General features: G+C 44.8%; 1 protein-coding gene, 3 non-coding genes and 3 pseudogenes across 4 annotated transcripts; 5 read left to right on the top strand and 2 right to left on the bottom strand.

Annotated features, from left to right (window-relative positions):
- Positions 1 to 192,006: 192,006 nt before the first annotated feature.
- Positions 192,007 to 1,069,409, top strand: LOC126214956 (C3 and PZP-like alpha-2-macroglobulin domain-containing protein 8). Its single transcript, XM_049941592.1, has 29 exons — positions 192,007 to 192,163; positions 388,662 to 388,786; positions 528,670 to 528,863; positions 621,746 to 621,913; positions 698,789 to 698,914; positions 704,251 to 704,400; positions 704,518 to 704,648; positions 725,961 to 726,254; positions 740,194 to 740,384; positions 857,002 to 857,119; positions 866,409 to 866,546; positions 878,656 to 878,747; positions 891,842 to 891,974; positions 892,053 to 892,166; positions 908,961 to 909,111; positions 912,993 to 913,187; positions 920,844 to 921,116; positions 932,137 to 932,350; positions 946,513 to 946,695; positions 952,719 to 952,910; positions 966,784 to 966,988; positions 976,563 to 976,815; positions 980,852 to 980,982; positions 990,430 to 990,645; positions 1,014,537 to 1,014,679; positions 1,020,046 to 1,020,211; positions 1,021,306 to 1,021,504; positions 1,056,945 to 1,057,349; positions 1,067,815 to 1,069,409. Exons 2-29 carry the CDS (start codon positions 388,689 to 388,691, stop codon positions 1,068,108 to 1,068,110), a joined length of 5,169 nt encoding a protein of 1,722 aa, XP_049797549.1. The 5' UTR covers positions 192,007 to 192,163; positions 388,662 to 388,688; the 3' UTR covers positions 1,068,111 to 1,069,409.
- Positions 354,899 to 355,037, top strand: LOC126215469 (U4 spliceosomal RNA). Its single transcript, XR_007542134.1, has one exon. It is a non-coding gene; the product is annotated as a U4 spliceosomal RNA (small nuclear RNA).
- Positions 397,467 to 397,541, top strand: Trnat-ugu (transfer RNA threonine (anticodon UGU)). The gene has a single exon. It is a non-coding gene; the product is annotated as a tRNA-Thr (tRNA).
- On the bottom strand, positions 519,586 to 519,703 carry LOC126215396 (5S ribosomal RNA; annotated as a pseudogene).
- Trnas-gga (transfer RNA serine (anticodon GGA)) lies at positions 566,969 to 567,052 on the top strand. Its single transcript is given in 2 exon segments — positions 566,969 to 567,008; positions 567,018 to 567,052. It is a non-coding gene; the product is annotated as a tRNA-Ser (tRNA).
- On the bottom strand, positions 958,598 to 958,715 carry LOC126215596 (5S ribosomal RNA; annotated as a pseudogene).
- Positions 1,069,410 to 1,128,223: 58,814 nt separating the features above from the next.
- On the top strand, positions 1,128,224 to 1,128,341 carry LOC126215424 (5S ribosomal RNA; annotated as a pseudogene).
- Positions 1,128,342 to 1,153,433: the final 25,092 nt, after the last annotated feature.

Genomic DNA, 1,153,433 nt, shown 5'->3' with positions numbered 1-1,153,433 from the left:
CTACTTCTCAGTCAAGTAGCTCCTCAGTTTGCTTCACAAGGGCTGGGTGCATCCCGCTTGCCAACAGCGCTTGTCAGACTGGATGGTCACCCATCCAAGTGCTAGCCCAGCCCGACAGCGCTTAACTTCGGTGTTACCACTGCGGCAAGGCCGTTCGCAGTGTACTCTCTACCAACGAGAACTGCTGTTGTAATAAGGGCAAAAAGTGGGCCCACAAAATATGTAAACTCGAACAAATTGTTTCTGTTTATTTTATTTTATTATTTTTCACGGCACTCAAAGTTACCTAGGCTGCTCAGTACTTTCGGCCAAGGGTGTATAAGACTACTACCGGCAGCTGAGCAGTGTCCTCAGTACGTGTCAAGTGTCAATCGTGGCCAGAACAGTGTTCTGTGTAGTCATATCGGATCCAAGTGAATTCGAGCATGGACAAATATTTGGTGCTCGTATGGTGTCTGCACCCACAGTGCAGGTAGCTGAAGTGTTTAGTGCTTCAGGAATTACCATATTGGTGACTTTTACCACATACAGGGAAAGCGATCTGATTAATTCACAATGGGAATAGAAGTTGTATTGAGAGGATTGTGACGAAATATAAGACGTCGACAGCTGCAAAAGTCACTGCGAAGCTGAACGTCGCAGCCATGAACCCTCTCGGCACCAAAGCAAAGGGAGCTCCATAAGCGGGGAATCTCAGGGCTAGCTCGAATTTCAAAACTTCGCTGATGCAAATCCTCGTAACAGGACAACTTGGGGCTACAGCCATATTTCGAACTACTAGCCGCGTTTACATCCCAAGGTGTTGCTGCAATCCAAGACGATAGGACCCTTTTCCCAGAGCCCACATCGTGTGGGACTGATTTGTGAGCAGGAGGATGGGTTGTCGCACCCCTCTCCCCCTCACCCCCACCCCTCCGCTGGCCATCACTGTCACCGTATTTCACTATATCTGATTTTTTGTGGTCTACTGTGAAGAGAAGGGTGTGAGACTGCTATCTTCCTCCAACGTCGTTCCTGCATTTCCGGCTGGTTTGCAGGGCGAATGAGACTCCCACAAAAACTGTACAGGCCCCTTATTTTTCCATTTCGTAAAGAGGATGTTTTGAATGACAACAGGTCTTTTGCACCGTGTTAGCCACGCTGATTCATTTTTGCTATTTCCATATTTTTGTCCATCCTCTGTCCTGTACAGTGTGTTCGAGAAGTCACCGTGCTGTAAGTCAGAAACGTATATGCCATGAGGGTGGAAGTTTAATAGCCGCATCTATTTCTTCACAGCCCGTACGAAATAGATAAGTGTTTCAAAGTTTTACTGACCTTCAGAGTAGTCACCAGCATTGTGTATAACCCGTTGCCAGCGCTGTGGAAGTCGTAGGATACTCTTAGCAGTGCCAGTTGTGTTGACAGTTCGAGCGGCGCGGTCTATTGGCCGACGAATTTGTAGCAGTTCTGAAGCGAATGCCGTGAAGTGTTTCCTTCAATTTAGGAATCGAGTTGAAATCGCGAGGGCTTAAGTCAGGGGAGTGCAGTAGATGCTACAGCACTTAGCAGCCCCATCAGTCAAACAAATCAGTAACAGCTTGCACTGTATGTGCTTGAGCCCTGTCCTGCAAAATCATGGTCAGGTCCTGCAGAAAATGCCATCACTTCTGTGTCTGTACTGTTCAGTTTTGGAACACAACCTACGACCAGCTTAGAGAGAGAAGTGATGACACTTTCTGCAGGACCTGACCATGATTTTTCAGGACAATGCTCAAACACGTACAGTGCAAGCTGTTACTGATTTGTTTGACTGATGGGGCTGCTAAGTGCTATACCACCTACTGCACCCCCCTAACTTAAGCCCTTGTAAGTTCCACTCGGTTTTTAACTGAAGGAAACACTTCACGGTATTCGCTTCAGAATTGCTACAAATTCGTCGGGCAATATACCGCGCCGCTCGAACTGTCAACACAAATGGCACTGCTAAGAATATCCTACGACTTCCATATCGCTGGCAGCGGATTATACACAATGCTGGTGAGTACTTTGAAAGTCAGTAAAACTTTGAAACATGTATCTATTTTGTACGAGTTGTAAATAAATAGTTCCCACTATTAAAGCCCCGACCCTGTATATTTGGGCACTCACATACAACATATACAGGGTGACAAGTACTGAACCATATGAAATAAAATTGTAATAATTTCTGAACAGTTTGCGTTAGGATGTTCAAACTGCACGACTGGCCGCGGTGCATGATGGGAATTACTATACGCATGCGCCCTGTTGTTGTTCATTTGGATGGGTTCGTCAGTAAGCAAAATTGGTGCATTTGGGGGACTGAGAATCAGCATTTCATGATCGAGAAGTCTCTTCACCCTCAACGGATGACTGTGTGGTGTGCAATGTCCGGTCTCGGAATAATAAGTGCGATATTCCTTGATGGTATGGTGATGATGATGTTTAGTTTTTGGGGCTCTCAACTGCGCAGACACAATCATTACACAGTCCAGTCTACCAGCTTTGACGAATGATGATGAAATGATGAGGATAACACAGACACCCAGTCCCTAGGCAGAGAAAATCCCCAACCCAACCGGGAATCGAACCCAGAACACCGTGGTCTGGAGGCAGCTTCGCTAGCCACTAGACCACGAGCTGTGGTCTGATGACATGGTGACTACCGAACGGTGCGTGCGGGTTTTGAAAAATGATTGCATCCCCATTATCCAGAGTGACCCTGAATTCGACAAGATGTGGTTCATGCAAGGCGTAGCTCGACCCAGTCGAATAATGAGGGTGTTCATGTCTTGGAGGAGCACTTTGGGGACCCAGAGGCCTTTAGCATGGGCCTCGATTGGCCACCATATTTTTCGGATCTGAACAAATGCGACTCCATTTTGTGGGGCAGTGTTGAAGAAGACAAGATGTACGGCTATGGCTCCAAAATCAACGCAGAGCTGAAAACAGCAATTCAGGAGATCATCGACAGCATCGATGTTCCGACATGTCAGAGGATCGTGCAGAATGTCACTATTCGTCTGCGCCACATCGTCGCCAATGATGGCAGTCATATCGAAAATGTCATAACCTAAATCTGAATATCTGTAGTGATGCTTACATGTTGAATAAAGTGTGTGCACGCCGTAGTTTGCAACAAATTTACTTTTTTTATTTTTTCATTCAGTTCAATGATTGTCGCCCTGTATGTATTCACTACGCATGTCATGCAGAACCACAGTGATGAGACAAAACTTCGGTCCGCAGCTCGTGGTCGTGCGGTAGCGTTCTCGCTTCCCGCGCCCGGGTTCCCGGGTTCGATTCCCGGCGGGGCCAGGGATTTTCTCTGCCTCGTGACGACTGGGTGTTATGCGACGTGCTTAGGTTAGTTAGGTTTAAGTAGTTCTAAGTTCTAGGGGGCTGATGACTATAGATGTTAAGTCCCATAGTGCTCAGAGCCATTTGAACAAAACTTTGTGATCACGTGTTTTTAGTGTCTTTGAAAAGCAATACAGTCGTGATCGGTTGTTGAATACATTGGTCAAGTCCTAAGTAAGTTTCCGGCGACGTTTGGTGTTGTGGCGTAACAAGCTAGCTACGCCACACTGAAGTAGCCGAAAGGGCACGCGTCAACTCACGCCGTCTTGCGTTAAGTCTGAAACACAATACGTGATGAAAGGTATAAAGAAAAGAACGGAGCTTCTCGTATACTTAACTTTAATTTCTTCTTGTACATTGCTCTTGATAATACAAGTGAGACTCTCTCCAGATATGGTTAATGGCGCCTTGCTAGGTCGTAGCCATGGACTTAGCTGAAGGCTATTCTATCTGTCTCTCGGCAATTGAGAGAAAGGCTTCGTACGTGTAGTCGCTAGCAATGTCGTCCGTACAACTGGGCTGAGTGCTCGTACGTCTCTCTAGACCTGCCGTGTGCTGGCGCTCGGTCTGCGATCACACAGTGGCGACACGCGGGTCCGACATGTACTAATGGACCGCGGCCGATTTAAAGCTACCACCTAGCAAGTGTGGTGTCTAGCGGTGACACCACATTTGGCACCAGATTTATACGTACTGGACAGGAAAATGCCGTTCCTTAAAGGCGCGTGGTTTGTGGATACAGAGCAGGCAGCCGATATCATTCCAGATGTGTTCCGTCAGATTCGTATCTGGCAAATTTGACGGCCAAGACACCAGCGTGGGTTCACTGCCTTGTTACTCAAATCTCTGCAGCACGATTCTCGTTTTGTGTCACGGAGATTAACCGTACTGTGAGATGTCATCGTTGCCAGGAAAGACGTCAGGCATGATGGGATAGAGCTGGTCCGCAATAATGCTCACTGAGTCCTCAGCTGACATTGTGGTGTCACCGCCAGACACCACACTTGCTAGGTGGTAGCCTTTAAATCGGCCGCGGTCCGGCAGTATACGTCGGACCCGCGTGTCGCCACTGTCAGTGATTGCAGACCGAGCGCCGCGACACGGCAGGTCTAGAGAGACGTCCTAGCACTCGCCCCAGTTGTACAGCCGACTTTGCTAGCGATGGTTCACTGACAAATTACGCTCTCATTTGCCGAGACGATAGTTAGCATAGCCTTCAGCTACGTCATTTGCTACGACCTAGCAAGGCGCCATTATCATTTGCTATTTATCTTGTGATGCATGTACCGTCAGACCGATGTTCACCAATTATGGATTAAAGTTAAATATTCCATCAGCTAGTATAATTACTTGACCTGTTCCAGACCTCACGCCAGCCTGCGTGAGCTAAACGCGTGCCTTTCGGCTACCTCCTAGTGGCTTGGCTGTCTTGCCAAGTCACAACAGACATAGTGGTTTCGATTACCACCACTGATCCCATGGAAGCACTTATACACTACTGGCCATTAAAATTGCTGCACGAAGAAGAAATGCATGTGGTTAACAGGTATTCATTGGACAAATATAATACACTAGAACTGACATGTGATTACATTTTCACGCAATTTGGGTACATAGATCCTGAGCAATCAGTACCCAGAACAACCACCTCTGGCCGTAATAACGGTCTTGAAACGATTGGACATTGAGTCAAACAGGGCTTGGATGGCGTGTACAGGTACAGCTGCCTATGCAGCTTCAACACGATACCACAGTTCATCGAGAGTAGTGACTGGAGTATTGTGACGAGCCAGTTGCCCGGCCACCATCATTGACCAGACGTTTTCAGTTGGTGCGAGATCTGGAGAATGTGCTGGCCAGGGCAGCAGTCGAACATTTTCTGTATCCAGAAAGGCCCGTACAGGACCTGCAACATGCGGTCGTGCATTATCCTGCTGAAATGTAGGATTTCGCAGGGATCGAATGAAGGGTAAAGCCACGGGTCGTACACATCTGAAATGTAACGTCCACTGTTCAAAGTGCCGTCAATGCGAACAAGGACTCCAGGGCCGTGGCCAGCTTCTCGAGTGATCTATGGCGTACACAGACCGCTCGAGGTGATCCCAGATATTCTCGATTAACATCCAGGGAGCCTGCTGGCCAGGGGAGTACGGTAAACCCATGCTGGTGCTCTTAGAACCACAGTGTGACACTTTGTCCTGCTAGTAGATGCCATCATGCTGAAGAAAAACCAGCTGCATGTAGTGGTGGGTATGGTTCCCGAGGATAAATGCATACTTGTGCTCGTTCATAGTGTCTTCCAGAATGACGAGACCACCCAGTGAATGACACGAAAACATTCCACAGGCCTTAACGCACTCCCCTTGGGCAGGGTGTTTGCTATCACACTTCCATGCCCCAGACGCCAACAGATTTCTGTCCGATGGAGCATAAAACGTGATTCATCCGAAAGGCCACCTGTCGCCACTCAAGGGACCTGCAGTTTCGTAATGGTGTAAAAATTCCAGCTTTCATCGCCGAAGAACAGCAGTCAGCATGGGCGTATGAACCAAATGTCTGGGCTGCCACTTGGTCAACAGTTGCTCGTCTGAAACTTCCTGGCAGATTAAAACTGTGTGCCCGACCGAGACTCGAACTCGGGACCTTTGCCTTTCGCGGGCAAGTGCTCTACCATTCTCGTTCTGGAAACATCCCCCAGGCTGTGGCTAAGCCATGTCTCCGCTATATCCTTTCTTTCAGGAGTGCTAGTTATGCAAGGTTCGCAGGAGAGCTTCTGTAAAGTTTGGAAGGTCGGAGACGAGATACTGGCAGAAGTAAAGCTGTGAGTACCGGGCGTGAGTCGTGCTTCGGTAGCTCAGATAGTAGAGCACTTGCCCGCGAAAGGCAAAGGTCCCGAGTTCTAGTCTCGGTCGGGCACACAGTTTTAATCTGCCAGGAAGTTTCATGTCAGCGCACACTCCCCTGCAGAGTGAAAATCTCATTCTGGAAACATCCCCCAGGCTGTGGCTAAGCCATGTCTCCGCTATATCCTTTCTTTCACGAGTGCTAGTTCTGCAAGGTTCGCAGGAGAGCTTCTGTAAAGTTTGGAAGGTAGAAGACGAGATACTGGCAGAAATAAAGCTGTGAGTACCGGGCGTGAGTCGTGCTTCGGTAGCTCAGATGGTAGAGCACTTGCCCGCCAAAGGCAAAGGTCCCGAGTTCTAGTCTCGGTCGGGCACACAGTTTTAATCTGCCAGGAAGTTTCATATCAGCGCACACTCCCCTGCAGAGTGAAAATCTCATTCTGGAAACCTCCCCCAGGCTGTGGCTAAGCCATGTCTCCGCTATATCCTTTCTTTCACGAGTGCTAGTTCTGCAAGGTTCGCGGGAGAGCTTCTGTAAAGTTTGGAAAGTAGGAGACGAGATACTGGCAGAAGTAAAGCTGTGAGTACCGGGCGTGAGTCGTGCTTCGGTAGCTCAGATGGTAGAGCACTTGCCCGCGAAAGGCAAAGGTCCCGAGTTCGAGTCTCTGTCGGGCACACAGTTTCAATCTGCCAGGAAGTTTCATATCAGCGCACACTCCGCTGCAGAGTGAAAATCTCACTCATTTGCTCGTCTGTTTATCCATACTGATCTCTACACGCGTCGTCCACCCCTTGTCATCTGTGGCTTACGCTGGTCCACAGTTGTCTCAGCACCAGTTTGGATAGCTGTGTTTTGTCACACACAGCATACTTTAATCGCAGAGGCTGGTGAACAGTTTACAAACTTAGCCAATTGGGAAATGCTTCCAATCTTGACCCAAAAGGCAGTGATCGTGTCCTTTTGGACCTCAGATAAATCGCTCTGTTTGTACATTCCGATAACGACCGCATTGCTTTCTGTGACTGCGACTTGCTCTGTTTACGCTTCACTGCTGATGACGCCATCTGCCCGTCTGTGAGTGGATATAGTACGTTGAACACTGAGGTGAAACCTACGTGGTGGTCCATGCAGTTTCCTTATCATGACACAAGGTCACAACACAAGCACGGCGGTTCTAGTCTCGTCGTACATGGTGGTGGTAATGTTATAGGTCATTACTGTATACCTGCTTCAATACCACGTTTCTATGGTTGCATTTTAAACACTGTTTCCGCCCTGTCGACAAAAACAGCTCCTTCATATTTTCGGAGGCAAGGTGTATATATATGATCGTGCAGCCACGTCTCGATCCCTGAGTCAACAGATGGGGACGTATGCAGGAAGATCTGCAGCGGATAGGCACTTGGTGCAGGGAGTGGCAACTGTCCCTTAACATAGACAAATATAATGTATTGCGAATACATAGAAAGAAGGATCCTTTATTGTATGATTATATGAAAGCGGAACAAACACTGGTAGCAGTAACTTCTGTAAAATATCTGGGAGTATGCGTGCGGAACGATTTGAAGTGGAATGATCACATAAAATTAATTGTTGGTAAGGCGGGTACCAGGTTGAGATTCATTGGGAGAGTGCTTAGAAAATGTAGTCCATCAACAAAGGAGGTGGCTTACAAAACACTCGTTCGACCTATACTTGAGTATTGCTCATCAGTGTGGGATCCGTACCAGATCGGGTTGACGGAGGAGATAGAGAAGATCCAAAGAAGAGCGGCGCGTTTCGTCACAGGGTTATTTGGTAACCGTGATAGCGTTACGGAGATGTTTAATAAACTCAAGTGGCAGACTCTGCAAGAGAGGCGCTCTGCATCGCGGTGTAGCTTGCTCGCTAGGTTTCGAGAGGGTGCGTTTCTGGATGAGGTATCGAATATATTGCTTCCCCCTACTTATACCTCCCGAGGAGATCACGAATGTAAAATTAGAGAGATTAGAGCGCGCACGGAGGCTTTCAGACAGTCGTTCTTCCCGCGAACCATACGCGACTGGAACAGGAAAGGGAGGTAATGACAGTGGCACGTAAAGTGCCCTCCGCCACACACCGTTGGGTGGCTTGCGGAGTATAAATGTAGATGTAGATGTAGATGCAAGACAACAACCATCTGCACGAACCGTTCGAAGACTTTTGCAGCAGCATGGATCATCAGCTCGGAGACCATGGCTGCGGTTTCCCTTGACGCTGCATCACAGACAGGAGCGCCTGCGATGGTGTACTCAAGACGAACCTGGATGCACGAATGGCAAAACGTCATTTTTTCGGATGAATCCAGGTTCTGTTTACAGCATCACGATCGTCGCATCCGTGTTTGGCGACATCGCGGTGAACGCACATTGGATGAGTGTATTTGCCATCGCCATATTGGCGTATCACCCGGCGAGATGGTATGGGGTGCCATTGCTTACACGTCTCGGTCACCTTTTGATCGCAATGACGGCGCTTTGAACAGTGGATGTTTCACTTCAGATGTGTTACGACCTGTGGCTCTACGCTTCATTCGATCTCTGCGAAACCCTACATTTCAGCAGAATAATGCACGACCGCATGTTGCAGGTCCTGTACGGGCCTTTCTGGATACAGTAAATATTCGACTGCTGCCCTGGCCAGCACGTTCTCCAGATCTCTCATCAATTGAAAACGTCTGGTCAATGGTGGCCGTACAACTGGTTCGTCACAATACGCCAGTCACTACTCTTGATGAACTATGGTATCGTGTTGAAGCTGCATCGGCAGCTGTACCTGTACACGCCATCCAAGCTCTGTTTGACTCAATGCCCAGGCGTATCAAGGCTGTTATTACGGCCAGAGGTGGTTGTTCTGGGTACTGATTTCTCAGGATCTATGCACCCAAATTGCGTGAAAATGTAATTACATGTCAGTTCTAGTATAGTATATTTGTCAAATGAATACCCGATTATCGTCTGCATTTCTTCTTGGTGTAGCAATTTTAATGGCCAGTTGTATGTACATATATATCGATACATAATCTTCAAGCCTGCTTCAATTGTATTTATTTACTGTGATAGGCCTATTTTGGCTACAGCGATCTGCAAATAATACAAAGGATAGACTGGCTCAGAACTGCTTCCAAGACCATGAATTAATACTCCATAGTTATTCTATCTCCCCTACAATTTCCTTCCATTTTTGCGCACACATTTGAATCATCCTGTATATTTTTAAACCGAATTGAAAATGAATTTAAACACAAATCCTGTATTGCTGTAAACGATGCTATACAAAACTGGCGGGCCGCTGCAATTATTAGAGTAACTAAATCTACAGCAACGGAACTCAGTAACCATAATTACGGATGACTTAGTGCCTATTTTGGAACCCTTTAGTGGACCTGTAATTTTCTCCCAAAGACCCAGATCTGCGAGAACCATCTCCTAATACTGTCACTTTCATTCTTATAAATGTTATGAGAGGTGCTCCGTCTAAATGTCCGAGATGTCATCACGGTGCTTTCCTTGCCGTGCATAACAGCTGCTGACAGCAAATAAATAAAAGATGCGTAAGAAACAGCAGGGAAATGAACTGCTAATGCGCTATCTTCAGCAAGGGTAAAGTGTAGTATGAATTATACAGTGTGTCGAGCATGTTTTGTGATTTGGCATTCACAAAGCAAGCCTCTCGGTAAAGCGCTTGTAAATTGTGAGGGGACTAGGTCAGGGCCTGCTACACGAGCAGCGGCGCCTGACGCGTCTGCAACCCACACAGCACTATGGCGAGGCGGGTAGCGTCTGGGCGTCGTCAGGCGAAGCGCGAGGACCCCCACCCCTCGTGCAGGCAATATTTCTACGCTCGCCGCTCAAAGGGGGAACCCAGAAAGACTAAACTAATCATAACGCCGGCGGTGCAAAGGCCTTAATTGAGACGGGATTGAGTGCAGATTACTGAGGGAGCGCCCTGGGGGCCATCACGGAGCTGCACTGACGGCAAAGGCCCTCCAAAGTGTATACAAAGAAACGAGAAATGTACGTGAGGGAGCTGACACGCCTTGTGGAGGAAGGATATAAATTTCGAACTGGGGTCTTGGGTTTAGATGCTTCAGCGTCATCACAGTTATGTTCAATTTTGGTTGTTTATCTGTTCTGTTTGTAAAATCTATACGGAGATATCGAACGACAGTTATCGAAGCATTACTAACGAGTAATATCGTTAGAAAGGCATTCTATTCACAAAAATATCGATAGGAAAGGATGCCTGGAGAATAGTGTAGTTCTCTCGGCAATCGTTTCATCTCTGTTTGGTTTTTGTGTCGTCTCGTTGTCATTGTAAGCGTGTATCATAGGGAGCAAGGAGTAGATGCTGTTTGGTGGACGGTATCCTCTCTCTATAACAGAATCTGCACACAAGTATTCATTGGGTTCTTTATTCATAAGAACCTAGTTGTTGTGATACAAGCTCTTCAGTAATAGTCCACGTTACCCTCACTGCTGACGAAGTAAAAGTCCCTCTATGCGCACTACACCAGTTAGTATGTGCCTGCATGAGACAGATATTGTGATTACGTATGCGATTTCTACTGGACTGTGAATGATAATTTGACTCGTTGACTCACTGGATGACCGACTGGCACTGACTGGCCCCTGTAGTCTGTGGCTGCGATCTAAATACTGGTGGCCAAGAGGGCGTTGGCGGCACGTTTCTTGCGAGTCTGTCTTTGGCCTCTATCGATCTTCTACCAACCTCGTGTGCTAGCGCCAGCTTACGCCAGTACAGTTTTTAAAATCTACTGTACGAAAGGACGAACCTGGGGCACAGTACCACTTGAAGTTAGCTATCTAATGGCTTACAACACAACACAAATTTTATTTTCAATATTTCATACAATTATTCACTGTCTTTAAAGTGGATATCGGCAATGAAATAGTAGCTACAAACATTTAAAACCAAGTTTTGCATCAGCTCGGTTCTAAGAGTTCTGGAACCTGTACAGAAAATTGGAATATAGATCAACATAAGTATCATTTCCGCCCTTTTTATCGCTCAGTAAAACCACACACTGTATGTCGTACCATCATACAGTGAGAACTTCAGAGGTGGTGGTGCAAACTGCTGTACACACTGGTGTCTCTAATACCCAGTAGCACGCCCTCTGGCAGTGATGCATGCCTGTAGTGGTCATGGCATACTATCCACAAGTTCATCAAGGCACTGTTCGTCCAGACTGTCGCACTCCTCATCGGCGATTCGGCGTAGATCCCTCATAGTGGTTGGTGGGACACGTCGTCCATAAACATCCCTTTTCAGTCTATCCCAGGCATGTTGGATAGGGTTCATGTCTAGAGAAAATTCTGGCCACTCTAGTCGAGAGATGTCGTTATCCTGAAGGAAGTCATTTACAAAATGTTCACGATGGGGGGGGGGGGGGCAGAATTGTTGTCCATGAAGACAAATGCCTCGTTAATATGATGTCGATATGGTTCCATTGTCGGTCGGAGGATGGAATTCACGTATGGTGCAGCCTTTACGTCCCCTTCCATGACCACCAGCGGTGTACGTCGGCCCCACATAATGCCACCCAGAAACAGCAGAGAACCCCCACCTTGCTGGACTCGATGGACAGTGTGTCTAAGGCGTTCAGCCTGACCAGGTTGCCTTCAGACACGTCTCCGGCGATTATTTGGTTGAAGGCATATGCGACACTCATCGATGAAGACAACGTGATGCCAATCCTGAGCGGTCAATTCGGCATGTTGTTGAGCCCATTTGTACCGCGCTGCATGATGTCGCGGTTGCGTAGATTGACCTCACCATGGACGTCGGGAGTGAAGTTGCGCATCATGCAGCCTGTTGCGAATAGTTTGAGTCGTAACACGACGCCCTGTGGCTGCACGAAAAGAATTATTCGACATGGTGGCATTGCTGTCAGGGTTCCTCCGAGCCGTAGTCCGTAGGTAGCGGTCATCCACTGCAGTAGTAGCACTTGGGCGGCTTGAGCGACGCATGTCATCGACAGTTCCTGTCTCTCTCTCTCTCTCTCCTCCATGTCCGAACAACGTCCCTTTGGTTCACTGCGAGACGCCTGGACACTTCCCTTATTGAGACCCAATCCTTGCACAAGGTAACAATGCGGACTGGATCGACCTGCGATATTGACCGTGCAGGCATGGTTGAACTACAGACAACAGGAGCCGTTTCCCTCCTTCCTGGTGGAATGACTGGAACTGATTGGCTGTCGGACCCCCTCTATGTAATAGTCGCTGCTCATGCATGGTCGCCTAGATCTTTTGGAGGGTTTTGAACAGTCAAATTGAGTGTATCTGTGATACAATACCCACAGTCAAGATCTATCTACTGGAGTTCTGGGAGCTGGGGTGATACAAGAGAATTCTGTATATATATATATATATATATATATATATATATATATATATATATATATATATATATATATATATATATATATATATATATATATGCAGCTTCAACACGATACGACAGTTCATCAAGAGTAGTGACTGGTGTATTGCGACGAGCCACTTGCTCGGCCACCATTGACCAGACGTTTCAAATTGGTGAAAGATCTGGAGATGGTGCTGGCCAGGGTAGCAGTCGAACATTTTCTGTATCCAGAAAGGCCCGTACAGGACCTGCAACATGCGGTCGTGCATTATCCTGCTGAAATGTAGAGTTTTGCAGGGATCGAATGAAGGGTAGAGCCACGGGTCGTAACACATCTTAAGTGTATCGTTCACTGTTCAAAGTGCCGTCAATGCGATCAAGAGGTGATCGAGACGTGTAGCCAATGGTACCCCATACCATCAAACCGTGTGATACGCCAGTATGGCGATGACGAATACACGCTTCCATTGTGCGTTCACCACGATCTCACCAAACACGAATGCGACCACTATGATGCTGTAAACAGAACCTGGATTCATCCGAAAAAATGACGTTTTGCGATTCGTACACGCAGGTTCGTCGATGAGTACACCTGGTCAGTGATGCACGAAAGTGGATGATTGTTAAAGAGACGCTGTAGAAACTGTTGTTATAGGTAATGTATGGGAATATTGTAATCAGTTGGGAAAGGATATCAGAATCTACAGATAAAACATCTGGTGGAAAATGACATCGTGGCCAAGACTGTATATTTAAAGACAAATGTCAACTTAAACATACTACTAGAACTTATTCTTACAACTTTGCACCAGTAGAGGAGGCAGCAACCTGGTAGACTATCGTGAAAACTTCATCAGCAAAAACCTAACTACGATTAAATCATCTACGTCTTCTTCACTTTGTCTACTTCCACATTATATACTTCAGGGAAGAACACGAGTATCAGAATTTGGTCATACCAAAAAGGTCAAAAACGTTGAACAGTGGCGCGACTGGTGCCAGTGTTCTCGCACTTAGAATGGCATCGCTGCCATCGATTATAGGGTCACCATCTTTGCCTTCCACGTTTCAGGCCGGTGGTCGGGTGGTTGACGGAGAGAGAAGAGAGCGGAGTGGATATTCGTAGGGTCGGACGGAGGTGGCTTGTTGACGTTTACCGTGAGGCCTGTGGTACGACGCCTGTACGCTATGGGCAGGGTCAGCGAGAGATCCCGGCGGTGACTTGATGGGACCTCGGGTTTGGTATCGCGGTGGTGTTTTGGGGCTTTTCTGCTGCGAGGGCATGTATAGGTTCTTGTTACTGGCCACCGAAATTGAGGTGTGTCTATGGCGTGACGGAGGAAATGTGTGATGCTCGCCGCTGTTGCATGTGAAAACGCTTCGTCTGCCTTGTGCCTGTGCAGGAAATTGTGTGAAGTAAATAGCTGATACCACGGCGACGTCTTGCTCTCACGCGTTGTTGAATATATTTCGGAATTACTGACTGGTGAAGATATCCCACGAGTAAAGCTAATGAAGCCATTTGCGCCATACTAAGGTACTGCTTTAATATAATCCATTATGGAGTCGAGGTAGATTCTTATAAATATATTTTAACAACGCGTTTCAAGAGATAATGCTCTCATCATCAGGTTGTAAAGTCTATGTCATGAAATTAAACGGACTAAAAAGACAAAACACCATCACAAATACACTCCTGGAAATTGAAATAAGAACACCGTGAATTCATTGTCCCAGGAAGGGGAAACTTTATTGACACATTCCTGGGGTCAGATACATCACATGATCACACTGACAGAACCACAGGCACATAGACACAGGCAACAGAGCATGCACAATGTCGGCACTAGTACAGTGTATATCCACCTTTCGCAGCAATGCAGGCTGCTATTCTCCCATGGAGACGATCGTAGAGATGCTGGATGTAGTCCTGTGGAACGGCTTGCCATGCCATTTCCACCTGGCGCCTCAGTTGGACCAGCGTTCGTGCTGGACGTGCAGACCGCGTGAGACGACGCTTCATCCAGTCCCAAACATGCTCAATGGGGGACAGATCCGGAGATCTTGCTGGCCAGGGTAGTTGACATACACCTTCTAGAGCACGTTGGGTGGCACGGGATACATGCGGACGTGCATTGTCCTGTTGGAACAGCAAGTTCCCTTCCCGGTCTAGGAATGGTAGAACGATGGGTTCGATGACGGTTTGGATGTACCGTGCACTATTCAGTGTCCCCTCGACGATCACCAGTGGTGTACGGCCAGTGTAGGAGATCGCTCCCCACACCATGATGCCGGGTGTTGGCCGTGTGTGCCTCGGTCGTATGCAGTCCTGATTGTGGCGCTCACCTGCACGGCGCCAAACACGCATACGACCATCATTGGCACCAAGGCAGAAGCGACTCTCATCGCTGAAGACGACACGTCTCCATTCGTCCCTCCATTCACGCTGTCGCGACACCACTGGAGGCGGGCTGCACGATGTTGGGGCGTGAGCGGAAGACGGCCTAACGGTGTGCGGGACCGTAGCCCAGCTTCATGGAGACGGTTGCGAATGGTCCTCGCCGATACCCCAGGAGCAACAGTGTCCCTAATTTGCTGGGAAGTGGCGGTGCGGTCCCCTACGGCACTGCGTAGGATCCTACGGTCTTGGCGTGCATCCGTGCGTCGCTGCGGTCCGGTCCCAGGTCTACGGGCACGTGCACCTTCCGCCGACCACTGGCGACAACATCGATGTACTGTGGAGACCTCACGCCCCACGTGTTGAGCAATTCGGCGGTACGTCCACCCGGCCTCCCGCATGCCCACTATACGCTCTCGCTCAAAGTCCGTCAACTGCACATACGGTTCACGTCCACGCTGTCGCGGCATGCTACCAGTGTTAAAGACTGCGATGGAGCTCCGTATGCCACGGCAAACTGGCTGACACTGACGGCGGCGGTGCACAAATGCTGCGCAGCTAGCGCCATTCGACGGCCAACACCGCGGCTCCTGGTGTGTCCGCTGTGCCGTGCGTGTGATCATTGCTTGTACAGCCCTCTCGCAGTGTCCGGAGCAAGTATGGTGGGTCTGACACACCGGTGTCAATGTGTTCTTTTTTCCATTTCCAGGAGTGTAGTTGGGAAGTCCATAGAGTAAAACAGAATTAAAAGTATATTGGACTGTGGGTCCTCGTCTTACATTGAAGTTGTTGACACAAGTCGATGGCCGTCCCATAGCTACCAGGTATGCTGTCGCACTGTGCCGGCTCGGGAGCTGTTGTGGACTGACGTGCCTAGGTGTTGTGTCGTGGTTACAGCCGTGTGCTTGACGGTAACGCTATGCTATTGGGCGCCTCATTTCCTTACTGCATTGGTCTGCCATCGTTAGCCTCTCGCAACTCCGTCAGTGACGTGCTACAAGTTTAAAGTCGCATACCTACCCTAAAATAATTCTAAAAACCCGCTAAAAAATCTCATTTCTTTAAAATTATCTTGTGCATTTAGAATATTGCTTTGTTTCTTTTCTTGGTAGCTATCTCGAATTCCTCTAGTAAATCAAGTTTCCTCCCTTTCTTTTCTACATGCAATATTTCTACGTTATCTTCTATGCTATTAAGGGGATGGCCTGTTTCATATATATGGTTCGCAACAGCTGATCTGTCATAATTTCCTAACCTGAACGCATCTTCTTTATACCGGATCGCGAATGATCTTCCCGTCTGCCCTATATATTTTGCGTCACAAGTTCTGCACTGAATCTTATAAATTCCCGATCTTTCAAACTTATTTCTCTTCTCGCCAATATCGTGCTTAAGGTTATTAGTCTGAAAAGCTATTTTAACATCGTATGGCTTAAAAATATTTGCTATCTTTTGTGAGACTGTTCCGTAGTATGGTATCATGATAACTTTCACTTTCTCTCCATCAGGTTTTTTCTTTTTGTGCTTATTACTTTTCCGTAACAGTTTTTTAACCATATCTGTACTGTAACCGTTATTCATCGCTATTCTCTTAACGGTATTAATTTCATGCCATCCGCAGGCTTATAAAGAAGTTGCTTTCCGTAGTCTCGTGCATAGGGTAGTCAATATACCTATGAGCAAAAAAGATAGGTAGACTGAAATTAATAGCTGTGGGACGACCATCGACTTGTGTCAACAACTTCAATGTAAGACGAGGACCCACAGTCCAATATACTTTTAATTCTGTTTTACTCTATGGACTTCCCAACTATTTGTGATGGTATTTTGTCTCTTTAGTCCGTTTAATTTCATGACATAGACTTTACAACCTGATGATGAGAGCATTGTCTCTTGAAACGCGTTGTTAAAATATATCTATAAGAATCGCGGTTGAATGCTAACAGTGATAATCAAGGTACTGTTTTATTCTGCTTAAATCTGTGTCAGTTGCATTTAAATGCCCTTCTTTAGTTGCAGAAGTTATAGAAGTGTGTAAACAGAGAGCTATGTGGAAAGGGACGTAAAGTTGAAACCCTTCCAATAAGTGAATACACTCAAACTCTGTATTACTAAAGGTGCCTTTCCATACCAGTACCTACCTTGGGTAATAAGTGTTATTCGGAGGTTGTCATGGTACTGTAAGTAATTATTATACACAAAATTTTTTATTCTGATTATACTAAATTGGAGATGTAAGGTCGCTTGTGTGCCGCTGTAAATTACTATTGTCTCCTCTGTGTGGCAGCCTACCATTGTCAGTGGCTTCAGTCATTATTCTTGTCATATTTCGTGTTTTATATTCGCGGATTTGCTTAAGCTGACACTGTTGTGTTGTAAGACCTATAAACAGGCAAGTCAAACTGGGTATTCTATGAGCTCGAGACGATATTCTATTACGTGGTACCTTAGTTTGTTATAGGTTAGAAGTATTTTATGTGTTATCAATATTCTGCTGTTTGCTTTGTCTAAAGAGGAGCTAGTTCTGTGAAGTAGTCGTTTTTGGTGTGTTACACGTTGCGCCTTTTCACGTTAATTGTTTTTAGGAAGCTACAAATGACTCTGCGTATGTTTCAGGCAGCTGAAACTGACGTGTCCACGGGGGTCGCGTCCTGACGGGGTTGATGGTGGCCCTTTTTACTACGGCACATCCGGCTATCCTCCTCCAGTACATTTGTCTCGCTTATATCGTTACTACGTTTGTCGAGTGGAATTAGGGCTTACTGTAATCACCTAATATGTTGAAGTTAAGTATCTCCTTTGCCAGGGCGCGAACCTTCGTGGATATAGTCGTATTCTCATTTGTAAAGATTGATAGTGTTATTCGTCACATGTATGATTATTTATCTTGTTATATTTGATGTCAGTGAAATATAAGTGTTAGCAAATTGTGTCCGAATTGGGGCGTTGCATTCTCCGCTTGTGGAAAAAAATTAAAGTGATTTTGTTCCTTTTTAAGTAGCTCTTAGATGCGTACATTTTGCCTCCATGTTTGGTGTTTTTATGGCTTCCACGTTAATAACAATTACAATAAAGGTAAATTTGGCAACGGAGGATTTCGTGTATTTATTAGCTGCTAAGTGGATCCTAAGTTAAGTGCAGGAACCCTACCAAAGGTATTAGGACACATGGATGAAGTGACGTTAGATTGCCTGCAAAGGAACACAGTGTGATTTATATGAAAAGTGACTCTGTTATTCACTTATTTCTTTATTACTCACTTCGGTTTGTTTTATTTATTTACTTTTGCGTCTACGTTGCTGTGATGTTGGTGCACTATGAATGCATGGGCGTTGCAAATACTTGTGCTCACTTAAAATACATTTTGATTAAGACGCTTTCACGAACGACGTTTCCTTTGTCTTTTTATATCTTCTTGTGTATCCTTTTGGAGAGGACAATTCTGTGGACTTTTTCTCTCTTGTTGTGTGATTACACAATGACGAAAGTCAGGACAAAGACCAGTGCAGATAATAGGTTGATTACAATCGATAAATAACTTTTAGGGTGAGAAACAAAATTGTGTGCTCCCACACTGCATTTTCGACACACAAGTAGTGACAACTTACGATATTATAAAACTGTGGCACTTTAGCGTTACATTAGCACGGCCGTCCTTTGGTTATGTTAAGTGAATGCTTGGGCAGTTTTCAGCAGTTCCACACTTGATGGGTAAGTATTTCTCAATTTTGGAACCTCGATCCAAAATTAATCATTAGGCTCTGATTGGTTGTCAACGACTCCGTATGTCAGATTACCTACCAGTGAATATTATAATAATATACACTAATCGACAAAGAAACTTATGTACACATGTGTACTCAAATACAGAGATAGGTAAACAGGCATAATATGGCGCTGCGATCGGCAACGCCTATATACGAGAACAAGTGCCTGGCGCAGTTGTTAGATCGGTTACTGCTGCTACAATGGCAGGTTATCAAGATTTAAGTGAGTTCGAACGTGGTATAGACGGCGCGTGACCGATGGGTCACAGCATCTCCGAGGTAGAGATGGGATTTTCCGTACGACCATTTCACGAGTGTACCGTGAATATCAGCAATCCGGTAAGAAATCAAATATCCGACATCGCTGCGGCCGGAAAAAGATTCTGAAAGAACGAGACCAACAACGACTGAAGAGAATCGTTCAACGTGACAGAAGTGCAACCCTTCCGCAAACTGCTGCAGATATCAGTGTTGGGCCATCAACAAGTCCCAGTGTGTCAACCATTCAACGAAAAATCATCGATATGGGCTTTTGGAGCTGATGACCTACTCGTGTACCCTCGATGAGTGCACGACACAAATCTTTACGCCTCAGCTGGGCCCATCAACACTATTAGACTGTTGATGACTGGAAACATGTTGCCTGGTCGGACAAATCTCGTTTCAAATTGTATCGAGTGTGTGGACGTCTACGGGTATGGAGACACCCTCATGGATCCACGGATCCTTCACGTCAGCAGAGGAGTGTTGAAGTTGGTGGAGGCTCTGTAATGGTGTGGGGTGTTTGCAGTTGGAGTGATACGGGTCCCTGATACGTTCAGATACGACTCTGACAGGTGACGCGTACGGAAGCATTATTTATGATCACCTGCATCCATTCACGTCCATTGTGCATTCCGACGGACTTGGGCAATTCCAGCAGTACAATGCGACACCCCACACGTCTATAATTGCTACAGAGTGGCTCCAGAAACACTCTTCTTTTAAACACTTCCACTGGCCACCAAACTGCTCAGACACGAACATTATTGAGCATATTTGGGATGCCTTGCAACGTGCTGTTCAGAAGAGATCTCCACCCCCTCGTACTCTTACGGATTTACGGACAACCCTGCAGGATTCATGGTGTCAGTTCCCTCCAGCACTACTTCAGACATCAGTGGAGTCCATGCCACGTCGATATGCGGCATTCATGCGTGTTCGCGGGTTCAGGTAGGTGTAGTAGTTTCTTTGACTCTTCAGTGAATGCCTATCAGGAAAATGTGTCATTCGTGTGTATAAAGAGGATGAATAATACCATCACGAAGTTTCATGGTCGGGCCTTAATTTTTTTCGAGGTGAGAATACTCCTCTCATCCAATTTAAAAGTTTCGTACCATACGTATCAGCTGGAGAGCACCACTGCCCAAAAACATTTCGTGATCAACTAGACTAACACACCAGTCAACAGCACAAGTTTCCGCATCAGCTTTACGCCCTTCCTCTCGGATGCGTTTCTCTCCCCCTACGGAGATTAGGGCACATTTTGACAGAGGTTCCTTCTACTGAGGCGGCCGGTTATTAATCGTCGTACGATATTTCTGCTAAATACTTCTCCGCGCAGAAGTTGCCTTTGAGTTTACAGCGATCTGTGTCCCAGTTGGTGGTTCTCAGAGTTCCACATGGAGGGGCAGGGGAGAGGGAGGGGGGGGGTTTAGCGGAAACGCGGCGAGATGGTGCGTGGCGAGATAAATCGGGGATATTCGTCCCATTTAGCGACGCAGCGAATTCCCAGCTGCGGGTCGTTGGGGGCACCAACTTGCCTGATGAATGGTCGCAGCGGGACGGCGCGCCGGCGGCTGGGGTAGCTTGCGGTTCGCACTTCCGGTTCCGGTTGTCACACCGCACGTACACAAACTCCAGCACCCAGTCCAACCCATAAAGCAGTTTTCACGAGCAGCCGCGCAGTTGGCAGAGAGTCCAGTGTTGCTACGCGGCTGGTAGTCCAGTTCCTGAAACGACACTTACATGCCACGGCGATGTTCTAGAAACAGCGTTAATGGATGACAGACAAAACATTCGAGCCGACCGGGGTGGCCGAGCGGTTCTAGGCGCTACAGTCTGGAACCGCGCGAGCGCTACTGTCGCAGATTCGAATCCTGCCTCGGGCACTGATGTGTGATGTCCTTAGGATAGTTAGGTTTTAGTTCTAAGTTCTAGGGGACTAATGACCCCAGAAGTTAAGTCCCATAGTGCTCAGCGCTTTGCAGAACCATTTCTGTTACTGTCTATTCTATCACCTACTAACGCCATCAGCTTCTGGCATGGCATCTTCTGAACTGAATTATCTACTATTTGTTCAGTCGTCTCAACAGCGTCGCTTAGTCCGATAACGTTCAGGGTGACACGGCTGCACCGTTTTAGTGATAATGCCACTTGCTTAGCTCTACAAAATACGCTGAAGAGGCAAAGAAACTGGTGCAACTGCCTAATATTGTGCAGGGGCTTCGCGAGTGCACAGAAGTGCCGCAACAAAACTTGACATGCACTCGAATAATGCCTGAAATAGTGCTGGAGGGAACTGACACCTTGAACCCTGCAGGGCTGTCCACAAATAAGAGGGAACAGCACGTTTCTAGGCATCACAAATATGCCCAATAATGTTCATTCCTGGGGAATTTGATGGCCAGCGGTGGTGTGTAGCCTCAGACAAGTGTTCCTGGAGACGCTCTGTAGCAATTTTGAATGCGTGAGGTGTCCTGCTGGAATTGCCCAAGTTCGCCGGAAAGCACTATCGACGTAATTGATGAAGGTGATCAGACAGCATGATTACGTACGTGTCACCTGTCAGAGTCGTATCTAGACGTTATCAGTGATCCCATATCACTCCAACCGCAAACACCCCACACCATTACAGAGCCTCCACCAGCTTCAACACTCCCCTGATAACGTGCAGGATCCATGAGTCCATGAGGTTGTCTCCATACCCATACATGTCCATACACTCGATAGAATTTGAAACGAGACTCGTCCGACCAGGCAACGTTTCCAGTCATCAACAGTCCAATGTCGGTGTTGACGAACCCAGACGACGTGTAAAGTCTTGTTTCACGCAGTCATCTAGGTTACACGAATGGGCCTTCGACTCCAAAAGCCCACATCGATGATGTTTTTTTGAATGGTTTGTACACTGACATTTGTTGATGGCCCAGCACTCAAATCTGCAGCAATTTGCGGAAGGGTTGCACATCTGTCACGTTGAACGATTCTCTTCAGCCATCGGTGGTCCCATTCTAGCAGGATCTTTTTCCGGCTTCAGCGATGTCAGAGATTTCATGCTTTACTCTCGTGAAATGGTCGTACGGGAAAATCCCCACTTCATCGCTACCTCGGAGATGCTGTGTCCCATCAAATGGTTCAAATGGCTCTGAGCACTATGCGACTTAACTTCTGAGGTCATAAGTCGCCTAGAACTTAGAACTAATTAAACTTAACCAACCGAAGGACATCACACACATCCATTCACGAGGCAGGATTCGAACCTGCGATAGTAGCAGCAGCGCGGTTCCAAACTGTAGCACCTAGAACCGCATGGCCACCGCGGCCGGCTCGATGTTACTATCTGTACTACACATACAGGTACATGTTAAAATCGTAATCAAATACTTTTGCTTTCTGAAAGAAATAGTAGATGACGGCAAAGCGTGTAGATTTTTCAACACTGAACTACGTCGATTGTGAGCATTCAGTAGAGAATCGAACCTGTCTCACTGGAGGTAGCATACTGTATTTTTACCTTTGATGCCTACTAACATAATACAGTGAAGTGCCAATGAAACTGGTATAGGCCCACGTATTCAAATACAAAGATATGTAAACAGGCAGCAATCGGCGCTGCGGTCGGCAACGCCTATAGAAGACAATAGATTGGTTAGTCGTACTACAGTGGCAGGTTATCAAGATTTAAGTGAGTTCTAACGTGGTGTTGTAGTCGACGCACGAGCGATGGGACACAGCATCTCCGAGGTACCAATGAAGTGGCAACTACCCAATACTACCATTTCACGAGTGTACCGTGAATATCGGGAATCCGGTGAAACATCAGATCTCTGACACCGTTGCGGGCGGAAAAAGGTCCAGCAAGAACGGGACATCGACGACTGAAGAGAATCGCTCAACGTGACAGAATTGCAACCCTTCCGCAAATTGCTGCAGATTTGAGTGCTGGGCCATCAACAAGTGTCAGTGTTTGAACCAGTCAACGAAACGTCTTCAGTATGGGCTTTCGGATCCGAAGGTATATTCGTGTAGCCATGATGACTGCACGACACAAAGCTTTATATAGTTAATAAAATATTCCGGGCTTTTATGCTGTGTTCTAAGGGATTTCACTTCAAAATCCGACGTTCCGTCCCCATCTGCGGTGGTCATCTTCAAGGGTGATCGTAGCTCTGTTGAATGTCCGCTTCACAATAAGCCTCGCTACTGATTACAGCAAAATTCCTCTTCCGCGAGCTTGTGTGCAGTGGCGGTGACGTCACATGATTTGAATACGTGAGCGCAACTAGCGGGTATTACTATCGTCCCATGGTGGATGGTGATGGTGGTTAGTGTTTAACGTCCCGTCGACAACGAGGTCATTAGAGACGGAGCGCAAGCTCGGGTTGGGGAAGGATTGGGAAGGAAATCGGCCGTGCCCTTTCAAAGGAACCATCCCGGCATTTGCCTGAAACGATTTAGGGAAATCACGGAAAACCTAAATCAGGATGGCCGGAGACGGGATTGAACCGTCGTCCTCCCGAATGCGAGTCCAGTGTGCTAACCACTGCGCCACCTCGCTCTCGCTCGGTCCCCATGGTGAAAAACTGATACGCATCATCTTCACCACTGGAATCAAAATTTCATTCAATTTCAAGCCTCCCATTTTCCTATTAAAATACCTGGGCTGTTTCACAATCCATAGCGCCTCTTTCTTTCTTTCTTTCTCTTGCGCCATAGTCCCGCAGCGAACGCAGGGTCGGCGTGGCTACAATGGATTTGGCAATGTTAGTGCTAGGGATGGCCGGATGCCCTTCCTGCCGACACCCCGTATCCCCCAGGACGGGATCAGTGTACCACAACTGTCTGCAGCTGGTGTAAATCGTGAAATAGTGCGGACGTGTTGCGAATGTCTGCGGCGCGTGTAACTGAGGCGGAACGTGGGGAACAGCCCGGCTTTCACCTAGTGGGATGTGGAAAACCGCCTAAAAACCACATCCAGGCTGGCTGGCACACCGGCCCTCATCGTTAATCCGCAGGGCGGATTCGATCCGGGGCCGGCGCGCCTACCCAAGTCCAGGAAGCAGCGCGTTAGCCTGCTCAGCTACCCTGGCAGGTACAATCTATATGGCCTCTCTGTATAGCCTTTCGTAGTATCAGCTTGTGCCTGCCAGTACTTGAGTCCGGTCAAAATGACTGTGGTGGTCCCCTGGCTGTAAAGAATGTTCCGCAACAGCTGCTCTGTCAATCTCCACTCTTCTGCAATTGCCCTTGCGGTCTTATTTATTTATTGTTCCGTGGGACCAAATTAAGGAGAAGAATCCATGGTCATGGAACGAGTCAATACATGAAATTATAACACGATAGTAGAAACAGATAAAATGAAATATAAGAAACGAATTCAGGCGACAATTCGTAAATTTAAATTAAGAAAATCAACAATGTAACACTGGAATTTGCTTAATTTTTCAGCTCTTCCAGGAACTCCTCGACAGAATAGAAGGAGTGAGCCATGAGGAAACTCTTTAGCTTAGACTTAAAAGCGTTTGGGCTACTGCTAGGATTTTTGAGTTCTTGTGGTAGCTTATTGAAAATGGATGCAGCAGAATACTGCACACCTTTCTGCACAAGATTCAAGGAAGTGCATTTCACATGCAGATTTGATTTCTGCCTAGTATTAACTGAGTGAAAGTTGCTAACTCTTAGGAATAAGCTAATATTGCTAACAACAAACGACATTAAAGAAAATATATACTGTGAGGGCAATGTCAGAATTCCCAGACTATTGAATAGGGGTCGACAAGAGGTTCTCGAACTTACACCACATATAGCTCGAACAGCCCGTTTTTGAGCCAAAAATACCCTTTTTGAATCAGAAGAATTACTCCAAAAAGTAATACCATATGACATAAGCGTATGAAAATATGCGAAGAAAACTACTTTTCGTGTTGAATTGTCACTTATTTCAGATACTGTTCTAATGGTAAATAAAGCAGCATTTAGTTTCTGAACAAGATCCTGAACATGGGCTTTCCACAACAGCTTCTATCTATCCGAACGCCTAGGAAGTTGAACTGTTCCGTCTCGCTTATAATAAGCCCATTCTGTCTGATCAAAATATCAGTTCTTGTTGAATTGTGAGTTAGAAACTGTAAAAACTGAGTCTTACTCTGATTTAGCATCAAATTATTTTACACAAGCCACGAACTTATTTCATGAACTACATTATTTGAAAGTGTTTCAATATTACACAGAAGATCCTTTACTACCAAGCTGGTGTCATCAGCAAACAGAAATATTTTTGAATCACCTGTAATACTAGAAGGCATATCATTTATATAAATAAGAAACAGCAGCGGCCCCAGCACAGATCGCGCTACGTCGTTCTTTTTAGTTGTGAGCACACAGGGAGCACGTAAAGATACACAGAACAATAGTGTCTCCCGCCAAGTACGAGGGCCTGGTGAGAAATTTCGCCTGAAGCTATGCAGCCATCATTACGTAACTGTCGTGCGTTTTCTTCTTCAAGACAATTCTCAGCCGCATTCTGCAGGGGCAATGAAGATGCTCCTGCATGGTTTTCAATTGCAAATGTTGTATGAGGTCCATGACTACGGAATTTATTGCTAGCGCACTCGAGCAGCTGTAACTTTGATGGATTGCTCACACGCTGCCTGCGATATGTAAGCTACAGTAGAATCGCAGACCAGAGAGCAGTGTTGGCAGCAGTAGTGGTAGTAGCTCGCAGTTGGGCGGTTGGGGCCAGTCGTGGAGAGCGATGGCGGTGCCTGAGCGATGTAGTATAAGGTAAAACCAAAAATTGCTATTTATAGCAGCGCGCATATGTAAATAGTAACAACTGATTTTGTACTATTGTTATATCAAGTCGCGTGTAAATGTTTCTTTATTTAAATTTTGTAATAATAACCTTTCTTATAAAAATACTTTCGACAATCATTCATCTGAACTGAAAGATTTTACTAATTTCTCCAATCCATGGTCGCCGGCCGGAGTAAAAGCCGGTTCTAGGCGCTTCAGTGTGGAACCGCGCCATGCCACTTCCGTTGCGGAGGGACATTCCTACAGCATTTACATGTTACAAGTCTCCTAAGCATGAAGCAGCTTTCAATAAACATTTTTTTATGAACGTACACATATTAGAATAATTTATCATTTTGCTTTTTTCATGTATACATTATTAAACTCTAATTTTCTTGCCCTAGATCATGGAGTTTACAGAATATACACTTCATAATGGCCGATACATAGTTACTTAATATAAACCTAGGTAACGCATACTAAAGACACTGTCCAACACACCTGTGATAAACTTCATCTGATTTTCACTGAGGTTTCCATTTCGCAACCGATCGTTCCTTACTTTCCGAATAACCCTCGTACACTGAAGTGCCAGAGAAATTGGTACACCTGCCTAATATCATGTAGGGCGCCCTCGAGCATGCGGAAGTGCTGCAACACGCCGTACCATGGACTCTGTAATCCTCGAACGGATACGGATCCTCTACACCTCCTGCAAACTTGATCCCCCTCACCCGCTTGTCTCTCCCATCCTTTCCCATCCCCGTCCCCCATCCGCTCCCACGCCTGTATTCCCACATCCCACCCGCTCTCCCTCTCTCCACTCTCCATACCCTCTCCCAAGGTGGCTTCCGCCAACTCCACCTCCCTGATGATGCCCTAGTCCTCTCCATCTAACCCTCCTACCAACTTTGATCCTCACCTTCCACCCCCTGTGTTTTTCCCCAGTTCACCCTTCTCTCCCTCCTCTCGTCCTCCCTCCCTCCTCTACCCCCGGGCTTCCCCTACCCCCTTCCTTCTTTCCGCCCCCTCCCCGCTTCTCTGCCACTGGCTTCTACACCCGCTCCCCACCCCCCACGTTTTCCCCTTTGGCAAGTCCCGGATTCGTACATGAACAGTGAACATTCGTGCACTGGAGATCGTCCCCAGTGTTAGTGTTTCAGTGCTTCATCGTTTGTGCTCCATCATTCACGTGTGTCATTTCTCTCTTCTCTGTTCGTGTCCACGTTATGAACGTTTTTTATTCGGACACTGCGCCCGTGAACGGCTCCATGTGTTTTAATTTTGTCTGTCTACTGTTGTTTATCCACCATGTTTGTTTTCCGATGTCTCCTTAAGTACCGATTGTTTTAACTGTGGCCGAAGAGAGGCATAGTTTGTCGCTGCCGGCCTACCTGTATGAGGTATGAAAATGACAATAAAGGAAAAAAAACGATCATGGCAGTTACGTCGCAGCCAACCAAGAGATAAACTCTGCTCCGGATCCAGCACCGCCGATCGCACGACACCCTCGTCGCCAAGGGACCTCGAAACTTGCTCGCGGGCCTGTCAGTGTTCAGTCAGACTCTCTCGGGAAGACTGTGGAAACTGTGAACTTGCACAAACCGTCACTTAAGTGTTAATCTCTTCCACTGTGCGCTGCTCAAGGAGAACGAGGACTTAAACATTCGATAATCAACTAGTAGACAACGAACTCTGACTGAGAAAGCCTTAATTTTCTTGTTTCAAGTACTTGCGTTCAGGTGTGAAAACATTTCTCCGTTGGAAAAGAGCTAGAAAGGTTGGTTCCTTGTTTCCTTTGACGTTCAACGAAGACCATTTACGTTGAATTCAATATGTTGTCAAATATAAAGAAAGACCTAAATGCTGGTGCGTTTCTTATAGAAGTGTTCAAAGTTCAGGTGTCTATTTGTTTTTGTTACCTATTTACTATTACTACTTATTACAAGTTTTAAGTGCTTATTTGAATGTTCGTGTTACTATAACTAGACTTACCTAGACTTTTTTGGAAATTAGGATCTCAAATGATTAAGGAACTGAATTACGCATGACGCAATACAATTATTAGGTTGTGGTGGTCTTCAGTCCGAAGACTGGTTTGATGCAGCTCTCCATGCTACTCTGTCCTGTGCAAGCCTCAGAAAATGTCCTACCAGCAGGTCCCTTCTTTTAGTGAGATTGTATCACAATTTATTGTCCTCCACAAGTCTGTTCAGTACCTCCTCATTAGTTACGTGATCTACCCATCTAATTTTCAACATTTACCCCTGCCACCTTCATAATTATTAGGTAACAATTTGACCCATCACAAAAAAAAAACATTTGTTTGTATTAACACTTAAAAATTTCTTTCTGTGTGTACAGTATGCTGAGTTCATTTTTGTTTTTGAAAAATAATGTTTAAGTGTTAATAGAAACATAAATGGATGTCTCACTATGTTTCCTTTTGAATTCTTACCTAAGAACCGTACTGCATCACGCCTAATTCATTTGTTCAAGCAGAAGTAGATGAGTTGAACATCTGAATTCAAAACCGCTGTAGAACGGAAAGAGTACATTTCCGGACATGAATTCCTGTTTAAGATATTATGTACTCATTCCCTTCTACAAATCCTGGAATTTAGTAACGGGAATATATATATATATATGTGTGTGTGTGTGTGTGTGTGTGTGGTTTTTGGAAATTTCCGTTACTAAAGTCTACTAAATTTCATTATATATACATAGTGAAATAAGAATTACATTTTAATAGCTTCATCTGCAGACATGCGTTGATATATATCAACGGGGACAGGTGAATATGTGTGCCCCGACCGGGAATCGAACGCGGGATCTTCTGCTTCCATGGCAGACGCTCTATCCATCTGAGCCACCGAGAGCACAGAGGATAGTGCGTCTGCAGGGACTATCTCGGCACGCCTCCCGCAAGACCCACATTCTCACCTTGCCTTGTAAGCAGGAGATCCCATATATACACTCCTGGAAATTGAAATAAGAACACCGTGAATTCATTGTCCCAGGAAGGGGAAACTTTATTGACACATTCCTGGGGTCAGATACATCACATGATCACACTGACAGAACCACAGGCACATAGACACAGGCAACAGAGCATGCACAATGTCGGCACTAGTACAGTGTATATCTACCTATCGCAGCAATGCAGGCTGCTATTCTCCCATGGAGACGATCGTAGAGATGCTGGATGTAGTCCTGTGGAACGGCTTGCCATGCCATTTCCACCTGGCGCCTCAGTTGGACCAGCGTTCGTGCTGGACGTGCAGACCGCGTGAGACGACGCTTCATCCAGTCCCAAACATGCTCAATGCGGGACAGATCCGGAGATCTTGCTGGCCAGGGTAGTTGACTTACACCCTCTAGAGCACGTTGGGTGGCACGGGATACATGCGGACGTGCATTGTCCTGTTGGAACAGCAAGTTCCCTTGCCGGTCTAGGAATGGTAGAACGATGGGTTCGATGACGGTTTGGATGTACCGTGCACTATTCAGTGTCCCCTCGACGATCACCAGTGGTGTACGGCCAGTGTAGGAGATCGCTCCCCACACCTCGATGCCGGGTGTTGGCCCTGTGTGCCTCGGTCGTATGCAGTCCTGATTGTGGCGCTCACCTGCACGGCGCCAAACACGCATACGACCATCATTGGCACCAAGGCAGAAGCGACTCTCATCGCTGAAGACGACACGTCTCCATTCGTCCCTCCATTCACGCCTGTCGCGACACCACTGGAGGCGGGCTGCACGATGTTGGGGCGTGAGCGGAAGACGGCCTAACGGTGTGCGGGACCGTAGCCCAGCTTCATGGAGACGGTTGCGAATGGTCCTCGCCGATACCCCAGGAGCAACAGTGTCCCTAATTTGCTGGGAAGTGGCGGTGCGGTCCCCTACGGCACTGCGTAGGATCCTACGGTCTTGGCGTGCATCCGTGCGTCGCTGCGGTCCGGTCCCAGGTCGACGGGCACGTGCACCTTCCGCCGACCACTGGCGACAACATCGATGTACTGTGGAGACCTCACGCCCCACGTGTTGAGCAATTCGGCGGTACGTCCACCCGGCCTCCCGCATGCCCACTATACGCCCTCGCTCAAAGTCCGTCAACTGCACATACGGTTCACGTCCACGCTGTCGCGGCATGCTACCAGTGTTAAAGACTGCAATGGAGCTCCGTATGCCACGGCAAACTGGCTGACACTGACGGCGGCGGTGCACAAATGCTGCGCAGCTAGCGCCATTCGACGGCCAACACCGCGGTTCCTGGTGTGTCCGCTGTGCCGTGCGTGTGATCATTGCTTATACAGCCCTCTCGCAGTGTCCGGAGCAAGTATGGTGGGTCTGACACACCGGTGTCAATGTGTTCTTTTTTCCATTTCCAGGAGTGTATATCAAAGCCCGTCAGTAGCTGAACGTATTGATATATAATTCTAATTTCGTTCTAGACGACTGCAGGTCATAAATGGTGTCTGTTCTTTCGGACATCTCAGAAAAAACAGACACCATATCCATATAAGTATATATATAGTGTGTGCGTGTGCGCGTTGTACAGTTCCTATTATGTATTTATATATATGGTTCCTACACACATACAATAATGATTGTTCTACATCTATAGTTATCCACCTAGCTTACTACATAGGTTACACGGCTTTTATTCACATTTGAAGTTAGCTGCTACTCACAACACAAAGTGAAAAATTGTGGTCAGTACTTTCTACACTGATGAACTGAAACGTTAAGGCCACCTGTTCATTAGCGTGTTGGTCCACCTCTGAAAAGCAGTATAGAAGCTGTTTCACGTGGCAAGGGATCGCCAAGTGCTTGGTAGGTTTCAGGAGGTGTGTGACAGCAGACGTCTAAGTTCCGCTGTCGCAGTTCCCCACTGTGTGGACGCGCAGCTTGCGCCAAATAGCGTTCCACATGCGTTCCATCGGGTTCATACTCCATGAATTTGCAGGCGAATACATCAAAGTGTCTTCGCCATCACGCTACTTGAACCACTTTAGAATTAATGAGGCCTTGTGACATGGTGAGTTATCGTGCTGAAAGATCCCATCGCTGTCGGGAAAGACAAATACATGAATGGACACCAGTGATCTAAAATATCGTTAGTGTTGTCCACACCCCTGGTGGCGCCTGCGATTAGGGCCAGTGGAAAGAAATCTACAGACCAATATACCCAACTCCTCTTTTCTACGGGATCCTTAAACATATTCTCATCTCGAATGTAACAAACTTTCTTGAGATTGAGAAGCTTATCTCCACGAATCGGCATGGTTTTAGGAAGTATTGCTCGTGTTAAACTCTACTTGCCCTTTTCTAACATGATATACTGAGAACTATGGATGAAGGGCAACAAAAATGGTTCAAATGGCTCTAAGCACTATGGGACTTAACATCTGAGGTCATCACTCCCCTAGAATTGAGAACTACTTAAACCTAACCAAGCTAAGGACACCACACACATCCATGCCCGAGGCAGGATTCGAACCTGGGACCGTAGCGGTCACGCGGCTCCAGACTGAAGCGCCTAGAACCGCTCGGCCACTACGGCCGGCGAATGGCAACAGGCAGACTCCACATTTCTAGATTTCTGGAAAGCATTTGACACGGTGTACCACCTATTTTCGACCTATATTGTCTCTGTATCGATATTTCTATGTCAGTCTGTAATGTTGCTTATGTAGTGCGTTTCCCTGTCATGGAAGTTCCTTCAGTTATGCGAACTTTTTGAATGATGTTGTTTAAACTGTGCTTGTGTATTTAATTAACTGCTGGAATAATTGTTATATAATGTACTGTAAAGGACTTAATTCATAGTTAAGGAACGTAGGGCTGAATGTGAAAAATGTGGGGAAGCCCCGCAGCTACGGAAGTAGCCTGGCGGAGTGGAAAAGGCGTGGCTGGCGCACAAGTGGCAACTCGTCCTTTGTGACGGGTAAGGAGGCTGGGCTGAGCAGTGCTGTGGTTAACACCTCGCTAGCAGCGGAGGATCACTGTGGCTCATATTCCTGGAGTTTCGAGGCCAGAAGAGCTTAAGCGCAGTATTTATGAGACTGGGATGCTGCATTTGGTGATACCATTATCATGGCATCGTTTTTAGCCCTATACTTATAATTTCGAAGCTTAGAAGATATGGCGAGGCTAACAGTACTGCTATCATTCCATCGCCGCCAGGTTGATAGCCACCAGTACCACCAGCCTTCAACTAAAGTGTTTATACACTCCTGGAAATGGAAAAAAGAACACATTGACACCGGTGTGTCAGACCCACCATACTTGCTCCGGACACTGCGAGAGGGCTGTACAAGCAATGATCACACGCACGGCACAGCGGACACACCAGGAACCGCGGTGTTGGCCGTCGAATGGCGCTAGCTGCGCAGCATTTGTGCACCGCCGCCGTCAGTGTCAGCCAGTTTGCCGTGGCGTACGGAGCTCCATCGCAGTCTTTAACACTGGTAGCATGCCGCGACAGCGTGGACGTGAACCGTATGTGCAGTTGACGGACTTTGAGCGAGGGCGTATAGTGGGCATGCGGGAGGCCGGGTGGACGTACCACCGAATTGCTCAACACGTGGGGCGTGAGGTCTCCACAGTACATCGATGTTGTCGCCAGTGGTCGGCGGAAGGTGCACGTGCCCGTCGACCTGGGACCGGACCGCAGCGACGCACGGATGCACGCCAAGACCGTAGGATCCTACGCAGTGCCGTAGGGGACCGCACCGCCACTTCCCAGCAAATTAGGGACACTGTTGCTCCTGGGGTATCGGCGAGGACCATTCGCAACCGTCTCCATGAAGCTGGGCTACGGTCCCGCACACCGTTAGGCCGTCTTCCGCTCACGCCCCAACATCGTGCAGCCCGCCTCCAGTGGTGTCGCGACAGGCGTGAATGGAGGGACGAATGGAGACGTGTCGTCTTCAGCGATGAGAGTCGCTTCTGCCTTGGTGCCAATGATGGTCGTATGCGTGTTTGGCGCCGTGCAGGTGAGCGCCACAATCAGGACTGCATACGACCGAGGCACACAGGGCCAACACCCGGCATCATGGTGTGGGGAGCGATCTCCTACACTGGCCGTACACCACTGGTGATCGTCGAGGGGACACTGAATAGTGCACGGTACATCCAAACCGTCATCGAACCCATCGTTCTACCATTCCTAGACCGGCAAGGGAACTTGCTGTTCCAACAGGACAATGCACGTCCGCATGTATCCAGTGCCACCCAACGTGCTCTAGAAGGTGTAAGTCAACTACCCTGGCCTGCAAGATCTCCGGATCTGTCCCCAATTGAGCATGTTTGGGACTGGATGAAGCGTCGTCTCACGCGGTCTGCACGTCCAGCACGAACGCTGGTCCAACTGAGGCGCCAGGTGGAAATGGCATGGCAAGCCATTCCACAGGACTACATCCAGCATCTCTACGATCGTCTCCATGGGAGAATAGCAGCCTGCATTGCTGCGAAAGGTGGATATACACTGTACTAGTGCCGACATTGTGCATGCTCTGTTGCCTGTGTCTATGTGCCTGTGGTTCTGTCAGTGTGATCATGTGATGTATCTGACCCCAGGAATGTGTCAATAAAGTTTCCCCTTCCTGGGACAATGAATTCACGGTGTTCTTATTTCAATTTCCAGGAGTGTAGACCTGATATTTGTGAAATTTTGTTGATTTTTGATAATAACCGTGGTGTTGCTAAAAACTCTATCTCACGCCCGTGATTGTCCCAAATCAGAAAAATGGCCAGGAATCCCATCCTGGTGAATTTAATTCCGAGTGTCCTTATTATGGAAAGATTTATCTGGTAGCTGTAAAAACAGTTATGTTTGCTTTATAAAATGTGGAGTTTGTGGTGTTTAGAGTTTTATAGTTTGAGAAATACTCCACTTCCAGAGCATTTTCAAATCAATCTCCAGTCATTTTCTTAAACAACATGCCTTACTTGGAAAGCTGCGTCAAAATAGTAAAGTTCTTAGTTCAACCAACAATAATCTTGATCTGAAGTAAAAAAGATTATTAATTGTTGCTGTTATGCTCTTTGATGATAATGACGACGTTTTATCAGTGTTCGTTTCATGAGAAAGTGTTTTAACTTGAATTTAATGTCGTGCTCGCATTTGCATAGCCAAGTATACAGTATTTTGAGAAGGTTGAAAGACCGCTTATCAAAGCACATTTGTTATTTAAATAGTTGTAATTTGTTGTGCTTTATTTAATTAATAATTATTTATAATACTTACCGTTTCTCATACATACTTGTGCAGTTTTTTTAATGAGCATGGTTCTTCAAACCATGAAAGTTTAAGGATCCTTATGTGTTAGGCTAGTTGATGAAGCAAAGCAAACGCTCCTTCATAGCCAGTGTATCTAGATTTAAATTCTGTTTAATGTCTTCAAACCGAGGGAAAAAATATTTACTGTGTTAAATTCTGTTTAATGTCTTCAAACCGAGGGAAAGATACATTTACTGTGTTGGCTATTCTAACGCAAGTTAGTTCATGCACAGGCATAGAGACCCTCTACTAAGCAATGAAGTTATGGAGTATCATTATTAACAGACCTCCCGCTTTAAATCAGAATCATTTCATGCACTTCCCTGCTTAGTATTGTTATTAGTTTCATGTGTGTTGGTGATTGGTTCTATAAACTGATGCATCTACACTCATTCTCATAAATAAGGATAACGCTGATATATGGTGAAACGACGGTCTGGTGGGCGGTTTGCGGATATAAATCACCTCGGGCTATGACCATGCGGTGCATTTCACCTACGGTCGTCGCACGGTGGCGCTGGCAGTGGTGTGTTGGTGCATGTCAGAGTACGGTGCAGCGAGTAGGTGTGCAGACATTTTCACACGAGCTAATGGTGACCGTGTGTTGAATACGGCTCAAATAACTCATACTGATGACGTTATGAGGGGCAGAATACTAGGGCGACTGGACGCAGATCGAACACAGCAGGTCGTAGCACGGAACCTCCGTGTGCCACAAAGTGTGATCTCAAGATTATGGCAACGATTCCAGCAGACAGGGAACGTGTCCAGGCGCTACAGTACGGGACGTCCACAGCGTACAACACAAGAAGATCGATATCTCACCATCAGTGCCCGCAGACGGCCACGGAGTACTGCAGGAAGCCTTGCTCGAGTCCTTACTGCAGCCACTGGAACACTTGTCTCCAGGCACACAGTCTACAGACGACTGAACAGACACGGTTTATTCGCCTGGAGACCTGGAAGGTGCATTCCACTGACCCCTGGTCACAGGAGAGCCCGTAAAGCCTGGTGTCAAGAACACAGTACATGGTTATTGGAACAGTGGTTCCAGATTTTTTTTTTTTTTTTTTGGTCATCGGTCTACTGACTAGTTTGATGCGGGCCGCCACGAATTCCTTTCCTTTGCTAACCTCTTCATCTCAGAGTAGCACTTGCAACCTACGTCCTCAATTATTTGCTTGACGTATTCCAATCTATGTCTTCCTCTACAGTTTTTGCCCTCTACAGCTCCCTCTAGTACCATGGAAGTCATTCCCTCATGTCTTAGCAGATGTCCTATCATCCTGTCCCTTCTCCTTATCAGTGTTTTCCACATATTCCTTTCCTCTCCGATTCTGCGTAGAACCTCCTCATTCCTTACCTTATCAGTCCACCTAATTTTCAACATTCGTCTATAGCACCACATCTCAAATGCTTCGATTCTTTTCTGTTCCAGATACCAACCCCCTAATGTCCTTGAAAGGGACCTGTATGGAGGTCGTGGTTTTATGGTGTGGGGTGGGATTATGACTGGCGCACGTACGCCTCTGCATGTCTTTGACAGAGGAACTGTAACAGGTCAGGTGTATCGGGGCGTGATTTTGCACCAGTATGTACGCCTTTTCAGGGGTGCAGTGGGTCCCACCTTCCTCCTGACGGATGATAACGCACGGCCCCACCAAGTTCCCATCGTGGAGTACCTCGAAACAGAAGAAATCAGGCGAATGGAGTGACCTGCCTGTTCTCCAGACCTAAACCCCATCGAACACGTGTGGGTTTCTGTCGGTCGACGTGTCGCTGCACGTCTTCAAACCCCTACGACACTTCAGGAGCTCCGACAGCTGTGCGGCCTGAGTACGTGTGCATGGTGATCATATCCCATATTGATGTCGGGGTACATGTGCAGGAAACAGTGGCGTTTTGTAGCACATGTGTTTTGGGACGGTTTCCTCAGCTTATCACCAATACCGTGGACTTACAGATCTGTGTCGTGTGTGTTCCCTATGTGCCTATGCTATTAGCGCCAATTTTGTTTAGTGCCACGTTGTGTGGCACCACATTCTGCAGTTATACTTAATTTATGAGCATGAGTGTAGTTCATTTAAGGTACATGTTGTTGAGAGCCATATGTTACTGTTTGCTATCTCATTGGCCATTTGTTTCTCTGACTTCCAATTTAGTAGTACATTTATCTGCAAGGTTATGTTACTGTGTCGTAGTGTGAACAGATATAAAGAAAGACTTTAGTGTGTGTGTCAAGGAAGGTTAGGTTAGCCTCAGCACTGCCTTCTGCTTTATCATTTTCCTTGTCTCAAGAATGCCTAATTAGGCTGGCGACCGATATTAATACGTTATATTACTGATATACTCTTTCTGGAAAACTGAGCGGCAATAGACACTCGGGCAACTCTTACCCCAGCGTGGCTCGGGAAAGTGGATGGCTCCAACAGGAGGAGGAAACATTTACCCGAACTGGAAAGGGAACTCGTCTAACACGAGCCACTAGGTTGGACGATGACCAGTTGGCGATTTCTAATCGTTAACCAAAGCTTTCTGGCCTGCGGACGAACATTATAGAGGCAAAGGCAGCTTTATTTGTGTTCACAAGAACTGATAATTTCTGCAAATGAGATTCCGGCAGAACTACCACCGTAGTATCAATACGGGACTTCGGAGCTGAGGAGAGCGAGTCAGCAACGGTCTCTACCCAATAGGCCCAACATTTTAGACAGACCGAGCAACCGACATCAGTCGTGGCTAGGCGGATTACCAAATAGAAACTCTAGCACTACCTTAAGTATAATTAAATAGAACACTTAAATGCCACGGGGACTAAACTCCTTAACACAATAATACCGGGTGATCAAAAAGTCAGTATAAATTTGAAAACTTAATAAACCACTGAATAATGTAGATAGAGAGGTAAAAATTGACACACATGCTTGGAATGACATGAGGTTTTATTAGAACAGAAAAAAAAACAAAGTTCACAAAATGTCCGACAGATGGCGCTGGACAGCAAAACTGCTATCGTAACGGGTGAGAGGTACGCCGATATGTTACAGAATCGCATCATCCCCCAGCCTGGCTGATAAACGCCTGCTGGAACGTACGATGATTATGGAGGATGGCGCTCCACCCCATATTGCCAGACGCGTGAAAGATCTCCTGCGCGCGTCGTTTGGTGATGATCGTGTGCTCAGCCGCCACTTTCCTCATGCTTGGCCTCCCAGGTCCGCAGACCTCAGTCCGTGCGATTATTGGCTTTGGGGTTACCTGAAGTCGCAAGTGTATCGTGATCGACTGACATCTCTAGGGATGCTGAAAGACAACATGCGACGCCAATGCCTCACCATAACTCCGGACATGCTTTACAGTGCTGTTCACAACATTATTCCTCGACTACAGCTATTGTTGAGGAATGATGGTGGACATATTGAGCATTTACTATAAAGAACTTCATCTTTGCTTTGTCTTACTATGTTATACTAATTATTGGTATTGTGATCAGGTGAAGCGCCATCTGTCGGACATTGTTAGCACTTTTGTATTTTTTTGGTTCTAATAAAATCCCATGTCATTCCAAGCATGTGTGTCAATTTTACCTCTCTATCTACATTATTCCGTGATTTATTCAGTTTTCAAATTCACACTGACTTTTTGATCACCCGGTATATACACAATAACAACGACTGAAGTTAAATATACCGACGTGCTAAAACATAACAGATATTGGCCAACATTAACATAATCTCGCATTTCAGACATCCATAAAATTAAGTGTCTACAGTCTACTCTATCTCTCTGCCAGGCAGTACGATGTTATTTAACATTTTACAACGTGGTTATCCAAACAGTGACCTACGCCGTCCATGGGAAATCAATGGCTTGCAGAAGGTCCACAGCCAAAAAAATTTTCTTTTTCTTTGTTTCTTTACGAGGCGCGCCTTAAGGGGCTCCGGAACGCCCTATACTTGCAATGTTAAAATAACGCTTATAAATTACATCTTTCCTCACAAAGTATTTGAGGTAGGAAGTTGAAATTTTTACAGATTATTTATTGGAATATGGGCTACAACTTAACACAGGGATTTTACAAAATTTTAGTTCAGTTATTAAAGATGATTTTTTTTCAATTGTAATGAAAATTCACAACATTTTTTTGCAATTTTTTATTTATATATTCAAAAATATACAGTTTTTTGGAAAAAGGCTGTGTTAAATTATGCAGAATGTACTGTGTAACATTTACTGAAAGTTTGAAACAAATATGTTTGGAAGATCCTTAGAAAACATGTAATTAGTATGAGAAAATAAAAGTTTTGGGAATCGAGCGACAAAGATTGGATTAACTTTTTAGTGCATTCCAGGTCCATAGGATGGATTATCTTCATCCTCTGCAAACTCCTCCTCAAGCTTCCTCTTGTTCCTCCTCCTGTTTACTCTTGCTTGTATTTCTAGACTCTTTACAGCCCTGTCTGCAGCCCGAAGGCGTTCCTTGTCTAAAGCAAGCATCGCTCGTACCATGTTAGAACCTATCTTCATTCCCATATTTCTAAATACCTTGCACCTTACAATGTTGCCATCATTGAAAGTCGCAACAGCATCATACACACCAAAGTGAAGTGTTTCTATTCCAACAAATACAGTCTTGGGGATTCTCGACCATATAACACTATTTACACTTTCATTGGGGTTTTGAGTTCAGGTGCTGCTAAGTCTCTGAAAATAGGTTTTATCACCTCCATTATTGCATGAGGCAGACTATGCTTATGAGTGTACACTTCACCAGTTAGCAATCCTTTGTTATATTTACACCAACTGTCTTCTTCTTTGGGACACAAGCTATGTTAGGGATTTTCATCGTCTTTATTGTTTACAGTAATAACACATACCTTTGGCTTTCCAACATTTCTCATTTTCTTAAAAGCCTTCAGAGGATTTCTAATAACTTTACTTTTACTCATTATTATACTTCAACAAAACAGAGACTCAAGAAACAGAATTAATTACGAATAATTTCGAGATAACGACAGAGTAAATAAACATGAAACAATCGACAATCACACCAGCGATATATATTGAACCATCACAGGTTAGCCACAACACATACTTTATCTCACATCACTAAAATGTACCTGATGAACACGGACGTTAATAATAACACCATTTGACAGCAGTTTAACAGCGCCACAGTGGGTCACGCCCATGTAGAACACATTTCAAAAAAAAATTTAAAAATAGTTGTAGTCTTCGGAATTGAATAAATTATATATCTATTAAAAAGTAATAGTCTGCAGATTCAGAAAACGCAAAAAAGTAAAAATTGAACTTTTCATGATTTTGAGCCTTTCCGGAGCCCCTTAAGTCAGTATGGCGTTCAAATGCACGGTCATGCAAGGGGGCAGTAACACACACGCAAGGCAATTTCCGATCACAAACTCAAAGCAGAGAAACGTTGCCACACAGTTATTAATAGGTGCCACAACACCGGGAGAGTGGCCCCGCCAGACGACGGCCGTTGCAATAACTAGACGAAAAATCTTATTTTCAGTGGCGACACCATCTTCCGGAGGTTATTGGCAGCCACAGACGGAATTCATAGGTTCCCCAGCTCATGAACGGCAACCAAACGTTGTCCACAGATTTACGGCCTCTTGTGTCCTCACGCCCCGAGTTTTTGGGCCCATCCGGACTTAGCATAGAGGGACCGAGCGTCCCGCTTCAGATCGGTCGTCCAGGGCCAAACACTCGTCTCCACTGCCTCCTCCGCCCTGGGCAGACAGCGCCTCCTCCCAGCGGGCGCGCTAGCAGGGCACTCGCGGAGGCTCCACAAAGGCCCCTAGGAAAGCGCGGAAACTTCAAACAGGAGTAAACCAAGGGAGAAACAGGAACCGCGGCAAACGACATGGTTCAATTAGGACTTGCTTTTGTTCCTGACCCACGTGTTTACCGTTGCTTATACTCATATACACTCCTGGAAATGGAAAAAAGAACACATTGACACCGGTGTGTCAGACCCACCATACTTGCTCCGGACACTGCGAGAGGGCTGTACAAGCAATGATCACACGCACGGCACAGCGGACACACCAGGAACCGCGGTGTTGGCCGTCGAATGGCGCTAGCTGCGCAGCATTTGTGCACCGCCGCCGTCAGTGTCAGCCAGTTTGCCGTGGCGTACGGAGCTCCATCGCAGTCTTTAACACTGGTAGCATGCCGCGACAGCGTGGACGTGAACCGTATGTGCAGTTGACGGACTTTGAGCGAGGGCGTATAGTGGGCATGCGGGAGGCCGGGTGGACGTACCGCCGAATTGCTCAACACGTGGGACGTGAGGTCTCCACAGTACATCGATGTTGTCGCCAGTGGTCGGCGGAAGGTGCACGTGCCCGTCGACCTGGGACCGGACCGCAGCGACGCACGGATGCACGCCAAGACCGTAGGATCCTACGCAGTGCCGTAGGGGACCGCACCGCCACTTCCCAGCAAATTAGGGACACTGTTGCTCCTGGGGTATCGGCGAGGACCATTCGCAACCGTCTCCATGAAGCTGGGCTACGGTCCCGCACACCGTTAGGCCGTCTTCCGCTCACGCCCCAACATCGTGCAGCCTGCCTCCAGTGGTGTCGCGACAGGCGTGAATGGAGGGACGAATGGAGACGTGTCGTCTTCAGCGATGAGAGTCGCTTCTGCCTTGGTGCCAATGATGGTCGTATGCGTGTTTGGCGCCGTGCAGGTGAGCGCCACAATCAGGACTGCATACGACCGAGGCACACAGGGCCAACACCCGGCATCGAGGTGTGGGGAGCGATCTCCTACACTGGCCGTACACCACTGGTGATCCTCGAGGGGACACTGAATAGTGCACGGTACATCCAAACCGTCATCGAACCCATCGTTCTACCATTCCTAGACCGGCAAGGGAACTTGCTGTTCCAACAGGACAATGCACGTCCGCATGTATCCCGTGCCGCCCAACGTGCTCTAGAAGGTGTAAGTCAACTACCCTGGCCAGCAAGATCTCCGGATCTGTCCCCCATTGAGCATGTTTGGGACTGGATGGAGCGTCGTCTCACGCGGTCTGCACGTCCAGCACGAACGCTGGTCCAACTGAGGCGCCAGGTGGAAATGGCATGGCAAGCCGTTCCACAGGACTACATCCAGCATCTCTACGATCGTCTCCATGGGAGAATAGCAGCCTGCATTGCTGCGAAAGGTGGATATACACTGTACTAGTGCCGACATTGTGCATGCTCTGTTGCCTGTGTCTATGTGCCTGTGGTTCTGTCAGTGTGATCATGTGATGTATCTGACCCCAGGAATGTGTCAATAAAGTTTCCCCTTCCTGGGACAATGAATTCACGGTGTTCTTATTTCAATTTCCAGGAGTGTACATCTACATCTACATACATACTCCGTAATCCACCATACGATGAGTGGCAGAGTGTACCTCGTACCACAACTAGTATCTTCTCTCCCTGTTCCACTCCCAGACAGAACGAGGGAAAAATGACTGCCTGTATGCCTCTGTACGAGCCCTAATCTCTCTTATCCTTGTGGTCTTTCCGCGAAATGTAAGTTGGCGGCAGTAAAATTGTACTGCAGTCAGCCTCAAATGCTGGTGCTCTAAATTTCGCTCAGTAGCGATTCACGAAAAGAACGCCTCCTTTCCTCTAGAGACTCGCACCCGAGTTCCTGAAGCATTTCCGTAACGCGTGATGATCAAACCTACCAGTAACAAATATAGCAGCCCGCCTCTGAATTGCTTCTATGCCCTCCCTCAATCCGACCTGATAGGGATCCCAAACGTTCGAGAAGTACTCAAGAATAGGTCGTATTAGTGTTCTATAAGCGGTCTCCTTTACAGATGAAGCACATCTTCCCAAATTTCTACCAATGAACCGAAGACGACTATCCGCCTTCCCCACAACTGCCGTTACATGATTGTCCCATTTCATATCGCTCTGCAATGTTACGCCCAAATATTTAATCGACGTGACTGTGACAAGCGCTACACTACAAATGGAGTATTCATACATTACGGGATTCTTTTTACTATTCATCTGCATTAATTTACATTTATTTATATTTAGAGTTAGCTGCCATTCTTTACACCAATCACAAACCCTGTCCAAGTCATCTTGTATCCTCCTACAGTCACTCAACGACGACACCTTCCCGTACACCACAGCATCATCAGCAAACAGCCACACATTGCTATCCGCCCTATCCAAAAGATAATTTATGTAGATAGAAAACAACAGCGGACCTACCACACTTCCCTGGGGCACTCCAGAGGATACCCTCACCTCCGATGAACACTCACCATCGAGGACAACGTACTGGGTTCTATTACTTAAGAAGTCTTCGAGCCACTCACATACTTGGGAACCAATCCCACATGCTCGTACCTTAGTTGGGAGTCTGCAGTGGGGCATCGAGTCAAACACTTTCCGAAAGCCAAGGAATACGGCATCCGTCTGATACCCTTCATCCATGGTTCGCAAGATATCATGTGAAAAAAGGGCGAGTTGCGTTTCGCAGGAACGATGCTTTCTAAAGCCGTGCTGATGCATGGACAGCAACTTCTCTGTCTCAAGGAAATTCTTTATATTCGAACTGAGAATATGTTCGAGAATCCTGCAACAAACGGATGTTAAGGATATTCGTCTGCAATTTTGATAATCCGTCCTTCTACTCTTCTTATATACACAACAACTGCTTATATACAGGCGTCACCTGCGCTTTTTTCCAGTCGCTCGGGGCTTTACGCTGGGCAAACGATTCGCGATAAATGCAAGCTAAGTAAGAAGCCAATGCAGTAGAGTACTCTCTGTAAAACCGAATTGGAATCCCATCAGGACCTGGCGATTTATTTATTTTCAACCCATTCAGCTGCTTCACAACCCCAGGGATGTCTATCACTATGTCCTCCATACGGGAATCTGTACGAGACTCAAACGGCGGTATGTTTGTACGATCCTACTGGGTGAAAGATTTCTCAAATGCTAAATTTAAAATTTCAACTTTCGTTTTGCCGTCTTCCGTTGCCAGGCCAGACTGATCAGTGAGTGACTGGATGGAAGCCTTCGACCCGCTTACCGATTTTACGTAAGACGAGAATTTCCTTCGGTGCCTCGGGCATGGATGTGTGTGATGTCCTTTTGCTAAGGTATGACGGTGGTAGTGGTTGAATGCTTCGCGCATCGCTCTTTTTACAGCAGCACGAATCTCTAATAACTTTTGCCTGTCCTCATTCTCCCGATCTTTCTTGTACCGCGAGTGCAACTGCCTTTGCTTCCTGAGCATTCTCCGAATTGCGCTGTTAAACCAGGGTGGGTCTTTTCCGTCCGTAACCCACTTTTTGGCACATAATTCTCCAATACGTGATTTACAATGTGTTTAAAATTTGCACATAATTCTTCCACGTCCCTCGTACCGGGAGTAAATGAAGTCGATTGATTTACTAAGTGGGATCCTAACAACTGCTTATCTGCTCTTTCTAGTAAGAATACTCTCCTAGCCTTCTTGACCGACTTTTTAACTTTCGTAACCATAGTCGTAATGACAACATCATGATCACTAATCACTGTCTCAACACTGACACCGTATCAGCACTTGAGGGCTCCTGCGGCCTTCGGAATTGTGTGGATGATATTCTTCCGAAAGTCAGTTGTTATGTCGCCAGACTCATACATTCTACACACCAACGTGAAGGATCGTTTGTTGCCACATCCCTCAACGGTTTTACACATTCTGATCGCATGTTTTGTACACCTTCTCCATTATTTGATCTTAATTCCTCCGAAGCTCTCTAAAATTCTGAATCTAATGTTGTATCCCCTACCTCTTCTATATTGCCTTCGGATAGGGCACATACCTATGACGCATGGATTCTTACTCCGGCAAGAGGACCGTCCAATGTGTGGTGCTTGTGGCGTGCTGATCTCGGTGAACCACATTTTATTGGACTGTGTTTTATTTGCCAACCAGCGGACAGCGGCGGATTTGTCGATTGATCTGCAGTCTATTTTATGTAACGATCAAATGAACGTTGTTCTAGTCAAGTGAACTTTTATCTGCTTCTTCTTGAATAGGTACATTTTTCGTTTATTTTTGGAGGATTTGGGGGTTACAGTATTCAACCTCGCTACGACAAGCCTGAGTTCAATAAGCCCTGTATCCGTTTTCATGCTCATTATTAGCTCAGGATTATTTGTGCTACGAACTCAAGTGTGTTTTCACATCCGTTTACTATTCGCGTGAGGTCATGAACTGTTGTGTTGTTGTTGTTGTTGTTGTTGTGGTCTAGCAGCTCTCCATGCTACTCTATCCTGTGCAAGCTTCTTCATCGCCCAATGCCTACTGCAACCTTCATCCTTCTGACTCTGCTTAGCGTATTCATCTGTTGGTCTCCCTCTACGATTTTTACCCTCCACGCTGCCCTCCAATACTAAATTGGTGATCCCTTGATGCCTCAGAGCATGTCCTACCAACCGATCCCTTCTTCTAGTCAAATTGTGCCACAAACTCCTCTTCTCCCCAATTCTATTCAATACCTCCTCATTAGTTATGTGATCTACCCATATAATCTTCAGCATTCTTCTGTAGCACCACATTTCGAAAGCTTGTATTCTCTTCTCGTCCAAACTAGTTATCGTCCATGTTTCACTTCCATACATGGCTACACTCGATACAAATACTTTCAGAAACGACTTCCTGACACTTAAATCTATACCCGATGTTAACAAATTTATCTTGTTGAGAAACGCTATCCTTGCCATTGCCAGTCTACATTTTATATCCTTTCTACTTCGACCGTCATCAGTTATTTTGCTCCGCAAATAGCAAAACTCGTTTACTACTTTAAGCATCTCATTTCCTATTCTAATTCCCCCAGCATCCCCCGATTTAATTCGACTACATTCCATTATCCTTTTGAACTATGTGCTGGCCAGCCGATGTGGCCGAGCGGTTCTAGGCGCTTCAGTCTGGAACCGCGCGACCGCTACGGTCGCCGGTTCGAATCCTGCCTCGGGCATGGATGTGTGTGATGTCCTTAGTTAGGTTTATGTAGTTCTAAGTTCTAGGGGACTGATGACCTCAGATGTTAAGTCCCATAGCGCTCAGAGCCATTTGAATCATTTTTTAACTATGTGCTCGAAATAATTTTCAGAATCTCTTTGCATTTTCAGCTAGGTTTCGAGACAAAGTTTCGTTGTGGCAACTGTTATAGGCGTCTTGCATTGAACTCCGCGCTAAGGTTCGAGCTTCTGTAAATAAATGGTTCAAATGGCTCTGAGCGCTATGGGACTTAACATCTGGGATCATCAGTCCCCTAGAACTTAAAACTACTTAAACATAACTAACGTAAGGACATCACACACATCCATGCCCGAGGCACGATTCGAACCTGTGACCGTAGCAGTCTCGCGGTTCCTGACTGGAGCACCTAGAACCGCTCGGCAACACCGGCTGGCCCAGTCTGATTGTTCTGTTCCCACTAGAATATCTCACGGTCACAACTTTCTCAACACTTCCTCGCAGACGTTTAACGTCAGCGTCGATTGCCGTTTAAGGTGGTCGGTGTTACTGTAACACCGGTGTCGCATTGCAGGCTGTTGACGGAGGACTTCTTAAGTAAAAAAACCCAGTATGTTGTCCTCGACGGCGAGTGTTCATGAGAGACAAGGGTATCGCCAGGAGAGCCCCAGGGGTGTGTGAGGACCGATATTGTTCTGTACATACATAAATGATTTTGTGTACAAGGTGGGCAGAAATCTACGGTTGTTTGCTGATAATGCCGTTATGAACGGTAAGGTGTCGGAGTTGAGTGAACTTAAGAAGATAGAAGAGGACTTAGGCAAAATTTACAGTGGGCGTGGTGAATTGCAGCTAGCTCTAAATGTGAAAAAATGTAACCTAATGCGGATGAGTAGGAAGATCAAACCTGTAACGTTCGGATACAGTAGTGCTAGCGTCATGCTTGACACAGTCAAGTTGTTTCAATAACTGGGAGTAACGCTGCAAAGCAATATGAGGTGGAAGGAGCTTGTGAGAACTTGGGTACGGAAGGCGGATGGTCGGCTTCAGTTTATTGGGAGAATTTTAGGAAGGAATGGCTCACCTGTAAAAGAGATCGCATATAGGACGCCGGTGCGACCTGATCTTGAGTATTGTTCGAGTATTTGGACTCCGTACCAGGTCGGATTGAAGGAAGACGTCGAAGGAGTTCGGAGGCGGGCTGCTAGGTTTGTTACCGGTAGGTTCTAACAGCACATAAGTGTTACGGAGATGCATCTGGAACTCAAAAGGGGATCCATGGAGAGAGGACTTCGTTCTTTTTGAGAAACACTATTGAGAAAATTTAGTGAAATGGGATTTGGAGCTGACTTCCGAACTGTTGTATCGCCGCCAACATACATTGTGTGAAGGGACCACGAAGATAAGATACCAGAATTTAGGGCATATATGGAGGCATATAGATTTTTGACTCGCTCTACCCGCGGGTGGAAAGGGAACGGAAATGACAAGTAGTGGTACGGGAACCCTCTGCCACCCACCGTACGGTGTCTTGCGGAATATATGTGTAGATTTAGATGTAGAAATGATGTTAATATCCCCCATAACATAGTAGTAACCCCTCTCCGATTTGCATCCGTGGTACGGTGTGTGTTTCGAGCAGTCATTTCTCTGGGTAACGAAGTACCCACACACCACCACCGACTTCGGCTAGCAAAAGTGTTAGGGTATAAGTTACAGAAAATCACTGTCGTTAAAATCAAATAAGCGATGATGAGGATGAAAGTGACGAGGAAAACTGGGAAAAATCAAAATCATCGTTCAGCATGGCTTAGACAAGTATGTTCCGAGCAAGCGTGGGAATGTCCTTCCGAAGTCGTGTTACAAAAATGCCCGTAAATCAAAAAGAGACCTTCATGTCAGATTGAAGGGAAGCCAAAACCTAGCTGGTAAATTAAAGCTGAACGAAGCGAAACTGAGCGTGTAATGAGGGATGTGAGAGAAGTGTCCAATGACTCTGAAAGCAGAATCATGCCAACCGATCTGAGTAAGCGACCTGAGAGGTTTCTGGTCTTACGTAAAACCAGCAAAGGGATCAAAATCATTCACTCGTTCACTCAAAGGCCATATTGACGCCGAAACGGAACATACAGAAGGCCGAAACTGCCATCAAGAATTCTTTCACAGCAGAAGATCGTAACACTGTCGCTCATTTCAATCATCGTCCGAAAGTCTGCATGGCAAATACTGAGAACCGATCGAGAAACAATAAATCACGACAATCGCTTATTACTGGAAAGGCCCACACGACATAGCTATAAGATCCACCAGCTTGAACAGTCCCCTGCTGACATGCAGGGTCGATAGATTCATGAGGTACACGTCCATCCGCTCGATGTTCCTGGAGCCACTCTGTAGCAATTCTGGACGTGTGGGATATCGCATTGTCCTCCTGGAATTGGTAGCCCGTCGAGATGCGCAATGGACATGAATGGATGCAGGTGATCAGACAAGATGCTTACGTACGTGTCAACTGCCACAGTCGTATGTATCGGGGATCCCATATCGCTCCAACTGCAGATGCCCCACACCATTACAGAGCCTCCACCAGCTTGAACAGACCCCTGTTGACATGCAGGGTCGATGGATTCATGAGGTACACGTCCATCCGCTCGATGTTCCTGGAGCCACTCTGTAGCAATTCTGGACGTGTGGGATGTCGCATTGTCCCCCTCGAATTGGTAGCCCGTCGAGATGCGCAATGGACATGAATGGATGCAGGTGATCAGACACGATGCTTACGTACGTGTCAACTGCCACAGTCGTATGTAGATGTATCAGGGATCCCATATCGCTCCAACTGCAGACGCCCCACACCATTACAGAGCATCCACCAGCTTGAACAGACCCCTGTTGACATGCAGGGTCGATGGATTCATGAGGTACACATCCATCCGCTCGATGTTCCTGGAGCCACTCTGTAGCAATTCTGAACGTGTGGGATGTCGCATTGCCCCCTTGAATTGGTAGCCCGTCAAGATGCGCAATGGAGCTGAATGGATGCAGGTGATCAGACAAGATGCTTACTTACGTGTCAACTGCCACAGTCGTATGTATCTGGGATCCCATTTCGCTCCAACTGCAGATGCCCCACACCATTACAGAGCCTCCACCAGCTTGAACAGACCCCTGCTGACATGCAGGGTCGATGGATTCATGAGGTACACGTCCATCCGCTCGATGTTCCTGGAGCCACTCTGTAGCAATTCTGGACATGTGGGATGTCGCATTGTCCTCCTGGAATTGGTAGCCCGTCGAGATGCGCAATGGACATGAATGGATGCAGGTGATCAGACAAGATGCTTACGTACGTGTCAACTGCCACAGTCGTATATAGATGTATCAGGGATCCCATATCGCTCCAACTGCAGACGCCCCACACCATTACGGAGCCTCCACCAGCTTGAACAGACCCCTGTTGACATGCAGGGTCGATGGATTCATGAGGTACACGTCCACCCGCTCGATGTTCCTGGAGCCACTCTGAAGCAATTCTGGAAGTGTGGGATGTCGCATTGTCCCCCTCGAATTGGTAGCCCATCGAGATGCGCAATGGACATGAATGGATGCAGGTGATCAGACAAGATGCTTACGTACATGTCAACTGCCACAGTCGTATGTATCGAGGATCCCATTTCGCTCCAACTGCAGACGCCCCACACCATTACAGAGCCTCCACCAGCTTGAACAGACCCCTGTTGACATGCAGGGTCGATGGATTCATGAGGTACACGTCCACTCGCTTTATTTTCCTGGAGCCACACTGTAGCAATTCTGTACGTGTGGGATGTCGCATTGTCCTCCTGGAATTGGTAGCCCGTCGAGATGCGCAATGGACATGAATGGATCAGGTGAGCAGACAAGATGCTTACGTATGTGTCAACTGTCACAGTCGTATGCATCGGGGATCCCATTTCGCTCCAACTGCAGACGCCCCACACCATTACAGAGCCTCCACCAGCTTGAACAGACCCCTGTTGACATGCAGGGTCGATGGATTCATGAGGTACACGTCCACTCGCTCGATGTTTCTGGAGCCACTCTGTAGCAATTCTGGACGTGTGGGATGTCGCATTGTCCTCCTCGAATTGGTAGCCAATCGAGATGCGCAATGGACATGAATGGATGCAGGTGATCAGACAAGATGCCTACGTACGTGTCAACTGCCACAGTCGTATGTATCTGGGATCCCATTTCGCTCCAACTGCAGATGCCCCACACCATTACAGAGCCTCCACCAGCTTGAACAGACCCCTGCTGACATGCAGGGTCGATGGATTCATGAGGTACACGTCCATCCGCTCGATGTTCCTGGAGCCACTCTGTAGCAATTCTGGACATGTGGGATGTCGCATTGTCCTCCTGGAATTGGTAGCCCGTCGAGATGCGCAATGGACATGAATGGATGCAGGTGACCAGACAAGATGCTTACGTACGTGTCAACTGCCACAGTCGTATATAGATGTATCAGGGATCCCATATCGCTCCAACTGCAGACGCCCCACACCATTACAGAGCCTCCACCAGCTTGAACAGACCCCTGTTGACATGCAGGGTCGATGGATTCATGAGGTACACGTCCACCCGCTCGATGTTGCTGGAGCCACTCTGTAGCAATTCTGGACGTGTGGGATGTCGCGTTGTCCTCCTGGAATTGGTAGCCTGTCGAGATGCGCAATGGACATGAATGGATGCAGGTGATCAGACAAGATGCTTACGTACGTGTCAACTGCCACAGTCGTATGTAGATGTATCAGGGATCCCATATCGCTCCAACTGCAGACGCCCCACACCATTACAGAGCCTCCACCAGCTTGAACAGACCCCTGTTGACATGCAGGGTCAATAAATTCATGACGTTATCTCCATACCCGTACATGACCATCCGCTCGATACAACTGGAAACGAGACTCGTCCGACGAGGCAACATGTTTCCAGTCATCAACAGTCCAGTTTGGTGTTGATGGGCCAAGGCGAGGTGTATAGCTTTGCGTCGGGCAGTCATCAAGGTTAGACGAGTGGACCTTCGGCACCGAGAACTCATATCGATGATGTTTCGTTGAATGATTCGCACTCTGACACTTGTTGATAGCCCAGCAGTGAAATCTGCAGCAATGTGTGGATGTGTTGCACTTCTGTCACGTTGACTGATTCTCTTCAGTCGTCGATGGTCCCGTTTTTTCAGGATCTTTTTCCGACCGCAGTGATGTCTGAGATTTAATTTTTTACCGGATCCTGATATTCGCGGTTCACTAGTGAAGTGGTCGTATTGGACAAATACCACTTCATCACTACTTCGGAGATGCTGTGTCCCATCGCTCGTGCACCGACTGTAGCAGCACTTTCTGACTGACTTAAATCTTGATAGCCTGCCATTGTAGCAGCAGTAACCGGTCTTACAGCTGCACCAGACAGTTGTTATACTGGCGTTGCCGACCGCAGCGCCGTATTCTGCCTTTTTACATATCTCTGTACTTGAATTCCCAATCCTATACCAGTCTCTTTCGCGCTTCAGCCTCTTTTGCATCAGAGACATTGTCTAAACAATACAGCTGCCATCCCTGAGAACTGCAATTATAGATTAAAATGTCTTTTCTAATTGCATAAAAGATGCGATCGTAACAGCCGCTACGTCTTCTGTCTGTCTTACTTCTGTTTTCGCTGTCCTTGGAGAAAGAGTCATTTACATACACTAGGTGTGTATGTTTTAATTGTTAATTTACGTATGAAATGTTAGCCTTGTTATTATTGAAAGTACACTTCCCATCGTTCACGTCAATCTATAAACATTTAAACAATTTCTAACAAATTTTTTAACTGCCGCGCCGCCAGGAAAGATAACATCGCTGGTGGGCAGCCATCAGCCACCATTATGCCGCGATTTCAAATATTACAAAATATTTCGTGCTTTTTTCCACAGCAAAAGGCACAAAGCAGTTTAAAGCATTTCATTTAACAATAGCTTGCATAGTAAAGAATTTATTTTATTACAGTGTCAGTATTTACAATATTTTAAAGTTAGATACAGTAGATCTCGCCTGGACCACGAACGAAGGAATCTTAAAGTACACTCACGCTCATAAATTAAGTATAATTGCAGAATGTGGTACCACACAACGTGCACTACACAAAACTGGCTCTAGTGGCATAGGCACATAGGGAACACACACGACACAGATATGTAAGTCCACGGTATTAAGTTGAGAAAACGGTCCCGAAACACATGTGCTACAAAACGCCACTGTTTCCTGCGCATGTACCCCGACATCAGTATAGGATATGATCACCGTGCACATGTACATAGGCCGCACAACGGGCTGGCATACTCTGGATCAGGTGGTCGAGTAGCTGCTGGGTTATAGCATCCCATTCTGGCACCAGTACCTGTCGGAGCTCCTGAAGTGTCGAAGGGGTTTGAAGACGTGCAGCGATACGTCGAGCGAGAGCATAAAAAAAATGGTTCAAATAGCTATGAGCACTATGCGACTTAACATCTGAGGTCATGAGTCCCTAGACTTAGAACTACTTAAACCTAAGTAACCTAAGGACATCACACACATCTATGCCCGGGGAAGGATTCGAACCTGCGACCATAGCGGTCGCGCGGTTCCAGGCTATAGCACCTAGAACCACTCAGGCACACCGGCTGAATAGCACCGGTGAATAGCATTCTAAACGTGCTCGATATGGTTTAGGTCTGGAGAACAGGCAGGCCACTCCATTCGCCTGATATCTTCTGTTTCAAAGTACTCCGCCACGATTGCAGCTCGGTGGGGCCTTGCGTTATCATCCATCAGGAGTAAACTGGGACCCACTACACCCCCGAAAAGGCGGAAATGTCGTCCCAATACACCTCACCTGTTACAGTTCCTCTGTCAAAGACATGCAGGGGTGTACGTGCACCAATCACAATCTCACCCCACGTCATCAAACCACGACCTCCATACAGGTCCCTTTCAGGGACATTAAGGGGTTGGTATCTGGTTCCTGGTTCACACCACATGAAAACCCTGCGAGAAGCACTGCTCAGACTATACCTAGGCTGGTCCGTGAACATAACCTGGGACCACTGTTCAAATGACCACGTAGTGTGTTCTTGACACCAGGCTTTACGGGCTCTCCTGTGACCAGGGGTCAGTGGAATGCACCTTCCAGGTCTCCGGACGAATAAACCATGTCTGTTCAGTCGTCTGTAGACTGTGTGTCTGGAGACAACTGTTCCAGTGGCTGCGGTAAGTTCCGGAGCAAGGCTACCTGCAGTACTCCGTGGCCGTCTGCGGGCACCGATGATGAGATATCGGTCTTCTTGTGGTGTTGTACACTGTGGACGTGCCGTACTGTAGCGCCTGGACACGTTTCCTGTCTGCTGGAACCGTTGCCATAACCTTGAGATCACACTTTGTGGCACACAGAGGGCCCCTGCTACGACCTGCTGTGTTTGACCAGCCTCCAGTCGCCCTTGTATTCTGCTCCTCATAACGTCATCAGTATGTGTTCTTTGAGCCATTTTCAACACACAGTCACCATTACCACGTCTGAAAACGTCTGCCCACCTACTCGCTACACCGTACTCTGACATGAACCAACACACCTCTGCGTATGTGGGCTGCTGCCAGCGCCACCGTGCGTCGACCGCAGGTCAAATGCACCGCATGGTCATACCCCGAGGTGATTTAAACCCACAAACCGCCCACCAGAGCGTTGTCTCACCGTGTATCGCCATTATTCTTAATTTATGAGCATGAGTGTATATAAATTGTTTTGTTGCCTCTCGTGATAAAAGTGAACCCACCAATAAAAAGTAAATGCAAAGCCAGTATTTTACTCTCTTCACATATTCTTATTTCACTGACTGGCTTACGGAATGCTGACCTCTATTACGTGTAAGTTCACGTGGTTTCTAGGCAGGCTTGGTGTCGGAATATCAATTGATGGACACGTAAGAGAAAATAAAATGAAATATGTTCTTTGACTTTAGTCATTCATTTGTCACCGTCCCGCCCTGCCGTATAGTGAAAAAAATTAGTTTATCGAGTATCGGAGCAGATGTATGACTCGATCCAGGAGTTCGTTGTGGATAGGAACTCAGCGCGTCCCCGATAACGAAACAAAATCGACAGATGTGGAGGTAATTTCGGCAGTAGTCAAGGGAAGTGTCACAGAACCGTCGCTGTTTACAGTAGAGATAAATTATCTTGTAGAAAGCTGCGGAAGCACTTCAACACTGTTTGCAGATGATGCACTTGCTGTAAGAAAGTAGCAACGCCAGAAGAGAGTACCGAATTGCAGGAATGATCAACAGACAGGCTCTTGACAGCTGATCTTGAACGTAAAAAATGTAAAATATTGCGCATACATAGTAAAAGAAATCCACTACGGTACTGATGACAAATTGCTGGAAACAATATGTGCTGTAAAATATCTAGGAGCAATTATGGAGAGCGATCGACAGATGAGAAACATGTAGATATCCTCGGAGTAACGAAGCAGCTTAAATCACTTAATAAAGGCAGAGTGTATACCAGCCAGGTTCCTCTCAGAGTATGCTGATAAAATAGCTCCATATTTTGCAATTATATACAACCAGTCGCTCACAGGAAGATCCGTACCTAGAGACTGGAAAATTGCTCAAGTTACACCAATACCCAAAAAGGGAAGTAGAAGTAATGCGCTGAATTACAGGCCTATATCACTAACGTCGATTTGCAGTACGGTTTTGGAACATATACTGTATTCGAACATTATAAAGTACAACGAAGAAATCGATTTATCGACACATAGCACGGTTTCAGAAAATATCATTCTTGTGAAACACAAGTAGCTCGTTATACACATGAAGTAATGAGTGCTATCGGCAGGGGATGTCAAATTGATTCCGTCTTCTAACCAAACTGCTTGCCTACGGAGTACTGCCTCAGTTGTGCTACTAGATTCGTGATTTCCTGTCAGAAAGGTCACAGTTCATAGTAATAGATGGAAAGTCATCGAGTAAAACAGAAGTAATATCCGGCGTTCCCTAAGGAAGTGTTATAGGCCCTCTATTGTTCCTGATCTATACAGGGTATTCAAAAAGAATACCACAACTTTAAAAATGTGTATTTAATGAAAGAAACATAATATAACCTTCTGTTGTACATCATTACAAAGAGTATTTAAAAAGGTTTTTTTTTTCACTCAACAACAAGTTCAGAGATGTTCAATATGGCCCCCTCCAGACACACGAGCAATATCAACCCGATACTCCAACTCGTTCCACACTTTCTGTAGCATATCAGGCGTAACAGTTTGGATAGCTGCTGTTATTTCTCGTTTCAATTCATCGATGGTGGCTGGGAGAGGTGGCCGAAACACCATATCCTTAACATCCCCTCATAAGAAAAAATCGCAGGGGGTAAGATCAGGGCTTCTTGGAGGCCAGTGATGAAGTGCTCTGTCACGGGCTGCCTGGCGGCCGATCCATCGCCTCGGGTAATTGACGTTCAGGTTTCATAATTAACCTTTTTCGTAGGACTCTCCATACAGTTGATTGTGGAATTTGCAGCTCTCTGCTAGCTCTGCGAGTCGATTTTCCTGGGCTGCGAACAAATGCTTGCTGGATGCGTGCTACATTTTCATCACTCGTTCTCGGCCGTCCAGAACTTTTCCCTTTGCACAAACACCCATTCTCTGTAAACTGTTCATACCAACGTTTAATACACCACCTATCAGGAGGTTTAACACCATACTTCGTTCGAAATGCACGCTGAACAACTGTCGTCGATTCACTTCTGCCGTACTCAATAACACAAAAAGCTTTCTGTTGAGCGGTCGCCATCTTAGCATCAACTGAGGCTGACGCCTAGTCAACAGCGCCTCAAGCGAACAAATGTACAACTAAATGAAACTTTATAGCTCCCTTAATTCGCCGACAGATAGTGCTTAGCTCTGCCTTTTGTCGTTGCAGAGTTTTAAATTCCTAAAGTTGTGGTATTCTTTTTGAATCACCCTGTATTAAAGACATAGGAGACAATCTGAGTAGTCGTCTTAGATTGTTTGCAGATTATGCTGTCATTTACCGTCTTGTAAAGTCATCAGATGATCAAAACGACTTGTACAATGATTTAGATCAGATATCTGTATAGTGCGAAAAGTGGCAATTGACCCTGAATAAGGAAAAGTGTGAAGTTATTCACATGAGTACGGAAAGAAATCAGCTAAATTTCGATTACAAATCTGAATATAAATTCAACTAAATACCTAGGGATTACAATTACAAATAACCTGAATTGCAACGATAAAATAGATAATATTTTGGGTAGACCAAACCAAAGACTGCGATTCATTGGCAGAACACTTAGAAGGTGCAACAGGTGTGGTAAAGAGACTGCTTACACCACGCTTGTCCGCCCTATTCTGTAGTATTGCTGTGCGGTGTGGGATCCGCATCAGGTGGGACTGACGGATGACATCTAAAAAGTACAAAGAACGGCAGTTCGTTTTGTATTATCGCGAAGTAGGGGAGTTAGTTCCACAGACATGATACGTGAATTGGTGTGGCCATTATTACAACAAAGGCTTTTTCGTTGCGACGGGATCTTCTCATGAAATTTCAATCACCACTTTTCTCCTCCGATTGCGAAAACATTCTGTTGGCACCGACCTACACAGAGAGAAATGATCGTCACGATAAAATGAGAGAAAGAAGGGCTCGCACAGAAAAATTTAAGTGCTCGTTTTTCCCGCTTGCCGTTCGAGGGTGGAACGGTAGAGAGACAGCTTGAAGGTGGTTCATTGAACCCTCTGCCAGGCACTCTATTGTGAATAGCAGAGTAATCACATAGGTGTAGATGGAGATCGCAAGTGGAGTGGCCACATAAGACAGATAGTGGGGAAAAGGTGTTGCCCCACTGCGATTCGGAAGAAAACATAGCTCGTCTACGAAGGAAGCGCCTTGCAATGCGCTTTTTCCACCGATTCTTATCGACCATCACTCGGCTATACGTGCCAGGCAGTACTGATAGGAGAGACAGAGAAGATGCAAGGATGAGCGGCGCGTTTCGTCACGGTATCGTTTACTCGTCGCGACTGCGTTGCAGAAATACCCAGCGAACTACAGTGGCACACGTTACAAGAGAGACGTTGTGCAGCGTGAAGAGGTTTACCACTCAGATCTCGAGAGGGCGCTTTAGGGCAAGAGTCTGACAACACATTGTTTCCTCGAACATACGTCTCACGCAATTAATGACCACCCCTGCCCCGTCCGAACAGGCTTTGGAAGGCCAAACGGTACCGACCGTCCGCCGTGTCACCCTTAGACCAGAGGCAGCACTGGATGCGGATATGAAGGGTCATGTCAGCACACAGCTGTCTCACCCGTATGTCAGTTTACGAGAGCGGAGCGGCTGTTTCCCATTCAAGTAGCTCCCCAGTTTGCCTCACAATGGTTCAAATGGCTCTGAGCTCTATGGGACTTAACTTCTGAGGTCATCAGTCTCCTAGAACTTAGAACTACTTAAACCTAACTAACCTAAGGACAGCACACACATCCATGCCCGAGGCAGCATTCGAACCTGCGACCGTAGCGGTCACGCGGTTCCAGACTGTAGCGCCTAGAACCGCTCGGCCTACCCGGCCGACCTATCTGGATTCGAATATATCGATATTTTAAACTATTTCGTCACATGATCTCGATATATCGAAAAGTTGTATCAATATATTGGCGGATAAGATACCTGGCTATCAAAATATCAGCTGCACGTTGTAAACATACTGCCACTTTTAGAGCTGCATATTTGAGTATTTGAAACGCTAAACCCGCTGTGCAGAACGGGTGATTAGGATTGTGCAAAGGGCCAAATAAGGTTGGGGTCAGTTTCTCCTTAAAAATTGTAATTTATTGTAATTTAATAATACATTTACAACCAAAGCAGCACATAGCCTAACTTTTACAACTAAGAGTTTCAAAACGCAATTCTTTTACGACTGAAGTCATCCAAACAAGAAATCCTAAAAATCAACAAGATAAAAATGCAGTTAAAATAGCAAATAAAATAATTAAAATATACGGGTATATTAAACACAGATAATCCCAAAGCCTCAACGCAAAAGTGGATAGACAAACATAAACAAGATGCAATACAAACGGATGAAGGCCAACAATAAAATTTTCAAAATTTTAAAATAAATTACCATAACCTTTGAAAGGCAGAAATGTTTGAAACGTAATTTTGAGAATAAGGTTGCAAGGCTGAAGGCCCAAATGAATTTTCCAAAATTTTAAAAACGTATAAACATAAGCTTTAAGTTTTAAGTAGCTGAAACTGGACTAAAGGAAAGACAACACAATGGCAATAACCTTTCAGCAAATATCCACTTGCTGGAATTGAAACTTACTTACATGAAACACAGTAAAACCAAGAATTTTTTTATCATCGGCTATGGTAGTTTATGAACAGACAATTAAACACCGTTGAGAAAGACAGTAAAGACAACAGCACTCAGAAACCTCCAGGGGGTCGGTCTGCCCTCGTTCACTTAGGCGAGACAGGTGGTGAGCCCAGCTACACTTGATCCGTCGGAACCCAACCAGGGGACAGCCACGGACCGACCGACATAACGACTTGCTTACCACCAATCAGTACATCAAACACAAAATGATACGGACGTGATTATCCACAATCAAATATGTACAGGGTTATTACAAATGATTGAAGCGATTTCACAGCTCTACAATAACTTTATTATTTGAGATATTTTCACAGTGCCTTGCACACACATACAAAACCTCAAAAAGTTTTTTTAGGCATTCACAAATGTTCGATATGTGCCCCTTTAGTGATTCGGCAGACATCGAGCCGATAATCAAGTTCCTCCCACACTCGGCGCAGCATGTCCCCATCAATGAGTTCGAAAGCATCGTTGATGCGAGCTCGCAGTTCTGGCACGTTTCTTGGTAGAGGAGGTTTAAACACTGAATCTTTCACATAACCCCACAGAAATAAATCGCATGGGGTTAAGTCGTGAGAGCGTGGAGGCCATGACATGAATTGCTGATCATGATCTCCACCACGACCGATCCATCGGTTTTCCAATCTCCTGTTTAAGAAATGCCGAACATCATGATGGAAGTGCGGTGGAGCACCATCCTGTTGAAAAATGTAGTCGGCGCTGTCGGTCTCCAGTTGTGGCATGAGCCAATTTTCCAGCATGTCCAGATACACGTGTCCTGTAACGTTTTTTTCACAGAAGAAAAAGGGGCCGTAAACTTTAAACCGTGAGATTGCACAAAACACGTTAACTTTTGGTGAATTGCGAATTTGCTGCACGAATGCGTGAGGATTCTCTACTGCCCAGATTCGCACATTGTGTCTGTTCACTTCACCATTAAGAAAAAATGTTGCTTCATCACTGAAAACAAGTTTCGCACTGAACGCATCCTCTTCCATGAGCTGTTGCAACCGCGCCGAAAATTCAAAGCGTTTGACTTTGTCATCGGGTGTCAGGGCTTGTAGCAATTGTAAACGGTAAGGCTTCTGCTTTAGCCTTTTTCCGTAAGATTTTCCAAACCGTCGGCTGTGGTACGTTTAGCTCCCTGCTTGCTTTATTCGTCGACTTCCGCGGGCTACGCGTGAAACTTGCCCGCACGCGTTCAACCGTTTCTTCGCTCACTGCAGGCCGACCCGTTGATTTCCCCTTACAGAGGCATCCAGAAGCTTTAAACTGCGCATACCATCGCCGAATGGAGTTAGCAGTTGGTGGATCTTTGTTGAACTTCGTCCTGAAGTGTCGTTGCACTGTTATGACTGACTGATGTGAGTGCATTTCAAGCACGACATACGCTTTCTCGGCTCCTGTCGCCATTTTGTCTCACTGCGCTCTCGAGCGCTCTGGCGGCAGAAACCTGAAGTGCGGCTTCAGCCGAACAAAACTTTATGAGTTTTTCTACGTATCTGTAGTGTGTCGTGACCATATGTCAATGAATGCAGCCCTGTATATGTATTAAGCTGTCAAAACTACACACCGTGTTGGACAGCGACAAAAGGTTAGGAAAGGACACTGCCTGAAATTACGTTAATGGCCAGGGCAGGTAACAGGAACACTAATGGCCACAAGGCAGGAAATACCGCTGGTCCACTTGAATTGTAGTCAGTCAATATAGTTAATTCCACCACGTGGCGGCTAAATTTCAGCAATACAAACACTCGGTGTTGCTCACAGGAAAACCTCCACAACAGCGAACCACCAAAACGGACCAGACAACATGAATAGACGTGGCTGGGGCAGTTGAAACCACCACTCAGCTTTGACGTCCTGGGTCGGTGAACCACGAAGCTCGTAGAGATCGGACAGCTCCACACACGGTCCAACACTGCGCAGGGAGTGACAGCGGACCCAGCAGACCGCACCGTGCGTAGATAACTTCCCTAGTCTGCAGCAACCGACCGACTCCCGCAGACCCCCTAGCCGGAAACTATACGCACAAAACCAAACATGGTACACCGTGCAAATATCGATACACATCGCTGCTGCTACACGTACAGGCTGTTTCAAAAATGACCGGTATATTTGAAACGGCAATAAAAACTAAACGAGCAGCGATAGAAATACACCGTTTGTTGCAATATGCTTGGGACAACAGTACATTTTCAGGCAGACAAACTTTCGAAATTACAGTAGTTACAATTGTCAACAACAGATGGCGCTGCGGTCTGGGAAACTCTATAGTACGAAATTTTCCACATATCCACCATGCGTAGCAATAATATGGCGTAGTCTCTGAATGAAATTACCCGAAACCTTTGACAACGTGTCTGGCGGAATGGCTTCACATGTAGATGACATGTACTGCTTCAGCTGTTCAATTGTTTCTGGATTCTGGCGGTACACCTGGTCTTTCAAGTGTCCCCACAGAAAGAAGTCACAGGGGTTCATGTCTGGCGAATAGGGAGGCCAATCCACGCCACCTCCTGTATGTTTCGGATAGCCCAAAGCAATCACACGATCATCGAAATATTCATTCAGGAAATTAAAGACGTCGGCCGTGCGATGTGGCCGGGCACCATCTTGCATAAACCACGAGGTGTTCGCAGTGTCGTCTAAGGCAGTTTGTACCGCCACAAATTCACGAAGAATGTCCAGATAGCGTGATGCAGTAATCGTTTTGCATCTGAAAAATGGGCCAATGATTCCTTTGGAAGACATGGCGGCCCAGACCAGTACTTTTTGAGCATGCAGGGACGATGGCACTGCAACATGGGGCTTTTCGGTTCCCCATATGCGCCAGTTCTGTTTATTGACGAAGCCGTCCAGGTAAAAATAAGCTTCGTCAGTAAACCAAATGCTGCCCACATGCATATCGCCGTCATCAATCCTGTGCACTATATCGTTAGCGAATGTCTCTCGTGCAGCAATGGTAGCGGCGCTGAGGGGTTGCCGCGTTTGAATTTTGTATGGATAGAGGTGTAAACTCTGGCGCATGAGACGATACGTGGACGTTGGCGTCATTTGGACCGCAGCTGCAACACGGCGAACGGAAACCCGAGGCCGCTGTCGGATCACCTGCTGCACTAGCTGCGCGTTGCCCTCTGTGGTTGCCGTACGCGGTCGCCCTACCTTTCCAGCACGTTCATCCGTCACGTTCCCAGTCCGTTGAAATTTTTCAAACAGATCCTTTATTGTATCGCTTTTCGGTCCTTTGGTTACATTAAACCTCCGTTGAAAACTTCGTCTTGCTGCAACAACACTGTGTTCTAGGCGGTGGAATTCCAACACCAGAAAAATCCTCTGTTCTAAGGAATAAACCATGTTGTCTACAGCACACTTGCACGTTGTGAACAGCACACGCTTACAGCAGAAAGACGACGTACAGAATGGCGCACCAACAGACTGCGTTGTCTTCTATATCTTTCACATCACTTTCAGCGCCATCTGTTGTTCAAATTGTAACTACTGTAATTTCGAAAGTTTGTCCGCCTGAAAATGTACTGTTGTCCCAAGCATATTGCAACAAACGGTGTATTTCTATCGCTGCTCGTTTGGTTTTTATTGCCGTTTCAAATACACCGGTCATTTTTGAAACACCCTGTATAAGGAAGGAGAACCATGGCGTAACCGTAAGGGTGGGAAACCAAACACAGATAGACAGCCAAGTTCACAAAAACGCATAGTTAGGAGTGAGCACGGATCAGTATTGTTTTATTATTAGATATTCTTTAAATCAACAAGCTAGTAGTCTGCCTATCCCTTTTACAAAAAGAATTGAAAGGCAAACGATGCAGGTTCACGCTTGGCCACAACTTTGCTAGCAATGGTAACTGCACGTAAGTGGCACAATAAAAGGTGTCCGATGGGTCGGTCGTTCGGTTTCGTCACATATCGGATTTGCCCGGAACACTTCAAGTCGATTTCCCTGTTTCTTTTTTCGTTTCTGCAGACGCCAGCAACCTAGCAGCCGTAGTGTCAAAACAGCATGGTGGAGCCGAAAGTTACGGTTTTTGTTGGTAACGCCGAGCTCTGATTGCGTCGACATTGCTACATGCAAGGACGTCCACGACTCATGACTGAACGTGGGGTTCGGAGGCTTATCTTCTCTGTAAAGTAGGATAGATGGTGGTCTGTGGCATCTCTGCCGAAACAGCACAACCCTGGTGCACGCACAAGTGTTTCGGAACACACCGTTCATCGTACACTGTCGAACATAGAGCTCCGCGGCAGACCATCCCTACGTGTTCACATATTGACCGCACAACATCGTCAATTACGATTGCAGTGGGACCGGGACCGTCGGGATTCGACGTTAGGTTGCAGCTAGGGTGTCTATTTAATTATCATTTCATTTCTAGCAAAGCTGCATGGTCATCCACGGTATGTGTTCTTTCGGGAACAGATACTACCGTCATATATAGTTAAAATATGGCTTCCCGGCCATTGACCTTCTTGTGTGAACGCACACGCTATGCCCGAACTCGTACGGGACTTGCTAGATTAATCTGCCACGAGTAATGAGTATGATGGGCAAACATCTATTAGGCGCACTACGAATGTAGTGGTGTGGACATGTTGGGAATGTGGATCTCACGGGGAGCGTGCAAGGGATAAGTCCCTGCAGACGCACTATCCTCTGTGCCCTCGGTGGCTCAGATGGATAGAGCGTCTTCCATGTAAGCAGGAGATCCCGGGTTCGAGTCCCGGTCGGGGCACACATTTTCACCATGTCCCCAGTGAACTATATCAACGCCTGTTTGCAGCTAGGGTGACTATTTAATTATCATTTCAATAGAAATGTGTCGGCTCTTCAAGTGATGACATTTTTGCTACACTAGATCGCTGGTCGCCTCCACAAACGCTGTCAATGAGGTGATGGTTCAAATGGCTCTGAGCACTATGGGACTCAACTGCTGAGGTCATTAGTCCCCTAGAACTTAGAACTAGTTAAACCTAACTAACCTAAGGACATCACAAACATCCATGCCCGAGGCAGGATTCGAACCTGCGATCGTAGCGGTCTTGCGGTTCCAGACCGCAGCGCCTTTAACCGCACGGCCTCTTCGGCCGGCTCAATGAGGTGAACGGCGGCTCGAAACGTGCAGCGCGCCTCAGACACAGTCTGGTGGGAGCAGTATCATGCTACGTGAGACATTCTTCTGCTCTTGCGTGGGACCTGTGGTAGTAATAAAAGACACGCTGATAGCTGCGAACCAACTTCATCCCTTCATGATTGATGTCTTGCCCGACGGCGATGTCATCTTTCAGCAGTACCACTGTCCGTGTCATGGAACCAGAAGCGTGCTACAGTGATTTTAGGAGCTTTCTAATGAACTCAAGTTGACGTCTAGCCTGTAATATTAGCCTGATGCAAATCCTGTGGAACACATCTGGGCCGGCCGGTGTGGCCGTGCGGTTCTAGGCACTCCAGTCCGGAACCGTGCTGCAGCTACGGTCGCAGGTTCGAATCCTGCCTCGGGCATGGATGTGTCTGATGTCCTTAAGTTTAAGTAGTTCTGGGGGACTGATGACCTCACATGTTGAGTCCCATAGTGCTCAGAGCCATTTTGAACCCATCTGGGCTGGCCGTGGTGGCCGAGCGGTTCTAGGCACTCCAGTCCGGAACCGCGCTGCAGATATGGTCGCAGGTTCGAATCCTGCTTCGGGCATGAATGTGTCTGATGTCCTTAAGTTTAAGTAGTTCTAAGTCTAGGAGACTGATGACCTCAGATGTTGAGTCCCATAGTGCTCAGAGCCATTTTGAACCCATCTGGGCCGGCCGTGGTGGCCGAGCGGTTCTAGGCACTCCAGTCCGAAACCGCGCTGCAGCTACGGTCGCAGGTTCGAATGCTGCCTCGGGCATGGATGTGTCTGATGTCCTTTAAGTAGTTCTAAGTCTAGGGGACTGATGACCTCAGATGTTGAGTCCCATAGTGCTCAGAGCCATTTTGAACCCATCTGGGCCGGCCTTGGTGGCCGAGCGGTTCTAGGCACTCCAGTCCGGAACCGCGCTGCAGCTACGGTCGCAGGTTCGAATCCTGCCTCGGGCATGCATGTGTGTGATGTCCTTAAGTTCAAGTAGTTCTAAGTCTAGGAGACTGATGACCTCAGATGTTGAGTCCCATAGTGCTCAGAGCCATTTTGAACCCATCTGGGACGGCCGTGGTGGCCGAGCGCTTCTAGGCACTCCAGTCTGGAACCGCGCTGCAGCTACGGTCGCAGGTTCGAATCCTGCCTCGGGCATGGATGTGTCTGATGTCCTTAAGTTTAAGTAGTTTTAAGTCTAGGGGACTGATGACCTCAGATGTTGAGTCCCATAGTGCTCAGAGCCATTTTGAACCCATCTGGGCCGGCCGTGTTGGCCGAGCGGTTCTAGGCACTCCAGTCCGGAACCGTGCTGCAGCTACGGTCGCAGGTTCGAATCCTGCCTGGGGCATGGATGTGTCTGGTGTCCTTAAGTTTAAGTAGTTCTAAGTCTAGGGGACTGATGACCTCAACATCTGAGTAGTTCTAAGTCTAGGGGACTAATGACCTCAGATGTTGAGTCCCATAGTGCTCAGAGCCATTTTGAACCCATCTGGGTCTCTATCGGGCGTGCGCAACTTGGCGACCCTATATTTGGGCGAATGACATGACCTGTGCGTAGTCATGTAATGTCACATACTTCCACAAACGTACCAACAAACTATCAGATCCCTGATACACAGAACCAGCGTTCAAGCTATGAAGCTGGTGGTCATAATATTTTGGCTCATTAGTGTTCAAATGGTTCAAATGGCTCTGAGCACTATGGGACTTAACTACTGTGGTCATCAGTCCCCTAGAACTTAGAACTACTTAAACCTGACTAACCTAAGGACATCACACACATCCATGCCCGAGGCAGGATTCGAACCTGCGACCGTAGCAGTCGCGCGGTTCCGGACTGCGCGCCTAGAACCGCTAGACCACCACGGCCGGCATTAGTGTTCATAACAGGACCATTACAGTGGATGGAAACTGTAGATATTATAACCTGTTAATAACGCTATCTTTCATTTATATCTATTTCCTACAGCAAAATCCTAATTATGCTGTCTTCTATTTAAGCCTTTTAATTTTTACGTGTTGGTAAATACTAGTAATTCAGTTTAACTATGTTAATGTCCATAATCACGCTCCCTGAGAATCGAAAGGTGATCTTTCGATAAATACCTTGTAGACTATCTCGATTTCTGTGGTATCTCCCTTTCCTTTTGTCATTGAAAATCGAAATGTGTCAAACAAAGTGAAATTGTGCAGTGGGAAGAGACTGCAAATAATTTTGAATGTTGTAAAACTTATGCACCGTGGAAGCAACTAAAGTCTGGTCCAGACTGTATACCAATTAGATTCCTTTTAGAGTATGCTGATGCATTAGCTCCGCACTTGACAATCATGTACAACCGTTCGCTCGACGAAAGATCCGTACCCAAAAACTGGAAAGTTGTACAGGTCACATCAATACTCAAGAGAGGTAGTTGGAGTAATCCTCTTAATTACAGCCCGATATCATTAACGTCGATATGCAACAAGATTCTGGAACATATATTGTGTTCGAACACTATGAATTACCTCGAAGAAAACGGTCTATTGACACACAGTTTAGAAAACATCGTTCCTGTGAAACACAACTAGCTCTTTATTCACATCAAGTGTTGAGTGCTATTGACAAGGGATTTTAGATCGATTCCGGATTTCCGCAAGGCTTTCGACACAAAAAAAAAAATGGTTCAAATGGCTCTGAGCACTATGGGATTTAACATCTGTGGTCATCAGTCCCCTAGAACTTAGAACTACTTAAATCTAACTAACCTAAGAACATCACACACATACATGCCCGAGGCAGGATTTGAACCTGCAACCGTAGCAGTCGCGCGGTTCCGGACTGAGCGCCTAGAACCGCTAGACCACCGCGGCCGGCTCTTTCGACACAGTACCACACAAGCGGCTCGTAGTAAAATTGCGTTCTTATGGAATATCGTCTCAGTCATGTGACAGGATTGATGACTTCCTGTCAGATAGGTCACAGTTCGTAGTAACTGACGGAAAGTCATCGAGTAAAACAGAAGTGATTTCTGGTGTTCCCAAGGTAGTGTTATAGGCCCTTTGCTGTTCCTTGTCTATATAAACGATTTGGGAGACAATCTGAGCAGCCGTCTTAGGCTGTTTGCACATGACGCTGTCGTTTATCGACTAATAAAGTCATTAGAAGATCAAGACAAATAGGAAAACGATTTAGAACAGATATTTGAATGGTTAGAAAATTGGCAGTTGACCCTAAATAACGAAAAGTGTGAGGTCATCCACATGGGTGCTAAAATGACTCCGTTAAACTTCGGTTACACGATAAATCAGTCTAATCTAAAAGCCGTAAATTCAACTAAATACGTAGGTATTACAATTACGAAAAACTTAAATTGGAAGGAACACATAGAAAATGTTGTGGAGAAGGCTAACCAAAGACTGAGTTTTATTGGCAGGACAATTAGAAAATGTAACAGACCTACTAAGGAGACTGCCTACACTACGCTTGTCCGTCCTCTTTTAGAATACTGCTGCGCGGTGTGGGTTCCTTACCAGATAGGACTGACGGAGTACATCGAAAAAGTTTAAAGAAAGGCAGCACGTTTTGTATTATCGCGAAATATGGGAGAGAGAGTCACAGAAATGATACAGGATTTGGGCTGGAAATCGTTAAAAGAAAGGCGTTTTTCGTTGCGACTGAATCTTCTCACGAAATTCCAATAACCATCTTTCTCCTCCGAATGTGAAAATATTTTATTGGCACGGACCTACATAGGGGGAAACGATCACCACGATAAAATAAGGGAAATCAGAGCTTGCACGGAAAGATATAGGTGTTTATTCTTTTCGCGCGCTATGCGAGATTGGAATAATAGAGAATTGTGAAGGTGTGTCGATGAACCTCTGCCAGGCACTTAAAACTGATTTGCAGAGTATCCAGGTAGATGTAGATGTAGAATGATCGAAATAATTTCGATATAGATGTAAAAAAAATTGTGTATCTGACGAGATTCAAACACACAATCTCCTGATTGTTAATGCACTACGTCACAAAACCAGACTCTATAATGCAATCAATTTAATGCTCTTTAGTATTACACAAAATTCCGAATTTTTTTTTCGTCAGTTACTCGCAAACGAGGGCCCATTAGAGTGAGTGGCTGCAGTGTGTCAAACCTGGGATCTTAACCTACATCACCGTATACAGGGGTGGTCCGTTGATTGTGACCGGGCCAAATATCTCACCAAATAAGCATCAAACGAAAAAACTACAAAGAACGAAACTCGTCAAGCTTGAAGGGGGAAACCAGATGGCGCTATGGTTGGCCGCTATATGGCGCTGCCATAGGTCAAACGGATATCAACTGCGTTTTTAGGAACCCCCATTTTTTATTACATAATCGTGTAGTACGTAAAGATGTTACGTGATACCACGTACTTATACGTTTGTGACTAGTACGGCGCTATCTATCACAAGGCGAAAAAAGTGGTTCAACTAAAACATTCATATTTCTTTACGTACTACACGAGTATGTAATAAAAAATAGGGGTTCCTATTTTTAAAAAACGCAGTTGATATCCGTTTGACCGTGTACATGTTGGTAACTTCCCACAGTCACTCCAAACGGAAACAGTTATTTCGTTGTCAAATTAAAGACTAAAATTAGACTTATGTCACCTAAGCTCTTTATCTTAAGTACGCAATAAAATTAATAATAAATCTGAATACCGTTTAAAACTGGCCTAAACGACGTGTCTGGTAAAATATCGAATACTTGTGTAATGCGTGATAATGTTACTCGGCCTCTTGATTCGCACCTATTTATGTAACTTCGGAAATATAGTAAAAAAATTGAATCAATTTTCAAAGTCAGGAACTCTCGACGCTTCACTATGAACCGGCAAAAAGTCCCTACCCCTTGACGTCGCAGTTACACGGAACAAAAACAGAGGGCATTAAAAACTTCTATTATCTATCAATAATTCAATAAACTCTTTGTGCATCCGGATTTTGTGGTCCACTTAACGCCGCACAGAGCACGCTAATTACATTCGTGCAGTTAAATTCATTAGTCAGATAAAATACGCCAGTATATTGCAGCGAAAATCAGATCTTTCTTTTACTTTGCTTAACAGACCAACGCGCAAAAAATATACAAACGTGAATTTTTCCTGGCGGTGACACCACAAATCGAAAATGCTACCCTCCATGTTTCATTCCAAGCTCATCATCTGCGACTGCCTTTGGTGGACAGACTACTCAACTTACCTCGTTCTTCTTTATTTTTCTTCTCTTCTCAATATCTTATTTCCCTCATTCAGTGTCATTTGTTGTTCTTGTGATCTTCAGTCCAGAGACTGGTTTGATGCAGCTATCCATGCTACTATATCCTGTGCAAGGTTCTTCATCTCGCCGTACCTACTGCAACCTACATCCTTCTGAATCTGTTTAGTGTATTCATTTTTTTGTCTTGCTCTACGATTTTCACCCTCCACACTGCCCTCCAATACTAAATTGGTGATCCCTTGATGCCTCAGAATATTTCGTACCAACCGATCCCTTCTTCTAGTCAAAGTGTGCCACAAATTTCTCTTCTCCCCAATTCTCTTCAATACCTCCTCATTACTTATGTAATCTATCTATCTAATCTTCAACATTCTTCTGTAGCACCACATTTCGAAAGCTTCTATTCTCTTCTTGTCTAAACTATTTGTCGTCCATGTTTCACTTCCATACATGGCTACACTCCTTACAAATACTTTCAGAAACGATATTCACGGTATGCTCGTGAAATGGTACTACGGGAAAATCGCTACTTCATTGGTACCTCGGAGATGCTATGACCCATCGCTTGTGCACCGACTATAAGACCACGTTCAAACTCACTTAAATATTGATAACCCGCCATTATAGCAGTAGTAACCGACCTAACAACTGCGCCAGACACTTGTTGTCTTATACAGGCGTTGCCGACCGCGGCGCCGTATTCTGCCTGTTTACATATCTCTGTATTTGACTACGCAAGCGTATACCAGTTTCGTTCAAATAGCTCTGACCACTATGGGACTTAACATCAGTTCTAAGTCTGACTACACTCCTGGAAATGGAAAAAAGAACACATTGACACCGGTGTGTCAGACCCACCATACTTGCTCCGGACACTGCGAGAGGGCTGTACAAGTAATGATCACACGCACGGCACAGCGGACACACCAGGAACCGCGGTGTTGGCCGTCGAATGGCGCTAGCTGCGCAGCATTTGTGCACCGCCGCCGTCAGTGTCAGCCAGTTTGCCGTGGCATACGGAGCTCCATCGCAGTCTTTAACACTGGTAGCATGCCGCGACAGTGTGGACGTGAACCGTATGTGCAGTTGACGGACTTTGAGCGAGGGCGTATAGTGGGCATGCGGGAGGCCGGGTGGACGTGCCGCCGAATTGCTCAACACGTGGGGCGTGAGGTCTCCACAGTACATCGATGTTGTCGCCAGTGGTCGGCGGAAGGTGCACGTGCCCGTCGACCTGGGACCGGACCGCAGCGACGCACGGATGCACGCCAAGACCGTAGGGTCCTACGCAGTGCCGTAGGGGACCGCACCGCCACTTCCCAGCAAATTAGGGACACTGTTGCTCCTGGGGTATCGGCGAGGACCATTCGCGACCGTCTCCATGAAGCTGGGCTACGGTCCCGCACACCGTTAGGCCGTCTTCCACTCACGCCCCAACATCGTGCAGCCCGCCTCCAGTGGCGTCGCGACAGGCGTGAATGGAGGGACGAATGGAGACGTGTCGTCTTCAGCGATGAGAGTCGCTTCGGCCTCGGTGCCAATGATGGTCGTATGCGTGTTTGGCGCCGTGCAGGTGAGCGCCACAATCAGGACTGCATACGACCGAGGCACACAGGGCCAACACCCGGCATCATGGTGTGGGGAGCGATCTCCTACACTGGCCGTACACCACTGGTGATCGTCGAGGGGACACTGAATAGTGCACGGTACATCCAAACCGTCATCGAACCCATCGTTCTACCATTCCTAGACCGGCAAGGGAACTTGCTGTTCCAAAAGGACAATGCACGTCCGCATGTTTCCCGTGCCACCCAATGTGCTCTAGAAGGTGTAAGTCAACTACCCTGGCCAGCAAGATCTCCGGATCTGTCCCCATTGAGCATGTTTGGGACTGGATGAAGCGTCGTCTCACGCGGTCTGCACGTCCAGCACGAACGCTGGTCCAACTGAGGCGCCAGGTGGAAATGGCATGGCAAGCCGTTCCACAGGACTACATCGAGCATCTCTACGATCGTCTCCATGGGAGAATAGCAGCCTGCATTGCTGCGAAAGGTGGATATACACTGTACTAGTGCCGACATTGTGCATGCTCTGTTGCCTGTTTCTATGTGCATGTGGTTCTGTCAGTGTGATCATGTGATGTATCTGACCCCAGGAATGTGTCAATAAGGTTTCCCCTTCCTGGGACAATGAATTCACGGTGTTCTTATTTCAATTTCCAGGAGTGTACTTAGACCTAACTAACCTAAGGACATCACACACATCCATGCCCGAGGCAGGATTCGAACCTGCGACTGTAGCAGCAGCGCGGTTCCGGTCTGCAGCGCCTTGAACCCCTCGGTCACAGTGGCCGGCTATACCAGTTACTTTGGCCCTTCAGTGTACTATGGTAGTAGACATGAAAGGTAAAAATACAGTACGCTACCACCGGCGAGACAGCCTCGATTTTCTACTGAATGCTCACAACGGACATCGTTCAGTGTTGAAACATCTGCACGCTTTCCCGTCATCTACTATTTCCTTCATAAGAGCAAGAGTATTGTTAATTTTGTTTCCCAAATTGATTACGATTTTAACATGTACCTGTATGTGTAGTACATTTAGGAACACAGATCCGTGGTGCACTTCGGTGGCGGGAATCAACAACTCATTCCCCATTTCTCATATCCTGTCATTTGGAAACTTCCTTAAATTTAACAAGTTACTGACACTCTCAAGATCGTCCGTTTACTTGAGTTAGTTAAATTTTTCTTTGTAACCACCTTAAATTTTTATTACTGAAAAAACATTTGATTGTAATACTGAAAATTTAAGTTATCACCTGAACTACGTAATTTGTTCGTCTTCTTTTTGAAATGCTAGGCAACAGGTCTCTAAATACGAGTCGTATTCAGCAAGTAATGCAACACATATTTTTTCTGGGCCAATTTTGGTTGAGAAAATACGGAATTTGTTGTGGGATATCGTGCAATATTACCGCTTCAGCTATTTATCGTCAATGTTTCACTTCCATGCGTGGCTACACTCCATACAAATGCTTCCAGAAACGACTTCCTGACACTTAAATGTATACTCGATGTTAACAAATTTCTCTTCTTCAGAAACGCTTTCCTTGTCATCGCCAGTCTACATTTTATATCCTCTCTACTTCGACCTTCATCGTGCGGCTGGTCCCAGCGGAGGTTTGAGTCCTCCATCGGGCATGGGTGTGTGTGTTTGTCCTTAGGATAATTTAGGTTAAGTAGTGTGTAAGCTTAGGGAGTGATGACCTTACCAGTTAAGTCCCATAAGATTTCACACACATTTGAAAACTTTTTCGACCATCATCAGTCATTTTGCTCTCCAAATAGCACAACTCATTTACTACTTTAAGCGTCTCATTTCCTAATCTAATTCCCTCAGCATCACCCGATTTAATTCGACTACATTCCATTATCCTCGTTTTGCTTGATGTACCTCTTATATCCTTCCCTCAAGACACTCTCCATTCCGTTCAACTGCTCTTCCAAGGCCTCTGCTGTCTCTGACAGAATTACAGTGTCAGCGACAAACCTCAAAGGTTTTATTTCTTCTCCATGGGTTTTAATTCCCACTCCAAAGTTTTCTGTGGTTTCCTTTAGTGCTTGCTGAATATCCAGATTGAATAACATCGGGGATTTATGTACTTAAAATTTATAATTGTCTTCATTCGCTTTGTAATTCATTATTATTACTGTAATCTGCTTGAACGACTTCGTTAAAACCAATACAGGGCTACTCGTAATAACCTTCGTGATTTCAAAAAACATGTCGTAAAACTGCAAGACATGCAGGAAATTGACGCATGTCAGTGAAAACGGCATCTCTCCTAGTTTCGACTGGTAATACGAGACGTGCTGTCGTTGCAAAGCGCACCGCAAGGGATCACGCGTATCGGAGAATCCAAGCAAACCATTTGCCCCATATTGTAGCATAGAATTTGTTTACATCTGCAAACAGTCGACCCAGTGGACAGATTTCCAAAGTCGGTTGCAGCCGTTGCAACCTCCCAGACAGCAGCAACTCTAACGAATTCCCTACATGCATTGACGACTGCTGCATCAGCAAAAGTCACCATACTCGACACACGTAATTTCATGCACTGACGTTTTGCAAATCCATTCTAGTTCATAAGCAGTTATCGTGTGAAATCCTGCAAGTACGGGATCAACTTTCAAAAGTTCGTATGTTTTCAAGTACAAATCCAAAATGGACAAGCTTTATACCATCAAAGGGCAACGTCCTTGCCGCAGTGGGTACACCGGCTCCCGTGAGATCACCGAAGTTAAGCGCTGTCGGGCGTGGTCGGCACTTGGATGGGTGACCATCCAGGCCGCCATGCGCTGTTGCCATTTTTCGGGCTGCACTCAGCCTCGTGATGCCAATTGAGGAGCTACTCGACCGAATAGTAGCGGCCTCGGTCAAGAATACCATCATAACGACCGGGAGAGCAGTGTGCTGACCCCACGCCCCTCCTATCCGCATACTCCCTGAGGATGACACGGCGGTCGGATGGTCCCGATTGGCCACTCGTGGCCTGAAGACGGAGTGCTTTAGTGCTTTTTTTTATACCAACAAAAAGAGGAAGTTTCAAAGTTTTTGGTGGGCGGGCGGAGATGATTTGAGAAGCGGCCGGTAGAGTTCGCGCGCCAGTACGGCCGTTGTTCCGTTCCACTGTCAGTTGTGAGTGAGATGGCGACTGTGGAGCACAGGGTTTTCTGCGTCCCTAGTTCGCGAAAAGTGAGTCGCCAGTTTCAGCGCAGCGGGCATTTCGTACCAGATTCGGTATTCGACCAACAACTTGCAAAAGCATTGGTCGTCGGTTTAAGCAATGTCAACAGACTGGGAGTGTGTGCAAAGGAAAAAGCACAGGCCGACCGCGTGTGTCAGAGGATGATGTCCGACGGATTATAGAGAGTTTTGTTCGCAGTCCCCGTAAGTCTACCAATAGAGCTAGTCGAGAACTTGGAATATCCCAATCGACTGTGTGGAAAATTCTTAGAGGGCGTTTGCTGTACGAACCCTGCCGATTACGATTTGTGCAGGCTCTCAACCCCAATGACAAAGAGAAGCGCCTCTCACTTTGTATCTATGTGCTAGCAATGATGGAGGATGACGCATTTCCAGAGCATGTAATTTTTAGCCATGTAGCGACGTTCCACCTTAGTGGAAAAGTCAGACACAACGCTCACATGTCTGTCTATCTATCGCTTCAGCCCTGTCCCGCAGTTACGCAGGGTCAGCCATCGTTAATCGGATTTGGCATGTTGATGGTTAAGGGGTGGTCGGATGCCATTGCTGCCGCCACCCCGTACCTCCCGGGACGGAATTAGTGTACCCCAAGTGTCTGCGTCGAGTGTAATTCATGGAATAGTGCGAATGTGTTCAGTTGTCGGCGAGCCGCGTAACTGAGGCGGAACATGGGGACCAGCCCGGTATTCACCTATCGGGATGTGGAAAACCGCCTAAAAACCACATCCAGGCCGGCCGGCACATCGGCCCTCGTTGTTAATCCGCCGGGTGGATTCGATCCGGGGCCAGCGCTCCTACCCGAATCCAGGAAGCAGCGCGTTAGCGCTCTCGGCTACCCTAGCGGGTCAGACACAATGCTCACATATGGGGTTTGGAATATCCACATTCACCATTGCAACACGAAAGAGACTCGCCGAAGATCAACGTGTTCTATGCCGTACGCGTACAAAGGCTTACGGGCCATTTTTCTTTGCGGAAAGAACTGTAACGGGAATCACGTACCTAGACATGTTGGAAAAATGGCAGTTCCCTCAAGTTAGGGAAGATTCCCAGGACTTCATGTTCCAACAGGATGGAGCTCTGCTCCATTGGCACGGAGATGTAAGGGGCTCTTTGAGTGACTCCCTTCCTCAGTGCTGGATCGGTCGCAGGGTACTCGAGGACCTGGCTCTGCACTTCTGGCCACCAAGATCCCCTGACCCACACCCTGCGTTTATTTCTTATGGGGTTATGTGAAGGCAGCTGTTTACGTCCCGCCTCTAACCAACCACTCTGAACGATCAGTGGGACCGGATCACTGCTGCCTTGGACTCAGTAACAGCAGATGTGGTGTCGCGCATGTGGGACGAGTTTGGCCACCGCGACGATGTTTGGCGTGGAGCCAACGGTGGCCATATTGAACATTTATAACATTTATCACATTTCTTATTATTAAATAATTATTAAAAACTAATTAAAAAGTATTAAATTTTTTAAACTGAAATCAAACATTAGGAAAAAAATCTTTGAAAATTCCTCTTTTCATTGGAATAAAGCTTGTTCATTTTGGATTTGTACTTGAATAAATACGAACTTTTGAAAATGGGTACCATTTAGAATAACCCTGTACTTGTGAGTAGCCTTGTATATGGTATGTGACGAAGTGTGTTGTTGTTGTTGTCTTCAGTCCAGAGACTCGTTTGATGAAGTTCTCCATGCCCTTCTATCCTGTGCGAGCTTCTTCATCTCCGAGTAATACTGCAACCTACATTTTTCTGAATTTTCTTAGTGTATTCATCTCTTGGCCTCCCTCTACGATTTTTACCCTCCGCGCTTCCCACCAATACTACACTGGTGATCCCTTGATGCCTCAGAACATGTCCTACCAACCCATCCCTTATCCTAGTCAGGTTGTGCCACAAATTCCTCTTCTCCCCATTTCTGTTCAGTACCTCCTCATTACTTACATGATATACCCATCTTGTCTTCAGCATTCTTCTGTACCACCATATTTCGAAAGCTTCTATTCCTTTCTTGTCTAAACTGTTCATCGTCTCGCTTCCATACATGGCCACACTCCATACAAATACCTTCAGAAACGACTTCCTGACCCTTAAATCTATAGTCTATGTTAACAAATTTGTCTTCTTCATAAACGCTTTCCTTGGCAGAACTACTCTACATTTTATATCCTCTGTACTTTGACAATCATCAGTTATTTTGCTCCTCAAATAGCATAACTCATATACTACTTTAAGTGTCACATTTCCTAATCTAATTCCCTGAGCATCACCTGATTTAATTCGACCACATTCTATTACCCTCGTTTTGCTTTTGTTAACGTTCATCTTATATCCTCCTTTCAAGTCACTGTCCATTCCGTTCAACTGCTCTTTCAGGTCCTTTGCTCTGTTTGACAGAATTGGAATGTCATCGGCAAACCTCAATTTTTTTTATTTCATCTCCATCGATTTTAATTCCTACTTCAAATTTTTCTTTTCCTTTCTTTACTGATTGCTCAGTATACAGATTGTATAACATCGGGGATACGATACAACCCTGTCTCACTCCGTTTTCAATCACTGCTTCCCTTTCGTGCTCGTCGATTCTTATAACTGCCATCTGGTTTCTGTACAAATTGTAAATAGCCTTTCGCTCCCTGTATTTTACCCCTGCCAACTTCAGAATCTAAAAGAGAGTATTCCGATCAACATTTTCAAAAGCTTTCTGTCAGTCTACAAATGCTAGAAACGTAGGTTTGTCTTTCCTTAATCTATCTTCTAAGATAAGTCGTAGGGTCAGTATTGCCTCGCGTGTTCCAACATTTCTACGGAGATCCAAAATGGTCTTCCATTCGTCTGTGAGGAATTCGTGTTAGTATTTTGCAGGCATGTGGTGTTATGCGATGAAAATTCATCAATGTATAACTTTATTTAAAAGGAATCGTGCTTGGGCGGTCAAGTACTACGTAATAAAAGAAATAGAAAATAAAATATTATATTACATTGCTGCGGAACATACAGGAATTGGACACGTGGAAACACCACGAAATATGCACGCATGACCATGACTGCAGATGCTAGCAAGTCTACAAGTTGCCCTGGTGTAATTGACCACGAAACGCACCTGTTCAATGTTCTCAATACCTTGCAAGTGTCGACCGTGTTCAGATCAGTGTTCTGTGTAGTTGTGAGAGCATCATGTCGCAACTAAGGGAAATGGAACGTGGGCAAACTGTTGTTTCAAGAGGCATCTTGTCGAAGTTTTGTAACGTGTACAGAGAAAGCGGGAATATATCGCCCGGTTAACCGCAACACGGATGAAAGTGTGTGCTGAGTGATCTTGACACACGGTCATTGAAGAGGATCGTGACGAAATATGAGAAGGCGACAGCTCCAAAAGTCAGTGCAGAACTGAATGTCATATTCGTGAATCCTGTCAGCACCACAGGAACATGAAGTGGGGCCTATCAGCAGGGAACTGAAAGGCGAGTTGGTATTACAAAACCGCTCATTAACGATATAAATGCTGATAACAGAGAAACGTGGTGTTGCCACTGTTGTGCAGTACTGTGGTGGAGTGTGTTTCAATATTCGGTTTTTTCTTATTTCATCGGGGATTTCACGGCGGATCTTGTTCATTGTACCAACTGATGAAATTTTCTTTTATTTGAGTTTTTAGTAAGTTGATGAGACGTAAAGAAGTTGTCTGTGGTCACATTTCTTCCTTGATTTACCAATGGCTCCATGAGTTGTTTCTCTCCGTGTGTGACCTCTTTGCCGAGGAATGGGAAAGCATTACATGTATACTTTATCGTTCAACCAACAGCCAAACAGAATTGGAGACCATATTTGTCTGGTTTGTTGGATATCAATTGAGGAAACCTTGATAACAGTTGCTCGTCAACGTTTATACACTCCTGGAAATGGAAAAAAGAACACATTGACACCGGTGTGTCAGACCCACCATACTTGCTCCGGACACTGCGAGAGGGCTGTACAAGCAATGATCACACGCACGGCACAGGGACACACCAGGAACCGCGGTGTTGGCCGTCGAATGGGGCTAGCTGCGCAGCATTTGTGCACCGCCGCCGTCAGTGTCAGCCAGTTTGCCGTGGCATACGGAGCTCCATCGCAGTCTTTAACACTGGTAGCATGCCGCGACACCGTGGACGTGAACCGTATGTGCAGTTGACGGACTTTGAGCGAGGGCGTATAGTGGGCATGCGGGAGGCCGAATTGCTCAACACGTGGGGCGTGAGGTCTCCACAGTACATCGATGTTGTCGCCAGTGGTCGGCGGAAGGTGCACGTGCCCGTCGACCTGGGACCGGACCGCAGCGACGCACGGATGCACGCCAAGACCGTAGGATCCTACGCAGTGCCGTAGGGGACCGCACCGCCACATCCCAGCAAATTAGGGACACTGTTGCTCCTGGGGTATCGGCGAGGACCATTCGCAACCGTCTCCATGAAGCTGGGCTACGGTCCCGCACAGCGTTAGGCCGTCTTCCGCTCACGCCCCAACATCGTGCAGCCCGCCTCCAGTGGTGTCGCGACAGGCGTGAATGGAGGGACGAATGGAGACGTGTCGTCTTCAGCGATGAGAGTCGCTTCTGCCTTGGTGCCAATGATGGTCGTATGCGTGTTTGGCGCCGTGCAGGTGAGCGCCACAATCAGGACTGCATACGACCGAGGCACATAGGGCCAACACCCGGCATCATGGTGTGGGGAGCGATCTCCTACACTGGCCGTACACCACTGGTGATCGTCGAGGGGACACTGAATAGTGCACGGTACATACAAACCGTCATCGAACCCATCGTTCTACCACTCCTAGAGCGGCAAGGGAACTTGCTGTTCCAACAGGACAATGCACGTCCGCATGTATCCCGTGCCACCCAACGTGCTCTAGAAGGTGTAAGTCAACTACCCTGGCCAGCAAGATCTCCGGATCTGTCCCCCATTGAGCATGTTTGGGACTGGATGAAGCGTCGTCTCACGCGGTCTGCACGTCCAGCACGAACGCTGGTCCAACTGAGGCGCCAGATGGAAATGGCATGGCAAGCCGTTCCACAGGACTACATCCAGCATCTCTACGATCGTCTCCATGGGAGAATAGCAGCCTTCATTGCTACGAAAGGTGGATATACACTGTACTAGTGCCGACATTGTGCATGCTCTGTTGCCTGTGTCTATGTGCCTGTGGTTCTGTCAGTGTGATCATGTGATGTATCTGACCCCAGGAATGTGTCAATAAAGTTTCCCCTTCCTAGGACAATGAATTCACGGTGTTCTTATTTCAATTTCCAGGAGTGTATTTTCTCGAGGGCGGTAAGCGTCAATACTATTCTCAATGAACTTTCCCAAAATATCAGACACAGGAGCGAATTTGTTGGCTGCCAGGCGTTGATTTTTCATCAAAACAGAGAAATCTGAGAAGCTCCTAAAATCTGTCCCTTGGCATAATGTCCTCGATAAAAACAGGCCCCCTAGAGTACGACCAGAGATCATCCACAGACATACGTTTCGTGCACATTACACCCCGAACCTACATGATGGCTATCAGTTTCTTCAGTTCCTCAAGTGACACAGTCCAGTCATTGTTTTTAGTACTTTTCAAGCATGTGATTCTGTGTATTTCTTCGTGAGACGTAGCACTGCTTCATCAAAAGTAAGACGGAAGGCACTCATGACAGAGCTGTCTACTCGTTGGCAAGCATAAGCAGTGGGACCTCCTCTCTCCTTCTGACCATTCATAGCTGACCCCCTTCCAAAAGATGAATAATTTACAACCTCCCACACGGTTCCACCTCATGCAATCATCTTTGTATACGCTTCCAACTCTACCAGCTGCGGTGAAAGAGGTAATGATTGTATATCAGCATCTGAATCCTCTTCCACTAATCGCCCCTCCTTCATAATATCTACATCTTCACTTGCGTTACACAATCATCATCTTCATTAGTGAAGTCCATTTCCCATTCAACTTCGGAATTCTCTAGGAGATGTAAAACTTCTTCAACAGAAAGTCCACGTTGAAAACGTATTTCACAGACAGAGACTGCCTGAGTGACACAAAATAACTTGTGGCGGACTATAATGTATACGTGCTAAGTTGCAACAATGAGGAACAACTGCTCTGCGTTACGGCTGACTGTATTATTGGATAATTTACTTATATTCATAAGAGAAATTGCAGTGGGGGTTCAATTCACCCCTTCCGCAGTTCTGGGTTCAAGTGGTTCAAATGGCTCTAAGCACTATGGGGCTTAACATCTGAGGTCATCGGTCCCCTACTTAAACCTAATTAACCTAAGGACATCGCACACATCCATGCCACTGTATTATTGGATAATTTACTTATATTCAGAAGAGAAAATACACTGAGGTCAAATTGATCCCTTCCGCCGTTCTAGGTTCAAATGGTTCATATGGTTCTAAGCACTATGGGACTTAACATCTCAGGTCATCAGTCCCCTAGACTTACAACTACTTAAACCTAACTAACCTGAGGACATCACACACATCCATGCCACTGTATTGTTGGATAATTTATTTAAATTCAGAAGAGAAACTACACTGAGGTCAAATTAACCCCTTCCGCCGTTCTAGGTTCAAATGGCTCTAACCACTTTGGGACTTAACATCTGAGATCATCAGTCCCCTAGACTTATAATTGCTTAAACCTAACTAACCTAAGGACATCACACACATCCATGTCCGAGGCAGGATTTGAACCTGCGACCGTAACAGTGGCGCGGTTCCGGATTGAAGCGCCTTGAACCGCTGGGCCACAGCGACTGGCGCCGTTCTAGGTATACTGAATGAAATGGCAAATAAAATTAAAACATTTTCTAAATACTAAAACATCTTCAGAAAAAGGAGAAAAATTAGAAAAAATCATATACTTTTATTAACGAAGTAAATACGAGGGCTGTCCAGAAAGTAAGTTACGATCAGTCGCGAAATGGAAACGACTATGAAAATCGGATAAAGCTTTGCAAAGATGTGTTGGGCAGTGTCTCTAGTATGACTCTAGGTAGAATTATATCGCTCTTATCATTCCTGAGCTCTTAGTGCGAGCGTGAAGATGTTATAGAAAATAGTGTCTCCCGCCTGGTGAGAATTTTCCCCTGAAGCTATGCAACCAACATTACATAACTGTCGTGCGGTTTCTTCTTCAAGACAATTCTCAGCCTCATTCTGCAGGGGCAATTAAGATGTTCCTGCATCGTTTCAATTGGAAATGTTTGGTTACCCACAATACAGCCAGTAATTGTCTCCCACTGAGTTTCATCTCTGCTCAAACGAACCGCTGGCTATGAAGACAACATTTTGGCACAGACAACGAGCTTTAGGCCAGCGTAGAGAATTGGCGGAAAGCACTGGCGGCTGCCTTCTATGATGAGGGTATTGGAAAGTTGGTACAACGCTACGACGAATGTCTGAGTCAGAACGGCGACTACGTAGAGAAGTAGCTGAAAGGTGTAGCTAACTGTTACAAATGAAACATTTCTGATTTTCACTGTGATTTTCATTTCGCGATCAATCGTAACTTACTTTCTGGACAGCCCTCGTAAATTGGTTATGACAATGATTGAAAAACGTATGGCTGGGTTAATTTTGACTACTTCTGCCGTTCTACTGGTAAAGGGGATCGAAAAGAGCAATAAAAATGTTTTATTAGCAATCTATTCTGTGTAGCACGTAGCAGTAGTAACTCGGCTGTAGAGCGGTGACTCACACGGAGACGCCGGGTGGCTACATCTTACAGCGTCGGCTCGGGCGCCGGGGACTCCCCTCCCCTCCCCTCAGCAGCGCACAGTGGTGGCGCTGGCGGGGCAGCTGCGGCGCTGGGATGTTTTAAATAATTCAGCCGCGGTCGACCGACCGCCGCGGCGGCAGTCGGCGCGTGTGTGCGCGCGCGGGGCGAGGGCAGCGGTGCCCCTGGGAGGCGGGCAACCCAATTACCGGGCCCGTGTTGCGTGCGGAATATCTGCCCCTGCTCTGCCCCTGCGCTGCCCTGGTCTGCTACCCGCCGCACACACACACGCAGGGAGGGTACAACTGACGCTACTCGACACGTCTGGCTGCCATTTCCATAGCGGAGGCGAGTTTCGCTGGCTGACCTGTCGTCGACTCTTATCGCTCAGCGGCTTCAGCACACGAAAAATCGCCCGCTTCGAAACTATAAATTCTTCCTGGTACCGATATCAGTTGAATGGATGCCATACGAGGGCTGTTCAAAAAGATAGGTCACTTTTGAAATTGCGCGGAAAATGTACATTCGATTATCGATTTCTTTTTGCCATGCTGCTACACAAGTCCCGAACATATGCTCAGACTCTCAAGTGCACCACACACAGCGTTTGTTTTTGACAGATAGAAAGGTTACACGTGTTTTACTGTGCTCGGCGATTTCCGATTATTATAAAAATTGAGCAAGGAATTTGCACAAAATTTTGTGTGAAAAAAGGAATCGTGCTCTAAAACACTTGAAATGTTGACTGTGGCATACGCTGAGTCTGCTCTAAGTACACTTTTTTTTTTTTTTTTTGGTCATCAGTGTACCGATTGGTTTGATGCGACCCGCCACGAATTGCTTTCCTGTGCTAACCTCTTCATCTCAAAGTAGCACTTGCAAAATTATTTTCTTGACGTATTCCAATCTCTGTCTTCCTCTACAGTTTTTGCCCTCTACAGCTCCCTCTAGTACCATGGAAGTCATTCCCTCATGTCTTAGCAGATGTCCTATCATCCTGTCCCTTCTCCTTATCAGTATTTTCCACATATTCCTTTCCTCTCCGATTCTGCGTACAACCTCCTCAGTCCTTACCAAATCAGTCCACCTAATTTTCAACATTCGTCTATATCACCACATCTCAAATCCCTCGATTCTCTTCTGTTCCGGTTTTCCCACAGTCCATGTTTCACTACCATACAATGCTCTACTCCAGACGTACATCCTCAGAAATTTCTTCCTCAAATTAAGGCCAGTATTTGACATTAGTAGACTTCTCTTGGCCAGAAATGCCTTTTTTGCCATAGCGAGTCTTCTTTTGATATCCTCCTTGCTCCGTCCATCATTGGTTATTTTACTGCCTAGGTAGCAGAATTCCTTAACCTTATTGACTTCGTGACCATCAATCCTGATGTTAAATTTCTCGCTGTTCTCATTTCTACTACTTCTCATTACCTTCGTCTGTCTCCAGTTTACTCTCAAACCATACTGTGTACTCATTAGACTGTTCATTCTGTTCAGCAGATCATTTAATTCTCCTTCACTTTCACTCAGGATAGCAATGTCATCAGCGAATCGTATCATTGATATCCTTTCACCTTGTGTTTTAATTCCACTTCTGAACCTTTCTTTCATTTCCATCATTGCTTCCTCGATGTACAGATTGAAGAGTAGGGGCGAAAGGCTACAGCCTTGTCTTACACCCTTCTTAATACGAGTACTTCGTTCTTGATCGTCCACTCTTACTATTCCCTCTTAGTTGTTGTACATATTGTATATGACCCGTCTCTCCCTATAGCTTACCCCTACTTTTTTCAGAATCTCGAACAGCTTGGACCATTTTATATTGTCGTACGCTTTTTCCAGGTCGACAAATCTTATGAAAGTGTCTTGATTTTTCTTTAGCTCTTGCTTCCATTATTAGCCGTAACGTCAGAATTGCCTCTCTCGTCCCTTTACTTTTCCTAAAGCCAAACTGATCTTCACCTAGCGCATTCTCAATTTTCTTTTCCATTCTTCTGTATATTATTCTTGTAAGCAGCTTCGATGCATGAGCTGTTAAGCTGATTGTGCGATAATTCTCGCACTTGTCAGCTCTTGCCGTCTTCGGAATTGTGTGGATGATGCTTTTCCGAAAGTCAGATGGTATATCGCCAGACTCATATATTCTACACACCAACGTGAATAGTCGGTTTGCTGCCACTTCTCCCAATGATTTCAGAAATTCTGATGGAATGTTATCCATCCCTTCTGCCTTATTTGACCGTAAGTCCTCCAGAGCTCTTTTAAATTCCGATTCTAATACTGGATCCCCTATCTCTTCTAAATCGACTCCTGTTTCTTCTTCTATCACATCTCACAAATCTTCACCCTCATAGAGGCTTTCAGTGTATTCTTTCCATCTATCTGCTCTCTCTGCATTTAACAGTGGAATTCCCGTTGCACTGTTAACGTTACCACCGTTGCTTTTAATGTCAGCAAAGGTTGTTTTGACTTTCCTGTATGCTGAGTCTGTCCTTCCGACAATCATATCTTTTTCGATGTCTTCACATTTTTCCTGCAGCCATTTCGTCTTAGCTTCCCTGAACTTCCTATTTATTTCATTCCTCAGCGACTTGTATTTCTGTATTCCTGATTTTACCAGTACATGTTTGTACTTCCTCCTTTCATCAATCAACCGAAGTATTTCTTCTGTTACCCATGGTTTCTTCGCAGCTTCCTTCTTTGTACCTATGTTTTCCTTCCCAACTTCTGTGATGGCCCTATTTAGAGATGTCCATTCCTCTTCAACTGTACTGCCTACTGCGCTATTCCTTATTGCTGTATCTATAGCGTTAGAGAACTTCAAACGTATCTCGTCATTCCTTAGTACTTCCGTATCCCTCTTCTTTGCGTATTGATTCTTCCTGACTAATGTCTTGAACTTCAGCCTACTCTTCATCACTACTATATTGTGATCTGAGTCTATATCTGCTCCTGGGTACGCCTTACAATCCAGTATCTGATTTCGGAATCTCTGTCTGACCATGATGTAATCTAATTGATATCTTCCGGTATCTCTCGGCCTTTTCCAAGTATACCTCCTCCTCTTGTGATTCTTAAACAGGGTATTCGCTATTACTAGCTGAAACTTGTTACAGAACTCAATTAGTCTTTCTCCCCTTCATTCCTTGTCCCAAGCCCATATTCTCCTGTAACCTTTTCTTCTACTCCTTCCCCTACAACTGCATTCCAGTCGCCCATGACTATTAGGTTTTCGTCCCCCTTTACATACTGCATTACCCTTTCAATATCCTCATACACTTTATCTGTTCAGCTTGCGACGTCGGCATGTATACCTGAGCTATCATTGTCGGTGTTGGTCTGCTGTCGATTCTGATTAGAACAACCCGGTCACTGAACTGTTCACAGTAACACACCCTCTGCCCTACCTTCCTATTCATAACGAATCCTACACCTGTTATACCATTTTCGGCTGCTGTTGATATTACCCGATACTCATCCGACCAGAAATCCTTGTCTTCCTTCCGCTTCACTTCACTGACCCCTACTATATTTAGATTGACCATTTGCATTTCCCTTTTCAGATTTTCTAGTTTCCCTACCACGTTCAAGCTTCTGACATTCCACGCCCCGACTCGTAGAACGTTATCCTTTCGTTGATTATTCAAATTTTTTCTCATGGTAAGCTCCCCCTTGGCAGTCCCCTCACGGAGATCCGAATGGGGGACTATTCCGGAATCTTTTGCCAATGGAGAGATCATCATGACACTTCTTCAATTACAGGCCACATGTCCTGTGGATACACGTTACGTGTCTTTAATGCAGTGGTTTCCATTGCCTTCTGCATCCTCATTTGATCATTGCTGATTCTTCCGCCTTTAGGGGCAATTTCCCACCCCTAGGACAAGAGAGTGCCCTGAACCTCTATCCGCTCCTCCGCCCTCTTTGACAAGGCCGTTGGCAGAATGAGGCTGACTTCTTATGCCGGAAGTCTTCGGCCGCCAATGCTGATTATTTATCAAATGCGTACCATCACGTTTCCGAGTTTGATAAAGGGCGAATTGTAGCCTATCGCGATTGCGGTTTATCGTATCGCGAGACTGCTGACGTTTGCAGCAGCATGGACCATCAGCTCAGAGACCGTGGCTGCGGTTACCCTTGACGCTGCATCACAGGCAGGAGCGCCAGCGATGGTGTACTCAACGATGAACCTGGGTGGACGAATGGTAAAACGTCAATTTTTTCGTATGAATCCAGCTTCTGTTTACAGCATCATGAAGGTCGCATCCATGGTGAACGCACATTGCAAGCTTGTATTCATCATCGCCATACTGGTGTATCTCCTGGCTTGGTGGTGTGGGGTGCCATTGGATACACGTCTCAGTCATCTCTTGTTCTCATTGACGGCTCTTTGAACAATGGACGTTACATTTAAGGTGTGTTACGACCCGTGGCTCTAACCTTAAATCGATCCCTACTAAGCCCTACATTTCAGCAGGATAATGCACGACCGCATGTTCCAGATCCAGTACGGGCCTTTCTGGGTACAGAAAATGTTCGACTGCTGTCCTGGCCAGACATTCTCCAGATCGCTCACCAATTGAAAATGTCCGGTCAATGGTGGCCGAGCAACTGGCTCGTGACAATACGCCAGTCACTACTCTTGATGAACTGTGGTATCGTGTTGAAGCAGCATGGGCAGCTGTGCCTGTACACGCCATCCAAGCTCTGTTTGAATCAATGCCCAGGCGTATCAAGGCCGTTATTACGGCCAGAGGTGGTTGTTCTGGGTACTGATTTCTCAGGATCTATGCACCCAAATTGCGTGAAAATGTAATCACATGTCAGTTCTAGTAAAATATATTCGTCCAATTAATACCCGTTTATCATCTGCATTTCTTTTTGGTGTAGCAATTTTAATGGCCATCCACTACTTTTGATACGCAAGAGTCTACAGTCCCTGACCGCAATTAATTACATTTAATTTTCTGCAAGTTATCTCTTCATAGTCGCACTACATAGAATTTCGTAGGCCTATTATGTGCTGGATACCTAATATGTAAGTCTCCAGCGTATGCGATCCTCACTACAGAGAATTAAGATATCGTAAAAGTTCGATGAACAGTGATTTGTTTGGTGCTAACATGAAATAGAAGAGAGACATTATCACAAATACAGCAATCCACTTGGGATGACAATAATTAAACCAAGATAACAATAATTAAAACAAATTCGGTAATCATTGCAGAGAAACTGTTCCGGACAGGTCATTTCATCCTCCATTGTAGCGTTTCGCTTGCATTGGGACGTCTCTCAGACGGGCCAGGATAGTAGAAAAATCACAGAGAAAGATTTTTTATTCATTTCTATCACATTCTGGCTGAGGCTCGAAATGCAGAGACACATTTCTATAACGACTGCCTGCACCCTCTGCCAATTACTGCAGTGTAGTCTGTGAAGTAATCACATGCATGTTAATGTAGATTTGGTTGTAGATCCAGATGCAAGTACAGATGTAGACGTATGCATGTGTAGATTTACATACAGATATGTAGATCTATTTGTAGATCTGGATGCAAGTGTAGAAGAAGATGTAGTATGTGCTACGCAAATAGAATAGCTAATTCACAGGATAAAATTAAAACTGTATGTTCAGTTGTGAAGGAAGTGTCTGGTCTGCAGCACAAGGTGGGTACGATGTAAAGACAGTATGAAGTGAAAATATTTCTGTTACTGAAAAATCTGATACATGTACAGTATTTAAAATCATTTTCTGGGAATTGCTGGTGAATTAAAAAAAATTAGTTTCTACAGGGAATCACATAACTCTCTTGGCAAATGCCTTTCCGAGATTGATGTCTGGAATACTCCTCTGTAACACAGACAAGGGGCAGATTGAGTGAGTAATTAAACCACTGAAGACTAAGGACTCTCATGGATATGACGGAGTGCCTAGCAGAGTATTAAAGTAGTGTGTTCCACGTGTTGGCCCTGTCGTTAGCCATATTTGTAATTTTTCCTTTAGGAACGGTCAGTTTCCGAAACGACTAAAGTACTTAGTAGTAAAGTCGCTTTATAAAATGCGACAAAGCAATTTAAGACCTACTTCTATGTCATCAGTGTTTGTCAAAGTTATTGAATAGGCTGTGTATGTAACGATAATTGATCATTTTATATCACATAATTTGCTGTCAAATGTACGGTTCGAACTTCAGTAGTTTAACAACTGAAAATGGTATATTTTCCTTTCTGTGTGACGTACTGGATGAATTACACAAAAGGATTTGACCACTAGGCATGTTTTTCTTAATTTAACTAATGCGTTTGATTGTGTTGATTTCTCTAGAAGTTAGACCGTTACAGAATACAGGGAGTAGCTGACAATTGGTTCACCTCTTACTTTAACATTACACAGCAAAAGGTCATTATTGACGGTTTTGACAATGGCTGTGATGTGGGATCTGAGTGGGGTATGGTCAAATGGTGGGGCAGGGGGGTGCCCCAGGGATTAGTGTTGGGGCCACTCCTGTTCCCTATTTATATAAATGATATGCCCTGTAGTATTAAGGGTAACAATAATATATTTATGTTTGTTGATGACACTAAATTGGTAGTAAAGGATGTTGTCTGCAACATTGGCTCTGTTTGAAATAGAGCTGTTCATGACATAAGTTCATGGCTCGTAGAAAATAAACTAAGTCTAAATCGCAGTAAGACTCAGTTTTTAAAGTTTCTAACACGCGATTGAACCAAATGCGACGTTTAAATTTCACAGACTGGGAATGTGCTTAGATAAACGGAACAGTTAAAATATCTAGGTGTTCAGATAATTAGTGAACTGTCGTGGAAAGCCCAAGTTCAGGATCTTGTTCAAAGACTTAATGCTATCATTTTTACTATTCGGACGGTATCTGAAGTAATTGATCGTTCGACAGAAAAATTAGTCTACTTTGCTGATTTTCATTTCCTTATGTCGTATGGTGTTATATTTTGGGGTAACTCTTCCCATTCTAAAAGGATATTTTTGGCTCAGAAACGTGGTGTAAGCTTGCGAACCTCTTGTCGACCACTGTTCACTAGTGAGAGCATTTTGACATTGGCCTCTCAATTTATAAATTGATTGCTGTCGTTTCTTGTTAACAATACCAGCTTATTGCCAAGAACTAGCAGCTTTTATTCAGTTAATACTCGGCAGAATTCCAAACTGCATTTCGATCGGACTTCCTTAACTCTTGTGCAGAAAGGTGTGCAGTATACTGCTGCATCCATTTTCAATAAGCTACCACAAGAATTCAGAAATCTTAGCAGTAATTCACGCGCTTTCAAATCGAAACTGTAGAGTTTTCTCATGGGTCACACCTTCTATTCTGTTGAGGAGTTCCTTCAAAAATTAAGCTTATTCTTATGTAATATTGTTGACTGCGTTTACTTAAATTCACGGCTTGACTTTTTTGTGTTCATAAATATTTTATTTTTACCTGTTATTACTTCCATGTTGTAATTTCATGTACTGACACGTTCCATGACCTTGGAAATTTGCTCCTAAGTTTGGTACTTGGAACTTGATGTGAAAATAAAAAAATAAAATGAAACATATATGCATATGTAGATTTAGAGATAGCTTTAGATGTAGATATGTGTAGATGCAGATGGTAGAATTCCGAAATAATGCTTTCGCCTGCTCGATGCCCATATTTCGTTATCTTAATCTGTTCATGACAATTATATTTCAATGTGTTGATGAAAGGGCCTGTCTGGACATGTGGAGTTAACGGAAGTCGAGACGACGGTGTATCGTCTTTTATACTCGATGAGGAACTTGGTCCTGTGTCCAAACGCAAGCAGTTTTGTTGACGGCCAGCGGCCGAGAGAAGATGGCAGGCCCTTTGCCTGCGAGCTGTTAAAATACTTTTAAAAAGGATAAAATAACTTTTATGATAATGAATATCTATAACGTTCTGTAAAGGTAATATTAATGTGCTGTCTGTCAAAAGAGGCTGAACAATGAATGCTATGTACTGAGGTCGATTAATAACTGTCAGAATTCCCATTATGTATAATGCGAAAACTGACAAACTGCGAATTTAAAATGAATTATTCAAAAGAGAAAATTAATTTGTAGCGGGGGTTTTTATTCATCGCGATTTTTATTTATTTTGCAACCTAAACTGAAAATTATCTGCCTCTGGTTCAAACGAAGCGTATAATTAGATTTGCATTAAAATTTATGGAAAATCGTAACAATCAGAGAATTTTGTGCTAGACTACATTATAACAATGATGGGTGCTTTTTTAAAATGGATACATCATTGAAACTCTGTTCGATTTATGTTTCTTGTTCTGTAATATTTTTTATACCTTGCGGTTTAAACCAACTAGCATCATGAAAATAAAGGCAAGTAATTTTTTAAGTACTTGGAATGGGTCATTGCAGATATTTTCTGTAGCCACATGTACAAAACACATATATATGTCAGAAAAAGGAATAAAATATAAGAGAAAGAAACACGGGCCCTAAGGGACTTGAGGCAAAAAGAGTAACTACTAATGAAGTTTCGAAAGCTTGCCCCGAGAGAAAAATTAGACTGGTTCAGAGTGTGGGAGATAAAGATCATGAAAACACGGTAAAACGCGTGATTTTTCTGTGGGGCATCCGTGTTCTGACAGGTTTGAAGTGGCCCATCTCGAATTCATCTCTTACGCTGACTTCTTCATCTCGGAGAACCACTTGCACACCACGTGATCTATCATTTACTCTCTAAATTCTAATCTATAATAACTCCTACTAATTATTTCTCTCGTGGCTTCCATTAGAACAATGTAAGTTCTTTCGTGGTGTCGTCAGACATATTCTATCATCCAGTTCCTTCCTCTTGTCTATGTCTATTATCGATTTCCTCATAGATTATGTGGACAGCTTTCTCATTTATTTTCTTACCTGTCCATCTAGATACAAACATCCCTGTAATAAATCACAAACGCTTCCATGCTCCTCACGTCATTTTTCCCGCAGTCGATGATTGCAATGCTGTTCTCCAGACGTAAATTCTCAGAAAAATTCTTCCTCAGATTAATTCCTACATTTGATATTGGTGGATCTCTTTTAGCAATGAATGCCCTATTTATCTGTGTTAGTCTGCTTCTTAAATCCTCCTTATCTCGGCTGTAAATCATTTTGCTTACGAGTTAGCACAATTCATTCACCTTCTCCACTACATGGTCATCAATTTCGATAGTAAGTTTGTTGATTTTCTCATTTCTACCCCGCGCGACTGCTACGGTCGCAGGTTCGGATCCTGCCTCGGGCATGGATGTGTGTGATGTCCTTAGGTTAGTTAGGTTTAAGTAGTTCTAAGTTCTAGGGGACTGATGACCACAGATGATAAGTCCCATAGTGCTCAGAGCCATTTTTTTTCATTTCTACCACTCCTCGGCACTCTCATCTTCTTTTGCTTTACTCTATAGTTTCTGCCCACCAGACCCTTCATCCCGGTCCTGTACTTTTCATCTCTTTCGCACAAGAGGACAAACATTTTAGCGAATATTTCTATTTAAATGTCATCACGCTAGATTTTAATGCCAATTCTGAAGTATTCTTTCATTTCCTTTATTACTCTGATTTACTGATTGAACAGTGTAGAAGTAAGACTGAACCATTACCTTATGGCTGCTATAAGCACTCCTCTATAACCCCGCCTCTTTATTCTGATGTGTTCCTTTGTGTACAGTACATTACCCTACTTTATCTACGTTGCATCGCTGGCTTCCGAGGATTTCAGACACTTTTCAAGGGTATTCACTGTCGAACGCTTTCCGTACGTCCACATTTCCATCAGACAGTAGTTTGGGCATAAAGTCTCAAGTTTCTGGATGACAAGAGAGCAAAATGCGCAATTTTCAACGATCCTAGCAGAATATTATCGAAAGAATTTAGTGTCCATACACTCATCGAGTAACAGAACTGAAACAAAGCAAAAGAACAAATGGGAGAAGATGATACATCGACATGTCAATAATACAACAAGCTTTACACAACAGACGAAAAACGACTGACGTTAAAGCAAATATTTCACAAACTACCACCAGGTGGCACTGTAGTAGTTAACATACAGATATACGTTCGTTACACACAAAGGATAAGGAAGAAGTTATCCCAGGGACGCGACGAAACAGTGCCACATATACATTTTCGTATGTAATTATATAACACAAATAATCCAAATCAGAGTATATTCGAATAACAAAATTCCCTTTTTTTAAATTAAAATTCTTTGTTATATTTAAAAAATTTTAAATTTAAAATTCATATATAATTATAAAAGAGCGAATTGTATATCAGTAGTATACCTACTGTCTACATTGTCAAAATAGTTATAAGGGAACTACAACGTGGAAAATACAGGGTGTTTCAAAAATGACCGGTGTATTTGAAACGGCAATAAAAACTAAACGAGCAGCGATAGAAATACACCGTTTGTTGCAATATGCTTGGGACAACAGTACATTTTCAGGCGGACAAACTTTCGAAATTACAGTAGTTACAATTTTCAACAACAGATGGCGCTGCAAGTGATGTGAAAGATATAGACGACAACGCAGTCTGTGGGTGCGCCATTCTGTACGTCGTCTTTCTGCTGTGAGCGTGTGCTGTTCCCATCGTGCAAGTGTGCTGTGGACAACATGGTTTATTCCTCAGAACAGAGGATTTTCCTGGTGTTGGAATTCCACCGCCTAGAACACAGTGTTGTTGCAACAAGACGAAGTTTTCAACGGAGGTTTAATGTAACCAAAGGACCGAAAAGCGATACAATAAAGGATCTGTTTGAAAAATTTCAACGGACTGGGAACGTGACGGATGAACGTGCTGGAAAGGTAGGGCGACCGCGTACGGCAACCACAGAGGGCAACGCGCAGCTAGTGCAGCAGGTGATCCGACAGCGGCCTCGGGTTTCCGTTCGCCGTGTTGCAGCTGCGGTCCAAATGACGCCAACGTCCACGTAACGTCTCATGCGCCAGAGTTTACACCTCCGTCCATACAAAATTCAAACGCGGCAACCCCTCAGCGCCACTACCATTGCTGCACGAGAGACATTCGCTAACGATATAGTGCACAGGATTGATGACGGCGATATGCATGTGGGCAGCATTTGGTTTACTGACGAAGCTTATTTTTACCTGGACGGCTTCGTCAATAACCAGAACTGGCGCATATGGGGAACCGAAAAGCCCCATGTTGCGGTCCCATCGTCCCTGCATCCTCAAAAAGTACTGGTCTGGGCCACCATTTCTTCCAAAGGAATCATTGGCCCATTTTTCAGATCCGAAACGATTACTGCATCACGCTATCTGGACATTCTTCGTGAATTTGTGGCGGTACAAACTGCCTTAGACGACACTGCGAACACCTCGTGGTTTATGCAAGATGGTGCCCGGCCACATCGCACGGCCGACGTCTTTAATTTCCTGAATGCATATTTCGATGATCGTGTGATTGCTTTGGGCTACCCGAAACATACACGAGGCGGCGTGGATTGGCCTCCCAATTCGCCAGACATGAACCCCTGTGACTTCTTTCTGTGGGGACACTTGAAAGACCAGGTGTACCATCCGACCGCCGTGTCATCCTCGGAGGAGGATGTGGATAGGAGGGGTGTGGGGTCAGCACACCGCTCTTCCGGTCGTTATGATGGTATTCTTGACCGACGCCGCTACTATTCGGTCGAGTAGCTCCTCAATTGGCATCACGAGGCTGAGTGCACCCCGAAAACTGGCAACAGCGCATGGCGGCCTGGATGGTCACGCATCCAAGTGCCGACCACGCATGACAGCACTTAACTTCGGTGATCTCACGGGAACCGGTGTATCCACTGCGGCAAGGTGAAAATATATCACCATAGATTAATATATAATTGACATTGACTCATTAAGGTAATCTCAGAGTCAGGTGGTAAGAATACAGAAATAGTGTACGACGTACGAGGTGTGGCTAGAAAAAAACCGGACTAGTAATGGTGAAACAATAAAACGAATGCAATAAGGCTGAAAGTCGCGTGGCCTGTCACGTGACTCTCGCTCCGCCTACTGCTCGAGTTTCATCTGCCTCCTGCACTCAGTCTGCCCGTGGCGTCTGTTTTAAGTAGTTGACGTTTTGTCTGTGCGTCGGAAAATGTTGAGTGTACAGAAAGAACAGCGTGTTAACATCAAATTTTGTTTCAAACTAGGAAAATCTGCAAGCGAAACGTTTGTAATGTTACAACAAGTGTACGGCGATGATTGTTTATCGCGAACACAAGTGTTTGAGTGGTTTAAACGATTTAAAGATGGCCGCGAAGACACCAGTGATGACACTCGCACTGGCAGACCATTGTCAGCAAAAACTGATGCAAACATTGAAAAAATCGGTAAACTTGTTCGACAAGATCGCCGTTTAACAATCAGAGCAGTGTCTGAGTTAATAGGAGTTGACAAGGAAAGTGTAACGCGTCTATTTTGCACTGTTTTGTCGACTCGTTGAATGTAATAATTCCTTATTTTTTGTACCCAAGTACGTAACGGACGGATTCCTCTATCTTCACTACTACAGTGCCACATCTTTGCTTTGACTTGTGACACTCAGCCGTCTCTCATCCGTTGCGTGAACATGAGCTCGTGCAGGTGACGCAATATATACGGTATTTTATGGAAATCTCGTTTTATTATTGACATGTCGATGTATCACTTCCTAAATGTCCCTGTAATGCCGTGTCACGACTTGACAGGGTGTGTTGTACGTATGATGTATTGACGTGTACCCGCATAAGATAGGCTGCACGGATCCACTTTCTGAAATTATTTACTCGCCTTACTGTATCTGTCACGGTTGTGACTGTAATTTTCAATCTATATGCTATACAGGGAGGATGATGGCGACTTATACGAGGGTTATTCGGGAAGTAAGAAACGATCGGTAGCGAAGTGGAAACAACAGTGAAAATCCGATGAAGTTTTGCACAGGTGTGTCGGACAGTGTCTCTAGTATGCCCGTCGATCGCGTTACGTCGTTCTTTTTAGTTCCGAGCACACAGGGAGCACATAAAGATACCTAGAAGAATAGTGTCTCCCACCAAGTTCGAGGGCCTGATGAGAAATTTCGCCTGAAGCTATGCAGCCAACATTACATGACTGTCGTGCGTTTCCTTCTTCAAGATAATTCTCAGTGGCATTATCTGACAGATTATAAGGCACTTATTTGGTCGTAAGTGTACCAAGATGCAGCGCCACACCCCTTTTCAAAGTGTTCTTCCGTCATACGTACATGTATTTCGCTCTATAGAATTCCAATGTTTATATTTGCTACAGACATTGTCATGGAACCCATAAAACTTATAATGAGGGACCTTGCAAATGAAAATTTATTGCAGCAATGTCTTCATGGCGGTACCCAAAACGCAAGTGAAAGTTTTCACCAATGTGTATGGGAAAAACCATTTTTGTGGGGAGAAATGGATTTACTGTTAATGATTATAATGCATTTGCACGTTTTAATGATGGTGCAGAAAGCAGGAATTATGTTTTAGAGAAAATGGGAATCAAGTCCGGACTGAACTGTATCAAAGCTTTGTATGTGATAGACAGAGAGTGTGTAGTGAAAGTTGATAAATCATTTTTGGAGGTGATAAAATCAAAAAGACTGCATCATAGGAATGTGAAAAGAAAGAAACTGATTTAGAAAACGAAAAAGAACCTGCTTCTGATGCCGGAATGCCAAATACAGGCAGAAACTTTAATGGCCATTTTATACAAAACACAGATTTCTATATTTAGATGCATGTAACATCCAAAATAAATAATATAATATTCAGACTTGGTATGCTTATTAAACATAGTCCTGCAAAACTCTAGTATTTTCCAAATCTGTTAAAACTGTGGTACTAATTAAGATAATTAACTATGAAATTTGAGTTTATTCTAAACATGGAGTTTAAAATGTACAGCTCATTCAATTTGTCGTACATTAAATAAATTCTACAGTTTCATACACCTGTATGATTTGTATGCTGTGCAAAATTTGTCGAAGAATCTCTCTTAGTTATGAAGAGAAGTGTGCCTATAGCAACAAATGCAGCCAATACTAAGTGAAAAAATGAAGAAATTTCACATCTAAAAAAAATTATTTTGTTATGTTCTTGAAGTTCCACTGCTATGAGTGTGAATCCTGAATCCTTCCCGATCATGCTGACAAAGTTATATGAATTTATTCGTAGAAGTATAGACAGTGGAAATTAAAATGTCCTGTGGTGCCTCTCCTGCTCCAAATCGGACCATTAGACGTCCTACCTCCCCCCCCCCCCCCCCCCGCCTTAAATCATCAATCCACCTATTTGGATAGGCTTCAGATTGTCTGCCCCTTCCATCTGCGATGGCAGGTACTGGTTTGGTCGACAAAAGCAGAGTTGACCAAAATTCGATTAAAGGTCACACAACTCCAATCTATGGCAGTAGCTGAAAGATTGTTCTGGCTTCGTGCACGAGTCGTTTGAGAATATATCAAAACTTTGCTTTTAGTTGGTTTATTGTCTTTAAAAGAAGGAACGTGGCAATCAAGTCCATATTTAATATCGTGACATTAATCATCCAATGTTACTGACTGTCTCAATAACAAGTTCACACTCAAAATCACATAGAAGATATTTAGTTCGAACCGATATTTTAAACGTCGTGAACAGTTACTGGGCGAGGACTACTCGCAAGTTACAAGATTTCAGTCGTTCAGGAGGCTTCTTGTAAAGAAGGGCTCGCCATTACGTCTTGTTATCTGCACGAAACATGCCACATGGAGTTTATGGACTACGTGAAATGTCCACACTCTAAATCTCCTAAAATACATACCACTTACAAAGCTCAGACTTTTTTAAAATACACAACACCATAGTCACTTTTGGTCAAAAACACTAAAACCCATCAGACGCTCGAATTTATTCATTTGGTACAAATTTGATCAGCGCGGTTTAACGTAGGTGTTTACCAGAAGGCAACTCCTGAGCGACTATCTCCACTCATCTCTGGCACCAAGCCCCACTCAAACGCGCGGGAAACGCTGAATTCCTCTTGGCTAGTACTTTAAGCAGCCAATCAGATCACCTCGAGCATTTCCACACGCGCGGTATTTCTAATGTCAGCCAATCACATTGAAACGTCCCCTTAGAAAAATTATAAATAACTGTGCTTAAACTGGCACACAATATTTTTAGAGCGCAACGCAATTTGACTTTCAAAAATCCCTACAAAAGAATGGCCCTGACTAACAATAACCTATACCTTTCATGAATCACTTACCTCGCAAAAATCTTCGTTACTCGAACTACTGCAATGCAGCGTGCGCCAATTCTGCAAGCTGAATAAAAGATTCTAACTACTGAAGGCACTAACTTCTGATAGGCATAGTTAGCAAATGAAAGATTTTGATAGAGAACAAACAATGCATTTACCTAAATAGTGTTCAAAAGTGGTAATTATATATATATCAGTTCATGACGTTTACTCTTTCTGATGGACACACGTCCAGATCATCCGCTCTCAAAACTCCGCCATCTCTCTCCCCACATCCACCACTGCTGGCGGCTCACCTCCAACTGCGCAACGCTACGCGCTGTTAACATCCAACTGCCCAACACTACAATAGCGACTATTCCAACAATGCCAACCAGCCACAGACTTGACACAGCACAGTCAGTGATTTTCATATAGAGTGCTACTTGGCGTTACCAACATAAAAACCTAAACAGCCTACTTACAAAATTACCATATGTAACTTAGACTTGAAATCTCATAATTCCGAAACTGGGTAAAATTTCATTCAAATAAAATACGATTCATTTCCAAAAATTAAATTACTAATAAAGTTAATACTCCACGCCCCATCTGGCTATCTTTTATATAATGAAGCTCACTCGCACATACGTCACATATTCCCCTGTTGCACAACAACGTACTACCACATACATCTGCGTTGTTTTAATAAAATATCGCATTCCCACTTTACATATCTACTCCATTCACTGTCTGTCTCACGAAAACACTCACACAACCTAAACACGAAGAAATGATAATTTTCCAAAGTACCTTTAAGTGGCGGCCGCGGTCGCCGAGCGGTTCTAGGCGCTTCAGCCTGGAACCGCGCTGCTGTTGCGGTCTCCGGCTCTAATCCTGCCTCGGGCATGGATGTGTGTGATGTCCTTAGGTTAATTAGGTTTAAGTAGTTCTAAGTCTAGGGGACAGATGATCTCAGATGTTAAGTCCCATAGTGCTCAGTGCCATTTGAACCATTTTTGAACCTTTACGTCAGAAATATGTAGTAATGAAACTAAAGAAAATTCCTGAAATTTAGATTACATGAACCTGTTCTCTTGGCTGTAGTTTCAGTTGATACTGTAGATAAATAGATGACAGTCCCTAGCTGAATTTGACAATGCCAGAGCGGTTGTTATGTGATTTAGGTGAAAAATTTATATCCGCAAAAGTACTGAAGATAGTGATCTGGAATTTTAACTGTATGGTTGTGTTAAAATTTGATATACAAAGTACACTGCTGGCCATTAAAATTGCTACACCACGAAGATGACGTGCTACAGACGCGAAATTTAACAGACAGGAAGAAGATGCTGGGATATGCAAATGATTAGCTTTTCAGAGCATTCACACAAGGTTGGCGCCGGTGGCGACACCTACAACGTGCTGACATGACGAAATTTTCCAACCGATTTATCATACACAAACAGCAGTTCACCGGCGTTGCTGGTGAAACGTTTTGTGATGCCTCATGTAAGGAAGAGAAATGCATATCTTCAAGTTTCCGACTATGATAAAGCTCGGATTGTAGCCTATCGCGATTGCGGTTTATCGTATCGCGACATTGCTGCTCGCGTTGGTGGAGAGCCAATGCCTGTTAGCAGAATATGGAATCGCTGGGTTCAGGAGGGTAATACGGAACGCCGTGCTGGATCCCAACAGCCTCGTATCACTAGCAGTCGATATGACAGGCGACTTATCCGCATGGGTACAGCCACGTTTTGGTCCCCGAGTCAACAGATGGGGACCTTCGCAAGATAACAACAATCTTCACGAACAGTTCGACGACGTTTGCAGCAGCATGGACTACCAGCTCAGAGACCATGGCTGCGGTTACCCTTGACGCTGCATCACAGACAGGAGCGCCTGCAATGGTGTACTCGACGATGAACCTGGGTGCACGAATGGCAAAACGTCGTTTTTCGGATGAATCCAGGTGGCGTTTACAGCATCACGATGGTGGCATCCGTGTTTGGCGACATCGCAGTGAATGCACATTGGAAGCGTGCATTCGTCATCGTCATATTGGCGTATCACCAGGCGTGATGGTATGGGGTGCCATTGGTTACACCTCTTGGTCACTTCTTGTTCGCATTGACGTCACTTTGAACAGTGGATGTTACATTTCATATGTGTTACGAACCGTGGCCTACACTTCATGAGATCCCTGCAAAACCCTACATTTCAGCAGGATAATGCACGACCGCATGTTGCAGGTTCTGTACGGGCCTTTCTGGATACAGGAAATGTTCGACTGCTGCCCTGGCCATCACATTCTCCAGATCTCTCACCAAATGAAAACGTCCGATCAATGGTGGCCGAGCAACTGGCTCGTCACAATACGGCAGTCACTACTCTTGATGAATTGTGGTATCGTGTGGAAGCTGCAGGAGCAGCCATACCTGTACGCGCCATCCAAGCTCTGTTTGACTCAATGCCCAGGCTTATCAAGGCCGTTATTACGGCCAGAGGTGGTTGTTCTGGGTACTGATTTCTCATGATCTATGCACTCAAATTGGGTGAAAATGTAATCACATATCAGATCTAGTATAATATATTTGTCCAATGAATACCCGTTTATCATCTGCATTTCTTCTACGTGTAGCAATTTTAATGGCAAGTAGTGTATGAAAAAGATCAATTGCTATTCAATAGTACTTCCTCAGAGTCATAGACAGTATGTGTAAAGCATTGCTCGCAGTATTACGCAGCTACACGGCTCGCGAGGACCACTAGCGTCAGCTGTACCAGCGTGAGAACCAGCAATTGCTCTCCTCCCAGCTGCACGGCAAGGTACGCTTTCAGCGCAAGGTGACGACTCGTAATAATTTTCTACTTTACAGGAGGGCAACTTAGTTTGTAGAACACCCTCATAGGTGTCCAGCAACAGGATCCACACCGACGAGGGGGGGGGGGGGGGCAGTAAGACTGGTGGCGCAACAGCTATAGGCACAGTGGCGGCGTTGCCACATCTACCTTCCCACCCCCACCTCCCCCTCCCCCCCTCCCACCCCCCCCCCACCACAGGCGGTCCCTGCCCTATCGCTGGAGACGCCGTAGCACCGCCGCCAGATCGGATTGCGTCCCGTAACAGCTGGCCTAACGCCCACTGCGTAGCGAATTGCGTGCCGGCAGTATCCTCACAGGTTCTGCGGAACCACGCACATGTGACCCCGCACCTAAACTGTGGTCGCGCGCCTTCTGCGACCCCCACCACTTCTTCCGGCGCATTTTCGCGTACCGTCCACGTAATCCCCAGCGCCAGCACAGCCATCCTCCCCTATCCCGTTCCGACACCTCTTCCAGATCTCATCACAGATCAGCCTCCCCTCCAGCCTGGGGTGGGATCGTGGCCACTAATGCCGCCTGCTGGAATTCCAGCAAAGTGCCCGCTGGCTCGCCACACCCCGTCTCCTGCTCAGAAAACGTGGCTCCGCCCCGCACGGCTGTGCGACCAACAATCGTAGCAGGCGAGACTTTCATGGCTCCTGGACAACGTCTTGAGTGGCTGCGACACCTACAACTCGGGTTCTAACCCTTTCTGCTGATCTGCCTTTATCTGTGAAGATAAATAATAAACGTAATCATGGTCCGTTGTAAGCTGCAATGCGATGTGTATTTAATCGTGAAAATAGCTCATTCATACTAAGCATCATTGTCAAGCACATGTAAAACGAACCCGAAAAGTTCTACCCCATTAAATCGAAGTTAAAAACTCAATAATACAAGGTGTACAACTTTGCTTCGGCAATGGCCTTGCCACTGTGGATACACTGGTTTCCGTGAGATCACCGCAGTTAAGCGTTGTCGGGCGTGGCCGGCACTTGGATGGGTGACCATCCAGGCCGCCTTGCGCTGTTGCCATTTTTCGGGGTGCACTCAGCCTCGTGATGCCAATTGAGGAGCTACCCGACCGAATAGTAGCGGCTTCGGTCAAGAATACCATCATAACGACCGGGAGAGTGGTGTGCTGACCCCACGCACCGAGGATGACACGGCGGTCGGATGGTCCCGGTAGGCCACTCGTGGCCTGACGACACAGTACAACTTTGCTTCCGCCGTTTGCCAACAGGTGGCGACGACCATAAGTAGCGGTCGAAAGAAACAGATCGCAGACGTCAACATAACCTCATTCAAACATCAGTCGATTCGTGTCTGCATCATAAAGCTGTCCTTGATTCAAAATCTCAGTTTACGAGCCTAATTCTCGTCATTAGCGGGAGGCGTTACTGTTTTGTTTCAGTATAAAGGAAACAGCGGCTGAGTCTCATCGAATGCTCTCAAGTACGTATGGTAAGGACGTTATTAGTGAACGAACGTGTCGTGAGTGGTTTCAACGCTCGAAGAACGGTGATTTTAACGTCGTAGACCGGCATAGTGGTGGAAGAGAGGATGTTTTAAGATGCAGAACTGGAGACATTGCTGAGTGAGGACTCGCGTCAAACTCAAGAAGAGTTGGCACGATTAGTGGGAGTGGAACAGCAAGACATTTAAAAACGTCTCAAGGTTATGGGCATGATTCAGAAAGAAGGAACTTGTGTCCCGTGTGAGCTGAAACAAAGAGGCAAAAAATAATGCGACATCCCGGCCATGCTTCCACGTCGACAGCCAAACAGTATATTAACGGTTGCAGGATCATGCTCTGCATTTGGTAGGACCAGCTCGGCGTCGTGTAATATGAGGTGTTAAAACCAAGTGAAACAATCACAGGTGCTCGTTATCGAACGCAATTAATGCGTTTGAGCAGAGCATTAAAAGACAAACGGCCGAAATACAGCGAGAGGTACGATAAAGTGCTTTTGCAGCACGACAACGCTCGACCCCACGTTGCAAAAGAGGTCGAAACGTACTTGGAAACGTTAAAATGGGAAGTCCTACCCCACCCGCCGTATTCTCCAGACGTTGCTTCCCCTGACTGTCACCTCTTTAGATCAATGGTGCATGGCCTGGCTGACCAACACTTCCGATCTCATGAAGAAGTCACAAATTGGATAGATTCATGGATCGCTTCAAAAGATGAACAATTTTTTCGACTCGGAATTCGTACACTGTCCGAAAGATGTGAGAAAGTAGTGGCCAGCGATGGAAAATACTTTGAATGATACATGTGTAACCAATTTGTTTCGTTAAAGCCTCAAATGTTGGGGAAAAAACGCCGGAAGCAAAGTTGTACATCTTCTATCTTCACTGAAGGGCCAAAGAAACTGGTATAGGCATTCGTATTCAAAGACAAAGATCTGTAAAGAGGCAAAATACGATGCTGCGGTAGGCAACGCCTATATAAGACGACAAGTGTCGGGCGCAGTTATTAGATGGGTTACTGGTGCTACAAAGGCATGTTACCAAGGTTTAAAGGAATTTCAACGTGACAGAAGTGCAACCCTTCTCCAGATTGTTGCAGATTTTAACGCCGGGCCATCAGCATGTGTCAGGGTGTGAAGCATTCAACGAAACGTCATCAGTGTGGGCTTTCGAAGCCGAAGGTCCATTCTTGTATGACTGCACGACATAAAGCTTTACGCCTCGCCTGGGTCCATCAACACTGTAAGTGGACTTTTGATGAACGGAGCTTGTTCTCTGGTTGGACGAGTCTCCTTTCAAATTTTATCGACTGGATGGACGTGTACGGGTATGGAGACAACCTCATTAATCTAGTTATCCTGCATGTAAGCAGGGGTTCTTTAAGCTAGTGGAAGCTCTGTAATGGTGTGGGGCGTGTGCAGTTGGTATGATATGGGACCCTTGATATGTCTAGATACGCCTCTGACAGCTGACACGTACATAAACGTCCTGTCTGATCAACTACATCCATTCCTGTCCATTGTGCATTCCGACGGACTTGGGCAATTCCAACAGGGCCGGCCGCGGTAGTCTAGCGGTTCTGGCGCTGCAGTCCGGAACCGCGGGACTGCTGCGGTCGCAGGTTCGAATCCTGCCTCGGGCATGGGTGTGTGTGATGTCCTTAGGTTAGTTAGGTTTAAGTAGTTCTAAGTTCTAGGGGACTTATGACCTAAGATGTTGAGTCCCATAGTGCTCAGAGCCATTTGAACCAATTCCAACAGGACTATGCGACACCCCACACGTCCAGAATTGCTACAGAGTGGCTCCAGGAACACTCTTCCGAGTTTAAACGCTTTCACTGCCCACCAGACTCCCAGACATGAATATTATTGAGCATATCTGAGACGCTTTCCAATGTGTTGTTCGGAAGAGATCTCCACCCCGTCGTACTCTTACGGATTTGGGCAGCACTGCAGAAATGATGGTGTCAGCTCCCTCCAGCACTACTTCCGACATTAGTCGAGTCCATGTCCACGTCGTGTTGCGCCACTTCTACGTGCTCGTGGGAGCCCTACACAATATTAGGCAGGCGTACCAGTTTCTTTGGCTCGTCGGTATGACTCCTCCATTGTCTGTGAAACGGAATATTATTTGGCGTGTTATAACTCGTAGGGAACTTTGTGTCCTGGAAATCTCTACCCCTACAGTACTCACGTATAAAAATTACTCCTAATTCAATTCTCAATAAAATCTTGGCAGCTTTGTGGAATTCCGGCGATAGTGGGGGAAACTGTCTTGGGTGCTATGACATACTCACACTACAGTATGGCAATCAGTGTCCAAGCTGTCTATTAATTTCGATAAAAGTCCAGAAATTAATCTCTCAAAAATAAAGCATGAACGACAGTGGTGCAGACTTTATTGATTCCCAGGACACAGACCCCTGGGAGTTACGACCCCCCAAATAAAGTTCCGTGGCACAGACAAGGGAGAAGTTAAAATAACCAAAAAATTAAACGTATCTTTTCATTCATGAAATTGTATTCTTCCATAAACGAGCTTCATAGCTACATCTCAGGATACATCATCCTCTTGTTTTAGATGAAATACTTGCACTCCTGGTCATTAAAATTCCTACCCCAAGAAGAAATGCCGATGATAAACGGGTATTTATTGAACAAATATATTTTACTGCAATTGACATATGATTACATTTTCACGCAATTTCGGTGCATAAATCCTGAGAAATCAGTACCCAGAACAACCACCTCTGGCCGTAATAACGGATTTCATACGCCTGGGCATTGAGGCAAACAGAGCTCGGATGGCGTGTGCACGTACAGCTGCCCGTGCAGCTTCAACACGATACCACAGTTCGCCAAGAGTAGTGACTGGCGTATTGTGACGAGCCAGTTACTCGGCCACCATTGACCAGACGTTCTCAGTTGGTGAGAGAGCTGGGGAATGTGCTGGCCAGGGCAGCAGTCGAACATTTTGTATCGAGAGAAGCCCGTACAGGACCTGCAACATACAGTCGTGCATTATCCTGCTGAAATGTAGGGTTTCTCAGGGATCGAACAAAGGGTTGAGCCACAGGTCGTAACACATCTGAAATGTAACGTCCACTGTTCAAAATGGCGCCAATGTGAACAAGATGTAACCCAGACGTGTAACTAGCGGCACCCCATACAATCACGCCGGCTGATGCGCCAGTATGGCAATGACGAATACACGGTTCCAATTTGCGTTCGCCGCGATGTCGCCAAACACGGATGCGACCATCATGATGCTGTAAACAGAACCTGGATTCGCCCGAAAAAATGACGTTTTGCCATTCGTGCACCCTGGTTTACCACTGAGTACACCAACGCTGGCACTCCTGTCTGTGATGCAGCGTCAAGGGTAACCGCAGCCACGGTCTCGGAGCTGATAGTCCATGCTGCTGCAAACGTCGTCGAACTGTTCGTGCAGATGGTTGTTGTCTTGCAAACGTCTCCATCTGTTGACTCAGGGATCGAACGTGGCTGCACGATCCGTTACAGCCATGCGAATGACATGCGTGTCATCTCGATTGCTAGTGATACGACGCCGTTGGGATCCAGCACGGCGTTCCGTATTACCCTCCTGAACCCACCGATTCCATATTCTGCTAACAGTCGTTGGATCTCGACCAACGCGAGCAGCAATGTCGCGATACGATAAATCGCAATCGCGATAGGCTACAATCCGACCTTTATCAAAGTCGGAAACGTGATGGTACGCATTTCTCCTCCTTACACGAGGCATCACAACAACGTTTCAGCAGGCATGTCAGCACGTTGTAGGTGTCGCCACCGGCGCCATCCTTGTGCGAATGCTCTGAAAAGCTAATCATTTTCGTATCACAGCATCTTCTTTCTGTCGGTTAAATTTCGCGTCTGTAGCACGTCATCTTCGTGGTGTAGCAATTTTAATGGCCAGTAGTGTAATTAATCAAATTGCATTCCACACTTCAAATGGCAACTTACAACAATGGTGCTTATTACAGTTCCGGTTTTCCCCTCTTCCTATCCAGAGTTATTAAATCAGTCCATACTACACGTAACGAAAAATTTTCAAATCTGCTCTTTTTGGCACTTTCTGAATTGCCGTCACCAACGTTCTCTCGGACAGCAAAGTGTCATTAAGAGTCATTCTTTGTTTTTGTATATTTGTGTTTTGGTGGATGGGAAAACACATATGTTGCAGTGTGATCTATGTTATTAATTAAAACGAAAATGTTCCAGTAGATAAAATTTATTTTGCGACTACATTTCGCTGTCCTTGCTATCGTCTATCACGGCTTTTTAGCAGGGGCTAGGGGAAAACGCACCTAAAACCAATTTTTGTTGTTAGATGTTTATTTGTGCTTCAATGAATGAAACAATTGAGTGTTAAAACGATAAGTGTTTTAAAAACAGGATTGTACAAAACTGATTCCAAGCTTTTCTTGTGCTGTGGTAGGAACAGAAAACAGGTGAACAAAGTTTGCACGCAAGTTACTAATGCTCGCTGAGAACTGCAAAAGCAGGTAATCACTGTGCGGCTGGGAATCTCATCAACGGTGGTCGACTCGCCGGCTTGCATTTGCCCAGCAGACCTGAAGGAAAAATTTGGGGAAACAGCTTTTCGCCTCACACTGTCGCTCACCGAGTCGAACACGTGGTCTCAGACAGGGGGCAGCAATTAATGGAGAGAGCGGCAAACTTAGTTTGATTTTCTGTCGCCCTTGACGAGTCCACTGACGCTGCGGTCATACCGCAGCTCGTCACTGTCATTCAGGGTGTCGACGACAATCTGCGTGTCTCCGAAGAATTTCTCCACTTTATACCATTAAAAGGCACAACCACGGGTTCCGATATTTTTCGAGCCGTGGATAACGTGTTCGAGTCAATCGGTTAAAAATGGGAACGCCTCAACAGCGTAACAACGGATGGAGCCCCTGCGCTACGATGGATACGCACTGGATACCTAGGTTACGTCAGGTGCAAAATGGCTGGAGTCTGCTGTTCCTTATTCGCTGCAGTCCATTGTATGATAGACCAGGAGGCACTTTCTGCGAAGATTGTCAACATAAAAAATATTATGGGCAAAATTGTTCGAACGGTTAGTTATCTTCGCTCGCATGGACTCTCACACATCGCCAATTTGAAGAATTTCTGGCTGATATCGAAGCGGAATACCCGTACGTCCCCTACCACGCCGAAGTTAGGTGGAAGGTGCTTCGTCGGTTTTTCTCCTTGAGGTACGAAATCAGTACCTTTTTGGAAACTAAAGGACGTCCAGAATAATTACTTCGTGAACCCAAATGGGTGACGAATATGGCTTTTTTGAATGACCTTAAATACTTTGAACATTTCACTCCAATGCGAAAATCACTCTGTTGCTGAATTTGTGCAGAAGCATTTAAAAAATAATTATTATGTAGGAAAAACAATTGCGCTGGAGGAATTGTGGATACTTCCCTGCATTGGACAGCGCTAAAGAAGACGTGGATTTCTTGTATTATGTTCAAATCATCTGTTAATTACAAGAAGAGTTTGAAAACAGATTTTCGGAGATCAGTGAGCTTCAACCGGCCTTAGGTGTATTTGTTCACCCGTTTAGCTAGCGGCACAAACTTTTCTATCTCGCTTTAGCGCGAAGAAGAGTAAATAAATCTCTTTCAGCAATCCGAAAAACTGCCAACCGATACCTTCCGAAGCTGTTCCTTTCTCTCTCTATAATAACCATGGAGCATACATCTCTGTACCTCTGTTGTTCCAAAGAATAAACGTACTAGAAAAATACCTTGGCGTCGACGAGCTGTCGGCGCATATATTACTAAGAACTCTGATCAGATACTTTTCAAACGTAAATAAATGTGGATGATTTGATTGACCACTATTAATTATTGCGTGGTAGAGGGTAATTTTCCATGGGGAGATTACAGGGACCATCCGACCGCCGTGTCATCCTCAGATAAGGATCCAGATAGGAGAGCCGTGGGGTCAGCACACCGCTCTCCCGGTCGTTATGATGGTTTTCTTTGACCGGAGCCGCTAATATTCGGTCGAGTAGCTCCTCAATCGGCATCACGAGGCTGAGTGCACCCCGAAAAACGGCAACAGCGCATGGCGGCCACGCCCAACAACGCTTAAGCCGTCGGCACACGGACCGTGCATCCGAACGTTGAGCGTTGAGCGTGCCGAGTTTCTGACGTCATAGCGTGGAATAGCACGTTCGGGAGTCTTTCCGAACGTGCAGAGCAATATCTGGCATATCAGATATTCTGAGCGTGCGTCTGAGCGTTGACCAATGAGATGGCACAACGCCACCTACGTCACACACACGCCGTCTCCCTTCAGCACAGAGTTGTGAGGCGCCATATTGGCATTCATTTCAAGCCTGTATGTATATTTGCCGTTTCTGAGCACCAGCAAATTGAGAATCACTGGAAAACCCGTTGTTAGTTGCGTGATTTGTTCCAATAAAATAATGAGAAACATCATATTCGTGACAAAAGAATTATTGTAACTTGCGTATTATGAGAAAAGGCTATTTGAAGACAGCGACACACTGAAGATCGACCCAAAACGTATTATCCTTGGAACAATTTGTTATAATAAAATTTCAATTAGTAACATAATTATGTACGATTAACGTTTATAGCATGGGTAATACAATATTATTACATATAAGGAATGTGTGGTAGGATTAGCGTAATGAGTAGCGTCCTTGAACAAAAATGAGTTTTTGTTGGGGCGGTGGTTCGCGTCATAACACTCCCAAATTTTTTTTCGTAACGTTCGCGTTTTTATTAGGTTCTGATACTCTGTTATTAGTTTAATATAAGTAAATGCTATAATTTGATGTTCTGTAAATATAAATTCACCTTTTTTGAAGGGTGATTTTGTTCGACTGGCTTAATCTACAGGACAGCTTTGTTCCTTTTTCTTTTACGCTTCGTAATTCACATGTCGCAAAGATTCTGCTACTGGTTAGTGATCAAGTAAGGCTGACCTTCGGCTTTTACTAAAATGTGGGAATGATGAAATGATGTTTATCTTATGCGGAGAAGTATTGCAAATTTGTACCGCACTGTTTGTAATGGAACTTTTATAAGCCTGTGTCCTTATTGATTGGACACGGTACTTTCCTTTTCGTGGACGATGGAGGAAACGTGCGTTTTAATGGAGCTAACGTGGGAATTTTACACGCGCCCGTTGAGTAAACAGTGTGATTTACGAACTAGAAACATCCCTCAACTGCCGCTGGAGTGCGTTGCGATCGCGTATACCACGTTGGGGCCCACGTACCGTATGCACAAGTCGCATCGTTCCTGAGCGTTCAGCAGCACGTTGAACTTGGCACGCTCAACGTTAACGTTCGACAGCACGGTCCGTGTGCCGACGGCTTCACCTTCGGTGATCTGACGGGAACCGGCGTATCCACTGCGGCAAGGCCATTGCCTCTATATACCTTACCTAAAATTATTTCTAAAATAGAATATCTATGACAGTAGTTCGTTTGAGGAATTGATATTGAGCCACATCGCTGGTCGATCATCAGCGATCGGCTGGGGCGCGCGGGACGGCGAGAGGCAGTCGGTTTGGGGCGGCCGGTGAGACTGGCGGAGTTGTGGCTCGGGCGTAAAGCCGTCGGCACACGGACCGTGCTGTCGAACGTTAACGTTGAGCGTGCCGAGGTCAACGTGCTGCTGAACGCTCAGGAACGATGCGACTTGTGCACACGGTACGTGGGCCCCGACGTGGTATACGCGATCGCAACGCACTCCAGCGGCAGTTGAGGGATGTTTCAAGTTCGTAAATCACACTGTTTACTCAACGGGCGCGCTAAAATTCCCACATTAGCTCTATTAAAACGCACATTTCCTCTACCGTCCACGAAAAGGAAAGTACCATGTCCAATCAATAAGGACACAGGCTTATAAAACTTCCATTACAAACAGTGCGTTACAATCGATTAAATTTCGGGAACGCAGCGGCGCAAATAAAATTTCCTCCACTGATATTTCGGCCGCGGCCGCGTATCGTCCGGCTATCCTCAGAGTGAGTCACAAGCTTGTGACTCACTCTGAGGATGGCCGGACGATACGCGGCCGAAATATCAGTGGAGGAAATTTTATTTGCGCCGCTGCATGCCCGAAATTTAATCGACTATTCATTACGCCGCGAGAAATTGAAAATGCACAGTGCGTTACAAATGTGGAATACTTCTGCGCATAAGGTAAACATTATTTCATCATTCCCACATTTTAGTAAAACCCTTAGTGACCTTACTTGATTACTGTTCCTACCCAGTAGCAGAATCTTTGCAACATGTGAATTACGAAGCGTAAAAGAAAAAGGAGCAAAATATCTTTATACAAGTAGCGCAAGCTGTGCTGTACATTAAGCCAATCGAACAAAGTCACCCCTCAAAAAAAGGTGAACTTATATTTACATAACATCAAATATTATAGTATATACTTATATTAAACTAATAATAAAGTATCAGAACCTAATAAAACGAGAATGTTAGGAAAAAAAAATTGGAAGTGTCAAGACACGAACCACCGCCCGCAACAAACAACTCATCATAGGAAAGTGGCACTACTCATTACGCTTTTTTTTTTTTTTTTTTTTTTTTTTTTTTTTTAAACCAACACCATACATCTCACGTGTAATCATATTATGTTAGTCGTTGCTGAAAACCTTAATCGTAGATATGTTACTAATTGAAATTTAACTATAGCAAATTGTACGAAGAACAATGCGTTTTGGTTGGATCTTCAGTATGTCGCTGCTTTCAAATAGCCTACTCTCATAATACGTAAGTTACAATAATTCTTTTGCCACGAATATGTTGTTTCTCATTATTTTATTGGAATGAATCACACAGTTAACAACGGTTTTTCCAGTGATTCTCAATCTGCTGGTGCTCAGAAACGGCATATATACATATAGGCTTGAAATGAATGCCAATATGGCGCCTCTCAACTCTGTACTGAAGGGAGACGGCGTGCTTGTGACGTAGGTGGCGCTGTGCCATCTCATTGGTCAACGGTCAGACGCACGCTCAGAATATCTGACATGCCAGATATTGCTCTCCACGTTCGGAAAGACTCCCGAGCGTGCTATTCCATGCTATGACGTCAGAAACTCGGCACGCTCAACGGTCAACGTTCGGATGCACGGTCCGTGTGCCGACGGCTTAAGCACACGTGTGATCTCTGTTACGCTGGTGCTGTTAGCTAATTGTGAAACTCCTGCGGCGGTTACTGGTTGCCTTGAAGGCACTTCGTATAAACTGTGCCAAGCCTGGCAGTGAGAGGGGAGTCCGGAGTTGGTGCTGGCCTAGATGTTTGTACAAATTGAGGTGGCTGTGTGAGGAGCAAGGCGTGGGCCTGTCAGTTGCTTCGTCCTTCCGGCAGCCACCGCAAGCGGATGTTCGGCTTCAATGTCTACAGTTTGTGGTGAGCACAGTGTGAACAAGTTCTCGTAGGTTGTGCTCCCAGCCTGACTCTTAGCCTGTGTTATTTGTGGGTGCCGACGCCTTGTGTGTTACTGCTTCCGGGTGTCCTGTAAGATTTCACAGCAAAACTGTGTTTTTGTGGCATTCTGTGTTTCTGGCTCAGCCTCCGCCTAGAAAGGGGAAAGATTTGTGCCTCAGCTGAAAAGGGGGGAGGGGGTTTCGATTGGACATCTTTTGGAATTCCTTAATGCTGTAATTTAAACATACAAAAAAATTCTTTCAGAATAAGCGCCTGTTTCTTTGGGATACTGCAGTTCAAACAGGAGTCGCGTAATCTTAATAAGTGTTATTCGTCAAATGAAGTGTATTTAATGTTTTGCAGTTTTCTAGGGCACGCAGCTGTGTTGTTGAACTCATTTTGATGTGTTCCGTCTGGTGAATGATTGCTCCCCACTTCAGTGTATTCTTTTGAGTAGTATTGTAAGGTTTTTTGGATATTTCTCGGTGGGGTGTATTGATTCAATTTTGTTTTTCTCTTTCTTTTGAATTACGGAGAATTTTTTAATTTATCTGGTTATTGGCTTAACTCGCGCTTCACGCACTAAATCAGCTGATGTTCAAAACTGATATTTTTATTCCTGTTTAATGTCAGACAGATTCAAATGTAACTTCATTTATGTTATTTGAAATAAATGTGTTGGATTGACCTTAATGAATTATGTGCAGTCGAAGTAAGGGACGCAGTCCTTCAATAGTGCTTAACAGTGGCGTGTGGTTCGGGTTGTGAGCCCCGGGCTCGGACCAGTTCTTTCAAAAGCTGCCTACTGTACATATTTCGCCGGCCAGAGTGGCCGAGCGGTTCTAGGCGCTACAGTCTGGAACCTCGCGACAGCTACGGTCGCAGGTTCGAATCCTGCCTCGGGCATGGATGTGTTTGTGTCGTCCTTAGGTTAGTTACGTATAACTAGTTCTAAGTTCTAGGGCACTAATGACCTCAGCAGTTAAGTCCCATAGTGCTCAGAGCCATTTGAACAATTTTTGTACATATTTCGAGCGTGCATGAGCAGTACTAATAGAATTGTTGTGACTTGGCAAGACAGCCAAGCCACTCGGAGGTAGCCGAAAGGCACGCGTTCAGCTCACGCAGACTGGCGTGAGGTCTGGAACAGTTAAGGGAATTAATAGTAGCAATTAAAGTACGTAGTTGATGTAATACTTAACTTTAATCCATAATTGGAGAACATCGCTCTTGTTGATACATCAATAATAATCTCAATATAAACTGGTTAAAGGCGCCTTGCTAGGTCGCAGCAAATGACGTAGCTGAAGCCTATGCTAACTATCGTCTCGGCAAATGACAGCGTATTTGTCAGTGAACCACTGCTATCAACGTCGGCTGTACAACTGGGGCGAGTGCTAGTAAGTCTCTCTAGATCTGCCGTGTGGCGGCGCTCGGTCTGCAATCACTGACAGTGGCGACACGCGGGTCCGACGTATACTACTGGACCGCGGCCGATTTAAAGGCTACCACCTAGCAAGTGTGGTGTCTGGCGGTGACACCACAAGAATCAACCTATGGGTCACAAAACTACTAAACTGTTCTTCGGTTCTTGTTTTGGACATTTTTTTCAAAAGCTTTGTATAGTAATTCTGCCACACGAACACTAACTGTTACCTAAACAGCAAATGGTTTGCTTGTTTTACCGCTCATGGGCCACTTTTACAGAGCTGCGCTTCCTCTGTTATTTTGTTCACGTCGGATCTGACCGCCGGACAGTCCAGTTCAGAGTAGTGTCGTGCGATCTCACTCGCTCTCTCGCGCTCTCTCTCTCTCTGTCTCTCTCTCTCCCATGCTGACACACGGTCGCATAAGGGGCTCCGAACAACACTTACGCGCTGCCGCGGCCACCGGGTGCAACTCTTGGATGAGCCACTGTAGATGAAACTGTGAGGTGCGCAAACCTAGAGGCACGAAGAGTTTGCATACCATGAAAAACCATAAATGCTGGGCTGCTCCAATCAGCAAACTTCATCTGGGAAACTTTTCCAGTCCATTATACAGAGCTACAATGTCTGTCAGTCAGTCTGAGGCAATAAGAAGATTCATTACATTCGATGAAAAAAGAACAACAGTACACTACTGGCCATTAAAATTGCTACACCACGAAGATGACGTGCTAGAGACGCGAAATTTAACCTACAGGAAGAAGATGCTGTCTTATGCAAATGATTAGCTTTTCAGAGCTTTCACACAACGTTGTCGCCGGTAGCGACACCTACAACGTGCTGACATCAGGAAAGTTTACAACCGATTTCTCATACACAAACAGCAGCTGACCTCCGTTGCCAGGTGAAACGTTGTTGTGATGCCTCGTGTGAGGAGGAGGAATGCGTACCATCACGTTTCCGACTTTGATAAAGGTCGGATTGTAGCCTATCGCGATTGCGGTTTATCGTATTGCGATATTGCTGCTCGCGTTGGCCGAGATCCAATGACTGTTAGCAGAATATGGAATCGGTGCGTTCAGAAGGGTGATACGGAATGCCGTGCTGGATTCCAACGGCATCGTATCATTAGTAGTCGAGATGACAGGCGTCGTATCCGCATGGCTGTAACGGATCGTGCAGCCACGTCTCGATCCCTGAGTCTACAGATGGGGACGTTTCCAAGACAACATCCATCTGCACGAATACTTCGACGACGTTTGCAGCAGCATGGACTATCAGCTCGGAGACCACGGCTGTGGTTACCCTTGACGCTGCATCTCAGACAGGTGCGCCTGCGATGGTATACTCGACGAAACCAGGGTGCACGAATGGCAAAACGTAATTTTTTCGGATGAATCCGGGTTCTGTTTACAGCATGATGATGGTCGCACCCGTGTTTGGCGACATCGCGGTGAACGCACATTGTAAGCCTGTATTCGTCATCGGCATACTGGCGTATCACCCGGCGTGATGGTATGGAGTGCCATTGGTTACACGTCTCGGTTACCTCTTTTCGCATTGGCGGCACTTTGAACAGTGGACGTTACATTTCAGATGTGTTACGACCCGTGGCTCTACCCTTCATTCGATCCCTGCGAAACCCTACATTTCAGCGGGATAATGCACGACCGCATGTTGCAGGTCTTGTACGGGCCTTTCTGGATACAGAAAATGTTCGACTGCTGCCCTGGCCAGCACATTCTCCAGATCTCTCAGCAATTGAAAACGTCTGGTCAATGGTGGCCGAGCAACTGGCTCGTCACAATACGCTAGTCACTGCTCTTGATGACCTGTGGTATCGTGTTGAAGCTGCATCCGAGCTCTGTTTGACTCAATGCCCAGGCGGATCAAGGCCGTTATTACGGCCAGAGGTGGTTGTTCTGGGTACTGATTTCTCAGGATCTATCCACCCAAATTGCGTGATAATTTAATCACATGTCAGTTCTAGTATAATATATTTGTCCAATGAATACCCGTTTATCATCTGCATTTCTTCTTGGTGCAGCAATTTTAATGGCCAGTAGTGTATGTATGCGTAATATTAGTCTACATGGTACGAGACGAATGGAAACTAATATATGATACTACCTCAATTTTTTACCCTAATTCCAAATCCGTTTTCAGTTTTTTACTATCACACTTTTGCCCCAATTTCACTTCAAAGATACATAGCTGTGCCAGTAGCTTATGCGTATTGGTGGAGGGAAATTTCTCGTATGACCCTGCATACATTTAGGTTGTTACACGTGTTGATGCTTGTTGTTATTTCGTGATTCTGGAAGTGTTCTTGTCTCACAGGGTTGCATTACCAGTGCTATAGTGTGATTATTCTGTACATTTAAGACGGTACTAATAAAACGCTTCGCTTACTGTCGATGTCGATGTCAACACGAAAGTGTGTGAGAACCTAAATATTTTCTGTTACATTTTTGGGAATTATACAGTGGCTAACCAGGCTTGGTGTAAAAAGCTTACTATGCTTATTTTAAAATGAAACTTGGTGAGCAGGACAAGGGATGGGCGCCAGAGACAGTTAGCCGCTATCCTGTGGAAAGGTTCAGATTGTCAACAAAAGAAAAGGAAACATGCATGCCATCTGGGATTGGAGTTGTGTGGAGGGAGCCTGAAAATCACCTTAATGTCCGTTACTTCTGCTTATTTAATGTTCAGGGTTACGCTTCCAAAAATAAGAGTAAAATTGTGTATCCAAGCATTGATTCAGTCATTAGGCCAGTTTGCACGTGGAGAAGATATGATTGCTCCTCTTCCACCAGCTGTGAAGTCGATGTAGTTACCGAAGACGATTGTGATGTCCACTAGCCTGAATGCGACTTTACTCCATAACTTTGCACCCCCCTCAGATTTAGTTATAAGTTGGCACAGTGGATAGGCCTTGAAAAACTGAACACAGGTCAATCGAGAAAACAGGAAGAAGTTGTGTGGAACTATGAAAAAATAAGCAAAATATACAAACTGAGTAGTCCATGCGAAGATAGGCAACATCAAGGATAATATGAAGTCAGGAGCGCCGTGGTCCCGTGGTAAGCGTGAGCAGCTGCGGAACGAGAGGTCCGTGGTTCTAGTCTTCCTTCAAGTGAAAAGTTTTTCTTTATTTTCGCAAAGTTATGATCTGTCCATTCGTTCATTGACGTCTCTGTTCACTGTAATAAGTTTAGTGTCTGTGTTTTGCGACCGCACCGCAAAATCGTGCGATTAGTAGACGAAAGGACGTGCCTCTCCAATGGGAACCGAAAAAATTAGATCGCAAGGTCATAGGTCAGCCGGTTCCTCCACAGGAAAACACGCCTGATATATTCTATACGACACTGGTGAGGGCATGTGCGCCACATGACAGGAATATGTTGTCGACCGACCTAACTTGTACACTTGGCGAATGGGTAAAAAGATTCTTCTACATTGCCCGATTTAGGTTTTCTTGTGGATGTGAGAATTACTCCCAAAAAAGTGATGAAAACATAAGAGTTTGTCACATAAACTGCAACAAATGAATCCAACAGTTTCAGTCGCGCACTTTTCCCCGTGCTCTGTCAAAACATATGTTTTTAATGTTTTCAAATTTTTCCGTGTGTAGACCGTCAAATCCTGCATATGTCCAAGCAAATCTGAACGTGTCCTGGAATTTTGGAGAGCGAAATTGATTATGTGTGAGTGCCTCAACTTTGATAATTGGCTGAAAATAAAAAATTAAACTTTTCACTCGAGGGAAGACTTGAACCAAGGACCTCTCATTCCGCAGCTGCTCACGCTAACCACGGGACCACGGCGTACCTAAGCTCACATTCTCCTTGATGTTGCCTACCTTGCACATGGACTACTCAGTTTGTATATTTTGCTTATTTTTTTCATAGTTCCACACAACTTCTTCCTGTTTTCTCGATTGATCTGTGTTCAGTTTTTCAAGGCCTATCCACTGTGCCAACTTATAACTAAATCTGAGGGGGGGGGGGGTGCGATAGGGAGGTTCCCTTGTCAGAGTGAACTTAATGCTGTCGTGCGAGGTCTGAATTTGTCTAAGGAATCTGCAGAGCTAATTGGCTACCCGTTGAAAAGTAAGACTCTTCTGGAGCTAGGAACACATTACTCGTCATACAGGCAAAGAGGGAAAGAAATAGTTCATTTATCCTCACAGAAAAAGTCATTGGTTTACTGCAATAACACAAACGAGCTAACGCACGTCTGGGGCATTGAACATGATCCTACACTGTCGAGACTTTTTTATATTTGTCAATGAGGAGAGTGAAAGGCATGTTACAGCATAATGCAAAGGTCTATGGTTCCGTCCGTGTGGCCCATGCAGTACAAATGAAAGCGACATACACTATGTGATCAAAAGTATCCGGCCACCCTCAAAAACATGTCTTTCATATTAGGTGCATTGTGCTGCCACCTACTGACAGGTACTCCACATCAGCGACCTCAGTTGTCATTAGACATCGTGAGAGAGCAGAATGGGGCACTCTGTGGAACTCACCGACTTCGAATGTGGTGAGGTGATTGGGTGTCACTTCCGTCATACGTCTGTACACGAGATTGCCACACTCCTAAACATCCCTACGTCCACTGTTTCCAATGTGATAGTGAAGTGGAAACGTCAAGGGACACGCACAGCACAAAAGCGTACAGGCCGACCTCATCTGTTGACTGACAGAGACCGCCGACAGTTGAAGAGGGTCACACAGGAATTCCAAACTGCATCAGTATCCACTGCAAATACTGTGACAAGTAGGTGGGAGGTGAGAAAATTTGGATTTCATGGTCGAGCGGATGCTCATAGGCCACACAATACGCCGGTAAATGCCAAACGACTCCTCGCTTGACGTAAGGAGCATAAACATTCGACAGTGGAGAAACATTGCGTACAGTGACGAATCACGGTACACAATGTGACCATCCAATGGCAGGGTGTGGGTATTGCTAATGCCAGGTGAACGTCATATGCCAGTGTATGTAGTGCCAACAGTAAAATTCGGAGGCGGTAGTGTTATGGTGTGGTTGTGTTTTTCATGGAGGGGGCTTGCACCCCTTGTTGTTTTGCGTGGCATTATCACAGCACAGCACAGATATTTTAAGCACATTCTTGCTTCCTACTGTTGAAGAGCAGTTCGGGGATGGAGACTGCATCTTTCAACACGGTCCAGCACTTGTTCATAATGTACGGCCTGTCGCGGAGTGGTTACACGACAGTAACATCCTTGTAATGGACTGGCCTGCACAGAGTCCTGACCTGAATCCTGTAGAACACCTTTGGGATGTTTTGGAACACCGACTTCGTGCCAGGCCTGACCGACCGACATCGATACCTCTCCTCAGTGCAGCACTCCGTGAATAATGGGCTGACATTCCCCAAGAAACCTTCCAGGATCTGATTGAACGTATGCCTGCGAGAGTGGAAGCTGTCATCAAGGCTGTGTGAATTCCAGCATTATCCATAGAGGGGGCCACGAATTTGTAAGTAATTTTCAGCCAGGTGTCTAGATACTTTTGATCACATAGTGTATGATAACAATAAGATATTAACAAATATTCTGTATGGGGAACAGATTTGGCTTATCTGCGGTGAGTTATCGGACTACTATTGAGACAACAAGTGGGGTTGACCCCTTGCTTTCTATGTTAATGGGTCAGTCGGTTAAGCCAAGACATTGGAATGTGGGAGTTTAGTTAGAGCGGAGAAATTTCGTGCACGAACCACTTGTAGAACAAAAAAGACCTGCTTCCACCTGTACAGATAGAACTGGGCTTGATGAAGTAATTTGTAGAGGCTCTACCAAAGGATGGACCGTGCATCATGTAGCTTTTCAAGAAATTTCTCTTCACAAAAATTGAAAGCTCGATTTATTTTCTATCCTCGAATAAAGAAATTGATGAAGGATGAATATTCTGAGAAAACAATGAAGAAATGAGAAAAACGTGCATGGCCGCCTTCGGATCAGTTACTGAGAAATTTCAATGGAATAACAAAGATCTTAATTACAAGGCCATTTTTGAAAGAAGTTGCAAAATGTCAAGAAGATGGGTTGTTAAATGAGTGTGAAAGTCCGCTTTGTACACTCACAAATCGACTACTTTCCGGAAATTTGGGACACCGTATTGAAGAGCAGACTGAACGTTTTCATCGAGATATGAGAAGGTACCAGCGGCACTGGAGAACAGCTATGCTGCCCGACTAATGTCGGATGTCAAAGAAAAACATTCATCGTGTACAAGGATCTACAAGGAACATAAAGATGAGAAATTTAAATAAAGAATTATGGAACACTGTTGACTTCTTGTTTTTATGCAAAGTAGTCACGGATAAAATTAGGGGCGTTCTGAGGAGTATTTGTTAAATGTATTTTCTTTCTTAAATGTGTTTTTATTAACCCACTTTGCGTGAAATGGTGGTAGAATATATTTGTGGGCTTATAAGTGAAAACTGTCAAAATATTACTTCTTATTTTTTGTAAAACCCTGAAATTTTAGACTAAAACGTTAGTCATTGCTAGAATCAGCATAAAAATTGATTCAAGAACACCTACTTTCAACAAATCACCTGACAAAAAGGTTTAAAATGCATACTAGTGTAATATTTATAGAAAAATGCAGGAAAGTAATGAAACCTAAAATTAGTGTAACACTTAACAAATAACTGTTTCCATTTAGATGCTGTTGTGGATTTGCGCAGTATATGCAAAATTAGCTTAAAAAGTATGAAAATATTCTGGATATGCGAAGGTGAAGTTGATGGGATTGTGTAAACAGAAAGAGAGAAAGCAGGTGAGCCACCCCAGAGAACTTTGGGCCTAAGCACAGTGAAGACTATTGGAGGCAATATTGCTGGTAAAGTCAGAAATGTCAGTGTAGATAATTGTTTTAGTAATGTTCCATTGGCATAACGTCTTTTGGGTAAAAACCTTACTGTTGTGGGAACAGGATCAATATAATAGACGCTTCTGTAGAAATGTAGCCAAATAGTAGTAGACAAGTAAATTCAAGTCTACTTGGAGTTGCAAAAGAAAGACAGTGGTTAGGTTTTTACTAAAGAGAACAAGTGTAAATCCTAAGTACCATGCATCATGGTAGCTCTATAAATGAACAATATCCAAATTGGAAGCCTGAGAGAGTGAAATTTTATAATCAAACAATGGGCAGCCTCGATGTTATGAATAAGTGCGCAATTATACATGCAAAAGACTAACCAAATCGTGGCACATGGCTGTTTGGTGCAATATGATGGATAAAACCACTCTAAATGGAATTTATTCTTTACACAACACAACATCCCACATATCATGAAGGGAATTTGGACAAAATATTTTCCATCGAGGAACGGTCAGTGAAGTTGATCGAACCGTTTATGATCAGAAGATCCCTTTCGAGAGAAATCCATATATTGTGCCTGGATGTGGAGTCCATTACTGTCCCTCAAACTCAGAAGAGCAATAGCAACAGCAACAGTACTGTTGGTCGGCGGAAAAGACTGTTTTTGTTGGGTTTGGTTCAAAAGACTGAAAAACGAAGATAGTGCGCTGTATGCGTGTCAGGATCATAGCAGTCAGGTGTTTGCAAAAATCAAAATAATGCTTTTTTCGTTCAATGCTTTGTTTTTGACAGTACAATAATCACCAGTTTATAAACAGTTGTGATAAATAATGCTGGTGGCGAATGTTTCAGTTTTCATAATGTAATTTATGCAAGGAAAGTTATTTGCTTTTAAAAATACAGTCTTTTTAACCTAATAAAACCATTAAAAATAATCTTATGTGCTTTGTATTATACTGATAAACCTTAAAATAAGGTATTCGTGCATGATGATATCCACGAAGTACTTGTTTGACATTTAAAATCTCGTATTAGACATTCCAGGTCCAATAGATCCAGGTCATGTAAATGCGTGAGCGATGTAGGCTATACGCAGAAGGGTTAATAACTTCATTGTGTTCACGTTCTATACGACCCCGCTTGATTTTAAATAGGAACAAACACGGCGATTTACCTGTTTTGGAGGTAAAAAGGCTAAAAAAAGCATAGAGGAAGCCGTGGGCAAAGAACTGGCTAATTCTAGGAACGAAATCCACCCACGTTCTGCTACATAAAGCAACTGCGATTCGGTGATTTTCATAATTATCTGTGAATAGATTAATCATGCATTTCGGAGCTGCTGAAATTCATCAAAGCATTCTTAAAGCAAAATAATTCAGTCATGAGAGAAACTCGAAGCTGTAAGGAGAGGCTACTAGGTACATTACGATTTCTAGTTAGTGGCAGAAGTTAAGAGGGCCTCAAATTCAGTGCTGTTGTATTCCCACAATTATCAACTTAAATTATTCCTCAAACTTTCAACGGTTTTTGTAATTTATTCAGGAAATACATCATGGTGAAACAAAATAAATCAAACAAACGACAGTCACGTAAACGTTGTTAAATTGTTTATGTATATAGAATAAAATATGACTTCTAATTTCGAGAATCTCCTTCCAAATTCGAAGAAGAAAGACTACACTTGGTGGCGCACATCGTCTGATAAACACAATAGGTACATAAGAAATGAAACACGTAGTTCCTATTTGATTTCATAGCAGAGGGGTTGGATATAGTCTGAAGGTTTTTAACAGTTATCTACATCTACATTTATACTCCGCAAGGCATCCAACGGTGTGTGGCGGAGGGCACTTTACGTGCCACTGTCATTACCTCCCTTTCCTGTCGCGTATGGTTCGTGGGAAGAACGACTGCCGGAAAGCCTCCGTGCGCGCTCGAATCTCTCTAATTTTACATTCGTGATCTCCTCGGAAGGTATAAGTAGGGGCAAGCAATATATTCGATACCTCATTCAGAAACGCACCCTCTCGAAACCTGGACAGCAAGCTACACCGCGATGCAGAGCGCCTCTCTTGCAGAGTCTGCCACTTGAGTTTGCTGAACATCTCCGTAACGCTATCACGTTTACCAAATAACCCTGTGACGAAACGCGCCGCTCTTCTTTGGATCTTCTCTATCTCCTCCGTCAACCCGACCTGGTACGGAACCCACACCGATGGGCAATACTCAAGTATAGGTCGAACGAGTGTTTTGTAAGCCACCTCCTTTGTTGATGGACTACATTTTCTAAGGACTCTCCCAACGAGTCTCAACCTTGCACCCGCCTTACCAACAGTTAATTTTATATGATCATTCTACTTCAAATCGTTCCGTGCGCATACTCCCAGATATTTTCCAGAAGTAACTGCTACCAGTCTTTGTTCCGCTATCATATAATCTTACAATAAAGGATTCTTCTTTCTATGTATTCGCAATACATTACATTTGTCTACGTTAAGGGTCAGTTGCCACTCCCTGCACCAAGTGCCTATTCGCTGCCGATCTTCCTGCATTTCGCTGCAATTTTCTAATGCTGCAACTTCTCTGTATACTACAGCATCATCCGCGAAAAGCCGCATGGAACTTCGGACACTATCTACTAGGGCATTTATATATATTGTGAAAAGCAATGGTCCCATAATACTCCCCTCTGGCAGGCCAGAGGTTACTTTAACGTCTGTAGACGTCTCTCCATTGAGAACAACATGGTGTGTTCTGTTTGCTAAAAACTCTTCAATCCAGCCACACAGCTGGTCTGATATTCCCTAGGCTCTTACTTTGTTTATCAGTCGACAGTGCAGAACTGTATCGAACGCCTTCCGGAAGTCAAGGAAAATGGCATCTAGCTGGGAGCCTGCATCTAATATTTTCTGGGTTGCATGAACAAATAAAGCGAGTTTGCTCTCGCACGAACGCTGTTTCCGGAATCCTTGTTGATTCCTACAGAGTAGATTCTGGGTTTCCAGAAATGACATGATACGTGAGCAAAAAACATGTTCTAGGAGGTGCATTCAAGTTCTAAGACCTCAGATTTTTTTCCTCCGGACTGGAAAGAGATAGAAACATGCGCATTGTTTTAAAATGAGGCCGCGTTCATTGTCAATACGTCCCAGAGATGGCAGCACCGTACGGCAGATGGAATTTTACCGCCAGCGGCGAGAATGAGAACTGTTTTAAATACTTAAAATGGCGACGTTTTCCTTACTTGAACAGCGTGCAATCATTCGTTTTCTGAATTTGCGTGGTGTCAAACCAATTGAAATTCATCGACAGTTGAAGGAGACACGTGGTGATGGAGTTATGGATGTGTCGAAAGTGCGTTCGTGGGTGCGACAGTTTAATGAAGGCAGAACATCGTGTGACAACAAACCGAAACAACCTCGGGCTCGCACAAGCCGGTCTGACGACATGATCGAGAAAGTGGAGAGAATTGTTTTGGAGGATCGCCGAACGACTGTTGAACAGATCGCCTCCACAGTTGGCATTTCTGTGGGTTCTGTGCACCTGAAAATGCGAAAAGTGTCATCCAGGTGGGTGCCACGAATATTGACGGACGACCACATGGCTGCCCGTGTGGCATGTTGCCAAGCAATGTTGACGTGCAACGACAGCATGAATGGGACATTCTTTTCGTCGGTTGTGACAATGGATGAGACGTGGATGCCATTTTTCAATCCAGAAACAAAGCGCCAGTCAGCTCAATGGAAGCACACAGATTCACCGCCACCAAAAAAATTTCGGGTAACCGCCAGTGCTGAAAAAATGATGGTGTCCAAGTTCAGGGACAGCGAGGGCGTAATCCTTACCCATTGCGTTCCAAAGGGCACTACGGTAACAGGTGCATCCTACGAAAATGTTTTGAAGAACAAATTTCTTCCTGCACTGCAACAAAAACGTCCAGGAAGGGCTGCGCGTGTGCTGTTTCACCAAGACAACGCACCCGCACATCGAGCTAACGTTACGCAACAGTGTCTTCGTGATAACAACTTTGAAGTGATTCCTCATGCTCCCTACTCACCTGACCTGGCTCCTAGTGACTTTTGGCTTTTTCCAACAATGAAAGACACTCTCCGTGGCCGCACATTCACCAGCCGTGCTGCTATTGCCTCAGCGATTTTCCAGTGGTCAAAACAAAGAAGCCTTCGCCGCTGCCATGGAATCATGGCGTCAGCGTTGTGAAAAATGTGTACGTCTGCAGGGCGATTACGTCGAGAAGTAACGCCAGTTTCATCGTTTTCGGGTGAGTAGTTAATTAGAAAAGAAATCGGAGGCCTTAGAACTTGCATGCACCTCGTAAAATTCTACAACAGATCGATGTCTATAGTTTTCCGCATCTGCTCGACGACCCTTCTTGAAAACTGGAAGTACCTGTGCTCTTTTCCAATAATTTGGAACCTTCCGTTCCTCTAGAGACTTGCGGTACACGGCTGTTAGAAGGGCTGAAACTTGTTTCGCGTACTCTGTGTAGAATCGAATTGGTATCCCTTCAGGTCCAGTGAACTTTCCTCTGTTGAGTGATTTCAGTTGCTTTTATATTCCTTGAACACTTATTTCGATGTCAGCCATTTTTTTGTTCGTGTGAGGATTTAGAGAAGGAACTGCAGTGCGGTCTTTCTCTGTGAAAGAGCTTCGGAAAAAGGTGTTTAGTATTTCAGCTTTACGCGTGTCATCCTCTGTTTCAATGCCATCATCATCCCAGAGTGTCTGTATATGCTGTTTCGATCCACTTACTGATTTAACGTAAGACCAGAACTTCCTAGGATTTTCTGTCAAGTCGGTAAATAGAATTTTACTTTCGAATTCACTGAACGCTTCGCGCATAGCCCTCCTTACGCTAACTTTGACATCGTTTAGCTTCCGTTTGTCTGAGAGGTTTTGGCTGCGTTTAAACTTGGAGTGAAGCTGTCTTTGCTTTCGCAGTAGTTTCCTAACTTTGTTGTTGAACCACGGTCGGTCTATGAAATGGCTCTGAGCACTATGGGACTTAACATCTATGGTCATCAGTCCCCTAGAACTTAGAACTACTTAAACCTAACTAACCTAAGGACAGCACACAACACCCAGTCATCATGAGGCAGAGAAAATCCCTGACCCCGCCGGGAATCGAACCCGGGAACCCGGGCGCGGGAAGGGAGCTGCGGACGGTGGGTCTATGAAGTGATAGTAATGAAGTACGTATAATTCTATGAATTAAAGTCCACAAAGTCAATATTTCGGTTTTTAGATTTCACTTCCGGTAAGTATCGGAAATAAAACCTGAAAACTTAAGTACACAAGGTAAACAGAATTTTGTTCTCTCTATGCGCCACTCGAAACCATTATAGATTCGTGAAAAATATGGAAGAAGAGCTTCATTTATTGCATCTATATTGTTATACTCCTCGCGCGACGTGTTCCACAAACCTCTACCGTCTTTAAATTTCTCTAGAACCTCTGTCCCCATGGTTTCGTCCACCTCGCACTTCTTTGTGGGATGCACTCAGCCACGTGATGCCAATTGAGGAGCTACTCGACTGAGTAGTAGCGGCTTGGGTCAAGAATAACATCATAACGACCGGGAGAGCGGTGTGCTGACAACACGCCGCTCCTGTCTGCATCCTCCGTTGAGGGGTGACACGGCGGTCGGATGGTCCCGGTAGTCCACTTTGGCCTGACGACGGAGTGCACTCTTTTGTACTAGGTGGTTATAATCAAATTTCCCTATTTAACACGTTATTTCGGAAACTAAATACTGTACAAGTACCAAACTTAATGTCCAGAATATGGGTAGGGTACATGATTTGAATGCGTCACAGCGCCACCGTTTAGTTCCAACTATGGCCACGAGGTGCCGTGATCAGTCATCGTGATTCGTAGTCTCACACACCTGACCAGTCGCAGTGCACTTGTTGACGTGTCAACGTGAGCTTGGACAAAAGGAGCAGGCCGTTATTGTTGGAGCTCTGTTACCAAAACAACAGTAATGTTGCAGCTGCACTTCGAGAATGTCGCCGGATGAGAGGATTATGGAAGAGTCCTCTTTCTCTACATGCTGTGCGGAGCACGATGAAGAAGTTCAGATCAGCTGGAGAACTGGGCGTCGCTCCGGGAAGAGGCCGACGACCGGTTGCACCGCGAGTGGTTGACGAAATCGCTGTTGCTATGGCAGATGACGCTGCGCGCAATTCCCGATAGTCAGGCAGTGCCTGTGGTGTGTCAAGACAGTTGAACATCCTGTGGTCCACAGTAGCGAAGGTACTTCGAACCATTCTCAAATGGTATCTGTACAAGGTCCATATCGTACAGCAGCTTGCACCACACAACGCACAACGACGTGTTGACTTCGCTCTCCAGTTTCTCGTAAGAATTGAGGTTGACGAGGGCTGGTCCTGGACCATCCTATGGACAGACGGAGCTCATTTTTCTCTGACGGGTGAGTCGAACACGCAGAACTGCCGAGTGTGGGGATCTTCAGCTCCAGTCACTGCACATGAAGTTCCTCTGTATGGTGAACGTGTCACTGTATGGTGTGTCTTCACGGCTACGTTCTTCATTGGCCCATTCTTTTTTGAACAGTTTGGCGCTCAAGGACCAAAGACTTTCAGTCAAAAAACTCAACAGTTTTCATGCAAGATGGGGCACCACCGCACATCGCTCATGACGTTCACCTGCTTCTTGGAGACACATTTGGAAACGATCGAATTATCAGCTGATCGTTTCCAAATTCTTGCCCTGCACCATACCCTGCTCTCCCTGTGATTTCTGGTTGTGGGGTTACCTGCAGGACGGGGTTTACCAGGGGAACAATCACACATGTGCTGATCTGAAGCGCAGCATATCAAGAAGGGTGATCAGCATACGTATGGACATGCTTCGTTCTGCTGTGCAGAATGCAATCCTGCGATTTCAGACTCTTCTGGACACTGATGAGCGCCATAATGAGCCCCTTTTGTAACACACCTGTAGCAGCGTATTCTACATCTATATCTACATCTACATCCATACTCCGCAAGCCACCTGACGGTGTGTGGCGGAGGGTACCTTGAGTAACTCTATCGGTTCTCCCTTCTATTCCACCGTATTGTTCGTGGAAAGAAAGATTGCCGGTATGCCTCTTTGTGGGCTCTAACCTCTCTGATTTTATCCTCATGGTCTCTTCGCGAGATATACGTAGGAGGAAACAATATACTGTTTGACTCCTCGGTGGAGGTATGTTCTCGAAACTTCAACAAAAGCCTGTACCGAGCTACTGAGCGTCTCTCCTGCAGAGTATTCCACTGGAGTTTATCCATCATCTCCCTAACGCTTTCGCGATTACTAAATGATCCTGTAACGAAGCGCGCTGCTCTCCGTTGGATCTTCTCTATCTCTTCTATCAACCCTATGTGGTACGGATCCCACACTGCTGAACAGTATTCAAGCAGTGGGCGAACAAGCGTACTGTAACCTACTTCCTTTGTTTTCGGATTGCATTTCGTTAGGGTTCTTCCAATGAGTCTCAGTCTGGCATCTGCTTTACCGACGATCAACTTTATATGATCATTCCATTTTAATTCACTCCAATGGGTACTCCCAGATAATTTATGGAATTAACTGCTTCCAGTTGCTGACCTGCTATATTGTAGCTAAATGCTAAAGGATCTTTCTTCCCGTGTATTCGCAGCACATTACACTTGTCTACAATGAGATTCAATTGCCACTCCCGGCACCATGCGTCAATTCGCTGCAGATCCTCCTGCATTTCAGTACAATTTTCCATTGTTACCACAGCATCATCCGCAAAAAGCCTCAGTGAACTTCCGATGTCATCCACTAGGTCATTTATGTATATTGTGAATAGCAACGGTCCTACGACACTCCCCTGCGGCACACCTGAAATCACTCTTATTTCGGAAGACTTCTCTCCACTGAGAATGACATGCTGCGTTCTGTTATCTAGGAACTCTTCAATCCAATCACACATTTGGTCTGATAGTCCATATGCTCTTACTTTGTTCATTAAACGACTGTGGGGAACTGTATCGAACGCCTTGCGGAAGTCAAGAAACACGGCATCTGCCTGTGAACCCGTGTCTATGGCCCTCTGAGTCTCGTGGACGAATCGCGCGAGCTGGGTTTCACACGATCGTCTTTTTCGAAACCCACACTGATTCCTACAGAGTAGATTTCCAGTCTCCAGAAAAGTCATTATACTCGAACATAATACGTGTTCCAAAATTCTACAACTGATCGACGTTAGAGATATAGGTCTATAGTTCTGCACATGTGTTCGACGTCCCATCTTGAAAACGGGGATGACCTTCCTTTAGAACGCTACGCTCTTCTAGAGACGTATGGTACACCGCTGCAAGAAGGGGGGCAAGTTCCTTCGCGTACTCTGTGTAAAATCGAACTGGTATCCCATCAGGTCCAGCGGCCTTTCCTCTTTTGAGCGATTTTAATTGTTCTCCATCCCTCTGTCATCTATTTCGATATCTACCATTTTGTCATCTGTGCAACAATCTAGATAAGGAACTACAGTGCAGTCTTATTCTGTGAAACAGCTTTGGAAAAGTATTAAAAGTGTTTCAACTGAACTGATTCTGCATTATTTCTCTTCCCATGTCCTTGAGATTAAATCTGCCAAGTTTGGTTCTCGTACAGTAATTAGTTTCCTTGTTGTAGTATGTTGAACAGGGCAAGTTTTGTTACAGCCAGCGGGTATATCAGAACATCACTTAATCCCGCACGCACAGACAAAAGAGGAACTTCTTTCGGGCAGGTGGCACGACAACGATACATGCGGCGCAATTTGTTGGGTGGAGTGGGGGTCCTTCCCGACCGACATCCCGACAAGGAATGTTCGCCGGTCGATCGGTCAAAACGTCTACACACATCCAATTTGTCGGTCGCTCTGTCGGTGCATGTGGCGTGTGTAGGCTGCAAAAGTCCGTTACATTGCCCCTACGTCGTGACATCATGCCTGCAACATGGACACCTAAATGTAACACTACTGCCTCGGCCAAACAACGAGTACTGCAGCACGTCCCGCGAGAGAAGACCGTAACCTCAACCCCTATTACGCGACGCTCGTAAACCGTACACCTACGCACCAGCGTCCCAAGCGTGCATACACTCAGTCGCAAAAGTATTCTGACAATACGTAATGGCGCATAATTTTGCAGTTCGCCGCACGAACAAATACAGAAATTGCACTTTGTAATGTATTTAGGACTCTGGGTGCGATGTCGCAACGTGAAACACGCGTCAAATACGAAGAATTGTTGTTGGACACGTGTCTGTTACGTAATATTTCCTGAAAACGGCATGGGAAGGTGCCACAAAAGTATTCGGACAACGTGAGAGAATAGTTCATTCCGAGACGCACAGAGGGTGCAGCGACCGCAGTGTATCCGAAATTTCCGCGAGACGATAGCGATGATTAGTAAACACGTATCGCGAGCCTGTGCAGGTCGACGATGGGACGCAGAGGGAAGAGTTCTACGTTCCAGCAAAGGCAACTTTATCATCACGCGAAGGGGAAAACCTGCAGGGAAATTGTCGCAATAGTGAACACGAAGAAAAGTACAGTTCACGACATTATTAAACGGTTCGAGAAAGAAGACCGATTGGAATTCCGTTGCAGTACAGGACGGCCACGGACATTTTCACAGAGAGATGAACGTGTGATTGTGCGAAAAGTACAAAAGGATCCGAAAATATCCGCCACACGAATTGTAAGTGAGGTGGAGGGAAAGCTTGGAATAAAAGTTCATCCCGAAAGCGTGCGGAGAGTACTACGACGATCGCAGTAACGTGGTCGAGTGGCACGGCGAAAGCCATTCCTAAATGCAGTGAACCAGAAGAAACGTATGCAGTTTGCGAGGGAATACGCCGAATACGATCAGGCTTGGTGGAATCGGGTGATATTTTGCGACGGATGTAACTTTACATTATGGCAAAGCGACGGAAAGGCAAACGTGTGGCGAAAGACCAATGAAGAGCTGAATCCCAGGAACCTCAAACCAACAGTAAAGTTTGGAGGTGGGAGCATCGCGGTGGGGATGCATGTCCGGCAATGGTGTGGGTGATTTAGTGTTTATTGATGATACGATGAACAAGGAAGCGTGTTTGAATATACTGCCGAGGACATTTGAAGCAGAGTGCACGACATCTAGGTATTGCGAACAACTTTCATTTTTATCAGGATAATGATCCCAAGCATACCGCGCATATTGTACAAATGTAGTTGCTCTTCAATTGCCCGAAAGTATTGCACCCCTCTGCCCAGTCACCAGACCTTAACCCAATCGAACGTTTGTGGGATAAATTGAGACGGACCCTCCGCGCGGACAATATCTATACGAAGGAGACCTTGAAAGAGAAACTGCGCCGAGAATGGGCAAATATAGGACCAGATCTCACGAAAAAACTCGTGGAAAGTATGCCTAGTAGATTGGAGGAGGTATTGAAAATGAAAGGTGGACCCACAAGGTACTGACATTTTCGTCGTACAACTTACGAACATTTATTGGACAGTGTCCGAATACTTTTGTAGAACCAGGGTGTGCAGGATGTTTAATTTTTGTTGCTAATTTTTCTGTTATTTATGTTTTGGAAACGAAATAATGCAATAATTCTTTTGTTCAAATGGTTCAAATGGCTCTGAGCACTATGGGACTTACCATCTGAGGTCATCAGTCCCCTAGAACTTAGAACTAATTAAACCTAACTAACCTAAGGACATCACACACATCCATGCCCGAGGCAGGATTCGAACCTGCGACCGTAGCGGTCGCGCGGTTCCAGACTGAAGCGCCTAGAACCGCTCGGTCACAACGGCCGGCAATTCTTTTGTAATTAATGTTGTTACGCATGTATATTGCTAATAAATGTGTTTGGGTTTCATAGTGTTTCTCGAGTACCCATTGTGAAACTTCCCACTGTCCGAATACTTTTGCGACTGAGTGTATCTGTAACTATAGGCTGGTTCGCGTAGACCTATTACACTATCCACGCTGGATACACCTGACGTGCATGCGCAGCAGATGGTTATAACGCGCGAAACGCGAACAGAAGTGTCTGATCTCTTGTAAAGTCGTTCGTTCTAGAGCGCGAAACACTAGGGGGACCGTGTGACATATTGGAGCGTCATTCGTTCACATTATTTATGTAAGCTCAAGGTTCTCATTTAATCAAAAATTGTTTTTATCATCATTCATTAAGTAATTGTTATTCTCTTATGTAGGATACAATTGTTCTCAATTACAATTAGATTTATATCATGAAACTTGGTTACACAGGTATATCTGTATCTAAATTTGCATTTATACAGCATTATGCACAATGAGGACTTGTTTTTGGAGCTATTGCCCTGGCAGTAACAGCAAATCTTCGGATTAGCGTAGAACGACGACGAAAACAAAAAGCTAGACGCCGTTGGGTTAGACACTGGCTGAATAGAAGGGACGAAGGCAGGGGACGATATTTACTGCTTTAGAAAGAACTGGGAGCGTAAGATCACCGAGAATGTCGTAACTTCGTGAGGATGGGCATGGACTGTGATTTTATCCATACTGGATGAGAGGTCGCGGTTGTGATTGTCAATGTTAAAAAATATATCGGCTCAACCACTTGTTTATATTGTAAAACACTAAGATCGACGCGTTTCGGAAGTCAAGCCTCCATCATCAGAATAATAAAAAGTAAAAGAACCTGTTAAAACTCGGCTCTCTCCTCTATCGTCGTAAACCGCCCGTGCGTCTTCGTTGATACCATACACCACGTAGCCAAACACGACACTGAAACGCGAGTGAGCTCACGCGCAAGTAAACAAGCAAGACCCAGAGATGTCTATACAAACAGATAACGTATACATGTTCCAAGGACCTCATGAAATGATGGTATCCTGCCAATTGCTAAAAATGTAGTTACTAAAAGAAACCAGTGAAATGTTTGAAAAAGTTATTTGTATCACCAGTTAGCTGTTCATTCAGTGTGTTCTGATTATCCACGCTACGTATCGTAATTTCGAGCTGTTCTAGTAGATCCAGCTTTTTGCCTTTGTCCTATCTATGTAAAATAACGAGAACCTGATCTATTCCCAACATGGGGTGTCCCGTTTCCCAAATATGCGTGGCTACAGCTGACTTTTCGAAATTATTAAGCCGGGAAGCATCGCTATGTTCTTTGTAACGTACTTTAAAGGACCTACCAGTTTGGCCTGCATAGCTTGCCTTGCACGTGTTACACTGAATTTTATAGACCCCAGCTCACTCATATTTATCGCTTTCCTGCTGTAAATTATTTCTTAGTTTAAACCGCAGCGTATTATTGATCTGAAAAGCGGTATCAGTTTTAAAAGGTTTGAAAATGTTAGCCACTTTTTGCGAAATATCACCGAAGTATGGTATTGTGACTCTCGTAATATTATTTGCGGTGTTCTTCCTTGCATTCGCGCGCTGTTTCTGTCGTATTTATTTATTGACAACGTTTTGGTGATATCCGTTAGCTCTGGCTAGTTGTTTCACGATGTTCAGCTCAGTCATTCTGTCTTCTTCATTCATAGGCTCTATCTATCAAAGCTCTAAAAGCAGAAAGTTTCTGGCCATTAGGATGGCAGAAATTATTTTGTTTCAACACATCAGTCGTGGTTGGTTTCCTAAATATTTTAAAAACTTGCCTACCATTTTCTTTCCTAACACTTAGGTCGAGAAACTGCAGTTCACCATATGGTTAGATGTTGAACACCATATGCGACACCATTTTAGATTTTTTTTAATATTTTGACGACTATGCACCTTTTTAATATTTTGACGAGATGCACCTTGGAAGACACGGCTGCAACAGGGGAAGTAGCCACGATGTTTTAATTTTATTATCAATTTTATGGTGTCTGGTGCATGTCCCGTTTTAGCGAGTTTTAACAGGTTCTTTTACTTTTTATTATTCTGATGATGGAGGCTTGACTTCCGAAACGCGTCAATCTTAGTGTTTTACACTATAAACAAGTAGTGGAGTCGATATATTTTTTAACATGGACATGGACAGTTTCGAAAAGATAGCAAGCGTCACACAATAATGAGCCAGGCTGTCTCACATTCTCGAAAGAACGAATTAAATCATATGTTTATACATTTGGCATCATACCAGCCTAGATCACTGACAAAATACCAGTACATGCCCTGGTAGCCTACAGGCTGGTTGTACCAAATGGTTCAAATGGCTCTGAGCACTATGAGGTCATCAGTCTCCTAGAACTACTAGGACATCACACACATCCATGCCCTAGGCAGGATTCGAACCTGCGGCCATAGCGGACGCGCAGCTCCAGACCGAACCGCCTAGAACCGCTCGGCCACAGCAACCCTTCCGCAAACAGCTGCAGTTTTCAATGCTAGACTGTCAACAAGAGTCAGCGTGCGAACCATGCAACGAAACATCATCGGTATAGGCTTTTGGAGCCGAAGGCCCAATCGTGTACTCTTGATGACTGCACGGCACAAAGATTTACGCCTCACCTGGGCCCGTCAACACCGACGTTGGACTGTTGATGACTGGAAACATGTCGTCTGGTCGGACGAGTCTTGTTTCAAATTGTATCGAGGGGATGGACGTGTACAGGTATGAGGACAACCTCATGAATCCATGGACCCTGCATGTCAGAAGTAGACTGTTCAAGCTGGTGGAGCTTCTGTAATGCTGTGGGGCGTGTGCAGTTGGAGTGATATGGGACCCCTGATGCGTCTAGATACGACTCTGACAGGTGACAAGTACATAAGTCATCCTGCCTGATCACCTGCATCCATTCATGTCCATTGTGCATTCCGACAGACTTGGGCAAATCCAACAGGACAATGCGACACCCCACACGTCCAGAATTGCTAAAGAGTGGCTCCAGGAACACTCTTCTGAGTTTAAACACTTCCGCTGGCCACCAAACCCCCAGACATGAACATTATTGAGCATATCTGGGATGCCTTGCAACGTGCCGTTCAGAAGAGATCTACACCCAACGTAGTCTTACGGATTTATGGACAGCCTTGCAGGATTAATGGTGCCCGTTCCCTCCGGCACTACTTCAGACATTAGTCAACTCCATGCCAGGTCGTGTTGCGGCACTTCTTCTGGTGGGTCCTACACGATATTAGGCAGGTGTACCAGTTTCTTTGTCTCTTCAGTGTAATTCATCTTTTGTCTACGTTTGTATCACGTTCACTTTCTAAGAGGGTGATGTTATTGCCTAACGTTGGAAATTTGTGCTAAGTTCGTATTTGACCAAACTGCTGAGGTCATCGATCCGTAGGCTAACACACTACTTAATCTAACTTAAACTAACTTATACTAATGACAACACACACACCCATACCCTAGGGAGGACACCAACTTCTGACGGGGGGAGCCGCGCGAACCGTGGCAAGGCGCCCAAGATCGCAGGGATATCCCGCGCGGGCCATTGCTTAATTGCAGTATACCTCTTTACTCCTAAGGAAATGTTGTTTTGTTGTGGTCTTCAGTCCTGAGACTGGTTAGATGCAGCTCTCCATGCTACTGTATCCTGTGCAAGCTGCTTCATCTCCCAGTACCTACTGCAACCTACATCCTTCTGAATCTGCTTGGTGTATTCATCTCTTGGTCTCCGATTTGTACCCTCCACGCTGCCCTCCAATACTAAATTGGTGATCCCTTGATGTCTCAGAACGTGTCCTACCAACCGATCCCTTCTTCTAGTCAAGTTGTGCCACAAATTTCTCTTCTCCCCAATTCTATTCAATATCTCCTCCTAAGTTATGTGATCTATCCATCTACAGCATTCTTCTATAGCCCCACATTTCGAAAGCTTCTAGTCTATTCTTGTCCAAACTATTTACCGTCCATGTTTCACTTCCATACATGGCTACACTCCATACAAATACTTTCAGAAACGACTTCCTGACACTTAAATCTATACTCGATGTCAACAAATTTCTCTTATTCAGAAACGATTTCCTTGCCATTGCCAGTCTACATTTTATATCCTCTCTACTTCGACCATCATCAGTTATTTTGCTCACCAAACAGCAAAACTCCTGTACTACTTTAAGTGTCTCATTTCCTAATCTAATTCTCTCAGCATCACCCGACTTAATTAGACTACATTCCATTATCCTCGTTTTGCTTTTGTTGATGTTCATCTTATATCCTCCTTTCAAGACATTGTCCATTCCATTCAACTGCTGTTCCAAGTCCTTTGCTGTCTCTGACAGAATTACAATGTCATCGGCGAACCTCAAAGTTTTTATTTCTTCTCCATGGATTTTAATACCTACTCCGAATTTTTCTTTTGTTTCCTTTACTGCTTGCTCAATATACAGATTGAATAACGTCGGGGAGAGGCTACAACCCTGTCTTACTCCCTTCCCAACCATTGCTTCCCTTTCATGCCCCTCGACTCTTATAACTGCCATCTGGTTTCTGTACAAATTGTAAATAGCCTTTCGCTCCCTGTATTGTACCCCTGCCACCTTTAGAATTTGAAAGAGAGTATTCCAGTCAACATTTTCAAAAGCTTTCTCTAACTCTACAAATGCTAGAAACGTACGTTTGTCTTTCCTTAATCTTTCTTCTAAGGTGAGTCGTAAGGTCAGTATTGCCTCACGTGTTCCAGGAAATACACACAGCAAAAAAAGTTTTGCATCACCTCGGCTCCGAGAGTTCCGGAACCTGTACAGAAAATTGGAATAGAGATCAACACAAACATCATTTCCGCCCTTTTTAGTGCTCATGAAAAGCATACATTTGCATGTTGAACCACCATACAGCGAGACCTTCAGAGGTGGTGGTCCAGATTGCTGTACACACCGGTAACTCTAATACCCATGAAATCTGGCTTCGCGGGACAGAGCGGATCAGGTTATGGAAATTGGCCGATGTCGATTACTGTTAGTTATACAGCCGGCCGGGGTGGCCGAGCGGTTCTAGGCGCTACAGTCTGGAACCGCGCGACCGCTACGGTCGCAGGTTCGAATCCTGCCTCGGGCATGGATGTGTGTGATGTCCTTAGGTTAGTTAGGTTTAAGTAGTTCTACGTTCTAGGGGACTGGTGACCTTAGCAGTTAAGTCCCATAGTGCTCAGAGCCATTTGAACCAATGCACAGTTTTCTCTTTAAACCAACAAAGATCAATTCACGACTGAGGGCCCAAGTAACTTCTCCAGAATAAGTTAAAATGATTGCTTTTAAAACACCACGATTTAAAGTAACTGCTCAAGGCCTTCCTTAATAAAAATTATAATATGTTCTCGGCTCACGGCCGAAATAATATTTCAGGTCAGCTAAGGAAATTCTTTAAAAGCCAAGCATTTACAAATTCTGGCTAAAGTCCATATTAAGGAAAATTCAAGTTAATTCTTTGGCCGCGGCGTATAGCGAGGGGTAGTGACCTCGCGGTCGACACGAGAGCAACAGGAGTCAACCCACGACGTCGGTCTGGCCGGCGCGAGCTGCGACGCCGTGAGACGGGAGATCGGCGCGCCTTCCTGCGTCCGTTGAAGCGGCTGGCAGCGGACGGTTCGGGAGATCGATTTGGGGGTGCTGCGCCAGGTCTTCTCGAGAAATCACAGTTTATTAGAAGTTAAGTGATTCGTGATGTGTTGTCTGATTTACTCTTGTTAAATTCTACTTGTTTTCTTGGTGAGGTCACCAGCCGTTTTGCTTTGGGGTCGTCCTACCATTCTTCTGCGTTTGCCCACCCGCGGGAAGGTGGTTGTTTATAAATCGGGTGGTCTTTTTTTCCCTCGTGGAGTAGGGGCGGGTTAGAGCAACTTGCGGTTCAGGTTGTTCGGTAATCTCCCTATCAATCTACCGTACGTTAGTAGCTGCCTCTGTCATGTTTGTCGGATTTGGTGTGTTAACGAATTTATTGCATGGAGTGTAACGGCCTAATACCTGAAATATGCTTAGATCTTTGGAAACTTTGGTATTATTGCCTATGATCTTGAGACGCGGTATCTGTGTACTGTAGAGCATCTTAACTATTGTTTGGCCAACCTTGTAGAATTTTATGTAAGATTGCATTTGATGGGCTTTTATTTAAATGATCATTTTAGTATATAAAGTTGCCACCGTATCACAGTAAGACTTTTCTTAGAAGTTAGAATCAAGTTGCACTTTCGGTGGCAAGGTTAATATTTTAATTGTTAGTGTTTTGTACCAGTTCCATCCCTTCTACAGGGGGTGGATAGTTTGTGTGCTTGAATAAATTGTTAAAACTCTTAGTTTAAAGTTATCTGATTTGTTGCACATTTGCACCAGTGGATAGTTTGTGTGCTTGAGTAAATTGTTAAAACTCTTAGTTTAAAGTTATCTGATTTGTTGCACATTTGCACCAGTGTAGACTTTTCAGAGGCTGTTGTGAGCGGTCGTAATTACGGCCGTGTCAAAAGGGAGCGGCAAGGTTCTCTGCCCGAAAGCTCATACAGTCAAAACTTGTTTCTTCCTGCCTTTGAATAAATTGTAACTTTGATTTTGAGTGGGTGCTTTCTGATTATAATTTTAAGTCTGTTTCTTTTAAAAGATGTTTTTAGGCACTATCAAAGTGATTAAAATTCCTATTTGTTAAAAGGAATTTGGTTATGATTTCATCAGTTACTCCCTGGCAACTACTTCCATGCTTACATAGTGTGATTAAGTGTGTTAATGTTCTTGATGAATCACTAGTAAATAAAATAAATTCTAAATAATATTCTTTGAAAATAAATCACGGTTCACCAATCCATGGAGTGGCGTCATCCGGGTTCCCCTGAGAAGAAGAAACCAAGACTTTCGAACAGCAGGCCGAAAGGTGATGGCCTACTTCTTCTGGAATCAGTGTGGTGTCATTTTCACTGACTTTTGGGAACCTGGCTCCACAATTAACCGGGACCATTACTGTTTGTCACTGGACAAGCTGCATCATACCATCAAGACCCACAGACCACAGCTTCAGGGTCGGCTCATCAGACTATACCATGACAATGCAAAAACCAACACAGAAATTATGACACACGAGGAAATCAGGAAAATGGGTTGAAAAATTATTTCTCATCTTTACCTGCACGGTAAAACATCCGATAGTGAGAAATACCTTAGTTTCTGTGTCAAGCGATGGTGTAAAAGTCAATCCCCAGAATTTTACCAAGGTCCATTTAGATTATGGAAAGAACGTTGGGTCAGTTGCGTCACAGCTGATGGAGGCTACATTGAGTAGGCTCAATGTATAGCCAAATGTTGAAAGTATGTTTACAAAAATTTCGTTCTCCTCCGCATAAAAAAAAAAAAAATTAGAGACGACTGTGCAAAACTTTTTGAACACCCTTTGTACTAGTACACTACTGTCCATTAAAATTGCTACACCACGAAATGACGTGCTGCAGACGCGAAATTTAACCGGCAGGAAGAAGATGCTGTGATATGCAAATGATTAGCTTTTCAGAGCATTCACACAAGGTTGGGCCGGTGGCGACAGCTACAACGTGCTGAGGAAAGTTTCCAACCGATTACTCATACACAAACAGCAGTTGACCGGCGTTGCCTGGTGAAACGTTGTTGTGTTGCCTCGTATAAGGAGGAGAAATGCGTACCATCACGTTTCCGACTTTGATAAAGGTCGGATTGTAGCCTGTCGCGATTGCGGTTTATCGTGTCGCGACATTGCTGCTCGCGTTGGTCGAGATCCAGTGATTGTTAGCAGAATATGGAATCGGTGGGTTCAGGAGGGTAATACGGAACGCTGTGCTGGATCCCAACGGCTTCGTATCACAAGCAGTCGGGATGACAGGCATCATATCCGCATGGCTGTAACGGATCGTGCAGCTACGTCTCGATCCCTGAGTCAACAGATGGGGACGTTTGCAACAACAACAATATGCACGAACAGTTCGACGACGTTTGCAGCAGCAAGGACTATCAGCTCGGAGACCGTTGCTGCGGTTACCCTTGACGCTACATCACAGACAGAAGCGCATGCGATGGTGTACTCAACGACGAACCTGGGTGCACGACTGGCAAAACGTCATTTTTTCGGGTGAATCCAGGTTCTGTTTACAGCATCATGATGGTCGCATCCGTGTTAGGCGACATCGCGGTGAACGCACATTGGAAGCGTGTATTCGTCATCGCCATACTGGCGTATCACCCAGCGTGATGGTATGGGGTGCCATTGGTTACACGTCTCGGTCACCTCTTGTTCGCATTGACGGCACTTTGGACAGTGGACGTTACATTTCAGATGTGTTACGACAAGTGGCTCTACCCTTCATTCGATCCCTGCGCAACTCTACATTTCAGCAGGATAATGCACGACCGCATGTTGCAGGTCCTGTACGGGCCTTTCTGGATACAGAAAATGTTCGACTGCTGCCCTCGCCATCACATTCTCCATATCTCTCACCAACTGAAAACGTCTGGTCAATGGTGGCCGAGCAACTGGCTCGTCACAATACCCCAGTCACTACTCTTGATGAACTGTGGTATGGTGATAAAGCTGCATGGTAAGCTGTACCTGTACAGCTCAATGCCAAAGCCAAAGCGTATCAAGGGCGATATTACGGCCAGAGGTGGTTGTTCTGGGTACTGATTTCTCAGGACCTATGCATCCAAATTGGGTGAAAATGTAATCACATGTCAGTTCTAGTATAATATATTTGTGCAATGAATACCCGTTTATCATCTGCATTTCTTCTTGTTGTAGCAATTTTAATTGCCAGTAGTGTAGATAGCAGCATTACGAATCAGTTGTCGAATAAAACATGTGCAGTGTTGAAGGAGCTTACGCCTGGGGCTATAGCCATGGTAAATTTCTTCTCACGAGTTTATAACCTCCGCTTGGAAAAAATTGTTATGCGTCTCGGGTCATTGTCCTCGCCACAGCCTTGTGTGTCGTGTCGCAGACAAAAGAAACATACGGCGACACTGGAGAACAAGGCGCGCTGGAAGTTCACGGCACTCCAGCCACACGCAACTTCGCCCATTAACATTTTTAATTCACGGACACCATTTGTTAGAAGCCACACGACAATGGCAACAGAAATTCTTTAAGAGGCGGCACACTTTAGCCGCGCTTTTGTCTCGTTTCCCACAAAAAGCTGCCTCCTGTGCGAAATTTTAAAGTAGAACGTTACTTTCGCCCCAAGTTTCCGCGTGTTTACAATTTTATGGCGCACGCCTTAGAAGCAGCTTAAGGTGGTGCGAAGCTTTAGAGTGGCGAAGATAGCGGTACAAGGAATATGAAAAAAGAATCATCTGATTTAAAACAAAATCGTGACTATGATGTTAGTTAAAATTTTTGAAAACATTGTCAGCGATCTTTTATTAATATCATAATTCAAAAGCACAGTCTTGATTGCAAATTTCTTTTAATCGGATTGACCGGTTTCAGTTCTTGAGGATCATCTTCAGACTACAGAACGGCAGCTGCGCCGACCCACGACGCCAAACTGACTGTCGTGGGTCGGCGCAGCTTGCTCCATGGAAGTCCACTTGCCGTCCTGGAGTCTGAAGATGTTCCTTAAGGATTGAAACCGGTCATTCCGATTAAAAGAAATTTGCGATCAAGACCGTGTTTTTTAATTATAATACAATGTTATTTCAGATATGTGCGGGAACAACGTACTGTTGGAAAGAGCAAACTCTCGAGTTTCACATGGTTCTCCCTAGGTAGCAGCAATGTGCGCCCACTTCAGGCCTAGTAAAAATAGTATCGGGACAATAGAGAGCGTTTTGCGTTCTACGTTTTCCGCAGTGTGTGTCAATAATAACTGTTCAGCGTGACTTTCGTACTAGGTATGGTGTGGGTCCTCCTACAGCACACAGCATTGGACGATGGCGTGAACAACTCCGAGAAACAGTTTGTTCGTGTGAAGGCAAATCGCCGGGCCGTCCCCGAGTGTCTGACACAGACGTCGAACGCATCCGCCATAGTTTCACAAGGAGTCCGCAGAAATCCGTTCGCCGTGCAGCTCGACAGCTCAACATGCCCCCGATGTCTGTCTGGCGTGTGTTGCGTCGACGTTTACACACGAAACAGTACCAAATTCAGCTTCTGGAAGGTCTTCATGAAGGAGACAAACAACAACGTGTGGAGTTCTCTAATTCCGTCCTTTGCAAGATGGAGGGTGACAGTTTTCTTCGATGCCTGGTGCTTGGTGACGAAGCAACATTCCATTTAAGGTGCTCCGGAAAGACTCAAAATCATGAAAAGTTCAATTTTTACTTTTTTGCGTTTTCTGAATCTGCACACTATTACCTTTTAATAGATATATAATTTATTCAATTCCGAAGACTACAACTATTTTCAAATTTTTTTTGAAATGTGTTCTACATGTTCGTGACCCACTGTGGCGCTGTTAAACTGCTGTCAAATGGTGTTATTATTAACGTCCGTGTTCATCAGGTACATTTTAGTGATGTGAGATAAAGTATGTGTTGTGGCTAACCTGTGATGGTTCAATATATATCGCTGGTGTGATTGTCGATTATGTTTATTTACTCTGTCGTTATCTCGAAAATATTCGTAATTAATTCTGTTACTTGAGTCTCTGTTTTGTTGAAGTATAATAATGAGTAAAAGTAAAGTTATTAGAAATCCTCTGAAGGCTTTTAAGAAAAGGAGAAATGTTGGAAAGCCAAAGGTATGTGTTATTACTGTAAACAATAAAGACGATGAAAATCCCCAACATAGCTTGTGTCCCAAAGAAGAAGACAGTTGGTGTAAATATAACAAAGGATTGCTAACTGGTGAAGTGTACACTCATAAGCATAGTCTGCCTCATGCAATAATGGAGGTGATAAAACCTATTTTCAGAGACTTAGCAGCACCTGAACTGTTGAAAAAGTGTATTCACGGAAAAACTCAAAACCCCAATGAAAGTGTAAATAGTGTTATATGGTCGAGAATCCCCAAGACTGTATTTGTTGGAATAGAAACACTTCACTTTGGTGTGTATGATGCTGTTGCGACTTTCAATGATGGCAACATTGTAAGGTGCAAGGTATTTAGAAATATGGGAATGAAGATAGGTTCTAACATGGTACGAGCGATGCTTGCTTTAGACAAGGAACGCCTTCGGGCTGCAGACAGGGCTGTAAAGAGTCTAGAAATACAAGCAAGAGTAAACAGGAGGAGGAACAAGAGGAAGCTGGAGGAGGAGTTTGCAGAGGATGAAGATAATCCATCCTATGGACCTGGAATGCACTAAAAAGTTAATCCAAGCTTTGTCGCTCGATTCCCAAAACTTTTATTTTCTCATACTAATTACATGTTTTCTAAGGATCTTCCAAACATATTTGTTTCAAACTTTCAGTAAATGTTAAACAGTACCTTCTGCATAATTTAACACAGCCTTTTTCCAAAAAACTGTATATTTTTGAATATATAAATAAAAAATTGCAAAAAATGTTGTGAATTTTCATTACAATTGAAAAAAAAATCTTCTTTAATAACTGAACTAAAATTTTGTAAAATCCCTGTGTTAAGTTGTAGCCCATATTCCAATAAATAATCTGTAAAAAGTTCAACTTCCTACCTCAAATACTTTGTGAGGAAAGATGTAATTTATAAGCGTTATTTTAACATTGCAAGTATAGGGCGTTCCGGAGCCCCTTAAATGGAAAGGTGAACGGTGTTAATGTGAGGATATGGAGTGCGGAACAACCACATGGAGTTGTACAACATGAGGAGGACTGTTCAAAATTTAATGTGTTTTGTGCAGTTTCACGGCAAAAGGTGTGTGGTCCATATTTCTTTGTCGAGAACACTGTTATCTCGATATGCTGGAGAACTTACTTTTTCCCACAGTTGGAGACTGATTCGAACGTCTTCATTTCCAAACAGGATGGGGCACCGCCACACTGGCATCTGGAAGTGCAGAAATTTTTAAAAACTAAGGATTACTGAACGATGGACCGGTCGTACTGGACCAAACGATTCAGCCTTACATTACTGGCGGCCAAGGTGACTGGACCTGACTGTATGCGATTATTTCTTGCGGAGATTCACAAAGGATTGTGTTTACGTGCCTCCGTCAGCAACAACAATGAATGAACTGAGACATCGCATAACAGCAGCCGTAGAAACTGTAACTCAATACATGCTAGCTGCAATGTGGGAACAATCTGAATACTGCATTGACATATGTTGTGCATCTCAAGGGAGCATATTGAACACCTGTGAAAAGGAATGAAAAAAAAAAACTTTCCGAGTTTTAGGTTCATCAAAAAACAACATTCATTGTCTATATTTATTAGTTTCAGAAATGTAAATGTGCCAAATTGGATGATTCTTTTTGATACTGCCTCTATTTTCTGCTACATAACACAATGACCTTAATTACTTTGGTACAGTGATAAAGGTGATAAAAGTAGATAATTTAGATTACCGAATTATTTTTATCGATTACAGAAAGGCGTTTTAGGAGGTAAAACTGAAGTTGTTCAGGGAATCAATAAAGTAAAGGGAAGGTTAAAGACATCTGGTTATGGCAAATTCAGATAGTACACAAAAATAGTAAAATAAGGATCTGTATTATAAGAAACTGGACGGAATGTGTCAATATAAACCGAGGAGCTAGACTAGGCAAGGATGCACAAAATTCCCCACACTTTTTGCTGTTTGTACGGACGATACCAATGGTAAGTGATTGATATTAAACAACACAATAACAAGTGATAATTTTAATTCTGTTATGCTGCTGTTTGTTGATGATCAGGTTATAATGCGAAAATCTGAAGAAAAGTTTAAAATTTCAGTGCGTCAGCGAATCAAATTGTCGGAACATGCAGAATGAGAATATCGGCGGGTAAAACAGAAGTAAAGTTTGAAGGGTGGGACATATGGTAACGGCAGAAGTAATGTTGTCATAACGGGTCATGGCTCGTGCTTGGGTCTTTCAGTTGGTAGAGCACTTGCCCGCAAGAAGCAAAGACCATAGTTCAGAATCGTGATCTCGTATATTTTTTTTTTTTTTTAATCTGCCAAGAAGTTTCAAATCAAGGCTGATGACAGTTCAAAGATTGCAACCCGTAAGACCAAAATTTGTTACGGGCAGACAAAGAACTGAACAAATTAAGCAGATTGCACTCTAGATATTTAATCTAGGGAGCCATTATAAATTTTCTAAGTCAGTTGAAGTGCAGCTACAGTTGGCCAGAGTCGAATATTTCCATGGAACCATACAACGCAGATCAAAAATCGTGCAGAAGGAAACATTAATTAAACATTACAAAACAGTAGCCTTGACTTTGCTGCTGTATGATACCCAACGTTGGAATGTTAATATCACAAACGGAATCACAAACATGAAATTTTTCCAGATGATAGCTGAATTTTCATTAGTGTACCATAAAAGAAAGATACATATAGGACAGGAAAAATATAAACAGCCAATTAAAACTATAACTGTCCGTGACGGGAGTGTGGACATAGGCGCAGTTTCTGACAGCATACCGATGACGTAATCGTAAACCATCTATGGTCATCGCAACACCAGCCATGACAATTAGTTGCTCTTGACGAAGGTTGTGTAGGAATTTTCTCGTGATCGAGAATTTTGTATGACTGATACAACGCTGCGTTTGAAAATGATGGAAAATCGACATGCGTAAGGTTGTTGGAAAAATAAAAGTGTGGTAAAGACATAAGAAACGTTATTAACAATTCCTCCAAATGGCCACATCGTCTTACAGAACTTTCATGCGAATTGCACTTTGTCGAAAGGTCAAGGTTTTTCTCCCAGGACTGATACGACAGGTAAACTGAGAATGCTTTATACGAGGTGCATTCAAGTTCTAAGGCCTCCGATTTTTTTTCTCCGGACTGGAAAGAGATAGAAACATGCGCACTGTTTTAAAATGAAGCCGCGTTCATTGTCAATACGTCCCAGAGATGGCAGCACCATACGGCAGATGGAATTTTACCGCCAGCGGCGAGAATGAGAACTGTTTTAAATACTTAAAATGGCGACGTTTTCCTTACTTGAAGAGCGTGCAATCATTCGTTTTCTGAATTTGCCTGGTGTGAAACCAATTGAAATTCATCGACAGTTGAAGGAGACATGTGGTGATGGAGTTATGGATGTGTCGAAAGTGCGTTCATGGGTGCGACAGTTTTATGAAGGCAGAACATCGTGCGGCAACAAACCGAAACAACCTCAGGCTCGCACAAGCCGGTCTGACGACATGATCGAGAAAGTGGAGAGAATTGTTTTGGGGGATCGCCGAATGACTGTTGAACAGATCGCCTCCAGAGTTGGCATTTCTGTGGGTTCTGTGCACACAATCCTGCATGACGACCTGAAAATGCGAAAAGTTTCATCCAGGTGGGTGCCACGAATGCTGACCGTGTGGCATGTTGCCGAGCAATGTTGACGCGCAACGACAGCACGAATGGGACTTCCTTTTCGTCGGTTGTGACAATGGATGAGACGTGGATGCCATTTTTCAATCCAGAAACAAAGCGCCAGTCAGCTCAATGGAAGCACACAGATTCACCGCCACCAAAAAAATTTCGGGTAACCGCCAGTGCTGAAAAAATGCTGGAGTCCGTGTTCTGGGACAGCGAGGGCGTAATCCTACGGTAACAGGTGCATCCTACGAATATGTTTTGAAGAACAAATTCCTTCTTGCACTGGAACAAAAACGTCCGGGAAGGGCTGCGCATGTGCTGTTTCACCAAGACAACGCACCCGCACATCGAGCTAACGTTACGCAACAGTTTCTTCGTGATAACAACTTTGAAGTGATTCCTCATGCTCCCTACTCACCTGACCTGGCTCCTAGTGACTTTTGGCTTTTTACAACAATGGAAGACACTCTCTGTGGCCGCACATACACCAGCCGTGCTGCTATTGCCTCACCGATTTTCCAGTGGTCAAAGCAGACTCCTAAAGAAGCCTTCGCCGCTGCCACGGAATCATGGCGTCAGCGTTGTGAAAAATGTGTACGTCTGCAGGGTGATTACGTCGAGAAGCAACGCCAGTTTCATCGATTTCGGGTGAGTAGTTAATTAGAAAAAAAATAGGAGGCCTTAGAACTTGAATGCACCTCGCACAAGCAGTGGAAGTCAACAAAAGGATGGCGCTGTGTATCATGGAAAAGCTCACTGTCCAAGATAGACAACAACGACAAATCAGAGAAATTGCAACTCACACTGAGACTTATCTAAGGGAACACAATACGGAACAATTGCCACTGGTACCAAAAATGTCCTCCGCTTCACATTGTAAGATGAGTTGCGATATACACTGAAGAGCCAAAGAAACTGGTACGTCCGCTTAATATCGAGTTGGGTCCCCGCGAGCACGCAGAACCGCCGAAACACGACATGGAATGGACTCGACTAATGTCTGAAGTAGTGCTGGAGGTAGTGACACAATGAATCTTGCAGCGCCGTCCATGAATCCGTAAGAATACGAGGGGTGGGGGTCTTTCACGAACAGCACGTTGCAAGGCATCCCAGGTATGCTTATGTCTGGCGAGTTTGGTGGCCAGCGGAGAAGTTTAAACTCAGGAGAGTGTTCCTGCAGCCTTACTGTACCATTCAGGACGTGTGGGGTGTCGCATTGCCCTACTGGAATTGCCCGTCAGAATTCACAATGGACATGAATGGATGCAGATGATCAGACAGGATGCTTGCGTACGTGTCACCTGTCAGAGTCGTACCTAGACGTATCAGGCGTCCCATATCATTCCAATTGCACACGCCACACACCATTACAGAGCCTCCACCAGTTTGAATAGTCCCCTGCTGACATGCAGGGTCCATAGATTCGTCGGGTTGTCTCCATGCCCTAACACGTCCACCCGCTCGATACAAAGTGAAACGAGACTCGTGCGACCAGACAACATGTTTCCAGTCATCAAGGGTACGCGAGTGGGCCTTCGGCTCCAAAAGCTCATATCGAGGATGTTTCGTTGAATGGTTCGTATGCTGACACTTGTTGCTGGCCCAGCGTTGAAATCTGCAACAATTTGCGGAAGAGTTCCACTTATGTCACGTTAAGTTTCTCTTCAGTTTTCTTCGTTCCGTCCTTGCAGGATCTTTTTCCGGCCGCAGCGAAGTTGGAGATTTGATGTTTTACTGGATTCCTGATATTCACTACACACTCGTGAAATGGTCCTACCGGAAAATCCCCACTACCTGGGAGATACTGTGTCCCATTGCTGGTGCTCCGACTGTAACACCACGTTCTAGTCCACTTAAATCTTGATAACGTGCCATTGTAGCAGCAGTAACCGATCTAACAACTGCGCCAGACACTTGTCTCTTATATAGGCGTTGCCGACCACAGCGGCGTGTTCTGGATGTTTACATATCTCAGGTATTTGAATACCCATGCCTATACCACTTTTTTGGCGCTTAGGTGTATATACACTCCTGGAAATGGAAAAAAGAACACATTGACACCAGTGTGTCAGACCCACCATACTTGCTCCGGACACTGCGAGAGGGCTGTACAAGCAATGATCACACGCACGGCACAGCGGACACACCAGGAACCGCGGTGTTGGCCGTCGAATGGCGCTAGCTGCGCAGCATTTGTGCACCGCCGCCGTCAGTGGCAGCCAGTTTGCCGTGGCATACGGAGCTCCATCGCAGTCTTTAACACTGGTAGCATGCCGCGACAGCGTGGACGTGAACCGTATGTGCAGTTGACGGACTTTGCGCGAGGGCGTATACTGGGCATGCGGGAGGACGGGTGGACGTACCGCCGAATTGCTCAACACGTGGGGCGTGAGGTCTCCACAGTACATCGATGTTGGCGCCAGTGGTCGGCGGAAGGTGCACGTGCCCGTCGACCTGGGACCGGACCGCAGCGACGCACGGATGCACGCCAAGACCGTAGGATCCTACGCAGTGCCGTAGGGGACCGCACCGCCACTTCCCAGCAAATTAGGGACACTGTTGCTCCTGGGGTATCGGCGAGGACCATTCGCAACCGTCTCCATGAAGCTGGGCTACGGTCCTGCACACCGTTAGGCCGTCTTCCGCTCACGCCCCAACATCGTGCAGCCCGCCTCCAGTGGTGTCGCGACAGGCGTGAATGGAGGGACGAATGGAGACGTGTCGTCTTCAGCGATGAGAGTCGCTTCTGCCTTGGTGCCAATGACGGTCGTATGCGTGTTTGGCGCCGTGCAGGTGAGCGCCACAATCAGGACTGCATACGACCGAGGCACACAGGGCCAACACCCGGCATCATGGTGTGCGGAGCGATCTCCTACACTGGCCGTACACCACTGGTGATCGTCGAGGGGACACTGAATAGTGCACGGTACATCCAAACCGTCATCGAACCCATCGTTCTACCATTCCTAGACCGGCAAGGGAACTTGCTGTTCCAACAGGACAATGCACGTCCGCATGTATCCCGTGCCACCCAACGTGCTCTAGAAGGTGTAAGTCAACTACCCTGGCCAGCACGATCTCCGGATCTGTCCCCCATTGAGCATGTTTGGGACTGGATGAAGCGTCGTCTCACGCGGTCTGCACGTCCAGCACGAACGCTGGTCCAACTGAGGCGCCAGGTGGAAATGGCATGGCAAGCCGTTCCACAGGACTACATCCAGCATCTCTACGATCGTCTCCATGGGAGAATAGCAGCCTGCATTGCTGCGAATGGTGGATATACACTGTACTAGTGCCGACATTGTGCATGCTCTGTTGCCTGTGTCTATGTGCCTGTGGTTCTGTCAGTGTGATCATGTGATGTATCTGACCCCAGGAATGTGTCAATAAAGTTTCCCCTTCCTGGGACAATGAATTCACGGTGTTCTTATTTCAATTTCCAGGAGTGTAGGTCTATAATTGTGTGGATCTGGCTTACGGCCTTTCGTATAAACCTTTACAGCCTTTGGAAAACTGACAAAAATCTTGTTAATCAGTTGTAAACGTTATATATTAGAGATGCGGGTGCAGTATCACGCCTCACAGGAATTTCGTTTCGTTACTTTTTGTGTCACAAGCCAAGTCGGAGAGCTAAGTCGTGCTCTTTAGCTAGCAAACGTTCACCTCACGCTAATCACGTGGAAAAAACTGGAGTTTAGCTGCGGCGAGATGTCTTCGTAATCGACAGTGTCGCTTCCAGTAATTAGAATTTTGGAAAGCAAATACACAGGCGAAAGTTTATTTTTGCGGCGTGCCAGTAATTATTTAATTTCGAAAAACAAACCACAGTTTTAAGCGAATGTGTTTGACATTCTGCATATATTTAATACTGCAGTTTAATAAACAGGGCAAACCCTAATAATACGAATTTTCGTGAAGCGACGAGATAAAATTGAAACAGGGAAAACAAGGAAACAAAAAGCGTTGCGAATATTTTATGCAAATAAAGCTGACAAATTAAAAATTCAGTTTTCACGCTGAATTCGATGTTTCGTAAGATGTGTTTGTGTCAAGGTATGTTGTTTTTAGATATATGAGATATTCAACATTAAAAACTGGCACGTGCATCAATTAGTTACAAGTGCGACTGCGAAGCGCTTGCTTCATGTAGGAACTTCGTTTATTAACACTGACTACTGACTCAAATTAACAAGACATAACCGGCCGGTGTGGCCAAGCAGTTCTAGACGCTTCAGTCTCGAACCACACGACCGCTACACTCGCAGGTTCGAATCCTGCCTCGGGCATGGATGTGTGTGATGTCCTTAGGTTAGTTAGGTTTAAGTAGTTCTAAGTTCTAGGGGACTGATGACCTCAGATGTTAAGTCCCATAGTGCTAAGAGCCATTTGTACCATTTTTTGAACACGACGTTTTTCGACGAGCTCTTCCCATAAGAATTTAAAAAAAAAATGGTTCAAATGGCTCTGAGCACTATGGGACTCAACTGCTGAGGTCATTAGTCCCCTAGAACTTAGAACTAGTTAAACCTAACTAACCTAAGGACATCACAAAGATCCATGCCCGAGGCAGGATTCGAACCTGCGACCGTAGCGGTCTTGCGGTTCCAGACTGCAGCGCCTTTAACCGCACGGCCACTTCGGCCGGCATAAGAATTTCAATCACCAGTTTTGTCCTCCGATTGCGAAAACATTCTGTTGGTACCCATCTACACAGAGAGAAATGATCATGACGATAAAATGAGAGAAAGAAGGGCTCGCACAGAAAAATTTAAGTGATCATTTTTCTCGCGCGCCGTTCGAGAGTGGAACGGTAGAGAGACAGCTTTAAGGTGGTTCATTGAACTATCTGCCACGCATATTATTGTCAATAGCAGAGTAATCACGTAGATGTAGATGTTATATGAACACAAAAAAATGGCTCTGAGCACTATGGGACGTAACTGCTGGGGTCATCAGTCCCCTAGAACTTAGAACTACTTAAACCTAACTAACCTAAGGACATCACACACATCCATGCCCGAGGCAGGATTCGAACCTGCGACCGCAGCGGTCGCGTGATTCCAGACTGTAGCGCCTAGAACCGCTCGGCCACTCCGGCCGGCTACATGACCACAGCCTACGTTCTCCGTCAACATGCAATAACGCTCACAGCCGTCAGATGGCAGCACTTGCAGTGGATGGTATATAAACCGTGTCGGGTAACGTGTAAAATACTGCTGTCGTTGTCGTAATGTGGAATCTGACGACCAAAAGGCCGTGATCCATGGCTTTCGGACCAAGCGTGGAAGCGTTTCCGAAACGGTTGAGTTTATAAACTGTTCGCGTGCCGCCGTGATCAAAGGATGCATGGCAGAAAGGCACTGTTGAAAAACAGTGACCAGTCAACTGCGAAGCATATGACAGGGGTGAATGACGACTGCGGCGATCTGTACGGGCTAACAGCCCTGCAATCGTTGAGCTACTGACCGGCCAGGTGAAGCGAGGGGCTACCAACAATGTCTTCTGCGAACGTTGCTGCTTATGGGCCGTCGCACCAGACGCCTGGCTCATACACCCATGTTGACTCCTCTTCAATCGGCGGCCGAATTTTCACGCTAGTACGAAAACTGGACGTTCACTGTGTAGCGAAAGGTGTCAGTTTTCAGATGTATCGTGTTCCATGCTCCATCCGATCGGTGGCCATTTGCGTTTACAGCATGGAACGTCTGAAAGCAAACACCTGGAGCCAACAGGGAGTGTCACGGCCTGCGGAACGCTTCTGTGGCATTCCTTGAGTGAATATGAAAAACGAAAATTGTAAGATGTACGACCTGTTTGAAACATCAAGTAACAGGTCTATAACTTGTCAATAAATAAAAAAAAATCCTTGAGTGATCTCGTTATTTTAGACGCCACAGTGGATCAGCACAAGTACGCATCTGTCCTTGGGCACCTCCACGCCTACATACAGTTTTTTTTTTCTCAGCACGATGGCATCTACCAGCAGGACAATGCAACGCGTCACACATCTCACAGTGTACGTGCGTGGTTCGAAGAGCATCAGGATGAGTTTACTCAACTCCCCGTCCACAAAACTCACCTGTTTTAAACCCAGCCGACGATCTGTCGGCTCATCTTGGTTTATACCTACTTACCCATATGTTATCAAAGTATGTACACTGAAGAGCCAAAGAAACTGGTACACCTGCCTAATGTCGTGTAGCGCCCCCGCGAGCACGCAGAAGTGCCGCAACACGGCATGGCATGTACTCGTCTGAAGTAGTGCTAGAGGGAATTGACACCATGAACCCTGCAGGGCTGTCTACAAAACTGTTGAAGAACGAGGGGGTGGAGAACTATTCTGAACAGCACGTTGCAAGGCATCCCAGATATGCTCTATAATCTGGGGAGTTTGGTGGCCACCGGAAGTGTCTAAACTCTGTAGCAATTCTGGACGTGTGGCATGTCGCATTGTCCTGCTGGAATTGTCCAAGTCCGTCCAGATGAACATGGGCATGAATGGATGCCGGTGATCAGATAGGATGCTTACCTACGTGTTACCTGTCAGAACAGTACCTAGATGTACGAGGGCAGTTCAATAAGTAATGCAAAACATTTTTTTTCTCGACCAATTTTGGTTGGAAAAAACCGGAAATTTCTTGTGGAATATTTTCAAACATTCCCGTTTCGTCTCGTATAGTTTCATTGACTTCCGACAGGTGGCAGCGCTGTGCGGAGCTGTTAAAATGGCGTCTGTAACGGATGTGTGTTGCAAACAACGGGCAGTGATCGAGTTTCTTTTGGCGGAAAACCAGGGCATCTCAGATATTCATAGGCGCTTGCAGAATGTTTACGGTGATCTGGCAGTGGAAAAAAGCACGGTGAGTCGTTGGGCAAAGCGTGTGTCATCATCGCCGCAAGGTCGAGCAAGACTGTCTGATCTCCCGCGTGCGGGTCGGCCGTGCACAGCTGTGACTCCTGCAATGGCGGAGCGTGCGAACACACTCGTTCGAGGTGATCGACGGATCACCATCAAACAACTCAGTGCTCAACTTGACATCTCTGTTGGTAGTGCTGTCACAATTGTTCACCAGTTGGGATATTCAAAGGTTTGTTCCCGCTGGGTCCCTCGTTGTCTAACCGAACACCATAAAGAGCAAAGGAGAACCACCTGTGCGGAATTGCTTGCTCGTCATGTGGCTGAGGGTGACAATTTCTTGTCAAAGATTGTTACAGGCGATGAAACATGGGTTCATCACTTCGAACCTGAAACAAAACGGCAATCAATGGAGTGGCGCCACATCCACTCCCCTACCAAGAAAAAGTTTAAAGCCATACCCTCAGCCGGTAAAGTCATGGTTACAGTCTTCTAGGACGCTGAAGGGGTTATTCTGTTCGATGTCCTTCCCCACGGTCAAACGATCAATTCTGAAGTGTATTGTGCTACTCTTCAGAAATTGAAGAAACGACTTCAGCGTGTTCGTAGGCACAAAAGTCTGAACGAACTTCTCCTTCTTCATGACAACGCAAGACCTGACACAAGTCTTCGCACCCGAGAGGAGCTCACAAAACTTCAGTGGACTGTTCTTCCTCATGCACCCTACAGCCCCGATCTCGCACCGTCGGATTTCCATATGTTTGGCCCAATGAAGGACGCAATCCGTGGGAGGCACTACGCGGATGATGAAGAAGTTATTGATGCAGTACGACGTTGGCTCCGACATCGACCAGTGGAATCGTACCGTGCAGGCATACAGGCCCTCATTTCAAGGTGGCGTAAGGCCGTAGCATTGAATGGAGATTACGTTGAAAAATAGTGTTGTGTAGCTAAAAGTTTGGGGAATAACCTGGTGTATTTCAATGCTGAATAAAACAACCCCTGTTTCAGAAAAAAAATGTGTTGCATTACTGACCTCGTATCAGGGATCACGTATCACACCAGCTGCACACACCCCATACCATTAAAGAGCCTCCACCAGCTTGAACGGCACCCTGCTGACATCCAGGGTCCATGGATTCATGACGTTGTCTCCATACCTGTAGACGTCCATCCACTCGACACATTTTGGAAAGAGGTTTGTCCGACCAGATAACATGTTTTCAGTCATCAACAGTCCAACGTGGGTGTTGGCGAACCCAGGCGAGGCGTAAAGCTTTGTGTGGTGCAGTCATCAAGTGTACACGAATGAGCCTTCGGCTCCGAAAGCCCATATCGACGATTTTTCGTTGCGGGGTTCCCACGCTGGTTGACAGTCCAGCATTGAAATACACTCCTGGAAATTGAAATAAGAACACCGTGAATTCATTGTCCCAGGAAGGGGAAACTTTATTGACACATTCCTGGGGTCAGATACATCACATGATCACACTGACAGAACCACAGGCACATAGACACAGGCAACAGAGCATGCACAATGTCGGCACTAGTACAGTGTATATCCACCTTTCGCAGCAATGCAGGCTGCTATTCTCCCATGGAGACGATCGTAGAGATGCTGGATGTAGTCCTGTGGAACGGCTTGCCATGCCATTTCCACCTGGCGCCTCAGTTGGACCAGCGTTCGTGCTGGACGTGCAGACCGCGTGAGACGACGCTTCATCCAGTCCCAAACATGCTCAATGGGGGACAGATCCGGAGATCTTCCTGGCCAGGGTAGTTGACTTACACCTTCTAGAGCACGTTGGGTGGCACGGGATACATGCGGACGTGCATTGTCCTGTTGGAACAGCAAGTTCCCTTGCCGGTCTAGGAATGGTAGAACGATGGGTTCGATGACGGTTTGGATGTACCGTGCACTATTCAGTGTCCTCTCGACGATCACCAGTGGTGTACGGCCAGTGTAGGAGATCGCTCCCCACACCATGATGCCGGGTGTTGGCCCTGTGTGCCTCGGTCGTATGCAATCCTGATTGTGGCGCTCACCTGCACGGCGCCAAACACGCATACGACCATCATTGGCACCAAGGCAGAAGCGACTCTCATCGCTGAAGACGACACGTCTCCATTCGTCCCTCCATTCACGCCTGTCGCGACACCACTGGAGGCGGGCTGCACGATGTTGGGGCGTGAGCGGAAGACGGCCTAACGGTGTGCGGGACCGTAGCCCAGCTTCATGGAGACGGTTGCGAATGGTCCTCGCCGATACCCCAGGAGCAACAGTGTCCCTAATTTGCTGGGAAGTGGCGGTGCGGTCCCCTACGGCACTGCGTAGGATCCTACGGTCTTGGCGTGCATCCGTGCGTCGCTGCGGTCCGGTCCCAGGTCGACGGGCACGTGCACCTTCCGCCGACCACTGGCGACAACATCGATGTACTGTGGAGACTTCACGCCCCACGTGTTGAGCAATTCGGCGGTACGTCCACCCGGCCTCCCGCATGCCCACTATACGCCCTCGCACAAAGTCCGTCAGCTGCACATACGGTTCACGTCCACGCTGTCGCGGCATGCTACCAGTGTTAAAGACTGCGATGGAGCTCCGTATGCCACGGCAAACTGGCTGACACTGACGGCGGCGGTGCACAAATGCTGCGCAGCTAGCGCCATTCGACGGCCAACACCGCGGTTCCTGGTGTGTCCGCTGTGCCGTGCGTGTGATCATTGCTTGTACAGCCCTCTCGCAGTGTCCGGAGCAAGTATGGTGGGTCTGACACACCGGTGTCAACGTGTTCTTTTTTCCATTTCCAGGAGTGTAGATATGTCGGATTCCCGATACTTTTAGAAATATCAATAGTCCTAGCATGATCCAGATGCCTGCTGCAGAGGCTCATACGCACCGATGTTTCTTGAGGAAACACTGTTGACTTCGATTTGGTTCATCTAAGCGGTAAACTGTTCAACAGTTGTACGTTTATTAGCGTGTACATATCTCCACAGCCCCCATTCACCCCTGTCATCTACGACCAGTGGCTTACCACACTTACATCGGCACCAGTTCTCAATAGCTCCATGTTAAGTTTACTTTAGCTGGAGCGGCACGCAAACAGTTCGGAATAACTTGCACCCTTCGCCCATAAGCCTATGATCGTGCCCCACACGACGGCAGATAAATCGCTTCGTTTCCGCATTACGACTACGGTTGCACTGTTTTCTCCATCCCCCAACGTTCTCTATACACTGAAGAGCAGAGGAAAACGGTAAAGGCATGCGTCTCCAAACACAGAGATACGCAACCAAGCAGAATACGGTGCTGCACTCAGCAACGCCTATATAAGACAACAAGTGTCTGGCGCAGTTGTTAGATCGGTTACTGCTGCTACAATGGCAGGTTACCAAGATTTACGTGACTCTGCCTGTGACGTTATCGCCGGCGCGGTAGCGATGAGACACAGCATCTCCGAGGCAGTGATGAAGTGGGGATTTTCACATACGACCATTTGACGAGTGTACTGCAAATATCAGGAATGCGGTAAACCACCAAATCTGCGACATCGCTGCGGCTGGAAAAACATCCTGCGCCGGCCGCGGTGGTCTCGCGGTTCTAGGCGCGCAGTCCGGAACCGTGGGACTGCTACGGTCGCAGGTTCGAATCCTTCCTCGGGCATGGATGTGTGTGCTGTCCTTAGGTTAGTTAGGTTTAAGTAGTTCTAAGTTCTAGGGGACTGATGACCACAGCAGTTGAGTCCCATAGTGCTCAGAGCCATTTGAAACATCCTGCAAGAATGGGACCAACGACGACTGAAGAGAATTGTTCAACGTGACAGAAGTGCAACCAGAGCTATGCTCACTCCGAACTATGCATTTCCCTGAACTTTGCTGTCTATCTGTGTTTGCTTTCCCACTGTTGTTGCAGTTATGCCATAGTTCTTCTTCCTTCTATGTGTGACAGCAGCGATGTGTATCCATACTTGCACCGTGTACCATCTTTGATCTTGGGCATATACTTGGTGTTTCAAAAATGACCGGTATATTTGAAACGGCAATAAAAACTAAACGAGCAGCGATAGAAATACACCGTTTGTTGCAATATGCTTGGGACAACAGTACATTTTCAGGCGGACAAACTTTCGAAATTACAGTAGTTACAATTTTCAACAACAGATGGCGCTGCAAGTGATGTGAAAGATATAGAAGACAACGCAGTCTGTGGGTGCGCCATTCTGTACGTCGTCTTTCTGCTGTAAGCGTGTGCTGTTCACGACGTGCAAGTGTGCTGTAGACAACATGGTTTATTCCTTAGAACAGAGGATTTTTCTGGTGTTGGAATTCCACCGCCTAGAACACAGTGTTGTTGCAACGAGACGAAGTTTTCAACGGAGGTTTAATGTAACCAAAGGACCGAAAAGCGATACAATAAAGCATCTATTTGAAAAATTTCAACGGACTGGGAACGTGACGGATGAACGTGCTGGAAAGGTAGGGCGACCGCGTACGGCAACCACAGAGGGCAACGCGCAGCTAGTGCAGCAGGTGATCCAACAGCGGCCTCGGGTTTCCGTTCGCCGTGTTGCAGCTGCGGTCCAAATGACGCCGACGTCCACGTATCGTCTCATGCGCCAGAGTTTACACCTCTATCCATACAAAATTCAAACGCGGCAACCCCTCAGCGCCGCTACCATTGCTGCACGAGAGACATTCGCTAACGATATAGTGCACAGGATTGATGACGGCGATATGCATGTGGGCAGCATTTGGTTTACTGACGAAGCTTATTTTTACCTGGACGGCATCGTCAATAAACAGAACTGGCGCATATGGGGAACCGAAAAGCCCCATGTTGCAGTCCCATCGTCCCTGCATCCTCAAAAAGTACTGGTCTGGGCCGCCATTTCTTCCAAAGGAATCATTGGCCCATTTTTCAGATCCGAAACGATTACTGCATCACGCTATCTGGACATTCTTCGTGAATTTGTGGCGGTACAAACTGCCTTAGACGACACTGCGAACACCTCGTGGTTTATGCAAGATTGTGCCCGGCCACATCTCACGGCCGACGTCTTTAATTTCCTGAATGAATATTTCGATGATCGTGTGATTGCTTTGGGCTATCCGAAACATACAGGAGGCGGCGTGGATTGGCCTCCCTATTCGCCAGACATGAACCGCTGTGACTTCTTTCTGTGGGGACACTTGAAAGACCAGGTGTACCGCCAGAATCCAGAAACAATTGAACAGCTGAAGCAGTACATCTCATCTGCATGTGAAGCCATTCCGCCAGACACGTTGTCAAAGGTTTCGGGTAATTTCATTCAGAGACTACGCCATATTATTGCTACGCATGGTGGATATGTGGAAAATATCGTACTATAGAGTTTCGCAGACCGCAGCGCCATATGTTGTTGAAAATTGTAACTACTGTAATTTCGAAAGTTTGTCCGCCTGAAAATGTACTGCTGTCCCAAGCATATTGCAACAAACGGTGTATTTCTATCGCTGCTCGTTTAGTTTTTATTGCCGTTTCAAATATACCGGTCATTTTTGAAACACCCTGTAGTTTCTGGCCTTGGGGTGTGCGGGCAGTCGGTCGGTTCATGCGGACCGGGGAGGATATCTCCATGCAGCGCAGTCGGCTGGGTCCACTGTCGCTCCCTGCGCAGTGTCGGAGCGTATGTGGAGCTGTCCGATCACTACGAGCTTCGTGGCTCACCGACCCAGGACGTCAAAGCTGAGTGGTGTCTTAAGTACCCAAGCCACGTCCGTTCATGTTGTGTCGTTCGTTTCGGTGGTTCGCTGTTGGGGAGCTTTCCCTGTGAGCAACACCGAGTGTTCGTAGTGGTGAAATCGAGCCGCCATGCGGTGGAATTAACTATGTTGGTTCACTACAATTCAAGTGCACCAGCTGAATTTTCTGCCTTGTGGCCGTTAGTGTTCTGGTTACCTGGCCTGGCCACTAACGTAATTTCAGGCAGCGTCCTTTCCTCCCCTGTTGTCGCTGTCCAACACATTGTGTAAATGGTTCAAATGGCTCTGAGCACTATGGGACTTAACATCTGTCGTCATCAGTCCCCTAGAACTTGTTGTTGTTGTGGTCTTCAGTCCTGAGACTGGTTTGATGCAGCTCTCCATGCTACTCTATCCTGTGCAAGCTTCTTCATCTCCCAGTACCTACTGCAACCTACATCCTTCTGAATCTGCTTAGTGTATTCATCTCTTGGTCTCCCCCTACGATTTTTACCCTCCACGCTGCCCTCCAATACTAAATTGGTGATCCCTTGATGCCTCAGAACATGTCCTACCAACCGATCCTTTCTTCTGGTCAAGTTGTGCCACAGACCTCTTCTCCCCAATCCTATTCAGTACCTCCTCATTAGTTATGTGATCTACCCATCTAATCTTCAGCATTCTTCTGTAGCACCACATTTCGAAAGCTTCTATTCTCTTCTTGTCCAAACTATTTACCGTCCATGTTTCACTTCCATACATGGCTACACTCCATACAAATACTTTCAGAAAAGACTTCCTGACACTTAAATCTATACTCGATGTTAACAAATTTCTCTTCTTCAGAAACGCTTTCCTTGCCATTGCCAGTCTACATTTTATATCCTCTCTACTTCGACCATCATCAGTTATTTTGCTCCCCAAATAGCAAAACTCCTTTACTACTTTAAGTGTCTCATTTCCTAATCTAATACCCTCAACATCACCCGACTTAATTCGACTACATTCCATTATCCTCGTTTTGCTTTTGTTGATGTTCATCTTATATCCTCCCTTCAAGACACCATCCATTCCGTTCAACTGCTCTTCCAAGTCCTTTGCTGTCTCTGACAGAATGACAATGTCATCGGCGAAACTCAAAGTTTTTATTTCTTCTCCATGGATTTTAATACCTACTCCGAATTTTTCTTTTGCTTCCTTTACTGCTTGCTCAATATAGAGATTGAATAACATCGGGGAGAGGCTACAACCATGTCTTACTCCCTTCCCAACCACTGCTTCCCTTTCATGCCCCTCGACTCTTATAACTGCCATCTGCTTTCTGTACAAATTGTAAATAGCCTTTCGCTCCCTGTATTTTACCCCTGCCACTTTTAGAATTTGAAAGAGAGTATTCCAGTCAACATTGTCAAAAGCTTTCTCTAAGTCTACAAATGCTAGAAACGTAGGTTTGCCTTTTGTTAATCTTTCTTCTAAGATAAGTCGTAAGGTCAGTATTGCCTCACGTGTTCCAGTATTTCTACGGAATCCAAACTGATCTTCCCCGAGGTCGGCTTCTACTAGTTTTTCCATTCGTCTGTAAAGATTTGGTGTTAGTATTTTGCAGCTGTGGCTCAGTAAACTGATTGTTCGGTAATTGTCACATCTGTCAACACCTGCTTTCTTTGGGATTGGAATTATTATATTCTTCTTGAAGTCTGAGGGTATTTCGCGTGTTTCATACATCTTGCTCACCAGATGGTAGAGTTTTGTCAGGACTGGCTCTCCCAAGGCCGTCAGTAATTCCAATGGGATGTTGTCTACTCCGGGGGCCTTGTTTCGACTCAGGTCTTTCAGTGCTCTGTCAAACTCTTCACGCAGTATCGTATCTCCCATTTCATCTTCATCTACATCCTCTTCCATTTCCATAATATTGTCCTCAAGAACATCGCATTGCGGCCTTCTGCTGTAATATGTATTGGTTTTAAAAGGAAATGTGTTATTAAATTAATAACCAAAACGGCACATAGCCGAATCCTTATAAGTACGAGTTTCAAAATCCAGTTCTTTCATGTCTGAAGGCCTCCAAACAAGAAATCTTAAAAATCAACAAGATAAATTTCAAGTGACTGAAGACACGCTGATAAAATTGCAAATAAAATTATATATATATATATATATATATATATATATATATATATATATATATATATATATATATATATATATATATATAGCGCATAGAACAATCATAAACAAGGTGCCATACTGAAGGCTGAAGGCCACAATTATTTCTGAGTTCTAGACGACTGATGACCTCAGAAGTTAAGTCGCATAGTGCTCGGAGCCATTTGAAAAAAATGGCGGTCAGTTTCACTTCAGAATTGTAATTTAATGTAATTTAATAACACATTTGGTTATAAAAGGAAAAACGACAAACAAATTACAGTACTGTACTGTACATAATACCGTATAAACGATATATACTGTAAACTAAAAAATGTTTATAGCACTGTATATAAAATAATTTTTACAAAGAAATAAGCTACTGAATGTATAAACTAAGAAATGATTATACTGTATGCATTGTTTCACCTAACTAACCTAAGGACATGACACACATCCATGTCCGAGGCAGGATTCGAACCTGCGACCGTAGAGGTCCCTCGGCTCCAGACTGCAGCGCCTAGAACCACCCACTCCGGCCGACCCGCTATTTTATTTGGCCATTTCAACAATCCTAATGTCCTGTTCTGCCCTGCTGGTTTAGCGGTCGTATCACAACCCTTCCGAAAGTTGCTCAGATTTAAACGCAGGGCCATCAGCAAGTGTGAGTGTGCAAACCATGCAATGAAACACCATCGATAAAGGCTTTTTGATCAGAAGTGCCACTAGAGTACTCTTGATGACTGTTTCAAACAAAGCTGGGTCTGTCAACACCGACAATGCACTGTTGATCACCGGTTGGACGAGTCTCGTTTGAAATTATATCGAGCGGATGGGCGTGTACGGGTATGGAAATAACCACATGAATCCATGGACTCTGCATGTCGGCAGGGGAATGTTCAAGCTGGTGGAGGCTCTGTAATGGTGTGGGGCGTGTGCAGTTGGAGTGATATGGGACCCCTGATACGTCCAGATACGACTCGGACAGATGATACGTGTGTAACCATTTTGTCTGATAACCTTCATCCATTCATTGTGCTTAAAACTTTTACTTATTTTTCATGAATTATGGAACAATATTGTCCACACTTCTCACTAAGGCACTGTAGTCTAGCTACTGCGACATTTTCTACACGTTTACATTACAAGCGTCGTCAGTGAAAATTACTTTTGTAGTGCCCTTCCACTGGAAAGTAACAGAATTTCAGATTAGACACACAGATCCAAAGACACGTGTAGGCATGAAACCATAGTCAGATTGTGGTGTCACCGCCAGACACCACACTTGCTAGGTGGTAGCCTTTTAAATCGGCCGCGGTCCGTTAGTATACGTCGGACCCGCGTGTCGCCACTATCAGTGATTGCAGACCGAGCGCCGCCACACGGCAGGTCTAGTCTAGAGAGACTTCCTAGCACTCGCCCCAGTTGTACAGCCGACTTTGCTAGCGATGGTTCACTGACTACATGCGCTCTCATTTGCAGAGACGACAGTTTAGCATAGCCTTCAGCTACGTCATTTGCTACGACCTAGCAAGGCGCCATATTCAGTTACAGTAGAACCCCTCTAATCCGTCACCTTCGGGACCGGGACTATGGTCGGAACGAGAAAAAGGTCGGATTATCCGAAAAATCTAATATTTATCCCAAAAAATATAAAAAGACATTTAGTACAAAAAATTAAACGATTTAAGAACTAAAAGATGTATACAGTAATATAAAAAGATGTTTTTTACACAGTGTTAAACAGTATATTAACTAAAAAACGTCTACACACACTTTAATATGTATTGGTTTTAAAAGGAAAAACGACAAACAAATTACAGTACTGTACTGTACATAATACCGTATAAACGATATATACTGTAAACTAAAAAATGTTTATAGCACTGTATATAAAATAACTTTTACAAAGAAATAAGCTACTGTATGTATAAACTAAGAAATGATTATACTGTATGCATTGTTTTTACAGTAAAAACGAAAACAAATTACTTGGAAAAAATACAGGAATACATTTTTGACGAGTTTTCCAAGGATCAATCCAGCCTTCACTGGCAGAAAATTTACTTTCGGCTTCCAGTTTTTTGTGCAAAACTATCGCTTTTTCTTTGAGAATTGGCCCGGATATTGGAGTTCCTTTCCTTCTTTCTTTCTTGACAAAACCACATCCACAATGCGTTATCAAGCAGTTCAAGTTTAGGCTTTTTTAATGTTTTGCGATTCTTCAGAGTGTTTTCACCATCAGTCGTAACTGTATAGGAGTCAATGTCTTTCCGATTCTTCATCCAATCCTTAATTGTCGTAACACCTAGATTCAGTTTCTTTGCAATTTTTGAGCGGATCTCCTTCGTCCAGTCTTTGCAGCATGGCTAATTTTTCATTTAGTGAAAGAGTTACGTGTTTACTTTCGAATCCAGACATGTTCAAAAACAAACAACTGTACACACAGTGAATCTACAGTAATAAGTACGGTAGAGAACACGGAATAAAGCAAACAACGAAGTTTTGTCATCCCTAAAAAGGATAAAACTGCACAATATCGTACAGTATAACAATATGCACAGCGATAAACACCGCGACAATGGCCCGACAGGCGTCCAGTCAGCGACAAGTTGGCAATGGGCTCGCGAGCCTCAGCATAGTCGGACTAACCGGAGTGACGGACCATCCAAGTTTGGATTAGAGGGGGTCTACTGTACTAAGTCTTCTGAACAGATTATATTGTGACTCATGTACCGTCAAGAGCGACGTTCATCAAACTAATTACGTCCGCTTTCTGAATTCTAATTGCTTCTCATGTTCCAGACCTCACGTCAGTATAGTTGTTCCCTCCTCACGCCAGCCTGCGTGAGCTAAAACGCGTGCATTTCGGCCTCCTCTAGTGACACGGTGTTGGCACTTCTGACAACACAACACAGAGAACACAACACACACAGAATACTGAACTGACAGAATGCCAAGAAGTCCTAGGCCGTCGACAAATATCGACATTCGATATTTCACTGAAGCACCAAAGAAACTGGCATAGGCATGTGCACTCAAATACAGAGATATGTAAACGGGAAGAGTACGGCGCTGCGATCTGCAACGCCTACATATGGCAACAAGTGGCTGGCGCAGTGATAGGATCAGTTACAGCTGCTACAATGGCAGGTTACCAAGATTTAAGTGAGTTTGGACATGGTGTTACAGTCGGCGCACGAGAGATGGAACACAGCATCTCCGAACTAGCGATGAAGCGGGGATTTTCCAGCACGACCATTCCATGAGTGTACCGTGACTATCAAGAATGTGCTAAAACATTGCTGCCGCAAAAAGATCCTGCAAGAACGGGACCAACGACGACTGAAGGTCGTTCAGCGTGACAGTTGTGCAACCCATTCCCAAATTGCTGCAGATTTCAAAGCTGGGCTATCGACAAGTGTCAGCGTGCGAGCCATTCAGCATCATCGATTGATCATTGTAAGGTAGCAGATTTTGCACCTTACATGATGCTAAAACAGTACCAATACACCGAATAATAATTGATAATTGGCCCACCGCTAGGAGAGAATGGACACAGAAAAGGAAGTGGTGTGTGTCATGTCAGACTAACGAGATGGGCTCAGAGGCTGGAACACGGCCGGAACCCCTGTTGTTGTTGTTGTGGTCTTCAGTCCTGAGACTGGTTTGATGCAGCTCTTCATGCTACTCTATCCTGTACAAGCTTCATCTCCCAGTACCTACTGCAGCCTACATCCTTCTGAATCTGCTTAGTGTATTGATCCCTTGGTCTCCCTCTACGATTTTTACCCTCCACGCTGCCCTCCAAAGCTAAATTTGTGATCCCTTGATGCCTCAAAACATGTCCTACCAACCGATCCCTTCTTCTAGTCAAGTTGTGCCACAAACTTCTCTTCTCCCCAATCCTATTCAATACCTCCTCATTTGTTACGTGGTCTACCCACCTTATCTTCAGCATTCTTCTGTAGCACCACATTTCGAAAGCTTCTATTCTCTTCTTGTCCAAACTGGTTATCGTCCATGTTTCACTTCCATACATGGCTACACTCCATACAAATACTTTCAGAAACGACTTCCTGACACTTAAATCTATACTCGATGTTAACAAATTTCTCTTCTTCAGAAACGATTTCCTTGCCATTGCCAGTCTACATTTTATATCCTCTCTACTTCGACCATCATCAGTTATTTTACTCCCTAAATAGCAAAACTCCTTTATTACTTTAAGTGTCTCATTTCCTAATCTAATCCCCTCAGCATCACCCGATTTAATTTGACTACATTCCATTATCCTCGTTTTGCTTTTGTTGATGTTCATCTTATATCCTCCTTTCAAGACACTGTCCATTCCGTTCAACTGCTCTTCCAAGTCCTTTGCTGTCTGTGACAGAATTACAATGTCATCGGCGAACCTCAAAGTTTTTACTTCTTCTCCATGAATTTTAATACCTACTCCGAATTTCTCTTTTGTTTCCTTTACTGCTTGCTCAATATACAGATTGAATAACATCGGGGAGAGGCTACAACCCTGTCTGACTCCTTTCCCAACCACTGATTCCCTTTCATGCCCCTCTTATAACTGCCATCTGGTTTCTGTACAAATTGTAAATAGCCCTTCGCTCCCTGTATTTTACCCCTGCCACCTTCAGAATTTGAAAGAGAGTATTCCAGTTAACGTTGTCAAAAGCTTTCTATAAGTCTACAAATGCTAGAAACGTAGGTTTGCCTTTTCTTAATCTTTCTTCTAAGCTAAGTCGTAAGGTTAGTATTGCCTCACGTGTTCCAACATTTCTACGGAATCCAAACTGATCTTCCCCGGAACCCCTAAGGAAGGTGTTTATGTCATGTCAAACTAACGGGATGGCCGGGGTCGGACCCCTTCGTCGGCTGGCACTTCAGACCACCAAAGACGTTCGGAGAGGCTGGGCCATCACAACAAGAAGCGAGAAAGCTATATGCGAAAGAGACAAAGACGATTTCGCGCCACAGTGGAACATTTTTGGAACACTGCGACGGGATTGGCGCAGAGCGCGTAGAGATACGTGTTAAAAGTTTGGCGGAAACAGTAACCGCGGGAGAATTCTGTGTCGTGGTTGGGTACAAACGCGCACGGATATATGGAAGTCTGTGTCGTGATTGTCTACCAACGCGCACGGATCCATGCGCCGAAGAACTGCCAGGTTTGTAAAAACTCTGGAGGAGGATTCTGGGGTCGGCTGTGGAGGAGAGCAGCCGCGGTGTCTGGCTGCCCTGCTTGGAGAGCGTGGAGAGAAGTAGCTTGGAGATCTTCAGTGGTTACTCTCCAAGTCTGAATAGTGTAGAGCATACGACTCCACACACGTAGCATTACCTGTACCTCTGAGGAAAGAAACAGATTTGTAGTAACTTGTGGTGTTCATGTGCAATCTGAACAGTACCTTTGCTGGCGCGCACTTGAGTCGACCAACTACTCTTGGCATAGGTACAAGTAGCTTTTGACTAGTGACGGACTCCGCAATTGAACACAGGAGTTTACGGGCGCAAACCACGTCCACGTTGGATATTAAAGCCAAGCTCGCTCACGGGAGAGACGGCATCACGACGTAGGCTGGGCCGATCGTCTTAATCATCACGCAGAATTACGGTGCTATTAGCAATCATCGGCGAAAGTAGGGCACTGTAATTCTAAATGAGTTCGTATTCCGATTGCTCTTTGACTGGCGCTCTCTGAGTCTGTATCCGTTCAGGCAGAACTTCACTAGAGTCACCTGCGGGTTCAGTGTTGACTTACGTAGTTAGTAAGTTAGTAGGATATTTAGGTTAGCGAGTGTATTGTATTGTCATGTAATGCTAGAAATATTGCTCATCCGGTTTTGAATAAATCTTAATTTTCCTATTATACACTCCTGGAAATTGAAATAAGAACACCGTGAATTCATTGTCCCAGGAAGGGGAAACTTTATTGACACATTCCTGGGGTCAGATACATCACATGAACACACTGACAGAACCACAGGCACATAGACACAGGCAACAGAGCATGCACAATGTCGGCACTAGTACAGTGTATATCCACCTTTCGCAGCAATGCAGGCTGCTATTCTCCCATGGAGACGATCGTAGAGATGCTGGATGTAGTCCTGTGGAACGGCTTGCCATGCCATTTCCACCTGGCGCCTCAGTTGGACCAGCGTTCGTGCTGGACGTGCAGACCGCGTGAGACGACGCTTCATCCAGTCCCAAACATGCTCAATGGGGGACAGATCCGGAGATCTTGCTGGCCAGGGTAGTTGACTTACACCTTCTAGAGCACGTTGGGTGGCACGGGATACATGCGGACGTGCATTGTCCTGTTGGAACAGCAAGTTCCCTTGCCGATCTAGGAATGGTAGAACGATGGGTTCGATGACGGTTTGGATGTACCGTGCACTATTCAGTGTCCCCTCGACGATCACCAGTGGTGTACGGCCAGTGTAGGAGATCGCTCCCCACACCATGATGCCGGGTGTTGGCCCTGTGTGCCTCGGTCGTATGCAGTCCTGATTGTGGCGCTCACCTGCACGGCGCCAAACACGCATACGACCATCATTGGCACCAAGGCAGAAGCGACTCTCATCGCTGAAGACGACACGTCTCCATTCGTCCCTCCATTCACGCCTGTCGCGACACCACTGGAGGTGGGCTGCACGATTTTGGGGCGTGAGCGGAAGACGGCCTAACGGTGTGCGGGACCGTAGCCCACCTTCATGGAGACGGTTGCGAATGGTCCTCGCCGATACCCCAGGAGCAACAGTGTCCCTAATTTGCTGGGAAGTGGCGGTGCGGTCCCCTACGGCACTGTGTAGGATCCTACGGTCTTGGCGTGCATCCGTGCGTCGCTGCGGTCCGGTCCCAGGTCGACGGGCACGTGCACCTTCCGCCGACCACTGGCGACAACATCGATGTACTGTGGAGACCTCACGCCTCTCGTGTTGAGCAATTCGGCGGTACGTCCACCCGGCCTCCCGCATGCCCACTATACGCCCTCGCTCACATACGGTTCACGTCCACGCTGTCGCGGCATGCTACCAGTGTTAAAGACTGGGATGGAGCTCCGTATGCCACGGCAAACTGGCTGACACTGACGGCGGCGGTGCACAAGTGCTGCGCAACTAGCGCCATTCGACGGCCAACACCGCGGTTCCTGGTGTGTCCGCTGTGCCGTGCGTGTGATCATTGCTTGTACAGCACTCTCGCAGTGTCCGGAGCAAGTATGGTGGGTCTGACACACCGGTGTCAATGTGTTCTTTTTTCCATTTCCAGGAGTGTATGTTAATCACCGCTTTATTGATTTCGTAACCAGCAATCACCATATTTTTGTTTAATAATTAGAGCGTAATGATAATTTCAATGCAAATGATACTGGGGGCATAACCGCGCGTGTAAACAGAGCCAACTTAAATCAGATAGCAACTCAAGGTCGACTAAGACTACCAATGGATATTTTTCAATATATCGTTAATTTTGCAATTAACCTCCTGTACGTTGCACCATGAACACCGACATTAGGCTGTTGATAGCTGGAAACATATTGCCTGATGGGACGAGTCTCGTTTCAAATTATATCGTGTACAGGTATAGATACTAACGCGAATACTTTACAGACGAATGGAAAAACTGGTAGAAGCCGACCTCGGGGAAGATCAGTTTGGATTCCGCAGAAATGTTGGAACACGTGAGGCAATACTGACCCTACGACTTATCTTAGAAAATAGATTAAGGGAAGGCAAAACTACGTTTCTAGCATTTGTAGACTTAGAGAAAGCTTCCGACAATGTTGACTGGAATACTCTCTTTCAAATTCTAAAGATGCTAGGGGTAAAATGCAGGGAGCGAAAGGCTATTTACAATTTGTACAGAAACCAGATGGCAGTTATAAGAGTCGAGGGGCATGAAAGGGAAGCAGTGGTTGGGAAGGGAGTGAGACAGGGTTGCAGCCTGTCCCCGATGTTATTCAATCTGTATATTGAGCAAACAGTAAAGGAAACAAAAAAAAATTCGGAGTAGGTATTAAAATCCATGGAGAAGAAATAGAAATGTTGAGGTTCGCCGATGACATTGCAATTATGTCAGAGACAGCAAAGGACTTGGAAGAGCAGTTGAACGGAATGGACAGTGGGTTGGAAGGAGGATATAAGATGAACATTAACAAAAGCAAAACGAGGATAATGGAATGTAGTCGAATTAAGTTGGGTGATGTTGAGGGTGTTAGATTAGGAAATGAGACACTTAAAGTCAGTGGCAAGGAAAGCGTTTCTGAAGAAGAGAAATTTGTTAACATCGAGTATAGATTTAAGTGTCAGGAAGTCGTTCCTGAAAGTAAAAATATTTGTACGGAGTGTAGCCATGTATGGAAGTGAAACGTGGACGATAAATAGTTTAGACAAGAAAAGAATAGAAGCTTTCAAAATGTGGTGCTATAGAAGAATGCTGAAGATTAGATGGGTAGATCACGTAACTAATGAGGAGGTATTGAATAGAATTGGGGAGAAGACGAGTTTGTGGCACAACTTGACAAGAAGAAGGGACCAGTTGGTAGGACATGTTCTGAGGCATCAATGGATCACAAATTTAGCATTGGAGCGCAGCGTGGAGGGTAAACATCGTAGAGGGAGACCAAGAGATGAATACACTAAGCAGATTCAGAAGGATGTAGGATGCAGTATGTAGTGGGAGATGAAGAAGCTTGCATAGGATAGAGTAGCATGGAGAGCTGCATCAAACCAGTCTCAGGACTGAAGACAACAACAACAATGGGTCTAGAGACAACCTCATGAGTCCATGGATCCCGCGTGTTATCAGGGGACTGTTCAAGCTGGTGGAGGCTCTGTAATGGTGTGGGGCGTGTGCACTTGGAGTGATATGGGTCCCCTGACACATCTAGATACGACTCTGACGGGTGACACGTACGTAAGCATCCTCTCTGATCACCTGCTTCCATTCATGTCCATTGTCGCCGAACGGCCCATTCCAGCAGGACAATGCGACACCGCACACGTCCATAATTGCGACTCCAGGAACTTTCCTCTGCGTTTAAACACTTCCGCTGGCCACCAAACTCCCCAGACATGGAAACTGCTGAGCGTATCCGGGATGCCTTGCAACGTGCTGATCACAAGAGTTCTCCACCCCCGTCCTACTCTTACGTATTTATGGACTGTCCTGCATGATTCATGGTGTCATGTTCCTCCAGCACTACTTGAGACATTAGTCGAGTCCATGACACGTCGTGCTGCGGCACTTCTGCGTGCCATGTCTGCAGATTTTTTTTTTTTTTTTCCTGTGTGTTTGGTCGTTGCGGACGTCGCAAGACATCCTTTTCAAGTTCTGTGGTTGATCCTTCCACTCAGTTTTTTATTACAGAGGCCAAACGGCTCTCTGACCGAACACGCTGAGCTACCGTGCCGGCACAGCTCGTGGTCTTGCGGTAGCGTTCTCGCTTGCCGCGCACGGGTTCCCGGGTTCGATTCCCGGCGGGGTCAGGGATTTTCTCTGCCTCGAGATAACTGGGCGTTGTGTGTCTTTCATCATCATTTCATCACCATCATTGACTCACAAGTCACCGAAGTGGCGTCAGCTAAAAAGGACTTGCAATTTCGGCGGCCGAACACCCCGCATGGGGTCTCCTAGCCAACAATGCCGTAGCATCATTTCATTTCATGTGCGTGCTCGCGAGGGCCCTACACGATATTAGACAGGTGTACCAGCATCTTTGGTTCTTCACTGTATACCCTACACTGCCAATGGTGCCACCTGACGTTTCTGACAAGGGAACCTCCCCATCGCATCCCCCTCAGATTTAAATTGACGCAGTGGATAGGCCTTGAAAAACTGAACACAGATCAATCGAGAAAACAGGAAGAAGTTGTGTTAAACTTTAAAAAAATAAGCAAAATATACAAAATGAGTAGTCCATGTGTAAGATAAGCAACATCAAGGACAATCTCAGCTCAGGAGTGCCGTGGTCTCGTGGTTAGAGTGAGCAGCTGCGGAGCGAGAGGTCCTTGGTTCGGATCCTCCCTCGGGTGAAAATTTTAGTTTCTTTATTTTCGCAAAGTTACGATCTGTCCGTTCATTCATTGACGTCTCTGTTCACTGTAATAAGTTAAGTGTCTGTGTTTTGCGACCGCACCGCAAAACCGTGCGATTAGTAGACGAAAGGACGTGCCTCTCCAATAGGAACCGAAAACATTTGATCGCACGGTCATAGGTCAACCGATTCCTCCACAGGAAAACACGTCTGATATATTCTATACGACACTGGTGACGGCATGTGCGTCACATGACAGGAATATGTTGTCGACCCACCTAACTTGCAAACTTGTCGAATGGGTAAAAAGTTTCTTCTACCTTGCCCGATTTAGGTTTTCTTGTGGATGTGATAATCACTCCCAAAAAAGTGATGAAAACATAAGAGTTTGTCACATAAACTGCAACAAATGAATGCAACAGTTTCACAGTCGCACAGTTTTCCCTGTGCTCTGTCAAAACATACGTTTTTTACGTTTTCAAATGTTTCCGTGTGTAGACCGTCAAATCCTGCATATGTGCAAGCAAATCTAAACATGTCCTGGAATTTTGGAGAGCGAAGTTGATTATGTGTGAGTGCCTGAACTTTAATAATTGTCTGAAAATAAAACATTAAACTTTTCACTCGTGAAAAGATTTGAACCAAAGACCTCTCGTTCCGCAGTTGCTCAGGCTAACCACGGGACCACGGCGCTCGCAAGCTGATATTCTCCTAGATGTTGCATACCTTGCGCATGGACTACTCAGTTCGTATATTTTGCTTATTTTTTTCATAGTTCCACACAACTTTTTCCTGTTTTCTCGATTGATCTGTGTTCAGTTTTTCAAGGCCTATCCCTGTGCCAACTTATAATTAAATCTGAGGGGGGTGCGATGGGGAGGTTCGCTTGTGATTGGTAACAGCACGCTGACGTCGAACTTAGGCGGCGGTCACACTGATACGACTGGACCGTTGCCTGACGTATCGCTTTCCCACCCGCCACGGTCTGTGACACCGCAAACGCCGAAGTTTATACGCCGGCCGTCGCACACGGTCGCTAATTGCAGACCCCCCCTCCCCCCCACCCTGCCACCGCTATATCCGCCGCAAGAAGCGAGATCCAGTTTCAGTTCGGTGTGGGGACACGGGCCATCCATCACAGTCCGCTCGCCGTGGCGCTCCCCTTTGTGTTCCCAGGCTGGGCTGGGGGAACTAACTGGGCGTGGTTCTTTGTGGAACACCCCCACCCTCCCCTCGCGGGGTCGCCACCTTACTCGTTCCGCGCTGGCTTCCTGCAATGCTCAGACCTCACTCCGCGTTGAATTAGCAAACTGCCGGGTAGGCTAGTCACGCAACCTGGCTCACACACACGCACACTCACGCAAATACAAACACACCCACGCACACTTTGGGCGTGGCAGCCTGTAGCAGACCTGCCTCACGCGGCTGGGTGGAGCCCAATGACGTCACAGTTTATTTCTGCACTGTTCCCTTGTAGGTCCGACCGTACTGCAGGTTGTCGTGGCAGCTCCAGCGCTTTTCAGTATACAGGGTGAGTCACCTAACGTTACCGCTGGATATATTACGTAAACCACATCAGGTACTGACGAATCGATTCCACAGACCGAACGTGAGGAGAGGGGCTAGTGTAATTGGTTAATACAAACCATAAAAAAATGCACGGAAGTATGTTTTTTAACACAAACCTACGTTTTTTTTTTTTTAAATGGAACCCCGTTAGTTTTGTCAGCACATCTGAACATATAAACAAATACGTAATCAGTGCCCTTTGTTGCATTGTAAAATGTTAATTACATCCAGGGATATTGTAACCTAAAGTTGACGCTTGAGTACCACTCCTCCGCTGTTCGATTGTGTGTATCGGAGAGCACCGAATTACGTAGGGATCCAAAGGGAACGGTGATGGACCTTAGGTACAGAAGACACTGGAACAGCACATTACGTCCACATGCTAACACCTTTTTATTGGTCTTTTTCACTGACGCACATGTACATTACCATGAGGGGTGAGGTACACGTACACACGTGGTTTCCGTTTTCAATTACGGAGTGGAATAGAGTGTGTCCCGACATGTCAGGCCAGTAGATGTTCAATGTAGTGGCCATCATTTGCTGCACACAATTGCAATCTCTGGCGTAATGAATGTCGTACACGCCGCAGTAAACCTGTTGTAATGTCGCCGCAGGCTGCCACAATACGTTGTTTCATATCCTCTGGGGTTGTAGGCACATCACGGTACACATTCTCCTTTAACGTACCCCACAGAAAGAAGTCCAGAGGTGTAAGATCAGGAGAACGGGCTGGCCAATTTATGCGTCTTCCACGTCCTATGAAACGCCCGTCGAACATCCTGTCAAGGGTCAGCCTAGTGTTAATTGCGGAATGTGCAGGTGCACCATCATGCTGATACCACATACGTCGACGCGTTTCCAGTGGGACATTTTCGAGCAACGTTGACAGATCATTCTGTAGAAACGCGATGTATGTTGCAGCTGTTTGGGCCCCTGCAATGAAGTGAGGACCAATGAGGTGGTCGCCAACGATTCCGCACCATACATTTACAGTACACGGTCGCTGTCGCTCTACCTGTATGAGCCAGCGAGGATTGCCCACGGACCAGTAACGCATGTTCCTTAGATTCACTGCCCCGTGGTTTGTGAAACCCGCTTCATCGGTAAACAGGTAGAACTGCAACGCATTCTCTGTTAATGCCCATTGACTGATTAAAGTTATCACCATGTAATTGCTGATGTAGCGACACATGAAACGGGTGAAAGCGGTGACGATGCAGTATGTGCATGACACTACTTTGACTCAGTCCACCGGCTCTCGCAATGTCCCGTGTACTCATGTGTGGGTTCATGGCAACAGCAGCTAACAAACCAACTGCACCCGCCTCTCCTCTGACGGGCCTGTTACGGACCCGTTTGCGTACTACGACCATACCTGTTGCATACAGTTGGCGGTAGATGTTTTGCAATGTGCGGCACGTTGGATGCTCTCTGTCCGGGTACCGTTCTGCATACACCCTGCAGGCTTCAGCTGCATTTCGTCGACACTCGCCATAGATGAGTATCATCTCCGCCTTTTCAAACTAACGTGGTTTCATTTAAAAACACGTAGGTTTGTGTTAAGAAACATACTTCTGTGCAGTTTTGTATGGTTTGTATTAACCAATTACACTAGCCCCTCTCCTCACGCTCGGTCTGTGGAATCGATTCGTCAGTATTTGATGTGGTTTACGAAATACATCCAGCGGTAACGTTAGGTGACTCACCCTGTATACGACAACGACTAGCCACTCCCAGTAGACACTGAGAATTTTATACAGGGCACTTCGAAGTTTCTACGCTGAGGTGACGAAAATCATGGAATAACGATATCCACATCTACATCTACATCTACGTCATTACTCTGCTATTCACAATAAAGTGCCTGGCAAACGGTTCAAATTGTCCCTCCACCGTTCACCACTCGAACGGAACGCGGGAAAAACGAGCAGTAGTATCGTCTATAGAATGGATAAAATGGCAGTGCAATGCGAGAGTGTACTCAGCTGATTTTGCTCGCGTATCATGTAATTTCTGGAAACACAGAATCTACTCTGTAGGAATCAACATGGATTCCGGAATCAGCGTTCGTGCGAGACCAAACTCGTTTTATTTGTTCATGAGACCCAGAAAATATTAGATACAGGCTCCCAGGTAGATGCCATTTTCCTTGACTTCCGGAAGGCGTTCGATACAGTTCCACACTGTCGAATGATAATCAGAGTGTGAGCCTACGGAATATCAGACCAGCTGTGTGGTTGGATTGAAGAGTTTTTAGCGAACAGAACACAGCATGTTGTTCTCAATGGAGAGACGTCTACAGACGTTAAAGTAACCTCTGGCGTGCCACAGTGGAGCGTTATGGGACCATTGCTTTTCACAATATATATAAATGACCTAGGAGACAATGACGGAAGTTCCATGCGGATTTTCGCGGATGATGCTGTAGTATACAGAGAATTTGCAGCATTAGAAAATTGCAGCGAAATGCAGGATGATCTGCAGCGGATATGCATTTGGTGCAGGGAGTGGCAACTCACCCTTAACATAGACAAATGTAATGTATTGCGAATACATAGAAAGAAGGATCCTTTATTGTATGATTATATGATAGCGGAACAAACATTGGTAGCAGTTACTTCTGTAAAATATCTGGGAGTATGCGTGCGGAACGATTTGAAGTGGAATGATCATATAAAATTAATTGGTGGTACGGCGGGTGCCAGGTTGAGATTCATTGGGAGAGTGCATAGAAAATGTAGTCCATCAACGAAGGAGGTGGCTTACAAAACACTCGTTCAACACATACTTGAGTATTGCTCATCAGTGTGGGATCCGTACCAGGTCGGGTTGACAGAGGAGATACGGAAGATCCAAAGAAGAGCGGCGCGTTTCGTCACAGGGTTATTTGGTAAGCATGATAGCGTTACGGAGATGTTTAGCAAACTCAAGTAGCAGACTCTGCAAGAGAGGCGTTCTGCATCGCGGTGTAGCTTGCTGTCCAGGTTTCGAGAGGGTGCATTTCTGGATGAGGTATGGAATATATTGCTTCCCCCTACTTATACCTCCCGAGGAGATCACGAATGTAAAATTAGAGAGATTCGAGCGCGCACGGAGGCTTTCCGGCAGTCGTTCTTCCCGCGAACCATACGCGACTGGAACAGGAAAGGGAGGTAATGACAGTGGCACATAAAGTGCCCTCCACCACACACCGTTGGGTGGCTTGCGGAGTATAAATGTAGATGTAGATGTAGATGCAGAACTACCTAGCAGAGGGTTTATTGAACCACCTTCAAGCTCTCTTTCTCCCGTTCCACTCACGAAAGGCACGCGGGAAAAACGAGCACTTAAATTTTTCTGTGCGAGCTCTTATTTCTCTTAATTGATCGTGATGATCATTTCTCCCTGTCGCAACGAGAATCGTCTTTGTTTTAATGATTGCCACTCGAATTCACGTGTCATGTCTGTGACGCTATCTCCCCTGTTTCGCGATTATACAAAACGAGCGGCCCTTCTTTGTACTTTTTCGATGTAATTCGTCAGTCCCACCTGATGCGGATCCCACACCGCACAGCAGCACTCCAGAATAGGGCGGGCAAGCGTGGTGTAAGCAGTCTCTTTAGTAGACCTGTTGCACCTTATGAGTGTTATGCCAATGAATCCCCATCTTCCGTTTGCTCTACCCACAATATTATCTATGTGGTCGTTCCAATTTAGATTATTTGTAATTGTAATCCCTAAGAATTTAGTTGAATTTGCAGCCTTCAGATTTGTGTGACTTATCGCGTAATCGAAATTTAGCTTATTTCTTTTAGTACTTATTCGAATAACGTCATACTTTTTTTTATTCAGGATCAATTGCCACTTTTCGCACCATACAGATATCTTATCTAAATCATTTTGCAAGTCGTTTTGATCATCTGATGACTTCACAACACGGTAAATGATAGCATCATCTGGAAACAATCTAAGACGGCTACTCAGATTGTCTCCCATGTTGTTAATATAGATCTGGAGCAATAGAGGGCCGGATATTACTTCTGTTTACTCCATGACTTTCCGTCTATTACTACGAATCCAGTCACCACGCAGTTTTGTAAGAAGACGCTTTTGAGGAATGGTGATGGCTGTGAGCACTATGGGACGTAACCTCTGTGGGCATCAGTCCCCTAGAACTTAGAACTACTTGAACCTAAGTTACCTAAGGACATCACACACATCCATACCCGAGGCGGGATTCGAACCTGCGACCGTAGCGGTCGCGCGGTTCCAGACTGTAGCGCCTAGAACTGCTCAGCCACTCCGGCCGGCGTGAGGAACTGTGTCGAAAGCCTTCTTGAAATCTAAAAATACGAAATCAATTTGATATCCCCTGTCGATTGCACTTATTACTTCATGAGTATAAAGAGCTAGTTGTATGTCACAAGAACGATATTTTCTGAAACCGTGCTGACTATGTGTCAATAAGTCGTTTTCTTCGAGGTCTTTCATAATGTTCGAATACAGTATATGTTGCAAAACCCTACTGCATATCGACGTTAGTGACATAGGCCTCTAATTCAGCGGATTACTCTTATTTCCCATTTTGGGTATTGGTGTGACTTGAGCAATTTTCCAGTCTTTAGGATCTTCCTGTGAGCGAGTGGTTGTATATAATTGCTAAATATGGAGATTTTTTCAGCATACTCTGGGACGAACCTGTCTGGTATACAATCTGGACTGGAGGTCTTACCTTTATTAAGTGATTTAAGCTGCTTCGTTACTTCGAGGATTTCTACTTCTATGTTTCTCATCTTGGCAGTTGTTCTTGATTGGAATTCAGGAACATTTACTTCGTCTTGATACAGATGGCAGTAGTACGGTCTATACAAGCGACAAAATGGCTGTGCAGTGGGAGAGTGTACTCAGCTGATTTTGCTCGCATATCATGTCATTTCTGGAAACCCAGAATAAACAATCAACATGGATTGCGGAAACAGCGATCGTGTGAGACCCAACTCGCTTTATTTGTTCATCAGACCCAGAAAATATTAGACAGAGGCTCGCAGGTAGATGCCATTTTCCTTGACTTCCGGAAGGCGTTCGAAACAGTTCCGCACTGCCGCCAGATAATCAAAGTAAGAGCCTACGGAATATCAGACCAGCTGTGTGGCTGGATTGAAGATCTCCCGTGGAGATCACGAATGTAAAATTAGAGCGCGCACGGAGGCTTTCCGCCAGTCGTTCTTCCCGCGAACCATACGCGAGTGGAACAGGAAAGGGAGGTAATGACAGTGGCACATAAAGTGCCCTCCGCCACACACCGTTGGGTAGCTTGCAGAGTACAAATGTACATGTATATGTAGATTCTTGGAAAAAGGTTTCCGACTTTATTATGACCGCTCGACGAGACTTAACAGACTGTGGATACGGAACACTAGTTGCAGGCTATACGTGTCGGACATTCCATTTCTGAAATCGTTAGGGAATTCAATTTTCCGAGATACACAGTGTGAATAGTGTGCTGAGAGTGCCTCTGACCTCGTACAACGCCGTGGCCGACGGCCTTCACTTAACGACCGAGAGCAGCGGCGTTTGCGTAGAGTTGTCAGTGCTAACAGACAAGCAACACTGCGTGAAATAACGGAACGAATGCGTTTGGACAGTGCCGCGAAATGTGGCTTTAATGGTCTATGCCAGCACGCGATCGACGCGAGTGTCCTGTTTTTTTTTTTTTTTTTTTTTTTTTTTTTTTTTTTTTTTTTTTTTTTTTTTTTGCCGCGCGGTATTAGCCGAGCGGGCTAAGGCGCTGCAGTCATGGACTGTGCGGCTGGTCCCGGCGGAGGTTCGAGTCCTCCGTCGGGCATGGGGGTGTGTGTTTGTCCTTAGGATAATTTAGGTGAAGTAGTGTGTAAGCTTAGGGACTGATGACCTTAGCAGTTGTCCCATAGGATTTCACACACATTTGGCGAGTGTCTCTGCTAAAACGACGACACCGCCAGCTGTACCTCTTCTAGGCTCGTGACAAATCTGTTGGATTTCTTGACGCAATAATTTCCAACAGCTGTATGTATTGTAGAAATTTATTTTCTGAACTTCTTGTGTGCCACTAGTTTCGGCATTACACTGATGCCATCTTCAGGCTCCACACGCCATAGTCGTAAAATCGCTATACACGGAAGGAGCCATACAACTGGGTCCGTGAATCAAATCGTTATGCAACAGCTCTGTTACATAACGATTTGATTCACGGATCCGTGTATAGCGATTTTACGACTATGACGTGTAGGGCCTGAAGATGGCATCAATGTAATGGCGAAACTGGTAGCACATAAGAAGTTCAGAAATTAAATCTCTACAATACGTACGGCTGTTAGAAATTACTGCATCAAGAAATACTTGCCAGACGTTGTCCCATGGTCCATAATGGATCAACGAGGATATCTGTTGGACGCTGGGCGACTAGGAAACGCGTGGCCTGGTCAGATGCGTCTCGATTTCAGCAGGTAAGAGCTGAAGGTAATGTTCGAGTGTGGGCCCAAATTGTCAACTGTGCACTGTGCAAACTGGTGGTGACTCCATAATGGTGCGGGCTGTGTTTACATAGAGTGGACTGGGTCCTGTGGTGCAGCTAAACCAATCATTGACTGCAATAGTTATGTTTACTTACTTGGAGACCATCTGCAGCCAGTAATGGAATTATTGTTTGCAAACCATGATGGAGTTTTCATGGATGACAATGCCCATGTTACCGCCCCACAATTAGTCACCATTGGTGTGAAGAAGATAAAGTGGCATTGAAATGATACAACATTGGGAGTGGACATCATTAACACAAAGGTGCTTTTCGTTGCGGCGGAATCTTCTCGCGAAATTCCAATCACCAACTTTCTCCTCCGAATGCGAAAATATGTTGTTGCCACCTACCTACATAGAGAGAAACAATCACTATGATAAAGTGCGGGAAATCTGAGCTCGTACAAAAAGATATAGGTGTTCGTTCTTTCCGCACGCTATACGAGATTGGAAGGTGGTTCGATGAACCCTCTGCCAGACACTTAAATGTAATTTGCAGAGTATCCATGCAGTTCGAGCGAATGATCTGTGCACCCAGGTCACCGGACATGAACCCCATTGCACATTTATGGGACATACTCATGAGATCTCTTGGTGTACAAAATTCTGCAGTGGCCACACCTTGGCATTTATGAGTTGAGTTTGATTTCAAACACGTACCCGACTCATACGATAATAGTTGGTGGTGACTTTAATTTACCCTCCATATGTTGGCAAAAATACATGTTTAATTCCGGAGATACGCTTAAAATATCATCCGAAATTGTGCTAAACGCCTTCTCTGAAAATTATTTCGAGCAGTTAGTTTATGAGCCTACGCGAATAGTAAACGGTTGTGAAAACACACTTGATATCATACAACAAATAATCCTGAGTTACTGACGAGCATCAAAACCGATTCAGGCATTAGTGAAGACTGAGTTGTCGTAGCGAGATTGAGTACTGTAATCACCCAATCCACGAAAAATAAACGAAAAATATACCTATTCAAAAAAACAGATAAAAATTCACTTGAATGCTTCCTAAGAGACTAACTCCACTCACTTCAAATTAATAATATAAGTGTAGACCAGATGAGGCTTAAATACAAAGAAATAGTATACCAATATATCCTGGAGATACTAATAGGTATCAGATAGATTATATAATGGTAAGACAGAGATTTAGGAACCAGGTTTTAAATTGTAAGACATTTCCAGGGGCAGATGTGGATTCTGACCACAATCTATTGGTTATGAACTGCAGATTGAAACTGAAGAAACTGCAAAAAGGTGGAAATTTAAGGAGATGGGACCTGGATAAACTGAAAGAACCAGAGGTTGTAGAGAGTTTGAGGGAGAGCATAAGGGAACAATTGACAGGAATGGGAGAAAGAAATACAGTAGAAGAAGAATGGGTAGCTCTGAGGGATGAAGTAGTGAAGGCAGCAGACGATCAAGTAGGTAAAAAGACGAGGGCTAATAGAAATCCTTGGCTAACAGAAGATATACTGAATTTAATTGATGAAAGGAGAAAATATAAAAATGCAGTAAATGAAGCAGGCAAAAAGGAATACAAAAGTCTCAAAAATGAGATCGACAGGAAGTGCAAAATGGCTAAGCAGGGCTGGCTAGAGGACAAATGTAAGGGTGTAGAGGCTTGTCTCACTAGGGGTAAGATAGATACTGCCTACAGGAAAATTAAAGAGACCTTTGGAGAGAAGAGAACCACTTGTACGAATATCAAGAGCTCAGATGGCAACCCAGTTCTAAGCAAAGAAGGGAAGGCAGAAAGGTGGAAGGAGTAAATAGAGGGTTTATACAGGGGCGATGTTCTTGAGGACAATATTATGGAAACGGAAGAGGATGTAGATGAAGACGTAATGGGAGATAAGAGACTGCGTGAAGAGTTTGACAGAGCACTGAAAGACCTGAGTCGAAACAAGGCCCCGGGAGTAGACAACATTCCATTAGAACTACTGATGGCCTTGGGAGAGCCAGTCATGACAAAACTCCACCATCTGGTGAGCAAGATGTATGAGACAGGCGAAATACCCTCAGACTTCAAGAAGAATATAATAATTCCAATCCCAAAGAAAGCAGGTGTAGACAGATGTGAAAATTACCGAACTATCAGTTTAATAAGTCACAGCTGCAAAATACTAACGCGAATTCTTTACAGACGAATGGAAAAACTGGTAGAAGCCGACCTCGGGGAAGATCAGTTTGGATTCCGTAGAAATGTTGCAACACGTGAGGCAATACTAACCTTACGACTTATCTTTGAAGAAAGATTAAGAAAAGGCAAACCTACGTTTCTGGCATTTGTAGACTTAGAGAAAGCTTTTGACAATGTTCATTGGAATACTCTCTTTCAAATTCTGAAGGTGGCAGGGGTAAAATACAAGGAGCGAAAGGCTATTTACAATTTGTACAGAAACCAGAGGGCAGTTATAAGAGTCGAGGGGCATGAAAGGGAAGCAGTGGTTGGGAAAGGAGTGAGACAGGGTTGTAGCCTCTCCCCGATGTTATTCAATCTGTATATTGAGCAAGCAGTAAAGGAAACAAAAGAAAAATTCGGAGTAGGTATTAAAATTCATGGAGAAGAAGTAAAAACTTTGAGGTTCGCCGATGACATTGTAATTCTGTCAGAGACAGCAAAGGACTTGGAAGAGCAGTTGAACGGAATGAACAGTGTCTTGAAAGGAAGATATAAGATGAACATCAACAAAAGCAAAACAAGGATAATGGAATGTAGTCAAATTAAATCGGGTGATGCTGAGGGGATTAGATTAGGAAATGAGACACTTAAAGTAGTAAAGGAGTTTTGCTATTTAGGGAGTAAAATAACTGATGATGGTCGAAGTAGAGAGGATATATAATGTAGACTGGCAATGGCAAGGAAATCGTTTCTGAAGAAGAGAAATTTGTTAACATCGAGTATAGATTTAAGTGTCAGGAAGTCGTTTCTGAAAGTATTTGTATGGAGTGTAGCCATGTATGGAAGTGAAACGTGGACGATAACTAGTTTGGACAAGAAGGGAATAGAAGCTTTCGAAATGTGGTGCTACAGAAGAATGCTGAAGATAAGGTGGGTAGATCACGTAACTAATGAGGAGGTATTGAATAGGATTGGGGAGAAGAGAAGTTTGTGGCACAACTTGACTAGAAGAAGGGATGGGTTTGTAGGACATGTTTGGAGGCATCAAGGGATCACAAATTTAGCATTGGAGGGCAGCGTGGAGGGTAAAAATCGTAGAGGGAGACCAAGAGACGAATACACTAAGCAGATTCAGAAGGATGTAGGTTGCAGTAGGTACTGGGAGATGAAGAAGCTTGCACAGGATAGAGTAGCATGGTGAGCTGCATCAAACCAGTCTCAGGACTGAAGACCACAACAACAACAGTATACCAAATAAATTAACAAACGACGGAGGTGATCCTCCTTGGTACACAAAAAGGGTTAGAACACTGTTGCGGAAACGACGAAACAGACATGCCAAATTTAAACAGACGCAAAATCGCCAACATTGACGATCTTTTACAGACGCTCGAAATTTAGCACGGACTTCAATGCGAGATGCCTACAACAGTTTCCACAACGAAACTTTGACTCGAAACCTCGCAGGAAATCCAAAGAGATTCTGGTCGTATGTGAAGTACGTTAGCGGCAAGAAACAATCAATGCCTTCTCTGCCCGATAACAATGGAGATACTATCGAACACAGTACTGCCAACGCAGAGTTACTAAACACAGTCTTCCGAAACGCCTTCACAAAAGAAGACGAAGTATATATATACCAGAAGTCGAATCGAGAACAGCTGGCAACATGAGTAACGTAGAAGTAAATATCCTCGGAGTAGTGAAGCAACTTAAATCACTTAATAAAAGCAAGTCTAGTGGTCCAGACTGTATACCAATTAGGTTCCTTTCAGAGTGTGTTGATGCATTAGCTCCATACTTACAAGAATATGCAACCGTTCGCTCGACGAAAGGTCCGTACTCAAAGACTGTAAAGTTGCACAGGTCACACCAATATTCAAGAAAGGTAGTAGGAGTAATCCACTAAATTACAGGCCCATATCGTTAACGTCAATATGCAGCTGGATTTTAGAACATATATTATGTTCGAACGTAATGAATTACCTCGAAGAAAACGGTCTGTTGACACACAGTCAACATGGGTTTAGAAAACATCGTTCCTGTGAAACACAACTAGCTCTTTATTCACATGAAGTGCTGAGTGCTACTGACAAGGGATTTCAGATCGATTCCGTATTTCTGGATTTCCGGAAGGCTTTTGACACTGTAGCCGGCCGCGGTGGTCTCGCGGTTCTAGGCGCGCAGTCAGGAACCGTGCGACTGCTACGGTCGCAGGTTCGAATCCTGCCTCGGGCATGGATGTTTGTGATGTCCTTAGGTTAGTTAGGTTTAAGTAGTTCTAAGTTCTAGGGGACTAATGACCACAGCAGTTGAGTCCCATAGTGCTCAGAGCCATTTGAACCATTTTGACACTGTACCACACAAGCTGATCGTAGTGAAATTGCGTGCTTGTGGAATATCGTCTCAGTTACATGACTGGATTCGTGATTTCCTGTCAGAGAGGTCACAGTTGGTCGTAATTGACGGAAAGTCATCGAGTAAAACAGAAGTGATTTCTGGCGTTCCCCAATGCAGTGTTATAGGCCCTTTGCTGTTCCTTATCTATATAAGCGATATTGGAGACAATCTGAGCAGCCGTCTTCGGTTGTTTGCAGATGACGTCGTTTATCGACTAATAATGTCACCAGAAGATCAAAACAAACGATTTAGAAGAAACATCGGAATGGTACGAAAAGTGGCAGTTGGCCTTGAATAACGAAAAGTGTGAGTTCATCCACATGAGTGGTAAAAGGAACTCGTCAAACTTCGGTTACACGATAAATCAGTCTAATCTAAAAGCCGTAAATTCAACTAAATACCTAGGTATTACAATTACGAACAAGTTAAACTGGAAAGAACACGCAGAAAATGTTGTGGGGAAGGCTAACCAAAGACGACGTTTTATTGGCAGGACACTTAGAAAATGTAACAGACCGACTAAGGAGACTGCATACACTACGCTTTTCCGTCCTCTTTTAGAATACTGCTGCGCGGTGTGGGATCCTTACCAGGTAGGACTGACGGAGTACATCGAAAAAGTTCAGAGAAAGGCAGCACGTTTTGTATTATCGCGAAATATAGGAGAGAGTGTCACAGAAATGATACACGATATGGGCTGGAAATCATTAAAAGAAAGGCGTTTTTCGTTGCGACGGAATCTTCTCACGAAATTCCTATCATCAAGCTTCTCCTCCGAATGCGAAAATATTTTGTTGACAGCGACCTACATAGGAAGGAACTATCACCACGATAAAATAAGGGAAATCAGAGCTCGTACGGAAAAATGTAGGTGTTCATTCTTTCCACGCGCTATACGAGATTGGAATAATAGAGAATTGTGAAGGTGGTTCGATGAACCCTCTTCCAGACACTTAAATGTAATTTGCAGAGTATCCATGTAGATGGACAATTGGAGCGAATGATTTGGGCACGCAGATCGCCCGAAAAAAAATGGTTCAAATGGCTCTGAGCACTATGGGACTCAACTGCTGAGGTCATTAGTCCCCTAGAACTTAGAACTACTTAAACCTAACTAACCTAAGGACATCACAAACATCCATGCCCGAGGCAGGATTCGAACCTGCGACCGTAGCGGTCTTGCGGTTCCAGACTGCAGCGCCTTTAACCGCACGGCCACTTCGGCCGGCAGATCGCCCGACATGAGTACCAGTGTACATTTATGGGATATAATCAGGAGGTCTGTACGTACACAAAATTCTGCAGTGGCAACTCCTTGGCAGTTATGAACGGCTATAGAGGGAGCATGGCTCAATATTTCTGCAGGAGACATCCAACGCTTTGTTGAGGCCATGCCACATCGATTTGCTGCACTACACATGGGAAAATAGCAGGCCCGCCTGGAGATTAGGAGATTTCCCATGGCACTTGTCGCCTCAGTGTACATCAAGCCTCTAGCGATAATAAATGACGTCATGGGTAGATAGATAGATGGTGCAGCGACCACAGGCCCTGCAGACCACGCGCTGCTTCCGCAAACTGGCTCCATTCCTTCTCCGAGCGAGGTGGCGCAGTGGTTAGCACACTGGACTCGCATTCGGGACGACGACGGTTCAATCCCGCATCCGGCCATCCTGGTTTAGGTTTTCCGTTATTTCCCTAAATCGCTCCAGGCAAATGCCAGGATGGTTCCTTTGAAAGCGCAGGGCCGACTTCCTTCCCCTTGCTTCGCTAATCCGATGAGGCCGATAACCTCGCTGTTTGGTCTCTTCCCCCAAACAACCCAACCCAACCCTCCATTCCTTGCTGTTTTGTGTGCGGTTCCTCCAGGTGTCTTCCAATTCCCAGGGCTGCTAGGTCCTTCGTCAGGTTGTCCATCCAGCGCTGCCTTGGTCGTCCAATGGGGCGTTTGGTGATTGGTTTCCCCTTCAGTGCCATCTTCCATCTGGCATACGGGCTACATGGCCCACCCATTGTATTATTTATCTTCTGCAGGATAGTTGGTTGTCGCATCAGCAGGTATATTTCCTCGTTTTTCCTCCTCCTCCATTCTCCATTATCTAAAACTTGTCCCCATATCTTCCTCATTACTCTTCTCTCAAATATTAATAGTTTTTCCTTTTCTCACTTACAAGGGGAGGCCGCCAATTGTGAAATTCAGATTCGATTCATACTGCGCATAATAAAAGCTCATGGCCAGAGGTGTAATGTGGCAAAGCACCAAGATGCACTTCTCAGCCGTTGTCGAGAAAATCGACAGTTAAAAGAAACCGTTGCGGTGAAATACTCTCTGCGATTAACCGCTTTCTACAGCGTCGTGGCGCAGCGGTAAGATCTCGGGTTAGTAATGCGAAGGTCGCCTGATCGAAACCCGCGCCATCCAATTTCTTTTTTATTATTAGGTTTTTGTAATTACTATTAATGAATTGCTTATGCATGTTGGTGAAGGCGGATCGCTCTCCAATTGTACCGCCTCCATTTTTCCGTTTGTTTAACGGGGTGTACCAAAGCTCTCCCGTCCGCACTGATTTTCGACGATGTTATAAGTTGCGCTAGGGACCGCATCTACCTTCTTTCGAAGGTAGCAGGCAACTACGCTGTTATGCGGCGGCTCGTTTCGGCCCATTCAACATCTGTCCTTCAAGTGTAACGAGCGAGTAACGGAGTTTATATTTCATACCTGCCACAGCAAATTTGTGTTCGTGGGGTCTCTATTCTAATTCGAACGTTTGACTTACGCTATACGTATTCGTTTCGGAATATCGTTTCTACGTCTTCCGTTAACTATACGTGGTTAGCATTATGAAGACAATTAATAACATTTGTGAAATACTACTTTGTTTGCTGAAAACATAATGATGTTCGAAGTCGCCAGTTTTTCCACGACAAACGACTTTCAACAACTTGTTATATGCATAATTGTTGCAACTGCCGGGAACTATATATATATATATATATATATATATATATATATGTATATATATATTTGAATTACAAAAAAGGAATACTAAAAAAAACGTTGCATGCCGCGAGATTCGATCCGGCGACCTTCGGATTACGAACCCGAGCACTTACCGCTGCACCACGACGCTGTAGAAAATTATTAACCGTAGAGGGTATTTCACCGCAACGGTTTTTTTAACTGTCGATTTTCTCGACAACGGCTGAGAAGTGCATCTTGGTGCTTTGCCACATTACACCTCTGGCGACGAGCTTTTATTATGCGCAATATGAATCGAATCTGAATTTCACAATTGGCGGCCTCTCCTTGTTAGTCATGTTCCATGTTTCTGAACTGTATTTTAACTGGGGACCTAGAAACGACGGAGAGGCTCCGTCCCCGCCGCAGCCACAGAGGTCCACAACCCCACGACGACTACCGCAGTCCACTTCACCCCTCCGCTGCCCCACGCCGAACGCAGGCTTATGGTGCGGTTCGGCCCCCGGTGGACCTCCCCCCCCCCCCCCCCCCCCAGGGAACGTCTCACACCAGACGAGTGTAACCCCTATGTTTGCGTGGTAGAGTAGTGCTGGTGTACGCGTACGTGGAGAACTTGTTTGCGCAGCAATCGCCGACATAGTGTAACTGAGGCGGAATAAGGGAAACCAGCCCACATTCGCCGAGGCAGATGGAAAACCGCCTAAAAACCATCCACAGACTGGCCGGTTCACCGGACCTCGACACAAATCCGCTGGGCGGATTCGTGCCGGGGACAAGGGGCACCTTCCCACCCAGAAAGCAGTGCGTTAGACCGCACGGCCAACCGGGTGGGCTTGAACCGTACATTACTGCTGGGCATATCACTGTGTTGTAGGGTTTCATCTTACAAGGGAACCTCCCCATCGCACCCCCGTCAGATTTAGTTATAAATTGACGCAGTGGGTAGGCCTTGAAAGACTGGACACAGATCAATCGAGAAAACAGGAAGAAGTTGTGTGGAACTATGAAAAAATGAACAAAATATACAAACTGAGTAGTCCATGTGCAACATATGCAACATCAAGGAGAATGTGACTTGAGGAGCGCCGTGGTTCCGTGGTTAGAGTGAGCAAATGCCGAACGGGAGGTCCTTGGTTCGAGTCCTCACTCGAGTGAAAATTTTACTTTCTTTATTTTCGCAAAGTTACGATCTGTCCGTTCATTCATTGACGTCTCTGTTCACTGTAATAAGTTTAGTGTCTGTGTTTTGCGACCGCACCGCAAAACCATGCGATTAGTAGACCAAAGGACGTGCCTCTCCGATAGGAACCGAAAACATTTGATCGCAACGTCATAGGTCAACCGATTCCTCCACAGGAAAACACGTCTGATATATTCTATACGACACTGGTGACGGCATGTGCGCCACATGACAGGAATATGGTGTCGACCCACCTAACTTGCACACTTGGCGATCGGGTAAAAAGATTTTTCTACTTTGCCTGATTTAGGTTTTCTTGTGGATGTGATAATCACTCCCAAAAAAGTGATGAAAACATAAGAGTTTGTCACATAAACTGCAACAAATGAATGCAACAGTTTCACAGTCGCACAGTTTTCCCTGTGCTCTGTCAAAACATGTTTTTTACGTTTTCAAATGTTTCCTTGTGTAGACCGTCAAATCCTGCATATGTTCAAGCAAATCTAAACATGTCCTGGAAATTTGGAGAGCGAAGTTGATTATGTGTGAGTGCCTGAACTTTAATAATTGTCTGAAAATAAAAAATTAAACTTTTCGCTCTAGAGAAGATTTGAACCAAAGGCCTCTCGTTCCGCAGCTGCTCACTCTAACCACGGGACCACGGCGCTCGTAAGCTGACCGTCTCCTAGATGTTGCCTACCTTGCGCGTGGACTACTCAGTTTGTATATTTTGCTTATTTTTTTCATAGTTCCACACAACTTCCTCCTGTTTTCTCGATTGATCTGTGTTCAGTTTTTCAAGGCCTATCCCTCTACCAACTTATAACTAAATCTGAGGGGGGTGCGATGGGGAGGTTCCCTTGTTAGTGTTCACTGATATCGATTCTAAACTGAGCTTCATGGGTAACAATTTTTATTAGAAAAAATAATGTTCACTCATGCTAGGCATCTTTTTATTCATCTAGGGTATTAATAACGGCTTCAGCTGTATTTAGCCCTTTATTACTGGATCACTACCAGTTTTGTGCCACTAAAAGCCACATCTTCAAGTGAATATATGATTAAACTATGTTGATCTGAAAATGTGACTTTTAGTGCTACGAAATCGGTAGTGACCAAGTAATAAAGGACTAAATACAGCTGAAGCGGTTATTAATACCCAAGACGAATACTCATAGCTGTGGCTGCCCCATCTACAAAGTTTTCTTTTTACTGATTTCGCCATCCTTGAGTCGACGAGGTTTCATCGAATTGGCTGGGTCTACTAACCAGGTGTCCTGCATCGACATCTGGCAAACTCCAGTAGAGTGATTTTCATCAAAAAAACCTTGAGAATGAATATCTCTAAGTGGAGAATAATATATTAGAAAGGAATCAGGAGCTTTAACTTGCTCAGCATGCCCTTTTACGTAGAGCAGATGCCTGGATTGTAGGCAACACGCATTGCATATGCGTGCTGCAAAGGGCGTAGATCCTTCCACCTCTCTGGAGCATAAATAACGCGAAAGGATCCTTAGTGTCGCTATGAAGCATCAGCGAATATTTTGCCTCTCAGAAAAGTTGTTCGCTATGACGTGATGCATCACCCTAGATGCTTGATGCAAAGATTTGAGACGCCCTGTATAAGAAATTGATGGCCTTTACATCCCAGAAAATAAGCTTGAGACAATACAAAAGAATCTATCGGAACCCCTTCAACAATTGGCTGTTTATTACAATGGAAACCGTAAGGGGTCAACTACCCCTTACGTACTGAGAGCAGGTCGCAGTAGGTACTATCGATAGTCGAGCGCCCAGTGCACTAGAGGATAGTCAGTGTTGACACTCCGAACAAGAAAGCTGTTGGCTGCTAAGCGAGCAGGATGGTCGACCGCGTTTACAATTGTTTAACGGCTGTATGTGACATCCAAAGCTGTGGGCCTGACCTCCAGCAAATACGTAAATGGCGTCAATTGTGTGATTTGTTTGATGTGTTTAGGTGTGCATCGTGCACTGTGATTACGCGCCGTACACCCACGATTTGGACTGCAGAGAGGATTGCGCGTTCAGTGCCACATAAAGAATACTGCCGTGAGACGACATTAATAGGCAACCTGTGATGAGTTAACCGTTATTACACTGTCAGACGAAGGGAGTAGCCGACCGCGGTGGTCTCGCGGTTCTAGGCGCTCACAAAGGGAGGCCGCCAATTGTGAAATTCAGATTCGATTCATATTGCGCATAATAAAAGCTCATAGCCAGAGGTGTAATGTGGCAAAGCACCAAGATGCACTTCTCAGCCGTTGTCGAGAAAATCGACAGTTAAAAGAAACCGTTGAGGGGAAATACTCTCTACGAGTTGTAATTTCCTGCAGCGACGTGGCGCAGTGGTAAGCGCTCGGGTTCGTAATCTGAAGGTCGCAGGATCGAATCTCGCGCCATGCAACCTTTTTTTTTTTTTAGTATTTGTTATTTGTAATTAAAAAGTATATATATATATTAATTACAAATAACAAATACTAAAAAAAGGTGCATGGCGCGAGATTCGATATATATATATATATATATATATATATATATATATATATATATATATATATATATATATATTCGCGGCAATCAGTTGCAACAATTATGCATATAATAAGTTGTTGAAAGTCGTTTGTCGTGGAAAAACTGGCGACTTCGAACATGATTATGTTTTCAGCGAACAAAGTTGTATTTCACAAATGTTATTAATTGTCTTCATAATGTTTACACGTGTAGTTAACGGAAGACGTAGGAACGATATTCCGAAACGAATGCGTATAGCGTAAGTCAAACGTTCGAATTAGAGGCCCCATGATATATATATATATATATATATATATATATATATATATATATATATATATATATATTTGAATTACAAAAAACAAATACTAAAAAAAATTGCATGGAGTGAGATTCGATCCGGTGACCATAGGATTACGAGCCCTAGCGCTTACCGCTGCGCCACAACGCTATAGGAAGTTGTATATCGTAGAGAGTATTTCACCGCAACGGTTTCTATTAACTGTCGATTTTCTCTACAACGGCTGAGAAGTGCATCTTGGTGCTTTTCCACATTACACGTCTGGCCATTAGCTTTTATTATGCGCAGTATGAATCGAATCGGAATTTCACAATTGGCGGCCTCCCCTTGTCAGTCTGGAACCGCGCGACTGCTACGGTCGCAGGTTCGAATCCTGTCTCGGGCATGGATGTGTGTGATGTCCTTAGGTTAGTTAGGTTTAAGTAGTTCTAACTTCTAGGGGACTGATGACCACAGATGTTGAGTCCCATAGTGCTCAGACCCATTTGAACCATTGAACGAACGGAGTAACTGCCTCATTCGTGCTGTTTAGGCAACAGATGTAGAACCTTAACAGCGAAGTATGTACCGATTATTGCTACCTGACATCCGGACTAGCTTTGTTACATTTGGTACGAAACAACTCCTGTGGAAATATTAACCGAGCACCCTTTATCAGTTGCACACAGTCAAGCTATTTTAAACTGTTAGGCTGTAATCATGGACGAGAAATAGTTTGGACAAGAAAAGAATAGAAGCTTTCGAAATGTGGTGCTACAGAAGAATGCTGAAGATTAGATTGGTAGAGCACGTAACTAATGAGGAGGTACTTCAAAATGGTTCAAATGGCTCTGAGCACTATGGGACTTAACATCTATGGTCATCAGTCCCCTAGAACTTAGAACTACTTAAACCTAACTAACCTAAGGACAGCACACAACACACAACACCCAGCCATCACGAGGCAGAGAAAATCCCTGACCCCGCCGGGAATCGAACCCGGGAACCCGGGCGTGGGAAGCGAGAACGCTACCGCATGACCACGAGATGCGGGCGAGGAGGTACTGAATAGAATTGGGGAGAAGAGGAGTTTGAGGCACAACGTGACTAGAAGAAGGGATCGGTTGGTAGGACATACTCTGAGCATCAAAGGATCACCAATTTAATATTGGAGGGCAGCGTGGAGGGTAAAAATCGGAGACCAAGAGATGAATACACTAAGCAGATTCAGAGGGATGTAGGTTGCAGCAGATACTGGGAGATGAAGAAGCTTGCACAGGATAGAGTAGCATGGAGAGCTGCATCAAACCAGTCTCAGGACTGAAGACCACAACAACAGGCTGTAATCCACAAGCCATTAACGGTGAGTTTACAAAGGGAGAGTTTCAAAACCAAACCATATCTAACTCCTAAAAGGACCAGATCTGTGCTTTTCACCTGAGGAATAACAGGCCGGCTGTTGTGGACGAGCGGTTCTAGGCGCTTGAGTCCGGAACCGAGCTGCTGCTACGGTCACATGTTCGAATCCTTCCTCGGGCATGGATGTGTGTGATGTCCTTAGGTTAGTTAGGTTTAAGTAGTTCTAAGTTCTAGGGGACTGATGATGTCAGATGTTAATTCCATAGTGCTTAGAACCATTTTTTGAAGACTCTCCAAGTAGTATGAGGGGGCATACTGCTAGAGCTTCGTGCTATGCCAAAATGCCTGGGTGTCACATTAGAAAGGGCTCTCATTTGCAGATAACATCGCACAAAGAGGAAGGATACAGCAGCTGCAAGGAACGACATCAAGCGCCAACCAGCAGGCATCTCATGGGGTACAGAACCCAGGACAGTAAGAACTGCATCTTGTAGGAGACAGGTGCCCAAATTGTACCATTTTTGAGCTTCCATTTTTATCGCCTATTATGAGTCATCCTCCTCTAAAATTACACTACTGGCCATTAAAATTGCTACACCAAGAAGAAATGCTGATGATAATCAGGTATTCATTGGACGAATATATTATACTAGATCTGACATGTGATTACATTTTCACGCAATTTGGGTGCATAGATCCTCAGAAATCAGTACCCGAACAATAACGGCCTTCATACGCCTGGGTATTGAGACAAACAGAGCTTGGATCACGTGTACAGGTACAGCTGCCCATGCAGCTTCAACACGATACCACAGTTCATCAATTGTAGTGACTGGCGTATTCCGACGAGCCAGTTGCTCGGCCACCATTGACCAGACGTTTTCAATTGGCGAGAGATCTGGAGCATGTACTGGCCAGGGCAGCAGTCGAGCATTTCCTGTATCCAGAAAGGCCCGTAGACGACCGACAACATGCGGTCGTGCCTTATCGTGCTGAAATGTAGGGTTTCGCAGGGATCGAATGAAGGATAGAGCCACGCGTCGTAACACATCTCAAATGCAACGTCCACTATTCAAAGTGCCGTCAATGCGAACAAGAGGTGATCGAGACGTGTAACCAATGGCACCCCATACCATCACGCCTCCAATGTACGTTCACCACGATGTCGCCAAACACGGATGCGACCATCATGATGCTGTAAACAGAACCTGGATTCATCCGAAAAAATGATGTTTGGCCATGCGTGCTCTCAGGTTCGTCGTCGAGTACACCATCGCAGGCGCTCCTGAATGAGATGCAGCGTCAAGGGTAACCGCAGCCATGGTCTCCGAGCTGATAGTCCATGCTGCTGCAAACGTCGTCGAACTGTTCGTGCAGATGGTTGTTGTCTCGCAAAATGACTCAGGGATCTAGACGTGGCTGCACGATCCGTGACAGCCATGCGGCTAAGATGCTTGTCATCTCGACGTCTAGTGATACGAGGCCGTTGGGATCCAGCACAGCGTTCCGTATTACCCTCCTGAACCCACCGATTCCATATTCTGCTAACAGTCATTGGATCTCGACCAACGCGAGCAGCAATGTCGCGATACGAGTAACCGCAATCGCGATAGGCTACAATCCGACCTTTATCAAAGTCGGAAACATGATGTCGCGCATTTCTCCTCCTTAGACGAGGCATCACATCAACGTTTCACCAGGCAACGCGGGTCAACTGCTGTTTGTGTATGAGAAATCGGTTGGAAACTTTCCTGTTGTCAGCACGTTGTAGGTGTCGCCACCGGCGACGACCTTGTGTGAATACTCTGAAAAGCTAACCATTTTTAGCAATTTTAATGGTCTGTATTTTACCTTTTTTTATAGAGATAACCGATACAGTGTATACTGTCGATTCTTGCATAGGTTAAAATTATCTCAGCAGTTTCGTTAAAAGAATTCGTATGATTTTGTATACAATGTATTATATTTCAGGCTAAAATCTATAAAAATGAAATTAATGTTTTACAATCGATATGTACTAACAGTTTAAATTTCTTTTATTTTAACAATAACTGAAATTTCAAAAATTCTGGGGTAGTTACAATTCATATTACTAATTGCGCAATGTAGCCTGGTAGTAAAGGATGTAGCGTGCAACATTGGCCCCGTCTCAAACAGTGCAGTTCATAAGTTCATGGCTTGTAGAAAATAAACTAATGCTAAATCGCAGTAAGACTCAGTTTTTACAGTTTAGAACACACAATTCAACAAAACCCGGCGTTTTAATTTCACAGAATGGGCACATAATTAGTGAAACTGAAAATTTCTGGAGTTCAGATAGATAGTAAGGAAAGCCCACGTTCAGGATCTTGTTCAGAGACTTAAGTCTGCCATTTTTCCTATTCGAACGTTATTAGAAGTAGGTGGTCGTTCGACATGAAAATTAGTCTCCTTATTTTCATTCGCTTATGTCGTACGATTATGTTGATGATGTTTGTTTTGTGGGGCGTTCAACTGGTTAACGAACCTAATATGAAAAACATATGTTTTTGAAGGTGTCCGGATACTTTTGTTCACATAGTGTATGTGAGAGAGAATGATCATGTGGTGTGGTGGAAATGTACGATTCTTCTGTCCCTTTAGTTAAGACATGTAATCGAGGAGAGACAAGAAAGAGCCTCAGTGGGTCCTTCGTTGCTCTATTTCCGTCCCTCCGCATGCATGTAAGCGGAGGCGTCGCGCCTTCGCGGGAGGTGCCGCCTTTCACGGCCTTATCTGCGTCCTTTCGCGGAGTCGCGCAGCTGAAAGCGTGCGCCCCTGCGCGCTCCCTGCCCACACAAACAGCGCCGTGACGCTAAACAGCCCCTCGCAGGCGACGCCGGCGTCCTTGCAGCCACTCCACTCCAGGGCGGCGCCGGCCTCATCTGTCGCCGGCCTTGGCGGCGCCTCCGCGCATGCGCACAGCTGCAGCGCCGGCCGGGGGAGGGGGTGGACGCGGCAGGCGCCGCCGCGACGCCTGGACCAACCGGCCAGTCGCCGCTCGGACCCCGCGCTCCACGGTCGCACAGTGGCGGTGCCGCGTGACGTCACACAGTGTCGCATCGCAGTGCTGTGTCGCGGGTCAGCGCCCCAGCTAGGCGCAGCGAGCGCCGGGTTGTCTACGCCGTAGGCGCCGCTCTAAGACATCGCGCTGTTCCGAGGGACTTTCTTGGTAAGTCGTCAGCCTACTTATCCAACACCATGTGTTTAGTCTTTCTTATTGTCAGGTCACGGAGACAGCCATGTGGCGGCAGCAAGACACGAGTAATACCTCGTTGACATCTCTTTTTCTCTACATCTTACCAAGTTCCTAGGCATTCATATTCCACATAACATCAATTAGCTTCATTTTCTCCTTTGACGTGACGCGATATAACTGCACTGTTTACGAAATAGTCAGTACCCTGACATCTCTTTTCCCTGTATTATCAATTCCACATCTTACCAAGTTCCTAGACATTCATATTCCACGTAACATCTTCATTTTCTTCTTTGACGTGACGTGATATCACTGCATTGTTTACGAAATAGTCAGTGCCTTAATGTAACGTTCATGGGACACTCCCGGTGAGAGATCAGCCAATGTAACAAATACTTACGCGTTCTCCAGGTGTTGCCCACATGTCAGTCTGAGGATACACTGCTGTAGCGATAACATGAGACCACTGAAACTGCTTGTTTGGCAAATGTTCTTGCCCCATAATCAATATATTTACAACTTATTTGTGACTTCAGTCTTCTGACTGGTTAAATGTGGCACACCAACCTCATTTCAAAAAATGTTCAAATGTGTGTGAATAGAAGGGAAAAGGGAGTTAACTGTATTGTGTAATCAAATATACAAGACAGGAAAATGGCCAAAGGACTTTACAGAAAGTCTCTTAATACCTATAGGAAAGAAAAAGAACAGCAGAAAGTGTGAGGAACATAGAACAGTGAGCCTGATATTGCATGCATCCAAAGTCTTCAAGTGTTCAAATGTATGTGAAATCTTATGGGACTTAACTGCTAATGTCATCAGTCCCTAAGTTTACACACTACTTAACCTAAATTATCCTAAGGACAAACACACACACACCCATGCCCAAGGGAGGACTCGAACCTCCGCCGGGATCAGCCGTGCAGAATTCTTCATTTCAGCGTAGCACTTCACAGCCCACATCCTCAAATTTTTGTTGGCTATATTCCAGTGTCTTTTTCTTCAGTTATTACCCTCTACAGTTCCCTCCAGTACAACTGAAGTTATTCCATGATGTCTCAACACATGTACTGTCATAGTGTCCATTTCTTACATGTCAAAAGTACGTTCTCAGAAATTTCTTCAACTTAAGGCCCATCTTTGATATTATTAGACTTGTTTCGAGCAAGAATGCCCTCATTACCAGCTTCCCTCGTCATGTTATTTTGCCTTACAGATAGCAACTTCCCTCATCTCATCTCATCTGGTTAAATGTGGCACACCAAATTCTTCATCTCAGAGTAGCACTTCACAGCCTACATTCACAAATTTTTCTTGGCTGTATTCTAATCTCTGTCTTTTTCTACGGTTATTATCTTCTACAGTTCCCTCCAGTACAACTGAAGTTATTTCCTGATGTCCCAACACATGTTCTGTCATAGCGTCCATTTCTTTCATCAGTCAAAAGTACGTTCTTAGAAATTTCTTCAACTTAAGGCCCATCTTTAATACTATTATCTTGTTTCGAGCAGGAATGTCCTCTTTACCAGCTTCCTTCTTCATGTTATTTTGCCTCAAAGATAGCAACTTCCCTCATCTGATCTTTTTAGTCTCCGACGTACATGTTAATAAATTTATCGCTATTCTCATTTGTTCTACTCCTCATAACTTTGTCTTTCTTCAGTTTACTCTTAATCCGTAGTGTGTGCTTATTGGACAATTTATTTAGTACAACAGGACATGCAATTCTTCATCATTTTTTAGGGTAGAATTTTCATCAGTGAATCTTATCGTTGATAATCTGTCACTGTGAACATTAATCCCATGTCTGAACGTTTCTTTTTTCCGTCATGGTTTCTTCCACATAGAAATATAACAATGGAGGCGGAATACATAGCTGTTTAACGCTCTTTTTAATGCGAGCACTTCGTTCTAGGTCTTCCATCCTTCCTTTAACTCTTGGTTCTGATACATATTTCGTATTATCCGACTATTCCTATAGCTCACCATTTACCTGGTAATTTCGAAGAATGTTGGGCTATCGTACATTGACGAACGCTTTTCTAGGTCGAGAACCACCATCATGTCTTGATTTTTCTTAAGTTTTCTTCCCATTACTAATCGAAAGTCAGAATTGCCTCTCTTGTGCTTTCACTTTTCCTAAATCCAAAAAGATCGGCCTCTTTTCATTTCCATTCTACTGTGTATTATTCATGTCAGGAAATTGGAATTCTGGGCTGTTAAACTGAGTCAGCGATAGTTCCAGCACTCTCCGGAATTGCGCGTATTACATTTCTCCGAAAGTTTGTCACTATGTATCCAGACTCATAGATCCAAGAAACCATTTCAGAAGCTCCGAAGGAAACAATAACTATTTCCAGTTTAATCAGAAAATAGGTAACATTATAGTTCACTTTACATTGCAACGAATGGTACTGATGTGAATTTTCTTCTCATTCTGTAGCACATCGTCTGTTGTCATCAAGAAACAACAAAGAGGAGAGGAAGGAGCGACATAGATTTGTGAGATTCTTCAGTATAGATTTTGTAGATGCATTTATCTGAATAAACTAACACATTTAGGAGGCAAATTAAACTTCAAGCAATACACACGACAATTCACCTGACTCATGCGCCTTCTGACACTGAATTTTCATGATGCTGGGACATGTCGACCCAGAAGACAACATGAAATCTGTTCATCAATCAGACCACCTATATTGGAAAAGATTGTCATCTGGTTAAACTCCTAATTTTCAGCTGTCCCCATCGGGGTATATCAACAACACCTGTCGGCAGCTGAGGGTTTCAGTTAATTATCATTTATTCTAAACTCTTAAGGTTAAAACAACATTTTTTACAGGTGACTACATCGCTTTTTGCGCCGTGAAGTGTCATGTGTATAACAGAGAGTGGTGATTTGGGCTTCATTAACGTTCCTTTCAAGACGTTCTGTTTTATCAGGTTGCAGTTCATGCGAAAAAATCACATTGTGATTTCAGTCAGTTGGGCATTATGAAACAAAAACACAGAAAACATATCCAGACAAATGAAAGCCTACAGCACCTCGCCATTCACACAGGGTGATCCAGCTTGGTTACTATCCTCTGATATTTCCTATACCGTTTAAGATACCTTAATTCTATATTAGACTAAATGAACTGTAGTGTGGTTCTCGCCAAATGGCACGTAGTCTGTTTTTGTGGCTGCAGAGATATCTCTAACAAATTAGCTTTTTGAAGTACAACTATAGCAACGACAGCAGCAAGTCGTAGAACTGCTCCAGACAAATAAAAAGGAGTTTCACTCTTCAAATTCTAGTTAGAAGTTTCGGAGAAAGACACCTAATTTTCTTAAGCTAACCAACGCTCGACAGACAGAAGCAGAAAGACAGACAGAAAGCTACAGTTCTTCAGTATCCCTTTGATATCGATATTTCTTCTTTATCCACTGTGACATATGTCCATATTTGGGTATGAAATCAGGAATTCCCACATAAGACAGCAATCGGGTTTATGTTCAAAATACATCAGTCTAAATACTACAATTACTCCGTAACTATTAATCTGATTTTTTAACAGTGAAACTCGTTTAGAAGCAGTGAAAGCTACTAGAATTCCAACAGAAAAATCAATGTTGATACTGATATGTTTGTAATTAATATAGGTATAAAAAGAAACTATAAGCTATTTAGTGAGAAGTTTTTCATAAATCATCTGAGTGATGACAGAATGAAGAGAACTGTAACTGTTCCGGAAATTTTTGAGGTAAACAGTTTAGCTCAGTCGCCCTGTACATCAATGTTCACTGTTCGCCTGTATTCCCGTGGAATGGCATAACGCCGTACGTTCACAAATGCTACAGTTTATACCTTGAACGAAAAAATGTATCCAAATTGATGGTCAGCTCACCACACCAGCAGGCACAGAATATTTTAATGTTAGCTTATAACATTTTTTCTGTGGCTTTTTGCTTTATAATAACGAAGGGAGGCAAATTTCAAATTGACAGCGAAAAAAAAATTGTATTTGAAATGCATAAATTGGAAACGTGCGAGAAGGACTCGCATACCGAGGATCCGTACAAAATTAATTATGCACACAGACAGTTCATCCGTTCCGGGAATCGAAAATGTAGACGAGTTTTGTCTGTTATCGATGTCGATGCTGGTGAGATGTCTCTCCCACGAATTCAAAGACAACACCAGTATCTTCATACCCGATCCTGATACTAGCCCAGACATATAAAAAGGAGTTTATATAAGAGAGAGACTTAATAAAGTATTTTTATTTACTTACTAAAACATGACTTCAGCTTACATTTTACGTTTGTGTACAGAAATATTTTTCTGTTTTTCTACTGATGACGAATGCAGTGGAAGTTCTAATGGCAAAAGACATTTTTAAGTGATATAATTACAATTTAACAACTTATGAATTTATTTTTTCCTTACTTGTACTGCGAAGTTTTGCTTCCTTCCCAATTTCATGATTCTAGGTTAGTGGGTGGAAACCAGTATGTTTCGATGAGTGAGTTTTCGAATCTGACGACAGACAAACATACATACATACATACATACATACGGACAACAATCCAATTTCTCAAGGGTTCCGTTTTTACCGATTAATGTACAGAAACTTAAAAAAATAGTTAACGTATTGAAATCAGTGTTTTAGACAATTTAGTGATCTGTTACGAAATGTATTAAAATTTGTGCCGTAGCCGGGTCTCCTTGTACACTACTGGCCATTAAAATTGCTAAACCTCGAAGATGACGTGCTAAAGACGCGAAATGTAACCGACAGGAAGAAGATGCTGTGATATGCAAACGATTAGCTTTTCAGAGCATTCACACCTACAACGTGCTCACATGAGGAAAGTTTCCAACCGATTTCTCATGCACAAACAGCAGTTGACCGGCGTTGCGTGGTGAAACGTTGTTGTGATGCCTCTTATAAGGAGGAGAAATGCGTACCATCACGTTTCCGACTTTGGTAAAGGTCGGATTGTAGCCTATCGCGATTGCGGTTTACCGTATCGCGACATTGCTGTTCGCGTTGGTCGAGATCCAATGACTGTTAGCAGAATATGGCATCGGCGGGTTCAGAAGGGTAATACGGAACGCCGTGCTGGATCCCAACGGCCTCGTATCACTAGCAGTCGAGATCACAGGCATCTTATCCGCATCGCTGTTACGGATAATGCAGCCACATACCGATCCCTGAGTCAACAGATTGGGACGTTTGCAAGACAACAACCATCTGCACGAACAGTTCGATGACGTTTGGAGCACCATGGACTATCAGCTCGGAGACCACGGCTGCGGTTGCCCTTGACGCTGCATCACAGACAGGAGCGCCTGCGATGGTGTACTCAACGATGAACCTGGGTACACGAATGGCAAAAAATCATTTTTTCGGATGAATCCATGTTCTGTTTACAGCATCATGATGGTCGCATCCGTGTTTGGCGACATCGCGGTGAACGCACATTGGAAGCGTGTATTCGTCATCGCCATACTGGCGTATCACCCGGCGTGATGGTATGGGGTGCCAATGGTTACACGTCTCGGTCACCTCTTGTTCGCATTGACGGCACTTTGAGCAGTGGACGTTACATTTCAGATGTGTTACGACCCGTGGCTCTACCCTTTATTCGATCCCTACGAAACCCTACATTTCAGCAGGATAATGCACGACCGCAAGTTGCAGGCCCTGTACGGGCCTTTCTGGATACAGAAAATATTTGACTGTTGCCCTGGCCAGCACATTCTCCAGATCTCCCACCAATTGAAAACATCTGGTCAATGGTGGCCGAGCAACTGGCTCGTCACAATACGCCAGTCACTACTGTTTATGAACTGTGGTATCGTGTTGAAGCTGCATGGGTAGCTGTACCTGTACACGCCATCCAAGCTCTGTTTGAGTGAATGCCCAGACGTATCGAGGCCGTTATTACGGCCAGAGGTGGTTGTTCCGGGTACTAATTTCTCAGGATCTATGCACGTGGATTACGTGAAGTGTAATCACATGTCAGTTCTAGTATAATATATTTGTCCAATGAATACCCGTTTATCATCTTCATTTTAATGACCACTGGTGTATTAGTGCAGATTTTCTCAGTCAACACTTCATAACATATCTGCGAAACGTTTCAGTTTGCTGTTTATATTGTCAGAAAATGTCCATTACTGTACAACATGAACAGCAAGGATCCCAGCACACTTCCATGGAATTAATTCTACTTGTTTCAAAGGCCATTACTGCGAGATAACTTACTGCATCCTCCTTAAGAAGAAATCCTCAATACAGTCAGAAATTTTGCTTGAAACCCTATACGACTCTACCTTTTATGATAATCCTAGGCATGGTTCCGGCTGGCATTCTTGTTCTGTTAGAAATACATCATACCGTTCGTGTGTACGTCCAACGATGTGAAAGTGTTTTTAGTCGTTCGTCTAATTCGATCTAATTGGATTACTCTATTGTTAAAAATGGCTCTGAGCACTATGGGACTTAACATCTGAGGTCATCAGTCCTCTAAAACTGAGAACTACTTAAACCTAATTAACCTAAGCACGTCACACGCAGCCATGCCCGAGGCAGGATTCGAACCTGTGACCGTAGCAGTCGCACGGTTCCGGACTGAAGCGCCTAGAACCGCTCGGCCACACTGGCCGGCACTATTGTGGTAGCCTTTGTTTACATCGTAATGTACACGGTGCCAATCACTGGAAACTGGGCGGCATTTTTCCATTTTCTAAACTTCGCTCCAGGTATATTTCAGCCTTGAAGCCGATTGTGAAACATTGCTGGTAAATGCTGTTCGTAAATTCCTTCTGCCACCGTCCTTCATCGGCGGCTTGTAACCGGATTGTGTTCCTACCGGATTGTGTTCCTGCGCAACTGGATTCGTTGTATCCTGTTGCAGAAGGTCACAGATGGTAGTAGATGCAGGCAAGTCATCTAGTAAAACAGAAATTATATCTGCTTTTCCGCAAGGACCTTTTTACTTTACTAATCTATATCAAGTACGTTGACATATATTGATGTGCCCTTAGAAATTATCGATATACAACAACGAAACAGCCGGCCGAAGTGGCCGTGCGGTTAAAGGCGCTGCAGTCTGGAACCGCAAGACCGCTACGGTCGCAGGTTCGAATCCTGCCTCGGGCATGGATGTTTGTGATGTCCTTAGGTTAGTTAGGTTTAACTAGTTCTAAGTTCTAGGGGACTAATGACAGCAGTTGAGTCCCATAGTGCTCAAAGCCATTTTTTTAACAACGAAACACTTCCCCGATATATTGATATCAAAAAGACAATATCGTGCGCCGATATCATATATATATATATATATATATATATATATATATATATATATATATATATATATATATAGAGAGAGAGAGAGAGAGAGAGAGAGAGAGAGAGAGAGAAAGAGAGAGAGAGAGGGGGGGGTCCAAATAAATATACCCACTGTTTAAAAGTACATAACTTGCAAACTATGTGACAGAGTTGTTTCATTTTTGGTGAAAGTGTAGCTTAAAGTCCAACTTAAAGATATCACTGTAGGTGTTTGAAATGGTTACCATTAACATCCACACACAAACGATGTCGCCGAACTGCACCACGAACTACTGACTGGAACGTGTTCAATTGGATATTTCCACATGAATGTACGATGGATTCTCGAAGTTCATCCAATGTGCGTGGCTTTTGTCGATAAACGACGTCCTTTATTGTTCCGCACAGATAAAATTCCAGAGGAGTTAAGTCTGGGGAACGTGGTGGATACTCCACAGCACCTCTACGGCCTATCCATCTTCCTGGTAGATTTTCGTCGAGATACGCCCCAACACGACTTTGGGCTGGGGAACCATCTTGTTGAAAGTAAACTCTTCCGTCTCCATGCACGTCTCGGATGGCAGGTAAAATGGATGTCTGAAGCTTTTGAAGGTACACCTCACCGGTAACTGTGCCGTCAAAGAAGAATGGCCCAATCAAGCCCCGGTAAGACAACCCACGCCACACATTTACTCCTGGCAAATTCACGACTTTTTCTACATGGACGTTCGGATTTTTTGCGGCCCAGTAGTTGCAATTGTGGCGATTTACTGTACCACTGAGTTTGAACTGTGCCTCATCAGACCACACAATCATCTCTGAAAACTCTTCATCGTTGCGCACCATGTTAGTAAACCACTCGCAGTACTCCATTCTACGATCTGGGTCGTCCTCGTTCGTTGCGTGTAGCAATCGTGGGATGTAGCATTCCACTTTGCCGTCTTCAAAATTAACCGAACACTTGAGCGACTCACTCCAGTTTCCCAGGCACACTGTCTCACTGACTTCTGTGTTGAAGTGAATTGTTATAACACACGACGGGAGTTAGATGGACTTGTTACTGTTACAGGTCGTCCAGATCGTTGTTTGTGTACATCTTTAACACAGCCTTCGGCTTCAATTTGTCTCGAATGCGACGAATCGTTAAACGTGTCGGTGGCTCTGTTTGATACTCATTTCGCAATTGCCGCTGAACCTCATTAATGTTTTCGTACTTAAAATACCACTTCAGAACTGACTTCCTTTCATCGAATGTACGCCTTGCGCCATGTTTACTCGAGTAACTAGGTGCAACTAAGAACAAAACACTGACTATCTGGCGACTGTCATCTCACGAAACAAAACAAAGCAATACAACGCTTATGTGGCGATTGCCGGAACTACAAACTATTACAATACCAAAGATGAGACAACTCTGTCAGTTTGTTTGCCAGTTATGGACTTTTAACAGCGGATACATTTTTTTTGGACCCCTCTGTATACAGGGGGAGTCACCTAACGTTACCGCTGGATATAGTTCGTAAACCACATCAAATACTGACGAATCGATTCCACAGACCGAACGTGAGGAGAGGGGCTAGTGTAATTGGTTAATACAAACCATAAAAAAATGCACAGAAGTGTTTTTTAACACATACCAACGTTTTTTAAATGGAACCCCATTAGTTTTGTTACCACATCTGAACATATAAACAAATACGTAATCACTGCCGTTTGTTGCATTGTAAAATGTTAATTACATCCGGAGATATTGTAACCTAAAGTTGACGCTTGAGTACCACTCCTCCGCTGTTCGATCGTGGCTATCGGAGAGCACCGAATTACATAGGGGTCCAAAGGGAACGGTGATGGACCTTAGGTACAGAAGAGACTGGAACAGCACATTACGTCCACATGCTAACACCTTTTTATTGATCTTTTTCACTGACGCACATGTACATTACCATGAGGGGTGAGGTACACGTACACACGTGGTTTCCGGTTTCAATTACGGAGTGGAATAGAGTGTGTCCCGACATGTCAGGCCAATAGATGTTCAATGTGGTGGCCATCATTTGCTGCACAAAATTGCAATATCTGGCGTAATGAATGTCGTACACGCCGCAGTACATCTGGTGTAATGCCGCCGCAGGCTGCCACAATACGTTGTTTCATATCCTCTGGGGTTGTAGGCACATCACGGTACACATTCTCCTTCAACGTACCCCACAGAAAGAAGTCCAGAGGTGTAAGATCAGGAGAACGGGCTGGCCAATTTATGCGTCCTCCACGTCCTATGAAACACCCGTCGAACATCCTGTCAAGGGTCAGCCTAGTGTTAATTGCGGAATGTGCAGGTGCACCATCATGCTGATACCACATACGTCGACGCGTTTCCAGTGGGACATTTCCGAGCAACGTTGGCAGATCATTCTGTAGAAACGCGATGTATGTTGCAGCTGTTTGTTACAACACGCAACTGAACGTCAAGCGTCAACTTTAGGTTACAATATCTCCGGATGTAATTAACATTTTACAATGCAACAAACGGCACTGATTACGTATTTGTTTATATGTTCAGATGTGCTAACAAAACTAACGTGGTTCCATTTAAAAAAACGTAGGTTTGTGTTAAAAACATACTTCCGTGCATTTTTGTATGGTTTGTGTTAACCAATTACACTAGCCCCTTTCCTCACGTTCGGTCTGTGGAATCGGTTCGTCAGTATTTGATGTGGTTTACGAAATATATCCAGCGGTAACGTTAGGTGACTCCCCCTGTATACAGAGGGGTTCAAAAAGTCAGTATAAATTTGAAAACTTAATAAAGCACGGAATAATGTAGATAGAGAGGTAAAAATTGATACACATGCTTGGAATGATATGGGGTTTCATTAGAAGCAAAAAAAAAAAAATTGCTAGACGCGTGAAAGACCTCTTGCGCACGTCTTTTGGTGATGATCGTGTGCTCAGCCGCCACTTTCGTCATGCTTGGCCTCCGAGGTCCCGAGACCTCAGTCCATGCGATTATTGGCTTTGGGGTTACCTGAAGTCGCAAGTGTATCGTGATCGACTGACATCTCTAGGGATGCTGAAAGACAACATACGACGCCAATGCCTTACCATAACTCCGGACTTGCTTTACAGTGCTGTTCACAACATTATTCCTCGACTACCGCTGTTGTTGAGGAATGATGGTGGACATATTGATCATTTCCTGTAAAGAACCTCATCTTTGGTTTGTCTTACTTTGTGACGCTAATTATTGCTATTCTAATCAGATGAAGCGCCATCTGTAGGACATTGCGTGAAGTTCTGTATTTTTTTGGTTCTAATAAAGCCCCATGTCATCCCAAGCATGTGTGTCAATTTGTACCTCTCTATCTACATTATTCGGTTATTTATTCAGTTTTCAAATTTATACTGACTTTTTGATCACCCGGTATATATACGAGGGCTGTTCAGAAAGTAACCTCCGGTTGATTTAAAAAAATACACCAAGTTAAATAAAAATATTTTAATATATACATCTTACAACTACATCTTTGCACTATTTTTCTACATAGTCTCCATAGCGATTGAGGCACTTATCGTATCTCTTCACAAGCTTTGAAATTCCTTCTGCATAAAAATCACCCGCTTGTGCCTGGAGCCAGCCTGTGACCGCATCTTTGAGCTCTCGTACAAGAGAGTCTTAGAAATCTGTGGAAAACCAGTAGACAACTCCGACATTGAGAAACGTCGATTTTCACGAACTTTTGCATCAACTCTCTGAACGAGTTCGTCAGTCACCAATGATGGTCTACCACTCCTCTCTTTATCATGAACGTTTTCTCGTCCACTTTTAAATAAATGTACCCATTCACGGACAACTCCTTCACTCATAACTCTTGGTCCGTACACGGCACAAAGCTCACGATGAATAGCTGCTGCAGAATATCCTTTGGCTGTAAAAAACCTTATAACAGCATGCACTTCACATTTGGCGGGGTTTTCTATTGCAGCACACATTTCAAACTGCCACAAAAACTAAACTAGCGCAGGTACGACGTTCACTCGACCACGGCTTGATGCCGACTGACCTGTTGAGTGCGTGATCGCACAGATGGCGTCGCTACTCCCCCCACAACCCGCACTGTGACCAATCGGAGGTTACTTTCTGAACCGCCCGAAGTCTTAGTACTTTTTTAACTTTCATCACGTCCACTCTTTTTCTTTGTGTGTATTAAGTATAGACGGCACAAAGGAGATGGCCAACTGCACTGTGGGGAGGCGGTGTGACTGGAATAACAAGATCTCCGATGTGTAGAAACAGCACATCAGTTGCGTTAGAAAACAATTTTTAACGCAACTAGTGTGCTGTTTCTACACATCGCCATTCTTGAAAAACAGTTGCTGAAACTGATGAACAAAAATCTAAATGAAAAGATTGGTGTTTGTGGTGACCATGGACGTATGACGGGAAATGCTGCCGTAATCAGCGCTCGGCGCTACCAATAGATACTGCAACGTTTAACGTCATCACACAATTTTGACACTGCGGCAGCTAGTTCGCTGGCGTTTGCAGAAATGGAAAAGCAGGGAAGTCGACATGAAGTGTTCCAGGCAAATCCGATATGTGACGAAGCCGTACGTTGACCCATTCGACACCTTTCATTGCGCCACTTACCTACAGTCACCGCTGTTCACAAGGTGGTTATAGCCAAGCGTGAACGTGCATCGTTTTCCTTTCAGGTCTTACTGTAAGAGAGATAAACATACTGCTAGCTTATTAATGTGCAGAATATCTAATAATAAATGAATACTTAAATATATGGCTCTAAAACTGGCCGTATATTTACAATGTGCAGGCGATGTTTTTTTGGCCGGTACCTCGATATTTTGCCGGCGATATGCCGATAATCGTTCTCAGCATATAGAGAGCCGATAATGATTGTTTTTAGATATCGATATATCGGAATCGTCCGCAGCTCGTGGTCTCGCGGTAGCGTTTTCGCTTCCCGAGCACGGGGTCCCGGGTTCGGTTCCCGGCGGGGTCAGGGAGTTTCACCTGCGAGTGGATGTTGTTGTGTCGACTTCATCATCATCATTCATCCCCATTACGGTCGGAGGTAGGTAATGGCAAACCACCTCCACTACGACCTTGCCTAGTACGGCGGTGCGGGCCTCCCGCATCGTTCCCCTACGCTGTGTCACGGAGTATGGGACATCATCATCATCAGCATCATCATCATCATATCGGAATCTCGATGTTTTTAAAAAGTATCAGCAGCCCTGATCTATGCAAACAATTTAGGGGAAAATCTGAGCAGCACTGTTTGTTTGAAGATGACACTGTACTTTAACATCCACTATAGTCATCAGAAACTCACAACGGAATACAGAATAATCTGGATAAAGTACTGCATGTTATGAAAGGTTACAATGGACCCTTAACAATAAACGTGCACCGTTCTCCATAGGAGGAGGAAAAGAAATGGATTAAACTCCAGTAACACGATGAATGACACAAATTTAAATGTTGTCGCTTCAACTGATTACCTACAGATTACAATTGCAAAGAACCAAGACTGGAACGATCACACAGAAAACGATGTGGAGAAGGCGAAGACTTCGTGTTTCTTGTCAGAAAACTTAGATCTCGTAACAAATCGACTACCCACGCTTGTTCATCCTCTTATGGAGTACAGGAGCGTGTATGGGATCCGTACAAATGGGATTGACGGAGTACGTAAAAGAAGATATTTTCTTGTGAAATGCAGGAGGGAGTAAAACGGATATGGTAAGCAATTTGGGGTCGCAATCATTAAAATAAATATGTTTTTTTTTCGTTCCGGAAGGATCTTTTCATGAAATTCCAGTCACCAACATTCGCCTCCGGGTGCAAAATGATTTGGTTCGCCCCGACGTACACAGGGCCGGCCGCTGGTGGCCGAGCGGTTCTAGGCGCTTCAGTCTGGAACTCGACGTTAACAAATTTCTCTTTTTCAGAAACGCTTTCCTTGCCATTGGCAGTCTACGTTTTATATCCTCACTACTTCGACCATCATCATTTATTTTGCTCCACAAAAGCAAAACTCCTTTACTACTTTAAGTGTCTCATTTCCTAATCTAATTCCCTCAGCATCACCCAACTTAATTCGACTACATTCCATTATCCTCGTTTGGCTTTTGTTGATGTTCATCTTATATCCGCCGGCCGCGGTGGTCTCGCGGTTCAGGGCGCGCAGTCCGGAACCGTGCGACTGCTACGGTCGCAGGTTCAAATCCTGCCTCGGGCATGGATGTGTGTGATGTCCTTCGATTAGTAAGGTTTAAGTAGTTCTAAGTTCTAGGGGACTGATGCCCTGAGATGTTAAGTCCCATAGTGCTCAGAGCCATTTGAACCATTTTTGAACGTACACAGGGCGAAATGAGTTTCTCAAAGCTATGTTTTCCAGCGTCTTCCGCTGTCCGATGCAGGCCACAGAACGCTGCCTGAACCGTTTTCGTATGTGCGCGGCTGGACGTGATTAAAGCTCCAAAAATAGTAATATTACAGTGAATTTTGTAAAAAATGAAAGTGGTGTCTTTTTATATAATTTGACAACTCCACCAGAACTACCTTCTCACAGCTTTATTTTAATTCAATGCAAATTTTGTGCTTCTGAAATAGAGAGATAATTTAAGAAATTTGGATATTGCACATTACTCAACATTATCACGCCATACCTGTCGTACAGGAAAATAATTATAAAGTTGGCTTTAGCAGTATACACTACTGGCCATTAAAATTGCTACACCAAGAACAAATACTGATCATAAACGGGTATTCATTGGACAAACATACTATACTAGAACTGACATGTGATTACATTTTCACGCAATTTGGGTGCATACATCCTGAGAAATCAGTACCCAGAACAACCACCTCTGGCCGTTATAACGGCCTTGATACGCCTGGGCATTGAGTCGAACAGATCGTGGATGGCGTGTACAGGTACAGTTACCCATGCAGCTTCAGCACGACACCACAGTTCATCAAGAGTAGTAACTGGCGTATTGTGACGAGCCAGTTGCTCGGCCACCATTGACCAGACGTTTTCAATTGGTGAGAGATCTGGAGAATGTGCTCGCCAGGGCAGCAGTGGAACATTCTCAGTATCCAGAAAGGCCCGAACAGGACCTGCAACATGCGGTCGTGCATTATCCTGCTGAAATGTAGGGTTTCGCAGGGATCGAATTTAGGGTAGAGCCACGGGTCGTAAAACATCTGAAATGTAACGTCCTCTGTTCAAAGTGCCGTCTGTGCGAACAAGAGGTGACCGAGACGTGTAACCAATGGCACCCCATACCATCACGCCGGGTGATACGCCAGTATGGCGATGACGAATACACGCTTCCAATGTGCGTTCACCGCGATGTCGCTAAACACGGATGCGACCATCATGGTGCTGTAAACAGAACCTGGATTCATCCTAAAAAAAATGACGTTTTGCCATTCGTGCACCCAGGTTCGTCGTTGAGTATAACATCGCAGGCGCTCCTGTCTGTGATGCAGCGTCAAGGGTAACCGCAGCCACGGTCTCCGAGCTGATACTCTACGCTCCTGCAAACGTCATCGAACTGTTCGTGTAGATGGTTGTTGTCTTGCAAACGTCCCCATATGTTGACTCAGGGATCGAGACGTGGCTGCACGATCCGTTACAGCCATACGGATAAGATGCCTGTGATCTCGACTGCTAGTGATACGAGGCCGTTGGGATCCCGCACGGCGTTCCATATTACCCTCCTGAACCCATCGATTCCATATTCTGCTAACAGTCATTGGATCTTGACCAACGCGAGCAGCAATGTCACGATGCGATAAACCGCATTCGCGGTAGGCTACAATCCGACCTTTATCAAAGTCGGAAACGTGATGGTACGCATTTCTCCTTCTTACACGAGTCATCACAACAACGTTTCACCAGGCAACGCCGGTCAACTGCTGTTTGTGTGTGAGAAATCGGATGGAAACTTTCCTCATGTCAGCACGTTGTATGTGTCGCCACCTGCACCATCCTTGTGCGAATGGTCTGAAATGCTTATCATTTGCATATCACAGCATCTTCTTCCTGTCGGTTAAATTTCGCGTCTGTAGCACGTCATGTTCGTGGTGTAGGAATGGTAATGGGCAGTAGTGTATGTCAGACCGCCTGCAAACTTCCTGGCGAATAGAGTCAGTAACAGTGAAGTAATATGTTAGAATGTGACGTATGCCGTGAAATGTAGTAAGCGATAAACTTTTTCCTCCTCACATTTTTTGTGGAGGTGAAAGCGAGAAAAAGTTACGGAAAGGTTTGAGTTTATTTTTACAGTCTGTCGGAAGTCGGTGGGTGCTACAGTTTTTCCTAGATGAAAGCAGTACTGTGTGGTTCCTTCCAGCACACTACGAGGAGCATTTTGCTATTATAGGCGCGGAACAGGGTGACGCCACACTAGTAGCGGACAGGGAGGAGGCCGAACATGTAGTGCAGCGTTCCATCTATAAGTTGTTAATTTTGGCATTCCGAAAATTCGTAGAAGACAGGGGAGAGAAAGAAAGCTGCATATTATTGGGAAGAGTACTCAGGAAGTGCAGGGCAGTCACAAAAATGTTATTACATCGTGAACAAGAACGAGTGTGTAACGTTTGTTCGACGGTTTCGTTAGCTCAAGACAAACTGAGAAGTAGTTAATGTAACCAACTAGTGCGCTAGTTGGTTAATATTAAGATAGTTAATAAGCAACGTTAATGTAAGCTTTCAGATCTACATCTACATCTACATCGATACTCTGTAAATCACACTTAAGTGCTTGGCAGAGGGTTCATCGAAACACCTTCACAATAATTCTCTATCGTTCCAACCTTGTACAGCGCCTGGAAAAACGAACACCTATATCTTCCCGTGCGAGCTCTGATTCCACTTATTATGGCGATCGTTTCTCCTATGTAAGTCGGCCTCAACAAAATATTTTCGCAATCAGAGGAGGAAGCTGTGATTTAAATTTCGTGAAAACGCCTTTGTTTTAATGGTGTCCAGCCCAAATCCTGTATCATTTCTGTGACTCTCTCACCCATATTTCGCGATAATACAAAACGTGCTGCCCTTCTTTGAACTTTTTCGATGTACTTCGTCAGTCCTATCTGGTAAGGATCCCAGACCGCGCAGCAGTATTCTAAAAAGAGGACGGACAAGCGTAGTGTAGACGGTCTCTTTAGCAGATCTGTTACATTTTCTAAGTGTCCTGCCAATAAAAAACGCAGATTTTAGTTTGCCGACAGCAAAAAAATTTCTGTGTGTCCTCTCCAATTTAAATTTTTCATAATTGTGACTCCTAGGTATTTAGTTGAATTTACAGCCTTTAGATTTGACTGATTTATCGTGTAACCGAATTTTAAAAGATTCCTTTTAGCATTCAAGTGGATGATCTGACACTTTTTAATATTTAGGGTCAGTTGCCAATTTAAGCATCATTCAGATATATTTTCTAAATCTTTTTGCTAATTGTTTTGGCCTTCTTATGAGTTTATTAGACAATAAACGACATCCTCATTCGCAAAAAAAGTCCAAGACGGTTGCTCAGATTGTCTCCTAAAACGTTTGTATAGATAAGGAACAGCAGATGGCCTATAACACTGCCATGGGGAACGCCAGAAATCACTTCTGTTTTACTCGATGATTTTCTGTCAGTTACCTCGAACTGTGACCTCTCTGACAGGAAATCACGAACCCAATCACATAACTGAGACGATATCTCATAAGCACGCACTTTCACTGCAAGCAGCTTCTGTAGTACAGTGTCGAAAGCCTTTTGAATTCTAGGAATATGGAATCAATTTGAAATCCCTTTTCACTAACACTCAGCACTTTGTGTGAGTAAAGAGCTACACGCGGTTTACAAGAACAATGTTTTCTAATTCTTTGTTGACTGTGTGTAAGTATAAGCGTAGGCTTCCGCGGCCGTTGTCTTCTTCAATAAAATTCTTCAGGGTATCAGACCGCATCGTCATAATTTAAAATGCGCCAACGTTTCGGCCAGCGTTGCAGCTAGCCTTCATCAGGGCCTTACGTTAACTGCTATATGAACACACTTGGTTCCTTAAATAGCTGCACGAGAAAACCGTGTCGTTACTTGATTGGCTGTAAAAGGAGGAGGAGGAGGAGGGGTGAAAGGTATGCTTTATTGGTGTTTCCTTTATTATCTGTCATTGGCTGAAAGCAGATGATAGACAGCACCATGTCGACAAGGGAGAAGACTAATAGGGAAGAGGAGAAGGAGGCACAGAGCATTGCTGTGTTACCATATCTACAAGGGGTCACCGAACGTATTGGCAAAATTCTACGAAAAGCCGACATCAAACCAATTTTCCGAAGCAGAAACAAAATATCAGACATGCTCGGTTCTACCAAGGATGCAGTTGACAAACTACACACAGCTGGCGTCTATGAAATTGGTTGTGCGTGTGGATTAGTCTACATAGGTGAGACGGGACGTCTGATTAGCACAAGGCTCTCGGAACATGAAAGATATATCCGCCTGAAACAACACACCAAGTCAGCAGTGGCGGAACACCGAGACGAGTACTTGAAACCAATATTTTTTCAAGAAGCCCGCGTCCTGGCGAAACAGCCTCTCACTTTCAAAAGAAAGATTAGAGAGGCGATAGAAATAGCCAAAAGACCCGCCAACATGAATAGAGAGGACGGGTACAAGCTTCCGAGGTCTTGGCTGCCTGCAATAGCAGGGCTACGGAGCGGCGGCAGAGCCGTGGCGGCCCATGCAGACACGCGGAGAGCCGCAGTAGTGGTCGCGAGCACACAAAGCAATGGCACGCCGCAGCCGGCTTCTGGACAGCATGGAAACAGTGTGACGTCACAGCCATCACCTGTTCGCTATTCGTCCGTCTCCTCCAATGGGGTGGATTAATATAAAGACCAATAGAAAACAGCTATTTCAGCCAATGACAGATAATAAAGGAAACACCAATAAAGCATACCTTTCACCCCTCCCCCTCCTCCTTTTACAGCCAATCAAGTAACGACACGGTTTTCTCGTGCAGCTATTTAAGGAACCAAGTGTGTTCATATAGCAGTTAACGTAAGGCCCTGATGAAGGCTAGCTGCAACGCTGGCCGAAACGTTGGCGCATTTTAAATTATGACGATGCGGTCTGATACCCTGAAGAATTTTATTGAAGATGTGTGTAAGTAGTCCATTCTCTTCGAGATAATTCATAATGTTCGAAAACAATGAACGTTCCAAAGTCCCGATGCATATCGACGTTAATGATATGGGACTGTAATTTATTTGATTTCTCCTACTGCCTTCCTTGAATATTGGTGTGACCTGCACAACTTTCCAGTCTTTAGCTACGGATCTTTAGTCAAGCGAGCGGTTGTATATGATTGTTTGGAGGTAATGCATCAGCTTACACTGAAAGGAACCTAACTGGTATACAGTCTGGACCAGAAGACTTGTTTTTAATAAGTAATTTCTACATCTACATCTACATTTATACTCCGCAAGCCACCCAACGGTGTGTGGCGGAGGTCACTTTACGTGCCACTGTCATTACCTCCCTTTCCTTTTCCAGTCGCGTACGGTTCGCGGGAAGAAGTTGCTTCACTACTTCGAGGATATCTATTTCTAATATCGATTGTTATACGTCCTGCTAGGCTATTGCTGTAGTAGAATAAATGTTGATTTGTCAAGCGTCTGCAACGTACGAGGGCTATCCACAAAGTACATTACGTTTTGAAATTAAAAATAAATAAAGTATTGGAAATTTTTTTTGTTATATACAGATGGAAGCCACACTTAAATACTACTTTTCTACATAGTTGCCATTTAAATTAAGGCACTTATCGTAGCGATGGACGAGCTTGGAAATTCCTTCCTCGTAAAATTCGGCCGCCTGCGCCTTCAACCACGTGGTAACCTCTTCTTGAAGCTGTCCGTCGTCATCAAAACGCTGCATAGCCAACCACTTCTTCATTGCTGGGAATAAGTGGAAGTCGCTCTGGGCCAGGTCGGGACTGTACGGCGGATGAGGAAACAACTCCCACTTAAAACGAGAACTTCACGAGTGGCATTTGCCGTGTGGGCCCGGGCGTTGTCGTGAATCAGCAAGATCTTTGAGCCAAATTTCCCCTGCGCTTGTTTTGTATTGCTCTTCTGAGGTTGTGCAGAGTTTGGCAATACCTTTGAGAGTTTATTGTAGTGCCTCTTTCCAGGAAATCCACAAAAATCACACCTTTTCTGTCCCAAAAGACAGTCGCCATCACCTTCCTTGCCGACATTGTCTGCACGCATTTCTTGGGTTTTTGGGGGGAATTTGTGTGCCCCCACTGCATTGACTGCAATTTTGTCTCGCAGTCCACACGCTTAACCCACGTTTCGTCACCAGTAACGACGCGATCGAGTAATGAGTCGCCATCTTTCTGGTAAGCGTCCAAAAACGTTAACGCTGCAGCCATTTGCAGATTTTTGTGAATCTCTGTCAAGATTTTTGGTATCCATCTTGCACAAAAGTTGTGGTAGCGAAGCTTTTCGGTAATGATTTCGTGCAACAAACTTCGTGACATTTGTGGAAAACTCATAGAGAGTTCCGTTATTGTGAAATTACGGTTTTCACGGACCGCGGCATCGACTTTTTCGACAAGTTCGGCAGTCACTATGCTGGGTCTTCCACTTCGCTCTTCGTCGTGAACGTTAGTTCGGCCATTTTTAAATTTTATGACCCATTGACGCACTCCACCTTCAGTGATAATGTTGTCCCCATACACTTCACAAAGCTGCCGATAGATTTCTATCGGTGTACAGTTTTTTGCAGTCAGAAACCTTATTGCAGCACGCACTTCACACTTCGCGGCATTTTCAATTAACGCTGACATTTCAAACTGTCACAGTAACTCGACGGAGTACAGCACGAACCTCTCACTAGCACGGCAGGATGCGACTGAGCGGCGGAATACCATGACACCAAGATGGCCGCGCTAGCCCCGCCCCTAACGGACACAAACGAAAACGTAATGTACTTTGTGGATAGCCCTCGTATATCGTACTGGATTGCTTTCCTCCCACACTAACTAAAATGAATATACTTGTAGCTTTTACTGTTAAAGTTAGGAAGAAAGACTGTGTTTAACGCCCCGACGACATCGGTGTCATTGGCGAATGAGGACTGGCCTGGGTCGATTAAGGAAAATAACGGGAAACTTCAATTTCAATGACGTGTGTTTGAACCGTTGTCCTCCAAATGCGAGTCTAGTGTGCTTACCACTGCATGACCTCGCCAGGCAGTTTTTGCTGTTTCCTAAGGCAGGAATTCAGTTGGAAATGGGACAAAAACATTGATTCTGTAGTTTGAATGAATATATATGGCACCACAAAGAAAGAAAATAATCCTATATGAAGCGATAAAGAAATCATGTTTCACTTACTGTAGGTAGAGAAGTCTACAGTAGTGGCATTGGTGTCGCAGAATGTAGGTACCTTACACACTTGAGCCAGAAGAAGGAAGGCAATATGACGATGTGTCGCCGCAGTTTTCGTAGCGAAACGTCTAGTTTGTGGCATATCCTTCATCTCCCCGGTTTATGGTTTCCAAGTCCATAATAATATTGCAATTTTGTGTTTTTGGGATCTCGATATCGCTGCAACCGGAAAAAGATCCCCCAAGAGCGGAACCAGCGACGACTGAAGAGAATCGTTCAACGTGACAGAAGTGCAACCCTCCCGCAGATTTCTGCAGATTTCAATGCTGGGCTATCAACAAGTATCAGCGTGCGAACAGTTCGCCGAAACATCATCGATAAGGGCTTCTGCAGCCGAAGGCCCACTCTTGTACACTTGATGACTGCACGATACAAAGCTTTACGCCTCGCCTGGGCCGTCAACACCGACATTGGACTGTTGATGACTGGAAACATGTTGCCTGGTCGGACGTGTCTCATTTCAGATTGTATCAAGTGGATGGATGTGTATAGGTATAGAAACAACCTCACGAATCCATGCACCCTGCATCTCAGCAGGGGCTGTTGAAGCGCCGGCCGGTGTAGCCGAGCGGTTCTAGGCGCTACAGACTGGAACCACGCGACCGCTACGGTCGCAGATTCGAATCCTGCCTCGGGCATGGATGTGTGTGATGTTCCTAGGTTAGTTAGGTTTAAGTAGTTCTAAGTCTAGGGGACTGATGACCTCAGAAGTTGTCCCATAGTTCTCAGAGCCATTTGAACCATTCGACTGTTGAAGCTGGTGAAGGCTCAGTAATGGTGTGTAGCGTGTGTAGTTGGAGTGATTGGGACCCCTGATACAAGTAGATACCACGATGACAGGTGAAATGTACGTAAGCATCCTGGTTGACCACCTGCATCCATTCATATCCGTTGTGCATTCCGTCGGACTTGTTCAATTCCAGCAGGACAATGCGACACCCCACACGTCCAGAACTGCTGCAGTGTGACTCCAGGCTGAGTTTAAACACTTTCGCTGGCCACCAAACTCCTGAGACAAGAACATTATTGAGCACACCTGGGATGCCTTGTAACATGCTGTTTAGAAGAGATCTGCACTCTCTCGTACTCTTACGGATTTATATACATCCTGTTATGTACATAGTTCCACGTAGTCAGCGCGTACATAACTTTCCCACTAGAGCGCGCCCCGCTAAGCACAACAGCGCAGGCGCAGCGCTCGTCCGTCTCCGCACTACGAGATGGCGCTGCCTTAGAGACGGACCAAATTCTGCTTCTGCCGATCCGCGTATTAATACGTAACGCAGCCAATGAGATTGCTGCTAACGTAGAGCCTTTTCTCCTCACGGATCACATTCGCACAGTGATACCTGAACGCGCGAGGTATTATAACGAGTGTACAGACCTCCGATTAGTGAGTCTGCATCAGTCAGCATTAGTCTGCATTTGTCTGTACCATAGTCAAGTTTCAGTCTGCGCCTAATAATATTATAATATTCCTGTACATAGCCATGAAGAGAAATGTTTGGACACTTTGTCAAGTATCAGAGATATGTGAGAATAAGATTAACGTACTGAGACCAGAGGAACTTCAGATTGTCAGTTGTAAACAGCATCCAGAATCAAGTTACGTAATGTCTATGATTTTTATTATTTTAATAAATGTGTGTGAAAATTAATCAAGTTCTGTTTAAAGTTGGTCACCGTCAATCTGCTACTCTAAGCGTGCAAGTGGCATTTCTATCGTCTGACCTAACGGCAGAAGATAAACACGCCACGATAAGACCACGAGACATATTACTGAGACTCGCCTACCTCGTTAGAGCGACGAGTCAAATAAACTGATGGTGTGTGTACCGAAGGTCTTACAGTACGCACACCACACATCCCTTGAGGAGTCATGGTGTCAATTCCCTCCAACAATACCTCCGACACTAGTCGTGTGTTCGTGGGGGGGGGGCAGACGATATTAGTCTGGTGTACCAGTTTCTTTGTCTCTTCACTGGGTAACGTCGCGTCTTAATTTTTTATCTAGTGTTGCCATGGAGTCTGAAGAACAAATCAGTTTCTTCCTCCATTTCAGGCTGCACTAGCTTGTCGTTAAACTTCGAAAAAATGTCTGTCGGTCCTCACGTCTTTCTCTAACGTCCGTGTACGAGCGGAAGAGAGCTGTTGCTCTCCGACCTAGAAAACCATTGCGACGTCCGGGAAAGTCTTCTCCTGAAACACGTAGTCGTGTCCCGCAGGTATAATAACACAGCTCTCAGCGGCATTGTGTTGCCCGGACCCTAGGAAGACGGTCTGCTCTGTTCGCAATGTGCGTGTGGGTCGAGCGCCGAGTCGCACGCATTTTACTCTGCACGTTGCGGGGGGTTTGCCGCTGCTAGGGAAAGAAGTCATAGGTTGCACGGAGAAATTTAGTTCGTTTTTTCCCACGTGCTATTCGAGAGTGTGCTACTGATCGATCACTCCCGCAGTAGATTTGTTAGACTCGGTCTCTGAGGGGTGTCAGGAAAGCAACTAACAAGGAGAGGTCGTCAGCGGTGCGATAGTCTTTTCTTTAAACTCTGTATACAGTGATGTAGGTCAAGACCCCAGGCATCACCCACTGCAGCCATTCACCCTAGTGCGCCCTCGTTTGGGAATAATTCGGAATTTTGTGTCACACTTTATAGTGTTAAGAATTCGTATTGTATACTCCTTCTGTGTTGTGTAATGGATAAGCCGGCACAATAGTTGGGCGAGTTCGCACAGAGAGCTAGAGAGCTGACTCGTCTCTGTAAGAGAACTCACTGAAGGGGTCAATGGTGAACTTGAAGGAGTGTCGTCAAATGTACAATTTTTTTGATTTTTTTTCCAGTCTTTATTGAAATTACTTCGATCGTTATTTTTATTCAACCAGTTGGTTTAAATGAAATAACAAGTTTACTGTAACCGTCACGGTTTATTTATCTCCACGACGCGTTTCAAAGGTTTAAACCTCCATCATCAGGTAGATTTACATCTGTTAGTAGGACATGTGTGTGTGTGTTGTGTTACGATTTTTTGGAGGAACTTGCGGCACTGTCTAGAGGAGAAACAAAACACTATTTCAGAACAAGGCTTTGAGTTTCTTTTGACAAAAAATTAGACGTATATCTAACGGTCAACTTAAAATAAGTAAAATAAGGTACTTCCAGTGCTCTTTAAACAGGCGCCATATTTGTTTACAGAATATGACAGTGTACATGTGATGCGTTACGACACCGTAAGGAACCTGTGTCCACTGGAGGTACTCTATTTTACTTATTTTATGTTTGCCGTTAGATATACGTTTTATTTTTTGTCAAAAGAGACACAAAACCATGTTCTGAAACAGTGTTTTGTTTCTCCACTAGACAGTGCCGCAAGGGTCTCCAAAAATCGTAACCCAACACATACAACTGTCATACTAACAAATGTATATCCACCTGATTATGGAGGTTTAAACCTTTGAAACGCGTCGTGGAGTTAAATAAACAGTGACTGGTTACAGTAAACTTGTTGTTTCATTTAATGTCAATAACAGTCACTGTAAAGCCTAACCTAAAATGTTCGTAATTGGTATAAATATATTTTTTTTATTTCTATCCTTCTGTTACACCATATGAACTTTCTCATTTGTTTCATGTTTTCTTTATATCATTCTTTTTTCAATCTGAATTCTTGTGTGAGTATTATGTATATATTATTATAATTATGTATATAATTATATTTAGCTGATATAATATTTAATTATTTTAAAATTCCAACCTACTAGTTACGAAACAAAAGACGAATTACTCTATTTATATTTGTCCAATCACGTGAAAAATGTATTTTTGTTACCAGATGGGCAACTCTTTTTTCGCACGGTAATCGTCGTACAAACATTTAGAACGTAATATAAGTACATATTCCACTATGGTCAAAACAACACAGATAAAAATTTAAGTGAAAGACGGTTTTGGGTTTATAAGTAAAACGAAATTCAAGCAAAATGAGAAATAGATACAATGGATGCAATAATATGGATGAAAGAATGGGGTGATACAACGAGAGGAATTAAATCGAAATTAACACATAAAATTAATTAAAAACTCAAGAACAAAGAGTTCAAGTGGAAAAAGTATGTCACTGTTGAAATGTTAATTGTATCACACGTACGTTATAAACGGTCTAATTGTTTGCGCAATGAACAAATACTCTGCTGTTGCTATCTCCAAACTACTGCAGCTGCAGCTGTTACGCTAGTTAAAAAATAAAAATTCAAACTACTAGCAACGCGATATGCAATTCGTGCTTTAAAATAGAGAGATACACACAGAACGTCTGTGCTAATAAATCTCATTACTGCAAGATCATTGTCGATTAAAGTTCTTGGAAAAAAACGACGTTTTGTCAATGGAGTGAGTGACTGGTTATTTTGCAAAAAAAATTTTTGTGAAATTTATAGACGCAATCACATTCTTATGATACAGTCATAAACGGTTTCGGCCATACAATGACGATCTTCAGATTCTATAACAATACAAAAGAAAAATTTATACTAAAACATAAAAATAAGTGGAATATTTAACCAGGCTTATTAGTAATCTAACTGAATTTATGCGAAATACATATAGTTCATACCTAAAGGCGGCGTACACTGAACAGAGGTTGAAGCGTTGTCAACCTAGCTGTAACATGTAAAACACCGTTCTTTTATGGACAGAAAAATATGTTAGGTAAACAAAAAAAAATTACAATTAAAGTTCTGTTACTGAGGAACTCGGAAAATCAAAATTATATATGTGAAACTTGAAATAAAGAGACGAATGCTGATTGCTGATGATGGGAAAAAAATAAGGTAACTCTATTAATAAAAATTTACATCACTGAGACAAAATATTCCAACACTTGAAATATTAAAACTTTCATTTATATAAATAGTGGAAAAAACCTGCTCAAATTGTCTTCACTTTCTTAGAAACACGTATCATATCCATTTTTGAAGAAAAAGCAGTAATTCACACATTGTTACGCTATCATAAAAATCTATGGCTCTAAATTATTGATCAAATTAATTACTAACGGTCGATGTCTCGGAAAATGCGCCATTACAGATCCTTTTGAAATCTTCTGGATGAATTTAGAAAATATCTCAACATAAATGAAAAATAATATAAGAAAATATTGCCGACACACAGCACGGCCAAAGCACATCTCACTCCATCACAAAATATAACTCGACTGGACCGAAGACGAAGCACTTTGGTACCTTTCCCCCCTTTTAAACCAACCAACGCCGGCCGCGGTGGCCGTGCGGTTCTAGGCGCTTCAGTCCGGAACCGCGCGACCGCTACGGTCGCAGGTTCGAATCCTGCCTCGGGCATGGATGTGTGTGATGTCCTTAGGATAGTTAGGTTTAAGTAGTTCTAAGTTCTAGGGGACTGATGACCTCAGATGTTAAGTCCCATAGTGCTCAGAGCCATTTGAACCAGCCAAACCAACCAACCAACAATTCGACTCTTCATCTCACTCTCTCTCTGCAAGACTGCACTCACAAGCAAAGCTTCTATTAACAGCGTCTCGCAGCACAACCTCTTTGGCACAGACGTTGCCCGCTATTATTCCGATGCTTTTGAAGCTTTACTTTTCTGCGTGATACCTAAAATATTACCAAAATTACAATTTTGTGTATAAAACAAAACCCAAACATTGCAAATTCAGTCCCTCTACAGAACCTGTCTCAAAATATAGTAGAAAACCCGAAGAGATTCTGGTCGTACGTAAAGTACACCAGTCGCAAAAAACAGTCAATACAGTCACTGCGCGATAACGACGGAAATGTTACCGCTGATGGAGCCACTAAAGCGGAGTTACTAAATACAGTTTTCCGTAATTCCTTCACGAAAGAAGATGAAGTAAATATTACAGAATTCGAAACCAGAACAGCTGTTAGCATGAGTGACATAAAAGTAGATATCTTAGGTGTTGCGAAACAACTCAAACCACTTAAGAAAGGCAAGTCTTCCTGTCCAGATGGTATACCAATCGGGTTCCTTTCAAAGTATGCAGACACGATAGCACCTTTCTTAGCAATCATATACAGGGTTATTACAAATGATTGAAGCGATTTCACAGCTCTACAATAACTTTATTATTTGAGATATTTTCACAATGCTTTGCACACACATACAAAAACTCAAAAACTTTTTTTAGGCGTTCACAAATGTTCGATATGTGCCCCTTTAGTGATTCGGCAGACATCAAGCCGATAATCAAGTTCCTCCCACACTCGGCGCAGCATGTCCCCATCAATGAGTTCGAAAGCATCGTTGATACGAGCTCGCAGTTCTGGCACGTTTCTTGGTAGAGGAGGTTTAAACACTGAATCTTTCACATAACCCCACAGAAAGAAATCGCATGGGGTTAAGCCGGGAGAGCGTGGAGGCCATGACATGAATTGCTGATCATGATATCCACCACGACCGATCCATCGGTTTTCCAATCACCTGTTTAAGAAATGCCGAACATCATGATGGAATTGAGGTGGAGCACCATCCTGTTGAAAGATGAAGTCGGCGCTGTCGGTCTCCAGTTGTGGCATGAGCCAATTTTCCAGCATGTCCAGATACACGTGTCCTGCAACGTTTTTTTCGCAGAAGAAAAAGGGGCCGTAAACTTTAAACCGTGAGATTGCACAAAACACGTTAACTTTTGGTGAATTGCGAATTTGCTGGAGGAATGCGTGAGGATTCTCTACCGCCCAGATTCGCACATTGTGTCTGTTCACTTCACCATTAAAAAAAAATGTTGCTTCATCACTGAAAACAAGTTTCGCACTGAACGCTTCCTCTTCCATGAGCTGTTGCAACCGCGCCGAAAATTCAAAGCGTTTGACTTTATCATCGGGTGTCAGGGCTTGTAGCAATTGTAAACGGTAAGGCTTCTGCTTTAGCCTTTTCCGTATGATTTTCCAAACCGTCGGCTGTGGTACGTTTAGCTCCCTGCTTGCTTTATTCGTCGACTTCCGCGGGCAACGCGTGAAACTTGCCCGCACGCGTTCAACCGTTTCTTCGCTCGCTGCAGGCCGACCCGTTGATTTCCCCTTACAGAGGCATCCAGAAGCTTTAAACTGCGCATACCATCGCCGAATGGAGTTAGCAGTTGGTGGATCTTTGTTGAACTTCATCCTGAAGTGTCTTTGCACTGTTATGACTGACTGATGTGAGTGCATTTCAAGCACGACATACGCTTTTTCGGCTCCTGTCGCCATTTTGTCTCACTGCGCTCTCGAGCGCTCTGGCGGCAGAAACCTGAAGTGCGGCTTCAGCCGAACAAAACTTTATGAGTTTTTCTACGTATCTGTAGTGTGTCGTGACCATATGCCAATGAATGGAGCTACAGTGAATTTATGAAATCGCTTCAATCATTTGTAATAGCCCTGTACAACCGCTCACTTGACGAAAGGTCTGTTCCTGAAGACTGGAAAGTAGCACAGGTCACACCAATATTCAAGAAAGGAAATACGAGTAGCCCATTGAATTACAGACCCATATCACTGACCTGAATTTGCAGTAGGATTTTGAAGCATATGCTGTACTCGAACATTATAAATCAACTTGAAGAAAATGACTTATTGTTACATAACCAACACGGATTCAGAAAATATCGATCTTGTTCAACACTTTATTCCCATGAAGTAATGAGTGCTGTCGACAAGGGATCTCAGGTCGATTCTGTATTCCTAGTTTTCCAGAACAATTTTAATACCGTTTCTCACAAGCGACTAATTATGAAATTGCGTGCATATGGAGTATCGTCTCAGTTGTGTGACTGGGTTCGTGATTTCCTCTCAGAGAGGTCACAGTTATTAGTTAAATCATGGAGTAGGAACAGAAGTGATATCTAGGGTTCCGCAATGTAGTGTCATACGCCCTCTGCTGTTCCTGATTTATATAAATGATCTAGGTGATAAGCTGAGCAGCCCTTCGATTGTTTGCAGATGATGCTGTAACGTACCGTCTAGTAAAATCATCAGACGATCAATTCCAATTACAAAATGATCTAGAGACAATTTCTGTGTGGTGCGAAAAGTGGCAATTGGCACTAAACAAAGAAAAGTGCGAGGTCATCCACATGGGTACTAATAGAAATCCGATAAATTTAGGGTATACGATAAATCGCACAAATCTAAGGGCTGTCAATTCAACTAAATACCTAGGAATTACAATTACCAGCAACTTAAATTGGAAAGACCACATAGATAATATTGTGGGGAAGGCGAAACAAAGACTGCGCTTTGTTGGCAGAACACTTACAAGATGCGACAAACCCACCAAAGAGACAGACTACATTACACTTGTCCGTCCTCTGCTGGAAAATTGCTATGCGATGTGGGATCCTTACCAGGTAGGACTGACGGAGGACATCTTAAAAGTGCAAAGAAGGGCAGCACGTTTCGCGTTATCGCGAAATAGGGGTGAGAGTATCACTGATGTAATCCGCATGCTGGGGTGGCAGCCACTTGAAACAAAGGCGGTTTTCTGTGCGCCGAGATCTGTTTACGAAATTTCAATCACCAACTTTCTCTTCCGAATGCGAAAATATTTTGTTGACACTCACCTACTTAGGGAGAAATGATCATCATAATAAAATAAGAGAAATCAGAACTGGAACGGAAAGATTTAGGTGTTCTCTTTTCTCATGCGCCATCGAGAGTGGATGGTACACCAGTGGTATGAAAATGGTTCGATGAACCCTCTGCCCGGCACATAAGTGTGAATTGCAGAATAACCATGTAGATATAGATGTAGATGTAGAACCTAGGTGTTGGCAAGAAGTATTTTAAAACAGGTTGCATACAGCGAAATATGTTTTCTAGAAAGCATGTAATTCAAAACTGTGTGACTTTTAAATTCCGATAGCAGCATCATCCATCTGTTCTGATCAAGAATAACCTTTACTACCATACTTTTGGACATAGACATTAGCTGCGTAAATTATTTTCGATGTGTCTGGTACCACTTACTCGAAACTGAATATGACTATCTATAAATGAGATTGGGTACAAAGAATGGCTAACAGTGATACGCTGAAGGGCTTCTGCATGAAACACAAGGGCTACCTGTCGCATGTAGAACTGAAGACCGTGTCCTACGTGAGCGCCAGAAGCGAGCGATAGCGAGCGACTTCTGGATACGCGACACTCCAGCGACAGACTTGTGGATACGCGACACTCCAGCGGCAGACTTCTGGATACGCGACACTCCAGCGACAGGCAGCAGCACCGGGCGGAAGGCTTGGATGTCCTGCGTGTGAGCGACCATGTCGCGCTACAAGATGGCTGCCTAGAGCCAACCAGCTGTTTCTGTAAAACGGCGTCCCTAACCTGTAGAATACAGTAGCTGGAGAGTAGGACTACAAAATTAGGCAGAATAAAGCGAAAAGAAATGCTGTGCATGAAATTTACAAAGTTGAAGAATCTTCAAGGAAAATTTGATAATTCATAAACTACTGGCCATTAAATTTGCTACACCACGAAGATGACGTGCTACAGACGCGAAATTTAACCGACAGGAAGAAGATGCTGTGAAATGTAAATGATTAGCTTTTCAGAGCATTCACACAAGATTGGCGCGGGTGGCGGCACATTCAACGTGCTGACATGAGGAAAGTTTCCAACCGATATCTCATACACGAACAGCAGTTCACCGGCGTTGCCTGGTGAAACGTTGTTGTGATGCCTCGTGTAAGGAGGCGAAATGCGTCCCATCACGTTTCTGACTTTGATAAAGGTCGAATTCTAGCCTATCGCCATTGCTGTTTATTGTATCGCGACATTGCTGCTCCCGTTGGTCGAGATGCAATGACTGTTAGCAGAATATGGAATCGGTGGGTTCAGGAGGGTAATACAGAACGCCACGCTGCATCCCAACGGCCTCGTATTACTAGCAGTCGAGATGACAGGTATCTTATCCACGTGGCTGTAACCGATCGTGCAGCCACGCCCCGAGCCCTGTGTCAACAGATGGGGACGTTTGCAAGACAACAACCATCTCCACGAACAGTTCGGCGACGTTTGCAGCAGCATGGACTATCAGCTCGGAGACCACGGCTGCGGTTACCCTTGACGCTGCATCACAGACAGGAGCGCCGCGATGCTGTACTCAACGACGAACCTGGGTGCACGAATGGCAAAACTCATATTTTGGGATGAATCGAGGTTCTGATTACAGCATCATGATGGTCGCATCCGTGTTTGGCGACATCGTCGCCATACTGCTGTATCACCCGGCGTGATGGTATGGGGTGCTACTGGTTACACTTCTCGGTCACCTCTTGTTCGCATTGGCAGCAATTTGAACAGTGGACGTTACATTTTAGATGTGTTACGACCTGTGGCTCTATCCTTCATTCGATCCCTGCGAAACCCTACATTTCAGCAGGATAATGCCCGGCCGCATGCTGCAGGTCCTGTACGGGCCTTTCTGGATACAGAAAATGTTCGACTGCTGCCCTGGCCAGCACATTCTCCAGATTTCTAACCAACTGAAAACGTTTGGTCAATGGTGGCCGAGCAACTGGCTCGTCACAATACGCCAATCAATACAATTGATGAACTGTGGTATCGTGTTGAAACTGCATGGGCAGCGGTACCTGTACACACCATCCAAGCTCTGTTTGACTCAATGCCCAGGCGTATCAAGGCCGTTATTACGGCCAGAGGTGGTTGTTCAGGGTGCTGATTTCTCAGGATGTATGGACCCAAATTGCGTGAAAATATAATCACATGTCAGTTGTAGTATTATATATTTGTCCAATGAATACCCGTTTATCATCTGCATTTCTTTGTGGTGTAGCAATTTTAATGGCCAGTAGTGTATCACCAGGTAAATTCTACGAATACGAATGAACAGAGGAGCATTCGAATATCTCATCAACAAATTAAAGACCAATGTTTTTTACATTTTCAAGAAATTTTAACAGCCGATAAATGCGGAAGACTGACTGACTGCCCTAAATATAAAGATTGAGCACAGCAAATTTGAGCTTGCTGTGGTATAGCAGAAGCGTTGAATGTATGTGGTTGCAGTTTCTAAATGATCCTGGGTTCTATGCCAGCCAGTTCCTATATTTTACCTGGCTCAGTTACAATTATTATACTAAGTTTTATGTATATTGTTTACACTGCATCGCTAAGTATATTTTAACGTATTGCCAAAGTACCTAATCTTTAAGTGTATACACACCTATCCCAGTATATCACAGACCTTGAATTCCTAATAAATTACAATGAACAACCATGAAGTTTTACAGATATTTGACGTTGCCAAAGTAATTCATCAGCAGTAAGTGTTAAGGCGAAGCGTTTTAGTTAATACGAATAGTATGTAAAAGTAAAGAATACAAAATTTTTGAAAAGAAAGTCAAACGTTTTGTGAAATGGTTTGCCTAAAAGTATCAAATAAAAATATTAGGGAAACGTGAAATGCACCTCATTTTCTGTTGATGATTCAAAGGCACATAGAACGTTTCTCTGATCTATTTATTTCTTTTAGACAAATCATTTCATAAAATATTTGACCGATTTCCTCCATTATTTTTATTTTCAAGTTTTGTTCAGAAAGCATGATCTTACTGACTCCTCGTTTGCCTTCGTAACGTCTTCTGTTCTCGAAAACCCTAACTTTGGTACTTGATTCGAAGGGAGCCTATTTGACATTTAAATACACCACCAATGTATCTTTGTATGTGCAAAACAGCTAGGCCTTGAACACATGACAGTTTTGACCGTTCAATTACATGGCTTGGCAGCAGTTTTTCGTAACTATTTCAATTTTTCCTCAACTCAGTTAAGTTTTCCTTAATTACCCTGATTATTTTCAATCAGTTAAATATCTCATGCAAAACTAGACCCCGCGCTGGTCATTTTGATAACCCGTTTGCCTGTTTTTCTCCACTTTGTTTGGCTATGAAAACCGCTAGGGGTTGGTGCATTCGGAACCCACCGAGTTGGATAACGTATGTGATATTCGTTAACTGGCTCAAATGGTTCAAATGGCTCTGAGCACTATGCGACTTAACTTCTGAGGTCATCAGTCGCCTAGAACTTAGAACTAATTAAACCTAACTAACCTAAGGACATCACACACATCCATGCCCGAGGCAGGATTCGAACCTGCGACCGGAGAGGTCACGCGGTTCCAGACTGAAGCGCCTAGACCGCACGGCCACACCGGCCGGCCAGTCGTTAACTGCAGCCGTAGCATTACCATGACATTTGCCATAAATAAACACCATATAGGCGTATTCCTCTATTGTAAATTTGAAAGGCATCCCTATTTCATAAATAATCTACAAACTACAACAGTTACTATGTTGTTTCACTTAAATACACTTTTGATATTATGTTCTTTCACTGAACAACACAGAAAATTAAATCGTTTCAAGGTTAGGAAACGACAGATTCAACTCACTATCGGTCCCCAACAATGACATAAACGTTTCTACATTCTTAATGAAAGTAAAGAAATTTACTTGTATAATAACCTTTGCTTCTCTGGATGTTCTGCCAAACTACTGCAGCTACACGTGTGGGACATATTCTGTTAGATTCACCAGACCTATAACAACAAAATAAATGGAAATCATGCTTTACTTTAACCGTATACAGTTTTGCGATGGCTCCATATTAGCGAAGTTGCTAAACTTCAGGCAAAATCTTTTATTAGCCGTAACTCCGTAAGTAAATATCTAGATCTACATGGATACTCTGCAAATCACATTTAGGTGCCTGGCAGCAGGTTCATCGAACAAACTTCATAATTCTCTATTATTCCAATCTTGTACAGCGCGCGGAAAGAATGAACACCTATATCTTTCCGTACGAGCTCTGATTTCTATTATTTTATCGTGGTGATCGTTCCTCCCTATGTAGGTCGGTGTGAGCAAAATATTTTCGCATTCGGAGGAGAAAGTTGGTGATTGGAATTTCGTGAGAAGTTTCCGTCGCAACGAAAAACACCTTTCTTTTAATGATTTCCAGCCCAAATCCTGTATCATTTCTGTGACACTCTCTCCCATATTTCGCTATAATACAAAACGTGCTGCCTTTCTTTGAACTTTTTCGATGTACTCCATCAGTCCTATCTGGTAAGGATCCCACACCGCGCAGCAGTATTCTAAAAGAGGACGGACAAGCGTAGTGTATGCAGTCTACTTAGTCGGTCTCTTGCATTTTCTAAGTGTCCTGCCAATAAAACGCAGTCTTTGGTTAGCCTTCCCCACAACATTTTCTGCGTGTTCTTTCCAATTTAAGTTGTTCGTAATTGTAATACCTAGGTATTTAGTTGAATTTACGGCTTTTAGATTAGACTGATTTATCGTGTAACCAACGTTAACGAGTTCCTTTCAGCACTCATGTGGATGACCTCAAACTTTTCGTTATTTAGGGTCAACTGCCACTTTTCGCATCATTCAGATATCTTTTCTAAATCTTTTTCTAGTTTTTTTCTTTATCTTCTAATGACTTTATTAGTCGATAAACGACAGCGTCACCTGCAAACAACCGAAGACGGCTGTTCAGATTGTCTCCAAAAGCGTTTATATAGTTAAGGAACAGCAAAGGGCTTATAACACTACCTTGGGGAACGCCAGAAATCACTCCTGTTGTACTCGATGACTTTCCGTCAATTACTGCGAACTGTGACCTCTGTGACAGGAAATCACAAATCCAGTCACATTGCTGAGACGATATTCGATAAGCACGCAATTTCACTTGTGTTGTACAACGTCAAAAGCCTACCGGAAATCCAGAAATACGGAATCGATTTGCAGTCCTATGTTTATATGAACTATTTTTCTTTAGTTTTACTATTAGAATAACATATTAAAATATTTACATATCTTCATGAATCGCCCCGTATATAAACGATATACTGAAGACGTAACGTTTGTTTTCAAGAACAACTGTCAAAAGAGTAACTGAAAATGCGCTAAGGCCGAAACTGTGTACAAGTGAAGTAAGGAGTTACTTAAAAAGTAATGGAAGATGGGGAGGTGACACAAGAAAACTGGAAGATCCGCGTGGAATGTATGATTCAAGGCTGCAAGGGGTGGAGTAGCTTGAAACGGGCCCTTAATTAGAGACTGTGACATACGTATTTTATTAGTCCGTTGTGAATCCGTTCCGATTTAATTCACGAGAACGTCTGTGTCAGAGACTCCGCCATACTGCGGAGTGTCGGAAATCCATTTGTGTTTCTCGAGACGACCCCATTCCCGCGCCACAATGTCATTTCTCGGGTTACTCCACCCCCTCTCTATACAGCGGTGGTTACGCGCTGTTAAAGGGGATGCTCCATTAAGCCACCAGAACTTCCACGGCCCCCATGAACCGATGGGGAAACAGCGCTTCAGATGCGACGTAAAACGCCTTCTATTGCCGCATCTTAAAGCGCCAGTGGGTAGGGGATTTCTAATGCGGTATCAGACTCTACAGTTTCACCTTTACGGCGAAGATAGTTGCTTTGTCCACAAAATAACACGAAGCATATTTTATGAGACTAGTTGCTTCTACACTACTGGCCAGTAATATCCCTACAACACGAAGATGACGTGCTACAGACGCGAAACTTAACCGACAAGAAGAAGATGCTGTGATATGCAAATGATTAGCAGGGCTGGCGCCGGTGGCGGCACCTACAACGTGCTGACATGAGGAAGGTTTCCAACTGATTTCTCATACACAAAAAGCTGTTGACCGGCGTTGCCTGGTGAAACGTTGTTGTGAAGCCTCGTGTAAGGAGGAGAAATGCGTACCATCACGTTTCCGACTTTGATAAAGGTCGGATTGTAGCCTATCGCGATTGCGGTTTATCGTACCGCGACATTACTGCTCGCGTTGGTCGAGATCCAATGACTGTTAGCAGAATATGGAATCGGTGGGATCAGGGGGGTAATACGGAACGCCGTGCTGGATCCCAACGGCCTCGTATCACTAGCAGTCGAGATGACAGGCATCTTAGCCGCATGGCTGTAACGGATCGTGCAGCCACGTCTCGATCTCAGAGTCAACATATGGGGACGTTTGCAGGACAACAACCATCTGCACGAACAGTTCGACGACGTTTGTAGCAGCATGGACTATCAGCTCGGAGACATTGGCTGCGGTTACCCCTGACGATGCATCACAGACAGGAGCTCCTGCGACGGTGTACTCAACTACGAACCTGCGTGCACGAATGGCAAAACGTCATTTTTTCGGATGAATCAAGGTTCTTTTTACAGCATCATGATGGTCGCATCCGTGTTGGCGATATCGCGGTGAACGCACATTGGAAGCGTGTATTCGTCATCGCCATACTGGAGTATCACCCAGCGTGATGGTGTGGCGTGCCATTGGTTACACGTCTCCGTCACCTATTTTTCGCATTGACGGCACTTTGAACAGTGGCCGTTACATTTCAGATGTGTTACGACCCGTGGCTCTACCCTTCATTCGATCCCTGCGAAACCCTACATTTCAGCAGGATAATGCACGACCGCATGTTGCAGGTGCTGTACGGGCCTTTCTGGATTCAGAAAATGTTTGACTGCTGCCCTGGCCAGCATATCTCTCACCAATTGAAAACGTCTGGTCAATGGTGGCCGAGCAACTGGCTCGTCGTAATACGCCAGTCACTACTCTTGATGAACTGTGGTATCGTGTTGAAGCTGCAGGGGCAGCTGTACCTGTACACGCCATCCTAGCTCTGTTTGACCCAATGCCCAGGCGTATCAAGGCCGTTATTAGGGCCAGAGGTGGTTGTTCTGGGTACTGATTTCTCAGGATCTATGCACGTAGATTACGTGAAAATGTAAGCACATGTCAGTTCTAGTATAATATATTTGTCCAGCGAATACCCGTTTATTATCTGCATTTCTTATTGGTGTAGCAATTTTAATGTTCAGTAGTGTATAATACGTAAACAAGGGGATTCAGAACTGCATTGGGTTTTGACGACATCTTAGGAAATGTAAAAGAGCGTAAAACTTTAACCTTATTGTCATGAGTTATGGAGCAAAATTGCCCACAATTCTCACTAAGCCACTGTAGTCTAGCTACTGCGACATTTACTACACGTTTACATTACAGCAGATCCAAAGACACGTTTAGGCATGAAACCAATAGTGAGAGATCACAACACACACAGAATACTTACGACGTACCTGATCTGATAGAATTCCAAGAAGTCTAAGGCCGTCGACAAATATCGACATTCGATATTTCATTGAATCTCCAAAGAAACTGGCAAAGGCATGTGTACTCAAATACAAAGAGATGTAAACGGGCAGAACGCGGCGCTGCGCACGGCAACGCCTATATACGACAACAAGTGTCTGGAGCAGTTGTTAGATCGGTTACTGCTGCTACAATGGCAGGTTATCAAGGTTTAACTGAGTTTGGACCTGGTGTTATATTCGGCGCACGAGAGATGGAACACAGCATGTCCGAGGTAGCGATGAAGCGGGAATTTTCCGGCCCGACTATTCCATGAGTGTACCGTAACTATCAAGAATGTGCTAAAACATCAAATCTGCGACATCGCTGCGGCCGGAAAAAGATCCTGCAAGAGCGGGACCAACGACGACTGAAGAGAATCGTTCAGCGTGACAGAAGTGCAACCCTTTCACAAATTGAAGCAGATTTCGATGCTGGGCCATCAACAAGTGTCTGCGTTAGAACTATTTAACATCATCGATGGCCCATGAACACCGAAATTAGACTGTTGATGGCTAGAAACACGTCTGATGGGACGACTCTCGTTTCGAATTGTATCGTGTGAATGGACGTGTACGAGTATGGAGACAACCTCATGAACCCATGGACCCTGCGTATTAGCAGGGGACTGTTCAAGCTGGTGGAGGCTCTGTAATCCTGTGGGGCGTGTGCAGATGGAGTGATATGGGACCCCCGAAACGTCTAGATACTACTCTGACGGGTGACACGTACATAAGCATCCTGTCTGATCACCTGCATCCATTCATGTCCATCGTGCATTTCGACGGACGGCCAATTCCAGCAGGACAATGCACCACTCACACGTCCAAAATTGCCATTGAGTGACTCTTCTGAGTTCCGCTGGCCACCAGACTTCCGAGTCACGAACATTATTGAGCGTATCTGGGATTCCTTGTATGCTGTTCAGAAGAGATGTCCACCCCCTCTGTACTCTTGCGTACTTATGGACAGCCTTGCAGGAGTCATGGTGTCAGTTCCCACCAGCGCTACATCAGACATTAGTCGAGTCCATGTCGCGTCGTGTTGGGGTACTTCCGCCTGCTCGCGGGGGCCCTACACGATATTAACCAGACGTACCGGTTTCTTTGGCTCCTCAGTGTATATCGTCCGTAAATCTTATGGGCCGCCGACATTTTTTTTTTTTTGCAGTCTTCGGTAAATATTTGAAACTGTTCTGTAGAAACCGCAGTAAAACATGTGGTGTCACCGCCAGACACCACACTTGCTAGGTGGTAGCCTTTTAAATCGGCCGCGGTCCGTTAGTATACGTCGGACCCGCGTGTCACCACTGTCAGTGATTGCAGACCGAGCGCCGCCACACGGCAGGTCTAGAGAGACTTCCTAGCACTCGCCCCAGTTGTACAGACGACTTTGCCAGAAGGGGATCACTGACAAATACGCTCTCATTTGCCGAGACGATAGTTAGCATAGCCTTCAGCTACGTCATTTGCTGCGACCTAGCAAGGCGCCATTACCAGTTTATATTAAGATGGCAATTAATGTATCAACACGAGCGATGTTCTCCAATTATGGATTAAAGTTAATTATTACAGCAACTGCGTCCGTTTTTCTAAGTTCTCATTTCCTTGTAATGTTCCAGACCTCACGCCAGCCTGCGTGAGCTTAAACGCGTGCCTTTCGGCTACCTCACAGTGGCTTGGCTGTCTGGCCAAGTCACAACAAAACATAATTTTGCTTTCTGTGCGAAGCAATCGTACTACTTTTAGCGCTTTCATCGCGTTGAGTGTTTCTCTTTGACTGTGCGTAGCAAGTATAGTTGGCACGAAAGAACAATTCCGATTGCACTAGGGGGAGGGGGTGAGTGGAATACCAAGTTTTCCGACATGAAGAAATGGGAAACCAGTTGCTTTCGAAACCATTTTTAACGCATGTCGTGTGCCTTTTCTTCACATCGGCACTGTACAAAAGCAGCTGCTGAAAAAGCTGAACAAGAATATAAATGATAAGATTGGCTCAAGTTAAAAAATGTTCAAATGTTTGTGAAATCTTACGGGACTTAACTGCTAAGGTCATCAGTCCCTAAGCTTACACACTACTGAACCTAAATTATCCTAAGGACAAACACACACACCCATGCCCGAGGGAGGACTCGAACCTCCGCCGGGACCAGCCGCACAGTCCATGACCGCAGCGCCCTAGACTGCCCGGCAAATCCCGCGCGGTATAAGATTGGTCTTGGCGGTGGACAGAGATGTGTCAGGGGAAATGCTGAGGTAATCGGCGCTACCAACAGAAGCTGTAACGTTAGTCTTCCCCACGCTGATTTGACACTCCAAATCCTAGGTTGCTGACGTTAGCAGAAACAAAAAATAAAGAAAAATAAATTAAAAAAAGGGGAAAACGACATGAAGTGTTTCGTAAAAATCAGACATGTGACGCAACCACCACGGATCCATCGGACACCTTTTATCGTCCCACTTACGTACAGTTAGCATTCTCGATGAAGACTTCCCATACTCCGAGGAGGGTAGGGAAGGATGCGGGAGAACCGTACCGCCGACTATACATGGTCGGAGGTGGTTCGCCATTGCTTTCCTGCGACTGTAATGGGGATGAATGATGATGACAACACAAGAATACCCAGTCTTCTTGAGGCAGAGATAATCCCTGACCCCGCCGGGAATCGAACCCGGGACCCCTGGCGCGGGAAGCGAGAACGCTACCGCAATACCACGAGCTGCGGACGATAAAAATGCGCGAGAGAGCTTTGAACATAGCTCGCCCGCTTTGCAGTGCAACGTCGTGACCATTTAACCACGACTCCGTGTTCAGCATTGTCAGCAAACTGACTATCGCCAAGCGTGAACGTGCATCGTTTTCCTTTCAGTTCTTCCTATGATGTATTGAATATCTTGTAAAACAATAAACTGGTAGCCAAGATCGTAAAAATTCCTTCTATTGCATGATTACCGGTTTCGGCGTAACTTAAGCCGCCATCATCGGATTTGTATATACTCTCGATAGATTTTATATATCACCAGACTGATGTGCTGTGTATGTCCCTGCAGATCCTATAAAACATCTATGTATGTTCGTATCTTATTACGTATAGGACCAGACAGATGTACATTTTTGTAATTCCGCAGTTCTCATGAAATTTGCGTTTGATTTTCGATATGTCGTACATGTGAACAGGCAGATGCGCAATGTGTAGGTCTGCAGCTTTCATAATTTTTTTTTTATATATGTTTACGTGATACAGTAATCTCTAGAATTATGAACAAGACCTAATGACGTAGTGTTACCTCACACGCAGAGCCTGTTATGACGCGAGCTGTGACGCTCATTGGTGCCTCTTCTGCTAGCGCCATCTCGCGACACGGCCTGTAGTGTAAGAACAGAGCCGGAGTTGCGGTAGTACCTAGCTTGCGCTTGTATATGATGGAGACACTTAACATTTATAATCTCATCTCTCTTGGACGCCTAGGTGCTACTTACGACTATTTTGTAAGGCCTGTGTCTTATAGGCAACTATTAATAACACCATTCTTTGCCTTGATGTTGTAACATGTATGTGTCTTAAGGCATATATATGACTTACATACCTTAGGGCCCTCCCCTACTGCCGAGGACATCATCCGTTTCACCACCATTGTGCTCCAAAACATCTACCCCTTCCAGCGCTCACACACTCTTTCCCAAATCGCCCTCGCTGCCCCTTCCATCTTCCATCTTACCACCTATGCCACATACTCCCACAACCAGGCCCACTTCACCTTCACCCCCCTCACCACCCTCGTCTAACCCTCCCCTCCCATGGTACACGAACCCTACCGTCTCCTGTACCACAACATTCGCTCCCTGCCCACCCACAAACTCCTCTTCCTCCACATCCTCCGTCAGCACCGCGTGGATGCCTTTGTCCTAAATGAAACCTTCCTTCAACTCCGCATCTCCATCTCCACGGCTCCTTACACCCTATACCGCACCGATAACCCGTACCCTCTGGCGCGTGGCGGAGTTGCTATAGGCCACCTCAAGCACCTCCCTGTCCGGCCCCAACCTCTCCTTAACAATCCTGCCGAGCATCTCACCCTCAACCTCTTCTTCCCCACCCTTACCATCACCTGTGCCACCATTTATGTCCGCCCTCGCACCCCCATCCCGTACGATTTCCTGGCCCACATTGACCGCACCTTCTCCACCTACGTGATTGCCGCCGACCTCAATATCCACAGCCGTGATCCTGCTGACCTCCAGCGGTGGCATCAGTTTCTCACCACTCTGAAGGGAGACCTGGTTCCCCTGCCTCAGCACACCCGACCCGAATCCAACACCACTCCTGATGTGGTCCTTGCCTCTCCCAACCTCCTTGGGCGCATCACCGCAGAAGTCCTTGAACTCATTGGCAGTGACCATGCTCCTGTTCTCCTATCTCTAATGGTCGCCATCCCCGCAACGCCCCTCGCCCTGACATCCCTCCTAAACTTGTCCATGATTACTCCCATGCCAACTGGGATGCCTACTGGGACTCCATTCACACCCAGGTTGATGGCCACGCCCTTACCCTCCAATCTCCTGATGACATCTCTCACACTGCTGCCTTCCTGCACCAGACCTTGTCTGACGCCGTCGCCACCCATATCCCCACCAAAGCCATTCACCCTCACCGTCCCGCCCTGCCTCCACAGGCCGTCCTCCTCCTTCGAGAGTCCCGCCGCCTCTACCGCTCTTTTCTCCGTACTCGTGACCGGGATACACTTACCCGCCACCGGCAATTACAACGACACATCCGCAACCTGCTTACTGCGAAGAAACGCCGTGCCTGGCGCCAGACATGTACACAACACCACACTCCCCATAAACCATAAACTCTTCCAAGTATTGGTCTGCTTTCCACTGCCTTACTGGGAACCGCCCCACCCCCCCAGTACCCTATCCTCCTTAATGACCGTCCCTTTCCTGACAACCTCAGTAAGGCTAACCACTTTGCCTCTCACCTCTCCGATGTTTCCTCCATCCCAGATGATCCCCACTTTGATTATTCCCTCTTCCCTGACGTCATGGACCGTACAAATACCTCTGTTCCTCCCCTTGCTCCTAGCTTCCAGTACTTGGGCCACACCCCACCATCTGCACTTAACACTCCCATCACTACACAGGACATCAGCCTCACACTCCACACTAAACGCAACACTGCTCCCGGCCACGACTGTGTTACCTACCGCCACCTCAAACACTGCTCTCCCTTTCACTCCTTGCCACCCTCTACAATGTCATCCTTGCCACTGGCTTCTATCCCGACCCGTGGAAAACCTCCCATATCCTGATGTTCTCCAAACCCAACAAGCCTCCATCTGATGCCTCTTCCTATCGTCCTATATGTCTCACATTGGTGTTCAGCAAGCTCTTGGAATCCATCCTTTCCCGGCGCAACCATCACCACCACCGCCAAAGCCACCTCCTCCCAAACACCCAATGTGGCTTTCGACCTTGCTTCTCTGCTGATGACCAAATCCTCCACCTCACTCATCTCCTCTCCCTCCAGCTTAACTCCCGTCGCTCTGCCAATTTTTGTCTCCCTTGACCTCGAAAAGGCCTACGACCGTATCTGGCATCCGAGTCTCCTGTTTAAACTCCAAACCTACGCCCTTCCTATCAACTACATCCGTCTGGTGGCCTCCTTCCTCTCCCGCCGCCCCTCCTATGTTACCATACATAATGCCAATTCCCACACCTTCTACCCCTCTGCAGGTGTGCCCCAGGGCTCTGTCCTCTCCCCTCTCCTCTACCTCCTGTACATGGCAGATATGCCCCAACCCCCCCCCTCCAGTACACCTCTTGCAATATGCTGATGACACCGCATTCCTCACCCACGCTCCTACCAGCCAATGGTCCCAACGCCTTCTCCAGACTCACCTTGACCTTTTTGCTGCATGGTGTAACCAGTGGCTCCTGAAACTCAACCCTTGCAAGACCCAGGCATTCATCGTCGGTCGTACCACTCACTCTTTCCGGCTCCTGGATTTCTCCCTTACTGTCTGTGCCCATCCTGTCCGCCTCACACCCACCCTCACCTACCTTTGCCTCACCATTGACCGTTACCTCACCTGGATCCCTCATCTCCGCTCCATCCAATCCAAAGCCCACAACCGCCTCCGACTCCTCAAACTCCTCTCTGGCCAGACATGGGGGTTGCACCCCTCTACCATCCTCCACACCTACAAATCCTTAATCCATCCCATCCTCTGTTATGCCAGTCCTGCCTGGATATCTGCCCCCCCAAAATTCTATAAGTCCCTCCAGATCCTTGAGCGCCATGCACTCCACCTCGCCTTCCGTATACGCCTCCTGTCCCCCATGCAGATCCTCTATGATCTCATTCCTTTCCCCCATCAGCTCCTATTCCTCAAACATATCCACATCCTCTACACCTCCCATTGTCTTGAACCCCCTCACCCCCTGGTTGCTCCTCTCCTCTCCCATCCCCACCCCCTGCCACATCTTCACTGTTGTGTCCCCCCTACCCTCCATCTCTACACCCTACATCTCCTTTCCCAAGGTGGCTTCCATCAACTCCCCCTCCCGGATGATGCCCTCTCTCCCTCCATTTATCCCTCCTATCAACTCTGATCCTCACTCCAACTCCTTTCCTCTGTCCTTTCCCTGGGCTCCCTCTTCCCCACTAAACCTCTCCCTACCTCCCTTCTCCCTCCCCCCCCCGAGTCCTTTTGTATTCCCCTCCTCTGCCTACCCCACTCCCTGTCGGCCCCCACCCCTCTTATGGGTACTCATCCTCCATCAGCTCCTTTCCCGGCTCCCCTCCTTTTTTTTATTTTCCCATCATCTGTCCCGTTTCCCCCACCTGCTCTCGACTGTGGTATGTCACATTTGCCAACTTTTTAGTGCAGTGTGCCAGTGACTGTTCAGTGTTGTTCGTCTTTCTCGTGTTGCGAACAGAAACCATGCTGTCGCTGGGTGTGAATTTTATGTCTGTTGCGAACAGAAACCAGACTGACACCGTGTTTTTTTAATTGTCTGTCTATTGTTTTACCAGTCTGTTTTGTATGTATTTTCTTAGCGTCATCATCCCTCTTTGTTTTAAGTTCCACCATTTCTTTTCGCCATGTTACTCTTTAAGTCTCCGATTTTATCGCCTGTTTTTATTATTTATTATCTTCATCTTTCTAACAAAGTCTGTAGGCTGAAGAGCGGCATACTAACCTGCTGCCAGCCCGCCCCCTTCGGGGGGAATTGAAAATCAATAAAGGAAAAAAAAAAGAAAATACCTTAGGGCACACTATAAAATTTGGGATTATATTCCATATATATATATATATATATATATATATATATATATATATATATATATATACACTCCTGGAAATTGAAATAAGAACACCGTGAATTCATTGTCCCAGGAAGGGGAAACTTTATTGACACATTCCTGGGGTCAGATACATCACATGATCACACTGACAGAACCACAGGCACATAGACACAGGCAACAGAGCATGCACAATGTCGGCACTAGTACAGTGTATATCCACCTTTCGCAGCAATGTAGGCTGCTATTCTCCCATGGAGACGATCGTAGAGATGCTGGATGTAGTCCTGTGGAACGGCTTGCCATGTCATTTCCACCTGGCGCCTCAGTTGGACCAGCGTTCGTGCTGGACGTGCAGACCGCGTGAGACGACGCTTCATCCAGTCCCAAACATGCTCAATGGGGGACAGATCCGGAGATCTTGCTGGCCAGGGTAGTTGACTTACACCTTCTAGAGCACGTTGGGTGGCACGGGATACATGCGGACGTGCATTCTCCTGTTGGAACAGCAAGTTCCCTTGCCGGTCTAGGAATGGTAGAACGATGGGTTCGATGACGGTTTGGATGTACCGTGCACTATTCAGTGTCCCCTCGACGATCACCAGTGGTGTACAACCAGTGTAGGAGATCGCTCCCCACACCATGATGCCGGGTGTTGGCCCTGTGTGCCTCGGTCGTATGCAGTCCTGATTGTGGCGCTCACCTGCACGGCACCAAACACACATACGACCATCATTGGCACCAAGGCAGAAGCGACTCTCATCACTGAAGACGACACGTCTCCATTCGTCCCTCCATTCACGCCTGTCGCGACACCACTGGAGGAGGGCTGCACGATGTTGGGGCGTGAGCGTAAGACGGCCTAACGGTGTGCGGGACCGTAGCCCAGCTTCATGGAGACGGTTGCGAATGGTCCTCGCCGATACCCCAGGAGCAACGGTGTCCCTAATTTGCTGGGAAGTGGCGGTGCGGTCCCCTACGGCACTGCGTAGGATCCTACGGTCTTGGCGTGCATCCGTGCGTCGCTGCGGTCCGGTCCCAGGTCGAGGGGCACGTGCACCTTTCGCCGACCACTGGCGACAACATCGATGTACTGTGGAGACCTCACGCCCCACGTGTTGAGCAATTCGGCGGTACGTCCACCCGGCCTCCCGCATGCCCACTATACGCCCTCGCTCAAAGTCCGTCAACTGCACATACGGTTCACGTCCACGCTGTCGCGGCATGCTACCAGTGTTAAAGACTGCGATGGAGCTCCGTATGCCACGGCAAACTGGCTGACACTGACGGCGGCGGTGCACAAATGCTGCGCAGCTAGCGCCATTCGACGGCCAACACCGCGGATCCTGGTGTGTCCGCTGTGCCGTGCGTGTGATCATTGCTTGTACAGCCCTCTCGCAGTGTCCGGAGCAAGTATGGTGGGTCTGACACACCGGTGTCAATGTGTTCTGTTTTCCATTTCCAGGAGTGTATATATATATATATATATATATATATATATATATATATATATATATATATATATATATATATATATATATGTGTGTGTGTGTGTGTGTGTGTGTGTGTGTAATCCAAGCCCACTTTTACAGTGTTTTCTGTCTTTCTGTCCTCCCTAGATAGGATGATGGCAGCTTTAGTTTCGTCGAACAGATGTGCAGAACTATAGACCTATATCTCTAGCGTCGATCAGTTGTAGAATTTTGGAACGCGTATTATGTTAGAGCATAATGACTCTCCTGGAGACTAGAAATCTACTCTGTAGGAATCAGCATGGGTTTCGGAAAAGACGATCGTGTGAAACCCAGCTCGCGCTATTCGTCCACAAGACTCAGACGACCATAGACACAGGTTCCCACATTGATGCCTTTTCTTGACTTCCGCAAGGCGTTCGATACAGTTCCCCACAGTCGTTTAATGAACAAAGTAAGGGCACATGGACTATCAGACCAATTGTGCGATTGGATTGAAGAGTTCCTAGATAACAGAATGCAGCATGTCATTCTCAATGGAGAGAAGTCTTCCGAAGTAAGAGTGATTTCAGGTGTGCCGCAGGGCAGTGTCGTAGGACCGTTGCTGTTCAAAATATACATAAATGACCTTGTGGATAACATCGGAAGTTCACTGAGGCTTTTTGCGGATGATGCTGTGGTATATCGAGAGGTTGTAACAATGGAAAATTGTACTGAAATGCAGGAGGATCTGCAGCGAATTGACGCATGGTGCAGGGAATGGCAATTGAATCTCAATGTCGACAAGTGTAATGTGCTGCGAATACATAGAATAATAGATCCTTTATCATTTAGCTACAATATAGCAGGTCAGCAACTGGAAGCAGTTAATTCCATAAATTATCTGGGAGTGGGCATTAAGAGTGATTTAAAATGGAATGATCATATAAAGTTGATCGTCGGTAAAGCAGATGCCAGACTGATATTCATTGGAAGAATCCTAAGAAAATCCAATCTGAAAACAAAGGAAGTATGTTACAGTACACTTGTTCGCCCACTGCTTGAGTATTGCTCACCGGTGAGGGATCCGTACCAGATAGGGTTTATAGAAGAGATAGAGAATGGAGAGTAGCGCGCTTCATTACAGGATCATTTAGTAATCGTGAATGCATTACGGAGATGATAGATAAACTCCAGTGGAAGACTCTGCAGGAGAGACGCTCAGTAGCTCGGTACGGGCTTTTGTTGAAATTTCGAGAACATACCTTCACCGAGGAGTCAAGCAGTATATTGCTCCCTCCTACGTATAGCTCGAGAAGAGACCATGGGGATAAAAATCAGAGAGATTAGAGCCCACACAGAGGCATACCGACAATCTTTCTTTCCACGAAAAATACAAGACTGGAATAGAAGGGAGAACCGATAAAGGTACTCAAAGTACCCTCCGCCACACACCGTCTGGTGGCTTGCCGAGTATGGATGTAGATGTAGAATCATTGAATAAAAAGGATTCCTGCGATGTTGGCAACCAGTTTATTGTTTTACAAGCATCTAGATCGCTCCAACATGAGCACAATGTGCTCCCTATAGTATGGAATGTATAATAATAAATCAATGCTTAAATATACGGCTCTAAAACCGGCAGTGCAATAACAATTTGTAGCCGATACTTTTGTAGAAAAACGAGGGTAATGTAATGTAATCGAATTAAGTCGGGTGATGCTGAGGGAATTAGATTAGGAAATGAGACACTTCAAGTAGTAAAAGAGGTTCGCTATTTAGGGAGCAAAATAACTGATGATGGTCGATGTAGAGAGGATATAAAATGTAGACTGGCAATGGCAAGGAAAGCGTTTCTGAAGAAGAGAAATTTGTTAACATCGAGTATAGATTTAAGTGTCAGGAAGTCGTTTCTGAAAGTATTTGTTGGAGTGTAGCCGTGTATGGAAGTGAAACATGGACAATAAATAGTTTAGACCAGAAGAGAATAGAAGCTTTCGAAATGTGGTGCTACAGAAGAATGCTGAAGATTAGATGGGTAGATCACATAACTAATGAAGAGGTATTGAATAGGATTGGGGAGAAGAGAAATTTGGTACTGGAGGGCAGCGTGGAGGGTGAAAATCGTAGAGGGAGACCAAGTGATGAATACACTATGCAGATTCAGAAGGATGTAGGTTGCAGTAGGTACTGGGAGATGAAGAAGCTTGCACAGGATAGAGTAGCACGGAGAGCTGCATCAAACCAGTCTCAGGACTGAAGACCACAACAACAACAACAACATTTTTGTAGGCCGGCATGTCGACATTTGGCCTGTCGATATACCAATACCTTTTTCGATATGTCGAGGACCGATAATCAAATTTTTGTAAATATCGAGACATGGAATTGCCGATATTTTTGAAGACGTCAGCAGTCCTATAGTAAGAGTGTCTATGCTTTGAATATTTCTCGCCTTTTTCTGATTTCAAGTTTAACCGAGGAGCTGAAATTAGCATGCCGTATTCTTCGAAAAGAATGATTGTGTGAAGTATCTCCGACAGTACCAGTTAAATTGTACTGGGAAAAACGAATACTGGAAACCGTTTTTCTGGGTAGAAGCAGTGATACTGTAATGTGTATTCCGTGCACTCGTCACTAACTCGCTCTTTCAGTGTAATACCAAGATGTAAGAGCAGTATGAATTGTCTGTTCCTACGGCGCTCTAAATAAGCGATACATTCACAACGGAAGCTCTGGGGAGGCTTAGTAGACGTCAGTATTTTTCTGTGCCGTCGTGCTCTTCAGTTGTAATACTGGTTTGACGGAGATCTTCACGTTTCTCTGTCTTGTACAAGTTTCTTTAATTTCTGCGTAGCTATTGTAGCATACATCCACTTGAACCTGCTTAGTATAGCAACCCATATACAGAGGAATGGAAAAGAAAATTGAGGATGTGTTTGATCACGATCAGTTTGGCCTTAGGAAAGGTAAAAGCACGAGAGAGGCCATTCTGACGTTGCGGTTGATAATGGAAGCAAGACTAAAGAAAAATCAAGACCGTTCATAAGATTTGTCGACCTGGACAAAGCGTTGGAGCCACGCGGGATTCGCCGAGCGGTGTAAGGCGCTGCAGTCATGGACTGTGCGGCTGGTCCCAGTGTAGGTTCGAGTCCTCCCTCGGGCATGGGTGTGTGTGATGTCCTTCGGTTAGTTAGGCCGGTATTACACTATCAAATTTCTTTGTCAAAGATTTGATCAAAGATGTGATCCAATATTCCGTCCAATATATTTGACAAAGATCTTTGACGTAGCGCTACAAGGGGTATTACACTGTCATCAAATTTTTCGTCAAAGTTCAAGATGGCTGACAACAACTTGTTATTAACCGCAGCAGTTCTACGTACTCCAATTGCATTGTGTGCACATGCGGAAAAGAAGTGGGGGGAAAAAATGGAACCATACATACGAGGTTAACAGTCTTAAAAGTACTGGGATTACAACTTGATAATAAATTCAGTTGGGAGGAGCACCCCACAGAACTGCAGAAACGCCTTAACAAATCTGTATTTGCAATTCGAGTGTTAGCAGACATAGGCAACATAAAAATGAAAAAGCTTGCATACTTTCATTCCATAATGTCATATGGGATAATATTTTGGGGTAAATCTTGAAGTCAAACAAAAGTTTTCAAGGTCCAAAAGCGTGTAATACGTATTATTTGTGGAGTAAATTCACGGACCTCCTGCGGAAACCTCTTCAAAGAACTGGGTATACTAACTACTGCCTCTCAGTATATTTACTTCTTAATAAAATTTGTCGTAAATAATATCTCTTTTTCCAACAAACAACTCAGTTCATACATACAATACCAGGAACAAAAATGATCTGCACAAGGACTTAAAAGCACTTACTTTAGTTCAAAAAGGGGTCCACTACTCAGGAACACTCATCTTCAATAATTTGCCAGGAAACATAAAAAATTTAGTTAGAAATAAAGATCAGTTTAAAAGGAGCCTGAAAGACTTACTACTGGCCAACTCCTTCTACTCCATTGGCGAAATTTTTAATAGAAACAAATGATGTATTGTATTTATTGATACTATTAGTATTTTTATTTCAGCTTTAAAAAAATCGACATGTTCCACATCCACGAGGATCTCCTCAGCACGGATCTATGGAACGAAAAACTAATCTAATCTGGGTGAAGCCGTGGGTTTTACGACGACACGATAAAAGCATTCAACAAAACTTGTTACGTCAGCTTACAGTGGAAGACGTCAAGTCGTACATCAATTACTTAAGAATGGATGAGCATACATTTCTGTATGTGCTCAATGAAGTGTATCCTCATATCACAAAGCACAATATTCACTTAAGAACTGATACATCTTCAGAAGACAGGCTCACTATAACACTCCGATTCCTTGCTACAGGAGAGGGTTATGTTATGTTAGGTTAGGTCTCCAATCTTCTTAATCTATTTTTGTATTCAGGGTGCCTCACGTTGTAAAGCGCCTCATCAGCTTCAGACATCTCTATTAATTCTGTAGTTGTCGGCACACACCAATTGTATTTACCGGCAATGGTTATAAAAACACTACAGACGACAGAACGCTGCAGCGATGCTGGCGCTCCGCGTGGTAACATATCGCATTGCAGTGAACAGAAGACAAGCGATTTCTTTGATCAAATATACGGCCTCGGCCTAGATTTGATCAAATATTGGACGACATTTGTCAAAGATCCCTATTACACTATCAAATATCTTTGACAAAGATATTGGACAAAGATATTGGACAAAGAAATTTGATAGTGTAATACCGGCCTTAGGTTTAAGTAGTTCTAAGTCTAGGGCACTTATGACCTCAGATGTCTTGCGGACAGACCACTCTGCTGTAAACGGCGTCGAATGGTACGCGCACACACTGGATGATGCGTTACAGACGCAATGTGCTGTGCTATGGTCCGGGATGTCACTGAGCGATCCGTCACTGCCATGCGCACAATTTGCCTATCAGCACGTGCAGTGGTGCAAGGAGGTGAATGCGATCGACCACGTCGGTCCGTCGTACCCTCCTGCATCCAACGGTCACATAACCGCATTACAGTTGTTTGGTTTCGTCCAACACGACTAGCGATTTCTCTGTATGATAATCCACAATCTCGGTAAGCCACTATCCTTCCTCTGTCGAACTCGGATACTTGATCAAAAGATGTTCGCTGTTGTCTACGAGGCATAACTGATCGTCTTGCGAAACAACCACAAGGTAAACACACGTGCCGAACGTACACTCGTCGAAATCGCCAAGCCTTAAATGGCGCTATGAGGTGGCGCCACAGGCGCGCGTGATGTGCGTCTGCGCTGAAATTCTAATCAGTTGCATATCTCATCGCTGCAAACTCATGGTGTAAATTTCACTTGATTCGGATGCTTCCTTCAGGGTGTTGCATTTACGGTGGCCAGCAGTGTAATTGAAGACGTAGGTTGCAAGTGCTACTATGAGTTGAAGATGTTGGCACAGGAGAGGAATTCTTGGCGTTCCGTAACAAACCAGTCAGAAGACTGATGACTCAAAAAAGAAAGTGTCTCTCTAATACTTTTGCCCTCCCCACGGCCGCACACAGTTTCTTTCATTACAAAATGGACCATCCCCTATTGTCTCAGTGTTTGTTCTAGCAATCCACCCTTCATTTCAGTGAGGTCATGGCACAGATTCCTTTTCTTCTCAGTGATATTTAATATCTCTCATTAGTTACGTGGTCTACCTACCCAGTCTCCTGCATTGTTCTGTAGCACGACCACATTTCAGAAACTTCTGTTATCGTCTGAACTGTTTATGATCCAAATTTCATATTTTCTCCATACGAATATTTTCAGAGAAGATTTTCTAAAGCTCAGAAACACTTAACTTGCACCTAGCAGTACACATTTTATATCCCCTCTACTTTCACTACTGTGTGCTATTTTTCATCCTATGTTCCATACTTGAATAGAATGGGGAAAAAGCACTAATAACTTCTGCCATGCAGTTCAGAATACAAATTCAGATGAAGATACAAATATGGAACTTAAAACTTGGTTGCCAATTCAAAAATATTTTATATTCTTTTTTCAGATTATTTGTGTGTCAGTGTTATTATTTGTATTATGTACAATGGCTGAAAAAGTCCGACTTTGTATGGACTTCATATTCGTTTGTATTCTTGGAACATTCCAGCTCACTCGGGAAGGTATGAGAACATCATAAAAATGAACTGTAAAAAAAGCATTTCACACTGAAAAGTATACTCGAATGCTCAGAAATACTGTTCTGCTTTGCACTTCTCCTACAGGGACGTTTTGTTCTTGCGTTTGTGATCGTTGTCTTTAACAAATTTCATTCGCGTTAACTCTACTTTGTTCATTTCGTATTCTTCTTTCTTCAGCAGTTTCTCTGCGTCTGCTTGCTGAGTGCCTAACTCAATCTTCTTCTCTAATTCCGTCTCATTTTTCATGAGTTAAGGTTTTTCTCAGTCTATTAATATTCTACCGTTTAGAAGTTAAACGTACTTCTCGATCCCCATCTGTTTCACTTCTTTCCTATTCTTTCTGTTTTCACTTCAATTCTGACATCTCCTCCTCTTTTACTTTTTATCATCCTGTTAAATGTTAGCCCGCATCTCGTGGTCGTGCGGTAGCGTTCTCGCTTCCCACGCCCGGGTTCGATTCCCGGCGGGGTCAGGGATTTTCTCTGCCTCGTGATGGCTGGGTGTTGTGTGCTGTCCTTAGGTTAGTTAGGTTTAAGTAGTTCTAAGTTCTAGGCGACTGATGACCATAGCTGTTAAGTCCCATAGTGCTCAGAGCCATTTGAACCATTTTTGTTAAATGTTAGTATTACTTAACCCAATAAAATATCTCTGGGACGTGTTCACAACCTTAAGAATGTCACTTACATTTAAACTTACATTCGATTCTATCACATTAACTCTTCTTTGAAATATAATCGATATCCTAGAGAGTACTGACCATGCATCTCGTCATGAGCTGGAACAAATCCCTCCAGAACATTATCGAATATCCTGGAACATTCAACAACAGAAGATTCCATATTATTCTGGAAAATTCTACATCATTCCCGAACTTTTTGAAAGATGCTATAGCATTCTGGAACATTCTCGAATCGTCTGGAAGATTCTCTAACATACTGGAGCATTCGCCAGCGTTCTTGAAAATTCTTGAAACAACATTGTGTCCAGTCTCGATCATTTCGGCACTCAATTGCCTGATGCGACAATGAGTTCCCATAAGAAGTCTATTAGCGAGAAGCCCTTCTTTGGCGACCATGTCATCGAACCGAACCCCTGTACATCCTAACCAAAGCCTTCTTCATAGACCAGGGCTACAGTGCTAACGTACCATAAACCTCGTTATGGCTGTGTGGGTGCATCGCATTGATTTACTGGCAAGCATAAACAAGTAAAGCTCACATTCACTTTTTATTACAGCACGAAAGCGTTGTAACAAGTGCTGTATGAAAAGGCTGCCTGCAGAATAGCGGTTTGGGGACAACGGTCTTGTCGCTCTGTTCCAGTTTCCGCTAGGAATATAAGGTTGAAAGGTTTAGCATTAGCTCGGATTAGCGGCCATTTGTACATTCATTCGAATATCTATCTTACCGTACATACGGTACAATACATGGTGTTTCAAAAAGAATATAAGTATTTCGAATGCATACATTTATTAAACTTTAAGACATACGAGCATGAAACTTTACATACATACACTACTGGCCATTAAAATGGCTACACCACGAAGATGACGTACTACAGACGCGAAATTTAACCGACAGGAAGAAGATGCTGTGATATGCAAATGATTAGCTTTTCAGAGCATTCACACAAGGTTGGCGCCGGTGGCGACACCTACAACGTACTGACATGAGGAAAGTTTCCAACCGATTTCTCACACACAAACAGCAGTTGACCGGCGTTGCCTGGTGAAACGTTGTTGTGATGCCTCGTGTAAGGAGAAGAAATGCGATCCATCACGTTTCTGACTTTGATAAAGGTCGGACTGTAGCCTATCCAATGACTGTTAGCAGAATATGGAATCGGTGGGTTCACTAGGGTAATACGGAACGCCGTGCTGGATCCCAACGGCCTCGTATGACTAGCAGTCGAGATGACAGGCATCTTATCCGCATGGCTGTAACGGATCGTGCAGCCACGTCTCGATCCCTGAGTCAACAGATGGGGACGTTTGCAACACAACAACCATCTGCACGAACAGTTCGACGACGTTTGAAGCAGCATGGACTATCAGCTCGGAGACCGTGGCTGCGGTTACCCTTGACGCTGCATCGCAGCGATGGTGTACTCGACGACGAACCTGGGTGTACGAATGGCAAAACGTCATTTTTTCGGATGAATCCAGGTTCTGTTTACAGCATCATGATGGTCGCATCCGTGTTTGGCGACATCGCGGTGAACGCACATTGGAAGCGTGTATTCGTCATCGCCATACTGTCGTATCACCCGGCGTGATGGTATGGGGTGCCATTGGTTACACGTCTCGATCACCTCTTGTTCGCATTGACGGCACTTTGAACAGTGGAAGTTACATTTCAGATGTGTTACGACCCGAGCCCGCATCTCGTGGTCGTGCGGTAGCGTTCTCGCTTCCCACGCCCGGGATCCCGGGTACGATTCCCGGCGGGGTCAGGGATTTTCTCTGCCTCGTGATGGCTGGGTGTTGTGTGATGTCCTTAGGTTAGTTAGGTTTAAGTTGTCCTAAGTTCTAGGGGACTGATGACCACAGCAGTTGAGTCCCATAGTGCTCAGAGCCATTTGAACCATTTTTTTGTTACGACCCGAGGCTCTACCCTTCATTCGATCCCTGCGAAACCCTACATTTCAGCAGGATAATGCACGACCGCTTGTTGCAGATCCTGTAATGGCCTTTCTGGATACAGAGAATGTTCGACTACTGCCCTGGCCAGCACATTCTCCAGATCTCTCACCAACTGAAAACGTCTGGTCAATGGTGGCCGAGGAACTGGCTCGTCACAATACGCCTGTCACTACTCTTGATGAACTGTGGTATCGTGTTGAAGCTGCACGGGCAGCTGTACCTGTACACGCCATCCAAGCTCTGCTTGACACAATGCCCAGACGTATCCAGGCCGTTATTACGGCCAGAGGTCGTAGTTCTGGGTACTGATTTCTCAGGATCTATGCTCCCACATGGCGTGCAAATGTAATTAGATGGTTCAAATGGCTCTGAGCACTATGTTACTTAACTTCTGAGGTCATCAGTCCCCTAGGAGTTAGGACTACTTAAACCTAACTAACCTAAGGACATCACACACATCCATGCCCGAGGCAGGATTTGAACCTGGGACCGTAACGGTCGTGCGGTTCCAGACTGTAGCGCATAGAACCGCTTTGCAACGCCGGCCGGCGAATATGTAATCACATGTGAGTTCTACTATAATATATTTGTCCAATGAATACCGGTTTATCATCTGAATTTCTTCTTGGTGTAGCAATTTTAATAGCTAATCGTGTATTTACGAACCTCTCAAGTTCAGATTACAGATGTTCAATGTGTCCTCCATCAGCGAAACGAACACTATCACATCGATACTCAAATTCCTCCCGTACTCGGGCAAGCTTGTCCTTCGTCACTGATGTTATGGTAGTACGGATCCGGTTCTTCAACTGTTCCAGGTTCTGTGGGAGTGGTGGTACATAAACGTTGTCTTCTCGAAACCCCACAGGAAGCAGTCAGAGGGTGTCAAATCCGGTGACCGTGTAGCCCAACTGAGACATGCTAAGTGGCCAGCTCCTTGGCGACCAATCCAACGGGTCGGTAGAGTTTCATTCAGGTATTCACGCACTTGGCGACTCCTTCCGAGCGGTTCTGGGGGCTTCAGTCTGGAACCGCGCGACCACTACGGTCGCAGTTTCGAATCGTGCCTCGAGCATGGATGTGTTTAATGTTGTTAGGTTATTTAGGTTTAAGTAGTTCTAAGTTCCAGGTTCTGTGGGAGTGGTGGTACATAAACGTTGTCTTCTCGAAACCCCACAGGAAGCAGTCAGAGGGTGTCAAATCCGGTGACCGTGTAGCCCAACTGAGACATGCTAAGTCGCCAGCTACTTGGCGACCAATCCAACGGGTCGGTAGAGTTTCATTCAGGTATTCACGCACTTGGCGACTCCTTCCGAGCGGTTCTGGGGGCTTCAGTCTGGAACCGCGCGACCACTACCGTCGCAGTTTCGAATCGTGCCTCGAGCATGGATGTGTTTAATGTTGTTAGGTTATTTAGGTTTAAGTAGTTCTAAGTTCCAGGTTCTGTGGGAGTGGTGGTACATAAACGTTGTCTTCTCGAAACCCCACAGGAAGCAGTCAGAGGGTGTCAAATCCGGTGACCGTGTAGCCCAACTGAGACATGCTAAGTCGCCAGCTACTTGGCGACCAATCCAACGGGTCGGTAGAGTTTCATTCAGGTATTCACGCACTTGGCGACTCCTTCCGAGCGGTTCTGGGGGCTTCAGTCTGGAACCGCGCGACCACTACGGTCGCAGTTTCGAATCGTGCCTCGAGCATGGATGTGTTTAATGTTGTTAGGTTATTTAGGTTTAAGTAGTTCTAAGTTCCAGGTTCTGTGGGAGTGGTGGTACATAAACGTTGTCTTCTCGAAACCCCACAGGAAGCAGTCAGAGGGTGTCAAATCCGGTGACCGTGTAGCCCAACTGAGACATGCTAAGTCGCCAGCTACTTGGCGACCAATCCAACGGGTCGGTAGAGTTTCATTCAGGTATTCACGCACTTGGCGACTCCTTCCGAGCGGTTCTGGGGGCTTCAGTCTGGAACCGCGCGACCACTACGGTCGCAGTTTCGAATCGTGCCTCGAGCATGGATGTGTTTAATGTTGTTAGGTTATTTAGGTTTAAGTAGTTGTAAGTTCCAGGTTCTGTGGGAGTGGTGGTACATAAACGTTGTCTTCTCGAAACCCCACAGGAAGCAGTCAGAGGGTGGCAAATCCGGTGACCGTGTAGTCCAGCTGAGACATGCTAAGTCGCCAGCTACTTGGCGACCAATCCAACGGGTCGGTAGAGTTTCATTCAGATATTCACGCACTTGGCGACTCCTTCCGAGCGGTTCTGGGGGCTTCAGTCTGGAACCGCGCGACCACTACGGTCGCAGTTTCGAATCGTGCCTCGAGCATGGATGTGTTTAATGTTGTTAGGTTATTTAGGTTTAAGTAGTTCTAAGTTCCAGGTTCTGTGGGAGTGGTGGTACATAAACGTTGTCTTCTCGAAACCCCACAGGAAGCAGTCAGAGGGTGTCAAATCCGGTGACCGTGTAGTCCAGCTGAGACATGCTAAGTCGCCAGCTACTTGGCGACCAATCCAACGGGTCGGTAGAGTTTCATTCAGATATTCACGCACTTGGCGACTCCTTCCGAGCGGTTCTGGGGGCTTCAGTCTGGAACCGCGCGACCACTACGGTCGCAGTTTCGAATCGTGCCTCGAGCATGGATGTGTTTAATGTTGTTAGGTTATTTAGGTTTAAGTAGTTCTAAGTTCCAGGTTCTGTGGGAGTGCTGGTACATAAACGTTGTCTTCTCGAAACCCCACAGGAAGCAGTCAGAGGGTGTCAAATCCGGTGACCGTGTAGTCCAGCTGAGACATGCTAAGTCGCCAGCTACTTGGCGACCAATCCAACGGGTCGGTAGAGTTTCATTCAGATATTCACGCATTTGGCGACTCCTTCCGAGCGGTTCTGGGGGCTTCAGTCTGGAACCGCGCGACCACTACGGTCGCAGTTTCGAATCGTGCCTCGAGCATGGATGTGTTTAATGTTGTTAGGTTATTTAGGTTTAAGTAGTTCTAAGTTCCAGGTTCTGTGGGAGTGGTGGTACATAAACGTTGTCTTCTCGAAACCCCACAGGAAGCAGTCAGAGGGTGTCAAATCCGGTGACCGTGTAGTCCAGCTGAGACATGCTAAGTCGCCAGCTACTTGGCGACCAATCCAACGGGTCGGTAGAGTTTCATTCAGATATTCACGCACTTGGCGACTCCTTCCGAGCGGTTCTGGGGGCTTCAGTCTGGAACCGCGCGACCACTACGGTCGCAGTTTCGAATCGTGCCTCGAGCATGGATGTGTTTAATGTTGTTAGGTTATTTAGGTTTAAGTAGTTCTAAGTTCCAGGTTCTGTGGGAGTGGTGGTACATAAACGTTGTCTTCTCGAAACCCCACAGGAAGCAGTCAGAGGGTGTCAAATCCGGTGACCGTGTAGCCCAACTGAGACATGCTAAGTCGCCAGCTACTTGGCGACCAATCCAACGGGTCGGTAGAGTTTCATTCAGATATTCACGCACTTGGCGACTCCTTCCGAGCGGTTCTGGGGGCTTCAGTCTGGAACCGCGCGACCACTACGGTCGCAGTTTCGAATCCTGCCTCGAGCATGGATGTGTTTAATGTTGTTAAGTTATTTAGGTTTAAGTACTAAGTTCTAGGGGACTGATGATCTCAGATGTTAAGTCGCATAGTGCTCAGAGCCATTTGAGCCATTGGGCGACTCCAGTGAGGCGGTGCCCCGTCTTGTTGAAAATTAATGTTGACTTCGTGCAGCCTCGGGGACCACCAGTTTTGTAACATAGCGAGATACTGCTGGCCGTTAACTTTGTTTCCATCAAATAAGAATGGACCGTATTCAGATGATCGGGATATCGCGCAAAAGACATTGACTTTAGGCGAATGTCACACACGTTGAATGGCTGCATGTGGGTTCTGTAGACCGCAAATTCGAACATTGTGTTTATTTATCTGACCACTAACATGGAAAGTCGCTTCATCACTGAACACACTTGTGCGAAAGTGTTATCATTGTCAATAGCATCAGGAATATCGTTACAAAATGCCACACGTTTGCGTTTGTCATCAGAGCGTAGCGATTGTAACAGCTCTAACTAGTACAGCTGCATAACCAACCGGCGTCTCAAAACACGCCAAATTGTTATTGTAGGCAGCTGTTATTCCCGACTGGCATGACGAGTTGATTTTGAAGGACTACGTTGGAAAGCAGTTTGAATTCGTGCAACATTTTCTTCAGGAACAAGAGGGTGGCCACGACTCTTTCCTTTACACACACATCCCGTATCTAGAAACTGTCGATACCTTCTGCGAATGTTCCACCCATTCGGAGGATCAGTTTAGTACCTCAACCTGAAACGTCTTTGCACTGTGATCACGGAATTGCTCTTCGTAAACTCGAGAACACAAACTGATTTCTGCTGCGGAGTAGCCATTTTAAACATATGACGGTTACCAAGCAAAACAGAGGACAACTGACATCTAGCGGCTATTAATATAAACTAGACAATGTATTCGTTTCTCCAAACGCCGAGGCGAGGCGCAGCGATCTATAGTTCGGACAAAATAATAATTAGTAATACGTATATTCTTTTTGACACACCCTGTATATTTAGTAAGGTTTTAACGGCGAACGAAAGCTGGCGCCGAGGAAAATTGTGTCAGTCGATTAATTCCTTCTGGAAAAGATTTTAGTTAAACTGAAATTAATGCTCAGCTAGTGGCAGAATTTTGATGCGCACCGTTCAGATTTTATGTGCAACAACAGTCCCTCTCTTTAGAATTTTACGTGCGAAAACAGTCGCACTTAAACAACTCCGAACTGGAGCGAGATTGATGGTTCAAATTGCGTCCACCGGTCTATCATACCGCTATCTAAGGCAAGTTTCAATCGTTTGAAAAAATCTTGCTTCGCATGGGTTTTCCTTGCGAAAAACATGTTTTTGTGGGAGATTTTTGAAGCGCACCACTTGTGTACTTTAAACTTGCACGAATCGGTTCAAATTCTGCACAGAGGTATATTGGTGGATAAAGCAAAAACTAATTCTTTTTATCTATTATTCTTTATCCGTTGTGAAGAGACGATGGTTTAAAGTCAAGCTAAATGTAGCACGTAAAATTCGTCCTGACGTGAACTGAATGCGCCGAAACGGTTTAAAGTGAATCAAATAAATAAACAAATGCATTTTACGATAAAAGTGAAATTTCGTTTTCAAAAATCTAGCTACATTCGCATTTTACGTGCAAAAACACGTATTTTGTGAATTTTTTTTTCTATTTTTCTTTTTTATGTGCCCCACTTCTGTCTTTCTAACCTGTGCAAACCGGTAAAAAATTTGTAAGCAGGTAAACAAATACATGTATTTAATGGTTATTTTGTGCAAGATTGATCCTTTGCTCGTTATAGAAATCTAAAATTGTACGTAAAATGCACATAAAATCCGGCTTTCGCAAATCACACATGATGAAACGGCTTTAAGTGATAGAGATGATAGCCGGCCGTAGAGCCGAGCGGTTCTAGGTGCTACAGTCTGGAACCGCGCTGCTGCTACGGTCGCAGGTTCGAAACCTGCCTCGGGCAAGGATGTGTGTAAAACTAAAACTTATCAGACCCATTAAATAAGTTGCTAATCATCATATCTCTAGGAAGTCTCCATTCATTTCGTTCCCTCACGTCTCTTATTTCCCTTCGACATACACTTCTCAGAAATTTTCCAATCCAGTAATCAAAAGCATGTAATCTGTCATCTCGATTACTTTGCATTTTGTGTAGTGGCTTTCTGAAATCGCTATTTTCAGGTTCTTGAATAATTATAGTCGGTCGTGTAAATGAATTGGTCTCGGTACATTACTTGGTGCCCCATCAAGAGCACATTCGTTTCACTTCCGTAAACTGTTGGAAATAATCTGGGTGGGGTTGCAGGTATGTCCACCGTACAGTTATTTTATTGGGTCTGACCGCAATCACTCTTTCAGGGCTTCTGCTCCTAGAGAGGTATCACAGATTATATGTAGGTTAGTGATCTACTGACCATTACCCACGTTTTTAGTTATTTTCTATATGAGGTTGCTCATATCTATTAAAAGGATGACATGTAGAGCTTCGTGGGAACCATAATGGGACCGATGAGCTCAGATGTTAAGTCCCATAGTGCTCAGAGCCGTTTGAACCATTTGATAGAGATGATAATAAAAAATATATTCTTACGGCAGCTATAAAAAGCATTTGCAAAAATATTTCGTCGTTCATGTTGTACATGCGAAAAAATGCCAGTTCGCACATGAAATTGTGTTCCGTGGAAATGCGTTACATCTTGAAAAGGTTCAAATTGCTCTGAGCACTATGGGACTTGGGACTTAACATCTGAGCTCATCAGTTCCCTGGACTTAGAACTACTTAAACCTATGTAACCGAAGGATATCACACACATCCATGCCCGAGACAGGATTCGAACCTGCGACCGTAGCAGCAGCGCGGTTCCGGGCTGAAAACGTAGAACCGCTCGGCCACAGCGGCGGCCGTTACATCTTAAGCGCTGCATTTTGATATACACTCCTGGAAATGGAAAAAAGAACACATTGACACCGGTGTGTCAGACCCACCATACTTGCTCCGGACACTGCGAGAGGGCTGTACAAGCAATGATCACACGCACGGCACAGTGGACACACCAGGAACCGCGGTGTTGGCCGTCGAATGGCGCTAGCTGCGCAGCATTTGTGCACCGCCGCCGTCAGTGTCAGCCAGTTTGCCGTGGCATACGGAGCTCCATCGCAGTCTTTAACACTGGTAGCATGCCGCGACAGCGTGGACGTGAACCGTATGTGCAGTTGACGGACTTTGAGCGAGGGCGTATAGTGGGCATGCGGGAGGCCGGGTGAACGTACCACCGAATTGCTCAACACGTGGGGCGTGAGGTCTCCACAGTACATCGATGTTGTCGCCAGTGGTCGGCGGAAGGTGCACGTGCCCGTCGACCTGGGACCGGACCGCAGCGACGCACGGATGCACGCCAAGACCGTAGGATCCTACGCTGTGCCGTAGGGGACCGCACCGCCACTTCCCAGCAAATTAGGGACACTGTTGCTCCTGGGGTATCGGCGAGGACCATTCGCAACCGTCTCCATGAAGCTGGGCTACGGTCCCGCACACCGTTAGGCCGTCTTCCGCTCACGCCCCAACATCGTGCAGCCCGCCTCCAGTGGTGTCGCGACAGGCGTGAATGGAGGGACGAATGGAGACGTGTCGTATTCAGCGATGAGAGTCGTTTCTGCCTTAGTGCCAATGATGGTCGTATGCGTGTTTGGCGCCGTGCAGGTGAGCGCCACAATCAGGACTGCATACGACCGAGGCACACAGGGCCAACACCCGGCATCATGGTGTGGGGAGCGATCTCCTACACTGGCCGTACACCACTGGTGATCGTCGAGGGGACACTGAATAGTGCACGGTACATCCAAACCGTCATCGAACCCATCGTTCTACCATTCCTAGACCGGCAAGGGAACTTGCTGTTCCAACAGGACAATGCACGTCCGCATGTATCCCGTGCCACCCAACGTGCTCTAGAAGGTGTAAGTCAACTACCCTGGCCAGCAAGATCTCCGGATCTGTCCCCCATTGAGCATGTTTGGGACTGGATGAAGCGTCGTCTCACGCGGTCTGCACGTCCAGCACGAACGCTGGTCCAACTGAGGCGCCAGGTGGAAATGGCATGGCAAGCCGTTGCACAGGACTACATCCAGCATCTCTACGATCGTCTCCATGGGAGAATAGCAGCCTGCATTGCTGCGAAAGGTGGATATACACTGTACTAGTGCCGACATTGTGCATGCTCTGTTGCCTGTGTCTATGTGCCTGTGGTTCTGTCAGTGTGATCATGTGATGTATCTGACCCCAGGAATGTGTCAATAAAGTTTCCCCTTCCTGGGACAATGAATTCACGGTGTTCTTATTTCAATTTCCAGGAGTGTAGTTAGACAATTGTTTATTATCGTATCGTTGCAATATTAGAAGAGGGAAGTTGCTACTACCATATAGCGGAGGTGCTGAGTCGCGATAGGCACAACAAAAAGATTCACACAATTAAAGCTTTCGGCAATTAAGGCCTTTGTCAGCAGAAGACACACATACACACAAGCACACATACACTCACGCAAACGCAACTTGCACACACGTCTGACAAGGCCTTAATGGCCGAAAGCTATAATTGTGTGAATCTTTTTGTTGTGCCTATCGCGACTCAGCATCTTCGCTATATGGTGAGTATCAACTTTCCTTCTCCAATATTGTTGCATTCCATCCTGGATTTTCCATCGTGTGATTATCGTATCGTTGTGTATATAAGTTAAGGGGCTCCGGAAAGGCTCAAAATCATGAAAAGTTCAATTTTTACTTTTTTGCGTTTTCTGAATCTGCAGACTATTACCTTTTAATAGATATATAATTTATTCAAGTCCGAAGACTACAACTATTTTTAAATTTTTTTTTAAATGTGTTCTACATGGACGTGACCTACTGTGGCGCTGTTAAACTGCTGTCAAATGGTGTTATTATTAACGTCCGTGTTCATCAGGTACATTTTAGTGATGTGAGATAAAGTATGTGTTGTGGCTAACCTGTGATGGTTCAATATATATCGCTGGTGTGATTGCCGATTGTTTCATGTTTATTTACTCTGTCGTTATCTCGAAAATATTCGTAATTAATTCTGTTTCTTGAGTCTCTGTTTTGTTGAAGTATAATAATGAGTAAAAGTAAAGTTATTAGAAATTCTCTGAAGGGTTTTAAGAAAATGAGAAATGTTGGAAAGCCAAAGGTATGTGTTATTACTGTAAACAATAAAGACGATGAAAATCCCCAACATAGCTTGTGTCCCAAAGAAGAAGACAGTTGGTGTAAATATAACAAAGGATTGCTAACTGGTGAAGTGTACACTTATAAGCATAGTCTGCCTCATGCAATAATGGAGGTGATAAAACCTATTTTCAGAGACTTAGCAGCACCTGAACTGTTGAAAAAGTGTATTCACGGAAAAACTCAAAACCCCAATGAAAGTGTAAATAGTGTTATATGGTCGAGAATCCCCAAGACTGTATTTGTTGGAATAGAAACACTTCACTTTGGTGTGTATGATGCTGTTGCGACTTTCAATTATGGCAACATTGTAAGGTGCAAGGTATTTAGAAATATGGGAATGAAGATAGGTTCTAACATGGTACGAGCGATGCTTGCTTTAGACAAGGAACGCCTTCGGGCTGCAGACAGGGCTGTAAAGAGTCTAGAAATACAAGCAACAGTAAACAGGAGGAGGAACAAGAGGAAGCTGGAGGAGGAGTTTGCAGAGGATGAAGATAATCCATCCTATGAACCTGGAATGCACTAAAAAGTTAATCCAATCTTTGTCGCTCGATTCCCAAAAGTTTTATTTTCTCATACTAATTACATGTCTTCTAAGGATCTTCCAAACATATTTGTTTCAAACTTTCAGTAAATGTTACACAGTACCTTCTGCATAATTTAACACAGCCTTTTTCCAAAAAACTGTATATTTTTGAATATATAAATAAAAAATTGCAAAAAAAATGTTGTGAATTTTCATTACAATTGAAAAAAAATCATCTTTAATAACTGAACTAAAATTTTGTAAAATCCCTGTGTTAAGTTGTAGCCCATATTCCAATAAATAATCTGTAAAAAGTTCAACTTCCTACCTCAAATACTTTGTGAGGAAAGATGTAATTTATAAGCGTTATTTTAACATTGCAAGTATAGGGCGTTCCGGAGCCCCTTAAAGACTTTATTCACCAGTGGCTTAAAATCACAGAAGTAACTTTGGACGATTAAAATAATGCATGTCCCAATTAAGAATTATGCCGAGCCCGGTCCAAAATGTTGTGCTGCTTGATCAAGCATCTAAGGCAATATCAGTAACCACGCAGAAAATTAAACTAACCCGAAAATTGCTATACAAATAACTGTCGGAAAAATGGTCGCCTTTATTACTAGCTAATAGAAAATGTTTACTGCATTTTCTTCAAAAACTCCTATGGTGTAAAAAATTTTCGGACAAAACAAACTTCAATTCACCGCAATTTTGTCTTCGATAGGCATGATTTGAGACCGTGGCTGTTAAATGAAATAGATTGTAGAGATGATCAGCAACCAGACGCAAATTGGCTTTGCGTCAGTTTATTCAAAAATTACCGTTACCGGTTTCGAATTCTTTTACAATTCATCGTCAGACGGTTTGTTCATGCTTTTATGAATTCAGGAAACCAATGTATAACCTGTATTGACGAAAGCATGAAAAACCTGTCTGATGATGATTTGTAAAAAAAAAAAAATCGAAACTGGTATCAGTATTTTTCGAATAAAGTATCGTAAAACCAATTTTTAATGGTTGCTATTCACCAGCAATGATTTATTAAGCTTAAATTCGTCAGATTTATAACAGGATTTAAGAGTTCATAGTATTTTGCCGTGTATACATCGTTTTGCAGTCGCTTTGCTTATTTCAGCCAACCATACTCATTCTTAATTCAGTTAGTTGTCGTAACATTTCCTCTTTCTTGAGCCGATTTCTTAATTTTCAATTTTTATTATTGCGTACTATAATAAGCAACAACTAGCATTTTATGATAAGAGATACTTGGTTCAAATGGCTCTGAGCACTATGGGACTTAACAGCTATGGTCATCAGTCCCCTAGAACTTAGAACTACTTAAACCTAACTAACCTAAGGACATCACACAACACCCAGTCATCACGAGGCAGAGAAAATCCCTGACCCCGCCGGGAATCGAACTCGGGAACGCGGGCGCGGGAAGCGAGAACGCTACCGCACGGCCACGAGCTGCGAACTAAGAGATACTAGCATGATTTATGCCTCTTAATATTTATTGGTAGTTGCGCGAATCCGTCAGCTTGCGAAATAGCAAAATTTAAGTATGTTTATCTATGTAATATTGTCGTTTCGTAAGGTTATTTGCGTAACATAAACTATTTATATACGTTACTATCATTAACTTCGTATAGTGTTTAATACTTCGATCGGTGTAGTATTTATATTTGGTGTTCTTTTGTTCACTAGATGAAGTATTTATGGTTATTCTTTATATGGTTGCTTATAGAGTCTCATGCATATACAGGGTGTTTCAAAAATGACCGGTGTATTTGAAACGGCAATAAAAACTAAACGAGCAGCGATAGAAATACACCGTTTGTTGCAATATGCTTGGGACAACAGTACATTTGCAGGCGGACAAACTTTCGAACTTACAGTAGTTACAATTTTCAACAACAGATGGTGCTGCAAGTGATGTGAAAGATATAGAAGACAACGCAGTCTGTGGGTGCGCCATTCTGTACGTCGTCTTTCTGCTGTAAGCGTGTGCTGTTCACAACGTGCAAGTGTGCTGTAGACAACATGGTTTATTCCTTAGAACAGAGGATTTTTCTGGTGTTGGAATTCCACCGCCTAGAACACAGTGTTGTTGCAACAAGACGAAGTTTTCAACGGAGGTTTAATGTAACCAAAGGACCGAAAAGCGATACAATAAAGGATCTGTCTGAAAAATTTCAACGGACTGGGAACGTGACGGATGAACGTGCTGGAAAGGTAGGGCGACCGCGTACGGCAACCACAGAGGGCAACGCGCAGCTAGTGCAGCAGGTGATCCAACAGCGGCATCGGGTTTCCGTTCGCCGTGTTGCAGCTGCGGTCCAAATGACGCCAACGTCCACGTATCGTCTCATGCGCCAGAGTTTACACCTCTAGCCATACAAAATTCAAACGCGGCAACCCCTCAGCGCCACTACCATTGCTGCACGAGAGACATTCGCTAACGATATAGTTCACAGGATTGATGACGGCGATATGCATGTGGGCAGCATTTGGTTTACTGACGAAGCTTATTTTTACCTGGACGGCTTCGTCAATAAACAGAACTGGCGCATATGGGGAACCGAAAAGCCCCATGTTGCAGTCCCATCGTCCCTGCATCCTCAAAAAGTACTGGTCTGGGCTGCCATGTCTTCCAAAGGAATCATTGGCCCATTTTTCAGATCCGAAACGATTACTGCATCACGCTATCTGGACATTCTTCGTGAATTTGTGGCGGTACAAACTGCCTTAGACGACACTGCGAACACCTCGTGGTTTATGCAAGATGGTGCCCGCCCACATCGCACGGCCGACGTCTTTAATTTCCTGAATGAATATTTGATGGTCGTGTGATTGCTTTGGGCTATCCGAAACATACAGGAGGCGGCGTGGATTGGCCTCCCTATTCGCCAGACATGCACCCCTGTGACTTCTTTCTGTGGGGACACTTGAAAGACCAGGTGTACCGCCAGAATCCAGAAACAATTGATCAGCCGAAGCAGTACATCTCATCTGCATGTGAAGCCATTCCGCCAGACACGTTGTCAAAGGTTTCGGGTAATTTCATTCAGAGACTACGCCATATTATTGCTACGCATGGTGGATATGTGGAAAATATCGTACTATAGAGTTTCCCAGACCGCAGCGCCATCTGTTGTTGAAAATTGTAACTACTGTAATTTCGAAAGTTTGTCTGCCTGAAAATGTACTGTTGTCCCAAGCATATTGCAGCAATCGGTGTATTTCTATCGCTGCTCGTTTAGTTTTTATTGCCGTTTCAAATATACCGGTCATTTTTGAAACACCCTGTATATTGAAGAGCATAAGAATCTATACACCTGCCTAATATCGTGTAGGGCACTCCCGAGCACGCAGAACTGCAGCGACACCACGTCCCATGGACTCGACTAATGTCTGGAGAAGTGCTGGAGCGAACTGAAACCATGAATCCTGCAGGGCTGCCCATAAATCCGTAACAGCGCGAGAGGGTGGAGGTATCTTCTGAACATCACATTGCAAGGAATCCCAGATATGCTCAATAATATTCATGTCTTAAGAGTTTGGTCCAATCTGTATATTGAGCAAGCAGTAAAGGAAACAAAAGAAAAATTTGGAGTAGGTATTAAAATTCATGGAGAAGAAGTAAAAACTTTGAGGTTCGCCGATGACATTGTAATTCTGTCAGAGACAGCAAAGGACTTGGAAGAGCAGTTGAACGGAATGGACAGTGTCTTGAAAGGAGGATATAAGATGAACATCAACAAAAGCAAAACGAGGATAATGCAATGTAGTCAAATTAAATCGGGTGATGCTGAGGGGATTAGATTAGGAAATGAGACACTTAAAGTAGTAAAGGAGTTTTGCTATTTAGGGAGTAAAATAACTGATGATGGTCGAAGTAGAGAGGATATAAAATGTAGACTGGCAATGGCAAGGAAATCGTTTCTGAAGAAGAGAAATTTGTTAACATCGAGTATAGATTTAAGTGTCAGGAAGTCGTTTCTGAAAGTATTTGTATGGAGTGTAGCCATGTATGGAAGTGAAACATGGACGATAACCAGTTTGGACAAGAAGAGAATAGAAGCTTTCGAAATGTGGTGCTACAGAAGAATGCTGAAGATAAGGTGGGTAGATCACGTAACTAATGAGGAGGTATTGAATAGGATTGGGGAGAAGAGAATTTTGTGGCACAACTTGACTAGAAGAAGGGATCGGTTGGTAGGACATGTTTTGAGGCATCAAGGGATCACAAATTTAGCATTGGAGGGCAGCGTGGGGGGTAAAAATCGTAGAGGGAGACCAAGAGATCAATACACTAAGCAGATTCAGAAGGATGTAGGTTGCAGTAGGTACTGGGAGATGAAGAAGCTTGCACAGGATAGAGTAGCATGGAGAGCTGCATCAAACCAGTCTCAAGACTGAAGACCACAACAACAACAACAAGAGTTTGGTGGCCAACGGAAGTGTTTAAACTCAGAGGAGTGCTCCTGGAGGCACTCTGTTGCAATTCTGGGGTGTCGCGTTGTCCCGCTGGAATTGCCCAAGACCGTCGGAATGCACAATGCACATGAATGGATACAGGTGATGAGATAGGATGTATATGTACGTGCCGCCTGTCAGAGTAGTATCTAGAGGTATCAGGGGTCTCATATCACTCCAACTGCACACGCCCCACCCCACTACAGAGCCTCCACACGCTTGAATAGTGCCCTGCTGATATGCAGGTTCCATGGATCCATGAGGTTGTCTCCATACCCGTACACGTCCATCTGCTCTCTCTTACAACAAGGTAACAAGTTTCCAGTCATCAACAGTCCGGTGTTGACGGGCCCAGGTGAAGCGTGAAGCTTTGTGTCGTGCAGTCATCAAGGGTGCACGAGTGGGTCTTCGGCTCTGAAAGCCCATATTGGTGATGTTTCGTTGAATGGTTCGCATGCTGACACTTGTTGATGGACCAGCGTTGAAATCTGCAGCAAGTTGTGGATGGGTTACTCTTCTGCCAGGTTGAACGATTCTCTTCAGTCGTCGTTGCTCCAGTTCTTGCAGGATCTTTTCCCGGCCGCAGGGATGTCGGAAATTTGATGTTCTACCGGATTACTTATATTCTCGGTACACTCGTGAAATGGTCGTACGGGGAAATCCCCACTTCATCGTTACCTCGTAGATGCTGTGTCGCATGGGTCGTGCGCCGACTACAACACCACTTAAATCTTGATAAGCTGCCACTGTAGCGGCAGTAACCGATCTAACAACTGCGCCTGGTACTTGTTGTCTTTTATAGGAGTTCCTGACAGCAGCGCCGTATTCTGTCTGTTTGGAGCGTCAGTCTATTTAAGAGGCTCCGGAACGCCCTATACTTGCAATGATAAAATAACGCTTATAAATTACATCTTCCCTCACAAAGTATTTGAGGTAGGAAGTTGAACTTGTTACAGATTATTTATTGGAATATGGGCTACAACTTAACACAGGGATTTTACAAAATTTTAGTTCAGTTATTAAAGATGATGTTTTTTCAATTGTAATGAAAATTCACAACATTTTTTTTGCAATTTTTTATTTATATATTCAAAAATATACAGTTTTTTGGAAAAAGTCTGTGTTAAATTATGCAGAAGGTACTGTGTAACATTTACTGAAAGTTTGAAACAAATATGTTTGGAAGATCCTTAGAAAACATGTAATTAGTATGAGAAAATAAAAGTTTTGGGAATCGAGCGACAAAGATTGGATTAACTTTTTAGTGCATTCCAGGTCCATAGGATGGATTATCTTCATCCTCTGCAAACTCCTCCTCCAGCTTCCTCTTGTTCCTCCTCCTGTTTACTCTTGCTTGTATTTCTAGACTCTTTACAGCCCTGTCTGCAGCCCGAAGGCGTTTCTTGTCTAAAGCAAGCATCGCTCGTACCATGTTAGAACCTATCTTCATTCCCATATTTCTAAATACCTTGCACCTTACAATGTTGCCATCATTGAAAGTCGCAACAGCATCATACACACCAAAGTGAAGTGTTTCTATTCCAACGAATACAGTCTTGGGGATTCTCGACCATATAAAACTATTTCCACTTTCATTGGGGTTTTGAGTTTTTCCGTGAATACACTTTTTCAACAGTTCAGGTGCTGCTAAGTCTCTGAAAATAGGTTTTATCACCTCCATTATTGCATGAGGCAGACTATGCTTATGAGTGTACACTTCACCAGTTAGTAATCCTTTGTTATATTTACACCAACTGTCTTCTTCTTTGGGACACAAGCTATGTTGGGGATTTTCATCCTCTTTATTGTTTACAGTAATAACACATACCTTTGGCTTTCCAACATTTCTCCTTTTCTTAAAAGCCTTCAAAGGATTTCTAATAACTTTACTTTTACTCATTATTATACTTCAACAAAACAGAGACTCAAGAAACAGAATTAATTACGAATATTTTCGAGATAACGACAGAGTAAATAAACATGAAACAATCGACAGTCACACCAGCGATATATATTGAACCATCACAGGTTAGCCACAACACATACTTTATCTCACATCACTAAAATGTACCTGATGAACACGGACGTTAATAATAACATCATTTGACAGCAGTTTAACAGCGCCACAGTGGGTCACGCCCATGTAGAACACATTTCAAAAAAAATTAAAAATAGTTGTAGTCTTCGGAATTGAATAAATTATATATCTATTAAAAGGTAATAGTCTGCAGATTCAGAAAACGCAAAAAAGTAAAAATTGAACTTTTCGTGATTTTGAGCCTTTCCGGAGCCCCTTAAAACAGGGCCCTTATGTTGAACAACCAACAGGGGTTCAGAAAATATCGTTCTTTTGCAACACAGCTTATTCTCATGAAGTAATGAGTGCTGTCGACAAGGGATCTCAGATCGATTCCATATTCTTAGATTTCCAGAAGGCTTTTGATACCGTTCCTTACAATCGACTATTAATCAAATTGCGTGCATGTGGAGTATCGTCTCAGTTGTGTGACTGGATTCGTGATTTTCTCTCAGAGAGGTCACAGTTCCTAGTGATAGACGGTAAAGCATCGAGTAGAAGAGAAGTGAGATCTGGCGTTCCGCAAGGTAGTGTCATAGGCCATCTGCTGTTCCTGATTTATATAAACGATTTAGGTGATAATCTGAGCAGCCCCCTTAAATTGTTAGCAGATGACGCTGTAATTTACCGTCTAGTGGAGTCATCAGAGGATGAGTTCCGATTACAAAATGATCTAGAGAGAATTTCTGTATGGTGCGAAAAGTGACAATTGTCACTAAACAAAGAAAAGTGCGAGGTCATCCACATGGGTACTAAAAGAAATCCGATAAATTTTGGGTACGATAAATCGCACAAATCTAAGGGCTGTCAATTCGACTAAATACCTAGGATTTACAGTTACGAGAAACTTAAATTGGAAAGTCCACATAGATAATATTGTGGGGAAGGAGAAACTGCGATTTGTTGGCAGAACACTTAGAAGATGCGAAAAACCCACTAAAGAGACAGCCTACATACACTTGTTCGTCCTCTGCTGAAATATTGCTGCGCGGTGTGGGATTCTTACCAGATAGGATCGACGAAGGACATCGAGAAAGTGCAAAGAAGGGCATCTCGTTTCGTGTTATCGCACAGTAGGGGTGAGAGTGTCACTGATATGATACGCGAGTTGGGGTGGCAGTCACTGAAACAAAGGCGGTTTTCTTTGCGGCGAGATCTATTTACGAAATTTCAATCACCATCTTTCTCTTCCGAACGCGAAAATATTTTTTTGACACCCACCTACGTAGGGAGAAGTGATCATCATAACAAAATAAGAGAAATCAGAGCTCGAACGGAAAGATTTATGTGTTCCTTTTTGCCACGAGCAATTCGAAGGTTTGACTCGGCGCCCCACTGCAGACTCCTAAATAAGGTACGAGCATATGGGATTGGTTCCCAAATATGTGAGTGGCTCGAAGACTTCTTAAGTAATAGAACCCAGTACGTTTTCCTCGATGGTAAGTGTTCATCGGAGGTGAGGGTATCATCTGGAGTGCCCCAGGGAAGTGTGGTAGGTCCGCTGTTGTTTTATTATCTACTTACATGATATTTTGGATAGGGTGGATAGCAATGTGCGACTGTTCGCTGTTGATGCTGTGGTGTACGGGAAGGTGTCGTCGTTGAGTGACTGTAGAAGGATACAAGATGACTTGGACAGGATTTGTGATTGGTGTAAAGAATGGCAGCTAACTCTAAATATAGATAAATGTAAATTAATGCAGATGAATAGGAAAAAGAATCCCGTAATGTTTGAATACTCCATTAGTAGTGTAGCGCTTGACACAGTCACGTCGATTAAATATTTGGGCGTAACATTGCAGAGCGATATGAAGTGGGCAAGCATGTAATGGCAGTTCATTGGTAGAATTTTGGGAAGATGTGGTTAATCTGTAAAGGAGACCGCTTATAAAACACTAATACGACCTGTTCTTGAGTACTGCTCTAGCGTTTGGGATCCCTATCAGGTCGGATTGAGGGAGGACATAGAAGCAATTCAGAGGCGGGCTGCTAGATTTGTTACTGGTAGGTCTGATCATCACGCGAGTGTTACGGAAATGCTTCAGGAACACAAGTGGGAGTCTCTAGAGGAAAGGAGGCGTTCTTTTCGCGAATCGCTACTGAGGAAATGTAGAGAACCAGCATTTGAGGCTGACTGGCCGGCCGCGGTGGTCTCGCGGTTAAGGCGCTCAGTCCGGAACCGCGCGACTGGTACGGTCGCAGGTTCGAATCCTGCCTCGGGCATGGATGTGTGTGATGTCCGTAGGTTAGTTAGGTTTAAGTAGTTCTAAGTTCTATGGAACTGATGGCCACAGATGTTAAGTCCCATAGTGCTCAGAGCCATTTGAACCATTTTTTGAGGCTGACTGCAGTACAATTTTACTGCCTCCAACTTACATTTCGCGGAGAGGCCACAAAGATAAGAGAGATTAGGGCTCGTACAGAGGCATATAGGCAGTCATTTTTCCCTCGTTCTGTTTGCGAGTGGAACAGGGAGAGAAGATGCTAGCTGTGGTACGAGGTACCCTCCGCCACGCACCGTATGGTGGATTGCGGAGTGTGTGTGTAGATGTAGAAGGTGAAATGGTAGAGAAGTAGTATAAAAATGGTTCGATGAGCCCTCTGCCAGGCACTTAAGTGTGAAATGCGGAGTAACCATATACACTCCTGGAAATGGAAAAAAGAACACATTGACACCGGTGTGTCAGACCCACCATACTTGCTCCGGACACTGCGAGAGGGCTGTACGAGCAATGATCACACGCACGGCACAGCGGACACACCAGGAACCGAGGTGTTGGCCGTCGAATGGCGCTAGCTGCGCAGCATTTGTGCACCGCCGCCGTCAGTGTCAGCCAGTTTGCCGTGGCATACGGAGCTCCATCGCAGTCTTTAACACTGGGAGCATGCCGCGACAGCGTGGACGTGAACCGTATGTGCAGTTGACGGACTTTGAGCGAGGGCGTATAGTGGGCATGCGGGAGGCCGGGTGGACGTACCGCCGAATTGCTCAACACGTGGAGCGTGAGGTCTCCACAGTACATCGATGTTGTCGCCAGTGGTCGGCGGAAGGTGCACGTGCCCGTCGACCTGGGACCGGACCGCAGCGACGCACGGATGCACGCCAAGACCGTAGGATCCTACGCAGTGCCGTAGGGGACCGCACCGCCACTTCCCAGCAAATTAGGGACACTGTTGCTCCTGGGGTATCGGCGAGGACCATTCGCAACCGTCTCCATGAAGCTGGGCTACGGTCCCGCACACCGTTAGGCCGTCTTCCGCTCACGCCCCAACATCGTGCAGCCCGCCTCCAGTGGTGTCGCGACAGGCGTGAATGGAGGGACGAATGGAGACGTGTCGTCTTCAGCGATGAGAGTCGCTTCTGCCTTGGTGCCAATGATGGTCGTATGCGTGTTTGGCGCCGTGCAGGTGAGCGCCACAATCAGGACTGCATACGACCGAGGCACACAGGGCCAACACCCGGCATCATGGTGTGGGGAGCGATCTCCTACACTGGCCGTACACCACTGGTGATCGTCGAGGGGACACTGAATAGTGCACGGTACATCCAAACCGTCATCGAACCCATCGTTCTACCATTCCTAGACCGGCAAGGGAACTTGCTGTTCCAACAGGACAATGCACGTCCGCATGTATCCCGTGCCACCCAACGTGCTCTAGAAGGTGTAAGTCAACTACCCTGGCCAGCAAGATCTCCGGATCTGTCCCCCATTGAGCATGTTTGAGACTGGATGAAGCGTCGTCTCACGCGGTCTGCACGTCCAGCACGAACGCTGGTCCAACTGAGGCGCCAGGTGGAAATGGCATGGCAAGCCGTTCCACAGGACTACATCCAGCATCTCTACGATCGTCTCCATGGGAGAATAGCAGCCTGCATTGCTGCGAAAGGTGGATATACACTGCACTAGTGCCGACATTGTGCATGCTCTGTTGCCTGTGTCTATGTGCCTGTGGTTCTGTCAGTGTGATCATGTGATGTATCTGACCCCAGGAATGTGTCAATAAAGTGTCCCCTTCCTGGGACAATAAATTCACGGTGTTCTTATTTCAATTTCCAGGAGTGTAGATGAAGATGTAGATGTATAATATGCTTAAATCCTTTAGAGACAAGGTCACGTTTACTTAATCATGGCAAAGGGATGACTAATTAGCGTACGGTGCAAGGCGTGCTGTAACGTGCTTTCGTGTGAGGTACTTTACCAACAGCGTGTGTGGGTGTTACAGGGTGAAGACCAGTTCGCCGGATGGAGCAGCGCGAAATATTTACACCCCCAGCGTGTTTTACCTAGCGTGGTGACAGCGCTGTTATTCACTCCTGTCTGCACGGCTGCCGAAGTGGATAAATATGGCGACCGCGTCGCCGACCGGACAGATAAATGGCATCTGCCGCGACCTGCGACCTCGCCCTGGCGGCTCGGATTTCGAGGACAGCGGTTCGATACTCGTCCGGGGGGGTGGGTGGCTGGCGGCTGATGAAATGGCTTTCCGCTCTCCGCCGGCAATCGCCGCGGAAGAGCTACGTGTCTGCGAGAGAGGGACGCCACGCCCATGCAGGGGATCTGGGCTGTAGGGCGGGGGGGGGGGGGGCTGGGGAGCTGCAGGGGGGACGCCATAAGTCTTCCGCGCGATTTACAACCTGCAGCGTGCGGGCAACGGCCATGATTCTGTGCCACGGACTGTCGGTGCTGACAGATGCGTGGCCCGACCACAGCTTTGGAGTGCTGGGGGTAGGTCAGGGAGCAATTAGCCGAATTAATACGTGGAACACGGTGGAAAATAAAACCTCGCATTGCTTCTCTTCGGAATGTACTGGGAGTGAGCGTAACAAACCCTAGCAGTAGCAAAGCATTTTCCATATCGCGCATCACCAAGGGGCGTGGGGGGTACTTTATACCCACCCTAAAAATAATTTTAAGAAAAACGCAAAATCGTTAATTATTGTCAAATTACGAGGCTAATCCAGAAAGTAAGGTTACAAAAAGTTGTTGAAGTACAAAAACATGAATTTATTTTGCTAAAATTTAAATGTCTTCCATTTGTAAACTTAGAGAAAGCTTTTGACAATGTTGACTGGAATACTCTCTTTCAAATTCTGAAGGTGGCAGAGGTAAAATACAGGGAGCGAAAGGCTATTTACAATTTGTACAGAAACCAGATGGCAATTACAAAAGCCGAGGGGCAAGAAAGGGAAGCAGTGGTTGGGAAGGGAGTGAGATATGATTGTAGCCTATCCCCGATCTTATTCAATCTGTATACGGAGCAAGCAGAAAAGGAAACTAAAGAAAAATTCAGAGTAGTATTAAAATCCATGGAGAAGAAATAAAAACTTTGAGGTTTGCCGACGACATTGTAATTCTGTCAGAGACGGCAAAGGACTTGGAAGAGCAGTTGAACGGAATGGACAGTGTCTTGAAAGGAGGGTATAAGATGAGCATCAACAAAAGCAAAACGAGAATAATGGAATGCAGTCGAATTAAGTCGGGCGATGCTGAGGGAGTTTTGCTATTCGGGGAGCAAAATAACTTATGATGGTCGAAGTAGAGAGGAGATAAAATGTAGACTGGCAACGGCAAGGAAAGCGTTTCTGTAGAAGAAAAAATTGTTAACTTCGAGCATAGATTTAAATGTCAGGAAGTCGTTTCCCAAAGTATTTGTATGGAGTGTAGAATTGTATGGAAGTGAAACGTGGACGATAAATAGTTTAGACAAGAAGAGAATAGAAGCTCTCGAAATGTGGTGCTACAGAAGAATGCTGAAGATTAAATGGGTAGATCACATAACAAATGAGGAGGTATTGAATAGAATTGGGGAGAAGAGGAGTATGTGGCACAACTTGACTAGAAGAAGGGATCGATTGGTAGGACATGATCTGAGACATCGAGGGATCACAAATTTAGTACTGGAGGGCAGCGTGGAGGGTAAAAATCGTAGAGGGAGACCAAGAGATGAATACACTAAGCAGATTCAGAAGGATGTGGGCTGCAGTAGGTACTGGGAGATGAAGAAGCTTGCACAGGATAGAGTAGCATGGAGAGCTGCATCAAACCAGTCTCTGGACCGAAGACCACAACAATAACATTCCTGCTCAATTTCGTCGATTGTTTGCTGTTCGTTCTATCTTAACAAGATGGAAGGCAGGTTACAATGCTGCCTCACACCATCCGTATATCTGAATGTGTACTCCGCAAGTCACCTTATGATGTGTAGCGGTGGGTACTTCTAGCAGCATTGCATTTTCTCCCATTCCCTTCTCTGTTCTCAAATGGCGCGTGTGGAGAATGATTGTCGATAAACCTCCTTATTAGCTTTAGTATATCTGACATTCCCGTCGTGGACATTTCGAGACACGAATGTTGGAGGAAGTTATAACTTGCCGGAAAGCGCTGTCTCGGAATCTGAGTACTAATTTAGTATTGGAGGGCAGCGTGGAGGGTAAAAATCGAAGAGGGAGACCAGGAGATGAATACACTAAGCAGATTCAGAAGGATGTAGGCTGCAGTAGGTACTGGGAGATGAAGAAGTTTGCATAGGATAGAGTAGCATGGAGAGCTGCATCAAACCAGTCTCAGGACTGAAGACCACAACAACAACAATATGAGCCAAACCACGTCTGCCTCCCTGCTAGATTTTGTTATTATAAAACAGACATCTGTAGTTAGCTACGTTCAAGCCACACAACCAAACTGGCATACCACATAATTTTGCACCACCTTTCGCACAAATCAACTCCTCTTTCCAGGCATACTGAAATAAAACAATAGATGCAATCAAATCAAACGTGACCTTTCATCAATTAAGGCATTACACGTATAAATCGCGAATCACACTTGTAACGTCATATGCAGGGTTACCCATAAATAAACTATCTCTGTCATATCTTATCATGACACAGTTCGATTCTAACCCCATTGACAATTTCTAGAGAGCCTGTATAGGGAGAGAGTGGCTAACCGGACCATACGGCGGCCATTTTTCTGCCAAACTGCGGGCGGCACTCTTGAAAGGCCAGTAGTGGAGTAGTGGAGTACACACTCACAGAAGCATTCGTTAAATGCCTTTGTTTATAAGAACAATGCGTTATAACAATTTTCACACAGCCAATTTACAGGTCTGTTTTCAAATTTAACTATGTATATTGCAGGTTGTTTTATATGTAGTAAAAAGCAAAAACAGATAAGACTACTTGGTTGGTCTCCACAAGGCTCCTGTTTGATTTATGTCAGCCCTGTTGACTGCGACTGCTCACTGCTTTCGTCTTTCTTCATTGCGTGGAAATGCTAACATGCGAAATCCACCTTCGTCTCTGTTGGACCAACCAAATGCAGCACAACCTGGCATCGTTTACGAACGTCTGCAGAACGAATTACAGATGTCAAAAACAATACTGTACAATTACTAACGTGTTGACTCCAAACATGTAGGCCTACCGCTTCATTATTTCAACTCGTATTTAAGATCGCAAACGCTAATTACGTACTAAAAACGATTTACAACTAAATCGAACATGCATGCACAACACATAACAAGTCTCTCAATAATTCAGATACCTTTTAATCGTTTCCAAAAGTCCTCTGAACTTCAATTCAACTCAAAAGCACGGCGTCCATAGGAAGCGCAAGAGACGTTTGGCGCCATTTACCTGCCAAAGCTAATCAACCAACCACAGGCAGCTTTACCTATGGCTACTCTCCCCCTATACAGGCTCTCTAACAATATTTGACGTGACCTGCCATCTGTAATCTTGATGGAAACTAAAAAGTCCTCTGAACTTCAATTCAACTCAAAAGCACGGCGTGCATAGGAAGCGCAAGAGACGTTTGGCGCCATTTACCTGCCAAAGCTAATCAACCAACCACAGGCAGCTTTACCTAAGACTACTCTCCCCCTATACAGGCTCTCTAACAATATTAGACGTGACCTGCCATGTGTAATCAACCAACCACAGGCAGCTTTACCTATGGCTACTCTCCCCCTATACAGGCTCTCTAACAATATTAGACGTGACCTGCCATCTGTAATCTTGATGGAAACTAAAAAGTCCTCTGAACTTCAATTCAACTCAAAAGCACGGCGTCCATAGGAAGCGCAAGAGACGTTTGGCGCCATTTACCTGCCAAAGCTAATCAACCACTTCAATTCAACTCAAAAGCACGGCGTGCATAGGAAGCGCAAGAGACGTTTGGCGCCATTTACCTGCCAAAGCTAATCAACCAACCACAGGCAGCTTTACCTATGACTACTCTCCCCCTATACAGGCTCTCTAACAATATTAGACGTAACCTGCCATCTGTAATCAACCAACCACAGGCAGCTTTACCTATGGCTACTCTCCCCCTATACAGGCTCTCTAACAATATTAGACGTAACCTGCCATCTGTAATCTTGATGGAAACTAAAAAGTCCTCTGAACTTCAATTCAACTCAAAAGCACGGCGTCCATAGGAAGCGCAAGAGACGTTTGGCGCCATTTACCTGCCAAAGCTAATCAACCACTTCAATTCAACTCAAAAGCACGGCGTGCATAGGAAGCGCAAGAGACGTTTGGCGCCATTTACCTGCCAAAGCTAATCAACCAGCCACAGGCAGCTTTACCTATGACTACTCTCCCCCTATACAGGCTCTCTAACAATATTAGACGTAACCTGCCATCTGTAATCAACCAACCACAGGCAGCTTTACCTATGGCTACTCTCCCCCTATACAGGCTCTCTAACAATATTAGACGTAACCTGCCATCTGTAATCTTGATGGAAACTAAAAAGTCCTCTGAACTTCAATTCAACTCAAAAGCACGGCGTCCATAGGAAGCGCAAGAGACGTTTGGCGCCATTTACCTGCCAAAGCTAATCAACCACTTCAATTCAACTCAAAAGCACGGCGTGCATAGGAAGCGCAAGAGACGTTTGGCGCCATTTACCTGCCAAAGCTAATCAACCAACCACAGGCAGCTTTACCTATGACTACTCTCCCCCTATACAGGCTCTCTAACAATATTAGACGTAACCTGCCATCTGTAATCAACCAACCACAGGCAGCTTTACCTATGGCTACTCTCCCCCTATACAGGCTCTCTAACAATATTAGACGTGACCTGCCATCTGTAATCTTGATGGAAACTAAAAAGTCCTCTGAACTTCAATTCAACTCAAAAGCACGGCGTCCATAGGAAGCGCAAGAGACGTTTGGCGCCATTTACCTGCCAAAGCTAATCAACCACTTCAATTCAACTCAAAAGCACGGCGTGCATAGGAAGCGCAAGAGACGTTTGGCGCCATTTACCTGCCAAAGCTAATCAACCAACCACAGGCAGCTTTACCTATGGCTACTCTCCCCCTATACAGGCTCTCTAACAATATTAGACGTAACCTGCCATCTGTAATCTTGATGGAAACTAAAAAGTCCTCTGAACTTCAATTCAACTCAAAAGCACGGCGTGCATAGGAAGCGCAAGAGACGTTTGGCGCCATTTACCTGCCAAAGCTAATCAACCAACCACAGGCAGCTTTACCTATGACTACTCTCCCCCTATACAGGCTCTCTAACAATATTAGACGTGACCTGCCATCTGTAATCAACCAACCACAGGCAGCTTTACCTATGGCTACTCTCCCCCTATACAGGCTCTCTAACAATATTAGACGTGACCTGCCATCTGTAATCTTGATGGAAACTAAAAAGTCCTCTGAACTTCAATTCAACTCAAAAGCACGGCGTCCATAGGAAGCGCAAGAGACGTTTGGCGCCATTTACCTGCCAAAGCTAATCAACCACTTCAATTCAACTCAAAAGCACGGCGTCCATAGGAAGCGCAAGAGACGTTTGGCGCCATTTACCTGCCAAAGCTAATCAACCAACCACAGGCAGTTTTACCTATGGCTACTCTCCCCCTATACAGGCTCTCTAACAATATTAGACGTGACCTGCCATCTGTAATCTTGATGGAAACTAAGACATAAAACCGTCAGAGTGATTAAAACGCCTGCGAGAAAGCAGTAATTAAATGGCAGCGAGAGAAAGTGGAAAAGGCGGTCAAAAAAAGAAAGTCGCAAGAAACGTGTTTTCCTTACCGAAAAGTTACATCCTTTTTTCAAACTCATTATAAGTATTGGTAGAAGGCGTAATTCTCCCACCGACGAAGGCTTCCGAATTCCGCGAGAGACTTCCCCCCGCCGGGCAGAAATTAAAATTCATCCGGCGCAGCTCCTGGGAAAAGCCACGGCGTCTGAAGACCGCTGCGCAGCGCCTGCTAAGCGTCTCTATTTGTTGTTGCATCCGTAATTTCCAGCAGAGGCGGGCGTCCGCGTCTGCGGCGAGCCTTTTTCCCTTTTTGCCGTTGCGCTCCGGCAGAGCACGTAAACGCCGGCGCTTGTTTCGTCCCCGTAGTACAGCGCGGAGGACAGCACCGCAGCCGACCACCGCAGAGGGGGGTTTAATCCGGTAAGATGTTCCCAGAGTGCGGCGATAAACTCCGCTACCTCTGGCCAGGGGAGAAGACGGAACCGGAGGTATAGAGGGGTAGGGGGTGTTTGCGGGTGAGGTAGAAGAGTCCAGATTAAAAGCCCTGCCGGCCCTGCAGTGCGCCCGGGAACACAGCACACCGCAGAGCTGCACTCGGCTCTTCAAGAGGGAGGGGAAGGGAGAAGAAAGAAACAGGGGAGGGACCGGGACTTCACGTGGCCAGCGCCCGTCAGCTGTTCCTGTTGTTAATTTCGCCGAGAGCCGCCACGCAGCCCTATGGCGCTGCGAGTCCTTCTCACAAGGGAACCTCCCCATCGCACCCCCCTCAGATTTAGTTATAAGTTGGCACAGGGATAGGCCATGAAAAACTGAACACAGATCGATCGAGAAAACAGGAAGAAGTTGTATGGAACTACGAAAAAAATAAGCAAAATATACAAACTGAGTAGTCGTGTCCAAGATAAGCCACATCAAGGTACGTGTACACAGACGAGCACTGTCGTCCCGTGGTTACCGTGAGCAGCTGCGGAACGGAAGGTCCCCGGTTCAATCCTCCCTCGAGTGAAAAGTTTTAATTTTTTATTTTCAGACAATTAGCAAAGTTCATGCACTCAGACATGATCAACTTCGCTCTCCAAAATTCCAGAACATGTTCAGATTTGCTTGGACACATGCAGGATTTGACGGTCTACACACGGAAAAACTTGAAAACGTTAAAAACGTATGTTTTGACAGAGCACAGGGAAAACTGTGCGACTGTGAAACTTGCATTCATTTGTTGCAGTTTATGTGACAAACTCTTATGTCTTCATCACTTTTTTGGGAGTGATTATCACATCCACAAGAAAACCTAAATCGGGCAAGGTGGAAGAAACTTTTTACCCATTCGCCAAGTGTGCAAGTTAGGTGGGTCGACAACATATTCCTGTAATGTGAAGCACATGCCGTCACCAGTGTCGTATAGAATATTTCAGACGTGTTTTCCTGTGGAGGAGTCGGTTGACCTATGAATTTGCGATCAAATGTTTTCGGTTCCTATTGGAGAGGCACGTCCTTTCGTCTACTAATCGCACGGTTTTGCGGTGCGGTCGCAAAACACAGACACTAAACTTATTACGGTGAACAGAGACGTCAATGAATGAACGGTCAGATCGTAACTTTGCGAAAATATAGTAAGTAAAATTTTTACTTGACGGAGGACTCGAACCAATGACCTCTCGTTCCGCAGTTACTCACTCTAACCACGGGACCACGGCGCTCCTCAGCTTGCACACTCCTTGATGTTGCATATCTTACATTTGGACTAAGTTTGTATAATTTGCTTATTTTTTCATAGTTCCACACAACTTCTTCCTGTTTTCTCGATTGATCTGTGTTCAGTTTTTCAAGGCCTATCCACTGTGTCAATTTATAACTAAATCTGAGGGGGGTGCGATGGGGAGGTTTCCTTGTCAGCACCTCCCCACAAACCTCCCACCACCACTGCTCGTTCAAGGCCACTCACCCACCCACCCTCCCCCCGCCATTCCTACTCCACTGAGAAAAAAAAAAAAAAAAGAAAAAAAAAACTAGGAGATATCGTCGTCAGAGAGACCGAATTACTTCAGTCTGAAAACCAGTAATGCAGTCATAACGCAAAACTACACTACTGGCCATTAAAATTGCTACACCAAGAAGAAATGCAGATGATAAACGGGTGTTCATTAGACAAATACATTATACTAGAACTGACATCTCATTACATTTTCATGCAATTTGGGTACATAGATCCTGAGATACCAGTACCCAGAGCAACCACCTCTGGCCGTAATAACGGCCTTGATTCGCCTGGGCATTGAGTCAAACACAGCTTGGATGGCGTGTACAGGTACAGCTGCCCACGCAGCTTCAACACGATACTACAGTTCATCAAGAGTAGTGACTGGCGTATTGTGACGAGCCAGATGCTCGGCCACCATTGACCACACGTTTTCAGTTGGTGAGAGAGCGGGAGAATATGCTGGCCAGGGCAGCAGTCGAACATTTTCTGTATCCAGAAAGGCCTGTACAGGACCTGCAACATGCGGTCGTGCATTATCGTGCTGAAATGTAGGGTTTCGCAGGGATCAAATGAAGGGTAGAGCCACAGGTCGTAACACATCTAAAATGTAACGTCCACTGTTCAAAGTGCCGTCAATGCGAACAACAGCCGAGCGAGACTTGTAACCAATAGCATCCCATACCATCGCGCCGAGTGATACGCCAGTATGGCAATGACGAATACAAGCTTCCAATGTGCATTCACCGCGATGTCCCCAAAGACGGATGCGACCATCATGATGCTGTAAACAGAACCTGGGTTCATCCGAAAAAATGACGTTTTGCCATTTGAGCACCCAGGTTCGTCGTCGAGTACACCATCGCAGGCACTCCTGTCTGTGATGCAGTGTCAAGAGTAACCGCAGCCGTTGTCTCCGAGCTGATAGTCCATGCTGCTGCAAACGTCGTCGAACTGTACGTGCAGATGTTTGTTGTCTTGCAAACGTCCCCATCTGTTGACTCAAGGATCGAGACGTGGCTGCACGATCCGTTACAGCCATGCGGATAAGATGCCTGTGATCTCGACGGCTAGTGATACGAGGCCGTTGGGATCCAGCACAGAGTTCCGTATTACCCTCCTGAACCCACCGATTCCATATTCTGCTAACAGTCATTGGATCTCGACCAACGCGAGCAGCATTGTCGCGATACGATAAACCGCAATCGCGATAGGCTGCGATCCGACCTTTATCAAAGTCGAAAACGTAATGGTATGCATTTCTCCTCCTTACACGAGGCATCACAACAACGTTTCACCAGGTAACGCCGGTCAAATGCTGTTTTTGTATGAGAAATCGGTTGGAAACTTTCCTCATGTCAGCACGCTGTAGGTGTCGCCACCGGCGCCAACCTTGTGTCAATGCTCTGAAAAGCTAATCATTTGCATATCACACTATCTTCTTCCTGTCGCTTAAATTTCGCGTCTGTAGCACGTCATCTTCGTGGTGTAGCAATTTTAATGGCCAGTAGTGTACAAGCCGTATCAAAAAGGGTCATCCGAGGTGGTAGTGGTGGTGGTAAGTTCCTCTGGGACCAAACTGCTGATGTCATCGGTCTCCCTACTACTTAAAGTAGTGTACTTTGCACGCTTCAGTCCACTGAATAACTATTCTTCGGCGAATCAGAGACTATGTCGTAGCCCAATTCAGTACTTGTTCGTTTGTTACTCGTTCTGTCCATCTAGTGTTCAGTTTTCTTATGTATTACCAAATTTTGCAGAATTTTGTCTCATCTTTCTCTATGCTATATGTCATTCCCGTACAGTTTACATTAAATACTTCCTAACATTTAAATTTTTTTCTCTATATTAATATATTTCCCTCTTCTGAAAATTTTTTCTTGTACATTTTACAGTGCAGCGTCAAAGAAAGTGGCATAGTGTAAGGGGTCCGCAGGCCCTTACTACTAAGTTTGTGCTCACACAGGTCGACAGGGCAACTATCGAGTAGTGTGTGTGCAGGTCGCGAGAGCTAGAGGGGGTTCACCGGAGTGCCGAGTGCTGCTTGGGTAGATTCCCGCGAGGCGGGAAGAACTGGGCGGAGAGCAGTTAGAGTTGAGATGTGCTGAAGTCAGGGTGTGGTAGGTTCCCGCGAGGCGGGCAGAGCTGTGCAGAAGCCAGCAGTTGAATTAATGTAAATTATCGACAAAGGGAGTGGCCATCGCCGAGGTTTAACCCCTTTGTGTTAGTATTATACGGGAAGGTGAGAAGGTCTAATTATAGAGTGATTTCAGTGATATTAAGTGCCGATATTGAACTTCCGCGTCTACCGCGCCGGCATTACTTGGATTACAGTGATTGGATGTTGCGTGTGACGATTAAGAATAACTAGAGAAACCTGTGCTGAGATTAGCCGTCATTTACAGTGTATTGACGAAGGCAGTGGCTGTCTCCTTATTTTGTGCTTTTGCTGAGAATATAGATCTTGTTTGTGAAACTGTGTTGTGTCCTCCTTACCACCAAACAGTACGTATTACCATATTTGCGAAGGACAATACGGAATGTAACATCCCCTGAGCAGTCCAATCCGATTGCCAGCCCATTAGGTACACGGTCACATTAATTAATTATCTAATTTTGGGCTGCTATTCAGATCCCGAACGAGCGGGAACAATGTAATAAATAAAAGGGCATGTTACAATAGGTATACATGTTCAAATACAGAAAAATGTATACAGGCAGGATACGGCGCAGCGTTCGGCAGCGCCTATGTAAGACAACAAGTGTCTGGTTCATTTGTTAGATCGGTTACTGCTGCTACAATGGCAGGTTATTAAGATTTAAAGAGTTCATATGTGGTGTCATAGTCGGCGCACTAGCGATGGGACACAGCATCTCCGAGGTAGCGATGAACTGGGGATTTTACCGTTCGGCCATTTCACCCGAGTGTTCCGTGAATACCAGGAATCCGGTAAAACATCAAATCTCCCACACCGATGCACCCGGAGAAAGATCCTACAGCCGGCCGAAGTGGCCGTGCGGTTAAAGGCGCTGCAGTCTGGAACCGCAAGACCGCTACGGTCGCAGGTTCGAATCCTGCCTCGGGCATGGATGTTTGTGATGTCCTTAGGTTAGTTAGGTTTAACTAGTTCTAAGTTCTAGGGGACTAATGATCTCAGCAGTTGAGTCCCATAGTGCTCAGAGCCATTTGAACCATTTGAAAGATCCTACAAGAACGGTACCAATGACGACTGAAGAGAATCGTTCAACGTGACAGAAGTGCAATCCTTCCGCTAATTACTGGATATTTCATTGCTGGGCTTTCAACAAGTGTCGGCGTGCGAACCATTGAACGAAAGATCTTCGATATGGGCTTTCAGATCCGAAGGCCCAGTTGTGTACCCTCGATGACTGCACGACACAAAACTTTACGCCTCGCCTGGGCCCGTCAACACCAAAATTGATGACTGGAAACGTTTCGCCCGGTAGGACGAGTCTCGTTTCAAATTGTATCGAGCTGATGGACGCGAACGGGTATGGAGACACCCTCATGAATCCGTGGTCCCTGCATGTCAGCAGGGGACTGTTCAAGCTGGTGGAGGCTCTGTAATGGTGTGGGGCGTGTTCAGCTGGAATGATATTGGACCTCTGGTACGTCTAGATACGACTCTGACAGGTGACATGTACGTAAGCACCGTGTCTGATCAATTGCATCCATTCAAGTCCATTGTGCATTCCGACGGGCAATTCCAGGCAGGACAATGCGATAATCCACATGTCCAGAATTGCTAAACAATGGCTGCAGGAAAACCCTTCTAAGTTTAAACTCTTTTGCTTGCCACCAAACTCCCTAGACATGAAAATTATTGATCATAACCGGGACGCCTTGCAACGTGCTGTTCAGAAGAGAACTCAACCCCCTCGTACTCTTATGGATTTATGGACAGCCCTTCAGGATTCATGGTGTCAGTTCCCTCCAGCAGTACTTCAGACATTAGCCGAGTCCATGTCACGTCGTGTTGTCGTACTTCTGCGTGATCGCGAGGGTCCTACACGATATTAAGCCAAGATACCAGTTCCTTTTGCTCTTCCTGCTTGAATCTATCGTCGTCTTTCTTTCCGCCCGAACGTCAAACGTCATCTGCTAGCGACAGAGTCTTATTTCGTAAATTAATTTCTTGACTTTTCACTTATTTCATTCGACTACATTCCACTGCTCTTGTTTTAATGTTGCTAATCTTCATCCTAAAAGCCCTTTACAATAAACTAGCCATTCCGCTGAACGGAACTTACGATATATTTTTACTGTCTCTACAAAAAGTATAGAGAGTATTTGTGTCTTCTGCTTACACTTCAATTTGTTCCTTATATTTCTGCTCTAAAACTGAAGAAACTACAAAAAGGTGGGAATTTAAGAAGATGGGATCTGGATAAACTGACTAAACCAGAGGTTGTACAGAATTTCAGGGAGAACATTAGGGAACGATTGACAGGAATGGGGGAAAGAAATACAGTAGAAGAAGAATGGGTAGCTCTGAGGGATGAAGTAGTGAAGGCAGCAGAGGATCAAGTAGGTAAAAAGACGAGGGCTAGTAGAAACCCTTGGGTAACAGAAGAAATATTGAATTTAATTGATGAAAGGAGAAAATATAAAAATGCAGTAAATGAAGCAGGCAAAAAGGAATACAAACGTCTCAAAAATGAGATCGACAGGAAGTGCAAAATGACTAAGCAGGGATGGCTAGAGGACAAATGTAAGGATGTAGAAGCATATCTCACTAGGGGTAAGATAGATACTGCCTACAGGACAATTAAAGAGATCTTTGGAGGAAAGAGAACCACATGTATGAATATCAAGAGCTCAGATGAAACCCAGTTCTAAGCAAAGTAGGGAAAGCAGAAAGGTGGAAGGTGTACATAGAGGGTCTATACAAGGGTGGTTTACGTGAGGATAATATTATGGAAATGGAAGAGGATGTAGATGAAGATGAAATGGGAAACATGATACCGCCTGAAGAGCTTGACAGAGCACTGAAAGACCTAAGCCGAAACAAGGCCCCGGAAGTAGACAACATTCCATTAGAACTGCTGACGGCCTTGGGAGAGCCAGTCCTGACAAAACTCTACCATCTGGTAAGCAAGATGTATGAGACAGGCGAAATTCCCTCAGACTCAAGAAGAATATAATAATTCCAATTCTAAAGAAAGCAGGTGTTGGCAGATGCGAAAATTACCGAACTATCAGTTTAATAAATCATGGCTGCAAAATACTAACACGAATTCTTGACAGACGAATGGAAAACGTGGTAGCAGCCGACCTCGGGGAATATCAATTTGGATTCCGTAGAAATGTTGGAACACGTGAGGCAATACTGACCCTACGACATATCTTAGAAATTAGATTAAGGAAATGCAAACCTATGTTTCTAGCATTTGTAGACTTAGAGAAACATTTTGACAATGTTGACTGGAATACTCTCTTTCAAATTCCAAAGTTGGCAGGGGTAAAATAAAGGGAGTGAAAGGCTATTTACAATTTGTACAGAAACCAGGTGGCAGTTGTAACAGTCGAGGGGCATGAAAGGGAAGTAGTGGTTGGGAAGGGAGTGAGACAGCGTTGTAGCCTATCCCCGATGTTATTCAATCTGTATATTGAGCAAGCAGTAAAGGAAACAAAAGAAAAATTCGGAGTAGGAATTAAAACCCATGGAGAATAAATAAAAAGTTGAAGGTTCGCCGATGACATTATATTTCTGCCAGAGACGGCAAAGGACCTGGAAGAGCAGATGAACGGAATGGGCAGGGTCTTGAATGGAAGGTGAACATCAACAAAAGCAAAACGAGGATAACAGAATGTAGTCGAATTAAATCGGGTGATGCTGAGGGTATTAGATTAGGAAATTGAAGTTGTAAAGGAGTTTTGCTATTTTGGGAGCAAAATAACTGATGATGGTCGAAGTAGAGAGGATATAAAATGTAGACTGGCAATGGCAAGGAAAGCGTTTCTGAAGAAGAGAAATTTGTTAACATCGAGTATAGATTTAAGTGTCAGGAAGTCGTTTCTGAAAGTATTTGTATGGAGTGTAGCCATGTATGGAAGCGAAACATGGACGATAAATAGTTTAGACAAGAAGAGAATAGAAGCTTTCTAAATGTGGTGCTACAGAAGAATGCTGAAGATTAGATGGGTAGATCACATAACTAATGAGGAGGTATTGAATATAATTGGGGAGAAGAAGAGTTTATGGCACAACTTGACAAGAAGAAGGGACCGGTTGGTAGGACATGTTCTGAGGCATCAAGGGATCACAAATTTAGTACTGGAGGGCAGCGTGTGGGGTAAAAATCGTAGAGGGAGACCAAGAGATGAATACACTAAGCAGATTCAGAAGGATGTGGGCTGCAGTAGGTACTGGGAGATGAAGAAGCTTGCACAGGATAGAGTAGCATGGAGAGCTGCATCAAACCAGTCTCTGGACCGAAGACCACAACAATAACATTCCTGCTCAATTTCGTCGATTGTTTGCTGTTCGTTCTATCTTAGCAAGATGGAAGGCAGGTTACAATGCTGTCTCACACCATCCGTATATCTGAATGTGTATTCCGCAAGTCACCTTATGATGTGTGGCGGTGGGTACTTCTAGCAGCATTGCATATTCTCCCATTCCCTTCTCTGTTCTCAAATGGCGCGTGTGGAGAATGATTGTCGATAAACCTCCTTATTAGCTTTAGTATATCTGACATTGCCGTCGTGGACATTTCGAGACACGAATGTTGGAGGAAGTAATAACTTGCCGGAAAGCGCTGTCTCGGAATCTGAATACTAAACGTCTGCGTGATGCACAACGCCTCTCTTCTAGTGCTGAAAATTTCTGTAACGCTCGCGCTCCTACTAAACGATCCCTTGACGATATGCGCCAACCTTCGTTGGATTTCCCCACTTCCGCTAACCATTCGACCCAATACCGATTGCAGACTGTTGAGCAATACTCAGGAAGCGGTCGGGAAAGTGTTTTGTAAGCCACTTCTTTTGTGGATGAGTTATATTTCCTTAAATTCTTCCTGCAACTGCCTTGCCGCAGTGGTAACCCCGGTTTCCGTCAGATCACCGAAGTTAAGCGCTGTCTGGCTGAGCCAGCACTTGGATGGGAGACCATTCGGTCTGCCGAGCGCTGTTGTCATGCGGTGTGCACTCAGCCCTTGTGAGGCAAATTGAGGAGGTACTTGATTGAGAAGTGAAGACTCCGGTTTCGTAAACTGACATACGGCCTGGAGAGCGGTGTGCTGACCACAAACCCCTCCATATCCGCATCCAGTGACGCCTGTGGTCTGAGGATGACACGGCGGCCGGTCGGTTCCGGATGGGGCGGAGTTTAGTTTTTATGTTTTTTTTTTTTCCACGAATCTCATTCTGGTGTCTACTTGTTCTACAGTTTGTTTTATGTGGTCACCTTACTTTAGGTCGCTTTGGATGGTTTGCCATAGGTATCGTACAGTAGTCGATTTCACTGCCTGCTTATGCTCAACACGTTAGATTTATTCATTTTCAAGATCAAATGCCAGTCTCTGAACCGAGTTTCATAGCTTCTCTGTACCCGGCTACAAATCCTTGCTACCATTGATAGTGTGACAGTGAAACTTTTTAGAAAGTGAAACGAGGATTACTATCAAATATATTTAATTTTCTTTTTCTTGTTTATTAAATTATTCCCTAAAACATTAAGACATTGTTCCCTTTGATTAAACCGATTCTTGGGCCAATGATAGTACTGTTCGTGAGGCACTTCAGAAACAAGGGTTTATAATGTTTTACTGCATCGACTGATGACGAAAAAGAGATCGCATGCGTTATTTCTTTATTTTTTGGAAACAAAGGAAATCACAAGGTGTTACGTCAGGGCTTCTTGGTGGAGGGTCCATGGGTCTTTCGAACAGAACCTGAAACTTTTAAGGCATTCAGGTACTGAGTTGTTAGCATTGCTATGTACAATGACGTGTTGTCCTGATGAAAATTTTTTTAACAAACTTTTTTTAAAAAATTTGCTTTAAACATATTTATGTACCAATTGGGAGCAACGGTACATGTCTCTCTCTAATCCTGTACTAGCAATATGGCCCGTTTTAGAAACAAAACTGGGAATCATCTGCTTACCAGCACTGCTAATTCGTCAGTTTTTCGTAGCCTTAGGTTCTGTTCAAAAAATCTATTGAGTCGATAGATTTTTGTTTTCTGGATAACAACAATGAATCCAATTCATGACCAATAAGGATACTGCAAACAAATTTAAAGTACCTTCTCGGGAATTTCCAGATTTTTTTTTTCTATACCTATCAGCGCTTCTGTTTTTGATCTGTCGTTTGTTAATGTGGAGCCCATAGGCAACCAAGTTTTCTCACGTCTAAATACTGATGTTTCGGACTTGAGTCTTACCAGTGCTCAATATTGCGCAAATAAATTCATAAGATGTTCCTCAATCTACTTCAAGCATTTTAAAAGCAGTGCCAAATAGCAATACGTGAGCGCCGTCCACTAAATTGATCACTAAGAAAAAAATTAATCTCTCTTGAACTACCAGTACCAATTAGAAATTGTTGTCTTAGATGAGACTTCTTTGCCATAAGCGTTTCTAAGCCGAGGTTCACGTTGTAAAAAATCATGGATCGGAAATTTATTCTAGTGAAATCCATTTTTCGGTGCTCACAAAATCTTTAAATAATAATAAAAATACTGTCAGAGCAAGTGGAACAGATCACACGGCAGTAAAAGCGCCATACGATAGAAATCATGTGTCAAAAATAAACAAAATTCGTTTGTTTTTAGAACGGTGGCAGTCTAAAAGTTTTCAGACTATCATTTTAACTGAATCTTCCGGCGGTTCTTCTAGAACAACATCACAATAAATAAAAAACGCTGGTTTCCTTTTTGTTCTGCAGTACTACTTTTATTGAGTTAACCGGATTTCGGTTTATGAGGCTATCTTCAGACATTTACTGACAGTTTGTAAATGATACTGGAATAAAAGTTACACATCTAGATTGAAGCAGAAACGTACAGTAAATAACATCTTTTACATTGTGGCGCTAATGCAATGTAAGAAGTTGAACAGTAAATAAATATAATCGGAGTAAACAGGGAAAAACCTTAACACTAAACTGGAACAGCAAGCCTACGTAAAAGTTTGTATTAGTAAATGAAACCAATAAAATAAAACAAAATTAGTACTTGACAAGGCTACTTCAAGAAGTACAAAACATGGAAATCAACAAACTTCTAGCTCACAGTCCTGATCTAATCTTGAACGACCAGACATAGCTTAAGACATCCCTTCTCCTAAACTTCACATAATCCTTTCTGTTTTTCATTACTTCCCACACTATCTGTTCCTACAATTCCCCATTTTCTTATATTCATTGGTTTTTTTATTTTGTTCAAATTTTCTATGTAATCCATATAAACTTTACTTACAACTGTTAAGTCTTTCTTTTAACACTGGTACTTGTATTACTTTCCATGTTTAACACTTCTTGTAGCTGTCTCATCAAGTACCGTTTTTATTTCACTTGGTTCATTTATTTAATGCAAACTGTTACACAGATGCAGGTTTAGTAGAGTGTTAATGTTTTTTTTATCTCTGCTTCTTTTGTCACAACTAAAACATTCATATTTCTTTACATACTACACGAATACGTAATAAAAAATGGGGGTTCCTATTTTTAAAAAACGCAGTTGATATCCGTTTGACCTATGGCAGCGCCATCTAGCGGGCCAACCATAGCGCCATCTGGTTTTGCGCTTCAAGGTAAACGAGTTTCGTTCTTTGTAGTTTTTTCGTTTGATGTTTATTTCGTGAGATATTTGGCCCGGTCACTATCAATGGACCACCCTATATATATATATATATATATATATATATATATATATATATATATATATATATATATATATATATATATATATATATATATTTTCAGCGTGGGGTTCGAATCCTCCCTCGGGCTTGGGCGTGTGTGTGTTGTTCTCAGCATAAGTTAGTTTAAGTAGTGCGTAAGTCTAGGAACCGATGACCTCAGCAATTTGGTCCCATAGGAATTTACCACCACTCCGTTTTCCCGCATTTAGTAATTTCTGGTTATCTTGTTGATATTGCCCTTATATATTCTGTAGTTCCACTGACAATTATTTCTTTTTTTAAGTGGTCTGTATATCGTTCCGTATGTTTTATACGTACTGAAGTAGCCTTGTCAAGAACTAATCTTGTTTTATTTTATTGGTTTTGTTTATTAGTATAAATTGTTATGTAGGCTTGCTGTTCCAGTTCTGTGTGAATTTTTTTTTCCTGTTTCCTCCGTTTACACGTATTTACTGTTCAACCTTTTACACCTGCATTGCCACCACACTGTCAACGATGTTATTTTCTGTACATTCCTGCTTCAGTCTAGATGTGTAACTTTTTTCCGTTGTCTTTTACAAAGATTGTAACTTCTTTGGCGACATTTGTCAGTAAATGTCTGAAGATGGCCCCGTAAGCCGAAAACCGGTCAACACTATAAAAGTATTACTGCAGAACAGAGCTGCCAGAGTATCCGTCGTATACGTGCTTTGGCCGCACCACTTCTGAGAGTTGCTACTTAGGGCAGCTTTTAGCTAATTGCTAAACACCGAACGGGCAGGAGCGATGGATCGCTGTACGACGACGCCCACTTTAGCGTAATGCCGGCTTGTGAGGCTGAGTTAGGTGTGTCGTCCTGTGGCTTTGTAAGAGGGGCTGACTTGTGACTAGACGGCTCCCACGTACGGAGCCAATCCCAGTGTTGGAGGAGGATTTCCTCCGCTGTGCGGAACAATAGCGCCTTTCAGTGTGTGTGTGTGTGTGTGTGAGGGTTGGGGGGGGGGGTCAATGGTGGGGGTGAGCGAGGCAGGAACGTATCGAGCGCCAGGGATAGAGCAATCACCGTAGTGCCCGCCGGCCAAGACCTGGGAGTCGGGAATCAGGATACGGTGGGGCAGTCCAGGTGCCTCCGGCCTTTACTGCGGACGCTGCGTGTTTCGGGAGCCTCCATCTCTCCTTTGTCCGTGAAACACCAGCGATCTCGACGATAGTTGTTCTTTTCCGGGGAGGAAGGAGGAATCTACTTGCCCTGCCGAACAAAATATTGCGAAACCGTGGGGTACCAATGATCAGAACGCATGAGATACACGAGGGGGTGCCCAAGGCAAAGGGGATTTATTTTTTGTAAAGCTGCGTCTTTTCAAATTGTTTACCAAACCATGTTACCCACCACAGACTACTGACTGAGACAGACCACGCCTTGCTCACAGGCCTGACCAGGTGAAGCATGTTCTACGGGCTGTCAGACAAGAGACTGGCCATGAAAATTGTTACACCAAGAAGAAATGCAGATGATAAACGGATATTCAATGGACAAATATATTATACTAGAACTGGCATTTGATTACATTTTCACGCAATTTGGGTGCACAGATCCTGAGAAATCAATACCCAGAACAACCACCTCTGACGGTAATAACGGCCTTGATACGTCTGGGCATTGAGTCAAGCAGAGCTTGAATGGCGTGTACAGGTACAGCTACCCATGCAGCTTCAACACGATACCACAGTTCATCAAAAGTAGTCACTAGCGTATTGTGACCAGACGTTTTCAATTGGTGAGAGATCTGGAGAATGTGCTGGCCAAAGCAGCAGTCGTACATTTTCTGTATCCAGAAAGACGCGTACAGGACTTGCAACATGCGGCCGTGCATTATCCTGCTGAAATGTAGGGTTTAGCAGGGATCGAATGAAGGGTAGAGCCACAGGTCGTAACACATCTGAAGTGTAACGTCCACTGCTCAAAGTGCCGTCAATGCGAACAAGAGGTGACCGAGACTTGTAACCAATGGCAGTCCATACTATCACGCCGGGTGATACGCCAGTATGGCGATGACAAATACACGCTTCCAATGGGCGTTCACCGCGATGTCGCCAAACACGGATGCGACCATCATGATGCTGTAAACAGAACCTGGATTCATCCGAAAAAATGACGTTTTGCCATTCGTGCACCCAGGTTCGTCGTCGAGTACACCATCGCATGCGCTCCTGTCTGTGATGCAGCGTCTAGGGTAACCGCAGCCACGGTCTCCGAGCTGATAGTCCGTGCTGCTGCAAACGTCGTCGAACTGTTCGTGCAGATGGTTGTTGTCTTGCAAACGTCCCCATTTGTTGACTCAGGAATCGAGACGTGGCTGCACGATCCGTGACAGCCATGCAGATAAGATGCCTGTCATCTCGACTGCTAGAGATACGAGGCCGTTGGCATCCAGCACGGCGCTCCGTTTTACCCCCCTGAACCCACAGATTCCATGTTCTGCTAACAGTCATTGGGTCTCGACCAACGCGAGCAGCAATGTTGCCATACGATAAACCGCAATCGCGATAGGCTACAATCCGACCTTTATCAAAGTCGGAAACATGATGGTACGCATTTGTCCTCCTTACACGAGGCATCACAACAACGTTTTACCAGGCAACGCCGGTCAACTGCTGTTTGTGTATGAGAAATCGGTCAGCACGTTGTAGGTCTCGTCACCGGCACCAACCATGTGTGAATGCTCTGAAAAGCTAAACATTTGCACATCGCAGCATCTTCTTCCTGTCGGTTAAATTTCGCGTCTGTAGCACGTCATCTTGGTGGTGTAGCAATTTTAATGGCCAGTAGTGTATTTTCAAAATGTTTACAAAACAACCTTATCCAAAACAGACTACTGTCTGAGAAAGACCACGTATTGCTCGTAGGCCTGACCAGGTGAAGCACGTTCTACGGGCTGTCGAAGAAGAGACAAGTGGCCCTGGCATATGGTATATCTCCACGCTACGCATGTTGTATACGCCATGAGAAACTCATACACGCGCATCGTCTCTAACGTGTGCAGGACCTTACGCATGCCGATGACCCACCGTGGGAGAACTTTGAACGATGGTTTGTTGCACAAACTGCCAATCCGTTGTTTGTCTCTTCAGTTTCGGTTACAGACGATGCAACATTTGGAAGAGGTGGAATAACAGATTTTCATACCCGACACCTACGGGCTGATATTGTAAGTAGGCTGTTTAGGTTTTTTTATTGGTAACGCCACCTCTGTATGAAAATCACTGGCTGTGCTGTGTGCAGCCTGTGGCCAGTTTGCATTGTTGTAATACTCGCCATTGTAGTGTTAGGCAGCTGGCTGTGAACAGCGCGTAGCGTTGGGCAGTTGGAGGTGAGCCGCCAGCAGTGGCGGATGTGGGGAGAGAGATGGCGGAGTTTTTAAACTTGTCATGAACTGCTCTATATATATATATATATATATATATATATATATATATATATATATATATATATATATATGATATCAAGGTAAATACATTGTTTGTTCTCTATTAATATCTTTCATTTGCTAACTATCCCTATCAGTAGTTAGTGCCTTCCATAGTTTGAATCTTTTATTTAGCTGGCAGTAGTGGCGCTTGCTGTATTGCAGTAGTGGGAGTAACCAAGATTTTTGTGAGGTAAGTGATTTGTGAAAAGTACAGGTTAATGTTAGTCAGGGCCATTCTCTTGTAGAGATTATTGAAAGTCAGATTGCGTTGCGCTAAAAATATTGTGCGTCAGTTTAAGCACAGTCCTGTAAAATTATTAAAAGGGGATGTTTCATAATATCAGTCCTTCTGCTGTAGTGGAAACGAAATGAGCGTTTGCCGTCATTGGCCGGAAGGCCCCTTACAGGGCAGGTCCGGCCGCCTTGGTGCAGGTCTTATTACATTCGACGCCACATTGGGCGACCTGCCCGGATGATGGGGACGAAATGATGATAACAGCAACACAACACGCAGTCCCTGAGCGGAGAAAATACCCGACTCGGCCGAGAATCCAACCCGGGCCCTTTTGGACGGGAATCCGTCACGCTGACCACTCACCTATCGGGGCGGACCCTGCTGCAGTAGAAGGTGGACATCAGCATCACTTTAACATTAACGTGTGCGACAGAATTGTGCGAGAGGTTACCGAAAGAAAGCGATATTTTTTTAAAAACTATGTATTTTTAAATTGTTTACAGAACAACCTTATCCCCTTCAAAATACTCTCCATTACAGCTAATACACTACGTGATCAAAAGTATTCGGACACACCCAAAAACATATGTTTTTTCATATTAGGTGCATTGTGCTGCCACCTACTGTCAGGTACTCCTTATCAGCGACCTCAGTAGTCATTAGACTTCGTGAGAGAGCAGAATGGGGCACTCTGTGGAACTCACCGACTTCGAATGTGGTGAGGTGATTGGGTGTCAGTTGTGTCATACGCCTGAACGCGAGATTTCCACACTCCTAAACATCCCTAGGTCCACTGTTTCCGATGTGATAGTGAAGTGGAAACGTGAAGGGACACGTACAGCTCAAAAGCGTACAGGCCGACCTCGTCTGTTGACTGACAGAGACCGCCGACAGTCGAAAGGCTCGTAATGTGTAATTGGCAGAAATCTACCCAGACCATCACACAGGAATTCCAAACTGCATAAGGATCCACTGCACGTACTATGACAGTTAGGCGGGAGGTGAGAAAACTTGTATTTCGTGGCCGAGCGGCTGCTCATAAGGCACACATCACGCCGGTAAATGCCAAACGACGCCTCGCTTGGTGTAAGGAGCGTAAACATTGGACGACTAAACACTGGAAAAATGTTGTGTTGGGTGACGAATCACGGTACACAATGTGGCGATCCGATGGCAGGGTGTGGGTATGGCGAATTCCTTGTGAACGTCATCTGCCAGCGTGTGTAGTGCCAACAGTAAAATTCGGAGACGGTGGTGTTATGGTGAAGTCGTGTTTTCCGTGGAGGGGGCTTGCACCCCTTGTTGTTTTGCGTGGCGCTATCACACTGCAGGCCAACATTGATGTTTCAAGCACCTTCTTGCTTCCCATTGTTGAAGAGCAATTCGGGGATGGCGATTGATTATTCAACAGGATTGAACGCCTGTTCATAATGCACGGCCTGTGGTTACACGACAATAACATCCATGTAATGGACTGGCCTGTACAGAGGTCTGACCTATAGAACACCTTTCGGACGTTTTGGAACGCCGACTTCGTGCCAGGCCTCACCGACCATCATCGATATCCCTCCTCAATGCAACACTCCGTGAAGAATGGGCTGCCATTACGCAAGAAACCTTCCAGCACCTGATTGAACGTATGCCTGCGAGAGAGGAAGCTGTCATCAAGGTTAAGGGTGGGCTAGCACCATACTGAATTCCAGCATTACCGATGGAGGGCGCCAAGAACTTGTAATTCATTTTCAGCCAGGTGTCCGGATACTTTTGATAAAATAGCGGAGCGAAAAGCTATTTACAATTTGTACAGACACCAGATGGCAGTTATAAGAGTCGAGGGGCATGAAAGGGAAGCAGTGGTTGGGTAGGGAGTGAGACAGGGCTGTAGCCTCTCCCCGATGTTATTCAATCTGTATATTGAGCAAGCAGTAAAGAAAACAAAAGAAAAATTCGGAGTAGGTATTAAAATCCATGGAGAAGAAATAAAAACTTTGACGTTCGCTGATGACATTGTAATTCTGTCAGTGACAGAAAAGGACCTGCAAGAGATGCTGAACGGAATGGACGGTGTCTTAAAAGGAGGATATAAGATGAACATCAACAAAACAAAACGAGGATAATGGAATGTAGTCGAATTAAATCGGGTGATGCTGAGGGAATTAGATTAGGAAATGAGACACTTAAAGTAGTAAAGGAGTTTTGCTATTTGGGGAGCAAAATAACTTATGATGGTCGAAGTAGAGAGGATATAAAATGTAGACTGGCAATGGCAAGCACAGCGTTTCTGAAGAAAAGAAATTTGTTAGCATCGAGTATAGATTTAAGTGTCAGGAAGTCGTTTCTGAAAGTATTTGTATGGAGTGTAGCCATGTATGGAAGTGAAACGTGGACGACAAATAGTTTAGACAAGAAGAGAATAGAACTTTCGAAATGTGGTGCTACAGAAGAATGCTGAAGATTAGATGGGTAGATCACATAACTAATGAGGAGGTATTGAATAGGATTGGGGAGAAGAGGAGTTTGTGGCACAACTTGACTAGAAGAAGGGATCGGTTGGTAGGGCATATTCTGAGCCATCAAGGGATCACCAATTTAGTATTGGAGGGCAGCGTGGAGGGTAAAAATCATAGAGGGAGACCAAGAGATGAATACACTAAACAGATGCAGAGGGATGTAGGTTGCAGTAGGTACTGGGAGATGAAGAAGCTTGCACAGGATAGAGTAGCATGCAGAGCTGCATCAAACCAGTCTCTGGACTGAAGACCACAACAGCAACAACATCCATCTGGTATACTCCATGAGAAACTCATGCTCGCGCATCGCCTCTAACGCGTGCAGGACCTTACGCATGCCGATCACCCACCGTGGGAGAACTTTCACCGATGGTTTGTTGCACAAACTACCAATCCGTTGCTCTTCTCTAAGTTTCGTTTACAGACGAGGCAACACTTGGAAGAGGTGGAATAACCCGACACTTACGGGCTGATATCAATCCTCCTGCTGTAGTAGAAGGTGGACATCAGCATCAGTTTTACATTAAAGTGTTGGCTTGAATTGCACGAGGAGGTACCAAAAGAAACCGGAATTATTTGTTTAGAGCTATGTGCTTTTAAATTGTTTACAGACCAACCCTATCCGCTTCAAAATACTCTCCATTACAACTAATACACTACGTGATCAAAAGCATGCGGACACCTCCAATAAACAAACGTTTTTCGTATTAGGTGCACTGTGCTGCCACCTGTCATATCAGCGACCTCAGTAGTCATTAGACATCGTGAGAGAGCAGAAAGGAACGCTTCGCGGAACTCACGGACTTCGAACTTGCTCAAATGACTGGATGTCACTTGTGTCATACGTCTGTATGCGAGATTTCCACACTCCTATACGTCCCTAGGTCCACTATTTCCGATGTGATAGTGAAGTGGAAACGTGAAGGGACACGCACAGCACAAAAGCGTACAGGCAGACCTCGTCTGTTGACTGACAGAGACCGCCGACAGTTGAAGAGAGTCGTAATGTGTAATAGGCAGACATCTATCCAGACCATCACACAGGAATTCCAAACTGTAACAGGATCCACTGCACGTACTATGACAGGCGGGAGGTGAGAAAACTTGTATTTCGTGGCCGAGCGGCTGCTCATAAATGACAAACGACGCCTCGCTTTGTGTAAGGAGCGTAAGCATTGGACGATTGAACACTGTAAAAACGTTGTGTTGGGTGATGAATCACGGTACACAATGTGGCGATCCGATGGCAGGGTGTGGGTATGGCGAATTCCTTGTGAACGTCATCTGCCAGCGTGTGTAGTGCCAACAGTAAAATTCGGAGACGGTGGTGTTATGGTATGGTCGTATTTTTCATGGAGGGGGCTTGCACCCCTTGTGGTTTTGAGTGGCGCTATCACAGTGCAGGCCTACATTGATGTTTTAAGCACCTTCTTGCTTCCCATTGTTGAAGAGCAATTCGGGGATGGCGATTGATTTTTCAACAGGATTGAACACCCGTTCATAATGCACGGCCTGTGGTTACACGACAATAACATCCATGTAATGGACTGGCCTGTACAGAGTCGTGACCTATAGAACACCTTCGGGACGTTTTGGAACGCCGACTTCGTGCCAGGCCTCACCGACCATCATCGATACCTCTCCTCAGTGCAGCACTCCGTGAAGAATGGGCTGCCAAGAAACCTCCCAGAACCTGACTGAAGCTATGCCTGCGACAGTGGAAGCTATCATGAAGGCTAAGGGTGGGCCAGCACCATACTGGATTCCAGCATTACCGATGGAGGGCGCCACGAACTTGTAAGTCATTTTCAGCCTGGTGTCCGGATACCTTTGATCACATAGTGTAAATTTGTCCCAGCAGTGCTTCCATGGTCCGAACATTTTTTGTAGTCGTCTTTATACGAGGCCTGTTCAGAAAGTAAGCTCCGATTGATTGCCAAATTGAAACCACAGTGAACATCAGAAATGTTTTACTTGTAACAATTAGCTACACCTTTCAGCTACTTCTCTACGTAGTCGCCGTTCTGACTTAGACTATTGTCATAGCGTTGTACCAACATTTCAATAGCCTCATCATAGAAGGCAGCCGCCAGTGCTTTCCGCCAATTCTCCACGCTGGCCTACACCTCGTTGTCTGTGTCAAAATGTTGTCTTCAAAGACAGCGGTTAATGTGACCAGAGATGAAACTCAGGGGGAGACAATTGCGGACTGTATTGAGGGTAATCTCACATTTCCATTTGAAAACGATGCAGGAGCATCTTCATTGCCCCTGCAGAATGCGGCTGAGAATTGTCTTGAAGAAGAAACAGCACGACAGTTATGTAATGTTAGCTGCATAGCTTCAGGCGAAATTTCTCACCAGGCCCTCGTACTTGGCGGCAGACACTATTTTCTAGACATCTTTACGCACTCACTGCGAGCTCAGAAATGAGAAGAGCGACGTGATGCTAACTGGGGTTATACTAGAGACACTACCCAACACATCTGTGCAAAGCTTTATCGGATTTTCATAGTCGTTTCCATTTCGCGACCGATCGGAGCTTACTGTCTGAACGCCCCTCGTAATTCGCTGACAATTCTTCCCTCGCTTTTTTCTTGACTTCTTCAGTGTTGTCAAATCTGTGTCCGTTCATGCCCCTTTTCATGAGTGGAAATGAAAAAAAGTCGCATGGATCCAGGCCAGGCGAGTAAGGTGCGCGGAGCAGTAGAACCGGGCCAATTTAAGCCAAAAACTGTATAACAGAAATGTCTGTGCGTGCATGTGCGTTGTCGTGGTGAAAGAACCAGTCTCCTATATGCCACAAAATCACCGAACCGAGCACTGAGATAACGCAGTACTGTCTGACAGTTGATCAGTTGTCTACATTCCCTTACTTCACGTCTATGGTCACAAATTTATTGTCGTCAGACTAACGGTTTCGGTCTATAATCACCATCTTCAGTGCTGCTGACAGGATGGCTCTTGCATATGCTGATGTTTATATATTTTTGACGATGCTAGTGCTACTTTTGTGTTCAACATTTGACGATGCCTCTATGGTAGCAGTACATTAGAACATGTTTTTATGAAACACATCTGAAGATAGTAAAAGCAGTCAGGAACTCAGTCCACGTTTTCGGTCGGATTCAGCTAACCATTTTGCAAACAGTCGGCTTGATCTCTGCGAATTATTATCAAGCTGCGTTTCCATTCAGTGAATTTTCCAGTCTGCTTCCAAAATCAAATCGCATACCTCTGATACGTTCGGTACATACTGATGCGCCAACATGTTTGTTGTTTAATTACTACAGCAGCCTGAAGGTTTAATTATAATAGCAGTGTTTACAAAAAAAGGGTGCGATTTACGGATCAGCTACGTTGGTATTTCGCAATGTTTCCTTCGTACCGCTATGGATATTATCGTTCAACGTTTTCGTCATAACAATGCCCGTTTGATGACCATCGAAAATTCGCGGAATTCTGTCTTCCATTCCTTTCCTATGTGTGTGTGTGTGTGTGTGTGTGTGTGTGTGTGTGTGTGTGTGTGTGCGCGTGTGTGTGTTTACCTCTGTTTCTCTCCCACGCAAATACACACACACACACACACACACACACACACACACACATACACACACACACACAGTGGCGTCGACAACACGTTTTAAAAAGCCCTTTTCACACAAGCAGTAACAAGATGTTGAAGCAGAGTTATCCCATACACAGTAATCACTTGGATGTTGCCAAGTGAGAATGAAACAGGTAGGGTCTACGATCAAGATAAATATTTAATAAATCGGAATCACACAAGTGAGTGGAAGAGGGAATACACCAGGAAAAATGCTCCTATCGTCGCACAAAAATGGCGATTACGTTAATGTTAAAGAAACTTCCGACTGAAATGTGGACTAGCAGCTGCCTCACTCAACTTTCCTTAGCACTTTTCATAATTGCAAAAAATTTTGGGATGTGGACATATTTGCGCACTTTTTAATCGGGGGTAGGACGTGACACGGGCTGACTTGGAGCAGGAGAGGCACCACAGGACATATTAATTTCCACAGTCTATACTTTAGCAAATAAATTCATAAAACCTTGTCAGCATGACCAGGAACGATTCCGGGTTCACACTCATAGCAATGGAATTCCAAAAACATAGCAAAATAAATTTTTTTTACATGTGAAATTCCATCATTTTTTCACTTACTACTGGCTGCATTTCTTGCTATAGGTACAGTTTTCTTCATAAATAAGACAGATTCTTCGATGAATTTTGCACAGCATACAAACCATACATGGTGGTATATGAAACTCCAAAATTTTCCAAATCTATTAAGAACTATGGTAAATATTGAGATAATTAACTATAAAATTTGACTTTTTTCTAAACATGAAGTTTAAAATGTAACACCTCATGTATTTCTTCATAAATCAAATACACTACTGGCTATTAAAATTGCTACACCAAGAAGAAATGCAGATGATAAACGAGTATTCATTAGACAACTATATTATAAACTGACATGTGATAATACTTTCACGCAATTTGGCTGCATAGATCCTGAGAACTCAGTACCCAGAACAACCACCTCTGGCCGTAATAACGGCCTTGATACGCCTGGGCATTGAGTCAAACAGAGCTTGGATGACGTGTACAGGTACAGCTGCCCATGCAGCTTCAACACGATACCACAGTTCATCAACAGTAGTGACTAGCGTATTGTGACTAGCCACTTGCTCGACCACCATTGACCAGACATTTTCAGTTGGTGAGAGATCTGGAGAATGTGCTGGCCAGGACAGCAGTCGAACATCTTCTGTATCCAGAAAGGCCCGCACAGGACCTGCAACATGCGGTCGTGCATTATCCTGCTGAAATGTAGGGTATCGCAGGGATCGAAGGAAGGGTAGAGCCACAGGTCGTAACACATCTAAAATGTAACGTCCACTGTTCAAAGTGCCGTTAATGCTAACAAGAGGTGACCGAGACGTGTAACCAATGGCACCCCATACCATCACGCCGGGTGATAAGCCAGGATGCCGATGACGAATACACGCTTCCAATGTGCGATGTCGCCAAACATGGATGCGACCGTCTTGATGCTGTAAACAGAACCTGGATTCGTCCGAAAAAATGACGTTTTGCCATTCGTGCACGCAGGTTTGTCGTTGAGTACACCATCGCAGGCGCTCCTGTCTGGGATGCTGCGTCAAGGGTAACCGCAGCCGTGGTCTCCGAGCTGATAGTCCATGCTGCTGCAAGCGTCGTCGAACTGTTCGTGCAGATGGTTGTTGTCCTGCAAACGTCCCCATATGTTGACTCTGAGATCGAGACGTGGCTACACGATCCGTTACAGCCATGCGGATAAGATGCCTGTCATGTCGACTGCTAGTGATACGAGGCCGTTGGGACGCAGCACGGCATTCCGTATTATCCTTCTGAACCCACCGATTCCATATTCTGCTAACAGTCATTGGATCTCGATCAACGCGAGCAGCAGTGTCGCGATACGATAAACCGCAAGCACTATAGGCTACAATCCGAACTTTGTCAAAGTCGGAAACGTGATGCTACGCATTTCTCCTCCTTACACGAAGCATCACGACAACGTTTCACCAGGCAACGCCGGTCAACTGCTGTTTGTGTATGAGAAATCGGTTGGAAACTTTCGTCATGTAGATGTCGCCTCCGGCGCCAACCTTGTGTGAATGCTTGAAAAGCTTATCATTTGCATATCACATCTTCTTCCTGTCCGTTAAATTTCGCGTCTGTAGCACGACATCTTCGTGGTGTAGCAATATTAATGGCCAGTAGTGTGTATTCTAGAGTTTCATACACGTGCAGGTATGGTTTGTATGCTGTGCAAAATTCATCCAAGAATCGCTGTTACTTATGAAGAAAACTGTACTGAAGAAAACTACCTATAGCAACAAATGCAGCCAATAGTAAGTGAAAAAATGATGGAATTTCACATGTAAAAAAATTATTTTGTTATGTTTTTGAACTTCCACTGTTATGAATGTGAAGGCTGAATCCTTCCTGGTCATTCTGACAAAGTTTTGTGAATTTATTAACTGTAACTCGCTCACACCCACTAGTCCGTCGCTATAAGTCAGTCTTACCCATCCACCCCAATTTGCCGTTTCACGTTCACTAATTTAGCCCAACTCACTGTCACTGTCTCTTTTTGTCACTCTTTCACTGTTTCCTGTCTAATACACACAGTCTCCTTCCTTCTGTCCTGCTACTACTCTCTCCCTCTTGCTCTCTTATTGCCACTATCTCATTCATTCCTTCCCACTGTTGCTGTCTCTTCTCATTGTCACTACCTCTCTTTTGCTCGTTGCATTGTCATTGATTCTGCCTCTTACTATCACTGGCTTTCTCACACCCACATTTTCCTTCTCTTTCTTCTTCTCGTACGGGCAATGACTCCTTCATTGTTTTTCTGGTACTGTCAACTATGTTCCACTGTCACTGTGTTCCCATTCTTTCTTCCGCACTGCCAATCTCTCCTACTGTATTCCACTATTTATTTCTTTTACGTCTCTCTCCCATTGGAACTGTCTGCTCTCTCGGCATATAAAAGTGCGAATATATTATCACGCCAAAATTTTTAGTAAACTTTTTAAATATGCTGAGAAAGGTAGAATGAGGCAGCTGATACACCATTTTTCAGTCAGAGTCTTTTTAAAAAGTATCATATCCGCCTTTATTGTGCTTAGACAGGAGCGTCATTAGCTGATTCCCTTCTTTTCCTTGCTTCAGGAGGGCAGGTCACTTATACCTAAAGAGCTGCATGGACCAATTAAATTTCGATAGTTTACTTATAAGAAATTATAGTAACACAAAGCTCATTTAACACATCACAAATTTTGCTTGTGCTTAAGTATTACAAAATGGAATTCCCACAACCCTGCTGATGATAATGGAGACACTTTACACCATATTGCTCCTAAGTTACTTCATAAAATCACCAATTACATTGTTGTAGACAAAATTAAAAAACACATGCGTCTCCATCAGAGGTATGCCCACTACTCCCAACATTCTGCGATACTCACAGTATTCCAGAGGGTTTACAAAGTAAAAGAGTTCAAAAACTTTCTTGACAAAAGAAGAATCTTTACGACATTATATCATTATCTTATAAATGAATCCAGAAATAAATTTAACAACTCGCGTTACATTATGCAATTAATGATATGAACTTTAGGTATGCCAGGTATTTCGTAATTTCAGATATTTCGAAAAGGAAAATAATTTTAACTGTGCATACCGAGTGTAACAAATTAATTTCTTTTTATACATTTTAGTCTGAAATATAATACATCGCATACAAAATCATATGAAATTCTTTTAGTTAAACAGCTGAGATAACGTCCACCTATATAAGAATCGATAGTATACATGGTATCGTTTATTTCTATAAAAAAAAGGTAATGTTAGAAAGGGTGTCCCATTACAGTATCTAAATAAGTTTGTTTTGTTATTATCCTTCTGCTTGGTTTGATGCGGTCAGTTCTTTGTGGCGGGCCGCATCAAAAGCGTGCTCTACTATGCATACCGATTCCAAAAGCAGAGATGACAACAAAGTGTATAAAATTTAATTTTGTGATGAAGTCGCGTTTTCTCACGGCTGCTTGCACGTATGCGAAATGCCACACACATTCCACAGGTATCTAACACTTTCACACATATTTCATTTTCATTTGCAGTGCTCATTATCGCGTTCTGGTTGACGCAGAGAGCAACAGAAATAATGGTTCACACTTTTAAATTATTGTACGCTCATTAAACGCAGCAAAGAAATACGGACAATATTTTCGAACATTTTTACATGCCACTCCTTCTCAAGTTCGTCCCTCACTAATGGGGGTGGTAGGATTACCTTACTGCCACGGTGTTATATATACAGACATACTATTATGTAAAGAGAAGTCGTTGTTCAACGTTGTTACCAAAAATGTGGAAAAGTTTTTGGCCGATTCAACTCAAATTTTTGCACGATACTCCAGTAAACGATGGAACTGACATAGGCTATATATCTTTCCAGTATATATGGCATAGAAATAAATGTGTACTCTGTGAAAGGGAAATGTTGTTGGCAAAAATCCCGGGATGTTCATGGCGATTTGCTTCAGATTTTTACACGAGTTCGCGAAATCTCCGTATCCTCTCGCTGTTGGTGTCCCTTATATAACCTACCAGGGTGATAACAAGACTAAACAGGAAAAACACTAATGCTCTCTGATGGGCGTTATATCTGTCGCACAGAACTGCAACTCGAATCATTTCCATACCCACCGCGGTGTATATGTTCACAAAATTGCATCGACTTCCCACCACGTCTTCTGCAAGAGCTTCACTTGCTTTTGTCACGTAGTCTGTGTCTATACATTCATGTATACATCGCACCGAAATCATACCACAGTACACCTGCTTCGAATGATGTACACTGTATTTGCGGTACAAGCATTAATACACTGAAGCGCCAAAGAAACTGGTATAGGCATGCGTATGCAAATACAGAGATATGTAAACAGGCAGAATACAGTACTGCGGTCGGCAATATCTATACAGGGTGTTACAAAAAGGTACGGCCAAACATTCAGGAAACATTCCTCACACACAAAGAAAGAAAATATGTTATGTGGACATGTGTCCGGAAACGCTTACTTTCCATGTTAGAGCTCATTTTATTACTTCTCTTCAAATCACATTAATCATGGAATGAAAACACACAGCAACAAAACGTACCAGTGTGACTTCAAACACTTTGTTACAGGAAATGTTCAAAATGTCCTCCGTTAGCGAGGATACATGCATCCACCCTCCGTCGCATGGAATGCCTGATGCCCTGACGCAGCCCTGGAGAATGGCGTATTGTATCGCAGCCGTCCACAATACGAGCACGAAGAGTCTCTTCATTTGGTACCGGGGTTGCGTAGACAAGAGCTTTCAAATGCCCCCATAAATGAAAGTCAAGAGGGTTGAGGTCAGGAGAGCGTGGAGGCCATGGAATTGGTCCGCCTCTACCAACCCATCGGTCACCGAATCTGTTGTTGACAAGCGTACGAACACTTCGACTGAAATGTGCAGGAGCTCCATCGTGCATGAACCACATGTTGTGTCGTACTTGTAAAGGCACATGTTCTAGCAGCACAGGTAGAGTATCCCGTATGAAATCATGATAACGTGCTCCATTGAACGTAGGTGGAAGAACATGGGGCCCAATCGAGACATCACCAACAATGCTTGCCCAAACGTTCACAGAAAATCTGTGTTGATGTCGTGATTGCACTATTGCGTGCGTATTCTCGTCAGCCCACACATGTTGATTGTGAAAATTTACAATTTGATCACGTTGGAATGAAGCCTCATCCGCAAAGAGAACATTTGCACTGAAATGAGGATTGACACATTGTTGGATGAACTATTCGCAGAAGTGTACCCGTGGAGGCCAATCTGCTGCTGATAGTGCCTGCACGCGCTGTACATGGTACGGAAACAACTGGTTCTCCCAAAGCACTCTCCATACAGTGACGTGGTCAACGTTACCTTGTACAGCAGCAACTTCTCTGACGCTGACATTAGGGTTATCGTCAACTGCACGAAGAATTGCCTCGTCCATTGCAGGTGCCCTCGACGTTCTAGGTCTTCCCCAGTCGCGAGTCATAGGCTGGAATGTTCCGTGCTCCCTAAGACGCCGATCAATTGTTTCGAACGTCTTCCTGTCGGGAGACCTTCGTTCTGGAAATCTGTCTCGATACAAACGTACCGCGCCACGGCTATTGCCCCGTGCTAATCCATACATCAAATGGGCATCTGCCAACTCCGCATTTGTAAACATTGCACTGACTGCAAAACCACGTTCGTGATGAACACTAACCTGTTGATGCTACGTACTGATGTGCTTGATGCTAGTATTGTAGAGCAATGAGTCGCATGTCAACACAAGCACCGAAGTCAACATTACCTTCCTACAATTGGGCCAACTGGCGGTGAATCGAGGAAGTACAGTACATACTGACGAAACTGAAAGGAGCTCTAACATCGAAATTAAGCGTTTCCGGACACATGTCCACATAACATCTTTTCTTTATTTGTGTGTGAGGAATGTTTCCTGAAAGTTTGGCCGTACCTTTTTGTAACACCCTGTATAACACAACATGTGCCTGGCGCAATTGTTACATCGGTTACTGCTGCTACAGAGATAGGTTATCAAGACGTAAGTGAATTTGAACGTGGCGTTATAGTCGGTGCACGAGCGATGGGACAGAGAATTTCCGAGGTAGCGATGGAGTGGGGATTTTCCAGTACGAGTGTACCGTGAATATCAGGAATCCGGTAACACATAAAATCTCCGACATCGATCCTGCCAGAATGGGGCCGACGACGACTGAAGGGAATCGTTCACCGTGACAGAAGTGCAACCCTTCCGCAAATTGCTGCAGATTTCAGTGCTGGGTCATCAACAAGTCTCAGCTATACGGCTTGCGTGGGCCCGTCAACACCGACATTGTACTGTTGATCACTGAAACATGTTGCCTGCTCGGGCGAGTCTCGTTTCAGATCGTATCTAGCGGATGGGCGTGTGGGGGTGTGGAGAAAACCTCACGAGTCCATGGACTCTGCATGTCAGCAGTGGTCTGTTCAAGCTGGTGGAGGCTCTGTAATGGTGTGGGGCGTGTGCGGTTGGAGTGATATGGGACCCCTGATACGTCTCTAACAGATGACACGCACGTAAGCATGTTGTATGATCACCTGCATCCATTATTCATGTGCAGTCCGACGGACTTGGGCAATTCCAGCAGGACAATGCGTCACCCCACACGTCCAGAATTGCTACAGAGTGGCTCCAGGAACACTCTTCTGTGGTTAAACACTTCCGCTAGCCACCAAACTCGCCAGACATGAAGATTATTGAACTATGTGGGATACCTTGCAACGTGCTGTTCGGAAGAGATCTCCACCCCCTCGTACTCTTGCGGATTTATGGACAGCCCAGCAGGATTCATGATGCCATTTCCCTCCAGCACTACTTCAGACACTGGTCGAGTCCGCGCCAGCTCGTGTTGCGGCACTTCTGCGTGTTCACGTGTGCCCTACACGATATTCGACAGGTGTACCAGTTTTTTTTTTTTTTGGCGCTTCAGTGTATATTGTTTAGTGTGTGTTCATTTCATAATGCTTAGTTATTAAAATTTTCCCTGGATGTGAGCATATCACACTAATGCCGTATTATGCTTCTAACGCAGTATAGATCAATACATGCATTAATGGTCGATCAGTAAACGTTCGATTGAGCAGAATCACTTCTTACACCTTCGTGATGAATGTACCATAATGAATAAATTGGTTGTTAGTGTTTATTTCTGAAGAGCCCACGTTACATTGTGGTAATACAAATACTTAAATGTTTTTTATTCCGGTCTTTGATCACAATATCAGTTCTTTTGACGACGACCCGTTTCAGTCAGTAATGACCATCCTCAGATCTACTTTTTTTTTTCCCCCTTGATTGTCATTTTGAAACCTGTATTACAGGCAGGCCTGCAGCAGCACACTACGCCGCTCTTGGGCCGCAGAGAAACACAAATAGACAAATGAAGACATTTCGAGAATAAACATGGTGGACATATAAACGGAGACAAACACCTTTTAAAATACAAGGTGCCGTTCACGGACGTAGAGTCCAAGATAAAATTGTTCATACACTTGGACACAGACAGAGACGAAAATTGTCACACGTGAACGTAGGTGCACAAAACGAATAACACTGAAGCACTTAAGCACAAAACGACGGCACACACAGAACACGAGGCAGTGATCCCTGGCGCGCTAATGTTCAATAACCGTGTACGAGTCCGGGGACCTGCCAAGAGAGGAGGAGGGGGGGGTGGGAGAGGGAGAGGGGAGAGCAGATGCCACGGGCAGGGGAAATAGGGGGAAGGTGGAGGGGAAGCCCGGGGGATGAGGGAAGCAGGGAGGGGATTGGGGAAAAGGAAAGAGAAAGGAGGGAGAAAGGAGGGAGGGTGCCTAAAGGAAAGTACACAGGAAGAGGGGGGGGAAGATCAAAGTTGATAGGAGGGGTAGATGGAGGGGAGGAGGACATCATCAGGGAGGGGGAGCTGGCGGAAGCCACCTTGGGAGAGGGTGTGGAGGGTGGAGAGATGGAGACCGGGTGGGACGTGGGAATACAGGCGCGGCAGCGGGCGGGGGTGGGAGAGGATGGGTGAGACAAGCGGATGAGGAGGATCGAGTTTGCGGGAGGTGTACAGGATCCGTATCCTTTCAAGGAAGAGGAGGAGGTGGGGGAAGGGGATGAGATCATACAGGATCCGCGTGGGGGAGGGGAGACGGGTGCGATAGGCGAGGCGGAGAGCATGGCGTTCAAGGATTTGTAGGGATTTATAAAAGGTAGGGGGGGCGGAGATCCAGGCCGGATGGGCGTAACAAAGGAGAGGGCGGATGAGGGATTTATAGGTGTGGAGGATGGTGGAGGGCTCCAGACCCCACGTACGGCCAGAAAGGAGTTTGAGGAGACGGAGGCGGGAGCGTGCCTTGGCTTGGATTGTCCGGAGATGGGGAGTTCAGATCTACAATATAAAAATATATACACCTAGCCTTGCTTGATGATTTATGTTGAGAACAGTAGGCATTTGCCTTACTTGCATACATTCATCGCCGTAATCCTGTAACTGATTATGTCCTACCTATTCATGGATTATATGGCCAGCCTAGATCATTTTATTTATTGACTGTTAATATGTTGTTTAAACGTTTTCTGTGGGAGATATATCACGATGTATGTAAAGCCCTCTAGTGGCTAAGTTCTTACGATCGGTGCTCGCCTACATAACGTCCTGGCGGTCGACCCAACAGAGGGCGCTGACCTTTGATCTGTCTTTTCTTCAGCTGTCATACAGATATTTTATCTTCACTTGGTAATTTATAGGTTGCTACAGGCAATGTATTACGTATCTTTATTTTTGACCGTAAATTCGCCATAAAAGTGCCAGACCTATTATCTTTATATATTTCCTTTCAATAATTTTATATGGGTAAGTGTATTCGTCTTTCACTGTATCAGAATTGGTTTCTATACTAGTCATCAATATTTAAAAGTCTGCTACATGTACAGGGTTCCCACCTCCTCCTTTTCCTTGAAAGGACATGGATCCTGTACACCTCCCGTAAACTTGATCCTCCTCACCCGTTCGTATCCCCGATCCTCTCCCACCCCCACCCGCTGCCGCGCCTGTATTCCCATGTCTCGCCCTGTCTCCATCTCTCCACCCTCCTTACCCTCTCCCAAGGTGTCTTCCGCCAGCTCCCTCTCCCTGATGATGTCCTCATCCCCTCCATCTACCCCTCCTATCAACTTTGACCCTGCCCCGCACCCCACTTCCGGTGTCCTTTCCTTTCGGCACACTCCCTCCCTTCTCTTCTCTTCCCTTCTTTTTCCTTTTCCCCGTCCCCTCCCTCCCCCCCTTCCCCCGGGCTTCCTCTCCCCCTTCCTCCCTCCCCCCTATCTCCCCTGCCTGTGGCATCTCTGCTCTCCCCTCTCGCTCTCCCACTCCCCTTCCTCCTCCTCCTCTCTTGGCAGGTCCCCGGACTCGCACACGCATAGTGAACATTCGCGCGTCGGAGATCGTCGCCTTCTGTGTCTCGTGTGTGTGACGTCGTTTAGTGTTTTTGGTGTCCGCCGTCCCACTACTACGTTCACTTGTGCCGTCGGATTCGTCAGTGTTCTGTGCGCCGTGCCAACGTGTTTTCAGTGTTGTTATCGTCACGTGTGAACGACTCCGTGTTTTTTGTGTCTCTGTGACCTCTCTCTTTTGCCCGTCACTTTGTCCATTATCATTCTCCGTTCTTATACTGTTGTAAAACGCTATGGCTGAAGAGCGGCGTAGTGTGCCGCTGCCAGCCTACCTGATTTGTACAGGGTTTAAAATAACAATAAAGTAAAATAAAAAAAAAAGTACAGGGTTATTACAAATGACTGAAGCGATTTCACAGCTCTACAATAACTTTATTATTTGAGATATTTTCACAATGCTTTGCACACACATACAAAAACTCAAAAAGTTTTTTTAGGCATTCACAAATGTTCGATATGTGCCCCTTTAGTGATTCGGCAGACATCAAGCCGATAATCAAGTTCCTCCCGCACTCGGCGCGGCATGTCCCCATCAATGAGTTCGAAAGCATCGTTGATGCGAGCTCGCAGTTCTGGCACGTTTCTTGCTAGAGGAGGTTTAAACACTGAATCTTTGACATAATCCCACAGAAAGAAATCGCATGGGGTTAAGTCGGGAGAGCGTGGAGGCCATGACATGAATTTCGGTTTTCCAATTTCCTGTTTAAGAAATGCCGAATATCATGATGGAAGTGCGGTGGAGCACCATCCTGTTGAAAGATGAAGTCGGCGCTGTCGGTCTCCAGTTGTGGCATGAGCCAATTTTCCAGCATGTCCAGATACACGTGTCCTGTAACGTTTTTTTTCGCAGAAGAAAAAGGGGCCGTAAACTTTAAACCGTGAGATTGCACAAAACACGTTAACTTTTGGTGAATTGCGAATTTGCGCCCAGATTCGCACATTGTGTTTGTTCACTTCACCATTAAGAAAAAATGTTGCTTCATCACTGAAAACAAGTTTCGCACTGAACGCATCGTCTTCCATGAGCTGTTGCAACCGCGCCGAAAATTCAAAGCGTTTGACTTTGTCATCGGGTGTCAGGGCTTATAGCAGTTGTAAACGGTAAGGCTTCTGCTTTAGCCTTTTCCGTAAGATTTTCCAAACCGTCGGCTGTGGTACGTTTAGCTCCCTGCTTGCTTTATTCGTCGACTTCCGCGGGCTACGCGTGAAACTTGCCCGCACGCGTTCAACCGTTTCTTCGCTCACTGCAGGCCGACCCGCTGATTTCCCCTTACAGAGGCATCCAGAAGCTTTAAACTGCGCATACCATCGCCGAATGGAGTTAGCAGTTGGTGGATCTTTGTTGAACTTCGTCCTGAAGTGTCGTTGCACTGTTATGACTGACTGATGTGAGTGCATTTCAAGCACGACATACGCTTTCTCGGCTCCTGTCGCCATTTTGTCTCACTGCGCTCTCGAGCGCTCTGGCGGCAGAAACCTGAAGTGCGGCTTCAGCCGAACAAAACTTTATGAGTTTTTCTACGTATCTGTAGTGTGTCGTGACCATATGTCAATGAATGGAGCTACAGTGAATTTATGAAATCGCTTCAATCATTTGTAATAGACCTGTATTTTACTTAATGTGTTTTTATCAGATTACGGCCTTATCACTTTAGAACATTGTGTAGAAAAGGTCCGTTTTACCTTATTTTATCTGTACATTTTCCTTGTATAGTAGTACATTGTAATATGTAATGTTGTATTGTGTTGAAAGACACATTGCTCAATAGGTGTTTATATTTTTATAGTGTATATCTGAGGATGCTCATTACTGATTGAAACCGGTCATCGTCAAAAGAATTGATATCGTGATCAAAGACTGGAAAAAAAACATTTGACAGTATTGGATCACTGTTCATATACGCGACTACGAAAACAAAGTGACGAAACTGGAAGGCAGTAAGGTGACACAGACTTCTGCTCTGCCACCTTAGCTCCTGGCACTCATTGCTGGTATAGTAATAAGACGCACACTAATCTTTGTATTGTGCTAGCCTTCGTCAACGAGCGTGCCAGGTGTTGTCAAGGGCTATGCCAAAAAGTACCTCAGTGGTAGCTGAAGCGACAGCTACTCTTTAGTGGCCGGCCTGAGTGGCCGAGCGGTTCTAGGCGCTTCAGTCCGGAACCGCGTGACTGCTACGGTCGCAGGTTCGAATCCTGCCTCGGGCATGGATGTGTGTGATGTCCTTAGGTTAGTTAGGTTTAAGTAGTTCTAAGTTCTATGGGACTCATGACCTCAGATGTTGAGTCCCATAGTTCTCAGAGCCATTTGAACCATTTGAACTGCTTGACTCCTCGGTGAAGGTATGTTCTAGAAACTTCAACAAAAGCCCGTACCGAGCTACTGAGCGTCTCTCTTGCAGAGTCTTCCACTGGAGTTTATCTATCATCGCCGTAACGCTCTCGCGATTGCTAAATCATCCTGTAACAAAGCGCGCTGCTCTCCGTTGGATCTTCTCTGGTGCGGATCCCACACCGGTGAGCAGTATTCAAGCAGTGGGCGAGTAAGTGTACTGTAACCTACTTCCTTTGTTTTCGGATTGCATTTCCTTAGGACTCTTCTAATTAATCTCAATCTGACATCTGCTTTACCACTGATCAACTTTATATGATCATTCCATTTTAAATCACTCCTAATGCCTACTCCCAGATAATTTATGGAATTTACTGCTTCCAGTTGCTGACCGGCTATATTGTAGCTAAATGATAAGGGATCTATCTTTCTATCTATTCGCAGCACATTACACTTGTCTACATTGAGGTTCAATTGCCACTCCCTGCACCATGCGTCAGTTCGCTGCAGATCCTCCTGCATTTCAGTACAATTTTCCATTGTTACAATCTCTCGATGTACTACAGCATCATCCGGAAAAAGCGTCAGGGAACTTCCGATGTTATCCACAAGGTCATTTATGTATACTGTGAAAAGGAACGATCCTACGACACTTCCCTGTGGCACACCTGAAATCACTCTTACTTCGGAAGACTTCTCTCCATTGAGAATGACATGCTGCGTTCTGCTATCTAGGAACTCTTCAATCCAATCACACAATTGGTCTGATAGTCCATATGCTCTTACTTTGTTCATTAAACGACTGTGGGTAACTGTATCACACGCCCTGAGGAAGTCAAGAAACACGGCATTTACCTGGGAACCCGTGTCTATGGCCCTCTGAGTCTCGTGGACGAATAGCGCGATCTGGGCTTCACACGATCGTCTTTTTATAAACCCATGCTGATTCCTCTTTGAGCCGCTACCATTCGGTCGAGTGGCTCCTCAATTGACATGACGAGGCTGACGGGAACCGGTGTATCCACTGCTGCAATGCCGTTGCCTAACGTTAGTTTGCAATAATATCCGTAATACGTAAGTAGGGCGTACTTCCAACAGCGCAACAAAACCGTGTGCTACGGCTTCTGACAATCATCGCGTTTCTTTACATCAGGTTTATTCTTGTGATGAACGGATTGCAGTTCGCAGTACATCACGTGAGGAAACGGCAAGCTGAGTTTCAGACGAGTTATGTTTTCTAAAACCATGCTCATTCGTGAATAGAGGCTTCTCAGTCATAAGAAAGTTCATTATACTCTTATTTGAATTCAGAATATGTTCAGCGATTCTGCAGCAAATAGAAATCGGGGATATGGGTCTGCAGTCTTTGGGAGTCCATTCTTTTATCGAGTCCGTCCCAATAGCTGAGTGGTCAGCGCGGCGATCTGTCACGCCTAGGGGCCCGGGTTCGATACTCGGCTGGGTCGGAGATTTTCTCCGCTCAGGGACTGGGTGTTGTGTTGTCCTCATCATCATTTCATGATCATCAGGGGAAGGCAACGGGGAAACCACCACTGGAATCACCTTCCTAGACGTTCATGGGTTGGGTTGGGTTGGGTTGTTTGGGGGAAGAGACCAAGAGGTCATCGGTCTCATCGGATTATGGAAGGACGGGAAAGGAAGTCGGCCTTGCCCTTTCAAAGGAATCATCCCGGCATTTGCCTGGAGCGATTTAGGGAAATCACGGAAAACCTAAATCAGGATGGCCGGAGACGGGATTGAACCGTCGTCCTGCCGAATGCGAGTCCAGTGTGCTAACCACTGCACCACCTCGCTAGGTACGCTCATGCGGTGGACCTCTCTAACGAGGCTTTCCCCATGACAAGACCTGCCGTAAGGCAGAAAACAGTTTTTCTTTTACCGAGGACCAAAAAGCACCAGTGGAAGAGTCACCAGGCAACGAAGTTGCTGGCGATAGTGGTTCTCGTCTGGGACCAGCCTAACGCAGGTGTAGAAGACGATTTCTGCGCCAAATTCCCGAGCTACTCCGGTCGCCATATCGGCGGTGGAGATGGTGCTTTGGACCAGCGAGTAACGACCGCTGCAGTAGACCACGGCTGCACACACACCCGCATTGAGAGAGCCCGCGATATTAATGAGACTCATTAGACGGCTGCGGATTCACTTTTGCGCCGGCGCAGTCATTAGCCGGCCCGCTGCGCTCCTAATTAACAGGTTGGCACCCCCGTCGCGCCCCCACTGGGGCGAGAACGCGTGACCTCACACTACGGGCACCCGACTGCGACCTTTTTTGACATCACCGTGTCACATGCGGTGTTTACTGTCCCCACTTACTCCGGCGCGGGTGGCAACTAATTTTCGCCTTCCTTTCGCCTGCCCAAGTCTCCCCGTCTGCTTTCGTAGCCCCGCCTATTCACTGTCTGCGCAATTTTTCACACACCCCTTTCTGCTTATTCTCCTTCACCGTGTACCCATACTTTGCGAATCAGTAGAGTTTCCGTAGCAGAGAATACGAGTTGTTTTTACACTAGTGTTTACACATCGTTTCTGGTTATACGCTACTGGCCATTAAAATTGCTACACCACGAAGATGACGCGCTACAGACGCGAAATTTAACTGACGGGAGGAAGATGCTGTCATATGTAAATGATTAGCTTTTCAGAGCATTCGCACAAGGTTGGCGCCGGTGGAGACACCTACAATCTGCTGGCGTGCTGAAAGTTTCCAGCCGATTTCTCATACACAAACAGCAGCTCACCGGCGTTCCCTGGTGAAACGTTGTTGTGATTCCTCGTGTAAGGAGGAGAAATGCGTACCATCACGTTTCAGACTCTGATAAAGGTCGGATTGTAGCCTATCGTGATTGCGGTTTATCGTATCGCGACATTGCTGCTCACGTTGGTCGAGATCCAATGAATGTTAGCAGAATATGGAATCGGTGGGTTCAGGAGGGTAATACGTAACGCCGTGCTCGATCCCAACGGCCTCGTATCACTAGCAGTCGAAATGACAGGCATCTTATCCGCACGGCTGTAACGGATCGTGCAGCCACGTCTCGATCCCTGAGTCAACAGATGGGGACGTTTGAAAGACAACAACCTTCTGCACGGACAGTTCGACGACGTTTGCAGCAGCATGGACTATCAGCTCGGAGACGATGGCTGCGGTTACCCTTGACGCCGCATCACAGACAGGAGCACCTGCGATGGTGTACTCGACGACGAACCTGGGTGCACGATGGCAAAACGTTATTTTTTCGGATGAATCCAGGTTCTGTTTACAGCATCGTGATAGTCGCATCCGTGTTTGGCGACATCGCGGTGAACGCGCATTGGAAGCGTGTATTCGTCATCGCCATACTGGCATATCACCCGGCGTGATGGTATGGGGTGCGATTGGTTACACGTTTCGGTCACCTTTTGTTCGCAGTGACGGCACTTTGAACAGTGGGCGTTACATTTCAGATGTGTTACGACCCGTGGCTCTACCCTTCATTCGATCCGTGAGAAACCCTACATTTCAGCAGAATAATGCACGACCGCATGTTGTAGGTCCTGTACGGGCCTTGCTGGATACAGAAAATGTTCGACTACTGCCTGTCCAGCACACTGTACAGATCTCTCACCAGTTGAAAACGTCTGGTCAATGGTGGCCGAGCAACTGGCTCGTCACAATACGGCAGTCACTACTCCTGATGAACTGTGGTATCGTGTTGAAGCTGCATGGGCAGCTGTACCTGTACACGCCATCCGAGCTCTGTTTGACTCAATGCCCAGGCGTATCAAGGCCGCTACTACGGCCAGAGGTGGTTGTTCAGGATACTGATTTCTCAGGATTTATGCTCCCAAATTGCGTGAAAATGTAATCACATGTCAGTTCTAGTATAATATATTTTTCCAATGAATACCCGTTTATCACCTGCATTTCCTCTTGGTGTAGCAATTTTAAAGGCCAGTAGTGTATATTTTCCCAAATCTTATATTAATTAAGAGGGGTAATGTACAAAAAAGTTACATTTTCTACAAGTTTGTAATATTACGTACACGGTCATTATTTTCCACTTTTTTGTCCTTCATTACTTGTTTCCACATTATTTTTACGCTGAGGAGCTAAGGAAACTGGTATAGGCATTCGTATTCAAGTACAAAGAATATGGCGCTGCGATAGGCAAAGCCCATATAAGACAACAAGTGTCTGGCGCAGTTGTTACATCGTTTACTGCTGCTAATGGCAGGTTACCTAGATTTAAGTAAGTATGAACGTGGTGTTATAGCCGGTGCACGAGCGATGGGACACAGCACCTTCGAGGTACCGATGAAATAGGGATTTTCCCGTACGACCATCTCACGAATGTACCGTGCATATTAGGAATCCGGTAAAACATCAGATCTCCGACATCGCTGCGACTGGAAAAAGATGCTGCAAGAATGGGACCAACGACGACTGTAGAGAATCGTTCAACGTGACAGAAGTGCAATCCTTCCGCAAACTGCTGCAGATTTCAATGCTGGACCGTCAACAAGTGTCACCGTACGAACTATTCAACGGAACATCGTCGGTATGGGCTTTCGGGGTCGAAGGTCCACTCGTGTACCCTTGACGACTCCACGAGACAAAACTATACGCCTCTCCTGGGTCCGTCAACACCGACATTCGACTGTTGATGACTGAAAACACGTGCCTGGTCAGACGAGTCTCGTTTCAAAATGTATCGAGTGGATGGTCGTATACTGGTATAGAGCCAACGTCACGGATCCATGGACCCTGGAAGCTAGTGCAGGCTCTGCAATGGTGTGGGGCGTGTGTAGCTGGAGTGATATGGGACCCCTGATATGTCTGGATACGAGTCTGACAGACGACACGTACGAAGCATCCTGTCTGATCACCTGCATCCATTCGTGTCCACCCAATGCTGGCACGGTAGCTCAGCGTGTTCGGTCAGAAGGTTAGCTACCCTCTGTAACAAAAAAAAACTGAGTGAACGGATCAACGAAAAACCTCAACGAGTGTCATCGGGCGTCCGCCCCGAACAAATTCAACGATCAGTACAGAACAAAATGAGATCGCAAAGTAGCCTGCACGGTAACTCAGCGTGTTCAGTGGGCGGGCTGCTTGCTCTCTGTAATAAAAAAAAAACTGAGTCAAGGCGTCAACGATCAACTTGAATGGATGCCTTGTGACTTCCGCCCAGACCAAACGCAACGAACTACACTCCTGGAAATTGAAATAAGAACACCGTGAATTCATTGTCCCAGGAAGGGGAAACTTTATTGACACATTCCTGGGGTCAGATACATCACATGATCACACTGACAGAACCACAGGCACATAGACACAGGCAACAGAGCATGCACAATGTCGGCACTAGTACAGTGTATATCCACCTTTCGCAGCAATGCAGGCTGCTATTCTCCCATTGAGACGATCGTAGAGATGCTGGATGTAGTCCTGTGGAACGGCTTGCCATGCCATTTCCACCTGGCGCCTCAGTTGGACCAGCGTTCGTGCTGGACGTGCAGACCGCGTGAGACGACGCTTCATCCAGTCCCAAACATGCTCAATGGGGGACACATCCGGAGATCTTGCTGGCCAGGGTAGTTGACGTACACCTTCTAGAGCACGTTGGGTGGCACGGGATACATGCGGACGTGCATTGTCCTGTTGGAACAGCAAGTTCCCTTGCCGGTGTAGGAATGGTAGAACGATGGGTTCGATGACGGTTTGGATGTACCGTGCACTATTCAGTGTCCCCTCGACGATCACCAGTGGTGTACGGCCAGTGTAGGAGATCGCTCCCCACACCACGATGCCGGGTGTTGGCCCTGTGTGCCTCGGTCGTATGCAGTCCTGATTGTGGCGCTCACCTGCACGGCGCCAAACACGCATACGGCCATCATTGGCACCAAGGCAGAAGCGACTCTCATCGCTGAAGACGACACGTCTCCATTCGTCCCTCCATTCACGCCTGTCGCGACACCACTGGAGGCGGGCTGCACGATGTTGGGGCGTGAGCGGAAGACGGCCTAACGGTGTGCGGGACCGTAGCCCAGCTTCATGGAGACGGTTGCGAATGGTCCTCGCCGATACCCCAGGAGGAACAGTGTCCCTAATTTGCTGGGAAGTGGCGGTGCGGTCCCCTACGGCAGTGCGTAGGATCCTACGGTCTTGGCGTGCATCCGTGCGTCGCTGCGGTCCGGTCCCAGGTCGACGGGCACGTGCACCTTCCGCCGACCACTGGCGACAACATCGATGTACTGTGGAGACCTCACGCCCCACGTGTTGAGCAATTCGGCGCTACGTCCACCCGGCCTCCCGCATGCCCACAATACGCCCTCGCTCAAAGTCCGTCAACTGCACATACGGTTCACGTCCACGCTGTCGCGGCATGCTACCAGTGTTAAAGACTGCGATGGAGCTCCGCATGCCACGGCAAACTGGCTGACACTGACGGCGGCGGTGCACAAATGCTGCGCAGCTAGCGCCATTCGACGGCCAACACCGCGGTTCCTGGTGTGTCCGCTGTGCCGTGCGTGTGATCATTGCTTGTACAGCTCTCTCGCAGTGTCCGGAGCAAGTATGGTGGGTCTGACACACCGGTGTCAATGTGTTCTTTTTTCCATTTCCAGGAGTGTATATCGAAACAAGGGACCAGGGTTCGATATCCGGCCGGGGCATGAGATTTTCTCCGCTCAGGAACTGGTTCTTGTGTTGTCCTCATCATCATTTCATTCCCATCTCCAACGCGCAAGTCGCCCAATGTGGCGTCGAATGCAATAAATAGTTGCCCTCGGCGACCGAACTTCCCCGACTGGGGGACTCCCGGCCCACAATGCCATACGCTCATTTCCGTTTTGCGTGCTCGCGTGGGTCCTATAGTCTGTCGGTAAACTGAAGAGCGAGCGCGCGAGTCCCCACTCTGGCTACCCTGCTACGTCACAGGGCGCTTCCACAGGCTGTTCCACAGCGTAGTACAGTCCCTGCCGCCGCGAGCGCTTTGAATCTGTGGCGACGCCGTGTACAGATACGTCCCGTCTGCGTTTGTTTTTAGACAAATGCGTTAAGAGTATAAGGAAAACAAAAGAGGATAGCTTCTTCGAAACAAAACATTATAGAGTAAATAATATTAACATAAGAACGGAAATCAGGATTCAACTACAAACATAGAACCGAATGCCTATTCATATGAATGTATGTTCCTCTATTCGTAAGACGAACCAGATATAGTGCAATCAGTCTGAAGAATGTAAGGCTTGCTCTTACTTTGTATTTCTACTAAAAGGTAGAAGTTTTCTTTGAAAGGCTGCATTAAAACTTAACAATTCTTGCAACACGAAGAGTGTTCAAAAAGTAACCAGATAGTTATAATTACGTGTGTTGTATTAGTTCGATTCGCACTGCTTTTTTTGTCATTGTCTTCGTAAACATGTCTGAAAAGATTTCCAGGTAAATCCCATTTCACTCAATGTCTTGTGTAAAATATCTTTCTGCAACGAAAATGTATTTTTTGTTTCACGCCAGTGAGTAATTTCCGTAATGTGGGCATTATTTTTTTTGGTTTATGTAAAAGTCCTCCATCGTTTGTCGAATGACCGATTTTGTGAAACTGTCAATAACGATGGGTTTCCTCCCTAAATTATTAGTTTTCCTTCGCGGCGATTCCAGTAAACCATGCGCCTTGTTTTCGCGTTCCTTCCTTATGCGTCCTATTTCGGCGAGGCTGACGTTTACATAAACTGCAGCCCTTTGATTGGGACTGGTAATATTACCTAACAGTTCTTTTTGTGTAACCTCCTTAACACAAGCTGTAATAACGTTAGAGACGATCGAACGCTCGTTCTGCGCAAATATCTCCTTCGTATTCTGCACATTTTCTTGCAATGCAGGGCGATTACCTATCACTTCCGGATACTGAAGTATATCAGTGAGTACACAAAGTCAACTGACTGAGATTGGCAACTAAGATCCCACGAACAGAAACGACGTATGTCACTGCACGCCGAACTACACCGCTAGACAGGTAACGGGCAACTGGTTTTGGGTTGCCCTGTAGGCCAGTGGCAGGGTTCTTCCGGGAAAGGCCACTTCCCCCACCAAAAGCGCTGCTCGCTCTTGAGTTTACAGACAGACTATACACCATATTAGGCAGGTGTACCAGTTTCTTTGGCTCTTCAGTGTACCTTTCTAACCAAATATGTTTCCCTTATCCATAACAGGCGTCACCAGTGACCTGCAATGGAAATGTAATAATTTAATTGTGCATTTCTGTACGGAAGTTCTTGTAAGCACAATAAACTATCTAACGATACTACATGACAAAAAAAAAAAACAGTGAAGTACCCAGAAGACCTGATCGGATGTCTATGTAACCTCCGATTCAAGTATGCAGGCCGCGCGGCGTTAGCCGAGCGGTCTTAGGCGCTGCAGTCATGGAATGTGCGGCTGGTCCCAGCGGAGGTTCGAGTCCTCCCTCGGGCATGGGTGTGTGCGTTTGTCCTTAGGATGATTTAGGTTAAGTAGTGTGTAAGCTTAGGGACGATGACCTTAGCAGTTAAGTCCCATAAGATTTCACACACATTTGAACATTTTTGAACAAGTATACACCGTCGCCAGGTATGTAAATTATTAGGGCTGTATTTCTTTGTGACAGGAGCGAGACTGCATTACCAGACCTTCTAGGCTCTATAGGTCGCGTCAACAGCGCCATATGTTGAGTGATCGCGGTGAAAGACAAAGAGACGCCACGTACACATGTGAGATGGCGTTATCAGCACATGAGGGGATTGGAAAACGGCCTCATTCCGTGTCTTCATTTCGCTGGACCGTAGAATAGTGCAATATACACATTCCTTTGTCTGTAATAATCCCTTCTACCTACTAATTTTACTACTAATACTAATTTTATTGTGTTTTTATTTAAGCATTTTTAACTTCTGCGAGTTGGGAAACATTACCGATGAGTTTCTACTATGGTAATTTACGTAAATATGCTCAGTAAGGAATGAAGCCGTTCTTTTATCCCCTATCGATTACTACATTTTAGACCACCTTTAAACTTGCTTTATCGCCGCGTCCGGTAAAATATCGAACAGTGCGCGTTTTTCGGTTAATGGTTAGCGCGTATTACTAATTTTCAAAACGCAGCAGAAAAATTGATTCAGATTTCGATGTCGCAAGCTCTCGACGCTCCACCATGAGCCGGAAAAAATTTCGCACCATTCGAAGTAGAAAATACAAGGAACAGAAACATTTTTTTTAAGTTTGTGGTAAAGATTATGGGACCAAACTTTTGAGGTCATCGGTTCCTAGGGTTACACACTACTTAATCTAACTTACGCTATGGACAACACACACACACACACCCATGCCCTAGGGAGGACTCGAACGTCCGACGGGTAGGGGGGGGGGGGAGGAGCCGCGAGAACCGTGACAAGACACCTCAGATCGTGCGGCTGAACAGAAACACAGGACATTAAAAATTTGTATTATCTGTAAATAATTCAATAAACGGTATTAGCCTAATCAGTGGCTACTTATTCAAATTTATGGTCTAATTAAAATTCCACAGATCACGTTAATTACACACGTGCAATTACATTCATTACTTTCATGTATTAGCAGCGAAAATCAAATACGACTTTGCTACACACACGCCGGCCGCGGTGGTCTCGCGGTTCTAGGCGCGCAGTCCGGAACCGCGCGACTGCTACGGTCGCAGGTTCGAATCCTGCCTCGGGCATGGATGTGTGTGATGTCCTTAGGTTAGTTAGGTTTAAGTAGTTCTAAGTTCTAGGGGACTGATGACGGCAGCTGTTAAGTCCCATAGTGCTCAGAGCCATTTGAACCATTTTTTTTTTTTTTTTTTTTTTTTTGCTACACACACCAACGCGGAAAGTATACACACACGCATTTTTCGCACAGTCTAATAACCACAGCCACGATACACTCTGGTGTGAAAGTTGTTACGTTTAACAGCTGGAGCGTCACTAGCTAAATCAGTCACAAGTGTGGTTCACTACATAATTAACCCAATAGTTATCGTATTCTTGCGTTCCATGTGTTAGTAAGTACCAATAGACATCAACTATCGTGAAATACATGTTGTCAGTTAATGAATGTTGCTTTCTGATTTAAATATATGGCCGAAAGAGTCAGCCTACAGAAATTCTCAAACGGACCCTGTCGTCCACGACCGAATGCCACAAAGGTTGCAGATCCACCATAAGATGGGGAAACTCACAGGCGTCTATTGTCTATTGAGGTCTAAGCGCTGTAGTGTGCTACTGAGACAGACGAGAACCTACGTCATAGGGAAAACCAGTAGAAGCCGCTTGTGGCCAAGGAGACGTAGCAGTGTTAAATATGGCGCACCTAAGATGGCCATAAAGGGAAAAATTTATGAAAACTATTTAATTCTGTAATAATGCAGAGAATCAGGCCACAGTAATTTTAATCTGCCCTCACCCATAATCTTTCAAGGTGATCCAACAAAACTTGAATATTGATCATATCTATAATAGTTTAGCATCATTTCATGTGAAATCAACAAGTTGTGTAAAAAAGACCTGAATGCTAAAATCTGAACGCTTTGGTCGATCTTGACGATCTACATTTCATATAGAAGCGCATCATTAAAATGACAAACGTAGGAAATATCAACTCTGTAAGTTTATTTGTATAAAAGATATAGTGAATTTAAATTATCGGTATCTTCAGTTAAGCATCAGATCATCATTTCCTCCACACAAAACATATCGAACGATGACAGCATGACACCTTATTGAATCAATAGGTAATAGAATATTTGTTGTAAAGTTTAGTGCATAAGTTTGTTCGTTATTTATGTATCAGAAAGCACATTCCTACATTTCTGCACCACGGTACTTAACTTTCTCTAAGGTCGCGTTTGGAAGAAGCCAGAATTTTTCTTATCCACGTGGTAAACACAGGTGAAGCAGAAACTGATTTGGGCTGTTTCCAAATATTAGGTTGCTACATAAGTTCGTAGCGTTTTTGTTTTGCATGTTGGTATTCCGGTTGCCATTGGTTTATTTACCGATTCTCATTTTTTATTTGTAGTTCGCTGTTGCTATTTGAGATTACGTGTTGTCATTCTGTCGCGTGGAGATAGTAAGTGGAGCTGCGGGCACTAGAAAATGGAGTGTCAAGCCGAGGAATCGGAACACTTCCGACATATTTTTCTGTCTGAGTTCAGTCCAGAGGTGAGAGCAGCGGTGACAGCCAGAAACATTTTCGCCGTGTGTAGGATAATGCCAGTGGGTAGAGCACGGTAAAAAATGGTTTTCCTGTTTTAAGGATAGTCATTTCGACATTAGAGACTCCCCAGGTTCAGGAAGACCTCCGGTGTTTGATGAAGATTGTTTAAACGCAATAATCAAAAAAGTGTTTCAAATGGCTCTGAGCACTGTGGGACTTAACATCTGAGGTCATCAGTCCCCTAGAACTACTTAAACCTAACTAACCTAAAGACATCACACACATGCATGCTCGAGGCACGATTCGAATCTGCGACCGTAGCGGTCGCGCGGTTCCACACTGTATCGCTAACAACCGCTCGGCCACTCCGGCTGGCGGAACCATCCTGGCATTTGCTGAAGCGGTTTAGGGAAATCACGGGAAACCTAAATCAGGATGGCCGGACGTGGGTTTGAAGCGTCGTCCTTCTGAATGCGAGTCTAGTGTGCTAACCACTGCTCCACCTCGCTCGGTGTAGCCGGCCGCTGTGGCCGAGCAGTTCTAGGCGCTTCAGTCCGGAACCACGCGGCTGCTACGCCTCGAGCATGGATGTGTGTGATGTCCTTAGGTTAGTTAGGTTAAAGTAGTTCTGAGTTCTAGGGGACTGATGACCTCAGATGTTAAGTCCCATAGTGCTCAGAGCCATTTGACTCATTCTGAAACACATTGGGGACGTTTATTGAACCATATGAAAAAAATGTAAATTAGTAACAAAGTACGGCGTGAACACACTTTATACAACATGTAAACGTCATTACAGATATTCAGATGATGCTGTCAATGACCTCCTCAATGGCTGTTTTCAGCTCAACTATAGTTTTGGGGTCACTGCTGTACACCTTGTCTTTAATATAGGCCTAGCAAAGGAAGTCGCATGTCTTCAAAAAATGGTTCAAATGGCTCTGAGCACTATGGGACTTAACATCTACGGTCATCAGTCCCCTAGAACTTAGAACTACTTAAACCTAACTAACCTAAGGACATCACACACATCCATGCCCGAGGCAGGACTCGAACCTGCGACCGTAGCAGTCGCACGGTTCCGGACTGCGCGCCTAGAACCGCGAGACCACCGCGGCCGGCTGCATGTCTTCAGATCCGGAGAATATGGCGGGCAATGCCAGTGGCCTCTGGGTACCCCAGAGCTAGAATGCGCTCCCTAAAGTACTCCAGGACGTCAAACACTCTCCTGCTTCGATGGGTTCGAGCTCCGTCTTGCATGAACCAGTATCATGTCTATATCAGGACCATTTTGGACAATAAGCATGAAATCACCTTCCAAAACCTGCATTTACCGTTCGGTGGTCACCGAGCCATTGAGGAATATTGCACCGATTACTCCGTGACTGAACACTACACACCACACAGTCACCCGTTGAGAGTAAAGAGACGTCTCGATCTTGAAATGCGGATTCTCAGTCCCCCAAATCCACCAGTTTTGCTTATTGACGAACCCGTTCAAATGAAAGTGGGCTTCGTCGCTAAATCATACAGTGCAAAAAAAAAAAAAAAATGGTTCAAATGGCTCTAAGCACTATGGGACTTAACATCTGAGGTTATCAGTACCCTAGACTTAGAACTACTTAAACCTAACTAACCTAAGGACATCACACACATCCGTGCCCGAGGCAGGATTCGAACCTGCGACCGTAGCAGCAGCGCGGTTCTGGGCCGAAGTGTCTACAACCGTTCGGCCACAGCGGCCGGCGAAACCATGCATATGCGTACTAATTCCCATTACGTCCTGCGCCCAATCGTGCAGTTTGAATGCCCTAACGCGAAAGTTATGATGATTTTATTTCATATACACTCCTGGAAATTGAAATAAGAACACCGTGAATTCATTGTCCCAGGAAGGGGAAACTTTATTGACACATTCCTGGGGTCAGATACATCACATGATCACACTGACAGAACCACAGGCACATAGACACAGGCAACAGAGCATGCACAATGCCGGCACTAGCACAGTGTATATCCACCTTTCGCAGCAATGCAGGCTGCTATTCTCCCATGGAGACGATCGTAAAGATGCTGGATGTAGTCCTGTGGAACGGCTTGCCATGCCATTTCCACCTGGCGCCTCAGTTGGACCAGCGTTCGTGCTGGACGTGCAGACCGCGTGAGACGGCGCTTCATCCAGTCCCAAACATGCTCAATGGGGGACAGATCCGGAGATCTTGCTGGCCAGGGTAGTTGACTTACACCTTCTAGAGCACGTTGGGTGGCACGGGATACATGCGGACGTGCATTGTCCTGTTGGAACAGCAAGTTCCCTTGCCGGTCTAGGAATGGTAGAACGATGGGTTCGATGACGGTTTGGATGTACCGTGCACTATTCAGTGTCCCCTCGACGATCACCAGTGGTGTACGGCCAGTGTAGGAGATCGCTCCCCACACCATGATGCCGGGTGTTGGCCCTGTGTGCCTCGGTCGTATGCAGTCCTGATTGTGGCGCTCACCTGCACGGCGCCAAACACGCATACGACCATCATTGGCACCAAGGCAGAAGCGACTCTCATCGCTGAAGACGACACGTCTCCATTCGTCCCTCCATTCACGCCTGTCGCGACACCACTGGAAGCTGGCTGCACGATGTTGGGGCGTGAGCGGAAGACGGCCTAACGGTGTGCGGGACCGTAGCCCAGCTTCATGGAGACGGTTGCGAATGGTCCTCGCCGATACCCCAGGAGCAACAGTGTCCCTAATTTGCTGGGAAGTGGCGGTGCGGTCCCCTACGGCACTGCGTAGGATCCTACGGTCTTGGCGTGCATCCGTGCGTCGCTGCGGTCCGGTCCCAGGTCGACGGGCACGTGCACCTTCCGCCGACCACTGGCGACAACATCGATGTACTGTGGAGACCTCACGCCCCACGTGTTGAGCAATTCGGCGGTACGTCCACCCGGCCTCCCGCATGCCCACTATACGCCCTCGCTCAAAGTCCGTCAACTGCACATACGGTTCACGTCCACGCTGTCGCGGCATGCTACCAGTGTTAAAGACTACGATGGAGCTCCGTATGCCACGGCAAACTGGCTGACACTGACGGCGGCGGTGCACAAATGCTGCGCACCTAGCGCCATTCGACGGCCAACACCGCGGTTCCTGGTGTGTCCGCTGTGCCGTGCGTGTGATCATTGCTTGTACAGCCCTCTCGCAGTGTCCGGAGAAAGTATGGTGGGTCTGACACACCGGTGTCAATGTGTTCTTTTTTCTATTTCCAGGAGTGTAGTTCAATAACTGTACCCCTGTATTATTGATGAGTAAAGTCTCTGTTTTCTGTATCTGCTGTGTTTATTAAACATACGGATATCGATAGGAACATATGCACCAACCCAATATCAACAGTATTCTTACGGTTACGGTGCAGTGATTTCACAGTTGCTATTGCTGGTCTGTACCGCGTAGTAGCTGGACAGACCATCCACCATATCCAGACCGCCGTCAGAAGGTGCGAATGCAATATGGACGTCGGCGGCCGACCGCGCACAGGGGTGATATTAAAGTAGTAACTCAGCCGCCTCCTGGTTCTGCGTTTCTCCCTGCCAACCGCACGAGCCTCCGGGACAGTCTGACGTCATCAGAAAAGTCCTGTAGACCTCGTGCCGAACGGCAGACTGAGGGGTTCCACAGCGGTGCGTTGCCGTTTCCTTCACGGCCGTATTGTGTTCGTAGCTACTGGTTCTCATGATCTGGGCAAGCAATAACTTCTATGACGTTAAATGAAGTAAGTGGAAGTAGCACAAAATGCCGTTTTTGCTATAAAAGAACATATCAGTGAGTATTAGATATTACTTTCTCCAGAATTTAGTATACTTTGAGAAAGCTGTTGTTTCAAGTAAATGCGTAGATCATTGTTCTACTGACAAACGCTGTAAGAACTAGCGGGAGAAATTTTTAAGACAGTGTGAATACAGGCGACAGAGAATTTTGTATCATAATATGTTAAGTAAACTTGTGTGTTGTTCTTAGCATCAGTTCGCTTAACTAGTGTGTAAGTCCAGGGACCGATGACCTTAGCAGTTTGGTCTCTTAGGAATTCACACACATTTGGACATTTTAAGGAGTCGGAGCCCAGCCTATCAATGGTACGATCGTGTATAGTATGAGCTCTGAAGAAAATTATACTCTTCCGGTTTTAGTTGTGCTATATGCCTCAAAAGTGCTTTAAAGTGAAGGCATATTTATTCCGGTGTGTGTTTTAGAAAGTACTGATTTTGTAAGTAATATTATGTATGAGAAAAGACAGTAATTCCGCGTGGCATATTGAGCAGATTGGTGACTAAAAACTGGAGTGCTTTACATACTGATAAACTTAATAGTATAGCGAGCATTTTCATTTAAGAACAATCCGTGCTTAGTAGCTGTCCAGATTTCGGGAAACACGTTACCATAAACTTGCTAACGTGAATGAAACGGTTTGTGCCTGGCTGTGTTAGGATTACCACAGGATTGGCAGTGGCCGGCCGATGTGGCCGAGTGGTTCTAGGCGCTTCAGTCCGGAAATGCGCATCTGCTACGGTCGCAGGTCCGAATCCTGCCTCGGGCAGGGATGCGTCTGATGTCCTTAGGTTGGTTAGGTTTAAGTATTTCTAAGTTCTTGGTGACTTGTAACCTCAGATGTTAAGTCCCATAGTGCTCAGAGCCATTTGAATCATTTCTTGCTTGGCAGTGATCTTTTAATTCTCGACTATACAATACACCGAAATTTTGGCAGTATTTTCACCTTTCATTCAAAATTAAGACCCTTCCCAGATTCTTAGAATAGTTACATTGTATGCTGCCTGGTGTGAATTGCAGTACAGTAGGTTTCTGCTCAGCTTTCCTTCCAGCGATGTGCTGCAACGAGTTCACACGTAGGTGCAGGACAAAAGAAACTGCGCCACAGCAACAGGGCTGAGTGATCAACGCATTCACTCAACCTAGTTAGAGTACTGAACAACATGAACAGTTGATACGCTGCAGCTACACGTATTGTACACTGATGAACCACGACATTACGATGAACTGCTTAATAGGGTTCAAAGGGTTCTGAGCAAAATGGTTCAAATGGCTCTGAGCACTATGGGACTTAACATCTGTGGTCATCAGTCCCTTAGAACTTAGAACTACTTACACCTAACTAACCTAAGGACATCACACACATCCATGCCCGAGGCAGGATTCGAACCTGCGACCGTAGCGGTCACGCGGTTTCAGACTGAAGCTCCTAGAGCCGCACGGCTACACCGGCCGGCGCTTAATAGGGTATTGGCCCATCTCCGGAAATAATTACAGGAGCGATCCTGCTTTGTATTATTTGCACAAGTTGTTGGTAGGTTTCTGGACATGTGGTGTACACAATTTCGGTAATTCAGAGGCCAGTGGTGTGTTTGCACAGAGCTCGGTCCCCGTGGTATCCCAAACGTCTTCCATTAGGTTCAGATCACAGGAATTTTGATGGCCAAGAAAACAAAGTCATGTTCAGAAAGCAATGTAGCAGGATTCTAGCCTCGTGACACGGAGTGATATCCTGCTGGAATATGTCTTTGCCAAACATGAAGGGATGCTGGTCGTTGGCACATAATCTTGACACCTAGCCCGCAGCTGTCGATTACTACAACAGGCACCATCGAACCCTGTCTCGCGTAGCATAATGGTGCCTCTATTGTCCAACGTTCGTGGCTTGCTGCATGTTTGGAATAGGTGTTTACCTGGATGACAACATATCTGGACACGACCATCAACTAGCACTGTTCATATTTTTTTAAAAATATCGGGTATCCGATATATCGGTATTTAAGAAATTATGTTCCCTCGATATGTGAGAAGAACGTATCGATATATCGATATATTTACGGGAAAAAGCTCCGTGGTTCAGGTCGAAAAAAATCGATTTTCGGTTTTCGTCATATTTCGACAGATTAAGGCTTTATTTAAATACTCTGAAAAGGATTTTGCTGAAAAAAATTTTTTACGACCATTTAAAGAGCATTTTCCGAACACGTGTGTTTATGTGCCCCGCCCATTTTTCTGTCACCGACTGCCAACCCACCCACTGTCAACTCTAAGCCATATAGAGATGCCATTATTAGCAAAATATAGTGTGTAAGCCATGCTCAAATACGTTTGGGAACAAGGCTCAGAAAACTAACTGTTAATATGAGATGAAAAAAGTTAGAAGATGGAAAATTGTTGACTGCACAGAGTCGGTTACTAAAACTGAAATAGAAAACTTGCAGGTATACTATGGGCAGGCAATTAGGAGAAATAAAGTAAATCTGCAGGCAATGAAGAGAGATGTTTGGCCGATATTCTTCCATAAGTCCTCTACTGATGATAAACCATGTCATGGATTGTGTCCATCAGGAGAAAATTCGTGGTGCAAATAGGGCTCAGGCAACTGGAGAATCTTATTCCCGCCAGCATTCTCTTCCTGCTGATGTTATTACAGCAATTAAATCTTTTCTCAGAGGCTTGACTCACCTTGACCTTCTAAGGAAATGTCTGCATGGGCAGACCCAGAACCCAAATGAATGTTTCAACAGCATAATTTGGAACCGCCTTCCTAAAACTGTATTTGTAGGCATGCATAAAATGAAACTAGGAGTTCATGATGCTGTTATTACATTCAATTGTGGTAGTACTGGAAAATGTTGCGTATTGAAAAAGCTGGGAATTAATCCTGGTGAAAATGTGGCCACTGGGCTGCAACATTGCGATGAAATAAGGACAGCCAATGTAGACAGGTCTGCATCTAATATGGCAAAGAAAGCAAGACAAACATCCAGGAAGGTGAAAAAGAAGCTGGAAGACTTGCTAGAGGCCATAGAGGGGCCATCATATGCTGGAGGGCAGTTTTAATTAACTGTACGTAACAAATTTCAAAAGTTTTTTCTTTAAAGTCAATTTCCCGCAATCTAAAATTTTCAGTACATACGCCCCATTATATCAGAAATTATCGTAGATAAATGAATGAAATTTTCAGAGACTCTGCATAACATAGAACGCCACCTGTCCGCAGCTCGTGATCGTGCGGTAACGTTCTCGCTTCCCGCGCCCGCGTTCCCGGGTTCCCGGGTTCGATTCCTGGTGGGGTCAGGGATTTTCTCTGCCTCGTGATGACTGGGTGTTGTGCGACGTGCTTAGGTTAGGTTTAAGTAGTTCTAAGTTCTAGGGGACTGATGACCGTAGATGTTAAGTCCCATAGTGCTCAGAGCCATTTGAACCATTTTTGAACGCCACCTCTGGAAGTTCACAAAAAATATTTTCTGCAGAAAAGCTTTCTATTTTTTGTTAACAAATTAAAAAATGTATTTCCTAAAAACTATAAAATGGATAAAGTAGATTTTAGTACAGTTGACTCCATTAGCATCATGTAACATACAGTAAAAATATTAAGGTCCTGCATCAAATAGTTTTTTTTAGAAATGGGTCAAATACTTGCCTAAATTGGGGCTTATGGGCACTCAACGTCGAGGTCATCAGCTTGCCTAAATTAACATGGGTTAGATAGGCAGGGTGTGGTCCCCTTAAGTACTGATTTATTGTTAGATAGCGGCACTTAGAGCAAGAACTGAAAGAGTAATTATCCACGTTCACGCTTGGCGATAACCGGTTTTGCTAACAATGGTAGCTGCACGTAAGTGGCACAATAAAAGGGATCCGCTGGGTCCGTCGTTCGGTGTCGTCAGATATCGGATTTACCCGGAACACTTCGTGTCGATTTCCCTGTTTTTACATTTCTGCCAACGCCAGCGACCTAGCAGTCGTAGGGTCAAAACTGCGTGGTGAAGTCAAAACGTTGCAGTTTCTGTTGGTAGCGCCGAGTGCCGATTAAGTTATTGCCCCCCCCCCCCCCCGCCCCCACACGTCTATGCCCATTCGGATTTTTCTTCACCGTTTTCAGCAGCTGTTTTTGAAGAACGCTGACGTGAAGAAATAGCACACTAGTCGCGGTTTTTTTTTTTCCTCAAATGGTGTGCTACTCTTTCACATCGGAAATCTTTTTATTCCACTCACACTGCCAACCCCATTGCAATCGCATTTCTTCTTTGTGCCACCTGTACTTGCTTCACACAGTCAAATTTAAAGACTACACGTCATGAAGTTCAAAATGTATTTAGACTCCTTTACACAGTGAAAATAAAATCACGTTGTACTACAATTTCAAGAGAACAATCCGAAATATTTACCGGAAATTGCGAAAAAATATAATATGAAACGAGAAATTGGACCCCGATATTTCCATTTCCATATCGATATATCGACGTAAAGAGAAAAAGTACGTCGCTTCGGTTGTTGTTGTTGTGGTCTTCAGTCCTGAGACTGGTTTGATGCAGCTCTCCATGCTACTCTATCCTGTGCAAGCTTCTTCATCTACCAGTACCTACTGCAACCTACATCCTTCTGAATCTGCTTAGTGTTTTCATCTCTTGGTCTCCCCCTACGAATTTTACCTTCCACGCTGCCCTCCAATACTAAATTGGTGATCCCTTGATGCCTCAGAACATGTCCTACCAACCGATCCCTTCTTCTGGTCAAGTTGTGCCACAAACTCCTCTTCTCCCCAATCCTGTTCAGTACCTCCTCATTAGTTATGTGATCTACCCATCTAATCTTCAGCATTCTTCTGTAGCACCACATTTCGAAAGCTTCTATTCTCTTCTTGTCCAAACTATTTATCGTCCATGTTTCACTTCCATACATGGCTACACTCCATACAAATACTTTCAGAAAAGACTTCCTGACACTTAAATCTATACTCGATGTTAACAAATTTCTCTTCTTCAGAAATGTTTTCCTTGCCATTGCCAGTCTACATTTTATATCCTCTCTACTTCGACCATCACCAGTTATTTTGCTCCCCAAATAGCAAAACTCCTTTACTACTTTAAGTGTCTCATTTCCTAATCTAATAACCTCAACATCACCCGCCTTAATTCGACTACATTCCATTATCCTCGTTTTGCTTTTGTTGATGTTCATCTTATATCCTCCCTTCAAGACACCATCCATTCCGTTCAACTGCTCTTCCAAGTCCTTTGCTGTCTCTGACAGAATTACAATGTCATCGGCGAACGTCAAAGTTTTAATTTCTTCTCCATGGATTTTAATACCTACTCCGAATTTTTCTTTTGTTTCCTTTACTGCTTGCTCAATATACAGATTGAATAACATCGGGGAGAGGCTACAACCCTTTACGTTTGACTGATTTATCCAGTAACCGACGTTTAGCGGATTCCTTTTGGCACTCATGTGGATGACCTCACACATTATTTAGGATGAATTGCCAATTTTCGCACCATGCAGATATCACTTCTTAATCGTTTTGCAATTTAATTTGATCTTCTCATGACTTTACTAGACGATAAACTACAGTATCATCTGAAACTTACTGTCAAATGAAACTGTGTGCCGGACCGAGTTCGAGTCTCGGCCCGGCACACAGTTTTAATCTGCCACGAAGTCTCATATCAGCGCACACTCCTCTGTAGAGTGAAACTCTCATTCTAGAAACATCTCCCAGGCTGTGGCTAAACCATTTCTCCGAAATATCCTTACTTCCAGGAGTGCTAGTTCTGCAGGGTTCGCAGGAGAGCTTCTGTGAAGTTTGGAAGGTAGGAGACGAGGTACTGGCGGAATTAAAGCTGTGAGGAGGGGGCGTGAGTCGTGCTTGGGTAGCTCAGTTGGTACAGCACTTGGCCGCGAAAGGCACAGGTTCCGAGTTCGAGTCTCGGTCCTGCACACATTTTTAATCTGCCAGGAAGTTTCATATCAACACACACTTCGCTGTAGAGTGAATATTTCATTCTAGATACAGCATCATCTGCAGACAACCTGACGGCTGCTCAGATTTTCTCCTAAATCGTTTGTATAAATAAGGAACAGCGGAGGGCCTATAACACTACCTTGGGGAACGCTAGAAATCACTTCTGCTTTACTCGATGACTTCCCATCAGTTAGTACGAACTGCGACCTTTCTTACAGGGAATCACGAATCCAGTCAGCTAACTGAGACGATATTGCATAAGCACATAATTTCACTACAGGCCGCTATGTGGTACAGTGTGAAAAGCCTTTTGGATATCTAAAAACACGGAATCAATTTTAAATCCGTTGTCCATAGCAGTGAACATGTGTGTGTAAAGAGCTTGCGTCCAGGATGAGATTTTCACTCTGCAGTGGAGAAAGTAGGAGACGAGGTACAGGCAGAATTGAAGCTGTGAAGGTGGATCGTGAGTCGTTCTTTGTTAGCTCAGTTGGTAGACGGCTTGCCCGCGAAAGGCAAAGGTCCCGAGTTCGAATATTGGTTCGGCACACAGTTTTAATCTGCCAGGAAGTTGCAAAGAACTACTTGTGTTTCACAAGAGCGATGTTTTCTAAATCCGTGTTGACTGTGTGGCAATAGACCGTTCTATTCGAGGTAATTCATATTGTTCGAACACAATATGTGTTCAAAAATCCTGCTGCATATCGACGTTGGTGATATGGGCTTGTAATTTAGTGGATTACTCCTACTACCTTCCTTGAGTTTGGTGTGACCTGTGCAACTTTCCAGTCTTTGGGAACGGATTTTCCGTCGAGCGAGCGACTGTGTTTGTTAAGAGTGGAGCTTAATCAGTGCAACGATTTAGCCAGGATTTTGTCAAAGGCTGTGAGGTTCAGTTTCTTAACCAGGACCTTAAAAGGGCTCATGATTTTGTTTTTCAAAACAAATTGATTTATTTTCTTTTTATTTGTATACGTAATTTACTTTCGGGAGGCCTCCACGCAAATAGTATTTGCTGCATAAAATTGTTGTTGTTGTTGTTGTTGCCTTCAGTCCTGAGACTGGTTTGATGCAGCTCTCCATGCTACTCTATCCTGTGCAAGCTTCTTCATCTCCCAGTACCTACTGCAACCTACATCCTTCTGAATCTGCTTAGTGTATTCATCTCTTGGTCTCCCTCTACGATTTTTACCCTCCACGCTGCCCTCCAATGCTAAATTTGTGATCCCTTGATGCCTCGAAACATGTCCTACCAACCGATCCCTTCTTCTAGTCAAGTTGTGCCACAAACTTCTCCCCAATTCTATTCAACACCTTCTCATTAGTTATGTGATCTACCCATCTAATCTTCAGCATCCTTCTGTAGCACCACATTTCGAAAGCTTCTATTCTCTTCTTGTCTAAACTATTTATCTACGTTTCACTTCCATACATGGCTACACTCTATACAAACACTTTCAGAAACGACTTCCTGACACTTAAATCTATACTCGATGTTAACAAATTCCTCTTCTTCAGAAAGGCTTTCCTTGCCATTGCCAGTCTACATTTTATATCCTCTCTACTTCGACCATCATCAGTTATTTTGCTCCCCAAATAGCAAAACTCCTTTACTACTTTAAGTGTCTCATTTCCTAATCTAATTGCCTCAGCATCACCCGATTTAATTCGACTACATTCCATTATCCTCGTTTTGCTTTTGTTGATGTTCATCTCATACCCTCCTTTCAAGACACTGTCCATTCCGTTCAACAGCTCTTCCAAGTCCTTTGTTGTCTCTGACAGATTTACAATGTCATCGGCGAATCTCAACGTTTTTATTTCTTCTCCATGGACTTTAATACCTACTCTGAATTTTTCTTTTGTTTCCTTTACTGCTTGCTCAATATACAGATTGAAGAACATCGGGGACAGGCTACAACCCTGTCTCACTCCCTTCCCAACCGCTGCTTCCTTTTCATGTCCCTCGACTCTTATAACTGCCATCTGGTTTCTGTACAAATTGTAAATAGCCTTTCGCTCCCTGTATTTTACGCTTGCCACCTTTGAAAGAGAGTATTCCAGCCAACATTGTCAAAAGCTTTCTCTAAGTCTACAAATGCTAGAAACGTAGGTTTTCCTTTCCTTAATCTATTTTCTAAGATAAGTCGTAAGGTCAGTATTGCCTCACGTGTTCCAACATTTCTGCGGAATCCAAACTGATCTTCGCCGAGGTCAGCTTCTACCGGTTTTTCCATTCGTCTGTAAAGAATTCTTGTTAGTATTTTGCAGTTGTGACTTATTAAAGTGATAGTACGGTAATTTTCACATCTGTCAACACCTGCTTTCTTTGGGATTGGAATTATTATATTAAGCAACAAAAACTTTTTAAAAGAGGTATAACACAAATGCTCTCAAGAATAGATAAGAATACAAAAATGCACAATTAAATATTCCTTTATGTTGCAATATGATAACTTTACTTCCCAAACGGATTATAATTCTAATATAATCTATCGCTTGTTTGCTATAAAAAAGAGCTCAGTCTTCTAACATCAGGTTCACTATCACTTCCTCGTATCCCGGAAGCGGTGTGTTGAAGGGCGCGGGTGTCCATGCGAGTCGGATAAAATTTCAGACATTTTAAACAAATCAACACCATTCGCGCCATGTCATTGTAGGTGGCTGTCCGCCCCTGGTAGCTGAGTGGTCAGTGCGACGGGTTGTCATACCTAACGGCCCGGGTTCGATTCCCGGCTGGGTCGGAGATTTTCTCCGCTCAGGGACTGGGTGTTGTGTTGTCCTTCTCACCATCATTTCATCCCCATCGACACGCAAGTGGCCAAAGTGGTGTCAACTCGAAAGACTTGCACCAGGCGAACGGTCTGACCGACGGGAGGCCCTAGCCACACGACATTTCCATTTCCATTTCCATTGCAATAGACAGCCTCATGGTTTTCTCGTATGTGTTTGCATATTTTGTCCTTAAAGGAAGTAAATTCCTGCATATTGCATACTCTGGTTTTTTGTACTTTATTCATATGAGATATTTTACACTTTAATCCTGCATATTAATCATGATTTTCCTGCCTGTGATCCATAATATTACTATTGTGTACATAGTTCCGCATAGTTAGCGCGTACACAACTTGCCCACTAGAGGGCGCCCCAATAAGCACAACAGCGCAGGCGCAGCGCTCGTCCGTCTCCGCACTAAGACATGGCGCTGCCTTAGAGACGGACCAAATTCTGCTTCCGCTGATCCGCGTATTAATATGTAACGCAGCCAATGAGATTGCTGCTAATGTAGAACCTTTTCTCCTCGCGGATCACACTCGCACAGTGATACCTGAACGCGCGAGGTATTATAACGAGTGTACAGACCTCCGATTACTCAGTCTGCATTAGTCTGTAGTCAAGTTTTAGTCTGCGCCTAGTAAGATTACCATATTCCTGTACATAGCCATGAAGATAAATGTATATACACTTTTGGCAAGTATCAGAGATATATGTGAGAATAAGATTAACGTACCAAGACGAAAGGAACTTCAGATTGTCAATTGTAAATAGCATCCAGAACCAAGTTAAGTAATTTTTATGCTTGTTATTATTTTAATAAATTTGTGTGAAAATTAATCAAGTTGTGTTTAAAGTTGGTCACCGTCAACCTGCTACTCTAAGCGTGCAAGTGGCATTTCTATCGTCTGACCTAACGGCAGAAGATAAACACGCCACGATAAGACCACGAGACATATTGCTGACACTCGCCTACTTCGTTAGAGCGACAAGTCAAATAATCTGATGGTGTGTGTACCGAAGGTGTTACAGTACGCACACCACAATTACACTGCTGTGCAATGTAATGCATTTTCTCATATTTGCTCCATAGACTACATGGCGATTTTTTTTCCACGGTGTACAAACTCTAGCGATTCATCGATGACAGGATACGGACCAAAATAGTCTACTGAAGTGCGCTCCATTAGCTGAACGATCAGCGCGTTGAATTTTCACTCACGGGGACCCTGGTTCGATTCCTGACTGGGGTGGGGGATTTTCTCCCCTCAGGGGCTGGGTGTTGCGCTGTCCTCATAATCATTTCGTCCCCACTGTCGACACGCAAGTCGCCCAATGTGGCGTCGCACTCAATAAGACTTGAACTTAGCGGCCGAATTTCCCGCCTGGGAACTTCCGGCCGCGATCATTTCCAGTCTACTGATGTCAGGAAATGCATGTTTTCCGTGATAGAGACCACTTATTTAATCGTACATTGTTACAGATACTGCGGTATGAATCGCGCTGTACCACCCAGCCGCAGTTGCAGTATGTGTTGAAAATGGTTTCCAGGTACCTCAACGCATGCGTGTACGCGCCGTAGCATGTTCTATCTCACACGTTCACATCGGCCAGTGTAGTGTAACGACGTATAGTTCTGTATAAATGATTTTCTTTTGACATACAAAGGTTGTTTTTTAAGTAAGGGCCGTTCGCGCGTATAGTCCCGTAGTTCGCGCGCACGCCGCAGCAAGCCACCGCGCCACTTGCCGGCATCCTTCCCGCTCACACTGACGCAAGTTGCAGCTCTGTAGCTGACGTGTACGCATCGCTGTGCTACTTTATAATGTTTACGGTTATTGAATCGCCCACCGCGTGTGAGATACGGCCAGTGATACGTTTTTTGACCGCGAGAAGCCTATCAGCTGCAGAAATTCATCGTCAGTTAACAGAAGTTTATGGCTCGAATGCAATGAGTGAAGGTAGAGTGCGTCAATGGGTTAGAGAGTTTAAAAATGGCCGTCAAAACGTCCGTGACTCAGGCCAGCCCTCTGTGATCACTGATGATTTGGTGGCTGCAGTCGATACAAAGATTCGTGAGGACAGAAGATTCACAATTTCCACTCTTTCTTTCGAATTTACACAAGTTTCAATATCGGTTTTTGTACAAAATTGTGTCTGAAAACCTAAACTTTGAGGAACTGTGTTGTCGGTGGGCACCCAGACTCCTCACAGAGGACCACAAAGGGAAGAGATTTGCCACTTCATTGGACGTTTTGATTCGTTACGAGGAAGAAGGGGATGACATGTTGAGTCAAATTGTCACTGGAAATGAAGCATGGGTATCCCATATCACTCCCGAAAGCAAGCGACAATCGATGGAATGGCGACACACAACCTCACCCGTCAAGGTCAAAGCCAAACAGACGCTGTCAAAGCGCAAGATTATGGCAACTGTGTTCTGGGACCGGCGCGGTGTTTTGCTAGTGGACTTTATGGCACGAGGAACGACGATCAACTCAGATGCCTACTGTGCAACTCTAAAGAAGCTCCGCAGAGCAATTCAAAATAAAAGGCGCGGCATGCTGACAAAAGGAGTTTTACTTCTGCTCGATAACGCTAGGCCTCACACCTCTCAAAAGACTCGCGATTTGATTGATTCTTTTGGCTGGGAAGTTTTGGACCGTGCACCATACAGCCCCGACCTTGCTCCTAGCGATTTTCACCTTTTCCGGTACCTGAAACACCATCTTGGCGGGCAGCGCTTCAATGACGACGATGAAGTGAAAGCGGCCGTGAACTCTCGGCTGTCGGAGCAGGCGGCCAAATTCTCTGAAGAGGGAATTAAAAACTTAGTTGTACGGTATGACAAGTGCTTAAATAAACAAGGCAACTATGTAGAAAAATAGGTAAAAGTGTGTAGAATCAGAAAATAAAAGTTTTTTTTACAAAAATATTTGTATCTTTTTTAAAAAATAAAAACTGCCCTTATTTAAAAAACAACCCTCATATGACCATGTTCAGACTTCGTCACCTACGTCAGTTACAACACACTTCAAAATTATTTAAATTCTTTTTAAACTGTCTCTGAATTGTTCTTGAACGAAACTGTAAAACATCATCATTTGAGTCGTATGCTCAGAATTACGTCACTCAGTCCAATTGGTTTGCGCAAACTTTTTTTAATTTAGATGTCGTTTTGTTTCTTCTCAGAAATTATATTAATGTAAGTTATCTGATTTAATAAATATTAGAACCACATTAAATAAACTTTCAAGACTCAAAGTCGCGATGAACGTTGTCAAAATTAATAATCTTATCAAATATATTATTAATTCATTAATATAATACTTGATAAATAAATTCTCGGAACACGTATTTAAACTTTAGTAGCATCCACTAGTTTATTATCTTCCTACATATAGACGTGAACCTGAGCCTTGACAGGACTGAACATTTACAACATGATTAAACTTTCTATGAAGTCATTGTTGTAGAAACATTACAAATTCTTATTTTTTCAGTTTTTAGAATCACGACGCAACAACTCGGTTTCACGATCTTCTGTTGTACTTTGGCTGTCGACCCGCGACGTATAGTGGCCAGCAATTTTCTCTCCGGTCCCGTCAACGAAGATGCTGTCTCCGTTCGTTGCGCCGCCCTCTCCGTACATGAAACATAAAAAATAAATACAAAACTTTAGATAATTCACAACCATTACAAATATTACAAAAACACATAAACAAAAACACTAAATTAAACTTATATTCACCTGCAAACTGGGCTGACACTGGTGGATGGGTGACGCTTCAGTTTCGCCTCCCACTACACCAGGTTGCATCTGAACAGTGTCAAAGGCAGCACGAATACGCTGCTCCAGTGTCTCCAAGTCTGGAACGGGCTCTGCATATACGAGAAACACAAAAAATTTCACAGGTTGAGATCCGGTGAACTAGCAGGCCATCTAACTGGACCCCCTCGTCCGATCCATCGACCAGGGAAGACACGACTGAGATGCGTCCGGACGTTGAGGGCGAAGTGGGCTGGAGCGCCATCATGTAGCAGCCACATAACCCTTCGAATCATGAATGGCATTTCTTCCAGCAGGGGAGACAAAATCAGCCGCAAGGAAAGCCGATAGTTCCGGCCTGTTAGGCGACGTGGAAGAAAGACTGGTCCCAAAATAAAGCACTCCGTCTTCAGGCCACGAGTGGCCTACCGGGACCATCCGACCGCCGTGTCGTCCTCAATGGAGGATGCGGATAGGAGGGGCGTGGGGTCAGCACACCGCTCTCCCGGTCGTTGTGATGGTAATCTTGAACGAAGCCGCTACTGTTCGGTCGAGTAGCTCCTCAATTGGCATCACGAGGCTGAGTTCACCCCGAAAAATGGGTACAGCGCATGGCGACCTGGATGGTCACCCATCCAAGTGCCGACCACGCCCGACAGTGCTTAACTTCGGTGATCTCATGGGAACCGGTGTAGCCTCTGCGGCAAGGCCGTTGCCTGGTCCCAAAATACGGTCCCCAATTGTACCGGCCCACACATTCCGGCTGCACCGATGCTGATGATTCACTGCCACCATACCGTGGGGGTTCTGCATACTGTCCCACAGATGACAGTCACGAAAGTTAAAGATACCACTCCGCATAAAGGTGGCCTCATCTGTGAATAGGATGGATGACCAAATCCCGGAATCGTGGCTGATTGTCGAAGAAACCAGTGATAAAACTACTCCCGATGTGGAAACTCTGTCGCTAGTAAGACCTCCACACACTCTAAGTAATAAGGGTAGTAACAGTAGTCATGGAGAATGTTCCACACGGTTGTATGACTTACCCTGTACTGCTGGACGAACTGCCTGGTACTGACACGGCGGTCGCCTTCCACAATGTTAATCACATTTACCTTCAAGTCTGGTCCGGACATTTCTGGTATGTCCTCCACGATTTCCTGCTTCCTGAAACGATCCTGTCTCATACAAACAGCGAATCACTGCTGCAAACATTGAATGCTGTGGTTGTTGTCGGTAATGATAGGTCTCCTGATGTAACCTTGCTGCCCGCCGCCCGTTGCTATTGGCCTTTCCGTAAGTAAACACCGTGTCGGCAAGCTGTCAATTCGAATACAGAACCATTGTGTACAACACTGTATCACATCCACTACAAGGTGAGTCAGCAGTCCTCTCTTCTATTTTCGCCAGATATGCTCTCCGTATTTCTTCTGACTTTAGTTTCTTAATGTCAAAACTTTTTGTGGTCTTTTCGTTTACTCAATAGTGAGATCCTTTGCCTGTTCTTTATTCTCACTAGATGATGGTCTGAACTACAGTCAGCTCCACGTTGGCTCCTAACATCCATTAGGTCTGATCCGTGCCTCCTGTCAATCAATATATGGTCTATCTGATTCCTAGTTTGGCAACGGCCTTGCCGCAGTGTGTACACCGATTCCCGTGAGATCACCGAAGTTAAGCGCTGTCGAGCGTGGCCGGCACGTGGATGGGTGACCATCCAGCCGCCATGCGCTGTTGCCATTTTTCGGGGTGCACTCAGCCTCGTGATACCAATTGAGGAGGTACTCGACCGAACAGTAGCGGCTCTAGTCAAAGAAAACTATTATCACGACCGGGAGAGCGGCGTGCTGACCCCACGCCCCTCCTATCCACATCCTCAGCTGATGATGACACGGCGGTCGGATGGTCCCGATGGGCCACTTGTGGCCTGAAGACGGAGTGCTTTTGATTTCTAATTTGTCCACCGTAATTGGCTGATAAGCCTCTTCTTTTCCCATTTTTGCATTCAAGTCTCCTATTAACATCTTGTTTAGGGGCCTGATCATACAAGTGCTCTACTTTGCTATAAAACTCATCCTTCTGTTGTCATCTGCCTGCTCTGTGGGTGAATGTTACGTTGAAAAATTTTCCCCTTAATCTTAATATGGACATCCATTCATTGATTGGTTCACATTCAGCATGTCTCAGTCCCCTTTAGCGATGACAGAACCTGTAACAAAGGTATTCGTCCTCCCACCACTATAGAAGAATGTGAAATTTCCTAAGTCCATTACGTCACTTCCCTTTTTCCAGTAAATTTCCTGGAGAGCCAATAGTTTTATACCGTAGTTGTTTACTTGCGTTAGAAGCTGCCATAGGCCTCGAGCTTGGGATAGGCTCTCCACATTCCATGTTCCTATGTACATATCTCTTATCCTTTTTTTGTTTGCTGGGGTCGTCATTGAAATTTCTGTCCGGCTTATTTCTTTTTAGCATTCGTAACAACGTATTTTTACAGAGAACGATTGTTAATCTTCCGCCCAACCATTTGAGGGGTTGCCTCTTACACCTCGCCGGGTAGCTGGTTCCATTTTCAGGGAACACCCTTAGCCTTTGTACACTCACGCTCATAAATTAAGGATAATTGCAGAATGTGGTGCCACACAACGTGGCACTACACAAAACTGGCGCTAATAGCATAGGCACACAGGGAACACACACGACACAGATCTGTAAGTCCACAGTATTGGTGATAAGTTGAGAAAATCGTCCCGAAACACATGTACTACAAAACGCCACTGTTTGCTGCACATTTACCCCGACGTCAATATGGGATATGATCACCGTCCACACGTATACAGGCCGCACAACGGGTTGGCATACTCTGGATCAGGTGGTCGGGCAGCTGGTGGGGTATAGCCTCCCATTCTTGCACCAGTGAGTGTCGGAGCTCGTGAAGTGTCGTAGGGGTGTGAAGACGTACAGCGATACGTCGACCGAGACCATCCCAGACGTGCTCGATGGGGTTTAGGTCTGGAGAACAGGCAGGCCACTCCATCCGCCTGATGTCTTCTGTTTCAAGGTACTCCTCCACGATGGCAGCTCGGTGGGGCCGTGCGTTATCATCCATCAGGAGGAAGGTGGGACCGACTGCACCCCTGAAAAGGCGGACATGTGCAAAATGACGTCCCGATATACTTGAACTGTTACAGTTCCTCTGTCAAAGACATGCAGGGGTGTACATGCACCAATCATAATCCCACCCGACACTAACAAACCACCACCTCCATACAGGTCCCTTTCAAGGGCATTAAGGGCTTGGTATCTAGTTCCTGGTTCACGCCAGATGAAAGCCCGGCGACAATCATTGTTCAAACTATACCTGGACTCGTGCGTGAACAAAACCTGGGACCACTGTTCCAATGCCCATGTACTGTGTTCTTGACACCAGGCTTTACGGGCTCTCCTGTGACCAGGGGTCAGAGGAATGCACCTTGCAGGTCTCTGGGCGAATAAACAGTGTCTGTTCAGTCGTCTGTAGACTCTATGTCTGGAGACAACTGTTCCAGTCGCTGCGGTAAGGTCCCGAGGAAGGCTACCTGCAGTACTCCATGACTGTCTGCGGGCACCGATGTTGAGGTACTGGTCTTCTTTGTGGTGTTATATACTGTGGACGTCCCGTAGTGTAGCGCCTGGATATGTTTCCTGTCTGCTGGAATCGTTGCCGTAATCTTGAGATCACACTTTGTGGCACACGGAGGGCCCATGCTATGAGCTGCTGTGTTTGACCAGCCACCAGTCGCCCTAGTATTTCACACCTCAAAACGCCATCACTATGTGTTCTTTGAGCCATTTTCGACACACAGTCACCATTAGCACGTCTGAAAACGTATGCACACTTACTCGCTGCACCATACTCTGACATGCACCAACACACCTCTGCGTATGTGGACTGATGCCAGCGCCACTATGCGACAACTGCAGGTCAAATGCACCGTATGGTCATACCCCGAGGTGGTTTAAACCCGCAAACTGCAGAGCGTTGTTTTACCATGTATCAACATTACCCTCAAATTATCAGCATGAGTGTAAATCCCTCTACCGACTTCAAGGCAGCAGTTGATGGTTGGGCTCTCCTCTGCCTTTCTTCCAAGCCATTGGCCCTCATACCTGCTGATTTTGGTCCGCCGCAGGTATTTTATTTCCCTGGTACCTTCCACATCTTGAGGACGTTCTCCTGTCCGCCACATGGGGAGGCGCCCGATGGTGGACCAGCAACACCACACGGGTCCTAGCACTTCTGCCCTCTCCTTCTCTCACACTGCCATTGTCTCCTTGGCTCTTCTTACACCACAACAACTGTCTGCTGGCGTCCAGTATTCATTATTTTTTTGCCCGCCCAGTTGGCTGTGTGGTCTCACGCACGACTATCCGGGCAGGAAGGAGCTCCTGGCCCCTGGCACGAATCCGCCCGGCGGATTTGTGTCGCGGTCCGGTGAACTGTGCAGTTTGTGGATGTATTTTAGATGGTTATCTATCTGTCTCGGTGAATGCAGGCCGGTTCCCCTTATTCCGCCTCAGTTACACTGCGTCGGCGATTGCTGCACAAACAAGTTCTCCACGTACGCGTACACCACCAATACTCTACCACGCCAACATAGGGGTTACACTCGTCTGGTGTGAGACCTTCCCTGGGGGGGGGGGGGGGGGGGGTCCACCGGGGGCCGAACCGCACAATAACCCAGGGTTCGGTGTGGGGCGGCGGAGGGGTGAAGTGGACTGCGGTAGTCGTCATGGGGTTGTGGACCACTGCAGCTTATGCGGGGTTGGAGCCTCTCCATCGTTTCTAGGTGCCTGGTTACCATACCATACAATACAAAACAATTAATTATTTTTCCGTCTCTCTCACCGGCACTGTCTCCTTCCCTCTCCGCATAGCCGGCCGGGGTGGCCGAGCGATTCTAGGCGCTACAGTCTGGAACCGCGCGACCTCTACGGTCGCAGGTTCGAATCCTTCCTCGGGCATGGGTGTGTGTGATGTCCTTAGGTTAGTTAGGATTAAGTAGTTCTAAGTTCTATGGGACTGATGACCTCAGAAGTTAAGTCCCATAGTGGGGTTGGGGTTGGGTTGTTTGGGGAGGGAGGCCAGACAGCGAGGTCATCGGTCTCATCGGATTAGGGAAGGACGGGGAAGGAAGTCGGCCGTGCCCTTTCAAAGGAACCATCCCGGCATTTGCCTGGAGCAATTTAGGGAACTCACGGAAAACCTAAATCAGGATGGCCGGAGGCGGGATTGAACCGTCGTCCTCCCGAATGCGAATCCAGTGTGCTAGACACTGCGCCACCTCGCTCCGTCTAAGTCCCAGTGCTCAGAGCCATTTGAACCTCTCAGCATAAAAAAGCGCAAATGAGTTCGCATACCAGACTTTTGTGAAAAATTTTAAAGATGCAGACGAAGGTAGAATTATGCAGCTGGTATCGCCAACTTTTCAATCAGAATCTTTTCAGCGGGAGCATATTCGTCTTTTTTTGTGCTTCAATAGGAGCATTTTTCCGCTGGTGTCCTTCCTTTTCTTACTGCAGCAGAGCATGTCACTCATATGAAAGAAATTTATGCCTCAGTAAAATATTGATAGTTTACTCATGTGAAATTGAAATACCGCAAAATTAATTTTACATCGCAGACCAGATTTTACGTGCACAAAAATTTTACATGTGCTTCAGTACTACAATATGTGGTACCAGCATATTTCTTCGTGCTAAGCCTCTTTATAAACTACGTTTTCGCTTCACACCGGATTTTACGTGTGTGTTATACACCTACATGTGTAGTCCCTTCGAACGTCTGTATGCCGGAAACGGATAAAGATATTAACAAAATTTTCTATGTTGTTCGAGATCGTGATCACAAAAATTTTGAGCCATTTGCTGTATAGCTGTTGTAGAACGCGCGGTTTCGTTTCGGTACGAAAGGTAAAAATATCCGTTTTTGGGCCTTTCTAAGGAACTTAGCATTAACTAATGGTGCCTCCATAAGCCCTTTAAGGCCCACAGTAGACAATATCAAATGCAAAAATAACCAACTGATTTGCTCTATTTGCCTAAACAGGAGAAACTGTATAATATTCAACTCTGACCCAGCACTGCAAGATATTGAAACTAAGATGATCTCTGTGCTGGTGCCTAGCCAAAGGGACATCCAAAATGCTTGACCCTACCAGAAGTATGAGAGCCGGAATATAAAGTTTTTATGCGCGCCGCTTTGGAACATATTGGTAAGCATGCCGTCGCATGCAAACCGATTTATCCAGTGGACTTTAGGGCTGGTAATCTCAGAGGAGATATTCTGTTGGCCTTGGATGCAGCCCCATTCATTTAAACTATGAGGCTGCATCTTCAAGAGAACCGGAATCTGTCACGAAAGGAAAGAATCCGGAAGGAACCGGCTGCGACCTACAGTAAGGAATCAACACCGGCATTCACCTTAACCGAAAATGGGAAACCACAGAATCCCATTTCCAACGTTGCTCGCCGATGGATTCGAACCACCTCGCTTCCCCAATCCAGCGGCTGTTAGTTCAGTGACTGAACAAGCATGTGTACCAAGGTCGTTGGAGAATTTGGAAAAACTGCTTCTTGTACATTGTTTTAAAATAAAATAAAACGCGTCACAATAAAAAAAGAAATTCCATTAGTGAACTTTTTTTTTCCTTTAATAGTGCATGTCTGGTCATTTGATAGTGCACAAATGCACGCATATTTTAAGATATAATTCTGCTTTGACCCTGGCTTCAATTACTATAGCATTACAAGAGCGTGTAGAAGCCGACCTCGGGGAAGATCAGTTTGGATTCCGTGGAAATACTGGAACACGTGAGGCAATACTGACCTTACGACTTATCTTAGAAGAAAGATTAAGGAAAGGCAAACCTACGTTTCTAGCATTTGTAGACTTAGAGAAAGTTTTTGACAATGTTGACTGGAATACTCTCTTCCAAATTCTAAAGGTGGCAGGGGTAAAATACAGGGAGCGAAAGGCTATTTACAATTTGTACAGAAACCAGATGGCAGTTATAAGAGTCGAGGGACATGAAAGGGAAGCAGTGGTTGGGAAGGGAGTAAGACAGGTTTGTAGCCTCTCCCCGATGTTATTCAATCTCTATATTGAGCAAGCAGTAAAGGAAACAAAAGAAAAATTCGGAGTAGGTATTAAAATCCATGGAGAAGAAATAAAAACTTTGAGGTTCGCCGATGACATTGTAATTCTGTCAGAGACAGCAAAGGACTTGGAAGAGCAGTTGAACGGAATGGATGGTGTCTTGAAGGGAGGATATAAGATGAACATCAACAAAAGCAAAACGAGGATAATGGAATGTAGTCGAATTAAGTCGGGTGATGCTGAGGGTATTAGACTAGGAAATGAGACACTTAAAGTAGTAAAGGAGTTTTGCTATTTGGGGAGCAAAATAACTGATGATGGTCGAAGTAGAGAGGATATAAAATGTAGACTGGCAATGGCAAGGAAAGCGTTTCTGAAGAAGAGAAATTTGTTAACATCGAGTATAGATTTAAGTGTCAGGAAGTCATTTCTGAAAGTATTTGTATGGAGTGTAGCCATGTATGCAAGTGAAACATGGACGGTAAATAGTTTGGACAAGAAGAGAATAGAAGCTTTCGAAATGTGGTGCTACAGAAGAACGCTGAAGATTAGATGGGTAGATCACATAACTAATGAGGAGGTACTGAATAGGATTGGGGAGAAGAGGAGTTTTTGGCACAACTTGACCAGAAGAAGGGATCGGTTGGTAGGACATGTTCTGAGGCATCAAGGGATCACCAATTTAGTATTGGAGGGCAGCGTGGAGGGTAAAAATCGTAGAGGGAGACCAAGAGATGAATACACTAAGCAGATTCAGAAGGATGTAGGTTGCAGTAGGTACTGGGAGATGAAGAAGCTTGCACAGGATAGAGTAGCATGGAGAGCTGCATCAACCCAGTCTCAGGACTGAAGACCACCAAAACAACAAAACAAGGAGATTTAGGACGAAAAAGCAGGCGGGGGAGAGGGGGGGGGGGGGTGCAGCGTGCAGTAGGCTCGGACGAATTCAAACAACTCGCTGAAAAAATCTTTCAGAAACGAGCGAACTACAAGGTGTACAACTTTGCTTCCGCTGTTTGCCGATAGGTGGCGGCAACGGTAAGTAGCGGTCGAAAGAAACAGATCGCATACGTCAGACAGTTAGCTTGGACCACGGTCAACATAACCTCATTTGAACATTAGTCGATTTGTGTCTGCATCATAAAGTTGTTCTTGATTGAAAATGTCAGTTTACAAGCCTAATTCTCGTTACTTGCGGGAGGTGTTACTCTTTTGTTTCAGTATGAAGGAAACAGCGTCTGAGTCTCATCGAATGCTCTCAAGTACGTATGGTAAGGACGCCGTTAGTGAAAGAACGTTTCGTGAGTGGTTTCAACGCTTCAAGAACGGTGATTTTAACGTCGTAGACCGGCATAGTAGTGAAAGAGTGAATGTTTTCGATGATACAGAATTAGAGAATTGCTGAGTGAAGACTCGTGTCAAACTCAAGAGGAATTGGCACGATTAGTGGGAGTGACACAGCGAGCCATTTCAAAACGTCTCAAAGCTATTCAGAAAGAATGAAGTTGGGTCCCGTGTGAGCTGAAACCAAGAGACGTTGAACGGCGTTTGTGTGTATGTGAACAGTTGCTTCAGAGGGAGAAACGGAAGGTATTTCTGATCGCATTGTGACCGGGGACGAAAAATGTGTTCCTTACGATAACCCTAAACTCAAAAACTCATGGGGATATCCCTGTCATGCTTCCATGTCGTGGGCCAAACCGAATATTCATGGCTCCAAGATCATGCTCTGCATTCGGTGGGACCAGCTCGGCGTCGTGTACCATGAGGTGTTAAAACCAAGTGAAACAATCACAGGTGCTCGTTATCGAATGAAATTAATGCGTTTGAGCAGAGCATTAAAAGACAAATGTACCTGGAAACGTTAAAGTGGGAAGTCCTACCCCACCCGCCGTATTCTCCAGACATTGCTCCCTCTACCACCTGTTTAGATCAATGGCGCATGGCCTGGCTGACCAACACTTCCGATCTCACGAAGAAGTCAGAAACTGGATCGTTTCTTTGATCGCTTCAAAAGATGAAAAATTTTTTCGACGCGAGATTCGTACACTGCCCTAAAGATGGGAGAAAGTAGTGGCCAGCGATGGAAAATGCTTTGCATGATACATGTGTAACCAATTTGTTTTATTAAAGCCTCAAATGTTTGGGAAAAAACGCCGGAAGCAACGTTGTACACCTTCTGCGTGCCGTCATCACATACGTATTCTGCTCTCCATAAACCCATTCCTCATCCTTCCGCATCGGAAATAATTTGCATAATTGAGTACCACGTGGGTGAGCGGATTTGGCGATATTTTACCATTTGAGCTACTAATGATAGAAAATTGGTCAAAATTTTTAAACAGTTGCAGTCATCGATTTTTGGGCGATATTTTTGTCGACCAACACGATGGATGAGCGACACAGCAAAATCCAAGTGTAATTTTTGTACTGATTTTTATATAAAGTTATATGGAATGCTGTTCATTGCTCCGCTACCATGTGAAATACGGAACTATTGCAGCCCCAAACTTCTACCAGTTTCAAACATCAATTCCAGAGCTAACATTAAACTGCTACATGTAGCTAATTAGGCTATTATAATAGTGTGTACATATTTTTAACTTACCATAATTCTCTTTGTCGATCCATTATGGACTGTGGGACAACGGCTGACATGTATTTCTTGATACAATAATTTACCAACAGCCGTATGTATTGCAGAAATTTATTTTATGAACTTCTTACACTCAGCCACTTTCGGCATTACATTGATGCTATCTTCAGGCCCCACACGTTACAGTCGTAAAATCGCTTGGTCACCAAGAACTGTTGCATAGCGATTTGATTCACAGATCCAGTTATATGGATCCTTCCGTGCACAGCGATTTTACGTCTATGACGTGTGGGGCCTGAAGATGGCATCAATGTAATGCCGAAACTGGTTCCATATAAGAAGGTCATAAAATAAATTTCTAGAATACATGTGGCTGTTGGTAAATTATTGTATCGAGAAACACCATAATTCTAGTGGACAAATTAGAATCGGTTTTACTCTTGTTCCTTGTTACAAACGTATCCATAATCAGAAACCAGTTTTCATCATTTGATCATCATCAGACTGGTAAAAAAGAAATGTAGTGGATATTTATGAGTGAGAGCACTGTAATAAGCGTTATAATAAATTGCAACAATGAAGGTACTAGAGTTGATACACGTGACCTGAGAAACGTGTAACAAATAACAAACGTGAAACTTAGCAGAAGAAGCAAATCAAACTTTTAGCAATGATTACCATATTCAGAAGATATATAAACATGTAATACTGTTTTTTATGAAATTTATTCGGAATTACGATAACTTTATGACATTGGGTGCATCAGGTGTAAAGATATTATCTGTTGGTGACACATGAAAATTTGTGCATGACCGGAACTTCAATCCAGATATCCTGGATTGCATTAAGCCATCAGCTATATAACCACGCATCCTGAACTGACCCAATCTTCCACACATCATACCGTCTGCAATCTCACCGCTCGCAACTTTACTGTGATTCACACCAAAGGGCTTCAAAGAGTCAGAAATATTTCCATTTTCTTTTTTCTTTTTCTTTTTTTTTTTTTTAATTTTACTTTGCTCTCTGCCAGACGTTTTAAATCACTGTGTAAGTGAGCAAAAATTTTTGTTGCAGCATTGCGCATCCCTTTTTGAGCTAAACACAACCTTAATGTAGAGTAATGAATGTCATTCTTCAGACAATTTTTTAAGAAAGTATGAAGGTACAAGTATTGGTGACGATGTTGCAGGTGTACTAAATTTAAGAAATGCATTCGCAATTGTGGAATCTTTCTGCCTGCATAACACTGCCAACGTCCGAAGCGTGCTCTGGTAGATGAAGTTGTTAATGTACACAGAGTACGCAAAAGAACTTGCCCTCCTTCTAACAGCCGTGTACCGCAAGTCTCTAGAGGAACGGAAGGTTCCAAGAGATTGGAAAGGAGCACAGGTAGTCCCAGTTTTCAAGAATGGTCGTCGAGCAGATGCGCAAAACTATAGGTCCGTATCTCTGACATCGATCTGTTTTTTGCTCGCATATCATGTCATTTCTGGAAACTCAGAATCTACTCTGTAGGAATCAACATGGATTCCGGAAACAGCGATCGAGTGAGACCCAACTCGCTTTATTTGTTCATGAGACCCAGAAAATATTAGATACAGGCTCCCAGGTAGATGCCATTTTCCTTGACTTCCAGAAGGCGTTCGATACAGTTCCGCACTGTCGCCTGATAAACAAAGTAAGAGCCTACGGAATATCAGACCAGCTGTGTGGCTGGATTGAAGAGTTTTTAGCAAACAGAACACAGGATGTTGTTCTCAATGGAGAGACGCCTACAGGCGTTAAAGTAACCTCTGGCGTGCCACAGGGGAGTGTTATGGGACCATTGCTTTTCACAATATATATAAATGACCTAGTAGATAGTGTCGGAAGTTCCATGCGGCTTTTCGCGGATGATGCTGTAGTATACAGAGAAGTTGCAGCATCAGAAAATTGCAGCGAAATGCAGGAAGGTCTGCAGCGGATAGGCACTTGGTGCAGGGAGTGGCAACTGACCCTTAACATAGACAAATGCAATGTATTGCGAATACATAGAGAGAAGGTTCCTTTATTGTATGATTATATGATAGTGGAACAAACACTGGTAGCAGTTACTTCTGTAAAATATCTGGGAGTATGCGTGCGGAACGATTTGAAGTGGAATGATCATATAAAATTAATTGTTGGTAAGGCGGGTACCAGGTTGAGATTCATTGGGAGAGTGCTTAGAAAATGTAGTCCATCAACAAAGGAGGCGGCTTACAAAACACTCGTTCGACCTACACTTGAGTGTTGCTCATCAGTGTAGGATCCGTACCAGGTCGGGTTGACAGAGCAGATAGTGAAGATCCAAAGAAGAGCGCCGCGTTTCGTCACAGGGTTATTTGGTAAGCGTTACGGAGATGTTTAGCAAACTCGAGTGGCAGACTCTGCAAGAGAGGCGCTCTGCATCGCGGTGTAGCTTGCTCGCCAGGTTTCGAGAGGGTGCGTTTCTGGATGAGGTATCGAATATATTGCTTCCCACTACTTATACCTCCCGAGGAGATCACGAATGTAAAATTAGAGAGATTCGAGCGCGCACGGAGGCTTTCCGGCAGTCGTTCTTCCCGCGAACCATACGCGACTGGAACAGGAAAGGGAGGTAATGACAGTGGCACGTAAAGTGCTTCCGCCACACACCGTTGGGTGGCTTGCATAGTATAAAAGTAGCTGTAGATGTGGATGTAGAATGCGACTGTTCTCGTCAAGCAGGATATCCAGGTTCGAGTTCCTGAAGCCACTCTTATAAGGCCATAAGCCATGATTTTAGATAATTTCGTTACTTTTTCAAAAGTATACGTAGTGTACTAGGAATTTCTAGATGTAAGAAGTTATAGTTATGTTAATTTTTGTTTTGTATAAGTCTATAAACAGTCGAGGCAATAATGCCTCTATCTCATTCTAACATTTTTTTCCAACTTACCTTGTTTCGTGTTGTCTGTATTGTGTTAGGTCGTGACTTTTAATTGTGAGAATATATAATGTGCAAGTATTTAAAGGTTTAATTTGACACTAATTATATCTGTGACAGTGAAATCCTATTATTAAAAAAATTATAATTAATTTTTTGAGTTAATTCAGTAAAGTGAGATAGGGAGTTTCATCGGACAGAAATTAATTCAAAGCTTCAACTGTGAGAACTTTATTTTCGATCGCTACGTTACGCAGCGCAGCACGGCGATCGTCAATTATTTTTTAATAAAATCTAACGGAAAATTAACGGAGGCATAGCATCTTTGACCGCCAGCCTTAATGAACGTTGACTTCATAATCACTCGGAAAAATATCTTTTCACCTGAATTTAACTTACTTGCAAGATTTTAAAATTAATTTGGACAGGACTTACTGAAACATAGCCGTGTTTATTCATTGACTAATCCATCAAAGTTAAAGAAAGGAAGATACTACGAAACATCCAGTTCTGCTAAGAACCCTTTTTTAATTTGTGGCATCACAATATCATGATTAACACAGCCGTCGCATTTCGGTTTGGCACAAATTTTTGGCCGGCCAGGGTGGCCGAGCGGTTCTAGGCGCTACAGTCTGGAACCGCGCGACCGCTACGGTCGCAGATTCGAATCCTGCCTGGGGCATGGGTGTGTGTGATGTCCTTAGGTTAGTTAGGTTTAAGTAGTTGTAAGTTCTAGGGGACTGATGACCTTAGAAGTCCCATTGTGCTCAGAGCCATTTGAACCATTTTGAACAAATTTTTGTGTATCTCCAATAGGTAATACCCTTCTACGTAACGCAGTTAATGTCAGAAAGTTTCCACACTTGCGAAAAAATTTCACAAAATTAGTATAGCTGCAAGATCGTGACCAGTATCTGTTCCTTCAATCTTTGTCAAAAAGGGTGATAGTACTGTGATGAGCGGCCATAGCGAGGCCCACGAGAAAGATAGGCCGCGGCACGTACGTCACGAACGCAGGCCTGAACTCGCCCACTCGCTCAACACAGCAGACAAAATGCATTTCTAAACCTGTTATCTCGCAGATGAGTATGCACGTAATAACGAGAATTGCATCTCCTACTGGAGTCTGCTATTATAAAGTCTTGCTGGTTAACACTAACCACGCCGGCCGCGGTGATCTAGCGGTTCTGGCGCTGCAGTCCGGAACCGCGGGACTGCTACGGTCGCAGGTTCGAATCCTGCCTCGGGCATGGGTGTGTGTGATGTCCTTAGGTTAGTTAGGTTTAAGTAGTTCTAAGTTCTAGGGGACTTATGACCTAAGCTGTTGAGTCCCATAGTGCTCAGAGCCATTTTTTAACACTAACCACAACAAAATTTAATTTAAGATCAATGCTCGATACAAATGGTGCAACGTCTTTTGCACAGCACAGTCTCTTTTGCTTAACAGTCCTCACTTCACACAAGAGCTGGTGCTTTATGCAACTGGTAATCACTTTGGCACGATTTTAATTCTGCCGCGCGGGATTAGCGCTGCAGTCACGGACTGTGCGGCTGATCCCGGCGGAGGTTCGAGTCCTTCCTCGGGCATGGGTGTGTGTGTTTGTCCTTAGCATAATTTAGGTTAAGTAGTGCGTAAGCTTAGGGGCTGATGACCTTAGCTGCTAAGTCCCATAAGATTTCACACACGCATTTTATTCGATTTTAAATTTATTGTACACCAGTACTGCCATAACAAATGATTAGTAGGCCTATGGACTTCCGATCATTGTAGGACTAATAACAGTAAGACTCTTTAACAGCGGAGTCCAGTAGAATATGCCTGAGAGGTCAGCGCGACGGAATGTCAGTCCTAAGGACACCGAGCGAGGTGGCGCAGTGGCTAGCACTCCGGATTCGCATTCGGGAGGACGACGGTTCAATCCCGCGTCCGGCCATCCTGATTTAGGTTTTCCGTGATTTCCCTAAATCTCTCCAGGCAAATGCCGGGATGGTTCCTTTGAAAGGGCACGGCCGTCTTCCTTCCCCGTCCTTCCTTAATCCGATGAGACCGATGACCCCGCTGTCTGGTCTCCTCCCCCCAAAACAATCCAATCCAATCTAATCAGTCCTAAGGGCCCGGGTTCGATTTCCGGCTGGGTCGGAGATTTTCTGCGCTCAGGGACTGGTTGTTGTGTTGTCCTAATCATCATCATTTCATCCTCATCGACGCGCATGTCGCCGAAGTGGCGTCAACTCGAAAGACTTGCACCCGGCGAACGGTCTACCCGACGGGAGGCCCTAGTCACACGACATTTACATTTTAGTATAAGATGCAATTCTCGCTTGTATGTAGACACTGAGTTACGAGTTAATTGGTGTAGAAACGCGGTTTGTCTGCTGAATTGAGCGAGCGAGCGCATGTCTACCCTCGTGACGAACGCACCGCGGCCTGTCTTTGTCATAGTCCTCGGTTCATAGCCTATAGCTGCAGTACAAGCAACTGAGGGCGCTTGGCAGCTAGGTGTCACTAACTGCAAGCCCTGTCTATGATCTACGAGTATAAGATTGTCTATCAACGAAACTAGGATGAGCTGAAAATTTGTTCCAGCAGGATGGTCATTCGTGTTTATATTAATTTTATATCTGAATGTTTACCTATTAATTAGACTGAAGAGCCAAAGAAACTGGTACACCTGCCTAATATCGTGTAGGGCCCCCGCGAGCACGCAGAAGTGCCGCAACACGACGTGGCACGGACTCGACTAATCTCTGAAGTAGTGCTGGAGGGAACTGACACCACGAATCCTGCAGGGCTGTACGAAGATCCGCAAGAGTACGAGGGGGTGGACATCTCTTCTGAACAACACGTTGCGAGGCATCCCAGATGTGCTCAATAATGTACATGTCTGGGGAGTTTGGTGGCCAGTGGAAGTGTTTAAAAACAGAAGAACCACTTAATAGCAATTTTGGACGTGTGAGTGTCGCAGTGTCCTGCTGGAATTGCCCAAGTCCGTCGGAATGCACAGTGGACATGAATGGGTGCAGGTGGTCAGACAGGATGCTTACGTACGTGTCACCTGTCAGAGTCGTACCTAGACGTATCGAGGGTTCCATATCACTCGAACTACGCACGCCACACCCCATCACAGACCCTCCACCAGCTTTGAAACGTCCCCTTAGAAACGTTTATGAATTACTGTGCTGATAAACCTCTTACATTATTTGATTTTCAAACAGCTGAGCAGAACTGAACGTACTCAGACATTTCTCTCTTTACTTATTCTGATCAACACTAAATTGACACACAATATTTTTAGCGCAACGCAACCGGACTTTGAATAACCCCTACAAAAGAATGGCCCTGACTAACAATAACCTACACCTTTCACGAATCACTTACCTCACAAAAATCTTCGTTACTCGGACTACTGCAATACAGCGAGCGCCACTACTGCCAGCTAAATAAAAGATTCAAACTACTGAAGGCACTAACTACTGATAGGCATAGTCAGCAAATGAAAGATTTTGATAGAGAACAAACAATGTATTTACCTTAATAATGTTCCAAAGTCATCATATATACACTCCTGGAAATGGAAAAAAGAACACATTGACACCGGTGTGTCAGACCCACCATACTTGCTCCGGACACTGCGAGAGGGCTGTACAAGCAATGATCACACGCACGGCACAGCGGACACACCAGGAACCGCGGTGTTGACCGTCGAATGGCGCTAGCTGCGCAGCATTTGTGCACCGCCGCCGTCAGTGTCAGCCAGTTTGCCGTGGCATACGGAGCTCCATCGCAGTCTTTAACACTGGTAGCATGCCGCGACAGCGTGGACGTGAACCGTATGTGCAGTTGACGGACTTTGAGCGAGGGCGTATAGTGGGCATGCGGGAGGCCGGGTGGACGTACCGCCGAATTGCTCAACACGTGGGGCGTGAGGTCTCCACAGTACATCGATGTTGTCGCCAGTGGTCGGCGGAAGGTGCACGTGCCCGTCGACCTGGGACCGGACCGCAGCGACGCACGGATGCACGCCAAGACCGTAGGATCCTACGCAGTGCCGTAGGGGACCGCACCGCCACTTCCCAGCAAATTAGGGACACTGTTGCTCCTGGGGTATCGGCGAGGACCATTCGCAACCGTCTCCATGAAGCTGGGCTACGGTCCCGCACACCGTTAGGCCGTCTTCCGCTCACGCCCCAACATCGTGCAGCCCGCCTCCAGTGGTGTCGCGACAGGCGTGAATGGAGGGACGAATGGAGACGTGTCGTCTTCAGCGATGAGAGTCGCTTCTGCCTTGGTGCCAATGATGGTCGTATGCGTGTTTGGCGCCGTGCAGGTGAGCGCCACAATCAGGACTGCATACGACCGAGGCACACAGGGCCAAAACCCGGCATCATGGTGTGGGGAGCGATCTTCTACACTGGCCGTACACCACTGGTGATCGTCGAGGGGACACTGAATAGTGCACGGTACATCCAAACCGTCATCGAACCCATCGTTCTACCATTCCTAGACCGGCAAGGGAACTTGCTGTTCCAACAGGACAATGCACGTCCGCATGTATCCCGTGCCACCCAACGTGCTCTAGAAGGTGTAAGTCAACTACCCTGGCCAGCAAGATCTCCGGATCTGTCCCCCATTGAGGATGTTTGGGACTGGATGAAGCGTCGTCTCACGCGGTCTGCACGTCCGGCACGAACGCTGGTCCAACTGAGGCGCCAGGTGGAAATGGCATGGCAAGCCGTTCCACAGGACTACATCCAGCATCTCTACGATCGTCTCCATGGGAGAATAGCAGCCTGCATTGCTGCGAAAGGTGGATATACACTGTACTAGTGCCGACATTGTGCATGCTTTGTTGCCTGTGTCTATGTGCCTGTGGTTCTGTCAGTGTGATCATGTGATGTATCTGACCCCAGGAATGTGTCAATAAAGTTTCCCCTTCCTGGGACAATGAATTCACGGTGTTCTTATTTCAATTTCCAGGAGTGTATATCACTTCATGATATCCAATACTACAAATTTACTCTTTCTGATGGACACACGTCCAGATCGTCCGCTCTCAAAACTCCGCCATTTCTCTCCCCACATCCACCACTGCTGGCGGCTCACCTCCAACTGCGCAACGCTATGCGCTGTTCACATCCAACTGCCCAACACTACAATGGCGAATACTCCAACAATGAGTCCAACCAGCCACAGACTGCACACAGCACAGCCAGTGATTTTCATACAGAGAGCTACGTGACGTTACCAACATAAAAATCTAAACAGTCCTATAGTGCTCAGGGCCATTTGAAGAACCATTTGATGCTTTACCGGATTCCTAATATTCACGGTACAGTCGTGAAATAGTCGTACGGGAAAATCCCCACTTCATCACTGCCTCGGGGATGCTGTGTCCTATCGCTCGTGCGCCGACTATAACACCACGTTCAAAACTGATAACCTGCCATTGTAGCACCAGTATCCGATCCAAAAACTGCACCAGACACTTGTTGTCTTATATAGGCGTTGCCGAGCGTAGCGCCATATTCTCTCTGTTTGCATAGGTCTGTATTTGAATACGCATGCCTACGCCAGTTTCTTTGGTCCTTCAGTGTATTGAGTTTTTAATCTGGTTGCAGAACGCGATCTTTCTACCCCTTCCTGTCCCTCTCCCACCCGTACGAAAGGAGGAGGCTGAAATAACAATAAAGAAAACACTTTTACACTACTGGCCATTAAAATTGATACACCACGAAGATGGTATGCTACAGACGCGAAATTTAACCGACAGGAAGAAGATGTTGTGATATGCAAATGATTAGCTTTTCAAAGCATTCACACAAGGTTGGCGCCGCTGGTGACACCTACAACGTGCTGACATGAGGAAAGTTTCCAACCGATTTCTCATACACAAACAGCAGTTGACCGGCGTTGCCTGGTGAAACGTTGTTGTAGCCTGTCTGATTGTAGCCTATCGCGATTGCGGTTTATTGTATCGCGACATTGCTGCTCGCGATGGTCGAGATCCATTGACTGTTAGCAGATTATGGAATCGGTGGGTTTGGGAGGGTAATAGGGAACGCGGTGCTGGATCCCAACGGCCTTGCATCACTAGCAGTCGAGATGACAGGCATCTTATCCGCACGGCTGTAACGGATCGTGCAGCCACGTCTCGATCCCTGAGACAGCAGATGTGGACGTTTGCAAGACATCTGCACGAACAGTTCGACGACATTTGCAGCAGCATGGACTATCAGCTCGGAGACCATGGCTGCAGTTACCCTTGACGCTGCATGACAGACAGGAGCGCCTGCGACAGTATACTCAACGACGAACCTGGGTGCACGAATGGCAAAACGTCATTTTTTCGGATGAGTCCAGGTTCTGTTTACAGCATCATGATGGTCGCATCCGTGTTTGGCGACATTGCGGTGAACGCACATTGGAAGCGTCTATTCGTTATCGCCATACTGGCGTATCACCCGGCGTGATGGTATGGGGTGCCATCGGTTACACGTCTCGGTCACCTCTTGTTCGCACTGAGGGCACTTTGAACAGTGGACGTTACATTTCAGATGTGTTACTACCCGTCGCTCTACCCTTCATTCGATCCCTGCGAAACACTACATGTCAGCAGGATAATACGCGACCGCATGTTGTAGGTCCTGTACGGGCTTCTCTGGATACAGAAAATGTTCGACTGCTGCCCTTACCAGCACATTCTCCAGATCTCTCACCAACTGAAAACGTCTGGTCAATGGTGGCCGAGCAACTGGCTCGTCACAATACGCCAGTCACTACTCTTGCTGAACTGTGGTATCGTGACGAAGCTGCATGGGCAGCCGTACCTGTACACGCCATCCAAGCTCTGTTTGACTCAATGCCCAGGCTCATCAAGGCCGTTATTACGGCCAGAGGTGGTTGTTCTGGGTACTGATTTCTGAGGATCTATCCAACCAAATTGCGTGAAAATGTAATCACATGTCAGTTTCAGTATATTTGTCCAATGAATACTCGTTTATCATCTGCATTTCTTCTTGGTGTAGCAATTCTAATGGCCAGTATTGTAAATAGGAAAAGAATAATATTCACCATGATGGTCATCAGGAATAACGTCCTCTGCGACTCACCCGGGAGAGAGACTTCTGCCGGTAATTCCGTGTATCTGGCGCTATGGAGAGGAACTCCATTGTATCTCGGGGCCAAAGTTTCGCCGCCGCCTGCTGCGGAAACGCCTCCCTCTCGAGGAAGGATGCGCCCTTTCGGCAGGAGTCAAAAGAAATGTGGCGTCCGTCGTTCACCCGCTCTCCTCCCTTAGCAGAGAAAAATACGCGAGCGTTGCGCTGGGGAAGAGGAGTTCCAGTGATGAAATTCAGGACGGCGCGGAAACGGTGCGGCTGGCGAACCGGCGAGGGAAACTTTTCTGCCAGCGTAGGAAAACGCGAAGAGGCTGTGCGGGGGGGAAGTGGGGGTAGGATGGCCTGGCGCGGTGTAGGCAGCGGGTCTGTTTGTGGAAGGGGAGGGGGCAGACAGACAGACACAGACAGACAGAGAGGTTCTGTTTCTTTGCGGGACGGCGGACTGGCTATTCTTACTGGGAGGACGGAAGTTGGCGGTTGCCATGGAGACGGAGAGACGCGGCGGGAACCGCGCCTCTGACGTCACTTCCGCGCCGAGCGGCGGAGACATCGGCAGACCGAGGGGAATTCCCCGCTGGGTCGCGTAACAATGGAGTACGTTCCGCCGTAATACGTGAGACAGTAATTGTAATAAAAATTTATGTCCAGCATTAAATTCTCCATAATACATATACATGGTCAAGATTTTAATGCTAGACCATATATGTGTATGGTACAGAAGTTAATGCTGGACAATACATATGCATGGTCCAGCATTGGCAGTATGGTAACCAATGAGGTTTATCCGAGGTGCGATTATTGCTAGTCGAAAACATTATGTCCGGCATTAAATTCTGGGCAACACACACACACAGAGTTATTTATGGTGGTCAAGATAAGTGGAACATCATATATATATATATATATATATATATATATATATATATATACGAGAAAATTTAGTACAGCAGTTTAGTCCTTTTAAATACTGTTGGGTAGAGTAGGCATACACTGCAGGCTGTCCTTGCTACAAACTGCATCGACATAACGTATATATATATATATATATATATATATATATATATATATATATATATATATATATATGGTGTTACAAAAAGGTAACGCCAAACTTCAAACTTTCCGGAAACATTCCTCACACACAAATAAAGAGAAGATGTTATGTGGACATGTGCCCGGAAACGCTTAATTTCCATGTTAGAGCTCGTTTTAGTTTCGTCAGTATGTACTGTACTTCCTCGATTCACCGCCAGTTGGCCCAATTGAAGGAAGGTAATGTTGACTTCGGTGCTTGTGTTGACATGCGACTCATTGCTCTGCAGTACTAGCATCAAGCACATCAGTACGTAGCATCTACAGGTTAGTGTTCATCACGAACGTGGTATTGCAGTCAGTGCAATGTTTACAAATGCGGAGTTGGCAGATGCCCATTTGATGTATGGATTAGCACGGGGCAATAGCCGTGGCGCGGTACGTTTGTATCGAGACAGATTTCCAGAACGAAGGTGTCCCGACAGGAAGACGTTCGAAGCAATTGATCGGCGTCTTAGAGAGCACGGAACATTACAGCCTATGACTCGCGACTGGGGAAGACCTAGTACGACGAGGACACCTGCAGTGGACGAGGCAATTCTTCGTGCAGTTGACGATAACCCTAATGTCAGCGTCAGAGAAGTTGCTGCCGTACAAGGTAACGTTGACCACGTCACTGTATGGAGAGCGCTACGGGAGAACCAGTTGTTTCCGTTCCATGTACAGCGCGTGCAGGCACTATCAGCAGCTGATTAGCCTCCACGAGTACACTTCTGAGAATGGCTCATTCAACAATGTGTCAATCCTCATTTCAGTGCAAATGTTCTCTTTACGGATGAGGCTTCATTCCAACTTGATCAAATTGTAAATTTTCACAATCAACATGTGTGGGCTGACGAGTATCCGTACGCAATTGTGCAATCACGTCGTCAACACAGATTTTATGTGAACGTTTGGGCAGGCATTGTTGGTGATGTCTCGATTGGGCCCCATGTTCCTCCACCTACGCTCAATGGAGCACGTTATCATGATTTCATACGGGATACTCTACATGTACTGCTAGAACATGTCCCTTTACAAGTACGACACAACATGTGGTTCATGCACGATCGAGCTCCTGCACATTTCAGTCGAAGTGTTCGTACGCTTCTCAACAACAGATTGGTAGAGGCGGACCAATTCCATGGCTTCCACGCTCTCCTGACCTCAACCGTCTTGACTTTCATTTATGGGGGTATTTGAAAGCTCTTGTCTACGCAACCCCGGTATCAAATGTAGAGACTCTTCGTGCTCGTATTGTGGACGGCTGTGATACAATACGCCATTCTCCAGGGCAGCATCAGCGCATCAGGGATTCCATGCGACGGAGGGTGGACGCATGTATCCTCGCTAACGGAGGACATTTTGAACATTTCCTGTAACAAAGTGTTTGAAGTCACGCTGGTACGTTCTGTTGCTGTGTGTTTCCATTCCATGATTAATGTGATTTGAAGAGAAGTAATAAAATGAGCTCTAACATGGAAAGTAAGCGTTTCCGGACACATGTCCACATAACATATTTTCTTTCTTTGTGTGTGAGGAATGTTTCCTGAAAGTTTGGCCGTACCTTTTTGTAACACTCTGTATATATACTAACTGACCCGGCGAACTCTGTTCCACCTAAAAGCCAATAAATAATCAGATTTTGGATGTTAAGTTAAATTTTTTATTAGGAAATACAAATAAAAAAATTAATTATTTTAATGATTCTTTATTCTTTATGTTTTTTTGGTGCATAGCTTCCACTCTTCAGTTAAGTGGCTTGTGATACACGACATTTTTTGTTTTATTATCAGGCGCAAGAACAAACAACGCAGATGGTCTTCCGACCCGTGAACATGCCACATATAATTGACCATGCGAGAAACATGGATATTCCAGATTTAAACCACAAACTTTAAAGGATCGTCCTTGTGATTTGTTAATGGTCATGGAGAATGCAAGACGGATCGGAAATTGAAGTCTTTTAAACCCAAGCGGCATATCGGATGGCATCATCGGGATCCTCGGAATGAGAACTTCCTCACCTTCGAATTTTCCTTTGAGTATCGTCGCGTAAATAACATTGGTCATCAATTTACTTACCACCAAACGCGTACCCTTGAACAGTTTTAGTTGGTTTATGTTTCGAAGCATGATTACTACGGAGCCAACTTTTAGGCGTAAATTGTGCGGTTGTAGGCCAGGCACATCCAAGGAGTTTAAAAATTCAAGTGGCTTCATCTTCATTTGTTACACAGTCAATAGATTTGAATGATTGCATTTTCCCAATGATCTCATTCTGAATTACGTAGTTTAGGTCATGTACATCTTTATTCTTATCCGCTAAAACAGTTCGCTCACTCAACCATTCAGTACTTTTGTAGTTAGTAATGATGTTTGGGAACACTTTGTTGATAAGTTCGTCTTTCGATGAGTCAAAGTTACAGAAATTATGAGGAAATGAAATCAATCCGCTCGACTCTTCGACAGGTACTCGGCCATTACCGATAGTCAGCAATTGCTCAGAGAAATGTTCAGCAGATGTATAATCAAGCAATGCAACTCTCATGTTTGTTGTCAGCAGAAGTTTCTTAAGGGGCTCCGGAAAGGCTCAAAATCATGAAAAGTTCAATTTTTACTTTTTTTGCGTTTTCTGAATCTGCAGACTATTACCTTTTAATAGATATATAATTTATTCAATTCCGAAGACTACAACTATTTTTAAATTTTTTTTTGAAATGTGTTCTACATGGGCGTGACCCACTGTGGCGCTGTTAAACTGCTGTCAAATGGTGTTATTATTAACGTCCGCGTTCATCAGGTACATTTTAGTGATGTGAGATAAAGTATGTTTTGTGGCTAACCTGTGATGGTTCAATATATATCGCTGGTGTCGATTGTTTCATGTTTATTTACTCTGTCGTTATCTCGAAAATATTCGTAATTAATTCTGTTTCTTGAGTCTCTGTTTTGTTGAAGTATAATAATGAGTAAAAGTAAAGTTATTAGAAATGCTCTGAAGGCTTTTAAGAAAAGGAGAAATGTTGGAAAGCCAAAGGTATGTGTTATTACTGTAAACAATAAAGACGATGAAAATCCCCAACATAGCTTGTGTCCCAAAGAAGAAGACAGTTGGTGTAAATATAACAAAGGATTGCTAACTGGTGAAGTGTACACTCATAAGCATAGTCTGCCTCATGCAATAATGGAGGTGATAAAACCTATTTTCAGAGACTTAGCAGCACCTGAACTGTTGAAAAAGTGTATTCACGGAAAAACTCAAAACCCCAATGAAAGTGTAAATAGTGTTATATGGTCGAGAATCCCCACGACTGTATTTGTTGGAATAGAAACACTTCACTTTGGTGTGTATGATGCTGTTGCGACTTTCAATGATGGCAACATTGTAAGGTGCAAGGTATTTAGAAATATGGGAATGAAGATGGGTTCTAACATGGTACGAGCGATGCTTGCTTTAGACAAGGAACGCCTTCGGGCTGCAGACAGGGCTGTAAAGAGTCTAGAAATACAAGCAAGAGTAAACAGGAGGAGGAACAAGAGGAAGCTGGAGGAGGAGTTTGCAGAGGATGAAGATAATCCATCCTGTGGACCTGGAATGCACTAAAAAGTTAATCCAATCTTTGTCGCTCGATTCACAAAACTTTTATTTTCTCATACTAATTACATGTTTTCTAAGGATCTTCCAAACATATTTGTTTCAAACTTTCAGTAAATGTTACATAGTACCTTCTGCATAATTTAACACAGCCTTTTTCCAAAAAACTGTATATTTTTGAATATATAAATAAAAAATTGCAAAAAAAGTTGTGAATTTTCATTACAATTGAAAAAAAATCATCTTTAATAACTGAACTAAAATTTTGTAAAATCCCTGTGTTAAGTTGTAGCCCATATTCCAATAAATAATCTGTAAAAAGTTCAACTTCCTACCTCAAATACTTTGTGAAGAAAGATGTAATTTATAAGCGTTATTTTAACATTGCAAGTATAGGGCGTTCCGGAGCCCCTTAACATAGATTCGATGATTTGAGGCAAGCATTTATTTCGTCTGCAGCCGTTGATCTTGGAAGTATTGGCAGTGTTTGACGGATACCGCCAGACAGTAAAATAATTGCTCCTTCAAAACATCTCAAGTCATTGCGTAGATCTCTCAATGGTCGGTTAAGTGCCTCTTATGCACGTTTATGCGCCATTGTGCATTCGTCCCAGATGATGATTTTGGATGCTGATAAAACTTCGGCCATTGCTGAGTTTTTTTGTAATATTACATGTCGGTTCTTCAACAGCTTGAAGATTTAACGGTAATTTTAATGCTGAATGAGCCGTACGGCATCCTTCGAACAATGTGGCTGCTATTCCAGAAGAAGCGACTGCAGCCGCAACGTTGGATCCGGCACGAACAGTGGCTAAAACTACTGACATGAGGAATGTCTTGCCAAGTTCCACCAGGGTCATCCACGAAATATAAACCACAATTTCCATCATTCATTAATGTACAGGTTGATTCAAAAAGAATACCACAACTTTAAAAATGTGTATTTAATGAAAGAAACATAATATAACCTTCTGTTATACATCATTACAAAGAGTATTTAAAAAGGTTTTTTTTTCACTCAAAAACAAGTTCAGAGATGTTCAATATGGCCCCCTCCAGACACACGAGCAATATCAACCCGATACTCCAACTCGTTCCACACTCTCTGTAGCACATCAGGCGTAACAGTTTGGATAGCTGCTGTTATTTCTCGTTTCAAATCATCAATGGTGGCTGGGAGAGGTGGCCGAAACACCATATCCTTAACATACCCCCATAAGAAAAAATCGCAGGGGGTAAGATCAGGGCTTCTTGGAGGCCAGTGATGAAGTGCTCTGTCACGGGCTGCCTGGCGGCCGATCAATCGCCTCGGGTAGTTGACGTTCAGGTAGTTACGGACAGATAAGTGCCAATGTGGTGGCGCTCCATCCTGCTGAAATATGAATTGCTGTGCTTCTTGTTCGAGCTGGGGGAACAGCCAATTCTCTAACATCTCCAGATACTGTAGTCCAGTTACTGCTTGCTGGATGCGTGCTACATTTTCATCACTCGTTCTCGGCCGTCCAGAACTTTTCCCTTTGCACAAACACCCATTCTCTGTAAACTGTTTATACCAACGTTTAATACACCACCTATCAGGAGGTTTAACACCATACTTCGTTCGAAATGCACGCTGAACAACTGTCGTCGATTCACTTCTGCCGTACTCAATAACACAAAAAGCTTTCTGTTGAGCGGTCGCCATCTTAGCATCAACTGACGCTGACGCCTAGTCAACAGCGCCTCAAGCGAACAAATGTACAACTAAATGAAACTTTATAGCTCCCTTAATTCGCTGACAGATAGTGCTTAGCTCTGCCTTTTGTCGTTGCAGAGTTTTAAATTCCTAAAGTTGTGGTATTCTTTTTGAATCACCCTGTATTATAAACTTCCTTTTGTTGGGGGTACAACAGGGGTACATTCGTTTGAACTACTAAATCTAATTCCTGGTGATCATATTCACGTTCCCGTTCCAGTTCGCGATTAAATGCGTCATTCATTTCACGATTTGGAGCTGGCATTCCCAACGTGACTAATAAACTTCCGCACATGTCTTCGATCAAGAGCAAAGCTCGATTATGTATTTCCTCATTCATTTCAAGATCTTGATTTCTGGAACTGACACGAATTTGATGTAAAATATCTTCTGGCATATTATCCTTGTATTTGTGCCATAGGTTAGATGGGTTTAGTAATTTGAGTTCTTCACGTGCAGCACGATATGTTGGGAATATTATACCATTAACAGTCCGTAGTGTCTCAAATGCCGTTGGCCCACGCACATTTATCAGCAACAACCGCAAATACACTACTGGCCATTAAAATTGCTACACCACGAAGATGACGTGCTACAGACGCGAAATTTAACCGACAGGAAGAAGATGCTGTGATATGCAAATGATTAGCTTTCCAGAGCATTCAGACAAGATTGGCGCCGGTGGCGACACCTACAACGTACTGACATGAGGGAAGAACCAACCGATTTTTCATACACAAACAGCAGTTGACCAGCGTTGCCTGGTGAAACGTTCTTGTGATGCCTTGTGTAAGGAGGAGAAATGCGTATCATCACGTTTCCGATTTTGATAAAGGTCAGATTGTAGCCTATTGCGATTGCGGTTTATCGTATCGCGACATTGCTGCTCGCGTTGGTCGAGATCCAATGACTGTTAGCAGAATATGGAATCGGTGGGTTCAGGAGAGTAATACGGAACGCCGTGCTGCATCCCAACGGCATTGTATCACTAGCAGTCGAGATGACAGGCATCGTATCCGCGTGGCTGTAAAGCATCGTGCAGCCACGTCTCGATCCCTGAGTCAACAGATGGGGACGTTTGCAGGACAACAACCATCTGCACGAACACTTCGACGACGTTTGCAGCAGCATGGACTATCAGCTCGGAGACCGTGGCTGCAGTTACCCTTGACGCTGCATCACAACCAGGAGCGCCTGCCATGGTGTACTCGACGACGAACCTGGGTGCACGAATGACAAAACGTCATTTTTTCGGATGAACACAGGTTCTGTTTACAGCATCATGTTGGTCGTATCCGTGTTTGGCGACATCGCGGTAAATGCACATTGGAAGCGTGTATTCGTCATCGCCATACTGGCGTATCAACCGGCGTGATGGTTCGCATTGACGGCAGTTTGAACAGTGGACGTTACATTTCAGATGTGTTACGACACGTGGCTCTACCCCTCACTCGATCCCTGCGAAACCCTACATTTCAGTAGGATAATGCACGACCGCATGTTGCAGCTCCTGTACGGGCCTTTCTGGATACGGAAAATGTTCGACTGCTCCCCTGGCCAACACATTCTGCAGATCTCTCACCAACTGAAAACGTCTGGTCAATGGTGGCCGAGCAACTGGCTCGTCACAATACGCCAGTCTCTATCCTTGATGAACTGTGGTATTGTGTTGAAGCTGCATGGGCAGCTGTACTTGTACACGTCTTTCAAGCTCTGTTTGACTCAATGCCCAGACGTTTCAAGGCCGTTATTACGGCCAGAGGTGATTGTTCTGGGTACTGATTTCTCAGGCTCTATGCACCCAAATTGCGTGAAAATGTAGTCACATGTCAGTTCTCGTATAATATGAATGTCAGTTTATAATCTGCATTTCTTCTTGGTGTAGCAATTTTAATGGGCAGTAGTGTAGTAGCATTCATCATGCTTTGGATGAACTGTATACACACGACCAAGAGCATAACGCACATCGGGATAACCAGGAACCGCATGGCCTTGCTTCCGTCGTTGAAAATTCTTCGATGAAGCACGAAGTCGAGCCATACTAACGCGGCGCTCTTCACGGGCAATTTGCTGTTCTTCTTCAGTGCTTTCATTGGCAATGTTTAGTATTCTTCTTGCATTACGGCTTTGTCGAGAAATATTCGATCGATTTGGTCGCGTAATTGTTAATGATGATTCAAAGAAAATACAAATTATTTCTTTAAAATTTTAATTAACGATATATACTGATACCTAACGATAGACGTTTAGCTGTCATTTGCGTTTTGTTATTCCATGCCAGATGCGTTTTTGTTATACCACGTTTTATAGCGGTCGAACGGGATAAAAAATGTTCTATGTCCGTTCCTGGTCCTAAGCTACCTCTCGACCAATTTTCAGCCAAATCGGTCCAGCCGTTCGTGAGTTATAAATAGTGTAACTAACAAGGCTTTCATATATATATATATATATATATATATATATATATATATATATATATATATATATATATATACACTCATGGAAATTGAAATAAGAACACCGTGAATTCATTGTCCCAGGAAGGGGAAACTTTATTGACACATTCCTGGGGTCAGATACATCACATGATCACACTGACAGAACCACAGGCACATAGACACAGGCAACAGAGCATGCACAATGTCGGCACTAGTACAGTGTATATCCACCTTTCGCAGCAATGCAGGCTGCTATTCTCCCATGGAGACGATCGTAGAGATGCTGGATGTAGTCCTGTGGAACGGCTTGCCATGCCATTTCCACCTGGCGCCTCAGTTGGACCAGCGTTCGTGCTGGACGTGCAGACCGCGTGAGACGACGCTTCATCCATTCCCAAACATGCTCAATGGGGGACAGATCCGGAGATCTTGCTGGCCAGGGTAGTTGACTTACACCTTCTGGAGCACGTTGGGTGGCACGGGATACATGCGGACGTGAATTGTCCTGTTGGAACAGCAAGTTCCCTTGCCGGTCGAGGAATGGTAGAACGATGGGTTCGATGACGGTTTGGATGTACCGTGCACTATTCAGTGTCCCCTCGGCGATCACCAGTGGTGTACGGCCAGTGTAGGAGATCGCTCCCCACACCATGATGCCGGATGTTGGCCCTGTGTACCTCGGTCGTATGCAGTCCTGATTGTGGCGCTCACCTGCACGGCGCCAAACACGCATACGACCATCATTGGCACCAAGGCAGAAGCGACTCTCATCGCTGAAGACGACACGTCTCCATTCGTCCCTCCATTCACGCCTGTCGCGACACCACTGGAGGCGGGCTGCACGATGTTGGGGCGTGAGCGGAAGACGGCCTAACGGTGTGCGGGACCGTAGCCCAGCTTCATGGAGACGGTTGCGAATGGTCCTCGCCGATACCCCAGGAGCAACAGTGTCCCTAATTTGCTGGGAAGTGGCGGTGCGGTCCCCTACGGCACTGCGTAGGATCCTACGGTCTTGGCGTGCATCCGTGCGTCGCTGCGGTCCGGTCCCAGGTCGACGGGCACGTGCACCTTCCGCCGACCACTGGCGACAACATCGATGTACTGTGGAGACCTCACGCCCCACGTGTTGAGCAATTCGGCGGTACGTCCACCCGGCCTCCCGCATGCCCACTATACGCCCTCGCTCAAAGTCCGTCAACTGCACATACGGTTCACGTCCACGCTGTCGCGGCATGCTACCAGTGTTCAAGACTGCGATGGAGCTCCGTATGCCACGGCAAACTGGGTGACACTGACGGCGGCGGTGCACAAATGCTGCGCAGCTAGCGCCATTCGACGGCCAACACCGCGGTTCCTGGTGTGTCCGCTGTGCCGTGCGTGTGATCATTGCTTGTACAGCCCTCTCGCAGTGTCCGGAGCAAGTATGGTGGGTCTGACACACCGGTGTCAATATGTTCTTTTTTCCATTTCCAGGAGTATATATATATATATATATATACGGTGGTGTTCCACTTATCTTGAACATCCTAAATAACTGTTTGTCCAGATGCAGATTACAAAATGTTTCAAGCGAATGCTCTTTTGCCGTCAGGGGCACATCAATCAGCACGATTGCCTTCGTTGTAGCTTAGTTTTTTACAAAGATATGAACAGCGGTATGACTATTTAAGTGGTACCCTGTATTTTTTTTGTTCGGTAATTCATTTCTTTTCCTAAAGACCTATTCAAAAATGTATCACAGTGTACCATTTACTGAAACACATCGTTATTAATTACATAACACAACATTGACGTTGACGCTCCTAGCTCTTAGTGCAGGTAATGGAACACATCCACGTGCTGACGTCGACAGAGGACAAATGTAAACATAAGTAGAATGCACACCCGTCATGCCGTCAACCATCGTCAGTTGAAGAGTTGTGTGAGTAGAATGTACACCAACGAAGAGAAGCTAGAAATGCTACTTATCTAAGGGGAATGTAAGTTAGCAGAACAGTAATTGCAATACTGTTTTCTTATGTGCGGATACATTTAATACAGTAGTTTAGTCCTTTTAAATAATGTTGTGTAGAGTAGGCATACAGTAAAGGCTGTCCTTCCTACAAACTGCATCGACATAACGTTTCTTTTATTTTTGTTGTTGTTGAAGGTAGGCGAAATGCTACGCAGGCAGCGCAACTGTCCAGAGAGCGATATCCTGACAAGAACCCACCTTCCCGACGGATCTTTTCTCGTCTTGTGCGACGCTTCAGGAAACGGGAAGTTTCAACCCACGACAACCCAATCGTCGTAGCACTCGCACAGGCGAAGCTGCCGACGTTACTGTTCTCGCTTCCGTTGCTATGAATCAATATGTGAGCACACGACAGCTTGAACACGAGACTGGTATTCCTAAGACCAGTGTACATCCTATTCTTACACGTCACCGGATCCATCCTTACCATGTACAACTGCGTCGAGAATTGCATGGGAGTGATTTCTACACTCCTGGAAATTGAAATAAGAACACCGTGAATTCATTGTCCCAGGAAGGGGAAACTTTATTGACACATTCCTGGGGTCAGATACATCACATGATCACACTGACAGAACCACAGGCACATAGACACAGGCAACAGAGCACGCACAATGTCGGCACTAGTACAGTGTATATCCACCTTTCGCAGCAATGCAGGCTGCTATTCTCCCATGGAGACGATCGTAGAGATTCTGGATGTAGTCCTGTGGAACGGCTTGCCATGCCCTTTCCACCTGGCGTCTCAGTTGGACCAGCGTTCGTGCTGGACGTGCAGACCGCGTGAGACGACGCTTCATCCAGTCCCAAACATGCTCAATGGGGGACAGATCCGGAGATCTTGCTGGCCAGGGTAGATGACTTACACCTTCTAGAGCACGTTGGGTGGCACGGGATACATGCGGACGTGCATTGTCCTGTTGGAACAGCAAGTTCCCTTGCCGGTCTAGGAATGGTAGAACGATGGGTTCGATGACGGTTTGGATGTACCGCGCACTATTCAGTGTCCCCTCGACGATCACCAGTGGTGTACAGCCAGTGTAGGAGATCGCTCCCCACACCATGATGCCGGGTGTTGGCCCTGTGTGCCTCGGTCGTATGCAGTCCTGATTGTGGCGCTCACCTACACGGCGCCAAACACGCATACGACCATCATTGGCACCGAGGCAGAAGCAACTCTCATCGCTGAAGACGACACGTCTCCATTCGTCCCTCCATTCACGCCTGTCGCGACACCACTGGAGGCGGGCTGCACGATGTTGGGGCGTGAGCGGAAGACGGCCTAACGGTGTGCGGGACCGTAGCCCAGCTTCATGGAGACGGTTGCGAATGGTCCTCGCCGATACCCCAGGAGCAACAGTGTCCCTAATTTGCTGGGAAGTGGCGGTGCGGTCCCCTACGGCACTGCGTAGGATCCTACGGTCTTGGCGTGCATCCGTGCGTCGCTGCGGTCCGGTCCCAGGTCGACGGGCACGTGCACCTTCCGCCGACCACTGGCGACAACATCGATGTACTGTGGAGACCTCACGCCCCACGTGTTGAGCAATTCGGCGGTACGTCCACCCGGCCTCCCGCATGCCCACTATACGCCCTCGCTCAAAGTCCGTCAACTGCACATACGGTTCACGCCCACGCTGTCGCGGCATGCTACCAGTGTTAAAGACTGCGATGGATCTCCGTATGCCACGGCAAACTGGCTGACACTGACGGCGGCGGTGCACAAATGCTGCGCAGCTAGCGCCATTCGACGGCCAACACCGCGGTTCCTGGTGTGTCCGCTGTGCCGTGCGTGTGATCATTGCTTGTACAGCCCTCTCGCAGTGTCCGGAGCAAGTATGGTGGGTCTGACACACCGGTGTCAATGTGTTCTTTTTTCCATTTCCAGGAGCGTAGAATCGTGTACAGTTCTGTCAGTGGGCACAGCAGCAAATCCTCGCCAACCCGAACTTCTTCTCCAATGTTCTATTTACCGATGAATGTTCCTTCTCAAACAAAGGACAGGTAAATACAAGGAACATGCATTATTCGTCCAGCGACAACCCACAATGACTTAGACAGGTGGAATATCAGCGTCAATAGTGAGTTAACGTCTGGTTTGGGATGCGTGGTACTACAATTATTGGCCCTTATTTCATCAATGGTAGTCTAAACGGCACAGCGTATGCCAACTTCTTCAGACGAATTCTTTCTCCTCTTCTGGATGAAGTGCCGCTAACAACCAGAAAGCTTGTGTGGTATCAACACATCAACACTATGGATGTCCAGCACATAATGCCTTCCGTGCACGTCGTGTTCTGAACCGAAGGTATCCTGCCAGATGGATTGGTCGAGGTGGAACAGTTACTTGGCCTGCTAGGTCTCCTGATTTACATCCTCTGGACTTTTTTCTTTGGGGATGCATTAAAGATGTTGTCTATAGCGATATTCCAACAACTCCAGAGGGTGTGCTTGCTTGTAATTCTCTTCAGCAGGCAATACTAGAAGCGGTAAATAATTCTTTCGTTCAACGAGTGCACCAGTGTATCGGTGTCCAGGGTCACCACTTTGAGCACCTTTGAATGTTCTATTCCTGGACAATGGTACAGAAGAGTCAAAGTCAATTTTGTGTTATGTAATTAATAACGTCTTGTTTCAGTGAATGGTACACTGTGATACATTTTTGAATAGGTCTTTAGAAGAGGAAATGAATTATCGAATAAAAAATACATGGTGCCATTTAAAGAAGGCATACCGCTGTTCATACTTTTGCAAAAAACAAAGCTACAACGAAGGCAGTCCTGCTGATTGATGTCCCCCAGACGGCTAAAGAACATTCGCTTGAAACATTTGTAATTTGCATCTGGACAAACAGTTATTTATTTATTATATTATTTATATTATATTATATATATTTGTATATTATATTTATATTATATTATTTATTTATTTATTACATATATGGGGTGACTCATTTATCTTGACCACCCTAAATAACTGTTTGTCCAGATATATATATATATATATATATATATATATATATATATATATATATATATATATATACTTGATCGAGCAGCCCAAGAACAGTTAGAACCGAAAATTGTTGATTACCAAGCAGGCTTTAGACCAAAAAGGTGCTATCCGAAATAAATTCTTAATTTAAAACTAATCCATAGGCACCAAAGGATTTATGGTAACAATATTGTATGCACATATGTGCATTTTAAAAAAGGCCTGTGACTTAGTTCCCAACGGCCTTACCGCACTGGTAACACCGGCTCCCGTCAGATCGCCGACGTTAAGCGTCGTCGGGCTGTACTGGCACCTGGATGGGTGACCATCCGGTCTGCCGAGAGCCGATGGCAAGCGGGGTGCACTCAGCCCTTGTGAGGCAAACTGAGGAGCTACTTGACTGAGAAGTAGCGGCTCCGTCTCGGAAACTGACATACGGCCGGGAGAGCGGTGTACTGACCACATGCCCCTCCATATCCGCATCCAGTGACGCGTATGGGCTGAGGATGACACGGCGGTTGGTCGGTGCGGTTGGGCCTTAATGGCCTGTTCGGAAGGAATTTCGTTTAGTTTGGTTTATGACCTAACTGACTGTGAATCTCTTTCCCAAATTTTAAAGTAATAAGGGCTAGATAACGAAACTCTTTAACACTGCTCAAGGAAACATTAACTAACACAACGTCTAAAGTTAAATTGATGGGAGAAATTTCTGAACCATTTGATATGAAGACTGGTGTTAAACAATAGAGATGGACTCTCCCCATTACTGTTTAACTGAGTTTTGAAAAAAGTAGAGTAGATTGCCTCGCCATTGCTGATGATTTGGCAGTTTTAACATGAATATTACCACAGCTCAAAAATAAATTGAAATTCTTAAAGAAGTTGCGGAAAAAGTAGGACTACAAATATCATCGGAGAAAACGGAATATATGACGTTCAACAAGCAGGCACAAAGTGTATGAACACAAAATATCGAAAAATAAAAAGGGTTTCTCAGTTTAATTATTTGGGGTATATTATACAAGAAAACGGTCTGAAAAAAGCTATAAACAAAGATCGCTGTCAAAAAGTGACAACTGCTCTCATACAAACACAAAATATTTATAACAAAAAATAACTTTCTACATTCAGTAAATTTACACATTACAGCACTGTAATCAAACCTCAATATATTTATCAAGCGGAAACTTTAATTTTAAACAGAAAGAGGGATAGTGAAGAAATTCGAAAGAAAGAAAGAAATATTATTAGGAAAACATTGGGCCCCAAAATTACTGATGGAGAAACATACACGCTGAGAAATAATAAGGAAATAGAAGAATACACAGTCAGACAAGGTGACATGAGAAAACGAAGACTTAAATTTTATGGGCTCATTAAAAGAATGGCACCCACACTAGGTTGTCGAAAAAATAGCAGAATTCCACGAAAACAGAAGTCAGGGCAAAACTGAGCCAACTGAATCGATCGCTGCAATTAAGGAGGATCTTAAAGTAAACAGTGTAGCTCAGGCAGACGTTACAAATAGAAAAAACACTTAGACAAAAGGTATTTGATTGGGAAGTTGGTCAGAGGGAAATTAGAAAACGGACTGCACCAACGTGGTCTGATGAAAGAAAGAGATTTCATTCTTAAGGGGCTCCGGAAAGGCTCAAAATCATGAAAAGTTCAATTTTTACTTTTTTGCGTTTTCTGAATCTGCAGACTATTACCTTTTAATAGATACATAATTTATTCAATTCCGAAGACTACAACTATTTTTAAATTTTTTTTGAAATGTGTTCTACATGGGCGTGACCCACTGTGGCGCTGTTAAACTGCTGTCAAATGGTGTTATTATTAACGTCCGTGTTCATCAGGTACATTTTAGTGATGTGAGATAAAGTATGTGTTGTGGCTAACCTGTGATGGTTCAATATATATCGCTGGTGTGATTGTTGATTGTTTCATGTTTATTTACTCTGTCGTTATCTCGAAAATATTCGTAATTAATTCTGTTTCTTGAGTCTCTGTTTTGTTGAAGTATAATAATGAGTAAAAGTAAAGTTATTAGAAATCCTCTGAAGGCTTTTAAGAAAAGGAGAAATGTTGGAAAGCCAAAGGTATGTGTTATTACTGTAAACAATAAAGACGATAACCAAGTCAGTGAACCTAACCTCTCAAGTACACCTGCCCATAGCAGTCAAAGTAGGAAAGAAAATACTTCACAGAAGAAGCTTGATTCAATGAATGAAAACGATGAATGTTTTATGGGCGAATCGGATGTGAATGAAATATTTGATATGTCGGTTCTCAAAGGAATTTTTTCAAACTGTGTAAGATGTATTCATTGTAGTGAAGTTGGTCTGGAACTCTCCATAATAAAACACGTAGGACTTGCTAGTGAAATACAACTGAAATGTGATAAGTGTTCATACATGACCACCTTTTGGAACAGTGTTGCAGTAACTGCAACTGAAGAAAATGGTAGCAAAATCTACGAACACAACAACGAGCGATGCTTGCTTTAGACAAGGAACGCCTTCGGGCTGCAGACAGGGCTGTAAAGAGTCTAGAAATACAAGCAAGAGTAAACAGGAGGAGGAACAACAGGAAGCTGGAGGAGGAGTTTGCAGAGGATGAAGATAATCCATCCTATGGACCTGGAATGCACTAAAAAGTTAATCCAATCTTTGTCGCTCGATTCCCAAGACTTTTATTTTCTCATACTAATTACATGTTTTCTACGGATCTTCCAAACATATTTGTTTCAAACTTTCAGTAAATGTTACACAGTACCTTCTGCATAATTTAACACAGCCTTTTTCGAAAAAACTGTATATTTTTGAATATATAAATAAAAAATTGCAAAAAAATGTTGTGAATTTTCATTACAATTGAAAAAAAATCATCTTTAATAACTGAACTAAAATTTTGTAAAATCCTTGCGTTAAGTTGTAGCCCATATTCCAGTAAATAATCTGTAAAAAGTTCAACTTCCTATCTCAAATACTTTGTGAGGAAAGATGTAATTTATAAGCGTTATTTTAACATTGCAAGTATAGGGCGTTCCGGAGCCCCTTAAAGGACGAAACAAATTTGGAGACGAAGGAAGGCGAACCATCAAAAGTGACATTGATGGATTGTACTTCGCTTGGTACTGTTGGGTCCATACGTGTGAGTCACTAACTATTGCCACCTACAGTAGCTCCGAAAGTACGATAGTAGCTGATAAGTATGTGGGACAAATGTTGCATGGGACAACGAGAGCCATAATATGACGTTGGTTTTTTGTTCCTAGGTGGGATCGCGTCAGAGATATGAAGGTCAATTTTTTTTTATGGGATGCTATCGTTTGGTACTTATTTTCTGAGAGCGGCTATCGAGACGAATCCAATGGTGTGTAACAGTAAGGTCTTTGAATGTCAACGAAGATCAAAAAGGTGGTATGAATGTCCATTTACAGAATGTGTTCGAAGTGATGACCATTGCTATCAATGCAGTGTTGCAATCTTCTTATTATGGACTGAGTGGTATTCCAGATCACTTCGACACTTACTGAAGCACATGTTCCGACAATTCTCTCTCGCCCCACGCTATTACAGAGCCTCGACCAGCTCGTGCAGTCCACTGTTGAAATACAGGCTCCACAGTTTCATGACGTTGTCTCCAGTCCCATACACGTCCATGCGCTCGATACAATTTGAAACGAGACTCGTCCAACCAGGCAACATGTTTCCAGTCATCAACAGTGCAATATCGGTGTTGACGGGCCCAGGCGAGGCGTAAATCTTTGTGTCCTTCAGTGATCAAGGGTACACGAGTGGGTCTTCGTCTCCGAAAGCCCATATCGTGACATTTCGTAGAATGGGTGACACTTGTCGACGGCGCAGCATTGAAATCTGCAGCAATTTGCGTAAGGGTGCAGTTCTGTCAAGTTGAACGATTCTGTTCAGCCGGCGGTGGTCCCGTTCGTGCAGGATCTTTTCCCGGCTACAGCGATTTCGGAAAATTGGTGTTTTACCGGATTCTTGATTTTCACAGTACACTCGTGAAATGATTGTACGGAAAAAAACCCTCATCATCGCTATCGGAGATGCTGTGTCGTATCGCTCGTGCGCCAACTATAACATCACGTTGAAACTCACTTAAATCTTGGTAACCTGCAATTGTAGCAGCAGTAAGCGATCTAACAACAGCACCAGACACTTACTGTCTTTTACAGGCGTTGCCAACACCAGCACCGTATTCTGCCTGTTTACTTCTCTCTGTATTTGCATACACATGCCAATACATATATTCTTTTGGGGATTCAATGTAATATACATTGCTCTTATACTCTGACTGTCTTCAAGAGAAACCGAAATTGCTTACTTGCAGTGGTTATAATTTTATTCATCACGTTTGCACCTTTTCTGCGCGTTTCCTCTACGTGATGTCCAAAGTTACGATGTTCATGCAGAAATACCCCTAGATAACTCATTACTGCGCTTCTCCTAATGGTTACATTATTTAACTTCGTTTCATAGTTTCTTATTAGGTTCCCTTTCAGCAGTAGGTACTCTGTTTTGTCAGGTGCTAATGCACTTCAACACCAGTTCTTAAGTTTGCGGAGGGCCGCATTACATTTTTCTTCTATAATTCTTGTGGAGTCACCACTTACAACGAACAGAACGTTATCTACAAATACCACCAATCCGTTTATGTTATGGCTGTACCTTAATTTCTATAGTATGGTCTCCTGTGCCAGGTTTCAAAACTCCAGACCACACAGTAATCCCAGTGGTCAGCCGTTTGTTATTGTTTTGGTTATTTTCTTTCCTGGGCCTGTTAAAGAAGCATGTCGCCTGTGGCAATAATCTCTCAGGCAGTTGTACAGCGCTTTTCGGCACTCCAAATCCCTAAATCGGCCAAAGAAAGATGGCCACCATAGGTTATCGAAAGCGCCAACAATATTAATCACCATCACTAGAGCTTATGTAGAAGGAGTATCTGTCGCTAGCGAAATTGACTTAAAGCTTGCCTCTTCTACACCTGCACTGGTGAGGCTCATCCCTCATAGCAGTCTGTGACCTTGTAATCCTTTGCATAATAGTTTTTCAAATATCTTGCAATGTTCGATAGACGAATTGGTCTGTAGGAGTGATGTTGGACGCTAGGATTTGCAGCGAAGTCGACGTTCTACGAGGGCAGTTCAATAAGTAATGCAACACATTTTTTTCTCGGCCAATTTTGGTTGATAAAACCGGAAATTTCTTGTGGAATATTTTCAAACATTCCCGCTTCGTCTCGTATAATTTCATTGACTTCTGACAGGTGGCAGCGCTGTACGGAGCTGTTAAAATGGCGTCTGTAACGGATGTGCGTTGCAAACAACGGGCAGTGATCGAGTTTCTTTTGGCGGAAAACCAGGGCATCTCAGATATTCATAGGCGCTTGCAGAATGTCTACGGTGATCTGGCAGTGGACAAAAGCACGGTGAGTCGTTGGGCAAAGCGTGTGTCATCATCGCCGCAAGGTCAAGCAAGACTGTCTGATCTCCCGCGTGCGGGCCGGCCGTGCACAGCTGTGACAACTGCAATGGCGGAGCGTGCGAACACACTCGTTCGAAATGATCGACGGATCACCGTCAAACAACTCAGTGCTCAACTTGACATCTCTGTTGGTAGTGCTGTCACAATTGTTCACCAGTTGGGATATTCAAAGGTTTGTTCCCGCTGGGTCCCTCGTTGTCTAACCGAACACCATAAAGAGCAAAGGAGAACCATCTGTGCGGAATTGCTTGCTCGTCATGTGGCTGAGGCTGAAAATTTCTTGTCAAAGATTGTTACAGGCGATGAAACATGGGTTCATCACTTCGAACCTGAAATAAAACGGCAATCAATGGAGTGGCGCCACACCCACTCCCCTACCAAGAAAAAGTTTAAAGCCATACCCTCAGCCGGTAAAGTCATGGTTACAGTCTTCTGGGTCGCTGAAGGGGTTATTCTGTTCGATGTCCTTCCCCATGGTCAAACGATCAACAGCCGGCCGAAGTGGCCGTGCGGTTAAAGGCGCTGCAGTCTGGAACCGCAAGACCCCTACGGTCGCAGGTTCGAATCCTGCCTCGGGCATGGATGTTTGTGATGTCCTTAGGTTAGTTAGGTTTAACTGGTTCTAAGTTCTAGGGGACTAATGACCTCAGCAGTTGAGTCCCATAGTGCTCAGAGCCATTTGATTTGAAACGATCAACTCTGAAGTGTATTGTGCTACTCTTCAGAAATTGAAGAAACGACTTCAGCGTGTTCGTAGGCACAAAAATCAGAACGAACTTCTCCTTCTTCATGACAACGCAAGACCTCACACAAGTCTTCGCACCCGAGAGGAGCTCACAAAACTTCAGTGGACTGTTCTTCCTCATGCACCCTACAGCCCCGATCTCGCACCGTCGGATTTCCATATGTTTGGCCCAATGAAGGACGCAATCTGTGGGACGCACTACATGGATGATGAAGAAGTTATTGATGCAGTACGACGTTGGCTCCGACATCGAACAGTGGAGTGGTACCGTGCAGGTATACAGGCCCTCATTTCAAGGTGGCGTAAGGCCGTAGCATTGAATGGAGATTACGTTGAAAAATAGTGTTGTGTAGCTAAAAGATTGGGGAATAACCTGGTGTATTTCAATGCTGAATAAAACAACCCTTGTTTCAGAAAAAAAATGTGTTGCATTACTTATTGAACTGCCCTCGTAACTCGTCCCAAAGCTGTTCCATTGGGTTTAGGTGCATTCTATTGGCAGGTTAATCCATTTCAGTAGAGTTATTGTCCACAAACCAACATATCACTGATGCTGCTTGACGAGGGGGTCATACGCATATGAAAAACCCCAGCAATAGAAAGTACTCACTGCTGTAAAATGTGTTCATATGCTTCGAATTTACCGCCTTTTTAAACTCTATAACAGAGACCACAGACTAATCATGAAAGACATCCCCAATACGGTGCTATCACCTCCACTGTGGTTCACTGTTGGCATAATGCGTGAGGAGAGGATAACTTCTCCAGGCACTCACACTACCCAAACATTTCCATACCATTACCGCTGGAACACAGTGATACATCTCTCCAAACCACACACTTCCAATCATGCACTGTCCTGTGCTGCTGCACATTACAACACTTAAATTGTCACATACCACCGACTACAGAAGTGTCTGGCTAATGAAGGACTCCTCATGCATTGCACCCCATTACTTTTAATTCCATAGGCACAGGCATTGCACCAGCTGGACATATGGTAGCACTCTGAAATTCACGAGAGCTTCCCTCCAATGATTTCATGAGATTTTCTACAACCACCCGCTCCTGTCAGTAGATGAGGTCTGCCAGATCTTCGTGTGGCGGTGTTTGTTCCTTCAGAATTGCCATGTAACTGTCAACTTTCGACCTGGAAAGATATAGAAGGGCTGGAATGTCGCTGGGGTTACTAGGGTGACATCTTACAAGTAGTCCACATTCCAAGTCACTGATTGACTTGTTCTACTGCTACTGCTCCTCTGCTGATGACACAACATTCTCTGCACCCTTTCATATTGATGGGTCCACCTATCATGACATCTAGCGCTAAGTTACCAATTAACTACTTTTTCATCAGATAGTGTGAACTGAACGATAAAATCAACGGTCCAAATACTGAACCTTGGGGGACAATAATATCAAATAAAAGACAGTTCAGTTCTAAGACAATTACTTATTAGGACACGTTGATACAAGGGTCATCTCTCCATTTACACTACTGGCCATTAAAATTGTTACACCACGAAGATGACGTGCTAAAGACGCGAAATTTAACAGACAGGAAGAAGATGCTGTGATAGCTTTTAAGAGCATTCACACAAGGTTAGCGCCGGTGGTGACACCTACAACGTGCTAACGTGAGGTTTATCGTATCGCGACATTGCTGCTCGCGTTGGTCGAGATCCAATGACTGCTAGCAGATTATCGAATCGGTGGGTTCAGGAGGGTAATACGGACCACCGTGCTGGATCCCAATGGCGTCGTATCACTAGCAGTCGAGATGACAGGCATCTGCACGAACAGTTCGACAACGTTTGCAGCAGCATGGACTATCAGCTCGGTTACCCTTGACGCTGCATCACAGACAGGAGCGCCTGCGATGGTGTACTCAACGAGGAGCCAGGGTGCACGAATGGCAAAACGTCATTTTTTCGGACGAATCCAGGTTCTGTTTACAGCATCATGATGGTCGCATCCTTGTTTGGCGATATCGTGGTGAACGCACATTGCTACGGTCGCAGGTTCGAATCCTGCCTCGGGCATGGATGTGTGTGATGTCCTTAGGTTAGTTAGGTTTAAGTAGTTCTAAGTTCTAGGGGTCTGGTGATCTCAGATGTTAAGTCCCATAGTGCTCAGAGCCATATTTTTGAACGCACATCGGAAGCGTGTATTCGTCATCGCCATACTGCCGTATCACCCAGCGTGATGGTATGGGGTGCCATTGGTTACACGTCTCGGTTACCTCTTGTTCGCATTGACAGCACTTTGAACAGTGGACGTTACATTTCAGTTGTGTTTCGACCCGTGGCTCTTCCCTTCATTCGATCCCTGCGAAACACTACATTTCAGCAGGATAATGCACGACCGCATATTGCAGGTCCTGTACGGGCCTTTCTGGATACAGAAAAAGTTCGACTGCTGTCCTGGCCAGCACATTCTCCAGATCTCTCACCAATTGAAAACGTCTGGTCAATGGGTGCCGAGCAACTGGCTCGTCACAGTACGCCAATAACTACTCTTGATGAACTGTGGTACCGTGTTTCAGCTGCTTGGGCAGCTGTACCTGTACACGTCATCCAAGCTCTGTTTGACTCAATGCCCAGGCGTATCAAGGCCGTTATTACGGCCAGAGGTGGTTGTTCTGGGTACTGATTTCTCAGGATCTGTGCACCCACAATGCCTGAAAATGTATTCACATGTCAGTTCTAGTATAATATATTTGTCCAATGAATACCTGTTTATCATCTGCATTTCTTTTTGGTGTAGCAATTTTAATGGCCTGTAGTATAAAATCAGAAAGGTAGTATGAGAAGTGATTTCTGGCGTTTGCCAAGACTGTGTTATAAGTCCTCTGCTGCTCCTTATCTATATAAACGATTAAAGAGACAACCTGAGCAGCCGTTTTAGGTTGTTTGCAGATGATGCTGTTGTTTATCGTCTAATAAAAACATTATAAGATCAATACAATTTGCAAAACGATGTAGAAAATATATCTGTATGGCGTGCAAATTGGCAATTGACCCTAAATACCGAAAAATGTGAGGCCATCAACATGTGTGCTAAAATAAATCCGTCAAACTCCGGTTACAAGATAAATCAGTCAAACCTAAACACAGTTAATTTAACTGGATACCTTGGATTTACAAGTACGAATAATTTAAATTGAGAAAAACACATAGAAAATGTTGTGAGGAGGGGAAACCAAATATTTCGTTTTATTGGTAGAACAGTCAAACGGTGCAACAGATCTAATAAAGACGCTGCCTACACTATGCCTGTCTGTCATCTTTTGGAGTACTACTGCGCGGTCCTGGATTCCTGCCAGACAGGCTCTGACCACTATGGGACTTAACTTCTGAGGTCATCAGTCCCATAGAATTTAGAACTACTTAAACTTAACTAACCTAAGGACATCACGTACATCCATGCCTGAGGCAGGATTCGAACCTGCGACCGTAGCGATCTTGCGGTTCCAGACTGAAACGCCTAGAACCGCTAGGTCATACCAGACAGGACTAACGGAGTACATCGAGAAAGTTCAAAGGAGAGCAGCACGTTTTATATTTTGGCGAAACAGGGTACCGAGTGTCAAGGACATGATCCAGGGATGGGGTGGACATCATTAAAACAAAGGCGTTTTTCTTTGCAGCGGAATCTTCACACGAAATTTCAATCAGCAGCTTTCTCCTCCGAATGCAAAAATATTTTGTTCACGTTGACCTACAATGGGAGAAACGATCAGCAGAATAAAACAGAGGAAGTCAGGTGTTGCACAGGAAGATATAGGTGTTCGTTTTTTCGACAGCTGTTCGAGATTGGAAGAATAGAGAATTATTGTGAAGGTGGTCCGATGAATCCTCTGCCAGGCACTTAAGTGTGATTTGCAGAGTACACATGTTACTGTAGATGTAGCTATAGATGTAGATGTAGATAGTGTAAATTTAACGATAAAAGCAATGGACCAAACACTGAGCCTTGAGGGACAGTCAATTTTTCAGTTCTAAGACAATTATTTACCAGCACACATTCATGCAAGGGTACACCTCTTCACATAAATTCAGGTAGTTAGTACGAGCTCCAAGTAATATTTCCGACTGTGTCATCAACAGTGCGATGAGGGAGATTCGTGTGTGTCGTATGGGGGGACCTCACACCTTAATTTGCGTCGCGACGTCGGGAGATTGCAGTAGCCAGAGATCTCTCGGTCGCTGCGGCGGTACAAATCCGGAGCGGCGGTTTTGTTTCACAACAGGTTGCTTGCCCCTCCCAGCGGGGACAGACGGAGAGAGGCGGGTAGTTGATTTCTGGGGCCCTGGCGAGCTGTTAGCTCGCCGTCCGCTCCCGGGGGAAATTAGCAGCCGACCTGACTCCCGAGCCTCCTGCACTCTTGCTGTCTTTGAAGCTCCTTATTCGCGGCCAGCAGTACAAGAATAACACCCCTCGCTCTGCCCTGTTGTACGTCCAGCACACAAGGGAACATCGTACCACCTTTGCGTCCTAATTAACTATTAACTGTTTCATTCATTTACTCTCTTTCGTGTATCCCGAACCACAGGGCGGTATAAAAAGTCAAAGTAGACAGTACAAATTTTTCCAGGTGCCAGGAGTACTTTCTCTCTGAGGGGTCCATAAAAACTTACACTACTGGCCATTAAAATTGCTACACCAAGAAGAAATGCAGATGGTAAACGGGTATTCATTGGCCGATATACTATACTAGAACTGACATGTGATTACATTTTCACGCAATTTGTGTGCATAGGTCCTGAGAAATCAGTACCCAGAACAACCACCTCTGGCCGTACGGCCTTGATACGCCTGGGCATTGAGTCAAACAGAGGCTGGATGGCACAGCTGCCTATGCAGCTTCAACACGATACCACAGTTCGTCAAGAGTAGTGACTGGCGTATTGTGAGGAACCAGTTGCTCGGCCACCAGTGACCAGACGTTTTCAGTTCGTGAGAGATCTGGAGAATGTGCTGGCCAGGGCAACAGTCGAACATTTTCTGTATCCATAAAGACCCGTACAGGACCTGCAACATGCGGTCGTACATTATCCTACTGAAATGGAGACTTTCGCAGCGATCGAATGAAGGGCAGAGTCACGGGTTGTAACACATATGAAATGTAACGTCCACTGTTCAGAGTTTTGTCAGTGCGAACAAGAGGTGAGCGAGACGTGTAACCAATGGAACCCCATACCATCATTCCAGGTGATACGCCAGTATGGCGATGAGGAATACACGCTTCCAATGTGCGTTCACCGCGATGTCGCCAAACACGGATGTGACCATCAAGATGCTGCAAACAGGACCTGGATTCATCTGAAAAAATTATGTTTTGCCATTCGTGCACCCAGGTTCGTCGTCGAGTACACCATCGCAGGCGCTCCTGTCTGTGATGCAGCGTCAAGGCTAACCGCACCCACGGTCTCCGAGCTGATAGTCCGTGCTGCTGCAAACGTCGTCGAACTGTTCGTGCAGATAGTTGTTGTCTTGCAAACGTCCTCATCTGGTGATTCAGGGATCGAGACGGGGCTGCACGATCCGTTACAGCCATGCTAATGCCTGTCATTTCGATGAGGCCGTTGGGATCCAGCACGGCGTTCCGTATTACCCTCCTGAACCCACCGATTCCGTATTCTGCTAACAGTCATTGGATCTCGACCAACGCGAGCAGCAATGTCGCAATACGATAAACCCTAACCGCGATAGACTACAATCCGGACTTTTATAAAAGTCGGAAACGTGATGGTACACATTTCTCCTCCTTACAAGAGGCATCACAACAACGTTTCACTAGGCAACGCCGGTCAACTGCTGTTTGTGTATGAGAAATCGGTTGGTAACTTTCCTCGTGTCAGCACGTTGTAGGTGTCGCCACCGAGGCCAACCTTGTTTGAATGCTGTGGAATGCTAATCATTTGCACATCGCAGCATCTTCTTCCTGTCGGTTACATTTCGCGTCTGTAGCACTTCAACTTCGTGGTGTAGCAATTTTAATGGCCAGTAGCATAATTGTGTATGCAGACAGTTCACCGTCCCACGAATCGAGAATCTCAACGATTTTTGCCTGTTATCGACATTGACACTTGAAGGATATCTAAAATAATAAAGTCCACTCGAACTGGCCATGAAGACCCCCTCGGTACCGACCGGCCGCCGTGTCATCATCAGACCACAGTAGTCACTGGACATGCAGGGGCAATGGTCCGCACACCGCTCTCCCAGCCGTCGTCAGTGTACGAGGCCGGAGCCGCTACTTCTCACTCAAGTAGCTCCACAATATGCCTCACAAGGGCTGAGTGCACCCCGCTTGCCAACAGCGCTCGGCAGACCAGATGGTCACCCATCCAAGTGCTAGACCATCCCAACAGCGCTTAACTTCCGTAATCTCATGGAACCGGTGTTACCACTGCGGTAAGGCCTTTGGCTGGATGGATATCGGTCCCCGAAATTCCAAGACTTTGAGGAATACTTTAATTTAAAGTCTGAAGTTGAATGATGAAAGAAATTTATTTCTGTCATATAATAATAGATAGTTTTTTTTAAGTTGTAATTCTGTCAGAGACAGCAAAGGACTTGGAAGAGCAGTTGAACGGAATGGATGGTGTCTTGAAGGGAGGATATAAGATGAACATCAACAAAAGCAAAACGAGGATAATGGAATGTAGTCGAATTAAGTCGGGTGATGTTGAGGGTATTAGATTAGGAAATGAGACACTTAAAGTAGTAAAGGAGTTTTGCTATTTGGGGAGCAAAATAACTGATGATGGTCGAAGTAGAGAGGATATAAAATGTAGACTGGCAATGGCAAGGAAAGCGTTTCTGAAGAAGAGAAATTTGTTAACATCGAGTATAGATTTAAGTGTCAGGAAGTCATTTCTGAAAGTATTTGTATGGAGTGTAGCCATGTATGGAAGTGAAACATGGACGGTAAATACTTTGGACAAGAAGAGAATAGAAGCTTTCGAAATGTGGTGCTACAGAAGAATGCTGAAGATTAGATGGGTAGATCACATAACTAATGAGGAGGTACTGAATAGGATTGGGGAGAAGAGGAGTTTGTGGCACAATTTGACCAGAAGAAGGGATCGGTTGGTAGGACATGTTCTGAGGCATCAAGGGATCACCAATTTAGTATTGGAGGGCAGCGTGGAGGGTAAAAATCGTAGGGGGAGACCAAGAGATGAATACACTAAGCAGATTCAGAAGGATGTAGGTTGCAGTAGGTACTGGGAGATGAAGAAGCTTGCACATGATAGAGTAGCATGGAGAGCTGCATCAAACCATTCTCAGGACTGAAGACCACAACAACAACAACACAAGATTTAATGACAGGTACCTTTATGAAGGTATGTTTCTAAGCAATTGAAGGTAGTTTGCCGGCCGCTGTGACCGAGCGGTTCTAGGCGCTTCGGTCCAGAACCACGCGGTTGCTACGGTCGCAGGTTCGAATTCTGCCTTGGGCATGGATGTATGTGATGTCCTTTGGTTAGTTAGGTTTAAGTAGTTCTACGACTAGGGGACTGATGACCTCAGATGTTAAGTCCCATAGTGTTTAGAGCCATTTGAAACATTTTAAGGTAGTCTCTTTATTGCCATAGGCGTTTCGCTTCTCTTATTTGAGAAGCATCTTCAGTCGTCTGTAATAGATGTTTCTTTTTATACATATAACAAACGTGTTATACTGAACAGCCAAAGAAACTGTTACACCTTCCTAATGTCGTGTAGGACCCCCACGAGCACGAAAACGTGCGACAACACGACGTGGCATGGACTTGACTAATGTTTGAAGCAGTGCTGGAGGGAATTAACACCATGAAACTTGCAGGGCTGTCCATAAATCCGTAAGAGTACGAGGGGGTCTAGATCTCTTTTGAACAGCACGTTGCAATGCATCCCAGATATCCTCAATAATGTTCATGTCTAGGCAGTTTAAACTCACAAGAGCGTTACCGCAACCACTGAGTAACAATTCTGGACGTTGACGTGTCGCTTTGTCCTGCTGGAATTGCCCAAGTTCGTCGCAATCCACAACGTACGTGAATGGATGCAGGTGATAAGGCAAGATACTTACGCACGTATCATCTGTCAGAGTCGTATCTAGGCGTATCACGGGTCCCATATAACTCCAACTGCGCACGCCCAACAGGATTACAGAGCCTCCACCAGTTTGAACAGTCCCCTGTGGATATGCAGAGTCCACGAATTCAGGACGTTGTCTCCATACACATACACGTCCATCCGCTCGATACAATTTGAAACGAGACGCCTCTGACCAGGCAGCACGTTTCCAGTAATCAACAGTCCAATGTCTGTACTGAAGACCCCGGACGAGGCGTAAAGCTTTCTGTCGTGCAGTCAGCAAGGCTACATGAGTGGGCCTTCGGCTCCGAAAGCCCATATCGATGATGTTTCGTTGAATGTTTCTCACGCTGACACTTGTTGATGGCCCAGCACTGAAATCTGCAGCAATTTGCGGAAGGGTTGCACTTCTGTCAAGTTGAACGATTCTCTTCAAATGTCGTTGGTCCCGATCAAGAGGATCTTTTTCCAGCCTGAGCGACGTCGGAGATCTGATGTTTTACCGGACTCCTGATATTCGCGGCGCACTCGTGAAATGGCCGTACGGGAAAATCCCCATTTCATCGCTACCTCGGAGATTCTGTGTCCCATCGCTCGTGCCCCTACTATAACGCCTCGCTCTAAAATTTTGATAACCTACCACTGTAGCTGCAGTAACCGATCTAACCACTACACCAGACACTTGTTGTGCAGTGCCGTATTCTCCCTGTTTACAGATTACTGTATTTGAAGAGGCATGCCTGTACGAGTTTCTTTGCCTCTTCAGTGTATTTTTATCATTGTGCACATCTATGGAAAATTACTTGCCTAACTATATTTCACTGGCGTCCTTGCACAATTAATATAAAAAAAATCGGTGCTTAAATTTTCGTGTTCGCCTGTTAATATTATAAGTAAAGAGTAAATGTATTGCTAAAAGGATGTAAGACTTCCAAGACGCGTATAGCGGCCTCTGTAAGAGGTGGAATTATTGATTTTCCACAACATTCTTACTGCATGCTTCTGCTGAACTTTATTTCGTCGTCGTTGGCTGGAATTCGATTCCGAGTATGCACAGCTAGTACCTGCAGACAACGATCATTTCAACTCACCTTACGGGTGTGTTTCTTGTGGCCGAACGGACCATGCCCGACATAAAACATGCGTCCACACAAATAACACTGCATGGCTGGAAGAGTGTGCGATTGTAAGTGCTGGAGCTTCCTTTCTTGACGCTTGGCCGCTTCGTGATTGCGGCATTTTCCTTCAAACCAGTTGACAGGGGTTATATGCGGTGTTCCCCTCCAGAGAAAGCTTCACAGCGCATTCTTCCCACGTTGGTATGTACACTACAGGCCAATAAAATTTCTACACCACGAAGATGACGTGCTACAGACACGAAATTTAAGCCGGTCGAAGTGGCCGAGCGGTTCTAGGCGCTACAGTCTGGAACCGCGCGACCGCTACGCAGGTTCGAATCCTGCTTCGGCATGGATGTGTGTGATGTCCTTAAGTTAGTTAGGTTTAAGTAGTTCTAAGTTCTAGGGGACTGATGACCACAGCAGTTAAGTCCCATAGTGCTCAGAGCCATTTGAACCATTTGAACGAAATTTAACCGACAGGAAGAAGATGCTGTGATTTGCAAATGACTAGCTTTTCAGAGCATTCAAACAAGTTTGGCGCCGGTTTCGACACCTACAACTTGCTGACATGACGAAAGTTTCCAACCGATTTATCATACACCAGCATTGACCAGCGTTGCCTGGCGAAACGTTGTTGTGATGTCTCGTCTAAGGAGCAGAAATGCGTACCATCACGTTTCCGACTTTGATAAAGGTCGGATTGTAGCCTATCGCGGTTGAGGTTTATCGTATCGCGACATTGCTGCTCGCGTTGGTCGAGATCCAATAACTGTAAGCAGAATACGGAATCGGTGGGTTCAGGAGGGTAACACGGAACGCCGTGCTGGTTCCCAACGGCCTCGTATGACTAGCAGTCGAGATGACAGGCATCTTATCTGCACGTCTGTAACGGATCGTGCAGCCACGTCTCGATCCCTGAGTCAACAGATGGGGACGTTTGTAAGGCAACAACTATTTGCACGAACAGTTCGACGACGTTTGAAGCAGCATGGACTATCAGCTCCGAGACCGTGGCTGCGGTTACCCTTGACGCTGCATCACAGACAGGAGCGCCTGCGATTGTGTACTTGACGACGAAACTGGGTGCACGAATAGCAAAACGCCATTTTATCGGATGAATCCAGGTTCTGTTTACAGCATCATGATGGTCGCATCCGTGTTTGGCGACATCGAGGTGAACACACACTGTAAGCGTGTATTCGTCATTGCCATATTGGCGTATCACCCGGCCTGATGGTATGGGGTGTCATTGGTTACACGTCTGGGTCACCTCTTGTTCACATTGACGGCACTTTGAACATTGGACGTTACATTTCAGATGTGTTACGACCCGTGGCTCTACCCTTCATTCGATCCCTGCGAAACCCTACATTTCAGCAGGATAACGCACGATCGCATGTTGCAGGTCCTGTACGGGCGTTTCTGAATACAGAAAATGTTCGACTGTTGCCCTGGCCAGCACATTCTCCAGATCTCTCACCAACTGATAACGTCTGGTCAATGATGGTCGAGCAACTGGCTCGTGACAATACACCAGGCACTACTCTTGATAAACTGTGGTATCGTGTTGAAGCTGCATGGACAACTGTACCTGTACACGCCATCCAAGCTCTGTTTGACACAATGCCCAGTCGTATCAAGGCCGTTATTACGGCCAGAGGTGGTTGTTCTGGGTACTGATTTATCAGGATCTCTGCACCCAAATTGCGTGAAAATGTAATCCCATGTCAGTTGTAGTATAATATATTTGTCCAATGAATACCCATTTATCATCTGCATTTCTTCTTCGTATATCAATTTTAATGGCCAGTAGTATAATTAACTGGTGATGAAGTTTCGCTGCATCAACAGGGAAAATGTAGTCAGGGATGAACTACTGTATTTTAGTTTCGCTGTTTTGTGAGTGATGTCAGGAAGAAAAAACGTCGTGAAGATTTGAAACTAAGAGTGAAGATTGTTGGAAGTCGGTAAGTGCTCTCATCCTCAAATACTGGAAAAATACAGTCTGCGGATTTTGGGCGCCATGAGATGAGATGCGCTGCCTCAACACACTCCCACAGCTTCTAACTGCAATTACTTGACTTACTGTGGTAAATCTTTTGCGTAAGATTACACCTCTTAAAGAAAAGATTAGGATGGCATTTTTAATCTTTAAATTACAGTCAGATGAAATACTGAGAGTTGGAACTTCTGTCAGCACTGGATGTCGTTAGGCATCCTGAACTGTGATCACGTGATCGCACCCCAGGTTATCCATTTAGTAGTATAGATACGACGACTCCAGTATGAGTTTGTCCTGCAGGTCTTCAGAATTTTTTTCACACAATAATTCATTTAATTTTCGACGATTAGTGTAACTTTTTGGTGCCAGCATGTCACTTTCTTGCTTAAAAAGTTATAGCTCTAGTCTGTATCTGGCTGAGACTTAGATTGTTTGCTATGAATCGACTGTAGGTTTGTTCCTCTATCGTTTTATCACCTGCCCTGGATGTGTTATAGTTGGGTTTTGACCCTTCATTAGTATACATATAGATAGGAGACATATGCAATACAATGAGTATTACTTTATTCATGGCTGTAATTTGCTGCAAGTGTTCCATTATTTTTTGAGTATAAATTTCAGTCGTGAGTTGCAAATAAATTTTATTATTCTTTTCTGGTTTCGACAAATTAATGTGTCATCTTCAGAAGCCTACAAAATTAAGGACATCATAAATATTTTCTCCTTGGATACACACTTATGTCAAATATAAAAAATTTATTACAGAAAATTACTTAGTTTAGCAGTCCATTTAATATCGTATCTATTTTAAAAAAATGACATCAGTGTGTCCTTTACCACCATTAATGCCACAAAGTTCCTCTTTATACAGGATGGGAATCTCGAATTGATGTATTTCTCACCCGGGTTTCCGGGTTCGATTCCCGGCGGGGTCAGCGATTTTCTCTGCCTCGTGATGACTGGGTGTTGTGTGCTGTCCTTAGGTTAGTTAGGTTTAAGTAGTTCTAAGTTCTAGGGGACTGATGACCATAGATGTTAAGTCCCATAGTGCTCAGAGCCATTTGAACCTTTTTTTTGTATTTCTCAAATCTGGAGTATATAAAATACAATGTAATTTAAGTCCACGTTTCTATCTAGGACAGACAGGGAAGGCCTTTAACACCTCTTTTTCTGAGCACTTGCTCAACAAACAGAATTAAGATAAGTCACTTTCGCATAATACTCAAAACAAAGAAACACACTCCCTCCTCCATCCTTGCTTAATTGGACATGTAATTGACAAGGGATTCAAAATGCGTCCTTTATAAAACTTTGAAATTTATGAACATTCTCTCTTAAATTCAAAAGATTTGCTGAGTGATCAACTTGCATTAAAAAACAGACACTATTTTGATTGTATATCATCTCTTATAAAATGTGGAAATAAGCTAATCACTTTTATATATTAGTATCATGTGTCATATTTTTTCAAATGTATTATATATGCCTTAGTTACAGTTTTATATGTTCTTTTATATATGTTTCTTGCTGCTAGCCCAACAGATACACATATGTGATTCAGCTATTGTAAATTGCCAAATAGTCTTTAAAACAATCGCATATAATATGTAAATTTCTGAACATACCATGGAATCATCCTTCTATGAAGAATATATTGATAAACTCAGTAAGTCTCTGTAACATACTTTTTATACTTCACATGAGTGTATAGCCAAGGTCTAAAAATTTGTAATATCCTTAATTTTATAGGTTTCTGAAGGTGACAAATTAATTTGTCAAAACCACTAAAGCATAATAACATTTATTTGCAACTGATGACCGAAATATGTCCTGATAAAAACGGTAATTACTGTATACAATACCTTGCACTCAGGTGTAATGAGCTTTACAGGCAAACAACCTGCTAATAAACTACTGGCAGACAGGTGATAAGTTTTTAGCAATGAAGAATGAATTTTAAAAAATGTAAAATAAATGTGGGTGCCCAACCTGCTGAGCATTATGTATACCTTCACCTTAACAACTCATATTTTTTTTGTACAGTTAGCCACTTGCAAAGCAGGCGTTTAGGAAAGGCCTACATCTTCATGAACGATCTAATTATAATTTTCTATCTATAGGATTTATCGCCTAAATAGTAAAGTGATTATATTCTTAACTGAAAAAAAATTGGTAAGAAAATAACAAAAACATTCTTACTCATTGAAAACAAATATTGCAGCATTATAGTAACATATCATTACTATGCCCAATTTAATAATAATCGTACAACATTAAGCATAAATTGCATGTATATCAAATGAGACAGAGATTATGAGAATTAAATAAAAATTGTGATATACCTGCACACAAAATGAGTAGCAATTGAATGTAGTTTCTTAAATTTCAAAATTATTTCATAATCTGAATGCATTATTAACAAATTATCATAAATTAACATTTTTATTGTCAGTTCTCTTGATCACATTGGAGGACTCTCAATATTTTCCCACTTACAACTTTCATGTGCCACAACACAACCAAAAGAAACAAAAAGTCAAAATCCAATGTTACTGTCAAAGAGTAGCTATCAAATGTAGAAAAGTGAAACAGGAGAAGAAAAATAAAAATATTCTCAGTATCTTATTACAAAAGTAACATATCAGATAGTCATAAAGTGCCACTTTGTTCACCAGTATCAGATGTATGCCTGCTCGTACATATTACTCAAAATGGTGCAGCTGTGTACTGATAATATATATAAAATGAGTTTCCTTAGACATAAGTCGCAAAGTTACGATAACGAATGTCTGCGGTACAGCCAGTTCGACATTTGCATCTGATCACATGTCGTAATTTTCAGGTCTTTTACTAATAAGTCTTCAGTATGATACTATATGCTGTCTTATGTTTTGCAGCCACGAATTTTGTGGTAGTGAAGATACATATCAGTGGCTTAACATAAGACAAGGAAGATGGCATTCTGTTACTTTGGGCTGTGTACATTCTCATGATAATAATGATCAGTGATGAGTATGATGATGAAAAACCGTGAATTGAGTTTGTATTTATTGCTGCTTCCACAATTGATGTTGATTCTAGCAAAATTTTCAGAGTATGCAGTTTTTCCCTAACGTACAATTACAATACCACAGATTTATTCATCTCCATGGGAAACGCGCCTCACCTACCACCGTCATTTTCTGTTCCAGAGATGCTAGAGTGACCAGACACCAGAGATGACCACTGCCAAAGGAGGTGCCATGTTGGCTCTTCTGCAGTTGGCAGCACTGGCAGCCATGTTGCATTCTATGACTGCTGCGGAGACGTGTGACCAGTAAGTACTATCACTTAGTTTGCATCCTGTATCACTAGTCAGCAGTCTCACATATGAATAATTTGAATAACAATTTAGTGGTTCATAAACAATGGAATAAAATTATGTTATGATTTAAGTTTCATAGAGATAGTGCTTTGGAAAGCACTATGCGTCATGTTCAGCAGCATAAAACTGCTGGTTTATGCAGTTACATAAACAATACAATGCTTAGCGTCTTGTCGACATTGAGATCATCAGAGGCAGAGCTCAGTTTCGGACAGACAGCGAGTGTTGTAGCAAACAGACTAACTCACTTTCATTGGAATCGAGTTGGTATGTGTCGTACTCGATTTCCGGGCGGAAAGCTGCGCATAAATTTCCAAAACCTTTCAGCAGTGCAGCTTCTCATAGGATAGAGAAAAGAAATAAGTATATTTTTTCGTATTTTTACTCTAAATTACCTTGCGTTCTGTGAATTATCGTATAAGATACAATCGCCGAAACGTACAACTGAAAATACACAGCAGTGCAACAACCCTGAGATGTAAAAGTACTGTCATATGAAGGCGAGCATGAAGGAGACAAAGCTGATGATGTAGAAGTGGACAAAGAAAGAAACGATGAGAGAACCGCTAGGACATGAGTGCTGAATGTGTTTCCCAGGATGGATTCGTCTACTGGACAAATATACACTCCTGGAAATGGAAAAAAGAACACATTGACACCGGTCTGTCAGTCCCACCATACTTGCTCCGGACACTGCGAGAGGGCTGGACAAGCAATGATCACACGCACGGCACAGCGGACACACTAGGAACCGCGGTGTTGGCCGTCGAATGGCGCTAGCTGCGCAGCATTTGTGCACCGCCGCCGTCAGTGTCAGCCAGTTTGCCGTGGCATACCGAGCTCCATCGCAGTCTTTAACACTGGTAGCATGCCGCGACAGCGTGAACGTGAACCGTATGTGCAGTTGACGGACTTTGAGCGAGGGCGTATAGTGGGCATGCGGGAGGCCGGGTGGACGTACCGCCGAATTGCTCAACACGTGGGGCGTGAGGTCTCCACAGTACATCGATGTTGTCGCCAGTGGTCGGCGGAAGGTGCACGTGCCCGTCGACCTGGGACCGGACCGCAGCGACGCACGGATGCACGCCAAGACCGTAGGATCCTACGCAGTGCCGTAGGGAACCGCACCGCCACTTCCCAGCAAATTAGGGACACTGTTGCTCCTGGGGTATCGGCGAGGACCATTCGCAACCGTCTCCATGAAGCTGGGCTACGGTCCCGCACACCGTTAGGCCGTCTTCCGCTCACGCCCCAACATCGTGCAGCCCGCCTCCAGTGGTGTCGCGACAGGCGTGAATGGAGGGACGAATGGAGACGTGTCGTCTTCAGCGATGAGAGTCGCTTCTGCCTTGGTGCCAATGATGGTCGTATGCGTGTTTGGCGCCGTGCAGGTGAGCGCCACAATCAGGACTGCATACGACCGAGGCACACAGGGCCAACACCCGGCATCATGGTGTGGGGAGCGATCTCCTACACTGGCCGTACACCACTGGTGATCGTCGAGGGGACACTGAATAGTGCACGGTACATCCAAACCGTCATCGAACCCATCGTTCTACCATTCCTAGACCGGCAAGGGAACTTGCTGTTCCAACAGGACAATGCACGTCCGCATGTATCCCGTGCCACCCAACGTGCTCTAGAAGGTGTAAGTCAACTACCCTGGCCAGCAAGATCTCCGGATCTGTCCCCCATTGAGCATGTTTGGGACTGGATGAAGCGTCGTCTCACGCGGTCTGCACGTCCAGCACGAACGCTGGTCCAACTGAGGCGCCAGGTGGAAATGGCATGGCAAGCCGTTCCACAGGACTACATCCAGCATCTCTACGATCGTCTCCATGGGAGAATAGCAGCCTGCATTGCTGCGAAAGGTGGATATACACTGTACTAGTGCCGACATTGTGCATGCTCTGTTGCCTGTGTCTATGTGCCTGTGGTTCTGTCAGTGTGATCACGTGATGTATCTGACCCCAGGAATGTGTCAATAAAGTTTCCCTTTCCTGGGACAATGAATTCACGGTGTTCTTATTTCAATTTCCAGGAGTGTATTACGGATAACGGACACTACTTTGGCAAAGAGGGGTGCCTTGCGTGTCTCAACGATATAAGTGGCCGAACTGTAGGTGCATCCACAACGGAAGTGTATCTGTTGAGAGGCCAGACTAATATGTGGGCCCTGCAAAGGGGCAGCAGCATTTACAGTAGTAGTAATTCCAATCCCAACGAAAGCAGGTTTTGACAGATGTGAAAACTACCGAACTATCTGTTTAATAAGTCACAGCTGCGAAGTACTGACACGAATTCTTTACTGTCGAATGGAAAACTGCTGGAAACCAACAATGGGGAAGGTACGTTTTGATTCCGTAGAAATGTTGGAACACGCGAGGCAGTACTGACCCTACGACTTATCTTAGAAGATAGATTAAGGGAAGGCAAAGTCACATTTGTAGTATTTGTTGACCTAGAGAAAGCTTTTGATGATGTTGACTACAATACTTTCTTTCAAATTCTGAAGGTGGCAAGGGTAAAATACAGGGAGCGAAAGGCTAATATACAATTTGTACAGAAACCAGATGGCAGTTATAAGAGTCGAGGGGCATGAAAGAGAAGCAGTGGTTGGGAAGGGAGTGAGACAGGGTTGTAGCCTATCCCCGATGTTATTCAGTCTGTATGTTGAGCAAGCAGTGAAGGAAACAAAAGAAATATTTAGAGTAGGAATTAAAATCCATGGAGAGGAAATAAAAACTTTGAGGTTTGGCGACGACATTGTAATTTCTTTCAGAGACAGCAAAGCACTGGGAAGAGCAGTTGAACGGAATGCACAGTGTCTTGAAAGGAGGATGGTTCAAATGGTTCAAATGGCTCTGAGCACTATGGGACTCAACTGCTGAGGTCATTAGTCCCCTAGAACTTAGAACTACTGAAACCTAACTAACCTAAGGACATCACACACATCCATGCCCGAGGCAGGATTCGATCCTGCGACCGTGGCGGTCGCGCGGTTCCAGACTGTAGCGCCTAGAACCGCTCGGCCACTTCTGGCGGATTGCTATCTTGAAGCAGTCTAATATCTAAGCCCTCCCTACGTTGCCATAAGTTGCAATTGTGACAACTGTATCAGATGAAAATGTGATTTTAGGGCATCGTTTCCATGTAAGTGTATGTGGAAACTCATTTGAATACCGGGTTTCGCAATGAATCCATTTTGTTTGAAGATCGGGATCTTCCAGAAACCTGTAAGCCGGCTTTACAACATTCAGGACACAATTTGGAAGACTATCGTTATGAATGTAGAGATTGCTATCCCTCTGAGGCTTTAGGTATTTACACTAGGTAATGTCTCACAGATGATGAATGGGATGTTCATCTGTTGACTCCGTGTGGAACTATGTAGCCCATACTGCACTTTTTCATGTCACTTCCACTGGACAGATTCTCTCCGACAGCCTTGCCATAATACCTGTGTATGATCTTCTTTGTGAGTCTGCTGTGTCTACCAGTGCTGTTTCCATCTTCGTAATTTGTTACTATTTCTAAAATACTGAACAGAGTCACAGGCGATTAATAACCAAACAGTATATATCACAGCCTTCTAGATATATCTAGTGCAAGTTTGCTTGAAAGTAATCCAGGCAATCGAGCTAGTACTGAAGCGTAGGTTCAAAAAGTGGGCGTGGCAGGAGGGTCGCGTCGCACATTCAATTATTTTTCAGGCACTTCGGATGCGATTTCATCATCGAAACTTTGGGAACTTATTGTCCATGAGTTTTGCTAACAAATGGAAAAAAAACTGAAAATTGATATTTTCGGTCAATTCCATGAACGTCCGCCCTTAATACACATATTTACAAAAAAATGGTTGCGAAGTCGAGAAGTCAAAAAGCTGAAAAATATTTGGGGTAATGGTTGCTCTGTTACATGTGTTCCTCTCAGACGAAAAGTTTGACACAGGGGACGACATTTTGGCAGGAAGCATGGAAACAGACAGAAAACTGATGACTCCAAAAAATGTGAAGTATCCAGAATGAGATTTTCACTCTGCAGCGGAGTGTGCGCTGATATGAAACTTCCTGGCAGATTAAAACTGTGTGCCGGACCGAGACTCGAACTCGGGACCTTTGCCTTTCGCGGGCAAGTGCTCTACCTTTTTTTTTTTTTTTTCGTTGGTGATCTTTGTGTTTGGTCGTTGCAGACGTCACAATGACATCCGTTCAAGTTCGTTTGTTGATCCTCCCACTGAGTTTTTTTTTATTACAGAGGCCAACCGGCTCTCTGACCGAACACGCTGAGCTACCGTGCCGGCACCATCTGAGCTATCCAAGCACGCCTCACGCCCCGTCCTCACAGCTTTACTTCCGCCAGTACCTCGTCTCCTACCTTCCAAACTATACAGAAGCTCTCCTGCGGAACTTGCAGAAGCAGCACTCCTGGAACAGAGGATATTGCGGAGAAATGGCTTAGCCACAGCCTGGGGGATGTTTCCAGAATGGTGAGCATCGTCTACCATGCACTTCCACAGCTTTGCAAGGTATGGATCCAGATGGGAGGTCCACGGCTCGTGGTCTAGTGGCTAGGGTTGATGCCCTTGGATCACGGGGTGCCGGGTTCGATTCCCGGCCTGGTTGGGGATTTTCTCTGCCCAGAGACTGGGTGTTTGTGTTGTCCCCATCGTTTCGTGATCATCATTTCTGACAGTGGCTAGATTGGACTGTATAAAAAATTGGGAGTTTGTACGGGCGCTGATGAACGCGCAGTGGAGCGCCCCACAAACGTAACATTATCATCATCCAGATGGAGGGATGGATATTAGTGGGTGATAACGGTGATGTACTCTGCTTACGACTTCGAGAAGTGTGGCGAGTGTAAGCTGTCAGTTCACATCGCTCTCTGCTTTTAGTACAAGCAGGTGATGGCGTGATAATTATCGGCAACGTCTTGAGCATGTTTACGTCCACCTCCTCCGAACACAACACGTACTACACACGTAGCGCCTCATCCATGACGAACGCCAGGCGTGCCTTTCACTTATGGAGAGGCCATTAGCAGCTGGGCGTGGGCCGCAACCATTAACAAACTGGGCGTGGCTCTAAATTCGTCAATGTGCAGACGGCATAGCACAAAACACGACTGCGTCTGCCAAATTAATTACAACATCTGAACAGGGAAGAGTCTATCACGGTGATGGGTATAATACACTGATGAGGCAAAACGTTGTGAACACCTGCTTAATAAGCTACTGGCCATTAAAATTGCTACACCACGAAGATGACGTGCTACAGACGCGAAATTTAACCGACAGGAAGAAGATGCTGTCACATACAAATGATTAGCTTTTCAGAGCATTCACACAAGGTTCGCGCCAGTGGCGACACCTACAACGTGCTGACATGAGGAAAGTTTCCAACCGAATTCTCAGACACAAACAGCAGTTGTCGGGCGTTGCCTGGTGAAACGTTGTTGTGATGCCTCGTGTAAGGAGGAGAAATGCGTACCATCACGTTTCCGACTTTGATAAAGGTCGGATTGTAGACTATCGCGATTGCGGTTTATCGTATCGCGACATTGCTGCTCTAGTTAGTCGAGATCCAATGGCTGTTAGCAGAATATGGAATCGGTGGGTTCAGGAGGGTAATACGGAACGCCGTGCTGGATCACAATGGCCTCGTATCACTAGCAGTCGAGATGACAGGCATCTTATCCGCATGGCTGTAACGGATCGTGCAGCCACGTCTCGATCCCTGAGTCAACAGATGGGGACGTTTGCAAAACAACAACCATCTGCACGAACAGTTCGACGACGTTTGAAGCAGCATGGACTATCAACTCGGAGACCGTGGCTGCGGTTATCCTTGTCACTGCATCACAGACAGGAGCGCCTGCGATGGTGTACTCAACGACGAACCTGGGTGTACGAATGGCAAAACGTCATCTTTCCGCATGAATCCAGGTTCTGTTTACAGCATCATGATGGTCGCATCCGTGTTTGGCGACATCACGGTGAACGCACATTGGAAGCGTGTATTCGTCATCGCCATACTGGCGTATAACCGGGCGTGATTGTATGGGGTGCCATTGGTTACACGTCTCGGTCAACTCTTGTTCGCATTGACGACACTTTGAACAGTGGACGTTACATTTCAGATATGTTACGACCCGCGGCTCTACCCCACATTCGATCCCTGCGAAACCCTACATTTCAGCAGGATAATGCACAACCGCATGTTGCAGGTCGTGTACGGGCCTTTCTGGATACCGAAAATGTTCGACTGCTGCTCTGGCCAGCACATTCTACAGATCTCTCACCAATTGGAAACGTCTGGTCAGTGGTGGCCGAGCAACTGGCGCGTCACAATACGCCAGTCACTACTCTTGATGAACCGTGGTATCGTGTTGAAGCTGCATGGGCAACTGTACCTGTAAACGCCATCCGAGCTCTGACTCAATGCCCAGGCGTATCAAGGCCGTTATTACGGCCAGAGGTGGTTGTTCTGGGTACTGATTTCTCAGGATCTATGCACCCAAATTGCGTGAAAATGTAATCACATGTCAGTCCTAGTATAATATATTTGTCCAATGAATACCCGTTTGTCATCTGCATTTCTTCTTTGTGTAGCTATTTTAATGGCCAGTAGTGTAGCTTGTTTGTCCTTCTGATCTCACTGAGTATCAGGGATCCGACAGTTTGTTGTTAGGTCTGTGGACGTTCTTAGCATTAGATGTCTACGCACAGGTCACGCAGTTCGCGTAAATATTGGGCCGCTGATTTTCGAGAGTAGTCAAATCGCGCGATAGCGACCCGGATGCTTTCCATAGGATTTACATGAGGCTCTTTTACCGCCGAGACATCACCGTGAAAATGAAACAAATGAGCCATCGGTCACAATTTTTAGTCTTATTGACCAGGTTTCAACACTTCCAAGAGTCCCTTTATCAGAATTTAGACATACATCTACATCTACATCTACATTTATACTCCGCAAGCCACCCAACGGTGTGTGGCGGAGGGCACTTTACGTGCCACTGTCATTACCTCCCTTTCCTGTTCCAGTCGCGTATGGTTCGCGGGAAGAACGACGGTCTGAAAGCCTCCGTGCGCGCTCGAATCTCTCTAATTTTACATTCGTCATCTCCTCGGGAGGTATAAGTAGGGGCAAGCAATATATTCGATACCTCATCTAGAAACGCACCCTCTCGAAACCTGGCGAGCAAGCTATACCGCGATGCAGAGCGCCTCTCTTGCAGAGTCCACCACTTGAGTTTGCTAAACATCTCCGTAACGTTATCACGGTTACCAAATAACCCTGTGACGAAACGCGCCGCTCTTCTTTGGATCTTCTCTATCTCCTCCGTCAACCCGATCTGGTACGGATCCCACACTGATGAGCAATACTCAAGTATAGGTCGAACGAGTGTTTTGTAAGCCACCTCTTTTGTTGATGGACTACATTTTCTAAGGACTCTCCCAATGAATCTCAACCTGGTACCCGCCTTACCAACAATTAATTTTATATGATCATTCCACTTCAAATCGTTCCGCACGCATACTTCCAGATATTTTACAGAAGTAACTGCTACCAGTGTTTGTTCCGCTATCATATAATCATACAATAAAGGATCCTTCTTTCTATGTATTCGCAATACATTACATTTGTCTATGTTAAGGGTCAGTTGCCACTCCCTGCACCAAGTGCCTATCCGCTGCAGATCTTCCTGCATCTCGCTACAATTTTCTAATGCTGCAACTTCTCTGTATACTACAGCATCATCCGCGAAAAGCCGCATGGGACTTCCGACACTATCTACTAGGTCATTTATGTATGACAAAGTGGTTTATAACATCATTACAAATTTATGAAAGACAATTTTATATATATATATATATATATATATATATATATATATATATATATATATATATATATATATATATATATATATAAAACTGTTAACACAACTGGTAGAAAACGATACAACAGGAAGTACGGCCAATAAACATTTTAATAAATGAAAAATTATGCGATGACTTAGATGGAAAATAACACTTCGGCGAATTGCACGATGAGACCCGAAATTAAATGCCTTTACACCGTTAAAAAAATTTTTGTTACACAACTGCCGCTGCTCATTGAGAATGAGGTCATCATTTCGAGAAATATGTTTAAAAATCTCTAACTCTTCAAGAATATCTAATTTACGCCCCTTCTTTTCGGTGTGCAAGATGTTGCTATCGGAAATAGCTTTAGGTGCGTGACATGTAATCAGAAGATGGTTGGCAAATGAAGAATTTTGAGGGCTAGTGCCACTTTTTCTTAATAGGTGTTCTCTATATCTAACTATATATGACGGTAGCAAAGCTGCATGGTCATCGACGGTAACTGTTCTTTCGGGAACAGATACTACCGTCATATATAGTTAAAAATATGGGTTCCCGGCCTTTGACCTTCTTGTGCGAACGCACACGCTATGCCCGAACTCGTACGGGACTTGGTAGATTAATCTGCCACGAGTAATGAGTATGATGGGCAAACATCTATTAGGCGCACTACGAATGTAGTGTTGTGGACATGTTGGGAATGTGGATCTCACGGGGAACGTGCATGGGATAAGTCCCTGCAGACGCACTATCCTCTGTGCCCTCGGTGGCTCAGATGGATAGAGCGTCTGCCATGTAAGCAGGAGGTCCCGGGTTCGAGTCCCGGTCGGGGCACACATTTTCAACATGTCCCCAATGAAGTGTATCAACGCCTGCTTGCAGCTAGGGTGTCTATTTAATTATCATTTCATTTCGAGCAAAGCTGCATGGTCATCGACGGTAACTGTTCTTTCGGGAACAGATACTACTGTCATATATAGTTAAAAATATGGGTTCCCGGCCTTTGACCTTCTTGTGCGAACGCACACGCTATGCCCGAACTCGTACGGGACTTGGTAGATTAATCTGCCACGAGTAATGAGTATGATGGGCAAACATCTATTAGGCGCACTACGAATGTAGTGTTGTGGACATGTTGGGAATGTGGATCTCACGGGGAACGTGCATGGGATAAGTCCCTGCAGACGCACTATCCTCTGTGCCCTCGGTGGCTCAGATGGATAGAGCGTCTGCCATGTAAGCAGGAGGTCCCGGTTTCGAGTCCCGGTCGGGGCACACATTTTCAACATGTCCCCAATGAAGTGTATCAACGCCTGCTTGCAGCTAGGGTGTCTATTTAATTATCATTTCTTTATATCTGGTTGTAAAGCCACGTATTGTTTGTCCTAAGAAGTAGGAACAGCAGGTGTCGCAGAAAATTTTATAGACGCCTGAACTTTCTAAAGGGAACGAGTCGTTTTTAAATTATGAATGAAGTTTTTTTTTTCAACTTATTGTTGGCAGAAAAGGCAACGTTGCAGTTGTATTTATTACGCAGAAGACGCTGGAACTGATAGGAGATGGGCCCCAAGAAAGGAATAGAAAAATATTTTTTCGACATGTTTGAGAGTGAATGTCGAGTAATACTAATAGGTATGTACACACTCAAGCACTAAGTTTTCTGTAAAAATGAACGTATTTGTTTGATTTGATAAAGTACAATCCCTATCTGTTTATACTAAATGTGTTTATACTAAATTTTAGACGACTTTAACAATCCGGCACTTCCGCTAATCCGGCACTCATATGTGCGAGGAATGGCCGGTTTAGCAAGCATAACAACGTGATAAAACTTTTCGGCTTACCGGGACAGAGAATGTGATTTTTTTTCTCCGGAACTAACACGGAAATAACAACAACATTTCTGCGCCACGTTTGTTCTCAGAAGAGACTCTTCACAAGCAGCGGGAGCTGCACTCTAGCGGCGAATTTCTGAAACACGCCCTGGTCCGTGTCACCCATTGTTCGAATTCTCCCTCACTTAGCCTACATCAGCATTCGTAATACGCAGCTCAAGGTGGTATAGATATGTGCGGAATTATCAATGGGCTTGCGATGCACTATGTGATTGAAAGTATCTGGACTCCCCAAAAACTTAAGTTTTTCGTATTAGGTGGACTGTGCTGCCACCTACTGCCAGGTACTCCATATCAGCGTCCTCAGTAGTCATTAGACTAGAGATGGGTCGAACTCGTTCATTCCAGTGAACTACTTCATTCATTTCACTCTTTGCCCTGAAGCGTTCAAATGAAGTAGTTCATTCGTGAAGTACGGAAGCCTGGCGAAGTTGCCCAGTTCGCCGCTCAGCCGCTGCTACGCTCGCTCGTACAATGAAGCTTCGTAATACTTCATAATTTTACCAACAGATGGCCGAACTATGCAGTAACGTGCACGCAACGTTTTACGCTCTCACAGCGTCTGAGTTAACTTAAATAGAGCATGGTCGAAGGTGACAAAGGAAAGATAAACAGAGAAGCCTGTCACATATAAGGAAGGTATTACATTTAATCTTGCTCGAAATTTTCTCATGAAGCGTCCAAAAAAGTCTTTATCTGCCGAATGAAATATTATTTGTTGTATTCATGAACTGAAAAATAGGGCTACCAACGAAATGCAATCCAATTTTATGTTCCTTGTAACATTTAATCCAAAATAGAATGAGTATGTTTACCACTGTCACAGTCTATATACCTACGTTAAGTAATTATTCAGAAGATTTCCTGTAGATTTTATTTTTGTTGAGAATAATAACCCTCCAGATTTAAAACGTAAACTGTCACCTGTAGTCATTGTTACGATTTCAGGTAAAATCCGCTGCCAACGGTAGGCTACCCGTAGACGCGAAGTATAACTGCACAAATAGTCACGAGGAATGTAGCACTGCACTTAGCAGCTGACGCTGCCTTCCCCTCGCCCCTCACCACCACAACCCGTCGTAAACCTATCGTTCCCTACAAACTCCGCGCGATTCGTCGACAGGCAATACAGGGAGGACTGAAGTGAAGTGAGTGACGTAGCGCCGATGTAGTGGGTGAGGGAGAGGGGAAGAGAGTGAGTGAACTAGAAAAAAGTGTGGAGTGTGCTATCTGTGAAGAGTTTGAAGTACCAGTTCACTGAAATTGAGTGGTTAGTTCACACTTCACTGAAGTGAAGCGTTCATTTGAAAGACTCATTCACGAGCTCCCCATCACTACATTAGACACCGTGAGAGAGCAGAATGGGGCGCTCCGCGGAACTCACGGACTTCGAACGTGGTCAGGTGATTGCGTGTCACTTCTGTCATACGTCTGTACGCGAGATTTCCACTCTTCTAAACATACCTAGGTCGACCGTTTCCGATGTGATAGTGAAGTAGAAACGTGAAGTGACACGTACAGCACAAAACCGTACAGGCCGACCTCATCTGTTGACAGTTGAAGAGGGTCGTAATGTGTAAAAGGCAGACATCTATCCAGACCACCACACAGGAATTCCAAACTGCATCAGGATCCACTGCAAGTACTATGACAGTTAGGCGGGAGGTAAGAAAACTTGGATTTTGTGATCGACTGGCTGCTCATAAGCCACACATCGCCCTGGTAAATGTCAAACGACGCCCCGCTCGGTGTAAGGAGCGTAAACAATAGGCTACTGAACAGTGGAAAAACGTTGTGGAGTGACGAATCTCGGTACACAATGTGGCAATCCGACGGCAGAGTGTGGGTATGGTGAATGTGCGGTGAACGTCATCTGCCACCGTGTGTAGTGCCAACAGTAAAATTCGGAGGCGTTGGTGTTAAGGTGTGGTCGTGTTTTTCATGGAGAGGGCTTGCACCCCTTGTTGTTTTGCGTGGCACTATCACAGCACTGGCCTACATTGATGTTGAAGAGCAATTCGGGGATGGCGATTGCATCTTTCGACACGGTCGAGCACCTGTTCATAATGCACGATGGCGGAGTGGTTACACGACAATAACATCCCTGTAATGGACTGGCCTGCACAGAGTTCTGACCTGAATCCTATAGAACACTTTTGGGATGTTTTGGAACGCCGACTTTGTGCCAGGCCTCACCGACCGACATCGATACCTCTCCTCAGTGCAGCACTCCGTGAAGAATGGGCTGCCATTCCCAAAGAAACCTTCCAGCACCTGATTCAACGTATGCCTGCGAGAGTGGAAGCTGTCATCAAGGCTAAGTGTAGGCCAGCAGCATACGGAATTCCAACATTACCGATGGAGGGCGCCACGAACTTGTAAGTCATTTTCAGCTAGGTGTCCGGATACTTTTGACCACACAGTGAACGTTACTTGCACACGGAAGGTGTCAGTAACTATTTGCCATCTTCCGTATATTCGGATTGTGACGTATCGGTTTCTCGCGAGGTCTCGCGAGGTCTCTGTGCCTATTGATCATCTGTCGCTTACGAACTGCTGCATCGGATACACGTCTTGCTTCTCTGCCCCCTCAATTTTTGATGCGAGAGCTGTGACGCTGTGGTCGCCACACGCACAAATTTTCCGTTTTGAAGGAAGACAAGGCGCTCCGATTCGTGACTGTTCCATTTGCTCTGGCATGAAGGCGAGCTTTGCTCGTGTGAATACGACGTGCCTTCGAACGAGGCTGGATTAAATTACACTGAGTAAGGAGAATAGTGAAAAATAAGATCAACATACGGTTTGTATCCAGACAGTGGCACTGCGAATCGAACGTAATACAGTCTAAGTAGGGCAGGGTCCTGTTGTGACTAGGAATTGTGCCTACTCGGTTTCCTAGACAAACAATCAAAAAACTCGTGTCAATGAGTTTTATTACAATGAGACAATTACATTGGTGGCCATTAAAATTTCTACACCAAGAAAAAATGCAGATGATAAACGAGTATTCGTTGGACAAATATACACTCCTGGAAATTGAAATAAGAACACCGTGAATTCATTGTCCCAGGAAGGGGAAACTTTATTGACACATTCCTGGGGTCAGATACATCACATGATCACACTGACAGAACCACAGGCACAGAGACACAGGCAACAGAGCATGCACAATGTCACCACTAGTACAGTGTATATCCACCTTCCGCAGCAACGCAGGCTGCTATTCTCCCATGGAGACGATCGTAGAGATGCTCGATGTAGTCCTGTGGAACGGCTTGCCATGCCATTTCCACCTGGCGCCTCAGTTGGACCAGCGTTCGTGCTGGACGTGCAGACCGCGTGAGACGACGCTTCATCCAGTCCCAAACATGCTCAATGGGGGACAGATCCGGAGATCTTGCTGGCCAGGGTAGTTGACTTACACCTTCTAGAGCACGTTGGGTGGCACGGGATACATGCGGACGTGCATTGTCCTGTTGGAACAGCAAGTTCCCTTGCCGGTCTAGGAATGGTAGAACGATGGGTTCGATGACGGTTTGGATGTACCGTGCACTATTCAGTGTCCCCTCGACGATCACCAGTGGTGTACGGCCAGTGTAGGAGATCGCTCCCCACACCATGATGCCGGGTGTTGGCCCTGTGTGCCTCGGTCGTATGCAGTCCTGATTGTGGCGCTCACCTGCACGGCGCCAAACACGCATGCGACCATCATTGGCACCAAGGCAGAAGCGACTCTCATCGCTGAAGACGACACGTCTCCATTCGTCCCTCCATTTACGCCTGTCGCGACACCACTGGAGGCGGGCTGCACGATGTTGGGGCGTGAGCGGAAGACGGCCTAACGGTGTGCGGGACCGTAGCCCAGCTTCATGGAGACGGTTGCGAATGGTCCTCGCCGATACCCCAGGAGAAACAGTGTCCCTAATTTGCTGGGAAGTGGCGGTGCGGTCCCCTATGGCACTGCGTAGGATCCTACGGTCTTGGCGTGCATCCGTGCATCGCTGCGGTCCGGTCCCAGGTCGACGGGCACGTGCACCTTACGCCGACCACTGGCGACAACATCGATGTACTGTGGAGACCTCACGCCCCACGTGTTGAGCAATTCGGCGGTACGTCCACCCGGCCTCCTGCATGCCCACTATACGCCCTCGCTCAAAGTCCGTCAACTGCACATACGGTTCACGTCCACGCTGTTGCGGCATGCTACCAGTGTTAAAGACTGCGATGGAGCTCCGTATGCCACGGCAAACTGGCTGACACTGACGGCGGCGGTGCACAAATGCTGCGCAGCTAGCGCCATTCGACGGCCAACACCGCGGTTCCTGGTGTGTCCGCTGTGCCGTGCGTGTGATCATTGCTTGTACAGCCCTCTCGCAGTGTCCGGAGCAAGTATGGTGGGTCTGACACACCGGTGTCAATGTGTTCTTTTTTCCATTTCCAGGAGTGTATTATACTAGAACTGACATGTGATTGCATTTTCACGCAATTTGGGTGCATAGATCCTGAGAAATCAGTATACAGAACAACCATCTCTGGCCGTAATAACGGCCTTGGTACGCCTGGGCATTAAGTCAAACACAGCTTGGATGGAGTGTACATGTACAGCTACCCATGCAGCTTCAACACGATACCACGGTTCATCAAGAGTAGTGACTGGCGTATTGTGACGAGCCAGTTGCTCGGCCACCATTCACCAGACGTTTTCAATTGTTGAGAGATCTGGAGAATGTGCTCACCAGGGCGGCAGTCGAACAATTTCTGTATCCAGAAAGGCCCGTACAGGATCTTAACGTCCACTGTTCAAAGTGCCGTCAATGCGAACAAGAGGTGACCGAGACGTATAACCAATGGCACTCCGTACCATCACGCCGGGTGAGACGCCAGTATGGCGATGACGAATACCCGCATCCAATATGCGTTCACCGCGATGTCGCCAAACACGGATGCGACCATCATGATGCTGTAAACAGAACCTGGATTCATCCGCAAAAATGACGTTTTACCATTCGTGCACCCAGGTTCGTCGTTGAGTACACCATCGCAGGCGTTGCTGTCTGTGATGCAGCGTCAAGGGTAACCGCAGCCATGGACTCAGAGCTGATAGTCCATGCTGCTGTGCGTGCAGATGGTTGTTGTCTTGCAAACGTCCCCATCTGTTGACTCAGGGATCGAGAAGTGGCTGTACGATCCGTTACAGCCATGCGGATAAGACGTCTGTCATCTCGACTGCTAGTGATCGCCGGCACGGTAGCTCAGCGTGTTCGGTCAGAGGGTTAGCTGCCCTCTGTAATAAAAAAAACTGAGTTAGTCGATCAACAAAGAACTTAAACGGATGTCTTACGACGTCGGCCCCGAGCAGATACAACCAACGAAAGCGAACGAAATATGATTTTTTTTAAAAAAAAGCTGGGGGTCCCGGGTTCGATTCACGGCATGGTCAGTGATTTTATTCTGACTCGAGATGGCTGGGTGTTGTTGTGTCGTCATCATCATCACGATTCACCCACATTACAGTCGGAGGTAGGCAATGGCAAACCACCTCCACCAGGAACTAGTATGGCGGTGCGGGTATCCCGCATCATTCCTCTACGCTCTGCCACGGAGTATGGGACTTCATCATCATCATCATGTGTCGCATTACGATAGGATTTTCGTAGATGATTAAAACGCTCCGCCGATTTGCACCGTGAACTTTATATACCATCGAAAGCTAAACAATTTCAGTTCCGCTTCGAGTTCCGAACGGGAAGGTTCTTGTTTATTTCACCTGCCGCAGCGTCGCTTGTGTGGAGTTTTCCTCGTTAGTGTCTGTCTGTCTGCCAAGTGAGTCGCAGCACCTCCGCTCCGCCTTTACTGTCTGTTTAGTGTTCGTCTACTTGCAGCGCGTCGGCCGCTCGCTATGGCTACCTCGGTTTCCACGTGTGTTCCACGAAAAGGTACCGTGAGCTTCACTTTCGATAAAACAACGCGACACGTGCAGCCCGCGTTTCTAGAAATCCACAATTGGCTTTTCGATGCCATTCGTGTGAACTCTGATCAAGTCCACACCGCTTATTTTGATGCAGACCAGTACGTATTTTACGTGAAATTTATCGATCCCCTTCACGTTGAAAGATTACTGTTTCGATATGGTTCTCAAGTTCCGTTCGAGTATCGCCATAATTCCGTTAGTATGGTGTCATCCGCTGACGCTGAAATTGCCTGTAGCAGTTGTGGTGCGCGTACTGTAAGACCTTCCGTACACACACCATCAGATTATTTGACTTGTCGCTCTAACGAAGTAGGCGAGTGTCTGCAATATGTCTCGTGGTCTTATTGTGGCGTGTTTATCTTCTGCCGTTGTTGTTGTTGTTGTTGTGGTCTTCAGTCCGGAGACTGGTTTGATGCAGCTCTCCATGCTAGTCTATCCTGTGCAAGCTTCTTCATCTCCCAGTACCTACTGCAACCTACATCCTTCTGAATCTGCTTAGTGTATTCATCTCTTGGTCTCCCTCTACGATTTTTACCCTCCACGCTGCCCTCCAATACTAAATTGGTGATCCCTTGATGCCTCAGAACATGTCCTACCAACCGATCCCTTCTTCTAGTCAAGTTGTGCCGCAAGCTTCTTTTCTCCCCAATCCTATTCAATACCTCCTCATTAGTTACGTGATCTACCCACCTTATCTTCAGCATTCTTCTGTAGCACCACATTTCGAAGGCTTCTATTCTCTTCTTGTCCAAACTAGTTATCGTCCATGTTTCACTTCCATACATGGCTACACTCCATAGAAATACTTTCAGAAACGACTTCCTGACACTTAAATCTATACTCGAAGTTAACAAATTTCTCTTCTTCAGGAACGATTTCCTTGCCATTGCCAGTCTACATTTTATATCCTCTCTACTTCTACCATCATCAGTTATTTTGCTCCCCAAATAGCAAAACTCCTTTACTACTTTAAGTGTCTCATTTCCTAATCTAATACTCTCAACATCACCCGACTTAATTCGATTACATTCCATTATCCTCGTTTTGCTTTTGTTGATGTTCATCTTATATTCTCCCTTCAAGACACCATCCATTCCGTTCAACTGCTCTTCCAAGTCCTTTCGTCTGCCGTTAGGTCAGACGACAGAAATCCCACTTGCATGCTTAGAGTAGCAGATTGACGGTAACGAACTTTAAACAGAACTTGATTAATTTTCACACACATTTATTAAAATAATAACAAGCATAAAATTACTTAACTTGATTCTGGATTCTATTTACAATTGACAATCTGAAGTTCCTTTGGTCTTGGTACGCCGGCCGCGGTGGTCTAGCGGTTCTGGCACTGCAGTCCGGAACCGCGGGACTGCTACGGTCGCAGGTTCGAATCCTGCCTCGGGCATGGGTGTGTGTGATGTCCTTAGGTTAGTTAGGTTTAAGTAGTTCTAAGTTCTAGGGGACTTATGACCTAAGATGTTGAGTCCCATAGTGCTCAGAGCTATTTTTTTGGTCTTGGTACTTTAATCTTATTCTCACATATCTCTGATACTTGACAAAGTATCTATACATTTATCTTCATGGCTATGTACAGGAATATGATAATCTTCTTAGGTGCAGACTGAAACTTGACTATTAGACTGGTACAGACTGGTGCAGACAAATGCAGACTGACTAATCGGAGGTCTGTACACTCGTTATAATACCTCACTCGTTCAGGTATCATTACGCGTGTGTGATCCCCGAGGAGAAAAGGTTCTACATTAGCAACAATCTCTTTGGCTGCGTTACATATTAATACGCAGATCGGCGGAAGCAGAATTTGGTCCGTCTCTAAGGCAGCGCCATCTCGTAGTGCGGAGATGGACGAGCGCTGCGCCTGCGCTGTTGTGCTTAGCGGGGCGCGCTCTAGTGGGATAGTTGTGTGCGCGCTGACTACGTGGAACTGTGTACACAACAGCAGTGTTCGACGCTCAGCCGATCTGCACCGTGAAATTGATACCACCGAAAGCTAAAGAACTTCATCGCACGGGTGCAAAAACATACGACATTGCAGCAGAGCAGAGAATTAAAAGACATGCCGGTTGCTATCAAATTTGGTGCGTTGGTCAATACACAGTTGTCAAAATACGATTTTATACGCTTGGTACACATCCAAATAGTTAGATCTGTTTCCAGCAACGTGAGTCAGATATGTTTTTCCCGAACGGTGTATTGGATAACATGCCAATGCCGCGAGATATCATACGTGTGTTGTACATGGTGCGAAAAACATTAATGTTTCGCCTCTTACTGTAGCATGTTTCGCCCCATTGACTGTGAGAACGTTCACGAATGGACGATCACTTAGCAGTATGCAATAACATACTTAAGGTGTGTTTACTTTTGTAGTATCTATCAGGATGAAAATACAGGGTGTTTATAAATGAATATCGGGGTTTTAACGCTTTATAATGGTTCAAATGGCTCTGAGCACTATGGGACTTAACTTCTAAGGTCATCAGTCCCCTAGAACTTAGAACTACTTAAACCTAACTGACCTAAGGACATCACACGCATCCATGCCCGAGGCAGGATTCAAACCTGCGACCGTAGCGGTCACGCGGTTCCAGACTGTAGCGCCTAGAACAGCTCGGACATCCCAGCCGGACGCTTTATAATATTTATTATATTAAACTGACAGTTATAAATGATACGTCAAATGAAAGAGCAACTCAAATAGTTTTACCAAGAACCTTATAAATGGTGCGCCGCCTCACTGGCGTAGCGAAGTACGCGATTGGTTACAGTGGTTGAACTTCACTGTATCCAAGCGCTGAATAGGCCGCAAGGGGACCAATGACAGGGCTTGCTTTGCATGGCCTCCGCGTTCACCCGACCTAACGCCATGCGATTTTTTCCTTTGGGGCTCCATCAAGGATCGTGTGTACGTGCCTTCGCTATCAGCGGACCTCCCTGACTTAAGAAACCGGACTGAAGCAGCTGTTGCTACAATAACTGAAGACACACTTAACAACATTTGTGAAGAACTCGGCTATAGACTTGATGTGTGCCGTGTGACAAATGGAGCTCACATTTAACATTTATAAGGTTCTTGGTAAAACTGCTTGAGTTCCTCTTTCATTTGACATATAATTTATAACTGTAAGTTTACTGTAAAAGTATTATAAACCGTTAAAACTCCAATATTCATTTATAAACACCCTGTATCTAGCAATGCATTAAACACTGAAGAGCCAAAGAAACTGGTACAACTGTCTAATATCGCGTAGGGCCCCTGCGAGCACGCAGAAGTGCTGCAACAAGTCCCAGAGCCAGTCTGTAGCAATTCTGGACGTATGGGGTGTCGCATTGTCCTGCTGGAATTGCCCACTTCCTTCGAAATCCACAATGGACACGAATGCATGCAGGTGATCAGACAGGATGCTTACGTACGTGTATCCTGTCAGAGTCGTCTTTAGACGTATCAGGGGTCCCATATCACTCCAACTGCACACGCCCCACATCATTACAGAGTCTCCACCAGCTTGAACAGTCCCCTGCTGACATGCAGGGTCCACGGATTCATGAGGTTGTCACCCTACCCGTACACGTCCATCCGCTACAAAGTCTGAAGCGAGGCTCGTCCGACCAGGCGACATGTTTCCAGTCATCTACAGTCCAATGCCGGTGTTGACAGGCCCAGGCGAGGCGTAAAGCTTTTTGTCGTGCAGTCATCAAGGGTACGCGAGTGGGCCTTCGGCTCCGAAACCCCATATGGATGTTGTTTCGTTGGATGGTTTGCACGCTGACACCTGTTGATGGCCCAGCACTTATATCTCCAGCGATTTGCGGAAGGGTTGCACTTCTGTCACGTTGAACTATTCTTTTCAATCGTCGTTGGTCCCGTTCTTGCAGGAGCTTTTCCTTGCTGCAGCGATGTCGGAGATTTGATGTTTTACCGGATTCCTGATATTCTCGGTACACTCGTCAAATGATCCTACGGGAAAATCCTCACTTCATCACTATCTCGGAGATGCTGTGTTCCGTCGCTCGTGTGCCGACTGTAACGCCACGTCTAAACTCACTTAAATCTTGATTAGCTTCCATTGTAGTTGCAGTAACAATTGCGCCAGACACTTGTTATCTTACACTCCTGGAAATGGAAAAAAGAACACATTGACACCGGTGTGTCACACCCACCATACTTGCTCCGGACACTGCGAGAGGGCTGTACAAGCAATGATCACACGCACGGCACAGCGGACACACCAGGACCGCGGTGTTGGCCGTCGAATGGCGCTGGCTGCGCAGCATTTGTGCACCGCCGCCGTCAGTGTCAGCCAGTTTGCCGTGGCATACGGAGCTCCATCGCAGTCTTTAACACTGGTAGCATGCCGCGACAGCGTGGACGTGAACCGTATGTGCAGTTGACGGACTTTGAGCGAGGGCGTATAGTGGGCATGCGGGAGGCCGGGTGGACGTACCGCCGAATTGCTCAACACGTGGGGCGTGAGGTCTCCACAGTACATCGATGTTGTCGCCAGTGGTCGGCGGAAGGTGCACGTGCCCGTCGACCTGGGACCGGACCGCAGCGACGCACGGATGCACGCCAAGACCGTAGGATCCTACGCAGTGCCGTAGGGGACCGCACCGCCACTTCCCAGCAAATTAGGGACACTGTTGCTCCTGGGGTATCGGCGAGGACCATTCGCAACCGTCTCCATGAAGCTGGGCTACGGTCCCGCACACCGTTAGGCCGTCTTCCGCTCACGCCCCAACATCGTGCAGCCCGCCTCCAGTGGTGTCGCGACAGGCGTGAATGGAGGGACGAATGGAGACGTGTCGTCTTCAGCGATGAGAGTCGCTTCTGCCTTGGTGCCAATGATGGTCGTATGCGTGTTTGGCGCCGTGCAGGTGAGCGCCACAATCAGGACTGCATACGACCGAGGCACACAGGGCCAACACCCGGCATCATGGTGTGGGGAGCGATCTCCTACACTGGCCGTACACCACTGGTGATCGTCGAGGGGACACTGAATAGTGCACGGTACATGCAAACCGTCATCGAACCCATCGTTCTACCATTCCTAGACCGGCAAGGGAACTTGCTGTTCCAACAGGACAATGCACGTCCGCATGTATCCCGTGCCACCCAACGTGCTCTAGAAGGTGTAAGTCAACTACCCTGGCCAGCAAGATCTCCGGATCTGTCCCCCATTGAGCATGTTTGGGACTGGATGAAGCGTCGTCTCACGCGGTCTGCACGTCCAGTACGAACGCTGGTCCAACTGAGGCGCCAGGTGGAAATGGCATGGCAAGCCGTTCCACAGGACTACATCCAGCATCTCTACGATCGTCTCCATGGGAGAATAGCAGCGTGCATTGCTGCGAAAGGTGGATATACACTGTACTAGTGCCGACATTGTGCATGCTCTGTTGCCTGTGTCTATGTGCCTGTGGTTCTGTCAGTGTGATCATGTGATGTATCTGACCCCAGGAATGTGTCAATAAAGTTTCCCCTTCCTGGGACAATGAATTCACGGTGTTCTTATTTCAATTTCCAGGAGTGTATATAGGCATTTTCGAGAGCGGTATTCTGTGTGTCTGCATATCTCTGAATCTGAATACGCATGTCTATACGAGTTTCTTTGGCGCTTCAGTGTCTATACCTTTTTCATTATTACTCACACCTCCTGATTTTGTACCTTAAAAACAAGTCAAAGAAAAGTATTCCGAATATCAGAATATTATCAGATACACAGAAAAAATATCGAATGAAGAAAAAAGCCACTACCAAGAATCGAATACGGACCAGCAGCTTGGCAGTCTTAAACTCATCGACCGCCAACCTCGTTCTTCAAGTCCCCTAGAATGATGGGTACCCTAAATACAGCATGAAAACGTAGAAACTTTAATAAAGTCGAACATCACCAACGTTGAATCTCTTGTTACGTTAGTAAAAATGCCTGTTTTCAGACAATCGTTCGTCGTATAGCATCTAAAACACAATGTTCCACCGCCAACTTTGACTTCGACTTCTTTTCAAAAACTTGGGAGCATCTAGCAGAAGCCGAAACACGTGTGTCTTTGATTTGATTATAGATCGTTCTGGCAGGACTTTAAAATAGATGATACACTTTTCAGACCCTCCCCTTGCAAGACAAAAAAGAACAGCGTACCACGCAGGAATTATCCTAATGGGACGGAAATAGGTACATGTAACGTTCATGTACAGACAAATAAATGATAACAAACTAAAAAAAAAAAAAAGTTGATTTTGAAACATCCCCTTAGAAAAATTAAGAATGACTGTACTGGTAAACCTCTTACGATATTTGATTTTCGAACAACTGAGCAAAACCGAACGTTCAAACAGCTGAGCAAAACCGAACGTACTCAGACATTTTACTCTTTAATTACTCTGATCATCACTAAACTGACACACAATATTTTTAGCGCAAAGCAATCTGACTTTCAATAATCCCTACAAAAGAATGGCCCTGACTAACAATAACCTATACCTTTCATGAATCACTTACCTCACAAAAATCTTCGTTACTCGAACTACTGCAATACAGCGATGCTGCAATACAGCGAGCGCCAATACTGCCAGCTAAATAAAAGATTCTAACTACTGAAGGCACTAACTACTGATAGGCGTAGTTAGCAAATGAAAGATTTGAGCTGGCTGGCGTGGCCGAGCGGTTCTAGGCTCTTCAGTCTGGAACCGCGAGACCGCTACGGTCGCAGGTTCGAATCCTTCCATGGGCATGGATATGTGTGATGTCCTTACGTTAGTTAGATTTAAGTAGTTCTAAGCTCTAGGGGACCTCAGATGTTAAGTCCCATAGTGCTCAGAGCCATTTGAACCATTTTTTTGTAAGCCCAGGATGCCGTGCCATGAAGCACAAAAGAACACGGCGCGGAATATCGCGGAGGTATCGCTGTGCTGTAAAGTGCCAAGGATGACATCCAAAGGGGTCCTTCTGTGACAAGAAATGACATCCCTGACCGTCACTGCTGGTGATGGACGGCGACACTCCAGTTGGCATCCCAGTGCTGTCCAGGGCGTCTCCTGACACGTCTTCGGCCTCGAATCTCACTGACTGGAGTAGAACCGCCTTGACACCCACTTTGCATTGAGCCTCGATGACCAGCGAAGATGTGTCTGGAGATGCTCTCGAAAGTAGTGTTATACACTACTGGCCATTAAAACTGTTACACCAAGAAGAAATGCAGATGATAAACGGGTATTCATTGGACAAATATATTATACTAGAACTGACATTTGATTACATTTTCACGCAATTTGGGTGAATAGATGCTGAGACATCAGTACCCAGAACAACCACCTCTGGCCTTAACAACGGCCTTGTTACGCCTGGGCATTGAGTCAAACAGAGCTAAGATGGCGTGTACAGGTACACCTGCCCACGCAGCTTCAACACGATACCACAGTTCATCAAGTGTAGTGACTGGCGTAATGTAACGACCAGTTGCTCGGCCACCATTGACCAGACGTTGTCAGTTGGTGAGAGATGTGGAGAATGTGCTGGTCAGGACAGCAGTCGAGCATTTTCTGCAACCAGAAAGGCCCGTACAGGACCTGCAACGTGCGGTCGTGCATTATCCTGCTGGAACGTAGGGTTTCGCAGGAATCGAATGAAGGGTAGAGCCACGGGTCGTAACACATCTGAAATGTAACGTCCACTGTTCAAAGTGCCGTCAATGCGAACAAGAGGTGACCGAGACTTGTAACCAATGGCACCCCATACCATTACGCTGGGTGATAGGCCAGTATGGCGAAGACGAATACACGCTTCCAATGTGCGTTCACCGCGATGTCGCCAAACACCGATGCGACCATCGTAATGCAGTAAACAGAACCTGGATTCATCCGATAAAATGGCGTTTTGCCGTTCGTGCACCCAGGTTCGTCGTTGAGTACACCATCGCAGGCGCTCCTAGCTGTGATGCAGCGTCAAGGGTAACCGCAGCCATGGTCTCCGAGCTGATAGTTCGTGCTGCTGGAAACGTCGTCGAACTGTTCGTGCAGATGGTTGTTGTCTTGCAAACGTCCCCATCTGTTGACTCAGGGATCGAGACGTGGCTGCACGATCCGTTACAGCCATGTGGATAAGATGTCTGTCATCTCGACTGCTAGTGATACGAGGCCGTTGGGATCCAGCACGGCGTTCCGTATTACCCTCCTGAACCTACCGATTCCATATTCTGCTAACAGTCATTGGATCTCGACCAACGCGATCAGCAATGTCGCGATACGATGAACCACAATCGCGATAGGGTACAATCCGACCTTTATCAAAGTCGGAAACGTGATAGTACGCATTTCTCCTCCACGAGGCATCACAACAACGGTTCGCCAGGCAACCCCGATCAAATGCTGTTTGTGTATGAGAAATCGGTTGGAAACTTTCCTCATGTCAGGACGTTGTAGGAGTCACCAACCGTGCCAACCTTCTGTGAATGCTCTGAAAAGCTAATCATGTTCTTCGTGTCGGTTAAATTTCGCGTTTCGTGGTGAAGCAATTTTAATGGCCAGTAGTGTATGAACCTCATTGTGGCCGCTACATGGCCCGACAACCAAGAGTGATGCTCTGGGGTGCCACGCCTTTTCCTAGCAGAACAGCTTTGGTTGTCTTCCACGGTACCCTTCAGTACAGTGGTGCATTAACGATAGCCTACACCATTTTGTTGCCCTTCTTCGCAAGCTATCTGGGGGTTACATTTCAATAAGGTAACGTCCACACCCGGCAATGGCCTCGCCGCAGTGGATACACCGGTTGGCGTGAGATCACTGAAGTTAAGCGCTGTCGGGCGTGGTCGGCACTTGGATGGGTGACCATCCTGGCCGCCATGCGCTGTTGCCATTTTTCGGGGTGCACTCAGCCTCGTGATGCCAATTGAGGAGCTACTCAACCGATTAGTAGCGGCTTCGGTCAAGGATACCATCGTAACGACCGGGAAAGCGGTGTGCTGACCCCACGCCACTCCCGTCCGCATCCTCCACTGAGGATGACACGGCGGTCGGATGGTCCCGATGGGCCACTTGTGGCCTGAAGACGGAGTGGTTCCTTTTTAATGTCCACACCACATGACGAGAGTTACTACTACTACTCATGCTTACCATATACACACTTCACCAGGAAGGTTACTGTGCAGCGCCCCAATTGAGTACGTTTAGACTACACTCCTGGAAATGGAAAAAAGAACACATTGACACCGGTGTGTCAGACCCACCATACTTGCTCCGGACACTGCGAGAGGGCTGTACAAGCAATTATCACACGCACGGCACAGCGGACACACCAGGAACCGCGGTGTTGGCCGTCGAATGGCGCTAGCTGCGCAGCATTTGTGCACCGCCGCCGTCAGTGGCAGCCAGTTTGCCGTGGCATACGGAGCTCCATCGCAGTCTTTAACACTGGTAGCATGCCGCGACAGCGTGGACGTGAACCGTATGTGCAGTTGACGGACTTTGAGCGAGGGCGTATAGTGGGCATGCGGGAGGCCGGGTGGACGTACCGCCGAATTGCTCAACACGTGGGGCGTGAGGTTTCCACAGTACATCGATGTTGTCGCCAGTGGTCGGCGGAAGGTGCACCTGCCCGTCGACCTGGGACCGGACCGCAGCGACGCACGGATGCACGCCAAGACCGTAGGATCCTACGCAGTGCCGTAGGGGACCGCACCGCCACTTCCCAGCAAATTAGGGACACTGTTGCTCCTGGGGTATCGGCGAGGACCATTCGCAACCGTCTCCATGAAGCTGGGCTACGGTCCCGCACACCGTTAGGTGAGCGCCACAATCAGGACTGCATACGACCGAGGCACACAGGGCCAACACCCGACATCATGGTGTGGGGAGCGATCTCCTACACTGGCCGTACACCACTGGTGATCGTCGAGGGGACACTGAATAGTGCACGGTACATCCAAACCGTCATCGAACCCATCGTTCTACCATTCCTAGACCGGCAAGGGAACTTGCTGTTCCAACAGGACAATGCCCGTCCGCATGTATCCCGTGCCACCCAACGTGCTCTAGAAGGTGTAAGTCAACTACCCTGGCCAGCAAGATCTCCGGATCTGTCCCCCATTGAGCATGTTTGGGACTGCGTCGTCTCACGCGGTCTGCACGTCCAGCACGAACGCTGGTCCAACTGAGGCGCCAGGTGGAAATGGCATGGCAAGCCGTTCCACAGGACTACATCCAGCATCTCTACGATCGTCTCCATGGGAGAATAGCAGCCTGCATTGCTGCGAAAGGTGGATATACACTGTACTAGTGCCGACATTGTGCATGCTCTGTTGCCTGTGTCTATGTGCCTGTGGTTCTGTCAGTGTGATCATGTGATGTATCTGACCCCAGGAATGTGTCAATAAAGTTTCCCCTTCCTGGGACAATGAATTCACGGTGTTCTTATTTCAATGTCCGGGAGTGTATTATGAGCAGGGACCTCCAACCACCTCAGGAGTTACAAGATCTAGAGCGGCGGTTGGTCAGAATTTGGCATGATATCCCTCAGGAACGCGTTATTCACTTGCTCAGTTTGTGGAGCTCTTTCTCTTGCGAGCGGTCCTAGGCGCTTCAGTCCGGAACTGCGTTGCTGCTGCGGTCGCAGGTTCGAATCCTGCCGCGGGCATGGATGTGTGTGATGTCCTTAGGTTAGTTAGGTTTAAGTAGTCCAGGGAGACCAAGGGATGAGTACACTAAACAGATTGATAAGGATGTAGGTTGCAGTAGGTACTGGGAGATGAAGCTTGCACAGTATAGAGTAGCATGGAGAGCTGCATCAAACCAGTCTCCGGACTGAAGACCACAATAACAACAAGTCTAGGGGACGGATGACCTCATATGTTAAGTACCATAGTGCTTAGAGCCATTTGAACCATCTTTCTCTTGAATAAATTACCCAATTTTCCCGAAACTGTCATTATTTGTCTGGCTGTACATGTACATCACATCTACTGATATTCCTCAGGACGACATCCAACAACTCTGTTGATCAGTGCCAAGCCGAATAACTGCTTGCATGAGAGCCAGAGGTTGACCAACATGTTATTGGCTTTACAAATTTGTGAAGCTCTTACTCTTCAGTACATCATGCAATTGTAGTGATTTATTTCTCTGGGCTTGTGCATCATATTAGCGATTTCCGTCCTATTTGGATAATTCCTTCGTACTGCGTCTTTTTTTTTCAATGATTGCATAGCTATTTTTGTCAGAAGAGCAGTTCTTGTTATCGTCATTTTACATTTGGTATGACCACAACAAAAACAACAACGTTACGACCAATGTGAAATACTTACCACCCGATTTTTCGAAAAATATTTGGTAAAAAAAATTATTTTTTCACATCGTCTGGTCTGATATCTTCACTTGATAAAGAACAGAATTCCTGTTCGCTATCCATCGTGCGTAATGCATTGCCTTTACTAAAGTAAAACTTTTCACGAAATTTTAACGAGCTTCCATAAAAAGAAGCATTGCATAAATTTTGCGTACTACTGATTTTAGCTCGTACACTGCAGAGGATGAAATGTAGATAAGCTACGGAAATATTCCTTGAAACAGAGCAAAACAATATTTCGTTTCGTTCTTGAGTTACCGGATTTTATGTCGGTAGGGTGGCCGTGCGTGACGCATTCATTCACATCCTTGCCCATCCGCGAAATGTGTTGCCGTAACAATCGTTGAATCTCATATAAACGATTCATGATATCAAAACGAGGTTATTTTACAAATGGTAGCACACTATGAGTCACATATGTTTTATGATAACTGCTTGAAACTCTTTTATCAACAGAGATATGGACGTGACCCATCCGCTGCAGTAAGACGTTAGAGGTTCAAAAGACTCGATACCACTGTAGCAAAATCGAAGCGGCGAGCGTATACGCGTCCACAGTAAAATAACGACATTTCGTGATACAGATTCTTTATCCAAAAAGCATCGATATATACAGGGTGGTCCATTGATCGTGACCGGGCCAAATATCTCACGAAATAAGCGTCAAACGAAAAAACTACAAAGATCGAAACTCGTCTAGCTTGAAAGGGGAAACCAGATGGCGCTATGGTTGGCCCCCTAGATGGTGCTGCCATAGGTCAAACGGATATCAACCGCGTTTTTTAAAATAGGAACCCCCATTTTTATTACATATTCGTGTAATACGTAAAGAAATATGAATGTTTTAGTTGGACCACTTTTTTCACTTTGCGATAGATGGCGCTGTAATAGTCACAAACATTATGGCTCACAATTGTAGACGAACAGTTGGTAACAGGTAGGTTTTTTAAATTAAAATACAGAACGTAGGTACGTTTGAACATTTTATTTCGGTTGTTCCAGTATGATACATGTACCTTTGTGATCTTTTCATTTCTGAGAACCCATGCTGTTACAGCTTGATTACCTGTAAGTACCACATTCATGCAATAAATGCTCAAAATGATGTCCGTCAACCTCAATGCGTTCGGCAATACATGCAACGACATTCCTCTCAACAGCGAGTAGTTCGCCTTCCGTAATGTTCGCACATGCATTGACAATGCGCTGACGGATGTTGTCAGGCGTTGTCGGTGGATCACGATGGCAAATATCCTTCAACGTTCCTCACAGAAACAAATCCGGGGACGTCAGATCCGGTGACCGTGCTTCGACGACCAATCCACCTGTCATGAAATATGCTATTCAATACCGCTTAAACCGCACGCGAGCTATGTGCCGGACATCCATCATGTTGGAAGAACATCGCCATTCTGTCATGCAGTGAGACATCTTGTAGTAACATCGGTAGAACATTACGTAGGAAATCAGCATACATTGCACCATTTAGATTGCCATCGATAAAATGGGGGCCAATTATCCTTCCTCCCATAATGTCGCAACATACATCAACCCGCCAAGGTCGCTGATGTTCCACTTGTCGCAGCTATCGTGGATTTTCCGTATTCCGATAGTGCATATTATGCCGGTTTACGTTACCGCTGTTGGTGAATGACGCTTCGTCGGTAAGTAGAAAACGTGCAAAAAATCTGTCATCGTCCCGTAATTTCTCTTGTGCCTAGGGGCAGAACTGTACACGACGTTCAAAGTCGTCGCCATGCAATTCCTGGTGCACATAAATATGGTACGGGTGCAATCGATGTTGATGTAGTATTCTCAACACCGACGTTTTTGAGATTCCCGCTTCTCGCGCAATTTGTCTGCTACTGATGTGCGGATTAGCCGCGACAGCAGCTCAAACACCTACTTGGGCATCATCATTTGTTGCAGGTCGTGGTTGACGTTTCACATGTGGCTGAACACTTAACACGTAACTATTCGGCGAACGGTACGGACACTTGGATGATGTCGTCCAGGATACCGATCAGCATACATAGTGCTGTGGCCTTCTCCACCAGACATCACGGCGCCTAGAGTATCGGCAACCAAACTGACAGCCAGCAGCCGCGGGTTGCCCGCCTCGCAGGCACACCGAAGCACTACACAACCGACAGGCAATATTGATGAACGGCCACAGCAACAACCACAACAACAACACCTCAGCAAAGACACCAGCGGCCACCAGGGGCCACTACCGGCCCACATAAACATAAGGAAGAGGTCGCTGCAGATCCCGGAACTATTTTCAGACGTCAAACCACGAGATGGAAAATAGTTCCGAGGTACTCATCCGCCGAAGCGCTATAAAGGCCGGCGCTCGGCTGCACATCGGCAGTTCATCGACCGCCAGCGAACGTGGGTAGCTGCCGCCCCGACAGCCCGGCTTGAATCTTCTCGCTGATCTCTGGATTAGGCATTGTATATCGGAGAAGTCTGTGGCGGAGAGTAGTAGGAAATTACTTCAGTTGTTTTCTATTTTATTCATGTATGTAGTCATTCGACGACGGATCACTGTTTTGTGTTGATGTTATTCTTGGAGAATTTGTTTTGGTTAATTGAACAGTCCAATAATTACTTTTGAATACATTATGGGCACAGCAGTGATCAATGTCTTATAAATAATTACAATTAAAAACAGTCTTGATCACGATTTATTTAACAAGGTGACCGGGTTCAACCACTACTGTGGTCATCTTCAGACCATTGAGTAGGAACCTCTTTCTGAATCTTCAACAGAAAGAGGTTCCTACTCAATGGTCTGAAGATGACCACAGTAGTGGTTGAAACCGGTCACCTTGTTAAATAAATCGTGATCAAGACTGTTTTTAATAGTAATTAAGTCCAATAATTGTTTCGGACTTTGATCGTTAGTTTCTTCTGCTTACGCAGACATATCACATAGCACCCGCCCGTTGGGCATTTTGATCACAACAGCCATACATCAGCACGATATCGATCTTTCCCGCAAATGGTAAGCGGTCCATTTTAACACAGGTAATGTATCACCAATCAAATACCGTCCGCACTGCCGGAATGTTACGTGACACCACGTACTTATACTATTGCTACTATTACAGCGGCATCTATCATAAAGCGTAAAAAGTGGTCCAACTAAAACATTCATATTTCTTTACGTACTACACGAATATGTAATAAACAATGGGGGTTCCTATTTAAAAAACGGAGTTGATATCCGCTTGACCTATGGCAACGCCATCTACCGGGCCAACCATAGCGCCATCTGGTTTCCCCTTTCAAGCTGGACGAGTTTCGTTCTTTGTAGTTTTTTCGTTTGATGCTTATTTCGTGAGATATTTGGTCCGGTCACTATGAATGGACCACCCTGTATGTTCAATGTGTCCAATATTTCTATACGACGGTACGTCGATATTCCTCTCATCGTATTTTCGAAATATCGATATCTTTCCCTATATGTCGATGCAGGCTGTGTCAATCTACTAAGTATGAATATATCGGTTAGCCGATATTTTTAAAAATATCAACTTTCATATTCCACAGTACTGGGGAACAGCGGAGAACGACTTGTATGCTCAACTACAGCAGCGAGAAGATTTGACACCTTTTTCTCAACAGCGGGTACATGTCGCACGCTAAAATTAATATAAAATACTAGGGTATATACTGTCTTGGCGGAGCCGAAAATTTGTGCTTCAAAGTCAATGCAGTCAAAAGTTACAGCCATTTATGTCACGTACTCTTATAACCGGAAACTTGCGCATCGACTGCCTCAGATGACGAGTCCTAGTCGCACTTTTCCGCTTTTCTTGTTACTGTTACGTATTTCCATAATTTATGCAGCGCGCTGTGTAGATGGGCGTCTGAATATTCAGACCGAGCAGAACCGCCGCCGACTTCAGTCCGCGTTTCGCAGGAACAGGTGGAGAGGCAGCTACCAGACGGCGGTTAGCTCCCCCCTCCCCTCCCCACCGCAGCCAGTAGCTAGACGCGTCTGTATGTGGCTCGCAACGCCGGCGCAACACATACACAGAGAGGGAGAGAAAGCGGGCATCGCGGCTCGTTTGCCGCCCTTTGCTCTGCAGTCTGCGCCTGCAAGACGCGCCTCGGCCTGTGTGACTTTTATTGTTCCTGCCCTTCTCCGCTGCTGTGTTCTCGGCGCAGCCTCTGCGCTTTAGCAGCTTCCCGCTTCATCCGCACACAGACTACTCGAGACCTGCCACGGCAGCATAGGTCTCCACGCCTCTAGCACACACCACACACTTCTCCCAGAGAGTTCCGCGGTTTCCTGTCTGCGCAATTTGTTACTCAGTCTTAGAGCTGCAGGGTAACTCATTTCGCGTACCGCAGACGAGACCTGTTTGTAGTGAGCTTAACTCGTAATATTTCGTGTAGACCAAAGTTGCAAAAAAAACAAAAAAAAAGTTGTTGTTGTGGTTTTCAGTCCCGAGACTGCTTTGATGCAGCTCTCCATGCTACTCTATCCTGTGCAAGCTTCTTCATCTCCCAGTACCTACTGCAGCCTACATCCTTTTGAATCGGCTTACTGTATTCATCTCTTGGTCTCCCTCTACGACTTTTACCCTCCACGCTGCACTCTAATGCTAAATGTGTGATCCCTTGATGCCTCAGAACATGCCCTACCAACCGATCCCTTCTTATAGTCACGTTGTGCCAAAAACTCCTCTTCTCCCCAATTCTATTCAGTACTTCCTCATTAGTTATGTGATCTACCCATCTAATCTTCAGCATTCTTCTGTGGCACCCCATTTCAAAGTCTTCTATTCTCTTCTTGTCCAAACTATTTATCGTCCATGTTTCACTTCCATACATGGCTATACTCCATACAAATACTTTCAGAAACGACTTCCTGACACTTAAATCTATACTCGATGTTAACAAATTTCTCTTCTTCAGAAACGCTTTCCTAGCCATTGCCAGTCTACATTTTATATCCTCTCTACTTCGACCATCATCAGTTATTTTGTTCCCCAAATAGCAAAACTCGTTTACTACTTTAAGTGTCTCGTTACCTAATCTAATTCCCTCAGCATCACCCGACTTAATTCGACTACATCCCATTATCCTCGTGTTGCTTTTGTTGATGTTCATCTTATATCCTCCTTTCAAGACACTGTCCATTCTGTTCAACTGCCCTTCCAGGTCCTTTGCTGTCTCTTACAATGTCATCGGCGAACCTCAAAGTTTTTATTTCTTCTTCATCGATTTTAATACCTACTCCGAACTTTTCTTTTGTTTCCTTTACTGCTTGCTCAATATACAGATTGAATAACATCGGGGAGAGGCTACAAGCCTGTCTCACTCCCTTCTCAACCACTGCTTCCCTTTGATGTCCCTCGACTCTTATAACTGCCATCTGGTTTCTGTACAAATTGTAAATAGCCATTCGCTCTCTGTATTTTACCCCTGCCACCTTTAGAATTTGAGAGAGAGTATTCCAGTCAACATTGTCAAAAGATTTCTCTAAGTCTAGAAACGCTAGAAACGTAGGTTTGCCTTTCCTTAATCTTTCTTCTAAGATAAGTCGTAAGGTCAGTATTGCCTCACGTGTTCCAGTATTTCTACGGAATCCAAACTGATCTTTGCCGAGGTCGGCTTCTACTAGTTTTTCCATTCGTCTATAAAGAATTCGTGTTAGTATTTTGCAGCTGTGGCTTATTAAACGAATTGTTCGGTAATTCTCACATCTGTCAACACCTGCTTTCTTTGGGATTGGAATTATTACATTCTTCTTGAAGTGTGTGGGTATTTCGCCTGTCTCATACATCTTGCTCACCAGATGGTAGAGTAAAATTTAATTTTTTTTAATTTCGTAATTCACTACACTGAAGAGCGAAAGAAACTGGTACACCTTAATACGGCGTCGGGCCCGCGCGAGCACCCACATGTGCCGCAACACGACATGGCATGGACTCGACTAATGTGTGAAATGGTGCTGGAGGGAACTGACACCATGAATCCTACAGGGCTCTCCATAAATCCGTAAGCGTACGAGGGGGTGGAGATACCTTCTGAACAGCACGGTCCAAGGCATCCCAAATACGCTCAATAATGTTCAAGTCTGGGGAATTTGGCGGCCAGCGGAAGTGTTTAAATTCAGAAAAGCGTCCCTGGAGCCACTGTGTAGCAATTCTGGACGTGTGGGGTGTCACATTGTCCTGCTGGACTTTTCTATCGCAATGGACATGAATGACAGCTGGAGACTGCGCCTGCTGTAAAATATGTAGGCGTAACTATCCAGAGTGACCGTAAGTGGAATTACCATGTAAAACAGATAGTGGGAAAAGCAGACACCAGATTCAGATTCAGCGGAAGAATCTTAAGGAAATGTAGCTCGTGCACGAAAGAAGTGGCTTATAAGGCGCTTGTTCGCCCGATTCTTGAGTATTGTTTACCTATTTGGGACCCCTGTCATGTAGGACTAATAGAGGAGATAAAGAAGATCCGACGAACAGAGGCGCGTTCCGTCACAGGATCGTTTAGCTGGCGAGAGAGCGTTACGGAGATGCTAAACAAACTCCACTGGCAGACGGTACAAGAGAGGCGTTGTACATCACGGAAGAGTTTACTATCGAAATTTTTCAGGAGGAGTGAGACAACATATTACTCCCCCCCAATACATCTTGTGTATTGACCACGAGGAGAAAATTCGAGAAATTAGAGACATTACAGAGGCTTACCGAAAATCATTCTTCCCGCGCACGAGTGGAACAGGGTTGGAGGAATCAGATACTGGTACCGAAACTACCCTCCGCCACACACCATTAAATGTAGATGTAGATGAATGGATTCGGCTGATGAAGCAGGATGCTTATCTACATGTTGCCTGTCACAGTCGTATGCAGACATATGAGGGGGTCCTATATGAATCGCACTGCGCGTGCCCCACACCATTACAGAGCACCAGTTTGAAAAATCCCCTTACTCGTCCATCCGCTCGATACCGTTTGAAACGAGACTCGTTCGACCAGCCAAATTTCAAAGCATTACCTCCAGACATGGGCAACGCAGTGGCCGGCGACCTTCACTTAACGACCGATAGCGTTGGCGTCGATTTGTCAGTGCTAACAGACAGGCAACACGGCGTGAAATAACCGCATAAATCAAAATGGGACGTACGACGAACGTATCCGTTGGGACAGTGCGGGAAAATTTAGGCTTAATGCGCCATGGTAGCAGATGACCGACGCAGGTGCTTATGCTAACAGCACGACATCGCCTGCACCTATTCTGGGCTCGTAATCACATCGGTTGGACCCTAGACGACTGGGAAACCGTGACCTGGTCAGATGAGTCCCTATTTCAGTTGGTAAGAACTGATGGTAGGGTTAGTGTCCGGCACAGAACCCACAAAGTCATGGACCCAAGTTGTCGAGTAGGCACTGTGCAAGCTGGTGGTGCCTCCATGATGGTTTGAAGTGTGTTTACATGGAATAGACTTGGTCCTCCGTCCCAAAACAGAAACGATCATTGACAATTTGCATCCATTCATGTTCCCAAAGAACGATGGAATTTTTATGGATGAAAATGGGCCATGTCACTGGACCACAGTTGTTCGCGATTGGTTCGAAGAACACTCTGGACAATTCGAGCAAATGGTCTGGCCACCGGGATCGTGCGACATGAATCCCACCAGAGGTTTGTAGGACATAATCCAGAGAGCAGTTCGTGCACAAAATCCTACGCCGGCAATTCTTTTCCAATAACAGACAGCTATCGATGACGATGATTATATTTGGTTTGTGGGGCGGTCAACTGCGCAGTCATCAGAGCATGTATAAGGTCCCAATTTGTACACAGTCCAATTTTTTTTGACAGTCCAATCTGGCCACTGTCACGAATGATGGTGACGATGATGAAGACAACACAAACACCCAGTTCCCAGGCAGAGAACATCCACAACCTGGCCTAGGACTCCATGAATTAGACAGCTATAGATGATGATGATGATGATGATGATATTTGGTTGGTGGGGCGCTCAACTGCGCAGTCATCAGAGCATGTGTAAGGTCCCAATTTGTACACAGTCCAATTTTTTTTTGACAGTCCAATCTGGCCACTGTCACGAATGATGGTGACGATGATGAAGATGATGAAGACAACACAAACACCCAGTTCCCAGGCAGAGAACATCCACAACCTGGCCTAGGACTCCATGAATTAGACAGCTATAGATGATGATGATGATGCTGATGATATTTGGTTTGTGGGGCGCTCAACTGTGCAGTCTTCAGAGCACATATAAAGTCCCAGTTTGTACATAGTCCAATTTTTTAACAGTCCAATCTAGCCACTGTCACGAATGATGATGACGATGAAATGATGAAGACAACACAAACACCCAGTTCCCAGGCAGAGAACACCCCCAAGCCGGCCCAGAACTCTGAGATCCAGAGGGAGCAACACTAGCCACTAGACCACGAGCTATGGATGGACAGCTGTAGAGCCATCATGGCTCAATATTTCTGTAGAGACCTTCCAACGAATTGTTGAGTCCATGCCACGTCGAGCTGCCGCACTGGAAAGGAGGTCCGACACGATATTAGGAAGTATCCCGTCGGCCCCAATAGCTGAACGGTTAGCGCGTTGGAATGCCACACACGGGGTCCCGGGTTCGATTCCCAGCTGGCGCGAGAGATTTTCTCGCCTCAGGGACTGGGTGTTGTGCTGTCCTCATCACCATTTCATCCCCACTGTCGACGTACAAGTCGCCAAATGTAGCGTCGCACTCAATAAGACTTGCACTTGGCGGCTGCACTTCCCTCCTGAGACCTCCTGGCCACTGACCAAATAAGATCATTTTTTCCCGGAGATATCCCGTGTCTTTTGTCACCTCGGTGTTTGTTCATCGTGATACCAAGCTTTCTTCAGGCGGCACTAGTCACAAGCGACTTCTAATCAAGCTGCGGGCCTTTGGGGTATCGTCTCAGTTCTGCGACTGGATTCGTGATTTCCTGTCAGGAAGGTCACAGTTCGTAGTAATAGACGGCAAATCATTGAGTAAAACTGAAGTGATATCAGGTGTTCCCCAGGGAAGCGTCCTGGGACCTCTGCTGTTCCTGATCTATACAAATGACCTGGGGGACAATCTGAGCAGTTCTCTTAGGTTGTTCGCAGATGATGCTATAATTTACCGTCTAGTAAGGTCATCCGAAGACCAATATCAGTTGCAAAGCGATTTAGAAAAGATTGCTGTATGGTGTGGCAGGTGGCAGTTGACGCTAAATAACGAAAAGTGTGAGGTGATCCACACGAGTTCCAAAAGAAATCCTTTGGATTTCTATTACTCGATAAATAGTACAATTCTCAAGGCTGTCAATTCAACTAAGTACCTGGATGAAAAAATTACGAACAACTTCAGTTGGAAAGACCACGTAGATAATATTGTGGGGAAGGCATGCCAAAGGTTGCGTTTCATTAGCAAGAAGTCCACTAAAGAGACAGCTTACACTACACTCGTTCGTCCTCTGTTAGAATATTGCTGCGCGGTGTGGGATCCTTACCAGGTGGGATTGACGGAGGACATCGAAAGGGTGCAAAAAAGGGCAGCTCGTTTTGTACTATCACGTAATAGGGGAGAGAGTGTGGCAGATATGATACGCGAATTGGGATAGAAGTCATTAAAGCAAAGACGTTTTTCGTCGCGGCGAGATCTATTTACGAAATTTCAGTCACCAACTTTCTCTTCCGAATGCGAAAATATTTTGTTGAGCCCAACCTACATAGCTAGGGATGATCATCAAAATAAAATAAGAGAAATCAGAGCTCGAGCAGAAAGGTTTAGGTGTTCGTTTTTCCCGCGCGCTGTTCGGGAGTGGAATGGCAGGGAGATAGTATGATTGTGGTTCGATGAACCCTCTGCCAAGCACTTAAATGTGAATTGCAGAGTAATCATGTACATGTAGATGATGAATAAAAAATGGTTCAAATGGCTCTGAGCACTATTGGACTTAACTGCTGAGGTCATCAGTCCCCTAGAACTTAGAACTACTTAAACCTAACTAACCTAAGGACATCACACACATCAATGCCCGAGGCAGGATTCGAACCTGCGACCGTAGCGGTCGCGCGGTTCCAGACTGTAGCGCCTAGAACCGCTCGGCCACTACGGCCGGCAACTGATGACTACCTGCCGCCTGTACTTATTTTCGCCAAATATTGCGGCAAACGGGATGCTATTAATGGCCGATTCAGTCTATTTCCGCTGCCGGCTCTGGAGATGTGAAGCACGCGTCCTCGCCGCGTCAGCGTCGGCCGACGCAGCTTATTCTTGTTGTTGTTGTTGTTGTTGTTGTTGTTGTCTTCAGTCCAGAGACTGGTTTGATGCAGCTCTCCATGCTACTGTATCCTGTGCAAGCTTCATCATCTCCCAGTACCTACCGCAACCTACATCGTTCTGAATCTGTTTAGTGTATTCATCTCTTGGTCTCCCTCTACGATTTTTAGCCTCCACGCTGCCCTCCAATACTAAATTGGAGATTCCTTGATGCCTCACAACACGTGCTATCAAGCGATCCCTTCTTCTAGTCAAGTTGTGCCACAAACTCCTGTTCTCCCCAATTCTATTCAATACCTCCTCATTAGTTATGTGATCTACCCATCTAATCTTCAGCATTCTTCTATAACACCACATTTCGAAAGCTTCTATTCTCTTCTTGTCCAAAGTAGTTATCGTCCATGTTTCGCTTCCATACATGGCTATGCTCCATACAAATGCTTTCAGAAACGACTTCCTGACACTTAAATCTATACTCGATGTTAACAAATTTCTCTTCTTCAGAAACGCTTTCCTTGCCATTGCCAGTCTACATTTTATATCCTCTCTAGTTCGACCATCATCAGTTATTTTGCTCCCCAAATAGCAAAACTCCTTTACTACTTTAAGTGTCTCATTTCCGAATCTAATTCCCTCAGCATCACCCGATTTAATTTGACTACATTCTATTATCCTCGTTTTGCTTTTGTTGATGTTCATCTTATATCCTCCTTTCAAGACACTGTCCATTCCGTTCAACTGCTCTTCCAAGTCCTTTGCTGTCTCTGACAGAATTACAATGTCATCGGCGAACCTCAAAGTTTTAATTTCTTCTCCATGGATTTTAATACCTATTCCGAATTTTTCTTTTGTTTCCTTCACTGCCTGCTCAATATACAGATTGAATAACATCGGGGATAGGCTACAACTCTGTCTCACTCCCTTCCCAACCACTGCTTCTCTTTCATGCACGTCGACTCTTGTAACTGCCATCTGGTTTCTGTACAAATTGTAAATAGCCTTTCGCTCCCTGTATTTTACCCCTGCCCTCTTCAGAATTTGAAAGACAGTATTCCAGTCAACATTCTCAAAAGCTTTCTCTAAGTCTACAAATGCTAGAAACATAGGTTTGCCTTTCCTTAATCAGCTTCTAAGATAAGTCGTAGGGTCAGTATTGCCTCACGTGTTCCAATATTTCTACGGAATCCGAACTGATCTTCCCCGAGGTCAGCTTCTACCAGTTTTCGTCTGTAGAGAATAGGTGTTAGTATTTTGCAGCTGTGACTTCTTAAAATGATAGTTCGGTAATTTTCACATGTGTCAGCACCTGCTTTCTGTGGGATTGGAATCGCAGCTTATTACGCAGCGGAATACCGCCGACTGCGGCTATTTGGGACACGTCCGCACCACGCCCAGATGCTCATCTGTTGACAGAGCGCGCGGTCGCGCGTGGATGAGCAAACAGTGGCGCGATTATCCGGTCGACAAGCGGCACGCGTGCGACCGTGTGTGCGTGTGTATCGATTATTGTGTCAGCGGCACCGCTACACGCTGGAGCTAGCCGCTCTACGGCCCGAGGGTCGGAGGTCCGTCGGCCACGCCCACGTGTCACTTGCACGTGGTTTATCAAAACGGTACTGCGGCAGTGCGTGCTGGACGTGGCGCGCTGGGGCCTGCTGTTCACATCCGAGACGTATCCAGTACAGCAGACGCCTCTTCACGACTTTCCAGCACAAGCGATCTCACAGCAAGGTATGCGAGTGTCGGACTTACCTACTGTACCGCAGCAGATTACACTACTGGCCATTAAAGTTGCTACAGCAAGAAGAAATGCAGTTAAACGGGTATTCATTGTACATATTATACTAGAACTGACATGTGATTACATTTTCACGCAATTGGGATGCATAGATCCTGAGAAATAAGTACCCAGAACAACGACCTCTGGCCGTAATAACGGTCTTGATACGCCTGGGCATTGAGTCAAACAGAGCCTGCATGGCGTGTACAGGTACAGCTGTCCATGCAGCTTCAACACGATACCACATTTCATCAAGAGTAGTGACTGGCGTATTGTGACGAGACAGTTGCTCGGCCACCATTCACCAGACGTTTTCAATTGGTGAGAGATCTGGAGAATGTGCTGGCCAGGACAGCAGTCGAACATTTTCTGTATCCAGAGAGGCCCGTACAGGACCTGCAGCATGCGGCCGGGCATTATCCTGCTGAAATGTAGGGTTTCGCAGGGATCGAATGTAGGGTAGAGCCACGGGTCGTAACACATCTGAAATGTATCGTCCAGTGTTCAAAGTGCCGTCAATGCGAACAAGAGGTGACCGAGACGTGTAACCAATGACACCCCATACCATCACGCTCGGTGATACGCCAGTATGGCGATGACGAATACACGCTTACAATGTGCGTTCACCGCGATGTCGCCAAAAACGGATGCCACCATCGTGATGCTGTAAACAGAACATGGATTCATCCGAAAAAATGACGTTTTGCCATTCGTGCACCCAGGTTCGTCGGTGAGTACACCATCGCATGCGCTCCTGTCTGTGATGCAGCGTCAAGGGTAACGGCAGCCATAATCTCCGAGCTGATAGTCCATGCTGCTGCAAAGGTCATCGAACTGTTCCTGCAGACGGTTGTTGTCATGTAAACGTCCCCATCTGTTGACTCAGGGATCGAGACGTGGCTGCACGATCCGTTACAGCCGTGCGGATAAGATGCCTGTCATCTCGACTGCTAGTGATACGAGGCCGTTGGGATCCAGCACGGCGTTCCGTATTACCTTCCCGAACCCACCGATTCCATATTCTGCTAACAGTCATTGGATCTCAACGCGAGCAGCAATGTCGCGATACGGTAAACCGCAATCGCGGTAGGCTACAGTCCGACCTCTATCAAAGTATGAAAGGTGATGGTACGCATTTCTCCTCCTCGCACGAGGCATCACAACAACGTTTCACCTGGCAACGCCGGTCAACTGTTGTTTATGTGTGAGAAATCGATTGGAAACTTTCCTCGTGTCAGCACGTTGAAGGTGTCGCCACTGACACCAACATTTGCATATCACAGCATCTTCTTCCTGTCGGTAGCAATTCTAATTGCCAGTAGTGTAAAACACTCTCTGATCGGAAATAGTGTCATCTCTTTCAACCGTTAGTATCATGACGAGACTCAGACGTCTCCTTAAACTTACAGCTATCAGCCATCAGTCATGACTGCCTTTGTCAAGAGGTATAAAAGCTTGAAGATAATCCAAAGACTGAGCATAATTTGTTGCTCCACCTCTGTCCGTTATGCAAGGAGTTATTTGGCTTGGCATCGAATGAAAGAGTTGTTGGACTCCCTCCTGAGGCACATCGTGCAAAACTCTGTCCAACTGCCGCCTTAGGTCGTCAAAATCCAGAGCTGGTTAGAGGGCCCTGCAGACACTACTCGAAACGTTGTCAGCTGTGATCCGGCGACATTGCTGGCCAAGGTATGGTTTGTCAAGCACGAAGCCAAGCAGTAGAAACTCTCACTGTGCGCGGACTGGCATTATCTTGCTGAAATGTAAGCCCAGGATGGCTTGCCATGAAGGGAAACTAATTGGGGCGTTGAATATATCGTCGAAGTACCGCTTTGCTGTAAGGGTGTCGCTGATGGCTTCTATGAAATAAAATGGGATCACAGACCATCATTCCTGGTTGTTGTGTAGTATGACTGACGACATTCACGTTGGTATCCCGCCGCTGTCTGTCTCTAGGGTACCTATTCTGTATCTTTCCGCCATTGTGCCGCTCGTTTCGGTACTCAAGAGCACCGAACGGTCTATTACTCGAATTAGAGCCCCACCATTATTCAGTATGCATTTCGGTAGCGATACCGTTCGGGTCTACAGAGCCGTAGCGCTGTTGTCGGTTCGCGTCGCTCAAGCCAATCAAAAGCGAGCTGCCGCAGATCCGCGCATGCGCACTGCAGCGCACACAGCGCCACGAACACATAGCGGCTAGCAGAGGACACAGGCGCGCTGTTCTTCCAAGTACCGAAAATTGCGTTTACGTTGCCATAACGCATGACGCCGCATTCCATCGAGCTGACGTGCCCGCCTTCATCGCTCTTCCCTCCTCCTTACAAGGGAACCTCCCCATCACACCCCCCCTCAGATTTAGTTATAAGTTGGCACAGTGGATAGGCCTTGAAAAACTGAACACTGATCAATCGAGAAAACAGGAAGAAGTTGTGTGGAACTATGAAAAAAATAAGCAAAATATACAAACTGAGTAGTCCACGTGCAAAATAGGCAACATCAAGGAGGATCTCAGCTCAGGAGCGCTGTGGTCCCGTGGTGCGCGTGAGCAGCTGCGGAACGAGAGGACCTTGGTTCAAGTCTTACCTCGAGTAAAAAGTTTAATTTTTTATTTTCAGACAATTTTAGTGTGGGAGTATACGTGATTACCATTCCTCCAGGTTGTACACCTCTTGTGCAACCGTTAGATGTGTTTCGTCTTCGGCAAGTGAAATACTTTGTGAACAGATTCTATGGTTTTGCGAATCTGCACAGGTACACAGAGCAGTATTCTTTACGTGATCGTGTGTGAATTATCGAAGTTCAGACACTCACACATAATCAGCTCCAAAATTCCAGGACATGTTCAGATTTGCTTGGACATATGCAGGATTCGATGGTCTACACATGGAAAAATTTGTAAACGTTAAAAACATTTGTTTTGACAGAGCACAGGGGAAAGTGTGTGACTGTGAAACTCTTGCATTCATTTGTTGCAGTTCATGTGACAAACTCTTATGTTTTCATCACTTTTTTGGGAGTGATTATCACATCCACAAGCAAACCTAAATCGGGCAAGGTAGAAGAATATTTTTACCCATTCGCCAAGTGTACAAGTTAGGTGGGTCGACATCATATTCCTGTCATGTGACGCACATGCCGTCACCAGTGTCGTACAGAATATATCAGATGGTTTTTCCTGCGGAGGAATCGGTTGACCTGTCACCTTGCGATCAAATGTTTTCGGTTCCCATTGGAGACGCACGTCCTTTCGTCTACTAATCGCACGGTTTTGCGGTGCGGTCGCAAAACACAGACACTAAACTTATTACAATGAACAGAGACGTCAATGAACGAACGGACAGATCATAACTTTGCGAAAATAAAGAAAATAAACTTTTCAGTCGAGGGAAGACTTGAACCAAAGACCTCTCGTTCCGCTGCTACTCACTCAATCCAAGGGACCACGGCGCTCCTGCGCTCATATTATCCTTGATGTTTCCTACCTTCCACATGGACTACTCAGTTAGTATATTTTACTTATATTTTCATAGTTCCGCACAACTTCTTCCTGTTTTCTCGATTGATCTGTGTTCAGTTTTTCAAGGCCTATCCACTGTTCCAACTTGTTACTAAATCTGAGGGGGGTGCGATGGGGAGGTTCCCTTGTTAGTATCAGGCGCAGTATATCCATTTCCATGATTCTCAGCTGGAATGCATAGAAGTTTTTACAGTTTCCCTGACCGAATGTTTCCATGCATGCACAATAACGACAGCATATTTGACTGTATTCTTCAGATTGTCGTAAGTGTTTCAAATGGCTCTTAGCACTATGGGACTTAACTTCTAAGGTCATCAGTCACCTAGAACTTAGAACTGCTTAAACCTAAGTAACCTAAGGACATCACACACATCCATGCCGCTCGGCCACCCGGCTGCCTTGTCGTAAATGCCGCATTATGTCATCTTACTCTCATTCACAATGACATCGTGTTTTGGATTTTACGTTTCCCAAAATGAGTTAGGAATAGTGTGTAGTACCACATTGTACTAATACATTTATAAACACACCCGAAAAATTGATTCTGAGAGTTTCAAAGAATAAGAAGATAAACAGAATGTGGCTACGACTCGGTCCTAGAGATCCAGATGATTAAGTAGCCCACTTCCCTACATGATACGTCAACGATTTGTGTCTTAAAAACAAAATTGAGAAAACGCATTTTCGAGAGCTCCTGCAGTGCGTCGAAGTTTATAACATGCATCTCATGAATGAAAATGTTTCGTATATGGTGCTACAATCTAAAAATGTTACGGCGGAGATGTTTCATCTTTGTCTACTGCTGTAGAGGATTCGATCGCAGATAAATACTTGCGACCAGCAAGACTATGAAGATGCCTGCTAGTTACATTCCCAGTGATTTAAGTTGTGCTCTTAGATTCCTGTCTAACCGCATACACGGAAATCGCTACATATTAAGTGAATTATTTCTGACAAGAAAAAATATAGAAGTCACTGTCGGTTGTTTCACTCACAGCAATTTCGTATTTCGTTTTTTAAACACACAGAAATCACGAGTCATTATGGAGGAAGTGCACTCTTACATGTAAGTAATAACGAATATTGCAGAAAAATCTTAACTTACTGTTGTGTACATAGTTCTGCGTAGTCAGCGCGTACACAACTTTCCCAATAGAGCGCTCCCCGCTAAGCACAACAGCGCAGGCGCAGCGCTCGTCCGTCTCCGCACTACGAGATGGTGCTGCCTTAGAGACGGACCAAATTTTGCTTCCGCTGATCCGCGTATTAATATGTAACGCAGCCAATGAGATTTCTGCTAACGTAGAACCTTTTCTCCTCACAGATCACACTCACGCAGTGATACCTGAACGCTCGAGGTATTATAACGAGTGTACAGACCTCTGATTAGGCAGTCTGCATTAGTCTGTACCAGTCTATAGTCAAGTTTCAGTCTGTGCCTAATAAGATTATCATATTCCTGTACATAGCCATGAAGATAAATGTATAGAAACTTTGGCAAGTATCAGAGATATGTGAGAATGAGGTTAATGTGCCAAGACCAAAGGAACTTCAGATTGTCAATTGTAAATAGCATCCAGAACCAAGTTAAGTAATTCTATATTTGTTATTATTGTAATAAATGTGTGTGAAAATTAATCAAGTTCTGTTTAAAGTTGGTCACCGTCAATCTGCTACTCTAAGCGTGCAAGTGGCATTTCTATCGTCTGACCTAACGGCAGAAGATAAACACGCCACGATAAGACCACGAGACATATTGCTGACACTCACCTACTTTGTTAGAGCGACAAGTCAAATAATCTGATTGTGTGTGTACCGAAGGTCTTACAGTACGCACACCACACTTACACTAACAACAATGTCTCAGAACGTGTTGTATATATGAAGAGGAAAAGGCGGAATGTTTCTACTCTACGACGCAGAGATACGAAAGACGGAATGGTTCTTATCTAAATGACAAAAAAAAGTGTGCACAATTCGACTCCGCGCCGTGAAAGTGTGGGGAGACAACCATAACAAATGTTTCTTAAAATATGTAAATTATCTATCCTTTTAAAACACTGCTCACGCAGAGTAATATAATTATTACGGTATAGATGAAGATAAATCACAAGTTTATTGCTTGTGGAAAGGGAGTGTGGATTCATGAAGTGGAACCCGTGTGTAGAGGGTTGTTTAACTGTGTGCACAGCAGTACCATCGTCGATTACGTCACTGTGATTGGCAGTAGTCTCCTCCATAAAACAGACAGCCGCCCGAAGCTGGGCTCCATATAGTACTATGCGCTGATACGCCGAATGGGCCACCCACATCATAACTCTGTGTGGTTCCTTCATTTCCTTTTCGATACTGGTGCAGCTCTCATATTCGTGTTCTTGGATTCGTTTCGACGCAAGATTTCGTTTGACTTGTGTTTCTACATAGTTCCGAACACATTTACGAGACTCACAATATATCTTTGAATTCAACTTTCAGTTTACATCGATTTCCACTTACAATCCGGCGAATCTTTTTATTGCCTCACTTCCGGTCCTAGTATTGCACCTTGAGCTCTTTAGTGTGTCACTCGAATCAATGTCCTTGCTAAATGCGTTTCGACGCCACACTGATTTATAACTTTACAGAAAGGTAATTCGTAGCAGTTACGCGCATGCGCCTACTTTAGTACGATGGCGACACAGCCAAAACAAACACTGTGCGACAAACAGGTACAGGCATGGTCTATTCCTTGTGAACATAGCCATTGTATACGCATTTTAAGCTCGTCTTAAAGACTCAACTTTGTTTGTCAAATTCAGTTTTATACAGCCCCTTGTTTGTCAAACAAGCCCATGTGCGCACCAACGAAGTTTGTCAATTTACCCTCACTTTTCAACTAGACCCAACCTTGTTTGTCAAATTCAGTTTTATGCAGCCCCTAGTTTGTCAAACAAGCCCGTGCAAGTTCGTCAATTTACCCACACTTTTGAACTAAACGCAGGTCGTGTATGCTGTATTTTGACACCAGTGGGAGAGGCCACAAATGCAAACGAAGCATTTCTAACGTCGGCGCTGGCACTATGTTTAACGAAGAACCTGTTAATGGAAATGTTACTTTCGGAACCTGATAATTACATTTTTGCGAATGGACTGTGAAACTCTTAAAAACCTGTTTACAGTTGCTTCGCCATCAGTTTGAAAAAGAAGACACAAATATGGAAAATTTATTCTGTCTTGCTCGGCCCGGAACTGCCAGTTTATAAAAATACGGGGGAGAGTCAAATGAAAACCTTAAATTTGTATTAACAAATCGAAATTTCGCGCCGTTATCCTGTAAGTTGGTAAACGTGCTACAAACAGCTTGCAGAATGGCCTGTAGGTGGCATCACAGTGCAGATGCGCACATACCGTCGCAGTATCAGTATAAAGATGGCCGCCCCACTTGCGACTTGGACCAGGAAAGAACAGAATTCTGTTATTCGGTTTTTGCGTAGTGAAGGTGTGAAACCTATTGCAATTCATCGACGAATGAAGGTTCAGTACGGTGATGCATATTTGTCACAGCAGAAAGTCTACAAATGGAGTAGGAAGTTCGCAAATGGTGTGACTTCAGTGGAAGGTGCTCCGCGTCCAGGTCAGGCACAACGAGTTGTGACTCCACAGAACATTGCAGAAGTTGAAGATATAATGAAGGAAAACCGCCGAGTGACACTGAATGACACTGCAGCATGTTTACAGATTAGTCATGGGTTAGCACGCCACATTGTGCATGATGTGCTCCAGTTTCACAAAGTATCTGCAAGATGGGTGCCACGGCAGCTGACTCCTGAAATGGGAGAGCGGCGTGGTGATGCTTGTGAAGAACGTCTTCGGCGATTTGAACGAGAAGGTGATGGCTTCCTTGCAAGAATCGTTACTGGGGACGAAACCTGGGTTCACTTCCACCAACAAGAAACGAAGGGAACGAGCAAGGAATGGTGCCATTTCTCATCACCAAAACCAAAGAAGTTTCGAACAGAACCATCAGCAGAGAAGGTTATGCTGACCCTGTTGAGGCACGGAAAAGGCGTCATTTTGGAGAATTACATTCCTAGAGGGACCACTGTCACCAGTGCATCACCACAGATCTCCTAAAAACTCATCTGCGGCCTGCAATCAAATCAAAGCGACGTGGATTGCTGTCAGCAGGTGTCCTTTTGCAACATGGCAATGCGAGGCCCCACACTGCCCGTACAACAGTTGCAACAATCACAGACCTGCATTTTGAGTGTCTTCCTCATCCACCATACTCACCAGGCCTTGCCCCAAGTGATTTCCATAGTTTGGACCACTCAAAGACGCACGGAGAGGAAAGAAGTTCCGTTCTGATGAAGAGGTACGCCACGCGGTGCATGAGTGGTTGCTCGGACTACAAAAATAATCTCTTTCTAAAGGAATTTATGCACTTTGTAAGCGCTGGAGACTTGCATTGAGCTTGGGGGAGATTATATTGAAAAGTGATACAGCATTGTACCACTTCTGCACAATAAATAATATTTTAAGAAATATTTACGCTTTCATTTGACTCAGCCTCGTATCACAATACGGGAGCATATAGCCTACACCTCCTGTGGATCAACACGAGAACTTCGCTTCTTTTACTCTTTTGTACTCCCGCTTGTGTGCTGTGCGCAGGACATCGATTTTGTCCCTAACGTCTTCCTGTGTTATTTGTGAGTGCGAAACATCGACACCTCTGCAAATCTTGGTGATTGCCAGTGAGATTTTACTTTCATCCTTGACTGCAGTATCCATAGTTGCGGAAATGGACGATACAAGGAGATAAATTACAATAAAAGCCTATTTTCACAAAAGGTATGCGGCGAAAAATCAACACGTACAACGCCCACAACCTTGTCAAATATTCTGTCAATCAAAATTCCTGTCAAACACGTCAAATATGCTCAGTTTGACAAACACCTCAACCAGCACAGTGCGCGGTCAAATGTTTAGCAATCAAAGGAAAATTTGACAAATTGTTTGATGGTGTACGGACACCTTTAGTCCCGTAGTTATTAGCGATTCGAATCTGACGGTATTTTGCCGCGCATGGAGGTTAGACCAGCGAGCGAAAAGACTTTTCACGTTGTTGTTGTTGTTGTTGTTGTGGTCATCAGTCCAGAAACTGGTTTGATGCAGCTCTCCATGCTACTCTATCCTGTGCAAGCTTCTTCATCTCCCAGTACCTACTGCAACCTACATCCTTCTGAATCTGCTTAGTGTATTCATCTCTTGGTCTCCCTCTACGATTTTTACCCTCCACGCTGCCCTCCAAAGCTAAATTTGTGATCCCTTGATGCCTCAAAACATGTCCTACCAACCGATCCCTTCTTCTAGTCAAGGTGTGTCACAAACTTCTCTTCTCCCCAATCCTATTCACTACCTCCTCATTAGTTACGTGATCTACCCACCTTATCTTCAGCATTCTTCTGTAGCACCACATTTCGAAAGCTTCTATTCTCTTCTTGTCCAAACTGGTTATCGTCCATGTTTCACTTCCATACATGGCTACACTCCATACAAATACCTTCAGAAACGACTTCCTGACACTTAAATATATATTCGATGTTAACAAATTTCTCTTCTTCAGAAACGCTTTCCTTGCCATTGCCTGCCTATATTTTATATCCTCTCTACTTCGACCATCATCAGTTATTTTGCTCCCCAAATGGCAAAACTCCTTTACTACTGTAAGTGCCTCATTCCCTAATCTAATTCCCTCAGCATCACCCGACCTAATTCGACTACCTTCCGTTATCCTCGTTTTGCTTTTGTTGATGTTCATCTTATATGCTGCTTTCAAGACACTGTCCATTCCCTTCAGCTGCCCTTCCAGGTCTTTTGCTGTCTCTGACAGAATTACAATGCCATCGGCGAACCTCAAAGTATTAATTTCTTCTCCATGGATTTGAATTCCTACTCCGATTTTTTCTTTTGTTTCCTTTACTGTTTGCTCAATATACAGATTGGATAACATCGGGGAGAGGCTACAATCCTGTCTCACTCCCTTCCCAACCACTGCTTCCCTTTCATGCCCCTCGACTCTTGTAACTGCCATGTGGTTTCTGTACAAATTGCAAATAGCCTTTCGCTCCCTGTATTTTACCCCTGCCACCCTAAGATTTTGAAAGACAGTATTCCAGTCAACATTGTCAAAAGCTTTCTCTAAGTCTACAAATGCTAGAAACGTAGGTTTGCCTTTCCTTAATCTTTCTTCCAAGATAAGTCGTAGGGTCAGTATTGCCTCACGTGTTCCAACATTTCTACGGAATCCAAACATCTTCGCCAAGGTCGGCTTCTACCACTTTTTTCCATTCGTCTGTAGAGAATTCGCATTAGTATTTTGCAGCCGTGGCTTATTAAAGTGTTAGTTCGGAAAAAAATGGTTCTGACCACTGTGGGACTTAACTACTGAGGTCATCAGTCCCCTAGAACTTAGAACTATTTAAACCTAACCAACCTAAGGACACCACAGACATCCATGCCCGAAGCAGTATTCGAACCTGCGACCGTAGGGGTCGCGTGGTTCCAGACTGTAGCGCCTAGAATCGCTCCGACACTCCGGCCGGCATAGTTCGGTAATTTACACATCTGTCAACCCCTGCTTTCACGTAAGAGTAATAAGAAAAAAAATGTGTCGCATAGCGTGATGTGGTGCCAGATTATGTAGCAAGGTGGAGGTTGCCGTAATGCATCCTAAAGTGGGGCATATTTACTTTGTAATGAAGTAATAGCGGCGTTGTGTGGAAAGCAGTTTCACTGTCGTTAGGAGGGGAACGGTCGAGGGGGAAGGAGGGGAAATAAACAGTCTGCGAGGGCGCTGATTAGGCGTCTCGTGGGAAGCCATTAGGCAGATTAAATTTGTGACCGCCCGTTCCTAGTTTCAGATTTCCGAAGTCCGAGTTCGCGTGACTGCAGCGAAGAGATGGGCCTTCTTGCTGTTTATTTTTCAGCTATATGGGGGGGTGGGGGGTGGGGGGGGTGTAAGGAGCGGGACACGACTCTGGTCTGTACAGTCTTACTCATTATATTAATTGCAGAAATAGACCGTCTGCCCATCTCCGTTGGTAATGAAACCCGCTTACGGGAATTGTGGCATTTGGGGCCCGGAAACCTCATTTCCGTAATGGGACAAGCAAAGCAGGTGGGTGGGACAGAGAGGGAAAGAGGGGGAGAGAGATAGAGAGACAGAGAGAGAGAGAGAGTAATGTAAAAACGCGAGATGAATAAAAACGTGTTTCTGACAGAGCGAGGGCGGAGCGGCGTTCTGTGATGTAGCTTGTGCCAGAAAGGGGGCGCTTCGATACGCCACGAAGCTTTCGCCCAACATTACTTTGGTCCATTGTCTGTTTCCGATACCCTCTGTGTATCGGATGCGGGCGTGCGCTTCACTCGTTACAACTTCCGAACGAAACGACGGCTTGCATTTCATTCTCAGGAATTGCCAGTAATGTTTTGCGAATTTGCACTGACTCGTCTATCAAAAACATTGGATGAGAACTGGCTTTTACTTCACGCTACAGTATAGCGCCTGCTCTGTTCTGGCACACTGGCATCCAGGTTAAAGTCATGATAAGGTGAAAGGAAGTTCGGTGTTATTTCCTGACCGGGAAAAAAGCTCGAATTTCCTTTGTAATCACGCTTGGATTTTTACTTACAATGAAAATACCTGATGAAGACCTGCGCTAAGCATCAGCTACACTTACAGTTACACTTCGCAGGCCATCTTAATGTGCCTGATGGAGGGTAATTCTTGTACCACCTGCTGAACCCCCCCCCCCCCCCCCCCAATCCTCTTGCGTTCAAAAGTAGCGCACAGTAAAGCTTGCTTGACTGGTTTGGACATTGAAGGCACTAAACTATAAAGATATGAGTCCCTTATTGCTCGGTCACGGACTAAAAACCATGCACCAAAAAAGAAGAATCATATCACTCGAAACCCATGGAAGGAACAAAATCCGTAAAATTACACTACTGGCCATTAAAATTGCTACACCACGAAGATGACGTGCTACAGACGTGAAATTTAACCGACAGGAAGAAGATGCTGTGATATGCAATTCATAGCTTCTCAGAGCATTCACACAAGGTTGGCGCCGATGGCGACACCTACAACGTGCTGACATGAGGAAAGTTTCCAACCGATTTCTCATACACAAACAGCAGTTCACCGGCGTTGCCTGGTGAAACGTTGTTGTGATGCCTCGTGTAAGGAGGAGAAATGCGTATCATCACGTTTCCGTCGGATTGTAGCCTATCGCGATTGCGGTTTATCGTATCGCGACATTTCTGCTCGCGTTCGTCGAGATTCAATGACTCTTAGCAGAATATGGAATCGGTGGGTTCGGGAGGGTAATACGGAACGCCGTGCAGGATCCCAACGGCCTCGTATCACTAGCAGTCGAGATGACAGGCATCTTCTCCGCATGGCTGTAACGGGTCGTGCAGCCACGTCTCGATCCCTGAGTCAACAGATGGGGACGTTTGCAAGACTACCATCTGCACGAATAGTTCGACGACGTTTGCAGCAGCATGGACTATCAGCTCGGAGACCACGGCTATGATTACCCTTGACGCTGCATCACAGACAGGAGCGCTTGCGATGGTGTACTCACCGACGAACCTGGGTGCACGAATGACAAAATGTAAATTTTTCGGATGAATCCAGGTTCTGTTTACACCATCATGATGGTCGCATCCGTGTTTGGCAACATCGCGGTGAACGCACATTGTAAGCGTGTACTCGTCATCGCCATACTGGCGTATCACCCGGCGTGACGGTAGGAGGTGCCATTGGTCACACGTCACGGTCACCTCTTCTTCGCATTGACGGCACTTTGAACAGTGGACGTTACATTTCAGATGTGTTACGACCCGTGGCTCTACCCTTCATTCGATCCCTGCGAAACCTTACATTTCAGAAGGATAATGCAGGACCGCATGTTGCAGGTCCTGTTCGGGCCTTTCTGGATACAGAAAATGTTCGACTGCCGCCCTGGCCAGCACATTCTCCAGATCTCTCACCAACTGAAAACGTCTGGTCAATGGTGGACGAGCAACTGTCTCGTCGCAATACGCCAGTCACTACTCTTGATGAACTGTGGTATCGTGTTGAAGCTGCAGGGGCAGCTGTATCTATACACGCCATCCAAGTTCTGTTTGACTCAATGCCCAGGCGTATCAAGGCCGTTATTACGACCAGAGGTGGTTGTTCTGGGTACTGATTTCTCAGGATCTATGCACCCAAATTGCGTGAAAATGTAATCACATGTCAGTTCTAGTATAATATATTTGTTCAATAAATACCCGTTTATCATCTGCATTTCTTCTTGGTGTAGCAATTTTAATGGCCAGTAGTGTACGTCTGTAACCACACTGAAGTAGAAAACAAAAGTATCAAGTCAAAATTGAAAACTATAATTTTACTTTCGCCAGTCACTGTTTATTTATCTGAACTACGCGTTGCAATGGTTTGAACCTCCATCATCAGCTAGATTTACATTTTTCAGTACGACATTTGTGTGTGTGTGTTGTGTTATGACACACACACACACACACACACACACACACACACACACACACACACACACACACACACACACACACACACATGTCATACTGACAAATGTAAATCTACATGATGATGGAAGTTCAGACCTTCGAAACGCGTCATGCAGACAAATAAACAGTGACTGTAACATTAAACTTATTGTTTTATTTAAAGTCAATAACAGTCAAAGTAAAGCCCAACCTAAAATGTTCGCATTTATAATTGAAAACATTACCTGAACGGAAAAGAAACGAGCAGCAGGTGTTAAAACAATATAGCAGATGGCCTTTGCTAGCTGATCACAAGAGTAAAAAAGGATGAGCCAGCCACTCTGCAACACACTATAATCCGCAACATAAAAAAACAAGGGAAGAGAAACATAGATGGTGAAAACACGAACAACAAGTCGAACAGACGACACCAGAGGTTGTTAAATTTCAGATAGCTTGTAGACGTGGCTATACGCTCACCCTTAGACTGAGTGATAGAATTTAAAACTTTCAACTTAGAATTAGATCAGCCGTTGAGGCATTGTCGCCTAATGCAAAAAAAAAAAAAAATAAATAAAATAAAATAAAAATCACGTCGGGCCACTAAGGAATTATCAGACTTGGACGGAAATCGGTAGATGCGATGTACAGGTCCAGACAAAAATTACAATTCTGGGAAAAAAATCAATAATTAATTCAAGAGAAAGAGACTGACAAATTAAGCGAGTCAATAACGAGATCCTCCACCTCTGGCTCTTATGTTAGTAGCTATTCGGCTTGGCAGTGATTGATAGAATTGTGACTCTTCAAGCTTTCCCGGCGGACATGTTGTAATTGAACCACGAACCATAGACCTTGCCGTTGGTGGGGAGGCTTGCGTGCCTCAGCAATACAAATAGCCGTACCGTAGGTGCAACCACAACGGAGGGGTATCTGTTGAGAGGCCAGACAAATGTGTGGTTCCTGAAGAGGGGCAGCAGCCTTTTCTGTAGTTGCAGGGGCAACAGTCTGGACGACTGACTGATCTGGCCTTGCAACACTAACCAAAACGGCCTTGCTGTGATGGTACTGCGAACGGCTGAAAGCAAGGGGAAATTACAGCAGTAATTTTTCCCAAGGGCATGCAGCTTTACTGTATGGTTAAATGATGATGGCGTCCTCTTGGGTAAAATATTCCGGAGGTAAAATAGTGCTCAATTCGGATCTCCGGGCGGGGACTACTCAAGAGGATGTCGTTATCAGAAGAAAGAAAACTGCCGTTCTACGGATCGGAGCGTTGAATGTCAGATCCCTTAATCGGGCAGGTAGGTTAGAAAATTTAAAATGGTAAATGGATAGGTTAAAGTTAGATATAGGCGGAATTAGTGAAGTTTGGTGGCAGGAGGAACAAGACTTCTGATCAGATGAACCATCGCTAGCAACTGGGGCGAGTGCTAGGGAGTCTCTCTAGACTAGACCTGCCGTGTGGCGGCGCTCGGTCTGCAATCACTGATAGTGGTGACACGCGGGTCCAACGTATACTAACGGACCGCGGCCGATTTAAAGGCTACCACCTGGTAAGTGTGGTGTCTGGCGGTGACTCCACAGTAAATTAATGCAGATGAATAGGGAAAAGAATCCCATAATGTTTGAATACTCAATTAGTAGAGTAGCGCTTGACACAGACACGTCGACTAAATATTTGGGAGTAACTTTGCAGAGCGATATGAAGTGGGACAAGCATGTAATGGCAGTTGTGGGGAAGGCGGATAGTCGTCTTCGGTTCATTGGTAGAATTTTGGGAAGATGTGGTTCATCTGTAAAGGAGACCGCTTATAAAACACTAATACGACCTATTCTTGAGTACTGCTCGAGCGTTTGGGATCCCTATCAGGTCGGTTTGAGGAAGGACATAGAACCAATTCAGAGGCGGGCTGCTAGATTTGTTACTGGTAGGTTTGATCATCACGCGAGTGTTACGGAAATGCTTCAGGAACTCGGGGTGGGAGTCTCTAGAACAGGGCTTCCCAACCTTTTAAGCTGGTGGACCCCTTTCTTCAGTCGAAAATCCATGGAGGACCCCTAGTCTGTTCCCAATTCCGCCCCCTCCCCCCCCCCCCCCCCGAAGAATCAATAGTCTTTGGTTTAGAGATGAATGAAAACGACTTATGAAGTAGGTAGTGCACTGACAAAGCAAGTTTAACATTTAATGATGCCTGGGGCCGCATACGTGCCAGCGAGTGCTGTGATTTGTCGACAAAGCTCGCTCCGCGCATGCGTAAAAGGTTTCAGCGCATCTACCGCCGCGAGCCGGTGCACAAACGACACCCGTATTGTTGCTGAACAGTCCATCAGAGAAGCCGCATTCTCCGGCACTAAATTGTGTATGCGTTCTCACTTAGAAACCGCAAAGGCTGCTTGGGAAAACGACGTGAAGTAAAAGTACACATTTTTTTTTCACATGAAAAAATAGTGATGAATTTGATTTTCACATTTGTATTCAATAATTTTACTCGTTATTTTAGACGATTTGGTGAAAGGTGGCCGCGGACCCCCTAGAAAGAGCCGGCGGACCGCTAAGGGATCCGCGGACCACAGGTTGGAAAGCCTTGCTCTAGAGGAAAGGAGGCGTTCTTTTCGTGAATCGCCACTGAGGAAATTTAGAGAACCAGCATTTAAGGCTGACTGCAGTACAATTTTACTGCCGCCAACTTACATTTCGTGGAAAGACCACAAAGATAAGAGAGATTAGGGCTCGTACAGAGGCATACAGGCAGTCATTTTTCCCCTCGTTCTGTTTGTGAGTGGAACAGGGAGAGAAGATGCTAGTTGTGGTACGATGCACCCTGCGCCACGCACCGTATGGTGGATTGCGGAGTATGTATGTAGATGTAGATGTAGACCTGCTGTGTTTGACCAGTCTCCAGTCGCCCTTGTATTCTGCTCCTCATACCGTCATCAGTATGTGTTCTTTGAGCCATTTTCAACACACAGTCACCATTAGCACGTCTGAAAACGTCTGCACAGTTACTCGCTGCACCGTTCTCTGACATGCACCAGCACACGTCTGCGTATGTGGACTGCTGCCAGCGCCACCGTGCGACGACCGCAGGTCAAATGGTCATACCTGAGGTGACTTCAACCCGCAAACCGCCCATCAGAGTGTTGTTTCACCATGTATCAGCATTATCGTTAGTTTATGAGCATGAGTGAAGTTCTAGTGTTTCTACAGTAGATCGCTCGGATTTAACAATTGTAGCCGATACACGGCTCGTCCATGAGCATACAAACATAGCGGAAATTTCGTGTCGAAACGTGTTCGCCAGCATTATGGCTGGTTCAAATGGTTCTGAATACTATGGGACTTAACAGCTGAGGTCATCAGTCCCCTAGAACTTACAAGAGAACCTCCCCATCGCACCCCCCTCAGATTTAGTTATAAGTTGGCACTGTGGATAGGCCTTGAAAAACTGAACACACATCAATTGAGAAAAGAGGAAGAAGTTGTGTGGAACTGTGAAAAAATAAGGAAAATATACAAACTGAGTAGTTCATGGGAAGATAGGCAACATCAAGGAGACCAGGAACGTAGGAGTGCCGTGGTCTCGTGGTAACGTGAGCAGCTGTGGAACTAAAGGTCATTGGTTCAAATCTTCCATCGAGTGAAAACTTCAATTTTTTATTTTCAGTTTATGTGACAAACTCTCATGTTTTCATCACTTTTTTGGAGTGATTATCACATCAACAAGAAAACCTAAATCGGGCAAGGTAGAAGAATCTTTTTACCCATTCGCCAAGTGTACAAGGTAGGTGGGTCGACAACATATTCCTGTCATGTGACGCACATGCCGTTACCAGTGATGTATAGAATATATCAGACGTGTTTTCCTGTGGAGGAATCGGTTGACCTATGACCTTGCGGTCAAATGTTTTCCGTTCTCATTGGAGAGCCACGTCCTTTCGTCTACTAATCGCACGGTTTTGCATTGCGGTCGCAAAACACAGACACTAAACTTATTACAGTGAACAGAGACGTCAATGAACGAACGGACAGATCATAACTATGCAAAAATAAAGTAAAATTTTCACTTGAAGGAAGACTTGAACCAAGTACCTCCCGTTCTACAGCTGCTCACGCTACCACGGGACCACGGCGCTCCTCAGCTCACATTGTCCATTATGTTGCCTATGTGGCGCTTGGACTACTCAGTTTGTATATTTTGCTTATTTTTTCATAGTTCCACACAACTTCTGCCTGTTTTCTCAATTGATCTGTGTTCATTTTATCAAGGCCTATCCACTGTGCCAACTTATAACTAAATCTGAGGGGGGGTGCGATGGGGAGGTTCCCTTGTTAGAACTACGTAAACCTAACTCACCTAAGGACATCACACACATCCATGCCCTAGGCGGGATTCGAAGCTGCGACAGAAGCGGTAGTGCGGTTCCAGACTGAAGCGCCTAAAACCGCTCGGCCACTCCGTCCGGCTGCTAGCATTATGAATAAGGCCAAGCCCACACGCATCGATTTTTATCGTACGTAAAAAATATTGTACGATTAAATTCTTTTTTGCCTTAATTATTGTTTTCTGTGCATTTATGTGGCAAAACAACGTTTGCTGGGTCAGCTATAACAAATAAAGATTTTCAGAGGCGGAACGAACTTCGCTGGATATAGCTAGTCAGAACTATGGATTTTGCAGTGAACACGAAGCGTGTTGTGAGGCCATCACTCTGTTGTATAAATAATTCGCTTAAACACTGTTTACTAGATGACCGGTTTCAACACACGAAAGGTGCCATCATCAGATCTGTGAAGATATAACACGAGAGATTGGAGGGAGGGCAGTTTGGTGCCGACCGTTGTTAGTCGAGCTGTAGTCATGTGTCAAATAGTTTTATCTGGTGACTTCGGTTTTATATATCGGACGGAATAGAATGACCATGAGAGCAGTTGTTTTTTAATTTTTTAATTTTTATTTCTGCGCCAGTGATTTTTATATCAGCTGGTCTGCCATAATATCCAAATGATTTATGCATGTTAAGCTACATTCAGGTATGTGGTGCTGTACAAATAGTAATGTATACATTGTAACTCATGTAAGCCCTCCCTCAAACCTGTCTCGTTTTAACTTCACAGATCTGACGATGGCACCTTTAGTGTGTTGAAACCGGTCATCTAGTAAACGGTGTTTAAGCGATCTTAGCTTTTGAATTATTCATAGAATTTTGGGTCACCTACGCCTGAGGTACAGGCAGGATTTCCCCGTTGCGTCCAACGCTGGCTTGCTATTCCAATGCCGGAGAGCCTCAGCAGTAATGACAGAAAAGACTAAAACTGTATCGGAAATTCACGGTTTAGCCCTTCCATGATTTACCGGACGTCGCTAGCAGAATGTGTCACAGAGCTCAACATTACAGACCAATATCCTTAACATCTGTTTGTTGCAGGATTGTCGATCATATTCGCAGTTCGAATATAATGAATTTCCTTGAGACAGAGAAGTTGCTGTCCATGCATCAGCACGGCTTTAGAAAGCATCGCTCCTGCGAAACGCAACTCGCCCGTTTGTCACATGATATCTTGCGAACCGTGGATGAAGGGTGTCAGACGGATGCCATATTCCTTGGCTTTCGGAAAGCGTTTGATTCGGTGCCCCACTGCAGACTCCTAACTAAGGTACGAGCAAATGGGATTGGTTCCCAAGTACATGAGTGGCTCGAAGACTTCTTAAGCAATAGAACCCAGTACGTTGTCCTCGATGGTGAGTGTTCATCGGAGGTGATGGTATCATCTGGAGTGCCCCAGAGACGTGTGGTAGGTCCGCTGTTGTTTCTATCCACATAAATGATCTTTTGGATAGGGTGGATAGCAATGTGCGGCTGTTTGCTGATGATGCTGTGGAGTACGGGAAGGTGTCGTCGTTGAGTGACTGTAGGAGGATACAAGATGACTTGGACAGAATTTGTGATTGGTGTAAAGAATGGCAGCTAACTCTACATATAGATAAATGTAAATGTTGTGTTGGCAGAAGAGCCAACACCGTGTTACGAGAGGAGGAAGAAAAGCACGCGTTTTAGCTCACGCAGGCTGGCGTGAGGAGGGAAGAACTATACTGACGTGAGATCTGGAACATGACAAGGAATTAGAATTCAGAAAGCGGACGTAATTAGTTTGATACTTTAATCCATTAATGATGAACGTAGCTCTTGACGGTACATGATTGACAATATTATCTGTTCAGATTATAGTAACTGAATATGGCGCCTTGCTAGGTCGTAGCAAATGACGTAGCTGAAGGCTATGCTAAACTGTCGTCTCTGCAAATAAGAGCGTATGTAGACAATGAACCATCGCTAGCAAAGTCGGCTGTCCAACTGGGGCGAGTGCTAGGGAGTCTCTCTAGACTAGACCTGCCGTGTGGCGGCGCTCGGTCTGCAATCACTGATAGTGGCGGCCGATTTAAAGGCTACCACCTAGCAAGTGTGGTGTCTGGCGGTGACACCACAGTAAATTAATGCAGATGAATAGGAAAAAGAATGCCGTAATGTTTGAATACTCAATTAGTAGTGTAGCGCTTGACACAGTCACGTCGATTAAATATTTGGGCGTAACATTGCAGAGCGATACGTAGTGGGAGAAGCATGTAATGGCAGTTGTAGGGAAGGCGGATGGTAGTCTTCGGTTCATTGGTAAAATTTTGGGAAGGTGTGGTTCATTTGTAAAGGACACCGCTTATAAAACTCTAATACGACCTATTCTTGAGTACTGCTCGAGCGTTAGGGATCCCTATCAGGTCGGATTGAGGGAACACATAGAAGCAATTCGGAGGCGGGCTGCTAGATTTGTTACTGGTAGGTTTGATCATCACGCGAGTGTTACGGAAATGTTTCAGGAGCTCGGGTGGGAATCTCTAGAGGAAAGGAGACGATCTTTTCGTGAATCGCTACTGAGCGAAATTTACAGAACCAGCATTTGAGGCCGACTGCAGTACAATTTTACTGCCACCAACTTATATTTCGCGGAAAGATCACAAAGATAAGAGAGATTAGGGCTCATACAGTGGCATATAGGCAGTCATTTTTCCCTTGTTCTGTTTGGGAGTGGAACAGGGAGAGAAGATGCTAGTTGTGGTATGAGGTACCCTCCGCCACGCACCATATGGTTGATTGCGGAGTATGTATGTAGATGTAGATGTAGATCGTACCGCCGCCGCTGCCAGGCTGGTGCGGCACCGCCCACCCCCCACCCCCGCTCTCCCTCGGGACCGGAGGCAGTGGCGTCACCAGAGAGACAGGGGACAGCACTCAGGATGGACAGACAGCGAGGATGCGCTAAGGGGCTCAGGGGCCGACGTGGTCCCAGGGGGCGACGGAGCCGTCAGCCGAGGCTGAGGGGCGGGGGTGGCGGCGGGGGAGGTAGCAGCTTGTGAAGGGTTCAGGGGCGGTAAAGGGCTGCGGTAGGTGCTGAGCCCCCAGCACTGCACTTGACAGTTCGAATTATTGCGTCAGTTTAGGTTGGCTGTACTGTAATAGCGATGCTGCAGCTGCAGTCTCTATACACACAGCAGGTGATACTGTCTTCTATTCCATCTCGTAAATGTAAGCCATTGACCAATAACAGTATAGACACTGGTGTCCAAAATTAAGACAACAAACGGAAGTTTTACAAAGCAGCGTTTATTTTGCCACAAAACAGCTGATAGAATACAGAACGTAAACAACTGCAAAATGCAAACCGGTACACAACAAGGTTTTTTTTTTTTTTTCTCCAACTTAACAGATTTGCACCCACATTCCGCTAACTATTTAATATACAACAAAGTACAGTGTCAGGACAAAATATTGCCCTGACTATAACAATTTATTACAGAATAACCATTTGATATAATCATCAACGCCGGCCGGACTGGCCGAGCGGTTCTAGGCGCTTCAGTCTGGAACCTCGCCACCACTACGGTCGCAGGTTCGAATCCTGCCACGGGGATGGATGTGTGTGTTGTCCTTAGGTTAGTTATTTTTAAGAAGTTCTAAGTTCTAGGAAACTGATGACCTCAGATGTTAAGTCCCATAGTGCTCAGAGCCATTTGAACCAATTTTTTTTTAATCATCAACAAAAGCAAAACAAGGATAATGGAATGTAGTCGAATTAACTCGGGTGATGCTGAGGGAATTAGATTAGGAAATGAGACACTTAAAGTAGTAAACGAGTTTTGCTATTTGGGGATCAAAATAACTGATGATGGTCGAAGTAGAGAGGATATAAAATGTAGACTGGCAATGGCAAGGAAAGCGTGTCTGAAGAAAAGAAATTAATATCGAGTATAAATTTAACTGTCAGGAAGTCGTTTATATGGAGTGTAGCCTTGCATGGAAGTGAAACATGAATACACTCCTGGAAATTGAAATAAGAGCACCGTGAATTCATTGTCCCAGGAAGGGGAAACTTTATTGACACATTCCTGGGGTCAGACACATCACATGATCACACTGACAGAACCACAGGCACATAGACACACGCAACAGAGCATGCACAATGTCGGCACTAGTACAGTGTATATCCACCTTTCGCAGCAATGCAGGCTGCTATTCTCCCATGGAGACGATCGTAGAGATGCTGGATGTAGTCCTGTGGAACGGCTTGCCATGCCATTTCCACCTGGCGCCTCAGTTGGACCAGCGTTCGTGCTGGACGTGCAGACCGCGTGAGACGACGCTTCATCCAGTCCCAAACATGCTCAATGGGGGACAGATCCGGAGATCTTGCTGGCCAGGGTAGTTGACTTACACCTTCTAGAGCACGTTGGGTGGCACGGGATACATGCGGACGTGCATTGTCCTGTTGGAACAGCAAGTTCCCTTGCCGGTCTAGGAATGGTAGAACGATGGGTTCGATGACGGTTTGGATATACCGTGCACTATTCAGTGTCCTCTCGACGATCACCAGTGGTGTACGGCCAGTGTAGGAGATCGCTCCCCACACCATGATGCCGGGTGTTGGCCCTGTGTGCCTCGGTCGTATGCAGTCCTGATTGTGGCGCTCACCTGCACGGCGCCAAACACGCATACGACCATCATTGGCACCAAGGCAGAAGCGACTCTCATCGCTGAAGACGACACGTCTCCATTCGTCCCTCCATTCACGCCTGTCGCGACACCACTGGAGGCGGGCTGCACGATGTTGGGGCGTGAGCGGAAGACGGCCTAACGGTGTGCGGGACCGTAGCCCAGCTTCATGTAGACGGTTGCGAATGGTCCTCGCCGATACCCCAGGAACAACAGTGTCCCTAATTTGCTGGGAAGTGGCGGTGCGGTCCCCTACGGCACTGCGTAGGATCCTACGGTCTTGGCGTGCATCCGTGCGTCGCTGCGGTCCGGTCCCAGGTCGACGGGCACATGCACCTTCCGCCCACCACTGGCGACAACATCGATGTACTGTGGAGACATCACGCCCCACGTGTTGAGCAATTCGGCGGTACGTCCACCCGGCCTCCCGCATGCCCACTATACGCCCTCGCTCAAAGTCCGTCAACTGCACATACGGTTCACGTCCACGATGTCGCGGCATGCTACCAGTGTTAAAGACTGCGATGGAGCTCCGTATGCCACGGCAAACTGGCTGACACTGACGGCGGCGGTGCACAAATGCTGCGCAGCTAGCGCCATTCGACGGCCAACACCGCGGTTCCTGGTGTGTCCGCTGTGCCGTGCGTGTGATCATTGCTTGTACAGCCCTCTCGCAGTGTCCGGAGCAAGTATGGTGGGTCTGACACACCTGTGTCAATGTGTTCCTTTTTCCATTTCCAGGAGTGTATGTTAATGTTAATAATATAATATAATAAAAATAATTTGCCCGCAACTCGTGGTCGTGCGGTAGCGTTCTCGCTACCCACGCCCGGGTTCCCGGGTTCGATTCCCGACGGGGTCAGGGATTTTCTCTGCCTCGTGATGGCTGGGTGTTGTGTGCTGTCCTTAGGTTAGTTAGGTTTAAGTAGTTCTAAGTTCTAGGGGACTTATGACCACAGCAGTTGAGTCCCATAGTGCTCAGAGCCATTTGAACCATTTTTTTGAATAAAAATAATTTAATTTAATTTAATTTAAGTCATACTTCCTTGCGTCTCCTTACGTTTCTCAGCAACCCATACTGATCCTCCCGAAGGTCAACTTCCATCCGTTTTTCCATTGTTCTTTAAATTATGCGTGTCAGCATTTCGCGACAATAACTTATTAAACAGGTGGTTCGCTGGTGTTCACACCTGTCAGCACCTGCCTTCTTTGGAATTATTACATTCTTCATATACTATGAAGGTATTTCAGCTGTCTCATACGCCTCACACAGTATCTAGAATGATTTTGTCAGAGGAGGCCTTCCAACACTCTGGATGTTCAAAACGGTTCAAATTGCTCTGAGCACTATGGAACTTAAGATCCGAGGTCATCAGACCCCTAGACTTAGAACTACTTAAACCTAACTAACCAAAGGACATCATACTCAACCATGGCCGAGGCAAGATTCGAACCTGCGGCCGTAGCAGCAGCGCGGTTCCGGACCGAAGCGCCTAGAACCGCTCTGGATAAGTCTCAGGGATTTATTCAGTTCGGATTTTAGAACGACCGTGTTTTTTAACCCACGTAAAATTGATCTACGTCCGCAGAGAAGGTCAATTATACTAGCAATTTCACGTGGTTCAGTAGCCTGGTCCATCTAGTTGAATTGGGCGTCACTTTGGCGATTTATGTGACCCTAACGTGCCCCATTTATACTACCAGGGCTGCAGTTTAATGCGAGATTCCCCAAATCCCATAACTTCACACTGCGTACAGGTGAAGGCTATGTTAATGGCAAACTGGATATTTCCGTGGACCAACCGGGAGTGGATCCCGCGATCTCTCAGTTGCCAGGCACGTGCTCTAACACTTTTTTTTCCTCTTGTCTGTCTCCTCTCTTACGATGTATTGCTTCGCTTTATCCTTTGACCAGTACTTCTGCGTGGATGTCGGATGACATATTTCAAATTCCATCGATGAGAACGGACCCAGTTTCTCTATCACAGAGCATGGCTAGTCGCCTGATCGAACAAGCTGAGCTACCGTAGCGCCACCGCTAGACCACCGACCCCGACAGAAGTTCAATAACTCAGCTGTGTATAGCCTCTCCTTCCATCCAAGCTCGCTTCTCCACACTCATTCAGAAACTAATTAAAAAAATGTTGCTGCGAGCTCTTTTTTTTTTACCAACCTGAGGGAGAAAAATTTGGTAGCGGAATAGCAAGGACAAAGCCAGTGATTAAATTCTTCAATTTAACATGACGTCGAATAAATCGAACTTCTCCACTAAGCCCCAAGAGGAATGTAAAGCTCCAAAAAAGTCACCACAAATAGAATTCTATCCTCACGTAAAATATAATTAAACTATTCTAAAAACCGTCAGCCCAAAATACTCTCTAATTATTTCCCCTATCTTCTCACGTTCTGAGGCTTTTTGCAGATGATGCTGTGGTGTATCGAGAGGTTGTAACAATGGAAAATTGTACTGAAATGCAGGAGGATATGCAGCGAATTGACGCATGGTGCAGGGAATGGCAACTGAATCTCAATGTAGACAAGTGTAATGTGCTGCGAATACATAGAAAGAAAGATCTTTTTTCATTTAGCTGCAATATAGCAGGTCAGCAACTGGGAGCAGTTAATTCCATAAATTATCTGGGAGTAGGCATTGGGAGTGATTTAAAATGGAATGACCATATAAAATTAATCGTCGGTAAAGCAAATGCCAGACTGAGGTTCATTGGAAGAATCCTAAGGAAATGCAATCCGAAAACAAAAGAAGTAGGTTACAGTACACTTGTTCGGCCACTGCTTGAATACTGCTCACCGGTGTGGGATCCGTACCAGATAGGGCTGATAGAAGAGATAGAGAAGATCCAACGGAGAGCAGCGCGCTTCGTTACAGGATCATTTAGTAACCGCGAAAGCGTTACGGAGATGATAGATAAACTCCAGTGGAAGACTCTGCAGGAGAGACGCTCAGTAGCTCGGTACGGGCTTTTGTTGAAGTTTCGAGAACATACCTTCACCGAGGAGTCGAGCAGTATATTGCTTCCTCCTACGTATATCTCGCGAAGAGACCATGAGGATAAAATCAGAGAGAGAGTAGAGCCCACACAGAGGCATACTGACAAACCTTCTTTCCACGAACAATACGAGACTGGAATAGAAGCGGGAACCGATAGAGGGACTCAAGGTACCCTCCGCCACACACCGTCAGGTGGCTTGCGGAGTATGGATGTAGATGTAGAAGTTGTAAAAATGCAAAGTGTCACTTTGCCCTCCTGCTAGTCCTCGGTATTACTTAAATAGAGATCAACGACCTTCTGCAACTTGTGGTTAACACTAGCTTCTGTTCGACTCCAAGCAAATCTGATCATATATGTATAACATCTCAACAATAACTGAATTAAATCGCCAATCGGAAACCCGGTTCATGATTCATGGATCATGCTGCTCGGTCGGAGTTGCAGGTTACCTATACAAACGGCTCCCACAGGCAAAAACATTCGATTTTCGGTGTCTCATATAATTGTTTGCCAAAATTAAGAATTTTTATCTGCATATACACCTATACAGATACTCGCAGCCGACAGTAAGGAGTGTGGCGGAGGGTACCCACCTCTACTAGCCATTTTCTTTCCTATATATATATATATATATATATGAAGAGGGTATCTGTTCTTTCTCTTCCGAAAGAACTTTCGTATATATATGAAGATAAAACGTGTACAGATTCTTGATGCAATTTCATACTGAGTTATGACGGAATCCGTAGATAAGGTTCACCACTTGTCACGGAAAAATAGAATCTATAACTATAAGGCACATTAACAGTTTGATATAAGAATTTAAAAAAAAAAAGGTTCAAATGTCTCTAAGCACTATGAGGCTTAACATCTGAGATCATCAGTCCCCTAGAACTTAGAACTACTTAGACCTAACTAACCGAAGGACATCACACACATCCATGCACGAGGCAGGATTCGAAACTGCGATCGTAACAGATACAAGAATTACATAGCTTTTAGTGTTGGGTACTAAAGACTGACCACAATCTGAATTACAACACTGACGTTCTGGATTTAAGTGTGTGATTTAGCTACCTGTGCAGTGCACAAGATTATAGTTTTACACGATGAAAATGAAGAAAGTAATTTATGTAACATATTTCAAATTATCAACTAGTTTTATTCTTTGTCGGGCGTCTTCAGACCGCTGGATCGCGTTATAGTATTTGTATCTGGTGTAAGTTTCTTCGGCGTATGTTCTTTAATTTTAAGTCATTGTCATTTTATTTTTCTGTTCTCAAAAAGTAACTGCCAATAAAAATTGCAATACTAGAAGCATAAATGGCGTAAGCTCTCATTCCAAAGTCTTACAGGCCTTATTAGTATAGAAGGGAGTACGATTCAAAGCTTCACAACTATTACACACGCTACCACGACATATTACAGAACTTTCAGATGATATTGCGACGTTCAACAAAATCTGGCGTTGCTCAAAATCTCCTTACATCAACAACATAGTATCTTCCTAGAAGTTCTCACATACAGTGATTCTGGGTTACAAGCCAACGTTTCGCATTTAACCTGACCGAGCGAAATAAACGTTTAGCGCAGAACAAAAAAAAAAAAGTATCAATCAAATGTTGTTTTGCTAGCACAAGGACACTAACCAGCGTGATTTATTTTCTTGTAGCTTCGTTAGTTACAAAGATATGAGCATCAGTATTCCCCTTTTTAAAAATATCACCCTGTATTTTGTAGTAGAAACACCAACTCCTCGCCTGTTCAAAAACTCCTCGCAGTCTACCATTCAAGTAAATGTGCCGTTATTAATACACTCCTGGAAATGGAAAAAAGAACACATTGACACCGGTGTGTCAGACCCACCATACTTGCTCCGGACACTGCGAGAGGGCTGTACAAGCAATGATCACACGCACGGCACAGCGGACACACCAGGAACCGCGGTGTTGGCCGTCGAATGGCGCTAGCTGCGCAGCATTTGTGCACCGCCGCCGTCAGTGTCAGCCAGTTTGCCGTGGCATACGGAGCTCCATCGCAGTCTTTAACACTGGTAGCATGCCGCGACAGCGTGGACGTGAACCATTTGTGCAGTTGACGGACTTTGAGCGAGGGCGTATAGTGGGCATGCGGGACGCCGGGTGGACGTACCGCCGAATTGCTCAACACGTGGGGCGTGAGGTCTCCACAGTACATCGATGTTGTCGCCAGTGGTCGGCGGAAGGTGCACGTGCCCGTCGACCTGGGACCGGACCTCAGCGACGCACGGATGCACGCCAAGACCGTAGGATCCTACGCAGTGCCGTAGGGGACCGCACCGCCACTTCCCAGCAAATTAGGGACACTGTTGCTCCTGGGGTATCGGCGAGGACCATTCGCAACCGTCTCCATGAAGCTGGGCTACGGTCCCGCACACCGTTAGGCCGTCTTCCGCTCACGCCCCAACATCGTGCAGCCCGCCTCCAGTGGTGTCGCGACAGGCGTGAATGGAGGGACGAATGGAGACGTGTCGTCTTCAGCGATGAGAGTCGCTTCTGCCTTGGTGCCAATGATGGTCGTATGCGTGTTTGGCGCCGTGCAGGTGAGCGCCACAATCAGGACTGCATACGACCGAGGCACACAGGGCCAACACCCGGCATCATGGTGTGGGGAGCGATCTCCTACACTGGCCGTACACCACTGGTGATCGTCGAGGGGACACTGAATAGTGCACGGTACATCCAAACCGTCATCGAACCCATCGTTCTACCATTCCTAGACCGGCAAGGGAACTTGCTGTTTCAACAGGACAATGCACGTCCGCATGTATCCCGTGCCACCCAACGTGCTCTAGAAGGTGTAAGTCAACTACCCTGGCCAGCAAGATCTCCGGATCTGTCCCCCATTGAGCATGTTTGGGACTGGATGAAGCGTCGTCTCACGCGGTCTGCACGTCCAGCACGAACGCTGGTCCAACTGAGGCGCCAGGTGGAAATGGCATGGCAAGCCGTTCCACAGGACTACATCGAGCATCTCTACGATCGTCTCCATGGGAGAATAGCAGCCTGCATTGCTGCGAAAGGTGGATATACACTGTACTAGTGCCGACATTGTGCATGCTCTGTTGCCTGTGTCTATGTGCCTGTGGTTCTGTCAGTGTGATCATGTGATGTATCTGACCCCAGGAATGTGTCAATAAAGTTTCCCCTTCCTGGGACAATGAATTCACGGTGTTCTTATTTCAATTTCCAGGAGTGTATATAGCACAAAAATGATTGCCTCTCCTGTACAGTTACACAACGCACGTACGCCCACCGACGTAAGGAGTCCGCTTCCTGCGGCTGGCGGAAAACGTAGCCATGCTGAGCTGAAGGTGTGTGCCAGTACCATTTACACCGACGAGCAGAAGCTACAAACGCTACTCGTCACTTCGTCACTGGAGAACGTAAGCTGGCAGAAAAGTAATTGCAATACCGTTTTTTTTTTTTTGTGTCCGGCCATCCTGATTTCCCTACATCACTTCAGGTAAATTCCGGGATGGTTCTTTTGAAAGTGTGGTGTCACCGCCAGACACCACACTTGCTAGGTGGTAGCCTTTAAATCGGCCGCGGTCAGTTAGTATACGTCGGACCCGCGTGTCGCCACTATCAGTGATTGCAGACCGAGCGCCGCCACACGGCAGGTCTAGAGAGACGTCCTAGCACTCGCCCCAGTTGTACAGCCGACTTTGCTAGCGATGGTTCACTGACAAATTACGCTCTCATTTGCCGAGACGATAGTTTCACATAGCCTTCAGCTACGTCATTTGCTACAATCTAGCAAGGCGCCATTATCAGTTACCATTGATACTGTGAATCATGTACCGGCCAGACTGACGTTCACCGTTAACGGATTAAAGTTAATTATTCCACCAGCTACGTCCGTTTTTCTAAATTCTAATTTCCTTGTCCTGTTCCAGACCTACGCCAGACTGCGTGAGCTAAAACGCGTGCCTTTCGGCTTCCTCTAGTAAAACGGTGTTGGCTCTCATGCCAACCAAAACAGAAAGGACATGGCCAGGTTTGTTCCCCATCTCTCCCTAATCCGATGGGACCGATGAACTCCTTATTTGGTCCCCGCCCCCAAGTCAACCAACCAAGTAATGCCTTTTTCATACTGGGAATACAGAACCACGTTTTACAGTACTGTAATACTGTTAAGCGATATGTTGTGTATAATATAGGCACCCATCGAATGAGCATATGGAGTAGATTCACAGATACGTGAGTCGCTCGAAGACTTCTTAAGTAAAAGAACCCAGTACGTTGTCCTCGACGGCGAGTGTTAATCAGAGCCAAGGGATATCGTCAGAAGTGCCCCAGGGAAGTGGGATAGGACCGCTACTGTTTTTTGTATAAATAATTGATTTTGCGGACAGGGTGGATAGCAATCTACGATTGTTTGCTGGTCTGCGATGAGGCGTCCAATTTGAAAGGTCTCTGTTGGATTACTTTCATGATAATTTCTTAAATCTGTTGTCATTTACGGCATACATTCCACTTCTGTGTGAAAGGATGAATGAGCAAATGTATTTCTAGTTGCATGCTTGATGGTAACAGACAAGCCTGTCTGCTAGAGAACAGTAGGACCAACGTTGGAACAGGTAGCTACGCTTTCTAAAAGCAAAGAGGTTTCTATTCTTAATATGGTCCTGTCCGTCCCTTGGCATGTTGGTATAGGAAGCTGCCTCTCTGGTCACTTCCGTTTATATCTGTGAAGCAACCTCAGTAGGGGCCCACGCCAGTCGGTCCATGGCGAGCGTCTGAAATGGTAAGATCTCCGGCTAAGCGCATCTCTGCTAAGTCCGTAGGATAATGAATTTCTTAAGTTCAGCCTAACTGAAATTTTAATCACCTTTATTTCAGGTTGAGATCTGAAATATCTTATGTTATCTTAAATTGCAACGCAGTGTAATTCGAGTGTGAAGTTCAGAATATCTTCCAGTAGTTGCTTTGTCACTACTTTGTGAGTAAAGTGGAACCACTTGTTGATGATCCGTAACTCTAAGATTATCAATTTTAAATGCGAATGTGCGTGGGATTATAACGTCTCGTCTTGACAATATTTTTCAATATAGCAAATTTTCTTTATGTTCAACCCATGTGGTGTGTACTATGTGAGACCAGTACCACTTGCTTATACAATTGTTTGACCCATCAGGTTAATAGTAAGACGATAGTAACCAGTTCGAGGGTTTTCTTTTGGAAATTGCGTTTCGATGTAATTTATTTTAACCATCAAAACTATTGTGGAGTTACACTTTTTGTGTAAACCAAGTTGACCATGGGAAGCATGTGGTGTAATCATCAAAGTAGCCCTCAGCTATTCTTTTTGGGAAGATTTCACAGAGAGTTAGTATGAATTTAGTATACCAGTGTGTGGTAATTTCATGACGGACAGGATTGCGCTCCAAACATAACTTCTTTGGGTGAAAATTGAATCGGTTGTTGTGGTTAATTTCATCTTGCATATGTTTCAACGTTCTTCGTGTGTTATTTTATGAATGCAGTGTTTTATGCAGTCTCCCAATCTTGGCTCCATATTTGATGTGTTCTGTAAGATTACAAACTCACATTTTCACAATCCTAAATAAGGCACCAGTTACTTATGAATCAAGTTTAATATGCTGAAATTTTAATAGAACAATGATCAATGTTAAAATAAATATCCAAATATAAACTGATTTATTTCTTTTTATTTAAATTCTCTTTATATATATATAATCACCAGTTATCGTAAGATGACTACTAAAAGCTTATAATTAATGTTAGTCTGGTTGGGAATTTGGTAAGCTAGACTGGATACATAAATACAAAAATATAAAAGAATGAGGTGTAACCTTCCCAAACAGAAAATAAAAATTGAAATAATTAAATTTTGATAATTAAATTCTGACATATAAAAACTGATAAATCTTAACTCACAAAAAACTGATAAATTTTGACATAAGCAGCGCTACGTCATGGCCCTTTGAAATCAACCTGAATAAACTGAAAAATTCTTACCTCATGATGGTGTCGCCGGATAACGCTGTCTATATATCTGCTCCTAAATGGCACAGCTTAGTGCAATGCTGGCCTGTCTACTAATACTGAACAACATTTGTCTGAGATCTGAATTACTACAAAAACTGACTTTACTTAGTGACACAACTGCACAGCTGGTCTCTGATTACTAAAGAGCACATGACTATGATCTGACAAAAATTCTGGAATATTTTAATTCAGATAAATCACTGGGTCTGGACTGGCAACGACTTCAGGAAAAATTATACTTTTACAGTTTTTTTTACGTGTGAAATTTCATCATTTTTTTTCGCTTACTATCGGCTGCATTTGTTACTATAGGCACACTTTTCTTCATAAGTAAGAGAGATTCTTCGATGAATTTTGCACAGAATACAAACCATACTTACATGTGTATGAAACTCTACAATTTATTTAATTAATGAAAAAATGAATAAGCTGTTACATTTTAGACTTCATCTTTAGACAAAACTCAAAGTTTATGGTTAATTATCTCAACTTTTACCACAGTTTTTAATAGATTTGGAAAATTCTAGAGTTTCGGACACCTGTAAGTATGGCTTGTATGCTGTGCAAAATTCATCGAAGTATCTCTCTGACTTATAAAGAAATGTGTACCTATAGCAACAAATGCAGCCAATAGTAAGTGAAAAAATGATGAAATTTCAGACGTAAAAAAAAATTATTTTGTTATATTTTCGAACTTACATTGTCGGCGCGTTTGACGTCCTATCCCCCCATTTGTTCATCATCATCTCATTCCGTGGTATCATTTAGCTCTGCAGCTGATCACAATTATTATTCCGTTCCATATAATAAAATTTTACAATTTGTTCTGCACTGTGCAATTTGTTCTGCACTATAAACTGCGCTGTACCAGCGCCACTGTTGCAGCGAGCGACTGCAACTGCGGCAAAGACTGCTCTGACCTGCGACTCTATTGCAGCTCTCTTTGGACAGGGGCAAAGATATTTTATGTCTCAGGCAGCGCCTGTGAATTTTCGTTCCAGCAAGTGAGCAATACCTCGAGATTACATTTGGTCCAGCAGGGTGGTGAACTCCTTACAACGACTTAGACAAAATTTGCAGTTGGTGTGACGACTCTAAGCTAGATCTGAATGTGGAAAAATGTAAGTCAGTACGGATGAGCAGCAAAAACAAACCGGTAATGTTTGGGTACAGCTTTAGTAGTGTCCTGCTTGATACAGTCATGTCGCTTAAATATCAGAGCGTATTGTTGAAAAGCTATTTTCTACATTTACATCTACATCTACATCGATACTCTGTAAATCACATTTAAGTGCCTAGAACAGGGTTCATCGAACTACCGTCAAGATTCTCTATAATGCCAATCTCGTACAGCACGCGGAAGCAACGAAAACCTGTATCTTTCCGTACGAGCTCTGATTTATTTTATTATGGTGATTGTTTCTCCCTATGTAGGTCGGTGTCGTCAAAATATTTTCGAATTCGGAAGAGAAAGTTGGTGATCGGAATTTCGTGAGAAGATTCCGCCGCAACGAAAAATGCCTTTGTTTTAATGATGTTCACCCCAAATCTTGTATCATTTCAGTGACACTTTCTCTCCTATTTCGCGATAGTACAAAACGTGCTGCCATTCTTTGAACTTTTTCGATGTACTCCGTCAATCCTATCTGGTAAGAGGACGGACAAGCGTAGTGTAGGAAGTCTCCTTAGTGGATCTGTAAACATTTTCTAGGCGTTTTGCCAGAAAAACGAAGTCTTTGCTTAGCCTTCCCCACACCATTTTCTATGTGTTCCTTCCAATTTAGGTTGTTCGTAATTCTGTTACCTAGGTATTTAGTTGAATTAACGGCTTTTACATTAGACTGATTTACCGTGTAAGCGAAGTTTAACGAATTCCTTTTAGCACTCATGTGGATGACCTCACACTTTTCGTTATTTAGGGTCGATTGCCAATTTTCGCACCATACAGATATTTTCTAAATCGTTTTGCAGTTTGTTTTGATCTTCTGATGACTTTATTAATCGATAAACGTCCGCGTCATTTGCAAACAACCTAAGAGGGCTGCTCACATTGTCTCCCAAATCGTTTACATAGATAAGGAACAGCAAAGGGCCTATAACATTACCTTGGGGAACGCCAGAAATCACTTCAGTTTTATTCGATGACTTTCTGTCAGTTACTACGCCACATAACTGAGACGATATTCCATAAGCACACAATTTCACTACGAACCGCTTGTGTGGTACAGTGTCAAAAGCTTTCTGGAATCTAGAAATACGGAATCAATTTGAAATCCCTTGTCGATAGCACTCAACACTTCGCGTGAGTAAAGAACTAGTTGTGTTTGACAAGAACGATGTTTTTTGAATCCTTGTATCAATAGACCGTTTTCTTCAAGGTAATTCATAATGTTCGAACACCATATATGTTCCAAAATCCTACTGCATATCGACTTTAATGATGTGGGCCTGTAATTTAGTGGATTACTCCTGCTACCTTTCTTGAATATTGGTGTAATATTTGATACGGAAGGACCTTGTGAGAATTGGTAAATGGTCGACTTCGATTTATTGGGAGAATTCTAGAAAAGTGTGGTTCTTCTGTAAAGGAGACCGCATATAGGACGCTACTGCCACCTACTCTTGAATACTGTTCGAGTGTTTGGGATTCGTACCAGGTCGGGTTAAAGGAAGCCATCGAAGCTTTTCGGAGTCATCCTGCAGATTTATTATTGGTAGGTTCGAGCAACAAATAAGCGTTACGATGATGCTTCGAGAGCTCATATGGCAATCCCTGGAAGAGAAGGCAACGTTCTTTTCGAGGAACATTATTTACGAAATTCCGAGCAGCGGCATTTGAAGCTGACTGCCGACCGATTCTACTGCCGCCAATATACATCGCACGTAAGGACCACGCAGATAATACACGAGAAATCAGAGCCCGTACTGAGGCAAGTAGACAGTCGTTTTTCCCTCACTCTATTTGCGAGTGGAATAGGAAAGAAACTGAATTAACATTATTGTTGGTTCATCGTAATTTGAGGTAGGCGTAATGTAAATAAGATGACGTTATTGCATTTACTGTTCTGCCGGCCTGCATTCTACATTCATGAGTAGTCTTTCTACCGCCTCTTCGGTGCGGTACACTTACGCAAACATTCAAATGAAGACAGTTGGCGGAATTACCGGTGTGTATTTTCCTTGTACTTCCATTTGTCTGCTCTCAAACTCCAGAAAGTGGACAAGTTACGTTACCCCAGGTAACTGCTCAGTGTCATTTACAGCACAGGAGAGTCAGAGTCACTTTTGCGTTACGTTTTTAATAACGTCTTGTTTACGACAATGGTACACTGTGGTTCGTTTTTCAACAGTTCTTCAGGAGGGAAGATGGATCACCGAATAAAAGAATGCCAGAATGAAAAATGCTCCTTCGGCATTACAATAAGGCGAATATGTCCTGGACAGAGTTATTGGTGTAAAGGAAGGGAACTAGATTTTCGACTTATCTGGCTGCTTCAAACACACTTAAATCAAAACATTGTGACATATTCGCGCTTTCTGACTTGTTAGTAAACCCCCCAGGACAAACCCATCCCCAAGAATTTTAGCTCCACTTCCCAGAAAACATGTCTAGCTATTACAATTATGCTCATCACCCATATGATATTATGTATTGTTTACTATGACTGGCGAATCTCCTGGATCTTGGGTATGTTGTTGTTGTTGTTGTTGTTGTGGTCTTCAGTCCTGAGACTGGTTTGATGCAGCTCTCCATGCTACTCTATCCTGTGCAAGCTTCTTCATCTCCCAGTACCTACTGTAACCTACATCCTTCTGAATCTGCTTAGTGTATTCATCTCTTGGGCTCCCTCTACGATTTTTACCCTCCACGCTGCCCTCCAATACTAAATTGGGGATCCCTTGATGGCTCAGAACATGTCCTACCAACCGATCCCTTCTTCTAGTTAAGTTGTGCCACAAACTTCTCTTCTCCCCAATCCTATTCAATACCTCCTCATTATTTATATGATCTACCCATCTAATCTTCAGCATTCTTCTGTAGCACCACATTTCGAAAGCTTCTATTCTCTTCTTGTCCAAACTATTTATCGTCCATGTTTCACTTCCACACCACGCTCCGTACAAATACTTTCAGAAACGACTTCCTGACACTTAAATCAATACTCGATGTTAACAAATTTCTTTTCTTCAGAAACGCTTTCATTGCCATTGCCAGTCTACATTTGATATCATCACTACTTCGACCATCATCAGTTATTTTGCTCCCCAAATAGCAAAACTCCTTTACTACTTTAAGTGTCTCATTTCCGAATCTAATTCCCTCAGCATCACCCGACTTAATTCGACTACATTCCATTATTCTCGTATTGCTTTTGTTGATGTTGGGTATGTAATATCTCTTTATATGCTACTAACTATCCCTGCACAATTCTATGAGTGAATTACTTTCCTACTTGACCATCTACATACTCGCAGAATCGATGCGCAAAGTAGTACAGTACTATTACTATTCCATGAGCGCATAATTACTCTTTGTAATATTCTCTCTGATGTGTTGAGGGGACTTCTAGGATTTTCTCCGTGCTGAATAGCCGCATTGAATAATTGTAATTTTGCTATCGAGATTACTGGAAGAAAGAGATTGAAAATATATTGTATGCTACTCAAGAAAATATATACTGAGCATTTGCATCAAAGGTGTGTAAGGAATTTCATTATATAAGTATTCTCTAATTGGAAATTTGCACGAAGGTGTCATGTCGTTGGTTATCAGAAGGGAACTTCCGATGAACTGGAAACGAACCTGCAATTATTAGATCCAAGAGCCCCATTATTTCATCGGATAATTAAACTCTATCAAAGCAAACTTTCCGCTTGATCTGAGGTTTCCCGACTGACTACGCAACGCAAGAAAAACCAAGACATTTTATTTACACAGAATTGCAGATCGCTTCGAATCATCGAGACTGCAGGCAAGGAGAGTCAACGTCCGATTCTGTTTAAACAAGTAAAGCTTAATTATAACTTTCTTGAGCGACTGAGATGACTGTGATATGGCTGCTTATGAATGAGATCATTAAAAAAATATTAATAACTAACTTTCCTCCTCACCAGCAATCAGTATAAACACAATATTAATTAAAATTATAGGTACAGCATCAGGGACTTCAGCCTATAAATTGCGAGATTCAGGTGCGGCAACACCTTGCAGCTAAGAGAACGCATTGTGCTGGGGAAGCTAGAATTAACTAATGAAAAAGCGCGAACATGTCAAGATGTTTTGATTTAAATGTATATTCAGCTTTCTCTGTGCTACAGTAGGAGAATTTTCATTCTTGTTTCCAACTTTTAATACTTTTTTACAGTAGACCGCTATAGCTTTGCCAACCGACGTAGATTTTTGTTGAATCGGGCGACGACTGAACCGTCATAGATTTATTATTGCCTTTCGAATCATGTTGCTTATATCGTGGCAACGGATACAGCATCCACAAAGCAACGGAACGACCATTCATTAAGTGTATTTGTCTTACTTCTTAACAAACCTGAATCGATTCACGCAAGTCCGAAACATACATATGGCGCACGTAAAAAAAAGACAAAAAGCTCTGTTTTTGCACGTAAAATCCAAATGAAGCTTTTGAAAGCGAGTTTTAAATTTTATCGTAACGATGCAGTTTTTTTATTTATTTCAAGCAGTTTAAACCGACTCCGCGCATTCAGATGACGTAGGAACGAATTTTATTTGCTCGATTTTAAACCATCGTATCTTGGTAACGGGTACAGATTATTACACAAAAAAGTTGGTTTTGAGTTCGTACAAGTTTAAACTATAGAAGTGGGGTGCCTTAAAATCTTCCAGAAAAAGGTGTTTATTGCACATTTTGCTTGTAAAATTTGAACTTTGCATATATAAGTGACGTCAATAGCTTAGCATCGATTTCAGCCCAACTGAATTTTTTGCAAAAGGAATTAATTCATTCGCACAGTTTGCCTGGGCCTCAGATCCAGTTCGTCGCTGAAACCTTACTTAATATACCGTAAGATAGCGAGAGTTCGACGGAAGTTCCACTGCCTATATAAACGGCCGCTGCTCCGGGCTGAACCAAAAACATTTTACCCCACGTTCCTAGCTCAAATAGGAACCCAGCACCAAAACCACCCCCGAACGTCTATTTGGGCGCGACGATCTGGAAAATATTCATTATAACGCTTCCGGTCTGTAAGGATAGGGTGCCATTTAAAAAGGACGAAATGCTGTTCACATATTCGTAATGTACAACCAGTGGTTGATGTTATTGTTGTGGTCTTCAGTCCGTTTCATGCAGCTCTCCATGCTACTCTATCCTGTCCAAACGTCTTCATCTCCAAGCCACTACTGCAACCTTTATCCTTCTTGATCTGTTTAGTGTATTCATCTATTGGTCTCCCTCTACGATCTTTACCCTGCACGCTGCCCTCCAATACTAAATTGGTAATCCCTTGATGCCTCAGAACGCGTCCTACCAACCGATCCCTCCTTGTAAGCAAGTTGTGCCACAAATTTCTCTTCTTTCAAATTCTATTCAGTACCTCTTCATTAATTACATGATCTACCAATCTAATCTCCAGCATTCTTCTATGGTATCACATTCCTATTCTCTTCTTGTCTAAACTATTAATCGTTCATATTTCACTTCCATTCATGGCTACACTCCACACAGTTACTTTCAAAAAGGACTTCCTGACACTTAATTCTATACTCGATGTTAACAAATTTCTCTTCTTCAGGAACGCTGTCCTTGCCATAGCCAGTACAGATTTTATATTCTCTCTACTTCGACCATCGTCAGTTATTTTGCTCCCCAAATAGCAAAACTCCTTTACTACTTTAAGTGTCTCATTTCCTAATCTAATTCTCTCAGCATCACCTGGTGTAATTAGAGTACATTTCATCATGTTCGCTTTTGTTGATGTCCGTCTTATATCCTCCTTCCGAGACACTGGCCATTCCGTTCAACTGCTTTTCCAGGTCCTTTGCTGTCTGACAGAATTACAATGTCGTCGGCAAACCTCAAAGATTTTATTTCATCTCCATGAATTTTAATTCATACTTCAAATATTTCTCTTGTTTCCTTTACTGCTTGCTCAATATACAGATTGAATAACATCGGGGATAGGATACAACACTGTCTCACTCCCTTCCCAACCGCTGCTTCCCTTTCATGTCCCTCGACTCTTATACTGTAAGTGCCACTTGGTTTCTGTAGAAATTGTAAATGGCGTTTCGCTGCCTGTATTTTACCCCTGCCATCTTCTGAATTTCAAAGATAGTGTTCCAGACAATATTGTCAACAGCTTTCTCTGTGTTTACAAATGCTAGAAACGTACGTTTGCGTTTCCTTAGCCTACTTTCTAAGATACATCGTAGGGTCAGTATTGTCGAGCGTGCTCCAACATGGAATCCAAACTGATCTCCCTTGAGTTCAGCTTCTACCAGTTTTTCCATTCGTCTATAAAGAATTCGTGTTAGTATTTTGCAAACGTGACTTATTAAACTTATAGTTCTGTAAATTTCACACATATCAACATCTGCTTTCTTTGTGTTTGAAGTATCATATTCTCCATGAATAAAAAAATACGAGTGCAGGTAAGCTACTACAACAAGCATAGTGAACGTATTATTGTGGCCAAAATAGACACGAAGCCCACATCTACTACAGTAGTACAAGTTTATATGCCAACTAGCTCTGCAGATGATGAAGAAATTGATGAAATGTAAGATGAGATAAATAAAATTATTCAGGTAGTGAAGGGAGACGAAAATTTAATAGTAATGGGTGACTGGAATTCGAGAGTAGGAAAAGGGAGAGAAGGAAACATAGTAGGTGAATATGGATTGGGGGTGAGAAATGAAAGAGGAAGCCGTCTGTTAGAATTTTGCACAGAGCATAAATTAATTATAGCTACCGCTTGGTTCAAGAATCATGAAAGAAGGTTGTATACATGGGAAAGCCCTGGAGATACTAAAAGGTATCAGATAGAGTATTAGGAACCAGGTTTTAAATTGTAAGACATTTCCAGGGGCAGATGTGGACTCTGACCACAATCTATTGGTTATGAACTGTAGATTAAAACTGAAGAAACTGCAAAAAGGTGGGAATTTAAGGAGATGCGACCTTGATAAACAGACTAAACCAGAGGTTGTAGAGAGTTTCAGGGAGAGCATAACGGAACAATTGACAGAAATGGGGGAAAGAAATACAGTAGAAGAAGAATGGGCAGCTCTGAGGGATGATGTAGTGAGGGCAGCAGACGATCAAGTAGGTAAAAAGACGGGGGCTGGTATAAATCCTTGGGTAACAGAAGAAATATTGAATTTAATTGATGAAAGGAGAAAATATAAAAATGCAGTAAATGAAGCAGGCAAAAAGGAATACAAACGTCTCAAAAATGAGATCGACAGGAAGTGCAAAATGGCTAAGCAGGGATGGTTAGAGGACAAATGTAAGGATGTAGAGGCTTATCTCACTAGAGGTAAGATAGATACTGCCTACAGGAAAATTAAAGAAACTTTGGAGAGAAGGGAACAACTTGTCTGAATATCAAGAGCTCAAATGGAAACCCAATTCTAAGAGACCTTTGGAGAAAAGAGAGCCACTTCTTGAATATCAAGAACTCAGAGGGAAACCCAGTTCTAAGCAAAGAAGGGAAGGCAGAAAGGTGGAAGGAGTATATAGAGGGTTTATACAAGGGCGATGTACTTGAGGACAATATTATGGAAATGGAAGAGGATGTAGATGAAGATGAAATGGGAGATACGATATTGCGTGAAGAGTTTGGGACAGCACTGAAAGACCTGAGTCGAAACAAGGCCCCGGGAGTAGACAACATTCTATTAGAACTACTGGCGGCCTTGGGAGAGCCAGTCATGACAAAACTGTACCATCTGGTGAGCAAGATGTATGAGACAGGCGAAATACCCTAAGACTTCAAGAAGAATATAATAATTCCAATGCCAAAGAAAGCAGGTGTTTACAGATGTGAAAATTACCGAACTTTCAGTTTAATAAGTCACAGCTGCAAAATACTAACGCAAATTCTTTACAGACGAATGGTAAAACTGGTAGAACTCGACCTCGGGGAAGATCAGTTTGGATTCCGTAGAAATGTTGGAACACGTGGGGCAATACTGACCTTACGCCTTATCTTGGAAGAAAGATTAAGGAAAGGCAAACCTACGTTTCTAGCATTTGTAGACTTAGAGGAAGCTTTTGACAATGTTGACTGGAATACTCTCTTTCAAATTCTAAAGGTGGCAGTGGTAAAATACAGGGAGCGAAAGGCTATTTACAATTTGTACAGAAACCAGATGGCAGTTATAAGATTCGAGGGGCAAGAAAGGGAAGCAGTGGTTGGGAAGGGAGTGATGACATTGTAATTCTGTCAGAGACAACAAAGGACTTGGAAGAGCAGTTGAACGGAATGGACAGTGTCTTGAAAGGAGGATATAAGATGAACATCAACAAAAGCAAAACGAGGATCATGGAATGTAGTCAATTAAGTCGGGTGATGCTGAGGGAATTAGATTAGGATATGAGACGCTTAAAGTAGTAAATGAGTTTTGCTATTTGGGGAGCAAAATAACTGATGGTGGTCGAAGTAGACTGGCAATGGCAAGGAAGGCGATTCTGAAGAAGAGGAATTTGTTAACATCGAGTATAGATTTAAGTGTCAGGAAGTCGTTTCTGAAAGTATTTGTATGGAGTGTAGCCATGTATGGAAGTGAAACATGGACGATAAATAGTTCGGACAGGAAGAGAATAGAAGCCTTCGAAATGTGGTGCTACAGAAGAATGCTGAAGATTAGATGGGTAGATCACGTAACTAATGAGAGGGTATTGAATACAATAGGGGAGAAGAGGAGTTTGTGGCACAACTTGACAAGAAGAAGGGATCGGTTGGTAGGACATGTTCTGAGGCATCAAGGGATCACAAATTTAGTATTGGAGGGCAGCGTGGAGGCTAAAAATCGTATAGGGAGACCAAGAGATGAATACGTTAAGCAGATTTAGAAGGATGTAGGCTGCAGTAAGTACGGGGAGATGAAGAAGCTTGCACAGGATACAGCGGCATGGAGAGCTACATGAAACCAGTCTCAGGACTGAAGACCACAACAACAACATTCTCCTTGAAGTCTGAGGGTATTTCACCTGTTTCATATATGTTGCTCACCAGAGGGAAAACTTTTGTCATGACTGGCTTTCCCAAGGCTATCAGTAGTTCTAATGGAATGTTGTCTATTCTCCGGACATTGTTTCGACTTAGATCTTTCAGCGCTCTCTCAAACTCTTCACGCAGTATCGTATTTCCCATTTCATCTTCATCAACGTCCTCTCATTCCCATAACAGTGCCCTCAAGTACATCGCCCCTATATAGATCCTCTACATACACCTTCCACTTTTCTGCTTTCCCTTCATTGTTTAGGGTCAGTTTACCATCTGAACTCTTGATATTTATACAGGTGGTTCTCTTTTCGCCACAGATCTCTGTAATTTTGCTGCAGGAAGCATCTATGATGCCACTAGTGAGATATGCTTCTAGATCCTTACATTTGGCCTCCAACCATCCCTGCTTAGCCATTTTGCACTTCCTGTCGATCTCATTTTTGAGACATTTCTATTCCGTTTCGCCCACTTCATTTACTGCATTTTTATATTTTGTCCTTTCCTCAATTAAATTCAATATCTCTTCAGTTAACCAAGGATTTCTACTGGTCTTCTTATTTTTACCTACTCGATCCTCTGCTGCCTTCACTATTTCGTCTCTCAAAGCTACCCATTTTTCTTCTACCTTATTCCTTTCCCCTTTTCTTGTCAATTGCTCCCTAATGCTCTCTCTCTGAAACTCTCTATGACCTCTGTTTCTTTCAGTTCATCCAGGTCTCATCTCCTTAAATTCCTACCTGTGGTGTGTGTACTGTAATACCTTCGGTACACACACCATCAGACACCATCAGACTTGCCACTCTAACGAAGTAGGCGAGTGTCAGCAATATGTCTCGTGGTCTTATCTTGGCGTGTTTATTTTCTCCCGTTAGGCATGCTTAGAGTAGCAGATTGACGGTGGCCAACTTTAGACAGAACTTTATTAATTTTCACACACATTTATTAAAATAATAACAACATAAAATTACTTATCTAGATTCTGGATGCTATTTACGAGGGCAGTTCAATAAGTAATGCAACACATTTTTTTTCTCGGCCAATTTAGGTTGAAAAAACCGGAAATTTCTTGTGGAATATTTTCAAACATTCCCGCTTCGTCTCGTACAGTTTCATTGACTTCCGACAGGTGGCAGCGCTGTACGGAGCTGTTAAAATGGCGTCTGTAACGGATGTGCGTTGCAAACAACGGGCAGTGATCGAGTTTCTTTTGGCGGAAAACCAGGGCATCTCAGATATTCATAGGCGCTTGCAGAATGTCTACGGTGATCTGGCAGTGGACAAAAGCACGGTGAGTCGTTGGGCAAAGCGTGTGTCATCATCGCCGCAAGGTCAAGCAAGACTGTCTGATCTCCCGCGTGCGGGCCGGCCGTGCACAGCTGTGACTCCTGCAATGGCGGAGCGTGCCAACACACTCGTTCGAGATGATCGACGGATCACCATCAAACAACTCAGTGCTCAACTTGACATCTCTGTTGGTAGTGCTGTCACAATTGTTCACCAGTTGGAATATTCAAAGGTTTGTTCCCGCTGGGTCCCTCGTTGTCTAACCGAACACCATAAAGAGCAAAGGAGAACCATCTCTGCGGAATTGCTTGCTCGTCATGTGGCTGAGGGTGACAATTTCTTGTCAAAGATTGTTACAGGCGATGAAACGTGGGTTCATCACTTCGAACCTGAAACAAAATGGCAAACAATGGAGTGGCGCCACACCCACTCCCCTACCAAGAAAAAGTTTAAAGCCATACCCTCAGCCGGTAAAGTCATGGTTACAGTCTTCTGGGACGCTGAAGGGGTTATTCTCTTCGATGTCCTTCCCCACGGTCAAACGATCAACTCTGAAGTGTATTGTGCTACTCTTCAGAAATTGAAGAAACGACTTCAGCGTGTTCGTAGGCACAAAAATCTGAACGAACTTCTCCTTCTTCATGACAACGCAAGACCTCACACAAGTCTTCGCACCCGAGAGGAGCTCACAAAACTTCAGTGGACTGTTCTTCCTCACGCACCCTACAGCCCTGATCTCGCACCATCGGATTTCCATATGTTTGGCCCAATGAAGGACGCAATCCGTGGGAGGCACTACGCGGATGATGAAGAAGTTATTGATGCAGTACGACGTTGGCTCCGACATTGACCAGTGGAATTGTACTGTGCAGGCATACAGGCCCTCATTTCAGGGTGGCGTAAGGCCGTAGCATTGAATGGAGATTACGTTGAAAAATAGTGTTGTGTAGTTAAAAGATTGGGGAATAACCTGGTGTATTTCAATGCTGAATAAAACAACCCCTGTTTCAGAAAAAAAAATGTGTTGCATTACTTATTGAACTGCCCTCATACAGTTGACAATCTGAAGTTCCTTTGGTATTGGTACGTCAATCTTATTCTCACATATCTCTGATACTTGACAAAGTGTCTATACATTTATCTTCATGGCTATGTACAGGAATATGGTAATCTTATCAGGCGCAGACTGAAACGTGACTATAGACTGGTGCAGACTAATGTAGACTGGTGCAGACAGGTGCAGACAAATGCAGACTAATGCAGACTGACTAATCGGAGGTGTGTACACTCGTTATAATACCTCGAGCGTTCAGGTGTCACTGCGCGAGTGTGATCCGCAAGGAGAAAAGGTTCTACGTTAGCAGCAATCTCATTGGCTGCATTACATATTAATACGCGGATCGGCGGAAGCAGAATTTGGTCCGTCTCTAAGACAGCGCCATCTCGTAGTGCGGAGACGGACGAGCGCTGCGCCTGCGCTGTTGTGCTTAGCGGGGCGCGCTCTAGTGGGAAAGTTGTGTACACCCTGACTACTCGGAACTGTGTACACAACACTACCTTTGCTTGATACATTTTATTTATTTTCCTGCCGGACAAGAAGATATTTCGAAGTAGTCAAGGTGAATGGGACACGGTGTATTTCACTGAAATGTTACACCATAACTTGCGACAGTGTTGTTTTACTGCACTCCACTTGATTCGTAAGGTCCATCCGCTACGGCCCCATTTGACGGATTTTTCCTACCGGTAAGGGCTTCTCCATATCGGCCTTGCAACAAAAAATCGGAGTTGTTTTCGCCGCAGAAGAGTTTCGGGGAAAACCGTTTCGCATGTAGCCTACCGCCAGCACATCGGGAGGAAATAGGATTGTGTTTGGACTTTCAGGTACCCCTCAGCCCCTCGCATCACCCCCTCCTCTAACTGCCGATAGCTCTACAGAAACACACTGCGTCCACTTCTATTTCTATTTCTGGTACGCGGGCCACGTCAGTCTCTCGTGTATAGTGGATGACGTCACGCGTTCTGTGGAGGGGACTCTCCCCGCCGGTTTATGTTACGGCGGGTCAGACTATGGCCCTTCACCGCGCGAGGCTGTAAACAGTTTCGCGCCCGCCGCGCTATCTGCGGAACTGTGGGCGTTATTCAAACGGCTGTGGCACTCCCGAACCCAGAGGCTATCTGCTACGGCTCTTAAGAAGGCACTGTGCGATGCGATACGAAACGCGGGCCGGAGGTGTGGCTACAGCCGTGGAATGCCTCGTATCTGCCTACACGTTTCACATTCAGAGGCGGCTGAAAAGCCGAAACTGCTCCTGTCTGCATTTACTGTACGTTGTCCACATCCCAGAAGCGTCCGTAAATCCAACGTCCGAATCGTTGGAAGAAGTCGATGAGGTACAGCTCACTCGGTTACGGTACAGTAACACAGCTCGAACAACCTTTCCCTTTTTGTCTGTGAAACGTTCCCTTAGAAAAATTAATGAATTACTGTGCTGATAAACCTCTTACGTTATCTGATTTTCAAACAGCTGAGCAGAACTGAACGTACTCACACATTTCTCTCTTTACTTATTCTGATCAACACTAAACTGACACACAATATTTTAGCACAACGCAATCTGACTTTCAAAAATCCCTACAAAAGAATGGCCCTGACTAACAATAACCTATAACTTTCATGAATCACTTACTATACAAAAATCTTCGTTACTCAAACTACTGCAATACAGCGAGCGCCAATACTGCCAGCTAAATAATAGATTCTAACTACTGATAGGCATAGTTAGCAAATGAAAGATTTTGATAGAGAACAAACAATATATTTACCTTAATAATGTTCAAAAGTCATCATATATATATCAGTTCATGACATCCAGTATTAGAAATTTACTCTTTCTGATGGACACAAGTCCAGATCGTCTGCTCTCAAAATTCTGCCATCTCTCTCCCCACATCCACCACTGCTGGCGGCTCACCTCCAACTGCGCAACGCTATGCGCTGTTCATATCTAACTGCCCAACACTACAATAGCAAATATTCCAAGAATGCAAACCAGTACAGACTGCACACAGCACAGTCAGTGATTTTCATGCAGAGCGCTACGTGGCGTTACCAACATAAAAACCTAAACAGCCTACTTACATCTGTGATCTGCACGAAAATATTAATTTCTGACTAAATCGATTGCGCTGATCACGAATCTGAAACCTGTTTCTCTGCAGCATGTGAGGTGTCTGTCCGTCGGCCTCTGTGACCGAGCGGTTCTAGGCGCTTCGGTCCGGAACCGCACTGCTGCTGCGGTCGCAGGTTCGAATGGATGTGTATGATGTCCTTAGGTTAGTTAGGTTTAAGTAGTTCTAAGTCTATGGGACTGATGACCTCAGATGTTAAGTCCCATAGTGCTTAGAGCCATTTGAACAATTTTTTGCTGTTTGTCCAATCATCTTCACCTCCACCAAAATCTGTACCTGTTGGAGACGAAAAGCAGTTAAAGAAAGATACAGGCAAAATCCACGCACAGGGGTGGTCAGAGTCTTAATGGGGGTGGGACGTCAAGCGAACTGACTTGGAGAAGGAGAGGCATCACTGTTTATACTTTTACAAATGAGTTCATAAAACTTTGTAAGTATGAACAGGAAGGATTCAGGATTCGCACTCATAGCAGTAGAAGTTAAAAAAAGTAAAAAAAAAATTTTTTCGTGTGAAATTTCATCGTTTTTTCACTTACTATTGGCTGCATTTGTTGCTATAGATATGCTTTTCTTCATAAGTAAGAGAAATTCTTCGATGAATTTTGCACAGCATACAAATCATAACAGATCTAAGGATCTCTAGAATTTATTTAATTTATGAAAAAATGAATGAGCTGTTACATTTTAAACTTCATGTTTACAAAAAATTTAATTTTTATAGTTAATTATCTCACTTTTTACCACAGTTTTAAATAGATTTGGAAAATTCTACAGTTTCATACATCTGTAAGTGCGGTTGCTATGCTGTGCGAAATTCATCGAAGAATTTTTCTTACCCACGAGAAAAAGTGTACCTATAGCAACAAATGCAGCGAAGAGTAAGTGAAAAAGTGATGTAATTTCACATGTCAAAAAAAAATCATTTTGTTATGTTTTTGAACTTCCACTGCTATGAGTGTGGATGCTGAATCCTTCCTGGTCATGCTGACAAAGTGTTGTGTACATAGTTCCGTGTAGTCAGCGCGTACACAACTTTCCCAATAGAGCACGCCCCGCTAAGCACAACAGTGCAGGTGCAGCGCTCGTCTGTCTCTGCACTATGAGATGGCGCTGCCTTAGAGATGGACCAAATTCTGCTTCCGCCGATTCGCGTATTAATATGTAACACAGCCAATGAGATTGCTGCTAACGTAGAACCTTTTCTCCTCATGGATCACACTCGCGCAGTAATACCTGAACGTGCGAGGCATTATAACGAGTGTACAGACCTCCGGTTAGTCAGTCTGCATTAGTCTGTAGTCAAGTTTCAGTCTGCACCTAATAAGATTATCATATTCCTGTACAAAGCCATGAAGATAAATGAATAGACACATTGTCAAGCATCAGAGATATGTGAGAATAAGTTTAACGTACCAAGACCAAAGGAACTTCAGATTTTCAATTGTAAATAGCATCCAGAACCAAGTTCAGTAATTCTATATTTCTTATCATTTTAATAAATTTGTGTGAAAATTAATCACGTTCTATTTAAACTTGGTCACCGTCAATCTGCTACTCTAAGCGTGCAAATGGCATTTCTATCGTCTGACCTAACGGAAGAAGATAAACACGCCATGATAAGACCACGAGACGTATTGCTGACACTCGCCTACTTCGTTAGAGCGACAAGTCAAATAATCTGATGGTGTGTGTACCGAAGGTCTTACAGTACACACACCACACGAAGTTATAGGAATTTATTGGTCAGAGTATAGACAGTGGAAATTAAAATGTCCTTTGTTGCCTCTCCTACTCCAAGTCGGCCCGATTGACTTTCTACCGCCTTAAAAGCTTGTTAGGCTGTTGCACATTAGGCTAAATCGCGAAATAACTGTTCAGAAAAAAATTCGATACGTTGCGCTATTTCAGAGTTAATTAGCGTTAAAATTAGCCAACCAGGCCATTGCGCGGGAATTCAGGCGGCCCGTCAGATACAATTTGTGTCAGTTGTTGTCATAACGTAGACCACAACACAAGAGACTGCTAAACCTCTGACTTGCGTTCGATCTTCACTGCTGCCCCATGTCCAATGTTTATATTGCTCTCTTGTTCGGTTTCAGGAAACCAAACAAAGAACCGTCTGTGGAGGGCCACTTTACTTTGTGTATGCAACGGGCTGATTGGCTAACTTCAGCGATAATTATCAGGTGTACCGGTATGAAATGAGCGTTAAGATACAAATGTGTCGGGAACATTTGTTGTGAACGAGCCTTAATTTTTTTTTGTTTGGTTGGCATGACATCTGTCACTGTACATCAAGTCATGGAACAAACATCATATGTTTTCATCGTGTTAACAGTGTCGAATTTTGTACCAGAAAGTGATGATTTGCGGAAAGCATAAATTTTTTGTTTTCAATTGTAAAAAAATTGCTGCAGAGTCGCATCGAATCCTTGTCGAGGCATACGGTGATCGTGCTCTATCACAAGCAACATGCAAGAGATGGTTTCAATGGTTCAGAAATAACGATTTTGATGTAAGAAATGAAGACCACCAAAAAAGTTCGAAGACTCCCAGTTGCAAGCAATGTTGGATGAAGATGATACTTTCAGTCAGAAGCAAATGGCAGCAATGCTAAATGTTGCACAACAAACAATTTCTGACCGTTTGAAAGCTATGGGAAAGATCCAAAAGTGTGGAAAATGGGTGCCACATGAATTGAATGAGAGACAGATGGAAAACCGAAAAACCAATTGTCAAATTTTGCTTCAAAGACATGAGAGAAAATCAGTTTTGCTTCGAATTGTTACCGGCGATGAAAAATGGATTTATTTTAAGAATCCTAAACGGGAAATATCATGGGTTAATCCGGGACAACCATCAACATCGACTACAAAACCAGATCGATTCGGCAAGAAAACAATGTTCTATGTTTGTTGGGATCAGAAAGGTGTGGTGTATCGTGAGCTTCTAAAACCCGGTGAAACTGTGAATACTAATCGCTACAGACAACAAATGATCAATTTGAACTATGCATTGATCGAAAAAAGACCAGAATGGGCCAGAAGACCTGCATACAAACCAAAACTGGTTCAGGATACAATCAAAACACTTGGCTGGGAGCTGCTACCCCACCCGCCGTATTCACCAGACTTGGCCCATTTCACTACCATTTGTTTTCGTCAATGGGACACGCATTGGCTGAGGAACACTTCGATTCCTACGAAGAAGTCGAAAATTGGGTGTCTGATTGGTTTGCTTCAAAAGACGAAAATTTCCATTGGCGTGGTGTCCACAAATTGCCATAAAGGTGGTCAAAATGTAAAGGAAGCAATGATGAGTATTTTGAATAAAATGTCAAAATGTATAGGAATCAATGATGAGTACTTTGAATAAAATGTCAAAATGTATAGGAAGTAATGATGAGTACTTTGAATAAAATGTCAAAATGTATAGGAAGCAATGATGAGTACTTTGAATAAAATGTCAAAATGTATAGGAAGCAATGATGAGTACTTTGAATAAAATGTCAAAATGTATAGGAATCAATAATGAGTACTTTGAATAAAATGTCAAAATGTATAGGAATCAATGATGAGTACTTTGAATAAAATGTCAAAATGTATAGGAAGCAATGATGAGTACTTTGAATAAAATGTCAAAATGTATAGGAAGCAATGATGAGTACTTTGAATAAAATGTCAAAATGTATAGGAATCAATGATGAGTACTTTGAATAAAATGTCAAAATGTATAGGAATCAATGATGAGTACTTTGAATAAAATGTCAAAATGTATAGGAATCAATGATGAGTACTTTGAATAAAATGTCAAAATGTATAGGAATCAATGATGAGTACTTTGAATAAAATTCAAAATGTATAGGAATCAATGATGAGTACTTTGAATAAAATGTCAAAATGTATAGGAATCAATGATGAGTACTTTGAATAAAATGTCAAAATGTATAGGAATCAATGATGAGTACTTTGAATAAAATGTCAAAATGTATAGGAAGTAATGATGAGTACTTTGAATAAAATGTCAAAATGTATAGGAATCAATGATGAGTACTTTGAATAAAATGTCAAAATGTATAGGAATCAATGATGAGTACTTTGAATAAAATGTCAAAATGTATAGGAATCAATGATGAGTACTTTGAATAAAATGTCAAAATGTTTAGGAAGCAATGATGAGTACTTTGAATAAAATGTCAAAATGTGTAGGAAGCAATGATGAGTACTTTTAATAAAATGTTTTAACTTATCAATTCAAAATTAGTGTTTCATTTTCACAAAAAATCGCTCATTTTATACCGGTACACCTGGTAAGTCCGAAACGGCGCAACGTATCGATACTTTGTCTCCATGCTCGTCGACAAATCCGTGGAGTCTAGGAATCCTATGTACTCGGTTCGCTGGACAAACAGTTCAAACAAATCGTATTCATTTTATTACAAAAGGAAAAGATACAATACTTAACTTTTCAATTACGTGGAAGTATCGCAAGCAAAGGGCGACATACAAAATAACCACTCTTATTCAGTATAAACAATCACAAGTCTGTGCTACACACCCAGTACAAGTGAAGTAAGTAGCACTGACGCTTCTACTCACGTTCCTCGTCTTGAAGCTGCTATTCCACTGGGGCGTCGCCAGTCGGGCACGGCGTTTGTGTCCTCTTCACATAGGGGCCGCTGATGTTGCGTTGTCTTCCTGGAGAGGGGTGGGTCAGTGTGCGATTGACTGACGTCTTCGCACAGCCATCTCTTCTCTGTCGTTCGTGACTGGCGTTCCGGTGCGTGACTTTACGCCGTAACAATGGATTTTTTTCCGGAACAGTTATTTCCCAGCACAATGTACACTATGTGATCAAAAGTATCCGGACAGCTGGCTGAAAATAACTTAAAAGTTCGTGACCCGCCCCCCCCCCCCCCCACTCACCGGTAATGCTGGAATTCAATATGGTATTGGCCCACCCTTAGCCTTGATGACAGCTTCCATTGCCGCAGGCACACGTTAAATCACGTGCTGGAAGGTTTCTTGGGAAATGGCAGCCCATTCTATACAGTGAGGCCAGGTGAGGCCTGGCACGAAGTCGGCGTTCCAAAACACTCCAAAGGTGTTCTATAGGATTCAGGTCAGGACTCTGTGGCCGGCCGGAGTGGCCGTGCGGTTCTAGGCGCTACAGTCTGGAGCCGAGCGACCGCTCCGCTCGCAGGTTCGAATCCTGCCTCGGGCATGGATGTGTGTGATGTCTTTAGGTTAGTTAGGTTTAAGTAGTTCTAAGTTCTAGGGGGCTGATGACCACAGCAGTTAAGTCCCATAGTGCTCAGAGCCATTTGAACCATTGGACAGTGCCACGCAAAACAACAAGGAGTGCAAGCCCACCTCCATGAAAAATACGACCACATCATAACACCACCGCCTCCGAATTTTACTGTTGGCATTTCACACGCTGGCAGATGACGTTCACCGGGCTTTCGCCATACCCACACCCTGCCATCAGATCCCCACATTGTGCACCGTGATTCGTCACTCCATCGTCCAATCGTCCAACGCTTACTCTTCTTGCACGAAGCGAGGCGTCGTTTGGCATTTACCGGCGTGATGTGTGGCTTACGAGCCATACATAGAGTGTGGAGGATACTGGCAGAGGTGGAAGGATCAGATGGACAGAAGAGTAGAGACGAACAGATGGAGAGAACGATGTGCAGAAACACAGAGGGGAGGGAGGGGAGAGGAGGTGGTGGGCAGAGAGAGGGGGAGAAAGGGACTGATAGAGAGAGGGCTGGAGGAGACGGAGAGTGAGGGGGGGGGGGGGAGGTAAAAGTACGTGGACTAATAGAAGACTGTGGAACACCAGGTACTCATCTAGTAGAAGACTACATTTAGCATGTGAGACATATGAATTAGGAAGAGCAAATATGGTGATTTGGATACTTACGAGGTGGTGGTATTCCTTCTGTTTACGATAATGATCGAAGCAGGCGAAATGAATTAAAATTTGTGTTGCGGCTGGGACTCGAACACGGATCTTCTTGCTTGCCAAGCAGAAATGCTAACCATTACACCACCGCAGTACGGTGATCAACATTGCTACACGAACTACCTAAGCTGAGTGCTCTCCCCAACACAAGCTTCAATTCATTTTTCCCTTACATATTGTCACTACTGCCAGGGCTCTCCTATATTGGCAAGCACCCCAACGTTGGACGTAATGGGACGTCCTTGTACCATTGGTGATATAGATCTTATGATTAAATTACGTGCTTGCCAATATCGGAGAGCCCTGGCAGTAGTGACAATATGTAAGGGAAAAATGAATTGAAGCTCGAGTTGGGGAGGGCACCCAGGTAGTTCGTGCAGCATTGTTGACCATCGTACTGCGGTGATGTAATGGTTAGTATTTCTGCCTAAGAAGCAAGAAGACCCGGGTTCGAGTCCCGGTCGCAACCTAAATTCATTTCGTCTGCTTCTATCATTATCGTAGATAATAAAAAGAGAAACATTTAATAATAAAACTTTCTTTTTACATTTCCCTGTCAGTGTGCGCATGATGTCCTTGCTCTTGTGTGTCATTTCTCCTCCACCTGTGACGCACTAATAGTATTGAGACAGGACGTTTATTCCTCAACGACCTTTATAACGATGTTCCGTTGTTTTAATTTCCTGATGGAACTGTACATTCATGTTCCTCTAACGTGTCAGCCAAATAGGCGACTGATGACCTCAGAAGTTAAGTCGCATAGTGCTCAGAGCCATTTGAACCCCAAAATATCCTGAAAATTGGATAGGTGTGACATTAGAAAATATAGTTTTAGGGACCCCCTTGCATCCTAACTATCTAAAAGAATGTAGCGTATTTTCCACTGTTTCCCTGAAATCAGAGTGCTTATTCTGGTCGAGGAAACGATGCAATACTTGTTTTACAGATCTCCAGGCTTGGTATTCTATTTCTGTAATTGTACTTTCAATGTGTGCATTAGGCATCAAGTTACATATTGTATTGTCCAACAAATGCCGTTCTCTCAACTTTGCAAGCAATAGATTTGGGCACTGAGTACACAAGTACGGGAAATAGTTCCCTGCTTCATCCAAGTAGCGCTAATTAAGATCCCACAGTGTTTCTATGTACTGTACATTCTGTGGTGTCACCGCCAGACACCTCACTTGCTAGGTGGCAGCCTTTAAATCGGCCGCGGTCCGTTAGTATACGTCGGACCCGCGTGTCGCCACTATCAGTGATAGCAGACCGAGCGCCGCCACACGGCAGGTCTAGAGAGACTTCCTAGCACTCGCCCCAGTTGTACAGCCAACTTTGCTAGCGATGGTTCACTGACAAAATACGCTCTCATTTGCCGAGACGATAGTTAGCATAGCCTTCAGCTACGTCATTTGCTACGACCTAGCAAGGCGCCATTATCAGTTGCTATTGATATTGTAAATAATGTGAAGACAAGAGCTACGTTCAACATTAATGGATTAAAGTTAAGTATTCCACCATCTGCGTCCGTTTTTCTAGGTTCTAATTTCCTTCTCCTGTTCCAGACCTCACGCCAGCCTGCGTGAGCTTAAACGCGTGCCTTTCGGCTTCCTCTAACATTAGTGGGTTGGCTCTCCTGCCAATCCACAACATATTCAACCTCTCTGGGCACGGTATAGCTAGAACCCACGTAATTTCATTTTCGTTTTCATCCTCTTTTATTTTGTGCATAGTAATTTGTAACGTAATGAGAATGAGTTGCGAATGGATATACTAAATGATTATAAGATTTTAAAATTATTTTGCTTCTATGATATGCAAATACGTGGGCTTGCGTTGTAGAAAGATGCTGTTATTACGCGATGGAGTGGCTCTCTGTGAACAACGAGATGAAACAGATTGGGCGAGTAGTTAATAATAATTGCCAGCAGAGAGCAGCGGCGGAACCATAGAGTAAATATATCTCTGGAGTGAGCATTGCGTTCTGCGCATGTTGTCAACTTTAAACCAGGATTGTCACGTGTGTTCGGGACTTCGCTGTGCGTGTGTGCTTTCCTCAGAGTTTGAAGTTTATAATATCAAGAGTTTTTGTTATTTTTTCACACCGTTTGTTGATAGTGTAAAAGCGATAGTGAATTACTGTTGTTGCTACGGATGCAAAGAAAAATATGTGAAAGGAGGGATAGTAACTTTTCATGGGTACTATGTTTAAAAATTTCGAGACGCATTATAATTAAGGCATGATTCTGTAGACCTATTTTTGTACGATTTTATGACTATATAATAGATATTACGGCTCGTACAAAAGTTTACAAACAATCGCTTCCTCTCGTAAATTTGCTAGTGGAAGAGGAAAGGGAATGGTGAGTTGTTTCAGCAAATACTATCCCCCATGCATTTATGAGCGACTTGTCGATTATGTATGTAGATTTGAAAGACGGGAGACAGATAAATTCAATAGAGTGGGAGTCTGTAATTGTCTTCGAATAGTTTAGTGCGTCATAACCTTTTTGTTTACTATAAAGTTACAGTAGGAGAGCATGTTAAGTGTGTCTAGGACACGGAGAATGATTATGTGCGATTTATATTTTAGTTTCCCGGGGGATGAACAACGAGTAAAGATGTGGCCCCAGAAAATAAGGAGCAATTTTGTCCCCGCAAAATATTCCAAAGTATGTTCAATACACTTTGAAGAGGAATGTTTAGACAGAGAAAAATTTGGACGTGTCTGGCTGAAGGTAGACTCTATACCAACTATTTTTAATTTTCCACAGCACCTACTGCCAATTTCTGCATTCAGCTTAAATACATTTTCTGCACAAATCAAATAAAAAACACAATAGCGTAGCTAATCAAAGTGCACATTCATCTTCTTTGGTGTATTTTGCCTTCAATTTATTTTCTTCAGCATTTGATTGTTGTTGTTGTTGTGGTCTTCAGTCCTGAGACTTGTTTGATGCAGCTCTCCATGCTACTCTATCCTGTGCCAGCTTCTTCATTTCCCAGTACCTACTGCAACCTACATCCTTCTGAATCTGCTTAGTGTATGCATCTCTTGGTCTCCCTCTACGATTTTTACCCTCCACGCTGCCCTCCAATGCTAAATTTGTGATCCCTCGATGCCTCAAAACATGTCCTACCAACCGATCCCTTCTTCTAGTCAAGTTGTGCCACAAACTTCTCTTCTCCCCAATCCTATTCAATACCTCCTCATTAGTTACGTGATCTACCCACCTTATCTTCAGCATTCTTCTGTAGCACCACATTTCGAAAGCTTCTATTCTCTTCTTGTCCATACTAGTTATCGTCCATGTTTCACTTCCATACATGGCTACACTCCATACAAATACTTTCAAAAACGACTTCATGACACTTAAATCTATACTCGATGTTAACAAATTTCTCTTCTTCAGAAACGATTTCCTTGCCATTGCCAGTCTACATTTTATATCCTCTCTACTTCGACCATCATCAGTTATTTTACTCCCTAAATAGCAAAACTCCTTTACTACTTTAAGTGTCTTATTTCCTAATCTAATTCCCTCAGCATCACCCGATTTATCTTGACTACATTCCATTATCCTCGTTTTGCTTTTGTTGATGTTCATCTTATATCCTCCTTTCAAGACACTGTCCATTCCGTTCAACTGCTCTTCCAAGTCCTTTGCTGTCTCTGACACAATTACAATGTCATCGGCGAACCTCAAAGTTTTTACTTCTTCTCCATGAATTTTAATACCTACTCCGAATTTTTCACTCTTGAAATGGTCGTACAGGAAAATCCCCACTTCATTGCTACCTAGGAGATGCTGTATCCCATCGCTCGTACGTCAATTATGACACCACGTTCAAACTGTCGTAAACCTTGATAACCTGCCATTGTAGCAGCAGTAACCGATCTAACAATTGCGTCAGACACTTATTGTTTTATATACGCGTTGCCGACCGCCGAGTCATATTGTGCCTGTTTACATGTATCTGGATTTCATTACACATGCCTATACCAGTTTCTTTGGCGCTTCAGTGTAGTTTTCATACAGATGCAGTTTGAGACCGATGAATCATCTTGTGATTTAAGGAAAATACCATAAAATACACTGTCTCCTTGTACACAACTGGGGTGTCAACTTAGTGCGATCGCGTTCGTGGTCGAACGTTTGAAGCAGATTCTACTACAGCCTGATTTCATACGTTAGATGCGTAAATAGGGACAATGTGTTTTTCACAGTTTAGAAAAACTAGGTTACTTGTTCAAGCATTGTTTTGCGTGGTCGCGATGGACGGCCGCTCTCCTTAATAGCTAGAGCTGTTCATCTGAAACCGAAGCTGAAAATGCTTGAAAAGAAGTCCATGTAAATAAAGAAACATTTGACTTGATAACTGCCCGACGAACGCGAGGGGTCCGCAAACTGCTATGTGTAGCGCTGTTTAATTAATATGCAGGGTGTAAATTTTAAGTTGATAAACCAGAATGACTCGAAAAATAAGCTTCACACGAAAAAATTAGTAGAATCAAAAGTTGATTATTTTAGAGGGGGACATGTGCTTGTGCTAAAATTAGCCCCCTGGGGATGAGGCGGGAGGCAATTTTAAAATTTCAAATGGGAACCCCCATTTTTTATTGCAGAATCAGATTCTACATAAAAAAAAACTACGTACATTTTGTCTTAAACGTTTGCTTTGATACTTGGTAGTTGGCACTGTAATTCAAGAAAATCCTTGTTCTCATTATTACATGGAAAGTGGTTACAGATAAATTCTATAAATATAAAGTTAAATATATTGGAGAAAGATGCCGTAGGAAAGGGCACAGCACAGGTGTTATAGTAGGATGTTGAAAATTTGGTGGTTTGATATAATAAGGGACACATAGGTTCTCTGTAAAATAGTGGAAGAAAGTAATGTTTGCAAAACACTGACGAGAAGAAGGGGCAGTATGTCAGGATGTGTGTTAACACATCAGGGAATAATTTCGTCTGAGTGATGAGTCTTCCTAAGACTTGCTAGATCACTAATTCTAGCTTTGTCACATGTTTTACATGTATATGATATCAATGAGTAGTTGTATCAGTAGGTTCAATATGAAACTTCCTGGCAGATTAAAACTGTGAGCTGGACTGCCTTGTGAGATTCTATCTTGGGACCTTTACCTTTCATGGGCAAGTGCTAATCTGCCAGGAACCTTCATATCAGTGCACACTCTGTTACACAGTGAAAATTCATTCTGGGGAGTTCCGAACATTGTTATGTAGGTTGAAATTGTAATACTTCGGTCACAGTACACAGTGGCCAGTGAGACTTACTTTCTATGTCAGCAGCAGTGCCCAGATTGCTTTCGGCAATCTGATGGAATTTCTTTCGTGATGGCGGCGATTTCTGAAAGTGGCGACCGTGCCGGGATCGCCGGCTTCCGCAGCCGAGTCCCCAGCAGACGAGTGGGCAGTCAAGAAGTGGTCACGGCCGGCCCATTCGTCTCCACGAACAGCGCCGGAAGTGGTCACTTATCTGCCAGCAGACGGTAAAGAACCACTTCCGGGGGAACCCTGCGCCCCCGCACAGATCACTCAGGGCGGTGGCAGCGGCCGGGCGTGGGTGTGGGAGTGTGGGGAAGGGGGTGACGTCGCCAGGTGATGGAGAGTCACCAGGATGGTGGGCCGCTCAGGGACCGTACGTCTCCCACAAGGAAGGCGACGAGAGAAGGCCGACGTCTCGTACGTCATAAGAGTTACGGCACAGTCCCACGAAAAGCAGTGGCCGGGCTACGTACTAACTTCTTCACCTAGATCGCCTCTTAAATCTTGACTGCAGCGAAATAATTTATTGGTTTGTCAGCAACCTAGAAGGAGGAGTAATGCGGTGAATTACAGGCCTGCATCACTAACGTCGATTTGCAGTAGGTTCAAATGGCTCTGAGCACTATGGGACTTAACATCTGTGGTCATCAGTCCCCTAGAACTTAAAACTACTTAAACCTAACTAACCTAAGGATATCACACACATCCATGCCCGAGGCAGTATTCGAACCTGCGACCGCAGCAGTCGCCCGGTTCCGGACTGAGCGCCTAGAACCGCTCGTCCACCGTGGCCGGCGATTTGCAGTAGGGTTTTGGAACATATACTGTATTCGAACATTATGAAGTACCTGGAAAAAAACGATTTATTGACACACAGTCGGCACTGTTTCAGAAAATATCGTTCTTGTGAAACACAACTAGCCCTTTATACTCATGAAGTAAAAAGTGCTATTGGCAGGGGATGTCAAATTGATTCCATATTTTTAGATTTGCAGAAGGCTTTCGACACCGTTCCTCACAAGCGTCTTCCAACCAAACTGCGTGCCTACGGAGTATCGCCTCAGTTGTGCGACTGGATTCATGATTTCCTGTCAGAAATGTCACAGTTCGTAGTAATACACGGAAAGTCATAGAGTTAAATAGAAGTAATATCCAGCGTTCCCCAAGGAAGTGTTACAGGCCGTCAACTGTTCCTGATCTATATTAACGACATATGAGACAATCTGAGTAGCCGTCTTAGATTGTTTGCAGATGATGCTGTCATTTACCGTCTTGTAAAGTCATCAGGTGATCAAAACGACTTGCAAAATTATTTAGATAAGATATATGTATGGTGCGAAAAGTGGCAATTGACTCTGAATAAAGAAAAGTGTGAAGTTGTTCACATCAGTACTAAAAGAAATCAGCTAAATTTCGATTACGCGATAAGTCACACAAATCTGAAAGCTGTAAATTCAACTAAATACTTAGGTATTACAACTACAAATAACCTAAATTGGAACGATGACATAGATAATATTGTGGGTAGGGATCCGCATCAGGTGGGACTGACGGATCACATCGAAAAGTACAAAGAAGGGCAGCTCGTTTTGTATTATCGCGAAATAGGAGAGTTAGTGTCACAGACATGATACGTGAATTGGAGTGGCAATCGTTAAGACAAACGCGTTTTTCGTTGCGACGGGATCTTCTCATGAAATTTCAATCACCAGTTTTCTCCTCCGATTGCGAAAACATACTGTTGGCAGGCACCTACTTAGGGAGAAATGATCATCACGATAAAATAATAGAAAATCAGGTCTCGCACAGACCGTTTTTCCCGCGTGCCGTTCGAGAGTGGAACGGTAGAGAGACAGCTTGAAGGTGGTTCATTGAACCCTCTGCCAGGGACTTCATTGTGAATAGTAGAGTAATCACGTGGATGCAGATGTAGAGAAGAAGCTATATTCTTAAACATACACTACGAGAAATGCTGTACATCAGTGGTCATCAAACTGTTTTGCTAAGGACCCAATACTGTCACTGTGGGAGAGCGCCTTGGGACGCAAATATACCGATATTATAATTAACTGGTAACCTACATTAATACGTATGAGACCTTAATGCACTAGTTATTCTCAAGTCGCGATAAATTACCTGGCGACTCCCAACCACGGATCGTTAAAACTCGCCACCATTCGCAACACTTTGTGTGGTCTGTTCTGTATTTCAGGGTGCCGTAACTCACTGCAACTACGAACTTGAGACTCTGTAATTGCCTGGAGAAATGTGTTGTCTTTTCTGTCTGAGCGGATGATTAATTCATTAACAACACTAACTGTGCTTGTAGTTAAAGCAGTATGGGACGGGATCACAAATTAATGTTCACTAAATGTATTGAATGTCACTTTTCTTTTGCCCATTGCGTTGTCTTACAGCAGCCCTAATTTCATATCCTTTTCTACAAAGATGTTCTGCATTTAAAGGTGACTGTCTTTGTAGCATGCATTCATGAGTCCATGTTGCTTCCGTGTAAACATTTGTACCATAGCAGATGATCAATAGGAGTCTTACATGCACAGGTGTTGTCGTACTGGAAAACAAACAATAAAGGCTTGAAACCAACAGTGGAGGCGCTACTTATACCTCAACCCCTTGGGTCACGGCCGAATTCACCAACGTCAATTGAAACTAAGCACGTCTTAAAATATTACTGCCAGCCACTGTGGCCGAGTGTTTCTAGGCGCTTCAGTCCGGAAGGACGTGGCTGCTACGGTCGCAGGTTCGAATCCTGCCTCGAGCACGGATGTATGTGATTTTCTTATGTTAGTTAGGTTTACTTAGTTCTAAGCCTAGGGGACTGATGACCTCAGATTTTACGTCCCATAGTGCTTAGAGCCATTTGATCCATTTTCTAAAAATATTACTATCTCTCTAAGTATGAGGGGAAGTCCAAAAGTAAAGGGACTATTGAGAAAAGGAACATTTATTCTAATGTTAAAAAAATGGAACATACATTATTTTTCTCACAATTAATAAAATATTCCGCGCTGTTAAGCCTTGGTCGAAGGGATTCACTTTAAAATCCGACGTTTCGTCCCCATCTGTGTAGGACATTTTCAAGGGTGATCGTAGCTTCACTGAATGTCCTATTCACACACTGGTTCGTTGCTGGCACTTTTAAACCGAAATCCCTTCAACATTAGCATATACCCCGGAATATTTTATTAATTGTGACAATTCTGGCAGTGAAAATTTACATTGTACACAATGTTTTTCTACATAACCTCCCTGCACTTCGACGCACTTCGTCCAAAGTTTTTGATTCCATCAAAAAAAAAATTTCTTTGGACTTGTAATCAGTTTTGCACCGCATCAATGACTTCTGCACGGTTGCAAATCTTTTTCCTCTGAGCCCTGCCTTCAATAGTAATCGCATGGAGCCATGTCTGGAATGCATGGCGGGTGTCTCAGCAATCCGCTCCAACTGCTTTACTGTTTCGGCCGTCCGTTTAACAGAATGTGTTCTCGGACTTTTCCGCGGCGTTTCAATGTGATTTCAGGTGTCAGTATAGTTCGTAACACATCACAATAGTTCTCACTGTTCACAGTTTCGCATCTGATCGGCCGGGGTCAGAAACGTCCTGGCAGATTAAAACTTTGTACCGGACCGAGACTCGAACTCGCGACCTTTGCCTTTCGCGGCCAAGTACTCGATCATCTGAGCTACAAAGGTAAAGCTCAGTTGGTAGATCACTTGCCCGCGAAAGGCAAACGTCGCGAGTTCGAGCCTCGGTCCGGCACACAGTTTTAATCTGCCAGGAAGTTTCATATCGGCGTACACTCCGCTGCAGGGTGAAAATCTCATTCTGGAAACATCCCCCACGCTGTGGCTAAGCCATGTCTCCGCAATATCCTTTCTTTCAGGAGTGCTAGTTTTGCTAGGTTCGCAGGAGAGCTTCTGTAAAGTTTAGAAGGTAGGAGACGAGGTACTGGCAGAAGTATAGCTGTGAGGACGGGGCGTCAGTCGTGCTTGGGTAGCTCAGTTGGTAGAGCACTTGCCCGCGAATGGCAAAGGTCCCGAGTTCGAGTCTCGATCCGGCACACAGTTTTAATCTGCCAGGAAGTTTCAATTTAAATCACTTACTAAAAGCGAGTCTTCTGGTCCAGACTGTATACCAATTACGTTCCTTTCGGAGTATGCTGATGCATTAGCTCCATACTTAACAATCATATACAACCGTTCTCTCGACGAAAGATCTGTACCCAAAGACTGGAAAGACGCACAGGTCACGCCAGTATTCAAGAAAGTTAGTAGGAGTAATCCACTAAATTACAGGCCCATATCGTTAACGTCGATATGCAGCAGGATTTTAGAACATACATTGTGTTCGAACATTATGAATTAACTAGAAGCAAACGGTCTATTCACACAGAGTCAACTTGGGTTTAATAAACATCGTTCCTGTGAATCACAACTAGCTCTTTATTCACATGAAGTACTGAGCGCTATTGACAAAGGATTTCAGATCGATTCGGTATTCCTAGATTTCCGGAAGGCTTGTGACACTGTACCACACAAGCGTCTTGTAGTGAAATTGTGTGCTTATGGAATATCGTCTCAGTTATGTGACTGGATTTGTGATTTCCTGTCAGAGAGGTCACAGTTCGTAGTAATTGACAGAAAGTCATGGAGTAAAACAGAAGTGATTTCTGGGGTTCCCCAAGGTGGTGTTATAGGCCCTTTGCTGTTCCTTAGCTATATAAACGATTTGGGAGACAATCTGAGCAGCCGTCTTCGTTTGTATGCAGATGACGCTGTCGTTTATCGACCAGTAAAGTCATCAGAAGATCAAAACAAACTCCAAAACGATTTAGAAAAAATATCTGAATGGTGCGAAAACTGGCAGTTGACCCTAAATAACGAAAAGTGTGAGGTCATAGCACATGAGTGCTAAAAGGAATTGGTTAAACGTAGGTTACACGATAAATCAGTGTAATCTAAAACCCGTAAATTCAACTAAATACCTAGGTATTACAATTACGAACAACTTAAATTGGAAAGAACACATAGAAAATGTTGTGGGAAAGGCTAACCAAAGGCTGCGTTTTATTGGCAGGACACTTAGAAAATGTAACAGACCTACTAAGGAAACTGCCTACACTACGCTTGTCCGTCCTCTTTTAGAATACTGCTGCGCGGTGTGGGATCCTTACCAGATAGGACTGACGGAGTACATCGAAAAAGTTCAAAGAAAGGCAGCACGTTTTGTATTATCGCGAAATATGGGAGAGAGTGTCACAGAAATGATACAGGACTTGGGCTGTAAATCATTAAAAGAAAGGCGTTTTTCGTGGCGACGTAATCTTCTCACGAAATTCCGATCACCAACTTTCTCCTCCGAATGAGAAAATATGTTGTTGACACCGAGCTACATAGGGAGGAAGGATCACCACGATAAAATAAGGGAAGTCTGATATAGATGTTCACTCTTTCCGCGCGATGTACGAGATTGGAATAATGGAGAATTGTGAAGCTGTTTCGATGAACCCTCTCCCAGGCACTTAAATATGATTTGCAGAGTATCCATGTAGATGTAGATGTTCAGCATTTAAAGGTGATTGTCTTTTTTCGCATGCATTCATGAATCCATGTTGCTTCCGTGTAAAATTTTGTACCATAGCAGATGATCAATAGGAGTCTTAAGTGCAGAGGTGTTGTCGTACTGGAAAACATGAAACCAACAGTGACCGCGCTGCTTATCCCTCAGCCCCTGAGGTTAGCGGTTAACGTCATTTTCGGTCACGGCCAAATTCACCAAAGTCAATTAAAATTAAGCACATCTTAAAATATTACTATCTCCCTAAGTACGAGGGAAGTCCAAAAGTATAGGGACTACTGAGAAAAGGAACATTTATTCTACTGATAGAAAACTGAAACATACATTATTTTTCCCACAATTAATAAAATATTCCGGGCTATTATGCCTTGGTCGAAGGGATTCGCTTTAAAATCCGACGTTTCGTTCCCATCTGTGGAGAATCTTTTCAAGGGCGATCGTAGCCTCGCTGAGTGTTCTATTCACACCCTGGCTCGCTGCTGGCACTTTTAAAGCGAAATCCCTTCGACGTCAGCATAATAGCCCGGAATATTTTATTAATTGTGACAATTCTGGAAGTGAAAATTTACATTGTATACATTGTTTTTCTACATAACCTCCCGGCACTTCGACGCACTTTGTCCAAATTTTTGAATCCATGAAAAAAAAATTGTGTGACCTATAACCAATTTTTCACCACATCAATGACTTCTGCACGGCTGCATATCTTTTTCCTCTGAGCGCTTTCTTCAATGGTAATCGCTTGGAGCCAGGTCTCGAATGCGTGACGAGTGTTCCAGCAATCCGCTAGCAAACTGCTTCACTGTTTCGGCCGTCCGTTTGGCAGAATGTCTTCTCGGAGTTTTCCGCGGCGTTTGAATGTGATTGCAGGTGTCAGTATAGTTCGAAACACATCACAATAGTTCTCCCTGTTCACAGTTTCACCCCTGGGGGTGAAATGAACGGCCACCACACGTTTCAGAATAACGTCAGTGTAATCCTACCAGCTGATTGTTGGCGTTTAATTTTTTTTAACTTCTGATGATGATGGGTGTTTACAAACTGTGTTCGCAGCGGCGCTTTCCGGTGGGTGGTGATTAAAGACCTGATTACATGCATCGTAGAAACTTTAAAATATGCATGCAAATATGCATGAAAAATGCTTAATAAATGCATGTAAAGTGTTTAACTATGCAAGATCAAATAATAGAAAAACATGGTAGTTACTGCGTGCATTATATCTCAAAGTCGAACTTGCGCATATCAGTTACGAGGAAGAGCGCCGGCCATGCGAGAAATCGGTACATTTAGAACGCTGGCATTATTTTCTGAATACTTTCTGGTAGAGGTTAGGAAGGGGGCATTTCTGGGATTATTTTCTAAAAATTTGCAAAACGGGGATGCATACCGTGTTTCAAAATTGTTCCTTCTGTGTCATTGTTGTCGTTAACAAGCGGATGCGACGAAGTAAATATTCCAGAATTCGAATCGAGAACAGCTGCCAACATGAGTAACGTAGACGTAAATATTTTCGCAGTAGTTAATCAACTTCAATCATTTAATAAAAGCAGGTCTTATGGTCCAGACTGTATACCAATTACGTTCCTTTCGGAGTACGCTGATGCATTAACTCCATACTTAACAGTCATATACAACCGTTCGCTCGACGAAAGATCCGTACCCAAAGACTGGAATGTTGCACAGGTCACATAAATATTCAAGAAAAGTAGTAGGAGTAATCCACTAAATTACAGGCCCATAACGTTAACGTCGATATGCAGCAGGATTTTAGAACATATATTGTGTTCGAACATTATGAATTACCTCGAAGAAAACGGTCTGTTGACACACAGTCAACATGGGTTTAGAAAACATCGTTCCTGTGAAACACAACTAGCTCTTTATTCACATGAAGTGTTGAGTGCTATTGACAAGGGATTTCAGATCGATTCCGTATTTCTGAATTTCCGGAACGCTTTTGACACTGTAATGAATTTGCGTGCTTATGGAATATCGTCTCAGTTATGTGACTGGATTTGTGACTTCCTGTCAGAGAAGTCACAGTTGGTAGTAATTGACGAAAAGTAATCTAGAAAAACAGTAGCGATTTCTGGCGTTTGCCAAGGTAGTGTTATAGGCCATTTGCTGTTTTTTATCTATATAAACGATTTTGGAGACAATCTGAGCAGCCCTCTTATGTTGTTTGCAGATGACGCTGTCGTTTATCGGCCAATAAAGTCATCAGAAGATCAAAACAAATTGAAAAATAATTTAGAATAGAAATCTGAATGGTGCGAAAAGTGGCACTTAACCCTAAATAACGAAAAGTGCGAGGTCATCCACATGAGTGCTAAAAGGAAGTCGTTGATAAATCAGTCTAATCAAAAAGCCGTAAATTCTACTAAATACCTAGGTATTCCAATTACGAACAACTTCAATTGGAAGGAACACATAGAAAATGTTGTGGAGAAGGCTAACCAAAGACTGAGTTTTATTGGCAGGACAATTAGAAAATGTAACAGACCTACTAAGGAGACTGCCTACACTACGCTTGTCCGTCCTCTTTTAGAATACTGCCGCGCGGTATGGGATCCTTACCAGATAGGACCGACGGAGTACATCGAAAAAGTTCAGAGAAAGGGAGCACGTTTTGTATTATCGCGAAATATGGGAGAGAGTGTCACAGAAATGATACAGGACTTGGGCTGGAAATCATTAAAAGAAAGGCGTTTTTCTGTGCGACGTAATTTTCTCACGAAATTCCGATCACCAACTTTCTCCTCCGAATGAGAAAATATTTTGTTGACACCGGCCTACATAGGGAGGAACGATCACCACGATAAAATAAGGGATGTCGGAGCTCGTACGGAATGATATAGGTGTTCATTCTTTTCGCGCGCTATATGAGATAGGAATAATAGAGAATTGTGAAGGTGGTTCGATGAACCCTCTGCTAGGCACTTATATGTGATTTACAGAGTATCCATGTAGATGTAGATGTACATATCAGTTACGAGGAAGAGCCCGGTCACGCGAGAAATCGGTACATTTTGCACGCTGGTATAATTTTCTGAATACTTTCTGGTAGAGGTTAGGAAGGAGGCCTTTCTGGGATAATTTTTTTAAAAATTTGAAAAAAGGGAATGCATACCGTGTTTCAAGAATTATTGCTTCTTTGCTATTGTTGTCGGTAGCAAGCGGATGCAATGCGAGTCAGCCGCAGCGAAACAATCGATAGATACAGGACCAACTTCGAGATATATCGCACGCCGGGGCACTGTCATAAACTCCGTAATATTTTATTTAAAAAGCAACATATCGTCATGAATTTCTTTGAATAGCATTAATTTTAATTAATACTATTGGACCAAAGCATCATTTACAATTTGTTTTACATTTTTCTACTGTTGTAAATATGAACGTCCAAGCTCAGTTCCAAATATTCGGTAGTAAGATTCCGTCTTCGATCACTAAAAACATTTTTATAAGCAGAAAAGGCGCGTTCTACGTAAGCTGAGGTAACTGGGCAGTATTTGAATTTGGGTGTTATGTTGGCACTTGTTTCTGGTAAAAGTTCACCAATCCCATTAATAAAACTATCAATTTGACACGAGGGTTCAAGGCCTAGGTTATTTTTTAAAATGTTTTCAAACTTTAAGTTTTCTTGGGAATACCTCCGGCAATGAGAAGTTCACTAGATTAATTTTATTCATTAACTGAATAGATTCATTCAGCGCCAAACATGGAGTTTCAAGCTTTTTAATACTTGCAGGTATAAGGGAAGAATGAGTGCTAATCACAGCAATGTCTTTTATAATACCGGAGTCATTAAAAGCTTCCTTGCACTGTTAAACTGCCAAAGCCTCTGCACTATCGAAGTCGTTTACTACCTGGCTAATGGTCTCGAAATGTTCATTGTATAACAACACAGCTCCGACCACGTACCCCAACGGGTTACCACTGGTTCGAGAGGCAAGGACACATTTGGTAGTTTTTCTTTGTAGGTCTAGATGCGAGCAGGAGCCTTTAGAAACACTTTCTTTGTAGATGAAATCACTTTATTTACATTCACAATCGCGAAGCCTACTTCTTCAACAAGGCGATGTAGTCGATGAGCAAAGCACGTCAGATAAATCAAATTGGGATAGAATACTCGGGTTGCTTTTCCTGCTTTGATCATATAGGGAGCAGCATCTGAAATATACACAAACATCCTTTTATATGCAGAAGATTTTTAATACCCTTATTCACAAACCTGGCGATCGTAGAATGATTTACTTTTTCAAGTTCTTAGCAGACCGCTAAATAGATTAGATTAGATTAGATCAGATCAGATTAGTACTTGTTCCACGGATCATGAATACGACACTTCGTAATGATGTGGAACGTGTCAGGTTAATAAAACGTGTCTATACAAGATATTACATTACGCAAAATATTACATGACACTTAATATTTTTAATTTTTTTATGTGGGGTGGGGCATAATAGGAAGAAGAAGGCTCTTCTTTTAAGGGGTTCCGGAACGCCCTATACTTGCAATGTTAAAATAACGCTTATAAATTACATCTTTCTTCACAAAGTATTTGAGGTAGGAAGTTGAACTTTTACAGATTATTTATTGGAATATGGGCTACAACTTAACACAGGAATTTTACAAAATTTTAGTTCAGTTATTAAAGATGATTTTTTTTTCAATTGTAATGAAAATTCACAACATTTTTTTGCAATTTTTTATTTATATATATTCAAAAATATACAGTTTTTTGGAAAAAGGCTGTGTTAAATTATGCAGAAGGTACTGTGTAACATTTACTGAAAGTTTGAAACAAATATGTTTGGAAGATCCTTAGAAAACATGTAATTAGTATGAGAAAATAAAAGTTTTGGGAATCGAGCGACAAAGATTGGATTAACTTTTTAGTGCATTCCAGGTCCATACGATGGATTATCTTCATCCTCTGCAAACTCCTCCTCCAGCTTCCTCTTGTTCCTCCTCCTGTTTACTCTTGCTTGTATTTCTAGACTCTTTACAGCCCTGTCTGCAGCCCGAAGGCGTTCCTTGTCTAAAGCAAGCATCGCTCGTACCATGTTAGAACCTATCTTCATTCCCATATTTCTAAATACCTTGCACCTTACAATGTTGCCATCATTGAAAGTCGCAACAGCATCATACACACCAAAGTGAAGTGTTTCTATTCCAACAAATACAGTCTTGGGGATTCTCGACCATATAACACTATTTACACTTTCATTGGGGTTTTGAGTTTTTCCGTGAATACACTTTTTCAACAGTTCAGGTGCTGCTAAGTGTCTGAAAATAGGTTTTATCACCTCCATTATTGCATGAGGCAGACTATGCATATGAGTGTACACTTCACCAGTTAGCAATCCTTTGTTATATTTACACCAACTGTCTTCTTCTTTGGGACACAAGCTATGTTGGGGATTTTCATCGGTTGAAGAAGTATGAAAAAAAAGAGCCCAAACAGCCTTCTTCATTTCGTCGACACTTTGTGTATTTTGCCTAATAGCCATTCCATAATAGTTCTGTATTTTGTCAATTACACTGTCAGTTAACCTTCCCTTCCCATCCAACCCTTTACCATCACTGAGTTTTTGTTTTTTGTACGAAGCTTTCAGTCGCCGAAGTCTTGTTCCCATTCGCTTCTGTGCGTGTCCAATACACTCAAATTTCTGCACTACAACATCATCACCATAGGGCTTCAGTCCTTGAACATGTTTGAAACTTTTAGAATCACCGTCACCAAGGTAATTAACATATCGCACTTTATCACACGCCTCAGAACGCTGGAATATACTGGCAACACCAGCCACTTCCATTCCTCCACTACTGCCACTATAGTTAGCTTTGCAATTATTTTCATGTGTACCTTTATATTTTTGTGGACATCTACAATACTTTGATATTACTGCTACATCTAAAACTTTCCCTTTATACATACTGGTGGCAGATACTACACCATGAAGAGATGTGTGTCCCCGTTTATGCCAGGTACCATCGAACGCTGCAGTCAAATCTCTGTTACCATTATTTTCCATTACTGCCTCTTCCACAGCGTTCTTCATAGATTCTATACAGACATCTTCTACTTTAGACCCTATTAATTTATTATAGGTCATAAACGTGGTTGGGGGATTTGGAAGATTCATAATGCCACAGAAAATTGCACCTGCAGTAGCACCCTTACCAACTGAACGCAAGGAATAAACAAATCTAATGTTGTGTTCGTAGATTTTGCTACCATTTTCTTCAGTTGCAGTTACTGCAACACTGTTCCAAAAGGTGGTCATGTATGAACACTTATCAAATTTCAGTTGTATTTCACTAGCAAGTCCTACGTGCTTTATTATGGAGAGTTCCAGACCAACTTCACTACAATGAATACATCTTACACAGTTTGAAAAAATTCCTTTGAGAACCGACATATCAAATATTTCATTCACATCCGATTCGCCCATAAACATTCATAGTTTTCACTCATTGAACCAAGCTTCTTCTGTGAAGTATTTTCTTTCCCACTTTGACTGCTATGGGCAGGTGTACTTGAGAGGTTAGGTTCACTCACTTGGTTATCGTCTTTATTGTTTACAGCAATAACACATGCCTTTGGCTTTCCAACATTTCTCCTTTTCTTAAAAGCCTTCAGAGGATTTCTAATAACTTTACTTTTACTCATTATTATACTTCAACAAAACAGAGACTCAAGAAACAGAATTAATTACGAATATTTTCGAGATAACGACAGAGTAAATAAACATGAAACAATCGACAATCACACCAGCGATATATATTGAACCATCACAGGTTAGCCACAACACATACTTTATCTCACATCACTAAAATGTACCTGATGAACACGGACGTTAATAATAACACCATTTGACAGCAGTTTAACAGCGCCACAGTGGGTCACGCCCATGTAGAACACATTTCAAAAAAAAATTAAAAATAGTTGTAGTCTTCGGAATTGAATAAATTATAAATCTATTAAAAGGTAATAGTCTGCAAATTCAGAAAACGCAAAAAAGTAAAAAATGAACTTTTCATGATTTTCAGCCTTTCCGGAGCCCCTTAAAGCACCGACAGTTAAATTTTCAATGTTATGGCCACTAGTGTCCGTAGTTCCGTCAGCTGAAATCCAGATAATGCTGTCCTTGAGTTCATTGCGTATTTCTTCCAGAACATTCACGTAAATTGTCGGCATATAATTTTTAGGCAATGTTGATTCATCCTTCTCAAATCCTCGTATTTGATGAGTTTCGTATTTACATGATTTAGCTATTCAAACCGACCGACGAGTTTCGATCCGCCGTGTGGTAATCTAAGTCGCCACCGGTTACTCGACAAATTAAATATGACTATCGTTCTTTATATTTAGAACATCACAAAAAGTCAAAGCTGATTTTTCTCTGTAATCTTGCGAAAATACTGGGAGCAACTTGTTTCTAACCGTTAATGGAGTTCTGCGCGCTTGTTTCACGACGAAACAGAAAGCAATATCATCCATTTTCACGGTACGTATGAACAGCAAGACAATTACAGCAGAAATAGCGTTCAAGCCCGCTACAGAGACTGTTATTGTGCACGGTTTTTGAAATCAAAATTACGTAACTAAAGTACGATTACGAAAAACGTTGACGGCTGTAAATACTTCAGAATATATTAAAGTTTCATACACACTGACATTGTAATAAGATTTCTAATACGAGGGTGAGTCGTATGAAAACCTAAAATTTGTAATAACAAATCGAAATTTCGCGCCGTTATCCTGTAAGTTGGTAAGCGTGCTACAAACAGCGTGCAGAATGGCCTGTAGGTGGCAGCATAGTGCAGATGCACGCATACCGTCGCAGTATCAGTATAAAGATGGCCGCCCCACTTGCGATTTGCACCACGGAAGAAGAGCGTTCTGTTTCTCGGTTTTTGCGCCGTGAAGGTGTGAAACCTAATGAAATTCATCGACGAATGAAGGTTCAGTACGGTGATGCATGTTTGTCACAGCAGCAAGTCTACGAATGGAGCAGGAAGTTCGCAAATGGTGTGACTTGAGTGGAAGATGCTCCTCGTCCAGGTCAGGCACAACGAGTTGTGACTCCACAGAACATTGCAGCAGTTGAAGCCATAGTGAAGGAAAACCGCCGAGTGACACTGAATGACATTGCAGCATGTTTACAGAGTAGTCATGGGTCAGCACACCACATTGTGCATGATGTGCTCCAGTTTCACAAACTGTCTGCAAGATGAGTGCCATGGCAGCTAACTCCTGAAATGAGAGAACGGACTGTTCATGCTTGTGAAGAACTTCTTCGGCGCTTTGAACGAGATGGTGATTGCTTCTTTGGAAGAATCGTTACTGGGGACGAAAGCTGGGTTCACGTCCACCAACGGGAAACGAAGAGAGCGAGCAAGGAACGGCGCCATTGCTCATCACCAAAACCAAAGAAGTTTCTAACAGAACCATCAACAGGGAAGGTTATGCTGACTCTCTTTTGGGACGAAAAGGGCGTCATTTTGGAGTATTACATGCCTAGAGCGACCACTGTCACCAGTGCATCATACACAGATCTCCTAAAAAATCATCGGCGGCCTGCAATCAAATCAAAGTGACGTGGATTGCTGTCAGCAGGTGTCCTTTTGCAACATGACAAGGCAAGGCCCCACACTGCCCGTACAACAGATGCAACAATCACAGACCTGCATTTTGAGTGTCTTCCTCATCCACCATACTCACCAGACCTTGCCCCAAGTGATTTCCATAGTTTGGACCACTCAAAGACGCACGGAGAGGAAAGAAGTTCCGTTCTGATGAAGAGGTACGCCACGCTGTGCATGAGTGGTTGTGCGGACTACGAAATGAATTTTTTTCTAAGGAAATTTATGCACTTTGTAAGCGCTGGAGGACTTGCATTGAGCGTGGGGGAGATTATGTTGAAAAGTGATACAGCTTTGTACCACTTCTGTACAATGAATAATATTTGAAAAAATATTTAAGACTTTCATTTGACTCACCCTCGTAAATAAGTTGGATCTACTTCCAAGGACGGGACACAAGTGTACGAGAGTTATGGGTGCGTTTGCGTTTGTTTACATCAGTTTTATTCTTATGATGAACACCAGTGTTTACGAGCCGTACGGCGAGAAATTGCAAAAGTCCTTTTACTTTTTGACTTGCTCTGGTATTTTTGTTTGTGACCTGGTACGAAAACTTTACGCTTACGAAGTTCGTAAGTTAGTTGATGTCATCGGATCCGACTGTCAGTTGCTAGATACATATCTCTATAAAATACAACTGGGGTCAGCGATGCGCACGGATATTTAATTCCGGCGGCTTGTGGTCTGCGGGTCGCAGTTCGATGTCCGTAGCTGTAAATCTGTGCCGGTTCCAGGGCAACCATGCAGAGTTAATTAACACCTCGAAAGACTTGAGCTGCGACCGTGAAACTTCGTGATGGAGGTGGTCCTTTTACAATGGGCTTTCAGTAAGCAATGCAACTCTGTTTTTTTTCCCCTCGGCCAATTTCGGTTGCGAAAATGCAAAATTTGTTGTGGGACTGAATCATTATTTTAAAGAAGAAAGTTTTCTCTATTTCGTGTGGCGCTCTTTAGTGGTAATTCAAAAATAAATTTTGATAATAGGAAATTAACTGCAGTGTCGTTAGTTAAAAGAATCAGCTAAGTAAAAAAAAAAAAAAACGGTTTAAATTATCACACGGCACAGATAAATCTACCACTAAGAGAGAGAAAACTAAGAATTCAAAATTTTGTCTAACCTGCTTTTATACCGTGTAGTGGACTGTCCGCGCACATCATTTGTTTGCCGTATGCCGATCGTTAATATTACGCGTTATGCGTAGAAGTGCTCTCAGGAAACTGCATTTACAATCGGCTTAATTGGTCTAAGGGGCGCATGAGTGGTACAAATTCGAACATCAATTATGTTCGGCAGCGACCAGCAAACGATATGTCGGCAGTCTTGCAGTTCTCCTAGCTGAAACGTAGAAAAGTTGGCAGGCAAGGTTAATGTTGTTGAAATGAAAACATCGGCAAACAGTAACAATTATTCATACAATGGCGATACATAGATAAATACTTAACACACCTTTAAAATATCTTTCACGTACAACTGCATGTTACAAAATCAATCGAGACAGCGGTCATTTGTAGAGAGCGATCGACAAAAGCGGAGACATCAATAGAAAGCGGCCCTCAGGAGAGAGCGAGCGAATCAGACGGCGCTCGTGTTTATACAGAGGGGTCCAAAAACAGGTATTCACGGTTAAAAGTCCATAACTTGCAAACTAATTGACGGAGTTGTCTCATTTTTGGTGAAAGTGTAGCTTAAAGTCCAACTTAAAGATATCACTGTAGGTGTTCGAAATGGTCACCATTAACATCCACGCACAAACGATTCCGCCGAACTGCAGCACGAACGACGGCCGATGTGGCCGAGCCGTTCTAGGCGCTTCAGTCTGGAACCACGCTGCTGCTACAGTCGCAGGTTCGAATCTTGCCTCGGGCATGGATGTTTGTGATGTCCTTAGGTTAGTTAGGTTTAAGTAGTTCTAAGTTCTAGGGGACTGATGACCTCAGATATTAAGTTCCATAGTGCTCAGAGCCATTTGAACCCATTTTACCTGTCAGGAACACTAAAGGACGTTGTTTATCGACAAAAGGCACGCACATTGGATGAACTTCCAGAACCCATCGTACATTCATGTGCAGATATCTAACTGAACACGTTGCAGTCAGTAGTTCGTGCTGCAAAAAATGGTTCAAATGGCTCTGAGCACTATGGGACTTAACTTCTGAGGTCATCAGTCCCCTAGAACTTAGAACTACTTAAACCTCACTAACCTAAGGACATCACACACATCCATGCCCGAGGCAGGATTCGAACCTGCGACCGGAGCGGTCGCGCGGTTCCAGACTGTAGCGCCTAGAACCGCTCGGTCACCCCGGCCGGCGGCGACGGATTTCAGTCGGTGCAGTGCCCTTTGCGTTCAAAAACCGAATAACTGCGCGCAATTCGCACTTGGCGATAACTTCCAACGGGAGCCCCACTTTCAACGGCTGCCAAGCCAAGACTGAGTGCCACAGCGAGGCGTGCGGATGTTTACACATAGCGCGTGAAGCACTCTTCATAACAGTGTGACAAACTACTACACAGAGTTCTGTATTTATAATAAAAATAGGAGACCTTACTTTTGGGATTACCCTCATAGTTGCCATTTGGTCTCCATACAAATTGTAAATAGCCTTTCGATCCCTGTGTTTTACTGTTTTATCCCTGCCACCTTTAGAATTTGAAAGGGAGTATTCCAGTCAACACTGTCAAAAGCTTTCTCTAAGCTACAAATGGTAGCAACGTAGGTTTGCGTTTCCTTAACCTATCTTATATGAGAAGTGGTAGGGTCAGTATTCCTTCGCGTGTGCCTACATTTCTCTGAAACCCAAACTGATCTTCCCCGAGGTCGGCTTCTACCAGTTTTTCCATTGTTCTGTAAAGGATTCGTGTTAGTATTTTGCAATTGTGACCTATTAAACTGATGAAATTAGAATTATATTAATACCTTCAGCTGCTGACGGGCGTTGATATATATCGACGGGGACAGGTGAAAATGTGTGCCCCGACTGGGACTCGAACCTGGGATTTCCTGCTTACACGGCAGACGCTCTATCCATCAGAGCCACCGAGGACACGGAGGATAGCTCGACTGCAGGGACTATCCCACGCACGCCTTCCGCGAGACCCACATTCTCATCTTGTATGTCCACACACTACATTTGTAGTGTCCCTGGTCTAGCGGTTCTAGGCGCGCAGTCCGGAACCGCGCGACTGCTACTGTCGCAGGTTCGAATCCTGCCTCGGGCATGGATGTGTGTGATGCCCTTAGGTTAGTTAGGTTTAAGTAGTTCTAAGTTCTAGGGGACTGATGACCTCAGATGTTAAGTCCCATAGTGCTCAGAGCCATTATGTGGATATGGTGTCTGTTCTTTCGGACATGTCGCGCTATCCTCTGTGCCCTTGGTGGCTCAGATGGATAGAGCATCTGCCATGTAAGCAGGAGATCCCGGGTTCGAGTCCTGGTCGGGGCACACATTTTCACATGTTCCCGTTGATATGTATCAACAACGGCCGTCAGCAGCTGAAGGTATTAATATAATCCTAATTTCGTTCTAGACAGCTGCAGGTCATCAATGGTGTCTCTTCCTTCATACATGTCTGAAAGAACAGACACTATATCCATATAAGTATTAAACTGCTAGTTCGCTGATGTTCACACTTACTTTGTTTGGAATTGGAATTACTACATTCTTCTTGAAGTCTGACATAGTACACTGTTGGCCACCGTAAATGCAACACCCTGAAGGAAGCATCCAAATCAAGTGAAATTTATACCATGGATTTGCACCGATCAGATATGCAACTAATTAGAATTTCAGCGCAGACGCACATCACGCGCGCCTGTGGCGCCACCTCATAGCGCCATTTAAGGCTTGGCGATTTCGACGAGTGTACGTTCGGCACGTGTGTTTACCTTGTGGTTGTTTCACAAGACGATCAATTATGCCTCGTAGACAACAGCGAACATCGTTTGATCAAGTATCCGCGTTCGACAGAGGAAGGATAGTGGCTTACCGAGATTGTGGATTATCATACAGAGAAATCGCTAGTCGTGTTGGACGAAACCAAACAACTGTAATGCGGATATGTGACCGTTGGATGCAGGAGGGTACGACGGACCGACGTGGTCGATCGCATTCACCTTGGTGCACCACTGCACGTGCTGATAGGCAAATTGTGCGCATGGCAGTGACGGATCGCTCAGTGACATCCCGAACCGTAGCACAGCACATTGCGTCTGTAACGCATCATCCAGTGTCTGCGCGTACCATTCGACGCCGTTTACAGCAGAGTGGTCTATCCGCAAGACGTCCATTGCTTCGTCTACCATTGACGCAGAACCACAGACGTCTCCGTCGCCAATGGTGTGATGACAGACGGATGTGGACAGCAGAATGGAATGACGTTGTCTTTACTGACGAGGCACGCTTCTGTCTGCAGCACCACGATGGTCGGATTCGAGTGTGGAGACACCGTGGAGAGAGGATGCTGGACAGCTGCATTATGCACCGCCACACTGGTCTTGCACCGGGTATTATGGTATGGGGCGGTATTGGATATTACTCTCGCACGCCTCTAGTACGCATTGCCGGTACGTTAAATAGCCGGCGCTACATATCCGAGGTGCTAGAGCCAGTTGTCCTTCTTACCTTCAGGGCTCGGCCACAGCTATATTTCAACAGGATAATGCGCAACCACGCGTGGAACGCATTTTCCAAAGGTTCTTCGTCAATAACCAGATTGAAGTGGTTCCCTGGCCGGCTCGCTCTCCGGATCTTTCGCCGATAGAAAACATGTGGTCCACGGTTGGTCAACGAGTGACCCAGATTACATCCCCAGCTGCCACACCAGATGATCTTTGGCAACGTGTGGAAGCTGCTTGGGCTGCTGTACCCCAGGAACACATCCAACGTCTCTTTGACTCAATGCCGAGACGTGTGGCAGCGGTGATCTCCAACAATGGCGGCTACTCTGGCCACTGATACTGGCAGGAACCACATGTCACAGACGTCTGTAAACGTAATCATTTGATACTTGCTCAACATGTTATCTACAAAATAAATTTTGTTGTGCTACCTCATGTCTTTCTTGGTGTTGCATTTACGGTTGCCAGCAGTGTAGTTACCATTTTATTTTCAACATATTGACATCATTTACCATCTTATTAAAATAGTGAAAGTTACAGGGGAGTTCACTATCGACATAATATGGACGTCACATCAACCTAGATGTACTTGAAAATGGCGATAAAGTCGAAACAGTCAGTCGTGAATGAAGATTACTTATAATAAACATCTACTCTAGTAATCTCCTTAATGTTTTCGAAGTATGAGTTAGTTTGCTCAAAAAGGTCCGTGTGCAGTACGGTGCCCCATTAGACAACCGGACGCTACGGGCACAGAAAAAGGCTTTGCGATGCTTGGAGCGGTAGCGTCACGGGATGGACGTCTTTGTCAGTGTTCCAGGGTGGCTGCGCTGCCAGGGCGAGAAGAAAAGGGACAAATCAACAGAGCAGAGGGCCAGAGGGGGTGTGATGAGGCGCCAGTCAAACGAGCAGCGGCCACCGACTGCCCTCCAGGGGTTAAACGTGGGCACGCTTGAAAACGAAAAACGCAAAAAAAAATGTCCTCTCCGCCACAAAAGGGTAATGGGCCACGTGTGTGTGTGTGCGTGTGTGTGCGAATCGGCAAAAAGTGACGCTCTATACCGTGCCGGAGCTATAACTGGTTTTTCATTTGCCCCCGGCACAGAGGCGGGATGTGGTTTCGCTGTGTCGTAAATGAACAAAAAAAGAGAGAAAGAGAGGCAGAGAATGGCAAGAGTCGGCCGCTAGCGAAGGGAAAAAAAGGCAACGAACAACATCTCTGTTTTAAACACTGGGAGAGAGCTGTGCGGATGACAAAACAGGGGCTGCGATTCATTAAATTCAAATAAATACGAAATCTGGCAAACTTTATCAACGAATGGAGGAGGAATCGAAAGCTAAGAATTTGGCGTTCCGTTCGCGATGATACCATCGTCAGTGTTGGACTACAAAGAGTGATTCAACAAGGACAAAACAGATACAAAGAAACGGTTCAAATGGCTCTGAGCACTATGGGACTTAACTTCTGAGATCATCAGTTCCCTAGAACGTAGAACAGGGCTTCACAACATACGTGCTCACGGAGCAAGCTGAGAGCAGCAAGGCGCGAGCACGGAGCAGCGCGAGCACGCTACCCCCACTACCGGACCAGAGCGGAGAGTGGGGAGAGTCACGTGCGGCACACAACAGCTGCCGCCAGTCGATGTGAATCCGCGGCCACCTGCAGGGATATCACTCACGAATTATTACTGCGACAAATGAAACAAATAAAGGAGAATGTAGACGTGTCACATAATTTTACTAGCTTAGTGTATGCCTCTACCATCTGTAGACACTGAAACTAAAGAATTCCACGACAATCCTATATTTTGAACACTTTCTTCAACGCTACTTAAAATATCACCTGCGGTTGTAGTGTTTTTCATGGCTACTACATCGAGGAGCTCCTCCCTCACCTGAAGATCTCTATTAACACCTCTAATAAATATGGCAAGCTGCGCTGTTCCAGTGATATCAACACTTTCGTCCAGAGCTAGAGAATACGCCATAAAATCTTTACAGATATTTGAAAACTGGCTCTGGACGTCGTCTGCCATGTCCTGTATGCGACGCATAATGGTCATGTTAGATAATGGCACAATGCGAAATTGTTGAACTTGAGATGGACACAAATGTTCCGCTGCAACTACCAAACATTCTTTTATTAAATCGCCATCAGTTAAGGGGCGCAGGGATTTTGCTAAAAGCAAAGCAATTTTGTAACCCACTCTGAGAGCTGCCTCAGTTGATTTTTCTTCGTCGTCCAGATCTTCTTCGGATAGCTTCCTTTTAAGTTTAATAACTTCCTGTGCACGATCTGGTCAATCACATTTTCCACGTCCGTAGTCTTTCGCGTGGTACGACATATGATGTCGCTGCAGATTAAATTTCGTAAAAGAATTCAGCGTTTTGTGACATACTAAACATTTTGCAACACCATCTTTTTCTGTAAACAGATACAATTCCTCCCAATGGGGGTTGAACTGCGAAAGCACGGTTGGGGTTACACAACGGCGACTTCACATGATTCTTAACCAGCAAAGTGACTGTTAAGAGCTGATCGTAGTACTTTAAACGTTACACAGTCGGCGCGAATTCAATAGGCACGCTGCAGCCCTATTCAAACGTGCGCGCGCATCTCCCCTCCCTCCCTACTCCACGACCTTGCAGCTGCTCACGAGCACGTGCCTGAGCAGACGCGAGTACTCGCGCTCAAAACCACCCAGTTGTTAAGCCCTGACGTAGAACTACTTAAACCTAGCCGCGCGGGATTAGCCGAGCGGTCTAAACGCTGCAGTCATGGACTGTGCGGCTGGTCCCGGCGGAGGTTCGAGTCCTCCCTTGGGCATGGGTGTGTGTGTTTGTCCTTAGGATAATTTAGGTTAAGTAGTGTGTAAGCTTAGGTTCAAAATGGTTCAAATGGCTCTGAGCACTATGGGACTTAACATCTGAGGTCATCAGTCCCCTACAACTTAAAACTACTGAAACCTAACTAACCTAAGGACATCACACACATCCATGCCCGAGGCAGGATTCAAACCTGCGACCGTAGCGGTTGCGCGGTTCCAGACTGAAACGCCTAGAACCGCTCGGCCACACCGGCCGGCTGTAAGCTTAGGGACTGATAACCTTGGCAGTTAAGTCCCACAAGATTTCACACAAATTTTTTTGAACTTAAACCTAGCTAACCTAAGGACATCACACATTTCCATGCCCAAGGCAGGATTCGAACTTGCGACCGTAGCAAAACTCATACACTGAAGCGCCGAAGAAACTACTGTACGCATGTGTATTCAAATACAGAGATATGTAAACAGACAGCATACGGCCCTGCTGTCAGCAAAGCCTATATAAGACAACGAGAGTCTGGAGCAGGTGTTACATCGGTTACTGCTGCTACAATGGCAGGTTATCGAGATTTAAGTGGGTCTGAACTTGGTGTTATATTCGGCGCAGGAGCGATAGGACACAGCATCTCCGAGGTAGCGATGAAGTGGGGAGTTTCCTGTACGACAATTTCACGAGTGTATCCTGACCATAAGGAATCCGGTGAAACATCAAAAAATGGTTCAAATGGCTCTGAGCACTATGAGACTAAACTTCTGAGGTCATCAGTCTCCTAGAACTTAGAACTACTTAAACCTAACTAACCTAAGGACATCACTCACAACTATGCCCGAGGCAGGATTCGAGCCTGCGACCGTAGCGGTCGCGCGGTTCCAGACTGTAGCGCCTAGAACCGCTCGGCCACGCGGCCGGCGTAAAACAACAGATGTCCGATATCGCTGCGGTAGGAAAAACAACCTGCAAGAACGGGACCAACGACGACTGAAGAAACTCGTTCAACGTGATGGAACTGAAACGCCTGGTTAAATCCACAGGACAGAACAGGTAGCTGGAATTGTGGAAAGGGGCCAAAAATGAGCGGCTGTCAGTTACACTCGAACACATATAACTTTATTTAGTTGCCCAAACATTACAGCGCAAATTTCCGAGCTTAACTATCGACTGAATATGTCACATAATCTTATGACTTAAGGGCACAACCTCTAATTTTTAAAACGGCTGAGCCGGCCGGAGTGGCCGAGCGGTTCTAGGCGCTACAGTCTGGAACCGCGCGGGCGCTGCGGTCGCAGGTTCGAATCCTGCCTCGGGCATGGATGTGTGTGATGTCCTTAGGTTAGTTAGGTTTAATTAGTTCTAAGTTCTAGGCGACTGATGACCTCAGAAGTTAGGTCGCATAGTGCTCAGAGCCATTTTTAAAACGGCTGAAGGCCCATGATTTAGAAACACAACTACAATAAATTTTCAAAAGGCAGAAAGCGCAAGGTTTTATCTTCAAATAATATTCAAATGAGGCTGAAGGCAAAAACAATCTAAGACTTGACAAATAAGGAATTTTAATTTTAAAATGGCTGAGGGCCCATGATTTAAAAACACAACTATAATAAATTTTAAAAGGCAGACGGCCCAAAACTTTATCCTTAAATATATATATTTTTTAAAATGAGGCTGAAGGCCCAAACAGTGCAAGACTTGACAAGTAAGGAACTTTCAGTTTTAAAGCGGCTGAAGGCCCATTATTTAAAACCTAACTGAAAGCATCCAAATTCAAACCATCGGCTATGAGCCATTAAAATACACAATCAAAGAACAATAAGAAAAGGCAGTACAGCCAGTGGCGCTCAGAAGTTTCCAGGGGTCGGTCTGCACTTGAAATATTAAATTTCGCTTAAGAGAGACAGGTAGTCGTCCCAACTATATCCGATCCGCCGGCAACCCAACCAAGAGACAGTCAACGGACCCACCGACAAGACGACTTGCTTTCCAGCCGACCAGTACACAAGGAACTGCAAAGCCAAAACGTAAAAGGCGTAGCCGCCCACAACCAAGTATGCATAAGCTGTCAAAACTACACACGCGTGTTGGACAGCGACAACAGGTGAGGAAAGGACACAGCCTGAGTTTTACGTCAGCGGCCAGGGCAGTTAGCCGGAACGCTAACGGCCACAAGGCAGAACATTCCGCTGGTGTACTTGACTTCATATAATCAAAATCCAGTTAAACTCCACCAGGTGGTGTCCAAACTTTCGCCAACTCGAACACTCGCTGTTGCTCACGGGAATACCCTCAACAGCCAACCATGAAAACCAACGGCACAATGTGAACAGACTGGCTTCAGTAATTAAATCACCACTCATCTTTGATGTCCTAGGTCGGTGAGCCACGAACCTCGTAGCAATCGGAGCAGCTCCCACACTCTCCGACACTGCGTAGAGACAGCAAGCGAGCCCGGCCCACTGCGCCACGGGGAGATTTCCTGGCTGATCCACACCAACCGACCGACTGCCGCACACCGGCTGGCCGGAAACTATAAGCACCAGACCAAAGATAGTACAAGGTGCGAATATCGATACACACCGCTGCTGCCACACGTAGAAGGAGGAAGCACCACGACATAACAGCGGGAAACCAAATCCAGAGTAATAGTCAAGGTTTAAACCAACCCATAAGCCGGGGCCAGCACAGCTCAGGAACTGCAACCCTTCCGCAAATTGCTGCAGATTTCAATGCTAAGCCATCAACAAGTGAACAAGTGTCTGCGTGCGAACCATTCAATGGAACATCGTCGATACGGGCTTTCGGAGCCGAACATCTGCACCCTCGATGACTGCACGACACAAAGCTTTAGGCCTCCCCTGGGCCTGTCAAAACCGACATTGGACTGTTGATGACAGGAAAGATGTTGCCTGGTGGGACGAGTCTCGTTTCAAATTGTATCGGGTGGGTGGACGTGTACAGGTATGGAGACAACCATATGAATCCACGCGCCTTGCATGTTAGCACGGGACTGTTCAAGCTGGTGCAGGCCATGTAATGGCGTGGGGCGTGTGCAGTTGGAGTGATATGGGACCCCTGATACGTCTAGATACGACTCTGACAGGTGACACGTAGGTAAGCATCCCGTCTGACCACCTGCACCCATTGATGTCCAGTGTGCATTCCGACTTACTTGGGCAATTCCAGCAGGACAATGCGACACCCCGCACACCCGGAATTGTTCATAGTGGCTCCAGGAAGACTCATCTCAGTGTAAACACGTCCGCCGGCCACCAAACTTCCTGACACGAACATTGCTGAGCGTATCTGGGATGCCTTGCAACGTGCTGTTCAGAAGAGATCTCCACCCCGTCGTACTCTTACGGATTTATGAACAGCCCTGCAGGATTCATCGTGTCAGTTCCCTCCAGCACTACTTCAGACATTAGTAGAGTCCGTGCCACATCGTGTTGCGGCACTTCTGCGTGCTCGTGGGGGTCCTACACGATATTAGGCATGTGTACCAGTTTCTTTGGCTCTTCAGTGTACTCAGTTTTAAAACACGAAGTGGTAACAGTAGCAACCAAGGAGACAGGTCACAATTCTCAGTTATTTCGGTGCGCCATCCCCCTGCATGCTAATGCCTCACTGTTGAGGTACAGGGCCACGTGTAAATGGGAATGCGAGTAGCTATAACTGACAGACAACTAGCTCCGTCTAGTAAAGTCAACAATGCCGCCGTGGCGTACTTACTTCCAGCCACGTAGAGAAGATGAAGTCCTCCTTAACAGCCCTATAACGCATGGGTTTTTACTCCACACATCTCACACATATCACGAATGTCATCCTACAACAACACCACCTCCGTACCTTTTGGGAGGCAGCCAAGGTCCTAATGCTACGGAAGCCAGGAAAACACCATAGACAACACAAATTTAGAAAATACCAACAGAGGTAGCTCTTTACACACACGAAGTGTTGAGTGCTATTGACAAGGGATTTCGAACAGATTCCGTATTTCTACATTTCCAATAGGTTTTTGACGCTGTTCCAGAAAGCAGACTCTAGTGAGATTGCGTGCTTATGGAAAATCGTCTCAGTTATGATGTGTCGGCAGCTGGGCCAACACCTTGTAGATCGAAGTGGCTAAGTGCACGCTAAACTAACGCAGACGGGCGTGAAGTACTGGAACAGGATACGTAATTAATGATGAAGAAAAGTACGTAGCTGGAATAATATACTTAACTTTAATCTGGTGTTGTGGTACATCACACAAAGGAGACTTTAATTACAATCACTGTAAGTCTAATGGCGCCTTGCTAGGTCGTAGCTATGTACTAAGCTGAAGGCTATTCTATCTGTCTCTCGGCAAATGAGAGGAAGGCTTCGTAGGTCTAGTCGCAAGCAATGTCGTCCGTACAACTGGGCGAGGTCTCGTTAGTCTCTCGAGACCTGCCATGTGGTGGCGCTAGGTTTGCGATCACACAGTGGCGACACGCGGGTCCGACATGTACTACAGGACCGCGGCCGATTTAAGTTACCACCTAGCAAGTGTGGTGTCTAGCGGTGACACCACAAGTTACGTGACTGGATTCGGGATTTACTGTTAAAGAGGCCACAGTTTCTAGTAACTGACAGAAAGTCATCGAGTAAAACAGAAGTGATTTCTGGCGTTCCTCAAGGTAGTGTTATAGGCCCTTTGCAGTTCCTCATCTATATAAACGATTTTGGAGTCAATCTGAGCAGCCATCTTAGGCTGTTTGCAGATGATGCTGTTTTTTTTTATCGACTAGTAAAGTGCTGTGGCCTTCTCCGACAGACATCACGGCGCCTAGAGTATCAGCAACCAAACTGACAGTCTGCAGCCGCGGGTTGGCCGCCTCGCAGGCACGCCGAAGCACTACACAACCGACAGGCAATATTGATGAACGGCCACAACGGCAACCACAACAACAACACCTCAGCAAGGACACCAGCAGCCACCAGGGGCCACTACCGGCCCACATAAACATAAGGAAGAGGTCGCTGCAGATCCCGGAACTATTTTCACACGTCAAACCACGTGATGGAAAATAGTTCTGAGGTACTCATCCGCCGAAGCACTATAAAGGCCGGCGATCGGCCGCACATCAGCCAGGCGATCATTGTAGGCAAAACCACCCCTTTCTTCCGCCTCCTGGATTTCTATCTCACCATCTATGGCCGTCCTATCACCCTCACTCCCACCCTTAAGTACCTTGGCGTCACCCTCGACCGTCGCCTCTCCTGGACTCCCCATCTCCGGACTATCCAAGCCGAGGCACACTCCCAACTCCGTCTCCTCGAGCTCCTTTCCGGCCGTACGTGGGGTCTGGACCCCTCCACCATCCTCCACACCTATAAATCCCTCATCCGCCCTGTCCTTTGTTATGCCCATCCGGCTTGGATCTCCACCCCCCTACCTTTTATAAATCCCTCCAAATCCTTGAACGCCATGATCTCCGCCTCGCCTATCGCATCCGTCTCCCCTCCCCCACGCGGATCCTGTACGATCTCATCCCCTTCCCCCACCTCCTCCTTTTCCTTGAAAGGATACGGATCCTGTACACCTCCCGTAAACTCGATCCTCCTTACCCGCTCGTCTCCCCGATCCTCTCCCACCCCCGCCCGCTGCCGCGCCTGTATGCCCACGTCCCACCTGGTCTCCATCTCTCAACCTTCCATGCCCTCTCCCGAGGTGGCTTCCACGAGCTCCCCCTCCCTGATGATGTCCTCCTCCCCTCCATCTACCCCTCCTATCAACTTTGACCCTACCCCCCCCCCCCCGCTTCCGGTGTCCTTTCCTTTAGGCACCCTCCCTCCCTTCTCTTTCCTTTTCCCCCGTCCCCTCCCTCCACCCCTCTTCCCCCGGGCTTCCCCTCCCCCTTCCTCCCTCCCCCTATCTCCCATGCCCGTGGCATCTCTGCTCTCCCCTCTCCCTCTCCCACTCCCCTTCCTCCTCCTCCTCTCTTGGCAGGTCCCCGGACTCGCACACGCTCAGTGAACATTCGCGCGCTGGAGATCATCGCCATCAGTGTCTCGTGTGTGTGCCTTTGTCTGCGTTTAGTGTTCTTTCGTCGTCACGCCTCCACTGTTCACGTGTGCCGTCGCCGTCGCCCGTCTTCTGTGCGCCGTGTCAACAAGTGTTAGTGTTTTTTTTTTCGTCCAACGTGAACGGCTTCATGTTTATTGTTTTTGTATCTACATTTTTTGCCTACCATTTTTATTGTATTGTCTGTGTCACCTATATGTCATATTATTGTACCCCTTAAGGCTGAAGAGCAGCGTAATATGCTGCTGCCAGCCCGCCTTGTATGAGGTGCTTAAAATTACAATAAAGGAAAGAAAAAAAAAAGCACATCGGCAGTTCATCAACCGCCAGCAGACATGGATAGCTGCCGCCCCGGCAGCCCGGCTTGGATCTTCTTGCTGATCTCTGGATTAAGCTTGGTATATCGGAGAAGTCTCTGGCGGAAACTAGTAGGAAATTATTTCAGTTTTTTTCTATATAACTCTTGTATGTAGTTGTGATTCGAGGACAGATCACTGTTTTGTGTTGGTGTTATACTTGGAGAATTTGTTTTGGTTAATTGAACAGTCCAATAAATTGTTTTCGGACTTTGATCGTTAGTTTCTTCTGCTTACGCACACATACCATAAAGCACTCAGGAAATCAAAATAAATAGCAAAACGATTTAGAAAATGTATCTGTAGGGTGCGAAAATTGGCAGTTGCTCTAGATAATGAATAGTACTAGGTCATCCACATCAGTGCTAAAAGGAATCCGTTAAATTTCGGTGACATCTAAATCAGTCAGATCTAAAGGTTTTAAATTGAACTAAATACCTAGCAATTACAATTATGAACAACTTAAATTCGAGAGAACACACAGAAAATGTTGTAAGGAAGGCAAACCAAAGACTGCGTTTTACTAGCAAAACACTTAGAAAATGTAACAGATGTACTAGAGAGATTGCCTACACTACGATTGTCCGTCCTCTTTTGGAGTACTGCTGTGTGGTCTGGGGTCCTTACCAGATAGGATTAACGGAGTTCATCGAGAAAGTTAAAAGAAAATAAGCACGTCATGTATTATCGCCAAACAGGGGACACAGTCAAGGACACGATACAGGATTTGGGGTGGACATTATTAAAACAAAGGCGTTTTTAGTTGCGGATGGATCTTCTCACGAACTTTCTCCTCCGAACGTGACAATATTTTGTTTACGCCGACCTACAAAGGTAGAAACGATCACCATAATAAAATGAGGGAAATTAGAGCTCGCACGGACAGATGTAGGTGTTCGTTTCTTCCGCGCGCTGTTCGTGAGTGGATCAACAGAGAATTACCGTGAATATATTTATACGGATATGGACAGACACCATTGCTGACCTCCAGCTGTCTAGAACGAAATTAGAATTATATTAATACCTTCAGCTGTTGATGGCCGCTAATATATACCAACAGGGACAGGTGAAAATGTATGCCCCGACCGGGACTCGAACCCGTGATTTCCAGCTTACATGGCAGACGCTCTATACATCTGAGCCACCGAGGACCCGGAGGATAGTGCGACTGCAGGGGCTATCTCACGCACGCCTCCCGCGAGACCCACATTCTCACCTTGTATGTCCACACACTACATTCGTAGTGTCCCTACCCAACACACTCATTACTCGTGGCAGACATTGTTACCAAGTCCCGTAAGAGTTCGGGTAATATGTGTGCATCCGCACAGAAGAAGGTCATGGCCGGTATTGCCAGAACGATATACTTATATGGATATTGTGTCTGTTCTTTTGGACATTTCATTACATTAAAAAAAATTAAAGCTAAATTTAGGAAAACTGGTATTTCACTTCTCGGTTACATGTAAAGAAATATTTCTTAGGGGGCGAAATTTGCTATAGAAATATCTCCACAAGAACGCAAAAGGGCATGATTAGCAAAAAATTTGGACTCCTGCTACCAGAATCGCTTTTCGGTCAGGAGTACATCTGGAAATAGCGTGCTCATATGGCCTTAATTAGCATGAAAAGCTTAGAAACTGTTGCAATTTGTGAACAACATAAAAATTCGATTAAATAAAAACAAAAACAAAAATTCTGCTAGCCATACAGTCTACATGAGCGAATCAGCTGGCACTAAGCTAGTAAGTACTAAAGCTACAAATTGTTTATATGTCTTAAATCGTGGCGCACAAATAACCCAGAATATATATTCGTCCAGTATTTGAGTATGGGCGCACGTAGAGACTTCCAATAAATTTTACACATAACTGCAAACCTTTACGAGACTTTTCTCATTAACACCCCCCCTCCCCCCCCCCCCCCCCTCACACACACACAAAGTAATGAAACGAAAAAAAGTTTATCACTTAACAGAGTTCTGCTGTTCACGCAATAAAATTTAAGCATCAGGCGTGACATTTTAATTTATTACTTCCTTACTTCTTTGTCTATTCCCAACACATTTTGCAGACAGTATACACATTTGCCACAGAAAGGCATTGTAGGGCACATCATTCAAGGCATATGTCGTCATAAACGTTTAAATACGTGAGAAACTAGCTTTTCTTAAAACAGAGTGCAAATTACGCAGATACATTAACTCACCTGTAAAGTAATCAGACGTTTGAAGCTGTTTCATACTGGTCGTGTGAACAATCGGTGGTCGTGTGAGGTTCATAATGGTATGGGGTTACGGGGCTATCACACTGAACTTACGTCAGGCTTGGAGAACAAAGGAACGCAAGATTTTATCTCGGGTGGAGGGTCATCGGCAGAAAGTAGGGGTGCTCTCAAATTGTTTTCGAATGCATAACAGTGTTACATAAGTCCCTGCGGAGAGCGGTTCGCTTTTGCATGGTATTTTCTCTGGCAATATAAGCTCAGACACTTTGTTTTCACATTAGGCCTGATGACGCGATAATAGAATTCTGGAACTCCTCGCTTCTGGAGTAAATCGGCGACTAAACTACGGCTGCTGCTTTATTTACTGCTGGCTATGAAGTAGACGTACCCGCAAGAGTGCCTCAGGGAAGTCTCTTGGGGTTCTTGCTGTTCGTATTGTATTAATAACCGGGAAGGTAACATCAATACTGACGTCAGACTTTTTGCGTTTGTTGGACTTATCTATAACAGATGACTATCACAAAAAGCGGCGCTAATATTCACTTAGATCTTGATAAATCCACAAAGTGACTCAAAGGTTGACAACTTGCTTCAGATTTTCAGAAACGTAAGAATGTGCAATTCGTATAACGCTGGAAAGTACCGTTTTATGACTACAATAAAATGATTTACGATACAATGGGCCCGCAGGAGAGATACCAAATAAAGGACATAAAATTGTCCGCAGAAGTCCCCAAGAAATACTAAACATACATACCTATAACATATTAATACACAATATCAAACAGATTAAACGCACTAATGCAGAACACAAGTAACCAATCCGTGTGTAGAAGCAACAACAATATCCGCCATAGACTTCATTCAGGGGAAAAAAATTACGAATACACAAACTCAGGCATATACAAAATCGAATGTCAGGGCAGCAATAAATTTTACACAGGACAAATAGGGTGCCACATCAGTATCAGATATTGAGAGCACATGAGAATGAGTGAAAATAGTGCATCTAAGTTCTCCAACCACTTAAAGAATGATACCCACAACGTGGAACGAATGGAGTTGCCAACGAAAATAATATTACCTAAAGGCTTAACAATGAACATAATTGAAGAGACAGAAATCTACACACACACACACACACACACACACACACACACACTACAACGCCCTGATGACGTTTCAGATACCAAAGATAACGGATAGATACAAACAACTACCTACAGACATGTCTATTACAAAGCCATACATACAACCCGATATGGTAACACCAATACACCAGAGCCAAATGCAATCGCATACCATTTTTGGACGATTGCCGCAATTGTTGATCTGTCAAATTTGACAATGAAACGCCATATTGTAAAAATTACAAAAAAGGCCGTTAACAACAGGAGCAAACCACAGAACAGCTTGTGGCATAAGAGACCATTTGTACTCTGTAACACAATAGAGAATTACAGCGATCACTAATGATGTATGGACGTGAGTGCCAAATATATACGAAAATATGATTAACCAACAACATAATAAAATAAGAATGTTATATAATTTTCGCAGATGGTCTGAAGATGGCAGTCTATCCCATAAGAAAAACATCATTAAAATACTATAGCAGCAACAGGGATTTTATTACATAATAAAATGAAATGAGTCAATTGGAATCAGTCAACTGATACTAATACTTTGCTGTAACAGGTAGTTTCAAAAGCAGTTTGCTTACAAAACTTTCGTGTAACCTATCCTAGATTGTTGCTTTAGGGCATAGCACCCACACCAATCAAGACTAACAGAAAGTAGGGTGAACGCATACAAAGAACAGCGTCATGGGTGTTTACAGCTCAGTTTGACCTACAGGACGGCGTCAGGGAAATGGTGAGAGATGCCAAGTGTAAACGATTTAGAAAAAATATCTGAATGGTGCGAAAAGTGGTAGTTAACCCTAAATAACGAAAAGTGTGAGGTCATCCACATGAGTGCTAAAAGGAACTCGTTAAACTTCGGTTACACGATAAATCAGTCTAATCTAAAAGTCGTAAATTCAACTAAATACCTCGGTATTACAATTACGAACAACTTAAATTGGAAAGAACACATAGAAAATGTTGTAGGGAAGGCTAACCAAAGACTGCGTTTTATTGGCAGGACACTTAGAAAATGTAACAGATCTACTAAGGAGACTGTCTACACTACGCTTGTCCGTCCACTTTTAGAATACTGCTGAGCGGTGTGGGATTCTTATCAGATAGGACTGACGGAGTACATCGAAAAAGTTCAAAGAATGGCATCACGTTTTGTATTATCGCTAAATATGGGAGAGAGTGTCACAGAAATGATACAGGATTTGGGCTGGAAATCATTAAAAGAAAGGCGTTTTTCGTTGCGACGGAATCTTCTCACGAAATTCCAATCATCAACTTTCTCCATCGAATGCGAAAGTATTTTGTTGACACTGACCTACATAGGGAGGAACGATCACCACGTTAAAATAAGGGAATTCAGAGCTCGTACGGAAAGATATAGGTGTTCATTCTTTCCGAGATTGGAATAATATTGAATTGTAAAGGTAACGATGAACCCTCTGCCAGGTACTGGAATGTGATTTGCAGAGTATCCACGTAGATGTAAGTGTAGATGATGAAGGTAGACTGAACCGTTTCGCGCAAAACAAAGCAGAAAATTTGAAGAATCAGTATGAAGTAATGAATCTAAGAATATACTACAGCTATCCTCGCATAGTTGCTATAGATTACTGACCTGTTGTAACTCGCACACAGTTATCTGAAGTAGGGATAGCGAGTAGCGCTGAAACAACCAGTTTTTTATTACATCGGTTATTTTCGTCTCCAGTTCAACCCAACTGTTAAAACCGCTCACAATAATATGTTTCTGAAATAACTGATTCTCGGTTGATTGTTGCTATAAATGTAGACATCGCACAAAGACTGAAAGATTCTGTGACTCTCTCAGCCTTTCGCATCATACGTTTCAAGATTCACAGAATCAAAATACCAAATAAAATAGGCAAATAAAAGTAAGCTTAGACCGTCCAACTATCGCCGATTTCCTCGAAACGTAATGGAGGGTTGAAAACTACAAAATATTCACCCGTATTCTCCTACTGATCCGAATTTTATAAATCTCTGTGAAAAAACACTTTGTGATCGACTGTCATACCACTATTAGCGCATTACGAATAGTCACTGCAAATAGGTCATAATTTGGAGAGCTTGATTTTTTGTGTTGCGCTGTCCGTTTCTAAGGGCTACAAGCAGATAAAGGCAAATTATGTAGACGTAGGCAGCAGGCAAGCTCGTTTCTATTTCATTAAAAACTATGAAAGAATTATTAAATTTTTAATTTATTCCTGTTGCTATGGCTTCTTTCCCCTTTAATTATTTCGTAGGAATGGTAGAGAAATATCAAGCGATTGGGTAATGTTTCCAGCGTTCTTTTTCTTTAACTATTTCGAATGACGAGGAAGGTTTTTAGTACTGAACCTCCAAAGATAGTGGAACAGACTTGCGTATTCATATACTGAGATATCTAAACAGGCAGTTTATGACCGTGCGGCCGCCAATGCCTATATAAGACAATAAGTGTCTTGGTGCGGTTGTGAGATGGGTTACTGCTGCTACAATGGCAGGTTATCAAGATTTAAGTGAGTTTTAACGAGGTGTTGTAGTCGGCGCACGAGCGATTGGACACAGCATCTCCGAGGTAGCGATGAAGTAGGGATTTGCCCATACGACGATTTCACGAATGTACCGTGAATATCAGGAATCCGGTAAAACACCAAATCTCCGACATCGCTGCGGCCGGGAAAAGATCCTCAAGAAAGGGACCAACGTCGTCTGAAGAGAATCGCTCAACGTCACAGAAGTGCAAAAACAAAACTAAACTCCTCCCGAACAGGACATGAAGGCCCAACGGTACCGACCGGCTGCCGTGTCATCCTCACTCATAAGCATCACTGTATGCGGATATAGAGGCGCATCTGGTCAGCACACCGCTCTCCCAGCCGTATGTCAGTTTCTGAGACCCGAGCCGCAACTTTTCAATCCAGTAGCTCCTCAGTTTTCCTCACAAGGGCTGAGCGCACTCCACTTGCCAACAGCGCTTGGCATACCGGACGGTCACCCATCCAAGTACTAGCCCAGCCCGACAGCGCTTAAATTGGGTGATCTGACGGGAACCGATGTTGCCACTGCGGCAAGGCCGTTGGCCACAGTGCAACCCTTTCGCAGATTGCTGCAGATTTCAGTGTTGGGCCATCAACAAGTTACAGTGTGCGAACCATTCGACGACACATTATCTGTGTGGGTTTTTGGAGCCGAAGGCCCACTCGTGTACCCTTGATGACTGCACGGCACACAGATTTACGTCTCGCCTGGGCCCGTCAACACCGACATTGGACTGTTGATGACTGGAAACATGTTACTTACAAGGGGAAGGCCTCAGACACGGCCAACCGATTCGGCTCAAACTTGGCAGGTCGCTTGTGTACAACCTAAAACGAAGGTATCTAAGATATTTTGGGTCAACACTCCCTAAATTTTGAGAAAATCACCCCTAAAGGTTATGACGAGCAATTGACTCAAAATTGGAGGGATCGATAGATAATTGTAAATAGAGAATTTTTCATCATCAGGTATGGGGTCCGCAAATGCAAAATGTTCCCGAAATCGCAGAAAGAAACTTTTACAACTGCCGCTTCTGTACCCACACGGTAAACGCCTTTCGCCGTCAGGGCCAATAGCGTAATGGCCAAGGAATCGGCTGGGAATCGGAAAACCCGGGTTCGGATCTCGAAGAAATGTAGCGGATGTTATTCTTGTCGTTTGTATTTTTCCATATCTCAACTGACAGGGATAGGAGGGTTAATAAGGTAAGTAAATCAATAAGGAATGATAAAAATACTTACCTTATTAAACCTCCTATCCCTGTCAGTTGAGATATGGAAAAATACTAACGAAAAGAACAACATCCGCTAGGTTTCTTCGAGTTTCTAACCCGGGTTCTCCGAGTCCCAGCCAGTTACCTTGGCCGTTGCGCTATCGGTACTGTCGGCGAAAACGGACCATGTGGGTACAGAAGCAGCAGTTGTAAAAGTTTCTTACCTCAATTTCTGGAAAAGTATGCATTTTCGGACCCTATACCTTATGATGAAAAATGTTCTATTTACAATTATCTATCGATCCCGCCAATTTTGAGTCGATTGCTAGTCATAACCTTTAGGGGCGATTTCTTAAAATTGCGGGGGTGTTGACCCAAAATATCTTAGATACCTTCGTTTTAGGTTGTACACAAGCGACCTGCCAAATTTGAGCTGAATCGGTTGGCCGTGCCTGAGGCCTTCCCCTTGTTAGTCGGTCGAACCTCATTTCAAATTTTATCGAGCGGATGGACGTGTACGGGTATGGAGACGACATCACGAATCCATTGACCCTGAATGTTAGCTGGGGATCTCTCAAGCTGGTGGAGGCTCTGTAATGGTGTCGGGCGCGTGCCGTTGGAGTGATATGGGACCCCTGATACATCTAAATACGACTCTGACAGGTGACACGTACGTAAGCGTCCTATCTGATCACCACCATCTATTCTTATGCATTGTGCATTACGACGGACTTGATCAATTCCAGCAGGACAATGCGACATCACACACATCCAGATTTGCTACAGAGTGGCCCCAAGAACACTCTCCTGAGTTTAAACACTTCCGCTAACCACCACACTCACCAGGCATGAACACTGGTGAGCATATCTGAGATGCCTTGCAACGTGCTGTTCAGAAGAGATCTCCACCCTCTCGTACTCTTGCAGAAACAAGACCAATTGTAGCTTCAGTTCATCCAGATGTTTAACATAGTACTTTTCGCCATGGTTTCACCATATTGTGTATGTGGTCAACACGTAGGATCCCAGCTGCAGCATCGGAATCACGAACACTAGAGACAGTTTACTGGAGTCCGCAGAAATCAAATGGAGACACTCCAGAGGAGCACGCCTCTATCTCAGCACAGCTGCGTCCTCACGCTGAGCTCTACATTTTGTTGAGCGTCCTGGAGTCCAGCCAAGCTGTTGACTCAGCTACAGCAGTCAACATGATCGTGTATATCGAGCGAGGTGGCGCAGTGGTTAGCACACTGGACCCACAGTTTGGAGGATGACTGTCCAGACCCGAGTCCGGCCATGATGATTAAGGTTTTACGTGATTTCCCAAAATCGTTTCAGGCAAATGCCGGGACGATTCCTTTGGAAGGGCACGGCAGATTTCCTTCCCCATCCTTCCCTAATCCAATGGGACCGATGACCTCTCTGTCTGGTCCCCTCCCTCAAACAAACCAGCCAATCATGATCGTGTAGGACAGTGACAGTTAAAGTTCCTGATGAAACGTACGATCGTAAACGCTGGATTTTGTACTGAAAGAGAACAGTTTGTTAAGCCATGCATCAGGTGACGCTTTCATAGTGACAATTGTATACGAGGGTAAGTCAAATGAAAACCTTAAATATTTTTTTTAAATATTATTTATTGTGCAGAAGTGGTACAAAGCTGTATCACTTTTCAACATAATCTCCCCGCTCAATGTAAGTCCTCCAGCACCGAGCGAGGTGGCGCAGTGGTTAGCACACTGGACTCGCATTCGGAAGGACGACGGTTCAATCCCGCGTCCGGCCATCCTGATTTAGGTTTTCCGTGATTTCCCTAAATCGCTCCAGGCAAATGCCGGGATGGTTCCTTTGAAAGGGCACGGCCGACTTCTTTCCCCATCCTTCCCTAACCATATGAGACCGATAACCTCGCTGTTTGGTCTCTTCCCCCAAACAACCAACCAACCAAGTCCTCCAGCGCTTACAATCTGCATAAATTCCTTTAGAAAAATATTATTTTTGTAGTCCGCGCAACCAATCAAGCTTTGAGTGGTCCAAACCTATGTAAATGACTTGGGGCAAGGTCTGGTGAGTATGGTGGATGAGGAAGACACTCGAAATGCAGCTCTGTGATTGTTGCAACTGTTGTACTGGCAGCGTGGTGCCTTGCATTGTCATGTTGCAAAAGGACGCCTGCTGACAACAATCCACGTCGCTTTGATTTGATTGCATACCGCAGATGAATTTTTAGGAGATCTGTTTGTGATGCACTGGTGACAGTGGTCCCTCTAGGCAAGTAATGCTACGAAATGACGCCTTTATCGTCCCAAAAGAGAGTCAGCATAACTTTCCCTGCTTATGGTTTTGATCAAAACTTTTTTTGGTTTTGTTGATGGGGAATGGCGCCATTCGTTGCTCGCTCTCTTCGTTTCCGGTTGGTGGAAGTCAACCCAGGTTTCGTCCCCAGTAACGATTCTTGCAAAGAAGCCATCACCTTCTCGTTCAAAGCGCCGAAGAAGTTCTTCACAAGCATCGACACGTCGTTCTCTCATTTCAGGAGTCACCTGCCGTGGCACCCATCTTGCAAACACTTTGTGAAACTGGAGCACATCATGACTAATCTGTAAACATGATGCAATGTCATTCAGTGTTTCTCGGCGGTTTTGCTTCACTACGGCTTCAACTGCTGCAATATTCTGTGGAGTCACAACTCGTTGTGCCTGACCTGGACGAGGAGCACCTTCCACTGAAGTCACACCATTTGCGAGCTTCCTACTCCATTCGTAGACTTGCTGCTGTGACAAACATGCATCACCGTACTGAACCTTCAGTCGTCGACGAATTTCAATAGGTTTCACACCTTCACTAGGCAAAAACTGAATAACAGAACGCTGTTCTTCCCTGATGCAAGTCGCAAGTGGGGCGGCCATCTTTATACTGATACTGCGACAGTATGTGTGCATCTGCACTATGCTGCCACCTACAGGCCATTCTGCACGATGTTTGTAGCACGCTTACCAACTTACAGGATAACGGCGCGAAATTCCGATTTGTTATTACAAATTTAAGCTTTTCATTTGACTCACCCTCGTATTATGAGGCATTCCTGTGGCGAAGAACTGTGTCAAAGTGAAGTAAATATTTTATTTATTTATGAAATAAAGGGAACTAATGTTTCATGTGCTGTAGTTTGATGAGCATCCTTCCAGAGCAGTTAAAGAACCCACAGTTATCGCTCGACGAAAGGTGTTTCGTCAAGTCACGATACCAATTTATCTGAAAACTCGGATGCGAACCACCTGTCTTCTGATCTTCGTGTTTTGCGCTTCTTTGAAGGTGAAGGACTACTGTGTCTTCATTCGTTTGGTTGTTCCTTTGTCTCTCGATCTTAAATGTACACCCATTACGCTCTTCAGTTGTAGGCAGCTGCTGTCCACCAGTGTAGTAGTGCATTGTCTCTGTTTACTAATGGAGCGATACACCTGGAGTGAGTACACTGATATGGGTGGTGGGTACTACGTAGCGCACCACAACGGACGAGCTGCATAGCGTGTTTGTCAACAACGATATCCTAATCGCCGTATCCGCACCTTTGCTGCTGGGTACCAACGTCTGCGTGAGACCGGGTCATTTACCAGATTACCTGGACAGGGACGCCGTCGCACGGTAAGAACGCTGCAATTTGAGGAAGCTGTCTTGCAGCATGTGGAGCGGGATCCTTCAATCAACACTCGTGCAATTGCAGGTAACATGGGGACGAATCAGATGAATGTAAGAACAGTCCTTCTAGAGCAATTGTTACGTCCATTTCAACCTGGAACCAATTGATTATCCACCCAGAGCACAGTTTTCGCAGTGGTACCTGGAACAGCGTGAAATGCATCCTACATTTCCATCCTCTGTGTTGTTTACCGATGAAGCAACGTTCGGGCGTGATGGAGTCTTCACCATGGATCATTCGCATGTGTGGAGTGAGGATAACCCACATGCCACAGTTACTAGCGCTCAAGTGCGGTTCTTGGTTAATGTATGGGTCGGTGTTGTTGGGGACTGTTTAATTGGGCCGTATCTGCTAAAGAGGCATTAAATGGCAGGCACTATTACAATTTTCTCGCCAGAGCACTGCCAGAATTACTAGAAGACGTCCCGCTCCCTACAAGACAACGCATGTGGTTCCAACATGACGGGGTGCCAGCACATTTCAGTCGTGTGCGTCGATTCCTGGACCAACGGTTCCCAGAAACGTGGATTGGCGGAGGTGGTCCTGTACAATGGCCTGCTCGATCCCCAGGTATCTCCCCTCTGGACTTTTTTGTTGTTTAATTAATTTGTCATCAGAGAAATCTTCCTCTACCGGTTTAAATACTCCTCATAGGAAAAAATGACGTTAGGGAAAAATAATTTGTTTTGATGTCCCCTACAACCTCCCAGAGTTTGTCGGTTTAAATATTTTTCACCCTGTGTACTTATACGCATATAATGTATAGATGGGTCAAGTATAAATATATGTGTATAATGTATAGAGGAGTAAAGTTGTTTCCAAAGATCTCGAAAAGTTCTTGAAGGATTTACGTTCGGTTTTTTCACGTTACTCGAACAAGCATTCGGACGGGCACGGGTTCCATATTAATAAATGGATACCATGTATAACCTATAAAGAGGAAATATCATATATAAACAATTCTAATAAAATACTTGACCAGTGTGCTAGGAAATGTCATTTATAATTAATGAATCTAAAAAATCCTTGACCACTGGACCTTCGCATTACATATTTAGTATCATTCAAGTTGTAAATTTCTTTAAAGAATAATATTCAGTCTTCACTTAAAATCGACTGCGAGAAAGAAAATGCTCTGCTGTGGTGTGAAAATGTGCGTTCATCTTCAGTGCTGAGACGCCCTGTTTTAACAGGGAAAGTGGAGTAGGAAAGGTAGCTACGAACCAATGTCAACCAATGCGCCAGACATAAATTTCTTTGGCCGTGATCCTATTATTTAGAAAAAAACGTGTTCACTTCAGTCTTGCACAGAAAAATAAAAAGAAATGTTACAGCTACGCAATTACTATCACACACAAAGTAAAGAACAAGATTTGATCTCAAAGCATCAGAATTAATCTAGACCAGTTTTAACTGGCAAAAGCCGAGGACTCATTAGCAATCTCCTGTGAGTTTCTCCAGTTGCTTGTAACAATCGGAGCGAAAATAATTTCGTCAGTTTACGCTGGTCGTCCGTAATTAGTGCTGAGTTGCTCTATCTCAGTCATCTCGAGGTAAGGAAAATCCCTGGTCCCGCCGGGAATCGAACCCAGGTCCCCGTGCGCGGGAAGCGATAACGCTACTACGAGACCACAATCTGCGGACAGGCAGGTTTTGGTGGAGAATAAAAACAATGGGAAAACATGTTTTTGCAAAAGGCATTGTTTAAGCAACCAAATGCATCATTTTCTGTAGTTACCCCACGTTATTTAAAACGAATGTTGTATCGTTCTTTTCAGAACGTCACAGCCGATCTCAGTCTACCTCTCTTGATGTCGACGGCACGTTGAATCCCGATCATCCTTTAACATTTTAAATGTTCGGATAATAAGTTGCCGTCTCTTTAATCTAAGAATAGATGATGAATGCAGCTATCCGCTGTCTCTGTGTAATGTCTTGTCTCTATAGACGTGTATCTGTTGTCTTTAAGATCCGTTCACCTTCACACACAAGTCTATACAGTAAAGTAAGGCCCTCCCAGTTCTTGGCTGATCCGTGATAAAACAGGCGAAAAATTTGACTAATGGAGGATTATTAGTATTATCACCATTTTCATTCGCTCTCTCTATTTCTCTCATTTATCTATGTATAGTTTTTAATATAAAATTTCATTACGTGATATAGTGATAAAAAGAATCAGCCAAATAGAATCTTTGGTGGAGTCCTTCGTCTTGGTAATCAGCGGCTGGCTTGCTGTAAGTGATCTTTACATTTGTTATTACGGTTAAACACTGCAGTCAGTCGGGAGAATCAATCGTTTGGACAATTTGTTCCTTTTACGAAAGATTGCGAATTCCAGATGTGTACGAAGCCTTTTTGGACGATTTAACGCAGACTCAGTGATTGCAGGCTCTCTTCGACACAGCTGAAACTTCCCCACTAATTACAGGGTCAAAGTGATCAACAAATGATTCAGAAAAAAACTCATTCGTTCATTCACTCCAGAACAAAAAAATCAAACCTTATTTAGGGAGGAAATCGTGTATTAAATCCATCTCCATTACATGTCCAGATCTCCGGTGATTCCACGCCTTAATTATTTTCCTTTTACAATCTCTTTCTCTTCAAAACAAACCGCTAGCGGCACAAATGTTGACTGGCTCGCTTTAGCGAGAAGAAAAGCAGAATATGTATCTCTCAGAAACACGTCAATCCCCTCAACAAATACTCCAGAAGCTGTCCTAGTTACCACTCTAACAACCATGGAGAATGCATATATGCATCTCTGTTATTTCAAAGAATAAATGCACTAGAAAATACTTTGGCGTCGACGAGCTGTCGCCGCATATACAGGGTGTTACAAAAAGGTACGGCCAAACTTTCAGGAAACATTCCTCAAACACAAATAAAGAAAATATGTTATGTGGACATGCGTCCGGAAACGCTTAATTTCCATGTTAGAGCTCGTTTTAGTTTCGTCAGTATGTACTGTACTTCCCCGATTCACCGCCAGTTGGCCCAATTGAAGGACGGTAATGTTGACTTCGGTGCTTGTGTTGACATGCGACTCATTGCTCTACAGTACTAGCATCAAGCACATCAGTACGTAGCATCAACAGGTTAATGTTCATCACGAACGTGGTTTTGCAGTCAGTGCAATGTTTACAAATGCGGAGTTGGCAGATGCCCATTTTATGTACGGATTAGCACGGGGCAATAGACGTGGGCGGTACGTTTGTATCGAGACAGATTTCCAGAACGAAGGTGTCCCGACAGGAAGACGTTCGAAGCAATTGATCGGCGTCTTAGGGAGCACGGAACATTCCAGCCTATGACTCGCGACTGGGGAAGACCTAGAACGACGAGGACACCTGCAATGGACGAGGCAATTCTTCGTGCAGTTGACGATAACCCTAATGTCAGCGTCAGAGAAGTTGCTGCTGTACAAGGTAACGTTGACCACGTCACTGTATGGAGAGTGCTACGGGAGAACCAGTTGTTTCCGTACCATGTACAGCGTGTGCAGGCACTATCAGCAGCTGACTGGCCTCCACGGGTACACTTCTGCGAATGGTTCATCCAACAATGTGTCAGTCCTCATTTCAGTGCAAATGTTCTCTTTACGGATGAGGCTTCATTCCAACGTGATCAAATAGTAAATTTTCACAATCAACATGTTTTGGCTGACGAGAATCCGCACGCAATTGTGCAATCACGTCATCAACACAGATTTTCTGTGAACGTTTGGGCAGGCATTGTTGGTGATGTCTCGATTGGGCCCCATGCTCTTCCACCTACGATCAATGGAGCACGTTATCATGATTTCATGCGGGATACTCTACCTGTGCTGTTAGAACATGTGCCTTTACAAGTACGACACAACGTGTGGTTCATGCACGATGTAGCTCCTGCACATTTCAGTTGAAGTGTTCATGCGCTTCTCAACAACAGATTCGGTGACCGATGGATTGGTAGAGGCGGACCAATTACATGGCCTCCACGCTCTCCTGACCTCAACCCTCTTGACTTTCATTCATGGGGGCATTTGAAAGCTCTTGTCTACGCAACCCCGGTACCAAATGTAGGGACTCTTCGTGCTCGTATTGTGGATGGCTGTGATACAATACGCCATTCTCCAGGGCTGCATCAGCGCATCAGGGATTCCACGCGACAGAGGGTGGATGCACGTATCCTCGCTAACGGAGGACATTTTGGACATTTCCTGTAACAAAGTGTTTGAAGTCACGCTGGTACGTTCTGTTGCTGTGTGTTTCCATTCCATGATTAATGTGATTTGAAGAGAAGTAATAAAATGAGCTCTAACATGGAAAGTAAGCGTTTCCGGACACATATCCACATAACATATTTTCTTTCTTTGTGTGTGAGGAATGTTTCCTGAAAGTTTGGCAGTAACTTTTTGTAACACCCTGTATTACGAGAAAATCAGATCAGATAACTTTTCTAAAGTGAATGAATGTGGATGGTTTGATTGAAAATGATTAATTGGTGCGTGGTAGACATTACAATCCTTGGGGACATTACAATCCTTTGTTCAACTACCTCTCTTGCTTGTGTCTGGGTGGAGTAAATTTTTTGTGGCTGCTTGTGATGTTGCAGGTCTGTGACGGTGGTGAGTCCGCGGACGGCGGTGGCAGGGGGCGCCACGGCCGTGCTGGTCACCCTCAGTGGGGGGCCGCGCCGTCCCCCTCGGCCCCCCCTCAATGTGACCCTGCACCTCTTGGCGGCGTCTGGCGGCGACGAGGCCGACGCCGACCGGCCCATCATCTCCAGGAGCTCTGCCCTGGTGCAAGGTAGGCCTCTCAGGGTATCTTACTGTTGCGTACATAGTTCCATGTAGTCAGTTCGTACACAACTCTCCCACTAGAGTGTGCCCCGCTAAGCACAACAGTGCAGGCGCAGCGCTCGACCGTCTCCACACTACGAGATGGCGCTGCCTTAGAGACGGACCAAATTCAGCTTCTGCCGATCCGCGTATTAATATCTCACACAGCCAGTGAGATTGCTGCTAATGTAGAACCTTTTCTTCTCGCAGATCACACGCGCGCAGTGATACGTGAATGCGTGAGATATTATAACGAGTGTACAGACCTCCGATCAGGAGTCTGCATTTGTCTGCACCAGTCTGTACCAGTCTACACTAGTCTGTACCAGTCTATAGTCACGTTTCAGTCTGCACCTAAGAAGATTATCATATTCCTGTACGTAGCCATGAAGATAAATGTATAGACACTTTGTCAAGTATCAGAGATGTGCAAGAATAAGATTAACATACCAAGACCAAAGGAACTTCAGATTCTCAATTGTAAACAGCATCCAGAATCAAGTTACGTAATGTCTATGCTTTTTATTATTTTAATAAATGTGTGTGACAGCTGGTCACCGTCAATCTGCTACTCTAAGTATGTAAGTGGCATTTCTATCGTCTGACCTAACAGCAGAAGATAAAGACGCCACAATAAGCCCACAAGACATATTGCTGACACTCGCCTACTTCATTAGAGCGACAGGTCAAATAATCACTTATTCTAACGTGTAGGTCTGTCACTCACTGGAGGATCCCAAGTGAAAAACAACAGTGGTTGCCCCACAATTTTCAATTCTTAATATCATCCTGACAGTTTCTTCTGTAATTGGGAAGCAGATTTTTATCCCCGTCTTCATGCTTAGTTCGTATTACATAGCGAAGAGCTGTTTGAAATATGTCCTTGTTTTCTAGTCTGCTAAGCCGTAGGTTAGCTTCTAAGTTTTCGTAGTTTATGTAGTTAACGGTATTCACCTGGGGGATCCTTGGTTGTGTCTGGTTGGTGTTCTGGACTCTTTGTTTGTTTCTCCGATTTCGAGCAATTCTCTTGGAGTTCTACGCTCTTTGAAGGCAGGTCATTCATTACCGGTGGATGAACTAAGAGTGAAACAAATGTAACTGCCTCCTCAGGGGTGTGTGTTGGGACCAAGACTACTGTCAACATGAATGTAAACCTAAGCAGACAATCATGACATCTCTCTATGAATGTTCTGATCATCTCCTGGAATTCTACTCTCGTTTTAGAGTGTACTGCATCTTACGGCAATAAATAAATCGACAGTACTACTGCCAAAACTTGCCATATAATCATCTCGCAATCAGCGACCTGGCCATTTCCTGGGATTTGGCGGGAAACAGCAATAACAGGTTCACAGGGGTGTAAATGTAACTAATGGTATAAGCTACATGCATGTAACCTCTAGCTGGTGATCTTGATATCAGTTTGTATAGACTGATCACCTTTGGAATTACCGTTTCGTCTTATAGAGTGTGAGTGTGTGGGTTTTATTTTGTCAAGTTTCACAATGGGTTGATCCAACAAGTACCCTTCGGCTTCTGCAAGAAAGAATTTCCACCCCACAGTACTACAGAAGTCAGACAGACGCTCCTAATGTACCAACAAGACCTGCTTTAAAAACATTCAGCAACAAATATCGTCCGGAATCGTCCGCTGTAAGGAAAAGACACAAAATTATTCTGTATATTCTTACGTAACTAGTGGAATGGTTGGGTACAGGAGTATTGCTAGTTAGTGTAAGTAAAACATTAAACGAACGAAAAATATTATGTATTACAAAAAATTCTGAGAAATCAAGTGAAACTTTTTCTTATAAAATAATAATAATTTTCCCGGTTCAGTAGATTGCCTCTAATGGATACGAATGCTATTATTTTATGGAAAGGTTCTTTTCTGCCTTTTCTTTAAGAATGTTATTTACTCAGCAGATGGCTGAGAGCCACACCTACACAACTTGAATAAGTTTTCTAGGTACAGTCAAGGCTGTCGCGTGAGAAATGTAATGGAGTGTACTGTTAGGGAGGACAGATGGGGCTCGCATACGCTGTAGCGCACAATACCATGAGCTGCGACAACAACTGCCTGTGTCCCTCACTGCTGACAAATAACACAACTATCTCTTTCTATCTGGATTGACCTTTGCCAATCAAACTCTCCCTACACCTTGAAGAAGGACTCCTATCCACCCCTAGTCTAACTATTGGTGTGGTACACCGGTCAGATAACCAGTCCACCGCGATGCCACTCAATGCTCGCTTGCAGACGTTAAACTAGTACACTGTCCATGTTCACGCCGCACAATAAGTATGGTGGCCAACACCGTGAACAACGCTTAATTGCAAGCAACTTAATATAGAGTGTCACTCCGATTCACTTACGGCAGAGGTGCTCTCCCAGTGAAGTACTGAGGAGAGACTTTGTTCCTCGCTCTTTGCGTACACGTACGAGTGCACTCGCTCTTGTTACGTGTTACCACTCCAAGAGCGACAACTGAACGGCCCCTTTTTCTGGAAAAGTTGCAAGGGTATATCATTCGCTGCCTTCCCTCACACCTCTGACTCTTTGCACCAGAAATATTCCGCCAATCAGCGTTGCTCTTTTAAACGGGAGAATGACGTTTCGTTTAAGTCGACCAATGTGCAAATCTGTAGCATCTCTGTTAGGCATATACTGTCCTCCTGTGAGAACTCCGTAACTACGCATTCAGTCCATGAAAAAATGCGTCTTCAGGGCGCTCCCACACAATGTAGCAGAATTTGCTTTTAAGTCGGACACGGGGTGCATGATCTCTTCACTCTTCTCTCTGGGTGGTCGCTTCGGCCGAAGTAGGTATGTTTTTGGCCCAGCCCTTTGAAGGGACGGTCTTCCCAGAGGGCTGGTTTCCTCTTTAGAAAGAAAATTCCTGTGGCCATCATGTTGTATACACCAGCCACGACTTTTTTCAACCTCGGTGCGCACTTGCGATTTACTTGTTACATTTGCATATCGCTTACATGAATTCATACAAAATTGACTCTACCTTATCGAGTTTGGGTTCGAATGAAGCGTCTTGATGTGCAGAGTGCGATTGTGCAGACAGAATATGAAAGAAATGAAGGTCAGGAGACCACACCACCTTACAAGTGTACTGCCATTACCAATGAAATACACAGCATGAGACAAACGCAATCATACCAAAATCACAGGGGCTTACGTCAGGACTAACATTAATGTCAACTTGCGTGTAAAACTTACCAAATGCTTATGTCATCCCTCGAGGACTGCTGTGCTGATGTTGCGGAATTCTGATGTCATTATACTGTGTGTAGCCATTACTCAAAGGAGACTGTGACAGAAAAGAAACACAGAAGCACTGTGTCATAAGACTTTATTTGTAGTTTTCACAAATCTCGTGTATGCATATGGAACACGTTTGTTTTTTAAAATACTTTGTTAGTTTTTGTACCTTATGCAGCATTTATTTTTATTTTCCCTCGAGTGAAATACACTTTATGAAGTTGTTTCTCTTTCAATATAGGTGGTGTTTACTTCGTTTCTTCTCTATTTACTGACAGTATTTTTCATGTATTCTTTCATATGTTTATTAAACAGCTCTCTCATGTTGATGTTAACGATTCTGCACGGCTTCCCATTTGGTCTACTACAAACAGTTCGTTTCATTTCTACCGAAAGCTGACATGCGACGTCCTTTATTTAGACAGTTCCTCAAACACATAGGTAATTATGTAGTAAATGAATTTACACACACCCTTCTTTCGCAGATAAGTACATTGTTTGCACAATATGCCACGATTACTCGCATTGGCAAGTTCATCCTTATATTAAGTAATTAATTATGTATATTTACGCATTCCCGTATTTTAGAGGTGTTTTTCTTATTAACACAGTTACAATAGTGTAGAGGTAGAGAGGGACGTTCTTTTCTTAATAAATTTAAATTAGATGTAGTTTTATCCGTCCATGGATCTCTTTCACAAGAAAGTAGATTCTGTGGTGGTGTTATGGATTAGGAAAAGAAAACAAACTTCATTAATACAGACATTTACATACTTACATGGACCGACATATGTAATCAGTGTGATGATATAATATGTGTAATTGATAATCATGACATCTGTTTACAGAAAAATCTGAACATCTATGGAACTTTACTCTCATCCAATACGGTGCAGCACATTTATTACTAAGGGGTGAACTACGAGCACAACAAATGTAACGACTATGGTCCATGGGGGTGTGTGTTGGGACCAAGACTATTACCAAAATTAATTTAAACCTACGCTGACAATCATAGCAGCTCTCAATAAATGTTCTAATCGTCTCCTGGAATTCTGCTCTCGTTTTAGAGTGTACTCCACATTTGGAAATGGGAGACACAGCAAAAAAATAGATGAACAATGCTACTGCCGAAATTCATGTAAACTTGTCCATTTGCCTGAAGCTATTTGGGAAAATCACGAAAAACCTAAATAAGAATCAGGACTGGAACCTCCATCTACATCGACATCTACATTCTGTGCAAGCCACCATACGGAGCATGGAGGAGGGTACGTTGTACCACTCGAAGTCATTGCGCCCACTGTTGCACTTCCAAGTGGAGCAAGGGGAAGACTGATTATATGCCTCTGTATGAACCCCAATTTCTTTTCTCTTGTCTTAATGTACGTCGGTTTCAGTAGGATCGTTCTGTAGTCTGCCGTAAATGCCGATTCTGTAAATATCTGCAATAGCGTTCCGCTACAACGCTCACTTTTTCCCTCCACAGATTCCCATTGGAGTTCAAGGAGCATTTCCGTAATACACTTGTCTTCCTCTAATCTACAAGCAACAAATCCAGCACAGCGCCTTTGAATTGCTTTTACGTGATTCTTTAACCCGATCTGGTGGGGATCCCAAAGACTCGAGCAGTACTGAAGAATGGATCGCGAAATGTCCTTTATACTGTCTACTTTATAGAGGATGAATAACAACTACAACGGCAAACTTTCGTAGGTGGTAGTATGGACCAAAAGAAGAAGAAAAAAAAAAAAAAAGCAGTCGAGCACACGTGGTCTCAACTTTCGTCCACTCTTTCCTACACCAGTTGTACCACAGTCAACCACTAAGTATTGTAACGCACTTTATTCCTAACATGTGTGACGTAGCACCCAACTTGACTTTTCCTACCAATTTGGAGAGCAAAGATTCTAGCCGGCCGGAGTGGCCGTGCGGTTCTGGGCGCTACAGTCTGGAACCGAGCGACCGCTACGGTCGCAGGTTCGAATCCTGCCTCGGGCATGGATGTGTGTGATGTCCTTAGGTTTAATTAGTTCTAAGTTCTAGGCGACTGATGACCTCAGACGTTACGTCGCATAGTGCTCAGAGCCATTTGAGCAAAGATTCTGTGTAATATCTTTACTTAAAAGTTTGGCTGTTCTTTTTTTTTCACTGTATGATTCTTCTGAAAGCCAGTCTGTTGTCATATAATGATTGCCTAATAAGCAGGAAAGAATTTCGCAACACAAAAAAATTAGTGGAACAACGGTCAGTTTGTTTGCATTTTAACTTTAAAATGTGAAGTTGCCCCACCAATAATCAAGAAAAAATCAAGGAAAAAATCAAGAAAAAATACGATCGTAGCACAATTAAGACGAAGCCAGCGCTAGAGCAAGCCGGATATTGTCCAGAATTGTAGAGATCCATGTTTTTCAGGAAAAAGTAAATGAATTTGGTAAGTTCAACATTTAAGCTATATTGCTCTGGATAACCTTATGTGCCGTAACTGCTCTTCAATACTTCTGATTGTTTCCTTACAGGTTATTCAAGACACCATATTGTTTAATGATACCAATAACTCGCCTCCACCCGATTCTTTAAAGAACCGAACTCGCATGTGCAAAGTAGTTTCAAATGTCTGATGAGTTAGAGTAAGGTTGCTATCGATGAGCCAGCTCGATTTTTCTGTGGATATTGGAAATAGGCGCATTCTAGCTGTCACTGAGTGTACCCCCTGTTGACAAGGATTCGCCACCTTAGTCGTGAGTTTTTCCATGAAGCCACAAAGCAACAGTGAAAAAAGATACGAGTTGCCTCTGTTCTTCTAATTCACTAGCATTAATGGTAGAAACATCGTAATGATATTGTGAATAGTAATTGAATTTCTGCAGCCATCATTGGAAAGTACGAGCAGGTCTCACTCTTTCGTCATCCACACTTCTTACAAAAATGGATGTACGTATATACATATGTATGTACGTTCCATATCTCCTCCCAATCCACTGGACTGAGTTCAACCGAACTTGATACACATATCACTTATCAATTGCAGTTGTTTCAGAGAAAATGCCTTATCGGCATGCTGCACATCGAAATTTTTATTTTTATTTGTGCAACCAGACGCGTTTCGCCTTTTTTACAAAGCATCTTCATTGGGTCTCCTGAAATATTACATGATTTGTCCATTTTTACACATAGGTTATGGTTTCACATCTGGGTTATAGATTTAAAAACAGTTCCTTAGCTTTTTTTATGAAATGGAAAGGTACTTTAGGTAACTTCTAATTCATTGCATCTAAGCAAACTGCTTTTTCGCATCTGGCAACCAGGTGGACGTCTTACAGTTGACTGTTTACGTTACACATCACTATAACTACCATCTTTTTAATACAGACTTTCATTTGTTTTTCTCAGTGTTACCAACATTCTCAGTTTTCTGCATTCAACTGTTTTGTGTGTGTGTGTGTGTGTGTGTGTGTGTGTGTGTGTGTGTGTGTGTGTGCGTGTGTGTGTGTATTAGAGAGGGAGGGAGATTTTTTAATAAAAAATTATTTATTTTATTTTATTTATTCGTTTATTTATTCTTAAAAATAATAATAATGTTTTTTGTTTATGGCTCTAACCACTATAGGACTTAACATCTGCAGTCATCATGCCCCTAGACTTAGGACTACGTAAACCTAACTGTATTTGTTTTATAATTTTTTTGTTTAATTTGGTGACTAGATCCATATTGTACCTATTGTTTGTTGCTATTTGTGTGATGATGTCTAGTTCTTTCTGGCACATCATCACACAAATAGCAACAAACAATGGGTACAATATGGATATAGACACCAAATTAAACAAAAAAATTATAAAACAAATAGTCAGTGAACACAGTGTACAAACACCCACAAACAACAGTACAACAAAACACTACAGAATACAGGAAAACAAGAAAGAGCCGGCAGCTGTGACCGAGCGGTTCTAGGCGCTTCAGTCCGGAACATCGCCGCTGCTATGGTCGTAGGTTCGAATCCTGCCTCGGGCATGGATGTGTGTGATGTCCTTAGGTTAGTTAGGTTTACGTAGTTCTAAGTCTAGGGGCCTGATGACTGCAGATGTTAAGACCCATAGTGGTTAGAGCCATAAACAAAAAACATTATTATTACTTTTAAGAATAAATAAACGAATAAATAAAATAAGGTAATTAATTTTTTACTAAAAAAATCTCTCTCCCTCTCTAATACACACACACACACACACACACCCAAAACACTTGAATGTAGAAAATGTTGGTAACACTTAGAAAAACAAATGAAACTCTGTATTAAAAAGATAGTAGTTAAAGTGATGTGTAACGTAAACAATGAACTGAAAGTGACCTGGAAGATGTCCATCTGGTTGCCAGATGAGAAAAAGCAGTTTTCTTAGATGCAATGAATTAGAAGTTACCCTTAAATACCTTTCCATTTTATAAAAAAACGTTAAGGAACTGTTTTTAAATCTACAACCCAGATGTGAAACCATAACCTATGTGTAAAAATGGACAAACCATGTAATATTTCAGGACACCCACTGAAGACGCCTTGTAAAAAAAGGCGAAACGCATGGGGGTGCATAAATAAAAATAAAAATTTCGATGTGCAGCTTCCAAATAAGGCATTTTATTTTTAACAACTGCCATCTGTATACAGTTGCTGCGAAAATTGCCACTACAAGAAACGTGTTAATCACTTATCGTTTGGAAATAATGGCTGTCGGCGTACCTGCCTATCAGAGGGGTTGTATTAGGTATGATGAAAAGGTGTATCCCATGACGAACGAATACAGTCATTTTAGTCATCCAGTGTTTGACAATGAGGGCACTTAATGACTTGCAACAAACTTTACTCACAGTTCCAAACCTTTATGAAACGATTTCCCACTGGCAGTTCTCTTCCCCCTTAAAATGATGAAAGGAAAGAAGTTAATCGCTTACTACTTGTTCGTTGTTCATGCAGCAAAACTGCCGCATCTGGCATCAAAGACGAAGAATTTAAAAGGTGCTTCGAACACTACAATGAACGTTTGGACGAGTGTATTAACGCTAATGGAGAGTACTTCGAAGGAGATTAAGGTTGTATTTGAAAGCAATAAAGTATATGCTTTCTAGAAAGAAATTCCGGTTATTTTTGGGTCCCCCCTCGTACAGTAAGAGATTCAGGTGGGAGAAGGTCACAGAAATTGGCCATGTACAAGAAGCCTTCCACGACAGAGAGAGCCTTCACCAGAGCAGACCTCGGACTGAAGACCTCAACAGCAGCAGCAACAACAACAACAAATTGTTCGCCCAGAGGCGTACGGCGAAGAGCGTGATCCTGATTAGCGCCTATGCGCGCGCGCTTGTTCGCTCGCACGCGGACAATACAACAATTGTCCCGCGCTGGCCGTTTCGCGGAGTTCCGGACGCAGCGCCGTAATGACCTCTGACAAATTACGAGTGTGGCGCACGACCGTGTTTATGGGCCGTAATTCTGGTTCAGGCGCAGCGATGGACGAGACGGCAAACACTCACGCCGACCCGGGGTCCGGTAAACCAGTGACGTGCAGGCGGGGCACAGGGATTCCAAAACCCTCCCCTGTGCCGCGTGGCAGCCGCTTGCGTGGGTGACACAATAAACGCAACGAGGGATTTGTACTCGCGAGCTCAGAGCCCGCAGCAATGCATTGCGTCCAGTATGACGTACTGTGTGTGCGCTCTTGTCGGCACTAAAGTGTGGACAACTGCCACCAGAGACCTGGCTACCCTTGGTCCCTTAGCAACGGGTCCGCTCAGCACCTATACTAATGCTCAAAAGTATTTTGACAACATAAAATTCGTCATTATTTCTCTCAAAATAAAACACTATCGGACAGTGCCTTGAGTATAGTGGAGAGCAGTGCAACTGCAATTATTTCAAGGTGTCAGGTTGCAATTTGTTTGTTCACACTGTGCGCCGAAGGACGAAAGCGAATTTCATCGAGCTCAAAAATATCCAGACACACCGTTTGTTCCTTGAGTTCGTGAATGTTACTTTCTTCTTAGTTCTGATTTCTACTGCTACACTACTGGCCATTACAATTGCTACACCAAGAAGAAATGCAGATGATAAACGGGTATTCATTGGACAAATATACTAGAAATGAGATGTGATTATATTTTCACGAAATTTGGTTGCACAGATCCTGAGAAATCAGTACCCAGAACAACCGCATCTGGCCGTAAAAACGGCCTTGATACGCCGGGGCATTGAGTCAAACAGAGCTTGGACGGCGTGTACAGGTACAGCTGCCCATGCAGCTTCAACACAATATTACAGTTCATCAAAAGTAGCGACTGGCGTATTGTGACGAGCCAGTTGCTAGGCCACCATTCACCAGTCGTTTTAATTGGTGAGAGATCTGGACAATGTGCTGGCCAGGGCAGCAGTCGAACATTTTCTGTATCCAGAAAGGCCCGTACAGGACCTGCAACATGCGGTCGTGCATTATCCTGCTGAAATGTAGGGTTTCGCAGGGATCGAATGAAGGGTAGAGCCACGGGTCGTAACACATCTGAAATGTAACGTCCACTGTTCAAAGTGCCGTCAGTGCGAAGAAGAGGTGACCGAGACGTGTAACCAATGGCACCCCATACCATCACGCCGGGTGATACGCCAGTATGGCGATGACGTATGCACGCTTCCAATGTTCGTTCACCGCGATGTCGCCAAACACGGATGAGACCATCATGATGCTGTAAACACAACATGGATATTCCGAAAAAATGACGTTTTGCCATTCGTGGACCCAGGTTGGCCGTTGAGTACACTATCGCAGGCGCTCCTGTCTGTGATGCAGCGTCAAGGGGAGCCGCAGCCATGGTCTCCGAGCTGATAGTCCATGCTGCTGCATACGTCGTCGAACTGTTCGTGCAGATGGTTGTTGTCTTGCAAACGTCCCCATCTGTTGACTCAGGGATCGAGACGTGGCTGCACGATCCGTTACAGCCATGCGGATAATATGCCTGTCATCTCGACTGCTAGTGATACGAGGCCGTTGGGATCCAGCACGGCGTTCCGTATTACCCTCCTGAACGCACCGATTCCATATTCTGCTAACAGTCAATGGATCTCGACCAATGCGAGCAGCAATGTCGCGATACGATAAACCGCAATCGCGATAGGCTACAATCCGACCTTTATCAAAGTCGGAAACGTGATGGTACGCATTTCTCCTTCTTACACGAGGCATCACAACAATGTTTCACCAGGCAACGCCGGTCAACTGCTGTTTGTGTACGAGAAATCGGTTGGAAACTTTCCTCATGTCAGCACGTTGTAGGTGTCGCCACCGGCCCCAACTTTGTGTGAATGCTCTGAAAAACTAATCATTTGCATTGAAAGGTCTCTGTTGGATTCCTTTCATGTTTAATTTCTCAAATTTGTTGTCTTTTATGGAATAAATTCCTCTTCTAAATTTACTGTGGCGTTTCTGACTATCTGGGAGGAGACTGAGTAGTGGAACGTGTTACTTTTACACGTAAACAAGAACGATCTGTCGCACTACTACACTTGAAAACACAGTTAATATGTAATTCATGTCACACAGTCTCATACGGAACCTACATCCGCTTTCTGTGATATACAGTATATGATAAGATACTGTCATCCCCCTTCCCTTCTGTGTGAGAGGATGAATGATCAAATGTGTTTCTAGTTGCATGCTTGAGGGTAGCAGACAAGGCTGTCTGCTAGAGAACAGTAGGACCAACGTCGGAACAGGTAGCTACGGTTTCTAAAAGCAGAGAGGTTTCTATTCTTAGTATGGTCCGGTCCGTCCCTTGTCAGGTTGGTATAGGAAGCTGCCCCTCTGGCCCCTTCCGTTTGTCTTTGTGAGCGACTCTCAGGAGCACGCTGGGTAGTGGCAGTGGCAGTCCAGTGGTAGTAGGCAGTTGCAGTCTGGCGGTGGCGAGCGTCTGAAATGGTAAGATCTCCGGCTAAGCGCGTGTCTGCTAAGTCCGTAGGACAATGGATTTGTTAAGTTCAGCCTAACTGAGAATTTAATCACTTTTATTTCGGGTTAGCTTTAAAATATCTAATGCTATCTTAAATTGCAGCGGAGTGTAATTCTCGTGTCCAGTTCAGATTATTTTGCGGCAGTTGCTTTGTCATTACTTTATGAGTAAAGTGGAACCACGTGTTGGTCAGTAACTCTAACTAAGATCAATCTTAAATGCGAATGCTTGTGTGATTATAACGTCTCGTCCTGATAATATTTTCAATATAGCAACTTTTCATTATGTTCAACCCACGTGGGGTGTACTTTGCGAGACCAGGACCACGTGCTTATATAACTGTTTGACCCATCAGGTTAACAGTAAGACGTTAGTAACCAGTTCGAGGTTTTTCTTTTGTAATTTGCTTTTCGATCTAATTATTTTATTATCAAAATTACTGTGGAGTTATACGCTTTCTGTAAACCAAGTTGACCACGTGAAGCATGTGGTGGAATCATCAAAGTAGCCATCAGCTATTCTTCTTGGGAAGATTTCACAAAGAGTTAATATGAATTTAGTATACCAGTGTGTGGTAATTACATGACGGACAGGATTGTGCTACGAACGTAATTTCTTTGACTGAAAATTTGAATCTGTTGGTTGTGGTTAACTTTCTCTTGCATGTGTTTCAATGTTCTTTGTGTGTTGTTTTATGAATGCAGTGTTGTATCCAGTCTCCCAATCTTGGCTCCATATTTTATGTGTTCCGTAAGATTCCAATCTCACATTTTCACAATCGTAAATAAGGCACCAGCTCAGTTATAACTCACGTATTATATGCTGAAATTTCGATGATCAATCTTAAAAATAAATTTCCAAATATAAACTGATTTCTTTCGTTTTATTTAAATTCTCCTTTTATATATATATATATATATATATATATATATATATATATATATATATTACCGGTTGTTGTATGACTGTAAAAGATTATAATCAATGTTAGTCTGATTGGTAATGTGATAAACCTAGACTAGTTACCTGCTGAAACAGTTGCCCAGTAAACGCACGGTTAACCTCCCCAGACAGCGCACGGCTTCTAACCCGCTTTTATTCTACTATTAGCACCCGATGTCAGCATAGCAAATTCATGTAGCAATATTACAGCATATCACAGTATCTTCTTCCTGTCGGTTAAATTTCGCGTCTGTAGCACGTCATCTTCGTGGTGTAGCAATGTTAATGGCCAGTAGTGTATTTACTTACGGGGAGGTTTACTATCTTTAGGTTCAAAAAATCGATTTTTTTGAAATTCGACTTTTGGGTCCATAAAAATGTTTAGAATACCCCCCAGTTTTTCCGAATACGAAACGGAAATGTTTGTTATTCGCGGTTGAACAAAAAAATGCACCTGCCTGAAATCGGCCGTTTTGACGCACCAGTTTTTTTCTTTCGGAGGACGAGTTATTGTACCGGTGCTTGGGAGGAAGCATTCAAAACTCAAATGAAAGCTTTAACACGTGTGTTTGGAAGTTAGCCCCCAAGCATTACCATTCTAGTGCGAAGACTGTGGAGAATGCGACTCTCCTGGCAGTGAGTAGCTTCAACGATGGGTATTCGGCATTTCTGAAGACCATGACGACGATGGACGTCACCCTGGGACTCTATTCGACGCAGTTCGCCAAGCACTCGGACGACCACCGGATTCAAGCGGCCGAAAACCGCTTGTCACCGGCCGTACGAGCGGCTCTGGAGCAGCGCAGGATGGCCCAGATCGAGCAGATCTGAATGAAATAATTGGACACCGAGGGAATTATAGTGGAATATTGTAGGTCTATAAGGAATTCCTCAACATATCGTTGACATTTTCGGAAACTCGTATCTACATTCGAGTGCTGAATTCAAATAAAAAAAAAATGGTTCAAATGGCTCTGAGCACTATGGGACTCAACTGCTTTGGTCATCGGTCCCCTAGAACTACTTAAACCTAACTAACCTAAGGACATCACACACATCCATGCCCGAGGCAGGATTCGAACCTGCGACCGTAGCAGTCGCACTGTTCCGGACTGCGCACCTAGAACCGCGAGACCACCGCGGCCGGCAATTCAAATCAGTCACAGGTTTCATAATGAGGAAAACTATGGACAACTGAACATGGCCACACGTTTTAATGAGCAATCTAGGCTTAAAGACAAGGGCGCCCTTGTGCGGGGTCGAAGGGGAGTCGCCCACCACCACCCCATCCCCGTTCTCTAGCTCTCAGGTAAAGGAAATAATATATTAGAGTCTGGTCCTTTTCTTTCAGGAAAATTATTTAAAAGTCTGTATTATGTAGGACTTTAATGGAGTCAGAACTGGAACTTCCTTATGGCATTTAACGCGAATCTCTCGCCCAGAGCGAAGTCCCAAGGCGACTGGAAGAAAGCGCAGGTGACTCCTGTGTATAAGAAGGGCGAAAGCACGGACCCGCAAAGTTACAGACCAATATCCGTAGCATCGGTTTGCTGAATAAATCCTTCAACATATTCTCAGTTCGAGTATAGACTGAAGATAAAAAAAAAAGGTAAACCCGCCTAATATCGTGTAAAGCCCTCGCAAGCACAAAGAAGTACCGCAACACGACGTTGCATGGACTCGACAAACGTCTGAAGTAGTGCTGGGTGGAATTGACACAATGAATTCTGCAGGGCTGTCCAAAAATTCGTAAGAGTACGGGTGGGTGGATGTCTCTTCTGAACAGCAGGTTACAAGGCATCAAATATATAGTCAATAATGTTCACCTTGGGGGAATTTGATGGCCAGCGGAAGTGTTTAAACTCAGAAGAGTGTTCCTGGAGCCACTCTGTAGCAATTCGGGACGTGTGGGGTGTCGCATTGTCCTGCTGGAATTGCCCAAGTCCGACGGAATGCAGAATGGACGTGAAAAGGTGCAGGTGATAACACACGATGCTTACGTACGTGTCACCTCCCAGATTCGTATCTAGACTGCACACGCCCCGTACCATTACAGAACCTCGACCAGCTTGAACAGTCCCCTGCTGACATGCAGATTCACGGTACACTCGTGAAATGGTCTTACGGGAAAATCCCCTCTTCTTTGCTACCTCGGAGATGCTGTGTCCCATCGCTGTTCATCTTATGGACGCTAAACATCGAGGTCATCAACGCCATTAGATTTATCAAAACAAACGAACGTGGAGATAAGCTCTAAAATTTTTGCACACTCGTGCACTCCATGCCACCTCACAGACACTCCATCTCACATGCGCTAAAATAAATTACAAAGAGGAAAAGTAGCTACACATCAAATTAAAACACAGAGAAAACAAAACAACGTTTATCTCGACGTGGTTCTCATATTGTGGGAAATACCGTTTTGACCATCTACATGATCTTGAAAAGGATCCCGGTCCGAAACCAGCCATCGAGTAAATAAAAGTGAAATTTACAACGTTGGGCTGTCTTTCCGTCGTTGTTGCAATAATAACTGATTTTTGTTCGCCTGAATTCAAAGAAAAAGTATCGGCAGCAATTGAGAGACTTATACCAAATAAATTAACAAACGACGGAGCTGATACTCACTGATACACAATACGGGTCGGAACCCTGTTGCAGAAGCAACGAAAAGAGCATGCGAAATCTAACGGAAGAACGGAAGAAACCTCTCCAACATTGGCGATATTTTACAGAAGCTCGAAATTTAGGGCGGAATTCAATGCGAGAGGCATATAATAGTTTCCACAATGAAATTTTGTCTCGAAACCTGGCAGAAAATCCAGAGAGATTGTCGTCATACGCGAAACGCGGTAGCAGCAAGACACAATCGATGCCTTCTCTAGGCGATACCAATGGAGATACTACCGAAGACAATGCTGCCAAAGCAGATTTACTAAACACAGCCTTCCGAAATTCCCTGACCAAAGAAGACGAAGGAAATATTCGAGAATTCGCATCAAGAACAGCTGTAGAAGTAAATATCCTCGGAGTTCAAATGGTTCAAATGGCTCTGAGCACTATGGGACTCAACTGCTGAGGTCATTAGTCCCCTAGAACTTAGAACTAGTTAAACCTAACTAACCTAAGGACATCACAAACATCCATGCCCGAGGCAGGATTCGAACCTGCAACCGTAGCGGTCTTGCGGTTCCAGACTGCAGCGCCTTTAACCGCACGGCCACTTCGGCCGGCCTATCCTCCGAGTAGTGGAGCAACTTAGATCACCTAAGTCTTCCGGTCGAGACTGTATACCAATTAGGTTTCGTTCAGAGTATGCCGATACAATACTTGCATACTTAATAATCATATACAACCGTTCGCTAGACAAAAGATCCGTACCCAAAGACTGGAAAGTAGCACAGGTCAGACCGATATTCAAGAAAGAAGGTAGTAGGAGTAATCGACTAAATTACAGGTCCATATCATTAACGTCAGTATGCAACAAGATTTTGGAACATATATAGGGTTCGAACATTATGAATTACCGCGAAGGCAGCGGTATAGGACAGTCTGGAACCGCGTGACGGCTACGGTCGCAGGTTCGAATCCTGCCTCGGGCATGGATGTGTGTGATGTCCTTAGGTTAGTTAGGTTTAAGTAGTTCTAAGTTCTAGGGGACTGGTGACCTCAGAAGTTAAGTCCCATAGTTCAAATGGCTCTGAGCACTATGGGACTTAACATATGTGGTCATCAGTCCCCTAGAACCTAGAACTACTTAAACCTAACTAACCTAAGGACATCACACACATCCATGCCCGAGGCAGGATTCGAACCTGCGACCGTAGCAGTTGCGCGGCTCTGGACTGAGCGCCTAGAACCGCGAGACCACCGCGGCCGGCTAGGTCCCATAGTGCTCACAAGGGAACCTCCCCATCGCACCCCCCTCGGATTTAGTTATAAGTTGGCACAGTGTATAGGACTTGAAAAACTGAACACAGATCAATCGAGAAAACAGGAATAAGTTGTGTGGAACTATGAAGAAAATAAGCAAAATATACAAACTGAGTAGTCCATGCTCAACATATATAACATTAAGGATAGTACTACTTCAGTAGCGCCGTGGTCCTGTGGTTAGCGTGAGCAGCTGTGGAACCAGAGGTCCTAGGTTCGAGTCTTTCCCCTACTGAAAATTTTAATTTTTTATTTTCAGACAGATATCAAAGTTTAGGCACACACACACACAATCAACTTCGCTCTCCAAAATTCCAGGACATGTTCAGATTTGCTTGGACATATGCAGGATTTCACGGTCTACACACAGAAAAATTTGAAAACGTTAAAAACATATGTTTTGACAGAGCACAGGGAAAACTGTGCAACTGTTGCAGTCATTTGTTGCAGTTTATGTGACAAACTCTTATGTCTTCATGACTTTTTTGGGAGTGAATATCACATCCACAAGAAAACCTAAATCGGGCAAGGTAGAAGAATATTTTTACCTATTCGCCAAGTGTACAAGTTAGGTGGGTCGACATTATATTCCTGTCATGTGACGCACATGCCGTCACCAGTGTCGTATAGAATATATCAGACGTGTTTTCCTGTGGAGGAATCGGTTGACCTATGACCTTGCGATCAAATGTTTTCTGTTCCCATTGGAGAGGCACGCCCTTTCGTCTACTAATCGCACGGTTTTGCGGTGCGGTCGCAAAACACAGACACTAAACTTATTACAGTGAACAAAGACGTCAATGAACGAACGGACAGATCATAACTGCCAAAATAAAGAAATTAAATTTTTCACTCGAGGGAGGACTTGAACCCATGATCTCTCGTTCCACTGCTGCTCACGCTAACCACGGGACCACGGCGCTCCTGATTTTACACTCTCCTTGACGTTGCATATGTTGCACATAGACTACTCAGTTTGTATATTTTCCTTATTTTTTTCATAGTTCCACACAACTTCTTCCTGTTTTCTTGATTGATCTGTGTTCAGTTTTTCAATGCCTATCCACTGTGCCAACTTATAACTAAATTTGAGGGGGGTGCGATGGGGAGGTTCCCTTGTCAGAGCCATTTGAACCAACAGCGGCCTGTTGACACACAGTCAACATGGATTTAGGAAACATCGCTCTTGTGAAACCCAACTACCTCTTTACCTGCATGAAGCGTTGAGTGCTATCGACAAGGGATTTCAGATCGATTCCGTATTTCTGCATTTCCGGAAGGCTTGTGACACTGTAGCACACAAGCGGCTTGTAGTGAAATTGCGTGCTTACGGAATATCGTCTCAGTTATGTGACTGGATTTGTGATTACCTGTCAGAGACCCGGGTTCGCGGGTTCGATTCACGGCAGGGTCATGGATTTTCTCTGCCTCGTGATGACTGGGTGTTGTGTGATGTCCTGAGGTTAGTTAGGTTTAAGTAGTTCTAAGTTCTAGGGGACTGATGACCATAAATGTTAAGTCCCATAGTGCTCAGAGCCATTTGAACCATTTTCTTGAACCTGACAGAGAGGTTACAGTTCGTAGTAATTGACGGAAAGTCATCGAGTAAAACAGAAGTGATTTCTGGCATTCCCCAAGGCAGTGTTACAGGCCTTTTGCTGTTCCTTATCTATATAAACGATTTGAGAGACAATCTGAGTAGCCCTCTTAGGTTGTTTGCAGATGACACTGTCGTTTATCGACAAGTAAAGTCATCAGAAGACGAAAACAAATTGCAAAACGATTTAGAAAAGATAGCTGAATGGTGCGAAAATTGGCAATTGATCCTAACTAACGAAAAGTGTGAGGTCATCCACATGAGTGCTAAAAGGAATCCGTTGAACTTCGGTTACATGATAAATCAGTCTAATCAGCCGTAAATTCAACTAAATACAAAGGTATTACAATTACGAACTTAAATTGGAAGGAACCGATAGAAAATGTTGCGGGGAAGGCTAACCAAAGACTGCGTTTTACTGGCAGAACACTTAGAAAATGTAACAGATCCAGTATGGAGACTACCTACACTACGGTTGTCCGTCCTCTTTTAGAATACTGCTGTGTGGTGGGGAATGCTTACCAGAAAGGACTGATGATGTATATGAAAAAAGTTCAAAGAAGGGCAGCACGTTTTGTATTATCGCGAAATAGGGGAGAGTGTCACTTAAATGATACAGGATTTGAGATGGACATCATTAAAACAAAGGTGTTTTTCGTTGCGGAGGGATCTTCTCACGAAATTCCAACCACCAAGTATCTCCTCCGAATGCGAAAATATTTTTTTTGACGCCGACCTTCATAGGGAGAAACGGTCAACATGATAAAATAAGGGAAATCAGAGCACGTACGGAAAGATTTACCGGGTGATCAAAAAGTCAGTGCCGGCCGCGGTGGTCTCGCGGTTCTAGGCGCGCAGTCCGGAGCCGTGCGACTGCTACGGTCGCAGGTTCGAATCCTGCCTCGGGCATGGATGTGTGTGATGTCCTTAGGTTAGTTAGGTTTAAGTAGTTCTAAGTTCTAGGGGACTGATGACCACAGCAGTTGAGTCCCATAGTGCTCAGAGCCATTTGAACCATTTGAACCAAAAAGTCAGTACAAATTTGAAAACTGAATAAATCACGGAATAATGTAGGTAGAGAGGTACAAATTGACACACATGCTTGGAATGACATGGAGTTTTATTAGAACCGAAAAAATACAAAAGTTCAAAAAATATCCGACAGATGGCGCTTCATCTGATCAGAACAGCAATAATTAGCATAACGAAGTAAGACAAAGCAAAGATGAAGTTCTTTACAGGAAATGCTCAATATGTCCACAATCATTCCTCAACAATAGCTGTAGTCGAGGAATAATGTTTTGAACAGCACTGTAAAGTGTGTCCGGAGTTATGGTGAGGCATTGGCGTCGGATGTTGTCTTTCAGCATCCCTAGAGATGTCGGTCGATCACGATACACTAGCGACTTCAGGTAACCCCAAAGCCAATAACCGCACGGACTGAGGTCTGGGGACCTGGGAGGCCAAGCATGACGAAAGTGGCGGCTGAGCACACGATCATCACCAAACGACGCGCGCAAGAGATCTTGCACGCGTCTAGGAATACTTTTTTTTTATTCTAATAAAACCCCATGTCATTCGAAGCATGTGTGTCAATTTTTACCTCTCTGTCTACATTATTCCGTGGTTTATTTAGTTTTCATATTTATACTGACTTTTCGATCACCCGCTATTTGTTCGTTCTCTCCGCGCACTATTCAGGGTTGGAATAATAGAGGATTATTGAGTAGGTGGTTCGCTGAACCCACCTGTCAGGCACTTAAGTGTGCTTTGCAGAGTATCTATGTAGATGTAGAGGGTTAGAAATGTGGTCGCTAGTAGCGATGATAAAGTTATCGACACCAACTTCTGTCGTTGGTGGTGAGAGAGTTCCGGCGAACGCGGTGAGAATTGGAACCCTTCAGGGAGCGCGCGTTCGGATACTGTTGCTACGTCTCCAGGCCGGCCGGGGGAACGTGTAACGATCCCGTGCCGACCAACTGCGGCCCAGTCCGTAGAGCTCAGCGTGGCCAGGGGCTGGCGGAGAGGGGTTGGGGGTGGTAGGAGGGGCGGAGAGGCCGCTGTGTACCCTGGGAGAGCAAACAGAGGCGTTGATGGAGGCCGGGATCCGTCTTGTAGGCCGTCTAGGAGCAGAAGGGCCCGGGGCCAGCTCCACGTTTCAATAGACCGACGCCGTTGCTGGCCGTGGTAGTGCCATGTCGCGACCGACCCGCACCCGAGTTCAAGCAGCGCCTCTCCTCATCGTACGACCGACATTTCGCAAATAACGCTCACGTTGGTATTAGTGCGGGCTGTTTAATGTTACAACAATGAAAATTGCGTTACATGTACACTGAAGAGCCAGAGAAATTGTTACATCCGCCTATCGCGTAGGGCCCCCGCGAGAACGCATAAGTGCCACAGCACTAATGTCTCAAGTAGTGCTGGAGGGAACTGACGCCATGAATCCTGCAAGGCTGTCCACAAATCGGAAAGACTACGACGGGCCGGCCGCTGGTGGCCGGGCGGTTCTGGCGCTACAGTCTGGAACCGCGCGACCGCTACGGTCGCAGGTTCGAATCCTGCCTCGGGCATGGATGTGTGTGTTGTCCTTAGGTTAGTTAGGTTTAAGTAGTTCTAAGTTCTAGGGGACTTATGACCTCAGCAGTTGAGTCCCATAGTGCTCAGAGCCATTTTTGACTACGACGGCATGGAGGGCTCTTCTGAACGGCACGTTGCAAGGCTTCACATGCTGTTGTTGTTGTGGTCTTCAGTCCTGAGACTGGTTTGATGCAGCTCTCCGTGCTACTCTCTCCTGTGCAAGCTTCTTCATCTCCCAGTAGCTACTGCAACCTACATCCTGCTGAATCTGCTTAGCGTATTCATATCTTGGTCTCCCTCTACGATTTTTACGCTCCTTGCTACCCTACAATACTAAATTGGTGATCCCTTGTTGCCTCAGAACATGTCCCACCAACCGGTCCCTTCTTCTTGTAAAGTTGTGCCACAAATTTCTCTTCTCCCCAGTTCTATTCAATACCTCCTCATTAGTTAAGTGATCTAGCCATCTAATCTTTAACATTCTGCTGTAGCACTACATTTCGAAAGCTTCTGTTCTCCTTTTGTCCAAACTATTTAGCGTCCAAGTTTCACTTCCGTACGTGGCTACACTGCATACAAATACTTTCAGAAACGACTTCCTGACACTTAAGTCTGTAATGATTATAAAGAATCCGCCTCGACTGCAAATAAAAATCGGATGTCGACCTAGGTATCGGCGCGGATCACCACGCCTTCTTCGGAACTACAAACTGCCTAAAGAGGCATGGTCCAGCATTAATACAGAACGCCCAAAAGGGCAAAAGACTCGCATAAAATGTGAAATAAACGGGCTCTCAGGTTTACCTGGGCTGGGGTGAGGAAGTACGCTTCTGACGTTTGAGCTAAGTACAGCTATTGGCATGGTACACACGTACCGTTTATTTTACATTTTATGCGAGTCTTTTGCCCTTTCGGGCGTTCTGTATTAATGTTGGACCATGCCTCTTCAGGCAGTTTGTAGTTCCGAAGAAGGCGTGGTGATCCTCGCCTAAAACTAGGTCAACTTCCGGTTTCTCTTTGCGATCGAGGCGGATTCTTTATAATCACTACATTATTCACGATTGCTGACGCGCTGCAGTGTTAAAAGTTCTCACTTACATCTATACTCGATATTAACAAATTACTCTTCTTCAGAAACGCTTTCCTTGCCATTGCCAGTCTACATTTTATATCCTCTCTACTTCGACCATCATCAGTTATTTAGCTCCCCAAATAGCAAAACTCCTTTACTACTTTAAGTGTCTCATTTCCTAATCTAATTCCCTCAGCATCACCCGACTTAATTCAACTACATTCCATTATCGTCGTTTTGCTTTTGTTGGTGTTCATCTTATATCCTCCTTTCAGGACACTGTGCATTCCCTTCAACTGCTCCTCCAGGTTCTTTGTTGTCCCTGACAGAATTACAAGGTCATCGGCGAACCTCCACCTTTTTATTTCTTCTCCATGGATTTTATTTCCTACTCCAATTTATTATTTTGTTTCCATTTCTGCTTGCTCAATATACAGATTGAATAACATCAGGGACAGGCTATAACCCTGCCTCACTCCCTTCCCAACCACTGCTTCCCTTTCATGCCCCTCGACTCTTATAACTGCCATCTGGTTACTGTACAAACTGTAAATAGCTTTTCGCTCCCCGTATTTTACCCCTGCCACTTTCAGAATTTGAAAGAGAGTATTCCAGTCAACATTGTCAAAAGCTTTCTCTAAATTTACAAATGTTAGAAACGTAGGTTTGCCTTTCCTTACTATACCTTTTAAGATACGTCGTAGGCTCAATGTTGCCTCACGTGTTCCAACATTTCTACGGAATACAAACTGATCTTCTCCGAGGTCGGCTTCTGCCAGTTTTTCCATTCGTCTGTAAAGAATTCGTGTTAGTATTTTGCAGCCGTGGCTTATTAAACTTATAGTTCGCTAATTCTCACATCTGTCAACACCTGCTTTCTTTAGGATTGGAATTATTATATTCTTCTTGACACCTGAGGGTATTTCGCCTGTCTCATACATCTTGCTCACCAGATGGTACAGTTTTGTCAGGGCTGGCTCTCCCAAGGCTGTCAGTAGTTCTAATGGAATGTTGTCTAGTCCAGGAACGTTGTTTCGACTTGGGTCTTTTAGTACTCTGTCAAACTCTTCACGCAGTATCATATCTCCCGTTTCATCTTCATCTATATCCTCTTCCATTTCCATAATATTGTTCTCAAGTACAACACACTTGTATAGACCCCCCATAAACACCTTTCACCTTTCTGCTTTCCCTTCTTTGCTTAGAATTGGGTTTCCATTTGAGCTCTTGATATTCAGACAAGTTGTTCCCTTCTCTCCAAAGTTTCTTTAATTTTCCTGTAGGTAGTATCTCTCTTACCCCTCGTGAGATAAGCCTCTACATCCTTACATTTGCCCTCTAGCCATCCCTGCTTAGCCATTTTGCACTTCCTGTCGATCTAATTTTTGAGACGTCTGTATTCATTTTTGTCTGCTTCATTTCCAGCATTTTTATATTTTCTCCTTTCATCAATTAAATTCAATATATCTTCTGTTACGCAAGGATTTCTACTAGCCCTCGTCTTTTTACCTACATGATCCTCTGCTGCCTTCACTATTTAATCCCTCAAAGCTAACCATTCTTCTTCTACTGTATTTCTTTCCCCCATTCCTGTCAATCGTTCCGTAAGGCTCTCCCTGAAACTATCTACAACCTTTGGCTCTTGCAGTTTATCCAGGGCTCATCTCCTTAAATTTCCACCTTTTTGCAGTTTCTTCAGTTTTAATCTACAGCTCATAACCAATAGATTGTGGTAAGAGTCCACATCTGCCCCTGGAAAAGTCTTAAAATTTAAAACCTGGTTCCTAAATCTCTGTCTTACCATTATATAATCTATCTGAAACCTTCCAGTATCTCCAGGCCCTTTCCATATATACAACCTTCTCTCATGATTCTTGAACCAAGTGTTAGCTATGATTAAGTTATGCTCTGTGCAAAATTGTACCAGGCGGCTTCCTCTTTCATTTCGTACCCCCATTCCATATTCACCTACTACGTTTCCTTCTCTTCCTTCTCCTACTATCGAATTCCGGTCACCCATGACTATTAAATTTTCGTCTCCTTTCACTATTCGAATAATTTCTTTTATCTCATCACACATTTCATCAATCTCTTCGTCACCGCGGAGCTAGTTGGCATGTAAACTTTTACTACTGTAGTAGGCATGGGCTTCGTGTCTATCTTGGCCACAATAATGAGTTCACTATGCTGTTTGTAGCAGCTTACCCGATCTCCTTTTTTTTTCTTATTCACTATTAAACCTACTCCTGCATTACCCCTCGTTCTTTCCGGATGTTTTTCCAGCCGCAGCAATGTCAGTTATTTGATGTTTTGCCGGATTCCTGATATTCATGGTACACTCCTGAAATAGTCGAAAGTGAAAATCCCCACTCCATCGCTACCTAGGAGATGCGGTGTCCCATCGCTCGTGCACTGACTGCTAACACCAAGTTCCAACTCACTTATATCTTCCAGAATGAGATTTTCGCTCTGAAGCGGAGTGTGCGCTGATATGAAACTTCCTGGCAGATTAAAACTGTGTGCCGGACCGAAACTCGAACTCGGGATCTTTGCCTTTTGCGGGCAAGTGCTCTACCACCTGAGCTACCCAACACGACTCACGCTCCGTCCTCACAGCTTTACAACTGCCAGTATCTCGTCTCCTACCTTCCAAACTTTACAGAAGCTCTCCTGCGAAACTTGCAGAACTAGCACTCCTGAAAGAAAGGACATTGTGGAGGAGACATGGCTTAGCCACAGCCCGGGGGATGTTTCCAGAATGAGATTTTCACTCTGCAGCGGAGTGTGCGCTGATATGAAACTGGCAGATTAAAACTGTGTGCTGGACTGAGACACGAACTCGGGACCTTTGCCTTTCGGGCAAGTGCAAGGTTCGCAGGAGAGCTTCTGTTAAGTTTGGAAGGTAGGAGACGAGGTACTGGCAGAAGTAAAGCTGTGAGGACGGGGCGTGAGTCGTGTTGGGTAGCTCAGGAGGTAGAGCACGTGCCCGCGAAAGGCAAAGGTCCCGAGTTCGAGTCTCGCTCCGGCACAGAGTTTTAATCTGCCAGGAAGTTTCACTTATATCTTGATAACCTGCTACTGTAGCAGCAGTAACCGATGTAACAACTGCACCAGACACTTGCTGCATTATAGAGGCCTTGCTGACCGCAGCGCCATATTCTGCCTATTTGCATATCTCTCGACCTCTATATGCATGCCTATACCAGCTCCTTTGGCGCTTCACTGTATGTTCCAAAACCCGCCGCTATCAACGTTAATGATGTGGGTCAGTAGTTCAGTCGATCACTCCTATTGCCTTTGTTGAATGTTGGTGAGCAGGCAGCTGCAGCAAGGACAACAAGTGGGGCGCGAACCCCCGGCCCTGTCTTCACCCCAGGGCGCAGCTGCGTGCGGCGCTAACTGCTGCAGGCTCGGCGCAGTAACTCACCCCTGGAAGGCTAATTAACCCTTCAGCGCTGAGCGCCTCCAGGGGCGGCCGCATTCAACGCTACTCCCCCCCCCCCCCCTCCCTCGCTGCCCCACCACCATACTCCCAAGCCTTCCGCGGTGAATGCCAGTAGCGCCTTCCTTCGCCTTCGAGGGCAACTACTGTGAGCTGACAAGTGCCACGCGTGGGGAGTACGGGACCGCTAGGGACACGGTCGATTCACCGGTAAGGCTGGTATTGCACTATCATATTTCTTTGACAAAGAAATACGAACAAATATTCGTCAAATTTGTTCGACAAAGATCTTTGACGTGGCGCTAAAAAGGTGTATTACACTGTCATCATATTTTTCCTCAAATTTCAATACGGTGGACAGCTATTTGTTATGCGCTGCCGTTGCTAGTACCACAATTGCATTGTGTGCGTATTTGGAAGAGAAGCGGCGGAAAAAAGGAAAGAGATGAAGCCACAGGTGTTACGTACAGATAATAAAAGTATCCAGCAAACTTTGTTACGGCGGTTGCAAGCGGAGAAAGTCCACTGTTTATGCATTACTGGCCATTACAACTGCTACACCCCGAAGGTGACGTGCTACAGACGCGAAATTTAACCGACAGGAAGAAGATGCTGTGATACGCAAATGTTTAGCTTTTCAGAGCATTCACACAAGGTTGGCGCCGGTGGCGACACCTACAACGTGCTCACATCAGGAAAGTTTCCAACCGATTTCTCATACAAAAACAGCAGTTGACCGGCGTTGCCTGGTGAAACGTTGTTGTGTTGCCTCGTGTAAGGAGGAGAAATGCGTACCATCACGTTTCCGACTTTGATAAAGGTCCAATTGTAACCTATCGCGATTGTGGTTTATCGTATCGCGACATTGCTGCTCGCGTTGGTCGAGGACCGATGACTGTTAGAAGAATATGGAATTGGTGGGTTCAGGAGGGTAATACGTAACGCCGTGCTGGATCCCAATGGCCTCGTATCACTAGCAGTCGAGATGACTGGCATCTTATCCGCACAGCTGTAACGGATCGTGCAGCCACGTCTCTATCCCTGAGTCAACAGATGGGGACGTTTGCAAGACAACAACCATCTGCACGAACAGTTCGACGACGTTTGCAGCAGCACGGACTGTCGTTACCCTTGACACTGCATCACAGACAGGAGCGCCTGCGATGGTGTACTCAACGACGAACCTGTCTGCACGAATGGCAAAACGTCATTTTTTCGGATGAATCCAGGTTCTGTTTACAGCATCATGATGGTCGCATCCGTGTTTGGCGACATCGCGATGAACACACATTGGCAGCGTGTATTCGTCATCGCCATACTGGCGTATCACCCAGCGTGATGGTATGGCGTGCCATTGGTTACACGTCTCGGTCACCTCTTGTTCACATTGACAGCACTTTGAACAGTGGACGTTACATATCAAATGTGTTACGACCCTTGGCACTACCCTTCATTCGATCCCTGCGAAACCCTACATTTCAGCAGGATAAAGCACGATCGCATGTTGCAGGTCCTGTATGGGCCTTTCTGGACACAGAAAATGTTCGACTCCTGCCCTGGCCAGCACATTTTCCACATCTCTCACCAATTGAAAACGTCTGGTCAATGGTGGCCGAGCAACTGGCTCGTCACAATACGCCAGTCACTACTCTTGATGGACTGTGGTATCGTGTTGAAGCTGCAAGGGAAGCTGTATCTGTACACACTATCCAAGCTCTGTTTGAGTCACTGCCCAGGCGTATCAAAGGCGTTATTACGGCTAGAGGTAGTTGTTCTGGGTACTGATTTCTCAGGATCTACGCACCCAAATTGCGTGAAAATGTAATCACATGTCAGTTCTGGTATAATATATTTGTCCAAATAATACCCATTATCATCTGCATTATTTCTTGGTGTTGCAATTTTAATGGCCAGTAGTGTATGTAAGTTACTTACGAATGGATGAGAGTGTATTTCAGTATTTGCTCACTAAAGCGGCTTCTTATATTACAAAACAGAACACTCTCTCTTGAGAGCCGGCCGCGGTGGTCTAGCGGTTCTAGGCGCTCAGTCCGGAACCGCACGACTGCTACGGTCGCAGGTTCGAATCCTGCCTCGGCCATCGATGTGTGTGATGTCCTTAGGTTAGTTAGGTTTAAGTAGTTCTAAGTTCTAGGGGACTGATGACCACAGATGTTAAGTCCCATAGTGCTCAGAGCCATTTGAACCAGTTTTGAACTCTCTTGAGAAATGCTACATGTGCAGAAGACAGGCTCACTTTCACACTGCGATTTCTTGATACAGAAAAGAGCTACTCTAGTTTACAATACAATTCAGAACATGACATAGCAAATTAAAAAAAAAAAGTCCATGAAACGTGTGAAGCGATTTATAAAGTGCTAAATGGGAAATATGTGAAGATAAATAAATGTTTATAAATGCTTAGTACACTATATGGGCAATAGGAACTATTTTTATTTCCATTGTTCTTCTTACCTCATTTACACGTAGCGTAACCGAACGAAATGGCGCAGTGGTTAGCACACTGGACTCGCATTCGGGAAGGCGACGGTGGAAATCCGCTGCCGGCCATCCTGATTTGGGTTTTCCGTGACTTCCCTAAATCGCTCCAGGCAAATGTCGGGATGGTTCCTTTCAAAGGACACGGCCTATTTTCTATTTTCTTCCCCATCCTACCCTAATCGAATGAGACCGATGACCTCGCTGTCTGGTCTTCTCCCCCAAACAAACCAATCCAATATGTAGAGTAATACTATTTTATATCACTGTTTGAACAACGCCTTCTGCCTTGCAAATTTAGTTCCTTGTTCTTTCTTTCGATTTATTTTTTGAGTCTTGCTTAATTTAGTACAGATACCGAAACAATATCAAGATAAGAAGCATAATATATTACGAAACCCTTGCAGCGAGTTAGGTATCAACATTCTGTCGTCTCAAAATCTTCGTGAGTCTTCGAGTTTTAGATTTAATGACCAACAAATTTCTCGACATAAATGTAACACAGGAAAAATTCTGTCAACGGAGCACGAAAAGGAGAATAAACTCCTGCTTAAACGATTCTGGAAATCACAAGGAAAAACAAGACTGCATGTGCTTCAGTATTACAACGCGGACTTCCCAGAATCCTCCTGGTGATAACGCAGACACAACTCCATATCTCTCCGTGTTACGACACTTTACAGTTTCCGCCGGATTTTACGTGCGTGCTTTACTTGTACTAGTAGGGTACTTTAGAACCTGTGTATCGCGGAAACGCATAAAGATATCAAGGCATCTTAGCAACATATCGTAAAGATTACACCCACTTGCTGCGCATAGCCGTACTTGGAATCCGCGGCCCGCTTATGGTTCGAAGAAAAGGCACAAAAGCGCTTCTTTCGAGTTTTGAAAGAAACTACCCATGAACTAATAAAGCCGGCCGGGGTGGCCGAGCGGTTATAGGCGCTACAATCTGGAACCGCGCGACCGCTACGGTCGCAGGTTCGAGTCCTGCCTCGGGCATGGATGTGTGTGATGTCCTTAGGTTAGTTAGGTTTAAGTAGTTCTAAGTTCTAGGGGACTGGTGACCACAGCAGTTAAGTCCCATAGTGCTCAGAGCCATTTGAACCATTTTGAACTAATAAAGATTTTTGAAAACTGAAGATAACTCTTCTAGATAAATGCCTAGAGAATATACCGCTAAAACTTCAGCAGTTTTCTGCGGTTATTTATTACGAGGGCTGGAACTTAAATAGTGGCAACTATTTCTTCACAACCGATACAAAAGAGTTACATGTTTGCACCTATTAGTGTCCTTCAAAGGAGTCACCAGCGTTGTGTAGAACCCGTCACCAGCGATGTGGAAGGCGTAGTATACCGTTAGCAGAGCCTGTTCTGTTGATGGTGCGAATGGAGCGGTCTGCTGCCTGTCGAATCTCTGGAACAGTTCTGAAGCGAATGACACGAAGCCAAAACTGAAACGCCAGTCCAACGAATGCCGTCGTTATGGGTCGCCGCGAAAGTCGAAAGTGCGTCAGAGCTCCAGTATCGTGAAAGTTACCATGATTCTCGTGTACGACTGTGCTGGTGTTATCCTAACGCATTACGTTTCCCGACGGCAGTCCATTAATGCACAGTATTACTGTTCATTTTTGGAGAATCACCTGTGACCAGCTTTGTGAAAGAAGCGGCGACACTTTCTGCGCAACCCACCCATCATTTTGCACGACAATGCGCGGGGGCATACAGCGCAAGCTGTGGCTGCTCTGTTCGGTCGATGGGACTGGGAAGTACTGTACCATCCACCATACTCCCCGGACTTGAGTCCTTGTGACTTTGATTTGATTGTGAAGATGAAGGAACCACTTCGTGGGATTCGCTTCAGGGCTGTTCCAGAGATTCGACAGACTGTAGACCGCTCCATTCGCACCATCAACAGAACAGACTCTGCTAACGGTATACTACCGCCTTCTACATCGCTGGCAACGGATTCTACACAACGTTGTTGACTAACAGTAGCAGCCTATTGCAGGGATTTCACCGTACTGTTGAATATTGAAGCCATTGAAGGTATTAATTACAGTCTGTCGTCTGGTAACCTCTTAGCAGCTTCCTTGTCCGAATCTGAGAAATACATTTCAGTACTGGAAGTGTCACCTGATACGTTGATAACGAGTCGATGAACAACAAACCCACGAAGCCAACCAAGCGCCGCATTTTCTCCTCTCCTTTTATGACGTGCCGTTCTACACTCCTGGAAATTGAAATAAGAACACCGTGAATTCATTGTCCCAGGAAGGGGAAACTTTATTTACACATTCCTGGGGTCAGATACATCACATGATCACACTGACAGAACCACAGGCACATAGACACAGGCAACAGAGCATGCACAATGTCGGCACTAGTACAGTGTATATCCACCTTTCGCAGCAATGCAGGCTGCTATTCTCCCATGGAGACGATCGTAGAGATGCTGGATGTAGTCCTGTGGAACGGCTTGCCATGCCATTTCCACCTGGCGCCTCAGTTGGACCAGCGTTCGTGCTGGACGTGCAGACCGCGTGAGACGACGCTTCATCCAGTCCCAAACATGCTCAATGGGGGACAGATCCGGAGATCTTGCTGGCCAGGGTAGTTGACTTACACCTTCTAGAGCACGTTGGGTGGCACGGGATACATGCGGACGTGCATTGTCCTGTTGGAACAGCAAGTTCCCTTGCCGGTCTAGGAATGGTAGAACGATGGGTTCGACGACGGTTTTGATGTACCGTGCACTATTCAGTGTCCCCTGGTGTACGGCCAGTGTAGGAGATCGCTCCCCACACCATGATGCCGGGTGTTGGCCCTGTGTGCCTCGGTCGTATGCAGTCCTGATTGTGGCGCTCACCTGCACGGCGCCAAACACGCATACGACCATCATTGGCACCAAGGCAGAAGCGACTCTCATCGCTGAAGACGACACGTCTCCATTCGTCCCTCCATTCACGCCTGTCGCGACACCACTGGAGGCGGGCTGCACGATGTTGGGGCGTGAGCGGAAGACGGCCTAACGGTGTGCGGGACCGTAGCCCAGCTTCATGGAGACGGTTGCGAATGGTCCTCGCCGATACCCCAGGAGCAACAGTGTCCCTAATTTGCTGGGAAGTGGCGGTGCGGTCCCCTACGGTACTGCGTAGGATCCTACGGTCTTGGCGTGCATCCGTGCGTCGCTGCGGTCCGGTCCCAGGTCGACGGGCACGTGCACCTTCCGCCGACCACTGGCGACAACATCGATGTACTGTGGAGACCTCACGCCCCACGTGTTGATCAATTCGGCGGTACGTCCACCGGGCCTCCCGCATGCCCACTATACGCCCTCGCTCAAAGTCCGTCAACTGCACATACGGTTCACGTCCACGCTGTCGCGGCATGCTACCAGTGTTAAAGACTGCGATGGAGCTCCGTATGCCACGGCAAACTGGCTGACACTGACGGCGGCGGTGCACAAATGCTGCGCAGCTAGCGCCATTCGACGGCCAACACCGCGGTTCCTGGTGTGTCCGCTGTGCCGTGCGTGTGATCATTGCTTGTACAGCCCTCTCGCAGTGTCCGGAGCAAGTATGGTGGGTCTGACACACCGGTGTCAATGTGTTCTTTTTTCCATTTCCAGGAGTGTATATCCCGCCAACTTTCGGCAGTGACATGTGAAAATGCTGCGTGCGTTAGTTCCAATACGTCTGGCAACTAAACAGTTTTGTAATTTGTCGGGCCAAATCCCTTAACTTGGTTCTAGATCAGTTCTGTTGGGTTCATATCGTAATGGTACAGTGGCAAATGTAAAAATGCAGCATTTGTGTGGTGTGCTCGATGCTGTGAAAATGATTGTTTTTCATGTTTCTATGACACTTACCACTCTGGTTCGTGTGAGACTACATCTGAGGTACGAAGCAACGGACATAGTCCAAATAAACAGTGTTTGGTCTTCCAATTTTGTCCTAAAAATGAAATTGTTATCTTTCCTTAATTTAAGCAACCTTTATTTACAATCTGACATAAAATATCGATAACTAAGAATTTATATTTGAAATGAAAACAGGAATTTTACGTGCAGTATGTAACTAAAAACAATAACACGTGACTGCTCATAAAAAATTATGGATTTTTACAATTACGAGATGTAGATATGAAACATCCCCTTAGAAAACTTATGAATGACAGTGCTGGTAAAACTCTTACGTTATTTGATCTTCAAACAGCTGAGCGAAACTGAACGTACTCAGACATTTCTCTCTTTACTCATTCTGATCAACAGTAAACTGACACACTTTTTTTTTTATCGCAACGGAATCTGACTTTCAATAATTCCTACAAAAGAATGGCCCTGACTAACAATAAGCTATACCTTTCATGAATCACTTACCTCACAAAAATCTTCGTTACTCAAACTACTGCAATAAAGCGAACTCCGATACTGCCAGCTAAATAAAAGATTCAAACTACGGAAGGCACTAACTATTGACAGGCACAGTTAGCAAATGAAAGATTTTGGTAGAGAACAAACAATTTATTCACCTTAATAGTGTTCAAAAGTCATATATATATATCAATTCATGACATCCATCTTTACAATTTTACTCTTTCTGATGGACACACGTCCAGATCGTCCGCTCTCAAAATTCCGCCATCTCTCTCCCCACATCCACCACTGCTGGCGGCTCACCTCCAACTGCGCAACACTACACGCTGTTCACATCCAACTGCCCAACACTACAATAGCAAATATTCCAACAATGCAAACCAGCTACAGACTGCACACAGCACAGCCAGTGATTTTCATACAGAGCGCTACGTGGCGTCACCAACATAAAAACCTAAACAGCCTACTTACAGGTATTTCAAATTGAGCAAAAACAAATGTGAATAGAGGTAGACCTGAATCAGCGGCCCATGAACTGCACCATGTTGTCAAGATACTACGCTACCGATTTCACTATACGTCCAAATACAGTCCCTCGGAAAACTTGAAAGCCGATTTTTTTCTGTAAATTTATGAAAAACTTTGAGAACAACCTATTTCTCGGCAGTTTTTAACCGTGTTCCACACCCGTGTTTCACTGCGGACCAGGAAGCAGCCTCAGACATTTTCATGCTGCGTGTTAACATCGCGACAATCAGAGGACAACAGTACAGAGAGTGTGACTGTACACGGTTATATAGCTGCAGCGTGATTAAGAAAAACGTTGATAGCTGTTACGAGGGCAGTTCAATAAGTAATGCAACACATTTTTTTTTCTCGGCCAATTTTGGTTGAAAAAACCGGAAATTTCTTGTGGAATATTTTCAAACATTCCCACTTCGTCTCGTATAGTTTCATTGACTTCCGACAGGGGGCAGCGCTGTACGGAGCTGTTAAAATGGCGTCTGTAACGGATGTGCGTTGCAAACAACGGGCAGTGATCGAGTTTCTTTTGGCGGAAAACCAGGGCATCTCAGATATTCATAGGCGCTTGCAGAATGTCTACGGTGATCTGGCAGTGGACAAAAGCACGGTGAGTCGTTGGGCAAAGCGTGTGTCATCATCGCCGCAAGGTCAAGCAAGACTGTCTGATCTCCCGCGTGCGGGCCGGCCGTGCACAGCTGTGACTCCTGCAATGGCGGAGCGTGCGAACACACTCGTTCGAGATGATCGACGGATCACCATCAAACAACTCAGTGCTCAACTTGACATCTCTGTTGGTAGTGCTGTCACAATTGTTCACCAGTTGGGATATTCAAAGGTTTGTTCCCGCTGGGTCCCTCATTGTCTAACCGAACACCATAAAGAGCAAAGGAGAACCATCTGTGCGGAATTGCTTGCTCGTCATGTGGCTGAGGGTGACAATTTCTTGTCAAAGATTGTTACAGGCGATGAAACATGGGTTCATCACTTCGAACCTGAAACAAAACGGCAATCAATGGAGTGGCGCCACACCCACTCCCCTACCAAGAAAAAGTTTAAAGCCATACCCTCAGCCGGTAAAGTCATGGTTACAGTCTTCTGGGACGCTGAAGGTGTTATTCTGTTCGATGTCCTTCCCCATGGTCAAACGATCAACTCTGAAGTGTATTGTACTACTCTTCAGAAATTGAAGAAACGACTTCAGCGTGTTCGTAGGCACAAAAATCTGAACGAACTTCTCCTTCTTCATGACAACGCAAGACCTCACACAAGTCTTCGCACCCGAGAGGAGCTCACAAAACTTCAGTGGACTGTTCTTCCTCATGCACCCTACAGCCCCGATCTCGCACCGTCGGATTTCCATATGTTTGGCCCAATGAAGGACGCAATCCGTGGGAGGCACTACGCGGATGATGAAGAAGTTATTGATGCAGTACGACGTTGGCTCCGACATCGACCAGTGGAATGGTACCGCTCAGGCATACAGGCCCTCATTTCAAGGTGGCGTAAGGCCGTAGCATTGAATGGAGATTACGTTGAAAAATTGTGTTGTGTAGCTAAAAGATTGGGGAATAACCTGGTGTATTTCAATGCTGAATAAAACAACCCCTGTTTCAGAAAAAAAAAATGTGTTGCATTACTTATTGAACTGCCCTCGTAATACGAGGGGCATTTGAAAAGTCCGTGCAAAGTCCGAGAGATGGCACCACCGGCGCGTATCGAGTTCATGTTTAGTTAGTAGCATCTTTGGAATGAACGCACACCAAGATTCCGCCATATTGGTCAATTTCTTTGAGTTTGGCATTTGTGTGAGTCAAGGAAGCCGAGTGACTGTCAAAAAATGGACGAAAAAGAATTGCGTGTGGTGATTAAACATTACTATATGAAAGGCCAAACGCCTCAGGAGACTAAAGAGAAGCTTGATAAATATTATGGTGACTCCTGCACCTTCGATTAGAACAGTTTATAAGTGGTTTCAAAATTTTCGGAGTGGTCATATGGCCACAAGTTACGCTGAACGTTCTGGACTCCCTGTGGAGGTTGCGACTCCAGAAATCATTGATAAAATCCATGATATGGTAATGGATGACAGAAGAGTTAAGGTGCGTGAGATTGCTAGTGCTGTGTGCATGTCGTATGAACGGGTACATAACATTTTGCATAAACATTTGGACGTGAGAAAGCTATCCGCAAGATGGGTTCCGCGATTGCTCACTCTTGACCATAAACGGGATCGTGTGAACTGTTGCAAGGATGGTTTACAGCTGTTCAGGAAGAATCGACAGGATTTTAAGCGTCGTTTCGTCACTGTGGATGGAACATGGATACATTATTATACTCCTGAGACCAAACAACAATCTAGACAATGGGTTACCAAGGGAGTATCAGCACCAAAAAACGTGAAGACCATTCCTTCGGCCGGATAGGTTATGGCGACTGTCTTTCGGGATTCGCAACGGATAATGCTCATCGACTATCTGGAAGAGGGTAAAACTATTACAGGTGCATATTATTCATCGTTATTGGACCGTCTGAAAACCGAGTTGCAAGAAAAACGCCGGCGATTGGACCGCAAAAAACTCCTTTTCCATCACGACAATGCACCAGCACACACCTCAGCAGTTGTGGTCGCAAAGGTAATGGAAATAGGAGTCCAACTCGTTTCACATCCCCCCTTATTCTCCAGACTTGGCTACCTCGGACTAGTATTTGTTCCCCAATTTGAAGGAATGGCTGGTGAGACGAAGATCTTATTCAAACTAGGAGGCGATTGCAGAAACCAATAGCTACTCGTATTTTGCGGACTTGGACAATTCCTATTATTCGGAATGGATCAACAAATTAGAACAGCGTTGGACGAAGTGTATTAAGTTCAAAAAGAGACTATGTCGAAAATAAAAAAAAAGTTTACCCCAAACACGTAAGTAGTTTATATTTTGGCACGGACGTTTCAAACGTCCCTCGTACATTAGAATATCTTAAAGTGTCGTTTAACGTAACTTAGTAATCATATAATTAATACGTATGGAGGACCTACGTGCAAGAGCGCAACAACACCAGTGTGCGCGTGCTACGGCTTTTGACCAATCATAGCGTTTGTGTTTCCTTATATCAGGTTTATTGGTATGCTGAACAGAGCGTAGTGACCGTAGTAGTGTGATAGACTGAATGATTGGTTATGACGAATAGAGTAAGTGCTGCGTTCGTTCGCGTCTGCTACTTTTAATATTTTTCCCTATCGCTTTTTTAAAAGATTCTGCAGAATTATTAATTTAAGGAAGGTACACTACTGGCCATTAAAATTGCTACACCAAGAAGAAATGATGATAAACGGGTTCATTCGACAAATATGTTATACTAGAACTGATATGTGATTACATTTTCACGCAAATTGAATGGATAGATCCTGAGAAATCAGTACCCAGAACAACCACCGCCGGCCGTAATAACGACCTTGCTATGCCAGGGCATTGAGTCAAACAGATCTCGGTTGGCATGTACACGTACAGCTGTCCATGCAGCTTCAACACGATACCACAGTTCATCAAGAGTAGTGACTGGCGTATTGTGACGAGCCAGTTGCTCGGCCACCATTGACCAGACGTTTTCAGTTGGTTAGAGATGTGGAGAATGTGCTAGCCAGGGCAGCAGTCGAACATTTTCTGTATCCAGAAAGGCCCGTACAGGACCTGCAACATGCGATCGTGCATTATCCTGCTGAAATATAGGGTTTCACAGGGATCGAATGAAGGGTAGAGCCACGTGTCGTAACACATATGAAATGTAACGTCCAATGTTCAAAGTGCCGTCAATGCGAACAAGAGGTGACCGAGACTGTAACCAATGGCCTCCTATACCATAACGCCGTGTGATACGCCAGTATGGCGATGATGAATACACGCTTCCAATGTGCGTTCACCTCGATCTCGCCAAAGACGGATGCGACCATCATGATGCTGTAAACAGAACCTGGATTCATCCGAAAAAATGACGTTTTGGCATTCGTGCACCCAGGTTCGTCGTTGGGTACACCATCGCTGGCGCTCCTGTCTGTAATGCAGCGTCAAGGGTAACTGCAGCCACGGTCTTCGAGCTGATAGTCAATGCTGCTGCAAACGTCGTCGAACTGTTCGTGCAGATGGTTGTTGTTTTGCAAACGACCCCATCTGTTGACTCAGGGATCGAGACGTGGCTGCACGATCCGTTACAGCCATGCGGATAAGATGCCTGCCATCTCGACTGCTAGTGATACGAGGCCGTTGGGATCCAGCGTGGCGTTCCGTATTACCCGCCTGAACCCACCGATTCCACATTCTGCTAACAGTCATTGGATCTCGACCAACGCGAGCAGCAATGTCGCGATACGATGAACTGCAATCGCAATAGGCTACAATCCGACCTTTATCAAAGTCGGAAACATGATGGTACGCATTTCTCCTCCTTAAACGAGGTATCACAACAACGTTTCACCACGGAACGCCGGTCAACTGCTGTTTGCGTATGAGAAATCGGTTGGAAACTTTCCTCATGTCAGCACGTTGTAGGTGTCGCCACCGGCGCCAACCTTGTGTGAATGCTCTGAAAAGCTAATCATTTGCATATCACAGCATCTTCTTCCTGTCGGTTAAATTTCGCGTCTGTAGCACTGCATCTTCATGGTGCAGAAATTTTAATGGCCAGTAGTGTAGTTCGTGATCACTAAATCTGATGCCCAGTTCATCGAGAACATAACTTTTAATTACGTGGCAAAATGCATAAAATAATTACTTCTTTAATGCGTCAGCTGATGACCTGTTTCCATTTTCTTTCTACACAGTTTAACCTCAGTTTTCCCCCACTATTTTCGTTCATTACTCCAAAACGTTGTGTTAGGTCTTGACGTAAGTTACTGCCAGTTCCCAAGTGTACGTGGGGTATGTTTCGGGTTGCTTATAAATTCACTCTTATCGCATCACATTCGTTGTCGTGTCATTTAAGATAGTCGGTTGGTGCTGTTCATTTATTCCCTTTGCTACTTCCAACTTATTAGCAAAGACTGGCAGTACCATTCAGAAGCAAAATAAATGTTACTCAAGGGATTCTTTTCACAATACAGTTACCACAGTGCGAAAAGTCGCCACGGCGGATGGAATATAGCGGTGCTTTCTTTATGCGAAGCTGCTGTTCTTGCAAAGAGAGAGAGAGAGAGAGAGAGAGAGAGAGGCCCGACTGAAGTATTCAGAAAATACTGCTTTGTGGCTCGCCACAGAGCGGCATCCCTCTTTTCATCGCAAAACTTCCGCCCGCAGTCGAACGTTGTACGTTCCACTGCCGGCGACGCCAATACATTTCGGGAGTACTCCCGTATTGTCAAGAAGGACCGCAAGAAAAACACAGAGAGCAGGCCGGAAAGGAAATGACGGCCTTTTTTGCTCCTCTTCGTTTTATTTTCTTTCTTCAGCCCTGAGGATCCGGGAATCGAGGCAGACTGTATCGCCGCGGTTATTCCCTGTTGCTTATTCTGGCGGCATGCGCTCGCGTAGCCAAGTCTCAAACGCTGCCGTGTTAACCACGCTTTTGTTCTCTCTTATTAGTGAGCTCAGCGCTAGGCTTGCCACATGAAGAGCAGAAAAAGGTAAGAAAAGGGCGAAGGCAGCTTACGAAAGAACTGCGGTGTGCGGCATGTTTTGTTGCGGAGTAGCTAAACTGTACAGGCAAAGGTTTAACCTCTGATAGATACACTATGTGATCAAAAGTATCCGTACACCTTACTGAAAATGAATTACAAGTTGGTGGCGCCCTCCATCGGCAATGCTGGAATTCAATATGATGTTGGCCCACCCTTAGCCTTGATGACAGTTTCCACTCTCGCAGCCGGCCGGAGTGGCCGAGCGGTTCTAGGCGCTTCAGTCTGGAGCCGCGCGACCACTGCGGTCGCAGGTTCGAATCCTGCCTCCGGCATGGATGTGTGTGATGTCCTTAGGTTAGATAGGTTTAAGTAGTTTCTGAGTCTAGGGGACTGATGACGTGAGATTTTAAGTCCCATAGTGCTTAGAGCCATTTGAACCACTACACACGCTGGCAGATGACATTGACCGGCCATTCACCATACCCACACCCTGCCGTCGGTTCGCCACATTGTGTACCGTGATTCGTCACTCCACGCAACGTTTTTCCACTGTTCAGTCGTCCAATGTTTACGCTCTTACACCAAGCGAAACGTCGTTTGGCATGACCGGCGTCATGTGTGGCTTATGAGCAGCCGCTCGACCATGAAATCCAAGTTTTCTCACCTCCTGCCTAACTGTCATAGCACATGCAGTGGATACTGATGCAGTCTGGAATTCCTGTGTGATAGTCTGAATATATGTCTGCCTATTACACATTACGACCCTGTTCAACTGTCGACGGTCTTGTCAGTCAACAGACGAGGTCGGCCTGTACGCTTTTGTGCAGTACTTGTCCCTTCACGTTTTCACTTCACTATCACATTGGAAACAATGGACCTAGGGATGTTCAGGAGTGAGGAAATCTCGCGTACAGACGTATGACGTAAGTGACACCCAATCACCTGCCCACGTTCGAAGTCCGTGAGTTCCACGGAGCGCCCCATTCTGCTCTCTCACGGTGTCTAATGACTACTGAGGTCGCTGATATGGAGTACCTGGCAGTAGGTGGCAGCACAATGGACATAATATGAAAAACGTATGTTTTTGGGGTTGTCCGGATACTTTTGATCACATAGTGTACGCCAGTTTGATTTAGAGATCGAGACCAACCAAAACAAAAGATATTCACGCAACTGTCGTTTTAAAGGCACTACCGAGTGAGGTGGCGGAATGGTTCTCATACTGGACTCGCATTCGGGAGTACGACAGCTCATCCTGATTTAGGTTTTCTGTGATTTCCCAAAATCGGCTCAGGCTAATGCCCGGATGGTTCCTTTGGAAGGGCACGGCAGATTTCCTTCCCCATCCTTCCCTAATCTGATGAGACCGATGACCTCTTTGTTTGGTCACCTCCCCAAAACCAACCAACCAATATTCGTGTAAAGTGAATAGCATCTTCATTTAATCAAACTGCAAGTAACGTCTTCAGACTGGACCACTTTCACTTAAGCTACATAGTAAAATTGTAATGACAATACAGTTATTACTGACTTTCTAGTTTCGGTCACATTAATTGAAAAAGTACGTGAGACCGGTGAAAGAAAATTAGTTTAGTACATCAGAGCCGAATTTTATTATAAAATATTTTATTTTCGGGATGTTTCTCCAGCAAATAGTTGACGGTCACTGTGACTCTGGTGTGCACTGTGTGACAATTCAGAGGTGTTTACTAATAGGGTTAAAATTCTGACATGATGAGCCAAGCAAACGCTCCCCTCTACTATTTATTGCGCTCTTCAACTTTGAAGTGTTAATTTTTTATGTATAATTCCGCAACTGATTTTTGTATCAGTGTTCGTCTAATATATTCTGACTAGAATGAAATTTTACTGAGAGATCCTGTGGCATAAATCTTTGAACTTCATTATTTAAATCCCAAAGTCGTTATTTCGAAACAGTGTCCTAATGTATAATCTACTTTGAACAACTGCTCCGCTATACACGAGTATAATACTATCTGTGTTACCTGCAAGATGATGTGAAGCTCACTTGAGTGCATCTATATTTTGTTGCTGTTGATTCGTACGTAAATAACGAAGTGAATAACAGGCCTTACAGTTACTCCTTTTCAGTTATTTTGTTGTTGTTGTTGTTGTTGTGGTCTTCAGTGCAGAGACTGATTTGATGCAGCTCTCCATACTACTCTATCCTGTGCAAGCTTCTTCATCTCCCAGTACCTACTGCAACCTACATCCTTCTGAATCTGTTTAGTGTATTCATCTCTTGGTCTCCCTCTACGATTTTTACCCTCCACACTGCCTCCCAATACTAAATTTGTAATCCCTTGATAGTTATTGCTTATCATTATTTCCAATTCGTTATATTCACTAACTACCGTCATACAGCATTACACCTAACGGGATGCTTTATTTCAGTACGTTCACCGCTTTGTTCCTCTTCTCCTTCTTATTCTTCTTCACTTCCCGTAGTAGGAAATTTACATGTTACGGTAGCCCGTTCTTGTATCGCCTTGCTACATTTCTTCTTCCAGTGCGTATATAACTAAGAGGATTTACTGAGGATCTTTCTTCACCCATACAGCCTACACGTTCGTTCCATTTTCTCCTATTTTACTCTGTTTTTACGTTTAAGTTTTATATTCCTAAATCTTTTTCTACATTTCTGAGGGTATTTTCGTTGTGTCGTAATTAGGGCGCAAGTACTACTCTCAAATGAAGAAGTCCGTACAGGAGAGACGTTGTTGGTGGTCCCCATCAAAGCATCCAGAAGGCAGATGACATAAAAAGAAAGATATGGTATATCCATGTTACTACATCTGCATCTACGTGGTTACTCCGCAATTCACACTTAAGTGCCTAGCAGAGGGTTCATCGAATCATTTTCATACTACTTCTCTACTATTCCACTCTCGAATGGCCCGTGGGAGAAAGAAACACTTAAATCTTTCAGTTCGAGCTCTGGTTTCTCTTATTTTATTATGATGATCATTTCTCCCTACGTAGCTGTCAACAAAATATTTACGCATTCGGAAGAGAAAGTTATTGATTGAAATTTCGTAAATAGATCTCGCCGCAAAGAAAACCGCCATTGTTTCAATGACATTCGCGTATCATATCAGTGACACTCTCACTCCTATTGCGCGACAACACTAAACGACCTGCCCTTCTTTGCTCTTTTTCGATGTCCTCCGTCAATTCTACCTGGTAAGGATCCCACACAGCGCAGAAATATTCCAGTAGAGGACGGACAAGTGTAATGTAGGCTGTCTCTTTAGTGGGTTTGTCGCATCTTCTAAGTGCTCTGCCAACAAAGCGCAGCCTTTGTTTCGCCTTCCCCACAATATTATCTATGTGGTCTTCCCAATTTAAGTTGCTCGTAATTGTAATTCTTAGGTATTTAGTCAAATTGACAGCCCTTAGATTTGTGCGATTTATCGTATACCCAAAATTTATCGGATTTCTTTTAGTACCCATGTGGATGACTTCGCAGTTTCTTTGTTTAGTACCACTTGACACTTTTCGCACCATACAGAAATTCTCTCTAGATCATTCTGTAATTGGAATTGATCGTCTGATGATTTTACTAGACGGTAAATTACAGTGTCATCTGCAAACAATCTAAGGGGGCTGCTCAGATTATCACCTAGATCATTTATATAAATCAGGAACAGAAGAGGGCCTATGACACTAACTTGTCGAACGCCAGATAGCACAATTGTTCTGCTCGATGACTTACAGTCTGTCACTACGAACTGTGACCTCTCTGAGAGGACCGCGCGACTGCTACGGTCGCAGGTTCGAATCCTGCCTCGGGCATGGATATGTGTGATGTCCTTAGGTTAGTTAGGTTTAAGTAGTTCTAAGTTCTAGGGGACTGATGACCACAGCTGTTAAGTCCCATAGTGCTCAGAGCCATTTGAACCTCTCTGAGAGGAAATCATGAATCCAGTCATACAACTTAGACGATACTCCATATGCACGCAATTTGATTAATAGTCGCTTGTGAGGAACGGTATCAAAAGCCTTCTGGAAATCTAGGAATATGGAATCGATCTGACTAAACGGTTAACACGGGTTCACACCAAACAAATCCAGTAGCAGGTAGCCCATCTAGCATCTTACATGAGCAACAATAATTTGTTTTTCAGTTTTCCATACGGTTATTAAGAGGTTCAATTTTACGCTAATAGTTTAGCACAATAATACAAGTAGTAATATAAGGAATTGGGAATGCATATGTCTTTAAACAGCATGACTCATTGCGCACATAGAATGCTAGAGAATGAGTGGACTTAGCTATTTCCAACAAACTACACATTATTTAAAACATTTTACAAACCTTCGCTCGCTACCGGCCGCCACAGAATAATGGAACAAAATAAGCGTTTCTCGCTTAATACATTTTCGCTGTCCATGCAGTAAATTTCAGCATAACGTTTTAATTTGTTACTCTTTTAGTGCTAACTCTATTCTCAAGACATTTTGCTAGCAGAATGTGCCTGCAAAGTTACAATAGTTTACGACACGCACTCTGAGGTGTCAGTTGAGCCGTTAAGTATACGACTAGGATGCTGCACTAAAGAGGCAAAGGAACTGGTACACCTGCCTGCGAACACGCAGAAGTGCAGCAACACTACGTGGCATGGTCTCGACTAATGTCTGAAGTAGTGCTGGAGGGAACTGACACCATGAATTCTGCATGGCTGTCCATTAATCATAAATCCGTAACAGTAAGAGGCGGTGGAGATCTCTTCTGAACAGCACCTTGCGAGGCATCCCAGATATGCTCAGTAATGTTCATTTCTGGGCGGTTTGATGGCCAGAAGAGGTTTTTAAACTCAGAAGAGTATTCCTGGAGCCACTCTGTTGCAATTCTGGAGGTGTGGGGTGTCGCATTGTCCTATTGGAATTCCCAAGTCCGTCTGAATCCACAGTGGACACGAATGGATGCAGATGATCAGATAGGATACTTACGTACGTTTCACCTGTCGGAGTCGTATCTAGACGTACAAGGGGTCCCATATCACTCTAAATGCACACGCCCCACACCATTACAGAGCCTCCAACAGCTTGAACAGTCCCCTGCTGACATAAAGGATCCATAGATTCATGACATTCTCTCCATACCCGTACACGTCCATTCGTTCGATATAATTTGAAACGCGACTCGCCCGACCAGGCAACATGTTTCCAGCCGTCAACAGTCCAACGTCGGTGTTGACCGGCCCAGGCGATGTATAAAACTTTGTGTTGTCCAGTCACCAAGGGCACACGAGTGGGCCTTCGGCTTCTAAAGACCATGTCGATGATGTTTCGTTGAATGGTTCGCATGCTGACACTTGTTGATGACCCAGCATTGAAATCTTCAATAGTTTGCGTAAGGATTGCACATCTGTCCCGTTGAACGTATCTTTTCAGTCGTCGTTGGTCCCATTCTTGCAGGATCTTTTTCCGGCAGCAGCGATGTCAGAGATTTGATGTTTTACAGGATTCCTGGTATTCACGATTCACTAATGAAATGTTCGTACGGGAAAATCCCCAGTTTTTCGCTGTGTCCCATCGCTCGTGCGCCGACTATAACAGCACGTTCAAACTCACTTAAATCGTGATAACCTGCCATTGTAGCAGCAGTAATCGATCTAACAACTGCGCCAGACACTTGTTGTCTTATATAGGCGTTGCCGACCGCAGCGCCGTATTCTGCCTGTTTGCATATGTCTGTATTTGAATACACATGCCTATACAGTTTAAGGGATTCGCAAAGAGCATGCTGGGCAACTAGTTGGCTGCGAATATTAAACTTATGCAATGAAACCGTGATGTAAATTAACTAGCTCTATGTCCTTTAGTTCAGTGATTGCATTGCTGGCTCATGTTAAGCACTCTTAAACGGAATGGCTCTGAGCACTATGGGACTCAACTGCTGTGGTCATAAGTCCCCTAGAACTTAGAACTAATTAAACCTAACTAACCTAAGGACATCACACACATCCATGCCCGAGGCAGGATTCGAACCTGCAACCGTAGCAGTCGCACGGTTCCGGACTGTGCGCCTAGAACCGCGAGACCACCGCGGCCGGCTCTTAAACGGAATGGATGTGGAAGATGGCTGGCGTAGAAACTGGAAATTCTGAGTCCAGATCGACATCTGTATTCTAAGTCGGAGGCATCCTCACCCCCACCGCTCTCTCTCTCTGTGTCTCTCTCGCTCTCTCTCTCTCTCCCCTCCCTCCCTCTCTCTCTCTCTCTCCCCCCCCCCCTTCTGTCTCCCTGTGGCTGACCGAACTGGAGTGCGTTCTTGACGGGACCCCCATCAATCACCCAGTAACAAGTCCGTCCTAACTTCACTCTCTGACATATAGCTGGTTTTGCCAGTGTTAGTATTTCGACAGCCAACTGCACTAGACCATGCGAATTCCGAACAATAATAATTTTATATTCTTAAGTTTAACAAATTCCTACTATCACAGATATTGTCACACCCATAATGGTGTGGCACTGCACAGAAAGATAAACAGAAAATGTCTCCCACAGCATGACAGGTTTTCCAGTCCCAGCCTATCAAAAGTTTTGCATGTAGACGTGCACAAAAAATACGCCTTTTACAGAAATAATTGTTGCGAGCCAAAGCACTATCTCTTTAAAGTCAGTACCACCATTAGACTGTTTTTTATTTGCAGTGTTACATTTACACGATCATGATTTCGGCTTCAAAGTACCATTATCAAGTGTTTGAATGTGATACAGTGCCTAAAATGGCATACTGTCGTATTTAAAATACATTATTAGACACATTGTCCAGGGGTCAATATTGAGTGGTCAGCGCGGCAGAATGTCAATCCTAAGGGCCCGGGTTCCCTTCCCTGCTGGGTCGGAGATTTTCTTCGCTGAGGCACTGGGTGTTGTGTTGTCCTAATAATCATCATTTCATCCCTTTCGACGCGCAAGTCGCCGAAGTGGCGTCAAATAGAAAGACTTGCACCCGGCGAACGGTCTACCCGACGGGAGGCCCTAGTCACACGACATTTACGTTTTATTTTCTTTTGCATGGCCGTGAACAATGTCTGATCTCACGATCTCAAGTTCTGGGTACTTCACTTGCCTTTCAGGACTTTATCTCACTAAAAAGGGTTCCTTCTAGCAGCTCTCACAATGCGGTTTTGTGGAATGCAGGCCACCCTCCTATACGTACTGTGCAGAGACGGGAGGTAGTGATTTCTCTGCTTTTTTACCTTCGCTGGGGCTGCGTTGAGTTCGGAAGAAGTTTATGACCCTTCTTCTGAGTTTAACTTCTCCATCACGAACCAGCTAAAGAAAACCTTTCAAGGCTGCAGAAAATAACAGTTCTCCCTCACTGTAATAACAAGAAAGGCGTAGTAGAAGTAATGATCTGTGCAGTAATTGGCAGTAGCGAATACTGTTTGCAGTTTTCGTGCAGCTTTAAAGAATGGACTACATTACGCATTGGGATGTGCATATCTATACTACTATACAGGGTGTTACAAAAAGGTACGGCCAAACTTTCAGGAAACATTCCTCACACACAAATAAAGAAAAGATGTTATGTGGACATGTGTCCGGAAACGCTTACTTTCCATGTTAGAGCTCATTTTAGATTCGTCAGTATATTCTTCCACCTACACTCAGTGGAGCACGTTATCATGATTTCATACGCGGTACTCTACCTGTGCTGCTAGAACATGTGCCTTTACAAGTGCGACACAACATGTGGTTCATGCACGATGGAGCTCCTGCACATTTCAGTCGAAGTGTTCGTACGCTTGTCAACAACAGATTCGGTGACCGATGGATTGGTAGAGGCGGGCCAATTCCATGGCCTCCACGCTCTCCTGACCTCAACCCTCTTGACTTTCATTTATGGGGGCATTTGAAAGCTCTTGTCTACGCAACCCCGGTACCAAATGTAGAGACTCTTCGTGCTCGTATTGTGGAAGGGTCTGATACAATACGCCATTCTCCAGGGCTGTAAGCGTCTCCGGACACATGTCCACATAACATATTTTCTTTCTTTGTTTGTGAGGAATGATTCCTGAAAGTTTGGCCGTACCTTTTTGTAACACCCTGTATAAGGGTAAGTTCTTTAATGTTGTTACCACAAATCTCAGAAAGTACATGACCTATTTACTCCTAATTTTTACATGATACTTTAGTAAACTTTCAGACAAACATATGTTATATAATTATATTATATGTTGTATACAAATATTTATGTAATATTTAAGGGGAAATGTTGTCACCAAAAATCTCATAAATTCTTGTCCGAATTTCTTCAAATTTTTAGACAATACTTTAATGAATACTCGTATGAACATAGGTTTCACATACATTTTTAACATATATTACATATGAAGTCCGCATCTCGTGATCTTGCGGTAGCGTTCTTGCTTCTCGCGCACGGGGAATTTTCCCCGCATCGAGATGGTTCAAATGGCTCTGAGCACTATGCGACAACTTCTGAGCTCATCAGTCGCCTAGAACTTAGAACTATTTAAACCTAACTAACCTAAGGACATCACACACATCCATGCCCGAGGCAGGATTCGAACTTGCGACCGTAGCGGTCGCTCTGTTCTAGACTGTAGCGCCTAGAACCGCACGGCCACTCCGGCCGGCCGCATCGAGATGACTGGGTGTTGTTGTGTCGTCTTCATCATCATCATTCATCCCCATTACGGTCGTAGGAAGACAATGGTAAACCACCTCCACAAGGACCTTGTCTAGTACGTCGGTGCGGGTCTCCCGCAGAGTATGGGACCTCACCATCATCAGTCTTAAAGATATGTGATCAAAAAGATTTTGTCCGAAGCTCGTGGTCTCGCGGTAGCGTTCTCGTTCCCCAAGCAAGGGGTCCCGGGTTCGATTCCCGGCGGGGTCAGGAATTTTCACCTACCCCGAGATGACTGGGTATTGTTGTGTCGTCTTCGTCATCATCATTCATCCCAATTACGGTCGGAGGAAGGCAACGGCTAACCATCTCCATTAGGACCTTGCCTAGTGCGGATCTCCCGTATCGTTCCCCTGCCCTCTGTCAAGAAGCATGGGACTTCACTTCCATTATACAGGGTGAGTCACCTAACATTACCGCTGGATGTATTCCGTAAACCACATCAAATACTGACGAATCGATTCCACAGACCGAACGTGAGGAGAGGGGCTAGTGTAATTGGTTAATACAAACCATAAAAAAATGCACGGAAGTATGTTTTTTAACACAAACCTACGTTTTTTTTTAATGGAAACCCGTTAGTTTTGTTAGCACATCTGAACATATAAACAAATACGTAATCAGTGCCGTCTGTTGCATTGTAAAATGTTAATTACATCCGGAGATGTTGTAACCTAAAGTTGACGCTTGAAACCTCCGACGTTCAGTTGCGTGTTGTAACAAACACGGGCAACGGTCGGCGAGCAGCACCTGCAGGGACATGTTTACGATGGCGACCGTTCTCCTGATCTTACACCTCTGGACTTCTTTCTGTGGGGTACGTTAAAGGAGAATGTGTACCGTGATGTGCCTACAACCCCAGAGGATATGAAACAACGTATTGTGGCAGCCTGCGGCGACACTACACCAGATGTACTGCGGCGTGTACGACATTCATTACGCCAGAGATTGCAATTCTGTGCAGCAAATGATGGCCACCACATTGAACATCTATTGACCTGACTTGTCGGGACACACTCTATTCAACTCCGTAATTGAAAACGGAAACCACGTGTGTACGTGTACCTCACCCCTCATGGTAATGTACATGTGCGTCAGTGAAAAAGACCAATAAAAAGGTGTTAGCATGTGGACGTAATGTGCTGTTCCAGTCTCTTCTGTACCTAAGGTCCATCACCGTTCCCTTTGGATCCCTATGTAATTCGGTGCTCTCCGATACACAAGATCGAACAGCGGAGGAGTGGTACTCAAGCGTCAACTTTAGGTTACAATATCTCCGGATGTAAGTAACATTTTACAATGCAACAAACGGCACTGATTATGTATTTGTTTATATGTTCAGATGTGCTAACAAAACTAACGGGGTTCCATTTAAAAAACGTAGGTTTGTATTAAAAAACATATTTCCGTGCATTTTTTTTATGGTTTGTATTAACCAATTACACTAGCCCCTCTCCTCACGTTCGGTCTGTGGAATCGATTCGTCAGTATTTGATGTGGTTTACGAAATATATCCAGCGGTAATGTTAGGTGACTCACCCTGTATATGAATATATATGTAATATATAAAGGAGAAATGTTGTTACCACAAATCTCACAAAGTACTTGAAATTGTAAAGTATACTCTAATAAGAATTAAGGTTGCCAGTGACTATATATTTTTTTTAAAACTATGGCATATGGATGTTCTATTATAACCGACTGTGAGAAAGGAAATGCTCCGCTGTGATTTCTAGTAAAATCGTATGGTTTTATTTTCTTTTTCGCAGCTAGTTTTAACTACGATAGCAGGACATTTAAACCATTATATAAATTGTTTGTTCCATGTATATTCTTCATCATTATATATCTTTTTATACGAAACTAGATACACCACAATGTGCTGTTTTGTTTTCTTCTTCACAGAAAACAGGAAACTTGTATTAATGGCTCATCAGCTTCTCATTAGACTACTGGTATGGAAACCAGTATGGAATCTCAATTTGCTATAAGAATAATAAGACTCTATGTTACATGGGGGGGAGGGGGACTGCAGCTGGGGGGAAAGAGGGGATGGATGTAGAGAGGTTCAAGGAGGAGATGGCCAAAAAGAGGAGGTAGGAGGAGATGGAGACAGAAGGGAGAAGGAGGAGATGGGCAGAGAAATGGACAGGAGGTTATAGGCAGAGAGCTCAGGAGGAAGAGAAGATTGGCAAAGAGAGGGGAAAGAAGAGATGGACAGAGAGATGGAGCAGAAGGAGATTGGGTGTATATCCTGTTCCTGTAGATATTTAGCAGTTGTGAATCATTTCCAGGGCTAGTCACATTATAACGTCGATTGTGTGACATTTTTGGACATATACCTATATAGGCCTGACTAGCTATTGCAGAGTACACAGTGTGAAAAAATCTGGCTTGGAAAATATGTCATACACCTTAAGATGGACAACCTAGCTTACATCATCTGCATCATTATGCACCATAAGATAGACAACCTAACTGAAGTCATTTGCTCCAGATGAGTATGATTTAAGCTGAGTTGCCTGCCTTGAGGTGCATGATGATGCAGATGATACAAGCTGGGCTGTCTCTCTTAAGGTGCATGGCGATGTGGATTATATAATTTGGGTTGCCTGTCTAATGTCAGCCTGGTGATTCGATCTCCTGTGCTGCCATTCATTAACAGCATTCCAGGGGGTGTTTTCCAACAGGATAACGCCAGACCACATACCACTGTTGTAGACAGTCATGCTCTACAGAGTGTCGCCTCGTTCTACTCAGTCACCAGATCTGTCTCCAGGTGCATGATGATGCAGATGATACAAGCTGGGCTGTCTCTCTTTAAGGTGCATGGCGATGTGGATTATATAATTTGGGTTGCCTGTCTAATGTCAGTCGGGTGATTCGACCTCCTGTGCTGCCACTCATTAACAGCATTCCAGGGGGTGTTTTCCAACAGGATAACGCCAGACCACATACCACTGTTGTAGACAGTCATGCTCTACAGAGTGTCGACATGTTGCCTTGTTCTGCTCAGTCACCAGATCTGTCTCCAGGTGCATGATGATGCAGATGATACAAGCTGGGCTGTCTCTCTTTAAGGTGCATGGCGATGTGGATTATATAATTTGGGTTGCCTGTCTAATGTCAGTCGGGTGATTCGACCTCCTGCGCTGCCATTCATTAACAGCATTCCAGGGGGTGTTTTCCAACAGGATTACGCCAGACCACATACCACTGTTGTAGAGAGTCATGCTCTACAGAGTGTCGACCTGTTGCCTTGTTCTGCTCGGTCACCAGATCTGTCTCCAGGTGCATGATGATGCAGATGATACAAGCTGGGCTGTCTCTCTTTAAGGTGCATGGCGATGTGGATTATATGATTTGGGTTGCCTGTCTAATGTCAGTCTGGTGATTCGACCTCCTGTGCTGCCATTCATTAACAGCATTCCAGGGGGTGTTTTCCAACAGGATAACGCCAGACCACATATCACTGTTGTAGACAGTCATGCTATACAGAGTGTCGACATGTTGCCTTGTTCTGCTCAGTCACCAGATCTGTCTCCAGGTGCATGATGATGCAGATGATACAAGCTGGGCTGTCTCTCTTTAAGGTGCATGGCGATGTGGATTATATAATTTGGGTTGCCTGTCTAATGTCAGTCGGGTGATTCGACCTCCTGCGCTGCCATTCATTAACAGCATTCCAGGGGGTGTTTTCCAACAGGATAACGCCAGACCACATACCACTGTTGTAGACAGTCATGCTCTACAGAGTGTCGACATGTTGCCTTGTTCTGCTCAGTCACCAGATCTGTCTCCAGGTGCATGATGATGCAGATGATACGAGCTGAGCTGTCTCTCTTAAGGTGCATGGCGATGTGGATTATATAATTTGGGTTGCCTGTCTAATGTCAGTCTGGTGATTCGACCTCCTGTGCTGCCATTCATTAACAGCATTCCAGGGGGTGTTTTCCAACAGGATAACGCCAGACCACATACCACTGTTGTAGACAGTCATGCTCTACAGAGTGTCGACTTGTTGCCTCGTTCTGCTCGGTCACAAGATCTGTCTCCAGTCGACCACACACGTCACATCATCATATGACAACCCCAACGTCATCCACAAACAGCGTTACCCGTCCCACTGCTGACGGACCAAGTGCAACAGGCGTGGAATTCCATCCCACAAAATGATATCCGGCGCCTCTACAATACAATGCACGCACGTTTTCACGCCTCCATTTAACATTTTGGTGGTTACGCTAGTTATTAACGTACCAGCATTTCACATTTGCAATGAGTTAAATCGCGCTTACATTAAACTGTGGTCTTGCAATGTTAATCACTTAAATACAATACCTAGACAAATATTTTCGCGAAATTTCGTTACTCTGCAATAATTATTTTTTATCAGTTGAAGACATAAAGTCTGAAAATGAGTCCGTGGTCATATTTTTGGCACTTTATTTTACAGGTCCATCTTGATCACATAAATGTTTACATTTCACTATGACCGGTTTCGGCTACCTCCATCTTCAGATCATAAAATATTCTGGTGTAATATCAACGTCAAACTAAACATATAGGTACATACAGGGTGTCCAGAAAAGGACTCCCTGATTTCAAAACCGAGCGAGGTGGCGCAGTGGTTAGCACACTGGACTCGCATTCGCGAAGACGACGGTTCAATCCCGTCTCCGGCCATCCTGATTTAGGTTTTCCGTGATTTCCCTAAATCGCTTCAGGCAAATGCCGGGATGGTTCCTTTGAAATGGCACGGCCGATTTCCTTCCCCATCCTTCCCTCACCCGAGCTTGCGCTCCGTCTCTAATGACCTCGTTGTCGACGGGACGTTAAACACTAATCTCATCCTCCTCCTCCTGATTTCAAAGTTAAATATCTCGAAAACAAAGATCGATAGAGGAATACAGTAAACGGTATGTTTATTGTGAATGCTGTAAGAAACTTATACAGCAGTTTGAAATAATAGTTACAAAAGCTGCTAACAGATGGCGATGTAATCGCCATACGTAATGCTAGTATAAATAGTGATCCGAAGCCCAGAGCGATCACTTCCACTATTAAAACTTGAAAGGAGGTTAGCGTACCGAAGGAAGAGATTAAAACCATGTACTCCATTGAACAACGCGTTTTTCTGGTGCTAGAGTACCACAGGTTAGAAGAGAGTCCTACGGCAACAAGGCGAGGTTTTCAAGCACGATTTAATGTTCCAAAAGGACCCGATGAGAAAAACATTCGTACGCTCTTCGCAAAATTTCAACGAACAGGCAGCGTAACTGATGATCTAGTGGGGCATTTTGGCAGCAAGCAAACCGCAGTTACGCCTGAAAATATCGCCACAGTTTCTGGAACTATTCAGCGAAATCTAATGTCATCCGTCCGTAGAATTGCATCTGAGACTGGTTTGAAGCGTTCCAGCACGCAGAAAATACTGAGAAAGAGCCTACACATGTTTCCATTCAAAATTCAGACGGACCAGGCCATACCCGTACGAGCTGTGCAACAAAGGGTTGCCTTTGCTAATCAGATGCTCACAATGATTGATAGTGAAGGATTTGATGTTGGCTACATCTGGTTTACAGATGAAGCACACTTCCTCCTGAATGGATACGTGAATATGCAGAACTGGCGGTTTTGGGGTTCCGAAAAGCCATATTGGTGTGAAGCGAAACCCCTGTATTCTCCAAAAGTTACTGTGTGGGCTGCAGTCTGCAGCAGAGCCATTATTGGCCCATTTTTTATTCGAGAAACGGTCACTGGTGCACGTTACGTTGCAATTTTGCAACAATTTGTCGCCACACAGCAAGCGTTAGAGGATCGACCAGGTACTGAATGGTTTATGCAAGATGAAGCCCGACCACATCGGACCGAACGAGTGTTTCGCTTTCTTGAGGAATACTTCGGGAATCGAGTCATTGCTTTGGAATATCCCAAATTTACTGGTGCAGGCATGGATTGGCCTCCATATTCGCCGGATTTGACTCCCTGTGACTTTTTTTTGTGCGGCACAGTGAAAGACATGGTCTACCCGAAGCATCCCGCCACGCTGGACGAGCTTGAATCGGCGATCTCTGTGGCATGTGAATCCATATCGGTTGAGACACTACGAAATGTGATGGCGAATTTCATTCTTCGTTTGCGCAATCTCTGTAGTGCCAATGGTGAACATTTTGAAAACATTGTGATGTGATTGTTTGCAAAGATTGTTTTCATACGATTATTTCACTTATGTACGCTGATATGAGCTGTACAGCGTACAGCGCCATCTGTTAGCAGCTTTTGTAACTATTATTTCAAACTGCTGTATAAACTTCTTACAGCTTTCACAATAAACATACCGCTTACTGCATTCCTCTATCGATCTTAGTTTTCGAGATATTTAATTTTGAAATCAGGGAGTCCTTTTCTGGAACCCCTGTAGTAAGTGTTGCAATTTCTTTTTTCAGTCTATGCAGTTTAAAGAACGAACTGTAAGAGATTAGTCTAGGAATAAACGAGGTATATTCACATGTCTAGTGTATTCAAAAAGTCTCTCCGCAGTGCTGTATGATTCTTCGTGTGCCTGGGTTACTTCCCTTCAAGTGGAATCTCCCAACAGTGTGGCATCGCCTGCAGCGCCTCTTCAAAGGTTCAAATGGCTCTAAGCACTACGGAACTTAACATCAGTTCCCTAGAACTTAGAACTACTTAGACCTAGCAAACCCTAGGACATCACACAGATCCATGCCCGACGCAGGATTCGAACCTGCGACCGTACCAGCAGCGCGGTTCCGGACTGAAGCACCTAGAACCGCTCGGCCACCGCGGCCGGCGCAGCGCCTCTCCTGGACTCGTGACCATATTGGTTGGATCCTGGACTACTGAAAAAGCGAGGCCTGGTCAGAGAAGTTCCGATTTCAGTTGGCGAGAGCTGATGGTGCGGTTCGAGTTGGCGCAGACCGAACGAAGTCATAGACCTGTATTGTCAACAAGGTACTGTGCAAGCTGGCGGTAGCTCCATGATAGTGTCGGGTGTGTTTGAATGGAATGGACAGAGTTCTCTAGTTCAGCTGAACCAATACAGACCAGTTTCAGCCACTCATGGACTTAATGTTCCTAAAGAACGGTGGCATTTTTGTGGATGACAATGCGCCATGTCACCAGACCGCCGTTGTTCGCCATTGGTTTGTAGAACATACTTGACAATTCGACCAAAAAAAGATGTTGCTGTTCGGTAAAACCTTGGATGAAACGGCAGATTGGTATCCGATGAGAAGCATGCATGATCACTAATTTCCGAGCATCTGCCGCATCATCCAAGGATTTATCGAGTAGTGACATGTTTTCGCGCGCACTTGTATCTTGGAATTCGTTGCACATGAAGTATTCGTTTTATGTGACATGAAGATATACACTACTGGCATTAAAATTGCTACACCACGAAGATGACGTGCTACAGACGCGAAATTTAAACGACAGCAAGAAGATGCTGTGATATGCAAATGATTAGCTTTTCAGAGCATTCACACAAGGTTGGCGCCGGTGGCGACACCTACAACGTGCTGACATGAAGAAAGTTTCCAACCGATTTCTCATACACAAACACCAGTTGACCGGCTTTGCCTGGTGAAACATTGTTGTGATGCCTCGTGTAAGAAGGAGAAATGTGTACCATCACATTTCCGTCTTTGACAAAGGTCGGATTGTAGCCTATCGCGATTGCGGTTTATCGTATCGCAACATTGCTGCTCGCGTTGCTCGATATCCAATGACTGTTAGCAGAATTTGGAATCGGTGGGTTCAGGAGGGTAATACGGAACGCCGTGCTGGACCCCAACGACCTCGTATCACTAGCAGTCGAGATGACAGGCATCTTATCCGCATGGCTGTAACGGATAGTGCAGCCACGTCTCGATTCCTGAGTCGACAGATGGGGACGTTTGCAAGACAACAACCATCTGCACGAACAGTTCGACGACGTTTGCAGCAGCATGGACTATCAACTCGGAGACCGTGGCTGCGGTTACCCTTGACGCTGCATCACAGACAGGAGCGCCTGCGATGGTGTACTCAACGACGAACCTGGGTGCACGAATGGCAAAACGTCTTTTTTTCGGATGAATCCAGGTTCTGTTTACAGCAACACGATGGTCGCATCCGTGTTTGGCGATATCGCGGTGAACGCACATTGGAAGCGTTTATTCGTCATCGCCATAATGGCGTATCGCCTGGCGCGATGTTATGCGTTGCCACTAGTTACACGTCTCGGTCACCTCTTGTTCGCATTGACGGCACTTTGAACAGTGGACGTTACATTTCAGATGTGTTACGACCCGTGGCTATACCCTTTATTCGATCCCTGCGAAACCCTACATTTCAGCAGGATAATGCACGACCGCATGTTGCAGGTCCTGTACGGGGCTTTCTGGATACAGAAAATGTTCGACTGCTGCCCTGGCCAGCTCATTCTCCACATCTCTCACCAATTGAAAACATCTGGTCAATGGTGGCCGAGCAACTTGCTCGTCAGAATACGCCAGGCACTAGTCTTGATGAACTGTGGTATCGTGTAGAAGCTGCATGGGCCAGGCGTATCAAGGCTGTTATTACGGCCAGAGGTGGTTGTTCTGGGTACTGATTGCTCAGGATCTATGCACCGAAATTGCGTGAAAATGTAATCACATGTCAGTTCTAATATAATATATTTATCCAATGAATACCCGTTTATCATCTGTACTTCTTCTTGGTGTAGCAGTTTTAATGGCCAGTAGTGTACATCCACGGTATGAAACCGGTCATCATACAGTGAAAAAACGATAAACAGCCATTGCGTATCTGGACCTTCACTCAGTTTTCAGACAGATTATTTTACCATCTCTGATTTTAAATTGTTTAATTGTCCTTCGCATTATGTACAAGCTTTACAGCCGTGGTTGCCTGACCCATACGGTTATTTGTACGTAACTGAGATGTCAGTTCGTGTACACAATACTGCACCTGCAACACTTTCGCAAATATGGACGGCTGTGGAGGCAGCATGACTCAGTATTTCTGCAGGGGACTCGCAATGACTTGCTGACTCCACGCCACGTTGGGTCGCTGCAATACGCCGGGCAAAAAGAGGCCCGAAACTATATTAGGAGGTACGCCCCGACTTTTGTCACCTTGCTGCACAATTTCCGTATAATAAAGAAAGTCGTAGCTATTCCGAATCAAGAAACGGAGAATTAGAAACTTACTCCAAATGTTGTGGTAACGAGGACAACGGAAATCGAGAAAACTATGCCGATGAAGAACGTTACATACAGCCTGTGTTGCCCCACAGTGTTTTTGTTTCCCACTGCTGACAACGTTAACGACCTAGTAGTTGTGGCGTTGTGCACTATGTGATCAAAAGTATCCGGACACCCCCAAAAAACATGCGTTTTTAATATTAGGTGCATTGTGCCGCCACCTGCTGCCAGGTACTCCATATCAGCGACGTCAGTAGTCATTAGACATCGCGAGAGAGCAGAATGGGGCGCTCCGCGCAACTCACGGACTTCGAACGTGGTCAGGTGATCGGGTGCCACCTGTGTCATAGGTCTGTACGTGAGATTTCCACACTCCTAAACATCCCTACGTCCACAGGTTTCTATGTGACAGTCAACTGGAAACGTGAAGGGACACATACAGCACAAAAGCGTTCAGGGCGACTCGTCTGTTGACTCACAGAGACCGTCGATAGTTGAAGAGGGTCGTAATGTGTAATAGGCAGACATCTATCCAGACCATCACACAGCAATTCCAAACTGCATCAGGTTCCACTGCAGGTACTATGACAGTTAGGCAAGAGGTGATAAAACTTGGATTTCATGGACGAGCGGCAGCTCATAAGCCACACATTAAGCAGGTAAATGCCAAACGACGCCTCACTTGGTTTAAGGAGCGTAAACATTGGACGATTGAACAGTGGAAAAACGTTGTGTTGAGTGGCGAATCGCGGTACACAATGTGGCGATCAGATGGCAGTGTGTGGGTATGGCGAATGTGGCGAATGGCATGTGAACGTCATCTGCCAGTCTGTATAGCACCAACAGTAAAATTCGGAGGTTATGGTGTGGTCGTGTTTTTCATGGAGGGGGCTTGCACCCCTTGTCTTGCGTGGCACTATCACAGCACACGCCTACATTGATGTTTTAAGCACCTTCTTGCTTCCCACTGTTGAATAGCAATCTGGGGATGCCGATTGCATCTTTCAACAAGATTGAGCGCCTGTTCATAATGCACGGTCTGTGATGGTTACACGACAATAACATCCCTGGAACGGACTGGCCTGCCCAGACTCCTGACCTGAATCCCATAGAACACCTTTGGTATGTTTTGGAACGCAGACTTCGTTCCAAGCCTCTCCAACCGACATCGATACCTCTCCTCAGTGCAGCACTCCGTGAAGAATGGGCTGCCATTTTGCAACACACCTTCCAGCACCTGACTGAGCGTATGACTGCGAGAGTGAAAGCTGTCATCAAGGTTAAGCGTGGGCCAACACCATATTGAATTCCATCATTACCGTTGGAGGACGCCACGAATTTGTAAGTCATTTTCAGTCAGGTGTCCGGATACTTTTGACCATATAGTGTACGTGCCCAGTGTGCACGTGGTACTGCAACTGGAGCATCTGCGACATTTAAACATGAACGTCCCTGGAATGAGATTTCGCGAAACGTTATTTTCTTGCGTCGTTTTTTCCACAGCTCCTAATCGGCACGCGTCTAAAAGTTGATAACAGTGTGAACGACAGAGAAAAAGTTGCTCGTATATGTATGTCTCCTTCCTTTTGTCTCTCCTGACGGTTACGTACACACATGATTTTTTTGTGCACTGCTATGGCAAAGCATCTTTCTAAATACGTAAGTTTCGTTGGAATCTTCGCATGATGGGGTATTGTTTCTGGAAATTGTCTTAAATGATTAATTATGTCATTTTACTTGAATCAGCTGTGTGTTCTTGTTGCAACATTGTAAATTAACTAAACAAACACTGTTTATTGCCTTGTCTCACAAATTTTATTATTGTTACTGCAGAACCTAGGTTTCAGGTTATAAGACGAACTGGAAAAGAAATTACGCAAATTACCTTCCATAGAGAAAACATCAAACAGAGTAAGCAACATTTTGAAGGCAATGGGTTTCTCTGTGTTTTTCTGTGTCCCTCAGACAATAGGTAGTTGCCTGTTCAATGCAAAATACAACAAACCAGCCAACACAAAAAGTGGGAGAATGAGATTTTCACTCTGCAGCGGAGTGTGCGCTGATATGAAACTTCCTGGCAGATTAAAACTGTGTGTCCGACCGAGACCCGAACTCGGGACCTTTGCCTTTCGCGGGCAAGTGCTCTACCATCTGAGCTACCGAAGCACGACTCACGCCCGGTCCTCACAGCTTTACTTCTCCCAGTATCTCGTATCCTACCTTCCAAACTTTACAGAAGCTCTCATGCGAACCTGCAGTTCGAGTCTCGGTAGGGCACACAGTTTTAATCTGCCAGGAAGTTTCACATCAGCGCACACTCCGCTGCAGAGTGAAAATCTTATTCTGGAAACAACCCCCAGGCTGTGGCTAAGCCATGTCTCCGCAGTATCCTTTCTTTCAGGAGTGCTAGTTCTGCAGGTTCGCAGGAGAGCTTCTGTAAAGTTTGGAAGGTAGGAGACGAGATACTGGCAGAAGTAAAGCTGTGAGGACCGGGCGTGATTCGTGCTTCGGTAGTTCAAATGGTAGAGCACTTGCCCGCGAAAGGCAAAGGTCCTGAGTTCGAGTCTCGGTCGGGCACACAGTTTTAATCTGCCAGGAAGTTACAAAAAGTGGGGTTTTATGTGATAACATGCAAGGAGTATCGGTCTTGCTACACTGGACAGACGGGGAGGTCAATCTGTAACAGGTTGGAAGAAGATCATAGGAGTTGGAGACTGAAGAAGTCTGATTCAGCCTTTGCAAAACATTGCCTTAACAATAACCACAGATACATAATAGATGTATAAGTCTTACACACAGAGGAAAAGCGGGCTAAATTCAACCAGCTAGAAATTTGGAAATTGAAAAATAGATATGTACACCCTACACCTATTATTAAACGACCATACCCCGTTCAATTATTCACCTCTTTTTGATGATATCACAAATACATAATAGAACTAAAGCTTTGGACCTCAGTCTACCCATAAGTAAAAATTTCTTGGCTGATGCATAAGTTTATTCCGTGGTTGTTTAGTCTTGTTAGTGTAATTGTTGAACTGTGAAATTCCATATGTAATTTGTTGAAAATTGGTCATTGAAGTAATTTTACATTAGGCCGTTGGTCGATACATTAAGAAGTTGTGACGACTACTTTGCCTTTTCATCATATTTACCTGTGCATTATCATCTTTGGGAATCAATAACGTACTTGAAAATGGGCTACTAACCCGAAATCTAGGTTGTGCAGTAACAATAATAAAATTTTTGAAACAAAGCAAAAAGCAATGTATGTTTAGTTGATTAATTACATGCACTACTGGCCATTAAAATTGCAGCACCATGAAGATGACGGCTACAGACGCGAAATTTAACCGACAGGAAGAAGATACTGTGATACGCAAATGATTAGCTTTTCAGACCATTCACACGAGGTTGGCGCCGGTGGCGACACCGACAACGTGCTGACATGAGTTAAGTTTCCAACCGATTTCTCATACACAAACAGCAGTTGACCGGCGTTACTTGGTGAAACGTTATTGTGGTGCCTCGTGTAAGGAGGAGAAATGTGTACCATCACGTTTCCGACTTTCATAAACGTTGGATTGTAGCCTATCGCGATTGCGGTTTATCGTATCGCGACATTGCTGTTCGCGTTGGTCGAGATCCAATGACTGTTAGCAGAATATAGAATCGGCGGGTTCAGGAGGGTAATACGGAACGCCGTGCTGGATCCCAACGGCCTCGTATCTAGCAGTCGAGATGACAGGCATCTCATCCGCATGGCTCTAACGAATCGTGCAGACACGTCTCGATCCCTGAGTCAACAGATGGGGACGTTTGCAAGACAACGACCATCTGCACGAACAGTTCGACTGCGTTTGCAGCAGCATGGACTATCAGCTCGGAGACAATGGCTGCGGTTACCTTTGACGCTACATCACAGACAGGAGCGCCTGCGATGATGTACTCAACGACGAACCTGGGTGCACGAATGGCAAAAGGTCATTTTTCCGGATGAATCCAGCCGGCCGAAGTGGCCGTGCGGTTAAAGGCGCTGCAGTCTGGAACCGCAAGACCGCTACGGTCGCAGGTTCGAATCCTGCCTCGGGCATGGATGTTTGTGATGTCCTTCGGTTAGTTAGGTTTAACTAGTTCTAAGTTCTAGGGGACTAATGACCTCAGCAGTTGAGTCCCATAGTGCTCAGAGCCATTTGAACCATTTTGAACCGGATGAATCCGGATTCTGTTTACAGCATCATGATGGTCGCATCCGTGTTTGTCGACATCACAGTGAACGCACATTGGAAGCATGTGTTCGTCATCGCCATACTGGCGTATCACCCGGCGTGATGGTATGCGGTGCCATTGGTTACACGTCTCAGTCACCTCTTGTTCACATTGACGGCACGTTGAACAGTGAACGTTACATTTCAGATGTGTTACGACCCGTGGCTCTACCCTTCATTCGATACCTGCAAAACCATCCATTTCAGCACGATTACGCACGACCGCATGTTGCAGGTCCTGTACGGGCCTTTCTGCATACAGAAAATGTTCGACTACTGCCCTGGCCAGCACGTTCTCCAGATCTCTCACCAATTGAAAACGTCTGGTCAATGGTGGCCGAGCAACTGCCTCGTCACAATACGCCACTCACTACTCTTGATGAACTGTGGTATCGTGTTGAAGCTGCATGGGCAGCTGTACCTATACGCGCCATCCAAGCTCTGTTTGACTCAACGCCCAGGCGTATCAAGGCCGTTATTACGGCCAGAGGTGGTTGTTCTGGGTACTGATTTCGCAGGATCTAAGCACCCAAATTACGTAAAAATGTAATCACATGTCAGTTGTAGTACAATATATTTGTCCAATGAATACCCGTCTCTCATCTGCATTTCTTCTTGGTGTAGCAATTTTAATGGCAAGTAGTGTATATATGGAGGCTGTTCGGAAAGTAAGTTCCGATCGGTGGCGGAATGGAAATCAATGTGAAAAACCGATTAATTTTTACACATATGTGTTTGGTAGTGTCTGTAGTTTGCCCTGTCGATCGCAGCACGTCGCTCTTTTCAATTCTGAGTGCATAGTGCGGACTTAAAGAGGCCTAGAAAATAATGTCTTCCGCCACGTATGAGGACCTGGTGAGAGATTTCCCCTGATGTCCTGCAGCCCACATTACAGAAGTGTCATGCCTTTCGTTCTTCATGACAATTCTCGGCCGCACTCTGCAGGGGCAATATAGATCCTCCTGCAGCGTTTTCGATGGGAAGTGTTTGATCGTCCACAATACAGCCAGTAATTTATTCTTCCTGAGTTTCAGCTCTGCTCAAATCAACCGCTAGCTACGACGCTAACATTTTGGCACAGACAACGAGCTGTAGACGAGCGTAGAGAATTGGCGGAAAGCACATGCGGCTGCCTTCAATGACGAGGGTATTGAAAAGTTGGTACAACGCTACGACAAATGCCTATGTAGAAAAGCAGCTGTAAGGTGTAGCTAACTATTGCAAATAAAACATTTTTGATTGTCACAATGGTTTCCATTTCGCGACCGATCGGAATTGTAATTTTATGCTCCTAACACGCTTTTCTTGCTCTTGAAGTTCAGTATTATTTTATAAAAACGAACATGAATTTCAAATAATTTCAAAGCCCGCTACATTCGAGTCAAGTGATGCCTGTGACGTCACTGGCTAACTCACCGTTCCTACTGTCATAATGCTAATTCACACTGACGTCTTGTTTTGAAACTTATGTCTCGGGGTTATAAATGTTACAAATGGTGTGTAGTACCATACTGTACAAATGCATCTATGAAAACTCCTGAAAAGTTGTTTTTGAGTGTTCCAGAGAATGAGAAGGTGCATAAAAATGAGGTTGCACTCTACAGGCAAATTGCCACCACGTCGACGCACAGGTTCACTAACTCAATTAAAAATGTGTTGCATTGTGAATTCTTTCCGATATATGCTACCGAGCGAGTTCATCCTGATTTAGGTTTTCTACCCTTCCCTAATCTGACGTGACCGATGACATCGTTGTTTTGTCCCATCCCCAGAAACGACCAAATACCCAAGATATGCTCTCCCCCTCGTTACAACGAAGGCTAGTGTCATTCAACGGTCTGGAACCGCGCGACCGCTACGGTCGCAGGTTCGAATCCTGCCTCGGGCATGGATGTGTGTGATGTCCTTAGGTTAGTTAGGTTTAAGTAGTTCTAAGTTCTAGGGGATGATGACCTCAGAAGTTAAGTCCCATAGTGCTCAGAGCCATTTGAACCATTTTGTCATTGAACGAAATTAAAATCCTAGTGAAAAGTGTCGTATTACCGAACAACACCCTCTACTGTTCGATTCCTCACTTGTCAAAGCGTAAACTCGCAATAATTCCTAGAACTACAGACTCTGCTATAACACTTGAAGAAGTACTTCAACCCGACTGGCATTTCTTTCCTGGAACAAAGAGCAACAGCTGCACTTGGATTATCGGCCAGTTCGGATATTTTGCAATTACCAATAAACATGCGAGTATAGACGAGTACCCGCAGTATATAATGGAAGAGTACCATAGTCTTAAAAAGAGTCGGAAATACAAAGCTTTGTTTCAAAATTTCTTACTTCACACTTTGCCATAATGAAGGGGTAATTTTTGGTTGGTGCACAACACTACAGCGGGTCACTACTAAGTTTGCATCATTTTAATTAAGTTGCCAATTTTTTATGTTACGAAAAGAAGATTTATTTAGTTTAAAAAATAAATAAATAAAAAGCGATGGCGTAATGGTTACCTGCACCTTGCCGGTGAACAAGAGATACCGCTCGAATTCATAAAAAAAAAGTTTGTTAGGGTGAAAGTGTGGGTGGCACTAGATGTGTTTTTATTTTTAGGTTAGATAGGATTTTGGCGGTGGTATTAAAAACGAAAAAAAGCATTGAATCGCCAGTTTTAAGAGTTGGTGTCCATAGATCGCTGGTTCGAATCTAAGCCGAAGCCGCGCGGGGTTGGCGCGCGATCTGGGACGTCTTGTCACGGTTCTCGCGGCTCCCCCCGACGGAGGTTCGAGTCCTCCCTAGGGCATGGGTGTGTGTGTTGTCCTTCGCGTATGTTAGTTTAAGTTAGCTTAAGTAGTGTGTAAGCTTAGCGACCGATGACCTCAGCAGTTTGGCTCCATTAGACCTTACCACAAATTTTCAAATTTTTTTTCTAATCTGAAAGAATATTTCTACTTATTTATAAAACGACTCGACATTCCTCTCATATGAAAACCAAATCGCAATTACAAAACATCATACCGATCAGAAACAGAATATCATTATTTTTCTTGTTGTCTACATGCGCATACATTTTCAATAGCTGTTCACACACGTCACGTTCAAAATGCTAATGTGACCACACGCTTTTTACTTTATTAGAAACAATGTTTTTAGATTCGTAGTGTCCAGCTATGATCCTTACTGTTTAAGATGATGCAATTCCATTATCTTACATAAAGATGCGGCAAGTCTGCTTCAGACACTATCTCACAAAGACCACAGCCCTTAAACTCGTGTCACTTGTACGTCGCACACGCTTTATATCTTCACTGCTAGTAATACTTTCCAAAAAAGTGAATTGTTTCTTCGCAGAGTAAGTCGATTTATCCCGTGTTGTCCATTTCTCAGCTATGGCTGCAATACAACTCACAATTGAAACAACTGCTACAATCAGTTCCTGCTAACGCTATTTTATTATTTAGTGTAAAAATTTTGAAAAATATGCTACTTTTGGAGGATTCGAGCATGTGACCTCCACGTCTGGAGTCTAAAACGCTATGCGTTGCACTACCAAACGCCTGCTAAATGCATTATTTCTGCTGAGTTTCTTCTAGAGAGAAAATCAGCACTACGTTTTTCCAAGAATAATTTTATTGTGCTTTGGGTCGTAGCTCATCACTGGCAGTCGACAATCTAGTTATAATATACGGACCCGTTTGTAAAACTTCTACAGTTCCCTCGTTTTCAGAGAGGTTAATGAAGTTGCAGGGAGCAGGGTAAAGAATGTCCGTCGTTGCACATATGGCTCTGAGCACTATGGGACTTAACTTCTGAGGTCATCAGTGCCCTAGAACTTAGAACTACTTAAACGTAACTAACCTAAGCACTTCACACACATCCATGCCCGAAGCAGGATTCGAACCTGCGACCGTAATGGTCGCGCGGTTCCAGACTGTAGCGCCTAGAACCGCTCGGCCACGCCGGCCGGCCGTTGCACATATACTCGGTCTAGATGGGTGGCGCAGAAATACATCAACTTTCGCAAGGCTTCCACTATAAGCGTTCACAAAATTCCTGTCTATTGTTACTCAAAAGTTGTAATTGCGTTTTTCATCACTAAATACCTAAACCGTTTGCAATAAAAGTAGGTAAAAATCTCGTAACTTCGGCTATCGCTCCTGCAACACAGGCATAGCTTCGTCTTAGTCCTATACTGTTACGTCACCAGGACATCAGCCAGTAACAGAGCGTTTTCAATCACGTGACCAGATCTTGATATTTAATGATTTTTAAGCTTTAATTACATAAAAATAACAGAAATTTTGTGAGAATATGGACCGTAATTGCTATTTCAATGTTATAATTATTCAGAATAACAACAATCCGAACCATATTTTTAACAAAGGAAAATTACCTATTATAATCGGTTCTTTATCTACTTTTACATCTACATCGACACTCAGCAAATCACATTTAAGTGTCTGGCAGAGGGTTCATCGAACCACCTTCACAATTTTCTAGTGTTCCAATCTCGTATAGCGTGCGCAAAGAACGAACACCTATATTTTTCCATACGAGCTCTGATTTCCCTTATTTTATCATGGTCATCGTTTCTCCCTATGTAGGTCGACGTTAGCAAAATATTTTCACATTCGGACGAGAAAGTTGGTGATTGGAATTTCTTGAGAACATTGCTCCGCAACGAAAAACGCCTTTATTTTAATGACGTCCATTACAAATCCTGTATCATTTCAGTGACACTCTCTCCCCTATATGGCGATTATACAAAACGTGCTGCCCTTCTTTGAACTTTTGCGGTGTACTCCATCAATCGTATCTGGTAAGGTACCCTTACTGTGCAGCACTATTCTAAAAGAGAACGGACAAACGTAGTGTAGGCAGTCTCCTTAGTAAATCTGTTACATTTTCTATGTGTCCCGCCAATAAAACGCACTTTGGTTAGCCTTCCCCATAATATTTTCTATTTATTCCTTCCAATTTAAGTCCAATTTTCCGCGTGCACGTATTAATATTATGTTTTTGTGGTGTCACCGCTAGACACCACACTTGCTAGGTGGTAGCTTTAAATCGGCCGCGGTCCATTAGTACATGTCGGACCCGCGTGTCGCCACTGTGTGATCGCAGACCGAGCGCCACCACACGGCAGGTCTAGAGAGACTGACTAGCACTCGCCCCAGTTGTACGGACGACATTGCTAGCGACTACACGTACGAAGCCTTTCTCTCAATTGCCGAGAGACAGTTAGAATAGCCTTCAGCTAAGTCCATGGCTACGACCTAGCAAGGCGCCATTAACCATATCTGGAGAGAGTCTCACTTGTATTATCAAGAGATATGTACCACAAGGAAATTACAGTTAAGTAAACCTAAGCTCCGTTCTTTTCTTTATAGCATTCATAAGTATCCTGTTTCAGACCTCACGCAAGACGGCGTGAGTTGACGCGTGCCCTTTCGGCTACTTCAGTGTGGCGTAGCTAGCTTGTTACGCCACAACAGTTTTCTTTAGACATCAACAACTATGCGTACAGAGGGGGTAAGGCTCGATTTACAACAATTGCCGCAAACGAAACGTCACTCTGATATCACACACAATATCGATGAGCGCATGATCGGCTGTCGACTTTCGTCAGCATTCGATACGGGCCTCTCACAAGATTTCATGTGCGCGTCCCGAAGATTTACAAAAACACGTCATTCTTGGAATGATTTTTTGTAATTATTGCTATAATAAAATGACACGTAATGATTTATCGACGGTTGATGCCTTTATATAAGAGTGCTCTCTAAGGAGTGAGTTGTTATCGTCAATAATTTACAAATGAAGAATGAAACACATTTGCGTTTGATAATCTGCAGTATGCCCTTTCAATGTAACGAAGCACTCAAAATTTATCACAAACACATCACCATTATCATTAAATGTCACTTAATAGCGCATCAACGATACAAGCCATCAAGACAGAATATGATGCTCAAGACCCAGGTCCCCACAACCGCACGGGTGGTCGACTGTGAAGAGCGGACAAATTGAATAGCTGGGCGGCGGCCATTAGAGTGGTAAACCGACGCGCCGAGTTCTAATGTTTATACATCGCTTTTGGTTATAAAATGCCTTCCCTCGAGTTAGGTCACAAACATAATGCCTCATTTAAATACGTTACTACAATATACTTTTTAATTTATGAACAAACAGCAACTAGTCACTGTTTATGAATTTATCTTACGTACTACATGGAATCTGCCGTAGCTAAAATTTACGTACTGGACCCCTAGCATTTTTTGTAGTTCATTTACGATAGATGTACGCAAAATGCATCAAAATACTCGAAGATTTGCCCACTATATTAATAGATATTTTCTGACTCTACCTTGCTTTAGATTTTATGACGAGAAGTGCGTTATATATGGCAAAGTGCTTTGGCAACTCACGACCAAATTATCAAGTTTCAACCTAACCTAGACCATGAAAACACTACAGATCAGCCAACTTTCTTCAAAATGATCAGAACATAAAAAATGGTATTCTGTCGGTCGGAAATCTTGCCTCCTGACAGCGTGTAACCATTTTTGTAACAGCTGTGGTTTTGAGAAATGAAACCTGCAAATAGATGCACAGACATTATGCTAATACAGTGTTACAAAAACATTTATTAAGCAAGTGCACTGACATACAAAACAACTCAAAATATTCACATACCTCTGAAATGTAATATTCGTTCCTTTCTCGAATTTATTTGTACAATTAATCGCTGCACGACTCTTCACCATTGTACTTCTTTTGATTGGAACGTACAGACAGTAGAATTACGAGTAACAAATACTGTATGTACGTCCCAACAAATATACAATGTTGAATCAGGGTCTTCATAAACAACAGTACTACACAACACATGAGATTACAACCACTATAATGGCGTCCAGCCGAAGGTTCAAATTATCCCGCGACTGCAGCGCCATCAGTGAGTCTAGTTATTTTTTACAAGGTCTTTGCTAAAGACCAGAGCTAAATATTCTCGCGTCCGTCGGCCGTCGTAATTTAATATATTGTTATTGTTATTATTATTTTTTGATTGTTGCCGACTTACGTGGTGGGCCTTAATAAAAATGATATTTCATTTAATTTTGATATTACGATTAAATGCTTTCCTGAAGTTCTCCTTTTCAACAATATTAATCTCAAATTATTTGTTACGTTAATGAATGTTAGACTCGCTGAATCTTAAAACATGAGCATATAAGTTGAACAATGTAATAAACTTTTCATATTAATTTCCTCGGCTAGTCAGTTCACTTTAAAGCAAAAGATCTTTAGTTGTTAATTACAATTGCGGCCCACACACGCGCGAGAGTATTTTTCTTACCTCCGTTAACCATTGCCACGTAGTCGGAGTCCTGGCTCTGGCTGTCGGCTATGCTACTGAAAATTAGAATCTTAAAGCTACGTATTTTCTGCAACTTCGTGCGGCTGTGGAGAAAAATTAATATTATGTTAATAGCGGGCGAGTTTTCCGCTTCCGCTATTTTTTCATAAGTTAATATCGCCACGTAATGGCGTCGGTGGCTGCATCGGCCGCTGCGATTGTTGAACTGAAAATTACTTGAATGCAGGTTAATTCAAGGAAGGCGGACATGAAATCGGGATCACCTCTTACAAATTAAAAGTGCACAATAATACTAAATGAATATATTATATGCGTAACTCATAATAATATGCTTACATTTGCCAGCACTCGCAAGATGTCCGTCTATACACAATCAAGACAAGAGAAGAAGTGAAGTCGACTAAAAAATTAACAAAAGAGCGTATCTTGTCGTCTCTTTAGATCATTTTGTCATAAATTATTTCTTTTCAATCTAAACCTACACAGAGAAATTATTGTTTTACGGCTACATGATAAAAATATATTATTCAATTTTTCAATGTCTCTTCTTTATAAATACTGTTTTTTAAGTATTTTCGTAATATAGCACTGGGGACGCTATAATATCCCATGATTAACGCTACCCTACTGGATAACGTGTGGTTTCCGGAGTCGGAAGTTGTTGGTTCGTACCGTGTCACATTGAAGTTTTTTGAAGTTGGCGTTGTTAACACGTACTGTTACTTTCTTATGAATGTAACACATGCATCTGCAATATTTGCTGTCATTTATATTCAATCTGATCTGAGATCGGAGGATCAAATAAATATTTAGCGATTTATGAGTGTGTTTTTACGCAGGGACCTAAGAAGACAGCTTAAATTGCTACAATAATATTACTAGTCTTCCTTGTCACAAACTCGATATCAGATTGAACGGTCGTCGATTTTCCGCGTGACGTCAGAATGACGTGGCGTTTGCGGCAATTCTCGTGAAAAGAGCATGACCAGCACAGAGTCCACATACAGAAAATTTACATTTATTCTCGTGAAAAGAGCATAACCCGCGCAAGAGTCCACATAAAGAACATTTACAGTTAGGATAACAAGCATTTAACTCCGAGCCACAGCGCAGCTTTACAGAATTGGCTAATTGCTGCCAGTAATGTCAGCCTACGTTGACAGATGCGAGTTTCGGTTACGAATTTGAGATTTGTTTAAGAAACAGTGACAAACAGGTAGTTAAGGTCAACAGATAAAGAGTTCAGCCGATGCTGCCCTTTTTGAAAAGTTGTACGGCTAACGCAGCGTTAACGCTATGACTGCTATTATACAACCCGCCCTAATTCCTGAACAGGGCGCCGCTTTTATCCCGAAACTATTTCCCTGTTACTCTCTCTGTGACGACAGCGAAAATTTAATAGTTCTGACAAATGTACGTGTGCTTTTAACCCAGTGCTCGCGTTCCGTAACGCCAAAAACACAATCCCAGCAAATTTCGTTTGTTTCTCGCTTTATAACAGAAATCAGATCTATCGAGCAAAATCAATTACTTACCTACTCACTTTGAGTTAGATGTCTTCCAGGTATAGCCCCGGTAAATTTTTCCGAGTTTTCGGCATTACCTGGTGTTCGCTAGCACACGTATTTCTTTTTTAATCGCTGCTTACCCAACTAGTAGGCCACTGGAAAATGGCGACCTTCAGTCCAGATTTCAAGAACGCTGGTCGCAGAGATTTTGATGATTATTGCCCTATACAGATACACGATGCCGACCTCTAGATTTGCGGAACATGTTTTACGTTCAAGCATGACGTTTCAGGGGAAGAAAAAACGTCTCGTTACAAATCAACATAGATTACACAAACAGAGATTTTGGGAAGTCAGGTCCGCCTGTTTGTCGCTGGGATCCATAGCTCCATGGTAGGACTGTTGATATTTTTAGAAATATCGAGAAGCCGAATTATAGATATTTAAAAAATATAATTACCTGTTCTCGAGATATCTAAAAATGTATAGATACTGTAACATTACGAGTCAAGACAGCTATAACAGAACTTGAATAGTGTAAAGTTATCGTTAAAAACGCACGCCGCGCGATTTGTTACGATTTGGTCGGTCATAATAGTAGTAACATGCTTTCGAATACAATTAAAAAAAAATAACGGCGATACCTGTTTAGCGTTATTGGAAATAATATGTAATAAATTAATGAGTAAGGTAGCCGATCCTATAAGAAGAGGTAAAATTGGGCATATTAAGGTGTTTTGCTTTATATCGACTAAGCCGATGATACGGCGTCTTTTTTTTTCCGTTTACTCTTAGAAGAAGAAAAAAAAAGAAAAGTAACGAAGTGCTAATTGTGCGTTGTGAAAAATATAGGGGCGAATTTTAAATAGTTACAGTGTATAATCAGACTAAAAAATGGACATTCAGTTACGTAAAATAGCGGACAGTGAAGTGTGGTCACTAAACTGAGTACACCTACAGGGCGGTAAATTGCGGGATAAGTATATTCGCATCTCACGAGGGACGCGGTATTGAGACCGGTTTTTTTTTATTATATCACGGAGAACGGGCTTCAATTTACAAAAAACGAGAAAAGCTGTATCATTATCATTGACTGTTGGTGTCAAGTAACCAAAACTGTTCATCAAAGGGTTTCGGTGAATGAGTGGTGAATGTGAAATGAAACTGTGAACAAAGTTATGTTAAATAAAGCAGAAGAGACAAGACAGTTTGGTAGTACCTGTTATTATTCCATAAACTGTAACATTTCTTCTCGTTGTACGAAGCCTTTATAGACGATCGTTACGACAATTTGCTTTGAAGGGATCTCGTTACGAGTTAAGTTTTGGGGACCTGGTCAACAGGGGATAGTTCGTAGATCTTAAGTGCTGCAGCTATTCTGGAATCAGGTGCTACCGTGACCGTTGTGTGTTGTCAGTGGCTTAAGGTCATCATATCTCATGCTCTAAGATCGACGCGCCTTTCCTCTTGGTATAACGGTGTCTCACGGTAACCACGACAACGCCGACGGCGAAGGAAGACTCGGTAGAAGTGGCGCCACAACGTGCGGCTCGATCGAGGAGGATTGCTGCATCGAGTCGAGTGTCATCCGGATTCACGAACCCTAGAGTTGGAAAATATTTTAGCAGCCAGTGAGTCTGTCCAATGAAAGAGGTATTCTTCAATAATCGCTAAAAGTGAGCGATACTACCAGGTATGATTAAAATAACTGTATAATTATAAAAAAAGGAAGTTGAGACTTGTGATTTCGGTAGATAAATATATATAAATACATAGTGAAAATAAGTGTATGTCTTGGTAGTGAATAATCATGTCAAAACGAACGAAAAGAATACATGATAATGTGCAGTTGAGTAGAGTAATGAGTAGAGAGAGAGAGGAAAGTGAAGAGGATAGGGATGATGCATCCCATGAGCTCAATGTGGGACAGGAGACATGTACAGATAATAATATAGTTATTGATTTAGAGCCGTTAGGAGATTCAAATACAATGATAAGTAAGGTAAGCAGCGTGGGAGAACATACAGATCTTGAGGTTTCGGAAGTAGATCAGCAAGTTGAACCTCAAAATGGAAATATTAATCAAAAAATATTTGATATGCTGGTATCAATAAATACTCAAATGGGTGTAATGAATGGAAGATTTGGTTCACTAGAAAGAGATAATAAGCAATTAAAAGAGGACAATCAGAAGTTAAATGAAAAATTTGAGGCCAAATTTGGCTCATTAGAAGTTAAAATGGATTCTTTGGAAAGCAAACTGAACACCTTTGATTATAAACTAGAAAATACTAAGAAAGAATTAAAGACGGACTGGGAGACTCAATTAAATGCGAAATTTGGAGAACTAGATGTAGAGTTTTCTAACACCTTAGAAAGGCAATATAATAATTTAATGGGAAAACTTCATGACGTAGAAAAGAAATATGAGGTAGTTTCGAAGAGTTATGATGGCCTGTCCAATAGGATGGTTAAGTGTGAAAGCAGCTGTTTCAATGCTAGCGCACAGATAGAAGAGCTTTCGAAACAAATAGTCGAATTTGAGTCTGATGCTCGTAAGGGGATTGACAAGTATTTAGTAGATCAAACTAAAAGACTTGACGAAGATCTATCTGAATGGATAGAAATAAAAGGAAATGAAATTGTAGACAAGGTTAAGACTACTATTGGATCCCAGCCAAATGAAAATATCAATGATCACCTAAGTAGAAATGATGAATTAATTAAGCTCTTCACTAGCGAATTTCAGAAAATAAAAGACAAAATAGTTGATGAGTTACCTAAATGGCAAAAGGAAACCAATCATAAATTGGCGGAGTTAGAACGAAAGTCATCACAAAATTTGTTGACAGAGGACGAACGTTCGGAGAATAGGTCGAAAAACAACCGAACATGTGATAATACGAAGTACAATTGTGGTGCAAATTTGCATTGGGAAGTTGATGATTCGGTTGGTAAAGATGATGATTCTTTTGGTCAGCGAGGATATTTGTCTTCTTTAAAGGTGGAGAACAGCATTTTTAAAAGTAGACAATTCCCAACATTCTCCACTGAAAAGAACAACCTGCATCCGAAAATCTTTATCAATAATTTCAAAAGAATATTTCCACGTAGCTGGTCAGAACACGACCGACTTCAATTTATAGTATCCAAAATTACCGGAGAAGCCGCATTATGGGCCGCCGAAGTAAGTGAAAGTTGCCATACTTGCGCTGAGTTTGAACAACTTTTTTTGGCTAAATACTGGTCGTCGAGTAAACAAGAGAAATTAAGAAAAGAGGTTTACCAACCTGAGTATTTTAACAGTAAAAGGAGTACTTTAAGGCAATATTTTGAAAAGTACATAAATAAGACACGTTATTGGAGTGATCCAATTTCTCACAAGGAAGTGATCAGAATTTTGAAGGGAAGGTTGCCCATAAATATACGTGAAAAGTTAATAAATGTTCCTGACCACGATGTAGAACAATTCTTGTCGGTGATTGACTCTATAGATATGATTATGGAAGACGCAAGACAAATGAGTAGTAATCAAATGTCGACTCACACTCATAGTAATACGAGTAATTATAATAATAATAATTTAACTTATGATAATAATAATACCGAAAACCAGGTCAAACCCGCATCACAGGAGCGTGGACAATCTTCATCCTATGGTTGCAATAAAAACAATGATTATAATAAATATAGAAGAGATACTTACTGTGCTAGAGGTAAACCTCGATATGGTGACGCGAATGTGCATAGTAGTGATATTAATAATAGTAACAGATACCCAAGTGATGAACCCAATAGCATTCGACCTTGGGAAGATAATTCGAAGCATAATGTTCATCGGCAGGATGGAACAAATGCCTCGAGTCCTCATCCAGCACAAGGAGTTATACCAATGGGCGAAGGAGCCTCCAATGTGCGACGGGGTGAATACCATAACTCGGATCATACTGTACGGATTGTGGAAGTTCATGAACCCCCACCGATGACTCAACGAGATAGATTAAACTAATACCAGTCACCAAATGCCTTCCTAGGATGACTGGAAAGGAGAAGGAAGGCAGGCATCAATTTGAAGTGAGAGTATTAAGGTACAATAATGATCAGGATATAAGGAATGAGTTAATTGAAGAAAAACCTGAAGTTTCTAATAAATGCGGACAAATTTTACAGGCAATAATTCCAACGAGTATAAATAATGTTGATGTTGAAATATTAATTGATACTGGAGCAACTATTAGTGTCATGACGTTGGACTGTTTAAAACAGATAAGCCGAGGGGTAAAAATGCCCACTTTTCCTATCACAGGATGTACCGTGTCTGGCGCGTTCAGCGCAAAAATGCAAAAAGTTGCGAAACAGGTACGTGTTGACGTTACAATACAGGGGGCTCAAATAGAAAGTACATTCCTGGTTGTTCCTAAAATGACAGTACCATGTATCTGGGGTTTGGATTTTTTATGTGAGACCGGTGCAATCATTAATTTAGAGAAAGGTGAATGTATATTTAATTCCAATGGTAACGTTTTCAACCACCCTGAGAAAGGGCCGAGTAATTCCAAATCAGTTGTGTATGAATCTAATGGCAAAATATGTCAGTATTGATGATGAAAATGTGTATGATATATGCCTTATTGAATGTTCTGAAGAAATGATTGATAAAATGTCATTGCAGGAAAAGGTGTTAGAATCAGAATATTTATCTGTTATCCAAAGGGATGAACTGTACTACTTGTTGGAAGCATATCAGTCAATTTTTAGTAAACGTCCGGGTATAATAAAAGACTTTGAATACCATATAAAGACGTATGCACATAAACCCTTTTGTCGTACTTCCTATTCTATCCCATGGACAAAGAAAGAAGTAGTCAGAAAGGAAATCAATAAAATGTTAGAATGGGGTATTATTGAGCCCTCAGATTCTGAATATTGTAACCCTCTTGTGGCGGTAATTAAACCCAATGGTGACATCAGATTGGTGTTGGATGCCAGAGAGATCAATAAGATCATTATACCTGTGCAAACGCGACCAGAGAACCTAGAAGAGTTAGTACAAAAGTTTTATGGTGCCCGCTTCTTAACTTCTTTGGATATGCGTAGTTCATATTGGCAAACTAGAATATCTAAAGAATCTAGAAAATATACTGCATTCGTTTTTCTGGGCCGAAGTTACCAGTTTACTGTCATGCCATTTGGGTTGAAAATAAGCGGTGGTGTTTTCATATCGGCCTTAGATACCGTACTGGGCAGAGACCTTTTGAATGAAGTTACTTTATATGTGGATGATTTGCTAATTGCTTCTGAAACTTGGGAGGAACATTTGGACTTATTAAGAAGAGTTTTTGCGAAATTTTTGGAATACGGAGTTACTGTAAATTTGAGAAAATCCAAGTTTGCTCATAACCAATTGAAATTTCTTGGACATATAATCACTCCTGAAGGGATAAAACCAAATCCTAAAAAGATGGATGCGATTAACAGATGTGCTTATCCAAAGAATAGAACGGAATTAAAGTCATTTATCGGCTTAGTTTCATTTTTTCGACGATTCTTACCCAATCAGTTAGGAAGCCAAGACTGTCTGTTACGGCTGTTAAGAAAAAATGTCATGTGGGAGTGGAATTCCGAATGCACGCAAGCTTTTGATAACATCCGCAATGCTTTGACTAATGCTCCACTGTTACATCATCCGAGACTTGATCAAGATTTTTATATTGCTGCGGATGCTTCTGAAACAGGATTGGGTGCCACTCTTTTCCAGATGGACAATCCAGAAGATATCAATACCATCAAAATAATTGGGTTTGCCAGCAGAACACTCTCTAGCTGTGAACGTGCATATTGTACTACTGAATTGGAAGTACTGGCCGTGGTCTGGTCACTTAGAAAGTTTCGCTATTTTGTATATGGAAAGAAGATCATTATATTCTGCGACCACAAAGCTTTATCTTTTATTTTAACAGGAAGGATGTTCCATTCACGTTTAACCCGGTGGGCCTTGCTACTGCAAGAATATGATATTACGCTCAAATACATCAGAGGGAAAGACAACATCATAGCCGATGCTCTTTCAAGACTACCGAAAAGAAAGAATGACGACGAGTGTGAAGAACGGACTATTGACTTTAAAGTCATGAATTTATCAAGACAATATTGTGAGAGGCAGATTTCACAGCTATCTCGAAGTCTTCCACAACTGCAAGAAGATGATAAGTTGTGGAAAGCCATTAGGCATGCTGTTGAAAGCAAAACGCTAAGTCACTCTCAAGAACAGTATCAATTAAAATCCGGAATATTGTATCGGAGGAAGGATGAAGAAGATGTTTGGAAACTTTGTGTTCCAAATAAATATTTAGAATCACTAGTATGGTACACTCACTTGAATTGGGGTCATTTTGGTTCCGCTAAATGTACAGCCAAAATAGCACAATACTGCTATCATCCAAATTTGGGACGTATAGCTACAAATATTATTAAGAAGTGCAAAATATGTCAGAAGGCGAAACCCATAAACTATTGTCGGAAGATAGAATTACATCCTATCATCCCACAACAACCTTTAATGTTGGTGTCATGTGATGTCTGTGGGCCATGTCCCGTGACACGTGGACGGTTCAAATATGTATTGGCTTTCTATGATCTCTTTTCAAAATATGTGAAATTATATCCTTTGAAAAATCTCCACGTTCGACCCATGTTACGCAAATTTATCAACAACTATATAACTGAGCTTGGCAAACCTATAATTATCTTGACAGACAATGCTGCTTATTATACAAGTAAGGTATGGAGAGACACTATGAAAGAACAAGGAATCCAGCACATTTACATCTCAAGATTTTACCCTTGTGGAAATCCGGTTGAAAGAATCTTCCGAGAGTTGAACCGATTTTTACGGACGTATATACCCAAACAACATTATAAATGGATCGATTGGATTTATGAATTTGAGAAAGTGTATAATGACTTACCACACTTATCGACAGGTTATTCACCTAACCAAATAGTATTTGGTGAAAGTATTGTGCCAGAATGGATGAAGACATTACCTGCGATAGAACAAAAGATTACCAAGAAAGAAGATATGGTGAAGAAGGTCTACGAAAACCTGAAGCATCAAGCACAATTGAGAAAAACCCGTTTTGATAAAAATGTGAAGAAAGTAGTCACATATGATGTAGGGGAAGAAATTTTATTGAGAAATCACCCAAAAGCATCAACCAGGAAAAGACTGAATAAGAAATGGCAATATTTATATACAGGTCCATACAAAATAATGAAAATACCTCATGAAGGGAGTTACCTCCTGGCAGATTGTGATACTGATGTAATTAAAGGCTTGTTCCCTCACATAGACCTGAAGAAGTATTATCAATAATGAGCAAAATATAGATTCAAGAAACACTGAATGATACCAAGACTACACTCAGTGGACTAAATAAAAGCACCAATGGATAAATACGTACTTATACTAACTTACAAAGAAAATTGAAGAATGTACCGACGATTTCCATGAGATACCTTCTTGGTATCAACAACAATGACAACGCTGAAATACGATTTATCCTCTCACCGAACAGCGAGGATGGATGATTTAAAAGTGGAATTAAGAGGAAAAGAAAAGGACCAAATCCTTTCTGGTTAAACAAGTGGCCTGATAAGGGTTTTGGCCTGGGATGCCAATCGTCGAACCCGGCTGTGATCCCTGCCTTGCACAGTCGGTTGAAGAACTGAGGGCTTCATCCAAGAAAAAAAAAAGTGTGGTGTGAATATGAAGTGATTAGTGCGAAGTGTTTCTAAGACAACCTATAAACAAATGTGGAATTTAGTTAAGGGCATTTTGTCTAGGCCCATTAACTCAACTTAAATATTGTAGAATGTATGTACTGACTTGTTGAGTGAATCTGAGAGTGAGTGTATTCGCCGAAACAAATACCCTCTCCTGTCACAGTACACAAAAAAAAGCCTGTTCTGTCTGGAACCCTCTTCAAGACATCACAGTCTGGGGGGCCGTGTAACATTACGAGTCAAGACAGCTATAACAGAACTTGAATAGTGTAAAGTTATCGTTAAAAACGCACGCCGCGCGATTTGTTACGATTTGGTCGGTCATAATAGTAGTAACATGCTTTCGAATACAATTAAAAAAAAATAACGGCGATACCTGTTTAGCGTTATTGGAAATAATATGTAATAAATTAATGAGTAAGGTAGCCGATCCTATAAGAAGAGGTAAAATTGGGCATATTAAGGTGTTTTGCTTTATATCGACTAAGCCGATGATACGGCGTCTTTTTTTCCGTTTACTCTTAGAAGAAGAAAAAAAAAGAAAAGTAACGAAGTGCTAATTGTGCGTTGTGAAAAATATAGGGGCGAATTTTAAATAGTTACAGTGTATAATCAGACTAAAAAATGGACATTCAGTTACGTAAAATAGCGGACAGTGAAGTGTGGTCACTAAACTGAGTACACCTACAGGGCGGTAAATTGCGGGATAAGTATATTCGCATCTCACGAGGGACGCGGTATTGAGACCGGTTTTTTTTTATTATATCACGGAGAACGGGCTTCAATTTACAAAAAACGAGAAAAGCTGTATCATTATCATTGACTGTTGGTGTCAAGTAACCAAAACTGTTCATCAAAGGGTTTCGGTGAATGAGTGGTGAATGTGAAATGAAACTGTGAACAAAGTTATGTTAATTAAAGCAGAAGAGACAAGACAGTTTGGTAGTACCTGTTATTATTCCATAAACTGTAACATTTCTTCTCGTTGTACGAAGCCTTTATAGACGATCGTTACGACAATTTGCTTTGAAGGGATCTCGTTACGAGTTAAGTTTTGGGGACCTGGTCAACAGGGGATAGTTCGTAGATCTTAAGTGCTGCAGCTATTCTGGAATCAGGTGCTACCGTGACCGTTGTGTGTTGTCAGTGGCTTAAGGTCATCATATCTCATGCTCTAAGATCGACGCGCCTTTCCTCTTGGTATAACGGTGTCTCACGGTAACCACGACAACGCCGACGGCGAAGGAAGACTCGGTAGAATACATCAACGGGAAAATATCGACTTAGCGTCCTATAAAGATATCGGCAGCACATTGTGTTGTGACTTGGCAATACAGCCAAGCCACTAGGAGAGGAAGCCGAAAGGCACGCGTTTAAGGGTCTCCGGAACGCCCTATACTTGCAATGTTAAAATAACGCTTATAAATTACATCTTTCCTCACAAAGTATTTGTGGTAGGAAGTTGAACTTTTTACAGATTATTTATTGGAATATGGGCTACAACTTAACACAGGGATTTTACAAAATTTTAGTTCAGTTATTAAAGATGATTTTTTTCAATTGTAATGAAAATTCACAACTTTTTTTGCAATTTTTTATTTATATATTCAAAAATATACAGTTTTTTGGAAAAAGGCTGTTTTAAATTATGCAGAAGGTACTGTGTAACATTTACTGAGAGTTTGAAACAAATATGTTTGGAAGATCCTTAGAAAACATGTAACTAGTATGAGAATCGAGCGACAAAGATTGGATTAACTTTTTAGTGCATTCCAGGTCCATAGGATGGATTACCTTCATCCTCTGCAAACTCATCCTCCAGCTTCCTCTTGTTCCTCCTCCTGTTTACTCTTGCTTGTATTTCTAGACTCTTTACAGCCTGTAATGGTACTTTGACTTCCGCGCCTCCGCCAATACAAAGTTATATTTTACGATCGCGCACGCAGAAGAGCGCTGCGCCAGCGACCGATTTTATAAATAATTTTGTTCTTTTTTTTTGCGTAGCTTTTTTTGTTTTTTTAAGAACGAATGGATCTCTCTCTCTCTCTTGTCTTGATACGAAAGACGTGTATTTTCCCGCTGTGTTGAATGTGTTTTTAGTGAAAAATTAAAATTACATTACAAGGCGATGTTGTTTCAATAGATAATGAGAAGATAATAATAAAAAGGTAACACCACAATTGGCGTCCTAGTGACAGGACTTGCAATCTTCGGATTTGATACAAGTGCAGTTCGGATTTGATACAAGTGCAGTTTGGATTTGATACAGGTGCAGTTATTATAAATTTTGGACATTTTATCTAATTTTAACCACTTAATAGCATCAGAAAATGAATTTGGACTAAGTCTCATTCATTTCAATTGTAATGTTACGTGCATGAAATTTACAACAATATTGTTTTCCCTGTTATTAATTTGTGTTAATTTTCATTTTCACGCTGAGGAAATTAATTTGGTTAAAAAAAATGGGAAAAGGATAACGTTCCATAAAATAATTTGCACGGACGCGAAAGAAAAATTTTGGACTGAAAACTATATTTGACGCTACATTTGCAACATAAGACTGAAAAAAAAATTGGTGAGTACTGAAATTTACATTTTTCCAGTTTCAAGCAGCCATCTGTACTTCCTTTATTCCGATCCATTTATTTCGAAATTTTTTTTCAAATTGTAGTTAAAATTGATTTACTACTATTATTGGAAATGGTGAGTGAAGAGCATATTCACAGTCATTTATTTGTGAGAGGGAAATTTCAGTACCAGTTTAATAATTCCATTTCTAATTAGAAATCATATAGAAATATCCATTTCCATAAGAGAAATGTCAGATTTCAACATATCATATTTAAAAAAAATTTTTTTTTTACCATTGGAAAATTTTATTTGCAATTAATTATGAAAATCGCAAGATGGACGCTAGACGCGTAGAAATTGTTTCCGCGGACGAGCTTAGTGAAAGTGACACATTGCAAAACATGTCCGACAGTCAAATGAATATTGAACTTAATAGGGAGGATGTTCAAGACATAATTTTACCGGATCGATTAAGACAACAACAACTATATTTAAACAGATATACAGGCGAATGGAGAGTGAGTACTACGCGACAAAACGTGACATTGACAACGTCAACTTCAGAACCAGACATCAATCAGGCACGAAAAAATGACGAAACTAAGACACAGGACTCTGACATGCTCAACCAGATTCTGAAGTTACTTGGTGACCAAAACAGAAAATTTGACACTTTAGACAAAAGATTTGACGCTTTAGACGAGAAAAATGACAATTTAAAACGTGATATTGGGAAATTTGACACTAAATTCGATGAACTGACACGGGACATAAAACAAAATTTTGAAAAACAATCGAGACAAATTGCCGACTTGACAGAAACCACCAGTAGTCTTGGAAGGAAATTTACTGATTTATCAGACAAGGTTACGAGACAAGAAAAGGTATTTGTGGAATTCAGTGACGAGACAAAAACTGACTTACAACGATGTAATGAGAAATTGTTAACAGTAGTTTTTGAACAACAGAAAACCAGTACCCAAGTTGACGAATTACGACAGTCACACAATTCCGTAAAAACAAACCAAGAACACTTAGACCTGACGATTACAGACCTTTCAGACAGATTAAATGATGTAACATTGGAGCAGAAATCCTTACAGGAAAAGTTAGAAAAGCTTGAAGACAGAGCAGATGTAGCATCTTTAAAGAATGACACAACTCTAGCAGAAAAACTTGTACATGAATGCAAATTATGTGATGATTATTTAGATGAGAAGTTTGAGACAATGACACAGATCATTTTAGATAAGACAAAGGAACAAGTAAAGGGAGAAACAGATAATATTCAGAAAGAGGTACGTAAACTTAAAGAGAATGTAATACCAGGTTCGTCAGTGATACCAAAACCCATAACAGACAACCAAAACATAAATGAGAATCATAATAATGCTAGACCCAGCACACAGCCGAAAATAGAATTACCAATGAGTGACACAAATCCCAATGAACCATTTTCAATGCTACCACAAGATCAAAACTGCTATCAGACATCACCACATACTATGCACAGTTTGACACAAAATACAGGACCCATAATACCATCGGGAGTAGCTGATGAAACATTAGTACGACATGGATACTTTCAGACATTTTCATGTGATGAGAAAGACAAAGTGCATCCGATTGTTTTCATCCGCTCTTTTGATGGTATTTTCCCGAGACATTGGTTGGAGGCCGACAAAATTCGATATGTTACAAATTTGTTACGTGGAAGAGCAGCTAAGTGGGGAGCAGCAATTAAAAGACGATGTTTAACATTTGAACAGTTTGAACAAGCATTTCTTGAGGAATTCTGGTCGATCACAGAACAGCAAAGTTTAAAACGGGAAGTATACAATCCAGAAATTTACAACCCGAAGAAAGAGACTTTACGACAATACTTTGAACGCTACCTAGACAAAACATTATATTGGACAAAACCAGCAGATTTACCAGACGTAATTAGAACACTTAAAAGCCACTTACCATTTCCTTACCGTGATAAATTAATAGGAGTGTCCGAGGACAACATAAAGAATTTTTTCAGTTATGTTGATGAGATAGATATTGTTTACAGAGATGAGATCAGGAATTTCAATCAATTGTATCCGATCCATCCAAGCAATTCGCGTACGCACAACAGAAATGACAGAGGCTATTGGAATCCGCCTCCGACACCACAACAAAACACTCAAAGAAACAATTCGCACTACACTGGGACAAATCCATTCAATATTAGGAGAAACAACTCGCAGCATTGGCAAGGAAACAGTAATTATTACTATAATGGTTATCCGAACAGTAATTACAATCAGAACAATAACAGTTATATTCAAAATAACAACAGAAGAACGAACCGAAATTATAGAGATCAAAGAAGAGACGATAACAGTTACCATCCAGGATATTTTCAGAGAAACAACATCCAACAACACCCAAACATGTATTGCAGGAATAACAGTAATGACAATACCAGTTACAGTCATGGGCGAAATAATGTATGGGGAAATCACAATGGACAACCGCCACGACACAGGCAATACAGCAACCCTCAATTTGTACCTAACGGAACTCCCAATGCGACGCGGGGTAATGTCAACAACCAAACAGCTGATACTTGGGTGACGCGCGACAGAAATGTAAATATTATTGAGTTGGGCAATGAACCCAACCCGCAGCAACAACCGAATTTGCCGGAAAACGAACGACGACCGAGCTAAGCGCTCGAGTTACGGTCAATAGGGAGCAGAGCGGAACGGAACCGACGATTTGTTTTCTCCGATATGATGACAGTAAGAAAATAGAAAAAGAATTATATCAGGATGTAGATTTTAAAAGTAACAGTAAAACAAAGAAGATTATTCAGGCTATAACACGAGTTATGATTGGTAGTTATGAAGTGGAAGTAATGTTAGATACAGGAGCAGCAGCAAGTGTCATTTCAATGTCCTTATATAATGAACTCAAACAAATAATGAACATACAAACATTGCCAGTACAGAATTGTCACATTATAAGTGCCACCGGTAACAAATCAAAGAATGTGAAATTTCAAGTGCTAATTAACTTCACATTTTCAAATATACCACTCAATTACAGTTTTCTGGTAGTAGACAAATTAGTTATGCATTGCATATTAGGAATTGACTTTTTGAATGAATATCAAGCAATCATAGATTTAGGAAAAGGGAAATGTCATTTAACCGTAAACCAACAACAACTGACAATAGAGTTAACACAGGGTAAAAACTTAAACAGTAAACAAGGTAAATTTGAACAGTTACATTTTCTGTATCCACCAGCAATAAACATATGTGATTTAACTTTTAATGAAGCTATATCTCAGGGAATTAAACCTAATAATTTATATGAGAAATGCACAGAATCTGAATATCTGACGAAGGAACAACAACTTGAATTACTTGAAGTTTTGCAGCAATTTGCTGAGGTATTTGTGGAGAAACCTGGAATTATTAGAGGCTATACTTATGAGATGGATGTTAAACCACACAAAACATACTGTAGAACATATTATAATATTCCTTGGTCAAAGAAACCCGCAGTTTTGAAAGAGATTGAAAAAATGCAAGCTTGGGGTATCATTGAAAGGTCACATTCACCATATTGCAGTCCGATCCTAGCAGTTAATAAAGAGGATGGTAGTGTAAGGTTAGTGCTGGATGCACGAGAAATTAACAAAGTTATAATCCCAATCAACACACGACCTATTAATTTGGAAGAACAACTTTTAAAATTTCATAATGTACAGTATTTAACCAATATCGACCTCCGCTCATCATTTTGGCAGGTGAACCTCCATAAAAACAGTCGTAAATACACTGCATTTCTATGTGAGGGGCGTAGTTATCAATTTTGTGTTCTACCCTTTGGTCTACGAGAGAGTGCTGGAGTATTTATTGAAGCCTTAGATGCTGTTCTTGGACCACAATTGCTATCACAAATCACAGTTTATGTTGACATTGTCATTGCCACCACTACTTGGGAAGAACATGTAAATCTTTTGAAGCAACTTCTGACTAAATTTTCTGACGCAGGTGTCACTATCAATTTATCAAAGACGAAATTAGGGAGGAGAGAAATCAAATTCCTTGGTCACATCATATCAACTGAAGGCATTTATCCAGACTCAAGAAAAATTGATGCAATAAAGAATTTTCCATCCCCACAGAATCGTAAACAACTCAAAGCCTTTCTTGGTCTATCTTCATTCTTCAGGAAATTTGTACCCTACCACCTTCTTAACAGTCCACATCTTCTATCTTTACTCAAAAGAAATAATATTTGGAAATGGACAGAGTTCTGTCAGACAGATTTTGAAGCGATTAAGAATGCTTTAGTTAATGCACCGTTGTTATGTCATCCTGACATGACGTCAGACTTTTGCCTAGTAACAGATGCAAGTTCCTATGGGCTCGGAGCATTTTTATTCCAAATTCATGTAGAAGATGAACAGTCAGTTATCAAACCTATAAGTTTTGCTAGCCGCACGCTCACTGAATGCGAAAAGTCATATTCAGTGACCGAGCGCGAAACACTTGCCATAGTATGGGCGTTTCGCAAGTTTCGCTACTTTCTATGGGGAAAACGTACTAAGCTTTATACTGATCATCAAGCTCTTTCTTCCCTGCTATCATGCAAGTTATTAGATCCACGTCTTGCACGCTGGTGTGCATCACTACAAGAATATGATTTTGATATTATATATATAAAAGGAGAATCCAACATTATAGCTGATGCTCTATCTCGTTTGCCACAAGGCCTACAAGAATTTTCAGATGTGACAGAACAAACATCAGATTTTAAAATTTTACTCATGTATGACGGTACATTTGCACCTTACTACAAAAACATGTGCAGGAAGTTAGCCATATTGCAGGACAATGATCCCAGGTGGATCCAGATAAAGAATAAATTACGTGCAGGAACAGACCCACATCTTGAAAAATATTACACGTTACACAAAGAAGTATTATTCCACCGACGAAACCCTGAATCACAGCATTGGTGTGTTTGCTTACCTGAAGCTCATGTTGATGATTTTATTTTATTTACACACAGAACTTGGGGACACTATGGTGTAACCAAATGTACAGATAAGATTATACAATATTGCTACTTTCCAAATTTAAGGCGAAGAGTATTGAGTAATATTAGGAAATGCATCATATGTCAGAAAGCCAAATATTCTAATCGCACAAGCATGAATGAATTGCACCCAATCATACCTAAGAGGCCATTACAGCTAATTTCTTTAGATATTGCAGGACCCTATCCACAAGCACGTGGAGGAATGAAATACATCCTTGCTGTGTTAGATGTTTTCACAAAGTATTTAAAATTATATGCTTTACGTTCAGTTTCTACCACTGCTATTACCAGACGTCTATTAACAGATTATTTTGTAAGAATAGGAAAACCTGAAGTTATGATCACGGATAATGCAGCATATTTTACCAGTTTAAAATGGAAGACATTTATTGAAGAACAGAATGTTAAACATATTTTAATTTCAAGATTTCACGCAGCAGGAAACCCAGTAGAAAGAACATTTCCAGAATTTGGACAGTTTATGAGAACACACACACCAGAGAAGCACACAAAATGGGTAGAATACCTAGCACCATTTGAACAAATAGTGAACAATTTAACTCACATTTCTACTGGATACACACCAACTGAATTAATTATGGATAAAACAGAAAGAAATGAATGGACAGACCCTCTACCTAAACTTACAGCAACAACAAATCATGTTAGTTTAGAAGAAAAGGTAAGACAAGCTTACACAACATTATGTGACAAAGCTAAGGAAAGAAAGCAGAAATATGACAGAGGTGTCAGGAAAGCACAAACATTTCAAGTTGATGAGTTAGTTTTACTAAGAACACATCCTAAACCCACAAAACTGAAACATTTAAACAGGAAATGGCAGATCTTATACTCTGGACCATACCGAATTGCAAATATTCCACACCCTGGCTGTTATTCATTAGAATATCCATTAACACATAAACCCAGAGGTCTACATCCACACAGACATTTGAAAAAATACATACAGTAAAATGTTAGCCAATGAGAAGAAGATAATTAATATGATATACAGTTATGATGAGCCTACATTTAAGTTATACAGATACTTACAATCTAATGAATGCAGGTAAGTCTAGAAAGCAATGTGAACCATCCAATAGCTAATAAGATATTTGGTTATAAGACGAGTTGCTATTGAGGCATATACACATTAGAGGAGGCATATACACATTAGATGAGGCAGAGAACTGAACAGAATTATTTTCTTTAGGAGGCATGTGATAATAGTAATGTTGATATGAGTGATGTGAGTGGCTGAATGAGATGAGTGAATGTAATTTTAGTTTAATAAGAGGATAAATAGTAATATGGAGAGAGGTAAAGTGGTGATGAATAAGAGGAAAATATATATATATATATATATATATATATATATATATATATATATATATATATATAATGCTGAGGAATAAGTATGTTATTTTGTGAAGAATGAATAATGGATAGGTGAGAATGCTATGAGTAATTGAGAATATGTTGAGAGGAGAGAAACTAGATTTGAATGCTATATCACATGTACTCATGGAATACAGAATGAAAGTAGTGGAAAGAATATTATTTATTGAAAGATTGGTATGCCTGAGATAATAACTTATGTGGTGTCTTATATATTCTTATAACTAAAGGTGAAAGTATAGATTTATGTGGAAAGAATTATTTACAGCAGCCACTGTTGGAAATATACCAGAAGATTTAAATCTATAACACTTTAACACTAATCTAATGGGAACTTGTAATGAAATTTTTGGAGTTATGTAGGCTTGTCACTTCAGATTGGAAGAATTATTTAAGAGAACATATTTAGCAGTCATCTAGTGACATGATTAAAGCTCGTCTACTGAACTGAACTAATGCACCATTAAATAGAAAGGAGAATAAGGAGAAAACAAAACGTCAGTCCTCTGTTGCGGCTCATACTCTCATCCCTCCCTTAGAGAAATTTATACATGTTGATAAAATATTTGACATTATATAATTCGTGATTATCCGACAGTATGGAGAGACATACACACACATTTATTTATGAATAGAATTTTACAGGTACCACAAGGTAAATACAGAATGGATATACAGCATGGAATGCAGCAGCAATTATCTAAAAAAGATTTATTTATCTATTAAGTAAAACACTTATTTATATTACTTGATACTCATGAAAGGAAGGAGATGAACTACACAAACTTTATAGGAACATGATTGACTTGAACTAGATATATATATACACTTACCACACTGATGTACATACTTGTAGGATCCTAAGATATTTAGAGGGGCACCACTCTTGAGGGGTACCACTCTTAGAAACAGCAATAGTGGGGACACCACACTTAGAAACGGTATTAGGTATAGGAACTTTTACGTTATATTAAGTTAACATGTATTTTATTTATCATATTTTATTTTGTGTAGTCCACTGTAGGGGATGACTTTACTAGTATTTATGAAGTAGTTAGCAACCATCCCATGAACCTATCCTCCTACAGAGGGCTGTCTTGAGGCTTGAAATATGTGTAAATTTTATTCCAGGAGGCAAGATGAATTTTAAGTTGAATATTCTAGCGAGTTGCCACAATTATCTTCAAATGTTGCAAGTGTAACGAAAAAAAAATAAAATAAAAAATAAATAAAAAAATAATAAAAAAATGAGCTAACAAATAAAATAAATAAAATGTATATTGCAATCTGAATGTAATGTAATTCACATGTCAGCACAATGGTATTGAATGTAACGTAAAAATTTACTATATTTTTCATTTAATTCTGTATATGTACTGTATGACAACAATGTATCTCATGTAATGATTAATTGTAAATATTTGTATATTTATGTACTTCCTATATCAAGAAATGTATTTTAAGGAGATGTTAATGAGCTGCAAAGGACTTGTGCATGTAGCACATGATTCATATAAATGGAACTGCAAATGCAAAGAAGAAACCAACATGATGGAACACTGGTCAAGCAATATTTACGTAGTGTCAAAATGCTTTGAAGTGTATGGTGTTGTGGAAGCCGGCAGGTCTTCAGGTTGGTGTAAAAGACAAGCTCATCACCTGTCGTAGGCAGTGAGGTGTTTCCTGTGCCCTCATTGACCATTTATACCCCGGTAGACGCCACCAAAATTCGACTGCTGGAGATCACATTTTCGTGTTGACACATTGAACAAACTTTGGATTTTTTTTTTCAAGTCACACGCAAGAGATCCAGGCAGTACACACACACTCAGAGTCCGGTACTACGTTTAAAGACATTGGAGCAATATAATAGAAACATTTATTGTTCGAATTAATTCCATTGTAAACACGAATCATGTGAACTGAATTCAAACGCTGTGCTAAGCAACGATAATACGCTGCAATTCAAAGACATTAATGTTACGACTCCTAAAGAAGGTACACACCAAAAAGACTGTATACAAAGACTGATATGCAAAGAACATTGTGCTCAGAAATATTTTTTTTGTAATATGTAAATTTCTTATTTTCTCATATATGTATGTATCTATGTAAATTTTCTATACTGCCACGCTCGCTTGCGGAGCGTGTCAGTAGAGGAGGCATTGTAATAGTACTTTGACTTCCGCGCCTCCGCCAATACAAAGTTATATTTTACGATCGCGCACGCAGAAGAGCGCTGCGCCAGCGACCGATTTTATAAATAATTTTGTTCTTTTTTTTTTGCGTAGCTTTTTTTGTTTTTTTAAGAACGAATGGATCTCTCTCTCTCTTGTCTTGATACGAAAGACGTGTATTTTCCCGCTGTGTTGAATGTGTTTTTAGTGAAAAATTAAAATTACATTACAAGGCGATGTTGTTTCAATAGATAATGAGAAGATAATAATAAAAAGGTAACACCACAAGCCCTGTCTGCAGCCCGAAGGCGTTCCTTGTCTAAAGCATGCATCGCTCGTACCATGTTAGAACCTATCTTCATTCCCATATTTCTAAATACCTTTGGCTTTCCAACATTTCTCCTTTTCTTAAAAGCCTTCAGAGGATTTCTAATAACTTTACTTTTACTCATTATTATACTTCAACAAAACAGAGACTCAAGAAACACAATTAATTACGAATATTTTCGAGATAACGACAGAGTAAATTAACATGAAACAATCGACAATCACACCAGCGATATACACTCCTGGAAATGGAAAAAAGAACACATTGACACCGGTGTGTCAGACCCACCATACTTGCTCCGGACACTGCGAGAGGGCTGTACAAGCAATGATCACACGCACGGCACAGCGGACACACCAGGAACCGCGGTGTTGGCCGCCGAATGGCGCTAGCTGCGCAGCATTTGTGCACCGCCGCCGTCAGTGTCAGCCAGTTTGCCGTGGCATACGGAGCTCCATCGCAGTATTTAACACTGGTAGCATGCCGCGACAGCGTGGACGTGAACCGTATGTGCAGTTGACGGACTTTGAGCGAGGGCGTATAGTGGGCATGCGGGAGGCCGGGTGGACGTACCGCCGAATTGCTCAACACGTGGGGCGTGAGGTCTCCACAGTACATCGATGTTGTCGCCAGTGGTCGGCGGAAGGTGCACGTGCCCGTCGACCTGGGACCGGACCGCAGCGACGCACGGATGCACGCCAAGACCGTAGGATCCTACGCAGTGCCGTAGGGGACCGCACAGCCACTTCCCAGCAAATTAGGGACACTGTTGCTCCTGGGGTATCGGCGAGGACCATTCGCAACCGTCTCCATGAAGCTGGGCTACGGTCCCGCACACCGTTAGGCTGTCTTCCGCTCACGCCCCAACATCGTGCAGCCCGCCTCCAGTGGTGTCGCGACAGGCGTGAATGGAGGGACGAATGGAGACGTGTCGTCTTCAGCGATGAGAGTCGCTTCTGCCTTGGTGCCAATGATGGTCGTATGTGTGTTTGGCGCCGTGCAGGTGAGCGCCACAATCAGGACTGCATACGACCGAGGCACACAGGGCCAACACCCGGCATCATGGTGTGGGGAGCGATCTCCTACACTGGCCGTACACCACTGGTGATCGTCGAGGGGACACTGAATAGTACACGGTACATCCAAACCGTCATCGAACCCATCGTTCTACCATTCCTAGTCCGGATCTGTCCCCCATTGAGCATGTTTGGGACTGGATGAAGCGTCGTCTCACGCGGTCTGCACGTCCAGCACGAACGCTGGTCCAACTGAGGCGCCAGGTGGAAATGGCATGGCAAGCCGTTCCACAGGACTACATCCAGCATCTCTACGATCGTCTCCATGGGAGAATAGCAGCGTGCATTGCTGCGAAAGGTGGATATACACTGTACTAGTGCCGACATTGTGCATGCTCTGTTGCCTGTGTCTATGTGCCTGTGGTTCTGTCAGTGTGATCATGTGATGTATCTGTCCCCAGGAATGTGTCAATAAAGTTTCCCCTTCCTGGGACAATGAATTCACGGTGTTCTTATTTCAATTTCCAGGAGTGTATATTGAACCATCACAGGTTAGCCACATCACTAAAATGTACCTGATCAACACGGACGTTAATAATAACACCATTTGACAGCAGTTTAACAGCGCCACAGTGGGTCACGCCCATGTAGAACACATTTCAAAAAAAAAATTTAAAAATAGTTGTAGTCTTCGGAATTGAATAAATTATATATCTATTAAAATGTAATAGTCTGCAGATTCAGAAAACGCAAAAATTAAAAATTGAACTTTTCATGATTTTGTGCGTTTCCGGAGCCCCTTAAGCTCACGCAGGCTGGCGTGAGGTCTGGAACAGGACAAGGTAATGAATACAGCAAGTAAAGTACATAGCTTCTTGAATACTTAACTTTAATCCATAATTGGTGAACATCTGTCACATAATTGGTGAACATCTGTCTGACGGTACATGCATCACAAGATAAATAGCAATTGATAATGGCGCCTTGCTAGGTCGTAGCAAATGACGTAGCTGAAGGCTAGGCTAACTATCGTCTCGGCAATGAGAGCGTAATTTGTCAGTGAACCATCGCTAGCAAAGTCGGCTGTACAACTGGGGCGAGTGCTAGGACGTCTCTCTAGACCTGACGTGTGGCGGCGCTCGGTCTGCAATCACTGATAGTGGCGACACGCGGGTCAAGTGTGGTGTCTGGCGGTGACACCACACATTGTAAATACATTGAAGAGATAAAGAAACTGGTACACATACCTAATATCGTGTAGGGCCCCCGCGAGCACACAGAAGTGCCGCACCACGAGGTGACATAGTCTCGACTAATGTCTGAAGTAGTGCTGCAGGGAATCGACACCATGAATCCTGCAGGGCTGTCCATCAATCGAGGGGGTGGAGATCTCTTCTGAACAGCACATGGCAAGGCATCCCAGATATGCTCAATAATGTTCATGTCTGGGGAGTTTGGTGGCCAGCGGTGGTGTTTAAACTCAGGACAGCGTTCCTGGATCCACTCTATAGCAATTCTGGACGTTTAAAGTGTCAGATTCTTCTGCTTGAATTGCTCAAGTCCGCCGGAATGCACAATGGCTACGAATGGATCCAGATGTTCAGACAGGAGGATTAGTACGTGTCATCTCTCAGAGTCGTATCTAGAAGTAAGAGGAGTCCCGTATCACTCCAAATGCACACGCCCCAAACCATTACAGAGACCCCAGCAGTTCAAACAGTCCAGTGCTGACACGCAGGGTCCGCAGATTCATGAGGTTGTCTCCATACCCGTACTCGTCCATCCACTCGATACAATTTGAAACGAGACTCGTCCGACCAGGCAACATGTTTCCAGTCATGGACATTTCAATGCCGGTGTTGACAGTCCCAGGCGAGGCATACAGATTTGGGTCATGCAGTCATCAAGGGTTCACGAGTGGGCCTTCGGCTCCGAGCTCCGAAAGCCCATATGGTTCACACAGTGACACTTGTTGATAGCCCAGCATTATAATCTGCAGTACTTTGCCGGAGGGCTACATTTCTGTCATGCTGAAAATTCTCTTCAGTAGTCTTTGGTCCCATTCTTACATGATCTTCTTCCAGCTCCAGCGATGTTGGAGATTTGATGCTTTACCACGGTCCTGATATTCGCATTATACCTGTGAAGTGGTAGTACAGGAGAATTCCACATCATGGCTACCTCGGTGACGCTGTGTCCTATCGCACATGCGCCGTCTATAACACCACGTTCAAACTCACCTAAATTTTAAATAACCTCCCGTTGTAGCAGCAGTAACTGATCTAACATCTGTGCCAGACACTGGTTGTCTTACATAGGCGTTGCCGACTGCAGCGCCGTATTCTACCTATTTACGTAGCTCTGTATTTGAGTACGTAAACTGTATGATCAGAAGTATGCGGATACCTGGCTGAAGATGACTTACAAGTTCGTGGTGCCCTCTAACGGTAATACTGGAATTCACTATGGTGATGGCCCACCCTTAGCCTTGATGATAGCTTCCACTCTGGCAAGCATACGTTCAATCAGGTGCTGGAAGATTTATTGGGGAATGGCATCCCATTCTTCATGGAGTGCTGCAGTGAGGAGAGGAATCGATGACGGGCTGTGAGGCCTGGCACGAAAACGTCGTTCCAAAACATCCCAAAGGAGTTCTATAGGATTCAGATCAGGACTCTGTGCAGGCCAGTTCATTACGAGGATGTTGTTGTCATGTAAACCACTCCGTCACAGGTCGTGCATTATTAACAGGTGCTCGATTGTGTTGAAAGATGCAATCGCCATCCCCGAATTGCTCTTCACCACTGGGAAGCAAGAAGGTGCTTAAAACATCAGTGTAGGCCTGTGCTGTGACAGTGGCACGCAAAACAACAAGAGGTGCGAGCCCCCTCTATAAAAAACACGACCACACCACACCCTAACAGCACCGCCTCCGAATTTAGTGTTGGCACTACACACACTGGCAGATGACGTTCACTAGGCATTCGCCATATCCACACGATGTCACTGGATCGCCACATTGTGCTCCGAAAGCTCATATCGATAATGTTCCTTGAATGTTTTGCGCGCTGACGCTTGTTGATGGTCCAGCATTGAAATCTGCAGCAATTTGTGGAACGGCTGCACTTCTCATGTTCAACGGTTCTCTTCAGTCGTCGTTGGTCCCGTTGTTGCAGAATCTTTTTGCAGCTTCAGCGATGTCGGAGATCTGTTGTTCAGCAGATTCTTGATATTGTCGGTACGCTCGAGAAATGGTCGTCTGGGAAAATCCCACTTCATCGCCACCTCGGAGATGCTGTGTCCCATCGCTCGTCGCCGACTTTAACAGCACGTTCAAGCTCATTTAAATGTCGATAACCTGCCATTGTAGCTGCAGTAACCGATCTAACAACTGCGCCAGACACTTGTCGTCTTATACAGGCGTTGCCGTTCACAGCGCTGTATTCTGCCTGTTTACATACGTGTGTTTGAATACACACGCCTGTTCCAGTTTCTTTAGCAGTTCAGAGTACTTTCGAGAAAGATAGCAGTAGCGATATGGGTCAATAAATTTGTAAGCGGCGCTGTGTGGCAGTGCTGGACTCAGGACATGACGTTTCGGTTGTTCCAGGCCAGGCGGTGATCCCAGTGCTGGTGCCTCTGGACGCGCCGCCATCCTGCGTTCTCCAGGCGGTGGTGGGGGGCAGCGTGCAGACGTCTTCGCGGCTGACGCTGGCGGGGCCCCTGCGGCACGCCATCCTGCGGCCAGACCGGACCTCCTACTCTCCAGGGGACACAGGTGAGGCGCCACCCACACAGTCAGTGGTCTGTCGGGCTACAAGTCTCCAGAGGGTCCAGTCGTGATGTGGGGTAGCGCACGGAAGTGTGGTCCACCCGGCCCATGGTGATTGTGTGTAGGCTATCTGTCCCCATCCACATCATTTAAAGAGGGATAGAGATTTGCACCACAGTGCAAGGAAGAACTTTTGAGGAGGTGCAGTTGGAGAATACCCTAGAAGATATCCCAACCGATGGCTAACGACCTTCTGTAGTGGTGACAATTGTTCCCATCTGATCACCAAAGCACTGTTGGGCTGGTCTAGCAGGTGGGTGGGTGATCATCCGGTCTGCTGAGCACTATTGGCAAGCGGAGAGGACTCAGCCATTGTGAGGCAATTGAGGAGGGTAGTGCACAGAAGTGTGGTCTGTCCGGCCCATGGTGATTATGTGTAAGCTACCTGTCCCCCTCCACATCATTTAAAGAGGGATAGGGATTTGCACCACAGTGCAAGGAAGAACGTTTGCAGAGGTACAGTTGGTGAATACCCTAGAAGCTATCTCAACCGAAGGCTAACGGCCTTCTGTAGTGGTGACACCAATTCCCATATGATCACCAATGTAAAGCACTGTTGAGCTGGGCTAGCACTTGGATGGGTGACCATCCGATCTGGTGAAGACTGTTGGCAAGCAGAGTGCACTCAGCCCTTGTGAGGCAGTTGAGGAGGGTAGTGTATGCAAGTGTGGTCCATCCGGCCCATGGTGATTATGCGTAGGCTACCTGTCCCCCTGCAGATCATTTAAAGAGGGATAGAGATTTTCACCACAGTGCAAAGAAGAAATTTTGAGTAGTTACAGTTGGAGAGTACCCTAGAAGCTATCTCAACCGATGGCTAACGGTCTTCCGTATTGATGACACTGTTTCCCATCTGATCACCAAAGTAAAGCACTGTTGGGCTGGGCTAGCACTTGGATAGGTGACCATCCAATCTGGCGAGGACTGTTGGCAAGTGGAGTGCACTCAGCCCTTGTGAGGCAATTGAGGAGGGTAGTGCACGGAATTGTGGCCCGTCCGGCACATGGTGATTATGTGTAGGCTATCTGTCCCCATCCACATCATTTCAATAGGGATACACATTTGCACCGCAGTGCAAGGAAGAACTTTTGAGGAGGTGCAGTTGGAGAATACCCTAGAAGATATCTCAACCGATGGCTAACGGTCTTCCATATTGATGACACTGTTTCCCATCTGATCACCAAAGTAAAGCACTGTTGGGCTGGGCTAGCACTTGGATAGGTGACCATCCAATCTGGCGAGGACTGTTGGCAAGTGGAGTGCTCTCAGCCCTTGTGAGGCAATTGAGGAGGGTAGTGCACGGAATTGTGGTCCGTCCGGCACATGGTGATTATGTGTAGGCTACCTGTCCCCCTCCACATCATTTAAAGAGGGATAGAGATTTGCACCACAGTGCAAGGAAAAACGTTTGAGTAGGTACAGTTGGAGAATACCCTAGAAGCTATCTCAACAGATGGCCAACAGCCTTCCATAGTGGTGACGCTGGTTCCCATCTGATCACCAAAGTTAAGCACTGTCGGGCTGGGCTAGCACTTGGATGGGTGACCATCTGCTCTGAGGATCACTCGAGCACTCCTGCAAGCGGAGTGCTCTCAGCCCTTGTGAGGCAATTGAGGAGGGTAGTGCACGGAATTGTGGTCCGTCCGGCACATGGTGATTATGTGTAGGCTATGTGTCCCCCTCCACATCATGTAATGAGGGACAGAGATTTGCACCACAGTGCCAGGAAGAACTTTTGAGGAGGTACAGTTGGAGAATACCCTAGAAGCTATCTCAACCGATGGCTAACGGTCTTCCATATTGATGACACTGTTTCCCATCTGATCACCAAAGTAAAGCACTGTTGGGCTGGGCTAGCACTTGGATAGGTGACCATCCAATCTGGCGAGGACTGTTGGCAAGTGGAGTGCTCTCAGCCCTTGTGAGGCAATTGAGGAGGGTAGTGCACGGAATTGTGGTCCGTCCGGCACATGGTGATTATGTGTAGGCTACCTGTCCCCCTCCACATCATTTAAAGAGGGATAGAGATTTGCACCACAGTGCAAGGAAAAACGTTTGAGTAGGTACAGTTGGAGAATACCCTAGAAGCTATCTCAACAGATGGCCAACAGCCTTCCATAGTGGTGACGCTGGTTCCCATCTGATCACCAAGTTAATCACTGTCGGGCTGGGCTAGCACTTGGATGGGTGACCATCTGCTCTGAGGATCACTCGAGCACTCCTGCAAGCGGAGTGCACTCAGCCCTTGTGAGGCAAATTGAGGAGCTACTCGATCGAGAAGTAGTGACTCTGCTCTCGTAAACTGACATACAGTCGGGAGAGCGGTTTGCTGACCACATGCCTCTCCATAGCTGCATCCTGTGACGCCTGTAGGCTGAGGGTGACACGGCGGGCGGTCGGTGCTGTTGAGCCTTCATGGCCCCTTCATTCATGAAGATGCAAAGCTAGTCCTTTTTGCTGCTGCTACAAGAAAAGTAATCACACCCAGCAAGCAAGAATCAGCTGAGGAAATTGCAAATACTGTCTTTCAGAAAATTATTAAGTGGTTCTCTACAAACGGACTCTCCTTACATTTTGAGAAAACACAGTTTATACAATTCTGTACAATAGATAACATAACACCATTGATAAATATAGACTATGAACAGAAGTCTGTTGCTAAGGCAGAATGTTCAAAATTTCTGGGTGTGTGCATTGATGAGAAACTGAACTGGAAGAAACACATCTGTGATCAGCTGATATGGTTAGGTTCAGCCACTTCTGCTATTAGGGTTATTGCAAATATTGGTGATAAACATATCAGTAATTTAGTCTCTATGCCCATTTTCATTCACTGCTTTCATATGGCTTCATATTTTGGGGCAATTCGTCATTAAGAGAGAAAGTATTCATTGCACAAAAGCGTGTAATCAGAATAATAGCTGGAGCCCACCCAAGATCACTTTGCAGACATTTATTTAAGAAACTTGGGATATTCACAAAGCCTTCGCAACACGTATATTCACTTATGAAATTTGTAATTAATAAACCATCCCAATTCAAAAATAACAGCGAAGTGCATAGCTACAACACTAGAAGAAAGGATGATATTCACTATTCTGGATGAAATCTCACTTTGGCTCAGAAAGCGGTGAATTATGCAGCCACAAAATCTTTGGTCATTTGGCAAATAATAATAAAAGTCTGACAGATTGCCAACCATCATTTAAAAGCAAATTAAAAGAGTTTCTGAATGACACCTCTTTCTAGTCAATAGATGAATTCTTAGATATCAAGTAGTAACTGTAAAAAAAAGTATATATTTTGTGTAAAGAAAAATTATGTTGAAGAGACACGTTCCGCAGGCCGGAGTGGCCAAGCGGTTCTAGGCGCTTCAGTCTGGAACCGAGCGACCGCTACGGTCGCAGCTTCGAATCCTGCCTCGGGCATTGATGTATGTGTGTTCTTAGGTTAGTTAGGTTTAAGTAGGTCTAAGCTCGAGGGGACTGATGACCTCAGATGTTAAGCCCCATTTGAACCATTGACACGTTCCACATCATTTCTAAATGCCGTATTCATGATCTATGGAACAAGGATTAATGTATGTCTCAACACATTATGATTACAACTCTCTCAATCCAAATGCCACATCCCATTGAAACGGAAGTTTGCACTTTCGACCTATACACAAATATCTGACAAACAGAAAGCTGCATATTAACTGGAATGGGTCTATCACTGAGCCCACAGACCAGGCAACATACCTCGAAGTGACAATTGCCAGATGCCACACGTACAAAAGTCACTGCAAAAAATCGTGAAATAAGGTAACCACAAGGAACAATATCCTCAGAAAACTAATTGGCAATGAGGGGGGCGCCAAATGTACTGTGTTTATAGCCACCAGTTTAGCACTTTGCTTTTCTGCAACTGAGTACGTGTCCGGAATAGATCGGCACATGCTGAGACGGTCGACATAAGCCTTAATTAAACCTGTAGGATGCATGAAGCGCACTTCACTGGAAAATCTCTACCATGCTTCAGGTTTCTGGAGTCCCAAGTCGCATACGGTAGCTCAAGAACATAACAAGCAGTTCAAAAAGACACTGGATGGGGGCCGTACATTATATATGTGAAGACAGTAACTGTTCTCGAAAGAACAGAATACTGTTGTTGACCGTGCAGCTTTTCCCTGGAATAAATGATGACTAACTGAAACCCTCAGCTGCCGACAGGTGTTATTGATATACCTCGATGTGGACAGTTGAAAATGTGTGCCCAGACCGGGACTCGAACCCGGGACCTCCTGCTTACATGGCAGACGTTCTATCCATCTGAGCCACCGAGGACATAGACGAATAACGCGACTGCAGGGACTTATCCGTTGCACGCTTCCCGTGAGACTCACATTCCCAACTGTCCACAATTCTACATATGTATTGTACCTTATAGACATTTGCCCATCCACTCATTACTCGCGCACGCTTTGGCGATTCCCGTAAGAGTTTGGGCACCCTGTGCGCGAGTAATGAGTGGTTGGGCAAATGTCTATATGGTACATTACATATGTAGGATTGTGGACAGTTGGGACTGTGTGTCTCACGGGAAGCGTGCAAGGGATAAGTCCCTGCAGTTGCGCTATTCATCTGTGTCCTCGGTGGCTCAGATGGATAGCGTCTGCCATGTAAGCAGGAGGTCCCGGGTCCGAGTCCCGGTCGGGGCACACATTTTCAACTGTCCACATCGAGGTATATCAACAACACCTGTCGGCAGCTGAGGGTTTCAGTTAGTCATCATTTATGCCATACATTATACCATAGTTTTTATGGATTAAATAGATTAAAATCAAGATATGGGTTCCTCAGTTACAGCTTGCATGAAGCCCGTGATGGCTACTATGTTTCAGAACATCCACCAAGTGGTGCTGAATTATACTACAAGTCATAGAATATGCTAACCTGTGTCAGAACTGGCAAACCTCCTGTAAACATCAGTCTGATAAAACTGAGCGTATTAGAACCTGATGACAACTGTTGGACCTGTGGAGAAATACAAAACGCGCAACGTGTTCCGACATGCTGGAATTGTCCTGCACGTTGCTTCCTAGATGACCTCTGGCTAAACAAGCCTGAATCTTTCGACTTAGCCCGGTATTGGGCCAGAAAAATTGCCAGCGTCAGACACGAAAAAATAAAGTAAGTTAGGTGGGGATGTATGTAAAGTTGGTGAGAAACGTTGAAAACAACTTCTGTTTGACGCCAGACAGTTCTATAGCTCTTTAGAAATATTGTCTCCAATCTTCTGAGTGTAATTCGTGTTACAAAGCCATCTTGCTTCAAGCAGTGTGCAGTGCCATGACACTTTTCTAAATGACTCTCTCCTCAATTGAGATATTTTATTATTTTCTGCCATCAGAGAAGAATACAGAAGGCTGTGAGCCCATTTGCGATTCGATTAATTACGACTGATGAAAGAAATACACACATCGTGGAACACAAAATGTGAGCAAAAGGTTTAGTCAATTCATTTGGAAGAGACGTCCAAAGACAACGTTTTGCCCACGTACTACTGTTAAAATGTCCTCATGTGATGCTTGTCTGGAGTTCAGTGATGGCAGTACTAGAAGAATCAGGACCCATATGAGACTAAGATTTGATGTTGGTTGCTTCACTGAAAACCTGTTGAAGGTAGATGATATGTGTATTGTTAGTTCTGAAATGTCTGTGGTGGAGATAGTCAAAAGGGAATGCCAGAAGGATCAGAGTACAACAAAAGGACAAACGTACGGTTATGGGCAACATAGAGGTACTCATTTCTGCTATAAATCCTAACAAAAAAAATTTTCTGCATTTTGCCTCAATTTTCATTTTTCAGTGTATAAGGAACATTCTCTGTTCAACCATTCCAGGTAAAAAGGTGGAAATTGCTACAGACTTTGTACATACTATAACATAACTTCGTGCAGTACAAAATTTTTCAAAGTGCATTGCCGTGAAGTTTATTTAAATTTTCGTTAAATAATAATTGCTGTGTGTCATACATATAAATTTAAAAAATTGTTGTGACGCTTCTGAGACTGATATGAAGAAAACCGGCACACAATTTTTATCTAATTAATAAGAATAATTACCACATTTTGAAAGTGATAAGGAAACTAACCTTCGAGAAAATGTTCCTCGTGTGATAGTATATGTCCTAAAACTGTCGAGGTACGTTGTAAGGTTCTAAGCACTATGGGACTTAACATCTGAGGTCATCAGTCCCCTAGACTTAGAAGTAGTTAAACCTAACTAACCTAAGTACATCCCACACATTCATGCCCAAGGCAGGATTCGAACCTGCTACCGTAGCAGCAGCGCGGTTCCGGACTGAAGCGCCTGGAACCGCTCGTCCACAGCGGCCAGCCACAAGGATTTGGATTTGACTATACAAATTTAGTTGCTGACTCTCCTGCAATGCCACTTAACTCGGGTCAGTTTCACATAAACAATTATTACAAATTTTTAATGACGTTCCCCAAAAATCTCTGGTCACGGAGTGGATACAGAAAACACGTTTCACTAGAGAAAAGTCTTGATATCACAATGAGATTTATTTAAATCAAACACGTTCGTCTGAATAGTGACTGAGCACTGCAACATTAAACGAGCATTTCTCTTAAACAAGAAATTAAAGTGAAATCCGAGACTGTACTGCTGGTAATATTCAGCAAGAGTTGCTACTGCTCTCTGAAATTACGTGCAACATAGTGTGTACCGGACGGCAACATGACCAGATGTGCATCAGCATAATTATTACGCAGCAGTGGCTGAGCACTGCGGAAATCGATCCGTGCTACAGCCTCAGTACAGTTAAGTGTGCTACAGAAGGAGGATTTGGACATCTTATTGCAGTGAAGAGCCAAAAAACTTGTACAACAGCCTTACATTGTGTAGGGCCCCTGCGAGCACGCAGAAATGCCGCAACACGATGTGACATGCACTCAACTAATGTCTGAAGTACTACTGGAGGGAACTAAACCCATTATTCCTGCAGGGCTGTCCATAAATCTGTAAGCGTACGAGCGAGTGGAGATCTCTTCAGAACAGCACTTTGCAAGGCACTCCAGATATGCTCAATAATGTTCATGTCTAGGGAGTTTGGTCACCAGCGGAAGTGTTTACACTCGGAATAGTGTTCCTGGAGATACTTTGTAACACTTCTGGACTCGAGGGGGGGAGAAAGTAGAGGTGCCGCATTGTCTTGCTGGAACTGCCCAAGTCCGTCGGAATGTAAAACGGACATGAATGGATGCAGCGGATCAGACAGGATGTTTACGTACGTGTTACCCGTCAAAGTCGTATCTAGACGTATCAGGGGTCCCATATTACTCCAGCTGCAATCGCCCGACACCATTACAGAGCCTCCACCAGCTTGAACTGGTTCCTGCTTCAGTGTGATTCCGTGCATGCCGGGGCTCCGCATATTACCACTACTGTTGACATCGTGCGTATGGCCGATGGCTGTGTCTGGTGGAGGCCGATTGCTGTGACTTGGCTGTCTGCGCACCGGGTCGATCAGAGGACACTGGAGTCAAGTCCACAATAGAAGCGCGCCATGAAATTTCCGAGTTTTGCGTCCAGAGTTCTGAGTGATGTCGAACTGGTCTCTCCGATGGTCCTTACGAGAACTGCCGACCGTTCCGCGCAGAAGCCACCCAAAACTCAGGGCGATGAGTCGCCCGAAAGTCCATAACTGGCAATCCTGTCCCAGCGGCAAACTCCGCGGCAGTGAGACTTCAGGAACTAGTGTGCTGGATTCCCATCACACACAGGGGAAAGTGGGTAAAGAATACGCGATTAGTACACTACTGGCCATTAAAATTGCTGCACCAATAAGAAATGCAGATGATAAACGGGTATTCATTGGACAAATATAATACAGGGTTATTACAAATGATTGAAGCGATTTCACAGCTCTACAATAAGTTTATTATTTGAGATATTTTCACAATGCTTTGCACGCACATACAAAAACTCAAAAAGTTTTTTTAGGCAATCACAAATGTTCGATATGTGCCCCTTTAGTGACTCGGCAGACATCAAGCCGATAATCAAGTTCCTCCCACACTCGGCGCAGCATGTCCCCATCAATGAGTTCGAAAGCATCGTTGATGCGAGCTCGCAGTTCTGGCACGTTTCTTGGTAGAGGAGGTTTAAACACTGAATCTTTCACATAACCCCACAGAAAGAAATCGCATGGGGTTAAGTCGGGACAGCGTGGAGGCCATGACATGAATTGCTGATCATGATCTCCACCACGACAGATCCATCGGTTTTCCAATCTCCTGTTTAAGAAATGCCGAACATCGTGATGGAAGTGCGGTGGAGCACCATCCTGTTGAAAGATGAAGTCGGCGCTGTCGGTCTCCAGTTGTGGCATGAGCCAAATTTCCAGCATGTCCAGATACACGTGTCCTGTAACGTTTTTTTCACAGAAGAAAAAGGGGCCGTAAACTTTAAACCGTGAGATTGCACAAAACACATTAACTTTTGGTGAATTGCGAATTTGCTGCACGAATACGTGAGGATTCTCAACCGCCCAGATTTGCACATTGTGTCTGTTCACTTCACCATTAAGAAAAAATGTTGCTTCGTCACTGAAAACAAGTTTCGCACTGAACACTGTTGCAACCGCGCCGAAAATTCTAAGCGTTTGACTTTGTCATCGGGTGGCAGGGCTTGTAGCAATTGTAAACGGTAAGGCTTCTGCTTTAACCTTTTCCGTAAGATTTTCCAAACCGTCGGCTGTGGTACGTTTAGCTCCCTGCTTGCTTTATTTGTCGACTTCCGCGGGCTACGCGTGAAACTTGCCCGCACGCGTTCAACCGTTTCTTCGCTCACTGCAGGCCGACCCGTTGATTTCCCCTTACAGAGGCATCCAGAAGCTTTAAACTGCGCATACCATCGCCGAATGCAGTTAGCAGTTGGAGGATCATTGTTGAACTTCGCCCTGAAGTGTCGTTGCACTGTTATGACTGACTGATGTGAGTGCATTTCAAGTACGACATACGCTTTCTCGGCTCCTGTCGCCATTTTGTCTCACTGCGCTCTCGAGCGCTCTGGCGGCAGAAACCCGAAGTGCGGCTTCAGCCGAACAAAACTTTATGAGTTTTTCTACGTATCTATAGTGTGTCGTGACCATATGTCAATGAACGGAGCTACAGTGAATTTATGAAATCGCTTCAATCATTTGTAATAGCCCTGTATACTAGAACTGACATGCGATTACATGTTCACGCAATTTGGGTGCATAGATCGTGAGAAATCAGTACCCAGAACACCCACCTCTGCCGTAATAACGGCCTTGATACGCCTGGGCAGTGACTCAGAGCTTGGACGGCGTGTACAGGTACAGCTGCCCATGCAGCGTCAACACGATACCACAGTTCATCAAGAGTAGTGACTGGCGTATTATGACGAGCAGTTGCTCGGCCACCATTGACCAGACGTTTTCAATTGGTGTGAGATCTGGAGAATGTGCTGGCCAGGGCAGCAGCCGAACATTTTCTGTATCCAGAAAGGCCAGTACAGGACTTGCAACATGAGGTCGTGCATTATTCTGCTGAAATGTAGGGTTCTGCAGGGATCAAATGAAGGGTAGAGCCACGGGTCGTAACACATCTGAAATGTAACGTCCACTGTTCAAAGTGCCGTCAGTGCGAACAAGACGTGACCGCGACGTGTAACCAATGACAACCCATACCATCACGCCGGGTGATACGCCAGTATGGCGATGACGAATACATGCTTGCAATGTGCGTCCACCGCGATGTCGCCAAACACGGATGCGACCGTCATGATGCTGTAAACAGAACCTGGATTCATCCGGAAAAATGACGTTATGCCATTTGTGCACCGAGGTTCGTCGTCGTGTACACCATCGCAGGCGCTCCTGTCTGTGATGCAGTGTCATGGGTAACGGCAGCCATCGTCTCCAAGCTGATAGTCCATGCTGCTGCCAACGTCGTCGAACTGTTCGTGCAGATGGTTGTTGTCTTGCAAACGTTCCCATCTGTTGGGTCAGGGATCGAGACGTGGCTGCACGGTCCGTTACAGCCATGCGGATAAGATGCCTGTCATCTCGACTGCTAGTGATACGAGGCCGTTGGGATCCAGCACGGCGTTCCGTATTACCCTCCTGAACCCACCGATTCCATATTCTGCTAACAGTCATTGGATCTCGACCAACGCGAGCAGCAATGTATCGATACGATAAACCGCAATCGCGATGCGCTACAATCCGACCTTTATCAAAGTCGGAAACGTGATGGTACGCATTTCTCCCCCTTACACGAGGCATCATAACAACGTTTCACCAGGCAACGCCTGTCAACTGCTGTTTGTGTACGAGAAATCGGTTAGCAACTTTCCTCAAGTCAGCACGTTATAGGTGTCGCCGCCGGCGCCAACGTTGTGTGAATGCTCTGAAAAGCTAATCATTTGCATATCACAGAATCGTGTTCCTGTCGGTTAAATTTCGCGTCTGTAGCACGTCATCTTCGTGGTGTAGCAATTTTAATAGCCAGTAGTGTATTTAGCTCCTCGTGTCTAGTAGATGAGAAGGTTAAAACAACTTTCCGGATGACAATTTATTGCCGGTTTATTTGGGAACAATTCGCATCAGTTACAGCTGCCTAACTTTTAAAACAACGCTGAAATGTCCACATATGTAAGACACTGTTCGTTCATAGTCTAAGCCGCATCGTCTGGTAAAAGTACATGACATGTAGTCAACGAGGCCGCACTAACATAAATCACAAGAAAATTCACCATGTCCTTCATAACCGTGACGCCACGATTGGGAGCAATTATCGCACTTAATCCAATCTTCCCTGATAGGCTCCTTGTAGACTTCACCAATCATTGAAAGTTCAGGACATCAGATCTACATCTACATAGATACTCCCCAAGCCACTGCACGGTGCGTGGCGGAGGGTACTCAGTACCACTATTAGTCATTTCCTTTTCTGTTCCACTCCTTAATCTAGTGAGAGGAATACGATTGTCCATATGTCTCTGCATGAGCCCTACTTTCTCGTTTCTTATCTTCATGGACCTTATGCAATGTGTGTTGGCGGCAGTAGAATCGTTCGGCAGTAAGCTTAAAATGCCGGTTCTCTAAATTTACTCAATAGTGTTTCTCCAAAAGAACTTCGCGTTCTCACCAGGGATTCCCATTGGAGATCCCGAAGCATATCTGTAACACTTACGTACTGTCAGAGCCTACCGATAGCAAATCAAGCACCCCGCCTCTGAACTGCTTCGATGACTTCATTCAATCCGAACTGGTATAGATCCCGAACACTCGAGCAGTAGTCAAGAATAGGTCGCACCAGCGTTCTGCAATCGTTCTCCTTTATATGTGAACCACTCTTTCCTAAAATTCTCCCAATAAACCGAAGTCGACCATTCGCCTTCTCCTACCACAGTTCTCACATCCTCTTTGCATATAATATCGTGTTGCAACGTTACGTCCAGATATTTAAACAACTTGACTGTGTCAACCAGGACACTAGTAATACTGTATGCCAACATTACAGGTTTAATCTTCCTACTCATCCGGATCAACTTACGTTTTTCCACATTTCGGGCTGGCTGCCATTCGTCACAACAACTGGAAATTTTTGCCACTTTGGCCGGCCCCAATGCTTCCCTAGACATCCCTTGGTATTGTTAACCCAGGAGTCCCTTTATGCCTCCTACAGGAGTGGACGCTCAATGACCTTCATTTGGACCCCAGGCCATGTTGGGATACCGGGCAATGAACATGTAGACCGCCTGGCGAAAGAGGCCACCAGTAAGCCATCTCTGGACTGATTTGCGGGCATTCTTACGCCGCAAAGTTTTCGAGATTTGGGACACTGAATGGCGCATCCTGACCACACCACACAAACTCCGTCCTATCAAGGAGTCGACGAATGTGTGGCGGCCATCCATGCGAGCCACTCGCAGGGACTCAGTTGTCCTTCATCGGCTCTGCATTGGCCACACCCGCTTGACACAGCCATTTACTGCGCCATGAGGACCCGCGTCTATGTCGCTGCGGGCCGGTTTTGACGGTGGTCCACATTTTGTTGGCCTATCTCCTTTTAACTGTGCTTAGGCAGACGTTCGCGCTGCCTGATACGCTCCCTGCCCTTTTAAAAGATGACACTGCTATGGCAGCCTTAGTTTTGCGTTTTGTTTGGGCAGGGGGCTTTTATCACTCCATCTAAGTGTTTGTCGTTTTTTGTGTTGAGTCTGGTCTTTGGCCTACGATTTTAGACTGGATTGTTGTTTTTTAGTGTGTTTCTAGTTGGTTGGCTTTTCCTTTTTTGTCTCTATGGGCGGACAACCACTGTCACACTCTGTGTGATTTTGATCCCTTTTGTCTGGTCTCTGAGTCTTTTTTGTCCTGTGTCGTCTCTTGTCTCCATTGTTCGTTTTTATTCCGTGTGGGTGTTTGAAGTTTTTGGACAAAGGGACCGATGACCGTAGCAGTCTGGCCCCTTCAATCCCACAAACCAACCAACCAACCAAATTAAGAAGTCTTCGAGCCACTCACATTCCTGGGAACTTATTCCACATACTCGTACCTTCGTTAACAGCCTGCAATGGGGACCATGTCAAATGCTTTCTGGAAATCTGGAAATATGGTAGCTGCCTGTTGCCCTTCATCCATAGTCCTCAGTGTATAATGTGAGAAAAGGGCAAGCTGAGTTTCGCACGAGCGATGCTTCCTAACACCATGCTGACTGGTGAACATAAAACTTCTCAGTCTCAAGAAAGTTTATTATACTAGATCCGAAATTATGTGCAAGAATTCTGCAGGAGACATAAGTTAAAGATATTGCTCTGTAATTTCGCGAGTCCTTTCTTTTGCCCTTCTTATCTACTGGAGTCACCTGCGCTTCTTTTCAATCGCTTGTGACTTTGTGCTGGGCGAGAGATTCACCATAAATGCAAATTAGGTAACGGGTCAATGCTGTAGAGTTCTTTCTTTCTTTCTTTCACTTACGCCATAGTCCCGCAGCGTTCACAGGGTCGGCGTGGGTACAACGGATTTGGCAATGTTAGTTGTAGGGATGGCCGGATGCCCTTTCTGACACCACCCCATACCCCCCAGGACGGAATCAGTATACCCAACTGTCTGCGTCTAGTGTAAATCGTGAAATAGTGCGGACGTGTGTCAGATGTCTGCGACACGTGGAAGTGAGGCGGAACGTGGGGACCAGCCCGGTATTCACCTAGCGGGATGTGGAAAACCGCCTAAAAACCACATCCAGGCTGGCTGGCACACCGGCCCTCGTCGTTAATCCGCTGGGCGAATTCGATCCAGGGCCGGTGCGCCTACCCGAGTCCAGGAAGCAGTGCGTTAGTGCGCTCGGCTTCCGTGGCGGGTGCTCCATGCCGTAAGGTATCCTTTGTAAAATCAAACTGGGATTCCATTCTGACCTGGTGTTTAATTTGCTTTTAAATCTTTCAGTTGTTTCTCCATGCCGGGTACGCTTATTACTTTGTCGTCCATACTGGAGTCTGTCCAATGGTCAAATGACGGTATGTTTGTATGATTCTCCTGTGTGAACGATTTCTTGAATGTGTAGATGCATCCTCGGATTTTAACCTGGTTGTTTCAGAAGATGAGGGCGCCGTTTAGTCCATGTTAGCTGTAGAGGTTCAGCGTTGTTGGTACTGGTATTTTGTCTCGACTTGGTTTCGACTGGTTTAGCTTGATTGTCTAATAATGCCTTTTTGTACGGTGACCCAGACAACATCTCGGTTTTTTTGCCGTTTTCTTCTTTGTTGTGGCTCTATCATAATTTGGCAGTGGATAAGTGCTGGATAGGCTCACACCTGCTCGTAGCCGGCCAGAATGGCGGAGCGGTTCTAGGCGCTGCAGTCTGGAAACGCGCGACCGCTACGGTCGCAGGTTCGAATCCTGCCTCGGGCATGGATGTGTGTGATGTCCTTAGGTTAGTTAGGTTTAACTAGTTCTAAGTTCTAGGGGACTGATGACCTAAGATGTTAAGTCCCATAGTGCTCAGAGCCATTGGAACCACTGAACCTGCTCGTACCTCAGCTCTCTGAACTTCATTTGTGTCACGTCCTTGGTTTGTTCTTGGTGACTGCAAAGGCAAATCACCTGTCACTGAGAAGCAACATTTGTTCGTGGGCTCCTGTTAAGCTCCTTTGCCTCCTTCAGTTGTTGGAAATTCAGCTCTCTCAGTGATTTCTGACGTAGAAAAGTCTTCTGTTGTGAAGACATCCGGATTGAATGGGAATATTCCCGTTCATTCAGAGGATTTCTCAGCTGTTCGTATTACGGCTACTATAGAATATGCAACTCGAAATAAAGCACACCCATCTGTCTGCGTAATGGGTCTTCCTGACTTAGTAGCCGTTATGGGACGGGGGATTAAGAGTACGCTCGTAGTCTTTCGCGCTATCTTGCAACGTACTATTAACTGATGCGCTACACAGTTCAATAAACTAAACTCCTTCCGGAAAGGCCATGAAGGCCAAACGGTACCGACCGACCACCGTATCATCCCCAGTTCATAGGCGTCACTGGATGCGGATATGGAGGGGTATGTGGTCAGCACACCGCTCTACCGGCGTGTGTGTGTTGACACGTGGAAATGAAGTCTGAGCCAAGAAAGGTTAGTAATTAGAAAGGTAATTGAAAACATGACCTGTTTGTGATATCGTAAAAAACTGCATTTGTGACAGTCGTGATAGAAGAGGCTTTAGGCCTGTATTACACTATCAAATTTCTTTGTCAAAGCTGATATGTCAAATATTTATGGCGAAGAAGTTTGATGGTGTAATAGGGAACTTTGTCAAATCTCGTCTGTCGTCAAATAAATTTGATCAAATCTAGGACCTCGCTTTAGATTTGATCACTAAGTCGCCTGTCTTCTGTTCACTGCAGCGTGACATGTTACCACGTGGAGCGCTGGCATCGCTACAGCGTTCTGTCATCTGTAGTGTACTTATAAACATGTCCGGTAAATACAATTGGTTTGTACCGCCAACTACAAAATTAATGTAGATGTATGGAGCTGATGAGTCGCTTTACAACGTGAGGCATCCTGAATACAAACATAGATTAAGAAGATTGGAGAGCTATAAAAATATTGCGGAAGTCATTAGCCGTGTGATACAGTTATCGGACACAAAACTTAATTGATTTGTTTATAAAATAAAAATAGGTCTTAATGCACATGAAGTGTATTGAACATTTATTTACCTTCAGACATTGGTCCTTTAGCGCTTTATCAATTTCTGCACACGTTTTAGGTATTATTTTTACTAGTGTGGACTGTAGTATTCGAGTGCTGTACTGTAAGGTCGAGTAACTCTCCCCTGTAGTAAGGAATCGGAGTGTTACATTGAACCTGTCTTCTACAGATATAGCAGTTATTAAGTTAGTATTATGCTTTGTGATATGACGAGACACTTCACTGAGCACATACTGAAATGTATGCTCATTCATTCTTAAGTGATTTATGTCCTCCACTACAAGCTCACGTAACAAGTTTTGTTGAATGCTTTTATCGTCTCGTCATAAAACCCACGACTTCACCCAGGTACGTTTCCTTTTTTTCTCCCGCTTCTCTTCCGCATGATCACACAGTGCAATTGTGATACATGCAATTGCTACGGTTAATAACAAGTTGTTGTTGTCAGCCATCTTGAACTTTGACGAAACATATGATGACAGTGTTATACCCCTTTTTAGCGCCACGTCAAAGATCTTTGTCAATTAAATTTGACGAAATTTGATCATATCTTTCATCAATTCTTTGACAAAGAAATTTGGGATAAATTCTAGTGTCCGATTCCAGTCGTTGGCTTTGACCAATGACGTCATACCTAAGGCAAAGACGCTACATATAGGCAATCTATGAAAGCAATGGACCATAATCGTGAACAAAAGAATGTAGCATACAATAAAATTGCAGTCACATTCACACAGTTATTTACTTAGTCATGAATTATACCGAATCGAACTGATGACAAAGAAAATAAGAACAAGAATTTAAAAAAAAATTCATACAGTTATTTACTTAGTCATGAATTATACCGAATCGAACTGATGATAAAGAAAATAAGAACAAGAATTTAAAAAAAAATTCATGTCTCGTAAGAATTATTCTCGCAATTTATGCGACTAGAAAAGCACAGAGAACCTTTAAATTGTATTTCAGTAAAGCGCATGGTGAAGTCATATGTTATGAGAAAGCGATAATTTAACGATAATTATAGAATCTAACGGGAGAAGCGCAGGAAAATGGAGGTGCAGGGCCGGAAGAAACTAAAATGTACCAGAAAAAGAGGAAAATTATATGAATGGCAAGAAACACGAAACAGCAGCATAAAATGTGGAGAAACCGACACACTAAATTCTAAAAAAAAAGCCACTACATGACAAATGCATATCTGCCAAAAATAAAGAATATTAGAATGGATAGCTAGAATTAATCTATGTAGGTAAATTCCAGTTACAGATTCCAACCGATCCATGACTGATATGACAATTCTTTTTGCAGATATATGCACTGAAACGTAATACCGTTTCTACATTGTTCTCTAAAGCTACTGCGGTGAATTAGAAACTTTGGAATCAGTAACTAGAACTGACCTTCTATATAGGTCAATTCTAGTTACCGATTCCAATATTATTAACATTTTTGCAATAGTTCAGATAGCAATTAGAAATGCAGAAAACAAATGACCCTACATTTTATGACCCACTCGTGCTTAAAAAATTAATTAATGAATCATCGAAAGCCTCGAATCCGATTCCAGTTTTTCGATGGTTCATAATCTTGGACATTTTTGCAGTAAATTTGTGGACTATGTTCTTCTAGGATTTCTAAATTTCTTATTGATCTCAGAACTACTACGAAAAACTATTATAGGTACAGCTTCCAAATTTTTCTCTTTTTCATAGTAATGAAGATAGTAATACCATATGTATAAATCCTGTAACACTTTAATGCACACACTTGTTGTTAAAATTATTAAAATAACGAACTTTAGAATGGTTGGAATTGGTAACTAGAATTAACCCATGTATGTCAGTTCCAGTTACCGATTTCAGTATTTGTTAGACCCCACTTTTTGTCAATTTTCATTACTTGTGTACTCTTCCCATTAGATTTAGCTATTAGTCTTAAACGTTAACGCTTATTCATAATATTATGACTTCATTATGCGCTATACTGTACCGGATTTAAAGGTTCTCTGTGCTTTTCTTACTCGCATAAATTACGATAATAATTTATTTCAGACATGTACACTTCTTATTTCTTTTCTTATTTCTTTTCGTTACCTTTAATTCTTGTCGGTATAATTTGTGGCTAAGTAATTAATCACGTGAACTGAGTTTGTTGTTTTATCGTATGCTACATTCGTTTCTTTACGAGTGTGATCCGTTGCTTTCATAGGTTGCCTCTATGTAGCGTCTGTGCCTTGGGTGTGACGTCATTGCTCAAAGCCGACGAGTGGAATAGGACACTAGAATTGACGCGTAATTTGGTAGTGTAATACCGACCTTGCTAAAGCAAAACGCGTCTGCTCAACTTCTGATTGTACGCAGTCACTAAAGACGTAATCACTCCAATATCACTTGTGAGGCTGCGGCTGAAAGAAGAGATTACAAAAAGGAAAAAGAAAAAGAGAGTATGTAATTACTCTTGTATTGCACCGCTGTTCGTTTTCGTACACCCACTCGCAGTGAGAGAAAAGCGCTATCACACATAGATCAACTGTAACTAGTTCTTGCATATCTCACGCGAGGCGCTGCTGCAGCTTGCAGTCGACGTTGCCAACAATCATTCTCTGTTGACTAATACTAAATTTTAGATATAAAACAGGGACTTACAAGGGAACCTCCCCATCGCACCCCCCTCAGACCTTGTCATGAGTTGGCACAGTGGATAGGCCTTGAAAAACTGAACACAGATCAATCGAGAAAACAGGAAGAAGTTGTGTGGAACTATGAAAAAAATAAGCAAAATATACAAACTGATTAGTCCATGTGCAAGATAAGCAACATCAAGGATAGTTTAAGCTCAGGAGCGCCGTGGTCCCGTGGTTAGCGTGATCAGCTGCGGCACCAGAGGTCATTGGTTCAAGTCTTCCCTCGAGTGAAAAGTTAAATTTTTTATTTTCAGAAAATTATTATCTGTCCGTTCGTTCATTGACGTCTCTGTTCACTGTACTAAGTTTAGTGTCTGTGTTTTGCGACCGCACCGCAAACTTGCAGTTCGGAAGACATTTATTGACCTTGTTATTGAAGTCGCGAGCGATATTTGCTGGATTCATATTGCCCACGGAATACATCTCACGTATTTAATGCACCCTCGTCCAAAGTAGCGAACTGTCAACTGCCAGCCAGCGATCCTCGCCAGCAGGAATACTCTCTCTTCCGTGCGCTGTAGTCGACTGACGTCGTGTGTTTCGATGTTAGTTTAGGTGTAGCGTCCCCATACTACGGCGCAGTTACCTCGCATCGGACGGACGGACAATAATTGTCTGAAAATAAAAAAATTAAACTTTTCACTCAAGGGAAGACTTGAACCAAGGACCTTTCATTCCGCAGATGCTCACGCTAACCATGGGACCACGGCGCCCGTGAGCTGCCAGTGTCCTTGATGTTGCCTGTCTCGCACATGGACTACTCAGTTTGTATATTTTGCTTTTTTTTTTTCATAGTTCCACACAACTTCTTCCTGTTTTCTCGATTGATCTGTGTTCAGTTTCTCAAGGCCTATCCACTGTGCCAACTTATAGCTAAATCTGAGGGGGGTGCGATGGGGAGGTTCCCTTGTTAGTATCGCGTGGAAAAATGCTATTTAGGGCACGATGAAGTGAATGTTGGAACAACAAAATACACATCAAAAACTGGGTCAAATGAAGCAGGGGATACAACCCGTCGGCTTTGACCCATCACGTCAGAATTGGCCAGAGAGCATTTATTACACAGATGAAACCTGCGACCGTAGCGGTCGCGCGGTTCCAGACTGTAGCGCCTAGAACCGCTCGGCCACCCCGGCCGGCGCCTCCACTATCACTAATAGTCTGTTCTTACGTAGATATTAGTACTACCGATGGCAGAACGAGCTACGTACATAATATTTGTACTCCTTACTTCCGTTGACCTGTATATATGTACACTGCTAACGAAAATGTGGAAATGACGTATTTTACATTTGCAACCTGTACCTCAGTTGAATTACGCGAAGAGGCAACAACACGACACATATACAATTTGTATCCCGTACTTCACTATGGGGTACAGTTTTTGCGACTGAAAGTTATAGTTTTGATCACAGCAGTGACAATAGTATCCCATTGTTTGGTTGAGCTATATAGCTACACACAACATTCGTATCCTGTTCTCCAGTTGACATATATAGGTAAATCTCATCAGTGTTACATATGTCGATAGTTTCGGTGTAAAGGTCAACTGAAGGACGGGATACAAATTGTACTTGTGTCGGCCGTTTTGCCTCCAATATTGCTAATACAGATTCGAAAAAATCGTACTGATGCTAGTGCTGGGAAACGAAAGAAGATCGACAGCTACGAAATTTCTATTACGTACTGGACCACACGAAAACATACGTAATGGTGTAATACAACAATGAAATACGTCAAGATAGTCAAATGCAGTAAAAGAAAAAATGGATAACTGAGATTACCACACGGAAACTTCTTAAAAGAATCGAAGCTCGCCTAGAAAGGCATCAAGAAAAATCACATACCCACATTCACAACAAACAGAACATTACGAAAACACACACACACAAACGCACGTACACGCACAGACACACACATTCACCCTCACCCTAATGTGAAATTAGCTAACATATTTCGGAGGGTACATTTGCCCAACAGGATTAACAAAACCTTTAAACGGGTAATATGTTCGGGGAATACTATGTCTGCACGAATACTCGTCTAGGTGACTTTGAAGTGTGTAAATCTAGCTTTTCCCCTTCCCTACAAGAGATTTCACAGCTGACCAATAACCTTCTATACTATATGTGCAAGCCCCTGTGGATAATGATCTAAACTCAATCTTGTGATTTACTACAAGGTACTGATAACCTCTTTCCCCTAAATCCCTATATGAAAAAAAACCGTCTGAAATTACAGTGGAACCCTCTGCAACGTGATCTTCAGTTAAGCTGAGCAAAACTTCCTTCCTTCGATTGAGTACTAGTTGGAACACTACATCGTCACACTGCTGACCTGAAACAACTGCCCCCCAAACCCATAACCCCGCCGGAGGTTCCCCCCTGTTGTACTTCAAATGGTTCAAATGGCTCTGAGCACTATGGGACTCAACTGCTGTGGTTATCAGTCCCCTAGAACTTAGAACTACTTAAACCTAACTAACCTAAGGACATCACACACATCCATGCCCGAGGCAGGATTCGAACCTGCGACCGTAGCAGTCCCACGGTTCCGGACTGCGCGCCTAGAACCGCGAGACCACCGCGGCCGGCTATTGTACTTCCTTTTGCGAAAATGTGATTCGTGAATTTCGAACATAGCCCCCCCCCCCTCCCCCCACACCCAACGGCTCCCTGTATATCATTTATTCCCCACACACTTCCCCACAAAAAGAATACCAATCCACAACTGTACGCTTACTCACGCGACATTCATGCACACGCAGCCACACAGGATATCTCAAACACCAACAGTAAGTGATTTTCATAATGTCTCTCAAGGCGAGCTTAGATTTTTCGAACCACGTCCCTCGTCTAATGGACCGCCACAACCGATATTTGCTGCAGCGCCATACCAAGAAGTCATGAATGTGGCGACGAGATACATATGTTCGCCGCACTCACGACATCGAACATACTCAGCAATGAGACCACACATTTGCAAAAAAAACAAATCGTGGCGAACATGTCTTCGCCCACAGCCTCTCGTAAATCATCAAGATTCATCGCAACAGATAAATCCATACCTAGAAATGAAAATGAGATACTAAAAATTGTTCTAAAATAAGAAACTAATAGTCCAAATTAACTCAGTGTCACCACGAATGAAATTAAGTACCGAATGAATTGGAAACAACAATTTAATAAATGCACACGAAAAATATTTTCAGCAATATGAAACGATCTCTTTTAAAATCACATTCAGTTATTTTAATGTAGAATGTTACCGCTTACCGAGAACACAGACCTGTTTAATTATCTACGGCTGAAGTGAAGACAATACTGTCTATGAGTCATGTATGACGTTATAGGTCAAAGCCAACGGGTTGTATCCCCTGCTTCACTAGACCCCAAAAACTGGATACGGTGAAAGTGATACTTGAACAATTATTTATGAATTAGTGATCCTACGCAACCTGTTAATGACTGCTGTTTGCTTACCTGGCGGCGCGTGGTTTTCTGTTGTTCAGCTCGTTTTTCCAGTCACCATTTTTTGATCAACACTTCGCGTGCAGCTGCAACCAACGGATGCAAAGGCCTGTGAGACACACGGCGATTTTCTCTGATGTTTACCGCTTGAACAGAGGGAGTGCTGAAAACGGTCTGCAGTTGACAGACTGCCCGAACAGAGAACTGTTTCTGCGCAACGGTCGTGGAGCGGTGACGTCATCCCGTCATTGTTGAAGACAACTGAATCGAGCGGAAGTGAGCCGGTGCGCTCTGCTAGTGGTTCACTCACAACTTGTTTAAGTGTGTATATACGGGCGGGCACGGTAGCTCAGCGTGTTCGGTCAGAGAGCTGGTTGGCCTCTGTAATAAAAAGAAACTGAGTGAAAGGTTCAACAACGAACTTGAACGGATGTCATGTGACGTCCGCAACGACCAAACACAACGAACAAAAAAAAAAAAAGATGGATAGAGCGTCTGCCATGTAAGCAGGAGATCCCGGGTTCGAGTCCCGGTCGGGGCACACATTTTCAACTGTCCCCGTTGACATATCAAGCCTGTATGCAGCTAACGGCATTCATTTCATTGTTAATGTTAGTTAAGTGTTTCTTTTTCTTTTCCTTTTAAGTTGTTCACACGCATTTTTTTTCTTTTTATTTCAGTACGCTCCCTGTGCATTCAAAAGTAGAACGAGAGAGAAATGAAGTTTTTTTAGAACCGTGTATTATAATCCGTGGGCAGGGCTATTGCCTGCTTTTGACATTGTTGACTGGAATACTCTCTTTCAAATTCTGAAGGTGGCAGGGGTAAAATACAAGGAGCGAAAGGCTATTTACAATTTGTACAGAAACCAGATGGCAGCTATAAGAGTCGAGGGGCATGAATGGGAAGCAGTGGTTGGGAAGGGACATGGTTGTAGCCTATCCCCGATGTTATTCAATCTGTATATTGAGCAAGCAGTAAAGGAAACAAAAGAAAAATTCGGAGTACGAATTAAAACCCATGGGGAAGAAATAAAAACTTTGAGGTTCACCAATGACATTGTAATTCTGTCAGAGACAGCAAAGGACCTGGGGGAGCAGTTGAACGGAATGGACAGTGTCTTGAAAGGAGGATATAAGATGAACATCAACAAAAGCAAAACGAGGATAATGGAATGTGGTGGAATTAAATCCGGTTGTGCTGATGGTATTAGATCAGGAAATGAGACACTTAAAGTAGTAAAGAAGTTTTGCTATTTGGGGAGCAAAATAACTGATGGTCGAAGTAGAGAGGATATAAAATGTAGACTGGCAATGACAAGAAAATCGTTTCTGAAGACGAGAAATTTGTTAACATCGAGTATAGATTTAAGTGTCAGGAAGTCGTTTCTGAAAGTGTTTGTATGGAGTGTAGCCATGTATGGAAGTGAAACATGGACGATAAATAGTTTGGACAAGAAGAGAATAGAAGCTTTCGAAATGTGGTGCTACAGAAGGATGCTGAAGATTAGATGAGTAGATCACTTAACTAATGAGGAGGTATTGAATAGAATTAGGGAGAAGAGAAATTTGTGGCACACGTTGACTAGAAGAAGGGATCGGTTGGTAGGACATGTTCTCAGGCATCAAGGGATCACCAATTTAGTATTGGAGGGCAGCGCGAAGGGTAAAAATCGTAGAGGGAGACCAAGAGATGAATACACTAAGCAGACTCAGAAGGATGTAGTTTGCAGTAGGTACTGGGATATGAAGAAGCTTGTACAGGATAGAGTACCATTGAGAGCTGCATCAAACCAGTCTCTGGACTGAAGACCACAACAACAATAACTTAGAACAAACTGATGGTGTTGCTATGGATAGCCCTTTGTCTACTATAGTAGCTAACTTTGTGGAAGACTTAGAGGAAAAAGCATTTCAGTCAGCGGGCTTGAAACTTAAAATCTTTCTGGAGATATGGAGATATGTGGACGATACCTCTGTAGTTAGGCCACATGCAGCAGCAATGCTTCCTGCATTTCTGGAACACCTTATCTCCATCCGTCCAAGCATTTGCTTCACAGTGGAAGTAGAGAGAAATGGAGACCTCTCGTTCTTAGATGCCTGGCTCTGACAAAAGAAGACGGGTCGTAGTGTGTTTCGTAAAACAACTGCCACTGACCTACATCTATGAGCTACTAGCTGCCATCACCCATCTCAGTGGAGTGGTGTGTCACGAACTCTGATTCACAGGGCTAGAGTTATATCAGATGCAAGAATCTTATCAGCAGAGCTTACCCATCTTCTCCCTGTTTGTTGTACAAAATGGGTACTCTGATCCGTAAGGCATTTCAGCCTGCACGCACTAAAGCTCAAGAACAGCCAGAGGAAAATGGAGAACTCCATGAGGATGGTTTTTCTTCCCTATGTTGGCGGAATATCCTTTAAGATTGGCAGGTTGCTCAAAAAACACCAAATAAAACGTGTCTTCTATCCTCTAGCGCGAGTTCAAACTACTCTGGGTTCCGTTAAAGACAACCTAGGTCTAAGGAGACCAGAGTGTTTCAAAAAGGACTTTACAAATTTAAAAATTCATGTAAATTCATTGAAAGAAGATATAGGGATAGGTTCAGTGTTATTTTGTAGGAAAATAAATCAAGTTTTTTTACCTTTGTAAGTAGGCTGTTTAGGTTTTTATGTTGCTAACGCCACGTAGCGCTCTGTATGAAAATCGCTGGCTGTGCTGTGTGCAGTCTGTGGCTGCTTTGCATTCTTGGAATATTCGCTATTGTAGTGTTAGGCAGTTGGAAGTGAACAGCGCTTGGAGTTGGGCAGTCAGAGGTGAGCCGCCAGTTGTGGCGGATGTTGAGAGAGAGATGCCAAAGCTTTGAGCAGACGATCTGGACGTGTGTCCCGCCATATAATATATATATAAGTTCATGACCTCCATCTTCACAAATTTCCTTTCTCTGGCTGGACACACGTCCAGATCGTCCGCTCAAAACTCCGCCATCTCTCTCCCCACATCCACCACTGCTGGCGGCTCACCTCCAACTGCCCAACGATACGCGCTGTTCATATCCAACTGCCCAACACTACACTAGCGAATAATCCATATATATATATATATATATATATATATATATATATATATATATATATATATATATATATATATATATATATATATACACTCCTGGAAATGGAAAAAAGAACACATTGACACCGGTGTGTCAGACCCACCATACTTGCTCCGGACACTGCGAGAGGGCTGTACAAGCAATGATCACACGCACGGCACAGCGGACACACCAGGAACCGCGGTGTTGGCCGTCGAATGGCGCTAGCTGCGCAGCATTTGTGCACCGCCGCCGTCAGTGTCAGCCAGTTTGCCGTGGCATACGGAGCTCCATCGCAGTCTTTAACACTGGTAGCATGCCGCGACAGCGTGGACGTGAACCGTATGTGCAGTTGACGGACTTTGAGCGAGGGCGTATAGTGGGCATGCGGGAGGCCGGGTGGACGTACCGCCGAATTGCTCAACACGTGGGGCGTGAGGTCTCCACAGTACATCGATGTTGTCGCCAGTGGTCGGCGGAAGGTGCACGTGCCCGTCGACCTGGGACCGGACCGCAGCGACGCACGGATGCACGCCAAGACCGTAGGATCCTACGCAGTGCCGTAGGGGACCGCACCGCCACTTCCCAGCAAATTAGGGACACTGTTGCTCCTGGGGTATCGGCGAGGACCATTCGCAACCGTCTCCATGAAGCTGGGCTACGGTCCCGCACACCGTTAGGCCGTCTTCCGCTCACGCCCCAACATCGTGCAGCCCGCCTCCAGTGGTGTCGCGACAGGCGTGAATGGAGGGACGAATGGAGACGTGTCGTCTTCAGCGATGAGAGTCGCTTCTGCCTTGGTGCCAATGTTGGTCGTATGCGTGTTTGGCGCCGTGCAGGTGAGCGCCACAATCAGGACTGCATACGACCGAGGCACACAGGGCCAACACCCGGCATCATGGTGTGGGGAGCGATCTCCTACACTGGCCGTACACCACTGTTGATCGTCGAGGGGACACTGAATAGTGCACGGTACATCCAAACCGTCATCGAACCCATCGTTCTACCATTCCTAGGCCGGCAAGGGAACTTGCTGTTCCAACAGGACAATGCACGTCCGCATGTATCCCGTGCCACCCAACGTGCTCTAGAAGGTGTAAGTCAACTACCCTGGCCAGCAAGATCTCCGGATCTGTCCCCCATTGAGCATGTTTGGGACTGGATGAAGCGTCGTCTCACGCGGTCTGCACGTCCAGCACGAACGCTGGTCCAACTGAGGCGCCAGGTGGAAATGGCATGGCAAGCCGTTCCACAGGACTACATCCAGCATCTCTACGATCGTCTCCATGGGAGAATAGCAGCCTGCATTGCTGCGAAAGGTGGATATACACTGTACTAGTGCCGACATTGTGCATGCTCTGTTGCCTGTGTCTATGTGCCTGTGGTTCTGTCAGTGTGATCATGTGATGTATCTGACACCAGGAATGTGTCAATAAAGTTTCCCCTTCCTGGGACAATGAATTCACGGTGTTCTTATTTCAATTTCCAGGAGTGTACATCTCTCATATCTCCTAAACCGCTCGAGACATCGAAACGAAAGTTTGGCGAATGATAGCACACAAGGAGGAGAGTCTTTTACCAATTCTTAAACACACGGGACTTTCTTATCTATGGCGATATATCAATACTTATACTTCCCTTTTTATTTATTTCACTACAGTGACCGTAATTTTTTAAGAGTTATCGACAGCTAGCGAAACAAGAGCCTGCCAGTGTGAAAATAAACATGAAATTTATTTTTTTATGTTACTGCAAACCGACACTATGAGGTTTTTCGTAAGCTATTGAGCTCTGTGATTGCCAATTACTTGTTTCATGAGGCACTCCGTTTCGGAATTCTGTCGCAATAGCTGATGTGAGATGTGTTTGGCAAATTACACTGTGACAAAGGAAGTACAATTAAACCAATAACCAAGAAAAATGTGGCCGTTACTCACAAACGGTGATGCTTCTTAGAATGAGAAAAGGTTAATAACTCACACAAAAATAGATTGCCAATTCTGTTGGAATTTTGGTAGAATCCCCGTAACCCATCGTATTTTTAACACTGAGTGACTGGAATGGAAACTTACCAAAGGATTTTATTCCTTCTCTTGATCTGAGCAGTATCAAAATAATGACGAGCGTTCCTTCAGGCGGAATGATAGGCACATGCCAGATACTGGTTACTCACCTACGGCTTGCCAAACTGACAATGTGTGATCGCGAATGAAATAGTTGTTATTGAGAAAAATAAACAATCGATCTGTCGCACAACACAATGGTCAGTGTATTGTCAGCAGCGAAGGATAATGCGCGCGCCAGGAATGCACAAACTACACTCCTGGAAATTGAAATTAGAACACCGTGAATTCATTGTCCCAGGAAGGGGAAACTTTATTGACACATTCCTGGGGTCAGATACATCACATGATCACACTGACAGAACCACAGGCACATAGACACAGGCAACAGAGCATGCACAATGTCGGCACTAGTACAGTGTATATCCACCTTTCGCAGCAATGCAGGCTGCTATTCTCCCATGGAGACGATCGTAGAGATGCTGGATGTAGTCCTCTGGAGCGGCTTGCCATGCCATTTCCACCTGGCGCCTCAGTTGGACCAGCGTTCGTGCTGGACGTGCAGACCGCGTGAGACGACGCTTCATCCAGTCCCAAACATGCTCAATGGGGGACAGATCCGGAGATCTTGCTGGCCAGGGTAGTTGACGTACACCTTCTAGAGCACGTTGGGTGGCACGGGATACATGCGGACGTGCATTGTCCTGTTGGAACAGCAAGTTCCCTTGCCGGTCTAGGAATGGTAGAACGATGGGTTCGATGACGGTTTGGATGTACCGTGCACTATTCAGTGTCCCCTCGACGATCACCAGTGGTGTACGGCCAGTGTAGGAGATCGCTCCCCACACCATGATGCTGGGTGTTGGCCCTGTGTGCCTCGGTCGTATGCAGTCCTGATTGTGGCGCTCACCTGCACGGCGCCAAACACGCATACGACCATCATTGGCACCAAGGCAGAAGCGACTCTCATCGCTGAAGACGACACGTCTCCATTCGTCCCTCCATTCACGCCTGTCGCGACACCACTGGAGGCGGGCTGTACGATGTTGGAGCGTGAGCGGAAGACGGCCTAACGGTGTGCGGGACCGTAGCCCAGCTTCATGGAGACGGTTGCGAATGGTCCTCGCCGATACCCCAGGAGCAACAGTGTCCCTAATTTGCTGGGAAGTGGCGGTGCGGTCCCCTACGGCACTGCGTAGGATCCTACGGTCTTGGCGTGCATCCGTGCGTCGCTGCGGTCCGGTCCCAGGTCGACGGGCACGTGCACCTTCCGCCGACCACTGGCGACAACATCGATGTACTGTGGAGACCTCACACCCCACGTGTTGAGCAATTCGGCGGTACGTCCACCCGGCCTCCCGCATGCCCACTATACGCCCTCGCTCAAAGTCCGTCAACTGCACATACGGTTCACGTCCACGCTGTCGCGGCATGCTACCAGTGTTAAAGACTGCGATGGAGCTCCGTATGCCACGGCAAACTGGCTGACACTGACGGCGGCGGTGCACAAATGCTGCGCAGCTAGCGCCATTCGACGGCCAACACCGCGGTTCCTGGTGTGTCCGCTGTGCCGTGCGTGTGATCATTGCTTGTACAGCCCTCTCGCAGTGTCCGGAGCAAGTATGGTGGGTCTGACACACCGGTGTCAATGTGTTCTTTTTTCCATTTCCAGGAGTGTAGTTTCGTGTGCCTTGTGAGTTGGAGTTCGAGAAACATTGTCATGAAAGTAGATCTGCCTTTGTCAGCAGTACACTTCAAAAAATTAAATATATCTTATCCTAAAGCTCTTTTAGGATATTCCTACTTTCGTAATAAAACCGATCATTTTTCAAAAAATGGTTCAAATGGCTCCGAGCACTATGGGACACATATGAGGTCATCAGTCCCCTGGAACTTAGAACTACTTAAACCTAACTAACCTAAGGACATCACGCACAGCCATGCCCGAGGCAGGATTCGAACCTGCGACAGCAGCAGCAGCGCAGTTCCGGACTGAAGCGCCTAGAACCGTGTAAGCAGGGGATCCCTGGTTCGAATCCCGGTCAGGGCGCACGTTTTAAACTGTTCCCGTTGATGTATATCAACGCCTGTCGACAGCTTACGGTCTTGATTTCATTATCATTTCAAAACCTGATGTATTTCCCTATAAATTCACACTATATCATCTCTATAGGTACTATGATTTAAATTATATGAATTCTCAAAGTTGTAAAGTCGTTTTCGAAACACGCTGTATAGACTCCCGTGCCAGTGTGGGAAACCATACACTGGCCAGACGTGTCCAATTGTTAAGTATATATGCGCTGCACATAGATGTCACACCAGATTGCGTCACCCAGAAAAGGCTGCTGTGGCTGAACACTGTATTGACACGGCACGAAGTATTGAGAGACGAATCTCCTTTCCTCCGCTTCCATTTACTAGACTCCATCCTTAAAAAAATGGTTCAAATGGCTCTGAGCACTATGGGACTTAACAGCGATGGTCATCAGTCCCCTAGAACTTAGAACTACTTAATTCTACCTAACCTAAGGACAACACACAACACCCAGTCATCACGAGGCAGAGAAAATCCCTGACCCCGCCGGGAATCGAACCCGGGACCCCGTGCTCGGGAAGCGAGAACGCTACCGCGAGACCACGAGCTGCGGACACCATCCTTAAAGAAGCATTCGAAATACACTACTGGCCATTAAAATTTCTACACCAAGAAGAAATGCAGATGATAAACGCGTATTCATTGGACAAATATGTTATACTAGAACTGACATGTGATTACATTTTCACGCAATTTGAGTGCATAGATCCTGAGAAATCAGTACTCAGAACAACCACCTCTGGCTGTAATAACGGCTTTAATACGACTGGACATTGAGTCAAACAGAGCTTGGATGGCGTGTGCAGCTTCAACACGTTACGTCAGTTCATCAAGAGTAGTTACTGGCGTATTGTGATGAGCCAGTTGCTCGGCCACCATTGATCAGGCGTTTTCAATTGGTGAGAGATCTGGAGAATCAGCTGGCCAGGGCAGCAGTCGAACATTTTCTGTATCCAGAAACGCCCGTACAGGACCTGCAACATACGGTCGTGCATTTTTTTTTTCATCAGTCTACTGACTGGTTTGATGCGGCCCGCCACGAATTCCTTCTAGTACCATGGAAGTCATTCCCTCATGTCTTAGCAGATGTCCTATCATCCTGTCCCTTCTCCTTATCAGTGTTTTCCACATATTCCTTTCCTCCCCGATTCTGCATAGAACCTCCTCATTCCTTACCTTATCAGTCCACCTAATTTTGAACATTCGTCTATAGCACCACATCTCAAATGCTTCGATTCTCTTCTGTTCCGGTTTTCCCACAGTCCATGTTTCACTACCATACAATGCTCTACTCCAGACGTACATCCTCAGAAATTTCTTCCTCAAATTAAGGTCGGTATTTGATATTAGTAGACTTCTCTTGGCCAGAAATGCCTTTTTTGCCATAGCGAGTCTGCTTTTGATGTCCTCCTTGCTCCGTCCGTCATTGGTTATTTTACTGCCTAGGTAGCAGAATTCCTTAACTTCATTGACTTCGTGACCATCAATCCTGATGTTAAATTTCTCGCTGTTCTCATTTCTACTACTTCTCATTACCTTCGTCTTTCTCCGATTTACTCTCAAACCATACTGTGTACTCATTAGACTGTTCATTCCGTTCAGCAGATCATTTAATTCTTCTTCACTTTCACTCAGGATAGCAATGTCATCAGCGAATCGTATCATTGATATCCTTTCACCTCGTATTTTAATTCCACTCCTGAACCTTTCTTTTATTTCCATCATTGCTTCCTCGATGTACAGATTGAAGAGTAGGGGCGAAAGGCTACAGCCTTGTCTTACACCCTTCTTAATACGAGCACCTCGTTCTTGATCGTCCACTCTTATTATTCCCTCTTGGTTGTTGTACATATTGTATATGACCCATCTCTCCCTATAGCTTACCCCTACTTTTTTCAGAATCTCGAACAGCTTGCACCATTTTATATTGTCGAACGCTTTTTTCAGGTCGACAAATCCTATGAAAGTGTCTTGATTTTTCTATAGCCTTGCTTCCATTATTAGCCGTAACGTCAGAATTGCCTCTCTCGTCCCTTTACTTTTCCTAAAGCCAAACTGATCGTCACCTAGCGCATTCTCAATTTTCTTTTCCATTCTACTGTATATTATTCTTGTAAGCAGCTTCGATGCATGAGCTGTTAAGCTGATTGTGCGATAATTCTCGCACTTGTCAGCTCTTTCCGTCTTCGGAATTGTGTGGACGATGCTTTTCCGAAAGTCAGATGGTATGTCGCCAGACTCATATATTCTACACACCAACGTGAATAGTCGTTTTGTTGCCACTTCCCCTAATGATTTTAGAAATTCTGATGGAATGTTATCTATCCCTTCTGCCTTATTTGACTGTAAGTCCTCCAAAGCTCTTTTAAATTCCGATTCTAATACTGGATCCCCTATCTCTTCTAAGTCGGCTCCTGTTTCTTCTTCTATCACATCAGACAAATCTTCACCCTCATAGAGGCTTTCAATGTATTCTTTCCACTTATCTGCTCTCTCCTCTGCATTTAACAGTGGAATTCCCGTTGCACTCTTAATGTTACCACCGTTGCTTTTAATGTCACCAAAGGTTGTTTTGACTTTCCTGTATGCTGAGTCTGTCCTTCCGACAATCATATCTTTTTCGATGTCTTCACATTTTTCCTGCAGCCATTTCGTCTTAGCTTCCCTGCACTTCCTATTTATTTCATTCCTCAGCGACTTGTATTTCTGTATTCCTGATTTTCCCGGAACATGTTTGTACTTCCTCCTCTCATCAATCAACTGAAGTATTTCTTCTTTTACCCATGGTTTCTTCGCAGCTACCTTCTTTGTACCTATGTTTTCCTTCCCAACTTCTGTGATGGCCCTTTTTAGAGACGTCCATTCCTCTTCAACTGTACTGCCTACTGCGCTATTCCTTATTGCTGTATCTATAGCGTTAGAGAACTTCAAACGTATCTCGTCATTCCTTAGTACTTCCGTATCCCACTTCTTTGCGTATTGATTCTTCCTGACTAATGTCTTGAACTTCAGCCTAATCTTCATCACTACTATATTGTGATCTGAGTCTATATCTGCTCCTGGGTACGCCTTACAATCCAGTATCTGATTTCGGAATCTCTGTCTGACCATGATGTAATCTAATTGAAATCTTCCCGTATCTCCCGGCCTTTTCCAAGTATACCTCCTCCTCTTGTGATTCTTGAACAGGGTATTCGCTATTACTAGCTGAAACTTGTTACAGAATTCAATTATTCTCCTCTTTCATTCCTCGTCCCAAGCCCATATTCTCCTGTAACCTTTTCTTCTACTCCTTCCCCTACAACTGCATTCCAGTCGCCCATGACTATTAGATTTTTGTCCCCCTTTACATACTGCATTACCCTTTCAATATCCTCATACACTTTCTCTATCTGTTCTTCTTCAGCTTGCGACGTCGGCATGTATACCTGAACTATCGTTGTCGGTGTTGGTCTGCTGTCGATTCTGATTAGAACAACCCAGTCACTGAACTGTTCACAGTAACACACCCTCTGCCCTACCTTCCTATTCATAACGAATCCTACACCTGTTGTACCTTTTTCTGCTGCTGTTGATGTTACCCGATACTCATCTGACTAGAAATCCTTGTCTTCCTTCCACTTCACTGACCCCTATTATATCTAGATTGAGCCTTTGCATTTCCCTTTTCAGAGTTTCTAGTTTCCCTACCACGTTCAAGCTTCTGACATTCCACGCCCCGACTCGTAGAACGTTATCCTTTCGTTGATTATTCAATCATTTTCTCATGGTAACCTCCCCCTTGGCAGTCCCCTCCCGGAGATCCGAATGGGGGAGTATTCCGGAATCTTTTGCCAATGGAGAGATCATCATGACACTTCTTCAATTACAGGCCACATGTCCTGTGTATACACGTTACGTGTCTTTAATGCAGTGGTTTCCTTTTCTTCTGCATCCTCATGTCTTTGATCATTGATGATTCTTCCACCTTTAGGGGCAATTTCCCACCCCTAGGACAAGAGAGTGCCCTGAACCTCTATCCGCTCCTCCGCCCTCTTTTGACAATGCCGTTGGCAGAATGAGGCTGACTTCTTATGCCGGAAGTCTTCGGCCACCAATGCTGATTATTTATCAAAATTTAGGCAGTGGCGGGGATCGAACCCGGGACCGAAGACGTTTTGATTATGAATCAAAGACGCTACCCCTAGACCACAACGGTGGTGCATTATCCTGCTGAAATGTAGGTTTTCGCAGGGATCAAATGAAGGGTAGAGCCACGGGTCGTAACACATCTGAAATGTAACGTCCACTGTTCAAAGTGCCGTCAATGCGAACAAGAGTTGGCCGAGATGTGTAACCAATGGCACCCCATACCATCACGCCCGGAGATACGCCTGTATGGCGATGTCGAATACACGCTTCCAATGTGCGTTCACCGCGGTGTTGCCATACACGAATGCGACCATCATGATGCTGTAAACATAAACTGGATTCATCCGAAAAAATGACGTTTTGCCATACGTGCACCCAGGTTCGCGTTTAGTACACCATTGCAGGCGCTCCTGTCTGTGAAGTAGCATCAAGGGTAACTGCAGCCCAGGGTCTCCGAGCTGATAGTCCGTGCTGCTGCAAACGTCGTCTAACTGTTGGTGCAGATGGTTTTTCTCTTGCAGACGTCCCCATCTGTTGACTCAGCGATCGAGATGTGACTGCACTATCCGTTAAAGCCATGCGGATAAGATGCCTGTCATCTCGACTGCTAGTGATACGAGGTCATTGGGATCTAGTACGTCGTTCCGTATTACCCTCCTGAACCCACCGATTCCATATTCTGCCAACAGTCATTGGAACTCGACCAACTCGAGCAGCAATGACGCGATACGATAAACCGCAATCGCGATAGGCTACAATCCGACCTTTATCAAAGTCGGAAACGTGATGGTACGCATTTCTCCTCCTCACACGAGGCATCACAACAACGTTTCACCAGGCAACGCCGGTCAACTGCTGTTTGTGTACGAGAAATCGGTTGGAATCTTCATGTCAGCACGTTGAAGGTGTCGCCACCGGCGTCAACCTTGTGTGAATGCTCTGAAAAGCTAATCATTTGCATATCACGGCATCTTCTTCCTGTCGGCTAAATTTCGTCTCTGTAGCAAGTCATCTTCGTGGTGTAGCAATTTTAATGGCCAGTAGTGTATGTATTGATCAGGTTGTTACTTAATGACCCAATCAATAGAGTCGCGGGGTCTCAACTCAGCAAGTCATGGGGACCAGCATTTGCGGTTTTAAGGCATCGTCTGCCGCAGATTAACGAATCCAGTCGACACAGATGGAGAATCGCACACGTAAACTGGACGCCAACACACTGCCCGCGCGCGGCCGCGCTTTTCCCGCATCCGGAATGAGAAGCCCATAGCCCGTTTCTCTAACAGGGAGCACTGGATGTCGTCGTGCTCTATGATTCGTCTACGAAGACCTCATAGCGCCACCCCTTGGCGCTTGCGCTTTTCTAGCAAGCCAGCCAATTTATTGGCAAACCATTGCAGGAACATGGGTTTTTAATACTGTGGCCGACTTTTAACCTGTGCATGCACATTCAGTGTCTTCTTTGTGTTTTAAGAATCGCCAACTGTGTTTTCTAACTTCTTGTTGTCTTTTTTAATTGTCCCCCCCCCCCCATGAATGTCTTCATGTCAGTGTATTTTTACCTCCATTATCTCCCCCAACTCTGTTTCATGTTCGCCTTTTTTATCGCCTTTATATGTATAATTTTCTCCTTTTATTAGTTGTCATGTCACTCAGCTGAAGAGTGGCGGATTGTGCCGCTGACAGCTGTCCGCTGCCCATATGTGGGAGAGGAATGAAATCACAATAAAGGAAAAAAACAGGAACATGTCAGTAATCACGTGAAGATGACAAGCAGTTGCCTCGCTGAAATATTGTGCAACTTCCACAGCATTGTCCGATGCGACACTTGTGAACCAATGAAGCAACTATAAATCCAACTCAAATCGCTGCAACTATTGATACAATTTAGACACACGGCCTGGAATATATGTACAGCCCGTGCAGCATGCAGTGGCCAATGTGCAGTGAGCAGCTTTCATCCAAAGCGCTGGGCGACTCCATTCATTTGTTCGGAAGGGGAGGCCGCCAGTGACTGAAACTTTTCGGTCGGTTGGTGATGACATAAACGACGCTCACGCCCTGCAATTTTCCTCAAACCATTTCACAGAAACTGTTGCATAAAAATAAAAAAAATGAATTTTCACGTTGGTTGTAGCTTTATATGTCAGCTTCATGATGAAGTGCCCACTATTTCATTAATGGTTATGGTTATCGCGATATTTGCATTTAAGTAAGACACTGCTACAGATTAGAAAAAGTTTGCAGTGGAAAATAAGGCTCGCTATGATTTTGCGTTTGGTGCATACTACGCAATAAGTTGCTGTGTATGGAATTTATCTAACATACTGAAGTCTTCTTTAGATTTTGGTGGAGGTCTATCTGTCACCAGTACGGAGAAAACTGATCTGAAGCCATTTGCGATCGTGCGGGCCAGCGATAATGGCAGAATGAAATATCTAGAACACTGAAACTTTCTGGCAGATTAAAACTGTGTCCCAGACCGAGACTCTAACTCGGGACCTTTGCCTTTCGCGAAAGACCTCCACCAAAATCTAGAGAGAACTTCAATATGTTAGCTAATTTTCATACAATAATCTATTCTAAAAATTTATACAAATCATAAAAACGTGGAACAATAAGTTAACACACAAACCAAAGCCCAAGCAGAGTAGAACACTGAGCAATACGAGTATACATTCTACAAGATGCTCGGGAAAAAGGAAAAATAACAACCAATATACAGGTCGAGCTCGACATCCTGTGTAAACTTCTGGTCATATATCGATTAAAAATGACTAATGAGCGAAAGACTTTCCATAGTTGAACAAAAAAGAGATATAGCGCTTTTTCAAAACAACTGTCTTAGGTTCGACGATAATTACCTAAAAATAAAGAGAAATAACGAAATAATCGCGAGACGAGAGAGAAAGTGGAAAATAAGGGGTCTCCGGCCTAAATCGGGGGAGTTGCTAGGTATGCTGCAGTATCAGCAAAAAACACGCTGGGTCACCTTGGTAAGTTAAGGGGTAATATGAAATGACGATTGGTGACTGAGGACCGCTTGTCTTCTTACAGTTAACAAAAAAATAAAAAGCATTAAATGTGTCAGTGATAGTTGAAGCAGGTACGTTATCTTACAACGGAAAAGAAAAAAAAAAAAGAAAAAGTTTTGGTGATTGTATTGTAAGGTATTTGTGCCAGAGTTCTGCTTGTGTCCTGTGGCAGGAACTGCACTTGACACTAAACATCTCTGACAGTCTCAAGGGGGAAGGGCAAAGCAGAGGGGGAAGGTGAGGAGCATTTGCGGGGTTTCGTGCGGGGGGAATCACCACTGGCCGATAGCCACGAGAAGGCGCTCGACCGCGAAGTTTTATGGCTGAACAGAGAAGCATGGGGGAGGGGGGGATGAGGAGAAAGGGGGGCAAAGGAAGGAAGAAAGTGGTGTGGGGTAAGGTGAAAGAGGGGGGGGGGCAGCCGAGCTGCGCTGGGGAATAGGGAGCTCTGTGTAGTGGGTATGTGTGTGTGTGTGTGTGTGTGTGTGTGTGTGTGTGTGTGTGTGTGTGCGACGGGCAGTAATGGAAACGTCAGGGGGTTCCCCGGGGCCTTCGCCACTCTGCCCTACTCTACCTGCCGGGGCCCCAAGGGAGCCACGTGGCCTAACAGGAGCTGCGGACGGCAACTGGGGCGTCTCAAATTCTACTGCGTCCCAAAACTGTAATGAGCGGCCAGTGTCACAGCCGCTTACCGCCTCTGCCGGACCGAAAGGAGCGAGGAGAGCAGCTAAAGAGAACAAGGGATGGAGGAACGCCGATAGCTCAACGTCCCGCAGGTATCAAAACGCTCCTGACTGAACACAACCACCAACAGAAATATAGGGCGCGGCAGAAAAACGGGCTGTTCTAATTAGCCTATAAGACTCTGGCTTCCGTGTCTATCAAACTGATAAAACAAGGTGACTTCCCTGGGAGGCCGTGTGTATCAGATTGATAAAGTGCGCTCAGAATAATATGCACACTGCACTCGTATTCCAGAGGACGACGGTTCAATCCAGCATCCGACCATCCTGATGTAGGTTTTCCGTGATTTCCCTAAATCGCTCCAGGCAAATGCCGGGATGGTTCCTTTGAAAGGGCACGGCCTACTTCCTTCCCCATCCTTCCCTAATCCAATGAGACTGATGACCTCGCTGTCTGGTCTTCTCCCCCAAACAACCCAGAATAATGTGACTGGTAGATGCGCAATCGGCAGGGCGCGCGTCGGGAGAGTGGTAGGGGTGGGGCATGTGGGCAGGCGCTGTAGGAGAAATGCTGAGCGCTGGAGGGGAAGTGAAGAGTACACTCATACTTTCTGTTCATTTGAAGTGGAGCCCCTCCACACCCATACTTGCATGGTGACCACCCAAGAAGATCTTTCATTACCTATGCTTTCGTTACTACACTGAAGTGGCAAAGAAACTGGTACAGGAATGGATATTCAAATACAGACATATGTAAACAGGCAGAAGAAGGCACTGGGATTGGAAACTCCTATATAAGACAACAAGTTCAAATGGTTCAAATGGCTCTGAGCACTATGCGACTTAACTTCTGAGGTCATCAGTCGCCTAGAACTTAGAGCTAATTAAACCTAACTAACCTAAGGACATCACACACATCCATGCCCGAGGCAGATTCGAACCTGCAACCGTAGCGGTCACGCGGTTCCAGTCTGAAGCGCCTTTAACCGCACGGCCACACCGGCCGGCAAGACAACAAGTGTCTGACGCAGTTGTTAGATGTGTTACTGCTGCTACAATGGCAGGTTATCAAGATTTAAGTGAATTTGAACGCGGTGTTACAGACAGCGTATGAGCGATGGGACAAAGCAGCTCTGACATAGTGATGAAATGACGATTTTCCTGTATGACCATTTCACGAGTGTACCGAGAATATCAAGACGTACAACATCAAATTCCAACATCGCTGCTGCCAGAAAAAGATCCTGCAACAACGGGACCAACAAGACTGACAAGGCAATCGTTCACTGCGACACAAGTGCAACCCTTTCGCAACTTGCCGCATGGAACTTCCGACACTATCTACTTGGTCATTTATATATATTGTTAAAAGCAATGGTCCCATAACACTTCCCTGTGGCACGCCAGAGGTTACCTTAACGTCTGTAGACGTCTCTCCATTGATAACAACATGCTGTGTTCTGTTTGCTAAAAAATCTTCAATCCAGCCACACAGCTGGTCTGATATTCCGTAGGCTCTTACTTTGTTTATCAGGCGACAGTGCGGAACTGTATCGAACGCCTTCCGGAAGTCAAGAGAAATAGCATCTACCTGGGAGCCTGTATCTAATATTTTCTGGGTCTCATGAACAAATAACGCGAGTTGGGTCTCACACGATCGCTGTTTCCGGAATCCATGTTGATTCCTACATAGTAGATTCTGGGTTTCCAAAAACGACATGATACTCGAGCAAAAAACATGTTCTAAAATTCTACAACAGATCGACGTCAGAGATATAGGTCTATAGTTTTGCGCATCTGCTCGACGACCCTTCTTGAAGACTGGGCTACCTGTGCTCTTTTCCAATCATTTGGAACCCTCCGTTCCTCTAGAGACTTGCGGTACACGGCTGTTAGAAGGGGGGCAAGTTCTTTCGCGTACTCTGTGTAGAATCGAATTGGTATCCCGTCAGGTCCAGTGGACTTTCCTCTGTTGAGTGATTCCAGTTGCTTTTCTATTCCTTGGACACTTATTTCGATGTCAGCCATTTTTTCGTGCGAGGATTTAGAGAAGGAACTGCAGTGCGGTCTTCCTCTGTGAAACAGCTTTGGAAAAAGGTGTTTAGTATTTCAGCTTTACGCGTGTCATCCTCTGTTTGAATGCCATCATCATCCCGGAGTGTCTGGATATGCTGTTTCGAGCCACTTACTGATTTAACGTAAGACCAGAACTTCCTAGGATTTTCTGTCAAGTCTGTACATAGAATTTTACTTTCGAATTCACTGAACGCTTCTCGCATAGCCCTCCTTACGCTAACTTTGACATCGCTTAGCTTCTGTTTGTCTGAGAGGTTTTGGCTGCGTTTAAACTTGGAGTGAAGCTCTCTTTGCTTTCGCAGTAGTTTCCTAACTTTGTTGTTGTACCACGGTGGGTTTTTCCCGTCCCTCACAGTTTTACTCGGCACGTACCTGTCTAAAACGCATTTTACGATTGCCTTGAACTTTTTCCATAAACACTCCACATTATCAGTGTCGGAACAGAAATTTTCGTTTTGATCTGTTAGGTGGTCTGAAATCTGCCTTCTATTACTCTTGCTAAACAGATAAACCTTCCTCCCTTTTTTTATATTCCTATTAACTTCCATATTCAGGGATGCTACAACGGCCTTATGATCACTGATTCCCTGTTCTGCACTTACAGAGTCGAGAAGTTCGGGTCTGTTTGTTATCAGTAGGTCCAAGATGTTATCTCCACGAGTCGGTTCTCTGTTTAATTGCTCGAGGTAATTTTCGGATAGTGCACTCAGTATAATGTCACTCGATGCTCTGTCCCTACCACCCGTCCTAAACATCTGAGTGTCCCAGTCTATATCTGGTAAATTGAAATCTCCACCTAAGACTATAACATGCTGAGGAAATTTATGCGAAATGTATTCCAAATTTTCTCTCAGTTGTTCTGCCACTAACGCTGCTGAGTCGGGAGGTCGGTAAAAGGAGCCAATTATTAACCCAGCTCGGTTGTTGAGTGTAACCTCCACCCATAATAATTCACAGGAACTATCCACTTCTACTTCACTACAGGATAAACTACTACTAACAGCGACAAACACTCCACCACCGGTTGCATGCAATCTATCCTTCCTAAACACCGTCTGTACCTCTGTAAAAATTTCGGCAGAATTTATCTCTGGCTTAAGCCAGCTCTCTGTACCCACAGACGGCGTTGTCTTCTATATCTTTCACATCACTTGCAGCGCCATCTGTTGTTGAACATTGTAACTACTGTAATTTCGAAAGTTTGTCCCAAGCATATTGCAACAAACGGTGTATTTCTATCGCTGCTCGTTTAGTTTTTATTGCCGTTTCAAATATACCGGTCATTTTTGAAACACCCTGTAAATATATTGCTTTCCTTAACACATTTCTCATGCTCTTTGAGAGTTGCTTTCCATTAGAAAGTTCTAAACGGGGTACTAGCAGTAATGGGCAGCCCGGGTGGCTGACTAGTGGGATCAGGACATCATGCAGAACAAAGCGGGAGTTACATCAAAATCTTAGAAGTAGTCACAATCAACCAACAATAGCCCATTACAAGCGGTATTGTAAGGTGCTTAAAAATGTTATTAGGAAGGCAAAGAGTATGTGGTAGCCTATGCAAATAGAATAGCTAATTCACAGAATCAAATTACAACCATATGGTCAGTTGTGAAGGAAGTGTCTAGTCAGCAGCACAAGGTCGATGATATAAAGTCAGTTGGCAGTAAAAATATTTCTGTTACTGATAAATCAGATATATGCACAGTATTTAACAATCATTTTCTGAGCATTGCCGGTGAATTAAATAAAAATTTAGTTTCTACTGGGAATCACATAACTTTCTTGGCAAATGCCTTTCTGAGATTGATGTTTGAAATACTCCTCTGTGATATTGACAAGGGAGAGATTGATTCAATAATTCAATCACTGAAGACTAAGGACTCTCATGGTTATGATGGAGTGCCTAGCAGATTATTAAAGTACTGTGCTGCACATGTTAGCTCTGCATTTAGCCATATTTGTAATTTTTCCTTTGGGAATGGTCAGTTTCCTGAACGATTAAAGTACTCGGTAGTAAAGCCGCTTTATAAAAACGAATAATGTAGATAATTTTGGACCTATTTCTATGCCATCAGTGTTGATGTATGGTTGTTGTGACCAAAATACCTAACGGGCGTGTGCTATGTATGCTGCTCGGTATCCTGGACGACATTGTCCAAGTGTCCGGACCGTTCGTCGGATAGTTACGTTATTTAAGGAAACAGGAAGTGTTCAGCCACGTATGAAACGTCAACCACGACCTGCAACAAATGATGATGCCCAAGTAGGTGTTTTAGCTGCTGTCGCGGCTAATCCGCACATCAGTAGCAGACAAGTTGTCCAAGAACCGAGAATCTCAAAAACGTCGGTGTTGAGAATGCTACATCAACATCGATTGCACCCGTACCATATTTCTATGCACGAGGAATTGCATTGCGACGACTCTGGACGTCCTGTACAGTTCTGCTACAGGGCACAAGAGAAATTACGGGACGATGACAGATTTTTTGCACGCGTTCTATTTAGCGACAAGCGTCATTCACCAACAGCGGTCACGTAAACCGGCATAATATGCACTATTGGGCAACGGAAAATCCACGATGGCTGTGTCAAGTGGAACACCAGCGACCTTGGCGGGTTAATGTATGGTGCGGCATTATGGGGGGAAGGATTATTGGCCCCCATTTTATCGATGGAAATCTAAATTATGCAGTGTATGCTGATTTCCTAAGTAATGTTCAACCGACGTTACTACAAGACGTTTCACTGCATGAAAGAATGGCGATGTACTTCCAACATGATGGAAGTCCGGCACGTAGCTCGCGTGTAGTTAAAGCGATATTGAATAGCATATTTCACGACAGGTGGAATAGTCGTCGAAGCACCATACCATGGCTTGCACGTTCACCGGATCTGACGTCCCCGGATTTCTTTCTGTGGGGAAAGTTGAAGGATATTTGTCATCGTGATCCACCGACAACGCCTGACAACATGCGCCAGCGCATTGTCAATGCATGTGCAAACATTACGGAAGGCGAACTACTCGCTATTGAGAGGAATGTCGTTATACGTATTTCCAAATGTATTGAGGTTGACGGGCATCATTTTGAGCATTTATTGCGTTAATGTATTTTTTACAGGTAATCACGCTGTAACAGCCTGCGTTCTCAGAAATGATAAGTTCACAAAGGTACATGTATCACATTGCAACAACCGAGATAAAATGTTCAAACGTACCTACGTTCTGTATTTTAATTTAAAAAACCTACCTGTTACCAATTGTTCGTCTAAAATTGTGGGCCATATGTTTGTGACTATTACAGCGCCATCTATCACAAAGCGAAAAAAGTGGTCCAACTAAAACATTAATATTTCTTTACGTACTACACGAATGTGTGACAAAGAATTGGAGTTCCTATTTAAAAAAAAACGCAGTTGATAACCGTTTGACCTATGGCAGCGGCATCTAGTGGGCCTAACATAGCGCCATCTGGTTTCCCCCTTCCAGCTAGACAAGTTTCGTGTTTTTTTGTTTTTTCGTTTGACGCTTATTTCGTGAGATATTTGGCCCAATCACGATCAATGGACCACCCTGTATATATATATATATATATATATATATATATATATATATATATATATATATATATATATATACTCCTGGAAATTGAAATAAGAACACCGTGAATTCATTGTCCCAGGAAGCGGAAACTTTATTGACACATTCCTGGGGTCAGATACATCACATGATCACACTGACAGAACCATAGGCACATAGACACAGGCAACAGAGCATGCACAATGTCGGCACTAGTACAGTGTATATCCACCTTTCGCAGCAATGCAGCGTGCTATTCTCCCATGGAGACGATCGTAGAGATGCTGGATGTAGTCCTGTGGAACGGCTTGCCATGCCATTTCCACCTGGCGCCTCAGTTGGACCAGCGTTCGTGCTGGACGTGCAGACCGCGTGAGATGACGCTTCATCCAGTCCCAAACATGCTCAATGGGGGACAGATCCGGAGATCTTGCTGGCCAGGGTAGTTGACTTACACCTTCTAGAGCACGTTGGGTGGCACGGGATACATGCGGACGTGCATTGTCCTGTTGGAACAGCAGGTTCCCTTGCCGGTCTAGGAATGGTAGAACGATGGGTTCGATGACGGTTTGGATGTACCGTGCACTATTCAGTGTCCCCTCGACGATCACCAGTGGTGTACGGCCAGTGTAGGAGATCGCTCCCCACACCATGATGCCGGGTGTTGGCCCTGTGTGCCTCGGTCGTATGCAGTCCTGATTGTGGCGCTCACCTGCACGGCGCCAAACACGCATACGACCATCATTGGCACCAAGGCAGAAGCGACTCTCATCGCTGAAGACGACACGTCACCATTCGTCCCTCCATTCACGCCTGTCGCGACACCACTGGAGGCGGGCTGCACGATGTTGGGGCGTGAGCGGAAGACGGCCTAACGGTGTGCGGGACCGTAGCCCAGCTTCATGGAGACGGTTGCGAATGGTCCTCGCCGATACCCCAGGAGCAACAGTGTCCCTAATTTGCTGGGAAGTGGCGGTGCGGTCCCCTACGGCACTGCGTAGGATCCTACGGTCTTGGCGTGCATCCGTGCGTCGCTGCGGTCCGGTCCCAGGTCGACGGGCACGTGCACCTTCCGCCGACCACTGGCGACAACATCGATGTACTGTGGAGACCGCACGCCCCACGTGTTGAGCAATTCGGCGGTACGTCCACCCGGCCTCCCGCATGCCCACTATACGCCCTCGCTCAAAGTCCGTCAACTGCACATACGGTTCACGTCCACGCTGTCGCGGCATGCTACCAGTGTTAAAGACTGCGATGGAGCTCCGTATGCCACGGCAAACTGGCTGACACTGACGGCGGCGGTGCACAAATGCTGCGCAGCTAGCGCCATTCGACGGCCAACACCGCGGTTCCTGGTGTGTCCGCTGTGCCGTGCGTGTGATCATTGCTTGTACAGCCCTCTCGGAGTGTCCGGGTCAAGTATGGTGGGTCTGACACACCGGTGTCAATGTGTTCTTTTTTCCATTTCCAGGAGTGTATATATGATGGTATGTCATTGTTAGCCGGGAGGCCCCATTCAGAAGAGTTCTGCCACCGTATTGCAAGTTCTTTTTATCTGACGCCACATCGGCGGCTTGCGAGTCAATGATGATGAAAATGAAGATGAAGAACACACAACAGTCAGTCCCCTGCCGGGAATCGAACCCGAGCCCCTTGCGTGGTAGGCGGTAACACTACCGCTACGCTACGGAGGCGGACTGATATCACTTTTATGTTGTGAGTTCATGTACTGACACGTTCCATGACTTGAGATTTGCTCCTCCATTTGGTTCTACGGAACTTGACGTGTAAATAAAAATAGAATGAAAGATATTGCGTATTACTTAATTGGGACATACTGTGTGTGTCCCATTAACAACGAAACAGTTAAATGACAGCTAGACTTTAAAGACAGCCTGTATATCGTGAAAAGCAGCAGCTTCCGCAGAGATCCCTTAAGGACAGACTTGCGACAAAATGCATCCTTGTACTTAAAGGTGTGTAGCTCCAAAACAATTACAGCTAAAATAGTAAAACTTGAGACAGTTGTGTACAACACTATGGTTGGTAACCAGTGAAATGTTTGTTTGAAAATATGAATGGACATTCATTTGATAAGGATTTGAATTTTTACTTACCATTGTTCCTATAATGCATCTTTTCTCGTAAACTAATGAAGCAATAAAAATAGAATTTCGCTTCTTACATTTGCATAAGAGGCTAATAGAACGTGTGGAACATATTGTTGTTCGAGGTCAAAATTGCTTTGAAATTAATTTTTCAGTGTTGTGTTATATGATGCTGCTGTGTTTTCCTCAAATTTTAAAGGAGAACTTTTCTCAGAGAACAGCTAACGGAAAACTGCTACACATGATTATTCAGTAAGTAATTCTTAAGATATACGCCAAATTTCAGGACTTTAGTTTTTATAGTTGCTGAGAAAAGGTGTATTACAGATCAAAAAAGTCATTTTGCTGCAATTCGCATTTAAAACTTTTATTTCAATTTTTGACTATTTCGCTATACCTATAGTGACTAATGCTGTCCATATCCATAACCTCTATTCTTTTCCTCGTCTTTCTGGAGTAATCTCTTCCCCTGCTTCCTATGCGTAGTCAATTTTTGCATTTTTTCTTCTGCTCGATGCTTCATCGGTGCTTTTGTGTGTCTTCAGTGTGAATGGACTTCAATTGAAGTCTAGTCTCTGGAGGCACTTAATCCTACCACCATTTCAACTGCTGAACATTAGACAGGCATCATATATAGTTCAGAAATGGTTCAAATGGCTCTGAGCACTATTGGACGCAACGTCTGAGGTCATCAGTCCCCTAGAACTTAGAACTACTTAGACCTAACTAACCTATGGACATCACACACATCCATGCCTGAGGCAGCATTCGAACCAGCGACCGCAGTGATCGCGCGGTTCAGGACTGTAGCGCCTAGAACCGCTCGGTCACCGCGGCCGGCAGATATAGTTACCTTCAAAACAATTAAGGTAAAAAAACACTGTTTTTGGACAGCGTCAGAACACATCCACATGAGGTGATTGTAGCCCTCATTTGTATTCTGTGTTTTTCCATGTACTCAATTTTTCAGCGGTTCATTATTAGCTAGGTACCTGAAGGTTGAGTTTATAACATCTAAAACAGCAAGTGGCAAACCATGTTCGCTGGTGTATGGCTTTCCACAAGTTTCTACCTGAAGGTATTAGCACTAAGATACGTCACAAAGGGAATCTTGAGGATCCACACTTAGGAGCAGCAAGTGTAACACTTTTATTTAAGTATCCTGTATCTTTTACACGTGTAATTCGACATTTCCTCACTTTTTTGAATATGCGTCGACTGTTACGGCCCATTTCGAGCAGAACAGGTTCAAATGCTTCAAATGGCTCTGACCACTATGGGACTTAACATCTGAGGTCATCAGCCCCCTACAACTTATAACTACTTAAACCTAACTAACCTGAGTACATCACACACATCCATGTTCGAGGCAGGATTGGAACCTGCGATCGGAAAATTTACTCGGCCCAATTCTACAAGTGTAGCCCTCCGTGAGTGGAACGCTTGAACAAGTGCCGATGGCACAGTGGTGGTAGAACAAACTTTTTTAAAACATATTTCTCGCCAGAATTCGATTATGAAACTTTGTGATATTATTCAGTTAAGAATGAATCTAAAAAATTTTGCAATTTAAAAATTCGAATTGTTTCGCCATTTTGCCGTACATCTCAGCTTAAGCACTCGCAAATTTGTATGCCTCCCCTGGAAGAGCCAAACCTCTACGTCTGGAGGACGAAGCCTGTGCTTCCTACCTCCCAGTCACGAAATGAACCTCTGTTGAGCTTTGTGGTTAATCGAACCACTTCGCCACCTTGCTCAGAAAATTCACTTGGCCCAATTATACAGGCGTAGGCCTCCGTGGGTGGACCACTTCAAGTGCCATTGGCACGGTCGTGGTGGTGCTGAGGACAGGGTATACGGCGCGGGGGAATAGAGCAGGCGGCCGCGCAGTGGCTGAGGTGCAGCCGCCGACGCCGCCCCCGCGGAGACTCGTGCCCGAGGAGCGCCGCCCCCGGGCTATCACAGCCCCCCTCCGCCGCCGCCGCCGCCACTCCGCGCTGACCCCGTGACCCCGGAGCGCCCTCCTCGCCTCCCACCTCCACCCCCTCCGCCACTCAGACGCCACTTGTCGCCCGGCCAGATAAGGCACAGCGCCGTCTTTGTCGCGACGCCCGCCCCCGCCGCCCCCGGGTGTCGCGGCGTCAACACGCGCCTTTGTGCCACGGCAAAGCGCGTCCGGCCCGCCCCGCGGCCGCTGCTAGCACTTCGCATTGCCAGTGCGCGTGCCCTAACTCCACCGAGTCCGACGGGCAACTCGGCTGAAAAGGTCCCGACATCAAGCCGCGTTAAAATTATACAACGTAAGGTCCCGAGCGACTGGAAAAAAGCGCTGGTGACGCCTGTATATAAGAAGGGTAGAAGGACAGCTCCTCAAAATTACACACCTATGTCCTTAACATCGGTTTGTTGCAGGATTCTCGAACATATTTTCAGTTCGAATATAATGAATTTCCTTGAGACAGAGAAGTTGCTGTCCATGCATCAGCACAGCTTTAGAAACCATCACTCCTGCGAAATGCAACTCTCCCTTATTTCACATGATATCTTGCGAACCATGGATGAAGGATATCAGACGGATGCCATATTCCTTGACTTTCGGAAAGCGTTTGACTCGGTGCCCCACTGCAGACTCCTCACTAAGGTACTAGCATATGGGATATGGGATTGGTTCCCAAGTATGTGAGTGGCTCGCAGACTTCTTAAGTGATAGAACCCAGTACATTGTCCTCGATGGTGAGTGTTCATCGGAGGTGAGGGTATCATCTGGAGTGCCCCAGGGAAGTGTGGTAGGTCCGCTGTTGTTTTCTGTCTACAGAAATGATCTTTTGGATAGGGTGGACAGCAATGTGCGGCTGTTTGCTGATGATGCTGTAGTCTACGGGAAGGTGTCGTCGTTGAGTGACTGTAGAAGGATACAGGGTGACTTGGCCAGCATTTGTAATTGGTGTAAAGAATGACAGCTAACTCTAAATATAGATAAATGTAAATTAATGCAGATGAATAGGAAAAAGAATCCCGTAATGTTTGAATACTCCATTAGTAGTGTAGCGCTTGACACAGTCACGTCGATTAAATATTTGGATGTAACTTTGCAGAGCGATATGAAGTGGGACAAGCATGTAATGGCAGTTGTGGGGAAGGCGGATAGTCGTCTTCGATTCATTGGTAGAATTTTGGGAAGATGTGGTTCATCTGTAAAGGAGACCGCTTATAAAACACTAATACGACCTATTCTTGAGTACTGCTCGAGCGTTTGGGATCCCTATCAGGTCAGATTGAGGGAGGACGTAGAATCAATTCAGAGGCGGGCTGCTAGATTTGTTACTGGTAGGTTTGATCATCACGCGAGTGTTACGGAAATGCTTCAGGAACTCGGGTGGGAGTCTCTGGAGAAAAGGAGGCGTTCTTTTCGTGAATCGCTACTGAGGAAATTTAGAGAACCAGCATTTGCGGCTGACTGCAGTACAGTTTTACTGCCGCCAACTTACAGTTCGCGGAAAGACCACAAAGATAAGAGTGATTAGGGCTCGTACAGAGGCATATAGGCAGTCATTTTTCCCTCGTTCTGTTTGGGAGTGGAATAGGGAGAGAAGATGCTAGTTATGGTACTACGTACCCTCCGCCACGCACCGTGTGGTGGATTGCGGAGTATGTATGTAGATGTAGATGTACATACACCTTCGAGGGTGCAAATCGTCCGTCACACGGCCGTTCTTAGTGATATACGCACATAATTTCGTGCAGCAGTACGTGAAGTGGACAAGAGATTAGGTTGTCACTTGTACTGCAAGTAATTAAGTCTTAGGCCATACCAATAAAAAGATTCTTCTCTAAGCAATCGAATTTTCGTACATACACTGACAGAAAAAACATACCAACATTAAAAAATACTCTGAAGCTCCAAAGAAACTGGTAGAGGCATGCGTATTTAAATACGAGGGGCGTTTGAAAAGTCCGTGCAAAGTCCGAGAGATGGCACCACCGGCGCGTATCGAGGTCATGTTTAATTAGTAGCATCTTTGGAAAGAACGCACACCAAGTTTCAGCCGTATTTCTTTGTGTTTGGCATTCGTTTGAACCAAGGAAGTCGTGTGATTGTCAAAAAATGCACGAAAAAGAATTTCATGTAGTGATTAAACATTACTTTATGAAAGGCAAAACGCCTCAGGAGACTAAAGAGAAGCATGATAAACATTACGGTGACTCTGCACGTTCGATTAGCACAGTTTATTAGTGGTTTCAAAATTTTCGGAGTGGCCATATGGGAACAAGATGTTTTGTTAATCCGAAAATAGAGATGCACTGACTTGTGACAGAAGAACGTAAGAGCCAATACGTTTATCCGTCTCTAAATTAAGCTCACAACTTGGAGATACACAGCAGCTTATTCTCACAACGAGAAGAGATAGAGACACCGTTTTGACACAACAAGGACCTGATTTCCGTGAGGACGTACGTTAAAAAAACCGAAAATCGCATTTTTGGAGATACGTTCCTCTGACTCTCACACGACGAAGTGATGTTGAACTTTCTGGACGCCCTGTGGAGGTTACGACTCCAGAAATCATTGATAAAATCCATGATACAGTGATGGATGACAGAAGAGTTAAGGTGCGTGTGATTGCTAGTGCTGTATGCATCTCGATTGAACGGGTACATAATATTTTGCAAAAAGTATTTGGACATGAGGAAGCCATCGGCAAGATAGGTTCCGCGATTGCTCACGCTTGACCAAAAATGGAATCGTGTGAAGTGTTGCAAGGATGAAACTTCCTGGCAGATTAAAACTGCGTGCCGGACCGAGACTCGAACTAGGGACCTTTGCCTTTCGCGGGCAAGTGCTCTACCAACTGAGCTACCCAAGCACGACAGAGGTTCGCAGGAGAGCTTCTGTAAAGTTTGGAAGGTAGGAGACGAGATACTGGCAGAAGTAAAGCTGTGAGGACAGGGCGTGAGTCGTGCTTGGGTAGCTCAGTTGGTAGAGCACTTGCCCGCGAAAGGCAAAGGTCCCGAGTTCGAGTCTCGGTCCGGCACACAGTTTTAATCTGCCAGGAAGTTTCATATCAGCTCACACTCCGCTGTAGAGTGAAAATCTCATTCTGTTGCAAGGATGGTATGCAGCTGTTCAGAAAGAATCCGCAGGACTTTAAGCGTCGTTTGGTCACTGTGGATGAAACATGGATACATTACTATACTCTTGAGACCAAACAACAATCTAAACAATGGGTTACCAAGGGAGATGGTTCAAATGGCTCTGAGCTCTATGGGACTTAACTTCTAAGGTCATCAGTGCCCTAGAACTTAGAACTACTTAAACCTAACTAACCTAAGGACATCACACACATCCATGCCCGAAGCAGGATTCGAACCTGCGACCGTACTGGTCGCACGGTTCCAGACTGAAGATCGAGAACCGCTCGGCCACCCCGACCGGCACCAAGGGAGAATCTGCACCAAAAAAGGCGAAGACCATTCCTTCGGCCGAAAAGGTTATGGCGACTGTCTTTTGGGATTGGCAAGGGATAATCCTCATCGACTATCTGGAAAGTGTAAAATTATGACAGGTGCATATTAATCATCGTTACTGGACCGTCTGAAAACCGAGCTGTAAGAAAACCGCCGGCGATTGGACCGCAAAACTGTGCTCAGCAGTTGTGGTCACAAAGTTAATGTAAATAGGATTCCAACTCGTTTTATAACCCTGCTGTTCTCCAGACTTGGGTCCCTCGGACTACTATTTGTTCCCCAATTTCAAACATGGCTGGTGGGACAAAGATTTTATGGAAACGCGGGGGTTATTGCAGCAACTAATAGCTCTTTTGCAGACTTGGACAATTCCTATTATTCGGAAGGGATCAACAAATTAGAACAGCTTTGGAAGAAGTGTATACGAGGTGTGGCTAGAAAAAAACCGGACTAGTACTGGTGAAACAATAAAACGAATGCAATAAGGCTGAAAGTCGCATGGCCTGTCACGTGACTCTCGCCCCGCCTACTGCTCGAGTTTCATCTGCCTCCTGCACTCAGTCTGCCCGTGGCGTCTGTTTTAAGTAGTTGACGTTTTGTCTGTGCGTCGGAAAATGTTGAGTGTACAGAAAGAACAGCGTGTTAACATCAAATTTTGTTTCAAACTAGGAAAATCTGCAAGTGAAACGTTTGTAATGTTACAACAAGTGTACGGCGATGATTGTTTATCGCGAACACAAGTGTTTGAGTGGTTTAAACGATTTAAAGATGGCCGCGAAGACACCAGTGATGACACTCGCACTGGCAGACCATTGTCAGCAAAAACTGATGCAAACATTGAAAAAATCGGTAAACTTGTTCGACAAGATCGCCGTTTAACAATCAGAGCAGTGTCTGAGTTAACAGGAGTTGACAAGGAAAGTGTTAGGCAGATTCTTCATGAAAGTTTCAATGTGAACAAAGTGTGTTCAAAAATGGTTCCAAAGTGTCTCACAATTGAACAGAAGGAACGCCGAAGAATGATTTGTTCTGACATCCTGGAAAACATTGAAAGTGATCCTACCTTCTTACAAAATGTTATTACTTGCGATGAATCGTGGTTTTTTACTTACGATCCCGAAACTAAACGCCAATCGATGCATTGGAAAACTCCTGGTTCTCCACGACAAAAAAAAAGCACGAATGTCAAAATCGAAATTCAAGGCAATGATGATTGTTTTTTTTTTTTTTGACATCAAAGGGATTGTGCACATTGATTGGGTGCCAGAGGGACAAACAGTGAATCAGCATTACTACATTAGCGTCCTGGCTACCCTACGTGAGCGAGTGCGGAGAAAACGGAACGATTTGTGGAGAAAAAAGTCACGGATCCTTGACCAAGACAATGCCCCAGCTCACAGTGCGTTGTCAGTGAAGACGTTTTTGGCAAAACACAACATTCCCATCTTAGATCATCCACCCTACTCACCTGATTTGGCCCCCTGTGACTTTTTTCTTTTCCCTAAAGTCAAGTCAGCTTTGAAAGGAACTAGATTCGAGACTGTTGAAGCAGTAAAAGAAAAAGCGACGGAAGTAATGTATGGACTTACCGAAAATGATCTGCAGCATTGCTACGAACAGTGGAAAATTCGTATGGAGCGGTGTAGAGACCGAGGAGGAGAGTACATTGAAGGAGATAACATGAAATTGTAAATAATTGTAAATAAATGTTTTTTCCAGCATCAGTCCGGTTTTTTTCTAGCCGCACCTCGTAAGTCTAAAAGGAGACTACGTCTAAAAATAAAAAAGGGTTACCCGAAAAACGTAAGCAATGTTTATTTTTGCATGGACTTTTCAAACGCCCCTCGTACAGGCAGAATACGGCGCAGCAGTCGGCAACGTCTATATAAGACAACAAGTGCCTTGGGCAGTTGTTGCATCAATTACTGCTGCTACGACGACTGAAGAGAATCGTGCAGTGTAACAGAAGTGCAACACTTCCGCAAATCGTTGCAGCTTCCAATGGTGGGCCATCAACAAGTGTCAGTGTGGTAACATTCCACGAAACATCACCGATACGGGCTATCGGAGCCTAAGTCTCACCTGTGTACCCTTGATGACTGCACGACACAGAGCTTTACGCCGCGCCTGGGCCCGTCGACACCGGCACTGGACTGTTGATGTCTGGAAACATGTTGCCTAGTCGGACGAGTCTCGTTTCAAATTGTATTGCGTGGATGGACGCGTACGTGTATGGAGACAATTTCATGAATTGATGGATCCTCTATGTCAGGAGCGGTCTGTTCAAGCTGGTGGAGGCTGTGTAGTGGTGTGGGGCGTATGCAGTTGGAGTGATATGGGACGTCTATATTGAGAGATGACACGTACGTAAGCATCCTTTCCTGCCCATTGCGTATTCCAATGGAATTCGGCAAATCCAGCAGGACAATGCGACGACCCACACGCCCAGAATTGCTGCAGAGTGGCTCCAGGAACACAAAAATTGGTTCAAATGGCTCTGAGCACTATGGGACTAAACATCTATGGTCATCAGTCCCCTAGAACTTAGAACTACTTAAACCTAACCTAAGGACAGCACAGAACACCCAGTCATCACGAGGCAGAGAAAATCCCTGACCCCGCCGGGAATCGAACCCGGGAACCCGGGCGTGGGAAGCGAGAACGCTACCACACGACCACGAGCTGCGGACCCAGGAACACACTTCTGAGTTTAAACACTTTCGCTGGCCACCAAAGTCCCGGACATGAACATATTGAGCATGTCTGGGATGCCTTGCAATGTGCTGTTCAGAAGAGATCTCCACCCCCTCGTACTCTTACGGATTTATGGACACCCTGCGGGGTTTATGGTGCCAATTCTCTCCAGCGTACTTAACATCTGAGGCCATCAGTTCCCTAGAACTTAGAACTACTTGAACCTAACTAACCTAAGGACGTCACACACATCCATGCCCGAGGCAGGATTCGAACCTGCGACCGTAGCAGTCGCGCGGTTCCGGACTGAAGCGCCTAAAACCTCTCGGCCACTGCTGCCGGCCGGATTACACTATTTGAAAAATGCAGCTATGTAACCATGTTTACTTACATGTTTTGGCTTTAAGCCATGTCAACTTTATACACGCTGACACATTTATATGTCGTTTTCATTAGCTGCTAAGTAGTGCATAGTAAAACGGCACAGTCTGTACATAGACATGTTTGTTCCACCATCATTAGTAACTTTTGCACTAAACCACAGCAGCGAACGACTGTTTACAGGCTACTGGTAGCCGTTTTCACGCGTAAACGGATTGCGGGTATCATTCTTGTTCTGAGTACAGCGCCATTGCAGTCCAGCGACTGTACTAGCAACCATGGAGTTATGCACTCGTTTTACAATCATGGAACATATAATTTCTTACATAACCTACTATTGATGTTAGAAGGGTGTAGGAACAAGATATAATTTATTTCGTTATAGGACTTTTAAAAAACATCGTAGTTAAAATACGTGAAGGTTTTACATCGTTTTACATAACCGTAGGTACTATTTTGTACAAAGTACAATTTTGCCTACTCTTTAATACAGCACAATTAAAATGGCAAAGGTCCTCCCTCGTATTGCCCCACACAACCTCAGGCACTTTCTTGGTCACCAGCACGCTCGCACTATATGTCGATGATCAATCTCTGTGCTTAAAATACGTGTAAAGTTGGCAGTGTCAGGCCAACTGTATTTTAATTAAACGAAGGTTGTGTGGGAGCGTGAGAGTGGCAAACCGGTATGGGCTGGTGCTACGTAAAATCACGAAACGGATCTGAGGTTCCATTCAGTCCCTTGTAGACCATGCTGGTCTCGCAGTTCAAGACAGCAAAACGAAAGCCGATGTTTTAATTTCACCTCCAAGAAATCGTACACACAGGAGAATCGTACAAACATACCTTCATTTGACCATCACACAGACTCCCATATGAACAGTAGTAATGCGCATCCCTGGGGTAGAGAAACAACTGAATAATTTGGCAGTAAATAAATCACCAGATCCCGATGGAATTCCAGTACTATTTTGCAGAAAGTACTCTACGGTATTGGCTCCTTACCAAGCTTGCATTTGTCGTGGATCTCTCGCCCAACATAAAGTTCCAAAAACGTTGTTTTCTGCCTTACGACAGGTCTTGTCGTGGGGGAAGCCTCGTCAGAGAGGTCCCCCACATGAGCGTCTAGGGAAGTGATTCCAGTGGTGGTTTCCCGTTGCCTTCCACTGATGATGATGAAATGATAATGAGGACAACGCCACACCCAGTCCCTATGCGGAGAAAATCTCCGACCCAGCGGGGAATCGAACCTAGGAACTGGAAAAAAGCGCATGTTACTTCTGTATATAAGAAGGATAAAAGAAATTACCGACGAATATTCCTAACTTTGGTTTGCTGGAGAATCCTTGGACATATCCTCAGTTAGAATATGGGGTGTTCAAAAAGTCTCTCCTCAGTACCGTATGATTGTTAGCCGCGCGTGCCGTGTGATTGTTCGCCTGCCTGGGTTACTTTCCTTCAAGTGGACTCTCCCAACATTCCACTGTTTCGTTTATCTCAGCCTTCGACCATAAATATAATAGACTGACCCTGACGTCATTTTCGTGGCCCCAACATCTCTGGGTTAAAGTCACGTGAATGTTGGCAAAACATGGTTGTTTCGTGTTGCGCTTATGGCTGTACTCAGCGTTTTGTCGGGGGAAATGGCATTACATTTCACGTGTGTTTCTACACTCCTGGAAATGGAAAAAAGAACACATTGACACCGGTGTGCCAGACCCACCATACTTGCTCCGGACACTGCGAGAGGGCTGTACAAGCAATGATCACACGCACGGCACAGCGGACACACCTGGAACCGCGGTGTTGGCCGTCGAATGGCGCTAGCTGCGCAGCATTTCTGCACCGCCGCCGTCAGTGTCAGCCAGTTTGCCGTGGCATACGGAGCTCCATCGCAGTCTTTAACACTGGTAGCATGCCGCGACAGCGTGGACGTGAACCGTATGTGCAGTTGACGGACTTTGAGCGAGGGCATATAGTGGGCATGCGGGAGGCCGGGTGGACGTACCGCCGAATTGCTCAACACGTGGGGCGTGAGGTCTCCACAGTACATCGATGTTGTCGCCAGTGGTCGGCGGAAGGTGCACGTGCCCGTCGACCTGGGACCGGACCGCAGCGACGCACGGATGCACGCCAAGACCGTAGGATCCTACGCAGTGCCGTAGGGGACCGCACCGCCACTTCCCAGCAAATTAGGGACACTGTTGCTCCTGGGGTATCGGCGAGGACCATTCGCAACCGTCTCCATCAAGCTGGGCTACGGTCCCGTACACCGTTAGGCCGTCTTCCGCTCACGCCCCAACATCGTGCAGCCCGCCTCCAGTGGTGTCGCGACAGGCGTGAATGGAGGGACGAATGGAGACGTGTCGTCTTCAGCGATGAGAGTCGCTTCTGCCTTGGTGCCAATGATGGTCGTATGCGTGTTTGGCGCCGTGCACGTGAGCGCCACAATCAGGACTGCATACGACCGAGGCACACAGGGCCAACACCCGGCATCATGGTGTGGGGAGCGATCTCCTACACTGGCCGTACACCACTGGTGATCGTCGAGGGGACACTGAATAGTGCACGGTACATCCAAACCGTCATCGAACCCATCGTTCTACCATTCCTAGACCGGCAAGGGAACTTACTGTTCCAACAGGACAATGCACGTCCGCATGTATCCCGTGCCACCCAACGTGCTCTAGAAGGTGTAAGTCAACTACCCTGGCCAGCAAGATCTCCGGATCTGTCCCCCATTGAGCATGTTTGGGACTGGATGAAGCGTCGTCTCACGCGGTCTGCACGTCCAGCACGAACGCTGGTCCAACTGAGGCGCCAGGTGGAAATGGCATGGGAAGCCGTTCCACAGGACTACATCCAGCATCTCTACGATCGTCTCCATGGGAGAATAGCAGCCTGCATTGCTGCGAAAGGTGGATATACACTGTACTAGTGCCGACATTGTGCATGCTCTGTTGCCTGTGTCTATGTGCCTGTGGTTCTGTCAGTGTGAGCATGTGATGTATCTGACCCCAGGAAAGTGTCAATAAAGTTTCCCCTTCCTGGGACAATGAGTTCACGGTGTTCCTATTTCAATTTCCAGGAGTGTATGATAGTGCAGATGCGTTTATTGAAATCTGCTGAAGTGATTTTTATATGTTTTCTTTTTACACTTGAAATAGAGTATCACGTAAATTGCCGGCCGAAGTGGCCGCGCGGTTCTGGCGCTGCAGTCTGGAACCGCGAGACCGCTACGGTCGCAGGTTCGAATCCTGCCTCGGGTATGGATTGTGTGATGTCCTTAGGTTAGTTAGGTTTAACTAGTTCTAAGTTCTAGGGGACTAATGACCTCAGCAGTTGAGTCCCATAGTGCTCAGAGCCATTAAAGTGTTGAAAGTGATGCCTGTAAAGTCAGACTCATATTACATTTTGCAAAGTATCTGTGATAATTCGGTTACAGAAATAAGTATAACTGTTTCTCGTTCCTACTCATAGGTTTCCTAAGGATGAAAACCGAAAGCAGCTTTGGATACAGGCCCTGAAACGGAAAAACTTTAAGCCATCTGCACATACGCGCCTTTTTGTATATACAAGTGAGATTATAATAAAGTAAGGGCACCTATAGTCGACACATTAAGAGAATGTTTTTCTACCTTCTAATGCTATTAAATAAATGTAGGCTCCAAAATTATTTTCTGAAACTTCAAAGTCTCACCTTTCATCTAAAATATCATTTTTTTAAAACTGATAGTTTAAACTTTTGTAAAAATAGTAGGAACTGAACCTTTGAGGTGCACCTAAAATTGATACTCTAAAATGGACATGCTCCTGAAGTCGACAATTTTGGCACCTATAGTTGACATAATTCCCATACCCCATTTTCTTTTATAAGTGACTAGAGCTCCAAACACGGCGAATCCAATATTTAAAGTTTTGACACGAGCCCACTCTTACTGTTTAAAAGAATTTTAACGACTTTTTACTTTAATTGATATTTTATAGTAATTTCGTCCCACTGCCCACCAGAGGGGCGTTCGATCTATTTGTTAGATTTTATAAATGGTACTGTGAACAAATCCAGGTCAAATGTAGTTCTGACGTAATTTTTCGCAAATAAAAAAGTAATTTTTGTTGGAAGCGTATGGCAGTCAACTGAGAAATGTGGGTAAAATACGATACAAACATAGGATGGCAGACCGCTGATTTGAAATCCCGCCAAGTTTTGCCAACAGTCACGTGGTTTATGTTGGAGCCACACCAGCCCTATAGCTTCTGACCGAGCGAGGTGGCGCAGTGGTTAGACACTGGACTCGCTTTCGGGAGGACGGCGGTTCAATCCCGCGTCCGGCCATCCTGATTTAGGTTTTCTGTGATTTCCCTAAATCGCTCCAGGCAAATGCCGGGGTGGTTCCTTTCAAAGGGCACGGCCGACTTCCTTCCCCATCCTTCCCTAATCCGATGAGACCGATGACCTCGCTGTCCGGTCTCCTTCCCCAAACCAACCAACCAACCTATAGCTTCTGCACAGCAAGGTCGGTCTACTAGTATCTATGGTCGAAGATCTCAGCCAGCGTCAGTAGTATCGTTGGTGTGTGTCGTTACGTGTCGACGTGAACGTTTAAGTTTAGTTCCTTCGTTCGTTTCTTTCGCTTTTGTCACTGTTAAAATTCTAACCATTGAAGAACGTATAATTTTAGTCGAACAATCATTCAAAGCTGCCGGCAAATATATACTTTCAGTTCGTCAAACATTTAATTCAGTTTTCCCGGAGACAACACCCCCACTTCGCGATACTGTGTGAGGTTTGATTAACAAATTTCGAAGTACGGGTTCAGTGACAGATGCACCGAGAAGTGGTCATCCTAGCGTTTTGTCTGAGGATAAACTACACTATATTTCTGACAAAATGTCCACGGCTCCGATCAAGTCAGTAAGAAAACTCGCCCAGAAAATCGATGTTAGTGTCGGAACAGCCCGCACAGCTGTAAGGAAAAAATTAGAACTTTTCCCATACAAAGTGACAGTCGTGCAAGAACTGAGAAATACTGACCATGGCAAGAGACTGCATTATTGTCAGTGGTTCAAATATTTCGTTCAACAAAATGGAAGGGATATTCTTAATGACACGTTTCTCACTGATGAGAAGTGATTTCATTTTTCCGGATACATGAGGTCGCAAAATTCTCGTAAGTGGAGTACTGCAAATCCATTGTGTATTCATGAGGAACCAGTTCATTCCGTGAAAATAGGAGTTTGGATTGCAATTTCTAGACGTCGGATTGTGGGTCCCATATTTTTCAACGAAACAATAAACGCACAACGATACTGCAGTGATATTCTGTACCCATTCATAAGAGAACTTGTGTTAAGTGAAATACTGAACGGTTATTTTGTACAAGATGGTGCAACCGCGCATACAACTCGCGTTTTAATGTCACTGCTTGTTGATATTTTTGGTGGTCACATAGTTTCACAGGGACATTGGCCTCCACGATCGCTCGGCCTAACACCACCTGACTTTTTCTTCTGGGGTGATGGGAAAGCAACTGTTTATAAAAACCGTCCAAAATCCATCAATGAATTTAAAACTGCAATATCCACTTTCATTGCTTCTATTACAGGAGAAATGTTACAGCTTGTGTTTGGAAACATGGTTAGACGAACTGAATCGTGTATTCAACAACAGGGGGGACTCATTCAACAATTAATGTGAAAATTTGTAAGTAAAAATGAATATTGAATAAATTAATAATTTGTGTTTCACTGAGTTTCATTTCGGCTTATTCACTGCGGCATACGGAATGCACGGCTAACAATCATGCGGCACTGCGGAGAGACTTTTTGAACACCCCGTATTGTCTTCAGCCCGAAGACTGGTCTGATCCGGCTCTCCATACTACTCTATCTTGCGCAAGCTTCTTCATCTTCCAGTACCTACTGCAACCTACATCCCTCTGAATCTGCTTGGTGTATTCATCTCTTGGTCTCCCTCTGCTAATTTTACCCTCGCACACTTGGGGTGATCCCTTGATGTCTCAAAAATTACCTGTCAACCAATTCCTTCTTTTAGTCAAGTTGTGGCACAAATTTCATGTCTCTCCAGTTCTGTTCAGTACCTCCTAATTAGTTACGTCATCTACCCAAATACTAACCTTCAGCATTTTTCTGTAGCACCACATTTCAAAACTCGCTTCTTTTCCAAACTGTTTATCGTCCATGTTTCACTTCCATGTACGGTTATTCTCCACACAAATACTTTCAGAAAAGACTTTCTAACACTTAAGTCTATATGCTATGTTAATAAATTCCTCCGCTACGGTCGCAGGTTCGAATCCTGCCTTGGGCATGGATGTGTGTGACGTCCTGAGGTTAGTTAGGTTTAAGTAGTTCTAAATTCTAGGGGACTGATGACCGTAGAAGTTAAGTCCCATAGCGCTCAGAGCCATTTGAACCATTTCTTGATGAGGCGTGATTTCATTTATCGGGATACATGAACTCGCAATATTCTCGTATGTGGAGTACTGCAAATCCATTGTGTATTCACGAAGAAAGACTTCATTCTGTGAAAATAGGAGTTTGGATTCCAGTTTATAGACGTATAGACGTCGGATTGTGGGTCCCATATTTTTCAACGAAACAATAAACGCACAACGATACTGCAGTGATATTCTGTACCAACTCATAGGAGAACTTGTCTTAAGCGAAATACTGAACGGTTATTTTCAACAAGATGGTGCAACCGCGTATAGAGGTCGTGTTTCAATGTCACTGCTTGCTGATGTCTTTGGTGATCGCATAATTTCACAGGGACTTTGGCCTCCACGATCGCCTGACCTAACACCGCCTATCTTTTTCTTCTGAGGTACAGCGAAAGCAACTGTCTATATAAGTCGTCCAAAATCCATCGATGAATTGAAAACTGCAATATACACTTTCACTGCTTCTGTTACGGAAGAAGTGTTACAGCTTGTGTTTGGAAACATGATTAGGCGAACTGAATTGTGTATGCAAAAACATGGGGGACACTTTCAACATTTAATGTGAAAATTTATAAGTATAAGTGAATATTCAGTAAATTAATAACTTGTATTTCACTGAGTTTCATTTCGGTATATTGACTGCGGCATACGGCACTGCGGAGAGACTTTCTGAACACAATAAACTTAGAGTGAGAAGGTTATGCTCATGTGAAACTTACGTTCACGAATCGGAAGACGTTTTTAGAAAGCATCGCTCGTGCGAAACTCAGATTCCCCCTTCCCACATGATGTACTGAGAAATATGGGTGAGGGGCAACAGGCATATTCCATACTTCTAGATTCCCGGAAAACATTTCATACGCTGCCCCGTTCCAGGCTGTTAACAGAGGTACGAGCATACGGCATAAGTTCACGGATATGTGAATGGTTCGAAGACTTCTTACGTAATAGAATGCAGTATGTTGTTCTCATACGCCAGGGCATTGAGTCAAACAGACCTTAAATGGCGTGTACAGGAACAACTGCGCATGCAGCTTCAACACGATACCACAGTTCATCAAGAGTAGTGACTGGCGTATTGTGACGAGCCAGTTGCTCGACCACCATTGACCAGTCGTTTTCAGTTGGTGAGAGATCTGGAGAATGTGCAGCAGTCGAACATTTTCTGTATCCAGAAAGGCCAGTACAAGACCTGCAACATGCAGTCGTGCATTATCCTGCTGAAATGTAGGGTTTCGCAGGGATCGAACGAAGGGTAGAGCCACGGGTCATAACACACCTGAAATGTAACGTCCACTGTTCAAAGTGCCATCAATGCGAACAAGAGGTGACCGAGACGTGTAACCAATGGCACCCCATACCACCAAGCCGGGTGATACGCCAGTACGGCGATGACGAATACACGCTGCCAATGTGTGTTCACCGCGATGTCGCCAAACACGGATGCGACCATCATGATGCTGTACACAGAACCTGGATTCATCCGAAAAAATTACGTTTTGCCATTGGTGCACCCAGGTTCGTCGTTGAGTACACCATCGCAGGCCCTTCTGTCTGTGATGCAGCGACAAGGGCAAGCGCAGCCGTGGTGTTCCAGCTGATAGTCGGTGCTGCTGCAAACGTCGTCGAACTGTTCGTGCAGATGGTTGTTGTCTCGCAAACGTCCCCGTCTGTTGACTCAGGGATCGAGACGTGGCTGCACGATCCGTTACAGCCATGCGGATAAGATGCCTGTCATCTCGACTGCTAGTGATACGAGGCCGTTGGGATCCAGCACGGCGTTCCGTATTACCCTCCTGAACCCACCGATTCCATATTCTGCTAACAATTGGATCTCGACCAACGCGAGCAGCAATGTCGCGATACGATAAACTGCAATCGCGATAGGCTACAATGCGATCTTTATCAAAGTCGGACACGTGATGGTACGCATTTCTTCTCCATACACGAGGCATCACAACAACGTTTCACCAGGCAACGCCGGTCAACTGCTGTTTGCGTATGAGAAATTGGTGGGAAACTTTCCTCATGTCGGCACGTTGTAGGTGTCGCCACCGGCGCCAACCTTGTGTGAATGCTCTGAAAAGCTAATCATTTGCATATCACAGCATCTACTTGCTGTCCGTTAAATTTCTCGTCTGTGGCACGTCATCTTCGTGGTGTAGCAATTTTAATGGCCAGTAGTGTAGTTGAAAAGTACTTCGCTGCGTAATCGGTTTTTGACACAGGTCTAGCCGTTACAGAAACAACGTTTAAGGGGGTGGGAATGCAGGCGCTACCTGATGCGGGATCTGTGTGTGTGTGTGTGTGTGTGTGTGTGTGTCTGTGTGCGTGTGTGTGTGGCCGTTCAATTAGGCAGAGTGCTTTGCCGTTGGCCAAGGCTGCGGCCGCTGGTCTGCCGTGAGCTCACGAAGCGGCGTCTGTCCATCCATCTCTGTCGCCGTGGGCTCAGCACGAGGCGTCTCCCTGAAGCGGACGCCGGCCCACAAGCGGTTCATCCGCCGCCCATAGCCCTTCCGCTTATCCTCACACGCCAGCCACGCAAGCGTAACGCCGGCCTCACACGGGACGTGAAATCGAGGAGCCCTCCCTATATTCAACTCCGCACTGTCGCCTCATAAACAAAGTAACAGCCTACGGAATATCAGACCAGCTGTGTGGCTGGATTGAAGACTTTTTAGCAAACACAACACAGCATGTTGCTCTCAATGGAGAGACGTCTACAGACGTGAAAGTAACCTCTGGCGTGCCACAGGGGAGTGTTATGGGACCATTGCTTTTCACAATATACGAGAGCAGTTCAATAAGTAATGCAACACTTTTTTTTTCTCGGCCAATTTTGGTTGAAAAAACCGGAAATTTCTTGTGGAATATTTTCAAACATTCCCGCTTCGTCTCGTATAGTTTCATTGACTTCCGACAGGTGGCAGCGCTGTACGGAGCTGTTAAAATGGCGTCTGTAACGGATGTGCGTTGCACACAACGGGCAGTGATCGAGTTTCTTTTGGCGGAAAACCAGGGCATCTCAGATATTCATAGGCGCTTGCAGAATGTCTACGGTGATCTGGCAGTGGACAAAAGCACGGTCAGTCGTTGGGCAAAGCGTGAGTCATCATCGCCGCAAGGTCAAGCAAGACTGTCTGATCTCCCGCGTGCGGGCCGGCCGTGCACAGCTGTGACTCCTGCAATGGCGGAGCGTGCGAACACACTCGTTCGAGATGATCGACGGATCACCATCAAACAACTCAGTGCTCAACTTGACATCTCTGTTGGTAGTGCTGTCACAATTGTTCACCAGTTGGGATATTCAAAGGTTTGTTCCCGCTGGGTCCCTCGTTGTCTAACCGAACACCATAAAGAGCAAAGGAGAACCATCTGTGTGGAATTGCTTGCTCGTCATGTGGCTGAGGGTGACAATTTCTTGTCAAAGATTGTTACAGGCGATGAAACATGGGTTCATCACTTCGAACCTGAAACAAAACGGCAGTCAATGGAGTGGCGCCACACCCACTCCCCTACCAAGAAAAAGTTTAAAGCCATACCCTCAGCCGGTAAAGTCATGGTTACAGTCTTCTGGGACGCTGAAGGGGTTATTCTGTTCCATGTCCTTCCCCATGGTCAAACGATCAACTCTGAAGTGTATTGTGCTACTCTTCAGAAGAAACGACTTCAGCGTGTTCGTAGGCACAAAAATCAGAACGAACTTCTCCTTCTTCATGACAACGCAAGACCTCACACAAGTCTTCGCACCCGAGAGGAGCTCACAAAACTTCAGTGGACTGTTCTTCCTCATGCACCCTACAGCCCCGATCTCGCACCGTCGGATTTCCATATGTTTGGCCCAATGAAGGACGCAATCCGTGGGAGCCACTATGCGGATGATGAAGAAGTTATTGATGCAGTACGACGTTGGCTCCGACATCGACCAGTGGAATGGTACCGTGCAGGCATACAGGCCCTCATTTCAAGGTGGCGTAAGGCCGTAGCATTGAATGGAGATTACATTGAAAAATAGTGTTGTGTAGCTAAAAGATTGGGGAATAACCTGGTGTATTTCAATGTTGAATAAAACAACCCCTGTTTCAGAAAAAAAATGTGTTGCATTACTTATTGAACTGCCCTCGTATATAAATTTCTGAAGGTGGCAGTCGTAACCCTACGACTTCTCTTAGAAGAGAATAGATTAAGGAAAGGCAAACCTACGTTTCTAGCATTTGTAGACTCTGAGAAAGGTTTTGACAATGTTGAATGCTCTCTTTCATATTCTGAAGGTAGCAAGGGTGAAATACAGGGAACTAAAGGCTATTTACAATTTGTACAGAAACCAGATGGCAGTTATAAGTCGAGGGGCATGAAAGGGAAGCAGTGGTTGGGAAGAGAGTGAGACAGGGTTATTGCCTCTCCCCGATGTTATTCAATCTTTATACTGAGCAAGCAGTAAAGGAAACAAAAGAAAAATTTGGAGCAGGAATTAAAATCCATGGAGAAGAAATAAAAACGTTGAGGTTCGCCGATGACATTGTAATTCTGTCAGAGACAGCAATGGACTTGGAAGAGCAGTTGAACGGAAAGGACAGTGTCTTGAAAGGAGGATATAAGATGAAAATCAACAGAAGCAAAACGAGGATAATGGAATGTAGTCGAATTAAATCGGTTGATGCTGAGAGTATTAGATTAGGAAATGAGTCACTTAAAGTAGTAGAGGAGTTTTGCTATTTGGGCAGCAAAGTAACTGATGATGGTCGAAGTAGAGAGGATATAAAATGTAGGCTGGCAGTGGCAAGGAAAGCGTTTCTCAAGAAGAGAAATTTGTTAACATCGAGTATAGATTTAAGTGTCAGGAAGTCGTTTCTGAAAGTATTTGTATAGAGTGTAGCCATGTATGGAAGTGAAACGTGCACGATAAATGGTTTAGAGAAGAAGAGAATAGAAGCTTTCGAAACGTGGTGCTGCAGAAGAATGCTGAAGATTAGATGGGTAGATCACGTACCTAATGAGGAGGTATTGAATAGAATTGGGGAGAAGGGGAGTTTGTGGCACAACTTGACTAGAAGAAGGGATCAGTTGGTAGGACATGTTCTGAGGCATCAAGGGATCACCACTTTAGTATTGGAGGGCAGTGTGGAGGGAAAAAACCGAAGTGGGAGATGAAGAAGCTTTCACAGGATAGAGTAGCATGGAGAGCTGCATCAAACCAGTCTCAGGACTCAAGACCACAACATATAAATGACCTAGTAGTTAGTGTCGGAAGTTCCATGCGGCTTTTCGCGGATGATGTTGTAGTATACAGAGAAGTTGCAGCATTAGAAAATTTCAGCGAAATGCAGGAAGATCTGCAGCGGATAGGTACTTGGTGCAGGGAGTCGCAACTAACACTTAACATAGACAAATGTAATTTGTTGCGAATACATAGAAAGAAGGATCCTTAATTGTATGATTATATGATAGCGGAACAAACACTGGTAGCAGTTACTTCTGTAAAATATCTGGGAGTATGCGTGCGGAACGATCTGAAGTGGAATGATCATATAAAATTAATTGTTGGTAATGCGGGTGCCAGGTTGAGATTCATTGGGAGAGTTCTTAGAAACTGTTGTCCATCAAGAAAGGATGTGGCTTACAAAACACTCGTTCGACCTATACTTGAGTATTGCTCATCTTGTGGGATCCGTACCAGGTCGGGTCGACAAAGGAGATAGAGAAGATCCAAAGAAGAGCGGCGCGTTTCGTCTCAGGGTTATTTGTTAAGCGTGATAGCGTTACGGAGATGTTTAGCAAACTCAAGTGGCAGACTCTGCAAGAGAGGCGCTCTGCATCGCGGTGTTGCTTGCGGTCCAGGTTTCGAGAGGGTGCGTTTCTGGATGAGGTATCGAATATATTGCTTCCCCCTACTTATACCTCCCGAGGAGATCACGAATGTAAAATTAGAGATATTCGAGAGCGCACGGAGGCTTTCCGGCAGTCGTTCTTCCTGCGAACCATACGCGACTGGAACAGGAAAGGGAGGTAATGACAGTGGCACGTAAAGTGCCCTCCGCCACACACCGTTGGGTGGCTTGCGGAGTATAAATGTAGATGTAGATGTAGATGTACAAGGTGTGGCAGAAATCTTAATCTGGACGACACTGTCCGTGGAGCGCAGCGATCTGGTGTTTGGTTAAAACAACAGTCGAGATCGCAATAACATTTGTTTATTATGGCACGGCTTGTGTTAGAGCCATCCGCAGATTCTTTTGAGCACATTTTAGTTGTTATGTTCCTGAACGCCCTTACATCTCCTACTACCTGACTCGACAAAGACTTTCAGGAACATAACAAATAAAATCGTTAAACGCAAAAAAAAAAAAAAAAAAGTCCAGCGCAATTGTTAGATCAGTTATTGCTGCTGCAATGTCAGGTTATCAAGATTTATCTGAGTCTGAACGTGGTGTTATAGTCGCCGAACGAGCGATCGACGCAGCATTTCCGAAGAAGGGATGAAGTGTGGATTATACCGTACGACCGTTTCACGAGTGTCTCGTGATTATCCGAAATCCGGTAAAACATCAAATCTCCGACATCGCTGCGGCTAGCAGAAAATCCTTCAAGAATGGGACCAACGACGACTGAATAGAATTGTTCAAAGCGACAGAAGTGCAACCCTTCCGCAAATTGCTGCAGATATCAATGCAGGGCCATCAACAAGTGTCAGCTTGCGAACTATTCAACAGAACATCATCGATGCGGTCTGTCGGAGCCGAAGGCCCAATCGTGTACTCTTGATGACTGCGCGACACACAGCTGTACACCTCGACTGGGCCCAGAAACACCGACACTGCACTGTTGATGACTGTAAACGTGTTGCCTGGTCGGACGAGTCTCGATTCAAATTGTATAGAGCGGATGGACGTGTACAGGTATGGAGACAATCTCTTGAGTCCATGGACCCTACAGTTCAGCACAGGACTGTTCAGGTTGGTGCAGGCTCTGTAATGGTGTGGGGCGTGTGCAGTTGGAGTGATATGTGACCCTTGAGAGGTCTAGATACGACTCTGACAGTTTACACGTACGTAAGCATCCTGTCTGATCACCTCCATCCATTGGTGTCCACTGTGCATACTGACGGCCTTGGGCAATTCCAGCAGAACAATGCGACACCCCACACGTCCAGAACTGCTACAGAGTGGCTCCAGGAAGATTCTTCTGAGTTTAAACACTTCCGCTGGCCACCAAACTCCCCAGACATGAACATTATTGAGCATATCTAGGATGCCTTGGAACATGCTGTTGAGAAGAGATCTCCACCCACTCGTACTCTTACCGATTTTTTGACAGCCCTGTGGGATTCATACTGTCAGTTCCCTCCAGCACTACTTCAGATTTTCTGCGATTTCGGCAGAGGGAATTTGAGTTGGTGCCAACTACCTGCAAATACACTCCTGGAAATCGAAAAAAGAACACATTGACACCGGTGTGTCAGACCCACCATACTTGCTCCGGACACTGCGAGAGGGCTGTACAAGCAATGATCACACGCACGGCACAGCGGACACACCAGGAACCGCGGTGTTGGCCGTCGAATGGCGCTAGCTGCGCAGCATTTGTGCACCGCCGCCGTCAGTGTCAGCCAGTTTGCCGTGGCATACGGAGCTCCATCGCAGTCTTTAACACTGGTAGCATGCCGCGACAGCGTGGACGTGAACCGTATGTGCAGTTGACGGACTTTGAGCGAGGGCGTATAGTGGGCATGCGGGAGGCCGGGTGGACGTACCGCCGAATTGCTCAACACGTGGGGCGTGAGGTCTCCACAGTACATCGATGTTGTCGCCAGTGGTCGGCGGAAGGTGCACGTGCCCGTCGACCTGGGACCGGACCGCAGCGACGCACGGATGCACGCCAAGACCGTAGGATCCTACGCAGTGTCGTAGGGGACCGCACCGCCACTTCCCAGCAAATTAGGGACACTGTTGCTCCTGGGGTATCGGCGAGGACCATTCGCAACCGTCTCCATGAAGCTGGGCTACGGTCCCGCACACCGTTAGGCCGTCTTCCGCTCACGCCCCAACATCGTGGAGCCCGCCTCCAGTGGTGTCGCGACAGGCGTGAATGGAGGGACGAATGGAGACGTGTCGTCTTCAGCGATGAGAGTCGCTTCTGCCTTGGTGCCAATGATGGTCGTATGCGTGTTTGGCGCCGTGCAGGTGAGCGCCACAATCAGGACTGCATACGACCGAGGCACACAGGGCCAACACCCGGCATCATGGTGTGGGGAGCGATCTCCTACACTGGCCGTACACCACTGGTGATCGTCGAGGGGACACTGAATAGTGCACGGTACATCCAAACCGTCATCGAACCCATCGTTCTACCATTCCTAGACCGGCAAGGGAACTTGCTGTTCCAACAGGACAATGCACGTCCGCATGTATCCCGTGCCACCCAACGTGCTCTAGAAGGTGTAAGTCAACTACCCTGGCCAGCAAGATCTCCGGATCTGTCCCCCATTGAGCATGTTTGGGATTGGATGAAGCGTCGTCTCACGCGGTCTGCACGTCCAGCACGAACGCTGGTCCAACTGAGGCGCCAGGTGGAAATGGCATGGCAAGCCGTTCCACAGGACTACATCCAGCATCTCTACGATCGTCTCCATGGGAGAATAGCAGCCTGCATTGCTGCGAAAGGTGGATATACACTGTACTAGTGCCGACATTGTGCATGCTCTGTTGCCTGTGTCTATGTGCCTGTGGTTCTGTCAGTGTGATCATGTGATGTATCTGACCCCAGGAATGTGTCAATAAAGTTTCCCCTTCCTGGGACAATGAATTCACGGTGGGGACTGGGTCAATAATTAAATCATTGAAGACTAAGGACTTTCTGGGATGTGATGGGATGCCTAACAGAATATTAAAGTAATGTGTTGCACATTTTAGCCCAGTACTTAGCATTTTTTGTAATTTTTCCTTTAAGATTGTTTAGTTTCCTGAACGATCAAGGTGCTCAGCATTAAAGCCACATCATAAAAAGGGACAAAGGGATAACGTAGACCATTTTAGACCCATTTATGTGCCATCAGTGTTTGCTAACGGTATTGAAAAGCTGTGCATATAAGGATAATTGATAATTTTATATCTGCTATCAAATTTACAGTTCAACTTAACAACAGAAAATATTCTCTTTTCTCTGTGAGGTACTGCATGGATTAAACAAAAGATTTCAAACGCAGGACACATTTCTTGATTTAACTAAGGCGTTTGATTCTGTTGTTCACAAAATATTGCTCCCGAGGTTGGACCATTATGGAATACAGGGAGCAACTCACAATTGGTTCACCTCTTACTTTAATAACAAGCAACGAAAGGTCATTATTCACAATGTTGATAATGGCTGTGATGTGGGCTCGGAGTGTGGTACGGTCAAATGGGTGGGCGACCTAGGCATCAATGTTGGGGCCACTCTTGTTCTTTATTTATATAAATGATGTGCCCTCTAGTATCATGCGTAATTATAAAATATTTCTGATGGCTGCTGATATTAGCCTAGGAGTAAAGGACGAAGTTTGCAACACTGGCTCTGTGTTCAGCAGCGAAGTTGATGAGATAAGTTCATGGCTTGTAAAAAAATAAACTGACGCTAAATCACAGTAAGACTCAGCTTTTGCAGTTTATAACACACAATTTCAATTTCCCCCCCCCCCCCCCCCCCATGAACCATGGACCTTGCCGTTGGTGGGGAGGCTTGCGTGCCTCAGCGATACAGATAGCCGTACCGTAGGTACAACCACAACGGAGGGGTATCTGTTGAGAGGCCAGACAAACGTGTGGTTCCTGAAGAGGGGCAGCAGCCTTTTCAGTAGTTGCAGGGGCAACAGTCTGGATGATTGACTGATCTGGCCTTGCAACACTAACCGAAACGGCCTTGCTGTGCTGGTACTGCGAATGGCTGAAAGCAAGGGGAAACTACGGCCGTAATTTTTCCCGAGGGCATGCAGCTTTACTGTATGATTAAATGATGATGGCGTCCTCTTGGGTAAAATATTCCGGAGGTAAAATAGTCCCCCATTCGGATCTCCGGGCGGGGACTACTCAAGAGGATGTCGTTATCAGGAGAAAGAAAACTGGCGTTCTACGGATCGGAGCGTGGAATGTCAGATCCCTTAATCGGGCAGGTAGGTTAGAAAATTTGAAAAGGGAAATGGATAGGTTAAAGTTAGATATAGTGGGAATTAGTGAAGTTCGGTGGCAGGAGGAACAAGACTTCTGGTCAGGTGACTACAGGGTTATCAACACAAAGTCAAATAAGGGTAATGCAGGAGTAGGTTTAATAATGAATAGGAAAATAGGAATGCGGGTAAGCTACTACAAACAGCATAGTGAACGCATTATTGTGGCCAAGATAGATACGAAGCCCACACCTACTACAGTAGTACAAGTTTATATGCCAACTAGCTCTGCAGATGACGAAGAAATTGAAGAAATGTATGATGAAATAAAAGAAATTATTCAGATAATGAATGTCATGGGTGACTGGAATTCGAGTGTAGGAAAAGGGAGAGAAGGAAACGTAGTAGGTGAATATGGATTGGGGCTAAGAAATGAAAGAGGAAGCCGCCTGGTAGAATTTTGCACAGAGCACGACTTAATCATAGCTAACAAATGGTTCAAATGGCTCTGAGCACTATGGGACTCAACAGCTGTGGTCATAAGTCCCCTAGAACTTAGAACTACTTAAACCTAACTAACCTAAGGACATCACACACATCCATGCCCGAGGCAGGATTCGAACCTGCGACCGTAGCAGTCGGGCATAGCTAACACTTGGTTTAAGAATCATGATAGAAGGTTGTATACATGGAAGAACCCTGGAGATACTAAAAGGTATCAGATAGATTATATAATGGTAAGACAGAGATTTAGGAACCAGGTTTTAAATTGTAAGACATTTCCAGGGGCAGATGTGGACTCTGACCATAATCTATTGGTTATGACCTGTAGATTAAAACTGAAGAAACTGCAAAAAGGTGGGAATTTAAGGAGATGGGACCTGGATAAACTGAAAGAACCAGAGGTTGTACAGAGTTTCAGGGAGAGCATAAGGGAACAATTGACAGGAATGGGGGAAAGAAATACAGTAGAAGAGGAATGGGTGACTTTGAGGGATGAAGTAGTGAAGGCGGCAGAGGATCAAATAGGTAAAAAGACGAGGGCTAGTAGAAATCCTTGGGTAACAGAAGAAATATTGAATTTAATTGATGAAAGGAAAAAATATAAAAATGCAGTAAATGAAGCAGGCAAAAGGGAATACAAACGTCTCAAAAATGAGATCGACAGAAAGTGCAAAATGGCTAAGCAGGGATGGCTAGAGGACAAATGTAAGGATGTAGAGGCTTGTCTCAGTAGGGGTAAGATAGATACTGCCTACAGGAAAATTAAAGAGACTTTTGGAGATAAAAGAACCACTTGTATGAACATCAAGAGCTCAGATGGAAACCCAGTTCTAAGCAAAGAAGGGAAAGCAGAAAGGTGGAAGGAGTATATAGAGGGTCTATACAAGGACGATGTACTTGAGGACAATATTATGGAAATGGAAGAGGATGTAGATGAAGATGAAATGGGAGATACGATACTGCGTGAAGAGTTTGACAGAGCACTGAAAGACCTGAGTCGAAACAAGGCGCCCGGAGTAGACAACATTCCATTGGAACTACTGACGGCCATGGGAGAGCCAGTCCTGACAAAACTCTACCATCTGGTGAGCAAGATGATTGAAACAGGTGAAATACCCTCAGACTTCAAGAAGAATATAATAATTCCAATCCCAAAGAATGCAGGTGTTGACAGATGTGAAAATTGCCGGACAATCAGTTTAATAAGCCACAGCTGCAAAATACTAACACGAATTCTTTACAGACGAATGGAAAAACTAGTAGAAGCCGGCCTCGGGGAAGAACAGTTTGGATTCCGTAGAAATACTGGAACACGTGAGGCAATACTGACCTTACGACTTACCTTAGAAGAAAGATTAAGGAAAGGCAAACCTACGTTTCTAGCATTTGTAGACTTAGAGAAAGCTTTTGACAATGTTGACTGGAATACTCTCTTTCAAATTCTAATGGTGGCAGGGGTAAAATACAGGGAGCGAAAGGCTATTTACAATTTGTACAGAAACCAGATGGCAGTTATAAGAGTCGAGGGACATGAAAGGGAAGCAGCGGTTGGGAAGGGAGTAAGACAGGGTTGTAGCCTCTCCCCGATGTTATTCAATCTGTATATTGAGCAAGCAGTAAAGGAAACAAAAGAAAAATTCTGAGTACGTATTAAAATCCATGGAGAAGAAATAAAAACTTTGAGGTTCGCCGATGACATTGTAATTCTGTCAGAGACAGCAATGTACTTGGAAGAGCAGTTGAACGGAATGGACAGTGTCTTGAAAGGAGGATATAAGATGAACATCAACAAAAGCAAAACGAGGATCATGGAATGTAGTCGAATTAAGTCGGGTGATGTTGAGGGTATTAGATTAGGAAATGAGACACTTAAAGTAGTAAAGGAGTTTTGCTATTTGGGAAGCAAAATAACCGATGATGGTCGAAGTAGAGAGGATATAAAATGTAGACTGGCAATGGCAAGGAAAGCGTTTCTGAAGAAGAGAAATTTGTTAACATCGAGTATAGATTTAAGTGTCAGGAAGTCATTTCTGAAAGTATTTGTATGGAGTGTAGCCATGTATGGAAGTGAAACATGGACGGTAAATAGTTTGGACAAGAAGAGAATAGAAGCTTTCGAAATGTGGTGCTACAGAAGAATGCTGAAGATTAGATCACATAACTAATGAGGAGGCACTGAATAGAATTGGGGAGAAGAGGAGTTTGTGGCACAACTTGACCAGAAGAAGGGATCGGTTGGTAGGACATGTTCTGAGGCATCAAGGGATCACTAATTTAGTATTGGAGGGCATCGTGGAGGGTAAAAATCGTAGGGGGAGACCAAGAGATGAATACACTAAGCAGATTCAGAAGGATGTAGGTTGCAGTAGGTACTGGGAGATGAAGAAGCTTGCACAGGATAGAGTAGCATGGAGAGCTGCATCAAACCAGTCTCAGGACTGAAGACCACAACAACAACAACAACAACACACAATTCAACAAATTGGCATATGATTATTGAAACTGAACGGTACAAATTTCTGGATGTTCAGATAGATAGAAACTGATGTGGAAAGCCCACATTCAGAATCTTGTTCAAAGACTTAATGTTGCCATTTTCACTATTCAAACGGTATCTGAAGTAAGTGATAGTTCGACACGACACGCTTTTAGCGTATGGTGTTATATTTTGGAGTAACTTTTCCCATTCTCAAAGGATATTTTTGACTCATAAACGGGCGATTCGGGCAATGAGTGGTGCAAGTTCGCGAATCTCTTGTCGACCGCTATTCATTAATCTGAGTATTCTGGAATTCGCTTCTCATTACATAAACGTGTACTTTACTTTCGTTTCTTGTTAAGAATATCAGCTCATTCCCAAGAATTAGCATCTTTCACTCAGTTACTACTAGGCAGAAATCGAATCAGCAATTGGATCGCACTTCCTTGACTTTTAGATTAGATTTACTTTCATTCCAATTGATCTGTAGTGAGGAGGTCCTCCATGATGTAGAACATATCAGAAAAACAACAATACATGACAAATATTTACAACTAAAACAAATAAGCTAATGAGCCATTCCACAGGTCGCAAGTGGAATGATCGTCATTTGTTAATGAACACTATATGAAAGACTCGTTTTACAAATACTAATGCAGTGAATTTAAAATAAAAAAGTCTTTTATTTAAAGGTAATAAACGTGTAACACAACTACTACAATATTTATTTACAATGAACACATTACTGCACTGAAATGGTGCAGACGTTAGATTGAACTTATATACACACACAAATCAGTTGGTTTTACTGAGAAATTCATCAATGGAGTAGAAGGAGTTGGCCACCAATAAATCTTTTAGGCTTCTCTTAAACTGAATTTCATTGGTTTTTAAGCTTTTTATGGCTGTTGGCAAGTTATTGAAAATGAGTGTTCCTGAATAATGCACACCTTTTTGTACAAGACTAAGTGACTTTAAATCCTAGTGAAGATTATTCTTATTTCTAGTATTGATTCCATGAATTGAGCTGTTGGTTTGAAAAAGTGATATATTTTTAATGACAAATTTCATTAAGGAATAAATATATTGGGAGGCAGTAGTTAGTATCCCTAGTTCCCTAAACAGGCTTCTGCAGGATAGTCTTGAGTTCACACCACATACAACTCTTACTGCACCTTTCTGTGCCCGGAACACTTTAGCTTGGCTTGATCAATTGCCCCAAAAATAATCCCATATGACATTATGGAGTGAAAGTAAGCATAGTTTGCCAGATTTTCCATTTTTATATCCCCTAAGTCTGACACAATTCGCATTGTCCAGAAAGACGTTTAGTATACTGCTGCACCCATTTTCAGTAAGCTACCACAATAATTCAAAAATCTGAGCAGTAATTCACACGCTTTCAAATCGAAACTGAAGAGTTTCCTCTTGGGGCACCCCTATTCTGTCGAGGAGTTCCTTGAAAAATTAAATTGATTCGTATGTTACGATGGTCACTCCAGAAGGACTGCACACAATTTTTTTTTTAAATCCACCTTTTATTCTACATGTTTGAAAGTTTTAAAGTGTGTATATACATCCTTCAGGAACAATATTTTCATTTCTCCACATAATTTCCATCCCTATCAACTGCCTTACGCCATCTTGGAAGCAGCACCTGTATACCCGCACAGTAAAATTCTGGACCAACCTGTTGGAGCCACTGTTTGGCAGCGTGCACAAGGGAGTCATCATCTTCAAACCTTGTTCCACGAAGAGAGTCTTTCAGTTTCCCAAAGAGATGATAGTCACGTAGAACCAGGTCAGGACTGTAACGCGGGTGTTTCAGTGTTGTCCATCCTAGTGTTGTGATCCCTTCCATGGTTTTTTTTTTTACTGACGTGTGGCCTTGCATTGTCCTGCAACAGCAAAACATCCTGCTTTTGCCGATGTGGTCGAACACGACTCACCCGAGCTTGAAGTTTCTTCAGTGTCGTCACATATGCATGAGAATTTATGGTGGTTCCATTTGGAATGATGTCCACAAGCAAGAGTCCTTCGGAATCGAAAAATAGCGTAGCCATAATTTTTCCAGCAGAAGGTGTGGTTTTGAATTTTTTTTCTTGGATGAATATGCATGATGCCACTCCACTGATTGCCTCTTCGTCTCTGGTGAAAAATGATGGAGCCATGTTTCATCACCTGTCACAATTCTTCCAAGGAATTCATGTCCACCATTCTCGTTCTGTTCCAAAAGTTCGCTGCATACCGTTTTCCTTGTTTCTTTCTGAGCCACAGTCAACATCCTGGGAACCCAACTGGCACAAACCTTTTTTAACGCCAACACTTTCAGTATTCTGCAGACACTTCCTTCCCCTATCCCAACATAGCGTGACAATTCTTTCACTGTGATGCGTCTGTCAGCAGTCACCAATTCGTTAACTCTCTGCACATTCCAGAATGAGATTCTCACTCTGCAGCGGAGTGTGCGCTGATATGAAACTTCCTGGCAGATTAAAACTGTGTGCCCGAGTTCGAGTCTCGGTCGGGCACACAGTTTTAATCTGCCAGGAACTCTCTGCACATTGTCTGGAGTGTGTGCAGTACGAGGCCTGCCGCTGCGAGGACAATCCTCAATGTTGCCGTGCCCGCTTTCATCACGTAACCTGCTTGCACACCGACTAACTGTACTGCGATCGACAGCAGCACCTCCTTACACCTTTTTCAACCTCTTGTGGATGTTTCCCACTGTCTCATTTTCACAGCACAGGAACTCTATGACAGCACGTTGCTTCTGACGAACGTCAAGAGTAGCAGCCATCTTGAAGACATGCTGTGACGGCGCCACTGACGGGAACAGGTTGAACTAAGTTTGAACACAAGCGGGAAGGATGTATCTACACACTGTAAAACTTTCACACATGTAGAATGAAAACTGTATTTTTACAAAAATAGTCTGTATTTCTTTTGGAGTGACCCTCGTATATTGTACTTTGCGTTTACTTTAACTTATGGATTGACCTTTTTTGGGTTCGTAATCGTTTTGTTTTATCTTTTACTAGTTTTATGTTGTAATTTCATGTACAGGCACATTCCATGAGCTTGGAGATTTGCTCCTCAGTTTGGTCTTATGGAACTAGACGCGTAAATAAATGATACAATACATTGTTTGTCCAATGCTCACTAAGTCATTGGTGAAAGTGGAAGAATTTCTACATCTACATCTTCATTTACATACATACTCCGCAATCCACCATACGATGCGTGGCGGAGGGTACCTCGTACCACAACTAGCATCTTCTCTCCCTGTTCCACTCCCAAACAGAAAGAGGGAAAAATGACTGCCTATATGCGTCTGTACGAGCCCTAATCTCTCTTATCTTATCTTTGTGGTCTTTCCGCGAAATGTAAGTTGGAGGCAGTAAAATTGTACTGCAGTCAGCCTTAAATGCCGGTTCTCTAAATTTCCTCAGTAGCGATTCACGAGAAGAACGCCTCCTTTCCTCTAGAGACTACCACCCGAGTTCCTGAAGCATTTCCGTAACACTCACGTGATGATCAAACCTACCAGTAACAAATCTAGCAGCCCGCCTCTGAATTGATGCTACGTCCTCCCTCAATCTGACCTGATAGGGATCCGAAACGCTCGAGCAGTACTCAATAATAGGTCGTATTAGTGTTTTATAAGCGGTCTCCTTTACAGATGAACCACATCTTCCCAAAATTCTACCAATGAACCGAATACGACTATCCGCCTTCTCCACAACTGCCATTACATGCTTGTCCCACTTCATATCGCTCTGCAATGTTACGCCCAAATATTTAATCGACGTGACTGTGTCAAGCGCTACACTACTAATGGAGTATTTAAACATTACGGGATTCTTTTTCCTATTCATCTGCATTAATTTACATTTATCTATATTTAGAGTTAGCCGCCATTCATTATACCAATCACAAATCCTGTCCAAGTCATCTTGTATTCTCCTACAGTCATTCAACGACGACACCTTCCCGTACACCACAGCACCATCAGCAAACAGCCACACATTGCTATCCGCCCTATCCAAAAGATAATTTATGTAGATAGAAAACAACAGCGGACCTATCACACTTCCCTGGGGCACTCGATACCCTCACAGCCGATGAACACTCACCATCGAGGACAACGTACTGGGTTCTATTACTTATGACGTCTTCGAGCCAGTCACATATTTGAGATCCAATCTCATATGCTCGTACCTTAGTGAGGAGTCTGCAGTGGGGCACCGAGTCAAACGCTTTCCGGAAGTCAAGGAATATGGCATCCGTCTGATACCCTTCATCCATGGTTCGCAAGATTTGCTCTTTGTCCTGAGCTGCTAGTGTCGATGCTGGGAAAGTTCGTCCACAGTTGGCACATACGTTTGCAACTGTGTGTGACTGTATTGTGATGCTTTTCCTTATTGCTGCAGTGCACTTCTGGGTGCTGGCGCTGGACCAATCACTGCGACTTCCCTCCGGAGCGGCGGGCAGCGTGTGCGTCAGGGACCCCGCCGGAAACTGCGTGGCGCGGTGGCCGCAAGTCAGCCTCGGACACGGTGAGTAATTCCGTTTCTATCTCCTGTCACCACCTCGTCACTGGATCTCGACTTAGTAGTGCCACAGTTGCCAAGCAAGCCACAAACAGTCAGCAGTATCAAGCAATAATATCGTACAGTACCGAGGAACAATGCAGTAAAGGGTACCTCAGGGATCAGTGATTGGACCAATACTATTTCTCGAGCTGCGAAATGGTCGCGAATAAAACAGATACACTAAATGGAATAAATTTCCTTTACTTTACGTCTGTGGTCACAAACTTTTTGTCATCAGACTACCGGTTTCGGAGTTTATGAGTTGGTTGTGTTTGTAGATGTCGTCTTTTTGTGTCTGATGGCGCCATCTGTATATATATATATATATATATATATATATATATATATATATATATATATATATATATATATATAGGGTGAGTCACCTAACGTTACCACTGGATATATTTCGTAAACCACATCAAATACTGACGAACCGATTCCACAGACCGAACGTGAGGAGAGGGGCTAGTGTAATTGTTTAATACAAACCATACAAAAATGCACGGAAGTATGTTTTTTAACACAAACCTACGTTTTTTTGAAATGGAACCCCGTTAGTTTTGTTAGCACATCTGAACATATAAACAAATACGTAATGAGTGCCGTTTGTTGCATTGTAAAATGTTAATTACATCCGGAGATATTGTAACCTGAAGTTGATGTTTGAAACCTCCGACGTTCAGTTGCGTGTTGTAACAAACACGGGCCACGGTCGGCGAGTAGCATCTGCAGGGACATGTTTACGATGACGACCGTGTTTACGAGTGTGGCTGTAGTGCACTGTTGTGGTTTGGTCTAGCTGTCGCAGTGTCCGCATGTAGCGCTTGCTGCTATTGTTATTCTGCATTCGTCTCCGCACGCAGACCAACTGTAGTACACCGTGTTACCAGACGTCTGTGATAGTGTAGTGTTGTAGGAACTGTGACCATGGTGTATTCGAACTCTGAAAAGGCGGAGATGATACTCATCTACGGCAAGTGTCGACGAAATTCAGCTGAAGCCTGCAGGGTGTACGCAGAACGGTACCCGGACAGAGAGCATCCGACGTGCCGCACATTGCAAAACATCTACCGCCAACTGTATGCAACAGGTATGGTCGTAGCACGCAAACGGGTCCGTAACAGGTCCGTCACAGGAGAAGCGGGTGCAGTTGGTGTGTTAGCTGCTGTTGCCATGAACCCACACATGAGTACACGGGACATTGCGAGAGCCGGTGGACTGAGTCAAAGTAGTGTCATGCGCATACTGCATCGTCACCGCTTTCACCCGTTTCATGTGTCGCTACATCAGCAATTACATGGTGATGACTTTAATCATCGAGTGCAATTCTGTCAATGGGCATTAACAGAGAATGCGTTGCAGTTCTACCTGTTTACCGATGAAGCGGGTTTCACAAACCGCGGGGCAGTGAACCTACGGAACATGCATTACTGGTCCGTGGACAATCCTTGCTGGCTCAGACAGGTAGAGCGACAGCGACCGTGGACTGTAAATGTATGGTGCGAATCATTGGTCCTCACTTCATTGCAGGGGCCCAAACAGCTGCAACATACATCACGTTTCTACAGAATGATCTGCCAACGTTGCTCGAAAATGTCCCACTGGAAACGCGTCGACGTATGTGGTATCAGCATGATGGTGCACCTGCACATTCCGCAATTAACACTAGGCTGACCCTTGACCCTTGACAGGATGTTCGACGGGCGTTTCATAGGACGTGGAGGACGCATAAATTGGCCAGCCCGTTCTCCTGATCTTACACCTCTGGACTTCTTTTTGTGTGGTACGTTAAAGGAGAATGTGTAACGTGATGTGCCTACAAACCCAGAATATATGAAACAACGTATTGTGGCAGCCTGCGGCGACATTACACCAGATGTACTGCGGCGTGTACGACATTCATTAGTCCAGAGATTGCAATTGTGTGCAGCAAATGATGGCCACCACATTGAACATGTATTGGCCTGACATGTCGGGACGCACTCTATTCCACTCCGTAATTGAAAACGGAAACCATGTGTGTACGTGTACCTCACCCCTCATGGTAAAGTACATGTGCGTCAGTGAAAAAGACTAATGAAAAGGTGTTAGTATGTGGACGTAATGTGCTGTTCCAATCTCTTCTGTACCTAAGGTCCATCACCGTTCATTTTGGATCCCTACGTAATTTGGTGCTCTCCGATACACACGATCGAACAGCGGAGGAGTGGTACTCAAGCGTCAACTTTAGGTTACAATATCTCAGGATGTAATTAACATTTTACAATGCGACAAACGGCACTGATTATGTATTTGTTTATATGTTCAGATGTGATAACAAAACTAACGGGGTTCCATTTAAAAAAACGTAGGTTTGTGTTAAAAAACATACTTCCGTGCATTTTTGTATGGTTTGTATTAACCAATTACACTAGCCCCTCTCCTCACGTTCGGTCTGTGGAATCGATTCGTCAGTATTTGATGTGGTTTACGAAATATATCCAGTGGTAATGTTAGGTGACTCACCCCATATATATATATATATATATATATATATATATATATATATATATATATATATATATATATATATATATGGTTGTAGAATAACATATTAAAATATCTGCAGATCTTCGTGGATCACCCTATATATAAATAACAGCATATGTTAGAGTTGCCAGCAGCATATGCAGATGTCTCTTGCACATGCTGTTATATCTGCAGATATTTTAATATGTTATTCTACAAGTAAAACTAAAGAAAGAAGTTCATATAAATATAGGTCCGCAAATGTTTACTTACAGAATTGCTGGTAATAAAAGATTTTGCCTGAAATTTAGCAACTTCGCTGATACGAGTTTGAAGCCATCGCAAAACTGTAAGAGCTTAAAGTAAAGCACTATTTCCATTTATCATGTTGTTATTTATCTGGTGAATCTAATAAAACATGTTCCAGGCGTGTACCTGCAGTAGTTACTAAAATAGTTACTATGTCGTTTCACTTAAATACACTGTTGTTATTATGTTCTTTCACTGAACAACACAGAAAACTAACTCGTTTCAAGGTTAGGAAACGAATGAAACAACTCACTGACGGTTGCCAACAATGACACAAACGTTTCTACATTCTTAATGGAAAGTAAACAAATTTACCTGTATAATAATCTTTGCTTCTCTGGATGTACTGGAAAACTACTGCAGATACACGTCTGGGACATGTTTTATTAGATTCACCAGACCAATAACAACATCATAAATGGAAATCTTGCTTTCCTGTAAGCTCTTACAGTTTTGCGATGGCTTCGTATTAGCGAAGTTTCTAAATTTCAGGCAAAATCTTTTATTAGCTTTAACTCCGTAACTTCCAGGAGATTTAATGTATTAAGATTAAAAAACAGCCGACCAGTTGCAAAGGATAAAGTAATCTTTACCTAGGTTTCGATAGATTTAAATCTATCTTCTTCAGAAGGCGGCAGTATTACATTAACATGGAGTGATATGTCATTGTCGTTTTTACAAACATCTGCATAGCTCCATTAGTCAAAATAAAATATAGCCCTGAGAATAGGGTTTGTTAGACAAATAAAAATAAGTACATGGAAGTTGGAGAGCATAGATTTAAATCTATCGAAACCTAGGTAAAGATTACTTTATCCTTTGCAACTGGTCGGCTGTTTTTTAATCTTAATACGTGGAACCGTTGCTGTTGCGCAGCTATGTTTAAAATACCGAGATTTAATGTAGTTAAAATTTGTACCGGAATATGTTTACGGTTTTCGAGTTATTCATGAGTTATTCAACCGTCTATATGAACTTTTTCCTTTAGTTTTACTTGTAGACTAACATATTAAAATATTTGCTTACCTTCGTGAATCACCCTATATATTTTACGATGCTGGTGCTGATTTCGTGTTTAACATTTGACGATGCCACTATGGTTCCGGTACATTAGGACATGCTTTTATAAAACAGGTCTGAAGGTGGTCATCAGAGGCCGAAACCGGTAGTCCGACGACAAAAAAATTTGTGACCATAGACGTGAAGTAAAGGAAATTTATTAATACTGTTTCTTATACGGGATGATTCATCTGCCCCTAGCGATGTGGTTTTATACATCCCTCAGTTCTGTTTTTGGCCTTAGTAAACCACGTTAGAGATTTTCAAATTCTCTCGCTCGGTACAGGTATAAAAAATGAAAGGAATGAACAGGATCCTTTTCCAACAGATTTAATGTAGTTAAAATTTGTACTGGAATGTGTTTTCGGTTTTCGAGTTATTCATGAGTTATTCAAACGTATCCCTCCTCCCACACTCAGCTTCCACGGTCAGGATTTCTAGCATCGCTGTTCACGGCACGCCCTTCAATCACTGTACAAAAGTTTGCGACTGCGCGACATTTCCCACGTTCGACGTGTTTTGGCAGACAAGTTTCGATCTTTGTAGTTCTTTCGTTTGACGCCTATTTCGTGAGATGTTTGGCCCGGTCACGATCAAATATATATATTAAGTACAAATGCATATACCCTCTTTTGTTCAAACTTGTTCAAACCAATGCAAATTCCACAATTAAAAATTACTACTTTTTTTAAAATTAGGTTTATTTAAAAACGAAAAATTTTGGCACTTCTGTTGTGTCTCATTGACATCTTTGTTTCTCTTTTAATCGGTTATTAGTAACAAATAATAAATACCTGTTATATCGAAAAACAATCAAATACAGAAAAATACCGATTAATCAGAACTAAAATACCGGTATCGGTTTTAAGCGCCCTGTTTTTTGTGGTGTCACCGCCAGACACCACACTTGCTAGGTGGTAGCCTTTAAATCGGCCGCGGTCCGTTAGTATACGTCGGACCCGCGTGTCGCCACTATCAGTGATTGCAGACCGAGCGCCGCCACACGACAGGTCTAGTCTAGAGAGACTCTCCAGCACTCGCCCCAGTTGTACAGCCGACTTTGCTAGCGATGGTTCACTGGCTACATACGCTCTCGTTTGCAGAGACGACAGTTTAGCATAGCCTTCAGCTACGTCATTTGCTACGACCTAGCAAGGCGCGATATTCAGTGACAGTATATTGATATTGTGAATCGTGTACCTTCAAGAGCGACGTTCATCATTAATGGATTAAAGTTAAGTATCAAACTAATTACGCCCGCATTCTGAATTTTAATTCCTTGTCATGTTCCAGACCTCACATCAGTATAGTTCTTCCCTCCTCACGGCAGCCTGCGTGAGCTATAACGCGTGCATTTCGGCCTCCACTAGTAACACGGTGTTGGCTCTTCTGCCAACACGTTTTTGCCATCCCAATTGCAGGCGTGCTGAGCTTCTCGCTACCGCTGTCGGGGGCGGCGCCCACGGGCACGTGGCACCTGCAACTGGAGGCAGACGACCGCCGTCTCCCCGGCTGGGGGGCGGCGGCAGCCTTCAACGTCAGCCTGTCGCGGCACGAGGCGGCCGGGGGCGGCGGGGGCAGCGGCGCCGGGGGCGGCACGACCAGGCCGCTGGGCACGCCGGCCTCGCCTTGGCTGGGAGCCGGGGGCGGCGGAGGCGACGAGGGCGGCGGGGGCGGCGGCGGTGGAGGTCGCGGCGAGGCGACGCAGGCGTCGGCGCCGGAGGACGAGGTGGCGATGGCGGAGGAGCACTTCGTGGAGCTGCGCTTCGGGCGCGCCGTCCGCAGGCTGTACAAGCCAGGCCTGCCGTTCGTTGGCAAGGTGAGTGGCAGCCACCCTCTGCCACGCACTGCATTCTGCCATTGCTGGTATCCTGCGCAACGATGAACATCTCCTGATGGAGGACCATCACCAACCTCACCTCACATTTTAAATCATACGCGAGTGGCCTGCCGGTACCATCCGACCGCCGTGTCATCCTCAGTAGAGGATGCAGATAGGAGGGGTGTGGGGTCAGCACACCGCTCTCCCGGTCGTTATGATGGTATTCTTGACCGAGGCCGCTACTATTCGGTCGAGTAGCTCCTCAATTGGCATCACGAGGCTGAGTGCACCCCGAAAAATGGCCACAGCGCATGGCGGCCGGGATGGTGACCCATCCAAGTGCCGAACACGCACGACAGCGCTTAACTTCGGTGATCTCACGGGAACCGGTGTATCCACTGCGGCATATCTGATGAAAGCTACAGAAACATTGCTTTTTGCCAGGGAAGTCTGTAAACTCCAGCTCCGTTCAATATACACCGAACTGAACACAAAACGGGTTAGAACACTGTTGGAGAAACAACGAAACAAACATGACAAATTAAAACAGACCTAAAATACCCAAGATTAACGATCTTCTACAGAAACTTGAAATTTAGCGCGGACTTCAATGCGAGATTCTTATAACAGTTCCCACAATGAATTTTTGCCTCGAAACCTGGCAGAAAATCATGGTCGTATGGGAAGTATGTTAGCGGCAAGAATGCCTTCTCTGCGCGATAGCAATGGAGATGCTATCGAAGACAGTGCTGCCTAAGCAGAGTTACCAAACACAGCCTTCCGAAATGCCTTCCCAAAAGAAGACGAAGAAAATATTCTAGAATTCGAATCGAGAACAGCTGCCAACATGAGTAACGTAGAAGTAAATATCCTCGGAGTAGTGGAGCAGCTTACATCACTTAATAAAAGCAAGTCTTCTGGTCCGGACTGTATACCAATTAGGTTCCTTTCGGAGTATGCTGACGCATTAGCTCCATACTTAACAATCAAATACAACCGTTCGCTCGACGAAAGATCCGTACTCAAAGACTGGAAAGTTGCACAGGTCACACCAACATTCAAAAAAGATAGGAGTAATCCACTAAATTAGGCGCATATCGTTAACGTCGATATGATGCATGGTTTTGGAACACGTATTGTGTTCGAACATTATGAATTACCTCGAAGAAAACGGTCTATTAACACAGCGTCAACATGGGTTTAAAAACATCGTTCCTGTGAAATACAACTAGCTCTTTATTCACTTGAAGTGCTGAGTGCTACTGACAAGGAATTTCAGATCGATTCCGTATTTCTGGTTTTCCGGAAGTGTTCTGACACTGTACCATACAAGCGGCTTGTAGTGAAATTGCGTTCGTATAGAATATCGTCTCAGTTATGTGACTCGATTTGTGATTTCCTGTCGGTTCTTAGCAATTGACGGAGAGTCATCGAGTAAAACAGAAGTGATTGCTGGCGTTCCCCAAGGTAGTGTTAGGTCCTTTGTTGTTGTTGTTGTGGTCTTCAGTCCTGAGACTGGTTTGATGCAGCTCTCCATGCTACTCTATCCTATGCAAGCTTCTTCATCTCCCAGTACCTACTGCAACCTACATCCTTCTGAATCTGCCTAGTGTATTCATCTCTTGGTCTCCCTCTACGATTTTTACCCTCCACGCTGCCCTCCAGTGCTAAATTTGTGATCCCTTGATGCCTCAAAACATGTCCTACCAACCGATCCCTTCTTCTAGTCAAGTTGTGCCACAAACTTCTCTTCTCCCCAATCATATTCAATACCTCCTCATTAGTTACGTGATCTACCCACCTTATCTTCAGCATTCTTCTATAGCACCACATTTCGAAGCTTCTATTCTCTTCTTGTCCAAACTATTTATCGTCCATGTTTCACTTCCATACATGGCTATACTCCATACAAATACTTTCAGAAACTACTTCCTGACACTTAAATCTATACTCGATGTTAACAAATTTCTCTTCTTCAGAAACGCTTTCCTTGCCATTGCCAGTCTACATTTTATATCCTCTCTACTTCGACCATCATCAGTTATTTTACTCCCTAAATAGCAAAACTCCTTTACTACTTGAAGTGTCTCATTTCCTAATCTAATCCCCTCAGCATCACCCGATTTAATTCGACTACATTCCATGATCCTCGTTTTGCTTTTGTTGATGTTCATCTTATATCCTCCTTTCAAGACACTGTCCATTCCGTTCAACTGCTCTTCCAAGTCCTTTGCTGTCTCTGACAGAATTACAATGTCATCGGCGAACCTCAAAGTTTTTACTTCTTCCCCATGAATTTTAATACCTACTCCGAATTTTTCTTTTGTTTCCTTTACTGCTTGCTCAACATACAGATTGAATAACTTCGGGGAGAGGCTACAACCCTGTCTCACTCCTTTCCCAACCACTGCTTCCCTTTCATGCCCCTCGACTCTTATAACTGCCATCTGGTTTCTGTACAAATTGTAAATAGCCTTTCGCTCCCTGTATTTTACCCCTGCCACCTTCAGAATTTGAAAGAGAGTATTCCAGTTAACGTTGTCAAAAGCTTTTTCTAAGTCTACAAATGCTAGAAACGTAGGTTTGCCTTTTCTTAATCTTTCTTCTAAGATAAATCGTAAGGTTAGTATTGCCGCACGTGTTCCAACACTTCTACGTAATCCAAACTGATCTTCCCCGAGGTCCGCTTCTACCAGTTTTTCCATTCGTCTGTAAAGAATTCGCATTAGTATTTTGCAGCTGTGACTTATTAAACTGATAGTTCGGTAATTTTCACATCTGTCAACACCTGCTTTCTTTGGTATTGGAATTATTATATTCTTCTTGAAGTCTGTGGGTATTTCGCCTGTCTCATACATCTTGCTCACCAGATGGTAGAGTTTTGTCAGGACTGGCTCTCCCAAGGCCATCAGTAGTTCTAATGGAATGTTGCATACTCCCGGGGCCTTGTTTCGACTCAGGTCTTTCAGTGCTCTGTCAAACTCTTCACGCAGTATCTTATCTCCCATTTCATCTTCATCTACATCCTCTTCCATTTCCATAATACTGCCCTCAAGTACATCGCCCTTGTATAAAACCTCTATATACTCCTTCCACCTTTCTGCCTTCCCTTCTTTGCTTAGAACTGGGTTGCCATCTGAGCTCTTGATATTCATAGAAGTGGTTCTCTTCTCTCCAAAGGTCTCTTTAATTTCCCTGTAGGCAGTATCTATCCCTAGTGAGACAAGCCTCTACATCCTTACATTTTTCCTCTAGCCATCCCTGCTTAGCCATTTTGCACTTTCTGTCGATCTCATTTTTGAGACGTTTGTATTCCCTTTTGCCTGCTTCATTTACTGCATTTTTATATTTTCTCCTTTCATCAATTAAATTCAATATTTCTTCTGTTACCCAAGGATTTCTATTAGCCCTCGTCTTTTTACCTACTTGATCCTCTGCTGCCTTCACTACTTCATCCCTCAGAGCTTCCCATTCTTCTTCTACTGTATTTCTTTCCCCCATTCCTGTCAATTGTTCCCGTATGCTCTCCCTGAAACTCTCTACAACCTCTGGTTCTTTCAGTTTATCCAGGTCCCATCTCCTTAAATTCCCACCTTTTTGCAGTTTCTTCAGTTTCAATCTGCAGTTCATAACCAATAGATTGTGGTCAGAATCCACATCTGCCCCTGGAAATGTCTTACAATTTAAAACCTGGTTCCTAAATCTCTGTCTTACCATTATATAATCTATGTGATACCTATTAGTATCTCCAGGATTCTTCCAGGTATACAACCTTCTTTTATGATTCTTGAACCAAGTCTGAGCTATGATTAAGTTATGCTCTGTGCAAAATTCTACAAGGCGGCTTCCTCTTTCATTTCTTCCCCCCAATCCATATTCACCTACTATGTTTCCTTCTCTCCCTTTTCCTACTGACTAATTCCAGTCACCCATGACTATTAAATTTTCGTCTCCCTTCACTACTTGAATAATTTCTTTTATCTCGTCATACATTTCATCAATTTCTTCACCATCTGCAGAGCTAGTTGGCATATAAACTTGTACTACTGTAGTAGGCATGGGCTTTGTGTCTATCTTGGCCACAATAATGCGTTCACTATGCTGTTTGTAGTAGCTAACCCGCACTCCAATTTTTTTATTCATTATTAAACCTACTCCTGCATTACCCCTATTTGATTTTGTATTTATAACCCTGTAATCACCTGACCAAAAGTCTTGTTCCTCCTGCCACCGAACTTCACTAATTCCCACTATATCTAACTTTAACCTATCCATTTCCCTTTTTAAATTTTCTAACCTACCTGCCCGATTAAGGGATCTGACATTCCACGCTCCGGTCCGTAGAATGCCAGTTTTCTTTCTCCTGATAACGACGTCCTCTTGAGTAGTCCCCGCCCGGAGATCCGAATGGGGGACTATTTTACCTCCGGAATATTTTACCCAAGAGGACGCCATCATCATTTAATCATACAGTAAAGCTGCATGTCCTCGGGAAAAATTACGGCTGTAGTTTCCCCTTGCTTTCAGCCGTTCGCAGTACCAGCACAGCAAGGCCGTTTTGGTTAATGTTACAAGGCCAGATCAGTCAATCATCCAGACTGTTGCCCCTGCAACTACTGAAAAGGCTGCTGCCCCTCTTCAGGAACCACATGTTTGTCTGGCCTCTCAACAGATACCCCTCCCTTGTGGTTGCACCTACGGTACGGCCATCTGTATCGCTGAGGCACGCAAGCCTCCCCACCAACAGCAAGGTCCATGGTTCATGGGGGTAGATAGGTCCTTTGCTGTTACGATTTAGAAACGATATCTGAATGGTGCGAAAAGTGGCAGTTGGCCCTAAACAACGAAAAGTGTGAGGTCATCCACATGAGTGCTCAAAGTAACTCGTTAAACTTCGGTTAGACGATAAATCAGTCTAATCTAAAAGCCATAAATTCAACTAAATACCTAGGTATTACAATTACGAACAACTTAAATTGGAAAGACCACACAAAAAATGTTGTGGGGAAGGCTAACCAAAGACTGCGTTTTATTGGCAGGACACTTAGAAAATGTAACAGACATACTAAGGAGACTGCCTACACTACGCTTGTCCGTCCTCTTTTAGAATACTGCTGCGCGGTGTGGGATCCTCGTCAGGTAGGAGTGACGGAGTACATCGAAAAAGTTCAAAGAAAGGCAGCACGGTTTGTATTATCGCGAAATATGGGAGAGAGTGTCACAGAAATGATACAGGATTTGGGCTGGAAATCGTTAAAAGAAACGAGTTTTTCGTTGCGACGCAGTCTTCTCACGAAATTCCAATCACCAACTTTTTCCTCCGAATGCGAAAATATTTTGTTGACACCGACCTCGATAGGGAGGAACCAGCACCACGATAAAATAAGGGAAATCAGAGCTCCACGGAAAGATATGAGTGTTCATTCGTTCCGCGTGCTATACGACATTGGAATGATAGAGAATTGTGAAGGTGGTTCGATGAACTCTCTGCCAGGCACTTATATGTGATTTTCAGAGTATCCATGTAGATGTAGATGTAGAAGTGCTGAAGAAAATGGTAAGAGAATCCGTATTCAAATACAGAGGTGTGTAAACAGGCAGAATACGACGCTGCGGCTATGTAAGGCAATAAGTATCTGGCGCAGTTGTGAGATCGATTACTGCTGCTACAATGGCAGGTTAACAAGATTTAAGAGAGTCAGAAAGTGGTGTTGTAGTGGGCTCACGAGCGATGGGACACAGCATATCCGAGCTAGCAATGAAGTGGGGATTTTCCCGTACGACCGTTTCACGAGTGTACCTTGAATGTGCATGTCAGCAGGGGATTGTCCAAGCTGGTGGAGGCTCTGTATAGATGTGGGGCGAGTGCAGTAGGAGTGATATGGGACCCCTAATATGTGTAGATACGACTCTGACAGGTGACACGTACGTAAGCACCCTTGCCTGATCACCTGAGTCCATTCATGTCCACTGTGTATTCCGACGGACTTGGCCAATTCCAGCAGGACAATGCGACCTCCCACACGCCCAGAATGGCTACAGAGTGGCAGGAGAAACACCCTTTTGAGTTTAAACACTTCCACTGACTACCAAACTCCCCAAACATGAATATGAACTGTTCAGCAGAGATCTCCACCCCTTCGTACTCTCACGGATTTATGGAGAGCAGTGCAGGAGTGATAGTGTCAGTTCCCGCCAGCAATGCTTGAGACGTTAGTCGAGTCCACACCACGACGCGCTGCGGCAGTTCTATGTGCTACACAGTATTAGGCAAGTGCACCAGTTTCTTTGACTCTTCAGTGAATATACTAACGACCAACCCATAGTCCGCAAGTGCAGGATGCCGATGATCTCGCGCTGCCAACCCAAAGCACAAACCTAGATTTAGAATGCTCTTGAGCATCTGTCAAAATACTACAGAATAAACCAGCTTAAACCAGACACATCAAAGATACAAGTGCGTGCTTCCCATTTGAGAAATAGGGAAGCCACCCACAAGTTAAAGAAAAAAAGGTCTGGGGTTAAGGTTGTAGATAGTGACCCTCCAGAATACCTAGGAGTAACACTTGACACATCTATAACGTTCAAAAAACACTGCATGAATTTCAAATCAAAAATCTCCACCAGGGACAACCTACTGAGAAATCTGGCCGGGTCACAGTGGGGCAGTCAAGCCTGAAACCATCCGAACTTCTACAATGGGATTATGCTACTCTACTGCAGAGTATGCCTGTCCTGTTTCGTATAAGTCAACTCGTGGCAAACAGGTGGATATTGTCCTAAACGACACACGCAGAATTACAAAAGGCTGCTTGAAGTCAATTCTACCACCTTGCAGGGACTGCGTCACCTCCTGTTCGGAGAGAGATAAGTCTGCAGCTCGTGGTCTAGCGGTTAGCGTTGCAGCCTCTGGATCACCGGGTCCATATTCAGTTACTGGCTGCGTTGGGGATGGTTCAAATGGCTCTGAGCACTACGGGACTTAACATCTATGGTCATCAGTCCTGGGTTGCGGATTTTCTCTGCCCGGGGACTGGGTGTTGTCCTCGTCATTTCATCATCATCATCATAATTCGTGAAAGTGGCTAGATTGGACTGTGCAAAAATTGGGCTCTGTAAAAACTAGGACTTTGTATGGGCACTGATGACTGTGCAGTTGAGCGCCTACAAACCCAAACATCATCATCATCAGAGATAAATAGCGGCAGACAGGGAAAGAGAAATAGTACCAACCAGGGAAAGAACGAAACTGGAGCAGGAAGAAACGCATCCCTTGCATGGGCAACGACCCTGGCCACAACGACTAACGTCAAGGAAAAGTTTCCTTTGAACATCAGAGAAACTAACAATCACTTATGATGAAGCCATGCTGCAGTTATGAATGACTGAGATATCCCACCCTCCGGGTTGGAAAGACTGTCAGAATCTGTATCCTCTGGTCTCGACGAGAACTGGACGATCTGGGAGCCCTCGATTAGGCTGGGATCACAACTGGGCAGATCAAGGACTAACCTGGCAAAGTGCGGATAAGCTGAAGAAAAAAAAACCCAATGTGACTGCAGGGAAGAACAGACCATTCAGCATATGCTTCAGTGTCGACTGCGTCCAGATATCTGTACAGGGGATGACCTTACCTGGGCAATAGAAAATGCACTGCAAGTTTCCAAATTTTGTTTAAAGATTACATAAACTGTGGTGATCTGACAGCAATTGTATAAACCGTGTTTTGTGTACGTTTCTGACACAAGAATAATAATAATCAGCACTACCGATCTATTCCGCGTGAAAATTTGGACTACACTCCTGGAAATGGAAATAAGAACACCGTGAATTCATTGTCCCAGGAAGGGGAAACTTTATTGACACATTCCTGGGGTCAGATACATCACATGATCACGCTGTCAGAACCACAGGCACATAGGCACAGGCAACAGAGCATGCACAATGTCGGCACTAGTACAGTGTATATCCACCTTTCGCAGCAATGCAGGCTGCTATTCTCCCATGGAGACGATCGTAGAGATGCTGGATGTAGTCCTGTGGAACGGCTTGCCATGCCATTTCCACCTGGCGCCTCAGTTGGACCAACGTTCGTGCTGGACGTGCAGACCGCGTGAGGCGACGCTTCATCCAGTCCCAAACATGCTCAATGGGGGACATATCCGGAGATCTAGCTGGCCAGGGTAGTTGACTTACACCTTCTAGAGCACGTTGGGTGGCACGGGATACATGCGGACGTGCATTGTCCTGTTGGAACAGCAAGTTCCCTTTCCGGTCTAGGAATGGTAGAACGATGGGTTCGATGACGGTTTGGATGTACCGTGCACTATTCAGTGTCCCCTCGACGATCACCAGTGGTGTACGGCCAGTGTAGGAGATCGCTCCCCACACCATGATGCCGGGTGTTGGCCCTGTGTGCCTCGGTCGTATGCAGTCCTGATTGTGGCGCTCACCTGCACGGCGCCAAACACGCATACGACCATCATTGGCACCAAGGCAGAAGCGACTCTCATCGCTGAAGACGACACGTCTCCATTCGTCCCTCCATTCACGCCTGTCGCGACACCACTTTGAGGCGGGCTGCACGATGTTGGGGCGTGAGCGGAAGACGGCCTAACGGTGTGCGGGACCGTAGCCCAGCTTCATGGAGACGGTTGCGAATGGTCCTCGCCGATACCCCATGAGCAACAGTGTCCCTAATTTGCTGGGAAGTGGCGGTGCGGTCCCCTACGGCACTGCGTAGGATCCTACGGTCTTGGCGTGCATCCGTGCGTCGCTGCGGTCCGGTCCCAGGTCGACGGGCACGTGCACCTTCCGCCGACCACTGGCGACAACATCGATGTACTGTGGAGACCTCACGCCCCACGTGTTGAGCAATTCGGCGGTACGTCCACCCGGCCTCCCGCATGCCCACTATACGCCCTCGCTCAAAGTCCGTCAACTGCACATACGGTTCACGTCCACGCTGTCGCGGCATGCTACCAGTGTTAAAGACTGCGATGGAGCTCCGTATGCCACGGCAAACCGGCTGACACTGACGGCGGCGGTGCACAAATGCTGCGCAGCTAGCGCCATTCGACGGCCAACACCGCGGTTCCTGGTGTGTCCGCTGTGCCGTGCGTGTGATCATTGCTTGTACAGCCCTCTCGCAGTGTCCGGAGCAAGTATGGTGGGTCTGACACACCGGTGTCAATGTGTTCTTTTTTCCATTTCCAGGAGTGTATAATTCTAAATTGGCAAAGCTGCTGTTTCAAAAGTCTCTGTTACTGATAAGTTAGAAATACGTACGGTATCTAACAATCACTTTCTGAGCATTACTGGTGAATTAAACAAAAACTTACTTTCTACAGGGAATCATATGACTCTCCTGGAAAATGCCTTTCCGAGACTGATGTCTGAAATACTCCTCTGGGGTATAGACAAGGGGGAGATTGAGTCAGTAATAAAATCACTGAGGACTACGGCCTTTCACGGATATCATGGAGTACCTAGCGGAATATTACAGTGCTGTTCTGCACATGTTAGCCCTGTACTTAGCCATATTTGTAATTTTTCCTCTAAAAATATTGAGTTTCCTGAACGATTAAAGTACTCACTATGAAGCCGCCTTATAAAAAGGGCTAAAGGGATAATGCACATAATTTTAGGCCTATTTCTATGCCATCAGTGTTTGCTAAAGTTATTGAAAAGACTGTGTATGTAAGGATAACTGATCATTTTATTTCACATAATTTATTGTCAACTGTATAGTTCGGATTTAGAACTGGTTTAACAACTGAAAATGCTATATTCTCTTTTGTCTGTGAGGTACTGGATGGATTAAACAAAAGGTTTCGAAAGCTAGGTTTCTTTTTTGATTTAACCAAGGCGTTTTATTCTGTTGATCACAAAATATTGCTCCAGAAGTTGGACTATTATGGAGTACAGGGAGCAGCTCACAATTGGTTCACCTCTTATTTTAAGAACAGACAGCAAACGGTCATTATTCACAGTGTTGAGAATGGCTGTGACGTGGGGTCTGAGTGGGGTACAGTCAAATGGGGGGGAGGGGGTGCCCCAGGCATCAGTGCGGGGGCCACTTTCGTTCCTTAGTTATATAAATGATATGCCCTCTAATATTACTGCTAACTAAAATGTTTCTGTTTGCTGATGACAGTAGCTTGGTAACAAAGGGTGTTGATTGCAACAATGGCTCGGTTTCAAATAGTGCAGTGCATGGCATAAGTTCATGGCTTGTAGAAAATAAACTAACTCAAAATCAACGTAAAACTCAGGTTTTACAGTTTATAACACACAATTCAACAAAACCCAATGTTTTAATTTCACAGAATGGGCATGTGATAAGTGAAACTGAACAGTTCAAATTTCTAGGTTTTCAGAAAGTTAGTAAGCTGTCGTGAAAAGCGAACTTTCTGGATCTTTTTCAAAGACTTCATGCTGCCATTTTTACTATTCGAACGGTATGTGAACTAAGTGATAGTTCGAAGCGAAAAGTAGTCTACTTTGCTTATTTTTATTCGGTTATGACGTGTGTTATTATATTTTGGGGTAACTCTTCCCATTCTCAAAGATATTTTTTGCTCAGAAACGGCCGATTCGGGCAATAAGTGGTGTAAGTTCGCGTCTTGTCGACCCATGTTTACTAGACTGGGTATTTTGGCATTACTACTACTACTACTACTACTACTACGTGATCAGGCCCAGTGGACCGCACGCATCTACAAGTTTCCTCCTCCACTGTATTCTGTCCATTGCTGCTATCCGCCATCCGTTCACATCTATTGACACTTGGTTTAAATCTTCATGGCGTCCATCCATCCAACGCTTCTTGGGTCTCCCTGGCAGTCTCTTTCCTGTAGGTGTGAAATCCAGGAGCTTCCGAGGCCATCTGTGATCCTCCATCCGGGCCACATGGCCGGCCCACTGCATTCGTTTGGCTTTGACAGTTCCTGCTATGTTGGGCTGCTGGTATAGTTCCTCAAGCTCTCGGTTGTATCTGATCCTCCATTCCCCTGTATCTGCATCCAGACCCGGACCGAAGATCTTCCGAAGCACTTTTCTCTCAAAAACAAGGAGCTTATGGAAGTCCTGTTTCCGGATACTCCATGTCTCACAGCTATATAGAACAACAGGCTGGATCAGGGTTTTGTGCAGTCGAATCTTGAACTGTCTGGAGAGAGATTTGGACCGAAGCAGTTGTGCTAGACTGTGGTAAGATCGGTTTCCTGCTTGTATTCTGGCATTGATCTCTGCTTCACATGACGAGTTCTCAGTGAAAAGTGCCCCTAGGTATTTGAATTCTTGCACTCTCTTGTAGGCATGGTCCCCAACCTGCAGTGATTGTAGATGATCAGCAGTCTGACAATGACCACGCGTCATGACGAGGTACTCTGTCTTAGCTTCGTTTATGTTTAGCCCAAATTTGCTGGCAGCCACCTTCAGTGCTTTGGTCATTTGCTCCAACTCCTCTTCCGACCTAGAGAGTAAACAGATGTCGTCTGCATAGGCTAAGTATGCCAGTCTCTTTCCTTCGCTTTCAATCCCTTCGTTCTCTTGGAAGGTCTCGCGTATGATCTTCTCGAGGGCAAAGTTGAACAGGATAGGGGACAACCCATCTCCTTGCCTGTCACAATTTCAAATTCCTCAGTTACGCGATTTCCCATCTTCACCTTTGCATGTGTTTCATTCAGACAGATCTTTATCAGATTGATGAGTTTCTCTGCTCTGTTTGGCCTCGAAATATATAAGTTATTTACTGTCGTTTCTTGTTAACAATATCAGCATATTCCAAAGAACTAGCAGCTTTCTCTCAGTTAATACTGGGCAGAAATCCTATCTGCATTTGGAGCGCCCTTCCTTAACTCTCATGCAGAAAGGTGTGCATTATACTGCTGCATCCATTTTTAATAAGCTGTCACAAGAATTCAAAAATCTTAGCAGTAACCCACGCGCTTTCAAATCTGAATTGAAGATTTTCCTCGTGGGTCACTTTTTCTATTCTCTCTAGGATTTCCTTGAAAAAGTAAGCTGATTCCTGTAGTATATTGTTAATTCTGTTTACATAAACTTACGGTTTTTCTTTTTTGAGTTCATACACATTTTATTTTATCTGTTTTTTACGTTAAGTTGTAATTTCGTGTACTGATACGTTCCACGACCTTGGAGATTTACTCATCAATTTGGTCCTAGAGAACTAGAGGTATGGAATTTAAAAAAAAATTTAAAATGTGGGGAATCAGCTGGCCCAATAGTTATTCTGCCTTCCTGACCGAAAATTTTGACATACTTAATCCTTATAGCCATCCTCTCTTTGTAATGAAGCCTTCATATTCAGCATGTCCCTCTTTCTGCTGCCATCTCCTTTTCCTCCCAGTGGCTCTTCCTGCTGTCTGCATCTCCCACTGACACTATCTTTCCTCCCGCTCTTCCTTACCACTGTCTCCTTCTCTGGCACTTTCACTTCCTCTCTGTTCCACCGCCATTCTCTTCGTCCCATTCTTTTTCTCCCTCATTCCCATTGCCTTTTTTTTCTCGTGTACAGTCTGCCGGCTTTCTTTTCAGCCACCATTGCCTCGTCTCCTGTTACGTCTGCCACAGACGGCCCCTGCCAGGCAGACTACACTCAAGACACCCCTGTGTACCATATAACATACACAAGCACTTGCAGGAGCAACCAAGAGGAAAACAATTCTTCAAAATAAACAGAACTTGCTAGAGACTTATGCGAACCTTTTTCTGCAGAGGTCGCCTCACAGACACAGGGAAAGTTGGAGTACTCTGCCAGCCTCCGCCAGCTTTGTAAGGCCAGTGCAGCAGCAGTACAGCCAGTTACTCGCCGAGCTAGGACCAGCTCCGATGGACCTCACCGAGGCTCTTGATGAATAGTCGTCTACATGTTATTTGTTTTCTTTGTGTGTATATAGTGATTGTTCGAGAAGTTTAGTTCAGTTTCAATAAACGACATTGTACTGAGTGTTCTACAATACTTTCTTCATCTCCAGACATGTCCTTAGCGATTGTTTGCACCGACTTTTGATCAGCAGACCATGAAATTTCAACTCAGGGGAGTAGGGGGTCTGGGAGGATCCGAAGCCCTCCCTCCCCCCACCTTGGGGCCCTTGAAAGATCTTGAGTCATCTGTTTTTTTTTTTTTTTCATTTCCACTACATTCTCTTGCTCACACTACTTCTATCTCCTCTCACCTCTCTTTCTCTTTTACTGCCACACTCTCGCACTGATCATCTCTATTTCCTCTCTTGCGTTACATTCCTATTTTCTTTATCCATCTCCCATTTCACTCTCACTTCCTCTCTCCCACCATCAGTGTTTTCTCTCACTGTCTCCTCCTCCTTCCACTGTCCATCACTGTCTCCTTGCTACTCTCTTTCAGCACAAAAAGAACGTGAATATGTTCACCTGCGAGAATGATTGGCAAGCAAGACCGAATGAGGACTTGTCCAGCTGGCTCCCCACTTTTCTATCAAAGTTTTTTTTAAACAGGAGCACATTCGTCTTTTTGCACCCTGACACAGGCCTTTTTTCTATTGCTTCCCTTCTTTTCCCTGTCACAGCAGGATGCAGTGTTAATACAAGGGCCGTTCTAAAAGTAATGCCTCCTATTTTTATTCACAGAAACTGAAGGACATCAATAAATCACAACAGCACAGCTAAACCGAGAGGTATTTCAGCTTACAGACTGTCATTTTTCCACGTAGTCACCATCATTCGTTACGCATTTTTCCCCGGCCGGCTCTCAGAGGCCCAAAGGGACAGAAGTCTGAAGGCGCTAAATGGGGACTGTACGGTGGATGTGTAAAACAGATCAGCCAAATCTTGCAATGAGTTGCGTAGCCAAAGAACTCGTGTGGAGCCTGGAGTTTTCATGTTCGTCTTCTTCTCTGGCCTTACCCTGGGAATTCGGCCTTTCAGCTTAGTCAGTGTCGTCTTGCAGCGTGCCAAACTGACAGTTTCTCCAGAACATCTACAACAACCACATTCTGTCTATCCCAGAAGACCGTGCACATCCCTTTGCCTGCAGACGGGTGTGTCTGTGAATATCTTCTTTGACAGAGAATTCGCATGTCGCCATTCCATGGACTGGCTATTGGATTCCGCCTTGTAGTGGTGACACCACATCACATCTCCAGTGACGATGCTACAAAGACAACACCTTCAGCTTCATATTGGTCCAGCAGGTTCCGACAGACTTCCATTCGATGAGTTTTTTCCTCTTCTGTAAGCATCCGCTGGACCCATCTCGTACAGACTTAGCAATAACCGAGATGTTCCAACATTGTTTTCAAGGCATTTCAGCCAACATTCAGCTTTGCACACAACTCTCTATTCGTTATCCGACGATCAGTAGGGATGAGTTGATCAAGGCCCTCTTCATTGCGAGGGATGACAGCTGTGCAAGCTAGACCAACCCGTGGCTTGTCATGCACACACTTTCCACCACGTCGTAAACGCCGCACCCATCGCCTCACAAGAATGGTTCAAATGGCTCTGAGCACTATGGGACTTAACATCTAAGGTCATCAATCCCATAGTCTTATAACTACCTAAACCTAACTAGGGAAATCACACACATCCATGGCTGAGGCAGGATTCGAACCTGCGACCGTAGCAGCAGCGGGGTTCCGGACTGAAGCGACTAGAAACGCTCGGCCACACCAGTCGGCATCGCCTCTGCCTCTGGAGTGGTCGAGTGGTTCTAGGCGCTACACTCTGAAACCGCACAGCTGCTACGGTTGCAGGTTCGAATCCTGCCTCCGGCATGGACATGTGTGATGTCCTTAGGTTAGTTAGGTTTAAGTAGTTCCAAGTTCTAGGGGACTTATGACCTCAGCAGTTGAGTCCCATAGTGCTCAGAGCCATTTCAACCATTTGCATTGCCTCACATCGATCACATCTATTGTATCGTCTCCATACTCCTTTAGCAAGCGTCGATGGATTTCAATCGGAGCAATTTCTTCAGCAGTGAGCAATCCAATCAGACAGCGCTGTTTTATACGTGCACCGATATCAGATTCCATTTTGGCGCCAACAACCTCAGAACAACACAAAAACCACCTGCAAATGAAAGAGGAAGGTTCAAACATTAGCACTACGCCAACGATATCTGGCACGGTCATCCAAAGGTACAAATATATATATATATATATATATATATATATATTCGGAACGAGCCCTGTATAAAACAAATTCTACAGGTCAGTAAAGTTTTCCATAACACTTTTAGGCTACAACTGCAGTATGCTAAAAATGCTGTGTTTCATTTGCAAGTTAAAGAATTTCGCACCACAAAAAAATTTTTTGTAAGAATCTTACGCCGCCAGGGCAACGGCCTTGCCGCCGTGGAAACACCGGTTCCCGCCAGGTAACCGAAGTTATGCGCTGTCGGGCGTGGCCGGCACTTGGATGGGTGACCGCCCGGGCTGCCATGCGCTGTTGCCATTTTTCGGGGTGCACTCAGGCTCGCGATGCCAATTGAGGAGCTGCTGGACCGAATAGTAGCGGCTCCCGTCAAAGAAAACCATCATAACGACCAGGACAGCTGTGTGCTGACCACGCGACCCTCCTATCCGCATCCTCCACTGAGGATGACACGGCGGTCGGATGGTCCCGATGGGCCACTTGTGGCCTGAAGACGGAGATGCTTACACCGCCAGGTGGAGGCATCGAATAATATCCAGGTAAAGACAGCCTGTTCTGTGCCCTTCAATCAGACGCAGTGCTGGGTAAGCTTTGATTGGTGAAAAAATGGCGACGGTAAAAATAGTTTTGTGACGTCAGAACCATTATAGTCACCCCAGAACCGCCTTGCTGTTTGTTGACTACGGCAGTGAAACTACATTCACGCCATACTTGCTTCAGTACGACAATTTTGATCCTGTTGATCTCGCTGACGCATAAACATACCGGAAAAAGTTTCCGTAGCTCGTCGAGAACATCATATTAATAACAGGGTAAAAAATTCGTCAACATCAGTTGTCAACAGAAGTGGTCACCCGCGCAATTCGTATTTTCAGTACCCAAAAATCAAGGTTTGTCCAGGTTTTCTCGGGAGCAGTCCATAACAAATGGTGCTTCTACACTGAGCAGCCAAAGAAACTGGTACACCCGCGCAATATCGTGTAGGGGCTCCATGAGTACGCATAAGTGCCTCAGCACGACGTGGCATGGACTCGACTAATATCTGAAGCAGTGATAGAGGGCAATGACACCACGAATCCAGCACGGCTGTCCCTAAATCCGTAAACAAACGAGGAGTTGGACGCCTCTTCCAAACAACACGTTGCAATGCAACCAAGATATGCTCAATAATTTTCATGTCTGGGGACTTTGGTGGCCAGCGGATGTGTTTGAGCTCAGAAGAGTATTCCTGGAGCCACTCTGAAGATATTCCGGACGTGTGGGGTTTGAATTGTCCTGCTGTCCGTTAGAATGCACAATGGACATGGATGGATGCAGGTGATCAGACAGGATGCTCACTTACGTTTAATCCGTTAGAGTCGTATCTAGACGTATCAGGGGTCCCATATCACTCCAACTACACACGTCCCACACCATTACAGAGCCTCCACCAGCTTGAACAGTCCCCTGCTGACATGCAGGGTCCATGGAGTCACGAGGTTGTCTCCATAGCCGTACACGTCCATCCGCCCGATACAATTTGAATGTCGGTGTTGACGGGACCAGGCGAGGCTTCAAATGGTTCAAATGGCTCTAACAAGGGAACCTCACAATCGCACCCCCCTCAGATTTAGTTATAAGTTGGCACAGTGGATAGGCCTTGAAAAACTGAAAACAGATCAATTGAGAAAACAGGAAGAAGTTGTGTGGAACTGTGAAAAAATAAGCAAAATATACAAACTGAGTAGTTCGCGGGAAGATAGGCGACATCAAGGACTGTAAGAACACCGGAGCACCGTGGTCTCGTGGTAACGTGAGCAGCTGCGGAACGAGAGGTCCTTGGTTCAAATCCTCCATCGAGTGAAAAGTTTAATTTTTTTATTTTCAGTTTATGTGACAAACTATTGTGTTTTCATCACTTTTTTGGGAGTGATTATCACATCCACAAGAAAACCTAAATCGGGCAAGGTAGAAGAATCTTTTTACCCATTCGCCAAGTGTACAAGTTAGGTGGGTCGACAACATATTCCTGTCATGTGACGCACATGCCGTCACCAGTGTCGTATAGAATATATCAGATGTGTTTTCCTGTGGAGGAATCGGTTGACCTATGACCTTGCGATCAAATGTTGTCGGTTCCCATTGGAGAGGCACGTCCTTTCGTCTACTAATCGCACGGTTTTGCGATGCGGTCGCAAAACACAGACACTAAACTTATTGCAGTGAACAAAGACGTCAATGAACGAACGGACAGATAATAACTATGCAAAAATAAAGAAAATAAAATTTTCACTGGAGGGGAGACTTGAACCAAAGACCTCTTCTTCAGCAGATGCTCGCGCTACCACTGGACCACGACGCTCCTGAGCGCACAGTGTCCATGATATTGCCTATCCTCCCCGTGGACTACTCAGTTTGTATATTTTGCTTATTTTTTCACAGTTCCACACAACTTCTTCCTGTTTTCTCAATTGATCTGTGTTCAGTTCATCAAGGCCTATCCACTGTGCCAACTAAATCTGACGGGGGTGCGATGGGGAGGTTCCCTTGTAAGCAGTATGGGACTTAACATCTGAGGTCATCAGTCCCCTATACTTAGAACTACTTACACCTAACTAGCCTAAGGATATCACACACATCCATGCCCGAGGCAGCATTCGAACCTGCGACCGTAGCAGCAGCGCGGTTCCGGACTGAAGCGCCTAGAACCGCTCGGCCACAGAGGCCGGTCCAGGCGAGGCGAGACCCTTCGGGTCCGAAAGCCTGTGTCGATGCTGTTTCGTTGAATTCGTTGATGGCCCAGCATTGAAATCTGCAGCAATTTGCAGAAGGGTTGCACTTCTGTCACGCTGAACTACACTCCTGGAAATTGAAATAAGAACACCGTGAATTCATTGTCCCAGGAAGGGGAAACTTTATTGACACATTCCTGGGGTCAGATACATCACATGATCACACTGACAGAACCACAGGCACATAGACACAGGCAACAGAGCATGCACAATGTCGGCACTAGTACAGTGTATATCCACCTTTCGCAGCAATGCAGGCTGCTATTCTCCCATGGAGACGATCGTAGAGATGCTGGATGTAGTCCTGTGGAACGGCTTGCCATGCCATTTCCACCTGGCGCCTCAGTTGGACCAGCGTTCGTGCTGGACGTGCAGACCGCGTGAGACGACGCTTCATCCAGTCCCAAACATGCTCAATGGGGGACAGATCCGGAGATCTTGCTGGCCAGGGTAGTTGACTTACACCTTCTAGAGCACGTTGGGTGGCACGGGATACATGCGGACGTGCATTGTCCTGTTGGAACAGCAAGTTCCCTTGCCGGTCTAGGAATGGTACAACGATGGGTTCGATGACGGTTTGGATGTACCGTGCACTATTCAGTGTCCCCTCGACGATCACCAGTGGTGTACGGCCAGTGTAGGAGATCGCTCCCCACATCATGATGCCGGGTGTTGGCCCTGTGTGCCTCGGTCGTATGCAGTCCTGATTGTGGCGCTCACCTGCACGGCGCCAAACACGCATACGACCATCATTGGCACCAAGGCAGAAGCGACTCTCATCGCTGAAGACGACACGTCTCCATTCGTCCCTCCATTCACGCATGTCGCGACACCACTGGAGGCGGGCTGCACGATGTTGGGGCGTGAGCGGAAGACGGCCTAACGGTGTGCGGGACCGTAGCCCAGCTTCATGGAGACGGTTGCGAATGGTCCTCGCCGATACCCCAGGAGCAACAGTGTCCCTAATTTGCTGGGAAGTGGCGGTGCGGTCCCCTACGGCACTGCGTAGGATCCTACGGTCTTGGCGTGCATCCGTGCGTCGCTGCGGTCCGGTCCCAGGTCGACGGGCACGTGCACCTTCCGCCGACCACTGGCGACAACATCGATGTACTGTGGAGACCTCACGCCCCACGTGTTGAGCAATTCGGCGGTACGTCCACCCGGCCTCCCGCATGCCCACTATACGCCCTCGCTCAAAGTCCGTCAACTGCACATACGGTTCACGTCCACGCTGTCGCGGCATGCTACCAGTGTTAAAGACTGCGATGGAGCTCCGTATGCCACGGCAAACTGGCTGACACTGACGGCGGCGGTGCACAAATGCTGCGCAGCTAGCGCCATTCGACGGCCAACACCGCGGTTCCTGGTGTGTCCGCTGTGCCGTGCATGTGATCATTGCTTGTACAGCCCTCTCGCAGTGTCCGGAGCAAGTATGGTGGGTCTGACACACTGGTGTCAATGTGTTCTTTTTTCCATTTCCAGGAGTGTATTATCTTCAGTCGCCGTTGGTCCCGCTCTTGCAGGATCTTTTTCCGGCCGCAGCGATGTCGGGGATTTGATGTTTTACCGGATTACTGATATTCATGGTACACTCGTGAAATGGTCGTTGGGGAAAATGCCGACTTCGTTGCTACCTCGGAGATGGTGTACCCATCGCTCGTGCGCCGGGTATGACACCACACTCGAACTCACTTAAATCTTGATAACCAGCCAATTTAGCAGCAGTAAACGATTTAACAACTGCGGCAGACAGTTGTCTTATATATACGTTGCCGACCGCAGCGCCATATTCTGCGTGTTTACATGCACCACTGCCCATTAAAATTGCTACAACAAGAAGAAATGCAGATGATAAACGGGTATTCATTGCACAAATATATTATACTAGAACTGACATGTGATTACATTTTCACGCAGTTTGGGTGCACACATCCTGAGAAATCAGTACCCAGAACAACCACCTCTGGCCGTAATAACGGCTTTGATACGCCTGGGCATTGAGTCAAACAGAGGTTGGATGGCGTGTACAGGTACAGCTGCCCATGCAGCTTCACCACGATACCACAGTTCATCAAGAGTAGCGACTGGCGTATTGTGACGAGGCAGTTGCTCGCCCCCCATTGCCCATAAGGTTTCAGTTGGTGAGAGATCTGGAGAATGTGCTTTCGAAGGCAACAGTCGAACATTTTCTGTATCCAGAAAGGCCCTTACCGGACCTGCAACATGCGGTTGTGCTTTATCCTGTTGAAATGTAGGGATCGAATAAAGGGTAGAGCCACGGGTCGTAACACATTTTAAATGTAACGACCATTGTTCAAAGTGCCGTCAATGCGAACAAGAGGTGACCGAGACGTCTAACCGATGGCACTCTATAACATCACGCCTGGTGATACGCCAGTATGGCGATGACGAATACACGCTTCCAATGTCCGTTCGCCGCTATGTCGCCAAACACGGATGCGACCATCATGATGCTATAACCCAGAACCTGGATTCATCCGTAAAAATGACGTTTTGCCATTCGTGCACCCAGGTTCGTCGTCGAGTACACCATCGCAGGCAGTCCTGTCTGTGATGCAGCGTCAAGGGTAACCGCAGCCACGGTCTGCGAGCTGCTGCAAACGTCGTCGAACTGTTCGTGTAGATGGTTGTTGTCTTGCAAACGTCCCCATCTGTCGACTCAGGGATCGAGACGTGGCTGCACGATCTGTTACAGCCATGCGGATAAGATACCTGTCATCTCGACTGCTAGTGATACGAGGCCGTTGGGATCCAGCACGGCGTTCCGTATTACCCTCCTGAACCCACAGATTCCATATTCTGCTAACAGTCGTTGGATCTCGACCAACGCGAGCAGAAATGTCGCGATACGAAAAACCGTAATCGCGATAGGCTACAATCTGACCTTTATCAAAGTCGGAAACGTGATGGTACGCATTTCTCCCCCTTACACGAGGCATCACAACAACGTTTCACCAGGCAACGCCGGTCAACTGGTGTTTGTGTATGAGAAATCGGTTGGAAACTTTCCTCATGTCAGCACGTTGTAGGTGTCGCCACCGGCCCCAACCCTGTGTGAATGCTCTGAAAAGCTAGTCATTTGCATATCACAGCATCTTCTTCCTGTCGGTTAATTTTCGCGTCTGTAGCACGTCATCTTCGTGGTGTAACAACTTTAATGGCCAGTAGTGGATCTGGATCTGGATACGCATGCCTATACCAGTTTCTTTGGCACCTAAGTGTAATTTAACACTCTCGTGTTTATCTGAATTTATAAATTTGTGAACACCCCTAGAATGTATACTTACGAGCCGCCATTGCAACTGTGTAATGTAAGAGGTGTGGGGGTAATCCCTCAGCGGGGCTGTCTGATGTGGTGCAGGTGGAGTCGGTGAGCACGGAGAAGGTGGTGCGCGTGCGGGTGAAGGTGTACGACAACACGACGGCCATCTACAGCCAGGACCTGGAGATCACGTCAGGCGAGGCGGCGTTCGTCGTCCCGGCCATCCTCGCCGACAGCGACCTCATCACGCTCCAGGCCGAGCTGGTCTCGGTGGGCGGCAAGGAGATCGACAGCCACTACGTGCTGGCCAGGGAGCCCGTGCGCAGGTGGCCCGGCTCCAGCGCGCTCCAGGACTGCTACCTGCTCGTCCAGGGCCTGGAGAGGACCTTCCAGGTACGTGCCCCCCTATCGCCCTAGTTCCTCGCCACAGGTGTACATTCCAGGCTGCTACCTCTTAGTCCACTTTTTGGGAGAAGACCTCTCAGATGTGTAGAATGAAGGCTTTCACGACCGGGTTACGTGGCTGTTGATATACTTTCCGGGATGTGAGGTCGTGGTCCAAGAACTTTTCTGCTCCTTAAGTTTCGTCCAGAACTGCGCTGGACTTCCTCAGAGGCGCTGCTCCGCTGAGTCTTGCCGACTGACTGGTCGGGTGTCTGAGAGCGACTTATATATTGTGAGAAAGGGGGCGTGGTCATCACTGCTCATCACGTGTCACCTGAACCACGCCCCCCTTTCTCACAATATACAAGTCGCTCTCAGACACCCGACCAGTCAGTCGGCAAGACTCAGCGGAGCAGCGCCTCTGAGGAAGTCCAGCGCAGTTCTGGACGAAACGTAAGGAGCAGAAAAGTTCTTGGACCACGACCTCAATCCCGGAAAGTATATCAACAGCCACCTCTCAGATGAGTACCATCTTTTGTGGACTGGCAAGACAGCCAATCCACGAGGACGTGAGGCCGAAGGGCACGCGTTTAAGCTCACGCAGGATGGCGTGAGGTCTGGAAAATGACAAGGTCTTTATAGTAGCAAAAATAGTACGTAGCTTCTGGAATACTTAACTTTAATCCATAATTGGTGAACATCGGTCTGACGGTACATCCATCACAAGATAAATAGCAGTTGATAATGGCGCCTTGCTAGGTCGTAGCAAATGACGTAGCTGAAGGCTACGCTAACTATCGTCTCGGCAAATCAGAGCGTAATTTGTCAGTGAACCATCGCTAGCAAAGTCGGCTATACAACTGGGGCGAGTGCTAGGAAGTCTCTCTAGACCTGCCGTGTGGCGGCGCTCGGTCTGCAATCACTGATAGTGGCGACGCGCGGGTCCGACGTATACTACCGGACCGCGGCCCATTTAAAGGCTACCACCTAGCAAGTGTGGTGTCTGGCGGTGACACCACACCATCAATCAGTTGTAATTAGAACTCACTCTCGATCGGCTGCCCATTTATTGAGGGGCCTGCAAGGGCTCCTTCAGGTGCCTAGTATCGGCCACTTGTCGTGAGTACCATCAGTCGTCATCGAGGCTGCAGTGCCCGCTGAAACGCCTGCCCACTTGTTCTGGGGTTGCAGAAGGTATTTCACACGCTGAACATCAGCTGGTTGTCAACTATATGGCTCTGAGCACTATGCAACTTAACTTCTGAGGTCATCAGCCGCCTAATTAAACGTAGCTAACCTAAGGACGTCACACACATCCATGCACGAGGCAGGATTCGAACCTGCGACCGTAGCGGTCGCTCGGCTCCAGACTAGCGCCTAGAACCGCACGGCCACTCCGGCCGGCCAAAAAGTAAGGTCACTTTTTTTTATAAGTACATAGACCTTATTATTTCTACAATGGTTTACATCACTTTACAGCTTGGACATTTAGCTACTTTCGACATAGTCACCATTTCTGTCGATGCAGTTTTGTAGACGCTGTGGCAGTCTTTGTATGCCCATGTCATACCAGCTCGCCGCCAAGCTGTTCACAAATTTATGAACCTCTTCTTTCACCTCTTCGTCGGAGCTGAATCGCTTTCCGGCCAAATGTTCTTTTAACCTAGGGAACAGGTGATAGTCACTGGGCGCCAAGTCAGGACTATAGGGTGGGTGGGTGATTATGTTCCACTGAAACTGTTGCAGGAGAGCAACGGTTTGCCGAGCGATGTGTGGGCGAGCGTTGTCATGGAGAATGTGTACGCCCTTGCTCAACATCTCCGGTTCTGAATTGCCCGTTTAAGTCTTTTCAGTGTCTCATAGTACCTGTCAGCATTATTTGTGATCCCAGCGGTTCAGCTCCGGCGACGAGGTGAAAGAAGAGAGGTTCATATCTTTCTGAACAGCATGGCGACGAGATGGTATGACATGGGCATGTAAAAACTGCCACAGCGTCTACAAAAATGCATCGACAGAAATGGTTATTATGCTAAATGTTCAAGCTGTAAAGTGATGTAAACCATTGTAGAAATAAACAGGTATATGTACTTGTAAAAAAATAGGAGACCTTACTTTTGGGATTACCCTTGTACTACAGTCACCTCTTTGTCCAGGGGCTGGAGGGGAAATTCTGCGTATAATCAACTAATTCTGATCACTGTTCCATTGTAGTCCACAGCTGTTAACAGTTAATAACTGGTGCCTGAGAAGTAGGGACGAATTTGAATTTTGCGCCGTTTCGTCATATGATGGTCGGCAGCCTGGTTCTTTCAATCCCTTATGGTCCATTATGGCCATTCGACGTCGGCTGGTAAGTAATTTTCAATGTTAATAAACTTCACCAACAGCCGTATACGTCAAGATATTCTATTTGATCCTGAAAGTAACCAGTTTCGGCATTTCATTTTGCCATCTTCAGGTCCCATAAGCTTTTATAGAAATAAACGAACTTGTCGCATAGCGCTATAAATCACTGGGTATCGTGAATTCCAGTCGCTATACAAATTTCTTCATACGAAGACGAGATCGTCCACTTGTTCTGGGCTTGCAGAAGGTATTTTAGCCGAGTGTCATCAGCTGGTCGTCAACTGTAGTGGTTAAAACTACAGCCACGTCTTTGTCGAGGAACTGGAGGGGAAATTCTGTCTCTGTCTTCGCATGTCATTCTCAATGGAGAGAAGTCTTCCCAAGTAAGAGTGATTTCAGGTGTGCCCCAGGGGAGTGTCGTAGGACCGTTGCTATTCACAATATACATAAATGACCTTGTGGATGACATCGGAAGTTCACTGAGGCATTTTGAAGATTATGCTGTGGTGTATCGAGAGGTTGTAACAATGGAAAATTGTACTGAAATGCAGGAGGATCTGCAGCAAATCGACGCATGGGCAGGGAATGGCAATTGAATCTCAATGTAGACTAGTGTAATGTGCTGCGAATACATAGAAAGATAGATCCCTTATCATTTAGCTACAAAATAGCAGGTCAGCAACTGGAAGCAGTTAATTCCATAAATTATCTGGGAGTACGCATTAGGAGTGATTTAAAATGGACTGATCATATAAAGTTGATCGTTGGTAAAGCAGATGCCAGACTGAGATTCATTGGAAGACTCCTAAGGAAATGCAATCCGAAAACAAAGGAAGTAGGTTACAGTACGCTTGTTCGCCCACTGCTTGAATACTGCTCAGCAGTGTGGGATCCGTACCAGATAGGGTTAATGGAAGAGAGAGAGAAGATCCAACGGAGAGCTGCGCGCTTCGTTACAGGATCATTCAGTAATCGCGAAAGCGTTACGGAGATGATAGATAAACTCCAGTGGAAGACTCTGCAGGAGAGACGCTCAGTAGCTCGGTACGGGCTTTTGTTGAAGTTTCGAGAACATACCTTCACCGAGTGAAGCAGTATATTGCTCCCTCCTACGTATATCTCGCGATGAGAATAAAATCAGAGCGATTAGAGCCCACACAGAGTCATACCGACAATCTTTTTTTCCACGAACAATACGAGACTGGAATAGAAGGCAAAACCATAGAGGTACTCAAGGTACCCTCCGCCACACACCGTCAGGTGGCTTGCGGAGTATGGATGTAGATGTAGATGTAGATGAAGCAATTGTATAACGACTGAAATTCACGATACCCAGTGATTTATAGCGCTATACAATAAGTTCGTTTATTTGGATAAAAGCGTGTGGGGCCTGAAGATGGCAAAATGAAATGCCGAAACTGGTTGCTTTCAGAATAAAATAAAATTTTTTACAGTGTACGGCTCTTGGTGAAGTTGATTGGCATTGAAAAAAAAAGTGGTTCTTTCATGTTTGCAATCCTTCCCACTTGTAGCCTGATAGCTTTTGTGTGGCGAGCATTGATGACAACTGAGCAACGTAACCAAGTGGTAAAAAGTTGTTCCATAAAAACACGGGAGAACTGCCGGATAACTGTAACTTCCTGCCACGATATTTCGGTGCAGAGTCTTCTGGCCATCTTCAGGTGAATGCCACTGTAGTAGTACTGGCGAGTGCGCGCTGAGCTCCGCTATTTAAAGCCTTCTGAGGTGACATTGCGCATGCGCAGCTCAGCTTGCGCGTTCATAACGGCTCCGTGCGCTGCGCCTCGCGCCCTCCACTGTGAAAGCCTAGCGTATCGGTGTCAGGTCGATTTCCATCTTTATGCAGATAACTACGTCGACTACGAAGTTTCTCTATAACAGGATTCCAAGCAGAGTTCAGCTGATAACCGCTATCTCGATTGATGAGAGTCTCGTTGTCAGACAATCTTATTTCCACAGCTTCATTGATAATCGAGCTCCAAAAGTTTGATGTATGGGCCAAAATTTTTGTGTCGTTGTAATTCATGGAATGGTCTGTGGAAATACAATGTTCGGCGATTGCGGACTTGGTGGGTTGGAGAAGGCGAGTATGCCGTTGGTGTTCCACAATGCGTTCCTGCACAGTTCGTGTTGTTTGCCCTATATATGATTTGCCGCATTCACACGGAATTTTGTAAACACCTGGTTTACGCAGGCCCAGGTCGTCTTTAACGGATCCCAACAGTGATGAAATTTTGGCAGGAGGGCGGAAGATGACTCTCACTTGATACTTTCTCAATATTCTGCCTATCTGTGAAGAAATATTCCCAATAAATGGTAGATAAACAGTCGACCTGAAGGCCTCTTCCTCTTCCTTGTTCCGTCGTTTGTAGGTCTTCATCACTCTGTTCACTTGCCTAGGTGAAAAGCCATTCTTCAAAAATACTTTTTGCAGGTGTTCCAGTTCCGCTTGAAGACTGTCGGCGTCAGAGATAGTATGGGCGCGGTGGACCAAGGTTTTGAGAACGCCCATTGTTTGTGCTGGATGGTGGCAACTAGTAGCTTGTAGATACAGGTCTGTATGAGTGGGCTTTCTGTACACCGAGTGACCAAGTGTGCCGTCACTCTTCCGTCGCACCAAGACGTCTAAAAATGGCAGACAACCATCTCTCTCTATCTCCATGGTAAACTTTATGTTTTCATGTATGGAGTTCATGTGACGTAAAAATTCTTGGAGACGATCCAGACCATGAGGCCACACTATAAAAGTGTCGTCAACGTACCGCCAAAAAACTGGTAAAAAGTTATTACAAAAACTGTGAAAGTCCCACGGCAACATTTCGTAAATTGCGCGTGACACTCGGACGTAATGCTACTCCAACCGAATCATCAGTTCGGAAGTTGATCCGGAAGTGTGAAACCACGAGTTCTGTTTGAATACAGGACGACCGCGTTCTGTTAGAACACAAGAAAACACTGATGTCGTGCGTGACAATGTGACCGTAAGTCCCAGAAAATGGCTTGGTCGCCGAGCTCAACGATTGAATTTATCAACAAGTTCACCGCGTGAAATGCTTTTCAAAAGATCTGAAAATGCATGCGTATAAGATTCAACTTACACAAGAGTTGAAGCCTGGAGTTCACGGAAAGAGATATCGATTTACTCACTGGGTCTACCTCGACAAACGGAGCACCAGAACTCAACAAAAAGTATAATTTTCTCAGACGAGGCGAACCTTCACCTCGGTGAGTACGTCAGTAACCAGAACTGCAGAATTTGGGGTAACGAAAATCCGCGAGTGACTGGAAGACGGGATGCGTCCACAACGCACGGCTGTGTGGAGTGGGTTCTGGGCAGGAGTGATCAGGGCGAACTTTTTCGAAAATGACGGTATTTGGTTTCAACAACATGGTTCCATATGTCACGCATCACGTGAGACGATTGCTCTGCTGAATGAAAGGTTTCCTCGAAAAATTATCTCTTTCGTGTGAAAACCCAGGAATGGCCTGCCAGATCATGCGACCTTACGCATTGTGACCTTTCTTTGGTGAGGATTTGCGAAATCAAAAATCTAATTAACCACAAACAATACACCAACTGAAGAATTAAATTGAAAGGGTTATTAACGGCGACGTACCAGGTGTTTTTTAACACATCGACGAGAACTTCAATGAACGTACTGCTCGTTTCCGCGCGGCCCTGGGTGGTCACACGGAGGATGTAATTTTTCATACATAAATGGGAGAAGTTACTGAACCGCGAATTTATTTTCAAAATGTTTTGTTAAGAATTTACTTTATTTACTAGCGATTAATCAAGAACATTAACACATTTAATCACACTATGTGAGCGTGGAAGTAGTTGCCAGTGGGTAACTGATGAAAACAAATCAAATTTATTTCAACAAATGGAAATTTCATTCCTAAAATCCACCCCCCCCCCAGATTTAAAATTATAATCAGAAAGCACCCTCTAAATATCAAGTTACAATTAATTCAGAGGCAGAAAGAAACAAATTTTTGATTGTATGAGCTTTCGGGCTGAGAACTTTGACGCTCGCTTTTGACACGGCCGTAGTCACTACCGCTCACAACAACCTCTGAAAGACTGCACTGGTGCAAATCTGCAACACACGAGATTACTTTAAGCTAAAAATTTTAACAACCCACACAAAACATAAACTATGCACACCGTAGGAGGAATGGAAATGGTACAAAAGACTAACATTAAAAGATTAACTTGCCACCGAAGGTCCAACTTGAATTAAAAAAACTCTTACGGTGGAAGGGTGGCCTACTTTATATACTAAAATGACCATTTAAAATAAAACCCATGAAATGCAATCTTACATAAAATATACAAGGTTGGCCAAACATGCTCTACATTACACATATACCGCCTCTCAAGATGATAGGCAAGATAAAAACATATTTCAGGAATTCGGCCCTTACACTTCAAGCAATAAATTCGTTAACACCGAATCGGACAAACATGGCAGAGGCAGCTATTAACATACGGCAGACCGGCAGACCGACCGACAGACAGACAGACAGACAGACAGACAGACACTAACTGCCTAACAAATGCGGACGAGAATCAGACGAGCAAGCTGGCGACGAGAGACTGACCAAGAAAACAAGTAGAATTTAACAAGTAAATGAAACAACATATCACGAATCACTTAACTTCTAATAAACTGCGATGTCTGCCGAAGACCTGGCGCAGCTCCGAAAACGCTCTCCCGAACCGTCCGCTGCCAGCAGCTCCAACGGACGCAGGAAGGCGCGCCGATCTCCCGTCTCACGGCGTCACAGCTCGCACCGGCCAGACCGATGTCTTGGGTTGACTCCTGTTGCTCTCGCGTCGGCTGCGAAGCCACTACCCCTCGCTATACGGCGCGGCCCACTGGACCCACGTGGCGACCCCACATGCACCACGCTCAAGGCGGACAAGTCATCTCGAGTCTCAGTGCGCGACGGACCAACCGACCGATCCAACTGCCAATGACCATTGTCTGAACAAACTCGAGCAGACTGGCGGCCTAACACATATCAGCACTCCGGACAACAGACAGACGCTGACTGCCCCACACTGACCCGGCTGACCAACTGACCAGACTCGCCGCCTAGCGAGTTTTTTTTTTCCTTTATTGTAATTTGAATCACCTCATACAAGGCGGGCTGGCAGCAGCTTAATACGCTGCTCTGCAGCCTTATGGGGTACAATAATATGATATAGGTGACACAGACAATACAAAAAATGGCGGGCAAAGAAAGTAGTTACAAAAAACAAAAAACAAGAAGCCGTTCACGTTGGACGATAAAAACACTAACACTTGTTGACACGGCGCACAAAACACGGAGAACGGCGACGGCACATGCGAACAGTTGAGTTGTAACTGCACGCAACACAAAACGAAGCACACACACTAGACACTGATGGCGATGATCTCCGGCGCGCGAATGTTCACTATGCGTGTGCGAGTCCGGGGACCTGCCAAGAGAGGAGGAGGAGGAAGGGGAGTGGGAGAGGGAGAGGGGAGAGCAGAGATGCCACAGGCAGGGGAGAAAGGGGGGAGGGAGGAAGGGGGAGGGGAAGCCCGGGGGAAGAGGGGTGGAGGGAGGGGACGGGGGAAAAGGAAAGAGAAGGGAAGGGTAGGGAAGAGAAGGGAGGGAGGGAGGGTGCCTAAAGGAAAGGACACCGGAAGTGGGGGGTGGGGCTGGGTCAAAGTTGATAGGAGGGGTAGATGGAGGGGAGGAGGACATCATCAGGGAGGGGGAGCTGGCGGAAGCCACCTTGGGAGAGGGTAAGGACGGTGGACAGATGGAGACCAGGTGTGACGTGGGCATACAGGCGCGGCAGCGGGCGGGGGTGGGAGAGGATTGGGGAGACGAGCGGGTGAGGAGGATCGAGTTTGCGGGAGGTGTACAGGATCCATATCCTTTCAAGGAAAAGGAGGAGGTGGGGGAAGGGGATGAGATCATACAGGATCCGCGTAGGGGAGGGGAGACGGATGCGATAGGCGAGGCGGAGAGCATGGCGTTCAAGGATTTGGAGGGATTTATAAAAGGAAGGGAGGGCGGAGATCCAAGCCGGATGTGCATAACAAAGGATAGGGCGGATGAGGGATTTATAAGTGTGGAGGATGGTGGAGGGGTCCAGACCCCACGTGCGGCCGGAGAGGAGCTTGAGGAGACTGAGTCGGGACCGCCTAGCGAGCCCATAGCGCCCCTTAATTGCACGTAAACAGGCGACCTTTCCCCTTTCCCAGCAGAGGGAGACACCAAAGCTGCGACTGCCACAGAAGCGCCACCGCCACAAACGGAGGGCGACTGCTTCACACTACGCGCTGCGGTGCGCTCTTCAAAACAGCAAATTTTACCACGGCTCAGTTACGTAATGTGTTTCTAAAAAAAATTACATTTTCAATCAATTTTTTTGTGTTGTATAGCACTTTAATATTCGTCCCTACTTACTGGACACACCATATCTACTGATAACGGCAGTCAGCCGAATCTGACCAAAGCCTAAGTGTGCACCAGACCGCTGCCAACTCGTCTAGGGGCCGGATGGAACCAATCGTAAGTTGGTTCTGATCATAGTTTACATGTGCTCGTGTCTGCCTGTCGCTTGTCCAGCAGCTGGAGAGGACCTTTCTGGTGGTAGTGTCAGCGACGTCTAATCAAGGCTAAAGCGAACGCTTCTGCTATAAAAGCTCCATAAACCTACCTCACCACAATTCTGTTATCTCTCGCAATGGTCTGATGACGTCGTTACTCTGCCGTAGTGCAGTTACGCGTGAACAGTTCGGCAGAGTGTCGGCTAGATGAGCAATCTGACGCTGGAGAATCAATTAGCTCCTCCTCCATAAGCTTGGAGTGACGAGATGTGAGGCATAAAAATGTACCTTACTTCCAAGGAAACTCACCACGGATGTGTGCATTGTCTTATAACGCATGTGAAGTGGCTGGAGGCCGTGTCCGATCAGGCTTTAGTACATGACCTACACTTATTTGTTCTGATCATAGCACCGAATTTCTTCCTAAACCACCTCCAAATTTTGCACTGATTGCCGGGCCGAAATGTATGTCCAACTGAGTGCACTAGCTGATAAGTTTGGCACATGACTTTTTGTCTAACTTCAACTTATGTACGTTTTTTATTTATTTTATGTATTTACTTATTTAACGTGATGTAATTAAGTCCAGCAGATCCTCTCTTACATTGGGCCAAGGTTTCACACATACACTGAACATTTTTTACATGGTAGTTACCTAAGAAATGACCATTTGTAATATGACAAATGGTATTAAAATGATTTGACTGTCTATAGCGGCAATGTAAGTGGTACTGGCTATGAACTAATAAATTAAATACCGATACCACTGGTTTACTGCTGCTGCTGCCGCTAAACCTGATAATAGTAACCTAAATAATAATAATAATGACAATAATAAAAATATAGAAAGTATTTTTTGCTGTACAAAAGAGATGTTTTCTGATATAGCACGTTCTAGCGGATCGAAATTAAAGAGACTGCACGGTCTAAATATACTGGGAGATAAGGAAACCTGGTGGGAATGAAGGTTGTACAAGGGTAACGAGCGTGTACAGGGACAATGGTGATCATTATTTTTGCTCTAGTATATATGTCATTAACTGTGATGTGAAGCTGGAGGTGTTTGTTATTGTCTAATCTAATGCGGGAGGTTATTCCAGAATCGGGTTACTGCTAGTGAGATGGACTCCGAGAAAGTGGTCGGACGATGGAATGAGACAGAAAGGATTTTGCTCTGATGGGAACGGGTGTTTTGTTGTGGATTGGCCAGAGCGCCAACCCACAATGAGAGGAAGCCGAAAGGCACGCGTTTAAGCTCACGCAGGATGGCGTGAGGTCTGGAACAGGACAAGTAATGAAGACTAGCAAATAAAGTACGTAGCTTCTGGAATACTTAAGGGGCTCCGGAACGCACTATACTTGCAATGTTAAAATAACGCTTATAAATTACATCTTTCCTCACAAAGTATTTGAGGTAGGAAGTTGAACTTTTTACAGATTATTTATTGGAATATGGGCTACAACTTAACACAGGGATTTTACAAAATTTTAGTTCAGTTATTAAAGATGATTTTTTTTCAATTGTAATGAAAATTCACAACATTTTTTTGCAATTTATTATTTATATATTCAAAAATATACAGTTTTTTGGAAAAAGGCTGTGTTAAATTATGCAGAAGGTACTGTGTAACATTTACTGAAAGTTTGAAACAAATATGTTTGGAAGATCCTTAGAAAACATGTAATTAGTATGAGAAAATAAAAGTTTTGGGAATTGAGCGACAAAGATTGGATTAACTTTTTAGTGCATTCCAGGTCCATAGGATGGATTATCTTCATCCTCTGCAAACTCCTCCTCCAGCTTCCTCTTGTTCCTCCTCCTGTTTACTCTTGCTTGTATTTCTAGACTCTTTACAGTCCTGTCTGCAGCCCGAAGGCGTTCCTTGTCTAAAGCAAGCATCGCTCGTTGTTGTGTTCGTAGATTTTGCTACCATTTTCTTCAGTTGCAGTTACTGCAACACTGTTCCAAAAGGTGGTCATGTATGAACACTTATCACATTTCAGTTGTATTTCACTAGCAAGTCCTACGTGCTTTATTATGGAGAGTTCCAGACCAACTTCACTACAATGAATACATCTTACACAGTTTGAAAAAATTCCTTTGAGAACCGACATATCAAATATTTCATTCACATCCGATTCGCCCATAAAACATTCATAGTTTTCACTCATTGAACCAAGCTTCTTCTGTGAAGTATTTTCTTTCCCACTTTGACTGCTATGGGCAGGTGTACTTGAGAGGTTAGGTTCACTCACTTGGTTATCGTCTTTATTGTTTACAGTAATAACACATACCTTTGGCTTTCCAACATTTCTCTTCTTAAAAACCTTCAGAGGATTTCTAATAACTTTACTTTTACTCATTATTATACTTCAACAAAACAGAGATTCAAGAAACAGAATTAATTACGAATATTTTCGAGATAACGACAGAGTAAATAAACATGAAACAATCGACAATCACACCAGCGATATATATTGAACCATCACAGGTTAGCCACAACACATACTTTATCTCACATCACTAAAATGTACCTGATGAACACGGACGTTAATAATAACACCATTTGACAGCAGTTTAACAGCGCCACAGTGGGTCACGCCCATGTAGAACACTTTTCAAAAAAAATTTAAAAATAGTTGTAGTCTTCGGAATTGAATAAATTATATATCTATTAAAAGGTAATAGTCTGCAGATTCTGAAAATGCAAAAAAGTAAAAATTGAACTTTTCATGATTTTGAGCCTTTCCGGAGCCCCTTAACTTTAATCCATAATTGGTGAACATCGGTCTGACGGTACATGCATCACAAGATAAATAGCAAATGATAATGGCGCCTTGCTAGGTCGTAGCAAATAACGTAGCTGAAGGCTATGCTAACTATCGTCTCGGCAAATGAGAGCGTAATTTGTCAGTGAACCATCGCTAGCAAAGTCGGCTGTACAACTGGGGCGAGTGCTAGGAAGTCTCTCTAGACCTGCTGTGTGGCGGCGCTCGGTCTGCAATCACTGATAGTGGCGACACGCGGGTCCAACGTATACTAACGGACCGCGGCCGATTTAAAGGCTACCACCTAGCAAGTGTGGTGTCTGGCGGTGACACCACATGTTTCTTCCAAGTTCTTCAGACAAGAGCGTTTGGGGGACTGTGTCCGGCGATAAGGCAGTAGACCAGACAGAGGATATGAAAATCTCTGCACTTGTCTGCGTACTGCCATATAGCTGTGTATATGATGATATAATCAGATAGTCTAACATCACAGATATAATGAACACAGGCATTCTTAACCCTTTGCAGGCTCCGTGGGCTTTCCTGAGAAAGGTCTTGCAGCATAACATTGCTGTCAATAACTGGAACTGCAAGGGTTTGCACAAGTTTCTTTTTCAGGTCAAGAGCAGATAGCTTTTCTATAATTTTGTAGGGCATGGAGAAATGCTGATGCCCCCTTGCCCACTACAGTTACGTACTCCATGCAATTTAGATTTTCACCTGTTATTAGTAACAGATTCTTCGGTGAAGGAAAGAAGTTGATATTTGTCCCATTTTGGGTTTAAGGTGGTAGGGATTCCCGACATTTCGGGCTAATGAGCCCAGAACGACCAGTCAGTACTCCTTAGACGTTGCGTAAGTTGAACTTGAACTATAAATCGTGTGCCAATTTTGATAGTGCACACAGGTTGGTATTGAGATTCTCGATAGATGTCCTCAAGCTCATACGTTTTGCACTTAGGTACAGTCGAAGGTCATCAGTGTACCTGTGGTATTTGCAATACCACAAAACTGATGTCAAAATCATTGACATACAATGAAAAGATTATAGGGTCTAATACTGAACCCTGTGGTAAGCCTGCAACTGCAGGCTTCCATTATGACTTTATGGTGCCACACACGACGCCTTTCTGGCGAGAGGTTAGGTGTGAGCCAAATCGTCGCATTCCACTTGGCGAGAAAGTTTGGCCAGTAAGTTTGGCAAATAAAATGTCGAAGTCGACAATTTCGAAGACTTTGCTGCGGTCTAAGAAGCACATTCGCAAATTTTCCCCAAGTTTCCAATATTTACCTAAGTTTCCAAGGTTCTCCACATTTTCTATGGTTGACCAAGTTTCCAAGGTTTTCCCAAGTTTCCCAAAGTTCTCAACATTCCCTAAGTGTCCCCAAGTTCTGCAACATGTCCCCAAGTTTCCCAAAGTTCCGTACATCTCCTAAGCTTCCCAAAATGTCCAAGGTTTCCCAAAGTCTCCCAAAGTTTCCACTTTTCCTGGCTTTCCCCAAGTTCCCAAGGTTTTCCCAATTATCCCAAAGTTCTCCACATTTTCTAAGCTTCCCCAAGGTTCCAAGGTTTCCCAAGTTTCCCCAAGTTTCCCAAAGTTTCCCACTTTTCCTAACTTTCCCCCAGTTGAGAAGGTTTCCGCAATTTTCCCAAAGTTTTCCACACATCCTAAGCTTCCCCAAGGTTCCAAGGTTTCTCCAATTTTCCCAAAGTTTCCCACTTTGCCCTGACTTTCCCCAGGTTCCCAAGGTTCCCCAAATTCCCCAAAGCTCTCAACATTTCCTATGCTTCCCCAAGTTTCCAAGGCTTCCCCAAGTTTCCCAAAGTTTCCCACTTTTCCTGACATTCCCCAAGTTCCCAAGGTTTCCCCAAATTTCCCAAAGTTCTCCACATTTTCTAAGCTTCCCCAAGGTTCCAAGGTTTCCCGAAGTTTCCCCAAGTTTCCCAAAGTTTCCCACTTTTCCTAACATTCCCCCAGTTCAAAAGGTTTCAGCAATTTTCCCAAAGTTCTCCACATTTCTTAAGCTTCCCCAAGTTTCCAAGCTTTCCCCAAGTTTCCCATAGTTCCCAATTTTTTCCAAAGTTTCCAAGGCTTTCCAAAGTTTTTGAGTTCCTCTCATTTTATACGTTTTGCAAGTTTTTCAACTTGAATGGTATAGGTTTAGGTGTGGATGTAGGAGGGTTAACGACTAGTGTGTGTCCGTCTGCGCAGCCAGAGGAGCGCGCCCACGCCACGGTGCTGTCGACGTGCGCCTGCGAGCGCGACGTGCTGGCCGTGGTGACCGCCCCCGGGGGCCGCGTGCTCCACTGGACGGAGAAGCGGGCCGACGCGCCGCCGCCCCCGGACCTCAGGCCTCCGCCCCCCAGCGTCGACGGCGCCGCCATCTGCCGCCTCAACTTCAGGTACGTGCGCCACCCCTCTGCTCTACCTGCTTCCAGCAGCACGTCGACCCACTGGTAAATCCTGCCCATTGATATTGTCTGTCATCTGTGCCATAGTACTGGACGATTCCACAGAACCTCCAGCAACCCAGGCAGTTGCAAAACGACAGTCATGACAGTACCGAAAGGCTTTTTATTCACACACACATTTGCAGGTGGAGCTGAGTTTCCGGTATGACCTCCTAAGGGACTGTTTATGGTATTTTTTCAGTCTGAATCGCAGTGTCAGACTGTAACCTCCCCCCGTCACTTATCGACCTTAATGACAGTGAAAAATTAAACCACGTGTACCTAATGGAAATTTGGGAAAAGCTATCGTCACCTAAGTTAATCTGTCGGTAAAGAGGGAGAAAGGGTTACATCTAAATGAAAGGAAAAGTGCAAATGAAACTGGTGGAAATTAATTTTTAAAAAGGGTAAAGTTATTAAAGAAAGTAAATGTGCGGTCGTTACGTTAACAATTAACTGGCGTTGATTAGATATTTGAGATTTGGGGAAAATTACGGTCCCCAGTCCTATGGAGAACTACTACAATAACTGAAAAAGAAAGGTTAATGCACATATAATTAGCACTAAAAGCGTGGCAACTCAAGATTGACACGTGTTGTGTGAAAACTGAAAGTTTGTCAGAAGTAATACATTTCGCTACACTCTGACTTAATTTAGCAAAAGAATTAATAAAACCGGAAAATTGAAAGTTAATTTAGTGACTGAAATTAATAGTGAACGTCATTTATGAATCACTACGAAATTAAATTAAATAAGGTTAGTCTTGGGCTACCTCAACAGTCATCTCAAAAGCAACTTGAATCTACGCAATTTAGAAATAAGAGATTTAACGTTGAACTTAAAATGATTTTGAACAATTGACAATAGTAAAATTTAGTACGTACCAAGCTGAGCTGCAGTCACAGGTAAGCTAAAATATGGTAACAAAACTCGCACTCTTAATTTATGTTTGGTTATTGTAGCCAGCTATGAATACATTAACTGAACTTTGATATTAAAGCAGTGAAATGGAATGATATTACAAATGCTGGCGTTTGAATTTCAATGATACTCGGGTTCATTTCAGAAAAGGAAGGGGCCCAGCTTGGTAATCCAATTGGGACAAAGAGCAACAAAGTTTCATTCTAAGTTGCTGTATTTTAGTGATGAAAATGGAACACTTTGAAAAGCTGAGGTCTGCCATACAGTTCTAAAACTTTACGTGCTTCCAGTCTTCCTTGTTGGTTGATAGAAGTTTTGAAGTCGTCGATCGAGGAGGTGGCGACAGTCACTCATTGTCGGCCGTCGCTGTTGCAGAAGCTGGATGTTGGCGCGCCTTCTCCTCGACACGGTCACCAGGCGAAACGGGCTCTTGATGTGTGCCTGCTAATGTTTCCCGTCCTCAACACCGTGCCAGAAACTATCAGAGCAAGTCGAGCGCAATTACATGCGGCCAAACCCCAAAAGCGTGGCAACTCGCGGGAGCGTCACACAACACAACTGCTCCACCGCCCTACTCCAGCCAGATCCCACTCTGCCCGCGCTCCACGCGGCAGAGTTAACACTACCAAAGATCCTTAACACTTTGGTTCTCCACACGACCTATCCATGTAATCGTTCGATAGCATAGTTTTCCCAAGGAAAGACCCAGCGTAAAATTACAAATAATATTTACAAAACAAACCGATTATATATCGACATAAATGCATATATACACTCCTGCAAATTGAAATAAGAACACCGTGAATTCATTGTCCCAGGAAGGGGAAACTTTATTGACACATTCCTGGGGTCAGATACATCACATGATCACACTGACAGAACCACAGGCACATAGACACAGGCAACAGAGCATGCACAATGTCGGCACTAGTACAGTGTATATCCACCTTTCGCAGCAATGCAGGCTGCTATTCTCCCATGGAGACGATCGTAGAGATGCTGGATGTAGTCGTGTGGAACGGCTTGCCATGCCATTTCCACCTGGCGCCTCAGTTGGACCAGCGTTCGTGCTGCACGTGCAGACCGCGTGAGACGACGCTTCATCCAGTCCCAAACATGCTCAATGGGGGACAGATCCGGAGATCTTGCTGGCCAGGGTAGTTGACTTACACCTTCTAGAGCACGTTGGGTGGCACGGGATACATGCGGACGTGCATTGTCCTGTTGGAACAGCAAGTTCCCTTGCCGGTCTAGGAATGGTAGAACGATGGGTTCGATGACGGTTTGGATGTACCGTGCACTATTCAGTGTCCTCTCGACGATCAACAGTGGTGTACGGCCAGTGTAGGAGATCGCTCCCCACACCATGATGCCGGGTGTTGGCCCTGTGTGCCTCGGTCGTATGCAGTCCTGATTGTGGCGCTCACCTGCACGGCGCCAAACACGCATACGACCATCATTGGCACCAAGGCAGAAGCGACTCTCATCGCTGAAGACGACACGTCTCCATTCGTCCCTCCATTCACGCCTGTCGCGACACCACTGGAGGCGGGCTGCACGATGTTGGGGCGTGAGCGGAAGACGGCCTAACGGTGTGCGGGACCGTAGCCCAGCTTCATGGAGACGGTTGCGAATGGTCCTCGCCGATACCCCAGGAGCAACAGTGTCCCTAATTTGCTGGGAAGTGGCGGTGCGGTCCCCTACGGCACTGCGTAGGATCCTACGGTCTTGGCGTGCATCCGTGCGTCGCTGCGGTCCGGTCCCAGGTCGACGGGCACGTGCACCTTCCGTATGCCACGGCAAACTGGCTGACACTGACGGCGGCGGTGCACTAATGCTGCGCAGCTAGCGCCATTCGACGGCCAACACCGCGGTTCCTGGTGTGTCCGCTGTGCCGTGCGTGTGATCATTGCTTGTACAGCCCTCTCGCAGTGTCCGGAGCAAGTATGGTGGGTCTGACACACCGGTGTCAATGTGTTCTTTTTTCCATTTCCAGGAGTATATATATATATATATATATATATATATATATATATATATATATATATATATACAGGGTGTTAGAAAAAGGTACGGCCAAACTTTCAGGAAACATTCCTCACACACAAATAAAGAAAAGATGTTATGTGGACATGTGTCCGGAAACGCTTAATTTCTATGTTAGAGCTCATTTTAGCTTCGTCAGTATGTTCTTCCACCTACGCTCAATGGAGCACGTTATCATGATTTCATACGGGATACTCTACCTGTGCCGCTAGCACATGTGCCTTTACAAGTACAACACAACATGTGGTTCATGCACGATGGAGCTCCTGCACATTTCAGTCGAAGTGTTCGTACGCTTCCCACAACAGATTCGGTGACCGATGGATTGGTAGAGGCTGACCAATTCCATGGCCTCCACGCTCTGCTGACCTCAACCCTCTTGATTTTCGTTTATGGGGCATTTGAAAGCTCTTGTCTAGGCAACCCCGGTAGCAAATGTAGAGATTCTTCGTGCTCGTTTTGTGGACGGCTGTGATACAATACGCCATTCTCCAGGGCTGCATCAGCGCATCAGGGATACCATGCGACGGAGGGTGGATGCATGTATCCTCACTAACGGAGGACATTTTGAACTTTTCCTGTAACAAAGTGTTTGAAGTCACGCTGGTACGTTCTGTTGCTGTGTGTTTCCATTCCGTGATTAATGTGATTTGAAGAGAAGTAGTAAAATGAGCTCTAACATGGAAAGGAAGCGTTTCCGAACACATTTCCACATAACATATTTTCTTTCTTTGTGTGTGAGGAATGTTTCCTGAAACTTTGGCAGTACCATTTTGTAACACAATATATATATATATATATATATATATATATATATATATATATATATATATATATATATATATATATATATTGTAAAACAATTACAATATGTAAAGAGACAGAAATGTCATATCTTCAGGTAAGAAAATAAGGAAAAAATCTATAGCACAATAGATGGAAATAAGAGGATATGCATTTCCGGCGTTACAAGATCACACAAAAACAAAGCACTTGCAGATGCATCATGTCTAGTTCTTTGGGCAGAGTGCCCCACATTACATTTGATAATAAGGTGTAACATGTCTAAAACACTTATGTGGCTTCAAGTATAAAATAAGTTTCAGCTTTGTGTGACAAGAAACGAATGAGGAAGCTCATAAACCAGTCCTTCGACCAATACTTGAATATTGCTCATCACTACAAGATTCCTACCGGATGAGACAGAGAGGGAACACATAAGAGCACCGCATTTCGTTGTGGGCTCATACAGTGAGTGCAAGTCCATGACGTTGGAATGGCATTCTGCTTCGCGGCACTGTTTACTCCGAGAGCACAGATTCCTAGAAAGATCAACAAAACTACAGCTTCCACCTACGTGCATCTCTCGAAAAGAGCATGGAGAAAAAAAAAAAAAAAAAAGAGAGATTCGAAGCCACGCAGAGAATTGCCAGCAATCGTACTAGAAATGTCTGTTTGTCATTGTTGGGACCAATACAACTGAAAATATTCGTGTGAATATATGTTCTTATTGACATACCAGTCATGACAAAACTCTACCATCTGGTGAGAAAGACGTATGAGACAGGCGAAATACCCACAGACTTCAAGAAGAATATAATAATTCCAATCCCAAAGAAAGCAGGTATTGACAGATGTGAAAATCACCGAACTATCAGTTCAATAAGTCACAGCTGCAAAATACTAATGCGAATTCTTTACAGACGAATGGAAAAACTGGTAGAAGCGGAAGATCAGTTTGGATTCCGTAGAAATGTTGGAACACGTGAGGCAATACTAACCTTACGACTTATCTTAGAAGAAAGATTAAGAAAAGGCAAACCTACGTTTCTAGCATTTGTAGACTTAGAGAAAGCTTTTGACAACTTTAACTGGAATACTCTCTTTCAAATTCTGAAAGTGGCAGGGGTAAAATACAGGGAGCGAAAGGCTGTTTACAATTTGTACAGAAACCAGATGGCAGTTATAAGAGTAGAGGGGGATGAAAGGGAAGCAGTGGTTGGGAAAGGAGTGAGACAGGGTTGTAGCCTCTCCCCGATGTTATTCAATCTGTATATTGAGCAAGCAGTAAAGGAAACAAAAGAAAAATTTGGAGTAGATATTAAAATCCATGGAGAAGAAATAAAAACCTTGAGGTTCGCCGATGACATTGTAATTCTGTGAGAGACAGCAAAGGACTTGGAAGAGCAGTTGAACAGAATGAACAGTGTCTTGAAAGGAGGATATAAGATGAACATCAACAAAAGCAAAACGAGGATAATGGAATGTAGTCAAATTAAATCGGGTGATGCTGAGGGGATTAGATTAGGAAATGAGACACTGAAAGTAGTAAAGGAGTTTTGCTATTTAGGGAGCAAAATAATTGATGATGGTCGAAGTAGAGAGGATATAAAATGTAGACTGGCAATGGCAAGGAAATCGTTTCTGAAGAAGAGAAATTTGGTAACATCGAGTATAGATTTAAGTGTCAGGAAGTCGTTTCTGAAAGCATTTGTATGGAGTGTAGCCATGTATGGAAGTGAAACATGGACGATAACCAGTTTGGACAAGAAGAGAATAGAAGCTTTCGAAATGTGGTGCTACAGAAGAATGCTGATGATAAGGTGGGTAGATCACGTAAGTAATGAGGAGGTATTGAATAGGATTGGGGAGAAGAGAAGTTTGTGGCACAACTTGACTAGAAGAAGGGATCGGTTGGTAGGACATGTTTTGAGGCATCAAGGGATCACAAATTTAGCATTGGAGGGCAGCGTGGGGGGTAAAAATCGTAGAGGGAGACCAAGAGATCAATACACTAAGCAGATTCAGAAGGATGTAGGTTGCAGTAGGTACTGGGAGATGAAGAAGCTTGCACAGGATAGAGTAGCATGGAGAGCTGCATCAAACCAGTCTCAGGACTGAAGACCACAACAACGACATACCGACGTTACACTGAACGGGGTGCCAGATGCCTCTACCTCAAATGACTTTAATTACTTTTGAATACCTTGTGGGAGTGAACACTGATCAGTGTGTTACAAATATTTACTATCAAAATCAGTCTTGATCACAATTTATTTATTACGGTGACCGGTTTCGGCCACTACTGTGGTCATCTTCAGACCAATGAGTAAGAACCCCCTCTTGTGGTAAATCACTACTCAATAACTGATTTACGATCAGGAGTAGGTTCTTACTCATTGGTCTGAAGATGACTACAGTAGCGGTCGAAACCGGTCACCGTAATAAATAAATTGTGATCAAGACTGATTTTGATGTTGTTGTTGTGGTCATCAGTCCTGCGACTGGTTTGATGCAGCTCTCCATGCTATTCTATCCCGTGCAAACTTCTTCATCTCCCAGTACCTACAGCAATCTACATCCTTCTGAATATGCTTGGTGTATTCATCTCTTGGTCTCCCTCTACGATTTTTACCCTCCACGCAGCCCTCCAATACTAAATCGGTGATCCCTTGACGCCTCAGAACATGTCCTACCAACCGATCCCTTCTTCTGCTCAATACCCCCTCATTAGTTATGTGATCCACCCATCTAATCTTCAGCAGTCTTCTGTAGCACCACATTTGGAAAGCTTCTATTCTCTTCTTGTCCAAATTATTTATCGTCCACGTTTCACCTCCATACATGGCTACACTCCATACAAATACTTTCAGAAACGACTACCTGACCCTTAAGTCTATACTCGATGTTAACAAATTTCTCTTCTTCAGAAACGCTTTCCTTGCCATTGCCAGTCTACATTTTATGTCCTCTCTACTTCGACCATCATCAGTTATGTTGCTACCTAAATAGCAAAACTTCTTTACTGTATTAAGTGTCTCATTTCCTAATCTAATTCCCTCAGCATCACCCGACTTAATTCGACTACATTCCATTATCCTCGTTTTGCTTAAGTTGATGTTCATCTTATATCCTCCTTTCAAGACACTGTCTATTCCGTTCAACTGCTCTTCCAGGTCCTTTGCTGTCTCTGACAGAATTACAATGTCATCGGCGAACCTCAAAGTTTTAATTTCTTCTTCCTGGATTTTAATACCTACTCCGAATTTTTCTTTTGTTTCCTTTACTGCTTGTTGAATATAGAGATTGAATAACATCGGGGAGGGGCTAGAACCCTGTCTCACTCCCTTCCCAACCACTGCTTCCCTTTCATCCCCCTCGACTCTTATAACTGCCATCTGCTTTCTGTACAAATTGTAAATAGCCTTTCGCTCCCTGTATTTCACCCCTGCCACCTTTAGAATTTGAAAGAGATTATTCCATTCAGCCAGATTTTGATATTAAAAATCAAATGACTTTGTTCATCAGCGAGGCCACTTTTAGGTGGATGACATCGTAAATCTACATCAACGTAAACAGATGTTAATCCCCGTGGCAAGGCAGTCATTACTGCCACCGATTTCGCCACTTGCTATTAATCAGTACGGTGTTATCGGCCCCGAGCATGGGTGAATGATCCAGCTTGATTAACCTTCTTTAGGAGTATGTTGCCTACACAAGAGGAAAATATGCCAGTGAGATTCAGAATGCTGTGTGGTTTATTCACGTCTGGCCTCCAGCATCTTCCTGCTTCACCGCACATGCATCGATGTGCAGTGCATCAGAGTGTCTTGGCTCCCAATCTAGTTTGTCCATATACAAAACCACTTAGGTTGGGACCGAGCGATGTGGCACTGTGCTTCGCACACTGGACCCGCATTCGGGAGGACGACGGTCCAAAGCTGCGTTCACTCATCCTGATCTAGGTCTTCCGTGGTTTCCCTAAATCGCTTCAGGCAAATGCCGGGATGGTTCCTTCGGAAGGGCACGGCCGACTTCCTTTCCCCTCGTTCCCTAAATTAATGGGACTGATGACCTTGCCCGTTTGGTCCCCTCCGCAAACCAACCTATGGTGGTTCTTACTTTTTAGAATTTCCTGATTCTCCACGCAGTCCCAGCAGTTTTCCATCCTTTTGTTTTAAGAAGAATTTTAAGTCCCTTTTTGTTGAAACTACAAACGAGGAACCGACGCTGCAGTGGTCGAGAAGTTGCATGTTGTTTATTACTGCGTATGCGTGTGCTTGACTGCTATCAGCTTTCACAATGAATTTCTCCCTCTGCATCGGAGTGCGAAACATCCTGGCAGATTAAAACTGTGTGCCGGGACGAGACTCGAACTCGGGACGTTTTGCCTTTTATTGGGTACTCCTCTACGGACCTGTTCTGCTTTTAGGGAAAAAACATTTTGACGCGAAGCACCGTTTGTTCCCATATATGCCTTAAGTTGTAAAACAGAGCTGAAGTAGTAATTAAGGTAAATAAATAACAGACTGCGACTTCCAGTGGCGAGAGTTCCTTGTAGGACACAACTCGGAACTCGTAACGGGCAAAAGGTGACGAAAAAAAACCATAACAAACATTCATTCCAAAACCTTTCCACAATTTAATATGTTACTCGCTGGGTGCATGTGATGCCTATAAAGAAGCCATATACACACATCAAAAAAAAGTTTTCCATCACCTCGGTTCCGAGAGTTTCCGACCCTGTACAGAAAATTGGAATAGAGATCAACATAAACATCATTTCCGCCCTTTTTATTGCTCATGAAAACCACACATTGCATGTTGTACCACCATACAGCGAGACCTTCAGAGGTGGTGGTCCAGATTGCTGTACACACTGGTACCCCTAATACCCAGTAGCACGTCATTTTGCATTGATGCAGGCCTGTATTCGTCGAGGCATACTATCCACAAGTTCATCAAGGCACTCTTGGTGCAGATTGTCCCACTTCTCAACGACGATTCGGCGTAGATAGAGTGGTTGGTGGGTCACGTCGTCCATAAACAGCCCTTTTCATTCTATCCCAGGCATGTTCGATAGGATTCATGCTGGCCACTCTAATCGACCGATGTCGTCATTCACAAGATGTGCACAATGGTAGCGCGAATTGTCGTCCATGAAGACGAATGCCTCGCCAATGTGCTGCCAATTTGGTAGCACTATCGGTCGGAGGATGACAAGTATCGTACAACTGCGCCTTCCGTGACCACCAGCGGCGTACGTCGGCCCCACATAATGCCACCCCAAAATAGCAGGGAACATCCACCGTGCTGCACTCGCTGGACAGTGTGTCTAAGGCGTTCAGCCTGACCGGGTAGCATCCAAACACGTGCCCGCATCTCGTGGTCGTGCGGTAGCGTTCTCGCTTCCCACGCCCGGGTTCCCGGGTTCGATTCCCGGCGGGGTCAGGGATTTTCTCTGCCTCGTGATGGCTGGGTGTTGTGTGATGTCCTTAGGTTACTTAGGTTTAAGTAGTTCTAAGTTCTAGGGGACTGATGACCATAGATGTTAAGTCCCATAGTGCTCAGAGCCATCCAAACACGTCTCCGACGATTGTCTTGTTGAAGGCATATGCGACACTCATCGGTGAAGAGAACGTGATGCCAGTTCTGAGCGGTCCATTCGGCATGTTGTTCGGTCCATCTGTATCGCGCTGCATGGTGTCGTGATTGCAAATATGGACCCGGCCGTGGACGTCGGGAGTGAAGTTGCGCACCATGCAGCTTATTGCGCACAGTTTGAGTCGTAACACGACGTCCTGTGGCTGCACGAAAAGCAATATTCGACATGGTGGCGTTGCTGTCAGGGTTCCTCGGGGGCCATAATCCGTAGGTAGCTGTCATCCACTGCAATAGCAGCCCTTGGGCGGCCTGAGCGAGGCATGTCATCGACAGTTCCTGTCTCTCTGTATCTCCTCCATGTCCGAACAACGTCGCTTTGGTTTCCCTCCGAGACGCCCGGACACTTCCCTTGTTGAGAGCCCATCGTGGCACAAAGTAACAATGCGGACGCGATCGAACCGCGGTATTGACCGTCTAGGCGTGGTTGAACTACTGGCAACACGAGCCGTGTACCTCCTTCCTCGTGGAATTGGAACTTATAGGCTGTCGGACCCCTCTGTCTATTAGGGGCTGCTCATACATGGTTGTTTACATCTTTGGGCGAGTTTCGTGACATCTCTGAACAGTCAAAGGGACTGTGCCTGTGATACAGTATCCACAGTCAACGTCTGTCTTCAGGAGTTCCGGAAATTGGAGTGATGCAAAACTTTTTTTGGATGTGAATATTTTTGAACAAATGAAACAAACTTCGACGCCGGAGTGGTTTTCGCAAATCGTTCCCAGAACCGATCGCGGTCCTCTGGTTTGGAGCTGAATGGAAGGCTTAAACCACAGGCTCAGACGATTCTGCGGAGATCTGATGTGCAAATTTCTCGACCTCCGCTATCGGGTGGAGAAATGTAGGGTCCCCCTGAATAGGTCAGGCGTGCACTACACGCAGGAAGCGGCTACAAGGGTAGCGGAGTACGTGTGGAGTGCACATGTAGGTTTTATTAGGTTAGAGAATTCCCTCCCTAGGCCCGACAAGACGCCTCATGAGACGCGGCAAGGTAGGAGTAGCCAAAATGCAACAGGGAATAACAATATTAATCTGCTAATAGTAAACTGCAGGAGCGTCTCTAGAAAGGTCCCAGAACTGCTCTCATTAATAAACGGTCACAATGCCCACATAGTACTAGGGACAGAAAAATGGCTGAAACCAGATGTAAACAGTAATGAAATTCTAAACTCGGATAGGAATGTATACCGCAGAGACAGGCTGGACAGTGAAGGGGGAGGCGTGTTTATAGTGATAAGAAGTGCAATAGTATCGAAGGAAATTGACGGATATCCAAAATGTGAAATAATTTGGGTGAAGGTCACGGTTAAAGCAGGTTCAGACATGCTAATTCTATGTCTCTATAGGCCCCCTGGCTCAGCAGCTGTTGTGGCTGAGCACCTGAAGGATAATTTGGAAAATATTTCGAGTAGATTTCCCCACCATGCTATAGTTCTGGGTGGAGATTTTAATTTGCCGAATATAGAAGATTTCCCCGCCATGTTATAGTTCTGGATGGAGATTTTAATTTGCCGGACATAGACTGGGAGACTCAAACGTTCATAACGGGTGTCAGGGACAAAGAATCCAGTGAAATTTTTTTAAAGTGCTTTATCTGAAAACTACCTGGAGCAGTTAAACAGATAACATATTAGACCTTCTGGTGACAAACAGACCCGAACTATTTGAAACAGTTAACGCAGAACAGGGAATCAGCGATCATAAAGCGGTTACAGCATAGTTGATTTCAGCCGTAAATAGAAACATTAAAAAAGGCAGGAACATTTTTCTGTTTAGCAAAAGTGACAAAAAGCAGATTTCAGAGTACCTGACGGCTCAACACAAAAGTTTTGTCTCAAGTACAGATAGTGTTGAGGATCAGTGAACAAAGTTCAAAACCATCGTATAATATGCGTTGGATGAGTGTGTGCCAAGCAAGATCGTAAGAGATGGAAAAGAGCCACCGTGGTACAACAACCGAGTTAGAAAACTGCTGCGGAAGCAAAGGGAACTTCACAGCAAACATATAGCCAAAGCCTTGCACACAAACAAAATTTACGCGAAACGAAATGTAGTGTGAGGAGGGCTAAGCGAGAGGCGTTCAATGAATTCGAAAGTAAAGTTCTATTCACTGACTTGGCAGAAAATCCTAAGAAATTTTGGTCTTGTGTCAAAGTGGTAGGTGGATCAAAACAAAATTTCCAGACACTCTCTGACCAAACTGGTACTGAAACAGAGGATGAAAGACTAAAGGCCGAAATACTAAATGTCTTTCTCCAAAGTTGTTTCACAGAGGAAGACTGCACTGCAGTTCCTTCTCTAGATTGTCGCACAGATGACAAAATGGCAGATATCGAAATAGACGACAGAGGGATAGAGAAACAATTAAAATCGCTCAAAAGAGGAAAGGCCGCTGGACGTGATGGGATACCAGTTCGATTTTACACAGAGTACGCGAAGGAACTTGCCCCCCCCCCCCCCCCTTCTTGCAGCGGTGTACCGTAGGTCTCTAGAAGAGCGTAGCGTTCCAAAGGATTGGAAAAGGGCACAGGTCATCCCCGTTTTCAAGAAGGGACGTCGAACGGATGTGCAGAACTATAGACCTATATCTCTAATGTCTATCACTTCTGGAATTTTGGAACACGTATTATGTTCCAGTATAATGACTTTTCTGGAGACTAGGAATCTACTCTGTAGGAATCAGCATGGGTTTCGAAAAAGACGATCGTGTGAAACCCAGCTCGCGCTATTCGTCCACGAGACTCAGAGGGCCGTAGACACGGGTTCCCAGGTAGATGCCGTGTTTCTTGACTTCCGCAAGGCGTTCTATACGGTTCCCCACAGTCGTTTAATGAACAAAGTAAGAGCATGTGGACTATCAGACCAATTGTGTGATTGGATTGAAGAGTTCCTAGATAACAGAACGCAGGATGTCATTCTCAATGGAGAGAAGTCTTCCGAAGTAAGAGTGATTTCAGGTGTGCCGCAGGGGAGTGTCGTAGGACCGTTGCTATTCACAATATACATAAATGACCTTGTGGATGACATCGGAAGTTCACTGAGGCTTTTTGCGGATGATGCTGTGGTGTATCGAGAGGTTGTAACAATAGAAAATTGTACTGAAATGCAGGAGGATCAGCAGCGAATTGACGCGTGGTGCAGGGAATGGCAATTGAATCTCAATGCAGACAAGTGTAATGTGCTGCGAATACATAGAAAGAAAGAACCCTTGTCATTTAGCTACAATATAGCAGGTCAGCAACTGGTAACAATTCCATAAATTATCTGGGAGTACGCATTAGGAGTGATTTAAAATGATCATATAAAGTTGATCGTTGATAAAGCAGATGCCAGACTGAGATTCATTGGAAGAATCCTAAGGAAATGCAATCCGAAAGCAAAGGAAGTAGGTTACAGTACACTTGTTCGCCCACTGCTTGAATACTGCTCAACAGTGTGGGTTCCGTACCAGATAGGGTGGATAGAAGAGATAGAGAAGATCCAAAGGAGAGCAGCGCGCTTCGTTACAGGATCATTTAGTATTCTCTGCAGGAGAGACGCTCAGTAGCTCGGTACGGGCTTTTGTTGAAGTTTCGGGAACATACCTTCACCGAGATGTCAAGCAGTATATTGCTCCCTCCTACGTATAACTCGCGAAGATCCCTTGAGGATAAAATCAGAGATATTAGAGCCCACACAGAGGTATACCGACAATCCTTCTTTCCACGAGCAATAAGAGACTGGAATAGAAGGGTGAACCGATAGAGGTACTCAAGGTACCCTCCGCCACACACCGTCAGGTGGCTTGCGGTGTATGGATGTAGATGTAGAGATTAGAATAATTCTCATTTTAGAACGAACATAAGAAATATTGCAGGAATAATAGAAGAGAAAGAATAAGTATTCTGCTTCTAATCATGAAAACTGTCCACCTCTTTGTAGGCCACGTTAAGCAATAAATAAAAAGTTTTGAAGCCATTCGTTATATCTGTTATTCTTCTTCAACTTAAAATGTTCTTCTGTAATACAAAACACATACTCTTGTAAGTTCGAAGTTTTGTTTGTTAATACGTAAAATACAAACTGTCCCAGAAGCCACGAATAACTGTTATTCTTTGCGGACGGGTAACATTTCCAATCTAATGGTAAAGCTTCATGTATTGGTATATGACGTTCTGTGGTTCTATTGATAAGTGCTAATTTCTTCCTCGTCTAATTCCAAATTCTGATTTTCTTTGCACATAAGAACAAGTGCGCTACAGTTTCTACAAGTTGACATTTGTCGCAGATGGTCTCAATTTGATTTTCTGTCATCGTTCCCCTATGCGTATGGTTTCGATTACGATGTCATCATACTGCACTAACTACATTAGGTATAACTTCATTATTGATATTTTTCCAAATGTTCATCCAATTTTTCGCAGGATATTTTAGCTGAGTTGGGTTGTGAACACGATTTCTGGTGACATATTTATAGACAGTTCTAGTGTTGGTTTGTGCTGGATGTGACGTCTCCCATAGCTCCAATCGACATAGTACTTTCGGACGTAATCTAGGCTGGCATCTGTATGTGCTACATTAACAAGAGCATTCCTGTCCCCAGGATGTAACGACAGGAACAGAAGTTTATTGATGCCTGTCTTAGTGGAATGTATTAGCGTAAAAGCACGAGTTGGAAATAGTGCGTCACATCCAGATTTAACGCCTTTAATTCCAAGTTCTCCGTTGTGCCTCTGCGAAGTCGACGTGTGGAAGGATACTTTTTGTTTCCACCCATACCAAAACGCTGCAGCTAGTACGAGGGCAGTTCAATAAGTAATGCAACACATTTTTTTCTGAAACAGGGGTTGTTTTATTCAGCATTGAAATACACCAGGTTATTCCCCAATCTTTTAGCTACACAACACTATTTTTCAACGTAATCTCCATTCAATGCTACGGCCTTACGCCACCTTGAAATGAGGGCCTGTATGCCTGCACGGTACCATTCCACTGGTCGATGTCGGAGCCAACGTCGTACTGCATCAATAACTTCATCATCCGCGTAGTGCCTCCCACGGATTGCGTCCTTCATTGGGCCAAACATATGGAAATCCGACGGTGCGAGATCGGGGCTGTAGGGTGCATGAGGAAGAACAGTCCACTGAAGTTTTGTGAGCTCCTCTCGGGTGCGAAGACTTGTGTGAGGTCTTGCGTTGTCATGAAGAAGGAGAAGTTCCTTCTGATTTTTGTGCCTACGAACACGCTGAAGTCGTTTCTTCAATTTCTGAAGAGTAGCGCAATACACTTCAGAGTTGATCGTTTGACCATGGGGAAGGACGTCGAACAGAATAACCCCTTCAGCGTCCCAGAAGACTGTAACCGTGACTTTACCGGCTGAGGGTATGGCTTTAAACTTTTTCTCGGTAGGGGAGTGGGTGTGGTGCCACTCCATTGATTGCCGTTTTGTTTCAGGTTCGAAGTGATGAACCCATGTTTCATCGCCTGTAACAATCTTTGACAAGAAATTGTCACCCTCAGCCACATGACGAGCAAGCAATTCCGCACAGATGGTTCTCCTTTGCTCTTTATGGTGTTCGGTTAGACAACGAGGGACCCAGCGGGAACAAACCTTTGAATATCCCAACTGGTGAACAATTGTGACAGCACTACCAACAGAGATGTCAAGTTGAGCACTGAGTTGTTTGATGGTGATCCGTCGATCATCTCGAACGAGTGTGTTCGCACGCTCCGCCATTGCAGGAGTCACAGCTATGCACGGCCGGCCCGCACGCGGGAGATCAGACAGTCTTGCTTGACCTTGCGGCGATGATGACACACGCTTTGCCCAACGACTCACCGTGCTTTTGTCCACTGCCAGATCACCGTAGACATTCTGCAAGCGCCTATGAATATCTGAGATGCCCTGGTTTTCCGCCAAAAGAAACTCGATCACTGCCCGTTGTTTGCAACGCACATCCGTTACAGACGCCATCTTAACAGCTCCGTACAGCGCTGCCACCTGTCTGAAGTCAATGAAGCTATACGAGACGAAGCGGGAATGTTTGAAAATATTCCACAAGAAATTTCCGGATTTTTCAACCAAAATTGGCCGAGAAAAAAATGTGTTGCATTACTTATTGAACTGCCCTCGTATTTTTCGTGCGGTGACGTCCAGTATCAGTAACACTGCTGCGACATGATATATTTTGCTAAGAATGTATGTATTTATAAACTGAACTTTCTGCAATAGTTCTAAGAATCGGATGTTACGTTCCATCAGCAAGGTTCTGATGACATTAAGTTTCCGCTCCCAATTGTTCGTAGCCATGAGCTTGGGATTCGCCCTTTAAACACAATCCGAGGTTGGAGTCTCTCTTGATTTACATCCAACCACTGCGCACCTATTGCACTGCTGTAAGAACCGAGATGCATTTTTTAGGATTTTTGAAGATTCAGTTTTGCGCCAGAGGGTCGTGAGTACTGGTGTACCAAACGTCACACTTCATCCACCTCACTATTCGAATTTACAATAGGACTTACGTCGTCAGAATAACCGTGACAGCCGCGCGGGATTAGCCGAGCGGTCTGAGGCGCTGCAGTCATGGACTGTGCGGCTGGTCCCGACGGAAGTTCGAGTCCTCCGTCGGGCAAGGGTGTGTGTAATTTAAGTTACGTAGTGTGTAAGCTTAGGGACTGATGACCTTAGCAGTTAAGTCCCATACGATTTCACACACATTTGAACATAACTGTGACAAACTGTCTTAATATTGAAGACCTGCAGTCCTCTCAATTTCTGATGCATTGTCGAAAGCAATGGTTCCACCGCAATCGCATATTAGGTCACAGACAGTGGACAACATTCACGTACTGACTGTTGAACTGGAAATGTTTCAGTCAGTTGTCCATTGATTTTAATCCTTAAAAAAAATCACTGATACAGGGTGTTTCAAAAATGACCGATATATTTGAAACGGCAATAAAAACTAAACGAGCAGCGATAGAAATACACCGTTTGTTGCAATATGCTTGGGACAACAGTACATTTTCAGGCAGACAAACTTTCGAAATTACAGTAGTTACAATTTTCAACAACAGATGGCGCTGCGGTCTGGGACACTCTATAGTACGATATTTTCCATATATCCACCATGCGTAGCAATAATATGGCGTAGCCTCTGAATGAAATTACCCGAAACCTTTGACAACGTGTCTGGCGGAATGGCTTCACATGCAGATGAGATGTACTGCTTCAGCTGTTCAATTGTTTCTGGATTCTGGCGGTACACCTGGTCTTTCAAGTGTCCCCACAGAACGAAGTCACAGGGGTTCATGTCTGACGAATAGGGAGGCCAATCCACGCCACCTCCTGTATGTTTCGGATAGCCCAAAGCAATCACACGATCATCGAAATATTCATTCAGGAAATTAAAGACGTCGGCCGTGCGATGTGGCCGGGCACCGTCTTGCATAAACCACGAGGTGTTCGCAGTGTCGTCTAAGGCAGTTTGTACCGCCACAAATTCACGAAGAATGTCCAGATAGCGTGATGCAGTAATCGTTTCGGATCTGAAAAATGGGCCAATGATTCCTTTGGAAGAAATGGCGGCCCAGACCAATACTTTTTGAGGATGCAGGAACGATGGGACTGCAACATGGGGCTTTTCGGTTCCCCATATGCGCCAGTTCTGTTTATTGACGAAGCCGTCCAGGTAAAAATAAGCTTCGTCAGTAAACCAAATGCTGCCCACATGCATATCGCCGTCATCAATCCTGTGCACTATATCGTTAGCGAATGTCTCTCGTGCAGCAATGGTAGCTGTGCTGAGGGGTTGCCGCGTTTGAATTTTGTATGGATAGAGGTGTAAACTCTGGCGCATGAGACGATACGTGGACGTTGGCGTCATTTGGACCGCAGCTGCAACGCGGCGAACGGAAACCCGAGGCCGCTGTTGGATCACCTGCTGCACTAGCTGCGCGTTGCCCTCTGTGGTTGCCGTACGCGATCGCCCTACCTTTCCAGCACGTTCATCCGTCACGTTCCCAGTCCGTTGAAATTTTTCAAACAGATCCTTTATTGTATCGCTTTTCGGTCCTTTGGTTACATTAAACCTCCGTTGAAAACTTCGTCTTGTTGCAACAACACTGTGTTCTAGGCGGTGGAATTCCAACACCAGAAAAATCCTCTGTTCTAAGGAATAAACCATGTTGTCTACAGCACACTTGCACGTTGTGAACAGCACACGCTTACAGCAGAAAGACGACGTACAGAATGGCGCACCCACAGACTGCGTTGTCTTCTATATCTCTCACATCACTTTCAGCGCCATCTGTTGTTGAACATTGTAACTACTGTAATTTCGAAAGTTTGTCCGCCTGAAAATGTACTGTTGTCCCAAGCATATTGCAACAAACGGTGTATTTCTATCGCTGCTCGTTTAGTTTTTATTGCCGTTTCAAATATACCGGTCGTTTATGAAACACCCTGTACATCTATGTATGACAGTTATAAAGTGGTGGTTAAAACCCATTTTCTGCATGGTGCTGAATAAGACGCCACGATTGAACCTATTGAAGAAAAACAATAAGGAAAGATTTATCCAAATGAGGTTTGTGACTGCCATATACTCACATAAGCTGTCCAACACTGATCTTCCCCTTATTGCACTCGTTTGGTAAGGACCTATAACATTTTGCAAAAGTGGCCTCATCCTTCTATTCAGAATACGAGTCAGCGTAGATCAGTGACTGATTTTAAATCAGGAATCATCTTGCTATCTTGCTGCTGGTCTTTTTTTTCCTACGACCATTCCATCCGTAAACAGAGGAGGGAACGCCCGCTCAGTTAATAACTCACTGTACGGATCGGTGAGCTCAATCATTATTACGTCCCACATGAGTACATAAAATTCGAGGCGGAGGCCGCCGAGACCAGCTGACTTCTTCCACGGAGCGTCGTTAACTATGAAATGATAATTAAATCAAGACCCTACACTGCCGACAGGCGTTGATATACATCAACCGGAACAGACGAAAATGTGTGCCCCGACCGGGACTCGAACCCATGACCTCCTGCTTACATGGCGGACGCTCTATCCATCCGAGCCACCGAGGGCACAGGGGATAGTGCGACTGTAGGGATTTATCCCTTGCACGCTCCCCGTGAGACCCACATTCCCAACTTAATGTCCACACACTACATTCGTAGTGCCCCTGCCCATTACATGGTCACCATGGTCACCGATGGTTTCTGTTCTTTCGGACACCTCCGAAAGAACAAATACCATCATCATGTAGTTAAGGCTAACTGGCCATTGACCTTCTTCTGTGCGGATGCACACGCATTACCTGAACTCTTACGGGACTTGGTAAGATTGTCTGCCGCGAGTAATGAGTGTAATGGGCAGGGGCACTACGAATGTAGTGTGTGGACATTAAGCTGGGAATGTGGGTCTCCCGAGGAGTGTGCAAGGGATAAGTCCCTACAGTCGCACTATCCCCTGTGCCCTCAGGCTCAGATGGATAGAGCGTCCGCCATGTAAGCAGGAGGTCATGGGTTCGAGTGCCGGTCGGGGCACACCTTTTCGACTGTTCCGGTTGATGTATATCAACGCCTGTCGGCAGCGTAGGGTCTTGATTTAATTATCATTTTGTTCGAGAGCGCTGTATGGTCATATATGACGTTAATTATGGTTTTTGGTTCGTCCTGAGTTATATGTTCGATTACACTGGCATTATCCTCCTCCACGTATTCCCGTCGTAACATTTGCTAAAAGTCATTCACCGTCCAGTCTATCTACTTCTGTTCCAGCGTAGAGATCCGTACAATACTTCGCGACATACTGTTATATGGCGGTCTGAGTAGTGTATTCTCCTCCGTCATTGTCCGCTAGCGCGGTTATTATTCTCTGTTTCCCTCTACATGTCTCCCTTATTACGTGGAACAACGACGTACGTTCCTGCATAAGATCTTCCTTGTCTCGAGCTCACCTACGCACCCCATCCACGCGCTGCCGGGCTAGGGCGGTTATTTTCGACTTCAAGCGTTTCAGTTGGGTTACGTTAGCCGAAAGAGCAACTGGTTCTTTAGGTCTAGCAAACAGGAGAAGTAATATTCCACCGTTTGTTTGCGCTAACATGCTTGGGCCGTCCTGATAATTTGGAAGGATAAGCATGTGTGCCGCGTTTGTCTAATCTCTTGCTTAAGCTCAGCATCCTGCAATAGTGACACGTGAAGTTGCTATAAACCACGGCCACGAAAAGTTTTTTTGTCGGTTATACCTGAATTAAATATGATATGCACAATGATCAGAGCATATTGGTAACATAGATTCTATCTACCCTGCTCGGTCACGTGCTACTGACGTAAGTACAACTGCCGCGACGGCAATTGAAGTAAGTCCAGGTGTCTTGCAGTTCTAACTCAATGTTTCTAGCTCTTCACAAGTATTAAAATTGGGCATCTTTCCTTCACGGCCCAACACACAGTTAAAATCTCCGGCAAGCATAGCGGCGGCCCCAACGCTCTTTAAGGGGCTCCGGAACACCCTATACTTGCAATGTTAAAATAACGCTTATAAATTACATCTTTCCTCACAAAGTATTTGAGGTAGGAAGTTGAACTTTTTACAGATTATTTATTGGAATATGGGCTACAACTTAACACAGCGATTTTACAAAATTTTAGTTCAGTTATTAAAGATGATTTTTTTTTCAATTGTAATGAAAATTCACAACATTTTTTTGCAATTTTTTATTTATATATTCAAAAATATACAGTTTTTTGGAAAAAGGCTGTGTTAAATTATGCAGAAGGTACTGTGTAACATTTCCTGAAAGTTTGAAACAAATATGTTTGGAAGATCCCTAGAAAACATGTAATTAGTATGAGAAAATAAAAGTTTTGGGAATCGAGCGACAAAGATTGGATTAACTTTTTAGTGCATTCCAGGTCCATAGGATGGATTATCTTCATCCTCTGCAAACTCCTCCTCCAGCTTCCTCTTGTTCCTCCTCCTGTTTACTCTTGCTTGTATTTCTAGACTCTTTACAGCCCTGTCTGCAGCCCGAAGGCGTTCCTTGTCTAAAGCAAGCATCGCTCGTATCATGTTAGAACCTATCTTCATTCCCATATTTCTAAATACCTTGCACCTTACAATGTTGCCATCATTGAAAGTCGCAACAGCATCATACACACCAAAGTGAAGTGTTTCTATTCCAACAAATACAGTCTTGGGGATTCTCGACCATATAACACTATTTACACTTTCATTGGGATTTTGAGTTTTTCCGTGAATACACTTTTTCAACAGTTCAGGTGCTGCTAAGTCTCTGAAAATAGGCTTTATCACCTCCATTATTGCATGAGGCAGACTATGCTTATGAGTGTACACTTCACCATTTAGCAATCCTTTGTTATATTTACACCAACTGTCTTCTTCTTTGGGACACAAGCTATGTTGGGGATTTTCATCGTCTTTATTGTTTACAGTAATAACACATACCTTTGGCTTTCCAACATTTCTCCTTTTCTTAAAAGCCTTCAGAGGATTTCTAATAACTTTACTTTTACTCATTATTATACTTCAACAAAACAGAGACTCAAGAAACAGAATTAATTACGAATATTTTCGAGATAACGACAGAGTAAATAAACATGAAACAATCGACAATCACACCAGCGATATATATTGAACCATCACAGGTTAGCCACAACACATACTTTATCTCACATCACTAAAATGTACCTGATGAACACGGACGTTAATAATAACACCATTTGACAGCAGTTTAACAGCGCCACAGTGGGTCACGCCCATGTAGAACACATTTCAAAAAAAATTTAAAAATAGTTGTAGTCTTCGGAATTGAATAAATTATATATCTATTAAAAGGTAATAGTCTTCAGATTCAGAAAACGCAAAAAAGTAAAAATTGAACTTTTCATGATTTTGAGCCTTTCCGGAGCCCCTTAACAGTTCAACTATCCCATTGTAATCTTACTCTCCCACACATCACTATTAAATTTTGAAACTTCCTGGCAGGTTAAAACTGTGTTCCAGACCGAGACTCGAAAGGCAAAGATCCAGAGTTCGATTCTCGGTACGACACACAGTTTTAATCTGGTGGGAAGTTTCATATCAGCGCAGAACGAAAAATTCCATTCAGGTATATTGTAGCTCAAAAAATGAGTTTATGGCATTTAGCATTTAAAGCTTTTATTTCATTTTGACAATATTGCTAGATCTCTTGCGACTAATGCTGTCCATATCTGTAATCTTTATTCTCTTCCTCGTCCTCCTGGAGTGATACTTTGCGCTGTCTCCTTTGTCTAGCCAACTTTTTCGTTTTTTCTTCTGGTGCCTGAGCTTTGTCCAGTCGTACTTCATCGATGATTCTGAGTATCTTCACTGTGAATGCACCTGAACGGAAACCTAGTCCCTGCGGGCACTTAATCCTACCAACATTTCCACTGTTCAGAACTAGACAGCCATCACATGCTGTTATCTTCACAAGAATTGAGGACACAAACACCGTTCTTGGAGAACGCATCCATATGTGGTGATTGTGGCTGTCATTTGTATTCTGTGTTTTCCCATGTACACGTTTTTTCAGCGGTTCAGGATTTGCTAGGTACCTGAAAGTTGATTTTATAACATCTAAAAGAGCAAGTGTCAAACCATGTTTACGGGTTATCGCGGTACACGGGTATTTTTGTTTCTTTTACTTATCGCGGTACTTAATAAAAATAAATACACTGCTGGCCACCGTAAATGCAACACCCTGAAGGACGCATCCGAATCAAGTGAAATTTACACCATGAGTTTGCTGCGATGAGATATGCAACTGATTAGAATTTCAGCGCAGACGCACATCACGCGCGCCTGTGGCGCCACCTCATAGCGCCATTTAAGGCTTGGCGATTTCGACGAGTGTACGTTCGGCACGTGTGTTTACCTTGTGGTTGTTTCACAAGACGATCAGTTATGCCTCGTAGACAACAGCGAACATCTTTTGATCAAGTATCCGAGTTCGACAGAGCAAGGATAGTGGCTTACCGAGATTGTGGATTATCATACAGAGAAATCGCTAGTCGTGTTGGACGAAACCAAACAACTGTAATGCGGATATGTGACCGTTGGATGCAGGAGGGTACGACGGACCGACGTGGTCGATCGCATTCACCTCGGTGCACCACTGCACGTGCTGATAGGCAAATTGTGCGCATGGCAGTGGCGGATCGCTCAGTGACATCCCGAATGGAATGGAATGACGTTGTCTTTACTGACGAGGCACGCTTCTGTCTGCAGCACCACGATGGTCGGATTCGAGTGTGGAGACACCGTGGAGAGAGGATGCTGGACAGCTGCATTATGCACCGCCACACTGGTCTTGCACCGGGTATTATGGTATGGGGCGGTATTGGATATTACTCTCGCACGCCTCTAGTACGCATTGCCGGTACTTTAAATAGCCGGCGCTACATATCCGAGGTGCTGGAGCCAGTTGTCCTTCCTTACCTTCAGGGCTCGGCCACAGCCATATTTCAACAGGATAATGCGCGACCACACGTGGCACGCATTGTCCAAAGGTTCTTCGTCAATAACCAGATTGAATTGCTTCCCTGGCCGGCTCGCTCTCCGGATCTTTCGCCGATAGAAAACATGTGGTCCATCGTTGCTCAACGAGTGACCCAGATTACATCCCCAGCTGCCACACCAGATGATCTTTGGCAACGTGTGGAAGCTGCTTGGGCTGCTGTACCCCAGGAACACATCCAACGTCTCTTTGGCTCAATGCCGAGACGTGTGGCAGCGGTGATCTCCAACAATGGCGGCTACTCTGGCTACTGATTCTGGCAGGAACCACATGTCACAGACGTCTGTAAACGTAATCATTTGATACTTGGTCAACATGTCATCTACAAAATAAATTTTGTTGTGCTACCTCTTGTCTTTCTTGGTGTTGCATTTACGGTGGCCAGCAGTGTATGTATTAAATACTGTGATATCATTTACTTTGTTGAATACTGTGGGCTAGCATGAGACTTAGAAATAACTCAATACCACGATAACATACGTATGGACCTCGGCTATTCCGAAGTACGCACTAAATCATATTTTAAATACAACGCAGGTTCGATTCCCGGCGGGGTCAGGGATTTTCTCTGCCTCGTGATGCTGGGTGTTGTGTGATGTCCTTAGGTTAGTTAGGTTTAAGTAGTTCTAAGTTCTAGGGGACTGATGACCATAGATGTTAAGTCCCATAGTGCTCAGAGCCATTTGAACCATTTTTTTGAAATACAACGCGCGACTCACCGCCTACTAATAGATAGTTCGCGTGAGCGCTGCTATTTTGAAAATAAAACGTGCGTGCTTTTACGCAGCCTGTAATAATAAATAATAAAAAATACTTATTTAATTCGTAAATTTTGATTCACTAGAACTAAAACTCTCCCTCTCTCCCCATAGGGTGGGGTTTGAGAAAGAGGAATTAGAGTTTTACAAATGTTCATCCAAATAATAATTTTTTCCGCAGATTCGGATAAGTTTTGTTTGTTTCCTGGTCATGAGGCCACGCAAATTTTAATTATCAAACAAATCATCTGACTAGCTAACTAACAAACCAAAGATCCTACTTACTGACGATTTTTTTTTTCTTTATTGTGATTTTGATCACCTTACACAAGGCGGGCTGTCAGCAGCTGAGTACGCCGCTCTTCAGCCTTGAAATATACAATGAGTAATAAATATAGGGGACACAGAGAATACAGTCAAAATGGCGGGCAAAACAATGTAGACACCAAAAAACAAAAAACACGGAGCCGTTCACGCCTGACGAGAAAACATCACTGACACTAGTTGACACGGCGCACAAAACAGGGATGATGGCGATGGTACACGTGAACAGTGGCGGCGTTTCGTCGAACAAACACTAAACACAAACAAAGGCACACACACGAGACACTGATGGCGATGACCTCCGGCGCGCGAATGTTCACTGTGCATGTGCGAGTCCGGGGACCTGCCAAGAGAGGAGGAGGAGGAAGGGGAGTGGGAGAGCGAGAGGGGAGAGCAGAGATGTCACGGGCAGGGGAGAAAGGGGGGAGGGAGGAAGGGGGAGGGGAAGCCCGGCGAAAGAGGGGTGGAGGGAGGGGACGGGGGAAAAGGAAAGAAAAGGGAAGGGAAGAGAAGGGAGGGAGGGTGCCGAAAGGAAAGGACACCAGAAGTGGGGGAGTGCAGGGTCAAAGTTGATAGGGGTAGATGGAGGGGAGGAGGACATCATCAGGGAGGGGGAGCTGGTGGAAGCCACCTCGGGAGAGGGTAAGGAGGGTGGAGAGATGGAGACCGGGTGGGACGTGGGAATACAGGCGCGGCAGCGGGCGGGGGTGGGAGAGGATCGGGGAGACGAGCGGGTGAGGAGGATCGAGTTTACGTGAGGTGTACAGGATCCGTATCTTTTCAAGGAAAAGGAGGAGGTGGGGGAAGGCGATGAGATCGTAAGTGACGAGTGAACTCATTTGTTATTTATCCGTGACCATTTTCCACGCAAAAATGAGAACATGAATTTTCGTGAATTACAGCGCCAACTATCAAGAATCAAAACAAATGTTTAAGACAAAACGTACGTAGTTTTTTTATGTAGAATCTGATTCTGCAATAAAAAATGGGGGTTCCCATTTGAAATTTTGAAGTTGCGTCTCGCCCCACCCCCAGGAGGTGACGGGCTAATTTTAGCACCAGCAGATGTCGCCCTCGAAAATAATCAGCTTTGGATTTTACACATTTCTCGTGTGAAGCTTATTTTTCGGCTTGTTCTGGTTAGACAACTTAAAATTTACATCCTGTAGATAAATTATTTGGCGGACAGGGTGGGCAGCAATCTGCTGTTATTTGCTGATGATGCTGTGGTGCAAGGTAAGGTGTCGAAGTTGAGGGACTGTAGGAAGATACAAGACGACCTAGAAAAAATTTCCACTTGTCGTGATGGATAGCAGCTAGCTCTAAATGTGGAAACGTTGATGCAGATGAGTAGGAAGAACAAACCTGTAATGTTCGGTTATAGTGTTACTAGTGTCCTTCCTGACACAGTCAAGTCGTTTAAATATCTGGGTGTAACGTTTCGAAGCGATATGAAATGGAGCTAACATGCACCTAGCAAACGCACGTTTTCGGTAAAAATACGAAGCGAACTCGCGTGTACTGTACACCGGCCTGTATCGCTTGGATTCCACCGAAGTAACTGTTTGTGCGCCGCCCGTAATGTTGACAAAACCGCGTGGCATGTGGTGTGATTATTTTCCACATTCGTGGCGAGCAATTAACTTTGACGGTTAAGAGTCAGGACGATGCACCATTTCACTTGGAATGTACAGTCACCTCTGAACTGTTTCTGATAGGGACATATTATTATCAAGAATATTATTATGTTTGAGCATGTTAAGTTTTGCTGAATATATTAATCAGGTAGGACTCAAAACTATTATTTATACTCTAGTTCCTGATACCGCTGAGTAAATAGCGAGGAGGAGCATGTTCTTTCACTTAGCGCAATGAGAGTGTGGACTTGCAGACTGGAAATTATGATCAGAATGTTCTCCATCGCTTTGTGACAGTCTGGCGCTTGTAAAAACGACAAATGGAGCAGCGCTTAAAACAATCTGACGCGGACATCTTCAACGAGCACATGATACTCCAGTCAATACAGCCCAGATATTCGAACACAAATTGGCATCAGGCGCGACGGAAGTTTCAAAACCCATTATTTTCCACTAACATACGAAACAAGCGGTATGAGTAGGTGACAGATACGATAGACACGCAGTAAAAAGGTTCCAAAATGAAACTGGCTGATTCTGCGTAGTGTGAAGTATGTGGAGTCACAGCAGCGATGCTATTAGTCTGAGGTACCAATTTTCTACATGTCGAACCAAACAAGGAAAAAGTTGTCGCTTGTAAATGGTGAGAAGGTGGGCGTATAACATTCGAAACAGTTCTGACCACGGATTGCAAATTTTTCGCCACAGCAAAAAATAATGCACACTCTTGGACTCTTTACCGTTTCTTGAGCTTGCAAACTGAAGTCCAAAAGCTAATGACGGAAGTAGCTTTCGCATGATTTGGTACTGCCAAGCAACGTCAACTCGACGAAACTTCTACCATACCCAAAGACAACTCCTGCAGTGCAATACAAATGTAACTGACAGAAATACACAACGAGACGAACACAAATGACGCTTTTATTCAAATATAATAACTACACTAAAAGCACCGCGATTCTTGATGGTCGCCACAACATTATAAAGGTGTGAATGGTTCTGCTATGCTGGAGCCAATGTAGCCCTTGAAGGCCGGCAACCCATATTACACCACAGATGTACCAAGTACGCTAGCATGGATAGTTGTGGTTTAATGCGTTTAAACGATCTTCATCAAACCCTGAAGCACTTCCTGAAGTAGGAAGTCACTAATGTCTAAACGATTCTCCTAAATAGAACCATTTTCTTTCCATGCTCTACACATTCGCATTGTGTGGTGTGCATACTGTAAGACCTTCAGTAAACACAGCATCAGATTATTTGACTTGTCGCTCTAACGAACTAGGCGAGTGTCAGCAAAATATCTCGTGGTCTTGCGTGTTTATCTTCTGCCGTTAGGTCAGACAATAGAAATGCCACTTGCACGCTTAGAGTAGCAGATTGACGGTGACCAACTTTAAACAGAACTTGATTAAGTTTCAGACACATTTATTAAAGCATAAAAATTACTTAACTTGGTTCTGGATGCTATTTACAATTGACAATCTGAAGTTCCTTTGGTATTGGTACATCTTATTCTGAAATATATCACTGATACTTGACAAAAGTGTCTATACATTTATCTTCATGGCTATGTACAGGAATATGGTAATCTTATAGGGCGCAGACTGAAACGTGACTATAGATTGGAACAGACAAATGTAGAACTCGTACAGACTGTTGCAGATAAATGCTGACTGGTACAGACTGGTGCAGACAAATGCAGACTGACTAATCGGAGGTCTGTACACTCGTTATAATACCTCGCGCGTTCATGTATCACTGCGCGAGTATGATCCGTGAGGAGAAAAGGTTCTACGTTAGCAGCGATCTCATTGGCTGTGTTACATATTAATACGAGGATCGACGGAAGCAGAATTTGGTCTGTCTCTAATGCAGCGCCATCTCGTAGTGCAGAGATGGACGAGCGCTGCGCCTGCGCTGTTGTGCTTAGCGGGGCTCGCTCTAGTGGGAAAGTTGTGTACGCGCTGACTACGCGGAACTATGTACACAACACATTGTTTCTGGCTGATCCGCTACTGTCAGCCCTCTATCGAACTCCAACAGAAGAACACGAGTGCTGTTCAAAAAGTAAGGTGACTTGTCAAATTGCGCGAGCAAAGTACATTCGATTACCGATCTTTTTTTTTTTGTCACGTTGGTACACGTGTTCCGAACATATGTTCACAGTTTCAAGTGTACAGCATACTTTGTTTGTTTTCGACAGGTAGTAACGTTAGACGTGTTTTAGTATGCTCGGCAATTTTCGATTATTATAAAAAAATGGAGCAAAGAATTTGCATCAATTTTTGTGTGAAAAATGGAATCAAGTGCTCTAAAACAATAGAAATGTTGAGGTGAGTCTGGTGTAAGTAAACAAAATGTGGTACAAGCTCTTCCAAGATGGCCGAGAAGATGCCAATGACGAGCCTCGCTCTGGACGGCCCAGCACATCAACAACAGATGATAAGGTCGAAGCTGTAATTAAAGAAAATTGTTTTGGAAAATCATCGAATTACCGTAAGAGAAGTTTCTGAGGATGTTAGCGCATTGGTCGGCTCGTTTAATGCATTTTTTTCGGATTTTTTGGCTCGAGACATGTGTCAGCGAAGTTTGTTTCAAAACTTCTCAATTTTGATCAGAAGAACAGTCGCATGAGCATCGCTCAGGAGCTCTTGAATGACGTCAGCCGGCCGGTGTGGTCGAGCAGTTCTGGGCGCTTCAGTCTGGAACCGCGCAACCGCTACGATCGCAGGTTGGAATCCTGCCTCGGGCATGGATGTGTGTGATCTCCTTAGGTTGGTTAGGTTTAAGTAGTTCTAAGTTCTAGGGGACTGATGACCTCATATGTTAAGTCCCATAGTGCTCAGAGCCATTTGAACCATTTTGAATGACGTCAGTGATGGTCCCGATTTTCTCAAAAGGGTCATAACTGGTGACGAAACATGAGTTTACGATTATGACGTCGAAACCAAAGCCCAAGCCTCCCAATGGAGAGCCGAGACCGAAAAAAAACACCCAAAGTTCGATCAAATGTCAAAGTTTAGCTCACTGGTTTTTTCAATTACGGTGGCGTAGTGCATGGTGTACTTTTGCCTTGATGTCGCACGGTCAATAAGGAGTATTATCTTGACGTTATGCGCCGTTTACGAAAAGCAATACGCAAAAATAAAGTACGGAATTGTGGAAAAACAGTTCATCACGACAATGCATCTGCTTTTCACCGTTGCTTGTAGGAGATTTTTTGGCCAAAAACAAGACGACAGTAATGCCTCAGTCACCATATCCACCGGATTTGGCCCCACGCGACTTTTTCCTGTTCCCAAAACTGAATAGATCTATGAAAAGAAGAAGATTTTCAACGATTGAGGAAATGGAAACTGCTTCGCTGGAGGTACTCGAGGCTGTACCGAAACGTGCTTATGAGAAGTGCTTCGGGGATTGGAAGAAGCGTTGGCACTATTGTATATGAGGGGGAATACCTTGAAGGAGACAACATGAATATTGGTGAATAAATAAGTATTTTTTTATAGAACCATAAAGTACCTTGAAACTTCCTGGCAGATTAAAACTGTGTGCCGGACCGAGACTCGAACTCGGGACCTTTGCCTTTCGCGGGCGAGTGCTCTACCACCTAGCTCAGGTAGTAGAGCACTTGTCCGGAAAAGGCAAAGGTCCCGAGTTCGAGTCTCGGTCCGGCACAAAGTTTTAATCTGCCAGGAAGTTTCATATCAGCGCACACCCCGCTGCAACGTGAAAATCTCATTCTGGATAAAGTACCTTACTTTTGTAACACACGTCGTATGTCGGAAATATTCCGATTTCTCCAGTTGGCACTCCATTTTCTAGCGTCCACAGCTTCACTAACTATCTCCAGATATACAATATGTAAACTCAAATATTTCTAGATGTGCTGGTCACAAGGAATGGCGAAAACCTGGAACACAGCGTGTATCGAAAACCGACACACATGGACCGATACCTGCACAAACTATCAAATCACCACCTAAGCCAGAAAAGAGGCGTGATTAATGCGCTTGTAACGCGGGCAAGACAAAAATGTAAGCCGCAGCATCTCAGACGCGAAATGCAGCACCTGGAAAGTGTTCTGAGGGACAATGGGTACTTCACAAATTATAAAACAATTGTAACAGAGCCAAACACTCGGCGAAGTAAGAAATTTAGAAAAATTAATGTCGGGTACTTACCTTAGAAGAAAGATTAATGAAAGGCAAACCTACGTTTCTAGCATTTGTAGACTTAGAGAAAGCTTTTGACACTGTTGATAGGAATACTCTCTTTCAAATTCTGAAGGTGGCAGGAGGAAAATACAGAGAGCGAAAGGCTATTTACAATTTGTACAGAAAGCAGATGGCAGTTATAGGAGTCGAGGGGTATGAAAGGGAAGCAGTGGTTTGGAAGGGAGTGAGACAGGGTTCTAGCCTCTCCCCGATGTTATTCAACATGTATATTGAGCAAGCAATAAAGGAAACAAAAGAAAAGTTCGGAGTAGGTATTAAAATCCATGGACATGAAATGAAAACTTTGAGGTTCGCCGATAACATTGTAATTCTGTCAGAGACAGCCAAGGACCTGGGAGAGCAGTTGAACGGAATGGACAGTGTCTTGAAAGGAGGATATAAGATTAACATCAACAAAAGCAAAACGATGATAATGGAATGTAGTCGAATTAAGTCGGGTAATGCTGAGGGAATTAGATTAGGAAATGAGACACTTAAAGTAGTAAACAAGTTTTGCTATTTGGGGAGCAAAATAACTGATGACGGTCGAAGTAGAGAGGATATAAAATGTAGACTGGCAATGGCAAGGAAAGCGTTTCTGAAGAAGAGAAATTTGTTAACATCGAGTATAGATTTAAGTGTCAGGAAGTCATTTCTGAAAGTATTTGTATGGAGTGTAGCCATGTATGGAAGTGAAACGTGGACGATAAATAGCTTAGACAAGAAGAGAATAGAAGCTTTCGAAATGTGGTGCTATAGAAGAATGCTGAAGATAAGATAGGTAGTTCACATAACTAATGAGGAGGTATTGAATAGAATTGGGGAGAAGAGGAGCTTGTGGCACAACTTGACTAGAAAAAGGAATCGGTTGGTAGGACATGTTCTGAGACATCGAGGGATCACAAATTTAGTATCGGAGGGCAGCGTGGAGGGTAAAAATCGCAGAGGGAGACCAAGAGATGAATACACTAAACAGATTCAGAAGGATGTAGGTTGCAGTAGGTACTGGGAGATGAAGAAGCTTGCACAGGATAGAGTAGCATGGAGAGCTGCAGCAAACCAGTCTCAGGACTGAAGACCACAACAACAACAACGGCCTGTCTGTCACACATTCCCATAGTGACGGACAGAATCGGCTGTATATTGCGCAAACACGGCGTAAAGACGATTTTCAAACCGACAAGGAAGATCAGAGAATGCCAAGAAGAAAAGGGATCCACTTGCAATGTCGGGAATATACCCCATACCATGCACTTGCGGAAAAGTTTATGTCGAAATAATTGGACGATCGATCAACACCAGGATCAAAGAACATAAGCGACATTGCAGGTTGGGGCAAGTGGAGAAATCGGCCGTGGCAGAGCACGCACTGAGTGAGACCGACCACGTAATAAAATTCGCCGACACGGAAGTTCTGGCTGTAGAGAAGCACTATCACACGCGCTTGTTCAGAGAAGCTGTAAAAACACACGAATAGCTTCAACAAGAAAGACGAAAGCATTAAGGTAAACGGATCCTGGCTTCCCGTACTGCACCGAACGACCATCGCAGGTAGCAAGAGGAGAACCGCACCGGAAATGACCGCGGATAAGCCCTCGGACGTCGGCACGCTAGGTACATATAGTCTGCGCCCGCGAGCTCGGCTCCAGTTCACCACCGGCAATGGAGGGTGAAGCTTTGACAATGCCAGCCACTAGAGCTGGCGAGCCGTCAGTAAAATCATCAGACGGACGTCGGCCGAAGAACCCGAGAGCCAAGAGGCGGTTTGTCAACAAGTCGCCACGAAACCCTTACTTTTGTAAACTCAAATAGTTACAGTCAACTACGGATAAAAAGGACGCTCAATAAATAGACCCATAGCAAACGGAATTGCAACATGCAAAAGAAAAACGCTACTATCTTATGCAACAAATTAATACACTACTGGCCATTAAAATTGCTACACCAAGAAGAAATGCAGATGATAAAGGGGTATTCACTGGTCAAATATATTATACTAGAACTGGCATGTGGTTACATTTTCACTCAATTTGGGTGCATAGATCCTAAGGAATCAGTACCCAGAACAACCACCTCTGGTCATAATAACGGCCTTGATACGCCTAGGCATTAACGGAGCTTGGATGGCGTGTACAGGTACAGCTGTCCATGCAGCTTCAACACGATACCACAGTTTGTCAAGAGTAGTGACTGGCGTATTGTGACGAGCCAGTTGCTCGGCCATCACTGACCAGACGTTTTCAATTGGTGAGAGATCTGGAGAATGTGCTGGACAGGACAGCAGTCGAACATTTTCTGTATCCAGTAAGGCCCATACAAGACCTGCAACACGTGGTCGTGCATTATCCTGCTCAAATGTAGGGTTTCGCAGGGATTGAATGAAGGGTAGAGACACGGGTCGTAACACATCTGAAATGTAGCGTCCACTGTTCAAAGTGCCGTCAATGCGAACAAGAGGTGACCGAGACGTGTAACCAATGGCACCCCATACCATCAGGTAGGGTGATACGCCAGTATGGCGATGACGAATACACACTTCCAATGTGCGTTCACCACGACGTTGCCAAACACGGATGCGACCATCACGATGCTGTAAACAGAACCTGGATTGATCCGAAAAAATGACGTTTTGCCATTCGTGCACCCAGGTTCGTTGTTGAGTGCACCATCACAGGTGCTCCTGTCTGTGATGCAGCGTCAAGGGTAACCACAGCCACGGTCTCCGAGCTGAGAGCCCATGCTGGTTCAAACGTCGTCGAGCTTTTCGTGCAGATGGTTGTTGTCTTGCAAACGTCCCCATCTGTTGACTCAGGGATCGAGACGTGGCTGCACGATCAGTTACAGCCATGCGGATAAGATGCCTTGTCATCTCGACTGCTAGTGATACGAGGCCGTTGGGATCCAGCACGACGTTCCGTATTACCCTCCTGAACCCACCAATTCCGTATACTGCTAACAGTCATTGGATCTCGACCAACGCGAGCAGCAATGTCGCGACACGATAAAACCCAATCGCGATAGGCTACAATGCGACCTTTATCAAAGTCGGAAATGTGATGGTACGCATTTCTCCTCCTTACATGAGGCATCACAACAACGTTTCAGCAGGCAACACCGGTCAACTGCTGTTTGTGTATGAGAAATCGGTTGGAAACTTTCCTCATATCAGCACGCTATAGGTGTTGCCACCGGCGCTAACCTTGTGTGAATGCTCTGAAAAGCTAATCATTTGCATAATAGAGCATCTTCTTCCTGTCGGTTACATTTCGCGTCTGTAGCACGTCATCTTCGTGGTGTAACAATTTTAATGGCCAGTAGTGTAAAACGCTACCATCTTATGCACCAACCTAATATTCACGCGAACCCCTGAAAACGTAATGCTGGATGGCCAGACAGGGTCTTAAACCACAGTCCTCCCGAATGCCAGCGAATTGCACACACTTAGCTCGGCCAGCGCGTTGTTTTAAGCTATTACAAAGTCCCCGGTCAAAATAGCTCCTCATCAAATTCTGTATCGACTAATTGTTCAAGAATCCGTTGCTGCCATCCTCCGTGTCGGTAGAAAAGTCTCAATAGCCCGCTGCGCAGAAATATAAAATTCTTCTGTGCTCTAACGTTGTTGGCTGCCGAATAAACGATTTGATTCGCTTCGTCGTCTGAGAGAGCCCCAAGGGCCAGTTTCGCGAGCTTCCGCTACTCGCTCCAGAACTGTTTGCTCCCCAACTAGGATCCCAACGTCTCTGCAGCAACTGGCGACTCCAAACTTAAACAACCTAGCGCTGTGGCCCTCGTAATTAAACTTGGTCCGCATTATCAAACTCTGCTAACAGTGTTTACGGTCATTTCTCAACTCGACACCGTGCCGTAACTCATTCCCTCTCGTACTTTGAGCATCCCCCGTCTGTGACGTCCCAAGTTTGGCCGCACCGAAACAATGCAGCCGGACAAGGCGGTGACGTCAGTACAAGCAGCACAGAAAGTTGTGACGCGGCTGATGGGATGCTGAAACAAACTGTTGTTCGGTGTTTCTCTTCAGTCAGAGGGAGCAACGTAGAAGATCAGTTGTGCACAGTGCTGTTTTTCTGGGGGAACGGTGGGGGATGCGTACCCTCAAACTTCTTCGTCGATAAAGTAATTTTTTTACTATGTTGAGAACTTGGAAGAGTGCCAAAGATTTATTTCATGGACGTAAAGTTTTTATTTCATATTTTCGTATTGGTAATTGTAATACGAACGGTACCAATGCAGTTTTTGGTGGGAAAAGCGATGTCATTGACTCTTTCAAGCATTTCGAAGCTGCGGCAACCGTTCTCGACAACTGAATCGCTGGCAGCCAGTTCGAGAAGCATGTAGTGCCCTCGCCCGCTAATAGAGGCCGATGGTAGTGCTAAACGGATATGCGTACGCTGAAACGCCGAGCTACCGATAGATGTCTCTACGGTCCCACTACCATCATCCTTCGCGATTCATTGCCATCTTTGTTTTGTTATTCTTTATTCGTTTGCGTTTGCTGTTCCGTTCGTGTCAGTTGTGTGAAGTTTTACAGTGTGTCGTGTCTTTCGTAGCAATTTGTAAGTTAAGTTGGAGGTGGGACATGAGCAGAAAACTAGGGGTTGATGGGAATCGCATGCTTCATTTGAGGTGATTTAAACTGATGTGTTCGATACCACATTCTCTTGTATGTTCGGGTGTTTCTCGGTATAGTCTGCTTCATTTGAGCAGCATTTCAACTGAAGAGTCCGATACCATTTGTTTTTTGTAGTTCGACATCTTGATGACGTTATGGCTAAAAGCAGACAGGTGGTATCCCATGCTTCAGTTATAATTAATTTTCGCTGCATTATATCCAATGTCGGAGCACCCTCAAACTTTTTTTTAGAAAAAAAGCACTGGTTGTGCGTAATGGGTTCTGTGTGAAAAAGGAGTTATAAGATGCTCATCAACAAACGTAAAACAAAGGCAACAGATTGTAAAATTATAAAATTGGGCTATGCTGGGCCGGCCCCTTTGGCCGAGCGGTTCTAGGCGCTTCAGTTCGGAACCACGCCGATACCACGGTGGCAGGTTCGAATCCTGCCTCGGGCATGGATGTGTGTCATGTCCTTAGGTTCTAAGTCTAGTGGACTGATGACCTCAGATGTTAAGTCCCATACTACTCACAGCCATTTGCATTTCGGCGATGGTGAGGAAAGTAGATCACAAACAGAAAAGGGTGTTCTGCCATTCGGGCAGCAAAATAATTGACGATTGCCGAAGAAAAGTGCATATACATATACTGCAGGATGGCTATAGTAAGAAAACCGTTCTGGAAAGGAGAAAATTTTTTACATCGGATATAAACTGAGGTGTTTGCTGGCACATGATATTTTCTGGAGCTAACTGTGTGGAGCGTAGCACTATGCCCAACCGAACCGTAGCTGGCAAGTACTTCAGACCAGAAGAGAAAAAGATTTGATGTTATGGTGTTATACAATAGTACTGAATTTTAGGTGGGTGGACTGGCAAATGCAGAGGTATTGGACCGAACTGAGAAGAAAGATAATTATGCCACAACTCGAAAAAGCAATGATGTCGGGTGATATGAGACTTCAGTACGCATCAATGAATCATCAGTCTGGCGGTGGAGGCATGTACAGGTGGTACCGGATAAAATCTGTATAAGGGGGCCAACAAGTAAAACCAATAAGCAGATTCAAATGTGTCTGAATTGGAGTATTTCACAGATGTCTACATCTACATGGATCTACATGGATACTCTGCAAATCACGTTTAAGTGCCTGGCAGAGTGTTCATCGAACCACCTTCACAATTCTCTATTACTGCAATCTCGTATAGCGCGCGAAAAGAATGAACACCTATATCTTTCCGTACGAGCTCTGATTTCCCTTATTTCATCGTGATGATAGTTCCTCCCTATGTAGGTCGGTGTCAGCAAAATATTTTCGCATTCGGAGGAGAAAGTTGGTGATCGGAATTTCGTCAGAAGTTTCCGTCGCAACGAAAAACGCCTTTCTTTTAATGATTTCCAGCCCAAATCCTGTATCATTTCTGAAATACTCTCTCCCATATTTCGCGCTAATACAAAACGTGCTGCCTTTCTTTGAACTTTTTCGATGTACTCCGTCAGTCCTATCTGGTAAGGATCCCACACCGCACAGCAGTATTCTAAGAGGACGGACAAGCGTAGTGTAGGCAGTCTCCTTAGTAGGTCTGTTATATTTCTGGCAATAAAACGCAGCATTTGCTTAGCCTTCCCCACAACATTTTCTATGTGTTCTTTCCAATTTAAGTTGTTCGTAATTGTAATACCTAGGTACTTAGTTGAATTTACGGCTTTTAGATTAGACCGATTTATCGTGTAACCGAAGTTTAACGAGTTCCTTTTAGCACTCATGTGGATGACGTCACACTTTCCGTTATTTAGCATCAACTGCCACTTTTCGCACCATTCAGTTTTTTTTTTTTCTGAATCATTTTCCAGTTTGTTTTGATCTTCTGATGACTTCATTAGTCGACAAACGACAGCGTCATCTGCAAACAACTGAAGGCGGCCGCTCCGATTGTCCCCCAAATCGTTTGTATAGATAAGGAACAGCAAAGGGCCTATAACACTACCTTGGGAAACGCCAGAAATCACTTCTGTTTTACTCGATGACTTCCCGTCAGTTACTCAGGACTGTGACCTGACAGGAAATAGCAAATCCAATCACATAACTGAGACGATATTCCATAAGCACGCAATTTCACTACGAGCCGCTTGTGTGGTACAGTGTCAAAAGCCTTCCGGAAATCCAGGAATACGGAATCGATCTGAAATCCCTTGTCAATAGCACTCAGCACTTGATGCGAGTAAAGAGCTAGTTGTGTTTCACAGGAACGACGTTTCTTAGAGGTAACTCATAATATTCGAACACAATATATGTTCTAAAATCCTGCTGCATATCGACATTAACGATATGAGCCTGTAATTTAGTGGATTACTCCTACTACCTTTCTTGAATATTGGTGTGACCTGTGCAACTTTCCACTCTTTGGGTACGGATCTTTTGTCGAGCTAACGGTTGTATATGATTGTTAAGTATGGAGCTAATGCAACAGCATACTCCGAGAGAAACCTGATTGGTGTACAGTCTGGACCAGAAGACTTGCTTTTATTAAGTGATTTAAGTTGCTTCACTACTCCGAGGATATTTACTTCTACGTTACTCATGTTGGCAGCTGTTCTCGATTCGAATTCTGGAATATTTACTTCGTCTTCTTTTGGTTGGTTCAAATGGCTCTGAGCACTATGGGACTTAACATCTATGGTCATCAGTCCCCTAGAACTTAGAACTACTTAAACCTAACTAACCTAAGGACAGCACACAACACCCAGCCATCACGAGGCAGAGAAAATCCCTGACCCCGCCGGGAATCGAACCCGGGAACCCGGGCGTGGGAAGCGAGAACGCTACCGCACGACCACGAGATGCGGGCCGTCTTCTTTTGGCTTACACAGAATAGGGTAGCGTGGAGAGCTACATCAAATCAGTCTACATATTGCAAAACACAACAACAAGAAGTCTGTTCTTGATATTCAACGTAAATACGGAACATGTAATAATGCCAATTCCATAGAAAGCAGATACTGACACGTGTGAAAGTTACCGGACTATCAGTTTAATAAGTCACGGTTCTGAAATAGTAACACGAATTGTTTACGGAATAATAGAAAAACCGGGCGAACTCGCGGAAGAACAGTTTCGATTCCGGAGGAATGTATGAACACGTGAAGCAATATTGACCGTATGAGTAATCTAAGAAGATAGATTAAGGAAAAGCAAACCTACGTTTAGAGCACTTATAGACTCAGAGAAAGCTTTTGACAGTGTTGACTGCAATACTCTCTTTGAAAAGTCTGAAGGTAGCAGTGATAAAATACAGCGAGCAAGAGGCTATTTACAAAGTGTACAGAAACCAGACGGCAGTTTTAAGAGTCGAGGGGCATGAAAGGGAAGCAGTGATTGAGAAGGGAGTGAGACAGGTTTGCAACCTATCCCCGATATTATTCAAACTATATACTGAGTAAACAGTACAGGAAGCAAGAGAAAAGTTTTGAGTAGGACTTAAAGTCCAGGAAGAAAAAATAAAAACTTTGAGGTTTACCGATTACATTTTAATTCTCTCAGAGACAGGAAATTAATTGGAAGAACAATTCAACGGTGTGGCCAGTGTTTTTAATGGAGGGTAGAAGGTGAATATCAACATAAGCAAAACAAGGATAATGGAATGCAGTCGAATTATATCAGATGATGCTGAGGGAATTAGATTAGGAAATGAGACACTTAAAGTAGTAAATGAGTTTTGTTATTTGGGCAACAAAATAACTGATGATGGACGATGTTGAGAGGATATAAAATGGAGACTGTCAATGGCAAGAAAAGCTTTTCTGAAGAAGAGGAATTTATTAAATGGCTCTGAGCACTATGGGACTTAACTTCTGAGGTCATCAGTCCCCTAGAACTACTTAAACCTAACTAAGAACATCACACACATCCATGCCCAAGGCAGGATTCGAACCTGCGACCGTAGCGGAGGAATTTATTAACATAGCATATAGACTTAAGTGTTAGAAAGTCTTTTCTGAAAGTATTTGTGTGGAGAATAACCGTACATGGAAGTGAAACATGGACGATAAACAGTTTGGACAAGAAGCGAGTTTTGAAATGTGGTGCTACAGAAAAATGCTGAAGGTTAGTATTTGAGTAGATGACGTAACTAATTAGGAGGTACTGAACAGAACTGGAGAGACATGAAATTTGTGCCAGAACTTGACTAAAAGAAGGAATTGGTTGACAGGTAATTTTTGAGACATCAAGGGATCACCCCAAGTGTGCGAGGGTAAAACTAGCAGAGGGAGACCAAGAGATGAATACACCAAGCAGATTCAGAGGGATGTAGGTTGCAGTAGTTATTCGGAGATGAAGAGGCTTGCGCAAGATAGAGTAGTATGGAGAGCCGGATCAGACCAGTCTTCGGGCTGAAGACAACACGGGGTGTTCAAAAAGTCTCTCCGCAGTGCCGCATGATTGTGAGCCGCGCGTGCCGTATGCCGCAGTGAACAAGCCGAAATGAAACTCAGTGAAACACAAATTGTTAATTTATTCAATATTCATTTTTACTTACAAATTTTCACATTAATTGTTGAAAGTGTCCCCCCTGTTGTTGAATACACAATTCAGTTCGTCTAACCATGTTTCCAAACACAAGCTGTAACATTTCTCCTGTAATAGAAGCAGTGAAAGTGGATATTGCAGTTTTAAATTCATTGATGGATTTTGGACGGTTTTTATAAACAGTTGCTTTCCCTTAACCCCAGAAGAAAAAGTCAGGTGGTGTTAGGCCGAGCGATCGTGGAGGCCAAAGACCCTGTGAAACTATGCGATCACCAAAAATATCAACAAGCAGTGACATTGAAACGCGAGTTGTATGCGCGGTTGCACCATCTTGTTCAAAATAACCGTTCAGTATTTCACTTAACACAAGTTCTCCTATCAATGGGTACAGAAAATCACTGCAGTATCGTTGTGCGTTTATTGTTTCGTTGAAAAATATGGGACCCACAATCCGACGTATAGAAATTGCAATCCAAACTCCTATTTTCACGGAATGAACTGGTTCCTCATGAATACACAATGGATTTGCAGTACTCCACATACGAGAATTTGGCGAGTTCATATACCCGGATAAATTAAACCACGCCTCATCATTGAGAAACGTTTCATTTTGAGAACGAAATTTTTGAACCATTGACAAAAAGGCAGTCTCTTGCCAAGATCAATATTTTTCACTTCTTGCACACCTGTCACTTTGTATGGGAAAAGTTGTAATTTTTTCCTTGCACCTGCGTGGTCAGTTCCGACACTAACATCGATTTCCTGGGCAAGTTTTCTTACTGACTTGTTCGGACATTTATCGGAAATATAGATTAGTTTATCCTCAGACAAAACGCTAGGACGACCACTTCTCGGTGCATCTGGCACTGAACCCGTATTCAAAATTTGTTAATCAGATCTCCCACAGTATCGCGATGTGGGAGTGTTGTCTCCGGGAAAACTGAATTAAATATTTGACGTATTGAAACTGTGTATTTACCACCAGCTTTGAACACTCCTTCGACTAAAAACACACGTTCTTCAATGGTTAGAATTTTAACAGTGACAAAAGCGAAAGAAACGAACGAAGGAACTAAACTTAAACGTTCACGTCGACACGTAACGACACACACCAACGATACTACTGACGCTGGCTGAGATCTTCGACCAGAGATACTAGTAGACCGGCCTTGCTGTGCAGAAGCTATAGGGCTGGTGTGGCTCCAACATAAACCACGTGACTGTTGGCAAAACGTGGCGCGATTTTAAATCAGCGGTCTGCCATCCTATGTTTGTATCGTATTTTACCCACATTTCTCAGTTGACTGCCAAACGCTTCCAACAAAAATTACTTTTTTATTTGCGAAAAATTACGTCAGAACTACATTTGACCTGGATTTGTTCACAGTACCATTTATAAAATTTAACAAATAGATCGAACGCCCCTCTGGTGGGCAGTGGGACGAAATTACTATAAAATATCAATTAAAGTAAAAAGTCGTTAAAATTCTTTTAAACAGTAAGAGTGGGCTCGTGTCAAAACTTTAAATATTGGATTCGCCGTGTTTGGAGCTCTAGTCACTTATAAAAGAAAATGGGATATCAGAATTATGTCAACTATAGGTGCCAATATTGTCGACTTCAGGAGCATGTCCATTTTAGAGTATCAATTTTAGGTGCACTTCAAAGGTTCAGTTCCTACTATTTTTACAAAAGTTTAAACTATCAGTTTAAAAAAAATGATATTTTACATGAAAGGTGAGACTTTGAAGTTTCAGAAAATAATTTTGGAGCCTACATTTATTTAATAGCATTAGAAGGTAGAAAAACATTCTCTTAATCTGTCGACTATAGGTGCCCTTACTTTATTATAATCTCAGTTGTATATACAAAAAGGCGCGCATGTGCCGATGGCTTAAAGTTTTTCCGTTTCAGGGCCTGTATCCAAAGCTCCTTTCGGTTTTCATCCTTAGGAAACCTATGAGTAGGAACGAGAAACAGTTATACTTATTTCTGTAACCGAATTATCACAGATACTTTCCAAAATGTAATATGAGTCTGACTTTACAGGCATCACTTTCAACACTTTAATTTACGTGATACTCTATTTCAAGTGTAAGAAAAAAAAACATATAAAAATCACTTCAGCAGATTTCAATAAACGCATCTGCACTATCATAGAAACACACGTGAAATGTAATGCCATTTCCTCCGACAAAACGCTGAGTACAGCCATAAGCGCAACACGAAACAACCACGTTTTGCCAACATTCACGTGACTTCAGCCCAGAGATGTCGGAGCCACGAAAATGACGTCAGGGCCAGTCTATTATATTTATGGTCGAAGGCTGAGATAAACGAAACAGTGGAATGTTGGGAGAGTCCACTTGAAGGGAAGTAACCCAGGCAGGCGAACAATCATACGGCACGCGCGGCTAACAATCATACGGCACTGCGGAGAGACTTTTTGAACACACCGTAGCAACATGGTAGGATAATTGATTTTGTCTCTACACTATCCCAGGGCTTTTCTTAACCTGTGACGTAATAACTTTTGTATTATATGCAGTTATTACCGGCACTATAATTACTTAAATATTTAAACGTTATTCTGTTTCGGTTCGGAAAAGAAATAACGATTAACTTTTAAGCATTGACATCACCTTTGCTGTAACCGTACTTGGTTCTGAGTGCCTTGGAGCTTGCTTTCTGGAAGATTACCGCGTTCCGTGTCGAAATAGTGCAGTTCGGTCCAGTCTAAAAGTAGGGTTGCAACAATCGCGCGAAGCACCACATACCTGTCCCAGTGACATGCCTCCACCTAGTGTACGATGCCTTTTATGTGTACCAAAACACATCCATGTAACAAACCGTCGTCATCTCTGTAAGCGTTCACGTCTGCTCTCTACACGTGCACCAGTGCTGCGCAAGCCACGGCGTGTGGTGGAGGGGGAACTTCTGCTACCATTACCTGGTGCCCCCTTCCCTGACACATTCGCGAACGGCGCGTGGAAACAATGATTGTCGCTAAATGTCCGCATTAGCTACAATTTATCAGGTTTTCTCGCTGTCGTCATGTCGCGTCACCTATGTACGATAAAGTAAAGCCGGCCGCGGTGGTCTAGCGGTTCTAGGCGCTCAGTCAGGAACCGCGCGACTGCTACGGTCGCAGGTTCGAATCCTGCCTCGGGCATGGATGTGTGTGATGTCCTTAGGTTAGTTAGGTTTAAGTAGTTCTAAGTTCTAGGGGCCTGATTACCATAGATGTTGAGTCCCATAGTGCTCAGAGCCATTTTTTCCTCGACTCTTTCCGCAAACAGCGATCGTGTGAGACCCAACCCGCTTTATTTGTTCATGAGACCCTGAAAATATTAGATACAGGCTCCCAGGTAGATGCTATTTTCCTTGACTCCCGGAAGGCGTTCGATACAGTTCCGCACTGTCGCCTGATAAACAAAGTAAGAGCCTACGGAATATCAGACCAGCTGTGTGGCTGGATTGAAGAGTTTTTAGCAAACAGAACACAGCATGTTGTTATCAATGGAGAGACGTCTACAGACGTTAAAGTAACCTCTGGCGTGCCACAGGGGAGTGTTATGGGACCATTGCTTTTCACAATATATATAAATGACCTAGTAGATAGTGTCGGAAGTTCCATGCGGCTTTTCGCGGACGATGCTGTAGTATACAGAGAAGTTGCAGCATTAGAAAATTGTAGCGAAATGCAGGAAGACCTGCAGCGGATAGGCACTTGGTGCAGGGAGTGGCAACTGACCCTTAACATAGACAAATGTAATGTATTGCGAATACATAGAAAGAAGGATCCTTTATTGTATGATTATATGATAGCGGAGCAAACACTGGTAGCAGTTACTTCTGAAAAAGTCTGAGAGTATGCGTACGGAGCGATTTGAAGTGGAATGAGCATATAAAATTAATTGTTGGTAAGGCGGGTACCAGGTTGAGATTCATTGGGAGAATTCTTAGGAAATGTAGTCCATCAACAAAGGAGGTGGCTTACAAAACACTGGTTCGACCTGTACTTGAGTATTGCTCATCAGTGTGAGATCTGTACCAGGTCGGGTTGACGGAGGAGATAGAGAAGATCCAAAGAAGAGCGGCGCGTTTCGTCACAGGGTTATTTGGAAACCGTGATAGCGTTACGGAGATGTTTAGCAAACTCAAGTGACAGACTCTGCAAGAGAGGCGCTCTGCATCGCGGTGTAGCTTGCTCGCCAGGTTTCGAGAGGGTGTGTTTCTGGATGAGGTATCGAATATATTGCTTCCCCCTACTTATACCTCCCGAGGAAGTCACGAATGTAAAATTAGAGAGATTCGAGCGCGCACGGAGGCTTTCAGACAGTCGTTCTTCCCGCGAACCATACGCGACTGGAACAGAAAAGGGAGGTAATGACAGTGGCACGTAATGTGCCCTCCGCCACACACCGTTGGGTGGCTTGCGGAGTATAAATGTAGATGTAGATGTAGATGTAGAAACTACAGGGTCATAGAGAAAAACGGGAACATTTCCACAATTCAATAAAACTAGAAGTGATGAAGGAAAGAAATTGCATTCGAAGTAATTGAATCCTTGCCATTTACGAAACATTGATGTCATTTTTAAAAAAGTTACCTTTAGATGGTCTCCTCCTGTACGAATACATTCGTGAAATGTGCTGTTGAGATTCCTCAGGCCGGCCGAAGTGGCCGTGCGGTTAAAGGCGCTGCAGTCTGGAACCGCAGGACCGCTACGGTCGCAGGTTCGAATCCTGCCTCGGGCATGGATGTTTGTGATGTCCTTAGGTTAGTTAGGTTTAAGTAGTTCTAAGTTCTAGGGGACTAATGACCTCAGCAGTTGAGTCCCATAGTGCTCAGAGCCATTTGAGATTCCTCATTGACCGCTGCAACGTCTCAGCTGGGATACTGTGAATCGCATCCCGAATTCTTCAATAAAATTCTTCAGGGTATCAGACCGCATCGTCATATTTAAAATGCGCCAACGTTTCGGCCAGCGTTGCAGCTAGCCTTCATCAGGGCCTTACGTTAACTAAATGAACACACTTGGTTCCTTAAACAGCTGCACGAGAAAACCGTGTCGTTACTTGATTGGCTGTAAAAGGAGGAGGAGGAGGGGTGATAAGTATGCTTTATTGGTGTTTCTCGACGTGGAAGTTTATCGAAAACCTGATGGTAAACTAGGCCACAAAGTGTACAGGAAACCAACCAATAGGGACAGGTACCTTCACGCCTCCTCCCACCATCATCCCACGCAGAAGAAGTCCGCCCTGCACACGCTAACGAAGAGAGCGTACAGGATAAGCGACGAAGAACATCTGAAGACAGAACTTGAACGCCTCAGGTCCATTTTCGGAACTAATGGCTATGTGAAGCAGATGATAGACAGCACCATGTTGACAAGGGAGATGACTAATAGGGAAGAGGAGAAGGAGGCGCAGAGCATTGCTGTGTTACCATATGTACAAGGGGTCACCGAACGTATTGGCAAAATTCTACGAAAAGCCGACATCAAACCAATTTTCCGAAGCAGAAACAAAATATCAGACATGCTCGGTTCTACCAAGGATGCAGTTGACAAAACTACACACAGCTGGCTTGTATGAAATTGGTTGTGCGTGTGGATTAGTCTACATAGGTGAGACGGGACGTCCGATTAGCACAAGGCTCTCGGAACATGAAAGATATATCCGCCTGAAACAACACACTAAGTCAGCAGTGGCGGAACACAGAGACGAGTGCGGGAAACCAATATTTTTTCAAGAAGCCCGCGTCCTGGCGAAACAGCCTCTCACTTTCAAAAGAAAGATTAGAGAGGCGATAGAAATAGCCAAAAGACCCGCCAACATGAATAGAGAGGACGGGTACAAGCTTCCGAGGTCTTGGCTGCCCGCAATAGCAGGGCTACGGAGCGGCGGCAGAGCCGTGGCGGCCCATGCAGACACGCGGAGAGCCGCAGTAGTGGTCGCGAGTACACAAAGCAATGGCATGCCGCAGCCGGCTTCTGGACAGCATGGAAACAGTGTGACGTCACAGCCATCACCTGTTCGCTATTCGTCCGTCTCCTCCAATGGGGTGGATTAATATAAAGACCAATAGAAAACAGCTATTTCAGCCAATGACAGATAATAAAGGAAACACCAATAAAGCATACTTATCACCCCTCCTCCTCCTCCTTTTACAGCCAATCAAGTAACGACACGGTTTTTTCGTGCAGCTATTTAAGGAACCAAGTGTGTTCATTTAGTTAACGTGAGGCCCTGATGAAGGCTAGCTGCAACGCTGGCCGAAACGTTGGCGCATTTTAAATATGACGATGCGGTCTGATACCCTGAAGAATTTTATTGAAGAAGACAACGGCCGCGGAAGCCTACGCTTACGCATCCCGAATTCTCTGTTTTATCTCATCCAGGGTTCTTGGTCGAGTCGTGTAGCCCCACAAGAAAAAATCACAAATGGATATATCTGGCGATCTAGGGGGCCAGGGAATGTTACCGAGTCGTGAGATCACACGGTTGCCGAACAATTCTCGCACATATGTCATTGATTGCCGTGCAGTGTGTGGTGTCGCTCCGTCCTGTTGAAATCAGGCTTTTTGAACGTTTGGAAAGTTGTTCAGTGCAGGTGTAACGAAAGTTCTTAACATCTCCACGTAACGATCGGCATTGGCAGTTATTGTGCTTCCCTGTTCGTTTGCGAAAAATGTAAGGTGTATGCTTCGCCGGCGATGGGCGAAGCATGACAGAATCTCTGACCAGAGAGTAGTTTATTGTTAGTTGTTGCTTGTTGCGAGTCTGCGCTAGTCTGCGCGAGTCGACTGTAGTAGTCAGTCTGCAGTAGTAGTCAGTCGGATACAGTAGTAGTCGGCGGGAGTCAGCATGCGTCGGCTGTGTGCTCTGCTCGCGACTCTGGTCAGGACTCTGGAGGATGAGTATTGTTGTAGAAGGTAAAGAAGCAGCCTTGCGCATAATTAATAATGTATGTTAATTGTAATTTAATGTGTTCAGAAAAAATGCCCCAATAATAATTTTTTTATAAAGTAACTCTTTTAAAGTAAAACATTCATTTCAATTTAAAGAACATTTCCAATGGATCGTCACTCCTTTCAAGAATCCAAAAAAATATATATAGGCCAGCTCTTTTAAAGAAAAGTATTCATTTCAATTCAAAGAATTTTTCCAATGCATTATCATTGCTTCCAAGAATCAATATATATATATATATATATATATATATATATATATATATATATATATATATATATATATATATATATATAATCACATACGCCAGCATTGCACGAAGCTGTGTCGAAGAATGTATAATTAAGAGCAGATATATTTGCAGTTTTATTGAGGTAAGAATTTTTGCTTGTTTGATTCAGAATACAGGGCCGAAGGTCAGCGCTGCTGTCCTTATAAAATTCACGAGATATTATTATTTCTGTTGGGAGGTTACATTTCGTTCATGGTTTATTATTTAATTAATGTTATTGTGTGGGTTTTTGGTCAATTTTCATTTATCAATTTTTTGCGAGGAGTTTACGCTTGGCTCCATTTCCATTTTTTATTTAACATATTGTGGGGAGGTTACACTTGGCAACATCCGGCCAGGATCGTTTTTCTTTGTGAATCTTCTGATAAGTAGTCATATATCTGCTCTTATTTACTTAAACGTAGTTTGCATTTGGCGCAACGCATTTGCTAATTTGTCACTCTTTCTTTCACAGATCATCGGCAATTTTCTTGCTCTTTCTTGTATTTGTGTTTGTTGCATTTTGTATTGCCTTTGTTTTATTTGTGAATAATTTTGATTAGTGTAACCTATCCGCAAAAATGTTAAATAAAAAATTGAAATGGAGCCAAGCGTAATCTCCGCACAAAAAATTAAGGAATGAAAATTGACTATTAAACCACACAATAATATTAATTAAATAATGAACCATGAACGAAATGTAACCTCCTAACAGAAATAATAATATATGGTAAATTTTATAAGGGCAGCAGCGCTGACCTTCGGCCCTGTATTCTGAATAAAAAAGCAAAAGGCAAAAATTCTTACCTCAATAAAAACTGCAACTATATCTGCTCTTAATTATATATTCTTCGACACAGCTTCGTGCAATGCTGGCCTATATACTCTTTTTTGGATTCTTGGAAGCAATGATAATGCATTGGAAAAATTCTTTAAATTGAAATGAATACTTTTGTTTAAAAGAGTTACTTCATAAAAAAATTATTATTGGGGCATTTTTTTAACAAATTAAATTACAATTAACATACATTATTAATTATGCGCAAGGCTGCTTCTTTACCTTCTACAACAATACTCATCCTCCAGAGTCCTGACCAGAGTCGCGAGCAGAGCACACAGCCGACGCATGCCGACTCCCGCCGACTGCTTCTGTATCCGACTGACTGCTACTGCAGACTGACTACTACAGTCGACTCGCGCAGACTAGCGCAGACTCGCAACAAGCAACAACTAACAATAAACTACTCTCTGGTCAGAGATTCTGTCATGCTTCGCCCATCGCCGGCGAAGCATACACCTTACAAAAAGTACGGTCCGATAACCCCATGTGATAAAACACCACACCATACGGTCACTTTACTAGCGTGTAAAGGGCGCTTATGAACGTCATTGCCGTCCGCGGTGGCCGAGCGATTCTAGGAGCTTCAGTCGGAACCGCGCGACTGCTACGGTCGCAGGTTCGAATCCTGCCTCGGGGATGGATGTGTGTGATGTGTCCCAAAAAATAAACAAACGGCGACAAACTTTTCGGGCAGATTCCTTATACAGCACAAGTAAAAACTGTCAATTAACCATGGGTTCGGAGTTGTATACCTTCAGAGATATGAGCACTTGTTCATCTTCTACTGATGCTGATGGCTATTAAGATATGCAGTCTGAGCCCACGCGTACTATACATTTTTCTTTTTCGAGTCCATATTACCTCCTCCCAAAATATGAAAAGCAAAGATAATGATGGAAGCTGAAAAAAAAAAAGAACTGAAATTTGTGCCACGGCCGGGACTTGAACTCAATTCTCCTTGCTTACTAGGCAGGTATGTTAACCACTACACCAACGCAGCATTGTAGCTAACATAATTGCACAGACTATTCTAGTTCAATGACCACCCTAAGATAAACTTCGAATTCACTTGTTATTTTCCCTTTTTTAGATAGTCACTGTTGCCAAGGCTCTCCAGTATTGGAATAGCACCCCAGCTTCCATCATTATCGTAAAGATGAGACTCATATGTCTCAAGAAGCATTTAATTATATCTGTAGATCACTTACGCCTGAGATACAGCCAGGATGTCCCCATTACGGCCAACGCTGGGGTGTTTTTCCTATACCGAAGAGCCTTGGCAAAAGTGACGAAGTAAGAAGTGGAAAATAAGCTGAAGATATGAACAGAAGTTTTCTTTAGGGATGGCATTCGATTAGAGCAGTCTGTGCATGCTTGTTAGTTATAGTGCTGTGGTTGTGTAATGCCTAGCAGCTTGGTTTGGTAAGCAAGGAAACTTCGGTTAGCGTCTTGGCCACTGCACAAATTTTAATTCATTTCTTCAGCTTCCATCATTATCGTAGCTAAAGATGACTCAACAAGGAAAATTTAATTATATCAGAAAAGCAAAGAATTTGCAGTAGAAGTGATGTGTTTCATAGTGTCGAAGATGGACACGTGCTCATGTCTCTTAAGGTATTTTAGAGCCCATGTTTATGACACATTTTTCTCTTGTTTTGGTGAAAGAAATCTGTTCCTAAAGATTGTTGGCGTTTATTTGGATACCCTGTGTATGTATACTGGGTGGTCCATTGATCGTCACCTGGCCAAATTTCTCACGAAATAAGCGTCAAACGAAAAAACTAGAAAGAACAAAACTTGTCTAGCTTGAAGGGGAAAACCAGATCGCGCTATGGTTGGCCCGCTAGATGGCGTTGCCATAGGTCAAACGGATATCAGCTGCGTTTTTTTTAAATAGGAACCCCCATTTTATTACATATTCGTTTAGTACGTAAAGAAAATGAATGTTTTAGTTGGACCTTTTTTTTGCTTTGTGATAGATGGTGTTGTAATAGCCACTATCATATGGCTCACAATTTTAGACGAACACTTGGTAACAGGTAGGTTTTTTAAATTAAAATACAGAACGTAGGTACGTTTGAACATTTTATTTCGGTTGTTCCAATGTGATACATGTAACAATGTGAACTTATTATTTCTGAGAACGCATGCTGCTACAGTGTGATTACCTGTAAATACCACATTAATGCAATAAATACTGAAAATGATGTCTGTCAACCTCAATGCATTCGGCAATACGTGTAACGACATTCCTCTCAAGAGCGAGTAGTTCGCCTTCCGTAATGTTCGCACATGCATTGACAATGCGCTGACCCATGTTGTCAGGCGTTGTCGGTGGATCGCGATAGCAAATATCCTTCAACTTTCCCCACAGAAAGAAATCCGGGGACGTCAGATCCGGTGAACGTGCGATGTCCCGGACACCCATCATGTTGGAAGTACATCGCCATTCTGTCATGCAGTGAAACATCTTGTAGTAACATCGGTAGAACATTACGTAGGAAATCAGCATACATTGCACCATTCAGATTACCATCGATAAAATGGGGACCAATTATTCTTCCTCCCATAATGCCACACCATACATTAACCCGCCAAGGCCGCTGATGTTCCACTTGTCGCAGCGATCGTGGAAAAATGGCTCTGAGCACTATGGGACTCAACTGCTGAGGTCATTAGTCCCCTAGAACTTAGAACTAGTTAAACCTAACTAACCTAAGGACATCACAAACATCCATGCCCGAGGCAGGATTCGAACCTGCGACCGTAGCGGTCTCGCGGTTCCAGACTGCAGCGCCTTTAACCGCACGGCCACTTCGGCCGGCAGCGATCGTGGATTTTCCGTTCCCCAATAGTGCATATTATGACGGTTTACGTTACCGCTGTTGGTGAATGACGCTTCATCGCTAAATAGAACGCGTGCAAAAATTCTGTCATCGTCCCATAATTTCTCTTGCGCCCAGTGGCAGAACTGTACACGACGTTCAAAGTCGTCGCCATGCAATTCCTGGCGCATAGAAATATGGTACGGGTGCAATCGATGTTGATGTAGCATTCCCGATTGTCGCGCAATTTGTCTGCTACTGATGTGCGTATTAGCCGCGACAGCAGCTAAAACACCTACTTGGGCATCATCATTTGTTGCAGGTCGTGGTTGACGTTTCACATGTTGCTGAACACTTCTTGTTTCCTTAAATACCGTAACTATCCGGCGAACGGTCCGGACACTTGGATGATGTCCTCCAGGATACCGAGCAGCATACATAGCACACGGCGGTTGGGCATTTTGATCACAATAGAAATACATCAACACGATATCGACGTTTTCCGTAATTGGTAAACGGTCCATTTTAACACGGGTAATGTATCACGAAGCAAATACAGTCCGCACTGGCGGAATGTTACGTGATACCACGTACTTATACGTTTGTGACTATTACAGCGCCATCTGTCACAAAGCGAAAAAAGTGGTCCAGCTAAAACATTCATATTTCTTTACGTGCTACACGAATATGTAATAAAAAATGGGGGTTCGTATTTCAAAAACGCAATTGATATCACTTTGATCTATTGTAGCGCCATCTAGCGGGACAACCATAACGCCATCTAGTTTCCCCCTTCAAGCTAGACAAGTTTCGTTCTTTGTACTTTTTTCGTTTGATGCTTATTTCGTGAGATATTTGGCCCGGTCACTATCAATGGACCACCCTGTATACTGAAAACAATATGAAAACGGTAACAGTCCTCTCACATTTACTTACGGTGCCCCTGAAATTACTGGAGAGGAATACCAGCTTTTCAAATGGTTCAAATGGCTCTGGGCACTATGGGACTTAAAATCTGAGGTCAGCAGTCCCCTAACCTAGGGACATCACACACATCCATGCCCGAGGCAGGATTCGAACCTGCGACCGTAGCAGCAGCGCGGTTCCGGACTGAAGCGCCTAGAACCGCTCGGCGTCCCAGCTTTTGCGAGACACCGTTTTTTAGTTCAATATAAATACAGAAAACTACAACCCGCCAGTTTCATGCGACACTTGTTTATCCCACAAACCGTTTTCAGGCACATCTTAAGATGGTGCGCTGGAGATTACATGATACGTCATAGCGCAGGGGTGGGCAAATAGCAGCTCGCCGGCCACGTGCGGTCCGCCAAGACACTCAGAAAAATCCACCTTGAACCGACATTTCCTTCCCCTTGCGCGACCGAAGTTTTTTACGGCCACGCCATTACCTACGCTCAGTATAGGTACTATGTGCTCAAACAAAGTTGACATTCGTCGCAGTGACCTAGGGACGCGAGCGACTTCCGTCAGCCACCGCGCCGTACGTAAATTTACCTTGCGCATGTAGTAGGATGCGGACTACACTGAAGAGCCAGAGAATCTGGCATAGGCATGCGTATTCAAATACAGAGATATGTAAACAGGCAGAATACGGCGCTGCGGTCGGCAACAATTATCTAAGACAACAAGTGTCTAGCGCTGTTGTTAGATCGGTTACTGCTACGGTCGCAGGTTCGAATCCTGCCTCGGGCATGGATGAATGTGATGTCCTTAGGTTATTTAGGTATAAGTAGTTCTAAGTTCTAGGGGACTGATGACCTCAGATGTGTAGTCCCATAGTGCTCAGAGCTATGTGAACCATTTTGGGCAATTTCAGCAGGACAATGCGACAACCCACACGTCCAGATTTGCTAGAGAGTGGCTCCAGGAACACTCTTCTGAGTTTGAACGCTTCCGCTGGCCACAAAACTCCCCAGACATGAACATTATTGAGCGTATCTAGGATGCCTTGCAAACATGCATTTCAGAAGAGTACTCCACCCCCTCATACTCTTACGGTTTTATGGACAGCCCTGCAGGATTCATGGTGTCAGTTCCCTCCAGCACTACTTCAGACGTTAGAAGTGTCCATGCCACGTCGTATTGCGGTACTTCTGCCCGTTCACGCGTACCCTACACGATATTAGGCAGCTGTACCAGTTTCTTTGGCTTTTCCGTGCGTACTACTTTTCCTGTTGATCTGATTTGCTCTTTGTCTGTGCAACAGAAAATATATAAATTTCCGACTTTTTTGAAACCACGACCCTCCGAAAGACCTAAAATCAGTCATGTATGTCGCGTGTTTAATGAAGAGTGGACAAACACGTAACTCATAACGAAAGAAATACTGCGAGAATATTCACGCCATCATCCGTGCAGTTAATAAATAACAGTATATACATCATTTATCGATACTCAGAGGTGAGGAAACAACGGACAGCGCTTTTTAATTACCAAAATACGCTGGCCCGTAGAACAGTGTCTCCCAGCCTGGAGGTAATTACCCTCTGAGCGGTAAAATTAAATTGCGGGGTAAAAACAATTCAATTCTGTTTCACCCAAAAAACTAAATTATTTTCAAAATGTATTTTATCACAATTTTGTAACACTAATATTGATTATATAGTGTGATTCACCGAGATATACAAATATTTTAATATTTTATTCTACAAGTAAAACTGAAGAAAGAAGTTCATATAAACATAGGTACGCAAATTTTTATTTACGGAGTTACGGCTAACAAAAGATTTTGCCTGAAATTTGGCAACTTCGCTAATATGAAGCCGTCGCAAAACTGTACGAGTTTAAAGTAAAGCACGATTTCCATTTATTTTGTTGACAGCATTGAAGAAGTCAAGAAAAAAAAAATGGGAGGAGCTGTCAGCCATTTCCAAAGACGACTACGAGAACAGTGGAAGCACTGGTATTAATTATATTGGAGAGTACTCTGAAGGGGATAAAGTTGTATTGTAAAGAATTTGAATAATTCCGACTTTCTGAATACCTGCTTGTACTGGAAAGGTAAGCAGGTGAAGACAATATTTAGGAAAACAGAAACTGCCAGGAAGTGTTTCTGATAAGATTACATATGATCTGCAGAGTTTGAAGAGGCGGGTCACAAGACGGATTCAGTACCGTAAGAACACTGTGTCTCAATTCCGTTTCCTCTCTTTTCCCACCACTTCTGACGTTGACACAACAGCACCCGAGCAGATACACCTTGAACTTATTAACATACAGTCAGATCGCATCGCGGAACAACTGTTTCATGCTGTGAGACTTCTTGACTTTTACAAATCTTCGTTTGCTGAAAGATTGCCATGCATAAAGTAATTTTGTGAGAATATGTTTTCCATGGTTGGCTCTTCCTTGACAGACATTGTCTGGTGGGCAGCGATGAATATCTCAAACAAGGAATCTCACTTTGATTTAACGGAAAAAAAATATGGAAACGGCCGACAGCATACATTTGTCTCACTAAATTGATTCGGAAATTAAATGAACTTGCAGCTGTACATGATTTGAAGTTAGCACAATGGATAAACTTGGTATAACTGTCACCACATAATCTTATTTTTATTTATTGACTTGTATAGTATAATTTGCACCTTTTGTGAAATAAGGATAACCAATCAATTTCTAAGTGGTGTGGCCCCCGCTATCCCTGGACCCAAAATAATTGTCCACACCCATCGTAATCTAAGCTGGGTGTAGGTTCTGTGATAAGTGTGTATCGCCATGAGTAATGTTTACATGGCGATCTGTATCCAAAAATAAATACTGTACTTACTGCGGCAATATGGCGGTTTTGTAATTAGTACCCATCTGGCAGCTTCCATTGTGATTGGCGGTTGCTTTCACATCACTTCTTTTCAGTGGATATGTATATCTACAGGTAATCACGAAACTTTGCCACTTTGTCAGCATCCAGTTGTAGAATTGGCGCTCGTTACAAAGATCGTCTTACCAAGATATAACATAGTTCGGTCAGAGAGATTATTTGTTTTCTGTTTGCATATAAAGCAGTCTGTGTGTGGACAAATATTTTGATCAGAACTGACGTCTTCATGAACGTCTGAAAATGAAACAAAATGATAATATTTGCAAAAAATGGCTGCTGTTTATGTGCACTTGAACTTAACGTTTAAAAAAAATAATAAAACTTCAAAAGAATTGATATCAAATTCCTGTTCTTATACAGGCTGTTCAAAAAGTCTCTCCGCAGTGCCATATGATTGTTAGCCGTGCATGCCGTATGCCGCAGTGAATATACCGAAATGAAACTCAGTGAAATACAAGTTATTAATTTATTGAATACTCATTTTTACTTACAAATTTTCACATTTGATGTTGAAAGTGTCGTCCCCCACCCCCACCCCCCGCCCCCCGTCTTCTCTAATAGAAGCAGTGACAGTGGATATTTCAGTTTTCAATTCATCGATGGATTTGGGCGGTTTTTATAGACAGTTGCTTTCGCCGCACCCAATAAGAAAAAGTCAGGTGGTGTTAGGTCAGACGATCGTGGAGGCCAAGTCCCTGTGAAATTATGCGATCACCAAAAACATCAGCAAGCTTTGACATTGAACACGAGCTGTATGCACGGTTGCACCATCTTGTTGAAAATAACCGTTCGGTATTTCACTTAACACAAGTTCTCCTATGAACGGGTACAGAATATCACTGCAGTATCGTCGTGCGGTTATAGTTTCGTTGAAAAATATGGAACCCACAATCCGATATCTAGAAATTACAATCCAAACCCATATTTTCACAGAATGAAGTGGTTCCTCACGAATACACAATGGATTTGCAGTACTCCACATACGAGAATTTGGCGAGTTCATGTACCCGGATAAATAAAACCACGCCTCATCAGTGAAAAACGTTTCATTAAGAATATCCCTTCCATTTTGTTGAACGAAATTTTTGAACCATTGACAATAATGCAGTCTCTTGCCATGATCAGTATTTTCCAGTACTTGCACGACTGTCACTTTATATCGGAAAAGTTCTAATTTTTTCCTTACAGGCTGTATGGGCCGTTCCGACTAACATCGATTTCCTGGGCGAGTTTTCTTACTGACTTGTTCGGACTCGCGGGCATTTTATCGGAAATATCGAGTAGTTTATCCTCAGACAAAACGCTAGGACGACCACTTCTCGGTGCATCTGTCACTGAACCCATTGTTAATCAAACCTCGCACAGCATCGCGATATGGGAGTGTTGTCTCCGGGAAAACTGAATTATATGTTTGACGAACTGAAACTGTGTGTTTACCGCCAACTTTGAACACTTGATCGACTAAAAACACACGTTCTTCAGTGGTTAGCATTTTAACAGGGTCGAACAAAGGAACTAAACTTAAACGTTCACGTCGACACGTAACGACACACACCAACGATACTACTGACGCTGGCTGAGATAAACGAAACAGTGGAATGTTGGGAGAGTCCACTTGAAGGGAAGTAACCCAGGCAGGCGAACAATCATACGACACGCGCGGCTAACAATCATGCGGCACTGAGGAGAGACTTTTTGAACACCCCGTATTAACATGGTCTGGAATATTAGAAAACCGAGATTTTGTGTGTTGTTGTTGTTGTGGTCTTCAGTCCTGAGACTGGTTTGATGCAGCTCTCCATGCTACTCTATCCTGTGCAAGCTTCTTCATCCCCCTGTACCTACTGCAACCTACATCCTTCGGAATCTGCTTAGTGTATTCATCTCTTGGTCTCCCTCTACGATTTTTACCCCCCCCCCCCCCCCCCGCTGCCCTCCGATGCTAAATTTGTGATCCCTTGATGCCTCAAAACATGTCCTACCAACCGATCCCTTCTTCTAGTCAAGTTGTGCCACAAACTTCTCTTCTCCCCAATTCTATTCAATACCTCCTCATTAGTTATGTGATCTACCCACCTTACCTTCAGCATTCTTCTGTAGCACCACATTTCGAAAGCTTCTATTCTCTTCTTGTCCAAACTGGTTATCGTCCATGTTTCACTTCCATACATGGCTACACTCCATACAAATACTTTCAGAAACGACTTCCAGACACTTAAATCTGTGGTGTCACCGCTAGACACCACACTTGCTAGGTGGTAACTTAAATCGGCCGCGGTCCTGTAGTACATGTCGGACCCGCGTGTCGCCACTATGTAATCGCAAACGTAGCGCCACCACAGGGCAGGTCACAAGACACGGACTTGACCTCGCCCCAGTTGTACGGACGACATAGCTTGCGACTAGACCTACCAAGTATTCCTCTCATTTGCCGAGAGACAGATTAAATAGCCTTCAGCTAGTCCATCGCTACTACCTAGCAAGGCGCCATGTGTATCATTGCTAATTGCTTACTACTATGCAAGAGATGTATTTCAACAAGAAGAACATCATTAAAAGTTAAGTAGATGACAATCTCTCTTCTTTTCTTTATAGTTTTTCATCCAGTCTCCTGTTTCAGAATTTACGCCCGTCTGCGTTAGTTTCGCGTGCACCTAGCCACTCATTGTGTCGAGACCTTAGGGAATCGACACAACAAAATCTATACTCGACGTTAACAAATTTCTCTTCTTCAGAAACGATTTCCTTGCCATTGCCAGTCTACATTTTATATCCTCTCTACTTCCACCATCATCAGTTATTTTACTCCCTAAATAGCAAAACTCCTTTACTACTTGAAGTGTCTCATTTCCTAATCTAATTCCCTCAGCATCACCCGATTTATTTGACTACATTCCATTATCCTCGTTTTGATTTTGTTGATGTTCATCTTATATCCTCCTTTCAAGACACTGTCCATTCCGTTCAACTGCTCTTCCAAGTCCTTTGCTGTCTCTGACAGAATTACAATGTCATCGGCGAACCTCAAAGTTTTTACTTCTTCTCCGTGAATTTTAATACCTACTCCAAATTTTTCTTTTGTTTCCTTTACTGCTTGCTCAATATACAGATTGAATAACATCGGGGAGAGGCTACAACCCTGCCTCACTCCTTTCCCAACCACTGCTTCCCTTTCATGCCCCTCGACTCTTATAACTGCCATCTGGTTTCTGTACAAATTGTAAATAGTCTTTCGCTCCCTGTATTTTACCCCTGCCACCTTCAGAATTTGAAAGAGAGTATTCCAGTTAACATTGTCAAAAGCTTCCTCTAAGTCTACAAATGCTAGAAACGTAGGTTTGCCTTTTCTTAATCTTTCTTCTAAGATAAGTCGTAAGGTTAGTATTGCCTCACGTGTTCCAACATTTCTACGGAATCCAAACTGATCTTCTTCGAGGTCCGCTTCTACCAGTTTTTCTATTCGTCTGTAAAGAATTCGCGTTAGTATTTTGCAGCCATGACTTATTAAACTGATAGTTCGCTAATTCTCACATCTGTCAACACCTGCTTTCTTTGGGATTGGAATTATTATATTCTTCTTGAAGTCTGAGGGTATTTCGCCTGTTCATACATCTTGCTCACCAGATGGTAGAGTTTTGTCAGGACTGGCTCTCCCAAGGCCATCAGTAGTTCTAATGGAATGTTGTCTACTCCCGGGGCCTTGTTTCGACTCAGTGCTCTGTCAAACTCTTCACGCAGTATCATATCTCCCATTTCGTCTTCATCTACATCCTCTTCCCTTTCCATAATATTGTCCTCAAGTACATCGTCCTTGTATAAACCCTCTATATACTCCTTCCACCTTTCTGCCTTCCCTTCTTTGCTTATAACTGTGTTGCCATCTGAACTCTTGATATTCATACAAGTGGTTCTCTTCTCTCCAAAAGTCTCTTTAATTTTCCTGTAGGCAGTATCTATCTTACCCCTAGTGAGACAAGCCTCTACATCCTTACATTTGTCCTCTAGCCATCCCTGCTTAGCCATTTTGCACTTCCTGTCAATCTCATTTTTGAGACGTTTGTATTCCTTTTTGCCTGCTTTATTTACTGCATTTTTATATTTTCTCCTTTCATCAATTAAATTCAATATTTCTTCTGTTACCAAAGGATTTCTATTAGCCCTCGTCTTTTTACCTACTTGATCGTCTGCTGCCTTCACTACTTCATCCCTCAGAGCTACCCATTCTTCTTCTACTGTATTTCTTTTCCCCATTACTGTTAATTGTTCCCTTACGCTCTCCCTGAAACTCTCTACAACCTCTGGTTCTTTCAGTTTATCCAGGTCCCATCTCCTTAAATTCCCACCTTTTTGCAATTTCTTCAGTTTCTATCTGCAGTTCATAACCAACAGATTGTGGTCAGAGTCCACATCTGCCCCTGGAAATGTCTTACAATTTAAAACCTGGTTCCTAAATCTCTGCCTTACCATTATACACTCCTGGAAATTGAAATAAGAACACCGTGAATTCATTGTCCCAGGAAGGGGAAACTTTATTGACACATTCCTGGGGTCAGATACATCACATGATCACACTGACAGAACCACAGGCACATAGACACAGGCAACAGAGCATGCACAATGTCGGCACTAGTACAGTGTATATCCACCTTTCGCAGCAATGCAGGCTGCTATTCTCCCATGGAGACGATCGTAGAGATGCTGGATGTAGTCCTGTGGAACGGCTTGCCATGCCATTTCCACCTGGCGCCTCAGTTGGACCAGCGTTCGTGCTGGACGTGCAGACCGCCTGAGACGACGCTTCATCCAGTCCCAAACATGCTCAATGGGGGACAGATCCGGAGATCTTGCTGGCCAGGGTAGTTGACTTACACCTTCTAGAGCACGTTGGGTGGCACGGGATACATGCGGACGTGCATTGTCCTGTTGGAACAGCAAGTTCCCTTGCCGGTCTAGGAATGGTAGAACGATGGGTTCGATGACGGTTTGGATGTACCGTGCGCTATTCAGTGTCCCCTCGACGATCACCAGTGGTGTACGGCCAGTGTAGGAGATCGCTCCCCACACCATGATGCCGGGTGTTGGCCCTGTGTGCCTCGGTCGTATGCAGTCCTGATTGTGGCGCTCACCTGCACGGCGCAAAACACGCATACGACCATCATTGGCACCAAGGCAGAAGCGACTCTCATCGCTGAAGACGACACGTCTCCATTCGTCCCTCCATTCACGCCTGTCGCGACACCACTGGAGGCGGGCTGCACGATGTTGTGGCGTGAGCGGAAGACGGCCTAACGGTGTGCGGGACCGTAGCCCAGCTTCATGGAGACGGTTGCGAATGGTCCTCGCCGATACCCCAGGAGCAACAGTGTCCCTAATTTGCTGGGAAGTGGCGGTGCGGTCCCCTACGGCACTGCGTAGGATCCTACGGTCTTGGCGTGCATCCGTGCGTCGCTGCGGTCCGGTCCCAGGTCGACGGGCACGTGCACCTTCCGCCGACCACTGGCGACAACATCGATGTACTGTGGAGACCTCACGCCCCACTTGTTGAGCAATTCGGCGGTACGTCCACCCGGCCACCCGCATGCCCACTATACGCCCTCGCTCAAAGTCCGTCAACTGCACATACGGTTCACGTCCACGCTGTCGCGGCATGCTACCAGTGTTAAAGACTGCGATGTAGCTCCGTATGCCACGGCAAACTGGCTGACACTGACGGCGGCGGTGCACAAATGCTGCGCAGCTAGCGCCATTCGACGGCCAACACCGCGGTTCCTGGTGTGTCCGCTGTGCCGTGCGTGTGATCATTGCTTGTACAGCCCTCTCGCAGTGTCCGGAGCAAGTATGGTGGGTCTGACACACCGGTGTCAATGTGTTCTTTTTTCCATTTCCAGGAGTGTACAATCTATCTGATACCTTTTAGTATCTCCAGGGTTCTTCGAGGTATACAACCTTCTTTTATGATTCTTGAACCAAGTGTTAGCTATGATTAAGTTATGCTCTGTGCAAAATTCTACAAGGCGGCTTCCTCTTTCATTTCTTCCCCCCAATCCATATTCACCTACTATGTTTCCTTCTCTCCCTTTTCCTACCGACGAATTCCAGTCACCCATGACTATTAAATTTTCGTCACCCTTCATTACCTGAATAATTTCTTTTATCTCGTCATACATTTCATCTATTTCTTCATCATTTGCAGAGCTAGTTGTCATATAAACTTGTACTACTGTAGTAGGCATGGGCTTTGTGTCTATCTTGGCCACAATAATGCGTTCACTATGCTGTTTGTAGTAGCTAACCCGCACTCGTATTTTTTTTATTCATTATTAAACCTACTCCTGCATTACCCCTATTTGATTTTGTATTTATAACCCTGTATTCACCTGACCAAAAGTCTTGTTCCTCCTGCCACCGAACTTCACTAATTCCCACTATATCTAACTTTAACCTATCCATTTCCCTTTTTAAATTTTCTAACCTACCTGCCCGATTAAGGGATCTGACATTCCACGCTCCGATCCGTAGAATGCCAGTTTTCTTCCTCCTGATAACGACGTCCTCTTGATTTCTGATGTGATTTTTGAAGTTTTTCTGGCGTACTCAATATACGATGAGATTTCGGGATTGCGGCTGTATCATGTTGACTTGTTGCCACAACATTTCGGCTGGTAACCGTCCAGTCACTTTGTTGATCGCTCACCTAAAGATGGCTGGATGGTTGCCAGCCTAAATGCTGTGGCAACAAGTCAACGTGATAAGGCCGCAACCCCGAAACCTCATTGAATAAGTGTTGATTTCTGTCTGCAAGGAAGTCTTGAGTCCACTCAAAAATCTGATTCCATACTTGGTAAGCTCCTATTCTGTTTACTAGTTTATATACCTCTGACAATAAAGTTCGGAGAACAGTCCTGTAACATTAACGTAGGTGAACAATGAACTACAGTTACACAAAATTGTTAAGGCTTTCGTGGCCACTTGTTGACAAACTGCATATTGGCTTCTGTTTCGAGTTCTTCAGCCGACGTTCGTCTGATGATTTTACTGACGTTTCGCCAGCACGAATGTCAAAGCTTTGACAATGCCAGCCACTCGTGCTGGCGAAACGTCGGTAAAATCATCAGATGAACGTCGACCGAAGAACCCAAGCCAATGCGCAGTTTGTCAAACTAAAATTACCTTACTGTCCTTCGAAATAGTCACCTACCATAACTATGCATCGCTGAGCTCTGCAATACATGTCCTAGAAACATTGCGCGAAGTTTTCCTTTGGGATGGTGTCCAAAAGTCACGTCGCATTTTGTTGGCTGTCAGGAATATCGTCAAATCTATTTCCTTTCAAAGCGAGCTGGAATTGAGGTAATAGGAAGAAGACTGGAGAATTGAGATCTGGCGAGTATGCTGGATGTTCAAGTTGCACCACCCCATTTTTTGCCAGGAACTGTTTGACGATATTGGCTGTGTGTGGGCGAACGTTGTCGTGGACAGAAAATCAGGAACTTTGTTATGCGTACTTGGGTCGTACCCTGCGTAGACGTTGCATGAAACAGGTCCAAATTTCAACGGGCCGTGCAGTGTTCAACTTCATTCAAATTGTTCAAATGGCTCTGAGCACTTTGGAACATCTGAGGTCATCAGTCCCCTGGACTTAGAACTACTTAAACCTAACTACCCTAAGGACATCACACACGTTCATGCCCGAGGCAGGATTCGAACCTGCGACCGTAGCAGCAGCGCGGTTCCGGACTGAAGCGCCTAGAACCGCACGAACAGAGTGGCCAGCTCAACGTCGTTCCCCCACGTAGAAATTCCTTGTGGATAGTGCCTTGACTATCGAATGCGTGATTTTTCGGCTCTGACGTTTTTCAGACGATGTGATGACGGAGAATACCATTCCACGCTTTGCCGTTTCGTTTCAGGGTCGTACCGGAGACACCAGGTTTCATCCTCTGTGACAATACGGTTCAAGAAATTGGGTGTCTGCATCCACCGTTTAGACAAAATCCTGTGATGCCTCTAAATGTGCCTGCTTCTGATAGTCAAGTGATGTGGCACAGACGACAACACGTATTCCACTTCCCTAACTCTTGGGTAAGGATTTGTCCCACGGATTCACAGTTCATCTGCAGCTCATCTGCTGTCGTGCGGACAGCTAATCGACGGTCGTTCGTGATTAATATCCTCACTTTCTCAATGTTTTCGTCACAGACGGCGGTCGCCGGTCGTCCGCTGCAGGGATTGTCAAAAAATGGTTCAAATGGCACTGAGCACTATGGGACTTAACTTCTGAGGTCATCAGTCCCCTAGAACTTAGAGCTGTTGTTGTTGTTGTTGTGGTCTTCAGTCCCGAGACTGGTTTGATGCAGCTCTCCATGCTACTCTATCCTGTGCAAGCTTCTTCATCTCCCAGTACCTACTGCAACCTACATCCTTCTGAATCTGCTTAGTGTATTGATCTCTTGGTCTCCCTCTACGATTTTTACCCTCCACGCTGCCCTCCAATACTAAATTTGTGATCCCTTGATGCCTCAAAACATCTTCAGCATTCTTCTGTAGCACCACATTTCGAAAGCTTCTATTCTCTTCTTGTCCAAACTGGTTATCGTCCATGTTTCACTTCCATACATGGCTACACTCCATACAAATACTTTCAGAAACGACTTCCTGACACTTAAATCTATACTCGATGGTAACAAATTTCTCTTCTTCAGAAACGATTTCCTTGCCATTGCCAGTGTACATTTTATATCCTCTCTACTTCGACCATCATCAGTTATTTTACTCCCTAAATAGCAAAACTCCTTTACTACTTTAAGTGTCTCATTTGCTAATCTAATCCCCTCAGCATCACCCGATTTAATTTGACTACATTCCATTATCCTCGTTTTGCTTTTGTTGATGTTCATCTTATATCCTCCTTTCAAGACACTGTCCATTCTGTTCGACTGCTCTTCCAAGTCCTTTGCTGTCTCTGACAGAATTACAATGTCATCGGCGAACCTCAAAGTTTTTACTTCTTCTCCATGAATTTTAATACCTACTCCGAATTTTTCTTTTGTTTCCTTTACTGCTTGCTCAATATACAGATTGAATAACATCGGGGAGAGGCTACAACCCTTAAACTTAACTAACCTATGGACACCACACACATTCATGCCCGAGGCAGGATTCGAACCTGCGACCGTAGCGGTCGCGCGGTTCCAGACTGCAGCGCCTAGAACTGCTCGGCCACATCGGCCAGCAGGGACTGTCAGAAACACTTTCCCATCCTGCTTGAAAATGGGCGAACCACTCGTATACACACTTCACGGACAGTGCTTGATTCCCATAAACACGTACTGGTATCGCATGCATTTCTTTCGGTGTCTTCTTCTTGCCAAGCTTAAAACAAAACTCAGAATTGATCCTTTGCTCGTTCATTGTCCTGTTCTCAGTTCAGAACCAACGCACTAAACAAGCACTTCGCCCAACAGGTCTAACACAGAGCACTCACGATGCTCAACACAACTATGGTGGGGGCAGGTTGGCAACACCGGCCGCTACGCAGGTGCAGCGTTGTGAGTCGCCAGTGTTGCCCAATCGACCGTTCTGGCTTCATTCACCGAACTTTGTCAGACGATGCCACTTCGGATACCATTTTAATCAGACCTGAAGATGAAACTTCCTGGCAGATTAAAACTGTGTGCCGGACCGAGAATCGATCTCGGGACTTTTGCCTTTCGCGGGCAAGTGCTCTACCAACTGAGCTACCCATGCACGACTCACGCCCCGTCGTCACAGCTTTACTTCTGCCAGTATCTCGTCTCCTACCTTCCAAAATTTTACAGAAGCTCTCCTGCAAACCCTGCAGAACTAGGACTCCCGAAAGAAAGGATATTGTGGAGACATTAAGAATATCCCTTCCATTTTGTTGAACGAAAAGTGTTCAAAGCTGGCGGTAAATACACAGTTTCAGTTCGTCAAACATATAATTCAGTTTTCCCGGAGACAACACTCCCACATCGCGATACTGTGCGAGGTTTGATTAACAAATTTCCAAGTATGGGTTCAGTGACAGATGCAAAGAGAAGTGGTCGTCCTAGCGTTTTGTCTGAGGATAAACTACTCGATATTTCCAATAACATGTCCATGATTCCGAACAATTCACTAAGAAAACTCGCCGAGAAAATCGATGTTAGTGTCAGAATGGCCAACACAGCTGTTAGGAAAAAATTAGAACTTTTCCCATACAATGTGACAGTCGTGCAAGAACTGAAAATACTGATCATGGCAAGAGACTGTATTATTGTCAATGGTTCAAAAATTTTGTTCAACAAAATGGAAGGGATATTCTTAATGAAACGTTTTTCACTGATGAGGCGTGGTTTCATCTATCCGGGTACATGAACTCGCCAAATTGTCGTTTGTGGAGTACTGCAAATCCATTGTGTATTCGTGAGGAACCACTTCATTCTGTGAAAATAGGGCTTTGGATTGTAATTTCTAGATGCCGCATTGTGGGTTCCATATTTTTCAACGAAACTATAACCGCACGACGATACTGCAGTGATATTCTGTACCCGTTCATAAGAGAACTTGTGTTAAGTGAAATACTGAACGGTTACTTTCAACAAGAAAGGATATTGTGGAGACATGGCTTAGCCACAGCCTGGGGGATGTTTCCAGAATGAGATTTTCACTCTGCAGCAGAGTGTGCGCTGATATGAAACTTCCTGGCAGATTAGAACTGTAAAGTTTGGATGGTGGGAGATGAGACACTGGCAGAAGTAAAGCTGTGAGGACGGGGCGTGAGTCGTGCTTGGGTAGCTCAGTTCGTAGAGCACTTCCCCGCGAAAGGCAAAGGTCCCGAGTTCGAGTCTCGGCCCGGCACACAGTTTTAATATTCCAGGAAGTTTCATATCAGTGCACACTCCGCTGCAGAGTGAAAATCTCATTCTAGACCTGAAGATGGTCATTAGGGATCGAAACCTTTAGTTGACGGTGATTTTCTGCAATCGATGAATGAAATTAAAACAACGAATTGTGTTCTTCCTCGTCCATTGTCTTGACTCACCTGTATGGAGCAGGTCGTAATAAAAAGAGCTAGCGGAAAACTACCTGTGCTAAAGATATACCCACTGCGTTATTTGCGACACTGCAGTCCGTCCCAGCGCAGGCACGGATGGCAGTAGAGTACGTAGCGCAGCCCACTGCATGCGCCACGTGTCACAACAGTTCGCACGCTGAAGGCTTCCCTTTCTTTTATTTATCCTGTTTTCCACCCCTCCCACGTCCCCTCTGGGACGGACGTGAATATCAACACGGGGGCTGGTCCCGGACGCGCGCGGCTGTTTGAAGAAACAAAGCGTGCCTGGCTACCCCAGCCTCCCCCCTAACTCTCCGCGCGTCCCGCCTGGTTCATTATCCTCACCCTCTGCGCACCTCAACTCTTCACACACTGGGGAGCGAGCCGCCAAGTGGGCACCAGGGTAGGGGGGGGGGTGGAGGAGGGAATGGGGGGGGGGGGAAGACTCAGTCCCTCCCACACATACATACCTCTTTGCACACCTTGTCCTTTGATGCTGCTCCCTTGCTAGCACAAACGAAAAAAAAAAGGAATCCTGGTGACAACAGAAATTTAACTAGCTCACTACCAGTGTACAAGGCAATTATGAAGTCTATGAAACATTCTTAAAAAGTCAGCAGAGCTACAGATGGTGGACAACTTGTATGGAAACACCATGCCTACTGCAAAATTCAGCTTCCCCTTTTCTCAGATGCTATGCTAGGAAATGTAGATGAAGTGCAAAGGGCACTTTTCTACACTCCTGGAAATTGAAATAAGAACACCGTGAATTCATTGTCCCAGGAAGGGGAAACTTTATTGACACATTCCTGGGCTCAGATACATCACATGATCACACTGACAGAACCACAGGCACATAGACACAGGCAACAGAGCATGCAAAATGTCGGCACTAGTACAGTGTATATCCACCTTTCGCAGCAATGCAGGCTGCTATTCTCCCATGGAGACGATCGTAGAGATGCTGGATGTAGTCCTGTGGAACGGCTTGCCATGCCATTTCCACCTGGCGCCTCAGTTGGACCAGCGTTCGTGCTGGACGTGCAGACCGCGTGAGACGACGCTTCATCCAGTCCCAAACATGCTCAATGGGGGACAGATCCGGAGATCTTGCTGGCCAGGGTACTTGACTTACACCTTCTAGAGCACGTTGGGTGGCACGGGATACATGCGGACGTGCATTGTCCTGTTGGAACAGCAAGTTCCCTTGCCGGTCTAGGAATGGTAGAACGATGGGTTCGATGACGGTTTGGATGTACCGTGCACTATTCAGTGTCCCCTCGACGATCACCAGTGGTGTACGGCCAGTGTAGGAGATCGCTCCCCACACCATGATGCCGGGTGTTGGCCCTCTGTGCCTCGGTCGTATGCAGTCCTGATTGTGGCGCTCACCTGCACGGCGCCAAACACGCATACGACCATCATTGGCACCAAGGCAGAAGCGACTCTCATCGCTCAAGACGACACGTCTCCATTCGTCCCTCCATTCACGCCTGTCGCGACGCCACTGGAGGCGGGCTGCACGATGTTGGGGCGTGAGCGGAAGACGGCCTAACGGTGTGCGGGACCGTAGCCCAGCTTCATGGAGACGGTTGCGAATGGTCCTCGCCGATACCCCAGGAGCAACAGTGTCCCTAATTTGCTGGGAAGTGGCGGTGCGGTCCCCTACGGCACTGCGTAGGATCCTACGGTCTTGGCGTGCATCCGTGCGTCGCTGCGGTCCGGTCCCAGGTCGACGGGCACGTGCACCTTCCGCCGACCACTGGCGACAACATCGACGTACTGTGGAGACCTCACGCCCCACGTGTTGAGCAATTCGGCGGTACGTCCACCCGGCCTCCCGCATGCCCACTATACGCCCTCGCTCAAAGTCCGTCAACTGCACATACGGTTCACGTCCACGCTGTCGCGGCATGCTACCAGTGTTAAAGACTGCGATGGAGCTCCGTATGCCACGGCAAACTGACTGACACTGACGGCGGCGGTGCACAAATGCTGCGCAGCTAGCGCCATTCGACGGCCAACACCGCGGTTCCTGGTGTGTCCGCTGTGCCGTGCGTGTGATCATTGCTTGTACAGCCCTCTCGCAGTGTCCGGAGCAAGTATGGTGGGTCTGACACACCGGTGTCAATGTGTTCTTCTTTCCATTTCCAGGAGTGTATTTCTAGATTTGTGGAACGCATTCGACACAGTACCCCATTGCACGTTGTTAACGAAGGATCGCCATATAAACATTACTCATTGCGATACACAGAACCGGCACCCAGCTTAGACTGTGACGGGTGTCGACAATTATAATGGGTCTGGGGCCACTTCATGGAATCAGGGGATAGCGGGAACCGCACCATTTAAAAATTCGTTAGTTATCTTTATTTCGCAAAAGGTTGCAAATTATAAAAGTCCGCAGCTCGTGGTCGTGCGGTAGCGTTCTCGCTTCCCACGCCCGGGTTCCCGGGTTCGATTCCCGGCGGGGTCACGGATTTTCTCTGTCTCGTGATGACTGGGTGTTGTGTGATGTCATTAGGTTAGTTAGGTTTAAGTAGTTCTAAGTTCTAGGGGACTGATGACCATAGATGTTAAGTCCCATAGTGCTGAAAGGGAACCTCCCCATCGCACCCCCCTCAGATTTAGTTATAAGTTGGCACAGTCGATAGGCCTTGAAAAACTGAACACAGATCAATTGAGAAAACAGGAAGAAGTTATGTGGAACTGTGAAAAAATAAGCAAAATATACGAACTGAGTAGTTCAAGGGAAGATAGGCAACATTAAGGACGATAAAAAGGCAAGAGCACCGTGATCTCGTGGTAACGTGAGCAGCTTCGGAACGAAAGGTCGTTGGTTCAAATCTTCCATTGAATGAAAAGTTTAATTTTTTATTTTCAGTTTATGTGACAAACTCTTATGTTTTCATCACTTTTTTGGGAGTGATTATCACATCCACAAGAAAACCTAAATCAGGCAAGGTAGAAGAATCTTTTCACTCATTCGCCAAGTGTACAAGTTACGTGGGTCGACAACATATTCCTGTCATGTGACGCACATGCCGTCACCAGTGTCGTATAGAATATATCAGATGTGTTTTCCTGTGGAGGAATCGGTTGACCTATGATCTTGCGATCAAATGTTTTCTGTTCCCATTGGAGAGGCACGTCCTTTCGTCTACTAATCGCACGGTTTTGCGATACGGTCGCAAAACACAGACACTAAACTTATTACAGTGAACAGAGATGTCAATGAACGAACGGACAGATAATAACTATGCAAAAATAAAGAAAGTAAAATTTTCAGTCGAGGGAAGACTTGAACCAAGGACTTGTCGTTCTGCAGCTGCTCACGCTACCACGGGACCACGGCGCTCCTAATCTCATGTAGTCCATACACTATGTTGCTTATGTGGCCCATGGACTACTCAGTTTGTATATTTTACTTACTTTTTAACAGTTCCACACAACTTCTTCCTGTTTTCTCAATTGATCTGTGTTCAGTTTATCAAGGCCTATCCACTGTGCCAACTTATAACAAAATCTGACGGGGGTGCGATGGGGAGGTTCCCTTGTGAGAGCCATTTGAACCATATACCATACAATTCGATAAATAAAAATAAGAGAATGTGGTGACAGTTAAACCAAGTTTATTCATTGTGCTAATTTCATATCATGTATAGCTGCAAGTGCATTTAATTTTAGAATCAGTTTAGTGACACAAATGTATGCTGCCGGCCTTCTATATTTTATGTGAAATCAGGAGTGAGATTCCTTGTTGAGATACTCAACAATGCCTACTAGACAATGTCTGCCAAGGAAAAGCCAAACATGGAAAACATATTCCCATAAAATTACTTTATGCACGGCAATCTTTCAGCAAACGAAGATTTGTAAAAGTCAAGAAGTCTCACAGCAAGAAACAGTTGTTCTGCAATGCGATCTGACTGCATGTTAATAAGTTCAAGGTGTATCTGCTCGGGTGCTGTTGTGTAAACATCAGCAGTGGTGGGAAAAGAGAGGATACTGAATTCAGACACAGTGTTCTTACGGTACTGAATCCGTCTTGTGACCCGCCTCTTCAAACTCTGCAGATGACACGTAATCTTATCAGAAACACTTCCCAGCAATTTCTGTCTTCCTAAAAATTGCCTTCGCCTGCTTACCTTTCCAGTACAAGCAGGTATTCAAAAAGTCGGAATTATTCTTTAAAAGCTATATATTTTCAAATTCTTTACAACTTTATCCCCTTCAAAGTACTCTCCATCATCACTTATGACTAATAAGTCGACAGATATGTGAGTTGGTCGAAGACTTCTTAAATGATAGAGTCCAATACTGTATGTTGTCCTCTACGGCGAGTGTTGATGAGAGACAAGGATATCGTCAGGAGTGTCCCAGAGAAATGTGTAGGAGGACTGTTGTTCTCTAGATACGGAAATCATTTGCTAGACAGGGACATAAATGATTTGGCGGACAGGATAGGCAACAATCTGCGGTTGCTTGCTGATGATGCCATGGTGTGCGGTACGCTGTCGAAGTTGAGTAACTGTAGTAAGATACTAAACAACTCGGACAAAATTTCCAGTTGGTTGTATCAATGGCAGCTAGGCCTAAATAAGGAAAAATCTAAGTTAATGAAGAGGAGTAGCAAGATCAAACCTGTAAAGTTCGGATACAGTATTACTTGACACAGTCAAGTCGTTTAAATATCTGGGCGTAACGTTGCAAAGCGATATGAGGTGCGACGAACGTGTCAGTACTGTGGACGGCAGTCGGCCCCCTAATAACATTTCCCATTCTGCCACTCATTTTGTAAATTTGAACAATATCCTTCTGTGCATCAAGCCGCATCGTTTTGTTTAGTCGCTCCGACGAGGACTCCCAGAAACGCGATCGGAACGTAGGTTTCAATTGTGGTTTTAGTTTCAAAATGACGCGAAGTCGTGCTTCAAACGACGTAACTCAGATTGTTACTGGTCGTGGAACACTCCACACTTATAACGTTTCGTAAACGAAACAAAACATAAACAGTTACAGGAAGGAAACGTCTATTTCCGTCCCGAAAATTCTTGTCTGAAGACTGTTGTTAAGACTTAACTTTTTATAAAGTAACTTACTGTATCGGATCGCCAAAAATCTACTTCTAGTTAGTACTATGTAGTATCTAGAGTGCGGCACTTAGCAGGCAATGTTTGACCAGTTTTTTCCGTTGTGAACTGTGCAGAATTTTTTTCCCCTTAGGCTTAGAGAGCTCCTTGCTTGAAATGTCATTATTACGGCTCTGACGTGATTGCTTTAAATAATTTATTGTCCCAACGTTCGCTACCGTTTTGCGGAGACATTTATATAAAAGTGAGGCCTCATGCCAATGGTTTGCTCATTTTGTGTCGCTATGTTGTCTCATTTGAGGAAAGAGTGTTTCACCTATAAAGGAGACAGCATATAGGAGCTGGTGCGATTTATTCTTGTCTACTACTCGAGTTTTTGGACTGATGACCTCAGATGTTAAGTCCCATAGTGCTTAGAGCCATTTGAACCATTTGAACCGATCAGACTGTCTTACAATTGGAGGTTTGGATGTAAGTGAATGTAGTCAGAAGATACGAGCCCCTACGTCACATATTCTGATACAAACATATGGAAGCTTACGAGGGCGGTCCGTACTCACACTATAATCTGTTCATCATGAGAATAAGCCTGATGTAAACATTACACTATGTATTCTTCCGAATTTGCTTGAATCGCACTGGATTTCGTTTCACATGGAGCGGAAGCCAATTTGTTGCAAATACAGACAAGTACGATGATAAGAATAAGTTTTTTACCGTGTTACACGCACGTAGACAAAAGCTTTACCGGCGCACTGAACTTGCACAGAACTGGCCAGCCAGCGGTCCAACTAGGCTGCAGTGACGGGAGCAGTTGCAGTTCAGACGTAAAAAGAGACGAGCAGAGGAACAATATACAGTAGCTTCGAGAGTCATTTAATTGCCGGCCGGGGTGGCCGAGCGGTTCTAGGCGCTACAGTCTGGAACCGAGCGACCACTACGGTCGCAGGTTCGAATCCTGCCTCGGGCATGAATGTGTGTGAAGTCCTTAGGTTATACAAAGACAGTAACTTGTTCTCGAAAGAACAGTTATTGTTGATGACCGTGCAGCTTTTCCCTGAAATAAATGATGACTAACTAACAACCTCAGCTGCTGACAGGTGTTGTTGTTATACCTCGATGTGGACAGCTGAAAATGTGTGCCCCGACCGGGACTCGAACCCGGGACCTCCTGCTTACATGGCAGACGCTCTATTTATTTCAGGGAAAAGCTGCACGGTCATCAACAATAACTGTTCTTTCGAGAACAAGTTTCTGTCTTTGTATATATAGTTAAAGGCTACCCAGCCATTGACCTTTGTCTGTGCGAATGCGCACAGGTTGCCCAAACTCTTACGGGAATCGCCAACGCGTGCGCGAGTAATGAGTGGATGGGCAAATGTCTATAAGGTACAATACATATGTAGAATTGTGGACAGTTGGGAATGTGAGTCTCACGGGAAGCGTGCAAGGGATAAGTCCATGCAGTCGCGCTATTCATCTGTGTCCTCGGTGGCTCAGATGGATAGAGCGTCTGCCATGTAAGCAGGAGGTCCCGGGTTCGAGTCCCGGTCGCAGCACACATTTTCAGCTGTCCACATCGAGGTATAACAACAACACCTGTCAGCAGCTGAGGTTGTTAGTTAGTCATCATTTAGTCCTTAGGTTAGTTAGGTTCAAGTAGTTCTAAGTTCAAGGGGCCTGGTGACATCAGAAGTTGAGTCCCATAGTGCTCAGAGCCATTTTGTCATGTAATTTTTAATGAATGAAATAATATTCGGAAAAATTCCAGCACTACCGCGCGGTTCTCGAGTGACCAGACGGAAAACAAAAATGCTCGCGCTCTCGCGTGACATAGTATTATAATTAAAAACAGGAGTGATGAAAATTTCTATCTTAAGCATAATGTTTCTGAGCGATGTGTGTGTGATGCAAAAGCATGCTGCAGGAAGTTTGCCGCACTGTTGAATATTGAAACCACTGAGGGTATTAATTACAGCCAGTCGTCTGGTAATCTCTTAGCTCCTTTCTTATCCGAATCCGAGAAATACATTTTAGTAGTGGAACTGCCATCTGCTACGTTGATAACGAGTCTATCTACAACAGAATCCACGAAGCCAATCAGGCGCCGCATTTTCTCCTCTTCTATGACGAGCCGTTCTACACTCATGCTCATAAATTAAGGATAATTGCAGAATGTGGTGCCACGCAACGTGGCACTACACAAAACTGGCGCTAATAGCATAGGCAGGTAGGGAACACACACACGACACAGATCTGTAAGTTCACGGTATTGGTGATAGGTTGAAAAAACCGTCCCGAAACACGTGTGCTACAAAACGCCACTGTCTCTTGCGCAAGTACCTCGACATCAATATGGGACATGATCACCGTGCACACATACACAGGCCGCACAAAGGGGTTGGCATACTCTGGATCAGGTGGTCGAGCAGCTGCTAGGGTATAGCCTCACATTCTTGCACCAGTGCCTGTCGGAGCTCCTGAAGTGTCATAGGGGTTTGAAGACGGGCGGTCATACGTCGACCGAGAGCATCCCAGACGTGCTCGATGGGGTTTTGGTCTGGAGAACAGGCACGCCACTCCATTCGCCTGATATCTTCTGTTTCAAGGTACTTCTCCACGATGGCAGCTCGGTGGAGTCGTGAGTTATCTTCCAATCAGGAGGAAGGTGGGACCCACTGCACCCCTGAAAAAGCGGACATACTGGTGCAAAATGACGTCCCGATACACCTGACCTATTACAGTTCCTCTTTCAAAGACATGCAGGGGTGTACGTGCACGCGAATCATCATAATCCCACCCCACACCATCAAACCACAACCTCCATACAGGTCCCTTTCAAGGACATTAAGGGGTTGGTATTTGGTTCCTGGTTCACGCCCAAATGAAAACACGGAGAGAATCACTGTTCAGACTATACCTGGACTCGTCCGTGAACATAATCCGGTACCACTGTTCCAATGACCATGTACTGTGTTCTTGACACCAGGCTTTACGGGCTCTCCTGTGACCAGGGATCAATGGAATGCACCTTTCAGGTCTATGGGCGAATAAACCATGTCTGCTCAGTCGTCTGTAGACTGTGTGTCTGGAGACAACTGTACCAGTGGCTGCAGTGAGGTCCCGAGCGAGGCTACCTGCAGTATTCCGTGGCCATATGCGGGCACTGATGGTGAGACATCGGTGTTCTAGTGGTGTTGTATACTATGGAAGTCCCGTACTACAGCGCCTGGACACGTTTCCTGTCTGCTGGAATCTTTGCCGTAATCTTGATATCACACTTTGTGGCACATGGAGGGCCCGTGCTACGACCTTCTGTGTTTGACCAGCCTCCAGTCGCCCTAGTATTCTACCCCTCATAACGTCATCAATATGTGTTATTTGAGCCATTTTCAACACACAGTCACCATTAGCACGTCTGAAAACGTCTGCACACTTACTCGCTGCACCGTACTCTGACATGCACCAACACACCTCTGCGCATGTGGACTGCTGCCAGCGCCACCGTGCGACGAACGCAGGTCAAATGCACCGCATGGTCGTACCGCTAGGTGATTTAAACCCGCAAACCGCCCACCAGAACGTTGTTTCACCATGTATCAGCATTATCTTTAATTTATGAGCATGAGTGTATGTCCCGCCAGCGTTCGGCAGTGACATGAGAAAAAGCTGCGTGCGTTAGTTCCAGTATGTCTGGAGGCTTAACAGTCTTGTTACTTCTCGGGCCAAATCCCGTAATTTGGCTCCACATCAGTTGTGTTTGTTTCATATTTGTATTGGTACAGTGTCAAATGTAAAAATGCAGCATTTGTATGGTATATTCGATGTTATGAAAATGATTGTTTTTTATGTTTCTACTGTACTTACATACATCTGTGGTATAAAACGATGGACATAGTTCAAATAAAGAGTATTCGGCTTTTCATTTCTGCCTTAAATACTAATTGTTACATTTTCTTAATTTAAGCAACTTTTATTAAGTCTTTCATAAAATATCGATAATTGAGAATTTGTACATGAAATGAAAACAGGAATTTCGCGTGCAATATGTAAATGCAAACAAGAAGACGTGGATTATTCATAAAAATTGATGAATTTTACAAGATGTATTTATTTGAATTTGAAAGAAAAAAAATGACTCAGGTGAGATTTAATACTGCCAACCATGAACTGCAGTTGGTTACCAATCTGTTACGCTGCCGATTCCGCTTCGCATCCAGTATATCTTTCTGTCTCAACTGCATACACGGTGATTTACGAAGATACGGAAATATTTTACCATGTTATTCTACAAGTAAAACTAAAGAAAAAAGCTCCTATAATTTTTAGTTACGGAGCTACGACTTATAAAACCTTTTGCCTGAAATTTAGCAACTTCGCTAATATGAAGCCATCGAAAAACTGTACGAGATTAAAGTAAAGCTCTGTTTCCATTTATTTTGTTGTTATTAATTTGGTGATTGTAATAAAACATGTCCCAGACGTGTATCTGCAGTAGTTTTCCAGAACATCCAAAGAAGCGAAGAAGTAATTTCGTAAAATTTGTAATTTTTTAAGTACTGGGCCCAATTTGTTTTTTAAATTCCCGACAATTGCACAAAGTTTTCAACAGAAGTTGTAGAGAATTTAACTTTGGAAAAATGATGGTAATAACGTTAACTGAAGCTGTATGAATGTGTCAGATAATCTGCTTTTATTAATACCATAGCACATGTGAATTCATGTTACACTTGAAAAAGCAAAGTTCTTTCATTGAACAATATGGAAAACTAACTCGTTTGAAGGTTAAGAAACGACCGAAACAACTGACTAACGGTTGACAACAATGGCATAAACGTTTCTACACTCTTAATGGAAAGTAAACAGATTTACTTGACTAATAATGTTTGCTTCTCTGGATGTTCTGGAAAATTACTGCAGATGCAGGGCTGGAACATGTTTAAATGGGAACATTTTTTAGGTTAGGCTTTACAGTGACCGTTACTGACATTAAATGAAGCAACAAGTTCACTGTTACCAGTCACCGTTTTATTTATTACCACGACGCGTTTCGAAGGTTTAAACCTCCATCATCCGGTGGATTTACATTAGTAAGTATTACATTTGTGTGTGTGTTGTGTTACGATTTTTGGAGGAACTTGTGGCACTGCCTAGTGGAGAAACAAGACACTATTTCAGAATATGGTTTAGGATTACTTTTGACAAAAAATTAGACTGATATCTAATGGTAGTTTACTTATTTAACGTTTACCATTTTAATTTTAATTTTTTGTCAAAAGTAATCCTAAACCATATTCTGAAATAGTGTCTTGTTTCTCCACTTGCCAGTGCCACAAGTTCCTCCAAAAATCGTAACACAACCACACACACAAATGTAATACCCACTAATGTAATTCCACCCGATGATGGAGGTTTAAACCTTCGAAACGCGTCGTGGAAATAAATAAAACGGTGACTGGTAACAGTGAACTTGTTGTTTCATTTAATGGAACATGTTTTATTAGATTCACCAGACCAATAAAAACAAAATAAATGGAAATCGCGCTTTACTTTAACCTCGTACAGTTTTGCGGTGGCTTCATATTAGAGAAGTTGCTAAATTTCAGGTAAAATCTTTTATTGGCCGTAACTCAGTAACTAAACATTTGAGGATCTATGTTTATATGAACCTTTTTCTTTAGTTTTAAAATATTTGCATATCTTCCTGAATCACTCTGTATAAGCACCGTCACTCCGAAACTTGAAAGCCAGTTATCTCTGTAAATTTATGAAAAACATTCGGAACAACCTATTTTTCGGCGCTTTTTAACCGTAAACAGAAAGCAGCCTCAGCCATTTTCATACTGCATATGAACAGCGCAGCAATCAGAGCCCAGCAGCACAGAGGGTGTTAAAAACATTTGAATATCTTCATAACGTAACTTACAAGGGAACCTCCCCATCGCACCCCCCTCAGATTTAGCTATAAGTTGGCACAGTGGATAGGCCTTGATAAACTGAACACAGATCAATTGAGAAAACAGGGAGAAGTTGCGTGGAACTGTGAAAAAATAAGCAAAATATACAAACTGAGTAGTCCATGGGCCACATAAGCAACATCATGGACAATGTGAGCTCAGGAGCGCCGTGGTCTCGTGGTAGCGTGAGCAGCTGCAGAACGAAAGGTTCTTGGTTCAAGTCTTCCTCCAGTGAGAATTTTACTTTCTTTATTTTTACATCGTTACTATCTGTCCGTTCGTTCATTGACGTCTCTGTTCACTGTAATAAGTTTAGTGTCTGTGTCGTGCGACCGCATCGCAAAACCGTGCGATTAGTAGACGAAAGGACGTGCCTCTTCAATGGGAACCGAAAACATTTGATCGCAAGGTCATAGGTCAACCGATTCCTCCACAGGAAAACACATCTGATATATTCTATACGACACTGGTAACGGTATGTGCGTTACATGACAGGAATATGTTGTCGACCCACGTAACTTGTACACTTGGCGAATGGGTAAAAAGATTCTTCTACCTTGCCCGATTTAGGTTTTCTTGTGGATGTGATAATCACTCCCAAAAAAGTGATGAAAACACAATAGTTTGTCACATAAACTGAAAATAAAAAATTTAAACTTTTCACTCGATAGACGATTTGAACCAAGGACCTCTCGTTCCGCAGATGCTCACGTTACCACGAGACCACAGCGCTTCGGTATTCTTCATGATGTCGCCTATCTTCCCATGAACTACTCAGTTTGTATATTTTGCTTATTTTTTCACAGTTCCACACAACTTCTTCCTGTTTTCTCAATTGATCTGTGTTCAGTTTTTCAAGGCCTATCCACTATGCCAACTTATAACTAAATCTGAGGGGGGTGCGATGGGGAGGTTCCCTTGTAAGTAATAATATATCTAATACATAAGTAGGACCTAGATATTTGCATATCTATTACTTGGCCGTTTTTAAACGCCAATTTTGAAGACGTAGTGCTGCTGGTATCTTCGTCCTCGGCTGATATTTTCCGTTGTCGGGCCGTTGGTCGGCGCAGCAGAATTGATTAAGGGGACACAGTCGCGAACAGGCTCAAAAAAATCGAGTTCTTTTTTAGTCTTAATCTATGCTCCAATTATTTGGCTACAAAATGCCGTTGATTTCATACAAATCTGATTATTAGATTCGGAGTTATTAATTTGTTCGTCAAGCATGGTAACTAGCGCCACGTCCATTTTTGCTGTGTCTTGCGCAGCAGTCAGCATAGTATAACAATCATTTATGTTCCACGGATATAAATACTCTTTATTTGGGTTGCAAGACAGAATTGTTATTCTGATGTTTGCCAGCCTGTCTGCATTGTCGACTATCGTTTGTCACTTTCTTCATCCTAGTTGTTTACGTTTTGGTGATACAAATGTAATGATTTTGTGAACCACGATGGGTAGAATAAGGAAGTTTGGATATAAGCCTAAGTTTCGTGGAAATAAGTATGTATATGTATATGTATATGTGAGCAGAGGGCAGAAAATAATATTGAAAGTGAAGTCAGTGCGAGAGTCAGTGCTTCAAGCAAGAAGCATCTAGGTGCTGCCGGTTTTCCAAGTGCCTCTCAAATGCGTGACAATGCAATATGTGGTGTTAACAGTGTTTCTGTTGTTACTGACACAAACATTCTGATCTCCATGAGGTTATTACGTGAACTTATCGAAAAACACACAAATTGTAAAAACTATGGTGGAAACGTTACTTTGCACGAAGATGTGGTGAAAACCAAGGGAATTGTTTGTAATTTAGTTTTGACATGTTTGGAATGTAGCTGTACACTCAATACAATGTCATCCCACGTAACAAGAAGTACTGGGCTATTACAAATGATTGAAGCGATTTCATAAATTCACTGTAGCTCCATTCATTGACATATGGTCACGACACACTACAGATACGTAGAAAAACTCCTTAAGTTTTGTTCGGCTGAAGCCGCACTTCAGGTTTCTGCCGCCAGAGCGCTCGAGTGCGCAGTGAGACAAAATGGCGACAGGAGCCGAGAAAGCGTATGTCGTGCTTGAAATGCACTCACATCAGTCAGTCATAACAGTGGAACGACACTTCAGGACGAAGTTCAACAAAGATCCACCAACTGCTAATTCCATGCGCAGTTTAAAGCTTCTGGATGCCTCCGTAAGGGGAAATGAACGGGTCGGCCTGCAGTGAGCGAAGAAACGGTTGAACGCGTGCGGGGAAGTTTCACGCGTAGCCCGCGGAAATTGGCTCATGCCACAACTGGAGACCGACAGCGCCAACTTCATCTTTCAACAGGATGGTGCTCCACCGCACTTCGATCATGATGTTCGGCATTTCTTAAACAGGAGATTGGAAAACCGATGGATCGGTCGTGGTGGAGATCACGATCAGCAATTCATGTCATGGCCTCCACGCTCTCCCGACTTAACCCCATGCGATTTCTTTCTGTGGGGTTATGTGAAAGATTCAGTGTTTAAACCTCCTCTACCAAGAAACGTGCCAGAACTGCGAGCTCGCATCAACGATGCTTTCGAACTCATTGATGGGGACATGCTGCGCCGAGTGTGGGAGGAACTTGATTATCGGCTTGATGTCTGCCGAATCACTAAAGGGCCACATATCGAACATTTGTGAATGCCTAAAAAAACTTTTTTGAGTTTTTGTATGTGTGTGCAAAGCATTGTGAAAATAGCTCAAATAATAAAGTTATTGTAGAGCTGTGAAATCGCTTCAATCATTTGTAACCACCCTGTAGATTATATGAAAACAATATAAGTTAGTGTATGCACTTAGATCTACTGGAAAAGGGCGAAGTGCAGGTGCTGCTCTTTGTGTGGTGATGAACATTCCTCCACTAGCTGAGGTAAGTGAATCTACAATGCTGAAAGCAGCCAAAGAAGCAGTTCAGTTGAATGATACGAAATCTGACCCAAGGCAAATTTCTGCTGGTTTTGATGGCAGTTGGCAGAAATGTACCGAGCGAGGTGGCGCAGTGGTTATCACACTGGACTCGCATTCGGGAGGACGACGGTTCAATCCCGTCTCCGGCCATCCTGATTTAGGTTTTCCGTGATTTCCCTAAATCGTTTCAGGCAAATGCCGGGATGGTTCCTTTGAAAGGGCACGGCCGATTTCCTTCCCAATCCTTCCCTAACCCGAGCTTGCGCTCCGTCTCTAATGACCTCGTTGTCGACGGGACGTTAAACACTAACCACCACCACCACCGCAGAAACGTGGGCATACATCTCTAAATGGCATTGTCAGCAACTTCTTTTGATACTGGGAAGGTTCTGGATACTGAAATTATTACTAAGTTCTGTGACATCTGTAGCAAAAATCCCACTATACAACATGTGTGCAGAAAGGACTATGAGGGTTCTAGTGGAGGCATGGAAGTGGCTGGTGTTGCTAACATTTTCAAAAGGTCTGTGCAGTCAAGAGGTATCCTCTATACAGACTATCTCGGGGACGGGGACAGTAAGGCTTATCAGAAAGTGGTAGAAGATAAACCTTATGGGCCTAGAGTCAAAATTAATAAACTGGAATGTATAGGACATGTGCAGAAAAGAATGGGATCACGACTTCTAAAGATATGTAAGGAAAAAAAGTTAGGTGGTAAAGGGGGCCTGACAAACGCTGAAATAGACAGGATCCAGATTTATTATGGCATGGCCATTAGAAATAACTGCAACAATGTAGAAGCAATGAGGAGAGCCATCTGGGCTATATTCTTTCACAAAATTTCAACAGATGAGGAACCACAACATAACCTTTGCCCACGGGGACCTGACAGCTGGTGCAAATTCAGCAACCCAGCTACATCTTCCAGCTGTAAGCACAAACATTCAATTCCAGAAAAAATCCTGCTAGCTGTGAAAACCATTTTCAGAGACCTTAGCCAACAAGAGCTCTTGAAAAAGTGTCTCTGCGGAAAAACACAAAACCGAAATGAAAGTTTGAATTCTGTCATTTGGACAAGGCTACCAAAAACTGTTTTCGTTAGAAAAGAAACACTAAAATTTGGTGTTCATTATGCAGTGATGTGCTTCAATGCTGGTGTGTCAAAGAAGACTGATGTATTAAGACTCTTGGGAACAAAGGATGGTATCAATACTGAAAGGGGACTGAAAAAGATTGACATGGACCGTATCTGTTATGCTGATATTTCTGCAGGAAATGCTACCAAGGAGGTCAGGATAGCCAGAAGATGAAAGAAAATAAGAAAAGAAGATAAAGATCAAGAAGCTGAGCGACAGTATAGCCCTGGAATGTTTTAAAAGTGTGTCTGTATGATATTGTACATTACTTTCTTGCATGTAAAACTTTAATACCATTTTTCTCAAAACTACATTTTTTTACCTTCTGGTACACTTTTCTCAAAACCTATGACTGGTACAGACATCAGACTTACAGTACCTCTTGTTAATACAACGATGATTAATTAGATAAAAAATAGACCAGTAGTGATAAAAAGAACAGAATTACAAGCTCCAAGGTGTTGAGAAAAGTTTTAATTTTTTGTCTTATAAAACAAAAAAAAAAGATTACTCCTGAAATACACTCCTGGAAATTGAAATAAGAACACCGTGAATTCATTGTCCCAGGAAGGGGAAACTTTATTGACACATTCCTGGGGTCAGATACATCACATGATCACACTGACAGAACCACAGGCACATAGACACAGGCAACAGAGCATGCACAATGTCGGCACTAGTACAGTGTATATCCACCTTTCGCAGCAATGCAGGCTGCTATTCTCCCATGGAGACGATCGTAGAGATGCTGGATGTAGTCCTGTGGAACGGCTTGCCATGCCATTTCCACCTGGCGCCTCAGTTGGACCAGCGTTCGTGCTGGACGTGCAGACCGCGTGAGACGACGCTTCATCCAGTCCCAAACATGCTCAATGGGGGACAGATCCGGAGATCTTGCTGGCCAGGGTAGTTGACTTACACCTTCTAGAGCACGTTGGGTGGCACGGGATACATGCGGACGTGCATGGTCCTGTTGGAACAGCAAGTTCCCTTGCCGGTCTAGGAATGGTAGAACGATCGGTTCGATGACGGTTTGGATGTACCGTGCACTATTCAGTGTCCCCTCGACGATCACCAGTGGTGTACGGCCAGTGTAGGAGATCGCTCCCCACACCATGATGCCGGGTGTTGGCCCTGTGTGCCTCGGTCGTATGCAGTCCTGATTGTGGCGCTCACCTGCACGGCGCCAAACACGCATACGACCATCATTGGCACCAAGGCAGGAGCGACTCTCATCGCTGAAGACGACACGTCTCCATTCGTCCCTCCATTCACGCCTCTCACGACACCACTGGAGGCGGGCTGCACGATGTTGGGGCGTGAGCGGAAGACGGCCTAACGGTATGCGGGACCGTAGCCCAGCTTCATGGAGACGGTTGCGAATGGTCCTCGCCGATACCCCAGGAGCAACAGTGTCCCTAATTTGCTGGTAAGTGGCGGTGCGGTCCCCTACGGCACTGCGTAGGATCCTACGGCCTTGGCGTGCATCCGTGCGTCGCTGCGGTCCGGTCCCAGGTCGACGGGCACGTGCACCTTCCGCCGACCACTGGCGACAACATCGATGTACTGTGGAGACCTCACGCCCCACGTGTTGAGCAATTCGGCGGTACGTCCACCCGGCCTCCCACATGCCCACTATACGCCCTCGCTCAAAGTCCGTCAACTGCACATACGGTTCACGTCCACGCTGTCGCGGCATGCTACCAGTGTTAAAGACTGCGATGGAGCTCCGTATGCCACGGCAAACTGGCTGACACTGACGGCGGCGGTGCACAAATGCTGCGCAGCTAGCGCCATTCGACGGCCAACACCGCGGTTCCTGGTGTGTCCGCTGTGCCGTGCGTGTGATCATTGCTTGTACAGCCCTCTCGCAGTGTCCGGAGCAAGTATGGTGGGTCTGACACACCGGTGTCAATGTGTTCTTTTTTCCATTTCCAGGAGTGTATATAAAATACATTAACCATTTTTATGTGATTTGAGAATGATGTTTCAGCTGTACACTGTAAAAGTTTCAGGTCTTTATCTCCATTAGTTACTTCAGGAAGTGTACCTGACGTTTGCTCGTTTTAGCATTGATTCCTTATGGGAGTTCCCTCGCGACTGTGTCCCCTTAAGTTGTTGGTCGGTACTTCAGCCGTCCCTGGGTCGGGTTGCCATCTGATTACTTAATCTTATTCTTGGCTGCCTGTCTCACTTAACCTTACGTTAGAGTTACCTCCTCAGGCCGACCCTTGGAACACTTCTGAGAAGGTGGCCGAGCGGTTCTAGGCGCTTCAGTCCGGAACTGCACTGCTGCTACGGTCGCAGGTTCGAATGCTGCCTCGGGCATGGGTGTGTGTGATGTCCTTAGGTTAGTTAGGTTTAAGTAGTTCTAAGTCTAGGGGACTGATGACCACAGGTGTTAAGTCCCATAGTGCTTAGAGCCATTTTTGAACTTCTGAGCACCATTGTTGTGTTGTTTTTAGATTGTGATTCTCTTTTATCTCAAGTACTGTGCGAGGCCTTGAGCCGCCTATTAATATAGTGTGTTTTAATCTTAAAATAAGGCCTTCAGCCGTCTTAAGTTAAAACTTTGAACATTCTTGTTTGAACCAATTTTTTTTAAATAAGAAAAAAAAGGAGGATTTTTCTTTATTGCAAATCCTTGTTATCCAGGCCTTAAGCCGTGACTTGTTCTGCGTTCAGTATGTGGCCTTCAGCCGAGCTTTTATGTCAAATATTATTACGTTACGGCCTTCAGCAGTCTTAAATTAAAATTTGAAAATTCACTTGTTTAAAAGCTTTTTAAGTTTTCTTCTCTACTGGAAATTCTTGTGTGTCCAGTGTGTGGCTTCAGCCGGGTATTTACGTAATATTTTCGTTTTCAAGTATGGCATTCCTTAAAGAAATTGTAATAACTTGTGTTCGGGCTTTCAGCCGTATTGTTTTGAGTCGTTTTTAGGGCATGTTTGATTAAGGGGGGTAGGACGTCAAACGGGCCGACTTGGAGCAGGAGAGGCACCACAGGACATTTTAATTTCCACTGTCTATACTTGTACAAATAAATTCATATAACTTTAACAGCATGACCAGGAATGATTCAGGATTCATATTCATAGCAGTGGAAGCTCAAAAACGTAACAAAACACATTTTTTTTACGTGTGAAATTTCATCATTTTTTCACTTACTGCTGGCTGCATTTGTTGCTATAGGTACACTTTTCTTCTTAAGTAAGAGAGATTCTTCGATTACTTTTGTGCAGCATACAAACCATAGTTACAGGTGTATGAAACTCTAGAAGTTATTTAATTTATGAAAAAATGAATGAACTGTTTAGAAAAACTCAAGTTTTATAGTTAATTATCTCATTTTTTTTCCACAGTTTTTTAATAGATTTGGAAAACTCTAGAGATTCATACACCTGTAACTACTGTTTGTGTGCTAAGAAAAATTCATCGAAGGATCTCTCTTACTTAGGAAGAAAAGTGTACCTACAGCAACAAATGCAGCCAGTAATAAGTGAAAAAATGATGAAATTTCACATGTGAAGAAAGGTATTTTGCTACGTTTTTGGACTTCCACTGCTATGAGTGTGAGTCCTCAATCCTTCCTGGTCATGGTGACAAAGTTTTATGAATTTATTTGTTAAAGTATAGACAGTAGAAATTAAAATGTCCTGTGGTGACTCTTCTGCTCCAAGTGGGCCGGTTTGACGTCTTACCCCCCCCCCCCCCCTTTTAGTGTTTTTAGGAAAATAAAGGTTGTGTGCTGTGTGCAACTGACAGTAACTGATTTTGGCCCCTTTCCACAACCATGATCTGATCCGCTCTGTCCTCCGAAACCAGATTTCACCTACTTCCAAGAGCGTAACAACACCAGTTCTCGCGCCCGTCGGCCGTCGTAATTTAATATATTATTATTATTATTATTATTTTGATTGTTGCAGACTTAGGTGGTGGGCCTTAATAAAAATGATATTTCATTGAATTTTGATTTACGATTAAATGCTTTCGTGAAGTTCTCCTTTTTAACAGTATTTATCTTAAATTATTTGTTACGTTAATGAATGGTAGACTGGCTGAATCTTAAAACATGAGCATATAAGTTGAACAATGGAATAAACTTTTCATATTAATTTCCTCGGCTAGTCAGTTCACTTTAAAGCAAAAAATCTTTAGTTGTTAATTACAATTACGGCCCACACACGCGCGAGAGTATTTTTTCTTACCTCCGTTAACCATTGTATTGTAGTCGGATTCCTGGCTCTGGCTCTCGGCTATGGTACTGAAAATAAGAATCTTGAAGCTACGTATTTTCTGCAACTTCGTGCGGCTGTGGAGAAAAATGAATATTATGTTAATGATGGGCGAGTTTTTCGCTTCCGCTATTTTTTCATAAGTTAATATCGCCACGTAATGGCGCCGTTGGCTGCATCGGCCGCTGCGATTGTTGAACTGTAAATTACTCGAATGCAGGTTAAGTCAAGGAAGGCGGACATGACATCGGGATCACCCCTTACAAATTAAAAGTGCACAATAATATTAAATCAATATATTATCTGCCTAATTCGTACAAATATGCTTACATTTGCCAGATGTCCATCTACACGCAACCAACACAAGAGAAGAAGTGAAGACGACTAAAAAATTAACAAAAGAGCGTATCTTGTCGTCTCTTTAGATCATTTTGTTATGTTTCTTTGCCCTCGCAACTTACACAGAGAAATTATTATAATACGGAGAATAATTTATGTTCGCCTGAGCGGCTAGTGTCCACTTATTATTCAAATTTTAAATGTCTCTTCTTTATAAATAGTGTTTTTTTAAGTCTTTTCGTAATATAGCACTGGGGACGCTATAAGTGTACGTTTGCTACGGCTTCTGACCAATCAACGCGTTTTTGTTTGTTTACATCAGGTTTGTTCTTATACTGAACGGAGAATAGGCTGTTTTTTTTTTCTTTGGTTATTTGCTCCCACCCGTGACCTGTGGGTTACGATTAAAGACGTGCTTCCACTTCCTAGCCGCGCGGGATTAGCCGAGCGGTCTCATGCGCTGCAGTCATGGGCTGTGCGGCTGGTCCCGGTGGAGGTTCGAGTCCTCCCTCGGGCATGGGTGTGTGTGTTTGTCCTTTGGATAGTTTAGGTTAAGTAGTGTGTAAGCTTAGGGACTGATGACCTTAGCAGTTAAGTCCCATAAGATTTCACACACATTTCAACATTCACTTTCTAATTTCTATTGTCTTTTATCAGCATACGTTCATTTGCAGAATCGCTCTTACTCACCCTACCCGACTTGCAATTTCGATTTGTCCCAGACCGCGGAGGATAAAGTTCGCATTTATGCAACAATCAAATTTAAATTTATTGAGCCGGCCGTTGTGACCGTGCGGTTCTAGGCGCTTCAGTCTGGAACCACGTGACCGCTACGGCCGCAGGTTCGAATCCTGCCTCGAGCATGCATGTGTGTGATGTCCTTAGGTTAGGTTAGCTTTAAGTAGTTCTAAGTACTAAGGGACTGATGACCACAGATGTTAAGTCCCATAGTGCTCAGAGCCATTTTTGAACCAAATGTATTGAACGAACCGCGGTGTGGTTATTGTATACCGAGCGCGCCACGCCTGTCCAAACGACGCGTCGAACATAATTTGTCAGTACGTGTCAGATTATTGCCGTAAAATCGATACCTACCAGCGCGTGCATTTGGAGCACATTGTTTCCCTGGCAAAAGTTACGACTTTGCAGCGCTGTCCAGCTTAGCAGGCCATATGCGTGTATTCAGACCTGTCGCCAATTAATATTTCCCTGTCGATTTCACCCAAACATTTGCACGCCGAACGCCGCTACGTAGACGGCTGGACACAAACTGATACACGGTATTAATAGCGCAGTTACGAGTTTAATCAGGCCCAATACAGAGGCGTGTTTGCATACACAATCAAACACGTCAGCGCTCGCTAGCAAATAGTCCCCCACCATACAACCTCACTCCTGACGCACAAACACAGGAGCTCGTGTGTGCTAATTCCCTTGCGCGCTCCTGAATTCTTAATGCGTATGAAGAACGTAGCGCTGTTCTTGAGAAAAGCAGACCATTATTAAACTGACAAGGGGAGGCCGCCAATTGTGAAATTCAGATTCGATTCATACTGCGCATAATAAAAGCTCATGGCCAGAGGTGTAATGTGGCAAAGCACCAAGATGCACTTCTCAGCCGTTGTCGAGAAAATCGACAGTTAAAAGAAACCGTTGCCGTGAAATACTCTCTACGATTAATAATTTTCCTCAGCGTCGTGGCGCAGCGGTAAGCGCTCTGGTTTGTAATCCGAAGGTCGCCGGATCGAATCTCGCACCATTCAACTTTCTTTTTTTTAGTATTTGTTTTTTGTAATTCAAATATATATATATATATATATATATATATATATATATATATATATATATATATATAATTCCCGGCAATCAGTTGCAACAATTATGCATATAATAAGTTGTTGAAAGTCGTTCGTCGTGGAAAAACTGGCGACTTCGAACATCATTATGTTTTCCGCAAACGAAGTTGTATTTCACAAATGTTATTAATTGTCTTCATAATGTTAACCACGTATAGTTAACGGAAGACGTAGAAACGATATTCCGAAACGAATACGTATAGCGTAAGTCAAACGTTCGAATTAGAATAGAGACCCAACGAACACAAATTTGCTGCGGCAGGTATGAAATATAAACTCCGTTACTCGCTCGTTACACTTGAAGGACAGATGTTGAATGGGTCCAAACGAGCCGCAGCATAACAGCGTAGTTGCCTGCTAACTTCGAAAGAAGGTAGATGCGGTGCCTAGCGCAACTTATAACATCGTCGAAAATCAGTGCGGACGGGAGAGCTTTGGTACACCCTGTTAAAAAAACGGAAAAATGGAGGCGGTACAATTGGAGAGCGATCCGCCATCATCAACATGCATAAGCAATTCATTAATAAGAAAAATGGTTCAAATGGCTCTGAGCACTATGGGACTCAACTGCTGAGGTCATTAGTCCCCTAGAACTTAGAACTAGTTAAACCTAACTAACCTAAGGACATCACAAACATCCATGCCCGAGGCAGGATTCGAACCTGCGACCGTAGCGGTCTTGCGGTTCCAGACTGCAGCGCCTTTAACCGCACGGCCACTTCGGCCGGCAATTCATTAATATATATATATATATATATATATATATATATATATATATATATATATATATATATATATATATATATATATATATATATATATATATGAATTACAAAAAACTCATAATAAAAAAAATTGCATGGCGCGGGATTCGATCCGGCGAGCTTCGGATTACGAACCCGAGCGCTTACCGCTGCGCCACGACGCTGTAGAAAATTATTAATCGTAGAGTATATCACGGCAACGGTTTCTTTTAACCATCGATTTTCTCGACAACGGCTGAGAAGTGCATCTTGGTGCTTTGCCACATTACACCTCTGGCAATGAGCTTTTATTATGCGCAGTATGAATCGAATCTGAATTTCACAATTGGCGGCTTCCCCTTGTGAGTTGCTCTCACGTCATACAGTTTGTGACATTTCTTTATGCCTGTTTTACATGTAGAATACCAATTTTCGTAGGTCTAGCTTCAAAATTGCATTAATAGCAACATTATACAGGGTGAAAAGTATTTAAACCGACAAACTCTGGGAGGTTGTAGGTGACATCAAAACAAATATTTTTCCCTAATGTCATTTTTTCCTATGAGGATTATTTAAACCGGTGAAGGCCGTATTACGCTCTTCAGTTGTAGGCAACTGCTGTCCACCAGTGTAGTAGTGCATTGACTCTGTTTACTAATGGCGCGATACACCTGGAGTGAGTACACTGATATGGTTGGTGCGGACTACGTAGCGCACCACAACGGGCGAGCTGCACAGCGGGTTTATCAGCAACAATATCCTAATCGCCGTATCCCGCATCATACGACCTTTGCTGCTGTGTACCAACGTCTGCGTGAGACCGGGTCATTAGCAGATTACCTGGACAGGGACGCCGTCGCACGGTAAGAACGCTGCAATTTGAGGAAGCTGTCTTGCAGCATGTGGAGCGGGATCCTTCAATCAGCACTCCTGCAATTGGAGGTAACACGGGGACGAATCAGATGAATGTAAGAACAGTCATTCGAGAGCAATTCCTACGTCCATTTCACTTACAGCGTGTCCACAACCTGGAACCAGTTGATTATCCACCCAGAGCACAGTTTTCGCAGTGGTACCTGGAACTGTGTGAAATGCATCCTACATTTCCATCCTGTGTTTTGTTTACCGATGAAGCAACGTTCGGGCGTGATGGAGTCTTCAACATGCACAATTCGCATGTTTGGAGTGAGGATAACCCACATTCCACAATTACTAGCGCTCACAAGTGCGGTTCTTCGTTAATGTGTGGATCGGTATTGTTGGGGACTGTTTAATTGGGCCGTATCTGCTACCTAGGCTATTAAATGGCAGGCACTATTACATTTTTTTTCGTCAGAGCATTGCCATAATTGCTGGAAGACGTCCCGCTGCCTACAAGACAACGCATGTGGTTCCAACATGACGGGCCGCCAGCACATTTCAGTCGTCGTGTGCATCGATTCCTGGAACGACTTTTCCCAGAAACGTGGATTGGCAGAGGTGGTCCTGTACCATGCCCTGCTCGAGCCCCAGATATGTCCCCTCTGGACTTTTTTGTGTGGGGAGAGATGCGTAACCTTGTTTACGCAACTCCTGTTGCGTCAGAAGAGGATCTGGTTGCCCGGATAATAGCAGCAGCAGTAACAATTCAGGATACTCCTGGGGTTTTTGCCCGTGTGAGACAGAACATGATCCGACGGAGTAACCTTTGTTTACGTGTCAATTGAGGCATTTTTGAAAATCTACTGTAATTGAAATTGGATTGTGTTAATGTGTTGTCCCTTGGTCATAAAAAAATTGAAAAGGGTTTGTTGGTTTAATTAACTTGCCACCAGAGAAATCTTCCTCTACCGGCTTAAATACTCCTCATAGGAAAAAATGACATTAGGGAAAAATATTTGTTTTGATGTCCCCTACAACATCCCAGAGTTCGTCGGTTTAAATTCTTGTCAACCTGTATATACGAGGGCAGTTCAATAAGTAATGAAACACATTTTTTTTCTGAAACAGGGGTTGTTTTATTCAGCATTGAAATACACCAGGTTATTCCCCAATCTTTTAGCTACACAACACTATTTTTCAACGTAATCTCCATTCAATGCTACGGCCTTACGCCACCTTGAAATGAGGGCCTGTATGCCTGCGCGGTACCATTCCACTGGTCGATGTCGGAGCCAACGTCGTACTGCATCAATAACTTCATCATCATCCGCGTAGTGCGTCCCACGGATTGCGTCCTTCATTGGGCCAAACATATGGAAATCCGACGGTGCGAGATCGGGGCTGTAGGGTGCATGAGGAAGAACAGTCCACTGAAGTTTTGTGAGCTCCTCTCGGGTGCGAAGACTTGTGTGAGGTCTTGCGTTGTCATGAAGAAGGAGAAGTTCGTTCAGATTTTTGTGCCTACAAACACGTTGAAGTCGTTTCTTCAATTTCTGAAGAGTAGCACAATACACTTCAGAGTTGATCGTTTGACCATGGGGAAGGACATCGAACAGAATAACCCCTTCAGCGTCCCAGAAGACTGTAACCATGACATTACTGGCTGGGGGTATGGCTTTAAACTTTTTCTTAGTAGGGGAGTGGGTGTGGCGCCACTCCATTGATTGCCGTTTTGTTTCAAGTTCGAAGTGATGAACCCATGTTTCATCACCTGTAACAATCTTTGACAAGAAATTGTCACCCTCAGCCACATGACGAGCAAGCAATTCCGCACAGATGGTTCTCCTTTGCTCTTTATGGTGTTCGGTTAGACAACGAGGGACCCAGCGGGAACAAACCTTTGAATATCCCAACTGGTGAACAATTGTGACAGCACTACCAACAGAGATGTCAAGTTGAGCACTGAGTTGTTTGATGGTGATCCGTCGATCATCTCGAACGAGTGTGTTCGCACGCTCCGCCATTGCAGGAGTCACAGCTGTGCACGGCCGGCCCGCACGCGGGAGATCAGACAGTCTCGCTTGACCTTGTGGCGATGATGACACACGCTTTGCCCAACGACTCACCGTGCTTTTGTCCACTGCCAGATCACCGTAGAGATTCTGCAAGCGCCTATGAATATCTGAGATGCCCTGGTTTCCCGCCAAAAGAAACTCGATCACTGCTCGTTGTTTGCAACGCACATCCGTTACAGACGCCATTTTAACAGCTCCGTACAGCGCTGCCACCTGTCGGAAGTCAATGAAAGTATACGAGACGAAGCGGGAATGTTTGAAAATATTCCACAAGAAATTTCCGGTTTTTTCAACCAAAATTGACCGAGAAAAAAAATGTGTTGCATTACTTATTGAACTGCCCTCGTATATCGTGCAGCCCAGACGCAGACCGCTAAGTACAGAAACTTTAAATCTGAAGAAGGTGTGGATCTTTCTATCCTTAGCGGTCAGGGCTGGACGACATAATGTCGTTATTAAGCCAATTTTGAAGCTAGTCCTACGAAAATTGGAAATTTACATGTAAAACGGGAATAAAGGACTGTCACAAACTGCGTGCGGTGACAGCCACGCAGTTTAATAATCGTCTGCTTTTCCCAAGAACAGCGCAACGTTCTTCATACGCATTAAGCATTCCGGAGCGTGCAAGAGAATTAGCACACGGTATATATATATATATATATATATATATATATATATATATATATATATATATATATATATATATGCTCGGTGTGTCCGAGCGGTTCTAGGTGATTCAGTCTGGAACCGCGTGACCGCTACGGTCGCAGTTTCGAATCCTGCCTCGGGCATGGATGTGTGTTGTCCTTCGGTTAGTTCGGTTTACATAGTTCTAAGTTCTAGGGGACTGATGATTTCAGATGTTAAGTCCCATAGTGCTCAGAGCCATTTGAACCTTTTTTTTTCCTCGGTTCCGAGAGTTCCGGAACCTGTACAGAAAACTGGAATGTAGATCTACATAAATATCATTTCCGTCGTTTTTATTGCTCATGAACACCACACATTCCAACATTGCATGTTGTGCCACCACATAGCGAGACCAGAGGTGGTGATACAGATTTCTGTACACACCGGTACGTCTAATACTCAGTAGCACGTCCTCTTGCACTGATGTATGCCTCTATTCGTCGTGGCATACTATCCACAAGCTCTTCGAGGCACTGTTGGTCCATATTGTCCCACTCCTCAACGGTGATTCGGCGTAGATCCCTCAGAGTGTTTGATGGGTCACGTCGTCCATCAACAGTCCTTTTCAATCTATTCCCGACATGTTATAGGGTTCATGTCTGGAGAGCATGTGGCCACTCTACTCGCGCGATGTCTTTATCCTGAAGGAAGTCATCCACAAGATGTGCACGATGGGGGCGCGAATAGTCGTCAATGAAAACGAATGCTTCGCCAATATGCTGCTGATATGGTTGCACTATGGCTCGGAAGATGGCATTTTCTTATCGTACAGCCATTACGGCGCCTTCCATGACCACCAGCGGCGTACGTTGGCCCCACATAATGCCACCCCAAAACACCAGGGAACCTCCACCTTGCTACACTCGTTGGACAGTGTGTCTAAGGCGTTCAGCCTGACTGGGTTGCCTCCAAACGCATCTCCGACTTTTTTTGATTGAAGACATATTCTACACTCATCGATGAAGAGAACGCGATGCCAATCCTGAGCGGTCGATTAGGCATGTTGTTGGGCCTATCTGTACCGAGCTTCATGGTGTCGTGGTTGCAAAGATGGACCTCGCCTTGGACATCGAGAGTGAAGTTGCGCATCATGCAGCCTATTGCACACAGTTTGAGTCGTAACACGACGTCCTGTGTCTGCACGAAAAGCTTTATTTAACATGGTGGTGTTGCTGTCAGGATTCCTCCGAGTCATAATCCGTAGGTAGCGGTCATCCACTGCATTAGTAGCCCTTATGCGACATGATCGAGGCTTGTCAACGACACTTCCTGTCTCTCTGTATCTCTTCCATGTCCGAACAACATTTCTTTGGTTCACTCCGAAACGCCTGGACACCTTCCTTGTTGAGAGCCCTTCATGGCGCAAAGTAACAATGCGGACGCGATCGAACCGCGGTATTGACCGTCTAGTGATGGTTGAACTACAGACAACACCAGCCGTGTACCTCCTTCCTGATGGAATGACTGGACCTGATCGGCTGTCGGACCCCCTCCGTCTAACAGGCGCTGCTCATGCATGGCTGTTTACATCTTTGGGCAGGTTTAGTGACGTCTCTGAACAGTCAAAGGTACTGTGTCTCTGATACAATATCCACAGTCAATGTCTATCTTCAGGATTTCTGGGAACTGGTGTTATGCAAGTCAATTTTTGATGTGATATATATATTTCGTCCAGCCCATACCGCTAAAGATTCTTCGAATTCTTCGAAATTCCAAACCTAAGGGGTGTAGGGGATATATATATATATATATATATATATATATATATATATATATATATATATATATATATATACTGGAAATTGAAATAAGAACACCGTGAATTCATTGTCCCAGGAAGGGGAAACTTTATTGACACATTCCTGGGGTCAGATACATCACATGATCACACTGACAGAACCACAGGCACATAGACACAGGCAACAGAGCATGCACAATGTCGGCACTAGTACAGTGTATATCCACCTTTCGCAGCAATGCAGGCTGCTATTCTCCCATGGAGACGATCGTAGAGATGCTGGATGTAGTCCTGTGGAACGGCTTGCCATGCCATTTCCACCTGGCGCCTCAGTTGGACCAGCGTTCGTGCTGGACGTGCAGACCGCGTGAGACGACGCTTCATCCAGTCCCAAACATGCTCAATGGGGGACAGATCCGGAGATCTTGCTGGCCAGGGTAGTTGACTTACACCTTCTAGAGCACGTTGGGCGGCACGGGATACATGCGGACGTGCATTGTCCTGTTGGAACAGCAAGTTCCCTTGCCGGTCTAGGAATGGTAGAACGATGGGTTCGATGACGGTTTGGATGTACCGTGCACTATTCAGTGTCCCCTCGACGATCACCAGTGGTGTACGGCCAGTGTAGGAGATCGCTCCCCACACCATGATGCCGGGTGTTGGCCCTGTGTGCCTCGGTCGTATGCAGTCCTGATTGTGGCGCTCACCTGCACGGCGCCAAACACGCATACGACCATCATTGGCACCAAGGCAGAAGCGACTCTCATCGCTGAAGACGACACGTCTCCATTCGTCCCTCCATTCACGCCTGTCGCGACACCACTGGAGGCGGGCTGCACGATGTTGGGGCGTGAGCGGAAGACGGCCTAACGGTGTGCGGGACCGTAGCCCAGCTTCATGGAGACGGTTGCGAATGGTCCTCGCCGATACCCCAGGAGCAACAGTGTCCCTAATTTGCTGGGAAGTGGCGGTGCGGTCCCCTACGGCACTGCGTAGGATCCTACGGTCTTGGCGTGCATCCGTGCGTCGCTGCGGTCCGGTCCCAGGTCGACGGGCACGTGCACCTTCCGCCGACCACTGGCGACAACATCGATGTACTGTGGAGACCTCACGCCCCACGTGTTGAGCAATTCGGCGGTACGTCCACCCGGCCTCCCGCATGCCCACTATACGCCCTCGCTCAAAGTCCGTCAACTGCACATACGGTTCACGTCCACGCTGTCGCGGCATGCTACCAGTGTTAAAGACTGCGATGGAGCTCCGTATGCCACGGCAAACTGGCTGACACTGACGGCGGCGGTGCACAAATGCTGCGCAGCTAGCGCCATTCGACGGCCAACACCGCGGTTCCTGGTGTGTCCGCTGTGCCGTGCGTGTGATCATTGCTTGTACAGCCCTCTCGCAGTGTCCGGAGCAAGTATGGTGGGTCTGACACACCGGTGTCAATGTGTTCTTTTTTCCATTTCCAGGAGTGTATATCCCTTCTTAAACAACGCCTACAATATAAGATCCACACCTCCTCCAAATTTCAAGTTTCTATCCATAGTGGTCTGGGCTGGACGATATATATAATGTCGCTATTAAGGCAGGTTTCAAGCTAGAACTATGAAAATTGGTATTTTACATGTAAAACGGGCATAAAGGATTGTCACAAACTGTGTGACGTGACAGCAATGCAATTTGACAATCATCTGCTTTTCTAAAGAAAATCACTCATGAAAATCTAGAATAAGTTTACCTGCAACTATCAAAGACATTGAAAAATTAAAACGTTATAAACCTAGTGGAGAAGACTCTATTGAAGCAGAATTTTGAAATGGTCTCTACCAAAAGTAAAAAAAAAGGAGCTAAAATTAATCTTCGAGAAAACTTGCAAAATAAAAAATCTCCCAGGAGAGTGGGTAGTGGTCTTGATAGATCCTCTACGTAAGAAAGGCCATAAACAAGACTTTAATAACTGAGGCATTTCCTTGCAACCAGTTGCACATAACATAGTTTCCAAGATTGTACTAAATGAAACAGAAACAACGATGGAGAGTAATTTAGGAGAATATCAAGGTAGCTTTAGGGAGGGTAGATCATGTCACGAACAAGTATTTAATCTGAAGTCAGTCATCTGCCGCAGGTTACTGAATTCAAAAGTTAGAATTTTAAAAAGCTAATTTCGTGTACTGTTGTGTTTGAGGAATATTTAAAGCACAGTTGTCATGGTTGCACCGCGGGCTAGTGGTCTGAAGTCATGGTCCAGGGTTCGATTTCCACAGATGCCAGTCTTTTTTTTTTTTTTTTAAATATTTTATTCCTCCCAGTCTTGAACTCTACCCCGTCGGTCGTTCGAGTCCTCCCTCGGGCGTGTGAGTGTGTGTGTTGTCGTTAGCGTACGTTGGTTTGAGTAGTGTGTAAGCTTAGGGACCGATGACCTTAGCAGTTTGGTCCAATAGGAACTTACCACAAATTTCCAAATTTTTAAGTTCGGTTAGGGGGCTGCTCACCATCTGTAATAAAAAAACTGAGTAAAGGCATCAACGCCCAACTTGAACGGATGTCTTGTGACGTCCGCACAGTCCAAACGCAACAAACAATACCGAACAAAACGAAAAAAAAAAACGCATAGATTGGTAAGTCATATTCCAGGGTTGGATTTCCACAGATGCAAATCTTTTTTTCAAAACGGTTTTGTTCCTCGTACTGTTAAACCGTTAATTATAAAATTTAAATATACCGGGTGATCAAAAAGTCAGAATAAATTTGAAAACTTAATAAACCACGGAATAATGTAGATAGAGAGGTAAAAATTGACACACATGCTTGGAATGACATAGGGTTTTATTAGAACCAAAAAAGATCTCTTGCGCGCGTCGTTTGGTGATGATCGTGTGCTCAGCCGCCACTTTCGTCATTCTTGGCCTTCCAGATCCCCAGACCTCAGTCCATGCGATTATTGGCTTTGGGGTTACCTGAAGTCACAAGTGTATCGTGATCGACCGACATCTCTAGGGATGCTGAAAGACAACATCCGACGCCAATGCCTCACCATAACTCCGGACATGCTTTACAGTGCTGTTCACAACATTATTCCTCGGCTACAGCTATTGTTGAGGATTGATGGTGGACATATTGAGCACTTCCTGTAAACAACATCATCTTTGCTTTGTCTTACTTTGTTATGCTACTTATTGCTATTCTGATCAGATGAAGCGCCATCTGTCGGACATTTTTGAAATTTTGTATTTTTTTTTTTTTTTTGTTCTAATAAAACCCCATGTCATTCCAAGCATGTGTGTCAATTTGTACCTCTCTATCTACATTATTCCGTGATTTATTCACTTTTCAAATTTATACTGACTTTTTGACCACACGGTACTTAAACAGTTCACCTGAAATTAGTCTATTCAATTGCTTTACGATTACTACAATTGTTACAGTTTGGTATAATATTTCACGTGTTGTTACAGATTATTATGATCTAGCTGCGAAGAAAGTGAGGAATAAATAAACAAAATATTGCGGAGTCCATTCCTGTCGTTTCTTAAATCTACAATGTACTCTAGTAGTATTCTCTGGATCATTAGCAACGCAAAAGAAGGAATACTTGTTCCTCGTTTTCACGTAGAGCCAGTGGAGGAGTTCAACAAATCACAAAAAAAACAATTTTGTTCTCTTTTTATTAGATGACTTCAAACCAATGAAAAGAATATATTTTTCTAAGCATCGTACGAGGAGACGCACAAGCTCAGAAAAATAGATTGCCCTGTTTAGATATTTCCCATTGAAATCAGTCTCATATCTTTTATTTTTCCAGTTACTTTGCTCCGGAACGTACGCTCCCTATTTTTACTTGTGAAGCCTTCTAGCTACGACGAATGTTGACTCCGCTGCGCAAACACGAGGCCCTGGCGCGTCGCGAGATGAATCCATTACTGCGAATCGCCGCTGCAATCACAGCCCCTACCAACTTCCTCGCGTAATGGAATTTGCTCTTTAAAATATCCGGGGAAAACCTCGCTCCTTGCGCACGTACCAATAAACTGGTAGCGCAGTATCTCGTGTTTGAGGTGGTAAATTGAATTCGCCGTATTTCATCTATTTCAGATTGGAAATGTCGAAATAGGTTTACAGCGGAAGTACGCACCGACACTACTGCATACTTTTCTGCCCTTTTCCTTTCTTAACGTCGCTTGATCAGGCCGCGACTCCCTGGAAACATGCTCGTAAGGGCAGAAATGAAGTTCAGTTCCGTTCCGTGGTATAATAGTTTCAACTACCAGGAAGCGTTAGCTGTAATGAAACTGCAGCAAAACGGGAGCAAATATACACTCCTGGAAATTGAAATAAGAACACCGCGAATTCATTTTCCCAGGAAGGGGAAACTTTATTGACACATTCCTGGGGTCAGATACATCACATGATCACACTGACAGAACCACAGGCACATAGACACAGGCAACAGAGCATGCACAATGTCGGCACTAGTACAGTGTATATCCACCTTTCGCAGCAATGCAGGCTGCTATTCTCCCATGGAGACGATCGTAGAGATGCTGGATGTAGTCCTGTGGAACGGCTTGCCATGCCATTTCCACCTGGCGCCTCAGTTGGACCAGCGTTCGTGCTGGACGTGCAGACCGCGTGAAACGACGCTTCATCCAGTCCCAAACATGCTCAATGGGGGACAGATCCGGAGATCTTGCTGGCCAGGGTAGTTGACTTACACCTTCTAGAGCACGTTCGGTGGCACGGGATACATGCGGACGTGCATTGTCCTGTTGGAACAGCAAGTTCCCTTGCCAGTCTAGGAATGGTAGAACGATGGGGTTCGATGACGGTTTGGATGTACCGTGCACTATCCAGTGTCCCCTCGACGATCACCAGTGGTGTACGGCCAGTGTAGGAGATCGCTATCCACACCATGATGCCGGGTGTTGGCCCTGTGTGCCTCGGTCGTATGCAGTCCTGATTGTGGCGCTCACCTGCACGGCGCCAAACACGCATACGGCCATCATTGGCACCAAGGCAGAAGCGACTCTCATCGCTGAAGACGACACGTCTCCATTCGTTCCTCCATTCACGCCTGTCACGACACCACTGGAGGCGGGCTGCACGATGTTGGGGCGTGAGCGGGAGACGGCCTAACGGTGTGCGGGACCATAGCCCAGCTTCATGGAGACGGTTGCGAATGGTCCTCGCCGATACCCCAGGAGCAACAGTGTCCCTAATTTGCTGGGAAGTGGCGGTGCGGTCCCCTACGGCACTGCGTAGGATCCTACGGTCTTGGCGTGCATCCGTGCGTCGCTGCGGTCTGGTCCCAGGTCGACGGGCACGTGCACCTTCCGCCGACCACTGGCGACAACATCGATGTACTGTGGAGACCTCACGCCTCACGTGTTGAGCAATTCGGCGGTACGTCCACCCGGCCTCCTGCATGCCCACTATACGCCCTCGCTCAAAGTCCGTCAACTGCACATACGGTTCACGTCCACGCTGTCGCGGCATGCTACCACTGTTAAAGACTGCGATGGAGCTCCGTATGCCACGGCAAACTGGCTGACACTGACGGCGGCGGTGCACAAATGCTGCGCAGCTAGCGCCATTCGACGGCCAACACCGCGGTTCCTGGTGTGTCCGCTGTGCCGTGCGTGTGATCATTGCTTGTACAGCCCTCTCGCAGTGTCCGGAGCAAGTATGGTGGGTCTGACACACCGGTGTCAATGTGTTCTTTTTTCCATTTCCAGGAGTGTAGTAACACGTGACGAGAAAAATCGTGTCCGCTCTGCGTTTTGAAAACTTGAACCACTCTACATGAAACAACTCATTTTCCAATCTCTGTATAGTTCCTGCAACAATCCGAATTTAAGGACTCTTTCGTCTGCGTCATACGCATGCCTGCAACTCCGTTATTCAATGCAGTAGCAAGAAGATAGTGAGAATTATAGAAAATTTGAAGAAAGACGCCAAAAATGTCGATGATTTCCGATATGTGACGGACATACAGCAGAATACGAACAATGGTAGAACACCTTTCTACACAAAATGCAATATTGGGCCCTATTGGACCACAGAATGTAGGTCAAGGGCATTTCAAAATTTCTTAGTTTTCCTTTGTGCCCGTATTCAATTAATTCTCTCGGAATAATTTCTTCTCCTAAGTTATTCTCTGACCAACCAGTCCTACACTACTTGGCAATTTCGGTCAAATCTTTGAACGGTGCGAAAACACGACTCCCTCTAAATCACACAACAAATTTTTGCCCCAATTTACACAGCCAACAAAAAGTGGGAAATGGACAAATAGAATATCAGATTATCCAGCGTCTTGCAAAAAAACTGGTTAATTTGTTTTAAAATTATCAGGCTAATTAAGAAGAAATTAATTACTGATTTCAGATAGAATCGCGCAATCAATTGTTGTCCACGTTTTCAAAGCCAAAGCACAAACGGTGTATCCTGTGACCATATTATCAACTAATCGCAGCTGGAATCGGCCAGCTGATACAAATACCTGAATGTAACATTTCGTAGGGATATGGAGTAGAATGATAACAGAGGTTCAGTCGCGGTAGCATTCTATCACATGATCCATCGTCTCCTTTTTATCCCTATGTCCCAAGAACAGTGTTTGTTTAGTTAATACAAATATGTGCACCGAAATTTTTCTTGCGAGATACACTTACCTATCGGTATATCGATACTTACTCAACAGCCCTAGTAGAAACAAGCTTGGCAACACGTCGCCGGACGCCGGCAACAGAATGTCAACCTTGCTGTGCGTTTGGTCTCAATGACGCGCTTCAATTTTTGCAGTGTGTCCATTTACTGTGGGTTAACTGTGGCTCCTTGTTGCAGATGGTAAATCAGCAGCGGGTCTTTGCACTCAAAGGAAAAGGTCACTGTGAATTTCCCGGAGGTGGTGTGCCTGTTGTTTCGACCACGGTGCACAAGTGTCGCTGGGATACCCTTACACATGCTCCACACAGTGCCGACATCTCCCCACGCGATTTCCATACCTCTGTCGGCCTCAAGAAAGACATTCTTGGCACTAAATATCCTTCTCACTAAGAGGTGTACACCTGGGTACAACCATGGTTCTTTAGGCGACCGCAAACATTTTTCCATGAAGGCAATTACCGTCCTGTCTCACAGAGGGGCTAACCTGTTAACAGTGGTTGCGATTACTTTCGCAACAACAAACAATGTACCTACTTTCTTGCACCTCCCCCATTTTTACTGGACTGCCTGTTGCACATCCTTTTGAACCTCCTTAAGGGGCTCCGGAACGCCCTATACTTGCAATGTTAAAATACCGCTTATAAATTACATCTTTCCTCACAAAGTATTTGAGGTAGGAAGTTGAACTTTTTACAGATTGTTTATTGGAATATGGGCTACAACTTAACACAGGGATTTTACAAAATTTTAGTTCAGTTATTAAAGATGATTTTTTTTTCAATTGTAATGAAAATTCACAACATTTTTTTGCAATTTTTTATTTATATATTCAAAAATATACAGAGTTTTGGAAAAAGGCTATGTTAAATTATGCAGAATGTAATTTGTAACATTTACTGAAAGTTTGAAACAAATATGTTTGGAAGATCCTTAGAAAACATGTAATTAGTATGAGAAAATAAAAGTTTTGGGAATCGAGCGACAAAGATTGGATTAACTTTTTAGTGCATTCCAGGTCCATAGGATGGATTATCTTCATCCTCTGCAAACTCCTCCTCCAGCTTCCTCTTGTTCCTCCTCCTGTTTACTCTTGCTTGTGTTTCTAGACTCTTTACAGCCCTGTCTGCAGCCCGAAGGCGTTCCTTGTCCGAAGCAAGCATCGCTTGTACCATGTTAGAACCTATCTTCATTCCCATATTTCTAAATACCTTGCACCTTACAATGTTGCCATCATTGAAAGTCGCAACAGCATCATACACACCAAAGTGAAGTGTTTCTATTCCAACAAATACAGTCTTGGGGATTCTCGACCATATTACACTATTTGCACTTTCATTGGGGTTTTCAGTTTTTCCGTGAATACACTTTTTCAACAGTTCAGGTGCTGCTAAGTCTCTGAAAATAGGTTTTATCACCTCCATTATTGCATGAGGCAGACTATGCTTATGAGTGTACACTTCACCAGTTAGCAATCCTTTGTTATATTTACACCAACTGTCTTCTTCTTTGGGACACAAGCTATGTTGGGGATTTTCATCGTCATTATTGTTTACAGTAATAACACATACCTTTGGCTTTCCAACATTTCTCCTTTTCTTAAAAGCCTTCAGAGGATTTCTAATAACTTTACTTTTACTCATTATTATACTTCAACAAAACAGAGACTCAAGAAACAGAATTAATTACGAATATTTTCGAGATAACGACAGAGTAAATAAACATGAAACAATCGACAATCACACCAGCGATATATATTGAACCATCACAGGTTAGCCACAACACATACTTTATCTCACATCACTAAAATGTACCTGATGAACACGGACGTTAATAATAACACCATTTGACAGCAGTTTAACAGCGCCACAGTGGGTCACGCCCATGTAGAACACATTTCAAAAAAAATTTAAAAATAGTTGTAGTCTTCGGAATTGAATAAATTATATATCTATTAAAAGGTAATAGTCTGCAGATTCAGAAAACGCAAAAAAGTAAAAATTGAACTTTTCATGATTTTGAGCCTTTCCGGAGCCCCTTATGTAGTCAAGCCTTCCTCTCTCCCTCTGTAATTTTGACCTTCTACCACTTCTCCCCCCCCCCCACACACACACATATGCGTACACACACACACACACACACACACACACAAAACAAAATGATGAATACTTGAAACTTCAGGATGACTCCTATACAACCAAACACTTCTCTTAATCAGCTTGTGCCTTAAATTTGTTTCCGCCCCAATTCTATTCAGCAGCTCTCCATTAGGCAGCGCATCTGCTCATCTCATCTTTTGCTTTCTTCTCTGGCTCTACATTCCAAAACATTCTAATTCTCTTCCTACGTGAAGTTTTCATCATCCACATATGAGGCTACATTCCAGACAAACACCTCCACAAAAGGCTCGTAACGTACAGATTTACACTGTCCAGTCTACAGATAAATGTACACTTTCTATTCACATTAGGGGGGCAGGGCATAAGATCAGGAAAGGCACCACAACACATTTTAACTTCCACCTTGTATACTTTTACAAATAAATTCATATAAATTTTTCAGCATGACCAGTAAGGATTCAAGATTCACACTCATAGCAGTAGAAGTTCAGAAACATAAAAAGAATTACATGTGAAATTTCATCATTTTTTTCACTTACTATTTGCTGCATTTGTTGCTGTAGGGACACTTTTCTTCATAAATAAGAGAGATTCTTCGAGGAACTTTGCTCGGCACACAAACCATACTTACCGGTGCATGAAACTCTAGAATTTTACAAATCTATTCAAAACTGTGGTAAAAATTGAGGTAGTTAGCTATAAAATTTGGGCTTTTTCTAAACATGAAGTTTAAAATGTAACAGCTCATTCATTATTTTCATAAATTAAATAAATTGTAGAGTTTCATACACCTGTAAGTATGCTTTGTATATTGTGCAAAATTCATCGAAGAATCTCTCTTATTTACGAACAAAAGTGTACATATAGCAACAAATGCAGCCAGTAGTATGTGAAAAAATGATGAAATTTCACATGTAAGAAATCACTATTTTGTTATGTTTTTGGATTTCCACTGCTATGAGTGTGAATCCTGAATCCTTCCTGGTCATGCTGTCAAAGTTTTATAAATGTATTTGTAAAAGTATAGACAGTGGAAATTAAAATGTCCTGTGGTGCCTCTCCTGCTCCAAGTCGGCCCCTTTGACGTCCTATACCCTACCCCATTACTAATAGACAGAATGTACATCACAAGGGGGTGTAAACAGGAGATGGGACACAGCATCTCCGAGGCAGCGATGAAGTGGGGATTTTTCCCGTACGAGCATTTCACGAGTGTACCGTGAATGTCAGGAAACCGGTAAAACATCAAATCTCCGATATCGCTGCGGCCGGAAAAAGATCCTGCAAGAGCGGTACCAAAGACGACTGAAGAGAATCGTTGAACGTGACAGAAGTGCAACCCCGCCGCAAACTGCTGCAGTTTTCAGTGCTGGGCCATCAACAAGTGTCAGATACGCGTGCCGTGCGGAGTGGCCGCGCGGTTTGAAGCGCCATGTCACGGATTTCGCGAGCTCTCCCGCCGGAGCTTCGAGTCCTCCCTCGGGCATGGGTATGTGTGTGGTCTTAGTGTAAGTTAGTTTTAGTTAGTTTAAATAGTGTTAGATTAAATACACTCCTGGAAATTGAAATAAGAACACCGTGAATTCATTGTCCCAGGAAGGGGAAACTTTATTGACACATTCCTGGGGTCAGATACCTCACATGATCACACTGACAGAACCACAGGCACATAGACACAGGCAACAGAGCATGCACAATGTCGGCACTAGTACAGTGTATATCCACCTTTCGCAGCAATGCAGGCTGCTATTCTCCCATGGAGACGATCGTAGAGATGCTGGATGTAGTCCTGTGGAACGGCTTGCCATGCCATTTCCACCTGGCGCCTCAGTTGGACCAGCGTTCGTGCTGGACGTGCAGACCGCGTGAGACGACGCTTCATCCAGTCCCAAACATGCTCAATGGGGGACAGATCCGGAGATCTTGCTGGCCAGGGTAGTTGACTTACACCTTCTAGAGCACGTTGGGTGGCACGGAATACATGCGGACGTGCATTGTCCTGTTGGAACAGCAAGTTCCCTTGCCGGTCTATTAATGGTAGAACGATGGGTTCGACGACGGTTTGGATGTACCGTGCACTATTCAGTGTCCCCTCGACGATCACCAGTGGTGTACGGCCAGTGTAGGAGATCGCTCCCCACACCATGATGCCGGGTGTTGGCCCTGTGTGCCTCGGTCGTATGCAGTCCTGATTGTGGCGCTCACCTGCACGGCGCCAAACACGCATACGACCATCATTGGCACCGAGGCAGAAGCGACTCTCATCGCTGAAGACGACACGTCTCCATTCGTCCCTCCATTCACGCCTGTCGCGACACCACCGGAGGCGGGCTGCACGATGTTGGGGCGTGAGCGGAAGACGGCCTAACGGTGTGCGGGACCGTAGCCCAGCTTCATGGAGACGGTTGCGAATGGTCCTCGCCGATACCCCAGGAGCAACAGTGTCCCTAATTTGCTGGGAAGTGGCGGTGCGGTCCCCTACGGCACTGCGTAGGATCCTACGGTCTTGGCGTGCATCCGTGCGTCGCTGCGGTCCGGTCCCAGGTCGACGGGCACGTGCACCTTCCGCCGACCACTGGCGACAACATCGATGTACTGTGGAGACCTCACGCCCCACGTGTTGAGCAATTCGGCGGTACGTCCACCCGGCCTCCCGCATGCCCACTATACGCCCTCGCTCAAAGTCCGTCAACTGCACATACGGTTCACGTCCACGCTGTCGCGGCATGCTACCAGTGTTAAAGACTGCGATGGAGCTCCGTATGCCACGGCAAACTGGCTGACACTGACGGCGGCGGTGCACAAATGCTGCGCAGCTAGCGCCATTCGACGGCCAACACCGCGGTTCCTGGTGTGTGCGCTGTGCCGTGCGTGTGATCATTGCTTGTACAGCCCTCTCGCAGTGTCCGGAGCAAGTATGGTGGGTCTGACACACCGGTGTCAATGTGTTCTTTTTTCCATTTCCAGGAGTGTAGTTTAGGGACCGGTGAAGTCAGCAGTTCGGTCCCCTAGGAATTCACACACACACACACACACACACACACAAAACGCTTTTCGTACCGCCTGGGCCTCTCAGTTCATACATTGAACTGTTGGTGACTGGAAACAGCGTGCAATCCATTGAACGAAACGTCATCGATATGGGTTTTCGGAGCCGAGTGCCCACTATTGTACCCTTGACGATTGCACGACACAAAGCTTTACTCCCCGCCTGAGCCCGTCAACACCGACTTTGGACTGTTCATGGCTGGAAACATGTTGCCTGGTCGGACGAAAATGGCTCTGAGCACTATGGGACTTTTCTGAGGTCATCAGTCCCCTAGGACGTAGAACTACTTAAACCTAACTAACCTAAGGACATCACACATATCCATGCCCGAGGCAGGATTCGAACCTGCGACCGTAGCGGTCGCGCGGTTCCAGACTGTAGCGGCTAGAACCGCTTGGCGACCCCGACCGGCATGTCGGACGAGTGTCGTTTCAAATTGTATCAAGCGAATGGACGTGTTCGGGTATGGAGACAACCTCACGAATCCATAGACCCTACTTGTCAGCGAGGGACTGTTGAAGCTGGTGGAGGCTCTGTTATGGTGTGGGACATGTGCAGTGGGAGTGATATGGGAGCCCTGATACGCCTAGATACGACTCTGACAGGTGACACGTACGTAAACATCGTGTCTGATCACCTGTGTCCATTCGTGTCCATTGTGCATTCCGACGGACTTCGACAATTCCAGCAAGTCAATACGATGCCGCACACGCCGAGAATTGCTACACAGTGGCTCTAGGAACTCTCTTCTGAGTTTAAACACTTCCACTGGCCAGCAAACTCTCCAGAAATGAACATTACTGAAAATATCTGAGATACCTTACAACATGCTCTTCAGAAGAGATTACGGATTCATGGACAGCCCTGCAGGATTCATGTTGTCAGTTCCCTCCAGCACTACTTCAGTCGAGTCTATGCGACGTCGTGTTTCGGCACTTCTGCGTACTCGTCGGGGCTGTTCAGTGTATAATAGACTAGACATGGGTAGTTTGCGAACGAACGGGTGCAAAGGAACGGTTCACCAAGATGAACGAAAGAACCGAGGAACGAATTCCAAGGAACGATCGGTTCATAGCTCACCTCGGTCGCGGCTGTCTACTTATAGTTCCCGGGAACGAAGAACGATCGGTTCTTAGTTCACTAGTTCACTTCGGTCGCGGCGGTCACTTCGGCAGTTCTCATTCCAGCCTCGGTCGCGTGCTCGTCTCTGTCTCGTTCTCCCTCGGCCGCACTCGTCGTTCTTCGCATGACCACCTGTCTCAGTTCCACTGCCGACTGCTCCTAGTTAGTCCAGTATCCAGTTGTTCGTTTCGTTCACTGCGCTCGATTATTTTACATGTGTTCCAAACTGTTCTTGCACTTGGTTCTGGCTATTCAGCGTCCACGACCGGTAATCAGAAAGTATTTTATAGTTACATAAATTACATAAAAATTACGTTGTACGTAACAGGTACGTCTTTTCAGGTAACAAAAGGGCATATCACACAACTTCATTATATCGATGAACAGCAGAAGACATACTTATAACAAGGCAAGGTTTTTGTTATTCATATATTTTTTGGCTTCATCCACTTGCTTTAGCAGCTAACTTTCAATAATTTGCGTAATTTTTAGTGTAAGAAAATTCATATAAAACGATTTTCGTGTATCTTTCATATACAAAACATTATATTTAGGAACGCTCTAATTATTTTTAAGTTGGGTTGTTTCCAATTTGCATTACCTGCTAGTTTGGTTTCTTTGAAAAAAAAAAGTGGGTTGTGGGTCATTTTGGCTCAGTAGGAAAAGCGGTGCCTCTCCATTTGAAAACACATAGATTGCCATAAAATCGTATTTACATATTATCTCAAAAACATTTGTTCAGAAGGAGCTTTCAAACCAAAAACTTTATTACTGCGAACTTAATTATTATTATTATTGCTGTATTAACTTTAATAATGGAACATAAAAACCTAATTTTCACTAAGCGTGTGACGGAAGTGTGAGAAAAACCACATTATATTTTATGTTTCCATGAAGTCTCTACTTCGCCTACGAACTCAGACACAACGTGAGGTACATACAGGGTGTAAACGATTATTGTTTACAACGTAGCATAGCTATGCAGTGGAAGTCTAAACGAAGAATTTCATACAAGGTACTTGTGGTCTATCAAGTTGGAAAACAGCCACCAACAGGTTTACAAGACTACATGAGCTATAGCCCATGCGCGTCGCGTGAGATTTTCATGTTCTCTTCTCCAGCTCTCTACACATCGTCATCGATTGTTTCGCAATTGTTGCTTGCAATTAGCTTGTTATTTCTACACTGCCTGATTATTACATGTTTGTCTGTTTGTCGTATCTACTCGTAGCGGGCAACACATCGTCCGTAATTGGCGAGCAGTCTGTACTCGGGGCCGGTTTTCCGTGCGCCACCCTATATTATTTCCCTGCGATTAGCCACCCAAGGCTACAGTTGGCTAAACGAGAGGTTCTGTAGAATCACAGAAATTACTTCTAAAAGTGTGTAAGAATTCTGTAATGAATAAAAACTCTGTACTCCAGGGGAGAGACAAGTGCCCTCTCTTGGTGCCCTCCATCCTTCAGTCACCTACACTACTAGTTTTCAGTTTTTCATAAGAACCATATACCAAGCACAAATGAACGGTGAACGAGTAAAAATCAACGGTTCCATAAAAAGAACGATCAGCAGTGAACTACTTCCCAAGGATGAACGAGTTTACCCATCTCTATAATAGACGCGTAAAACTTCTCTTGCAATTTTCTCGGAATTGCCAGCGTAGAACACCTTATTAGTTGCACATTACGTTGTTTTTAATGGCCTACTAAAGGTGTACAACGTTGAAGTAAATCCGTGATCCCAACATCCTAGCCTCCTCTCGTCAGTACGGACTTACGGCAACTGTACCAACACGAACACGCTCGAGGTTTGTTCCCGCTAGACTGCCGATATAGAAACCAAATGGCAGTTATAAGAGTTGAGGGGCATGAAAGGGAAGCAATGGTTGAGAAGGAAGTGAGACAGGGTTGTAGCCTCTCCCCGATGTTATTCAATCTGTATATTGAGCAAGCAGTGAAGGAAACAAAAGAAAAATTCGGAGTAGGTATTGAAATCCATGGAGAAGAAATAAAGATTTTGAGGTTCGCCGATGACATTGTAATTCTGTCAGAGACAGCAAAGGACTTGGAAGAGCAGTTGAACGGAATGGACAGTGTCTTGAAAGGAGGATATAAGATGAACATCAACAAAAGCAAAACGAGGATAATGGAATGTAGTCGAATTAAGTCGGGTGATGCTGAGGGTATTAGATCAGGAAATTAGACACTTAAAGTAGTAATGGAGTTTTGCTATTTGGGGAGCAAAATAAGTGATGATGGTGGAAGTAGAGAGGATGTAAAATGTAGAATGGCTATGCCAAGGACAGCGCTTCTGAGGAAGAGAAATTTGTTAACATGGAGTATAGATTTAAGTGTCAGGAAGCCGTTTCTGAAAGAATTTGTATGGAGTGTAGCCATGTATGGAAGTGAAACATGGACGATAAATAGTTTCGACAAGAAGAGAAGCTTTCGAAATGTGGTGCTACAGAAGAATGCTGAAGATAAGATCGGTAGATCACATAACTAATTAGGAGGTATTGAATAGGATTGGGGAGAAGAGACGTTTGTGGCACAACTTGACTAGAAGAAGGGATCGGTTGGTAGGACATGTTCTGAGGCATCAAGGGATCACCAGTTTAGTATTGGAGGGTAGCGTGGAGGGTAAAAATCGTAGAGGGAGACCAAGAGATGAATACACTAAGCAGATTCAGAAGGATGTAGGTGGCAGTAGGTACTGGGAGATGAAGAAGCTTGCACGGGATAGAGTAGCATGGAGAGCTGCATCAAACCAGTCTCAGGACTGAAGACCAGAACAACAGCAACAACAGACTGCCGATGAGCCCTCCGCCGTCACTCTAGCGCCCCCTGAGGGAAGCGAGATGCAGAAGTGATCGCAGCGCCCTCGGCGGGCCGCTCCCCAGACACTCCGTGGCGGGGCGGGGCGGGGTCGGTGCGACTCCTCCCTCGGCAAACAGCGGGCGGCGCTAACGAGGCGGTGGTGCGCCCCGCCACCAGCGTCGCCGCACACCCTCCGCCACGCACCGCCACTCGCAGTAGCCTCCGGCGCCCTTCCGACCCCCCTCTTCCTGCGTGTCCACGTGTCACCGCGACCACGGGTGCGAGACACGTGTACCAGGCCCTCCCCAAACACCGATTGCATGCACTGAGCTTCAGCTGCCAGAAACTACACTACTGGCCATTACACTCGCTACACCAAGAAGAAATGCAGATCATAAACGGGTATTTATTGAACAAATATGTTATACTAGAACTGACATGTCATTACATTTTCACGCAATTTGGGTGCATACATCCTGAGAAATCATTACCCAGAACAACCACCTCTGGCCGTAATAACGGCCTTGATACGCCTGGGCATTGAGACAAACAGAGCTTGGATGGCATGTAGAGGTACAGCTGTCCATGCAGCTTCAACACGATACCACAGTTCATCAACAGTAGTGACTGGCGTATTGTGACGAGCCAGTTGCTCGGCCACCATTGACCAGACATTTTCAGTTGGTGAGAGATCTGGAGAATGTGCTGACCAGGGCAGCAGTCGAACATTTTCTGTATCCAGAAACGCCCGTACAGGACCTGCAACATGCGGTCGTGCTTTATCCTGCTGAAATGTAGGGTTTCGCAGGGATCCAATTAAGGGTAGAGCCACTGTTCGTAACACATCTGGCATGTAACGCCCGCTGTTCAAAGTGCCGTCAATGCGAATGACCGAGACGTGCAACCAATGGCACCCCATTCCATCACGCCGGGTGACACGCCAGTATGGCAATGACGAATACACGCTTCCAATTTGCGTTCACCGCGATGTCGCCAAACTCGGATGCGACCATCACGATGCTGTAAACAGAACCTGGATTCATCCGAAAAAATGACGTTTTGCCATTCGTGCACCCAGGTTCGTCGCTGAGTACACCATCGCAGGCGGTCCTGTCTGTGATGCAGCGTCAAGGGTAGCAGTAGCCACGGTCTCAGAGCTGATAGTCCATGCTGCTGCAAACGTCGTCGAACTGTTCGTGCAGATGGTTGTTGTCTTGCAAACGTCCCCACCTGTTGACTCAGGGATCGAGACGTGGCTGCACGATCCGTTACAACAATGCGGATAAGATGCCTGTCATCTCGACTGCTGATGATACGAGGTCGTTAGGATCCAGGTTCAAATGGCTCTGAGCACTATGGGACTCAACATCTGTGGTCATAAGTCCCCTAGAACTTAGAACTACTTAAACCTATCTAACCTAAGGACATCACACATATCCATGCCCGAGGCAGGATTCGAACCTGCGACCGTAGCACTCGCGCGGTTCCTGACTGAGCGCCTGGAACCGCTAGACCACCGCGGCCGGCGTTAGGATCCAGCACGGCGTTCTGTATTACCCTCCTGAACCCACCGATTCCATATTCTGCTAACAGTCATTGCATTTCGACCAACGCGAGTAGCAATGTCGCGATACGATAAACCGCAATCGCGATAAGCTACAATCCGACCTTTATCAAAGTCGGAAACGTGATGGTACGCATTTCTCCTCCTTACGCGAGGCATCGCAACAACGTTTCACCAGGCAACGCTGGTCAACTGCTGTTTGTGTATGAGAAATCGGTTGGAAACGTTCCCTATGTTAGCACGTTGTAGGTGTCGCCACCGGCGCCAACCTTGTGTGAATGCTTTGAAAAGCTAATCATTTGCATATCACAGCATCTTCTTCCTGTCGGTTAAATTTCGCGTCTGTAGCACGTCGTCTTAGTGGTGTAGCAATTTTAATGGCCAGTAGTGTAAAACATTCTCTGATCGCAAATACAGTCATCTCTTTCGACCATTACTATCATGATGAGACTCAGACGTCTCCTTAAACTTACAGCTATCAGCCATGACTGCCTTCGTCACGAGGTATAAAAGCTTGAAGATAATCGAAAGACTGAGCACAATTTGTTGCTCCACCACCGCCCATTATGCAAGGAGTTATTTGGTTTGGCATTGAATGAAAGAGTTGTTGGAAGTCCTCCTGAGGCATATCGTGCCATACTCTGTCCAACTGCCTCCTTAGGTCGTCAAAATTCAGAGCTGGTCGGAGGGCCCTGCAGACACTACTCGAAACGTTCTCAACTGTGGAGCCATCCAGCGACTTTGCTGCCAAAGGTAGGGTTCGTCAAGCACGAAGACAAGCAGTAGAAACTCTCGCCATGCGCGGACTGACATTATCTTGCTGAAATGTAAGCCCAGGATGGCTCGCCATGAAGGGAAACAAAACAGGGCGTAGAATATCGTCGAAGTACCGCTTTGCTGTAAGGGTGCAGCGGATGGCAACGAAAGTGTTGCTGCTGTGAAATGAAATGGCATCCCAGACCATCATGCCTGGTTGTCGGGTCAATTTGACTGACAATACTCAGGCTGGTGTCGCACCGCTGTCGGTCTCCAGACACGTGTTTACTGGTCATCGTGGCGCATTTCGAAGCAGGACTCTTGACTGAAGACAATTATACTCCAATGAATGAGATCCCAGGCCGAACATATGTCTAGAGAACCCTCGGACAGCATCGAGATACCAACCTGACTGTCAGCCACCACACAGCCTGACATCTGGGAGTGATGGTCGGGGACGCCCTTTGATTGTCATTCGTGGCAAACCTGCAGCACAGTGGTACGTCTACGATATTCTACGCCCCATTTCATTGCCCTTCGTGGCAATCCATCCTGGGCTTACGTGTCAGCAAATTAATGCCGCCCGCACATGGTGAGAATTCCTACTGTGTGTCTTTGTGGTTGACAAATACTACTTTGAGCAACCTGTTCGCCGGATCTCGATCCATTTGAGATCGTTTGGAGCATTATGGACAGAGCCCTCGAACCACCTCGAGATTTTGACGATCCAACGCGCCAGTTGGACAGAATTCGCCACGATATGCCTCCCGATAACGTCCAACAGCTCTGTCAACCAAGCCGAATGGGCTAACTGCTTGCATGAGGGCCAGAGGCGGACAAATGCGTTATTGATTTGGTCAAGTTGTGAAGCTCTTTCTCCTCGATAAATCTGTTGAGTGTCTCCGAAATGGTATACGCTTGTTTGTCTGCACATACACATCACATCTGTCGATTTCCGTCTCACTCGGATAATACGAGGGCAGTTCAATAAGTAACGCAACACATTTTTTTTTCTGAAACAGGGGTTGTTTTATTCAGCATTGAAATACACCAGGTTATTCCCCAATCTTTTAGCTACACAACACTATTTTTCAACGTAATCTCCATTCAATGCTACGGCCTTACGCCACCTTGAAATGAGGGCCTGTATGCCTGCACGGTACCATTCCACTGGTCGATGTCGGAGCCAACGTCGTACTGCATCAATAACTTCTTCATCATCCGCGTAGTGCCTCCCACGGATTGCGTCCTTCATTGGGCCAAACATATGGAAATCCGACGGTGCGAGATCGGGGCTGTAGGGTGCATGAGGAAGAACAGTCCACTGAAGTTTTGTGAGCTCCTCTCGGGTGCGAAGACTTGTGTGAGGTCTTGCGTTGTCATGAAGAAGGAGAAGTTCGTTCAGATTTTTGTGCCTACGAACACGCTGAAGTCGTTTCTTCAATTTCTGAAGAGTAGCACAATACACTTCAGAGTTGATCGTTTGAACGTGGGGAAGGACATCGAACAGAATAACCCCTTCAGCGTCCCAGAAGACTGTAACCGTGACTTTACCGGCTGAGGGTATGGCTTTAAACTTTTTCTTGGTAGGGGAGTGGGTGTGGCGCCACTCCATTGATTGCCGTTTTGTTTCAGGTTCGAAGTGATGAACCCATGTTTCATCGCCTGTAACAATCTTTGACAAGAAATTGTCACCCTCAGCCACATGACGAGCAAGCAATTCCGCACAGATGGTTCTCCTTTGCTCTTTATGGTGTTCGGTTAGACAACGAGGGACCCAGCGGGAACAAACCTTTGAATATCCCAACTGGTGAACAATTGTGACAGCACTACCAACAGAGATGTCAAGTTGAGCACTGAGTTGTTTGACAGTGATCCGTCGATCATCTCGAACGAGTGTGTTCGCACGCTCCGCCATTGCAGGAGTCACAGCTGTGCACGGCCGGCCCGCACGCGGGAGATCAGACAGTCTTGCTTGACCTTGCGGCGATGATGACACACGCTTTGCCCATCGACTCACCGTGCTTTTGTCCACTGCCAGATCACCGTAGACATTCTGCAAGCGCCTATGAATATCTGAGATGCCCTGGTTTTCCGCCAAAAGAAACTCGATCACTGCCCGTTGTTTGCAACGCACATCCGTTACAGACGCCATTTTAACAGCTCCGTACAGCGCTACCACCTGTCGGAAGTCAATGAAACTATACGAGACGAAGCGGGAATGTTTGAAAATATTCCACAAGAAATTTCCGGTTTTTTCAACCAAAATTGGCCGAGAAAAAAAGGTGTTGCATTACTTATTGAACTGCCCTCGTACCTTTTGTAGAAACTTCCTGGCAGATTAAAACTGTGTGCCGGACAGAGACTCGAACTCGGGACCTTTGCGTTTCGCGAGCAAGCTCTACCATATGCTCTACCATGGTAGAGCACTTGCCCACGGAAGGCAAATGTGCCAAGTTCGAGTCTCGGTCCAGCACACAGTTTTAATCTGCCAGGAAGTTTCATATCAGCGCACACTCCGCTCTAAAGTGAAAAATTTCATTCTAGAAACATCCCCTAGGCTGTGGCTAAGCCATGTCTCCGCAATATCCTTTCTTCCAGGAGTGTTAGTTCTGCTAGTTTCGCAGGAGAGCTTCTGTGAAATTTGGAAGGTACAAGAGGAGGTACTGGCGTAGTTAAAGCTGTGAGGAAGGGGCGTGAGTCGTGCTTGGGTAGCTCAGATGGTAGAGCACTTGCCCGCGAAAGGTAAAGGTCCCGAGTTCGAGTCTCGGTCCAGCACACAGTATTAATCTGCCAGGAAGTTTCAAATCAGCGCACACTCTGCTGTAGAGTCAAAAATTTCAACTTTTTGTAGAGTCTGTACCACAAGGAAGCAAGGAAGAGGATGTTGTTGTGGGTGGCAGGTATCCTCTATCTACAATGCATATGCGCATGTGGGTTAATACAGCTCTTTATTAACATGAACTGGAAGTTTTACGCAACTTGAATGGAGTCCATGTGTTGTGGTAGAAGCTCATCAGTAGGAGTTCTCTTGCCGACTGATTATTTCTTTCTTTCACTGGTGCCACGTCCCGCGCTGACGCAGGGTCGGCATTTTTAGGAATGGATTTGGCAAGGTCAGTGGAAAGGGGTGGCCAGATGCCCTTCCTCCCGCCACCCCACACCCCCCGGGATGGAATTAGTACACTCTTGCTGTCTGCATCTAGTGTAATTCATGGAATAGTGCGAACGTGTTCAGATGTCTGCGAGTCGTGTAAGTGAGGCGGAACGTGGGGACCAGCCCAGTATTCACCTAGCAGGACGTGGAAAACCGCCTAAAAACCACATCCAGGCTGGCTGGCACACCAGCCCTCGTCGTTAATCCGCCGGGCGGATTCGATCCGGGGCCGGCGCCCCTCCCCCGAGTCCAGGAAGCAGCGCATTAGCGCTCTCGGCTACACTGTCGGGTCTCCTCTTGCTGACTGGTGTTACGTCAATATTCACTGCTAGTAAAGTACAATTCTGGTTTAGGTAAACTAGTCCCGGTATAGCTGCCAATCTGGTCCCTATGTACTGTCGTAGCCTATAACCCCCTCTGTGAGTAAACTGACAGACGCCAAACTGGATGATTGAGTGCTTGAGTGAGGCCCTCCAATCAGGAGCGGCGGCCTAAACACATGTTTGCGAAAGGGCGTTGGCGGCGTGTTGCTTGTGGGTGTGTCTCTGGCTTCTCTCGTGATAGCCGCACTTGATCCAGAGCCTTCTAATTGGTCTTCGCACTCCATCTTAGCCGAATGGTGCGCTGGCGACAGCACACCATTCTGGTGCATCGTTTTTTATCATTGTTTGTTTTCCTCAAAGTGTAAAGTGTATCACAATAAATCATTGGAGACTGTTGGTTACATATATAAAACTGCTGAGGACAATATCCCTGAAAAACATCAGATATTTCACTGAATAAAATGTTCTCGGGTTTCCAACCGCGTCAGTTGCTTAAAACTACATGAGCTTTCGGCCAAGCACTCCTTGGCCATTGTCAAGTGGTTTGACTGCCAGTGGGCTGTTGGTGCGCCCTTATAAACGCTAGCTGTCGGCTGTGACGTCACTGGTGCACTGTGGCCAGAAGTACATCGGACAAACAGTGCGCACTGTGGAACAACGCAGGAAAGAACATGAGAGGTATTATCGCCTACGCTATCCAGAGAAATCTGCGTTAGCTGATCATGTGTTAGAAAACGGTCACCACATAAAATTTGTCGATACCTCTGTCGTGGATCGCACTAACGGCTTCTGGGACAGTTTGATAAGGGAAGCTATTGAAATAAAAATTACCGCACACTCCCTGAATAGAGACGGTGGCTTGCAGCTCAGCGCTGCGTGGGATCCAGCGATCGCGCGGTTGAAGAGGGCACATCGAACGCCGACTCAAAACATGCCCATATATGGCAATGTCACGGTCGCCAGGTCACAGCTGGCAGCTAGCGTATATAAGGGCGCACCAACAGCCCACTGGCAGTTATAACACTTGACAATGGCCAAGGAGTGCTTGGCCGAAAGTTCACATAGTTTTAAGCAATTGACGCGGTTGGAAACCCGAGAACATTTTATTCAATGTTATCGCCGTGACACTCTGCATTCATACAGATATTTTACTGTTGCATCTGGACAGTATAGTGAGTTCCAGAAGCTTGTACACATTGAGTATCAAATCAGATTCCTGTCTAGGTTCAGGACATCCAGGCAGTACATCGCCAAGGTGTAAAAATAAGGTCAGGAATTGTAGTGTTGTAGAGCTGTTACCGTTTTGTTCGCCATGCACTATCCTTGCAGTCGACTTCTGTAACACTGGTGACACTCTTAAGTAGCACCACTTTTTGCCTTGCTCTGTGCTGCATCAACCTACTGACGAGGATCTGACTGTGATTGGATTTGTGACTGTGTTGCCGAGCTCCCTGACCAGCCTAACTGTGCCCCTGACTGTGATTGGCGTTTGCGACTGTGTTGCCGAACTCGCTGACCAGCCTAACCATGCCCCTGACTGTGATTGGGGTTTGTGACTGTGTTGCCGAGCTCGCTGACCAGCCTAACTGTGCCCCTGACTGATTGGGGTATGCGACTGTGTTGCCGAGCTCACTGACCAGCCTAACCATGCCCCTGACTGTGATTGGGGTTTGCGACTGTGTTGCCGAGCTCACTGACCAGCCTAACCGTGCCCCTGACTGTGATTGGGGTTCGCGACTGTGTTGCCGAGGTCGCTGACCAGCCTAACCCTGCCCCTGACTGTGATTGGGGTTTGCGACTGTGTTGCCGAGCTCGCTGACCAGCCTAACTGTGCCTCTGACTGGATTGGGGTTTGCGACTGTGTTGCTGAGCTCGCTGACCAGCCTAACCGTGCCCCTGACTGTGATTGGGGTTTGCGACTGTGTTGCCGAGCTCGCTGACCAGCCTAACCGTGCCCCTGACTGTGATTGGTGTTTGCGACTGTGTTGTCGAGCTTGCTGACCAGCCTAACCATGCCCCTGACTGTGATTGGGGTTTGCGACTGTGTTGCCGGGCTCGCTGACTAGCCTAACCGCGCCCCTGACTGTGATTGGGGTTCGCGACTGTGTTGCCGAGCTCGCTGATCAGCCTAACTGTGCCCCTGACTGTGATTGGGGTTTGCGACTGTGTTGCCGAGCTCACTGACCAGCCTAACCATGCCTCTGACTGTGATTTGGGTTTGCGACTGTGTTGCCGAGCTCGCTGACCAGCCTAACCGTGCCCCTGACTGTGATTTGGGTTCGCGACTGTGTTGCCGAGCTTGCTGACCAGCCTAACTGTGCCCCTGACTGTGATTGGTGTTTGGTACTGCGTTGCCGAGTTCACTGACCAGCCTAACCATGCCCCTGACTGTGATTGGTGTTTGCTACTGCATTGCCGAGCTCGTTGACCAGCCTAACCGTGCCGTTGGGTGTCTTTGTGTCCGTAGCTTCGAGGTGCAGGCGGTAATGGCTCCCACCAGCCAGCTGCTCGTCTACTACGTCACCGAGGAGGGCGAGCCCGTCAGTGACGTCATCAGCTTCGATGTCAGCCTGCAGCACAGTGCCGTAAGTACATTGTACAGCTCCACGTTTGCTTGAATTGGTTGACTATTGTTTAAATGCCTATGACCAATTACGAGGCGCGTTTTTTAAGTAAGGCCCGTTTTGTTGTACACACTAGTAGTTAGCGCGCATACCGCAACGAGCGCGTGCGTCGCATACTGGCATGCCTCGGGAACAGCTGCGCTCAGTTTCAGCTCTGTAGCTAACCCGTACAGTTCTGTTCTGTGCTTTCAAAATGTTTAAGACTATCAACTCGACCGCCGCGTGTGAGGTTCGCTCAGTGATACGGTTTTTGTCAGCAAGGAACCCCTTCTGCTGCAGATTGGCGAGGTGTATGGTGATATTGTTGGGAGTGAAAGCAAAGTGCGTAAGTGGGTACGAGAATTCAAATATGGCCGTGAGAACGTCCATGATGAGGACCGCTCCGGCCGCCCTTCTTTGACTACAGAAGATTTGGCGTTTCAGTTGAAGCGAGTATTCGTGAGAACAGGCGCTCCACAATAACGGGTCTCTCAAACGGATTTCCTGACGTGTGGAGATCAGTGGTTTACAACTTTGTTTCTGAACACCTAAAGTTTAGAAAATTGTGCCCCCATTGGGTCCTGAAACTCCTAACAGAGGACCACAAAAACCAAAGATTTGAGTGTGCGATGAAGTTCTTGACTCGGTATCACGAAGAATGTGACGGCTTGTTGAGTCAGATCGTAACTGGAGACGAAACATAGGTTTCGCATATCACGTCCGTATCGAAGCAACAGAGCATGGAATGGAGAAACACACGCTCGCCTGTAAAGGTGAAGGCCAAACAGACTCTGTCCCAGCGGAAAATCATGGCGTCGCAGTTTTGGGATAGGCACGGTGTTTTGTTGGTCGACTTCATGCAACGAGGAACCACTATCAATGCAGAAGCATACTGCCAAACCCTGAGAAAGCTACGCAGAGCGATTCAAAACAAAAGACGTCGCATGCTGACAAAGGGAATCGTCCTTCTCCATGACAATGCAAGACCTGACACTGCAGGCCAGACCCGCGATTTAGTGGACAGTTTCGGCTGGGAAGTTTTAGATCACCCACCAAACAGTCCCGATCTTGCGCCGAGCGATTACCATCTGTTCCTCCACCTCAAAAAAATGGTTCAAATTGGCTCTGAGCACTATGGGACTCAACTTCTGAGGTCATAAGTCCCCTAGAGCTTACAAGGGGACATCCCCATCGCACCCCCCTCAGATTTAGTTATAGGTTGGCACAGTGGATAGGCCTTGAAAAACTGAAAAAGATCAATTGAGAAAACAGGAAGAAGTTGTGTCGAAAAGTGAAAAAATAAGCAAAATATACAAACTGAGTAGTTCATGGGAAGATATGCAACGTCAAGGACTTTGGGAATGCAGGAGCGCCGTGGTATCGTGGTAACGTGAGCAGCTGCGGAGCGAAAGGTCCTTGGTTCAAATCCTCCATCGAGTGAAAATTTTAATTTTTTATTTTCAGTTTATGTGACAAACTCTTATGTTTTCATCACTTTTTTGGGAGTGATTATCACATCTACAAGAAAACCTAAATCGGGCAAGGTAGAAGAATTTTTTTACCCCTTCTCCAAGTGTACAAGTTAGGTGGGTCGACAACATATTCCTGTCATGTGACGCACATGCCGTCACCAGTGTCTTATAGAATATATCAGACGCGTTTTCCTGTGGAGGAATCGGTTGACCTATGACCTTGCGATCAAATGTTTATCGGTTCCCATTGGAGAGGCACGTCCTTTCGTCTACTAATCGCACGGTTTTGCGATGCGGTCGCAAAACACAGACACTAAACTTATTACAGTGAACAAAGACGTCAATGAACGAACGGACAGATAATAACTATGCAAATATAAAGGAAATAAAATTTTCACCCGAGGGAAGACTTGAACCAAGGACCTCTCGTTCAACAGCTGCTCACGCTACCACGGGACCACGACGCTCCTGAGCTCTCTTTGTCCATGATGTTGCCTATGCGACCCGTGGACTACTCAGTTTGTATATTTTGCTTATTTTTTCACAGTTCCATACAACTTCTTCCTGTTTTCTCATTTGATCTGTGTTCAGTTTATCAAGGCCTATCCAATGTGCCAACTTATAACTAAATCTGAGGGGGGTGCGATGGGGAGGTTCCCTTGTTAGAACTACTTAAACCTAACTAACCTAAGGACATGACTCACATCCATGCCCGAGGCAGGATTCGAACCTGCGACCGTAGCGGTCGCGCGGTTCCAGACTGTAGCGCCTAGAACCGCTCGGCCACACCGGCCGGCGTTCCTCCATCTCAGTGGCAGCTGTTACAATGATGACGAGGACGTGAAAACGGCAGTGAACTCTTGGTTATCGGAGCAGGCATCAAGTTTTTATGAAGAGGGTATTTTAAAATTGGTTGAAAGGTATGATACGTGTTTCAAGAAACTTGTCAACTATGTCGAAAAATAGAGTGAAGTATGTACTTTCTGAAAATAAATTAACTTTCTTGAAATAACCTTTGGTTGTGTACGTATGTTCAAACGGACCTTACTTAAAAAACACGCCTCGTATTATTATTGTTCTCGTGTGAGAAACATACTTAAAACACAGTTCATACAATTGCTAACATATCCACACAATTTATGTAATATTTGACCAAAATTTGGCCACTTCCAGTGCATTTTCCATTGGCCAGTGAAGGTCATCTCCTGTGAAGATGGCTGCTGGACGCAATCGACACGTGAGCATATTTCCAGAATGTGATTTTCACTCTGAAACTAAGTGTGCGCTGATACGAAACTTCCTGGCAGATTAAAACTGTGTGCCCGACCGAGACTCGAACTCGGGAACTTTGCCTTTCGCCGGTAGGTGCTCTACCTTCTGAGCACCTTCAATTCTGCCAGTACCTCGTCTCGTACCTTCCCAACTTCACAGAAGCTCTTCTGCGAACCGCTATATCCTGTCTTCCAGGAGAGCTAGTTCTGCAAGGTTCGCAGAAGACCTGTGCAGTATGGTAGGGGACGAGGTACTGGCGGAATTAAGGCTGTGAGGACGGATCTTGAGTTGTGTTTGGATAGCTCAGATGGTAGAGCTCTTGCCCGCGAAAGGCAAACATCCCGAGTTCGAATCTCGGCCCGCCACACAGTTTTAATCTGCCAGGAATTTTCTTGTAAGCATATGTTGAACACGCAGTCACACTGAGTTTTGTTTTCTTCAATGGTTCAAATGGTTCAAATGGCTCTGAGCACTATGCGACTTAACTTCGGAGGTCATCAGTCGCCTAGAACTTAGAACTAATTAAACCTAACTAACCTAAGGACAACAAACACATCCATGCCCGAGGCAGGATTCGAACCTGCGACCGTAGCAGCCGCTCGGTTCCAGACTGTAGCGCCCAGAACCGCACGGCCACTCCGGCCGGCCTTTTCTTCAATGTATTCCCATTTTGCCAGGTTAGCCATTGATCTGCCCTCTCCTGAGCCCAGCATATTCGAGCACTCCCAGATCGGCCAATTCTCATCATGACCATGGGGTAAAGATTCTGAAGATCTTTTCCAACCAGGAGAGTGGGATGTGTCCGCTCTCCATAGTTGCAGCCTGACTTCTTCTTCAGTGCTTGTTAGTTTCTTCGATGTTCTGGTGACACTGGTCCTTGACTTTAGGCCTTGTGGTTAAGGTTGATGCCCATGCATGGGGCGCCTTTTTTACTGCTCCAGTTTCGTTCTTTCCCTGGTTTCCACTACTTCTCATCGAACAGTACGTGGTGCAAGATGGAAGAGTCATTCGATGGGAGTTAACTTCAAGGAGCCTGTTATAATTCTACATGTGCATTTTAACCAAAAGTGCTGATATAATAGTGTTTTATTCAGCTGTTTCTTACGGCTGTGAGCTTATTTCGAAGCCATGGTCATTTTCAAGCTTTGTGCATCGCACATGGTTATCGCTGGTGCTGCCGAAACTGTTAACTTATAACTTTGTGGAGCTTTATTAATCTGCAGTTGCTGAGCACTATTTTTGAGAGGTTTGATTCTTTTTCTCGAAGCTGTCAGTGTGGAAAACGAATCAAACACCTCAAAACTAGTGCTCAGCAGCTGCAGATTAATAAAGCTCCACCAACTTAGTAACATGTAATAAACGGCGATAGCGCCAGCAATAACACCGTGCTTAGCACATAGCTTGAAAATGACCACGGAGTCGAAATTAGTGCCTAGCCATAGAAGAACTGAATAAAATACTGTTACAGCAGCGTTACTGGTTAAAATTATTTAACGTCTTTACAAGAGACGTACAACGCAGCAGGCGCACGGAAAATAAAAAAGTAGTAGTTAATTATTCATGGGCGTTAACGATCATAAAAGGTAAACTATACCGTCCTGACAACGAATAACGAACATGAAGCTGATTGTAACATAATTAATCCCCCCTCTGGGGAATGCAAGTGATTACAAAGAGGAGTTGCGAAATATTTTCGTACAATAAAATTATGTTTGAAGGCTGAATCGTTTGCTAAGTTACCAACTCCGTTGTGAATGGCTAGCTGTAAAATAATATAAAAAAGTCCTTCAGAATCTCACATACAAGAGATTAAGGTGACAACGAAAGTACACTCCTGGAAATTGAAATAAGAACACCGTGAATTCATTGTCCCAGGAAGGGGAAACTTTATTGACACATTCCTGGGGTCAGATACATCACATGATCACACTGACAGAACCACAGGCACATAGACACAGCCAACAGAGCATGCACAATGTCGGCACTAGTACAGTGTATATCCACCTTTCGCAGCAATGCAGGCTGCTATTCTCCCATGGAGACGATCGTAGAGATGCTGGATGTAGTCCTGTGGAACGGCTTGCCATGCCATTTCCACCTGGCGCCTCAGTTGGACCAGCGTTCGTGCTGGACGTGCAGACCGCGTGAGACGACGCTTCATCCAGTCCCAAACATGCTCAATGGGGGACAGATCCGGAGATCTTGCTGGCCAGGGTAGTTGACTTACACCTTGTAGAGCACGTTGGGTGGCACGGGATACATGCGGACGTGCATTGTCCTGTTGGAACAGCAGGTTCCCTTGCCGGTCTAGGAATGGTAGAACGATGGGTTCGATGACGGTTTGGATGTACCGTGCACTATTCAGTGTCCCCTCGACGATCACCAGTGGTGTACGGCCAGTGTAGGAGATCGCTCCCCACACCATGATGCCGGGTGTTGGCCCTGTGTGCCTCGGTCGTATGCAGTCCTGATTGTGGCGCTCACCTGCACGGCGCCAAACACGCATACGACCATCATTGGCACCAAGGCAGAAGCGACTCTCATCGCTGAAAACGACACGTCTCCATTCGTCCCTCCATTCACGCCTGTCGCGACACCACTGGAGGCGGGCTGCACGATGTTGGGGCGTGAGCGGAAGACGGCCTAACGGTGTGCGGGACCGTAGCCCAGCTTCATGGAGACGGTTGCGAATGGTCCTCGCCGATACCCCAGGAGCAACAGTGTCCCTAATTTGCTGGGAAGTGGCGGTGCGGTCCCCTATGGCACTGCGTAGGATCCTACGGTCTTGGCGTGCATCCGTGCGTCGCTGCGGTCCGGTCCCAGGTCGACGGGCACGTGCACCTTCCGCCGACCACTGGCGACAACATCGATGTACTGTGGAGACCTCACGCCCCACGTGTTGAGCAATTCGGCGGTACGTCCACCCGGCCTCCCGCATGCCCACTATACGCCCTCGCTCAAAGTCCGTCAACTGCACATACGGTTCACGTCCACGCTGTCGCGGCATGCTACCAGTGTTAAAGACTGCGATGGAGCTCCGTATGCCACGGAAAACTGGCTGACACTGACGGCGGCGGTGCACAAATGCTGCGCAGCTAGCGCCATTCGACGGCCAACACCGCGGTTCCTGGTGTGTCCGCTGTGCCGTGCGTGTGATCATTGCTTGTACAGCCCTCTCGCAGTGTCCGGAGCAAGTATGGTGGGTCTGACACACCGGTGTCAATGTGTTCTTTTTTCCATTTCCAGGAGTGTAGAAACACTCATGGTTAGTAGATGCCGATTTACCATTCCTACCAGTCACGAAAGAGAGTTGCCTCCCACTCACTTACTAGAGTGGCACAGACAATAACCTATCGATGTGCTATTTCCTACCTATCACCTACTGGAACTGCTTTCCAGTCAGTCACTACAGTAGCAGACAAATAGCCTACCGTACAGTCATCTCCCTCTATAACAACCTGTCTACAAATTGTCCAATGACATCTCAGACATGTAACGTTGGTAACTATAAGATAACCGAAATAAACATTCACCAGTACATAGCAGCCTTTTTTATTTTTTTTATTTTTTTTTGCCTCATCGATCTTCTGACTGGTTTGATGCGGCCCGCCAGGAATTCCTCTGCTGTGCCAACCTCTTCATCTCAGAGTAGCACTTGCAACCTACGTCCTCAATTATTTGCCGGATGTATGCCAGTCTCTGTCTTCCTCTACAGTTTTTGCCCTCTACAGCTCCCTCTAGTACCATGGAAGTCATTCCCTAATGTCTTAATAAATGTCCTATCACCCTGTCCCTTTCTCTTTGTCAGTGTTTTTCACATATCCCTTTTGTCTCCGATTCTGCGCAGAACCTTCTCATCCCTTTCCTTATCAGTCCACCTAATTTTCTACATTCGTCTGTAGCACCACATCTCAAATGCTTCGATTCTCTTCTGTTCCACTGTTTCCACAGTTTATGTTTCACTAACATACAATGCTGTGCTCCAGACGTACATTCTCAGAAAATTCTTTATCAAATTAAGATCTGTGTTTGTTACTAGTAGACTTCTCTTGGCCGGAAATGCCCTTTTTGCGATTGCTAGTCTGCTTTTGACGTCGTACTTTCTCCGTCCGTCATTGGTTATTTTGCTACCTATATAGTAGAATTCCTTGACTTCATCTACTTCGTGACCATCAATCCTGATGAAAAGTTTCTCGCTGTTCTCATTTCTACTACTTCTCATTACTTTCGCCTTTCTTCGATTTACTCCGAGTCCATATTCTGTACTCATCAGATTGTTCATTCCATTCAGATCATGTAATTCTTCTTCACTCTCACTCAGGACAGTAATGACATCAGCGAATCGTATTATTGATATCCTTTCACCTTGAATTTTCCCTGAAAAGGACCGCAGCAAATCATTCGAAACGTTCAAAAATTAGCTGCTTTACTGTTTTACAATTATGTGGCCTAATACCCAGAATTGTTTTATTCAAAATGTTTTAAGACGTAATATTCATTCAGAATAATTATCAATGAGTACACGTCTCTGTTTTACAAAATTGATGAAAAATACGTTCACATGCTAACCATTTCTGCAAAACATACTAACGTACGAGAGTCGTTCAATAAGTAATGCCCCATATTTTTTGTCTCAGTACGTATTTATTGTTAAAAGTCAGAATTTGGTCACAATAAACACCAACATGTCCATGTCCTATTTTTCTAGGTAGTCTCCATGACGGTCTATGGCCGAACGCCAACGTTTCGGAAGACCATGTATTCCCTGCTAGTAAAAGCTCTTGTCCTGTAGGCGTAGCCATGTTTTCACTGCATGGCTGACACTCCCGTCATCTTCAGAGTGTGTTCCACGTAGAGAATCTTTAAGTGACCCAAAGAGATGGAAGTCCGAGGATACCCGATCTGGACTCAAGTGGGTGAGGCAATGATGTCCCACCCGATTCGGAGATGTGTTCCCGCGTTCTCGGACTTGTGTGTGGGCGTGCGTTATTGCGTTGGAGCAATATTTCTGCTCGATTCTTGTCCGATGGAACACGTCGGGAACGGTTCTTTATTTTATTCAGAGTCTTGACATATGCCTCTAATTTGATGGTTGACCCTCATGGCATTACATCCACGAGAATGACGCCATCACAATACCAGAACTGCCACTGTCACTTCTCCAGCAGAGGGGGTTGTCTTTGAATTTCCTGTTTTCTGGATAATGGAAATGAGCGTTTGGCGTCACTGGCCAGGAGACCCCTTATGGGGCAGGTCCGCCCACCTTGGTGCAGGTCTTATTACATTCGACGCCACATTGGGCGACATGTGCTCCGGATGGGGATGAAATGAAGACACCACAACACCCAGTCCTTGAGCGGAGAAAATCCCTGGCCCAGCCAGGAATCAGACCTGGGCCCTTAGGACTGCAATCCGTCGCGCTGACCACTCAGCTATCGGGGCGGACCCCTCCTGTGGTGAATAAGGATGATGCCACTCCACGGACTACCTCTTTGTTTTTGGCACCCAGCGTTTGTCTCCAGTAACGATCCGTGACGGAAGGTCCTGGTTGTCGGTCTCGAAACGCTCCAACAATTCGGATGAAATGCCCTTTCTTTGAATCTTGTGGTCCGCTGTCAGCATTAGTGGAACCCATCATGAGCACATCTTTGAATAACCGAGAGTCTGTCATTGCAAACACACTTCCAGTATTGATCGACAACTGGAGAGCCAATTGTCGAGTTATCGGCACGAATAATGGCATCCGCACGATTCAGCAGGTCTGGAGCAGTGGCTGTGACAGGACGTCCCGAGCGTGGCTGACCGTGGAGATCTGTTTCTGCATCTCCTGAGGCTGCGACTTCCTTTACCCATCGCCCAACTGTAGTGCTGTCAACTGCAGCATCGCCATACACTACACACAAAAGTTTTCTTCTTCTGCACACAAGTATTCAATAGCAGCACACTGCTTGTAACGTGAGTCGTATGCAGACGCCATTTTGACGCTGTACTACGGCTCTGCCATCTGCCGGAACGGTTCGAAACTCCACCGGCGCACAGAACAAACATCAAATGTGAAGCACCAACAAGGACATTTGTCTGTGTATATTAATGGCTGTTTCATAGAATGTGGGACATTACTTATTGAGCCGGCCGAAGTGGCCGTGCAGTTAAAGGCGCTGCAGCCTGGAACCGCAAGACCGCTACGGTCGCAGGTTCGAATCCTGCCTCGGGCATGGATGTTTGTGATGTCCTTAGGTTAGTTAGGTTTAACTAGTTCTAAGTTCTAGGGAACTAATGAGCTCAGCAGTTGAGTCCCATAGTGCTCAGAGCCATTTGAACCATTACTTATTGAACAACGCTCGTACATGTCCAGTGAATAAGTACGTCCTATTGGTAGTCGTTCAATGTACTGTGTTTCTTTTCTGAACTTAGGTTCAAATTCAAGAGTCCCCACATGCAAGGCCCTTCTATTGTCAAGATGAAGAGTTGTAGGTGTCGGTGTTAAAGCAGTTTTCCAGCAGGGTGTGTGTGTGCTGTGTCTGCAGGTGTCGGTGAGCACGGAGGAGCGAGACTTCTGGCTGCCTGGACAGCGGCTGGAGCTCCGCGTCACGGCTGAGCCCAACTCGCTGGTGTGCGTAGTGGGGGGCCGGCCGGATGTGGCGGGGGCGGGGGCGGCGGAGGCGGTGGCGACGGCACCGCCGGGGGCGGCGGCCGCCCCCGCTGAGGACAGGTGAGCCGGCAGCACCGCGCTGTCACACAGTACGCTATACTCTAAAGTACCAAAGACACTACACTACTGGCCACTAAAATTGCTACACCAAGGAGAAATGCAGATGATAAATGGGTATTCATTGGACAAATATAATATACTAGAACTGACATGTCAATACATTTTCAAGCAATTTGGGTGCATAGATCCTGAGAAATCAGTACCCGGAACAACCACCTCTGGCCGTAATAACGACCTTGATACACCTGGGCATTGAGTCAAACAGAGCTTGGATGGAGTGTACAGGTACAGCTACCCGTGGACCTTCAACACGATACCACAGTTCATCAAGAGTAGTGACTGACGTATTGTGACGAGCCAGTTGCTCGGCCACGACTGACCAGACGTTTTCAATTGGTGAGAGATCTGGAGAATGTGCTGGCCAGGGCAGCAGTCGAACATTTTTTATATCTAGAAAGGCCCGTACAGGACCTGCAACACGCGGTCGTGCATTATCCTGCTGACATGTAGGGTTTTGTAGGGATCGAATGAAGGGTAGAGCTACGGGTCGTGACACATCTGAAATGTAACGTCCACTGATCAAAGTGCCGTCAATGCGAACAAGAGGTGACCGAGACGTGTAACAAATGGCACTCCATACCATCACGCTGGGTGATGCGCCAGTATGGCGATGACAAATACACGCTTCCGATGTGCGTTCACCACGATGTCGCGAAACACGGATGCGACCATCATTGATGCTGTAAACAGAACCTGGATTCATCCGAAAAAATCAGGTTTTGACATTCGTGCACCCAGGTTCGTCGTTGAGTACACCATCGCAGGCGCTCCTGTCTGTGATGCAGCGTCAAGGGTAACCGCAGCCAGAGTCTCCGAGCTGATAGTGCGTGCTGCTGCAAAAGTCGTCGAAATGTTCGTGCAGATCGTTGTTGTCTTGCAAACGTCCCCTTCCGTTGACGTGGCTGCACGATCCGTTACAGCCATGCGGATAAGATGCCTGTCATCTCGACTGCTAGTGATACGAGTCCGTTGGGATCCAGCACGGCGTTCCGTATTACCCTGCTGAACCCACCGATTCCATATTCTCCTAACAGCCATTGGATCTCGACCAACGCAAGCAGCAATGTCGCGATACGATAAACCGCAATCGCGATAGGCTACAATCCTACCTTTATCAAAGTCGCATTTCTCCTCCTTACACGAGGCGTCAAAGCAACGTTTCACCAGGCAACGCCGATCAACTGCTGTTTGTATATGAGATATGGATTGGAAACTTTCCTCGTGTCAGCACGTTGTAGGTGTCGCCACCGGCGACAACCTTGTGTGAATGCTCTGAATAGCCAATCATTTGCATATCACAGCATCATCTTCCTGTCGGTTAAATTTCGCGTCTGTAGCACGTCATCTTCGTGGTGTAGCAGTTTTAATGGCCAGTAGGGTAGTAATACATAAATATGCAAACAGGCAGAATACGGCGCTGCGGTCGGCAACGCCTATATAAGACAACAAGTGTCTGGCGCAGTTGTTAGATCGGTTACTGCTGCTACAGTGAAAGGGTGTCAAGATTTAGGTGTGTTTGCACGTGGTGTTATAGTCGACGCACGAGCGATGGGACACAGAATGAAATGAAAATTTTCCCGTACGACCATTTCACGAATGTTCCGTCAGTATCAGGAATCCGGTAAAACATTAAATCTCCGACACCGCTGCGGCCGGAAAAAGATCCTGCAAGTACGGGACTAGCAACGACTGAAGACAATCGTTCAGCGTGACAGATATGCAACCCTGCCGCAAATTGCTGCAGATTTCAATGCCGTGCCATCGAGTGTCAGCGTACGATAATTCAACGAAACATCATTGATGTGGGCTTTCGAAGCCGAAGGCCCACTCGTGCGCTGCACGAGACAAAGCTTTATGCCTCGCCTGGCTTCGTAAACACCGACATTGGACTCTTGATGCTGGTTTCAGCTTGTATCAAGCGGAACGGGTACAGAGACAACCTCATGAATCCATGGATCCTGTATATGAGCAGGTGACTGTTCGAGCGTAGTGGAGGCTCTGTAATGGCGTGGGGCGTGTGCAATTGGAATGATACAGGATTCCTGACAGGTACGAGTCTGATAATTGACACATACGAAAGCAACCTGTCCGATCATCTGCATCCATCGAGGTCGATTGTGCAGTCCAACGGACTTGGGTAATTCCAGCATGACAGTGCGACTCCCATCACGTCCAGAATTGCTACAGAGTGGCTCCACGAACACCCTTCTGAGTTTAAACACTTCCGCTGGCCACCAAACTCTCCAGACACGAACATCATTGAGCATATCTGGGATACTTTGCAATGTGCTGTTTATAAGAGACCTCCACTCGTACGTCATGGGAGATGGTATTTTGAACATTTCTGTAAAGAAGGCCAGTACCTGGGGGAGAGGATGGGGGGGGGGGGGGGGGAGGGGCGGAATTCTGGGAATATCACTATTCTCGAGGGCACAACTCGCCAACAAAGCATTTCCAGACACATGTTGTAATGAAAACTTTTTATGGCTACATATAGGGAATACATACCTGAAATTATAGCCTCTGTTTTTAAAACACCCTATAACCACTACATATAAACTGTGAAAGTGAAAGTGAAAGTGAAGAAGAATTAAATGATCTGCTGAACGGAATGGTCTAATGAGTACACAGTATGGTTTGAGAATAAATCGGAGAAAGACGAAGGTAATGAGAAGTAGTAGAAATGAGAACAGCGAGAAACTTAACATCAGGATTGATGGTCGCGAAGTCAATGAAGTTAAGGAATTCTGCTACCTAGGCAGTAAAATAACCAATGACGGACGGAGCAAGGAGGACATCAAAAGCAGACTCGCTATGGCAAAAAAGGCATTTCTAGCGAAGTCTACTAATATCAAACACCGGCCTTAATTTGAGGAAGAAATTCCTGAATTTGTACGTCTGGAGTACAGCATTGTATGGTAGTGAAACATGGGCTGTGGGAAAACCGGAACAGAAGAGAATCGAAGCATTTGAGATGTGGTGCTATAGACGAATGTTGAAAATTAGGTGGACTGATAAGGTAAGGAATGAGGAGGTTCTACGCGGAATCGGAGAGGAAAGGAATATGTGGAAAACACTGATAAGGAGAAGGGACAGGATGATAGGACATCTGCTAAGACATGAGGGAATGACTTCCATGGTACTAGAGGGAGCTGTAGAGGGCAAAAACTGTAGAGGAAGACAGAGATTGGAATACGTCAAGCAAATAATTGAGGACGTAGGTTGCAAGTGCTACTCTGAGATGAAGAGGTTAGCACAGGAAAGGAATTCGTGGCGGGCCGCATCAAACCAGTCAGTAGACGATCAAAAAAAATTAAATAAAATAAATAAACTGCTTTATACCAGGTGGTTATAATTAAACTTCACATTTAACACTTTATAACAAGGAAACTAATTACCGTACGAGTACCAAATTTGATACCATTAATGTCCAGAGTATGGGGTGTACGATTTCCATGCGTCACATCGTCACCGTCTAGTTCCAACTATGGCCACCAGGTGCCCTAATCAGTCATCGTGATTTATAGTCTCCCACATCTGACAAGTCGCAATGGACTTGTGCACGTGTCAACATGAGCCTGGACAAGAGGAGCGCGGCGAATGGTGAACCTCTATTATGAAAACAACAGCTGCACTTCGAGAATATCGGCGGCTGGAAGGATTACGAAAGGGTTCTCTTTGTCCACCCGGTGTGCGGAGCATTATGAAGAAGTATGAATCGACTGGAGAACTGGACGTCGCTCTGGGAAGAGGCCGACGACCAGTTGCACCACAGGTGGTTGATGAAATTGCTACGGCAGACAACGCTGCGCGCAATTCCCGATCGCCAGGCAGTGGGGGTGCTGTCACGACAGATGAACATCCTGCGGTCCACTGTACGGAAGGTGCTTCGAACCATTCTCCAATGGTATCCGTACAAGAGCCATACCGTACAACAGCTTGCAGCACAGGATGCACAACGACTTGTTCATTTCTCTCTCCACTTTGTCGCATGGATTGAAGTTGACGAACGCTGGTCCTGCACCGTCGTATGGACAGACGAAGCTCATTATTCTCTGACGGGTGAGGTGGACGCACTGAATTGCTGAGTGTGGAGATCTTCACCTCCAGACATTGGGCACTACGTTCGTCTGTATGGTGAACCTATCACAGTACAGTGTGGCATCAAGGCTACGTCCATTATCAAGCTGTTCTTTTTTGACCAGGTTGGCGCTCAAGGGCCAGAGACGTGGAGTGTGACTGCCCAGAGCTACTGTGATATACTTCGCCATCATGTCATACCCTCCCTACAGGAGGGAGACGTATTGAAGTCAACAATTTTCATGCAACATGGGTCTCCACTGCACATCGCTCGTTAAGTTTATCTGCTTCTCCGGAACACGTTTGGAAACGATCGAATTATCGGCCGATCGTTTGAAAATGCTTGTCCGGCACGATCACCTGATCTCATTCCCTGTGCTTTCTGGTTGTGGGGCTACCTGAAGGACAGAGTTTACCAGGGGAACGTTCACACACGTGCTGCTCTGAAGCGCAGCATATCAAGAGAGGTAACCAGCATACCTGTGGACATGCTTCGTTCTGCTGTGCATTTAGTCTCTTCTGGTGGACGCCATATTGAGCCGTTTTGTAGCAGTAATGGTACCGGTATGTAATGGTACGATGTACCGTAGCTGCACATTAAAAGGGATTCAACTGAACCGATTGTGCAATCAATGTAGGCTTTCACGGCCGGTATTGTGTTCACTTAAAACGTCCGAGCTGATAGGCCGTGGTCGAAGTATAAAACTCTCCCCTGACGTTTCGTCTCCGACTGCGGGAGACATCCGCGGAGGTACAGCGGCGAACTGTGAAGAGAACTCGAGGAAGCGCAGACTGCCAGTAAGAGACCAGCCAGATGGTATCGCTATGTCGATGACACGTTCGTAGTATGGACACACGGAGCAGAGGAGTTGGATGCCTTCCTGACACATTTAAACAGCATTAATGCGAAAATCCAATTTACTATGGAGACGGAAAGGAATGGGCAATTGAATTTCCTGGATGTGTCTCTGATTAAACGACGGGACGGAACGTTGGGCCATAAGGTGTATAGAAAGGCCAACGTACTGATTGTTATCTGCATAAAGATTCAAACCACCACCCTAGACAAAAAAAGAGGTGTAATGAAAACCTTGATGCCAGCCGGGGTAACCGTGCGATTCTTGGCGCTTCAGTCTGGAACCGCGTGACCGCTACGGTCGCAGGTTCGAATCCTGCCTCGGGAATGGATGTGTGTGATGTCCTTAGGTTAGTTAGGTTTAAGTAGTTCTAAGGTCTAGGGGATTGATGACCTTAGAAGCTAAGTCCCATAGTGCTCAGAGCCATTTGAGCCATTTCAAAACCTTGGTTGACAGGGCGTACAAAATTTGTGAACTTGTTTGTTTAAAAGATGAGATTGAACATCTACGGTCAACTTTCGTGAAGAATGGCTCTTCTAGCAAGGATATAGATCGAGCACTTCGCTCTAGGCAGAGAATCAGGAGCAACGACGAACAGCAGTCGCCCAAGGGCAAAGTTTTTCTTCCGTTCATTAGTAAGGTCACAGATCGCATTGGGAAAATTTGAATCAAATATGGGGTGGAAACTATTTTCAAACTCACCAGGAAAATAAAAGAATATTTAAGAGCGGCAAAAGATGCACGACACCCTTTGGCTACACCGGTGGTATATAAAATTCCTTGTAGTTGTGGACAGGTTTACATCGGTACCACAAAGAGGTGAACACCCGTCTTGTTGAACATAAGAGGAATTTCCGCCTGGGTCACACGGATAAATCGGCCGTAGCGGAACATGTTTACCGGGAAGGTGATTATGAAATAGTGTCGGAAGTTCCATGCGGCTTTTCGCGGTTGATGCTGTAGTATACAGAGAAGTTGCAGATTTAGAAAATTGCAGCGAAATGCAGGAAGATCTGCAGTGGATAGGCACTTGGTGCAGGGAGTGGCACCTGACCCTTAACATAGACAAATGTAATGTATTGCGAATACATAGAAAGAAGGATCCTTTATTGTATGATTATATCATAGAGGAACAAACACTGGTAGCAGTTACTTCTGGAAAATATCTGAGAGTATGCGTACGGAACGATTTGAAGTGGAATGATCATATAAAATTAATTGTTGGTAAGGCGGGTGCCAGGATGAGATTCATTGGGAGAGTCCTTAGAAAATGTAGTCCATCAACAAAGGAGGTGGCTTACAAAACACTCGTTCGACCTATACTTGAGTATTGCTCATCAGTGTGGGATCCGTACCAGGTCGGGTTGACAGAGGAGATAGAGAAGATCCAAAGAAGAGCGGCGCGTTTCGTCACAGGGTTATTTGGTAACCGTGATAGCGTTACGGAGATGTTTAGCAAACTCGAGTGGCAGACTCTTCAAGAGAGGCGCTCTGCATCGCGGTGTAGGTTGCTGTCCAGGTTTCGAGAGGGTGCGTTTCTGGATGAGGTATCGAATATATTGCTTCCCCCTGCTTATACCTCCAGAAGAGATCACGAATGTAAAATTAGAGAGATTCGTACGTGCACGGAGGCTTTCCGGCAGTCGTTCTTCCCGGGAACCATACGCGCGTGGAACAGGAAAGGGAGGTAATGACAGTGGCACGTAAAGTGCCCTCCGCCACAGACCGTTGGGTGGCTTGCGGAGTATAAATGTAGATGTAGATGTAGATGTAGAAATAAAATTCAGCGAGACGAGCGTCATATCAAAAACCTCGCATTATTATGCACGCATGTATAGAGAGGCTATGGAGATTGATAAACACCGTAATAATTTTAACAGGAAAGACGAAGGTGTTAAACTGGATAAAATTTGGATGTCAGCGTTGCACCGCAAGCGTGACGATCGATTACTTTCAATCGAGAATGTTGGCGTTACCAGAGACAGTCTCATAGCCGACGCCACGTGATGGACAGTGGCGCCCTCTGCACTTCCGATATAATCAGCGCTTCCTCGAGTTCTCTTTGCAGTTCGCCGCTCTACCTCTGAGGATGTCTCCCGCAGTTGGAGACGAAACGTCAGGGGAGAGTTTTATACTTCGACCACGGCCTATCAGCCCGGAAGTTTTAAGTGAAGGCGATTGTGCATTATTTCTCTTCCGCCTGCCCTTCACATTAATCCTAACAAGTTTTGTGCTTGTTCAGTAATTAGTTTCCGTGTTATAGCGTCTTAAATAGGGAGCGTTTAACTGTAACCACCTAGTATATACACTGAAGAAACTGGTACACCTGCGTAATATCTTGTAGGGCACCCGCGAGCACTCAGAAGTGCCGCAGCATGACGTGGCGTAGACTCGACTAATGTCTGAAGGAGGGCTGGAGGGAACTGACACCATGAATCCTACAGGGCTGTCCATAAATCCGTAAGAATACGAGGGGATGGAGAACTCTCCTGAACAGCTCCTTGGAAGGCATCCCAGATATGCTCAATAATGTTCATGTCTGGGGAGTTTGGTGGCCAGCGGAAGTGCTTCAACTCAGAAGAATGTTCGTGTAACAACGCTGAGCAATTGTGGACGTGTTGTGCTGCTGGAATTGACCAAGTCTGTCGAAATGCACAATGGACATGAATGGGTGCAGGTGATCAGACAGGTTGCTTACGTACATGTCACTTGTCAGAGCCCTAACTAGACGTATCAGGGATCCCAGATCACTCCATCTGGACACGTCCGACGCCATTACAGAGCCTCCACCAGCTTGAACAGTCCGCTACTGACACGTGGAGTCCAGGGATACATGAGGTTGTTTCCATAATCGTACGCGTCAATCTGCTCGACACGACTTGAAACGAGACTCATGTTTCCAGTAAACAACAGTCCAATGTCGGTGTTGATGGGCCCAGGTGAGCCATAAAGCTTTGTGTTGTGCAGTCATCGAGGGTACAAGAGTTGGCCGTCGGCATGGAAAGTTCCATATCGATGAGCTTCGTTGAAAGGTTTGCACTTTCACACTTGTCGATGGCCCAGCATTGGAATCTGCAGCAATTTGCGGAAGGGTTGCATTTCCGTGTGTGTGTGGTTTGAGGTTTCCGGGCTCTAAACAGCGTGGTCATCAGCGCCCAGGTTGCATTTCTGTCACGTTGAACGATTCTCTTCAGTCGTCGTTGGTCCCGTTCTCACAGGATCTTTTTCCGGCCGCAGTGATGTCGGTACACTGGTGAAATGGTCCTACGAGAAAATCCCCACTTCATCGCTACCTCGGAGATGCTGTGCCCCATCGCTCGTGCGCCAACAATAACACCACGTTCAAACTCACTTAAATCTTGATAACCTGCCATTGTAGCAGCAGTAACCGATCCAACAACTGCGCCAGACACTTGTTGTCTTATACAGGCGTTGCCGACCGCAGTGCCGTATTCTGCCTGTTGACATATCTCTGTATTTGAATACGCATGCATATACAAGTTTCTTTGGCGCTTCAGTGTGAAAAAAACAAGTATGGGCTTCAAATGCAAACGACGTAATCCAGTATGGCATCTGGCAAGTACTGCTCAGGGTCATGGAATTCGACGACGCATCTACACTCATGCGCATAAATTAAGGATAATTGCAGAATGTGGTGCCACACAACGTGGCACTACACAAAACTGGCGCTAATAGCATAGGCACATAGGGACATACGACACAGATGAGTAAGTCCACGGTATTGGTGATAAGTTGAGAAAACCGTCCCGAAACACGTGTACTACAAAACACCACTGTTTCCTGCACATGTACCCCGACATCAATATGGGATATGATCACCATGCACATGTACACAGGCTGCAGAACTGGTTACTTTGGATCAGGTGGTCGAGCAGCTGCTGGGGTATAGCCCCCCATTCTTGCACCAGTGCCTGTCGGAACTTCTGAAGTGTCCTAGGGGTTTTAAGACGTGCAACGATACGTCGACAGAGAGCATCCCAGACGTGCTAGATGGGGTTTAGGTCTGGAGAACAGGCAGGCCAGTCCATTCGCCTGATATCTTCTGTTTTAAGGTACTCCTCTATGATGGCAGCTCGGTGGGGCCGTGCGTTATCATCCATCAGGAGGAAGGTGGGACCCACTGCACACCAGAAAAGGCAGACATACTGGTGCAAAATGACGTCCTGATACACCTGTTACAGTTCCTCTGTCAAAGACTTGCAGGGCTGTAGGTGCACCAATCATAATCCCACCCCACACCATCAAACCATGACCACCATACAGGTCCCCTTCAAGGACATTAAGGGGTTTGTATCTGGTTCCTGGTTCAGACCAGATGAAAACCCTGCGAGAATCACTGTCCACAGTATACCTGGATTCGTCAGTGAAGACTTACTGTGTTCTTGACACCAGGCTTTACGGGCTCTCCTGTGACCAGAGGTCAGTGGAATGCACCTTGAATGTCTGGGCGAATAAACCGTGTCTGTTCAGTCGTCTGTAGACTGTGTGTCTGGAGACAACAATTCCAGTAGCTGTGGTAAGGACCCGAGCAAGGCTACCTGCAGTACTCCGTGGCCATATGCGGGCACTGATGGTGAGATATCGGTGTTCTAGTGGTGTTGTATACTATGGAAGTCCCGTACTACAGCGCCTGGACACGTTTCCTGTCTGCTGGAATCGTTGCCGTAATCTTGACATCACACTTTGTGGCACATGGAGGGCCCATGCTACGACCTGCTGTGTTTGACCAACCTCCAGTCGCCCTAGTATTGTACGCCTCATAACGTCATCAGTATGTGTTCTTTCAGCCACTTTCAACTCACAGTCACCATTACCACGTCTGAAAACTTCTGCACACTTACTTGCTGCACCGAACCCTGAGACGCACCAACAAACCTCTCCGTATGTGGACTGCTGCCAGCACCACAATGCGACGACTGCAAGTCAAATGCACCGCATGGTCATACCCCGAGGTGATTTAAACCCGAAAACTCCTCACCAGAGCGTTGTTTCACCATGTATCAGCATTATCCTTAATTTATGAGCATGAGTGTGGTTAGCCACAATCATCTGCACAAAGCAAAAATCTAACCGTCTTCTCCTGTGTCTCACACTCAGGATTGCTTCACAATGTGAAACTGTACTTGTTATTGACATGTCTGCGTAAGCAGAAGAAACCATCAAAGTCTTAAAACAATTTATTGGACTGTTCAATTAAGCAAAAAGAAATTCTCCAAGTATAACACCAACACAAAACAGTGATCCGTCTTCGAATCACGACTACATACAAGAATAATATAGAAAAGATATTACTATGGTAAAACAGAGAAGACACATGAGTTGGAACAAAACGGCGGGGAAAAAACAGTAGACACATGAATATAAAAAACATGAAGCCGTTCACACTCGATGACAATCCACACTACAAACTGTTGACACGACGCACAAACACTGAAGATGTCGATGGCACTGGTGAACGATGGAGTGCGACGGTGAACACTGAACACTAAACACGACGGCACACACGAGACACTAATGGCGATGATCTCCGGCGCGCGAATGTCCACGTAGCGTGTGCGAGTCTGGGGACCTGCCAAGAGGGGAAGAAGGGTGAGGGGGGGAGGGGAGAACAAAGATGCCAATGGCTGAGGAGATGGGGGGAGGAGGAGAGGGACAGGGGAGGGGGAGCCCGGGGAGGAGTGGGGAGAAATGGAGGAGGGAGGGAAGGGGAGAGAAGGGAGGGAGGGTGCCCAAAGGAGGAATCACAGGAAGAGGGAGGGAGGATCAAAGTTGGTAGTAGGGGTAGATGGAGGGGAGGAGGGCATCATCAGGAAGAGGCAGCTGGCGGAAGCCACCGTAGGAAAGCGTAAGGAGGGTGGAGAGATGGAGACTGGGCGGGACGTGGGAATACAGGCGCGGCAGCGAGTGGGGGTGGGAGAGGATGGGGGAGACAAGCGGATGAGGAGGATCGAGTTTACGGGAGGTGTACAGGATCCGTATCCATTCGAGGAAAAGGTGGGGGAACGGAATGAGGTCGTACAGGATCCGCGTGGGGGAGGGGAGACGGATGCGATAGGCGAGGCGGAGAGCATGGCGTTCAAGGATGTGAAGGGATTTCGAAGACCCAGGCAGGATGGGCGTAACAGAGGATAGGGCAGATGAGGGATTTATGGGTGTGGAGTATGGTGGAGGGGTCCAGACCCCAAGTACGGCCGGAAAGCAGCTTGAGGAGACGGAGTCGGGAGCATGCCTCGGCTTGGATTGTCTGGAGATGGGGGGTCCAGGAGAGGCGACGGTTGAGGGTGACGCCAAGGTACTTAAGGGTGGGGGTGAGGGCGATAGGACGGCCATAGATGGTGAGATAGGAATCGAGGAGGCGGAAGGAAGGGGTGGTTTTGCCTACAATGATCGCCTGGGTTTTGGTGGGCCGATGTGCGGCCGAGCGCCGGCCTTAATAGCGCTTCGGCGGATGAGTACCTCGGAACTATTATCCATCACGTGGTTTGACGTGTTAAAATAGTTCCTGCATATGCAGTGACCTGTTCCTTATGTTTATGTGGGCCGGTAGTGGCCCCTGGTGGCCGCTGGTGTCTTTGCTGTGTTGTTGTTATTGTTGTTGTTGTTGTTGTTGTTGTTGTGGTCGTTCATCAATGTTGCCTGTCGAGTGTAGTGCTTCGGTGTGCCTGCGAGGCGGGCAACCCGCGGCTGCATGCTGTCAGTTTGGTTGCTGATTAGGCGCCGTGATGTCTGGTGGAGCAGGCCACAGGAGTTATCACTTTCTGCGAGAGGACAGCGTCACTTATGGTGATGAACTCCTTCTGACAGAGCTTTTGAATGAGACGTTATCGGTTAAACATCTGATGCACCTGTGGTTGAGACTGGAGACGAGAGGACGGCCGTTTTTCTCTCCCGTGTTGCAGGAACGGCACCGGATCGTGGTCCGGAGGCGTGCTGGACTTCCAGCAGGCGGGCCTGGATGTGTTCCAGCGGCGCTGCGTGCGCGCCACCCCCAGAGGACCCCGCGTGGCGGCGCTGCGCCAGCAGAGGGCGCCCACCCCGGGGCAGGCGGCGGCGGCGGACGGGTCTGGAGGCTACGGCCTGGGCGCGCTCCAGCTGGGCGTCGACCATGTCTGGCTCTGGCGCTGCTTCAACTTCAGGTACTCCGAGCACTCCCACAGTCCGTAAACACAGATGTTTCTATATGTAAACTGAAGGGCGGTCACCGCTATCAGTTCCATCGGGACATTAAGTGGAATCAGCGGCGATGAGTGAAAGTGTGTACCGGACCGGGATTCGAACCTAGGACCTCCTGCTTACTAAGCAGGTGCAACTCTGATATTTCTATATGTAAACTGAAGTGCTGTCACTGCCATCAGTTCCATTGGAACGTTAAGTGGAATCAGCGGTGACGAGGGAAAGTGTGTACCGGACCGGGATTCGAACCCGGGACCTCCTGCTTACTAAGCAGGTGCATAAGTCACTGCGCCATCCGGAACGCAGCGTTATCGCAACTGCACGGACTATCTCGGCACGTCTCACTCGTCACAGCTGATTCCGCTTAATCTACCGCCGACAGCTGACAGTAGCCGTCCTCATTCAATTCACATACAGTTTTTCACAACTGCGGGATCTGTATGGCGTCTCTTCATTCAAAGGAAAAGACACCGTGCCTTCCAATATCAGATATTTCTTTTCGTGACTGAGCCGGCCGGAGTGGCCGAACGGTTCTAGGAGCTACAGTCAGGAACCGCGCGACCGCTACGGTTGCAGGTTCGAATCCTGCCTCGGGCATGGATGTGTGTGATGTCCTTAGGTTAGTTAGGTTTAAGTAGTTCTAAGTCTAGGGGACTGATGACCTCAGATGTTAAGTCCCATAGTGCTCAGAGCCATTTGAACCAATTTTATTCGTGACTGAGGATGGTGCACTCAACAACATTACTCCAGTACTTAGTCATTTGCAGACTAGTAATTATACGAGGTTCGTTGAATAAGTAACGCTCCATTTTTTTTCTCAGAACGTATTTATTGTTAAGATTCAGTACTTGGTGACAATATACATCAACATGTCTTGTTCATGTCCTATTTTTCTACGTAGTCTCCATCACGGTCTATGGCCATACGCTAATGTATTCACTGCTGGTAGAAGCTCTTGTCCTGCAGGCGTAGCCATGTTTCCACTGCAAGACTGATACTCTCGTCATCTTCAAAGTGTGTTCCCCATAGAGAACCTTTAACCGGCCGATAGAGGTGGAAGGGTGCCAGGTCTGGACTGTAGGGTGGATGAGGCAATGATGTCTCACCCAATTTGGCGATGTGTTCCCGAGTTCTTAGACTTGTGTGTGGGCGTGCCTCATCTAGTGGGAGCAAGATTTCTGCTGTTTTCTTGTCCGATCGAACACGTCGGAAACGCTTCTTGATTTTACACTACTGGCCATTGAAATTCCTACACCAAGAAGAAATGCAGATGATAAACGGGTATTAATTGGACAAATATAATGTACTAGAACTGACATGTCATTACATTTTCACGCAATAGGGTGCATAGATCCTGAGAAATCAGTACCCAGAGCAACCACCTCTGGCGGTAATAACGGCCTTGATATGCCTGGGCATTGAGTCAAACAGAGCTTGGATGGCGTGAACAGGTACAGCTGCCCATGCTGCTTCAACACGATACCACAGTTCATCAAGAGTAGTGACTGGCATATTGTGACGAGCCAGTTGCTCGGCCACCATTGACCAGACGTTTTCAATTGGTGAGAGATCTTGAGAATGTGCTGGCCAGGGCAGCAGTCGAACATTTTCTGTATACAGAAAGGCCCGTACAGGACATCCAGCATGCGGTCGTGCATTATCCTGTTGAAATGTAGGGATTCAGAGGGATCGAATGAAGGGTAGAGCCACGGGTCACAACACAACTGAAATGTAACGTCCACTGCTGAAAGTGCTGGCACCCCATAACATCACGCCGGGTGATACGTCAGTATGGCGATAACGAATAAACGCTTCCCATGTGTGTTCACCGTGATGTCGCCAAACACGGTTTCGACCATTCAGAACCTCGATTCATCCGAAAAAATGACATTTTGCCATTCGTGCATCCTTGTTCATCGTCGAGATCACCATCGCCGGCGCTCCTGTCTGTGATGCAGCGTCAAGGGTAGCCGCAACCACGGTCTCCGAGCTGATCATGCTGCTGCAAAGGTCGTCGCACTGTTCGTGCAGATGGTTGTTGTCTTGCAAACGTCACCATCTGTTGACTCAGGGATCGAGACGTGGCTGCACGATCCGTTACAGACATGCGAATAAGATGCCTGTCATCTCGACTGCTAGTGATACGAGGCCGTTGGGATCCGGCACGGCGTTCCGTATTACCCTCCTGAACCCACCGATTCCATATTCTGCTAGCAGTAATTGGATCTCGACCAATGCGAGTAGCAATCTCGCGATACGTTAAATCGCAATCGCGATAGTCTACAATCCGACCTTTATCAAAGTCCCAAACGTGATGGTACGCATTTCTCCTCCGTACACGAGGCATCACAATAACGTTTCGCCGGCCGAGGTGGTCGAGCGGTTCTAGGGGCTACAGTCTGGAACCGCGCGACCGCTGCCGTCGCAGGCTCGAATCCTGCCGCCGGGATGGATGTGCGTGATGTCCTTAGGTTAGGTCCAAGTAGTTCTAAGTTCTAGTGGACTGATGACCTTCGAAGTTAAGTCCCATAGTGCTTAGAGCCATTTTGAACAACGTTTCACCAGGCAACGCCGGTCAACTGTACGAGAAATCGGTTGGAAACTTTCCTCGTCTCAGCAAGTTGTAGGTGTCGCCACCGGCGCCAACCTTGTGTGAATGCTCTGAAAAGCTAACCATTTGCATAGCACAGCATCGTCTTCCTGTCGGTTAAATTTCGCGTCTGTAGCACGTCATCCTCGTGGTGTAGCAATTTTAATGTCCAGTAGTGTATATTGACGCCAAATTCTGAGTCTTAACTATAAGAAATGTGGGGCATTATTGAACGACCCTCGTATAATTATTAGTCTACAAATCACGTAAGTACTGTTGTAATGTTTTTCAGTAAACCATCAGCAGTCAGGAATAGAAATATCTGCTATTGGAATGCACGGTGTCTTTTCCTTTGAAAGAAGAGACGCCATACAGATCCCGCAGCTGTGAAACCCTATGTAAATTGAATGGGGATGGCCGCTGACAGCTGTTAGCGGGGCATTAAGCGGAATCAGCGGCGGCGAGTGAGACGTACCGAGATAGTCCGTGTAGTTGCGATAACGCTGTGTCCCAGATGGCTCAGTGGTTAATGCACCTGCTTACAAGAGAACCTCCCTATCGGCCCCCCGTCAGATTTAGTTATAAGTTGGCACAGTGGATAGGCCTTGAAAAACTGAACACAGATCAAACGAGAAAACAGGAAGAAGTTGTGTGGAACTATGAAAAAGTGAGCAAAATATACACTCCTGGAAATGGAAAAAGGAACACATTGACACCGGTGTGTCAGACCCACCATACTTGCTCCGGACACTGCGAGATCACACGCACGGCACAGCGGACACACCAGGAACCGCGGTGTTGGCCGTCGAATGGCGCTAGCTGCGCAGCATTTGTGCACCGCCGCCGTCAGTGTCAGCCAGTTTGCCGTGGCATACGGAGCTCCATCGCAGTCTTTAACACTGGTAGCATGCCGCGACAGCGTGGACGTGAACCGTATGTGCAGTTGACGGACTTTGAGCGAGGGCGTATAGTGGCCATGCGGGAGGCCGGGTGGACGTACCGCCGAATTGCTCAACACGTGGGGCGTGAGGTCTCCACAGTACATCGATGTTGTCGCCAGTGGTCGGCGGAAGGTGCACGTGCCCGTCGACCAGGGACCGGACCGCAGCGACGCACGGATGCACGCCAAGACCGTAGGATCCTACGCAGTGCCGTAGGGGACCGCACCGCCACTTCCCAGCAAATTAGGGACACTGTTGCTCCTGGGGTATCGGCGAGGACCATTCGCAACCGTCTCCATGAAGCTGGGCTACGGTCCCGCACACCGTTAGGCCGTCTTCCGCTCACGCCCCAACATCGTGCAGCCCGCCTCCAGTGGTGTCGCGACAGGCGTGAATGGAGGGACGAATGGAGACGTGTCGTCTTCAGCGATGAGAGTCGCTTCTGCCTTGGTGCCAATGATGGTCGTATGCGTGTTTGGCGCCGTGCAGGTGAGCGCCACAATCAGGACTGCATACGACCGAGGCACACAGGGCCAACACCCGGCATCATGGTGTGGGGAGCGATCTCCTACACTGGCCGTACACCACTGGTGATCGTCGAGGGGACACTGAATAGTGCACGGTACATCCAAACCGTCATCGAACCCATCGTTCTACCATTCCTAGACCGGCAAGGGAACTTGCTGTTCCAACAGGACAATGCACGTCCGCATGTATCCCGTGCCACCCAACGTGCTCTAGAAGGTGTAAGTCAACTACCCTGGCCAGCAAGATCTCCGGATCTGTCCCCCATTGAGCATGTTTGGGACTGGATGAAGCGTCGTCTCACGCGGTCTGCACGTCCAGCACGAACGCTGGTCCAACTGAGGCGCCAGGTGGAAATGGCATGGCAAGCCGTTCCACAGGACTACATCCAGCATCTCTACGATCGTCTCCATGGGAGAATAGCAGCCTGCATTGCTGCGAAAGGTGGATATACACTGTACTAGTGCCGACATTGTGCATGCTCTGTTGGCTGTGTCTATGTGCCTGTGGTTCTGTCAGTGTGATCATGTGATGTATCTGACCCCAGGAATGTGTCAATAAAGTTTCCCCTTCCTGGGACAATGAATTCACGGTGTTCTTATTTCAATTTCCAGGAGTGTACCAACTGAGTAGTCCATGCACATGATTGGCATCATCAAGGATAATGAGAGCTCAGGAGCGCCGTGGTCCCGTGGTTAGCGTGAGCAGCTACAGAATTTTAGGAGATTTCCGTTACCTTGGCAGCAAACCATGACAGGTGAAGCAGAGAAGATATAAAATGGAGACAGGCAACAATAAGAAAAGAATTTATGAAAATAGGAATTTGTTAACACTGAATACCATGTACAGACACCAAGTCGCATGTGGGTGGCCTGTCCCAAGGATGGGAGAAAGTTGGTTGCGAACTCCTGAATGAAGAGCAGTTTGAAATGAAAATAGAGGATTAAAAGAAACTCATGGTATAATTGAAACTTACAGCGTACATAGAGGGTCATCCAGGCTGGAATGTTGAGACATTCACCAGATTCAGTGTTTGAAAAATACGGAAAAGGAAGGAGAGATAAAAATGGTTCACGTTTGAATCAGCTGGTGGCTGGCTGGCGGGAGTGGAGACAGAGGGAGATGGCATAAGGTCGAGTGCTCTGTCAGGACGTTGGAATGAAGCCAAGAGTACCTACTCTGTCAGGAAGCTGGACCACAAAAGAGAAAAGCCAGTGACTGTTTCTCTCCAGAACTCTCCAGCGTCCACACATGTGACCCACATCCCACACTCGCTATTGGCTAAATCTATGGCACGAATTCAGCAGCAACTTTTTACTGTATCGACTTACGGAAAAGAAATTTATGGCACAAGCCTACTAAAAGAAAGGATCAGCTAATTGGACACTTTCTGAGGCATCAAGGAACGTGAATTTGGAGATGGAGGGTACGTGCAACATGTTTCGTTAGTCTGCTCGCAAACTGTGGTGAAGATTTACTATCCTGAGACTTATATTCTCTTGTCTTTCACTTGATGAATAGTACGAGGGCCGTTTCAAAAGTCCGTGCAAAAATAAAAACTACTTACGTGTTTGGGGTAAACGTTTTTTATTTTTCGACATAGACGCCTTTTAGACTTGTACACTTCGTCCAGCAGTGTTCTAATTTGTTGATCCCTTCCGAATAATAGGAATTGTCCAAGTCTGCAAAATAGCTATTATTTTTTGCAATCACCTCCTCGTTTCAATGAAATCTTTGTCCCGCCAGCCATTTCTTCAAATTGGGGAACAAATAGTAGCCCGAGGGAGCCAAGTCTGGAGAATAGGGGCGATGTGAAACGAATTGGAATCCTATTTCCATTAATTTTGCGACCACAACTGCTGTGGTTTGTGCTGGTGCACTGTCGTGATGGAAAATGGTCCAATCGCCGGCGTTTTTCTTGCATCTCAGCTTTCAAACGGTCCAGTAAGGATGAATAATATTCACCGGTAATAGTTTTATCCTTTTCCAGATAGTCGATGAGGATTACCCATTGCGAATCCCAAAAGACAGTCGCGATAACCTTTCCGGCCGAAGGAATGGTCTTCGCCTTTTTTGGTGCAGATTCTCCCTTGGTAACCCATTGCTTAGATTGTTCTTTGGTCTCAGGAGTATAGTAATGTATCCCTGTTTCATTCGCTGTAAGGAAACGACGCTTAAAGTCCTGCGGATTCTTCCTGAACAACTGCAAAAAATCCTTACAACAGTTCACACTATTCCGTTTTTGGTCAAGCGTCAGCAATGGTGGAACGCGTCTTGTGGATAACTTTCTCATGTCCAAATCTTTATGCAAAATATTTTGTGCCCGTTCATTCGAGATGCCCACAGCACTAGCAATTTAACGCACCTTAACTCTTCTGTCATCCATAACCTTATCATGGATTTTATCAATGATTTCTGGAGTCGTAACCTCCACAGGGTGTCCAGAACGTTCAGCATCACATGTGCCCATATGGCCACTACGAAAATTTTGAAAGCACTTATAAACTGTTCTAGTCGAAGGTGCATAGTCACTGTAATGTTTATCAAGCTTCTAGTTAGTCTCCTGAGGCGTTTTGCTTTCATAAAGTAATGTATAATCACCATACGAAATTCTTGAAATTCTTTTTCGCCCATTTTTTGACAATCACTCGACTGCCTTGATTCACACGAATGCTAAACACAAAGAAATAGACCAATACGGCTGAAACTTGGTGTGCGTTCTTTCCAAAAATGCTACTAACTAAACATCACCTCGATAAGCGCCAGTGGTGCCATCTGTCGGACTTTGCACGGACTTTTCAAACGCCCTTCGTATTTAAAAGTGCCTGGAGACCATAATCTGACATTTCACCTCGGTTGCTCGGTGCCTGGCCAGGGTGTCACATAAGTAGCAGTTGGCTAAAACATTAATCTCTGCAGCGTTTACTTTTCATGTTGGGCTTTGACCAGCAACATAAAAGAAAAGATTGCCATTGATATGATTTACTGCACTTAAACAGTGAAAGCAACGTGCAGTCTGAAAAACTGCTTGATTCTTTTTCTGTTTTGTTAATAAAGGCGGTGGATGCCACGTCTACAACTGAGCACTGCCAAGATGTAATAAAATATTACCTGGCAATGCATATTCTCCTTTTTTATGTGATGCCTGGGAGAGCATTGCAGAAAATAAATTAAAGAAAGGGATTAGTGTTATGTGATTCCTCTACTGTAAACTCCACAGATTTTATAAAATGGGGTAGAAAATGTTCAAATGTGTGAAAAATCTTATGGGAGTTGACTGCTAAAGTCATCAGTATCTAAGATTACACACTATTTAACTTAAGTTATCCTAAGGACAAACACACACACACACCCATGCCCGAGGGAGGACTCGAACCTCCATCGGGACCAGCCGCACAAAATGGGGTAGGTCTGATAAGAAAACAATACCTTTGACAGACTGATTTTGTATTTCCTTTTATAAAACACAATGAATAAGTATCAGTACACACATACATTACGCGAGAGAGAGGGACAGGCAAAAACATTTCCACATTATGACATTCCTTTTGCATTAACAACCAGCCAACAATCTACCCCCTTTTTTGTAACTGTTATTTTTCTTTCACTTCCCATATTGAAATCCACAAAAATATTCTTCTTTGTGTTGCAGTATAATTTTTAAAGTCCCATTGTGTATTTCAATGATTTACACTGACATTGCAAGCTGCTGTTTATTACCCACTCATTTAGACAGTGCAACCCGGCCTCCACTAGCACTTCCCGTGCTTGGCAACACTAGGTCACACAGAGTGCCCATCATTGGATTGCTGAGCCATCTCGAATCACAGTGTTTATGAGAGAAAAGAGAAAACCCACATATCAGAGCATAATTTTGTACAGGGTGAATCACAGTTTGTTAGTGTGAGCAAAATGAAACAAGACACGGTGACTGCAGTTTGGGATCTATGCCATAGGTTTTCCATGAATATGTCGACGCAAAATCATAACAAGTGTTTCTTATTAATATGTTATTTAACTCTCAACCTCGCCGGCCGCGGTGGTCTCGCGGTTAAGGCGCTCAGTCCGGAACCGCGCGACTGCTACGGTCGCAGGTTCGAATCCTGCCTCGGGCATGGATGTGTGTGATGTCCTTAGGTTAGTTAGGTTTAAGTGGTTCTGAGTTCTAGGGGACTGATGACCACAGATGTTAAGTCCCATAGTGCTCAGAGCCATTTGAACCATTTTTTTTGAACTCTCAACCTCTTTGATACTGTGGTTATATGAAATGTTAAAACGGTTTCAGAATACATAAATCACATGTTTATAACTTGTAGCACGAGATTGTGGGCTCATGAAGTCAGACAAGTGTACCAAGAGGTGTTTAACTGTTTGCATAGATCCATCACCAGTGAGGTAACCACAATCAGCAGCGGCATATTTCATAAAACAGACAACCACGTGTAGCAGATTACAGGTGTACATAAAATGAGCTTTGGTGAGTTCAAGATAATACAGTGCAGTCATATTCGTAATGTGACATCTACATAATCTCTTTCCACAGCTTTTTAATTTCCTTTTGACGCTGATGTAGCTCTTGCATTCACTCATCACTGGACTTCTAAGGCTTTTTGGATTCGTTTGGCGTGAGCTTTCCTCTGACTTGAATTTTCTATAACTATGAGGCTATTAGCGAGTTATCTGAGACAGTATCTTCCATATACCTTGTATCTTTCAATTAAATACAAATTTTCACTTTAAAACTTTTATTCTCAACATATACCATGCATACATACACTATGTGATCAAAAGTATCCGGACACGTGGCTGAAAATGTCTTACAAGATCGTGGCGACCTGCATCAGTAATGCTGAAATTCAATATGGTGTTGGCCGACCCTTAGAAATGACACGCTCGACTCTCGCAAGCATACGTTCAGTCGGCCGGTGTGGCCGTGCGGTTCTAGGTGCTTCAGTCTGGAACCGCGTGACCGCTACGGTCGCAGGTTCGAATCCTGCCTCGGGCATGGATGTGTGTGATGTCCTTAGGTTAGTTAGGTTTAAGCAGTTCTAAGATCTAGGGGACTGATGACCACAGATGTTAAGTCCCATAGTGCTCAGAGCCATTTGAACCATACGTTCAGTCATGTGGTGGAAGGTTTCTTGGGGAATGGCAGCTCATTCTTCATGGAGTGCTGCACTGAGGAAAGGTATCGATGTTGGTGGATGAGGCCTGGCATGAAGTCGGCATTCCAAAACATTCCAAAGGTGTTTGATAGGATTCATGTCAGGAACCATTACAGAGATGTTATTGTTGTGTAACCACTCCGCCAGAGGCCGTGCATTAGGAAGAGGTGCTCGATCGTGTTGAAAGATGCAATCGTCATCCCCAATCTGCTCTTCAAAATTGGGAAGCAAGAAGGTGCTTAAAACTTCACTGTAGGCCTGTGCCGTGATAGTGCCATGCACAACAACAAGAGATACAAGCCCCCTCCATGAGAAACATGACCACACGATATCACCACCGCCTCTGAATTTTACTCTTGGCACTACAAACACTGGCAGATGACGTTCAATGGGCATTCGCAATACCCATACCATGCCATCGGATCGCCGCATTCGCCACCGCAATTTAACACTCCACACAACGGTTTTCCACTGTTTAATCGGCTAAAGTTTACACTCCTTATACCAAGCGAGTTGTCGTTTGATATTTACCAGCATGATGTGTGGCTTATGAGCAGCCACTCGACTGTGAAATCCAAGTTTTGGAATCCACTTGCAATGGATCGTGATGGAGTTTGGAATTCCTGTGTGATGGTGTGGATAGATGTCTGCATATTACACATTACGACCTTCTTCAACTGTCAGTAGTCTGTCAGTCAACAGACGAGGTCAACTTGTATGCTTTTGTGCTGTATGTCTCCCATCACGTTTGCACTTCACTATCACACCGGAAACAGTGGACCTAGGGATGTTAAGGAGTGTGGAAATCTCATGTACAAACATATGACACAAATGACGCCAGATCACCTGACCACATTCGAAGTCCGTGAGTTCCACATGGCACCCCATTCTGCTCTCTCACAAGGTCTAATGACTACTGAGGTCGCTGATATGGAGTACCTGGTAGTAGGTGGCAGCGCAATGTACCTAATATGAAAAACGTATGTTTTTGGGGCTTTCCAGATACTTTTGATCAGATAGTGTACAGCTGACTCCCCTTGATGGGAATGAATCCACAACCTTCGGTGTGTGTGCTCATTTACATCCCACCTCTACCAGGAATCTGAAATTAGTATGGAGGACATGAAGAGGGACTGTGGGTAGGTGGGACCAGTTCGGACAGTGGTTCAGCCGAGATGTGTGCTGAGACAGTCTACATAACTATGACAAACATTGTGTCTGAGTGGCAAAGTGGTTGACACAACTGCTTAGTAAGCAGGAAATCTCATTGAGTCCTGGTCCGTTATACATTTTCACTCATCACTGCTGATTCCCAGTGAATTCCCGATGCATCTGATCTCATGTTCCTCTCCTTTCCTTTATCCCCCCCCCCCCAACACCTTCAATTTACGTAATAATACTTTTATTGTCTCACTTTGGCTCACAGTAGTGCTGTGGGACCTCTTCACCTGAATCAACACCATAGCCATACTCATTTTCATGCTACAGCAATTTATAATTTCGCACAATGCTGATTCATAACAGTCGTTATATCAGCATTGTGCGAAATTATAAATTGCTGTAGCATGAAAATGAGTATGGATGGCTATGGTGTTGATTCAGGTTAAGAGGTCCCACAACACTACTGTGACCCAAAGTGAGACAATAAAAGTATTATTACGTAAATTGAAGGTGTTGGGGGGGGGGGGGATAAAGGAAAGGAAAGAAACTAATGAGATCAGCTGCATCGGGAATTCACAGGGAATTCCCTACATTGGTACGATGACATCACAAGCAAAACAAATGCTTCACAACAAACATGTACAGTCGTGGACAAAACGAGTGAGACTCCTCGTCTTTTCGTTATGTTAATCCGTACAGCTTTAAAGTCTGCTACACAGCATAACAGGCAAGGCGACGAAGTACTACCAACATACTATGTGCAGGTGTGAAATTGAAAAACTATCCGAATTTTGTCGGTCTGTTTTCAATCATGGTTCAAATGGGTCTGAGCACTATGGGACTTAACATCTGAGGTCGTCAGTCCCCTAGAACTTAGAACTACTTAAACCTAACTAACCTAAGGACATCACACACATCCATGCCCAAGGCCACCATGGCCCGCTCAATCATGGTTATGACTATATTAAGGTGATTAGTGTGTTAAACACGACACATAAATATAAGGTATAAATCGAACAAGAAACGCTAAGTAGTATGAACCGTACTAATAAAAATGAATTTCAGCTTATCCAGATAACATAACTGTTTTAGTAAGACAAAGTACCCCAGATCGTTACAAAGTAGCAAAATATTATGCGCATTCGGCCGCGAAACTGTCTGTGTCGACGTCCAGACCAGTCATACTGGATTACCGTTGCTGACCTACCATGAAAATGTGCAAATTTAGCAATGTGTGAAGATTCATAACGAAATTCAGGTAAAAATTATTCAGTGCCACATGTAAGTCAATTCAGTTATTGACAGAAGTGGAAAAAGTAGGCAGTAACAAGTATGAAATTCTACAAGCTTTTCATATTTACATCTACAGGGCTCAGGTACAAAATAAAGGTAGAAATAAAACGTAATGGGGGCGAGAGAATTTCTTAAAATTGTTTTACTGATAGTCTATCTGCCTCCATCGAAATTAGAACCGAAAACAAACACCTTTCACTACACTAGCAGACAACCCAGGCAAACAGCCCTCTATTTTTACCCCAGACATGAATAAGCCGGCAATTTCGCAATGAAAATGCCAAAATGATCTGCAGTTTCTGTTGCATAGAGCTTTGTGGATTCAAAAACAAGAATTTTCTACCTTTATGTCACCACTTATGTGACAATCATTCGGGATGTTTATCGAAATAACTAAATACTGTTATTAAGCGAGTAAATTTAGTAGGATAATTCTGCCCCACCTCAGGAAATAAACTGCTACATAGCTGCCAAACCTATTCTACAATGTTTCAAATTCTCCATTAGACTCACCACAGCCATAAAACGTTCATTAGCCGAAGCGATTCTTAAGCTAGCTACGAATGGGAATGCTCGCACTTATAAAACGCGGTGACATTAATACTGGGATCTGAATTACCACGTGTATAGGCAAATGGATTTTATTTGAATTCCTGTTAACGTTATTTGGTTCGAAAGCATAGCTACAAGTAATACGCTGATGTATGGACTGCAACTGGAACATTTCGAATAAAGAGTAGGGGGAATTATTTATGCGGCCCTCATCTTCAGTAACTGTCGTTGCTATTTTCGTTGTTAGGATTTTGTCACCTAAATCGTTAAAAATGGAATCCTAGTAGTCTCACTTTCTTTACCATCTATCTGTCTGTGCATAGTATGTTGGTAGCACTTTGTCGCCTTGCCTGTTATGCTGTGTATCAGACTTTAAAGCTGTGCAGATCAGCATAACGAAAAGGCGAAGGGTCTCACTCGTTTTGTCCACGACTGTACACACAGGATGTATCTGTTGTGGACTCTGCCATTGTTTAAGCTTTAATCATGGTTTAGTTCTTAGAAATTCGAATGTGGAAGTTTGAGCGATGAGGGAATAAATGTTTCACATCGAAAATAAATAAATGAAATAAGAGTGGGCCTTACTTGTCCACAGCAGCGAGTGGAAACTGTAGATGGAAAGCAATGGTTGAATACATTAGTCTGGTTCAAATGGGTGTAGTTTGGAGTAGTTACACAGCAGTATACAGCGTGACACAGGAGAGCTGACTGAAACCAGTACACTTCCATTACTTTACTTACAAGTAGCTAGAACCCTCATTGTGCTACTACTTGAGTCGAGCAGTGGTATCCGTGACTGATACACCACGGTGTGACGCCGGACTCTGCAGCGGTTCGCAGCAGCAGCACCGGACGTGGGCGGCGGCACCGCCGGAGCCGGGCCAGTGGACGGTGCGCGCGCTGTCGCTGCCGCTACCGCCGCCGCCCCGCGCAGCCCACCCCACAGGCGCCTCCTCCCCTGGCGCCGCCCCCGGCGCCTCGCCGCCCCCGGGCGCCGCGCCAGGCTCAGGGCGCGGGCTGCGGCTGTCGGCGCCGCTGCAGCTGACCGTCTTCCGGCCGTTGGGTGTCGCCTTCTCGCTGCCGCCCACGCTGCGGGTGGGCGAGACGGCGCAGGTGGACGTCCACATCGCCAACAGCGCCGCCTCCTGCATAGACGTGAGTAGCTCCAGGAACTAGCTCTACAACTTCCCCCAATTACTGAAACTACTAGCCACGTGGGATTACCCGAGCGATCTAAGGCGCTGCAGTCATGGACTGTGCGGCAGGTCCCAGCGGAGGTTCGAGTCCTACCTCAGGCATAGGTGTGTGTGTTTGTCCTTAGGATAATTTAGGTTAAGTAGTGTGTAAGCTTAGGGGCTGATGACCTCAGCAGTTAAGTCCCATAAGATTTCACACACATTTGAACATTGTGAACTGAAATTACGAGGCGATTCAACAAGTACCCACAGTAGGAATGGAGACGACTTATTTCTTTTTCTAAAGCAAATTATTTCCTTCACAAGGGACAACACTTTCCGCCTGTCCTGTTATTGAATGTTGATGGATGAGGAACAGACTTGTCTCGTTGGCAAGGGGATCCGAAACCAACTACACAACACGCACCCAAACTGTATCCCTCCACAACAAATAACACACTAATGTGTATACTGTCGATTACACTACTGGCCATTAAAATTGCTACACCACAAAGATGACGTGCTACAGGAGCGAAATTTAACCGAGAGGAAGAAGCTGCTGTGATATGCAAATGATTAGCTTTTCACAGCATTCACACAAGGTTGGCGCCGGTGGCGACACCTACAACGTGCTGACATGAGGAAAGCTTCCAACCGATTTCTCATACACAAACAGCAGTTAACCGGCGTTGCCTGGTGAAACGTTGTTGTGATGCCTCGTGTAAGGAGGAGAAATGCGCACCATCACGTTTCCGACTTTGACAAAGGTCGGACTGTAGCCTATCGCGATTGCGGTTTATCCTATCGCGACATTGCTGCTCGCGTTGGTCGAGACCCAATGACTGTTAGCAGAATACGGAATAGATGGCTTCAGGAGGGTAATACGGAACGCCGTGCTGGATCCCAACGCCCTCGTATCACTAGAAGTCGAGATGACAGGCATCTTATCCGCATGGCTGTAACGGATCGTGCAGCCACGTCTCGATCCCTGAGTCAACAGATGGGGACGTTTGCAAGACGACAACCATCTGCACGAACAGTTCGGCGACGTTTGCAGCAGCACGGACTATCAGCTAGGAGACCACGGCTGCGGTTACCCTTGACGCTGCATCACAGACAGGAGCGCCTGCGATGGTGTACTCGACGAGAAACCTGGGTGCACGAATGGAAAAACGTCATTTTTTCAGATGAATCCAGGTTCTGTTTACAGCGTCATGATGGTCGCATCCATGTTTGGCAACATTGCGGTGAACGCACATTGGAAGCGTGTATTCGTCATCGCCATACTGGCGTATCACCCGGCGTGATGGTATGGGGTGCCATTGGTTACACGACTCGGTCACCTCTTGTTCGCAATGACGGCATTTTGAACAGTGGACGTTACATTTCAGATGTGTTGCGACCCGTCGCTCTACCCTTCATTCGATCCCTGCGAAACCCTACATTTCAGCAGGGTAATGCACGACTACATGCTGCAGGTCCTGTACGGGCCTTTCTGGATACAGAAAATGTTCGACTGCTGCCCTGGTCAGCACATTCTCCGTATCTCTCACCAACTGAAAACGTCTGTTCAATGGCAGCCGAGCAATTGCCTCGTCACAATACACCAGTAACTACTCTTGATGAACTGTGGTATCGTGTTGAAGCTGCATGGGCAGCTGTACCTGTACACGCTATCCGAGCTCTGTTAATGCCCAGGCGTATCAAGGCCGTTATTACGGCCAGAGGTGGTTGTTCTGGGTACTGTTTCTTACGATCTGTGCACCCAAATTGCGTGAAAATGTAATCACATGTCATTTCTAATATAATATATTAGTGCAATGAATACCCGTTTATCGTCTGCATTTCTTCTTGGTGTAGCAATTGTAATGGCCAGTAGTGTAAATCATTGGAGGATATTGTATCTTTATCATCTTTATTACCTATATGGTAATGCTCTACTGGGCAAACAAAAGGGATTGTAACACAAACAAATTATTTATAAACGCACTGGAAATAACATTTCACAAACTTGGGATAAGATAATACACTGGAGGAGTGAAGCAAGACAGGGAAAAGAACAATATACTTTACAACAAGCAATATTAGTTTTGAAACAAATTTTAAAATTAAGATGGTTGTTTTAGTGATATATTTTTTTCTAGTGATTATTATAGTGATTTTTCATTTATGAAATTACCATTTCTTAATGAAGCTAGATGTTTAAGGAAGGTATAAACATCGTACATTCTAGGTGCGAAACGAGAACTTTGCTGATGACTTAGCAGCGATCAGAATAACCAAAATAGGCCATAGAAAAACTATGCAACATAGCAGCAAAGGAAAGTCACCAAATATTTTGTATGAAAACCCACTGCATGGAATATCCATATCAAAAGAGCGGCATAGTCCTATTTGACGCTTAAAATGGCCGATTTTGCAATTATCCTCCTTCAAATATCTTGGAAACATATTAGTCCATTAGGACTGGATAGTAGAGCAAATCTAAGAAAAAAAATGACACTTCAAAAGGAGTTTGGAATGACATAGAACAAGTACAACAAGAAAGTAATACTGTGCAATGCTAAACAGCCACATAAAAAGATAGTTCTTTCACCTAAAGTATCATATACATCAGAGACGATTACAATTGGAGGGCACTTTAAAGCAGCAAAAGTTGAAAAACAGGAGTCCGCAAGTCTTGCGGAAATGTGTGTGTTGCCCCCCACACAAGAAAACAGAATTTGAGTGAGGAATAGAACCTCTGACTTCTAAACGTACGAGGGTAATCCCAAAAGTAAGGTCTTCTATTTTCTATAAGTACAGAACTCTGTTTGTGTGGCAGTTGGTCACACTGTTATGAAGAGTGCTTCACGCGCTGTGTGTAAACATGTGCTCATGCTGAGGCGCTCAGTCTTGGCTTGGCAGCTGTTGAGAATGGAGCTCCCGTTGCATGTTACCGCCAAGTGCGAATTGTGCGCAGTTATTCGGTTTTTGAACGCAAAGGGCACTGCGCCGAGTTAAATCCGTCGCCAATTGACGGAAGTGCATGGTAAGTCGTGCATGAACGTCAAAAATGTCCGTAGTTGGTGTAGAGAGTTTGTGGCTGGTCGGATCGAAATCACGACGAAGAAAGGAGCGGGAGACCGTCAATTTCTGAGGAGACAGTGTTGAAGGTTGAGCAAAGCACGCGTGAAGATCGGCGGATCACCCTGGATGATCTCTGCACCTGAGATTTCCCGAAGCACCGCTCACAGAATTTTAAAGGAAACATTGAACTACCGGAAAGTGTGAGCGTGCTGACTGAGGACCACATGAGGCAACGAGTTGATGCTTCCCGCGCATTACTTCACCACCTTGCAGCCGAACAGGACAAATTTCAACTGGTTCAAATGGCTCTGAGCACTATGGGACTTAACATTTGAGGTCATCAGTCCCCTAGAACCTAGAGCTACTTAAACCTAACTAACCTAAGGACATCACAAACATCCATGACCGAGGCAGGATTCGAACCTGCGACCGTAGCGGTCGCGCGGTTCCAGACTGAAGCGCCTAGAACCGCTCGGCCACATCGGCCTGCCAGGACAACTTTCTGGACGCAATTGTCACAGGTGACGAGACCCGGGCATACCACTTTTCACCAGGGACTAAGCAACAATCACGTCAGTGGTGGCATCCTTCTTCGCCAAAGCACCGGAAATTCAAACAAACACAGTCTGGAGGTGAAGTCATGACAACCGTTTTTTTTTTTTTTTTTTGGATCGGAAAGGGGTATTGTTGGTTGACTTTATGGCCACTGGGACCGCAATTAACGCTGGCAGGTAGTGTGAGACTCAAACGAGCAATTCAGAACCGAAGAAGAGGAATGTTGAGCAAGGACGTACACATTCTCCATGATAACGCACGCCCACACATCGCTCGGCAAACCGTTGCTCTCCTGCAACAGTTTCAGTGGAACATAATCACCCACCGACCCTATAGTCCTGACCTTGCGCCCAGTGACTATCACCTGTTCCCTAGGTTAAAAGAACATTTGGCCGGAAAGCGATTCAACTCCGACGACGAGGTGAATGAAGAGGTTCATAACTTTCTGAACAGCATGGCGGCGAGCTGGTATGACATGGGCATACAAAAACTGCCACAGCGTCTACAAAAATGCATCGACATAAATAGTGATTATGTCGAAAAATAGCTAAATGTTCAAGCTGTAAACCGATGTCAACCATTGTAGAAATAAACAGTTCTATGTACTTATAAAAAAAATTGGAGAACTTACTCGTAAATAGATGAGTTCACTAATCCTGTACCCAATAGAAACTCTGTAATCATAATTATAGAATGGACAACAATTCTGCTCACCTGGTCCCAAGGCTACTATTCGTTCTGTTCCTCTTCACTGCTACACTAGTCAAGGACGGGAAAATCCCACCGTGGGTCAACAACAAAGTTAGGAAACTACTGCGAAAGCAAAGAGAGCTTCACTGCCAGTTTAAACGCAACCAAAATCTCTCAGAGAAAGAGAAGCTAAACGATGTCAAAGTTAGCGTAAGGAGGGCTATGCGCGAAGCGTTCAGAGAATTCGAAAGTAAAACTCTATCTACCGACTTGACAGAAAATCCTAGGAAATTCTGGTCTTGCGTTAAATCAGTAAGTGGATTGGAACAGCATATCCACTCTGGGATGATAATGGCATTCAAACTGAGGATGACACGCGTAAAGCTGAAATACTAAACACCTTTTTCCAAAGCTGTTTCACAGAGGAAGACCGCACTGCAGTTCCTTCTCTACATCCTCGCACGAACGAAAAAATGGCTGACATCAAAATAAGTGTCCAAGGAATAGAAAAGCAACTGAAATCACTCAACACAGGGAAGTCCACTGGACCTGACGGGATACCAATTCGGTTCTACACAGATTACGCAAAACAACTTGCCCCCCTTCTAACAGCCGTGTACCGTTAGTCTCCAGAGGAACGGAAGGTTCCAAGTGATTGGGAAAGAGCAATGGCAGTTCCAGTTTTCAAGAAGGGTCGTTGAGCCGATTCGCAAGACTATAGGCCTATTTCTCTGACATCGATCTGTTGTAGAATTTTAGAACTTATTTTTTGCTCGCGTATCATGTCATATCTGGAAACACTGAATCTACTCTGTAGGAATCAACATGGATTCCGGAAACAGCGATCGTGTGAGACCCAACTCGCTTTATTTGTTCATGAGACCCATAAGATATCAGACCAGCTGTGTGGCTGGACTGAAAAGTTTTTAGCAAACAGAACACAGCATGTTGTTCTCAATGGAGAGACGTCTACAGACGTTAACCTCTGGCGTGTCACAGGGGAGTGTTATGGGACTATTGCTTTTCACAATATACACTCCTGGAAATGGAAAAAAGAACACATTGACACCGGTGTGTCAGACCCACCATACTTGCTCCGGACACTGCGAGAGGGCTGTACAAGCAATGATCACACGCACGGCACAGCGGACACACCAGGAACCGCGGTGTTGGCCGTCGAATGGCGCTAGCTGCGCAGCATTTGTGCACCGCCGCCGTCAGTGTCAGCCAGTTTGCCATGGCATACGGAGCTCCATCGCAGTCTTTAACACTGGTAGCATGCCGCGACAGCGTGGACGTGAACCGTATGTGCAGTTGACGGACTTTGAGCGAGGGCGTATAGTGGGCATGCGGGAGGCCGGGTCGACGTACCGCCGAATTGCTCAACACGTGGGGCGTGAGGTCTCCACAGTACATCGATGTTGTCGCCAGTGGTCGGCGGAAGGTGCACGTGCCCGTCGACCTGGGACCGGACCGCAGCGACGCACGGATGCACGCCAAGACCGTAGGATCCTACGCAGTGCCGTAGGGGACCGCACCGCCACTTCCCAGCAAATTAGGGACACTGTTGCTCCTGGGGTATCGGCGAGGACCATTCGCAACCGTCTCCATGAAGCTGGGCTACGGTCCCGCACACCGTTAGGCCGTCTTCCGCTCACGCCCCAACATCGTGCAGCCCGCCTCCAGTGGTGTCGCGACAGGCGTGAATGGAGGGACGAATGGAGACGTGTCGTCTTCAGCGATGAGAGTCGCTTCTTCCTTGGTGCCAATGATGGTCGTATGCGTGTTTGGCGCCGTGCAGGTGAGCGCCACAATCAGGACTGCATAAGACCGAGGCACACAGGGCCAACACCCGGCATCATGGTGTGGGGAGCGATCTCCTACACTGGCCGTACACCACTGGTGATCGTCGAGGGGACACTGAATAGTGCACGGTACATCCACACCGTCATCGAACCCATCGTTCTACCATTCTTAGACCGGCAAGGGAACTTGCTGTTCCAACAGGACAATGCACGTCCGCATGTATCCCGTGCCACCCAACGTGCTCTAGAAGGTGTTCTTATTTCAATTTCCAGGAGTGTATATAAATGACCTTGTAGATAGTATCGGAAGTTCCGTGCGGCTTTTCGCGGATGATGCTGTAGTATACAGAGAAGTTGGAGCATTAGAAAATTGCAGCGAAATGCAGGAAGATCTGCAGCGGATAGGCACTTGGTGCAGGGAGTGGCAACTGACCCTTAACATAGACAAATTTAATGTACTGCGAATACATAGAAAGAAGGATCCTTTATTGTATGATTATATGATAGCGGAACAAACACTGGTAGCAGTTACTTCTGTAAAATTATGCGTACGGAACGATTAGAGTTGGAATGATCGTATAAAATTAATTTTTGGTAAGGCGGGTGCCAGGTTGAGATCCATTGGGAGAGTTCTTAGAAAATGTAGTCCATCAACAAAGGAGGTGGCTTACAAAACACTCGTCGACCTATACTTGAGTATTACTCATCAGTGTGGGATCCGTACCAGGTCGGGTTGACGGAGGATATGGAGAAGATCCAAAGAAGAGCGGCGCGTTTCGTCGCAGGGTTATTTGGTAAGCGTGATAGCGTTACTGAGATGTTTAGCAAACTTAAGTGGCAGACTCTGCACGAGAGGCGCTCTGCATCGCGGTGTAGCTTGCTGTCCAGGTTTCGAGAGGATGCGTTTCTGGGTGAGGTATCGAATATATTGCTTCCCCCTACTTATACCTCCCGAGGAGATCACGAACGTAAAATTAGAGAGATTCGAGGCTTTCCGGCAGTCGTTCTTCCCGCGAACCATACGCGACTGGAACAGGAAATGGAGGTAATGACAGTGGCACGTAAAGTGCCCTCTGCCATACACCGTTTGGTAGCTTGCGGAGTATAAATTTAGATGTAGATGTAGATGTTTTAGAACAGTAGTTGCATGAATAATTGTGTTTAAGTTTTAAAATTGCCCTGTTGGAAATTATTAACATGGAGTTGGCTCAATTTCCATTGTGGTCTTCACATTTAACATATAGCTCGTTCTCAGCGATGACTCTCCATTTGAGAAGAATTTATTACTGGCGGCCCATCCCTATATACTTGGGAACTAGAAAATAAATACAGTAAGCCATATCGTGGAATGTGGTGCTGCAGCAAAGAGCGATAACGCACTTCACGCAGTTTCGACACTAGAGCTCATGACGAACAAGCTGCTGCGTTTTCGCGTTGAAACAGTATTTTCTTCTTCTCCAAGTGTAGTCATTTTTTTCTTCACATTCTTGTCGAAGCTGTTCCATTTTCTAAGAAGTCTATGAGTATCAACTTTTCGACACGTTGTAACAGATTCACAAGAAGCAGTCGATTGTTTTGATTGTTGCGTGTTTCCCGGGCTATAAAGCGGAAGGAGCGCAGTGGTTGAGACGTTGGTGCCACATTCTGGAGGTCCTTGGTTCAGACCTCTGGCCATCCGGATCCAGGTTTTCTGTGAATACTGCGATGGTTCCTCTGGAAGGGTGTGACCGATATCCTTCCTTAGTCCGAGCTGGTCCTCCATCTCTAATGACCTAGCTCGCGGAGCATGATGGAACCCTAACTCCTTACTTTAGATACCAGTACAGTCTAGTGATGAAGAGATCATAGACGATAACAGGTAGACGCAAAAAGTCTCGTCTATATGACTCCAAACTCAGTTTCGAAGTTTGTTGTCCACCGAGAGAAATCGTGGCACCTACCGAGCCAAAATTTATTTCGCCACTAACTTATCATGTAAAATTCTAATTGTCATTCCTGACGGCACGACAGACCTGCTGCCCTGCTACTAGTGCACTTTCATTTGATAGTGAGTTAACATCAAATTTTGCACCTTTTTCAACACGTTTTTCAGTAATGTCTCCTGCAAGGCAGCTAGGACGATATTCACTCAAAACAGATGTTCGATCACTTTTTTATTACTTGAACAAGTATTTAACTGTAGTCACTGATGGTGAAGATTTCCGCTCTCATCTCATCACACAGTTATCAATCTAAAAGCAAGAAGTGAATCACTGTAAGATCCTGAAATTTTTACACCTTGGTTTGCATTACCTGATAGCGAACAATTCGCTGCTCGTTCAGTTCGGTCTCTGGAGACTATTATTAGTTGCACTGCGGTCTTCTGGATGCTGAGCTTTAGGAAATTATACCCAGGTTTATAGAGACCAGATATAAACTATTTGATCAAAAGTATGTGGAGACCCACATGTAATGTGGAAGTGACCACTAATTGTCGCAAGAGCTGGACCTGCCAGTGTAAAACGAGGTGGTTATCATTGTGTTGTCATCAGAGAAGCAGTGACAAGATAATGGGTTGGTTAGGGGAGCTCAGTGACTTCGAACATGGACTGTCTAACAATACCACCACTTGCAAAGTCGGTTAGAAATGAGATTAATAATGTTGCTCACGCAGCATATGTTCGCTTTATCGGCCAACAACAAAGTTATTGACTGTGGATGGTGTCGTCAGAATGGAAATCATGAAGTCACTGTAAAAAAGTAATTAATTTTGGCACTTATCTTGAATGGATTCCCATGTAGATTTCGTCGAAGTTGCTATGGCTCATCTTGTTGATTCTAGGGTGATTCCACATTGACTGCTAGAAGGTCCAGATCTGTATTTGAGCAATATTTGAAGACCTAACAAATGCGTTTTTCAGGAAATTCTTAATGATCAAACAATCCCAGATGAGAACAATGGTATGGTAGGAATAATTTTTGACTTGGTGTTCACGATCCATATTTTTATTAAACTTCTTGTAAATTCACATATACTTCTCCTTAATTGTCACATCATCAAGAAAACAGTTTTGTATCAATCTTCATATATTTAATTTCCACTTCAACCAAACACAAGACTTGACTGATCTGTTACAAAGCGAAATAGCAACTTAACTTCTGCAAAGTGAAACAGAGACTGCTCTGTGCACATTCGCGCCAAAACGATTACAAGTAAATCAAATATTATGACAGTCTCACAGAAATGAATACACACAAGAACCATATCACTGTAATCGAAGTACCTATACATTAATAAAACCAAATATGAATATTGTCACAAAAATATGACTGTTACTTCGCAGAAAAGTAGTACTATATTACTGGTATCGAGAACTGGGGTTGGAGTGCCGTAATGGTCACGTAAATAAAGAACCACTACAACTGGTGACTTGAAATCACCTGAATGATAAATCCAGTAGTTCCTGTCAGATCACTGAAGTTCTGTGAGGCTTGGCTAGCACTTGGATGGATCACCGTCCGGGTCTGCCGAGCGCTGTTGGCAAGTGGGGTCCACTCAGCCCTCATGGGGCCAATTGAGGAGCTGTTTGACTGAGGTAGCGGCACCGGTCTCAAAAACTGGTAACAGCCAGGAGAGCAGCGTGCTGGACTACATGCCCCTCCATATCCGCATCTGGTGACGCCTAAGGATGACACGGCGGCCGGTCGGCACCGTTGGGTCTTCAAGACCTCTTTGGGCGGTGTATGTATGTATTTATGAATGACAAATCCATCAGGGGCATTTCAACCCTTTTGCAGCCGGCCAAGTCGACTGTTCGTGATGTCATTGTGAAGTGGAAACACGAAGGAACAACCCCAGCTGAACCAAGACCAGCAGACCTCATGTACTTGGTTGTAACAAATCGCATGAAATCAGCAGAAGGATTCACTTGTGAATTCCAAAGTGCTACGAGCAATCCCGCTTGCACTGTGACTTTTGCGTAAGAAGTTAAAAAATGGAGTAGAATGATCAAGCAGTTCCTCATAAGCCTCATATTTCTGTAATTTGTACTAAGTGACACTTTCAGTGGTGTAAAGAGCGGAGCTACTGGACAGCGAATGATTAGAAACGAGGTGTCTGGAGTGATGAATCACGCTGTGCCCTGGGGCAATTCGATGGAAGGCTTTAGGTTTGGTGAGCGGCTGGAGAACGTTACACGCCATCATGAGCTGCGCCAACAGTGAAGCACACAGTGAGTGATGCTCCCATATAAGGGTTCTTTTCACTGTTGGGACATAGACCAGTCATTGTGCTTAAATGCAGAAGGATTTGAACAGATTTTACAGCATTCTGTACTGTGTACTTTTGAGGAACAGTTCAGAGACGATGACTTGTATCAGCGTGACTCTGCACCGTGTCGTAAATCGTACCCCTGAGGTAACTGCCTGTTGATAATAACATTTATGGAAAGGACTGTCTCGCGCAGAGGCCCGCCCTCAGCAGAAAACCTTTGGGAGGAGCTGGAACATACACTTCTGGAAATTGAAATAAGAACACCGTGAATTCATTGTCCCAGGAAGGGGAAACTTTATTGACACATTCCTGGGGTCAGATACATCACATCATCACACTGACAGAACCACAGGCACATAGACACAGGCAACAGAGCATGCACAATGTCGGCACTAGTACAGTGTATATCCACCTTTCGCAGCAATGCAGGCTGCTATTCTCCCATGGAGACGATCGTAGAGATGCTGGATGTAGTCCTGTGGAACGGCTTGCCATGCCATTTCCACCTGGCGCCTCAGTTGGACCAGCGTTCGTGCTGGACGTGCAGACCGCGTGAGACGACGCTTCATCCAGTCCCAAACATGCTCAATGGGGGACAGATCCGGAGATCTTGCTGGCCAGGGTAGTTGACTTACACCTTCTAGAGCACGTTGGGTGGCACGGGATACATTCGGACGTGCATTGTCCTGTTGGAACAACAAGTTCCCTTGCCGGTCTAGGAATGGTAGAACGATGGGTTCGATGACGGTTTGGATGTACCGTGCACTATTCAGTGTCCCCTCGACGATCACCAGTGGTGTACGGCCAGTGTAGGAGATCGCTCCCCACACCATGATGCCGGGTGTTGGCCCTGTGTGCCTCGGTCGTATGCAGTCCTGATTGTGGCGCTCACCTGCACGGCGCCAAACACGCATACGACCATCATTGGCACCAAGGCAGAAGCGACTATCATCGCTGAAGACGACACGTCTCCATTCGTCCCTCCATTCACGCCTGTCGCGACACCACTGGAGGCGGGCTGCACGATGTTGGGGCGTGAGCGGAAGACGGCCTAACGGTGTGCGGGACCGTAGCCCAGCTTCATGGAGACGGTTGCGAATGGTCCTCGCCGATACCCCAGGAGCAACAGTGTCCCTAATTTGCTGGGAAGTGGCGGTGCGGTCCCCTACGGCACTGCGTAGGATCCTACGGTCTTGGCGTGCATCCGTGCGTCGCTGCGGTCCGGTCCCAGGTCGACGGGCACGTGCACCTTCCGCCGACCACTGGCGACAACATCGATGTACTGTGGAGACCTCACGCCCCACGTGTTGAGCAATTCGGCGGTACGTCCACCCGGCCTCCCGCATGCCCACTATACGCCCTCGCTCAAAGTCCGTCAACTGCACATACGGTTCACGTCCACGCTGTCGCGGCATGCTACCAGTGTTAAAGACTGCGATGGAGCTCCGTATGCCACGGCAAACTGGCTGACACTGACGGCGGCGGTGCACAAATGCTGCGCAGCTAGCGCCATTCGACGGCCAACACCGCGGTTCCTGGTGTGTCCGCTGTGCCGTGCGTGTGATCATTGCTTGTACAGCCCTCTCGCAGTGTCCGGACAAGTATGGTGGGTCTGACACACCGGTGTCAATGTGTTCTTTTTTCCATTTCCAGGAGTGTATAATTGGTTGCAGACCCCACTGTCCAACAGTCTCAGGTTTTGGGTCTTGAGGATGAATGGGTTGCCATTCCTCCACAGACATCTCATTAAGAGCGTCCCCCACTGGATTCAGGCCATCATAAAAATGAAGGATGGGCACATGTCTTACTAACCTCCATAGGATTGAAATTCTTCCAGTCCATATGTGGCATAACAGCAAACCGGTGCTTAACAGTATTGGTTAAAAACAGTCTTGGTTGCAATTTTAATTTTTTTATCTTTCAACGATGCGTTTAAGCTTATTTACGCATCTTCAGGTTATCTAAGTAGAAAACAGAGAACAAATACATCTATTTAAGAATCGCGATCGCGTTGTGCAGACTTGGATAACCTGTAAGCATGTATAAACAGATCACCTACTGAAAATATAAACATATCACCAATGGAAAGAGCAAATACCTTAATGTGGTATTTCCTAGAAGAATCCTTTAGTCAGTGTAGCCAAAGGGCATCGTCGTATATATCAGGCCAACATCGCCTTCGTTAAACTGAGTAAAAACTAAAAATATAAAATAGTGAAATCATTACTTTTTCTAGACGGACGCGAGATTCACCAAGATTTGCATAACGCGTTCCCGTTCACAGGAGCGAGTAACAGGGTAAGATGGGGGCTCAGGTAGTAAGCATAATGCGCCCCAGCGTCGTGTGCCAGTACTGAAGCCTAATACAGAATCACCTCAAGAGGTGGCGGTGCGACGCATCAGTGATAAGAATGAGAGATCGTAAACTGGATATACATACCCACTAAAACTTTATAAATGTAATGCACATAAAACATTGATAAAATGGAATTACTAGGGGCAACACCTATGCGGTAACTTATCCTAAAATTTTGACGAAGTAAAATATAAATGGAGGAGGTAAATTTAAAATGAGAAAACAAGGTGTATAATACAACACACAGATGCAGTACATAAACAGATTTTTCGTATCATATACCACTAGAACGAGAACATCAAAAACACAGGACCGTAATTTCAAATAAAGAGGCCGCCCATGTAACACTCAATACTGCGTCATATAATCGACGATGCCCTTTGGCTACACTGACTAAAGGATGCTTAGGAAATACTAAATTAAGGTATTTGCTCTTTCAATAGGTGATATGTTTATATTTTCAATAGGTGATCTGTTTATACATGCTTACAGGTTATCCAAGTCTGCACAACGCGATCGCGATTCTTAAATAGATGTAATTGTTCCCTGTTTTCTATTTAGATAACCTGAAGATGCCTAAATAAGGCGAAACGCGACGTTGAAAAATAAAAATAAAAAATTGCAAGCAAGACTGTTTTTAACCAATACTCCATAGGATTGATGCTTGACAGTTCAGAGCTGTCACACTTTGGAGGTGATGGAGCTGCTGTCATGTGCATTGCAGTAGTGGTTTCCTGGATGGACAGCTGTAGGACCCCATGCCCAGCAGGAGAATTCAGGAGATTAGACATAGCTGATGGAGTGCATAGTTGATGCTTCACAGATCTCAGTCGTTCCAGTTCAGAGGTGATGATGCTTCAAATGCCAACATTCAGATAGTAGTCTCCAGTACAGGGATTAGTGATCACAAGGTCGTTGTAGCTAGGCTCAATACCGTTTCTTCCAAATCCACCAGAAACAAACGTAAAATAATTTTACTTAAAAAAGCGGATAAAGTGTCACTAGAAGCCTGCCTAAAAGACAATCTCCATTCATTCCGAATTGACTATGCAAATGTAGACGAGATGTGGCTCAAATTCAGAGATATAGTAGCAACAGCAATTGAGAGATTCATACCACATAAATTGGTAAGAGATGGAACTGATCCCCCGTGGTACACAAAACGGGTCCGAACTCTGTTGCAGAGGCAACGGAAAAAGTATGCGAAGTTCAGAAGAACGCGAAATCCCGAAGATTGGCTAAAATTTACAGACGCGCAAAATTTGGCACGGACTTCAATGCGAGATGCCTTTAATAGGTTCCACAACGAAACATTGTCTCGAAATTTGGTAGAAAATCCAAAGAAATTCTGGTCATATGTAAAGTACACAAGCGGCAAGGCGCAGTCAATACCTTCGCTGCGCAGTGCCGATGGTACTGTTACCGACGACTGTGCCGCTACAGCGGAGTTATTGAACGCAGTTCTCCGAAATTCCTTCACCAGGGATGATGGATGCTGTGGTGTCACCGCCAGACACCACACTTGCTAGGTGGTAGCTTTAAATCGGCCGCGGTCCATTAGTACATGTCGGACCCGCGTGTCGCCACTGTCAGTGATCGCAGACCGAGCGCCACCACACGGCAGGTCTCGAGAGACGGACTAGCACTCGCCCCAGTTGTACGGACGACTTCGCTAGCGATGCACACTGACGAAGCCTCGCTCATTTGCAGAGCAGATAGTTAGAATAGCCTTCAGCTAAGTCAATGGCTACGACCTAGCAAGGCGCCATTAGCATTACATAGCTTGTATCTAAAGAGTCTCACTTGTATCGTCAAGAGCGATGTACCACAAGGATGGATTAAAGTTAAGTATTCCAGGATGGGATCAATATATGTAGTGTTAGCAGTTAGCCAACACTACGCACACTACTTGGCTGAGGAGGCCGAATGCACGCGTTAACTCACGCAGGCTGGCGTGAGGTCTGAAACAGGATACGTAATGAATGCTATAAAGAAAAGTACGTAGCTCCTGGAATACTTAACTTTAATCCATCTTTGTGGTACATCGCTCTTGACGATACAAGTGAGACTCTTTAGATACAAGCTATGTAATGCTAATGGCGCCTTGCTAGGTCTTAGCCATTTAGCTGAAGGCTATGCTAACTAACTGCTCTGCAAATGAGCGAGGCTTCGTCAGTGTGCATCGCTAGCTAAGTCGTCCGTACAACTGGGGGCGAGTGCTAGTCCATCTCTCGAGACCTGCCGTGTGGTGGCGCTCGGTCTGCGATCACTGACAGTGGCGACACGCGGGTCCGACATGTACTAATGGACCGCGGCCGATTTAAAGCTACCACCTAACAAGTGTGGAGTCTGGCGGTGACACCACAAATGGAATGTTCCAGAATTTGAAACACGAACAGCTGCTGGCATGAGTTTCTTAGAAGTAGATACCTTAGGGGTTGCGAAGCAACTCAAATCGCTTGATACGGGCAAGTCTTCAGGTCCAGATTGTATACCGATTAGGTTCCTTTCAGATTACGCTGATACAACAGCTCCATACTTAGCAATCATATACAACCGCTCGCTCACCGATAGATCTGTACCTACAGATTGGAAAATTGCGCAGGTCGCACCAGTGTTTCAGAAGGGTAGTAGCAGTAATCCATCGAACTACAGACCTATATCATTGACGTCGGTTTGCAGTAGGGTTTTGGAGCATATACTGTATTCAAACATTATGAATCACCTCGAAGGGAACGATCTATTGATACGTAATCAGCATGGTTTCAGAAAACATCGTTCTTGTGCAACGCAGCTAGCTCTTTATTCGCACGAAGTAATGGCCGCTATCGACAGGGAATCTCAAGTTGATTCCGTATTTCTAGATTTCCGGAAAGCTTTTGACACCGTTCCTCACAAGCGACTTCTAATCAAGCTAGGGGCCTATGGGGTATCGTCTCAGTTGTGCGACTGGATTCGTGATTTCCTGTCAGGAAGGTCGCAGTTCGTAGTAATAGAAGGCAAATCATCGAGTAAAACTGAAGTGATATCAGGTGTTCCCCAGGGAAGCGTCCTGGGACCTCTGCTGTTCCTGATCTATATAAATGACCTGGGTGACAATTTGAGCAGTTCTCTTAGGTTGTTCGCAGATGATGCTGTAATTTACCGTCTAGTAAGGTCATCCGAAGATCAATATCAGTTGCAAAGCGATTTAGAAAAGATTGCTGTATGGTGTGGCAGGTGGCTGTTGAGGCTAAATAACGAAAAGTGTGAGGTGATCCACGTGAGTTCCAAAAGAAATCCGTTGGAATTCGATTACTCGATAAATAGTACAATTCTCAAGGCTGTCAATTCAACTAAGTACCTGGGTGTTAAAATTACTAACAACTTCAGTTGGAAAGACCACATAGATAATATTGTGGGGAAGGCGAGCCAAAGGTTGCGTTTCATTGGCAGGACACTTAGAAGATGCAACAAGTCCACTAAATAGACAGCTTACACTACACTCGTTCGCCCTCTGTTAGAATATTGCTGCGCGTTGTGGGATCCTTACCAGGTGGGATTGACGAAGGACATCGAAAGGGTGCAAAAAAGGGCAGCTCGTTTTGTATTATCACGTAATAGGGGAGAGAGTGTGGCAGATATGATACGCGAGTTGGGATGGAAGTCATTAAAGCAAAGACGTTTTTCGTCGCGGCGAGATCTATTTACGAAATTTCAGTCACCATCTTTCTCTTCCGAATGCGAAAATATTTTGTTGAGCCCAACCTACATAGGTAGGAATGATCATCAAAATAAAATAAGTGAAATCAGAGCTCGAACAGAAAGATTTAGGTGTTCGTTTTTCCCGCGTGCTGTTCGGGAGTGGAATGGTAGGGAGATAGTATGATTGTGGTTCGACGAACCCTCTGCCAAGCACTTAAATGTGAATTGCAGAGTAGTATGTAGATGTAGATGCAGCGAGCTACAAAGAACCCGTGCCCAACTGGAGGTTTGTAGAGATCAGATGTATGCCTGCTGGACTACAGGCTTTGGCACTACACGGATCAGAGTCGTTCCACTTTGCAGGTGACGGCGCTGCTGTCGCTGACCGAGGGCGCGCACTTCGCCAGTTCGGGCCTGCTGTACGTCAGCGAGAAGCTGAGGCTGGGGCCGCACGGCGCCACTTCTCTGGTCGTCAGGGTCGTCGTCACCAGCCCGGGCGTCAAGAACATGACAGGTGCGTACCTCCGCCTCTCTGCTCCACCAGACTGCTCTACACCCACTTCATTACAAGCACCCTGCTAGCGACTTTAATTCACACTCGTGACAGCCACTGATAGGATAACCCAAAGTGAAACGAATGTTCCAGATTGATAAATCTGGGAACCACTATACAGGGTGGTCCATTGATAGAGCCCAGTCCAAATATCTCACGAAATAAGCATCAAACGAAAAAAGTACAAAGAACGAAACTTGTCTAGCTTGAAGGGGGAAGTCCGGCCGGAGTGGCCGTGAGGTTCTAGGCGCTACAGTCTGGAACCGAGGGACCGCTATGGTCGCAGGCTCGAATCCTGCCTCGGGCATGGATGTGTGTGATGTCCTTCGGTTAGTTAGGTTTAAGTAGTTCTAAGTTCCAGGCGACTGATCACCTCAGAAGTTCATTCGCATAGTGCTCAGAGCCACTTGAACCATTTTTTGAATGGGGAAATCAGATAGCGCTATGGTTGGCCGGCTAGATGGCACTGCAAGAGGTCAAAAGGGTATCAACTGCGTTTTCTTAAATAGGAACCCACATTTTTTATTACATATTCGTGTAGTACGTAAAGAAATATTAATGTTTTAGTTGGACCAATTTTTTCGCTTTGTGATAGACGGCGCTGTAATAGTCACAAACATATGGCTCAAAATTTTAGATGAACAGTTGGTAACAGGTAGGTTTTATAAATTAAAATACAGAACGTAGATACGTTTGAACATTTTATTTCGGTTGTTCCAATGTGATACATGTACCTTCGTGAACTTATCATTTCTGAGAGCACATGCTGTTACAACGAAATTGCCTGTAAATACCACATTAATGCAGTAAATGCTCAAAATGATGTCCGTCAATCTCAATGAATTTGGCAATACGTGTAACGACATTCCTCTCAACAGCGAGTAGTTCGCCTTCCCTAATGTTCGCACATGCATTGACAATGCGCTGACGCATGTTGTCAGGCGCTGTCGGTGGATCACGATAGCAAATATCCTTCAACTTTCCCCACAGAAAGAAATCCGGGGACGTCAGATCCGCTGAACGTGCAGGCCACGGTATGGTGCTTCGACGACCAATCCACCTGTCATGAAATATGCTATTCAATACCGCTTCAACCGCACGCGAGCTGTGTGCCGGACATCCATCATGTTGGAAGTACGTCGCCATTCTGTCATGCAGTGAAACATCTTGTAGTAACATCGGTAGAACATTAAGTAGGAAATCAGCATACATTGCACCATTTAGATTGCCATAGATAAAATGGGGGCCAATTATCCTTCCTTCCATAATGCCGCACCATACATTAATCCGCCAAGGTCGCTCATGTTCCACTTATCGCAGTCATCGTGGATTTTCCATTGCCCAATACTGCATATCATGCCCGTTTACGTTACCGCTGTTGGTGAATGAAGCTTCGCCGCTAAATAGAACGCGCGCAAAAAATCTGTCATCGTCTCGTAATTTCTCTTGTGCCCAGTGGCAGAACTGTACACGTCGTTCAAAGACGTCGCCATGCAGTCCTGGTGCATATAGATATGGTACGGGTGCAATCGATGTTCATGTAACATTCTCAACACCGATGTTATAGAGATTCCCGATTCTCGTGCAATTTGTCTGCTACTGATGTGCGGATTAGCCTCGACAGCAGCTGAAACACCTACTTGGGCATCATGATTTGTTGCAGGTCGTGGTTGACGTTTCACATGTGGCTGAACACTTCCTGTTTCCTTAAATAACGTAACTATCTGGCGAACGTTCCGGACACTCGGATGATGTCGTCCAGGATACCGAGCAGCATACATAGCACAAGCCCGTTGGGCATTTTGATCACAATAGCCATACATCAACACGATATCGACCTTTTCCGCAATTGGTAAGCGGTCCATTTTAACACGGGTAATGTATCACCAAGCAAATACCGTCCGCACTGGCGGAATGTTACGTGAAGCCACGTACTTACATGTTTGTGACTATTACAGCGCCATCTATCACAAAGCGAAAAAAGTGGTCCAAGTAAAACATTCTTTACGTACTACACAAATATGTAATAAAAATGCTGTCCGTATTTTAAAAAAACGCAGTTGATATCCGTTTGATCTATGGCAGCGCCATCTAGCTTGCCAACCGTAGTTTCATGTGGTTTCTCCCTTCAACCTAGACGAGTTGCGTTCTTCGTAGTTTTTTCGTTTGACTCTTATTCCGTGAGATATTTGGCCCTGTCACTATCAATGGACCACCCTGTGTAATACACTTGTTTTTATCAAATAGGTGAACAGTGAAATAAATTTAAATACCTTTCAGTGTTCATAGGCTGCTTTGCCAGTCACATTTATATCACATTCCCTTTCCATAAACTGAACTAAATAAAGATTTCGTTTTAGAAAGTAAGCAAAGGTTTCATTTTAGTACTAACGTGCCAACTGTAGCAAATTTCATACAACATTACTAGAAATTATTACTTTTTTTATTACTCAAATGAAATTATGTGGTTCTGGAAACTTTTACGAGTCTCAGACATGAAAATATTCAGACAGAAATAACAAATGGCAATTTCTACCAAGTCTGGGATTCGAATCCAGTTCTCCTCACTGGGCAGATGTGGTAACCACTACACCACTCTAGAGCACTGGTTCTTATTCCGTGAGATATTTGGCCCTGTCACTATCAATGGACCACCCTGTGTAATACACTTGTTTTTATCAAATAGGTGAACAGTGAAATAAATTTAAATACCTTTCAGTGTTCATAGGCTGCTTTGCCAGTCACATTTATATCACATTCCCTTTCCATAAACTGAACTAAATAAAGATTTCGTTTTAGAAAGTAAGCAAAGGTTTCATTTTAGTACTAACGTGCCAACTGTAGCAAATTTCATACAACATTACTAGAAATTATTACTTTTTTATTACTCAAATGAAATTATGTGGTTCTGGAAACTTTTACGAGTCTCAGACATGAAAATATTCAGACAGAAATAACAAATGGCAATTTCTACCAAGTCTGGGATTCGAATCCAGTTCTCCTCACTGGGCAGATGTGGTAACCACTACACCACTCTAGAGCACTGGTTCTGTGCAACTGCATGAACTATCTACTCTGCATCCCTCCTTGATCCAGATCCTCATTCACCCCTCAGCGCACTTGGTATTCCTCCTAAACTCGAGCAGCATTATAAAGACTCTCCAACTGTATTCGAATAGTACCTCAGTATCGAAATAAACGAGGATCGTGCCAGAAACTTAGGCATAGATTTGAGGAGGGAAGTGTGCTAAGGTAGTCCAAGCAGTTGTGCAAAGCCAGCAGGAGGCCTGGGTTCAAGTCCCGGCCTTGGCACAAATTTTTACTCGTCACTTCAGTCTGCCATATACACGATTTTTATTATTAGTATATTAACTTGGAGTGTGTGTGTGTGTGTGTGTGTGTGTGTGTGTGTGTGTGTGTGTGTGTGAATGTGCGTGTATGTGTGTGTCAGCCTTTGTTTTTGGGGGTGGAGGTGGGGAAAGGCTGCTCAAGATTCCTAAAACAATTAGTGCTTTCCTTACTGATTGAGGTAAATCAACCTGATGTAGTTATAATCATCTGATATGCATAATGGAATGACATATAAATATGGCTGGTTACAGTGGCTTGTTCTTTCAACTGATATTCATTATGGTCTCGATCAAACCCACCACAATAATATTGGAAGACTACATAGCCACTATATGGTAGCATGTGTAGTGCAGACATGGGCTGAGACATAGAGAAGACAGGAATCGGGGGACCTTTTTCACAAGAGCCTCTCCTGCATTAGAAATGAGCAACTGGCGACCCTACCAGGAAACTCCGTGTCTCACTTCTACGTTTTTTCCTCTTTCCTGCAGTGGAGGTGTCTGGATATGGTGGAGACTCGTGCAGGGACACCGGGGGCGGCAATGGCACGTCTCCAGCGCACAGTGGGGGCAGCACAGGCAGCAGAAGTGCGCTGTCTGCCTCTGTGACACGCTCAGCTAGCACGCTGGTCACGCCAGAGGGGCTCCGCCGGACAACCACCGACAGTGCCTACTTCTGCGCCAATGGTCAGTAACACAATGATTTCATGCTTTTTTCTGCTCTTTTGATGTGATCAGACATGACTTCAGCTTGCTCTTCATCTCAGAGTAGTACTTGCACATTATATTCCCAAATATTAGTCGCTTGTATCCTAATATCTCGCTTTCTCTACAGTTTTTGTCCTCTACAGCTCATTTAGTACTAAAGAAGTTATTCCGTGATGTCTTAATGCATGTCCTGTGATCTTGTCTCTTCTTCACTTCAATGATTTCCGTGTTTTTCGTTCCTCTCCAGAGGACCTCCTCACTTCTAATCGTATCAGTCTAGCTTATTTTCCACATCTTTTTAAATCATGTGGTGTTTTTTTTTCTTTTTTAAAAATATTTATATTTTGATTAAATTATTATTATCTTGTGAAGATTCAGAAATCTGTTGTGAGTTTTGCACTACTTCTTGGCGGGAAGAGCAAAGACTTTTCAAACACTTGAGTACTGTATATGATACACTCCTGGAAATGGAAAAAAGAACACATTGACACCGGTGTGTCAGACCCACCATACTTGCTCCGGACACTGCGAGAGGGCTGTACAAGCAATGATCACACGCACGGCACAGCGGACACACCAGGAACCGCGGTGTTGGCCGTCGAATGGCGCTAGCTGCGCAGCATTTGTGCACCGCCGCCGTCAGTGTCAGCCAGTTTGCCGTGGCATACGGAGCTCCATCGCAGTCTTTAACACTGGTAGCATGCCGCGACAGCGTGGACGTGAACCGTATGTGCAGTTGACGGACTTTGAGCGAGGGCGTATAGTGGGCATGCGGGAGGCCGGGTGGACGTACCGCCGAATTGCTCAACACGTGGGGCGTGGGGTCTCCACAGTACATCGATGTTGTCGCCAGTGGTCGGCGGAAGGTGCACGTGCCCGTCGACCTGGGACCGGACCGTAGCGACGCACGGATGCACGCCAAGACCGTAGGATCCTACGCAGTGCCGTAGGGGACCGCACCGCCACTTCCCAGCAAATTAAGGACACTGTTGCTCCTGGGATATCGGCGAGGACCATTCGCAACCGTCTCCATGAAGCTGGGCTACGGTCCCGCACACCGTTAGACCGTCTTCCGCTCACGCCCCAACATCGTGCAGCCCGCCTCCAGTGGTGTCGCGACAGGCGTGAATGGAGGGACGAATGGAGACGTGTCGTCTTCAGCGATGAGAGTCGCTTCTGCCTTGGTGCCAATGATGGTCGTATGCGTGTTTGGCGCCGTGCAGGTGAGCGCCACAATCAGGACTGCATACGACCGAGGCACACAGGGCCAACACCCGGCATCATGGTGTGGGGAGCGATCTCCTACACTGGCCGTACACCACTGGTGATCGTCGAGGGGACACTGAATAGTGCACGGTACATCCAAACCGTCATCGAACCCATCGTTCTACCATTCCTAGACCGGCAAGGGAACTTGCTGTTCCAACAGGACAATGCACGTCCGCATGTATCCCGTGCCACCCAACGTGCTCTAGAAGGTGTAAGTCAACTACCCTGGCCAGCAAGATCTCCGGATCTGTCCCCCATTGAGCATGTTTGGGACTGGATGAAGCGTCGTCTCACGCGGTCTGCACGTCCAGCACGAACGCTGGTCCAACTGAGGCGCCAGGTGGAAATGGCATGGCAAGCCGTTCCACAGGACTACATCCAGCATCTCTACGATCGTCTCCATGGGAGAATAGCAGCCTGCATTGCTGCGAAAGGTGGATATACACTGTACTAGTGCCGACATTGTGCATTCTCTGTTGCCTGTGTCTATGTGCCTGTGGTTCTGTCAGTGTGATCATGTGATGTATCTGACCCCAGGAATGTGTCAATAAAGTTTCCCCTTCCTGGGACAACGAATTCACGGTGTTCTTATTTCAATTTCCAGGAGTGTATTTTATAAGTCACCTGAAATCGTTTGCAGAAGGCGTAGCGTTCTCAAGATAAAGAACAGAGTTCGCATTGCCACTTAATTTATTTGTGTCGTGATCTTGTTCGATCACGACCGGATATGAGACATAGCAACTACGAACAGGGAAACCTAAGGGACCAGACAGAGCTGGAAATTTTCTTTGCTATACTACACCACACATTAAAAGAAGTTGGATTTAAATCAGAAACAAGGTAAACAGCAATGCGCCTTCTGCCTTAATTACGACGTTTGCCGACATGCAGTCGGCCCCTGGTAGCTGTATGAAAACTATAAAAACACCGTTATTTCTGTTACCATTAATAGGAGATGGGTAGTACAGATATACTTTAAGTAATAAGCAGGCACTACAGCATTTGAGAGCACAATAGCCAGTTTAATTACCTTAGTCAGTATTGCTAACAATAGGATCCATACATTTCAATTTTATATAATGCTGGCTGTTTCTTTAAATAAAATCCTTTAGCATTTTCGATATTTCATCTTAGCTGCACTCATAAATTCTTACGTAGCATTGCACAATAGTAATATTTTATAATAACTAATTAGTGATTGCGGACCACGCCATATACGTGTTCGCCGTCTTTAAAAAATATCAGGACTGTGATAAGAGGATTACAATTCTTCAACTGTCAAAAAATAAGAAACACAAAATATCTCTATTGATACAATTTATGAACAATTCGTGTTCTGCGCCGTGGCGCGTAAGATATTCTTTGAAATATCAGGTGGTCGCTGCTCAGCGATTTTTACACAAATTGTATGGCTTTTATGAGCCTGCATGGTTAGGTTATCGAATGTAAGTTTATTTAAGATATCGAAACAGATACTAATATTACAAGCACTACTTCTAAAACACTGCAATTTACATCGTATCCTGTTTCCCCAAAGTCCATGGTTCACTTCCATACACTGCTGTGCTCCAGATATACATTCTCCCTCATGTTCAGGCTGATGTTTGGTACTAAAATACTCGTTCTTCTTGTTCGTCAGAAATGTCCTATTTTTCTGACCTAGTCTGCTTCTTATTTTCTTCTTATTTCAACGATCATCTCTTATTTTCCTTCCAAGGTGCCAGAATTCCTTCACTTCAACAACCCAATGCTCATCAAGTTTTATATTATTTTTATCGCTAATTTCATTTCTGCCACATCTCGTTACTGTCGTCTTTCTTCAGTTCAAGCTAAATCCATATCCTGCAGTCATTACACTGTTCATTCCATTCAACAGATTCTTTAATTCTTCGTGGCTTTCGTTGAGTAAAGCAATGTCATCAGCAAATCTTATCACTGAAATCCTTTCACACTGAATTTTAATCCCTTTGCTGAACCTTTCTTTTATTTTAGAAAATTGGTTCTTCAGTGTGTATACCGGTAAAAGTGAAAGTCTCTATCCCTTCCATGCCTTTTAATCCGAATACATCGTTCTTGGTCTATTACTGCCTCTTGGTTTTTGTACATACCGCATAGCATTCGCCTTTCCCTTTATCAACTTTTCTGAGAATTTCGAACATCTTCCATCATTTTTCACTGTCGAACGTTTTTGCCGGGTCGACAGATTCTGCACAAGTGTCTTGATTTTTCTTAATACATGCTTCCGTTAACAAGAACTGCCTCTCTAGGACCAATACCTTTCCTAAAGCCAAACTGATTGTCATCCAATAATTCCTAAGCTATCTGTTTTGTATATTATTCTTGTCAGGAAACTGAATGCATGAGAACTTGCCGATTGTTCGATAGGTCTCGCTCTGCTACATACCAAACTGAATAGCCGCTTTGATGTCACTTTCGCTAATGATTTTAGAAATTCCAAATGATCTATGTCTTCTGTCTTACTTGAGGACGAGTCTTCCAAACCTCTGTTATACTCTAATACTAGATCCCTGATGTCCTCCATACCGACTCCCATTTCCTCTTGTGTCACTTCAACAGACCTTTTCTCCCATTCATAGAGGTCTTCGATGTACTCTTCCATTTATCCAGTCTCTCGTCTGCATTTAACAGTGGAATTTGTCTAGCGCCATTAATGTTGATGCCTTTTCTTTTCATTTCACCGAAGTTTACTTTGCATTTTGTATACAGGGTGGTCCATTGATCGTGACCGGGCCAAGTATCTCACGAAATAAGCGTCAAACGAAAAATTGCAAAGAACGAAACTTGTCTAGCTTGAAGGGGGGAAACCAGATGACGCTACGGTTGGCCCGCTACATGGTGCTGCCATAGGTCAAACGGATATCAATTGCGTTTTTTTTTAAATAGGAACCCCCATTTTTATTACATATTCGTGTAGTACGTAAAGAAATATTAATGTTTTAGTTGGACCTTTTTTTTCGGTTTGTGATAGATGGCGCTGTAATAGTCACAAACATATGGCTCAAAATTATAGGCGAACAGTTGGTAACAGTTTGGTTTTTTAAATTAAAATACAGGACGAAGATACGTTTGAACGTTTTATTTCGGTTGTTCCCATGTGATACATGTACCTTTGTGAACTTATCATTTCTGAGAACGCATGCTGTTATTGCGTGATTACCTGTAAATACCACATTACTGCAATAAATGATAAAAATGATGTCCGTCAACCTCAATGCAATTGGCAATACGTGTAACGACATTCCTCTCAACAGCGAGTAGTTTGCCTTCCGTAATGTTGGCACATGCATTTACAATCCGCTGACGCATGTTGTCAGGCGTTATCGGTGGATCACTATAGCAAATATCCTTCAACTTTCCCCACAGAAAGAGATCCGGGGACTTAAGATCCCGTAACCGTGCGTGCCGAGGTATGGTGCTTCGACGACCAATCCACCTGTCATGAAATATGCTATTCAATACCGCTTCAACCGCACGCGAGCTACGTGCCGGACATCCATCATGTGGGAAGTACATCGCCATTCTGTCATTCAGTGAATCATCTTGTAGTAACATCGATAGAACATTATGTAGGAAATCGGCATACATTGCACCATTTAGATTGCCATCGATAAAATGGGGGCCAATAATCATTCCTCCCATAATGCCGCACCATACATTAACCCATCAAGGTCGCTAATGTTCCACTTGTCGCAGCCATCGTGGATTTTCCGTTGCCCAATAGTGCATATTATGCCGGTTTACGTTGCCGCTGTTGATCAATGACGCCTCGTCGCTAAATATAACGCGTGCAAAAAATCTGTCATCATCCCGTAATTTCTCTTGTGCCCAGTGGCGGAACTGTACACGACGTTCAAAGTCGTCGTCATGCAATTCCTGGTGCATAGAAATACGGTACGGGTGCAGTCGATGTTGATGTAGCATTCTCAACACCGAAGTTTCTGAGATTCCCGATTCTTGCGCAATTTTTCTGCTACTGATGTGCGGATTAGCCACGACAGCAGCTAAAACACCTATTTGGTCATTATCATTTGTTGCAGGTCGTGGCTGACGTTTCACATGTGGCTGAACACTTCCTGTTTTCTTAAATAACGTAACTATCCGGACACTTGCATGATGTCGTCCAGGATACCGAGCAGCATACATAGCACGATATCGACCTTTTCCGCAATTGATAATCGGTCCATTTTAACACGGGTAATGTATCACGAAGCAAATACTGTCCGCACTGGCGCAATGTTACGTGATACCACGTACTTACACGTTTGTAACTATTACAGCGCCATCTATCACAAAGCGAAGAAAGTGGTCCAATTGAAACATTCATATTTCTGTACGTACTACACGAATATGTAATAAAAAATGGGGGTTCCTATTTTTAAAAAACGCAGTTGATATCCGTTTGACCTATGGCTGCGCTATCTAGCGGGCCAACAATAGCGCCATCTGGTTGCCCCCTTCAAGCTAGACGAGTTTCGTACTTTGTAGTTTTTTTCTTAGATGCTTATTTCGTGAGATATTTGGCCCGGTCGCTACCAATGGACCACCCTGTATAACAAACTGAATGAATGTGGCATACAAAAATGGAAAACTGAGTTTATCAGTGGCATATTGCATGTAATGAACAGACAAATACCTGCTGAAAAGAACTCTGACAATGCATCACTGAAATCTAGAAACGGCAACAGTTGTTCACCAATAATGTTGGAATAAGCATGTACATCTACATGGCTACGCTGCAGTGCAGCTGACACTTAAATGCCTGGCAGAGGGTCTTGGAACCACTTCAGGCTTTCTGTAGTAGTTCTTTTACTTTACTTTATTGCAAATATAATTTCCCCTTATGTAGGCTGGCGACAATAAAATACGCAACTGGCCATTAAAATTGCTACACCACGAAGATGACGTGCTGCAGATGTCATATTTAACCGACAGGGAGAAGATGCTGTGATACGCAAATGATTAGCTTTTCAGGGCTTTCACACAAGGTTGGCGCCGGTGGCGACACCTACAACGTGCTGATATGAGGATAGTTACCAACCGATTTCTCATACACAAACGGCAGTTGACCGGCGTTGCCTGGTGAAACATTGTTGTGATGCCTCGTGTAAGGAGGAGAAATGCGTACCATCACGTTTCCGACTTGGATGAAGGTCGGATTGTAGCCTATCGCGATTGCGGTTTATCGTATCGCGACATTGCTGCTCGCGTTGGTCGAGATCCAGTATATGGACTCGGTGGGTTCAGGAGAGTAATACGGAACGCCGTGCTGGATCCCAACGGCCTCGTATCAGTAGCAGTCGAGCTGACAGCCATCTTATCCGCATGGCTGTAACGGATGGTGCAGCCACGTCTCGATCCCTGAGTCAACAGATGGGGACGTTTGCAAGACAACAACCATCTACACAAGCAGTTCGACGACTTTTTCAGCAGCACGGACTATCAGCTCCAAGACCGTGGCTGCAGTTACCCTTGACGCTGCATCACAGACAGGAACGCCTGCGATGATGTACTCAACGACGAACTTGGGTGTACTAAACACATCCTGGATGAATCCAGGATGTGTTTAGAGCATCATGATGGTAGCATCCGTGTTTGGCGACATCCCGGTGAACGCACATTGGAAGCATGTATTCGTCATCGCCTTACTGGCGTATCACCCGGCGTGATGGTATGGGGTGCCATTGGTTACACGTCTCGGTCACTTCTTGTTCGCGTTGAACGTGGAGGTTGCATTTCAGATGTGTTACGACCCGTGGCTCTACCCTTCATTCGATTCCTGCGAAACCCTACATTTCAGCAGAATAATGCACGACCGCATGTTGCAGGTCCTGTACGGCCTTTATGGATACAGAAAATGTTCGACTGCCGCCCTGGACAGCATATTCTCGAGATCTCTCACCAATTGAAAACGTCTGGTCAATGGTGGCCGAGCAACTGGCTCGTCACAATACGCCAGTCACTACTCTTGATGAACTGTGGTATCGTGTTGAAGCTGCACGGGCAGCTGTACCTGTACACGCCATCCAAGCTCTGCTTGACACAATGCCCAGGCGTATCAAGGCCGTTATTAGGGCCAGAGGTGGTTGTTCTGGGTACTGATTTCTCAGGGTCTATGCACCCAAATTGCGTGAAAATGTAATCACATGTCAGTTCTAGTATAATATATTTGTCCAATGAATACCCGTTTATCATCCACATTTCTTCTTGGTTTAGCAATTTTAATGGCCAGTAGTGTATTTTCTCATCCAGAAGAGTGGTTCATATTTACAGTAACCTGAACGGGTGTTGTCATATAACGGATACATGTCAACAGCTGGTACTCAAGTGCACCTCGCACCCTTTCAGAGAAACTGGTGGTGTCTACACCGGAGGACTTCCAGCTAGAGTGGCTGCCGGCTCCACGGAACCGCGCCGGCGTCGTGCTGGAGGTGCGGGCGGCGGCGCCGGGGGCGGACCGGGATCGTGGGGGCGGCGCTGGGGGCGCAGTTGGCAGTGGGGGTGGAGACACGCCCCCTCAGCCGGCCGCCGTGGTGCTGCTGTCCTCTGGCAGAGGCGCCGGGCCCGACTCCTACCTGCTGGCTCTGGGAGACGTCTCGTGGCTCACCAGGGGGCCGCACGGTACGTTGCGTGGCGCACCGCACAGCACAGCACAGCTACATTGGTTCCTATAGCACGTGATATTGATACTAAAGCGGCTATGTACACTGCTGGCCACCGTAAATGCAACACCCTGAAGGAAGCATCCGAATCAAGGGAAATTTACACCATGGGTTTGCAGCGATGAGATATGCAACTGATTAGAATTTCAGCGCAGACGCACATCACGCGCGCCTGTGGCGCCACCTCATAGTGCCATTTAAGGCTTGGCGATTTCGACGAGTGTACGTTCGGCACGTGTGTTTACCTTGTGGTTGTTTCACAAGACGATCAGTTATGCCTCGTAGACAACAGCGAACATCGTTTGATCAAGCATCCGAGTTCGACAGAGGAAGGATAGTGGCTTACCGAGATTGTGGATTATCATACAGAGAAATCGCTAGTCGTGTTGGACGAAACCAAACAACTGTAATGCGGATATGTGACCGTTGGATGCAGGAGGGTACGACGGACCGACGTGGTCGATCGCATTCACCTCGGTGCACCACTGCACGTGCTGATAGGCAAATTGTGCGCATGGCAGTGACGGATCGCTCAGTGACATCCCGAACCGTAGCACAGCACATTGCGTCTGTAACGCATCATCCAGTGTCTGCGCGTGCCATTCGACGCCGTTTACAGCAGAGTGGTCTGTCCGCAAGACGTCCATTGCTTCGTCTACCATTGACGCAGAACCACAGACGTCTCCGTCGCCAATGGTGTGATGACAGACGGATGTGGACGGCAGAATGGAATGACGTTGTCTTTACTGACGAGGCACGCTTCTGTCTGCAGCACCACGATGGTCGGATTCGAGTGTGGAGACACCGTGGAGAGAGGATGCTGGACAGCTGCATTATGCGCCGCCACACTGGTCTTGCACCGGGTATTATGGTATGGGGCGGTATTGGATATTACTCTCGCACGCCTCTAGTACGCATCGCCGGTACTTTAAATAGCCGGCGCTACATATCCGAGGTGCTGGAGCCAGTTGTCCTTCCTTACCTTCAGGGCTCGGCCACAGCCATATTTCAACAGGATAATGCGCGACCACACGTGGCACCCATTGTCCAAAGGTTCTTCGTCAATAACCAGATTGAAGTGCTTCCCTGGCCGGCTCGCTCTCCGGATCTTTCGCCGATAGAAAACATGTGGTCCATGGTTGCTCAACGAGTGACCCAGATTACATCCCCAGCTGCCACACCAGATGATCTTTGGCAACGTGTGGAAGCTGCTTGGGCTGCTGCACCCCAGGAACACATCCAACGTCTCTTTGACTCAATGCCGAGACGTGTGGCAGCGGTGATCTCCAACAATGGCGGCTACTCTGGCTACTGATTCTGGCAGGAACCACATGTCACAGACGTCTGTAAACGTAATCATTTGATACTTGGTCAACATGTTACCTACAAAATAAATTTTGTTGTGCTACGTCTTGTCTTTCTTGGTGTTGCATTTACGGTGGCCAGCAGTGTACATGGGAACTTTAGAATGTGCACTCATGTTCAGAAAAAAAAAACATAGTACTTTGAACAACTAGAGACACGACGTTAACGTTCACAGGAGATGTACAGAAGTATGTTCTGTAGAAATGACTAGCATCTGAAACATATCGGCCTGCAGGTACAACGTCAACATCGATATAGTGGTGCAGCACCATTGGTAAGTAAAGCGTACATATGGCTGTTGTTGTCGCTGTAAGCCAAGATTTGAGCAGACGTGCTGGATGCCTCACAGTTGTATGTGCAAACTGTACCATGAAATTAGTGAGTTTCTTCAAGATGAAACATGGGTGGCCTACGTCACACCAGAATCAAAGCAACAGTCCATGGAATGGCGGCATTCAATTCACCCAGAAAAGTGAAGTTTAAGCAAACAATTTCTGCCCGGAAAATCATGAGCACAGTTTTTTGGGACAGAAAAGGAGTATTGCTTGTGGAATTTCTGCCTCGTAATGAGACAATCAGTGCAGCAGCTTACTGTAAGACACTGCACAATCTGCGCCGTTCAATTCAGAACAGAAGACGTGGCAAGTTGAGCAAGGGCATCGTTTTGCTGCAAGGCAATGCCCGTCCGCATGTGGAGAATCAGACCAAAGATCTCATCACATGTTTTCGATGGGAAACTCTAGATCACTCTCCGTACAGCCCCGATCTTGCGCCCAGTGACTATCATCTGTTCCTGCACTTGAAGAAACACCTGGGCGATCAGCGTCTTCAAGACGATGGCGATGTCAAAACAGTGGTGATGCAGTGGTTAACAAGTCAGGCGGCAGACGTCTATGAGGAGGGTATCCAAAAACTGGTACAACGTTATGACAAGTGCCTCAATATTGACGGAAATTATGAAGAAAGTAGTTTAAGGTACAGGTTTTTGTGTAAAGATAAAATTATTGAGGTATATTAGCATGTCTTTTTTTAAATTTCAAAAGGGTACTTACTTATAAAACACGCTTCGTACATAGTTTTTAAACAATAATTCAGGTTTTTCTTGGGAATCTCCTCGTAATGTTATTTCCTTATATGTTCCATAGATCACCTGAACGATTCTTTTATCTAAACGATCTGGAACGAGTCAGCATACAGGGGATCTATTCATGGTTATAGTTAATATTAATTAACACATTGTTTATTTTTAGTCCTACTGATGTAACTAAGCTTTTTTTGTGATACACATGATGACGTAAATATTCGCAGAAACCAGTATCATATGGAAACTGAGACCGACACGGAAATTCTGTAATTAGGTGTGGATTCAGGGATCTATTATCCTACAGAAACATCGTTTTTTTATGAGTGCAATTTTCGTAGCATTTAGCCTTTTTTTTTTTTTTCCTGTGCACTAGTCAACTCCTGTTGGGAGAAATAATGCTCCCATTTTCAGGGTGTCTCTCGAAACGCTTTCTCAACACATCTGTAAAACGCCTGGGATTTTTGGATGTTCATGGGCAACGTTCTACAGACGTGCTTAACCCACGCTTCACATGAAAAATTTTCACATCATCGGGTTGTTTCCCAAAACGGTTTGTTGAGACGTATGGGCGATAGAAAAAGGTTGTACGCTACGAGTTACAGGTTTTACTATTGTTCATTCATATATAAAAGATGTTGTTGTTGTTGTGGTCTTCAGTCCTGAGACTGGTTTGATGCAGCTCTCCATGCTATATCCTGTGCAAGCTTCTTCATCTCCCAGTACCTACTGCAACCTACATCCTTCTGAATCTGCTTGGTGTATTCATCTCTTGGTCTCCCTCTACGATTTTTACCCTCCACGCTGCCCTCCAATACTAAATTGGTGATCCCTTGATGCCTCAAAACATGTCCTACCAACCGATCCCTTCTTCTAGTCAAGTTGTGCCACAAACTCCTCTTCTCCCCAATTCTACTCAATACCTCCTCATTACCCATTTAATCTTCAGCATTCTTCTGTAGCATCACATTTCGAAAGCTTCTGTTCTTTTCTTGTCCAAAGTATTTATCGTCCATGATTCCATGCATGGCTACACTCCACACAAATACTTTCAGTAACGACTTCCTGGCACTTAAATCTATACTCGATGTTCACAAATTTCTCTTCTTCAGAAACGCTTTCCTTGCCATTGCCAGTCTACATTTTACATCCTCTCTACTTCGACAATCATCAGTTATTTTCCTCCCCAAATAGCGAAACTCTTTTACTACTTCAAGTGTCTGATTTACTAATCTATTTCCCTCCGCATCACCCCACTTAATTCGACTACATTCCGTTATCCTCGTTTTATTTTTGTTGATATTCATCTTATATCCTCCTTTCAAGTCGCTGTCCATTCTGTTCAAATGGCTCTGAGCACTATTGGACTTAACTTCTGAGGTCATCAGTCCCCTAGAACTTAGAACTACTTAAACCTAACTGACCTAAGGACATTACATACACCCATGCCCAAGGCAGTATTCGTACCTGCGACCGCAGCGGTCGCGCGGTTCCAGACTGTAGGGCCTAGAACTGCTCGGCCACGCTGGCTGGCTGGGAGGGTACAGATGAGACCTTGGAACATGTGTCAGGACTCGTGACAACACGAAGTGGAAAAACTGCGCATCGGTGGTAGGCCATTCATCACGAAGGATGGTCGGTGCAGCGCGTGATAAATCAGCTGCGCCCCCCCCCCTCCTCCCCTCAAATCGCCCTCCTAGGTGAGCGATCATCCACCAGTGGCGCAGGGGGTGGACAGCGGTTAGCAGCGATGAGAGATGAGATGCCCCCCCCCCCCTGTACGGCCTCAGAGGCGTGTCTTCCCCCTCCCTATTCCCCTACCCCCCACCACCACCACTGTGGTGCTGTGTCCTGTCTCGGTTCTGGAACATCCAGCAGGGCAAAACTGCTCTACAGGAATCAACCGGAATTTGCGATGCTAGAGGTCAAGTTTGACAAGTACCGCAAAGGCGACGTCACTTACTGTTCCGTATTTGAGTTTAACATCTTTATACAGCCATTCGACGTCATATTTTCGTTGGATGTCGTATTTTTGAGAGAATTTTGTTTTTAACTCTGCTGTGTAGGACAAAAAACATACGACGTTTTCTGTTCAGCAGGAATTCTGATACTCTGTCAGTTTACCAGTCTTGTTCCTTTACAGCGGCTGTCTAACGTCAGCAATATAGTATTCGCAGTCAACGATAAATATTTACCAAAGTCCAGATACATATGCTTGTGTCAAAGACTTTAGATCAATTCTTTGACAGTGTAGTAGCATGAAACTTTTAGCAAAGGTGCTTGATGAAAGGTCCGTCCTGATAGTTGAGTGGTTAGTGCGGCAGTCTGTCACGCCAAGAGGCCCGGGTCCGATTCCCGGCTGGGTTGGAGATTTTCTCCGCTCAGGGACTGGGTGTTGTATTGTACTAATTATCATTTCATCATCACCAATCGAAGGCAATGGGAAACCACCACTGGAATCACTTCCCTAGATACTCATGCGGTGGACATCTCTGATGACGCTTACCCCAAGACAAGACCTGCCGTAAGGCAGAACACAAAGTTTAAGTTTTTTTAAGTTTTGATAAAAGTTAGAGTGAGGCCATTGGTTATGTGTTGCTTCGCTTTGTTTTGTGCATTTTATAAAATGAAAAATTATATTCGGTGCGTGGCTACCAGCCAGTGATCATTGCAAAGTATGGAAAATACGAAATTATTCTACATTTGTTTGTGTGGTCATCTTCCACAACAGCTATTAGCATCTGATATTGTAGGTTATCTGTCTTGAGCTGACTGCAGTCTAATTCAAAAGAATTACACCAGGTGCGTTTCGCTTGTATTTGCAAAGCATCTTCTGTGGTATTCTGTAAATTGGGTACACAAGTTTGTACTTTTTTTGTTGTTTTGGGTTAAAAACAGCGTTTTCTTTATAAAGTTGGTCTGCAAGCTACTTATGGTGTTTCTTTACAGAATCTGCTCCTTCACTTCTTGCTAGCAGTGGTTGGTGTCGACTGACTTCATTTCACTTCTGCTCTTGGTAGTTTTTGGCATTTTGCGTTATTTTCTGCGCTGCATTATTTACAACTGAGTTTCTTAACTGTTTTTCATTCACCACTGCCATAGTGTTTATGCCTATTCGTTTGTGTTCGTTCACATTGTGTGTGTTTCCAACCTTTTGTGTGTGTGTGTGTGTGTGAGTTAGTGAAATTGTCTTGTATGTAGGGAGAGAAACGAGAGGATTTTTTTTTTTTTTGCAAGTGGGGTGGGGGGAGAGGAAAAACAGGGATGGCCTGGACAGTAATTATGGGATAGATATGGGAGGAAATGGTAGTGGTAAATGGAGCCTGTGGTTGTACTGTATTTGTATTTATAATATTATATTAAGTGGTCAATCAATTTAAAGAGTGGACGGCTGCTGTAGCCGAGCGGTTCTAGGCGCTTCAGTCTGGAACCGCGCGACCGCTACGGTCGCAGGTTCGAATCCTGCCTCGAGCATGGATGTGTGTGATGTCGTTAGGTTATTTAGCTTTAAGTAGTTCTAAGTTCTAGGGGACCTATGACCTCAGCTGTTAAGTCCCATAGGGCTCAGACCCATTTTGAATTTAAAGAGCGGTTTGCCAAGTTGATCTGATCATTTATGAATAGTTTCTATTCTGTTATGTTTTTTTGGATGTGGTAGTTTTCTTGTAAGGTGAGGAGGTGTTTTTTGTTGTTGTTTATCCATATGATTTCTATGTCTATGTCTCTGGTTGTAATTTCATGTTGATGTTGGTGTATGTGTTCTGCAAAAGTTGAATGATTTGTCCTATGCTTCCATGCTCTTACATGTTCTTTGTATCTGATGTCAAATATCCTTCTGGTTTGACCTATGTATTTTCCATCACATGTATTGCATTTCAGTTGGTATATTCCTGATTTACGATACAGATCAGTTTTTCCTATTGTTTTTGGGAAGTATTTCTGAATTGAGTTGTTGGTTTGGTGTGCTATTTTTACGCCTTGCTTTTTGAAAATATTGGATATTGTGTGTGTGTATTTGTGGTTGTATGTCATTGGGTACCATCTTTTACTTTCTGTTTCTTTCACACTTTGTGTTGTTTCTATTCTTGTATTTTGTGTATTTGTTTGTGTGTGGTTTTGTCCTTGTGTTGGTGACAGTTGGGTGTTTGTTCTTTTTTGTTTCTTGATTTTCTTGTTCAGCTTTGTTACTAAGTTCTCTCTGTATCCGTTGTTTGTGGCTATTTGTATTATAATATTCATTTCTTTTTTGTAATTGTCTGTATCTCATGGCACTGTGTTTAGTCCATGGAGCAAGTATTTAAGTGCTACCTGCTTTTTCAGAATTGGGGTGTTGTGTCTCATGTATAATTGTGTCTGTTGTTGTCGGTCTTCGGTATATGGCAAATGTGTGCTGGTTGTTTTGAAACTTTATGGTGATGTCCAAGAAATTCAAGTGTTTATTTTGTTCTTTCTCTACTGTAAAATGTATATTATCTTGAACACAATTTATGTCTGTGTGTAACTGGTCAATTTTACTGTTTGGTTCATCTACCAGGCGCAAGATGTCATCCATATATCTGAACATTTCGAGCTTCTCCACTCGCTGTCTGCCCACAGTCGATTCCATTTATGTCTTTCCCAGACATGAGATCGCCACTGATATATGCTATTTTTGACAGTTTGGCATCCGTTTAATAGCTCCAGTGAAGTAGCTTCTTGAAATATGTTTCACAAAATCTTTGACAAAGCATGCATTTGTGTCGGCCAGCTGGTAACACCACATTGCTGACGTCACACAGACATGCAGGTAGGCCTGTGTCTATTGTAGGCCTTGTAGTCCACATTCAAAACTACATGTTGTACTAGGATATAAGTTTCCAGGTACACTTAGTGGTATGTGTGTGTGTGTGTGTGTGTGTGTGTGTGTGTATACGTACATATACATCTATACATACACACACACACACACACACACACATATATATATATATATATATATATATATATATATATATATATATATATATATATATATATATACTACACCCATCTGCATTACAAATACAGTTAGCTGTAAGGAAATAATCAATTAAAATATTTTGCCTAATACTGCAGTTCTCATGCATAGACAGCAATCATGTAGTGAGTGATAAACTTTTCTCCTTTCAGGAAATGGATTCACTAACTGTGAATAAATACTACTGTCAGCGGCCTGTGACAAATGAAAATCTGAGCCAGAGTAGGACTCGAACCCAAATTACCATTTGTCACCTTAACAACTACGACTATGCGAACACGCCCCCTGTATCAGTCCAAAACTCCGCCACAATCCAAATTCTGGCACATTCGTGAACCTAAGCATACGAAGACTTTGATATTATTATCAAACCCATTTTTCGTCCCCCGTCACAATGTGATGCAGAAATCTCTTCCGTTATTGCCTCTGAAACAACCGTTCACAAACGCCGTTCAACGTTTGTTTGTTACAGGTCACACGGGACCCAAGTTCCTTCTTTCTGAATCATACCCATAGCCTTGAGACGTTTTGAAATGGCTTGCTGTATCACGCCCACTAATTGTGCCAATTCCTCTTGAATTGACCCGAGTCTTCACTCAGCAATGTCTCCACTTCTACATCTTCGAAAACATTCTCTCTTCCACCACTATTCCGGTCTACGACGTTAAAATCACCGTTCTTGAAGCGTTGAAACCACTCACGACACGTTCTTTCACTAATAGTGTCCCTACCATACATACCTGAGAGCATTCGATGAGACTCAGCCGCTGTTTTTTTAATATTGAAACAAAACAGTAACACCTCCCGCAAATGACGAGAATTAGGCTCGTAAACTGGCCTTTAAATCAAGAACAACTTTATGATGCAGACATAAGTCGACTGATGTTTGAACGAAGTTATGTTGACGGAAGTCCAAGCTAACTGCCTGACGTCTGCGATCTGTTACTTTCGACCGCTACTTACCGTATATATATATATATATATATATATATATATATATATATATATATATATATATATATATATATATATATACTACTGGCCATTAAAACTGCTACACCGCGAAGATGACGTGCTACAGATGCGAAAGGTAACGGACAGGAAGAAGATGCTGTGATTTGCAAATGATTAGTTTTCCAGAGCATTCACACAAGGTTGACGCCGGTGGTGACACCTACAACGTGCTGACATGAGGAAAGTTTCCAACCGATTTCTCATACAGAAAACAGCAGTTGTCCGGCGTTGCCTAGTGAAACGTTGTTTGTGATGCCTCGCGTAAGGAGGAGAAATGCGTACCATCACGTTTCGGACTTTGATAAAGATCGCTTTGTAGCCTATCGCGATTGCGGTTTATCGTATGGCGACATTGCTGCTCGTGTTGGTCGAAATCCAATGACTGTTAGTAGAATATGGAATCGGTGGGTTCAGGAGGGTAATACGGAACGCCGGGTTGGATCCCAACGGCCTCGTATCACTAGCAGTCGAAATGACAGGCATCTTATCCGTATGGCTGTAACGGATCGTGCAGCCATGTCTCGATCCCTGAGTCAACAGATGGGGACGTTTTCAAGACAACAACCATCTGTGCACGAACAGTTCGACGATGCTTGCAGCAGCATGGACTATCAGCTCGGAGACCGTGGCTGCTGTTACCCTTGACGCTGCATCACAGCACCTGGGAGCACGAATGGCAAAACGTCATTTTTTCGGATGAAACCAGGTTCCGTTTACAGCATCATGATGATCGCATCCGTGTTTGGCGTCATCGTGGTTAACGCACATTGGAAGCGTCTATTCGTCATCGCCATACTGGCGTATCACCCGGCGTGATGGTATGGGGTGCCATTGGTTACACGTCTCGGTCACCTCTTGTTCGCATTGACGGAACTTTGAACAGTGGACGTTACATTTTAGATGTGTTACGACCCGAGGCTCTACCCTTCATCCGATCCCTGCGAAACCCTACATATCAGCAGGATAATGCACGACCGCATGTTGCAGGTCCTGTACGGGCCTTAGTGGATACAGAAAATGTTCGACTGCTGCCCTGGCCAGCACATTCTCCAGATCTCTCACCAACTGAAAACGTCTGGTCAATGGTGGCCTAGCAACTGGCTCGTCACAATACGCCGGTCACAACACTTGATGAACTGTGGTATCGTGTTGAAGCTGCATGGGCAGCTGTACCTGCACGCGCCATCCAAGCTCTGTTTGTCTCAATGCTCAGGCGTATCAAGGCCGTTATTACGGCCAGAGATGGTTGTTGTGTGTGCTGTTTTCTCAGGATCTATGCACTTAAATTGCGTGAAAATGTAATCACATATCAGTTCTAGTACAATTTATTTGTCCAATGAATACCTGTTTATCATCTGCATTTCTTCTTGGTGTAGCTATTTTAAAGGCCAGTAGTATATATATATATATATATATATATATATATATATATATATATAGAGAGAGAGAGAGAGAGAGAGAGAGAGAGAGAGAGAGAGGGTGGGGGGGTGGTCCAAAAAAATGTATCCACTGTTTAAAAGTCCATAATTAGCAAACTAATTGACAGAGTTGTCTCATCTTTGGTAGTGTAATAGTTTGTAGTTCCGGCAATCGCCGCAGAAGCGTTGTATTGTGTTGTTTTTGTTTTGTCAGATGACAGTGTTTTGTTCTTAGTTGCACCCAGTTACTCGAGTAAACATGGCTGGCGCAAGGCTTATATTCAATGAGCTTCAGAAACTTCAGACATCCATTTTACCTGCCATCCGAGACTTGTATGGAGACGGAAGAGTTTGCCTTCAACGAGATGGTGCCCCAGAACACTACCAAAATCGTGTTAGGGCGTATCTCGACGAAAATCTACCAGGAAGATGGACAGGCCGTAGAGGTGCTGTGGAGTATCCAACACGTTCCCCAGACCGAACTCCTCTGGACTTTTATCTGTGCGGAACACTGGAGGTCGTCGTTTATCGAAAAAGCCACGAACTTTTGATGAACTTTGAGAATCCATCGTACATTCATGTGCAAATATCCAACTGAAATCGTTGCAGTCAGTAGTAGTTCGTGCTGCAGTTCGGCGGCATCGTTTGTTTGTGGATGTTAATAGTGACCATTTCGAACACCTATAGTGATATCTTTAAGTTGGACTTTCAGCTACACTTTCACCAAAAATGAGACAACTCCGTGAAATAGTTTGCAAGTTACGGACTCTTAAACAGTGGATACATTTTTTTGGACCCATCATATCTGGCTGCTAAACTCTTTTCATTCAAAATGTTTTCAGAAGATTTTTCTTTGTGTAACATTATTTCTAACTGTTGCAGTTTTGTTACTAGGCTTTTCTGTGTGGAGTACACTTAGGCTGTTGTGGATGTCTTATTATACTTCTATCAGAGAGTGTAAAGGACTTGGACGAGCAGCTGAACTTCAGCAAAAGTAAATGAAGGGTAAACAGAATGTTGTTCAGCTAGATTAGGAGATACTGATCGACCGAGAACAGGAGGTGCGCGCCCTGCAGAGCTGACATTGGCCGGTGTTTCTTTACAGCTTACGGCGTGCGGTTGGCGAGTGCGCAGACACCCGGCCTCGTGACTGGGGAGTTCCGGACCCTGTGGCTGAGCTGGGAGCGGGGTCTGCTCTCTCTGGGCCGGGGTTCGCACCTCCACCAGGGCCCGCTGCTCAGCTGGCGCGCGCCCACGGACAGCCTGGCCATCTCGCACATCGGACTATCCGCACCCTGGGGAACTCCAGCAGAATTCAGGTCAGTGCGAAGCACCGCACCAGCAAACACCTGTGTGTCTCACACCTACAGGGATCACATACCAACACCAACACCTTGAACATTAACCACCATCACCAACATATACCACAGAACCACCAATATCTACCCATCAGCGCCACCAGCATCATCAATATTCTCCTCCACGACCAGTGTCAGCAACAACAGCAACATCAAATGGTTCAAATGGCTCTGAGCACTATGGGACTTAACTAACCTAAGGACATCACCCAAGGCAGGATTCGAACTTGCGACCGTAGCGGTCGCGCGGTTGCAGACTGAAGCGCCTAGAACCGCTCGGCCACTGCGGCCGGCAACAACAACATCACCAACATGTCAAGCACACTGTGATATTTTCATCAGATGTGTCATGTTGCATTCCGATCACTTTTTATTCACAGTTATTGGTGCCCCGTGTGGGATATTGTATAGCATGTTAAGAGAAGGAACGTCTGCCATAACCTCAGTCTGCAAGCATTTAACAAGAAAAATATCATCAGATTTAAAAGTCAATAAAATTCTAATGCGTTTGAGGTCGCATTGTCAACTACAAAATTCCGACGTTTCGGCGACTATTGCAACACGCCTTCCTCAGGGTGTATTGCTAACTGCTGAATGAGCACTAGTTTCGCTACTTATATACTATGCAGTAGTGCTCTCATTGGATATGAGGGTGAGGAGGAAGGGTATTTTATAGTTAACAATTCGGCCTCATACCCAGAACAGTTTTATTGACTGTGACAACGGCCGCGGAAGCCTACGTCTACAAATTTAAAAGTGTTCACAATTTAGTAACCCAAAACACAAATGAAGTCTCTGTAATCATAAAGGGATGCGAGGCTGACATATAAATTAATACTAAATACCATTTAGTAATAATAATTACCTGTTGATAGTGGTGTACAGCAGGGATGTGTGTCAGCTCCTACTCTGTTTGGGATCTTCTTTTCTCTTCTGCTGAGATCTGCCTTTGAATACTAGGTTTGATGTGAATCTTTTCAACATTGCCCTCCTCATGGCCAATGTCAAAGTAAATGCGGGTGTTATTGGTGACTTTTTATACGCAGATGATACAGCTCTGGTAGCAAACAAAGGAGATGAGCTGCAGTTTGTAATTAATAAATTATTACGTGCATGTGAAAAATTTGGTCTTTCCATCAGTCTCCAAAAGCCTAAGATCATGATGCAGTACATTACTAACCTTCCACCTAGCAGCATTTAGGGCAGTTCTTTCCAAGTAGCATGGTTTTACCTGTGGATATACGTAGTAAGTGGGTAATTTCCCCAATCCCCACAAAAAAAAGTTAAAAATATTAAGTGTCATGTAATATTTTGTGTGATGTAATATCTTGTATGGACACCTTTTATTAACCTTACACATTCCACATCATTACGAAGTGTCGCATTCATGTACTAATCTAATCTAATCTAATCTACTGGCGATCTACCCGTAGCAACTTGGTTCAAATGGCTTTGAGCACTATGGGACCGGGTTTCTGTGGTCATCAGTCCCCTAGAACTTAGAACTACTTAAACCTAACTAACCTAAGAACAACACACACATCCATGCCCGAGGCAGGATTCGAACCTGCGACCACAGCGGTCGCGCGGTTCCAGACTGTAGCGCCTAGAACCGCTCGGCCACTCCGGCCGGCTGTAGCAACTTGCAATGGACGCTGAGATTACTGACAGAATCGCTAAAGAATATCATGGCTAGAATGAAAAATATACTGTGGAACAATAGACTGCTCATAATAAAGATTAAATTGCAAGAATACAACGCTTCTATTTTCAGCATGCTGCTCTACAGCTGTGAGACATGGGCAACTCGTGCTAAGCAAGAATCTCGACTGAACAGCTTTCATCTCCCCTGTTTCCAGAGGATCCTCCATATCTCTTGGAGAGACAGAGTACCCAACACTCAAGTCTTACAACTCGCAACAATAACCAGCATTCACGCACTCCTGAGCCACCGACGTCTAAGGTAGCTAGCACAAGTCAGGCACATGGATGGTGAACGAATTCAGAAAAACTGCGGTACAGGGAACTGCAGGATTGTGTGAGCCCACTGAGAAGGACGTCTGCAAGAGAGACATTGTCATGAACACGCCCTACTATGCTGGGAAAGTTATCTCCATAAGGACACCGTTACGGCGTGGCTAATGGCTGTACAGTACATTTGTAGAGCTGGTCATGATGTCTCCTTTGTTGATGCTGCTGAGTCTGCGTTGTCCATGTGGCTTCTCGTTGTCTAGGCGAGGATTCCTTTGCCGCTCTGGGTCCAAGAAAAGGTGCGAGTTTTTTTAACTAACACTGGACTACCGAAATCATGACGCAGTATTCCACGGTTTATTTGTAACAAAAACACATATTTATTGCCAAAAATTGAAAACAGCTACACTCAACCGTGGCCAACACTCAAGTGGCCGAAAACCTGTTATAGACCAAAGACCACGGTCATAAGCTACAAACAACATACAGTTTCAATATTGATTATTGATCGCAACACCTAACCTAGTATTATATTAAGTAAATGCTTTTTAACACAACTATAGTGTATGTGTGGTGTCACCGCCAGACACCACACTTGCTAGGTGGTAGCTTAAATCGGCCGCGGTCCATTAGTACATGTCGGACCCGCGTGTCGCCACTGTGTGATCGCAGACCGAGCGCCATCATAAGGCAGGTCTCGAGAGACTGACTAGCACTCGCCCAGTTGTACGACGACGTTGCTAGCGACTATACTGACGAAGCCTTTGCTCTCATTTGCCGAGAGACAGTTAGAATAGCCTTCAGCTAAGTTAATGGCTACGACTTAGCAAGGCGCCAATTGTAGCAGTGCATGTATCTTACGAGTCTCATTTGTATAGTCAAGAGAGATGTACCAAAGGAAGGATTAAAAGTTAAGTATATTCCAAAGCTACGTATTTTCTTTATAGCAGTCGTAACTTATCCTGTTCCAGACTTGACGCCAGTCGGCGTGTGTGTACGCGTGCAAATCGGCTTCCTTCTCAGTGTGGCGTAGCGAGCTTGTTACGCCATAACAGTATGATATAACAAAATTAGGTCTATTTGTCAGTTCCATTACAACATGACCAAGGCTAGTATTAATTCAAGTCGCTGATCAAATACTGCTGACGACCGTGTGAAATGGTGACTAACTTTGCGAAGTGGGGTCAAACTTTCAGAGGACGAATGCACTCAAGAACAAGTCAGGAAGCGGACAAAATGAAAGGGAAAACGGCTTTTGTATGAAATCCCTCACGTTTCACGTGCCCAAATTGCACTAGGAGCTACTACTCTAGAGTGGGACTTTTCAGCCACAGAAAATGTTGCAGATTCTGAACCACGTTATTCTTCAAGGATGGACAGATGCCACATATAATAACTGTGGATTGTGTTCTGAAACTGACACCCATAACACTTTCTAAACATATGCAAAGCTCTGTTTAAACATTTAATGATATCACTCTTAGACACAGTGGAGCCGTGGTCTCCAGATGTGTCAGACATTGGTTGATTTGGGGGAGGGGATCAACCAGTGAGGTCATCAGTCCCATTGGGTTAGGGAAGAATGGGGAAGCAAGTCAGCTGTGCCTTTTCACAGGAACCATCCCGGCATTTGCGTGAAACGATTTACGGAAATTACAGGAAACCTAAATCATGATGGCTGGATGCAGGTTTGAACCGTTACCCTCCTGAATACAAGTCCACTGTGCTAACCACTGCGCCACCTCTCTCGGTGTGCCAGAGGTAAGGAAGAATGTAGTCACACTGGGGCCTCGGCTAGTTGCAGAATATTAATTGTATAGTTTCAGCTCTAAACAGTCCACTCTGTTATACAGGGTGTAACGAGTATAAGTGCAGATACACACAACTGGCCGTTAAAATTGCTACACCAAGAAGAAATGCAGATGATAAACGGGTATTCATTGGACAAATATATTATACTAGAACTGACATGTGATTACATTTTCATGCAATTTGGGTGCAGAGATCCTGAGATAGGAGTACCCAGAACAACCACCTCAGGCGGCAATAACGGCTTTGATACGCCTGGGCATCGAGTCAAACAGAGCTCGGATGGCGCGTACAGGTACAGCTGCCCATGCAGCTTCGTCACGATACCACATTTCAAGAGTAGTGACTGGCGTATTGTGACGAGCCAGTTGCTCGGCCACCATTGACCAGATGTTTTCAGTTGGTGAGAGATCTGGAGAATGTGCTGGCCAGGGCAGCAGTCGAACATTATCTGTATCCAGAAAGGCCGATAGAGGACCTGCAACATGCGGTCGTGCATTATCCTGCTGATATGTAGTGTTTCGTAGGGATCGAATGAAGGGTAGAGCCACGAGTCGTAACACATCCGAAATGTAACGTCCACTGTTCAAAGTGCCGTCAATGCGAACAAGAGGTGACAGAGACGTGTAACCAATGGCACCCCATACCATCACGCTGGGTGATAAGCCAGTATGGCGATGACGAATACACGCTTCCAGTGTGCGTCCACCGCGATGTTGCCAAACACGGATGCGACCATCATGGTGCTGTAAACAGAACCGGATTCGTCCGAAAAAATGACGTTTTGCCGTTCGTGCACCGAGGTTCGTCGTTGAGGACACAATCGCAGGCGCTGCTGCCTGTGATGCCGCGTCAAGGGTAACCGCAGCCGTTGTCTCTGAGCTGATTGTCCGTGCTGCTGCATACGTCGTCGAACTGTTTGTGCAGATGGTTGTTCTCTTGCAAACGTCCCCATCTGTTGACTCAGGGATTGAGACGTGGCTGCACGATCCGTTCCAGCCATGCGGATAAGATGCCTGTCATCTCGACTGCCAGTGATACGAGGCCGTTGGGATCCAGCACGGCGTTCCGTATTACCCTCCTGAACCCACCGACTCCATATTCTACTAACAGTCACTGGATTTCGACCAACGCGAGCAGCAATGTCGCCATACGATAAACCGCAATCGCGATAGGCTACAAAGCGATCTTTATCAAAGTCGGAAACGTGATGGTACGCATTTCTCCTCCTTACGCGAGGCATCACAACAACGTTTCACCAGGCAACGCCGGACAACTGCTGTTTGTGTATGAGAAATCGGTTGGAAACTTTCCTCATGTCAGCACGTTGTAGGTGTCGCCACCGGCGTCAACCTTGTGTGAATGCTCTGGAAAGCTAATCATTTGCATATCACAGCATCTTCTTCCTGTCGGTTAAATTTCGCGTCTGTAGCACGTCATCTTCGTGGTGTAGCAATTTTAATGGCCAGTTCTGTATTTACATGTGATACCTAAATATATACACAGATCAGTGTGTTGGTTACTTTTTCTCTGCATCTTCACACAAACACTTCAGAAACTTTACGAATTGATGTTTTTTACACGGTCGTACTGCAACACTAAGTGGACTACACCTTATCCACCACCTGACTTCCCCCCCATGGGAAACTAAACATTAATGCTTTACTCTTGTCACATGTACTTGGAGCTACTAAGCAATCTAAAAACATAGTTCTCCTAATAGCTACAACTCTTTGGCTGAAAATGAAGTACATGCTGATGTAATGTTGTTCAGATCACTGTTCTCAGCCACCAATAAAAATACCTACACTTACATCTGTTACACCCAACAGTCAAGCAAAGAGAAATTCATGTCATTTCTGTGATATAACGATGCCGATTCCTACTGCATTGTGCTTGTTCATCAACACTAAATTGACTTCAGCACTGGAAGCTATGCTGAATCCAAATGTGATATTCAATGAATGTTTTGTAGTGAGTTAGATTGGATACGTGTTTCTCCAACCTGACACTGAGTCCATACACAGTTTTGAAGTCACTGTACCCATACACAGTTCAAAATCGTCACAGGCTTCATATGGCAGGTGACAATAAACACTGTTCTGCTGCAACTTCACAGTAAAGTGTCGACAGGTATGTGAAATAGTATACATGGTCCTACTGTTTAATAAATCAGCCAGTGGTGAATAAATAAATCAGGGTCATCAATGGAAAATGTACACTCCTGGAAATGGAAAAAAGAACACATTGACACCGGTGTGTCAGACCCACCATACTTGCTCCGGACACTGCGAGAGGGCTGTACAAGCAATGATCACACGCACGGCACAGCGGACACACCAGGAACCGCGGTGTTGGCCGTCGAATGGCGCTAGCTGCGCAGCATTTGTGCACCGCCGCCGTCAGTGTCAGCCAGTTTGCCGTGGCATACGGAGCTCCATTGCAGTCTTTAACACTGGTAGCATGCCGCGACAGCGTGGACGTGAACCGTATGTGCAGTTGACGGACTTTGAGCGAGGGCGTATAGTGGGCATGCGGGAGGCCGGGTGGACGTACCGCCGAATTGCTCAACACGTGGGGCGTGAGGTCTCCACAGTACATCGATGTTGTCGCCAGTGGTCGGCGGAAGGTGCACGTGCCCGTCGACCTGGGACCGGACCGCAGCGACGCACGGATGCACGCCAAGACCGTAGGATCCTACGCAGTGCCGTAGGCGACCGCACCGCCACTTCCCAGCAAATTAGGGACACTGTTGCTCCTGGGGAATCGGCGAGGACCATTCGCAACCGTCTCCATGAAGCTGGGCTACGGTCCCGCACACCGTTAGGCCGTCTTCCGCTCACGCCCCAACATCGTGCAGCCCGCCTCCAGTGGTGTCGCGACGGGCATGAATGGAGGGACGAATGGAGACGTGTCTTCTTCAGCGATGAGAGTCGCTTCTGTCTTGGTGCCAATGATGGTCGTATGCGTATTTGGCGCCGTGCAGGTGAGCGCCACAATCAGGACTGCATACGACCGAGGCACACAGGGCCAACACCCGGCATCATGGTGTGGGGAGCGATCTGCTACACTGGCCGTACACCACTGGTGATCGTCGAGGGGACACTGAATAGTGCACGGTACATCCAAACCGTCATCGAACCCATCGTTCTACCATTCCTAGACTCGCAAGGGAACTTGCTGTTCCAACAGGACAATGCACGTCCGCATGTATCCCGTGCCACCCAACGTGCTCTAGAAGGTGTAACTGAAGTACCCTGGCCAGCACGATCTCCGGATCTGTCCCCCATTGAGTATGTTTGGGACTGGATGAAGCGTCGTCTCACGCGGTCTGCACGTCCAGCACGAACGCTGGTCCAACTGAGGCGCCAGGTGGAAATGGCATGGCAAGCCGTTCCACAGGACTACATCCAGCATCTCTACGATTGTCTCCATGGGAGAATAGCAGCCTGCATTGCTGCGAAAGGTGGATATACACTGTACTAGTGCCGACATTGTGCATGCTCTGTTGCCTGTGTGTATGTGCCTGTGGTTCTGTCAGTGTGATCATGTGATGTATCTGACCCCAGGAATGTGTCAATAAAGTTTCCCGTTCCTGGGACAATGAATTCACAGTGTTCTTATTTCAATTTCCAGGAGTGTATTAGGGAACGAAGAAGGCGTCTTTAATGTTACGGGGACTATGCCGAAAGTTTTTACCAGCCCGTAAACCGTAAGGCGGAGGACAATGGGGTTGTTTTCATTCGAAAGAGCGATGTTTTTCGACCTTGGGACGTGTGCGCGCAGCCCCTGGCTAGCGGTGATCCCCCTACAGCGCGGTAAGAAAGCACAGGCAGTGCTGAGTCAGAGACGGTGCAGGATGGAGCTGTCGCGCCGCAACTTTCACGCCATGATTTTTTACGACTATAAAAGGGTTTAAGTGCCGAAGAATGCCATTCTTCTTTGCTGCGTGTTTTTGGTGAAGCTTCCCCTTCTAGGGCCACACAGTTGGAAATTGGTTTCGCGAGTTTTCTAGGGGTCAGCACTCAATTGAACATGAACCTCGTCCCTGGGTCGGCCAGCAACAGCTGTGACTCCTGAAAACATTGATGCTGTGAGGAAAATGATCAAAGAAGATCCACATCTTACATTTTGCGACATTGAAGGGACCCTAAATATTGGATCAACATCAGCACAGACCATCGTTCATTGTTACTTAGGCCTTACTAAGAGATGTGCCCGTTGGGTGCCACATTCCCTGACAGGAAGCCAAAAGGAGGAGAGAGTGGACTGGTGTCGTTTCATGCTCGAAAAATTCAATGGAGGGAAGTCCCAAGACACCTACAATGTCGTCACAGGTGATGAAACGTGGGTCTACCATTATGACCCTGAAACGGAGAGACAGTCTTCTGTGTGGTGCTCTCCAGCGGAGGAACCACCCACAAAAGTTCGACGAAGTCGGAACTCTGTAAAAAAATATTGTGGCAACTTTTTTCACAAAGATCGTTCTCACCTCTGTGACCTTGGACACACGTCGTAGAGTCAGTGCTGAATGGTTCATGAACGATTGTCTTCCAAAAGTCGTCGCCACATGGAAGTCACAGCATCCAAAGTCCAAGAGTGGGCACCTTCTGCTGCATAACGACAATGCATCTGCACGCAGGGCTGCCAAAACGATGGACTTTCTGGAGAAGGAAAAAGTGCAAGTGTTACCCCATCCCCCCCTATTCACCTGACCTGGCCCCCTGTGACTACTTTCTGTCCCCTAAGACTAAGGAAAAAATTCGAAGGCAGCGGTTTTCATCAGATGAAGAGGCCATTGCAGCGTACGATAGTGCACTAAGTGATGTCCCAAAAGAAGCTTGGACTGACACATTTTATAAGTGGTTTCGGAGAATGGAAAAATGTATACATGCTAATGGACAGTATTTTGAAAAGTTGTAAACGTTTCTTTGCAAATAATTTCTTTCACACATTCTGCCAAAAACTTTCGGCATAGCCCTCATACTATGTACTAGGAGCTTTAGACATGGCATCCAGTAAACAGGGAGAGAATAGTATCAGGAATGTTACAACACCCGCTATTGAAGATCAAATTCCAAAGTCTCACGACCGTTACCAACACAAATAACATCATCCCAGCCAAGGTGAACATCACCGTAAGTAACGGCACAATCAGAAACTTATCCAAAATTACCACCAACAAAGCAGCAACGGTATAACTCCAAGCAGTAGTAGTTCACATCAGTAGATTCACAACCAACACTAGCACTACCTCCCACAAAAGAAATACTAGTGTCACTAGAATAAACACTACCACTGCCATCAAAAGCACACCCACTAATCTACAAAAATTAAGACCTCTGCCACCAAGACCTCTTTTCTAGATATGTCGTGAAGACTTCACGCTTTCTGGCTTTATGCTGGGCGTCATTAGCGCTGAGAAGTTAAGGGGCTCCGGAAAGGCTCAAAATCATGAAAAGTTCAATTTTTACTTTTTTGCGTTTTCTGAATCTGCAGACTATTACCTTTTAATAGATATATAATTTATTCAATTCCGAAGACTACAACTATTTTTAAATTTTTTTTGAAATGTGTTCTACATGGGCGTGACCCACTGTGGCGCTGTTAAACTTGTTAAACTGCTGTCAAATGGTGTTATTATTAACGTCCGTGTTCATCAGGTACATTTTAGTGACGTGAGATAAAGTATGTGTTGTGACTAACCTGTGATGGTTCAATATATATCGCTGGTGTGATTGTCGATTGTTTCATGTTTATTTACTCTGTCGTTATCTCGAAAATATTCGTAATTAATTCTGTTTCTTGAGTCTCTGTATTGTTGAAGTATAATAATGAGTAAAAGTCATTAGAAATCCTCTGAAGGCTTTTAAGAAAAGGAGAGATGTTGGAAAGCCAAAGGTATGTGTTATTACTGTAAACAATAAAGACGATAACCAAGTGAGTGAACCTAACCTCTCAAGTACACCTGCCCATAGCAGTCAAAGTGGGAAAGAAAATACTTCACAGAAGAAGCTTGGTTCAATGAGTGAAAACTATGAATGTTTTATGGGCGAATCGGATGTGAATGAAATGTTTGATATGTCGGTTCTCAAAGGAATTTTTTCAAACTGTGTAAGATGTATTCATTGTAGTGAAGTTGGTCTGGAACTCTCCATAATAAAGCACGTAGGACTTGCTAGTGAAATACAACTGAAATGTGATAAGTGTTCATACATGACCACCTTTTGGAACAGTGTTGCAGTAACTGCAACTGAAGAAAATGATAGCAAAATCTACGAACACAACAACGAGCGATGCTTGCTTTAGACAAGGAACGCCTTCGGGCTGCAGACCTGTAAAGAGTCTAGAAATACAAGCAAGAGTAAACAGGAGAAGGAACAAGAGGAAGCTGGAGGAGGAGTTTGCAGAGGATGAAAATAATCCATCCTATGGACCTGGAATGCACTAAAAAGTTAATCCAATCTTTGTCGCTCGATTCCCAAAACTTTTATTTTCTCATACTAATTACATGTTTTCTAAGGATCTTCCAAACATATTTGTTTCAAACTTTCAGTAAATGTTACACAGTACCTTCTGCATAATTTAACACAGCCTTTTTCCAAAAAACTGTATATTTTTGAATATATAAATAAAAAATTGCAAAAAAAATGTTGTGAATTTTCATTACAATTGAAAAAAAATCATCTTTAATAACTGAACTAAAATTTTGTAAAATCCCTGTGTTAAGTTGTAGCCCATATTTCAATAAATAATCTGTAAAAAGTTCAACTTCCTACCTCAAATAATTTGTGAGGAAAGATGTAATTTATAAGCGTTATTTTAACATTGCAAGTATAGGGCGTTCCGGAGCCCCTTAACGCTATCAAAATATCAGAGACCCTTCCTCCAAGAGTAACCAATGCGGCAATCTGTGTTCAACTCACGATTTCACTGATCTCATTTTCTTTGCGCCATCAGTCTCCTGACTGGTTTGACACACTTCTCCTCTCCACAACCTTCTCTCATGTGATAAAGTTTTCGTCTTATAACAGCACCTGCACACAACAGTTTCAGCCACTTGTTGGACGCATTGTGGCCCATGTCTTCCTCTACAGTTTTTGCCTCCTACGACTCAGTCTCATACCATCGAAGTTATTTCCTGACGTCTTTACACGTCCTATCATCATGACCCTTCTTCTTGTCGATGTATTCCACATCTTCCTCTCTTTGCTAATCCTCCAGACCACTAGTTCACCTAGCTCCCAGCATCCTTCTATATCACCACAGACTCTTAGCTGCCCTTTACTGGCTGACACTATGTCCTACTACACTCCGTATGAGTTTACAATGCTAGGCAAAAAATTTAGCATCCAGAACAGGAGGAGGAATCGAAATGAAACTTCACTGGTTGAGAGCGAATATGGTGTTATTGCCATGATGACAATATCCATTCAGATTTGCTAACTGGAATACTCTCTTTCAAATTCTGAAGGTGGCAGGGGTAAAATACAGGGAGCGAAAGGCTATTTACAATTTGTACAGAAAGCAGATGGCAGTTATAAGAGTCGAGGGGCATGAAAGGGAAGCAGTGGTTGGGAAAGGAGTGAGACAGGGTTGTAGCCTCTCCCCGATGTTATTCAATCTGTATATTGAGCAAGCAGTAAAGGAAACAAAAGAAAAATTCGGAGTCGGTATTAAAATTCATGGAGCAGAAGTAAAAACTTTGAGGTTCGCCGATGACATTGTAATTCTGTCAGAGACAGCAAAGGACTTGGAAGAGCAGTTGAACGGAATGGACAGTGTCTTGAAAGGAGGATATAAGATGAACATCAACAAAAGCAAAACGAGGGTAATGGAATGTAGTCAAATTAAATCGGGTGATGCTGAGGGGATTAGATTGGGAAATGAGACACAAAGTAGTAAAGGAGTTTTGCTATTTAGGGAGTAAAATAACTGATGATGGTCGAAGTAGAGAGGATATAAAATGTAGACTGGCAATGGCAAGGAAATCGTTTCTGAAGAAGAGAAATTTGTTAACATAGAGTATAGATTTAAGTGTCAGGAAGTCGTTTCTGAAAGTATTTGTATGGAGTGTAGCCATGAATGGAAGTGAAACATGGACGATAACCAGTTTGGACAAGAAGAGAATAGAAGCTTTCGAAATGTGGTGCTACAGAAGTATGCTGAAGATAAGGTGGGTAGATCACGTAACTAATGAGGAGGTATTGAATAGGATTGGGGAGAAGAGAAGTTTGTGGCACAACTTGACTAGAAGAAGGGATCGGTTGGTAGGACATGTTTTGTGGCATCAAGGGATCACAAATTTAGCATTGGAGGGCAGCGTGGAGGCTAAAACTCGTAGAGGGAGACCAAGAGATGAATACACTAAACAGACTCAGAAGGATGTAGGCTGCAGTAGGTACTGGGAGATGAAGAAGCTTGCACAGGATAGAGTAGCATGGAGAGCTGCATCAAACCAGTCTCAGGACTGAAGACCACAACAACAACAGACAAAAAATTTTAGCATCCAGAACAGGAGGAGGAATCGAAATGAAACTTAACTGGTTGAGAGCGAATGTGGTGTTATTGCCATGATTACAATATCCATTCAAACTTGGTAGTATGGGCCCACTTATTAGCAGCATGACTTTGCACCCTGCCTGGCCAGGATGCATGCACTTATTTGGTTGGAATGGTGTCATAAGGACGTTCGATTCTCTCCTGAGGCTAGCTGGCCCACAACTGCTGTAACTGGTCGTTGATATCCTCGATATTGGAACTGGGATGGAGTTTTCGTTCTAGTTGTTTCTGGTCATTTGCTGGCCATGGCAGTAATTCAACATCACGCACATGTACCATGGATGGACGATCATTGCCCTCTTGGAGTACATTACCACAATACATTAGGGCTAGCCCATGCGGACGCTAAGTATTTGTGACACATTGTTGTGCCCCAATCCCTACCACCTGTGACGTGAAGTCTTACTCAATGGCTCCCCACATCGTGGTATCAGGAGTAACGCTGCAATGCCTCTCCAAATCAATGAAGAGAATAGCTCTCCCCAGCCTGTCACCATACTAGCCAACAGTTTTCGTCCTGGACAGTTCACCACTGTGCACAATATGACACCATTCATCAAACGTTCTGCTTCCTGGTCATGACACAGCTCCAAACTCACTCTATGTGTTGTGGTGTTAGTGGCAGTCTACACATCAGATGGTAATTACCTGTTCTTACTGCCACTAGTGTCGGAGCTCAAAATGGCTCAAATGGCTCTGAGGACTATGGGACTTAACTTCTGAGGTCATCAGTCCCCTAGAACTTAGAACTACTTAAACCTAACTAACCTAAGGACATCACACACATCCATGCCCGAGGCAGAATTCGAACCTGCGACCGCAGCGGTCGCGCGGCTCCAGACTGTAGCGGCTAGAACCGCTCGGCCACTCCGGCCGGCCAGTGTCGGAGCAATGGTGCAAGGTAACACGAAATGTCACAGGGAGTCAATTATTTGTTCTCGTATGGCAGGTGCAGATGCGGAGGGGTAGAATGTGCCTGGTGTACAAAGGTATTCTTCTGTTGTGGTGGTCAGACATGGTCACCTGCAACATCAAGTCCAACATTAGGCCACTAACACGTCTGTATGCAGACAATTATAGATATTCTACGATTCGATCAGCCAGGCAAATGGAGACCCACAGTGATGCCCCTTTCAGACTCTGTGCAGTGATGCCTTCTCACATAAGTATGTGGCATCTTCCAGCCACCGGCAGAAGTGGCCGAGCGCTTCTAGGCGCTACAGTCTGGAACCGCGCGACCGCTACAATCGCAGGTTCGAATCCTGCCTCGGGCATGGATGTGTCTGATGTCCTTAGGTTAGCTCTAAGTTCTGGGGACTGATGACCTCAGAAGTTAAGTCCCATAGTGCTCAGAGCCATTTCTCCCAGCCCTTCACAGTGATCACCGAACATTTGATTCTGTTCGCATCCCTTATATACTGCTAGAACTGACGGCATCAGTAAACACAAACAATGCTAATGGACTCTAGAGGCCACTCTACTTGTCACATGGAGTTGCCACTCAATCATTTACACTCCTTCCCATGATGTGTATGCATACAACGTTACACTGACATCCGACCGTGTTTTCTTGGTGCTCCATTTTTTAGTCAGGCAGTGTATGTTGTGCACTGTACATAAAAATTCCCCAGAGAAATATCCACTAGGTATATGATGTCCCACACACGTATGTGGGTGTCTGTGCTTGGTGAATGGCCCCCAGCTGTTGTGGTCAACGTAATGCAGTGTCTTTCACAGATGTTTTCGACACAGTGAGTGTGTATGGTGGTGTCGTGTTTCAGGCTGTGGAACTACAATGAAGAAGCGGGCTTCTCGCAGGTGCTGCACCTGGACGTGCCCCAGCCAGTGGTCCCTGGTTCAGAACAGGGCTCCCTGTCTGTAGCTGGTGGACTGGCACTACCATCGTCTGCCGCTTCGTGGCTCCACCCGGCCCAGCATGCCACCGACATTGGCGAAGCCAGCAGGTGACGTATCTGTTAGCAACTACACTGCACAGTGACTTGTAGAAATAGCTCTAACCTCTGGTGTCACAACCAGCAACGTGATGGGGGACTGGAAATCAGGTATTTAGAGCTAGGTATCCACCAGTTGAAAACAGGTACATCAGCGCTGCATCCAGCCCAGTGTGCCATCGACGCTGGACAAGCCAGCAGGTGATTTACACTGATGAGCCTTTACAGCCATCTTTGGAACCCAATACAGCAGCAATTCAGAGTGTCATCGATTCGACAACTCATTGGCATGTTTATGAGGCACATCACACAAGATGTCTACGTAACGGTTCTGTTAATTTCAAGCCAGTGGTTTGTGCAAACAGAGGTGGCGCATGTCATCAGAGATATGTTCCACCAGGTTCAGAGAAGGTGAATTTGGTGGGCAAAACATCAATGTGAGTTCACTGTCATGCTTCTGAACCCACAGTAGTAGTATTCTGCCCTTGTGAGATGTCCAGTTATCCTCCTGGAAGATGCCATCACCATCAGGGAAGACATCAGTCATGGAGGAATGCAGGTGGTCCACAGTAATATTTACATATTTCACAGCTGTCGTGGTGCCCTCCATTACTACCACAACTCCAATGAATGCTCAGGTAAATGTCGCCCATAGTATAATAAAAATAATAATATTAATGTCATATGGCCAAAGGTCTGATGCAAGTCTTTCGCTGGGACACCATCTGAGTGACCTGTATATCCCTGAGCTAATGACACCTGGAGTATTAAGACGGTCACCCATCCAAGAACAAACTTTGGTGATTGGGTGAGAACCAGTGTTGCTAACGTTGCAAGACCATCTGGTAGACGACAAATGCAATTTGTGCGAACAGGCCACGTGTTTACATGCTTATGCCGTTGTCCAGAGTGTAGCCTCAGGTGAACCTGATGTATGTCCAGCCTCTATAATGCCACAGTGTAGCCTTGTGGAAAGCTGCTGCATGCACAGCCTCTACAGTATCCCCCATCCAGAGTGTAAGTTTAGGAATACCTGCTTTATGCAGTTTCTCCACATAGTGTTTCATCCAGTGTGGAACCTCTGGTATACCTGCTGCACGCACATCCTCCACACTGCCACACACATGATATTTTTATTTAAAAACTGGTAAGAAACCTAAATTTGAACTGTAACTGGATGAGTAGGACTTAAAAATATACTCGTATGTAATTGTTAAAACTAATCACATATGCATGTCCTGTAAACTGACTCATGCCACATCTTATTGGCGAAAAGAGTGGTTGTAATCATCTGTGACGTATCTAACAAATTATGATAATCCTGTGTCAGCTGCAAACGTAACTGACGCTGTTGCTGTGTCAAGGCAGGAACATACAGGGGTGTCTGCTATGAAGCACAATGTTTGACAGTGTGCACTGAACAGTATGTGTTTAAAACCCGCGCCTGCACCAGCACTGTGTTGCATCGCCAGATCGGCCGCGCATCACCTCCTATCCTGCTTTGCAGAGTGTACGAGGCTCTGACGTCCACGTTCTGTGTTAACGCTTGGACATCCAGCACCTTGTCTCCTATTCTTGGTTGCACCGTCCTTCTACCACCTCTATAGTTGCTCGCAACATTAGGACTCGAAAAGCTGGCAAACTTCACCGTTTGTGAGGTGCTCGATCACAGGTACTGAACCATAACAATGTAGCCTACGTAAAAATGACTTACGTCAGTGGATGTTTCCCGTATGTGCTCCTCAAAGATTGAATTCCCATTTGTCCCTGCTACGCTTCTATACTGTCCTTAACGCAAAGCCAACAGGCGGTATTCAATCTTACTACAGGCAGTGTTCAGGATGTATTGGTTCAGTAGTGTACCTGCCACTGACCACACTACGCAGTGCATTGTAGTGGTGGCTCCTCAACTCTAGTGTAGAACCTCCTATTTGGCATAAGGGTCCAGACTGGGGACTGAGAGGTACGAAATCAAAAGTGTCTGGATATGTCAACATCCAGGCAAATGGCTGCCCAAAACATGCACCACACCACGGCAACATGGCTGGTGAGGGCAGTAACATGATGTGGGAGACATTCACCTGGGCTTCCATAGGACATGTAATAGTAATCCGAGGATTATATTAACATTATTGTGGGCCACCTACATCCATCCATGCTTGATGTTTTTCCTGACAGCATTGATACCTTCTAGCTGAATAACTGTCCCTCTCACAAGACCAGGATCATGCTTCAGCATTTGAGGAACATTACCAGGAACTCACACTGATGTCTTGGCTCCCAAATTCCACTGGCCTGAACCCGGTGGAGGACATGTGGGACGCTATCGAGAGCCAGGTCCTCACCGACAGACCAGCGGCTCGTAATTTATGTGTACTGCGTGATCTGGCCGTGGTAATCTGGTGCCAAATACTACTGGAAAACTTGCAAGGACTTTTCGTATCCATTCCACTGACAATCGTGTTCTGAAGGTGGGCCAACACGTTATTAAAGCCAGTAGTCATTATATTTTCGCTTCTCAATATCAGTTTCTTATTACTCTCATTCCTTTGCTGATAATTACGATCTTGTTGAAGATGCCTAATACTTTAGTCCGCCAAACTCTATCATAGGCTGTCTCCAAGACAACATAATCTGAAGGTAATTCGCCAATTATTCGCAATAACGTATTTTTTGTACTTGTGACTCTTCTGAAGCCCAACTGTCCGTCTTGTAGAGTTTAACCTCAAGTGAACCTCCTGTATGCATACCCTCTACAGTATCCCCCATGCAGAGTGTTGTTGTTGTGGTCTTCAGTCCTGAGACTGGTTTAATGCAGCTCTCCATGCTAGTCTATCCTGTGCAAGCTTCTCCATCTCCCAGTACCTACTGCAACCTACATCCTTCTGAATGTGCTTAGTGTATTCATCTCTTGGTCTCCATCCACGATTTTTACCCTCCACACTGCCCTCCAATACTAAATTGGTGATCCCTTGATGACTCAGAACATGTCCTACCAACCGATCCCTTCTTCTAGTCAAGTTGTGCCACAAACTCCTCTTCTCTTCTCCCCAATTCTATTCAATACCTCCTCATGAGTTATGTGACCTACCCATCTAATCTTCAGCATTCTTCTGTAGCACCACATTTCGAAAGCTTCTATTCTCTTCTTGTCCAAACTATTTATCGTCCATGTTTCACTTCCATACATGGCTACATTCCATACAAATACTTTTAGAAATTACTTCCTGACACTTAAATCTATACTAGAATTTACCAAATATCTCTTCTTCATAAACGCTATACTTGCTGTTGCCAGTGTACATTTTATATCCTCTCTACTTCGACCATCATGAGTTATTTTGCTCTCCAAATAGCAATACTCCTCTACTACTTCAAGTGTCTCATCTCCTAGTCGAATTCCCTCCGCATCACCCGACTAAATTCGACTACATTCCATTATCCTCATTTTCCTTGTGTTGATGTTCATCTTATATCCTCTTTTCAAGACGCTGTCCATTCCGTTCAATTGCTCTTCCAAGTCCTTTGCTGTCTCTGACAGAATTACAATGCCATCTGCGGACCTCAAAGTTTTTATTTATTCTCCATGGATTTTAATACCTACTCCGAATTTTTCTTTTATTTCCTTTACTGCTTGATCAATATACAGATTGAATAACATCAGGGAGAGGCTACAACCCTCTCTCACTCCCTTCACAACCACTGCTTCCCCTCCATGTCCCCCCACTCTTATAACTGCCATCAGGTTTCTGTACAAATTGTAAATAGCCTTTCGCTCCCTATATCTTACCCCTGCCACCTTCAGAATTTGAAAGAGAACATTCCAGTCAACATTGTCAAAAGCTTTCTCTAAATCTACAAACGTAGGTTTGCCTTTCTTTAATCTATTTTCTAAGATACGTCGTAGGGTCAGTATTGCCTCACGTGTTCCAATATATCTATGGAATCCAAACTGATCTTCCCCGAGGTCGGCTTCTACCAGTTTTTCCATTCTTCTGTAAAGAATTCGCGTTAGTATTTTGCAGCTGTGACTTATTAAATTGATAGTTCGGTAATTTTCACATCTGTCAACACCTGCTTTCTTTGGGTTGGAATTATAATATTCTTTTTGAAGTCTGAGGGTATTTCGCCTGTCTCATACATCTTGCTCACCAGATGGTAGATATTTGTCAGGACTGGCTCTCCCAAGGCTGTCAGTAGTTCTAATGGAATGTTGTCTACTCTGGGGGCGTTGTTTCGGCTCAGGTCTTTCAGTGCTCTGTCAAACTCGTCACGCAGTATCATATCTCCCTTTTCATCTTCATTTACATCCTCTTTGATTTCCATAATATGGTCCTTAAGTACATAGCTCTTGTATATACCCTTTATATACTCCTTCCACCTTTCTGCCTTCCCTTCTTTGCTTAGAACTGGGTTGCCATCTGAGCTCTTGATATTCATACAAGTGGTTCTCTTCTCTCCAAAGGTCTTTTTAATTTTCCTGTAGGCAGTATCTATCTTACCCCAAGCCTCTACATCCTTACATTTGTCCTCTAGCCATCCCTGCTTAGCCATTTTGCACTTTCTGTCGATCTCATTTTTGAGACGTTTGTATTCCTTTTTGCCTGCTTCATTTACTGCATTTTTATATTTTCTACTTTCATCAATTAAATTCCATATTTCTTCTGTTACCCAAGGATTTCTACTAGCCCTCGTGTTTTTACCTACTTGATCCTCTGCTGCCTTCACTACTTCATCCCTCAAAGCTCCCCATTCTACTGAATTTTTTTCCCCATGCCTGTAAATTGTTCCCTTATGCTCTCACTGAAACTCTGTACAACCTCTGGTTCAGTCGGTTTATCCACGTCCCATCTCCTTAAATTCTCACTTTTTGCAGTTTGTTCAGTTTTAATCTACAGTTCATAACCAATAGATTGTGGTCAGAGTCCACATCTGCCCCTAGAAATGTCTTACAATTTAAAACTTGGTTCCTAAGTCTCTGTCTTACCATTATATAATCTATCTTCTAGTATCTCCAGGCTTCTTCCATGTATACAACCTTTTTTCATGATTTTTGAACCAAGTGTTGGTTATGAGTATGTTATGCTCTGTGCAATATTCTACTAGGCGGCTTCCTCTTTCATTTCTTACCCCCTATCCATATTCACCTACTACGTTTCCTTCTCTCCCTTTTCCTACTATCGAATTCCAGTCACCTATGACTATAAAATTTTCGTCTCGCTTCACTATCTGAATAATTTCTCTTATCTCATCATACATTTCATCAATTTCTTCGTCACCTGCAGAGCTAGATGGCATATAAACTTGTGCTACTGTAGTAGGCGTGGGATTCGTGTCTATCTTGGCCCCAATAATGCGTTCACTATGTTGTTTGTAGTAGCTTACCCGCACTCCTATTTTTTTATTCATTATTAATCCTACTCCTGCATTACCCCTATTTGATTTTGTATTTATAACCCTGTATTGACCTCACCAAAAGTCTTGTTCCTCATGCCACCGAACTTCACTAACTTTAACCTAGCCATTTCCCTTTTTAAATTTTGTAACCTACCTGCCTGATTAAGGGATCTGACATTCCACGCTCCGATCAGTAGAACGCCAGTTTTCTTTCTCCTGATAACGACGTCCTCTTGAGTAGTCCCCGCCCGGAGATCCGAATGGGGGACTATTTTACCTCCGGAATATTTTACCCAAGAGGACGCCATCATCATTTAACCATAAAGGTAGAGTGTAAGTTTGGGAATACCCACTCTTTGCAGATCTTCCACATGCTCTGTCGTCCAGGTATACTTCCTGCACACAGAACCATCCACACTGACCCTCAGCCAGAGAGCAAGCACCAGCATACGTGCTGTATCCAAAGAATCCACACTACCTCCCATTCTGAGTGTAACCACGGAGACATCTGCAATATATACACCCGCTACATGGTCCATTATTCAAAGTGGAAGCTCGGGTACACCCGCTGTATCAACAGCCTCCTGATCACCCCCACACCCAGAATGTAACCTTGGGCATATCTGCCGTGTCCACAGCCTGGTGTCTACGCTCGCATCGTTCAGCCCGCTACCGACGCTGGACCACAGGGGGATGCTGATGGACCAGGAGGCGCCCTCTGGTGACGTCACGGACGTGAAGCGGCGGCTGGCCACGCAGCTGCAGGCGCTGCTCGTCTTCCGCAAGCCGGACGGCTCCTTCGGGGACCACCCCACGAAGGGCAGCCACAGGTACACAGCTCTAGCCTACCCGACAACCTCACAGCTGACCCACTTGGAACTTTAGGGCCGGATTTCTGACTCAAAATGGAGAAAAAAAGGTCCTATGAACATGTGTCCAGAAATGCATCATTGCCACAATAGATGGCACTGACGAATGACAGTTCCTGTGACCACATACTGTGTGTTCTGTGTGTGATAGGGGCAGTAGCAGTTGTCACGCAGGATACACATAACCGTACTTTGTCTTACATTGTGTTAGCAGGACACTAGCCTGGAGTGTGTACTAGAGTTCATCTCAACATCTCCTAGATGTATTCTGTCTGAGAGGACCAATGAGCACACAAACGTCCAAAAAGGGCTCGAAATGTTGTGTGATGGGGTTGGTTTCTATGAGGGTACTTGTTTTGATACAGCCGTGCTGCATCTCGACCGTTTCCATCTTCTTGGTCATATACAGACGCCATCTCGGCTCGTTCCTGACATGCATACCAGACCATTCTGTGGCTTTCATCACACTGTGTCAATCACATAGCCCACAAATCGCAAGGAACACATGGCACAGAGAGGAACTGTCATTCGTCAGCGTCATCTACCATAACAACAACGCATTTTCGGACACATGTTCACAGGAGCTTTTTTCCTCCATTTCCAGTCAGAAATTGTGCCTGCAGTTAGTCGTTTTTATTAATGTTCAACCTGTATAAGGAGGGAGACTACTAACGTGTCAGTATCTGCTACCCATTTTTACTCCTTACTGGATCATTTCCTAAAAATGTTTGAGAAGATAATGTACTCCAGAATTGTCACCCACCTGTGTAGTAATGGAACGCTTAGCCAGTCACAGTCCGGATTTCAAAAAGGCCACTCTGTTGATTTATTTGTGTACTGAGCACATAATAAAATCCTTAATCGATAAACCCTCATCAGTAGGAACCTTCTTTGACTTGCCGAAGGCATTTGTTTCTATTAATCTTATAATACCCTATTAGAGAAGTTGAGTTTCTATGGAAATCGAGATGCAGTACTGCAATGTATCCCTGAAAGAACGAGCATGAAATATAATGACTGAACTTTAATCCTCCGAGAAATAATTGTTCGGAAGTGGGACACATCAGCGCGATCACAGCAGGAGCATTTTCAAAAACATAAACAATCAGAATTTTTAATGTTAGCAGGTATTAAACTCCTACTTGGCCGAAAACGGCTCCATTAGCTGCTACGAGGGTGAGTCAAATGAAAACCTTAAATATTTTTTTAAATATTATTTATTGTGCAGAAGTGGTATAGAGCTCTATCACTTTTGAACATAATCTCCCCCACGCTCAATGCAAGTCCTCCAGCGCTTACAAAATGCATGAATTCCTTTAGAAAAAAATTCTTTTGGTAGTCTGCGCAACCACTCATGCACCACGTGGCGTACCTCTTCATCACAACGGAACTTATTTCCTCTCATTGTGTCTTTGAGTGGTCCAAACATGTGGAAATCACTTGGGGCAAGATCTGGTGAGTATGGTGGATGAGGAAGACACCCAAAATGCAGGTCTGTGATTGTTGCAACTGTTGTACGGGCAGTGTGGGGCCTTGCATTGTCATGTTGAAAAAGGACACCTGCTGACAGCAGTCCACGTCGCTTTGATTTGATTGCAGCCCGTAGATGATTTTTTAGGAGATCTGTGTATGATCCACGGGTGACAGTGGTCCCTCTAGGCATGTAATGCTCCAAAATGACGCCTTTTTTGTCCCAAAAGAGAGTCAGCATAACCTTCCCTGCTGATGGTTCTGTTCGAAACTTCTTTGGTTTGGTGATGAGGAATGGCGTCATTCATTGCTCGCTCTCTTCGTTTCCGGCTGGTGGAAGTGAACCCAGGTTTCGTTCCCAGTAACGATACTTGCAAGGAAGCCATCGTTCAAAGCTCCGAAGAAATTCTTCACAAGCATCAACATGTTGTTCTCTCATTTCAGGACTCAGCTGCCGTGGCACCCATCTTGTAGACACTTTGTGAAACTCGAGCACATCGTGCACAATGTGTATGCTGACCTATGACTAATGTGTAAACATGCTGCAGTGTCATTCAGTGTCACTCGGCGGTTTTCCTTCACTATGGCTTCAACTGCTGCAATGGTCTGTGGAGTCACAACTCGTTGTGCCTGACCTGGACGAGGAGCATCTTCCACTGAAGTCACACCATTTGCGAACTTCCTACTCCATTCGTAGACTTGTTGCCGTGACAAACATGGATGACCGTACTGAACCTTCATTTGTCGATGAATTTCAATAGGTTTCACACCTTCACTACGCAAAAACCGAATAACAGAACGCTGTTCTTCCATGGTGCAAGTCGCAAGTGGGGCGGCTATCTGTATACTGATACTGCGACGGTATGTGTGCATCTGCACTATGCTGCCACCTACAGGCCATTCTGCACGCTGTTTGTAGCATGCTTACCAACTTACAGGCTAACGGCGCGAAATTTCTATTTGTTATTACAAATTTAAGGTTTTCATTTGACTCACCCTCGTATTTCTGGATTTCTTTTTAGAGTCAGATGCAGGGTCGCCATTGCGGAGCGGAAAACCTTCGTAACGACGGACCGCGATAATCTCTATATGTTGTTGTTGTTGTGGTCTTCAGTCCTGAGACTGGTTTGATGCAGCTCTCCATGCTACTCTATCCTGTGCAAGCTTCTTCATCTCCCAGTACCTACTGCAACCTGCATCCTTCTGAATCTGCTTAGTGTATTGATCTCTTGGTCTCCCTCTACGATTTTTACCCTCCACGCTGCCCTCCAATGCTAAATTTGTGATCCCTTGATGCCTCAAAACATGTCCTACCAACCGATCCCTTCTTCTAGTCAAGTTGTGCCACAAACTTCTCTTCTCTCCAATCCTATTCAATACCTCCTCATTAGTTACGTGATCTACCCATCCAATCTTCAGCATTCTTCTGTAGCACCACATTTCGAAAGCTTCTATTCTCTTCCTGTCTAAACTGCTTATCGTCCATGATTCACTTCCATACATGGCTACACTCCATACAAATACTTTCAGAAACGACTTCCTGACACTTAAATCTATACTCGATGTTAACAAATTTCTCTTCTTCAGAAACGATTTCCTTGCCATTGCCAGTCTACATTTTATATCCTCTCTACTTCGACCATCATCAGTTATTTTGCTCCCCAAATAGCAAAACTCTTTTACTACTTTAAGTGTCTCATTTCCTAATCTAATCCCCTCAGCATCACCCGATTTAATTTGACTACATTCCATTATCCTCGTTTTGCTTTTGTTGATGTTCATCTTATATCCTCCTTTCAAGACACTTTCCATTCCGTTCAACTGCTCTTCCAAGTCCTTTGCTGTCTCTGACAGAATTACAATGTCATCGGCGAACCTCAAAGTTTTTACTTCTTCTCCATGAATTTTAATACCTACACCGAATTTTTCTTTTGTTTGCTTTACTGCTTGCCCAATATACAGATTGAATAACATCGGGGAGAGGCTACAACCCTGTCTCACTCCTTTCCCAACCACTGCTTCCCTTTCATGCCCCTCGACTCTTATAACTGCCATCTGGTTTCTGTACAAATTGTAAATAACCTTTCACTACCTGTATTTTACCCCTGCCACCTTCAGAATTTGAAAGAGAGTATTCCAGTTAACGTTGTCAAAAGCTTTCTCTAAGTCTGCAAATGCTAGAAACGTAGGTTTGCCTTTTCTTAATCTTTCTTCTAAGATAAGTGGTAAGGTTAGTATTGCCTCACGTGTTCCAACATTTCTACGGAATCCAAACTGATCTTCCCCGAGGTCCGCTTCTACCAGTTTTTCCATTCGTCTGTAAAGAATTCGCGTTAGTATTTTGCAGCTGTGACTTATTAAACTGATAGTTCGGTAATTTTCACATCTGTCAACACCTGCTTTCTTTGGGATTGAAATTATTATATTCTTCTTGAAGTCTGTGGGTATTTCGCCTGTCTCATACATCTTGCTCACCAGATGGTAGAGTTTTGTCATGACTGGCTCTCCCAAGGCCATCAGTAGTTCTAATGGAATGTTGTCTACTCCCGGGGCCTTGTTTCGACTCAGGTCTTTCAGTGCTCTGTCAAACTCTTCACGCAGTATCTTATCTCCCATTTCATCTTCACCTACATCCTATATATCTCTATATATAAAAAACAAAAGACTTACTCACTGACTAATCACCGTCCAGCGCAAACCGCTAAGAACAGAAAGCTTGAAATTTGCAGAGAGTATTGACTTTATCTTTTCGAAATTCCAACCCCAAGGGGGTGAAATATGAAATGAAATATTTTTGAAAATATTTCACTACTATGGCAATTTTGAAGCCAGACCTACAAAAAGCGGTATTTGTTTTCTCGGTCAGAAATCAAGAAATTAGTGTTCCAGAATTTTTGGAAATTTAACCATTATGGGGGTGAAACAGTGGGTGCAAAATTTGTTGAAAATAGCTCCTCATTAAAGAACTATTAAAAGATTTTTAAAGCTACATCAATGAGAATTAGGACCTGATTTCTCGATTATAAACAATACGTGTTTCATTGTTCTTGGATATTCAGCGGTTAAGAGGGTGAAGTAGGGGATGACGTGTGTTACAAAAATCTGTTATTAATAAAGGATTTTTAAAGCTACATCTACGAAAATCTGAATATAGTTTCTCGGTTAGAAATCTAAAAAAATACGGTGTTCCACTGTTTTTGGAAATTCAGTCGCTAATCCGGTGAAGTAGGGGATGAAAATATTTCATTACTGAAGGATTTTTAAAGCCACTTCTATGAAAATTTGGATTCTCTGTTACAAATAATAAAATACATGTTCCACTGTTTTTGGTAATACTACCGTAAGTGGGTGAATGAAATAGGGCCATCATCACTAAGCCCAAACTGCTAAGGATAGTAACTTGAAATTTTCTGACGGTATTGATGCTATATCGTATAAATCATTTATGAGGGAGTTGTTTGAAATTCCGCTCCTAAGTGGGTGAAATATGGAACGAAAATTTCTAGGAAAATATTTATTTATTTTAAATTTGTATTTTACTTCTCGGTTAGATATAAAGAAGTATGTGTTAGGTGATGAATATTTCTATAGAATTATCACCACAAGAACGCAAACGGCATGATTAACTGAAAGCTTGGGCTCCAGCTACCAGAATCGCTTTCTGAACGGAACTACATTCGGAAAAGACCATGTCTCTATGGACTTACTTAGTGTGAAAAGTTTAGAAGGTGTTGCAGTTTGTGAACAACGTAAAAATTAGATTAAAGAAATCTGTGCAGACCTTGTCTATGCGAGCGAAGCAGATAGCACTAAGCTAGTATGAAGTATAAAGCAACAAACGATTTGCAAGGCACAGAACCATCAGTGTGATAAGAAATTTGGATTGCAAGAGCCGACTTGTAAACGGAAACGTGTAGACGATAGCATGGTGATGGGGCGCAATCGACAATTCACAAAACTAGACGCTTCAAACATAAAAAACTAAAACTAAACTCCAGCTAAACAGACCAACGGTACCGACCGACCGCCTTGTCATCCTCATCCCACAGGCGTCACTGGATGCGGATATGGAGGGGCATGTGGTCAGCACACCACTCTCCCTGCCATATGTCAGTTTACCAGACTTCTCAGTCAAGTAGCTCCTCAGTTTGCCTCACAACGGCTGAGTGCACCCCGCTTGCCGACAGCGCTCGGCAGACCGGGTGGTCACCCATCCACGTGCTAGCCCAGCCCGACAGCGCTTAACTTCGGTGATCTGACGGGAACCGGTGCTATCACAGCGGCAAGGCCGTTGGCGCTTTAAAAATAAATAAACAAAAAAATTAACATTATTATTATAACTAAAGTAACAGATAACAAGGAAATGCGCCCTTACAAAAAAATGGTTCAAATGGCTCTGAGCACTATGGGACTTAACAGCTATGGTCATCAGTCCCCTAGAACTTAGAACTACTTAAACCTAACTAACCTAACGACAGCACACAACACCCAGCCATCACGAGGCAGAGAAAATACCTGACCCCGCCGGGAATCGAACCCGGGAACCCGGGCGTGGGAAGCGAGAACGCTACCGCACGACCACGAGATGCGGGCATGCGCCCTTACATTAACACAGTCGCAAGACAAAAGAGTCAGAAGAAGGATACTTCAATCCTTACGCTGTTTTAATAAAGAAAATGTGAGAAAATCAAACATAGCTACATTTAGTAGAACGATATAAGTTCCGTTAGCAACTCAAAATAATCGGACTGCTGACATTATCCAGACATTGGTTTGCTATAGTACATGCCTGGTTTAGTTCTTTTTTCAGAAACAGAGTGCTGAAAGGTTTCCCAAGCGGTTACAGTAATACAGAGAAGTCTGCATGGGAGAAACTACATTGGGAATCCCACAGGCTTCCATCATTGGTCCAGTACTCTTCTTGCTTTATACTAATGATTTTCCGATATATTTGGAACAGAAGGCAGAAATTAGCCCTATTCGCGGATAATATACTGAAGAGCCAAAGAAGCTGGTACACCTGCCTAATATCGTGTAGAGCCCCCGCGAGCGCGCAGAAGTGCCGCAACACGACGTGACACGGACACGACTAATGTCTGAAGTAGTGCTGTGCTGGAGGGAACTGACACCATTAATCCTGTAAGGCTATCCATAAATCCGTAAGAGTATGAGGAGTCGAGATCTTTTCTGAATAGCGCGTTGCATCACAGATATGCTCAGTAATGTTCATGACTCGGGAGTTTCATGGCCAGCAGAAGTGTTGAACTCAGAAGAGTGTTCCTTAAGCCACTCTGTAGCAATTCTGGACGTGTGGGATGTCGCATTGTCCTGCTAGAATTGCCCACATCCGTCTACATGCTCAGTAGGCATGAATGGATGCAGGTGATTAGACATGATGCTTACATAAGTGTCATCCGTCAGTCGTATGTCAACGTATCAGGGGTCCCATTTGACTCCAACCGCACACGCCTCACATCATTACAGAGCCTCCACCTGCTTGAACAGTCCCCTGCTGACGTGCAGGGTCGATGGATTCATGAGGTTTCCACAAACTTACACGTCCATCCGCTCGATACAATTTGGAACGAGACTCGTCCGACCAGGCAACAAGTTTCCAGTCATCTACAATCCAATGTCGGTGTTGGCGGGCCCACGCGAGGTGCAAAGCTGTCTATCGTGCAGTCATCAAGGATACACGAGTGGACCTTCGGCTCCGAAACCCCGTACCGATGATGTTTCGTTGAATGTTTAGCATGCTGACACTTGTTGATGGCCCAGCACTGAAAACTGCAGCAGTTTGCGTAAGCGTTGCACCTATGTCGGGTTGAACGATTCTCTTCAGTCGTCGTTGGTCTCGTTCTTGCAGGATCTTTTTCAGGCTGCAACGATATCGGAGATTTGTTCTTTTAACGGATTCCGGATATTCACTATACAGTCGTTGAATGGTAGGATGGTAAAATCCCCACTTCATCGGCACCTGAGTGATGCTGTGTACCATCGTTCGCGCGGCGATTACAACACCGCATTCAAACTCACTTAAATCTTGACAACCTGCCACTGTGGCAGCAGTAACCGATCTAACAACTGCGCCAGACACTTGTTGTATAGGCGTTGCCGACGGCAGCGCCGTATTCTGCCTGTTTACGTATCTCTGTATTTGAATACGCATGCCTATACCAAGACGCCTGGACACCTATCTTGTTGAAAACCCCTCCTGGCACAAAGTAACAATGCGGACGCGATCGAACCGTGGTATTGATCTTCTAGGCATGGTTGAACTACAGACAACACGAGCTGTGTACCCCCTTCCTGGTGGAATGACTGGAACTGAACGGCTGTCGGACCCCCTCCGTCTAATAGGCGCTGCTCATACATGGCTATTTACATCTTTGGACAGGTTTAGTGAAATCTCTGAACAGTCAAAGGGGCTGTGTTTGTGATACAGTTCCACAGTCAACGTCTACATTTATCTTCAGGAGTTCTGGGAACTGGGGTGATGCAAAACTTTTTTGATATCGACTAATTTTAAATTAGGCTCTTTACAGAAAACAAGAAAAAATTCAAGTAAACAAAGGCTCGAAAGTGCTATCTTAAGAAATAGGCTCTAAAGTGCTTAGCTTACGAAATATGAGCCCCTTTTCATCTTTGACACTATGAAACACATCTCTTGTACTGTGAGCTCTTGGCTTCTCAGTCCGCAGCTCGTGGTCGTGCGGTAGCGTTCTCGCTTCCCGCGCCCGGGTTCCCGGGTTCGATTCCCGGCGGGATCAGGGATTTTCTCTGCCTCGTGATGACTGGGTGTTCTGTGATGTCCTTAGGTTAGTTAGGTTTAAGTAGTTCTAAGTTCTAGAGGACTGATGACCATAGCTGTTAAGTCCCATAGTGCTCAGAGCCATTTGAACCATTTGGCTTCTCACATTTTGGGAGGAAGCAGTATGGACCAAACAAGAAAAGTACTTTCCAGTAAACAAGGACTGCGAAATGCATACCTTAAGAGCTATGAGCACTTATTCAATAGAAGTGTTGTGTTACATACGAGTGACAGTATGTCTTCTAGACCCCATATTTAATGGCCATTTTTTCTTGTTTTGTTCAATATTTCCTTCTCCCAAAATATGGAAAGCAAGGATCTTCCAGTTGAAGGGATCTGTTTCACAATATTGCAGATGAACAAGTGCTGATTTCTCTAAAGGTAAGCGCTTTAGAGCCCGCATCTCGTGGTCGTGCGGTAGCGTTCTCGCTTCCCACGCCCGGGTTCCCGGGTTCGATTCCCGGCGGGGTCAGGGATTTTCTCTGCCTCGTGATGGCTGGGTGTTGTGTGCTGTCCTTAGGTTAGTTAGGTTTAAGTAGTTCTAAGTTCTAGGGGACTTATGACCACAGCCGTTGAGTCCCATAGTGCTCAGAGCCATTTGAACCATTTAAGCGCTTTAGAACCCTAGTTTACTTGGCTATTTTTTTTTTTTTTTGTTTTGATGTAAGGAACATTATCTAAATTTCGTCGGGGTTTTTTTTTCGGAAATCTTGTACGTACAGGTCTGTCTCCCATGCGTTCAGATGGTTCAATTGACTATAAGCCTAATCTAGGACGAATGGGCACATTACGTTCCGCTTTAAAAACCTATTTGTTTGTAACGGGAAGCAAAACAAAGCTTTTGATTGAGAAGGGGCGTCGCTTGAAAGACGTGATGGGCAGTATTTGCTTGGTCCGACTCCACCTACACACTGCGAAAACCGAATTGCAGATATCTTCCCAAACAACAGAGGAAATGCACCTGAAGGCTATTCAGAGATATACCTTATATATACAGGATGGTTCATTGATCGTGACCGGGCGAAATACCTCACGAAATAAGCGTCAAACGAAAAAACTACAAAGAACGAAACTCGTCTAGCTTGAAGGAGGGAACCAGATGACACTATTGTTGGCCCGCTAGATGGCACTGCCATAGGTCATACGGATATCAACTGCGCTTTTTTAAAATAGGAACCCCAATTTTTTATTACATATTCGTGCAGTACGTAAAGAAATATGAATGTTCCATTGGACCACTTTTTTCACTTTGCGACAGATGGCGCTGTAATAGTCACAAACGTATAAGTACGTGGTATCACGTAACATTCCACCAATGTGTGATACATTAGTGGTGTTAAAATGGACCGTTTACCAATTGTGGAAAAGGTCGATAGCGTGTTGATGTATGGCTATTGAGATCAAAACGCCCAACGGGCGTGTGCTATGTATGCTGCTCGGTATCCTGGACGACATCATCCAAGTGTCCGGACCGTTCGCCGGATAGTTACGTTATTTAAGGAAACAGGAAGTGTTCAGCCACATGTGAAACGTCAACCACGACCTGCAATAAATGATGATGCCCAAGTAGGTGTTTTAGCTGTTGTCGCGCCTAATCCGTAGATTAGTAGCAGAAAAATTGCGCGAGAATCGGGAATCTCAAATACGTCGGAGTTGAGAATGTTACATGAACATCGATTGCACCCGTACCATATTTCTATGCACCAGGAATTGCATGGCGACGACCTTGAACGTCATGTACAGTTTTGCCACTGGGCACAAGAGAAATTACGGGACGATGACAGATTTTTTGCACGCGTTCTATTTAGCGACGAAGCGTCATTCACCAACAGCGGTAACGTAAACCGGCATAATATGCACTGTTGGGCAACGGTAAATCCACGATGGCTGCGACAAGTGGAACATCAGCGACCTTGGCGCGTTAATGTATGGTGCGGCATTACGGGAGAAAGGATAATTGGACCCCATTTTATCTATGGCAATCTAAATGGTGCAATGTATGCTGATTTCCTACGTAATGTTCTACCGATGTCACTGCATGACAGAATGGCGATGTACTTCCAACATGATGGATGTCCGGCACATAGCACGCGTGCGGTTGAAGCGGTACTGAATAGCATATTTCATGAGAGGTGGATTGGTCGTCGAAGCATCATACCATGGCCCGCACTTTCACCGGATCTGACGTCCCCGCATTTCTTTCTGTGGGGAAAGTTGAAGGATATTTGCTATCGTGATCCACCGACAACGCCTGACAACATGCGTCAGCGCATTGTCAATGTATGTGCGAACATTGCGGAAGGCGAACTACTCGCTTTTGAGAGGAACGTCGTTACACGTATTGCCAAATGCATTGAGGCTGACGGACATCATTTTGAGCATTTATTACATTAATGTGGTATTTACAGGTAATCAAGCTGTAACAGTATGCGTTCTCAGAAATGATAAGTTCACAAAGGTACATGTACCACATTGGTACAACCGAAATAAAATGTTCAAACGTACGTACTTTATGTATTTTAATTTAAAAAACCTACCTGTTACCAACAGTTCGTCTAAAATTGTGAGCCATACGTGTGTGACTATTACAGCGCCATCTATCACAAAGCAAAATAAGTGGTCCAACTAAGACATTCACATTTGTTTACGTACTACACGAATATGTAATAAGAAAGGGGGGTTCCTATGTTAAAAAAACACAACTGACAACCGTTTGACCTATGGCAGCGCCATCTAGCGGGATATATATGGAAGCCAAAGAAAAGCGCTATAGACACGCATATTCAAATACAAAAAATATGTAAACAGGCAGGAACCGGCGCTACAGTCGGCAACTCCTATGTTAAGACAACAAGTGTTAGTCACTGCTGCTCCAATGGCAGGTTATCAAGATTTAACTGAATTTTGACGTGGTGCTACAGTCAGCGCATTAACGATGCGTGAGCCGTTCACCAAAACATCATCGATGTGGCCTTCGGGAGCTAAGGCCCGCTGATGTACACTTGATGTGTGCTTTGCACCTCGCCTGGGTCCATCAGCACTGACATTAGACTGTTGATGACTGGAAACATGTTGCCTGGTCGAATGAGTCTCGTTTCAAGTTGTATTCATCGGATGGACGTGTAAGGCTATGGAGACAGCCTCATGAATCCATGGAGGTTGCATGTGAGCATGGGAGTTTTCAACTGGTGGAGGCTCTGTAACAGTGTGGAACCTGTGCAGTGGAGTGATAAAGGATCCCCTGACACGTCTAGATACAACTCTGACAGGTGACACGTACGTAAACATCCTGTCTGATCACGTGCATCAATTCTTGTCCATTGTGCATTCCGATGGACTTGGGCAATTCCAGCAAGACAATGCGATACCCCACACATCCAGGATTGCTACAGTGTCTGCAGGAACACTTTTCTGAGTTTACACATTTCCGGCGGTCACGCAATTCCCCAGACATGAACACTATTATGCATATTTGGGATTCCTTGCAGCGTGCTGTTCAGAAGAGGTCTCCACCCCCCTCCTATTTTTTTTTATTTTTTTATTTACTCGTCATGTTCCGTAGGATCAAATTGAGGACCAAATCTCCAAAGTCATGGATCGTGTCAGTACATGCAATACAACATAAAAGTAATAACATATAAAAATAAATGTTCATGAACCTTAAAATAGTCAGTCCATAAGTTTAAGTAAACGCTATCAGCAGTACAATGAAAAATCAGCTTAATTTTTCAAGGAACTCCTCGACAGAACAAAAGGAGTGACCCATGAGGAAACTCTTCAGTTTCGATTTGAAAGCGCGTGGATTACGGCTAAGATTCTTGAATTCAAGTGACTGCTTATTGAAAATGGATGCAACAGTATACTGCACACTTTTTTGCACAAGAGTTAAGGAAGTCCGATCCAAATGCAGGTTTGATTTCTGCCGAGTATTAATCGAGTGAAAGTTGCTTATTCTTGGGAATAAACTAATATTGGCAACAAGAAACGACGATAAGAAATATACGTATTGGGAGGCCAATGTTAAAATACCCAGACTCGAGAACAGGTCGACAAGAGGTTCGCGAACTAACACCACTTATTGCCCAAACCGCCCGTTTCTGAGCCAAAAACATCCTTTTAGAATGGGAAGAGTTACCCCAATATATAATACCATACGACAATAGCGAATGAAAATAAACAGACTAATTTTCGTGTCGAACTATCACTTACTTCAGATATCGTTCGCATAGTAAAAATGGCAGTATTAAGTCTTTGAAAAAGATCCTGAACGTGGGCTTTCCACAACAGCTTACTATCTATCTGAACATCTAGAAATCTGAACTGTTCAGTTTCACTAATCATATGCCCGTTCTGTGAACTAAAAATGTCAGGCTTTGTTGAATTGTGTGTTAGAAACTGTAAAAACTGAGTCTTACTTTGATTTTGCGTTAGTTTATTTTCTACAAGCGATGAACTGTGGTCATGTACTGCACTATTTGAAACCGAGCCAATGTTGCACACAACCTCCTTTACTACCAAGCTAATGTCATCAGCAAACAGAAATATTTTAGAGTTACCTGTAATACTAGAGGGCATATCATTTATATAAGTAAGGAACAGGAGTGGCCCCAACACTGATCCCTGGGGCACCCCCCACTTGACAGTACCCCACTCAGATCCCACATCACAGCCGTTATCAACATTGTGAATAATGACGTTTTGCTGCCTTTTGCTAAAGTAGGAGGTGAACCAATTGTGAGCTACTCCCCGTATTCCATAACGGTCCAACTTCTGGCGCAATATTTTACGATCAAAACGATCAAATGCCTTAGTTAAATCAAAACATATGCCAAGCGTTCGAAACCTTTTGTTTAACCCATCCAGTACCTCACAGAGAAAAGGGAATAAAGCTTTCCAGTTGTTAAACGACTTCTAAATCCGAACCGTACTCTTACGGATTTATGGACAGCCCTGCAGTATTCATATTGTCAGTTCCCTCCAGCACTCCTTCCCAAGTCGAGTCCATGCCACGTCGTGTTGCGGCACTTCGGCGTGTTTGTAGCGGCCCTACACGGTATTAGGCAGGTGTACCAGTTCCTTTGTTCAAATGGTTCAAATGGCTCTGAGAACTATGGGACTTAACTTCTGAGGTCATCAGTCCCCTAGAACTTAGAACTGCTTAAACCTAACTAACCTAAGGACACCACACACATCCATGCCCGAGGCAGGATTCGAACCTGCGACCGTAGCAGTCGCGCGGTTCCCTACGGAAGCCCCTAGAACCGCTCGGCCACCGCGGCCGGCAGTTCCTTTGTCTCTTCAGTGTATGTATGAATGGGAATGGGAGCTTTGCTGGATAGTGTCCGTTTGTCGTCAGTCACTGGCCCTCGCAACACACATAAAATCACAAATCAGATTGGTTCTAGCTGTAGTGTACCCCAAAAGATCCTGAGGAAGATCCCAGCAGAGTGGTCCAAACGTCAAACAATTTAGAAGAAACATGATGCAGCCTAATAACCCAGAAGATCTTAACTTCAGATTATCCAGCTTGAGAGACGCACGCCTCTGTTGCAGCGGCACGGTATGGGCCCTGGACGTGCTGAACCGCGCGCAGGCTCACGTCGCCGTTGACCCGCAGCTCCTGACGTCGGCCAAGCGGTGGCTGCAGGCCCGCCAGCGCGCCGATGGAGGTTTCGCGCCTGACGATGCCGCCACCGGCGACGTCGAAACGACGGCCGAGACTCTCGTCGCGCTGCTCGCTGTTGGGCTCGAAACGGAGGTGAGTCATCCACCTTTCCGAGCAGATCTTACCTCAGAGCTTTCTCACTCTGCCTGACAAGGTTCCTTCACCCCTGACAGAGCCCTCACATTCTCAATAAGTGGCCATATTTTGCTATCGCTCAAGTACATTTGGCATAGATGGTAATAATTGCTTAATACACTACTAGCCATTAAACTTGCTACAACAAGAATAAATGCAGACGATAAACGGGTATTCATTGGACAAATATATTATACTAGAACTGACATTTGATTACATTCTCACCCAATTTGGGTGCGTAGATCCTGAGAAATCAGTACCCACAACAACCACCTCTGGCCGTAATAACGGTATTGATACGCCTGGGCACTGACTCAAACAGAGCTTGGATGGCGTGTACAGGTACAGCTGCCCATGCAGCTTCAACACGATACCACAGTTCATCAAGAGTAGTGACTGGCGTATTGTGACGAGCCAGTTGCTCGGCCACCATTGACCAGATGTTTTCAATCTGGAGAATGTGCTGGCCAGGGCAACAGTCGAACATTTTCTGTATCCAGAAAGGCCCGTACAGGACCTGCAACATGCGGTCGTGCATTATCCTCCTGAAATGTAGGGTTTCGCAGGGATCGAATGAAGGGTAGAGCCACGGATCGTAACACATCTGAAATGTTACGTTCACTGTTCAAAGTGCCGTCAATGCGAACAAGAGGTCACCGAGCCGTGTAACCAATGGCACCCCATACCATCACGCCGGGTGATACGCCAGTATGGCGATGAGGAATACACGCTTCCAACGTGCGTTCACTGCGATGTCGCCAAACACGGATGCGACCATCATGATGCTGTAAACCGAACTTGGATTCATCCGAAAAAATGAAGTTTTGCCATTCGTGCACCCAGGTTTCTCGTTGAGTACACCATCGCAGGCGCTCCTGTCTGTGATAAGGATAACCGCGGCCATGATCTCCGAGCTGATAGTCCGTGCTGCTGCAAACGTCTTCGATCTGTTCGTGCAGATGGTTGTTGTCTTGCAAACGTCCCCATCCGATGACTCATGGATCGAGACGTGGCTGCACGATCCGTTACAGCCATGCGGATGCCTGTCATCTCGAGTGCTAGTGATTCGAGGCCGTTGCGATCCAGCGCGGCGTTCCGTATTACCCTCCTGAACCCACCGAGTCCATATTCTACGAACAGTCATTGGATCTCGACCAACGCGAGCAGCAATGTCGCGATACGATAAACCGCAATCGGGATAGACTACAATCCGACCTTTATCAAAGTCGGAAACGTGATGGTACTCATTTGTCCTCCTTACACGAGGCATCACAACGTTTCACCAGGCAACGCCGGTCAACTGCTGTTTGTGTATGAGAAATCGGACGGAAACTTTCCTCGTGCTAGCTCGTTGTAGGTGTCGCCACCGGCGCCAACAATGTGTGAATGCTCTGAGAAGCTAATAATTTGCATATCACAGCATCTTCGTCCTGTCGGTTAAATTTCGCGCCCTTAGCACGTCATCTTCGTGGTGTAGCAACTTTAATGGCCAGTAGTGTAATAAACAAATACGAGGGTGTTCAATAAGTAATGCCGCACTTTTTTTCCCAGAACTTATTTATTGTTCAGAGTCACAATTTGGTGACAATATACATCAACATGTCCATGTCCTATTTTTCTACGTAGTCTCCGTGACTTTCTAGGACTGTACGCAAAAGTTGTTGAAGAAGTTGTAGTCCCTTCTGATAAAAGCTCTTGTCCTGTAGGCGTAGCCATGTTTTCACTGCAAGAGTGACTCTCTTGTCGTCTTCGAGGTTTGTTCCCCTTAGAGGATCTTTAAGCGGCTCAAACAGAGGGTGTCAGGTCTGGACTATACCGTGGATGAGACAATGATGTCCAACCCAATTTGGTGATGTGTTCCCGGGTTCTCAGACTAGTGTGTGGGCGTGCATTATCGTGTTGGAGCAAGATTTCTGCTGGATTCTCATCCGATCTAACACGCCAGAAACGCTTTTTGAGTTTATTCTGAATTGATGACTGACCCTCTTCGCATCACATCCACGAGAATGATGCCATCACAGCCCCAGGAGACTGTCACAATGTCTTTTCCGGCAGAGGACGTTGCCTCGAATTTCTTCTTTTGTGGTGAAAGAGGTTGATGCCACTTCACGGACTGCCTTTTTGTTTCTGGCGCAAAGTGGTGCACCCAGCTTTCGTCCCCCATAACGATCCGCGACAGAAAAGCCGATCTGTCAGTCCCAAAACGCTTCAACAATTGAGATGAATGGCCTTTCTTTGAATCTTGTGGTCCGCTGTGAGCATTCGTGGAACCCATCGTGAGCAGTTTCAATATCCGAGAGTCCTGATCATTGCAGACGCACTTCCAATGCTGACCGACAGCTGTAGAGCCAATTGTCGAGTTGTGATGTGCCGGTCGGCACGAATAATGGCATCCTCACGCTTCAGCACGCCTGGAGCAGTGGCTGTGACAGGACGTCCCGAGCGTGGCTGATCGTGGAGCTCTGTTTCTGCATCTCCTGAGGCTGTGACTTTTTTTACCCATCGCCCGACTGTACTCCTATCAACTGCAGTATCGCCATACACTGCACACAAACGTTTATGGGTGTTCACCATCGTTTCTTTTTCTGCACACAAGAATTCAAGAACTGCTTGTAACGTGAGTCGTATGTAGGCGCCATTTTGACGCTGTACTACGGCTCTGCCATCTGCCAGAACGGTTCGAAACTTTACCGGCGCACAGAACAAACATCTCATGTGAAGCACCAACAGTTCCGTTTGTCTTTGTATATTAATGGCCTTAAAAAATTGGGGGCATACTTATTAAGCGATCCTCGTACAGTTATGAACGGGACACTCAAAACGTTTATTTCATACCTTTTCATAGGTGCTCAATGCGCCCCCCCCCCCCCCATCCCCCTTGAGACGCACGGCATATGCCAGTGCACTATTGAGATTGTTTCCACACTGCAGCGAGCTTGTCCTGAGCTACAATTTCCACAGTTGCTGTTATGCGGTGTCCCAGTTCATTCATTGTTGTCAAAAATGGCTCTGAGCACTATGGGACTCAACATCTTAGGTCATAAGTCCCCTAGAACTTAGAACTACTTAAACCTAACTAACCTAAGGACATCACACACACCCATGCCCGAGGCAGGATTAGAACCTGCGACCGTAGCAGTCCCGCGGTTCCGGACTGCAGTGCCAGAACCGCTAGACCACCGCGGCCGGCATGACATTGTTGTCGGTAACGGAGACAGATAAGCAGAGTATTTTAGGAGGAGGAGGAGGATATTGGTGTTTAACGTCCCGTCGACAACGAGGTCATTAGAGACAGAGCACAAGCTCGGATTAGGGAAGGATGGGGAAGGAAGGCGGCCGTGCCCTTTCAAAGGAACCATCCCGGCATTTGCCTGGAGTGATCTAGGGAAATCACGGAAAACCTAAATCAGGATGGCCGGACGCGGGAAGAGTATTTTATAAACCTCCACAAGAAATAATGACATACAGTCAGGTCCAGTTACCTTGGAGGCCAGTAATGCAAGGCTGAATCATTTGGTCGAGTGCGACCGGTTCATGGTTCAGTAATCCTTTGATTTAAAAATTCCCGTACTTCCAGATGCCAGATTCCTGTTACTAAATGAAGACTTTCGAAAAAAAAGTTGTCAAGCATATGGACATGTCTGCTTCATGCAACTGTGGACCACACACCTTTTCCCGTGAAACTACACAAAACACATTAAATTTTGGAGAGTCCGTCTCATGTTGTACTACTTCATGTGGTTGTTCCATACCTCATGTTCTCATGTATGACTATTTATCTTTCCATTTAAATGGAATGTTAACTCGTCACTAAACACTATGTGTGGAAGAAAACTGTCATCCTCCATCCTGTCATGAACGAAATTACAGAACTCCACACATTGTTGTTCGTCACCTTCACGAAGAGATTGCTGTAGCTGAATTTTGTACGGTTTCATGCGTAAACGCCGACGCAACACACGCCAGACGGACGTCGGGGGCATGTTGAGCTGTCGAGCTGCACGGCGAACGGATTTCTGCGGACTTCTTGTGAAACTATGGAGGATGCGTTCGACGTCTGTGTCAGACACTCGGGGACGGCCCGGCGATTTGCCTTCACACGAACAACCTGTTTGTCGGAATTGTTCACGTCTCGTCTAATGCTCTGTGCTGTTGGCGGATCCACGCCGTACCTATTACGAAAGTCACACTGAACAGTTATTACTGACGCGCACTGCGCAAGACGTAGAACACAAAAAACTTCCTATTGTCCCGACACCAATTTTATTAGAACTGAAGTTGGCGCACAGTGATGCTACCTACTGGGAACCACGCAAAACTCTTTCTGATACAGCCTATATTGGAACCAAGAGTAAGGAATGTAACGCTCACGAACAGTGATCAAAAAGCAACGGGAATTTTTTTAATTTCGCCGTCTTTATACATCAGATTTTCAGTATTTTGTATCGTATTGGTAACATGGTCCTGCGGTATGTTTCCATTTTCAGCGGTTTTGAATATTTAGTTTATTGTTAATAGTCGACTAGTTTATATATGCTTTCCAGTGCTCGGCGAATTTTTACTTTCGAAAACGATGGATCAAAGAATTTTGCATTGAATTTTTCTTGAAAGATTGCAATAAAGTTCAGCACCGCATTCCATATGTTGACTATACCTTCTGCTGAATCTATTGGAAGACAAGAGTTAACGAGCAATATAAACCTTTGAGAAAAGGCTGAGAAAACGTTGAAGACACGGGCGGTATGGGCTTTGTAGCGTATCAGTTACTGAGAATTGTGTGGAAGAAGCAAAGATAATCGTTCTGGAAAACCGCCGAATCAACATCAGAGGTGTTGATGATAATGTCAGCACATCCTCTGGCTCATGACAAGTACGCACATCAAATAAAGTTTTGTATCACCTCGGTTTCGAGAGTTCCGGAACCTGTACAGAAAATTGGAATAGAGATCAACATAAACTTCATTCCGCCCTTTTTATTGCTCATGAAAACCACACATTGCATGTTGTACCACCATACACCGAGGTAGTCCAGATTGCTGTACACACCGGTACCTCTAATACCCAGTAGAACGTCCTCTTGCATTAATGCATGACTGTATTCGTCGTGGCATACTATCCACAAGTTCATCAGGGCACTGTTGGTCCAGATTATCCCACTCTTTAAAGGTGATTCGGAGTAGATCCCTCAGAGTGGTTGGTGGGTCACGACGTCCATAAACAGCCCTTTTCAATCTATACTATGCATGTTCGATAGGGTTCACGTATGGAAAACATGCTGGCCACTCTAGTCGAACGACGTAGTTATCCTGAAGGAAGTCATTTACAAGATATGCACGATGGTGCCGCGAATTGTCTCCATGAAGGCGAATGTCTCGCCAATATGCTGCCGACATGGTTGCACTATCTGTCGGAGGATGGCATTCACGTATTGTACAGTCGTTACGGCGCCTTCCATGACCACCAGCGGCGTACGTCCGGCAGCGGTTAGACACTGGACTCGCATTCGAAGGACGACGGTTCAATCCCGCGTCCGGCCATCCTGATTTAGGTTTTCCGTGATTTCCCTAAATCGCTCCAGGCAAATTCCGGGATGGTTCCTTTCAAAGGGCACGGCCGACTTCCTTCCCCAACCTTCCCTAATCCGAAGAGACCGATGACCTCGAAGTTTGGTCTCTTCCCCCAAACAACCCAACCCGTACGTCCGCTCCACATAATGCCACACCAAAACAGGAGGGAACCTCTACCTTGCTGCACTCGCTGGAGAGTGTGTATAAGGCGTTCAGCATGACCAGGTTGCCTCCAAACACGTCTGACGATTGTCTGGTTTAAGGCATATGCGACACCCATCGGTGAAGAGAACATGATGCCAATTCTGAGCGGTCCATTCGGCATGTTCTTCGGCCCATCAGTACCGCGCTGCACGGTGTCGTGGTTGCAAAGATGTAACTCGCCGTGGATATCGGGAGTGAAGGTGTGCATCATGCAGCCTATTGCGCACAGTTTGAGTCGAAACACGACGTCCTCTAGCTGCACGGAAAGCATTATTCAACATGGTGGCGTTGCTGTCAGGGCTCCTCCGAGCCATAATCCGTAGGTGGTGGTCATCCACTGCAGTAGTAGCCCTTGGGCGGCCTGACGGATGCACGTCATCGACAGTTCCTGTCTCTCTATATCTCTTCCATGTACGAACAACATCGCTTTGGTTCACTCAAAGACGCCTGGACATCTCCCTTGTAGAGAGCTCTCCCTGGCACAAAGTAACAACGCGGACGCGATCAAACTGCGGTATTGACCGTCTAGGCAGGATTAAACTACAGACAACACAAGCCGTGTACCTCCTCCCTGGTGGAATGACGAACTGATCGGTTGCCGGACCCCCTCCGTCCAACACGCGCTGCTCATGCATGGTTGTTGATGTGTCGGCAGCTGGGCCAACACCTTGTAGAATGAAGTGGCTGAAAGTGCACGCTAAACTAACGCAGACGGGCGTGAAGTACTGGAACATGAGACTTATTAATGAATAAGAAGAAAAGTACGTAGCTGGAATAATATACTTAACTTTATTCTCTTGTTGGAATACATCTCTTGAATAGTAGTAAGCTATAAGCACTTATACAAATGGCGCCTTGCTAGGTAGTAGCTATGGAATAAGCTGAAGGCTATTCTATCAGTCTCTCGGCAAATGAGAGGAAGACTTGGTAGGTCTGGTCGCAAGCTATGTCGTCCGTACAACTGGGGCGAGGTCTAGTCCGTGTATTGTGACCTGCCATGTGGTGGCGCTAGGATTGCGATTACACAGTGGCGACACGCGGGTCCGACATGTACTACAGGACCGCGGCCGATTTAAGTTACCACCTAGCAAGTGTGGTGTCTAGCGGTGACACCACAGTTGTTTATATCTTTGGGCGGATTTAGTGACATCTCTGAACAGTCAAAGGGACTGTGTCTGTGATACAACACCCACAGTCAACATCTATCTTCAGGAGTTCTGGTAACAAGGGTGATGCAAAACTTTTTTTGATGTGTGTAATTTTTCGGATGTTTTTGGCATGAAACGTGTATCAGCAAAGTTTCTTACGCACTTGTTGAACTTTGACCAAAAACAGCGGCGCGTAAATATCGCTCAAGTATTGCCGAATGAAGTAGAGAACGATCCATAACTTCTAAAGAAGGTTATAACAGATGATGAAATTGGGTGTGTGGGTATGACGTCAAATCAAGGCCCAATAATGCCCACGGAAACTGACTGACGAGACAATACAAAAAAAGAAATCGACAATTCGATCACATGTGAAGGTTCTCCTCACTATTTCTTCCATTACAGTGGGATAGATGGATAGTACATAATGAGTTCCTGCCTTATGCTCCCCCTGCCAGTAAGGAATTCTCCCTGGAAGTTGTGTGCCATTTGCGTGAAGCAGTCCGAAGAAAACGACGATAGTTGTGGCAAAAGCTCACGATAATAGTCCTGCTCACACCATTGTTAGACAAAAAACAAAAACCGTTATGTTGCCTCAGCCACCCTATTCGCCAGACATGGCCCCTGCAACTTCTTGCAATTTCTGCGGCTGAAGAGGACCGTGAAAAATCGTCATATTGACACCACTGATGAGATAGTTGCTGAAAAACTGAACAACATAACGACAAGTGTTCCAGAAATGCTTCCAAGACTGGGAAAAGCGCTGTCACAAGTGCATTATGTCTGAGAGGGATTATTTTGGAGGGGACGCTACGGTCGGCTTTGCCTATATGACACAACAAGTATCTGGCACAGTTGTTAGATTCGTTGCAGCTGCTACAATGGCAGGTTACCAAGATTTAAGTGAGTGTGAACGTGGTGTTATAGTCGGCGCATCTCCGAGGTAGCGATGAAGTACGACAATTTCACGAAGTGGACCGTGGATATCAGGATTCTGGTAAAACATCAACTCTCCAACATCGCTGCGCCCGGAAAAAGATCCTGTACGAACGGGACCAACTACGACTGAAGAGAATCGTTCAACGTGACACAAGTGCACCCTTCCACAAATTGCTGCATTTTTCAGTGCTGGGCTATCAAAAATTGTCAGCTTGAGATTCATTCTACGAAACACCATCGATGTGGGCTTTCAGAGCTGAAGGCACACTTGTGTGGTCTTTGATGACTGCATGACAAAGCTTTCCACCTCGGCTGGGCCCGTCAACACCGACACTGGAGTTTTGACGACTGGAAACATGTTTCCTGGTCGGACGAGTCTCGTTTCAAATTGCATTGAGCAGATGGACGTGTACGGGTGTGGAGACTCCATGAATCCACAGACCTTCCATGTCAGTAAGGGACTGTTCAAGCTGGTGGACTGTAATGGTGTGGAGCGTGTGCAGTTGGAGTGATATGGGACTCCTGATATGTGTAGATGCGACTCTGACAGGTGACACGAAAGTAAGCGTCCTATCTGATCATCTGCCTTCATTCACGTCCATTGTGCATTCCCACGGACGTTGGCAATTACAGTAGGACAATGTGACACCCCACACGTCCAGAATTTCTGCAGAGATGCTCCAGGAACAATCTTCTGAGTTTAAAGTCTTTCGCTGGTCACCAAATTCCCCAGACATGAACATTATTGAGCGTATCTTGGATGCCTTGCAACGTGCTGTTCAGTCGAGGTCTCCACGCCTTCATACTCTTATGTATTTATAGACAACTCTGCAGGATTCATGGTGTCAGTTCTCTGCATCAGTATTTCAGACATTAGTCGAGTTTATACTACACCATGTTGTAGTACTTCTGTGTGCTACACAATATTACGCAGGTGTACCAGTTTCTTTGGCTCTTCGATGTTGATGGAGGATGTAATCGAAAACTTTGCCTTTAAAGTACTTCCATACTAACGATAACAATATGTTCTGCTGAAGACAGTGATGATTCGTAACCACACATTAGCAATAATATTGCAAATGGCTTATATGAGGATGCTTGTTTACTGGAGCATTTTTTGCGTCTGTTATTGTATACTTTCTTCTGTGACACTGTCTGCTATTCATTATGATCCGGCTTCTATGTCATGGAAAAAATCAAATGAAATCATCGTATGGCATTGATGGCTGCGAGGCCCCATCTAGGGGAGTTTGGCTGCCGAGTTGCAAGTCTTATTGCAGGTGACGCCACATTGGGCGACTTGTGTGTCGGTGGTGGTGATGATGATAATGAAATTGATGATGATGACAGCACAACGCCCAGTTCATGAACATAGGAAATCTGCAACCCAGCTGGGAATTGAACCCAGCCCCGCTGCATGGTAGGCAAACACGTTACCACTCAGCTAAGCAGGTGGACATATATAATGTGAGATAAAATTAGAGAGATCCGAGCTTGTACTACTTACCAACATTCATTGTTCCCAGATATCTTTCTGGACTGGAATGGAAAAAGCGGATCAGCAGTGGTACATGAAATGCACTCTGTCACGTACCAAAAACAGTTTACAGAATACAGATCTAGATGTAGTTAGCGTCATATAGGTCACACTGATCTGCCCATCTGTATATGCAGGGTGATGAGGAGTGCTGCCTGCGAGCACGCTACTTCCTGGAGCGGTCGCTGCTGCTGGACCGATCCTCGGCACCTCCTCCACTGTCTGCGGCCTCTCTGGCGCTGGCTCTGGTGGCGTCCCGCAGCGAGGTGGCCGCCGCCGCCGTCGCCAGGCTCAGAAACGTCTCCGCCAATGAGGAGGGCGACTTTGGCTGGCCCTACCACCTGTCAGACACAAGAACAGGAACGCTGCCCAGGGATCGCCGGCTAGCCAGTGAGTATTGCCCACTTTGTGGTCACTAGGAAGGTCTGGGAGATCCTGGCAGGGTCGCCATTTCAAATTTGTAGAGATAAAAGAGCCCTTCTGTGAGCCTGCAGCCGGCTGTGGTGGCCGAGCGGTTCTAGGCACTTGAGTCCAGAACTGCACTGCTGCTACGGTCACGGGTTCAAATCCTGCCTCGGCCATGGATGTGTGTGATGTCCCTAGCTTATTTAGGTTTAAGTAGTTCTAAGTTCTAGGGGACTGATGACCTTAGATGTTAAGTCCCATAGTGCTTAGAGCCATCTGAACCATTTTTTTATGAGCCAGCAACAGCACCCAGCAGTAGGTGGGACACATAGCACGGCACAAGACTGTTAATCCGCTAAGGGGGACTGGATGTCATCAGGCTGACTTGGAGCAGGAGAGGCACCACGGGACATTTTAATTTCCACTGTCAATGCTTTTACAAATAAATTCTTAAAACTTTGTGAGCATGACCAGGAAGGATTCAATAAAATGGTTCAAATGGCTCTGAACACTATGGGACATAACTTCGGACGTCATCAGTCCCCTAGAACTTAGAACTACTTAAACCTAACTAACGTACAGAGGCAGGATTCGAACCTGCGACCGTAGCGGTCATGTGGTTCCAGACTGTAGCACCTGGAACCGTTTGGCCACTCCAGCCAGCCAAGAAGGATTCAAGATTCACACACATAGTGGAAGTTAAAAAAAATATAATAAAATAATTTTTTTTCATGCATAATTTCATCTTATTTCCACTCACCATGGGTTGCATTTGTTGCTATAGGTACACTTTTCTTCATAAGTAAGAGAGATTCTTAAATTAATTTTGCACAGCATACAAACCATACTTACATGTGTGTGAAACTATAGTTTTCCAAATCTATTAAAAAGTGTGACGTGCATTGGTGGAGTTCTCATTTGCACTCAGGAGACTCATGTGAAAAGATTTCCGATGTGATTAAGGACGCATGACAGGAATTAACAGACTTTGAATGTGGGATGGTAGTTGCAGGGAGATGCATAAGACGTATTTCGGAAATCATTAGGGAATTCAATATTCCGAAGTCCACAGTGTTAATAATGTGCGAAAATCTGAAATTTCAGGGCTTGCCTCTGACCACGGGCAACGCAGTGGCCGAAGGCCTTCACTTAACGACCGAGAGCAGTGGCGTTTGCGTAGAGTTGTCAGTGCTAACAGACAAGCAACAGTGCGTGAAGTGATCACAGAAATCACTGTGGGACGTATAACGAACGTATCAGATAGGACAGTGCGGCAAAATCGGGCGTTAATGGGCTGTGGCAGCAGACGACCGACGTGAGTGCCTTTGCTGACAGTATGACGTCGCCTGCAGCGCCTCTCCTGGACTCGTGGCCACATCTGTTGGACCCTAAAAATTGGAAAGAGTCCCGATTTCATTTGGTAAGAGCTGACGGAAGGGTTCGAGTGTGACGCAGATCCCCCGAAGCCGTGGACCCAAGTTGTCAATAAGACACTGTGCAAGCGGGTGGTGGCTCCATAACGACGTGGGCTGTGTTTACGTGGAATGAACTGGGTGCGCGGGTAGGACTGAACCTCTCATTGACTGGCAGTAGTTACGTTCGGCTACTTGGAGAACATTTGCAGCCATTCATGGACGTCATGTTCCCAAACAACGGCGGAATTTTCATGGACGACAATGCCCCATGTCTCCTGGCCACAATTGCTCGCGTTTGGTTTGAAGAAAATTGTGGACAATTATAGCGAATAGTTTTGCCATCCACGTCGCCCCGACGTGAATCCCATTTATGAGGCATAATAGAGAGGTCAATCCGTGCATAAAATTCGTGCAGCAGCAACACTTTTGTAACTATGGACAGCTGTGGGTCAGCGTTTCTGTAGCGATATTCCAACGAATTGCTGAGTCGATGCCGCAACGAGTTGGCGCACTACGGCGGACAAAGGAGGTGCGACACGATATTGCGAAGCATCTGATGACTTATCACTGCAATGTATTTACTAACAACACTAACTGACACAATCCAGTATATTAATACTGCAGACAAAAATGATCTCTACTAAAATCTAGTGAGTCTAACCTTGGTACAGAAAAGTCTTAATGAAAGTTAAATTGAAATTTAATTAGTTATTTTTACACCCCAACTACTTCCAACCCCCTACGCTACCATTAAGTAAATATACGCCAATGTTAATGTTAAAACGATGGCTCAACCTCCAATTTATAGGGTAAAAAGCATTGAGATTTATTCGTTTAAACAGTCAAGCATTCATTTTCAAAATTACTGTATTAGAAGCTTCTAAGAGCGGCCAATATAAATCAGCAATATATACAATGAAGAGCGAGATAAACTGGCACAACAGCCTAATATTGTATAGGGCTCCCGCGAGCACGCACAACTGACGTCGCATGGAGTCGATTAATGTCTCAAGTAGTGCTGGAGGGAACTGACACCATGAATCCTGCAAGGCTGTCCACTAAATACCCAGGAGTACGATGAGGTGGAGATCTCTTCTTAACAGCACGTTGCAAGGCATCTGAGATATGCTCAATAATGTTCATTTCTGGGGAGTTTGATGGCCAGCGGAAGTGTTTAAACTCATAAGAGTGTTCCTGCAGCCACTCCGTAGCAATTCTGGACGTCTGGGGTGTCAGATTGTCGTTCTGGAACTGCCCTTGTCCACCGGAATACACGGTGGACATAACGGATGTAAATGATCAGACAGGATGCTTACGTACGTGTCACCTGTCAGAGTCGTATCTAGACGTATCAGGGGTCCCATATCACTCCAACTGCACACACCCCACACCATTACAGAGCCTCCACCAGCTTGAACAGTCCCCCGCTGGCATGAGGTTGTCTCCATACCCGTACACGTATATCCCGTCGATACAATTTGAAACGAGACTCGTCCGACCAGGCAACATGTTTCCACTCACCCAATAGTCCAATGTCGGTGTTCACAGGCCCAGGCGCGGCGTAAAACTTTGTGTCGTGCAGTCATCAAGAGTACACGAGTGGGCATTCGTCTCCGACTGCTCATATCGATGATGTTATGTTGAATGGTTCGCACGCTGACACTTGTTGATGGCCCAGCACTGAAATCTGCAGAAATTTGCAGAAGGGTTGTACTTCTGTCACGCTGAATGATTCTCTTCAGTCGTCGTTCTTGCAGGATCTTTTTCCGGCCGCAGAGATGTCGGATATTTGATGTTTTATCGGATTCCTGGTATTCACGGTACACTCGTGAAATGGTCGTTCGGCAATATCCCCACTTCTTCTCCACCTCGGCGGTAACGATTACGATAAAATCGCTCGTAAGCCAACTATAACACCACGTTCAAATGTTCAAATGTGTGTGAAATCTTATGGGACTTAACTGCTAAGGTCATCAGTCCCTAAGCGTACACACTACTTAACCTAAATTATCCTAAGGATAAACGCACACACCCATGCCCGAGGGAGGACTTGAACCTCCGCCAGGACCAGCCGCACAGTCCACGACTGTAGCGCCTGAGACCGCTCGGTTAATCCCGCGTGGCATAACACCACGTTCAAAGCCACTTTAATCTTGATAACCTGCAATTGTAGCGACAGTAACCGATGTAACAACTGCGCCAGCTACTTGTCTTATATAGCCTTTGCCGACCGCAGCGCCGTATTCTGCCTGTTTAGTTCTGTATTTGATCACGCATAACTATACCAGTTTCTTTGGCGCTTCAGTGTAAAATAACGAGGCTGCTTCACTTGCATCCGTGTCTTCATAATATCTACATTCACATCACCCTCAACTGATAAAACAGATTGAAGTGGAGTGGCTCATGTTGTCCACAGTTCTTGCAGCACCACAAAAACACCGTTCCTGGCCCACGTATCTTCCTGAAAGATGCATCCTGGCGACAAACACAGAAATAACGCGAGTGAGCTCTTCATGATTGTAAAAATGCCCGGTTCTGTATTGATAGATACTAGCTGACAAAAATTTATGACTTGGCTACTGATGATGGTTTGGTTTCGGTTTCAGCCACGGCAGCGGAGTACAAGGCTTCCCTGTACGCCCTGATGACGTACTCCATGATGGGTGACCTGCGCTCCGCCGAGCCCGTCGCTAAGTACCTGTTCTACCGCTCCTACCTGCTGGACACCCACAAAGAGGTACGCCAACAGCTATACAGTCCTCAGCCATACGATAATCCGCTGTAGAATAATGAACAACGTAAATAACATGATGTGCACCAGCGCCTGAAGTGCATAGCTCTTCAATATTACGATAGTAACTTCAAAAAGCAATAAATGCGGGGTCGGTTCAAAAAATTCCGGAACATTCGCAGCCGTGGCCGAGCGGTTCTAGGCGCTTCCGTTCGGAATCGCGCTGCTGCTATGGTCGCAGGTTCGAATCCTGCCTCGGGCACGGCTGATGTCCTTAGGTTTGTTAGGTTTACGTAGTTCTAAGTCTAGGGAACTGATGACCTCAGATGTTACGTCCCATAGTGCTCAGAGCCATTTGAACATTCGCAAATCCGCGCCAATGGTGTGTTGGAGCGAAATGCGGTTGGCAACCCTGCACACGCCTGCATTTCATTGTTGTTATGTCTGTTAGTTGTTGTTCACTGCTGTATTGAGTAGAACGTTAAGTCCCACTTTTGCGAAATTCGAGATGGCAGCAACGCGTATGCTTTAAATTTGGCGTGAAACTCTAGAAAAGCTTTAAAGAGACACACCAAATGATGCAGGAAGCCTACGGTCATGAGTGCTTAAGCTGTACTCTGTTACGAATGGTTCACACGGTTTAATAATATCCGGACGGAAGTTAAAGATTACCCTCGTTCTGGACACCCTTCAACGTCTACCGACGACGGTCATATCAGGAACGTCAATGAAATTGTGCGTGCCAATCGGCGGCAGACTGTCCGACAGACTGCAGAAAAATGTAAAATTTCATTTGGATAATGTCATGAAATCCTGACACAGCATCTTGGAATGCATCATGTCGCCGCCAAGTTCGTCACATGCCTCTTGAGTCAATATATATATCAATATATATATATATATATATATATATATATGTATATATATATATATATATTAGCTGAAACAATGTTTAATTATTTGTATGGATACACGTCATACATTCACAGGATTTGAAGGTTTTACTGTAAAAATAACTGAATACTGTGTTCCTGTTCAAGAATTCCTCTACAATCTCTAAGAAGTTGTTCAGGAGAAACATTTTTAACCTACATTTGAAAACAGTTCTGCTGTCTGTCAGATAAATTTTTCCCTGGGCAGATTGTCCGAGAATTACATACATGCGTAGTTCACTCATGTTTGCGCCAATGTCCATTCCATTAAAGGTAACGCAGACCATTTTTCCTTCATTTGTACTTGTGAAAATGTCTGTCACTCTGAAACTTCGTTGGATTGTTGATAAGAAATTTCATAAGGAAATGCATTTACTGTGAGTCTGTGGTGAGTAAACACAGCTACAGAGATGCCTGGGCGATATATGTTCGTGAACCTCAAAACTAATTTTAATTACTTGCTTTTGTGTATTTAATACTTTCTGCCTAAGTGAAGAGCTGGCCCAGAATATTATCCCACAAGATGTCAGTGAATGAATATATACACAATACTTCAATGTACTGATTTCTGCATTACCAGAGAGGACACAATGTAATATGGTACAGGCTGCAGTGCTGGTGGAGGGGGTGATGTGAAGACATCCAAAGAGATGGACAGATATTGCGAGAGGGCTGTACGTAAATACACTCCTGGAAATTGAAATAAGAACACCGTGAATTCATTGTCCCAGGAAGGGGAAACTTTATTGACACATTCCTGGGGTCAGATACATCACATGATCACACTGACAGAACCACAGGCACATAGACACAGGCAACAGCGCATGCACAATGTCGGCACTAGTATAGTGTATATCCACCTTTCGCAGCAATGCAGGCTGCTATTCTCCCATGGAGACGATCGTAGAGATGCTGGATGTAGTCCTGTGGAACGGCTTGCCATGCCATTTCCACCTGGCGCCTCAGTTGGACCAGCGTTCGTGCTGGACGTGCAGACCGCGTGACATGACGCTTCATCCAGTCCCAAACATGCTCAATGGGGGACAGAGCCGGAGATCTTGCTGGCCAGGGTAGTTGACTTACACCTTCTAGAGCACGTTGGGTGGCACGGGATACATGCGGACGTGCATTGTCCTGTTGGAACAGCAAGTTCCCTTGCCGGTCTAGGAATGGTAGAACGATGGGTTCGATGACGGTTTGGATGTACCGTGCACTATTCAGTGTCCCCTCGACGATCACCAGTGGTGTACGGCCAGTGTAGGAGATCGCTCCCCACACCATGATGCCGGGTGTTGGCCCTGTGTGCCTCGGTCGTATGCAGTCCTGATTGTGGCGCTCACCTGCACGGCGCCAAACACGCATACGACCATCATTGGCACCAAGGCAGAAGCGACTCTCATCGCTGAAGACGACACGTCTCCATTCGTCCCTCCATTCACGCCTGTCGCGACACCACTGGATGCGGGCTGCACGATGTTGGGGCGTGAGCGGAAGACGGCCTAACAGTGTGCGGGACCGTAGCCCAGCTTCATGGAGACGGTTGCGAATGGTCCTCGCCGATACCCCAGGAGCAACAGTGTCCCTAATTTGCTGGGAAGTGGCGGTGCGGTCCCCTACGGCACTGCGTAGGATCCTACGGTCTTGGCGTGCATCCGTGCGTCGCTGCGGTCCGGTCCCAGGTCGACGGGCACGTGCACCTTCCGCCGACCACTGGCGACAACATCGATGTACTGTGGAGACCTCACGCCCCACGTGTTGAGCAATTCGGCGGTACGTCCACCCGGCCTCCCGCATGCCCACTATACGCCCTCGCTCAAAGTCCGTCAACTGCACATACGGTTCACGTCCACGCTGTCGCGGCATGCTACCAGTGTTAAAGACTGCGATGGAGCTCCGTATGCCACGGCAAACTGGCTGACACTGACGGCGGCGGTGCACAAATGCTGCGCAGCTAGCGCCATTCGACGGCCGACACCGCGGTTCCTGGTGTGTCCGCTGTGCCGTGCGTGTGATCATTGCTTGTACAGCCCTCTCGCAGTGTCCGGAGGAAGTATGGTGGGTCTGACACACCGGTGTCAATGTGTTCTTTTTTCCATTTCCAGGAGTGTAAGTGAGGCAAGTGTCTCTTTTTTCAAAATACGATGTCTCTTAAAAAATTACAGAAATTTGCCCACAAAATTTTTCTTCGCTCATATTTTACTTATTGTGTGCATGGTCTGCTTCGAAAGACTCTCCACCATAGTTGATACACCGCTCCCGACGTCGTTTCCACTTCCGGAAGCGGTAGTTGTGCCTCTTGCTGGATCGCGCGAAGCGCCGTCTGCGAATTTTCTTTTATCTCGTCTGTCGTTGCAAATCTTCGTCCTTTCAACGGTGTTTTCAAGTTTGGACATAAAAAAAAGCTCACAGTGGCCAGGTCTGGAGAGTACGGAGGGTGAGACAGCACAGTGATTCGTTTTCTATGCAATAGCCACGCACCAACGGGGATGAATGTGCGGGTGCGTTATGGTGATAAAAGAGATGATGAATTGTGTCGGCACATTTCAGGCCGCATCCTTCTCACATTTTCTCTCAGGCTTCGCACCACGTCCCGATAGGACCATCGATTAACAGGTTGCTCCTGTGGCACGAATTCGTGATGAACTAATCCTTCAAAGTCAAAGAACACTATCAGCCTGGCTCTGACATTTGACCTGACCTGAGGAGCTTTCTTGATCTTGGAGAACCTTTCTCGACCACTGTCAAGAGTGAACCTTGATCTCAGTATCGTAACCGTAGATCAAGGTATCATCACCAGTTATAATTCTCTTAAGGGGCTCAGGAACGCCCTATACTTGCAATGTTAAAATAACGCTTATAAATTACGTCTTTCCTCACAAAGTATTTGGGGTAGGAAGTTGAACTTTTTACAGATTATTTATTGGAATATGGGCTACAACTTAACACGGGGATTTTACAAAATTTTAGTTCAGTTATTAAAGATGATTTTTTTTCAATTGTAATGAAAATTCACAACATTTTTTTGCAATTTTTTATTTATATATTCAAAAATATACAGTTTTTTGGAAAAAGGCTGTGTTAAATTATGCAGAAGGTAGTGTGTAACATTTACTGAAAGTTTGAAACAAATATGTTTGGAGGATCCTTAGAAAACATGTAATTAGTATGAGAAAATAAAAGTTTTTGGAATCGAGCGACAAAGATTGGATTAACTTTTTGGTGCATTCCAGGTCCATAGGATGGATTATCTTCATCCTCTGCAAACTCCTCCTCCAGCTTCCTCTTGCTCCTCCTCCTGTTTACTTTTGCTTGTATTTCTAGACTCTTTACAGCCCTGTCTGCAGCCCGAAGGCGTTCCTTGTCTAAAGCAAGCATCGCTCGTTGTTGTGTTCGTAGATTTTGCTACCATTTTCTTCAGTTGCAGTTACTGCAACACTGTTCCAAAAGGTGGTCATGTATGAACACTTATCACATTTCAGTTGTATTTCACTAGCAAGTCCAACGTGCTTTATTATGGAGAGTTCCAGACCAACTTCACTACAATGAATACATCTTACACAGTTTGAAAAAATTCCTTTCAGAACCGACATATCAAATATTTCATTCACATCCGATTCGCCCATAAAACATTCATAGTTTTCACTCATTGAACCAAGCTTCTTCTGTGAAGTATTTTCTTTCCCACTTTGGCTGCTATGGGCAGGTGTACTTGAGAGGTTGGGTTCACTCACTTGGTTATCGTCTCTATTGTTTACAGTAATAACACATACCTTTGGCTTTCCAACATTTCTCCTTTTCTTAAAAGCCTTCAGAGGATTTCTAATAACTTTACTTTTACTCATTATTATACTTCAACAAAACAGAGACTCAAGAAACAGAACTAATTACGAATATTTTCGAGATAACGACAGAGTAAATAAACGTGAAACAATCGACAATCACACCAGCGATATATATTGAACCATCACAGGTTAGCCACAACACATACTTTATCTCACATCACTAAAATGTACCTGATGAACACGGACGCTAATAATAACACCATTTGACAGCAGTTTAACAGCGCCACAGTGGGTCACGCCCATGCAGAACACATTTCAAAAAAATTTAAAAGTAGTTGTAGTCTTCGGAATTGAATAAATTATATATCTATTAAAAGGTAATAGTCTGCAGATTCAGAAAACGCAAAAAAGTAAAAATTCAACTTTTCATGATTTTGAGCCTTTCTGGAGCCCCTTAAGGAACACCTCGTTCTCCGTTGCGCGATCCAAAAGCTCTTCACAGATTGCGAGGCGAAGGTCTTTCTCGTCTTGACTCAAGAGACATGGGACGAACTTGGCGGCGACATGATGCATTCCAAGATGCTGTGTCAGGATTTCATGACATTATCCAAATGAAATGTTACATTCTTCTGCAATCTCTCGGACAGTCTGTTGTCGATTGGCACGCACAATTTCATTGACGTTCCTGATATGAACGTCGTCGGTAGACGTCGAAGGGTGTCCAGAACGAGGGTAATCTTTAACTTCCGTCCGGACATTATTAAACCGTGTGAACCATTCGTAACAGAGTACAGCTTAAACACTCATCACTGTAGGCTTCCTGCATCATTTGGTGTGTCTCTTTAAAGGTTTTCTAGACTTTCACGCCAAATTTAAAGCATACGCGTTGCTGCCATCTCGAATTTCGCAAAAGTGGGACACAACGTTCTACTCAATACAGCAGTGAACAACAACTAACAGACATACAACAATGAAATGCAGGCGTGTGCAGGGTTGCCAACCGCATTTCGCTCTAACACACCATTGGCGCGGATTTGCGAATGTTCAAATGGCTGATAAAAACAGTGAAGCCCTCAGAAGACATGGTCTGATATGTGATTGTAACTTCGAACACGTACATACCATCAGCAGACATGTAAATGATCAGAGGTGTAATTTTCCGTGACTGGTGCAAGGCATTTGTGTCCACAAACCAGCCCTCTTTCACTGCCAGGCATTAGTTTCTGCAGCACCTGTCTGCGCTCTGTAGCTGGTTTACCTGATTGTCAACACTATAATAGCTGTACTTGTAGTTTGTATCCATTTCCTCTGATAGCATCACACCAGCCCTCCTTTCACTTTCAGACACCATCTTCCACAACTACAGTTGCACCTCACTGTGCACATGGTGTACCTGTGTCAAAAAGCATCGTGGCCATTGTCCACACAGCACCTAGTCATCCCCTTGAACAACTTTACACCAGCTGTTGTCCCCTCCAGACAGTAGCTATAACAGTTGCTGCATGGACCGTGACTGTGTTGGGACCTGTCTCTACATCTAGTGTCCCCATATGTGTGCTTTCTGTGGAAGCAATATTGGTACCATATATCCGTCCCCACGGACTTCAGAACTCATATCAGCCCTCCCTTCGCCTCCAGACAGCAGCTTCTACAGCACCTGCCCAGACCGTGACTACACTGCACCCTTCTCCACAGCTATCATACCTGTGTATGTAACTACAGTGGCAGCTCTGTGGTCTAGTATTTATCTATCCCCTTTATCTTTCACACACTCGAACAAGCCCTTCCTTCTCCTTCAGACGACAGTTCAATCTCGCGCCTGGCCATCCTGATTTAGGATTTCCATGATTTCCCTCAATCACTCCAGGCAAATGCCGGGATGGTTCCTCTGAAAGGGCACGGCCGACTTCCTTCCCCATCCTTCCCTAATCCGATGAGACCAATGACCTCGCTGTCTGGTCTCCTTCCCCAAACAACCCAACCCTCATTCAGACAACAGCTCCTACAGTGCCTACCCAGACTATGACTACATTTGGGCCCTCACTCCACAGCTGGTGTCCCCATATGTGTGTTCACTGTGCCAGCGGTGCTAGTACCATATATCCATGTTCATGGACTTCAGTGCTCACATCTGCCCTTGCACAGTCCCTCCTGCCGGAGGTTCGAGTCCTCCCTTGGGCACAGGTGTGTGTGTTGTTCTTAGCGCAAGTTAGTTTAAGTTAGTTTAAGTAGTATGTAAGCAAGGGACCGACGAAATCAGCAGTTTGGTCCCTTAGGAATTCACATCAACCCTCCCTTCACCTCCAGACAGCAGCTTCTACAGCACCTGCCTAAACTGTGACTACACTGCACCCTTCTCCACAGCTAGCACACCTATGCATGTACCAACAGTGGCAGCTGTGTGGTCTAGTATTTATCTATCCCCTTCATCTTTCACATCCTCAAACAAGCCCTTCCTTCTCCTCCAGACAACAGCTCCGACAGTGCCTACCTAGACTATGACTACACTGGGCCCTCACTCCACAGCTGGTGTCCTCATATGTGTGTTCACTGTGGCAGCAGTGCTAGTACCTTATATCCATGTTCATGGACTTCAGTGCTCACATACGCCCTTGCACAGTCCCTCCTGCCGGAGGTTCGAGTCCTGCCTTGGGCGCGGGTGTGTGTGTTGTTCTTAGCACAAGTTAGTTTACATAGTGTGTAAGTTCAGGGACTGATGACCTCAGCAGTTTGGTCCCTTAGGAATTCACACATCACATCAGCCCTCCCTTCACCTCCAGACTGCAATTTCTACAGCACCTGCCCACACCATGAGAACACTGCACCCTTCACCACAGCTAGCACACCTATGCATGTACCTACAGTGGCAGATGTATTTATCTACCCCATTCATCTTCCACGCCCTCGCATGAGACCTTCCTTCTCCTCCAGACAACAGCTCCGACAGTGCCTACCTAGACTATGACTACACTGGGCCCTCACTCCACAGCTGGTGTCCTCATATGTGTGTTCACTGTGGCAGCAGTGCTAGTACCTTATATCCATGTTCATGGACTTCAGTGCTCACATACGCCCTTGCACAGTCCCTCCTGCCGGAGGTTCGAGTCCTGCCTTGGGCGCGGGTGTGTGTGTTGTTCTTAGCACAAGTTAGTTTACATAGTGTGTAAGTTCAGGGACTGATGACCTCAGCAGTTTGGTCCCTTAGGAATTCACACATCACATCAGCCCTCCCTTCACCTCCAGACTGCAATTTCTACAGCACCTGCCCACACCATGAGAACACTGCACCCTTCACCACAGCTAGCACACCTATGCATGTACCTACAGTGGCAGATGTATTTATCTACCCCATTCATCTTCCACGCCCTCGCATGAGACCTTCCTTCTCCTCCAGACAACAGCTCCGACAGTGCCTACCTAGACTATGACTACACTGGGCCCTCACTCCACAGCTGGTGTCCTCATATGTGTGTTCACTGTGGCAGCAGTGCTAGTACCTTATATCCATGTTCATGGACTTCAGTGCTCACATACGCCCTTGCACAGTCCCTCCTGCCGGAGGTTCGAGTCCTGCCTTGGGCGCGGGTGTGTGTGTTGTTCTTAGCACAAGTTAGTTTACATAGTGTGTAAGTTCAGGGACTGATGACCTCAGCAGTTTGGTCCCTTAGGAATTCACACATCACATCAGCCCTCCCTTCACCTCCAGACTGCAATTTCTACAGCACCTGCCCACACCATGAGAACACTGCACCCTTCACCACAGCTAGCACACCTATGCATGTACCTACAGTGGCAGATGTATTTATCTACCCCATTCATCTTCCACGCCCTCGCATGAGACCTTCCTTCTCCTCCAGACAACAGCTCCTACAGTGCCTGCCCAGAGTATGACTACATTGGGCCCTCACTCCACAGCTGGTGTCCCCATATGTGTGTTCACTGTAGCAGCAATGCTAGTACCATATAGCCATGTTCATGGACTTCAGTGCTCACATCTGCCCTTGCACAGTCCCTCCTGCCGGAGGTTCGAGTCCTCCCTTGTGCGCGGGTGTGTGTGTTGTTCTTAGCACAAGTTAGTTTACATAGTGTGTAAGTTCAGGGACTGATGACCTCAGCAGTTTGGTCCCTTAGGAATTCACACATCACATCAGCCCTCCCTTCACCTCCAGACTGCAATTTCTACAGCACCTGCCCACACCATGAGAACACTGCACCCTTCACCACAGCTAGCACACCTATGCATGTACCTACAGTGGCAGATGTATTTATCTACCCCATTCATCTTCCACGCCCTCGCATGAGACCTTCCTTCTCCTCCAGACAACAGCTCCTACAGTGCCTGCCCAGAGTATGACTACATTGGGCCCTCACTCCACAGCTGGTGTCCCCATATGTGTGTTCACTGTAGCAGCAATGCTAGTACCATATAACCATGTTCATGGACTTCAGTGCCCACATATGCCCTTGCACAGTCCCTCCTGCCAGAGATTCGAGTCCGCCCTTTTTAGCCCTTCCTTCTCCTCCAGACAACAGCTCCTACAGCGCCTGCCCAAACTATGATTACATTGTGCCCTCTCTCTACAGCTCGTGTACCTGTATGTGCACCTACTGTGGCAATTGTATGCTGCCAGTTTCTATCCACCCCCTTGGACACCATATCAGTCTTCTTCTCTACACAGTAGCATCTACAGCACCTGTTTGGAACATGACTACATTGCGCATACCTCCTCTCTCTGCAGCTGGTGTACCTGTGCGTGCGCGCACTGTGGCAGCTGTCGTCGGTGGCCCAGGACCGGGAGCGCGCGCTGACCGTCTCGCTGGCGACGTCCGGCATGGAGCTGACCGACACCCTGGAGCTGAGGCCGGGCACCCAGCCAGCCAGAGCGCTACCACTGCCCAGCCTGCCCACCAAGGTGTTCGTCTACGCCACTGGCGCCGGCTGTGCCACCGTGCAGGTAACGACACCACTGCTTCCCAACCACACTCCATTCTGAGCAACGTGTGGTATTACAAATGTGCTCCAGCAACGGTTACAAACACTCTGTAAGACAAATAGACGACGTATCGCGAAGGAATTAGCTAAAGCCGGCCGGAGTGGCCGTGCGGTTCTAGGCGCTACAGTCTGGAACCGAGCAACCGCTACTGTCGCAGGTTCGAATCCTGCCTCGGGCATGGATGTGTGTGATGTCCTTAGGTTAGTTAGGTTTAATTAGTTCTAGGCGACTGATGACCTGAGAAGTTAAGTCGCATAGTGCTCAGAGCCATTTGAGCCAATTAGCTAAATGCCTGGGTTCTCGGGTTCGATTCCCGGCGGGGTCACGGATTTTCTCTGCCTCGTGATGACTGGGTGTTGTGTGATGTCCTTAGGTTAGTTAGGTTTAAGTAGTTCTAAGTTCTAGGGGATTGATGACCATAGATGTTAAGTCCCATAGTGCTCAGAGCCAGAGAGCTAAATGCGACCATAATCAGAGGCTGTGATGCACAAATGCAGAGAAACAAACGCTTACAATTTCATTAAAAATGGATGATTTATTCAAGACAACGACCTTTGCACATTGAGCAAGACAATAATGTGTTCGTCCGCCTCTAGTCCTTACACAAACAGTTATTCAGCTTGACGTTCGTGTAAAGAGTTGCCGGCTGTCCTCTATAGGGGGATCATGATAGACCAATTCGTGCGTTAGAACATCAAAATCCCGAGCTGCTTCGAGACCCTACCCGTAATTCTCCAAAAGTTCTCAACTGGGAACAGATCTGACTGCTGCTATGCTACGGTCGCAGGTTCTAATCCTGCCTCGGGCATGGATGTGTGTGATGTCCTTTGGTTAGTTAGGTTTAAGTAGTTATAAGTCTAGGGGACTGATGACCTCAGATGTTAAGTCCCATAGTGCTCAGAACCAGAGATCTGGCGACCTTGCTGGCCAAGGAAGAGTTTGGCAAACAAGAAGATAAGGATCAGGAAGTTTCGCCTTGTGTGGACGGTCATTACGTTGCTGCAATGTAAGCCCAGGATGGTTTGCCATGAGAGGTAACAAAACTGAACATAAAATGTCATCGACACACTGGTACGCAGTGAGAGGGCCGCAGATGACAACCAAGGGAGTCCTGTTATGCAATGAAATGGGTCACCTCGCCATCACGGCCGCGCGGGGTAGCCACTCGGTCTGAGGCGCCTTGCAACTTTTTGCACGGCTCCCCCTGTCAGAGGTTCGAGTCCTCCCTCGGGGATGGCTGTGTTTGTGTTGTCCTTAGCGTAAGTTAATCAGATTAAGTAGTGTGAAAGCCTATGTTGTTGTTGTGGTCTTCAGTCCTGAGACTGGTTTGATGCAGCTCTCCATGCTACTCTATCCTGTGCAAGCTACTTCATCTCCCAGTACTTACTGCAACCTACGTCCTTCTGAATCTGCTTAGTGTATTCATCTCTTGGTCTCCCTCTATGATTTTTTACCCTCCACGCTGCCCTCCAATACTAAATTGTTGGTCCCTTGATGCCTCAGAACATGTCCTACCAACCTGTCCCTCCTTCTTGTCAAGTTGTGCCACAAACTCCTCTTCTCCCCAATCCTATTCAATACCTCCTCATTAGTTATGTGATCTACCCATCTAATCTTCAGCATTCTTCTGTAGCACCACATTTCGAAAGCTTCTATTCTCTTCTCGTCTAAACTATTTATCGTCCATGTTTCACTTCCATATATGGCTACACTCCATACAAATACTTTCAGAAACGACTTCCTGACACTTAAATCTATACTCGATGTTAACAAATTTCTCTTCTTCAGAAACGCTTTTCTTGCCATTGCCAGTCTACATTTTATATCCTCTCTACTTCGACCATCATCAGTTATTTTGCTCCCCAAATAGCAAAACTCCTTTACTACTTTAAGTGCCTCATTTCCTAATCTAATTGCCTCAGCATCACCAGACTTAATTCGACTACATTCCATTATCCTCGTTTTGCTTTTGCTGATGTTCATCTTGTATCCTCCTTCCAAGACACTGTCCATTGCATTCAACTACTGTTCCAAGTCCTTTGCTCTCTCTGACAGAATTACAATGTCATCGGCGAACCTCAAAGTTTTTATTTCTTCTCCATGGATTTTAATACCTACTCCGAATTTTTCTTTTGTTTCCTTTACTGCTTGCTCAATATACAGATTGAATAACATCGGAGAGAGGCTACAACCCTGTCTCACTCCCTTCCCAACCCCTGCTTCCCTTTCATGTCCCTCGACTCTTATAACTGCCATCTGGTTCCTGTACAAATTGTAAATAGCCTTTCGCTCCCTGTATTTTACTCCTGCCATCCACAGAATTTGAAAGAGAGTATTCCAGTCAACATTGTCAAAAGCTCTCTCTAAGTCTACAAATGCTAGAAACGTAGGTCTGCCTTTCCTTAATCTAGCTTCTAAGATAAGCCGTAGGGGCAGTATTGCCTCACGTGTTCCAATATTTCTACGGAATCCAAACTGATCTTCCCCAAGGTTGGCTTCTACTAGTTTTTCCATTCGTCTGTAAAGAATTCGCGTTAGTATTTTGCAGCTGTGGCTTATTAAACTGATAGTTCGGTAATTTTCACATCTGTCAACACCTGCTTTCCTTGGGATTGGAAATATTATATTATTCTTGAAGTCTGAGGGTATTTCGCCTGTGTCGTACATCTTGCTCACCAGATGGTAGAGTTTTGTCAGGACTGGCTCTCCCAAGGCCGTCAGTAGTTCTAATGGAATGTTGTCCACTCCCGGGACCGACGAATTCAGCAGTTTTGTCCCATACGAACTTGTGACCTCCCTCTTACTAATGGGCCTATCGTGCTTGCGATATTAAATATGACCGTCGATTGCTTGGACTTTTTTCAACTGTATAAGGCTATCTTTCCCGAAGAAGTGATCCCGATAAGTAGGAGGAAAGTATACAACCCACCCTTCTTATGGAAAGTCTATTAAAAATAAAAGTAATGAAACCGAACAGGGCTATAATATGGAAAATGATAGTTATTTTGTGCATTCACTCTCGAACAACGCTGGACAGAAAGGGGTACCACTGATCACGAATCCAAAAATTACACTAATGAACGAAAAGGAAGTAATTAACGGTCGACAGCGCACTAGAGCAATTTACATCCAAAATCCCGTACAAGATGATGGGAAAGAAAAACATGTATTATTAAACACTGACGTGTATGTAATGTTAAAGAAAACTGAGAAATCACTCTTACGTTATGTTTGGCATTAAAGTTTGAAAAAGGCAATCGAGTAATGATTTGAAAATATGCAATTAAACTATATGTTAGTACTGAACTTCGTTACGTGAATAATGACTTTCAGTGACCTCAACATAACGTCATCAAAGAAATTTAGAAAAAAAGCAAACACTTTTTTACATTGCCGTTACTTATTTTGCAAACTTGGATTTCATATTATTGTCTGAACAACTGAGCCTTTTTTACTGACTTCAACAGAATTAAATACTAAATTACATACCAAATCAAACAGCCATGTGCTCCAAGCCATATGTAAAATAAATAGAACTTACGCACTCTTAATTTGTGCATTTCTTTAGATTTGGATTTTTTCCAGTGATTGATTCTCAAACTTGAAAAATGAAATTGCTTTACTTTAGTCATATACTGAAGCCTCTGTTGTACAACAGTTAATTGAATGTATACTGAGGCTAAAATTCTTCAAAGAGTAATTATTCATTAATAAACTGGCTGTAACTATTCAATTGGTTTCTTATAACACTCAGTTAACATATTAGGGAAAAAAAGAAACAAGGATCCTGCTTCGTAACAATGTCTGGGGGCAATGAGGGCACAATCTCCCTGAGTTTAACTGATTATTATTTAAATAAATCTTATCAATTAAATCACATTCAGTTGTGCTGCTGGGTTAGCCGTTAATACTTTCTACCAATGAACAGTCTTACTTCAGTGCTGTGGATACGACGAAACACGGAGCCGATGACGAAACTGTGATGCTGGAACCACTGCTGTTGTTGAAGACGGTAGCATCTTGTGGGGCCACGGCTAATTACAGGAATGGGCAATCGTAATTAATACAGCCTCTTCCGCCCGTCCACTGTCCGTACTCCTGCTCTAGACGTCTGGCCGGCGCGCGTACATGATGCTGCCGACAATGGTACTCTCTACTGCGAGAGCGTTAACACCACACTTCCGCACACTACGAGGTGCATTCAAGTTCTAAGGCCTCCGATTTTTTTTTCTCCGGACTGGAAAGAGAAGAAACATGCGTATTGTTTTAAAATGAGGCCGCATTCATTCTCAATACGTCCCAGAGATGGCAGCACCATACGGCAGATGGAATTTTACCGCCAGCGGCGAGAATGAGAACTGTTTTAAATACTTAAAATGGCGACGTTTTCCTTACTTTAACAGCGTGCAATCATTCGTTTTCTGAATCTGCGTGGTGTGAAACCAATTGAAATTCATCGACAGTTGAAGCAGACATGAGGTGATGGAGTTATGGATGTGTCGAAAGTGCATTCGTGGGTGCAACAGTTTAATGAAGGCAGAACATCGTGTGACAACAAACCGAAACAACCTCGGGCTCGCACAAGCCGGTCTGACGCCACCATCGAGAAGGTGGAGAGAATTGTTTTGGGGGATCGCCGAATGACTGTTGAACAGATCGCCTCCAGAGTTGGCACTTCTGTGGGTTCTGTGCACACAATCCTGCATGACGACCTGAAAATGCGAAATGTGTCATCCAGGTGGGTGCCACGAATGCTGACGGACGACCACACGGCTGCCCATGTGACATGTTGCCGGGCAATGTTGACGCACAACGACAGCACGAATGGGCCTTTCTTTTCGTCGGTTGTGACAATGGATGAGACGTGGATGCCATTTTTCAATCCAGAAACGAAGCGCCAGTCAGCTCAATGGAAGCACACAGATTCACCGCCACCAAAAAAATTTCGGGTAACCGCCAGTGCTCAAAAAATGATGGTGTCCATGTTCTGGGACAGCGAGGGCGTAATCCTTACCCATTGCGTTCCAAAGGGCACTACGGTAACAGGTGCATCCTACGAAAATGTTTTGAAGAACAAATTCCTTCCTGCACTGCAACAAAAACGTCCGGGAAGGGCTGCGCGTGTGCTGTTTCACCAAGACAACGCACCCGCACATCGAGCTAACGTTACGCAACAGTTTCTTCGTGATAACAACTTTGAAGTGATTCCTCATGCTCCCTACTCACCTGACCTGGCTCCTAGTGACTTTTGGCTTTTTCCAACAATGAAAGACACTCTCCGTGGCCGCACATTCACCAGCCGTGCTGCTATTGCCTCAGCGATTTTCCAGTGGTCAAAACACACTCCTAAAGAAGCCTTCGCCGCTGCCATTGAATCATGGCGTCAGCGTCGTGAAAAATGTGTACGTCTGCAGGGCGATTACGTCGAGAAGTAACGCCAGTTTCATCGATTTCGGGTGAGTAGTTAATCAGAAAAAAAATCGGAGGCCTTAGAACTTGATTGCACCTCGTACAAGCTCTGGAACCCGTCCCCCTCTTTCTAGGCGCGCTCTGTGCAACAACTCCCTACCCAAAGATTTTACAACGCACAAGCACTGCTATTATCGTTGCTAGTCGATGCAAATAACAATTCCTTTGGCTTTTTCCGAGAGCTTATATGTTTCGCAGTAAAACACAGATAAATACAATGAAACGTCAGTCCGCAGCTCGTGGTCGTGCGGTAGCGTTCTCGCTTCCGGCGCCCGGGTTCCCGGGTTCGATTCCCGGCGGGGTCAGGGATTTTCTCTGCCTCGTGATGACTGGGTGCTGTGTGATGTCCTTAGGTTAGTTATAAATGATATATTCCGATGAAATGAGTAATAGTAGAACGATCATTAACAAGTTCTCGGTGCAAGTAACGTTGAGCACTGCTGGAGCTGTATATTAATGTTTAAAGAGTAAATATAAATAATTAAAGAGTCGCTTCTTGGCATCCAGCGTTGTAGGGGAATCCTCGCTGCTGCCTCCTCCTCCCCCCTCCCCCCCGTCTCTCTGTCTCTCTGTCTCTCTGTCTCTCTCTCTCTCTCTCTCTCTCTCTCTCTCTCTCTCTCTCTCTCTCTCTGCTGCGTACGACACGGCTCTTGCTGGCCCAGCCTTTCTCACGCTATGTGACCATCTGACGCATCGTTAGATGGGTCTGCCTTGTGATCGTACCACCTTGCTAGCCTCCCGTAGCAAAATCTTCCTTTACTGTGCGTTAAAACATAGCAAAAAAAAAAAAAAAAAGTAACAGTCGTGGCATGGATGTGGCATAAAAGCCACAGTAGTAGAGAACACTTGTGCTTTGTGTAGCGTACCTGTGTTCAGTCTTGCATTTAGTACTAGAGGCAGTTCAGTATCGACGAACAATCACAACATACACGGAATCAGTATCATCGCATCATCAAAATAACATAGAACTATAGATGAAAAATCTGGCAGTGCCCGGGCATTCATTTTGTCAATTTCCTATTAGGAAAACAAAAATTTATCTGTGTTTGTAGCGTAACATCGAAAAAATTTCATTTCCATGTATCTGTGACAAAGACTTTTGCCGGCCGCGGTGGCCGAGCGTTTCTAGGCGCTTCAGTCTGGAACCGCACGACTACTACGGTCGCAGTTTCGAATCCTGCCTCGGGCGTGGACGTTTGTGATGTCCTTAGGTTAGTTAGGTTTAAGTAGTTCTAAGTTCTAGGGGACTGATGACCTCAGATGTTAAGTCCCATAGTGCTCAGAGCCAATGAAACGTCAACAGACTTCTACCTAAACGTACACATACAGCGAAGCAATGTTCTTACCTATTAAAAGAAAGCATTTAAATTAAAAATATTTACATACAATTCAAAAAAAAAAGTTATATATCGGTAGCAGGTGCCATGCATCCTGCATTTTCGGTGTTACAAGCTTACCACCACGACGCCATCACTCCTGGTTGTCAGGCTATATGGTGGGCGACAGTCAAGTTGGGATCCCATTGCTGTCTGGGGCGCTGACTTCGAAGCGGGACTCATCACTGAAGACAACTCTACTCCAGTCAATGAGATTCCAGGCTGATGACGTATCTGGAGACGCCCCAGACGGCAGTGAGATGCCAGCGTCACTGTCGCCTATCATATGCCCTGACAACTGGGAGTGATGGTCTAGGGTGCCATCTGTTTTCATAGCAGAATCCGTCCTTCTGGTTGTCATCAAGAGTGTCCGTACAGCATAGCGGCACGTCGACGGTATTCTATACCTAGTTTTGTTGTCCTTCATGGTAAGCCGTCCTGGGCTTACATTTCATCAAGATAACGCCCGCCCACACATGACAAGAGTTTCTACTGCTTGTCTTCGTACTTTCCAAACCCTATCTTGACCAACAAATGTCGCCAGATCTCTCCCCAACTGGCAACGTTTGAAACATTATGGGCAAGTCCGTCGAACCAGCTAGGCATTTTGACGCCCTAACGCGCACTTGGACATAATCTGGCACGATAGCCCAATGGAAGACATACATAAACTCTAAAACCGCTCGTACAAGAGGAATTGGTGGGTCAATCGATTATTGACTTGCTCAGTTTGTGAAACTCGCTGCCTTCAGTAAAGCAACCAATTTTTTTGGAACTCTAATCATTTCTTTGTCTGTACATGTACATTATATCCACGGATTTCCGTCCTATTCAGATACTTCCTTCTTAGTGCATCTTTTTTTCTGTCTTAGAGTGTACTATCTCGTTGACACTTACAATGATAATTAACTAAATAAATTAAACATTGATGATTATCGGTCTCGTATTCATCCCCTGCGCCTAGAGTAAGTCTCATGTACAAGTGCGAGAATGTATTCCAAATGTATCCCCATCAGAGCAGAAATTGAAAGGAAAAAGATGCATGTTCATGCTTGGCGGTAACGATTACGATAAAATAACATCATACCAATATCATTGTGATATCCATGTACGTTAAAAAGCCAAATGGGGAGGATATCTGATAAATGAATAATTTTCAGATATAATCAATAAATACCACATCATATAAAATTATACGGGGTGTTCAGAAAGTCTCTCCGCAGTGCCGTATGATTGTTCGCCTGCGTGGGTTACTTCCCTTCAAGTGGACTCTCCCAGCATTCCACTGTTTCGTTTATCTCAGCCAGCGTCAGTAGTATCGTTGGTGTGTGTCGTCACGTGTTGACGTGAACGTTTAGGTTTAGTTCCTTTTTTCGCCTGTTTCGTTTTTGTCACTGTTAACCATTGAAGAACGTGTGTTTTTAGTCGTACAAGTGTTCAAAGCTGGCGGTAAATACACAGTTTCAGTTCGTCAAACATTTAACTCAGTTTTCCCGGAGACAACACTCCCACATCGCGATACAGTGGGAGGTTTAAATAACAAATTTCAAAGTAGGGGTTCAGTGACAGATGCACCGAGAAGTGATCGTCCTAGCGTTTTGTCAGGTTAAACTACTCTATATTTCCGATAAAATGTCCACGAGTCCAAACAAGTCAGTAAGAAAACTCGCCCAGGAAATCGATGTTAGTGTCGTAACGGCGCACACAGCTGTAAGGAAAAAATTAGAATTTTTCCCATACAAAGTGACAGTCGTGCAAGAACTGAAAAATACTGATCATGGCAAGAGACTGCATTATTGTCAATGGTTCAAAAATTTCGTTCAACGAAATGGAAGGGATATTCTTAATGAAACGTTTTTCACTGATGAGGCGTGGTTTCATTTATCCGGGTACATCAACTAGCAAAATTCTCGTATGTGGAGTACTGAAAATGCATTGTGTATTCATAAGGAACGACTCCATTCTGTGTTGGATTGCAATTTCTAGACGTCGGATTGTGGGTCTCATATTTTTCAACGAAACAATAAACGCACAACGTTACTGCAGTGAAATTTTGTACCCATTCATAGGAGAACTTGTGTTAAGTAAAATACTGAATGGTTATTTTCAACAAGATGGTGCAACCGCGCATACTACTCGCGTTTCAATGTCACTGCTTGATGATGTTTTTGATGATCGCATAATTTCACAGGGACTTTGGCCTCCACGATCGCCTGACCTAACACCACCTGACTTTTTCTTCTGGGGTGCAGCGAAAGCAACTGTCTATAAAAGCCGTCCAAAATCCATCGATGAATTGAAAACTGCAACATCCACTTTCACTGCTTCTGTTACAGAAGAAATGTTACAGCTTGTGTTTGGAAACATGATCAGACGAATTGAATTGTGTATTCAACAAAAGGGGGGACACTTTCACCATTTAAAGCCTTAATTTGTAACTAAAAATAAATATTCAATAAATTAATAACTTGTATTTCACTGAGTGTCATTTCGGTATATTCACTGCGGCATACGGCACGCGCGGCTAACAATCATACGGCACTGCGGAGAGACTTTTTGAACAGCCCGTAGATAGAGCTGTATTACTAGAACGAGTTCCAAAACGAGTGCTTTCCATAGTTTTTTATCTTAGCTATTCTATGTTATAAAACTATTGTTGTTGTTGTCGACCTCAATCCGAAGAATCGTTTGACGCAGCTCTCCATCCTACTCTATCCTATGCGAGTCTCTCCATCTCCGAGTAACTAGTGTGTCCTACATCCCTCAGAATCTGTTTAGTGTATTCATCTCTTGGTCCCCCTCTACGATTGTTACCTCCCACACTTCCCTCCAACACTAAATTAGTGATGTCTTGATGCCTCAGAATGTGTCCTACCAACCGATCCTTTGTTCTAGTCAGAATGTGTGACAAATTTCTTTTTTCCCCAATTCTGTCCAGTACATCCTCATTAGTTGTAAAAATGCTTTGCCTGATATTCCCATAGATTTCGTCTGTGGAAGTGTTAAAAACTGTAGCCATTTCAGCCAAGAAATTTTGTTTCCTGTAGTATAGTAACTGTACATTCCACAACGCTGCGCTTTCCTCGTAAAAACTAATTCAGTGCACAACTTTTTCCTAAGTCCACTTCCTGGCAGGTTTCTTTTTAGTTTTTTTTGCCGACACATCACTGACATTCACTCACAGTGTGTACCCATCGAGACATTTTCACACTGCGCAATAACAGCGCGACAATCAGAGCACAATGCTGCAGAGGCTGTGACAGAACACGATTTTTTGAAATAAAAACCACGTAGCTAGAGCGTGATTAAGAAAAACGTTGATGCCTCTTAATACATTAGAATATCTTAAAGCTTCATTTAAAGTAACTTAGTAATAAGATATCTAATACATAAGTAGGACCAACTTCCAAACACCAGCGTACGTGTGCTACAGCTTCTCACCAATCATCGCGTTTGTGTTTTCTTACATCAGGTTTATTCTTATGACGAACGGTGTATAGTTTCAGGTGTCCCGACAATGGCGGCACACCTTTAGAGAGCGACTCATTGTATTGTTAGTGTGGCGCAGTGGATAGCGCCGAAGTGTGCCGTTCATATTCTTTAATTAATGTGAGGTTGTGAGCGACGTGTGGGTGCTATTATGTCATTCTGCGCAATGGATTAATCTGAGATGTACCCTTTACCCTGTGGCTCCTGCAACATGCAATTTCACCCCCACACTACTACAGAAGTCAGACAGACGCTCCTAACGTTCTAAAGAGAAATGCCTGAAAAACTTCCAGCAATAAATATCTTCTGGAGTCGTCTGCTGTAAGGAAATGACACAAAAATTCACCAAATTTCTTACATAACTAGTGGGATACTTGGGTACTGGAGTAGTGCTAGTTAGTGTAAGAAAAACATGAAACTAACGAAAATCATATTTTTTTTTTTTTTGCAAAAATTCTGAGAAATCACAGTGGCACTTTTAGTTATGGACTGAACAAGTTATTTCCGGCTTCCTTTCGGAATATGAAGTTACCTCTTAAGGATAGGATTCGCTAATAAAATTTCTATACAAAGTTTAAGATTGTTATTGACTTGGCAGAACGGCTGAGAGCTGCACCTACTCAACTTGAATAATTATCCGTTACGCCCGCATCTCGTGGTCGTGCGGTAGCGTTCTCGCTTCCCGGGTTCCCGGGTTCGATTCCCGGCGGGGTCAGGGATTTTCTCTGCCTCGTGATGGCTGGGTGTTGTGTGCTGTCCTTAGGTTAGTTCGGTTTCAGTAGTTCTAAGTTCTAGGGGACTTATGACCACAGCAGTTGAGTCCCATAGTGCTCAGAGCCATTTGAACCATTTGAATTATCCGTTACAATGTTGCTAGGTACGGTAGAGGCTGTCGCGTGTGAAATGCAGTGAAGTGTACTGTTGTGGAGGAAATATGGGGCTCGTGAGGGCTGTAGCGCACAATACCGTAAGCTGCGATGACTGCTGTCTGCGCCGCTCGCTGCTGACAAATAAGATAACTCTCGTTCTATCTGGATTGACCTTCGCCAATCAAACTCTCCCTACGCCTTGATGGAGTCAAGGAATCCTATTCGCCCATAGTCTAACTATTGGCGTGGTCCACCGGTCAGATAACCAGTCCACCGCGATGCCACTCAAAAATTCGCTCGCAGGCGTTTAACTAACTCTGTCCGTTCATACCGCACAATAAGTGTGGCAGCCAACACAGTGAACAACGCTTAATCGCAAGGACTCAGTAAAGAGTCGCACTCCGATTCGCTTTCGACACAGGTGCTCTCCCAGTGAAGTACTAAGGAGAGACTTGTTCCTCGCTCTTTGAGTACACGTACGAGCGCACACGCTCTCGTTACCTCGCTCCAAGAGTGACAACGGAACGGCCCCTCTCCACGCCAGACGTGAAGGGGTATATCTTTCGGTCTCTTCCATTACTTCTTCAGTTCAAGGCATCAGGAATATCGTCTGCCAATCAGGATTGCTCTTCTAAATTGAGAGAATGACGTTTCGTTTAAGGCGACCAATCTGGAAATCTGTAGCATCGGCGTTTGGCGTTTGGTGTCTCCCTATGAAAACCTCTGAAACTGCATGCTATGTTTGTAAAGAATGCGTAGGCTGGGAGCTCCCACTCAATGTAGCGGAATTTGCTTTTAAGCCGAACATGGGGTCATTCCCCCTTTCACTCGGGCAAACGCAGGCTGCTCCACGGGTGGTCGCTGGCCGACATAGATAGGTTGACTCGTCCTCTAAAGGGACCGGCCTCCCGGCGTGCGGTCTGCCTCTCCCGAACTAAAAGCTTTTGTGACCGTCATGTCTTGAATGTGTGTGTGTATGCCAGCCTCGAGTATTTTAACCTCGGTGTGCACTTCCGATTTATTTGTTATTTGCATATCGCTTACATGAATTCATACAACATTGACTTTATCTTATCGAGTTTGGGTTCGAATGAAGCGCCTTGATGTGTGGAATATGATTGTGAGGGCGGAATATGTAAGCAATGAAGGTCAGGAGACCACGACGTCTTACAAGGTCGAGCCTCTAAAGTCATAATTTTTTTACTTTCTTATGCTAATTATATACACACGTCAAAAAAAGTTTTGCATCACCCCAGTTCCCAGAATTCCCGAACCTGTACAGAAAATTGGAATAGATATCAACATAAAATTCATTTCCGCCCTTTTTACTGCTCATGAAACCACACAATGCGTATTGTACAGCCATACATGACACCTTCAGAGGTGGTGGACCAGATTACTGTATACATTGGTACCTCTAATACCCAATAGCACGTCCTCTTGCATTGAGGCATGCCTGTATTCGTCGTCGCCACTATGCAAAAGTTCATCAAGGCACTGTTAGTCCACATTGTCCCACTCCTCAACGGCGATTCGGCGTAGATCCCTCAGAGTGGTTGGTGCGTAACGTCATCCATAAACAGCGCTTTTCAGTGTATAAGAGGCATGTTCGATAGGGTTCATTGCTGTAGAATATGCTGGCCACTTTAGTCGAGCGATGTCGTTATCCTGATGGAAGTCGTTCACAAGATGTGCACGTTGGGGGTACGAATTGTCGTCCATGAAGACGAATGTCTCGCCAATATGCTGCCAATGTGGTTGCGCTATCGGTCGGACGATGGCAATCATGTACAGCCATTACGGCGCCTTCCATGACCACCAGCGGCGTACGTCGACCCCACATAATGCTACCCCAAAACAGCACTCGCTGGACAGTGTGTCTAAGGCGTTCAGCCTGACCGAGTTGGCTCCGAACACGCCTCCGAGGATTGTCTGGTTGAAGGCATTCGTGACACTCATCGGTGAAGAGAACGTGATGCCAATTCTGAGCGGTCCATTCGGCATGTTGTTGGGTCTATTTGTACCGCACATGCAGCAGTTGTGAAGATGGAGCCGCCATGGACGTCAGGAGTGAAGTTCCGCTTCATGCAGCCTATTGCGCACCGTTTGATTCGTAAGAAAATGGTGGCGTTGCTGTCAGGATTCCTCCGAGCCATAATCAGTAGGCAGTGGTCATCCACTGCATTCGTAGCCCTTGGGCGGCCTGAGCGAGGCATGTCATCGACAGTTTCTGTCTCTCTGTATCTCCTCCATGCCTGAACAACATCGCTTTGGTTCACTCCGAGACGCCTGGACACTTCCCTTGTTGAGAGTCCTTCCTGGCACAAAGTAACAATGCGGAGGCGATCGAACCGTGCTATTGACCGTCTAGGCATGGTTGAACTACAGACAACACGAGGTGTTTGTCTCCTTCCTGGTGGAATGACTGGAACTGATCGTCTAATAGGCGCTGCTCATGCATGGTTGTTTACATCTTTGGGCAGGTTTAGTGACTTCTCTGAACAGTCAAAGGGAATGTGTCTGTAATACAATATCCACAGTCAACGTCTATCTTCGAGTTCTGGGAACTGGGGTGACGCAAAACTTTTTTGATGTGCATATAAAAGGCCATACAGATCAACCTACTAGAAAGGATCGCTGGCCAGACAGGACTCAGGATCTCGAAAGAGAAGACCAAATTCATGACAAGTGACAAATACGGACCACAGTTCCTTGAAACAGAGATTGGACGGATTGAGAGGGTAAAAAAATTCAAATACCGTTTTGAAGCCATACAACAGGACGGACTGGAGAAAGCTGCTGTGGCGGACTGAATGGAGAGAGCTTACGGATTAACTAAAAACATTTACAACAAAAAGTGCATCGCTTGAAATGCTAAAATAAAGCGCTGCAATACTGTGGTAAAAACATAGTGTCTGTATGCCCGTGAGTGCCTCTCAATGAAGTACAAGTTGGAAAAGCTGGAGATACTTGAAAGAAGAATATTACAGAAAATCATGAGTCCAACCCAGGTTGAAACTGGCTGGAAACTTCGGAGCAATAATGAAATTTACAAAGAGATGGGGGAATCACGGAGACCATGAAAAAGCAGAAGTTAACATTTCTAGGATATTTGTACAGAATGGACAAAACCAGACTAACCAAAAGGATATTCGACTACCTGTGGAGAAAGAAGACAACAACGACATGGATTAAGGAAGCTCGTAAAGATCTGAAAAGGTTCAACATTCAGGAAGTTCAGAAGTTAAATAGGGATACATTTCGGACCATGATTTAAAAATTTGTAATGATTTCAAGTCCAAAAAGCTAAGAAGACTGGAAGAGCCTGGACGGATGAACAGAATCAACAGCATAGCGTCCATGCGAAGGAGTATTGGAGAAATAGGAAACTTAGGACAAAGACGAAATGGAATTGTAGCGTGATTCTAAATGGTCAATTCTAAAATTAAAAAAAGGCAATGTACTGAATACAGAGCATCGCACATCCCAAACCCCTAAGGACAGAAACTTGAAATTTGGAGAGGGTGTTGATCTTATACTGTAGGCGTCGTTTAAGAAGGGATTTTTCGAAATTCCACCCTTAAGGGATTGAAATAGGGGATGAAAGGTTGAAAATATGTGGACACTAAGGCAATTTTGAAACCAGACCTACGAAAATTGGTATTTGCTTTCTCGGTCAAAGAAACATGTTTTTCCACATTTTTGCAGTTTAGCCCTTATGGTGGTGAAAACGTGTGTGAAACCTTTTTTTTAAGTAAATCATTATTAAAGAACTAGTAAGGTATTTTTAAAATTGCAGCTATGAAAACTGGTTACAAATTAAAAATAAGTGTTTCAATGTTTTTGGAAATTCAACCCCTAAGGGGGTGACTTAGGAAATGAAATCTTTATGAAGTATTTCATTAAGAAAGCATTTTATAGATAAATATGTGAAAATTTGAATTTGGCTTCTCAGTAAAAAATAATAAATACTTGTTTCACTGATCTGGAAATTCAACCCCTGCTGGAGTGAAATAGGGGATGAAACTTTTTAAGGAAATATTTCGTTATGCAAGCACTTTTGAAGCTAAATCTAAGAAAATTTCAATTTTCCTTCTCTGTTAGAAATTTAAAAAAATGACACATTTCACGGCTTTTGAAAATTCGACTCCTAAGGAAGTTCAATAGGAGGTGTATGTTCAATGAGAAGTTTTTCTTGTGAAAGCATTTTTTAAAGCTAAGTCTATGGTAACCAGTATTTACGAGTAGCTTCTCTGTTAGAAATGAAAGATCATGTGTTTCACTGTCTTTGGGAGTTCAAACCCAAAGGCGTGGAATAGGGGTGAAGATTTTTAAGAAAGTACGAGGGCAGTTCAATAAGTAATGCAAGACATTTTTTTCTGAAACAGGGGTTGTTTTATTCAGCATTGAAATACACCAGGTTATTCCCCAATCTTTTAGCTACACAACACTATTTTTCAACGTAATCTCCATTCAATGCTACGGCCTTACGCCACCTTGAAATGAGGGCCTGTATGCCTGCACGGTACCATTCCACTGGTCGATGTCGGAGCCAACGTCGTACTGCATCAATAACGTCTTCATCATCCGCGTAGTGCCTCCCACGGATTGCGTCCTTCATTGGGCCAAACATATGGAAATCCGACGGTGCGAGATCGGGGCTGTAGGGTGCATGAGGAAGAACAGTCCACTGAAGTTTTGTGAGCTCCTCTCGGGTGCGAAGACTTGTGTGAGGTCTTGCGTTGTCATGAAGAAGGAGAAGTTCGTTCTGATTTTTGTGCCTACGAACACGCTGAAGTCGTTTCTTCAATTTCTGAAGAGTAGCACAATACACTTCATAGTTGATCGTTTGACCGTGGGGAAGGACATCGAACAGAATAACCCCTTCAGCGTCCCAGAAGACTGTAACCGTGACTTTACCGGCTGAGGGTACGGCTTTAAACTTTTTCTTGGTAGGGGAGTGGGTGTGGCGCCACTCCATTGATTGCCGTTTTGTTTCAGGTTCGAAGTGATGAACCCATGTTTCATCGCCTGTAACAATCTTTGACAAGAAATTGTCACCCTCAGCCACATGACGAGCAAGCAATTCCGCACAGATGGTTCTCCTTTGCTCTTTATGGTGTTCGGTTAGACAACGAGGGACCCAGCGGGAACAAACCTTTGAATATCCCAACGTGAATAATTGTGACAGCACTACCAACAGAGATGTCAAGTTGAGCACTGAGTTGTTTGATGGTGATCTGTCGATCATCTCGAACGAGTGTGTTCGCACGCTCCGCCATTGCAGGAGTCACAGCTGTGCACGGCCGGCCCGCACGCGAGAGATCAGACAGTCTTGCTTGACCTTGCGGCGATGATGACACACGCTTTGCCCAACGACTCACCGTGCTTTTGTCCACTGCCAGATCACCGTAGACATTCTGCAAGCGCCTATGAATATCTGAGATGCCCTGGTTTTCCGCCAAAAGAAACTCGATCACTGCCCGTTGTTTGCAACGCACATCCGTTACAGACGCCATTTTAACAGCTCCGTACAGCGCTGCCACCTGTCGGAAGTCAATGAAACTATACGAGACGAAGCGGGAATGTTTGAAAATATTCCACAAGAAATTTCCGGTTTTTTTAACCAAAATTGGCCGAGAAAAAAAATGTGTTGCATTACATATTGAACTGCCCTCGTATTTCGATGTACTATAAGATTTTAAAGGTAAATATATGAAATTTGCTATTTCACTACACGTTCCCATATAAAGAAATATGTGTCAGGGCACGAAAGTTTCTATGGAAATATGACCACAAGAACGCAAAACCCATGATTAATAAAATTCTTCGACTCCAGCTGCCAGTATCGCTTTTTGGTCAGAAGTACATTGGGAAAAGACCTTACTTCTGTGGGCTTAATTGCCGTGAAAATTTTAGATGGTGCTGCAATTTGTGAATAACATAAGAATTGGAGTAAATAAAAACAAAACTAAAATCTGAGCTGACCGTACAGTCTACGCGAGGGAACCGAGCTAGTTTTGGATAAAATCTGCATCCTCGACTGATTTCACGAAACAACTGTTCACAAATTTGTAGGCCCTGGATTCAGTAATTCGGTTTCAAGTTATCGCAAAGCCTGAAAAGCGTACAGATGTAACCGAAGTTGATGGAGCGTTCTTTGAACGCTGTGACGTACGAACTCCAATGACGAGGCAAGTTTTTGCACTGAATAACGAACACTGCGTTCGATAGCTTTTCATACGACAATATTTTGAGGAGAATGTAAACAACGAGCAAGGTCATTAGCCTTTTTCTTCAGAGCAGAACCGTACTCTTCAAAGTTCTGAACACTTGTGACACTTGAGTGTAACGACACAATTTGACCGTTAAATAGGATCTCGTAGTATCGCCGAAATTCCCTTTGTTGGGTTTGTAACAATACTGGTATTATGGTGTTCCTGTTTATTAGATACTATAGTTGAAGTTGCTAGTAGCTAGCAAGATTACATGCGTCTTCTACCATTCCCGAATACATTGATGAAATGTTTCTTTATAAACGTATAAAAAAGTAGCCCCAATTTTAATTGACACCTGAAAATATTATAAAAAATTTTACACATATAAATGAATGTATATATTAATTGAACGAAACGATGTACTAATGAGACAATGCATTTTTAATTATTCATGAATTATTTTGTAAAAAAAGAATCTGTGTGTTAAAATGTGAAAAGCAAATGTAGTTAGTACATTCGTTTGTCTAGCGATATAAAAAAGCGGAACGCGATATGTTCGCTTTCTCTCCCTCTTTTGTCCGCTACCGACACAAGCTGTATAAATGTTACATGTCTAACTTGTACGCTTTTGTTGAATAATTATGTTAATTTGACGTTAAGTAGCCGTGTTTCATTTGAAGATCCCTTTCGCCGCTATTCATGTTACACTATGTGATTTTATTATACTTTTTTTAAAATCCAGTTTCAGGCTGCATCGAAGAGAATTTGCTCGCGCATTGTTAGGTGGTCACGGCCGAACACTCTTAGCGTTCATTCGACGTTTAATCCGTCAGGTTATAATTCATACGTTACTGAGATCATGTTCACCGATCTGTTTCTCTCAAAAGCCAGGCAATGTTATTACGCGAACCGCGTAATATGTAGATCGGTCGTTGGCCTCCAAAGAATGTCGTCGAACAACGCACTCTCCGACCCGATGTACTGACGATGCCGGAAGGCAGAATTCAGCTTAATTAGAAAAGGGAGTAAATTTTTCTGTGTTACGTTTTATCACTTCAGTAGTATTGCTTCCAGCAAGGCAAGGAAAATTCTGTAGTGTTCTCAACCAGTGCTTACCAGATATTCAATGCTTCCTTAAATGTCAGGTTTACCAGCAGAGATAAAACCTACTAACATGCCATTTTAATTCATTAATTCATATCTATTTAACCAATAATAATATATCTTGTTTTTTATTTATTTTTAATTGAGAAACGATACACTATCCTTCGATGCTCCCCCACGTATGGAACAGTGGGACTGTCCTACTATGAATTACCTCGAAGCAAACGGTCTATTGACACACAGTCAACTCGGATTTAGAAAACATCATTCTTGCGAAACACTACTAGCTCTTTACTCCCACGAAGTGTTGCGTGCTATTGACAAGATATTTCAGATTGATTCCGTACTTCTGGATTTCCAAAAGACACTGTACCACACAAGCAGCTTGTAGTGAAATTGCGTGCTTATGGAATATCGTCTTAGTTATGTGACTGGATTCGTGATTTCCTGTCACCGAGGTCAGAGTTCGTAGTAATTGACGGAATATCATCGAGTAAAACAGAAGTGATTTCTGGCGTTCTGCAAGGCAGAGTTATAGGCCCTTTGGTCTCCCTTATCTATATAAACGATTTTGGACACAATCTCAGCAGCCGTCTTAGGTTGTTTGGAGATGATACTGTCGTTTAGCGACTAATGAAGTCATCAGAAGAACAAAACAAATTTCAAAATTATTTAGAAAAGATATCTGTATGGTGCGAAAATTGGCAATTGAGCCTAAATAACGAAAAGCGTGAGGTAATTCTTTAAACTTCGTAACGCGATAAATGAGTCAAATCTAAAGACCGTAAATTCAACTAAATACCTAGGAATTACGATTACCAACAACCTGAATTGGAAGAAACACATAGAAAATGTTGTGGGGAAGGCTAACCAAAGACAGTTTTATTGGCAGAACACTTAGAAAATGTAACAGATCTACAGGGCTATTACAAATGATTTCATAAATTCACTGTAGCTCCATTCATTGACATATGGTCACGACACACTACAGATACGTAGAAAAACTCATAAAGTTTTGTTCGGCTGAAGCCGCACTTCAGGTTTCTGCCGCCAGAGCGCTCGAGAGCGCAGTGAGACAAAATGGCGACTGGAGCCGAGAAAGCGTATGTCGTGCTTGAAATGCACTCACATCAATCAGTCATAACAGTGCAACGACACTTCAGGACGAAGTTCAACAAAGATCCACCAATTGCTAACTCCATTCGGCGATGATATGCGCAGTTTGAAGCTTCTGGACGCCTCTGTAAGGGGAAATCAACGGGTCGGCCTGCAGTGAGCGAAGAAACGGTTGAACGCGTGCGGGCAAGTTTCACGCGTAGCCCGCGGAAGTCGACGAATAAAGCAAGCAGGGAGCTAAATGTACCACAGCCGACGGTTTGGAAAATCTTACGGAAAAGGCTAAAGCAGAAGCCTTACCGTTTACAATTGCTACAAGCCCTGACACCCGATGACAAAGTCAAACGCTTTGAATTTTCGGCGCGATTGCAACAGCTCGTGGAAGAGGATGTGTTCAGTGCGAAACTTGTTTTCAGTGATGAAGCAACATTTTTTCTGAATGGTGAAGTGAACAGACATAATGTGCGAATCTGGGCGGTAGAGAATCTTCACGCATTTGTGCAGAAAATTCGCAATTCACCAAAAGTTAACGTGTTTTGTGCAATCTCACGGTTTAAAGTTTACGGCCCCTTTTTCTTCTGCGAATAAAACGTTACGGGACCCGTGTATCTGGACATGCTGGAAAATTGGCTCATGCCACAACTGGAGACCGACAGCGCCGACTTCATCTTTCAACAGGATGGTGCTCCACCGCACTTCCATCATGATGTTCGGCATTTCTTAAACAGGAGATTGGAAAACCGATGGATCGGTCGTGGTGGAGATCATGATCAGCAATTCATGTCATGGCCTCCACGCTCTCCCGACTTAACCCCATGCGATTTCTTTCTGTGGGGTTATGTGAAAGATTCAGTGTTTAAACCTCCTCTACCAAGAAACGTGCCAGAACTGCGAGCTCGCATCAACGATGCTTTCGAACTCATTGATTGGGACATGCTGCGCCGAGTGTGGGAGGAACTTGATTATCGGCTTGATGTCTGCCGAATCACTAAAGGGGCACATATCGAACATTTGTGAATGCCTAAAAATACTTTTTGAGTTTTTGTATGTGTGTCCAAAGCATTGTGAAAATATCTCAAATAATAAAGTTATTGTAGAGCTGTGAAATCGCTTCAATCGTTTGTAATAACCCTGTACTAAAGAGACTGTCCGTCCTCTTTTAGAATACTGCTGGGCGGTGTGGGATCCTTACCAGATAGTATTGACGGAGTACATCGAAAAAGTTCAAATAACGGCAGCACGTATTGTATTACCGCGAAATAGGGGAGAGAGTATCACAGAAACGATTCAGGATTTGGGATGAAAATCATTAAAATAAAGGCGTTTTTCGTTGCGGCGGAATCTTCTCACGAAATTTCAATTACCAATTTTCTCCTCCGAATGAGAAAATATTTTGTTGACGCCGACCTACATGGGGAGAAAAGATCACCGTTATAAAATAAGGGAAATCGCAGCTTGCACGGAAAGATATAGGTGTTCGTTTTATCCGCGCCCTGTACGAGATTGGAATAATAGATAATTCTGATGGTGCTTCGATGAACCCTCCGCCTGGCATTTAAATGTGTTTTGCAGAGTAACCATGTAGACGTAGATGTAGGAATACTATTTTCGGTACCTGTCTACACTTTCTGCGAAAGCGGCGGCGTTCGACTGTTTCTTGTCACCGGCTGTGGGGCGACGGCTTCTTGGTTCCGAATCCTTTCAACTTTCAAACCATCTTCCAGAATGACTTTAGTTGCGTAAGTCAAAGAAATACGAAAGCATAATAGCGTCGGTAGGCTAGTAGTGAGCTGTTTCAACAGTTTGGCACCTGTCCTGGCAGAGGGCATTTGTGACTGATCCGTCGTCTCCATCAGTCAACATTGACAGTAACTAAAAAAATGATGGTTCAAATGGCTCTGAGCACTATGGGACTTAACATCTATGGTCATCAGTCCCCTAGAACTTAGAACTACTTAAACCTAACCAACCTAAAGACATCACACACATCCATGCCCGAGGCAGGATTCGAACCTGCGACCGTAGCGGTCGCGCGGTTCCGAACTGAGCGCCTAGAACCGCTAGACCACCGCGGCCGGCGACAGTAACTAAAATTTGTAAATAACGTTTACCGCGATGAATTGAATGATATTGTAATTATTATTAACAAATTCGCATTGCAAGTAACGTCATCAGAACGGCTAGAGCTGTATGTTAATATTCAGATAGTAAATATAAATAATTAATGATTCGCTTATTGGCGTCCAGCGTGGTAGGGGAATCCTCGCTGCTGCCTCTCTCTCTCTCTCTCTCTCTCTCTCTCTCTCTCTCTGCTGCAGTTCAACACTGCTCTTGCTAGCCCGGCCGTTCTCACTCTGTGACACCATCTGGCGCGTCATTCGATGATTCTGCCTTGTGATCCTACCACCTTGTTAGCTGCCCGTAACAAAATCTTCCTTTACTGTACGTTAAAACATAGCAAAAAAATTTTCTTCTTCACCTACGTCCTCTTCTATTTCCATAATATTGCCCGCAAATACATCGCCCTTGTATAAATCCTCTATATACTTCTTCTACCATTCTGCTTTCCCTTCTTCGCATACAACTGGTTTTCCATTTGAGCTCTTTTCTCCAAAGATCTCTTTAATTTTTCTGTAGGCAGTATCTATCTTACCCTTGGTGATATATGTCTCTACATCCTTTTTTCACACATATTTGTACACATATTTCACCGAGCGAGGTGGCGCAATAGTCACCACACTGGACTTGCAATCGGGACGATTGCAGTTCAATTCCATGTCCGACCACCCTGGTTTAGGTTTCCTGTGATTTCCCTAAATTGCTTCAGGCAAATTCTGGGATGGTTCCTTTGAAAGAGCACAGCCCATTTCCTTCCTCATCCTCCCCTTATCCGATGGGGCCAGTGACCTCACTGATTGCTCCCCTCCCCTCAAATCAACCAACCAACCAACTGTGAGGTGTGATTTCACAAACACCTTCATTCTCGGTTCGTTTATCTTGGAAGAGATGATATCTGGCGGACCTATTAGGTATACAGTGATATCTGCACGTCATATGGACCTCCTTGTGCAGTAAGTGAGTCCACCATTGCAAGAAGGTAACTATATCCACACCACTATTTTTGTGCGAGATGGAGCGACACCAGATGTCGCTTGCCAGATGAAAGATCGGCTTCGGGAAGCGTCCAGTAACTACCACATTACCTCTAGTCTATTTCAAGGTGTGTAGCGTTCCAGATCCTCTGACATAAATCCATGCGACTTCTGGTTGTGGGGATGCCTGAAAGATCTTGTCTATCAGGGATCGTGTATCTGGACTCTTCCTGATCTGAAGGTTCGCATATGACAACATATCGGTCTGATTGGTCTAAGGCGCTGCAGTCATGGACTGTGCGGCTGCTCCCGGCGGAGGTTCGAGTCCTTCCTCGGGCATGGGTGTGTGTGTTTGTCCTTAGGATAATTTAGGTTAAGTAGTGTATAAGCGTAGGGACTGATGACCTTAGCAGTTAAGTCCCATACGATTTCACACACATTTTTTTCGGTCTGATTACACCAGATATGATGCAATCACCAATTGAACATGCCGTATTACAGATGCAGCATGTTTCTCAGTTGGGAGACAATATTGAACACATGTTGTAACTTGCTGCCACATGCTAGTAAACGTGCCAGGACTACCGATATCATGTGTTCGATCGTTCCTCTCCTTTTTCTGCACCCACACCACATTCAGACTGCTTACAGGGCCATACGTTCACCTGTTTTTTTTTTTTTGGCTTACTCGGTGAGTGCAACAATTAATGGACAAACCTATGACGTATCAGCGTCCTGCTAAGTATACAAGCTGCACTACAACACTCACAACACCGTCAGTTTAACTATAACCAACCGGTTGGGATGCAGACCAGTCCAGACCAGTAGTCGTCATGTACCACATAAAGGTGACAACAATGTTTGGCGAAATATCGCACTCAGACACCTGAGTATTCTACAAGTTAGAAATAGCCGGCAAAGCATCACACCCCAATAAATGTCAACCACATATACAGTTCAATGTCTTTCCTTCATTTCTCCTACTCCTGCAGTGGTGCCAACATCACTTTCAAATTTTCCCGCTCCTCGGCGCCACGCAGTAAAACGTAAGCCAGCACCGCTCTGGAGGTGCCCTCGAGTAAGTGGCTGCCGTGGCTGCTGAGGAAACGCCTGTTCCAGGGTCGTGTGAGCTACTCCACGTACGCGCCAGCCTCCCGGACGCCGCTGCTGGACATCTGGGCGGCAGTCGAGGGCGAGGACTCGTCGGGGCTCCGACACCTCGAGGGCCGCCCTGCCAGGCTGTCCATCAGGGTCTGCTTCAGGTGAGTGGCGTACCTCACCCTCCTGCAGCTCTCTGTGTCCACCTGGACACCTCTAGCAGTGCATTGTCTTGCTGAAGGTTGCCGTTCTCTGAGGCAACACTGCTTACTACTGAATGTAGTCACTGCGGATGGACTCATCTCCAGACTGGTCAAGAGTTCATTCCAATTACAACAACGGTCTTTGGAAATTATTAGAAAGTTTCACCAGGTCACAATGACCACTCCACACCCTTGTGTTGTTTTGCTTATTCTTAAAACAACATTTAGTAACTTTCTTATATACACTGATGGAGGGAAAGTCCGAACAACAAGAAATACACTACTGGCCATTAAAATTGCTACACCGAGGAGAAATGCAGATGATAAACAGGTATTCATTGGACAAATACATTATACTATAACTGACATGTGATTACATTTTCAGGCAATTTCGGTGCATAGATCCTGAGAAATCAGTACCCAGAACAACCACCTCTGGCCGTAATAACGGCCGTGATACCCCTGGGCATAGAGTCAAACAGAGCTTGGATGGCGTGTACAGGTACAGCTGCCCATGCAGCTTCAACACGATACCACACTTCATCAAGAGTAGTGACTGGCGTATTGTGACGCGCCAGTTGCTCGGCCACCATTGACCAGACGTTTTCAGTTGGTGAGAGATCTGGAGAATGTGCTGGCCAGGGCAGCAGTCGAACATTTTCTGTATCCAGAAAGGCCCGCACAGGACCTGCAACATGCGGTCGTGCATTATCTTGCTGAAATCTAGGGTTTCACAGGGATCGAATGAAGGGTAGAGCCACGGGTCGTAACACATCTGAAATGTAACGTCCACTGTTCAAAGTGCCGTCAATGCGAACAAGAGGTGACCCCATACCATCACGGCGGGTGATACGCCAGTATGGCGATGACGAATACACGCTTCCAATGTGAGTTCACCGCGATGTCGCCAAACATGGATGCGACCATCATGATGCTGTAAACAAAACCTGGATTCATTCGAAAAAATCACGTTTTGCCATTCGTTTACCCAGGTTCGTCGTCGAGTACACCATCGCAGGCTCTCCTGTCTGTGATGCAGCGTCAAGGGTATCCGCAGCCACGGTCTGCGAGCCGATAATCCATGCTGCTGCAAACGTCGTCGAACTGTTCGTGCAGATGGTTGTTGTCTTGCAAACGTCCCCATCTGTTGACTCAGGGATCGAGACGTGGCTGCACGATCCGTTCCAGCCATGCAGATAAGATGCCTGTCATCTCGACTGCTAGTGATACGAGGCCGTTGGGATCCACCACGGCGTTCTGTATTACGCTCCTGAACCCACCGATTCCATATTCTGCTAACAGTCATTGGATGTCGACCAACGCGAGGAGAAATGTCGCGATAGGATAAATCCGACCTTTATCAAAGTCGGAAACGTGATGGTACGCATTTCTCCTCCTTACACGAGGCATCACAACAACGTTTCACCAAGCAACGCCGGTCAACTGCTGTTTGTGTATGAGAAATCGGTTGGAAACTTTCCTCATGTCAGCACGTTGTAGGTGTCGCCACCGGTGCCAACCTTGTGTGACTGCTCTGAAAAGCTAATCATTTGCGTATCACAGCATCTTCTTCCTGTCGGTTAAATTTTGTGTCTGTAGCACGTCATCTTCGTGATGTAGCGATTTTAGTGGCCAGTAGTGTAATTAAGGGAGAGTAATGAAATTTCAGGAATTCAGTTGTCAAGGTAACGTATTTGAGTGATTAACATTGCAAGATCAGAGGTTAAAGTGAGCGCGAAATAAGCCATTGCAAATATGAAGTACTGGTACATTAATAACCGGTGTAACCACCAGAATGTTGAATGCCACATGCAAACGTGCAGGCATTGTGATGTACAGGTGCCGAATGTTAGTTTGTCGGATGGGGTTCCTTTCCTGTTGCTCTTGCTCGGTCAATACGGGACGGTTAATGCTGGTTGTGGGAGTTGTCGTCCCATGATGTCCCACATGTGCTCGATTGGAGAAAGATCTAGTGATCGAGCAGGCCAAGGCAATTGTTGATACCCCGTACAGCGTGTTGGGTTGTAACAGTGGTATGTGGGTGACCGTTATTCTGTGGGAGAACGCCCACTGGAATGCTGTTCATGTATGGCAGCTCAACAGGTTGAGTCATCGGATTGATGTACAAATTTGCAACGACGGTGCTCAGGATAACCACGAAAGTAGTCCTGCTGCATTACCAAATCACATCACAGACCATAAGTCCAGCTGTAATCCCAGACTATTTTGCATGCCATACAGGTTGCAGGAAACAAAAGAAAAATTTGGAGTAGGTATTAAAATCCATGGAGAAGAAATAGAAACTTTGAGGTTCGCCGATGACATTGTAATTCTGTCAGAGACAGCAAAGGACTTGGAAGAGCAGTTGAACGGAATGAATGGACAGTGTCTTGAAAGGAGGATATAAGATGAACATCAACAAAAGCAAAACGAGGATAATGGAATGTAGTCGAATTAAGTCGGGTGATGCTGAGGGAATTAGATTAGGAAATGAGACACTTAAAGTAGTAAAGGAGTTTTGCTATTTGGGGAGAAAAATAACTGATGATGGTCGAAGTAGAGAGGATATAAAATGTAGACTGGCAATGGCAAGGAAAGCTTTTCTGAAGAAGAGAAATTTGTTAACATCGAGTATAGATTTAAGTGTCAGGAAATAATTTCTGAAAGTATTTGAATGGAGTGTAGCCATGTATGGAAGTGAAACATGGACGATAAATAGTTTGGACGAGAATAGAAGCATTCGAAATGTGGTGCTACAGAAGAATGCTGAAGATTAGATGGGTAGATCACGTAACTAATGAGGAAGTATTGAACAGGATTGGGGAGAAGAGAAGTTTGTGGCACAACTTGACCAGAAGACGGGATCGGTTGGTAGGACATGTTCTGAGGCATCAAGGGATCACCAATTTAGTATTGGAGGGCAGCGTGGAGGGTAAAAATCGTAGAGGGAGACCAAGAGATGAATACACTAAGCAGATTCAGAAGGATGTAGATTGCAGTAGGTACTGGGAGATGAAGAAGCTTGCACAGGATAGAGTAGCATGGAGAGCTGCATCAAACCAGTCTCAGGAGTGAGGACCACAACAACAACAACACAGGTTGCAGGCCTCCAATTGGCCTCTTCCCAACCGTCACACAGCCGTAACTGGAACTGAGACAGACTCAGAACCAGCTATGAGAAAACACAACAGACTTCTTGTCTGCCCTCCAACGAGCTCTCGCTTGACATCACTGAAGCCGCAGGTGGCGGTGGTTTGGGGTCAGTGGATTGCACGCCACAGGGCGTCTGGATCGGTGCTATCCTTGTACCGGTTCGTTGTGTCACTGTGGTGCCACCTGCTGCTCAAATTGCTGCTGCAGATGTAGTAGGATGCGCCAGAGCCATACACTGAACACAATGGTGTTTCCTCTCGGTAGTGCCCGGTGGCCATCTGGAACCATGTCTTCATGCGACCGTGCATTTTCGTGGTCACTGCTCTAAGCAGTCATTTACAGTGTCTACATTCCTGAAAGTTCTTTATGGAATATCTCAGAAATAATGTCCAGCTTGTCGCAGCCCTATTACATGACCTCATACAAATTCAGTGAGCTGATGACAATGGCGTCTTCGTCGTCTCCAAGGCATTCTTGAATAGCAACAACGTTCCACTTCAATTCTCAAAGGAAACTAACGCTCACGACCTGTGCAGCGCTTATTTCAAGCAAAGCTGTTTAGCATCCTCATACTAGGGCGAAATTTAAATAAACGTCTTCTATTTATCTCACACTATTTCTTCTATTTTCCATGATTGTAATGTACGTCAGATCGTGAAGCGGCTGAGTTTAATCTGCCCTGCACATCCCCCTTTGTTGACCCCACAAGCCAGTGAGATTTAACCATTGTGTCTATTGAACCGGTGACCTAGGAACGACAGAAAGGCTGCGTCCCGCCATAGCCCTCAGTGGCTAACAACAGGACACAGCGGTCCACCCACCCCACCGCCGCCCCACACCGAACCCAGGGTTATTGTGAAGTTCGGCCCCCAGTAGACCCCCCCCCCTCCCTCTGGAAACGTGTCATACCAGACGAGTGTAACCCCAGATGTAATTATGGTATACGCATACGTGGAGACAGTGTTTGCACAGCACTCGCCGACACAGTGTAACTGAGGTGGAATAAGGGCAACCAGCCCGCATTCGCCGAGGTAGATGCAAAACCGCCTTAAAAACCATCCACATGCTGGCCGGTGCAGCAGACCTGGACACTAATCTGCTGGGCGTATTCGCTCCAAGGACCGACACGCCTTCCCACTCGGGAAGCAGCACGTTAGACCGCGCGGCTAGCCAGGTGGACTGAATATAACTATTCTCTGGAAGCCTTGATGTGAGCAGCACTGGACGGCAGTAAGCACCAGCTCTAAACAAAACTGCAAAGCACCTTCCATTTTTACACATGCTATGCATCATTAAGTCATAAACTTTTAAGTACCACCATACAAGCTGAGTGACTAGCTCTCTGAGCTGGGTGGTGGAGTAAGGGTGGCAGAGGCCAGAATGCCAGCAGTTGACCACTTTGGGTGGGCTACCATTAGAGGGGTGCCTTGATTCCTGGTAGTCGTCTGACACATTAATGAAACATTTTGGTTAAAAAATCGATTTATTGCTCAGCAAACTATGACAGTGATGGTGGTACACGAAGAAGCCTACGACCCCAGGACGTAAGCTGTAGTTGTCCTCTGAAGAAATAAAAATTTAATTTATTGTGTTCAATCAGATTTAGATATCTTTAGATATGATGTGTGGTTGTAAAAAAATGGTTTTGATTTTAATTGAACATTAACAGGGAATATTTTGAATTAACAAATATTTGGTTCACAGCAACCCTACCTTACCAGTTATGGAACAAATTATGGACCAGATTGATGTGCATAGAAATTGATAGTTTCAAGAGCAACACAGTCCTCTGCTTTCCAATTTCCTCCAATAATTTGAGTACTTATTTATTCTTTCTTATAACTTCTTGTTTCCCTCCACAATCTGCTTCTCTTGCACCTGCTTTCCAGTACCTTTAGTACATCCCATGTAAAATACTGTTAATGATGTAAACGTAGGCTTCTGCGGACCTTGTCACAGTCAATAAAATTCTTCTGGGTTTGAGCCCGCATTGTCATCTGTAAAATTCCGACGTTTCGGCGACTGTTGCAAGGCGCCTTCCTGAGGGTGTATTGCTAACTGTTGATGCTGATTATATATTGACAAGCTGCCTGCAAACATAATCATCGTGGCCTAAATCCCCTCTTGAACTTTTTAGTCGGTGTGACATGGTGTGGTGTGGTCTGGTGTTTCAGGTGGAAGTCCCACCAACCATCTGGTGTGCTGAGACTGGAGGTGCGCCTTTTCTCCGGGTTCCAGCTCTCATCCTGGAGCGGCAGCGTGCTGGTGGACAGCAATGGGACCACAGCGGACGTCCAGCATGGTTCCAGGGCCGACAAAGTCTGGTTCCTCATGTCTGGTGTAAGTACTACAGTCGCAGGCCAAATTCTTCTTCTAAACTCCAAAGTAAAAGCCTGTTGATCGTACTAGCCCCATACCAACGTCACTTGCAGCGTGGTTCCATTACTTACCAAAGATGGTTCCTTATGTCTGGTGGATGGTTGGGAACAACAGCTCCAGGAGATACACAGCAAACTTTGTAGTCTAAGAGGTACTGGTAGAGGCCAGCTGAACTGATAGAGCAGTTTGTTACCTCTGTTATGCATCCAGTGCTAACCTAGTCAGGTTCCTCATCAGGAGTGAGTATCATAGAGCAACCAAAGTCTTATCAACCCTGATGGGAAACCCCACAGCTGAATCACACGCTGGTAGAGGCCACCAGATCTAATGGTGCTATCTCATACCCCTGTCGCATACAGCAAGGTTCCATGCAAATCGATGTCTGATTCCTCTTCTTTGACATGAGTGCCATGCCAGCAGCCAAAATCCTCGTCCTGAACTCTGACATGAACTGCACTGTTGTGTAATATGCTGGTAGAGGCAAACAGAACCGCTGGAGCAATCCCATATGTACATTCATGTGGCTCCAGGGATGAGAATGTCTGGTTCCTCATCCCTGACATAAGTACCACTAACTAACTAACTCAGGCCACGAGTGGCCTACCGGGACCATCCGACCGCCATGTCATCCTCAGTGGAGGATGCGGATAGGAGGGGCGTGGGGTCAGCACACCGTCTCCCGGTCATTATGATGGTATTCTTGACCGAAGCCGCTACTATTCAGTCGAGTAGCTCCTCAATTAACATCACGAGGCTGAGTGCACCCAGAAAAATGGCAACAGTGCATGGCGGCCTAGATGGTCACCCATCCGAGTGCCGACCACGCCCGACAGCCCTTAACTTCGGTGATCTCACGGGAACCAGTAAATCCACTGTGGCAAGGCCGTTGCCCGTCATAAGTACCACATCATGAGGAAAAGTCATTTTCCTCGACCCTGACATAAGAACAACAGCTGTTACAATGCAGTCAAACCAGACTTCCCCAAAACGGCAGCCCATGTGTTCTTTCCAACTACAAGCCCATTACAAATGGTTGCTGTTTTGTTACTCGGCAGGTGACCTCCCAGTGTGCAGTCTGCGTGCAGCTGTCAGCTGGTGGCGTCTACCCAGTGACGTCATCCCGGCCGGCGTTGGCGCGGGTCTACCCAGCGGAGCGCCCTCACGTGGCAGCACACGTGTTCTTCCACAGCGCCACGCTGTTGACTGCGGGTGCCGATGACGACCTCCTCACATGGTTCGGCGCCTCACAACAAGGTCAGCACACAGCTGATACAGCGAAACGGATCAACCATTTATGAACCACCCCTACCAACCAACTCAGCGCCAAATGTCAGACCTTGATCTGCTACGTGTACATCTACACTCTGCAAGCGACCTTACAGTTTGATATGAGGGTTTCTGTGTGTCAGAATCACCTCCCCCTTTTTCTGTTCTGTACACTTTGGAATAATGACTACTGGCAAGTCTTCCTGGGGGCTCGAAGCTCTGTAATTTAACCTTCATGGTTTCTCATGAGATATAGATACGAGGAAGCAATATTTTACTAGACTCTTCTAGAAAGTCGCGCGGGGTAGCCGAGCGGTCTATGGCGTCTTGTAACGGTCCGCGCGGTTTCCCCCGTCGGAGGTTCGAGTCCTCCCTCGGGCGTAGGTTAGTTTAAGTTAGATTAAGTAGTGTGTAAGTTTAGGGACCGATGACCCCAACAGTTTGGTCCAATAACACCTAACCACAAATTGCCAAAAGAATTTCTTCTACGCTACTGGCCATTAGAATTGCTACAACACGAAGATGACGTGCTACAGACGCGAAATTTAACCGACAGGAAGAAGATGCTGTGATATGCAAATGATTAGTTTTTCAGAGCATTTACACAATGTTGGCGCCGGTGGCGACACCTACAACGTGCTGATATGAGGAAAGTTTCCAACCGATTTCTCACACACCGACAGCAGTTGACCGGCGTTGCCTGGTGAAACGTTGTTGTGATGCCTCGTGTAAGCAGGATAAATGAGTACCATCACGTTTCCGACTTGGATAAAGGTCAGATTGTAGCCTATCACCACTGCGGTTTATCGTACCGCGACATTGCTGCTCGCGTTGGTCGAGATCCAATGAGTGTTAGTAGAATATGGAATCGGTGGGTTCAGGAAGGTAATACGGAACGTCGTACTGGATTCCAACGGCCTCGTATCACTAGCACTTGAGATGACAGGCATCTTATCCGCATGGCTGTAAGGGATCGTGCAGCTACGTCTCAATCCCTGAGTCAACAGATGGGGACGTTTGCAAGACAACAACCATCTCCACGAACAGTTCGACGACGTTTGCAGCAGCATGGACTATCAGATCGGAGACCGTGGCTGCGGTTACTCTTGACGCTGCATCACAGACAGGAGCGCCTGCGATGGTGTACTCAACGACGAACCTGGGTGCACGAATGGCAAAACGTCATTGTTTCGGATGAATCCAGGTTCCTGTTACAGCATCATGATGGTCGCATCCGTGTTTGGCGACGTCGTGGTGAACGCACATTGGAAGTGTGTATTCGTCATCGCCATACTGGCGTATCACCCAGCGTGATGGTATGGGGTGCTGTTGGTTACACGTCTCGGTCACTTCTTGTTCGCATTGGCGGCACTTTAAACAGTGGACGTTACATTTCAGATGTGTTACGACCCGTTGCTCTACCCTTCATTCGATCCCTGCGAAACCCTACATTTCAGCAGGATAATGCACGACTGCATGTTGCAGGTCATGTATGGGTCTTTCTGGATACAGAAAATGTTCGACTGCTGCCCTGGCCAGCACATTCTCCAGATCTCTCACCAATTGGAAACGTCTGGTCAATGGTGTCCGAGCAACTAGCTCGTCACAATACGCCAGTCACTACTCTTGATGAACTGTGGTATCGCGTTGAAGCTCCTTGGGCAGCTGTACCTGTACACTTCATCCAAGCTCTGTTTGACTCAATGTCCAGCCATATCAAGGCCGTTATTACGGCCAGAGGTGGTTGTTGTGGGTACTGGTCTCTCAGGATCTATGCACCCAAATTGCGTGAAAATGTAATGACATGTCGGTTTTTGTATAATATATTTGTCTATTCTTCTTCGTGTAGCAATTTCAATGGCCAGTAGTGTAGAAACGTACACTCTCAAAACCTCATTGTGATGCAGAGTGTCCCTCTTGTAGCTTTTGCTATTTGTGCTGGCTGAGTATCTTCGTAACGGTTTCATCCTCACTGAATCAACCTGTGACGAAATGTGTCACTCTTCATTAGATCATCTCTATTTGGTCTAACAGTCCTATCTCGTATGGACCCCAGACCAATGACTAATATTCAAATATTAGTCAAATGAGGTTTTCGTAGACTGCATCCTTTGTGGGTCTACTGTACAGTCCAGTCACATTAATCTGACCACCACCTAAGCTCGACATCAGTCTGCAATAACGACTCACAGATGGCAATTGTAGTCTATATAAAGTGTGTCAGGGATGTGGTGAACAGTGCAGTCATTGCAATAGTGCAGAAACAGAGCGATTTATCTGACATGCAAATGGGTTCGATCATAGGAATTTGGGCCAAGTGGTGATGATGTTTGGTTCGTGGGGCGCTCAACTGCATGCACATCAGCATCCGTACAAGCTCCCAATTTTTACACAGTCCAGTTTTTACAGAATCCATATTAGCCACGATCACAGAAGATGATGATCAAGATATGATTAGGACAACACAAACACCCAGTCTCCAGGCAGAGAAAAATCGCCAACCCAGCCAGGAACCGAACCCGGGACTCAGAGGCAGCAACGCTAGCCACTAGACCATGAGTGGCGGACTTTGAGCCAAGTGTGGTAGCATTTGTGAAATGACCAAGTTTGTAAATGGCTCATGTGCTAATATGGTTAAGATACACTGTGCATGGTAAAACAGTGCTATCTAAATACCGTACCGAGGCAACAGTGCTGCACCATGGGCCATAGATGACAGTGGTGAACGATGGTTGTGGAGATGCCTAAGGGCGAACAGACGTGCAACTCTTGAGCAACTGATCAAGCAGGTGAACTGAGGGTGTCTTTTCACCGGCCGTTCAGTGAACGTTACCTTGTAAGGGCCTCTACAGCAGGTGCCTGGCTCATGTACACATGCTTACTGCTGTTCATTGGCAATGGGAGCTGGGATTCACGTGCCAATAGCGCAGCTGGACGTCCACTGAGTGGTGAGAGGGACCTTTACAGATGAATCGCATTTTACGCTTCATAGGAAAGATTTTCATTGGTGTGTATGGTCTTGGAACAATTGACAGGAAGGTCTGGGCCGGATTTTCGTGGCATTCACTTGGTGATCTCGTCTTTCTGGTCAGCACAATCAAGCAACACAAGTATGTATCTGTGCTTGGTGACAATGCCCATCCTTACATGCAGTCTGGTTTTTTCCTCAGCATGATGGCATCTACCAGGATGACAATGCAATGTGTCCCACAGTTCACAGTTTATGTGTGCGGCTCAAAGGGCACCAAGATGACTTTGCCATACTCCCTTGACCACCAAACTCCCCAGGTTTATACCCAATCGAGAATCTGTGGGACCATCTCGACTGGCCTGTTTGCACCATGGATCCTCAGCTGAGAAACGTATAGCAGTTAGCTGTGATACTAGAGTTGGCATGGCTCCATATCCCTGTTGGTATCTTCGAGAGCCTCAGTCACTCTGTTCCTGCAAGTCTGCACTGCAAATGGTGGTCATTGAGGTTTCTGACAGGTGGTCAAATGAATGTGGCTGGACTCTGTATATTTCCTGAGGATTCTTCCACTGAATCTCAGTCGGGGATCTGCCTCACCTGTGATTAATTTTATGTGGCCATTCTACTTTGTCAGTGCACGTACTCCCAGATACGATGAAGCCATGGCTAAGTTTTAATTACTGATTCTGGGACCTTGATTTGCAGGGCATGGTGCTAGTCATTCGAGAACTTGTGTAATGTGTAGTATCCCTAAATCAGTTGATACTAGCAGTTTGAGGTTATGTTACTTGTTGTTATCCAGAAAATGATGACTGGAAAGTTAACTAAACAACAGCATGTATTTGTTCTGCAAATGCAATGATAAGATGACCATAATTACAGTGATGTTTGTGATTTGTTTGTGGAACATTTGCTAAACATACAATTTTCATCTCGACAAGGTATTCGCTACATAAATTTAAGATATGGAGCTCCATCGTTCATTTAGGAGAAAGATTGCTACTACAGAAGAGAATATTAAAGTTGTTTCATGCAGTGACCAACTAAATCTCGAAGAAAACGTCTAAGGAGCATGGATTAGCAAGAACAAGTCTATTAACAATTCAGAAAAACCTGAAATTGGCAGCATATAAACCAACTGTCCTTTAAGGTCAAAATAAAGATGATCCAGGCTTTTAAGGTGTCGATGGAGACAAATTTAAACTTCCCTGGCGTGAATGTATGGGCAGAAGATTACCAGCTGTGGACTAACATGCTTTTTTAACGGTACTGTCAGATCTGTAATTACCTAGATAAGCTTCAAGAAGTGTTTTTAGACATGGAGAATAGTCCACTTTTTTAACATCCGCAGACGATTAAGTCACAAGATGGAGCCGAAGCTCCAGGGACTTACAGTGAGAGATTTTATAAATGAAAACTTTGATCGATGGGTTGACATACAGGGCCTGCACGATCCGCAGATGTCACACCCAGAAGTCTAGGGCATAGTAAAAAAATTAGGGTTATCCTGATAAGATTCGTGAGATTGAGCATTTGAGGAAACTCCTCCAATCAGAGACTGAAAACCTGCGGCCCTGGAAGATTTGGAATAAAATTTGTAAATCAGTGTTGAAAAAATGCAATGTTTGTTTATAACAGCGTGGAAATCACTTTGTAACGTCTACGCTCGGGCGTACGTTAACTCTTTAAAGTCTGTACTATGATAAGTTGACGGGCTTCACCTTATAAGAAAGGATTTTAGTAAATATGTTGACCGCGTGTACCTGAATGGAGGCACAATCAGACTTACACCCACTCAGTAACAACAATGATACGTCAAGCAAGTCTAAAGTGCAAGTACACGTTAGGACGGTCAAGAAACATACACAGCAGATGCTACCAATTGTTAATAATACGGTCGCCAGCCTAATTAGGCATTAAGGAAGTTTTTCCCTTGTACAAGTGGATGTACGTACAAGCATAACAACACGTAGTAATACTGCATTATATGGAAAATTTTAGAACCAGAAAAATCTACTGAACTAATATTTTCCCTTTCGGTACTAATTTGAACAAGCAATAAATACACAACATTACACTATAATGATTACTACAAACTGCGTTTTGTCTATTGATCCGACTGAAATCGGGCATAGCATAGCATAGAAATAGCACTTTTGAAACACCCATACAATGTCAATTTTAATAAGGGTAAAACACTGATAAATTTAGGTTTTATATTGACTTTAACTTTGCTGGTCAAATCAGTTCAGTACACTTCAGAATTTAAATGAATAGAAAAGAAAAGAGTGGAGGGGGGACCCTGAAACTGTTATGATCACTGTGTTGAAACTATTAACTATTCGAAGCATTAAGCACTCAAGATTTACAATATATGAGTTACTACTCCTTTTGTCTTATTACTTCCTCATTTAACTACCATTATTTCTGTCTCAAATTAATTAAGCTTCATTACTAAACCAATTCCAAAATTATCTTCCAACTTTGTCAGACCTTTGTTCTTTGCTTATATTTTCATTAACAATAAAGCTCCTTAAACATATTTCTAGCATAGATAGGTCTGCAGGTAATTCTTATTAACATAAACTTTAAATCTTCATTTCGGGACACTCGGATTGCACAACTTGTGGAAAGGACCCTGTCTAGGTTAGTGATGAGGAAAATTAATTGATAGGACAATTCTGGTAAAAGTTAAGTTGTTATTGAACAGTCAGGAACAAAATTTACACTGGTCCACACGAATACAATTCTAAAGATTCAACCTGTTCCTGTCGATGCGGCGGTTGGCGGGCGGTGAGATGGCGAGGCGCACAGCACACATACAATCACACCTATGGCTCTTGGTGTATCGGCACTTTGCTTCTTCTTAGCGTCGCAATCCTTTTCAATTTAGTGCCTATAGAATATAGCCATGCTGTGTAGTCGTCGGAAACGGCACATCCGAGGCTCAATGAAATCACGTTTTCCAGGAGAGCCTCCTCGATCCAGAGCGTGTTTCTCAGACCGATGCCCAACTCCGGCTATCTTGCTGAGCCCGTTATGCCGTGCCGCGCCCGTGTGCATTTTCCCGCGCTCGCCTTCCATCCACCTTTTACCGCTCCCCTACAGACAGGGTATTCACCAAAGGTTTTACATTCCACATATCCTAATACATTGCCTACGTATGGACCAGGAGCACAATTACAATTTTAAACATGTTACAATAGATTCAACATGGGTTACACTTCAATTATGTTATAGCATTGCTTGATATTTAACATAAATATTAATATTCACATCGAAAGTTGCTTACAGTTTCTTTAACATAATGACACGAAAAGAAAAAGAAATGAAATCAAAACATTGCTTACACTAATTTATCGAAAATCAGAGGAAAAAATTATTATATGTACAGTTGTTGTTGTTACAACTTTGAGCATCTTTTGCAGGCTGACTGAACTCTACATGTATTTCTGTAATGATAATAAGTCAATATTTATTGAGTACAGCGTAGAAGTTATTTTCCGGAGTGCTGAATGAAAAGATAAATAAGTACACTCTGAATGTCCTCAGAGAACAGCAGTCTGATTTCCGCCAGATAGAGACACTCCTGAACAATTGTTTGTTATGAGACAAATAATGGAAAAATTTTATGAGTATGACATACATCTTCACTACCTCCCTGTTGATTATAAATGAGCTTTTGATAGTGCTAATGGGTCAGCATTATATAAAATACCAAAGTAACTGAACATCTGTGACGAGCTAAGAAGGTTAGCTGAGTTAACAATTAAGGACACAAAGGCAAAAGTTCTCACGGTCTGCGCGGCTCCGGCTCCCCCCGTAGGTTCGAGTCCCCCCTACAGCATGCGTGTGTGTGTTGTCCACAGTGTAAGTTAGATTAATTAGCGTGTAGGCTTAGGGTCCGATGACCTCTGCAGTTTGGTCCCGCAAGACCTTACCAAAAATTTCAAGTTTTTTTCAACGATGAAAAACAAAATGACCCAGAGCTTTAACTTCACAGATGGAGTGGAACAGTGCTGTCTGCAGTCCTGTTCAACTTAGCACTGCATAGTCTGATACAAAGAAAGACAAGAGAGAAACAATAATGACGAAGGCATGGCAAGCCGGCCGAAGTGGCCGTGCGGTTAAAGGCGCTGCAGTCTGGAACCGCAAGACCGCTGCGGTCGCAGGTTCGAATCCTGCCTCGGGCATGGATGTTTGTGATGTCCTTAGGTTAGTTAGGTTTAACTAGTTCTAAGTTCTAGGGGACTAATGACCTCAGAAGTTGAGTCCCATAGTGCTCAGAGCCATTTGAACCATTTGAAGGCATGGCAGATATTTGCATATGCAGATGATTGAGGCAAGACATGTAAACACCCATAAAGTATTGTAGAAAGCAATGTAAGCAGAAACAGCAAAATTTGGACTTGCGGTAAACCCATGGTAAGAAGAACGCCACATGACCTGAAGGCTTGTAATAAATGTTTTAAGGGGCTCCGGAACGCCCTATACTTGCAATGTTAAAATAACGCTTATAAATTACATCTTTCCTCACAAAGTATTTGAGGTAGGAAGTTGAACTTTTTACAGATTATTTATTGGAATATGGGCTACAACTTAACACAGGGATTTTACAAAATTTTAGTTCAGTTATTAAAGATGATTTTTTTTTCAATTGTAATGAAAATTCACAACATTCTTTTGCAATTTTTTATTTATATATTCAAAAATATACAGTTTTTTGGAAAAAGGCTGTGTTAAATTATGCAGAAGGTACTGTGTAACATTTACTGAAAGTTTGAAACAAATATGTTTGGAAGATCCTTAGAAAACATGTAATTAGTATGAGAAAATAAAAGTTTTGGGAATCGAGCGACAAAGATTGGATTAACTTTTTAGTGCATTCCAGGTCCATAGGATGAATTATCTTCATCCTCTGCAAACTCCTCCTCCAGCTTCCTCTTGTTCCTCCTCCTGTTTACTCTTGCTTGTATTTCTAGACTCTTTACAGCCCTGTCTGCAGCCCGAAGGCGTTCCTTGTCTAAAGCAAGCATCGCTCGTAGCATGTTAGAACCTATCTTCATTCCCATATTTCTAAATACCTTGCACCTTACAATGTTGCCATCATTGAAAGTCGCAACAGCATCATACACACCAAAGTGAAGTGTTTCTCTTCCAACAAATACAGTCTTGGGGATTCTCGACCATATAACACTATTTACACTTGCATTGGGGTTTTGAGTATTTCCGTGAATACACTTTTTCAACAGTTCAGGTGCTGCTAAGTCTCTGAAAATAGGTTTTATACTTTGTCTCACATCACTAAAATGTACCTGATGAACACGGACGTTAATAATAACACCATTTGACAGCAGTTTAACAGCGCCACAGTGGGTCACGCCCATGTAGAACACATTTCAAAAAAAATTTAAAAATAGTTGTAGTCTTCGGAATTGAATAAATTATACATCTATTAAAAGGTAATAGTCTGCAGATTCAGAAAACGCAAAAAAGTAAAAATTGAACTTTTCATGATTTTGAGCCTTTCCGGAGCCCCTTAAAGCTGTCAGCCGCATCCATTATTGAAGTGTCCTCTTAACCAGTGTGATATTCCTGGCTGTGGTAGCCAGCATTTTATTTTGCTAGATGCTCGCCTTGATGCAGCTTGATACACGTGAAGTAGCACATGGTACAAAAGTGGAGTGAGGTATACGAGGTGTGGCTAGAAAAAAACCGGACTAGTACTGGTGAAACAATAAAACTAATGCAATAAGGCTGAAAGTCGCGTGGCCTGTCACGTGACTCTCGCTGCGCCTACTGCTCGACTTTCATCTGCCTCCTGCACTCAGTCTGCCCGTGGCGTCTGTTTTAAGTAGTTGACGTTTTGTCTGTGCGTCGGAAAATGTTGAGTGTACAGAAAGAACAGCGTGTTAACATCAAATTTTGTTTCAAACTAGGAAAATCTGCAAGTGAAACGTTTGTAATGTTACAACAAGTGTACGGCGATGATTGTTTATCGCGAACACAAGTGTTTGAGTGGTTTAAACGATTTAAAGATGGCCGCGAAGACACCAGTGATGACACTCGCACTGGCAGACCATTGTCAGCAAAAACTGATGCAAACATTGAAAAAATCGGTAAACTTGTTCGACACTTTCCTTGTCAACTCCTGTTAACTCAGACACTGCTCTGATTGTTAAACGGCGATCTTGTCGAACAAGTTTACCGATGTTTTCAATGTTTGCATCAGTTTTTGCTGACAATGGTCTGCCAGTGCGAGTGTCATCACTGGTGTCTTCGCGGCCATCTTTAAATCGTTTAAACCACTCAAACACTTGTGTTTGCGATAAACAATCATCGCCGTACACTTGTTGTAACATTACAAACGTTTCACTTGCAGATTTTCCTAGTTTGAAACAAAATTTGATGTTAACACGCTGTTCTTTCTGTACACTCAACATTTTCCGACGCACAGACAAAACGTCAACTACTTAAAACAGACGCCACGGGCAGACTGAGTGCAGGAGGCAGATGAAACTCGAGCAGTAGGCGGAGCGAGAGTCACGTGACAGGCCACGCGACTTTCAGCCTTATTGCATTCGTTTTATTGTTTCACCAGTACTAGTCCGGTTTTTTTCTAGCCACACCTCGTATAAGCGACAGATGGTAGAGTATGTACCAGTCCCGTGGGAGAGTCCGGCAATTGTACTGAACTTGCATCTGATTGACCGGGACATTCGGGTGCTGGCGCCAAAACGCCTAACTTCTGTTATTAATTATTTCTATACTTTTCATTGTATTTAACCCAGTTTTTAGTATGACAATCTCTCGTGGTTACTCTATGAGTCTATCGTTTTTGTTTATTAAATTTCACTAGTTTTGAGAAATACAAGAGTACCGATATTGCAGCTGAAGTGCTTCGGAGACCTTCGGGTCGCTTCGGCGCATCTCGAAGACAAAGTACATCGGCTGCGCTAGCCACTCTGTTTCAGCCGTTCTGGAGGGTCGGTCACGTATCTCAGTATCGTGTGTTACTTACAAGGGAACCTCCCCATCGAACCCCCTCAGATTTAGTTATAAGTTGGCAGAGTGGATAGGCCTTGAAAAACTGAACACAGATCAATCGAGAAAACAGGAAGAAGTTATGTGGAAGTATGAAAAAAATAAGCAAAATATACGAACTGAGTAGTCCACGAGAAGTATATACAACTTCAAGGGGATAATGCAGTCAGGAGCGCCGTGGTCCTGTGGTTACCGCGAGCAACTCTGGAGTGAGAGGTCCGTAGTTCAAGTCTTACCTTGCCCGAAAATTTTAATTTTTTGTTTTCAGACAATTATTATCTGTCCGTCTGTCCGTCTGATGCGATCACTTTTTTGGGAGTGATAATCACATCCACAAGAAAACCTAAATCGGGCAAGGTAGAAGAATCTTTTTACCCATTCTCCAAGTTAGGTGGGTCGACAACATATTACTGTCATGTGACGCACATGCCATCACCAGTGTCGTATAGAATATATCAGACGTGTTTTCCTGTGGAAGAATCGGTTGACCTATGACCTTGCGATGAAATGTTTTCACTTCCCATTGGAGAGGCACGTCCTTTCGTCTACTAATCGCACGGTTTTGCGGTGCGGTCGCAAAACACAGACACTAAACTTATTACAGTGAACAGAGACGTCAATGAACGAACGGACAGATCATAACTTTGCGAAAATAAAGAACGTAAATTTTTCACTCGTGGGAGGACTTGAACCATGGATCTCTCATTCTGCAGCTGCTCACGCTAACCACAGGACCACGGCGCTCCTAACTGCACATTCGCCTTGAAGTTGCATATGTTGTGATGTGTCGACAGAAGTGCCGACACAGTGTGAGTTGAGGGGACCGCTATGCACGCTATAAACACACGAAGGATGGCGTGAGGTCTGAAACAGGATACGTAATGAATGCTATAAAGAAAAGTACGTAGCTGTTGGAATACTTAACTTCAATCCATCCTTGTTGTATACATCGTTCTTGATGAGACATGCTTTATACGATAAGTATCAATTGCTATGTAAGGCTAATGGCGCCTTGCTAGGTCGTAGCCATGGACTTAGCTGAAGGCTATTCTAACTATCTGCTCGGCAAATGAGCACGGCTTCGTCAGTGTAGTCGCTAGCAAAGTCGTCCGTACAACTGGGGCGAGTGCTAGTAAGTCTCTCGAGACCTGCCGTGTGGTGGCGCTCGGTCTGCGATCACTGACAGTGGCGACACGCGGGTCCGACATGTACTAATGGACAGCGGCCGATTTAAGCTACCACCTAGCAAGTGTGGTGTCTGGCGGTGACACCACATGTTGCACGTGGACTACTCAGTTTGTATATTTTGCTTATTTTTTCACAGTTCCACACAACTTCTTCCTGTTTTCTCGATTGATCTGTGTTAAGTTTTTCAAGGCCTATCCACTGTTCCAACTTATAGCTAAATCTGAGGGGGGTGCGATGGGGAGGTTCCCTTGTTAGATGTGAATGTGTAATACTCACTCTGTCTAGTGCATATCGGAAAGCCGGTCATGTGTATCATATTTCGGAAGTTGGATCGAAAAGTTACCATACAATTATGAAAGCTATGTCGGGTGTTGTAAAAGACAGTGTAAAATGTGTGAATATTTTAATAATAACTAAACAGGATACTTTAATGAGAAGAGTCGCTTACCGTCACTGTCAGTACTAGAGATGTTGCCCTCTGTAGGTACAGACACTAACATGGGCAAGTGGCATCCCGCAAAAGGCACAATCACAGGTTAGAACTGACAGCGTAGCAGCCTCCGCCGAAGATCCCACGACCGACGAGCTGCCTTCTGCGCTGGGGACACAACTTTAGAAGACGACAGGCTGGTAGAAAGAACGATCAGAAGCTCTTATTCAATCTCTCCAGATCGCTCCAGCTTCCAGATCTGACTTCCAAAAGGACACATAATTTATAACAGCGATAACAGTTTGCGGCAGTGTATTAGAGAAAGGATATAAGCAGGAAACAAAGTCTATTATACAAACTTATGGGTATTCAAGAATTCTCCAAGTACAAGGTCAAACAAGTTAAGAGAATGCTATTCTCTTGTGCAACGGGTCGTTACATATGGATAAGCAATCTAGGCGACGACAGAAGCAGATATGAACAATCAAAGGGCATTTGAAAGGAAAACTTTATAGGCCCATGATGGAGGCAAACGGTTGGAGAGCAAGGTATAACCATGAAACGCAAAAACTTATACTAGGGAAAGATATAGTAGAATTTATTAAATCTCAAAAACATCCTGGTTGGACCGTATGGAGAGCATGGCAGATGACAGGAAGGCCAAATGAATAATGAAAGGTGGATTGTATTCCACCGTAAGAATGGGCCAACCTAGAGCTAGATGACTGACAATGTGTTGGCTGACCGAGGGTGGAAGAAAAAAGCAGAGAACAGAGATGTATACAGAAAGACTGTTGAGGAGGCGAAGGCCTATCAAGCGTTTTAGTGCCACAGAAGAAGAAGAGGAAGAAGACGAAATTAGTATTTTTTTTTTTAGTTTAATATTTTTGCACCAAACACGTATTTGATAATTGACTTACGGCAAACGCTGTACTTTATGGAAGTAACTGCTTCCAGTGATTGTTCTGCGCCTCGTGATGGCTGGGTGTTGTGTGCTGTCCTTAGGTTAGCTAGGTTTAAGTGGTTCTAAGTTCTAGGGGACTGATAACCATAGATGTTAAGTCCCATAGTGCTCAGAGCCATTTGAACCATTTGATTGTTCTGCAATTGTGTAATCAACCAATAAAGTGTGTTTCTGTCTGTGTATTAGCAATACGCAGTGGCGGCTCGGGAGTATTCATCCTGCATGTTCACAAATTTTGATTACAAATTCTGAGATTGAGGAAAATACGAGAGTGAAATTAATAGCTGTACAACAGTTGTCCTATTATACAACTACAGCCATTGCCAATAATAATAATAAAAATATTAATAACAATAATAATAATATGCTTAGCTTTTCTGAAAAAAGAAATCATTGCTTTTGTGTTATTTTGTTATTTTTTACATAGTTAAATTCAGTTTTGGGGCAAAAATGAAGTAACGTTTAAGCTTTCCCTACTCTCCATTTCGCATTTTTGTGTAAGTGGCAATTTTAGTGCTTTTTTTCAGACAAATGTGCGAGAAGGTATTAGTTAAATAATTAAGTTCCGTCAAGAAAATCAGACTTTCTTAAGTTGCACCCCTGCAACAACTTAACCCTTACTATACCCTTTTGTTTGTTAAATGTTCGCTTGTAGTGATGTTTATTTGATTTCATCACTTTCTCAGTCCACAGATGTGGTCTGGGAGTTGCTTCTTCCTCTGCCGTTATCTTTTCCTGGTAATTTTCTTCTCGGTTAGCACTTAAAACAGATTCAACACAGTTCATGTTGACGCTGCACACGAAAGTCTATTCCTGTACAGCAAGCAACCGACTCCAGACTCAAACTGCCGCTTTGGAAATGATTCAATTCAAGTAGTACTGTCTACCAACATGGTCACTTGAGTAGAACACAAATAAGACGCCGCAAACCATGAGGCCTAAAAGCACACCATCTTCGATCCAACATTTAAATCAATATCGCAGAAAACAGTGAGACAGATCTTCGTGAATGTTCACATATACAATGTGGGCCTACAGCACAGATAAACCTGATCCAGCATAAGATCCACAGAAGTCTGAATACATAATAAGATCCTTGATTATGTATTTTATGGTTCTCAGCACCTCAAATACTGTAGATTACTGTACGATAAAATCCAAAACTTAATATACTACGAGAATCACTCCAAAAGAAATGCACACTATTTTTTTAAAAAATTCATCTTTTATTCTCCATGTTTGAAAGTGTTACAGTGTGTAGATACATCCTTTAGCAACAATATTTTTATTTCTCCACATAATTTCCTTCCCTCTCAACTGCCTTACGCCATCTTGGAACCAGCACCTGTATACCCGCACGGTAAAATTCTGGACCAACCTGTTGGAGCCACTGGTTGGCAGCGAGCACAAGGGAGTCATCATCTTCAAACCTTGTTCCACGAAGAGAGTCTTTCAGTTTCCCAAAGAGATGATAGTCACATGGAGCCAGGTCAGGACTGTAAGGCGGGTGTTTCAGCGTTGTCCATCAGAGTTTTGTGATCGCTTCCATGGTTTTTTGACTGACATCTGGCCGTGCATTGTCGTGCAACAGCAAAACATCCTGCTTTTGCCGATGTGATCGAACACGACTCAGTCGATCTTAAAGTTTCTTAAGAGTCGTCACATTTCCATGAGAACTTTTGGTGGTTCCACTCGGCACGATGTCCACCAGCAAGAGTCCTTCGGAATCGAAAAACACCGTAACCATAACTTTTCCAGCAGAAGGTGTGGTTTTGATTTTTTTTTTTTCTTGGGTGAATTTGCATGATGCCACTCCATTGATTGCCTCTTCCTCTCTGGTGAAAACTGATGGAGCCATGTTTCATCACCTGTCACAATTATTCCAAGAAATTCATCTCCACCATTCTCGCACTGTTCCAAAAGTTCGCTGCATACCGTTTTCCTTGTTTCTTTGTGGACCACTGTCAACATCCTGGGAACCCACCTGGTACAAACCTTTTTTAACGCCAACACTTTCAGTATTCTGCAAACACTTCCTTCCCCTATCCCAACGTAGCGTGACAATTCGTTCACTGCGATGCGTCTGTCAGCAGTCACCAATTCGTTAGCTCTCTGCACATTGTCTGGAGTGTGTGCAGTACGAGGCCTGCCGCTGCGAGGACAATCCTCAATATCGCCGTGCCCGCTTTCATCACGTAACCTGCTTGCCCACCGACTAACTGTACTGCGATCGACAGCAGCATCTCCATAAACCATTTTCAACCTCTTGTGGATGTTTCCCACTGTCCCGCTTTCACAGCACAGGAATTCTATGACAGGACGATGCTTCTGACAAACGTCAAGTGCAGCAGCCATCTAAGACATGCTGTGACGGCGCCACTCACGGGAACAGGTTGAACTAAGTTTGAAAACAAGCGGGAAAGATGTATCTGCACACTGTAAAACTTTCACACATGCAGAATGAAAACTGTATCTTTACAAAGGTAGTGTGCATTTCTTTTGGAGTGACAATCGTATATCACATTCAGAATCCCACAAAAACGGTTTTTTGTCGGTATAACTGTAACAATACTTACATACGATCTAATTTTGCTATAGTGAGTGAATTGGCTTATCTAAGGAATATGCTACCGTCTAATGGGATTTATGGCAAGCGAATATGGAAAAAAAGTCCGCTGCAGTGTGCTACCACCTAGTGGCACTGATGTAAACTTATAGTTGAGCAGTATGGGCCGTGAACTGTCCACGTTGTCTTATAAAATCCGCATGTATTTGGTCCATAAGGCAATTACCTCACGCCAGTTGCGCAGCGCAAAATCTCCGTAAAATGTGCACAACTGAAGGTGTGCATGCAAGCCTGATTCCAAGTTTCACGGAATCTAGATGAGTAGTAATGTAACATAGCGTGATAGATGTAGTGCTGTGTATTTCAGATTTCCGCATTTACATTACTTTTAGCAGCATTCAAAGAAAATAACCAATAAATCCACAAGGTGTCAAAAGTTAAAAGTGTTCACGTGTTCCTGCGCTCTTACACAACAGCCGCCACTGACAATGCGTTACGTTTGTTTATGTTGAGGGTCAATTGCCGCTCCCTTCACGAAGCGTTTCAGTACAACTTTCTACCACTGCGATTTTCTGTGTAGAACAACGTCAGTCGCGAGATCCCTCATGAAAATGCCGACGTTATCTCGTAGGCTAATATATATATATATAATGTGCAATTAGACCCTGTTGAATTGCGCAAAGCTCCTTGATTCTTTTTGCTTCTTTACACACTGCTCTCATTTTTTCTGCATGGGCTCTCTCCCTTTCCTCTGTCCATTTTGTTCCTGCTTTTTCGGAACTTCGTTCTCTGACTTCCCATCTGTCAACTTTCTGCTTAAATACCTTTCCATTCAAAATATCTTAATAATTTATCTGAGCTCTTTGTAGGTCCTTTTTGGCCTTTTGTATCCAGGGTATAGTTTTAAGTCCTTCCATGTGTTTAAGAATTTTGTGCATAAGTCTTGTTTTGGGAGGCCTAGAGACGTGCCCATAAAATTTTAATCTCCTTTTTCTAATGTCTGCTGCAAGGTTGGACAATTTCTCAGTTGTTTGACGAGACTGTAGTCTATAGCCCTCTTCTGTTTCCTTTGGTCCTAGTATCTTTCTGATATTTTACGTTCTTCCTTTAAAAGTTTTCTAGGTCACCTTTTATGTGAATTGTCAGGGCTTCACTGGCATACAGGACTTCAGGTTTTAATACTGCATTGTAGCGATTTTGAACAAGCATTTTTTATTGTACATCTTGTAGGTTCTTCCATAGGCTCTCATTAGTTTTTGGAGGCGAATGTTTTGTGCTATTTTTTCTCGCCCCTTAGGTTCAAGGACTTCACCTAATGATTTTAAATATGGGACTCTATTGATATGACCTTATTTTGTAGTCAAGTTTTGGGTGTCAGCTTTTTTGGCGATGAACCAGACTTTAGGAAAGATATTTGCAGACCAACTTTCTCTGTACATTCTTTAACGGTTTCAACTTGTTTGACTGCTGTTATCTCATCATCCGCTAGTGGGGGTAAGTCGTCAGCGAAAGCTTAAAATTAAATTCTTATTTCAGCATTGACTCGCCCCATCTGTACAGGTTTCAAGCACTTTTTATTCTTCAATTCCTTTTCCCATTCGCGGATGACCTTGTCCAGCACAAGGCTGAATAGGAGAGGAGACAGACAGACCGTCAACTTGTCGGACGCCAGTTTTGATCAGGAAGGGCTCGGATATTTCACCCACGAATTTCACGTTGGGGGGTAGTATCAGTTAATGTTTCTTTGATGAGGTTAAGGGTTTTTGGATCTAACTCTTGTTCTTCATGGACATCAGAAAGTGCTTGTCGGTCAACTGAGTCGTATGCCTTTTTAAAGTCAACAAACGTGCAAATTATTGGGTTGTATCTGATTGCTTTGTATTTTAGCACGGGCTGCACAGAATCTAATTGGGCGAAAGCCACCTTGATATTCACCAATTTTGTTTCCCAGTTGCTCTTGTGCTCTTTGAAGAAGACAAGCTGATAGAACTTTGTATGCGACCTGAAGTAGTAATATTATATATAATGGTCCAGTAACACTCCTTTGGCGGTACACCCGAAGTTACTTTTACGTCTGAAGATTTCACTCCATTGAGAATGATAGGCTGTGTTCTGTTTTTGCTAGAAACCCTGCAATCCAGTCACATATTTCGTCTGATAATCTCTACGGTAGTATTTTGTTCATCAGGTGGCAACTGTATCGAGCGTTTTTCGGAAGTCAAGGAAACCGGCATCATTTTGAGTCCTAAGCTGCAACATGGAAACCTAGGCTGAGAAACCTGGATGTTTCTACCCTAATTCGATGTGTAACTATTTCTCGAGAATCTTGGTAATAATAATGATGCTTGCATTAATGAAAAGTATAGCCTTTCTAATTTACTGTAGAGCGTAACACCTCTCTCTTTAACTAACATTTACTTCCCTAAAGGCGGCTACACTAGTTCAAGCACGCTTGAGCAGGATCCTTGCACAAGTGTACTTGCACAAGCATGCTTGAGCGTGTGTAGGATAAATTTACTCGAGCACCAGGCTTACACAAGCAGGTTGATGCTTTATCGAATTTAGATTATGCATGATAGTGCAAGCGTTCAAGCGTATGCATGCTTGAAAGTGCGCACCAAGTATAACCACGCATTCATCAAATCTGAGTGGGTCTGAGCAGTGTGAGAGTCTTGTGCTTTCTTTAATACTAGCGAAACGGCTGCCGCAGCCAGCGCATCGCCGTCTGAGATCGATATTTTTCGGCCTAAATACACTGCTGCTTGTACAAGCTTGCTTGAGCCGTATGGAAGCAAACCGATTTTGTGCATGCTTGCGCAAGCAGGCTTGTCAAGCAGGCTCGTCAAGCATGCGGTTACGTGTGTAGTCGCTTTAAAAGGGTTCTTTGTAACACTCTATTAGAAAGGAGGGAAAATTGGTAAAATGTTACATGCACACAACGCTTAATAACGAAGCAAACATGACTGAAGACCTATCGTAGAACTCTTTTTGGTCTAAATCGTGAAGCTCTCTGCACAGTGTAACTTTGCGCTTTCTACATTCATAGCCTGTCTCTCTGTTCACGAATCATCCTATGCCTCCCTCCGAGACCACCATTCATTTCGGCGAAGACAGCTCCGTTCCACTTAGATAGTGAGCATCTAAGAGAAGGGAATTGGCGGCCTCGTAAATTCCTTGTGCTGTGTGTGACATGCAGTTTAATTTGATCTTTCGCATTTCGAGTTTGTTAGGATACACGAGAAAAATTACTGGAGCTCACGGTGTTCTGATCTGAAGTTGTGTTGCACTGTCAGGATAGTCCTGAGAATACATCACTGCCGGCCGGAGTGGCCGAGCGGTTCTAGGCGCTACAGTCTGGAACCGCACGACCGCTACGGTCGCAGGTTCGAATCCTGCCTCGGGCATGGATGTGTGTCATGTCCTTAGGTTAGTTAGGTTTAAGTAGTTCTAAGTTCTAGGGGACTGATGACCACAGATATTTAGTCCCATAGTGCTCAGAGCCATTTGAACCAAAGCCAACAGCGGAAACATCCCACATCTCCCACGCCAAAGAAATCCGAAGCTCTTCACACAAGTTCTGGTAAGGTCATGAGGACCTCCATCTTCGACTGCAGGGCCCCTCTGCTTGTCCAGTTCCTTGAGCGTCGAACCACAATCAGTGGATACCCCAAGGAAGACACTTTACAGGTCCCATAAAGTCAAAACGCCCAGGAATGCTGTCGGACGGATTCGTCCTGTTGTACGGTAATGCCCGCCCTCGCACTGCATTCCGACAAAGGCTTCGCTACGGCGTCTTGGTCTGATTTTCGCATCTTCGTCGACCTGAAGAAAGACGTGTGCGTAGGTTTCGGTTTGACGAGGAAGTGCAAGACAGAGTATGGCTGTGGATCCGTCAGCAACCGACTGTGTTCTATGTAATGCCTCCAAGTAGGATAAATGTCTTAATGCGTATGGTGATTACGTTTGAATGGAACCATTTCATGGTCCCGTTATGATAGGTGTTCGGTTTTCATTTGACTGCCCCTTATTCTACAAACGAACGTAAGTGCATGTACAGCAGTATGTGCTTCATGTTGAATCACACACTACCACACTTGTAGATATGACTGTTGTAGTACAAGGTGTACAACTTTGCTTCCGCCGTTTGCCGATAATTTTGCTTATTGACGAACCGATCGGAGCCGGCCGTTGTGACCGAGCGGTTCCAGGCGCTTCAGTCTGGAACCGCGCGACCTCTACGGTCGCAGGTTCGAATCCTGCCTCGGGCATGAATGTACGTGATGTCCTTAGGTTAGTTAGGTTTAAGTAGTTCTAAGTTCTAGGGGACTGATGACCTCAGAAGTTGAGTTCCATAGTGCTGAGAGCCATCTGAACCAATACAGCACTGCCTAGCACAAGATCAGTGGTCATCCAGCTTCCCTCACAGTCTACTTTCTCGCTTAGTATCCGCACTCTTCAGTCGTGTTACCAACATGTTTACTCTGCAAATTCACATTTGAGTTTTTAGCAGAGGGACCACAGAATGACTTTCAACCTATACCCCCGCCCGTGCCGCTATACAGGTTGTTTCCGTAAGAGCGTGCAAAAATATAACACGACATAGTGGATGCTCCACTGAACAACTTGAGAAAGGGGACCTGGGGTCGGAGGAGCCAGCTTGAGGAGATAACAGGAATAAAATCACGTTGTTGTGTACTTTTTTACACTGAAGAGCCAAAGAAACTGCTACACTTGCTTAATATCGTGTAGAGCCCCGCGAGCACGCAGAACTGCCGAAACACGACATGGCATGACTCGACTAATGTCTCAAGTAGTGCTGGAGGCAATTGACATCATGAATCCCGCTAGGCTGTCCATAAATCCGTAAGAGTATACGAGAGAGTGGAAACCTCTTCTGACCACGACGTTGCAATGCATCCCAGATGTGCTCAACAATCTTCATGCCTGGCCAGCAGGAGTGTTCAGACTCAGACCAGTGTTCCTGGAGCCACTTTGTAGCAGTGCTGGACGTATGGGGTGTAGCATTGTGCTACTGGACTTTCCCAAGTCCGTCGGAATGCACAATGGACATGAATGAACGCAGGTGATCAGACTAGGTGTTTACGTTTGTGTCACCTGTCAGAGTAGTATCTAAAGGTGTCAGGTGTCCCATACCACTCCAACTGCACACGCCCCACACCATTACAGAGCCTCCACCAGCTTGAACAGTCCCCTGCTGACATGCAGGGTCCATGGATTCATGAGGTTTTCTCCATACCCGTACACCTCCATCCGCTCGATACAATATCAAGCGTAAAGCTTTGTGTCGTGCAGTCATCAAGGGTACACGAGTGAGCCTTCGGCCCCATATCGATGATGTTTCGTTGAATGATTCGCACGATGACACTTGTTCATGGCCCAGCATTGAAATCCGCAGCAATTAGCCGATCGGGTGCACTTCTGTCCCGTTGATCGATTCCCCTCAGACGTCTTTGGTCCCGTTCTTACAGGATCTTTCCCCGGCCGGAGAGATAAAGGTTAATTGGTGTTTTACCGGATTCCTGATATTCACAGTACACTCGTGATATGGTCGCACGGGAAAATCTCCACTTTATCGCTACCTAAGGGATGCTGTGTGCCATCGTTCACGCGCCGACTATAACACCACGTTCAAACTCACGTAAATCTTGATAAGCTGCCATTGTAGCAGCAGTGACCGATGTAACACCTGCGCCAGGCACTTGTTGTCTTATATAGGCGTTACCGATCGCAGCACCGTATTCTGTCCTTTTACATATCTCTGTATTTGAAAACGCGTGCCTATACGTTTCCTTGGCGTTCAGTGTACGAGGTGTGGCTAGAAAAAAACCGGACTAGTACTGGTGAAACAATAAAACGAATGCAATAAGGCTGAAAGTCGCGTGGCCTGTCACGTGACTCTCGCTCCGCCTACTGCTCGAGTTTCATCTGCCTCCTGCACTCAGTCTGCCCGTGGCGTCTGTTTTAAGTAGTTGACGTTTTGTCTGTGCGTCAGAAAATGTTGAGTGTACAGAAAGAACAGCGTGTTAACATCAAATTTTGTTTCAAACTAGGAAAATCTGCAAGTGAAACGTTTGTAATGTTACAACAAGTGTACGGCGATGATTGTTTATCGCGAACACAAGTGTTTGAGTGGTTTAAATGATTTAAAGATGGCCGCGAAGACACCAGTGATGACACTCGCACTGGCAGACCATTGTCAGCAAAAACTGATGCAAACATTGAAAAAATCGGTAAACTTGTTCGACAAGATCGCCGTTTAACAATCAGAGCAGTGTCTGAGTTGACAAGGAAAGTGTTAGGCAGATTCTTCATGAAAGTTTCAACATGAACAAAGTGTGTTCAAAAATGGTTCCAAAGTGTCTCACAATTGAACAGAAGGAACGCCGAAGAATGATTTGTTCCGACATCCTGGAAAACATTGAAAGTGATCCCACCTTCTTACAAAATGTTATTACTTGCGATGAATCGTGGTTTTTTACTTACGATCCCGAAACTAAACGCCAATCGATGCATTGGAAAACTCCTGGTTCTCCACGACAAAAAAAAGCACGAATGTCAAAATCGAAATTCAAGGCAATGATGATTGTTTTTTTTGACATCAAAGGGATTGTGCACATTGATTGGGTACCAGAGGGACAAACAGTGAATCAGCATTGCTACATTAGCGTCCTGGCTACCCTACGTGAGCGAGTACGGAGAAAACGGAACGATTTGTGGAGAAAAAAGTCACGGATCCTTCACCAAGACAATGCCCCAGCTCACAGTGCGTTGTCAGAGAAGACGTTTTTGGCAAAACACAACATTCCCATCTTAGATCATCCACCCTACTCACCTGATTTGGTCCCCTGTGACATTTTTCTTTTCCCTAAAGTCAAGTCAGCTTTGGAAGGAACTAGATTTGAGACTGTTGAAGCAGTAAAAGAAAAAGCGACGGAAGTAATGTATGGACTTACCGAAAATGATCTGCAGCATTGCTATGAACAGTGGAAAATTCGTATGGAGCGGTGTAGAGACCGAGGAGGAGAGTACATTGAAGGAGATAACATGAAATTGTAAATAATTGTAAATAAATGATTTTTCCAGCATCAGTCCGGTTTTTTTCCAGCCGCACCTCGTATTTATATTAGTTAACTGCCAATACCATCATTGACACAATGAACGTACCATTTGTACTCTTACAAAATGTGCTGCAACTGACTTCCATCAGCTTCAATGCAAGCATGATTTCGGAGAACAAGATTCTGACGCACCCTGACAAATATCCCTGGTAGGGTTCGGATCACAGGCAGCTACAATTCTGGCAACTAATTCCATCTCCCTATCCACTGAGGTCTCATACACACGTGACTTTAGATATCCCCATAGGAAATAATCACGGGGATTCAGGTCAGATGAGCACGCAGGCCATGGCATGGGAGCTCCCCTTTCAATCCAGCGACCAGGAAATACACCACTGAGATCAGAATGAGATTTTCACTCTACTTCGGAGTGTGCGCCGATATGAAACTTGAAAGGGTCCTGTAGCCACCTTTCATTGCCAACGCTCGTAGTGGTCAAGTCGGCAAAGAGGTTTCCGCTACTTGGGAGAAATCCACCTGCGTTAGGTTGGTGGCGGAAATGGCATCCTGGGGTTTCCCGGTCCACGCGGAGCGTGGAAGAGGCTGGAGAAGCGGGAGGCAGTCCGCCGCCGGTACGGGAAGCGTACACAGCTGTGCTCCAGTTGAAGAAGGGTGAGTTTGACTGACCGCGTGGCGCGTTGTCACATAGAGAGGGGAGCTTTTAGCTTTTGGTCTCGAATTTCGTCTTATAAAGATTTACTTGCTGGGTTGCAGCAGGGAATGCAAGGCTTTTGTAGACTTTCAGTTCGATTCCCAATGCAGTCTTGACTTTGATCCGTGAGAGGAACGCAGCACAAGGGAGTTGCATATGTTGAAGTGCCCTCGGTTCAGTGTGAATGTTTATGTGCCTACAAAATGGCTCTGAGCACTATGGGACTCAACTGCTGTGGTCATAAGTCCCCTAGAACTTAGAACTACTTAAACCTAACTAACCTAAGGACAGCACACAACACCCAGCCATCACGAGGCAGAGAAAATCCCTGACCCCGCCGGGAATCGAACCCGGGAACCCGGGCGTGGGAAGCGAGAACGCTACCGCACGACCACGAGATGCGGGCATGTGCCTACAACTGTGTGTGTATGCTTCTAATCTTTCCCGGATCTTGGTAATTTTTGTGTATTTGTGAATTTTCTTTGTCTCATGTGATTAAAATTTGGCCACGGTCCATAGAAATTGTCTCCGCGGACCGAGTGGGCACGCGAGTCTGTTATGAAGCGTATAGTATTTCACAAGCCATTGTACATAGTTAGCATGCAACAGCAGTCTATAGATGCACTACATCAATGTTTTAAGGAATAAATAATTTTGCCTTCAATCTTATCTTGTGTACCGATGTTACGTCGCCGTTACCTTCGCCATTTACCTTGTAGTCTTCCTTGTTGGCTCACCTATAGCGTTTCCATGTGCACAGGTGTAGTGATTAGTGTCCCTTTTTTTATCTGAAACAAATGCTCTGGAATAGATCGTGTTTTCACGAATCTTAGTGCAGCCTGCAGCAAGATTCGTGAAAACACGATCTATTCCAGAGCATTTGTTTCAGATAAAAAAAGGGACACTAATCACTACACCTGTGCACATGGAAACGCTATAGGTGAGCCAACAAGGAAGACTACAAGGTAAATGGCGAAGGTAACGGCGACGTAACATCGGTACACAAGATAAGATTGAAGGCAAAATTATTTATTCCTTAAAACATTGATGTAGTGCATCTATAGACTGCTGTTGCATGCTAACTATGTACAATGGCTTGTGAAATACTATACGCTTCATAACAGACTCGCGTGCCCACTCGGTCCGCGGAGACAATTTCTATGGACCGTGGCCAAATTTTAATCACATGAGACAAAGAAAATTCACAAATACACAAAAATTACCAAGATCCGGGAAAGATTAGAAGCATACACACACAGTTGTAGGCACATAAACATTCACACTGAACCGAGGGCACTTCAACATATGCAACTCCCTTGTGCTGCGTTCCTCTCACGGATCAAAGTCAAGACTGCATTGGGAATCAAACTGAAAGTCTACAAAAGCCTTGCATTCCCTGCTGCAACCCAGCAAGTAAATCTTTATAAGACGAAATTCGAGACCAAAAGCTAAAAGCTCCCCTCTCTATGTGACAACGCGCCACGCGGTCAGTCCAACTCACCCTTCTTCAACTGGAGCACAGCTGTGTACGCTTCCCGTACCGGCGGCGGACTGCCTCCCGCTTCTCCAGCCTCTTCCACGCTCCGCGTGGACCGGGAAACCCCAGGATGCCATTTCCGCCACCAACCTAACGCAGGTGGATTTCTCCCAAGTAGCGGAAACCTCTTTGCCGAATTGACCACTACGAGCGTTGGCAATGAAAGGTGGCTACAGGACCCTTTCAAACATTCTGGCAGATTAAAACTGTGTGCCGGACCGAGACTCGAACTCGGGACCTTTGCCTTTCGCGTGTTGTATCCACATCCTCTCACATGCAGCGGCCGGCCGAAGTGGCCGTGCGGTTAAAGGCGCTGCAGTCTGGAACCGCAAGACCGCTACGGTCGCAGGTTCGAATCCTGCCTCGGGCATGGATGTTTCTGATGTTCTTAGGTTAGTTAGGTTTAACTAGTTCTAAGTTCTAGGGGACTAATGACCTCAGCAGTTGAGTCCCATAGTGCTCAGTGCCATTTGAACCATTTCTCACATGCAGCCAAGACCACGTGCTCCAACAACTCATGCAGAACACTTTGCACGAACCTCAATTAAAGGTGGGCATTCAGACGACGAGGTAGAAGGTACGGCCCACTGAGGTTGTCGCCCGCCAGATGTCTACAGGAAAACGTAATTGATGGTGTGACTACTACAGCGTGATGGTTTCGATCCCACACATGGCTATTCCTGCTGTTCGAAATACCATCACGATCAAGCGAGATCTCGTAAGGAAACAGCACGATTTGCAGCAAATCCGTCCATTGTTGGAGCAACCACTGACACAATGCGATCTTTTGTGCAAAGTCACTCAAACAAGCACTACATGGAATCGTTATGGGTCATATGGGTGTAATTGATGTTCGTGGAGTACTCGCCACACGCTAGTACGTGCAGCGCCCATTTCACGTGCAATACGATGAGTACTTCTTGTGGTGTCCGATGCAGCACCTTCCAGGACCATCTCTTCAGCATAGGATGTGGGAGTGGTCCTCATGTTGCAAGGTCCCTCCTTTCCAATGAACCACAATCTCGCCGGCCGCTGTGACTGAGCGGTTCTAGACGCTTCAAGCCGGTTCAAATGGTTCAAATGGCTCTGAGCGCTATGGGACAATTTCTGAGGCCATCAATCCCCTAGAACTTAGAACTACTTAAACCTAACTAACCTAAAGACGTGACACACATCCATGCCCGAGGCAGGATTCGAACCTGCGATCGTAGCGGTCGCGCGGTTCCAGACTGTAGCGCCTAGAACCGCTCGGCCACTCCGGTCGGCTTCAAGCCGGAACCGCGCTGCTGCTACGGTCGCAGGTATGTGTATGACGTCCTTAGGTTAGTTACATTTGAGTAGTTCTAAGTCTATGGGACTGATGACCTCAGATGTTAAGTCCCATAGTGCTTAGAGCCGTTTGAACCAGTCTCCCGCATTCGTCGATCGAGAGAAATATTCACTCGTCATGACAGATGATGCCTGTTAACTTCCCCATACACAAGATGCATTCTGTGAGGTCTGCGAAACTATACCGGTACTGCCCCATCGTGCTGTACTGTACGTCACTGAAAAGCACTGAGTAATGAACGGGTCTATGGTTGATTCATAGCACATTCTGTCATGGAATACTGTACATACGATACAACAGAGCCACCTTATAGACAAGGAAACTAAACAAAACTACATCATGACTTCCCAGTAATCAGGCTCGTCCTCCTAGTTTCCCTGCAGGAAATATCGAATGTGCATGTAAATAAACAACATAGTACGTATTAACTTGTACGCACGTTAGTTGTAATTAAGCTGGAAAACAGTAATGCTAGACAAAGCGGTGAATAAGTTTACTTCCTTATCTCCTTAAGGGGCTCCGGAAAGGCTCAAAATCATGAAAAGTTCAATTTTTACTTTTTTGCGTTTTCTGAATCTGCAGACTATTACCTTTTAACAGATATATAATTTATTCAATTCTGAAGACTACAATTATTTTTAAATTTTTTTTGAAATGTGTTCTACATGGGCGTGACCCACTGTGGCGCTGTTAAACTGCTGTCAAATGGTGTTATTATTAACGTCCGTGTTCATCAGGTACATTTTAGTGATGTGAGATAAAGTATGTGTTGTGGCTAACCTGTGATGGTTCAATATATATCGCTGGTGTGATTGTCGATTGTTTCATGTTTATTTACTCTGTCGTTATCTCGAAAATATTCGTAATTAATTCTGTTTCTTGAGTCTCTGTTTTGTTGAAGTATAATAATGAGTAAAAGTAAAGTTATTAGAAATCCTCTGAAGGCTTTTAAGAAAAGGAGAAATGTTGGAGAGCCAAAGGTATGTGTTATTACTGTAAACAATAAAGACGACAACCAAGTAAGTGAACCTAACCTCTCAAGTACACCTGCCCATAGCAGTCAAAGTGGGAAAGAAAATACTTCACAGAAGAAGCTTGGTTCAATGAGTGAAAACTATGAATGTTGCAATTTTCAGAGACTTAGCAGCACCTGAACTGTTGAAAAAGTGTATTCACGGAAAAACTCAAAACCCCGATGAAAGTGTAAATAGTGTTATATGGTCGAGAATACCAAAGACTGTATTTGTTGGAATAGAAACACTTCACTTTGGTGTGTATGATGCTGTTGCGACTTTCAATGATGGCAACATTGTAAGGTGCAAGGTATTTAGAAATATGGGAATGAAGATAGGTTCTAACATGGTACGAGCGATGCTTGCTTTAGACAAGGAACGCCTTCGGGCTGCAGACAGGGCTGTAAAGAGTCTAGAAATACAAGCAAGAGTAAACAGGAGGAGGAAGAAGAGGAAGCTGGAGGAGGAGTTTGCAGAGGATGAAGATAATCCGTCCTATGGACCTGGAATGCACTAAAAAGTTAATCCAATCTTTGTCGCTCGATTCCCAAAACTTTTATTTTCTCATACTAATTACATGTTTTCTAAGGATCTTCCAAACATATTTGTTTCAAACTTTCAGTAAATGTTACACAGTACCTTCTGCATAATTTAACACAGCCTTTTTCCAAAAAACTGTATATTTTTGAATATATAAATAAAAAATTGCAAAAGAATGTTGCGAATTTTCATTACAATTGAAAAAAAAATCATCTTTAATAACTGAACTAAAATTTTGTAAAATCCCTGTTTTAAGTTGTAGCCCACATTCCAATAAATAATCTGTAAAAAGTTCAACTTCCTACCTCAATTACTTTGTGAGGAAAGATGTAATTTATAAGCGTCATTTTAACATTGCAAGTATAGGGCGTTCCGGAGCCCATTAAGCTGGCTATCCCATCTCTATATCGTGTTAAATTTTTTGTACACTCTTACGGAAACATCTTGTAAAACAGCACGTCGGAAAAATGAACATCTAAGTCTCTCTGATTCATTTTCGCTGTCGTCCGTCAATCCTATCTGGTTAGGATCCCATACTGCACAGCGATAGTTCGGCAGAGGACGGACAAGAGTACTTAAGGCACACTCTTTAGTACACCTGCTCATCTGCCAATAAAAGACAGTCTTTGGTTCCACGTCCCCACAGCATTTTATTTGTGATTGCTCCACGTCAAGTTGATCGTAACTCTAATTGTCACAGTCACAGTCAATAAAATTCTTCTGGAAATCTGACCGCATTGTAAATGAGAAGAATTCTCCGACACTTCGGCCACTGTTGCAAATGACCTCCGTCAGGATGTTTATGAATTGGCAGTGCGGTCACATACATAGGTATCTACTTGACAATTTATGTGATTTATCGCGTATCCTAAATTCAACAGAAAATGTCTCGCTATTCATGCAGAGGAGTTCATATGTTTCATTGCTTCTGTTAAGTTTCCGCTTTTTAGACCATATAGATGTCTTTTGTAAACAATTCTTCAATTGTTTTTTTATCTACCGATTACATCATCAGCAAAGAACGCAAAAGAACTGCTCAGATTGCCTCTTCAATCGTTCATACGGATTAAGAACAGCAGAAGGTCTATAACAATTCCTTGTAGAACCCCATGTACAACTGCAGTTGAACTAGATAACTTCCCATCAGTTACTTCGAACTGTGACCTTTTTGACAGGAAATTACGAATCCACTCACACAGCTGAGACAATATACCATAGGCACGCAATCTGATCAGAAGAATCTTATGAAACATGGAGTGTCATGATCTGTACCATCCCATTCTGACTATACCGCAAAATATATCTGGAAATTAATCGATGTCAGAATCCTGTACTGGATGCACTTGCAACTGAAGTTTCAACAGAAATGGCAAGTATTTCATTTCTAACTTTCGAATGGTTCAAATGGCTCCAAGCACTATGGGATTCAACTCCTGAGGTCATCAGTCCACTAGACTTAGAACTACTTAAACCTAACATAAGGAGATCACACACATCCATGCCCGAGGCAGGATTCGAACCTGCGACCGCAGCAGCCGGGTGTTTCCGGACTGAAGCGCCTAGAACCGGCTCGAACTTTCGATGCCTGAACTCTCAGCAATTCCTTCTTGAGCATAATCTGTGCCACGCCCACGTTCGTCTCCATTATCTTCCGATAAATCAGTGTCACTTTCTTCAAATTCACGAGACAAACCGAGGAAACGTAAACATGGAACAATCTGCACCTCGTATGTTTTGACGCAACAGACTGTATGCACGGCAGAACTAGGCCGGCGAGAAGACAAGCAGAAGGGAAGATTTATACACGTTTCTTGTGCATGCCCACCACATAGCTATCAGTACTTGACCTACGATCTCTAATGAGAAACCGAGTAGGGCGGGAACTGACTAATCAATGGCAGAGCTACACACAGGACCCGAAGTGATACAACAGTATCGATACTTTAAACATAATCTAGAAGTGATGGAATCTTGAGTGCATGTGCTGCCACAGTGGTGTTTCAGATATAACGAAACTCAAAAATATCATCAAAAAGTAACTGAAATAGGTTGTGATTACAGTATTCTATCTGTTGTTGTTGTGGTCTTCAGTCCTGAGACTGGTTTGATGCAGCTCTCCGTGCTACTCTATCCTGTGCAAGTTTCTTCATCTCCCAGTACCTACTGCAACCTACATCCTTCTGAATCTGCTTAGTGTATTCATCTCTTGGTCTCCCTCTACGATTTTTACCCTCCACACTGCCCTCCAATACTAAACTGGTGATCCCTCGATGTCTCAGAACATGTCCTACCAACCGATCCCTTCTTCTAGTCAAGTTGTGCCACAAGCTCCTCTTCTCCCCAATTCTATTCAATACCTCCTCATTAGTTATGTGATCAACCCATCTAATTTTCAGCATTCTTCTGTAGCACCACATTTCGAAAGCTTCTATTCTTTTCTTGTCTAAGCTATTTATCGTCTACGTTTCACTTCCATACATGGCTACACTCCATACAAATACTTTCAGAAACGACCTCCTGACACTTAAATCAATACTCGATGTTAACAAAGTTCTCTTCTTAAGAAACGCTTTCCTTGCCATTGCCAGTCTACATATTATATACTCTCTACTTCCACCATCAAATGGTTCAAATGGCTCTGAGCACTATGGGACTCAACTGCTGAGGTCATTAGTCCCCTAGAACTTGGAACTAGTTAAACCTAACTAACCTAAGGACATCACAAACATCCATGCCCGAGGCAGGATTCGAACGTGCGACCGTAGCGGTCTTGCGGTTCCAGACTGCAGCGCCTTTAACCGCACGGCCACTTCGGCCGGCCTACTACTTCCACCATCATCAGTTATTTTGCTCCCCAAATAGCAAAACTCCTTTACTACTTTAAGTGACTCATTTCCTAATCTAATTCCCTCAGCATCACCCGACTTAATTCGACTACATTCCATTATCCTCGTTTTGCTTTTGTTGATGTTCATCTTATACCCTCCTTTCAAGACACTGTCCATTCCGTTCAACTGCTCTTCCAAGTCCTTTGCTGTCTCTGACAGAATTACAATGTCATCGGCGAACCTCAAAGTTTTTATTTCTTCTCCATGGATTTTAATACCTACTCCGAACTTTTCTTTTGTTTCCTTTATTGCTTGCTCAATATACAGATTGAATAACATCGGGGAGAGGCTACAACCCTGTCTCACTCCCTTCCCAACCACTGCTTCCCTTTCATACCCCACGATAGTATCGATACTTTAAACATAATCTAGAAGTGATGGAATCTTGAGTGCATGTGCTGCCACAGTGGTGTTTCAGATATAACGAAACTCAAAAATATCATCAAAAAGTAACTGAAATAGGTTGTGATTACAGTGTTCTATCTACCGGGTGGTTATAATTAATCTTTCCCTATTTAATACGTTGTCCGCCACTCGTGGTCTCGCGGTAGCGTTCTCGCTTCCCGAGCACGGGGTCCCGGGTTCGATTCCCGGCGGGGGTCTGGGATTTTCACCTGCCTCGAGATGACTGGGTGTTGTTGTGTCGTCTTCATCATCGACATTCATCGCCATGACGATCGGAGGAAGGCAACCGCAAACCACCTACATTAGGACCTCGCCTATTACGGCGGTGCGGGTCTCCCGCATCATTCCCCTACGCTCTGTAAAGAAGCGTGGGACTTCATTTCCATTTCATTTAATACGTTATAACACGGAAACTAATTACCATAGGAGTACCAATGTCCAGAGTATGGGGTGCACTATTTTCACGCATCATAGCGCCACCGTCCAGTTCCAACTCTGGCCACCAGGTGCCGTGATCAGTCATCGTGCTTTAGAGAGCCTGTATACAGAGAGAGTGGCCATAGGTGAAGTTGCCCGTGATTGGTTGATTAGCTTTGGCAGAAAAATGGCGCGAAACGTCTCTCGCGCTTCCTATGTTAGCCGTCCTTTTGAGCTGAGGTTCAAAGAACTTTTGGAAACGATTAAAAGGTATATGAATTATTCAGAGACTTGTTATGGGTTGTACATGCATGCTCGATTTAGTTGTATACGAGTTGAAATGATGAAGCGTTTTGTGATGAAGTCGGTAGGCCTACATGTTTGAAGTAAACACGCTAGTAATTGTACAGTATTGTTTTCGACATCTGTAATTCGTTTTGCAGACGTTCGTGAACGATGCCAGGTTGTGCTGCATTTGGTTGTTCCAATAGAGGCGAAGGTGGATTTCGCATGTTAGCATTTCCACGCAATGAAGAAAGATGAAAGCAGTGGGCAGTCGCAGTCAACAGGGCTGACATAAATCAAACAGGAGCCTTGTGGAGACCAACCAAGTACTCCTATCTATGCGAAGGAAATCGTTTTTGCTTTTTACTACATATAAAACAACTTGCAATATACATAGTTAAATTTGAAAACAGACCTGTAAATTGGCTGTGTGAAAAATTATTATAACACATTATTCTTATAAACATAAAATTAAAATGGGATTGTGTATGTAATGTGTAAGAATATTGCTAAACTGCAGACGTCATAATTACGTCCTTCAGTGTCATAAGGTTTTTTTAACAGTACTGTATTGAAGATTTCCACGAGTGTCATTTGATTTCTAGGTCACTGTTAGTAATTCCAGGTAATCTGATTGTAGTTTTGTAACTATTTCATTAATGCTGTTAGGGCAGGAAGTTTCCCAGATTTCAGTCTTCATTTTGTCGTGGTTGGTGAAACATTATTCGTAGTAAATAATTGTAGGTACTCTTGAAGACAGTTTTTAATAGGCCTACTTACTGTGGGGTAGAAGGGATACGGTAGTTTTCTTGTTATATTTGGTCATTATTACAGTAGCCTACATTTAACATTACCTGATTTTTTGGCCGGCCGAAGTGGCCGTGCGGTTAAAGCCGCTGCAGTCTGGAACCGCAAGACCGCTACGGTCGCAGGTTCGAATCCTGCCTCGGGCATGGATGTTTGTGATGTCCTTAGGTTAGTTAGGTTTAACTAGTTCTAAGTTCTAGGGGACTAATGACCTCAGCAGTTGAGTCCCATAGTGCTCAGAGCCATTTCAACCATTTTTTTTAATCTTTTTCGTTTGTTATCTACGAGAGGTATTCAGTATGACGTGACAAGAAGTACTACTACGTCTCACACTTTTTGCATGTCACAAGTAAACAACTGCTTACGACTTTCATTCATCTGACGTAATACAGGTACGTTAAATCTTTAGCGTTATGCACTTCCGATACAAAACAACGGCTATACACTATATTTTTGTTTTACGTTACTTTCATTGGAATATGTCTAGTATACGAACTTTAAAGGAGATAAATGCAAGTAACGAATAATTTTTACAGCCACTGTATCAAATTTTCCTGTGCTGTACGTAGTGTGCTACTATGAGTGTATTATAGCTGTAAAGAAAGGCATTTAACGAATGATTTCGCCATATTGTCTTGTGCTTTTGATTCGGTGAGTGTGTACTCCACTACTTCACCACTGGCCATTCGAAAGTCCCGGCCGCAGTTTGGCAGAAAAATGGCCGCCGTATCGTCCGGTTGGCCACTCTCTCCCTATACAGGCTCTCTATCGTGATTCATAGTCTCACACACATTACCAGCAGCAATGCATTTGTCGACGTGTCAACATGAGCTTGGACAATAGGAGCGGGGTGAATGGTGAACCTCTATTATGAAAACAACAGTAATGCTGTATCGCCGGCTGAAAGGATTACAACTGGAGAACTGGGCGTTGCTCCGGGAAGAGGCCAACAGCCGGTTGCACCACAGGTGGCTGATCAAATTGCTGTTGCTATGGCAGACAACGGTGCGTGCAATTCCCGATCGTATGGCAGTGTATGTACTGTGTCACGACATCCTGGCAGATTAAAACGGTGTGCCGGACCGAGACTCGAACTCGGGACCTTTGCCTTTCGTGGGAAAGTGCTCTACCAACTGAGCTACCCAAGCACGACTCACGCCCCATCCTCACAGCTTTAATTCCGCCAGTGGAGTTAACTCGGGACCTTTGCTTTTCGTGGGAAAGTGCTCTACCGACTGAGCTACCCAAGCACGACTCACGCCCCATCCTCACAGCTTTAATTCCGCCAGTGGAGTTAACTCGGAACCTTTGCCTTTCGTGGGCAAGTGCTCTATCGACTCAGCTACCCAAGCACGACTCACGCCCCATCCTCACAGCTTTAATTCCGCCAGTGGAGTTAACTCGGGACCTTTGCCTTTTGCGGGCAAGTGCTCTACTGACTGAGCTACCCAAGCACGACTCACGCCCCGTCCTCACAGCTTTCTCCGCCAGCGGAATTAACTCGGGACCTTTGCCTTTCGTGGGCAACTGCTCTATCGACTGAGCTACCCAAGCATGACTCACGCTGGCGTAATTAAAGCTGTGAGGACGGGGCGTCAGTCGTGCTTGGGTAGCTCAGTCAGTAGAGCACTTGCCCGCAAAAGGCAAAGTTCCCGAGTTCGAGTCTCGGTCCAGCACACAGTTTTAATCTGCCAGGAAGTTTCATATCAGCGCACACTCAGCTGTATAGTGAAAATTTCATTCTGTGTCATGACAGTTGAACATCCCGTATGGAAGGTGCTTCTAACCATTCTCAAAAGGTATCCGTACATGATTCCTACCGTACAGCAGCTTGCACCACAGGACGCACAACGCCGTGTTGTCTTCGCTCTCCACTTTCTCGCAAGGATTCGAGTTGACGAGAGCTAGCCCTGGACCATCCTATAGACAGACGAAGCTAATTTTTCTCTGACGGGTGAGGTGAACACACATAGTTGCCGAGTGTGGAGATCTTCACCTCCAGTCGCCGTGCATGAAGTTCCACTGTACGGTGAACATGTCAGCATATGAAGTGGCTTCACGGCTACGTTCATCATTGGCCCATTCTTTTTTGAACAGGTTGGCGCTCAAGGACCAACGATGTGCAGTGTGACTATCCAGCGTTACTGCGATATGCTTCGCCAGGATGTCATACCCGCCCTACAGGAGATGATGATGATGATGATGATGATGTTTGGATTTTGGGGCGCCTACAGGAGAGAGCCGCAGTGAACTCAACAGTTTCCATGGGGCCCCACCGCACATCGCTCGTTAAGTTCATTTGCTTCTCCAAAAAACGTTTGGAAACGATCAAATTATCAGCCGATCGTTTCCAAATGCTTGGTCGGCACGATCACCTGATCTCACTCCCTGTGTTTTCTGGTTGTGGGGCTTCCTTCAGGTAGCAGGGTTTACCAGGGGAACAGTCAAAAATGTGCTGATTTAAAGTGCGGCCTGTCAAGAGAGGTAGCCAGCATACCTACAGACATGCTTCGTTCTGCTGTGCAGAATGCAGTCCTGTGCTTTCAGACTCTTCTGGATACTGATGGCCGCCATATTGAGTACCTTTTGTAGCAGCAATGTTACCGGTATGTAATGATATAATGTACCGTAGCAGCACATTTAAAGTGTTTCAATTTTATTGATTCTGCGCTATTTCTCTTTCGTATGTCCTTGACATTAACGCTATCAAGTTTGCTACTCGTACAGTAATTAGTTTCTGTGTTATAGCGTGTTAAATATGTAAAGTTTAATTATAACCACCAGGTACAACTGCATACTTACTGCGCAAGATATTCATATGGGACATGGTGGATGCTGCCCTGTACCACTGCTGTTCCACTCACAAATGAAGTGAGGTAAAAGCGACTGGTTACATCCTTCCGTACGAGTCATTACTTCTGTTATGTCGTCTTCCCAATGAGGAACCATCTTTGTCACGGTACATCGTTTTTTGGACGACATCACATTCCGCTATCACTTCTCTTCCAAACCTCATTCTTAGTTGTTCACAGTCCTGTTCAGTGCCGCATACCATCACTTTTTCTGTTGATTATTCTCGTACGATATTGGTCGCCTAAAATACTTTCCACTGTGCTGAGGCCCTTTCTAGATCGTTTTTCGTCATTCTGCTCGGCGACCACAGCAGTTTCTTTGTATCGTGGCATGTCCATTATTTTTTATCCGCACCAGTTACGATGTACAAAAGCTGTATGAATTTTTCGACGGTTGCAGGTGGAGTCCAGATGGGGTCCAACTTCTCCGAGGTCTGCGAGTGTGGGCAGGAGTGCCCGCACGACCCGGTCGAGCCGCAGCCTTCCCCAGAGACGCCAGTCACGACCACGACGACCACAGCCACGACGACGGCCGCGGGCGGTCACGACCAGCGACCGGGCACGACCACGAGGTCCCTGTCCACGCCCACATCACGACCCACCAGCACGTCTGACGAGCCTGGGGGAGGTGACGTCACTAACAGTGGCCTGGCGGCGGTGATGACGACGTCGACGCCCACGACCATGACCGAGGAGCCGGAGTCCGTCAACATCATCATCACGGATGACAACGGCGAGCTGGAGAGCCAGAAGGAGCGCCCGGCAGGAAAGAGATACGGCCCCTCCTCCAAGAGTGCGAGTCCAGGTCAGCTGCCTTCATCTGGGTCCATCTACCCCACATCCTGCATTTGAACGGGTCATTAGATATCTATACCTTGTGGTCATAATTAAGGTACAGCTACTCTCACAGGTCCGGTGTGGGCTGTAATTATCGTCTGGCAGGAACACAGGACGACAATTACTGAACTGTATCAAATAAACTCGTCACAACTTCTAAACGGCTTGCGTTAGAACGTTAAAACTGCACGGTTGGCAGCAGGGCCTTATAGGAATTAGTATGGTTTGGTTTAGTGACAAAGCCCACTTTCATTTGGATGGTCCGCAGCTCGTGGTCTTGCACTTCCCGCACACGGGGTCCTGGCTTCGATTCCCAGAGGGGTCGGGGATTTTCACTGTCTCGAGATGACTGGGTGAAGTTGTGTTGTCTTCATCTTCATAATTCATCCCCATTATGGTCGGAGGAAGGCAATGGCAAACCACCTCCACTACGACCTTGCCTAATCAGCGGAGCGAGTCTCCCGCACCGTTCGCTACACTCCTCCGAGTGTGGGACAACATCATCATCGTCATTTGGATGGGTTCGTCAATAACCGAAATTGGCGCATTTGAGGAAGTGAGAATCCGGTTATTTCGCTATCGAGAAGTCTGTTCACCACCAACAGTGACTGTGGCGTGCAATGTCCAATCATGGAATAATTGGTGCCATATCCCTTGATGGCACAGTGACTACAGAATGGTACATGAAGGTTTTAGAAGATGATTTCATCCCAATTGCCCAAAGTGACCCTGATTTCGACAATATGTGCCTCTCGACCCAATCGAAGCAGGAGAGTGTGTGATTTGTTGGGGGAGCACTATGGGGACCGCGTTCTGGCTCTGGGGTACCCAAATGCCACTGGCCTTGGCCTCGATTGGCCTCCATATTCTCCAGATCTGAGCAGGTGCGACTCCTTTTTGTGAGGCTATGTTAAACACAAAATGTACAGCAATAGTCAAAATTTTAAAATCTTTTTAAAATTTTTTTTTATAAGATGGGAGTGGCACTGACCGTGCAAACTGAGAGGAGCCCCACGGCAGCGGACACCGCCTGACTAAATTTTGTCTACTGCTTTCACCAGATGACGGTATATTGGACGTAAATGGTGGGGAGCGGCTACAGGGCAATGTTCAATGTTACCATGTTATAAATAGCGTATATTGCCTGAGGATGCACCGATAAGTGGTGCGAAACCGGTCGCAGATTTAATAAAAATCATTGATACAGCCAGTGCGTAATTCTTTGAAAAACATCATCTGACGGCAACTCCAGCGCCAACCACAAACAGCATTAACCGTCCCTGTACTGACCAACCACGTGCTACAGGCATGGAACTCCAGCCCACTACTGACATCCGGCACCCGTACAACTCACGTCTGCATGCTTACATTCAATATTCTGGCAGTTACACAGGTTGTTAATGTACCAGGATTTCACATATACGATGGCTTATCTCGCACCTGCAATGTTACCTTGACAAATGTATTCCCCAAATTTCGTTACTCTACGTTAGTTATTTTTCAGTGCTGCGATTGTTTCTGTCGTTATATACTAATGCATTAATGCTGAATCTATTTATCCTGGAAAAAAAGTAGTTCCAATTTTGGCCACCAGGTGCAAATCTAGCGCTGCAAACAGAAGCAAACGGAAGAAAGACGTATAGGAATGTTTAGATATGTAGTGGATTAGGAACGAGATGTGGGCAGAAAGGTCAACCAAGTGGAAAAGGCATAATGTCGATTTAATTGCTAACTGCTACTTACCTAATTAGTTCAGTATGAGCATCGGGGACATCTACAAGATGCTGAACAGCGCCAGATTTGCACCTGGTGGCCAAAATTGGAAATAATTTTTTCCAGCGTAAATAGGTATGTCATTAACGCATCAGGATATCTACCAAGTTTCACTGCTGCACGATAATTACAGCCCACACTGGACCTCCAAGAGTAGTTGCATATGATTGTAGCTACCTGGTATTTAAAGCTTTTGGAAACATGCTATGAACTGGACTATTATACTGCCTGACAAAAAAATGTGAAGCGTCCAGAAGCACAGGAGGATGTGATGTGAAACTTCCGACTTTCGGAGGGGATCACACGCTAGTTACAAAAGAAACTCAAATTTGCGAAGAACTAGACACTGTGAGCGCACTTATCAGGATGACGCTGCACTCTGTCTGGTCTGGGTACATTCTGTTGTTTGGCTTGGAAGGATGTTGGTTGGTTGGTTGATTTGGGGGCAGCGAACCAAACAGCGAAGTCATTGGTCCCATCGGATTAGGAAATGATGGGAAAGGAAGTCGGCCGTGCCCTTTCAGAAGAACCATCCCGGCATTTGCCTGGAGTGATTTAGGGAAATCACGGAAAACCTAAATCAGGATTACCGGACGCGGGATTGAACCGTCGTCCTGCCGAATGCGAGTCCAGTGTCTAACCACTGCGCCACCTCGCTCGAGGAAGGGTGTCGTAAAGTCATTGTAACCTTTCTTAAAGGAAGGTGGCCTACAACTGTTGTAAGTGGCCCTTGAGATCCAGGTTACTGGCACTGACACAGAGCTGACGTCCAAGATAATCCCACAAATATTGTATCAGTGACAGGTCTGGCGAACTTGCTGGCCAGAAGTGTATCTCAGCATTGAGCGGACAGTTCAAAGAGACTATTAGCGTGTGTAGATGAGCATTGTCATGCTGCTATGATACTGTCAGATGGTTCAAATGGCTCTGAGCACTATGGGACTTAACTTCTGAGGTCATCAGTCCCCTAGAACGTAGAACTACTTAAACCTAACTAACCTAAGGACATCACAAACATCCATGCCCGAGGCAGGATTCGAACCTGCGACCGTAGCGGTCGCGCACTTCCAGACTGTAGCGCCTAGAACCGCTCGGCCATGATACTGTCGCCACTACAAGTAACACATGAGGAGGCAGGACGTCCATCACAGTGTTGTGCTGTCAGAGTTCTCTCAGCTATTATCAGGCCCGAAGGCATACCCGAAGGTTCCCCAGACTGAAACGCCAGGAGTAACACCGCTGCGCCTCTCTGAAACATTGGGAGAATGAGATCTCTCACGAGGTCATCACCATATTCGCCGACGAGAACCACGATTCAGCCCCTGAACACTGAGCGAGCTGACGCAGTGGTTAGCACACTGGACTCGCATTCGGCAGAACCATGGCTCAAGGCTATGTCTGGCCATCTTAAGTTTTCTGTCATTTCCCTAAATCGCTTCAGGCAAATGCCGGGATGGTTCTTCTGAAAGGGCACGGCCGACTTCCTTTCCCATCATTTCCTAATCCGATGGGACCAATGACTTCGCTGTTTGGTTCGCTGCCCCCAAATCAACCAACCAACCAACCAACCAAACATCACTGAACACAACTCAACACCACTCATCACCAGTTTATGCTTCCTGCTCACAGCACCGCTCCAAATGCAGCCGCTTGTTTTGCGATGTTTATTTATTTAATCGTGTCTGAGTTACATCTGTAATTAATTAATACGCTATATATGCTAGATTACAAATACAAGTAAATGATAGTTATTCATTCATACATACATTCATGATCTTCACATATTGTAAGTCGTCATTATTGTCTAAAGCAAGGCTCATATCTCTCTCCAGTGTTCGGCACACTTCACTGCAGCGTCGTTGGCCAACCACAGGTCTTGGAGAGTGCGTGGGGCCAGCAAAGATGGGCAGGTCAGCAGGTGTGTCACGGTTTGTTTTCCTCCACATTGGCGGGGCTCTTCTTCGGCGTATCCCCACTTGATCAGGTTATCCTGTGATCTTCCCGTTTGACATCTAAGTCTATTTAGGCTCTTCCAGACTCTCCATTCCAATTGTGATCCAGCAGGAAGTTTTTCTATAATGATCCAACTTTTCAGACTGCCTTTATCCAATTTCTGTTTCCACATTGATTCTCTAGTTGTAGACTGACTTTCGGTTAGTGGACGTTCAACTTTTATGAAGTCTTTCCTAGATTTAAGTCTTGCCTCCGCTGGCTGATGTGCGTACAGGGGATGTCTTCTATCTTCGCACTGCCTGCTTCGTTCGGCCATCGCCAACGTTTGCCGTCTGATCTGTGGGGGGGCTATTCCAGAACACATATAAAGGCATCCCGTGATTAATCGACATGAGGCATTCAGTGCCGCGTCTAGCTTCTGAGCATGTGTCGATCTTCTCCAGACGGAGCATGCATATTCAGCTGGAGCAAAGCACAATGCCAGGGATGATGCACGTAGAATTTCAGGGTTTGCTCCCCAGTGTGAGTTGGTAAGTTTACGGATTATGCCGTTCCGTGTGTTGACTTTCGCTGTAGTTAATGGTAGGGTACACCTGGAATGCTAATTCGACAGTCGGCTGCTCCTAGAGTCTGACCAATGGCACCATATGAAACATGAGTTGCTGAGAGTCCATTACTTCTTCCCAGATGGCAAGTGCAGATGTGAAGGGGTTACGATGTGCTCGATGTACAGTACGATGATGCCCTCTTGTGGTGATCAGATGTGACGGATTGTGACCTTAACGACGAGTATGCATGCCCTCATGTTCCCATGCAGTCCAAAATTGGGCCACTGCACATCCAACAATCTTGATATTGCAGTATTCGACCAGGCGGCCAAATCACGAGCCGCAATGTGCCCTCTTCCAAGATCTATCAAGCACTGAACTCTGCTTCACACGAGTACACGACATCTCCATCTCCTTCAGAGTGATCAACACAACACCCGACGCTTTTCATGTCTCTTACATTCCATATAAGGCTGGTAACACAACTAAACACGAACAACAATAGTGCACCGTCGAAGTTGTTCTAGCTGTCATGGAGAACTGTTGTTTGTCATTTAAATACTTGCTGATGGTGTGTACGAGTATGAAGTTACGGTCAAGAGTTCTGAATGCTTCACTTTCTTGCGGTGTACTCATACCAAAATACACTCCTGGAAATGGAAAAAAGAACACATTGACACCGGTGTGTCAGACCCACCATACTTGCTCCGGACACTGCGAGAGGGCTGTACAAGCAATGATCACACGCACGGCACAACGGACACACCAAGAACCGCGGTGTTGGCCGTCGAATGGCGCTAGGGACACTGTTGCTCCTGGGGTATCGGCGAGGACCATTCGCAACCGTCTCCATGAAGCTGGGCTACGGTCCCGCACACCGTTAGGCCGTCTTCCGCTCACGCCCCAACATCGTGCAGCCCGCCTCCAGTGGTGTCGCGACAGGCGTGAATGGAGGGACGAATGGAGACGTGTCGTCTTCAGCGATGAGAGTCGCTTCTGCCTTGGTGCCAATGATGGTCGTATGCGTGTTTGGCGCCGTGCAGGTGAGCGCCACAATCAGGACTGCATACGACCGAGGCACACAGGGCCAACACCCGGCATCATGGTGTGGGGAGCGATCTCCTACACTGGCCGTACACCACTGGTGATCGTCGAGGGGACACTGAATAGTGCACGGTACATCCAAACCGTCATCGAACCCATCGTTCTACCATTCCTAGACCGGCAAGGGAACTTGCTGTTCCAACAGGACAGTGCACGTCCGCATGTATCCCGTGCCACACAACGTGCTCTAGAAGGTGTAAGTCAACTACCCTGGCCAGCAAGATCTCCGGATCTGTTCCCCATTGAGCATGTTTGGGACTGGATGAAGCGTCGTCTCACGCGGTCTGCACGATCAGCACGAACGCTGGTCCAACTGAGGCGCCAGGTGGAAATGGCATGGCAAGCCGTTCCACAGGACTACATCCAGCATCTCTACGATCGTCTCCATGGGAGAATAGCAGCCTGCATTGCTGCGAAAGGTGGATATACACTGTACTAGTGCCGACATTGTGCATGCTCTGTTGCCTGTGTCTATGTGCCTGTGGTTCTGTCAGTGTGATCATGTGATGTATCTGACCCCAGGAATGTGTCAATAAAGTTTCCCCTTCCTGGGACAATGAATTCACGGTGTTCTTATTTCAATTTCCAGGAGTGTATAATTTTCTATCTTTATTTGATGTTGTATTCAAAACCTGTGAAACAGAAGAGCTCTCTTCATGTTTCCAGTAGAAAATCATCATTTAACAAAGATGCAACATGTTGGTTCATCTGAAAATTTCCAAGACATCCAGACAGTCAACTCGTTCTCACACTGGTGTGCCCAATATGTATCATGATCGAACTCGAAAAACCTTTAAGTCGACAAATGTGCAATTAATTAATGTGAGTCAAAGCATCAATACACAGATGCGAGCATCTTTGTCAGTCTTCTGTCATACAGACTTCCTATTTCCTCAACGACAAAGCTGTTGGGACACTGTGAAGAACAAGCCTGGCCTGTCTATACTTTACACACAACGGGATCATGGAATGGTTCCTTTCAAAAGTAATCACCACACGCATTGAGACATTTATCCCACTGAGAGACGAGACGATTAATTTTTGTTTCATAGAAGGCGGTCGGCAATTGACGGATCCACAACTGCACCCACTCTTGCACATCCTCTTCCGACTGAAGCTGTCATCCACACATGTCTTTCTTCAGGTTGCCAAAGAAGTGAAAATCACACGACGAAGGATCTGGGCTGTTCAGAAGATATTGCAGTGTTTTGCCTTCGTCCGACTGGCACTGTGTGGGCGGACGTTATCCTGCGACAGGATGATTCCATCAGAGAGAATTTCGATAGGCCGAGTGCAAACGGCAAAGAGAAAACATCCCACGTCTCTCCCGCCAAAGAAATCCGAAGCTCTTCACACAAGTTCTGGTAAGGTCATGATGACCTCCGTCTTCGACTGCAGTGGCTCTCTGCTTTTTCAGTTCCTTGAGCGTCGAACCACAATCAGTGGGTAGTCCTATGAAGACACTTTGCAGAAACTACGAGGTGCCATAAACTCAAAACGCCCGGGAAAGCAGTAGAACGAAATCATGCTGTTGTACGGTAATGCCCACCGTCTCACTGCAATCCGAAGAATGTTAAACTTCGGCGTCTTGGTCTGATTTTCACATCCTCGTCGACCTGAAGAAAGATGTGCGTGTGCGTAGGTTTCAGTTGGACGAGGAAGTGGAAGAGTGAGTATGGTTGTGGATCCATCAGGAAAAGACCGCCACCTACGGCGCAGAAATCGATCGTATCGTCTCCAAGTAGGATAAACTTCTTAATGGTTGCGGTAATTATGTTTGAGTGGAACCATTTTATGGTCCCATTATGGTAGGTGTTCAGTTTTCATTTGACTACCCCTTATTCTACAAACGGTCATGAGTACATGTGAGGCAGTATGTGCTTCATGTTGAATCACACACTACCATGCTTGTAGATATGACTGTCGAAGTACATTACACAATGATACCTATAGTGTGCCACTGAAAATGGTCATCTGGACGAACCCAGTGCGACATAATAAAAATGTAACGCTATGCAGTTTCAATATTTTAAACACATAAAAGTTAAGTCCACGAATTTCCTACATGGTGCTGTGTAACAAGTGTATAAAACAATCGGAGTATCCCTATTTGTTGTTTCTAACATGTGTCCATTTCGACGGAAGGAAAGTTTTTTCAAGCCTATGGAGGTGCTACATCGCTTAAAAATGGAAACGGTTCTCTATTTGCTTTATTGTACCATATGTGATTCTCACAGTACATAATGACCACAGGAAATCACCCTGATATCTAAATGCAATTTAAAAAATATGAGGGTACGTGTTCTAAAGTAAATCAAAACGTCTTGTACCAAAAAAATTATACACTTCTACATGGGCTCATTTCGTAACCTGTAAAATTCCGACGGTACTGTAGCTCAACTTGGTTCAAATGGATCTGAGCACTATGGGACTTACCTTCTAAGGTCATCAGTCCCCTAGAACTTAGAACTACTTAAACCTAACTAACCTAAGGACATCACACACATCCATGCCAGAGGCAGGATTCGAACCTGCGACCGTAGCGGTCTCGCGGTTCCAGACTGTAGCGCCTAGAACCGCTCGGCCACTCCGGATGGGTTGCTTTGACTACTTGGCCGGTCCATCTTGTCCTATGCATTGCTGTAGACATGTGTCGGTCCAGCAAGTTAGAACATGTAAACTCCATTGAATCCCCCTCCTGGAAGCTCTCGTCTGGCTCAAGGGAAAGAAACCAAGGGACAGCGAGCTGATCAAGGATTTCCAGATAAACGCGTGCTGTTAATGTCTGTTCGATGAATACAACTGGTCCAATATGCTATCTTCCATCGGCTCACACCACACTTTTTGCTGGCTATGACATATTTCGGAAAACTGTGGGGTATTGCGAACCCCAGGTGCGAATGTTGTGCTGTTTAACCTTCCCATATATGTAGAAGGTTATTTCGTCTGAAAATATTATATTCCCCAACGACGACAGTTGTGGTTCTGCCTGTTCCAGTTCAATAGCTCAACAGCAAATTCGTGGCGACGTTGCAACTCGTTTCGTTTCAGTGCATACAAAATTTAAACTGTGTAAGCGTGCAAACGAAGTCGTTTCTGCGGAAGCTTGTGAACAGTTGAGCGAGGGATGTCTAGTTCTGGTGATGCTCGGTTAACTGACATTGATGGTATTCTTTGGAATGTCTCCCATACCATTTGTAGACATGTGCCTTTTGAGTCACAGTTTGGCTGCCTGTTTACACTTCAAGTATCTAGGAACTTGTCATACCAAGTCTTAACGTATGATAAGCCCCTTTGAAGTTCATGTCGAAAATATCTTTGGACACCAATGGTCGTTTTTGTTTCCCCATACCACTCTATACTGTGGACTCTCTCTTGAGGTGTAGTCAGTTCTGGCAATTTCTTAGCACTTGAAACAAAACAAGAGTAATCGTTGACATAAAAATCTTCACAAAATTTATCCAGTTGCTTCACGTCACGTCTTACATCACAGGTATCCATATATTACACAACTGTCCATTAAAATTGCTACACCAAGAAGAAATGCAGATGATAAACGGGTATTCATTGGACAAATATATTATACTAGAACTGACAAATGATTACATTTTCACGCAATTTGGGTCCATAGATCCTGAGATATCAATACCCAGAACAACCACCTCTGGCCGTAATAACGGCCTTGACACCCCTGGCCATTGAGTCAAACAGAGCTTGGATGGCGTGTACACTTACAACTGCCCATGCAGCTTCAACACGATACCACAGTTCATCAAGGGTAGTGACTGGCGTATTGTGACGAGCCAGTTGCTCGGCCACCATTGACCAGACGTTTTCAATTGGTGAGAGATCTGGAGAATGTGCTGGCCAGAGTAGCAGTCGAACATTTTCTGTATCAAGAAAGGCCCGTACAGGGCCTGCAACATGCGGTCGTGCATTATCCTGCTGAAATGTAGGGTTTCGCAGGGATCGAATTAATGGTAGAGCCACGGGTCGTAACACATCTGAAATGTAACGTCCACTGTTCAAAGTGCCGTCAATGAGAACAAGAGGTGACCGAGGCGTGTAACCAATGGCACCCCATACCATCACGCCGGGTGATACGCCAGTATGGCGATGACGAATACACGCTTCCAATGTGAGTTCACCGCGATGTCGCCAAACAGGGATGCGACCATCACGATGTTGTAAACAGAACCTGGATTCATCCGAAAAAATGACGTTTTGCCATTCGTGCACCCAGGTTCGTTGTTGAGTTCACCATCGCAGGCACTCCTGTCTGTGATGCAGCGTCAAGGGTAACCGCAGCCTTGGTCTACGAGCTGATAGTCCATGCTGCTGCAAACGTCGTCGAACGTTTCGTGCAGATGGTTGTTGTCTTGCAAACGTCCCCATCTGTTGACTCGGGGATCGAGACGTGGCTGCACGATCCGTTACAGCCATGTGGATAAGATGCCTGTCATCTCGACTGCTAGTGATACGAGGCCGTTGGGATCCAGCACGGCGTTCCGTATTACCCTCCTGAACCCACCGATTCCATATTCTGCTAACAGTCATTGGATCTCGACTAATTAGAGCAGCAATGTCGCGATACGATAAACCGCAATCGCGATAGGCTACAATCCGAACTTTATCAAAGTCGGGAACGTGATGATACGCATTTCTCCTCCTTACACGAGGCATCACAACAACGTTTCACCAGGCAACGCCGGTCAACTGCAGTTTGTGTATGAGAAATCGGTTGGAAACTTTCCTCATGTCAACACGTTGCAGGTATCGCCACCGGCGCCAACCATGTGTGAATGCTCTGAAAAGCTAATCATTTGCACATCACAGGATCTTCTTCCTGTCGGTTAAATTTCGCGTCTGTAGCACGTCATCTTCGTGGTATAGCAATTTTAACGGCCAGTAGTGTATATGTCTGCTTTGGAAATCAGGTAGGCTTCATGTAGACACCCTGTATTATGGAAAAATACATATTTCTTGTGTGTTGACTACTCAGTCAGACTGTGTCACAATATTGTAGTACTGTACTTCTTTGATGAATTCCCACAGATTCTGGGAGGAGTGTCAACGTGGAGCGCCGCCCAGTGGACAGTGCAACGCCAGTACAGCAGGATCACCAGTTGACGCTCAAGGAGAGCCGTGGTCACGTGGGAGTCCAGCCTCAACCTCAACCTCAACCTCAGCCTCAACCGCAACCTCAGCCTCAACCTCAACCTCAGCCTCAGCAGGAGGAGCGGCTGCTGGTGCTGGACCGCGATACACTGTGGGGAATGCTCCGGGAGGCGGTCCACGTCGAGCTCAACAGCAGCAACCTGCTGAGGCGCGCCGCCACTGAGGCAGACTGAACCCGAGGTCGCGGTCACCGGCCAGCATCTGGCTAGGCTGCAGTGCGTGTACTGGACCTATCACTAGGTCAGACTGTGGGGCTAGTCACCAAGTAGCCATCAGACAAGATCGTGACATCGGTCCTTGGTTTGTCACCAGACAGACTGAGTGGCCAGCCTCCAGTCACCAAACCAGACTGTGGGCGTATCCCCAACCTGTCATGAAACTAAGAGACCCATCACTAGTCACCAGCCAGACGCTGATCAGCCAGACAATCTTACAGCCAGTCATCCAGCCTGCTGGATGTGCCATTGATGCTCCACAGAGTGCGTACTGTTGTGAGCCTGTCACCAGCCTGACTGAAGGATCCATCACCAGTCACCAGCCAGACATCAGCCAGACAATCTTTACCAAGCAGCAGCTGCTGGTTTCTCCTGCCAGTCACCCACATAGCGTGTATACTGACATTGGATCAAGCACTTCCTCCATTTAGTGGCACTCAATGAACATCACTGTAGAAGTACCTCGGAATACAGAAAATGCCCCCAAAAAGGAAACCCTATTGCTGTGGACAAGGGCCATGACGGTATCAACACAAATTATTCATTTGAACAACAAACTAGTAATCTGCGCTCTCTAGGCTTCAAAAACTAATGAATCGTTTTGTAGAACAATAAATGCTTCAAGGAAGGGAATCCTTTGTTCTTGGAATACCTGCTATCAATGTCCTTGAGAGCGCAGATTGTTCAGTAATACAATAATATTCTTTGTAAAAGGGAGTTCGGTGTTGATTTGGGCTGGTAAATTGTTCTCCTGAACCTCAGACCAGTCATTTGCATTGCATATGCTTGAAATACTGATAAGTCATTTCATAGAACCAACAGAAAATACTCCAAAAATGGGAACCCCTTGTTTTTTTTTTGAATGACTGCATTAAATTTTTATAACAACAAAAGTCATTCAGTAAAGGACTAAAAACGCCTACAGAGCGAACTTGTGGAGGAGTGCTGTGAAAATATTTATTGCAGTGTAAAATTATTCCCTTGAACCTGAGAATGGTCAGATTCTGTATGTAGGCCAGAATAACAGATGAGTCGTTTTCCAGCATAAAGTATATTTCAAAAACTACAACTTTTTTCATTGATGAAAGTGGAACTGATTCATTCTGGGGATTTTTTGTAGGTTATCACTTTTCCAACTCCCAACCCAGACAACTGCATCAAATTGCTCACATGTAGAATCAAGCAGCTCTCATTCTGGAAGCAGCTCCTGTCTCTAAATATCACACACCATTGTTCTTCTAGACAAATAACGTTTAATCTGGGATATTGTAGGAGATCAACAGAACGTTCGATGCACCTGACAATCAAAGTGATGCTAGACTGGATAGTAAAGGACATTTACGTTCCACTGTGAAATTCGCACTCTCCTAGGACCTGATCAACTGCCACATATACCCATCAACAAATTGCCCAGTCTGGAACATCTGTGTGGACGCCAAATTGTGGATACTTCCTGCACTGGACACATTCGTCTACTTTACTATTTCACATGAACGATTAAATTACTTTTGCTTCAATCATAGTGTTATTCTAGCTGTACCTTCTGTGGTAAGTGATAGACGGTTGTGCTAAGTGTCCATCAACTTACATTATAACCAGAAATGTCCTGTCAGTAGACAGTCACAGCTTCTGAATGAGTTGTTTTTTTCTGTACACTGAGATATTTTTTAAGCAAAAACCTTTCCCATAGTTGAGGTTTACAACTTAATGTTCGTTTTGAAGCAAAACCCATTTTCCTCAATGATGAGTTCATTGTTCTGAACGCTGACCGGTTTGCAACTGTAACGTATCAGGGTGAACGATTCTAGAAGCGTTCATATATACTCTGAAATAGGTCCACTCTCCTTATATTCTGATGTAACACCTAACTGTAATACTAAATCATCAAAATTAAATCATTAGTCTTTTTCATTGTACGTTTCACTTAGGCGTCAGTGCCACAACACCGTATAAACACTCATTTTCATCACCCTAAATGCAGTCTTCTGATTGTTACTTATGCTACCATAGTTTAACTTAAAAGAAGGATTCTAGCAGTACGAGTTAAGCTCCCACTATTTTCGTATGGTTTCGTACTTTAGGAATTTACAGTAGCTTTCACAATGAAAGAACGTGGGAGCAAGAATCATCTTCGATGTTAAAATTCTCAGTTAAGTTTTTCTCTAATCTGAATCGACGGGCCTCAAAGTATGAAGCTTCATTTAGAGTGTTAAAGGAGGTTATCTACAGATGTTCAGGGCATCCTAGCTGAATACTTCCCGCGAAAAATATAAACAAAAATGTGGTGCATAGCACTAAATATTTCGGAATTATGAGTACGAAACGTAATTTTAACCGTATTTTTAGCAATAACATTATTGTAAGGTATCTGTTCTGCTCATACAGAAGAATAGATAAATGGCTGATTACATATCTCGTTTAATTAGTTCATAAACAAATTCACACAATTTTTGGTAATAGTTCTCCTTCCTTATTTCCTTCTATGCGAAATTTCCTTAAAATCCCATCTGCACCATCATTTTTCCAATGTACTCGTCCAAGAGTGCAAAATTTTGTGTGGAAGCGAAAAGCTAAAAAATAGCGAAGCAGATATTTCTTGCCCCCTTTCTTCTTTCTGTCCTAGTTAGATATTATAAAATTTCTCATATTACTCCCCAAACTTTCACAAACCAACTGATTCAACGTTTTTACACCACCACAGATATTCCAGCAATACCACTCATTCCACAAGCCTGCCAACGATGTTTAATTCGAGTACTTTATTTACGCAGTTATTTGTGAATAAAGCACTGTAGAGGGATCAACACATTTCCTTATACATAATACTATCGCCATCGTCAGCTCAGTAATTTAGGGTAAATAATGATAATAATGACAGGACTTTCTTATACGTCATCAGGCTGCAAAAGTTCAAAAATTTTATAAAAGTTTACTCAGAAAAACTTAGAATATGTAAAACAACATTCAGGGTAAAAATCAGTTACACCTGTGCATAATCGGGATATCAATTGTCAACTTAGTTGAATTTTTTTAATTTTTTTACAAAGATGCAAGTGTAAGCCGAGTGATGGTGTAAGTGCGAAGCAGATATTTCTTGCCCCCTTTCTTCTTTCTGTCCTAGTTAGATATTATAAAAATTCTCATATTACTCCCCAAACTTTCACAAACCGACTGATTCAACGTTTTTACACCACCACAGATATTCCAGCTTTCCTTTCATAAAATAAAAAACGCGAATTAAATGGACACACTTGCACATTCGTCAGATTAGCTATCCAGTCGGCAAGAAAAGTACATGTGGAGTTCTCCTAAATTTTACAAGTATTCATTATATCTGCTTTATATCCATATCTGTACGACACCGCATATAGTTTAGTATTAAATATTTTGAGGAAAATATATGTAATACTAAAGTTAATGAAATATATATTTAATTCAGGCACAAAGATTATATCCTTCCGAAACATCATTTTAACTGTCAGACTCGAGCACCAGAAGCTGGTCAAAGTATCTTTAGCCACTGTCTGCATTGGCTATCATAGTTCACAAATGTAACTTAAAATAATCACAACATTCACTCTTCGTATGTAAATAGTATAAAGGTAAGGTCAAACTACAGGTAGTAATCAGTTATCAGATTTGACTGAGACTGTAGAGATGTCAAAAGGTGGTTTGTGTCAATCCTTCGGTATCCTTCGTGATATTCATATAACTGAGCTGGATATCTGCTTCTTCCAAAAATTTTGTCACTATGACGAAGCTCGTCAGTTACAGCTTCTATGGCGTTTTAAGAATCTTGGTTAAAGATATTCCTGCTTTGTTTAATGCTCTATGAAGTATGGCTCACTTTGGAACCATGAATTTCCCAATATTACCTGTTTGAGATGTACAAGTTCAACAGGGTCTCTTATACTCGACAGATCGAACGGTCAAATCTCTTTATCCTGTGCAGGTGTGAGAGATACCATCCATATCAAAACATGATGCGAGTTACTGTGAATGGATGGTGTTTAGTAAATCTCGTTTGAGTGGACCATAATTTTTATGAAATAATATATGCTACAACAGTCACCTTTTACTAATATTTTATTAGGACGACACAGTTTGGCAACATTTTGCCATCGTAAGGTGCGTTGACCGTTACTTTTACACTGTAATTAATATGAAATAAAGTTAGTTTCCTTTGTTCTGTGTGCTAGTGAAGTTACGCGTTGAAGTGAGGGCTGTTCGGGAAGATAAATATGTTGCAGTTTGTATATTATGTGATAAGCATGGTTAGTCATTTTGTTAGTGCATTTACTTACATTTTTGTTGGTAATTTCATTGGCTGGCACACAGAGCACAGTAAAAAGTACTGAGCAACTTAACAATCATTTTTTTACATCAATCCAAAGATAAACCAGTTTCTATTGCTAAAGGAATAGTATACGGTGAAGGTGAAACATTTAAATCTAGATACATTTACGTCATGGCAAATATTTTGTGAGTGGTTAGCTAAGCCAATTTTTTTTTTCTGTGTGCCTGACAACGAAATTATCAACAGTAGTGTCAGTAAATAAAATAACAAAATGGCTAATAAAGCTTATCACGTAATTTACACACTCTAACATATTTATCTTCCTGAACATGCGTCTCTTTCGACACATTACTCCACTGGCGCATGCAGCAAAGGTACTGACCAAAGTTCATGCTAACTACAATGTAAAAGCAACTGTAAAGGCACCTTATGATGGCAGCATACTGCCGAAACTCGTCGTGCTAATAAAATATTACTAACAAGTGACTGTTACAGTATATATTTATTTATAAAAATCTTAAAATCAGTCGCAGCCCTCAAATAACATCCATATAACATGGATAAATTTAAGAACCATTATTGTTTAGGGTTATGAAGATCGGATTTTGCACAATTTCGTCCTCTTATCAGTTGAAGGGTGACTGCTACATCTCTTTCCATTCCTAGAAGACCTTGTTCCTCAGCGTAGCAGTAAGCCAGTCTAGCATAATAAGCAAGAGTTGCTGTCTCAGCTAGCTTCAAAACTTACTCTACCAGCTCATTTTCTGTGATGCCAGAGTGTCATTTGATCCAAAGTAATTATACAAGTATATGTGGTTGCTCGTATTTTGATGCAATTTAAGTATATTAAATGCATGATGGTTAGTTTTTGAGCTCCATTCGTAATACTCTAATAAGTCAACATGGATAGACGAACCGACTATAACAGAAACCAGAAATCTTTGCAGTGACTGTCAACGTCGATTCAACGCCCGAGGAAATTAATATGAAAAATAAAAAAAACACAAACATTTGAGTATTCAGGAGTCTCATCTATTTGCTAGCACGTCGTATCCTGCTCGTTGTATGTCTTGCTTTTTGAAATTTTTACTGATTATATTAACATAGTCAGTGTCTTGTCAAAGACAGATACATATGTATTATTAAAGTCAAAATTGTCACAAAAATATTGTCCAGTTTAACACTGGAAGTCAGTTTAAATAACGACTTCATGTTCAACTACATTCGTCGCAAATTCTGAACACATTTCATTATTCGCCCATACATTGTTTGCAATGCAAAAGATTCAAGCGAGAAACATATATTTCGCATTGCTATGTGAAATACCAGTTTCTTTTTTAGGTGTGTGAAATGCAAATGTTAACTGTAATTCGTCACGAATGAGCAAAAGTGAATGTGGAAGAAACCATAATATGCAGTTAGTTCAAGATACCCTTCTCAGAAATAAACTTACTAAAGACAGTACAAAGGTAATCTCTGTGGACTCTCATAGAAGTTACTAATGCAATAAGGTGTGCAGACGTGAGTTTTTCAACGAGAGTTTGCAATTTGCTTAAGGTTTTAACCAATATTTTTGCATATCAAAAACAAATTACCTTTAATCTTGTACATGTTGCATATGAGATGTTTGTTCTAATAAAAATTGAAAACTGTTTTAAGCATATTAAAAGAATTTGAAATGTTTGTGACTGAAAAGCATTATTGCAGAATATAAAACTGTGGAAGTATTATAAGTGCAAAAGATTTTATGTTTTTGCAGAGAAGTATTCAAAAAAATTTTAAAGCCTGCTGATAAAAGAGACAGTGATTCTGCTCATAAGCTGAAAATCAAAACGACAAATCATTTGCTATTCCGAAACTCTTTGCATAGAACAATATTGACTTCTATTTTTTAAGCAACTCTACCATTTTGCACCCATAGCACATTATTTTGGATTGTTATTGCATTATCAAGTACTGGTATCAAATCAGTCTTCATGCCACGATTTATTGTGCTTCACAAAACTCGTTCTCATCCAGATATTCTGTCAGATACGTAAATTCTATCACAGCACGTTCCTGTCTTTGTCGGCCATATTGTTTCCTGGTCACTGCCGTCCGCTCTGAGTTGAAGCAGAGATAATCGCAAAACAGAGAGATCAGTCAGAGATAATGTTACACATAATGCCTTCTGAGATCGAACTGAAGCGAAATGTATCTCTCTTTGATGCTGTACAGGGGTCATTGAAGGACTGATGAAACTGAATTGCTCACTAAGAGAAAGGGAGGTTTTCGTTTTAAAATAGCAAATGAAATTAGTATTGAACTCAGCGAACATGATTTTCACTCTTCTGTTTAACATCACTGTCAAAAGAGGCCATGATGTGTGATAAACGTATGTAAACTAGTCATTTTTAAAGTTACGTCTGTTATTCTTTAGAATGTAATACAGGTGATGCTGAAGTTTTCCAGTAATATTTTCCCTTGCTTCAGTCTTAACAGAAAGTAGAAATTTGTTTAGCGAATGTTAGAAGGTAGCAAGTGTAGTGGTTATATATGATATAAGGTTAAAATTGACTTTAAGAACGTTATGATTGCACTCAGAACACTTTTGTCATTTTGCAAATTATTGTTCTAATGATAAATATTAATTTTTGTAAATTCACTAGAAATATATTTTGTTCAGAATAAGGACTGTGAATACACTGAAATGTAAGCCCACGTTAATTTAGTAAATAAAGCAGTTTCTCAGTAAAGTGTATCATTTGTTTTGGTTTATATACGCCACAAAAGTAAAACTGACGTCAAGCATTGATCTATTGAGGATGCCAACAAAAAGTATACACTATATGATAGCTGGTATGTACATGACTAACAACAGAGAGAAAATTTGTAAGATCTGTCATCGTCAGGTACAGGAGACACAGGGACCTATTATTTATCACAAATTTTGATGGCCAATACTGCAGTATAATGTAATAACAACTACAGGGTGGTCCAAAAGTCCGGAAACACCCTGATAAAATCCAAATGGAGTAGCAAACAAGGAAACAGAGTCCCTACACACTAGGAACGGGAAGGAGGAAACTTTATAGGCTATGCCACCAACATGGCGGCCATCTTGAAAGCCGCCATCTTGGATTCAACTCCAATATTTCAAATGGGAATGTGGTCATGTGACGTATCAGACAGATAGAGAATTTCACCAGAAAAACAATTCCGTTGTTATTTTAAACATAGCTTTATTCATGCTCGGGCTATAGCCAGTTACATGTGGCAGCGGTGGGACGCTCGGCAGCATGTGTTTTACGTGCCACAGAGACATTACGCCGATGTTACACAGCCCAGAGAGACCACCAACAGTCATAGGAATGGCTCGATATGTTGTCCATTATGTTGGATTGTTAATGCTATCCTCCGAACCCAGTCCTGATGAACTTTGACCAACACATCTGGCGGAACTTGACCACACGTACCAACAATGCGCTGCTCTAGATGATGCAAATCCCGTATTTTCACAGAATAAACCAGTGCTTTGACATGACCCCAAAGATAAAAATCAAAAGGAGTCAAATCTGGTGAACGTGGTGGCCACTCCACAGCACCCCTACGACCAATCCACTTTTGAGGGAACTGGACATCCAGGTATGCTCGCACATTGTGCCCATAATGTGGTGGGGTTCCATCATGCTTGAAGAATTCCGGAAATGTCCCGTCCTCCGTTAACAACGAGGGAAACACTTCTTCATACAATAACCTCAGATAACCGTTGGCTGTTAACGTACCATCAATAAAAAAAGGTCCAACGACTTTGGTACCCCACACACCACACCAGACCACCACTTTTTGTGGGTCGACCATTTTGGAAGCATCAATCCAGTGCAGATTTGTGTCGGACCAGTATCTGTGATTCTGCTTGTTGACTTCACCACTGATAACTGAACAGCACCTGATAGGGGAAACGTGGGTTTATCTGCAGCTGCTGTGTCACCCATTCTGCGAACTGTACCCAACGGTCTGGGTCATCCTCGTTCAGGTGTTGGAGCAGTTGAATTTTGTATGGGTGCCATTTGTGCTGCGATAAAATTTGCAGTATGGAGGTACGGCTAACCCAACATTCTTGTGACAGGCGCCGAGTACTCCGTTGCGGACTCCTGTTGAATGATGCCAACACGCTCACTGTTGTTGCTTCATCGGTGGCGGATTTTCGTCTTCCAGCCTCAGGTTTATCTGCGACATAAACTGTTGCTCGGAATTTGGCCAAAAGCTTGGCAACTGCGCTTTGAGCGATGGGCTGGCTGTCTGGCTGGGTGACGACTGTTGAAATCCTCAGCAATGACCCGTGTGCTTCTTTCTCCTGATGCGTTCTTCATGTGTTAAGGACATTTTGTAACCTGTAAATAAGGAAACAATGATTAAAACGTTAGCATGAGTGAATGACACGTAACAGTTAAATACATGTAACATATCAGGCATGGGATAGTCACTTTGCACCGTTTCAGAATCCCTTTTATGACTTCTCAGTACGTAATACTCAGCTGCCGAGCGTCCCACTGCTGCCGCAAGTAATTGGCTATAACCGGAGAATGAATAAAGCAATGTTTAAAATAACAACGGAATTGTTTTTCTGGTGAAATTCTCTATATGTCACATGACCACATTCCCATTTGAAATTTTGGAGTTGAATCCAAGTTGGCGGCTTTCAAGATGGCCGCCATGTTGGTGGCATAGCCTATAAAGTTTCCCCCTTCCCGTTCCCCGTGTGTAGGGACTCCGTTTCCTTGTTTGCTACTCCATTTGGATTTTGTCAGGGTGTTTCCGGACTTTTGGACCACCCTGTAGATGTAACAGCTCTCAGTTACCTAACAACCATCTTCAGATGTGTGGAAACAAACAGAAAAGCTGTCTTTCAGTCAATATAAAACCCTCCTAATAAGTTTTAAAACCATGTAACATGTTTATAAGAATATCAAACCATTACAAATAATAAAAAACTTAGCAAGTTTACACTATAACTGGTACTTATATACGGCGTTAAACACCATAACGTCGTTACTAAGCGTACCTTACCAACACCTAAAGGGTGGTCAAGATCTAAAGCCCTAAAACTAAAAACCAACGGTCGTGGGCATCCTGGAGTCATTGAAAAAACTTGTAGTAAGCGTAGATGAAAGAAAATTATTAAAAACCTGTTTTGAGTCATAAGGCTTCCGATCACTTCCAGATTCCTTTCGTGAGCCAGCCTCTTAAGCTCAGAATAGCGCTCACACCGTATGTCCAAAATTATTTTTTTTTTCGATATCTGGCTTGTCCTACCTATTTTATCCTCTACAGCTCCCTCTAGTGCCATAGAGATTATTCGCTGATGTCTTAAAACATATCCTATGATTCTTTCCCTGTCAGTGTTTTTCATATGTTCCTTTCTTCACCTTTCCTGTGGCGAACCTCTACATTCCTTATCTTATACGACAACCTGATTTTCAACAACATTCTGTACCACCACATCCCAGACTCTTTGTATCTCTTCTTTTCTGATGATTTATTGTCATACAATGCTGCTCTCCAAATGTAAGTTACGTTCTCAACCATTTTTCCCTTATATTGAGGCTGATGTTTGATACTAGCAGACTTCTCTTCAGCAACAATGTAGAGTTTGTACCAGAAGGAAGCAAGGGAGAGGATGAGATTTTCACTCTGAGGCGGAGTGTGCGCTGATATGAAACTTCCCGCCAGATTAAAACTGTGTGCTGGACCGAGACTCGAACTCCGGACCTTTGCCTTTTGAGGGCAAGTGCTCTACCATCTGAGCTACTCAAGCACGACTCACGCCTCCTCTTCACAGCTTTACTTCCGCCAGTACCTCGTCTCCTACTTTCCAAACTTACGATAGAGTACTTGCCCGCGAAAGGCAAAGGTCCCGAGTTCGAGTCTCGGTCCGGCACACAGTTTTAATCTGCCAGGAAGTTTCATATTAGCGCACACTCCGCTGCAGAGTGAAAATCTCATTCTGGAAACATCCCCCAGGCTGTGGCTAAGACATGTCTCCACAATATCCTTTCTTTCAGGAGTGCTAGTCCTGCAAGGTTCGCAGGAGAGCTTCTGTAAAGTTTGGAAGGTAGGAGACGAGGTACTGGCAGAAGTAAAGCTGTGAGGACGGGGGGTGAGTCGTGCTTGGGTAGCTCAGTTGGTGGAGCACTTGCCCGCGAAAGGCAAAGGTCCCGAGTTCGAGTCTCGGTCTGGCACAAAGTTTTGATCTGCCAGGAAGTTTGGATTAATGTTGTTCTTTATTTACATGAACATTTACTTAACTGGAATAGAGTCCATGCATTGTGATACAAGCTCTTCAACGATAGTCCTCTACTAGACAACATTGATGATCTGGTTACAGTCCCATCTGGACAATATCGATAATCTTGCTATTACAAACTTTAGTCTCACTGTCAGTTCCACTATAGGCACTAATCTGGTCGCGATGTACTGTCGTAGCCTGTGACGCCAACTAAGCCCAATCTGCAATGGACGTGACAGACGCCTAACTCGGTAAGTCAGTGAGGCCCACCGCTCTGCTGCGGCAGCCTTAAGAAATGCTGCTGAGAGAGTGTTGGCAGCATGTTGCTCGTCGGTGTGTCTCTGGCTTCCCTCGTGATAGGTACACTCGACCCAGGACTTACTATCGATCTTCCCGCTTCATCTTTGCCGACTGGCGACAGCTTACGCCAGCAGAAACATTATTGTCGTTAGCTGTGATACTTGGGTTTCTGTGTCCTTCTTACCTTGTCCGTCATGTGTTGTTTTGCTTCCAGCGTAGCAGCAATTCTTAGTCTGTTTAGTGGATACCAATTTTGAAATTAAGTTTACTACTAATCTTATTTATGCAACCCCTCACTGCTTTCCTCTTCCTCAATTCTTATTCTGCACTCATATACACTCATATAAGGCTGTTCATTCCCTGCAGCACGCCCTGTGATTATTCTTCACTTTCACTAACGATGTTGTTGTTGTGGTCTTCAGTCCTGAGACTGGTTTGATGCAGCTCTCCATGCTACTCTATCCTGTGCAAGCTTCTTCATCTCCCAGTACCTACTGCAACCTACATCCTTCTGAATCTGCTTAGTGTATTCATCTCTTGGTCTCCCTCTACGATTTTTACCCTCCTCGCTGCCCTCCAATACTAAATTGGTGATCCCTTGATGCCTCAGAACATGTCCTACCAACCGATCCCGTCTTCTGGTCAAGTTGTGCCACAAACTTCTCTTCTCCCCAATCCTATTCAGTACTTCCTCATTAGTTATGTGATCTACCCATCTAATCTTCAGCATTCTTCTGTAGCACCACATTTCGAAAGCTTCTATTCTCTTCTTGTCCAAACTATTTATCGTCCATGTTTCACTTCCATACATGGCTACACTCCATACAAATACTTTCAGAAATGACTTCCTGACACTTAAATCTATACTTGATGTTAACAAATTTCTCTTCTTCAGAAACGCTTTCCTTGCCATTGCCAGTCTACATTTTATATCCTCTCTACTTCGACCATCATCAGTTATTTTGCTCCACAAATAGCAAAACTCCTTTACTACTTTAAGTGTCTCATTTCATAATCTAATTCCATCAGCATCACCCGACTTAATTCGACTACATTCCATTATCCTCGTTTTGCTTTTGTTGATGTTCATCTTATATCCTCCTTTCAAGCCACTGTCCATTCCATTCAACTGCTCTTCCAAGTCCTTTGCTGTCTCTGACAGAATTACAATGTCATCGGCGAACCTCAAAGTTTTTATTTCTTCTCCATGGATTTTAATACCTACTCCGAATTTTTCTTTTGTTTCCTTTACTGCTTGCTCAATATACAGATTGAATAACATCGGGGATAGGCTACAACCCTGTCTTACTCCCTTCCCAACCACTGCTTCCCTTTCATGTCCCTCGACTCTTATAACTGCCATCTGGTTTCTGTACAAATTGTAAATAGCCTTTCGCTCCCTGCATTTTACCCCTACCGCCTTTAGAATTTGAAAGAGAGTATTCCAGTCAACATTGTCAAAAGCTTTCTCTAAGTCTACAAATGCTAGAAACGTAGGTTTGCCTTTCCTTAATCTTTCTTCTAAGATAAGTCGTAAGGTCAGTATTGCCTCACGTGTTCCAGTGTTTCTACGGAATCCAAACTGATCTTCCCCGAGGTCGGCTTCTACTAGTTTTTCCATTCGTCTGTAAAGAATTCGTGTCAGTATTTTGCAGCTGTGGCTTATTAAACTGATCGTTCGGTAATTCTCATATCTGTCAACACCTGCTTTCTTTGGGATTGGAATTATTATATTCTTCTTGAAGTCTGAGGGTATTTCGCCTGTTTCATACATCTTGCTCACCAGATGGTAGAGTTTTGTCAGGACTGGCTCTCCCAAGGCCGTCAGTAGTTCGAATGGAATGTTGTTTACTCCGGGGGCCTTGTTTCGACTCAGGTCTTTCAGTGCTCTGTCAAACTCTTCACGCAGTATCGTATCTCCCATTTCATCTTCATCTACATCCTCTTCCATTTCCATAATATTGTCCTCAAGTACATCGCCCTTGTATAGACCCTCTATACTCCTTCCACCTTTCTGCTTTCCCTTCCTTGCTTAGAACTGGGTTTCCATCTGAGCTCTTGATATTCATACAAGTCGTTCTCTTATCTCCAAAGGTCTCTTTCATTTTCCTGTAGGCAGTATCTATCTTACCCCTAGTGAGATAAGCCTCTACATCCTTAAATTTGTCTTCTAGCCATCCCTGCTTAGCCATTTTGCACTTCCTGTCGATCTCATTTTTGAGACGTTTGTATTCCTTTTTGCCTGCTTCATTTACTGCATTTTTATATTTTCTCCTTTCATCAATTAAGTTCAATATTTCTTCTGTTACCCAAGTATTTCTACTAGACCTCGTCTTTTTACCTACTTGATCCTCTGCTGCCTTCACTACTTCATCCCTCAAAGCTACCCATTCTTCTTCTACTGTATTTCTTTCCCCCATTCCTGTCAATTGTTCCCTTATGCTCTCCCTGCAACTCTGTACAACCTCTGGTTCTTTCAGTTTATCCAGGTCCCATCTCATTAAATTCCCACCTTTTTGCAGTTTCTTCAGTTTTAATCTACAGGTCATAACCAATAGATTGTGGTCAGAGTCCACATCTGCCCCTGGAAATGTCTTACAATTTAAAACCTGGTTCCTAAATCTCTGTCTTACCATTATATAATCTGATACCTTTTAGTATCTCCAGGGTTCTTCCATGTATACAACCTTCTTTCGTGATTCTTAAACAAAGTGTTAGCTATGATTAAGTTATGCTCTGTGCAAAATTCTACCAGGGGGCTTCCTCTTTTATTTCTTAGCCCCAATCCATATTCACCTACTATGTTTCCTTCTCTCCCTTTTCCTACACTCGAATTCCAGTCACCTATGACTATTAAATTTTCGTCTCCCTTCACTATCTGAATAATTTCTTTTATTTCATCATACATTTCTTCAATTTCTTCGTCATCTGCAGAGCTAGTTGGCATATAAACTTGTACTACTGTAGTAGGTGTGGGCTTCGTATCTATCTTGGCCACAATAATGCGTTCACTCTGCTGTTTGTAGTAGCTTACCCGCATTCCTATGTTCCTATTCATTATTAAACCTACTCCTGCATTACCCCTATTTGATTTTGTGTTTATAACCCTGTAGTCACCTGACCAGAAGTCTTGTTCCTCCTGCCACCGAACTTCACTAATTCCCACTATATCTAACTTTAACCTATCCATTTCCCTTTTTAAATTTTCTAACCTACCTGCCCGATTAAGGGATCTGACATTCCACGCTCCGACCCGTAGAACGCCAGTTTTCTTTCTCCTGATAACGACATCCTCTTGGTTTAGTCCCCGCCCGGAGATCCGAATGGGGGACTATTTTACCTCCGGAATATTTTACCCAAGAGGACGCCATCATCATTTAATCATACAGTAAAGCTGCATGTCCTCGGGAAAAATTACGGCTGTAGTTTCCCCTTGCTTTCAGCCGTTTGCAGTACCAGCACAGCAAGGCCGTTTTGGTTATTGTTACAAGGCCAGATAAGTCAATCATCCAGACTGTTGCCCTTGCAACTACTGAAAAGGCTGCTGCCCCTCTTCAGGAACCACACGTTTGTCTGGCCTCTCAACAGATACCCCTCCGTTGTGGTTGCACCTATGGTATGGTTATCTGTATCGCTGAGGCACGCAAGCCTCCCCACCAACGGCAAGGTCCATGGTTCATGGGGGTTCTTACTAATATGATAACTATAATTAGAGCTACATGGTATGTACCCATGAAAGTTACTATCCCTCCTTTCACATATTTTTCTTTGCATCCGTAGCAACAACAGTAATTCACCCTCGCTACTACACTATCAACAAACGGTGAAACACAACAAAAACTCTTGATATTATAAACTTCAAACGCTGCAGAAAGCATGGTTCATGGGGGGGGGGGGGGGGTCACTAACGATAGCATAGTCATAAGCGAATCTTATTATTGATATCCTTTAACCCTGAATTTTAAACCCAATCTTGAACTTTTATTTTATTTTCGATGTTGCTTCGACGTGTAGATTGAACAGTAAGGGCAAAAGACTATACCTTTGCCTCACACGCCTTTTAATCAGATCACTTCATTTGTGATCCTCTTTTCTTACGAGGTGCATTCAAGTTCTAAGGCCCCAATGTTTTTTCTAATTAACTACTCACCCGAAATCGATGAAACTGGCGTTACTTCTCGACGTAATCGCCCTGCAGACGTACACATTTTTCACAACGCTGACGCCATGATTTCATGGCAGCGGCGAAGGCTTCTTTAGGAGTCTCTTTTGACCACTGGAAAATCGCTGAGGCAATAGCAGCACAGCTGGTGAATGTGCGGCCACGGAGAGTGTCTTTCATTGTTGGAAAAAGCCAAAAGTCACTAGGAGCCAGGTCAGGTGAGTAGAGAGCATGAGGAATCACTTCAAAGTTGTTATCACGAAGAAACTGTTGCGTAACGTTAGCTCGATGTGCGGGTGCGTTGTCTTGGTGAAACAGCACACGCGCAGCTCTTCCCGGACGTTTTTGTTGCAGTGCATTTTCGTAGGATGCACCTGTTACCGTAGCGCCCTTTGGAACGCAATGGGTAAGGATTACCCCCTCGCTGTCCCAGAACATGGACGCCGTCATTTTTTGAGCACTGGCAGTTACCCAAAATTTTTTTGGTGGTGGTGAATCTGTGTGCTTCCATTGAGCTGACTGGCGCTTTGTTTCTGGATTGAAAAATGGCATCCACGTCTCATCCGTTGTCACAACCGATGAAAAGAAAGTCCCATTCGTGCTGTCGTTGCGCGTCAACATTGCTCGGCAACATGCCACACGGGCAGCCGTGTGGTCGTCCGTCAGCATTCGTGGCACCCACCTGGATGACACTTTTCGCATTTTCAGGTCGTCATGCAGGATTGTGTGCACAGAACCCACAGAAATGCCAACTCTGGAGGCGATCTGTTCAACAGTCATTCGGCGATCCCCCCAAAACAATTCTCTCCACTTTCTCGATCGTGTCGTCAGACCGGCTTGTGCGAGCCCGAGGTTGTTTCGGTTTGTTGTCACACGATGTTCTGCCTTCATTAAACTGTCGCACCCATGAATGCACTTTCGACACATCCATAACTCCATCACCACATGTCTCCTTCAACTGTCGATGACTTTCAATTGGTTTCACACCACGCAAATTCAGAAAACGAATGATTGCACTCTGTTCAAGTAAGGAAAACGTCGCCATTTTAAGTATTTAAATAGTTCTCATTCTCGCCGCTGGCGGTAAAATTCCATCTGCTGTACGGTGCTGCCATCTCTGGGACGTATTGACAATGAACGCGGCCTCATTTTAAAACAATACGCATGTTTCTATCTCTTTCCAGTCTGGAGAAAAAAAATCGGAGGCCTTAGAACTTGAATGCACCTCGTATTGTTTCCTCGTCCGCGCCTCGTGGTCCTGCGGTAGCGTCCTCGCTTCCCGCGCACGGGGGTCATGAGTTCGATTCCCAGCAGGGTCAGGGATTTTCTCTGTCTCGAGATGACTGGGTGTTGTGTACATTTCATCCTCATTCACTCGCAATTCGCCGTAATGGCGTTAAAGAACTTGTGGAGCAGCGGCCGAACTGTCCAGCGAAGGGTCTCCCAGCCACCAATGCCATATGTTCATTATTATTGTTGTTTCCTCTTCGTTCTTATGCATATTATGTATTATACATCCTTCCTTATAACTTACGAGGGCCGTTCAGAAAGTAACCTCCGGTTGATTTAAAAAAATACACCAAGTTAAATAAAAATATTTTAATATATACATCTTACAACTACATCTTTGCACTATTTTTCTACATAGTCTCCATAGCGATTGAGGCACTTATCGTATCTCTTCACAAGCTTTGAAATTCCTTCTGCATAAAAATCACCCGCTTGTGCCTGGAGCCAGCCTGTGACCGCATCTTTGAGCTCTTCGTCGTCAGCAAACCGCTGTGACCCGAGCCATTTCTTCAAATGCATGAAGAGGTGATAATCACTTGGCGCCAGGTCTGGGCTGTAAGGTGGATGGTTGTTAACGTCCCACTTGAAGGACTCAAGAAGGGCCGTTGTTCTGCGAGCAGAGTGAGGACGGGCGTTATCGTGCAAAAAAACGATACCGGAAGTCAGCATACCACGGCGTTTGTTCTGTATAGCCCGTCGTAACTTTTTTATTGTTTCACAGTACACGTCTTGATTAATGGTCGTACCACGTTCCATGAATTCAACCAACAACACCCATTTGGCATCCCAAAACACCGTTGCCATCAGTTTTCTGGCAGAAAAATCTTGCGAGGCTTTTCTTGGTTTGGTAGGCGAATTTGAATGTGCCCACATCTTTGATTGTTCTTTTGTCTCAGGGTTCACGTACTTAATCCAGGTTTCGTCACCGGTCACGATTCTGTTTAACAATGGTTCTCCTTCGTCCTCATAACGTGACAGAAAGTCTAATGCAGAGGCCATTCTTTGAGTTTTGTGGTGGTCGGTAAGAATTTTGGGCACCCATCGTGCTCAGAACTTACGGTAACCCAATCTTGCTGTCACTAACTCGTACAAGAGAGTCTTAGAAATCTGTGGAAAACCAGTAGACAACTTCGACATTGAGAAACGTCGATTTTCACGAACTTTTGCATCAACTGTCTGAACGAGTTCGTCAGTCACCAATGATGGTCTACCACTCCTCTCTTCATCATGAACGTTTTCTCGTCCACTTTTAAATAAACGTACCCATTCACGGACAACTCCTTCACTCGTAACTCTTGGTCCGTACACGGCACAAAGCTCACGATGAATAGCTGCTGCAGAATATCCTTTGGCTGTAAAAAACCTTATGACAGCACGCACTTCACATTTGGCGGGGTTTTCTATTGCAGCACACATTTCAAACTGCCACAAAAACTAAACTAGCGCAGGTACGACGTTCACTCGACCACGGCTTGATGCCGACTGAACTGTTGAGTGCGTGAACGCACAGATGGCGTCGCTACTCCCCCCACAACCCGCACTGTGACCAATCGGAGGTTACTTTCTGAACCGCCCTCGTATTTTTATGTTACCCGGGATTTCAAACATCTAGCACCATTTCATACTGTCGCATTCTTTTTCGACAGATCTTACAAAATTGTGTTGATTTTTCTTAACTCTTGCTTCCACTATCCATCGCAATATCAGAAGAGCGACTTTGGTGCTATTGCCTTTCCAGAAGCAAAACGGATCGTCATCAAACAGATCCACAATTTTCTTTTCTGTTAGCTATAAATGGCAAACGATGATGATCATGCACAAGCAGTTGCAGGACCGCTATCGAAGGAGTCACTAGCCTTGTCCAAAATTTACTTTTTCAGGAGAGCGAAAAAACTTTCTAAATAGTTGTATGGGATGTTCAAATAGTCTCTCCGCAGTGCTCTATGATTGTTAGCCGCGTCTGCCGTAAAGGAGTGAATATACCGAAATGAAACTCAGTGAAATAAAAGTTATTAATTTATTAAATATTCAATTTCACTTACAAAATTTCACATTAAATGTTGAAAGTGTCCCCCCTGTTGTTGAATACACAATTCAATTCGTCTAATCATGTTTCCAAACACAAGCTGTAACATTTCATCTGTAACAGAAGCAGTGAAAGTGTATATTGCGGTTTTCAATTCATCGTGACATTGAGACGAGAGCTGCATGCGCGGTTGCACCTTCTTCTTGAAAATAACCGTTCAGTATTTCACTTAACACAGGTTCTCCTATGAATGGGTACAGAATATCACTGCAGTATCGTTGTGCATTTATTGTTTCCTTGAAAAACATGGGACCCACAATCCGACGTCTGTAAATTACAATCCAAACTCCTATTTTCACAGAATGAAGTAGTTCCTCATGAATACACAATGGATTTGCAGTACTCCACTTACGAGAATTTTGGGAGTTTATGTATCCGGATAAATGAAACAACATCTCATCGGTGAAAAACGTGTTATTAAGAATATCCCTTCCATTTTGACGAACGAAATTTTTGAACCATTGACAATAATGCAGTCTCTTGTCATGATCAGTATTTTTCAGTTCTTGCACGACTGTCACTTTGTACGGGAAAAGTTCTAACTTTTTCCTTACAGCTGTTTTGGCCGTCCCGACACTAACATGGATTTCCTGGGCGAGTTTTCTTACTGACTTCTTCGGACTCGTGGACATTTTATCGGAAATGTCGAGTAGTTTATCCTCAAAGAAAACGCTACAACGACCACTTCTGGGTGCATCTGTCACTGAACCCGTACTTCGAAATTTGTTAGTCAAATCTCGCACAGTATCGCGATGTGGGAGTGTTGTCTCCGGGACAACTGAATTAAATGTTTGACTAACTGAAACCGTGTATTTACACTTTGCGGAGCCATGTCACATAATAGACGCCTGCATTGTGGAGGCAATCAAGTGCATCTGTTTTGTTGTCGGAAAAAATCTTTTATTTTGTTTTGACTAAAGACAGATGTCCGAATACCATTTTTGTTTAGAATTCTGCTTATCCGGTCAGTGACCCCAGAAAAGAACGGTAACCTGACGGAGTCAGATGGCGGTTCCTCGTCATTCTTATTGGTTCAAATGGCTCAGAGCACTATGTGACTTAACATCTGAGGTCATCAGTCCCCTAGAACTTACAGCTACTTAAAACTAACTAACCTAAGGACATCACACCCATCCATGCCCGAGGCAGGATTCGAACCTGCGACCGTAGCAGGCGCGTCATTCTTATTAGCGGGATTAATATTCCGCTTAAATTCCCTGTCAATTGAATAACTATTATAGCCATTCGCCTTCATTGTCCTCTTTAAAAAAATCCAACTCCGATTCCAGGTTGTCGTCATCGCTGACACGGAAGGCACGTGAAGACAGAGTGTTGAGCACTGCTTGCTTCTGGGCTGGGTGGTGGTGCGAAGTGACATCTAAATACCTGTTTGTGTTGCACTCAACTTTCTGTACACTCTGTGACCTAGTTATCAGATTTTCTGTACACCAACACATCTAGGAACGGGAGACCGACCTCACTCTCAAATTTTATTTTGGGGTCAATTGCATTTGAGAAATTGTGGAACGCATGAAGTTCTTCTTCGCTGTGTGGCCACATAACAAATGTATCGTCTACATAGAGGAGCCAGCAAGAAGGCTTCAAAGGAGTTTTACTTAATGCCTGTTGCTCAAAATGTCCCAGCAAAATGTCAGCTGCATCTGGTGATATGGTTGAACCCATAGCAAGGCCGTCAGCCTGTTCATAGAATTCACCATTGTATTTAAAATAGCTCGAACGAAGACATAATTCAGTTAAGTCACAAACCTCTGGAGCAATTTTGTCCCTTATGATCTCCATTGTATGTGATACTGGGAATATTAATCGACGATTCATTTCCGTTGAGACACTACGGAAAGTGATGGCAAATTTCAATGTTCGCGTCGCATCCGTATTGCGAATGATAGAGATTTCGAAAAGATTGTGATGTGACTGCAAAGACTGCTTACGGAGGACACAGCACGAGGTGCAGAGCGTACAGCGCTATCTGTTAGCAGCTTTTTGAACTATTTTGAAACTTCCATAAAAGTTCTGAATAAAATTCTTACAGCTTTCACAATAACATACCTTTTGTTGCACTCTAGTGTCGTAGTTATTTCTCGAGATATGTCACTCTGAAACTTTACTGGGCACCTTGTACGAGGCCTGTTCAGAAAGTAAGCTCCGATTGATTGCCAAATTGAAACCACAGTGAACATCAGAAATGTTTTACTTGTAACAATTAGCTACACCTTTCAGCTACTTCTCTACGTAGTCGCCGTTCTGACTTAGACTTTTGTCATAGCGTTGTACCAACTTTTCAATAGCCTCATCATAGAAGGCAGCCGCCAGTGCTTTCCGCCAATTCTCCACGCTGGCCTACACCTCGTTGTCTGTGTCAAAATGTTGTCTTCCAAGACAGCGGTTCATGTGACCAGAGATGAAACTCAGGGGGAGACAATTGCGGACTGTATTGTGGGTAATCTAACATTTCCATTTGAAAACGATGCAGGAGCATCTTCATTGCCCCTGCAGAATGCGGCTGAGAATTGTCTTGAAGAAGAAACAGCACGACAGTTATGTAATGTTAGCTGCATAGCTTCAGGCGAAGTTTCTCACCAGGCCCTCGTACTTGGCGGCAGACACTATTTTCTAGACATCTTTACGCACTCACTGCGAGCTCAGAAATGAGAAGAGCGACGTGATGCTAATTGGGGTTATACTAGAGACACTACCCAACACATCTGTGCAAAGCTTTATCGGATTTTCATAGTCGTTTCCATTTCGCGACCGATCGGAGGTTACTTTCTGAACGCCCCTCGTACATATAAAAGTGCTCTCTCTCTCTCTCTCTCTCTCTCTCTCTCTCTCTCTCTCTCTGTCAGGAGTGAGTTACTGTCAATAATATACAAATTACTAATAAAGGCAAAGTCGCCGGTCCAGATTGTATACCAGTCAGGTTCTTTTCAGAGCATGCTGATACAATAGCTCCATATTTAGCAATTATATACAACCGCTCGCTCATAGAAAGATCCGAACCTAAAGACTGCAACATTGCTCATGTCACATCAAAACCCAAAGAGGGATATAGGAGTGATTCGCTGAATTACAGGCCCATATCACTAACGTCGATTTGCAGTAGGGTTTTGGAACATCTACTGTGTTCGAACATTATGAATTACCTCAAATAAAACGATTTATTGCCACACAGTCAGCACGGATTCAGAAAACATCGTGTGAAACACAACTAGCTCTTTATACTCATAAAGTAATGAGTGCTATCGACAGGAGATGTAAAATTGGTTCCAATTTTTTTAGATTTCCAGAAGGCTTTCGACACCGTTCCTCACAATTGTCTTCTAACCAAACTGCGTGCCTATGGAATATCGCCTCAGTTGTGCAATGGGATTCGAGATTTCCTGTCAGGAAGGTAACAGCTCGTAGTAATAGACGGAAAGTCATCGAGTAAAACAGAAGTAATATCGGGCGTTCCCCGAAGAAGCGTTATGGGCTCTCTGTTGCTCCTGATTTGTATAAACGACATAGGTGACAAACTAAGTAGCCGTCCTAGATTGATTGCAGATGATTCTGTCATTTACCGTCTTGTTAAGTCAGCAGATGACCAAAAGGAATTGCAAAATGATTTTGATAAGATATCTGTATTGTGTGAAAACTGGCAATTGACCCTGAATAAAGAGAAGAGTGAAGTTATTCACGTGAGTACTAAAAGAAATCCACTAAATTTCGATTACGCGATAAGTCACACATATCTGAAGGTTGTAAATTCGACTAAATACTTAGGGCTAACAATTATAAATAACCTAAATGGGAACGATAACATAGATAGTGTTGTGGGTAGGGCAAACCAAAGACTGCGACTCATTGGCAGAACACTTAGAACGTGCAACAGGTCTACTAAAGAGACTGCATACGCCACGCTTGTCCGCCCTATTCTGGAGTGTTGCTGTGCGGTGTGGGATCTGCATCAGGTGGGACTGACGAATGACATCGGAAAACTTCAAAGAAGGGCATCTCGTTTTGTACTATCGCGAAATAGGGGAGATAGTGCCACAGACGTGATACATGAATTGGAGTGGCAATCATTAAAACAAAGGCGTTTTTCGTTGCGACGGGATCTTCTCATGAAATTTCAGTCATTAGTTTTCTCTTTCGTTTGCAAAAACATTCTGTTAGCACCCACCTACATAGGGAGAAATGATCATCACAATAAAATAAGAGAAATCAGGCCGCGCACAGAAAAATTTAAGTGCTCGTTTTCCCCACGTGCCGTTTGAGTGTGGAACGATAGAGAGACAACTTGAAGGTGGCTCATTGAACCCTGTGTCAGGCACTTTATTGTGGATAGCATAGTAATCACGAAGATGTAGAAATTACTGTAAACATGAAACATGTAAATGCGTAAATGCAAATAAAAATTCAGAGCATGTTCATCGTTTGAAAAAAAAAAAAAAAAAAAAAAAAACTGCCACTCAGAATCAAACATGTAGAAAATACTGACAGATTTTAGTTTAAAATAACCTAGTCTCAGCCTCCTATAAAGCATAAAAGAAAATGTATGAGCTAGTTCTTTTAGGGTATGTTTTCAAAACAAGAACGTTTCCAATTTAACCAGCAATATGACGTTTGTAGTCACTCTATTACAACAAATTTTACTTGTGCCGACGAGTTTTCGAGACCTCCTCATTGCGGTGGTTTTTTGAAACAGCAGCTGTTCATACGACGTAACGCTGCCACTTTAATTCGTCCGTTACAATGGGTGCACGCCATTTCTAGTTACAGACCAACTCCTGAAACTAATTCTCACAGTTTGTAGAAAGTAAACTTATGTTGCTAAGATACCTTAATGAACATCATTGAATAGATACGTTATCTGGCTCGCTCGAGCATGCTTTTTGATTGTAAATCAGCAATTCGTCTCACATTTGATGAAAGAGTATCAGTAAAAATATTTAGTACAACTTTATCAGTAAGTTATGGAACTTATTCTTGGAAACACGTTAATATCTCGCTTACCCGCTGCAGAATGTAGAACTTCTCGCATTTGTAAACAACTTCGAGGGTGGTTTGAAAAGTTCTCGAAATCGCCGCGAGAGGTCAGCGCTAGCGCAACGAGTTGTTCACGTGACATTCATTGGACTGTTGCCTGTAATCACGTGGCACGTCAGTGGCCTTAATAGAGATCTGTGGCGGTGACCTGGTTCTGATAATGTTCCCGCGTAGTGATTTGCAAAGATGGGAAAATTCGAGATTCGAGCAGTGTTTAACTTTCGTAAAGAAAGGTATGATAGCAAAGGACATTCGTATCGATTTCCAGAATACGTTGGAGGTCTCTGATCCTTCATATTCAGCTGTTGCAAAGTGGTCAAATGAATTTAAATTTGGTAGGGAGAGCTTAAATGATGATCCGCGCAGTGGTCGACCAAGATGTGTCACTACTCCAAAGATCATTGCAGAAGTGCACAAAATGGTCACGGAGGATCGCCGATTGAAAATACGTGAAACTGCTCACACTTGGCAGATGTCATCTGCAAGCCTATATCACATTTTAACTGAAGAATTAGAAATGAAAAAATTATCTGCAAAATGGGTGCCGCGACTCTTGACGGTGGATCAAAAACGCAGGGGAATGGACATATCGGAACAATGTATGGCCGTTTTAGGAGAAACGAACAAGATTTTTTGCGACGGTTTGTGACCACAGATGAAACTTGGGTGCACTGCTATACCTCAGAGGCAAAACAACAGTCAAAGCAGTGTAAACATGCTCATTATCCACCACCAAAGAAAGCAAAGACAATTCCTTCGGCGGGAAAAGTCAAGGCATCAGTGTTCTGTGATGCGAACAGGCTTCTGTTTGTAGATAATCTCCCCATTGGGGGAACAAATTACTGGAGACTACTGTGCTAACCTCCTGGCCAAATTGCAAGAAAAAAAGATACGCGAGGCAAGGTTCAACAAGGAAGCAATTCATCTTCCATCAAGACAATGCGCGCCCCCACACATGTGCCGTCGCCAAGGCAGAATTACACGAGCTAAGCTATGAATTGTTCCCACACCCGCCTTATTCACCTAATACGGTTCCGTCAGACTTCCATCTCTTCCTAAACCCGAAAACTTTTCTTGGTGAACGAAGATTCACATCAAACCAAGAATTGATAGCTGGAGTTGACAACAATTTTGCAGGCCTGGAGGAAACTTATTTTCGAAATGCGATCGAGGCATTGGAACATCGTTGGACCAAGTGCATTAATCTACAAGGAGACTAATTCGAAAAATAAAGAAGTTTCAGTGATTTAAGTACTTTTTTCCATTCCGTTCCGAGAACTTTTCAAACCACCCTCGTAGTTTTAGCGCCCGCTGCTTCGCTCATTGAGTGTACTGCCAGCACAATTTTTTATTTTTCTTTAATCAAATGTTTATGGTGTTTACAATTTGCAACATTTTCTAAGCTTTTCACGCCATTTAAGGCCACAGAAGTGCGGTCTTTCCCGAACGTACTTCTGGTTAAAGAGAGGTTCTGGTAACTGGGGTCAGAGTTGTTTGTTAAACCTACCTATTGAGTTCTTGTGATAATATTTCCATAGAAAGTTTCATCCCGTAATACGGAAGTTAAACAGCAATTTCCATACATTTAGTTTTAAGTGTGTTTCAATATAACGATATATTTTCGTAGAAATTTTCATCCCCAATTTCACCAACTTACGGATGAACTTTCAAAAAACACTGAAACACGTGTTTTTTATTTATAATTGAGACGTTAAACACCAATTTTCATAGCTGTGGCATTCTTTAAATGCTTTATAAGTTCCTCAATAACTACACTCCTGGAAATTGAAATAAGAACACCGTGAATTCATTGTCCCAGGAAGGGGAAACTTTATTGACACATTCATGGGGTCAGATACATCACATGATCACACTGACAGAACCACAGGCACATAGACACAGGCAACAGAGCATGCACAATGTCGGCACTAGTACAGTGTATATCCACCTTTCGCAGCAATGCAGGCTGCTATTCTCCCATGGAGACGATCGTAGAGATGCTGGATGTAGTCCTGTGGAACGGTTGCCATGCCATTTCCACCTGGCGCCTCAGTTGGACCAGCGTTCGTGCTGGACGTGCAGACCGCGTGAGACGACGCTTCATCCAGTCCCAAACATGCTCAATGGGGGACAGATCCGGAGATCTTGCTGGCCAGGGTAGTTGACTTACACCTTCTAGAGCACGTTGGGTGGCACGGGATACATGCGGACGTGCATTGTCCTGTTGGAACAGCAAGTTCCCTTGCCGGTCTAGGAATGGTAGAACGATGGGTTCGATGACGGTTTGGATGTACCGTGCATTATTCAGTGTCCCCTCGACGATCACCAGTGGTGTACGGCCAGTGTAGGAGATCGCTCCCCACACCATGATGCCGGGTGTTGGCCCTGTGTGCCTCGGTCGTATGCAGTCCTGATTGTGGCGCTCACCTGCACGGCGCCAAACACGCATACGACCATCATTGGCACCAAGGCAGAAGCGACTCTCATCGCTGAAGACGACACGTCTCCATTCGTCCCTCCATTCACGCCTGTCGCGACACCACTGGAGGCGGGCTGCACGATGTTGGGGCGTGAGCGGAAGACGGCCTAACGGTGTGCGGGACCGTAGCCCAGCTTCATGGAGACGGTTGCGAATGGTCCTCGCCGATACCCCAGGAGCAACAGTGTCCCTAATTTGCTGGGAAGTGGCGGTGCGGTCCCCTACGGCACTGCGTAGGATCCTACGGTCTTGGCGTGCATCCGTGCGTCGCTGCGGTCCGGTCCCAGGTCGACGGGCACGTGCACCTTCCGCCGACCACTGGCGACAACATCGATGTACTGCTGTGGGGATCTCACGCCCCACGTGTTGAGCAATTCGGCGGTACGTCCACCCGGCCTCCCGCATGCCCACTATACGCCCTCGCTCAAAGTCCGTCAACTGCACATACGGTTCACGTCCACGCTGTCGCGGCATGCTACCAGTGTTAAAGACTGCGATGGAGCTCCGTATGCCACGGCAAACTGGCTGACACTGACGGCGGCGGTGCACAAATGCTGCGCAGCTAGCGCCATTCGACGGCCAACACCGCGGTTCCTGGTGTGTCCGCTGTGCCGTCCGTGTGATCATTGCTTGTACAGCCCTCTCGCAGTGTCCGGAACAAGTATGGTGGGTCTGACACACCGGTGTCAATGTGTTCTTTTTTCCATTTCCAGGAGTGTATTTATTTTCAGAGAAATTCACACTTTATTTCACACCCATAAGAGTTAAATTTCCAAAAATGCTGAAACAAGTATTTCTTTATTTTTGACCGAGAAAAGAGTTACCCATTTCTGTAGGTCTAAATTAAAAATTGCCTTAACAGCGATATATTTTCAAAGTACGTTTCATCCACTATTTCGAAAAATCCCTTCTTAAACGACGCTTACAATATAAGGTGAACACCCTCTCCAAATCTGAAGTTTCTTTCTAATGATGATTTACTCAGCACATTTCCTTATGTACGAGGTTTGGAACTTACATAGTGGCAACTATTTATTTACAACCGATACAAAAGAGTTGCATGTTTGCCGCTGTTAGTGTCCTTCAAAGTAGTCACCAGCGTTGTGTAGAGCCCGTTGGCAGCGAGGTGGAAGGCGTAGTATACCATTAGCAGAGCCTGTTCTGTTGATGGTGCGAATGGGGCGGTCTAAAGTTATGGTGATTCTCGTGTACGACTGTGATGGTGTTATCCTAACGCATTACGTTCCTCCACGGCAGACCGTCAATGCACAGTTTTAGTGTTCGTTTTTGGAGCATCATCTGCGACCAGCTTTGCGAAACAAGCGGCGACACTTTCTGCGCAACCCACCCATTATTTTGCACGACAATGCGCGGGCACATACAGCGCAAGCTGTGGCTGCTCTGTCCTAGTGACTTTGATTTGATTCCGAAGATGAAGGAACCATCTCGTGGCATTCGCTTCAGAACTGTTCCAGTGATTCGACAGGCAGTAGACTGCTCCATCCGCACCATCAACAGAACAACAGGCTTTGCTAACTGTATACTACACCTTCCAGATCGCTGGCAACGAGTTCTGCACAACGCTGGTGACTACTTTGGAGGACAGTAACAGGTGCAAACATGTAACTCTTTTGTATCGGTTGTGAATAAATAGTAGCCACTATTTAAGTTCCAACCCTCATATATAGAGGTGTAACTTCCAGGGTAATGTATCCCGCAGTACAGAGAAAGTATGACCAGTTCTTTCTACTTGCCGTTGTGTTTTAACGTCATGTTCGCCTCACATGTTGTGGACCGAAGGATCATGGAAGTAGACAGCTGCAGCTTCGACACAGCGAGTGACGTCAGAATGACGTGGCATATGCACAATGTCTACCGCAGTGTAGGTAATATATTTCTCCGGCATGGTGACTACTTTGGAGGACAGTAACAGGTGCAAACATGTAACTCTTTTGTATCGGTTGTGAATAAATAGTAGCCACTATTTAAGTTCCAACCCTCATATATAGAGGTGTAACTTCCAGGGTAATGTATCCCGCAGTACAGAGAAAGTATGACCAGTTCTTTCTACTTGCCGTTGTGTTTTAACGTCATGTTCGCCTCACATGTTGTGGACCGAAGGATCATGGAAGTAGACAGCTGCAGCTTCGACACAGCGAGTGACGTCAGAATGACGTGGCATATGCACAATGTCTACCGCAGTGTAGTTAATATATTTCTCCGGCATGGTGACTACTTTGGAGGACAGTAACAGGTGCAAACATGTAACTCTTTTGTATCGGTTGTGAATAAATAGTAGCCACTATTTAAGTTCCAACCCTCATATATAGAGGTGTAACTTCCAGGGTAATGTATCCCGCAGTACAGAGAAAGTATGACCAGTTCTTTCTACTTGCCGTTGTGTTTTAACGTCATGTTCGCCTCACATGTTGTGGACCGAAGGATCATGGAAGTAGACAGCTGCAGCTTCGACACAGCGAGTGACGTCAGAATGACGTGGCATATGCACAATGTCTACCGCAGTGTAGGTAATATACACTCCTGGAAATGGAAAAAAGAACACATTGACACCGGTGTGTCAGACCCACCATACTTGCTCCGGACACTGCGAGAGGGCTGTACAAGCAATGATCACACGGACGGCACAGCGGACACACCAGGTACCGCGGTGTTGGCTGTCGAATGGCGCCAGCTGCGCAGCATTTATGCACCGCCGCCGTCAGTGTCAGCCAGTTTGCCGTGGCATACGGAGCTCCATCGCAGTCTTTAACACTGGTAGCATGCCGCGACAGCGTGGACGTGAACCGTATGTGCAGTTGACGGACTTTGAGCGAGGGCGTATAGTGGGCATGCGGGAGGCCGGGTGAACGTACCGCCGAATTGCTCAACACGTGGGGCGTGAGGTCTCCACAGTACATCGATGTTGTCGCCAGTGGTCGGCGGAAGGTGCACGTGCCCGTCGACCTGGGACCGGACCGCAGCGACGCACGGATGCACGCCAAGACCGTAGGATTCTACGCAGTGCCGTAGGGGACCGCACCGCCACTTCCCAGCAAATTAGGGACACTGTTGCTCCTGGGGTATCGGCGAGGACCATTCGCAACCGTCTCCATGAAGCTGGGCTACGGTCCCGCACACCGTTAGGCCGTCTTCCGCTCACGCCCCAACATCGTGCAGCCCGCCTCCAGTGGTGTCGCGACAGGCGTGAATGGAGGGACGAATGGAGATGTGTCGTCTTCAGCGATGAGAGTCGCTTCTGCCTTGGTGCCAATGATGGTCGTATGCGTGTTTGGCGCCGTGCAGGTGAGCGCCACAATCAGGACTGCATACGACCGAGGCACACAGGGCCAACACCCGGCATCATGGTGTGGGGAGCGATCTCCTACACTGGCCGTACACCACTGGTGATCGTCGAGGGGACACTGAATAGTGCACGGTACATCCAAACCGTCATCGAACCCATCGTTCTACTATTCCTAGACCGGCAAGGGAACTTGCTGTTCCAACAGGACAATGCACGTCCGCATGTATCCCGTGCCACCCAACGTGCTCTAGAAGGTGTAAGTCAACTACCCTGGCCAGCAAGATCTCCGGATCTGTCCCCCATTGAGCATGTTTGGGACTGGATGAAGCGTCGTCTCACGCGGTCTGCACGTCCAGCACGAACGCTGGTCCAACTGAGGCGCCAGGTGGAAATGGCATGGCAAGCCGTTCCACAGGACTACATACAGCATCTCTACGATCGTCTCCATGGGAGAATAGCAGCCTGCATTGCTGCGAAAGGTGGATATACACTGTACTAGTGCCGACATTGTGCATGCTCTGTTGCCTGTGTCTATGTGCCTGTGGTTCTGTCAGTGTGATCATGTGATGTATCTGACCCCAGGATGTGTCAATAAAGTTTCCCCTTCCTGGGACAATGAATTCACGGTGTTCTTATTTCAATTTCCAGGAGTGTATTTCTCCGGCATGGTGACTACTTTGGAGGACAGTAACAGGTGCAAACATGTAACTCTTTTGTATCGGTTGTGAATAAATAGTAGCCACTATTTAAGTTCCAACCCTCATATACAGAGGTGTAACTTCGAGGGTAATGTATCCCGCAGTACAGAGAAAGTATGACCTCCAGTTCTTTCTACTTGCCGTTGATGTGCTTTAACGTCATGTTCGCCTCACATGTTGTGGACCGAAGGATCATGGAAGTAGACAGTTGCAGCTTCGAAACAGCAAGTGACGTCACAATGACGCGGCATATGCACAATGTCTACCGCAGTGTTGGTTATCCGTTTCTCCGGGATGGTGGGAGCAGACACGGCCACGGGGAGCTACAGCGCGCCATTTCCTCGTAGCGGTGTAACTGGCCACCGAACACAGGCTAAGCCGGCGGATTTACGCGCCTCCATAAATAGTGGCGCCAGTCGTGAGAAATGGCCGCCAGCGACAAGCCGAGACCGAGCGGCTGCACTGCCTAGCTACTGGCTACTGGCTACTGGCTAATGGCTAGCTGCTGGCCACCCAGAGATGTTGCTAACACACTGAGGACAAGGGAGTGCCGGATAGGTCCATAGAGTAAATATCTCTAGAGTGAGCACTCACATGCGCAGAACAGATTTTGTGTTGTCAACATACATTGCCGGCCTGGTCACGTGATCTCGAGACGTCGTGTGTTTGTCCGTATAGCGCCCTGTATATTTAAAATGTCACTACATCCCTAGTACAGAAGGATTCTTTTCGTACGTGTCGTGGATTATTTATATATGTTGCGCAGACATTCTAACAGTATGCATTTGATACCGGGAATAAACCAGCTACATAACTTTTAAGGGCAAGCGATATTACATCCTGCTTCTTTGCAATAGGTGTCATAGTTCGATTTTTGGTAGTTTTCGGTATGATACGGCACTTTATACTATTACAGAGCCTGAAGTACATTTTTGCAGTGATAGTCCTGCAAAACGACTTGACAGTACGCTAGTACTTTTGCAAGTGTCCGAAAAACACCGAATTTGCCACACATTAGCGATTATATCCCTGCTAATTCGTCCTTTTTTCTTGTATTTCTGCGTATTTATTTTCTCATTTTTGCGACCTAAAGCACAATTTTTCGTACTTGTGGCACTTTGAGGTATTTGTTTAACGCATTTTAGGTACTTGCCCCCAGTTTATTAAATAAATAGTAGAGGGAGTAATCTATATACATAATCGACAAGTCACTGATAAATGCATGGAGGATAGTATTTACTGAAACAACTAACCATACCCTTTCCTGTTCCACTAGCAAATTTACGAGAGGAAGCGATTGTTTGTAAGCTTTTGTACGAGCCGTAATATCTGTTATATAGTCATAAAATTGTAGAAAAATAGGTCTACAGAATCAAGCCCTAATTATAAGGCGTCTCGAAATTTTTAAACATATACAGTGTCTCTTACTAATATGATAACTATAATTAGAGCTACATGGTATGTACCCGTGAAAGTTACTATCCCTGCTTTCACATATTTTTCTTTGCATCCGTAGCAACAACAGTAATTCACCCTCGCTACTACACTATCAACAAACGGTGAAACACAACAAAAACTCTTGATATTATAAACTTCAAACGCTGCAGAAAGCACACACGCACAGCGAAGTCCCGAAAACACGTGACAATTCTGGTTTAATTTTGACAACATGCGCAGAACGTAATGCTCACTCCAGAGATATTTACTTTATGGATAGGTCATGCGATGTGATCAAGCGTTCCTGGTGAGAGAATAAACAGCCTGCAATTCATTGGAAACTGTTAACAGAATCTTATGATGAACGTGTCCCTACATGGACGAGATATGTAAACACCCTTTACACATAGGGTTCCCATATACAGGGTGGTCCATCTCACGAAATAAGCGTCAAACGAAAAAACTACAAAGAACGATACTTGTCTAGCTTGATGGGGGAAACCAGATGGCGCTTTGGTTGGCCCGCTAGATGGCGCTGCCATAGGTCAAACGTACATCAACTGCGTTTTTTAAAATAGGAACCTCAACTTTTTTATTACATATGTATACAGCATGTTGTTCTTAATGGAGAGACGTCTACAGACGTTAAAGTAACCTCTGGCGTGCCACAGGGGAGTGTTATGGGACCATTGCTTTTCACAATATATATAAATGGCCTAGTAGATAGTGTCGGAAGTTCCATGCGGTTTTTCACGGGTGATGCTGTAGTATACAGAGACGTTGCAGCATTAGAAAATTGTAGCGAAATGCAGGAAGATCTGCAGCGGATAGGCACTTGGTGCAGGGAGTGGCAATTGACTCTTAACATCGACAAATGTAATGTATTGCAAATACATAGAAAGAAGAATCCTTTATTGTATGATTATATGATAGCGGAACAAACAATGGTAGCATTTACTTCTATAAAATATCTGGGAGTATGTGTGCGGAACGATTTGAAGTGGAATTATCATATAAAATTAGTTGTTGGTGAGGCGGGTACCAGGTTGAGATTCATTCGGAGAGTCTTTCGAAAATGTAGTCTATCAACAAAGGAGGTGGCTTACAAAACACTCGTTCGACCTATACTTGAGTATTGCTCATCAGTGTGGGATCCGTACCAGGTCGGGTTGACGGAGGAGATAGAGAAGATCCAAAGAAGAGCGGCGCGTTTCGTCACAGGGTTATTTGGTAAGCGTGATAGCGTTACGGAGATGTTTAGCAAACTCAAGTGGTAGACTCTGCAAGAGAGGCGCTCTGCATCGCGGTGTAGCTTGCTGTCCAGGTTTTAGAGGGGGTGCGTTTGTAGATGAGGTATCGAATATATTACTTCCCCCTACTTGTACCTCCTGTGGAGATCACGAATGTAAAATTAGAGAGATTCGAGCGCGCACGGAGGCTTTCCGGCAGTCGTTCTTCCCGCGAACCATACGCGACTGTAACAGGAAAGGGAGGTAATGACAGTGGCACGTAAAGTGCCCTCTGCCACACACCGTTGCGTCGCTTGCGGAGTATAAATGTACATGTAGATGTAGATTCGTGTAGTACGTAAAGAGATATGAATGTTTTAGTTGGACCACGTTTTTCGCTTTGTGATAGATGGCGCTGTAATAGTCACAAACACATGGCACACAATTTTAGACGAACAGCTGCTAACAGGTAGGTTTTTTAAATTAAAATACAGAACGTAGATACGTTTGAACATTTTATTTCGGTTGTTCGAATGTGATACATGTACCTTTGTGAACTTATCATTTCTGAGAACGCATGCTGTTACAGCTTGATTACCTGTAAATACAACATTAATGCAATAAATGCTCAAAAAGATGTCCGTCAGTGCATTTGGCAATACGTGTAACGACATTCCTCTCAACAGCGACTAGTTTGCTTCCGTAATGTTCGCACATGCATTGGCAATGCACTGACGCATGTTGTCAGGCGTTGTCGATGGACCATGATAGCAAATATCCTTCAACTTTCCCCACAGAAAGAAATCCGGGGACGTCAGATCCGGTGAACGTGCGGGCCATGGAATGGTGCTTCGACGACCAATCCACCTGTCAGGAAATATGGTATTCAGTACCGCTTCAACCGCACGCGAGCTATGTGCCGGACACCCATCAAGTTGGAAGTACATCGCCATTCTGTCATCCAGTGAAACATCTTGTAGTAACATCGGTAGAACATTACGTAGGAAATCAGCATACATTACACCATTTAGATTACCATCGATAAAATGGGTTCAAATGGCTCTGAGCACTATGGGACTTAACATCTGTGGTCATCAGTCCCCTAGAACTTAGAACTACTCAAACCCAACTAACCTAAGGACATCACACACATCCATGCCCGAGGCGGGATTCGAACCTGCGACCGTAGCAGTCGCGCGGTTCCGGACTGAGCGCCTAGAACCGAGAGACCACCGCGGCCGGCGATAAAATGGGGACCAATTATCTTTCCTCCCATAATGCCGCACCATACATTAACCCGCCAAGGTCGCTGATGTTCCACTTGTCGCAGCCATCGAGGATTTTCCGTTGCCTAATAGTGCATATTATGCCGGTTTACGTTACCGCTGTTGGTGAATGACGCTTCGTCGCTAAATAGAACGCGTGCAAAAAATCTGTCATCGTCCCGTAATTTCTCTTGTGGCCTGTGGCAGAACTGTACACGACGTTCAAAGTCGTCGCCATGCAATTCCTGGTGCATAGAAATACGGTACGGGTGCAATCGATGTAGATGTAGCATTCTCAACACCGAAGTTTTTGAGATTCCCGATTCTCGCGCAATTTGTCTGTTTCTGATGTGCGGATTAGCCGCGACAGCAGCTAAAACACCTACTTGGGCATCATCATTTGTTGCAGGTCGTGGTTGACGTTTCACATGTGACTGAATACTTCCTGTTTCCTTAAATAACGTAACTAACCGGCGAACGGTCCGGACACTTGGATGATGTCGTCCAGGATACCGAGCAGCATACATAGCACACGCCCGTTGGCCATTTTGATCACAATAGCCATACATCAGCTCGATATCGACCTTTTCCCCAATTGCTAAACGGTCCATTTTAACATGGGTGATGTATCACAAAGCAAATACCGTCCGCACTGGCGAAATGTTACGTGATACCACGTACTTATAAATTTGTGACTATTACACGACCATCTATCCCAATGCGAAAAAAGTGGTCCAACTAAAACATTCATGTTTCTTTACGTACTACACGAATATGTAATAAAAAATAGGGGTTGATATTTAAAAAAACGTAGTTGATATTCGTTTGACCTGTGGCAGCGCCATCTAGCGGGCCAACCATAGCGCCATGTGGTTTCCCCCTTCAAGCTAGACAAGTTTCGTTCTTTGTAGTTTTTTCGTTTGATGCTTATTTCGTGAGATATTTGGACCGGTCACTATCAATGGACCACCCTGTATATATTTGATCTTCTTGTTCCGACATGACCCAGCAAAATGCTGTTACGAGCTTGGTTGAAGTACTGCAGTAATGCCATCTGTTAGGTCAACATATAAATTCATTTATATTAAGTTTTCTTTATGTCAACAAGTCTATCTCGACAAGTCTGTGTTGACAAGGTCGGCTCACAGATGGGACTCACTGTTGCGTATGCTGTATCGACGATACAAGCACGTTCTAGATGCAGTGAATTCACTCGAGAATTAGCAGACTTCGCCAGCAGTAAGGGGCTGGTGCACTGAAGCACCAAAGAAACTGGTTTAGGCATGCGTTTTCAAATACAGAGGTATGTAAACAGGCAGAATACGGCGCTGCGTCGGCAACACCTATATAAGACAACAAGTGTCTGGCGCAGTTGTTAGATCGGTTACTGCTGCCACAATGCCAGGTTATAAAGAATTAAGTAAGTTTCAACGTGGTGTTATAGTCGGTGAACGATCGATGGGACACAGCATGTCCGAGAAATCGATAAAGTGGGCATTTTCCTGTATGACCCTTTCGCGAGTGTACTGTCAATATCAGGAATACGGCAAAACATCAAATCTCTCACATCACTGCACCCGAAAAAGATCCTGCAAGAACGAGACCAATGACGACTGAAGAGAATCGTTCAACCTAACAGAAGTGCAATCCTTCCGCAAATTGCTGCAGGTTTCAATGCTGGGCCATCAACTAGTGTCAGCGTGCGAACCATTCAGTGGAACATCATGATATGGTCTTTCGGAGCCGAAGGCCCACTCGTGTACCTTCGATAACTGCACGACACAAAGCTTTATGCCTCGCCTGGGTCCGTCAACACCGACATTAGACTGTTGATGACTGGAAACATGTTGCCTGGTCGGACGAGTCTCGTTTCATATTGTATCGAGCGGATGTAGGGTATGGAGACAACCTGGTGAACCCATGAACCCTGCATGTATTCAGGAGACTGTTCAGGTTGTTGAAGGCTCTGTAATGATGTGGGTAATGTGCAGTTGGATTTATATGGGACCCCTGATACGTCTAGATATTATTCTGACAAGTGACACGGACGTAGACATCCTGTCTGATCACCTGTAGCCATTCATGTCCATTGTGTATTCCAACGGCCTTGGGCAATTCCAGCAGGAACACTCTTCTGAGTTTAAACACCTCCGCTGGCCACCAAACTCCCCAGATATGCACATTACTGAGCATATCTGGGATGTGTCGCAGCATGCTGTTCAGAAGAGATCTCCATCCCCTCGTACTCTAACGGATTTATGGACAGCCCTGCAGCATTCATGATGCCAACTCCCTCCAGCACTGCTTCAGACATTAGTCGAGTCAATGTCACGTCGCGGTGGGAAAACGGTGTGGTAAAACGTTGATGAAAATGGGGGCACAAAATATTCAGTCTGTGATGGGCGTTGTGTAATATGGAACAGCGTATTTTTCTTTAGACCGATTGAATCGAATCAAAACTAGCAGTGGCAAAGTGAAAACATGAATAGTGTGTGTGTGTGTGTGTGTGTGTGTGTGTGTGTGCGTGTCTACGTGTGTGTTCATGTAATTTGATTAGCCTTAAGATCGGCATAGGGCACTTTTCATGAATTCAAGATACAATAAACCAAGGTGTTCAATCTGATGACCCGTTTTCATCGTATTATTTACACTGTGGTAATGATGTTAAAGAGTAGCAACAGCACATTAAGAGGACAATTGTCACATAGGATGAGGCTGCAGAAGTTGTTACTCTATACCTCTACTTGAAGAGCAAATTGTCTACCAATTGTGCTTACAAGTAGTCTTACGAAGACAATGAACAGTTTATAAAATCGTCAGACACCTGGTTAACTTACACAGTTTTATATCAGTTGTCCCAGTCCCTGAGCCTCTTAACAAACTTTTCGCTGATTTCTTTAAACGTATCACATTTTAAAATGAACTGTCATATCATATGAGGTCATATAGGTTTGAAGTGAATAAGAATGGGCCGAATGTTGATCCTTGTGGGGTACTAAAACTAACACCTGCCCTTTCTGAATATGCTGGTTTCTAATGCATAAACGTCAATTATGCGACTCCACACATTCTTGTAATTACTGTGACACTGTTTCCAATGTGACAGTGAATTAGAAACGTGAAGGGACACGTACAGCACAAAAGTGTACAGGCTGACCTCGTTTGTAGACTGACAAAGACCGCCGATAGTTGAAGAGGGTCGTAATGTGTAATAGGCGGACATCTATCCAGATCATCACACAGGTGTTCTAAACTGCGTCAGGGACCACTGCAAGTACTATGACAGTTAGGTGGGAGGTGAGAAAACTTGGATTTCATGGTCGAGCGGCTGCTCATAAGCCACACATCACGCTGGCAAATGTTAGATGAGAACCCGCTTAGTGTAAGGATCGTAATCATTGGACGATTGAACTGTGGAAAAACATTGTGTGGAGTGACGAATCACGGTTCACAATGTGACGATCCGATGGCAGGGCGTGGGTATGGCTAATGCCCGGTGAACGTGATCTGCCAGCGTGTGTACTTCTTCTTCATCTTGGACAGTTTCCAGCCACTGGCTGGGTCTGTCGGGAACACAAGCCTCTCCATCGTGTTCTGTCTTTCCACCATTCCCCCTCTTCCACCTTCGTCCAGTTCTCTCCTCTTCTCATCACACATTCCTTCACTCCCTTCACCCATCTATCTCTTGGTCTTCCTCTGGGCCTCTTCCCCTCCAGTTGCAGATCAAACATCCTCTTTGGAATTCTTCCCTCATCCATTCTCTTCATGTGTCCATACCACTGCAGTCTTGATTTTTCTATCCTGTCCTGTACTGGTTCCTCCTTTAGTCTTTCCCTCACATACACATTTCGCAATCTGTCTCGTCTTGTTACACCCAACCTGCTCCTCTGGAACTTCATTTCACTAGCCTGTATTCTACTTTTGTCGCTTTTGTGCATTACCCATGTCTCACTTCCGTATGCCAGTATGGGGACAAAGTAGGTTCGGTATATAATTCCCTTGGATTTCTGTGGCATCTCCTTGCTCCAAATAAGCCCCCTAATGCATTTGTAGAACTGCCCTGCTTTTCTGCACCTTTCATTTATTTCCATTGCGTTTCCCCCCTTACTTTCAATCACGCTTCCCAGGTACTTGAAGTTCTCTACCACTTGTAGTTTTTCCCTTCCACAAGTTATATCCACATTTGGCCTATTCTTCTTCCTTGTTGTGACAATTATTTCACTTTTCTTCGCAGAGAAATGTATTCCATATTGCGCTGCCGTTGCCTCCCATGCATCTAACTGCTCTTGCACCTCCTTCTCGCAATTTCCCCATAACATCAGGTCATCGGCAAAAAGCACTGCTTTCATTTTATGATCTCCAATTGCATCTGATACTTGCTGTAGGATTTCATCCATAACAATAATAAACAATAAAGGCGTGTGTACTGCCAAAAGTAAAATTCCGAGGCAGTGGTGTTATCGTGTGGTCGCGTTTTTCGTGGAGAGGCGTGCACCCCTTGTTGTTTTCGTGGCACTATCACAGCACAGGCCTAAATGGTTCAAATGGCTCTGAGCACTATGGGACTTAACGTCTATGGTCATCAGACCCCTAGAACTTAGAACTACTTAAACCTAACTAACCTAAGGACAGCACACAACACCCAGTCATCACGAGGCAGAGAAAATCCCTGACCCCGCCGGGACCGAGCGGGGTGGCGCAGTGGTTAGACACTGGACTCGCATTCGGGAGGACGACGGTTCAATCCCGCGTCCGGCCATCCTGATTTAGGTTTTCCGTGATTTCCCTAAATCACTCCAGGCAAATGCCGGGATGGTTCCTCTGAAAGGGCACGGCCGACTTCCTTCCCAATCCTTCCCTAATCCGATGAGGCCGATGACCACACTGTCTGGTCTCCTTCCCCGAAACCAACCAACCAACCCCGCCGGGAAGCACAGGCCTACATTGATGTTTTAAGCACCTTCTTGCCTCCCACTGTTGAAGATCAATTCAGGGATGGCGACTGCATCTTTCAATACGATCGAGCACATGTTCATAATACAAGGCCTGTGGTGGAGTGGTTAGCGACAATAACATCCCTAATAATAACAGCACCTGATTGAGCGTATGCCTGCGAGAGTGGAAGCTGTCATCAAGGCTAACGGTGGGCCACCACCATACTGAATTCCGGCATTACTGATGGAGGGCACTACGAACTTGTAAATCATTTTCAGCCAGGTGTTCAGATACTTTTGATCATGTGGTGTAGTTCAGTAATTGTCATCCTGTAGGAATAAAGATGGGCAAAATGTTGAACCCTGTGGAGCAACTGTAGAAACACCCACCCTTTCTTAAGATACTTTCTAAGATGCTACTCCAGGTGGGTGTAAAATGAATGTGCGCGCCGGCCGCGGTGGTCTCGCGGTTCTAGGCGCTCAGTCCGGATCCGCGCGACTGCTACGGTCGCAGGTTCGAATCCTGCCTCGGGCATGGATGTGTGTGATGTCCTTAGGTTAGTTAGGATTAAGTAGTTCTAAGTTCTAGGGGACTGATGACCACAGATGTTAAGTCCCATAGTGCTCAGAGCCATTTGAACCATTTTTTTGAATGTGCGCAACGGAGAATAATAAAGGCTAAAATGAAGATCTGGCCCTGTCTGACTACCCCCTGAAGCAGATCTTAGGATCTCTTAATTCTATAAATTACAATCTAAACATAAATGAATGATAAAGGCAACTAATCCTGCTAAATGATAAACATTGTTTCTGCTTATATATTTACTGTAGATTAAAAAAACTTTATGTTATGAAGTTTTCATTTCCTAAGTAAAATTACTAATCAATTGCCCAATTCTGCCCCTTATTATGACTGCGCAGTCTAATATCAATAACGCGAAGTCACTGACATCAGCCGCGCGGGATTAGCCGAGCGGTCTAGGGCGCTGCCGTCATGGACTGTGCAGCTGGTCCAGGCGGAGGTTCGAGTCCTCCCTCAGGCATGGCTGTGTGTGTTTGTCCTTAGGGTAATTTACGTTAAGTAGTGTGTAAGCTTAGGGCCTGATGACCTTAGCAGTTAAGTCACATAAGATTTCACACACGTCTGAACGTTTTTTTGAACTGACATCACCTATGTACCAAACGCTAGAAGACACTAATTTCAAAGATGATCTACGGTGGTGTGGAATCTCAGTGGAAATAAACTAACGTGATCACAGCTGTTTAGCTTTTATAGCCCTAATCAGCCGAAGCAATTTGATCACCATATGCACTGTGTCTGGTGTGTCGAAGTGGTGGTTCTCGTACTCGTCTGCGACGATGGAAGAACTCCAGCCACAAATAAACTCTTTCAAACACTAGGACGGCAGAAGGTGGTCCTCCGACTAATATACTCTACTAGTGCCTTCTTCTCTCTGTGTTCTACAGACGAGAAACGCGAACTCCACAAGGACAGAGTTCAGATAAAATCTCAACGTAAGTATAGACAGGGGAAGTGCTATCAATTACTGAATGCTGCATAATCAATGACGACTTCCAACCGAGAGGTGAAGTCCAGAATCATATAAGTTCGCAACAGTACAGCGCCTAACTGTTCTAAATGGTTCAAATGGCTCTGAGCACAATGGGACTCAACATCTTAGGTCATAAGTCCCCTAGAACTTAGAACTACTTAAACCGAACTAACCTAAGGACATCACACACACCCATGCCCGAGGCAGGATTCGAACCTGCGACCGCAGCAGTCCCGCAGTTCCAGACTGCAGCGCCAGAACCGCTAGACCACCGCGGCCGGCAACTGTTCTAACTCTCCTGAGAGCAAAGACAGCAAGTCCGTCTGTACCAACAAAGCTGATACCGAGCTCCCGACCATCGTAATTCCGAAAACGAATCACATTCCCGAAATCACGGAATATTCTCCCTCTCTACAGATTCTTCCGAACGCCGACCAACCATACAAGGTGCATTCAAGTTCAAAGGCCTCCGATTTTTTTTCTAATTAACTACTCACCCGAAATCGATGAAACTGGCGTTACTTCTTGACGTAATCGCGCTGCAGACGTACACATTTTTCACAACGCTGACGCCATGATTCCATGACAGCGGCGAAGGCTTCTTTAGGAGTCTGTTTTGACCACTGGAAAATCGCTGAGGCAATAGCAGCATGGCTGGTGAATGTGCGGCCACGGAGAGTGTCTTTCATTGTTGGAAAAAGCCATAAGTCACTAGGAGCCAGGTCAGGTGAGTAGGGAGCATGAGGAATCGCTTCAAAGTTGTTATCACGAAGAAACTGTTGCGTAACGTTAGCTCGATGTGCGGGTGCATTGTCTTGGTGAAACAGCACACGCGCAGCCCTTCCCGGACGTTTTTGTTGCAGTGCAGGGAGGAATTTGTTCTTCAAAACATTTTCGTAGGATGCACCTGTTACCGTAGTGCCCTTTGGAACGCAATGGGTAAGGATTACGCCCTCGCTGTCCCAGAACGTGGACACCATCATTTTTTCAGCACTGGCGGTTACCCGAAATTTTTTTGGTGGCGGTGAATCTGCGTGCTTCCATTGAGCTGACTGGCGCTTTGTTTCTGGATTGAAAAATGGCATCCACGTCTCATCCATTGTCACAACTGACGAAAAGAAAGTCCCATTCGTGCTGTTGTTGTGCGTCAACATTGCTCGGCAACATGCCACACGGGCAGCCGTGTGGTCGTCCGTCAGCATTCGTGGCACCCACCTGGATGACACTTCTCGCCTTTTCAGGTCGTCATGCAAGATTGTGTGCACAGAACCCACAGAAATGCCAACTCTGGAGGCGATCTGTTCAACAGTCATTCGACGATCCCCCAAAACAATTCTCTCCACTTTCTCGATCATGTCGTCAGACTGGCTTGTCCGAGCCCGAGGTTGTTTCGGTTTGTTGTCACACGATGTTCTGCCTTCATTAACTGTCGCACCCACGAACGCACTTTCGACACATCCATAACTCCATCACCACATGTCTCCTTCAACTGTCGATGAATTTCAATTGGTTTCACACCATGCAAATTCAGAAAACGAATGATTGCACGCTGTTCAAGTAAGGAAAACGTCGCCATTTTAAGTATTTAAAACAGTTTTCATTCTCGCCGCTGGCAGTAAAATCCATCTGCTGTACGGTGCTGCCATCTCTGGGACGTATTGACAATGAACGCGGCCTCATTTTAAAACAATGCGCATGTTTCTATCTCTTTCCAGTACGGAGAAAAAAAAATCGGAGGCCTTAGAACTTGAATGCACCTCCTATTTTAGTCTTTTGTCGTCCAGCGCGGAAAATTTGCGAGGAAAACCCTATACTGGTGCAATGGTACACTTCTGAGTAAAAATACTTGGAAATAACCCAACCTGCGTGGTTTCTGAGGTGCCGCTTCTTCGTTCCTCGCACCTGTGTCCAAAATTTGCAGAGTTTGGAAGTATTATCCGGTTATCCTTCCGGTCCCTACTACAATAGCGGCCGATAGCAGCCGGTCGCCGCTGTATTGTGTCTTCGCACTCAGGTGTCACTTCCTGTGTTTAAGCAGGACCAACAAACCTGTGTGGGCCTTGCATCCAGGGCTTGAGCTCCGCCTGCCATTTCATCTCCACTGTCGCTCCAACCTCTACTAGTATAGGAAATGATTCATTACGCCGTTCTGATAATAAAGACACTCCGTCACCTTTCATGCAATAATCGTTAACAATTATTTACAAGGCGTACATGACAATGTCAGTCTCCCTTTTGTATTCATATATACGATGTACAACCTATCAAATTATACCTTATTGTGCTTGTAGATCACGCAAAGTACCAGGTGAACAAAAAAGTATAAATTTGAAAACTTAATAAACCACAGAATAATGTAGATAGAGAGATAAAAATTGACACACATGCTTGGAATGACATGGGGTTCTATTAGAACCAAATAAATAAATAAATAAATAAATAAACGTTCACAAAATGTCCGACAGATGGCGCTGGACAGCAAAACGCCCACAACTGCATAATTTGGGCTACCGAAAATCCTAGAACTGTCGTGGAAACTCCATTGCTCCATTGCACGACAATAAAGTCACGGTATGGGTTGGATTTACCACATCTACCGTTATCGGGCCTTTTTTCTTCGAGGAAACGCGTGATTCTGGTTTTGTAACTGCTACTGTGATGGGTGAGAGGTACGCCGATATGTTACAGAATCGCATCATCCCCAGCCTCGCTGATAAACACCTGCTGGAACGTACGATGTTTATGCAGGATGGCGCTCCACCCCAAATTGCTAGACGCGTGAAAGGTCTCCTGCACGCGTTGTTTGGTGATGATCGTGTGCTCAGCCGCCACTTTCGTCAAGCTTGACCTCCCCGGTCCCCAGGCCTCAGTCTGTGCGATTATTGGCTTTGGGGTTACCTGAAGTCGCAAGTGTATCGTGATCGACCGACATCTCTAAGGATGCTGAAAGACAACATCCGACGCCAATGCCTCACCATAACTCCGGACATGCTTTACAATGCTGTTCAGAACATTATTCCTCGACTACAGGTATTGTTGAGCAATGATGGTGGGCATATTGAGCATTTCCTGTAAAGAACATCATATCTGCTTTGTCTTACGTTGTTACGCTAATTATTGCTATTCTGATCAGATGAAGCGCCATCTGTCGGACATTTTTTGAACTTTTGTATTTTTTTGGTTCTAATAAAAGCCCTTGTCATTCTAACCATGCGTGTCAATTTGTACCTCTCTATCTACATTATTCCGCGATTTATTCAGTTTTCAAATTTATATTGACTTTTTAATCACCTGGTATGTGCATGGGTGCTTGTAGGGTGCGAAATGTTATCTCGGTGCGACTTCGTATGTTCTGTTATTTAAAAATGATTACGAGCCCTAATGTTGACCCCTACAGGGCAGAGGCTTACTTCTGACGGATAAACGTAGTTTCTCGCTGCGACTCCACACATTCTGTTATTTCGGTGCGATGGGAACTAATTACGCCCGAGTGAGATAGCAAGCAGTACGGCCCGGGTACGACCCCGCAGTGAATACGAGCCTGGCAGACGCGAGAGGACACATTGTAGGCAGCTGACGTCAGAGTGGCAGCCATATCTGGGCAGTAAATCTGCCGCGGCGCTCGGCTGGGAGTGGCTGTCAGCGCCACGCGCGGGCGGGCCGCGAACTACGGAGCGCGGAAATTAGCTGCACCAGCTGACACGTGGCGCGGAACTGGCGACGTCCAAAGGCTGCGTGTCGAACTCGATGGAACGCGGCCGAAGCGTGGAATACGTGATGCTGCAAGGGGAAAAGGTACGTGAAAGCACAGTTGTAAATTAAGAATCCTATTCCAGCTTTGGAACACTGAGAGCGTGCCACGACTGTTAATGTTTTTTTTTTTTTTTCTCTATTGTTAATAATTTGACACCTAGCAGCGGCATACTACGCCGCTCTTCGGCCATAGATATAACTAATGATACAAAAGAAGACAATCGCAGAACAGACATGGTGGATATATAAACGTAGACATACAAAATTGAAACACACGGAGCTGTTCACGGGCGCAGAGTCCAAAATAAAAATGATCAGACACGTAGACACCCACAGAGATGACAGATGACACATGCGAACGTTGGAGCACAAACGATTAAATACAGGAACACTTGAATACGAACACGACGGCACACACAAACACTAGGTGTGCGAAAGTTCACTATACGTGTACGAGTCCGGGGACCTGCCAAAAGGGGAAAAAGGGGGGAGGGGAGGGAGAGGGGAGTGTGTAGATGCCAGTGGCAGAGGACATGGGAGGGGGAGGAAAGAAGGTAGGGGAAGCCTGGGGGGAGAAGTGAGGGAGGAAAGGAGGAGGGAGAGAAGGGAGAGAGGGTGCCCTCGGGAAAAAACACAGGGTGCAGTAGAGGAGGATCAAAGTGGGTAGGATGGGTAGGTGGAGGAGATGAGGGCATCATCAGGGAGGGGGAGTTAGTGGAAGCCACCTTGGGCGAGGGTATGGAGAGTGGAATGGTTCAAATGGTTCAAATGGCTCTGAGCACTATGGGACTCAACTGCTGAGGTCATTAGTCCCCTAGAACTTAGAACTAGTTAAACCTAACTAACCTAAGGACATCACAAACATCCATGCCCGAGGCAGGATTCGAACCTGCGACTGTAGCGGTCTTGCGGTTCCAGACTGCAGCGCCTTTAACCGCACGGCCACTTCGGCCGGCTGATGGAGAGTGGAGAGATGGAGAGCAGGTGGGATGTGGGAACGCAGGTGCGGCAGTGGACGGGAGTGGGAGAGGATGGGAGAGACAAGCGGGTGAGGGAGATCAAGGTTGCGGGAGGTGTAGAGCATCCGTATATGTTCGAGGAAAAGAAGGAGGTGCGGGAAAGGAATAAGGTCATATCCACGTGGGGGAGGGGAGACGGATGCGATAGGTGAGGCGGAGCGCCCGGCGTTCTAGGATTTGAAGGGATTTGTAAAAGGTAGGAGGGGCGGAGATCCAGGTGGCATAAGCGTAGCAGAGGATAGAGCGGATAAGGGATTTATAGGTGTGGAGGATGGTGGAGGGGTCCAGACCCCATGTGTGGCCAGAAAGGTGCTTGAGGAGATGGAGTCGGGAGCGTGCCTTGGCTTGGATTGTCCAGAGATGGAGACGGAAGGAAGGGGTGGTTTCTCCTACAATGATCAGCTGGGTCTTGGAAGGATTGACCTTGAGCAACCACTGGTTACACAAAGTGGTGAACCAGTCAAGATGGGATTGGAGAAGGTGTTGGGAACGCTGCAGGGCGGGGGTGAGGGCAAGGAAGGCGGTGTAATCGGCAAACTCGAGAAGGTGGATGGGGGGTGAAGGCGGTGGCATGTCCACCGTATACAAAAGGTAGAGAAGAGGGGAGAGGACGGAATCTTGGGGCACACCGGCGGAGGGACTGTTCATGTTAATCAGTGAGTTCATAAAGGACTGTGACCCAACATTTCTACTAGCAATAACGTTTACAAAACTCGACGGAATAATTAAAGAAAGAGTAACAAGTGTTAACTGAGATGGGCCTGGAACCATAAGCCATACTACAGACCACATGTAGTTACTAACTATATGCGTGTAAAGCCGTCGGCACACGGACCGTGCTGTCGAACGTTATTGTTGAAGGTGCCAAGTTCAACGGCACTGCTGAAGGCTCAGGAACGATGCGACTTGTGCATCCGGTACGTTGGCCCCAACGTGGTATACGCGATCGCTACGCACTCCAGCGGCAGTTGAGGGATGTTTCTAGTTCGTAAATCACACTGTTTACTCAGCAGGCGCGCTTAAAATTCCCACATTAGCTCTATAATAACTCATGTTTCCTCCATTGTTCATATCCTAGTCACGTTGTTCTACGAGGGTCATTACAATAGAAATGCACAACATTTTTGTAAAAATTCAGTTTTCATTCTGTATGTGTGAAAGTGTGTAGATACATCCCTCCCGCTTGTTTTCAAACTTAGTTCAACCTGTTCCCGTGAGTGGCGCCGTCACAGCATGTCTTCGAGATGGCTGCTACACTTGACGTTCGTCAGGCGCAACGTGCTGTCATAGAATTCCTGTGCTGTGAAAACGAGACAGTGGGAAACATCCACAAGAGGTTGAAAAAGGTGTACGGAGATGCTGCTGTCGATCGCAGTACAGTTCGTCGGTGGGCAAGCAGGTTATGTGATGAAAGCGGGCACGGCAATATTGAGGATTGTCCTCGCAGCGGCAGGCCTTGTACTGCACACACTCCAGACAATGTGCAGAGACTTAACGACAGACGCATCACAGTGAACGAATTGTCACGCTACGTTGGGATAGGGGAAGGGAGTGTTTCGTAGAATACTGAAAGTGTTGGCGTTAAAAAAGGTTTGTGCCAGATGGGTTCCCAGGATGTTGACAGTGGCTCACAAAGAAACAAGAAAAACGGTATGCAGAGAACTTTTGGAATAGTACGAGAATGGCGGAGATGAATTTCTTGGAAGAATTATGACAGGTGATGAAACATGGTTCCATCATTTTTCACCAGAGACGAAGAGGCAGTCAACAGAGTGGCATCATGAAAATTCACCTAAGGAAAAAAAAATTCAAAACCACACCTTCTGCTGGAAAAGTTATGGCTACGCTGTTTTTCGATTCCGAAGGACTCTTGCTTGTGGACATCATGACAAGTGGAACCACCATAAATTCTGATGCATATGTGACGACACTGAAGAAACTTCAAGCTCGATTGAGTCGTGTTCGACCACATCGGCAAAAGTAGGATGTTTTGCTGTTGCACGACAATGCACGGCCATGTGTCAATCAAGAAACCATGGAAGCGATCACAAAACTCGAATGGACAACACTGAAACCCCTGCCTTACGGTCCTGATCTGGCTCCGTCTTACTATCATCTCTTTGGGAAACTGAAAGACTTTCTTCGTGGAACAAGGTTTGAAGATGTTTACTCCCTTGTGCACGCTGCCAAACAGTCGCTCCAAAAGGTTGGTCCAGAATTTTACCGTACGGGTATACAGGAGCTGGTGCCAAGGTGGCGTAAGGCAGTTGAGAGGCATGGAAATTATGTGGAGAAATGAAAATATTGTTCCTAAAGGATGTATCTACACACTGTAAAACTTTCAAACATGTAGAATAAAAGATGGATTTAAAAAAAATTGTGTGCATTTCTTTTGGAGTGACTCTCGTATATGTAATATACACAAATAAAAACTTCAGTATCGATATACGTGTTTTAAGACCAAAACGAAAGTACCATGTCCAGTCAATAAGGATACGGGCTTATAAAAGTTCCGTTACAAACAGTGCGACAAATATTTTCAACAGTTCTCCACATAAGATAAACATTATTTTATCGTTCCCTCATTTTAGTAAAACCCTAAGGTCATTCTTACTTGACAACTGTTCCTACCCAGCAGCAGAATCTTTACAACATGTAAATTACGAAATACAAAAGAAAAAGGAACAAAATATCTTTACACAAGTAGCGCAAGCTGTCCTGTAGATTAAGCCACTCGAACAAACTCACTGCTCGAAAAAAGGTGAACTTATATTTACATAACATCAAATATTGTAGTATATAATTACATTAAGCTAATAACAAAGCATCAGAACCTATTATATACGCGAATGTTAGGAAAAAAAATATTTAGATTTGGCGAGACGCGAATCACATTTCTGGCCATTAATCATCAACGCTACTCACTACACTTTTTTTTTCAGCTGATCTCATTTTCTTTTATACCGTTTGCTGAATTTGTTCGGGGCGGACGTCCGATGACACCCGTTCAGGTTCTTCGTTGATCCGTTCACTCAGTTCGTACCGTGCAGGCATAAAATGACGATAAAGGACGCACAACACCCAGTCCCCTGCCGGGAAATCATAATGACGACACAACAACACCCAGCCAGCTCCACCCAGAATCGAACCCGGAATCCCGCACTCGGGAAGCAAGAACGCTACCCCGAGACCACGGGTTGTGACAACAGTTAATCTACGCCGAATTTTAACATGTTGTCACTTGCTAAATGCTTTAATCGTAGCTATGTTACTAACTGAAATTTAATTATAACAAATTGTACCAAGAACAATGCGTTTTTAGTGGATCCTCAGTGTGTCGCTGCCTTCAAATGACATACGCAAGTTAGAATAATTATTTTGCCACGAATATGATGTCGCTCATTATTTTATTGCAGCGAATCAGGCAGTTAACAACGGGTTTTCGAGTGATTCTCAATTTGCTGATGCTCAGAAACAACAAATATAAGTATAGGCCTGAACTGAATGCCAACATGGCGCCTCACAGCTCTATGCAGAAGGAGGATGGCGTACATGTGACGTAGGTGTCGTTGTGCCATCGGATTGGTCAACGCTCAGACGCACGCTCGGAATATCTAACGTGTTATTCGTTTGGCCTTCCTGTCATCTGTCATTCTTTCCATATATCCCAGAGTACTTTTGAGATATAATAAATTTCACTATATCTTTTCTAAGTTTTTGCATTTCTTGGATATGCCTTACTCTCCAGCCATCTGGCTCTCTCATGGGCCTATAAATTTTTCGCAAGGTTTTTCTTTCAGATGACGCTTTGGTTGTTCATATCTGCTTCTATTGTCACCCAGATTACTGATCCATATGTAACCATTTGTCGCACAAGGGAATAGTATGCTCTTAATTTGTTTGGTCTTGTAATCAGAGAATTCTTGAATACCTACATTTACATCTACATCCATACTCCGCAAGCCACCTGACGGTGTGTGGCGGAGGGTACCTTGAGTACCTCTATCGGTTCTCCCTTCTATTCCAGTATCGTATTGTTCGCGAAAAGAAAGATTGTCGGTATGCCTCTGTGTGGGCTCTAATCTCTCTGATATTATCCTCATGGTCTCTTCGCGAGATATACGTAGGAGGGAGCAATATACAGCTTGACTCCTCGGTGAAGGTATGTTCTCGATACTTCAACAAAAGCCCGTACCGAGCTACTGAGCGTCTCTCTTGCAGAGTCTTCCACTGGAGTTTATCTAACTGTAACCTACTTCCTTCGTTTTCGGATTGCATTTCCTTAGGATTCTTCCAATGAATCTCAGTCTGGCACCTGCCTTACCGACTATTAATTTTATATGGTCATTCCATTTTAAATCACTCCTAATGCCTACTCCCAGATAATTTATGGAATTAACTGCTTCCAGTTGCTGACCTGCTATATTGTAGCTAAATGATAAAGGATCTTTCTATGTATTCGCAGCACATTACACTTGTCTACATTGAGATTCAGTTGCCATTCCCTACAGCATGCGTCAATTCGTTGCAGATCCTTCTGCATTTCAGTACAATTTTCCATTGTTACAACCTCACGATATACTACAGCATCATCCGCAAAAAGCCTCAGTGAACTTCCGATGTTATCCACAAGGTCATTTACATATATTGTGAATAGCAACGGTCCTACGACACTCCCCTGCGGCACACCTGAAATCACTTTTACTTCGGAAGACTTCTCTCCATTGAGGATGACATGCTGCGTTCTGTAATCTAGGAACTCTTCCGTCCAATCACACAATTGGTCTGATAGTCCATATGCTCTTACTTTTTTCATTAAACGATTGTGGGGAACTGTATCAAACGCCTTGCGGAAGTCAAGAAACACGGCATCTACCTGGGAACCCGTGTCTATGGCCCTCTGAGTCTCCTGAACGAATAGCGCGAGCTGGGTTTCACACGACCGTCTTTTTGGAAACCCATGCTGATTCCTACAGAGTAGATTTCTAGTCTCCACAAAAGTCATTATACTCGAATATAATACGTGTTCCAAAATGCTATAACTGATCGACGTTAGAGATATAGGTTTATAGTTTTGCACATCTGTTCGACGTCCCTTCTTGAAAACGGGGATGACCTGTGCCCTTTTCCAATCCTTTTTCGCACTAAGCTGCGAATTTCACACGCAGATATATAGCTGACTATTTCTCAAAAAATTCTCAAAATTACTATCCTGGCCGGATATCGCCAAGTGTAACCTTCCTGTATTAACTCATGAAAACTGACAAATTTTGACGTAAGCAGCGCTACGCCATTCCCTGTGAAATCAGTCTGAATAAACTGAATAATTCTTACTTCGTGATGATCTCACCGGATAACGCTGTCTATAGACGGACACCGCCGGTAGCAAAATAAAAGAGACTTTTGAAGAAAACAGAAGTATTTGTATGAATATTATGAGCACAGTTAGACTATCAGTACTAAGCAAATGAGAGAAAGCTGAATAGTGGAGATAATATATAGAGAGCTCACAGAAGGGGGAAAATGACTTGAGAGCAGTGTTATAGGAAGTTAAAAAGATGTAGATGAAGATGAGATATGATATGTGCGACGGTTTTGCCAAAGCACTAAATACCTAAGTCGATGAAACGTCCCTACGTGGGCGACTCTCCCGGAGAATTTCTAATATCGTCGGGATATCCACGGCAAAACTACTTCGTATGGCGTGCAAGATGTATGAGATAACCGAAATACCCAGAGATTTCGAAAAGAATATAATAATCCCAATTCCAAAGAAAGTATGTGGTGGCAGGTGTGACTATTAGCGAACTATCAGTTTAATAAGCCATGGCTGCAAAATACTGACGTAAATGATTTGCAGGAGAACGGAAAAACCGACCTTGGGAAGATCAGTCTGGGTTCTGGAGAAATGTAGGAACAACCGAGGCAATACTGACCCTACAACTTATGTTGGAAGGTAGGTTAAAGAAAGGTAAACCTTTGTCTCTAGTATTTGTTCATTGAGATACAGCTTTTGACAACGTCGATGGGAATACACTCTTTGGAATACTGAGAACAGCGGGGGTAAAATGCACGGCGCAAAATTTGTTAACAACTTATACAGAAATCAGACGACATTTACAAGATTTTTACTATTAAAAACAGTCTTGATCATAATTTATTTAGTACGGTGACCGGTTTCGACCACTACTGTGGTCATCTTCAGACCTACAAGTCGTATACAAAGCTTTAATTAGAGGGCTACATACTTTAAAGAAAATACATAAAGTTATAAAGCTATAAAACGATGAATTACCAATGAGTAAGAACCTCCCTCTGCTAGAGAATCACTACTGGAGAAACCAGTGTACGTCTTACTATATATAAAGGAGGCTCCGCCCACTTCTGACGGTATAATGTCATTAGTAACCAATGAGTTATAAGTCGAATAACAATGTAAAATTTATTAGTTAAAACCACATTGTCAAGAAATAAAAATAAACACACACTAAACTTAGCTTATTTAACATCTATTGTCAATTAAGAAGCGCTAAAAATATTTAAACATTTAGGATAAATGAACTTCATTTTGACAGAACATGAGTTGCCCTCTCAAGGACTGTTAGTGAACCATTTAGAACCACTGGTTTACGAGAGCCAGGGAATGAAAGGGAAGAAATGGTTGAGAAGGGAGTGAGACAGGGCCATCGCCTTTCTCCGAAGTTATTCAATGTCTGTATTGAGCGAATAGTAAGGGAAATGATGGAAAGTTTAGAAAAGGGATTACATTTCAGCCAGAAGAAAGAAGAAGTTTGAGGTGTACTGAGGACACTGTAATTCTGTCACAGGTAGCAAAGGGCTTTGAAGAGCAGTTGAACGGAATGTGTCTTGAAATAGGGATATAATATGCTAATCAACTAAAGCAGGACAAGGATAATGAAATCTAGTCGAAGTAAATCACGCGATGGTGAAGGAATTAGATTAGGAATTGAGACACTATAAATAGGAGATGAGTTTTGCTGTTTGGGCAGTAAAATAAATGATGATGGTCGAAGTAGAGAGGATATAGCATGTAGATTGACAATGGCAAGAAAAGCGTTTCTGAAGAAGAGAAATTTATTAATATCGAATATGCAGGGGGTGGACAAAAATATTAAAAGGAAGTCTTTTCTGAAGGCATTTGTCCGGAGTTTTGCCTTACACAGAAGTGAAACTTGGATGATAAACAGTTCAGAGTAGTAGAGAGTAGAACCTCTTGAAATACGATGCTACGGAATACTGGAGTTTAAAAGAAGGGATCGGTTGATACCAGGGAACATTCAGGTTGGTAATGAACAAAAACAGACGATTACAGTAGGCAGATTCAGAAGGATGTAAGTTATTCGGAGATGAAGAAGCTTGTACAGGATCGATTAGCGTGGAGTGTTGCATCACACCAAACTTCGGACTGAAGGACACAAAAAACAAGAACAACTAAATGAACATTAATTCTGGCGACTCTCACTTCATTTTGGAACCGTGACTGTGTGGAATAATTATTTATTTGTATTTGCCGCTACCAGTCAATTTTATTCGTCTCATAGTTAATTAGACATATTCCAGTGCGTTTCGAGCATGTATTGCCCATCTTCAGGCGTTTCTGGATACAAAAATGGTTATTTAAAAACAAACTGTCTTAAACTAAATTAACGCAGTTTTTTTGTGTACTATAGCTGCTGCAATGGCTGTTGGTGTATTAATACAACGCCACAACAGCTAAAAAAAATACTGAACAAACAACATCTAACAAGACTCACATCATGTACATGCAGAAGTGACAACGTCAAATTAGTTTAATACGAGGGCAGTTCAATAAGTAATGCAACACATTTTTTTTCTCAGCCACTTTTGGTTGAAAAAACCGGAAATTTCTTGTGGAATATTTTCAAACATTCCCGCTTCGTCTCGTATATTTTCATTGACTTCCGACAGGTGGCAGCGCTGTACGGAGCTGTTAAAATGGCGTCTGTAACGGATGTGCGTTGCAAACAACGGGCAGTGATCGAGTTTCTTTTGGAGGAAAACTAGGGCATCTCAGATATTCATAGGCGCTTGCAGAATGTCTACGGTGATCTGGCAGTGGACAAAAGCACGGTGAGTCGTTGGGCAAAGCGTGTGTCATCATTGCCGCAAGGTCAAGCAAGACTGTCTGATCTCCCGCGTGCGGGCCGGCCGTGCACAGCTGTGACTCCTGCAATGGCGGAGCGTGCGAACACACTCGTTCGAGATGATCGACGGATCACCATCAAACAACTTAGTGCTCAACTTGACATCTCTGTTGGTAGTGCTGTCACAATTGTTCACCAGTTGGGATATTCAAAGGTTTGTTCCCGCTGGGTCCCTCGTTGTCTAACCGAACACCATAAAGAGCAAAGGAGAACCATCTGTGCAGAATTGCTTGCTCGTCATGTGGCTAAGGGTGACAATTTCTTGTCAAAGATTGTTACAGGCGATGAAACATGGGTTCATCACTTCGAACCTGAAACAAAACGGCAATCAATGGAGTGGCGCCACACCCACTCCCCTACCAAGAAAAAGTTTAAAGCCATACCCTCAGCCGGTAACGTCATGGTTACAGTCTTCTGGGACGCTGAAGGGGTTATTCTGTTCGATGTCCTTCCCCATGGTCAAACGATCAACTCTGAAGTGTATTGTGCTACTCTTCAGAAATTGAAGAAACGACTTCAGCGCGTTCGTAGGCACAAAAATCAGAACGAACTTCTCCTTCTTCATGACAACGCAAGACCTCACACAAGTCTTCGCACCCGAGAGGAGCTCACAAAACTTCAATGGACTGTTCTTCCTCATGCTCCCTACAGCCCCGATCTCGCACCGTCGGATTTCCATATGTTTGGCCCAATGAAGGACGCAATCCGTGGGACGCACTACGCGGATGATGAAGAAGTTATTGATGCAGTACGACGTTGGCTCCGACATCGACCAGTGGAATGGTACCGTGCAGGCATACAGGCCCTCATTTCAAGGTGGCGTAAGGCCGTAGCATTGAATGGAGATTACGTTGAAAAATAGTGTTGTGTAGCTAAAAGATTGGGGAATAACCTGGTGTATTTCAATGCTGAATAAAACAACCCCTGTTTCAGAAAAAAATGTGTTGCATTACTTATTGAACTGCCCTCGTATATACAAATGAGACATGTTTGTATAATATCTGACAAATTAGCAAAGCTATTCAAAAATTCAAAAACAGGGACGTCAAAATCATCTTCAGCACCAAAAACAACCAAGATGGTAGAGCACTTGCCCGCGAAAGGCAAAGGTCCCGAGTTCGAGTGTCGGTCGGGCACACAGTTTTAATCTGCCAGGAAGTTTCATATCAGCGCACACTCCGCTGCAGAGTGAAAATCTCATTCTGAACAACCAAAGTATACTCAGATACAGATCTTGATGCATTTGGAATTTAGAATATTACAAATATGAAATAGGTTAAACAGGCGGAAATTTCAGAACTCGATTTCAAAAACACGTAGATTGCTACAGACTGGGTAAATGTAACAGAACAGCAGTGAGAAACTTCCTGGCAGATTAAAACTGTGTGCTGGACCGAGACTCGAACTCGGGACCTTTGCCTTTCGCGGGAAAGTGCTCTATCACTGAGCTACCCAAGCACGACTCACGACCCGTCCTCACAGCTTCAATTCTGCCAGTACCTCGCCTCCTGCCTTCCAATCTTCACAGAAGCTCTTCTGCGAACCTTGCAGAACTAGCACTCCTGGAAGAAAGGATATTGCGGAGACATGGCTTAGCCACAGCCTTGGAGATGTTTCCTGAATGAGATTTTGATTCTTAAGCGGAGTGTGCTCTGATATGAAACTTCCTGACAGATTTAATCTAATTCGTCGAGAGATTATCTCGCAATGAATAAACTTTAACTTGCTAAATTGTTGGACCTATCATCCAGACTCATCAAAGAACATACGTAGCACACATCTGTGCCGAACGATTTGCCTAGTGAGTAAAGGTTTTAGAGATTTCAGGTGGAGCAGACAAGGACGAGGAATTTCTGCGAGATCGCCGCTGCGGGATACATCTCTTGCTCTCCTGTGGTATTTAAAACGAGACGTTTATACATTTTCCAGGTCTTCAGAGAGTAAAGGTAAAAAGGAAATAAGGAACTAAGCTAAACCAACTAAAACCAATAACTAAACCAATAATTAAAAGAAAAGCACACATAAAGAATATTTATTTATAATAACAAAAAACAAAGAATATTTTTAATTAAGTAACCAATAACAATATATTAAACTAAGCATCCTGTCTGATCACCTGCATCCATTCATATCCATTCTGCATTGAGCAATTCTAGCAGGACAATGCAACACCACACACGTCCACAATTGCTACAGTGTGGCTCCAGCATCACTCGTATGAGTTTAAGCACTTCCGCTGGCCACCAAACTCCCCAGACACGAACATTATTGATCATATCTGGGATGCCTTGCAACGTGCCGTTCAGAAGAGATATCCACCCCGTCGTACTCTTACGGATTTATGGACAGCCCTGCAGGATTCATGGTGTCAGTTCCCTCTGGCACTCATTCAGACGTTAGTCGAGTCCATGCCACGTCGTGTTGCGGCACTTCTGCATGTTCGCTGGGGCACTACACTATATTAGACACATGTACGCTTCTTTGGCACTTCAATGTATTTAAATATAACAACCACATCGCAAGATTTAATACCCATTCGTCTCTGCTCTGTTTACACGTTCCTAACCGTGTCACCTAATCGCGCCTTCACCAAGGGACATCCTGTTTAACTGGACCGTCGTTATTCACAATATACACTCCTGGAAATTGAAATAAGAACACCGTGAATTCATTGTCCCAGGAAGGGGAAACTTTATTGACACATTCCTGGGGTCAGATACATCACATGATCACACTGACAGAACCACAGGCACATAGACACAGGCAACAGAGCATGCACAATGTCGGCACTAGTACAGTGTATATCCACCTTTCGCAGCAATGCAGGCTGCTATTCTCCCATGGAGATGATCGTAGAGATGCTGGATGTAGTCCTGTGGAACGGCTTGCCATGCCATTTCCACCTGGCGCCTCAGTTGGACCAGCGTTCGTGCTGGACGTGCAGACCGCGTGAGACGACGCTTCATCCAGTCCCAAACATGCTCAATGGGGGACAGATCCGGAGATCTTGCTGGCCAGGGTAGTTGACTTACACCTTCTAGAGCACGTTGGGTGGCACGGGATACATGCGGACGTGCATTGTCCTGTTGGAACAGCAAGTTCCCTTGCCGGTCTAGGAATGGTAGAACGATGGGTTCGATGACGGTTTGGATGTACCGTGCACTATTCAGTGTCCCCTCGACGATCACCAGTGGTGTACGGCCAGTGTAGGAGATCGCTCCCCACACCATGATGCCGGGTGTTGGCCCTGTGTGCCTCGGTCGTATGCAGTCCTGATTGTGGCGCTCACCTGCACGGCGCCAAACACGCATACGACCATCATTGGCACCAAGGCAGAAGCGACTCTCATCGCTGAAGACGACACGTCTCCATTCGTCCCTCCATTCACGCCTGTCGCGACACCACTGGAAGCGGGCTGCACGATGTTGGGGCGTGAGCGGAAGACGGCCTAACGGTGTGAGGGACCGTAGCCCAGCTTCATGGAGACGGTTGCGAATGGTCCTCGCCGATACCCCAGGAGCAACAGTGTCCCTAATTTGCTGGGAAGTGGCGGTGCGGTCCCCTACGGCACTGCGTAGGATCCTACGGTCTTGGCGTGCATCCGTGCGTCGCTGCGGTCCGGTCCCAGGTCGACGGGCACGTGCACCTTCCGCCGACCACTGGCGACAACATCGATGTACTGTGGAGACCTCACGCCCCACGCGTTGAGCAATTCGGCGGTACGTCCACCCGGCCTCCCGCATGCCCACTATACGCCCTCGCTCAAAGTCCGTCAACTGCACATACGGTTCACGTCCACACTGTCGCGGCATGCTACCAGTGTTAAAGACTGCGATGGAGCTCCGTATGCCATGGCAAACTGGCTGACACTGACGGCGGCGGTGCACAAATGCTGCGCAGCTAGCGCCATTCGACGGCCAACACCGCGGTTCCTGGTGTGTCCGCTGTGCCGTGCGTGTGATCATTGCTTGTACAGCCCTCTCGCAGTGTCCGGAGCAAGTATGGTGGGTCTGACACACCGGTGTCAATGTGTTCTTTTTTCCATTTCCAGGAGTGTATATAAATGACCTTGTGGATAACATCGGAAGATCACTGAGGCATTTTTCGGATGATGTTGTAGTATATCGAGAGGTTGTAACAATGGAAAATTGTACTGAAATGCAGGAGGATCTGCAATGAATTGACGCATGGTGCAGGGAATGACAATTGAATCTCAATGCAGAAAAGTGTAATGTGCTGCGAATACATAGAAAGAAAGATCCTTTATCATTTAGCTACAATATAGCAGGTCAGAAACTGGAAGCAGTTACTCCATAAATTATCTGGGAGTAGGCATTAGGAGTGATTTAAAATGGAATGACGACATAAAATTAATCATCGGTAGAGCACATGCCAGACTGAGATTCATTGGAAGAATCCTAAGGAAATGCAGTCCGAAAACAAAGAAGAGCGTAGCGTTCCAAAGGATTGGAAAAGGGCACAGGTCATCCTTGTTTTCAAGAAGGGACGTCTAACAGATGTGCAAAACTATAGACCTGTATCTCTGACGTCGATCAGTTGTAGAATTTTGGATCACGTATAATGTTCGAGTATATTGACTTTTCTGGAGACTAGAAATCTACTCTGTAGGAATCAGCATGGGTTTCGAAAAAGGATCGTGTGAAACCCAGCTCGCGCTATTCATCCACAAGACTCAGAGGGCGATAGACACGGGTTCCCAGGTAGATGCCGTGTTTCTTGACTTCTGCAAGGCGTTCGATACAGTTCCCCACAGTCGTTTAATGAACAAAGTAAGAGCATATTGACTATCAGACCAATTGTGTGATTGGATTGAAAAGTTCTTAGATAACACAACGCAGCATGTCATTCTCAATGGAGAGAAGTTTTCCGAAGTAAGAGTGATTTCAGGTGTGCCGCAGGGGAGTGTCGTAGGACCGTTGCTGTTCGCAATATATATAGATGACCTTCTTGATGACATCGGAAGTTCACTGAGGCTTTTTGCGGATGATGCTGTAGTACATCGAGAGGTTGTAACAATGGAAAATTGTGCTGAAATGCAGGAGGATCTGCAACGAATTGACGCATGGTGCAGGTAATGGCAACTGAATCTCAATGTAGACAAGTGTAATGTGCTGCGAATACATAGAAAGAAAGATCCTTTATCATTTAGCTACAATATAGCAGGTCAGCAACTGGAAGCAGTTAATTCCATAAATTATCTGGGAGTAGGCATTAGGAGTAATTTAAAATGGAATGACGATATAAAATTAATCATCGGTAGAGCACATGCCAGATTGAGATTCATTGGAAGAATCCTAAGGAAATGCAGTCCGAAAACAAAGGAAGTAGATTACAGTACACTTGTTCGCCCACTGCTTGAATACTGCTCACAGTTGTGGGATCCGTACCAGATAAGGTTGATAGAAGAGATAGAGAAGATCCAACAGAGAGCAACGCGCTTCGTTACAGGATCATTTAGTAATCGCAAAAGCGTTACGGAGATGATAAATAAGATGATAGATGGAAGACTCTGCAGGAGAGACGCTCAGTAGCTCGGTATGGGCTTTTGTTGAAGTTTCGAGAACATACCTTCACCTAGGAGTCAAGCAGTATATTGCTCCCTCCTACGTATATCTCGAGAAGAGACCATGAGGATAAGATCAGAGAGATTAGTATTCACACAGAGGCATACCGACTACCTTTCTTTCCACGAACAATACGAGACTGGAATAGAAGGGAGAACTGATAGAGGTACTCAAGGTACCCTCCGCCACACACCGTCAGGTGGTTTGCGGAGTACGGATTTAGATGTAGAAACTGTGGTCAGTGGTCATAACGTTTTGGCCCATCGGTGTGTGCGGGCAGAGAGCGAGGAGCGGACCCATCACTAAGCCTTGTGGGACACCGCAGTTTACATTGTGAAAGGGAACGGCCACGGGGTCTATTAGCATTTCCGGACAAACGGACAAGGTTATGCAGCCGCTCTGTTGAGCCCGAGGTACACGACCGCCATATTGAGCGCGCACTGCCTCCGCGGGAGGGTGGCAGAGGGGTGGACGGTGTCTTCATTAAGGGAGCGGAGGCGCCGTGTTTGCCGTAGCAATCAGTCCCGTCTGTGCCGGAGACTCGCTAACGAGCGTAACAAAGGCGCCGCGGCGGGAAAGAATCAACTGTCTCCTCTGCCGCTGACTCTGCCGTCTTGGCAGACTCCGGACTCGTCACGTCGGGGGAAAGACTGCTCACCGAGGGGACATTCGTCTTTCCGCCGGCCGACACACAAAGAGCCGGGGGAAAAGACTGTCAGCTGTAACGTCGTTATTTTCACTGCGAGGCCACATTGATGCTACTTGCATAAGCATCCAGGACAAAGACGTAGTCGCCCCTGAGCAGAGGTGTTCTGTACTCGGTTCGTCATAAGAATAAACTTCATGCAAACATTACACCATGTATTCTTCTCTGCGTTTAGATTTCGTTTTCCGTGGAGTGAAAGACAAGCTGTCTGGAGTGTCCAGTCCCAAGAAAAAAAAGGTAATGCTGATTTTATTAAGCAATACTTGTCAAATGAAATCAGCAGAGAACAATTGTCACTTCAAGAAGTTAGAGGCCTCACAGTTTAAGCATTGAGAAACCGTAGTGGAGCGTATTTGTGAAGGGGAGACAGATAAGACACGTACAATCAAAACACGCACATTAAGACATTATTTTAACAGCAGTTGGACGACAACAGAAGTTTTCCTTATGTTATGTAAAGTAGGGACCTGCAGTGGCAACGGCCTTGCCACAGTGGATACACCGGTTCCAATGAGATCACCGAAGTTAAGCGCTGTCGGGCGTGGTCGGCACTTGGATGGGTGACCATCCAGGCCGCCATGCGCTGTTGCCATTTTTCGAGTTCCACTCAGCCTCGTGGTGCCAATTGAGGAGCTACTCGACCGAACAGTATCGGCTTCGTTTAAGAATACCATCATACCGATCGGGAGAGCGGTGTGCTGACCACACGCCCCTCCTATACGCATCCTCAACTGAGGATGACACGGTCTGATGGTCCCGATGGGCTACTTGTGGCCTGAAGACGGAGTGGTGGTGGTGGTGGAGGGACCTCCAGTAGCCTGTCAGATCACGGACTAAACACGTGACAGATTATTCGAGACTGCGCCAAGTAATACAAGCCCTGATGTCAACGGAAGCTTTCCAGTATACTTAAGTGGTAAGATCGAGCGGAAACCTCTAGGAGAAATCCGACATTTAAGTATTTACGTGTCAAGGGAGTCAGCTAATGGAAATATCCCGAAAGGCTATTATGGAGGCTCAGCCACAGCTTAGACGGTATATAACCAAGAGTTAAAATGAGAAGAGTCAGTCTGATGGACAATTCTGATGGAGTAGTCTGATGGAGGAGTCCGAAAGCAGTAGTTCGCCAGTCCGCCGTGCAACCTGAGTATGCAGAAGTAATACACCACCGGCCATTAAAATTGCTGCACCACGAAGATGACGTGCTACAGACGCGAAATTTAACCGACAGGAAGAAGATGCTGTCATATGCAAATCATTAGCTTTTCAGAGCATTCACACAAGGTTGGCGCCGGTGGCGACACCTACAACGTGTTGACATGAGAAAAGTTTCCAACCGATTTCTCATACACATAGTTGACCGCCGTTGCCTGGTCAAACGTTGTTGTGATGCCTCGTGTAAGGAGGAGAAATGCGTACCATCACGTTTCTGACTTTGATAAAGGTCGGATTTTAGCCTATCGTGATTGCGGTTTATCGTATCGCGACATTGCTGCTCTAGTTGGTCGAGATCCAATGACTGTTAGCAGAATATGGAATCGGTGGGATCAGGAGGGTAATCGGAACGCCGTGCTGGATCCCAACGGCCTCGTATCAGTAGCAGTCGAGATGACAGGCACCTTATTCGCGTGGCTGTAACGGATCGTGCAGCCACGTCTCGATTCCTGAGGCAACGGATGGGGACGTTTGCAAGACAACAACCATCTGCACGAACATTTCGACGACGTTTGCAGCAGCATGGACTATCAGCTCGGAGACCATGGCTGCGGTTTGCCCTGACGCTGCATCACAGACAGGAGCGCCTGCGATGGTGTACTCAACGACGAATCTGGGTGCACGAATGGCAAAATGTAATTTTTCGGATGAATCCATGTTCTGTTTACAGCAACATAATGGTCGCATCCCTGTTTGACGACATCGCGGTGAACACACATCGGAAGCGTGTATTCGTCATGGCCATACTGGCGTACCACCCGGTGTCATGGTATGGGGTGCCATTGGTTACACGTCTCTGTCACCTCTTGTTCGCATTGACGGCACTTTGAACAGCGGACGTTACATTTCAGATGCGTTACGACCCGTGGCTCTACCCTTCATTCGATCCCTGCGAAACCCTACATTTCAGCAAGATAATGCACGACCGCATGTTGCAGGTCCTGCACGGGCCTTTCTGGATACAGAAAATGTTCGACTGCTGCCCTGGCCAGCACATTCTCCAGACCTCTCACCAATTGAAAACGTCTGGTGAATGGTGCTCGGGCAACTGGCTCGTCACAACATGCCAGTCACTACTCTTGATGAACTGTGGTATCGTTTTGAGGCTGCATGGGCAGCTGTACCTGTACACGCCATCCAAGCTCTGTTTGACTCAATGCCCAGGCATGTCAGGGCCGTTATTACGGCCAGAGGTTGTTGTTCTGGGTACTGATTTCTCAGGATCTATGCACCCAAATTGCGTGAAAATGTAATCACATGTCAGTTCTACTATAATATATTTGTCCAATGAATACACGTTTATCATCTGCATTTCTTCTTGGTGTAGCAATTTTAATGGCCAGTAGTGTGTTTGTAGCGATAAGTCCGTGATCAGATCTGGAGACACACACAGCAACAGCTATTCTGGGAATAGCTCTGAAGAGAGAACATGTGTCTTTGACTCAAGGAACAGCTAGCAATTTTAGCTTCGTAATTAACAAGAACAATTTATGGAATAATAATTGTCTCTTGTAAGCTTGGGCGAGTGGCCTGCTGATAAGAGTGAATTGAGTCTGACAAGTAATACAGAAGGGGGTTAGGAACTGGCACCTCTTTTATAAATCAAAGAGAATAAAGATGTTAAATAAATATTGAATTCTTCAGCATACCCAACCTGCCATTAACCGTATAAGATTACCACTGTAACCAGTAACCATCCAGTTCTACCTCGGAGAGCTTGCCGGCCGAGCGGTTCTAGGCGCTTCAGTCCGGAACCGCGCGACCGCTACGGCCGCAGGTTCGCATCCTGCCTCGGGCATGGATGTGTGTGATATCCTTAGGTTAGTTATGTTTAAGTTGTTCTAAGTTCTAGGGGACTGATGACCTCAGCTGTTAAATCCCATAGTGCTCACAGCCTGGGAGAGCTTTCTTCCTCTCATCTCCGACAATAAAGGTGGACACTCAAACAACCCTCAGATTGTCGTCAACGTTCTGATCGCACTACAAAACTGTGCCGGGACACGACAGGAGTACTGTGATGTACGACGATGGTTCAAATGGCTCAAAGCGCTATGTGACTTTATATCTAGACTTAGAACTACTTAAACCTAACTAAGCTAAGGACATCACACACATCCACGCCCGAGGCAGGATTCGAACCTGCGGCCCTAGCAGCCCCGTGGTTCCGGACTGAAGCACCTAGAACCGCTCGATCACAACGGGCGGCGTACGACGATGATGGTGATGTTTGATTTCTGGGGCGTTCAACTGCGCGGTCATCAGCGCCCACACAAAGTCCCAATTTTTACACAATTCAGTCTAGCCGCTGTCAGTGATAATGATAATGATGATCCTGAAATGATGACGACAATACAAACACCCATTGCCCGGGCAGATAAAATTCTGACCCGGCCGGGAATCGAACCCGGGATCCTAGCCACTAGCCCACGTCATGTTCGATCTAACGATACGTTTTAATCTAAGCGTTAGACGCACAGGGATGATACGGGGCAACAGCTTTACGGTCGCATTTACCTTAGACAACACTGGCTAGGCAAGTAATCCAGCTGATCTGCAGTGACGCGAACAGTTGCTGTAACACTGACCGGGCTCAAAAATGGCTCTGAGCACTATGGGACTGAACATCCGAGGTCATCAGTCCCCTAGAACTTAGAACTACTTAAACCTAGCCAACCTACGGACAGCACACACATCCATGCCCGAGGCAGGATTCGAACCTGCGACCGTAGCGGTTGCGCGGTTCCACACTGAAGCGCCTAGAACCGCTCGGCCACTCCGGCCGGCAGACTGGCGATCCAACTATCCTGCAGTGATGTGAAAGTCACAGTAAAGACGTAAAAAGGGACGAGCAGAGAACAATGTAGCTTTGAATGTCATTTAGTTTTTAAACAGAAGGAAATTAAATATGACAAAACTCAGGCGAGTCACTTCTTACGTGACCTGACGGAAAAGATAACATGCCTGTGGTGTCACCGCCAGACACCACACTTGCTAGGTGGAAGCCTTTAAATGGGCCGCGGTCCGTTAGTATACGTCGGACCTGCGTGTCGCCACTATCAGTGATTGCAGACCGAGCGCCGCCACACGGCAGGTCTAGAGAGACTTCCTAGCACTCGCCCCAGTTGTACAACCGACTTTGCTAGCGATGGTTCACTGACAAATACGCTCTCATTTGCCGAGACGATAGTTAGTGTTGTGACTCGGCAAGACAGCCAAGTCACTATGAGGTGAAACCGAAAGGCACGCGCTTAAGCTCACGCAGGCTGGCGCGAGGTCTGGAACAGTTAAGGGAATTAATAGTAGCAAATAAAGTACGTAGTTGATGTAATACTTAACTTTAATCCATAATTGGAGAACATCGCTCTTGATGGTACATGTTTTATAATTTCAATATTAACTGGTAATGGCGCCTTGCTAGGTCGTAGCAAATGACGTAGCTGAAGGCTATGCTAAACTGTCGTCTCTGCAAATGAGAGCGTAAGTAGTCTCTGAACCATCGCTAGCAAAGTCGGCTGTACAACTGGGGCGAGTGCTAGGAAGTCTCTCTAGACCTGCCGTGTGGCGGCGCTCGGTCTGCAATCAGTGACAGTGGTGACACGCGGGTCCGACGTATACCAACGGACCGCGGCCGATTTAAAGGCTACCACCTAGCAAGTGTGGTGTCTGGCGGTGACACCACAGTTAGCATAGCCTTCAGCTATGTCATTTGCTACGACCTAGCAAGGCGCCATTATCAGTTACTATTGATGCTGTAAAGCATGTACCGTCAAGACACAGCTACGTCCTTTTTGCTAGTCTCATTTCCTTGACCTGTTCCAGACCTCACGCCAGCCTGCGTGAGCTAAAACGTGTGCCGTTCGGCTTCCTCTCATAGTTGGTTGGCTCTCTTGCCAATCCACAACAATGCCCTCTATCGTAGCTAACATAGTATTGTTATTGAAAACAAGAGTGATGAAAATTTCAGATTTTCACGAAGGTAATTTGTCTTTCTGACCTATGCGTGGCCTAAAAGCGCACTGCTGATTTCCCATGTAGTTAAATATTGCTGCCACTAAAAATATTACAGTCAGTCGTCTCGTAATCTCTGAACTCCTTCCATATCGGACTCCGAGAATACATCTCATAACGAGGTGATCAGTAACAGAATCCCAAGCCACCAAAAAGTCCACATTTCTTCGTCTTCTTTTATCACGCGCTGTTCTGCATTTCGCCATCATTCGGCAGTGACGTGTCACAAAGCGTCGAGCATTAGTTCCAGTACGTTTGGCAGCTTAAACATCTTATTTCTTGCGGTAAATCCTTAACTTGGCTCTAGATCAGTTCTGTTCAGTTTAGATAGCAGTGTTAAGGTGACAACTGTAAAAATGCAGCACATGTAAAGTGTAATAACGTCGTGAAATCATTGTTCTCCATGTTTTTACAAAGCATATCAATCCGGCTCGGCCGGCCGCTGTGGCCGAGCGGTTCCAGGCGCTTCAGTCAGGAACCGCGCTGCTGCTACAGTCGCAGGTTCTGTTGTGGACTGGCAAGACAGCCAATCCACAATGACGGGTAGCCGAAAGGCACGCGTTTAGCTGACGCAGGCTGGCGTGAGGTCTGGAACAGGTCAAGGTCTTATAGTAGCAAAAACCGTGATTTCTGGAATACTTAACTTTAATCCATAATTGGTGAACATCGGTCCGACGGTACATGCATCACAAGATAAATAGCAAATGATAATGGCGCCTTGCTAGGTCGTACCAAATGACGTAGCTGAAGGCTATGCTAACTATCGTCTCGGCAAATGAGAGCGTAATTTGTCAGTGAACCATCGCTAGCAAAGTCGGCTGTACGACTGGGGCGAATGCTAGGACGTCTCTCTAGACCTGCCGTGTCGCGGCGCTCGGTCTGCAATCACTGACAGTGGCGACACGCGGGTCCGACGTATACTACCGGACCGCGGCCGATTTAAAGGCTACCCTAGCAAGTGTGGTGTCTGGCGGTGACACCACAGGTTCGAATCCTGCCTCGGGCATGGATGTGTGTGATGTCCTTAGGTTAGTTAGGTTTAAGTAGTTCTAAGTTCTAGGGGACTGATGACCTCAGATGTTAATGCTTAGAGCCATTTGAATCAGATTCTGAAATAGCGCAGTACGTCTAACCTTGTACGCATGTGAGTTGTAAATAAGATGGAAAACGGTAATACTAGGCGCTACGGTAGACAAGTTTACGTCCTTAAGCTGGCTTCTCCGACCCCAGGTTGGTTCAAATGGCTCTGAGCACTATGGGACTCAACTGCTGAGGTCATTAGTCCCCTAGAACTTAGAACTAGTTAAACCTAACTAACCTAAGGACATCACAAACATCCATGCCCGAGGCAGGATTCGAACCTGCGACCGTAGCGGTCTCGCGGTTCCAGACTGCAGCGCCTTTAACCGCACGGCCACTTCGGCCGGCCGACCCCAGGTTCCCTGCCTCAAATTGTGCACTGGAGCATCCTCTGTGTCCTGTTAAATTTTTGCACGCACTTACGGAAACGCCCTGTATACCAGCCACCAAACAAAGCCGACGTTCAGCATGGGAAAAGTTTTTGCTGTTTCTGAGGCAGCGTCAAATATATCGGAACGTGTCTCGCAACGCAAATTGTGTAAATTGTTACTAAACACTCACTCGGTTCCGACCATCCTGATTTAGATTTTTCGTGATTTCCCTCAATGGATTCAGGCAATTGCTGGCATGGTTCCTTTGAAAAGGCACGGCCGACTTCCTTCCACATCCTTCCCTAATCCGATGGGACTGATGACCTGGCTGTTTGGTCCTCTCCCCCAAATCAACCAATCAACCAACAAAACTCTAATTAGGGAACATCGGGTATATGTACGAATATCAAGACCTCAGATGGAAACCCAGTTCTAAGCAAAGAAGGGAAAGCAGAAAGGTGGAAGGAGTATATAGAGGGTCTATACAAGGGCGATGTACTTGAGGACAATATTATGGAGATGCAAGAGGTCATAGATGAAGACGAAATGGGAGATATGATACTGCGTGAAGAGTTTTACAGAGCACTGAAAGACCTGAGTCGAAACAAGGCCCCAGGAGTAGACAACATTCCGTTAGAACTACTGACGGCCTTGGGAGAGCCAGCGCTGACAAAACTCTACCATCTGGTGAGCAAGATATATGAGGCAGGCGAAATACCCTCAGACTTCAAAAGAATGTAATAATTCCAATCCCAAAGAAAGCACGTGTTGACAGATGTGAAAGTTACCGAACTATCAGTTTCATAAGTCACGGCTGCAAAATACTAACGCGAATTCTTTACAGACGAATGGAAAAACTGGTAGAAGCGGACCTCGGGGAAGATCAGTTTGGATTCCATAGAAATATTGGAACACGTGAGGCAATACTGACCTTACAACAGACAGATTAAGGAAAGGCTAACCTACGTTTCTAGCATTTGTATACTTAGAGAAAGCTTTTGACAACGTTGACTGGAATACTCTCTTTCAAATTCTGCAGATGGCGGGGTAAAATATAGGGAGCGAAAAGCTATTTACAATTTGTACGGAAACCAGATGGCAGTTATAAGAGTCGAGGGACATGAAAGGGAAGCAGTGGTTGGGAAGGGAGTGAGACAGGGTTGTAGCCTCTCCCCGATGTTATTCAATCTGTATATTAAGCAAGCAGTAAAGGAAACAAAAGAAAAATTCGGAGTAGGAATTAAAATCCATGGAGAAGAAATAAAAACTTTGAGGTTCGCCGTTGACATTGTAATTCTGCCAGAGGCAGCAAAGGACCTCGAAGAGCAGTTGAATGGAATGGACAGTGTCTTGAAAGGAGGGTATAAGATGAACATCAACAAAAGCAAAACGAGGACAATGGAATGTAGTCGAGTTAACTCGGGTGATGCTGAGGGAATTAGATTAGGAAATGAGACGCTTAAAGTAGTCAATGAGTTTTGCTATTTGGGGAGCAAAATAACTAATGATGGTCGAAGTAGAGAGGATATAATATGTAGACTGGCTATGGTAAGCGTATCTGAAGAAGAGAAAATTTTTAACATCGAGTATAGATTTCAGTGTCAGGAAGTCATTTCTGAAAGTATTTGTATGAAGTGTAGCAATGTATAGAAGTGAAACATGGACGATAAATAGTTTGGACAAGAAGAGAATAGAAGCTTTCGAAATGTGGTGCTACAGAAGAATGCTGAAGATTAGATGGGTAGATCACATAACTGATGAGGTGGTATTGAATAGAATTGGGGAGAAGAGAAGTTTATGGCACAACTTGACTAGAAGAAGGGACCGGATGGTAGGACATGTTCTGAGACATCAAGGGATCACCAATTTAGTATTGGAGGGGCAGCGTGGAGGGTAAAAATCGTAGAGGGAGACCAAGAGATGAGTACACTAAGCAGATTCAGAAGGATGTAGGTTGCAGTAGGTACTGGGAGATGAAGAAGCTTGCACAGTATAGAGTAGCATGGAGAGCTGCATCAAACCAGTCTCTGGACTGAAGACCACAACAACAACAACGAGTATATGTTTGTAAATGCCACCAACCGTTTGCTCAGTTCATAAATATTTCGAAAGAGGACAAAGACTCAGTGGCTGACAAGAGTGTAGAAATGTGTGCTAAGGGGTTTGAGCCTGTTTATCAGTTCATAGGCTTTCTAAATTTAGAGTAAACATTGATCGAAATACGAAAAAAACGTGACTCAGTGAATTTCAAAAAGGACATTTTAGTAAGGTGCAAAGTAGTGTGAAGAAAGCTTAGTATAAAATCAAAGCTTCTTCTTTCAGACATGAACTATGTACATTAACATAATACGAAAAATGGACTTCGTGTTTGCTATAATGCATTTGGGGAATTAAGAGTGAACTATTATGGGCACTTAGAATGAATTCAGCGAACCTGCAATACGCATCCTGGAAAAAATAATTAAAATTTGTCTAACTGGGATCATATTTGAGTACAATACACTAACGTTACAAAAATTAGATTTCGAAAATCTTGCTTTAGTTGGCGTTGCAGTATAAAAGACTTCATGTTCTTAAATGCAATGAATCTCACCTGTCAGAGATCTGTTTACTACAGAAATCATATATTAGAGGTGACCTGATGATGGTTCGGTTTGAGAACAGACAGTACTAGTCTAAAGAAAGCGAATAATAAATAATCTCGTAATACGCCGAAATGGAAAAAAGACCAAATAAAATCCACCATTTTCTAGCCTACAATGACGCAAAATGAACATATATTTCGTTGAGCAGTTCATCCGCATATAAGCCCCGCACAATCACACAAGGAAGTGTCATGGATCAGGCAAGTGTCCTACGCATTCAAATCAAACGTCTCCGAGTACTATGGGACTTCTGAGGTCATGAGTCCCCTAGACTTAGAAACTACTTAAACCTAACTAACCTAAGCACACACATCCATGCCCAAGGCAGGATTCGAACCTGCGACCGTAGCAGCGGCGCGGTTCCAGACTAAAGCGCCTAGAACCACTCGGCCACAACGGCCGGCTCCTACGCATTCTCGAACGACATAGGTTCCATCCCTCACACATCTCTCTCCACCACGAGCTGCATGGGACAATTATGAGAATCGAGTTAACTTCTGCACATGTACATTAAGACAGAATACTCCAGATGTATTATGCAGCTTCTTTAGTGATGAAGCCACATTTACGAATTGTGGCAAGGTTTTACGCCGAAACATGCACTATTGGCCTGTTGACAATCTCCATTGCCTTCGTCACGTGGAACGTGAGTATCCATGCAGTATAAACGTATAGTGTAAGATAGTGAACCATCAGATCATTGGGCCATTTTCGTAGATGGTACACTGAACACTCACAACTGTCGCAGCCTCCGAAGACACTATCTTCCACGGATGTAGAAGACGTTCCTCTGCAGACTAGGAGGAACCTGTAGTACCAACATGATGGCTAACCAGCCCATAGAGCACAGAGTACTACAGCATGTCTTCACAAATTGTTTCCAAATCGTTGGATTGGACGTAGAGGACCAATACCTTGGCTGGCCCATTCCCCGGATATGACGCCTGTGGACTTTTTGTATGGGGAATGCTGAAAGACGCTCTCTACAAAGACATACCAGCTACACCCGATGATTTGCAACGACGTGTTACTGCAGCCTGCCCAGACATCGCTGCCGACAAGCTAGCTCGTGCGCAGAAGTCGTTCCATACCAGACTGGCAGTGTGTATTGCTGCTGCCAGTGTCCATTTTGAATGCAACCTGTGATGGTCAGTTGTCTAATTGACAGAATCCACATAATTAGTGTATGCATGCGTGTTGTTCTTTAGTGTGTGCTACCACAGGTATCATCCAAGCGTCGGTGTGTGTGAACTTTTCAAAATTCGATATCTCGTAAAGGACTTCCACTACAATCCAGCAACAAACACCACTGATATACTAATTTACCCTATTTTTAGCTTGTTACTGTCAGTAGGCATTGTTACATTTAAAAAAATGTATGTTTGCTTAAAAATGCACTTTCTAAGTATTATTACGATTTGTTTGTTCGCTAACAATATGAGTCTTTGGCTACCAATCCATTCTGTGAAACCTGCACATCAACCGTACTTTCAACTTTCGCAAGATTTGCGGTGCAAGTTTTAGGAGATTCACCCATATAATTGTACAGCTGGTGGCGAAAATATATATATGGCGAATTCTCCCCAGAAATGGAAGACGTTAAACAAATAACTCGATCAATTTTTCTTTGAATTCTTCTTGTTCTTCCAATAGGCTTTCATTCCCTCTGGAGGGGCTTGTTTAGGCTCATTCGACTACATTGGTCAGTACTGTTTTTCTTTTGGTTGCTCTGATATAAATTCCCATATGTCTACTTTGTGTCTGAAACTATCTCTTTTTCAAATGTTGACTGGTCTTATGTTTGCATTATTTACGAGGTGCTACAATAAAGTAATGAGACTGATGTGGAAAAAAAAGTTGCTTACCGTTCTAGTCAAGTTTAGTGTTGTCTCCTTGAAAGTAGTTCCCTTCTGATTGCACACACTTTTTCCAGCGCTCCTGCCATTGATGGTAACATTTCTGGAACTCATCTTCTGTAATATCCTCCAAGACCCTCGTCACAGCTTTTTGGACATCTTGTGAGCTTTGAAAATGGTGTCCCTTGACCGCCGTTTTGACTCTTGGAAGTAAAAAAAAGTCGCACGGAGCGATATCTGGCGAATAAGGTGGCTATGGTAGTATTGAAATTAGTAGTTAAAAAATTGCTGTACTGATAGAGCAGTATGGGATGGTGCATTATTGTGGTGCAGAATCCTATTATCAGCAATGTTCTCATACCAAGATCTTCAGTTATTATTAGACCAACCGTTTCTCAATTGATGTTCAGTTCTTCTGCAATCATTTTCACGGGTAATCTTCGATCAGATCGTATGAGTTCACACACCCTGACCAAGTTGACATCTTTCCGTGAGGTTGATGGTCGTCCACTGCGGTCTTCATCTTCAACATTCGTTCTGCCTTCACTAAACATTTTATGCCAACGGAAAACTTGAACTCTTGACATAACCTCCTCTCCAAAAGCCTTCTGAAGCTTACCGTAAGTTGTCGTCGCGTTTTCACCCAATTTAACGCAAAAAGAAATGGCATACCTTTTGTAACATCCACGAGATAAATTTTAGCTACAGTGCGACGAGAGAAAATAATGTCTCTAACAGTTATGAACATTATCTATTCGACGTATGAAAAAACAGTGAAAACGAATGAAAACGATGATAAATACGAGGGCCTTTCAGAAAGTAACCTCCGGTTGATTTAAAAAAATACACCAAGTTAAATAAAAATATTTTAATATATACATCTTACAACTACATCTTTGCACTATTTTTCTACATAGTCTCCATAGGGATTGAGGCACTTATCGCATCTCTTCACAAGCTTTGAAATTCCTTCTGCATAAAAATCACCCGCTTGTGCCTGGAGCCAGCCTGTGACCGCATCTTTGAGCTCTTCGTCGTCAGCAAACCGCTGTGACCCGAGCCATTTCTTCAAATGCATGAAGAGGTGATAATCACTTGGCGCCAGGTCTGGGCTGTAAGGTGGATGGTTGATAACGTCCCACTTGAAGGACTCAAGAAGGGCCGTTGTTCTGCGAGCAGAGTGAGGACGGGCGTTATCGTGCAAAAAAACGATACCGGAAGTCAGCATACCACGGCGTTTGTTCTGTATAGCCCGTCGTAACTTTTTTATTGTTTCACAGTACACGTCTTGATTAATGGTCGTACCACGTTCCATGAATTCAACCAACAACACCCCTTTGGCATCCCAAAACACCGTTGCCATCAGTTTTCTGGCAGAAAAATCTTGCGAGGCTTTTCTTGGTTTGGTAGGCGAATTTGAATGTGCCCACATCTTTGATTGTTCTTTTGTCTCAGGGTTCACGTACTTAATCCAGGTTTCGTCACCGGTCACGATTCTGTTTAACAATGGTTCTCCTTCGTCCTCATAACGTGACAGAAAGTCTAATGCAGAGGCCATTCTTTGAGTTTTGTGGTGGTCGGTAAGAATTTTGGGCACCCATCGTGCACAGAACTTACGGTAACCCAATCTTGCTGTCACTATCTCGTACAAGAGAGTCTTAGAAATCTGTGGAAAACCAGTAGACAACTCCGACATTGAGAAACGTCGATTTTCACGAACTTTTGCATCAACTGTCTGAACGAGTTCGTCAGTCACCAATGATGGTCTACCACTCTTCTCTTCATCATGAACGTTTTCTCGTCCACTTTTAAATAAACGTACCCATTCACGGACAACTCCTTCACTCATAACTCTTGGTCCGTACACGGCACAAAGCTCACGATGAATAGCTGCCGCAGAATATCCTTTGGCTGTAAAAAACCTTATGACAGCACGCACTTCACATTTGGCGGGGTTTTCTATTGCAGCACACATTTCAAACTGCCACAAAAACTAAACTAGCGCAGGTACGACGTTCACTCGACCACGGCTTGATGCCGACTGACCTGTTGAGTGCGTGAACGCACAGATGGCGTCGCTACTCCCCCCACAACCCGCACTGTGACCAATCGGAGGTTACTTTCTGAACCGCCCTCGTATTAATTATTTATATAATATTCTATGATGTAATTGGACATATCGATGTATATCATACAAAGACAATGATAATTGTAAATTCCTTTTATGATCTGCGTTTGTCTTCCTTTTTTTTTACCTTTTGCTGGTTGGCTTTTGTAGGTTGCGGACGCATATCGAACTGAGGTCTGTTCAGAAACTGTTATTATTTGTTAATTATTACCTGAAAATAGAGTTCATTATTATTATAAATATGAGTGAATAATTATTTGTAACTTTAATTCCTCACTCAGTAAGCATTATCTGTGTTAATTATTTCTTTCCGCTGCAAGCAGCGCAGCCATTGATGATAGCGATTTGTATCGCGTTTTTGTCTGTGTTTTCCTTAGAAACAAATCAAATGTTTGCTTGATGAAGTCTAAATAGGGCACAATACGAAAGTATAGTTTATAGAGTTTAATAATCATTTTAAATATTTACTTATTTGCTCTAGCAATAGAAAGTCTCTATCAATTGTCTGCCACCATCTTTACAATTATCTCAGCGGCAAATTCAAATTTAAATTACGCAATTCTGCAGAATAAATGCCGAAGGTAATACAAATGTGTAAAAATAAATGTGCACCGGTGGTCCCGAACTCATTTTAATGAAAATGATTCGAATCAGATTGGTTCTTTAAAAACAGTGCTCAAAGCACGATCCTTATAAGAAACTTTTCTAGCTGATGTATGGAGCCGAAATTAATTACGCACGAGTTGCGAAGAATATTGTTTCAGATAACATACGTCAGTGTTGTGCGCGGCCGATATTCGGTGGTTTTAGTGATCATTTTGCTGAAGATAACTGCTTCCATCTTAATCAACAGTTGCATAGAATCTGTTGTATGAACTGTGATTTAGTGACACTTTACACAACTTACAGACAACACTTTAACACGACGTTAACTTGGAGTTCTTTAGCAACTTGATCAAATCTTTAATTATTTAGTAATTACTCAATGTAATAAAATAAGATTATCATTTCCATTTACAAATTAATTAAATATCAAATCACTGAATAACACAGCAAACACCACACTTTGCGTAATATTATGCGGTTCCATTTCCGTGACGAGAGACCGAAACACGAGTTAACTTACTACAGCACAACTCACGACTGAGCAGTTGCATCGATGTGCCACTTGCACTAGAAGCAGCTTATAGACCAAGGTCAAAGATATTGTGCCTACGCACGCCTGCAGGGTTGCCACATCTTGCAAAGAAACTTACTTTATTGTCGCACCTCATAGATCCTTTTGAATTTCATCTAGACAAGGTGTGGAAAAGTGGGGTTACAGAACCTATTATTTGTCAATCCATTTTGTGCTAGTCGGCTGAGATGACCAAAGAGTTTCATTCATCTTTTCCTAATATCAATTTCTATGTCTGAAAACTTTTCTGTTGTTTTAATTGATTGTAGCCTGTAACCGTCTTTGTTATGTTTTCTTTTGTTTTTTCATGTCTTCAAGTTGTAGTTTTCTGTTAAGAGTTAGCGTTTCACTTGCTGGTTTTATGACAGTATTGTAGCGTCGAATTTTTGACCCTCTTGACATCGATTTTTTTATTGTAAAGGTTTTGCGTTAACTATAATCCTTTCTTTAATTTTTCGGAGGCGACCTTACTGTGAGATTTTTTCAAAACCTGTTGGTTCGATGAATTCTCCAAGGTATTTATAATAGGGGACCCTGTTAATTTTACCATATTTTATTTTCAAGCTTGCAATTTCTGTTTTTGAACAGAAGAATTCAGTTTTCTCAAATGAAATTCGTAAAACTACTTTTTCTGCACATTCTTTGAGTATTTCCAGCTGTTTGGCTGCAGTCTGCTCATATTCTGTTAGTATCGCCAGGTCGTCAAATGCAAGATGTGGTATGTAGGGGTTGTTTCTGGCAATGCCCAGTCGGATTGGCTTCCAAACCCCACTTTTCTTTTTTGTCGCATTCTTCCATAACTTTGTCTAGAACTACTTTAACCGAGTAGGAGAGAATCCATCAGTTTGTCTCTGAGACAAGGTGTTCTGAGATCTCCCCCATAAATTTTACTTTAGATTTCGTGCCAATTAGTTTTTGTTTTATGATTTTTCGTGTTTTGGGATCTAATCCTGTCTCTTCTAAAATTTGGAATAGCGAGGGCTTCTATTGAATAGTATGTTTTTTTTTTTTTTTAACTCTACAAATGCGCATATTTCAGGTTTTTGTCTGAGAGCTCGCATTTTGAGTATGTTTTTTGAGGTTCAAAATTGGCTCCGGTCTGAATCCTGCTTGATATTCTGTTACTTTGGGCTCTTATTGCTGTTGTGTTCTATTCAAGATACAAGCTGATAGAATTTTGTAGGTGACTGGTAATAGAGAGATCCCCCTATAGTTCTTTGCCTTTTTAAAGTAGTGGATGGCTCAGAGCATCTTCGAATCATCTGGGATTTTTTCGGTTTCCCAGATGTTTTGGATTATTTGAGTAATTTCTTTGAGTGAATTCGGAGCCGATATTTTTCAAGAGTTCGACTATAATTCCGTCCTCCCATAATGACTTATTGCCTTTAAGTTTCTTGATGTGAGCATAAATTTCTTCTTGTGTTGGTGGTGACGAGTTCTGTGGTGAGATTTCTGGCTGCACTTTCGGGAATCTCTCTTTAGGTCTGTACAATTTAAAAGCTGTGACAAATATGTGGCTAGTACTTGGCAGTTTTCTTTATTTCTCAGGGCCAATTTACCATCTTCTTTTCGATATACACTCCTGGAAATTGAAATAAGAACACCGTGAATTCATTGTCGCAGGAAGGGGAAACTTTATTGACACATTCCTGGGGTCAGATACATCACATGATCACACTGACAGAACCACAGGCACATAGACACAGGCAACAGAGCATGCACAATGTCGGCACTAGTACAGTGTATATCCACCTTTCGCAGCAATGCAGGCTGCTATTCTCCCATGGAGACGATCGTACAGATGCTGGATGTAGTCCTGTGGAACGGCTTGCCATGCCATTTCCACCTGGCGCCTCAGCTGGACCAGCGTTCGTGCTGGACGTGCAGACCGCGTGAGACGACGCTTCATCCAGTCCCAAACATGCTCAATGGGGGACAGATCCGGAGATCTTGCTGGCCAGGGTAGTTGACTTACACCTTGTAGAGCACGTTGGGTGGCACGGGATACATGCGGACGTGCATTGTCCTGTTGGAACAGCAAGTTCCCTTGCCGGTCTAGGAATGGTAGAACGATGGGTTCGATGACGGTTTGGATGTACCGTGCACTATTCAGTGTCCCCTCGACGATCACCAGTGGTGTACGGCCAGTGTAGGAGATCACTCCCCACACCATGATGCCGGGTGTTGGCCCTGTGTGCCTCGGTCGTATGCAGTCCTGATTGTGGCGCTCACCTGCACGGCGCCAAACACGCATACGACCATCATTGGCACCAAGGCAGAAGCGACTCTCATCGCTGAAGACGACACGCCTCCATTCGTCCCTCCATTCACGCCTGTCGCGACACCACTGGAGGCGGGCTGCACGATGTTGGGGCGTGAGCGGAAGACGGCCTAACGGTGTGCGGGACCGTAGCCCAGCTTCATGGAGACGGTTGCGAATGGTCCTCGCCGATACCCCAGGAGCAACAGTGTCCCTAATTTGCTGGGAAGTGGCGGTGCGGTCCCCTACGGCATTGCGTAGGATCCTACGGTCTTGGCGTGCATCCGTGTGTCGCTGCGGTCCGGTCCCAGGTCGACGGGCACGTGCACCTTCCGCCGACCACTGGCGACAACATCGATGTACTGTGGAGACCTCACGCCCCACGTGTTGAGCAATTCGGCGGTACGTCCACCCGGCCTCCCGCATGCCCACTATACGCCCTCGCTCAAAGTCCGTCAACTGCACATACGGTTCACGTCCACGCTGTCGCGGCATGCTACCAGTGTTAAAGACTGTGATGGAGCTCCGTATGCCACAGCAAACTGGCTGACACTGACGGCGGCGGTGCACAAATGCTGCGCAGCTAGCGCCATTCGACGGCCAACACCGCGGTTCCTGGTGTGTCGCTGTGCCGTGCGTGTGATCATTGCTTGTACAGCCCTCTCGCAGTGTCCGGAGCAAGTATGGTGGGTCTGACACACCGGTGTCAATGTGTACTTTTTTCCATTACCAGGAGTGTATATACTGGGTGCACCATCTGAAGTTTTGGATGAGATTATGTTCCTAAGCTCAAAGGGGTACATCAAATAATACTATACGTGACCTCCAGCCCCCGCCCCCTTGGGTGGGTGGGGGGGGGGGGGCAACTTATAAATCCTAAATGGAAACACCCATTTTTTTATTGCTGGTTCGGATTCTCCATAAGAGAATAATCGTTTTGTCTGGAACATTTTTTTACACCACTGATAGATGGCGCTGAAATAGAGAAAAAAAGTAAAATTGCGGAAGAACTCTTATTTATTTAGAATTATCAGAGGAAGACGCATCAAATCGATAGAAAATGTGAACCAATTCTTTCATTACGGCAAATTAAGCTATTGTGTACAAAATGTGCTGTATCCTACTTTTAGCATTACCCAGGAACACCGTAGTAGAATGATCTTCCCATAGGCTGCTCTATTAGCGTGAGTCCCCTTGCCTCTCACATGTTGGGGTGTTTCATTAGTGTGAGTCCCCTTGCCTCTCACTTGTTGGGGTGCTTCATTAGTGTGAGTCCCTTGCCTCTCACTTTTTGGGGTGCTTCATTAGTGTGAGTCCCCTTGCTTCACACATGTTGGGGTGCTTCATTAGAGTGAGTCCCTTGCCTCTCACATGTTGAGGTGCTTCATTAGTATGAGTCCCCTTGCCTCTCACTTTTTGGTGTGCTTCATTAGTGTGAGTCCCCTTGCCTCTAACTTGTTGGGGTGCTTCATTAGAGTGAGTCCCCTTGCTTCTCACTTTTTGGGGTGCTTCATTAGTGTGAGTCCCTTGCCTCTCACTTGCTGGGGTGCTTCATTAGTGTGAGTCCCCTTGCCTCTCACATGTTGGGGTGCTTCATTAGAGAGAGTCCCTTGCCTCTCACATGTTGGAGTGCTTCATTAGTGTGAGTCCCCTTGCCTCTCACATGTTGGGGTGCTTCATTTGAGTCCGCTTGCCTCTCAATTATTGGGGTGCTTCATTAGTGTGAGTCCCCTTGCCTCTCACTTTTTGGTGTGCTTCATTAGTGTGAGTCCCCTTGCTTCTCACTTGTTGGGTTGTTTCATTAGTGTAAGTCCCTTTGCCTCTCACTTGTTGGGGTGATTCATTAGAGAGAGTCCCTTGCCTCTCACATGTTGGAGTGCTTCAATAGTGTGAGTCCCCTTGCCTCTCACATGTTGGGGTGCTTCATTAGTGTGAGTCCCCTGCCTCTCACTTGTTGGGGTGCTTCATTAGTGTAAGTCCCCTTGCCTCTCACTTTTTGGTGTGCTTCATTAGTGTGAGTCCCCTGCCTCTCACTTGTTGGGGTGCTTCATTAGTGTAAGTCCCCTTGCCTCTCACTTTTTGGGGTGCTTCATTAGTGTGAGTCCCTTGCCTCTCACTTTTTGGGTTGCTTCATTAGTGTGAGTCCCCTTGCCTCTCACTTGTTGGGTTGCTTCATTAGTGTGAGTCCCTTGCCTCTCACATGTTGAGGTGCTTCATTAGTGTGAGTCCCCTTGCCTCTCACTTGTTGGGTTGCTTCATTAGTGTGAGTCCCTTTGCCTCTCACTTGTTGAGGTGCTTCATTAGTGTGAGTCCCCTTGCCTCTCACTTGTTGGGTTGCTTCATTAGTGTGAGTCCCTTTGCCTCTCACTTGTTGGGGTGCTTCATTAGTGTGAGTCCCCTTGCCTCTCACTTGTTGGGGTGCTTCATTATTGTGAGTCCCCTTGCCTCTAACTTGTTGGGGTGCTTCATTAGTGTGCGTCCCTTGCCTCTCACTTGTTGGGGTGCTTCATTAGTGGGAGTCCCTTGCCTCTCATTTGTTGGGGTGCTTCATTAGTGTGAGTCCTCTTGCCTCTCACATGTTAGGGTGCTTCATTTGAGTGAGTCCCCTTGCTTCTCACTTTTTGGGGTGCTTCATTAGTGTGAGTCCCTTGCCTCTCACTTGTTGGGGTGCTTCATTAGTGTGAGTCCCCTTGCTTCTCACATGTTGGGGTGCTTCATTAGAGAGAGTCCCTTGCCTCTCACATGTTGGAGTGCTTCATTAGTGTGAGTCCCCTTGCCTCCCACGTGTTGGGGTGCTTCATTAGAGTGAGTCCGCTTGCCTCTCACTTGTTGGGGTGCTTCATTAGTGTGAGTCCCCTTGCCTCTCACTTTTTGGTGTGCTTCATTAGTGTGAGTCCCCTTGCTTCTCACTTTTTGGGGTGCTTCATTAGTGTGAGTCCCTTGCCTCTCACTTGTTGGGGTGCTTCATTAGTATGAATTCCCTTGCCTCTCACATGTTGGGGTGTTTAATTAATGAAAGTAGCCACGAAGGAATTGTTCAAAACTATCCCCATTTGCTTCAATGCATAAAGTCAATCGTCTGCGAAAGTTGTCCACAATTTGGAACAACACATCCCGTGGTATGGCTGCACATGCTCTCTGAATGCGTTGCTCCATGTCGTTTGAGGTTGTGAGCTGTCTTTCACAAACAATATTTTTTAAATAACCCCACAAGAAAAAATCAGGAGTCTGGTGAAAGTGGAGGCCACTGAATTGGTCAGCCGCCACGGTGCCGTAAATTTAAAACGTTCCGTACATTTTTAGCGTAATGGGGAGCTGCTCCGTCCTGTTGGAACCACGTTCGTTGCCTAGTTTCTAAATCAACATCTTCCATTTGTCCAACAAATCATCGCGGAGAAGTTGTAAATAAGATTCCGCAGTAACATTTCGGTGAAAATAATACGGTCCTATCAAGTAACTGCTTAAAATTCCACACCAGACCATTAACGACCATTTTTGTTGATTGTCAACGGGTCTGTGGCAGTGTGGACAGAATGACAATCATGACGATTTAATTCGCCATTGTTTTCTAATGTGGCTTCATCAGTGAACATAACGTATCTTAAAAAATCATTGTCACCTCTTTCATTTCCAACGCCCACTGGCAGAAATGCACGCGTATTTGCATATCTTTCGGCGTTAATCCCTGTGTCATATGATACGTATGATAATTATGTGCCTTCAGAATCCTCAAAACAGTTGATTTCGGTATTCCAGTTTGTCTCTGAATCGCACGGCTACTCACTTCGGGATCCAGTTGAACACAGGCGAGTACGGTAAGGGTACGAGCGACATTTTCATTGTCTTCGCGATGACGAGGTGGGTGTTGCGTGTATCCATTTCGAGCTCGTTGAGTGTAATTTTGAATAATGTTTTCGCTTGGATGTCGTCTGTTCGGGAAACGATCCGCATACAGTTGCGCAGCTGCAGCGTAATTGTTATGGCATTCACCTAAAATTAACATCATATCAACAATCTCTATAGGAGGATAGTGAGTCACGTTTCGCTAAAGAATAATTTACTTTCGTCAGTTGATGTTTACGGTTCACAGTCTGAAAGTGAAGTGACGTCTGATCGCATTACACCGACCTTTATACTGAGACATAGTTCGCAGTCTGGCCACGGTAGCGACACAGTCGGGTGAGTAATGCAATTGTGAAGAGTTTCCTAAAGAGATTTTAATACGATTCCGCCTCCCTCCATCAAAAATTGTGGCGGGTAGGACACATTTTGTGAAAAAAAAAATAGCTTAATTTGGCGTAATGAAGGAATTGGTGCACATTTTGTAGCGATTTGATGCGTCCTTCTCGGATCATTCTAAATACATTGGAGTTCTTCCCCAATTATAATTTTTCTCGATTTCAGCGCCTTCTGTCAATGGTTTAAAAATTTTTCAGACAAGACTTGATTACTTTGTTATGGATAATCCGAATCTGCAATTAAAAATGGGTGTTTCCATTTAAGATTTAAAAGTTGCTTCCTGCCCCACCCAAGGGGTCAGGGGCTGGGGGTCACGTGTAGCATCATTTTATGTCCCCCTTTGACCTTACGAACTTGTCTTACTCACTACTATTACCCGATGTATAGTTTTCGAGATAATCTCATCAGATACTTCAGATTGACCACCCTGTATACAGGGCGGAAAGTATTTAAACCGACAAACTCTGGGAGGCTGTAGGGGACATCAAAACAAATATTTTTCCATAATGTCATTTTTCCCTATGAGGAGTATTTAAACCAGTAGAGGAAGATTTCTTTGGCGGCAAATTAATTAAACCAACAAACACTTTTCCATTTTTTTATGACCAAGAGAAAACACATTGACACAACCCAATTTCAATTACAGTAGATTTTCAAAAATGCCTCCATTGACACGTAAACAAAGGTTACACCGTCGGATCATGTTCTGTCTGACACGGGCAAAAACCCCAGGAGTACCCTGAATTGTTCCTGCTGCTGCTGCTTCTACTATCCAGGCAACCAGATCCTCTTCTAATGCAACAGGAGTTGCGTAAACAAGGTTGCGTTTCTCTCCCCACACAAAAAGTCCAGAGGGGACATGTCTGGGGATCGAACAGGCCATGGTACTGGACCACCTCTGCCAATCCACGTTTCTGGGAACCGTCGGTCCAGGAATCGACGCACACGACGACTGAAATGTGCCGGCGCCCCATTACGTTGGAACCACATGCGTTGTCTTGTAGGGAGCGGGACGTCTTCCAGCAATTCTGGCAATGCTCTGGCGAGGAAATTGTAGTAGTGTCTGCCATTTAATGGCCTAGGTAACACACACGGCCCAATTAAACAGTCCCCAACAACACCGACCCACACATTAACGAAGAACCGCACTTGATGAGCGCTAGTAACTGTGGCATGTGGGTTATCCTCACTCCACACATGCGAATTATCCATGTTGAATACTTCATCACGCCAAAACGTTGCTTCATAGGTAAACAACACAGAGGATGGAAATGTAGGATGCATTTCACGCTGTTCCAGGTACCACTCCGAAAACTGTGCTCTGGGTGGATAATCAACTGGTTCCAGGTTGTGGACACGCTGTATGTGAAATGGACGTAACAATTGCTCTCGATGGACTGTTCTCACATTCGTCTGATTCGTCCCCATGTTACATGCAATTGCACGAGTGCTGATTGAAGGATCCCGCTCCACATGCTGCAAGACAGCTTCCTCAAATTGCAGCGTTCTTACCGTGCGACGGCGTCCCTGTCCAGGTAATCTGCTAAATGACCCGGTCTCACGCAGACGTTGGTACACAGCAGCAAAGGTCGTATGATGCGGGATACGGCGATTAGGATATTGTTGCTGATAAACCCGCTGTGCAGCTCGTCCGTTGTGGTGCGGTACGTAGTACGCACCAACCATATCAGTGTACTCACTCCAGGTGTATCGCTCCATCAGTAAACGGAGACAATGCACTACTACACTGGTGGACAGCAGTTGCCTACAACTGAAGAGCGTAATACGCCCTCTAACAACTGAAAATAGTAATACGGCCTCTAACAACTGAAGAGCGTAATACGGCCTCCACCGGTTTAAATAAGCCTCATGCGAAAAAATGACGTTAGGGAAAAATATTTGATTTGATGTCCCCTACAACTTCCCAGAATTATTTGGTTTAAATACTTTTCACTCTGTATTCTGCAGTGCGACACTTGGTGAGGCAGGTCACCTTCCGCCATCTTGCAATCAGAGGGCGCGCTGTGGCGTTGTGACACGCGTCACTTCCGGTCTGGCTGGCTCCCCGACCACTTCCGCCCGTGTTTACCGTTTGTTAACTTTCGTAATAGCCTGCACATGGCCAGCGAAATGGCTTCCGCGAGCACGTTACTCTATTAAAGGAAATAATTTCCTGTCAAGGCGATTGACGAATTCAATTACAAGGCGCATTTCCGACAACAGTCTCCTTCGGAAACTGAAATTACTTTTCTCGTTATTTTAGCAGATTTGCAATATCAGGACGAGAGCGACAGACTGGAAAGAAATCGTCCAGTATCGGAACAGCTCAGGTTTTACTTAAAGGAAGTGTGACTGAATCGATACTTTTTATGTTACACTGATGGAAGAAAGTCGCAACACCAAGAAGGAGTTGTGCGAAATAAACGAAAGTTTGTAGGCGTGTCTGAATGATGACGTCTATTCAAATTTTGCGTCAGTCGGACAGGAGTGGCCCAACTAGCTCTACTACACTCCTGGAAATTGAAATAAGAACACCGTGAGTTCGTTGTCCCAGGAAGGGGAAACTTTATTGACACATTCCTGGGGTCAGATACATCACATGATCACACTGACAGAACCACAGGCACATAGACACAGGCAACAGAGCATGCACAATGTCGGCACTAGTACAGTGTATATCCACCTTTCGCAGCAATGCAGGCTGCTATTCTCCCATGCAGACGATCGTAGAGATGCTGGATGTACTCCTGTGGAACGGCTTGCCATGCCATTTCCACCTGGCGCCTCAGTTGGACCAGCGTTCGTGCTGGACGTGCAGACCGCGTGAGACGACGCTTCATCCAGTCCCAAACATGCTCAATGGGGGACAGATCCGGAGATCTTGCTGGCCAGGGTAGTTGACTTACACCTTCTAGAGCACGTTGGGTGGCACGGGATACATGCGGACGTGCATTGTCCTGTTGGAACAGCAAGTTCCCTTGCCGGTCTAGGAATGGTAGAACGATGGGTTCGATGACGGTTTGGATGTACCGTGCACTATTCAGTGTCCCCTCGACGATCACCAGTGGTGTACGGCCAGTGTAGGAGATCGCTCCCCACACCATGATGCCGGGTGTGGCCCTGTGTGCCTCGGTCGTATGCAGTCCTGATTGTGGCGCTCACCTGCACGGCGCCAAACACGCATACGACCATCACTGGCACCAAGGCAGAAGCGACTCTCATCGCTGAAGACGACACGTCTCCATTCGTCCCTCCATTCACGCCTGTCGCGACACCACTGGAGGCGGGCTGCACGATGTTGGGGCGTGAGCGGAAGACGGCCTAACGGTGTGCGGGACCGTAGCCCAGCTTCTTAGAGACGGTTGCGAATGGTCCTCGCCGATACCCCAGGAGCAACAGTGTCCCTAATTTGCTGGGAAGTGGCGGTGCGGTCCCCTACGGCACTGCGTAGGATCCTACGGTCTTGGCGTGCATCCGTGCGTCGCTGCGGTCCGGTCCCAGGTCGACGGGCACGTGCACCTTCCGCCGACCACTGGCGACAACATCGATGTACTGTGGAGACCTCACGCCCTACGTGTTGAGCAATTCGGCGGTACGTCCACCCGGCCTCCCGCATGCCCACTATACGCCCTCGCTCAAAGTCCGTCAACTGCACATACGGTTCACGTCCACGCTGTCGCGGCATGCTACCAGTGTTAAAGACTGCGATGGAGCTCCGTATGCCACGGCAAACTGGCTGACACTGACGGCGGCGGTGCACAAATGCTGCGCAGCTAGCGCCATTCGACGGCCAACACCGCGGGTCCTGGTGTGTCCGCTGTGCCGTGCGTGTGATCATTGCTTGTACAGCCCTCTCGCAGTGTCCGGAGCAAGTATGGTGGGTCTGACACACCGGTGTCAATGTGTTCTTTTTTCCATTTCCAGGAGTGTATGAGGCTGTAAGTAAGGTTTGTAGCACCAATATTGATGAACTGTGATTGGCTCGCGTTGGTGCTGTTTGTAGGTTTCCGCCCTCTGTTGGAGGCCAGACGGTATCGTTTAGTTGGCATGGTTGCGGTTGTTTGTCTTCTTTTCGTGTTGACTGGCGCCACAAGCGTTGCCTGTCCGCTAGTGGCAGCAGCGGCGGTTATCGATATGTAGTAACAGTTCCCCCATCTTTGGGGCGACGTCGTTGTTTTTCCGGGTGGTGTGAGTGGCGAGTTTGGTTGGGGACTCAGAAGTAGCCAGGTCCGCGCAGTGGAAGAACACGCCGGGACTGCTGGCGGCACACGTGGACTGCCGGATGCAAGGGCTGTGGTCACGAGGGTGCACGACCTCGTCGTAAACCGGATCCTGCAAGCTTTACGATGAGTGCATTTCAGTCCAAGTAGAGAAACCTCCACCATTGTGACATCTCGCGATCCTCCAGTGACTTGGGTTCGTGTTGCTGCTCGTAGTGTCGCCGAGGCGAAGAGCAGCGAGTGGAGTGCTTGGGGAAGGCGGATCTGATTAGCTTTCCTCAACTTCTTGTTACTATTTACTGCTTTCAACCTGTTACAATTTGTTAAGTTCAATCAGCGGTAAAATTTTCTGGCCTGGTGGCCGCTAACGTCCCAGTTACCTGCCCTAGGGGTTAGCTTATGTAAAGGCGGTGTTCGTTTCCTCGCCTTGCCATTGCCGTCCGGTAAGGAGTGTAGGTTTGATAGGTTTCTTGATTGTGGGCTGG

This window comes from Schistocerca nitens, chromosome 12, assembly GCF_023898315.1.
Source record: "Schistocerca nitens isolate TAMUIC-IGC-003100 chromosome 12, iqSchNite1.1, whole genome shotgun sequence".
In the NCBI taxonomy this organism is placed as follows: Eukaryota; Metazoa; Arthropoda; class Insecta; order Orthoptera; family Acrididae; genus Schistocerca; species Schistocerca nitens.
The sequence above is the reverse complement of the archived record's forward strand: the minus strand, read 5'-3'. Positions and strand labels throughout refer to the sequence as shown.

Coding starts and splice junctions, on each gene's coding strand:
- LOC126214956 (XM_049941592.1), top strand. CDS start 388,689: ATGACCACTGCCAAAGGAGGTGCCATGTTGGCTCTTCTGCAGTTGGCA. Junction 528,864..621,745: donor GAGCTCTGCCCTGGTGCAAG/GTAGGCCTCTCA, acceptor CGGTTGTTCCAG/GCCAGGCGGTGATCCCAGTG. Junction 990,646..1,014,536: donor CCGGCTGTGCCACCGTGCAG/GTAACGACACCA, acceptor CGCCTGTTCCAG/GGTCGTGTGAGCTACTCCAC.